This window comes from Pleurodeles waltl, chromosome 5 (assembly GCF_031143425.1).
Source record: "Pleurodeles waltl isolate 20211129_DDA chromosome 5, aPleWal1.hap1.20221129, whole genome shotgun sequence".
Taxonomy (NCBI): Eukaryota; Metazoa; Chordata; class Amphibia; order Caudata; family Salamandridae; genus Pleurodeles; species Pleurodeles waltl.
Window position 1 is genome coordinate 192,366,129 of NC_090444.1, and position 1,153,433 is coordinate 193,519,561.

At 45.1% G+C, this 1,153,433-nt stretch overlaps 1 protein-coding gene and 2 long non-coding RNA genes across 7 annotated transcripts; 1 reads left to right on the plus strand and 2 right to left on the minus strand.

The window, feature by feature from the left end:
* Positions 1-160,926: 160,926 nt before the first annotated feature.
* ESRRG (estrogen related receptor gamma) lies at positions 160,927-822,558 on the plus strand. Of its 5 annotated transcripts, none has more exons than XM_069233890.1 (8): positions 160,927-161,069; positions 322,274-322,365; positions 664,745-665,160; positions 685,377-685,493; positions 745,828-745,938; positions 752,957-753,139; positions 814,573-814,842; positions 818,681-822,558. In XM_069233890.1, exons 3-8 carry the CDS (start codon positions 664,758-664,760, stop codon positions 818,923-818,925), a joined length of 1,329 nt encoding a protein of 442 aa, XP_069089991.1. In that variant the 5' UTR covers positions 160,927-161,069; positions 322,274-322,365; positions 664,745-664,757; the 3' UTR covers positions 818,926-822,558. The 5 variants fall into 5 exon arrangements, with proteins under 5 accessions (XP_069089991.1, XP_069089988.1, XP_069089987.1 ...); XM_069233887.1 differs by lacking the exons at positions 160,927-161,069; positions 322,274-322,365 and adding exons at positions 613,062-613,373; positions 631,211-631,337; XM_069233886.1 differs by lacking the exons at positions 160,927-161,069; positions 322,274-322,365 and adding an exon at positions 613,064-613,373.
* Positions 594,425-613,045, minus strand: LOC138295529 (uncharacterized). The gene is made up of 3 exons (XR_011203617.1): positions 612,789-613,045; positions 597,514-597,694; positions 594,425-597,098 (listed from the first exon to the last, which is right to left on the minus strand). It is a non-coding gene; the product is annotated as an uncharacterized lncRNA (long non-coding RNA).
* An 82,981-nt stretch (positions 822,559-905,539) lies between the features above and the next one.
* On the minus strand, positions 905,540-1,022,065 carry LOC138297232 (uncharacterized). The gene is made up of 3 exons (XR_011203953.1): positions 1,021,933-1,022,065; positions 974,343-974,415; positions 905,540-905,653 (listed from the first exon to the last, which is right to left on the minus strand). It is a non-coding gene; the product is annotated as an uncharacterized lncRNA (long non-coding RNA).
* Positions 1,022,066-1,153,433: the final 131,368 nt, after the last annotated feature.

Sequence of the window (1,153,433 nt, forward strand, 5' to 3'; positions counted from 1 at the left end):
CTGGTGCAGTTATGTCAGATGGGACATACATTTCTTCCATTCTCGTTTGATCCACCTTTTCAATTTGGCCTCTTGATGATATTGTATTATCATCCTTATGTGAAATATCTTGAACACCATCTACATGTCTATAGTAAATGTTATTCAAAATCTCTTTCCACACCTACAGTTTCAATATTCTGCTTAAAATCTAATGGTAAATATGCAACTCTACCATTTAGTCCCTTCTGGAGCTCAGTTGGAGGTAGCTGTCCTATGTTTGGCTTCATATGGACTATTGCTTGAAAGGGATGTATATATTGTGTGAGTATAGACTCATAAACATTCACGTCTTCCAGTTCTTGTGGGATAGAAACTACTTCTAACTTGTTATACTCTGCTCTAGCTGGCATTTTATTCTCCTCTAATTTATTATAACAGTACTTACATATAATTTGTCATTTGCAACAATCAAAGTTTTCTTCTACGAATTAATTAGCTGCAAAATCTCACCACTTATCACTGTTGTCTTCTTCAGTTTTTGAAGACATAATAACATAACAAGTTTTGTAGTGAATGCGTCTACAGTATATGCAAATATACTCTGGTTTTTCTGAACAGACTGTTTTAAACTTTCTAATTTCTTCATGAACATTATAAACACTAATTGCCTTTGATATTGGTGCATATGTAACTGCTTTCTGACTATGTCAGTGAATGTAGAAGTGTCTCTGTTTCTCCTTCACTGTCTGAGATACACCATGCATGTTTTGGAAACAAGAATGTCAGTTCCTTGGTGAGTGGCATAGTCTATCTAGTGATTGGCTTATGGGTCTGAATGTGCTCAAGTAAGCACCTAAAACTGAAAAGGACATTTCTTAATAACTTAAACACATTGCAGCATGCTTGATGGTATACCTATAGCATATCAGAGAGGTAACATATTTGCACTAAATATGAGTTTGAGACTTGACAAAGGTGTTTTACAGGCCAATACCACTGACAAGTGACAGAGCATACACAAGCTCTGCACTAGTAGGCCTCACCCATGTTTAAAGTAGTACCTCTCTGGACACATGAAAACATGGTGTCACTACTTTCCTATATATCTGAGTGAATGTAGTTGTCCACCTCTGCTAGTACTAGAACATGTTTTACCACATATGCAAGGATATGACTGCCTGTTTTAGTACCTGTATTGCTCTGTAAATGTGTACATTAGTAGCTGAGGAAATACTTCTGTACCTGTGTCAGTGCCCATAGGGGTAGTTGAATGTATATGCACTTGCCTTCAAAAACACTGCATACATAAGTGCTTTCTGAGTATGTGAATGTATTTATCACTTTCTGTGTTGCTCTTTGACTGGGTGAGATACAGCATGCATACTTTGGAAACATGAATGACAGTTCCTTGGTGAGTGGTATACTGTATGGATGATATTATATTAAATATTTATATACATACAGGGTTTTTCAGGTCAATTTCAGTGGCCACTGATAGTACCATGAAAGTGAGCTCCTTAGTGAGTAGTATACTGTATGTAGAGTCACAAACCACGCACAGCCTCTGCACTACTAGGCATCACCCATCATTAAACCATTGTTTGTCTGGATACATGAAAATATTGTGCACTACTTGCCTAGACATATAAGTGTATATAGGTGTGCACTAGTGACAGATTATCTAAGAAAAGAGTAGTATTCACAAAAACATCTATTTCATACTTCACAAAGAAGTTGTACATTGCATGAACCTGTCAGTGAAAGACCAGAAACACCATCTTTACTACCAGACCTCACCCATGTTTTAACGTGAGATGTTTAACTACACCTACTACTCTACTACTGCACATCTGACTTACTAGTATTTCAATGAATATATATTACCATTAAACAACATAGAAACGTACTCTATGATTTACCGACACCTACTCTGCCAGACGTCTAATACATTCATGTGAACTTTGACACAATAATGCTTCATATGGACCTGTGGTAATTTTTTTCACTTTCAATTCTCAGTTTTGTAGTCCTCTTTTAAAACTGAATAAGTAGGACTATAAATCCCAGAATTCTTACCAAATTATTCTTTGTAAGCAGCACATCATATGTAGACTTATACAACTTTCATATATTGTAATATATTGTAAAGTCTGATTTTAACATTTAGGGCCTGATTCTAACTTTGGAGGACGGTGTTAAACCGTCCCAAAAGTGGCGGATATACCACCTACCGTATTACGAGTTCCATAGGATATAATGGACTCGTAATACGGTAGGTGGTATATCCGCCACTTTTGGGACGGTTTAACACCGTCCTCCAAAGTTAGAATCAGGCCCTAAGTGTACACTTTCTTTCTAGCAATTAGAGCTTGCAATAAAATACAATATTTAGTATGCACAGTTCCTAGGTTATATATGGTAAATGAACTTGTCACACAGCTACTCTGTACCTCACACAAAGTGCATGTTATCTACTAAAAATATATAAAACTATTCACATTACTAGTGTTAGAAAATCTCACCTTCTTTCAGTCTAATATTGAATATATTTCATACTCTGTTTTAATTAACTGACATACAAATATGTATTTTCTCCCAGCTATTAAATTAAATTCACATACCTGAAAACTGAGTATGTTGGTGAAATGTTGTTTTTGCTCTTATCCCATAGGGTCAATACTCTCAGGAATTGTTAAAACTAAGCATAAGAATGGGTCAGCACTCTTACACATAGCAGCCACGAATGGCAGTCTTTTAAACTTTGCCCTGTGTGATACTGGAGATGTAAACAAATAAAAATAATACTTTTCATTTTTCACTTGTGTAAGCCCAATTCTGAATGGTTAGTATCTATTAATCCTTCCATGCACTTCTCTGAAGCAGCCAGTTTGGTAGGCTTTTTATTCATAATGGCGGGATCATCACAATTATTGCAACAAATTTGCGAAAAAACTGGTGTTTAAAAACTTATTTAGTATGATAGTTTTATTACTTCAACAGTATAGTACACATCATTAGTAATACCTCTATAGGAAAGTAAACCCTTATCACACAATGATGAGTACAACCCTTTTAATCTTTAAAAATACAGTAGTGTCCCTTTAAGAGCATTCCCCCAATACACTCTTAGCACACTCACCACAGCAACCCACTAGAACCAATAGGTCACAAGTTCACACAACATTCTAGAAAGGCCATACTGTTATAAAATGAGTTGCAGCAGGTGTGGCTTACTGTACAGATAAAACACCACATCTAAGTCAGCAGTACACATTGTTTTTTACTACAGCCAATCAAAGAACCACTTTCTTATCCTTTTCAAGATACCACCTAATTTTACTGACCTGCATATTCACAGTACACAATTAAAAGTATGTTTTTTAAAAACAAGCAGCACACCTCCATTTTAACTGCATCCCATTCCCAACACTGCCTCATTCAGAGCCAACCTTTTCCTGACTGCTATTACTGCCTTCCTTCAAAATAGTTAGAGTGTGGATTGTTGGACACAGCAATGTGTTTTGGGCTAGGGAGGCTGCTAGTAAGAGTGGCATTGACAAGGAATTGGGTTTGGCTAATCTAGACATTAATTGGATTGGTCAGAGTGGGTTAAAGTGGAGTTAATTGCTGCCTTTGGTAAAAAGCATTAGAGATTAGCAACCCCCTCACCTCATGATTGTGCGCTGCTGTGGTAATGTCCTAGGCACACTGTCTGGGGTAGGAGTGGAAATCTGAATTAAAGATACATTTGCACAGTTGATGACACTTCTCCCTCACACTGTCTTGGTGTACTCTACCATTCGCCAGAGTTAGAAATGGAACCGGTCTAATCAATTCTGTCCACAGATTGACAAAGCCAGGAAACATGTTAATAAAGCTGTTTCTGCAGGGACCATGACATGGGCTGTATATACAACAACAACCTGCGCTTTCACATAAATGGTATATTCAGAAGTGACGGTATGCAGTTCACAGACAAAAGGATAAGAGTGTTTTCATTTAAACATGAAACTTTGCATCCGGTCTTCCATGTAACTATCAGATATTACCAATGAACACAAAGGATCTTGTCAGGGCCATCCTATTGCCCAAAATATTTCTTTTGTATACATTTTCTCTTTTCATTTTTTATATCTTTGCGACAATGGCACAATATTCATGACTATGCTGTGAAAACACAGAACAAAACCAGGATTTCAATACACATCAACTCATTCAAAATTCATAATTATATAGTTAAGCAATTTTCAATATCAGACACCAAAGATTACTTTTGAAAGACGTCTACAAACATATGTATGAGTATGTCTGTCACTCTATGTATATGGTTTTGAATCCGTTTTTTAGTGGTCTCTGAATGGGTACATGAGGGTCTGACTGGGTCTGCTAAGGGGTAAGTCAGGATGGGAGTGTATTTGTGAATGGGTGTATGAGAGTGTGACTGAGTCTGTGAATGAGTGCATGAGGGTGTCATTGGGTCTGCAAATGGGTGCATCAGGGTGTGAGTGGATGTGTGAATGGGTGTATGAGGGTCTGACTGGATCTGCAAATAGGTGCATGAGGATGTGATTTGGTCTGGGAATGGATTCACCATGGTGTGAATGGATCTGCCAATGGGTGCATCAGGGTGTGAGTGGGTCTGCGAATAGGTGCATCAGGCTATGACTCAATCTGGGAATGGGTGTGTGAGGTTGTAACTGGGTCTGTGAATGAGTACATGAGGGTTTGACTGGGTCTGTGAACGGGTATGTCAGGGAGTGAGTGGGTCTGAAAATGGGTTTTGTTAGGGTGTGACTGGATCTATGAATGGGTACATGAGGATGTCATTGGGTCTGCTCATGGGTGCATCAGGGTGTGAGTGGGTGTGTGAATGGGTGCATGAGGGTATTAATGGATCAGCAATTGGGTGTGTCAGGGTGTGAGCGGATCTGCAAGTGAAAGCATCAGGGAATGAATGGGTCTGCAAATGCGTGTGTCAGGATATGACTGCATCTGTGAATTGCTGGGTCAGGTTGTGACTGGGTCTGTGAATGGGTGCATGAGGGTCTGATTGGGTCTGCAAATGGGTGCGTCAAGGTGTGAGTGGTTCTGGGAATGGGTGCATGAGGGTGTGACTGGGTCTGTCAATGGGAGCATCAAGGTCTCACTGGATCTGTGACTGAGTTCATCAGTGTTTGAGAAGGTCTGCCAATGGGTGCACCAGTGTGGATGGATTTCCAAATGGGTGATACAGGTTGTGACTAGGTCTGTGAATGGGGGCATGAGGGTCTGACTGGGTCTGTGAATGGGCATGTCAGGGTGTGAGTGGGTCTGTAAATGGGTGCATCAGGGTATGACTGGGTCTGTGAATGGGTGCATGAGGGTAACATTGGGTCTGCAAATGGGTGTGTCAGGGTGTGTCAGGGTGTGAGTGGATGTGTGAATGGGTGTATGAAGGTCTGAAAGGATCTGTAAATGGGTGCATGAGGATGTGATTGGGTCTGGGAATGGGCGCGCCACAGTGTGAATGGATCTGCGAATGGGTGCATCAGGGTGTGAGTGGGCCTGCGAATAGGTGCATCAGGGTATGACTCAATCTGTGAATGGGTGTGTGAGGTTTTAACTGAGAGGGAGAGAGATAGAGGGTTTTGCAGACTTTCATGTATGATATACTTACAATGAGATATTTCTCTACAATTTAAAATAAAAAATATATATCTCATTTTTTTAAATAAAACTAATTTGTACTTTAAAAAATAGAGGGAAGCGAGTCCAGCCTAAGGCCACAATGAATATGTCCTTCTGTAATGTAACTGATGCTCATATAAAGTACTTCAATACATTAGGGTCAAGCCTGCGCTATATAAAACTGCAAAACAACTAAAGAATTAAGGCCCTCATTATGACATTGGTGGTAAGTTCCGCTTACCGCCATGCCCACTGCCGCCAACATACCGCCGGAGCGGCGGATTACCGCTACCTATATTATGACACACACATATAGCAATCAGTCACTATACGGCCACACACACAAGTCCGCCAGCCCAAAGGTCAGTAATAAACTGGCGGTATCCAAACCCACATCGTTACGCCAACAGAACTACGCCCACAATATTATGACCCACGAATCACTGCGACGGACATTCAATGGCGCTAAACCACTGGCGGTACATACCGCTGAGCTCAAAATACACACACACATACAAAACACCACTACATTGGACAATTTAAATAACACACACCTGACACACATACACACACCACACCCACACACCCACACCACTATAAAACAGACACCCACATTACCCACAACCCCTTACAACTAAAAACAATTGCCATCAGAGATAGAAAGACCACAGACAAGACCACAGCCACACACCACCATCACCTATACAACATCCACGCACCTTACATCACACACCCCAACACATCACCCCACACACCCTCACCCAGACCACTCACACTACACCTATGGTACCACAACAACACCCCAGGTTCTCAGAGGAGGAGGAGCTAAGGGTCATGGTGGAGGAAATCATCCGGGTAGAGCCACAGCTATTCGGATCACAGATGCAGCAGACATCCATCACTAGGAAGAGTGAGCTATGGCGGAGAATCGTGGACAGGGTCAACGCCGTGGGACAGCACCCCAGAACAAGGGATGACATCAGGAAGAGGTAGAACGACCTACGGCGGAAGGTGCATTCCGTGGCAGCCAGACACCAAGTAGCTGTACAGAGGACTGGCGGTTGACCCCCACTTCCTCCCCCACAACTAACAACATGGGGGGAGCAAGTCTTGGCAATCAAGCATCCTGAGGACCTGGCAGGAGTAGGAGAAGGACTGGACTCTGGTAAGTCAAATCTTTACTACTTTCACCGCCCTACCTGCATGCCATCACATACCCCCTCACTCCAATTACTCCACCACCTCCCACACACCCCACCATCACATCTCACTCATCCCAATGCCATGCCCTGCATACAACACCAATGCATGGACACCCCCACAGACCTGCATGGACAACTATCACCCTGCATGCACACCAGAGAGAGTCACCTAGCCCACCAAATAACAACTCACACAAAGGCTAATCTGCCAGTGCAATAACAACCATAGAAGACAACTCACCCATGCACAAGATGTCACACGCAGAAACAATGATATTACATTTACATCCCCACAGGTCCCCCAGTTCACGTCACCGGAGAAGAGGTGCCAGCAACATCCAGTCCGCCCCAGAAGAGGCCCACAGTGATGACAGCAGCTCTGGATGCCTGGATCTAGATGACCAACCTGGCCCATCAGGGATCTCCGGACAGTCGGTTACCCAGTCACAGTCCCATACCACCACAGAGCCTCCCACCTCAGGAAACACCAGCACAGCACCCACCCCGCGGGCCCATACCTCTGTCCCCAGGACATGTCAATCAGCAGTGTGTCTACCACTACAGGGACCCCAGGCCACCCCACAAACACAGGATGATCAGGGACCTGGGGCCAGAGGCAGTGGGCAAACGGTTCAGAGGACAGAGGCACAGGACAACAGGGAAGCTGGGAGGACTGCTGTGTGACAGGGGGAGGACAGGCCCCGGGAACCGACCCTCCAAGAGGCACTCACCAAGGTCCTTGGAGCATACCACCATTTCCAGGAGACAATGGGCCAGTTACTGGACAAGATGCAGAAGAACCAGCGGCTGCAGGAGGGACAGTACCTGGGGATCAGGAAGGACCTGAAAGACATCAACACCACCCTGGTCTCCAATGCAGGGGTGCTGGCAGACATGGCCAACACCATGAGGGAGGCAGTGGCACACCAGCGGGCCCCTACCACTAGCCAAACCAATGAACAGCCCTCCACCTCCCCTGCCACTAGTGGACAGGAGGCCCCGCCACAGGACCAACAGGCCACCAGCACCCCTCCCACTGCAGAAGGAGAATCACCCCGCAAACGTTCCCTGTGATACAGGCACAAGCCAGAGACTATTGCCAAGACCCCTGGAAAATAAGACTCTCCTGATTGTTACCCTTGTGTCCCACTCTGTCACCCTGTCCACCTTGAACTGCCATTGCTCCACTTCCTATGCCCCCTTGTAAAATGCACCTGTGATACAAATAGACTGGACTCTATCCTGGACTTTCCTCCACCATCACCCAAGCCCATTGCACATCCCCCTATACTTCTTAGCACTTAAATAAACACCCTTTGAAGAAATAGAAGTATGAGTATGTCAAATTATGTATTTGTTTAACAAGGTTCAAACATTGCAATTAAACTGTACAGTAATGTATACATAGGAATGACCTGTAGTTGGCTGCAGTCAACACACCAGGAGCGAGAGTGGGGCACAAATACCTGCAAATAGAGATGCCAAAGGGCGCAGTGAGTGGCCATAGAAGTGGGAAAATCAGCCTGCCAGTAACAATTTCAATCACAAAATTGGCAACTAAATCTTAAGTTACACGGTCTTACCTGTGTGTGATTGCAAGTATTGATGTATGATTGCACTTCTGTTGTCCTCATCCTCATCCTCTTCCTCCTCTTCTTCACTGTCCACAGGGTCCACTGCTGCCACACGGCCATCTCCAGCTTCATCCTCCTGCAGAAAAGGCACCTGATGATGTAAGGCAAGGTTGTACAACATACTGCATGCCACGATGATCTGGCAGACCTTCTTGGGTGAGTAGCACAGGGAACCACCTGTTAGATGGAGGCAACAAAACCTGGCCTTCAGGAGGCCAAATGTCCTATCTATAATTCTTCTTGTTCGCCCATGTGCCTCATTGTAACGTTCCTCTGCCCTTGACCTGGGATTCCACACAGGGGTCAGTAGCCATGAGAGGTTGGGGTAACCTGATTCACCTGCAAATATCGAGAGACAACTGTTAGCCACACACTAACCCTTAGGTCCCACACCATACTCATACACCAACAGCCACTGGGTGGGAACCAGGACTCACCTATTAGCCACACCCTGTGCCTCTGGAGTTGAGCCATCACATATGGGATGCTGCTATTCCTCAGGATAAAGGCATCATGCACCGAGCCTGGATACTTAGCATTGACATGGGAGATGTACTGGTCCGCCAGGTACACTATCTGCACATTCATGGAGTGAAAGCTCTTTCGATTTCTGAACACCTGTTCATTTCTCCGGGGGTGGGGGGGAAATGAATGCAATATGTGTACCATTAATTGCCCCAATGATGTTGGGGATATGTCCCATTGCATGGAAATCAGCTTTCACTGTGGCCAAATCCTCCACATGGGGGAAAACAATGTAGCTGTGCATATGTTTAATCAGACAACACTCTGGTCAGCACTATTGAGAACATTGGCTGAGACACTCCTGCTGCCAAGCCCACTGTCACTTGGAAGGAGCCAGTTGCCAGGAAATGGAGCACAGATAGGACTTGCACAAGAGGGGGGGGATCCCAGTGGGGTGACGGATAGCAGATATCAGGTCAGGCTCCAATTGGGCACACAGCTCTGTGATTGTGGCCCTGTCAAGTCTATAGGTGAGGATGATGTGCCTGTCCACCATTGTTGCCAACTCCACCAGGGGTCTGTACAAGGGGGGACATCACCATCTCCTATTCATCCACAACGGTTGCAATTTATGGGGCACAACGGTGAGTAGCTGGTCAGTATCTCATTATTCCAACCACTACACTTCATTACATGTTGTGATTGTAACTGTATATTGTTGGAGGGGTCCAAATGGTGCTTATGTGTACTGTGATGCAGTTAGGAGCCATGGCCTGCCCCCCCCTGAAATGGCGTCCACCTGTCCTGTATGGAGGGACATGTGGGAATGATGTAATTCCGCCGACGTTGTGCGCCGTTGCGATAGGCGGTCGAGAACTGCCGTGCAACTCCTCATTGGTTATTATAGGCCCCTATGGGGTACAGTAGCCAATGGTAATGTACGCCGGCGGTAATGGTATGCACCGCCGCGGACGTGACCACCATTTTATATCTGTTCACTCACTTGCTCCCTGACCTTCAACAGGAGAGGACCTGCACTGCATGTGCTGCTGTGACCTGTGTCTGGATCCGACCATTGCTCGTGTCACTGGGGAAAGGGCCCCTGCCTTCACCTCAGCGGAGTTGGAGAGACTGGTGGATGGGGTCCTACCCCAGTACGAATGCTGTGTGGGCGTCCAGACCAACAGGTGAGTAGGCTGTGAGCACGATGCATGGGGCATGAATGCATGGAGTGGTGTGTGTGAAAGCCTCGTGTAGGGGGGGTTGGTGGATTGGCCCTGGGCAGCGTGCAGCATGTATGCTGGGCCATGTCTGTGCGTAAGGGGATAGGAAGGGCTATGGTGGGCCATGAGTGTAACATGCAGGATGGTCTGACTTATACATTTGCCTATGTGTATTTCTCTGCAGGTCAGCGCCCATCAAAAAAAAGGTATATGGCGTGCCATCACCAAGGACGGGTGGACCCTGGGGGTCTACGGCTTGCGGAGCACCCACTGTCGCAAACGGTGGGAGGACCCGAGATGCTGGGCATGGAAGATGGCAGAGGCCCAGCTGGGGATGGCCTCCCAACGAGGAAGGGGTGCCCGTTGAACCCTGACCCCCCATGATGGCACGCATACTGGCGGTGGCCTATCCGGAGCTGGATGGCCCCTTGGGGGCATCACAGCAGCCACAAGGGGGTGAGTACAGTGTCCCAACACACTACATGCGCTTTGTGGTGTGGGTTCCGGGTGGGGGATGTGCGACTGTGGGTGCCCCTAGGCCAGGAATGACACTGCAGGGTAGGTCCCATGTTGGGCAGGTTCTGATGTAAACTTCCTCCAAACAGGCTAGTAGGCATCCATTCCTGGGCAGGGGTCTGTGGGTCTCAGGTATGCTGCAATTTGGTGTTAGGTGTCCCTGTCCATGGTCTGGTGACTAGCACTGTGACTGGTAGTGCATTGCCTACTGCGTAGGACTGTTCCCTGTGTGTGTGTGTCGTGTACGCCAACCGTGATGTTGCCGCCATTGACCAAGGGTATCCTTTGTCCCTTCCCCCCTTTTTGTTTTGTCATCCTGTCCTTTTGTGCATTAGCATCATCTGGCGGAGGAGAAGAGGCACCGGCGACGGAGGGAGCTGCATCCCACAGGACCCAGGATGCCGAATCCTCCGACAGTGAGGGCACCAGTGGGACATAGGGCAAATGGAGCACCACAGCAGAGACTGGAGGGGACAGTTCTGACAGTGATACCTCCTTTGCTGGAAGCTCCCTTGTGGTGGCAGACACCTCTGTGCCCACTCCAACTACAGGTACAGCCGCCACCCCCATAACAGCATTGCCCTCCCAGCAGCCCCTCAGCGAGTTTCCCGTGCCCACTCACCCAGGAGGGTGGGCATCTCGTTTGCCCCAAGCACCTCAGGCCCTGTCCCAGTTATCCCTACTGTCCTGAGTGAGGAGGCTATTGTGAATGCCATCCAGGGGCTGGCAGCCCAAATGCAACAGACAAATGCATTCCTGGAGGGCATTCACACTGGCATGGCGGCCCAACAGAGATCAATCCAGGCTCTGGCCTCCTCTCTGATGGCAGCCTTTGTCCCTGTTTCTAGCCTCCCCCTCCAACGTCCTCTACCCAACCCCAACCCCTTCCCCTCAACCCCAACCTATCCCAAGCACACAGGAAGACCAGCATGCACACAAGACAACACACAAGAGTGGCTCAGGCAAACACAAGCACCACACATCATCCCACAAGCACTCACACAAACACCATCCAGAATCAGACATACCAACATCCACTGCCTCCACTGTGGCCCCATCCTCCTCCTTGTCCACCTCCTTCCCAGTTGCGTCTCCACTCACACCTGCATGCACTACATCCACATCCACTACCACCATCACCAGCACGCCTATCACTACACACCCCTCACTGGCAGTCACCAACCCCATTTCCATGCACACGTCTCCTGTGTCCTCTCCCACTGTGTCTGTGCCCCCTCCTCCCAAAGTACACAAACTCAAGCACTCAGACACCCAACAGCCATCCACCTCACAAAAGCATCCAGCACATGCACCTGCACCCAAACACAGCAGACTGACACCTCCTACAACCACTTCCTCTTCCTCCACTCCCAACCTTTCACCCTCTTCCCTCCCCAGTGTCCCTAAGAAGCTTTTCCTCTCCACCTTTGACCTATTCCCTACCACTCCCCCCATCCTACACGTTGGGCCAGGGTGGTCAGAACCCAGTCGAGCACCTCAGCCACCCAGTCCACGGCCACTGTAATGTCAACATCTACTCCAGGTGGGAGAGGATACGGGCACCAGGCAGCCACACTGAAAGGGTGCCTGCACCAGCTGCCTCGAGGAAGGGCAAGGAGGCACAACCAGCTGCCCAGAGGAAGGGCAAGGAGGAACCACCAGCTGCCTCGAGGAAGGGCAAGGAGGCACCACCAGCTGCCCAGAGGAAGGGCAAGGGGCCTGCGCCTTGTGCTTGGACTCATTCGGAGCCCTCACCACCAACCATGTTGGTTCAGCTGTCCAAGGCAGCAAGGGAAGGGCTGGAGCCTCCCACCGCCACTGCTAGAACCGCCACCAGCACCACTGACAGCAGCAGCAGCCCCATTGGGCAGCCAACCAAGGCTGCAGGGGAAGGGCTGGAGCCTCCCCCCACCACTGCCAGTACCGCCACCAGCACCACCACCAGCACAACTGCCAGCAGCAGCAGCCCCATTGGCAGCCGTCCGAGGCTGCAGGGGAAGGACTGCAGCACCGCCACCAGCACCACTGCCAGCAGCAGTACCCCCATTGGCAGCCATCCAAGGCTGCATGGGAAGGACTGGAGCCTGCCCCCACCGCTGTTAGCACTGCCCCCAGCACATCCATCAGCACCACTGCCAGCAACAGCAGCCCCATTGGGCAGCCGTCTGAGGCTGCAGGGGAAGGGCTGTAGCCTCCCTCCACCACTGCCAGCACCGCCACCAGCGCCACTGCCAGCAGCATTAGCCCCATTGGGCAGCCGTCCGAGGCTGCAGGGGAAGGGCTGGAGCCTCCCCCCACCACTGCCAGCTCAGTCAGCAACACCCCCGCTGCCACCACTGAGCAGCCATCATTGCTGGCGGACAATGTGTAGTCCTGCCTCCATGGGCTGTTGTGCGGCCTGGCCCCAACAAATCCTGTGGGTGTGACACCCAGGTGAGATACTGTGACCTTGCACTCCCAAAGATCTGCATCACTGGCCACAATGTCCCCTCCAGACCAGTGGAAGAAGCCATCCACTCACCCCATCCTTCCCAGGAGGAAGAACACTGGACACAATGCCCCCTCCAGAACCAGTGGAGATCCATCCACTCACCCCATCCTTACCAGGATGAAGCTCACAGGGCACAATGCCCCCTCCAGAACCAGTGGAGAAGCCATCCACTCACCCCATCCTTCCCAGGATGAAGCTCACAGGGCACAATGCCCCTCCAGAACCAGTGGAGAAGCTATCCACTCACCCCATCCTTCCCAGGATGAAGCTTACAGGGCACAATGTCCCCTCCAGAACAAGAACCAGTGGAAGAAGACATCCACTCACCCCATCCTTCCCAGGATGAAGAACACTGGGCACAATGCCCCATCCAGAACCAGTGGAAGTAGTCACCCACTTGAGAGACTGTGGCCTTGCACTCCCCAGGACCAAGCAGTGGGCAAACCACCCACTTGATAGACTGTGGCCTTGCACTCCCCAGGACCAACCACTGGGCAAACCATCCACTTGAGAGACTATGGCCTTGCACTCCCCAGGACCAGGCAGTGGGCAGACCACCCACTTGAGAGACGGTGGCCTTGCACTCCCCAGGACAGAGTAATGGGCATGTTGCCCCCTCCAGGACAAGTGGCATTGTACGCATCTTCCGGCTGAGGTGCCCCCCGTTCCCTGTCACCCTGAGGTGCCTGTCTGTTTTCGACCTGATACCCCTGCAGTGTTCTCTCTGTGTTGTTGCAGGAGTGAGGTGGGGCCTTTGCCTATGTTTTGTGTGCCCTGTGGCCCATAGACATTGAGGACTGGGCAGTGTCCCTACATTTGTACATATGTATATACGTTTGGTTTTTGATGCACTTATTCATAGTATTTTTACGTATTACACTCACTTTCTTCATATAATTTTGTCCTTGCATTATTCCTGAGGTATACGGATTAAGTATGTAATGTTACTGCATCTGCTTGTGTGTATAGGGGTGGGGGTGTGCATGTTCCGTGTGTTTTTCACTCTCTTTTTCCTCCCTCCCTCCCTCCCCTGTGTGCGGGGCGGAAGTACTCACCGTGGTCGTCTTCGCCGGCATTGGTGTTCATAGTGAAGTAGAAGATAGATGAGCATGGGGAAGACATGCAACTCGGGCTCCATTGCGGGGTGGTTCTTCCTTGACTCTCCTGATGTGAGTCGTTTCCCTCCTGTGCAGTGTTTCTGCCAGGCTTTTGATGTCGTTGGTACCGCCCCGGAAAAGTTGGCGGATAGGCCGGTCAGAATTCAGTGGGCGGAACATTGTCTTCCGCCTGGCTGTTGGCTGTTTCCTGCCGTGTTGCTTGTTGGTTTTGCCCTGGCGGTTGGTGTGTTAAAGTGGTTGTCTGTCTGAGTGGTTTCCGCCGTGGTCATGATTCCATTTTTTTTACCGCCGGCCTGTTGGCGGTATTACCGCCGCTTTATCACCGACCAGGGTTGTAATGAGGGCCTAAGGCCCATATTTATACTTTTTGACGCACAACTGCGCCAACGCAGTTGTGCGGCAAAAATTTTAACGCCATTCCAAAGCGCCATGCAGGCACCTTATTTATTGGATGACGTTAGCCGGCGCTGCGGACTGGTGTGCGTCCCAAAAAATTACTCACACCAGGCAGCGCCGGCGTAGGGGAAAATGGAGCTTGTGCGTCAAAAAATGGGGCAAGTCAGGTCTGAGGCAAAATTTTGGCCTCAACCCGATTTGCGCCATTTTATTTGACGCCCAACCCCCATTGAAATGACTCCTGTCTTAGCAAAGACAGGAGTCATGCCCCCTTGCCCAATGGCCATGCCCAGGGGACTTATGTCCCCTGGGCATGGTCATTGGGCATAGTGGCATGTAGGGAGGCACAAATCAGGCCCCCCATGCCACAAAAAAAAATCGAAAAACTATACTTACCTGAACTTACCTTAACTTCCCTGGGATGGGTCCCTCCATCCTTTGGTGTCCTCCTGGGGTGGGCAAGGGTGGCAGGGGGTGTTCCTAGGGGCATGGGAGGGCACCTCTGGGCTCCTTCAGAGCCCACAGGTCCCTTACCGCCTGCCCTGACCCAGGCGTTAAAAAACGGTGCCCATCAGGCTGGGCACCGTTTTTTAAGGCCTGCCCCCTCCTGTGCGTCAAAATGACGTCACAGTATAAATATGGGGCACAGGCCTTAAAGTCATTTTTTAGAAGAGAACGCCTACCTTGCATATAATTAACGCAAGGCTGGTTCACCCTTCTAAAAAATGACGCACGTGGTGGAACTTTGACGCCCGCGGGGTCGGACGTCAAAGTATAAATATGGGGCAGTGTTTGCGCCGAATGTGCGGCAAAAATTTTAACGCTCATTCGGCGCAAACAGAGTATAAATATGCCCCTAAGTGTTTTGCACACTACTGTCATTTAGCTATACTTGGGCTACATTTGGGTGAAATGTGTGCTACATTAGGGCTCTTTTTTCTCTCTTTTGGTTGCCATCTTGGGCTCTTTTTTCTCTCTTTTGGTTGCCATCTTGGGAGACCTATTTGTAATTTCCTTCTTTACTGCAGTATCCCCAGAAGAAAATGCTTTCAGTTTTCCACTTCAACCCCATTAAGATGACGTTCAGATATGCCACACTTTTGCCATGAATTCAGAATGTTAGCTGGTTGCTCATTAGAACACTGCAAGTTGCTGGTCACCAGGGAGTTAACTGACAGTCTGCTGCTGGTGTTGAAAGTGCATGTTTCAGTCTGCATTTCAGAATGTTTTAATGGAAGAGAAAGATATTTGTGAGCTCACTTAAAACGTCCTGATTTTTCTTTCTACAGCACTAATCATAATCTCTATAACAAAATGAACCTCCTCATTGTGTTCCTCTCTAAATTAAATGTTTTAAGTGTTGCCAGTTTGATTCAATCACGATGGCTTCAGGTGTGTTACACTTTTGTCATAAGTAAGACTGTTAGCGCTGTAGTTGTTCTTCAGAACACTCTTGGAGGCTGCAGTAGAACGCAAGGGCCTCAACTGACAGGCTGCCCCTGTTGGAAGTACATGTTTTACTGAGTCTGATTTCATTCTCATATGGCTGTGAAAGATAATGTGAATTTACATAAAATGTGCTCTCATTTTAGCTTCTGGAGCACCTTCCATACCCTCTATGGGAAAATCATGAGAAAACAGTTTTCTCTCAGACATGATTCAAGAAATCCCAGCAGGGTAAAATCACCTTAGAACACACCACAGTTCCTAAAATAAGTATAGTACCATCAACAAATGATTTATATTGTAACTAAAATGTATCATCCTTTATATGTTATCCTTTTTATGACCCTCAAAACCTGCTATTCACTACCATGCATTTCATTGAGGTACTATCATGTGTTTGGTCTCAAGATAGCTGCCTGCATTTCCTGGTTGAAGTGCTAGCATCCAATCAGATCTCACCATTAGGACTGTGTTTATGCTCCACCCAGATAGGTAAATGTGGCTTTCTTAAAATATATAAAAAACTACTGAACAGATTTACACCAACTAACAAAAAAGCATGCTTTCCGGACCAAGAGCTACCTTACTGCCAAATTTGGTGAAATTCTGTTCAGCGGTTTGGGCTGCAGTCGTGTCTATAATCTGTACTTTCCATGCTCAACAAGACCCAACTTGACACTTTTTTAAAAATTTCATAAAGATTCATCAAAGATATGGCTAAGTCAAAAAACGCTTTTCCTATGGAAACTAGGCCCTACCGCCTGTTGGTTATATATATATATATATATATATATATATATATATATATATATATGTATATATATATATATATATATATACATACATACACACAAAAACATTTTTTCACTTATTTCCCTTCCCACTTCACAGCAGGTGGGAACATTTTAGATGCTGGGAGCGGACTTAGGTGGTCATTACAACCCTGGCGGACGGTGTTAAAGCTGCGGAAATACCGCAAACAGGCCGGCGGACAAAAAAAGGGAATCATGACCCTGTCGGAAACCGCCAACAAAGACAGCCACTTTAACACTCAGACCGCCACGGCGGTACAGACAAGCAGCGCAGCGGTTACCACCAACAGACAGGCGGGACACAATGTACCGCCCACACTATTACAACCCGACAATCCGCCACCTTTTCCGGGGCGGATGCACAGCGGATAAAAACACGGCGGAAACAGCTTTTGCTATGGGAAAACGCTCACCTCAACACATCCCACGAGGAAGGAGGACACCATGGAGCCCGAATTACAAATCCTACCTGCCCTTGTCTTTCTGCTCCTTTACGATCAACAGCTACGTAGGCGCAGGAGATACCGGTGAGTACTGCACCTACGACACGGGGGAGGGGGGAGGTGTAGGAGGCTGGACTGGCTTGTAGTGAGTACCTAGGGGTACTTGCACCTTGCACCAGGCCCAGTTATCCCTTATCAGTGTATAGGGTGTCTAGCAGCATAGGCTGATAGATAATGGTAGCTTAGCAGAGCAGCTTAGGCTGAACTAGGAGACGAGTGAAGCTCCTACAGTACCACTAGTGTCATATGCACAATATCATAAGAAAACACAATACACAGATATACTAAAAATAAAGGTACTTTATTTTTATGACAATATGCCAAAAGTATCTCAGTGAGTACCCTCAGTATGAGGATAGCAAATATACACAAGATATATGTACACAATACCAAAATATGCAGTAATAGTATTAGAAAACAGTGCAAACAATGTATAGTTACAATAGGATGCAATGGGGACACATAGGGATAGGGGCAACACAAACCATATACCCCAAAAGTGGAATGCGAACCACGAATGGACCCCAAACCTATGTGACCTTGTACAGGGTCGCTGGGACTATTAGAAAATAGTAAGGGTTAGAAAAATAGCCCACCCCAAGACCCTGAAAAGTGAGTGCAAAGTGCACTAAAGTTCCCCAAAGGACATAGAAGTCGTGATAGGGGAATTCTGCAGGAAAGACACCAACCAACAATGCAACAACGATGGATTTCCAGTCGAGGGTACCTGTGGAACAAGGGGACCAAGTCCAAAAGTCACAAGCAAGTCGGAGATGGGCAGATGCCCAGGAAATGCCAGCTGTGGGTGCAAAGAAGCTGCTACTGGACAGTAGAAGCTGAGGTTTCTGCAGGAACGACAAGGGCTAGAGACTTCCCCTTTGGAGGATGGATCCCCCACGCCTTGGAGAGTCGTGCAGAAGTGTTTTCCCGCTGAAAGACCACCAACAAGCCTTGCTAGCTGCAAATCGTGCGGTTAGTGTTTTTGGATGCTGCTGTGGCCCAGGAGGGACCAGGATGTCGCCAATTGCGTCTGGGGACAGAGGGGGCGTCGAGCAAGACAAGGAGCCCTCTCAGCAGCAGCCAGCACCTGCAGAAGTGCCAGAAACAGGCCCTACGAGGATGCGTGAAATGGTGCTAACCCAAAGTCGCACAAAGGAGTCCCACGTCGCCGGAGAACAACTTAGGAGGTCGTGCAATGCAGGTTAGAGTGCCGTGGACCCAGGCTGGACTGTGCACAAAGGATTTCTGCCGGAAGTGCACGGAGGCCAGAGTAGCTGCAAAAGCCACGGTTCCCAGCAATGCAGTCTGGCGTGGGGAGGCAAGGACTTACCTCCACCAAACTTGGACTGAAGAGTCACTGGACTGTGGGAGTCACTTGGACAGAGTTGCTGGATTCAAGGGACCTCGCTCGTCGTGCTGAGAGGAGACCCAGGGTACCGGTGATGCAGTTCTTTGGTGCCTGCGGTTGCAGGGGGACGATTCCGACGGCCCACGGGAGATTTCTTCGGAACTTCTAGTGCAGAGAGGAGGCAGACTACCCCCACAGCATGCACCACCAGGAAAACAGTTGAGAAGGCGGCAGGATCAGCGTTACAGAGTTGCAGTAGTCGTCTTCGCTACTATGTTGCAGTTTTGCAGGCTTCCAGCGCGGTCAGCAGTCGATTCCTTGGCAGAAGGTGAAGAGAGAGATGCAGAGGAACTCGGATGAGCTCTTGCATTCGTTATCTAAGGAATCCCAAGAGACAGAGACCCTAAATAGCCAGAAAAGAGGGTTTGGCTACCTAGGAGAGAGGATAGGCTAGCAACACCTGAAGGAGCCTATCAGAAGGAGTCTCTGACGTCACCTGATGGCACTGGCCACTCAGAGCAGTCCAGTGTGCCAGCAGCACCTCTGTTTCCAAGATGGCAGAGGTCTGGAGCACACTGGAGGAGCTCTGGGCACCTCCCAGGGGAGGTACAGGTCAGGGAAGTGGTCACTCCCCTTTCCTTTGTCCAGTTTCGTGCCAGAGCAGGGCTAAGGGGTCCCTGAACCCTTTGTAGACTGGCTTATGCAGAAATGGGCACCATGTGTGCCCATGAAAGCATTTCCAGAGGCTGGGGGAGGCTACTCCTCCCCTGCCTTCACACCATTTTCCAAAGGGAGAGGGTGTAACACCCTCTCTCAGAGGAAGTCCTTTGTTCTGCCATCCTGGGCCAGGCCTGGCTGGACCCCAGGAGGGCAGAAGCCTGTCTGAGGGGTTGGCAGCAGCAGCAGCTGCAGTGAAACCCCGGGAAAGGCAGTTTGGCAGTACCAGGGTCTGTGCTACAGACCACTGGGATCATGGGATTGTGCCAACTATGCCAGGATGGCATAGAGGGGGCAATTCCATGATCATAGACATGTTACATGGCCATATTCGGAGTTACCATTGTGAAGCTACATATAGGTAGTGACCTATATGTAGTGCACGCGTGTAATGGTGTCCCGGCACTCACAAAGTCCAGGGAATTGGCCCTGAACAATGTGGGGGCACCTTGGCTAGTGCCAGGGTGCCCTCACACTAAGTAACTTTGCACCTAACCTTTACCAGGTAAAGGTTAGACATATCGGTGACTTATAAGTTACTTAAGTGCAGTGTAAAATGGCTGTGAAATAACGTGGACGTTATTTCACTCAGGCTGCAGTGGCAGGCCTGTGTAAGAATTGTCAGAGCTCCCTATGGGTGGCAAAAGAAATGCTGCAGCCCATAGGGATCTCCTGGAACCCCAATACCCTGGGTACCTCAGTACCATATACTAGGGAATTATAAGGGTGTTCCAGTAAGCCAATATAAATTGGTAAAATTGGTCACTAGCCTGTTAGTGACAATTTGAAAGAAATGAGAGAGCATAACCACTGAGGTTCTGATTAGCAGAGCCTCAGTGAGATAGTTAGGCACCACACAGGGAACACATACATATAGGCCACAAACTTATGAGCACTGGGGTCCTGACTAGCAGGGTCCCAGTGACACATAACAAACATACTGAAAACATAGGGTTTTCACTATGAGCACTGGGCCCTGGCTAGCAGGATACCAGTGAGACAGTGAAAACACCCTGACATACACTCACAAACAGGTTAAAAGTGGGGGTAACAAGGCTAGAAAGAGGCTACTTTCTCACAGGAGGCAAAAGTTAGGGGGACACCCACCAAACACCCCCACCCCCACCCTCGCATATCACAACATGCACACCAATGCAGTCACAAAAATCACAAGAACAACCCACAATCCCCCCGGAAGAATGAAAACACAATGCAAAATTCGGGCAAACCTTGTAATGTGTCAATATACATGTCATAAAAAAATATACAGATATACCTATCTCAAAATCACTCTTATTTACACATACAATCCGAGAAGTAGTGCAGATATGTACACAACAATGTCCGTGCACCAACAGTCCAAAAAAGCATGGGCGAGGCCCACAATAGATACCTGACCAAAATCGGAGAGAACACTGCCGGGGCATCAGATAGAAACACTACAGGCACCTCAGGGGGAAGGGAAGGGGGGGGCACCTCAGCCAGATGAATGCGAAGCCAGATCCACGACGGGGCTCCATGCCCATTGATGTATCCTGGGAGTGCAAAGCCACAGTCTCTCAAGTCACTACAGTGGGTGGTTTGCCCACTGTGCCATCCTGGGGAGTGCAAAGCCACAGTCTCTCAAGTCACTACTGTACAGTGGGTGGTTTGCCGACTGTGCCATCCTGGGGAGTGCAAAGCCACAGTCTCTCAAGTCTTTCCAGTGGGTGGTTTGCCCACTGTGCCATCCTGGGGAGTGCAAAGCCACAGTCTCTCAAGTAGATGCAGGTCTCCACTGGTTCTGGAGGGGGACTGGTGCCCAGACTGGATGAGTCTCCACATGAAAGTACCTGTCCTGTCACTGTCCCAGCTGCACATGGGATAAGGATGCCTGATGTGGCGGTCCATTCATTCCTAGACGGTGCATGCCCTGTTCAGCGGTGCTTTGCCATGGCGTTTCAGGACTGTTCAGCGGTGCTTTGCCATGGCGGTCTTTGCCCTGTTCAGCGGTGCTTTGCCATGGTGGTCTTTGCCCTGTTCAGCGGTGCTTTGCCATGGCGTTTCAGGACTGTTCAGCGGTGCTTTGCCATGGCGTTTCAGGACTGTTCAGCGGTGCTTTGCCATGGCGTTTCAGGACTGTTCAGTGGTGCTTTGCCATGGCGGTCTTTGCCCTGTTCAGCGGTGCTTTGCCATGGCGGTCTTTGCCCTGTTCAGCGGTGCTTTGCCATGGCGGTCTTTGCCCTGTTCAGCGGTGCTTTGCCATGGCGTTTCAGGACTGTTCAGCGGTGCTTTGCCATGGCGGTCTTTGCCCTGTTCAGCGGTGCTTTGCCATGGCGGTCTTTGCCCTGTTCAGTGGTGCTTTGCCATGGGGGTTCTGATACGGACATTGGTGTGTGGCATGACGTTCCATCATTGACCAGCAGGGCTGTGGCATCCTGGCCCCTCATGGGCTGTGACTCTGGCAGTGGTCTCTGGACCAGTGACGATACTTGGGCCCTCCTGGCCTGTGACTCTGGTGGTGGTCTCCTGACCAGTGATGATACTTGTGCCCTCCTGGCCTGTGACTCTGGCGGTGGTCTCTGGACCAGTGACGATACTTGGGCTCTCCTGGCCTGTGACTCTGGCGGTGGTCTCCTGACCAGTGACGATACTTGGGCTCTCCTGGCCTGTGACTCTGGCGGTGGTCTCCTGACCAGTGACGATACTTGGGCTCTCCTGGCCTGTGACTCTGGCGGTGGTCTCCTGACCAGTGACGACGGTGCTGGCGGTTGTGTCTGGACCGCCGGATATGATGGTGCACTTCTCCGCCGTGATACTCACAACAGGCTGGGCAGACTTCCTCTGGACCTTCCCCACCTTTGTTGGAGTTACAGCTGACTCACCAATCACCTTCGATCCCATGTCACTTGTTGTCCCACCAGGAGTCTTAAGACGGTCCCGTCGTCCACTCTCCATTTTCAGAGCCTTTACAGGGTGTGGGCTGCCACTGCCTTGGCTCCGGGTCCTACTGCCTGCCCTGGTGGACGGTGCACTCCAAAAACCTGGAACACGCACCACTGGTACTGGAGGCTTTTTGGCTGAGGCGCTACGACGGGACTGATGAATTGAAGGGGGGGTGGAAAAAGGTCAATTTGACAGAGGGACAGTTTCTGACGAACACTGGGATGGGTAGCTGGAGGGGGTCTGGAAGTGGAGGAAGAGGAGGTGGTTGTAGGAGGTGTCACTTTAGCTGTTTTGGGTGCAGGTGCAGGTACTGGAGGCTGTCGTGAGGTGGATGGATGTTGGGTGAGTGATTGGCGGCGTTTGGGTACTTTGGGAGGGGGCATCACAGACACATTGGGAGAGGACACAGGGGACGTGTAAATGGCAGTGGAGGTGGTGAGTGCAGGTGAGCGGCTTGTGGTGCTGGGTGTCCTGGTGCGAGTCCTAGTGCCTGTAGATGTGGTGCATGCAGGTGTGTGTGCAGACGAGACTGGGAGGGAGGAGGGAGAACACAGTGGAGACAGTGGATGTTGCTGTGTCTGTAAGTGGGTGAGGCTTGCGTGAGTGCCTGTGGTGTGTGTGGTGCCTATGTTTGCTTGAGCTACTTGTGTGAGTTGACTTGTCTGCATGCTGGTCTGTAGGTGTTCTTGGGAAGGGCTGGGGTACAGGAGATTGGGTCTGGGTGGAGGAAGTTTGAGGGGGGAGGCTAGACACAGGGACATTGGCTGCCATCAGCGGTGAGGCCAGAGATTGCAGGGTTCGCTGAAGGACAGCCTGACCAGAATGAATGCCCTCCAGGAATGCATTACCGTGTTGCAACTCCCTCTCTACACCCTGGATGGCATTCACAATGGTAGACTGTCCAACAGTGAGTGACCTGAGCAGGTCAATGGCCTCGTCACTGAGGGCAGCAGGGGTGACAGGGCAGGGCCTGAGGTGCCTGGGGCGAAGGTGATGCCCACACTCCTGGGTGAGCGGGAACGGGCAAAGGCTGAGGGGCTGCTGGGAGGGCAGTGCTGGTAGGGGGGGTGGTGGCTGTACCTGTAGAAGTGGGGCGCACAGGTGGTGGCGCCACCACTGGGGAGCTCCCATCGGCGGACGAGTCTGTGTCGCTGGTTGGTGATACGGTGGCCGACGTGAAGCTCCCCTCGCCCTCGTCCCACTGGTTCATTCAGAGTCTGTGGTGTGGCCCTCCATGGCCATGTGGGATGCAGCTCCCTCGTGCTCCGGTGCCACTGTACCTCCGCCTGATGATGCTGATGTACAAAAGGACAGGGAGAGCAGGAAAAGGGGAGGGGGGAGACAGAAGAAAGAGAATTTTAGTGCATGGCATGCCGCTACCGTTGGCGGACAAGACAGACGCAGCAGCCCCCTGCATTACGCCGTTCTCCTGACCTCTGCACATGCAATTTCTGGGACATGGCCTACATGGCAATGGTGGGAATCTGCGCACATGGATGCCACAGGGGCAACTATACCTCAACTTGGCACTCTGCTGAGGTGGGGTTGAGTGCCACATGGCCTACATAACGGAGGGGCCTTGCCTACCTAACTTGCCCTGGCCTAGGGACACCCACAGCCCACCTCCCCCACCCAGACCCCTCCACTGCACGCTAACTCCGCTGAATGAGGTTGTACTCACCCCCTTGTGTCTGCTGTGATGTCCTCAAGCGCCAATCCAACTCCGGGTAGGCCACCGCCAGGATCCGGAACATCAGGGGGGGCATGGTGCGACGGGCACCCCTCCCACATTGGGAGGCCATCCCCAGCTGAACCTCCGCCGTCTTCTTGCTGCAGCGGCAGATGTCCTCCCATCTCTTACGGCAGTGGGTGCCCCGTCTCTGGTGGGCCCCCAGGGTCCGGACCTCCTTGGCGATGGCAAGCCAAATGTCCCTCTTCTGGTGGGCGCTGACCTACATGACATGCACAAGGAAAGAGGAACAGTCATTACCAACTGCACCGTCAAGGTGAGTGGCCCCCTCCCTACTCTGGCCTTGTGGCCCATTCATTCCCATGCATAAGTGTTCTATGTACTCTGCCCCCTTCCCTCTTCCACCCAGCCCTCTCCACCCAGGCCTAGCCCATACAACGAGCTCCCTGTGTACTAACCTGTTGGTCTGGAGGACCGTAGAGTAGTGTGTACTGGGGGAGGACCCCATCCACAAGTTTATCCAACTCATGTGCAGTGAAGGCAGGGGCCCTTTCCCCAGACGCAGCAGCCATCGCCGCTTCCAGACCGAGGTCACAGCAGCACTAGCAGTGTAGGTCCTCTCCTGTCGAAGGTCAGGTATCTAGTGAGTGAACAGATAGTAAATGGCGGTGACGTCCGCGGCGGTGCGCATCATCATCGCCGGCGCACCTGTTCATTGGCTCCTGGGACCAATAGGGTCCAATGTTAACCAATGCAGCATTGCGCCGTGGTCTACGACCGCCTACCGCGACGGTGTGCAACGCCAGCGCAGTTACCCCACAATCCCATTGTCCCAGTTGTGAGGTCAGGCAGCCGCCATTTCAGGGCCCCACATGCCTTCATTTACTACTGCATCATGCATAGCTAGGTCTATACTCAACACACATACAGGAAGGCTTTTTTGTCTGGTGTAGTCTTGTGTGTAATTGTGGGTACATACCTGGAGGAATATTGACAGGTTCTTCGCTGTTGTCCTTCTTAGGCACCGTCAGCTGGGACATATGAGAAGATGGCGGAATCCTCCGGTGTACCGACCGCTGGTGGACCTGTTGACAATGGATGAAAGACATATCATCGTCACCTACCGGTTTGAAAGTGCCACAATCCAGGAACTATGTACCCAGTTGGAGCCAGACCTGATGTCACCAATCCGCCATCCGATTGGAATCCCCCCTGACGTGCAGGTGCTGTCAGTGCTCCATTTCCTTGCAAGTGGGTCATTTCAGACAACAGTGGCCATGGCATCAGGGATGTCCCAGCCTACGTTTTCCAACGTGCTGTCCAGAGTGTTGGTTGCCCTGCTGAAACACGTAAGGAGATACATCATTTTCCCTGAGGTTGAGGATTTGCCTACAGTGAAAGGTGACTTCTATGCCCTTGGACATATCCCCAACGTCATAGGTGCCATTGATGGGACCCATATAGCTCTGGTCCCCCCCGCAGGAGTGAACAGGTGTACAGAAACCGGAAGAGTTATCATTCAATGAATGTCCAGATGGTCTGTTTGGCAGACCAGTACATCTCGCAGGTAAATGCAATGTTCCCTGGCTCTGTGCATGACGCCTACATCCTGCGGAATAGCAGCATCCCTGATATGATGGGTCAACTCCAGAGGCACCGGGTATGGCTATTGGGGGACTCTGGTTACCCCAACCTTTCTTGGCTATTGACCCCAGTAAGGAATCCCAGGACCAGGGCAGAGGAACGGTACAATGATGCCCATGGGCGGACTAGGAGGGTAATCGAACGCACCTTCGGCCTTCTTAAGGCCAGGTTCAGGTGCCTCCATATGACAGGTGGATCCCTATACTACTCACCGAAGAAGGTGTGAGACATCATCATCGCCTGCTCCATGCTCCATAATTTGGCATTGCGATGCCAGGTGCCTTTTCTGCAGGAGAATGATCCAGATGACAGTGTTGTGGCAGCTGTGGAGCCTGTGGATCCAGTGGACAGTGATGAGGATGAAGCTGAGGATGAAGGAAACGACAACAGGGAGTCAGTCATACAGCAATATTTTCAGTGACACACAGGTGAGAACATTTTCAGGTTTAACATTACATTAACTTTCACACGTCTACCTCTATCCTGTACCTACATTTCACTCACTATTTGTTAATTGAGTTGTACCCTTCCATTTCAGTTTCACAAGTGTGGTAACCTACGTGTCAACTGCTTGCATCCATCAAGGGCTTGTGATGTGTGACATTGGTATGTTAGCCTTACAATGGGTAACCCATTATGACACTGTAATTGATAATACAAAGTTCCAAATCATAGACTGACTCAAGTTTTTTTGGCTTTCAAGGGTGTTTATTTAAGAGCTAAAAAAATAAAGGAAGGTTGTAAAATGGTGATGGGTGATGGTGGAGGAATGTCCATGGCAGAGTCCAGTCTATTCGTCTCACAGGTGCACTGCCCATCTGGGCATTGGAAGTGGAGCTGGGGCAGTTCCTATCTGGACAGGGTGACAAAGTGGGACAGTGGGGGGACAATCAGGGTGGTCTTATTTCCTGGCGGGGGTCTTGCCATTTTGCTCTGTCCTGTTCCTGGATCTCAGAGACCGCTTGCGTGGTGGTTGTCCGTCTGCAGGGGATGGGGTGCTGGTGTGTTGGTCCTGTGGCGGGGCATCCTGTCCACTAGCGCCGGCGGAGGTGGTGGGCAGTTCGTCATCCTGGCTAGTGTCAGGGGCCCCTTGGAGTGCCACGGTGTCCCTCAAGGTCTTTTGAATGTCCGTCAGCACCCCTACGATGGTGCCCAGGGCGGAGCTGATGGTCCTGAGCTCCTCCCTGAACCCCAAATACAGTTCGTCCTGCAGACGCAGGGTCTCCTGCAACTTGTCCAGGACCGTGGCCATCGTCTCCTGGGAGTGGTGGTATGCTCCCATGATGGATGATAGGGCCTCGTGGAGAGTGGGCTCCCTTGGCCTGTCCTCCCTCTGTCGCACAGCAGCCCTCCCAGTTCCCCGGTGTTCCTGTGCCTCCGTCCCCTGGTCCGTGTGCCCACTACCACTGCCCCCAGGTCCCTGTTGTTGTTGGGGTGGTGGGTTAGCCTGGGTGTCCTGTATTGGTGGACACACCGCTGATTGACCTGTCCTGGGTAGGGAGGTTTGGGCCCGCTGGGTGGGGGCTGTGCTGGTGTTACCAGAGGGTGGCAGCTCGGTGTTGGGCTGTGGCTGGGCAAGGGGAACCGACTGTCCTGAGGCCCACGATGGTCCGGGCTGGTCATCAGGATCCAGTGGGGCAGAGCTGCTGTCGTCACTGTGGGCCTCTTCTGGGGGTGGAGTGGTGTTGTCTGGACCCTCTGGTGTGGTGACGTTCCTTCGTGTTCCTGCAGGGGTATGTGCACATGATTATTGCATGTGTGTGTGTAATGGTGTGCAATGGTTGGGTGTGCGTGATCCCCAGTGCAGGCATTCCTGTGTGGGGGCTTTTGTGGTGATGGTTGGGGGGGTGTTCTGGGTATGAGCAGTGGGCATGCTTTAGTGAGGGGTGCCCATGCTTAGTTGTGTCATGCAGGGCTTGGTGTTGGGATGGGTGCTTGGTGTCATGGGTAGGTTGGTGAGGATTTGAGGTGATAGGGGAGGGTGTGAGGGTGGGGGTGTGTGATAGCATGCAGGTAGGGTGGGGGATGTGATGGTTAAGATTTGACTTACCAGTGTCCCATCCTCCACTGACTCCTCCGAGGCCCTCAGGATGCAAGATGGTCAGGACTTGCTCCTCCCATGTTGTTAGTTGTGGGGGAGGAGGTGGGGGTCCGCCGCCAGTCCGCTGCACCGCAATGTTGTGCCTGGAGATCGTTGAACGCACCTTCCCCCGTAGGTCGTTCCACCTCTTCCTGATGTCCTCCCTATTTCTTGGGTGCTGTCCCACTGCGTTGACCCTGTCGACTATTCTGCACCATAGCTCCATCTTCCTGGCTATTGATGTGTGCTGTAACTGTGAGCCAAATAGCTGTGGCTCTACCCGTAGGATTTCCTCCACCATGACCCTGAGCTCCTCCTCGGAGAAGCGGGGGTGTCTTTGGCGTGACATGGGGTGTTATGTGTGATGTGTGGGGTGGTGTATGTGTTGATGAGTGTGGATGAGTGTAGTGGTATGTAGTGTTTTGTGCGTGGATGTTGTGTGGGTGATGGTGTTGTGTGCCTCTGTGTGTTGGGGTTGTCAATAGCTGTGCTGTCTCTGTGGCCTTCTCTCAGAATTTCTGGTTGTAGGGGTTTGTGGGTGATGTGGGTGTGTGTTTTATATAGTATTGGGTGTGTGGGAGTGTTGTGTGTATGTGTATCAGGTGTGTGTATTTCGAATTGTCCAATGTGGCGGTGTTTTGGAGATGTGTGTGTATTTTGAGCGCGGCGGTGTGTACCGCCAATGGAATACCGCTGTTGAAAGACCGCCGCGTGGATTCGTGTGTCGTAATTGCATGGGCGTATTTCTGTTGCCGTGGAGGTGGAGGATTTCTTACCGCAAGTTTATCGCTGACCTTTGGTGTGGCGGTGTTGTGTGGGTGTCTGAATTTCGGCGGATTCCTTGATGTGTGTCATAATAGCTGTGGCGGTCTACCGCGGTCGCGGCGGTGTATTGGCAGTCTTCTGCACAGCGGTAAGCGCCTTATACCGCCAATGTTGTAATGACCCCCTTAGTGTTTGCTCTCATTTGGTAGGAGCTTCAAAATTTCTCCTGCCAAGCAAGAGCAAACATGCTAGGTCTCGGGGGTAGGCACCCCAGGACATACCAGGACCTTGGGATGGGGTCACCAGGGCCATTAATGCCTTCAGGAGGAGGTACACTCAGCTCCCTTCCCTTTCCTGTGTATGGCTGGGCACTAGGGGTGGGGATCCCAGGGGCCGAATGCAGCCTGGGGAGGGGGACTGTGTGACACCCTTCCCCATTTGTTCAAAGGTTGGACCCCAGAGGATGGGATCCCCGTGGCTGAATGTGGCGTGGGGGGGGGGGGCCGTGTGCCCCTCCTCTTATTCTAGTTTCGCCCGCCCCCAGGGGATGGGGTACCTGGGGCTGAAATCGGCCTGGGAGGGGGGCCGTGCAGCCACCCTTCCTGTTTTTAATAATTGGACATGGCCCCGGGGAATGGGGTTCCAAGGGCTGAAATCAGCCTGGGGAGGAGATTGAGGCACTCATTTGGACCTCAGCGGTCTTTTTCCAAGACCGCCAAGGTTCAGCCGGGCCGAAGACCACCAGTCCAGGCGGTCTCCTGCCCAGAGTATTATGACTGCTGGCAGCCCTCTTCCCTTTTTCGTCCGGAGAGCCGCCAGCAGCCATACTGGCGGTCGGCGGTGAAGTGGAGGCTGCTCCACCTCCACCGCCACGTCATCAGAACACCGCCCACCGAATCATGTCCCAGGATTCGGCGTGGTGGTGTTCTGGTGACGGGGAGCTGGAGGCGGAGCAGCCCCCATGGATCCCATTCCCTCCCGGAGGATCACCGTACAAGGTAAGGTGATCGTCCGTTAGGGGAGGGGGGTGGTGCGATGTTGTGTGTTGTGTACGTACATGGGGGTGTGAGTGTGTAGAGGGGTGTGTGAGTGCATGTATGCATGCGGGGGGTGTTGTGTGTATGGGAAATGTGTGCGTATATGTCTGTGTGCGTGTATGTCTGTGTGTATGTGTGCGTGTATGTCTGTGTGTATGTGTATGAGTTGTGTGAGCGTGCGTGTAGCGGGGTGTGTGGATGTTTTTGTGGGGGGGTGGGGTGGGGCTCCTACCACCTTTGGGGGGTAGTAGGGGAGTCGCAGGTTTTGGGGAGGAATCTGGGGAGGGGAAGGAGGGAGGGGGAGACCCCTATCAGTGCCAGGGAACTAATTCCCTGGCACTGATAGTGCCTAACGCCATGGACTTCGTGGTGGTACAAAACCCCACGAAGTCCATGGCGGTGTGCGGGGTCCTGATACCACTGGCGGTCTAGTATCGGCCGCCGGGTTGGAGACTGAAGTCTCCAGCCCAGTGATCATTACCACCCTGGCGGTCACAGTGTAGAAGTGGCGGTTTTGCATGGCGGTAACCGCCATGCTTGCAATTCCAGTTTTTTTTCCGCCGGCCTGTTGGCGGTATTACCGCCACTTCTACACCGACCGCCAGGGTTGTAATGAGGGCCTGAGTATGCCTCCTCCCCGTATTATATAAGGTATTTCCCCCCTGGGACGTGGTCCACCAGGGGCAAAGAAAAGCAAGCGTGTGCAGCCGCGCTTGCTTTTTAATCAATTTTAGTAGGGTCCGCAAATCCTCTGCTGTTTCACAATCAAATAGAAAATTGAAAAAAAAAAACAGCTTTGGCCCCCGCCTGTGGGAACCCATTACCAAGCCTAGGGAGTATACCTACCCTTCCCCCTTCTTTCTTTTTGTGCCTTTTTTTTGGGACTTGGACGAGTCCGAGTCCCAAGATCCACTTCCTGGTTGAAGTGGTGGCAGCCAATGAGATCTCATTTTGAGATTTCTGGGACCTGCGGCCCCTCCACGTCCCTAGATATACATACATCTTTTTTCTGTTTTCTTTAACCCCTCGGGTGCCCGGGACGTAACGGTTACGTCCTTGTTTGCACCGCTCGGGTGCCGAGGCTGTAACCATTACGTCCTGGTATGGACGTCAGTGTGCGATCGCGCGCTGACCTCATCAGAGGCTGCGGATCAGAGGAGAAATGCAGAGCATTTCCCCTCCGATCATATGGAGGGGGCGAGGGAGGCATGAAAGGAAAGGAAAAGCATTTCCTTTCATGTCTCTCTCTGCATTTCTGCTGCCTGATCCCAATGCAATCAGGCAGCAGAAATGTCCACTAGACACCAGGAAGTTTTTTATTTTATTTATTTGCTCAATAGGGGAGCGGCCCATTGGGCAAGGGTCACTTCGCGGGGGTAAATTAATTTAAGGGAATGTCTGTCCCACCCTGGGGGCAGATCAGCCTATTTTTATTAGGCCAGTCCACTAGACACCATGGATTTTTTTTTTTTAGGTCAGTTTCACGTGAGGGGAACAACCCCTTAGGCAAGGGTCGCTCCCCTGATTTGTTTTAGGCCAATTCTGACTCCCTTGGGGCAGATTGGCCTATTTTTATTAGGCCGATCTTCCCCCAAGGGGGGGAGAAATCACTTAGGCACCACGGATTGGTGTGTTTGATTGTGTTTGTTTTGTTTGGGAACGGAGCCCCTTGGGCAAGGTTCGATCCCCATGGGGGTACATTCCCTTGGGGACAGATCGGCCTATTTTTGGAATGCCCATCTGCCCCCAAGGGGGGCTGAAAGCCCACCAGAGACCAGGGAAGATTTTTTTTTTCAAAAAAAGAGGGTGGGGGTATGGCCATACCACCACCCCAAATAAATGGGGCCAAAGTAGTTCTGCCCACAGTTGGGCAGTTGGGGCAATTACCCCCGATCCACTTCCTGGGGGGGCAGAAAGCCTACTAGATGCCAGGCAATTCGAAAAAAGTAATAAATAGTGGGGTGGCGGCTACCAACAAGTATCAGCATGGTTATGCCCCCACCCCAACTGAAGCGGGTAACATCTCTACGCCGCACACTAAAACATCTTATCCAACAGCAAGCAAGCGGGCATTTGATTATTTTGGGTTTTACATTTGGGCCATTAGAGCTTGTCTAACTCTCAAAATCATCCCAATTGGAATGGTGAGGGCTGCACTGTTTGGACTTTGGGACGCTACCACGTAGGAAAATCCACAAGACCTAGACACATCTGAAAACTAAATGGGTGAGTCCAGGCTGGTGTGCTTCACATGCACCCGCACCATTTTCTTACCCACAATGCCCTGCAAACCTCCAACTTTGCTTGAAATCACACATTTTCCCACATTTTTGTGATGGAACCTTCTGGAATCTGCAGGAATCCACAAAATTCCTACCACAGAGCATTGTTGCATCTATACCGATAAAAATTCTGCCCCACTTGTCAGCCTAAAAATGTTTTGTTTCAAACTGCTCTTTTGGACCCGCTTTGGTCCTCCCTCAATTTCGAAATGTTTTTGGCTCTTCCCTGTCACAGGCACTTGGCCCACCTACACAAGTGAGGTATTATTTTTACCGGTAGACTAAGCAGAACGTTGGGCGGTAGGAAATTTGCCCCGGTACGATGATCCCACACAGAAATGTGGGATAAATGTGATTTTTAAGCTAACTTTGAGTTTTGTTGAGGATTCTGGGTAAGAAAACACTGGGGGATCCACGAAAGTCAAATCTCCCTGGACTCCCTCGGGTGTCTAGTTTTCAGAAATGTTTGGGTTTGGTAGGTTTCCCTATATGGTTGCTGAGCACTGGACCAAAAACGCAGGTCCTCCCCCGCAAAAACAGGTAGTTTTGTATTTGATAATTTTGATGTGTCCACATATTGTTTTGGGGCATTTCCTTTCCTGGGCACTAGGCCTACCCACACAAGTGAGGTACCATTTTTATTGGGAGACTTGGGGGAATGCTGGGTGGAAGGAAATGTGTGGCTCCTCTTAGATTCCAGAACTTTCTATCACCGAAATGTGAGTAAAAAGTGTTATTTTTTTTGCCAAATGTTGAGGTTTGCAAAGGATTCTGGGTAACAAAACCTGGTGAGAGCCCCACAAGTCACCCTATCCTGGATTCCCCTAGGTGTCTAGTTTAAAAAAATTCACATGTTTGGTAGGTTTCCCTAGGTGCCGGCTGAGCTAGAGGCCAAAATCTACAGCTAGGCACTTTGCAAAAAACAAGTCAGATTTCAATGTAAAAATGTGATGTATCCATGTTGCATTTCCTGTTGCGGGCATTAGGCCTACCCACGCAAGTGAGGTACAGTTTTTATTGAGAGACTTGGGGGAACACAGAATAGCAGAACAAGTGTTATTTCCCCTTGTCTTTTTCTACATTTTTCCCTTCCAAATGTAAGACAGTGTGTAAAAAGACATCTATTTGAAAAATGCTCTGTAATTCACATGCCAGTATGGGCACCCCGGAATCCAGAAATGTGCAAATAACCACTCTTTCACAACACCTTATCTTGTGCCCATTTTGGAAATACAAAGATTTTGTTGATACCTATTTTTCAGTCTTTATATTTCACCAAATGAATTGCTGTTTACCTGGTATACAAGGTGCAGCTCATTTACTTGCTCTGGGTACCTAGTTTTCTTGATGAACCTACAAGCCCTATATATCCCCGCAACCAGAAGAGTCCAGCAGATGTAACAATATATTGCTTTCAAAAATCTGACATCGCAGGAAAAAGTTACAGAGTAAAACATGGAGAAAAGTGGCTGGTTTTTTTCACCTCAATTTCAATATGTTTTATTTCAGCTGTTATTTGCTGTAGGAAAACCTTGTAGGATCTACACAAATAACCCCATGATGGATCCAGATTTCTGTCTACTTTTCAGAAATGTTTAGGTTTCCGGGATCCAGCATTGGTTTCACACTCATTTCTGTCACTAACTGGAAGGAGGCTAAAAGCACAAACAATAGTAAAAATGGGGTATGTCCCAGTAAAATGCCAAAATTGTGTTGAAAAATGTGGTTTTCTGATTAAAGTCTGCCTGTTCCAGAATGCTGGGAATATGGTAATTGTAGCACTGCAAACCCTTTGTTAATGCCATTTTCAGGGAAAAAAACAAAAGTCTTCTGCTGCCCCTTTTCCCCATTTTTTTTTAAAAAAGGACATTGTCGCTGTATTTTGGCAAATTTATTGGTCTCCTCCAGGGGAAAACACAAACTCTGGGTACCTCTAGAATCCCTAGAATGTTGGAAAAAAGAACGCAAATTTGGCGTGGGTAGCTTATGAGGACAAAAAGTTATGAGGGTCTAAGCGCAAACTGCCCCAAATAGCTAAAAAAAAAGGCCTGGCACCTAGGAGGGAAAAGGCCTGGCAATGAAGGGGTTAATAACTCAAAACCTACTAATTTAATTTACACAAAATTACAAAATCACTCTTTCTGGACCAACATCTAGCTTTCATCCAAATTTGTTGTAGTTCCATTCAGCAATTCGGGCTGTAGTTGTGTCAAAATCCCTTTGGGAAACTGTACGGAGAAAATGCGTTTTGGGACCTCCACCTTTTTCTTGGCCCCTGCTTGAAGAATCACCCCAAAACTTTCAACAGAGCAACTCAAGAGAATAGTAAACTTGTTTTGAACATTTTGTGAAGATTCGTCAAATGGCACCAACATTATCAGCAAAACAAAAAAAAACTTGGGATTGGGTGTATGCAGATGGGGGTGTTTGGTTGCGGGCCTGGCCACAGGCCAGGCCCTACAGGCAATCCCTGCTGTGCATGGGCAAAAGCCATGCACGGCAGTGTTTGTATTAACGTACGGTAATTATATATTACCTTACGTTAAAAAAACAAATTTTACTGAAAAAAAACAAAGGTTACAGGGACATTATGGTTCGGTTCAGTTTTGACACACAATTCCTACTTCTAGTGTAGTACTATACAACTGTTGGAAATTACCCTTTCTGCAGGGTCATCCCCAAACCTTTTTCCTTCCTCCTCCTACTTTTCACTGAATTCATTTTGTTGGCCTTATGACTCTGTGGACTTTACCACTGCTAACAAGCACTCAGGTTCTTGTACTCGCTACTCTAAATATGGTAATATTGGCTTATACCCAATTGGCATATTTAATTTACTTATAAGTCTCTAGTAAAGTGGTAATATATGTACTGTAATTAAGTGCTACTACTTGGCCTACAGCCAAGATTATGCTACCCACTTAAGTAGCCCTTTAAACCTGTCTCAGGCCCGCCATTGCACAGTCTGTACTTGCAGTTTTAAACTGCCATGTTGACCTGACAAAAGAAACCTTTTGCCAGGCCCAAACCTTCGTTTTTATTGCATATGAGTCACCCCCAGGGTAGGCCTTGGAAAGCCCAGAGGGCAGTGTGTAATGTATTTAAAATGCTGGACATGTACTTTTAAGTTTTATGTGGCCTGGTGGTGAAAAACTCTTATATTTGTTTTTCACTACTGCAAGACCTATCTCTCCCATTGGATAACATTGGAGTTGCCATATTACATTTTAAAAGTGTAATTTTCAATTAGGAAGAGATCATTGGAATGCTTGGTGTCTCTAGAATCCTAATTTAAAACCCTAACTTATGCTGAAGTTTAGTTTTAAATTAAAATTCTAAAAATGCTACTCTTAGAAAGTTGGGATTTTCTTGCCTTGGCCATTTGATGCCTGCAGCCTGTCTCTGTTCGCATGTCTGCGTGTAGTTTGCAGATGGGCTTTGTGTATTCCACCTAAACAACCACACTCAATGGGAGCTTAGATGCAACTGGATGGGCCATCACTGGCAGGGTGTGAGGGAGGATCTGGGTCCAGCCTCACTTACACCTGAACAGCATGTGTCCAGTCTCCACAGAAAGGGCTTAACAAACCTGCATTGTCACAGACAGATTGGAACCAGGGAAGGGAAGGTTGGGAATTCCAGGCTCTTTGAAGACAGTTTAGAAGCTTCTCCCACCGTCCAGAGCCAAGGCACCAGTGTATAAAAGAAGGACATCAGACACCACCACTTCAAACACTTCTGGACCTGTGGCTTCTCTGCCTTAAGGAAGGACCACTGAGCTGCTGAAAGGACTGTCACTTTGCTGGACTGCTACTCTGAAGGAGTCCTACCTTGCTGTGCTAACCTTCTGCCTGCTGTACTCTTGTCTGAGGAATTAAAACTGGACCTGCAACTTTATCTTGAACCTAGAATAACTCAAAAGGCTAGTCTGCTGGCTTCCTGATCTGAGCCTCAGGGACATAGCTTATGTTGAAGTCAGATTTTAAATTAAAATTCTGAAACTGCCGTTTTTAGAAAGTTGGCATTTTCTTGAGTTAGCCATTTGATGCCTTCAGCCTGTGTCTGGTCACATGATTGAGTGTAGTTGGCAGTTGAGCTTTGTGTATTCCTCCTAAACAGCCACACACAATGGAAGCTTAGGTGCGACTGAATGGGCCATAACTGGCAGGATGGGATGGAAGAATTGGGCCCAGCATCACTTGCACCTGAATTGCATGTGTCCAGTCTCCACACAAAGGTCTTAACAACCCTGTATTTTTACTTCAACAAGATTGTATCCAGGGCAGAGAAGGTTGGGAATTCCAGGCTCCTCAAAGACACTGTTAAGAAGCATCTCCCCCCTTCCAGAACCAGAGCACCAATGTATAAAAGAAGAATGTCAGACACCACCACTTCAGTACCCTTCTGGACCTATTGCTCCTGTACCAGTAAGAAGGACCGCTGTGCTGCTGAAAGGACTGTCACTCTGCTGGACTGCTACTCTGAAGGAGTGCTGCCTGGCTGACCTTCTGCCTGCTGCAGTCTTGCCTGGGGAAGAAAAACTGGATCTGCAATTTCATCGTGAACCCAGGACACCAGAGTGACTGATAGGGCTAGTCTGCTGGCTTCTTGATCTGAGCCTCAGGGGCATAACGGGCTGCCCAACAGCTCCTAGGCCTTTCTTCAGCAAGTTCCTGACCTCCAAGAGGTGCCTCTCAGTTTCTGGACCCTTGGTGTGGCCCTTAAATTCATGCTTTTGGGGTCTTTGTGAACGGGCCAATTCATACCGGAACTATACTGATTGCACTGAAATTCACCATCAGCCACCACCAGCCCATCTCATAGCTCATCCAACATCGATCCATGGAAGACTGCTAACAGGAAGCTCTAGCCTGTTCGTCCGTGGTGCCTGTCCCGCTCTTCATGCCATGTAAAACACCGCCAACGATATTCTCCTTGCCCCCCCAATGTTCTCCGATGTGAACGGGACTCTTGGCACAGAACTTGAGAAGGTAAACCTTCAGCTGGACTAATCTGGGACTAATCTGGGACTATATCTGACCCATGCTCCATCGCAGTCAGCTTGAATTTATGACTTTGACCCAGTATAGCACGACGAGATAGCCATGGTTGGCGCTTTATGCTTTCAGGTGCTATATTGCAGTATATTCTTTAAAAAATCATAACTCCAGTTCCACTGATTGGATGTTTCTTGCTTTGGTCCTGTTTCTTTTATTAAATTCTACTCTATTTTCTAACACAGGGGGCTTTTTTGTGTGGTGTTTTTACTGTGTTGCTGTTTGAAGTGTTGCACAAATCCTTTACACAGTGCCTGTAAGTTGAGCCTGACTGCTCTGTGACAAGCTACCAGAAGGCTGAACACAGTTTAATTTAGGGTTTGCTTGTACCTTACCCTCACTAGGATTATGGCTCCTGCTTGACCAAGGGCTCACACTCCAATCAGACAGTAACCCAATTTCTTACAAAAACATACCAGAAAATGCAGTTTGTGAATCAGGCCCTATAAAGTTATAATGTAGAATGTGTGTATTTGGAGTTGTGCACAGTTTTGTCAGGTCTGTATGACAGTGTGTCTCAGGTGTGTCTTTCAGGCACCAAGAAGTGTGTGTATTAATCATGTGAGTTGGGCATGTATATCAGAATGTACATAGAGTCAGTAGCGCATGTGTATTATGACTGTGTATGCGTGTGAAGACAGGTGTGTGTTTTGGGAATCTTGCAGTGTGTGCATCCTTCATGTGTGTTGAGCGTGTACATATTTGAAGTGTATATGAAGTTAGAAGAGTGTGTGTGTTAGGTGTGCATCTGTTATCCTGTTTTAAGTTTAAACCTATAGTAAATGATAAAACCTCACCAAAAGGAAAACAACCCCCATCAATGTAAACAGATTAAAACTGAGAAACACCTGCACAACCCCAAACTAAAATGCCATTGAAAGAAAGGAAAGGGAGAGAGGATGTGTCATTTTTATTTATTTGTGATGGAGCCAACAGAGTGTAACCTTATTATACAGTGTAGCAGCAAGAAAAACTGGTCTAAGATTATTCTGCTTAATTTTTTTGATTAGGGAAGTCACTAAAATTTTCTCCTATATTTATGAAAAGTTAGCACCGCCGTTGTCCCATTTGTTTGAAGCACAAGAGGTGTTAACCGAGCGCTATATTTAGAAAGTGGTGCTAGAGCAGTCTAACGCCACTCTCCTGTAGTTTGCGTCATTTTTAATGAGCGCCGATTTACCTTGCATTGTTTATTGACAATGATATGCAAGGTAGGCATTCCTTCTTAAAAATGACGCAAGCCAGCTAGCGCCATATTTAAAAGCCATCAGAAAAATGACCCACACCTAGGATCACCTCGAAAAAATTATGCTAACGCTGATTAGTGTCAGAATTTAGGGCCTGATTCTAACTTTGGAGGACAGTGTTAAACCGTCCCAAAAGTGGCGGATATACCACCTACCGTATTACGAGTCCATTATATCCTATGGAACTCGTAATACGGTAGGTGGTATATCCGCCACTTTTGGGACGGTTTAACACCGTCCTCCAAAGTTAGAATCAGGCCCTTAATTTTTTTGCCTTCCTCCTTCTCTTTTTCTGACCTCAATTTTGCTGGCTTTAGGACTGCGCACTTTACCACTGCTAATCAGTGCTAAAGTGCATATGCTCTCGCCTTAAAACATAGTGACATTGGCTCATACCCAATTGGCTTATTTAATTTACTTGTAAGTCCCTAGTCAAGTACACTACATGTGCCCAGGGCCAGTAAATTAAATGCTACTAGTGGGCTGCAGCACTGGTTGTGCCACCCAGATGAGTAGTCCCCTAAATATGTCTCAGCCCTGCCTCTGCAGTGCCTGTGTGTGCAGTTTCACTGCCACTTCGACTTGCCATCTAAAAGTACTTGCCAAGCCTTAAACTCCCCTTTTTCTACATATAAGTCACCCCTAAGGTAGTCCCTAGGTAGCCCATAGGGCAGGGTGTTATGTAGGTAAAAGGCAGGACACAAACATGTGTGTTCTATATGTCTTGGTAGTGTAATACACCTAAATTCGTTTTTAAACTGCTGTAAGGTCATAGGATAGCATTAGGGCTACCTTCATATACTGTTTGAGTGGTAGATCCTGAACTGAAAGGAGTAGCCAGGTCACATTTAGTATGGCCAGAATGGAGATACAAAATCCTGCTTAATGGTGAATTTGGATTTTATATTACTATTTTAGAAATGCTACTTTTAGAAAGTGAGCATTTCTCTACACTTAAATCCTTCTGTGCCTTCCAATCCACATCTGGATAGGGTTAGTTGACAGCTCCCTTGTGCATTCACTCAGACAACCCCAAACACAGGATGCTCAGTCACACTTGCACACATATGCATATTGAATGGGTCTTCCTGGGCTGGGAGGGTGGAGGGCCTGACACTTACGTGTCAAAGGACAGTAGCCTGCCCTCACACAAAGGACTGCCACACCCCCTACTGGGACCCTGACAGACAGGATGGAACTGAAAGGGGAACTTGTGCACTTCTAAGCCACTCTTTGAAGTCTCTCCCACTTCAAAGGCACGTTTAGGTATTTAATCAGGGTCTCTGACCCTACCAATTGAGACACTTCTTGACGAGACACTTCTTGACAAGACACTCTTGTCACAAACACTTCCTGGAGAAGAGAACCTGAACCAGAACCAGAACCTGCATCCTGCAAAGAAGAACTGGCTTGCTGCCCAAAGGACTAAGCTAACTGCTTTCCGTGAAGGACTGCTGCCTTGCTGTTGCCCTGCTGCCTTGCTGCTCTCTGGCTGTGCTGAGAGGGCTCAGATAGAGCTTTCCTCCTGTTCCCTGAAGTCTCAGGACCAAAAAGACTTCATCTGTGCAAGAAGGACTCCTTGTGCAGCGCAAATCAAAGCACAGCCTGACAGAAATTACGCACAGCCTTCATTGCGGGGAAAAATTCACCGCACCTCGAACCGGAATGACACAGCCCGACTTAGCAATGAGAGGTTCGACGCAGTGCCAGCCTAGTGACCGAGAATTCGACACACGGCCCACTGGATCGATGCACAGCTGAGCCGGAATGACACAGCCCGACTTCCAGAGAGGAATTGACGCAGCATCTGCCGTGCGGAAGAAATTTCCACGCAATGCCCACTGGATCGACGCATCCCCTGTGACTTCGTCCTGTCAGCGCCAGAAATCCATGCATCGTCCCTGAGGCGTCCAAAAACCCTGCAACCCAAAGAGGATCCAAGACCAAGCGCCGGAAATCGACGCAACGCCTTCCCTGCGTGAAAAACAAACAACACACTGCTGCGTGCGGCCCGAGAAATCCACGCACACCTCCCTGTTTTCCATGCATTTCCTCCTCTGCGGTTCTTTGCGGAGATTGTGAACGCAAACCAGGTACTTTGTGCTTGCAAGAGACATTTATTGCTTTTAGACACTTTATATCATTTTTACAGTGATATCTCAACATATACTTGTTGCATTTTAATTGTTTTCACCTGCATCTTATCAGATAAATTTTATATATTTTTCTAAACACTGTGTGGTGTATTTTTGTGGTGTTCTACTGTGTTATTGAATGATTTATTGCACAAATACTTTACATGTTTCCTTCTAAGTTAAGCCTGACTGCTCAGTGCCAAGCTACCAGAGGGTGGGCACAGGATAATTTTGATTGTGTGTGACTTACCCTGACTAGAGTGATGGTCCTTGCTTGGACAGGGGTAACCTGACTGCCAACCAAAGACCCCAGTTCTAACACACAGCCAGAAGTATATAAGTAAAACTCATAGAAGGAACTCTGGCAAACATCTGGACAACATGGACCTGTTACTGCACCACTTGGAACCCAGAGACGACAACAGCAATGACGCCAAGCACCACCAGCACCATCATAGCACCCTCAAATACCACAACAGCAGCCACAAAGGCAGCGCAGTAGGAGGGAGAGACTATTTCACCAATGGACATCCATCCTTGGCCATAGGGAACAAATGTCATCAGACTCTACCGTCTCAAGCGGAAGTCCATTGTGCGGCTGCTCCACTACGTTGCTCCCGACATCACGGTAAGAGTGGAAAGTCCTACAATCATACCACCTATGACCATGCTCCTTGCTGTGCTCCACATGCTGGCAGACCACTGCAGCACAAGTGGGTGTTGTCTCCCAACCATCTTTTTCTGCCTTTCGCCCTATGGTAGTGGACGCCATCATCTGCCTCACTCCACACCACATCCTGTTCCCCAACACCCAGCAACTGCAGCAGGAGACCAAACAAGGATTCTACCAAATCGCCAGGTTCCCGCATGTGCTGGGTGCAATGGACTGCACACATGTCCAACTTGTCCCTCCTGCTGCAACGGAACACCTTTTTTCCGGAACAGGAAACACACACACTCAAGTAGCCAGGTCATATTTAGTATTGCCAGAATGGAGATACACAATCCTGCTTAATGGTGAATTTGGATTTTATATTACTATTTTAGAAATGCTACTTTTAGAAAGTGAGCATTTCTCTACACTTAAATCCTTCTGTGCCTTCCAATCCACATCTGGGTAGGGTTAGTTGACAGCTCCCTTGTGCATTCACTCAGACAACCCCAAACACAGGATGCTCAGTCACACTTGCACACATATGCATATTGAATGGGTCTTCCTGGGCTGGGAGGGTGGAGGGCCTGACACTTACATGTCAAAGGACAGTAGCCTGCCCTCACACAAAGGACTGCCACACCCCCTACTGGGACCCTGACAGACAGGATGGAACTGAAAGGGGACCTTGTGCACTTCTAAGCCACTCTTTGAAGTCTCTCCCACTTCAAAGGCACGTTTGGGTATTTAATCAGGGTCTCTGACCCTACCAATTGAGACACTTCTTGACGAGACACTTCTTGACAAGACACTCTTGTCACAAACACTTCCTGGAGAAGAGAACCTGAACCAGAACCAGAACCTGCATCCTGCAAAGAAGAACTGCCTTGCTGCCCAAAGGACTCAGCTAACTGCTTTCCGTGAAGGACTGCTGCCTTGCTGTTGCCCTGCTGCCTTGCTGCTCTCTGGCTGTGCTGAGAGGGCTCTGATAGAGCTTTCCTCCTGTTCCCTGAAGTCTCAGGACCAAAAAGACTTCATCTGTGCAGGAAGGACTCCTTGTGCGGCGAAAATCGAAGCACAGCCTGCCAAAAATGACGCACAGCCTTCATTGCAGTGAAAAATTCACTGCACGCCGAACCAGAATGACACAGCCCGACTTAGCAATGAGAAGTTCGACGCAGTGCCAGCCTAGTGACCGAGAATTCGACACATGGCCCACTGGATCGATGCACAGCTGAGCCGGAATGACACAGCCCGACTTCCAGAGAGGAATTGACGCAGCATCTGCCGTGCGGTAGAAATTTCCACGCAATTCCCACCGGATCGACGCATCCCCTGTGACTTCGTCCTGTCAGCGCCGGAAATCCATGCATCGTCCCTGAGGCGTCCGAAAACCTTGCAACCCAAAGAGGATCCAAGACGAAGCGCCGGAAATCGACGCAACGCCTTCCCTGCGTGAAAAACAAACAACATACTGCCGCGTGCGGCCCGAGATATCCACGCACACCTCCCTGTTTTCCATGCAACTCCTCCTTTGCGGTTCTTTGCGGAGATTTTGAACGCAAACCAGGTACTTTGTGCTTGCAAGAGACATTTATTGCTTTTAGACACTTTATATCATTTTTACAGTGATATCTCAACATATACTTGTTGCATTTTAATTGTTTTCACCTGCATCTTATCAGATAAATATTATATATTTTTCTAAACACTGTGTGGTGCATTTTTGTGGTGCTATATTGTCTTATTGTATGATTTATTGCACAAATGCTTTACATATTGCCTTCTAAGTTAAGCCTGACTGCTCAGTGCCAAGCTACCAGAGGGTGGGCACAGGATAATTTTGATTGTGTATGACTTACCCTGACTAGAGTGAGGGTCCTTGCTTGGACAGGGGTAACCTGACTGCCAACCAAAGACCCCAGTTCTAACACACAGCCAGAAGTATATAAGTAAAACTCATAGAAGGAACTCTGGCAAACATCTGGACAACATGGACCTGTTACTGCACCACTTGGGACCCAGAGACGACAACAGCAATGACACCAAGCACCACCAGCACCATCGTAGCACCCTCAAATACCACAACAGCAGCCACAAAGGCAGCGCAGTAGGAGGGAGAGACTATTTCACCAATGGACATCCATCCTTGGCCATAGGGAAAAAATTTCATCAGACTCTACCGTCTCAAGCGGAAGTCCATTGTGCGGCTGCTCCACTACGTTGCTCCCGACATCACGGTAAGAGTGGAAAGTCCTACAATCATACCACCTATGACCATGCTCCTTGCTGTGCTCCACATGCTGGCAGACCACTGCAGCACAAGTGGGTGGTGTCTCCCAACCATCATTTTCTGCCTTTCTCCCTATTATAGTGGACGCCATCATCTGCCTCACTCCACACCACATCCTGTTCCCCAACACCCAGCAACTGCAGCAGGAGACCAAACAAGGATTCTACCAAATCGCTAGGTTCCCGCATGTGCTGGGTGCAATGGACTGCACACATGTCCAACTTGTCCCTCCTGCTGCAACGGAACACCTTTTTTCCGGAACAGGAAACACACACACTCAATAAATGTGCAGGCCATTGTGGACCATTGCAGGATATTTACCAACATCCTCGCTAAATATCCGGGCAGCATGCATGATGCCTACATTTTCCGACACTCAATAGTAAACCAACGTTTCCAGGATCGACAATGTGACAATGGCCTATTTGTAGGTAAGCAAGTAAACACAATATAACACATACAACATACTAAACATGTGGGACAAACAATACATACACCACACTCCACACACATGAACAGAGAAGCACAGAAGACCGTTGAACAATACATATGTAACATGCATTACTCCATACATTCAATGCGCATCACCCTCACATATGGCCACATGTAGAAGCCCCTTGCACCACCGGTCTGTCACTTTTAATGATGTTCTGGTGGAGAAATGCCCTTTCTGCATTTAAAAGGTGGTGTCAAGCCACTACTTGTGTTCTGATGCTGCATCAAAAATACATTTGCACTCAATATCACTCCTTCCATGCACCCCACAGACCAACATAGATAAAGAAACACATTTCACCACTTACGCAAAACAAACAACGGATTCAGTTATTTTCATCCATTGCATATTACAAAATTGACGCATCACACCTGTTCATCAAAATTTAAACGCTATGCCCTCTCAGCCATCCTTAAAAAAAAACGTGCATGGCCGTCATGCATAAAAAACAATTACTCATAACATGACACGTGCACCTAGGAAGTGATGCAATTGAACTTCCTTGCTGCAGACATGGAAAAGTGAAGTTACTTTCGATTTCCCTTTACAGTCTTTTTGCCTGTGCTTGGGAGAGGTGGTAGGGTGCTGGTGTGAGGAGTGGTCTTTTGTGAGTCTTTTGTGCTGTCTGTGTTGTGTCCCTAAGGTCTTTTTTGTAGTGTTTTTGTCATGTTCTGTAATTTACTGTGTATTGTGGGGTGTTTGTTTCTGGGGTAGATAAGTTGGTTGGGGTAGTTTGGGTTATTTTGTTTGGGTTTCTTGTTTGCACTGGAGTTTGGGTGCAACATGTCCGGGAAGGGAAGGGCAAGGAGAATGACTGCAGATGGCTGGGAGGGTACATTTTGCTGGTCTGCCACTTGCTCCAAAATATGGTGGCCATTGGTGGGCTTGTCATTCTGGGGTATAAGACAAAGGCACAGAAGCTGCAGTGGGGCAAGGTACTGTCACAGTTAACACGCATCTTTGGTGTGGACTGTGCAGACCACCAGCTTAAACACTGGTGGGCAGACCTAATTTCCGGGGAACAGGACCTCCTGGATCACCTGGAACTAGAGGTCAACTGTACTGTTGGTAAGTACACCTTATATGTTGCTCAGTCCTAGTTTGCAATTGCATGACTGGAGACCACAGGGGTTACTTTACCATGTCATGACAAAGGTCGGGACTACGAGTAGTTTGTCTGCACCAACCAGCATCCATGAGAAGGGCAGCAATGCTCTGCCAGTCAGACAAATGGCATATTCCTGTCTTTGTTCCCTGTGTTTAGCCAGAAGATTTTAAAGTGCAACAAAGCCAACACACATGTGTCATGGTGCAAGGGTACATGGTTACCAGGCACAACTGTCCATGTCCATCAACGACCTGGCCACTGTGGTATGTTACATGGTCATGTACATGTGATGACAAACATGACGCAGGCATATAGATAGTCTTGGATGAGTGTGTTCAAAGAGTCATGTATGTTCAGAGTGACACAACAATGTGCTCTGCTTGTGAAAATTGTCAGCGGACTGTCCTTTGCAAAACGTTACCAATGTAGCTGAGACATGTACGTATGAGTCAAGAACATATCTGTACCTTAGTCTGGCCTACCAATGGCTGTCAAATAGACATCTTGTAGGGCTCACTTGAATATTCCCTGAACTAACTCTTCTATGTCCATCCGCAAAACATGTGTAATGTATAACATTTGTCCATGGTGTTCATTGCTCAACATTCACAGTGCTATGTATCGGGTCATGTCTTACAGGTGGACCCGCCCCCTGCAGCATTGGTGAGTTTGCAAGGTTTGTGAACCCGATGCTACCAGCAAGTGTCACCCTGTATGTCTAATGTGTAGTGCAAGGGTTGTGTGTGATGTTGTATGATGTGTTCAAAGCCATGTAAAAATTGCATATGTGGAAATGTGGACACCATTATCCATCCTTGGACATTGACAGTATGTCATATATTATGTTGAGGATGTGAAGTACAACAAAGTGATGCACTGGTGGCAACATGCGCTGCAAGGTCCTTGTGATTGTTGGAAAAGGTATATACGCGGACAAACCCAGTAAAGACAGTCAAGGCATGCCAGAAGTCCTGGGTTGAAAACGTGAGGAGGGTGGAAATATGTTGGTCACAGAAGGTGTTACTGCTCTGTGTGCCACAGATAGCACACATTAACTCAGAGCATGTTATGGCTAAGGACCATGTGAATAGGTCACTAGGGGGCTTATCATTGAGCCTCTTGCATCACCAATGCTTCACTTTTTCCCTATGAAAAGTGACACACAACGTTGGTGCCAGTGGGTTGTAAATGAGCACCTCACATAGGGCCAGTTGTAGCAACTTCCGATTCATAAAATCGGATGCAGTACAGTGTTTCAGACACCGACTGCGAGTCGGTATGGGGTCGCAAAGACCCACCTCATTAAAATTAATGAGGTGGGTCGCATTTTGCGACCCCATAGCGAGTCCCTGCACTCACAGGGATGGTGGCCTGCTGAAGTCAGCAGACCTCCATGTCTGTGACTGCTTTTTAAATAAAGCAGTTTTTATTTTATTTTGCAGCCCGTTTTCCTTAAAGGAAAACAAGTTGCTTGGTTTCGGTTTTTCAGAGTAGGCAGTGGTCCAGTGGACCACTGTCTGCTCTGAAAAACCCTTTTTGGCAACATTCACAAAGGGGAAGGGGTCCCATGGGGACCCCTTCCCTTTTGAGAATGGGTTACCACCAGTGTGACACTGGTGGTAACTGCGAATTGCTTTGCGACCGCATAAGCGGTCACAAAGCAATTTAGCATTGCGATGCGAGTTGCAAATAGGAAGGGAACACCCCTTCAAACACCCTCGCAAATTCTGAATGTGCATCGCAAAAGGCTTTTTGCATGGCGCAAACTGTGATTTTCGCAGTTTGCACCATGCAAAAAGCTTTCTACATCTGGCCCATAGTCCATACAAAGATCATCATACTACAAATGAACACTGAATTTGATTTGCACATACATGTTGTTTATACCGCATACTCTATGTTGGATGTGGCAACATTGACAACCCATGTCATCCTCATAGATCTTGACATGTGCGTATGACATGAGGGATATCCAGACAATATTGTCATATGACATGCCATTACTCAGTACATTTTTAGAAAGTTCAGGTTCTGAGAATGTCCACGATGTCATACAAACAGCTTTACACAATGAACAGTATTAGCCAGTGCTGTTGCTAGATCACTGTACAAATAAGATGTGGGGCATGCATGTACCTACACATGAAAGGGCAGTCCTGAGTGTTGTTGTGCCATATGCTGACCTAAACCAAATGACATATGTACAGGCAATGGGCAGCACAGTGTGACACATCAATGAGCTCTAGGACTATGCATGTTGTCAGGGCACAGCCCAACATGTGGTGAGTGGAGTGTATATTGAAGTGGATACATACATCTCTGTATTTCAGGAGTGAGTAATCTACCCAACATTCCCACATACAATACATGTCACATGTAGATTCAATGTAGCGGAGTGTCCTGACATCTGTCCTTGCCATATCAGGCACATAGGGGCTTCTTTACAAACCCCTTTCATGGCTGATGCATCACTTTTTATATGTAAAAAAGTGACGCTCCGGTGGTGCAAGCGGCTTGTAGAGAAGCCCCATAGTTTGTTGAGTCCATATTTAAGTTTCAGGTCTTGTACTGATGAGTGTGGTACATGTTAATGGATCTCAGGTAAATGACGTATGCAGAGAGAAATTCATGAGCTTTCCAGCATGATGAATGTGAGAAACCATGGTCACATAACTGGTGTATAGGATGAGCATGGTAAATGTTTACCTGGTAACTAGCAGATGTTACAAGCTTTAGGGGATGGAGACGTGGTTTCAAAGGTCCCGGCAGCTGTCATCTGTGGAAAGATGAAAAGCATCACTGCAGCAAGGAGGAACTACTGGTTTCGCAAAACAGCAGCAACATCATGGTGGTAGGCAGCCAGGTTGTCAGTGAGGGAATCCAGTATCAACTGCATGGACTCCAGAATAGTTTGGATAGCCCCCAGCCTGTTGTCAATCACACTGGTGCAACTTTGGGAGGGGATTTGTTCGACCCTCTACCTCAGGACACCAGCTATGTTGGCCAGGGACTGCTGGAGTCCACGTAGCAGAGAGTGGGTGCCTCTGATGGCAGTGGAGTTGTCCTTATTCAGACTGAGGCCCCTATGGACTCCATTTAGGCTGCCCACTATGGTCTCCATCCCCACCCGCACCTGTTGTGTCAGCTCCAGCTGTACTCCTACCGCTGTTTTTTGGAAGATAATATCTGGGTCCTTGGAATCCAGGGCTGTGGGTGAGCTGGCAGGTGGGGTGTGTTGGGTGTTTGGTGGGTCTTGTGGAAATCCTGCAATGCTGTGTGTCCTCCCTGCCACTGGAGATGGTGTCCGGATAGCACCCAGGATGTCCTAGAGAGTGTCGGCATTGATGGTCTGCAGCTGGTCATCCAAATCATCAGAGAAATCCAGGACAGGCAGCTCGGCAGGAGGTAAGGCATCATCCTCTGCCATGAGATAGTGAATTGTCAATCTTGAACTGTAGTAGCTGTTGACATAATTCAACAGGTTCTAGATCCTGGTGCCTTAGTGACATGGCGCAGAGCCACACATCAAGGCCCTCCTTTATGGGCCCCTAGTGGCACACTGTGCACCCAGAGCGTAATTTTTTGTAATGCACCATTGGCACTATCTGCCAGTCCCCATTTCTGAGACTGTTACACCTACCTTGCATGCCTTCTCATTGCCTGGTAATTGTATGCCCCTTTCACACTTGACACTGCATGTAGTTGGCATTCCATGTGTATTGCTGGGGTATTCCCATGCAACAGATGTCTAACCCACCTAGCTTCTGATGCCTTCCAACTTTGTCACATCTGTGTTAGCTTCAGTTTTTTCCATCAATTCAAGGGTGGTGTAGGAGTGATAAGAGTGTGTCTGAGATCTTTGTATGTCCTGTGAATTTAGTTGTTCAATATGTGTTGCATTGTGCATCACGCATAGGGCACAAGGTACACGACAATGGTGCATCGATCCTGATGCAACACTTTTCTTGGGCCCCACTTGCCCCACCTAACGACACCATGGTAGCACCATATTTACAATACGGTGCACCATGGCGGACATTTCCACAGTAGCCTCATGAGTTATGGCACTATTGTGATGCTTCATTAGCACCATAGATTATGGCACTAGTGCAGCAAAGCACAGGGAGATCCTTTGATTACAATGGGTGCGTCACTTGATGGTGGGAGTCGAAGCGGCTCCGAGAGTGGCAGGCCACCAGGAGTCATCCCATGTTGGGTGCGTGAAGCCGAAGATGAGGACTTCCGTCTTGCCAGAATTGAGTTTGAGGCAGCGGCTCTTCATCCATTCGGCGATAGCCCTCATTCCTTCATGGAGGTTGGTCTTGGCAGAGTCCTTGGTGAGAGAGGATCAGCTGGGTGTCGGTGGCTTATGAGATGATGTTGAGGTTGTGGGATCGGGCGATGTTAGCGAGCCGGGCTATGTAGACGTTTAAGAGGGTCAGGCTGAGGGACGAAACCTGGTGTACGCTGCAGATGATTTCAGTGGCCACCGAGCGGAATGGGGGGAGGCGGACTCTCTGGGTTCTGCTGTTGAGATAGGAGGTGACCCAGTCCAGGGCTCTGTTGTGGATTCCTGCATTGCTGAGGCATGAGCGTAGGGTAGATGGTGTCGAAAGCAGGCGAAAGTACCAGGAGTATGAGGGCCACCGTTTCGCTGCTGTCCAGTATGATTCTGATGTCGTTGGTGGCGGCGATGAGGGCAGTTTCGGTACTGTGTTTGCTGCGGAATTTAGATTGGGAAAGGTCCAGGGTGCAGTTCTCCTTGAGGAAGCGGGATAGTTGTCTGTTGACAACCTTCTCAATGACTTTTGCCGGGAAGGGGAGCAGGGAGATAGGCCGGAATTTCTTGAGCTCCCTTGGGTCTGCCTTGGGGTTTTTGAGGAGGGCGTTGATCTCGGCGAGTTTCCAGCTCTCTGGGAAGGTAGCGGACTTGAAGGAGCTGTTGATGATCTTCCATAGTTGGGGTGCGATGACGGAGCTTGCTTTGTTGAGGACGTGGTGAGGGCAAGGGTCAGATGGAGAGCCGGAGTGGATGGTGTTCATGAGTTCGATGGTGTCGTTGTCGTTGACGGGGGACCAGGAGAGCAGGAGGTTGGTCAGAGTTGAATCTATGGTGTTGGTGGTTGCCAGGGGGGTCTGGGTGCTGAAGCTGTTGTGGATGTCTGCAATCTTGCGGTGGAAGTAAGAGGCTAGGGAATCGCGGAGGTCTTGGGATGGCGGAATGTCATTAGCGTTGTAGCTGGGGTTGGAGAGTTCCTTCACGATATTGAAGAGTGGCTGTGTGCATTGTTGTTGATTCGGTCTTTGAAGGCGGTTCTCTTGACCAACCATCCCCACTACACAGGCACTCTTGCAGCATGGTGATATGGCAGCGTGTACAGCAGCCCAGATGATGATCACAGACATGCCCTATAAATGGTTTATTATCAAATTTGTGCCCATTCCCAATGTGCTGGGAGGCATATATCAGTTCTTGATGGCCCACCCTGCACAACAAGCCTTGTACATGATGCCCAATGAGAGTTACACATGACCAGATGGTACAGTTGCCACAGTGAAGGGAATGATGTGAGGGTTGAGAAATGGTCTGTGCATATAGGGGGGGAGGTGAGTGCCCAATACATGTGTTTAGCCATTATTGTGCCCCCATGCAAACCTTTTGCATGCATACAGTGAATCCTGTGTGCCTCCCCCTTCTGCCAATTGTTAGTTACCAGATTGCCCCCACTGCAACTTACCCTGCATTTGTGGTAGTTCTTGAAACGCTGCACTGTCCTGTCCTGGGACTCCAATGACCACTCTTCCGGGATGACCACTGCCACCACCTCCTCCAGACACAGAATGGGTAAAAAAAAAACTTTGAAACATCAGCCGCCTCTTATGAGACATCAGTATTGATAGTAGATCAACTGCCAAACACCCCGGGCTTAAAAGATTCAGTGGCAGGTGTAGTGACAGGAACCTATGGAAAGAATGATGCCACCATACACATGGATAGTGATGAAAACATGACACAAGACTTTCCATATATCAACAAAATCTATAGCTGCAAACTGTGTGTTTGTTATGTGTGATACCCTCAGCTACTCCTGGCTTTTTACTCAACTACGTTTTACTGCTGTGGGTTTAAGCTCATGATTATAATGTTAACACAAAAAATGTAATGTCCCCGAATAAAATGTTATGTCTGTTAAATGGTCAGGACTGGCTTAAAGTGAGCTATTTACCATGTTGATACTTGCCAGCTATGAATATCCACACAACAGCTACACCACCTGAATGTAGTCAGGCAAAGAGTGCAGAAAACAGCAGCAGTCATGCTTAAAGCATCAAGTTTCAGGTGCCCTAGAATGCAGGGTTGCACAGACTTCTGGTTTAATTCAAAACTTTAAAGGTTTCATAAGGTACTATGTTGTTGGCAGGGAACCCCTACAATGTCATAATATTCAGTAATAAGTAGATTAATGACCCACAACAGTGTCCAGGATTTTTTAAATTATAATATTTGTCTATAGCACTCTTACATTTTAAATCCGTAAATAGTCCCGTAAACCAGTCAGAGTCCTGACAAAGTGAGTGTGAGAGGTAATGGCATGAGAGAATGTAATAAGATTTGAGTGTGACTGAAAGTGCAAAACACATACTTTCTATACTTAAAACAACCTAACATAAATCCAATGGACACACCGTCAATGGGAAGACACTCTGTACCCTGGATTACTTCTCCTTTAAATTAAATATATTTTTTGTAAGATTCACTGTAAAAGCAATATGATTTGTAAACACTAGAAAATCAGAATTTTTGTCTATTTTGGGGGTTAGACAGCTCAATAAACACTGAATAGCATTAATTTCAAAAGGTTTGGAAAACACTGAGAAAACACAGCTGAAATCCACAGAAGTGTGTGTGTGTTGTGTGTGTATCACACTGACAGTGTAATCAGGCATTCTGAAGTGTTTTTATTCTTCTGTAGTGGGGTATCTATATCAGTCTGCGTGTTTACAGTCAGGTTTGTGTGTGTGTATTATGACAGTGTGTGTCAGAACAGCAAACAGCAGTGCGTATTACATTTTATGGAGTGTTTGTTTCCATCATATGTGGCAGGTGTGTATATCAGTCTGACTGTATAGAGAGTTAAAAGTCTGTGAGTGGGTAGTATGGGGTTAGGAGTGTGATATCTGGAATCTGAGCAGTTATGGTGTGTCTCATATGTTGAACATGTGTCCCAGGCATGTGCATGAAGTTTGCTCCTTGGACTTCTAAAAAATTTATTTTAGCAAATAAAATTGCTAAGATTATTGGACAAGAAGTGCAGACAATTGCCCTCCTGCCTCATTCTAGATCGTCTTAGGGCAGCCAGAAGATTATACAAAAGAAACTGCTAATGCCTCCCACATCAAATCCTTTCTAAGCACAAATAAAATCATCCAAAACAACTATTCAAAAGACAGCTAAACTATTCAATAAAAATGTTAAATACATTTAGCTATCATTACATCACTGTCAGGATGCACAGCTGAACATGAATGATCCATGCAAATCCAAAGTGATACAGCACCACTTTGACTCTCTGAAGATAAATCATTAAAATACATCATCAAAATTAAACCTTTTAATCACTTCAGTGATCCTCACGTTGAGAATATAAGGATTTGCACTCCTGATGCTGCCACACTGGACCAAAAATGTGAATCTCTCTGTAGAAGAAAGAGTGTTACCTGACCGTCTTAAAACTGGACAAGGGTGTGTCACTACTGACGAATCTATAAGCAGGTGCAGGTTATTGTAATCATCTTCTGTCTCAGGTATTCAACTTCTCTCAAATTACGAGCTCATTTGCTTTCACAACATACATCTGATAGTTTCAGTCGGAGTTCAGACATGGGTGAAGTACAGGAGTCCGCCATACTCCAAGTACTAAATGACGCACACCACACTCTTGGTTCCAGAAGTACCAGCCTTCTAGTCCTCCTTGATTTATCCAACCCACTTGCCGCAGTAAATCACTGTATGCTCATTAAGTCCCCCAGAATGTATGAGCTTTCATGATGCTGTTCTTAATTGGTTTATCTCTTACTTGGCAATCCGGTCATGGCAGATCAAAACTGATTCCTGCCTCTGAAGCTGATTGCCTCCACGTAAGAGCTACCACATCCTTGCTCGATTCCTTTTTGTAGATCAAACCACTTGGACTCATAATTAATAACTCTGGCATTTTATATCATCAGCGTGCAACAAGAGGCAGAATATCTATAAAAAATCCTCTCCCCCTGATGTCTCACATTTTGTGCAAGCTCTAAAGTCTGTTGTATTTTTGCCTGACATTTAAAAGTCAAGCCTACAAAAAACTGAGTTTCCCGAGCTCTTGCCATCTTATTCTCTATTGCTAGTCCAATCCTATTGACTACTTTTGCATCACTAATGGTAAGCCTGCATCATTGATCGAAGCATTCTCTGGGGGAATTCCCCACCCAGAGTCACACAGATCAGATTTTCTAACACTGTGGGTCAAGGACTTAGCCAAAGTCCAGTTATGAACTACAAATCCAGTTGGACTGTAACCGAGCCACAACCCACTGAGCAGTCCTGCATTGAAAGTGTTTCTGGGTAATGATCAGTTCAAAAAGATAAGTTTAGGGACAGCAATTAAACTCTAAATCCTCTTTAATTAATGAATTACACACTCAAGGATCACAATAAATTGAATATGGATTTTAAAATGTTTATGATATTTTTTTTAATCAAGTGCACAATATAAATTGTAATATCACAAAACATAAAATTTAAAGCAGCAAAGCCGTACATGCACAGTGAAAACAGCAGGGAAAATCTGTAATATAGTTATTGAATATTGTAGCTATAGCACCCTCACTGTGCTATCTCTAGGCACTTTGTTAAATCTAGCAGAATCAGTAAATAATTAGCCACTCTTTGACTTTCTAAGGTGGTGTGTGTACGGGCTTTGGGACAACAAGGCCTGTTGTGCCATCTAGAACAGCATGCCTTCTTTTCTGTGCACAAGTGCAAGGACGATTGTAGCTGTTCAAGAGCAGATACAGCCCCTGTACCAGTCAGTGAAGGGTAAGAGTTTAGCTGTAGCCTCTCAGGAGTCTTACCAGAGCTGTCTTGCAGTAAGGTGGAAGCTGAACCTGTGCCCATCCTGAACTTGATCGCCCATGTGAAGTCCTCTTTTAAGTACAGTCCGGTACCTGGGGTTTTTATAGAATCTGAGTGTCAATGTCATCTTATATTTCGAGAATAATGCAAGTACCAGGAGCATGGTGATGTGCATAGGGTGCAGATACTAAAACAAGCATTTGCAATGCAATGGGTCTCGTGTTTACTCAAGTTAAAGCTATTAGCTTTGTAAACTGCTAACCAGACTTTTCTTGCCACATAAACTGAAAAGTAAAAAAGATTCACATAAGCGAGCCAATGGCTGCCATAAGAGCAAAGCAAACACACAAAAGGAAACAGAAGTTCCCTCGCAGTGAAACATATCGGCAAAAGTGCAATTATCCATGTAACCGGCAAAAGTGCAAATATCCATGTAACAGGGTCGATGTCATGCAAAGCGCTCTACTACTGCCCAGGGAGATCGTGCTGCCTATGAAATAAAAAGAAAAAATAGTGCAGAAACCATATGAAAAACATGGAGCCTCGTATGTTTTCAGTAGTTGGCTGGTGCGCTCGAGGCGGGCTAAACAACAGAAAAGGCATGACGTGTGCATGCCTTTCACTAATTAAATCAAGCAAATTTTAAAAGGCAAGCCCACAAACCAACCAAGCAGATGGGCTTGACATTGGCGTGGTTACAAGCCCACGGAGAGATTACATCAGAGAAAAAGCGCTTTGCGATCGACCCTAAAAAAACAGTCATGGCTGCAAATGAGTCAGCTCGACCATCATATTGATTATATTATCTACAGGGCTATAAACAATAAAAACTTGTCAGCTTAGATAGTAAGTGGACATGATATCCCAAACTATACAATAAAAACATGTCAGTCTGGACAGTAAATGGACATGAAATCCAGAACTATAAACAATAACCCACATCATCCGAGACAGTAAGTGGACATAATGCAAAAATCCATGCATGTCGTATCTGTTCTCACCTTCTATGAAAGAAATACAAAAGCCTGAAAAAGTGATAAAATTAGAAGAGTCAGAAGAGCCAAATGATAGAAATAGTATAATCTGAAAGGGAACGGTCATAATGTTTATGATATCCCCAGAATACCTCCTAGGCTAAACAATAGACATAAGGCATCCAGATGTTCTTGCAGCTACATGTTGAACATTTATAAACTAAACTATCACACAAATATTTCACTATCATGAATGTGTTTTGCTTAAGCATCATTATCACTTAATGACACATATGTAGAACAGAAGAATATATTAGAAACATGCATTTGATGGAATTACAGGTATTCACTAGTTGCATGTTCAGTAACTCCCATTTTCATACTGAAATGAAAAGGTCTCTGCATCGAAAAATGCAGTGATCACAACATGACTTCTCTAAATCCCTAGGGCCATGAGCAACAAGGTGATGGCAGGAAAGCTTGAATTATTCTCAGCTCAGACTGCCTTCCAAACCATTGTTTTTCACCCACTGTGCCATTCTAGACAGAGTCATCTCATGCAAATCAGTCATGGTCTTTCTTCAATAGGAACAATCCAGTCCGAACTGTCAGAGCAGGTACCCTACCCATTGGAGCACAAGCAACCCCAGACCAGTTTCATCCAACCTAAGTCTAGTGAGTTATGTATAGTTTGAGTCTTAGGGCAAACTAACCATGGCAACCATGTCTGAGTATACCCATCACACTTATGGCATCTACTGCAAAAACAATAAGGTGTGGAAAGAATGCTTGAATTGATCTCCGTTACTGGTGATCACTTGGGCCGCATTCCAAACCATCACTTTTCACCTACTGTGCCATTCTAGATAGAAACCTGACTTCTGAACATCAGTCTAAGTCCTCCTCCAATTGGAACTGTCTAGCCAGAACTACCAGATCAGGTCCTGTCTCCTCCAGATGTGAACATTAGCAACACCAAACCAGTTTTGACCTATTTAGGTCTCATCAGTGAGGTATAGCTTGAGTCCCATAGCACAGTGATCATGGGACCCACGTCTGATCATACCTGTTGCACATAGGTCATCCACTGCAAACACAAGAAAATGATGAAAAGAAATGCTTACATTAATCTCGGCCACTTGCAAGTGCTTGGGTCTCCATTCCAGACCATTGTCTTTTGCCCATCCTGTAATTCTAGACATAGAACTGCTTTATGCAAATCGGTTTTGGTCCTGTTTCAATGGGAACTGGTCAGCCTGGACTGACAGGTGAGAGGTACCCTTCAAAAGGGGACAGAAGCAACCCAGACTGGTTTCTATCAACCTAGGTCTCGTCAGTGAGGTATAGCTTCAGCCATATGGTACAGTGAGCATTGGGCCCTCATCTTGGCATATCCATCCCACTCAGGGTGTTTCCTGCAAAAACAAGAGGGTAATAGAGGGAATGCTTCAATTAATCAGTCACTGGCTATCTCCTGAGGTCGCATGCCACTCCACTGTTTATCTTCCACTGTTCCAGTCTAGGCAAAAACCCACCTGATGCAGATCAGTCTTGGTCCTGCTGTCATAGAAACAGTCCAGCCATTACTTCCAGGCCAGGTCCCTTCTATATGGGAACAAAAGAAATCCCAAACGGCTTTTAAACTGCTTAGGTCTTATAAGTGAGATATAGATTGAGTCTTATGGCACAGTGAGCACAATACTAATGTCAGAACATAACCATCACACTTAGGACATCTATTGCTAAAACTACAAGAAAGCAATGCTTGAATTAATCTCAGCCACTGGCACTTTCTCATGTCACATTCCAGGCCATCATTGTTCTCCATGGTGCCATTCTAAACAGAGACCTGCTTTAAGCAAATCAAGCTTGGTAATGCTGCAATCCGAAGAGGCCAGCCTGAATTGATTGGGTTGCTTGTGTTATGCATCAGAGAGGGCCTGGCTTGGCAGTCTGGGCTGGACTGTACCTATTGGAGCAGAACCAAGGATGGTTTGCTTCTGGCTGGGACTAATCTTTGGTGATGTGGTGGGCAAAAGGAAGACAGACTGGAAAGCAGCACAAGTGAAATTAATTGAAGCATTCCATCCATCACCTTATTGTTCATTACAATTGACATTCTAAGTACAACATGTATACTCAGACGTGGGTCATGTGCTCACTGTGCCACTGTATCCAAGATCCACCTGATTGAAGAGGCCCAAATAGGCCAAAACCAGTTTTGGGTTGCTTATGATCTGGTTCAGAGAGGATCTCGCTTGGCAGTTCAGGATGATCTGTTTTTATTAGAGCAGGGCCAAGCCTGATTTTCAAATGACTGGGTCTAATCTGAGGTTGCATGGTTAGCAAATAACAGGAATTCTTTCTTGGTTGGGTTGAGCTTCAGGTAAATGCTAGACAGCCCGGTCTGGATGATGTTCAGGCAGTGTGTCATTCGTTGGATGTGTGAAGCAGAGAAGACTTTCAAGTAGAAAATCTATTCTAATCCTTTCATGAATTTATGTGTTTGCTAACAATTACATTGCTGAGGTCTGCTCCATTTTCATTCCTAATGTATTATTTCTAATCTACAGCACTCTAACACCCCTTTCCTGTCCACACTACATACAAATGCATAGATACATAACCCATAATATATATTTTGACCATTAAACAATATGCCTCACACCAGGTGCAATACTCTTGATCTCTCCCTCGATAGATGCAATTACACATGTGAGTTATGCTACAGAAAAGGTTAGTTTTCATATTACCCTTAACACTATGAAAGAGGCAACTATGAATATAGTTATTATTTCTTGGACTGAGTATGTATTGTTATTTATGTACATTTTGCTTTTAGGTATTGTTGCTAATTCGATAAATAGTGTGTGGTCATAAGCATTGTATTTGAAATGTGATTTATAGTTTACATATTTATTGTGCAAGTTATGGATTTCAGTCCTAATCAGAACTTGCACATTTCAGTTGTTTTTTGTTGTAATTCTAAAATAAAATTAAACTTTAACTGTGAATGCCCACGTTTTTTTAAACATATGCTAATGTGTTATGACCAAAGCTAACTGTAAATTCACTTTTCCTTTAGGTTTTTGTAGTTGATTTATTGATTGTTTATCACACACCACATGCTTCAGATGTCTGTGCCTAACTAACCATAGGCAGCCATCCCCACTGTGCACAGCAATTGGCTGAGCATATTGTGAGTGGGTCTCAACAACAAGCTTCTAGCCATATCCAGTGCACAAATCTCTGTGGTTTGTCAATCGCCTCTGCACATGGACTTTAGCCTTGCACAGTGGCTGCCAACCTCTCTACACAACCCCTACGGCTGTGAGCAACTAGGTATGGCCATGGGACCCCATCCCGCCACAGGCATCCAACCTGCTCTCTGCATGGCCTTTAGATGTGCACTGCTGCAGTTGGTAGCAGGGGACTAGACAGGACCACAGCACAGCCTTAGTGTATTGAATATGATTTTGTTCCATGTTTTTAAGAATTTACAAATCATGTGCCAGATTCACAAATCTTCATGCCCCCAGAGAGCCCCAGGACTAATGGAGGGTCCATGTTTCAGGAATCCTGTTAGCGCAAATAATTGTATTTATATTTATTACTAGGGGGTCCCTTTTATTTTTTATTTTTCCTGCATGTTGTTTGGTACATTGTCTTAAGTAATAGCTACCAAAACAGAAATTTTCTTTGGTAGCTAGCTAATCACAACATGATGTTATCTCTTGGAATTTAACCTCTACTTGACCAGACCTCAACACTCAGTAAATACTGATTGCTCAAAACCTACTGAATGGGTTTATTTCAAACCAAACAAAGGCATTTCCTTGAGTAAAGTTCTATATATGGTAAGTTTGGTGTTGTTTGGTTCAGCTGTTTTTTCTGTATCAAAGTACTATAGCTAACTCATTCCCAATGCACTGTTCAAACTAATTCATGTTACTTCACTTGTAGCATATTTAATGATAACATTCATAAAAAGGCTCATGACATCTCAAATGACTTCAATTATAAGAACATTGTTCATTAGCTGTGGCTAGTGAGTTGACAACACTGTGTGCGGAGGTGCACAGGTTATAGTAAGTTTTGGGTGGGGTGCAAATTATAATGTAAAGTTATAATTAAAACTATGCCCAGACCTGAACACTTATTGAATACTGATTTCTCAAAACCTACTGAATGGGTTTATTTCAAACCAAACAAAGGCATTTCCTTGAGTAAAGTTCTATATGTGGTACGTTTGGTGTTGTTTCGTTCAGCTGTTTTTTCTGTATCAAAAAGTAAAGAATCCTTTGCAAAGTGTAATTTTACTGACCACCTATTTTTAGGCCCCCGCTTGATGGATCTGCACAAATCTTGCCAAGAAGAACCTAAAGTGATTGTACTTTTGGGAATGTTTTGTACTGATTCTTTAACTGTAGCAGTACTGTAACTAACTCATTCCCAGTGCAGTGTTCAAACTAATTCATGTTACTTCACTTGTAGCATATTTAATGATAACATTCATAAAAAGGCTCATGACATCTCAAATGACTTCAATTATAAGAACATTGTTCATTAGCTGTGGCTAGTGAGCTGACAACACTGTGTGCGGAGGTGCACACGTTATAGTAAGTTTTGGGTGGGGTGCAAATTATAATGTAAAGTTATAATTAAAACTATGCCCAGACCTGAACACTTATTGAATATTGATTTCTCCAAACCTACTGAATGGGTTTATTTCAAACCAAACAAATGCATTTCCTTGAGTAACATTCCATATGTGGTACGTTTGGTGTCGTTTCGTTCAGCTGTTTTTTCTGTATCAAAAAGTAAAGAATCCTTTGCAAAGTGTAATTTTACTGACCACCTATTTTTAGGCCCCCGCTTGACGGATCTGCACAAATCTTGCAAAGAAGAACCTAAAGTGATTGTACTTTTGGGAATGTTTTGTACTGATTCTTTAACTATAGCAGTACTGTAACTAACTCATTCCCAGTGCACTGTTCAAACTAATTCATGTTACTTCACTTGTAGCATATTTAATGATAACATTCATAAAAAGGCTCATGACATCTCAAATGACTTCAATTATAAGAACATTGTTCATTAGCTGTGGCTAGTGAGTTGACAACACTGTGTGCGGAGGTGCACAGGTTATAGTAAGCTTTTGGTGGGGTGCAAATTATAATGTAAAGTTATCATTAAAACTATGAATTATACTTAACTATAAAACTAAGTAAAACTATAAAACTATATTAAGCTATAAAATGTAGGAATTTTAAGGTTTGTGTAAATTAGGTCGGTTTTGTATAGAAATAATAAACTAATCTTTCTGACAATAACTCACCTTAAACCTTATTTTTTCATTAAATTTGCATGGTTTTTGTTTTTTTAAATAAACTTTGTTTGAATTTAGAGTGGAGTAAAGTGTAGTCGAGTGGTGGGACATAGAGTGGAGTGGTATGTATAGAGTTGAGTGTTGTGAGTGGAGTGTCATCAAGTAGAGTGTTGTATAAGGCGTAGAGTAGAGTGTTATAGAATGGAGAGGCATACAGTCAAGTAGAGGGTTGTAGAGTGGAGTGGCTAGGAATGGAGTAGTAGAGTAGGATGGTGTAGAATGGAGTGGAATAAGGTGGCATGGAGTGGTGTAGAGGGAGTAGAGTGTCACAGATTGGAGTGTCATTGAGTGTGGTGTCACAGTGTAGAGTGGAGAAGAGTGTCATAGAGTGGCGTTTCATAGAGTGGAGTGTTGTAGAGTGGTATAGAGTGTCATACAGTGGAGTGGCATAGAATGTGGTGGCATAGAGTGAAGTAGTGAAATGGAATGGAGTAGTGTGTGATATAATATAGTAGAGTAAATTGTCATGAAGTTGCATAGAAGGAGTTGTGTAGCTTATTGCATAGTGTCATAAAGAAGAGTGGAGCAGTATGGAGTGGCATAGAGTGGAGTGCCGTAGAATGTTGAGTCAAAGAATGACATATCATAGAATAGAGTGATGTGTCGTACAGTGGAGTGGCATGTCATTGAGTGGAGTGGCGTGAAGTGTCGTAAAATGGAATGGTGTGTCATAGAGTCGAATGGCGTGTGTAGAATGCAGTGGTGTGGAGTGAAGTGGCATATAGTAGAGTACCACACATAAGAGGATCATAGATTGGAGTAGAATGTTGTAGAGTGGAGTGTCATAGAGTGAAGTGGTGTGTCATAGAGTAGAGTGGAGTGGCATGTCATAGACTGTAGAAGTTTAGAGTGGAGTGGCATACAGTGGAGTGGCATCATGTAGAGTGGAGTGACTTGTTACACAGTGAGGTGGCATGCCATGTCATAGAATGGAGTGTCAAAGAGTGCAGTGGTGTATCATAGAATGGAGTGGTGTTCCATAGAGTGGAGTAGAGTGGTGGGAAGGGGAATACAGGGGAGTAGATTGTTGTAGAGGCGAGTGGTGTAATGTTGACTGGTGTGTCATAGAGTGGAGTGGCATGTCATAGAGTTGAGCGGCATGTCATATAGTGGGGTGGAGTGTGACATAGTGGAACGTATTATACTAGAGTGAGTTGAATAGTGTGTCATAGTGTGGAGTGGTGTGTCGTAGAGTAAAATGGCATGTCGTAGAGTGGAGTCACATGCTGTAGAGTGGGCTGGAGTGGTTTGTTGTAGAATGTCTTTTGTCACATATATTTTTATTTTTGCTTTCAATATGTTTTGCACTTATTCCAAGACAGTTTCTAGGAAATAACAGAGTACTCTGTAAACCTTTTAAAAAATAAATAAAGCAATACAAATACTTTTCCTACCTATACAAACTTGGCTGAAGGGCCTCATTTCTTCCTCTGGATTACAAAAACAGCAATAAACTATATTTCAATTTCAAACCCAGAACAAAGGGCTTTCATTAACCAATCATACCATGTTTCATCATTGCTATGTACTGTGGTACCACAAAATTACTGTGGCATACTGTGCCCAAATATCTCACTCAGTTTTTGTCTCTTATTACTTACAAACTCTTTAACCAATTTAGTTCTAATAACAAAAAGGCCTGTTTCCAAGCCACAATCTATATTCCTGCTAATTTTCATGTAAATCAGTTACGCCATTTTGCTGCTACTTCTGAGTAAAAAGTCTATGGAAAATGCATTGGTGTTTTTGGAAAATCCTAACTGTAACAATAGATTAGCTACCCTGGTACGCGCTCTGAAGTTATACTTAGGTTTACCAAAGATAGAAATTCCTCAATTTTTCACCATTAAAAACTTTGCACCAATTTGATGAATCATCACAAAACTTTACAGACCTGTTCTTTTTTCCAGTTTGGCAGAGTATGGAAAGATTTGCAGTTATTGGTCATGGGGGAGCAATGATAAAATGGGAGGTCCCAAAACAAGTTTGGGCACCAATGCATTTTTCCATTGACTTTGGATTCATGTGCAGAGCCAAAACATTCAGACAGTTTTTAATGCAATTTGCCAGGATTACACATCATGGTGTGCAATGATCCTTTTGGGTACTACAGATAAGAAGGGTAAGTGTTTTTAAGTTATCATGCATTTTAACAAAGTGATATCTGTTGTCGCTGTAGTTTTGCACTTTCCCAAAATTTTGTGCTATTTCACAAAGTACCATGGTACATAGCGATAACAAGTAATTTTGCCTTCACAAAAGATAAGGGCAGCCATTTTGCTTTTAAGTACCCTCTGCTGTGTTCTGCGTTTTGCCCTTAGAAATCGGTAGGTATTAGGTTTGATGTTTATTCTCTTCCTAAAACCACTTTACTGAAGTGGTTATAAGTAAGGAAATATTTAAACAAAATTACGGAGTACCTAGTACTACCTCATTGACTAGTGCTGTATTTAAATAAATAAATGTTAAAAATTTGAAATACACTATATAACACTATATTTAAAAATATAGTATAATACAGTGTATTTTGAATTTTTAACATATTTAAGCCTTCATAAAAAATCACCAGAGTACCACTGTAAAACCTAAAGTTTACTGCTTACAATGTCGTTCTTCCTAAAATAATGGAAACATATAGAGAACATTATAAATACATTTCTTGAACTATTATCACTTTTATTAAGTGGTAAGAGGTAGGGAGCAAATCTAAAACCTAATACCTGCATATAAGGCCCTAACCGAAAACACAGCGAAAGTGTGCTGAGAACTTCTTTGCTGACTCTTACATTTTGTAAATACAGCCATTAGCCAATCAGATACAGCCTTCTTATCAGCATGTACCACAGTAAACCGCTAAGTTGCCACAGTATACTTCAGCACAATATATTACTTAGTATTTATTACGTAACTTTAACACTGCTTACACTATTTACACCTGCTGCCAAAATATATCAATTACATCTCATAATTTGTATTCCTGGCACATTAGATCTACATCCTTTTAACCACTTTCATGCCACTCCACTCTATGACACTCCACTCTATGCTTTTACACTGTACGCCTCTCCAATCTATGGCCCTCATTATGAACTCTGCAGGAAAACCCGCCGAGTTCGGCCCTGGCGGTGAACAAAAGACCACCAGCATTTTGAAGACCCCGCCGGCCACATTATGAACATTCAGCTGGGCCGGCAGGCGGAAACAGTGTTCCGTAAATCGGACAGTGTTCAGTAAATCGGGCAGTGACATGCGCAACGGGGATGTGCACAGGGGCCCCTGCACTGCCCATGCCAAGTGCACTGCCCCGAGGCACCCATTCCCCCAGCCTTTCCCTGGCGGCGTAAACTACCAGGGAACGGCTGGTGGAATCAGGTACATTATCCAGCGGGCAGTGCTTCTTGCAGTGCTGCCCTTTTGGATATGTAACTCCACGATTGCCAGGCTGCCTGGAGGCCGAAGTCTGGCGGTGGCGGAGTTACGCCAGTGGCGGTTCTGCCACGTATATTATATGGCAGTCTGGGCCGCCATGCCGGTGGCGGTAATTACCGCCACCGCCGGCATGGTGGCCCAGACTGCCATGTTCATAATGAGGGCCTATGTCACTAGACTATAGCCCACTGCACTCTATGGTAATCCATTGTATGCCACCCCACTCTACACTAATCCACTGTATACCACTCCACTCTACCACACTCCCCTCTATACCTTACACTCAAAATCACTTCACTGTACATTATTACACTCTACACCACTCAATTCTATGACATTGCAGTGTACACCACTACACTATACACCCCTCCACTATACGCTACTCTACTCTATGCTATTCCACTGTGCACAACCACATTCTACAACACTACATCCTATGCTATTCCAGTCTGTGCCACACCACTCTATGCAACTCCAGTGTACACCACTGCATTGTATGCTATTCCATTCTATGGCACTCAACTCTGTTCTGCTTCAGTATATGCCACTCCACTCTATGATACTCCACTGCACGGTATTTCAGTTTACACCACTCCATTCTGCAGCACTCCACTCAACACCATCCCAATGTACACCACTCCACTGTGCGCTACTACAATCTACACTATTCCACTGTAAAACACTTCAATCTAAGCCACTCTATGCTATTCCACTATATGACACTCAACTCTATGTCACTCTACTGTACATCACTACAATAAGCATTTTTTCTACTCTACACCACTCCACTGTACACTACTCCACTGTACGCCACTCAACACTATGGCACTCCACTCTATGCAACTATGGTCAATGCTATTCTGCTATACAAAACTGCACTCCACACCACTATGTTCTATAACACTCCACTGCATGCTACTCCAGTGTACAACCCTCCACTGTACGCTACTCCACTCTATGCTATTCCACGGTACACAACTCCACTGTACAACACTGCACTCTATGCTACTGCACTCTAAGACACTCCATTCATGACACTCCACTCTACACCACTTCACTGTATGCAATTCCAGTCTGCACCACTACACTATACCTCACTCCACCCTGTGCCACTCCACTGTACGCTATTCAATTATGCACAGCTCTACTGTATGCTGTTCCACACTATGGAGCTCCACTCTACACCACTCCACTCTACCTCACTCCACTTTACACTATTTCACTATATGCCACTACTCTCTACCACACTCCACTCTACACCACTGCACTGTATGCTATACCACTCTATGCCACTCTTTGTACCCCACTCCACTCTACCCCACTCCACTTTATGTCACTCTTCTGTTCACTATTCCACTGTACGCAGCTACACTCTAAACCACTCCACTCTACATCACTCCACTGTACCCCACTCTACTCTCTGGCAATCCACTATATGCTTTTCCACTGTACACATCTACACTCCATGTCACAACAATTTACGCTATTGCACTGTATGCCACTCCTCTCTACCAAATTCCACGCTACTCCACTCAAATGTATGGAATTCCACTCTACGCTACTGTACTCTGTGCCACTTCACTGAACACTACTCCACTCAATGCTATTCCACTCTACTACACACAACTCTACACCACTCCATTCTACGTTGTTCCACTCTTTCCACTCCACTCTTTCCACTAAACTGTATGCCACTTCACTGTACACTTCTCTGCTGTATGCTACTCCACTATACACCAATCTACTGTACGTTACTTGACTGTATGGCAAACCACTGCACACTACTACACTCTATGCCAGTCCAGTTTACGCCACTCCATGCTATTTCCCTCTACTACACTACACTCTGTGCCACTGCACTTTACACTATTCTACTATATGCCACTCCAGCCTATACCACTTCTCTGCTGTATGCTACTCCACTGTACACCAATCCACTGTATGTTATTTGACTGTACGACAAACCACTGTACACTACTACACTCTACACCACTTCAGTTTATGCTAATCCACTCCATGCTATTCCACTCTACTACACTACACTTTGCACTACTGCACTTTACACTATTCCACTGTATGCCACTCCAGTCTATGTCACTACACTATACAGCACTCCACTCTGCATTATTCCATTGCATGCCACTCCACAGTATGCCAATCCACTGTATGCTATTTCACTGTAGAGCACTCTGCTGTATGCTACTACACTGTGTGCCATTCCAGTTTACAACACTCCACTCCATCCCACTCCACTCTACACTACAGCATTGTATACCACTAGACTCTATGCTATGCCACTGTACACCACTCCACTTTACACCACTCCACTGTATGGCACTCCACTATTTGCTATTCCAGTGTATGCTACTACACTCTCAGGCACTATACTCTATGCCACTTCACTACATGGCATTCCCCTGTATGAAACTCCAGTCTATATCTTTCCACTCTACCCTATTTCACTGTATGCCACTTCACTCTATGGTACTCCACTTTCTGCCACTTCAGTCAACACTAGTCCACTCTACATCATTCTACTCTATGCTACTCCACTGTATGCCACTGCACTCTATGCCAGTAAACTCTATGCTAGTCCACTCTATAACTCATCACTACACCACTCCACTATATGCCACTCTATCCTACATTATTACACTCTGTGTCACTATATTCTACCCCACTGAAGTGTACCCCACTCCACTCTATACTATTCCACTCTACTTTACTGCACTGTATGCCACTCCACTGTTCGACACTGCATTCTACACCAATCCACTCTGCAGCACTTCACTCTGTGCTACTTCGCTGTATGCTACTCCACTCTACACTATTCTACTGTATACCACTACACTCTAAGCCACTCCGTGCACACCACAACACTGAATGCTATTCCACTCTACACCTCGCCACTCTGCGGTACTCCACTGTTTACAGCTGCACTGTATAACACTCCACTCTATGCCGCTAAACTCTATGCTATTCCAATCTACACCATGCCATTCTACTCCACTCCACTTACTTTACACTACTCCACTCTACAACACACCACTTTATGCTATTCCTCTACATGCCAGTGCACTCTACGCTACTCCACTCTTTGCTACTCTACTCTATGCCACTCCACTGTGTGTCAGTCCACTTTACCCTATTCACTGTAGGCTATTCCAGTGTATGCAACTCCACTGTATGCAACTCCATTTTACGCTATTCCACTTTATGACACTCCCCTATATACAACTCCAGTACACACCATTCCACTGTCCATCAGTCAACCCAATACCATTAGACTCTATGATATTCCACTCTATGCCACTCTATTCTACACCACTCCAGTCTACACCACTATAATCTATGTTATTCCACTGTGTGAAATTCCACTGTATGGAACTCCAGTGTACTCCACTTCAGTCACAGCTATTACACTGTACGTCACTCCAGTCTTTACCACTCCACTGTACACTAGTCTAGCGTATTCTATTCCGCTATCCACCACTCTACTGTATGCCACTTCAGTGTACTGCACAATACTGTACGCTATTTCACTGTACCCCACTCCACTTTACCTCATTCTGCTCCATGTCACTTTACTCTACACAAATCCACTCCATGCCACTCTACTCTATGCTGTTCCACTTTACACCACTCCACTCTATGCCACTCCACGGTATCCCACTCCACTTTACAGCATTCCAATGTATGCTTCTGCACTATACCCTCCTCCACTATATACTACTCCACTGTACTCCACTACACCCTAATCCACTGTACAACACTAGACCTTACTACACTACACTCTGTGACACTGTCCTCGACTATACTCTACCACACTCCCCTACCAGTCAACAGTGCTGAAATGAATAACACTCAACACTACGATTCGAAACACAGCAAATTTTTTATTTAAAAAAATAAAATAAAAATGTATTGAAAAAACCTAAGGTTAAAGCTAAGTTATAGTTAGGAAAACATTATTTATTCCTTCTATACAAACCCAATTTAAACTACACAAACATTGGAAATCGTAAAATAATAGTTATAACTTTAATTTATAGTTTAATCTTTCTCCCTACTTAAATTACACACACATTAGAAAATCTACAGTTTTAAGTTATAATTGAAATTTATCATTTATACACCACTTTCAAGTTATCACCTCTATAAACAATGTTGTCAGCTCATTCATAACACTAAATTAAAAATAACTCAACACTCTATGATGCATAGTGTTGTCACAAATTATGTCATTTGAGATGTCATAAGTGCTGTAAATACTATGGCCCTCATTATGATCTCAGAGGTCCAAACAGTGGACTGCCGAGATCACTGCTGCAGCAGGACTCCCAGTGCTGGCAGTCTTATGACTGCCATATAATGATGCCTGGTGGCACACCGCCATTGATGGCGGTGTGAACCGCCAGATGCCATACTGGTGGTCGGTGGTGGAGGTGGATGCTGCTCCACCCTCACCGCCACATCAGCCAGACACCGCCACACCTATTATGATGCAATAATAGGCATGGCGGTGTGAGACGGAGCGATGCCAGCGGAGCGGCATCCAGGGAGCCCGTTCCCTCCCGGAGCAGCGCCATGGAAAAGGTAAGTGTTGTCCGAGAGAGAAGGGGGGCTGGGGAGGCCCTGAAAGGAGGTGGGGGTGGGGGATGGTGAGGGGGGATTGGTGAGGGCCTACAGGGAGATCGGGGGAGGAGAGGCGGGGGTTTGATTTTCAGGGTTCAGGGGGTGGGGGGGTCTATGGGCTTGGGGGGTTGGTGGGGGTTGTGGATTGGGGGGGCTGGCGTGTCACATACTCGTGACAGGAATGAGAATTCCTGTCACCAGTATGCTTTCCGCCAGGGATTACCTGGTGGGGTATCCCACCAGACAATCCCTGGTGGAAATGGGATCATTATCCCACCGGCGGTCTATTGTCGACTGCCGGGTCGAAGGTGGCTACCTTTGGCCCGGCAGTTGACTCAGCCCTGGTGGTCAGTGGTAGGGAACTAGCTGCTTTGCAGCCCAGGTCTCTACTTGCATCATTATATGGCGGTCAAGCACTGCCATGCCGTCGGCGGTCATACCGCCACCGCCGGCGTGGTGGTGCTCGACCGCCAAGATCATAATGAGGGCCTATGTTTTCACATGGTATAATTGTTGTAAAATGAAAGGTATAAGCAGTGTATGGAGAAGGTGCAAGTTACGCAAATATATAGCCAGTTCTAATTAGAGGTATTTCAAGTAACTATAATTCACGCCAGCGCAATGCACAGTTATCTGAAGAATAATTTTACTGCAGATGTTACAGTGACATTATCAATGATGTTATCAAAGATGCCATGAGTGCTGTAGTTTGTGGGGTAATTAGCAGTGCATGCCAAGGGAGCGAGTTATAGTTACCTTATGACATGAGCTATAGCTACTTGAAATAATTCTAACTATAACTGCTGAATTTCTCTGGTTTTGTATGAGTAAATTCAGAACCTAACTATAATGTCCTTGTAAACTTTGTTTTTTAAGTGAATTTCTAGGGTTTATTTAATTCTATATCCTAACTATAACGTCCCTGCAACCTTTGTTTTTTTCAGTGAATTTCTATGTTTTTTTAACATAAAGTAATTTCAATTGCTATACCATAATCCAACCACCGCCCTGCATAGCCTTAGGCTGTGCGCAGAGGAGGTTGATTGCAGGCTCTGGCCTGCAGCCAACCCCTATAACTACCCAACACTGCACTGTGCGCAACCTTCTGCCATGCCCAGCAGGGGTTGGCTGCAGGGCCTGGCCTGTGGCCAAGCCCCTGTACCCACCCAACCCTATGCTGCGCACGGCCCTTGGCCGTGCACAGAAGGGGTTGGCCACAGGGTTCATGCGGCCAACCCCTATAACCACCCAACCCCACACCGTTCACGGCCTGGGGCTGTGCACAGCAGGAAAACCGTCCAACCTCACTCCACCGATGGTCTTTGGCTACGCACAGCAGGGGATGCAACTCCCTGTAACCACCAAGAGACTTTTTCTACTATTTAATTAGCAGTATAGTTAGAAATATATATTTTAGGACAAATTGATAAGAAAAATGTAATTGTCAAGTGAAAAGAGTGACATCAACTTTCAGAATAAACCTTAAAGGTTTGAAGTTGAAAACAATTAAATTAATTAAACAATCAGAGACACATTAAGACTGGAACCCTCAACCTTCAGTGTGATGATCAGAGACCACAGGTGACTCCTTCATGTATCACGTCCAGACATAACTTTGCGTTTCAATGCAGATATTTTGCTGGTGAAAAAGACAATATTTCATCACAAAGAACATTTAACATTCAAAAGTAAATAGACAGACACACTGCATAAGATACCAGGACTTGAACCTTCAACCTACTGAATGACAGTCCAATAACTTTATCAGTAGGCCAGAAGTAATTGACTTATTTATTGATTTTTTTATAGCCACAGGACCTCAGGGGAGCCTCAAGCCCCCCACCATTCCTAGCCCGCATTGCTTCCACAAGTAGCAAGCTGCTTGAAATAGCAGCTCCTTGCCTTTGGGAGCAATGTTTTTGTATGCAGGGAAACAGATGACAACTCCCCTTTTTGAAAACAGGAGTTCTTTGACAGCTCCCGTTTGCAGAAAGTGGACTTTGTTTGCTTTTGCTTGGTGGGAGCTGTCAGCACATGGCACCTCTTAATTAACATGTTAAGCCCTGGGGAATTGGCAGTCACCGGGGCCTCAGAGGGGGCTGCACAACCCCTCACATTAATTAAGATTAAGGCCCCAGGGAGGTGGTGGTCCCTTGAGCTGTGAGGGGGCTGTGCGGCCTACCACACTCATTGTGATTAAAGCCCCAGGGAGGTAGTAGCCTCCAGGGTGCGGGGCCGCACGGCTCCCAGCACTCATTATCACTAAAGCCCCAGGGAGGTGGTGGTCCCTGGGTCTGCCATGGGCTGTGCAGCCCCCCTCACTCAATGTGATTAAAGCTCCAGGGAGGTGGTGGTCCCCGGGGCATAAAAGTGTCCTAGTAGGGAGGCCCCGTGCTCCCCCTCTTTCATTTTCATATGCCTCCGGGACTTAGCCTACCCAGGGGCTTCATAATAGGAAAGTGCGGGAGCCCGTACTTGTTTATTTTGAAAAATGTTGCTGCAATTTCAGAACGTCACTGCGAATTCTCAGATTTTGTTTTTTTTAAAGTGCTTTTAAGCCCTGGTGGGGTCCCTCTGGGACACCAGCACCAGAGCTAAGGGGTAAGGAAGTCCCTAGCCTGGCTCCTTTTCTTATTTTTTAACTTTTTTTGTGGGACTCGGCAGAAGCTGAGTCCCAAGATGGCTGCCAACATTTCCTGGTTGAAGGATCGGCTACCAATCAGAGCTCTGCATTTCCCTGCACAAGCTAGTTAGTATGCGCGAAATTGTTGGGAAGGATCCTTGACCCTAGATATACAAATTTGAATTTTTTGATTTCCTTTATTTCTCAACAACTACTTAATGGATTTACACTATGTTAGAAATTGGGTTTTTGGTTGGCAGTCAGGTTACCCACTGTCCAAGCAAGAACCCTCACTCTAGTCAGGGTAAGTCACACACAATCCAAATTATCCTGTGCCCACCCTCTGGTAGCTTGGCACTGAGCAGTCAGGCTTAACTTAGAAGGCAATATGTAAAGCATTTGTGCAATAAATCATACAATAAGACAATATAGCACCACAAAAATGCACCACACAGTGTTTAGAAAAATATATAATATTTATCTGGGTATTTGCAGGTCAAAACGATCAAAGATGCAATATGAATTTGTAAAGTTATCGCTGAAAAGTGATATGAAGTGTCTTAAGTCTTTGAAAAGTAAACAAAGTCTCTTTCAAGCACAAAGTACCTGGTTTGGAGTGGAAAATCTCCGCAGAGGGCCGCAGAAGAGGAGAGGCGTCGAAAAATGGTGTGTGCGTCAGTCACGCCCCTTCACACACGGACTTGCGTCGTTATTTTTCACGCGGGGAGACATGCGTTGTTCTACGGGAAGAAAAATGGTGTGAGCGTCAGTTTCACCCCTTCACATATGGACCTTGCGTCATTATTTTTCACTCATGGAAGACGTGCGTCGTTTTCTGGCACGAGGATCGTCTCCTTCTGTGGATCGCGGGATTACCAGATGCCTCAGGGTCTGTGCGTGGATTCCTTGGCTTGTTATCTGGCTGCACGTCGTTCCGGGGGGCTGTGCGTGGAATTTTCTTTCTCACGGCAGGCGTCGCGTCGATTTCCTCTCTGGAGGTCGGGCGGGGTTGTCCATGCGAGGCCGTGCGCCAAAGTTCCGGTCGCACCGCAGGCGTTGCGTTGAGGGGCATCTTTCCAGACCGGCGTGCAGTGAATTTTTCACAGCGGAGCAAGCTGTGCGTCAAGTTTTTTGGCGCACACGGCGTCCAGTCGAAAAAGAGAAGTCTTTTTGGTCCTGAGACTTCAGGGAACAGGAGGCAAGCTCTATCCAAGCCCTTGGAGAGCACTTTCACAGCCAGACAAGAGTTCAGCAAGGCAGCAGGCCAACAGCAAGGCAGCAGTCCTTTGTGGAAAGCAGTCAGGTGAGTCCTTTGAGCAGCCAGGCAGTTCTTCTTGGCAGGATGCAGGTTCTGGTTCAGGTTTCTTCTCCAGGAAGTGTCTGAGGCGGTAGGGCAGAGGCCCTGTTTTATACTAAATTGTGCCTTTGAAGTGGGGGTGACTTCAAAGAATGGCTAAGAAGTGCACCAGGTCCCCTTTCAGTTCAATCCTGTCTGCCAGGGTCCCAGTAGGGGTGTGGCAGTCCTTTGGGTGAGGGCAGGCCCTCCACCCTCCCAGCTCAGGAAGACCTATTCAAAATGCAGATGTATGCAAGTGAGGCTGAGTACCCTGTGTTTGGGGTGTGTCTGAGTGAATGCACAAGGAGCTGTCAACTAAACCTAGCCAGACGTGGATTGTAAGGCACAGAAAGACTTAAGTGCAAAGAAATGCTCACTTTCTAAAAGTGGCATTTCTAGAATAGTAATATTAAATCCGACTTCACCAGTCAGCAGGCTTTTGTATTACCATTCTGGCCATACTAAATATGACCTTCCTGCTCCTTTCAGATCAGCAGCTGCCACTTCAACAATGTATGAGGGCAGCCCAAATGTTAGCCTATGAAGGGAGCAGACCTCACAGTAGTGTAAAAACGAATTTAGGAGTTTTACACTACCAGGACATATAAACTACACAGGTACATGTCCTGCCTTTTACCCACACAGCACCCTGCTCTAGGGGTTACCTAGGGTACACATTAGGGGTGACATATGTAGAAAAAGGGGAAGTTTAGGCTTGGCAGGTACTTTTAAATGCCAAGTCGAAGTGGCAGTGAAACTGCACACCCAGTCCTTGCATTGGCAGGCCTGAGACAAGGTTAAGGGGCTACTTAAGTGGGTGGCACAATCAGTGCTGCAGGCCCACTAGTAGCATTTAATCTACAGGCCCTAGGCACATATAGTGCACTCTACTAGGGTCTTACAAGTAAATCAAATAGCCAATCATGGATAAACCAATCAACAGTACAATTTACACAGAGAACATATGCACTTTAGCACTGGTTAGCAGTGGTAAAGTGCCCAGAGTTCAAAAGCCAACAACAACAGGTCAGAAAAAATAGGAGGAAGAAGGCAAAAGGTTTGGGGATTACCCTGTCAAACAGCCAGGTCCAACACACTAAATAACAAAAAACATAGGGCCTGATTACAACTTTGGAGGAGGTGTTAATCTGTCCCAAATGTGACGGATTTACTACCAGCCGTATTAAGAGGTCCATAGGATATAATGGACTCGTAATACGGCTGGTGGTATATCCGTCACATTTGGGACGGATTAACACCTTCCTCCAAAGTTGTAATCAGGCCCATAATCTGTGTACTGAAAGCTTTCTTTCTTTCAAATTTGGTGTAATTCTGTCCAGCGGTTTGAGCTGTAGTCAAGAATCACCAGAACACTTCAAACGGTGCCAAGGATATAGGCAGGTGAAAAAACGTTTTTCCAATGGAAACATGGTCCTAACTATTACTACTATAAGTATTGTATATAGCCGCCGCTAGGTATTTATAATTAGGACCTAGTTTCTATAGAAAAAATGTTTTTTGTTTCGCTAATAACTTTGGTGCTGCTTGATGAATCTTCACAGCATTTTCCCAAAAACGTTCACGCTTTCCTCAGCTTCTGTCTGGAAAGTTTTGGGGTGATCCATCTAGGGGGGTCAGAGAAAAAAGGGGGATCCCAAAATGCATTTTCCCTATTAATTTTTCATTAGGGATTTTGAACAGCGATAGCGCCAAAACTACTAGACGGAATTACCCCAAATTTGGCAGAAAGGTAGCTCTTGGTCCAGAAAGAGCCCTTTTTGTTATTTGATGTAAATCCGGTCAGTAGCTTTTGAGAAATTAAAGGAAATCCAAATGTAAGAAACTTGGCTGATTGCAGAAGCCCCCTAACTTTTTGTCCTCCTGTTTCACTTTTTGCTGGTGTTGTCTTGATTCTGATGGTGCCCGGAGTACTGCTAACCAGTACCAGGACCTGTGCTCTGTGTAAAATGAGTATGGAAATTAGGCTAATTATAATTGGCTATGTCAGCCTACCTATAAGTCCCTAGTATATGGTAGGGCATGTAGGGTTAGTGACCCCAGCATAGGTAGTGCACCTATTGGTGCCCAGGGTCATTTCAAGGGCCTTGCTGGCTGCTTTTAAATTAAAGTTACATGCAAATTCGACTTTAGAATTAAAAGTACTTCGAAAAGTCTTAACCCCTTCGCTGCCAGGCCTTTTCCCCACCTGTGCCGAGCCTTTTTTTGGCATCAACAAAGGGTTTGCGGTGGTAAAATCACCATCTTCCCAGCTTTCAGGAACAGGCAGACTTGAATTAGAAAACCCCATATTTCAACACAATTTTGACATTTTACTGGGACATACCCCATTTTTACAATTTTTTGTGCTTTCAGCCTCCTTCCTGTTAGTGACCGAAATGGGTGAGAAACCAATGATGGATCCCAGAAAGCATTTCTGAAAAGTAGACAAAATTCTGAATTCAGCAAGGGGTCATTTGTGTAGATCCTACAAGTGTTTCCTCCAGAAAATAACAGCTGAAATAAAAGAATATTGACATTGAGGTGAAAAAAACAGCCATTTTTCTCCCCGTTATACTCTGTAACTTTTTCCTGCGATGTCAGATTTTTTAAAGCAATATATCGTTAAGTCAGCTGGACTCTTCTGGTTGCGGGGATATATAGGGCTTGTAGGTTCATCAAGAACCCTAGGTACCCAGAGCCAATAAATGAGCTGCACCTTGCAATGGGTTTTCATTCTATACCGGGTATATAGCAATTCATTTGCTGAAATATAAAAAAGTGAAAAATAGGTATCAAGAAAACCTTTGTATTTCCAAAATGGCCACAAGATAAGGTGTTGAGAAGCAGTGGTTATTTGCACATGTCTGAATTCCAGGGTGCCCATACTAGCATGTGATATACAGGGCATTTCTCAAATAGACGTCTTTTTTAAACACTGTCTTACATTTGGAAGGAAAAAATGTAGAGACAGACAAGGGGCAATAACACTGCTATTCTCAAAATTTGGCCAAAAAAACACTTTTTCCTCTCATTTCGGTGACAGAAAGTTCTGGAATTAGAGAGGAGCCACATATTTCCTTCAACCCAGCGTTTCCCCAAGTCTCCCGTTAAACATGGTAACTCACTTGTGTGGGTAGGCCTAGCGCCCACAACAGGAAAAGCCTCAAAACACGACATGGACACATCACATTTTCACAAAGAAAACAGAGCTGTTTTTTGCAAAGTGCCTAGCTGTGGATTTTGGGCTCTAGCTCAGCGGCACCTAGGGAAACCTAGCAAACCTGTGAAGTTTTGAAAAATAGACACCTATGGGAATCCAAAATGGGGTGACTTGTGGGGCTCTGACCAGGTTCTGTTACCCAGAATCCTTTGAAAACCTCAAAATTTGGCCAAAAAAACACTTGTTCCTCTATTTCGGTGACAGAAAGCTCTGCAATCAGAGAAGAGCCACAAATTTCCTTTCACCCAGCCTTCCCCCAAGTCTCCCGATAAAAATGGTACCTCACTTGTGTGGGTAGGCTTAGCGCCTGCGACAGCATAAGCCCCAAAACACAACATGGACACATCACATTTTCACAAAGAAAACGAAGCTGTTTATTGCAAAGTGCTTAGCTGTGGATTTTGGCCTCTAGCTCAGCCGGCACCTAGGGAAACCTAGCAAACCTGCACAGTTTTTAAAACTAGACACCTAGGGGAATCCAAGATAGGGTGACTTGTGGGGCTCTGACCAGGTTCTGTTACCCAGAATCCTTTGCAAACCTCAAAATTTGGCCAAAAAAACACTTTTTTCCTCTCATTTCGGTGACAGAAAGTTCTGGAATCAGAGAAGAGCCACAAATTTCCTTCCACCCAACGTTCCCCCAAGTCTCTCAATAAAAATGGTACCTCACTTTTGTGGGTGAGCCTACTGCCCTAGAAAGGAAATGCCCCAAAACACTATCTGGACACATAACAATTATCAAATACAAAACTACCTGTTTTTGCGGGGGCACCTGCGTTTTTGGTCCTGGGTTCAGCAGTCTTCTAGGGAAACCTACCAAACCCAGACATTTCTGAAAATTAGACACCAGAGGGAGTCCAGTGAGGTGAGACTTGTGTGGATCCCCCAATGTTTTCTTACCCAGAATCCTCAGCAAACCTCAAATTTAGCTAAAAAATCAAATTTTTCCCACATTTAGGTGTGGGAACACCACACGGGGACAAATTTCATACCACCCAATGTTCCCCCAGTCTCCCAGTAAAAATGATACCTCAATTGTGTAGGTGGGCCAAGTGCTTGTTAAAGGGAAGAGCCAAAAACATGTCGATATTGAGGGGGAATCAAAGGGGAACCAAAAGGGCAGTTCGCAAAAAAACATTTTTAGGCTGACAAGTGCAGCAGAATTTTTATCGGTATAGATGAGACAATGGCAGGTGGTAGGAATGTTGTGGATTCCTGCAGATTCCGGAAGGTTCGTGTGGAGATCTCACTATTCATTGTAACATCTCCTTTAAGGAACCTAGAATGTGATGAGGTAGTAAGATGAGGTGAGGAACAGAATGATGGGGAGAGAAGAGGATCTGGAGGAGGAGAAAGAGGAGCTGTGTCTGTATCTGCTGAAGGTGTTGTGACTTCCTAATTATAATAAAGAAAACTTGGAAAAGGAGAAGTCTGTGTTCCATCACAAAAACGTGGGAAAAATGTGTGATTTCCAAAAAAGTTGGAGGTTTGCAGGGTAATGTGGGTACAAATATGGTGCGGGGTGCATGTGAAGCACACCACCCTGGAATCACCCAGATGTTTAGTTTTCAGATGTGTCTAGGTCTTGTGGATTTTTCTACATGGCAGCGTCCCAAAGTCCATAAAGTGCAGCCCTCACCATTCCAAGTGGGACGATTTTGAGAGTTAGCCAAACTCTCATGGCCCAAATGTAAAACCAAAACTCAAAATAATCAAAATGTCTTCTTGCTTGTTGTGGGATAAGATGTTTTAGAGTGCCCATACTGGTTGGTAACCACCACCCCAATATTTTTTGTTTTTCAAAAAATTCCCTGGCATCTAGTACTCTTTCTGCCCCCCGGGGTGTGGATCAGGGGTAATTGCCCCATCTGCCCACTGGTGGGCAGAACAACTTTGGCCCCATTTATTTGAGGTGGGGGTATGGCCATACCCGCACCCTCTTATTTTTGAAAAAAAAAAAGTCCCTGCTCTCTGGTATGGCAGATGGGCCTTCGAAAAAAAGGCCCATCTGCTCCGAAGGGGGGCAGATATGGCCAACAGTAATGTGCCCCCATGGGGAGCGACCCTTACCCAAGGGGCTGCCCCCTAAAGAAAACACACGCATACACACACCAATCCCTGGTGCCTAAGTGGTTTCTGCCCCCCTTGGGGGCAGATTGGCCTAACAAAAATCGGCCGATCTGCCACCAAGGGGGGCAGAAATGGTCTAAATACAATTTGCCCCCCATGGGAGCAACCCTTGCCTAAGGGGTCGCTCCCCACCTCTATAAAACAAAACTAAAAAAAAACTTAAAAAATGTATCCCTGGGGTCTAGAGGTTTCTGCCCCCCCCGGGGGCAAATCGGCCGAATAACAATAGGCCGATCTGCGAAATGGCCTAAAATAAATTTGCCTTTCCCCCGGGGAGCGACCCTTGCATAAGGGGTCGCTCCACTTGCGTGAAATTGGCGCAAAAAAAAAGATCCCGGGTGCCTAGTGGTTTCGGCCCCCCTTGTGGGCAGATTGGCCTAACAAAAATCGGCCGATCTGCCCACAAGGGGGGCAGAAATGGTCTAAATACAATTTGCCCCCCCAGGGGAGCGACCCTTGCCTAAGGGGTCGCTCCCCACCTCTAAAAAACAAAACAAAAACAAAAAACCTACAAAAAAAAATTCCCTGGCGCCTAGAGGTTTCTGCCCCCCTTGGGGCAGATCGGCCTAATAACAATAGGCTGATCTGCCCCCAGGGTGGGCAGAAATGGCCTAAAATAAATTGGCCCCCTGGGGTGCGACCCTTGCCTAAGGGGTCGCTCCCCTTCCGTGAATTTGCTGTAAAAAAAAAACTCAGACTAGCCTCATAAAAATAGGCCGATCTGCCCCCAAGGGGGGCAGAAATGGCCTAAATATAATTTGCACCCTAAGGGGTCGCTCCCCAACAAAAAAAAAAATCAAAATGATCCCTGGCGCCTAGTGGATTCTGCCCCCCCGGGGGCAGATCGGCCTAGCAACAATAGGCCGATCTGCCCCCGGGGGAGCAGAAAAGGCCTTGCAAAATATTGCCCCCCTGGGGAGCGAACCTTGCCAAGGGGTCGCTCCCCGTGTGCCAGTTTAATTTTTTTTTAAATATCGCTGGTGTCTAGTGGGCATTTCAAAAGCCGGATCGCTTTACGATCTGGCTTTTGAAATGCTCTGGGAGACTTCAAAGGGAAGGAAATTCCTTTCCTTCCCTTTGAAGCCTCTCAGGGCCCTCATCACATGATCGGAAGAGAAATGCTTTGCATTTCTCTTCCGATCGTGCTGGAAGCTGAGCTTCCAGCGCTATGGGGAAGTGGCCTCTGATGAGGTCAGCGCGCAAATGCGCGATGACGTCATCAGACGTCACTGGTGGGGACCGGGGGGGGTACGGGTGGAAGGGGAAGGGCTAGCTCTCCCTCTGAGCTCAGTGCCGAGGACGTAATGGTTACGTCCTCGGCACATGAGCACTGTGCCGGTAGACGTAACCATTACGTCCCCAGCACAGAAGGGGTTAAACTACCTTATTTTTACATATAAGTCACCCCTAAGGTGTGCCCTAGGTGCCACCAGGGCTGGGTGCAGTGTAAATATAAGCAGGGACCTTAAACATGTTTTATACACCCTGGTGAGGAAAAATAGCCAAATTTGTTTGTCCCTCATTGTAGTGAATAGGCTCCATAGGCTAACATGGGAGACTTTATTTTAGTTCAGAAAGTCTCCTAAGGAGATAAATATAGCAAGTTTGGTCTCAAATTGATTGTTATAATAAATGCAATAACTTGGCATTGTTGGATTTAATATAACTAGGTCAGGGAAAGTGTTTTAGAACTCTTCCTAAAAGTTGCCAACTTCAGCTCTGTAATGCCCTTCTCTGATTGGCCATCCTCTGGCAGCCTGGCCAGGCTGCCTTGATGAGGTGTGAAGTGGCCTGGGCTGAACACAAAGGAAGTGTCTGGGGGAGGAGATCTGCCTCAGCAGATGGTGAAACAGGATGGGGGAAGATCAGCCAAACTGGTCTTCACAGAAGTGAAGGACATTTGGAGCAGCTCAGGACCCCCCCCCATTTCCTGCAAACCCAGACAACCAGGTGCCCTCTTGATTAGATTAGGAGAGGGGAGTAGAGGTGTGTGTTAAGAATTTTTAGCTACACCAGTGAGTGGGCTTAGCCAGACCTAACCTCCAAAATTCAGTTTCTGCCATTTTGGGTTTTTAAGGAATTTTGTTTCCTTGGATTGCTTTTTGCCACACTTCCCACGAAGTGGTCATCCAAGAGGGTAGTGGCCTGCCTGTGATTGGACTGTTGCCCCCCCCCTGCTTTTTATCTCAGGAGCAAGGATAAATCTGGCAGAGCTACACACACACCTCAGATCCTGTCACGGTTCCAAGCGGGTCTGTCAGGACTCCGGGCGGAGCACCCCTTGAGGTCACAGAATATCCCCCTATGGAGGTAGTGTACTGAAGCAGAAGAACAGCTAAAGGCATACACTGAGAAGGGACAGCTATGGTAAGACACAGAAACAGGATAGTGAAGGCAAAGCAACCTTAGTGTGAACAAACAGGGAACAAATCGGTAATGGACAACCACACTGGAGTTACCAAAACGGTTGTACACAGGTAAGGATCAGAACTTCCCACAGCAACTGGGAATATCAATGCCTCAGTGCAGATTACTCTTACAGATAGTCACCCCACAAGCCCAATGAAAAGGAAGCAGCAGAAATGATTCTGTCTCTGGACCCTTAGGTCACAAACAAGGATTATACTTACATACACGAAACAAGCCCTTGTAGGTCCAGCTTGAAATACAGTGGCAATTCCTGGAATACAGCAATATCATACTGTTAGGCACTTAAGACTACAAACAAAACTAGACAAAGGATAGGGCAGGAATTGCCTCCTAGAAACCAGAAGCCAACCCCAGTACAAGGGAAAACACTTATACACAGGTGAGGACTGATAGTACACTTACCAGACACAATAACCCAAGAGGAAACAGAAACAGAAGGAACAAACAGGGAGGCAAAAGCAGGAACAGGGAGGAGGCTCAGGCTGAAGCAAAGCAGGAACAGGACTGGAAAAACAGGGAGTAGGCTCTGACTGAAGCAAGTAGGAACAGGACTGGGAAACAGAGAGCAGGATCTGACTGAAGCAAGCAAGAACAAGACCGAAACACAGGGAGCTGGATAAGCAAGAACAGGAATGGGAAACAGAGAGCAGATTCAGGTTGAAACAAGGCAGGAACAGAGCTGAGAAATAGGAAGCAGGCTGTGGCTGAGGAAAGCAGGAACAGGGCTGACAAACATGAAGCAGACTCTGGCTGAAGCAAGCAGGAACGGGCTGAGAAACAGAGAGCAGGTTTAGGCTGAAGCAAAACAGGAACAGGACTGGAACACAATCCAACAAGAGGTCTGGTACACAAAGGAAACAAACTCCAATGCGCGATGAGGAGCTTCTGGAAATGGCAGCTTATAAGTAGTTCCAGGCAGCAGCAAGCCCAGGGCGGTGTCACATGGCTGAGCTGCACAAGATTGATCACCGGTGTGTGCAGTTCCAGTCTCACACAAGTCCTGGAGGAGAGAAACCAGTACAAAGGAACAACAGGACTATTCCCATAGGAAACAATGGATAGCAGAATTCAGGTCTTACTGACTACCAGGCAGTGAATTAGGTGACATGAAGTCATTAGAAGCAAATATAGTTCTACAATAGCATACTCTATCAACATAGGAAGCAAACAGGGGTCAGAAAGGGACTCTGGATGAGTATTAATGGTGAATCTCAGGCTGTAAATAGTCCATTTACAGAGCCCCCTAGAGATGGGACGACAGAGTCATAACAGATCCCTGATGGAAGAAGATACTAGAGAAGAAAGATTGCCCTGCTGGCCCCCTAGTCTGCACCTGAACACTGCACTCACAAGGACTACACCAGCTGCACACCTTGGACTTCCACAAGAAAATGACTTTGCCTTTCTTCTGCAGCTCCAGGAGTGGACTCCCTGTAAGATACGGGTACAGTGGAGCTGCCCAGAGTCCCCTGCATCAAGTCCTGCAAGAAGAGCTCAGCTGACCTGCATCCTGTGGCCATGTGAGGAGTCTGACCAGGTGCATTCTGGGAATTGCAGTCCCAAGGAGCAACTCAAAGCTTCTGGAACCTTGGATCAAGTTGTGGACACTTCAAGGACCCAAAAAGGACCTCTGGAAGAAGATGCGGACGTTTGGAGACATTTGAAGCAACTGTTGTAAACAGCTCAAGTTGAAGAGGTGCATTGTGAGAGTTGTAGTCCCAGATCCCAAGAGTCAAACCAGAGCATCTGAACCCTTGGCTGGTGTTGTGGACCACTTTCCTGTATCAAGAAATAGAATGTAAAGTAAATGTAAGTAAATGTAACAGTGTTACATCATGGGTGGCCTGAACTCTGGACTTTCTCCCTGTCCAGAGTCACCTTTTTTAACACTTTGAGCGCTACTTGCTTCAAAGCGGTAGAATTACTTTTAATCTTTAGTTCCCTACATTGGATTTTTGTCATTTTAGAGTCATTTCAAAGATAAAAATATAATATATTTCTATAAATTGGTGTTCGATTTTTATTGTGTTTTGTGTTTTACTTATTTACTGTTTCGTGATTTTTAAATGCTTTACACACTTGTCTCCTAAGTTAAGCATTGTTGCTCGTTGCCAAGCTACCAAGGGTTGAGCTGGGTTTAATTTATTAAGACCTAACTGGACCTAGGTCGGGGTTAGTGGCCTATTGCTAAGTGTAGGTACTTACCTTCCCTTACCAATAATCCACTTTCTAACACCAAATTTGTATTTACAGGGAGGTGGATCCATTTAAAATCCAATGCAAAGTGCCATAGCTCGGCGCAACAGAAGGAAGTTAAGTGAATGGCTAGTCGCGACCCATGGAGAAAGTTGCGGCCGCCATTTTATCAACCGGTACACAGCCCTGGGGGATTAAAATAGGGGCTGTAAATAATAAAAGGGGTCAGGGTAGAGTTACTCTGACCCCGCGAGGTTCACCAATTAGTGTCTGAGGGACCACTTATGAGTTTGAAATTGTTAAGAACTCTTTTTTTCCACAATGGTGGAGTCACGACTCTGCCATGTCCCACTGCGCAACCCCCGTATAACATTGAAACAGAGTTGCAAACCCTGGTCAAAATACACATTCATACACATGCACTCGCTAACAGATCCACCAAAAAATAGAAATTTACTGAAAAAAACAAAGGTTACAGGGACATTATAGTTAGGAAATAGAATTTTAAAAAACACTAGAAATTCATTGAAAAAAAACAAAGGTTACAGGGACGTTATAGTTAGGTTCACATTTTAAACTTACAAAACCAAAGAAATTCACTTGTTATACTTAGAGTAACCTAACATAACTATAACTCGTGCCCTAAGGTAACTATAATGCGTGCCCTCACCATGGACTGCTAATTACCCCACAAATTACAGCACTCATGACATCTTTGATAACATCATTGATATTATCAATGTGATATTTGCAGTAAAATGTTTGACGAAAAAACTGTGCATGGCGGGGGCTCGAGTTATAGTTACCTTAGGGCACGAGTTATAGTTACTTGAGATAACTCTAACTATACCAGGTGAATTTTTATGGTTATATATATATACCACTTTAGTGAACACAAAATACAAAACCTAATACTTACCAATATCTAAGGCCAGAACTCAGAACACAGCCAATGTGTACTTTAGCACTGTTTGAGGAATCTTCACAATGCGTTCCAAAAAAATTGTTCATCCACCACAGCTCCTTCCTTGAAAGTTTCAGGATGTTCCCTCAAGCGGGGGCTGAGAAAAAAGTGTGTCCCTAAATGCAATTCCTCATTTAATCGCCTTAGGGAATTTTAGACACTGGGACAGCCAACACGGCTAAACATGATAACACCAAATTTGGCAAAAGGCTAGACCTTTACCCAGAAAACATATGTGAGAAATTGGGTTAATGGTTGAGGGGATGGAACCCCTACTCAAGCAGCAACCACAATCCGTGTTAGAGTGAGGCCCAAGCAAAGCCCAATTTAACCTGTGCTCAACTCTCTGGTTGCTTGGCAAAGAGTAGTCAGGCTTAACTCAGAGGCAATGTGTAAAGTATTTATACAGCACTTCAAACAGTAATAAAGTGAAAACACAACAAAAGAAAACTCTCACACCAATTTTAAAAGATAGAGTACATTTTATTAAAAAAACAAGACTAAAATGACAAAAGTCCCATCAGCACAACTAGAACTATACAAGTGTAAATAATACCTTAAATCCTGGTTGCGGAGCTGTTCAAGGTTCTGAATCAATGGTGCATCTTGCAGCTGAGGCGATGTACTGATTCTAAGGGGCTGCAAAGCTGTGATGCAAGGTCCTGAGTCATCGTTGAGGATCCCTTCGCCGAGGACTTGTGATGCAAAGTCCAGCGTTCAGGATGTGTCGTGCAGTTGAGGTGATGCATCAGAAGAGCTGTGGGGCTGCAATGATAGAACTGTCATCATTGAGGCTGCCATCAATGAGAGATTTGCGATGTGTAGATTTGCATCGGAGAAGCTTTGCACAGCAGTGGTTCTGAAGCGGGCTGCGAGGTCTCTGCTGAGTCCTTGTGCTGGGAGGGTCCTCGCAGCAGAGGCAGTGCATTGGATCTCCTTAAGGTTGCATCGTCCAGAAGAAGAAATACATTGTTTCCACTGGATCCACAGATGGGCTTGCAAAGAAGCTCAGGCCCACTTCCAAGGATCCAGGACTAGGGTGTCACCATTTGGTAGGGCAGGAATCACAGATGGCAGAGTCCAGGTGCTGGGTTCAAAGTGGTTGGAGCCTTCTGTCCCTGAGACTCTAGTCAGGAGCCAAACCTACTAGCCCTTGGAGTCACTCAGGGGTTCTGGGTTCAACAGAAGCAGGTTGAATCCTTCTCACCCAGGCAAGAGGGAAGCAGGCAGCATGTTAGCACAGCAGGCAGCAGTTCCTCAGGGCAGCAGTCCAGCTGAGTGGCAGTCCTTTCAGCAGCACAGCAGTCCTTCTTACTGCAGAGCATCAACAGGTCCAGAAGTGTACCAAAGAGTTGGTGTCTGGGGTCCAATATTTAATCCTGGGTCTTCCATTGAAGTGGGAGAAGCTTTTAAGGGGTTCCCTTGGAAGCCCACAGGCATCCTGTTTTCCCTGTCCTGGCTCCAGACACTAACTACTGGAGGTATGCAGCTCTTTATGTCGAGGCAGGACACCACCTATTCAAGTGTAATAAGGGCTGTGCTCAGCTCTGCCTCCCATCCTGCCAGTGGTGGCCTATCTAGGCACTCCTAAGCTCTCTAATGTGTGCGGTTGTCTAGGAGGAATACACTAAGCCCAATTGTCAGCTACATCCAGTCGTGTGACCCAGAGACAGGCTGCAGGCACTAAATGGCTAAGGGAGGTTGCTAAATGTGACAATTTCAAATCTACAATTTAATTTAAACCTGACTTCATCATGAGAGAGGACTTTTCGTTACAGTTCCAAAGACACCAAACATAAACAGGTTACCTTCTCACATTTGGAAATCATCCATTATTAAATATAATAAGGTAAATCCAATGTTATCGGATGGTAGAGCCAAGCTTAGCAGTAGTGGAAAATTAATTTAAGAGGTTTTTACTACCAGGACATGTAAAACTTAAAAATACATGTCCACCTTTTCAAATACACTGCACCCTGCGCTCAGGGCTGTCCAGGGCCTACCCTAGGGGGGGCATATATGTATGAAAAAGGAAGGTTTAGCCTGGACAAAAGGTTTGTTTTGTCAGATTGAAATGGCAGTTTAAAACTGCACCCACAGCCTGCAATGGCAGGGCTAAGACATGTTTAAAAAGACTTATGTAGGTGGCACAATGAGCACTGCATTTAATTTACACTCCCTGAGTACCTGTAGTACTGCTTTCCAAGGGTCCTACAAGAAAACTGAATATGCCAATTTGGTATGAGACAATTCTACCATGTTTTAGGGAGAGAGCACTTCAGCACTGGTTAAAGTGGTAAAGTGGTCAGAGCCCTAAAGCCAGCAAAAATGAAATCAGTAAAAAGGAGGGTTAAAAGCACAAAATTAAGAGGAAAACCATGCCAAGGATGTAGGGTCTAACTGCATGCTTTTTGTGATTTGGTGTAAATTAATGAATTAATTAATGTTCAAAATTTATAGATATCTAGTTGTGTTTACGGGACTCATGCCAGGATCCCCTGGGGCACTCAAATGAAATAATAAGGCAATCTGATTGGCCGAGGGAACTTTTTTTCCTGTCTGACATTTTGCTCCTGTGGGATTGGCTGGCCACTACATGATGAGAAATGTTGCACTTGTCATTACAGGACATGGTTACTCAGTCTCTGTGTTCTAAAAATGAAGAATAATAAGGCTTGAGGGGCAAACAAAGGGTACTCTGACCCCCTGGACCTGGTGGTGGGTCCCAGAGGGATCTCCCAGGGCAAAATCTAAAAACAAAATGTTTATTTTTGGATTGCCGTAATCCCACAGGACTCCTGCAGGAGCCCGTGCCCCACTTACTTCCAGGAGAGTCATGCTAGAGGACATGGCCCCGCGATGGCTCCCACCAGAGTCCAGCGGGATTGGAAAACATTTACAAAAAAAAGGGCATAAGTGTCTGTTTTGAGTTAGCAATGTATGGGTGAATGGCCCTGTGGCTTACTGACACCATGTATGGCCAGTGCTTGAAGGGGAGGTGGCTGCCTGTGTGGAAGTTGGACCCTGAGGCCACCCTGACACCGTTCATTGCTAAAGGCTGGTCATGATGGGGTTCGCCACAGAGCCAACTGCCCATACGCAGTTCCTCACACACCCTTTTTGTTTTTTAAATGGTTTTCCCTCTGAATTGACTGGAAAAATCAAAGGCTAAAATGACATTATAGTTAGATATAATAATATTATCTTCCTTTATGTTAAGAAAACTGTAGAAATTCACTGAAAAACTCAAAGGTTAAAGTGACAATATAGTTAGGTGGAAATGTCAGTATAAACGTAACATTTCCAATTAAAAATCCACTAAAATTCACCAGTTATAATTAACTGAAGTAACTATAACTCTAACCCTGGCCATGCACTGCTTAGGACCTCACATATTACATCACCCATGAGCCATGACATGTTCTATATCATTGATAACTCACTAATCACATCTGAAATGACATAATAGATGGTCGCACTATACATGTAGAGGGCGTGGGATAGGCACTACTACGCCTATCTGATAAAGGCACACATGCAAAAAACACAGCAAGCAACAAGAAATATAGCTAAACACTCTTCTTGATCTTTATCTTGATCTCTTGCACCTCAAGAACTAGTCACTCTAAGGTCTAATTAGGAGATATGTACTTCAACAGATGGTTTACTGTCAGTTAAAAAAAAGAAAACTTGCTACTATACATGCAGACAATATGTGGTGCCATGCCTACACAGAGGAAGCACTTTTTCACTGTTATTTCCATTTTATGCTATATAAGCTATGCTGTCACATGCCCAATATGTCTTACCTCACCTCCCAACTTTCTTCTGAATGTAATGTGTTACAATAAGGTTTACATTGCTGACATATTCTTCGTTTGAGCTGATAGTCATTAGTGAAAATTTGGCTGCATTTCTTTATAAAAAGGTCACCATTACCAATGAACATATCAAAAAAAGCTGATTGCTGTCGACAAGAAACTAGCTAGCCGAAACTAAGTAAGAGCCCTTAATGGTTATAAATGCCCTACTGGTTAACGTTTTGATTCCCCAGACGACCTATGTCAAATTTCCATCCTTCAAGCTATGGCTCCTGCTATCAATGTTTCTGTATGCAGCTTGATTAATCTGTCCTTATCCTCAGGCAATCCCACGGAAACCTTTTAAAAGGATGTAATAAATCCCTTCTTATTAAAACTCCAAGCCTACCTGGTACAATTTGGCCCCGCCCAAAAATGGCCATTCTTTAGTGGTGCTTCAGGAGCCCAGGCATATTCCAAATCCAAATTTGTCATTCTCCTTGGGCTATGGTATTGCTGGAGCACGAATACTGCAGGACCAAATTGTGCTTGCAGTGGTGTGACCCTAGGCTGTTGAGGGCTGTGAACGAAAATGGTGAAACCTTCTGAATAGGGTGTTCCTCCCTCCTTCCACTCTTCTCTTGGCCTGCACCAGAGTTTTCCAAACATACTATGAGATTTAGAGCACCCACAGAACCTTGAAAAGTCAATCACGGTGTTGTCACTACTGAGATTGTAGGCTGGACCCATCTATAGCAGCTTCATGACACACAGCAAAAGCGGTAAGTGAAACATTCTGGTGTGTCCTACATGTTGCAGAAGCAGACACCAAGGTTTTACTCTACTCACAGTTGACACAATGCACATCCCTCAGGACACAGATCTGCAGGGGATAGTGTAGATACAAGATATATGCTGAAGTAGTACATGACAGCATGATTGATGGCCTGAGGCCGTGAAGGATCAAGTCTACCTGTGTGTGGTGTGTGCAGCTCCAATTCAGGCCAACATCACAATAAAACATACTGACTCCTTTTCTTTTGATCCTAGCTTTGACGTTACCTAAGAGCTGCACCAATGGAGATATACACTTCTCTACTTCTCGTCTTCAGTCAATCTCGGATGAAGGCCTGTTTATGGTGGCGGGGGAGATTGGGGTTGGAATCTATGGCACTCTGTCCATTACATGATATCCTGGATATCCTGACTCTTGCACCCAAATGTACTCCCTTCTACCGAACCACTGCAAATGTGAGCCGCTCTATACCACCCGCTCACTAGCTCCCTTTCAGTTGTCAATACTGTGGATTGCAAGATATTTATGGGGACAAAGTGCAATGCAATACTTCAACCATTTGCAGCTGCTCACAACCAGAAGGCCTCTGACGTGCTGAATGTTCTTACTGCCCAGATCCCTAGCCACAAAGACAGCCTTTAAATCAGCGAGACAGCTGTTTTTCTCTGCAGTGGTAATCTGGTGAAGCCACGCCAAAACCTATGGACATTACACTTGATATCCTGAAGAAGGAGCTCTCCAACATCAGCTCAGTGGTACGGAAGAGGGAACAGAGATCTCGGAGGAAGTCAAATCTATGCAGATTGACTTATCTACATTATATTCATGATGTGACTCGTCCGCGACAGGCATCACAGATGTTGAGAAGAGGCTGGACAACTTACTGGACTAGGGTTGGCAAGTCTGGAAGCTGAGTCTCAAGGTAACAGCAATGGAAGATTGTTCACGTTGAAAAAACATCTGGTTTTCCTGCATACCTTAGGAAACTGAGAAGGAATATGTGCTGGGATTTCTGGTGGATTTAATTCCCAATGTGCTTGACATTACATTTACTGAACACCTGGTTGCAAAGGCACATTGGATACATTTTAAGAACACACAGAGATCCAATGCACCTCACCCCATGAACGTGGGCTTCTTGTGTCATCAGCACTCCTCACCTGGCTCATCTTTCAAGTAGCTGGGGAGCAGAATGAATCCTTCCTTATAGAGGGATGCACCGTACATCTCTCCACAAACTATTCCTTTCTCACAAGCACTAAACATAGATTCTTCTAAGTGTTACCTAACTGCATCACACGCTGGAACATTAAAAAAAATACTTCAATCTGGCCACAATGATTTCATCAATTGATGCCGAGATATCGGAGTATGATGACCCAGATAAACTCAAGCCATTTGTGGATTCCTTTGAATCTACAATAGAGGTATCACTGGAAATGGCGCCAGGTAGTCAAACCGTTCTCTCCTGCGCCAGGACTGCTTTGAAACTAGTGTACCAGGATTCGCTCAACAGACCAGGCTGATGAAGTTCAGACAGGAGAGCCGATACAAGATCGTGGATGTGCTTTTCAGGGATAGAGACAAGTCCAGATCATATCTCAAGAGAATTCCCCTTGAATGACAACCGAACCCTCCTCACTGTGGCAAATGTTGACAGGTTTATGCTTCATCTGCCTATGACTATCTGTGACTACCTGGTAGACAGAGGGTGAAGCATCTGATGGCTTGGATGCAGTGCACACTGAGTACGGGCTTGTTGACATGGTAGCTGATGCACTGGAACATTAGTGTACTGGGTTTGTGTATCTGCTCATACATAGGTCATCTCTCGCCTTTCCTGCAGATCCGCCGGGAAGGATCCATGTTTCATTTTTGCTCCAGCCTCCGCGTTTTGATGATATACAATGGCTCTGACACAAAAGTGGTGTGGCGAGGCAAACTGGGGCCCACCTTTCCTTCATAGCGCTGTCCCAACTTCATTGTCCTTTTTCTCTGTCTTCTACTCAGGTCACATCTCGCCAGTCCCCTTTCTATCGCAAACCACTGCGTGTGCCTTAGCAACGGATGTTGTTCAGGCTCACGATGCTGTTCACACAGTGACTGTTTATTGTTGCATTACACCTATAGCATCCCAATTACACATACTGTTGGTCAACTAAGAAGGGGAATCGGCTTGTAGGGATGAGATTTAGCCTGCAGATCACAATTTCATGCTAGTCCCTACCCATATTTGTCACTTTATCTAAGGGCAGCCTCCTTCTTTTACACGCATCTCACGTTCTCAAGGCAGCATAGCCTCAGACCCAAAACTGTTTGATACTCTCATGAAACTCCATCTTGGATAAAATGGGCGTTATTTTGATGCTGGTTCACTCCTGTATTCACCCCCACCCATCTAGCCCCCCGCACATCCTCTCTCCACAAAGCGCTGCAAAAGGAAGACAGGCTGATGACGTTTTTTCGTTGTGTCCTGAATTAACTTACTAGTGTTTTTAACTGTAACCTTTTTCCAAGGCCATTCTGCTGTAGTGCCGTTGCTCAGCCTAGTTTTAGTTTTATTCACCAGTGTAAATATGCTGGATGCTTTCTTAACAGAGAACAGTGCTTTTATGAACTTAGGTAGTGACGTAGACTATTCTGATTTGCCAAGAGCACTGTTACTTGTAATCATACCATGATGAGTTTCCGGTATTACTAATTTGATATGCAGGTATTGTGTATAGGAACCCTTCGATTTGGGGCTGAGAAAGAAGGCGTTCTCTTACGACTAGGAATGCCACCCATTTCCATTCTGATTTTTAGTGCTTACTTGGGAATTATTTCAGAATTCCACTAAGCTAACAGATGTTGGTCAGAACACTGAGTGCTTCCCATCCCAGTAGCTAAAGGCAAAAAGCTAGTCATACCGTTTGAAAATGAACTATCAAGCTACAAAAGTAGTTGTATGCCTGTTTTTTTTTCAGCTGCACTTGCTGCATAGAAATCTGCCATGCCTTCCAGCATCAAGGAATGCCACGACTGTAACCACATGCACATGGTATTTTTGTTCCAAAGAGAATACATTACATTTCGGTTTGCAAAGTCCTAAGAATGCACTGTTCTCTACACGGGCTGATGGTAAAGCAGGTATTCAGATCAATACCTTGTTTTGTAAAAATTTAAAAATTTGTACTTGGCACTTGTATAGCGCACTACTCACCCGTTAGGGTCTCAAGGTGCTGTACTCATGCCACTATGGAACCCCTCCTGGCTTTTCCCTGTGAGGCACCCACTCCTGAGCACCCCCAGGGTGAAGCCAGGCATCCAAGCCTGTTGGGGCCGTTGTGGAGATTAAGCAAGCTATTGTCCAGAGTTGCAGAGTGGGACCCATGAATTAGATTAGGCACCGAGGCGAGAATTATCTGGTCAAGGGGAATTGAGCCCAAGACCTGCCGAAGCGGGACTTGAACCCTGGTCTTGAGCCAGATTTCTGCTTCAGGGTCTGCCGCTCTAACCATTGAGCCACACTTCTCCACTCACTACCCACTGATAATTTCTCAGGACATGCCTACTGTTTCTCTCCATTGTCCCACACACACAGGTAAGTCCCTCGAGCTCTGGTGTCATGAATTTGTTTTTACTATTTCTTTCTTTTAACTCTCATGTTGTGGGGATAGATCATCCCATGTCCTAGGTCCTCAGAACTGGAATTGACTCCCACTGGTCTTTCATACCAACTTGTGTTCTTCGAGGCCCAGAAGACCTATTCATTTTCCAATTGCTGTGCCCGCTAATCTCTTAGCTTATGTTCCTTAGGGTCGCTGAGTTCCAAGATACATTCACATGGTCGCTGTGCTCTAGTAATAATGAAAAAGTAATGAACATTCTGTGAAACTAAACTGCAGTGCTTTTGTTCCCTGGAGGTCCTCTTCATAATGTCCTGGGATTTTCATTTAGTCTCATTTGTTCTGTTTGTTAAATAGAGTGCTTTGTTTAATGTATAGTTTAGTTTAATATTGATTTATAATGGGTATTGTGAAAGCTAGGATATGCTTTTGCAATAGTCTGTGTGCTGCAGGGGCGGCTGCTGCCAGGAAGGGCTGGTGAGGTAGCGCGAGAAGCTAGGGGGCAAAAATATTATTAAAAAAAAGAAAATACACTTACCTGCACCCTCGGTGTTCCGCCACCTTGGTGCTCCTGTGCTTGCCTTGCTCCCATTCCCATCCAAACCAGAAGCTTCTCTCATGCTGTTAACCAGCATGAGAGAAGCGTTGAGATTGGCCTGAGTGGACTGAAATGCCACTCAGTGCGGGAGTGGGAGCCTGCGCTTGGTCATCACCGGGCTGTGAAACACATCCCGGGTGGAGAGTTCTAAATACGCATGTCAGTTTGGTCAGCCTAAGACAGCCAGCCAATCCGACATGCACACTTAGAAGTGCATCTACCACTCCTCCCTTCTGAAGTGGAGGATGCTGGCCCGCCCTAGTTAAGCAGAAAAATAAAGCAATAAAATAATTTTATTATCATTTTATTTTTCTGTTTTCTGCTTCCTTTCAGCAGTGAGGCGACACTCCTCTGCCATAGCAGAGGGGCTGCCTCTGGACTGTGCTGAAAGAGTTTGTCATTTATTTTCATTCGCCCGATGAACAGTTATCCACTGCCTCTCTTTTATAGACAATTTTCTAGACAGACATTTTGATGTAATCATACAGCGTTGGAGCCTTGATGTGCCCATGATGGTGTAGAATGTTTAAGCTGCTTTTGGCATAAATGGTTCGAGGATGTATGTTGGTGTGGTGAGAGGGAAAAGCTCTGAAGTTACCAAAACTTAGCCAGCGATTTGTAGTGTTGCTTCCATTTCACTAACGGGTCCAACACCCACCAAATCAATGATTTGTAAGAGGAAAGTTCAGGACCAGTGATAGTGCCAGGAATGCCCTGGAGAGAGGTGGTCATTCGCCCAGTACAGGAATTTGATGAGAGACAAGCTTTGCAGCTTTGCACACCCTTGATTTAGACCCCAGATCGATGCCATTTCCTGGCTGGTGCACGACTGAAGTCTTTTGGCATTAAAGTTGTTGTAAACCCAGCCTCCTAGACCGCCCGAAGAATGGTAGTCACTAGTCAGTACCACTGCTGCTCCTTTCGCCATTGATAAACCCTGCTGACTGCCACTCGAGGCCCAGCCCGCATAACTGGCCACACTCTGCAGCTCCATTCAGGAAATTACTGCTGGTCACAAGACCTACTTTGGGACATTCTTGCCTTTTGTGACATCTGATGCATGAAGCACATGCTCGCATATGCTCATGTTTTTTTAATTATTCATGGTTAATCATTACAGGAAATGGACTTACCACATCATAAACCCGGCGTCGGACTGTTTTCTTTTCCAAATGTTTAAATTACTCATCCATTTTATGTGTCGAACCCAATTACAACTTTGCATAGAACATGTGTTACAGCGAATTTCAAGAGGTTTTTTTTTCCTTCAGCGTTTTTAGAAAGGCCAACAGGCTGTTATTATTCTTTCGTGCAAACGCACTGGTTGCACTCTCGAATTCAGTTTTTTCAAGGTTCCTGGTTTTCGAAAAATAAGTAGAATAAGCGTGGTTTTAGCCATTTCAGGTGGCGGCTTTTGAAACTAATGTAACCTTCAAAAAAGTGCCTTTGGTTGCATTTGTAAAATTATAAATATCCAAAATATAGGCTTCCTTCTATGAACTATTTTATCTTTTCTATATAGTATTTGAACTAGCCGATGTGTTTCTGTGGCACTTTCAATAACATGTGTTACTATAAACTATTTCATTGTTTTTTTTTCGAAATCACATGGTTGAAAAGTTGAGTCGACGTACATGTGTTTAATCGTGAGACTGGGAGAACAAAGAGACATTTCATCAGGTACCACTGAACTCACTGAGCAACTTGCAAACACCCCATTTGCCCAATTCATTATTACAGCAGAAACATTCCCATCTCCTATTATAATTTTCGTCTTAAACAGTGTAGTTGCGGATGCTGCCTGCCATAAGTCTTGGGAGTTGATTGGGTAAAAAAATACTTGTTGGCAAGAGTCATTACTGGATGAGCTGCTTAGAGATTTCAATTACATTTCTAATGGGAATACGTTAAACGTAAATAAGAGCTACTTGTACTGCATCCTACAGCAACCTATAGTCATCCTATAACATATACAGCAACATTTGATATAGTGTAATAAAGCTGAAAGGGATGTCAAATGTTAATCTCACTATCTGCTTTTACATATGCAGACACTAAATAATGGCATAGTGTTGCAGTCGTTTTTATGTGAGGTATAAATCATGTTTTTTAAATTGTGTTTTTTGTTTGTTTGGCCCTAAAATAAAGGTCCATAGCTAATATTTCAGGACTTTTCAACCTAATTAAGTTCAGGAATGCATTACTGGAAACTGGGTAAGCATTTTGATGCAGTAATTTATGGTTTAAAATAGTGGTAGTGCTTTGTGATAAAAAGTATTAGACAACAATAAAGCCTACATTTATTTTCACACTTTACTGGGCCATTATGGAAGTCAGTCTCAGGACTCTACATAACCCAGCCTTTAAACCCCCTGTAGCTCTGAAAGTGTTTCTACGCCAAGTTCGACCAGCCTGCCCTCCCCAGTACCATGCATGTTGAAAGGATGATAGTGCCTTGTAATTAAACATATCTCTTGTGGCTTAGAGTGCCATACTGCAACCTGTGAGAATTGTTGCAGCATGTCTCCCATAAAGAAAACTCTAAATGAGCTCTACATTTGCAAATACAGCAGGATGTCATTGATTTATATAAAATAATGCTTATTTACGGTAGCATCTACTAAGGTAGAGGATCTGAGTGTAGTTGATCAAGACATTGTGGGGAAGGTAAAAGAACAATATCGGGAATTTAACAAGAGAGGATGTGTCAGGAACTCAGGCCCGATTCGATTACAAGCTATTACTTTATTAATGTCTATGAGCTAGCCCCCCCAGATTACTTAGATCTGCTGTATCCTGAATTGAAGCGGTCTCCTTATATTAAATATAGGTTAGGTGTGTTGCCCCTAAGAGGTTACTTGGTCTGCACGCATAGGCTGGCTTGAGTACTGTGACTGCACTCCTGGGGAGGTAGACAATGTGGTCCACTTCACCCTGTTTTGTAAGAAATTTGATGTGGCAAGGCATAGGTGGCTCCACCCTCTTTTTAAGTCTAACTGAGCAAATTACACTGAAACTGCACTAGCACTTTCTACAAGACCGGGTAATATCAGTGAACACAACTTGAGGCCACATATCTATGGGACTCTTGTCCTCGGTTGAGGGAACTACCAACTAAACTAGGGCCAACCGAACTAACAGACCCATAACATCCACAAGGCCCTAGTTGCCATCTGTGAGATACACAGTTCTCCTCTACATAAATGAGGCACACCCATCACCTCTTTTAATACCATAAGGTAACAAAATCACTGCTGCTAATACTAACCACTATGAGCACGAGCACTTTTCTCCTGGGGTTCCTTTGTCTAGGTTGGTTTTGATGGGAAATGTTTTATCTCCCAGATATATAAGGGGGTTGCACCTGTACATTATTTAACTGTATATGTGTATGTGGTTCCTTTATGAGTAATGGACATGTCTGGATGAAGCTGATCTTTGTTTTTAAGTTCTTAACTTTTTAAGAAATTAATAACAATTTTATGGAACTAGGTTTTATTGCGTGTGTGCATTGTTTTTTTTCTATATTATAAGGCTTGTAATTGAAAAAATTAAATCAAATAAATAAAAAGCATCTACTAAGGTGATCTGTTTCTAGCGTTGCTACCTCCATCTGTCTGTTGTTTGTAGCTTGGAACAAGGGTGTTTAAATGAAAATGATTTGGTAACAAGTGGAAGCTGCTCAGGTTAGAATTCCCAGTTGATTGAAGACTGATAGAATGTGTCCTAGATGTATCGTCTACTGAGGACTGTGAAAATTGTGAAGCTTGTTTCCTGCGCCCTAGGATGCCCGAAAAGTGAGACGGTCCCATAACAGAACACTTGTAGTCCAATTGCAAGCATTCAGTTAAATGGAGCATAGGTAAGGCTTTTGGGGACTTAGATATGTTATGAGGAGCCTATCAAGAAGATTAGTCAAGAGGATAATATTCCTTGAATACAGCCTGAAAATTAGGTAGCTGGACACCTGCAGATGCCAGCACACACACAACAATCAACAACATCCCAATAGAGAGGTAGACTGCAGATTCCCGGTCACTGACTTGTCATTGTTAGTGAACTCTATCAAGTCACCTAGGCTGAGGCCCACTAGTTGATATTGTTGCTGAGCTGCTGCCCTTCAGTGGATGCATTTGATGACAAGGCATTCAGATTGTAATTTTTAAAAGATAGTTCCCACTTCCTATGGGTATTTTAGCTAATATTTTATAACTTCAACATATCTTACACTTTTTTCTACTTTTTTTGAAACCTTGGTGTCGACATATAAAACCCTAGATATTTTCTCTCATGACTCCCTTGGCTGCCTTGCTGCTCAGGTTAAGCTGAGTAAGATGACTCGAAGCCTGTTTACCTTTGTAACTCATTCTATTAGGTCAGTGTGGGGGCTCTGCTGCAGCTAGTAGCACTCCTTGTACCATCAGACAAGTAGTCCAGCACTCCAGATCATGTTTGGCTGTCTGCAGGAGAAAAATGCAAACAAAACCACTCTGTGAGCAACGTGTGCAAGCGTTGGCAAAACCAACAGGTCTTGCCTTTGGAAACTGTTGGCATTGCCGATGGTTTTTCGCCATGCTGCACAACATTTTTGATGCTCTGCACTATGGCTAAAGAAAAAAAAGCCCTTGACGTGCTGCAAGTGTAATTTTGTAGGTGCGCGCACCATGCATGTGCACACCCACAAAATGATGCAGGTGCTTTATTTCTGTTCTGTTACAGTTGGATGGAGGCAACATAGGGGGCTCAAGCAATACAGAGAGCATGGATGGGAGAAGCAAGATGGAAGACAGCAACGTGGAGCAGGTGGGGGAGAAGAACATAGGTAAGCCGGCAACTGGGCATTTCGGAATGTGGAGGAGAAGCAGCAGGGAAGAGATGAGGGTGAAGGTGGAGGAAGCAAATCAGAAGGCATGGGTGTTGAGAAGAAGCAACGGGTTGAGAGAGCAACAAAGGGCAGTACACAAGGGCCAGCTTTGCATGGAGGGGATGGTAGAAGGATGTGGATGACAAGGAGCAACACGGTCTACTACTTACTTATGCCTACTACCCCTCCTGCGGTACAGACCATCATGCAGAACTCTCCAGCCATCCATGTTCAGGGCATTTGTTTCATTCTGACTCCAGGTGTAACCCATCTTCTTGCAATCAGCTTCAAGGCCTTGATGCCAGATGTTTCTTGGTTTCCTCTTTTCCTTTTCACTTGAAGGTTCCAGGTAAGCTCTTGCCTGGTGGTGTTTGATGCAGTTTTTTGGAGGGTGTGACCTGTCTTTTCATGTTTTCTTGATAAGCAGGGAGTTGGAAAGTCTGTTGCCTTAGGTTTTTGTTGCTGATAGTATTTGAAGGATTTTCCTCAGAAAGGGGTTGATGAAGATCTGGACTTTGCTAGTGGTGGTTCTCCAATTTGCTGCTCTATACAGAAAGAAAGATCTTAAGTTGGTGTTAAAAAGCTTGATCTTGGTTTGCAGCATTTGCTTTGCTGATTCTTGCCTTTACGTCAGCGTTTGTGCTGCCTTGCTTGTCTATGACACTGCCCAGTAGGTGAAGATCTCAACATCTTCCAGTGCATCACCTAAAAGAGTGACTGCAGTTGTGCTGGCCATATTAGCCTTTGGGATCTTGGTTTTTCTCCTGTGGATGTTGAGGCCAAGTTGTGCTGATGTGGTTGCCCCTTTGTCGGTCTTCTCTTGCATCTTCAGATGTGTATGGGAGAGTAGGGCCAGGTCCTCTGCATAGTCCAGGTCATCGAGCTGCATCCCATTTCATGTCCTTGCTATGAATGTCCTAATGATCTATTCTATGGCCAGCAGGAAGAGAAAAAGCAAGAGCAAACAACCCTGAAGAACTCTGGTCCTCACTTCAAAGGCTTCGTGAGTTATCCTTCATGGACTATAGTGCAGGCCATTCCCTTGTAAGAGTTCCTGGTGATTCTTATGAGTTTATTTGTCACAAAGTAGTGGCAGAGGAGTTTCCAAAGGGTTTCTCTGTCCACACTGTTGAATGCAGTCTCATAGTTGATGAAGTTCTCATTGAAGGGGCAGTTCCATTCCATCAACTGCTCAATTATGATGTGCAGTATTGCAATCTGGTCTGTGCAGGATTAATCTTTACATAAGCCATCTTTCTGGTCTCGCAACTGAGCGTGAACTTGTTTTTTCATTCTGTTCAAGATGACTCTGTTAAACACTTTGCCTGGGGTGATAGAAGAGTTGTCCCTCTGTAGTTTGTGCAGTTACTCAGGTCATCTTTCTTGGGGATCTTGATCAGCTATCCCTCCTTCCTTTCTTATGGCGCCTTTCCTTTTTTCAGATCCCTTCAAACATGGATTTGATCATGTCAACGGATGTTTCAATGTCTGCCTTCAGTGCCTTTGCAGGAATATTGTCAGGTCCTGCTGCCTTGATGGCTCACCATATTTTTCCTTGCTTGGTCTGCTGCAGTCAATTGTTTAGTCATTGTCAGGTGGCTGTGTGGCTGGTTCAGCAGTTCTTCAAAGAGCTCCACCCATGTTCATTGTTGGTCTTCGCTACATATGATTGTCTTCCCAGTTTTGTCTTTAACAGGTCTTTTTGCCTTGCTGTATCTGCTGGAGAGTTTCCTTGTTATGTCGTAGAGTTCTTTCAGGTTTCCGTGGCTTGCTGCTGCAAGGGCTTCTGTGGCAAGACCATAGATGAATCGAAAAATACAGAGTGCATGGGGAAAAAAGTACACAAAGGAGACAGCTGGAAAAACATGCACTCTCATGGAGTGCATAATGGAAAAGAAAAGCATATTCCTTGAAAAGCAAACTGTGGAAGCATGGAAGTCAACTAATCAAAGGGATGGTAAAGAGGCAATGCTCGATGGGAGGGACAAATACAAGATTGACAAACTGGAAGATGAATAAAAAACAGGCAAATGATAGAGACCAGAAAGCCAGTATGTTCTTGGTAAGCCCACAGTATGTCTTGCAACAGACAGTGCATGTGCTGTCTATTAGGAGGGTTCTAAAAATGAAACCAAGTTAGGATGACAATAAGCAATATCTACACCAGTGAGATCATGAGCCTGTGTCCTATTAACTGGAGTCTGCAGGTTACTCACAGATCGATGCAGTAGCCTCTCAACCACTCCTACCACCATGAATCCCCTGGGTCTCTAGTTTTCAGAAAAAGGTTTGGGAATGTCCTTTGGGTGCAAACCCCGGGCCTGAATACTGAAGCCATCGACCAATAACAGTGAGAGGAATCTGGATGCTAGTAGGCACTTTCATGATGTTTGTAAGGCATTCTGGGTTAGAAAACCTAGTGGTATTTACACAATCTACACCACCCTGGACTGTACTCTGAGAAACATCAGTTTTTAAGCATTAATTTTAGGAAACATCAGAGTTGACTTGAGGCCAAAATACTGCAGCTACCCGCATCTCCAGTAGGAAATTCAGAGGAAAATCTTGACGTTTCATATTGAATTATGGGAACTCTTGTCGCAGACGATAAGTCCTGAGACAATCTATGTTTTTCGCCAAAGTTTGATATTTGAAAAGCATTCTGAGTAGGCCTTGGTGAAATAAAAATTATGTTGATGTAATTTGCATAATTTGGGGCATTTTACATTACACTTGTCATGTGGAATTGCTGAAATGGCACCATTATGACGCTGCACATAATTATGCACCATTGATTGTAAAAAATTACTGTGAATGCACCATTCGCAGTAACAATTTACCAACAATTTACCACACTCTCATGGGAATACCAGAATGCAAGTGGCTGTTGTTCACAGTGCGTTTGTTTTTTTTGCACTATGTTTTCAGCACAAGATATGCTCTTCTGTCAAAAAGTGACACAAGGATGCATTTGGTGCTAAAAAATTGCATGAAATTATGGATTTTTATTTTGCATAATAAATTGTAATTTTGCTTAATTTTGCAGATATTTTGCATGAACACATATTACATTAATTTTGCACACTCCTAATTTTGAGTAACACCTACTGGGATCTATGCAAACCACACCACCTTGAGCTCATCCTGGCGCCTAGTGTTTAGAAATGTCTGGGGTTGGTAGGTTTCCCCGGGTGTTGGCTCTTAAGACATTTAGGGCCTCATTACGAATCAGGAGGTCGGAAAAGCTGACTGCAGGACTTGCGGTGAGGAGACCGCTGCAGAACTGGCGGTCTTCCCACGAGACCCATTACAAGGTTTCCACAGGGCTGATCAGTGGAAACTAATGTTTACAGCAGTCAGCCCAGTGGAAACAGAGCAGCACCATTGGTCCCGTTTCCAAATGGAGCAGAGGCCAATGTCATCGCACAGGGGGGCCCCCAGCACATCGGAGTGCGCACTGTCTGCATGGGAAGTGCAAGCCCCCCCTGTGGCACAGGCACTGGCTTTCCACACTTTTCATCCTCACATGAAAAGGCTGGTGGAAAGAGGGGTTGTAAACAGACAGGCAGCGCTGAGTTCACCACCGCCTTTACTCGTTAAAACTCCAACTGCCATCATTCCATCAGCAACAATGTTCCTGGTGGGAATGGTGGTCTCCTGGTAGGTCCGCCTGCCAGGTTTGTAAAGTGGCAGTCAGACCCAGTTGCAGCGGTCTAACCACCACAACGAGGCTTGCGGTTCTAGGACGGCCAGTCTCGTGATAAGGCCCTAAGAGTTTCTTGATGCCTGGTGTTTCGAGAATTATAGAGCCTGCAATTTGGAAAACTCAACATCCCTCTGAGTTGGTTAATTTGTTCACTAGATATTTAGGCAAGTCTTGATGAACCAACGTATTGACAATGCAAGACAGTTTGATTTCTCATCTCTATGGGGTGCCAGTTAAGTAAAAACAGAATAGTGTTAATATGATTACATTTTCTGGCACCATTTCACATAGGCAGTGCCACTAAGGAAGCTAGATGAGATTCACATAGGCAGTGCCACTAAGGAAGCTAGATGAGTTTTCGGATGCATACCAGAAAGGAGATGCTGGTTCCAACTCTGGAAAGGACTTGCCATTGCACACAGCTTTAAAGTGGTCAGCAGGGAAAATGAACTTAGGACCTGAATTATAGCTTGGTAGATGGGTACTCCATCACAAACATGACAGATAGCCTGTAGTTCGGTAGGCTTGCTCTATCTAGCTAGGTTTGGAGCATTTTGGATGGGGAATTCATGTAATTTGCTCTTGCAAAATTAAGTGAAATTTCAGTAAAACTACTCGAAATTTTTTGAAGTCCAAAGCCATTTTTAGCACTATATTTTAGCATGAAATGCGTCTTTACGTCAGTTTTTGAAAAAAGGGTGCATTTCATGGTAAAAATATAGCATGAAAAAACAAATGGCAAGGGCAATAGGTGCTCACATTCTGACCCTTCGCATTATACGCATATTGTAAAATTTTACTGTGAATGGATTATAATTATCTGATAGTGGGTAATGGTGTCATTTCAGGGATTTCACGTAAAAGCGTAATGCAACATTTCTAAAAATACATTAATTATGCATGTGTGATTTAAATTTTAGCCAATGCTACAATGTAATTTATCTGTATTGATGTGGTAGGAAAAGATTGACTGCATAAGTAGGGAGCTGAGGCATTGCATGTACACATTTAAGAGTGCCAGAGAGAGTAAGGGGCAGGTTTCAAAAGGAAGTTGGTAAATTTTATTTGAGTGGGTGGTTTTTGTGGTAAGCTTTAAACCACCTCAGGACTATGGGGCTCATTATGAACACGGCGTGAAACCCCGCCGTGTTCATGCTGGCGGTCTTTTCATAGACTGCCAGCCTCCTTGAGACCCCGCCGGCCGAATTACAAACATCCTGCTGGGCCGGCGGGTGGAAACAGTGTTTCCGGCCGCCGTCCCAGCACAATGCAGGGCAGGGACATTGCCAACGGCTCCACATGGAGCCGTCGTCAATGCCTCAGTGCGGCGGGTGCAGCAGCACCTGTCACGCAGATCACTGCCCGTAAATCGGGCACTGACCTGCGCGATGGGGCACTGCACAGTGGCCCCTGAGCACCCCTTCCACCAGCCTTTCGCTGGCAGGAGAACCCGCCAGGGAAAGGCTGGAGGAAACTGGGTTCATTATCCAGAGGGAGGCGCTGCTTGCAGTGCTGCCCTGTTGGATAATGATATCGGCCATCGTCAGGCTGCCTGTCGGCGGTAGCCTGGAAGTGGCGGAGGACCGCTACAGGCAGCCCTCCCTGTGTTCATAATATGGCGGTTCAGACCGCCATGCCGGTGGTGATATTTACCACTGCCATGGCGGTTTGAACCGCTGGGTTCATAATGAACCCCTATGTTCCTGATTCCAGCTACTGTTCCAAGGTTTTCTGAAGTGTGTTTATGTTGACTGAATCACGGACGTCACATCGTTCAAGAAGGATAAGTGGACAATCATGTACAATCCTGTGCTACCAATAAAGTGCCTCACATGAGATCATATGTATTTGTTAGCATATGAGTGAACAAGCATGTTGGTGGGCATGCACTGCTCAAACGTACAGAAAACATCAGTATCCCTACTAGCTTTATGTGCCGAGAGAGAAAAGAAGTACTCTCTAGAATCGGCATACTACTGTGGTAGCATAAAAGAACATACTCATGCATACCTCACACTGACAGAGGAAGTTGCAGAAAGCAGAGGAATTATAGAACCACCACAATTGAAGTGAGGGTGTCTCATGCACTGTTCATAATATGGACATTATGAAAAATTGATAAAATAAAAGATACACCAAAACACAAGAGTCCTGAAATAGCAGGTAACCAACCCACTAAGCCTATCTGAAAGCAGACATACTCTGTGCTCCACAACAGCCGTTTAATGAATTTTGAGGATCAAGTTAATATATAATCCACTTGGGAGCTAAGACAAACGTTCGTAATTACTTTCTAAATCTGTTAATGTTGTGAAGAGTTTTTGTAAACGCAGTATTTGCCAAGGATCTGCACATTCAAAAACTCGAGCAATGGTAATAATTTATTGAGAAGCTTTAAAAAGGGTATCCATTACAACATTTTGAGAAGATAACACCAGCACATCTCTCTTTATGGGGACCAACTTGAATTAGGGAATCTAATAAAAAGTAGTACCGGGTTAGATAAAAAAATACATATTCGAACAGCATATCCACGTTTACATTCAATGACTAATTAAAAAAGTAAACAAAAATATTAAAAAATGAACGACACCTGTCATCAGCATGTGCTTTGAGAATATATATATTAAAGAGGCATCGATAGTGCCTCTGTAGTAATGGTTGAGTGGCTGAGTCAGAGTTTCTACAGGAAGCCATTTTTAGGGCTCGGCTCTAGACGGTGCGCATGCGCTGTCTCGAACCGAGGCATACTGTATCTACATCTGGGGTTACGTACTGCCCATTGGATTCCCATTTGCTGGAACAACCTTTGCTCGATTTTTCATTCTACCCATTCGTTAAGGGCATGCATAGGGCATGCCTTTTCCGGCGGATAGCCCTCCCCGAGCGCACAGCCCAACTACGATAAACCTCCACTGCGACCACTGTTATTCATTGTTTCTGGACTATTTAATTGTTTTTTTAAATGTGTGACTTGTCCCGTGGCACATAAGGAGGGCAGAGCGCCAATTTCATTATTTTTTTAAACTTGTGGGCTGGCTGCATCCACCGCCTCCTCTTCCTCTGCCATCCGTGACATGAAGCCTCCAGCGCTGCCCCCTCCCATGAGGGCAGCATTACCAGAGTGAAGAGGCTAGGCCACACACTAAAAGCTTACAGTAATCGCTGTTATCTGGGATGAGAACGGGCACCATTTTTTAGTGACGCAAAATGCGCATACTTGACATACCGCTAACAGAGATTTTCAACGAAAAAGTGCTCTTACTACTGAAGGAAAGAAAAATGTAAATCATGTTGGAATGCTATTTCGCGTTGGTGGGCACATCATGTTTTGTCCTTCCTTTGTTTACGGTGTGTGTCACGCTTGTTGCTAAAGAGACCAGGAGCAGTGTGAGCGAACTTCTGGAAGGGTCAAGTGTGCACGTTAATGAGCAGTTTTGTATGCACTTATCTTTCTTACTGTATAATGCTTCTAATTTACACTACAGCCCCTTCTACGGGTACTGCTGTTACTATCTCCCGCTATTCTTCATCCCACCCCGCTGCTTCCCTCCCACCGCACCCTCCCATCCACTGCTCCGTTCCTCCCCTGCTTCCCCTCTCTACTCCCACTGCACTGTCTCTCTTCTCACCGCCCCGCTGCTTTACACCCACTGCACCCTCCCATCCACTGCTCCGTTCCTCCCCTGCTTCCCCTCTCTACTCCCACTGCACTGTGTCTCTTCTCACCGCACTCTGCTTTACACCCACCGCACCCTCCAATCCACTGCTCCGTTCCTCCCCAATCTTGTGCAGCGTCTCTGTGCAAACCTGTTCGCCTTTTTGCACTATTACTGAATTGAAGAACTGGTTGCATGTCTTCGTGTGGTCCTATCATCACATCCCAGCTTGTTATTTGTTTGGGCTGACATTCATTTCTGTTGGCCCTAAATGGTGCCTGGTGGGAGAACTGGTGCAGCCAAACACGAACACTGCTCTATTGTGAGCATAACGAGAGGCTATCCTTTTTTTTCCCTAATTTACAAGACAGTTTGCCTTAAACAGAGCGACTAATTACAACAAAGTGTGCTCATTGTCTGTAACTGTTCTGGCTGCAGTATCCTTGTGTTCCCTTAACTGGTCCATGAGAGGACATTCGCAATCAGACAGATGATGCACACTGTGTAGGGATTTCTGGGATAGACTGCCAATATCATCGAGTTGTAGAAAAATGTGACACCCTCAGATTGTTGCACCACCCTCAGATTGTTGCACTATCTGTCCAAAACTCGGTTATTTATCAGAGCCATTTCTTAAGTTACTGGACTGCTTAATTTCAAAACTGATTTAAGGTAACAGTTGGAAAAAAGTACATCTCTCTCCACTGAAAAACTTCCAAAAAGCAAGAGTGTGCTTTGTCTTTCTAATTACAAATTATCTTGAAAAGAGAACATGTCAGGTCTCTTTTCTTTTGAAGCTCTTCAGTGTTGATCAGTAGTTTTCACAGAATCTCTGGGAAGAGAAATCGCCGAGTGGACCTAATGTTACGTGTGACAACTTTATTAAGTGCAGGTTTTAAGCTACAACATTATATGCCCTGGGACTCCTATTTTGGATTTTTTCCTAAATGTAGATTTGTTTTTCCCATCCTGTTAACCAGATCTTGTTCTGTAGCTGATATCAGATTTTGGAAATTAAAAGATTGCCTTCCTATAATTGTTTCTGCTCAGCCATTTCTCTGCTCAGTTCCATCCACACCTCCAGCTCTGACACATAAACCCTCGCTCTCATGTCTGGCATTGTAAGAGAAATTTCTTCAAAGCTTGTCCAGCTCAGAACATTAAGTTATCTCTTTGAATGCAATTTGTACTCCATGACTTCAGATCCTGCACCTATAAAACCTCTTTATTTTCATTTCATGACCTCAATTGGAAACTAATGTATGAAAACATAAATTTGTGTATTGAATAGCTTTATGTCCGGTGAGTGCCAGGGTATTTCTTGTTTGTATTATATTATAATTTCATTTATGTAATAATTGCTACAGCGAATATTTCACAGAAATGTACACAATATATATTAGGTGAAAACTATAAATGTCACTTTATATCCCAGGTTTCTACATAACATGGCTAAAAGACATTGCCATTGACAAATCCAATAGCTCTTGCATTGCCGAGACCGATTGGCATTGCCAATGCTTGTTTGTTTTCTTTATAACTTTAGTGCCACGCAAAGAAACTGCAGGAAACTTCCCAAAAAATAAGTCCACCAACTTTTACTTTTTCACGACAAGTTTTGTGCAGATCTGTCAAGACGGGACCAAGCAAAAGGGGTTCAGAAAAGTGCAATTTTCCATTTTAATTCCCTTAGAAAGATTTGCTCTTTGGTGGGATGGGTACAGCTGTTCCTGTGCCCATCGCCACTGCTCACATTCTAAGGCTTCTGTAGTGTAAGATGGCTGCCTGTGGACATTTGGACGTAGTGGCAGACTGGATACAGGAACATTTGTTCTGTTGTGGGAAGGGCACGGGGGCAAGGCCCTATGTCCATCTTCTGTGCTCACAGCTGAAGGTCTGCGCAGTGGGGTTGACCACCTGCTGAGGGTCGGGCACAGGATTTGAGGCTATGTGGACAATGCCTGTTGCACATAGCCAAAGGGCTGGCGCAGCAGGCATTGGCCATCTGAGGGGGATGGGTCTGGGAAGCTCTTGGATACGTAAAATATAAAAAACAGATATTCACTAAAAAAAAGCAAAAGTTAAGGAGAAGTTATGGTTATCGTTGCTATATCTTTGTTTAAACACCTAAATGTATTTTATTTTTTTAAATCTCAGTAAAACAAAGTCAGAGTACAGGTATGGGTACAAATAAACTGAAACACCAATGAAATTAACAAATGATGGTTCAGAGCAGAGTCCATAACTCACACAACGGCCAAGCAACTCATAACTCACAATCTAAATACAATGCTTACTGATATTGTCATATTGTTTTGTGTAACCCCAATGACAGTTTCACATGTATTTCAATAATGTTCTCATGCACCAATTGTCAGTCATGCAAGTAAACTACCGAAAAAAGGTTGATTCCCCCAGATCACAGAAATCAAGGAATTCAGAATGTTTGGATTATTGACTGGAGTAATTCACCCATGCCTACTTCTGATTCCATTGGAAGTTTTACTTTTACCCTTGCTCGACAAATGTAGACAACAGCAAAAAGTATCACATCAGAAAGATAAAGGATAACAATTATTTTATTAGTATCCCTGGCGAGTCCTAATTCAAATTTGCATCATGGTGATGTAATTAGGTTAATTAGCGCGGTTTCTTGCTACTCTTGTTATGTGAAGTTCCTGAAATTACGCTATTATACCACATAACATAATTACAAGCCATTCTTGGTAAATATTTACCATGACTGCACCATCCATGGCCACGCGCATAAGAGCTCTAAGAGGCGGGGGGCCCTCGACGGAGGAGGGGGTGCCCGGAGTGCTGCGTGGCTTCTCAGCTGAGCCCCAGGAGATTCTCTGAGAGTCGTGCCCGACCGGGGATGCAAGCGGAGCACTCTTGACATCGTATGTGGCTCCCTGCCAGGTGGGGTGGGTGGAGCCTAGACGGCAGCAGCGGCCTCACATGCCCGGGAAGTGGAGCTCTCGAGGTACAGCAGGTGGGCTGCAGTACCAGGGACCTGCCGCCACCGCCACTGCCAGCAAAGCGGCTCTACCGAGGGTCCCTCCTCCCATCTCTCACCCGGAGACGCTTATTACTACACCTCTCCCACCAACGGAGCTCCATCTGCAGCAGTCTGTTTTGGCCTGCAGTCACATGAGGAGGGTTAGGCCGCAACGGGGGCGTGACGTTACCATGGCCCCCCTACATCTGTGAAGGTGAATTGTCAGTACTGTTCTAGAGATACACAGGGGATTGCCGTCTCCCTCCTTCTCCCCTGGCTGCCCCCACTTAGTGATGTGGAACATCACAGGATTGCCCTCAACTAAAGGGGCAAGGAGTGATTGTCAGGCATCACCCCGGCACCCCCTCAATTCCATTGCACCCCAGGACCAATAGGGGGACTCCCACAACAGGATTAACCCCCTCTCCACCAAGCTTGGAGCTGTGGACAGTGAACTGCCCTACTGGGACATGCCTAGCACTGCCTCATTCGGAGTAGCCTTCAGTGTTCTTCTTCTGCCCATCCTTGTACGGTCATACACTCATTACCTACACTACGTAGATCATTGCACCAAAGGTCTATTACGAGCACCCTGGGCCCCACCATCGCTCAGGGATACCACTATTCACCGGCTCCAGCTATCTTCCTCCCCACACAATACCATCAGTGAGGCTCGGAGATAGGGTGAGGACACCTTGACAGACGGGATCTGAGAAGAGTGGAGCTCGTAGGTGGGGCTCTCTGTGACTCGGGGTCTACGGATACCCCACGACGCCTGCACACCCTCCCTTATCTATACCCTGCTTCCCCTCTGCACCCTCCATTCATCTTGACCAATCTTCCTTGGATGCCAGACTAAGCACACAAGCCAGGGACAAGGCCTTAGGGACCCGACCCTACGGTACCAATACAGGGAATCTATTAAAGAGATGCCCAGTGGCACAGCGGCAGGTAAATCCTCTGGCAAACGAGCGAGACAACTCCTCTTCTCCAAAGCCCTCCACCATACACGCCCCATGTCCTCTGCCAAGGGACTTCAACCAATGGACCTGCCCCACCCCACAGTAAATCCGGTGCAGGTAGCAACAATGGACCGCATACTTCAAGAAATTACAGCAGTGGGGTGCAGACTTGAGGGCATGGACTTCGCTATATCCTCGCTGGCCACGGATAAAAAATCCATACGATTGGACATTGCAGGTTTCCAGCCTAGAGTGTCAGGACTGGAACAGCGGGTAGCGACAGTGGAGGACCATCTCAACACCACCCCGGACTGCGACCAAGAACTTTGGTATCTCCACATTAAGCTCATTGATTTGGAGGACAGGAGCCGCAGAGACAATGTCCGTTTTTTCACATTCCCGGAACAAATAGAAGGGACAGGTATCCAGACCTTCTTGTGGACAACCCTTCCCACACTGACGGGTTTAACTTTTGACCCTCCATTGGAGTTCCAGAGGGCACACCGACTGGGCCCAAAACGACCCTGTCCAATCATTGCCTGTCTCATGCGCCACTGGCAGGTCTGTCAAATGCTATTGTAGCTCAATCTCACAGACCATTCCGAACAGGGAACGATGAGGTCTGCATCACAGCGGACTTCTCGATGGAGACCAATGACCGTCGGAATGCATTCCTGTCACTCAGACCCGACTACGCCAACTGGATGTGAAATATGGTCTGTTCGACCAGGAGCAGATGTGGATCACCAAAGACGGAATATCCAGGGACTTCTATGAACCAGAGGACTTACCGCTCTTTCTGGACACCTTGTCTCCGCAAGTAATGGATATGACTCCTATGACCCGACTTTCAGGACAGATTACTGGTGCTCCGGACATACCACCTCCTTCAGTCACCTTGGAAGTAGGACCCCATCACGATGATGATCTTCACCTCAGAGGCAGGGACCCAGAGAGACTAGCGAGGGTCCATGGTGAGAGAGATCAAATACAGCAGGTGGTGGCGCACTATAGTAAGCTGTCGGACAGTGACAAATCTCGCTCCCCTCTGAAACTGATGAGTACCTTGCTACATTGTGTTAATTGTTAATTACAGCATCTAAGTCCTGATGTACTTAAATTCTAGTTCAGATTTACTAGTCAAAATACATCTAGCTTTAAGTCTAGGTCTCTAGCGTTGTTCTTTCTCAAGATTCTGACCTTTACGTCTTTTCTTCTTTCTACCCCCCTGTCTTCCCCTACTTGCGTTGTTATCGCCCCGTTGGCATGCCAGGGTCCAGCTAGAACACTTGCAGGAACGTGTGATATGTTGAATGTGACACGTAGTATGTAAGACATAGGGTGCAGTGTGTACAATCTTCCAGTTAGGCCGAATAAGGTTATTAATGGGGCCTAAGCCCACAACGTCTTATTTAGAAAATTCCACAATGCATCTTTTATATTGTTTGCTCATGTTTAAACTGATGTTGGAACTGGACTAATTAGGCACTCCGGACTCTGCGATTGCAATCTTATATTATTTATGACTATGCTCACCTCAGTATCGGCAGACAGGTGAGTATCTTGCTGCATTGTGTTAATTGTTAGTTACCATATCTTAGCTGCGAAGTACTTACAATATAGTTCAGATTTACTAGTTAGTTGAGATACATCTAGCTCTGCATTTATGTCTATAGGGTTGTTTCCTTTTCTCCGGATTCTGACCTATATGTCCCTCTTTCTTCCCACTCCTTTTCTTCCTCTTCCTCTACTTACTTTCTTATCATCCCGTTGGTGTATCAGGGTCCAACTAGAACACCTGCAGGAACGTGTGATTTGTTGAATGTACCACAGAGCATGTAAGATGCAGGATGCAGTGGACACTTCTCTAGCCTAGCCGAATACGGTTAACAGGGCCGAAGCCCATAATGTATTATTTCGTAAATTCCACACTGTGTCTTTTATATTGTTTTTTCATGCTTAAACTGATGTTGGAACCGGGCTGGTTAGGCACCCAGGATTCTGCGAATGTAAGCTGAAATTGTTTATGACCAAGGTTGTATTGTGGGTTCTATTACCCCATACCCACTCCATACCACCTGCTGTTCTGCATACAGGGCTATATCGCGCCCAGCCCCTACCTCCCCCCACCTTGGGACCCTCACCCATGACCCTGGGGCTTCTACGCTAACACACTTCAACACCTACTTGCACGTGCTCAATCCCAGATCATGGTTACGAATCTTCTACACCAGCGGCTCCCTGTGTCCACTCCGCCCCAGGAAGGGGGCTCTCCCGGCCGATCGTGCAGGCTCCACAGGTCTAGACCCACAGTCCACAGATTCGGACCTTTTGGGCTCTACCCCTGCCCATAACGGTAGGCCCTCTTCTCTACCCCTCTTGTCTTCTCTCTTAGTCTCTTTTTCTCCTTTCCCTTCCCTCTACCACTTTTTCTTCCCTCTTGACTGGTTTCTATCTTTAGAGTACGACCGCAGATCCTTTCCCTGCCTTTCCCTTCCCACCCACAGTTTGTGTTTGTTTTTGTTTTTCTCTTTCCCACTTCCCCTGACATAGAAAGTCTGAGACACCCACCCGTGTTCTCTAGATCCAGAAGGACCCCTTTTTACTCCCGTAGACCCACATGACAACCTCTAGCATGAGGAAAACTCTGCCATTGATGACAGTATCATGGAATGTTCATGGTCTCACGCATTATATCAAAAGAAAGAAGGTCCTCTCTTATTTGCTATCCAAACACACAGATATTGCCCTCTTGCAGGAAACACATCTGTTATCCTTTGAATCCTCAAAATTGCGCTTTGACTAGATAGGTAATGTGCTCTATAGCGGCAGCCCGCCGTCGAGAAGCTCTGATTCGTTACGCAAATGTGGGGTCGCGATTCTTCTTCGCCGTTCCTTGCAGTTTAAGTTGCTCCACTCTTGGTCAGACTCAGATGATCGATGAATCCTTACTAAACTCAATATTGGAGGTCCCAGAATATGCATTGGGTCCGTTTACGCTCCTACGGGCTCCAAACATCCTTTTTTTCTATGCCTAAACTGCCTTTTGACAGAGATCAGTGCCTCCCAATGCCTCTTTGAAGAAGATTGGAACCTGGTCCGAGATTCGATTCTCGACAGAACAGGCAGCTTGGACATAACGCAGATAGAGCACTGTGGCGAGACGTAATCTCGGACCACGGATTAGTAGATCATTGGTGTTTAACACATCCAGCTGACTGAGAGTACACTTACTATCCGACGGTCATCCACCATAGCTGGCGTCCCTATCCCTGGAGGCTGCTCCACGATTTATCTTTATACAGACGACATATTGCTCACACTTACGGACCTTTCACGTTCCCTTCCAATGCTGCGAGATATCCTGGCAGAATTCAAAGCACTATCAGGAAATAAAATAAACTGGGATAAGAGTGAAGCTCTACCCCTGTCCCCAGTAACCACAAGTGCAGCTCTTATGGTACTTACGGTTTCCTGGAAACAATCACACCTTAAATATCTGGGGATCCTCATGAATGGGGGCTTAGCCCACATGGTATAAGATAATCTGGAACCCCTGCTAGACCGTACCAATTGTGATTTTGAAAAATGGTCCCAATTGGTACTCTCCCTATGGGGAGAGCACAAGCTGTACGAATTGGTCACTCTGCCACGGTACACTTATGTGCTAGGGATGTTACCATTATTAGTTCCTTTGTCAATGCTCAGAACGGTTGATGCCTGCATACATAAATTTATGTGGGGATCTCTTAGACCATGGCTCTCCAAATCAAAACTCATCGCGCGGCAGGAATGCAGGGGACCGGGATTACCTTCCATGGAACATTATGCACTGGCGGTACATCTTTCGCAGTTGGCCTTCATGCTTCCGGACGTATCAGACCCACCCCTGTGGGTAAAGGCCGAACAAGTATTTTGAATTTGGACTACCTGATCAATGTTTTTGGCAATATTGACAACTCTCACACTGTCTCTGGAGTCGTTTGGGAACCCACCTGTGGACCTTACAACATTCACCAGTGCTATTTGCAATCCTGGTGCTCCTTTTGGGGAGTGAAGTCGGGCTACATAACCTCTTGAATCAATATATATTTTCTCTACCCCCTTATCACCTCCCTTACGTTCCGATGGCAAACCCATTTGCAGGCAGACTACAATATGGAAGACAGGACTGACTTATTGGAGGCGCAGCAGCAGGGGGCTCGAGAAGCAAGAATTCAATTTTGTCTTTTTAAGACTCTATACGACTGGTACTGGACTCCCCAGAAGCTTAGAGCGGCTGGAGTATTGCCCCATGCAACTTGCTGGCGATGTCCCCACCCGTGTTGTGACTGTCAAAATATACAACCATATGGGGAGGAATTTGGGGTCACATTGATAGAGATTCTATCCTTGCCGCCCTCTCTCCCAAACACCCTGCTCCTCTTGCATGACACTGGAGATATCCAAGACGTCCCATATACAACTTCGCCTCTTGCATACAGCACTAAGAGTTGCTAAACTTTGTAGCCTTTGACACTGGTATGCGGTTGTGCCCCCCTCCCACAACGAATGGCAGCCAGCAATGTTCCAAACTGCTACCCACAAACATATCATATATACCCTACAGGACAAAACAGAGATATTCCTGCAAACATGGGCCCCTTTTCCTCGATTAGCAAATAATTAAACACCACCCCCTCCGTCCTCTATGTCCTCCTCCCCTACCCGCCCTTTTTTTGTTGCTCTCCTTCCCCCCTCCCTCCCACTCCCCCACTCTTTCTGCCTGTTGTACTCGCTTGCTTCCCCTTTCTTTCCCTCTCGCCTCCCTTCTATCTCTCTCGCCTCCTCATCCACATACTATTTCTCTCTATTCCTCCTTCTCTCTGGATCTTCTTTCCTACTTCCACCCCTCTTCTTCTCCTTCCCCTCTCTCTCACTCCACCCCTTCTTCCTATACCTCTCTTTGCCTTCCCTACTTACGTCCCCTCCTCTTTCTCTCTATCTCTTCCCTCTGTCTCTACAATACAATGTCAGTCCCCAATGTCTAAGGCTTAATATTTCTTCTCTGACACCTCCACCCTCTCTTTGTTGTACTGTTGCACCTAGCTGCATTATTTATGTGCACGGAGCCCTGGGACTGTTATGGGTGACCGCCATCTTTCCCACCAAGAGAGCAAACACATGATCCCTTGGGTATACTGTCATCATGGGTATTAGTACTGGGCCCAGCCTTGTGCCACTGACTATGGTCAGCCTTGCCACCTACTACTATCTGGTTCTCCCTGCAGTTGGCAAAAGCTGGAGACCCTACACATGCTACTACAAGTGCTCGCTCATATCACTCAGGTCTTCCGACATTATTACACTGCAGAATTTTGCTGAGGTTATGATAACTGTTTACGGTCTGGGCATATTGCTTTTGAGGGAGGATTATTATTATTATTATTGTTATTGATGTTCTGCTCCCTGGTTCTGCTCCTTTATTATGTACTTGTACAATGTCAAGTGTCATTCAGAACTATGTTTTCTTGTTATAATTTTCAATAAAAAATTGCAAAACAAAACAAAAACATACTGCGAGTGCACAGGAGTAACAAGAATGACAGAATGCTAATAGCTGTAGATTGTGGTGCTTTTATGTTTTTTGTGCTCTTTTGCATGCTAAATTACAGTGCCAAATGACAGTTTTGCAGTTGCTTGATTTTACATAACTTTTCAAAAATTTTGCATAATTGCGCAAAAACTAATTTAATGAATGAATCACTTCCTTCTTCCTGGCAGACTATCCACAGGTCCAAAATTATACTGAAGTGGTGGTGTCATAGGTCCAATACGTATACACAGTTGGACCTTTGAAGTGGGGGAAACTTCGAGGTGTACAGAGTCTCGGCCCCTCCTTCCCTGGATCAAGATTCACTTAAAGGGGTTATGCACCCCTTTGTGTGTGGACAGGACACAGCATATTCTGGTGTAAGTGAGGCTGTGCCCAGCTCCTCCCTCCCTCCCATCCTGCCTAGGATGGCCCATCAAGGCCCATCAGGTCCACCTAAGCTCCCTTTATGTGTAGCTAAGAGGAATTCACAAAGCCCAGCTGTCACCCCACACCATACATGTGATCAGAGGCAGGCAGTAGGCCCCAAATGGCTAAAGTAAAAAAAGGCCACATTTCTAAAAGTGGCATTTTCAGAATTGCAATTTAAAATCCAACTTCACCATAAGTTGTGATTTTAAATTTTGATTCTAAGGATACCAAACTCAAAAAGTTTACGTTTCCCAGATTATAAATTAAATTTATAAATTGTAATAAGGTAATCCCAATGTTAACCTTTGGGAGAGATGGGTTGCGCATTAGTGAAAAATTAATGTAAGAGTTTTTCACTATTAGGATATCTAAAACTTAAACGTACACGTCCGACCTCTTAAATACACTGCACTGTGCCCTTCGGCTGTCTAGGGCCTACCTTAGGGGTGACTTATGGTTTTTAAAAAGGAATCTTTGGGCCTGGCAAAAGGTTTACTTTGCCATGTCAAAATGGCAGTTTTAAACCACACACACAGACTCTGCAGTAGCAGGCCTGAGACAAGTTTAAAGGGCTACTTTAGTGGGTGGCACAATCAGTGCTGCGGGCCCACCAGTAGCATAAAATTTATAGGCCCTGGGAACAAGTGGTGCATTCTACTATGGACTTATAAGTAAACTAAATATGCCAGTTGTGGATAAACCGATGTTGTCACATTTTAGTGATAGAGCACAAGCACTGTAGCACTGGTTGGCAATGGTAAAAAGTGCACAGAATCCTAAGACCAGCAAAAACGAAGTCAGCAAAAACAGGAGGTCTGAAGGAAAAATGTTAGTGGAAACCCGTGCTAAGGATGCCTGGTCTAACAGAGACTAAATACAAATAGAGTTAGAAAGTGGAGAGCAGTATGTTAACCAAGTACCCTAAGGTACTCACTAATAAAAACACCTGGGCGGCAGCCATTTCTACATGTTAGTATAGTGTGCAATAAGGAGAGTGGTGTGGAACTATTAAATATGTAGATGTCATGATGGTGGTCAGTATTAGCTTCAGGGTCCTGACCTGGCTCAGGGATGATTAGTAGTTCAGGTCCAAGAGGGGCGTGATGTTGACAATAGCTTGGGTGAATTAAACAAAGAGTTATGGCTGCAACACATGACGTCCTCTAAACCACTGCAGAACGCATACACAGCAAGTGGCCTGACATTGCCACACTGGCCCCTTTCGTGTGCAGCACACCTGGGGGGAGCAATTACACAAGACAAGGTACTGGTGGGATTTCAATAAAGGAACCTGCCAGAGGTACCCTTGTAAATGTAGGACCGACTCTCCAGGTGTGCAGGCAAGTTTCCCATTTTGCAGTGTGTGGAGGGCCAAGTTTCAAGAACTAGAGGTAAGGGTGGAAACAGAGAAATAGAAATCACACTGTTTAAGCTGGAAGCCATGTACTCTTGGCTGCTACAGTCCACAGATGGTGCTGCGGCCTTGCAGCTATGGAAGAGGTAAATCACGAGAAGTGAGAGAACCTTCTCTAATGCAAGAACAATCCCTGCATGGTGAAAGAAAAGTTGATGTAGGAGGTCGAAGGTGGCAAAATAATGGGCCTTTTCATCAAATGCTCTTTAAAATGGATTTGATATGTTTGCTACTGAAGACACCGCCGAAGAAAGTTGTTGGTGAATTCTGGCTAATCGAACACCTCGCATAACTGGAGAGCAATTTTTATAAATGACTTCATAGACCACAAGGACTGTTTGGTGATTTGCGCCAGTGTTACTCTAGCTATAGAACTAGTAAGGAAGTGTGGAAGAGGGGCAGAGGTGGACAAGGTAGACTTAAAGTTGGCATTCTTATCTATGTCATTTCGCTCGGGTGACTTTATATTACCTGGTATACAATTGCTTTGTTGTAAAAGCAGTGTCCATGTGCTGCTACATGACACGCTCTGTCATCGAGAAATTCAGTTCATGCATGGAATGGGTAGTAAAAAAAGGCAGCAAAGTTAGAGCACGCACTGCGCTATTTGACAACTTCTTGATGATAGGTAGGGCAGGAGTAGAAGGTGAGTGTGAAAGATTTATGCACACTGGAATTGGTGGCAGAGAAGTCTGGCATCCATTTCCCTACAGAAAAATCTGAAGGGCCAACTATTACATTGACATAGAACTTAATTCCATAGCTGTAGTGTCACATGTGCCAGCAGATAACGTGATGCTGAGACGCAGAGAGGGGTACAGGGTTATGTCCTTGAGTGACGATGTAGTCTGGAACCGGGCTAAAGAGAACATAAATGCTTGAGTCCCAGGTCGAATTCACCAGATCCACTAATTTAAATTGGATTGACCAGTCTTTGCCGCTCATGGCCTGATATGAGGAAGTTTGTTTCATTGTTCACTTTTTGTATTCATCGGGTCCTTGAGGCTGACATGATTAAAACAGGAGGAGTGTTGAGGAGGGGTAGAGTGTCCCTTCCACATTGACCACTGGAAACAAACCTAATATATACCATTGTAAACTTTCAGAGTTTATAAGACATTCTTCCCCCTTGTTTCACCGTATTGAAGTAATCACATTGTAGTGTGGCCCTGAAGAAAGTGACAGGACTATTAATTCATTTCAACCCGAAACATGCATTGACCGATGTTTGAAGGTATTCCATCTCACAACAATGCAGCAGCTAAAAATCAAAATTGTTTTGCTGTTGTATTGTGTTTTGTATGTACAGTATGGATGTGAATGGTGAGTATGAGAGGTAATGTTAGAAATGGGGTTTCTGGTTGGCTAGGGTATACACCTAAGCCAGGCAGAACCCACCCACAGTAGTCAGGGCGAGGGAGTTACACACCCAAGATAACCCCTGCTCACCCCCTTGGTAGCTTGGCACAAGCAGTCAGGCCTATCCCAGCGGCAATATGTAAAGCGATTGCACAACACACAAAACACGTGAAGTACTACATACACCACAAAGGAAACACAACACCAAGTTATATAAAAGTAAACTGCATTGTACAAAACATAATTAGACCAAAAACAACATGTCAGGAATACCCTGCTACACAAGTAGTTGTCATGATATTACCTAGTTACTATTACTCTGCAAAACCCAGCAGTAGTCACATAAGACACATAGGTTACTGATTATCCTGCAACATAAGCATTAGTCAGATCATCACTGTTACTGAAAATGCACTTATCATGGTAAATCACACAACATAAGTGTCACAACAATATCAGGAATGCTGATAAAAAGGAAACAACAGAGGAACACATTGCACTACCGTGAATGCACAGAACATTCAACATTCCTATGGGGCATAGATCAGCCCAATCAGATTGTCAGGACTACCATGCCCTATGGCATACGGTGACGTCTGTGTCCCAATCCTGGAGCTCCTATGCGTCGTGTTCTGTGGTGCGCCAAATGACCCCCAGCAGGACGGGGCCTCTGTTGATGCCTCTTTCTGTCCTGTGAATCACTGCCCCCAAGAAACAAGCCCCCCGCGATCCCCTGTAAATGCCCGGGGAGGTGAGGAGAAGCAATAGAAGAAGCCCGCACATAGGCGGGAGGCGACCCCTCTCCTCACATAAGAGCCGCCTTCAGGTAGGAAAATGTCCTGATGAGCCCGCCTCACCTACCCAGCCGGCAGAGATCCTTAACTCCTGGAGGCCGGATGAGAAGCGGCAGTCCTGGGTTATGAGATGCTCCTCCAGGGTGCATCGTGACCCCAGCTAAAAAGTATGCACAAAGCCCAACTGTCACTCTTCCCCAGTCAAGCTGCAAAACACCAGAGTCATAAGCACAGATAAATGCCCACTTTTTAGAAATGGCATTTCTATAATGATAATACCAAATCCAAAAATGCCTATGCTATCCCTCATAGATCAGACAATACCCCCTAGACATGAGGCAGGGCATTTTCAATGCAATCCTATGAGCATGGCAGCATTTACAGCAGTGAGAAACCAAATAGGCTGTTTCTCACTACCAGGACAGGCCACACAACTAGGCACATGTCTTGCCTTCCACATACACAGCACCCTGTACATAGGGCTAGCTAGGGCCTACCTTAGGGGTGAGCTACATGTAGTAAAAGGGGAGCTCCTTGCCTGGCAAGTTAATTTGGATGCCCGGTCCCTGTGGCAGTAAACTGCACATGCAAGCACTGCTCTAGCAGGCCTGAGACAGATTTGAAAGATTACTTCTGTGGGTGGTGCAAACTGTGCTGCAGGCCCACTAGAAGCATTTAATTTACAGGCCCTAGGTATAGAGATACCACGCTACAAGGGACTTACAGGTAAATTAAATGTTCCAATTAGGTGTAAGCCAATCATACCAGCTTTAGAAGGGAGAGCACCTGCACTTTAGCACTGATCAGCAGTGATAATGTGCTCAGGGTCCCAGAGCCAACAACAAGAGGTCAGAAAAATAGGAGGAATAAGGCAAAACATTTGGGGATGGCCCTGCAAAAAGGCCCAGGCCCAAAAAATGATGAGTATGAGAATGTTCTTGTATGTGAGTCGGAGGGAGTGAACAGTGGGGGTCTTTGAGTTTGTATTTATGTTGTTTTCTTTTTTTGTTGTCTATTATATGTGGGTTGCTGTATAGTCTGTTTGTAAACAGTTTTACAGAGGAAAAATATTCAGTGAAATTATGTGATATATTTTCGGTATACATTTTATTGATATTGATGGATACAATTATGCTAAAATTAAGTAAATAAATTGATTTACATAATTGAACTTGTTCAAGATATTATTGCCCATTGGGGGTTCAAAATTGATAGCATTTGTTCAGGCACATTAGAAGCAATACAGGTCACGTGGAACTTTGTTCTTTGTTAGCAGATGAAGTGATTACATTGGCAAAGGTGTTAGAAGAGGTGACCAACAAGCAGAAATATGAGTTGAGGTTGTTACAGCAAGTGTTTTGTCACCTAAACTTTGCTTGCAGCGTAGTAGCACCATGTAGGGCTTTTTGTAGGCAGTTTTCATTTAGCATGAGGGGGGGTAAAAAAATCACACCATACGGTATGACTGAGACGAGGAGAGAAATGGGATTTGCGGATGTGCATGAGTTTCCCAAAAGACGTCAACGGAGTGGCGGTATGGCTTCAAAGTTACCCTGCGTCTTGTACAGTTGACAGTTGAAATTATTTGAGACGTGTCAGACTCTGCAGACTTTCTGAAGTGTACTGGGAAGGGCAGTGGTATGCATAGAAATAGCCACAGTCTTGTGAGAAACACAATTCATAGCTTTGCCTTCTTACAATTTCTTGTCATGGCACTATGTTGAAAGGAACTGAATAACAAAGTTTCATTTGTAATTGACAAAGAGGTGGTAGTACATGTGATCAATAAAATGGTGATGAAGGATTAATATGTACTGCTTCTGCTGAGATAGTTGGTGCTGATGAGTATGGAACCAAATGTTTTGTTCAGAGTGAGACACATTGCAAGAGTAGATAATGGGGCAGCTGACATGTTATTTCGTTCACAGTGGTTGGCATTCTATGGTTTTGTCCACAGAATTTATGGAAGATCGAACTGTGAGAACTAAGGAGCTGTCAGAAAATTCCTTACCACATTGAAGGGCATACAGGATGGCTTGGGAAGTATATCTGTAGTCAGGAGCACACTATGGGGCCTCGTGGGGAGGGGTTTAGAAGAATGAAGGGATGACAAGGTCTGCTTCTCACAATGGAAGATTGAGAAGGAGCTAGCACCGGTAACCATGGGGAATAAGTGGCAGGGTTCACTTTCTATGGACTTTTTGCTCTGGATCTATGACACCTGTGGGTCGAAATTGAGACAATGATTTTAGAATGTTGGGTTGTGGAAAGTGGGAGCTGGGGAAATTGAGTAAAGAAATCAAAACAGAAGTGCTGAGGGCATTTGATGTCTAGGTGAGATTGAGGTGCATCTGCATTTAGGGGGAAGTCTTGTTTGGGGTTGTATTTCTTACCCTGCGTTTTGGAACATTGAGGATTTGAAAACTGCTGGGCACAAAAGGGCACATTTGAGTACTGATGGGAGATCTGTCATGGAGTAGTGACAAAGTAGGCATTCACGTATGAAGGAGCAAAACAGGTCAGAGTAGAAGAGAAATGGAGATCATGGTGTGGCTGAGAAGGTCCGGGGATAGAGGTGTTTGCCTAGTGAGTAAAATAGTACAGTACTTGGAGATGAGAGCCATATGGAAAGTATGATGTACATACACAACAGTGCAACACCAGTTGCGGGGAGACACGTAATGAGAAAATGCTTAAAGCTAGCAGATTGGAAGAGAAAGGTAATATAAGGACACACTTACTCAGGATAAGGGCAGCAACAGAGGGTTTCCATTTGGACATGAGGGGACAGTTAAGTTAGGCTGCAGAGTGAATGCATGTGGGGGCATGTCAGATGGGGGTATGAGGAAGAGAGATTGAAAGAGGTATCAATGAGTAGGTCAAGGGGGCAGCAGGCCAAGCAACCAGTAAATGGTGGATGGACAGAAATTGAGAAAGCACGAAGATTATAAGTACGTTTGAAGTGATATAATTGCTCAGGGGAAAGGCAGTGTATGTGGCAGGGTGGAAACTGTTAAAGGGTGGCGGAAAGAGTTAGTTTTAAATGTCAGAGTATTGTTTAGAGTATGTTAGCATGTGCAGTATTATTGCTCCCAAAATATTCAGTTGTTTGCACACACAACACAATCTAGTGGTTTAATGGTTTCCATTCCAAAATACTTAAGATAGAACTTACTAAAATCCATAGAAAATGATTTTGTAATTTAATGCATGGCTTGTGTGGCAATGATTGCTAAAATCAATATGGCATCGACTAAGTGCATCTGTCCTTTTGGGTAATGCATCCTCTGACATCTTTGTGAAGCAATACCATCTGGAGTGGATGGCCAAACATGCAACTCGGGTAAGCTGGTACAGCAGAGACCAGAACTACTTTATGTTTGCCATCCCATTTATTGCAGTCTGACCAGAGTTCATCTCCATTGAATATTTCAAACAAGACTTCATTGATTCAAAGAGCAGGATCATATGAAGGCTTTGTATTATATACCTTTGTGACGCTGCCTCTATGTCTGTCAGTCTTCACTATGTCAGTGGGCTTTGGGTCTGAAAACTCTGCAGCTGAGCCGCATGCTGCAAATGAACGAGGAAGCAGTTGTCCCCTCATGCAAGTGTTAAGGAGATAACATATGTCTATATTATTTATCTTGTGCCATACTTTTTAGGTTTTTCTTTTAATTGAGCTATTCATTTCTTTGTAGTGATTGGTTGTTTTCAAACTGCTAGAAGAGGATTACATGCCTTTTTAGGTAGAGACTCTTCAATTTGGAATTTCTTTGCCCTGATCTTATATCTGACCCAGGCACATTCGCAGTGGAGAGAATCAAGACATAATTTAATGTCCTTCCACTAAAAGTTGCACTTTGATGTGTTTGTACACTCTCTGTTTCGGGCACATCAGGCCTCTTTGATGGTATGTTTTGTACTCAATGCATAACATTGTTAACTCTGCCATAGGATGGCATAACCCACAAACATTCCTCGAAATTGAGCGCAAAATCAGGCCAATTTGTTCTTTCGTGACCTGCAGTTGATGAATGGAGGAATACAGTTGTTGCTTTCATGGGCCATTTTTGTCTGGTAGCGAATTGCCGACGTCACAACTGGTTCCTGTTGCATGAAAGGTAGAAAGGGAATTGGCAGGACAGATAATTATTATTTATTATTGTTTTGATAGTGCATGTGTCCTACTCATATAAAGTTCTTAATTCAGATTCCTCCATTTCTTCATTGGACACTCTTGAGGTGACTTGTTCCTACCGTTTGTGAATTTCATCATACATAAAGAGACTATAGGTGAAGATGCAATACCCACCTCACGATGCAGGCAAAGTCATTACATGCCCTAAAATTCCAGCAACAAACACCATTTTGTTGCATGTTATGTTTTTTAGTATTACCTCAAATTCACATCTGTCACCGTGTCTTCTTGAGAGACTGGAAAAAATGAAAGCTAGCTATTTCCGAAATTTAAGCTCAAGTTCCTTATAGATAACTTTAAAACCACTAACAAAAGCGATACGAACTTTCCGGCTTTTGCTTATGTCAGCAAGGGCTCACAAATGTTGATTGTACGGATAAGGTACATGCTGTTTTAATATTTTCAAATGCACCGTCAAAATAAAAAAATCCTTTAACTTTGCTTCTAGCACAGATTGAAAAACAAATTCAGGACTAGCATTATCTTACATCAGCAATACTGTACAAATGTTAGCAACATCACTGGAAAGTCCGATATATAGATAGCCTTAAACATACCATTCTCCCTCAATCTCCTCCATGGCACCCTTGATAAAGAAACACAGTGTTCAGATCCTGTTACAAATGTAAAAGTCTGGTGCGCGGCACAATCCTTTTAGAAGATTATAGCTCAAGTATTTCAGCCGGCCTCTTACAGGGGATCAGCATCTTGACTCCCAAGTTCCTCGCGCCCTGGCTTTTTAATTTGGGCACAGCCAGAAACCATTTGAAGGCGTTATGAGAAGACGCGTCAGAGCGCCTCATGAAGATGATGGATGGAAGCTGCCTATGTAAAATAGGATGAAGGAAATTATCTCCAGCAATGAGAAACGAGCCTGAGCATAAGTTAGGGCATCCCTTAGTTAGAGAGCAACATAAATGAAACATGCAATGCATTGGGATAGAGATGAATTAGGAAACGTGGAAAAAGCATGTCTGAAATGTCTGCTTATTTTTTTCAAGAGTGGTCTTATCTGGTGCGAGCATGTACGCCATCTGCATGTAAGCATGAGCGCGGTATGATTAAAACATGCAACGTGGGAAGTATGAAATAACTTCCTGACTTAGGGACAATGTCGTACTTATACCTAAACAAGTGTAACTTTATAGTTGCAGAAATGATCAAAAGTCGGGGGTTCAAGGGGCCGTATTTATACTCTGGTTGCGCCGAATTTGCGTCGTTTTTTTCGACGCAAATTCGACGCTAAACTAACGCCAACTAACGCCATATTTATACTATGGCGTTAGACGCTTCGGGCGCCAAAGTGCCCGGAGTGTGCGTCATTTTTTAGCGTGAACCCCTTCCTTGCGTTAATGATATGCAAGGGAGGCGTTCCCGTCTTAAAAAATGACTCCCAGGCCTTTACGTGGTATTTATACTCCCGGGCAAAAATGACGCCCGGGAGTGGGCGTGGCCAAAAACGGCGCATTTGCGCCGCTTTTTAACGCCTGGGTCAGGCATGGCGTTAAGGGACAAGTGGGCTCAAAATGAGCCCAGAGTGCCCTCCCCTGCCCCCAGGGACCCCCCCTGCCACCCTTGCCCACCCCAGGAGGACACCCAAGGACGGAGGGACCCACCCCAGGGACATTCAGGTAAGTTCAGGTAAGTATTTTTTTTTTTTTTTTATAATTTTTTTTGGCATAGGGGGGCCTGATTTGTGCCCCCCTACATGCCACTATGCCCAATGACCATGCCCAGGGGACATAAGTCCCCTGGGCATGGCCATTGGGCAAGGGGGCATGACTCCTATCTTTACAATGATAGGAGTCATGTTGATGGGGGATGGGCGTCGTTAAAAAATGGCGCAAGTCGGGTTAAGACGATTTTTTTGCCTCAACCTGACTTGCCCCATTTTAAGACGCCCTAACGTCATTTTTGCCCAACGCCGGCGCTGCCTGGTCTACGTGGTTTTTTTCCACGCACACCAGGCAGCGCCGGTCTGCTTGCGCCGGCTAACGCCATTCCATAAATACGGCGCCCGCATGGCGCTTCAGAATGGCGTTAGACGGCGCTAAATTTTTTGACGCTAAACTGCGTTAGCGCAGTTTAGCGTCAAAAAGTATAAATATGGGCCAAAGTTTTCCTAATAATTGTCATTCACCAGTCTTTTTCCTTTGTCTGGGCTCAATTGTAATTTTTCTCTTGCAATGTTAGTTGGTGCTGGATTTTTCTCACTAGTACTGTAAAAGTGTGCTGCGCAGGTAACCCCTGAGCATTCTGTAAGCAAGAACATCCCTTGCATAGGTTTTTCTCCCAAGGTGCTCAACATTCATTTGGAGAAGGTACATACAACTGGATTCATGTATCCAGAAGCACAAAAGTTCGATTATGAAAGTCCAACCTGTGCAGGACGTTCCAGACTTTATCTGTTTATATTGCTTTTTCAGCTTTAGGCAGAGAAAGCAACAAGAGCTTTGCAGCTATGAACAGCCCTAAAGAAAATATATATTTCATCTATGGCTATCATAACGAGTGACAGTATTCCACCCCGAGTTGTAAATCTAGAGCGAAATCCGCCACTCTCAATTCTGAGTCGGTTGTCTCTACAGGTATGGAAGTACTGGGACCACAAAGTCCTGAACCAAAATCATAGCACTATGAACACCATTATGGGCCCAGAAACTCTCTTCTGCAGGCAGCAGTACATACCGGCCCCGTAAGGCACTTGCAGCACTATAGGGGAAACATTAAATGTCTCTCCTAGTCAGGGCCCAAACCTGGTCTAGTTATTTCAGTAGATAGTGTTGTGTGTCAAAACATATTCTTCTTTGGGCTTATCCACAATGGCTTTGTTTGCACATTTTTATACGTTAGTTTATTTTTCATCAATACGTTTTCAAATAGTTGTTACATTTCAATGTTAATACTTTGTGCAGAAGCTTGGCCTCTGCCAGGAAGCTGAGAAAATTGATCACTTAAAGGAATCTGCTTTTGCCTTGTGCCTGGTACACTGTAGCCTTGGTTGTGTGAAAGTCTGATGTGGAACTAACCAAAGACTATACGTACTCCTTTGATTTGTAAGGTTTCAGGACCACTACCACAGGTTGCAATGGATCAATTAATGAGAACCTCCAAAAATCTGTGGTTCATGTATTGTGGAGAAGTACAGCGAGCCATGAGGGTCTTATTCATGGAGGCACAAGAAGGTTCCTCCCAACAAAATCAAAGTCCAACAATAGCTAAACTTCAAACTTCAAATAATAAGTAGATTATTACTAGTAGGAGCACTGTATTAACTAGTACTAGTCAACCAGTCCATTACGGCCATGTTGAAACATTAGGACTACACAGTGTAGTCTACACTTGATAGTATATGTGTATATGGTATATCTATAGCACAACCCTAGCCAAAAGGAAGTGGCGCACTGTACACTTTCAATGACAAGCGTACATTCAGTAAGGGTTAGCAGAGGTAGTTGTGGAAGGGTTGTGGGTGTTGACTGCATTGTGATGTAGTGTTCTTTAAAGAGATAGGTCTTTCAACTATTTCCTAAATTGGAGCAGCACTGGTAGGGGGTGGGGGTCCTAATGGACAAGGGGATGTTGTTCCAGATCCTGGGTGCATAGATGGAAAAGGCCTGCTGCCTTCTCTTTTCAATTGAGATTTCGTAGTCTGTAATCTAATGATGTCCTGGCTGTGCGTGTGCCAAGAACCACCAGAGATGGTAAGTTTGTCTGCAAGACATGCATGGGTGCTGGCCGTAATAGATTTGGAAATGATGCAGCAAGTTTTGAAGATGGTACAGACTGGCAAATGAAGCCAAACCAATGACAGAAAGATTAGACTATCATCTCAAAATATTGAGTGGGTAAAAATGCTGTAAATTAACTATATTTTCTGCCACTATAATATGCTGCATCAAGAGAAGCACTAGAGACTAAGGAGCTCTCAGATCTAAATATTATAGCATCAGGCAATGAAAAAGGGGACATCATACAGCAAACGTATTTTCATCTTGACTACCCTATAAACCAACAATTACATGTTGTATTAAAAATAAGTTAAATGTCCACAAAATGCCTATTGTGCGAACAATTTTCATAAATCATTAGCTGTTGTAGTACTTCAAAACATCACATGTCATATACCTTCAAGGTAAAAAAAATGAGTCAATCAAATAAATTGAGCAAAGAGCAAACGTACCCTTCCAATTAACCCTGTCATCTTCCTCTTTTCTCAGTAATACAAGCTTGTTTTGTCAATGACTGTTCAGCTAACCAGGCTGCTATTTAGAAAGCATAATCAGTTAGGGGTCTAATTATAATATGCAGTTGATAAGGTTCTGAGATATGTTGAGGAAGGCTGATGGAAGTTTTTGCTTAGTTGTTATTCCTGAAGTACATAAGAAAGTCATTCATAGTTTGACCTATATATTTTGTTACAATCTTACTGTTGACGCTGGGCCATCAGCACCTAAGATCTCCTATTTCAGAGGCTCTTTCTGTAATAGAATTATATTTGATGATTTTTTAAAGGTATTCACATGCTTTGTGCCTTTTAAAATAAAAGGAGCGAATCCCTCCTTCATTTCATTTAATCTTTCACAGTAAGTGCTAACAAATCAGAGCTATGTGATGAACAATGACTGGAGGGTTTGGAAAAACCTTTTGTTTTTTTTGTTTCTACATTGACCAGTATATCGTTAGAAGTAATTGCCGAAGTGTGTGCATCATCTACCAATGGGATCTGTGACTTTTGTTTCTGCTGTTGGTGTTTCAAGCAAATGCTTTCCTTGATAACTGTGAAGATTTGTGATTAAGTTGCTGTAATATATGGAGATGGTAACCTCCTATCTGCATAGTTGAAAGAGTTGTAGTAGTTACTCTGTATAGGCGTCCTCTTTGGTGAAAGAGTGCCTTCTTATACATTATTAGTTGTAACTGATGCTGGGGTTAAGTGGAGTTGTATGGTATGAAGTCCAATCAAAAGAGATGATCATCTTTTGGAGTATTGTAATGATATGTTGCAAATGTCTGTCTGTGACAGTAGAGTAGCACATTCAGAAAAAGGAGGTGCACATTGTTTTTAGTATTGCCTCTGGTGAAATTGATGTTATGAAGGATACTGCTAATATATGCCTCTGTTAAAATTTTCAGATTGCCTAATTAAAATGTTCCTGACTGTCATAATTTTTTATTTTGTATTCCACATTAGTATGTTTGGCATTTCAGAATCATGTTTTGTAACAATACCATTAATGCAATGCCATGGAATAAAACATACAGTGATGCACACTATTAGTCTCTAATCTCTTTGAAAGATGTTAAGTTTTTTTATTAACTTGCAAAACTGTAATTGTTAATTGGCATTTACTGGTTCACTCTGTAGATGTGTTCTACACATGGTAATTTGTTTTCATTTGAGTGTTCATTCCCAAAATGATAGAGGTTTATAGCCCCAGTCTAGAGTATTTTAGATGATGATGGATAACCAGTAAACATAATTTCACAAGGGCAAAAATATAGTGATTCCACAAGGAAATAATCATTCATAAACAAATTAATAGGCTTATCCATATAGTAATTTCCACATGTATTATTTACACATTTGGAGTGCTTAATTTATGACAGAAGCAGTTCACATAATGAAAAGTTATACTCAAGTTATGCATGTGCAGGGGGGAGATTGGCTTAGATGGCTGACAAAATGGCCGCACCCTGGTCACGCTCCTGTGGCCTTGGTGGAAAATGGCTGTGGAAACTATGCTGATGCCTATGCCTGCTGCACAGATGGTGCACCTGTGGGTGTAATGTTACAATTGCCCCACTGCTGCCCCCAATGCAAGCATTGGTGGCACTGGAGTGAGTGTCGCTGAAGGAAGACACCCCCACTGCCTAGGCTGGGATTCTTCAGCCTTTGGCACTACAGCCAGGCCACCTAAAAAGACATGAGCTGTGGTGGTTGTCATGACACCTCTCCACTCCCTCCTGCAGACTCAGGAAGGACTGGCAACTGTGCACCCCTCTTGAATGGCAATGGGATGGGGGAAAATTAGATATCAGCTGGCTGCATGAGACAGATGGGACCTTGGCATCTCCCCTGAGTACTGTCACTGAGAGACCACATGGCACACTTAGCTGAGATTTGGGTATGAGAACTATGGACTGTGGAGCCTCCCTTGCCACTTGCACCACGATGCATTGACCCCATGTTATTGTATTTCCATGATCACTGGGTTCTCTCACCTGGTCTGGCCGATTTCTGATGACACATGCTGCTGTACTATCCAGTTACCACCTCAGGGCACAGACAAATGCTTTCTGGATTGATCGTTGGGGCACATAGGATGTGAATCTCCCTGGGACCGATGAGTAGTGCTGATCCTGGGCTCTCAGAGATGACCTCATTGTAACTCCTGTGGGACCTACTGTCTCCTCAAGGAGCCTGTGCTCTGCTACTGCAAATTCTGTCTGCAGATTGCCGCACCACATCTGGTTTATCTCGCTGGTCCAGGCCCTGAACATTACCAGCATATGACCACTCACAAAGTGGACCTTAGAAAGGGCTAGCTACCATTTGAGTCCAAGAAGGCGACCCACTCTCACCAGAATCTTGCAGTTTCAGACCCTATTTTGGTAATGGGTTCACCTATGGAACATAACTTTGATTAGGGGGTAAAGACAGTATTGATAGTGAAGCAAGAGAGTTTGGTCAAGATTGATGGGAAGATTGATGCACTTATGCTGAGCTTAGACTCCATGAAGGAAAGCCTAGAGAACCATGATCAGTGACTAACAGCAGCTGAGCACTGGATTTCAGATACCAAAGACACTCTACACACAGTAACAGAGCACTATAATTGGATGGCACTTGAACTGAAGGCTGTGAAGAGGAAAAATGAGGATTTGGAGACCAGGTCTCGGAGGGGTAACATATGTTTTTTGGGGCTACCAGAGACTACAGCAATGAGGAAACTGGAAGAGTATATAGTACATTTACTCCTGACTATCTTTGGCCAGGACAAACTATCTACTCAATTTGTGGTGGAAAGAGCCCACTGCACCCTGGGGTAGCAACCCATCGGGAGGCCCCACCACACCCAATTTTGGCTTAATTACTTAACTAGAGAGACTGTGACACTATACTTCCTTTAGCTATAGAACAAACCAAAACATGCAGGAAAGTAACAAACTGTCTTACTACACGGATCACACTCAAGCAGTGCAGGACGCTTGTTGGACATTCATGTCTATGAAGGTGACACTGCATGAAACTGAACATTAAATATGCAATGTTGTACTCTCCCCACTTGCGGTTTCCCTACGATGGCAAACTTTGAGTCTTTATAGACCACCAAGCTGTGACCCACTTCTTAAAAACACAAGGGAAACAGAGACATAAGAATTGACACTCCAGTGGATCGACCTTGAATCACAGCTTCAGAGACACTGAATAACATACTTTTTGTTGTCTATAAAATACTTGCATTCTTTTGCACAGTGACTGGGGCTCTGCCAACTTGGCTTGGAACACACTTTGAGACATACAATCGTGCTCACAATGACCTTAGCTCCTTTTGTTTTTGGTTGCCTATGGAATTTTTTGTAACCCACAGTAAGCTGTGTGGTACTATATTTCTGCTATGGCTTCATCACTACAACCAAGGGCAAGCTATGTCTTGATTATTTTTCCCTCCATATAACACTTGTTATTGTTCATACATTTCCTATTAGCCACCCTCAGGTGCACATCACCCGACACAGGGGAATGTTTCTGAGAGAAATTGGAATGTTTGTGTCTGGGGAGGGGGCACGGTGTGAGGGTACTCAGGTAGAGCTCAGCGTGGGAGGTAGGTTGGAAGGGGGAAATAATTGGGAAAAACACTTACACAGTTACTCAAGTGGCCGCTATGTCTATGCCATAGCCTTGCTTGAAACTTAGGGGCATATTTATACTCTGTTTACGCTGGATTTATGTCATTTTTTGTTACGCAAATCCTGTGCAAAAGATTGTCCAGCACCAAAATATTGGAGTTAAAGTCATTTTTTGCCTGCGGAAAACTACCTTGCGTCAATGAGATCCAAGGTATGCGTTCCCAGGCAAAAAATGGATCAAAGGACCTAGTGCCTTATTTATCCTCCCGTGCAAAAATCACACACGGGATGAGGAGGGCCTTAAATAATGCCACTAAGCCTGCTTAGCACCATTATTTAACGCCTGGGTCATGGCAGGCGTTAGGGGACCTGTGGCCCTTTTTCCATGGTCAGAGACCATGGAACAGCCCACAGGTGCCCTTCCCTGCCGCCAGGGACACCCCCACCAACCCACCCACACCCACACCTGGAGGACACCTAAGGATGGGGGGACCCAGCCCAGGTAAGTCCAGGTTAGTGTTTTTATTTTTTTTACAAAGTGCCATAGGGGTGCCTAACTTGGGCCCCCCTACATGGTACTGTGCCCAGTGGCCATGCCCAGGGGACTTAAGTGCTCTGGGCACTGGGATGGGGGCATGACCTCTGTCTTTTCTTATACAGGAGGCATGCCCATGGGGATTGTGCATGGAAATAATGACGCAAATCATGTTAAAGTCATTTTTTTTGTTACTCTAACCTGACTAGCGCCATTCTTTCACGCACAACCTCCAGTTTCCCTTATGTCTCATCCACCCGGTTAGCATCAATAATTTTGATGCTAACTGGGCCTTACTGCTGGCTAGCATCATAGCTTAAATATGATGCCCTGCTGGCGTCCAAGAATGGGGCTAGCCAGCAGTATACTTTTTGACGCAAACCTGCGCTAACGCAGGTTTGCGTCAAAATGTATAAATTAGGGCCTCAGTCGAATACATACTAGTACTACTATAGAGCCTGACCTCAGCCCCCCTCTGGTGAAAGTCATGACATGGAAGGTATAAGGTCTAAATAACCCTAGAAAAATATGCAAGGTATTAGCCTATGCTTCAAGACATTTAAATAACACTCTCCTATTTCAGGAAACACAATTCTACCCCCATGGACGTCAGTATATGGCTAAACAATGGAGCTGCCATCTATTTTTTGCTACACACTACACCTACACCAGGGGGGGATGCCATCCTTATTAGGCATGGTCACTGCTTTTGACCCACTCTTGTGTTGCCTGACCCTGACGGGACATACCTGACAGTTCAGGGGAAACTGCAGCAAACACACATCACCATCATCAACACTTATGGGCCCAATCACAATTACCTTGGCTTTTACCGTGCAATGGTGGCATGTTGCCTCCACTTCCAACCTAGCATGATCCTGTGGAGGGGGATTTCAATCTGACATTACATGACACCCTAGATAGTTCAAACATCAGACTTCAACAACATGGTGGTGCTCGAGCTGCACCACTGGATATAATGCAGACTCACAACTTAGTTGATATATGGAGACTATATTCCGGTACTGAACAGGAATACATATTAGAGGGCCACAGGTCAGTCTCTAGGCTTGACTTCTGGCGGGGATCAATGATGTTCTGGGGTGGACACATGCCATTACACATATGCCCCATACCCCGTAAAACCATTCCCTGGTGATAATTATGTTACACCTGCCAAAGGCAGACGAGACAGCCAGATCATGACACCTACAACCAACCATGCTCCTTGACATGGTGCTGCGGAAAGAAACTACCCAGGCTAGAGTGCAATACTTGGACATGAATAAAAGCTCATTGCAGGGACGTGGAGCAGTGTGGGAGGCTTTTAAAGCTGTAATACAAGAAGAGTGCATTTCAGAGGGAAATGGCATTCTTAAATCAATTAGAGGCACCCTTTACAATATGTAAGGTAAATTTAAGCAGTATGAATCCCAATCCTGAGACACTTAGGCCCTCATTCTGACCTTGGCGGGCGGCGGAGGCCGCCCGCCAAAGTCCCGCCGTCAGGTTACCGTTCCGCGGTCGAAAGACCGCGGCGGTAATTCTGACTTTCCCGCTGGGCTGGCGGGCGGTCGCCTTCAGACCGCCCGCCAGCCCAGCGGGAAAGAGGCTTCCACGATGAAGCCGGCTCGGAATCGAGCCGGCGGAGTGGAAGCTGTGCGACGGGTGCAGTTGCACCCGTCGCGTATTTCACTGTCTGCACAGCAGACAGTGAAATACATGTAGGTGCCCTCTTACGGGGGCCCCTGCAATGCCCATGCCAGTGGCATGGGCATTGCAGGGGCCCCCAGGGGCCCCGCGACCCCCCCTACCGCCATCCGGATCCCGGCGGTCTGGATGGCGGTAGGGGGGGTCGGAATCCCCTCGGCGGCGCAGCAAGCTGCGCCGCCTTGGAGGATTCAATGGGGCGGCGGTACACTGGCGGGAGCCCGCCAGTGGTGCCGGTCCGACCGCGGCTTTACCGCCGCGGTCGGAATCCCCATTGGAGCACCGCCGGCCTGTCGGCGGTGCTCCCGCGGTCCTCCGCCCTGGCGGTCTTTGACCGCCAGGGTCAGAATGACCGCCTTAGTCTGAGGCAGATCCAGCTAAAACTATGCACATTTTATGACGAGGTGGATCGAGAGAGAAAATACCTAGGAAAGTATGCTTTGGCATGGCAACACAGGGAGGGCAAGAGAATAGGGCATACACTGGCTAGACTACTTAAAACCAAATGGGCGGCAGATCAAATAGTCCTAATAACAACAGTTGGAGGCAAGGAGAAAACCTGGTTGTTACGTATTGGTCCTACTATCACACTTTGTATACCACTACACACCTGGCAGATGTGGAGGAACTTACAGAATACTTAAAACAGATCATACTACTATGGGTGGAAGCGGCAGAGAGGGAATTGGTATGCTCCCCAAAAACCAAAAAGGATAGTCCCTGCATTGTTAAGGACCTTACAGCTGCAAAGCACCAGGCAATGATGGCTTGTCGGTGGAGTTCTATAAGGAGTATGATGAACACCTAGCTTCATACATCCTTGACATGTGTAGAAAAGCTTTTCAGAAGGGCGAACTCCCAACTACAGTGTGGGAGATGGCGGGTATCACGTTTCTTAAGTCTAGGAAGCCTGAATAGTCATGTCAGTCCTATATACTGGTATCCTTAATAAATACTGACACTGAAATTCTGGTGGAAATCCTGGCAGCCCGACCGGTAGCATTGCTGTACTGCCTTGTCCTACCGGAACAATCAGGGTTCATACCGTAGCACTCTACCACAAATAATCTCTGCATTCTTTTCACTATTCACCATCAAATTGACCCCAGGTTGCTGGCCACAATTGTATTTCTCGATGCGGTTATTGGTTGGACCTCGTCATAAATAGGTCCAAGCCCCTTTGATGGCTTTCACAGATATAACAACACCCCTATTCCTGATGTACCCATTGCAGTGGCAACTGGACCTTGTTCGATACCTTTGGATCCGAATTCAAAAAGATCTGGCAGTGATTCTAAGGGAGAACTATGGCACTGTACTGGATAAAAGCGAAACCAATGTTGGTAAATGGATCAAACTACCCCTAACAATGCAAGGCAGTATTATTGCAAGTATCAAAATGGTAGTGCTACACCTGCTCCTCTACTTGTTCCATGATATACCAAAACCGCTGAAGCAGAGTTTTTTTCAATCACTTACCATCCTCATTAATTAAACTAACATGGAAGGGTATATAACCATGTGCCAGCTGAAAATTACATACAATCATTGTGGATTCACTGTAACATTTTTTGAACTATACTACTACATAGCCAGTGCCTTGACTACAAAAACAATCACTATAATTTACACAAAAAGCATGAGAGACATGCCCAAGGTGGGCCATCAAACCAGAGCCAACTGGTCTAAAGCTTTAGGCACACATCTGACAGACATGCAATGGGAATACTGTTGTTGAAACATGAAAGAGGTCTCCATGAACTGTAGATATAGATTATTACATTACAAATTTCTCAACCAGGTCCACTACACACCGGCACGGCTGTATGAGTATGGAGAGTGAGAGCAATGTCTGTGAAAGATGTAATACTCCTGCAGCTGAGATTTTACTCTTGGGGTGGGACTGTAGGGTGCCCGCTGAATAATGGAGTAGATTGTTTCAAACCCTCTTTGACATTATGGGCCTAACACTGCAGCCGGAGGCCCTAACAGTATTTCAAGGCTTTGTCAAATTAGTACCTAACAAAGTAGGAGATTCTTTGTTTTGGCCCTACTCCTGGGCAAGCAGTAAGCAGCTATGGCATGGTGAAGAGGAGCATCCCCTTATGTAGACAAATGACTAACAGACTTAGGCCCATATTTATAGGCTTTTGGCTCAGGACAACGCAGCAAGTCACCTTGCCGTTATGGCAGCTTCGCACCAACGCAGGTACCCTTACACCATGGTGCAAGAGTATCTGCGTTGCAGGCAGGATTGTTTTTGTGCAGGAAAGGGCACCTTCCTGCCAAAAACAATCCTGGGAGGCTTTATCCTGTTTCTATATGTGCTGTAGAAATTGAAAGTGGGAAAAATGAGGAGAAATAAAGATAGTTATTATTGTTGTGCCTCCCCGGGGGAGACGTAAGGTTTTGGCACATCCCCAGGTTTACAAGGGAATGCATGAAAATCCATGGGTGTTGCAAGGGAACACTCACCACAACATCCTTAGAATGCCTCCCTTGTGCAGAGTAAGGCAGCAGATTGATTTGCACTGCCTTACCTTACTCCATATCTATGAGGCCAGTCAGAGCCACACAAAGTGGCTGTGTGCAGCCTTATAGATATGATTTAAAGTTTTTCTCTGCTGTTGCGTCACAAAAGGGGACGCAACAGCAGCACAAGGGGCTTGTAAATATGCCCCTTAACGTCTTGCAGCACAAACTCAAACATGTACAGTTTACTATTGCCTATGGGTTCACGCTATTGGGACATATGGGGCCCGTAGACAACTTATCTTACTGTGAGGGAAGTCTGAGGGGGCCTGTGATCTCATGAGACAGGAGGAGTCAACATGAAGGAGGGGCAGCCTCATCATAGTAGTGGCTAGTCTGTAAATCAGATCAGATTTGATGGGATACACATTGATAAAATGAAGCTATATCCGCACTGCCTGCCAAGGCATTACCTTTCTTTTTATTTCATTATCCAAAAGTGTACATTGTACACAGTGCTATCTTGTTCTGACACATTGTCTGTTATGATTGCTACTGTGATCGGTCTTTGGTACTGCATTACTGCAATAATAAAGCATTAAAAAAGAGTTATGGATGTGGAATTTCATACCAGCATTGTAGTGTAATGCATGAGGAAATTAACTTCAGAAGACAGAGACTGGGTGTCAAATGGCTAAAATGCCCTGGAAATTTGTAAATGTCTATTGTTAGAGTGTGTGGCTATTTTCCATACCCCAGTACTACCTTACGGATTGTTACAGATGTGTCACTGTGAAGTCTGGGCGTGAGCACGTTTCCCTGGCTGGAATGGGGAGAGGGCACCCTCTGAATTGGTGGTGATGTAGTGGAATAGTTCTATCAAGTTGTGTACATTTCCAGTCATAGGAAGCCACTTTTGGACGTGAAGTTATGCACTACAGACACTTGTACAAATGCACATATGACTTCTCATGGTTTAAAATAGGAAGTCCCTCCTGGAAACCTGTTGCTCATTTCCAGGAGTACTTATGGAAAGGTTTTTGAATTCCTGACATTTGTAAAGCTACGCCCATTCGAGGGTGCAAACCTGCAGATGCATAGTATTAAATGCTTAAAAAATCGTGCCCTAAATATTCAAAACATAAATGATTCAAACACATGGATGCAAAAATATTTCCACTGAAATGTTTTAGCTTTGAAATTCCTCTAGTACAAGATTTCTTTCTCACTGACTGTTCAGTGCATAGCTCTAAATTTAAAAAATACATATTCAGTGACTATTGAAATTAGAAGACATAATCAATGCAGCCTTTAGATTAGGTATTTTGCGATATGCAGTGATCAGGTAATATCGTCAATGAAAGTTCCTTCTATATGAATGCAGGGATTTCCAATCACAAATCTATGTTTTCTGGGGAGTAAAGTAGAAGTTTTCTGTCCTAAATATCTTCATGTCCGAGAGCAAATTGTCCACATTCTCCAAATGATTAGCTGCATATACAGACCCACACAGGCATTTTTCCTTTATTTTCTACAAAATCACCTCAGACAGTTGCTTTTTGTAGCAGTAATAAAATATTATTTTGTATTCATTCGCAGTCGTCCGGTAGGTGGTTGGTATGTTTCCAGAATTCTTCAGGAGTTTGAAATGTAAGAAGTTAACAGGACCATGTTTACATTCTTCCTTACTTCTCTTGTTCTTTTCTATTGTGAAATTCTCACTGGACACCATTTCTCAAGATGTAAGTTTCCCTCAAACTCTCCATCTTTTCTAAATGTGCTTCTTCGTGGACTACATCCAAGTCCTGGCATGAAGACATAGCAATGAGAGAAGTGCTCTGTGCTAACGGATTTCAGCCATTTGCAGCTCCCTCTCTCTGCAGGTGGCAATGTCCACACCTCTTTACATTGGGTTTTTAGAAGATCATTGTCCGAACCCAGGATTTCATTGCCCCTGAAACTTGCCTGTTCCCTAGTATGTCTCACTGTCAACAACTTAAACATCCTGACAAGAAGTTGCTTCCCGTGGGTCTTTCTCTCACGGAGGATTAGGCCTTCGCCTTGCCTCGCTCTTGTGCAGATATGTGGCAACAAATAGTACAATGCACACCACCACCTCTAACGAAAACCACATGCTCCTTGCTACCACCCTCAAATCAAAAAGTTAACAAAAACATGAATTAATGAGAACAAATACAGAAAAATAAGAAGTGCAGGACTGTAGAATACAAAAAGAAGTTCAACGAAAAAGGAGTGTGAATGAGTGTCTTTATGTGCTAGGTATTCCGAAGAACATAAGCCACTGCACTCTCATCACCTTACCAACCCAAAAGTATCACACGGTGTCAGATGTGCGCTACTTGCATCTTGTGGGCATATCATACCAGAACATGGCTGCAAAAGTACTTTTCCACAAACCATTTTTCTGAGATTTCTGCACCCATTGTGTTGAAGAAGCAAAGAACAGTAATGAGTCATTTAGCCAATGTAGTAAATTACGTGCACAGGAAAGCACTACTATATATCACCCAATGAGCAATGGGAATGTTCTGCCATCTGATTTAAGAATCAACTAGTCAGACATCTAAGTCCGGCATTATCTCACTATCACCTCAGATGGAGTACTCACACTCTGTGGTGAATCCACACCAGGGACCTGTAATGGTTGATGTACATTGTGGAGCTGAAATCCCATCCTGAGGCTGGAGTCCTGACTGTTTCCTGTGATCATTTGTTTGTTTGCGTATCTCCCTCTGTTTAATTATCTAACTCAATGGCTATAACTCTGTCCTACGGTGGTATGAAGGGTGGTATGAAGCACTTAGCAGAAACCTAAAATAAAATTATATAATGGTGATTAATTCTTTTAAATAATGGTGCACAAGCCTTTTTCCTAGATTTTGTATGTGTGATTACAAACGTTTACATGGCAAACCCTTGCAGTTACTGAACAGTATACTGATAATGTTAACAACAGGTGCAAAAAAATAAGCTAAGTTCACAATAATACAGTGCTGGTAATATGTAAATGACCCCATGACATTTAAGCAAACTGTATAACTGACAGCTTCATTTAGCAGTAATTAATGATTTATGTGTAATAAAGTTCTTATAAGCTCCCTAGTTTGCTAGTTGAAAATCTATACACATTTTGTGAAGTTTCCCATAAGTAGGGTTACCAGATTTTAAAACCGGGACAGTTACAGATATAGAAAAGGGACTTACTGTTGGTCCTGATAATGGTCGCCAAGGTATTGATCTTCTGTTGGATGAAAATTAAATAATAAAATGCACCCTTTCCCAGATGCTGATTCACTCCTCATCAAATTTTGCTGTGCTTTTTGAAGGAATTGAAGCATCCCACAGGCGACTCTAAGCAAGTGAATGTCTGTCTCTGGTTTGATGATACGGCCGGAGTAAACCTGAGAGTGCACAACATTGTGATTAATATGCTCGCTCACCGACTCTTTTTCACAAAACGGGACATGTATTTATTTTAACATGTTTCGGGACACAGGCACAGGTCTTTGAACATCGGAACTGTCTGGACAAATCCAGGATGTCTAGTCATCCTACCCATAGACAAAGCTGAGGATAGGAAACTAAGGGCCTCATTTACGAGGCCCTTGCGCCACTGGAGCGTCACTTTGAGCAACGCTCCGGTGACGCAATGCCTTGCACCAGTTTTACAAGTCGACGTTAAGTCACTTTTTGTGGCTTAACATCGTCTTGTAAAGACGGCCCCTTCACACGCATCACTTAGCGTGGAAGAGGCATGCAATGGGTGTGTCTGTCGGCGTACTACTGCAACACCCATTGTATTTTGATGCCGCCCGAGATTTGTCAGGAATCGTAAACCTAAGGCAGCACCAAAAACTAACACCACCAACGAGGAAAAATACTTTTATTTCCCCTTGTTTTTGCTTTTTCTATGTGTGCTGCATGCTGCAGCACACATAGAAAGAGCAAAATACCATGAATGATTGTTTATGTGCTGGAAAGTGTCCCTTCCTGCACATAAGCAATCATTAAATAATGACAATTTGCCACTTCTATGTGTGCTGCAGAATGCACATAATCATTCCCTGCAACTATGGTGCAAGGGTGCCTTCATTGACTCTAGGCAGCTAAATTTAGTGGCAGGTCTATGGGAAACACAGGGGTTTGTTTTTGTAAATACGGTGCATCCCTGCGTTTCTGAAGGACGCAGCACGGCGCTGCCAATTTTGGTGCATCGCGGCGCTGTGCCACTTCCTCGTAAATGAGGCCTTTAGGGGCTTATTTACAAGACCCCCGCACCACCAGTGCCTCACTCTTTATATGGGAGAAAGTGACGCACCTGCGGCTCAATGGGCTCTTAAATAAGCCCTTAAATGTGGCAACTTCGTACACCAATACTCATAAGGAAATAAAGAATACAATGTAGAGGTGAGCATATGGAACACTATATCCATTTATCTTGCATACTTTATTAATGAAAACCTCGCAAATTAAAGTATGTGTATTGTCCTGTTTTCGAAATTACAAAGTAAAAATCTAACTAGGACAAAAGAAAGAAGAAAAAGACTGAAGTGTCATGAACACGAATGTGAGTTACACCAGGGTTCACAAAAAAGTTCCAGGGTCCTGCGAGCTCATACATAACGCTAGCCCTTATAGCAGAGGAGCAGAAATGCCAATTGTACATTATTTTATAAGCATAATAAATATGAAAATATCTACGGATAGAGGATGTTCTTTGTTTTCTACTCAGAAATGGAGAGTAAATCAGAGGCTTGTACAACTTATTTAAAAGCTGAATATAGTCCGACCTCATACTGTATGCATTGTTGAAAAAAAGCCCTAAAGAATTGCACATGGATTAGGGGGATGAATATTCTATTATTTCAGTCTGTTCTGCTGATCTTCTTACTGTGACTTTGCGCTTCAGAAATCTGCCAGGAATTTGGCTTTGCCATATGAGGCAGTAATTTTAAATGTGTATCAAGCACTTGATAGTGTATGATTTGCGTGCTGTTGCATTCCCGTTCTCTAAATTTTCTACCAATTTATGACTTTTTTCATACTGTTTTAATATTTCAGGATGATGAATATATACAGCATCATTAAAAGTAAATAAGAAATGCATGAAATTAAAACGCAGGATATTGAATGCTTCTCTCCTATAATCCCCAGGTCCAAAAGGGAAGAAATGCCTCTGTTCTGTCGAGTAATCCCTGAACATGATTAGAACCTTGTAGTTTTCACATATCCCACATAATGTTTGTACCATATAAGCCTATTTAGGTAAGGTTTTAGTAAAGGTTGTTATCAGAGGACCTCTAAATCTCTTTTACAATCCAGAAAGGTAGGCTTGCCTCTTAATCGCTCTGCTTTTGTTATTTTGTCCTCGTTGGGAGCTGTGCACTGTAAATTCATCTCTCCCTTCGCCATCTCAGTTTAGCTTTGGTTGGGAGTGGATTTCTATTGTGGGTTAGACATCCGATTGAAATGTACTTTTTATACTCAGATCTGGGTTTAACAGTTCATTGCCCTGATTTCCGTAACCTGCTTAAAAGGGCGGGCTGAGTTCATTTTCTTCCTTAGGATGTATTTGTGCTGGCTGTCCATGATTAGTTTGTCACCCTCAACTTGTTTCTTTTGTTGAGTTAATCAAGTTGGAGTCCCAGGCCTTATCATGAGTGGGTGAGACATTCACTTCACCTTGTAAACACCTGTACTCCTGCGTGATGTATTTACAGGGTGTGGTAAATACTAGTAGTATGTGCAAATGGGGAACTGCTGCAGAATGCACTGAATTCCACATGTAGCAGAGTTTTCCCACGTATTTGTCTTTGCACACTTTTCTGGCAGTTTTCATTTGTTGAGGGAACATTTTGGCAGTGCAGTGCTTACCACAAATTCTAGTCCCTGACCAAACTGTCGTTTGCTTAGGGGACTGGAATTTACAGCAATAGTCCACGATAAGCCCTTATCCCAATTAGTGAGATAAATTTGGATTTGTCCACAAGTTGGTGTTTCCACACAAATAGGGATTCTGAGTTTTGGGGTAATTACCACACATGATAAGGCCTTCATAGGCTAAATATTGCAGGGGGTAGGTACAGTTAATGTGTATTTTCCGCAACAGATTTCCATACCGAAATCTGCAAAAACTGACCTAGTAAAAAAAATACTCGAAAACTTGCAAAACATGCGGTAATTGGTGCACAAAACAACCAACTTGAATGTTATGCCTCATTTTGATCTAAAGAACTTGTAATGGGTGGCATGTGCCACATTTAGTAATAGCACAGCCTTAGGGTAGCAATATTTACCTGGTGCAATAATTACCACTTATTTACCCCACAATTCAGAATCATGCCCGCGCAAGAACATCAATCCATATGTTTGGGTGAATAGTGGACATTGGATAGCTCACAAGTTTGGCACATGACTTGGGGCCATATTTATACTTTTTGACATAAAACTGCGCCGGTGCAGTTTTGCGTCAAAAATATTACCGCCGGCTAACGCCATTTTGGTGTGCCGTGCGGGCGTCAAATATATACTTTGATTCACGGCTGCGCAAACCACAGGTGGGAGTCATTATTTTTTACGCACACCACAGCATCAAGTCATAAAGCAAAACGACGTTAACGTGGGGGAAATGACTGTGGGTCGATTTACGACCCCGCAAACCGGATATGCGCCATTTTTTGACGCAATAGTGTAAAAAAAAAACACGATCACTGCCATTTCACCAGAGGAGAGCCAAAATGGATCCCAGATTCCACTACAGATCCCAGGAAGATGACAACAGACCAGGAACCAGCCAGGAGCACCCACACAAGAACCAGGACACTTATAAGAAGAACAGAAAGTGTCGCTTCAGTGCAGAGGAGCAGGAAATTCTGGTTAAAGAGGTGATGGAACACCAGCACCAACTGTTTGTCACCTCAAAGTTGCCAATCAGTAGGAGAGAGGCTATATGGCAACAAATTGTTGACAAGATTAACAGTGTGGCAGAAGTACGCAGAACAGTCATCGAGTGCAAGAAACGCTGGCATGACTGCAAGCGCAGGACCAAGGAAAAGATGGCCAAGAACAGGAAGGCAGCACTGCAGACTGGAGGTGGGAGTCCAGCACACCTGGAGGCCCTGGACCACATGGAGGAGATGGTCGCAGCCGTCATCCCTGAGGAGATCGTCACAGGGATTCAAGGACAGGACAGCGCAGACTACCAGGAGACAATGCACATGCAGGGTAAGTCGCATGGGGAATTAAAATGCACTAATGTTAACCGTAAGCAAGGGGTGGGGATACCGACCACAAAATGCATGGAAGTCATCATATACATGGAGTGGCATGGGTAAAGGGGGATGGCATGGGGGCATGGCCTGCACAAACAGAAGCTGGGGCACACCATTACACTACACCAACAACAGTCCCATGGGGGCATGCTGTCATGCCAACGATGGAGCAAAGGGAAATCCACGCCAGGAGGGAAGGCCACAACATCAAACTGACATCGTGTGCCACCATACCCCCTACATTAACTAGGGCCCTCTTAACAACCTCTAGCCATACCGACAACTGGAATGTAACTGCAACAACAGTTGCCACTACCACTTCCGCTCTGTGTGCAGCTCAAGTAGCCAATGGCAGTAACCTCCCCATGGATCATACACACCTAAATTTGAGGGTTGAGGATGACAACATTAACAATCCCCTGAAACAAGACAAAGGCCCCAGTACTGTCAAATGTCAATGCCCATAGTTGTTGCAAACATCAGCCAATTACAACAACAATAGGAGCTACACAGCACTAAGGACATACCCATGCTGCATATGTCAGGGTCCATCCTGTGCCTGGGTCACAATGTAACATCCCAAATGTCATACTGCTCAGACAACAGCATTGAGGGGGGCCACATGCAACTGGTCACTGAAATACACCTGCACAGTCAGAGGAGGAAATAGGACACTGCTACGACAATCAGGGCAATCCAATGTACCACACATTCCCCAACATCAGCAGTACACATTACCAATGCCAACATCCATATCGTGTCATAACATATCTATGCATAGGATATGCCACATGTCAAATACATTTAAGTGGATGTGAAAGATCAGAGATTGGGGCAGGTCCAGATTGTTAAGTGTGCTGCCAGTGCCATCACAGCACCCACAGCCAGTGAAAGGTCTCACCATGAGAATGGATGTAGACAGAGGCTTGAGTAGGACAAGAAGGTGGCAATTCTCTATTTGGCCAAAACAACACCTAGAAGAGATGATGCCGACAAGTCTAATAACTCAATAACATACATGTGACATGCAGGTGGGCTATAGGCCTGGGAGAGGGCCCATCTGAAGGACTGGAGCAATGAACACGAAACAAGATCACAATGTGAATTCATCAAAAGGCAGGCATGTCACATCACTCATGCCACAACACAGACACACTAATTGTACCCTGTTTCATTGCAGAGGAAGATGGATCTCCTGCGGCTATGCCTGTCCCAGATTACCCTGATGACATGGATGACGAGCTGATAAACATTCCCCAGGAGACTATCCAAAAGGTCCTTGAAACCCTCCAGACCCCACCTTCAGTCACAAGGAGGAGCACAGAACAAGCAGCCATCGCAGAGGATCCACCCACCACCCCAATTGTAAGACCTGCCAGCTCCAATACAGCTGAGGACTCAACAACACTTGCACCAGCTTTGAGAGAACTGTATTTGGAGTACAGCGGGAGCTGGCCAAGGAGGTGCGGGTGGAGATGCAAACCATGGCAGCCAGCCTTGAGGGGGTGCGTTTGTGCATGATGTCATCTGCAGATCAGGCAGCAGCTATGCAAGCCCTAATATCTATCTTGCAGGAACAGCAAAAAAAACAGAAGGAAATCAGCACAGCTGTAATACAGTTGACCCAACACCTACAACAGCAATCCTGTCAACGCGTGCACGAATGCAACATTGAACCCCTCAGGGCCGACCTGGCTGCCTACCATCGTGATGTGGCTGCTATTCTCAAAAACCAGCAGATCCTCCTTGCTGCAGTACTGCCCTTAAGACCTTCACAGGGAGCAGCGACCGGGATGTCTGACTCCCCGTCTTCTAACACTGAGGTGTGTGTTGCCCCTTCACAACCACCAACAACAAGGACAGAGGAGGCAACACACACATCAGAAGAAGAAGACATGGAACAGATCACATTCACAAGGAAAAGTACCCGGAAGAACTAATCCCTGCCACATGGCCAACTATTACCAAGGTCCTGCGCTTTGTAACATGCCAGTCTTGCAACAACTCTACTTAATGACTGTTCTGCTTACCACTGTATATCTTGTCAGCCTGCCCAGTGATTGTCTCTCTCCTGCTCATTGGCAAACCCTGTCCCTCTGCACTGTCTGAAACATCAACCCCAGCATGTCAAAAGCATTTCCGTAACCCCTTGTGTAGGATCACAATGTAAGATGTCACTATAATGGACTCACAATCATGGACAATGTACAGATAGCACTACAGCACTTTTCAATAAATAGCACTTACACAACAAATCTGTCTCTGGGTAATGTGACATATCAACTGTGCAGTAGATAACTGAAATGTGCCTACTGTCTGCTATTGCCCTTCAAGGGAGAAATGTACATGATATATGTCATTTACAGTGTGTGTGTATGTGACCATTGTATGTTATGCATCACATTAGCTCTGGGATTTTCAGTGTCCTAATCAGTATATCAGCAATGCTCCATGAGGCAACACTCTTATTCTGATAAGTAGAGATGAAGGTGTGCAAAAATGATTAGCCAGACCATGATATGGTGATTATTTTAGGTGTTTATTTAAATTAGTTTATTAAAGTGGTGATGGTGATTATATTTCAAAAAAATTGTTGACAATATGTTGCCGCCTGCGTATACCAGCGGCCGTATTCTGTAGTTCCCCCTCATGTTGCAGGCCACCATCCTCCTCTTCCTCCTCTTCAGGCATGTGTGGCTCTAGTTCCAGGAAGAGAATGTTCCTTTTGATGAAAATGTTGTGCAATATTGCATATGTTAGGATGATCTTACAGACCATCTCCGGGGAATATAGGAGGCTACCACCAGTGATGTCGAGGCACCAGAACCTTGACTTGAGGATGCTGAAGGTCATCTCGACTATGGTGCTTGTCCTCCTATGTGCGTCGTTGTAGGCACGCTCTGCTGCAGTACTCGGGTTGCCAATAGGTGTCATTATCCATGGCTGGATCCATACCCCTGATCAGCTGCAAGAGAAAATGAATGTGATCATGTTGATGTAGCTGGCCCTATTGAAATGACCTTTCATGGCAGTAGTTGTCTTGTGTTGTCTGTGACTCTTTTGTGTTATAATGTCGCATCCTAGGCTTCTAGGATGTACCATCTGCATTGTGTTGTTTCCTTGGCTGAACAAGTGTTTGTCTGCTGACCGTTTGTCAGCAGTATGTTTTGGGATTTGCAGTACAGTGTGCCCTCCCTAGCATTGTGAGTTGTGATACAGGTGTCCCTGTGTCTTCACTTGGGGTGAGATGATAGTTCCATACACAGGTTAAAATTGACAGTGTTGTTAACACGTTCATATCAATGTACCCTGGACATCCCATAACTTTAAGACTTATGCAGTGGATTAATGTAAACGTCATTGGGACACTTACAATTTGCAAGGTGACATTTAGGCAACCCACTCCACACGTTGTGATCATTGACGTCTTAACATTAGACTGTACACTAATTTCAGATTTGTGACAGGTTCAATCAGTGGCGTAGCGTGGGTTGTCAGCACCCGGGGCAAGGCAAGTAATTTGCGCCCCCTCACCCGTGGATTTTAGCACTCGCGAGTGCGAGCGCGCCCCCCCCCCAGATGTTGCGCCCGGTGCGGCCGGCCCCCCCTGCAACACCCACGCTACACCACTGGGTTCCATGCAGACCTATGAAACATGGCTAGCGATGTCACGACCTCAGTGTGTTCCTGTTCACATGTTGCTGTTGTGGTGTATGTGTTGTGTGTCCTAGAGGGTTGCTGCGCAGTGTATATATAAGTAGGTTTTTGTACTTACCAACAAGTAGTCCATTGCCATACCGTCCATCCTGGAAGTGTTCATTGATGGTGCAGTGACGAAAGATGAAGGAGTCATGGACACTCCCGGGATATTTAGCCACGATGTTGGTGATCAATCCCTGGTGATCGACAAGGGCCTGCACATTGATGGAATGTGTGTGCTTCCTGTTGCGGTAGAGGTGTTCAGTTGCAGCAGGTGGCACAAGGCGTACATGTGTGCAGTCGATTGCACCACGGACGTGTGGGAAGCCACTAATGAGGTAGAACCCCTGTTTTGTTTCCTGCTGCTTCTGCAGTGTGTTAGGGAAGCAGATGTGGCGGGGTGTAAGTCCAATGATGGCATCCAGTACTTTGGGCAAAAAGGCAGAGAATGATGGTTGTGATATTCCAGCAACCAGGGCACCAGTTGTTTGAAAAGAGCCACTTGCCAGCATGTGGAGTTCGGCAAGCAGCTTGGTTTCTGTCGGGATGGTGCGGGGTGTCAGCAAAGTGGGTGCCAACTGCGGTTCAATGTTTCGCAGCAGCTGCTGAATGGCCTGCCAGTTCAACCTGTACCTCTGGATGATGTTGTGTTCCCTGAGGCCATGAAGGGTTGTTCTTGGGCGGAATATCCTCTCCTGCCTTCTGCGCTGCCTTTGGGGTCCCTGCTAGTGTTGTTGTAGCTGCTGTTGTTGTTGCTGGGCTCTGCGTCTGCGTGCACGCTGGATAAGAATCACCTCCATGTCTCCCTTTTGCTTCTCTGCTGCTCTGCTGTTGCTTCTGTGTGTTCTGATTAAATACAGGTGTGTTTTCCCTATTTTAACGCCTGCCCCGACCCAGGCATTAAATTTTGACGCAAATCGGGCTGTGCGTCGTTTTCTGGCTCCGCCTCCCGGCCGTGTGTCATTTTTGCCCGAAAGCATAAATACAACGCACGGCCGTTTAAGTAATTTTTTGGATGGGAACGCCTACCTTGCATATCATTGACGCAAGGCGGGTTGCCACATCCAAAAAATGACGCACACGGCGGAATTTTGTCGTCCACAGGCTCTGGCGTCAAAGTTTAAATACGGGGCAATGTTTGCGCTGAATATGCGTCAAAATTTTTGACGCACATTCGGCGCAGACGGAGTATAAATATGCCCCTTTGTTTCATTTTATCACACATTTAGATTCTTCACGTAGATGCTAGAAATGTTGGTAATGACCATAAAATAATATTTTATTGTGCAAAATACAATTGTAACATTACCAGAATTGTTCAGAAATAGCCTATTGATTACTGGATACATCTGTGGAGGGTTCATGGCAAACGCAGGTGTTATTGTATATTATATAGAACTTACAGTTCAAAAACATAATACAGTGGCTCCTTCAGACATGGGAAATGAGGACAAAAAGGCAAATGAGCTGATTATTATTGAGACACTATTCATGGACCCAATAACAGTTTTGACGATTAGGTTTTTTTTTCTTCTTATTTTCTATGATTTAGAGGTTTTATGGAGGTTGGAACTTCCAGGATACGGTACTTTGAGTTGCCATCTCATGTCATATTTACACATTTATAATTGGGGTTGCTAGGTGGAAACTTGGAAGCAATCTTGAGGTTAGTTATAAAATCTTTTTATAGAAATGTTTTTCGAGGTAGGTGAAGCAAGCTTTTTACATATATTTGAAAGTGATAAAAATCCTCAATAGGAGGAATGTACCAAGGTGACCTTGAAGAAGAATGAAGGGTCAGATACAGATTAGTGCTGAACTTCCCTTAATGAACCTCATTGATGAGATAGAAACCCCGTTCACTGCCACATCTTGCACGTGAACTTGGGCTGTGGCATTTTAGTTTAGAGAGATGCTAAGACATCTTTGATGTGACCAGCCTATGAAGTCACCCCTTCTACATGAGACATACATCTTTACAGCCACAAATCTCAACAGCTGTGCTTCCATTCTATTGTGGTCAGTGTAACAAGGTGGCCTTAGTGCAGAATAAAGGATCATATACAGGTTAGGGCAGAGCTTCCTTTATGCACCTCATTCAAGACTCCTTCCCATGCGACTGCCCACCTCACTTCAATCATAGTATTCTCCTCAAGCTCAAGAATAGAGAACTTAGAACCCCCTGACCCAATAGGGATTCGTTGAGCCTTAGCATGGAATACATCAAAAATTTATTTTTTCTGGAGCCATTATGCCTTGGCTGATGTGATAAGACAGGCTGCCATCACAAAGCATGTGCGGAAAGGCATTTCACAATAGACTACGAGACCAGAGCAGAGGTTGTTGCATGTATTTCAGGGTTGATATCTGTTAGAAATGGGGTCTTTGGTTGACAGTCAGGTTACCCCCTGTTCAAGCAAGGACCCTCACTCTAGTTAGGATAAAAGAGAATCACCCTCAGCTAACCCCTGCTTACCCCCTTGGTAGCTTGGCAGAGCAGTAGGCTTAACCTCAGAGTGCTGGGCGTAAAGTATTTGTACCAACACACACAGTAACTTAATGAAAACACTACAAAATGACACAACACCAGTTTAGAAAAATAGGAAATATTTATCTAGACAAAACAAGACCAAAACGACAAAAATCCAGCATACACAAGTCAAGTTATGATTTTTTTAAAGGTTTAAAATAAAAAGAGTCTTTAGGTAGTTGTAACACCACACTAGCGCTGCTAGCGTGTAAATGTACCTGGTTTGCGTCAAAAATAACCCCGCACGGGCTGTGCGCGTCGAAAATAACCCTGCACGGTTATATGCGTCGAAAACAACTCGGCACGGCGATGCGCGTCGAAACAGCCAGCCACGCGACGGTCCGAAAGTCCCGCGGCGCAGGTTGCGATCTCTCAGCCTTCGTCAGCGATGCTGCGCGTCGTTTCTCCTGCTCCGGGCGTCGATTCTCCGGTCGCGTTTCCTGCGGCGTCGTTTCTCAGCTGCGGAGCCGGCGTCGCGTCGTTTTCTCAGCCGCGATCGGATTCGCGTCGATCTTTTCTCCGCACGGCGCTCGGTGCGTGTATTTCTGTCCTTAGGCTGCCAGCCTCTCTTTGCAGGGTCCCAGGAACTGGAAGGGCACCACAGAGGAGAGCAGGGGTCTCTCCAGAGACTCCAGGTGCTGGCAGGAAGAAGTCTTTGCTATCCCTGAGACTTCAATAACAGGAGGCAAGCTCTACATCAAGCCCTTGGAGATTTCTTCTTCAAGATGGAAGGCACACAAAGTCCAGTCTTTGCCCTCTTACTCTGGCAGAAGCAGCACTGCAGGAAAGCTCCACAAAGCACAGTCACAGGCAGGGCAGCACTTGTTCCTCAGCGATCAGCTCTTCTCCAGGCAGAGGTTCCCCTTGATTCCAGAAGTGTTTCCAAAGTTTGTAAGTTTGGATGCCCTTCTTATACCCATTTTAGTCTTTGAAGTCACCTTCCTTCAAAGGGGACTCACACCTTCTTGTGAAATCCTGCCTTGCCCAGGCAAGGCCTCAGACACACACCAGGGGGCTGGAGACAGCATTGTCAGAGGCAGGCACAGTCCTTTCAGATGAGAGTGACCACTCCACCCCTCCCTCCTAGCAGAGATGGCTAATCAGGAAATGCAGATCACACCCCAGCTCCCTTTGTGTCACTGTCTGGTGTGAGGTGAAAAACAACCCAACTGTCAACTGACCCAGACAGGGAATCCACAAACAAGGCAGAGTCACAGAATGGTTTAAGCAAGAAAATGCTCACTTTCTAAAAGTGGCATTTCCAAACTCACAATCTCAAAATCAACTTTACTAAAAGATGTATTTTTAAATTGTGAGTTCAGGGATCCCAAACTCCACCTGTCCATCTCTTCTCTAGGGGAATCTACACTTTAATCATATTTAAAGGTAGCCCCCATATTATCCTATGAGAGAGAGACAGACCTTGCAACAGTGAAAACGAAATTGGCAGTATTTCACTGTCAGGACATATAAACCACATTACTATATGTCCTACCTTATCCATACACTGCACCCTGCCCGTGGGGCTACCTAGGGCCTACCTTAGGGGTGCCTTACATGTAAGGAAAGGGAAGGTTTAGGCCTGGCAAGTGGGTACACTTGCCAAGTCGAATTTACAGTGTAAGAATACACATACAGACACTGCAGTGGCAGGTCTGAGACATGATTACAGAGCTACTTATGTGGGTGGCACAACCAGTGCTGCAGGCCCACTAGTAGCATTTGATTTACAGGCCCTGGCACCTCTAGTGCACCTTACTAGGGACTTACTAGTAAATCAAATATGCCAATCATGGATAAACCACTTACATACAATTTAAACAGGAGAGCATATGCACTTTAGCACTGGTTAGCAGTGGTAAAGTGCTCAGAGTTGAAAAGCCAACAGCAACATGTCAGAAAAATATAGGAGGCAGGAGGCAAAAAAGTCTGGGGATGACCCTGCAAAAGCAAAAGTCCAACACGACCCCCTACCAGCCTAAAGCCAGGGGAGAACAATCAATACCTTGATGTACTTCCCTGATTGGGGCGATAGAACAGGGACCCAGGCCCACAACAGCAGGGGCATGCTCCAGTTCTACGCCTTCCTGACTCCAGTTGGATCCCTCTGTCCATACTCTCAGGGCCCACTAAGCTAACCCATGGGGAACCCTTCTCCACATCTACAGACACCATCTGTGCAACACCTAACTTTACTTTGCTCACAGATGTATTGCAATGGGCAGATAGTACCACCAGGGCCAACACAATGGTGTTGCCCACTCCACCCCGGGGGTGTGACTCTCGTCCTTCCCCCCCCAGGGGCAACTCTGTCCACCAGGACAGCAAGCCACAGTGGCCCCAGACAACTGTCAGGGATGAGAGCCCGACCTCAGGCCTCTCTAACCACTGTGACTGCGGAGAGTGGGGGGTGGTAGCCCCAGGTGCCTGGCACCCTTTGACCACTCTCTCTTCCACCAGGTCAGGGATGACAACCTGACCCTGGTCCTCCCCTCTGGGGCTCTGTACCCTCCCTGCAGAAGCGGCACCCCCAGAGTCAAAAACTGTCAGGGTGCTTGTAGAAGCAGTCCTGCACAATTCTTCCATCAGTGCAGGGATGTTAACCTGCAACTGATCCTCCAACCTGGGGTCTGTACCTTCAGGTTGGACTAGGGCCAGGGGTGAGGCTTCCCTCCCCCTGCCCTCTCTTCTGGGGTCCTGAACCACCCAACTAGGAGCGGCCCCCCCAGAAGACAACATGGTAGGGGCACTGTTAGCAGTAGCCCCTTCCTCCAGGTCAGGGGGGACACCCTTAACCTGGCCTCCCAATCCAGGGCCTGTACCCACAGACTGGATCACTGCCTGGCAACCCAGGACTTCCTGGGGGGCATACCTACCCCCTACCAGGTCAGAGTTTACCCTCTGAACCTGGTCATCCAACCCAGGGTCACCACCCTGCGGTTGAACCACTGCCTGGCACACCAGGACTTCCTGGGGAGCACACTTACCCCCCATCAGGTCAGAGTTTACCCCCTGAACCTGATTATTCAACCCAGAGTCACCACCCTGCGGTTGAACCATTGCCTGGCACACCAGGACTTCCAGGGGGGCACACTTACCCCCCTCAAGGGACACACTGTCCCGAAGGGCCACACAAGAGTCTGGCTGGCGCAGGTCTCCTGACCTCTGCCCATCTGACAGAGTCTGGATTCCCCCCAACCCAGAAATGGTCTCACCAAGGTCATTCATGGGGGGCTCTGCTCTCAGAGCTGACCCCTGACCCTCCAGGTTCTCCACTGGGGTCCGCAACCCCCTCTCAACCCTCTGTCTGGACTTCTGCAACCCCTCACTAGGAGTGGTACTGCCAGACACCAGAACTGGTGGGACGCTGGCTACAGCCGCCCCCCCAAGTTCTCCTGACACTGTGGGGTCTCCCTCATCAGATGGCCCTATGGTACAGGCTAGGCTCCCCTCCTGGGGTTCCCGCAGGGAACCCTCCAGGACCTGGGACCGGATCTCGGGCACCTTGGGCCTCAACCCATCCCCATTCCCTCTCCTCTGAGACTGGACATGGGGTCCCTCACCCATCCCACTACACTGGGACCTACCTGGGACACTACAATCCTTCCCTACCTCACCTGGTTGGGAACTACCTAGACCACTCCTCTCAGGAGCACCCCCAAATGCCTCTTCAGACTCTCTGGTACTCACCCAGAAGTCTGCCTCCATTGTAAGCTCCCTGGGGTCAGAGAACTCACACTCCACCTGGTGTTGGCATAGCTCTGGAAAATAAGGACTAGACATATGCTCTCCAGCAATTACATCACTCAGCCCCTCACATGAATTAACCAAAGTACCCTTCACCCAACCATCCAGTGACTCTGCTTTGAAAAAGCACCCCACATCACCCTCCGGAGACTGGTGAGACAGTACCTGACTGTCCCTGACACTCAACCCACACTCTTCTGGGATGTTTTCACACTCCATAACCAGGACTTCTACCTGGGGGGAACCCCTCTCCCTGTCACTCTCAACTAGAGTCAGTAGAGTGTCCCTCCCACCAGTAGGAATATGACTCCCCATGCCAGTTCCCCAATCCACCTCAGAGACCCTGTGCATCACTGGAGCTACCTCATACCCCTGAACCTCCTGGCGTGTGTTAACTCCCTCCTTCAAGTAGGGCACCACCTCTCTGGGCATGTGTACTTCTGCAGCATCACTGGATATACAATTGTTGCTGCCACCATTCCAGCTGGACTCAGCCCTCATGACTTCCAGCTCTTTCAATTTAAGCTCGTAAGCATAAATCATTTTTTTAATCTCTAAGTCCCTCCTCCTTTCTGCCAGCTCCTTGAATCGGCGAGCCCTGTCTGCCCGTCTGTCCTGTAACTCTTCAGGAGTCAGACCCTTGGGTGACACCCTGCTATCCCTCCTGGGGACCCTCCCCCCAGGCGTAACAGGTACCTCCACTACACCACTGTGTATCCTCTGCACTTCCCCACCCACATTCTCCTCCTCTGTGTGCCCTCCAGCCTTCTTGATTGTCACCCCGGCCCTCTGTGCCTGTTGCAGCTCCCCCTCCCTGGTGGAGCTCTCAGTGGGACAGTCAAGATCTTTAAGGAACTGTTTCAATTGAGCAACTGAGTACTCCTTCAGTTTCTCCATTTCAAACACAGCTCCAGCTGTTGCATCTCCAGATTGAGACATGATGGTCACAAGTGCAAAGTTCCAAAGGCAGAAAAAAAATAATTTCCCAATGAAGTAAAAGGGATCAGCAAAATCATGGAAGTAGAATAAAAAGAGTCCTTAAGAGAAAAATCAAAAGATCACCAAACAAGTAGTATGTGGTCGCGTAGTGGTCTGATATCAAAACAGTAGTGTACACTTAATTACTGTATGTCAAGTACAAATACAAGTCCAAATCCCGACCGCTGGTCACCAATGTTAGAAATGGGGTCTTTGGTTGACAGTCAGGTTACCCCCTGTTCAAGCAAGGACCCTCACTCTAGTTAGGATAAAAGAGAATCACCCTCAGCTAACCCCTGCTTACCCCCTTGGTAGCTTGGCAGAGCAGTAGGCTTAACCTCAGAGTGCTGGGCGTAAAGTATTTGTACCAACACACACAGTAACTTAATGAAAACACTACAAAATGACACAACACCAGTTTAGAAAAATAGGAAATATTTATCTAGACAAAACAAGACCAAAACGACAAAAATCCAGCATACACAAGTCAAGTTATGATTTTTTTAAAGGTTTAAAATAAAAAGAGTCTTTAGGTAGTTGTAACACCACACTAGCGCTGCTAGCGTGTAAATGTACCTGGTTTGCGTCAAAAATAACCCCGCACGGGCTGTGCGCGTCGAAAATAACCCTGCACGGTTATATGCGTCGAAAACAACTCGGCACGGCGATGCGCGTCGAAACAGCCAGCCACGCGACGGTCCGAAAGTCCCGCGGCGCAGGTTGCGATCTCTCAGCCTTCGTCAGCGATGCTGCGCGTCGTTTCTCCTGCTCCGGGCGTCGATTCTCCGGTCGCGTTTCCTGCGGCGTCGTTTCTCAGCTGCGGAGCCGGCGTCGCGTCGTTTTCTCAGCCGCGATCGGATTCGCGTCGATCTTTTCTCCGCACGGCGCTCGGTGCGTGTATTTCTGTCCTTAGGCTGCCAGCCTCTCTTTGCAGGGTCCCAGGAACTGGAAGGGCACCACAGAGGAGAGCAGGGGTCTCTCCAGAGACTCCAGGTGCTGGCAGGAAGAAGTCTTTGCTATCCCTGAGACTTCAATAACAGGAGGCAAGCTCTACATCAAGCCCTTGGAGATTTCTTCTTCAAGATGGAAGGCACACAAAGTCCAGTCTTTGCCCTCTTACTCTGGCAGAAGCAGCACTGCAGGAAAGCTCCACAAAGCACAGTCACAGGCAGGGCAGCACTTGTTCCTCAGCGATCAGCTCTTCTCCAGGCAGAGGTTCCCCTTGATTCCAGAAGTGTTTCCAAAGTTTGTAAGTTTGGATGCCCTTCTTATACCCATTTTAGTCTTTGAAGTCACCTTCCTTCAAAGGGGACTCACACCTTCTTGTGAAATCCTGCCTTGCCCAGGCAAGGCCTCAGACACACACCAGGGGGCTGGAGACAGCATTGTCAGAGGCAGGCACAGTCCTTTCAGATGAGAGTGACCACTCCACCCCTCCCTCCTAGCAGAGATGGCTAATCAGGAAATGCAGATCACACCCCAGCTCCCTTTGTGTCACTGTCTGGTGTGAGGTGAAAAACAACCCAACTGTCAACTGACCCAGACAGGGAATCCACAAACAAGGCAGAGTCACAGAATGGTTTAAGCAAGAAAATGCTCACTTTCTAAAAGTGGCATTTCCAAACTCACAATCTCAAAATCAACTTTACTAAAAGATGTATTTTTAAATTGTGAGTTCAGGGATCCCAAACTCCACCTGTCCATCTCTTCTCTAGGGGAATCTACACTTTAATCATATTTAAAGGTAGCCCCCATATTATCCTATGAGAGAGAGACAGACCTTGCAACAGTGAAAACGAAATTGGCAGTATTTCACTGTCAGGACATATAAACCACATTACTATATGTCCTACCTTATCCATACACTGCACCCTGCCCGTGGGGCTACCTAGGGCCTACCTTAGGGGTGCCTTACATGTAAGGAAAGGGAAGGTTTAGGCCTGGCAAGTGGGTACACTTGCCAAGTCGAATTTACAGTGTAAGAATACACATACAGACACTGCAGTGGCAGGTCTGAGACATGATTACAGAGCTACTTATGTGGGTGGCACAACCAGTGCTGCAGGCCCACTAGTAGCATTTGATTTACAGGCCCTGGCACCTCTAGTGCACCTTACTAGGGACTTACTAGTAAATCAAATATGCCAATCATGGATAAACCACTTACATACAATTTAAACAGGAGAGCATATGCACTTTAGCACTGGTTAGCAGTGGTAAAGTGCTCAGAGTTGAAAAGCCAACAGCAACATGTCAGAAAAATATAGGAGGCAGGAGGCAAAAAAGTCTGGGGATGACCCTGCAAAAGCAAAAGTCCAACAATATCGCACAAGTAGAATTGGAAAATGGTGATGGTTTCAGCATGATAGGTCTATGCTATCACCTCCAGTCAGTTCCACAGTCCATGAATACATGGAACTATTTCAGTGCAGGCCTATTCAGCCTGACTCCTATTTTGTTATTATAGGTACATATTTACTACATCGCAGATAAATAATAATCTAAAGAGATGTTTATACATATTTGCATTCCAAAATACTAATCATGGTAAGCCATTGATTCCACAACAAAGTGGTATTTTCTGAAAAGAGTGAATAAATAGCACAGATAGTAGGTTAAAATTATTACTGCCCTTACCATCAGTATAGTTTTAATTAAGAACATTGTGTAATCTCACAAGATCACAGTCTCTACACCCAAGACTGTGATGAATGAACTCCTGGGCAAGCTTACTACTTCTACCCACAGTTATATTACATCATTCCAGTGTCTGCTGGAGACGATGGCCCTACATGTGACTGCTATGCCAGAGGATGCAAGGTACACCCTAGTGACGAGCCCCTAGTAAGAAAAAACAGGTTTGGGATCGCTCAATGTCGCTCTGGAGGGGTCCTAACATGGTAGTCCAGGACGGACTGTTCCCAGGAGGAGCACAGTTGGCTCTGATTCAGGTGGAAATCAAGAATTCCATCATCATAATAATGTTGTTACAGTTGATGCCCTTAGTGTTTCAGGTACACCCATATGTGGGTCCCATGCTCGCTGTGCCAAAGACCCAAACTACACAATATTGATGAGCCTCAAGTATGGTGAAACCAGTCTGGGGTTGCTTGTGGTTCCTTCTGGTGGGGCCTTGCCTGGCAGCTTGGGACAAACTGTTCCTATGAGGAGCATGGTCAGTACTGATTTGCATAACGCAAGCCTTTGTTTAGAGTGTTACACTGAAGTATACAAAAAAAGTGATGGATTGAATGCTTGAATTAATCTCAGCCAATTGTACTTACTTAGCCTGTATTCCAGCCAATCATTATTTTGCACAACATGCAACCTCAGTTTCGGCCGAGCCATATGCAAATCAGTCTTGATCCTGCTCCATTCAGTACAGTACAGCCCAAACTGCTTGCCATGTCCTCCTTGAACTGGGACACAAGCAACCAAAGACTAGCTCATCCTGATTGGGGCTCTTCAGTTGTGTGAGCTTAGTTCCAGTGACACAGTGAGCGTGGGCCCACGTCTGGGCATATCTGTTGCACTTAAAGCACCACACTGAAGAATACAAAAAGGTGATCAATGGAATGTTTGAATTAATTTTTGGATGCAGCCATATGAGAATCAGTCTTGAACTTTCTCCAATCGCAGCAGTTCAGGCTGAACTGCCAGGTCACCTGGCTCTTACTGCATTGTGAGAGTTGTAATTTGTGCTTTCTATGTGTCATAAAAGTTGTATTAAATTATCAAATGCAAAGTCAAAACAAAGTAAGTTTCACATTAAATGTAAGCAATGACATTTTCTGGAAATGTTCAATTGGAGCAGGAAGATGAGGATGAGGAAAGAGGCTTGAGTAATGATTCTGAGAAATTAGACATGAATTTGTCCACAACATCTACACCCATAACACCAACAATGAACAAATTGTCATTGGCAGGTGGCAGAATTAATTATAATAGGACCAAACACTGCGAACACCTATGCTGTCGACCCCACAACAAGCTCAATTTATAGTTAGTGTAGACTTGGCAGTCTCAGGGTGATCTTCCCCCAACTTTTTGCCTTCCTCCTCCACTTTTTCCGACCTTGTTTCTGCTGGCATTAGGACTCTGAGCACTTTACCACTGCTAACTAGTGCTAAAGTGCTTGTGCTCTCTCCCCTAAACATGGTAACATTGTCTTTTCCCCAATTGGCATAGTTAATTTAATTGTAAGTCGCTAGTAGGGTCTTACTACATGTGCCCAGGGCCAGTAAATTCAATGCTAGTAGTGGGCCTCCAGTACTAATTGTGCTACTCACTTAAGTAACCCTTTAACCATGTTTCAAGCCAGCCATTGCAGGGCATTGCCATGTTGACATGAAAACATAAACCTTTTGCCAGGCCAAACCATCCCTTTTTATATATATAAGTCATCCATAGAATAGGCCCTGAACAGCCCAAAGGGCAAGGTGTAAGGTATTTAAAAGGCAGAACATGTACTTTTAAGTTTTACATGTCCTGGTAGTGAGAAACCATCAAATTTGTTTTTCACTACAGCAAGGCCTATCTCTCCCATAGGATAACATTGGAATTAACTTACTATGTTTTATAAGTGTAATTTCCAATTCAGAAGAGATAAAGCCTTCAAGTCTGGTGTCTCTGGATTCACATTTTAAATACAAACTCATGGTGAAGCTGGATTTCAAATTGCAATTCTGAAAAAGCCACTTTTAGAAAGTTGGCATTTTCTTGCCTTAGCCATTTGGTGCCTGCAGCCTTTCTTTTGTCACATCACTTGGTGTAGTTGGCAATGGGCTTAGTGTATTCCACCTAGACAGCTACGCAAAATGGGAGCTAGGGTGTGACTCGATGGGCCATCACTGGCAGGATGGGAGGAGGAGTTGGGCACAGCCTCCCTTAAATCTGAATAGGCTGTTTTCTCCACCACAAAAAGGGCTGCATATCCACAGTAGTTAGTCTGGAGTCAGGGCAGGGAGGGCACTTCAAAGGCATGTCTTTAGAAATCTCCCCCACTTAATAGGCACCACTTGGTATAAATACTGACCCTCAGATGTCACCACTTCAGTAAATTTTTGGACCTGTGGATAGTCTGCCAGAAAGAAGGATTAGTGTGCTACTGAAGGAGTTACCACTCTGCTGGACCGCACTCTACTGGACTCCTGCTCTGATGACCTGTTGACCTGTTGCCTACTGCTCTCTTGCTTCAGTGAGAAGGACTCAACCTGCACCTCTCCTCAACCCAGAACGCAGAGTGACTCCAAGGACTAGTTTGCTGGCCTCCTGTTCTTAAGTCTCATGGACATAAAAGACTTGCAACAGCCCTATTTTTGCTCCTAGACTCTATCATCTGTGAGTCTGCCCTGCCAAGTGGTGCCACCCCAGTTCTGGACCCTTGGAATTTGGCCTAAGGTGCTCTGCCTTCTGCAGACTCAATGGAACCAGTACATCCTCTGCTGCGCGGTGCAGCCCCAAGCAGAACTGATGCATCAACACCACAGTGTTTTATCAAATCCATCTCAAAAGACTTCCACCAATGCAGCAACCTGCATCTTGGGATCATGGCATTGCCTTCAGAACCCCTGATGGGCAATGCTTCCCTGGAGCAGATGCTCGCATTCCTCATCAACAGCAGCCTCAATGGTGATGCCGAAAACATCACATCGCAGCTTCACCGCTCAGCAGATTCAAACCCGGCCTTCACATCACATGCCTCGTCAACGGGATCCTTAATGTGAACACCACTAGAACTCGCACTGCAGCCTTGCTGTATCTCAGAATCAACACATCGCCTGAGCTGCACGATGCATCTTCAACACGGATCCACGCAATGCTTTTTAAACCAGTATTATAGGTTGTTAGAAATGGGGTCTTTGGTTGGCAGTCAGGTTACCCCCTGTCCAACCCAGGACCCTCACCCTAGTCAGGGTAAAGGAGAATCACTCTCAGTTAGCCCCGCTTACCCCCTTGGTAGCTTGGCATGAGCAGGCAGGCTTAACTTCAGAAGCAATGTGTAAAGTATTTGTACCAACAAACATGGTAATACAGTGAAAACACCACAAAATGGACACAACGCCAGTGTAGAAAAATAGGCAATATTTATTTATATCAAACAAGACCAAAACAACAAAAATCCAACATACACAAGTCAAGATATGAATTTTCAAAAGAATAAGAGCCTTAATCCTTAGAAAACAGTGACAATACTGTTGTTATACAAAGTACCTGGTTAACGTCTAAAATATAGCTGCACTGGCAAGCGTGTTTCGGAAAAGGCAGCGGTGCGTCGATTCCTTCCTCGCAAGAGAGTGATATGGCACCTGGATGGGATGGGGAACCAGGATGGGGCACCTGGAATCCGCAAATTGGATAAGCCAATTTACGCATACATTTTATTTAGAAGCACTTGCACTTTAGCACTGATTAGCAGTGGTAAGGTGCCCAGAGTATCAAAAACAGCAAAAACAGAGTCAAGCTCACATCAACAACCTGGGAAGCAGAGGCAAAAAGTTAGGGGAGATTACGCCAAGGATGCCAAGTCTAACATGGGTACTTTTGTTCAGTGGGCCTAACTGGGTCCCTGAGTCCAGCCCATGCTTCATCACAGTTGGCCTGAACTTGTGACTTTTTCCCGGTCTGGCACAACCAAATTTCCACAGTTGGCACTGTACACTTTTTGGCACTATTTTACTTAAAAACTTTGAAATTCAGTATCTCTGGTTCTACTACTTAGAGTTTTGTCATTTTGGTCTTGGTTTATTTCTTAAAGTTTGATCCATTTTTCTAACCTGGTCTGGCATCTTTTTGTGGGGTATTTTCACCGCTTTACTGTTTGATGTGTTGACCACAATTAGTTTACAGATTGCTTCTAAGATAAGCCTGACTGCTCTGCGCCCAGCTACCAGAGGGTGAGCAAGTGGTAAATTTGAGGTTTGCTTGTACCTTACCCTGATTAGAATTGTGGCTGCTGCCTGACCAGGTGTTAGACCTGGCATCCTTGTCATGGTCTCCCCTAACATTTTGCCTCTACTGTCCCTTTCACACAGAACAGCAACATTAGTTACTCTGTTGTGTTGCTTGAAAAGGTGTGTTAGGAAACGATATGTGGGCATGTAGCCTAAATAATAATGCTTCTAAGAAATTATGAAAGACCTATAGAGTGCACTTTTTGATATTCCAGCTACTGCAGCTACTCTGCACTTGCAACTACCTGACTTCAGCATGTTTAAGGAACTCGTCCTTAACACGTGATTTCATTAATTCACGTAGTCGAAAACGACCCTGCTGCTAATTCTGTATTTGCTGTAGACCTCCCTCTGTTTGGTCAAATAGTGTAACACTGTTCAGACCTATCATCTCTCCTGTCTCTTCCTCCTCTGTTCTCCTGCCAAAAGCCGCATTCTTCTCACCGTGTTATGGCTTTTCACTAATTTCAAATGTATAGTACATATCAGTTATGAATTACATTTTTATATTCACAAATTGGAAACGTCACAAAACTCAGAATCTCTAATTTGCCTGTGTTCTATACTAATGTTTGCAAACAACCATCTTACTACTTTGGTACATGCTAACAGTTTCTTTTTGCGGTCACATGCCATTTTGCGACTGATTTGCAATTTGCAAAACTTTCATCCATTAGGCCCTTATTCCAGCCCTTGATTGTTGTGTTATTTCTAACCATTTCTAATGTGGGAAAGGGTCAAATGAATTTGTAAATGCTCACAAACGGACTCACCATCCATGCGTGGGATTTACTCACTGCAAAGTATCTCACTAATGGATTTAACCAATTGTTGTAAATCCGTCTACTTACAGTCAGAAAAGCAGGTTTATGAACAACAAATCGCTATGTGAATTTGGCATAAGAAATTTAGTAAAGTGGAAGTGTATGGCAATATGTTTAGTTCTTTGCATCCCGTAGAACTCATTCTTTGCTTGCTGATGTTCTTCCAAACTTTCTCTTCCAGATCTCTTCCTTCTTCCTGGAGTTCTGCGCCTGGATCAGCAGGTGAAAGATGTTGCAGAAGACATGCATAGAAATGATTGCAATGGTGGAGACAGTGCCCCAAAGGGGAAGCAGACAGTAGCAAAATTGTGCAAGGTGTTTTGAAGCTTCAACAGTAAGAGCAATACCATACCCTTAAGTGTTTTGCAATGATGTCCCATGTGTGTTCTCTGAGGTTTTTTGCATCAGTCTCAGAATAAAATGGGTAACATGTCTATTCTAGTTTCAGGCTCAGTCCAAAAATATATGTCCCCATAATACTCCAAATGTAATGCTATGTTCTGATAATATTACACCTGTGAAGCTGTGGCACTGGAAATCATACTCTTCCCATCTCATCACACATTGCTTCTCAGTGATCATCCGGGCTGTTCTTATGGAAATCAGATCTACAATGTGAAATCTGAGACCTGGGCTTTTTTGGCCACATATGTAAGACCAACTTGGAGATAGTTTTAAATGAGCAATTCTCATCATCACTTTCCAATGGTAATTTTTGTGTACTACCATCAATTCGAAGACTTCCCCTTTATACAACAAGAGCCTGGTACAAGGGGAAACACCAACAAGACATTTACCACAGGACCTTTCAAATAAATGGCCTTTTGCAGGGGTAGTTGGCATATCAAAAGCGATAATTCAGCTTTCAATAATATCACCATGCGTAATGTAACTGGGTCTCTTGTCTTTCCATGCTTAACATGCTTACTTAAGAAACAAGGTTGCAATATGTTGATATTGCAATTGCCACCACTGCCAATATCCTCCACTGTCTAAATATGTGGTAAATCAGTGGAAGAGTAAACATGACAGGGCAAATATGTGGTAATAAATGTACCTTTCGGTAACAAGCAGATATCATATCAATGGCAGTAATTCAGGTACGAGTGGTGATATTTTCTCCACATCATATACCCAAGAAGCCCAAGGACATCCCAAACACAATAATAGAGAACATTTTGCAATGTAGTGCGAGGTTGTCACATGGTACAGTTTCCATTAGTTCTAAGATTTACAACTGTTGTTATGGAATTATAATCCACTAAAAAGCTAAACTCCGACACAGCATTTACCACAGGATCTTGCTCATGAATTGTCTATCCAGTTTGGGTGTGAATAACATGCCAATACTGAAATTGCATTTAAAATGGGTAATAATTAGTCACTCAGAAGATTATGAGGACCCCTGTCTTCTCAAGTTTAACTTAGGGCCGACTTAGACTTTGGTGGCTGGGTATCCTGTTCAACTTATTGAAAATACCATAGTGTACAATGCACCAGTAATAAGGCGGATGGGATATTCAGTACTTTTGTGATCGAGTAACCTGTCCGCCAAGCGCTAAATAGGCCCTTAGTTCCTTGAGATTCAAAGAGACACATGCAGTACAAATAGTGAACTCTTTGTAGGAAAGTGTGTTCACCCCATTTTTTCGACTGTGTGTGCTATCATTTTTGACTGACCATTGCCAGGCTGATAAACACCTTTCAGAGCATGGGACCTGTCACCTAAAACATGGTAAAAGTGTTTAGTTTTAATTGGCTTTCCTGCCTGTTTAATAAAGTAGCTCAGATGGCACCAGAAGCACAAAGGCCTCTTTTCACATGGGACGAAGTGTGCTCTAAAGTAAAAATAAACCATTTTTGACATGGTAAAAGCCTACCTACTAACTATTACTTTCACTATATGATAATTATGATGAAGATCTCCAGCTGTGGAGCATAGACACCTTACTTCTTGGAACCTAAAAAAACGCATTTTCAATCTGTCTTTCTTAGGTTGTGATCCTAGAGTTTGGAAGGCTAGCCTGACCTTGATATATACAAGAGCTAGCTCAGAGAACATGGGTAAAGGGGGTTGAATTGCTGAGCAACACAGTTATCACAGCTGAAAAAATATAGAATGATCTATCAGGCTTGTGTTTATACACATGAAAGAAGAACACTTCTATAATACCTCGAAATATATATATATATATATATATATGTATATATATATATATATATATATATATATATATATATACACATATATAGTAAAGTAGTCCTCCATGATCAGCAATATATAGCAACTAAATACCACAAGGAAATAAAGTTGCAGTACTATACAGTCAAGTCACAGAAATACAGATTATTTCTGATGTACTGTTTGGTAGATAACATTGCTCTGCTCATGAAAAAACACAGAAAACAGCAAGTGTCTTAAATTATGGATGGCAGGTTGTTAGTCAGTTGATAGTTGGTAACTGGCTAGAAACACTAGGTAACTGGCTACAAACACTAGGGATGAGATTACCATTTTGGGTTGGCATGTCCTTGGTACTCAGCTAAGGCAATGCCTAGTGCAAGCATCTTTTACCATTGTATTCAGGCCATAAAAGCATTTTTCTGGTGGTGGTAATGTGTGACTACAATGTTTGTGCATATCTGCTGTGTGGCATTTTGTTGTGGTGATGATGTGTTCTGTTGTTTTGTTTCTGCAACTATGTGTTTGTGCTGCACAATTGCAATGTTATGCTGTTGAGTAGTCTGGTGGTTGTTGTGTTGTATTCTGTGTTGTCTGTTTTGTTGTGTTCACCCCTTTTGTATAGTAATTGTATTGGTGTCAGAAATTGGGTTATTAACTTCAGAGGAGTTGAAATCTACCAACTTAATACATAAAATCAGGTTAGTCCAAAAGGCAGTTCTTGGAGAATCTCTGCTCAACCCTTGATAGTTATGGCACAAGCAGCAAGCAAACCCCAGTGCAGTGTGCGTTAAGTTCAAGCAGTGCCAATTTTTAAGCCAATAACACAACACAATAAGGCTCCCAAAACCATTTTAGAAAATGTAATTAGCAACCAGCTACCAAACTCATTTAAAGTTTATAAGTGGACTAGAGATATGAATTTAACATTTTTTGAGGAACTACTGCACCCAGAGATTTTATAGGCTTATACTTTAAAATAAACCAAGGATATTGCTCAGTACTTATCTTAGGATGAGTGGTAAGGACAGCATTGGATATGTTGTTTATATTCTTTGAATTGGGCTTTGGCGCAGTTTTCCATTGATTTAGCCATGTGTAATAAAGACAGGAAGTCAATACTTGGTCACTATATTCCGCTGTGTGTCAATAGAGGAAATTTCCAATGTAAATAGTGGTGCCTCTTTCCTCCTTTATCCTTAGTCTTGCTGCTTTCATGGGCTCTTTCTTACCAGTGCCTGTGGTTGAAATATTAACTTGCTTTGTCACTTTATGAGTCTCTGATAGTGTCATTTAGTGGGACTAAGATGATGCCTTACATCTGCTGCTGTCTTCTTATTCGTCCTGGGTTGTTACTGATGCATTGAAAGAAGAGGAAATGTTCATCATGTTCCATGATTAATGGATGACACTGGAAGGAAGGCGTCACTTGCTACAGTGCCAATTGATAAATAAGGATGATGTATGGTGTCCATATGTTTGATTGGACATTTTCCTGCAATATTCTCCTATACTTGACTACAATTCAGAAAGTCCATAGACACATTATGCTGCACATGTTGAACCACCACCTGGTTCTTCTTTATACTGAATTTGGTATGCTGGAACCACATTGAACATCTTTTCATACATCTTCATTTACATACATTTCTTGTGATGATGGCTTGGTTAACAATTTGTGGGCTGATAATGATATGAATACGTTGCCTCCTGCACACACAAAGAAAGATGACAACAGGCCTTGCTTGTCTTTTGTCACACGCAGACAGTTTATTGCCTTGACAGGAGAAGGGGCAAAACTTTCCAGAACCAGATGTGAGGGTAGGGTAGGGAGTCCCCCCACACAAAGGCTCCAGAGCCGCTCTTGAAAACTCTCCTGGGCCTGTGGAAGTTACTGACCTGGTGCTAGAGGACTACCCTGCTTCTTGAAGAACTGCCTTGAGAAGGAAGACTGGACCTACATGCCTTCACCCCTGGCTACAGAGTGATGCCAAAGGTCAACTAGCTGACCTCCTGTGTGAACTTTAGGGACAATAAAAGCTTCAGAGACATCCCTGCAACTGCCCAGCTCACCTGCTGCAACTCGACTTGCAACTGGACCTGGCTGAGCCCAGTGGGTCCCTGGTCCCCAAGAGGTGCCTCCCAAGGTTGTATGCCCATGGCTGGCATCACAGTGTACTCTTCCCAAAACAAAAATGTAGAAAATCCTGACGTTTGGGCTCCTTATGACTGTGAACTTTCCCATCTGCACCAAGACTCTGACGCCTGCGAGGATGGAGAACATGAAGCTATGGTGGGACCTCCTCTTTGCACCAACAATGACAGTCCATGGCAACTGACAACGGAAGACCTACACTTTGCACTACAGTAATGACAGCTCGCAATGACTGCCAAAGTGAAGCTACAGTAATGATTGTCCGCAACTCCCGACCTGCTGTTCACGCTACACTGATGGCCATCCACTATGCTCATACTGCTCAGAAAAGAACTCTTCAGTGATGCTATCATTGTCCCTGTAGCCGACCCATGCTCCATTGCAGTCAATCTAAATTTGTGAGTTGCCCATTACTTGCGTGACCAAAGCTTTGTGCTTTTAGCCACTGTTTTCACTAAAAACTTTACGATTGTTTATATTCGGTTCTACTTACTGGATTTTTGTCTTTCAGGTATCAATTTATATATTAAAATGCACTCTATTTTTTCTAAATTGCTTTGGTAATTTTCTTGTGTTGTGGTTTTACTTTATTACTGTTTGTGTGCTGCATAAATATTTGACACTTTGGGCCTGATTCTAACTTTGGAGGACGGTGTTAAACCGTCCCAAAAGTGGCGGATATACCACCTACCGTATTACGAGTTCCATAGGATATAATGGACTCGTAATACGGTAGGTGGTATATCCGCCACTTTTGGGACGGTTTAACACCGTCCTCCAAAGTTAGAATCAGGCCCTTTGTCCCTAAGTTAAGCCTGACAGCTTTGTGCCAAGCTACAACAGAGTTAAGAACAGGTTAATTTAGTGACTTTCTATGGTTCACTCTGACAAGGAGTGTGGTTGTTGCCTGAGTGGGGCTTCCACCCATCTCAACCAATAATCCAATTTCTTACAAATACTTTTTAGAGGATAAATAAAGTCATCAACATGAAAGAGAGAGTGACATCAGATGATTGGAATAGCACATATAGGCCCTCATTCTGACCTTGGCGGGCGGCGGAGGCCGCCCGCCAAAGTCCCGCCGTCAGGTTACCGTTCCGCGGTCGAAAGACCGCGGCGGTAATTCTGACTTTCCCGCTGGGCTGGCGGGCGGTCTCCTTCAGACCGCCAGCCAGCCCAGCGGGAAAGAGGCTTCCACGATGAAGCCGGCTCGGAATCGAGCCGGCGGAGTGGAAGCTGTGCGACGGGTGCAGTTGCACCCGTCGCGTATTTCACTGTCTGCGCAGCAGACAGTGAAATACATGTAGGGGCCCTCTTACGGGGGCCCCTGCAATGCCCATGCCAGTGGCATGGGCACTGCAGGGGCCCCCAGGGGCCCGCGACCCCCCCTACCGCCATCCGGATCTCGGCGGTCCGACCGCCGGGATCTGGATGGCGGTAGGGGGGGTCAGAATCCCCGCGGCGGTGCAGCAAGCTGCGCCGCCGCGGAGGATTCAATGGGGCCGCGGTACACTGGCGGGACCCCGCCAGTGGTGCCGGTCCGACCGCGGCTTTACCGCCGCGGTCGGAATCCCCATTGGAGCACCGCCGGCTTGTCGGCGGTGCTCCCGCGGTCCTCCGCCCTGGCGGTCAAAGACCGCCAGGGTCAGAATGAGGGACATAGTGCAGAGCTATTACTTTACCTTTGCTGATCACATATAATGCTGCTTACCAAACTGTATTCTTACTTAATTTTATTCTTTGGATGGTTTTGTTGTGTTGTTGTAGTATTTACCAGTTCGGGGAAATTCCGTGTCTGTTTATTTTTTGGATGTTGCAGAATGTCTACAGAACGCATTAACTACAGATAAAGTGTACCAAAGAAATCTAGTTTGGCCATTTAATGCCTTTTTTAGTTCTGTTATTATTCCTACAATAGATTGGGCTGCTTTTGCTAATGTAATATGTTCAGTTTTGAACTAACTGAGATGTGCTAGATTCATCAACTCTTCTTATACTTGCTGTTCATGTTTCCAGAATAAATATAATCATTTTCTCCTGAATACCGTCATGCTATAATTTTCTACCATGAATGAGGCGGCTACTGAGAAATATCACACCATTGGCAACATTCTCAATTTGCCTTTCAGTACAATGCTCTTGTACATTATTTCATAATACGCAATGCACCTTGTAGATACAGTATTGACACAAAAAAACTTCTCGCTCAGTAGTGTTAAAGTTATTCTAAATATATTTAATGAGATTATAGAGATTTAGTTTCATAGATCTATTGGGTTTTATCTTCGGCTTCAAATGTAATTGATGACCTGAAATTTCCTAAATAGTCTCAGAACTGGGAAGAAAAATTGCGGCCAACATCAAAGGATGGTTGACTGGTGAGGTATGTAGATTCTATTTCAAATTCTTCTAGATTAAAACCAATATATCATTCTGGTCTCCTGAATCCAGAATATGTTCAGTAGAGCCTTTCATTTAAATAGGAAAGAGACAAGGATTGCCTAGAAACAAGTCTTTTAGCACATATAAACATTAAATAGTCTGGAAGTACGTTTCCAGAGTCTGCCTTCCTAGCAAAATCCAAAGAGTTGGCTTCATATACGGCTCTTTTACTCACACAGTGATGTTGCTGCAATTTTTAAATCCAGAATAACTCACTTCCTCTTCACTGAATGCTGTCTTTCTGTTTTCTTCCACATGTGTGTACTAGGAATTAATGTTTTAACGACATATTGTTTACCAAAGTTGCAGTAATTGCACTTTATGCTCAAATAATCCTAGTATTTGTGTAGTGCCTGTTGTTAATAGGTTAGTATATGTCTTAAGCATTGTATGAAAATTATTTTGATTTTTGTTGTTTTGTGGTCTAGATGGTAACTATAGAGTGCATTATCAAAAATAAGCTCACAGTTCTGAAGAGTGACAAATGTGTCAAATAAATTATGGTACAGAAAAGAAAGCAATACTTTTTTTCTGTAACATTTATTCTTCTGATGGTTTCCCCAGTATGCAAAGAGGCACTAGCAAAGGCAGTAGATTTCACATTTGGGTCACATGTGCATACCCAATACAAATGGTTAAACCTATTAGCGGTTCAATGACACAATATCATGGTAAACAATATTGTTCTCCATACTGGAGCTGCTCTCCACCTAAACTTGGGAACTACCAAGAGTTCTCTCTTCTCTTTAGCATACTTTATGTGTCATTGTAACCCTGAAGGGGTTTTGTTTTGATTTATACTGGGTGCTCCGTTGTGTCTGGAAAAAGCTTAACCTCTCTGTAGAGCTGTAATGATAGAGAAACACGTGTCAGGGGTTGCTTTTGCTCATCCCAGGTTGGCTTGGATGGTGTTTTACCAATTCAAAGCTGTAGGACTTAGAACAAACCTTGTCATTTTTGGCATAGATGGCACTGTACTAATCCTATGCTTAAAACCTTTGCTAGAATACAGACATTTGAGGTGAGCAAATCTATAGTGTCACTGGTTTTGTAGGGTGCTCTGTACTGGAGCTGCTCTCCACTTAAACTTGGGAATTACCCAGAGTTCTCTCTTCTATTTTGCATCATTTATCCATCACTCTATCCCTGAAAGGGTTTTGTTTTGAGATATATGCATATTTTAGGGTGATCTGTCAAGCTGGGACCGAGAAAAAAAGGGGAATCCCAAAACCCCAAATCCCCATGCTTTTTCCATAGACTTTTTTAAGCCAGGCTACCATAAAAACTGCTGAACGGAATTACACCAAATTTGTCAGGAATCTATACTTGGTCTGCAGATTGTGCTTTTTATGATCAGGTGTAAATCCTTTCAGCAGTTTTTTAGAAATGAAGGGTCAAATATAATTGTATATCTGGATGTTGGGTATTGAAGAGTCTCAAGAGACTCTTGCAGGAGCGCCAATTAAAAATTGTAGCATTCTGATTGGCCCAGGGAGCTTTATTTTCCTTGCTCTATCTCATTCCCATGGGCACAGACTCCTGTGGGAGCAGCGCTTTCATTGGCTGCCAGTAATATAAGAAAAATGTTGCTGACAGCCATTACAGGAAGTAGGGATCTAGTCCACTCTCCTGAAGTTAAAAAAGACAAATAATAAGGGGGCAGGAAAGGGATATCCTGACTACCTAGGTGGCTGTAATGGGGACCCAAAGAGATCCTTTCTGTCACCAAAAAAAATTTAAAAAACCTGTGCTACTCCTATTTAAAACTTTGGGGCTCATTATGTACATGTTGGTCTGGGCTACCATGCCTGCGGTGGCAGTAAATACCGCCATCTGGCATGGCGGCCCAGACTGCCATATAATGATCCGCCCAAAACCCCACGGCGGAAGACACCACCAGCGGTAATGCTGGCAGGGGCGGTGTATTCCTATCCGACAGGGCAGCGCTGCTTGCGATGATACCCATTCTGCCAGCCTTTTCCCGGTGATTCACACCACCAGGGAAAAGCTGGCGGAATGGGTATCTTGGGGCGATTTGGGGTCCCCCTGGGGGCTCCTTCACTGCCCATGCACTTGGCATGGGCAGTGCAGGGGCCCCTGTGCAGTGCCCCATTGCGCAGGTCACTGTCCGATTTACGGGCAGTGATCTGTGCGAGGGGTGCAGCTGCACCCCTCGCACAGAGGCATTGACGGCGGCAATGTCCCAGCCATGCATTCTGCTGGGCCGGCAGGCGGAAACAATGTTTCCAGCCGCCGGCCCAGCAGAATGTTCTTTATGCGGCCGGCAGGGCCCCAGGGGGGTTGGCGGTCAGTCATGGGCAGTGCAGGAGCCCCCATGGCCAGCCCCAGTGCCCTTTTCACTGTCTCCTTTGCAGACAGAGAAAAGCGCGATGGGTGCTGGTGTGTAGGGCTCAATTACGAGCCGGCATCAATGTTGAGGGCTGTTTCCCGGTGGGACAGCGGGTGGAAAGTCTTAATAGGGGCTGCAGGAAGGGGACTGGCAGAGTTTGGCGGCGGCCTTTTCCACCTTCCAAACTCATAATGAGGGGCTGTAAAGAAATGGCTCCCTGTTGCAGTTACCCCCCACTTTTTGCCTGATACTGATGCTGACTTGACTGAGAAGAGTGCTGGGACCCTGCTAACCAGGCCCCAGCACCAGTGTTCCTTCACCTAAAATGTACCATTGTATCCACAATTGGCACACCCTGGCATTCAGATAAGTCCCTTGTAAACTGGTACTTCTAGTACCAAGGGCCCTGATGCCAAGGAAAGGTCTCTAAGGGCTGCAGCACGTCTTATGCCACCCTAGAGACCCCTCACTCAGCACAGACACACTGCTTACAAGCCTGTGTGTGCTAGTGAGAACAAAACGAGTAAGTCGACATGGCACTCCCCTCAGGGTGCCATGCCAGCCTCTCACTGCCTATGCAGTATAGGTAAGACACCCCTCTAGCAGGCCTTACAGCCCTAAGGCAGGGTGCACTATACCATAGGTGAGGGTACCAGTGCATGAGCATGGTACCCCTACAGTGTCTAAACAAAACCTTAGACATTGTAAGTGCAGGGTAGCCATAAGAGTATATGGTCTGGGAGTCTGTCAAACACGAACTCCACAGCACCATAATGGCTACACTGAAAACTGGGAAGTTTGGTATCAAACTTCTCAGCACAATAAATGCACACTGATGCCAGTGTACATTTTATTGCAAAACACACCCCAGAGGGTACCTTAGAGGTGCCCCCTGAAACTTAACCGACTGTCTGTGTAGGCTGACTAGTTCCAGCAGCCTGCCACACCAGAGACATGTTGCTGGCCCCATGGGGAGAGTGCCTTTGTCACTCTGAGGCCAGTAACAAAGCCTGCACTGGGTGGAGATGCTAACACCTCCCCCAGGCAGGAACTGTGACACCTGGCGGTGAGCCTCAAAGGCTCACCCCTTTGTCACAGCCCAGCAGGGCACTCCAGCTTAGTGGAGTTGCCCGCCCCCTCCGGCCACGGCCCCCACTTTTGGCGGCAAGGCTGGAGGGAACAAAGAAAGCAACAAGGAGGAGTCACTGGCCAGTCAGGACAGCCCCTAAGGTGTCCTGAGCTGAAGTGACTCTAACTTTTAGAAATCCTCCATCTTGCAGATGGAGGATTCCCCCAATAGGGTTAGGATTGTGACCCCCTCCCCTTGGGAGGAGGCACAAAGAGGGTGTACCCACCCTCAGGGCTAGTAGCCATTGGCTACTAACCCCCCAGACCTAAACACGCCCTTAAATTTAGTATTTAAGGGCTACCCTGAACCCTAGAAAATTAGATTCCTGCAACTACAAGAAGAAGGACTGCCCAGCTGAAAACCCCTGCAGCGGAAGACCAGAAGACGACAACTGCCTTGGCTCCAGAAACTCACCGGCCTGTCTCCTGCCTTCCAAAGATCCTGCTCCAGCGACGCCTTCCGAAGGGACCAGCGACCTCGACATCCTCTGAGGACTGCCCCTGCTTCGAAAAGACAAGAAACTCCCGAGGACAGCGGACCTGCTCCAAGAAAAGCTGCAACTTTGTTTCCAGCAGCTTTAAAGAACCCTGCAAGCTCCCCGCAAGAAGCGTGAGACTTGCGACACTGCACCCGGCGACCCCGACTCGGCTGGTGGCGATCCAACACCTCAGGAGGGACCCCAGGACTACTCTGATACTGTGAGTACCAAAAGCTGTCCCCCCTGAGCCCCCACAGCGCCGCCTGCAGAGGGAATCCCGAGGCTTCCCCTGACCGCGACTCTTTGAACCTAAAGTCCCGACGCCTGGGAGAGACCCTGCACCCGCAGCCCCCAGGACCTGAAGGACCGGACTTTCACTGGAGAAGTGACCCCCAGGAGTCCCTCTCCCTTGCCCAAGTGGAGGTTTCCCCGAGGAATCCCCCCCTTGCCTGCCTGCAGCGCTGAAGAGATCCCGAGATCTCTCATAGACTAACATTACAAACCCGACGCTTGTTTCTACACTGCACCCGGCCGCCCCCGCGCTGCTGAGGGTGAAATTTCTGTGTGGACTTGTGTCCCCCCCGGTGCCCTACAAAACCCCCCTGGTCTGCCCTCCGAAGACGCGGGTACTTACCTGCAAGCAGACCGGAACCGGGGCACCCCCTTCTCTCCATTCTAGCCTATGTGTTTTGGGCACCACTTTGAACTCTGCACCTGACCGGCCCTGAGCTGCTGGTGTGGTGACTTTGGGGTTGCTCTGAACCCCCAACGGTGGGCTACCTTGGACCAAGAACTAAGCCCTGTAAGTGTCTTACTTACCTGGTTAACCTAACAAATACTTACCTCCCCTAGGAACTGTGAAAATTGCACTGTGTCCACTTTTAAAACAGCTATTTGTGAATAACTTGAAAAGTATACATGCAATTTTGATGATTTGAAGTTCCTAAAGTACTTACCTGCAATACCTTTCGAATGAGATATTACATGTAGAATTTGAACCTGTGGTTCTTAAAATAAACTAAGAAAAGATATTTTTCTATATAAAAACCTATTGGCTGGATTTGTCTCTGAGTGTGTGTACCTCATTTATTGTCTATGTGTATGTACAACAAATGCTTAACACTACTCCTTGGATAAGCCTACTGCTCGACCACACTACCACAAAATAGAGCATTAGTATTATCTATTTTTACCACTATTTTACCTCTAAGGGGAACCCTTGGACTCTGTGCATGCTATTCCTTACTTTGAAATAGCACATACAGAGCCAACTTCCTACATTGGTGGATCAGCGGTGAGGTACAAGACTTTGCATTTGCTGGACTACTCAGCCAATACCTGATCACACGACAAATTCCAAAATTGTCATTAGAAATTCATTTTTGCAATTTGAAATTTTTCTAAATTCTTAAAAGTCCTGCTAGGGCCTTGTGTGTTAAGTCCCTGTTTAGCATTGTCTTTTAGAGTTTAAAAGTTTGTTAAAAGTTTGAATTAGATTCTAGAAACAGTTTTAGATTCTTAAAAAAGTATTCCAACTCTTAGCAGAATAATGTCTGATACAGAGATGAATGTGGTGGAACTCGACACCACACCTTACCTCCATCTTAAGATGAGGGAGCTAAGGTCTCTCTGTAATATCAAAAAAATAACCATTGGCTCCAGACCTACCAAAATTCAGCTCCAGGAGCTGTTGGCAGAGTTTGAAAAAGCCAACCCCTCTGAGGATGACTTCACAGAGGAAGAAATTAGTGACTTGGAGGGCAATTCCCCCCTTCCAGTCCTAAATAGGGAGACCAGGGCCCCTCAAGCCCTGTCTCCAAAAATGATAGTCAGAAATGTTGCTTCCCTCACAGGAAGGTCCAGCATTTCTGAAATCACTGAGGATGCTCTCAGTGAAGATGACCCCCTGTTAGCCAGGATGGTCAAAAGATTGGCTTTGGAAAAGCAGCTCCTAGCCATAGAAAGGGAAAGAAAAGAGATGGGCCTAGGTCCCATCAATGGTGGCAGCAACTTAAATAGGGTCAGAGATTCTCCTGACATCCTAAAAATCCCCAAAGGGATTGTAACAAAATATGAAGATGGTGATGACATCACCAAATGGTTCACAGCTTTTGAGAGGGCTTGTGTAACCAGAAAAGTGAACAGATCTCACTGGGGTGCTCTCCTTTGGGAAATGTTCACTGGAAAGTGTAGGGATAGACTCCTCACACTCTCTGGAAAAGATGCAGAATCTTATGACCTCATGAAGGGTACCCTGATTGAGGGCTTTGGATTCTCCACTGAGGAGTATAGAATTAGATTCAGGGGGGCTCAAAAATCCTCGAGCCAGACCTGGGTTGATTTTGTAGACTACTCAGTAAAAACACTAGATGGTTGGTTAACTGGAAATGAAGTGTGTGACTATGTTGGGCTTTATAATTTGTTTATGAAAGAACACATTTTAAGTAACTGCTTCAATGAAAAGTTGCATCAGTATCTGGTAGACCTAGGTCCAATTTCTCCCCAAGAATTGGGAAAGAAGGCAGACCACTGGGTCAAGACTAGGGTAACCAAAACTTCCACTGGGGGTGACCAAAAGAAAGGGGTTACAAAAACTCCCCAGGAGAAGGTGGGTGACACTAGAAACAAAGAAAAAGAGTCCTCTGTAGGCCCCCAAAAACCAGAACAGGTGGGTGGGCCCCAAGACACAACCCAAAACAAAGGTGGGTACCAGGGTAAGAACTGGGATGCCACTAAGGCATGGTGCCACAACTGTAAACAGTCTGGGCACCACACCAAGGACACTTCTTGTCCCAAAAACAAACCCCAGAACACAATTCCAGGGGTAACCAGTGTAGCCATGGGAGATGACTCCTCAGATGAGGAGGTCTTCATAGCCTTCAACTGGAAACAGGGCCCAACAGGTGAGTTGGAGATTCCAGAGGGAAGTAGACACTTCCACCACCTACTGGTGAATGGAATCCCAACCACTGCCCTGAGAGACACTTGTGCCAGTCACACTATTGTGCATGACAGGCTGGTGCTCTCAAACCAGTACATCCCAGGTGAGACTGCCAGGGTAAGAGTTAGCCTAACAGGGTCACTAAGAGGCCTGTGGCTTTAGTACCCATAGAAGTGGGTGGCACTCTTAGCTGGAGAAGGGTAGTAGTCAGTACAGACCTCCCCCTTGATTGTCTCCTTGGAAATGACTACCCAGAGGTTAGTCAGAGCCCAAGAGAGGAACTGGTCCAGTGCCAGTCCTCTCCCAAGGATTCTGGAAGTCCTGCCTCTGCAGTAAATGCAAGCAGGCCCCAGAAGAAGAAGAAAAGAAAACAGAGTAGGAAGGGTGAACAACCTTTAGCCAAGGTTACAGCAAGCCAAGGAGATTCTGCTCCAGTAGGGGAGAACTCCAAAAATGGCCCTGATAAAGTCCAACCTGACCCACAAGAAGTCCTGGCTAGTCAGGCAACTGTTAAGTCTGAGTGGGTGGCTCCTCAGCTAACAGAAGAAAGAGTGGAAGAAGGGTGTTTACTACAAAATGTGGTAACCCCCCACTCTAATACAGCAGACAGGCACCCTGAACCCAAAGAAGCCTGTAACTTAGCCCCTTCCCTTGTAGGTGAAGAGCTAAAGGTGTGGTTCTGGGCACTGACAGCTGTCAGTGGCCTCTGCTGGGTGTTAGCCTTTATGGCTGCACTATCCTTGGCATGGTGGTCAGACCCCATGCCAAATAGCAAGTTAGGCCCCCTGACCCTGTTGGTCATGGTGGGGTTACTCCAGCTCTGGGTAACCTCTTTGGGTAAGCTAGGGGTGACCCTGGCTAAGATAAGATTAGCAGAGGTGGATACCTCTAAACCCAAAATAGAGAGAATGGGTGAAGACATAAAAAGCACAGACAAGAGGCAGTTCAGACTAGGTCCTATCACTGTGGAAGTAGGTCAGTTCCCCAAAGGGAATGACCTGAACAGAAGGATGTAAGGCAGAGTAGGCCCTGCAACTAACCAGCCTATTTCTCCTACTCTTCCTCGCCTGACAGACTAGGAAGACTCTCCCAGCTTGGGCTGAGTCTCCTGGCCTGTGGGCTGGGGGGGGCTTGTGTAAAGAAATGGCTCCCTGTTGCAGTTACCCCCCACTTTTTGCCTGATACTGATGCTGACTTGACTGAGAAGAGTGCTGGGACCCTGCTAACCAGGCCCCAGCACCAGTGTTCCTTCACCTAAAATGTACCATTGTATCCACAATTGGCACACCCTGGCATTCAGATAAGTCCCTTGTAAACTGGTACTTCTAGTACCAAGGGCCCTGATGCCAAGGAAAGGTCTCTAAGGGCTGCAGCACGTCTTATGCCACCCTAGAGACCCCTCACTCAGCACAGACACACTGCTTACAAGCCTGTGTGTGCTAGTGAGAACAAAACGAGTAAGTCGACATGGCACTCCCCTCAGGGTGCCATGCCAGCCTCTCACTGCCTATGCAGTATAGGTAAGACACCCCTCTAGCAGGCCTTACAGCCCTAAGGCAGGGTGCACTATACCATAGGTGAGGGTACCAGTGCATGAGCATGGTACCCCTACAGTGTCTAAACAAAACCTTAGACATTGTAAGTGCAGGGTAGCCATAAGAGTATATGGTCTGGGAGTCTGTCAAACACGAACTCCACAGCACCATAATGGCTACACTGAAAACTGGGAAGTTTGGTATCAAACTTCTCAGCACAATAAATGCACACTGATGCCAGTGTACATTTTATTGCAAAACACACCCCAGAGGGTACCTTAGAGGTGCCCCCTGAAACTTAACCGACTGTCTGTGTAGGCTGACTAGTTCCAGCAGCCTGCCACACCAGAGACATGTTGCTGGCCCCATGGGGAGAGTGCCTTTGTCACTCTGAGGCCAGTAACAAAGCCTGCACTGGGTGGAGATGCTAACACCTCCCCCAGGCAGGAACTGTGACACCTGGCGGTGAGCCTCAAAGGCTCACCCCTTTGTCACAGCCCAGCAGGGCACTCCAGCTTAGTGGAGTTGCCCGCCCCCTCCGGCCACGGCCCCCACTTTTGGCGGCAAGGCTGGAGGGAACAAAGAAAGCAACAAGGAGGAGTCACTGGCCAGTCAGGACAGCCCCTAAGGTGTCCTGAGCTGAAGTGACTCTAACTTTTAGAAATCCTCCATCTTGCAGATGGAGGATTCCCCCAATAGGGTTAGGATTGTGACCCCCTCCCCTTGGGAGGAGGCACAAAGAGGGTGTACCCACCCTCAGGGCTAGTAGCCATTGGCTACTAACCCCCCAGACCTAAACACGCCCTTAAATTTAGTATTTAAGGGCTACCCTGAACCCTAGAAAATTAGATTCCTGCAACTACAAGAAGAAGGACTGCCCAGCTGAAAACCCCTGCAGCGGAAGACCAGAAGACGACAACTGCCTTGGCTCCAGAAACTCACCGGCCTGTCTCCTGCCTTCCAAAGATCCTGCTCCAGCGACGCCTTCCGAAGGGACCAGCGACCTCGACATCCTCTGAGGACTGCCCCTGCTTCGAAAAGACAAGAAACTCCCGAGGACAGCGGACCTGCTCCAAGAAAAGCTGCAACTTTGTTTCCAGCAGCTTTAAAGAACCCTGCAAGCTCCCCGCAAGAAGCGTGAGACTTGCGACACTGCACCCGGCGACCCCGACTCGGCTGGTGGCGATCCAACACCTCAGGAGGGACCCCAGGACTACTCTGATACTGTGAGTACCAAAACCTGTCCCCCCTGAGCCCCCACAGCGCCGCCTGCAGAGGGAATCCCGAGGCTTCCCCTGACCGCGACTCTTTGAACCTAAAGTCCCGACGCCTGGGAGAGACCCTGCACCCGCAGCCCCCAGGACCTGAAGGACCGGACTTTCACTGGAGAAGTGACCCCCAGGAGTCCCTCTCCCTTGCCCAAGTGGAGGTTTCCCCGAGGAATCCCCCCCTTGCCTGCCTGCAGCGCTGAAGAGATCCCGAGATCTCTCATAGACTAACATTACAAACCCGACGCTTGTTTCTACACTGCACCCGGCCGCCCCCGCGCTGCTGAGGGTGAAATTTCTGTGTGGACTTGTGTCCCCCCCGGTGCCCTACAAAACCCCCCTGGTCTGCCCTCCGAAGACGCGGGTACTTACCTGCAAGCAGACCGGAACCGGGGCACCCCCTTCTCTCCATTCTAGCCTATGTGTTTTGGGCACCACTTTGAACTCTGCACCTGACCGGCCCTGAGCTGCTGGTGTGGTGACTTTGGGGTTGCTCTGAACCCCCAACGGTGGGCTACCTTGGACCAAGAACTAAGCCCTGTAAGTGTCTTACTTACCTGGTTAACCTAACAAATACTTACCTCCCCTAGGAACTGTGAAAATTGCACTGTGTCCACTTTTAAAACAGCTATTTGTGAATAACTTGAAAAGTATACATGCAATTTTGATGATTTGAAGTTCCTAAAGTACTTACCTGCAATACCTTTCGAATGAGATATTACATGTAGAATTTGAACCTGTGGTTCTTAAAATAAACTAAGAAAAGATATTTTTCTATATAAAAACCTATTGGCTGGATTTGTCTCTGAGTGTGTGTACCTCATTTATTGTCTATGTGTATGTACAACAAATGCTTAACACTACTCCTTGGATAAGCCTACTGCTCGACCACACTACCACAAAATAGAGCATTAGTATTATCTATTTTTACCACTATTTTACCTCTAAGGGGAACCCTTGGACTCTGTGCATGCTATTCCTTACTTTGAAATAGCATATACAGAGCCAACTTCCTACAGGGGCAATGTTTCTAACACCACCTCTGCCAGCTGCTCGTGCGTTGGCCTGACAGTGAGCCCAGGTGGTGTGCAGCATGCACACTGACTGGGGAGAGGATAATAGACCTACTTTTATTTTGATTGTAGTTCATGGAAATAGAAACAAGCACTGGCAGTACCAACAGGTCTGACTTTAAAGGAATGATGCATGGTAAAGTGAAACATTACAGGTAGATAGCATGGAAATTGATAGGTATTTGTGTTGAAACAAAGAACTGTAGAGTAATATTAATGTATTGAATGATCACCGCATTGGTTCTGCAGACCTACCCCAAGGTCTGTCCCACAGCACCCACCGACCTGTACCGCACCCTGTCTTGAATCACTGATTGTCATGCATCCTTAACTGTTGTGCAACTTTTCAACACTGCATATGCCCTGTCATGCCTCACTTCAGTCCCAAACCCGTCACTATGCTGCACCACACCCTTCCCCGCATCCACCAATGTCACAAACCTGGCCACCTCTTTGTCTGTTTCAACCCCCCAGCTATCCCACCTGTTTCACAACGAGTATCACACACAGTTACACAACATTTATTTTCCCTAACACATTCCAAAAATGTATGTGCTTTTGTATCGACGTGTGTTTTTCAAATAACTCCATTATCAATGTAATTGGCGCCTATTGCATGACGAGAACCACACCAAAAAATTGTAATTCTCCTATTCTATTTTGTAAACGTTATGGATCACTATAAAAGAGATTACCTACCACATTTCTTAAAATAAAACACTCAATGCCAGATTTAAACAAGAGATGGAAAGCTGTAACATCACGGATGGGGAAGACAGGGCAGGAGTGGGGCAGCAAACCACACAGGTGTGTCCTTAAACCTGGCTCTAAACTCACTGTTCGTTAAAATGAATATAGGCATTTGCAGAGTGTGAAATAATTAGCATGTTGAAGGTCCATAATATATAGCAACTTACCGCGCTATTGGAAGTGTGCGCAATGTTTTTCTATCTCGGAATTTGTTTTTGTAGTTTCATATTGTCATACTTTGCAAAGATTGCAAAGTTTGCGCTTTAATTTCCACTTCCTGAAAGCAATGTTATTTGCATTGCGGGTCATTTTCAAGGCAGGCCACTCACTTTCAACTCACATGTAAAGTCTTTGGTGTATATTGCCCAAAATACATGATTTTCAGCACCCAATAGGTAGAAAAGGTGCTAAACTGGAGGGGCTTTTATGAAGAAAATCTCCTGTGGGTGCTACTGGCAATGCCAACTAGTGTACTGTACTTGTTTCGTTTGTTTTTTTATATCCTTTGTATGCTTTACTTGATTACTTATTTAAATGTAGATCATTTAAAAAAATGCTGTAGCTCTGAATGTGAAGAAACCTAGAGAAATAACTTTCCACATTATACACTGCTCGTCTGCAAATATGAACCATTGGTATTTTTTCATTTGTACTTGATTTAACAAAATGTACTTCATCAAAACAAGGCTGGAAGGGGTTACATTTGTGCTGGATGGCAAAATCACACGGAAGAAACCTGTGACTATTAGAAGAGTGGATTCACAGCTTGAGGTAATTGATAAATGGAGTCTTGAGGCAGTAAAACGTGTTTTTCCAGTGTCATTTGTGCTGGTGTTGTGGTAACAAACTAGAACGGAACTTTGAACTGTAGTAATGCATGTGAGAATGTGTGTTTATTAGTATAATTGCTCAAAATAACACTTGTCATTGGGCGACATTTATTTTCACCACTGTGGCATAGACATATATATGTATCGATCAAAACGTTTAAACAATGAAAGGCATATATCTATAGGTAACTGTCAGAGTGATATTCATCAAGAAGCACTTTATTAGTATTTGTTTTGAAATTGTGCAATATTTCAACTTAACATGTTCTTTCTACGCTAAATAGTATAAAATATGTTTCCTGTGCCTTTTTATGCCTGGGATGAGCTAGAGAGAAGGGCAAAGGAGCAAGTTAAGCTATAAGCCTGCTTCTAAACAAATGGCAAAACGCCAAACCGAATTGAATTTTTGGAATGAATGTTGGCTCCCAGGAGCACAAGTACTGAGCTGGCTATTCACTCACAGATGTGATCCTGGGTACTGATAGACCCGGCTGCATTAATAACATAGACAAATTCAGCAATTAGATCCAGTCTGAGCAGCCGTGGCATGGCTCTTGTATTTATGTTCGGTGAAAGCATGTTTCCTCATTGCCGAGCCCCAGAGCCAGTCTTCCAGGAACACAGCGATCAATACCTGTTATTGAGACTACATTTATGGGGTGTGTTAAATTACCACAATTCTCAGCGTTTGCCCGTGAATATGGCATGTTTTCAACCACAGTGCATTATTCCAGCTTGAGAGTGATGCAGGGAAGCTGTATGTCTCTTGCTGCCATAACATCCTTTCAATGCCACTGGCCTTACTCTAGACGGCCAGCGCGCAATTATGGGGTGCAAGGAGTATTACTGCAGTTCAGGGAATTAAGCCACAAGGAAACATACCTCACAGCTGTGATGTTCCTAATACTGTAGGCATTTCAAAGAAGATTTGCCTGCCTATCTCCCTTGAGAATGTTCATTAGCAATAACTACCTATAAAACTGAAGGGACAATTACAAATGTAAGGCTCCATAGTCCCACAGTTTCCTAATTAACAATACAATTTAGTGCTCTATTTATACACAACAACGAAATAAACAGATGCAATTGGCACATAATATATGCGAGTGTTAAGAGGAAATAATACTTGTTCATAACCAAAAATGCAAATGAAATGTAGAACTATAGATGGATAACAGTTATCAACGAAGATGTTTTCCACTGAGAGGTATTGAGTGACATAAAATAGAAATGGAGAAAATTAGTGTGAATCTGGAGTTGATTATGATGTCGCTCAGAGCCCCATCATGAATGAAATCCCCGTTATTGACCTTTTACCCATCTATATTTGTATATTATGTAGGCCACCAAAATAATCCCCCCCTGTCTTCAACTGATACGCAGGGCCAGAGGAGTTATGGGTTAGCCCTACATACCATGGCCTCTTGTCCCTGTCCCAATATAAAAACAATGCCTGGCCTCCTGCCACCCATCTATAAATTGATATTATGTATGCCCCCCAAAATCACCTGCCCCTTTTACCTGTTACTTAAGACGGAGGAATGCAGAACGATGCATATATCACATGGCCTCTCCTCACTGTCTGAAATATTTTTTTTTTAAACCTGACTTCCTCCACACACCCCACCACCTTCTGTGCCATCCCATCCACCTCTTACCTAAGCTGGGGTCTCTGCTTTCCTTTGGAACAGAGAGCTAGCACTGCACTGACAGGCTCACTGAGATCCCTGTCAAAGTAGCCTGGGATTCCTTTATTATGTAGCAACAGATAGAAACACCCTTTGGTTCCAACTGCTGCTAAAGCACACCATTAAATAATCAGATTTAGAATCTGAGATTTATGTTAGTGCTCTCTTAGTAAGAACTATATATACTAAGGTTATTGTTGATTCTTGTGCTCTATAGACATCCACCCCATACGCCAATTTGTTAAATACCCTCAAATCAGAGACTGTGCTAGTTGTGGGATACATTTCTCAACAGTATGGATGTATGTTTTGGGGGCACCTCTAAAGAAATCAGTGGTAAGAGATTTGAATGGGTCCACAAGTGTCCTCATTAATTAGAAACACATGCAAAACCAAACACTAGGATAAACAGAGGGGGTCCAGTTAACCACTTTCTAAGTACAAAAGTAACAAGGAGGATATATTCCTATCAATATTGAAAGGGGTCATTGCAATCCAAAACACTAAGGACCAAGAACACCCATCTACTGGGTTTGCTGTGCTCACTCAGAAGATCTTGAAGGACTTGTGACAGTTGTCACATCTAAGGATGATTACGTGGACAACAAAAGCATAGATGGTTGGAATGTTATGTCTGAATAAGGATTGATTGAGCAAGGTTACTTTAGATGTTCCTGTGATAAAATAAATTTGGTCAGATAACAAGGCAGGACAGTGATAATGGATGGCACATCATTTCACATGCATACTATAGTGGAGCTGAGTAATGCTGTTGGTGAGGAAATGGGTATCACTTTCATAGTTGTGGTTACACACAGTTTATGGTGAAAACACCTACAGGAGCACATCTGACTAGTTTATAGAGTATAGAGAAGTATATTTGTGGCAAGTGGTATGGAATGCTTGCCTGCACTGTGTTATGTGTATGAGGTTCAATGGAATCAGAAGGATGCCCTTTGCATGTGCATGGCACAAATTTATAACAGGCAATATGCTGAATGTGTTATACAGCCTCTCTTAAAAGACTCTCTTCATAATGGTTGTGATGGTGGGTCAGAAAAACGTGGGTGCATGCCCAAAAGCACTGTTATTGTACCCTAGTTTGCTGATGAGGTGTGCTGCTGGACAGAACCTTAGTGCAAAGCAAAACCTTATGTATGACCCTCTCTTTTCTGCTAGCACTTTCAACCGATTAATCTAGCACACTCATACTGCCCTAAAAGGTGGGCAATTTGTAAATGCTACCCGAAAGCATTTATATGTCTATTTTTGTCTTTTAGCCTGTGGACTAACCATTTTCAATCGTAGCCACTACCCGAGGCTCATCTCAAAGGCAGGGATGAGCAGAGGTTGCCTTTTCATATGTAGGATCCTGCTTTATGCAACAAAAGATGATTTGAATGACTGTTTGTACTATGTAATATTTGTGTTGTGCGAACCAAGTTGTTAGACTTTTTCATCCTTGGCGTGGTCTCCCTTAACTTTTTGCCTCTGTTCCCCAGGTTGTTGATGTGTGCTGGACTCTGATTTTACTGTTTTTGGTTCTCTGGGCACTTTACCACTGCTAACCAGTGCTAAAGTGCAAGTGCTCCTGTTTAAAATGTGTACGTAATTGGTTCTCCATGATTGGCATATTTGTTTTACTGTTAAGTCCCTAGTAAAGTGCACTAGAGGTGCCCAGGGCCTGTAAATCAAATGTTACTAGTGGGCCTGCAGCACTGGTTGTGCCACCCACACAAGTAACCCTGTAATCATGTCTCAGACCTGCCACTGCAGTGTCTGTGTGTGTATTTTTACACTGTAAATTCGACTTGGCAAATGTACCCACTTGCCAGGCCTAAACCTTCCCTTTTCGTACATGTAAGGCACCCCTAAGGTAGGCCCTAGGTAGCCCCAGGGGCAGGGTGCAGTGTATGGATAAGGTATAGTAATGTGGTTTATATGTCCTGACAGTGAAATACTGCCAACTTCGTTTTTCACTGTTGCAAGGCCTGTCTCTCTCATAGGATAATATGGGGGCTACCTTTAAATATGATTAAAGTGTAGATTTCCCTAGAGAGTAGATGGACATGTGGAGTTTGGGGTCCCTGAACTCACAATTTAAAAATACATCTTTTAGTAAAGTTGATTTTAAGATTGTGCGTTTGAAAATGCCACTTTTAGAAAGTGAGCATTTTCTTGCTTAAACCATTCTGTGACTCTGCCTTGGTTGTGGATTCCCTGTCTGGGTCAGTTTGATAGTTGGGTTGTTTTTCACCTCGCACTAGACAGTGACACAAAGGGAGCTGGGGTGTAACCTGCATTTCCTGATTAGCCATCTCTGCTATGAGGGAGGGGTAGAGTGGTCACTCTCATCTGAAAGGACTGCCTGCCTCTGACAATGCAGACTCCAACCCCCTGGTGTGTGTCTGAGGCCTTGCCTTGGCAAGGTAGGATTTCACAAGTAGGTGTGAATCCCCTTTGAAGAAAGGTGACTTCAAAGACTAAAATGGGTATAAGAAGGGCACCCAAATCTATAGACTTGAGAAACACTTCTGGAACCAAGAGGAACCTCTGCCTGGAAAAGAGCTGATAGCTGAGGAAGAAGTGCTGCCCTGCCTGTGACCGTGCTTTGTGGAGCTTTCCTGCAGTGCTGCTTCTGCCAGAGTAAGAGGGCAAAGACTGGACTTTGTGTGCCTTCCATCTTGTGAAGAAATATCCAAGGGCTTGAGTTAGAGCTTGCCTCCTGTTGTTTGAAGTCTCAGGGACAGCAAAGACTTCTCTCTGCCAGCACCTGGAGTCTCTGGAGAGACTCCTGTTCTGACAAGTGGTGCCCTATCCAGTCCCTGGGCCCTTGTAAGGAAAGCTGGTAGAAATCCAAGGAAATCGACTTCAGACGACTCCGGACCGACGCTGCTGCTGAATCCGGTGACCCCGCCTGCACCCGACGCCGTAACCTTCGCTGGAACGCGACGCTCTTGGCAGACCCGCCGCCGCCGCAACCCCGCTGAAGTCCGCGACTCTGTGGAAGTCACCGCACCACGTCGTGACCGACGCCGCTCGAAGTGCACGGATTCAGCGTTTCGCACAGGCGCCGCGATCCCCGACTTCGTGCATCGGCTTGTTTTCACTCTTCACCAAAGGTACTGTACTTTGGGGTCTACACGACTCCGTGTCCGGCGCCGCTGGTGTCTGCTTGTTGGGAACGACTCTGTCACGATGCCGTGTTAACATCTCATCGAAGCATTTTTGTTTCTAAACGCTATTTTTGAGTTTAATCTTTAAAAATTCATAACTTGACTTGTGTATGTTGGATTTTTGTCGTTTTGGTCTTGTTTTGTTTAGATAAATATTTCCTATTTTTCTAAACTGGTGTTGTGTCATTTTGTAGTGTTTTCATTAAGTTGCTGTGTGTGTTGGTACAAATACTTTACACCTAGCACTCTGAAGTTAAGCCTACTGCTCTGCCAAGCTACCAAGGGGCAAGCAGGGGTTAGCTGAGGGTGATTCTCTTTTACCCTGACTAGAGTGAGGGTCCTTGCTTGAACAGGGGGTAACCTGATTGTCAACCAAAGACCCCATTTCTAACACAAGTCAAAAGGTATTGTATTGTAATTGTATTGTAAGGTATTTGTAAAGTGTATTCCGGCCGTAGCATTGAAGCGCTGAGGAGAACCGGAGAGTAACAGGAAACAAAACAGGAAGGAAATCATCGACCTGACCGTTCCATAGTCACCTCCTCCCTAATGGGAGAACAGCCAAGTTTTCAATTGCTTTCTGAAAGGAAAGTATGACTCCACCTGCATGATAGCAGGGGGGGAGGGAGTTCCAGAGTCTAGCTGCCCCCACCGAGAAAGCTTTGTCCCCCTATCTTACACTATGGCAAAGAGTCACAGAAATGAGCTGCAGTGAAGAAGATCTAAGCCGTCAGGCGGGCTGATAGGGCTACAGAACCGAACTAAGATACTCGCAGCCATCTTGATGGTGGGCTTTATAAGTTAAGCAGAGTGTCTTATACTAAATCCATTTTACCACCAGAAGCCAGTGGAGTTGTCTGAGACTTCTGCTGGCAGATGCGGAGTGTGGTAGATCTAACATCAAACGGGCAATGCATTCTGAATAAGCTGTAGCTTGTGTAGTGTGGATTTACTAATATTTAACATTAACGCATTACAGTAATCCAGTTTCGACATTACAAGTGCCAGGACCACCACTATTTTCAGGTCTCCCTGAATAAAGGGAAACATTTTCTTGAGTATTCTCAATGCCCAGGAACAACATTTAACCGTCAGGTTGACTTGTTGCTCAAATGAAAGTGATTTGTGAAACATGATGCCCAGGTTTCTGTCTGAGGAGCACGGAGCTGGGCACTCTAGCCACCAGCGTGGGCTCCATAATTTAATATCTACGCCGAAAAAAATAATTTCTGTGTTTTCCCCATTAAGTTTGAGCCAATTGCTGTTCATCCAGCTGCTGATCTCTCTCATGCATTGATAGAATCTGTCTGCCACCTCCTCCCAATTATGAGAGACAGGAATAATCAGCTGGGTATCGTCCGCGTAAGACACTACTTGAAAGCCAAATGAATGCACCAGTCTAGCCAGTGGCGCCACGTAAAGATTAAACAAAGTAGGGCTGAGCGAGGACCCCTGTGGAACCCCACACGATAGTTGAAATGAAGTAGCCCTGTAATCTCCACAGGATATGGTGATAGATCTATTTGTAAGAAAAGACTTGAGAATGTCAAGTGCCCTATCTCTAACTCCCGCCTGATGCAAGCGCTGGATCAGCAATTGCAGGGATATGGTGTCGAATGCCGCAGAAAGATCCAGTAGAACAAGAATGGTGCCCTCCCCCTGATCCACTCTTCTACGAATGATATCAGCCCAGAATATCAGAGCGGATTCCATACTATGAGCTTGTCGGAATCCGTGTTGAGAGGGATCAAATCCTCCACTGGCCTGTAGAAAATCAGCCAATTCAGTATTAAGATGTTTTTCCAGAATCTTGGCCGTGGTTGGGTAGTAGGGAGATAGGTCGTAAATATTTTAAATTGTTAGATTCGCTACCTGGTTTCTTTATAAGAGTGATCACAATGGATTCCTTCTAGGCGGGGGGAATACACCCTTCCTCAAGGATGTCCGCATACACTGGTTCCAAGGCAGCCGAAACCAGGACCAGTATTAACTTTAGTATCCGCGGGGGACAGGGGTCTTTTGGTGAGCCGGACATGACTCTTGCCAACAGTTCGGTTATCCTTTTGGCCGATAAGGGTGAACAACTGGTCAACTTTGGATTGGAGTCTGAGAGCAAAATTCCCTCCAGATCACTTCCATCCCTTTCCGAGGGGAGTTGCACAAAATTCACATGCAGCTGGAAAATTCGGTTCTTGAAAAAGTCAGTGACTCTTTGGCAAAAGGTGGGGGAATTCTCCAGACTGAAAGAGGCAGGTGAGAGGGTTAGGGTTCGGACCACTTTGAAGAGTTCCCCTGATACACTCTGTGCTTCTCTGATTTTATGAGAGAAGTATTCTATTTTCACTTTTTTAATAGCCGATTTATATCTCTCAAGGCAGGCCCTGAGTTTGTCTCTCTCCATCACTGTCTTATGTGCCTGCCATGTACGTTCCTGACTGCGATATAGTCTGCAAATTTGTAAGTTCCTCTGAGAACCATGGAGCTAAAGGGGGGAGCCCCACCTTGGGACCTAGTTTGGCCAGGGGGGGGCAGAGTGTCTATAGCCACTCTAAGCCCCGTTTCAAAAGCCTCCAATTTAGGAAAACCTTGTGCTCTTGCCTAATCCCAGCCTAACGTGAGAGCCTTGCGCCCATCTGTGAATTACTAATGAACTGATGTATTCTGATGTGTGATTTTAATTTCCTGATCTCTATAATTAACAAGAATGTAAATTAAAGGGAAATAAGGATTCTATGCGATGAATTTCACTTTTTTTGCTTTTGTGAGATTCAAACATTGAACCAGAAAGATGTGAGAAGTTCTGAAACCTAAATGTTGGCAACTCTGTGTAGTTTAAAAAAAAAAAAATCTGGAATGGGGTTCTCTGATGCCCTGCCAACTTTTCCACTGTCACGCAGAGCCAGCAGCAATAGTCGCTTACCAACTTTAGATACATTTTTCGTAAAATGTGCATATTTGCACTAAATTCCACGTAATGCCCGTCTAGCACTTATGCTAAAAGAATAGTGCAAAAAACAAAAGTGCAGCTGCTTGTTTTCTGTTTGTTCACATTCTTTCGGTGTTCCCAGGATGGGATTTTAACTCCGTCTGGGTTGCAATTACACAACGTGCAATAATAGAGTGATTTTGTGAAATTTGTGTAACAAGCATAATGTGAAATGACTGAAATCACACGGGGCTATGCCAGCAAAAAGAAAAATCTGTCTGGGCCTAGTTTAGGCATGGTGCCCTCCTTAGGTGATCCTCGATTTTAGATATTTCCAGGGATGGAATTCCGGTATCGCAGTACAGTAAGAAAGCAGCCTTGCAAATCCCACTGTGCTTCTTGACTGCTTGTGTCACAGGAGAAACAAGAAAAGCTGGAAGGCCACATCTATTTTTTCTGATCCCGGAAGAACACCCTAGGACTTTCAAAATCAGGGAACATACGAGGACGGAACTAGAGATGAAAACCCCTGCAGCTTGATTTCCTGTCCCTCTTGAACGGAGCTTAAGGCTGAAGGGATTGGATGAATTTTTAACTACCCAACCTCAGGCAATTCTGGAAACATCAAACCTACACACACAAGTGCGAAATTCCCTGAATTCACCCAACCATGCAGGCGTAAATAAAACTTTGCATACTGCTAGAATTCATAATCTTTTACTTTTTCAGTCAACTTTGCATGAAAGTATGAACTGCATGCCTTTTATCTTCCAGTGTCTCTTTTATTGTGATCTGCTTTATTGTATATTTATTTATTATGTGGTTTTATGTACCATATATCTTTATTTCTTTGTTTCTGGTGATTTGGGAATACTTCTTTTTTATAACATGTATTAAAAAGTCCCAGTTTCGTAAGAGCATTGTGAGTGCAGTGTTGTTCTTCATAATATGCCCATCCTTGCTTGTTCCATATGTCAGTGTAAGAGTGCAACTCATGAGCAGGAGAGGTTTCCCTGTGTTGTTATTTGATTTTCTAAGTGTCAAGTTGTGTTTAGGTGTTTGTGCTCAAGTGAAATCTATTTCCCTCTGTAGAATGCATAATGATCATGCTCTCTGATGAATGATCACATGCGAATGAATGCTCACTTTTTTCTGTTTCTGTTTAATAATTGATTTGACATTCTTTCTTCTCGTTTTACAGTTTCAGGGGCGCAATGCCTGAATCCTCTTTCATATTTTCTTAGTTTTTTTCCTTTCTATGTGCTGTATGTCAACTCGTTGTTAAAGTAAAAGCAATGTTCCGTTGTTTTTAATATTGCAATACATTCAGTTTTTTAGTATTTCTATGCTTGTGAGAATAATTTAGACCAGGAATAATGCAAACATCTATGACGCTCTAGGTGAAGCAATACCTTGTGGTTGGTGTGCTCCCAGTCCACCGAGAAAAATGTTATTTTTGGGTCTTTCTTTGCTATTTGGTGCTACCTACTGGGCTCATAGGCGGTTGCCTTAACTCACTTTAAGGAAGTACTATCTCTGCCTAAGCAAGATATTCACTCACTTGTTGAATGATTTACCTGAATGTCACAGAAGACCTGCCTATACTAAAGCTACCTTTGTGTTGGCATTGCATTTTTTTGTGTTAATAATACTGACAAATTAAAATGAGGACCTGGCAAACAAAGGGACAACATAATGGAATGTTGTTTGTGTTATATGTGTTCTCCTATGTTTTGTAAGTAACTACCCTTCTCAGGAAGTTATTGCATAGCAAGAAACTAAGACATCAAGAAACTGGAGGCAAGGTAATGCAGGAAAGCACCAGAATGAAGGCTTTTAGCATCTATGCACCCAGTATCTGGAAAAGCATCCCTGTTGGTGTCAGTACTTCTTTTACCCTCCAGTAATTCGGAATTAAACTGAAGACATCTATTTACAGAACTCTACCACCTCATTGTAAAGAAATTAGTCTTCTCACTAAGGGGCAGATTTATGAAAAGTGGTGCTGCACCTAGTGCAGCACCACTTTTCTTGCGCCCTTTAGCGCCCCCCTTAACGCCACCATGTGTGCGCCATATTTAATATACGGCACACCATGGTGGTAGTTAGGGAGCTAGCATCATAATTGTTTAAGCTAGGTCGGCGATTTGCAGGATTAGGTAGTCCTGCAAAGCACCCAGAGGCCCGTGGAAACCAATGGGAGAATACCTTTAATGCCTGCTCTGATTAGCCATTGAAAGTGCAGAAACAGTTATGCAAAGAAATCTCTTCGATTTCCTTGTGCCATTTGTTTGGTCCCACTAACGGGGGAACACATCCTTTGCATACATTATGCCTGGTGCAGGCATAATGTAGCACAAAGGGTTACAAAGTGGCGCAACGCATGCATTGCACTACTTTGTAAATATGGTGTGGCGATTTTGGCCTCGTTGGGCCACATTAGAGTAAAAAAAATCAAGCTAATGTGGCACAAGGAGGCGCTAGGGGCTCTTAAATCAGCCACTAAGAATCTTTATCGTTCCTATATCATACCTATGGCTTGTCACCTTTTGTTGTGCACTGCCTTGTACCCCAGTGAGGTATGCACTATCTAAATCATTCTAAAAGTATATAGACATGTGAAAACACACCCTCACTTAGGCTCTTTTGAGATCGTCTTCATTAATTATATGAGAATAGTTTTGCTCATGAAGATAATAGGCATGTCTGTCCTTACCAACACATGATAATGATACGTATGTAGTCTGTACAAACATCTGGCACAGAATAGCTTATAAAACAATTTCCATTGATCATTGCTGATCAGTGCCTAATTTGCAAATAATTGAGTGGAGTTGCACCACGGTTTTTCTTAGAAGTCTGCAGGTGCTGCTGAGTGCTAGGGTGTTTGAATACCAAGGCTGCTTAGTCTTGATTCCACCTCATGCCTCGTTCTTCCACCACCCTATACATCCTGCCTCTTTACACCTCACTTGTAGGTTATTTTCACCAGTGCTTTTCATTCTTTACCACTCGTTTCTGATCTTTTTTTCTTCCTCCACCTTTGTCAATTTTCTGCCTTTCTCTCAATTCAATTCAATTTTATTTATGATTTGAAACTCAACTGAGGTCCACATAAAAAATACACACTACAACTATACATTTAGGCTCTTTTGCGCTTTACACCTAAAATCAAAATTGGGTACAAAAGGAAATTTATACAATAAAATTTGTATCAAAACACTCCACTATGTTTTCCAACCTTGAAATTACATACTCAATTCTCATGTAAAGAGTAGAAAGGTAAAAAGAGAAAGAGAAAAGAAAAAATGAGGATGCTCACCTCAGTACAATTAACATAACAGAAAATACGAACATATTAAGACTTTAAAAACAATCCCCGCTATATGTAGCTTCAAGATGTAGTGTGGCAAAGTATAAGTAGAGCACAATATGAAAAGGGGATGAATACCAAAAATTCCAACACCGACTGTCTTAAGACAGAACCTCTCTAATCTTAATATTGCTGATGCAAAACGTGTGCAAAAAGCAACACTTTCATGTGCCCAACTCAAACTTCTTTTCGCATTATATCGTGATGGGTCTTGCATTCTCAGCCCCACAGTAGTAATATTATTACAAGCGAGGTGAAGCAATAGTTATATTAATAGACCTTACCACCCGACTTGCCTTTCGGCGAGTGCTCTTAAAATAAGTTTAAAAAACATTTGAAAAAATGTAATATTTTAAAACAAAATCTTTCGTTGGGAGGATCATACAGGGCTCGGAGGAACTCAGGCACCAACAACAGAGAGAGCTGAAGACAGATTGGTTTTAGCCATTTGCGCCGAAATGAAGCAAGAGATGGACAGACAAATAATACGTGGACTAGGTCTTGAGATTCCTCCAGACAGAAGTTACACTCTTTTGCGGTTCCGTGCCATTTCACCAGTAGTGTGTTCAGAGGGAGCAATCCCTGGCGAAGCAGCGTCCAAAAGCGTCTAAGACTATGGGGGATATTCCAAGTGAAGTAAAATTGTGATTTAGTTATTACTAGAGTATTGACTATGTTCACAAAATATTTTTTTTTTTACAGCTCTCCAGGTCTAGGCGGCAGCTCAAAGCCCACGTTGCTTTCTTCAAAATCACTCCCAGATGCAATGGAGAAAGCTCCAGGACCGGGCTGCGATCCAGCTCCAACCTTTCCAGGTCATTGGAGAAGTTCTTACAAAAGGCATATTTGACCTTGCTATTGTCTAAGAGTTCTTTCTTTAATAATGATCTTATGGTGTATTCCTCGCTCTTTAGAATTGAAGCGGCCAGCCGAATAACCCCCGTTAATCCTTGAACATACGCACTTCTAAGCCCCATTTCCAACCTTAAAGCCGCCACAGAGGCTGTTGTATTAACAGACATTAGTTTTCTTAGAATTTTTCCTTCTGACTGGTTCAGAAACCCCCATTTAGCAATATCTATGAGTTCCACCCCATATAGCAGGGATGCAGGAATTTTGACTCGACATGCAGATAAAAGATATGAGAAATGCCTTCTCCCTGTGGCTGTATATAGGGCCCCTAACCCTCTTGCCTGACATTCGGCCTTTGATTTATTTGAGGCAATATGGGCAACATCACTAAGGTTTCCGCTCACTATTTTACCTAAGAAGGGATACGATTTCACAATTTTTAGATTTTGCTTATACAATGTCCAATGGTAGTTGGGAAAGGTCATCTTTTTTTCACCAGAAGACAGAGAACCTTACTTTTTGAAACATTGATCTTCAAATAGTGTGAGTCAGAATATTTTGATAGGCACTGCAAATGACTCTGTAAACCTTTAGGGGTTAAATCGAAGATTATAATGTTGTCAGCATATAGCAGGCAGCAAATTGGGAGTCCACCCACTAGCAGGGGAAAACCCTTGCCCTGGGTCAAAGAGGAAAGGAGATCTGAGATGTAGAGGGAAAAAAGCAAGGGAGCCAATAGGCAACCCTGTTTTAAGCCGTTAGACGTAGATATCTTATGTGATGAACCTCTATCGCCCCCCCAAAAGGATTCTACACCAGGTATTAGAGGGGAGAGCTATTACTAACTCAAAGAGGGATGAAGGTATCCCCAGGCTGCATAGCTTAGCCCATAGTAGGTCTCTATCTACTTTATCAAAAGCAGTGGAAAAGTCTATGAAGGCGGCATAAACCACCCCCCCTCTCAGTTTCACATATTTTTCAGAGATAATTTGTAGCACAGTGACATTATCCAAGGTACTATGTTTGCGCATAAATCCGGATTGTTCCAAGGGGATGATGTTATTCTCCTCTGCCCAGGACGCTAGTTTGGAAAGTAGACATTTGGTAAAAATTTTGCCCACCGCATCGAGAAGGGCAATCTGACGATAATTGCCAGGACAGGATCGGTCGACCTTTTTGAATAAGGGTACAATGAGACTACCGATCCACGAGGGAGTGATGCATCTAGAAAGGTAACATCTACTAAAAACTACATGTAAGATCTTACACCAAGAGGTCCTGTCCTGTTTTATAACTGATAAGGGAAGTTCATCAGGTCCCATTGAAGCTGAAGAGCGCATATCGCAAATAGCACAATCAATCTCTTTTATTGACGGGGGAAGAATAGTATATAATCCTGAATTTTCTGGGGGCCAAAATGGAGCGACCCCTTTTGAGGCATACAGGGAGGCAATAAATTCAGACCAGCGGGCTTCGGTGATCGCGACGGGGGGGGGGAAATTCTCGACCCACAACCTTCACCCACTTATGCCCAAAAGCACCTTGCCTGGCCCTTAATAACGGCTTCCTGGAGCTGAATCCAAAGCCTATCCCCAGATTCTTTGCGAGGCGGGCCTTCAACCATTTCTTTCTCATTTTTAATAGGAAGACCCTGACTTTCCTTTCCTCAGAGAAAACTAAATGCTGGGCCCTAACCAAGTTATTTATTTCTCTATTTAAATCAAGCAGTGCACGGGGGAATATTTTCTGGGCTACTTTTTGCCCTCCGGTCAAGGTGTTAGTCACCAAGTGCTTCATGAGATTAGAGAAATATTGCAGTTCCACCCCCTCCTAGCTAATCAGGTCCGCAACCACAGGTGTTAATTTCGCTGAAACACCTGCAACCTTCTTAAAGTTCCACTGGGTCCTCCCTGTCTTATTAACAAAACTCTGGGTAAACCCACCAGACTTCCAAGACTCTAGTGACAGTATGGACGTTTCTAGAGTAGGAAGAAGCAAGTTATGGTCACAATAGAGGGTACTTATAATCCTGAGATCTTCCAATAGACAATGAGAGGAATATCCAAGTACTAAGTAATCAAGAATGGCCATTCTCCCCGGGATATATGTGTAAAGGAGGCGGGAGAATCCGAGGTGGACCTGACATTCGCGATAATGCAGTTTTTTTTTTTTAAGAAGGCTGAGGAGAAGTTTACCTCTTTTGTTGGTTATAATTGAAGGGGGGGAAACACAGGCTGGAATACTAAGCGCTGTCCCTCTCTCTGCTTCACGCATTTGGCATAAGGCAAAGTTGGACATTTTACAGTTTAGATCTCCCATTGGTGCTCTCAGTGGTGGGAACTCAGTGTCTAGGGCGTCCTCAAGAAAGGCAAAAACCCTTTGTACAAAGATCGTACACTGCCTCTTGGGGCACATAAGCATTAATTAGTAACAGTGTTGTGGGGTCTCGAACAGTATTAAGCAATTGAATAGTTAGGGCCATGAAAAGGTTACTGGGATCTTTATAGCAAGAATAATCCCATTTAAGTGTGTTAGACAGTAAACAGGCCACCCCCCCTTTAGCGTGTTCCCTTCATGACGAAGAGGCCTTAGAATCAATGACAAAATAGTTGTCCCAAAATAGGTCCGTGTCTGCCAAAGTCTCCTGTAAGCAAATTAGATCCGGTTTAAGTGTACTAAGAACCAATCATTTTTCCTTGCTAGATTTTACCCCGGCTGCATTCCAGGAGATGATTTTTAATCCTCTATTAGGAAGAGGGATGGAGTGTGTCCCTGGGCCCCTGCTCTTGAGCAAGGGCACCCAGAAGCCAACCGCAATCTTCCTGAGCATAGGTGGCTAGGTGATTAGGTACGGGTCGAATCTCCCGTAGTAACACCTGTCTATCCTTCCCTGTTAGTGAGACTTTAAGAGCCTGAAGATCTAATCTAGATCTGTACACAGTATAATCAGTACTTTTAGAGTGGTCAGGGGATTGGGGCCTGTTAGGACCCTTAATCAAGGCCTTTTCCCTGCCGAAAGCGGTGTTGGACAAGAGCGGGATCACATCAATCCCCCGACACTACAAAAAATCATGGGAAAGGACCAGGTTCGCCGAGAGCAAAGAGCAGAAGGCGATTCTAGCCCTAAAGCCACCATTAATCATCAGTAGGGAGACAAGGTCAATGTCATAGCTAGTGATGTGTTTCAAAGAACTGGATTCCGAGAAACATCTTAACAAATTGGACCTATTTAAGATTAAAAGAGCGTCAAAGATAGGAAAAAAAATCTACAATCTGAGAGTCCATGTTATAACCTGTTGATGGTGATCCTTCCCTACGCAAAGAGATCGAAGAGTCATTAGGAACGGCCTCCCGTCCGGAAGGCAAGAATGGCGAGGCGGTTGGATTCAAGGCTGGAGAGGTAGAGAGGACAGTTCTGTGCTCACTTTCAGGCCCCCTTTTAGAAATATTGGGACATCGCGGAGAGAGCAAACAGGGCTGCTTTATGTGTGGTTCTGTGCGGACTCGGGGAGAAGTTGTCCCATCCATTATCACCTCGGGGAACAGTACTTTCCTTCTTTTTTTCCTGCTGATTCGTCGATTTAATGTCTTTGATCTCTTAGATTTTGTTCCCCCTTTAGCAATAATTCCCCTCTTGGGTTCTTCGCCCGAGGGTCGCACCGTGGGGGGGGGGAAATTATGGGCCCACTCTTTTGGTTAACAACTCTTTCAAAGATGGGAAATACCTTCAAAGGGGGCCGGTTACACTGTGCAGAGTGGTTGTCCTTCAACGTAGGAGGCTCAAAGATAAATCGAATAAAGTCCACTGGGCTAACTGGCAGTGGTTTTGCCTCACTAGGACGGATGCATTGGGTGCTTCCCGCTTGAGTACCCACGTCCTCGCATGAGCGCTCACTTCGGGGTGCCCTAGGTGACACCCATGAAGACCTCTGATCTTTAAGGAATTGCAAAGAAGCAGCATTAAGCTGAATAGAATTGAAAGGTTCGGCCGCCTTTTTATCTTTAGTCATCTCCACTAAAATTGCTGTTACAGAGTCAAGAATGCAGTCTGAACCCCCTTACAAATTTCTTCAAGAGCTTTAAGATTGAGGCAAGAAGGTTTTCCAAGTTAAACAGAGAGGCTGAGAGCCTAGCCTCAGATTCCGGAGGTTGAATAGGCTGGATTCCACTTACTTCTAAGGCCTGCGTCGCAGACAAATGAAAATGGATATATAACGAATCTTGTAACAAGGGTGTACTATTAAACAGTTCAAGACTGGTTGATGTCAGTAAGCCCTTGGACCTGGGATCCACAGACGGCAGCGCAAGGTCAATTGCCTTGGGGGCATATCTCTGAAATAAATCTGGATGGCGGCATGAAATCACAGGGCCCGATGACGACAGATGCTGTTGATGAGTTGGTACCACTTTCCTGAGAGTTTTTTGGAGCCAGGTCAGCTTGAGTAAAGGAACTGACTGGCCAGGCAAATGAAGAGGAGGGACAATGCTGTGGCCCAGGCAAACTCCAGGCAAGCCGAACAGTCTCTGCAGTCTCCGCAAGGGACGTTGAAAGGCCCTGTTCCAAGACCTTAACTCCTCTTTTCTGGCTTACTTCTGCCTGATGTGACTCCCTTGAGAGCTCCCTTGGAGGCCTTGCAGAGGGCTCTGTGTCCGGAGTTGCAATGGAGAGGGCTTCACCTTTTGTTTCCTGTAATAAAGTGTTCTCTTTACCCCAGAAGGAGAAAGTTGCTTCTGCAACTGTCCCTTCAGCAGGAGTGCTGGAATATCCTCGTTCTGTATGGGGTTGGATTTGGTTTTTAAGCAAGATCTTCCTGGAAGCAGACGACCTGAGCGGAGCTTCTTCATGGTCATAGTAGAGACTACCCCCGCTAGGGGCGCAAGAAGGCTAATGCTACTGATTTGCGGCTTGGGCGAAACAAACAAAGTTAAACTTGCATGCCCGTCACCCTCTTTACCAGTTTCAACTGCTTCTTCACCAGCTGACTCCACCTAGTCTGCCTTAATAGGCATCCAGCGACGACCAGCGACAGCCACCAGCCGCCCACTGCTCCTTTGCGCCCTTCGCTCTGTGCGCTCAGATCTCTGCTGTGTCGTCTACATCTGCCAATGTGCTGTGCCGCTTGAGCTCCCATCCGACCCACCTCGCAGTGTCGTAGGTGTGGGCAGAGGCACTGTGAGGGGGGGCTGGATCTTGGAGGCAAAGGCCTCCTTACACGACCATCAGAGGGGCTGAGTTCCCCCTCACCCCCACGCAAGCCGCACTCAGTCAGGCCGCTTCTGCAGGGGTCCACGAGAGAAGAAGTTGCTCACCTAGGGGCCCCCCGCCGGGTGGAGTGCGCAGCTTGCTGCAACTGCAGAGAGGCTCCCCGGAGGTACAGACCCCAGGCCCCAGACGTGCAGACGAGTTCCGGTGTACTGTGCCGGTTGAGCTCCAATCCTCCTCACAGTGACGTGGGCGTGGGTAGCAGTGGCTCCAGCAGCCGCCAAGCCAGGCCAAGCAACAATCACGATAACTATAATATCTTTTGTGTCTCCTGCGAGTCGATATAAGTCAATGGAAATCGAAAAAGGGTGAAACAGGTAAAGAGTACCTTTGAGTCTCCTGGGAGTCTCCTGCGTGACGAAGAAATCAATGGAGGTTGGTGAGAGTTGAAAAAGAGGAAGAGTGAGGCAGGCAGACAGCAGGTGGGGCAGGCTGGTGGGGCGAGCAGCCAAGTAACTAGGCAGCCAAGTAACCAGGGGAGCGAGGGTGAGACAGCCCCTTCTCCGCCTCTCCCCTTTACCTTAGTCCAAAGGCCGGCTGCCACTGCCCTCCTGCACTCGAGTCCTGGTCTCTGGTACCTCCAGTCACCACCACCTCCCACTCTGAGCTTGAAATCCTCCTCGATCTTTCTTTCACCCCTCAGTCCTCCACCTCCTGCACCGCTCCTCCTCCGTTCCTCCTCCACACTCCAGCTTGCACTGCGGCTAGCCGGCGCACGCCTCACGGCCCGCCTTGGCCCATCGTGGATTCCTGCCACAACGCCAGTCGACCAGCTCGCCCGGCTTCACCCGGTCTCCCCGGGCCCCCCTTGAAGCCCGCTGACCTTCAGGCTCGGTTGGAGGGCTCAGGGACGGGGGGACGGAAGGACACCGGGTACCCGGCAGCAACACCCAGCAATTACTCGCGGCTGCTCGGCCGCAACCCGGAAGCGGAAGCGGCAGCGGCAGAAACAGCGTCGGAAAGAGGTCCTCAACAACACGCAGCTGTCAGCACCACGTATGAGTCCTGGCAGCCTATCGACAGTTGCAGCCTGGAAGGACTCACGTTGATATCTCTGGTACTTCTCTCTATTGTTCTGGGCCAAAGGATGATGAAAAGAAACAAGTCTTGTCCCCTAAAAGGGTTGCCATTGCCCAGTACCTGAAACCACCTGTATAATTTAAGCACAGGTGCTCAAAAAGAGGTTCTTTCCAGAAACAATCTCATGTTCTTTGTTGCTTGGGCTCCCCTAATGCAATGGTGAAGTCCTAAGAAACAATGTAATTTCATGTTTCACTGCAGAAGCTTTTTAGAGAAATTCTCATTTTAAAAAATACAGCCGAATATGTTTCTACCGCATTTTAATTGTTTTTTGGGAATATTGTCATGATATGGAACCATGTTGTGCAGGTAGTTTCCAGGGTGCACCAGCACAAACATTATCACTGTTAATTACACTGCAGAGTGCTTGGAAGCATATTTATTTATTTATTTATTTATTCATTCATTCATTTATGTATTAATTCATTTATTTGTGTGTGTTTGTATGTGTTAGAAATGGGGTCTCTGGATGGCAGTCACTTTGCACTCTGTCCAAGCAGAGACCCTCATTCTAGTTAGGTTAAGGAGTTACACTCGTAAGACAACCCCCTCAAAGGCAATGTGTAAAGTATTTGAACCAACTCACACATTAATAAAGTGAAAACACTACAAATGAACACTACACCAGTTTAGAAAAATAGGTAATATTTATCTAAATCAAACAAGACCAAAACAACAAAAATCCAAAATACACAAGTCAATACATACATTTTCAAAGTAAAAAGAGTCTTACTCCATAGAAAACAATGGAAACATTGATTTTACACAAAGTACTTGGTTTGCATCAAAAATAAAGCTGCACAGGCGAGCGTGCATCGAAAAAGTAAATGATGCATCGATTCCTTACTCGCAAGTGAAGCCGGGCATTGTTCCTTCTTTAGCCAGGTAGGCGATGCATCATTTTTCTTCTCCCTCAAAAGAGCGATGTGTTGATTTCCAGACCGGGCACCTTAGATCCGCGCAGGGTCTCGATGACGTTGACACCCAGCGATGATGCATGAGATATCCGGTCACACGGTGTTGGAAAACCATGCTGCGTAAGGTTTGCATCATTATCAGCAGCCGCTAGCGGGTGTTGCATCGTTTCCCCAACCGCAATACATCAATCTCCCAGCTGCAATGCAGGTGGGGCATCGTTTTCAGCCAAGAAGCGGGAGGCGCGTCGTTTTTCTACCACATTGCAGGTGGTGTGTCAAAATTGTCCCAGCACGGCTTCCTGTACATGGATTTCCGTCCTTTTTCTACTAGCTTCACCTTTGAAGGGCCCAGGGACTGCATAGTGCACCACTTGGCAGGGCAGGAGTATCAGCAGAGAATCCAGGTGCTGGCAGAGGAAGCCCTTGATGGCCCTGAGACTTCATAATAGGAGGCAAGCTTCGTCCAAGCCCTTGGAGATTCTTTACAAGCAGGTATATACCACGAAGTCCATCCTTTGTTCCCTTTCACAGGCAGAAGCAGCAACTGCAGGACAGCCTAACAAAGCACAGTCACAGGCAGGGACAGCACTTCTCCTCAGCTATGCAGCTCTTCTCCTTGGCAGAGGTTTCTCTTGGTTCCAGAAGTGATCTAAAAATCTGGAGTTTTGGGTCCACTACTGATACCCCTTTCTGCCTTTGACGCTGGCAAACTTCAAAGGAAAGTCTCTGTTGTTCACAAGGCCCCAGACACAAACCAGGGGGTTGGAGACTTGGTTGGGACCGCATTGTGTGAGGACAGACACAGCCCTTTCAGGTGTAAGTGACCACTCCTCTCTCCACTCTCGCTCAGATGGCTCTGACTCAGACACGGAATACACAAGCAGGCAGAGTCACAGAAAGGTGTAAGCAAGAAAATGCCCACTTTCTAAAAGTGGCATTTTCAAACAGATAATTTTAAAACCAACTTTACCAAAAGATGTATTTTTAAATTGTGAGGTCAGAGACCCCAAACTCCTGATCTCTTTCTGCTCTCAACGGGAAACTGCACTTAAGAGATATTTAAAGGCAGCCCCCATGTTAACCTATGAGAGAAATGGGCTTCTAAAAACCGAATTTGGCAATATTTCTTTGTTAGGTTATATGAAACACATCAGTACATGCCCCACCTTTAACATATACTGCACCCTGCCCCTAGTGCTACCTAGGGCCTATCTTAGGGGTGCCTTACATGTATAAAATGCGACGGTTTAGGCCTGGCAACTGGGTACGCTTGCCAAGTCGAATTGGCAGTTTAAATATGCGCAAAAAACACTGCAGTGGCAGGTCTGAGCCATGTTTACAGGGCTACTTGGCACAACCAGTGCTGCAGGTCCACTAGTAGCATTTCATTTACAGGCCAACGCACCTCTAGTGAACTTTACTAGGGACTTACTAGTACATCATATACGCCAATCATGGATAAACCAATCACCAATACAATTTACACAGAGAGCATATGCACTTTAGCGCTGGTCAGAAATGGTAAGTGCCCAGAGACCTAAAGCCAACAAAAACTGGTCAGAAAAATTAGGAGGAAGGAGGCAAAAATGTTGAGGATGACCCTGCAAAAAGGGCCAGGTCCAACAGTATGTATGTATTTTTCTCTTTATTTACTTACATTACAATTTTCTGTAACTGATGACTTGTGGTCACTTACAAGCACACTTTACTTTCACATCAGGTATGTACAACATTTTTTAGGTTCTTTTTCATGTAAAATTAAAATGAAACAACCGGGGCCGTACTATAATCAGCTGAGCTCCTGTTGTATGCACTTGCACTTTCTAAAGTACATTCATTTAACCTGATATCTCACCGGATTAGTGCATTCGTTTCAGATTGCATAGCTTTGAACAGAAAGAACAAAACTCTTCTGGCAGTTTCGAAGCTGTGCTGTCCGAAAATCATGCTGGAACGGGGAAAAATAATGAGTTGAATGATGCACTTTAGGCAGTGCAAGCTTATGCGTTGGCATAAGAACTCTGCCAGCGCAGCTGATCATGATATGGCTCCCTGGGCCTATCATGATGGGCTCTGCTGGCTCAGCGCAGCGCAGAGCCATTGTTTTTATGCACCTGCACTGCGTAAAGTCAATTCATTTAAGCAGATATTTAGACCTAGAGTCTGTGCATTATCTTAGGCCGCACAGCTCAGAAAGGGAAAGAGGCAAGCGTGCCTCACTGTTTGCCACTTAGAAGCTCCCACACTCTCCTATTGGAGATGTTTCATCCCTGCTGAGACGTGCAGATAGTCTCCCTTTCAAATGAAATAAGTGCAGGTACTCCGGGTCTTACTGTACCTCCCCATAAAGTTACTGCACCCCTGCAGTGACGTCATGCTGCTTACCCTTTCAAATGAAGTAGGCATAGGCACTCGTACCAGACCATCTAAAGCACTGTTGGTACATCACACTATTGACGCAAGGAGGAGATCTTTTTTTCCAAAAGACAGGAAGAGATGCTTTGGTCCCGTGATTGAAGTAAAAATTTTAAGGGTTCAGGTTTGGACCGTGGTCATTAAGTAAGGGGGCGTGGTGGGATTAGTTGGTGCCACTCAGAGCTGTGTGGTCAGTGTGTGCAATAATATCAGGCATCTGACATTGATTTTCCTATATGTTTCCTTTCGGGAGTATTCAAAGGTCTAAGTTTATTCAAACTATTTTTAGTGAATTTTCTGCATTTTCTCAAATCAGAGATTTTTCAGAACATATAGGTAAGGGCGCGTCTGCTCATAATCTGGGCTGCTGCTCTAGTTATCCCTGTGCATGGTGAAGATGATTGTTAAATTTAGTACTAATTTCCATCGGGAGCCATGCACCAGATTTAAACTTGTCAGAGGGATAGGATCTTCCAGATGTTGGATTAGTTGTGGTTAATAGTTTTAATCACTGCACTGAGTTGGTAGGAGAACGTTAGGGCTGAGATTTAATGCTGAACCTGTACTTTCAGCATTGTACATGTGGCTGTCCAGAGGGCAGTGGGTCATTAAAACAGAATTAACTTGTCTTTGGCAGCAACCAGGTCCAGCATCTCAATTAAGGTGTAATAAACAGCTGTCAGTTGAGTGTGTTGTTGCCGTAACCCTCTGCTTCCTTCTCCAAGTGGACATGTGTGTTATCAGTACACACCTAGAACTGTAGTTTCTGCACTTTTTTTATATGTCACTGCAGATACATGTAGTGTTTGTATTGCAAAAGTAGAAGGCATGACCCCTATGACGGTCTAGAACAACCTCGTGGCCTGGACAGTTTACCAGGGCTAATGCCTATGTCATCATCTTAGCAGTCTTCACACACGCCACTGTCAAATGTGTCAGAAGTGAAATGGGGGCGTTGGGCATAGATTCTACCTTATGATATTCATCTAGGGTGATTTAGAGCTTCTTTTTTACAGTTTGATAGTGATGCTAATGTCTCAGTGATGTGTCTGACTGTCAGGAAATATACTGCAAGCAGTTGGCACCAGATCCTTGAGAAGTGACACTTTCCTATATCTTGGCTGCTGGGGCTAATATTTGGAAATAATTTGTTCATGAATGATGCAATGCATGCCTCTATTAGACCATTTTAAGCTTAGCTTATCTTGCAAATTCCTTAGCATCGGTCTCATTCATGTGCTTCAGGATAGAAAACAATGATTATACCAAGGGTAGAGTAATTGTTTTGAGATGCACACACTGCCTTACTAAATATTTTGTATTCGAAGAGTGTCGAAAGACCATTGTAATTTTCTTGAGCTGTATTATATTGTTTTTCTGGGGTTCTTGATTAGTTAATTTGTGAAAAATAATGTTTCTATGAACTGTTTAGATGCTTCCTTGATACAAACATTGAAAGAAACAGTCATATGCATCTGTCCAACAAATCATTTGTCAGTCCTTATGTCTGCCATTCTGAGAGGACTGCTCTAGGTGTCTTCACTGGTTCCTTTAGAGGGTCCTTCAGGAAAGATCTAAGCAATGTCAGTGCTACAGTGTGTAGATTTTCAGAGATGGGTCAGTGGCATCAAGTGATTTTGGTGCACTTTTGACACAGAAAACCTCTGGTACTACAAAGTTGAGAACACCGACTCAGGTGTCCAGAATTTCTGGGATTGAGGTGTATGTCCTATGTAAGCAGTTTCACGAGTAGAGTAGCTTTACTTTCAATGTGAAATGAATAACAGCGAAGTTAAATTTGGCTTGTGCATAATGTAAAGTGTCATTTGTGCCTATATAATAAGTATTACATAGAAACACAATATATGTATGTGCTATATACGTTGCAGTGCTCGGCTATTTTGAAGTGCCTTTAGTAGTGAGTGTGCAATTTCTGTGTACCTTGTCTGCAGATTAAAATATTAAGTATAGTTCAATCAATCAGGTGTAAAATGCACCCCCAGATTGAGAACAAGGAGCACTTTGCAATTACTCATGCACGAATAAAGGCATATGTGTGCACGTTTTATTGCATGGACTGGCCAAGTATAAAGAATCGAAGAGAGGCCATATAATGGTACAGATGTAAGCACTTTTCATGTTCATAGTGTGATGCTTCTGGTACTGTGCTCAGTGCTTAACTTGTAAAAGAATGAGTGTTGGTGCCCAGGGTCCTGCTCAGAAGTGCTGCATAGTCCTAAATCCACCTCATGCCTCTTTAATCCACTTCCAGACACTCCCTGCACGTTTATTTCACGTTTTCAGGTTCCTGCTTTCTCCTCTGGTGACAGATTTCTGCCTTTCTCTTTCTAAGTCTTTCCGCTTTGTATGTTTTTCCCCTTACTTGCACTTGTCAATGACTTATGAGAAAACATAAGTTCAATCCCCCAAAAGTGAGCGCTTGTGAACCCCACTGACAACCACCAACTCAAATTAAGCACTGTCTGCACCTACCCTGACCTTCTCATTTCAAATGCAAACTGTTTATTGCAGTTGTGTGATTACACTTACAGTTTAGTGTTTGAGTCAATGCATGTGATTGGTTGCAGTTTATTATTAAAAAGGTAGACAAAGGAACATAGTTTAACACTGGCACATCCAAATTAAGAAATCCAAAAATGGAAAAAATAGATTTTTATTCTCAGCTAGTACAATATTCATACAGACTGGGAAACAAAACCACCAACAAACTAGCTGGACATCTTGAATGAAAAAACAGAGCTGGTTACTGCTGATCCTTGCAACTTCCACAACTTTGTGAGTCTTGCATGATTTTGCCATGTTACTAGTGGGGCAAGCAAAAGTGCCAGTTGGTACTTATCAGATATGACACTGACAAGTACCCTCAGGGGCTGGCACATAACATGGAGACATGACTGCTGCTCACAGTTCCTTATGAGTACACGGGGAAAGGGTTCATATACATCCAGGAACAGTGGTTCAAGCAGCATTGACCACTTGTTCCAGTAATACATTTTTCAGAAATAGACTTTTGTGTTAGCCTTGGCTCCTCCTCCTGTTGGCAGAGTTATGTTTTCCACAAATGTTCAGTAACTTGAAACTTTCAAGATCACATGAAAGAGGAAAGGGCTCACTTGGGAGTGGACAGTACTTCTTCAGTCACCTTCACTAGGAATAAAACAACTCCTGGGGCCATTTTATAGAAAAAAAGCTGGGGGCGTAAACTGGTGTGTAAAGCCACTTTTTGTGATCTCGGTGTACTGTGGCATTAGAGAAGGAGCATCAGATGTTTGTGCTTCACCTTGCACAATAGAGTCTGCTCCGCTGCTAAATGTCCACTGATGCAATGTCAAAACACCACCCTTCCTTTGGTTGATAACCTGGCCCCATAAAATGAGGTCATCCTTTCCCTTTGAGCCTGATAAATATTACAGACACAGGCACAGAGGCAAAGAGGCTGTCAGGACTCACACAGACTGTTTGCTACACAGAGATTGTGAACAGTCAGTGCGCTCTGCAACAAGCCTTTCGGAATGGATGGAATGGGGTAAATGGAGGACCCACTTCCTTAGAATTTTTTTTACAGGAGTGTGCAATCATGCTCTCTTCACTCAGCTGCAGGTGGATCTTGAACCCCTGCGTCCTTTACAATGAAAGCCGGACTGGGTGCTTCAACCAGCAGGTCTGCCTTTAATTACTTTGCTGCTTCCACTATATGCAGAGGTTTGCGTCTCTGCTGGGAACTGCACTTTCGTGATATGGCATACAGTCCTGCTCTGCGCTGGGACACTTACTTATAAGTGCACTGACACAGAGCATTTAGAACATTACAACATTGAAACTCCATTGAACACAATGAATGCTTAATCTGTCATAGAATGAGTACCAGTGGCCAAAGCCCTGAATATCAAGGCTGCATAGATGTCAATCAACCTCATGACTCTTCCATCCACTATCAAGCAATCTCTGCCCCTTTATCTCACTCGTGCAGGTTCCTGGTTTCCCCCTCTGAGACTGTTTCCCCCTCTTTCTATTTATAATTATTTCCCCTCTGTGTGTTTTTCCTTCTCTTGCTTGTGGACAATGTCTGGGAAGGAGAACTAAGTGCCAACTTCGAAAAATGAGTACCGCTGGGCCCCACTGGCAACCACCGGCTCAAATTAAGCCCTGAACACTTTGAAGGACAGTAGGCTAACAAACAATGGGTGGTATAGTCCTTCTTTGTCAACATTTTGATATTTATTTTTCTGTTTCTTCCTGTTACATTTAAACATTCCAACCTCAATGGAATATCTTAGAAGCATTATAGTGTAAGTTATGAGAACAGAGTCACTAAAACATAACATTCTATGTCTTTGTGGCCTATCTCATCTCAAAAGATGGCATTTTTGTTACAAATATGCTTCCTCTAAACACGTGATAAAATTGGCTAATGCATTAAAAACGAATAACCTCTGTTAAACGCAAGAGCAAGGGAAGTGAGTGGCATGTGTTGGAAACTTGCAAGCTCCCCTCTGAAATGGAATGCCAATTCTGAAGCACTCCTAGGCCCGAGCCAGAAAACCCTTTATAAACGAATATGACCGTCATTAAATATGCGCGCCTTTGTTAGACTCTACACCCTGGGTGGAAGCCGCTGTGCACAGTGCTGGGTGTTGAAGATATCCGGACAAGAAAGGAGCGGTGCACAATCCATTAGAGCCGAAAGTGACTCGCGCGCTCCCGCCTCACTGATAGCACTGTCAGGGACGCCAGGATCAGTATTCCGCCTTGTAGCACGTCAGCGTGCTTTCATGTGAACTGAACTGAACTGTCTGTTTCCGCTCCCTCCCTACGTCCCCATTTGCTACACTCAACGATTTGAAGTCTGGGAAACGGAAAAAAAATAGAGAAAAAAAAGATTTGAGGATAGCCCAATTTGTTCTGACACACAGAGATGTTTAGCTCTGTAGAAGGTGGTGGAGGCGCAGAGCGTGACTGACATCTCAGCGGTGAGCCTGCTAGGACGACTCACTCCCTGTCCCTTCATATTCCCGCCGAGTCTGATCTCCACAGCGAGGCGTCCCTTGGGCTTCGGGTGCTCCGCACCTTGTTAGACAAAGCTTGTGGTGCCATCGCTCCTGGTTTGCCTCGTTTTAAATGGGGTGACCAGATTTTGAGCAGCAAAAACCGGGACAGCGCGCGCGCGTGTATGTGTTATAGCTACACTCACACACACCATTTACAAGGCTATGCTTACAAAACATTATATATGGCAAGACCTCCACCCTCCTGCCCTCCTCCCTACTCTGCCTCTCTGCTGCTGGGAGCAGTTGGACCTCCTCCTGTGCTGCCAGGCAGAAACCAATAAATTACTACAATTATTTAAGACTTTAAAGGTGCACATGAAAGGAGAGCATACCCTTCACTACTAATTCGCAGGTAGATCCGACCTTTGTCCCAAAACCCGGGACATTTTTTTAAAAATTAACAAAAGTATCGGGACACCGGGACAGTCCTCTGAAAACCGGGACGTCCAGGGAAATCTGGGACGTCTGGTTACACTAATTTTAAAGGATTTGTAAACCCAAATTAAGGATATTCTCCATGCTTCCAAGTGAAAGGGTTTAACATTTCTGATCGCTTGGTGCTACCTTTAACAATAGTTCGGTTTGGAGAGATGTACATATATATTCCAACCAACCTCTAGGATTCCCTTTCTGACTCTAGGACACTCCCAAGGAGGTTTGCGATGGTGCTCACAAAATGAAACTAAGAACAGGTATTGCAGACCATGTCTATATAAAGAAGAGGTGAAAGATCCTCAGAATGAACTACATAGACATAAGTATGGCATAGGTTTACTTTGTGTTGGGTTTGACCAGAGCTCATATTATAATAATAACAGAGTTGAGATAATTAGGACAATAACTTTATCTTTGATCTAGATTAAAGAGGACAAATCCATAAGTCAATTGTATTCTTTTTAACATGTTGAAAGTGCATGCCACACAATCAGCTGATTAGAGTTTGCATCCAAACAAACAGGTTTAATATCACCAAAGAGTTGGATTAGAAAAAATGGTATGAGTTCGAGAGCACTACATAACCGGTTTCAATCTATCCCACTGCTTTAGGAGGAAAGGTTTACAGTCTGAAAGCATAAGCCTTGTTACAAGAATTTTGACAAATGCAAGGAATGTTTCCTCCTCCATTTGTGCCTTCCAGCTAATGCACAGAAGAGCATTTTAGTCTTTTTTAGGGTGGAGGGCACATGCACTCCGTCCCTATTGTAATCTCTCTTAGGGCTTGTAACCACACCCATGTCACTCCTGTCACTTTCATTGGTTCATGGGATTGCCTTTTAAAATCTGCTTGCTTTCATTAGTGAAAGGCATGCATATGTCATGCCTTTTCCGGTGTTTAGCCCTACTTGAGCACACTGGCCAACTACATAAAACTTACGAGGCGCAATGTTTTCAGCCTGGTTTCTTTACTACTGTATCTTTTTATTTTCCATGCAGTACGATCGTCGTGCTGGGCTTTACATATTGCGATCACCCTAGTTTTTTTGGTTTTCAATTTCAGCGTGATCACTCTGCGTTTTACAAAGTGCAATTGCGCTAGTTTGTTTTCTTTCTATTTGTGTGGCAAGTAAAGTCGTGTTAGGAGTTTACAACGCTAATAGCTCTAACTCGAGCAAATGCGAGACCCATTGCATTGCAAATGCTTGTTTCATTTGCCAACTTGTGCAAAATGAGGACGTGGGTGAAAATCTTTAGCTTGTGACTCATTTATATTATGGTGGTGAATGTTACCCTGGTGAAGAAATCTTCTGATTGGGCTCTCTTTCTGACATCCTTTCTTCTGGGATCGTTTTAGATCTTTTTATATAACGGCTGTGGTTCTTTTTAATTATTTCATTGGAAGCAGCAAGTATGTATCACTTTTTAGGCAGATGCTGTTGGCAATGACAGTTTAGGAGAGACTCTAAGGTGAAATATTAATTCACTGCAATGTGTGATTCTACTTCCTTCTCAACATGCCAGGTGGGTGTGAAAGAATATTGTTGGGAAAACCTGTTCTCGGTATTTCTATTCTTCACACAACTGGATTATTTGAGCTTTATCATTGATCTGCATTTCTCAAAAGTATTGAGATAACTTATTTGGGACATTTCCAGGAGGCCATTTTATTTGTGTGTGACATTCCAATGCCTTATTGCAATGCTTTATTGCAAGTAGAGGACAAGAGAAGTACACTTCTAGTGATATAAATGTCGTAAAGGAACCGATGGGATGTTAGATAATAGAATAAAAAAGTATTGGAAATAGTGCAGCTCTCCTAGAGTACTTATGCAAGGACACTTTAGCACCAGAATAACCAATGTATAAGATTGTTAAGGCCATACTATAGTTTCTTGCGCTTTGTACCTGATATATACTTCGGCCACATAAGACGAACTGATAAACCATAGCATTATCCTCAATTAGCAACAGCAAACTCACCACCAGAGACAAGTGAGAACACCTCTGCCACTTGTGAAGAAACCAACATCAGCGACTGGCAGCACAAGGAAACTCTGACTCCTAACCCTCTAATCATGCAAAGTTAATGTATGCGAAAAGAAGTGTCACAGAACCACGATTATGACCTGTATGTCAAAATGCAAGCTGGACATTGCCATTTATGACTCCCCTAGCCAGGGTGCATTCCTGCATTCTGGAATTGTCAGACCTCTTGTTTATTTCCCTTCCTTCTCTGTCGTGCTCCAGCACTGTGACAAGAACAGGTGAAATCTGTTGTGAATTGGAAAAAGTTTCTACATCTTAACTTTTCTGACCTGCAGTGCACCTCCCAGTCTGATTAGAAGTGAGGGGGTTGTCCCATGACCCAGCTATGATCTTCCTGATAGAACCGGGTGAGAGGGGTTTCCAGGGCAACCACTCCTCTACTCACCTCTCCTGGATACCAGTCTTTCAGTTGAGAACCAAGCTGACACTTTAGTGCTAGTGTTCTTTTACATCACCTTGGTGAGAGAGCCTTCAACAATCTAGGAGAGATGAAACAAGCTCTAATTGTTGTGACATCGCATTTCAGCGCTGTATCTGTTCTCTTTGGTAGCTTATATAAGGATTGAGCTGGGGCCAAAAATAGGTTTGGACAACTAAAAAAAGAGTGGTTTACGTTCACAGATCACGGTCTTTCATTAAATGTTGTTGGGCATTGTCAGGGAGCTATTATTGGGAGATGTTTGTGGTAAATTCAGAGGTTGCAGCTTACAAGGGCAGTAACCCTGACAAAACATGGACACAACATTAATCTACCGTTAACTCATCTATAGGATGCCTGACAATCATAATCAGGTCTATAAATCTCCACACCATTGGGTCCCTTAAACTTATGATCATTCATGTGTCCCTAAACTAACACTTACCTTCAAATCCCTGGCTCACCTGCACACCCTCAGAACTTAAATTTCCTGTTCATACTTACTGATCCCGATTTCTCAATGACCCAATGACCAGCTGATCTCCAGAGGATCATGCTTGCGCAAAGGTTTTTGAGGCTTCTGCTGACACTCAATTCTCCGAGAATTATTCACTGTGAAGACCCAAAGGTTCCCGTTCAGGACTTATAAGTACAGGGTTTTCATTGAATCACTCAATCACATATATAACATTCCTTCTTGCTTATAGATCCCTAAAGACTGTTTACCTGTAGCCCAAATACCCACTGCTCATCCTCAGGTTACTAAAACCTCTCCTCAATTTACCTAACTGAAGCTCCTACCCGTCTCCCGATTGCTGATGTTGCTGGGTCACCCGTAGGCCCCCTGAGACCTTTGCCATTTGGGAATGTGTGGGTTTGACCTTTTGTATTTCACAGCTCTGACTTATGGCTGTTAGACTAAAACCTCTCTGCTCGTGATGTCTTGGGGGGTTTGCACATGGAGGTACTTGATGGCTTTTATATTGCAAGAAGATAAATTATCTGATTGTACCACAAAATGCATGGAACCTCTCTAACTGATGGCTTTCACTTCATCTCTTACATATTGTCTGCCCTCTTGCCCCCACACATACACCCGAAGAGCCCTTCTCATCTCCTATCTCTGTTTTATATCTATTTTAACACATTTGTCTGTTTTTCCTTCTGCCTGTATTTTGACCCATCCTTCATTTCATTTTTTCTCTATCTCCCTCTCTGCACTTTTCTCTCATTCTGCATACCTCACTCTTTCTACTAGTCCCTCTCGTTTCCCTCCTTCTCTCTCTAACCTCTTGCACCCTCCCTTTATTTCTCCTTCAACTTTACCTTTTCTCTCCTTCCACGTTATCATCTTTTCCTCTTCTGTGTGCTCCGTTTCTTTTGTTTTCCTTTTGTTTTCCTCTTATCTCTCCTTCTCGCTTTGTTTCACCTCCCGCTAGCTACACATTTACTCCCCCCCCCACTCATTCCTTTTAATCCCTCTTGGACTCGTCTTATTGCTATATATTTTGATCTCTCCTCTACTTATTCTTTTCTCCTGCATTTTTTACTTTTTGTTGGTGTTTTAGTTCAGTTCTTTGTTTGCTATCTTGAAAATTCTTTCAGATTTTCAAATCATGTTTTATTCTCTCTGTGTCAGTGCCTTTCCTCTACCATTTAAACTCCTGTGTGTCCTGTACTACACCAAGGCCTCGATTACCAGTTGCCTGGAAGGGTTCTTGGTGTGGACCCACATTTCGAAAAACTGCAGCTGGACTTGCAGGGCAGAGAATCAGTCCTGCCCCCACCCACTGCCCTAGGCATCACAGAGGGAGCAGACATTGATCAGCCCAGAAAATTCGAAACAGCATCACCTACCAGGCACACTCCCTGCCACCCTCTCCACACCTACTGACTACCACTAGACCCCCCCCACCCCCACAAATATTTACCACCTGCTCAGAGCATGTGCTAAATATATTTGTTTAACTCTCTGGGATCTGGGGAAAATCTGTGCAAAAAGACCCAGTCATTTTGGATTCCGCTGGTTATTCCCCATTCTTGGGACTTTAACTTGTAATCCTCATTTTCACACGGAGTGATAGTAGCCGGAGTCATTAATTCCTGCCCTGGTGTCTCACCACCGAGATACTGTGAAACTTGTGATGGAGTCCTTTGTGTTGTGTTCTGATGTGCCCAATTTAGTTCCGTGCACCAACAAAGGTGTTGAAGTGAAGGGGCCTTATTTTGCCTCCGAGCAGGAAGTCAGTCGGCGTTGAGCCCCAGTTTGGTGAAAAATCTACCTGTTTCTAAAGAAAGTACTAAAACCAGAAAATATTTAGAGCTTCCTTAGGAAACTGGAGAATGCTCTATTGTCACCTACCTTCAAACCAGGCTAGCAGACTTCTGGAGTGCATGAGAACAAAACGGTGCATGTGGGACACTATCCATCCTTCCCTTGTTCTTACAACCAAGAAACTTTTGACACTGTTTCCTTTCTTCTCCACCTTTTTCTTCTCTCTCCTTTTGTTGTATCTTCTTCTCTATTGTCCCACCAATCACTGACCTTCTAGCGATTGTACCAAACTCACATTCTCTCTCTCTCTCTCTCTCTCTGTCTCTCTCTCTCTCTCTCTCTCCAGTCACTCTATCTCCCCTCACTTCATATTCTCCATCACCTCTGGATCCCTTTCTTTACAGCCTTCCTCCCTTTCTTTTCCCACTTCTCTCCTACCTTCGCACCTCTCTCTATTCTTTTGCTATAGGAAGTGCTAAAGTCTATCTTAACATTAGTAGTGCTGTCAAAATATGTTTTTCTGCTTATTATTTTCATTCTTGTATTGCGCAAACTTAAAGTCAATTCATACCTTTTTGCTTCTTAGTATTGTTTTTTCCCATTCAGTGGACAGTAAGGGACTCTTCACATGCACCTCTGGCAGTGGTCTTGCTAACGCGTCCCTTTATGATAATTTATTACACATCAGGACTCGTTTTAGGCCAATGAATCTTTTGACCCAGTTGAGAGACACCTTAGGACGAGATAGCTAATCAATATGTCAATCAATACGTCAATAATGTCATCAATATTTATCACGACAATACACTTCACTTTAGTCAAAGTCATTAATCAATACAAGATTCTACCATGACCTTGCAGCCATGAATAACCACACCAGTTTAGTAGAATTTTATAAGTTTTATTCCCTATTAATTACAATCTAAAAGCAGGTGTGTTAATCTCAACATCAGGAAACATAATAACATAGTCACGATATGGCAACTCTGGTAAGATTTCATTAATGCGAGAATCACAAACATGAAAACATAACACGGCGTGAACATAGATCAAATTTAGCAGAGTGTCAATAACGCGTCAGCTCAACAAAGCATAGTCTTGGTCGTTTGTCTATTTGCATCAGGTTTGGTGAACCCTTGTCCTAACCACTGATTAGCATTCACATGTTGGGCTTCATGCAAAACAATTTAGAACACTAATTTGGAAAACATCTAAGTTCTCTGTAAAAAGTAAGCAGTTGGTACCTAGAAAGGAAAAGCAAACAGACAATCGCATTGTCATAATTTCCCTCCAAAGTTTAGGTCAGCGCACAGGTTCAGTCTTCGTCTTCAGGACATCAGTCAAATCGGCATCAGTAAGAACTCAGCTCTGGGGCAAAAGGCTCTTCCCTCATAAGGAGGTAAAGTGTAAATGGACAATCCAAGGGCGAGGATGGTTTTAAGTAAACCAACAAGTCACCAAACAGAGTGACAAAGTTTCTGGATAAAATCAATAGCATTCCCTACCTAATTTTAAATGACTCCTTGTGACATGGGTTTTTATCCTTTTTCCATTGTACATTCCCCCAAAATTCTATTGGACATTTGCTATACCCCACTATCTTTAACCTATCAGAAAATACATTAGGTCACCAAACTCTTCACCCCTTATTATTTTACAAGTCTTTGATTGGTCTCCATAATTGACGTCTTCAGAGGTGGCACGTCCGGGATGATTTCATCTTTCGTTAATTCTTTGCACATCTTTTGGTCAGTAGCTCCATTGTCTTCACCGGTTTGAATGACCTTGTACATTACATTAATCTACACTGTTTCTTTTTATTTTAACATTATTCTGCAAGCAAGGAAAAGCTATGAGAACGGATCTAACATGGTTACATTCGTCTTTTATTTTGAAGAAAAAAATAATAAGGTGGTGTCCTTTTGTGAGTCAGCATACTGCAAGATAGAAAAATACATTTAATATGAGAGCCAAGCAGCTAAACTTTGGCTCATGCTAACTTAAGGCCTATAAGGATTTTAGCACAGATTTAATAACGCAATCATTAGTACAAACTTATTTGAACATAATATAAACTTTTTAGTCATCATTATTAGTCTACGTATACATTGGCGGCCACTCCCCGTGGTCATAATTCAGGTGCACGTTTTAAGCAAAATTATCATTATAGTTTCTATGCAGCACTATCACACATTAATTCATAAACATTTCATGTTAATATAGATTATATAAACTACGCTCTCTCAGTCCCTCCTCTGATGACGTTCGTCATCACACAAACCTTTCCCTTTTGACCTTTCGCTTTTAATTTTTCACCTTGAGCATAATGCGCATTCCGACATCTTGTCCCTTGTGTGAACTTTCCCAAATTTCATTAAACATTTTCTCCCTTTCACTTTCTTTGTTTTTCTTATTTCTCTTTGTCCAATTTCTTTTAATTTTGTCATTAATTTTGCATGCTCCCCATAAACCTAATAGACAAGCCAGGACAATTAATAGACCTCCTAATATTTTTGCAAGTACCCCATTCCAAATATTGCTAAACCAGCTCCCCACTCTGGCAATTCCTTTTCCTAATTTCTCCCATACTCAAGGTTCCTTCAAATCCTTCAAATCTGTACTATCTTTAGTTAGGTCAGTAAGCATACCTCAAATCTTTTTACTATTATCAGGTATATATGAGCAACAATGACGCTCATTGAGCATCTTGCAGACTTTGCCACTCTTTGCTAAAAGAATGTCTAAAGCAAGCCGATTTTGAAGAGTCATAGCTCTTTCCGCAGCAAGTTCGGTATCCATCAGGAGTATAGCCCCTGTAAAATTTGTCAGCATGTTATCCACAATAGTAGACAACTTTTGGATCTTAATGGAGTTTAAAATAACCCCTACTGAAGGAATTATTGCTCCAAATATGTCCTCAACGACAGCAGCCGCTGTCTCTCGTTTTTGTCTAGCAGTTTTAGGTATTTGTTTTAAGTCATCAATCTGGTAAATCTTTGGGAAAACTATTCCCAAATAACATGTCCCATACCATCCCTTAGGGAGACGGTAATAAGCATTAAGTCCACAGATATAATAGATCCCAGGGTTCGCTGGGTCCTGTCCTTTTAACATGAATGTCCATTTGCTCTGAAACAAAAACACATGCCTACATTCACTTGTTCCTACAAATAAAGTGTCATGTTCAGATTTCGGCCTATATATACAAAGCCTTCCTACATGTAATGCATCTATAGCTAATTTGCCTTGCATCTTTATTGCGGTGTAAGCATAATCATTTGCATATGTGCGTTTTTCTAGCACCTTTTCTAATCTTTCCTTCAATGCTTTGCCTCTATCATCAGTGTGATCTAAAAAACCTTTCTCTACAGGTGTTAATAAGCAAGTCAAATTATTGCGGTGTGCATCAGCTGTCCCAAATGTTATCGTCGGTTCGAAGAAACCTCTAACTAATTTTATACTATGCTCCTTAGCTAATTTATTCAGGAACTCAATCACAGGCACAAAAGAAAACACTACATCCAAATTTGAATAAAAATATTGCACATGCTCTTGATTATAGAATCTTGTTAATAGCAAGCTACAACTTATTCCGTAAGTTAAAGGAAGACTATGATAGGTGACCCCTTCTTGTACTGATGAAGGACTCTTTGTGCACACATAACAGTTTTTCGCATCCATGGTCTCAACATATTAATTCAGCAAGCTATAGAAGACATTAGTATAAAGTTCCCCTTTTGAGTTAGTTCCCTCATGCAAGTGTCTTGTATCCTGCTCAAACTTTTCCCACGGTGTTAGTGTTGTAATCTCAGGTTTTGAAGCATTGTTAGTCACTTTCTTATCCAACCACGGCATTCCCACAATCACACCTACAATTATTATTGCACACACAATACCTATTACAAGACTCAACCAACCACACACTTTACCTCTTTTGTTACTACCTCTATTATAGGCCATGTCTATAAAGAATCAGATAGCAGAACAATAATCAACTTGAGGACGATATAAAGAACTCTCTTTTTCTTTTTTTTTTTCCTTGATGCAAAAGTCTCTTTCTCTCCGCGTATATTTACACCGTTTCACTCACTCCAGGACCCTTTTAAAAAAAATGTTTTTTCAAATCAAGTTAGCAGCTTGTCATAATCGGGTTTTCAAAGTCAAATCAGGTTATCAGTGTCATATACGGTAGTTCATAAGTCTCTTTCTCAGTTATCAATTTCGAAATTTTGGTTTTAACAAAGTCTCTTTCTTTAATTGATTTTCAGGTACCGTAATATTGGCCTGGTACTTCTCGATCAAAACAGAATGCTAAGAATTCTTATTGCCATTCAGATGTTGTTGCATATGCCCACTCAGGACCTGCGTACCTTCTATTTGCGGTTCTCTTTCTTTTCAACCTACGCTCGCCTTGCAATTCTCCTTCACTCAGATCTTCTGTTCTTGTGGTATCGGTTTCTTCTGTTATTGTTTCACCTGGTACGACCTTTTCTTTCTCAGCCTGCTTCTCTGGCCAGTTGTCTCCCTTATGCGTCTTTTTCCTGCTTGTCCTTTCAGGACGCTGAACAGCACCCTCCTCTTGTGCTATTTTCTCTTGATGGACCTGCAACTGGCTCAGGGGATGTCGGTGTACTTTGATCTCATTCTGCTATTTCCCCTTCTTCTTCTTCTTCTTCTGGATCTGTAACAGGTTCAAGCTCTAACCCGTATCTGTCTGCTTCTGGGAGAACCTCTCCTTGATTTAGTTCTCCTGCTGCCTCTGCTGAGATAGGCACATTGTCACCTCTCTCGAACTCGTTTATTGTTTGAGGGACTAGGCTGTTCTCAGTGGGCTCTCCTGCAGTCTCAGTTCCCTCTTGGCTATTTTCAGGCCCTGAGACTTCCCTCTCTGGAACTGTTGAGTCGGAAACTTCAAGTTCCTCATCAGTTGGACACGTTACCTTCTTTGTGTGACTGGCATGTATCCAGTTTGGAACACCTGCACATTTCACAGCAGTGGTTGTTGTCAATATTACTTGATATGGCCCCTTCCAGCGTGGCTCCAAACACGACTTTCTCACGTGCTTCTTGACAACTACCCAGTCACCGGCTTGCAGGTTGTGACCTGGATCACTGATCGGTGGCAATGTGTTGGCCTCCACCTGGTGGGAAAAAGAGCGAACCACATCAGCCAAACCTTTGCAGTAGTCTAACACCATATCATCCGTGATATTCACAAGAGCATTTGCAGGTACTGCGGGCAGCCTCATAGCTCTACCCATAAGGATCTCGTGGGGTGATAGTCCTGTCTTCTTATCAGGGGTGTTCCTCATCGACATCAGCACTAAGGGCAATGCATCTGGCCATTTCATATTGGTAGCTGCGCACATCTTCGCCATTCTCGACTTCAAGGTACCATTCATTTGTTCTACTAGTCCTGATGCTTCAGGGCGGTAGCTACAATATAGCTTCTGTTCAATGTCTAATGCGGCACACAAGAGCTTATTCCCCTCAATTGCCAAAGTGTCTGCCCCTATCTGATTCTATAGAGACCGGAAACCCGAACCTGGGTCTTAGTTCCCTAAGCAGCAGCTTTGCAACCGTGAGACTGTCATTTCTACGTGTGGGGTAAGCTTCAATCCAGTGGCTGAAAACACACACAATCACCAACACGTACTTCAATCCTCCACAAACAGGCATTTCAATTAAATCCATTTGCATCTTGCTAAATGGACCGCCAGCTCTCCCTATGTGGCTCAGAGTTACCACAGTCCCTTTTCCAGCATTCATCTGTTGACAGATGATGCACCTGTGACAAGTAACCTCTGCGGCATGTCTGAATTTTGGGTTAAACCAGTCAATCTTGAATGACCTGATCATTGCATCTCTCCCAAGATGTGCCTGTCCATGGTAAAGCCTCGCAAATTGTGACAGAAGACTGTTTGGCAAAACCAGTTTCCCCTCCTCTGAGACCCATAAGTCATCAGCTCTTTGTACACATTGCATCCAGGAGCGTTTTTCCTCTTTGCTAGCACGACCCTGTAGTGTTTTCAGCTCATCTAGTGTATCAACCAACCTTAGTGCAAGGTTCAAACATGTGTCATTTTCGGTTTGCGGTAACAATTCCCACTGATCCTTGAACGATATAAAGTTCAATGCGCAAAATCTTGCGACTTGATCTGCATAGCCGTTTCCCATGGACACAAAGGGGGTTATTCTAACTTTGGAGGAGTGTTAATCCGTCCCAAAAGTGACGGTAAAGTGACGGATATACCACCAGCCGTATTACGAGTTCCATAGGATATAATGGACTCGTAATACGGCTGGTGGTAAATCTGTCACTTTTCCGTCACTTTTGGGACGGATTAACACCTCCTCCAAAGTTAGAATAACCCCCAAAGTCTTGTGACTTAACATGAGCATTGCATTTCACCACGGCAATTTCAAGAGGTAACTGAATCGCATGTAACAAATCCTTAATTTGTTCACCATTTTTCACAGGAGAACCAGAAGAGGTCATGAAACCTCTCTGTGACCACAATTGGCCCAAATCATGTACAATTCCAAATCCGTATCTACTGTCAGTATAGATAGTGACTCTCAGATTTTCAGCTGCGTGGCAAACCTTAGTAAGGGCAATTAGCTCTGCCACTTGTGCGGAATACACTCTCTCGAGCCAGGAAGCTTCAATGATACCAGCTATGGTACATACAGCGTAACCGGCTCTCAGCATTCCGACTGAGTCTCTCAAACAGGATCCATCAACATAATGCAGTCATTTTCTTTTAACTGTGTATCTTGAATATCAGGTCGGGGCTTGGTACATAGTTCTGTTACCTCAAGACAGTCATGTTCCACTTCCTCTTCATTATTAATCTTGGTACTCTCAACAGGAAGTAGAGTTGCCGGGTTTAATACAGTACATCGCTTCTGTGAAACATTAGGCGACCCCAATATAATTGTCTCATATCTGGTAAGTCGGGCATTTGTCATGTGCTGCGTTTTGGTTCGAGTCAACAAAATTTCAACTGAATGTGGAACCATTGCTGTCAAGGGATGTCCCATCACTATGCCTTCACACTGCGTGAGGCTTTGACTAACTGCTGCAACTGCGCGCAAACAACCTGGTAAGGCTGCTGCGACGGGGTCCAAGGTAGCTGAAAAATATGCTACAGGGCGATTTGAACCTCCATGGACCTGTGTTAAGACAGACAAAGAACAAGCATCACGTTCATGACAAAACAGTAGAAAAGGTTTTGTGTAATCAGGCATACCCAAAGCTGGTGCCCTGCACATGCACTCTCTCAATTCCATGAATGACTCAAGCTCTTCCTTTGATAAAGCTATGGTATACAGCTCATCCTTAATCTCTTTACCTGTCAGTTTTATCAATGGTTTTGAGATAATTGAAAAGTTGGGTATCCACTGGCGACAGTAATCCACCATTCCCAAAAACATCCTGACATCTCTCTTTGTTGTCGGGGGGTTCATTTGCAAAATAGCTGTTACCCTTTCCTTTGATATTCTCCTGGACCCTCTCTCAATCAAATGTCCTAAGTACTTCACCTCTTTCTGACAGTACTGCAGCTTCCTTGGCGACACTTTATGTCCATTCTTTCCCAAATGATTTAGTAAGGCAATTGTGTCGTACCTACAGTCATCTTTTGTCCTGGACGCTATCAGCAAGTCGTCAATGTACTGTACTAGTGTCAAATTGAAAGGCAGTACTAAGGATTCTAGGTCCTTTTTCAATAATTGGTTGAAGATGGACGGTGACTCAGAAAACCCTTGAGGAATTCTGCACCAACTGTATACCTTGTCCAGGAATTTGAAACTGAATAAAAACTGGCTGTCCTCATGAAGAGGCACCGAAAAGAAGGCTTGTGACGAGTCTTGAACGGTGAACCATTCAGCATCACATGGAACCTGAAACATGATCACTGCTGGATTTGGCACTATGGGGCAACACTTCACCACAATCTCGTTTATTTTCCTTAAGTCCTGCACAATTCGAACCTTCCCACAGGGCTTTTTCAGACCCATTATCGGTGAATTACATGGGCTGCTCAATACTTCCTTCAGGACTCCTTGTTTTACAAAGTCCGCTATTATTTGTGACACCTGGATAAGAACATCTTGTGCCATGTGATATTGTGGCACCTGGGGAAACACCTCATTTGGCTTCACTTGAACTTTAACTGGTTCCACTCCTTTTATCAGTTCCACTTCCTTTCCTGTCAAATCCCACACCTTCTCCGTCACCGTTCCCTGTAACTCGGCTGGTAAGTCAGTCACTGTAAGCATCGGGAATAATGTTATCAAAGAATAATCTTCATTCGCGGTTTCTGTCTCTAACTCTGAGAACTGACCATCATCCCCTTCATCATCACTGTCTGTCTGCACCTCAATTCCATCATTGGAACAGGTAATCAAGCATTTCGTTTTGCACAGTAAGTCTCTTCCCCAGTAGGGATACCGGACTTGAATCACAGACTACAAACTTATGCAGTCCCTGGAAGTTGCCAATCTCAACTTGCACTGGATCTGTAATTGGATTTGTCAAGTACTGGTTTGCTACTCCAACCACACCTAAAGTGGCAATTTTGGAACCTCTGCACTCCTGACTGTGGAGCATGTAGCTCCAGTGTCAACCAAGAATGAAACCTTGTGATCCATTACCTTTCCCTCTACATAGGGTCCCCTCTGATCTACTTCTAAGGGTGCTGCAAGCCTGCACTCTTCACTGTCTGAACTGTTATCCGACCATTCTTCATTCATTCCATCTTCACCACGCAATGGGAATTGCTGTACTGTATTATTTTGGCTCATCACTTGACCTGTGTCCTGCTGAGGAAGCATCACCTGTTGCTGTCCCATTGGAGCCATTGGTAGTTGCATTTGCTGTCTAGGTACCATGGGAACCTGCTGTTGTACTTGCTGCATTTGTGCTGGTTGAACACGCGGCATTTGCATTTGCTGCATGGGCTGTAACCCTTGCATCTGAACCATGTTATTTTGGAAGTTCGGGTTTTGATCTTTCAACTTTGGACCTCTCATATTTTGCAATGTACCGACATTAGTGCTTTGTTGAACAACACCATCCTGCACCACATTTGGGCATTCCCGCTTCCAATGCCCCACGCTCCCGCACGCGTGACATGGTGACATCTTTTTCATCCCTTGTACATCATTTTGAACCACAACAGTATTCAAGTCTGTACCACGATTCACAAAACCTCGACCTCGACCTCTCGGTTGTGCCTGAAACACACCATTCCCTTGCGGTTGCTGCTGTATCATCTGTTGATTTCCATTTCCCTGCATTCCTGCCTGCGCAGCCCTTATCTGCATCACCATCACTTTCTCCTTCAACTTTTTCTGCTTCAGCTCAATCTCATCACTACAGTATTTCGCATACTGCAACACCTCATCAATCGGCTTCGCTTGCCAACAGATCAGATGATTCTTAATCATCTGGCTAACCTCTGGTCTCAGCCCTTCAACAAATCTGAACACGAGATGGTTCATGTGTTTCGGCTCAATGGTCTCAGTACCACTGTAATTTTTGAATGCCTTCAACAACCTCTCATAGCAAGCATGTATTGATTCCTTAACCTCCTGTGAGGTCCGGTCGATTTTCTGCCAATCAGTCACTTTCGGCGACACTTTCTGCTTCAAAAACTCAGTCACCTTGTGATAATACTTCATCACCTCCTCAGAGGGTGCTCCAGTCACCTTATGCCTTGCCGGCTCCTGTGTCGGCCAGTCTACCCCTCTTTTGCACTCAAGCCATAAGTCGGGCGGAACAATGATCTCAAACAAGGTATTCAAGTCTTCCCAGAGACACTTCACAAGCTTCACAAACCTATCTGTTTGCTGATACCATTCTATCGGCTTCTCCCTTAACCTGGGATAATCATTTGTGAAGGATAAGATGTCTCCCCTGGACCATGGTACATGAATTAGAACCCCACCAGCTGTTTCTCTCATGTGTAACATCTTTACTGACTCCGTGTCCGGTGAAGTTTTAGCTTCACTCCATCCCGGACTGTCACTTTTCTCCTTATCTCTTTTCTTTGCCCATCTGCCTTCCCACTTTTCTAAAGCTCCCCAGATTTGCGCGCTTTGCAGTATTTCCTTTAAATGCACTTTCATTCCGGCAGACCTCATATGCTCGAAGTCTTTTGAATCAAAGTCTAACCTGTAACTTCTTTTCAAATGTTTAGTATTCTCAATATCAATATTATATTTGTCTGCCAGGTTCGCTAATTTCTGATGTACCTTGCCTACGTCTTTAGTAATCTTAAGGCACAGATATCTCAATTCTGCTTCTGTGTATGACTCTAATCTGTTCACCCCCATTGTTCCGTCCACTAGTTTGGCAGCTTCCACACCCAGTCTCACAAAGTTCAGGTACTCATCTCTCCCCAACCTTTCCGGTTCTACTACAGTTACTGTAGTCTTTTGTGAAGCATAGGTCTTCTCCAACCACTGATTCAACTGTTGTACCGTAAAACCTTGCAGTGAAATGTTCCCTGCATGCATCATTGGCGACTGTGAAGCATTTGTACTTATCGTTTGTGGGGTTAGCACTCCTAGCCCTGCCTGTCTCATTGCCTCCAGCGGTGCTTCAGCTGGGCTAAGGTTTAGCAAAGACCTCGGTTTTTCAACCGCTTGCTCTCCTGGGGCCATTAACTGGGGAGTTCCTATGGACCCTCCTCTTATTGCATCTTCGGTCATTACTCCCTGATCACATACACCAGGCTTACCTTGTGCATACAATGGCACCGGTGGACCAACAATAATTGGCAATGATATTGCAGCTGGTGTCTGACCTGGTCCCAAACCTCGTGGAGCAGCGACTTCAAAGGTCTGATCCAGTGAAGCCGGGGCAGGTATTAATGGAGGTCCTGCTGTTGGGTTATATCCCGGTATCAATTGTGGCTGCGGCTGGGGCAGCAATTGCAGAGTTGACTCAATCTGCACTAACCTCGATTTTGTATATATCGGGTCTGGCGGCACTATCAGGTTTGTAGTAGTCTCTAGTACTGGGACGTCTGGATAGATTCTCTGTATCTGTGGTGGAGGTTGCAACTGTATCTGCATGTCTGGCGCAGTGGGTACACTGACACCATTCTGTATCGAACCCGTATCACTAGTCTGTACTGTATCAGTAACTCCCTTTTCCTGCGTCTGGTTCCCAGGACCCGCACTAGTGCTCGGGACATTGTCGCTTACCACATAAGGTGGCGGGCGATCATGTAATATCTGATTTAGAAATTCTTCATTATCTGAATCATCTTCTTCTTCCCAAGATCTCTTAGTTTCTTTAGACTTACTAGACTCTTTGTCTGTTTTACATGTGGCTTTCTATCCCTGTGCCTCATCTCCCTGTGTTATTGCTGGGAACAATTTTAATCCATCAACTATTCCCCATCTCCACATTTTGCTCTCATTATCCCATCTAGCTTCCGCTAAAGTCTTTTCTGCCCTTTTTATTCTTCTTTGGAATTTTTCTTGTCTCTGTTTAATAGCCATTAAATCCCAAATTGCTAAAGCCTCATATTGAGCTGGCCTCGGAGGTGGCTTCTGTACGCTTAACATCCACCTTAAATTCTCTAGAACTCTCGTATTGAATGTCCTGTGTTCCGGGAACACCAAACATCCCTTTTTTTCTGTCAATTTGCACCACTGTTTTATCCATAAACAAAGCGCTACACCTTTTTCCTCCATGACTATGTAAGCTGGAGTTCCCTCAGGCGGTGTAGGCTCCCCTTCACTCGCCATAATGTATGTGTCTCCTTTCAGAGCACTCTTAAAAGCTTTGACAAAGTTCTTTTTTTTTTTTCAACGTCTTTTTCTTTTTTTGCATATAATCAAGAAGTGACTTTAATTCCCAGGATACTCTTCACCCACCTTTCTCAATCTATTGCCTCTCACGGACGGCAGCCAATCCGTGCGTGACCCCTCTCGACAACTGACCTATCTCAGCGCGGCACAACTGACGTCAACTCACACACTGCAGCTGACAAAGTCTTGCGGCTTGTCCGCCCCTCACTGGATTCACACCAAACTAATGCAAAAATTACTGCGAGCACCTTAACATCAACAACAACACAAATTTGCCGGTTTACTACAGGAAGAGTAACACATTTGCTTCAGAACTTTACAGAGATTTCACTTGAAGCCTCGGCCGCTACTCTCTCCTTCTCAGTTCCCGCACCCGCAAGCAGAATTCAACCCGCAAATCCTACTCTCGACGTGTCAATGGTTTGCTCTAGTGCACTTTAGAACTTGCCAAATCTTCATCGAAGGTTTCACACATACAATTCAACTCAATCTCGACTTGTCAACCACGCCCGATTGACCTATTAAACCGCACAAATTATTATTATTATTTTTTTTTTGTTTATTTTATTTTCAGGAAAAAAAACATCAGTACACAACAAGATACATTGTCACTTTCAGAAAATGAAACAAAAAGAAAGATCAGCCAAACTTGTCTAAGAAATAATTTTACCAGATCAGAGAGAACTTTTTAACATTACCTATTCTACTAGCATATCTCATCTCCTGAAGTCTAACTTGCACCATCCTATTATACCATTCTTGACTAGTAGGAGATAATTCAGACCGCCAGTTTCTCAGCAACAGTGACCTAGCCACCGCAGTGGCTATAAATACGAGCTTCTCCCATCTTGAGGAAAGTCTTGCCTCGGGGTCATAGCCCAAGCTCAACAAACGAATGCTGGGAGATATGGGTACAAACGCATGGATGTTAAAATTACAAAAACCCCTTCCCAGTATCCCTGTATACATCGGCATGTCGCAATCGTACGGATCCAACCTGCCGCTCCTACTTCCTTGCAACGAAAACACATATTAGGGTGGCCAGTCCCCATACGAGATAGGGCTTGCGGGGTTCGGTACAACAACCATTTGCTAAAAAATATCATTCGATGCCAATTAGCCCCTCGTAGCACGGAGAAATTCAGGCAGTTAATAGTCTCCCAGTAGTCACCTGAGACCTCTATGCCCTCCTGACTAACCCATTTAATCTGAGCTCTTATCCCAAGATCCACTTTGACCCTTTCTGCCAAGAGCCTTCTCCATGACCCTGCATTCCCTATCCGTGAAGGTGCAACTAATTCTGTTACCAATGATTGGGCATTAATGATAGAATTAACATCCAAGTCTCTTAAAACATGCAGCAAAATATTATAGGATCCGACCAGCAAAAAATCATTGTTGACTGTAATCATGATTTTCCATGGGGCTTCCCAGTTATCCTCAGCCCGAAAATCTCCAATCTTACTAAATCCGGCGCGCTCCCACCTCTTCACCTAGACTTCGTTAACCCCTTAGCTGCTGGGCCTTTTCCCCCCCAGTGCTGAGCCCTTTTTTGGCTATTTGGGGTAGTTCGCGCTTAGGGCTTCATAACTTTTTGTCCACATAAGCTAACCACGCCAAATTTGCGTCCTTTTTTTCCAACATCCTAGGGATTCTAATGGTACCCAGAGTTGGTGGTTTCCCCTGGAGGAGACCAAGAAAATAGCCAAAATACAGTGAAAATTTATTTTTTTCCCAAAAAATGGGAAAAAAGGGCTGCCGAAGAAGGCTTGTGGTTTTTTCCCTGAAAACGCCATCAACAAAGGGTTTCTGGTGCTGAAAGCACTATCTTCCCACCTTTCAGGAACGGGCAGACTTGAATCAGAAAACCAAATTTTTCAACACAAATTTGGCATTTTACTGGGACATACCCCATATTTTCTATATTTGGTGCTTTCAGCCTCCTTCCAGTTAGTGACAGGAATGGGTGTGAAACCAATGCTGGATCCCGGAATGCTAAACATTAATGAAAGCTAGACAAAATTCTGAATTCAGCAAGGGGTCATTTGTGTAGATCCTACAAGGTTTTCCTACAGAAAATAACAGCTGAAATAAAAAAATATTGAAATTGAGCTGAAAACAACAGCCATTTTTCTTTATGTTTTACTCTGTAACTTTTTCCTGCGATGTCAGATTTCTGAAAGCAATATACCGTTTTGTCTGCTGGACTCTTCTGGTTGCGGGGATATAAAGGGCTTGTAGGTTCCTCAAGAACCCTAGGTACCCAGAGCCAATAAATGAGCTGCACCCTGCAGTTGGTTTTCATTCTATACTGGGTATACAGCAATTCATTTGCTGAAATATGAAGAGTGAAAAAGAGGTATCAAGAAAACCTTTGCATTTCCAAAATGGGATCAAGATAAGGTTTTGAGGAGCAGTGGTTATTTGCACATCGCTGAATTCCGAGGTGCCCATACTAGCATGTGAATTGCAGGGCATTTCTCAAATAGACGTCTTTTTTACACACTCTCTTATATTTGGAAGGAAAAAATGTAGAGAAAGATAAGGGGCAATAACACTTGTTTTGCTATTCTGTGTTCCCCCAAGTCTCCCGATAAAAATGATACCTCACTTGTGTGGGTAGGCCTAGTGCCCGCGACAGGAAATGCCCCAAAACACAACATGGACACATCCTATTTTTTTTATAGAAAACACAGCTGTTTTTTCCAAAGTGCCTACCTGTAGATTTTGGCCTCTAGCTCAGCCGGCACATAGGGAAACATACCAAACCTGTGCATTTTTGAAAACTAGAGACCTAGGGGAATCCAAGGAGGGGTGACTTGCGGGGCTCGGACCAGGTTCTGTTACCCAGAATCCTTTGCAAACCTCAAAAAGTGGCTAAAAAAACAAGTTTTCCTCACATTTCGGTGACAGAAAGTTCTGGAATCTGAGAGGAGCCACAAATTTCCTTCCACCCGGCGTTCCCCCAAGTCTCCTGATAAAAATGATACCTCACTTGTGTGGGTAGGCCTAGCGCCCGCGACAGGAAACGCCCCAAAGCGCAACGTGGACACATCCAAATTTTTGGAAGAAAACAGAGGTGTTTTTTGAGAAGTGCCTACCTGTAGATTTTGGCCTCTAGCTCAGCCGGCACCTAGGGAAACCTACCAAACCTGTGCATTTCTGAAAACTAGAGACCTAGGGGAATCCAAGGAGGGGTGACTTGCGGGGCTCGGACCAGGTTCTGTTACCCAGAATCCTTTGCAAACCTCAAAAAGTGGCTAAAAAAACAAGTTTTCCTCACATTTCGGTGACAGAAAGTTCTGGAATCTGAGAGGAGCCACAAATTTCCTTCCACCCGGCGTTCCCCCAAGTCTCCCGATAAAAATGATACCTCACTTGTGTGGGTAGGCCTAGCGCCCGCGACAGGAAACGCCCCAAAGCGCAACGTGGACACATCCAAATTTTTGGAAGAAAACAGAGGTGTTTTTTGAGAAGTGCCTACCTGTAGATTTTGGCCTCTAGCTCAGCCGGCACCTAGGGAAACCTACCAAACCTGTGCATTTCTGAAAACTAGAGACCTAGGGGAATCTAAGTTGGGGTGACTTGCGGGGCTCGGACCAGGTTCTGTTACCCAGAATCCTTTGCAAACCTCAAAAAGTGGCTAAAAAAACAAGTTTTCCTCACATTTCGGTGACAGAAAGTTATGGAATCTGAGAGGAGCCACAAATTTCCTTCCACCAGGCGTTCCCCCAAGTCTCCCGATAAAAATGATACCTCACTTGTGTGGGTAGGCCTAGCGCCCGCGACAGGAAACGCCCCAAAGCGCAACGTGGACACATCCAAATTTTTGGAAGAAAACAGAGGTGTTTTTTGAGAAGTGCCTACCTGTAGATTTTGGCCTCTAGCTCAGCCGGCACCTAGGGAAACCTACCAAACCTGTGCATTTCTGAAAACTAGAGACCTAGGGGAATCCAAGGAGGGTTGACTTGCGGGGCTCGGACCAGGTTCTGTTACCCAGAATCCTTTGCAAACTTCAAAAAGTGGCTAAAAAAACAAGTTTTCCTCACATTTCGGTGACAGAAAGTTCTGGAATCTGAGAGGAGCCACAAATTTCCTTCCACCCAGCGTTCCCCCAAGTCTCCCGATAAAAATGATACCTCACTTGTGTGGGTAGGCCTAGCGCCCGCGACAGGAAACGCCCCAAAGCGCAACGTGGACACATCCAAATTTTTGGAAGAAAACAGAGGTGTTTTTTGAGAAGTGCCTACCTGTAGAATTTGGCCTCTAGCTCAGCCGGCACCTAGGGAAACCTACCAAACCTGTGCATTTCTGAAAACTAGAGACCTAGGGGAATCGAAGGAGGGGTGACTCGCGGGGCTCGGACCAGGTTCTGTTACCCAGAATCCTTTGCAAACCTCAAAAAGTGGCTAAAAAAACAAGTTTTCCTCACATTTCGGTGACAGAAAGTTCTGGAATCTGAGAGGAGCCACAAATTTCCTTCCACCCGGCGTTCCCCTAAGTCTCCCGATAAAAATGATACCTCACTTGTGTGGGTAGGCCTAGCGCCCGCGACAGGAAATGCCCCAAAACAGAACGTGGACACATCACATTTTTTCATAGAAAACAGTGCCTACCTGTGGAATTTGGCCTCTAGCTCAGCCGGCACCTGGGGAAACCTAGCAAACCAGCACATTTTTGAAAACTAGAAACCCAGGGGAATCCAAGATGAGGTGACTTGTGGGGCTCGGACCAGGTTCTGTTACCCAGAATCCTTTGCAAACCTCAAAATATGGCTAAAATACCACGTTTTCCTCACATTTCGGTGACAGAAAGTTCTGGAATCTGAGAGGAGCCACAAATTTCCTTCCACTCAGCATTCCCCCAAGTCTCCCGATAAATATGATACCTCACTTGTGTGGTTAGGCCTGGTGCCTGCGACAGGAATAGATCACACAACGGTCAATGTTGGTCCTTACGTGAGGCAGCTGTTGACCCTGGGGTGATCCATTCCTGACACAGGCACTAGGTGTAGGCACTCAAGTGGGGTAGTGTTTTTATCAGGACAGGTGAGGAGTCACTGGGTGGTAGGAATGTTGTGGATCCCAGCATATTCCTGTAGTTTGTGTGACAGAAATGCAAGAAAAATAGAGTTTTTTTTCAACATTTCAGCTTTGCAGGGTATTCTGGGTAAGAAAACTTTGGGGAATCCACACAAGTCACACCTCTGTGGACTCCCCCGAATGTCTAGTTTCCAGAAATGTTTGGGTTTAGTGTGTTTCTCTATATGGCCGCCGAATCCAGGACCAAAAACACAGGTGCCTGCCTTACAAAACCAGTTTGTTTTGCCATAGACAATTTTGATGTCTCCACAATATGATTTGGGTGGTGGAATTTGGGGCTGAACTAAATTGGTGAGCTCCCAAGAGAGCACTCTCTCTCTGCTTGCCACCGCATTCACCTGCTCTCTGGGTTGGCCTAACCCACTATTACCCAGTTGCACGAACAGCTTGCGAAGGGACAGCAGGACTGTCCTCATCACCTCCCTCATAATGTACTGGAAGAGGAGTTTTCGAATGGGACTCCTCTGACTGAAAAATCACTCCCAGAGTCTGTGCCATTGTCCTATCCCTCAGATGCTGTCTCAGTATCTGATGTCTCAGTCTCTGATCCTATGTCAGAGCGGTCCTCTATAACCCAAGTGCAGGCAGCAGTCATCCATCAAGATGCCATCTCTGCTATTGGCTAAACTGTTGCTCTAAAACACTAGCCTACGTAGACAGTCACAAAATCGATGGTGTGTGTGAGATACGTGCAACAGTAGATGCCACCTTACCTGCGCTTCTTCCCTCAATCAGCACGTACTTTCAAGACACTCAAAAAACACCTTGTCACATACCATTCGTCACAGTCTTTAGCACCTCCTGCGCCCAGTCCAACAATCATTATTGGTGCTCCCACTCCCTCCTCCTCGGATTCCCTCATTACCACCCAGCAAAAGTGCCCTTCATCTCTCCATAGACTTTACTAATGTACTCAGCTATTTACATAAAATACAGATGTGCTCTTTGCAGTAGGCATATAAACCTTCTGCGCTTCTTTATGGCACTAAAACTGCCACTAGACAAGTCGGACCCTTTTCCCCCCAGGGAAACCACACACATATTGACAAAAGTGATGTATATATGACAGCCAACCACCTGAAACTCAACTCAAGCAAAACCAAAATAATCCTCTTTGGCCCACACAAAAACACCTGGGACCCCCCATGGTGGCCCACCACGCTAGGCCCTGCACCCACCCCGCCAACTACGCACGCAACCTCAGCATCATCCTAGACTCCTCCCTCTCTATGACCCAACAAATCAACGCTCTTACCTCCTCATGCTTCAACAAACTCCGTATACTGAAAAACATTCAAATGGATCCCCACAGAGACCAGAAAAACTGTCACTCACGCACTCATCAGCAGCAGGCTTGATTACGGAAACGCCCTCTACGCCGGCACCACTCTAAAACTCAAGTGCAAACTACACGCATCCAGAACTCCGCAGCACGACTCATCCTCGACCTCCGCCGACACGAACACATCTCTCCACACCTCAAATCCCTCCACTGGCTCCCCATTGACAAAAGGATCACCTTCAAGATCCTCATCCTCGCACACAAATCACTCCACAACACAGGCCCTGCCTACCTCAACGAGAGTCACCTTCCACACCCCCACACGAAACGTCCGCTCAGCTGACCTCTCTCTCGCCTCTGTCCCCCGCATCAAACACACCACCACCGGGGCAGATCCTTCTCCTACATTGCACCCAAAACCTGGAACGCACTCACAACCCACATTCGCAAGACCCAAAACCTACTTCTTTTCAGGAAGGGCCTCAAAACCTGGCTTTTTGAACAGTGAACCTCCTAGCCCCTTTCCCTCCCCCTGTCCCCCCCCCACAGCGCCTTGAGACCCTCACAGGTGAGTAGCGCGCTTTATAAATCTCTTTGATACAGATCTACCTCTATATATATATATATATATATATAATTCACATAAACACTCGGACTGCAGGAACACCACACAGCGGTCCCGGGTGGGCTCCGAGAGGCCCTAATAAATCCTCCAACTCTCCTCCAAATAACAGGAGACCCAGGACACCTCCAAGGTGCAAATCAATTGATTTGCACCTTGGAGGTGTCCTGGGTCTCCTGTTATTTGGAGGAGAGTTGGAGGATATATATATATATATATATATATATATATCTCTACATAGATATATCTATAGATATATCCATGTACCTAGATATATCTATATATATAGATATATACATATATATTTTTTTTAGTTGCTGTATGGTTTCCTTGGGGGCCAAAATGGCCCCCAGGGAAACCCTACAACATCTAAAAAAAAATTGCCCCCACAGGGGGTCACCCTGCCCACGGGCGACCCCCTGTCATTTCATGTTTTTTTTTTTTTTTTTTTTTTTTTTTAAAAAAATCCCCTGGGGGGGTGCGATCGCGCCCCCCCCCCCCCCAGGGGGCACCTACCTTTTTTTTAATAAAAAAAATTATGCCGGGGGGGGGCGGCCCGTTTTCCGGGGGGGCCGCCCCCCAAAAGTGAAATCCCTGGTGTCTAGTGGGGTTTCCTGGCCCCCGATCGCAGCTGTGCTGCGATCGGGGGCCAGGAAACCATTTCAGAAGGCCTCGTAAGAAAGGGGAGACTCTCCCCTTTCTTACGAGGCCTTCTGAAACTGTTTCTGGCCCCCGATCGCAGCTGTGCTCGGGGGCCAGAAACAGTTTCAGAAGGCCTCGTAAGAAAGGGGAGAGTCTCCCCTTTCTTACGAGGCCTTTTCAAAATGTTTCCTGGCCCCCCCGATCGCAGCTGTGCTGCGATCGGGGGAGCCAGGAAACCTGAAAGTGTTTCCTGGCCCCCGATCGCAGCACAGCTGCGACCGGGGGCCAGGAAACACTTTCAGGAAGGCCTCGTAAGAAAGGGGAGTGTCTCCCCTTTCTTACGAGGCCTTCCTGAAAGTGTTTCCTGGCCCCCGATCGCAGCTGTGCTGCGATCGGGGGCCAGGAAACACTTTCAGGAAGGCTTCGTAAGAAAGGGGAGACTCTCCCCTTTCTTACAAGGCCTTCCCGAACGTGTAAAAGGCCGTTTTCCCCATGAAAGCAGGAAGCGGCCGCAAGGCTGCTTCCTGCTTTCATGGGCAAAACACCTTTGCAACGTCAGCGCGCCTCGCGGCGCGCTGATGTCACAAAGGGGCGGGTGGGGGGCGGGGGGAGACACAGTAGCTTCCGTGTCTCCCGGGGGTAGTAAAAAAAAAAAAAAAAAAATCCTCGGGCGCGACGCACCCGAGGATTTATTAATGCCCTTCCTGGTGTCGGCCACTGGTCGTGACCCGCACCATGGAGGGTGTGTGGGCGTCGGCCAGTGGCCGACGCCCGCACTCAAGCGGTTAAGCTGGGTAGCCGAATGTAGAAAAATCTGTGAGAGTGGAGTGTCAAAATGTACAGAAGGGATTGAATATTTTCTAAAAAAATCCAATCTTTTCTTGAGAAACCATTTAAGAATTTTATAACTAACTTTTTTAGGCGATTTCGTCAAGAGGGCTGGGTTCCGGATATTATGCTCTCTACATATTAATATCCTAAAATCAGTAAAAAACTTGGAGCCCACGGAGTATTCTAATTTAAAACTAGCATAATAGTGTGCAAAAAATGCATAATAGTAATCTTTGAAATTTGGCAAGGCCAGTCCCCCCTTCTCCTTATCGGCGTACAGTATACTCAAAGCGGCTCGGGCCTTTTGGTTCTGCCAAATAAATGAGCGAAATAGGGATTCCAGTTTTTAAAAAAAAAGTTGCGTTAGAACACACGGAATAGCCGCAAACAAGAAATTGAAAAGTGGTAAAATTGACATTTTAATTAATGCGATGCGGCCTAATATAGAGAGAGGGAGAGGCCTCCAACGAGTCAGTAGAGCCTGAGTTTTCTGAAGTAAAGGAGCTAAATTCAGCTCATAGAGATCACTTATATTGGAAGAAAAATAAACCCAAAGTATCTTTTTGGATTGGAATTTACACATTCTCTTAATTCAGGAAGAAGACAACTAGGAGTAGTACCACAAAGAATAATGTCAGTCTTGGTCCTATTAATCTTATAGCCACCAATTTGCTGAAATTCTTTAAATAGATTAAAGGCCACTTCCTGAGAAGAGTGTTTTATGTCTAAAAACAGAATAATATCATATGCATAAAGTTTGATCTTTCCCATTGATTTTAACGGTGGCTGAATCTGACTATGCTGTCTAATTTTAATGGCGAGTGGTTCAATAAAAAGGGCAAATAAAATAGGGGATAACGGGCACCCTTGTCTAGTCCCACGTTGTATTTGAAGCTGTCCGACACACTTTGAGTTTATAATAATATTAGCCTCAGAGTTTGAGTACAGCCTTTGAATTAAAGAAATAACTTGAGTGGGTACCTTATAACTAGATAAAATTAAAAAAAGCGTGTCCCAAACAACCAAATCAAAGGCTTTTTCCGCGTCCAGCAAAAGAATAATGGCAGGGACTCTATTAGACGTGAAATAATCAAGGGCCTCTGGTAAATAGTGTGTGTTTGTAGCCAGTTGTCGACCAGCCACAAAACCGTTTTGATCGGGATGCACCAATTTATTAATTACCCCATTAAGCCTATTAGCCAGTAGTTTTGTCATTATTTTATAGTTTGTGTTTAACAATGAAATTGGACGGTAAGCATTTGGATCCTCCCTATCTTTATTTTTCTTAGGGAAGCTAACCACATTCCCTGCATGCCAAGTTCTGGGGATTTCTTCGTCCCGTAGTAAACCATTTAAAAGGGCCAAGAACTCCTCAGCAAATGCATTTATAAAAGTCTTATAGAACTCAGCCGGAAAGCCATCCGGACCACAGGTTTTCCCTGTGGGGAGATTCTTAACAACATCTAGAAGTTCCGGCTTTGTAAGTGGTTGAGACAATGCCACACAGTCCTCATCTGAAAGGGAAGGAATATTAAGGCCCATCAGGAACTTCTCAATGGTCCTGGAATCTATAATTGAAACATCACTATAGATTTGTCTATAATGTTCCAACATAATTTGGTCAAGGTCTCTGGGGTCAGTACGCCTAACCCCGGTGACCGGGCATCTTAAAGAGTGTATAACATTGCCGGCAATACGATCTCGAGCTTGCCATGCCAAGAATTTTCCCGTAAAATCACTTTCTTCATAACTCTTCTGTTTATAAGACCCATATTCTATATCAATCTTTTTCAAAAAGAATCCCGCCAGCGCTTTCTTGGCAGCTTCGAAGGCCTTCCTATTAGTATCCGAAGGGGCATACAAATGGGTGACTAAACACTTATGAACTACATCTTCCAATACCGCAGTTTGCTGTTTCAGAGCCCGTTTATCAGCTACCTCTTTGACAATTACCCAGCCCCTAAAATAGGCCTTAAATGCATCCCAGACTATTGCTGGGGTTGAAGACCCCTGATTGCGTTGAAAGAAATCCCTTATTTCAACCTGTGAAGTCTGTATCCACCCTTCTTCCGACAAAAGGCAGAGATTAAAAATCCACCTTTTGATCTGGGGTAGGTGAACTGTAGAGTGGAGCGAGATTTCCAGCAGCAAAAGGGCATGGTCTGAGAGACCAGAATGCTGGACCGATTGAGATCGATAGCACAATGTTTCAGAGATCAAAATAAAATCTATGCGCGAGGAACTTTTATACAACGAGGAGATACAGGTATATTCCCTCACATTGGGGGTGTTTGTCCTCCAGGGATCACATAGCGCCAAAACCTTAACATAATCTCGAAAGGTCTTTGCTACTTTAGGTTTGTACAGTTTTTTGCCTTTTACGGTAGTGTCTAGAACTGGGTCCTGAAGAAAGTTGAAGTCCCCCCCAATAATAATTTTCCCTGTCAGCTGCAAAAGGGAATGAAACAAGCCTATATAAGGGGCTGGATCGTCCGTCAGAGGAGCATAGAAACTAACAAAAATGAATCTCTCCATTGCGACTACACACTGAACCCAGCACCAACGCCCCTCAGGGTCAGAGAGAAAGTCCAGTGGTTGTGCATTCAGGGTTTTAGCTAGAAAAACTGCCACCCCTCTATGAGCCGCTGAAGCTGCCGCAAGCACTTTAAAATCAGCTATTTTTTTAAACATTTGAAAGCCAGAAACTTTATTAAATGGAATATGGGTTTCTTGAAGAAATATAACTGAGGGATTAAAAGCAGATACCCTCTTTTCAATAGCGGACCTTTTCTTATGATTATTTAATCCATTGACATTCCAGGATAAAAATCTTAATGGCAAAAGAGATTTTGTCATTTAATTAAATCTTGAGTTAGTGTGCCTATGGCCACCCCTGATCTGGAGTAAGATACCCTAACCAATCGTAACAATCCTTTGCAGTGACAGAAACAGATCCTGATATCCATGCCTCTCCCCCCACACCCCTCTTCAGTGGCCCACACCTGGAGCCCTCCCGCCCGGACAACCCGGGGCCACATCCCTCCCCCACCCTCTGTCACACTTCTTCCCTAACGAGGTGCCTTGTCATAGCACCCTAAGCCAAAGGCTAGAGAGAGAAAATTAAAATAGTCTGTCCATGCGCTGTGGCAAAAAAAGAAAAAAGGGGGGGGGGGGAGAGTCCCCTACTGTGATACTGTCATTTTTAATATTCAATATATCACCTTGTGGTCTTTATTAAGTTCTCCCCCCTTCTCCTCCCCCTGCCCCGCCCCCCCCTTACTCGTGCCGACTGCTCAGAGTTTTGAATTGCATGCAGCAAGGATTTAGCAGCGTCAACTGTATGAATAAAATTTGAATGACCCTGAAAAAACACTTTAAGTTTAGATTGTTGCACAAGGTCAGCCTGTGCCCCTGCTTTTTGAAAAGCTGGAATCATCTCTTTCAATTCTCTTCTGCGATGCGCTGCCACCACTGACATATCTGAAAAAATCTTGAATGCATAGTCCCCGGGAATCTGAAAGGTTTTGGTTCTAATTGCCTTCTGGAAGATCTGTTCCTTGATACGAAAGTCACCAAAGTTCACTAGTATAGTTCGAGGATATTTAGAGTTTAACGGTTGGATTGCAGGGACCCGATGGGCCCTCATAATTGTTAGATCCGGATACTTATCCTCGAGCCCTGTTAGCACATGACTTTTAATAAGATCTGTTACCAATTCCGTAACTGTCTGACCGTTTTCGCGCCCTTCAAGGACTCCCGTAAATCGCAAATTTGATCTACGTGATCGATTTTCAGCGTCGTCTAGACGGATCTGTAGATCTAGCAAATCAGCTTGCCACTTTGCCAGAGATGGTTCTACCGTTGCCCGAGTATCCTCGAGATCAGAGACTCGTTGTTCGATAACTGTAATTCGTGAGTTAAGTTGCTGGATGTTACTACAAATCAGGTTCAATTGTGATTCTGTTCTCTGATTTGCATCATCCTGGGAAACTTTCAACGTTTTTAACTCACTTAGTATCTGCAGAAGTAAGTTGTCCGAAGGAACACTGGTATTTGTCATAACTGTCAAACCCTGTGAAGAAGCTCCACTTTGCTCATTAGGCCCGCCCGAAACAGTAGGAGAAGCAGTAGAGGTAAAAATGTGGGTAGAAGATTCAGTTACTGCGCTTGCCCCGTCCCTACTGATCAACTCCTGTGCTAACAGAGAAGCTGAGTTATCCACCTGCGGAGGGGGAGTGCAGCTAATAATTGGTACCGGATGATCTTCCTTATGATTCTTCCCACCTCCAAACAAGTGGTAGAGGGGTCTAGATGAGGATCCAATGTTCGCTGTTGGATCGCAGACAGTCTCGGAGCTCCAGCCGGGGACCGACTGAGTAAGCAATGGAGAGCCTTTAAATGACCCCGGGCTAGGATCCAAATCAGATGGTGGAGCCCTTAAATCATCAGATGGACAATCCAAGCTAAGGGGTGAGCTGGACAAGTTGGCTTCTATGGGTGGTAAATTGAGAGGAAGAGGTGAAACAAGACTGGAGGCTGAATCCATAACTGAAATTAAAGTGGGGGTACAGAAGCCAGAGCCCTGTACAAGTGATTATCCGAAGGTGCTGGTCGCTTCTGTTTGGTAGTACGTGTTGCTGTGGGAACTCTGGCAGCAGAGCGGCCTGCATAGTGTGGAGAACGCCGAATTTTCCCTAAAAAAAAAAAAATATTTTTAAAAAAGAATTGAATTAAAAATACAGTAAAATTTTTAACTAAGTGTCCAGAGGGGGAGTCTGCCAAGAACTCCACCTCTAAATTCATATTTTAGCAATGCTTACGAGGGTCCCAAAAAAAAAAAAAAAAAAAGGGGGGGGGAGGCTTGGTCCCCTTCCTCTCCTTGCTCCTAAAGAAAAAACAGAAAGATGGGGGGGGAGACCTCTCGTGAAATTGTAAAGCAGTCCTTCACCAGCCTTAACACAGTCTTTTTCCAAGTCCTTTCACCATAAATACTCCTTTAATACCGCTGAATACCGCTGGGAACCCCCCCCCCCTGTGTGCCAGGTGAAACGAGCCCTGAAGGCTGGGCAAATCAGCAGAGTTTTTAATCAAACCACAAATGTCTTACCGCCAGGCCCTCGCCTACTGCTCAAGTCCCGATGTGCAGAGCGAAATCCTCTTGAAAGAAAATCTGGATGCAGAGTTATGACTTTTACGCCCACAGAGCCTTAAGAAATCCTTGGATCGTCGCCTCTGCCCTACAAAAGCGTTCCTGGAAACCACCTCAGCTCGGGGGTTGGTTTACGTGCCTCTGATGAAAGTTCTGCCAAGACTAGCCTGGGCTTCCTAGGCCCGCTAGGGAGCTTCACGTCCGCGTCCCCAGCAATCAAAATCCATTAAGCCGCTCGAGGGGCTTCCGCATTCCGACAGAATTGTCGGCAACAACCAGCGAGAGACGCCTTACTAGGTGTCCCTAGCACCTCGGCTCGAAGGCGGCTTCCGCATTCCTTGGTCGAACCGCAGCGCATCCCGTCTTAGCGCGCTCTCTCTCTCTCAGAGCCTCGCTCAGCCACAGAGCGTGACGGGAGCTCTCGCGGCCATTCCCTTCTCCGCACAAATTACAACATAACCCCAAGTGTCTCCCACACTTGTCAATATACTCCGGAGTCTTAGACCACGACGGGTCCGTACATGAACAACCAACCACGTGGATAATTTTTAGCACAAAGCGCCACACTCATATGAAATACGCCGACTTCCCTACTCTCATACTCCGGAGTACGCCCACTCCTACTAAAACAACATTTACCTGGCCTAGATACACACAAACTTTACAAATCACCTGCAAAATGCATAAGCTGAGCAAGCGCAAATCCTACATTACACATACTATAATGCCGAGAACATCCCAAACTCACTTAGGCAGGCTCTGAGATCCCGGGAAAGTCATGGGGATTTAGAAACACATCATACCTCCAGTTTGCATTATCTCAGAAAAACAATTTAAACAATAATTCTCCGTCCTAGGGCCCCAAAGGGCCAAACTGTCGCTCTGCTACCAGAACTGCTAACGCGTCCCTTTATGATAATTTATTACTCATCAGGACTCGTTTTAGGCCAATGAATCTTTTGACCCAGTTGAGAGACACCTTAGGACGAGATAGCTAATCAATATGTCAATCAATACGTCAAAAATGTCATCAATATTTATCATGGCAATACACTTCACTTTAGTCAAAGTCATTAATCAATACAAGATTCTACCATGACCTTGCAGCCATGAATAACCACACCAATTTAGTAGAATTATATAAGTGTTATTCCCTATTAATTACAATCTAAAAGCAGGTGTGTTAATCTCAACATCAAGAAGCGTAATAACATAGTCACGATATGGCAACTCTGGTAAGATTTCATTAATGTGAGAATCACAAACATTAAAACATAACACGGCGTGAACATAGATCAAATTTAGCAGAGTGTCAATAACGTGTCAGTTCAATAAAGCATAGTCTTGGTCGTTTGTCTATTTGCATCAGGTTTGGTGAACCCTTGTCCTAACCACTGATTAGCATTCGCATGTTGGGCTTCATGCAAAACAATTTAGAACACTAATTTGGAAAACATCTATCTAAGGTCTCTGTAAAAAGTAAGCAGTTGGTACCTAGAAAGGAAAAGCAAACAGACAAATCACAATCGCATTGTCATAATTACCCTCCAAAGTTTAGGTCAGCGCACAGGTTCAGTCTTCGTCTTCAGGACATTAGTCAAATCGGCATCAGTCAGAACTCAGCTCCGGGGCAAAGGGCACTTCCCTCATAAGGAGGTAAAGTGTAAATGGACAATCCAAGGGCGAGGATGGTTTTAAATAAACCAACAAGTCACCAAACAGAGTGACAAAGTTTCTGGATAAAATCAATAGCATTTCCTACCTAATTCTAAATGACTCCTTGTGACATTGGTTTTTATCCTTTTTTCATTGTACATTCCCCCAAAATTATATTGGACATTTGCTATACCCACTATCTTTAACCTATCAGAAAATACATTAGGTCACCTAGCTCTTCCCCCCATATTATTTTACAAGTTTTTGATTGGTCTCCATAATTGACGTCTTCAGAGGTGGCACGTTCGGTATGATTTCATCTTTCTGTAATTCTTTGCACATCTTTTGGTCAGTAGCTCCATTGTCTTCACCGGTTTGAATGACCTTGTACATTACATTAATCTACACTGTTTCTTTTTATTTTAACATTATTCTGCAAGCAAGGAAAAGCTATGAGAATGGATCTAACATGGTTCCATTCGTCTTTTATTTTGAAGAAAAAATAATAAGGTTGTGACCTTTTGTGAGTCAGAATACAGCAAGATAGAAAAATACATTTAATATGAGAGCCAAGCAGCTAAACTTCGGCACATGCTAACTTAAGGCCTATAAGGATGTTAGCACAGATTTAATAAAGCAATCATTAGTACAAACTTATTTAAACATAATATAAACTTTTTAGTCATCATTATTAGTCTACGTATATATTGGCGGCCACTCCCAGTGGTCATAATTCAGGTGCACGTTTTAAGCAAAATTATCATTATAGTTTCTATGCAGCATTATTACACATTAATTCATAAACATTTCATGTTAATATAGATTATATAAGCTACGCTCTCTCAGTCTCATTTTGTTGTCCTGCCACCAATAGCAGCACCCCCAATAAAAAGAGCAGGGCGAATTTCATTGACCTGCAGTGAATGAAACTCTTGTTGCAGTCCAATATGAATATTAGGCTGACAGTTTGCATCAGTGACTTGACAGTCAGATCCATGCTGCCTGCTGCTGGTGAGAGGACAGGTCCGACCTAGCAGAACTCCCAGAACACCCCCTCTCCTTGGAAATCCCCCACAACAGAACACCACCCTTCGCCCACCTGAGACAAGTCATAACTGTGCTGCAGAAGGCAGCTCATCTCTACCCCCATCCATACTCAATGCATTTCACTTTACATCATGGTATACCTACCATTTCAGCATGTTGTCATTCTGAACAAGATGATTGGCCGGCCTGATTTGAATGTTTGGTCTGTTTCTTCACACTCACCAAGTGGGGCCGCGGAATACAGTTAAAAAGCAGACCTCAAACTAGATTAGTCCATGGGCCATCCGGGGAATGGTTAACTCCCCGTTTTCTCTATCCCATCCTGCCTTATACATTCCCTCATTTTTAGGTCGAACGTAGCAGCAAACAAGTGCTGCTTTTCTGACGTGTTGGTATGTACGTGGGCTTTTAACCACGCCCACCCAACGCCCATCACTATCACTCATTCATGGGCTTTCCTTTAAAAAAATAATTTGTTGTGATTGGTAAATGCTTCATGTTTGTCCCTCCATGAGGCGGTTTTGTTACCACCTTGGCCAGCAATCCTGTTACATGGATAATTGCACTTTTGCCGATAACTTTGACTGCAAGCGAACGTATTTTTCCTTTTGTGTGTCTCCTTGGTGCTCATACTCATGGCGGCTGAAGTGCATAGAATCGGCTTGGTTATGTCAACTGTTTAACTTTTTATTTTCAGTTTGTGTGGCAGTTAAGAATTTACAATGCTAACAGCTCTGACTCAAGCAAACGCGAGACCCATTGCATTGCAAATGCTTGTTACACTCTTCTTGCCAGTGATGGTGGCGACAACATAACTTGCAGTCTCCCTGTGGGTGCTGTACTAAAGTCAGTGTTATTAATCGATAGGCACATTGTATCAGCTCAGTGCTTACACACGGTGCAATTTGCATTTCTGCCTCAGAATTTCGAGTTAGCATCCCTTTTGTATCCACCTGCCACTGTTATCAGGGTTTGTGTGGACTGCGCGCCTGTGACATAGTTTATAACCTCCATGCAGAGGGTTATTTAGATAAAAGTGTGGCCACCTCCTGGATTTTTGTTTATCTTTTTGTGCATTCCTACCTTTTCGAAATAGTCACAAAATTGGTCATTTGTGGCATTTTGGGCAAAGATTGCGAACGCAGAGTTACAATAAAAAAAAAACAGGTTACCACACCCTTGTGTAGGTGTAGTTGATGATAAGCAGGTACATGGCAGCCTCATCAATTCCCTCTTACTCCTTCCTTGGTGTTCAGCATGGTAAAGCACATTTGCATCTGTTTTAGCACTGGCGGCCATTAGTAGGTCAGCCTAAATTGCACTTTCTTGTAATTAGATCATACACTACCAACCTTTAATTGACTAATAGCGTGTAAAACAGATACACATGTTATTCCAAATTAGAGCATTTCATCACACACCTAATTTGAACTGGGTGTTTCAGACCTATCATTTACCCATCAAAATGACACAGATGCTGTACCAAAGAATATATGCCAATGGTTGAAACAAACACACAGGCCCAGATTTACAAAACTGTCAGGCAATGCAGCACAGCAGCCAAAAATTATGTGCTAAGTTGCATGAAAGGGAAAGAGCAAAGAGCAGGAGTGTGCCATAGCTACAGAGATATGACACTCTCCTCCCCTCTTCCTAGTGTTGGCACAGAATTTAGCAGCAAGCGCCGTGCACACATCTTTGCCCAATAGTGCAAGAGTGTGTGTGCGAGTGTAGCATAGGACTTGTACTGGAAGGTTAGCCTTCCAGTGCAAAATACTATGCTTAGACTTAATTTAAAACTTTTCCTCCTTTGTATGTGTGTTGTACAGTGCAGCACACATGCAAATTCGGAAAAATAGGGAGAAATAAAAACATTTCTCCTTTTAACGCCTCCTTTCAAATGTCATTAATTTTTGGCACAAATCCCTATCTACTATTGTTAGTAAATAGGGTTTTGCATCAAAAAGCATGGGTGGTTGCATGAGAATGCCCATGTACCACCGATGTAACTCCCCCTTGGCACTAAGTAACGCAAAGCAGTTCTTTGCGTTATTTTTAGGGTACTTTACAGCAAACAAAACAAATTTTGCACTGGGAAGTAAATTAGAAAAAAACACATTTTGTGCTGGTTTGCCTTGCTTTTATGATGCAAATTCAGCGCAAAATGTTTATAAATCTACCCCATAGTCTTTTTCTATTTAGTCAACAAAGAATGCCAAGCTGCCCCTCCTGATACTGAGAATGACTGCTGTTTGAGGATTCTTTTGTTTCTGTGTTTATGGTCGAGCTTGCAAGCGCCCAGGCCTGTTGCAATCTCTCTTTGGGCTTTTAACCATGCCCACTACTGCTATTCATTCTTTGTTGTGCTTGTCTTAAATGCTTCATTTTTATTGGTGTATTTTGTGAAATGTCCCTCCTTTGTGCGCTGAGTTCCCTCCCAGGTGATTTCACTTAGTGAACATTTTTGTTGGCCATCACACCATGGCACGCTTCCTCCTTTTACAGTGTCTGATGGCCTCTCCTCCGGTTTCGGTTTGCCTTTCATCCCAACCATGATCCTTTGTAGACATTCACACAGGGAGCCATTAACTCGTAGCATCCGTGGCCCTTTGAATTGACTTGCTGTCAACTGTTTTACTTTTCATTTTCAACTTACACGGAAAGAGAAGTCCATTTAGGAACTTACAACGCTAATAGCTGTAACTCGAGCAAACACGAGACCCATTGCACTGCAAATGCTTGTTTTTTCTGTTCTTGCTTCAGCTTTTCTACCGGAATGCCAGGAAGGAGGGCATATACAACCTGCTGTATTGCTCTGGTTTCTGATGAGGTTTCTGTCCTCTGTTAACTGAACCAAGACCGGCAGCTCCCTCTCTGAGGCACTAATGACTTCAAATCACTAATAACCTGGGAAGGAATTACACCGTGACTTGGAGGTGACATTCTGTCTTAGCCTGCACAGAAGGTGCTAGCCGACCTGCCTTCACCAGCTACTGAACACAGTTAGCTGGTGATGACTGGTAACCCTTCTATTGAGCCATGAGTCAGGCACATCAGAAACAATTACGCAACTGATTTCCAACACTTGAAAGCAAAGCACTCCGAGTATGGTGCCTTTTCCTAATGTGAGGTAATTAGGATGAGAATTTCTGATGCTGCTTTCACTGTATTTCTGTTTATTTTATGTGAAGGTGTCCTACATAGAACCAGGAGGGTCAGTTCGGTGGCAGATTTACAAAATAACCACTAAGTAAAGAAGTTCAGTTCAGATTAACTGAATATACAATTATCAAATGCAAATGTACATGAACTCTAGAATAGATCCGCCCTCTTCTTCTGAAACTACGCTGTACCCCTCTGTTTATTTCATAATCAGAGGCAGTATTAGTAAACCACATTTTGAAAATTATGGAAACCATCAGTAGCATTCTAAATTCAAACTAAGTTGTTTTTAACTTTGTTTTCATCACCCAGTATATCCTGACAGTTCTCATGGGTGTCCTGGCTTCACATCAGGCAGTAGGAAACTTAAAAACAATCAGACAACCTTCAGTACCAACAAACCAAACCAATAGCTGCAATAGAATGATAATTTATACTTAACAAACACAGCGGAAGGGGTCAGAGTATGGAAAATGCCTAAATGCTTAATAACTCAAGAAAAGTCCACCAAAAAGTGTGGATGATTACTCAGTATACAAAGTGAAGATTCTTGTACAGATCAGGAAAGCCAGCTTTTACTCCCCCAATCTAGACTAACAATAAACTGATTAAACCATCAAACTGTATTTAAGCGCCAGATGTTTGAAGCCACCAAATCAATTTTATAGGCTATTTATTGTGATCCACCACAGCCCAGATCGCTAAGACATAGTATCCCGTTTGCTCCCAAATTTCTTGTGTGTTTCAGAAGTGAGCAGCAGGTACAGCAAGCTGTAAGAGGAAGCTGGGTTAGAAAGGCTGAGTGGGGCAGAGATGAACGATAAGGAAGCAGGGAATAAACTTGCATAGCAATTAAAAAATAACCAGAATGAATAGGTGGGGAGAGATACTTGCGAAATTACTATCTTGGAAAGAGTGAAGAGGACAATAAAAAGCAAAATATCAAACTACAAATATTATCAGTTGAGTAATTGGTTTCGTACAATAGAAGGTACAGGGACGGTCCTGAGTAGAATGGAACAGTGACTACAGGATCCCAACTCAAGGAACAAAGAAATAGCACTCTGGTGTTGGATGCCAATTGATGCAGGTGATGGAGACTTTAAGCTGGCGGCAGAACCATGGTGGAAAGGACTTGCCAAAGCTGAAGCCAGGCAGTAGATGGCAGGTATCTATGCGCAATGATTGCACCTGATTCTCTCTCCGTATACTTGGGAGGCCCGCCTAAACAAAATATTCATAATAAAAAATCACAACTCGGAGGAAGGAAGGGCACCGATCTCCCAGAACGCCTCAAAAGCCCTAGAAATAAGGCAGAGTAGTCTGAGGTGATAGGGGAACAAAAAACATTGATTCATATAGTCGCGTAAAATGAGTGTCTGTGACTGCAATTAATTGAATGGCATGGATGTTTGTATCTAATATTTATAAGACACCTGATTTTAAATTATATGTTCTAAATGTATTTAATATGTGCAACAGAAAAGTGTGCAACACTTACATTTAAATATGGATTTCAGATAAAATTATATGCAAAAGAGATTGGCTTGTTGGAAACCAAGCACTCCACAGTCTGGAGTCATGTGCAGCTTTTTTTTCCTTTTCGTGTTGCATCTTAAAAGAATGAGCTGTGTTTATTATTATCTGGAAGGACCATCTTTTTGCGTCGGAAAAGTTAGAGGAAGATCCCCGAAGGAAAAAAAAAAAGCTGGCCTGAGCTTCCCCTGAACAGCAGAAGAATTTTTACAACAAATAGCAAGAAGCGCAGGGTCGGTCTCTGTTGGCTCAGGCAGTAACATTTTATCATTAGAGGTTCTTGCACTTGCAGCCCTTGGGCTCCTCCAGGGGACAGGCTACCAAATCCAACCGGGCCTTAAGTGACTGATGCAAAAAGAGAACGAGAAGAAAGTGCAATACACCTGAGAATCCGGTGGAGAAAACTGCAGTTGAAAGGGGAGTGAGGAGACAGCTCTGCAAATAGGCTACATTTATAGATTGACTTATGGGCTTTGAGAGAAAAAAAAGTTAAGTGAATGGGCAAGAGATATTTAACTGAGATAGAGTGGTGTTTCATTCACCTGTTTCAACATACGTCAGATAGAAAATATGTACCACAAGCCGTCATTAAAAAAAGGTCGTAAATATAGAAATGTTATGATCCACTCCCAATAACAAATGCATAACCATACCATGAGCTGCCCTTTGTGTGCCTTGAATGGTGCACGGTCAGTCCCCCAATGTTGATTCGGTGCTCCATTTCCGTGTGCTGAGTGCGCATGTGCAGTCATAGGCTCGGCAAAGTGTAAACACACAGGGCTAGGTTCATGAAGGTGAAATTTGTGATGTACACGTTTTCCATTGTAGGTATGTGAGGGAACACTGCTGTAGCCGCAAATGAGCTCCACGTGTCGTGCAGTGTACATGCTTGCAGTGCAATTACTATGCCTTGTGCCTCCACCTCCATCCTACTCAAAACAACCTGTCGGTCATGCACGGAGAGCTTACTTTTTTATTGGTTTACTTTATAAACCTGGTAGAGGAACATATGCTTATTAGAAAAACAAAAAAAGTGGTTGCTGTGTTTCTTGAACTAGTCTCAGCCGCTGCTATTTACTTCCAGCCTTGACCCTGATCCCCATGGGCAGAGGAGGGGTGATACCCCGGAACCTGTCCCAGGATGCTTGATTCTGGTGCAGGGAGAACCTGGCCTGGCAGTTCGGGATGCACTTTTCCCATGTGGAACAGGGTAAAGACTGATTTGCATATGGCTGGGTCCAATCTGGGGTGGCATGTTGAGCAAAAGAACAATGGATTAAACCCAGATCTGTAACTGCGGGCGAGTGTTTGAAAAGATTCAGCACTCCGTTCTCTATCCTTTTTGTTAGTTCTGGCATCCTTGGCGTAGTCTCTCCTCACTATTTGCCTCTGCTTCCTAGGTTGTTGCTGTGTGCTGAACTCTGTTTTTGCTGTTTTTGTTGCTCTGGGCACTTTACCACTGCTGACCACAGCTAAAGTGCTTCCTATGTGTAAATTGTATGTGCAATTGGCTTTTCCATGATTGGCATATTTGATTTACTAGTAAGTCCCTAGTAAAGTGCACTAGAGGTGCCTAGGGCCTGTAAATCAAATGGTACTAGAGGGCCTGCAGCACTGGATGTGCCACCCACATGTGTAGCCCTGTAAACGTGTCTCAGACCAGCCACTGCAGTGTCTTTCTGTGCAGTTTTAAACTGCCAATTCGACCTGGCAAGTGTACCCACTTGCAAGGTCTAAACCTTCCCTTTTTATACATGTAAGGCACCCCTAAGGTAGGCCCTAGGTAGCCCTATGGGCAGGGTGCAGTGTATGTTTAAGGTGAGACATGTACTGATAAATTTTACATGTCGTAACAGTGAAATACTGCCAAATTCGGTTTTCACTGTTGCAAGGCCTATCTTTCTTATAGATTAACATGGGGGCTGCCTTTAAATATCCTTAAAGTGCAGTTTCCCTTTGAGAGCAGCTAGAGATTAAGGGTTTGGGGTCTCTGAACTCACAATTTAAAAATACATCTTTTGGTAAAGTTGTTTATTAAATTGTCTGTTTGAAAATGCCACTTATAGAAAGTAGGCATTTTCTTGATAAAACCATTCTGTGACTTTGCATGCTTGTGCATTCCCTGTCTGCTTCAGACTGACAGTTGGGCTGTTTGTGAATCCCCTCTAGACAGTGACACAAAGAGAGCTGAGGTGTAGTCTGCATATCCTAATGAGCCATCTGGGCTAGAGTGGAGGGAGGAGTGGTCACTTACACCTAAATGGGCTTTGCCTGCCCTCACACAATGCAGTCTCCAGCCCCCAGATGTGAGTCTGGAGCCAGGCCTGGGGAAGTCAGGATCTTGTGAACAACAGAGATTTTCCTTTGAAGTCTGCCTACTTCAAAGATAGAAAGGAGTATAAGTAGTGGACCCAAAACCCCAGATATTTAGATCACTTCTGGAACCAAGAGGAACTCTGCCAAGAAGAAGAGCTGAAGTGCTGGAGGAGGAGTACTGCCCCTTTGCCTCTGACTGTGCTTTGCTGGGTTGGCCTGCAGTTGCTGCTTCTGCCTGAAAGAGGACAAATTCCTGCTTTTGAAGTATCTCCACAGGCTTGAACTGAGCTTGCCACCTGTTTTGAAGTCTCGGAGCCATCAAAGACTTCCTCTGCCAGTACCTGGACTCTCTGATGAGTCTCCTGCCCTGCCAAGTGGTGCCCTATCCAGTCCCTGGGCCCTTGAAAGTTGAAGCTGGTAGAAAAAGGGCAGAAATCCACAGACAGGAAGCTGTGCGGGGAAAGGTTTGACGCACCACCTGCAATACGGCTAAAAAACAATGCGCCACTCTCTTCGTGGTTGAAATCGACGCTCCACCTGCATCACAGCTGGGAGATTGACACATCGCAGCTGGAGAAACACCGCAACACCCTCATGCGGCTGCTGATAACGATGCAACCTCAAGCGGTTGCGGCGCGGTTTTCCAACATTGTGCGACCAGATTTCTCACACATCATCTCTGGGCGTCAAAGTCGTCGTGAGCCTGCGTGGATCCAAGGTGCTCTGTCTGGAAATTGACACATCTGTCTCTTGCGGTGGAGAAAAATGATGCATCGTACCTGACTGGAGAAGAAACAACGCACTGCCTCACTTGGGAGTAAGGAATCGACGCATTGCTGACTTTTCCGAAGCAACAGTTGCCCGTACGGCTTTATTTTTTACGCAGACCAAGTACTTTGTGCAGAATCAACGTTTCTATTGTTTTCTATGGAGTAAGACTCTTAGGGGGTTATTCCAACTTTGGAGGAAGTGGTAATCCGTCCCAAAAGTGACGGTAAAGTGACGGATATACCACCAGCCGTATTACGAGTCCATTATATCCTATGGAACTCGTAATACGGCTGGTGGTAAATCCGTCACATTTGGGCCGGATTACCACCTCCTCCTGGAATAACCCCCTTATTCTTTTACAAATTCATATCTTGACTTGTGTATTTTGGATTTTTGTTGTTTTGGTCTTTTTTGATTTAGATAAATATTACCTGTTTTTCTAAACTGGTGTGGTGTCCATTTTGTAGTGTTTTCACTATATAACTGTGTGTGCTGGTGTTGGTACAAATACTTTACACATTGCCTTTGAGATAAGCATGACTGCTTGTGCCAAGCTACCAATGGGGTGAGCAGGGGTTATTCAAGTGTGTATCTCTTTTGCCCTGACTAGAGCAAGGGTTCCTGCTTGGACAGAGGGCAAACTAACTGCCAACCAGAGGCCCCATTTCTAACACATTTGTGTTGCTAAAGTTTCCTTAAGTGGCCAGGGTATGCCCAGCTCGGTCCCTTGCTCGCTGTGCCACTAAATTCAAGCTAGCCTGGCTGAGGAGAGGTGATACCCTAAAACCAGCCCCAGGATGCTTGTTTCTGGTCCAGGGAGAACCTGGCCTGTCAATTCGGGGTGGGCTATTCCCATGTGGAACATGGTCAAGACTGATTTTTAAAATAGCTGGGTCCAAACTGGGGTGACATTGTGAGCAAAAAGAACGATGGATTAAACCCAGATCTATGACTAGGAGCCAGTGTTAGAAACATTTCAGCACTCTGTCCATCATCCATTTCTGTTACTAAAGGTGCACTGTGTGGCCAGGGTATGTCCAGATGTGGGTCCCTTGCTCACTGTACCACTGAATTCATGCTGAGAAGGAATGATACACTGAAACTGTTGCAGAATACTTGTTTCTGGTCCAGGGAGAACCTGAACTGGCAGTTAAGGCTAGACTGTTCCCATGGGGAACAGGGTCAAGATGGATTTTCATATGGCTGCGTCCAAACCGGGGTGGCATGGTGAGCAAAAGAATGATGTATTAAACCTAGACCTGTGACTGGGGACGAGTATTTGAAAAGTTTCAGCACTCTGTCCATCATCTTTTTGTGTCACTGAAGTCCCCCTAAGTGGCCAGGGTATGCCCAGACGTTGGTCCCTTGCTCACTGTGCCACTGAATTCAAGCTAGCCTGCCTGAGTTGATACCTTGAAACCACTCCCAGGAAGCTTGTTTCTGGTGCAGGGAGAACCTCGCCTGACAGTTTGGCTGGACTGTTCCCAAGGGGAACAGGGTCAAGACTGATTGGCATATGGCCAAACTGGGATGGCATAGTGAGCAAAATAAGGATGGATTAAACCCAGACCTGTGACTGGGGGCGAGTGTTTGAAAAGTTTCAGCACTACACCCATCATTGTTTTGTGTTGTTAAAAAAACATAACACATTGCATTGTGTTCCATGTAGGTAATATTTAAATTGTTAAATATTGGCTTGTTGGCCCCTCAGTGCATGGTGCCTTTGGACTAAAAGCTAAAAATGACTGAGCTCCACATATATTTGTACTAGCCTACATTAGACCTTGTGTCCTGATTTCATGAGCGTGCTGATAACCCTGAAATAGTGCAGCACTCTCATGTTTGCCAGGTCCATGCATTGGAGCTTGTCCAGTTCATGTGTTTTTTGTGTTTTTTGTGTTTACATTCTGAAACTTGTAATCCTGTTATTATAAGGGAAATGCAGAGGTTGCAAGTCCTAGAATCCAAAGTAGGGAAGGCCTGGACTTGCTGACCTATGCACACAAAAAAATTGGAAATTCCGAATTACATCTTGTTGAAATCCTATTTTGTGGCTGTCACACATGGGGTCTTTGGTTGGCAGACAGGTTACCCCCTGTCCAAGCAAGGACCCTCACTCTAGCCAGGATAAAGGGAGAAACACCCTCAGTTAATCCCAGCTCACCCCCTTGGTAGCTTGGCACAAGCAGGCAGCCATAACTTTAGAGTCTAGGTGTAAAGTATTTGCACCAACACACACAGTAACGCAGGGAAAACACTACAAAATTACACAACTGAGGTTTAGAAAAATACGAAATATTTATCTAATCAAAACAAGACCAAAACGACAAAAATCCAACATACACAAGTCAAGTTATTAATATTAAAAGCAAAAGAGTCTTAAATCCTTGAGAAAACAGAAAAACACTGCTATTGTTGAAAAGTACCTGGGTAGAGTAAAAATAACACGCACGGGCGAGTGTGCATCGTAAAAGTTTAGCTATGCGTCAATTTCTCACCCACAAGCAAGACCGTGCGTCGTTTCTCCTCCTATGGTCGGGTCGGTGTGCATCGTGTTTCCTCTCCACAGGAGAGCAATGCGTCGATCCGGGCAGGCACTTATGTCTGGGCAGGCTTTGCGACATTTTCCGCGCCCAGAAATGTTTGCATTGGAAATCCTGTTTATTGCAACGTTATCAGCCTCTGTCAGCGGGTGTTGCGCATCGTTTCTCCAGCTGCGTGCATCGATCTTCCAGCCGCAATGCTGGTGGAGCATCGATTTTTGCCGCAAAGCCAGTGGCAGGGAGTTTTTCAGCCACGTCTCAGAAGGTGCGTCGATATTTTCCCTGCACGGCAGTCTGTGCGTGGATTTTCAAACTTGGTCTGCCAGCTTCACCTGTCGAGGCCCCAGGAACTGGATAGGGCACCACTTGGCAGGGCAGGAGTCTCAGCAGAAAGTCCAGGTGCTGGCAGGAGAAGTCTTTGATGACCCTGAGACTTCAACAACAGGAGGCAAGCTCAGGACAAGCCCTTGGAGATTTCTTCACAAGCAGGAATGCACAACAAAGTCCAGTCTTTGTCTTCTTGCACAGGCAGAAGCAGCAACTGAAGGATAGCTCCACAAAGCACAGGCAGGGCAACACTTCTCCTCAGCTCTTCAGCTCTTTTCCAGGCAGAGGGTCCTCTTGATGTTCAGAAGTGATCTAAAGTCTGTGGTTTTGGGGTCCTCTTCTTATACCCATTTTGGCCTTTGAAGTAGGCCTACTTCAAAATAAAGTTTCTCTTGTTTGTGAAATCCTGCCTTGCCCAGGCCAGGCCCCAGACACACACCAGGGGGATGGAGACAGCATTGTGTGAGAACAGGCACAGCCCTTTCAGGTGTAAGTGACCACTCCTCCCCTCCATCCTAGCACAGATGGCTCATCAGGATATGCAGGCTACACCCCTGCTCCCTTTGTGTCACTGTCTAGAGAGAGGTGCAAACATCCCAACTGTCAAGCTAACCCATACAGGGAATCCACAAACAGGCAGAGTCACAGAATAGTTTAAGCAAGAAAATGCCCACTTTCTAAAAGTGGCATTTTCAAACACACAATCTCAAAACCAACTTTACTAAAATATGTATTTTTAAATTGTGAGCTCAGAGACCCAAACTCCATGTGTCTATCTGCTCCCAAAGGGAATCCTCGCTTTAATCATTTTTAAAGGAAGCCCCCATGTTAACCTATGAGAGAGATAGGCCTTGCAACAGTGAAAACTGAATTTGGCAGTATTTCACTGCCAGGACATATCAAACACATTAGTATATGTCCTACCTTAAACATACACTGCACCCTGACCATGGGGCTACCTGGATCCTACCTTAGGGGTGTCTGACATGTAAAAATAGATTTTGGTTTAAGCCTGGAAAGTGGGTACACTTGCCAAGTCGAATTGGCAGGTAAAATCTGCACACACAGACACTGCAGTGGTAGGTCTGAGCCATGTTTACAGGGCTAGTAATGTGGGTGGCACAACCAGTGCTGCAGGCCAACTAGTAGCATTTGAGTCACAGGCCCTGGGCACCTCTAGTGCAATGTACTAGGGACTTACCAGTAAATCAAATATGCCAATCAGGGAAAGCCAATTACACATATATTTTACGTAGGAGTACTTGCACTGGATAGCAGTGTTATAGTGTCCAGAGTAACAAAAACAGCAAAAACAGAGTCCACCACACATCAGTAGCCAGGGAAGCAGAGGCAAAATGTTGAGGGGAGACCACGCCAAGGAGACCAAGTCTAACAGTGGCACATCCGATCAGAGTTTTCAGTGGTTCTGTCACATGCTTGTTTGTTTTGTAGCCTGCTGTGCAGGGTCGTGCTGAGTGTCTGAAATGATGGCTTGGGGTTTACATGGTTTAAATTCATGTACTAACTTATGCCCACCATGTTTTGCAATCTCTTGCTGCCACTGGCGATATGGAAGAACAGACATGCCACTCTGTGTCCTTAGTACCATGCACTAGGCAAATTAGAAGATAAAAAAGACTGAGAGACAAATCCACGAACTTTTGCTGTTACTTAGTGCCCGATTGTGAGGTTGGTGGTCGGACTACCATACCGCCAAGGCAGCTGTCCCAAAAAGACTGCTGAGTCAACAGTCTCCCGGCCACCGTATTACAATGTGTGTTCCTGACGGCGGTGGACCGGCAGGGGACATGGTCAGCAATACAAGGTATATTTTTCCATTTGTGTGGATGCAGGTGTGTACATTTTGAGCAAAATGTACACATATGCATGACTTGTAAAAATACTTTGTACATGTACCATTCTGTTGCTGGAGACTGAGCCATTTATGTTCCCAGTCCCTTCAATGGCAGAAAAATGTGAAAGGTACTTACCTGTATTTCTTTTTGTGTGAAATTGCTGCTTTGAAAGGGGGGGCTGGATAAAGGGGTCCAAGTCAGAGACTGAAGGAAAAGAAGAAAGTGGGGGAGCAAGCACCTCATTCCTTCAATTCTGCAATCTCAAAGCAGGTGATCTCCCCATCTCACTTGGCTGATTGAAAAGCACATCGTAATGGGGATGTTGGCACCCCAACGCTCTCTGACAGCTGCTTTTCCACAGCCGTGGTCAAGGTGGTTGACGAATGGCTGGCGGTGTCGGTGGGACTCTGACGGTCTCTAGTTCAGCAAACCACCAACATCGTAATTCAGCTGGCAGACGGCCCAATCGGCGGCCGGGTTTTCTTATGCTGCCATGACAGCGATGACAAGACTGCCAAACTCGTAAACAGGCCCTTAGTCTTGTAGTACTAATTAGTTGGAGAAGTAGAGCAAGAATTGTTCTGGCTTACTCCTGAAATTCAAGAGTCAGGAGTGTACCATCTCTGGTGGTTCTCAACATGTCTGCTCCCAGGGTACCATCAGACTGCAGACTAAGAGTAAAAAGAAAAATTCCAACTAATCATGCAGGTTCTGGAATAACATCCCCGTATCTAAGAAGACCGCCCCAATGCTGATCCATTTTATGAAATAGCTAAGAACTCACCTTTTTAAAACATTCTGTGATAATGTATCAACAGTCCAAAAGCCAGCTACCTCTCTCATCACTCAGTGGCTTCATGCTGTCTTTGACCCTGTACAGCATTCCAACACAACCACTGACAGTAAATTAGCTCAATTTAGATGTATTATACTTAAATATATCTTTGGTGGCTATCCTGAAAAGGCATGTATCTGTTACTCACAGTCCTAGGTTGAGCAGCAATGATAATGCTATTTTAAACTTGGGGGCATATTTATCCAGGTTTTACATCACTCATGCGGCATGCGAGGGGATGCAATGCAAAACAAATGAAATTTATTAAGCCACCCAAGGGGTGGGCCTGAGTGGCTTGATAAATCTCGATTAACGCAAGGCAGCGCAGATTGCTATCTTGTGTTACTCTACAGCAGGGAGGTGTGCCATAGGTGGAGTGTGGGTCATCCAACTATGGATTCTGACACGTTTCCAGATTTGCCATCATAGGTAGACCTGGGAATGCATCAGAATTATAAACCTCCACACCAGAGGCACAACAAAGATAAATATATTTATTTCTAGTTGCTGTTTCCTCTTTCTGTGTGTGCTGCATTCTGCAGCACAGGTAAGAGAGGAAAATGCTCCTGAGGGTTGTTTTTGGGCAGAAAGGTATTCTCCTTGCAGAAAAGCAATGCTGCCTGCAATGCAGGCAACCTTGCAACATTACGCAAGGGTGCCTGTATTGGCACTAGGCAGCCAAGAGTGCTTTAGTGCTAGGAAAGGACAGGAATGCACTGCATAGTGGTAAGTACGGTGCATTCCTGGCTTGCTGCGTTGCATGAATTTTTGATAAATACAGCCCTCAGTTTCAAAGAGTCAATGGATAGTAAACTGTTCTTCTGGTATATTGCATGTGTGATTCCAGGTTTCTGCCGTGTGAATGGTCGATCTTTTCTATACATTTTTGCAAGCTCTGCAAAGAGCTGCCATCGAAATTGCCAGGAATATAGAAGGGAGGGCCCCATATTGTAGTGACACATTGCAGCCGACCTTGGAGCTCAGTCTTAATTTGTAGCAGTGGAATTAATATGGTCCATTATTCGGCACTGCCATGCGTCAAGTTGATAAGCGGAGGGAAATGTAAATAAAAAAGACCTATTTCACAACACTCTCTACAACCTTTTTGTTTTATGACAAAAGACAGTTAATTAGCATATTAGCAGTAAGCAGCCTTCCCAAACTGATGCTAATTAAGTATTCTGTTGACCATGACTCCAGTCATAAGGTAATTGGCTTGCAGCAACATGACATTTCGAATCATCTCTTGAAATTACATCAAAAGGCCGGCCTGTTTTGTTTTGATAGGGGAACAATCAATTTGATAAGTGGCAACACAGCTCATTGTTTCACATTAATTAGACTAATTGCTGCATGTTAGCCTCTGAAATAGACAGAACGCGGGGAAGACAAAGGCACTGGCCTTTAGCATGCAGTGCATGCGAGGGTTCCACTTGCTTACACATCCTGGAGACGAATAACAGCCTCCTTAGAATATACCCTTGTAGGAAGCTGGCTGATGAAATGGCTTGGTGTGCTAAGCTTAGTCCATTCCAAATCAAATGTAAATATGAGGAAAAATGCATTAGTCACAGTTAGATGATAGGAAAGCAAAACATAATTCAGGAATAGTTGAAAGTGGTTATTGTAAAAACAGTGCTTAATTTGTGCCGGTGCATGCTGTTGGTGGGCATCGGCACTCATTCTTGAGGACGGGGACTTATTTTTCATTCTCAGACCTTGAGCTACAGAATGCAAGAGCTGTGCTGTGATCGGGGGCCAGAAACAGTTTCATAAGGCCTCGTAAGAAAGGGGAGAGTCTCCCCTTTCTTACGAGGCCTTTTCAAACGGTTTCCTGGCCCCCGATCGCAGCACAGCTGCGATCGGGGGCCAGGAAACCCCACTAGACACCAGGGATTTCACTTTTGGGGGGCGGCCCCCCCGGAAAACGGGCCTCCCCCCCCCCCCCCCCCCGGCATAATTTTTTTTTTTTTTAAAGGTAGGTGCCCCCTGGGGGGGGGGGGGGGAATCGCGCCCCCCCCCCAGGGGTTTTTTTATTTTAAAAAATAAAAATAAAAAAAATGAAATGACAGGGGGTCGCCCGTGGGCACCATACAACAAAAAAAAAATATATATGTATATATATATATATATATATCTATGTAGATAGATATATCTAGGTACATGGATATATCTATAGATATATCTATGTAGATAGATAGATATATATATATATATATATATATATATATATAGAGGTAGATCTGTATCAAAGAGATTTATAAAGCGCGCTACTCACCTGTGAGGGTCTCAAGGCGCTGGGGGGGGGGGGGAGGGAAAGGGGCTGGGAGGTTCACTGTTCAAAAAGCCAGGTTTTGAGGCCCTTCCTGAAAAGAAGTAGGTTTTGGGTCTTGCGAAGGTGGGTTGTGAGTGCGTTCCAGGTTTTGGGTGCAAGGTAGGAGAAGGATCTGCCTCCGGTGGTGGTGTGTTTGATGCGGGGGACAGAGGCGAGAGAGAGGTCAGCTGAGCGGACGTTTCGTGTGGGGGTGTGGAAGGTGACTCTCGTTGAGGTAGGCAGGGCCTGTGTTGTGGAGTGATTTGTGTGCGAGGATGAGGATCTTGAAGGTGATCCTTTTGTCAATGGGGAGCCAGTGGAGGGATTTGAGGTGTGGAGAGATGTGTTCGTGTCGGCGGAGGTCGAGGATGAGTCGTGCTGCTGAGTTCTGGATGCGTGTAGTTTGCGCTTGAGTTTTAGAGTGGTGCCGGCGTAGAGGGCGTTTCCGTAATCAAGCCTGCTGCTGATGAGTGCGTGAGTGACACTTTTTCTGGTCTCTGTGGGGATCCATTTGAATGTTTTTCAGTATAGGGAGTTTGTTGAAGCATGAGGAGGTAAGAGCGTTGATTTGTTGGGTCATCGAGAGGGAGGAGTCTAGGATGATGCTGAGGTTGCGTGCGTGGTTGGCGGGGGTGGGTGCAGGGCCTAGCGTGGTGGGCCACCATGGGGGGTCCCAGGTGTTTTTGTGTGGGCCAAAGAGGATTATTTCGGTTTTGCTTGAGTTGAGTTTCAGGTGGTTGGCTGTCATATATATATAACTTTTGTCAATATGTGTGTGGTTTCCCTGGGGGGAAAAGGGTCCGACTTGTCTAGTGGCAGTTTTAGTGCCATAAAGAAGCGCAGAAGGTTTATATGCCTACTGCAAAGAGCACATCTGTATTTTATGTAAATAGCTGAGTACATTAGTAAAGTCTATGGAGAGATGAAGGGCGCTTTTGCTGGGTGGTAATGAGGGAATCCGAGGAGGAGGGAGTGGGAGCACCAATAATGATTGTTGGACTGGGCGCAGGAGGTGCTAAAGACTGTGACGAATGGTATGTGACAAGGTGTTTTTTGAGTGTCTTGAAAGTTCGTGCTGATTGAGGGAAGAAGCGCAGGTAAGGTGGCCTCTACTGTTGCACGTATCTCACACACACCATCGATTTTGTGACTGTCTACGTAGTCTAGTGTTTTAGAGCAACAGTTTAGCCAATAGCAGAGATGGCATCTTGATGGATGACTGCTGCCTGCACTCGGGTTATAGAGGACCGCTCTGACAGGATCAGAGACTGAGACATCAGATACTGAGACAGCATCTGAGGGATAGGACAATGGCGCAGACTCTGGGAGAGATTTTTCAGTCAGAGGAGTCCCATTCGAAAACTCCTCTTCCAGTACATTATGAGGGAGGTGATGAGGACAGTCCTGCTGTCCCTTCGCAAGCTGTTCGTGCAACTGGGTAATAGTGGGTTAGGCCAACCCAGAGAGCAGGTGAATGCGGCGGCAAGCAGAGAGAGAGTGCTCTCTTGGGAGCTCCCCAATTTAGTTCAGCCCCAAATTCCACCACCCAAATCATATTGTGGAGACATCAAAATTGTCTATGGCAAAACAAACTGGTTTTGTAAGGCAGGCACCTGTGTTTTTGGTCCTGGATTCGGCGGCCATATAGAGAAACACACTAAACCCAAACATTTCTGGAAACTAGACATTCGGGGGAGTCCACAGAGGTGTGACTTGTGTGGATTCCCCAAAGTTTTCTTACCCAGAATACCCTGCAAAGCTGAAATGTTGAAAAAAAAACTCTATTTTTCTTGCATTTCTGTCACACAAACTACAGGAATATGCTGGGATCCACAACATTCCTACCACCCAGTGACTCCTCACATGTCCTGATAAAAACACTACCCCACTTGAGTGCCTACACCTAGTGCCTGTGTCAGGAATGGATCACCCCACGGTCAACTGCTGCCTCACGTAAGGACCAACATTGACCGTTGTGTGATCTATTCCTGTCGCAGGCACCAGGCCTAACCACACAAGTGAGGTATCATATTTATCGGGAGACTTGGGGCAACGCTGGGTGGAAGGAAATTTGTGGCTCCTCTCAGATTCCAGAACTTTCTGTCACCGAAATGTGAGGAAAACGTGTTATTTTAGCCACATTTTGAGGTTTGCTAAGGATTCTGGGTAACAGAACCTGGTCCGAGCCCTACAAGTCACCTCATCTTGGATTCCCCTGGGTTTCTAGTTTTCAAAAATTTGCTGGTTTGCTAGGTTTCCCCAGGTGCCGGCTGAGCTAGAGGCCAAAATCCACAGCTAGGCACTGTTTTCTATGAAAAATGTGATGTGTCCACGTTCTGTTTTGGGGCATTTCCTGTCGCGGGCGCTAGGCCTACCCACACAAGTGAGGTATCTTTTTTATCGGGAGACTTGGGGGAACGCCGGGTGGAAGGAAATTTGTGGCTCCTCTCAGATTCCAGAACTTTCTGTCACCGAAATGTGAGGAAAACTTGTTTTTTTAGCCACTTTTTGAGGTTTGCAAAGGATTCTGGGTAACAGAACCTGGTCCGAGCCCCGCGAGTCACCCCTCCTTGGATTCCCCTAGGTCTCTAGTTTTCAGAAATGCACAGGTTTGGTAGGTTTCCCTAGGTACCGGCTGAGCTAGAGGCCAAAATCTACAGGTAGGCACTTCTCAAAAAACACCTCTGTTTTCTTCCAAAAATTTGGATGTGTCCACGTTGCGCTTTGGGGCGTTTCCTGTCGCAGGCGCTAGGCCTACCCACACAAGTGAGGTATCATTTTTAGCGGGAGACTTTGGGGAACGCCGGGTGGAAGGAAATTTGTGGCTCCTCTCAGATTCCAGAACTTTCTGTCACCGAAATGTGAGGAAAACTTGTTTTTTTAGCCACTTTTTGAGGTTTGCAAAGGATTCTGGGTAACAGAACCTGGTCCGAGCCCCGCAAGTCACCCCTCCTTGGATTCCCCTAGGTCTTTAGTTTTCAGAAATGCACAGGTTTGGTAGGTTTCCCTAGGTGCCGGCTGAGCTAGAGGCCAAAATCTACATGTAGGCACTTCTCAAAAAACACCTCTGTTTTCTTCAAAAAATTTGGATGTGTCCACGTTGCGCTTTGGGGCGTTTCCTGTCGCGGGCGCTAGGCCTACCCACACAAGTGAGGTATCATTTTTATCGGGAGACTTGGGGGATTGCCGGGTGGATGGAAATTTGTGGCTCCTCTCAGATTCCAGAACTTTCTGTCACCGAAATGTGAGGGAAAACTTGTTTTTTTAGCCACTTTTTGAGGTTTGCAAAGGATTCTGAGTAACAGAACCTGGTCCGAGCCCCGCAAGTCACCCCTCCTTGGATTCCCCTAGGTCTCTAGTTTTCAGAAATGCACAGGTTTGGTAGGTTTCCCTAGGTGCCGGCTGAGCTAGAGGCCAAAATCTACAGGTAGGCACTTCTCAAAAAACACCTCTGTTTTCTTCCAAAAATTTGGATGTGTCCACGTTGCGCTTTGGGGCGTTTCCTGTCGCGGGCGCTAGGCCTACCCACACAAGTGAGGTATCATTTTTATCGGGAGACTTGGGGGAACGCCGGGTGGAAGGAAATTTGTGGCTCCTCTCAGATTCCAGAACTTTCTGTCACCGAAATGTGAGGAAAACTTGTTTTTTTAGCCACTTTTTGAGGTTTGCAAAGGATTCTGGGTAACAGAACCTGGTCCGAGCCCCGCAAGTCACCCCTCCTTGGATTCTCCTAGGTCTCTAGTTTTCAGAAATGCACAGGTTTGGTAGGTTTCCCTAGGTGCCGGCTGAGCTAGAGGCCAAAATCTACGGGTAGGCACTTCGCAAAAAACACCTCTGTTTTCTTCAAAAAATTTGGATGTGTCAACGTTGCGCTTTGGGGCGTTTTCTGTCGCGGGCGCTAGGCCTACCCACACAAGTGAGGTATCATTTTTATCGGGAGACTTGGGGGAACGCCGGGTGGAAGGAAATTTGAGGATCCTCTCAGATTCCAGAACTTTCTGTCACCGAAATGTTAGGAAAACTTGTTTTTTTAGCCACTTTTTGAGGTTTGCAAAGGATTCTGGGTAACAGAACCTGGTCCAAGCCCCGCAAGTCACCCCTCCTTGGATTCCCCTAGGTCTCTAGTTTTGAGAAATGTACAGGTTTGGTAGGTTTCCTTATGTGCCGGCTGAGCTAGAGGCCAAAATCTACAGGTAGGCACTTTGGAAAAAACTGCTGTGTTTTCTATAAAAAAAATAGGATGTGTCCATGTTGTGTTTTGGGGCATTTCCTGTCGCGGGCACTAGGCCTACCCACACAAGTGAGGTATCATTTTTATCGGGAGACTTGGGGGAACATAGAATAGGAAAACAAGTGTTATTGCCCCTTATCTTTCTCTACATTTTTTCCTTCCAAATATAGGAGAGTGTGTAAAAAAGACGTCTATTTGAGAAATGCCCTGCAATTCACATGCTAGTATGGGCACCTCGGAATTCAGCGATGTGCAAATAACCACTGCTCCTCAAAACCTTATCTTGATCCCATTTTGGAAATGCTAAGGTTTTCTTGATACCTCTTTTTCACTCTTCATATTTCAGCAAATGAATTGCTGTATACCCAGTATAGAATGAAAACCAACTGCAGGGTGCATCTCATTTATTGGCTCTGAGTACCTAGGGTTCTTGATGAACCTACAAGCCCTTTATATCCCCGCAACCAGAAGAGTCCAGCAGACAAAACGGTATATTGCTTTCAGAAATCTGACATCGCAGGAAAAAGTTACAGAGTAAAACATAAAGAAAAATGGCTGTTGTTTTCAGCTCAATTTCAATATTCTTTTATTTCAGCTGTTATTTTCTGTAGGAAAACCTTGTAGGATCTACACAAATGACCCCTTGCTGAATTTAGAATTTTGTCTAATTTTCAGAAATGTTTAGCATTCCTGGATCCAGCATTGGTTTCACACCCATTCCTGTCACTAACTGGAAGGAGGCTGAAAGCACCAAATATAGTAGAAATGGGGTATGTCCCAGTAAAATGCCAAATTTGTGTTGAAAAATTTGGTTTTCTGATTCAAGTCTGCCCGTTCCTGAGAGGTGGGAAGATAGTGATTTCAGCACCAGAAACCCTTTGTTGATGGCATTTTCAGGGAAAAAAACACAAGCCTTCTTCGGCAGCCCTTTTTTCCCATTTTTTTGGAAAAAACTAAATTTTCACTGTATTTTGGCTATTTTCTTGGTCTCCTCCAGGGGAAACCACCAACTCTGGGTACCATTAGAATCCCTAGGATGTTGGAAAAAAAGGACGCAAATTTGGCGTGGTTAGCTTATGTGGACAAAAAGTTATGAAGCCCTAAGTGCGAACTACCCCAAATAGCCAAAAAAGGGCTCAGCACTGGGGGGGAAAAGGCCCAGCAGCTAAGGGGTTAAAAAACCCTTTATTTTTGTTGTTAAATGCTTTACGCTTGTCCCTCCTTTGGGTGGTTAAGTGACTGCCTTGGACTTCGCCTCTGTTACATGGCATGCACTTTTGCCGATTTGACTGCAAGCAAACTTCTTTTTTCCTTTTGTGTGCTGCTTCACACTGATGCCGTGGCACTTTGAATCAGCTCGCTTATGTGAAACTGTATTATTTTTCATTTTCAATTTATGTGGCAAGAAAAGTCCAGTTAGGAGTCTACAACGCTAATAGCTCTAACCCAAGCAAATTCGAGACCCATTGCATTGCAAATGCTAGTTCTATACGCTTCGGTGGCTCGGTGTGCTGTGCCATATTTATGCATTTTAGTATTTGTATTTATTAACAGTAATGGAGGAATGAGGGCAGTATACTTTGGAACACTTGAGATGTGGCAGGTAACGAGGGTGGCAAAGATTGTAACTGTTGTGGGCAGTTTTCCTTTCCCTGTTTTTAAAGCTTTTTTGTGTCATTACATACATATATATATATATATATACATGATTTGCAAATCGTTGTTGGCCCCACTCCAAAAGGTAAAGTCCAGACTGAACTGCTAGGCCACATCCGCACTTAAATGGGGATAAAAGCATACCTACGTGCACATTTAATGCAGTTTTCATTGAGTACACTCTGGATCTGATTGTTATCACAGTGATCACCCCCAGATATCAGATATCTGTAACAAAAGCAGCTATGCATGCTCAATGAAACAAACTGTAGTTAAGTACAAGGACATCAAAATAACATATCACATTACATAAGATCACGATAATAGAAACACAAAACACCACACCGACACTTTAACATGACAACAAAACAGCTGTATAACATAATAACGATGCACAACAACAGAGCAACATACTATACAAAACAACAACACAACACAGAAACCCAGCTGCCCAGCAGTACACTTATGTTTATGTTTATATCTTAGGTCGCAGCGTTGTTTTGTTGTATGCAGTAGTATTGTGGTTGTGATGTTATATGATATGGTGTTTTGGTGTTGCATTTTTATGCAATTTATGTTGTTTTGTATGTTGTGCTTTCTACCTTTCTGTTGTGTCCTTTTTGAGTCCTTCTGTTGTTTTAGAATTGCAATTATATTGTTGTGTGTTATACTGCTCTGGATTGTTGTTTATTTTTTATGTTTTTTTTGTATTGAGTTGTACAGCTAAGTTGAGTTGTACATTATGCTCTTGTGGTGTGTGTTTTGTGATATGTGGTCTGTTAAGGCTGTTGTGGTAGAGATGTGTGTTGCTTTATGATATTATTGTATTTTATTGAGATTGTGTTGTCATTCTGTTGATTCTATATTGCCTTGTGCTGGTCCGTTGTGTTCTGTTGTATGTTTTTAAGATTCTGTTATGTTGCTGTATTTTTAGGACTAATTGATTATTATACAGCTTTCTGGTGTTGGGAGTCGTATTATCATTTTATTAGGTTGCTCCATTGCTGACTTTAAACAATGATGCTATGTGTTTGACTAAAAGGAGATAATTCCAATATATTTATAGAAACTCGAATGTTTATGACCGTCAAAGATGGTAGCATACAATTGCTCCAATCCCAACTAGACAGCTTAAAACTTTGGCATAGGCCATGCCCTAAAACAGTATTTTGTAATATCACTTTATGCGGCTCGGTCCCTGTTAGGTTCACATAGACGCAGAAGGAGAAAGAGCCTGTCATATTAGAAATTCTGCATTAGTCACACATTGTATAGTTTCCATAGTTTTTACTGTGTGCCCAAAGTGGTTCTTGTGAGCCATACAATCTCAATTCCCATTTGCAGGCCCTTTATTGCTCTTTCTGTGCATGAACATTAAATAGTCATTCATACATTTAAAAGGTGACTGATCCGCACGGCTATATGTCACCTATGGTTTCAGCCTACGCAAAGTACTTTGAAACATATGATAGATCACTCTTGCAGGTACCTGCACATTATGTATTGTCATTCATTCAAAAGTTCTGAAAGGCCTTTGACACTCTGGACACAGCTTTGCTCTTTTGCAAATGGTCAGCTATTTCTGCCTTTAGATGATAGTTGTCTGGCTTCATAGGGGGAGCAGACATTGCTAAAGGAAGTTGGGTCCTTCATCGGGCATGGCACAATGCATTAGTCCACGTGGAGCCAGTATAGTGACTGAAGAATATGAGAATTGCATGACTTTATATTGTGTTAAAGAATTTGTCTAACAGCTGCATTCTGGATTCTCTGTACCTTCTAAATAACTTGGTCCAGTGTATGGAGTTATAAGCTGTTGGTGGTAGTATTGTTGTGACATAAGATAAGTATATCTATAACTGCTGAATTTCTATAGTTTTGTGTGAGTGAAACGTGAATCTAACTATAGCATCCCTGCAACCTATGTTTTTATAAATAGATGTTTTAATCTATTTGTTAAAACAAAGGTTACAGGGACGTTATAGTTAGATATTTTATATATATATATATATGGCAGTCGTGCCACTAGGTAATTATAGTTAGGTCTGCTGTTCCATGGGAGAAGTATTTTTTGTGTTGCTAATAACTTTGTAACTTTGCCACCATTTGACGAATCCACGCAAAACTTTCTAAAAAGGAGCATTTTTTTACTATATTGTGCATGAAAAGTTTCATGGTGATAAGTCAAGCATGGGCCGAGAAAAAAGGGGGAGTCCTAAAACAGAAAATGCCCTTGCATTTTCCATAGATTTCTTTAAGACAGGCTACAGCAAAAAACTGCTGAAGTGATTAAGCCAAGTTGTCAGGAAGCTAGATTAAAGTATTCTGTTTGGAGCTTTATTTCCCTCAGGCCACCTCACTCCCATGGGAGTCTAGCGAGCACTCTGATTTGCTGCCAGCAACATGAGAAAAATGCTACTGGCAGCCACTACAGGACTCAGGGACTAAGTCCCCTGTCCTGAAGTTAGAAAGAAATAATAATATAAGGGACAGGGTAGGGAAACCCTAACCCCTAGGCCCCATGGAGTACCCAGAGGGACCACCCCTAGGGCCAAAAAGAAAAATGAATCAACAAAAAATGCTGTTACCCCACGGGACTCCCATGGAATCAGAAAAAAATGGCAGCTTGGCCACATTCACTGTGTTTATGTACCGGGGAGCCCACCCCAAGCATTTTATTTAAAAAAAGGGATGGGGCCTGTGTGGCTTCTTCTCCCTATGCCTCCAAAGGCCTCAGGGAGCCCATTCCCGGGCCTGAAATGTGTTTATATGGGGAGGGGGATCTGTGGTCCTCCTCCACGTCCCTCCAGAGGTCCTGAGTGCTACCCCAGGTCCGAAATTCAACAAAATGTGGAGGAGGGTCATGCGGCCCCATTCCCTGAGCCATTAAAGGCCCTGGGCCAATTACTTTAAGGGAGCCAAGTAGCCCCATTCACTGAGCCATTAATGGCCCCAGGGGCTGCATTTCCTGGGGCTGGCTCACAACCTATGTCCCCCAGGAGCCCACCCATGGGATATAGTGGTTTTGCTGCCTGCACCAATATGGACCTGGAAACCTGTGTTTGCTCTCGCTCTGCATCAATAGCTGCTTCCTGTAGGTGGGAGAAACATCAGCTTCCACTTCATGCAGGAAGTCGGCTCGGGCCACGGGTGTCTTAGGGCCCCCGTGGCACCCAACAAGGTTATGGTGGGTACCCTGGGTGGGAACAAGGACATCCTCATTTTAAATATTCAGGCCTCGGAAGATGGATTTCTGAGGAGGAGATCAGCACAGGGAGGAAGCCACATGTCCTCCCTCCCCTTAAAAAAATACACGGCCAGGGGAATGGGGTCACCAGGGCCTTTTTAAGGATTGTAGAGGAGGCCTGTGTGGCACACTTCCCCTTAATTTTTAGAAAATGGCCCTGACGGGTGAGGTCTCCAAGGGCTTACAATGCTTGGGAAGGCTGGACAATTGGCCCCCTCCCTTTTATTTAAATGAGTAGCCCTGGGTGTTGGGATCCCCAGACCCTGACAAGGCTTGGGGGGGGTGGGCTGCGTGCCCCCCACCCATTGCTGAAATGAGTGGTACTGAAAAGAAAACAAAGGTTACAGGGACATTATAGTTAGGATCACATTTTAATCATAAAAAAACCATAGAAATTCACCTGATATAGTTAGAGTCATCTCTAGTAACTATAACATGTGCCCTAAGATAACTATAACTTGCACCCTCCCCATGCACTGCTAATTATCCCACAAATTACGGCACTCATGACATCTTGGATAATTTCAATGTAATATTTGCAGTAAAACGTTTGACTAAAAAAACCTGTGTATGGTCGGGGGCGTACCTTAGGGCATGAGTTATAGTTTCTTGAGATAACTATAACAGGTGAATTTCTGTGGTTTTGTATGTTTAAAATATGAACCTAAAAAGTCTAAACAATGGTGCACCCTAATGTTGTGTCTGGCTTAAAGAAGGGGGACAAAAATTCCAACAGAGTGGGTGGGAGAAGTGGTGCCTTACCATCCACTGCAGTCCTTCTACGGCCCCAGCACATATGTGCCTTTCGTTTTTGCTGTTGTCATTCATTTAAGGCACAGACAGCTGGCTGTAAATACATTAGGTATTCAGAAATCCTCCACCTAGAACTCAGTGAATTTAGCCTTGTTGATGCAGTTGGTCAGCTCCTCTCCCAGACAGACCGACATCTCATCTTGCATGTATGCCACCTCACAAGGGCTTCTTTAATGCCCCAGGTTTAGTCACAGTTTTGAAGGGGGTGACAATAAAAAGGCAGTAATCCAGATCATATTCCTATCTAGAACTGCTGAGCTTATCTGAGACAACAAGACCTAAGCAGTATAGCTACAAGCCAGGATATGAATGTGTATTCCCTCCAACACTCCATTTTGGATAACACAGCATTAGAATGGGATCTATCATCCCCCATTTGTGGATGGAATATCATGCCATAGGGTAGAATGGGCAAGATGGCACATGGGTAATAGCACAGATGATGGCTTGTAAGTTAATGAATGTAATTTATTTCTCAAATACCGCAACAGTTTTAGATTGAGTACTGGGCTTTGTTTGTGGATGGAATATCATGGGTAAGGATGGAATGATCAAGATAATATGAGGATGGTTTTGAGGGTTATGGGTTATAAATGAATGAAAGAATGAACCTTGTTTCTCTGGGCATAAGACATGAGTGGAATGAAGTAACGCTAAGAGGTGACTTTATAAGATTGTGCCAGTTATGACAAAGCACATTCAACCAATCTTGATGCAGCCACACTATGGAACAAAGGGCTACATTTATTAAAAAAGTAATTCAATTAGTTCGGCAACCAAAGTCACTATGCTGGGTTGTGTGAAAGGGAGAAAGTGTTGTTCTCTCGTCTTGTGCAGGAGCACATTAAGCTGACTTGCACCACACACACACCCTTACACCATAGTGCATGGGTGTGTGTGTGATATCTATCATAAGTTGTGTACTGTGTAGGTTCCCTTCCAGTGCAAAATGCTATACTCAGACATAGTTTAAAACATTTTCTAACTCCTCTGTACATTACAGCACACATCAAAAGTTAGAAATGTTGTGAAAAGAAACATTTCGCCTCAATCGAGGTGGCATTCATTTTTAGTGCTAAACCCTGTCTACTTTTTAGTACAGCTTTGCACCAAAATCCAGGGGTCATTGCGTGGGGAAGCTCATTTGCCATCAATAGAAAAACACCCACTTGATACCAGTTTGTGCAATGAATCACAAAGCTCTAATCTGCATTGCTTCATAGCTACTTACCAGTGCAAGCAAACATTTGATGTGAAACGTAAATCCTAATTCAAGGCTTTCCACTGGTTGCATCACTTTTTGTGACACTGAAGTCGCAAACCGTTAATAAATATTGCCAATAAAGATAATACCTACTGCAGAAAGCAGCTGCCTTTGTGATTCAACAAATGCAAAACACCTGGTCAAGTACATTAGAGTAAAACTATGTAGCGCACCACACAGAGCACTCCTATTTTAACCTAGGTAGTTACCATTAAACAGTCATGGTCTCTCCCAAACCTAGAAATGTGAGCATATTTTATCCAGCCAAGCAGTATCCTAATGGCCCACCTCACTTATATTAAGACACAGTTAATTTTTTGACATCTAGTTTCTTAAAGAACCAGACAGGCTGAACATATGTCTGTCTTTAGCAACCTTATGTAGATCTAACAGGATCTGAATATCATTAGTGTATATCTGACAATGAAAGCCTTGGACTGCTATGGTCCCCACCCAAGGAACCATATAAACATTAAATAGGAGGTGAGATAGGGCTGGACCTGGCTAAACCTTGGGGAATGCCTCATCCCAGGGTATCATCTTTTGAATCAAATTATCATATATAAATCTGTTGTTGACTATTAGAAAAGAAATTTAACAAATGTAATATCTTACCACTTACTGACCAAATACTTTCCAAATAGGTAAGAAAATGCACAAAGTCTACAGTACTAAAGTGTTACAAGCCATCAACTGCTCCAAGAGGACCAAGACATCTGCATTTCTCCCTTATCATCGCTCCATTAATTGTTAATGGATATCCAATACAGCTGTCTCTGTGCATAAGAGGCCTAAAGCCTGATTGGTAATAAGAGAACAATGAATTTGTTTCAAGTACTCTTATAACCTTGTAATAAAAGCCAACTCAGTTATTTTTGTATAAAATGGCATGTAGGAAATCAATCTATGGTGGCCAGTAATGGTTGTATCAGTATCTACCTGTTTTATGAAAGAAAGGTAGTGGTATCTGGGAACATTTCATGAAATGAGATTTAGGATGCCGTGCAAAAAGATCAGTGAATGATCTGGTTACAGTGAGACGGTGACGTATGGTATTGTAAATAGTGGATGGGAAGGAAATCAAAACAGGTCTCTCTTGTGGAGTTTTACCTACTCCAGTACTGATCCATTGTGACATGGTTCTGAACGTTTCACTCACTTACCGTTAATTACATTACTCTTAGTCATTATTCCTCAAGCCAGTCATTACTACTGTGAAGCAGTAACCAGGGGCGTAGCTCTCCGAGGGGTATTTGTAGTGTTACACCCCCCTAATAAATGTACTTTCAGGTAAATAGTTGGGTACAAATACTTTCAGTTGGGTATGGTGTAGTGTCAGTTGGATTTCACCTGGAACTTTCACATAAACACTGACAAAAATACACACAGACACTCTCCTTCTCTGCTTTGGAAGACTGCAAAGATTTTAATTATTTTGCTTTTTTTTTTATTTTCTCTCCCTTATTACCAAGAACAATCCACCTTTGTCTCCCATTCCACTGCCCTTTATCCTCTCTCGTGTCTCTCCTTGTCCTATAATGTATTTTAACTTTATGTGCTGGCGTGATTGTTGAAAAATCTTAGACTCACACCCCCCAGTCTTACTGACCAAGCTACGCCCCCTGCAGTAACGGCCTGCTGAGACTGGAACCCTGCTAGCCCTATTTCTATCTCTAAAAACAAACCCTTCATCTGCCCACTTATAAGTGAAAGACATATTGACTGTCCCCTAGCCACCTAAATCTGCTTCCTTAGATAACCAACCACCTACCGACTGCAGTGAGGAAGAAAATAATCATAATAATAGAATTAACAGGAAGTAATTGGAACCTTACACCTTTGTCTTAATTACTTACTACCTTGAGGACTACCAAACAAATGCTGAGACAAGGCCGGTAAGTAGCAAAACCTTTAGCACAACGAAAACTACTTTACGCAGCTGTGTAGACAATTAGCACAACGAAAACTACTTTACGCAGCTGTGTAGAAAATTATGGGCCAGATTTACTAAAATATAGTGCGCTACAATGGAGCAACCAAAGTTGTTGTGCCCCGTTGTGCAATCCGTAAGAGCAGCACATAGCCATGCTTACTCACTGTGGACTGCTTCTGCTCTATTTCCCTGTGTTGATGCTGAAACGGGCTGCCTAATGCCATCCACAGTTTGTCTCTAGATACTATTGTACTGGAATATTCCCTTCCAGGACAAGACTCTAAGGGGCATATTTATACTTTTTGACGCAAAACTGTGCAAACGCAGTTTTGCATCAAGAAGTTTAGCGCTAGCTTGCACCAATTTTTTAGCGCCACTTGGGCATCAAATTTATACTAAGATGCACGATGGAGCTAAAAGCACGTTAGAGTAAAAAATATTGATGTTAATCCTTGCACCTTGTCGTAAGGCAAACTGACATTAACGCTGAAAAATGTACTAACCTGTTTTACGGCACATAAACATGTCACAAATGGATATGCACCATTTTAACCTCGCATTTGCGTCAACTTTAGACGCTAATGCAGGAAACTTTCAAAGAAGAGGCAAAATGGAATCAGCAGGCCAGGAGAGACCCCAGGGTGACCCCATACAACTAGGAACCAGCCAGGAGGACACACACAAGTCCCAGGGGAAGGAAAAGAAAAAGAGGAAGTATCGGTTTAGTGCGGAGGACCATGAAATCCTTCTGAGATAGGTGACGGAGCACCAACAACAGCTATTCGTCACCTCCAAATTGCCAATTGGCAGGGGAAGAGGCAATATGGCAGCAAATAGTTGACAAAATTAATAGTGTGGCAGAGGTGAGGAGACCTGTAACCGAGTGCTAGAAACGCTGGCATGATTGTAAGCGAAGAACAAAGGAGAAAATGGCAAGGAACAGAAAGGCAGCACTGAAAACTGGAGGTGGAAGTCCAGCACCACAAGAGGGCCTGGATGAGATGGAGTAGATGGTTGCAGCCGTCTTCCCGGAGGAACTGGTCACTGGAATCCAGGACAGGACAGCGCGGACTACCAGGAACCACCACAAACGCAGGGCAAGTTGCAGGGGGAAATAAATGCAAACTTGTCAAATGCAAGAAGGAGGAGGCACATAGAACGCATTCACTGAATGTGAAAGGAGGGCAGAGGGACACACTGCACATGAATCAAGTTGCACCATTCAAACATAAGCAACACATGTACACACGCCTTTGTTGTGCCATGCACCACAACACATACACAACCTGGACACATGTTAATCACCAGGGCTACATACCAACATGTACATATGCAGCACATAGGATGGAAGGCATGTCTAATTACTGTGCCTGTGGTTGTGTCATCACAACATCACTTGAATATAGTCAAACAAACCATACCAACACAACCAAGACATCAGAGACTAGGAAGTCAGTCAATACCATTCCTGGGGTTACGTCATGGTGGTGTCCCTTGCAGAAAAACCTCGCAACTGCCTTGTCCAATTGCCAGAACACATGTGTGCTGCATCTTACAGCACACTTTAAAATGCAACCTTACCTAACATTACTCAGACATGTGCCGGGAACACCATCACCCGCACATAAACAACACATCCTCATAAGGCAGCCACTTCTCCATCATGCAGTAAGGATGCCTCTCTGGGTGCAGGGAAAAGTAATCTGGTCAGCCGCTGGGGGAATTTCAGGGTGGTTCTGTATCACAGCAAACATGGCAACTACCCAGTGTAACTAAACTGGTGTAGTGTGGAGCCGCACATATTGACGCTGATCACCACTAAAGAAAATAAGTATTACAGATTGCAGTCTGTAGGTTACAACACATAAAGGCTGAGCCCACAACTACTCTGACACAACCATGTGAGCCACATAGTAATGGGTAAATAACCACACAAACACGGCATATGGTGTATGTCTGTGAACATCATGGTGTACAATTTCACATTGACGGGTGAGGGATGTTGCATGGGCAAGTCTGGCGTTGGTAAGACCGCTAGTGCAGTGTACCCTCCGCAAATGGCAGTATGAGTTACACGCTGGTATGGCTCTGTGGGGCAGTTACCACTACATTGTTTATCGATCAAATAGAGTCAGCGCCAATCTTGGCCTGTATTGGGTGTGACAGGACACGCTTCTCTTAGCACTGCAAGTCAGGCAGTGGAAAGTACAAAGAACCTGGCCATGGGTCTCCCTGCACTGCCCATGCCAGGTACATGGGCTGTGCAGGGGCACCCAGGTGTACACCACACCACATTACCACCAACCTTTGCATGGGGCTTTTACCACTGTGCAAAGGCTGGCAGGAAAGCAGGAACATATCTGGAGGATAGCACTGATCGTAATACTGGTCTGGTGTCACAAGACAGGTGGCATTGCCAGTCTGTAAGCTGCCGTAAAACTGCCAGTGCCAGGCCATTGGCCCATGGGGCATTCCTCATGGACAACATGTGCCACTTCCACCTGCATTATTGGCGGTGGTCATATTGACAATGGCAGTCTGGTGGTCATAGGACTGCAAGACTTGTAATGAGGGTCAATGTATGCACCAGTACAACTACCTGCAAAATCTCCATCTAACTAGCTCATGGCCCTGATCTAAGTTCAACATTAGTGAACTGGCTATGTCCATTATTTTGTGGCATCAGGCACTGTCATGTAGAAAATGATGCACACATCAACAAAAGATACCCATGCTGGCCATCCGTGGGTCCACCCCTGTGCCTGTGTCAAATTAACTGTACTGCCAATCAATCAATCAATCAATCAGGGAATTTGTAAAGCACACTACTCAACCGTGAGGGTCTGAAGGCACTGAGGGGGCTGCTACTGCTCAAACAGGCCAGCCATATCTTGAGACAGCGCCTGAAGGTAAGGAGGGCCTTGGTCTGATCCAGGTGGGTGGGAAGAGTATTCAATGTCGTGGCGACGAGGTGCGAGAACGATCTACTACCGGTGATTGTTCTGCAGATGCCTGGGATGGTGGTGAGTGCAAGGTCGGCGGAGCAAAGCTGTCGGGTCGGGGTGTAGAAGGAGAGCTGTCTGTTGAGGTATTCCACAATGCTGCATCTCGTGCACCATAGTGCAAGGGTGCCTGCATTGAGGGGGAGATCATAGTTGTGTAGGCAGGCCTTCCAACACAACCCTAAACTCAAATGGCAATCTGCTAGGGCCATGTGTGCTGTGCAATGTACATCAACATGATGAGCAATCAAAGGAAACAATAACATAGCACCTTGGTAATGCCATCCCTGGGGTGGTGTAAGTTTTCTTTGCCGCTCTGGTGTATGTAAAACACGTAAAACTGGTACAGTGGCAAATTTCAATGTGTGTTGCTGTGGCTTGACTACTGCAACACCCATTGCAAGGCTCTACCATGCCAATGGATGCATAGGGAGGGTCACAATAACAACTTGTAAAGATGACACAGCCTATTTTGCCTCCTGAGCCTCCCTTTATGTGACACTCAGGTGGGGCAAAGAGCTGATAAATTGCATCCATAATGTACTGGAACAATGTTTGGGCTGTACGTTGTCACTGAGCGCCCAATAGCAAGTCAGTGACCTGACATGTCAGCTGCCACAACATAGAAAGATTGATTTTACACCATCTCATTGCAGAGGTTGATGGCTCTCCTGCTGATCTGCCTGTCCTGGAGTTCCCCTATGACCAGCTGACAACCATCAGCCAAGAGACTCTCCAGGATGTCCTGGTATCCCTCTAAACACCACCTCCAGTTACAAGGACAACCAATGTTACCTGCCATCCCAGATGACCCACCCAACCCCCAAATAATACAACCTGCCAGCACCGACACAGATGAGGACTCTGAGGTCCCAGAGACAAGCTTCTAGAGAACAGTTGTAGGAGTACAGCAGGAGCTGGCCAACCAGGTGCGGGTGGGGATGGAGACTGTGGCAGACAGCCTAGAAGGAATGCGCACGTGCCTTGTGAAGGTTAATTAACATGCAGTTGCCAAACAAGGTACACACTCCCCACTGCATGGAGTCCAGCAGTGTCTGATGGACATAGCTCCTGCCATGAGGGAGAGGCCACAACAACGGACCTCCCAAACTGACAACAGCATGATTGAGAACAAGCTGGACTCCATGCAGCATGAAGTGGCCTCCTTCAGGGCAGACATGGCTGCCTATCACCGGAATGTTGCTGCTATCCTGAAAAATCAGCAGCTCCTCCTTGCTGCAGTGATACTATACGTTGTTCCATAAATGGCAGCTGCCGGGAATTGGGACTCCACATCTTCAAACATTGAAGTGTGTGTGGCCCCTTCAACCGCCCCACCACCACCACCAATGGTACAGGTGACCCCACACATATCAGAGGATGAAGATGTGGAACAGATCACCTATACTCGGAAGAGTATCCAGTAGCATCAGTCTATGCCACATGGGCAGTGTTCTCCTTTGTTCTGTGCAAAAGATCATGCCAGGGTTAGCAAAGCTGGATATGTGCACCCGTCACCCACACACTGTTGACCTGTCTGTTATGGACTGTCATTGTATCTCACTTACCAATTGGCAATTATTGGTCCTCCACACTTATCAACACTACTCTGAAGCTTGTCCCATGACATGTCCCTCATCCCTGGCCTTGTGTTGTGTCACAAATGTATGGATTTCACAATTGGGTCACTGACCTGGATATTGTAAATATCTCACTACAACACTTCCACTTGTAATTAAACACCTTGTACACAATCAGCATGTCTACGTCTATTGTGATCTATCGACTCAGCTAAAGGATTGTGTTAGAAATGGGGTCTTTGGTTGGCAGTCAGGTTACCCCCTGTCCAAGTAAGGACCCTCACTCTAGTCAGGGTAAGTCACACACAATCTAAATTATCCTGTGCCCACCCTCTGGTAGCTTGGCACTGAGCAGTCAGGCTTAACTTAGAAGGCAATGTGTAAAGTATTAGTGCAATAAATCATACAATAACACAATATAGCACCACAAAAATACACCACACAGTGTTTAGAAAAATATATATTATTTATCTGGATATTTGCAGGTCAAAACGATCAAAGATGCAATAAGTAAATGCAGAGATATCACTGAAAAGTGATATAAAGTGTCTTTTAAAAGCAAACAAAGTCTCTTTTTAGCACAAAGTACCTAGTTTGCGTGAAAAAATCTCCGCAATGGGCCGCAGAGGAGGAGAAGCGTGGAAACAAAGGGGGTGTGCGTTGATTTCTCAGGCCGCACACAGTGATGCATCGTTTAGTTTCCACGCAGGGACGGCTGTGCGTCCATTTCTGGCGCTCGGTTGTGGATCCTCTTCGGGTTGCGGGGTTTTCAGACACCCCGGGTTCTGTGCGTGGAATCCTGGGCTTGTGGACCGGAGTCACAAGCGATGCGTTGTTCCGGTGGTTGTTGCGTGGAAATTTTTTCTGCACGGCAGGTGCTGCGTCGATTTCCCCTCTGGAAGTCGGGCCGCATCGTCCCAGGTTTGCTGTGCGTCGATCCGGTGGGCCGTGCGTCGAAGTTCCGGTCGCAATGCAGGCCCCGCGTCGATCCTCTCCTTGTGAAGTCGAGCTGCGTGGTTGCGGTTCGGCGTGCAGTGAATTTCTCACTGCGGGGCAGGCTGTGCGTCGTTTTTAGCAAGCTGTGCGTTGAATTTTCACTGCACAAGGAGTCCAGTTGCAAGAGAGAAGTCTTTTTGGTCCTGAGACTTCAGGGAACAGGAGGCAAGCTCTATCCAAGCCCTTGGAGAGCACTTCTTCACCACAGCCAGAGAGCAGCAAGGGAGCAGGGCAACAGCAAGGCAGCAGTCCTTCGCAGAAAGCAGTCAGGTGAGTCCTTTGGGCAGCCAGGCAGTTCTTCTTGGCAGGATGCAGGTTCTGGTTACAAGTCTCTTCTCCAGGAAATGTCTTAGGTGGTAGGGCAGAGGCCCTGTTTTTATACCCAAATGCGCCATTGAAGTGGGGGAGACTTCAAAGAGTGGCTTAGAAGTGCACCAGGTCCCCTTTCAGTTCAATCCTGTCTGCCAGGGTCCCAGTAGGGGGTGTGGCAGTCCTTTGTGTGAGAGCAGGCCCTCCACCCTCCCAGCCCAGGAAGACCCATTCAAAATGCAGATGTATGCAAGTGAGGGTGAGTATCCTGTTTTTGGGGTGTGTCTGAGTGAATGCACAAGGAGCTGTCAACTAAACCCAGCCAGACGTGGATTGTAAGGCACAGAAAGATTTAAGTGCAGAGAAATGCTCACTATCTAAAAGTGGCATTTCTAAAATAGTAATATTAAATCCAACTTCACCAGTCAGCTGGATTTTGTATTACCATTCTGGCCATACTAAATATGACCTTCTTACTCCTTTCAGATCAGCAGTTACCAATCCAACAATGTATGAGTGCAGCCCTAATGTTAGCCTATAAAGGGAGCAGGCTCAGAATGACCGCCATAGTCCCTTCTACTAGGGACTTATAAGTAAATTAAATAGTCCAATTGGGTATGACCCAATGTTACCATGTTTAAAGGGAGAGAGCATATGCACTTTAGCACTGGTTAGCAGTGGTAAAGTGTGCAGAGTCTGAAAACCAGCAAAAACAGTGTCCAAAAAGTGGAGGGAGGCAGGCAAAAAGTTAGGGGTGACCACCCTAAGGCTGTCAGGTCTAACAGATTGTAATGTGTGAATCCATGTCATTGGTCACAGAATATCAGTACAAGAGTGCAGGACTGTCGGGGCACAAAGCTCCACACAAGGTTACTAACATGACAAATGTGTATGCTGGTCTCATCACCTGCGAGCAATTCACTGAATATGTCACAAATGATGAGCACATATATGATTCCCTCACCATATACAGCAGGTATGGCTGAAAACAAATCTAGGGCAATATCATCAGCTGGGAGTACCAGAACTCATTGGTGTGATACAGAGGTAGCTAACCTCATTAGTGATGGCCACTGGTCAGTTTTGCAAGATAGAGTTCCAATTGAGGCTGTTGTCAGATGTGCCACAGTTCCTAACATTCCTACCATTCCTACACAGGACCCCATCACTGACAGCTGAAGTACCAGACCTACCTGTCCAATATAAAGTAAACATAGTCATCATGAGTGGTGGATACACTGGGTGGCAGATGCATGGACTAGTGGATGTGATATTGCAATCAATGTGACAGCTCTGTTGTCAATAGGGACTACACATGGTAAATGAGTTTTTGTAGGCAGGATGGATTCCATATGCCATTTCCCCAATTTGGCCCGTACACACATGGGGAGAACACTAATTAAACAAACTGTTTGCAATTATAATGGGATGTTTATTATAAAAAGGATCTACTAAAAAAAACCACTAAAACCTACTCTAAACTAAACTAACCTATACTAACTATACTTATCATACAACTAAACTATCTAACCTATGCTAAACTTAACTTAAACTTAACTTACACATAAAACACCAAACATTGGCCTCCCACCCCTTTAAGAAACAAGAAACAAGTAGGACAACTATGACTATAACTACACATGTACTAACTAACCCTTTGACCTAAACAAATATATATATATATATATATATATATATATATATATATATAATATATATATATATATGATATTTTCATAAAAACACATATAAATCCCAACATTACCCCCCACCCAACAAACCACCAATAAAAACCTAAGAATATAAACTCACCCCCAACTACACTTATCCTAACTAATGGCTACACTACTCTAACCTACCACCTACTACATTAAACCCAAACTAAAATATGGTACAGCTTTAAAAGGGAGGGGAAGGAACTGGGAGGTGGTCCATCATAGTCTTAGTTCACTTGAGTGAAGTTTTTAGCTTCTTCCTAATGTCTTTGAGGACTTTGAGGTCCTCTGCCAGTGCCTCCTTCAACGTGTACAGATGCTGGAGTATCAGGGTCACATCCTGACATAAGTCCAGTTCCAATTTTGAGGTGGCAAAACTGGTATGGGGGTGGTGACTGGTGCTGCTCATCTCTGGAGAGTACTGTGGCACCTGTAGTGTGTGTGTGTCTCCCACAGAACCCCCCTAGAGAGTAATGCAGTTGAAAACCAAAATCTGTCCCATTTTGTCATCAAGTGTGAGCTATTTGTGGCACACATTGCATATTATGGTTCTGTGACAAGGTTGTTAACAACCGGCATGCTATGAACATATACAGCTGGCCTGTGACGTATGATGGCAGACATCCATAGATATGTGGTCAGCCATAACTAATCCTTTTACACACAATTCCATGCCAGCACATGTTGCCCTTAGAACTACATGCATTCCAATTTCATTGTACAACCACACAACATACATGTTGGGAATGTGACAGAGCACCATGCTAAGGGACAATTGGCAGTGCAGCACTCTGACAAATTCACACTGCAGGAATGCGTAGTATTGAATAGGAGAGAGCACATCACTGTGTTGTCACCTACGCCAGCGATAATCTTGCTTCCAGTACATGAACCAGCCCCCCTTACCCAATGATGCTTAGCTGGCTGCATTGAGGGGAAGATAGGCACAGCCACTGCAACACCCATTGCACACTCTTTCCACGCAAAGTACTGCATGTCAAGGGGCCATATTGAAAAGTTGTTGTGAAGCCACAAAATGTGTACTAAACCCACCATGTATACATGGTGCAGGGCCTAGCGTCCCTGTAGGCTCTTAAATATAGAGGGTGCGGTGGTGCTTGGGCCTCTTACACATGCCCCATGATGTTGCCATCCATCCTCCCATGATTTCTTATCATTGGTCCAGAAAACAACATCACTCATTGCATTCCACTCTTCTGACTGACTCACACCAAACACTGGAGTAGCTAACAAGAGCCACAAAATGGCACTTACTGGATGCATCGGGTCTTCAAATCTCATCACCTCTCTGATGGTATAAAGGACAGGTCCATCTGTAAGACATAAACGTAGAACATTGCTTAGTGTAAATCCTACTTAATGCAAATGGACAACATAGTCCAGTGTATTATGCGGATTCTGATACACAATGCACAGGTAAAATGGAACTGCCTGTAGTCTGGACCCCTTGCATACTTGGGTTCCATAACATGTCCTTCCAAAATTACACCAAGAGGCCAATAGAACTACAGTATTGCAGCACCTATTGCATCCTTACTCTCCTTGTGGGCCTTAGTGCACCCCTTGCTCACATCCATGTGTGTGCATAGTCAATATTAAGTCACAGCATGCTGGCAGTGTGGGCCAACATCATGTTTACATGTGAAGGTCAATGATGCACTCAGCAGGAGATGCTACAGATCATGGAACCTCCTGCTGAGAACATAGGGGCCCTTCTCAAGCATTTCTATGCACAGATTTCACACCTTCACTCAGCAGCCCAACATAGTGTTTGGAATTCATACTTTGGAACGTTTGTTGTGACACTGAGGTCTGGATTTTGCCTCCCATCTTAATTTTACACACCCTTTCATACCTTCTTAATGGCACATGCGTCATTCCTAGGTGTATAATTGGAAAGTTGTACTGTGCATGCATCACAACACTTGGGGCCATAGATACCGAAGTGGCGCAGCATTTAATGCTGGGCCTGTTGAAGTGTGGGCCCTAGCACACACCTTATACCACCATGTGTGCTCCGTCTCCAATAGACTGCGCACCATGGTGGCAGTTAGGAGGAGTAGGGTCAAAATTGTTTGAGAGTAGTGCAGGACTAGCATCATTATTTGTATACCCAAGTCCTGCTAAGCACCCAGGTGCCCACTGATCATGATGGGAGTTTATGTTTAACAACAGCAAAGAGTAGGCATTAGGAAATCTGCCACAAATGAGATGCAGCAGTCTCATTGACTTTTCTTTGCTAATATGGAGGCCCACTTTGCGCCAAAACAGCCCCCTTGCATACATTGTAGCTGGCACAGCCATGATGTGTGTCAAGCCTTGCAAAACTGGTGCAATGCATGCATTGCGCCACTTTATACAGACTATCCAGGGTAAATGGCAGGTTAGCGCTGCATTACTGTCAATCACATGACACTATGGCAGCGCGAAGGTTGCACTAGGGCACTTACACATGCCCCTTTTTGATGGTTATGCAGGGTTCACCATACATGTGTCCTGCATTGTCAAAATTGTATGACATTTGATCTGCAGGTGACATGTTCACAAATATTACAAGCAGCACTCAGACTTATCTGCAACTGTCAGTCAAATGGGAAATGCAGATGATTGGATGGCAATGGGAGACTTACCAACAGTTCAGCAGATTTTGATTCCAAAATAGTCCTGCAGATCCTGCTCCTTTGCCACCAGATCTGCCCACTGATGCTTGAGCTGGTGCTCAGTGCGGCCAGTCTTGAAGATTCTCCCCAGATGGTACTCAATCTTGCCCCACCGCAGATGCCTTACCTCAGTGGGGTAGCCCAGGATCACCCGGCCACCCAGTTGAAGCATGAGAGGCAGGTAATGGGCCACCAACCAGATGTACCCCCCCAGTTCATCCAGAGACATTCTCCCCATCGTACCCTTCCCAGACATAACAAAAGGGTACAGAACATTAAACAACAAATATATGAGAACGGAAACTTAAGCCCAAAACCTACCCCCAAACTCCCAGAATTTACCCCAATCACTAAACTACCCCAGACAGACACCCCACAATACAATTACAAAAAAAAGTACATCAATAATACAAATGACAAGTAATTTTACAATTTATACTACAAAAAAACAGGACACAGCACAAGGGACACAACAAGACCTCCAAACACACCACAAATCCACCAGCACCTCCAAAACACAACCACACACAGTCACACGGAAACAGATTGTGAAGTGAAAGTGAAACTACACTTACTGTACTATGCTTGCAGGGAGTCATGCGTTGATATTTCTTCACTGTGCACTGAGATTAGTAGTAACGTTGAATTGCCGCTCAGGGCCGAGGCATCATTTTCTCAACGTCGCGGTGTTGATGTATTAGCATAATTTATTGTTACGCATATCCGAATAGCGTCAGTTTTTCAATGGTAGCCCTTGAATGCAGCCCGAGTAATTTCACGTTACATGGGCTGTAATACTATGTGATGTGTGTTTTTTGACTACATGTGCAAGTCTATGCATGAATGTAATTGCGTTTTCATTGGTATGTGCAACCAATACCTGTTATCATGATGCAGCTGTAGGCACTCACTCAGAATGTGTGCATATGCTCATGTGTCCAACACTGCCCACCAGTATGTTGGCACATGTGTGCTATGTGTTCACATATGTGTATGACTAGTGAGTAGCATGTGGATTACATAGTTAGTCTGTGGACAGTATATGCCTACATGCCTACATACATATTTTTATATTGGCCCTGTGTCATACACATGCTAAGGCATGTGACAACCATTACACCATGTACTCAGAGTATGCAGTGGACTAGGATTGCATGCATTCACATTATGTATCCCTTGTCAACTTGAGTGTGCATGCGTGTCTTCTCACTGGTTACTTATCATAATGACCTAGTTATAGGACAGCTACACATGTGCCATGTATTTTCCTATGCATCTTAGTTGCTGTAGATGTTATGGACACGTGTGTTGGTGGAGAATACTATGTGCTATGTTTCCGTATGGATATGTGTTGTGTCATTTGTGTCATACATCACAACATTGCTGTGTCAAGGGGATGTGCAAGCTCACATTGACATCTCCCGGCATGGACAGAAGTAGTCCTTATAACTATTGCCTGTGTAGTCACATCACTGGCACATATGTAGTGTATGTCAGTGCACAATTGATGGGTACATTTATACTCTCACAGGTTTTGTGACACCTATGCCATGATGTTGCTGCTAGGTTAGCTTTTGTAGTGAATCCATTCACATTACCATGGCTGGCCCATTATGGTGGTATATGTGTGCTGAGATCTTTGGGATATTTGTGTTTTCTGAACTGTGAACATCATGTCAGTCATGACTGTCACATACAATGCCGTACCACTGTGTTGCAGTGTTGCAGTGTAGCATAGCAGACCGACCCATCTACATCACTATGTGAGTGTGTGTGGAAACACAAACCCATGGTTGCATGTGGAGGGGCCGGCTGTAGGAGATCAACTTCACTCTGCCTCCTGTGCACGTGCATCAAGCATCTGACATTCTCATACAGTGATGTTGTCAGAGCAGTGGTGCACGGCTTTATTGAGCTGTATCTCTACCATTTATGATATTTAATCTCCAGTATGTTCACACTCCCTAGTGGATGGAGACATACACAAATGTGGGCATACAGACCTGGTTGTAATTAATTCCAGTGCTGTACGAGATGTCAGGCTTCGCCTCTCAGGAACAGAGGTGTGTGCTTACACATGTAGGACATGTATGGATGTTTAGGAGTCCAAAGTTGTGCCCATGTTCACCCTGCTTGGGGTTGCATGACTCTGTGACGTAAAGGTTGGACAAATGATATGGTTAAGATTGAATTGTATGTGACTGTCTCCTCTTCTGGGACCATTCGAAGGGCAATTACCATGGAATGGTGGTGGCAAACATGTATTAGTAATGTACTAACGTGCCCACCCTTTCTGTGCAGCAGTTTGAGTTTGCCATGTAGACACTAGTGTCTTACAGTGTCTGTTTTTGTGTTTGTCTGGTCATTATCCCTTTTGTCTGCCATGACTGATGAGGTATGTTTGTGTCCATATTGCTCCCTATCTTCTACAGCAACATTGTCAGGTGATATTGGGACAGGATACTACATGTGACTTGGGTAATATGGAAATATTCTCTTCTCCTACAACACAGTTGTCAATGTCCCATTTCAATATTAGTGAGATGGAATGAGTCTCAGACACACATGACTTTGCACATGCCACAGCACTTGAATCATCTCCATGTGACATGGCATGTAGTATCAGCACATATTAGTGGGTATCTCAGAGATGTACATCCACCTCCACCGTTGAACATGCCAATGCAATTCTCCCAGCATGCCACAACCTAGCTGACTCTTACCATGACTGACTGATGTTGAGGTGTATAATCTCCTTAATACTGTATTCATCCTTTGCCAGATGCTGACGATATGGCTGTGTCTACTCCCACTCAGTGTGATGTGGGTCCCTGACTGTACAGAGAATGCTGCACATGTTGACACATGGCACACATGACTGTGAAATTGGATGCCATTACATGTATGAACAAGTTAGTTATATTTGGTACCATGCAATGGATCTGTCATGTAAGTAACAATGAGTGGTTTGCATTGCTTTGTGTTGTGGTATGTTGTTATACAGGGCATACTGGTGAGACATTCAGAAACAGGTTAATCATTGTGGACAATGGCAGACCCATTGCTACCTAGGATGGACACTCATGCATTAGTCGCTTAAATATTTCTCATCATTAGCAGTGGGTATGTGTGAATCAAGCCTATTTGTGTGACCGGTGTGCATCCTATGGAGATGGGTATGTCACACACTCAGGCTACATTCCAGCCAGTCTATCATTTGGCAGATGCATTCTCCCATTGTAAATCATAGACCATACAATGTGTTTGTATATTGATTGGACACCCCTAGCTGCTTTATGTCACTGCCAAGCCACTGACCATTCCCCAGCCAATGTGTATGTGCCATAGATGATTTACAGTCCTTCATGTGTCAGGGATGTGGCCTATTGTAATGCAAGTACATATTCCCATGGATACACTGTGCAGGCTCAGCTTCCAACATTGACTAATTACCATGGACAATTACTGTACAAGCAACATTACCTATGATGTCCCCCCTTGACACATATGTACAGTGCAGGCCAATCAATCAATCAAAAAAATTTATAGAGCGCGCTACTCACCCGTGAGAGTCTCAAGGTGATGTGGGAGGAGGGGTGAGGGGGGGTTACTGTTCGAACAACCATGTCTTGAGGTTTTTTCTGAAGAGTAGGAGGTCTTTGGTTTTGCGGAGGTTGGTGGGGAGGGAGTTCCAGGTTGTGGAGGCGAGGTAAGAGAAAGCCCTGCCTCCTGTGGTGTTTCGTTGGATGTGGGGGACTGTAGCTAGTGTGAAGTCGGCTGATTAGAGGTTGCTGGTGGGAGTGTGGAAGTTCACTCTTTCGTTGAGGTAGGTCGGGCCGGTGTTGTGGAGGGATTTGTGTGCGTGGATGAGGATCTTGAAAGTGATTCTCTTGTCTATGGGGAGCCAGTGAAGGGATTTGAGGTGTGGTGAGATTCGTTTGTGGCGGGGGAGGCCAAGGACGAGGTGTGCGGCTATGTTCTGGATTCTCTGGAGTTTGTGTTTGAGTGTGGTGCCGGCGTAGAGGGCGTTACCGTAGTCTAGTCTGCTGCTGATGAGTGCATGGGTGACTGTCTTCCTGGTCTCTGGGGAAATCCATTTGAAGGATTTTTTTAGAGTGCGGAGTGTGTGGAAGCGGGAGGCGGTTAGTGCATTGATTTGCTGTGTCATAGAGAGGGAGGGGTCCAGGATGATGCTGAGGTTGCGTGCGTGGTTAGTGGGGGTGGGTGCGGGGACTAGTGCGTTGAGCCACCAGGAGTCATCCCATATGGTTTTGTTGGGGCCGAAGATGATGATCTCGGTTTTGTTGGAGTTAAGCTTGAGGTGGTTAGTTGTCATCCAGTTGGTGGTGTCGCGGAGAGCAGCGTGTAGGTTGGTTTTGGCGGTGGTGGGGTTGTGGGTGAGGGAGAGGATGAGTTGTGAGTCTTCTGCGTTGGAGAGGATAGTGATTCCATGTGGTCGGAGGAGGTTGGCTAGGGGGATCATGTAAATGTTGAAGAGTGTGGGGCTGAGGGAAGACCCTTGGGGGACTCCGCAGATGATCTTGGTAGCGGTGGAGTGGAAAGGTGGAAGGCGGACTCTTTGGGTCCGGTCGGTGAGGAAGGAGGTGAGCCAGTCTAAGGCTTTGTGGCAAATTCCTGTGTTGTGGAGGCATGTGCGGAGTGTGTGGCGGCAGAGAGTGTCAAAGGCTGCGGAGAGGACTAGGAGGATGAGTGTGACGGTCTCGCCTTTGTCGACTTTGGTCCTGATGTCGTCAGTGCATGCGATGAGGGCGGTTTTTATGCTGTGGTTCTTGCGGAACTCGGATTGTGAGGGGTCAAGAGTGTTGTTTTCTTCGAGAAAGTGGGATAGGCGGGCGTTCACTAGTTTCTCTGCAACTTTGGTGGGGAAAGGGCGGAGGGAGATGGGGCGATAGTTGGAGAGGACCTCCGGGTTGGCTTTGTTTTTTTTTAGGAGAGCAGTGATTTCTGTGTGCTTCCAGGGGTCTGGGTAGGTGGCGGAGTCGAAAGAGGAGTTGATTATGTCGCGGAGTATGGGTGCGATGGTTGGGCTGGCTTTGTTGTAGATGCGATGAGGACAGGGGTCGGAGGGGGATCCGGAGTGGATGGAGTTCATGGTTTTTTTGGTTTCTTCGTGTGTGGTGGGGCCCAGATGGTGAGCATGGTGGGGGGGTCATGAGTGGGGGTTGAGTTGGGTGAGTGAGGGGTGTGTGTGGTGGGTGTGTGTGGTATGAAGCTGTTGTGAATGTCCAGGATTTTGTGGTGGAAGTGGTTGGAGGGGGCGTCACATAGGGGCTGTGTGTGGTCTATGTTGCTGGCTTTGGGTTTGGCTAGCTCTTTAATGATGGTGAAGAGTTCTTTGCTGTTTTGGGAGTTGTTGTCAAGGCGTGTCTTGTAGTGATCTCTTTTGGTGGTGCGTATGAGTTGGTGATGGGTGCGAATGGTAGTTTTGAGGGTGGAGAAGTTGGTTGTAGAGGGTTCTTGTCGCCATATTTTCTCCGCTTGGCGGCATTTGCGCTTGGAGTCTTGCAGTTCGGGGGTGAACCATGGGGCGTTCTTGATGTTGTGAGTGGTGATGTGTTTTCTGAAGGGGGCTAGTGTGTCTGCGCAGGTAGTGATCCATTTAGAGAGGTTGTGTGTTCCTGCGTTGGGGTCGTTGGTGTGGGGGGGGAGGTTGTGAGCCAGTTGGGAGTTCAGGCGTTCTGTGGGGATCTTGTCCCACATGCAGTAGGGTGTGGTGTGTTGATGGTGGTGTGTGGGGGGTTTGGTGAAGGAGAAGTGGACGCAGTGGTGGTCAGTCCAGTGGAGTTTGGTGGTGTGGGTGTAGGCTATGTGTTGGCTTGAGGTGAAAATTGCGTCGAGCGTGTGTCCTGCTGAGTGGGTGGGTGCGTGACCAGTTGTTTGAGTCCGAGGTTGGTGAGGTTGTCTATGAGGGAGGTTGAGTGGTGGTCTTGAAGGTTCTCCAAGTGAAAGTTGAAATCACCGAGGAGGATGTAGTCTGTGGAGGTGAGGGCGTGCGAGCTGATGGTGTCGGCGATGGTGTCGCAGAAGGCGGGGCGTGGTCCTGGTGGTCTGAGGATTAGTGTACCTCTGAGGGTGGAGTTGTTGTTAATGTGGATTAGGAAGTGCATGTGTTCTGTGTTTTCGATAGTGTCTTGGAAGCTGGTGGTGACTTTGATGGTGTCCCTGTGTAGGATGGCAATGACACTACCTGGCCTGTTGAGGCGGTCTTTGCGTTGGAGTTTGTATCCCTTGGGGGTGGTGATGGCTATGTCGGGTTCCAAGGAGGGGTTGGTCCAGGTTTCTGTGAGGAAGGCGATGTTAGGTGAGTGTGATGTGATGAGGTCCAAGAGTTCTATGGCATGTTTGTGAAGGGAGCGGGAGTTGAGGAGCAGGCAGTTGAGGTGGTTGTGGTGGGTGGTGTTCGTGTGGTGTATGAGGGTGTTGTTGTGACGTCTGTTCTGGTTGTGGGGTGGTGTGCGGCAGGGCTGGTTGGTGGGGGTGGGGGCAGAGCAGGTGAGTATTGCGTTGGATGTGTTGTGTTTGTTGTTGGGGGGGTCGCTATGGTTGGTGTGTGGTGTGAGGGATGAGGAGCAGGAGAAATGACAGGTGTAGCAGGTGAAGGGGCCATGAGTGTGTGTGGGGCTGGAAAGGGTGCAGGTGGGGCGAGGGCCTGGGTTGAGTGAGTGGAGGGTGAGGGGGGAGTATATTTGTCTGAGGGAGGCAGGGGGACTGGCGCTGGGCGTGGTCTTGGTGCGGACGGGTGCAGACAGGCTTGCCTTTGGCGTGCTGCAGCTGCCATAAATGAGGAGGAGGGAGGGAGTGGCAGCTGGGAGGAGGGAGGGCCGGGCGAATGGGAAGGCTGGGGGGGTGGGGCCACAGGGATTAGCAGCAGTGGGAAAACTGGACGGAGAGGAGGTGGGGAGGGGGAGGGGCAGCGGGGACGCAGCGGCAGGGGTTTTAAAAAAGAAAACAGATGGAGAGGAGGTGGGGGAGGGGACACAGCGGCAGGGGTTTTAAAAAAGAAAACGGACGGAGAAGAGGTGGGGGAGGGGCCGCGGGGACGCAGCGGCAGGGGTTTTAAAAAAGAAAACGGACGGAGAGGAGGTGGGGGGAGGGAGGATGGCCCACGGGGACGCAGCGCCAGGGGATTTTAGAAAAGATGCAACTTTCAAAGTGGAGGCGGCGCGGGGCGGCGGCACGAGGAGCGACCTGCCTGCTGGAAGCAGGGTCAAGGGTTGCTCCTGTTACCGCGCCACGGCTGCCATAAATGGGGAGGAGGGAGGGAGTGGCAGCTGGGAGGAGGGAGGGCTGGGTGAATGGGAGTGCTGGGGGTGTGGGGCCGCAGGGATTAGCAGCGGCGGGAAAACCGGACGGAGCCTTGAGAAAGTCTAGGAGACGAAACACTTGTAGGTTGTTTGCTGCATATAGGATGATTTGGATTATGCCTGTACTCATGATGTTTATGTAGGACGATTTGGATTATTGCTGTACTCATGATGACTCATTGTACATTGGATTGGTACTTGGAGATTGACATCACTCTTGCGTAAATCAATGAACTCCATTGTACCCATGCAGTTGTTATAGACTTTTGATGACTTTGACCACTTGGATCTCTGACACAGGACTTCCTGCGGTGTGCCCTGGTATTCTATCTTTATTCGTCATTACCTGACTGCCCTCGCAGTAGGTAACTTTGAACATTTGTGGTGGACAAGTGTTCCTACCGGGTTGGCACCCACCCCATACTGGACACACAGCTGTCACAAAAGACTTCACTAGAAGATTGCTTTATATTTTCACATACTGTTGGATGTGTGGGTAATCAGGGCATTATCCACCTTTGTTGCTTTTTTGTGTTCTATGAAACATTTGGTACCGGTGTATCTCCTATCTTCATAGTAATTGGATTTTCTGCAAGACTTCCTACACATGCAAAGTGCAGACTTTAGGAGGGGGCCCTGCCATATTTCTGTAAGGTCACTTAGTTCAGTGCATGTATGGCCAGTCCTGTCCTCCATGCTCTTACAGGGATCTACTATGGCATTCATGTACATTCCAGTTTAGCAGTGAATCTGCGCCATGGTGTACTATTGTTAATCTACAGCACAGGCATGATAGTGTTACAGGCTGCCAAGTGGGGCATGTGGAGTGTCACATGAGTAGTTGTGTCACCATTTCTCATGATTCTGCCTCATTGTCTATAATGGCAGATACATTAGTCTTCCAATGTGTGCAATTCAGTGCATTTGACAGAGGTATGTGCAGCCTACAGGTATGTGAGGCATGTGTAAAAGGGATGTAGCTGTGGTTAGCACCGCTTGGGTGTTATTTGATGTGGATTGTGTCTGAGTCTTGCACACCATGAATGAGGTGGGGATGTGCCTACGTGTGACTTTTTTTACATGCTCATGCAATAGGCCATTGATGTGGCGGAGCCACTGATGGGCTAGTCTAATGTGTGTGAAGTATACTTAGTAGTCATCCAGTGGACACTTGTAGTGGTTTGTGGTCTTATTCTGTATGCACAGGGTACACAGCTCTTCCTGTCCTTCTCGTGGCATGGCTGTTAGTTTTTGGCTTTGTTAGGTACATGTGGGTGTCTGCATTTGTGATGTCCAATCATTGTTGTGTACTGCGGCATGTTGCATATGTGTTGTTGTCAGTTAGTCTTTGGTCCCTGCCAGTATGTCTTTGTTGTGGTGAATATGTTGTTTGTCCTACAGGATTGCTGTGTTGTGTGTGTATTGCTTGGTTGGTTAACTTACCAACAAGTAGGCCATTGCCATATTGTCCATTATGGAACCGCTTATTGATGGTGGAGTGCCAGGATATGCAAGCATCATGGACGGTGCCGGGGTACTTGGCTGAGATGTTGGTGAAGAGCCCATGGTGGTCCACAATGGCAAGCACATTTATCCAAAGTGTGTGCTTGCAGTTCCAGTACATGTGTTCCCTAGCTGCAGGTGGCACCAGTCACACATGGGTGCAGTCCATTGCACCTAGCACATGCGGAAACTCAGCAATCAGATAGAATCCTTGCTTGGTTTCCTGCTGCAGTTGCTGGGTGTTTGGGAAGAAAATGTGGTGGGGTGTGAGGCGGATGATGGTATCTAGGACCTTAGGCAGGTAAGCATATATTAATGGCTGAGAGACACCAGCCACTAGTGCCCCTGTTGTCTGAAGTGATCCAGAAGCCAGTATATGCAATACAGTGGGGAGCTTTGTGATGGGTGGTATGTTGTAGGGAGTGTGCAGCCTTGCTGTGATGTCTGGTGCAATCTGATTCAGCAGGCGTTGAATGGACTTCTGGTTAAGACAATAAGTCCTGATGATGTCGTGCTCCCTGAGGCCAAGGAGGGTTGTCCTGTGCTGAAATATCCTCTCCTGCCTCCTGCGTTGCCTTTGTGGGTGCCGTTGTGGTGTTTGGGGTTGCTGTGTGGAGGTAGAGGGAGTAGCTCTTGTTGCAGATGTTTGTGACATGTGCCTAGCTGGAGCAGTACAACTTCCATTTTGTCCTGGAGGTAGCAAATGTTCCTTTTGTGAGCTTTCCTTATATAGTGGTGTATGTGCCTCATTTTAACACCTGGTCAAACGAAGGCGTTAAAATTTGATGCAAAACAGGGTGAACGTCATTTTTGGGGTCGATCTCCCACCCGTGCACTATTTTTGCACAGATGGATAAATATGGCGCTAGGTGCTTAGAGTCATTTTTTGGACGGGAATGCCTACCTTGCATCTCATTAACGCAAGGTGGTTCACACATTCAAAAAATGATGTTAACTCTTATATTTTGATGCTACAAGAGTCTACCTTCAAAATATAAATATGGAGTTAAGTTTGCACTGAATTAGCATCAAAATAAATTATGCTAATTCAGCGCAAACAGAGTATAAATATGGGCCTAAAAATTTGTTAAACATTTCAAACATGGGCTATGTGCTGTACAGTGCAGCACACACAGATGGTGTGAACGGTTTGAAAAAATAAATATATTTCTCCAAATGTGCATCTGCCTTAACAAGGTGTTATTATTAATTTACACAACCCCACAACTTCCAATTGTAGTATATAGGCCTTTGCATCAAAATCATGGTGCTTTGCACTGGAACTTCCATGTACCACCCTAATAATGAACCCTTGATGCAAAGTGGTGCATAGGGAAAGGTGTTGTTTGAGCTGAAAATAGCGCACTTTTCTAGTGCAAATAAGTTTTGCATTGGAAACTCTAAATACTCTTTCAAGACTTTGTGCCACTTTGCGTGGGAACAGGGTCCTGATAAATCTGGCACTATGTATTGAACCATAGTATATTTCAAATCTGTCTTATAATGCACATCATAGCCAACAATACCTTAATGAAAGAAAAAAAATCACAGATCCTGTCATTTCATCGAAGAAGTGAAAATGCCTCAAAGTAAAGCTGCAGTACACAAAATGAACATATACGTCCTAAGAAAAAAGGTGCCCAACAATGACATACCTCTGATAGAAAAGCTCCTTCTGAATAAGAGACTTGGTAACCAGATTGTTGAAAATGGCAGAATGAACTGCTCTCCCTTAAATTGTGTATGGAAGGATTGAGCCTTCCTTATCACAGCCCTAAATCCTAACAATGAATCTTTGAGCCTGCTGTACCATTGTGGCTGAGAATAATTTCATCATTTCTCCCATTGCCTTAACCACATGATTGAAGCTACACATCACTGACAAGACCTTTTTCTTCACCAATGTGGGGTTACTTGTGTTAGATCTGCAGGGGACTAGACCTAGAAGTTCAGGTTGGACTGCTACTGTTAGAGTAGGCATAAGCCTCAAAGGTGGTAAGAATCCACTCACTCAACGCAAAATGTACCTACAGTACCTACACAGAAAATGGAGCAGCCAAACAAAAATAATTAGAATACCTAGGATTGTGTTGCTCAGAATATCTCAAATACAATCAAAATTGTCAAATCAGATTGGTAATAGTCAGTCCAGAAACAAAAAAGGCTGCATCAGTTAAGAATATATTTCACTCTACCAGCAGTGTTTATATGAGACACAGTTTACAGTAATATGACAGGGTGGGTTATTGATGGAGTGACCTTGATAGATAGACGGTTCCATGCTGTTAGTTGGTAGTCTTTGGTTGATATGCAGACTGGGAAGGTCAATTTTGGGTGGCTTGGGTTCGAAGTTACTGTAGATCTTAGCGATTTTTTTGTGGAAGATGTAAGAGAGGTTGTTGCAGAGTCCTTGTGTGGGGTTTGGGTTGGGGCTCTTGGTTTGGTGTATTTCTTAACAATGGTGAAAGGTTCCTTGCAGTTGCTGGAGTTAGATTTGATTCTCAGGGTCAGGGCCTTTTTCTTGGTCTCATTTACCTGATGGTGATGGTTTCTAAGTGCGGCGTTGAAGGAGTTTCTTGCGGTGTTCATTAGGTGGTTCTCCATTTCCTTTCAAGTTGTCTGCAAACTCTCTTGGACTCTCTGAGGACAGAGAGCTTGTTTGTTGGATCTTTTGGGGTTTGGGGTTTTTCAGGGGTGCCAGTGTATTAGTGCAGGTGATAATACAATTGTTGAAATTGTTTGTATCATTGATGAGGTTATTGGTGGGATCTGGGTAGTTTAGTTGGAGGATGGTGAGCTATTCCGTTTCTGTAACTTTCAGCAGCAGCTTGGGGTGTTCGTAGACTCTGTAGGGGTGGTTAGTGGTCCTGTTATCTGGAAGAGGATTATGGAGTGGTCCGTCCATGTGAGTGGAGTGATGTGGCTGACTTTAATCTTGTCACTGTCGGACAAGATGGGGTCCAGGGTAGGGTGACCAGGCATCCCAGATTTTCCGGGACAGTCCTGGTTTTTCACCAGCTGTCCTGAAAGATTTTGGGAAATTTAGCTCATATTTAGAGAGGGTCAATTGAAAGCAGCGGGAGGCTCCTTTTTATGTTTTCCAAAGCAGGGGTAGTTAGCAGCTGTTATAAGCAAGCAATGTAATTAACAGGCTTAATAATGGCATTAGAAATTGTGTTTCATGTCTGTTCTTAGTGCCTCTTCTGTAAGTCTACGCTGATAAGTGCTGTCATTCTGTGCACTCAGTTGAAGTAAAATTGTAGTCCTTCTTCTATTTTTTTTAAATGTCCCATTTTTGGCTTTAAAGTCTGGTCACCCTAGTCCAGGGTGCCTTCAGTGATGTTAGTAGGGCCTTGTATGAACTGGGTGAGGGCGATGTTCTGTGAATTTTCTAGCAAATCTATGGAGTTGGAATAGGTGCAATCGTCAAGATGAAAGTTGAGGTCACCTAGGAGTATGAAGTCTTTGGTACCCATTGCGAGGGGCAAATAAGGTCAGTGATGAGGTTGCTGTAGTGGGTGCAGGGTCCTGGGGCTAGTAGGTAAGGGTGCCTTTGATAGTGGTTTACTGTCTGTCTGAAGCTTGAAGCGCATGTGTTCCATAAAAGTGGCTTCTGGAACAGTTTAAGAGGTACACTTGATGGTTTCTCTGTGGATGAGTGCTTCTCGTGGTTTATGGGGTCAGTCCTGGTACAGAATTTTGTATCCAGTAGGGATGGCTGCGACGATGTCCAGCACCGATGTGCGACTGAGCCAGGTTTTTCTAGGAAGAGGAGGTCTGATGCATTGGAGTTGATGAGGTCCCAAATCTCATGTGAGTGCTTGCCTGGTGAACATATGTTGAAGAGCATGTGTGGGTGGTGGGACCGGATGTGTGGAGGCAGGTGAAGTGGCAAAACGAGCAGGCAAAGGGGTCCTCTGTGGACAGAGGTGCTGCTCACCAACAATATTTGTGGCAGTGTTCACGGTTGAGAAGGTGGAGTTTGTCAGCTGTTTAGCTGTGAGAGGATTTGGATCTGGCCTTCTGGAACGGGGTGCAGTCCAGAGGCACACAGGCACATATGGCCTTGCCTTTGGTGCGCCAGTGGCACAAACACTACATGTGGCTGATGTGCAGCTGCACTGCAGCCTCCATTAACAAGGGCCTTAGAGAGTGGGAAGAGTGTAGGGGATAGTGGGCAGGCTCAGCAAGAGCAGGAAAGCCCATCAGGAGAGTAGGGGAGTCTGGAAGGAGTAGCAAGGTGGGAAAATTTGATCGGAAAACAAGTTGGTGTAAAATCTGACAGAAGAGACCAAGATGCAAAACAGAGCAGTAAGATGAGCAAAAGATGCAAACATGGGTAGTTAAGAGGAATAAGGGATGCAAAAAAGGAGCAGTTAAACAAAGTCTGGGGGCAGATAGAAAAAACAACACAAACAAAAAGAGCAGTTGCCAACTCGGGCAGAATGAGCAGCTAAGAAGACAAATAGCAGGAGACAGACACCAACATGAGTCAGAAGGGCAAGGTGAGGTCTAGGTCACACTGAAACCGAAGATGCCAAGACACCTCCCTAATGGGGTTACACTGTGGCCCCATTTAATTAGGGCCTTGTAGAGTGGGAGGACCGCAGGGGCAGGGGGCAGTGGGCGGACTCAGCAAGAGCAGGAAAATCCAGTGGGGACAGAGGAAAAGTCTGGCAGGAGAGGCAAGGTGGGAAAACGAGCTTGGTGGAATCAGTCGAGGGTAAAAATTGACAGGAGAGGATTAGATTCAAAATAGAGCAATAAGAGGAGAAAAATATGCAGAAAGGGGCAGTTAAGAGGAACAAAAGGTGCAAAAAGGAGCAGTTAAACAGAGACGGGGCAGATAGAACAAATGGCACACAAGAAGAGCAGTTACCAAGTCTGGGCAGAAAGAGCAGCTAGCAAGAAAAACGGTAGGAGAAAGACATCAACACTAGTCAAAAGGGCAAGATCAGGTCAAGCTTGCACTGAAGCAGAAGAAATACAACTGGTCACCTACTCCCAGGTTGGCAAACATCCATGTCGACAAAAGATTCAACTCATTATGAGTCTAATATGAGTGCCTAATTCCTGCATCCCGCAAACCCACACTAACAGACAACTGGCATTTGCTGTAATATGCAAAAAGGAAGGATGCCTGAGGAATAACCAGCAAACAAACACAAATGATGGACAGAATGCAGAATCAATCAAACATTCACCCCCAGTCACAGATCTGGGTTTAATCCACCAATTCTTTTGCTCACCATGCCACCCCAGTTTGGACCCAGCCATATGCAAATCAGTCTTGACCCTGTTCCCCATGGGAACAGTCCAGTCCGAGCTGTCAGGCCAGGTCCTCCCTGGACTGGAAACAAGCATCCTAGGACTGGTTTCAGGGTATCACCCTTCATCAGCCAGGCTAGTTTGAATTCAGTGGCATAGTGAGCCCGGAACCCATGTCTGAGCATACCCGGCACACATATGGTAACAAAAACAAACAAACACAAATGATGGATGGAATGTGGAACCAACCAACTATTCAAACTCAGTCACAGATCTGGGCGTAATCCATTAATTTGTTTGCTTACCATGCCATTCCAATTTGGACCCAGCCATATGCAAATCAGTCTTGACCATGTTTCTCATGGAAAAAATCCAGCCAGAACTGCCAGGCCATGTCCTCCCTGGACAGGAAACAAGCATCCTGGAACCGGTTTCAGGGTATCACCCTTCATCAGCCAGGGTAGCTTGAATCCAAAGGCACAGTGAGCCTGGGACCCTCGTCTGGGCATACCCGTCGCACTTATGGCAACAAAAGCAAACAAACACAAATGATGGACAGAATGCGGAACCAATCAAATATTCACCCCCAGTCACAGATCTGGGTTTAATCCATCAATTCTTTTGCTCACCATGCCACCCCAGTTTGGACCCAGCCATATGCAAATCAGTCTTGACCCTGGGAACAGTCCAGCCCGAATGGCGAACAAGGTATGACTGATTTGCATATGGCTGGGTCCAAAGTGGAATGGCACAGCAAGCAAAAAAAATGATGGATTAAACCCAGATCTGTGACTGGGGGTGAATGTTTGATTTGTTCTGCATACCATCCATCATCTGTTGTTTTTTGCATTTGTCACCCAAAGTAGGAAGGGTATGCCCGGACGTGGGTCCCATAATTGCTATGCCACCAGATTCAAGCTAGACTGGCTGATGAAGGGTGATACCCTGAAAATGGTCCCAGGATGCTTGTTTCTGGTTGAGGGAGGGCCTGGCAGTCTGGGTAAGACTGTTTCCATGGGGAACAAGGTCAAGACTGATTTGCATATGGTTGGGTCCAAACTGGAACAGCACGGCAAGCAAAAACACTGATGGATTAAACCCAGATCTGTGACTGGGGGGAATGTTTGATTTGCTCTGCATTCCATCCATCATCTGTTGTTTTTTGTATTTGTCGCCCCCAAGTGGGAAGCGTATGCTCAGATGTGGGTTCCGTGCTTGTTATGCCATCAGATTCAAGCTAGCTTGGCTGATGAAGGGTGATACCCAGAAACCGGTCCCAGGATGCTTGTTTCTGGTTCAGGGAGGACCTGGTCTGGCAGTTCAGGCTGGACTGTTCCCATGGGGAACAAGGTCAATAGTGATTTGCATATGGCTGGGTCCAAACTGGAATGGCATGGAAAGCAAAAATACTGATGGATTAAGCCCAGATCTGTGACTGGGTGTGAATGTATGATTTGTTCTGCATTCCGTTCATCATCTGTTGTTTTTTGCTTTTGAGGAGCAACCAGAGCAGCTGTAAAAATCTTGTTGGATTTCACATGCGCACTTAGTCAAAGTCATTAAAAAATAGCTTTGAATATTTGAACATCTTCTTCTGGAACAATGTTATCTCATACAAATGACCAAAAGGTCGTCACTCCTGCGTTAGAGAGCAGGTTTTCATTCAGTATATAGATTAAAAGAAAAGAATCCTCTCCTAATCCTCAAACTGGTAGCAACATCTAATTCTGAACAAATTTAGCTGTGACGTCCACCAGGTCGTTGGGAAATTATGTTTCTGTAACAAACTTATAAACTGATGAACACTATGACGTCTTAAGCTCCCACAACACAAACCAAAAGCATTCTTATCTAAAAATGGATGGACAAATGTCCCTAGATCATAAAACAACCCTATAAAGACTTTGTAAAAACTCAAGGGACTGATAGGTACCCTTAAGAGAAGAAACTGAAATGCCCTCCAAGGATTGCTGGTGCTCCAAAATACTTATAAATAAATGAAGTAAAAGGATGTTCTTCCTTAGTAAATCCCACAAAAGGGAACTATCCTTACTCTCAGGACTCTTCTCTTCAAGGCTGTACTACAGGAAAACTCTGGGGTCCCTCTCCACTAGGAAAAAAATATGGGCTGTATTCCTTGACCTTGATTTTAGGAAGTTAATATAAGGAGCGAAGTAGGAGATCATAATCTAGTTCCTCTGGTTAAGAATCAGTATTAAAAGAAGAGTGATCTTATGACCCTCACAAAATGCTGGGCCTCATTACAATTGTGATTGTCTGACGACCCCCACACTCAAGTTGACAGTCGGACCGCTGCACTCCAGGCGGTCTGACTGCCCAATTAAAACTTTGGCGGCTGACCTGCCTAAAGACCGCCATCCCCACCAGGATCATAGATCCCGACAGGGTGATGTCGGTCGGGCTTGTACCCATCCATGGGGGTGCTGAACTCAGTGCCACCTGGCTGACTGTAGCCCAACTTTGCACCAGCCTTTTCATGGCGGGGACCCCGCCATGAAAAAACTGACAGAAAGCCAGTGCGGTGGGCCACAGGGGGCCCATGCACTGCCCATGCGCATTGCATGGGCAGTGCGGGACCCCCTATCCAGCACCATCAAATGTGCACTGTCTGCAAAAGCAGACAGTGCACATTTTGAGGGTGCTGGTTGGCCCCCTTGGGTCCCTTAAGGGAGCTGAGTCCTATACCATAGCACCATTACTGCCAGACTGACCGGTGGGAACGCTCTATTACAATGTTCCCAGCAGTCAGCTCGGTGGGAACATTGCAATAGAGTGTCGGGGGGATGCTACTGGTATGACTGTGGCGTCCTCCCCACGGCATTGGCATGTGACTGGTCCAACCGCCATTGTTGTAATCAGGACCTAAGTATATGACCGCCAAAACAACTGAAGAACTATCCCAATTGAAAAAAACAGAACCATGGAGTTATACAATGGAAAGAAACAACCTGAACTGGTGACATTTCTGAACTAGAAGTCTCTATTCAATTTAATTTGTTTACATGGTCATTTGAACAACCCGAAGATAGATGAGAACCTGAAGCAGACACATGATCAGGGTGGGACAGTGGCACCTGACCCTTTACTTCAGGCTGAAAGTCTTAGACCATAACTACTGGGTCAAAAGTTTCTCTCGTTAGATTCATTTCTCCATCTAATAACTACCTGCCTTCCACCATTAAACAGTAAAACACTTTTGTGTTATCATCTCCAGAGGCTAACTCTACTAAAATGCATCTTTCTTCTGCCTTCTAGCCCTCCAGGCAGAAAATAACAATTAATTATAGATGAAGGCATGGTTGTCAAACTCTCACCAATACATGCTGCACTAGATAAAATACATGTCATTATGCTAATTCTGAAGTAAAATACACCGGAGCTGTCTTACTTCATGCAAAGCATCGGCCAAGAACAAAATCGCCAACCAGGAGCAGGTTCATATATGGTGCAGAATGACCTGCTTGTATGTGAGTTTAGAACTTGCATATACCCTCTTAATGATCCAGTCCAACAAAGTAGCCACAAGGAAGCAACCTTCTATGTTAGTGGGGAATTATCTGAATACAATCTTTTCACAAAACGTGATGTGTATATGGGTATCAAAACCTTCCATTCTGGTAGAATTAGCTCTCTACATTCTCATGAAGCAGAATAACTAGTTCCCATAGGGGTGTCCCTTCTGAGGAAATAATGGTCAGGAAAAAATGTGTGCTTCTAAAGGAAACTGGCCCAGAATTAGCCACAGATAAACCACAACTTGTGATAGCTTTTATTCACAAAAATAATTTCACCCACCTAAAAGGGCAAACTCAGGAACTACCAAAAAAAGATAAATAACAAAAATTAGTTATTATCCATGTCCTTAACTCTCTTTTTCCTACTGGCTCTGTTAGCAGCCTATAGCTACAGCACAGCAATCTCCACTCGCTGCTGTGGACCAAAGCTCTCAGTGCATTCACATTCTATTGCAGCTGTACACAAACAAGAGGAAAAGTGACAATGCCATTTTACCATCCAAACTATCTGACAAACAATAAGTGCCCTTTGTGTTTAGGTTTCACAACCCTTACCACTCCGTCATTCCCCCACCTTAATAGCACATAAAGAGGGCCAAAAATACCATTAATTCTGATCTTGAAAATGGTACAAAACCACACTCCTTATTTGATGCATTACTTATTTTGACTCAATGTGAGCCTCTTCAATTCCTTCTGCCAGCAGTCTTTCCTACTTGACATTTAGCACAGTGTGAAAGCCAGAGCCACTCTTCTCCTTCCCACCAACACAGCCACAGGCACCCCCGGTCCAACAGCGAGTGTCTTTCCCAGCACTCAGTTCACCCACAGAGCTGACAGTGCAGAGAAGCGGATGACAACCTGTCATTATGAAAATATTGATGCAGAATTCAATGTTTTCCGTGAGCCTCCTCATACCAGGGTCCACAGGAGCTGAGGAGCAACATGCTTAGAACTTCCAAGATAAATGCTTGATGCAGCTCGTGCCCTGCACTTAAATTGTGCCTGCAAAAAAAATAAAAAACAAGAAATAAATATAAAGCTAGTAAATACTAGCAATTGTCCCGGCCACCACTGCTAGGGGTCGCTACCCCATACCATAGGCAAGAAAGCGCTAGAGGAATAATCTTTGTATCCATCTATGAGTGGGCGTGGAGAGGTTTGTTTTTAGAAGCAGGAATAAAATTATACTGTCTCATGTAGTAATGACTGGGGCAGGGAAGTAGACAAAGAGGTAATGGCATTCTCTGACAATTGCACAGAAATTGTTTTATGTACATTTAGCTTTCACAGTTCCTCTTCTGTGTCTCATTAACTTTTTTTGGACCACAGGGGCATTAACGTGTTTTGGATTACAGGGGTGAGGTTTGTAAAACCAGCAGTCTTTTGCCGTGACTGCTTCTTCTCTTTAGTATGTCTTTCTAAGCATTTCGATCCGTTTTGTCATTATTTCATAGGCATTTGCAGCTCCTTGGTGGATTCAATCACAAATTGTTACTTCTAATGGAATTTTTGGTCCTCATAAACAAAGGCAAAATTACAGTTTTAGAGCAGATATAAACTTCCATGCCCACTATGACTTTTGCTCATTTATCTGAATTTCTGTGGCATGCAAAACAATTCTGAACCCTCACTTTGTAAAAACGCCTGCTTAAAGAAACACACGTGCTCCTGTCCGCTTTGTAAGTTTTCTCCGAGGTCACAATTGTCGGCTGATTGGCGATGGAACGCTCCAAAGGGGCTGGCGTCGAGAAAACTCTCCAGGTCTGTTTGGTAGGCAAATTATGAAGCGGGATAGGATTGAAGCCTTTAGCATTCCGCCTAAGTGCCGGTTCCACCTGCCTGAGCAGGGGCTGCAAAGAGCATTGTTAGAATTCAAGCATGCACCCGCGCTGTCACTACTGGTTCGCATGTAGTCAAGTTCATGCTCGGCGCAGAGCAAATCTTTGCTCAGTTAAGCGAGCGTCAGTCACGGGCAAGCTTGGCTGCCAGCCCAGGGTTGTTAGACCTTCCCCCGCTACACCTGAATGAGATATTGACGAGACACTGCTACCTAAACAGTCAAGAAAGACTAGATGAAAAAAAATATAATTAAATTGTCATAAGACTGACAGGCTCATTTTGAGGATAAAGCTTGCGTTTTGAATCCATTTTCAAAGTTCTCTCCAGAAGCCCGCGGTGCCGGCGCTCGAGTGCATCATGGAAAAAATGTTGTTGTAAATATTGTTCTGTATTTTTTCCGCTCTGAGGATTTTGTGACGTTCTGAATTGTAAGCAGAGAAAAAAGGCAGAAAAACCGGATCGTGCTGCTTTCAGAAGGTTTATTTTCCACTAGCGAATAACAGGGACTTCAGTAAAACAAATAAAAAAAAAAATAGAAGGGTGGTAATTCGGTGTGATTTGTTGAATAAGCAATTTATTTAGCAGTACTTAGTGTAATCCTGCATTTTTTAGGCATCATTGAGGGGAAGGTTGGTAGACATCATTGAGAGGAGGGTTTGAAAATTATAGCTTTAGCAATGTTATCCCGTAGAGCTGGGTGGTTGAAATTAATGGAATATGTCATTTACTAATGCTGTGAGAGTGTGTGTGTGTTTGTGTGTGTATATATATATATATAAATACATACACACACACAGACACACACACACACACACAAGGGGTCCCTCCCAAAAAAATGTTATCTAAAAAAATATACATACATATATAAAGGTGGCGGGGTGTGGCTTGAGAAGCCTTTCTACAAGGTTTGGCCTACGTCATTAATACATGTGACAAATTGTTTGGTAAACTGATAAATCATCAGAATGGTATTTTATATACCAGTTTATGTAACACCTTTATCCAGGAAAAAATAATTTAAAAAAAGCTTGACAAGCTAAGTTTAAAAGTCAGTAATAAAACGTTAGTGTAGGAAATTGGGTTACTGGTTGGTGGGTGAAACCCTATGTAAGCAGCAACCACAATCTTTGTCAGGGTAAAACACAATCAAACCATAAATCAACCCATGCTTAACCCTCTGGTAGCTTTGCACAAAGCAGTCACTCAACTTAGAGGCAATGTGTAAAGCATTTTTTCAGCAAGGCAAACAGCAATAAAGTGAAAACACAACACAAGAAAAACCCCTCCCTAATTTAGAAAAATAAAGTACAATTTAATATTATTATTTTTTAAGAGCAAAATGACAAAAATCTAATCTTTACAACTGGAGATATACAAATTCAAGTTTTTTTGTAAAAAGAGTGCCTAGAATTATAAATCACCAACTGTGGTAATCTGGTTGCGCCGGAACAGGACAAACTCACAAGTTCAGGCCGAGTGCAATGGAGCACATGCCTTATACAGGGACCAAGGTAGGCCAGGTGAAGAGTGTCTTAAATCCTGGTTGCTGAGCGTTGTGAGATCCCGTGTCAAGGATTAATCACCCCAGCAGTTTCAAGGAAGCTGCGTGGCTTCAATGCAAAGTCTGCCATCGTTGAAGAGGTGCTTGCGAGGCAAAGTCCGATTGTGAAGAATGCGTCATGCAGCCATGGTTCTAAGGTAGCTGGGAGGTAAAGTCCTGCGACATCGTCAACACTTCCATCGATGGGGGGCTTGTGATGCGCAGGCCCACGACACGAATGCATTGTGCAGTGGCGGTTCTTAGGAAGCTGTGGGCTGTGATGCAAGATCCTGCATCTGGGATGCATCATGGAGTGGTAGTTCTGAAGTGGAGCTTCGAGCAAATGCACCACACTTTGTCAGTTCTGCCCACAGAACCACAGCTGGGCTAGCAGAGCACCTTCAGACCCACTTCCAAGGGTCCAGGAGTGGGGCGGTACCACTTGGGGGCAAGAATCACGGCAGACAGAGTCCAGGTGCTGGGTTCAAGGTAGTTGGAGCCTTGTCTGTCCCTAAGGCTGTGACCAGGAGGCCATCTAACTAGTCCTTCAAGTCACTCTGGTGTCCTGGGATCAATATGCAGGTCCAGTCCTTTTCACTCAGACAGCATGGCAGCAGGGCCACAGTGTAGCATTCCTTCTTGCAGAACACCATAGCAGTCCTACTGAGTCTTCCACAGGTCCAGAGGTGTACTGAAGCATTTGTTCTGAGGGCCAATATTTATACCTGGTGTCATCTTTGAATTAGAAGGAGGTTCTGGAGGTTTCCACCTCTAGAGGTGCTTGCAATATCCTGTCTCCCTGCCGTGGCTCCAGCTTGTTTGAGGACACAAAAGACTAGTGTCAAATCCTTTGTGAGTGTGCTCAAGGAGAGGCTTTGTGATGTGCAAGTGTGGTAGGTGACAGCCCCTCTCTTTATCCAATCAGAGATGGCCAATCCTGCCAACACCTACTTCCCCTTCATCTGGGAGCAATGCACAAAGAAACTCTGTCAGCTACACTTAGTCATGTGACCCAGGATACAGGCTGCATGCACCAAATGGTTAGGACAAGAAAATGGCAACGTTCTAAAACGTACGTTTTCAGAATTGTGGTTTAAAATCCAACTTTACCATTAAAGAGGTTTCTAAATTACAATTCGGTAGACACCAAACTATGAATTCACACTTGCTCCCAATCAAAAGTTAGCACTTATTACATGTAATAAGGAAACCCAATGTTATCCTATGGGAGAGATAGTCCTTACAATAGTGAAAAACAAATTTAAGAGTTTTTCCATACCAGGACATGTAAAACTGAAAAGTACATGTCTAATTCTTTTTAACACACTTCACCCTGCCCCATAAGCTGTTTAAGTCTTACCCTAAAGGTGACTTATTTGTATTAAAAAAGGAAGGTTTAGGCCTAGTAAAAGATTTATTTTGCCAGGTCAAAATGGTAGTTTAAAATTGGCTGCAATGGCAGGCCTGATATATGTTGCCAAAGGCCACGTAAGTGAGGTGCACAATTAGTGCTGCAAGCCCAGTCTTTGCATCTAATTTACAGGCCCTGCGTACTATTAGGGACCTACAAGTAAATTAAATGTGCCATTTGAGTGTCCCCAGTATTGCTATGTTTAAAGGAGAGAACACACACACTTTGGCACTGGTTAGCAGTGGTATAGTGGTAAAGTGTGCAGAGTCTTAAAGCCTCTAAAAATGAAATCATCAAAAACACGAAGATGAAAGGCAAAAAGATAAGGGCGGCACATGCCAACAATGTTAGGTCCAATAGTTAGCTATTCAGTTGTTACGAAATAATGCTTTAGTTCCTGGAATACCAATGACAAACAACAGTAGCTACCTGTCACGTAGTCTCTTATCTCAATAGGGACTTTTAGAGACATTGTGTTGCAGTACTAAGAGGTGACAATCAAGAAAACAGCATGGAAATCATTCAGGCATCACTAGGAGTTGCAGCTGTGAACCCCTGTCTTGTCTTTTGCCTCAGCTGGCACCAACGTTGCTACCTCAGAGGGGGCAAAACCAGTGCCAATAATACTGGTGTGGCTCAGAACTCTACCAACATTGATTTTGGCCCATTCTCTAATATGGGAATAATGACTAGTACTCACTATTAGTGTAAATAAACATGCAGCACTAGGAGCTGGAATGGCCCTCTGCTGGCAGCTGAGGTAAGTAAAATGAAATGCATGTTTTTGCATGCATGTGGGTTTGAGTGTGTATGTGTGACAGCATGCATATGTTTATGTGTGTGTCTGATTTATTTCTGTGCACATATGTGCTTGTGCATTAGTGAAAGTGAGTAAAAATGAGTGGTTATGAGTGTGACTGAGTGTCAGTAACTGAGCATGAGTGAGTGAGAGTGTTACTGTGAGTGAGAATGAGTGAGTCAGAGTGAGTGAGAATAAGTGAGAATGGTTATATGTGATTAGGAGTGAGTGCAGAAAGTGAGACAGAATGAATGAGTGCAAGTGAGTAGGAATGCAAGAGAGTGAGAGTGTGAAAAAGTATGAATGAGTGAATGTAAGTGATCATGAGTGTGAATGTGGTGTTAAACTTGTGTGTCTGCTATTGGCCTGGCACACTGAAGGTAATTCATGGCTTATAGAAGTATACTGGAGGCAAATCTTAACATTATAAACACGTGACAAAATAATGACAGTAAATCACTAGAGGTAATGTTTGTATATGGGACACCCATGGCAAAATCCTGACGTATTGGAGGAAATTCTTGGAAAAGGTGGAAGCCATGGCAAAATACTTGCACTGACACATTAGTGTCAATACTTGGCATAAGTGAGGACAACTGTGGCATATGGGAGGGAGAAAGCCATGACAAAATGTTGGCTTTGACACACTGTAGGTAAATATTGATGTAAGGGTCACACACAGAATGTGAATGGCACAAATGGCAAAGTTTTGGCATGGGCACAATGTGTGTAATTTCTGCCCTAAATGATCCGTGGCCCACTGATATACCTCCCTAAAACATTGTTGTCCAGAGATTTTCATTTTTAATTTGTGTTTTTGGATCATTAGAGAAGTAACTTAGCTTGGGTAGACATTGCTTATCCAGGCCAATTATTTCTGAAATGACATTTTAAAAAATGGTGGATGTGTTGTAGTGATGATGTAATATTTCAGGAACCATGAGACCAATATACTTATTTGTGGTGTCAAAAGATAGGCTTTGGGGGTCAAGCAGTGTTATAGAGACATAAAATAACTCCTCAGAGCAACCCTTCTGCCATTTTCCAAAAATGGCAGCTATAATAGAGAAAGAAGAGACATATATTGAAATGTAAAAAATAGTAATGGTTTCTAATCCTTCTAAGTATACACCAAGCAATGTTTATGATCTGAATATGAAAAAAATCATCTTTATCACCTCTATTTTAGACACATATTCATAGTACACTTTATTTATTTGTTTTGGCAATCGCTTATTGTACATGTGCAGAATGTTGAACATTTGAGAAGAGCATATCGACAGATACATCTTTTTCTAGCACTGGATTTGCAAGTATATGTACATGTAAGTTATGTGGGTAGAGGCTTTAGAAATTTCATAGATTTTAGCACCCCATCAATATCTTCCCAATGAAATTCACATTGATCTTCCTCTACATATGCATGATTTAAAACATTTACACATCTTCTGATCAAGTAGATTGCTCTTTTAATGTGTCCACGCACAGAATATGATGTCAGGGGAAGGTCACTTAGCTGGACTGATCTATTGTACTCACTGTACCGAAGATCGGCAAATGTGACCGTCAGAACTTGTTTTCCACGCACGCACAATATATTTTTCTACGCCTTTAAAGTCACATTCTTCTTCTGTCTAGGCAAATCCTTTTAGAAACTTCACAGGTTCAGCAGTTAAAGCTCCAAGCTTTGTTCCAGTTTTGTTCATAGTGTCATCACCAGTAAGAATATGTGCCTTGGTAAGAACACTAGGCATCTCTGGGTCAAGTTTCTTGTACAGAATGTAAAGCGGGATTAAGTGTCTTTTCTTGCCTGTTCAATAACGCACCTATAACTCTGACGAGCCTTAACTTAAGAACAATGCAACAAATCTTGTAGTAGCACAACAATAACATCTGGGTCATTTGATAGTACAATAACTAGATTGGAACCATTTTGAACAGCCCCCACAACATGTGGCACAACACGAAAGTCAGCTTCCTCCACAATTTGCTGTTCAGTTCTTGAGCAAAATGGCCCTAACCTTTTCAATATCTGCAGGCATCAGCTCCTCATTGCAATCATTCCACTAGCAATAATTGGAAATTCAGTGTTCACTGAAGCATCAGCAATGTTTTGGGGAGTTAACATCTCCAAGTTCATCTTGTTTAATGTTGATAACCAGAATTTATCAAGATGTACAGGTGCAGGTGTCAAATATTTGATGCAAGCAAGGTCAATTGTTCCACGTGTAGACATTCATCTGATTCACTCACATTCTTTGAAAGATAGTGCAAGTTAATTGTCAAAGACAATGTGCAATTCTTGCAAGGTGTGCACTGACTTTGATAGCTGTAGAACAGTCTGAATGACCTCTTTGAATTTTTGCATGGATGAAATCTTGACCATTCACAATTGTGACATATAGTCCACAACAACAGCAGTTTTCAATGAGAACACCTTTTAGAATTGAAATTCTTCAGATGAAAGTTTTTTTTTTTAGAGTTCTTGTACAAGTTTGTGTTTCACTGATTTGGTTGCTGCATTTCCATCAAGTAATGCTGGAAAGAGATCATGTGACAGAATGTCATTGATAAATTCACCCTTTGCTTTTGCTACATCCATCTCTCTATGTGCTTGCAAAAGTTGTTTTTTGTAACCTGTTTTGTAGTGACTGGTTCGACAAATCTCTTACTATGGTAACTTAAGTGTGGACGTTTAGCTTTAGTAATTATGCCAAACAGCATTTTTTCTTTCTCTTGTCTTTCACCACAAAATGTATACATTTTCTGTAGAGGTATGTTTTTCCACCTCTAGTTTCATGTTTTTCCACCTCTTGCTTCTTCACTCTTTCTAAATACCACAACCCATATCTCAGGTCGTTTCTGCACTCAAATGCACAAAACACTGTAATCAGTGACTCCACAGTCTTTACGTGCAGCTCCCAATCACCTTCCCGATCAGCATGTGCCAGTTTTTCAATAGAGCTATCATGCGCAAAACATTTCCCAAGTACTTGTAAAGTTCAGATTTTTCCTCACATTCTTTAACAAACTCTACAAACTTGATTTTCAGGTTTTCTGATTTTAAATTGAGTGTATTGAGCATTGCATGGCTTTGCATTATGTCTTTTGAATGAAGTGCACCCTGTGTCTTGTTCTCTTCTGAGATACAATATGCAAACCCTAATTTGGCATTCTTGTTCCAGAAAGCATTCCAACGCAATGTTTCTATAGCTTCAGTTAAGATGACCATACCTTGGAATGAATGAACATAACGAGTTCCGCTCAATATTGCCTGGATAATTTTGCTTCCAAAGATTTCTGACTCAATAAGTGCATCATCTATGGCAGATCCACTTGAATAACTTCCTGCACACCACAGCACAACTTTTGGCAGGTGGAAAATGCCCATCATTTGATAAAGATCATCAAATTCTACTGGCTTGCTCATAAAAATGTCAGCTACAATGCAGAAAACACCTTCATTGCAGAGTATTGGCAGGATAGGACGGTCTTCAAGTTGAGCACACACATTTTGGAAATTTTGTAGATCTATGTATACTGTTGTGTAGTTTGTGAATGGAGATGGTATTACTGGTAAAACCCAACCTTCTTCAGTGGGCAGTATTCTGGTTGATCAGAGCATGAATTCCAGCCAGTGAGGAACTGGCTTTTCTTCAAACCTCAGTCTGCACAGAATAAGCAATATGATAAATTTGTCATTAAGTCCAAAATATAAATCTTTCAGAATGTTTCTTAACATTTTTCCTGCTGATTTTACTGCATCCTATGATCTTAGTTTGGCAGAAAGAACTTCAGGAGTCAAATCTGCTGAGAACACCATAAGTGGCTCATTCTGTTTTTAGACTGACAAAAACAAATTCAGTCATTGTACTTTCTCGCAAGAAAAATCTTAATTTCATTGTTAAGAATCAAAACAGTTTCATCAACGTTGACCATTATTTCTCTGATCTCACTGAGTGTGAACCTGTAGCCAGCACTTAAGAGTGGCTTTAAAACTTAATTTGCTTATTCAAAGGGTGCAAACTTAACTGAAGGATGGTGATTACGTTGCTGCTGGGATCTCATTGTACATTCATATTTTCAAATGTCTGCACACATGTAGTTCAGGTGAGCATGCAAATCCACTGCAAATACATTCACCTTGCTGCATAGATCAGCTATTCAGCTGAAAACTCCATCTTGGAAAAAACTAGCTGCAGATAAAAGCATGTTTGCTCTTTGAGACTCACATACTCCATACTTTGGTCTTTTGTCAATCCCCTTGGTCTTTGTTCTGGCTAAACCACACATGATGAGGGATAGCCATCAATCTTCTAAGTGGATTGGCATTGGGTTTAATTGAAGACTCGGACTCTTGTTGTAATTTCACTGGTTTCTGCTATTTTTTTACACATGTTTCCCAGGCTTTTTCTAGACAACTTGTAGTACTTGTTGTTACAATGATAAAATATTTGATCCTCTTCACCCAACAGTTTCAATCTTTTGTGAACTTTGTCTTGCTGTATTTCTGCAGCATCTCCAACTCTCTTCTGTCCAGCCTAGTTGATGTTAGCTTTTCCTTTGTATTAGTTTGGCATATGACACAAATTTCTTTTGTTGAAGGAGTCCTCAGATTTTGTAGTTAGCAGCACTCTGTCAGGAAGGAAAGATCCTATGCTATCACCTGCTTCGCTCAATTTTACCAATGTGAATTAATGAAAAACCTGAAACAAAAACAATATTAAAATAAATTACCAATATGATGGCTAAAACACATCATTATAGAGTTGCTATTTTAGAAAATGCCAGAAGGGTTGCTCTGCGGAGTTATTTTCTGTCTCTATAAGACTACTTGACCCCAAAAACCTACGTTTTTACACCAAAATGTAGTATATAGGTCTCATGGTTCCTGAAATATTACATCATCACTGAAACACATCAGCCATTTTTTTAAATGTTTTCTAGAAACATTCAGCCCGGATTAACAATGTCTACCCAAGCTAAATTACTTCTACAGTGATACAAAAACACAATTCTAAAATGAAAATCTCTGGACAACAATTTTTTTACAGAGGTATATCAAGGGGCCAGGACTAAAAGGGGTGCCTTTGCATATGGAGAGCACCCATGAAGAAAATGCTGGCCCTGTCACAATACAGGTGGTGTTTGACATGGGGCATCCACTGCATATTTTGAAATAAATTGAGTGCGCTCCTGGGAGCATTACATTTGATTGGCTTGAAACACTCTATAATGAATTGTATATTTGATGAATGCCCTTGCAGAGCCTATTTCATTTTACCAAACATAAGTACACATTGTGGTATAAAGTACACCATTTGACCCCATTGTTTTACATTTTGTCTTGGGTGGAAAACACCTCCCCCAATCCTCCCTAGAAGAGGTCAAGCTTACCGGTTTCACTTGGTGACCAGTTAAGCTTCAGGGCAAGTTCTACACCACAACACTTTTAAAGATCATAGGCCTCCACTGCTAGAACAGAAGGTTAATAGTGTCTCTATGAGCACCATTTACCTTTTGCAGCTTTCTCTGTGTTGGAACATTACGCTTTAGGTGTTATAAACTACAGGTGAGAATTAACAATCCTGTGTGTTGCCCTTGCATCACGCAAAGTGATGCAAACACAACACAATACTTAAGTCAGATTTACCAATCCACTCAATGCCACCTTGCATTGCCATGTGTGGCCTAGTAAAGCTGTAGTAACACAAGGCAGCACAAGTTCCTGCCTTGAGTTGCTCTGCCATGGGAAGGTGTTCGATGGATGGAGAGTGGGAGTTCCCATGCATCCATTTGTGGTTCTTGCCACATTCCCATATTTACTAAGACTACTCAACCTGGGAATGTGTCAAAATGCTACACCTTCCAATGGGAGCAGTAATGAGGAGAAATATGTTTATTTCTCCTCGTTTTCTCCCCTTTCTATGTTTGCTGAATTCTGCATCACAAATAATAAGAGTAAAAAGCCTCAGTGGATTGTTTTTTGTAGGATGGTGTCACTTCCTGTACAAAAACAATCTGACCTGAAACAGAGGCCCCCTTGCACCATGGCCCAAGGGTGCCTATGTTGGCACTTGGGAGCCACTGGTGCACCGATGCAAAGAGAAAGCAGGGATGCACCATATCTTTGTAAATATGGCACATTCCTGCCCTCTCCTTTTGACACAGACCCAATTTGCCAAGATACCATGTTTCATTATGTTTGAATAAAACCTTTACCTTTGTGCTTTTCAGGAGAGTCACTGCCTTGCAAATTAACATAAATTAAAATTCATTAAGAATCCGGAATGCCTAAAGCCAGTAGCATGGTTTTTATTCAATATATGGTCTACATCATTTAATACATGTGAACCTGGCTGCTATTGTTTTTAAATCCCTTTTCTCCCTCTCCCTATGACTTACCAATGTATTTCTCATTGAGGTGTATACTAGGAGAACTGTTAAATCATGAATGTTTTTGGCATAAGTATAAATAGTTAGTCTTCCAATGCTTTTCTGTGTTTTGTGCCACTATATTCATTTCAGACAACACATTTTCATATAATTTTGAGAGAAAAAATATATGTTCCCATGGCATAATATGTCAGTACCGTATAGGTGGAATCTAAAATAAAAAAATAGTCTATGTTGTGTTTTTATATTAAGTTATGATGGAACTTCAGCATTATCGATTATTATTATTATTATTACCACTACTATTATGTCAAATGAGTAAAGTCATGTGACCTCACTTCCTTGGTAGATTCAGGGTCAAAGGTCATATGATGTCACTTTCTGTGATGTTATTAAGGTCAAAGGGAATATGATGTCATTTACATTACCCTTTGCATTTTGATGAATCAACATCCATGTAAGTAGAGTTTTTTTCTTCAGCTTTCGATTGACAGCAATAGATGGGCCTTGACAGAAATAGAGGGTCCCATTGGGCCTGTTTCAGTGTACATTACTTTTTGCTTTGCCGGGGCCTGGCTTTCACCCTTTTAGAGCACTGATATCAACTTAAAGCTCTTTTGTTGGAAACGTTTATGTATCTTCACTGCAACTTCATTAAAAATGAAAATGTGATTTGCCTGTGGTCTACCAGGCTTAACCGTAATAATAGAAGATTTTGGATAAGATGGCTAGTCCATCAGAATATTCTTTTGATCGCTAATCACCTTGGCCTTGTTTTATTAACCTGCACATAATGTTTAAATGAAAAGTGTATATTAAAAGGTGGTGTATGTTATGGGGACAATTCCAAAAGTTCCCAGACAGATATCTGTTGAACATGTTTTTCAAAAGATAGACTAAATACTCTTGATTGAGGATACCACATTTTTCATGAACTGTGGCCACAGTGGTGTGCATGTTTTTTGTTATTTTATGCAAATCTATAAAGCAATTTCGGAAGCTCCCCAAAACAGAAATACAATTTTTTTTATCAATTTGGTACACAACTCAAATTTCAAACCCACATTGACCTTTGTCACTGGCCAAAAAGGTAAAAAAGAAGCAGGATGTTAAGTGTCATAAACACACACAAAGCATTAAGAAAGTTGTAAAACCACCCTGAGGCAGGAGGATTTAAATTCCCTAACACTGCGTCCCACAACACACCAGAGTTCTAGAGTATGCCTCTAATGTTTGTGGACATGTTTAAAAAGGTTCACAAAAAAAGAACATTAATGGGTATATTGCCTGAATTTCCCCCATGCCCCTGGTAATTACTCTTAGCTGCAAAAGTTAAGTTGAAGGGGAAGGATTTGGAATGACTAGAATTTCACATTTTAGGGAGAAAATGTTTCCTCTCATTCAGTGTTTTTTAAGTTGCCTATGCAGTTGTTGATATAGGAGATAGCTCTGAGTATGGTCTGCATACATTTGTAAGAGGATTTTGTTCTGGATTGGCAAATCTGACACAGAACACATATGAGAGTTAAACATTAGTAAGGAGAGTGCAGAGTCTTGGGAGACATGGCACTATATAGCTCAAGAAATGGTGATCCTGAAGTGCCAAGGCATAGTTGTTGAACTGATCCTGTTTAGTTCACCTTATATATCTCAATCTATTCTTTCACTCTGGTTTGTAAAATATTGTGGTTGACAGCAGGGTACGTGCAGATAGGTGAAGTAGAATAAATGTAGTTTACTGGCTCTCACTTAGAGAGATGAGGCGTTCCACTTTGATATCTGCCGGAGCTCAGTTACTCCATTGGGTTAGAACCCAGAATGGAGATCATATAGCTGCCTATGTTGTTTAACATGTTCTTGTAATTTGTGTTTAACAATTGCTAAATTGAAGGAATTTGGGGGCAGAGTTAAGAAAAGTGGTGCTGCACCTAGTGCAGCTCCACTTTCCTTGAGCCCCTAAGCCCCCCTTACTGCCACCATGTGTGCACCATATTTAAAATATGGTGCACCATAGCACAGGGTAGGGTGAGAATTTTTGACGCTATTGATGTACTCTTCAGGGTTAGCGCCACAATGTTGGCGTTAACCCTGAACAATACATAGTGGCCCATTGTCACCAGTGGAGTGCCCTTTTAGTGCCTGCTCTGAACAGGCATTAAAAATGCTGAAATAAATGGTGCAAAGAAATCTTTTAGATTTCTGTGAGCCATTTTTTCGGCCCCCCTGACGGGGGAAAGTCCCTTTGCATACATTATGTCTGGTGCACACATTTGTTGTTGCTTCCAGGTTCTGTTTATGTTTCCTCCTAAATGTCGGCACCCCTTTTTTAAAAGCGGAGGTGATGTTCTGGCATATGGTTTCTAATTACAGATCTTAGGTCATAGTTGATTTTTATTATGGGCCTTTTTCCGAAGTTCGTCACTTTCCACCTCACTGAGCTATTAGATTTGTTGGCTGCATGCTGAAATGTGGTCAGTTTTGGGTTTGGTTGGTACCAGACATTTAAGAGCTATAGAGGGATGATTATATTTGGGGTTGAATCTTGATATTGACATGGTCATTGCTATGTGTAAATATCTGATAAAGTGAATGCCCCACTCTTTGTGTGGGGCTGTTGAAACTTGAGTGAGTCTAAATACATTCTTATTTACCATTATATCTAACACTAGGTTTCCTATTGCGACCATCCATTTTTGAAAAGCACCCATCAGTAGGTTTTTGTATTGTTTGCTTTGCAAGCAGAAGATCACTCAAGGGTCATGGTAGTATCACATAATTTCACTACATAGGAAGATGCTCTGAAAATCTAGTGGAAATTAGCATAAGACCAAAGACTGAGTGAAGGTGCGTCCTCATTAGGAGGTACAACATTTTTGCATTATGTGAGCCATATCCTGTGCTGCAATCATAGCAGCATTCATCTTTTTGCATGGCAAAAAAACATGAGAGAATACATGCCTTCCAAACGTTTTCCACTTTGGACATCATTCATATTTCACATGCTCACCCAAACATTATGACATTATAGCATGAGAAATCCTCAGACACATCTCACACTGCTGGGGTCTCCAAATTAGTGTTAAGAAACACTTTCCGGCACATCAAAGCAACTGTTTTACTTCTACATTCCATACTTAGAGGAGATAACATGTAAATGACAAATAACAGGATTTATGTCTCACGTAGCATGTCTTACAATTTTCAGACTATCCACATAACTAAAATCACTCTTAAAGCATATTCAAGTTACTGCTGTGTTTTCTTGATGTAGAAGGCTGGCCTTGTGTGTGTATGGTGTTGGCATCTCATACCAGGTCCATGCAACCCTTATTAGTAAGTGTTACAGTGTCTAGGAAGCCAAGGCTCTCTAGTGGTAGCTGTGGTGAGCAGCCAAGACTTATCTAGGAGGAGTGTCAAGCACTTGCAATACCACAGTAGTCACACAGTAACTTATCACACATGAAAAGAACCACACAGTGTTGCAAAAATAAAGGTACTTTATTTTAGTAACACTAAACTAGAAAATTATAGACAATACCCCCTCTCTGGAGGTAAGTACACACAAAATATGCACAGGTAAGTACTAGGAATTAGCATAAAACCATTAGAAATAGCAAGCAATAAATGTGCCCTTCAAACTAAACCGGTGGCGTGGGGAGGCTACCCATCCCCAGCCTTGTAACACCTATTTTCAAGGGAGAGGAGGTTGCACCCCTCTCCCACAGGAAATCCTTTGTTCTGGCTTTCCCCTGCTTGAGCTGGTCAAGCAGCAGGAGGGCAGAATCCTGTCTGAGGGGCTGCAGCAGCGTGGGCTGCTCACAGACCATCGAAGACTGGTAGGAGCAATATGGGGGGTCCTCTAAGAAGCCCCCAGAGTGCATGGAATCATGCCACCAATACTAGCCTCAGTATTGGTGTATGATTCTGACTCTCAGAAACTAAATATGCCTAGGTTTGGAGTCACCATTATGTAGCTGGGCCATAGATAGTAACCTATGGCCAGTACATAGCTGAAATGGCTTCTCCGCAATTATGAAGTCCAGGGAATTGGATCTGGTGTTCGTAGGGGCACCTCTGCTCTTGCAGGGGCGCCCACACACACACAGGGACCTGCACCCTGCCCTTAAGGCTGGAAGGGCCTACCATAGGGGTGACTTAAGGTGACCTGGAGTAGTGACATTGGCTTCAGTCCTTTTTCACCTACCGGTTTAACTGACTCACATCACTTTTTTGTTCAGGAAGGTGACAGTGAGAGCAAATACACTATCTAAGACGGATGGCATTCCGTTTTTTCCTTCTGGAGCACAGGATACAGGCTATCTCTCTTCACCATCCTACATGTCAATCACAATCTTTTTGGGAGCCTTATATGTTGTGTTTCTTTTCTTTTCTCCTTTCTACTTTTTTCTTTATTCTTTCATCTCCCATTTTTTGGTGCCTGTTTGTACTTTCTTAATTCATTTTGCATATTATGTGTGACTTGTCTCTGTATGGTTTCTATCCTAATTCGGTCATCATAAATATTGTTTTTGTCTTTGTTGCAGAATTATTAAATATAGGACTAGTAAATGTGTCCCTAGGAAAGCATTATTTTTTAACTACTACTTGATGTGCCCTGAGGAAGGTTAGCGACCCTGAGAGGTCGTGAATTCACCGAAACGTACGTCCGCACTGGTCTATACATCAAGGACATTGCTTTGGATTTACCAGACATGCCACACAGCCCAGTGGGTACTAATTGAAGGTCTGATATGGACATTCCAGGAATATAAATGAAATCATTATCAAGTTGTAAGACTTTAAAAACATCTTACATGAAAAATGAGACCAGGAGGATCATGAAAATTGGACATTGAAATACTATTGAATAATGTTAATCCTGTGTTTTTTAGAAAGATTGTTTATTTTGATAGCATCTATTTGGCTGTGTGTATATGGGGGGGTTTCCCGTGCGGTTATAGATTAATTTGTCCTTTTTGTATCTATTGTAATATATTTTTTTAGGATTGGTGTGAATGTATTGGAGTGATTGCGTATATTGTTTTTTATTTATTCATTTTTCCTAGGAAGGGCTATCCACTTGAGTATTTTTTGAACTGATTAGTAATAAAGGTATTTTGGTGATTATCTAAATAAATATTATATATTTGAATTACTAAAAAGTACGAAATGTGTAAACTATATTATTAGTGAGGACGACTCTTTATATTTGTGCTGTTTGTTTTGTGTGTGTTTTAGGGATTCCTTTCTCAGAAACCCTTTCTCAATTTAGCTATTTTGGCTTTTTCTTGCTTAGAGGGATTATTTGTATTTATGTAGTGACCAGCAATGAAAGGGTCCATGCACCTTTTTACGAAGGCTGCAAATGGCAGGCCTGCAGACACAGTTTGCATGGGCTTCCATGAGTGCCTAATATATGCTACAGCCCATGGGGGACCCCTGGTGTACCAATGCCCAGGGTACCTAAGTACCATATACTGGGAACTTACAGGGGTACACCAGTATGCCAATTGTGGGGTGTAAATGGTACTAAGGCAACCAAATTTAGAGGGGAGAGCACAATCAAGAGGGTCCTGGTTAGTAGGATCCCAGTGAAAACAATCTAAGCACACTGACAATAGACAAAAAGTGGTGGTAACAATGCCAAAAAGCGCAACTTTCCTACACTTGACTTTTAAGGGGCAGCCTTATAACTAAAGAAAAATGACACATGTACATATAAGGAGCAGGTCTCTGTCACTGTCATCTGTATATCTGTTTGTCTGTTCCTACTCTTGCTTCTGCACATTCTTCAAGGGCCAGAAATATCTTGCAGTTTCTATGTGGACTGCCTTTATGGGCATGCATAAATATTTTCAAACAAGTTACCCATATTGCAGGTATGCCAGGTTAAACATGTCTGCACCTGTCAGACAATAGCCACCACAAGCCCATTTCCAAAAGAAAAATGCCTTGGATTACACCACTCAAGTAATGAAAATAACAACTTGTTTTTTAAAGAGTTATTAGTCACAAATTTACCTTTTACAAGTAATGTAAATATTAGGTGTTACTATTACAAAACTTACCTGAAATGTCCCTTGGTAAGATAAAAGGGTGACTTGGTCATGCAAATTATCAAACTTGTAGATCATACACAAATGTCAGTCTGATTTGTGTTCAACCTAAATATTAAATCAAAAATATTATCTGACCATAATATTGTGATTAAAATATTGTAACTACAAACTGTGGACCAAAATATTGAAGGTAGGTATATCTTTTTTAAGTGTTTACTGTATTATCAAAAGTTCAAGCTATAGTTCTCTTTAATAATGTTTTTTTGCTATGGTGTATATTGTATTCATTATCTTTTTTGATATATGTTTTGGTAAGTGTATACTTTTTTTAAATAAAGAATATAATTGTAATATATATTTTACTTCAGGTTGTTGGGGCTGTTAGGGGATTGGGTGGGTAGTGACTTTTAATTATATTTTAATAAATATTAAATGGTTAATTTCTTATTTCATTTATATTTTGATTATTATTCATGTAAATGTTTGAAAATTATAATTATGTATTAAATTTTAATTCAGGTTTGTTGGGTTCGTTATGGAATGGGTGGGCGTTTTGTAATTGTATTTTAATTAATGTTTATTGATTAATCTGTTAATTATGTTATATAATTTAATTTGTATGTTTGTGTTTAATTGTTTAATACATTTCTATACTATGTTTTAAATTTTACTTTAGGCTTGTAATTTATATATTTGTTTGTTTTTGTAATTTACAATTGATCATTTTTGTTTAAATATTTCATAATTAGCAAATTATGTGTCAAATTTGTGAGTGGTGTTATGAGGTTTATTAGTGGATGTTGAAATGTTTCTTCATTATTTTCCAAGTGAAATAGACAATCATTCTGTGATGTGTGAGACTAGCAAGTCATTCCTTTTTCCTATTCATTCAAAAAGGACTAGTGACATGTACTGAGTGACTGAAGGTTAGAGTGTCACATAGGGACTTGCCCTGAAGAATGCCCCTGATTGACACTGGGCTTTATTGAGGGGAGAAATATGTTCATTACTGTCAGGAGGTTTGCATTGTAACATACCACTCTTGATTTCTTTTTTTTTCATCATTCAACAGGAAGGTTCCAAATAAACAAAAAATCTAGCCAGTAACCAGCACCATTCCATTTTATATTGCTCAGTCCCCATCTTTTTCCAATGTGGGAATTAACTCTCACACTCTTCATAGAGAGGTTCAAGGAGTTCTCCCTTAATAGCTGTTGAAACGCTTGCAAGGAGCTCCTCTGGAGCCTACAAAGCACCAATAAATTGTTCAGGGTTAAGTGGATCCCAATCTTGAATCATGCCTCTGGAAATGGGTGAGGGATTTTTTTTTTAAACACCATAAAATGCCTTTCTCATTCTAACTAAATGTAGGGTTTTTGGAGACAGTGTTCCTCTTTTATGTCTTCTGATTCAATATTTGTGTGATTTGGCAATCCTTTGCTTTGTCATTATAAATGATAGGGTAAGGTTAGGTAAGGTAAACAGCAGGTCCTGGGCTAGGTTTATGTGTGGCTTTTGACTGGTTGGGAGTTATGTAGTAGGTGTAGTCACATGGTTAATGGGAGGTAGAAGATGGAATAGAAATGAAGCCATGAAAGTAGTTAATTTGTCAGAAACTGTAAGAGAAATGCGGTACATGTTGAGATGTGATTGTAGTTGATGTAAAAATCAATTATCTAGTAAGTAACTAGACATTGAGATAAAGTTGTAATAGTTTTATTGTTAAGATACCTCCAAGCACTGCTCAGCCTTTCTGTCCTGACAGGAATTGTGTCTTGCATTAACATTGTAAATGAGCTTGATAGCTGTTGGCACAAATCATAAGGACAATAAAGAAAGGGGTGAATGACGAAGGAAGACACCAACAGTGTGCAACTATATATAAAATATTTGTATTTAAAGAATAATCAAATAAACATTACAACAGGCATTTATGGGCTGGGTGGGACAGGAGGAATGGGGTAAGTTATAGGTAAGTGGGCACTGCTTACTGTACCTTTTCTACTAACAATTAAATGTTCAGGAGGGTGAGACAGAAATGTAGGAGGCTGGATAATTTATAAAAGGGTTTGCTAAGTGGGCATAGAAGAAAGGGAGGAATTTCCTAACAAATACAGTAGACGTCATTAAGAAAGGAAGGTGTCTTACCACTTGTTTCAGCAGCCACTCCTTCCCCCTCAACTGGATGATGGTCTCTGCCCTCCTCGTTAGGAGCCTGAAATACTTCCAGTCCTAGATAAAAATATAACATGTATATTTAGTTGCTGAGTGTAAGTAACCTTCACATTATTTTGCACAACGTACAAAAACAGTACATCACTAATGTTGGGTTATCCATTCTTATCTACTTTCCAAAATATCACTTCAAAAGATTTAATGGACCAAGTAAGAAGTCAAATATATCTATTTCCCAGTAGCAGTCGCCACTGGGTAGTTATAGTTGAGTCACAGTTTCCACAGAATATGCATTTTTGTGTTGCTAATAACTTTAGCACATTTGACAAATCTCTATGAAAAGTGCTCTTTTTTGCCTAATTTGTGTATGAGAAGCTTCAGGGTCATCCGTCAAGTACGGGCAGAGGAAAAGGGAGGGTCCTAAAGCACAAAATGCCCATACATTTTCAATACACTTTTTTTAGACAGTGCTACCTCAAAACTGCTGAACGGAATTACACCACATTTGTCAATAAGTTAGATCTTGGGGCCTGATTACGATCTTGGCGGATGGGGTTACTCCATCACGTCCGTGACGGATATCCCATCTGCCGTATTATTATCTCATTTGATCCTATGGAGATTGTAATACGGTGGACGGAATACCTGTCACGTTTGTGAAGGAGTATTCCATCCGCCAAGATCATAATCAGGCCCTTGGTCTAGAAAGTGAGCTTTTTGTGATTGGTGTAAATCTGTTCAGTAGTTTTTGAAAAATAAATGTACAAAAATATTTGTATATCTGGACTGTTGGGTTCAAGGGACTCCAGCGAGAGTTCCGTTTTAACAACAGAGAATTCTGATTGGCCCAGGGAGGTTTTTTTCCCTCAGCTATCTCACTTCCACAGGAGTCAGATTCCTGCGGGAGTGAGCACTCTGACCGGCTGCTAGAAATATGAGAAAACTTTTACTGGCAGACATTACAGGACTGTGGGACTTAGTGCTTCATTTCGAGGTTGGCGGGGCGACCATCTGCCCATCAGCCCCATGGAGAGAAGACCCCTGGGACCTCCCGACCAGTGCTACGGGGTCAGGGTGTCTCTACGCTGGCTCCTTTTATTTTAATTTAACTTTTTTTCTGAGACTCGTCTCAAGCCGAGTCCCAAGATGGCTGCCAACACTTCCTGATCTGTTGGAAGCCAATCGGAGCTGTGGCTTTCCCTGCACAAGCTTGTCTTTGTTCACGAATACTTCACTCCCAGAGATATACAAATTTGAATTTCCCTAAATTTCTCAAAAAATAAGCAAAAGCATAATCTGCGTACCGACAGCTAGCTTTCTGCCAAATTTGGTGTAATTCCATCCAGTGGTTCAGCCTGTAGTCGTGTCTAAAGAACCCTATGGAAATTAACATGGGAAACACAACCTTTTTTGAGCCCCCTTTTTCTTGGTCCCCACTTGATGGATCACCCCAAAACTTTCAATGTGCAACAAGATTCACCGCAACAGTTTTTTGGGGGAAATTTTGTGAATATTCCTCAAACGGTGCCAAAGATATAGGCAAGTCAAAAAACGCTTTTCCTATGTAAACATGGTTCTAACTATAACTACCTACTGGCAGCCACCAGTAGGTAATATATATATCTGGGAAGGGGGGGCATTTCCTAGATGCTGCATTCTATATTTAAGGGGAGGGAAGCACTCACCCCTTCAAGACATTTTTGACCCCAGAAACTGCATCCTCCCCGGATCCAAATCCGTTTACTAAGGGGAGCGGGACGCATGTCCCCCTCGCTGAACTGTTTCGGTCCCAAAGACACATCCCCCAGGAACCAATTTAATTAAGGGAATGGGTACAAGGTCCCCCTCCCTGAGCCTTTAATGGCGCTGGGGTCGACTCACTTACTGTGTACCCGGAAACCCGTCCTTGGGACACCCTGGTTTCCCTTCCTGCACCAGGGCAGACAGAGAAACGTGTGTTTGCTCTTGTCCGACTGGAGCATTTTTAAATCTCCTGACAAACAGGAGCAAAAGCAAAGTCTGTTCCCAGCCAGTGGAAGCTTTAGAAATGTTCTCGCCGGCTGAGAGCAGAATTGAGATCTTTTTCCCTGCCCGTACTGATGCAGGCAGCGTAACAAAACAACATGTTGCTCCTGCTTGGAGGGAACAGCATAAGTAGCTGCTCCCTCTGGTTGGGAACAATGCTGGCTCCTGCACTATGCGGGAAGTTGGCTGAGACCACAGTGGCCCTGAGGCTCCTCCCACAGCTCCCAAGACCAATGTGTGCACCCATCTAATTAAAATGCAGGCCCTGGGGGTGAAGTCCCTGGGGTTGAAAACAGCTTGGGAACTTGGGGGCACGCACCCCTCTCCCCTTAAAATATTTTGGACCCTATGGGTGGTGTCCTCTGAGCAAAATAGGCTCAAGGATGGGGGCACCCTCCCCTTTTCAAAACAGGCCAGCCCTGTGGTGGGATCCCCAGGGCCACAGTAGGTTTGAGGAGGGGGACCTTGTGGCCACCTCCCCTTTTAATATACATTCAGATGCGGAGATGGTGTCCCCAGGTCCTTGTGAGGCTCAAGAGGTGGAGGTAAGTGACCCCCTTCCCTATTAAAAAAAAATAGACATCCCCGTCGATGGGGTACTCGGGTCTGAAAAGGCTTGAGTGGGGGACCATGCAGCTCCCACCTCTTTAAATAAAAGCATGGCCCCAGAGGATTTAGTCCCCATGCCCTAATAAGACTCAGGGAGGGGGGCTACTCCACTGCCTCCCCATTTTATTATAAATGGCCCCGTGATGGGGTTCTGAGGGCTTAATAGGGCTCGGGAGGGGCCACACAGCCCCCTCCCCGTTTAAATAAGGCACAGCCTTCGGGAATGACATGCCGCCTATTATTTACATTTTGGCTCAGGAGATGGATTCCCGGGGACCTAATGAGGGTCAGGGAGGGTATTAATCACTTAGCCCTGGAGAATGGGGTCCTGGGGGCCTAATAGGGCTTAGAGAGGAGGGCCACATGCACTTTCCCTTTTTTAAATTAAATTTGGCTCTAGAGATGGGGTCCCAAGGGCCAAAAAAGACTTGGGGAGGGGGGACCACACACCCACTTCCCTTTTTAATTGGCTTTGATCTCTGGGATGGGGTCCACAGGCCAGATAAGGCTAGGAGAGAGAGGCCATGAAGCCTCCCACCCATTTTAAACAAAGCGACCCCAGGGAATGCTGTTTCTGGGGCCAATGAAGATTCCCTGAGTGGACCCCCTCCCTTTTTTAATTGTCTGAAGATCACGGGTCAAAAGCAACCAATCAAAGATGTACAACCCTATGAGCCGAATATGGGTAACACAAATCATTGTCCTTTATATATGTCAATTTGGGGAGGTGTATTTATGTACAATCAGCAGACTGACTCTTGACCTGTGATCAAGGCTATGGCCGAAATGCATTGAAGCAGCAGCCACTTGTTTCTATAAAACAACATTTCCGCAAACCAGAGGAGTACGAGACTCTTTCCAAAGATAACAGTATGGATTGAGGAGTGTGGACTATTGTCTTGGTCAGATTTGATGAACAAACACTGAGGACCCACTGCACTGATCTAGAATTCCGCAATCCTTATTGATTTTCCAATATAAATAGAACCCTGTATCAAGGCCATTTCCCAGGTTCCAGTTGTGCTTGCTTTCCAGTTGTGCTTGCTTTACTATCTCGAATTTCCAATGTATTATTCCTTAATTGGACAGCTTAATGCATTTGTCCTTTTTCCAACAGATTATGTCATCAGCGCATTTTATACTCCCAAATCAATCTTCTTGATTGTCTCCAGAGAGTGCGTCAATCCTGTTCCCAACAGGATTAAGGTAAACAGAACAGACCATATGTCTCTAATTTGTGGGTCAGTCTACCAAACCGGATTATATTCCCCATTGCTCTATTTTGCTCAGTTTGACTTCTAACAGTCCAAGCCAGGAATCCTAGTGAACCAGTTCCTATTCTAATAGCATCATGGCTTAAGCGATTGTCGGTCTCTAGTACAGTGCATTAGTATCGTGTGGTATTTCCTGGCTTTCTCTTGCCTATTGACTCAGCTGCAGAACTCCCTACCACTCGTCAAAGCCACTACGTGTAGGGTTTAAATGGTTATTAAAATTAGGCTGTTCTGTCAGTAATCTATCCCAGCCAAGATACGTGTTCATATGTACTTTACACTTTATAACTAAATAAAACGCTGAATTAAGTATCATTTAATTTCATGATTACTCCATTAGATCTTTGAACAGACCCTGAATGAAAATTAGAACGGACCTTTGAACAGACCCTGAATGAAAATCTGCGTAGACCTGAATATAGCTCTTAAAAGCATGAGCAAAAACTGGACATTGGACAAATATCTTTTTCGATTTAGTTGCAAAATGGACTTCGGTTTATAACATACTTTGGCACATTTTCTGCATCATATTAAATGGAAAGATAGGACATTTTTTAATGTAGTGGATTATGCCACTAAGAACCTTGAATGATTTCATATTGGCTCCAACACGCATCTTTGGGCATTTAAGGTCAAATTACAACATTTGTGCACATTCCAACCATGTCAATATAAATACAGTGCATAGACATTGTCAACAATGCAATGGTTAGCAGACAACTAATTTCTGCACCCCACGTTACAAAATACAGTAATTTGCTTATTATATAAATGTATTAATTTCTGAAGATAGGCTGAACCCTTACAAGTGATGTCACTAAGAAGTAGGGAAGGTTGCACATATGTTGTCTCTCGTGGCGTTTTGCGGGATAAAGGGAAGGAGAGGACACTGTGGCTGGTGAAAGGTTGTTTACTTTTCTTTTTATTTTCTACTGATAAAAATATACACGTTTTTGTCCATATTATATCGGCTGATGCAAACCTGGCTGTTCATCGCTGATCTGATGCTCTATAATGCACTCGAATAAATGTGTACAGAGTGTCTGATTATAGTGAACATGCTCTGCAGCAATGACTTAATTAACGTGCTTTACTCTGGCCAAAGCATTCTGACGCAATGCGCTACAATCAGTCTAAGCGCTAGCATGCGTGCTCTTTTCATTATAAATGTGCCACATATTTTTAAAGTATGCAATGTATGTCATGCATTTTCTTTTTTCCATTCTCAATGGTGATCACTATTAGTACATGTATACTTGTCATTTATCAGTGATAAACTTTCTCTGGCACGTACGACGTGAATCACTCACATTAAATGAGGGATAGATTAAAAAAAATATAAATAGTAAAACTGTTTACAATTGCTCGTCAACAATTTTGATTGTTTTAGAGGCCCGACGCTGTTACTATTTGACCCACAACTTTACTTAGGTATTTCAATGAAACTTTTTTTTTCCTAGAGTTTATACATGTCAAGCTGGATACATCAAAATTTGCAAGTGTGGAGTTCAGTGGAGATATTTAGAAAAATGACGCTTTAAAGGTATTTCAGGTAAGAAATAATGTGTGTGTATCTTTTCTCATGTCCACATCGAATAATATTCAAAAACTTCAATAGAACAAATTATGAATGGATACAAATTGAAATTGTATTAGCTCATATTTCAACTCAGCTATTCCATCTCCTTATTGCTTTAGGGGTTTCCAGTAGTAGAAGCTCTTTAGCAGTGTGGTCTCAATTAACAGGGTGTTTTGTGCTTATAATTTTGTGATTCTGCTCTTCTATGCGTTTTTGTATGTTTCACTTGTCCCAATTTAGTCACAACGGAGCCTGGTTGTTTTTATTCAGCTAAGTTAAAAATAAATTTCCTTAAAACAATGCATCATCTCTTCATTTTTATGTATTTTTCAATGGCTACCACAGGGAAAATGTGCAATAGATGGTTTTAAAGATCAGTAAAAATTCGAAGTAAGGTTATTTCCCTTCATGGAAGTTGAGTCCCCACAGGATCTGCATTCATGCCACTGGCCCAGTTCTCGCCGCAATCAACTCCTACTGGATTCAGACAGAGAATCAAAGATGTATTTCCGAAAAGGAGCGAGGCTTCACCTAAAGGTCCTGCAGGTCTGATGTTTTCGGAAGTGCCATTGTGACTTGAGCATAAGGCTTAGCTGGGGGAGGAGGGTTGCTGTTAGCTCATTAAACAGCATTGCTTAGATTTTCTTTTCACACACTACTAAACACGCCAGAGGTTCGGGGCTCTGACGTTTTTTTTTCGTTCAACTATTTTTGACGAATTTTTCTCCCCAAATTACTTCCACGAGCATGACTTACCCCTCCACGCTACTCCTAACCTCTATTCCCACCCTTTTATTTTCTTTTCCAAGTGGCGTTATCCTTCTTTTTTTTTTTTTTTTTTTTTTTTTTATAAACAACCCTGGTTTATCTTCCAAATAGCAAAAATATACTGTTTTCATAAGGAACGTTGTCTGTCATTGTGCTATTTCTCCAAAATGAAGTTTTATCAGCCCTATTATGTCAGGCTGGCTTTCTTCAATTTGGAAGATCGTTGTAATGATGGAATGCCTATTTAAAGAAATACAAGACATTACACAAAGCCATTTGCCTTTGTAAATCTGACTTACTCATGCAAACAGCTGGATTTTGAAGTTAAGGATATTCCTAAAAGCTGACCTTTCACATGTAAAACCTTTTGAACAGGTACAATATTAACCTACTGTTGGAAATTTGCAGTTTCTGAAGGATCTCCTGACTTTTTTTTCCTTTTTTACGTAACCCTATTTTTGCTGGCTGTAGATCTCTGCAATTAACCCCTGCTAACCAGTGATCAAGTGCTTGTTGTTCACCTTTCAGCATGACGGTATTTTATACATTGCCTCTAAGTCAGACTTGCCTGCTCCATGCAATAGCTACCAGGGTGTTGAGTTCAGGTTATATAGTGACTTTAGTGGTTCACCCTGACAAGGACTGTGAATATTACTTGCATGTCTTACATAATATCCCAGTTTCTTACACATACAATGGTATGGAATTGCACATAAATATTTCTCACTCAAGAGGTAGGAAGTGAGGAGTCGCTGTTTCAGGTTGTGGGTTCTCTCCTAAGTTTGATAGCACCCACAAGAGCTTGCCAGGTATTCTCAAATCGTCTCTCACCACTCCTACCATATAAATGGTAGGAAATGTATTTCAGTCAGTGGCAGGAGCAAATTCCTTTCCTTGGTAGGAAGGGAAAAGCATTCCCCTAAGTCAGTACGAGTAAAAGGCAAGGCAGTTATCCAACGAAAAATACTAGTTTCCACGAAAAGAAGGAAAAATGTACCATTGTACAAAGGCCTTGAGCTTTCAACATTACTAATTGCACAACATGTAGTAATGCTTATGGAAATGCCTTTGCGCAGGTGAGAAGAGAAATTCATAAATAGTTTCCTGAATTGCTCCTGAAAACGTGCAACCTGACAAATCTTACTAGGCATACATGTAGACAAATTTCTCACTTTCAGAATGTTTTAAATATCCACTCATCCTTGATGGTAAACCTGCAGGTGCCTTTTTTGGCTTTCCTTATAAATTGGAACTCTGTGGCCTGAAAATGAGGAGGCTGCCAACTTACAGAAATAATTGGAACAAGGCAAGTTCTGAAAGTTTATACTGTTGCATGCAAGTCGACTTTCAAAGGTAAAGGTAATTTGTTAGTATTCTATGTCACACATAATCATGTAAAGTGTAGTTCACTTGAAAATAAAAAAAACTCTTTAGCATGTATACAGTTGATTAGAAAATACTTCTTTAGATGAAAATGTTAAATATTCCTTTTGTGGTGTTTCAAGTGAATGTGGACCTTGTATTCATCATCACACATGACTCCCAGAGAAAATGCCTTCTTAACCATCGATTAAAATGTTATTTTTCCTGTACTGGCCTAGGCAAGGGAACAATCTATTTTGTATGCTCTTTAATGCCCCTTCAAATTGTGGGCTATCCATGCTCATGCCTGTGGCACTTGTGACTCAGTGTCAAAGTGTAAGCCCATTGTGGTAGCCAAGTGGTCAAGTGGACTCACCTTTACTCTAAGAAATGAACAACTTTGGTTAATATGTCACATACGGATTCTATGTGAAACTCTAACTATGCCATGCACAATCCAAAGAAGCCACGTATTGACCACTTCCATATTCGACGTACCTCCTTACATATGTGTCAGACCATCTCATATGTATCTCACAGTGGTGTAGTAAAGGATATAACTCATGCGTTCAAATAAAACCTCCCACCTCTCCACCTCCAGCGCTCTCTTCCACAAAGAGAAGGATCTGCAATATCTTCAGCCTTCTTCAAACCCTCTCTCACACCCTTACTCCACCTCATCCTTTCTGCAAATTCACATGATTTAACAAGCTCAAACAAAGTGCAGACATAACAGAGAAGCATCTGTACTGCAAAACACAATTCACCACATTTTACCTAGCTTGTCAAAAAACATAGATCATTATGATACCTCTCTATAACAGAAGAACCTACGTGTCCTGTACTACCATCAAGAAGTCAGTGTTGTTAAATTATATTTTTCTTTCTCAGGAGCCTGAGCTAATTCTTCCCTTTCCTGATCCTTCCCCAAAACATCGACCAGATAATTGTAGTTATGCTGTCAAATTTATACTATGCCAGTAAACTCTATGTAAGACTACCAGCACTTCTCTGAAGACTCCAAAAAATTCATAAGAGAGACCATTCTTTACTTAAACTATAACCTACAAGAACACATTGCCCCTACTTAATATATCCTGCACTGGTTGCACTGCTACCTATATAACCAATAGTACCGATTTCTAAACACTCGTATATCACACAGACCATCAATGTGTCTGCAACTGAATTATGCAAAGCAAAACTAGCCTGATATTCAGTCAAGCATTCTCTGATGATCTTCCTAGCGCTCATGCAAACCAACTCACGATTTCACAAGTATTGACAAGATGCTAACTGCTGAAGACACGCGCACCTCTTCACCAAACGTTTCACCTTCAGAAAGAATTTAGTCCATTTGTTTTTATTCCATCAGTTCTCAACAATAACTCATAGTAAAAAAGGTCATACCTCAGCAGCCAATAAGATCCGATGATGCACCATTGCAACCAACCATCAAATACTAATACAGCAACCTTAACAGCACTGTATTTGAACTTTCGAAATAACACTGATGAATCTTTCTTCTAAGCTCACTTCTCAAAACAAGGCAGCACATTTTGCAACAATTTAATGATTAATCTCCAACATTTGTAACAGCTCTAAATCCTCTGGCCTTTCCCCTACTACATTACGAATAACCAGCAAAGCAGGTTTCACATGTACTGTTACTTCTAAGATTCAAAGCTGTTGTCAGGACACCCAACCATCTGACTCCAAAAGAACACCTCAACAACAACACAATTGTCTAGTCAGAACAAAGAAAATAATCCAACACATGAATTCCTGGCATACATGAGCCCCTAAGACACCCTAAATCTGGTATCAACAAACTATTGCCCCACATCCCACACCACCACCCCAAATCTCAAAACAGCAAGCACCCCTGTGGCAAAACATCCTTCAACACACAAAAACCTGCACCCCACCCACAATACAGCCCATTCACACACAGTCAAGCATAAGCAAACCTGTATAAGCAAAAATCAAAGAGTAACCTCATTCCTATGTTCTCCATAATCCACACTTGAACCATCAGGCACTCTTTGCAAACACCATCTGGCAATCAGAAGAAAAGAGACTAACATAATAGATTGAGTCAGTGCTAAACAGCATTGATGGATCTAAAAGAGTGACAATTACTGTTTCCCTAATGTACTGCTTCTAAATGAAAAAGTCACATCAAATAAACACTTTCCACTGTATGTAATGAACAGAACTCAAACTAGATGTGCCAATATCAGAAAGTCTGATTAGTCTCGAAAGTGTAGGGATAGTGTCTTCAACATGAGATACACACATTTCTCTTTTTGAAAATGTGAACATGATTTTCTTTGAGTACAGATTACACATGTCAGATAATGGTTGAGTAATAATTGTCTCTCAGTAGAACCCTCATCATTTCATAGGTAGAGCTAGATACTAAGGCTATCTAGGCAATGGTACAACCTGTGCAGGTAATACTATTGTCTTGGGTAAAGTTTTAAGAGGAGCAGATGCACTGTCTTTTAGATCTTGACAACAGTGACCCTGTGCATATTATTGCATTTCTCTGTGCACCTAAGAGCTTAGATAAAATTGTAAACATTTCCTATGACTCTAAAGTCTACATGTGTGATGAATCGTAACTTCACAACCTTTCCCAGATATGTAAGTATAACTAATTATCAAATGTTATAGATGTTTGATGAAATGTGTATATCATACATCTTCCATGGAATGTGTGGGCTGTGTTAGTGTTTTAAGTATTGTAGGTTACTAGACTTCCATGAAAATCAGGTTCTCTTTATTTGTTTATCCGAGGTGAGTAGGGTTGGAAACTTCAAAAGGTTCAAATTTACTTCAGGGAAAGTGGTCGGATTGAGCTATACCATTGAGAAAGGCCTTTTTTTGAAGATGGTGTGTGTTTGGGGGAAGGGTGAAGATTGAGTAGTAGGTGTTAGAAGTAGGCCCGGGTAGAATTTCATGTACGTCGGAGTAATTGGAGGGATTTCGGTAACTCTGCATTACTCTTTGATGTGGAATTACAATAATTGCGCAATTACTTCTCCTCGCACACTCTGGCTGCTAGCGAGCATGCACAAGACATCGTGCCCACTTGCTCGGCTTCCGGCCGTGATGGTGACCAAAACCGTGCTGCTCGCGAGCATACCTGCACCTCGAGTAGGTTTCCTACTCAAAATGCAACTGAATCTAGTCAAAAAGAGTTTTTTTGAGTGCATTTTCTTTTACAATGGACCAATCATTTTTTCGTGTGAAAAGCCTTTTGTTTTCAAACAGGAAGGAAGTGACCCAGAGACTCCAACTTCCTGTTCCTGTCCAGCAGGCTCCTCTCACTGCTGTGTCCATCTCCAGGTCATTCTTCACTTGGATTTCGAGGTGAAGTGATCACTCTGTTTGTATCCTGGATATACCTTTGGATTTAAGGACCTTATTTTTGTGATATCAAACAAATAAGTTCAAGACCTATTGTATAAGGGTGTTGTTTGTTTGCTTGGGTATGCACCAGTGTTTCTTTGTACTTTAATTTGATTTTTAAATTTTATAGTTGTGAGTGGCCTAGAGTTTAAGTATGGGCTTAGTTATTATTTATTTTGCATTTCATTGATGTTTTATCTTTTGTAAAGGAAAGTTGTTACAAATGTTTGCAACATTTGAGAAGTTATTTTACTATGTGGCCTAGATTTCCAAAGGGTAATCTAGCCAGTAGGCCCAGTACTAGTAGTCATCAGTGCATGAAATAAATGTTTCAGTGGTATATGTTTTCAAAACTTCAATATGTTTTTAAAACTTGATTTAGGGCAGGGATGCAACTGAATTAAATAAAAAATTATGGCTATTGTTTGCAATCAATTGGTTTTGCTGGCATAAGAGGATAAGTGCTGTTGTGAAATGTTTATAGCTCAGTTAGTTTTCATGTTTTGCATTTCTGAATTAATGTTAGTGTTTTATTCAGTGTTACCACCATGCCTCCTCATGGCCACTATGTGTGTGTGTTTGTCATCATCCACCATTTGTCTTTGTTCTCCATGCCGTGTGCCCAGGGGCCATTTGGTGTAGTCTATGGGCCTCATTAAGAGTTCGGAAGATAGGAAGATCTGTCCGCCGGACTTCAGACAGGGATGTTACCATCTTACTGGCTACCTCCCTGCCCGTCTCATTATGACTTTCCTGCTGGGCTGTGGGGTGGAAACCAAGATTTCAGCCGATCAGCCCAGTGGGAAAGTTGCAGCAGCATTGTCAGCTGGCTTGCACTTGAGCCAGAGGCAAAGCTTCTGTCCGCAGGGGGCACCAGCACCCTCATAATGTGCACTGTCTGCACAGGGTGCTGTTCAGGGGAACCCTGCACTATCCATGCTATGGGCAGTGCAGGGGTTCCCCTGCACCTGTTCTCTGCCAGCCTTTTATGGCAATAAAACTGCCATGGCTCTGCCTGCCATGATTAGGCTGGCAGAGAACCAGGTCGTAATCAGGAGGGCGGTGCTGCTTGCAGCCCTGCCCCCATTGATTGCGACCTGCACCCACCATCAGCCAGTCGGGATCACCGATCCCAGTGGAGATGACGGTAGCCTTGCGCTATGACCACCCGGGTCATAATGTTGTGGTTGGACCACCACAGCAGCCGCAGTCCTGACCGCCACCATGAGTCTGGTGTCTAGTGACCACCAGGCTCGTAATCAGGCCCAATGTCCATTGATTTTCATGCATTGTTTGTTCTCCATGCCTCCTTGGTCACAGTTGTTTCTTGACCATGTGGCTGGCGGCCATTTAGTGCATCCAACTAGTGTGTCTTTGCCATAGGCTTGCATGTGTTCTTCGCTCTCCTTGCTGTCGTTGTTTGACCATGTGGCTGGCAGCCATTTTGTGCGTGCAGACAGTGTGGCTTTGCCACAGGCTTGCATGTGTTCTTTGCTCCCCATGCCTCCTTGTTGTTGTCGTTTGACCATGTGGATGGCAGCCATTTTAGGCATCCAACCAGTGTTCATTTGTCATGGGCTTGCTTGTGCTCTTTATTCTCCATGCTTACTTGCTCCTTGTTGTTGTTACAGTCGCTGTGTGCATCAAGCCAGTGTGTTTTTACCATAGGCTTTCATGTGTCCTTTGTTTCCCAAGCCTCCTTGCTCCTTGTTGTTGTTGTATGATCATGTGGCTGTCGGCCATTTTGTGCATCCAACCAGTGTGCCTTTGCCATAGGCTTGCATGTGTTCTTTGCCATGCCTCTGTGCTCCTTGTTGTTGTTTGACATTGTGGCTGGCAGCCATTTGGAGCATCCAATCAGTGTGCCTTTGGAATAGGCTTGATTGTGTTCTTTGATCCTCATGCCTACTCGCTCCTTGTTGTTGTTGTTTGACCATGCGGCTGGCGGCAATTCTGTGCATCATGCCAGTGTGTCTTTGCTATAGGCTTTGCTTGTGTTCCCTGATTCCCATGCCTCCTTGCTGTTGATGTTTGACCTTGTGGCAGGCAGCCATTTTGTGCATCCATCAAGTGTGCCTTTGCCATAGGCTTGCATGTATTCTTTATTTCCCATGCCACCTTGCTTGTTGTTGTTGTTGTTTGACCATGTGCATGCCGGCCACTTTGTGCATCCAGCGTGTTTTTCCCATAGGCTTGCATGTGTTCTTTGTTAACTATGCCTCCTTGCTCCTTGTTGTTGTTGTTTGACCATGTGGCTTGCAGCCATTTTGCACATCCAGCCAGTGTGCCTTTACCACAGGCTTGAATGGATTGATGTGATATCAGTTCAATATTGATATGCTTGGTGATTGTTGTAGTATATGTATACTAAAAGAATATGATTCTGATGAACATTGCTTTCTTTCTTCTTGTCCTCCCATACAAACATTGGCAATTATTGATCATTTGTTTAATTGAAGTTTATATTTTAAGTTTTTATTTTAATTCCAATTTTATTTTTTTTGTTTTTATTTTTAATTTAATTTTATTTTTTTACATTTTTAATTTAATTTCTTGTTTTTTATTTGAATTTGAATTTCATTTAAAAAAAAATTTGATTTACTTTTTTTTCTACATTTTGAATTTTTGTATTGTTTCAAATTATTTCATTCTGTATTTTGCCTTGATCCATCCATCCTTCCTTTCATCCATCCAGCCATCCATCCACCATAGGCACACAGCCACTCTACAGCATTCTGTTTCTTTAGGTGTGTAATAATTCTATTTCCTCTGGACACCCTATCTGTGGTGCACTGCAGACAACATCAGTAGCATAATTCATTTTTACCCATGCACCTCTCTCTGACTACCACAGGTGCAGATTGAGATAAAGCAAAGAGCTGTATATCTGCATGTTGTGTTGCCTGATTTGAAATGAAGTTCTATGGTGTGGTTTGACTTTACAACGTTTGATTAAATTGGTATTTATTTATTGGTTGCTTTTAGGTGCCCAAGAGAAAAAACCTCACATCACCCGCAGTACTGCCAAAGAGAAGGCCTGTACAGTTATTTCAGTACTCCAATCTCTTCCGCTTGTGCAGCTTAGTGCCACTGCCAACTGAGAGATTTAAGATGGTCCCAAAAGACAGTTGCTGCCAAGGAAAGTGGTCAGTAAAAAGAAGCAGGTTTCCACCAGTGGCGTGCTGACCACAACCTTTTTGGGGAGACATGTGCCTACCACACCGGCCTCCGGGGAGCAACCGGGGAGCAGCACACCTGCATCAACAGCACCACCCCAATCTAAGCCCAAAACCATATCTGTCAATGAGACAGCCACTGCAATCATGGCAAGCCCGAAGAGCAGTGACGTTGAATTGGACTTATCCCTTTCGCAAAGTAGTACCCAATCATTTCAGGAAACAGAGCGAAATCGACAGCAGCCACAGCCAACAATAGTAGATCTTCCCAAAGTTGGAGCAGAACAGGAGGTCAAGCTTCCTGCCGAGCAAGAACCTCCTCTTTCAGAATCAATTTCTCCCATATTTACAGCACGAAAAAGGAATGGTACTATTCCACCATCTTCTCCAAGCACCAATTTTGATGATGATGATGATAGGGACATGTTGCGGACCTCGCCAAAGTTCGGTAGACGCCAGGAGAGGCAAGGGAAATTAAAATTCCAAAAGGCTGTAGAATCATGAAAGGGGAGGATGAGGAGGATGACGAGCCAGTCATTGTGGAAGCTGACACAGAGGTGTCCAACATTACTGTTCAACCTGCTCCAAAGTATGTGGCACGGGTAGCACTGCCAAATCCCATATTTGTAAAGGCCCAGTTGAGACCTGCACCAAACCCCACCTTAGTAGAAGTATGTACTGCAGAGAGGCAATTGATGACACACCCACCTACCTCCAGTTCTTCTTCAGGCATTGGCAGTGACCCACTAAAAACATATTTCTCCCCAGTTTGTGACTTTTTTAAGCTTAGCAAACAGTAGGAGAACATTGCAATATGCTAAATTTGCCACTGAGTGTTTGGCAGGGTAAGCCTGGTACACTCTATGTGCTGGCGGCCAAACAAATCATATGAAAAAACATCATGCAATCTCATGAGAGTAGCATCTTAAAAAAATACTGAACGTGGTGAAGCTGAGGAGAGCTCAGAAACATCAGCTACAACCGGTCAAACCATGGTGGAAGTTGAGGGAGAAGAGGGTGACATCCTCACACAAAGCCGCCCTGTCACAGAATATGGTGACTGCTCCATGATGCACATTGAGTCTACCACCACCTACTTCTTGAAAGTCGCCTGCATCAGTGTCCCCAGAAAAGAAGACATTCCAGGCTACTTTTATGGGCATATTTTGGCAGGCGGGGCCTTAAGACCGCAACCATCCAACGGCACGTTTGTACAATGGGAAGCAGGCAAAAATGTTTTTTTTTCTTTTGTAGAAGGACTGGGATTCTTAGAATTTGTGGCAGCCATCATCCCGAAGTGGAAGGTTCTAAGTTGGACCTATTTTGCTAGAGTTTCTGTTTCAGTGCTGCATCATGATGTGCTGCAAATGGTTGAACAAGCTTTGCAGCAAAGTGTTGTCCATACTATCCACCTGATGACCGACATGTGGACCAGTGGTCAAGCGACTTATTACATATGCATTGCTGCACACTGAACTTTTGTGGTGTAAAGCAAAAGCTATCTACAGGTCTTGGCCCTGAAGAAATTTTTATGAACGTTCAGCGGCATGCAACCGTAGCCATGTTCACCATGGAGAAATCACATACAACTGAAAACATCTTGGATGAATTTAATAGCAAGGTGTCTGAATGGCTGTGACCCCCAGAGGTCTCCGAATTAGATTTGTTGCACTGGATAATGGCAGTAACATAGTCAAGGCCATGTCAGACGGTGGCTAATTCAGACTTCTGTATTTGGCGCACTGCATCAACCTGGTTGTTCAAGAGTTTCTCAATAAAGAAGACATAGTCAGCAACATGCTGACTACCTGCAGGTGAATATGCACTCATTTCAACCATTCTTTTAAAGCCTGTTGGAAAATGGGTTATTGGTAGGGCAGGTAGGTACCTACACCTAGCAACAAGCCACAAACCTCCACATAAGTACAGTTAGGTCTCAGTAAATTAATCCCAGCTCTACCCTTGGTAGCTTGGCATCGAGCGTCAAGGCTTAACTTAGGAGACAAAGTGTAAAGCATTCAAATATCACAAAACAGTAATTAAATAAAACACAGGAAACTGTTTAAAAATCCAAAACCAATTTATGAAAATAGCTTATATTTTTATCTTTAAAATGACACAAAAGCGATTAAAATCAGTTCAGGGGAACCGGAGATATGAATTTTTAAAGTATTATTATTTTCTAGCGCTTAGAAACAAAAAGTGCCAATCGGGTCATCTGGTTGCACCAGGATAGGGGCAAAGTCAAACTTTCAGGCCGACCGCGATGGAGCCCTGCTCGGCTACAAGTCGCGGGAGGCCTCGGTTAAAAAGTTACCTTCTGACTTAGTCTCTTTTTTGATGTTTTTCTTCCCCGGGACGAACCTGCCAGTTGGATCCGACCTCCTGGAGCCCTTGTCCGGATACGCGAAGTCGGTTTCCTCGGTGGTGATTTTTACCTTCGGACTTAGTCGTTTTTTCGAGATGAAAATCCTTCGACCGGGGTAAACCTGGATCTTGATCCGACGTCCGTGGAGCCCTTCTCGGATACGATGGCTGGAAGGTCCCGGTCAACTTTTTACGTTCGGACTTAGTCTCTTTTTTGGATGTTTTTCTTTACCGGGACGAACCACGAAGTCAGGCCGGGTCGCGGTTGAGGCAAGCCGGCTAGAATTTCCGCGTCGGGTCGGTCACTTTATGGAGCTTTTTTTCAAAAATTCTCCAATCTTTTCCAAACTTCTGGGGCTTCACCCAGATTTTCTTTTAAGGTTCTTTTGGGGTCCACAGCTCACCCCAAGGGACCCGAAGTTCTGTGATGGTCCTTGGGAAGTGCGGACTTCAACTCCCAGAATGCACCTGGCGCAAACTCCTTTTTGGCCACTGGACAGTGGTCAGCTGGTCACTTTTTCAGGAGTTGATGCAGGGGACTCTGGATAGCAATTTTTCACCTGTAGCAAACAGGGAGTCCCTCCTTGAACCAGTTGAAGCCAGGCAAAGTCCTTCTTGTGGTGAAGCCCAAGTGTGCAGCTGGTGCAGTCTTTCTGAGTGCAGGCCAGGGGTCCAGCAGGGCAGTCCTTCTTCTCCTTGTAGTTCCTTCTTCTTGAAATTTGGTGGGGATCTGAGGCGTGGGTGCAGGTCTGCCAGTTTTATCCTTGCTCCTGGGTGAAAAGCAGGGGGGCCCTGGTTCTCCAATCAGGGACAGGGTCGTCCCCCTGTGATGGCCACTTCCTGGAAAGTGTGGCAAAAATCCATCCCAGAAGGCAACAGTCTCTAAAAATCCAAAATGGATGAATCTGATTTTTGGAGGAGAGATCTGGCTGAGCCCACCCACTGGTGTGGCTAAAAATCATAAACACACCCCTCTCCTGCCCTCTCCTAATCTAATCAAGGGGGCACCTAGCTGTCTGGGGTTGCAGGATGTGGGGGGTGTTGCTGGGTGCTCCAGATGTCCTTCTCTGCCTTTGAAGACCAGTTTGGCAGCCCTCCCCCTTCCTGCCTCACCATCTGCTGAGGGGAGATTCTCTCCCCCAAGCACATTCCTTTGTGTGAAGCCAGGCCACTTCACACCTCATTAAAGTAGCCTGGCAGAAGCTGCTGCAGGCTGGCCAATCAGAGCACAGCAGCAAAAACAATGTAGAGCTGAAATTGGCAACTTTTTAGGTAAAGTCTAAACTTTTTACCTGGACAAGTTATATTAAATCCAACAACTGGAAGTTGTGGGATTTATTATAACAATCAATTTGATACCAAATTCTTGGTATGTAACATTTAAGGAGACTTTAAAATTTAAAATAAAGTCTGCCCATTCTAGCCTATGAAGGCCATTTACTTCAATGAGGGAAAAACGAATTTGGCTGTTTTTACCTCACCAGGGCTTATAAATCTATTTTTATAAAGTCCCTGCTTATAGTTACATGGCACCCAGCCCTAGGGGCACATAGGGCACACCTTAGGGGTGACTTATATGTAAAAATAAGGTAGTTTAAGACTTTGGAAGTACCTTTAATTCCAAAGTCGAATTTGCATATAACTTTAATTTAAAAGCAGCCAGCAAGGCAGGCTTGCTTTTAAAATGACACTGGGCACCTCAGCAGTGCACCTAGGTGTGCACCACCTATGCTGTGGTCCCTAAACCTACATGCCCTACCATATACTAGGGACTTATAGGTAGGTTAACTTAGCCAATTATAATTAGCCTAATTTGCATATCCATTTTACACAGAGCACACGCCCTGGGACTGGTTAGCAGTACCCAGGGCACAGCCAAGAGTCAGTAACCACCAGTACCTATCCAAAAAGAGTGGGGGTGATCAGGCAAAAAAGGAGGACTTTCCTACAAAGCCCAAAAGCAGTTGTGGATTATTCAGCATGCTAATAGAGTAGCAGTTAAAGCCCTGATACAGTAGGTGCCAACACACTGGAATTTAACCTATTATATATTGCTGTCTGTTTGAACAGTACAGACAGATCAATGACTATGTCATTCAAAGAGGAGGGGATGCACTGGGAAAGCTTTGACCATGGATGCAGACAAATGAGGCCTAGTCAAATGCCTGACACAGATGCCGCTCCCTTTTGAGGTTTTCACACTGGAAATTTGCAAGGAGGACAGTACAATGGGCCAAGCTATCCCATTGTTGCATCTGCTACAGAACCAGCTAAAGAAGTACTGTCTGAAAGGTTCACACTTGGAGGTGTGAACAGAAACCCAGAAGCGCATGCCTTGGTTGAGAGCCTAAACTATCACTTGACTTGTAATGCAAGGCTGCAAAATGACATTATCAAGTCTAAAGAGTACATCTGTGTCACCATACTTGATCCATGCTACAAAAATTCTTCCCACTTTCATTCCTTTTTTTGAAGGGGATGTTTCAAAATACAAAAGGTGGATTATTAAGCAAGCCGGAGAACTGGAAGAAGAACATCTGGAACTTAGAGTCCCACTCTGCAGTTTTGGGGTACCACTTTCAACTTCCAAAGAGGGCAGTCTTGTCTCACAGCAGTCAACACTAGCAACAAGAAAACAGGCAACAACGCCAACAGAAGAATCAGACCCAACCTCTGCATTGGCTTAGTTTCAAGTAGCAGGACTTAAATCCAGTGCAGAGGCAAAGGCAAAAGAGGTTGAGCAAGTGGCGGCACCAATGACACTTCAGAGAATGTCCCAGGAGTATCTGGATAACCCAAAAGAGGTGTATGTGGGTCAAAACTCAGTGGTGTATTGGTATGGGAAGATTTGACAATGGCCACAGCTCAGCAGGCTGACAATAATGTATCTGGCTTGTCCTGTAGCCAGTGTATCTACTGAACGTGTGTTCAGTGCAGGTGGCACAGTGTTACAGTGAGAAGGACCAGTCTCTCACCACAAAACGTGGAGAGATTAACCATGATTAAAAGAAACCAGAATTTTATACCACCTGATTACACTATTCCAAGAACACCACAGGAGGAGGAAGAGGATGATTGGTCAAAATAAAGTGTGTTAGTTGACCAAAGTACGGGTTAACCACCTGAGTTTAGGGATGAACTCTACTTCCCAGACTGAATATGCCAGTGTCACCATAGAACTTTTAAAATAGTTTTGTTTAACTTTGTTCTTTCTTTGCAAACAAATATCTAGTGGAACATTATGATTGTGTTGTATGTATGCTGCCCCATCATTTTTTTGTCACACTCACATATATGGCTGGATTGGATTCAAAGAGAAACCATGATGACGTTGAAGACTTTGAGATCTGACTCAGCTTTGTGGACTGGAGAGAGACTGGAGAGAGGTGCGTTGTTTTTAGAAATGCTACTGAGCGTGCGTTTGCTGCCTTGCTTTTCAAACATGAAACTCTTCTTTATGTTCTTGCTGTGGCCCTAAGTCTTCTTGGTACATTCCGGACTCCACATGAAGCTTACCTTTCTGCCTTAGTCCTTCTCCTTTAGTCTGTAATACTGCTTTTCAATATGCAGGCCTTCTCCTAGTCCACTCCTGCACGAACATAATTTGGTAAAAGCTCAACACTCCAGGTTACCTACCGGACAGGTTCCAACACCCAAAAGTGACAGACATTCCAAGAAGAATGGAGATGCACCCCCCAATTTGGCAATACAGTGTAATTTTCCTTTTAACAATCATAATTTTTAGAACTGGGTGGGTTAACTTCAGTCCTATATGGTTTGTATTTTTCCAACCTAAAAGACAGAACCTTTAGAGATATACTATCTTGAGTCTCTATGGGGCTGAAGGACTGTTTGCAATGCATTTAACTGAACTGTGCCATATTTATCCCTTCATCATTTCCATCCACAACAAATTGATGATGGTATGCTGCTAAGTGCCCTGATGAATATTGTTGTTGTTGTTTTTGTGTAGTGCTTGTTTCTGTCACACTTTTTCCCAAATCCTCTTTCCCATCCGTTCATCGAGTCCCTAACCTTCTTCCCCCCGCTGTGTGATTTGTATTGAGATGTGACTTAATTTTACACCATAAATGGATCACACACTTGCTGGGGCTGATGTCGTGAAAGCGACACCAACTCACTGCGTGGCCTGCTATTACCTGAGCAATATTCCACACTAGCCCCATTTACCTATCCATGCATCATTCGTCAACCTCATTATTTAGGCCTTATGTTGTGTGTTGCGTCAATTCTTAACCTTGTCCAACCACTCCTGACTCTGACTCCACTCCCATGGATTGAGGTTTTCATTTCCTAGTTTAGTTTTCATTAAATGCTAGCTCCCCATTGTTTGGTAGAAGTTGATATTGCTAGTTTTTATTGCCATATCAGGTTGTGTGTCAAATACTGCCATTGTGGCAGTCTGGATTCAGTCTTTCTACAGTTATGATATAATATAACTCACTAAATTTCTGTTTTCTTTCAATCTATTTTACAGTGATGGAAAACCCTTTGATTAATCCTGCAGTTGGAATTTGCATAGGTGAGAGTGGCACCTGTATCTTCCCTTTTAGCTCGCTAGCCTGCTACTACTACTACCACTACCATAAGATAAGATGCCACTTTGGGAAAACCCTGCAGTAAGAAGACTGAGGTATCAGCCCTCACTTCAACTATTCAGGTAAGAGAAGAACTATGGACTGAAATGAACTTGTTAACTGAGTAATTAACTTCTACTGAAGATGTTGTTTGTGTGTATATAGGTTTTTGTAGGAACAATAGGCAGTGGCAATGACCCCCTACTGCTCAATATAGTTACAGAGGGCAGTAGAGCAAGGGTTTAACTAACTGACATATACCTTTTTCTGAAGATTTAAAAAACAGGCTATGCTAAAAGGCAGCAGTGCAAACACCAAAATAAAGATTTGAGACATAAATAAAGTAAAATAAAATATTATCTTTTATCATTTACAATTGTAAAACTCACCCTTTCTATCCACAACAGGCCCACTCTTTCCCCCAAACAAATTGCCCCGTCCCCAAACAAGTCCAATGAAACCAAGTGTCACGAACTGCACTCGACTTCTCACCTCTGGATGCAGGATTGGAGAAAACACCCGGTCTTCTGCAGGTTCTGGATAATCCCAGATAGGGGCGACCCTTTCTAGCAGCCACGGTGCCGCTTGACAGAGAACAACAAAGCAGACCGTACCCTCCAGGAGGAGTCCCAGAGTAAAAAACCCCAAGAACTGGGGAAAAACCTCAAACAGGAATTCCTCAAAAGAAGAAAAAACAGGACTTGAAAACAGGAAAAAACAAGGCAAAAATACTCCAAGGCGAAAACAGGAACGTCGAACAGGAGCGAAGAGCACTACCAAGGGGAAGTGTTTGCAACGAAGATAGAGCAAGACTGAGGGGAGACGACAATGCCCTACAGTTGGTAAGGGCAACGCGACCGGGAGCGCAAAACACGCTTCCCGGTACGCGTTGCCAAAACGGTAAGAAAACGCGGGGAACGGTGCTCCGAGAATCGGCAGGGCGTTCCAACCATGGTTGGAACAAAGAGACGCCGCAGTGAGGCGCGGTGTTACAACAAGTCCAAATTCCAATGAAAGTCCAAATAAAAACCCCAGCTCCAACTCCCTTTTTCACCCTCTCCACGCACAACAAGAGTCCCTCCCACCAAAACACAAAAAAAAGGATCGGAAGAAGGCATTCCCATATGGGTCTGGAGACCATCAAGTGTTAACTCAATGTGTGCCACCTGAAGGTCAAGACACACGAAGTGTTGCAGGATGCGGCGTAGGAAATTGCAGTCTGAGTGTGAAGGGGGACAGCACTGGTGTGATGAGGACGAGCTGATTCCAGCTAGTGGCAGTGCTGATAGTGCCACAGGGAGGCTGGAGGTGCTGGCGGCTGGCTGGAAGTGCTAGATCCGGCCGGTATGTTGCCTGCTGCCTGGGCCTCATCCTCCTCCTCCTCCTGAAGAGTCACTGTCCGCCGATATACGTTGCGGATGCTTTCCAGCCTCAGAACAGGTGGCCAGTTAGCTGACCCATGGAGTCACTTCAGCCTGGGATGAAGGGTGTAGGTCCAGTTTCAAACTGAAGGACAGCACTCAATCAGCACGGTAGTCCTCTGGCAGCAGAGCAGTCATTCATCTCTAGTATTCTCTAGTGTTCAAAGGTCCAGGGCAGTACTGAAGAGCGGGTCTGAGGGTCCTATTTTTGCCTGGTGCCCGCTTTGAAGTGGGAAAAGCTTCTGGAGTGTTTCCTTTTCAGAAGTGTATGGAATTGTATGCTTCACTACCCTGGTCCAGCTATTGTGAAGTACTTTGTGAATGAGCTAAGCTAGCGCCTTTGAAGAGTGAAGTGTGATCGGTGACAGCTCTGCCCCCAACATGTTAGGATGGCCCATCTTTCCAACTCCCAGACCTTCCATTGTGATACGGTCTGAGAGGAATACACAAAGGCCAGATGCCAATTACACTCAGTTATGTGACCTAGGAACAGGCTGCAGCCACCATGGAGTGTGAGACGTGTTAATGTGTTGAACAATTTGTTCCAGGAGTTGGGGTGAAGCCATTGATTTCCAGCCAGTGTAATGGCAGGGAATTAGAGAAGCTCACCCCCAGTAGGCGACAAAGCTTCTGCTATGCCCAGCTTGTGGTGGATAGGGTTTGGATGTCTTTGCAATCAAGGGGTAGGCATGTAGGAAGTATTGTGTTTAGGGGAAGCAGAGTGGCATGATCCAATTCAGGTTTGGAGTAGGGGAGGCAGGGGTCAGCATGATACCCGTGGTATAACAACAGGAACTTGGTGGCCAAATAATACAAATGGAAGTGTGGGACCCCAAAACCTCCACGTTCATAGGAGAGCACCAAGGTGTCCCTGCTAACTCGAGGCTGTCTGCCCACCCATAGAAGTTCCCACAGAATACGAAAAAAGGGGTTGGTGTGGGGATCGGTGTTTTCAGGAAAAGGTATAGGAACCTAGGGAGGGCAATCATTTGTATAATAGCAATAGGGCCTGGCATTGAGCGAGGTAGACAGATTCAACTCTCCACTTGTGTGGACAGTTTGTCCATGTCCAGGCTATAATTCAGCCATATGACCTGGTCTTTATCGCGGTGTGGATAGATACCAAGGAACCGCACAGAGACTTGGCACCACGCAAGAAGGAATCCATATTGTACTGGTTCAGTCTTGTCGGTGAGAAGGAATAGTTAGGACTTGGATCAGTTTATACTAAGGCCAGAGTAACCCCCAGACACGACAATATAAGCTGCGATGTAGATGTATTTCCTGTAAATGATGAACCATGGGGACCATTGCTATTAAAAAATGCAATGGTGACAATGGGCACCTGGCCGGATGCCTTGCATGACAACAAAAGGGGGTGACAGCGCCCCATTTGCGTGTATTCGGGCTGTAGGTTGAGAGTACAGAAACATGAATAGAGATATGAAGCCACGTGGCAGGTCCAACTTACGAAGCGTGGCTTGTAAAACAAGCCTTTCTAGGGAATCAAAACTTTCTCAGGGTCCAATAAAGCCACTGCAGCCAGGGTATAAGGGCAAATTGTGTTAAGTACTGAGAACACTGTGTGTACGTTTAGGGAGGTGGATTAGTGGGGACAAGTCCTGCCTGGACTGGGAATATTATTTTGTCCATAAGGAGCAAGAGGTGGATAGTGAACATTTTAGCTAATATTTTATTTTGTAAATTGAGTCATGACAGGGGTCTGTACGAACCGCTTAACAGCGGATATTTTCCTGGCTTAAGGCGATCACAATCTCTAGCAATGTTGATAGTAGAATCTCATTATCAAGGGTTTCCACTTAAATGGCGAGTAGGTGTGGTGCTAAGATATGTTTGAAAGCTTTATGAAAATTGCCTATGAAACCATCTAGTCCATGGGCTTTGGAACAATCTAAAGAATCTACGACTAGGACTATTTCCTCGCAAGTGAAAAGCTCACTGAGTAATTGCTGTTGCACATTTGTAAGCCAGACCATAACTATCTCAGCAAGATTAGGGGCCAGTCTGGTGGTCTCTCCACCTAGACGAGAAGAGTAGAAGCGTGTGTAATAAATGAACAGTTGAGCTTGGATGCTCACATCATCAGTCTCCCTGGTACCAACAGCAAGCTGTAATTCTGGTGTGAATGCAGCGCCTCGAGTGGGCCTGAGAAGTCTGTCCGGTGTGCGTCCTGGTCTTTTGCTTTCACCATATTGATGTACTTTGATCAGGTGTTATGTGGTGCTAAATAAAACATGTATGCCGAGGTGAAAGGTGTGCCGCAGGCACCAGTAATCTTGGAGCATGTAGGCATTAAAAATGTCAGGGAGGGCACTGAAGGAGTGTGGCTTGCCCATGCGGATAGGTGCTGTGGTGTCCAGAACTGGGTCTAGTACCAAATTTAGATCACCCCCAAGAATTACATGGTCAGCTTCATGCCGGGCCATCTGAGTCTGTAGCATTTGAGAAAATTCTCGGGAATCAGTGTTGGGGTCTTAAACGTTGACAAGTAAAAAGCGCTGTCTCGCTAGAATCCCGGCCACCAATATATATCTGCCATCGTCATCAATAGTAACGGTGCTGGGGTGAAAGGGTAGACTTTTATGGATAAGGGTGCAGGCTATAACGCGAAAAGTATTGGTATGGATGCCAGGTGTAAGAAAAGGTATGGGTGGTGCCTGGGGGTAAATGTGTCTCCTACAAAAAGGCTATCTGTGTGCCCTGCCTGGTGAGGTTTTGTAATACTTGCTTACCCTTACGTGGGTTATTGAGGCCTCTAATGTCCCAGGAAAGTAATATCAGCAGTAGACTTTTCCCTGTCTATCCTATCTGTCATTCAATAACCTGTATTCGTTTTATGGGTGTAGCAAGTGTAGCATTTACTGCCACACTTGCGGTGGCAGTAAACCAACAACATAAAACAAAACAGTCAAAGCCCCTCCATCTTTCTTCCACACCTGGCGGAAACATGCCCAGTGAATCCCAAATTTAACAGTTAAGTAACAAAGGAAAAAACATCAAATATTCTTATGTGGCTTACACCTCAGGGGCTAGCAATGCCTCAGCGGAAGGGCCCTTTTTATCATAGTGTTCAATGGCAGAAAAATGACAATGGGTCAAATCCAGTGAGTTCTAAAACAGGAAGGAGGATGTGCAGCAAGTGAGCAAAGTACATATGGCTTTGGGAATTTGTCATAAAGTAGAAGAGAGTAGAGGGGCTTGTGATAATGACCCACCTCTGGGGGATCCTTCAGCCCGATGGGAAAAAGCCATCACTGGCCTGAGAGCCCGGGAGAGCGATCCAGTGTGTTGTGGCAAGATGAGGAATGTCCTCTGTCCATTTACCTGCAAAATGCCAGGGCCTTGGTCAGGTTGTTGAAGAAGTGAGGCTTGCCGCTAACATAAACCTGGAGTCGAGCTGGGTAAAACATGCTGTAGCACAAGCCCAATTTATGCAGCACTGCCTTTGCATCACTGAATGTACAGCGTGGCTCCTGGACCACCATAGTATTGTCCGGAAAAGTGGAGACCGTCATGCCTTGATACTGAAGTGGGCCCAGCTCTCTAGTCAGCCGCAGTGCAGCATCCCGATCCCTGAATTTGAGGAGGCGGGTGAACATTGGTTATGGTGGAGCCCTGGGAACTGAGCAGGGACAGAGAGATCTATGTGCACGTTCCACAACAAGGGTAGATGTGAGGTTGTGGCAGCCTAAAAGCTCAGAGAGGAGGTGTTCAACAAACAGGCTGAGGTGACCAGTATTCATGGATTCCGCTATTCCCAAAACACAGATGTTGTTGCGCCTACCACTGGCTTCTAGATCTCCGTTCTTGATAGCGACTCTGCGAAGGCGGGATTCCAATCTCTCCAAGTTCTTTGAGATTGTGGTAGTGCTGTTTTCTAGTCCTGAAATACGGTATTCTGCGTTGTTAAGGCATGTGTTCTGTTTGTCCATTTGCTCCCCCATAATATCAAAGCATGCGTCAATGCCCAAAATCAGCCTGAATCTCTACCATGACGGCACCCACCTCAGAAGGTTGTTCAGCGGCAGGTCCTGCAAAGAAGGCAAGACATCTGTGGCATTGGTTGCCTTAGATTTTCCAAAAGACAACTTGTTGTTTAGGGTCACTGCACACCATGGCTGGCGGGGGTGCAATGGATGAGGCTGTTGCCGATGGGGCTACAGTAGGGGACATGTAAGCTATATCCACAGTATGCTTTCAGAAACTTAAAGTGGTGTGCGCCCAGGGGGAGTGCAGGTGATAGTCAAATTGCCCCAATATGTATCACCTCTCTGACTGATATGGGTGAGAGGACCAGGAGAGAGGGGTGCCACCACATTCCAGAGGAGAAAGGGAGAATGTCTGTATCTCATGTGGTCAGATATATAGGAGCCAAAGGGAAAGGTAGGCAGCATCTATGGCAGCATTGACAGGAGTAGATGGCCTGTCTCCTCAATATAATTAGCAGGCTTGTAAGGTCCCATAAAAAAGCAGGGCGCTGCACTCTTGGTCTTAGGGGAGAGTGTTGTGGCCCAATATAGAAGTATCAGTGGAGCAGAAGCTGAAGGAGGCAGAGCAAAAATGATGGATCTTGAAATACGTCTTTCAGAGGACCACGTGTGGCGCAGTAGGAACAAAGTCCTACCAGCACACTAAGGGGCAAGCATTCCCAGCTTTACCATTGTGGCTTCGGGCCGGGGGATGAAGTCACAGCCTCAGGCCCAGAAAAGCGGTGCTTATTACAGGAGCATGCTCAACCGGGTGGGTGTTTACTCCCCTCATGTAGTTGTAGGCAGCAGGTAGGAAGAGGCCATCTGGTGCACTGCAGCATTGTTGAGACCGGTGGAAGCAGCATCAGCAAGGCAGTTTGGTCAACGCGTACCTCACAGGCCAGAGGATGGAAAATGGCCACTGGTTTGGTCGTGCTGTCAGGGGCAGTGATGGAGCTTAGCGCTCCATGTTTTGCAGAGGCTGCAGCATACTCACGTATTCAGGAAGTGATAAGGCGCATTATGAAGGCAGGACAAAGGTTTTCTGACTCGTTGGAAAGTTTAAAATTACTCTGTTCGCTGGACCTTCAGTGCCGTGCGACCATCATGGTCACTGGCGGGGCTCAGTCCCCCCTGAGCCGATGAGACTTAAAACAAAAATAGTCTGTAGTTCTTATGTTTTATAAAGAGATATGTGATGTGATGTGTTGTCAGAGAATAAACAGATTCAGTTGGCAAACGAAAGAAAAAAACAATCTTATGAAGAAAGCAATGCTAGTGCCTCCTGTTGCAAGGGTATAACTTTGGCAAATGCTATTGACCAGCAATGCTATCTAATATTTATTCAAGAGTTAATAATGCAGCCTATCAGCTACGACCCACAATGGTCCCTCAGCCCTGCCAAAAATACTTCCATCCCTTGCCTTGGGCAATGTGAGCTTCCAGAATATATTTTTTTTAATTTCTAACACTGGGAGATGGCCACATACTTTTTGCTGTCATAGTTCAGAAATGGGAGGGGCTCAATCAAATGAGGCTGTAGCTGAGAAAAGGAGCTCTTCTTTCCGTCATTGGATGGGCCTGCTTGCCAGCAGCCGTGTCACTATTAAAGCACTGTACATGCAGCCACAGAAAGAGAGATACAGACCAATACTCGCTGTCAGTGACTTTGGATTCCAACAGTATTCAATTAAAAAAAGCAAGTGCATTGGCACACATTAGTTAGAAGGCTACTTGCTGCTGTGTATCGATCAATGGGGTTGTTGAATAATACGGCTGCCTATTTTTGACTCCACATCACTACTCCTTCTTACTCCACCCTACACTTCCTGTCTCATTCTCCTGCCTTGCATGTTCCTTTTCATCCTTGCTTTCCTTGCTTTCCCCCTTTGTCAGTCTTTTCCTATCTTTGTGTATTCGTTATCTGTTGTAATCCTTCCTCTCTTTGGTCGGGTCAAACTCTGATGTTGAAAAACCCCAAAATGAGTGCTGGTGCCTACCACCTCCAACCACTAGTCCACATTGAAATCTGCAGGCTCTGACATCATGGCTAATGTTTGATGTTGATATCTGTGTAAGGGTGCTTATAGCCACACTCACTGCCTGAGCTGCGCTCACTCTACCTAAACACCCAATGTCAATATTATTTACCTGTCCTACTGAGTTTTCCATCGAGTTCTCTCTTGCAGGAGCCGGTAAAGTCTGTGGAGTGCTGACTGACTGTGGCATCATGTCTTTATAAGCACCATGTGTGTATACTCATAGCTATATGTGAATATATTCAGAACTGCCTCTAAAATACATTCATTTATTATCAATGGTTGTTTACAAAATATGCCTAGGAACGTAGGTTATGAAATCTATTTCAGGAAAGGTGCATTGAGGGAAAACACTCAACCCCATTAATAATTAAATTTGTTCTGTTTAGTTTCTATCACATATCTTGAAAATTCCAATGTTCCTGGCCCAATGTGATCCTGGCAGTTATCACACATAATTGTGAAGCTAGAATAACACTAAAACTTTAAAAAATACTAAACATGTGTTTTGTATTGTGTGCTTTAAAATCTCACCATAGTTTTCAATATTTTAAAAAATAGATTTTTCGGAAATGGGGGGCTGACGGGCACCCCTCGGTACAACCCTGGGCCCCTTTATGCTCCAGCTGGTCCTTAGTGTCATGCCCCCAAAACATCTACCTTTGAGTAAAGGCCTGGCAATGTGAAATAGTTGCCTTTCATGCATGTTTTGGAACCTTGTATGCTTAGTTTAAACTGTGTGGCTGTCTGCGAAATATTTATTTACAGCCGTCCCTCAACTTTTCTCACTTGCTTCAGCATCACTTGATGAGGTCAGGTTCTACTGTATATGAAACGTCACTTTCCTGCTGCCACCCAGCCTGACAGGTACTTTGCAAACACATTTGGCGAACTGATGCCACTGAAAAAATTACCACATGTCACTAGCATTGTCTAGAACCCCCGTCACGCGCTGGTCTAATGTAAGGCTTGGCCAGTGCGACGACACCAGGAGAAAAGAAATGAGAGATTTAGCAACTCATGCGTGATGGCTCCTCAAAGATCACAAATTGTGCTGTCAAAATGTTAATTGTTGTCTCCAGCAAAACAAAGCTCCTTCTGCAGATTTTTAGTACCAGTCGATGGTTGCACCCATCTCTCAGAATGCCCTGGCGACTCCCCTCACGTTCTGGCGTCAAAAAACTCAAGAGGACCTCCCGGAATCCACACCTATACAGATGTCATGGGTGCCACAGTGTTGAAAGTGTTCCTATCTGTATGGGCTTACGTGGCTCTTTGGGGGAAGCGTAAGTTCTCTAATAGCTCGCCCCGAGGCCCATATTTACCAAGCTCGAGCCATTCCGTCTCCATGATTAGAGCTATTTGATGGACTTCCTGCTTTAGCTGGGACTTTATTAAAACAGCAGCTGAACCCACTTTCAATTACAGTTCATCTCTGACAAAACAGCATTTTTATGTATTTATGCATATACTTGCAAGCACTTTAGTTCAGAAAATGAGTAGATTATTGGGTTTTAGACAAGCAGTCTGCCAGGCTGAAGTAAGCCTAGATTGAACTAAATTATTTTCGATTGTTTTAGACAGTAGAAAAAAGCGAAGAACCTACCATTTATGAATCTAAATGTCTAACATGGAAAGTGGGCATCTGGGTGGGGCCGCAGCAGCAAGCAAAGTTCTCTTTTTACAAAATGTGTCCTCAATTCCTTGTTACAAAGATATAACAAAGTAACTTAAGCAGGTAAAGTGATACATTTAGTATTAACACATCTTTCAGAGGGATCCAATCATCGCGAAACTATTCCTGAATCCATTTTAGCAATGATGAGACAGAGCCAAGATGGCTTCCCCATCGTCGCTGAGGCTGGTAGCCAGTAGCAGCTCCTGACTTTCTTTTACGAGTAGTTGGACGTGCTGCCATGGCTACACTAAGGCAAGAGCTGTTGTTTGCTAATAAGTGGTATGATACATGTAGGCCCAATGTTTACTCGTGCCTCACTGAGCTGTGGGTGGAAGTTCCTAACTCCGTGGTCTTGATTCCGAATTGCCAGAAAAATACCAGTTCAGTGCAAGCCCCTATTTCTGCAGGGAACTGAATTATGGTTTGTGCAGGTTCTATTACACCCTTACCAGATTCCACATCCAAGGACTCAGGCAAGGGGTAGCCGTCACCAGACCAGCATCTGGGCACTGCTACCAAGCAGAAGAAGGCCGCACAAGACCAGCGGAAGTATCACTGAAAGGCTCTCAGGTAAAGACTACTCAGTCCCTTAAAATGAAGGACGACAGTGTCAGTCTAGAAGAAAATAATGGAGGATCCCTTGCTGTCCTGAATACTGCCATCAAATGCAATTCCATGCTGTTATGATGAAAGTTCCACAAATCGAAGGTTTCACCAGTACTTTACTTCTGGTAAAAATACTGCCTGAAGTAAACAACAATACAGCACATCCCTTTGGAAACTGCTTTCCACCCCTGTTCCTCCCTCAACTGTCCAGCACCCTCCCACCATCTTCGTACCTGGATTCTCAATCGAGAACCCAGGAACGCAGCGGGCACCTTGTGCCCGGCATCTCGTGTCTAGCTACAACACCTCTCCCCCTTCATCAAAAGGAAACAAAGTATGACACATTATGAAAAATTTAACTTAAAATACTTGGAATACATCTCCTTATAACTTGAACAAAACTAAACCATGTTACCTAATTATACTATAACATATGATAACATTAAAAAAAAACATAAAAGAGGAAATAATATCTGAAATTTACAAATTACCATGCACAAATACCACCTAGGAACTTTCCTTACTCAATTACTCTTTTGCCCAGATACTGTTTCTTCCCCAATGCCTTTATCAACTTCAGGAAGGATGCATGGTAGATTAATTGTCATTAATCACTTCCTTCCTTAGATTTTCTCCATTTTCCAAACACTCTCCTCTTTCACCACATTCATTTGTATCACTGATTATATATTTTTCCATTCCAGAGATTGTCCTCCCCATCCGCTTAAGTTTACTATGATCACAGTGACTCAATGATTCCTCCCTAATGGGTGTCTTATTATTCTGTTGCCTTTCATTTACACATTCACTCTCCATAAAATCATTCCCAACTCCAAAATCCATCTTTATACCATCATAATGTTCCTGTTTCCAACCATCATTATTGTAATGAGCTACTCCACTCAAATTCAGAACATTCCCATTGCTTAATCTTACTGCATTACACAATACTTCAACAACTTCTTCAGGTTCATAAAATTGACATTCCCCCTTTGGTACTAGACCTGGTTTCTTTATCCTGACCCAATCACCCACTTTAATGTTTACTCCATTGGTTCCCTTCTTCTCATCATAATACAATTTAGATTTGTCACGAGTTTCCTTCATCTTTTTCCTATCATCTTCAACAGACCACTGTTTAACACAAGAAAGGAACAACCATCCTGGAGTAATCTTGGTTCTAGCATTCCTACCATGCATCATAACAAAAGGTGATATACCAACAGAATCACAATCTGTGACCCTATATGCCCAGATAATTTTACCCAACTAAATAACCCAATCTTAATTGCTAACCGCTACTAGTTGAATGTTTCCTTTAATAACCCGGTTGAACCTTCCTACCATGCCATTCCCACTAGGATTGTAAAGTGAAGTGGTCTTGTGCTTAATTCCTAACCGCTCAAAATAATTTTTAGCTTTTATTGACATGAATTGCACACCATTGTCACTTAGAATATTAGCTGGAATACCTTCAGAAATGAAAGTTTCATACGGAAATTCCAACACAGCATCAGTGTCAGCCTTGTCTACAATTTTTATCAGTGGTCAACGACTATACAAATCAATTAAAACTAAAATGTACTTCTGTGGGTTAGCAAAGGGGCCAACAATGTCAATTGCTATAGTTTCCCATGCATTAATAGGTAATAAACAATCACTCATTAGTGGTCGCAAAGTCTTTAAAGACTTATCAGCCAATCTACAACTAGGATGTTCCCTTACAAATCTCTCCACTGTCATATCCATACCTGGCCACCAAAACAAGGTTTTCATAATAGACTTGGTTCTTGTTATGCCTGAATGTCCTTCATGACTTCAAGCAATAACCGCTTCTCATAAAGTTTCAAGTGGAATTATATGTTCCCCCTCATTGCCAAATTGTCTTCCACAGTGAGATCCGACTTCACTTCCCAAAATGATTTTAGGACTTGTGTCAAACTTTGTTTACTAGGCAAACCACTACACACAAACCTCTTGACATCTAATAAGATCTTATCAGTATCATACTCTTTATACCATTCATCTCCTGTAATAGCTGCTTCACCACTATCATGAATCAAGGCTATTTGGAACTCATTCCATTTATCATCTTAATATTCCTCCAAATCATTTGGCATTCTAGATGAAAGAAATCTGCCACCACATTATTCTTCCCAGGAACATGGGCAGTGCAGGGGCCCCCAGGGGCCCCACGACAGCCGTTCCCGCCATCCTGGTTCTGGCGGTGAGAACCGCCAGAAACAGGCTGGCTGGAAGGGGATCGGAATCCCCATGGCGGCGCTTCAAGCAGCGCCGCCATGGAGGATTCCCTGGGCCAGGGGAAAACCGGCAGGAAACCGCCAGTTCCCCTTTTCTGACCGCGGCTTTACCGCCGCGGTCAGAATAGCCCTGGAAGCACCGCCAGCCTGTTGGCGGTGCTTCCGCTGCCCTCCGCCCTGGCGGTCAGAGACCGCCAGGGTTGGAATGAGGGCCTATATCCTTCAGGATTAATATCTGGAGGTAGTAACTTGTTTCCCATTTTCTTGAAACATTTTTCTTTTCAAATTGACTCATTAAAGATGATATAAGGTGACCCTGAATCGGCATACAGTTTTAAAACAACGCCACCGATACTCATCCAGCATTCTGGTTTAGACTTTACAGTGTCTCCCTTTATATTTAGAACAAAGTTCTTACTTAAACTAGTAACTTTCTCCCTATCGCACCCGTCATCACCCAAACTGCTTCCCTCTTCTTCAAAACTTGGAGTACGTATGCATTTTACTAAGTTCTTTTTCCTTCTACACACCTTTGAAAAGTGTCCAATAATACCACATTGCACATTTCTTTTTGATTGCAGGACAACTTTTACTGAATATCCTTGCTATCACAACGATAGCATCTTGGTGAGTCTTTAGATTTCGTGTTCTTTGTAATTTGTTTCGAATTTTTATATTTGTTTTGGATTTTGCAAACAGTTTCACCTTCTTTTGCACCTAAATTTAATGCACCAGCACATGTACTCGACATTTCTGCCTTACAAACCATAGCTAAAATATCATTCAAAGGTGAATCTCCATTAATCTATAAATGTTCTTGTATCACAGGATTACTTGCTTAACAACATGATTTTGTAAAATATAGCAACTCGGTACTCAAAAAAGAAAAAAAAATACACTGCCGTAAAAATTCAATATAGGCACAAGCTGGTTGCTGTAATTGATTTAAAGGCGTGCCTACTGCCGTAAATCTGTGTGCTGACTGCACACCGTGTAGAGCATTGGTCCCCTTGACAACGCATATACTCGAGAAAGCAGTACAAAAATAATTGTTTTAGTGGCGTGCCGTGTAGCGCTTTGGTCTCCTAGGCAACATGGATACTCCATAAGGCAGAACAACAATAACTGATTTAATTGCATGCCTATCGCTGTAAACCTGTGTGCTGAGTACGCACTGTGTAGCGCTTTGGTCTCCTTGACAACGTGTACACTAGCGAAGGCAGAAACAACAAGGCGTGCCTATTGCCGTAAGGTCATGAACACATACGTGCGTTCTGATGCAACAACGTGTCATGACGCGAGTCTCCAAATGTTGATGGAGACTCGAATGCGCATGAAGATCACCACTTCTCCAACTGCCAATTACTTAAAGTAATGACCCTAGCGGTAAGAATATGTTGAAATAAAATTAAGTTTTGCCCAGAAAAGTCTTACCGCTGTCTAGGAAGTGGCTAATAATGTAGTGCGATTTAAAAAGTTACTTTTTGCCCACACTTTGGTCTGTCTTCAGGCAACTCGTTGCCATTGTTATGATGGAATTTCCACACATCATGGGTGTTGGACCTGGCTTTTTGACAGGGTCATCCCCAAACCTTTTGCCTCCTTCCTCCTATTTTATCTGACCTGTTGTTGGCTTTTGAACTCTGGGCACTTTACCACTGCTAACCAGTGCTAAAGTGCATATGCTCTCTGTGTAAATTGCACTGTTGATTGGTTTATCCATGATTGGCTATTTAATTTACTTGTAAGACCCTAGTAGAGTGCACTATATGTGCCTAGGGCCTATAGATTAAATGCTACTAGTGGGCCTGCAGCACTGGTTGTGCCACCCACTTCAGTAGCCCCTTAACCTTGTCTCAGGCCTGCCACTGCAAGGCCTGTGTGTGCAGTTTCACTGCCACTTCGACTTGGAATTTAAAAGTACTTGCCAAGCCTAAAACTCCCCTTTTTCTACATATAAGTCACCCATAATGTGTGCCCTAGGTAACCCCTAGAGCAGGGTGCTGTGTCGGTAAAAGGCAGGACATGTACCTGTGTAGTTTATATGTCCTGGTAGTGTAAAACTCCTAAATACGTTTTTAGACTACTGTGAGGCCTGCTCCCTTCATAGGCTAACGTTGGGGCTGCCCTCATACTTGTTGAAGTGGCAGCTGCTGATCTGAAAGGAGCAGAAAGGTCATATTTAATATGGCAGAATGGTAATACAAAATCCTGCTGACTGGTGAAGTCGGATTTAATATTATTATTCTAGAAATGCCACTTTTAGAAAGTGAGCATTTCTTTGCACTTAAATCTTTCTGTGCCTTACAATCCACGTCTGGCTAGGTTTAGTTGACAGCTCCTTGTGCATTCACTCAGACACACCCCAAACACAGGGTACTCAGCCTCACTTGCATACATCTGCATTTTGAATGGGTCTTCCTGGGCTGGGAGGGTGGAGGGCCTGCCCTCACACAAAGGACTGCCACACCCCCTACTGGGACCCTGGCAGACAGAATTGAACTGAAAGGGGACCTGGTGCATTTCTTAGCCACTCTTTGAAGTCACCCCCACTTCAAAGGCACAATTTAGTATAAACAGGGCCTCTGCCCTACCTCATCAGACACTTGCTGGAGAAGAAACCTGAACCAGAACCTGCCTCCTGCCAAGAAGAACTGCCTGGCTGCTCAAAGGACTCACCTGTCTGCTTTCTCCAAAGGACTGGCTGCAAAAGTGCTCTCCAAGGGCTTGGATAGAGCTTGCCTCCTGTTCCCTGAAGTCTCAGGACCAAAAAGACTTCTCTTTTTCATTTGGACTCCTCATGTGCCGAAAAGGTTGACGCACAGCTTGCTCCGCGGTGAGAAAATTGCTGCACGCCGATCCAGAAAGACGCCGCTCAGCGTGACGCCTGCGGTGCGACCGGAACTTCGACGCACGGCCTCGCATGGACAACACCGCCCGCCTTCCAGAGAGGAAATCGATGCGACGCCTGCCGTGAGGAAGAAAATTCCACGCACAGCCCCCCCGGAATGACACGCAGCCGGAAAACAAGCCAAGGAATCCACGCACAAACCCTGGGACATCTGCTAATCCCGCGATCCATAGAAGGAGACGGTCCGCGTGCTGGAAAACGACGCACGTCTTCCCCGAGTGAAAAATAACGACGCAAGTCCGTGTGTGAAGGGGTGCAACTGATGCACACACAATTTTTCCTCCCGTAGAACGACGGACGTCTCCCCGGGTGAAAAATAACGACGCAAGTCAATGTGTGAAGGGGCGTAACCGACGCTCACATAATTTTTCCACGCATCTCCTCTTCTGCGGCCCTCTGCGGAGATTTTCCACTCCAAACCAAGTACTTTGTGCGTGAAAGAGACTTTGTTTACTTTTTAAAGACTTAAGACACTTCATATCACTTTTCAGTGATATCTTTACAAATTCATATTGCATCTTTGATCGTTTTGACCTGCAAATACCGAGATAAATATTATATATTTTTCTAAACAGTGTGTGGTGTATTTTTGTGGTGCTATATTATGTTATTGTATGATTTATTGCAGAAATGCTTTACACATTGCCTTCTAAGTTAAGCCTGACTGCTCGTGCCAAGCTACCAGAGGGTGGGCACAGGATAATTTTGATTGTGTTTGATTTACCCTGACTAGAGTGAGGGTTCTTGCTTGGACAGGGGGTAACCTGACTGCCAACCAAAAAACCCATTTCTAACAATGGGTATCACCAATACTTTAATTCTGGTAAAAATTCTGCCTGAAGTAAACAACAATACAGCACGTCCCTGTGGAAACCGCTTTCCACCTCTGTTCCTCCCTCAACTGTCCAGCACGCTTCCACACATCTCCGTACCTGATTGAGAACCTGCACCTCGTGCCCGGCATCTCGTACCTAGCTACAACACATGCACAGGCCTATGATCACATCTCTTGAATCCTCACTGTCAGTGCATCAAGTAAATGAATAGGAAAGAGGACAAGCATAGGCCCAATTGTGACAGTAAAAATGCAAACAGGGGAAGAAAGAAGTTTGTAAAGAGCCTTAGCAGCTATGACATCCCTAAACACTGAGAATAAAAAATAAACCAACCAGTAGGCTTTTGTACAAGGGAAGCAATTGAAATGCTCCCTATGGCTGAGCAGCCGTCCATAAAAATGATACCACACAGTTATGTAAAACAGTTTTGTAAATTATTTTGGGTGACAGACGGTCATTGTCTTCACTATTGAAATGACCTGGTGCTGTGCTGCCAAATAGTACTACTCATCTGACCTCCTGGGAACATGACATAGTGCATTCAAAAATACATATAACTCTAGGTGCATAAAGCATGGAGATTGTCAATGCTGTCACTTTCATTTGATCATGCTGCATTCATAGTTTGTCATTTCTTTCCCCTGCCACAATTGCACTAGATGGTGTAAGGTGAGACACTTTGCTGTTTTGTTAACAGGTTACTCTGTCACACATGTGGTGCAGTACCCTGTCCACCCAACAGTTGGTCTGCCTGCTGTAGGTAGAGTCTAGTGCATGTGTACTCGCAAATATTTTCTCAGGGGACAAAAACTTTGGTCTGTGATGTGACTGAGGGCCGGATTAATGTCAGCGGGGTGCGGTCAGGCTGGGGAGGGGTAGGCAGTAAGGTGGTACTGATGAAGCAAAAATATATACATCGAGTTGCTGAATTACACAATATGAAACCAGGAAACCTGGGATTAACCTCGGCTTCCCCACTTTACCAAATTGAGTGAACCTAGGCAATTGTTTCCTTTCACTTTCCCTCTTTTTTTCTTCATCATAACATATAAGGACCTCAAAATACATGACTTCAGGATTTCCGCTGTACAAAAACCTCCCCTGTGTTTGATTTAATAAACTATATGTTTTTTATGTGTAATGAAAACCCAGAATCACCCAACAAGTGTACATAACAAATAGTTCACTATTGGCATTTTGTCAGAGTGGAGGGAAGAATGAATGTCTCTAAATTCATGTTTGTAAACTATCACTTTTAATACAATACTTCTCATGCACTGATATAGGCTGATGTACTAAAGTGAAAAGGTAGGGCATGGTAATTAAATGCACGTTTTGAATTTTGTAGAAATGTTGTCATGTTTTTGCACTTTGCCTGCAAGGTGTCTTTAAAAATAAAGGTGCTCCTAAAATTAAGTGGTGCAAAACTCAATGGTTACTTCCTTTATTTAACACCATTTAACCTTTAAATAAATACTTGGCTGTTTTATTTAACATGTTTTTGACGTTAGTGCTGAGGGGGCCACATGTAAAGGTCAGGAGGGCCGCATGCGGTCCCTAGGTCATTCTATAAGTATCAATGGTCTAGTCATCATCTTTCTGATGGAGGTGCCCCCGCTGGCTCCGCAGATGCAAAGTATACACTGAAGGGCTGATTGAGCAGGACCCATTAGAGTAAGGACATCAGACCAGAAACCCCATTTAGACTGGACTGTCTGATTTGTTTTCTGGCTATCACAGCCAGGCAGTTTTGGACAGAAACAAAAGAAAAATGACCCCCAAACCATGGAAAAAGTGTCCAGGGTGTGGGGATCATTAGTTTTTTGTTTTGCAAAATAAACTCCAGCTTTGGGAGTTTGATGTTGAAAATATAAAAAATGGCGCATGGCTGCCCGAAAGATGTCATTGTTGCGGTGCCTTCAGAGGAAACGCTGTGAGATCATTGATGAGCCAGCAATGATCTCTAAACAGAGATGGCTGGTTGAGTGCCAAACTTTAAACAAGCATTGACAAAGCCAATACGTTTCGCCTTTGTCTTTTTTCTCTTACAAATATTAGAGGAATGTTATAATAATGTTTGTTTTATTCAATTAAAAACAAACATTATTATAACATTTCTCTAATATTTGTAGGCTAGTTACATAGAAAAAAGACAAAGGTGAAACGTATTGGCATGTGTATTAGAAGAAAGAAGAATACAGAAAATGGCAGAAGACAAAAGGCTGAAGAAGACAGATGAAGGAAGAAGACAGAAGGCGTGAGAAGATGGAAGAAGACAGAAGAAGATGGAATGCGTGAGAAGACAGAAGACAGAAGATGACAGAAGAAGACAGAAGGCAACAGATAACAGAAGACGGTACAAGACAGAAGGCCTAAGAAAACAGAAGATGGAAGAAGACAGAAGGCATAAGAAAACAGAAGATAGAATAAGAAGACAGGTGACGGAAGAAGACAGAAGGAGACAGAATGCGTGGGAAGATGGAAGGCTTGGCAAGACAGAAGACGTGAGAAGAAAGAAGAAGGAATAGGACAGAAGACAGAAGAAGATGGAAGGCATGAGAAGATGGATGGCGTGAGAAGGTAGAAAAAGTGAGAGGACAGAAGGCAGAAGAAGAGAGTAGACTATAGAAGACAGAAAACGGAAGAAGACAGAAGGCGAGAGAAGACAGAAGAGAAGAGTACAGACGAGAAGAGCACAGACGTGAGAAGACCGAAGATGGCATGCAGTAGAGAAGACAGTGAAGACAGAAGACGGTATGTAGAAAGAAAAAAAGACAGACAGCATTGAAGAAAGAAGACAGAGAAAAAGGCATTAAAGAAAGAAGACATCAGTGAAGTAAGAAGACGGCATGCTGTAAGAAAAAAGGAGACAGCAACGAAGAAAGAAGACAGAGAAGACGTCAGTGAAGAAAGACATTGTCAGTGAAAAAAAAAGCGGAATGCAAGAAGAAAAAAGATGTACCTACAGCATCGCAGCCAGAGGAAGGACACTTGTCAGTGTCCAGTAGGAAGTGACAGGAAGGAGTACTTTGTCCACACGCAACTTGACGGCAAGATCGGCGAAGAAGACAACGACAGGAAGTTACTTGAAGACGATGTGCTGGCCAATCTGATGCATGTAAAGCAGAACAATATTGGAGTAAGCCAGTGATAAATTCAGGTAAGGAAGGGGCTGCTTCCAAGCCCTTTAAAAAAAAAAGTTTCACTAACAAAAGATTTTGTAAGCATGCGCGCAAGCGCTGGTGCAGGTGAAACCTAAAATTGAGTGCAATTTTCTCTTCATGTGAGTGAATTTCTGCTGAAGGTACGACCGATACCAGTTCACAGCGGAGATTATTGCCTCCACTCCAAACATTTTTGATGTTCTACTTTTACCGCCCAAGTTTCTACAAAACACTTGTGAACTGTGCTTACTTTGATAGCTGTGTTACCTTAGTTCTGAGTGTGGAAGTTACCCCTTCTCATTCCATCAATTTGCTGGGCATTTTGGAGATTTCCAAACAGCCTAACCACATGTATCTCACTTAGTAGGACTGGATTAAATTGTATAATTTTTTTCATGTGTAATACCTCTACGTTTCGTGAATATATTAATATATTATGCCTCAGAGTTATCTGTGTGAAAATTATATACAAGCTATGTCTTTATTTATAAATAAAAGTCACATGAGATGTATGCTTGTTGCATTTTCTATGGAAGTGAATGTTGCTAGTGCAGTTCACGATGTACACACAGTTCCCATGAGACATTTCTGACACAAGTGAAAGTTGTGCAAAAAACTTTAGTTGTCAGAAAATCTAAAATTATGTCAAATACTTGAGCCCCAAAATGTGGCTTTATGTGAGATTATGCTCACATTAAAATAATGCCCAGGACCTTCATGGTAAACTAAACTAAGAATCAACTGTAGTTGGGATGGATACCTTCACATTCTTATCAAAAGTGACACATAAATGAATCACCTGAGTGTCCTATATTTCTTTACACTCTATTTATTATAGTCTCCTTTTCTATTTATACAAATATCTATTGCCCCTATATTCACATACAGATTTAATATGTACACCTCAACGAATCATCACTTATGCAATATCAGTACATGACATAATACAACATATGTATGAGACAAAAATAAATGCTTTTAAAAAAACAGGTACCACAGAAAAAAGAGAAGGTTTCCCATTGATTTCCAAACGGCTGCTATATGTGCAATTCACAAAGCAGTCAAATCCTATGAGGGAGAAAATAGAAGTGTCCAGTGCAGATGGCTCTCATGTCATCCTGATTCATTCACGTGGACTCATCTTTTTACTTTTTTATCCAATTTATAAGTGTTCATTTCTCCCCAAGGATCTCTATCTGTCGATGCGTTTCAGCTGTACTTCATTTAAAGCTTCTTCAGGACATAGGAAAACATGGATACCTTGTCAGGTTATTTTAAGGAACCAAGTTAACGATTCAAGAAACGGTACATACGTTTCTTAATTGCTGCCCAAAAGTAGTGGCATATTTGAAACAAACAACTTCCAATTCAACCTTATTTAAACTTGAACACAAACTGGAAAATCCTTCTTTCCGACAAGTGATTCTCGGGGCCTTCATGGTAGCAGATGTTTCATTTGTCAGAGTTCAGGCACTGATTTATAAACACTTTGCACTGGATTTGTATCATGTTTGTGACGCAAACCTGGCGCAAAGTGTTAGGATAGGATTTACTTTCCGATAAAAATGAGGATTTACATTAGGTAGTATGCAAAAGTAATGCAAAAATGCACTATGCTCTACTTTGCCTCCATGGGGTGTTCCATGGGCGGTGCATGGGCATTCCCAAGCAACCATCCATGTGCTTTGATACAAATTTCTATCTAAGAACATTGGAACACAAGGATTAACACCAAAATCTAACACCTCCTTGAGGCAGGCATAACAAAGAGAAATGTTTCCATTCGCTCGCATTTTTCTCACTTTGCACCACACACATACAAAGTGGGAAAAGCCTTGAAGCATAGTTTTTGTTCTTGAAGAGGAACCCTTTCAGTACAAAAATGATGCTTCAGAGGACGCACACACCCTTGCACTATGGGGCAAGAGTGTGTGCATTGACAAATGGGTGCCTAAAGTGCCCGGCGCTGGGGGCGAGAAAAAATGCGTCATATCTTCCTCGATATGGCACGTTTTTTCTCTCTCCCTATAACTCTTGTGCAGTGTTGCCTGACTTCAAAGAATAGTAAATCTGGGTCTCAATGTTTAGCTGTGCCCTGTGAGGCTATTTGGTGCTTATCACAGATTCCCCTGCAGATGGAATCCCAAATGTCATTTTTGATGTGCTTAGCAAACGGGCATTTCATGTGAGATAAAGTTCGACATCTTGCCGGTTGTCACCTACCTCACTTTTCTGGTTCCTTTTGGTAATCACTTGGTGATCTTTGCATGATGTTGTATACATGATATGTAAATTGGATTTGTGGGGAATTTTGACTAAGTAAAAGTGAGCAACAACTGCACCTTATGTAATTTAGAGGGTGTTCAGCGGAGCTGTCCTTGTGGGATTAGAGTTCAGTGATGTCTGGGAAAGCTGTTTGCTTCTGCCCCCTCTGTGTTGGATTTTGGGCGTATTTCATTTTTGTGCGCTTCCATCACCACTCCATGGCATTAGTGGATGTGGGTGGTTGGGCGGGGCAGTATGTGTGTGCCATTTACGTGATGCTGAAGAGTTGCAGGCGTAAGAGTCGCTGGCTGACTTGGTCACTGCTCACTGTATAGCGAGTCCCTGCACTCACAGGGATGGTGGCCTGCTGTAGTCAGCAGACCTCCATGTCTGTGACTGCTTTTTAAATAAAGCAGTTTTTTTTTTCATTTTGCAGCCCGTTTTCCTTAAAGGAAAACGAGTTGCAAAATGAAAAAAATACCGAAAGCATTTGGTTTCGTTTTTTTCAGAGCAGGCAGTGTTCCTTAGGACCACTGCCTGCTCTGAAAAAATTTTTTTGTCGACATTCACAAAGGGGAAGGGGTCCCATGGGGACCCCTTCCCTTTTTGCGAATGAGTTACCACCAGTGTGACACTGGTGGTAACTGCGAGTTGCTTTGCGACCGCATTCGCGGTCACAAAGCAACTCTGAATTGCGATGCGAGTCGCAAATAGGAAGGGAACACCCCATCCTATTTGTGAGTCGCATTACCGACTCACAATTTGGGAATGAGCATCGCGTGAGGCCGTTTGCATGGCGCAAACTGCGATTTTCGCAGTTTGTGAAATGCAAACGGCTTGCTACACCTGGCCCTAAGTCCCTCAGTGTGTTTCAGTGATGCAATGAGGTTTCACCACATTTCTCAAAATCTGCGGGTATGGTTGAAATGTGAAGCTGTCTTATTAGCACACATTTCTAACATTTCTGCAGCATTCTAGCAAAGCGAGTATGAGTTGCGTAGCATAGGGGACATAAGAATACACAGGCCAGAATCTGAATTACTAACAACGGCCTTTATTCCCTCGCTGTATCATGCAGTTCCAAGCTTTAGCCCCACAAAAGGGCATAATACGTGGGTCCCTCAAATATTAGGCCAATTGTTGACTGCTTTTCACAAATTCCAATACTGTTTCAGTTCACAAATTCCACTTAAATGGAGTAGGTGGAATATGTGAGGAGGCACACAGGAGGAGTTACCGAGTGCAAGTCCACACCTGGTAACCTCATAATATAATAATCGTAATTAATGAGGTAGTGCTTGTTTTATGATATATATCTCTATATATATATAAATATATATCTATAGCTTTCTTTCTGTGTATACATATATATATATATATATTTATACATAAATATATGTATATATATATATATATATATATATATGGACAGAGAAGGATAGAGCGGATAGATATATACAGGGAGTGCAGAATTATTAGGCAAGTTGTATTTTTGAGGATTAATTGTATTATTGAACAACAACCATGTTCTCAATGAACCCAAAAAACTCATTAATATCAAAGCTGAATATTTTTGGAAGTAGTTTTTAGTTTGTTTTTAGTTTTAGCTATGTTAGGGGGATATCTGTGTGTGCAGGTGACTATCACTGTGCATAATTATTAGGCAACTTAACAAAAAAAAATATATACCCATTTCAATTATTTATTATTACCAGTGAAACCAATATAACATCTCAACATTCACAAATATACATTTCTGACATTCAAAAACAAAACAAAAACAAATCAGTGACCAATATAGCCACCTTTCTTTGCAAGGACACTCAAAAGCCTGAAATCCATGGATTCTGTCAGTGTTTTGATCTGTTCACCATCAACATTGCGTGCAGCAGCAACCACAGCCTCCCAGACACTGTTCAGAGAGGTGTACTGTTTTCCCTCCTTGTAAATCTCACATTTGATGATGGACCACAGGTTCTCAATGGGGTTCAGATCAGGTGAACAAGGAGGCCATGTCATTAGATTTCCTTCTTTTATACCCTTTCTGGCCAGCCACGCTGTGGAGTACTTGGACGCGTGTGATGGAGCATTGTCCTGCATGAAAATCATGTTTTTCTTGAAGGATGCAGACTTCTTCCTGTACCACTGCTTGAAGAAGGTGTCTTCCAGGAACTGGCAGTAGGACTGGGAGTTGAGCTTGACTCCATCCTCAACCCGAAAAGGCCCCACAAGCTCATCTTTGATGATACCAGCCCAAACCAGTACTCCACCTCCAACTTGCTGGCGTCTGAGTCGGACTGGAGCTCTCTGCCCTTTACCAATCCAGCCACGGGCCCATCCATCTGGCCCATCAAGACTCACTCTCATTTCATCAGTCCATAAAATCTTAGAAAAATCAGTCTTGAGATATTTCTTGGCCCAGTCTTGACGTTTCAGCTTGTGTGTCTTGTTCAGTGGTGGTCGTCTTTCAGCCTTTCTTACCTTGGCCATGTCTCTGAGTATTGCACACCTTGTGCTTTTGGGCACTCTAGTGATGTTGCAGCTCTGAAATATGGCCAAACTGGTGGCAAGTGGCATCGTGGCAGCTGCACGCTTGACTTTTCTCAGTTCATGGGCAGTTATTTTGCGCCTTGGTTTTTCCACACGCTTCTTGCGACCCTGTTCACTATTTTGAATGAAACGCTTGATTGTTCGATGATCACGCTTCAGAAGCTTTGCAATTTTAAGAGTGCTGCATCCCTCTGCAAGATATCTCACTATTTTTGACTTTTCTGAGCCTGTCAAGTCCTTCTTTTGACCCATTTTGCCAAAGGAAAGGAAGTTGCCTAATAATTATGCACACCTGATATAGGGTGTTGATGTCATTAGACCACACCCCTTCTCATTACAGAGATGCACATCACCTAATATGCTTAATTGGTAGTAGGCTTTCGAGCCTATACAGCTTGGAGTAAGACAACATGCATAAAGAGGATGATGTGGTCAAAATACTAATTTGCCTAATAATTCTGCACTCCCTGTAGATATACATTTGGCTGGACCCTTTTTCTTAGGGGCCATCTTGTACATATCCATTTGACTTATAAAGAAAAGAAATATTGTTGAGTCAAAAGAAGAGTTTCTTTACATGCACTAAATATAACGCATGCAAATTCAGTAAGAATAAATTATTGTTTAATCCACATAAAAGAAGGGAGGTTGGCCATCGTCTGTGGCATTGGTTGCAGGGCCTGACCACAAGCCACGCCCTGCGACCAACGCCATGCAACACACAGCGAAGGCTGTGCGCTGTGGAGGGTTCACATAGTTAAGAATGCTAATAAAATCTTAATTTACCTTAGAAATTGATTGAAAAAACACAAAGGTTAAAGTGAAGTTATAGTTAAGTGAAAATGTCAGTTAAAATATAACATTTTGAAAAACACTTGAATTTACCAGTTGTAATTTACTGGCCTAATTAGAACTTGCGCCTTCACCGTGCACTGCTAATGACCTCATTTATTCCATCACTCACAACAAGTTAAGTGACATCATTGGTGACATCAATCATGACATCTCAATTGACGCTGTTCGTGGTGGGGGCACAAGTTCTAGTTATGTCAGTAAACTCTAACTGGTGAAATTCAGTGGTTCTTATGTTTTAAATGACATTTTCACTGAACTCTAACGTCACTGTAACCTTTGTTTAAACTTTGTTATTTCAATGAAAAAATAGATAAATAGATAGACTGACAGATAGATAGATAGATAGATAGATAGATAGATAGATAGATAGATAGATAGATAGATAGATAGATAGATAGATAGATAGATAGATAAATAGATAGATACTTGGTGGACGGCTATAAGAGTCCTTTCATCATACAAGTTATTCTGAGGGCTACCGCGCACGAGGAGTGGGTCATGAATAGAGAAAACGGTTAATAAGACAGTTCACCATCAAACTTGGGTCAAAAGGATAAGGATTATAAGTATCTGATAGTCCTGAGATAGGATGGGGGAGTTAGTAAGCGAGGGATCATAGTTTCAGGAGATATTTGACTAGGTGAGTCTAGGTGGCAGGAGGGAAGGGTGGCTTCCTGGCAACAGCAGTCTTGAATTGCAACCTTCCAAGAGGAAGGAGTCCTTTCTTCTCCGGCCTCTGGATCCTCTGGGGAAACCATACTTTTCTGATACAACCATAATGAAAACTAAGGATATACACAATATTTTGTATAATTATAAAACCACATTTTCATTAATGCTTCATATACCCCACTCTCTTGCACATTTCATCTTTTTTCCATGTAAAGAGAAGTAGAACAATAATTAGAAAAAGTGAAGAGGAGTTCGCTCACAGTAGTAGATCGTGAAGCATGATTACTTTTGCTCTTTGTCGGGTGTGCTCACTATAGGTGTATTGCTCTGAACAACAGAGTGAATGCAGTAGCGTAGTAAGGATGCAATGGGCCCTGGTGCAAGCAAGGAGAAAGCCCCCTTGACTGCTATTGGGGTAGTAAAATACAGCAATTATCAAGGTCCAATGGGCCCTTGAGGGCTCTGGGTAATGGTGCCACTGCACCTGCTGCACTAATGGTAGCTGCATCCCTAGGTGCATTCCTATATTTCCAATCTCATTCCATGTGTATTGTTAGACGGGGGTGCAAATGAAGGCCACAACACAGCAAAAGTTTAGATGTTCACTGTAGAACTTGATCGAGGAAATGTATATTTACCTCAGGCAGGGAAGAGATGAGTGTTGCAGATTTGTAATATTCAGATCTGAAATTCATCCAGCAGATGCTATATTTGGCATACCATTTCTGCACTATGTAATTCACAATGATGTTATGCAATGCGGTATGGGTGCCAAATGGCTTTATCCTGGAGCGGAAAATTCAGTGGCAGTAATAAAATAAAACAGCTGCTTCTCAGGTGATGCCAGCGATAGCCAAGTTTTTAAATGCAGAGCCTGCTGAAAGATGACGCTGACAGTCACACACAGATCTCTGGCCTCGTGTTCCTCGTGCCAATGCTGCTTTAGTGCCAGCATCAATATCAGCGATCCCCTCCCCCAAACTAGGAGTCTAAATGGAGCTCTCACTGCGGGTGGTCAGATGATGTCCTGGGCTATGAAAGTTCACACTACTATTTTAGAACAGGATGTCTCTTTTAAGCTGTCCTTTCTTTTTATAAAAGATGCTTTCTTCAGTTGTTTTTAAGTGACTGCCTCCGAAACAGATAACTTATTGTCTGGTATTCCAGCCACCATGTTGTGTTCGAAATTGACGCCCTATGCTTACTTCATAATGGTGGCCAGAAAGTACATCACATAAGCACTTTTTCACCATCTCTCCCCTTTAACTGTTTAGTCCAGTAGAGTGCAGCTAGAAAGTATCCAAACCGAATGTTTCACAAATCCTGCAAAGCTGTTGTACTATGTGTGTATACACTGGCCGTGTTCGCCTGTTCGAAAACAAATGCCATTTTAGTTAGAATGCATGAATTCTGTGCAATCCAGTCTTTTTATGGGTTTCATGTTAGAGACTGTATTGAAAAGAACCTTGCACAATGAAAGGTGCTCTTCTAGTAATAAATACTATTTGAGCTTTGGGTTTCTCCACCCACCCACTGCACGAGGTTGACTTTCAATAAAGTGTTATTAAAATTAAATTATCTCTACCATACTTTTTGGTTGATGCTTCCCTCATTCCTTTAAAATTGCAGCTTTTCTGCTGGCTGTCAGTGGAGCCAAAATGGTATTCTTTGTTTAGCGAAGAAGTATATAGTGTGTGAATTCTACGGGAAGCCTCATAACAGAATACCACATTTCAAACCCATAATTCTTTACTCAAGTTTTGTTTTTCACTACTCTTACACCAAATAATAGAAACACAGGGCTATAAAAGTGTTGCTGTGACTGACACTGAGTTGTTGCTTCCCAGGATCCAGGCTAATGAAAGAACAGGGGCCTAGATAAGTCAATAATGTTAAGGGGGTGCAAGTCTGAGTTTTCCTAAAAAACAACAATGTGTATATCCAACTTAAAGGTGTGGGACTGAGGCCACTGAACAGTGTTAATGGACAGGGTGAGAGGCATTCGTTTTCAGTTATTTGGCTTTTGCCTTCTTTTGCTGAACCCGATTTTGTTGGTCATAGGATAACCAGTGGTAAAGTGCTTGAGGTCTCTGTTTCAAACATGTTAATATTAGTGTACACCTAACTTGCACCTCTAGTTTACTTCTAAGTCCGTAGTATTTGGTACTACATGTACCAAAGTCCTGTAAATTAAATACTAAAAGTGTGCTGCAGCACTCCTTGTTCTACCCACTGAAGTAGCACTTTAAAAACCTGTCTCCAGGCCTGTCGCTAAAGTATGCAGTTTTAAAATGCTGTTTCAACCTGTCAAAATCACTTATGTGACAGGCATAAACATTCCTTTTTAATATATATGCCACCTCTAAAATAGGCCTTATTGCCCAATAAAGCAGGGTGCATGGGTTTTAAAAGTAGTACTTGTAGAGATTAAAGTTTTACCTGTTTTGTAAAAAAAACAAAGTTGTTTTTCACTGTGGCAATGCTGGCTTTCAAATAGGCTAACACTAGTTTCCACTGTTATACTTAGTAAGTGCTAAATTCAGTTTGGGGACAGCCAGAGAACTAATTCAAGGACTTATTTTAATAGTAATGTGAAATTCAATTTAATTGTAAGGTTGAATATTACATTACTGTTTTGGAAAAGCCACTTTTAGAAAGTTGTCATTTTCTATCCTCAAACCAAAACGCCTTTCTGGGAGGGTCTAACTGTCACATGACAACTGAAGGCTCTCCTGTGGTGAGGTGTACTGCTCGCAGACAATGGGCTCTGGGTGTGGCAGGGGTATTTTCCCCCATGACAGGATGGCCTGGGAGGTCTGTGTCCAGCTTCTTCCTGTGCTTGAAAGGATGCCTTCTCTGTCACTGATAGAGAGAGCTCACACTTAGGCCTGCCTCCCTTTTGCCTTTCTAGTCAGGCTGGATCCAAACCCAGTAAGGGGAGCCCCCTACAACTGGTTTAGAGGGTAGACAAAGGATTGTCTCCCTGAAGCACAGGATAATTTGGCATAAAAGTGACATACCCAGAAATCTCCTGAGAGCACTCCTAGATTAGTTTCAGAATCCTGAGGAAGACTGGACCTGCTTGACTTGAACCCAAGACCCCAGAAGTGACTTCAAGGGTCAGTAAGCTAACCTCCTTTTTGAGTTACAGGGCCATAATAAGCTTCCAAAGGCCATTTCCCTGAAACTACCCAGCTGACCAGCCCATACTGGGCCTGCACTGAACCCTGCTTGTGGCCTCTGCTGTAATAAATCCCAACCAACGAGTGGTGGGCGTCAGGTCCTGGACCCTTGGCTGGAGTTATAGTGTACTTGTGTAAGAAGCTGGCTCTGTACATACTATATCAAAATGAGATATAGTGTGTACAGAGTCCAGGGGTTCCTCAGACGCTTAACAGAGTCTAAAATAGAAAATACTAATGCTCTCTTTTGTGGTAGTGTGGTTGAGCAGTTAGGCCTTTCAGAGGACAGTGCAAAGCATTTGTTGTACCCACACAGACAAAAGAAGAAGCACATACTCAAAGACTTAATTCTAGACCAATTGTTTTCATGTAGCAAAAATATATTTTGTTAATTTATTTCTAGAACCTCAAGCTTCACCGGGATGGCCGGGTTCAGAGGTCAAAGTTGAGGCAAATTTAACATGGGCTCCTATGGAGACTGTGGGCACTTGGGTTCAGAACTGTTGGCAGGTAAGTACCCGTGTCTTCTGAGGGCAGACCTGGAGGGTTTAGAGGAGCACCGGGGGGGGGCACAGGTAAGCACCAAACACACACCCTCATCGGCACAGGGGCATTCAGGTGCAGGGTGCAAACATAGCGTAGAGATCCCAATGCTTTCCTATGAGGGGACCCCATGGGTCACTTAGATGCTGCAGGCTGGGTCCAGGGGGTCGGTTCCGAAAAACCACAGGCTGGACAAGTAGGAGGGTCGCCTGCTTAATGTTGCTGCACCAGAGGTTGAGTTCCCCAAGGCCAGGGGGCTGCGGATGGCAACGGGTATCTTTGTCCAGAGCTTTCGCGGTCAGGGGGGTCCTCGGGATTCACAGTGCAGGCATTGTCGTGGAGGACAGGAGAGGTCAACCCAGGGTGGGCACATGCTCGGAATCGCCTGGGGATCCTCTATAGTCAGTTAGGCCACCTGGACACGGGCTGTGGGCGTCGGGTTCAGAGTGGTCAGGACTCATGGATCCAGAAGGCTCTGGAGTTCTTGGATGTTGTTCCATCTTGGACAGGGCTGCTGTCCAGAGAAGTTCTTGGTCCTCGGTGATGCAGGTAGTGATGCAGGCAGTCCTTTGGAGGCTTGGCAGAGCTTCTCTTGTGCAGGTTCTCTGAAGGAGGAGACAGGCCGGTAGGGCTGGGGCAAAATCAGTTTTCATCTTCCTTCTTCTCTGTTCGGGTTTCCGCCAAGATGTCCTTCTTCTTTCTTGTGAGGTTGTCAGGAATCTGATGAACTGGGTTAAATCCTGGATTTAGGGGCGTTATAGGAGTCTTAGAGCAGTAGCCAGTGGCTACTGCCCTGAGGGTGACTACACCCTTCTTGTGTCCATTTCCTTTGAGGAGGGGACAATAAACCTAACCCTATTAGTCCCTGTCCCCCAAACTAAGATGGAGGATTCTGCAGGGAGGGGGCGTCACCTCAACTCTGTACACCTTAGAGGTGGTCCCAGCTGGTGTGGTCAGTCCTCCCTGCTTTCCCTAATTTTCCCACCGGACTTGCCGCCAAAAGTGGGGCTTTGTCCAAGAGGCGGACAGCTCCACTAGCTGGAGTGCCCTGGGGCACTGTAATAAAAAGCTTGAGACTTTAAGGCTCACCACCAGGAGTTACAGTTCCTGGGGGGGAGGTGTGAAGCATCTTCACCCAGGACAGGCTTTGTTTCTGACCACAGAGAGCATAAAGGCTTAGCAACCCATGCGGTCAGAAACTCGTCTGAAAGTGGCAGGTTGACACAGACTGGTCAGTCCTGCACTAGCAGTTTGGCTAACATACAGGGGGCATCTCTAAGATGCCCTCTGGATGTATTTTTCAATAAATCCCACACTGGCATGTGTGTGGGATTATTGTGCTGAGAGGTTTGATACCAAACTTCCCAGTGAAGCCATTATGGAGCTATTGAGTTTGTAATGACATACTCCCAGACCATACACTCAATATGGCTACACTGTACTTCTAATATCTAAGAATGAACTTAGACCCAGTAGGGGTACATTTCTTGTGCAGTTATGCTCTCACCTGTGGTATAGTGCACCCTGCCTTAGGGCTGTAAGGCCTGATAGAGGGGTGATTTACCTATGCCACAGGTAGTGGTTGGTGGGCATGGAATGCTGAGACGGGTGCAGTGTCGACTTTGCCATTTTCTCCCTACCAGTTCATACAAGCCTCAAAAGTAGTGTGCATGTACTGGGTGATGGGTCTCCCAGGGTGGCATAATACATGCTGCAGTCCTTGGGGAACTTCCCTGGTCACAGGGCCCTTGGTACCATGTGTACCTTTTACAAGGGACTTAACCTTGTGCCATGGGTGTCCAATTGTGGAAACAAAGGTACAGATTTTGGGAAAGAGCACTGATGCTGGGGCCTGGTTAACAGGATCCCAGCACACTCTCAACCAAAGCTGGCATCAGTATCAGGCAAAAAGTGTGGGGGGTAACCATGCCAACAAAGGCACTTTCCTACAACTCCTCCTTCACAGACTGCAAAAGTTGGGGCTTAGAAACTTTTTGTCAATGTTTCCTCTAAAGAACTGGTAGAGTACAGGATCACTGTTAAGCCAAAGCCGTGGAGTTTGATTCCTTGGTGAGATCCAACTTGCCAATTTGCCCTGCAGAATTAGATATAACCTCCAGAAAAATGTCTAAATTTGAACATAGAGGGCTTCACCAAAACGAATGTGAGCCGTATCTGACTGACAATGAGGCCTTTCTGAGCATGGAGTCCAGTCTTCAGCCGCCCAGAGCTTTCCCTGCTTTTGTTTACTCCAGTACCTCCCCATTATCATGCTCAACTTTGGATCCAGCTTGCATCTTGCTATGCCAAGGCCTTTTTAACTATGAACTTTTTCTCCAGAAATCTTCCCAAGTTTTAAGGTAAATTTCCGCCAGGACAAACCAGGTCTTTATGTCCAGCCGGCAGTCAATTGCGGTCGGCCTTAATTTTTGACTTTGCCTAGTGCAACTAGATACCTGCTTACTTACGCTTAGCACTTTTTGGTGCTATTTTTACCACAAAATTTAAAAGCTCATATCTCAGGTTCTTCATATTGGATTTTTATCATTTTGGTGTTATGTTATTAATTAAAATATTCTCTATTTTTCCAAATTGGTCTGTGACTTTTCTTGTATGGTGTTTTCACCTTATTACTGTTTGAGTATTGAATAAAGTGTTTCAACATTGCCTTCAAGTTGGGCCTGACTGCTCTGTGCCAGGCTATCAGATTGTTGAGCACAGGTTTACTTTAGGACACTAATGGTTCACCTGACAAGGATTGCGAGTATTGTTTGAGGTGGGTTCTAACCCCCCTCAAATAATTCTCCAATTCCTTACAATCCCTCTTTCTTTCTTTTAATCGAAAATATAAAAATGGAATCACAAATTGAAACATATGAACTTGATATGTGCGGATTAATGTGATGAAGGACATTGCAATTTGTTTCATTATAATGGGGTGAACAATTGTCTATTGCTCATTTTCAAGTGGTTGTTAAATTTTGAGCTACCTTTCCACTTATGTGGCTTTAATGCCAATTTAAGTGTTTGAGGATGTAGCAGGTTTAATGAAACCTTTTCACAAGAACAACATTGATAGGTTATCATTTGTCAATATTACTTGAAAAGGTGTACATTGAGGGAGCAAACACTTAAACAACTGGATGACTTTGAGCAGAATCGTACATATGATGGTGAATTGTGTTTAAGTGTATAGTTGTTGTGTGGTGATGTGTTACAGTGTCTTAAGCTGGATTCACTATTGATGTAGCATACACTGAACCATCTGAATAATTGATTGCCTCCTGAGCTGTCTCCTCACCCACTGGCATGTGATAGAACACCCGATATGTTCACTTGACGGGAGTCAAGAGGAAAGAAAAGGGCAGATGAAACCTGGCTGAGGCAAGAAATAAATGGTAGATATCATATCCAAGTCAACACCCTCAACCATCATCCCCTCTGCAACGGCTGATGAGGGGCCTTTAGGTAGACGCAAAAGGAAATGACCAAGTGGGGGCAAAGGTTACACAAGGATATCTGTAACAAAAGCATTTACCCACTAGACTACCTTAATTAGACTACACATATTAGATCTAACATCACATGCAATGCTCTGGTGCAGGCACATTAAACATCCAAGGTATTTTTAGAGGCCTAAATTGTGACCATTGGTTTGACCAGTATTTTCATGCCTAGGATATAGAGGGTTTTAAAAAACTGCTAATTACCAACTCCATGCCCTTCCATAACCTCAGAATACACCAAAATGTCTAGTATATTTCTCTGAGAAAGGCGGCAACTCTTCCTGCAGATCAGGGACACCTGCTGGATGCTCACAATGATGGTTAGATTCCACAGCTAGATGCATGATGAATGCTCTTGAAACATGAGTACAAGCTCCCTTCATCACAGAATAGGTACAGCAAACCAACAGCTATGCCAGCGTCACTTACAGAACAGTCACAGATGTGCATTAGCAGCACACGTTTCCCTCTCTCAGTTTCACAGAACAGATACATTGTTTCCTTGATTGACAAGTTACCCTTGTTCACAGAAGTACACCACAGCATCAATCCCACAACCGGTACAGCTAGACATCAGCAGTGCAGGATTTCATTCTTCGTGGAACAGGTACAGAATGGGCAGAAGTGCAAGCTTCCCTCCTTCACAGACCAGTTACAGCATACTAACAACAATAAAAGATTTTGATTTCCTCTACGACACTACAGCAGCAAGACAGATTTTGCAACATCACATAGCAGACAAAACTCTGGAAGCATCATAGAAGCCTCCTCTCTCAATAACAGGTACAGCATAGCCTTCACTAGCAGTACAATAACCCTTGCCTATTTTATGTGTATGTTTCAGTATGGTTGTGCGGATTGGCAAGTGCATGGATAGTTGCACCAGGATGCCCAGCCAGGCAAACATGAGCTTAGAAATATACATCATTTCATTTCATGTTATTGGCATGTAATGTTATGTTATGTTGTACTCTGTTGTGTTTTGTTTTATTATATGTGAGTATGTTACTTGTGTGGAATGTGAATGGCTGTATTCATACATGAGCAAAAGGATGAAGAAGTGGATAGTGGTGTCAGTTGCTAGAGAGTCAACTGGGCAAGTGAGAGACATCGAGCAAGTGGGAGACAAGGTGGTTTGCAACTCATATTTGGATGTATGTTGAATATGTGTGGATAGATGGAAGAGTAGGTGAATGGATAATATATTTGAAAGGAAAATGTCTGCAGATCGATATTTTGAGTCTGTTTTCACACAGGTTACTGGCTAATCTCCTTTGTACCTAAAGGTCCCTAGAGATTTACAAAATTGTGTTTTAACAACCAAGAACCCACAGACAATAGGTTAGTAGACACTCACTGACTCATTCAAATTAAGAGGAAGTTTTATCCCTTCAAAAAAATCCTAAACATAGATTGAGCGATTTAGGAGCAGCATCTTCTATTTGATAAATCCTCATAGCTTGCACGTGTATAGGATGTCCATGGAGAAGGTGCTTTGAGATGGGGAGTCAATTTCAAATATGTAGAGTTTTATTCTCTTTTCTTTTTCAGGTCACAGAGCCCAAATGTATACTCACAGCACCGAATTACAGACATCGTTCAGGCTATAGATAAAACCTATAATCTGATTTCAGAAGCAAGCAGACTGCTTCAAATCTACACTTTCTCTCTTGACAACTACCCATTTAACTGCCCAGGAGCCTTTCAATGACACAATCAACACTCTTAGCAAATGATTATGGGACCACCTCTAACCAAAAATTGTGAACAACTGGGTGGACTTTTCTACCCTCCATACAGTCTCTGTGACTCTCATTAGGAATTGTAAGAGCTAGCTCTTAGCAAATTAAACTGCAACTCCCATCACTCTTAATGTCACGGGTTCCCCTCTGCTAAAAGGAAAACGGGCTGCATTTTTTAAAATGTTTGCTTTAATTAAGAGTAATCACAGACATAGCGGTGTGCTGACCAGCAGGCCACGAGTCCTGTAGCTCTAAACAATTGCAGTGGGTCTCAGTCTGCGACCCAAATAGAAACAGTATTTCGTGATCCTACCTATGAATTCATAGGTTGGTTCACAAATTATCAATAGATTCTGTAGACCTCAGGGTGCAAATTGCACTCACTTCTACTGAGTCAATTTTCGTAGGTTCCCAATAAGAACTCACAGATTGCAAATCGTTATTGGATGCAATTTACGATTTCTTATTAGGAATCTTTGTACATCAGGCTCCAAGTACCTGTTTCTTCCATGAATTCTATCATTCTTACGAGTTAGTTATGATTAGTTGTTTATCTGGATTTTGTTCAAATGTCAAGAAAAAGGAGTGATAACGTTATATCTGCAAAAACTGTATCTTTGGTAAGCTTAACACTTAAACCATAATCTTTTTTTTAGAAGTTCCGCAAGTGCCAGCTCAGGCTCCATTCATATTGTTCCAAGAACTCCCCAGCCTCCGATGAATGATCCTGTAATGAGCAGAAGCCTTGTCTGCGTCGACAGGAGCCACCCAGTCTAGATCAAAATGTGCCTTTTCTCTTTTCTTTTAGTTTATCTTAAAGCAATGAATGGCTTTTGGCAGATAATGCGCTACAGGGAAACACGATTTAACTCCCTAAACTCTATGCTGTGTTGGTCTCAGCACAAATATTTACTGTGTTATCGGACAGCCGCTCTTGTGGCGTTGCGGTTTGTTTGTGAAGTTTTGATAACTAATGTATTTCCCCAGGAGACGATGAATTAACAAGGTTTAGCTTCTCTCCAGTGTATGAGCGCCTGTTAAGAACAGATTCAAAGATAAGCCACTGTGAAATCTACAGTAGTTTCTTATCTGTTTGAAACTTTTTAACTCCTTGTGTTACTTTGAGGTGAAGGATAATAAAGCCTGTGCTTACCGGGCTTTCCGAGGGCCCAATTTATCAGAGGAAGTAGTCTCTGAGCTAAGCAATACCATTCACGTGCCGATTATTTAGGTGAATACAAATAAAGGTTCTCGGTTTGCAAAAGAGAGTAAAGGAAACCGTGTTATTGTTCTTCGTTTTCACATGCAAATGAAATAACACATTAGCGTTATTAATGCCATAAACAGAAACTCATGTATTTATACTTTCAACCATCTTGATAAAATTATGTTACATTTCAAATAATGTAATATTTTTTGCCAATATAGAATATAAGCAACCTATAGGAAATTACAGCCCAACTAGCACTAATAACAAAAGGCATCTGCAGCCTGTTGATAAACTCCTTGTTCAACTCATGACTTAATAGTGAACAATTTCAAACCAATTAACTTTGTGACTCATGCAAAACCTCCAAACAGACATGCAAGGTTAAATTCAACAAAAGTAATTAACATAGTGCTCATCAAAGAGCGCTAGACAAGAGCCTTAGCGAGACAGTCCACATCTACTGCAGCACTAGAAATGTCATGCACAGCCTAAGACTGCACAAAAACGGTCAAAACTCTCATACCTCAGAGTGACCTCAAAATTGTTCTGCAGGCACTTGCCATTTCTTGATTTGACTATGGAAATGCAACTCTCATTGGCACCCCTAAACCTCATGTGGCATTTGTTAGACTAGATATCCTTAGGATGGTCTTCCCCTCAACATTTTGCCTACCTCCTCCACTTTTCTGACCTTGTTTTTTGCTGGCTTTAGAACTCTATGCACTTTACCACTGCTAACCAGTGCTGAAGTTCTTGTGCTCTCTCCCCTACATCATGGTAACATTGACTTAACCCCAGATGGCATATTCAGTTTATCTATAAGTCCCTAGTGAAGTGCATTACATGTGCCCAGGGCATGTGAATTAAATGCTACTTGTGGGTTTGCAGCACTGATTGTGCCACCCACTTAAGATGCCCTCTAACCATGTGTCAGGCCTGCCATTGCAGAGCCTGTGTATACAGTTTTATACTGCCAGGTCTACCTAGCAAAACAACCTTGTTTCCGGCCCAAACCTTCCCTATTTATACATATAAGTCAGGCCAGAGGGCAGGGTGCAATGTATTTAGAAGGCAGGGCATGTACATTTAACTTTTACATGTCTTGGTAGTGAAAAACTCCCAAAGTCATTTTTCACTATAGCAAGGCCTATCACTACCACGTAGATAATATTGAGATTACCTTATTACATCTCATAAGTGTGATTCACAATCTGTAAGAGATAAGTTTATTTAGTTTGGTGTCTCTGGACTCACACTTTAAAATCACAACTTACGGTGATCTCCGATTTTAAATTGCAGTTCTAGAAATGCCACTTTTAGAAAGTTGGCATTTTCTTACTTAAGCCATTTGGTGCCTACTGCCTGTCTCCAATACACCTCTAGGGTGGGGTGACAGCTGGGCTTGTGCATTCCCTCTAGACAGGCACAAAGGGAACTTAGATGTGACTGATGGGCAGTCCACATCCTGATGGGCCATCCTGGGCAGGATGAGAGGGAGGGGCTAATACACCTGAATAGGCAGTGTCCTGTCCTCATACAAGGGCTACATATCCCCCTATAGTGAATCTGGAGCTAGGGCAGGAAGGGAGGACTTTTGTGCATTTCAAAGACCTTTCTTTGAAGTCTTCCCCACTTTAAAGGCACAACTAGGTATCAGTACTGGACCTCTGACACCACCAACTCTGTACACTTCTGGACCTGTGGATACTCTGCATACTGCGTACTGCCCTCTTGCCTGGGGTAGGAGAACTGGACCTGCAACCTCCATCTTGAACCCAGAATGCCAGAATGACTCCAAGGCCTAGTCTGCCAGACACAAGTACATAAAAGGTTCCCCACAGTGCCATGACCCCTATTCTACAAGCTTCTGTCCCCCAGGAGGTGCCTCCCAGGTCCTGTGCCCTTTGAAGTGTATTTTGTGGCTTGTGAAATCAAGCTTTTAGGGTCTTCACAACCTTGAAGGGGCCCATTTGCACCAGAACTGCACAGCTCGCCGGGAGAATCAGCGCAAGCAACCACAAGTTCATCTTTTTGTGCAGCAAGCATTGCCGCTAGTAACCGTGAGGCTCCAGTCTGTCCATCTGCGATGTCTAGTTGACTCTTCATTCCTGTGAACCAGCAACACTTTTCTTGCCCCGACGAACTTCCTCCCTGCAAACTGAACTCTTGGCCCAATTCTTGAGAAGGTAAAACTTTAGCTGGGCCTATCTGGGGCTGTATCTGACCCATACTCCATCGCAGTCAGCCTGAACGTTTGGATTTACCCCAGTATTAGTGCAACCAAATGTCCCCAATTGGCGCTTTGTTCTTTTAAGCACTATATTACATTTTAATCTTTACAAATTCATGACTGAAGTTCTGCTTATTGGATTTTTGTTTATCTGCACTTTAAATTTTAGCTCTATTTTTCTACTCTGGTATGGGATATTTTTGTATGTTTTTTTTATTTGTTTTACTATTTGAAGTGTTGCACATATACCTTACACATCGCCTCTTAATTTATGCCTGGCTTCTCTGTGCCAAGCTCCAGTGGGTAAGCATAGGCTAACCTAGGATGTGTTTGTGACCTAACCTGACTAGGATTTCCAAGCAGACACCCAATTTCTAACAGCTTTCATGAATGCCACGCTCAAAGCAGCAGCCAGGCTCATCTCATGAGGATGATGCTTTGATCACAGTACTCCCACATTCACCATGCTCTAGTGGCACAGAATCAAAGTGCAATGTATCTTCAAGACTGTTTGTATTACTCATAAATCTCTTCACTTTGGGACTCCAAAATACCTGGCTCAAAACTTGACCAGATCTGGAGGTCAGTGCTGTCTATGCAGCACAGGCTCTCTACTATTGGAGCTGCCCAGATTCAAGAAGGGAAGATCACACTCATTCTACTGCAACGGGAATTGCCCCAGAATTTGAAAGTCCTTCCACCAAAGGTATGCACAAACGCTTCCATGGCTGCCTTCAAATCACTACTGCTCGAAAAATACTTATTGCTGCAATGAGCACCATGGCTATCTGGGAGATGAATCTGAAACCATGGCCTGTACTTACTGAAGTACACATAATGTGCGAATCTAATTTAGGATACTATATAAAAGTTAGAGTTTTATTCATAAGAGCACATCAAGGCAAAAGATCTGCAGTCTTCCCTAAGGGTCCTTCTTTTATCCCTTGAATCTGACCCCAAGTAATATGCTGGCCTGGCTAACGATCAATCTGAAATGGTTAACATACTTTGCACATTGTGTAATTAGCATGCAACTTGATGCAACTCTATGCTCTATATAATCACCATTCTAAGGATGATCAATCTGTGTGCACTGTACCCTCGAGTCATGTATATGCTTAAAAACTCTTACATAAATAAATAAATAAATATATACAAACAGTAATTTCTGGGTTAAGGTTATGGTGTAATGCAAATGGTAAGAGCCTTACCGAAGATTAGAGCATTGGAATGTCGGGAGCTCACTTGAAAACAATGACGAGGCTCAGGGCTTCTAATGACTGGTATAACTCATGTGCTTCAACATTCCAATGTGTTTGTGTTTCTCCCTTTTTCATTTAGAACATTCTACCCTCAGTGAGTTTAATGCTCTAATATCTTTAAAGCTCTTCTGTCTAGAGGCCAGAATTTTGGTACGTATTAAGAGTATTCATACTGCAAGAGATTAGGAAGGACAGCAGAGCAATCTGTCCTGCATTACAGTGACACAAGCAAAGGCTTGCAATGATCAATATGGCTTTGCCCATACTACAGGAGCAGTGGAAATTCAAGTTGGTTTTGGTTGATATTCTGAGATGTAACTTTCGAGATATGTTTTGAGGAATCCTTCCCATGAAGAGAAGGTTTGATAAGAGTGGACTTTCTGAAGGGTTTTCTATTTAATATTGGATTTCTTAGTTACTGTAATTGTTTATTAAGCTCCTTAGGCGTTCCTCAGCAGAGTTTTTGGACATTAAGGCCCATATTTATACTTTTTGACGCAAAACTGTGCCGGTGCAGTTTTGCGTCAAAAATATTACCGCCAGCTAACGCCATTTTGGTGCGCCGTGCGGGCCTCATATTTATACTTTGACGCACGGCGGCGCAAACAACAGGTGGGACTCATTATTTTTGACGCACACCGCGGCATCAAGTCGTAAAGGAAAACGACGTTAATGCGGCGGAAATGACTGTGGGTCGATTTACGACACTGCAAACCGGATATGCACCGTTATGTTTGACGCAGTAGCGTAAAAAAAAACAGCGAACACAGCCATTTCACCAGAGCAGAGCCAAAATGGATCCCAGATGCCACTACAGACCCCAGGAAGATGACAGCAGACCAGGAACCAGCCAGAAGGACCCACACAAGAACCAGGACACTTTTAAGAAGAAAAGAAAGTGCCGCTTTAGTGAAGAGGAGCAGGAAATTCTGGTTAAAGAGGTGACGGAACACCAGCACCAACTGTTTGTCACATCAAAGTTGCCAATCAGTAGGAAAGAGGCCATATGGCAACAAATTTTCGACAAGATAAACAGTGTGGCAGAAGTACGCAGAACAGTCATCGAGTGCAAGAAACGCTGGCATGACTGCAAGCAGGACCAAGGAAAAGATGGCCAGGAACAGGAAGGCAGCACTGCAGACTGGAGGTGGGAGTCCAGCACACCAGGAGGCCCTGGACCACATGGAGGAGATGGTTGCAGCCGTCATCCCTGAGGAGATCGTCACAGGGATTCAAGGACAGGACACCGCAGACTACCAGGAGACAACGCACATGCAGGGTAAGTCGCATGGGGAATTAAAATGCAATAATGTAATCTACAACCGGGGGGGATACTGACCACTAAATGCATTGAAGTCATCTAATACATGGAGTGGCATGAGTAAAGGGGCACTGCAGGGGGCATGGCCGTTCTGAGAAGACCTGGGGCACACCATTGCACAACACCAACAACAGTCCTATGGGGGCTTGCTGTCATGCCAACGATGGAGCAAAGGGAAAGCCACGCAAGGAGGGAAGGCCACTACGTCAAACTGACATCCTGGCACACGTCAGCCAACATACCCCCTACATTAACTAGGGCCCTATTAGCAATCCTCTAGCCATACCGACAACTGGAATGTAACTGCGACAACAGTTGCCACTACCACCTCTGCTCTGTGTGCAGCTCAAGTAGCCAATGGCAGTAACCTCCCCATGGATCATACACACCTAAATTAGGGGGTGAGGATGACAACTGCAACAATTCCCAGAAACAAGACAAAGGCCCCAGTACTCTCAAATGTAAATGCCCATAGTTGTCGCAAACATCAGCCAATGTAAACAACAATAGGAGCTACACAGCACTAAGGACACACCCATGCTGCATATGTCAGGGTCCATCCTGTGCCTGGGTAACAAGGCAACATACTGCTCAGACTACAGCATTGAGGAGGGGACACATGTAACTGGTCACTGAAATACACCTGCACAGTCAGAGGATGAAATAGGACACTGATACGACTATCAGGGCAATCCAATGTAACACACATTCCCCAACATCAGCAGGACACATTAACAATGTCAACATCCATATCTGATCATAACATTGCCATGCATAGGATATGCCACATGTCAATGACATTTAAGTGGATGTGAACGATCACAGATTGGGGCAGGTCCAGATTGTTAAGTGTGCTGCCAGGGCCATCAGTACACCCACAGCCAGTGAAAGGTCTCACCATGAGAATGGATGTACACGGAGGGTCGAGTAGGAAAAGAAAGTGGCAATTCTCTATTTGGCATAAATCAACACCTAGAAGCGATGAGGCTGACAAGTCTGATAACTCAATAACATACATGTGACACACAGGTGGGCCATAGGCCTGGAAGAATGCCCATCTGAAGGACTGGAGAAATTAACACAAAACAAGATCACAAAGTGAATTCCTCAAAAGGCAGGCACGTCACATCAAAATTGCCACAACACAGACACACTAATTGTACCCTGTTTCATTGAAGAGGAAGATGGATCTCCTGCCGATATGCCTGTCCCAGATTTCCCTGATGACATGGATGACGAGCCGATAAACATTCCCCAGGAGACTATCCAAAAGGTCCTTGAAACCCTCCAGACCCCACCTTCAGTCACAAGGAGGAGCACAGAACAAGCAGCCATTGCAGAGGATCCACCCACCACCCCAATTGTAAGACCTGCCAGCTCCAATACAGCTGAGGACTCAGACGACACTGGCACCAGCTTTGAGAGAACTGTAGTTGGAGTACAGCGGGAGCTGGCCAAGGAGGTGCAGGTGGGGATGCAAATTATGACAGCCAGCCTTGAGGGGGTGCGTTTGTGCATGATGTCATCTGCAGATCAGGCAGCAGCTATGCAAGCCCTAACATCCATACTGCAAGGACTACAAGAAAGTGTCAAGGAATTCACCACTGCAGTAAGGGAGTTGCCACAACACCTCGCACCCCAAACCTTCCACTGCATGCACAAATGCAATCATGACTCCCTCAGGGCCGACCTGGCTGCCTACCATCGTGATGTGGCTGCTATTCTCAAGAACCAGCACACCCTCCTTGCTGCAGTACTGCCCTTAAGACCTTCACAGGGAGCAGCGACCGGGATGTCTGACTCCACGTCTTCTAACACTGAGGTGTGTGTTGCCCCTTCACAACCACCACCACCAAGAACAGAGAAGGCAACACACATATCAGAAGAAGAAGACATGGAACAGATCACATTCACAAGGAAAATGACCCGGAAGCACTAGTCCCTGCCACATGGCCCACATTTACCAAGGTCCTGTGCATTGTAACTTGCCAGTCTTGCAACAACTTTACTCAAGCACTGTTCTGCAAACCACTGTATATCTTGTCACCCAGCCCAGTGATTGTCTCTCTCCTACTCATTGCCAAATCCTGTCCCTCTGCACTGTCTGAAACATCAACCCCAGCATGTCAAAAGCATTTCCGTAACCCCTTGTGTTGGATCCCAATTTAAAATGTCACTATAATGGACTCACAATCATGGACAATGTACAGATAGCACTACAGCACTTTTCAATAAATAGCACTTACACAACAAATCTGTCTCTGGGTAATGTGACATATCAACTGTGAAGTAGATAACTGAAATGTGCCTACTGTCAAATTACGTAGCTTGTCAATACAACTGTCCTGATAATATGTAGTCAGAGAATTCTGCACAGTGACCATGATTGCATCATACTCTGCCCTTCCTGAGGGACAAATCGGATGAAGTGAGAAACCTAATACCACCATGCTGTGTTGGACAGAAGAATGCTTCCTCAGGGGATAACTAAGTCATCAAATAGTGGTCGCAAAATGTTGAAAACATGCAAAAATAAGACAATAAACATGTCACACTAATCTAAGTCAACACAAAAAAAACTGCACAAATGAAGGTGTCTGAGTTAACATACAAATAGGTAATCATGCCGAACTGTGTCACAAATGATGTATGAGGGTAATGAAGACAAGCATACAAGATTGCCAATGAGAACTCATCTTATAAGGGTGTGCATGATCATCACACTGCAGTCAGACCTAAAACTGTTTCCCCAATATCAAGTCTGGAAGCACTGTTAGTGACTTTGAAAACACACTTATCAACAGAAACACATTGGGATCCATATTAACTGTGATTGGTGGTTGCAACAAAGGGTCGACACTTTGCAAGGTAGCTCTGGGCTCGCTGCCAATCGTACAGCTCAGTTGGGATTTGTTTGTAGCATAGGACACAGATGTGATAGTACCAAATTGATGTACACTGAATCCAAACCCACGATCAAGTACCATTCAAAACATACTATTGAGGGGTAACCAAATATTTATTAAATGCTAACCACAGATGAGGAAACTGAGGGAAACATCTTATCTACCCTAATCTACCCTGACTACTCATTACCCACAACTGTCCCTAACTAACCTAAGCTACACATACTTATCACATGTAACGAAACGTTCTAAACATCTATCCCCATCCCCCTTATGAGACGGGACACATGGAGGACAACACATATTAACCTAAACACATACTATACTATCCTAAACAAATATATATTATTTGGGTATTTTTTTTTTTTATTTTTTTTTATTTTAACACACAAGAACCCCAACATAGCCCCACACCCACCCACCCACACACTTAATAAGTAAAAATATAAAGAATGAGGACCCCCCACACACCAACACTAACTAAACTAACAGCCTATACTAACCTAACACTAAGCCCCCTAAGCCCACTAACTATAAGAACAAGGAAAGAGGAGTGAGGGGAGGGAATCATGTCCATCAAAAAATGTGTATAGAGGTTGGCCCTCCGGAGGGTCCTCTTAATGTCCTTGACCCGCCGGTTAATGTGCTGCACGTCCCGGCTCAGGAGGCTCAACTTGCGCAGCACTTTGTCCATCTTATGTTCCATTCTGTTGAAGGCTGCAGGGTCAACAGATGGAGCAGTGGCAGTCTGGGTACCGGTGGAGGAGGTCTGTGTGGGTGTGGTGCCAGGCCTAATGGGCTGTCCTGCACCGGTGGCAATGCTGGGGCCAGGAAGTCCAGCAGATGTTGGCCCAACAGTGGCAGTTGTGGGTGGGGCCACCTGGCTCTGATTGGTGGTTGTGCTGGTGGTGGCTGTGGTGGGCAAAGTAGGCCCACCCTGTGGGAAGGCTCGCCATGCCCCGGAGGCCCGTTCATGGCGATATCGCCAGGCCATCCTCCGGAACCCCTACTCCACCAGCAGGATGTGCTGATACCGCATGGCCCGGCGCTGAAATTCACGGACCTGGTCTGGAGTCATGTTAGCAGCTGTGAAGACAAATGCAGATATTCTACATTAGTAACTGCATTGTGTGAAATGGCACAGCAAGTTAATCAGACATTACATCTACTGTACTTGTAACAGCTCATATCACAATATGCATTGAATGTCCCTGAGGAAGTATATGGCAGGCCAGACTACAAAGGTCACATCACACAAAGCACATCCATAACCTACAAGATGGGTAATAACTGGCTTTGACTTGCAATCTGAGTTCTGACAGTTATCATCTAAGAATAATGCTACATACCCTCCGCCAAGTGCTGGGCTACAAATGTCAGTGTACGGAAAGCAAAACTAAAGCCACATGGTCTGCAAGTTGTAACTGGACTTGCCAGTATAGTACCAAGTGCCAAACCTGAGTGTGTATAATAGTATGCAACCAAACCATCACTTATTCACATGTATGTGTAACATACTCGTAGCATCAGTATTAGGTACCCCATTCACAAACCCATGGCCGTGTTTGAGGGGGGGCGGTGGATACACAACTATAATTTGCCAACAACATGTACACCAAGGAGTGTATAGGAAACTCCACACATGTTTGTCTCTACAGACACACCACAGGTAAGGTCTATCTACAATTAGGAGTCAGCAAACCCTAGAGCGCTCATAGGGTCAGACATGTCAGGAAATGCAGAACTTAGTACACAACATATACTTCCAGTGAGGCCTCACTTACATCAGACACAAAGTTGCTAGAACACCCATGATCATGAATTACATGCACACCTAGGCCATTGCACTCAGGTTCCACAGACTTGTTGCACTACATGTGGAAGTACATGCTGCTAGGAGGTTCTACCTACTGTTTCAAAATAACGTAGGTAAATAGGGAAGCAGATGTCTATTGGAAAGCTATTAGCTCTACCAATCTTAGAGAATGTGGGTCTGACAGGCTGACTAAATTGGGGCTGACTTCCATTGCGACTCTTGGTGATACAAGTGTCATACACATGACTATCCCCTGTACTCACAGTGGGGCCTACAGGGATGTCCTACAATCCCTACATGATACCATTGGATACGCATTGGCAAACTCAAAACATGTGAGAACTGCATTTCCACTCATGGAACAAGAGAAAAGATTGCCCAACGCATCACACCTTGCTATGCGTCCAACTCACACGAGTCCATAACCAGCAAACACAACACATAACAGACATATCAACACTTACTGGAGTGGTCGGGGTCCTCAAATGTCGCCACCTCTCCCACAGTGTAGGGTGCCGGTCCACCTGTAAGGTATGGAAGGAAGAAATGTGCTCAATATCTGTGCACAGTGCAACAATTTCATAAACATTTACAATGTGTAGGCTTAATAATGAAATGGCAGCCAATCAGACATGATGGTACTGGATCTGATATATCACGGCCAACTTGTACATAGCATGGGTCTCCTGTGACAGTTACACACATATCTGCACACATACATTGGCCCTAACTATCATGTGGTTGCAAACTTGCCCCATAATTGGTGAGCACTAAAAAATATGGAGTGTAATCGTCTCATCATGTGCATCCAAGAGAGACATCCAAAGCCTGGTTACTTGAGGACTGCATTACCAGTCAAACATGCCTTGTGGCCATGACACATTTATTGCACATAGGCCCAATGTACAGAGGGAGGGGCAGGGACTTTTGTAAGCCATCCTGTCGTTACAGTATAGTCAATTGATGTGGCCCAGCTATGGTGATTTGCACCAACCATGGAGATGTGAGGCCATGTGCATACACTTGGACTGCCATCCATATTTGGATTGTGGCTCAACTAATTCCAACAAACATCTTAAGATGTTAGCTGAGGGCACCTTACACCTTTTCACGATGTTTTCAAAACAAGAACTGACATGTATCCAAAAAGATCAAGGAACACAATAATCCCACACATTCATAGTACTTCTGTGAACGCTTTCCTTCCACACTCACCAGACTCACATGAGACATATGTCTGAGCCACTTTGCTATTATCAATTTACGTGAAGGCAGCACTCATTTTCAGCATCATGTAGTGACTCTAAAGTCAGTCTAGCAATTGCGTCAACATAGTTAGCCTAAATGTTGGTACATCTGTACTTCTCTGTCAATAGTACCCTATATAGACATGATTGGCTCATATTTTGTTAGCTGTTCTTACAAAAAGGCCGCACCAATTTCCTTCATGGAAAAGTAACCTGTAAGTTTGCTGAGCACGTGCTACCTAACAGCTAGCAATTGTGATCCTTGCCATAGTGCATCAATGATCCCCTTATATTACCCCAGCATTACACACAGTCAGAAAGTTAGCTGGCAGACATTGCACTAATCCCCTGATGTCACAACAGAGCATTTAATCGTGCACATTAACATAATTCGTACTCACCAACAGTGCCACCAATCATGATTCCCAGGTGGTCCAAGAGATCCTGCTCCCTGGTGATGAGGTCAGCCCACCGGTGCTTCAGCTGATGGTCACTCCTCTGGCTGGCATACACACGCTGTAGGTGATGCAGCACCTTTCCCCACCGGATTCTGAGCGCCTCTGTCGGATACCCCTGTATCACCCTGCCTGGATCATGAGCGCCAAGAAATGCGTCACCAGCCAGATGAAGCCCCCCAACTCCTCTTCCCCCATCCTGCCAAGACGTGGCCTACCAGACATACTTATAAGTGATGATATGGAATAGGGGTAAAAGAAATAGAAAGGGGAAAAGGGGGAAAGTAGGGGTACAAAGACAGAAAAAAAGTAAACCTAAACACTAAAAGAGCCCAACTATCCCCAAACTAACACTACCCACAACAGACTCCCACAAACAAGAAAAACACAAGATAAATGGACAAATGTAGACAAAACACAGTACTACAGTATACACAAACAATATTTATTTCACAAATGGACTTTACAGATAGCACACAGGACAAAAACAGCACAAAATCTCAGGACAACACTCTCTACACAGCCACACAGTCTAGAAGGATCATAGACTGCAAAGTGAAAGTGATAGTACACCCACTGTACATGATCTGTAGACAGGATATCCTATTACATCACTTCCTGTATGAAAAGTCCCGGCTTTTTCGCGTTATTCGTCATTTTTTGTTCACCGAAACTGTATTTGCGTCATTTTTTTTGACGCACAGACGTGAATATTAACCCGCATCCACATAATGATACATGGACTGTACAAATATCTGGATGCGGGCTAAATTTCACTCCTGTGCATAAAAAAAAATGACGCAAATACAGTTTTGTTTGTCAAAAAATGACGCACATCGCTAGGGAAGTCAAAATTACAGTGCATTAACTGGTTTGGGGCATTTTTACTTGTTTTTTGGTTATTTTACATTTGGAACACATCAGAGACTGGCTAATTGAAACAGTATGGTGTTGATGGTGTATGTTCACATGTGTGACATCATACTGCGGCGGAACATGATCCACTACACCCTTCACAGTATTTTTACAGTTGGCTGACGCAATAGATGGTCATAAGTGTGGCCTACATATAGGTGTTGCACAAATTGTGCATGTTTGGCACAAGGAGAGGATAGCAATGTGACGCACATATGTACAATACCTAAATGCCTTTGGCTCCAAGTGTGTGCTTTGACAACTAATGTGTTGGTTGACCAAGTGTGTGTGTATCACATGAAGCATAATTGTACTTATGGTTGTATGAATGTGACGTCTATGTGTCCAATCCTTAGATGCAAGTCAAATTGAAAATGAGCTAGGGCATGTGTTAGTCATACATGTAACAACACCCGTAAAGTGTACTTCCAAGTTTTAGGGTCACGTAGACACCACATGTGACATAGCATGCACCAGATGGATGGCAGACGCTTGTTCATGTCAATGGTCCACATGTTCTACATCCTATGTCCTAGAGTATTGGTAAGAGCTTCCTAGGCACTACTTGGAGAATCCCACAGTGAGTCATACACATGCATTGAGGAAGTGGGTACCATGTTGTTTACACAGACAGACAAGGGTGAATCTCATATGTATGATGACACCACAGTTGAGGCCATAGAAGTGAGCCCCAACTATCAAGTGGCTGTGGTGGACCAGCATACAAGACAGCACGTGTCCACTTATTTCCAGTAATCAATTGCACATAGGTGTCTTGTTCATGTGTGTGGTCCAATGATGATCCTGTAGATTTGTCACAGTTCGGTCCAGGACTCATCATGAGTCAGTGGCCGCTATTCCTGTAAGTACTGAGTATCCTTGGTGGTCAATGTGAGTAAAGTAGATGTGGACATGTGAACCAACATGTGGATGGTCCCACCCTGTCACTAAAGACGTGTAATAAGACAGTCAACAGGGCAACCTTGGTGTGCTGAGTGAGATAATGTCTCAGGTGTCATGTTCCGGCAGGTGTCAATACAACATTTGTACACAGGTTGGCCTCTGCACTATCTGGGAACATCATAGCCTCTCTGCTGATTATTCTCGCAGCTATTCACCACATACTGCCCATCACTATGTTGTGCGCACTGTGATGCTGTGTGTGAACTGTCAGGGTCCTGACATTTGTGTATTATTCATGGACATTATCAGAGGTTGCTGGTTGTGCTGAAAGCCCCGTACCCAATCCCTGCCTACGGCCCTGGGACACTGTCACACTTTGTCATTCATGCATAAATGCAACCCAGACAAGGGATGGGCCATGAATTTTGCTTTTCCAAGAGGATGTAACTCAAATGGTACAGTTAAAAGGCAGATGATGCTATTCAATGTATTTGGGTATGCACAGAAGAAGCCCATGCCCAATGCCCCCTGATGAATGAGAGGTTTGCTTACGCAAGTGTGGTACATATGTAGACACAGGGATACTTTAGTGAGACGCACAGACAGTTGCCAGTCAGGCTGACAGAATGCAAGGTGATTCAGGATCCAGTTACTTGACAAGTTACGTAATCAGTGGTCTGACTGAGACTGTTTTGAGGACAAACTAGACAGTTGACATGTCAAACTGTGTACGTCCTGTGTTTTTGAAGGTGACAAATGAACCCAAGGGCAGTGTTACATGGCTTAATTAGTATCAATGCTTGACGGTGTATTTGACATAATGGCAACTCCTATGCTGTTCCAGGCATCATCAGGGGCAGTGCTTTTTGAAATGGGTGGTGTCCATGGAGGTGATCACAGGTGTGGGCTGCATCTGTTTCTCACTAGTCCTGTAGGTGAGACTTGCATTCTAAGGGCCAACAGACATTTTCACAAGGGGAAGCAATCTACATGTGCTAACAGTGCTTTGAAACTAGAAGACAGTGTATAAATTGACCTGACGTCCTTGCTGTCAGATATTCTATGACAATGGCATACCATAGGAAAGGGTGTAGCACACTGGTTTGCTAATGTTGGTCTGTGTGTGTAGAGGAGGTAATATCAGGGTACACATCTTAGTATTCCAGGGACCTCTTCCGACAGGTGGGTTGTGACCAGGTGCATGGGTGTATCATGAGTTAGGAAATGGGCTGACATGTACATGGAATGTCATGTGCGCAATGCATGTCATATGTGTGGCACTTGTGCTGTCTATGCTCTGCTTCTAGGGAACTCTAGTCACAGATAGTCCTTGCAAATATTGGATGCAGTTGGACTTACTGCTGTCAAGGGTCTAGTCAGGCATTCCTGTTACTGATGCCAAAGCACATTGACTGCCTCATGTATGAGGCTTGTTTTCCCCTTTTTGAGTGATGGCGTCTTAGTTGTGTGCCATATGCTGCGTTGGACCTTGCTTTCAACATGTATGTGTGAAATAGTTGTGGTCCTCTGCTATTGGCCTTCAAAGGAGATATGTACATGATATATGTCATTAAAAGTGTGTGTGTATGTGACCATTGTATGTTAGGCATCACATTAGCTCTGGGATGTTCCGTGTCCTACTCAGTATCTCAGCAATGATCCATGAGGCAACACTCTTATTCTGATAAGTAGAGCTGAAGGTGTGCCAGACCATGATATGGTGATTAGAATAGGTGTTTATTTCAATTCGTTAACTAAAGTGGTGAAGGTGATCATATTCAGAAGAAATTATTTACAATCTGTTGCCGCCTTTATATACCAGCGGCTGTGTTCTGTAGTTCCCCCTCCTGTTGCAGGCCAGCATCCTCCTCTTCCTCCTCTTCAGGCATGTGTGGCTCTGGTTCCAGGAGGGGAATGTTTCTTTTGATACAAATGTTGTGCAATATTGCACATGTGAGGATGATCCTACAGACCACCTCAGGGGAATATAGGAGGCTACCACCAGTGATGTTGAGGCAGCGGAACCTTGACTTGAGGATGCCAAAGGTCCGCTCCACAATGCTGCGTGTCCTCCTATAGGCGTCGTTGTATGCACGCTCTGCAGCAGTACTTGGGTTGCCAAATGGTGTCATAATCCATGGCTGAATGCCATACCCCTGATCAGCTGCAAGAGAAAATGAATGGGATCATGTTGATGTAGCTGGCACTATTTAAAAGACCTTTCATGGCAGTAGTTGTCTTGTGTTGTCTGTGACTCTTTTGTGTACTAATGTGGCATCCTATGCTTGTAGGCTGTACCATCTGCATTGTGTTGTTTCCTTGGCTGAACGAGTGTTTGTCTGCTAACCGTTTGTCAGCAGTATGTTTTGGGATTTGCAGTACAGTGTGCCCTCCCTAGCATTGTGACTTGTGATACAGGTGTCCGTGTGTCTTCACTGGGGGTGAGATGATAGTTCCATGCACAGTTAAAATTGAAAGTGTTGTTAACACGTTCATATCAAAGTACCCTGGACATCCCATACCTTGAAACTTATGCAATCAATTAATGTAAAGGTCATTGGGACACTTACAATTTGCAAGGTGACATTTAGGCAACCACACTCATTGACGTTTTAACATTAGGCTGTACAGTAATTTCCGATGTGTGACAGGTTCAGTGGTGACTTAAGAAACATGGCTAGCGATGTCACGACCTCAGTGTGTTCCTGTTCACATGTTGCTGTTGTGGTGTATGTGTTGTGTGTCCTAGAGGGACAGTGTGTATATAAGTAGGTTTTTGTACTTACCAACAAGTAGTCCATTGACATACCGTCCATCCTGGAAGTGTTCATTGATGGTGCAGTGATGGAAGATGTATGAGTCATGGACACTCCCAGGATATTTAGCCACGATGTTGGTGATCAATCCATGGTGATCGACTATGGCCTGCACGTTGATGGAATGTGTGTGCTTCCTGTTGCGGTAGAGGTGTTCAGTTGCAGCAGGTGGCACAAGGCGTACATGTGTGCAGTTGATTGCACCAAGGACGTGTGGGAAGCCACTGATGAGGTAGAACCCCTGTTTTGTTTCCTGCTGCTTCTGCAGTGTGTTAGGGAAGCAGATGTGGCGGGGTGTCAGTCGAGTGATGGCATCCAGTACTTTGGGCAAAAAGGCGGAGAATGATGGTTGTGATATTCCGCCAACCAGGGCACCAGTTGTTTGGAAAGAGCCACTTGCCAGCATATGAAGTACGGCAAGCAGCTTGGTTTCTGTTGGGATGGTGCGGGGTGTCGGAGTATAAATATGCCCCTAAGGCCCATATTTATCATTTTTTACCCAAACCAGGACAGGTGCTGGTTTGCGTCAAAAAATGTACCGCCGGCTAATGCCATTTCTACATGCCAGGCTGGCACCTTATTTAAGGATTGACGTTAGCCGGCGCTGCGGGCTGGTCAGCATAAAAAAAATGACACAAACCAGGCAGCGTCGGCGTAGGGGAAAATGTGGGTTGCGCGTCAAAAAATGGTGCAAGTCAGGTTTGAGTAAAAAATCATGGCTCAAACAAGACTTGCGCCATTTTTTGAAGCACAACCCCCATGGAAATGACTCTTGTCTTAGCAAAGACAGGAGTCATGCCCCCTTGCCCAATGGCCATGCCCAGGGGACTTCTGTCCCCTGGGCATTGTCATTGGACACAGTGGCATGTAGGGGGGCCCAAGTTAGACCCCCATGGCACTTAAAAAAAAAAAAAAAAATACTTACCCCAACTTACCTGTACCTACCTGGGATGGGTCCCCCCATCCATGGGTGTCCTCCAGGGGTGGGCGAGGCTGGCAAGGGGTGTCACTGGGGGCAGGGAAGGGCACCTCTGGACTGCTTCCATGGTCAGAGACCATGGAAGTGAGCCTACAAGTCCCTTAACGCCTGTCCTCACCCAGGTGTTAAAAAACGGCGCACATCAGGCTGTGAGCCATTTTTTAAGGCCCGCCCCCTCCTATGTGTCAAAATGACGCAGGAGTATAAATAAGGCTCACAGGCCTTAAAGTCATTTTTTGGACGGGATTGCATACATTGCATGTCATTAAAGCAAGGCGGTTTCCCGCTTCCAAAAAATGACGCACTCTGAGGTTTTTTGACGTCCGCGGGGTCGGCGTCAAAATATAAATATGGGGCAAGGTTTGCGCTGAATGTGCGTCAACATTTTTGACACACATTCGGCGCAAACAGAGTATAAATATGCCCCTTGATGTTTCAGCTACTATCTTTGATTAGGCGCAGTCTCTAATGATACCAGTTGGCCACATATTTCTGTGACTTTGTGGAGAATATATGTCCTCAAAGATAGCTGATCTCTTCCTCTGGGGTGACCACATTTAGAGTACGTTTTGGCTGATGTTTTCTGTTTGGTTGTGAGCCCCCTTAATGATTGGGTATTGATTCTACCTTTTCCTCTTAATTATTGGTGTCAGGACCACTTTCAGAGCACCACATGGCATGTAGGGGATTCTGAACCCAACTGTGGTGGTTGAAGCCTTTTACTCCTGATGTTCTAAGGACCAGCCTATGCCTGATCCAGAGCAACTGGGCCAAGAACCCCTTCTGCGATTGACTCTCACTGGCAGCTGTCAAAGGCTCCCTCAGTTGTGGTAGTGTAGATGCAGATTAGTAAACATTGCTCATAAACCAAAGTGCACGCAGTAATGCTAATAAATCAATGTCCAGTCAAATACTTGTTTTCATATGAAAAAATACGTTTTTTTATATTTAACTCTACACATACAAAGGAATAACAACATTTGTGGTTAACAACACAATCCCTTTGAGGTTGGGGCTATAATGTGTGTGTCAGGTAAATCCCTGTCCCACCTTCTTCCTTGTAAAATTGTCAAGGTTATTCACCATTCACTGGTGGCTGCATTCAGGGAATGCTCACTACTAGGCCATACTCAAGAGTTCACCTTTGAGTCTTAGGAATTAGTCAAACGTGTTTATAGTGCCACAGGACCTTCAGCGGCGAGTCCCCCAGGGCCTAACAGACCAGATTCAAGTCTTACCCTCTCCTGCAGCATGGAGAGATTCAGCATCTCAGCATATGCCCTGAGCACGGGCACCTGCAAATTTTGGCTTTGTTTGGAGAAGTCGGGCTCCTCTCTGTAAATGTGGCAGCACCCGAAAGGAGCAGGCTCTCTTCCGAGCAGGAGTGCAGGCTTACCCCAGTGACAGATGATGCCCCCAGCCTTTGTGGACAAGGTAAGTCTATCTTCCCAAAAACTGTAAGTGATAGAATGCACTCCTGTATAAAACAAATTTCACTATTTTTCAACAACAATCATCGATTTTCTGGTGTGCAGGCTTGGTGCATGCTTTGTCCAAAACATGCATAAAAATCTAAAGTCAATTGCCGATGACCAACTGGTTAACCAGATCCCGGATGCTCTCCCTCAAGCTCTCATGATTCAGGTGTATATGAAGATAGTTGCTTCTAATTAAAATTAAACAAGTATGCCCAAAGTCTTCAATTCTATTCCTTTATTAATATGTTGAATTTTAATAATCAAATGTGATGTTGCTCAAGTGTATCCGTAATGCATTTCAATTCAGGATCACTATAAGTTTGTCTTCCCCACACGAGGCGGGTTGATCTTTGGCTTCCCATCGGAGCCCGGAGTTAGTGCAACATCCTCCTCTGTGTCCTCCCAAAGTCCTCAGGGTCAGTTAGGGGCACACTTGGATAAACGTGCTCGAACCGTTGATTGCAGCCTCTATTTTGTCCCAGGCAACAGTCCACACTCTTGGCAAAGTTAGTACCGGCAGTCCCCCCTGGCATATGGTATTGCAACAGCACCTAAGGACACAGCACAGGCACCTTTGGTGCAATTACCCACATCATGGTGGCCCCTCCTGACATACTGGGTTTGCATGTCTTTGGCATGCTTGTCGCACAACCACTTCAAAGGTGGTCCCATCTGTCACACCACAGTCAACTCAACAAGGCAGTACGGAGTTAGCACTCCAAGGTATGGTTCGGGAGGGTGATGGCCCTCTCCTGGCATACAAGGGTCGCTAAAACAATCCTGCACACAGCAACAACCTGGTTGGTGCATAGTCTTATCCTCACACCTCGCACAGGGAGTCTTTTCGGAAGGGGTCGCACTGGACTTTGCTTTCCCCAATGCTCTCCTCTTCCTCACAGGGCATACTGGTCTAGGCAAGCAGGCAGGTGCTGGTGCTCAGGGCTCCAGGGCAGGTGCTCATGGTTTACCAGGGCGATGTCCCCTTACCCAGCAGGGAGGCTAGCAGGTCTTGGTCCCCAGTCCTGGTCATAGTCAGAAGTCTTGCAGAGCTTCTATTCATCACACAGCCCATCTGGCTGCTTGGTAGATGACAAAGTTTGGAGTCTCAACCTCTCCTTCTTATAGTAAAGTCCTAGTCCAGACACCTGGGGGGTTATTACAACTTTGGAGGAGGTGTTAATCCATCCCAAAAGTGACGGTAAAGTGATGGATATACCACCAGGCGTATTACGAGTCCATTATATCCTATGGAACTCGTAATACGGCTAGTGGTGTATCTGTCACATTTGGGACGGATTAACACCTCCTCCAAAGTTGTAATAACACCCCAAATATTATTTAGGGTCTGAGTGTTTTAAGTTTTATATTGGGGTTCTGCTTACTTTGAAGTGTACGCCTTTCTCTCTTTTCTTTCCTCTTGAAAGGCTGCTAATAAGTGCTGAAGTGCATGTGCTCTCCCTTGTAAACTTGGTATGATTGGCTTATATCTAATTGGCATATTTAATTTACCTGTAAGTTCCTTGTGTGTGGTATCTCTATACCCAGGGCCTGTAAATTAAATGCTACTAGTGGGCCTGCAGCGCTGCTTGCACCACCCACTGAAGTAGCCTTTCAAACCTGTCTCAGGCCCACTAGAGCAGGGCCTGCGTACGCAGTTTTCTGCCAGAATGATCTGGTATCTAAATTTACTTGCCAGGCCCATAACTCCCCTTTTACTACATGTAAGTTACCCCTAAGGTAGGCCCTAGCTAGCCCTATGGGCAGGGTGCTATGTATATAGAAGGCAGGACATGTGCCTGGTTGTTGGCCTGTCCTGGTAGTGACAAACCCCCTTTTTGGTTTCTCACTGCTGTGAGTGCCATTTCGACATCCCCGCTGGGCCGGCGGGCGAAAACCGAGTTTCTGCTCGCTGGCCCAGCGGGGATGACGGCCGCATCATGGGAGCCGGCTCCAAATGGAGCTGGCTGTGTTGCAGCGGTGCGACGGGTGCAGTTGCACCCGTCGCGCTTTTCACTGTCAGCTATGCAGACAGTGAAAAGCTTCATGGGGCTGTGCCAAGGGGCCCCTGCACTGCCCATTCCTAAGGGCCATGCAGGGGCCCCACGACTCCCCTTTCTGCCAGCCTTTTCATGGCGGTTCCTGCCGCCATGAAAAGGCTGGCAGAAGGGGGACTCGTAATCCCCTCGGCAGTGCTGCAAGCAGCGCTGGCCTGGAGGATTGAATCCGCCGGGACCAACGTGGCGGAAAACCGCCGGTCCCGGCGGTGCAACCGTAATGTGTGAGTTTGCACCGCCAGCCTGTTGGCGGTGCAACCTCCAGAACAGCCCTGGCGGTCTTTGACCGCCAGGGTTGTAATGAGGCCCTTTGTCTGATTTATGAGGGGTAGCGTAGGAATGTTTGATATGGTTGTAATGGTACTGACAAATGCTGCTTACTGGTGTAAGTAGATTTTTTACTACTACTACAGAAATGGCACTTCTAGAAAGTGAGCATTTCTCTGTGCTTATGAGTTTGGTGCTTTGCAGCTTGACTCCAATCCACGACTAGGCAGAGTGACAGTTGGGCTTTGTGCATACTTTTTAGACAGCCTGTACACAGGGAGGGTGGAAGTGTCACAGAGGTTCATATAGTCTTCCTGGGCTGAGAGAAGTGGGAGGCAGGGCACACATACATTTGTGAAGGCTGTGCCCTCACCTCACACAAAAGGGTTGGTTACCACCAACTGATGTTTGGAGCCTGTGCTGGAGGAGAGAGGGGACACTCCCAGAACCAGTTGTAACTGTTTGGAACCTCCTCGCCCCTTCTTTGTGAAACCCTTGCAAAACTGAGTATAAGTACGGGGGATTTTTCCCCACAATTTGGTGACATTTTAGAACTGGACACAGAATGCTTCTGGAGGGACTCACCAGGAACCGCCATGGACTGCTGCTGCTGTGCTGACATGTGACCTGCCTGGTCACTGTGAGGAATTGCCACTTGCCTACATCCACCTTGTGCTGGCCTGCTGCTGGGCCCTGCTGCCCTGTGCTTCATTAAACTTTGTCCCCCAGGGGCAGGGTGCTGTGGCCCCTGACCCCTGCAACTGCCTAAAGCACAAGGAGCACTTTGTTTTCATCTTATAGCGCCGGGAAGAGCACTGTCTACCTAGTCCAGAGCGCTTTGGGAGCACTTGTCTCTGGTGAAAATTAGCACCCTGGGAGTGTTTTTATTTTTACTTATATCACGCTCCCTGGCACTGTAGATGCGCCTTGCTGCTTCCAGAGCTCACCGGTGCAACCCGGGCTTGACAGTATCCAAGTGCGTCGGAAACGCGCTACAACCGGTGCCACCGGGACATGAAGGAGTGACAATGGGAGCTGCTGGGCTCCTTTAAGTGCCCCCGGGGTGGAGCGTGCTGAGAGAGGCACCCCCGGGGCACAAGCAGGCACCTACTTTGGTGCTGCTTCACTGCTGCGACCCGGAGAGACGATTGGGCCCGCAGGAGGTCATCGCAACTGCCCCAGGAGTAGTGCGGCTGGCAGGGAGAGGTGGTTGCCTCTCCCCTGTCTTTTCTGGCAGCCGCCTCGAGGACGTGGGTGGCTGCCTGCATCATTGCAGGGCACAGGGGCGGAGCGGGAGTTCCTTTTCCCCCGGCCACTGTCCTAAGGGCACGGATGCCCCCAGCATCATTAGCCCCACTCCCCCCCGAAGGTCAGTCTCGACCTGTGGGAGGGGCTCCCAGAGTTGTCGGCACCTGTTTAGGCAAGGGCCCCAGGAGGGGCCCCAACCCCGTCAGAGATCACAGGTCTCCAGGAAGGGCCCTGAGATAACAGGATGGGGTGCGTGCCCCCCACCCCCTAACGTCAGTGTGAGGCTCCGGTTCAGCACCAGGAGTGCTCGGGGACCCCGGGTGACTCATGGCACTAGAAGTGCTGTTACATCATTAAATAAGTACTCTTTTTGAGGACAGATGATTTCAAATGTTCCTAATATGGACATTATGGATTAATATATTTTCCTGTCTCTTCTGATGATGTGCCATATACGTTTGCTGATGTTTCCTTTAGGTACATTCTACGCTGATATGTTTCCATGACTTGCCATATGTTTTATAATGTTCCTGATATGGGCATTTATGATATTTCTATGACAAGTGCATTTATTTAGTAATGTGATTCCTCACTACTGCTTATGTTGCAGAATAATAAGTAACCTGTGTGTTATGTGTGACTACTGCTGGTTTTGCAGAGTAACTATTGTGTAATGTTCTGACAACTGCTAAGGTAGCAGGGTATTACTGACATATTATGTTTGGTCTAATTATGTTTTGTATGATATAGTTTTTTTTACATAACTTGGAGTTGTGTTCCTTTGTGGTGTATTTATTGCGTCATGTGTGTTGTCTGTGTTGTGTAAATGTTTTTCACATTGCCTCTGGGTAAGGCCTGACTGCTCGTGCCAAACTACCAAGTGGGTGAGCAGGGGTTATCTTAGGCGTGTAACTCCCTTGTCTTGACTAGAGTGGGTGGGTTCAGTCTGGCTTAGGTACATACCCTAGCCAACCAGAAACCCCATTTCTAACATGGCTTTTCCATGCAAGTATGCCATTTATCCAGAAGAATGTCCCATTGTTATTACATGTTATGCTATAGCTTCTCCTTTGTGACACAGTTTACTTATTATACAGTAAAAGTGGACTGATGCCTGCTTCACTACCATACAGATATAGATAATGGAAACTTCCCTTTTCTTTATAATAATCAAATGATTTTTCTAAGATGTGAATGTACCTTTTCTAAAATGTAACCAATACTTCTAGCAGAAGAGGAAAGATATCTTGAAATGTATGTCAATATCGGGCTGGGCAGTGGGGAGTGTTGCACAGGATTTGCCAGGTAGGGGAAGGGAGCAGGCTGGTGTGGGTTGACCATGTGAATAAGGAACTCCATATTGCATCCTGCTTTTCTATGTGCCATTGCATCCACAGAGGCAATTCTTAAGAATACTGGTACTCGTCCTCTAAACTGTGCTGACTTCCATTTCATCCAATATGTCTGTGCCTACTGCTAATAGATAAAAAGCAGCCTCGAAAAAGGAGCCTTCGATTGTTCACTCATTATGATGCTGTGTTTCTGATTTGGAGGTCGTGAAGCAGTGCTTATTGTTTTGCAAAAGCAAATGTTTGCCTGTGGCTCCTGTGTACATGTACAGCTAAAGCTGCTCACTACTTGACTACCCTCTGCCCCCTCTGCCCAACAGACAGCTTGAATTCCTTTTAGAACCCACTTATGTTGTGAATCCCCCACTATAGCAGCTAGAGTGGCAGTTGCCCCACCACACCTCTAAAAGTTTGACTAATCCTGTCTGTCTACAGTCATAGGCCATAAATAACACTATGACACAGCTGAGGGGTGCTGTCAAAGGGCTAACAAATGAGCCAAGTACAGCAAAAGTGACAGGGAAAGAGAAATAACGAAAATGGGTGTTAGCCTTAGGGTGGTCGTCCTACAAACTTTGTCCCATATTTAAGGAAAGTTAGAGTTGCCTTGGCGTAATTTATTTTGATGCTAAAGCAGCGCTAACTTAATTCCATATTTATATTTTGATACTAGGCCCATCTAGCATCAAAATATTGAAGTTAGCGCCATTTGTAGGAAGCGCCAACCCACCTTGCGTCAATGAGATACAAGGTAGGCGCTCCCTTCCTAAAAAGGACGCTAGACCCCCTGTGCTATATTTAACTCCTGGTGCAGGAACAACGTGCTACTTGAAGGCAGACTTAAATAATAGCACTAAGCTCGATTAGCGTCATTATTTACCGCCTGGTCAGACCAGGCATTGATGTGCTGGTAGGCCCATTTCCATGAGGAAACACCATGGAATGGGCACAAAGATGCCACCCCAAACCCCAGCATCATCACCACCCACACCACAGGGACACCACTGGAGGGGAGAGCCCATCCCAGGTAAGTTGCAGGTAAGTGTATGTGCGTAAGTGTGGTGTGCCACTGGGGCCCCCTGACTGGCACTGGGTATGATGGGCTTGCCCTGGGGACACTGGTTCCCAGTGGTGGGCACTGGGGCAGTGGTAATGACTCCTGCCTATACTTGGACAGGAGTAATTTTTTGGCTTCTTGTGCGTAAAAAAATGATGATAGGCTGACTAGCAGCAGATATTTTGCGCTAATCAGCCTACCGTCATTTTTGACCCACTAGCACCATTTCCCCTAATGCCATCTGTCACTGGTTGGCTTCGTTTTCTGAGATGCTAGCCATTCTTTAGCGCCATTGTGCGTCATTTCTTAAATATGGCGCACGGATGGAGTTAGGGAATGTTGTTAGCTTGCGTTAACAAAAATGATGCACACTTCTAAAAGTGTTAGCGCTCTCTCCTTCAAGCATGGTACACTTGGCTTACACCCAAGTAGCACCTTTAATTTACTTGTAAGTCCCTGGCAAAGTGGTACAACATTTATCCCGGACATGTAAATTAAAGACTACTAGTGGTCCTGCAGCACTAATTGTGCCAGCCACTTAAGTAGCTTTTTAAACATGTATCAGGTCTGACATTGCAGCCTGTGTGTCAAATTCTACACTGAGATTTCAACCTGATAAAATAAAATCTTTGCCAAACCTAAACTTTCCTTTTTAATACAAAAACATCACACATATGATGGGCCCTGGCAGCCCATAGACCAGGACACATTCAATTTAGAACAGTGAACATGTACTTAAGTCCTGGCATTGAAAAACTCTCAAATGTGCTTTTCACTATTTCAAGGCTTCCCTCTCTCATAGAATAACATTGGGTTATCTCATTACATTTAATACTTGATAGAGTTTGATTCGGAGTAAGTAGGAAAGTCATGTTTGGTGTCTGGGGGATTGTAATTTAAAACTCTCTTTAATGCTAAGTCGGGTTTTAATTCACAATTCTGAATATACCACTTTAGAAAGTAGCCATTTTCTTGTCCTAACCATTTGATGATTGCAGCTGGTTCCTGGGTCACATGACTAGATGTAGTTGGCAGTAGGCCTTTGTGTATTCTTCCTGACTGTATCACAATTGAGGGTCTGGGTGTTGGTAGGATGGGCCATATCTGACTTGATAGGGGTGCTGAGATGTCACCTACCGGCCCTTGCACTTCCAAGGCAGTGGCTGAGCTCACACACAAAGGATTTCACACTAGTCTATTGTGCCCTCAGACAGACTGGGACCAGTGCAGGGAGGTAGCAAATTCTGGACCACTCTGAAGGGATAAACTCCAGATTCTTCTCCCACTTCAAAGTTGGCGCAAGGTATAGACCCATTTTTCAGGTCACTCCTGGACCTGGGGAAGCCTCAGAAGAAGGATTGCTCTGCTGCCTCAGTGCTCTGCTGCAAGAAGGACTCCACAGCTGCTCTGCTGCATGAGAGGCTGCTCTGCTGCTCTGCATCCTGGGGAAGAAGGGCTGGACCTACACCTTGAACCCAGGACCACCAGAGTATCTCCAAGGGATGATGGTCTGGCCTCCTGACCAGAACCTCAGGAATAGAAAAGGCTCCAACCATCTTGACCCTGCACCTGGACTCTGCCTGCTGTGAGTCCTAACCCCCCAAGAGGTGCCTCCCCAGTCAGGAACCCTTTAAAGTGGGGATAAAGGAGCTCTGCCAGCCCAGGTGTGGTCCCCATTGAAACCAACTCAATGTGCTGCAACCCGGCGCAACCCTGCAAATCCTCATCAGAACTGATGCAGTGCGACACAACTCAACACTTTGCATCCTTCACAGCTCCTTACAAGAACTGATGCAGCATGATGCAACTGGACTCGGACCTCACCTGACAGCAGCTCCCTATCACAATGGATGCAGTGCTACTCAGGTCAGCGAAGATCTCGCATTGCATTGGTACAGTGTGACGCATCTTGACGCAGAACCCCATATCGCTCCTCAGAACCGTCACTGTGTGGCGCAATGCCCCACATCAAGGACATAAGGTGTAGTTCTCAGCGGGCCTAACCTGGTTCTTCTATTCGTCCCTCTCTGCATCGTGGTCACCCTGAACTTGTGATTATGTTGGCTCTGTGCTTTTAAGCACTATTTTAACTAAACTTTTCAAATTGCATACCTCCATTTCTACAAACTGATTTATTTTCATTTTGGTGTCAAATATTTATTAAATATACTCTGTTTTTCTAAAGTGGTGTGGGATTTTTCTTATGCTGTGTTTTCACTTTATTGCCACTTGCATGCTGCATAAATACTTTACACATTGCCTCTAAGTTAAGCTGACTGCTTTTGCGCCAAGCTACCAAAGCACAGATTAATTTAGTGACTTTTTGTGTTTCACCCTGAGAAGGACTGTGGCTATTGCTTGAGTAGGGTTTCACCATCCTCATTAAACAATCCAATTTCCCACATGAAGGTAAAGAAGAAGCTCCAATCCATGTCTGGCTGGGCTGGTTGACAGCTCCCTTGAGCATTTCATCCAGACAACCACAAACACAGGATGCTCAGTCACACCTGCACTCATCTGCATAATGAATGGGTCTTCCTGGGATGGAAGGGTGGAGGGCCTGGCACTTACATTTCAAAGGACAGTGGCCTGCCCTCACACAATGGACTGCTAAACCCACTACTGGGACCCTGGCAGACAGGGTTGTACTGAAAGGGGATCTTGTGCACTTCAAAACCACTCTTTGAAGTCTCCCCCACTTCAAAGGCACTTGTGGGTATATAACCTGGGTCCCTGACCACACCAACTCAGACACTTCCTGGGACAGACACTCTGAACCAGATCCTGCAACCTGCCAAGAGGAGCTGCATGGCTGCCCAAAGGACTCACCTCGACTGCTCAGTGCCAAGTTACCAGAGGGTGGGCACAGGATAATTTGGATTGTGTGCGACTTACCCTGACTAGGATTGTAGTCCCTACTTGGACAAGGGTATACCTCTGCCAACTAGAGACCCCATTTCTAACATTGGTGATCAATGGTGAGAATAGGTCTTGTGTTTGTGCAGTAACATACAATAGCTACGCATACCCTACCTACCCACAGTTAAAGGTCAACTTGATTTTCTTTTTCTGCAATTTCGTTTTCCCTGCTTGACATTTTAACCTAATCCTCATGTCTCTGGCTGGATCTAAATTCTCTACAGAGAGGAGAATCTTTTTAACTAGATGAGGTGAGCATATGAAATCTACACATACTGAGTTATGAGTAGTAGCCATATTCATTAACCTTTTGGCAACTGAAACATGCCTGGCAATATAACTTGAGAAATTGGAACATAGTTGTCTTATGCCAAATAGTTAAATCGTTTCTAGTGGCGAATACAAAAACAGAGGGTCTGATTTAGATATTGGCAGACGAGTTATTCTGTCACAATGGTGATGGATATCCTGTCCAATTATATTCTATGGAATTTAGAATTCAGCAGCCGGGATATCCGTCACTGTTGCAAAGGAGTAACTCGTCAGTCAGTATACCTAAATCAGCCCCTGATTCTTGAGTCCAGAGAGTGTCATATCAGAGGGAGTTTGGCAAAAACATCTTTATACAATCCAGTAGGTCCCCACCAAATCTAAACTTTATGACTGCTTCCCCCATTTTTTCAGCTAGATTGGTGCTTGTGTTACGACTCTGTGCCTAATGGCATTGTTAATATAATGACAACGTGTATGCACTTTACCTAAAATATAAGGTCAACTTGTTTGCCCTATTTGGCTATTAAGCCTCCCTGCGAAGCCATAGTAAGTTGGCTCAGAACAATTCCCCACTGACATGGAGGTTAAAGGTCACATATGGGCTGGAGTGAACATTGCTATCACATACATACGACTACAATCTATGCTAACTATTGTGTCCTTTCCGGCTGCAGTTTAAAACCCTTCAGTAACACGTCAGAGAAAATTGCGTTGCCATGTAGTGTAGAATCTATTTGTCACCGGGTATATAAAATTGCATATCCTATGTTAGGGCCTAATTGTGAGTGAAGTCTGTTTTTAGAGTTTGGCCTAGCAAATAACAGAAACCTGTGATAAAGTTCCCTTTGCTAATTTATCAAAATGCAAGTGGTGAAAATAGATTTTAAAACTCTGTAGTGGTACAATTGCTCAGAAAAATCATACTTTGTGCTACCTAAAAACAAGCAGACATAAATAGTTTTGATTGTCTTCCTTTGCTCCATTTGCAATAATTACAATTCCAATTAGGTGTGAAGGGTTGTGCTGCCAGGGGACAAATAACATCAATTTCTACAGATAGAAGCCCGTGCTGCAAACCTTCGAAATGTAGCTTGGTTGAGGCATCTGGGATGGGAAAGGAGTGCATAGAGTTACAGAGGATGACAGCAACAGTCCTCCTTTTAATCAAGATGCAATAAGGAGAATCAATTAATGCAGGCTGCCAGAGAAGGAGGCAAATCAGTTTCCCTATCACAAAGAGGGAAGTTTTCTCATATCTATAAATTGGATGTGAGATGGGACTCAGCGCTCTTAAACCATGGAGCTTAACTGTTGCCATTTTCGATCTAGAGCCCTGGGAAGGATTAGAAGAGAAAGAATATGCTGAAAAAGAGGATTGCATTTGGTGGAAATTCTTCAATATTTGGGAACAGGGAAGTCTCTAATCCCTGGCTAGGGCACTGGATAAAATTACCATACTTTGCCAGCTCTGCAGAATGTTTGCTGACCTGGGAGCAAGCATATCATAGATGAAGAAGAATCCTATCTGATGTGCTTGAGAGGACACCTGAAGGACTTTTGCTGTCCATTTGTAACCAGGGACTGGAACTGCTCCGCAGGGGCTCCTGTCAACTGCCTGAGTGATAGAAAATGCTACAATAGAGAGCCACACTGTCTGGAAAAACATAATACCTCACCGAGAGTGGACAACACTGGATCCCTTGTGTGCCCTGGCTGAAGTGCGATCTAGATCCTAGAAGTCTGCTCTGAAATCTATGAGCTGTAAAAAAGGTAACGTATTGTACTTACCAGCATCACATAATAAATACTGGGACCTAGTTTCTGACTTCGAGATGGCTGGAAGGTGGCACCAATGCTGCTTCAAGAAAGACATGACCTAGATGACTGAATTGCTGGTTTGTACCATGCAGCCCTCATCAGCTACAGACTCTTACTTTGCTGAGCTGATGGAAACTGAGAACCAGAAAAGAGATGCAGTGCAAACGTAGGACATCTAACCAAGATAAGTTGTCAAACTCATCCCTTTAGGAAAACGCCTTGCTGGTTATGAAATCCAGCTATGCCCTGGTCAGAAATGTTTCTGTCAGAACTGAAACCTTCAGAAGGAGTTTGATGAAAGTTTATCCAATTTGAGGGCTGCTTGCCAGCTTCTACATCTTGCCTCGCCCAGCTGTTGAAAACTAAATATCAAAAAGTAACAGCTTTCCAAGGCAAATTCTTTCGCCTGTGTTTCCCACAGGCATTGGTGATCCTCTTCTCATTCATCGTTGGCCTGAAACTTCATCTATTCATTTTTTATTGACACTTTGGTGTTTCTTGGTTCTTTTTGGTTGTGTTTTAGTAAGTTGGTGGTCGAACCCTCCCCAAATAATAACCCACTTTCAGCAACTGTCTTCAAGGAGACACTCATAGACTAAAATTATCTTTTGAAGACATTATCACTTACATTTTTGACTCATTAATCACCAGTGAAGTTAAAATAGAAATCAACTCCAAAAAATGCAAGGCCCTGTGGCCTAATAATGTACCAGTCTGCATGCTGAAAGTAAACCTCCTGCTCTGTACATTTGTCATCTATGGAGAAGTCAACACAATTCGCACTCACTGTGTTACCTATGACCCAGTCCTAGAAAAACACAGAAACCAAGATTTACTAAGATTCACTCAACTCAACTCTGCACATAAGTCTCAAGCACTGCATTGTAAGTGTAACAAAACTAGTTCCCCACCTTATTTACAATACGTGTCATGTTGATGATGTCATTAACCAAGGTTATGTAAAAATATAATCAGTGTGACACTAAACACAATTTAACATTGTGCTACAGTACAAAAGCAAGCAAGTGGTGCCTTAGGTGACATATGCACTCGAGCCAGACTCTCTGTTACATATATTTACGTGAAGATGATTGACCACATAATATTCGTGTAATATGTCCAATTTCACAAAATTGCAATTATTACATTTGGGAAAATCACACTGTCAGATACCAGGGCCAGAGGGTCTCATGGCAGGCAGATGATACTGACCCCCATTTGTAACAACTGGAGACTTTCTTAATTGGTATCCCCATTTTGCGGAGGCCTTAACCCTTTCTGTGCGACAGACAGTAGTACCCACTAGACACGAGGGTGTGGGCAGTGCCCCTGGGACAAGGGCTTTTGTACCCCACTTAATTTTATGCATATATTCAGTTTGTCTGTCCCCACAGGTGGTGGGGGGTGCAGAAAGCCCACTAGGAGCCAGGGATTCATTTTTTTATATACATCTAGGGGTGGGGGCTGACCTGAATGGACATTGTACTAAAAATAAGCAGGGAGAAAATCATCATTCTAGAGCACTCCTCCCAGAAATTGGCACAGTCTTTCTGCCTCCTCAGGGGCACATGGGGCAATAGCCCCCAATCTGCCCTCCGGGGGGGGTGGAAAGCCCACTAGGCACCAGGGATTTTATTTATTCATATAGGGGTGGGGGCAGCCTAGAATGGACATTGCAATATCCCCACCCCTCCCCCGACAAAAATCAGCACAGTCTTTCGGCCCTCCTACTAGGCACCAGGGATTGTTTTTTGATAGTGTAAGGGTAGGGCTGTCTACAACCGGCCTGGCAATGCCCCACCCAACAGAAATGGGCACAGTCTTCCTGTCCCTCCTGGGGAGCAGATTGGGATTATTACTCCTGATCTGCCTCCCAGAGTAGACAGAAAGCCAACTAGACATCAAGGAAGCATTTTCTTTTTAAATAGAGGGGTGGGGTCTGCCCACCACCCCCAACTGAAGGGTTCAACAGTCTTTCTGGCTGCCCTGCGGACTAAATCATCTCATCCCAATGGAAAGCAAGAGGACATTTGCCTCTTTTGGGTTTTAATTTTATATATGGGACAAGAGAGCTTGGGTAACTCCCAATATTGTCCCACTTTCAATGGTGATTTGATGTATCCATGTTGCGTTTTGGGCTATTTCTTGTCGCGGGCACTAGGCTTATCCACACAAGTGAGGTAACATTTCTATCAGGAGACTTAGGGAAACACAGAATAGTAGAACCAGTGCTATTACCAATATGTTTCTCCTCATTTGCACCTTCCAAATGTAAGACAGTGTGTAACAAAGATGTCATGTTGATAAAAGCCCTCTAATTCATATGTTAGCATGGGTAACCCCAAAGTCAGAGATGTGCAAATAACCACTGCTCCTAAACTCCTTATCTTGTGCACACTTTGGAAATACATAAGTTTCCTTGATACCTCTTTTTCACTCTTTATATTTTACTAAATAAATTACTCCATACCTTGTGCACAATAAAAAAACATTTCAAGGTTCAGCTCAGGTATTGGCTCTGGGTATCTAGGGTTCTTGGTGAACCTCCAAGCCCTATATATCCACGCAACCAGAAGGGTCCAGCAGATGTAACAGTATGTTATTTTTGAAAATCTGGCATAGTTAGAAGAAGTTACTGATGAATTTGTGGATACAAATGGCTTTATTTTTGACTCAATTTCAATATTTTTTTATTTCAACATTTTGTTTATATGAGAAAACCTTGAAGGATCTACACAAAAGGCTCCTTGCTGAATTCATAATTTTGTCTACTTTTCAGAAATGTTTTGCTTTGTGGGATACACCTTTGGATTCACACCCATTTCTACCACTAACTGGAAGTAGGTTGAAAGCACAAAAATAGGACAAAATGGGCTATATCCCAGTAAAATGCCAAAGCTATGTTGAAAATGTGGTTTTCTGATTCAAGTCTGCATGTTCCTGAAAGCTGGGAAGATGGTGATTTTAGCACTACAAGCCCTTCATTGATGCTGTTTGCAGGGAAAAAGCAGACACTTACTTCTGCAGCACTTTTATCCCATTTTTCCCCAAAACCCACAATTTAGCAGTATTTTAACTCTTTGTGTGGTCCTCTCCAGGAGAATCCACAAATCCTGGGTACCTTTAGAATCCCCAGGATGTTGGAAAAAAAGGACACAAATTTGGTCTGGATACCTTATGTGGACAAAACGTTATGGGGGCCTGAGTGCGAACTACCCCAAATAGCAAAAACAAGGCTTAGCACTGGAGGGAAAAGGCCTAGCAGTGAAAGGGTTAACTGGGTTCCGAATACCCCTCTTTAGCATAATATTCATCAAAAGAAGAGCAGCAGGCTACAAATCAACGCACCTGACCAAACGTCTTGGAGTATAAAACAAAATTATTAATCTATCCTTCTTGTGTGCACTCAAACCAACACCTGCTGCCAAGGTGTACTCCTTTAAAACTAAAGGAAAAATACAATTTAGAACAAAGGTAGTGCACCACCACCAATAATATAGAATGTCCAATTATTTGATTTATAGTTGTGCAAATCTTCTTTTTATTCTTTTTTTCTTTCCGCTCTCTTATCCAATAATACATGAATTCACAACAGCCAACGCGTTTTGTCCTTTCACATAGGAATTCTTCAGGGCTGTAATACAACACATGTGACACACATTCAATAAAACACATAACAATACAAAATACACACAAATACACTATTATATAAACAAAAAATAAACCACAATATTATAACAATTACATACATTTGCAAAGTTCTTTGAAAGAGAAGATACGGGCAAGGGACTGTCATGATTTATATCAAAGACACTGATATCCAAATATTAAAACTACATGTAAAAAACACAAAGATAATAAATATACTGTATACAAATAAAAACACCCACAAGCATGGACAAATATGCACATTACTATAGCATCTTCAAAAAATACCCCAGAAAAACCATCAATACAAAAAAGTGTATGCCTACAAAATGTTTAAAAGTTGTATAGGAAACACCCCCACAGTCACCCTTCTAAATTTTATCAGTTACACCCAACCTTAAAATGGCACAATTAATTTGCCAATGATAATTTAAAACCAATTGTCCAAACCTTATAATTATATAATAAAAGGCCCCACTTCCTACATTTACGCCTGCCAATTTATAGTTCATAGTTAGAAACAATTTCATTGAACCTACCTAAACAATTGGCCTCAAGTTTGATATATTTAATCGTTGCTCTTAAGTCATTTGTACCTCCAACATAAGAATCTAATATGAAGGGGAAAGAATCTTATATCACCTGTTTGGATCAAAATAATCTTCATTTCCAAGTAATATGCAAAAATTGCCATTGTAAGTAAAATGTGCAAATCTTATATCATTTAATCCCAAAAATATTTTTTATATATATAAAAATAAAACTTAGATCGTTAATTCACCTTCCCTCATATATAATCAAAAAGAGTATACAATTTTCACAATATCCATTAACTATTAATTAGCACCATTTTATCAACAATATTTTAAAGGAATGTGTTTTCCAACATGCACCTCTTCTAAGTACACGTAATATAGTGCCTTTTATTACTCCATAAACCACACAGTACATAAATACCATTATACATAAAATCCAACAGGGCAGAAAACACGCAAGATGCCCGGTTCGCATGTACAAACTCCTTATCGTTTCCTGAAGAAAACGTGCCACAGCCAGGCTTCCTTATAATGTGTAACAAAGTTATCATATAAAGGTCTCATATATCTCCATAAGTTGAACAATACAACAGTATTGGCATGCATGAAATCAAGCAAAACAAACAACGCATAAAACACCGGTATATATAACAAACTTCTCATGGTATGAATAAGATGCCACAGCCAAGCTCCCTAATGGTGTTTAGCAAAATCCTCATTTTAATACCTCTTGTTCCTCCACAGTTTATGCAATACAGCGATATCGATATGCGTGAAATCCGGCAAAACAAACAACGCATGCGACACCCAGTTTAAATACCCCACCTTCTTGTGCCTCAGTGTAGCAAATCAAAATAGAAGAGGAGCCGTCATGAAAGATCCCCGATCGCGTGTACCGGAAGTTATAACTAACTCGATGCTATATTATTCACGACCACCATATTGGATAGGAGTAAACCTATTCACTTAGCCTCGACTTGGGCCCCTGGTCCTCCCCAATCCACTCCTGTCTCCTGTGAATTTACAGTGTCGAGCCAGCTCCATATCTCCTCCGAACTTGTGAAGAAATGGGGCTGGCCTATATGCACCTTGCGACCCTTGTCAAGGAAGAGCAACATATACCTGATGCCCAGAGAACAGAGCTGTTACTTAGCAGCGTACACTTCAGGGCCTGCACCCTGCATGCATAGCCAGGAAATATTCAGATAGTATGTGCATCATAGTTAGCATCACTGTGTGTTCGTGCCCATTGCAAGATAGTGCCTCGGTCACTGTAGTTAAGCTCCTTCGCTATCATGGCACTTGGCGGGGCTCCTACTGGAGGCCGGGGCTATAACATCCAGTGTGCCCATTCTGTTACAAAAAAGACAGACATTTGAGAGGGGTCAACAATCCTCCAGAGCCAAAGATCCAGAAATGCTTCAGGAGAGTTCCCCTCCAGTCCCTCGGGAAATCCTTTGAGCCTCAAGCTGCTCCTCCAAGCCCTACCCTCTGAGTCCTCCAAGTGATCATCAAGCTGTTTTGTTTTGTCAGTCGGTACTCAGACCATGGCCTGAAATTCTTTCATCTCTGTAGAAAGGCTCTTGACCTTCATTTCTATCTTCTGGGACCTTTACATGACTTTGAGCACATCCACCCGAAGGAGGTTGACCTCTACGAAGGTCGAATCAATCTTACCTTTCAGCGCCTGTTTAGTGGACGTGATGGCTGCTAGTATCTGTGCGCCCATGGGTTCCTGTACAGTCTCGGAAGGTTACCCTTCAGCGTTCCTATAGCAGCGGAGCTCAGATCTGGGGGACTCCATGTATTGGGCACTTCTAGTTTGCTGCATCCTTGGGCCCTACCCTAGCCATGGTGACAATCTTGGCCCTCAAACACCAGCATCCCAGTGTAGTATAAAATCCAGCACAAAAAGGTGCTCCCTCTTTTCAGACAGTCCCCCTCCTACAATCAGCCCAGCGGTCTCAGCCCAGCTACTGTCATGGAGGAGAAAGAAACTGGCCTCTCTCACTCCCTGAAGGACAGTTCCAGCATCCCAGAGCCACATGGAAGCGCAATAGCCTGAAGCTACAGATTGAAAGCCAATCCATCCACGTCCCCACCACACCTGGGCCCTGAGGTCTCAGGATGCACACTGTTGGATTAGATTGCAGGCCTAAGTGAAAGATCAGCCATCATTGGGCCCTGCTGCAGCCAGGACCAGCCCAGAACATCTGTTTTACCAGAGCACCCCCAGGTGCCATCATCTAGTGTTCACAGGGGGGCCCCCACCAACACAGCTGACCGATAGCCTCTGCCAGAATGAAGGGGGGCAGCCAGATCCCAACTGGTCCACGTCAGCTTCCAAAGCAGCACCCACACCTTAGCATAGGCTCCTCAGGGATCGGTTGGTCTGTCCTCATTCACTTACAGGCTTGTAGACAAGAAGCAAGGCATCCACCTAGGCCCAGGGCCCCTGCAGCATGCAGGTAGGCCCAGGTCTCAACCCGTCACACACCGGAGGACCGCCCTCACTACTGCTTATCTCTCCAGTAGTGTGGCTCTCACTTGCTGAATTGAAGTGCCAGCCCCCACTGTTCCCCAAAGCTGCAGCAGTCATCTGCAGGTGCCCTGTTCAGATACGCTGCCCAGCCACCAGAGTACCAGTGTACTCTAATAACAAAATAGGAGTCATAAGTAAGGCTGTGACGGGTTAAGAAGAAGCAGCCAACTCTGCTTGTAGAAGTCTTTATCAGTAGGCAAATGTCCATTTGAATTAAATCTATTTTTGGAGGAATTAATGAGGTGCATACCTTTTGTATATAAACCATTGGCAAAGCCAATAGGCCCCTGCACATGGCACCTATTTGCTTTGCCAATGCTAGTATTTTTCCATTATGGCCTCCCTGCATGAGCATGAAGACAAAACAGACATTTTCAAATGTATTTGTTTTAATGAAATTCATTCCAAAATCACCACCTGTGTGGACACACACATAAACGCACGCACACACACAGGCAAACATCTTGAAATAATTTGTAATTCAATTAAAGATTATGGGGGTCATTCTGACCTCGGCGGTATAAGGCGCTTACCGCCGGTCAGAAGACCGCCATAACACCGCCGCGGCCGCGGTAAACCGCCACGGTCATTCTGACCCGCAACTGGCAAACCGCCAAAAACCCGACATCCACAAAAGTCCGCCACACCAAAGGTCAGCGCAAAAATGGCGATGACCAAACCTCCACCGTCACGCCAACAGAAATACGCCCATACCATTCCGACCCACAAATCCACGCGGCGGTCTTTCAAACGCGGTATTCCATTGGCGGTACACCCCGCCGCGGTCAAAATACACACACACATAGAAAACTCAGCCACATTGGTCAGTTTGAAATACACACACCTGATACACATACTAACACCACTCCCACACACCCAACACAATATAAAACACACACCCACATCACCCACAAGCCCCTACGACCCGAAATTATTGACGAAGGCTAGAGAGAGAGCACAGAATAAACAATCCCACAACACAGAGGCACACAACACCATCACCCACACAGAATCCACGCACCAAACACCACACACCACCACACGCACCACACTCATCACCACAAACGCCACCCCACACCTCAACCACACCACCCCATGGCACCCCAAAGACACCCCAGGTTCAGTGACGCTGAACTCAGGGTCATGGTGGAGGAAATAGTCCGTGTAGAGCCCCAGCTCTTCGGGGCACAGGTGCAGCACACCACAATTGCCAGGAAGATGGAGCTATGGCAAAGGATAGTGGACAGGGTTAACGCGGTGGGACAGCATCCACGCAAACGGGAGGACATCAGGAAGAGATGGAACGACCTACGGGGGAAGGTGCGTTCCATGGTATCAAGGCACAACATTGCGGTGCAGAAGACTGGCGGCGGACCCCCACCTAATCCCCCCGAATTTACCGCATGGGAGGAGGAAGTCTTGCACATCCTGCATCCTGAGGGCCTCGCAGGAGTAGGCGGAGGAATGGACTCTGGTAAGTCAAATCTTCACTACTGCTTCCCACCCCCACCCCACCTGCATGCCAAATCATACCCCCACCCTCACCCCCACCCCCATCACACCAACACCTAGCAAAAGGCTCACCATCACAACCCACCCATCCCAACACCAAGCCCTGCATGCGACCACAAAGCATGGACACCCATCACCAAAGCATGCCCACTGCACACACACATCACCCCCACAAGCCACCCTCACAAAAGCCCCCACAAGGAAATGCCTGCACTTGGGTACACGGACACCCACCCATCACACGAAATGCCACACACAGAAGCAATAACCATACCTTTATACCCCTGCAGGACCCGAACGCCACCACACCGCCACGGAGGGTCCAGAGATGTCCATCCCACCCCCAGAAGAGGCCCCCAGCGATGACAGCAGCTCTGTCTCCCTGGAGCCAGATGACCAGCCCGGCCCATCGGGGACCTCTGGACAGTCGGTTCCCCACAGACAGCCACAGGCTACACCAGACCCAACCCCCTCTGGGAACACCAGCACAGCTCCCACCCAACGGGCCCATGCCTCTGTCTCCAGGACACGTAAATCAGTGGTGTGTCCACCACTACAGGGCACCCAGGTTGACCCACCACCCCAACAACAACAGGGACCTGGGGGCAGTGGTAGTGGGCACACCGTCCAGGGAACAGAGGCCCAGGAACACAGGGGAACTGGAAGGGCTGCTGTGCGACAGGGGGGGGACAGGCCCGGGGAACCGACTCTCCAAGAGGCCCTCTCCTCCATCATGGGAGCATACCACCGCTCACAGGAGACGATGGCGACGGTACTGGCCCGGTTCCAGGAGATCCAGGAACTGCAGGAGGAACGGTACATGGGGTTCAGGGAGGAACTGAGGAACATTGGTTCCGCAATGGGGACCATCGTCGTGGCCCTTACCCAGATAGTCACCACATTGCGGGACCATGTGGCACCCCAAAGGGCCCCTGTCACTAGCCCAGGCCAGGAACAGCCTACCACCTCCGCCGGCGCTAGTGGACAGGAGGCCCCCACACAACGACAGGCCACCAGAACCCCACCTCCTGCAGAAGAAGAACCACCCGCAAGCGGAACCTGAGATCTCACAAGAAGACAGAGTAGGATTGCAAGACCCCCGCCAGCCTAAGATACCCCCTGATGTCATCCCACTGTCCCACATTGTCACCCTGTCCAACCTTGAACTGCCCCTGCTCCATCCTTCCCCAGGCATATGGACAATGCACCTGTGCGACTGAGAACTGGACTCTGCCATTGACATTACTCCACCCCCACCCATCACCATTTCCCAATCATGTACCTATATGTAGCACTTAAAATAAATCACTTATTGCACTTAAAATAACAGGAGTCTGCTTGTATTCTCAACAAATGTATTACACATAACGGTGCAATAATGTCCAGTTACTTTGTGATGACAACATACCAATTTCAATAAGCTTTAGTCCATGGGCAAACAAAGCTGAAGTCAGGCAGGGGGTCATACAGCTCTGAAAAGGGAAGGGAAAGTCACAAATCAGTTAACAGGAACTGGTGGGAAACACAGACAGTGGAGACGCATGAGGCCTTAAGTAAATGTAAAATGGCGTGGCTGGTTCTTACCTGTGTGCTACTGAAAATATTGTTGTATGACTGTATCCCTGTTGTCCGTGTCGTCCCCGTCGTCTTCCTCCTCTTCACTCTCCACAGGCTCCACAGCTGCTACAACACCACCATCTGGACCATCCCCCTGCAGAAAAGGCACCTGGCATCGCAAAGCAAGATTGTGAAGCATACAGCAGGCCACGATGATCTGGCACACCTTCTTTGGTGAATACATTGGGGATCTCCCTGTCATATGCAGGTACCTAAACCTGGCCTTCAGGACCCCGAAGGTCCTTTCTATGATCCTCCTAGTTCGCCCATGGGCCTCATTGTACCGTTCCTCTGCCCTGGTCCGGGGATTCCTCACTGGGGTCAGTAGCCACGACAGGTTGGGGTAACCAGAGTCACCAATTAGCCACACACGGTGTCTCTGTAGCTGTTCCATCACATAAGGGATGCTGCTATTTCGCATGACATACGCGTCATGCACTGACCCAGGGAACTTGGCATTTACATGGGAGATGTACTGGTCAGCCAAACAGACCACCTGGATATTCATAGAATGATAACTTTTTCTGTTTCTGTACACCTGCTCACTTTCTTTGGGGGGAACCAAAGCCACATGGGTCCCATCAATGGCACCAATGATGTTGGGGATATGTCCAAGGGCATAGAAATCACCCTTCACTGTAGCCAATTCGCCCACCTCAGGGAAAATAATGTAGCTCCGCATGTATTTCATCAGGGCAGACAACACTCTGGACAAAACCTTAGAAAACATAGGCTGAGACATCCCAGATGATATGGCCACTGTTGTCTGAAAAGACCCACTTGCCAAAAAATGGAGTACTGACAGAACCTGCACCAGAGGGGGAATCCCTGTGGGTTGGCGGATGGGGGACATCAGGTCTGGCTCCAGCTGGGCACATAGTTCATGTATAGTTGCTCTGTCAAGCCTGTATGTAAGTATGATATGTCGTTCTTCCATTGTCGACAGGTCCACCAGCGGTCGGTACACAGGAGGATTCATCCTTCTCCTCGCAAGTCCCAGCGGACGGTGCCTAGGAAGGACAACCTGGAGCACAGAGTCAAGCAACCCACAGGTTCGTTCACACAGCTTGCACAGTACACGAATCACTATGCATTGAATGGCTTGTATGAGTTGCAATGCAAGGCCTAGGCCTGTGTGACGCAATAGAAATTATGCCATGTGAGCCCTTGAAATGGCGGCTGCCTGACCTGTGAAGTGTGACAGTGGGATGTGAGGTCACTGCGCTGGCGTGGCACACCGTGGCGGTAGGCGGTCGAAGACCGCGGCGCAAAGCAGCATTGGTTAACATTGAACCCTATGGGTCTCAGGAGCCAATGACGATGTGCGCCGGCAGTCGCGGTACGCACCTCCGCGGTACGCACCGCCGCGGGCGTGACCGCCATTTTCTATCTGATTAATCACTCGAGACCTGATCATCCACAGGAGAGGACCTATACTGCAAGTGCTGCTGTGACCTCGGTCTGGGAGATACAATGGCTGCTGCGACTGGGGAAAGGGCCCCTGCCTTCACTTCCAAAGAATTGGAGAGACTTGTTGATGGGGTCCTCCCCCAGTATGCGCTACTCTACGGTCCTCCAGACCAACAGGTTAGTACACAGGGTGCACGTTGAATGGGCTATGCCTGTGTTGAGTGGGGTGTATGTAAGATGGTGGGGAGGGGAGCGAATGAGGAGTGCAACGCACGAAAGATGAGAGCATGTGCCACATGGCAAGGTTGGGGAGGGGGGGCCACTCACATTGTCCAGGCAGAAAACTAATGCGATTTCCTTTACCACCCTGTACATGTCACATAGGTCAGCGCCCATCAGAAGATCGTCATTTGGCGTGCCATCGCCAAGGACGTCCGGGCCCTGGGGGTCCACAACAGACGGGGCACCTACTGCCGAAAGAGGTGGGAGGACATCCGCCGCGGGACCAGAAAGACCGCCGAGTCTCTGCTGGGGATGGCCTCCCAACATAGGAGGGGTGCCAGCCGCCAATTGACCCCCCTGATGTCCCACATCCTGGCGGTGGCCTACCCCGATTTGGATGGGCGCGTGAGGACATCACAGCAGACACAAGGGGGTGAGTATCAGCACATTCTGCTATCTTTGCGCGCAGTGAAGGTGTCTGGGTGGGGGAGGAGGGCTGTGGCTATCTCCAGGCCAGGGCGCATTCTGTAGGCTAGGCCCCTCCGTTATACACGGCCCTGTGCCCCCACCCCCCACCTCTGCAGGGTGCCAAGTACAGCTATCCATGGTCCGGCCTCACCCATGTGTGCATTTGTCATCCATAGACCTGTAGGCCTAGTCACAATAACTGAGTAGTGTACCCCGATTGCGCGGCCTAGTTCAGGGGGCTTCTGTGTCTGTCCTCTCCGACAACGGTGTTGCCAATGCATGCACTCAACCTGTCTTCATTTCTCCCCCCCCCCCCCATTTTCTTTGTCTTCCTGTTCATGTGTGCATTAGCATCATCAGGCGGAGGAGAAGTGGCATCGGCGCACGAGGGAGCTGCATCTCACATTGCCCCGGAGGGCCATACAACAGACTCCGAGTACACCAGTGAGACGGAGGGCGAGTGGAGCTCCACAACGGGGACCCGTGGAGACGTCAGCGACACCGACACGTCCTCGGAAGGGAGCTCCCTAGCGGTGGCGGCAACATCCGTGCCCACCGCCACAACAGGTACAGCCGCCACCCAGCGCACCAGCCCCGCCCTCCCACCAGCCCCTCAGCCTTCGCTCCGTCCCCGCTCGCCCAGGAAGTCGGGCATCTCCTTCGCCCCAGGCACCTCAGGCCCTGCCCCAGTTACCCCTGCTGCCCTCAGTGAGGAGGTCATTGACCTCCTCAGGACACTCATTGTTGGGCAGTCTACCCTTTTGAATGCCATCCAGGGTGTAGAAAGGGAGGTGCATTGGAGCAATGCATACCTGGAGGGCATTCATTCGGGTCAGGCTGCCCATCAGCGATCGTTCAACGCTCTGGCCTCAGCACTGACGGCAGCCATTGTCCCTGTCTCCAGCCTCCCTCTTCTGACTCCCTCCACCCAGTCCCAGTCTCCTGTTCCTCTGCCTATCCCATCCACACCATCAGACCAGCCTGCACACACCTCTACACCCAAGGGCAGCTCATCCAGACATAAGCACCACAGATCCCACAAGCATTCATCCAAGCAACATCCAGATGCAGACATGCCAACAGTCACTACCACCTCTGTGTCCCCCACCTCCTCATCTCCCTCCTCCCTCCCTGTGACGTCTCCATTCACACCTGCATGCACATCACCATCAGCCAGTACTTCCATCACCAGCACACCCTCCATTACAGTCCGCACACGTGCAGTCACCACTCCCACTGCCATTTACACGTCCCCTGTGTCCTCTCCCAGTGTGTCTGTCACCCCCTCTTCCAAAGCACATAAACGCAGGCAGCCACCCACCCAACAGCCATCCACCTCACGACAGCCTCCGTCACAAGCACCTCCACCCAAAGACAGCACACTTGGCTCTCCTACAACCACATCCTCTTCCTCCACTCCCATGCCCACTACACCTACCCGTCCCTGTCCTTCCCAAGTCGTTTTCCTTTCCAACCTTGAGCTCGTTCCAATCACTGACCCACCCCCTCCATCTGGTAAGAGTAAAAAAAGGACCTCAGCCACCACCAGCCCTGCATCTACTGTGACCATAGTGCAGGGCTATTGGAGTCCACCAGCTCCTAGGGCAGGAACATCGGCCAGCAGCAAGGGGACAGCCAGCCCACCCCCTGGGAAGAGGACAGAAAAAAAAAAGGCCCGGCGCGACAAGACTGAGACGGCTGCCACCAAGGACAGTAGCCTTGCCCCGTCACCTGCCACATCATCCAAGGGAGGCAAGGGCCACAGAGCTTCAGCGAAGGAGGGCAAGGGCAGCAGGGCGGAGAAGTCAGGCAGCAGGCGAGCTGCCCAGAAGGGCCCCACCAGCCCCATTCCGGTTGTGACGGACGACACCCACGGGCCCAGGACTCCATCACAGGAGGGCCCCGCGACCGCAAGTTTGGATGGCGAATGAGCGGGAAGTCTTGCCCAGGTCTGCCTCCCTAGACACACAGGACAAGCACCGCTGAACAGGGCCCCGCCGGGAGGAGCACCGCTGAACAGGGCCCCGCCGGGAGGAGCACCACTGAACAGAGGCCTGCCGGGACAAGCACCGCTGAACAGGGTCCCGCCGGGAGGAGCACCGCTGAACAGGGGCCCGCCGGGACAAGAATCGCTGAACAGGGGCCCGCCGGGACAAGCACCGCTGAACAGGGCCCCGCCGGGAGGAGCACCGCTGAACAGGGCCCCGCCGGGAGGAGCACTGCTGAACAGGGGCCCACTGGGACAAGAACCGCTGAACAGGGGCCCGCCGGGACAAGAACCGCTGAACAGGGGCCCGCCGGGACAAGAATCGCTGAACAGGGGCCCGCCGGGACAAGAACCGCTCCGCTGGGCCCTTCATCTCAAGCACCGCTCTGCTGGGCCCTTCCTGTCAAGCACCGCTCCGCTGGGCCCCGCCGTCTCTGCACCACTCCGCTGGGCCCTTCCTATCAAGCACCGCCCCGCTGGGCCACGCCGTCTCTGCACCGCTCCGCTGGGCCCTTCCTGTCAAGCACCGCTCCGCAGGGCCCCGCCGTCTCTGCACCGCTCCGCTGGGCCCTTCCTGTCAAGCACCGCTCCGCTGGGCCCTTCCTGTCAAGCACCGCTCTGCTGGGCCCCGCCGTCTCTGCAGCGCTCCGCTGGGCCCTTCCTGTCAAGCACCGCTCCGCTGGGCCCCGCCGTCTCTGCACCGCTCCGCTGGGCCCCGCCGTCTCTGCACCGCTCCGCTGGGCCCTTCCTGTCAAGCACCGCTCCGCTGGGCCACGCCGTCTGTGCACCGCTCCGCTGGGCCCTTCCTGTCAAGCACCGCTCCGCTGGGCCCTTCCTGTCAAGCACCGCTCCGCTGGGCCCCGCCGTCTCAAGCACCGCTCCGCTGGGCCCCGCCGTCTCTGCACCGCTCCGCTGGGCCCTTCCTGTCAAGCACCGCTCCGCTGGGCCCTTCCTGTCAAGCACCGCTCCGCTGGGCCCCGCCGTCTCTGCACCGCTCCGCTGGGCCCTTCATCTCAAGCACCGCTCCGCTGGGGCCTTCATCTCAAGCACCGCTGGCCCATTGACAGTGCCGGTTCTGTGTCGAGCAGGGCTTCAGGAAGCACTCTGGGCACCATGCCTCCTCCATTAACAGTGGAGTCGGTAATCCATCTGATGGACTGTGGCTTGGCACTTCCCAGGATGGAACAGTGGGCAACCCACCCACTGTAGAGACTTGTGAGACTGTGGCTTTGCACTCCCCAGGATGGGACAGTGGGCATGGAGGCCCCTCGTGGATCTGGCGTCGTGGACTCATGTGGCTGAGGTGCCTCCCCTTCCTTTCCCCTGAGGTGCCTGTAGTTTTATCATCTGATGCCCCAGCAGTGTTCTCTCCAATGGTATCTGGTCTCCTGTGTGGGCTTTGCCCATGTGTTTGTGCACATTGGCCCACGGACTATGGAACTTTGACGGAATGTGCAGGACTTATTGCCTATGTATATATTGTTGACTATGTTCATTCCTTATTTTTGTATCTTTTATATAGCATATTTTCCATACCTTTAATGGAGCTATTTATACATATATTTTATAGATCATTTTAATTGTGTCTTTGCATTATTCCGGTGGGTTTGGGTGGTGTCACTCTGACTTGTTGCTCGGCATTGGGGTGTAGGTATTTGTGGTGGGGGGGTGGGTGTATGGCGCATGTGTGTGGCCGTAAGCTTTCCTCCTCCCCCCTCCCCTGTGTCATAGGTGCAGTACTCACCGTTGTCGTCTGCGCCGCGTTCGTACTCCTGGTAGATGAGCAGGTAGACAATAGCTGGTAGGATGTTTAATTTGGGTTCCATGCTGTCCTTCTTCCTCGTGGAGTGTGTATAGGTGAGCGTTTTCCAGTTCGTAGTCTGTTTCCGCCGTGTTTTTATCGGCGGGGCTCCCGCCCCGGAAAAGGTGGCGGATTGGTGAGTTGTGATAGGGTGGGCGGTACATTGTCTGCCGCCTGCCTGTTGGCGGTGACCGCCGCGCTGTTTGTCTGTCCCGCCGTGGCGGTCGGAGTGTTAAAGTAGCGGCCTGTGTTGGCGGTTCCCGCCAGGGTCAGAATTCCTTTTTTTTGACCGCCTGCCTGTTGGCGGGTTGGCCGCCGCTTTATCACCGCCGGCCAGGGTCAGAATGACCCCCTATGTCTTCTCTATATTAACCATCAGTGAGAGTGAAATGAGGCTGAGGGGAAAGCGGGCACTGGGGATAATTCTTTATAAAGAGAGTGATGGCATAGGGTAGGGGGAGGAGCAGGTTGGGGCAAATAGAAAGAGGGAAAAGAGACTCTCATGCACTGGAATGCAAGGATCTGACATAAGCTTTGGAAGGATGCAACTCATCCATTCGAAACATGGAAAGACCAAAATGCTTCTTGGTCGGGACAAACCCAAGACTAGCAAGTAAAGCCATTAAATCAGGAACAGGTAACTGAGATCATAAAGTAAGCAATCCAGTCATGACCAAGGGAGGGGTTCAATCAATCAATCAGTAATTTGTTAAGCATGCTACTCACCCGGAGGGTCTCAAGGCACGGGGGGGCTACTGCTCGAAGAGCCAGGTCTTGAGGCACTTCCTGAAGGTCGGGAGGTCCTGGGTCAGACGTAGGTTGACGGGGAGGGAGTTCCAGGTTTTGGCGGCAAGGTGGGAGAAGGATCTCGCTTGATTTCATTAGTGAAAGGCATGCACACGTCATGCTTTTTCTGGTGTTTAGCCCTCCTCAAGCGCACTGGCTGCTGAAAACATACAAGTCTTGATGTTTGGGTGCGTTGGGGTTGACCTTGGTAGTGGGGGTGGTGGGGGAAAGCGGTGCAAAGCTCCCATGGATGTCTGTGATCTTTCGGTGAAAAAAGGTGACGAGGGTTGAGAGAAAGCTCACTCTTAGTCTGTATTGAATAGATCTGTTTCATGAACAGGCTATTACAGCTGTATCTAGGTGAGACCTAAAGATTAGTGTACACTGTTACTCCCCCTACAAAGCAACTTGTGTGTAGCATGAGGAGCATAATATTCAAATGCAACCTGCTTCTGTAAATGTGTTCTTTCCTCCCATTACCTTGTTTTTTTAGGGTTAAGCGCGCAAAGCACTCTGTCCCTGGTGTAATTTCCCTATAGGCTTTTAACCACACCCATGTCACACCCATCAGTTTGGTTGGTTCGTGGGCTTGCTTTTAAAATTCGCTTGATTTCATTAGTGAAAGGCATGCACACGTCATGCTTTTTCTGGTGTTTAGCCCTCCTCGAGCGCACTGGCTGCTGAAAACATACAAGTCTTGATGTTTTTCCATATAGTTTCTGGACTACTTTTTCTTTTTATTTCATAGGCAGCATGATCTCGCTGGGCAGTAATCGAGCGCTTTGCATGACATCGACTCTGTTACATGGATAATTGCACTTTTGCTGGTTACATGGATAATTGCACTTTGCTTATAGGTTTGACTGTGAGCAAACTTCTGTTTCCTTTTGTGTGTCTGCTTTGCACTCATGGCAGCCGTCGGCTCGCTTATGTGGAACTGTTTTACGCTTCAGTTATGTGGCAAGAAAAGTCAGGCTAGGAGTTTAAAACACTAATAGCTCTAACTCGAGCAAACGCGAGACCCGTTGCATTGCAAATGCTTATTTATTTGTGCAACTGGGAACCGTAGGCAGTTGGCTAATTCACTCCATAACTTTTTTGAACGTGGATATAATGCTACATATTTACCATAGCACTCCTTGCAAACAAGGAGACAGTCTACTGCTTAGACGTCATTGTCATCTGCCTGGCGAAATAAGACAATATTAGGTACTTACAGATATGTAACGGTCTTTCCTAACTGGTAAACACTAAGGGGGTCATTCTGACCTTGGCGGTCCATGACCGCCATGGCGGAGTGCGGCGGAAGCACCGCCAACAGGCTGGCCGTGCTTCCTGGGCCATTCTGACCGCGGCGGTAATGCTGCGGTCGGAAAAGGGGAGCCGGCGGTTTCCCGCCGGTATCCCGCTGGCCCAGGGAACCCGCAATGGCGGCGCTGCTTGCAGCACCGCCATGGGGATTCCGACCCCCTTCCCGCCAGCCTGTTTCTGGCGGTGTCCACCGCCAGACCCAGGATGGCGGGAACGGGTGCCGTGGGGCCCCTGGGGGCCCCTGCACTGCCCATGCCACTGGCATGGGCAGTGCAGGGGCCCCCTAACAGGGCCCCACAAAGATTAAGCAGACAGTGAAAATCGTGACGGGTGCCACTGCACCCGTCGCACCCCTTCAACTCCGCCGGCTCCATTCCGAGCCGGCTTCATTGTTGAAGGGGCTGTCCCACTGGGCCGGCCGGCGGTCTTCTGGCGGTCGCCCGCCGGCCCAGCGGGAAAGCCGGAATGACCGCCGCGGTCTTTTGACCGTGGTGCGGTCTTTCGGCGGGAACCGCTTGCCGGGCCGCGACCGCCGACCGCCGCGGTCAGAATGACCGCCTAAGTGGTTAGATTACTATAAACATACCGATTCATAGTTTTTTTTCCTCTCACTGACGCTCTAGTTTGTTTAAATCGAGTATTTTTTGATTGGGACTCAAGTCTGGGCACAACTTCATTATGCAATACATTTATTTCTTTTATCTGTATTCGTCTCGCGTTTCAGCAGCAAGGTAGAAGAGGCAAGCCTGACTTTCATAAATTCCAGAGGCAGCAAAGGCTGCAAAAAAAAACTCTGAAATATATGAGTAGTCTTGTGGTCAAGAGGGTGAAATGTCAAAGAGTTCTGCCCTAAGCCGCAGGTATCATCACTTCATTTAAATTTGTCAACAATTATCAAAGGATTTATCGGTATGTTTTGACACATACTTAACATTTTTCAGGAAACCGCAGAAAGAGGTTTAATAGTCGGTAAATGCAAAGTTCGGTCGATATATTTTCTAGAAAATCTATTCTTCCAAAATTCCCTCTTCGTATTTTTTATTTTCAGTGACGAAAATGTGTACGCTGAGTATGAGAATTCAGAGTTCTGAATATGTCACAGCTCCCAGCCCTGCATCGATCCCTTATCAGTGGCGGCTGCCACTCAACGTGGGTGGCAGGAAGGCGGACGGTGGGGGAAGGTCGGAGGGACCTTTTTTTATGCTTACGGGGTGAAAATAAAAAAAAAGAAGAAAAAAAATTATCTGTGGGGGAGATGCGTTCATCTCCCCTCCGTCCTCATCCTCTTCCTGTTCCCAAGCTCCCAGCCAATCACGATGCTGCTGTTACCAGCAACATCAGTGTCGTGATTGGTCTGAGCGGCCTGCTTCACCGCTCAGACTGGGAGTGGGAACCTGAGCATGTTCTCCACTTGGCTGTGCAAAACAGCTGGGTAGAGAACATGTAAAGTGCGCATGTCTGTTTGGCCGTCCGTTGACATGCACACTTTATAGCGCACATACCCCTCCTCTGGCTCCCACCCTCCAGCCCAGCCACGCCCCTTCTCCCAGGAAAAGTAAAATGATAATAACATAAAGTTATTTTTCATTTTATGTTTTCTTTCCCCACAATCCAGTGGTGCGACGCTCCTCTGCCATAGCGGAGGAGCCGCCCCTGTTCCTTATGCTATGTCTCACACTCTCGGACGGTCTTACTTTTATGAACAGCAGCACTTTGTATTACGGAGTTTGCGGTTTCCCTCTTTCATTAACAGCAGTGTGGGAAATGGAAACAAAGTACTCTGAGAACCCATAAATTAGGGACTCAAGCAGCGTCAGCTGAAAGGAGGTGGAATTAGGCAAGGACATGAAAAGCAGAGTCTGAAAGGTATACATCTATTTTTTGTGGTCCAAAGAGGCTGAATTTTAAAATGTAAGGCACCTACTGCAGCGAATTTGCAGATCAGACTTTTGTATTTTATGTAGAGAGCTCAGTGGGTTTATCACAGATTGCATTTCATTACTTATATTGCATTCCTGCTAATATAGCACAGTGAGCTAAAAAACATGGTCATGTACCAGCGTGCAAACTGCAAGCATGGATCTAGAACCTTATCCTTTTTCTCAATCTTTTGTTATTGTAAGGTTGCTAAAACAAGGATTCGTTTGGGTAATAATTAGGTCTTATTAGTCCAGGCAACCCCAACTACAGTGTTATGTTTTAAATACTGACTTGGTGTTTCTGCAGACCATGCACTCTAAACATAGAAGACCTATGAGTCTAGACAATATGTGACTTCTACAACTTGTAACCTCGTTGACTTATCTAACAATTCATTTGCATTGATTTACAATCCTCTATGATTTATTGTGTGTGTCTGTGTGTGTGTGTGTGTGACGTAAAGTGCCCTTACACCATGCTTTTGGAACTTTTTGCAGGGTCTCCCCCAGATTTTTGCCTTCTGTTGCTGGACCTGTTTTGATTGGTTTTAGGTCTCTGTGCACATAATCATTGCTAAACAGTGCTTACACCTGACGAGGACCTTTAGTTTACTAATAAGTCAATATTATATGGGGCTCCATGGTTCCCTGGGCCTGTAAATTAAATCCCACAAGTCGCCTGCATCACTCATTGTGCCAATCCACTGAAGTAGCACTTTAAAATTTGTCTCAGACCTTCCACTGCAGCCGTTAGTGCAGTTTTAAAAAGCTGTCATTTTAACCTAGCCAAATAACTTTTGGCTAGGCCCAAGCCTTCCTTTTTAGTACCTAGACCTCACCCCAAGGTAAGCCCTAAAAGCTCTGAGAACAGGGTACATGGTATTTAAAATGTAGGACACGTGGATTTAAGTTGTACATGTTCTGGTAGTGAAAACTCCTAAATTTGTTTTTCACTTTTCACTACTGTAAGACCTTACTTTCCCATTGTCTAGCACTGGGTTACCTTATTACATGTGAAAAGTGACAACTTTTGCTTTGAAGCATATATAGATAAAGGAGCTCATTATAAGTGTGGCAGTCTATAGACCGCCACACTCATGGTGGTAGTCTGGACTACCGTCAATGGGACGATCTGACCGCCACATTAAAACCCCGGTGGTCAGACCGCCAGTGCAGCCGGGATCATGGATCCTGGTGGTCAGGAGGTGGTGGAGATCCTAATCTGCAAGGGCAGCGCTGCAAGCAGTGCTGTCCTGGGGATTAGGACCTCGTTCTCTGCCAGCCTTTTCATGGTGGTAACACTGCTATAAAAAGGCTGGCAGAAAACAGGCGCAGGGGGCCACCGGAGGGAGGGGGGTCTGCACAGCCCATGCACAGGCATGGGCAATGCATGCCCCCCCCTGCCCAGCACCATCGCAATATGCACTGTCTGCTCTGCAGACAATTAACATTACAAGGGTGCTGCGGATTACAGAATTGCCGCTAGCTCGATTATGAGCCGATGACAATACGGTAGCCTGTTCCCGCTAGGCTGGCGGGTGGAAACCGAGGTTTCAGCCCGCCAGCCTAGCGGGAAACTCTTAATGGGGCTGGTGGAGGGTAGCCTGTGTGGCAACCTCCCCGTCAGATGTTCGGCAGATGGTGAAAATCGTCTGCCAAACTTGTAATGGGCTCTATAGTGTTTACACTCAACTGATTTATAATTTAAAATCCTCTTTAACAGTAAAGTTGGATTTTAAGTTACAATTCTGAAAGTTCCACTTTTCAAAAATTTGGCATTTATGTATCCTAACCATGTGTGCCTTCTGTCTACATCCTGGGTCACATGACAGTGAATGGATGTGCAGTTGGGGTTTGTGTTTTCTTCCAGACAGTGACAAAAAAGGGGGTTAGGTGTGGATAGGATGGGCCATCCTACCAGGATAGTTGAGGTGGAGCTGTACCCAGCCTCACTTACATTTCAAAGAGCTTTGCATCTAGCACACACCAAGAAATGTGACAGTAGTCTTTTGTCACCCCAGGCTTTTTGGAGCCCTGACAGGGGAAGGGAAGGGACAACCTTTCCAGAACCAGATGTGTGGACAGTATAGGAACCCCTCTAGTATAGGTTTAAATATTGACCACCAGAGTGACTCTGTCATACACTCCTGGGCCTGTGGTCATTACAGAAGGAGGTCTGGCTTGCCCCAGAGGACTGCCCTGCTTCTACCAGAGGCCTTCACTACTGCTTGAGAACTGTCTTGATCTCTGAGAAGGAAACTGGACCTGATATCTTCATCCCAGGCTAACTTAAGTGACTCCAAGGTTCAGATGACCGACCTCCTTTTCTGAGCTACAGGGACACAATAACCTCCAGAAGCCTCTCTGCAACTGCCCAGTTGACCTGCTGCACTAGACTTGCCTGAACCTTCAACTGGCCCTTCTTGAGCCTTCCTGGCCTCTGCTGGAGTGAGTTCATGATCCACAAGAGGTGTCTCCCCATGCCCTGGACCCTTAGTTTGCACCAGTTGAGTGCCTCCTGTGAAGAAAGGGAAAACCTGAAGTTTTGGACTTTTCACAACCAAGGCTGGGCCAGTTCGCACAGTGACTATATCACCCACGACGACTGCCAACACAAAGCTCCAGCAACAACCATCTGCAACACCCAACCGGAACTTTGTGCTACAGCAAACACCAGCAATGACCTGTAATGAGAGACCTGCTCTTCACACTGCAGGAGCAACCTGTGGTGACCACCAACATGAAGCTCCAGCAATGACTATGTGCAGTTACCGACTGGATCTTTCTGCTGCAGAGATAACTGTTTGCGATGCTCTCCCTGCTTCTTGCAGCCTCCTCCACTGTGAACATAACCTTTCATGCTAGACTTTGTGAAGGTAACTATTTTCAGTGGAAGTGGTCTCAGTAGGTCTGAACTTGTTATTTTCCCCCAGTCTAGCAGAACCAGAGGACAGCAAGTGGCACTTTCAGCCTTTAAGCACTACATCTATTTAAAACTTTAAAACTGAATTTGAATTTGCACCCCTGGGGTTGGCATCGCGTTGTGATTGGGGGGTTTGAATAATGGCAAACCCCCCCCATTGGTTGCTTTCGCTGTGCCTTCCCTCCCCCCCAGCTGGTACCTGGGGTGGGGGCGCGCTGTGACGCGCTTTAAGCCCAACCGGTTATACCGGTCCCTTCCGGGCCAAGGCGGCCAACCTGCATTGGCTCCCAGTCAGCAAAAGGATCACCTTCCGACTTCTGACCCATGCACACAAAGCCCTCCACAACAAGGGACCGGAATACCTCAACCGTCGCCTCAGCTTCTACGCCCCCACCCGTCTCCTCCGTTCCTCTGGCCTCGCGCTCGCTGCCGTCCCTCGCATCCGCCGCTCCACGGCGGGTGGGAGGTCCTTCTCCTTCCTGGCAGCCAAGACCTGGAACACCCTCCCCGCCAGCCTCAGGACCACCCAGGACCACTCCGCATTCCAGAGACTCCTGAAAACCTGGCTTTTCGAGCAGCAGTAACCCCCCCCCCCTTCCCCCTAGCGCCTTGAGACCCGCACGGGTGAGTAGCGTGCTTTATAAATGTTAATGATTTGAATTTCTCCAGTTCTCCGGAATGGAATTTTGTTGTTCTGGAATATTTTTTTTATTTAAAATGTATTCTGTTTTTCTAAATTGATTAGGAATTTTCTTGTTTTGCGATTTTCACTTTTTTACTGTTTGCGTGCTGCTTAAATACTTTATACAATGCCTCTAAGTTAATCTTGACTGCTTTGTGCTAAGCTACCAGAGAGTTAAGCACAGGTTTGGTTATTGACTATTATGGTTCAGCCTGACAAGGATTGTGGTTGTTGCTTAAGTGGTGCTTCCACTCGCCTGACCCGATAACCCAATAACCAATTTCTTGAATTAGTATTCAGTTGTGGGATCCAGTACTTGCTGTAAACTAGTAGGACTCTTCTGCTTATGGTCCCAGAAATACAGGGGTGAGGTCTACTGCTAGGTCCAATGCAGTGTGTCCTTCCACCCCTGATGACCTGGAGGACAGGAAAACTGAAATGCAGTTCAAACTGCACCTGACCAAGATGAAACTTGCTGTACAAGTGACAAGGTTTGAGGAAGAGGGATCTCATGGAAACAGCCCTGGTGGAAAAAAGCTAGATCTGAAGGATAAATAAACATTTGTGGGCTCATGAAGTGAGCCTAAGGGAGCTGGACCTAAACATCAAGCAAGTGTCAGAGTCCAGAAGACATGGTGGCAGCGAAAACACAGTATCCAGTGGAAATAAAATGGTTAACATACCCAACTGGTGCTGAGCTTTGTGCTGGGGATAGATATTGATTGGTGGTTTGCAGCCTTTGAGGTAACAATACATAGGTGGTCATTACAACCCCGGCGGTCGGTGTTAAAGCAGCGGTAAGACCGCCAACAAGCCGGCGGTAAAAAAAAATGAATTATGACCGTGGCGGAAACCGCCAACATAGACAGCCACTTTAACATTCCGACCGCCACGGCGGTACAAACAAACAGCGCAGCGGTCACTGCAAACAGACAGGCGGAAGACAGTGTACCACCCACAGTATCACAACCTACCAATCCGCCACCTTTTCCGGGGCGGATTCCCTGAGAACAAAAACAAGGCGGAAACAGGACTTCGAAGGGAAAACGCTCACCTCTACACACCCCACGAGGAACCAGGACGCCATGGAACCCGAGCTTCACATTTTCCCAGATTTAATCTTCTTGCTCCTCTACCAGGAGCACGAACGCCGGCGGCGAAGACCACGGTGAGTACTGCACCTACGACACAGGGGAGGGAAAAAACAGGGACACACACATGCAACACGCAACACCCCCACCCCTACCCTCACCCACAACAACACTCACACTAATACATATTGATACATCACAGTGACACCCCCAATCCCCCCGGAAGAATGCAAAGACAAAAGGAAATGAGTGTAACCATTGTAATTTATTAAAATCCAGTACGCAAAAATATATATACACTATTAACAAATATATACACCAAGAATAGTAGTCCAGGTATTGCTCCATTTAAGTCCGTGGAACACTGGGCCCACACTGCATGGGCGAGATCAACACAAGGTACCCGAACATGACGGAGAGAACACTGCAGGGGCATCAGATAGAAATAAAACAGGCACCTCAGGGGGAAGGGAAAGGGGGGGGGCACCTCAGCCGGATGAGTGCACAACGCCAAATCCACGAGGGGGCCACATGCCCACTGTTCAATCCTGGGGAGTGCAAAGCCACAGTCTCTCAAGTCTCTACAGTGGGTGGTTTGCCCACTGCTATATCCTGGGGAGTGCAAAGCCACAGTCTCTCAAGTCTCTACAGTGGGTGGTTTGCCCACTGTTCAATCCTGGGGAGTGCAAAGCCACAGTCTCTCAAGTCTCTACAGTGGGTAGTTTGCCCACTGTTCAATCCTGGGAAGTGCAAAGCCACAGTCTCTTCAAGTCTCTACAGTGGGTGGGTTGCCCACTGTTCAATCCTGGGGAGTGCAAAGCCACAGTCTCTCAAGACTCTACAGTGGGTGGGTTGCCCACTGTTCAGTCCTGGGGAGTGCAAAGCCACACTCTCTCAAGTGGATGTCATTCTCCACTGGTTCTGGAGGGGGCTTTGTGCCCAGAGTGCTTTATCCTGCCAAGGACTGAGGTAGTGGATGTAAATCTCCACTGGTTCTGGAGGGGGCTTTGTGCCCAGAGTGCTTCATCCTGCCAAGGACAGAGGTAGTGGATGTCATTCTCCACTGGTTCTGGAGGGGGCTTTGTGCCCAGAGTGCTTCATCCTGTCAAGGACTAAGGTAGTGGATGTAAATCTCCACTGGTTCTGGAGGGGACTTTGTGCCCAGAGTGCTTCATCCTGCCAAGGACAGAGGTAGTGGGTGTCCTTCTCCACTGGTTCTGGAGGGGGCTTTGTGCCCAGAGTGCTTCATCCTGCCAAGGACTGAGGTAGTGGATGTAAATCTCCACTGGTTCTGGAGGGGGCTTTGAGCCCAGAGTGCTTCATCCTGCTCGTGGCGGACTCAGTAGCGTCAGTGCTCTTGGCGCGCTCATGGGCCAGCGGTGCTTGTGGTGGGGGTGTCCATTGCAGCAGTGCTTGTGGCGGCGGTGTCCTTGGCATCGGTGCTTGTGGTGGCGGTGTCCTTGGCAGCGGTGCTTGTGGCGACGGTGTCCATTGCAGCGGTGCTTGTGGCGGCAGTGTCCTTGGCAGCAGTGCTTGTGGCGGCGGTGTCCTTGGCAGCGGTGCTTGTGGCGGCGGTGTCCTTAGCAGCGACTCAGCTGCTGGCGGTGCTGTCTGGGCCTGCAGGGCTGGTGCTGGCAATCCTGTCTGGGCGTGCGGGGCTGGTGCTGGCGGTCCTGTCTGGGCCTGCGGGGCTGGTGCTGGCAGTCCTGTCTGGGCCAGCGGGGCTGGTGCTGGCGGTCTTGTCTGGGCCTGCAGGGCTGGTGTTGGCGGTCCTGTCTGGGCCAGCGGGCTGGTGCTGGCGGTTCTGCCTGGGCCTGTGGGGCTGGTGCTGGCGGTTGCCTCCTGGGCAGCGGGGCTGGTGCTGGTGGTCGCCTCCTGGGCAGCGGGACTGGTGCTGGCGGTCGCCTCCTGGACAGCGGGGCTGATGGCGGTCCCCTCCTGGGCAGCGGGGCTGATGGCCGTCGCCTCCTGGGCAGCGGGGCTGATGGCAGTCTTCTCCGCCGTGCCGATCTTCTCAGACTTGCCGGGTTTCTTGTGCCCCTTCCCCACCTTGGAAGGTGTCGCAGCTGACTCCACACTCCCACCTGTACCCCTGGGAGCGGCTTTGGTGGCTGGTGTCTTCTCCCTCTCCTGCCGGGCACTGCCCAACTTTTGATGCTTGACAAGTGGGGGACTGTCCGTGCTGTGGCTCCTTGCCACACTGCTGCCCTGCTGCCTGGTGCACTCCAGAATCCTCTGACTACTGGCACCACTGATCCCGCTGATGTCGTGGCTGAGGTGCTAGGTTGGGACCTGGAGAGTCAGGCCCTAGGGGACTGACGGGGTGGGGGAGGTGAGGGAAAGAGGTCAAGGGTGGACAGGAAAAGTTTCTTAGGAACACTGGGACGGGTAGCTGGAGGGGGTTTGGGAGTGGAGGAAGAGGTTGTGGTTGTAGGAGGTGTATGTTTGGTGACTTTGGGTGAAGGTGCATGTGCAGGAGGCTGTCGTGAGGTGGATGGCTGTTGGGTGGGTGTGTGCCTGCGTTTGTGTACCTTGGGAGGTGGCGTCACAGACATACTGGGAGAGGACACAGGGGATGTGTGAATGGTACTGGGGGTGGTGACTGCACGTGAGCAGGGTGTGGTGGTGGGTGTGCTGGTGATAGAAGTAGTGGGTGTAGATGTAGTGCATGCAGGTATGAGTTGAGGCGAGACAGGGAGGGAGGAGGGAGACGAGGAGGAGCGGGACACAGTGGAGGCAGTGGATATTGCTATGTCTGCATGTGTGTGATGTTTGCGTGAGTGCCTGTGGGATGTGTGGTGCTTATGTTTGCCTGAGCTTCTTTATTTGTTGGGGTGTGTGCATGCTGGTCTGATGGTGTGCTTGGGGTAGGCTGAGGTACAGGGGTGTGGGTCTGGGTGGAGGAAGTTGGAGGGGGGAGGCTAGAGACAGGGACAATGGCTGCAATCAGTGCTGAGGCCAGAGTCTGAAAAGCTTGCTGAAGGGCTGCCTGACCAGAATGAATGCCCTCCAAGAATGCATTCGTCTGTTGCAACTGCCTCTCTACACCCTGGATGGCATTCAAAATGGTAGACTGCCCCACAGTGAGGGACCGGAGGAGGTCAATGGCCTCCTCACTGAGGGCAGCAGGGGTGACTGGGGCAGGGGCTGAGGTGCCTGGGGCGAAGGTGATGCCCACCCTCCTGGGTGAGCGGGCACGGGGCAAAGGCTGAGAGGCTGCTGGGAGGGCGGTGCTGGAAGGGGGGGTGGCGACTGTACCTGTAGATGCAGGGGGCACAGATGGGCCCCCCTCCACAGGGGAGCTCCTATCAGAGGACGAGTCTTTATCACTGGTCTCAGCTCCTGTCCCCGCCGTGGAGCTCCCCTCGCCCTCCGTCCCACTGGTGAAATCCGACTCTGTAGTGTCGCCCTCCAAGGCCATGTGGGATGCAGCTCCCTCCTGCTCTGGTGCCACTGCTCCTCCGCCTGATGATGCTAATGCAGACAAGAACAGGGAGAACACAAAAAGGGGGGTCAACGACAGAAGAAAGACATGTTGAGTGCATGCATTGCCCCTTCTGTTGGAGGACACGACAGACACAGAGGCCCCCTGCACTACGCCGCGCACTTGGGGTCCACTATTCAATCCCTGGGACATGGCCTACAAGGAAATGGACAACATCTGCACAATGTTAACCAATGCAGAATTGTGCCGCGGTCTTCGACCACCTACCGCAACTGTATACAATGCCAGCGCAGTTACCTCATATCCCATTGTCCCACTTTACAGGTCAGGCAGCCGCCATTTCAGGGGCCTACATGGCTCTATTTTTAACTGCGTCACACATAACTAGGCCTTGCCTCAACACTCATACATGCTTATTTCGGATTATGAATCGTGTTCTGTGTTAGCTGTGTGTACGTACCTCTGAGTTGGTTGACTCTGTGCTCGTCCTTCATAGGCACCGTCCGCTGGGACATGTGAGGAGATGGCGGCATCCTCCGGTGTACAGACCGCTGGTGGACCTGTTGACAATGGAGGAAAGACATGTAATCATTACATACAGGCTAGATCGTGCCACAATCCTGGAACTGTGTGCCCAGTTGGAGCCAGACCTGATGTCATCTATCCACCATCCCACAGGAATCCCCCCCCCAAGTGCAGGTGCTGTCAGTACTCCATTTCCTTGTAAGTGGGTCATTTCAAACAACAGTGGCCATAGCATCAGGGATGTCCCAGCCTATGTTTTCCAACGTGTTGTCCAGAGTGTTGTCTGCTCTGCTGAAACACATGCGGAGCTACATCGTTTTCCTTCAGGTGGAGGATTTGCCTACAGTGAAAGGTGACTTCTATGCCATGGGACATATCCCCAACATCATAGGTGCCATTGATGGGACACATGTGGCCTTGCCCCCCCCCCCCCCCCCTGCAGGAGTGAACAGGTGTACAGAAACCGGAAGAGTTATAATTAGATGAATGTGCAGATGGTGTGTTTGGCCGACCAGTACATCTCCCATGTGAATGCCAAATTCCCTGGCTCAGTGCATGACGCTTACATCCTGCAGAATAGCAGCATCCCTTATGTGATGGGCCAACTCCAGAGGCACCGGGTGTGGCTATTAGGTGAGCACATGGAACCTAATCAGTGGGAATAGTTTTCTGGGTCTGGGGATATCCCTACAGGTTAGTGGGTGTCTAACAGTTGTCCCTCGCCTTTTTCAGGTGACTCTGGTTACCCCAACCTGTCATGGCTACTGACCCCAGTGAGGAATCCCAGGACAAGGGCAGAGGAATGCTTCAATGAGGCCCATGGGCGAACTAGGAGGATGATAGAGCGGACCTTCGGCCTCCTGAAGGCCAGGTTGAGGTGCCTCCATATGACAGGTGGTTCCCTATTCTACTCACCAAAGAAGGTGTGCCAGGTCATCGTGGCCTGCTGTATGCTTCACAACTTGGCTTTGCGACAACAGGTGCCTTTTCTGCAAGAGGATGGTCCAGATGGAGGTGTTTTGGCACCTGTGGAGCCTGTGGACAGTGAAGACGAGGAAGCAGAAGAAGGGGACATCGACAGCAGGAACTCAGTTATCCTGCAATACTTCCAGTGAGACACAGGTAAGAAGACAAACCTGCCTACTACATGTAATGTAACACTACTACCTCTCTACTGTCTGTTCTTTTCACCCACTGAGTTTTCACTTTCCCTTACGATTTCACAGATGTGGGTCCCACTGTGTGACATCTGCTTTGTTTCCTCATGGACTAGAGCTGTGCGACATAGGTATGTTGACATTACAATTGTAAGAGCATTTTGTCACTGTAATTGCTAATGCACTATTTCGAAATCACAGAGAGACTCCAGATTGTTTTGTGCCTTAAGGGTGTTTATTTAAGTGCTCAATATTGGAGGGTGCTGTAAAATGGTGAGGGGTGATGGTGGAGGAATGTCAATGGCAGAGTCCAGTCTATCAGTCTCACAGGTGCATTGTCCAAAGGGGCATAGGAAATGGAGCTGGGGCAGTTTGAGGATGGACAGGGTGAAAAGGTGGGACAAAAGGATGACATTCAGGGCAGTCTCATTTCTTGGCGGGGGTCTTGGCATCGTTCTCTGTCTTTGTCCTGGATCTCACGGACCGTTTGCAGGGTGGTTCTCCATCTGCAGGGGGTGGGGTGCTGGTGTGGTGGTCCTGTGGCGGTGCCACCTGTCCACTAGCGCCGGCGGGGTGGTGGGCAGTTCATCATCCAGACTAGTGTCAGGGGCCCCTTGTTATGCCACAGTGTCCCTCCTGGTGTTCAGGACTTCCTTCAGCACACCTACGATGGTGCCCAGGGTGGAGTTGATGGATCTGAGTTTCTTCCTGAAGCCCAAATACTGTTCCTCCTGCAGCCACTTGGTCTCCCGAAACTTGGCCAGTACCGTTGCCATTGTCTCCTGAGAATGATGGTATGCTCCCATGATGTTGGAGAGGGCCTCGTGGAGGGGTGGGTTCCCTGGGCCTCTGTCCCCTGAATGGTGTGCCCACTGCCACTGCCCCCAGGTCCCTGTTGTTGTTGGGGTGGTGGGTTAGCCTGGATTCCCTGTAGTAGTGGACACACTGCTGATTGACGTGTCCTGGGGACAGAGGTATGGCCCTGCTGGGTGGGTGCTGTGCTGGTGTTTCCAGAGGGGGGAAGCTCTGTGGTGGCCTGTGACTGTGTGAGGAGAACCGACTGTCCCGAGGTCCCAGATGGGCCGGGCTGGTCGTCTAGATCCAGTTGGACAGAGCTGCTGTCATCACTGTGGCCCTCTTCTGTTGGTGGTGTGGACATGTCTGGACCCTCCTGTGCGGTGACGTTGGGTAGGGGTCCTGCAGGGGTGTAAAAGCATGATTATTGCATCTGTGTGTACCATGGTGTGCAAGTGCTTGCATTCCTGTGTGGGACCTTGTGTGATGATGGTTTAGGGGGGTGTATGGGTAAGTGCAGTGGCCATGCATTGGTGATGGGTGTCCATGCTTTGGTGTTGCTTGCAGGGCTTGGGTTTGGGATGTTTGGTTTGTGATAGTGGGACATGTGTGAGGAGCTGGAGTGATGGGGTGAGGACGAGGGTGGGGGTATGTGATGGCATGGAGGTAGGGTGGGGGTTGTATTAGTTAAGGTTTGACTTACCCGAGTCCATTCCTCCAGCTACTTCTTCGAGGCCCTCAGGATGCAGAATCACCAAGACTTGCTCCTCCCATGTTGTTAGTTGTAGGGGAGGAGGTGGGGGTACGCCGCCAGTCCTCTGTACCGCAAGGTGGTGTTTTGAGACCACGGATCGCACCTTTCCCCGTAGGTAGTTCTACCTCTTCCTGATGTCATCCCTATTTCTTGGGTGCTGTCCCACTGCGTTGTCCCTGTCCACTATTCTGCGCCATAGCTCCATCTTCCTAGCTATGGAGGTGTGCTGCACCTGTGATCCGAATAGCTGTGGCTCTACCCGGATGATTTCCTCCACCATGACCCTGAGCTCCTCCTCAGAGAACCTGGGGTGTCTTTGCCGTGCCATGGGGTGGTGTGGGTGATGTGTGGGGTGGTGTGTGTTATGATATGTGGGGTGATATTTAGTGGTGTGTTGTGTGGGGTGCATGGATGTTATGTGGGTGATGGTGTTGTGTGCCTGTGGATGCCTGGTTATAGATTGTGGTGTCTCTCTCTGGCCTTCTTTCGCAACTGTAGTCGTAAGGGTTTGTGGGTGATGTGGGTGTGTGTTTTATATTGTATTGGGTGTGTGGGAGTGGTGTGTATATGTGTATCAGGTGTGTGTATTTCGAATTGTCCAATGTGGCTGTGTTTTGTATATGTGTGTGTGTTTTGAGCGCAGCGGTGTGTACCGCCAATGGAATACCGCGGTTGAAAGACCGCCGCGTGGATTCGTGGGTCATGATAGTGTGGGCGTATTTCTGTTGGAGTGACGGTGGAGGTTTTATTTTCGCCAGTTTATCACTGACTTTTGGTTTGGGGGACTTGTGTGGGTGTCTGAATTTTGGCGGATTCCGAGCTGTGGGTCATAATAGCTGTGGCGGATTTTCGCGGCCGCAGCGGTGTGTTGGCGGTCTTCTGCACGGCGGCAAGCGGCTTTTACCGCCAATGTTGTAATGACCCCCATAGTGTCCCAGAGGAGTTTTCGAGGGGGTAGCCTGTGGCGGCATATGCCATGTATCAGCGGATACCCTGTTGGCTTTAGAGGCGGCTGCCCAGATGTCCTATACCCCCATGAAAGTAGCCGTTATCACAGAGTTTGGCCTTACCTCGAGGGATACCTTTAAGGACAGTAATAAGCTGTAAGGCCAGTAATGAATAAATTGTATGGACGTCTCCTGTAAAGCACCGAAAGGTTGGGTGAAAGGCATTAATGAATGTAGCTATCAAGAGATGTGTAATATGATTTTGAGAGAGCACATGCTCAGTAACCGTTTTCCAGAGCTGCACCAACACCTCATAAATAGCAAGCTCTCTGACTTCAGGGAGACTGCTAAAGAAGCAGACCTCTGTCTGAACACCAGAGGCTATGAGAAGATATCTGGTAGTGACCCTGAGAAAGGAGGTTCAGGTTCCCCTATCAGAGTGAGGGGAAGGTCTACAGTGGCCCAGACAGGTCCCAAAATAGTATGGGAGCAAAGAGTTCTCATGCTCCTCTAATAATAGGGAAGGAGTTTCTGGTGGGCACTGGCCCAGAGCAACCAATTTCCAACACCAGTGCTTTAATTGCTCTCAACTGGGGCACAAGCAAAGGGACCCAGTCTGTGCCAGAAGAGCATTCACTGGTGGGAGCTCCACTGGGGGGGCCAGTGTGGGCTTAGGGGGAGGTAGTCTGCAGGAGAAGAGGGTTGAACATGCTCTTGTGTCCCTTTCCAAGGGTAAGCTTGTGATCCCTGGTGGTGGGAGTCATCACTTCCATCAGGTCACAGTTAATGGGATACCTCTCACTGTCCTAAGGGATACCAGTGCCAGTCCAACCATGCTGGTATAAAGACTGGATTCCCCAGAGCACTACACCAGCTAAGTGTGTAGGGTTAAATAGGCCCTTTGGCAGGGCTTCTTCCACCCTAAAGCTCTGTTGTCCATGAAACAGGGTGTCAAGAGACCCAAGGGAGGGTCATAGTTAGTCCGCCAGATGCCTACTGACTGCATTCTGGGAAATTAAATACCACCAGTGTTAGAACAGCTGAGAGGGGCAACCACACAGGGTACCAAGAAAGCTCTGGTTTCTGGGGGTACTACTCCCAACAGCAAAGCAAAGAGGCCCATATGGAGTGGCAGGAGGTGGAGACAGTCCATAGTGGTAGTACCAGTGGATCAGTAGTTGCAAGCTCTGAGAACAGAGCACCCAAAACAGACCATGTGGGGCCAATTCCGAACTGGAGGTGCTCCCTGCACTGTCACAAAGAGTGAGGGCTGGAGATCTGTACCAGGCTGACACTTGCATGACATAGACAGTGTATTATCCTTAAGTGGGGTGGTGGTTCCCCTGAAAGTGCTGGCTCACCAGGCACCTGCTCAGGCTAAGAGTACAGATCCTGGGTTGAGAGGCCAGTCTCAGGATACCATCCCTGGACTGATGGAAAGGACAGTGGATGTAGGGTGCCTAACACAGGGCCTGGTGCCCCCAGGCCTGAGAAGCCACAGAGGTGTGATAACCCTTAGGAGCAAGTGGGATATTCCTGGCCAACCCCTAGGCTGGAAGTGAGGCCTGCCCAAGGCCTCCCCTTGGAGCCTCCACCTGGCAGTGGATGGCCCGGAGTCTGGCTCTTGACACTGACAGCAGTTAAGCAGTTATTAGCCTCTGCTATTTGTTATCCTTATGGGCAGAATTTTCCCTGGAATCAGGACAGACGTCTGACCCATGTGGTGGAATGGGCCACATCAACTTTTTGGCCATGGTGGTACTCTCTGCTTGCTGGGATGCATGTGTGAGCAAGTTAAAGTCGGGGGCTTCACAGTGGGAGGTCCACAGATGAATAGAAGAGTTTCCCCATGGGCTAGTGTACTGACCCCAGAGGATAATGTCAGGGAGATACAGTTAGGCTTGGATAGACGTAGAACTGAGCAGTACCTCCGGAAAAGCAGACCATTTTCCACTTTCTGCCACCTAAGCAGGGATGTCCATCAAGGTATTGATTATTTTACCCTAACTTTTTGCTGGAGAGGGGTCATGTTGGATCTAGGCAGATTCTCCTCCGGATATTTGCCATCTGTTGCTAAACCGGTTTTGTTGTCTTTCAGACACTGTGCACTTTACCACTGTTAACGGGTGCTAAAGTGCTTGTGTTCTCTCCCTAAATCATGGTACAATTGTTTTACATCTGATAGGCACATTTAATTTACTTATAAGTCCCAAGTATATGAGAATACATGGTTCACAGGGCTTGTAAATTAAATACTGCTAGTGGGCCTGCATCACTCATAGTGTCACCCACCGAAGTAGCACTTTAAACCTTGTCTCTGGCCTCTGGCCTCTCACAGCAGCCTGTAGTGCAGTTATCAACTGCCATTTTGACCTTTGTACTTCTAAGTCCCCCCTAAGGTAGGCCCTAAAAGCTCTGATGGCAGGGTGCATGATATTTAAAAAAAAATGAACACACTAGTTTAAGTTTTCCATGTTCTGTTGGTGAAAAACTCCTACATTTGTTTTTCACTACTGAAAAGCCCATCTCTCCCATTGACTAACACTGGGCAACCTTATTACATCTAATAATTGACATATTTTGATTCAGAGCAGATAGAGTTGTAGTGTTTACACTCAAATGAATTGTAATTTAAAATCCTCTTTAATGGTAAAGCTGGATTTTAAGTCATATTTCTGAAAATGACCCATTTAAAAAGTTCAGACAGCGTTCCCCCTGGCTGGGGGAATGTTCTCCTAATGCACTCTCCAAAAAGGTCGTCTGACTTTTGTCAGTGTAGCAATCAGTCTTTCATATTAATTCCTGCCAGGGGAATGATGTCCGTACTTTTGGCTTCCACACCCACAGATCAGACAGCGATACCCCTTTTGCGCCCAGTTTACCAACCAAACTGCTTATATCCGGATCAATTTTTTAACAAATCAGAGTGCAGATTTCTTTCCACTTATGTTACATTTAAAAAGTTATCATTTCTAGTTCTTCTTTTAGTAGGGAGTGAATCTATATTTATCCTAATTCATTATTTGTAGACCATTTTTTATATTTTAATTTCTGTTAACGTTTATTGAAAAAAAATCTAAAAAGTCTTTGCGCTTTACATTTCAAAGAAATGTACGGTCCTCATTCATGAAATCTTTTACACATATGAAGAACTCAGTCTATCATTTAGAGAGGGTTTCCATGTACAGTCTATTGTATTGATGTTCACATTAAAAATGACCCAAATCGCAAGTTATTAAAAAAAATTCATCATACGCAATACATCCACAGCTGTAAACCGACCACTTCTTCAGGGTGAAATAAAGCATATATACCAAATAAATAACATGTAACACCTATTTTAATTAAAATTACATTGCATGTTTTTGAAAAATCATTATTATGTACATTCCAAATCCTACATCTTGATTTCATACCAGATGTGGGATAGTATTTGAGCATGATAATTCTTTTTGGCCACCAGCATGAATTTGTGACTTTCACCTGGTCTCACACAACCAGGTAACCTCTGGTGGTTCTTTTTGCTTTTAGTTTCTACACTTACCTTAAATCTTTGAAATTCAATATCTCCATTTCTACTGTGATTAGATTTTTGTCATTTTGGTGTCAAATAATGTATTAAATTCTATTTTATTTTTCTAAATTGGTGTGGGATTTTTCTTGTGTCGTATTTTCACTTTATTACTTTTTGTGTGCTACATAAATACTTTACAGATTGTCTCTTAGTAAGGCCTGACGGCTTTTGTGCCAAGCTACCAGAGGGTTAAACACAAGTTAATGTAGTGACTTTTTGAAGTTCACCCTGACAAGGATTGTGGCTGTTGCTGGAGTAAAGTTTCACCCCCTCAACCAGCAACAGAATTTCTCACATTGGTGCTCAGTGGTTGAATTCAGTACTTGTGTTTGTGCAGTTGCATTCAGTGATTTTGTGTAATGATATAATCCTGTATAAATAATGTGTTACCAGATTCAACCTCTTTTTCATATCTACTTGATTGCCCATATTTTTGCTTCTTCCAAATTTAGGGCTGGATTACGAGTAGGTTGATCCATAGGTCTTAGGACCGCCGTACCCATGGTGGTGGTCCGACCGCTGCATACTTGGCATCCAACTGCCACATTTTGATGCTAGAATTCGAACCACCACAAGACCGCCATAACCACCAGGATCCGGAATCCTGCAGTTGCAGCAGTGCAGAAAGCCATGGTCAAGCCTTGCCAGCCTTTTTATGGCAGGAACACTGCCATGAAAAGGCTGGCAGAAAGGCAGAGATGGGGCCACAGGGGGACCCCTGCCCTGCCCATGTTGTGGGAAGTGCAGAGCTCCCCCTCTCAGCACAGTCAGAATGTGCACTGTTTGCAATTGCACTAGTGCTCATTCCGACTGTGCTGGTGGCACCAACTCCTTTAGAGCCAATTCCATTGCACTGTCTCTGCCATCTGGCCCTGTGGAAACATCTCAACAGCTGGCTTGTGGCATCCTTCTGACTGCCATATTGGTGGTCCGAGGGTCAGACCACCATCTTCGTAATGACACACTTAAATCTTGACTCACTTTTTGTGTGTCTGTGACTCTTGCCTGCAAAGATGGAGTTGGATCCTGACAACATTGAAAGCTACAGTATTCAGAGCTGCAAAGGTTGTGCAGGGAGAGGGGGCTGAAACCAGCAAAAGGATCTTTAAAGTGTAAGTATGAAATAGCTCTCTGAGCTTGAGAAGAGGTCTGCAGCATGGAAGCTGTAGCAAGGGAGCATGAGCATGATGAGGAGAAGGATGATGAGATGGAAATGGAGAAGGAGGAAACAGAGGTTGGGGAGTATAGCTTTGCGACAGCTCTAGAGCTGAAGAGGAAAGAGAATCTCCTGCCCCTACCCCCAGAACCATAGGGGGTGGGAGACCAACGAGAACAAAGTTCTCTACTGAGTTCCACACAGGAAGCAGTTTGTCCTCCAAAACACATGCCTGCAGAGGAACTGGAGGGCACGAAAGCTGAAAGTGGCTCAAGCAGGAGCTTTCCCAGCTGGAAAGGGCTACAAAAGCAAAAGGGGCTGAGGGATAGGGAGCCTAGGAATGGGCCCCGAAAGAGGAAAAAGCTGACTCTGGAGGAAAATAAACTGTTATGGTCTCATGAAGTGGGTCTAAAAGAGCTGAACCTAAAGCTCAAACAAGCCTCGGAACCCAGCAGAAATGGTGACAACAATCACACATTGTTCAATAGAGACAGGAGGGTCCACCTAACTAATGACCCGATGCCAAACTTTGATGTGGGAGACAACAAAGATAAGTAGTTTGAGGCCTATGAGGTTGCCCTAGTGATATACAAGGTCCCTGGGGAGGATTGGGGACCTATTCTCTGGAGGTGCATTCCCAGTGAAGGGAGGAATGCACTCAGCCCTATGGAGAGGGGACAGGATGAAGTATCCACTCATGAGGGACATATCTATTAGAATGTATGGGCTCACCCCAGAAAAGTACAGACAGAGGTTCAGGGACAGTCAGAAACTGCATCACCAGTCTTGGATAGATTTTGTGGACCACTTTTGTAAGACACTGGATGGTTGGGTGAAGAGTAGTGAGGTAGAAACGTATGAGGGGGATGTGCAATTCAGTTGTGAGAAAGCACGTTTAGTCATTGTTTTCCAGATCTATGCCAACACCTGATTGACTGAAAGCTTACTGACTTCAGGGAGCTTCCAACTGAGGCAGACCTCTGGATTAGTACCAGAGTGTGTTAGAAGGTACCTGGAAGTGATCCTAAGGACGGTGGTTCACATTCCCCACCAGTAGACTAAGAGGGAGGTCTACTGTGACCCAGACAGGACCAAGAATAGTGTAGAGGAAAGTGCACCCATACCCTTCCTAAACATAGGAGGAGAGGGTATTGTGGGCAATGGCCCAAGGTGCCCCATTTCCATCCTTGGTGCTTTGATTGCTCCCAGTTGGGAAACAGGCATGGGGACCTGGTCTGTACCAACAAAGCACCCACTGATGGGAATGTATGCAGGGGTTGCAAATGTGGCCTTAGAGGTAACTAGTCTCCAAGGTCAGGTGATAGAACATGCCTTAGACTCCCTTAATTAGGCGGTAGACTCAGACGGTGAGCTGGTGATCCCTGAGGGTGGGCGTTGTTATTTCCACCAAGTCAGAGTGAATGGGATCCCTGTCACTGCTCTAAGGGACACTGGGGCCAGCCAGACTTTGGGAGTAGAAAGGCTGGCTTCCCCACAGCAATATAGCAGACAGGTGTGTAGGGTAACTCAGGTGCAGGGCAGGACTTTTTCTGCCCTGTGGATTTGGTACCCCTGGAGTGGGATGGGAAGGTTATCAAGAGGCGGGTCATAGCTAGTCACAGATGCCAATTGACTGCAATCTGGAAAATGAGTTAGAAGATTAGAAGAACTGGGAGAGAGGCTGCCCAGGGCACTCTGAAAGCTCAGGCTTCTGGGGGTACTACTTCCAGAGGGAGCGTACAGAAGCATGATGGAGGGGTATGAGAGGAAAGGCTCACCACTAACTTCTGGTTAGCCTCACGGTACATACCCTGGGCTGGAGTACCAGTCTCAGAATACTGTCCCTGAACTGAGGAAAGGAGAGTAGAAGCTGGGAGCCTAACACCAGGGGGTATTGCCCCCCCACTCTGAGAAACCTCAGAGGTCAGAGAACCCTGGATGGTGCAGGGCCTGGCTCTTGATACTGATAGCTGTCAGTGACATCAGTTGGTGGCTGTCCATATGCACAGAATTTTCCTTGGGTTGCACACAGATATCTGATCCAGGTGACTGAGTGGACCACATTACTTTGTTGGCCATTATGATACTGTCTGCCTTCTGGGATGCATCTGTGAACAAGTTAAGGATAGGAGCCTCACAGATGGGGTCCACAAAGAAGGAGAAGGGTTCCCCATGGATCATTCTAGTGACTCAGGAGAGTGTTGACAAAGAGATCTAACTGAGTTCAGAAGGGCATAGAACTGGCATCTGCCTCTGCAGTATAGGGCCATTGTCTAAGTTCAATCACCTGAGCAGGGAAGTCCATAAAGTTATTTATTAGTCTACTCTAGCTTTAGGCTAAAAGGGAGTCATGTTGGACCTTGCCTTTAATGCAGGGTCACCACTAAAGGTTTTGCCATGACCTGTCTCCTTTAAATATGGTACAATTGGCCCGCACTCAACTGGCCTATTTAGTTTACCTGGAAGTCCCTCGTAATGTGGTCCCCTACTACACTTGCACTTCAAAGACACTGTCCCAACTCACACACAAAGGACTTCACACTAGACTATTGTGCCTTAAGGCAGACTGAGACCACGGCAGGCATCAGGAACATCCATAGACTTTTGTGATGGGAAAACTCCAAAAGTTTCACCCACTTCAAAGGGGGCAGCAGGTATAAAAATGGGACCCTCAGACTCACTTTCAGTACACTTCTGAACCTGTGGATACTACAGGAGGAGAACTGCCTTGCTATCAGAGAACTACCATGCTGCATTAGGCCTGACCTGCTGCTTGAGGAGTGAGATTGGAGCTGCCCCTTTATCCCAGGCTACTTGAGTGACTCTCAAGGCTAGTTAACTGCCCCCCTGTTCTAAGCTACAGGGACACAAAAAGCTCCAGCAGTCTTACTGCACCTGTCCAGCTGACCTGCTCCACTGGACCTGCCTGGACCTGCAACTTGACCTGCCTGAGCCCACCTGACCTCTGCAGGAGTGGGTTCCTGGTCCCCAAGAGATGGCTGCAGGCCCTGGACCTTTTTGTGGCATCAGTTGAACTTTTCCTTGGGGAAAAAAAGAAGTCCTGAAGTTTTGGGCTCTTTTCAAATGCGAATAGGCCCGTTCATGCCAAGATCTTGCCGCCAACGCGAAGCTCCGTTGAACCTTCATTCTCCATGCTACAGCAGCTACCAACAACAACCAGCAACATGAGATCTGCACTTGGTGCTACAGCATTGACAGCCCATGGTGACCGACAATGAGAATTTCCATCAACGACCATCTGCAATGCCCAGCAGGATCTTCAAGCTACAGCAATGACCATTCGTGACACACTCCCAGCTCCTCACAGCCTCTTCCATGGTAAACGGTACTCTTTGCACAGCACTTCAAAAGGTAATGTTTTCAGGTGGACTATCCTGGTCCCAGTATCTGGCCCATGCTCCACCACAGATAACCAGAAGTAGCGCTGTTGGACCTGCCCCTTCTGAAGGGTCAGGCTCTGTAGGATGCCTTTAACCTCCACTTTTTTTGCTGAATTAGTTTTTTGTTGACCTTACCATTGTTAACCAGTGTTAAAGTGGTTATGCTCTCTCGTCTAAACATGGTAGAATTGGCTTGCACCCAATTGGCATAATTAATTTACTTGTAAGTCCCTAGTAAAGTGGCACTACATGTGCCCAGGGCCTGTAAATTTAATTCTACTGGTGGACCTGCAGCACTGATTGTGCCACCCACTTAAGTAGCCCTTCAAACATGTCTCATGCCATGGCAGTCTGTGCATGTACAATTTTAAACTGCCATTTCGACCTGGCAAAATAAACCTTTAGCCAGGCCAAAACCTTCCGTTTTAATGCACAAATGTCATCCCTAGGGTAGGCTCCAAACATTCCACATGGCAAGGTGCAATGTATTTTAAAAGTAGAAAGTGTTCTTTTAAGTTTTACATGTCCTTTGTAGTGAAAAAATCCTAAATTCAGTTTTCATTACTGCAATGCCTACTTCCGCCACAGGATAACACTGGAGGTACCTTATCACATTTAATAGGCTGTAAATTTTAATATAGAACAGGTAGAGAGGTCGAGTTTGTGTCCAAAGAACTGTATTTGAAAACCCTCTTTAATCATAAAATCTGATTTTTAGTCACAATTCTGAAAATGACACTTTTAGAAAGTTGAAATTTTCTTGCAGCCATTTAGTTACTGCAGCCTGTTCCTGGGTTGCATGATTAGGTGTAGCTGACAGTTAGTCTTTGTGTATTGCTTCCAGACAGTGAGACAAAAGAAAGCTAGGTGTTGGTTGGATGGGCTACTCTGTGTTAACAAGGGGGAGGAGGTGTCATCTACAACACTTGCACATCACAAAGGCTCTGGCTGAGCACTCCCACAAAGGGTTTGTCGCTAGTCAGTTGTGATGCTAGACAAGTTGAGGCCAGGACAGGGAGGAAGGGGATGCCTGACACCTTAGTGGGGTAGAGCTTCTAGAAGCTGTCTTCACTTCAGGGCTCAGACAAAATATTGGTTAAAAATTTTTTAATTACAGAAATATCAAGTTTTTAATATCATGACACAAAATATTGTGTGGGAAAATATTGTTGACAGAAATATTGATGTTTTAAGGTAGGAAATATTGTTTTTTAATTTTCTTTATGTGTGTAAATTGTATTTTAATTGTCTATGTTTTATATTGTTTGTGTAATTATTGTTAATGCTTTTAAATATAGTTTGTAATTTTAAGCTATGCATATTTTTAATGTAACTGTAAAATAGTCATTGATAGTTTTGTAGTGGGTTGTGAGGTTTGTAGGGGTACAGGGTGGGAAGTTTATTAAGAAGAATTAATTTATATATTTTTAAAATTAATATTAATCCTTTATTTGATTATTAAGTGTATAAATAGTGTAAATAATATTTTTAAGTTATATTTTTAGATGCAGATTGTTGGGTTTGTAGAGGTATAGGATGGGGAGTTAAATAATAATTGATGAATTATTAATTGATTATTTTTTAATTAAGGGTGCTGGGCAGGGGGTCCCCTGCATTGCCCACAACTGGTTCCCAGCACTTCCTTTCCGCCAGCTAAACCGCCATGAAAAGGCTGGCGGAAAGGGAACTTGTGATCAGCACCCTGGTGCTGAACTCAGCGCTGTCATGTCTGACCACAACTCTAACCACCATCATCCCATTGGGAACCATGTTCCTGGTGAGGACGGCGGTCCCGTGGCAGTTTGACCGCTGAGATCGTAATGTGGCGGTCGGACCACCTGGCGTGTGCCTGTAATGAGGCCTTTGTCAGGAAGAAGGACTGCTGTTCTGCTGAAAAGACTGCTACTATGCCGTACTGTTGCTGTGAAGGACTGCTGCCGTGCTGTGCTGATCTGCTGACTTGTTGCTCTTCTGCCAGGGTGAGAAGGACCCTGCAATCTGTACCCAGGACAACCAGAGTGAATCCTAGTACTAGCCAGCACCTGGACTCTGCAACTTTGAGTCCTACACTGCCAAGCAGTACCACCCCAGTCCTGGACCTTTGGAGGTGAACTTGAAGGGGCTCTGCCAACCCATCATCTGTAGCTCCAACAGAACAGAAACCTCCACTGCTTGTATGACACAATACCAAGCAGAACCAATGCATCACCCCTGGTGCAAGGACTCTCCCAGCGCAAGGACTTCACATTGCCCTCAAAGCCCTTAGTCTCATCGGAACTGCTGCTGCACGACACATCCCCGACACTGGCCCTCGCATTGCAAGCCTCTTGTTGATGGCATTCTTGACGACGATGCAGGACTTTGCATTGCAAGCTCTGTAGCTTCTTCAGAACCAGATGGTGCATGACACATCCTTGATGAAGGACTTCATATTGCAAGTATCCCTCATAGACGGCCTCCACGATGATGACACAGGATCTCTCATTGCAGCCTCGCAGTTCTTTGGAACTGACATTGCGTGACACATCTCTGACCAGGAACTTCATTGCCTTGGCTGCATCATGCATTCTCAATGCAGGATCTAGCAACGCTCCACAACCACAATTTAAGGTACTATGGGGCATATTTACAAGCCCTGTGTGCCACCTTGCGTTGCCCTTACATAATTTTTTCCACGCTAAGGTGGCTTTTTCTCCCTACCAAATTTACAATGTGGCACAATGCTTGCATTGCGCCACATTGCAATCGCTTGCGACGCATTATGCCTGCATCAGGCATAATGTACGCAAGGGGAGCGTTCAGGCGCAGAGAGGCCCGAAAAAATGGCGCAGTTACAACATTTCACTGTGTGATTTTTTTCCATCATTTATAACGCCTGCCCAAGTCAGGCGTTAAAATGACACACCAATAATAAACTATGGACCTTTGCTGAACTAGCGTCAACATTTTTGATGCTAGTGCAGCAAAGTGCCACAGTAGCTTCAAAAGTTTTTACGCTATTTTCCTAACGACCGCCATGGAGTGCCATATTATAAATACGGCCCAACCATGGTGTTGTTAGGTGGCAGTAGGGGGGCGCAAGAAAAGTGGAGCTTCGGGACTGATGAGCCACTTTCTTGTAAATCTGCCCCTATTTACCATGGGCCTAACTGGGTCTCTGTAGCCGGCCGCACTCCATCACGGTCTGCCTGAATTTAGCACTAGGACTATGGGCTAGATGAACAAAACATTGATGTGTTCCCAAATGGCCGATTCACAGAATTGGGCCATCTGCAAATGCAAAAATGCCTTTTCTTATGCACAAAGCCCAAATTACGATTTGGTAACCTGTTTTTGGAAGGGATGTGTTTGGGATCTGCCTTCCAAATACCGATTCACATTGCAATATATTACTGTTTTGCGACCCAAATGTGGTCGCAAAACATTTGCACTTTACCGTCAGCTCAAAGTTGGTGGTAATAAATACGCAAATGGGCTGGTTGAGTTATTTTTTTTAAGAGCAGGCAGTAGTCCAATAGACTTTTCATTTTTTATTTTCAAACACATTCCATTTTCCTTTAAGGCAAATGGGCTACGTTTTTTTTTTTAAATGACGGCATTATTTAAAAGCAATCACAGCCATGGTGGTCTGCTGTCTCTTGCAGGCCACCATCCCTGCGATGGCAGGGAATCCTAGTGTGTCACAAATAGCAGGCTAACTCATTAATATTCATGAGGTAGGTTTATTTGTGACCCACCACAAATGGGCCAGATAACACTTTTGTACATTGGTAATAGCAATTACCAAATAGCGATTCACAAAAATCTTGCTATTCGATAATACCTATTACCAATCTTCGTACATCTAGCCCTTTGTCCATGTCCAGCATGACTAAATAGCCACAATTGGCACTTTGTGCTTTTTGATGCTGTAGTCACTGAAATCTTTAAAATTAAATATCTCCGGTTCTACTGGTTGAGTTTTTGTCATTCTGGTCTTGTTTTATTTATTAAAATCTACTTTATTGTTCTACATCAGTGTGGGATTTTTATTGTGTCGTGTTTTTACTTTATTACTGTTTGACGTGCTGCATTCATGCTTTACATATTGCCTCCAAGTTAAGCCTGACTGCTCTGTGCCAAGCTACCGGATGGTTGAGCACATGTTAATTTGGAGTTTCCTTGTGACTTCATTCTGACAGTTATTGTTGTGGTTGCTGCTTGAGTAGGGTTTTACCCCGCTTAACCACTAATCCAGTTTCTGACACTAGTTTTCAGGAGTGAGGATTTGGATTTATATTTGTGTGGTGCCATACAGTGATTTTGTGTTACTTTGACAATCACAGATAAATAATCTAAGACTAATTTGAGTTTAAATTCTCCTTGATTGGCTTTTTTGCTTTTTCCAAATCTTGTCTCATTGCTGTCTGGCTGTCTAGGGCCATACCTGCAGTAATGGAATTCAGTCTGACAAACTTGGAAAATTACATGTGGTTGAGCTCAAACAGTCCTGCAATGAAAGGTAACTCCCCACCAGGAAGGATTCCAAGAAGTTAAAGTTAGAGCCGAAAGCTCTGAGGGCCTGGTGGGATGTTTACCAATCACTAACAGCAACATAGCAGCAAGATGAGGAGCATGATATGGATGAGCAGGATAAGGGCCTGGATATCAGACCTGAAATACAGCCTTCAAGGGAGGGGAATGGCTCATCTCCTGAGTTCAACCTCCCTGTAAGACCAGGAAGCAGGGTCCCATCACATGGCCTGTTCTCTGAGGAGCTGGTGAACAGGGAGGGAGGGAGTTCAGGCTACATATAGCCCAACTCAGGATGGAGGAAAAGAAAATGGCTCTGGTGGAGAAAGGATTGGTTAATTAGAGGAATCTCAAAGAGCTGGACCTTAAAGCCAAGCAAGCAGAGTCCAGCAGGAATGGTAGCAGCATACATACAGTGTTCAAAGAACAGAAGAATGTCTGGTCCCTAAAGATCTAGTGCCCAACTATGGGGTAGGGGATGACATAGATAAGTGCTTGCTGCATATGAGGTGGCATACAAGATTCCAAAGGAGTACTGGGGGACAGCTTGTGGAAAAATCTGCCCGAGTGTGGAGGACACCCTACTCACACTGGACATAGAAGACTAGACAAGATATTTCTCCATGAAAGCCATTCTTGTCACCAAGTTTGGGCTCACCCCAGAGAAGTAGCGCATCAGGTTCAGGGATAGTCAAAAGATGCAGAAACAGTCTTGGATGTATTTTATTGATTATGCCAGCAATGCTCTGAATGGTTGGGTGTGGGGCAGCAAAGTTGATGATTTTACTAGGTTGCTTAATCTGATTTTAAGAGAGCACATGCTTAGTATGTGTTTTGCAGAGTGGCACCAGCACCCAGTGAAAGAAAGATGACTGACTCCTGGAAGCTTGCTGAGGAGACAGACCTCTGGGTCAGTACCCTTGGGTCCAAGAAGATACCTGGGAGTCATCCCAAGCAGGGAGGCAAATTGAGAGGGAGTTTAAAGATGACCCAGACAAGCCCAAAAGCAAGGAGTGGGGAAAGGGTTCCCAAGCCCCTACTGAGAAATAGTGGAGAGGTTCTGGTTGACGGTGACCCCAGGTGACCCATTTCTACCCCCACTGGTTTGAGTGCTCCCAGTTAGGACACAAGTAGAGGAGCTTTCTGTCCCAATAAACATCCCACTAGTAGAACCTCCACAGGTCAACTGTGGCCCTAGGATGTCATAGATCATGCTATGTTCTCCCTTAGTTGGGAGATAGACTCTGAGGGTGAGCTTGTGATCCCTGAGAGTGAGATTTGTCAATTCCATCAGGTGAAATTGACTAGAATCCCTGTCACTGCTCTGAAGGACAGCGGAGCTAATCAGACCATGATAGCAGAAAGGCTAGTTTCTCCAGAGCGGTACACCGGCCAGGTGTGTAGTGTAACTCAGGCCCAGGGGCAGGAATTTTTCTCCATGGGGTGGAGTGGGGGAGTGACCCAGAAGAGCATGATAGTCACTCCCTAGATGCCCATAGACTGCATTCTGGGGAGTGAGTTGCCCTGGCATCAGGAGAGCGGAAATGGTCAGCCACACAAGGCACCCTAAAAGTTCAGCTTTCTTGGGCTACCACTACCAAGCAGAGGCTATGGGAGCCTGGATTGAGGGCTGGGTGAGGGAGGGCTTAGCCCTGTCCCCTGTTAAGCGTCAGGGTACAGACCCTGGGCTGTGACACCTGTCTCAGAATGCCACCCCTTGACTGGTTGGAGGTATGGTGGAAGTATAGTGCCTAACACCCATGACTGTTGCCCCCACCATGAGAAACCAGAGGGGTCAGAGAACCCTCAGGAGCCCATAGGGACCCCCATGCCAGCCCCAAGGCTGGAAGAGAGGTGTAACAAATATATCTGCATGCACATCACAAAGACTTTGGCTGAGCACTCCCACAAAGTGTTTTCTCACTAGTGTTTTGTGACCCCAGGCAAACTGGGGCCAGGACAGGGGAGAAGAGGGTGTCTGACACCTGAAGGGAATGGAAACCTCTAGAGTCTTCCCCCACTTCATAGTGGTTACCAGGTATAAATGTTGGAGCCTCGGACCCAACTCTTCAGTACACTTCTTAACCTGTGAAGACTCTGCCAGGAAGAAGGACTGCTGTGCTGTTGAAAGGACTTCCACCGTGCTTGACTGCTGCCCTGAAGGACTGCTACCCTGCTCTGTTGACCAGCTGCCCTGCAGCCCTCTTTCCTGAGTGAGAATGACTGGACCTGCAACCTGTACTCAGGATCACCAGAATGACTCCAAGAGCTAGTCTCTTGTAAGCAGGACTTGTACTCTGCAACTTTAAGCCCTACACTGCCAAGCAGTGCCACCCCAGTCCTGGGCCCTTGGAAGTGGGACTGAAGGTGATCTGCCAACCCATCTGTGGATCCAGCAGAAGTGCTGCTAACCCAAACAGAGCTGATACATTGCCTGTGGTGCGAGGACTCTCCCAACTGCAAGGACTCTGCATTGCCCTGACAGCCCACAGTGTCATCGGAACTACCTCTGCATGATGTATACCCGACACAGGCTCTCGCATTGAAAGCCTATTGTTGACGGCATCCTTTGTGATGACACATGACTTCACATTGCCAGCACTGTAACATTTTTTGAATCAGACAATGCAAACAGGATTTAAGTTACTTTTCTTGGTGGGGCTAACTTGGTCCCTGTATCTGACCCACACTCCATTGTGGTCAGCCTTAACTTATGACTTTATCCTGGTCAGCCATGACCAGATAACCACAGCTGATGCTTTGTGCTTTTAGGCACTTTTTTACCTAAACGTTTAAAATAGCACATATCTGGTTCTACTGATTGGATTTTTGTAATTTTGGTATCAAATAATTTATTACATTTTAACCTATGTTTCTGAATTGGTGTTGGAGTTTTCTTGTGTTGTGTTTACACTTTATTACTGGTTACATGGTGCATAAATAATTTACACTTTGCCTCTACCTTAAGCCTGACTTCTTATAGTTGAGCTACCAGAGAGCTAAGCACAGGTTAGTTTGGGGTTTGTGTGTGTTTCACCTTAACAAGAACTGTGGCAGATGCTTGATTAGGACTGCACCCTCCTCAACCAGTAACCCAATTTTGTACATCTCTGAAATACATTTTGGCAGAATATGTGCGTTAATGTCAGATCCGAATGAAGTTACCTCTAGTTTAGGCTAGACTTGAAGGTGCACCTGTTAAGACAAGTACTAAGTTGCTAGGATGGACTCCTTCCTGAATTGTTATCATACTTTATCATGGCCATACTGACCTATACCTGCCACATTCAACTAGGCACTTTCCATCAGGAAATAAGGTTCAATCTGAAGCAAATATTGACAGATGGTTCTTTAGATATTACGGAACATGTTAGTCTTGAAGTAAACCAACTCATCAGTAGCACAGAATTTGAAGTCTGGCAAAAGACCACATGCAAGTAACCATTATGCTGCAAGATGTGCTTTGTAAACATTTTACCTATGTGTATAAATTCCTCTTAAAATTCAGGTGTATCTTGCGTTGTTATGGTATGTGTGTTATGTTGTATGTCGTATCATATGCTGTGCTCACATCTTCTATATAGTTTATTTTCACCATATAGTTTTCTCTATGGTAATGACCGATAGGGGCGATCCTTGCAACCTAATAGCCAAACCTATGTGTGTAATGAGCCAGTCAAGGTTTGCCACAGTGGGGCTTTGGGTCATCTAAATCTGTTCAGCTGAGGCCATGTTACTTATCATTTTGTAGCCTCAGAGAAGCTCATAGTGGATGGAATGGTATGACTATCACCATATGCTATTATCTTAGTGGGTTTGTGTCAGTCAGTGGTGATGCATATTTATGGATGGGCTACTCTACTGTATGTGCGTTCTAATTGAGCCATCAGTGAGTACCCAATGCTGGTGGTGCGTTTGTTCATTGAGATCTGAACTGTCTAGTTTATTTGGTGTTTCTAGTTGGTGCTAATTGAAAAAAACGTGTATTGGCATGTAAAAGTCCTACTTCATTGTGGCTTCCTATACATGGAATAAGTATACTCGATTATCAGAACATCAACAAGTTCTAAACATTATTTTACCACTCATTCTTGCCAAGATTGAAGACAGGATTAGAACAATAATGTGGACGATGTAGTGTGATATCACTGATGTAAATTTGAGTGTGTAGCTTCCGGCTTACATATCTAATTTATTTCACATTACATGTCACTGCAAGTGGTTCAGATTTTCCATTCTAACTAGGATGCTGGCCTGTTCTCTCCAAGTGAATCCAATCTTACAACATAACCCAGAAAAAAGCACCCTTTCATTTCAGATAAAGGGGCTGCTCCCAAAAAAAGGCGCCTGAGACTGAAATCATAGCAATCATTATCTATTGAATATAATATTGATTGAATTGTTCATAAAGTAAAGATTCGATTCCTATACATTTCATCCAGTATATACAATTTAGTATCCACGCTGAGGAGTATAACTACATTTCGCTATCCACGTTACTATGCCTATGTAATCAAACCTTTTTAAATAATTGATACTGCAATAAAACATTATGCAATATTTATGGGCACCAAATATTTCCACCTACATCAGTATCGAAGTTGGATACAAAACTGTTTCTATACAGTGATACGTTATTCTACATTGCTTCTTCAATGTTAAAGATTATGTAGGCTTGGGGCTATTTCTTTGTCTTTGAGTCAACTCCTGTGGTGTTGCAATCTTTATAATTACATGCTGGAAAAACCCTCACTGGAATCATTTTCATGGTTGCATATTACATGCTACAACCATCCAAATATGAAAATAAATGAAAAAAGGAGAAAGGAGGTATACTTCTGGGAAGAAAAATGACAAGACATTTTTCATTATCTTAAACATTGATGGAATGGCAATACGCCATTTCACTGTCTTTGCATAAGAAGTAGAGCGGGAGATGGCGAATTCCAATTTTTTCCCTTTATTTTAAGAAATCCTGGCATGAGATTTGCAACAGAGTACTTTTTTCTCTTACAGGAGGTAGATGAAAAGAATCCATCATCGGAATGCAGATTATAAATTGCACACTGCAATAAGACACACAAAATATAAACTATGCATGCCGCCGCCTTGCTCTGTATCCCCTGCTGAATCAATGATCACCCAAAGGAAAGTAAGGGAGGGAGAGAAAAAGTGACCTGCATAATAATGAGCTTTTTGAAAAAATAAGTCATCATTGCTAACTTCACAAGCAGTAACTAAACACGACAACACAGGGTGCAGGTAGGGCAGTTCAGCCAGGCAAATAAAATATTGATCCTCCGTAAATATTGCCAGATCACGCGTGTTTTCAATTTAGGTGAACAGGTGGCTTGATTTGTGAGTGCAAATTTACTTTTGCAGTTGACAAAATGTGCAACACTCCTGTATGGTGAAACATAATGTGTGAGCAGATCTGGTCTTTAGAGCAGAAATTGGGTGAGTCACAGTAGGAATGGCACAGAAAGATTTGATGAAGACCCACAAAATGTGACTTGAAGTACTCATACACTTTTCCAAGCCCTGGTTTAATCGTGGGCATTGTCATGGTTAGGAGTAAATCATTATCCAAGATGTAAACAGAGAAAGAGCACCTGTAAATTTGGAGGGCGGGTTGCAGAATGGGTTTGTCCACGAGGATAACTATGAACCCTGTAGAAAGTGCACCTGTACAGTTTTTGCACTACATAAATGTACATCATGAGCAATTATGCATGCATAACTACATCCGCTTACAAGTACACTAAGAGAGCTATGACAGGCTCTTGCGTTTCCTTAAAAATTTATAAAAAATCCATAAATGTATAAGCAAATCTGGGCATGTAACTACAGATGGAGATTTACAAATGTTTTGTGAATTGGGACCTTAGCTCACATAAAAAGCTCAAGGAGAGATGGTTCTATATTTATTTATGGGACCCCGTTAGTTCTATAAACCCCATAAACATACCTCAGAGATTGGATTTCATTGGACAGTGTTTCCAGCTTTTTTCCACGATGCATCATACAAGTGCCAACCAAGATTCATTGGGGTGTCTGTTTCTGTAGACTGTGCGGTCCTATGATGACTAAATGCCACATACAGTTACATGCTTCTACTGGAAGGATCCTTTGGACTCTACTCAGATAATTGAAATTCATCTCCAGCCAGTAGAGATGAGAATTGCTGTGAAGAAGGTGAAAAGGCTGAACAGATAAGATGGTTGCACTTTTTTCTAAAACACAATTTCTCTTTTGTTTCCGATGTGACTTGACGGAAGAGCTCAAGCACAGTCAGTACGATTGCGGATAGCATCTGAAACCCTGGCTACGATAAAAAAAAGCACAGTGAGAAAGTGTTTACTCTAAAGACAGAGAATGAAGAAAGCTGTGCGGCTTGTACGAGGAGGGACAGGTGTGGGCCGGGTAGAGTTAAAGCAATGCAAGAAAAATATTTTGCGCATTTTCCTGTTTTTAATATCAGTCAATCAAAGTTTGATTTATAAAGCACCAGTCTGGGAAGCCACTCAAGCTGCATAATAAAATGAGAAACATCCCTGTGTATAAAACCAAGAGAGGCAGCGACCCTAAACAGTAACAATAAAATACGCCCTTAGAATCAGACGCATAACTCAAGGTGCCAGCGACAGCATATAAATTACAAAGAATTAGACCAATCCAGAAGGAGGAAAAAAACGTAGAGTTTTCTGAGAAGCTTGGGTTGGGAGGAGTAGGTCCCAGAGTTGGTGCTTCACGGCCGAATGATCATCGGCACCAGAAAAACACATGTAATCTGAGCCCAATTCACAAAAACGTAGTCCCATAGATTTCCTCCTACGTTTGGAGGCAATGTTGTCTTTTTTTTGGAAACAGCAAAGGCTTCCAGAAGTACCTGTGTTAAGCTGCAACAGTCACAGGTTTTCAGTGGTACTGCTGGAAAAGTTAAATGGGTTCCTATTTATAATAGTAAACAAAGTTTGCTTCAGCGTGCATAAAGGTATCGAGCATACAATTATGCACTTGAAGATGTTTCACATTAGTGCAAGTGTGCATTTTTTTTCTCTGACACAAGGTACAGAGAAAATGTTGTAACCCTTGGTGATGTCCCTTCTACATCTCACCAACCATGGTAGTGTTCCCTCCCATTTACAACCTAGAAACATATTTATGCCTTGTTAGGTGTAGCTCGCTATCCTTTTACAGGGTAGGAGTTGGAAGTGGAAAGATTTGTGAATATGTATAAAAAAGCGTGTTAGTTTTGTTTGTTGGTTAGTATTTCTGAATACCAACTCCATGACTGTGGGAGTAGATTCATTCACACAAAAAAATCGATTGTTAATCCTTTTTACTAAGTGTAAGTTCATGTTTTGTGACTCTTAGAGATTGCTTTACACATTCACGCCCAGATTCACAAAGATTTTGCATCAGGGTTATATCACTTATTTGACGCAGCCCACCTCAAAACCCTTTTTGGTGTTTACAAAGCCACAAGCATGGTGATTTGAGTGACTTTAAAAGAAATCGTAACAGAACACTGTGCACTGCCCTGGCTTGTGTTACTTTGCATCAAGTAGGCGTTCCATGGGATGTGCATAAGCATTACTGTGCATCCACCCATGGTTTTTGATGCAACCTTAATTTACAAACAGCTATAGGCACAGGCTAGTGCCAAAATGGTGTGCCTGCCAGAAGATGGCATAACAAGGAGAAATAGTTCAATTTCTCCTCATTATTTTCTTTTTGCATTATTATGCACACATTCAAAGATTAAATAGTCACATAGGATAGTTTTTGTGCTGAAAGGTTGTCCTTCCTGTGCAAAAACGACCCTGATCATAACATTGACACTGTTGCACTATGGCTCAAAGGTACATACATTGGCGCTAGGCAGCCCAAAGTGTGCCAAGGCTTAAAGAGAGCAGAGATACACCATTTCTTTGAAGATATGGCACAATTGCTTGCTGTGCTGAGTTGTACCACTTCTTTGTAAATATGCCCCCCCAGTGTAAAGATCAGTTTACATGTACAAGTAATTTTAAGGGTCAAGCCATCATTTGCACATCCTTTGAACTTGGATAACCAGAAGAGAGACTGGAAAAAAAGACAAAGCATAGAGAACTGAAAGGTTTGGAAAACAGAAGACCACATTTGTCATTATGCCACTCAGAGTTGCTAATTAGAAATGATGAGAAGGGGCTGCTTTCAGAGTAGAATGGGCTGTTGTGGCCAAAGCATGCCCTCATAGCTCTATTATAGGCAAGACCTCCTGCAGTGTTATACTGGTTTCAGTCCAGCCCTGGTTAGACAGTTTTTACAGCTGTCATGTCTTTATATAGCTATAAAACTCATGTTTCACTTCATTGGAGACGAAACTGTTTGCAATGAACAGGATTATAAAACACCTCTCATAATGTTTTCAAAGGACATTGGGTTGCAGGAAAAACATTTTTACTAGAGGTTGCCACATTGGGCTTCTAAATATAAAAGCTGATGTTCAAATCTATATGGTGGAAATACGTCCATTTCATTCCTTGTGGCAGAGTTGCAGACAGAGGGGGTCATTCTGACCCTGGCGGCCGGTGACCGCCAGGGTCACCGACCACGGGAGCACCGCCAACAGGCTGGTGGTGCTCCCGAGGGCATTCTGACCGCGGCGGTTCAGCCGCGGCCAGAAAGGGTAAACCGGCGGTCTCCCGCCGGTTTACCACTGCCCTTGTGAATCCTCCATGGCTGCGGAGCGCGCTCCGCAGCCATGGGGACTCTGACACCCCCTACCGCCATCCTGTTCCTGGCGGGTCTCCCGCCAGGAACAGGATGGCGGTAGGGGGTGCCGCGGGGCCCCTGGGGGCCCCTGCAGTGCCCATGCCCATGGCATGGGCACTGCAGGGGCCCCCGTAAGAGGGCCCCGCAAAGTATTTCAGTGTCTGCTAAGCAGACACTGAAATACGCGACGGGTGCAACTGCACCCGTCGCACCCCTGCAACTACGCCGGCTCAATTCTGAGCCGGCGTCCTCGTTGCAGGGGCATTTCCTCTGGGCCGGCGGGCGCTCTTTTGGAGAGCGCCCGCCGGCCCAGAGGAAATGTCTGAATGGCCGCCGCGGTCTTTTGACCGCGGTGCGGTCATTCAGCGGCGGTACCTTGGCGGACGGCCTCCGCCGTCCGCCAAGGTCAAAATGACCCCCAGAGTCTTTAAGATGTGAGGAAACATGGTGTTTTATATGGTGTGGTTGTGAGACCATACCATGTAGTGCACACACAGGATCATCTTGGGTCCAGTCAGGTTAATTTGTAAAACCTAAGTCCCAACCCTGGGAAGCATTCACTTTGAGCAGTGAGGCTTAAACAAAGGAACAAGTGTAAAGCATTTCTAAGTACTAAAACAACAAAATAAGAAAGACACACAAGAAGGAAATCTGACACTAATTTATGAATTTTTAGTTACCAGGATTAACAAAATCCACTGGAGGGTTCCAGAGAGATGCATTTTTAAGTAAAATGTAGGTCACTGCCTTTCATTCAAAATGTAAACAAGCATTGGTAATTAACGTGTTTAGCAAGAATTTTAGAAACTTTGTGAAACTTTTATTAAAGTTGTTTTCAGGTACTCCAGCCCACTGTGAGTGACCAGATTTGGCAGTCAGTAGGTCAAGAGGGCTAGTACATATTTGTATGATAGTTATCTTGTCACTAAAGTAGTCTCAAGTCCTATTCTAGGCTCTATGGGCAACCACCATTGATATCCATGGCCAGGTCCTCATGCAGGGATACAGGATGCTGAAAATGCTGTAAGATGCTGAGAATGCTGCGTGGTTGATGGGGGATTTCCTGGCGCTATCCCTTGGTCCACCAACTTTCTGGGGTGATTTTGACCACTGTGGTTAATGTCCCTCGAAGTCCTGGTGGGGCCAGCAAAAGTCCATTTACCACTGGATTACTGATCCCCAGTCACAATTAAACCAGCTGTTCCTTTTGGTGAAGGCTAATGTCCTCTTTGGGCAACTATGCTGCACTCCAACAACTCTCCTGGGCCTGAAAGCTTCGGGTGCAAACTTTGAGCATTGGAATCAGCCTAACTGGCTGCACGTTGGCAGTCAGTGGCAATCAAGTGACTGTGGCTATTGACTAGCCGAAGAAGGCTTCTTCAGCTTTTGTAACCCAGGAACTGTAAAAGGAACTCAGCTAATTGACTCTTGAAGTTCATCATTTCTGTCTAGGACTCTGCAGTGACTCCAGTCACTACAGGCGCAGTCCTCTCTTTACCAGCCCAGGTGCAGTTCAGCTGATGATGCAGCCTGTCTTGCCAGGTCCAGGGAATAGCAGGGCAGTCCTTCATTGGTCCCCTCTCCATTCCAGATGTGATCTGAAGTCTGGATCCCAGGGGTGTCATATTTCTACCCAGAAAGTGCCCTTAGGGAATGTGGCGGTTACTAGCCAATGGGCTACCAGGATCCTTGCTGCCTGATGACGACTTCCTGCAGTATGTGTCATCTAGCTATCCCAGAGTGCACTGCTCTGCCCACTCCGAAGATGGCTGAACCCCTCTCTTGGTGTGTGAAGCTTGGTAGCCCACTCTAGAGGTCTGGCCACCTAAGGACTATACTCCCGGGGGAAAACCAGTTTAACAGATGTTTCCATTATTTGGCCCAATGCAAATCTGTCTACCAGAACAAAAGAGCAGCCCCTCTTGTGTATGTCTACCAATTGCCCTTCAAAAGCAGCTTCCCCCTTGAAGCTTACCTGTTGGCTCACACCATACATTGCTTCCTGCCAGGCAGTGGCATTATGAAAGTTGAGGCCCCCACCCTGCAAAGAACATGGAGTGCCCCCCATAGACTCATTCAGGAGCTCCCAGGCCTGGGTGCTGTGCTGGGGGCCCCCTGGAGCTTGTAACTATAACTCATGCACCCACCATGCACAGTTCTTTTGTCAACATTTTACTATAAATATTGCATTGATATTACTAATAATGTTATCAAAGATGTCATGAGTGCCGTAATTTTTGGGGTAATTAGCAGTACATGGTGAGGGCTAGAGTTATAGTTACTTGAGATAATTCTAACTACAACAGGTGAATTTCTATGGCTTTGTATGTTTAAAATGTGAGCCTAACTATGACGTCCCTGTAAACTTTGTTTTTTTTAGTGAATTTCTATGGGTTTTTTTAATTCTATTTCCTAACTATAATGTCCGTGTAACCTTTGGTTTGTTACAGTAAATTTCTATGTTTTTTTTAAAGTAAAGTAATTTTCAATACTATACCTTAATAGAACCACCACCGCGCAGAGCCTTCGGCTTTGTGCGACAGCAGTTGGCCTCAGAGCCTGCCATGTGGCCGGGCCCTGTGGCCAACCCCTTAACAACTTAACCCCGTGCTGTGTCCGGCATTTACCTGTGTGCAGCAGGGTTTAGCCACAGGACCTTGCCTGTGGCCAGGCCATGTGGGCAACCCCTATAACCACCCAACCCTACGCTTTGCACAGCCTTTGACCATGTACAGGGGGGTTGGCCGCAGGGCCTGGCCTGTGGCTAGTCCAGGCACCCAAACCTTGTAACATCCCAACCCAACATGGCCCCCGTCCCCAGGCCGATACCGGCCCTGGGGACCCCATTCCTCAGGCCCAGCCTAAATATTACATTTCTGGGAGAGGAGGGCCGTGCTGATCTCAGCCCGGGGCTCCCATCCCCCAGGGCACAATGTTGGGGACTGTGGGGGAAGCCTGAAGGCCCCAGCGGTCGCAGCAGGCTCCCCATATCCTGTGGGAGCCAGCACTGCTGTCACAGAGAACAGTTTCCTCTGTCTCCCTGCCTGCATCTTTATGGGTAGGAAGACAGAGGAAACCTCTGCTCCAGTGAAGGAGAGCTGTTTGACAGCTCTCCCTCACTGTGAGCAGAGTGTTTTCTGTGACTTGGCGGCAGCTGTCAAAGCTGCCACCAAGCCACAGCAAAAAGCTATGTCCTGGGGGTGGGCATCCTGGGACACAGCAGGAGCTGGCCATGGTGGGTGGTGGTCCCCAGGTCCATCAGTGGCTCCTTAAGGTGGGCCATGAGGACCCCCTCTAACTACAGTAGCACCAGGGAGGTGGAGGTCCCCGGGGCTGTGTGCCCTCACGCACATAAGTACAGAGATGCCCCAGAGACTTGGTGGTCCCTGGGGCTGCAAGGGGGCTACACATCCCCCAAGCACACGTTTTGAGTAATGCCCTGGAGAGGTGGTGGTCCCTAGGGCTGTGGGAGGGCCGCATAGCCCCCCTGCATGCAATCTGAGCAGTGCCCTGCTGAAATGGCAGACCCCGGGGCAGCGAGGGAGACTGCGTGTCCCCGCGCACAGACTTAGCAATGCCCCAGGGAGGTGGTGGTTGCAGGGGGGACAGAGACCCCCCATTACAACTCTTTGAAGCCCGGAGAGGTGGTGGTCCCCAGGGCTGTGGGGGGAACAGGCGGCTCCCTGCATTTCATTGTTTTAAAGCCTCAGGGAGGTGGTGGTACCTTGGCTGCATGGGGACTGCAGGCCCCCTGCATTAAAAATGGAAATGTCCTGTGTCCAACCCAAATAACAACCCAAACCCGCGCTGCACACATCCTTCGGCTGTGCACAGTGGGGTTTGACCGCAGGGCCAGGCCTGTGGCTAGTCCCTGCACCCAACCCCTATATCAACCAAACCCTACATGGCCCCCCCTCTCTCCAGGCTGATCTCGGCCCCAGGGGCCCCATCTCCCCGGGCTCAGCCTAAATATTTAATTTTTGGGGGGGAGCTGTGCAGCCTCCCAGGCCGATCTCCCAGTGACAATGTTGGGGACCAAGGGGGAACCTGAAGGCCCCTGCAGTCCCAGCCAGCTCCCCACCTCCTGTGGGAACCTGCACGGATGTCATAGAGAGGGAGCTGCTAAAGCAGCTTCCTCTCTGTGAGAGCAGCTTCCTCTGTCTCCGAGCCTGCATCTTGCCGACAGGGAGACAGAGGAAACCTCTGCTCACAGCGAGGGAGAGCTGTTTGACAGCTTTACTTCACTGCGTGCAGAGTGACTTGCAGCAGCTGTCATAGCTGCCAACAGGCCACAGCAAACAGCTATGTCAAGGTGGGTAGGCACCCCGAGACATAGCAGGAGGTGGCCCTGGGGTGTTGCGGTCCCCAGGGCAATTGGTGGCTCCTCAAGAGGGGCCGTGTGCCCCCTCAACTAAAAAAGCCCCAGGGAAGTGGTGGTCCTGGGGGCTGAGGGGGCCTGGAATGGACCCCTCTTCTTTTTTAAAAATTTGCCCTGGGGATGTGGTGGTCCACAGCAGGTGCAGGGGCAGGGTGGGGGTGCGTAGTCCTCCACACAGATAATTTGAGAAAATGCCCTGGGGAGATGGAAGTCCCTGGGGCTGTGGGGGGGGTGGGGCAGGTGTCCCCCATGTTATACTCATGCAAAGCCCCAGAGAAGTGGTGGTCCAAAAGCCTGTGGGGGGCAGGGGCCCCCTTTACAAGTGTTTGAAGCCCCAGGAAGGTGGTGGTTCCCCAAAGCTGTAGGGGGCGCAGGCTGCCCCCTGTGTTTCATTTTGTTAAAGCCCAGGGGAGGTGGCAGTCCCTGAGTCTGCAGAGGTCAGGAGGGCCGCCCGCATTAAAAATGTAAATGCCCCTGGTACCTGGCCCACCCGGGAATTACAGAAACAAGCTCAGGAGCCCGCACTTATTTTTTTCTGAAAATTTGCGAATTTTGCAAATTAGCAGCAATTATTTTTTAAAAAACGCTTTTTAGCCTGGGGGAGAGTAAGGGGTCAAGGTTTCCCTACCCTGGCTCCTTTACCTTTTTCACATTTTTAGTGGGACTCGGCTGAAGTTGAGTCCCAAGATGGCTGCCAAAACTTCCTGGTTTAATGTGTTGACAGTCAATCAAAGCTGTGCATTTCCCAGCATGAGCTGGTCTTTTTTCGTGACTCATCATGAAGGATCCACAGTCCTAGATATAATTTTTTTCCCTTTAATATCCCCAACAGATTTACACCAAATAAGTAAAAGCGCAATCTGTGTACTGAAAGCTAGCTTTCTGCCAAATTTGGTGAAATTCCTTCCAGTGGTTTGGGCTGTAGTCGTGTGTAATGTTCCTATGGGAATTAACATGGGAAACACAACATGTTTGATCCCCCTTTATCTCAGCCCCCACTTGATGGAGCACCCTGAAACTTTCCATGCACAACAAGGATCACTGGGGCACTTTGTTTAGACAATTTCATGATGATTCGTCAAATGGTGCCAAAGATATAGGCAAGTCAAAAACACTTTTTCTATGAAAACATGGTCCTAAATATAACTACCCAGTGGTATACAGGGAGTGCAGAATTATTAGGCAAATGAGTATTTTGACCACATCATCCTCTTTATGCATGTTGTCTTACTCCAAGCTGTATAGGCTCGAAAGCCTACTACCAATTAAGCATATTAGGTGATGTGCATCTCTGTAATGAGAAGGGGTGTGGTCTAATGACATCAACACCCTATATCAGGTGTGCATAATTATTAGGCAACTTCCTTTCCTTTGGCAAAATGGGTCAAAAGAAGGACTTGACAGGCTCAGAAAAGTCAAAAATAGTGAGATATCTTGCAGAGGGATGCAGCACTCTTAAAATTGCAAAGCTTCTGAAGCGTGATCATCGAACAATCAAGCGTTTCATTCAAAATAGTCAACAGGGTCGCAAGAAGCGTGTGGAAAAACCAAGGCGCAAAATAACTGCCCATGAACTGAGAAAAGTCAAGCGTGCAGCTGCCACGATGCCACTTGCCACCAGTTTGGCCATATTTCAGAGCTGCAACATCACTGGAGTGCCCAAAAGCACAAGGTGTGCAATACTCAGAGACATGGCCAAGGTAAGAAAGGCTGAAAGACGACCACCACTGAACAAGACACACAAGCTGAAACGTCAAGACTGGGCCAAGAAATATCTCAAGACTGATTTTTCTAAGGTTTTATGGACTGATGAAATGAGAGTGAGTCTTGATGGGTCAGATGGATGGGCCCGTGGCTGGATTGGTAAAGGGCAGAGAGCTCCAGTCCGACTCAGACGCCAGCAAGGTGGAGGTGGAGTACTGGTTTGGGCTGGTATCATCAAAGATGAGCTTGTGGGGCCTTTTCGGGTTGAGGATGGAGTCAAGCTCAACTCCCAGTCCTACTGCCAGTTCCTGGAAGACACCTTCTTCAAGCAGTGGTACAGGAAGAAGTCTGCATCCTTCAAGAAAAACATGATTTTCATGCAGGACAATGCTCCATCACACGCGTCCAAGTACTCCACAGCGCGGCTGGCAAGAAAGGGTATAAAATAAGGAAATCTAATGACATGGCCTCCTTGTTCACCTGATCTGAACCCCATTGAGAACCTGTGGTCCATCATCAAATGTGAGATTTACAAGGAGGGAAAACAGTACACCTCTCTGAACAGTGTCTGGGAGGCTGTGGTTGCTGCTGCACGCAATGTTGATGGTGAACAGATCAAAACACTGACAGAATCCATGGATGGCAGGCTTTTGAGTGTCCTTGCAAAGAAAGGTGGCTATATTGGTCACTGATTTGTTTTTGTTTTGTTTTTGAATGTCAGAAATGTATATTTGTGAATGTTGAGATGTTATATTGGTTTCACTGGTAATAATAAATAATTGAAATGGGTATATATTTTTTTTTGTTAAGTTGCCTAATAATTATGCACAGTGATAGTCACCTGCACACACAGATATCCTCCTAACATAGCTAAAACTAAAAACAAACTAAAAACTACTTCCAAAAATATTCAGCTTTGATATTAATGAGTTTTTTGGGTTCATTGAGAACATGGTTGTTGTTCAATAATAAAATTAATCCTCAAAAATACAACTTGCCTAATAATTCTGCACTCCCTGTATATATATAAACACCAAAGGTTACAGGGATGTTATAGTAAGGCTCACATTTCACTCATACAAAACCATTGAAACTCAGCAGTTATAGTTACCTGAGCTAACAATAACTTATGCGCCCGCAATGCTCTGCTTTTGACCTCAGATATTACGCCACTCATGACATGGTCAGTGACATCTCAAATGACATCAGTGATGACATCAGTTATGACATCATCCAGTGAGTGTGAGGGTTTTCTAAAAGTTTTTAAATGTTAAGCATATATACCAGGGTACTTCAAAAGTTAAAACAGTATACTTTTTTTACTACTAATGAGTGATACTATTTCTAACAAATACTATGTGAGTGGCTGTGTGACTCTGTGTATCCGTGTGTGAGTGGGTGTCTGAGTGCCTGTATGGGTGTGTGAGCTGGTGTGTGAGTGTATGTATTGGTGCATAAGTTTGCATGTTCACTAGTTAAACACGGCACCAAGGTCTCCAACATGATCTCACCCTGGACACCATCTTTCTCACGGAGACCTAGCTCAACCCCGCCTCCACACCAGAGATCACCACTACCATCCTCAAAGGTTACAAGATAACACACGGGACCAAACCAACAAGCACAGAGGTTGAATCGTCATCATTTACAGGGACACCATCTGCTGCATGACATCCCCTGACAAACCCAACACTAATAGTGGAATACCTCAACTTCCTACTCTACACAGAAGGAGTTGTACCCTGGCCTACAAACAACCAGGACCATGCCCCAGCTTCTGCATCGTCATCCTGGAACGCATGGTCCTGGAAGCAATCAACTCTGACCACTACATATTCCTTCGGGACCTCAACTTCCACCTCATTGACCACAGCGACACCAAATCCACCAACCTCCTGGAAAGATTGAGCAACATCGGTCTCAAGCAGCTCATCACCAACCCTAGTCACACTGCAGGTCACATGTTCAACCCCATCTACATCTCCAGCAACAGAGTCAGGTCCATCCAAACCACACCTCTCCTCTGGTCTGACCAGCAAGCGTACTCTTTACCATCTCTGGACCCACATACCCCAGCACTGTGCCCCTCAGATCCACACGAAGAAAATGGAAAAAGGTATCAGAAGACCAGTAGAACGACAGTCTCCGTTCCCACCTCCCAGACTCTACATGACCCTGAACAAGCAGCAAAGAGCTTCTTCCAGTAGATAACAGAATGTGCCCATACCATTGCCACCTCCAAGACAGCCATGGTCAAAGAACAAAGCAAAAGAGCAAGCTAATTCACTGAGGAACTGCACACCTCCAAATGCAACTGCTCACAACTTGAAAAGAAGTGGCGCATCAGCAAAAAAACAGAAGAAAGCACCACCTTCAGGACCCCCCTCAATTAGTACCACCGCCTCCAGGGAGAAAGCAAGAAGAACATGCTAGCAGACTGCATCAAAGCCAGCACAAACCACAGCAAATAACTCTTCACTATCATGAAGGAGTTCACCAATCCCTCAGCCAATAAGAACGACATCACTCTCTCCCAGGAATTGTGAAATAACCTCGCAGACTTCTTCCACAACAAGATCTTGGCTATCTTCAAAAACTTTGAATGCCAGCCCTCCACCACAGAAAGCATCAACCAGCTCACATGCACAAACACAAACCCTGAACACCTTCTCACCCACTGGCAACTCCTCACCACGCAAGACATTATACTCGGGAGCACCCATGGACCCCACCACGTCTTTAACCGCAGAAGCAAGACAATTAAACACGAGCTCAGGAAGGTTCTGAATACCCCCATCACCACTGCCTCCTTCGGGTCTGGTCTGGAAACACGCTGAAGTGAGGCCTCTTCTGAAAAAAATCCACCTACCTAGCCGAACTGAAGAACTACAGGCCCATCACTCTGCTCCCCTATCCAGCAAAAGTCCTCAAGAAAGCAATCAACCAGCAACTCACCCAACATCTAGAAGATCACAACCTCTCGGACCCCTCCCCATCTGTATTTTTAACTAACCACAGCAGTGATACAGCCCTGATTGCAGCCACAGATGACATTAGAGCCCTCCGGGACCATGGAGAAACTCCAGCAGTCATCCTCCTGGACCTGTCCATTGTGTTTGACACGTCTCCAACCACATCCTGAGCAAAAGACTCCACCAGAACGGTATTCAAGGAAACACCCTCAAATGGATCACATCGTACCTCACCAGCAGAACCCACAGAATCACTCTCCCGCTGTTTACCTCAGAGCCCAAAAGGATCATCTGTAGAGTCCCCCAAGGATTGTCTCTCAGCCTGATCCGCTTCAACATCTACATGACTCCCCTGGCCCTCACCATCCGATCACACAGGCTAAACATCATCTCCTATGCCAAAGGCACACAGCTTATCCTCTCACTGTCCAAAGATCCCTCCACCTCAAAAGCTAACTTCTACAGATGCATGATGAATGCAGCAGACTGGGTGAAGGACAACTGTCTCAAACTCAACACCGAAAAGACTTAGGTCCTCATCTTTCAGAACAACACCTTACCAGGGATTGGGACATGGTGGCCCGCAGAGCTCCACTCACCCCCTGCCCCAACAGACCATGCCCACAACCTCAACGTAATTCTGGATAGCAAGCTATCCATGAAGAAACAAGTTGGAGCAGTCTTGTCCGCCGGCTTCCTCACCCTGATCCCCAAGATCTTCAGTTGGCTCCCAGCAGACACCAGAAGGACCGTCATGCAGGCCCTCATCATCAGCAGAATGGACTAGGGAGACACACTCTGCATAGGAATCACAGCATGGCTCCCCGAGAGACTCAAGATAATACAGAACTCAGCGGCAAGACTCGTACCCGACCTCCCCAGAAGGACCCACATCACACCTCCATCTCAAAAAACTACATTGGCTCCCGATTCAGAAGAGATGCCAGTTCAAGGTGCTGACCCACAGCTAGAAGGCCCTGTACAATGAAGGACCAGCATACATCAACAAATGCCTGACCTACCACCAACCGACCAGACACCTCTGATCAGCTTCCCTCTCCCTCGCAGATACCCAGCAGATCCATCGAGCTAGTAGCAGAGGATACCCCTTCCTGTAACTAGCAGCCAAGGTTTAAAATAATATGCCCCTGCAACTCAGGACTGCACTGTCACTCCAGATATTCAGAAGAGAACTGAGGACCTGGATGTTCAAATGATCATTCCTCCCCACAGTGCACACAGCTCCAGTGCCCCAAGACTCTGTAGGGTGATTTGCTGCACTCAATAACTGTTTGATTGATTGACAAGTAAGTATGTGAGTAGCTGTGTGGGTGAGTGAGTGGCTGTGTTATTGACTATATTGGTAAGTGAGTGGGTGTGTCAGTGGTTGTATGGGAAAGTGAGTGGCTGTACGGGTGGGTCAGTGGGTGCGTGAGTGACTTTATGGGTGAGTGAGTAGATGTCTGAACTGCTGTATGGTTTAATGACTGACTGTCTAAGTGGCTCTATGGGTGAGTGAGTGGCTGTTGGAGTGGCTGTTTGATTAAGTGAGTTGCTGTGTGAGTGACTGTATTGTAGAGTAAGTCTTTGTGTTAATGGATGTACGGGTGAGTGAGCAGATGTGTGAGTGCTTATATGGATGTGTGAATGGGTATGTAAGTGGTTGTGTGGGTGTATGAGTGAGTGTGTGTGTTCCTGTATGGGTGAGTGAGTGGCTGTGTTCAGAGGCTGTATGAGTGAGCCCGTGGGAGTGAGTGGCTTTATAGGTGAGTAGGTGTGTGTGTAAGTAGCTATACAGATGAGTGTGTGGCTCTGTGAGTGGATCTATGGGTAAGTAACAGATTGTATGAGTACCTGTATGGCTGAGTGAGTGGTTGTGTGAGTGCCTGCATGAGTGGGTATGTGAGTGGCTCTTTGTCTAGTGGTTGTGGAAGTACTTGTATGGGTCTCTGAATGGATACGTAAGTGGATGTGTGGGTGTGTGGGAATGTATGAGAGGTTTTATAGAGGTGTGTGAGTGCCTCTGTGGATGATGTCATCAGTGATGTCATTTGAGATGTCATCCGTGATGTCACTGACCATGTCATGAGTGATGTAATATGTGAGGTCATAAGCAGTGCATTGTAGGGGGATAAGTTATAGTTAGCTCAGGTAACTATAATTGCTGAATTTAACTGGTTTTCTACGAGTAAAATGTCAGCCTAACTATAACATCCCTGTAACCTTTGTTTTTTTGTCAGTGAATTTCTAAGATTGTTTTTATTGTATTTCCTAACTATGATGTCCCTGTAACCTTTGTTTTTTTTTAAGTGAATTTCTAAGGAACTTTGAATTTTATTTCCTAACTGTAACTGCTAAACCTTGACTGTGAGTGAGTGCAGAAGTGTCTCAGTAGGTCTGTGAGTGGGTGAGGGAGTGTCTGAGTAGGTCTGTCAGTTGGTGTGTGAGTGTCTGAGTAGGTCTGTGAGTGGGTGCATCAGTCTAGGAGTGGATCTGTGAGTGAGTAAGTCAGTATCTGAGTAGGTCTCTGAGTGGGTACATGAGTCTCTGAGTGTGTCTGTGAGTGCATGAGTTTCTGGGTAGGTCTGTGAGAAAGTGAATGAGTCCCTGAGTTGGTCTGTTAGTGGGTGTGTGAGCCTGAGCGGATGCATGAACATCTCAGAGGGTCTGTGTGAGTGTGAATGTCTGAGTGGGCCTGTGAGGGCGGGCATGAGTGTCTACGTGGGTCTATTAGTGAGTCAGAGTGGGTCTGTGTTTGAGTACATGAGTCTCTGAGCGGGTCTGTGAGGGGTGTATGAGTGTTTGAGTAAGTGTCTGAGTGCGTCTGTAAGTGGGTGTGTGAGTGTCTGTATAGGTGTGTCAGTAACTGCATAAGTGACTCGGCCACAAATTAATCGCACTGGACCATTCATCCAACATAAGTCCACAGTTTTGCACAAAATGTCTACCCAACTTTCTACTGGTTAGTTAGTAGGTGCTACCTCATTGGGTAAAGTCCAGTATGAATTCTGCACTATAGCTGTGTAATGGACCACGAGAAAATGTCTCAATTAACCTTGTGTGAATTTGGCAATGTGATTTTTACTCGTGCATATTTCTGCATAATTCTGTGATAACATGAATCCTCAGATAGAGAAGCCAATGAAATTGCAAACATGTAAATCTCCACCAAACCAGGGTCCTTCCTCTTAGCTAAATGACGTAAGTGCTTCTTTGTTTTGTGGCGATGTCCTCATATTCCACAGCATCCAGAATGTGCTACCAAAACTAGCAGGAAATGCACTGGGGGGCCTTAGGTAAGCTGTCCATCATCATGGAAAAAGGTTGGAAGCCCTTTGTATACTGCTATATTTGTAAGTGCTTCCTGTTGAGGGTTAATTTCTGTGAAATGAGCATCCTGGCCAGAAAGAAAACTCACCTGCTCATTTATCCAAAAAGAGTACACAGTTTTTCACAATATATCTATATAACTGGGGTACTTTCTACTGGTTACCTACTAAGTTCTACAGCCTTGGGTAAATGGCCAGTGTCCATGAGGGAGGCTCTGAGCCACCCCCTCACCTGGCCCATTTTGACCCCAGGGACCCCATTTCTCGGGGCACACCACTATTAAATGGGGGGGGGCACATGGCCTCCTCCCTTAGGCTGATTTTGGCCCTGGAGACCTCATCCCCAGGGTCCACTACAATTCATTGGAGAAGAGCTGGCCATGTGCCCCCGTCCCTGGGCCAATCTCAGCCCTGGGGACCCCACCCCCCAGGTCCCAGCCATCTGTCCTGGGTGCCCCCCAGGGCACTCAATGGGCAATGGGACCGCATGGGGAGCCTCATTGCCCCCACGGTCCCAGTAAGCTCCCCACCACCTGCGTGATATGGGATTGTTTTGCACATAGGGGGCTGCTAATTATGAATATCCCTTCCTGTAAAAGCAATTGTTTCATCTCTTTCCCTGCCACACATTTCTGCGGGCAGGTAAAGAGATGAAACCTCTGTTTCCACCGGGAGGATGCAGAGTGGAACAGGGTCACTTCTGGCCTAATGGTCAAGGTCTTGTGCTGTCACTAAGTAAGTTGAAGTTTCAAATCCTAGTATCACTTGGCAGTGTGCTTGTTTATTTACTAGTGTTTTGACTGGTGAACCTTCCTAGTGATGGAACATTCACATTTCTTTCCAGTCACATGCATGGGTTGGCTGTCATAGGTATATCTGTAAACATCACAGTAAGGAGTCACCTATAGCCTAAAGGTTAAGTTCATAAATCCTCACCTTGAAAGTTCAGGGTTCTACTCCAGAAGTGCCTGTGGTCATTTTCCTTTTTTAAGTTATTTTAAACTTCAAACGTTTAAAGTTCATACTGAAAGGTGATCTCACTCGTTTTGAATCACAAATACATTGTTATTATTAATTTGTCCTAAAATATCTCATTCTACGTATATCACTCATCAAAGCTTTAAAAAATGCTCTCCCTCTCTCTCCCTTTCTCTCTTCCTCTCATGTTCTCTCTGTCAATCTCTTTCTCTTGATTGCTCTCCCTCTCTCTCAATCTCTCACTTTTTGTGTGTGTCGCTCTCTCTCTTCCATCCTGTAATGGAATGGGCCTCACCTTGGATAGCAGATCAGATCCTAAAATGTTCTAACATGATGAAGACCTGGGGAATATCTATTGCTATTCCACAAAAAGAACCATACCCAACAATATTTCTTGAAAAAGCCTTAAATCAAAACATGTTGGGTAGGCAAGAGGTAAAAGGCAATTCTGGTTCGATACTCCAGGGAGCAATTAGCTCCAAACAACAACTCCCTGAACGAACAAATCTGAGTAACATGAGGTTCTGCCTGTCGGCTAATTCCCCTAGAAACAGCAGGGGTAATCTCTCACAGCCACAGATTTACGAAGATCAATCACCTAGAAGCTTGTAGCTAAAAATGGATGACTTGAACACAAAAGATAAAACTAGTCCCATATTAAAAATTCTAAGCTGGAACATTGCAGGCCTAAAAAGTAAAATGGAAGATAAGGACTGGGTTGAATTCATTAAAAAACAAGACATCAGCTGTTTCCAAGAAACTTGGGCCATTAATGCTATCGACCTAGATGGGTTCTCTACTTTCCATTCACCCGCTATTAAGCAAAAAAAAGGAAGACCAACGGGAGGCCTGATCATTTGGTTCAGAACCTCACTACTGGGAAACTCCGTAGTAACCTAGGCTGTATTAAGCAAGGAAATTCAGACGCTTGCGGTAAAATATGAGGAGTGGTCACTCGAAATAGTAAATGTGTATTTCCCTCCTATTAGCTGGGTCCAAGTCATGCCAGGTGTGCAACTCCTCAAGGAACATATCCTAAATAAAAGAACTACGGGTTGGAGGAACCCAGTACTAGGTCATACGAACAACCGCTTTCCCCAGCCTTGTAAAACCTTTTTTCTGATATGTGGTGATTTCAACACTAAACCTCACTCTATCCTCTGGGATGAACAAGTAGTAGAGGAAGACCATGCTTGGAATATTCCAACGCCTCACATCCAATGTAGTAAAGACTCCAAGAAAGGAGAACTAATCTTTGGAGCATTAATAGAAGGAGGAATCCGCACCTTAAACGGAAGAACAAATTCAGATAGAAACTTCAAATCTACCTTTCGTTCGGGAAAAAGGCAAAGTATAATCGACTACATGGCAATAAACATCGAAGCCTGGCATTATGTCATCGATATGGAAATACGGGACAGGATTGAGAGTGATCACGACCCACTGCTAATGGAGATAGTCGCCCGGGACATGAGCCCAGGGAAGGCCGAGTCTCCATTTAACGGAAATAGTTTAACAATAACTACGAGACCAAATAGGAAAAACATATTAAGATCAAATGAGGATGAACCTTATACGAGCACACCTAGTCAAACCTGGTTGCTATTACATAGCACGTTTTTAAATCTACCAGCTAACGAAGCCTTACCAATCCTGCATAATTTTAATAATCTGCTACTACAAACAATAAAGGAAAAGACCAAGCATCTTCAAATTAAGCCTAAAACGATGGAGGGCTGGTTCGATGAAGAGTGTTTGAAATTAAAAAAGACCTTATCACAAGCTCTAAAGAATCGGCATTTGAATGACTTTAACGAGCAATATTTTCATGAATGTAGGCAACAGTACAAAACATTATTGAGATATAAAAGGAAGACATTCCCACATAAACTCTGGAAAGTCCTACTGCAGGCAATATCGGCAGGGAACTGTAAAAAGTTTTGGGAGATAGTCAGGTGGGGTTGCGAAGGTCCTTCGAAAAACCTTGAATTGAACATCAACCCTCAACTTTGGGTAAAGCATTTCACCGGCTTGTACCAGGAAGTTGCCAAGACGGTATCCGGGAGCACCAACAATCCAAACAGTCTTATACAAGGGCTGGCAGGCAGAAATCAAAGTTCAAGCAAGGGACTTCCACTTCAAAAGACCTATGCAGTATTTTCAAACCGGCTTGTTAGATCAGCAAATGAATCTCAGAAGGAATTAGTTCCTAATGAACTCCCCAGCACAAATTCCATGCAAGCCACCCATGCCACTCCACGCGCAATGGAGTTAATATCGGAATTCAGAGAGAAAGAAATTAAACAAGTTATTCTCCTCCAAAAGACGCACAAGGCTTCAGGCCCAGACGGTATTCCTTTAGACGCTTACCGTAACCAGTTAACGTTATGGCTACCTGTTCTAGCCCGTCTATTCAACAGTGTTTGGCACCACGAGGTAATCCCTACCTCCTGGAAGAAATCAATAATTGTTCCAATTCATAAAAAAGGTCCTCGGGACATGGTGTGCAATTACAGGCCTATCTCACTGCTTGATAGTGTTGGAAAGATTTTTGCCAAATTGATTCAGTTGCGCCTAGACCACTGGCTAGAGGATGGAGACTTAATATCAATACACCAAGCTGGTTTTAGGAGAGGCCAAAGTACAACAGATCAACTTTTTAAGTTAAACATGATCTGTGCGAAATACGCCACCCTAAAAGACTGTCCACTATATCTGGTCTTTGTGGATCTTCAAACAGCCTTCGACAGCGTAAACCGCCAAACATTATGGCAGCTATTGTCGGAAATGGGCATAGAGGGAAAAATTTTAAGGCTGTTAATTCTACTGCATACAGGAAATACCGCCAGGGTCAGATATACTATGAGAAATGATTATACGGCAGAAATTCCAATCGAGCGAGGTGTCAAACAAGGCTGTGTTCTGGCCCCAACCTTATTCAATTGTTAAATAAATGAAGTAAGCCAAGACCTGAGGGAATTAAATCTGGACGTTCCAAAAGTAGCCAATGAAAGTACACCTATCCTGCTCTTTGCAGATGACGCTGTACTACTGGCAAGAACGGAGATAGCAATGCATCGACTACTCAGGGGTTTCGAATCATTCTGCACCTCAAGGAGTATGGTAATCAACGAGGGGAAAACAAAGTTTATGATTCTTAACCAAAAACAGACGATGCAATCAACCTTTAGGGTAAATAACAAGCCTTTGACCCGAGTGGCTACTTATGATTACCTGGGTTGCAGATTAGACGAAAAACAGACATGGAAACCACAAATTTATAAAAGTAGTATCTCCCTGGCCCAACAAGCTGGAGCAGTACTCAGATTTGCAAAAGCTACAGGCAACCATTCTGTGAGTTCTGCACTGCTCGCATACAAAACAAAAGCAAGAGCTGCAGCACTTTTCAGTGCAGAGATTTGGGGATTCAGAAAGACTCCATCAATACAAGTAACCGAGAATAAATTTCTACGCCGATTACTTTGTCTAGGCAACGCCACACCAATGAACGCAGTAAGAACCGATCTACAAATGAGAAAGGTTGAGGACTACATTGCTCTGGCTCCAATAAGATACTGGATCCGTATTTGGTCAAAAGAGGAACTTAAACCATATAGAGATGTACTTAAGGACATCATGAAGCTACAAAGCCATCTGAAATTGCCCTGGTTCAAACACATCTCAACTACCCTGGCTGCTATCGGCCAGGAAGACCTCTGGTTCCATCCAGAGAAAATCAGAAGGCCTAGTTTAGCTGTCATAAAAAAGGCATACTGGGAGAAAAAGACTGAGAGTATGTGTGAGACACTTAGCCCCTTATTCAAGCGCTATATCCTGTTTAACCAAGAGCTTAAACCAGCAATATTTATAGACAGTATTTATCCGGAGGAAAAAAGGCTTCTCTATTTTAAATTCCGCATGGGCACACTACCTGTGATGGCGGTGACCAACAGATGGCAATCCGTCCCTCTGGATAGATTAGAATGTTGCCCATGTCTTCACGGTGGCTTAGAAACACTTTCCCACTTCCTTTTATTATGTCACTTCACGCTTAAACTCCGCAAATTGTATTTACGTCTACTTTTTAGATCTTACGGTGTCAGGAAGTGCAACGAGGCGGAAGTGTTATGTATGCGATCAGACGAGAAACACATTGTGACAAAAGTTTCAACTTATATACTGGAAGCATGGAAGCTACGCTCAATAATGCACCCACAATTGACTCAAACATAACCATATGTGTTAGCCCATAGCCCATGGCCATCTAGTCTGGGAAATTGGTGCAGGGTGCTACAAAACTGGGTTAGGCATCGGGCTTTTATTAGACGGTTGGCAGCCACCGTAAGGTTAAGCTTTATACAAATTACGGTTACGTATTTAGTTTTTCGATGATGTAGGGCAAATCGGATACACTTCGGCACATGTTAAATCAAAAATTCAAGCATAATTTTCTTTTATTGAGATGTTTTTATTTAATGTGATTTATTTATTTAATTTATATTTTTTCTCGAGTGTGATGGACTGATACTTATTGTGTGATATTGTTATGGCCGGATAGGCTAACAACAATTAAATAAAAGCGGTAAAAAAATAAAAGCGGAATGGACGAAAGAAAGAGAGAGAGATTGTTATTGCAATGATCTATCCATGAAATGATTTCAAAGGGTAAGACTAGCAAGATGTTTGATAAGAATGTTATAGTTACGTTCAGATGCAGAGCAGAAGAGAGTCACTTCTTGCCTAATGGTCAAGGTCTTGTGCTGTCACTCAGTAGGCTGAAGAAATCCTAGTATCGCTTGGCAGTGTGTCTGTTTATTTTCCAGTGTTTCCACTGTTAAACATTCCTAGTGATGGAACAACAAAGTCTTTTTCCCCTCAAAATCTGTGAATGTCACATCTAAGTCTAGACACTGCACAGCAATGAGTCTGGCCTACTGGCTAAGGTCTCAGCCATGCACACTAAAGGTTAAGGGTTCTAGTCTAGGTGAGTCTGTGGTCATTTCCTTCTTTAGTTTCTTTTCATCTATAAATATTTAAATTACATACTAAAAGGTGATCTCACTCTTTTTAATTGGTGAAAAAAAATTATTTTTAATGTGTCCGGAAATATCTCATTTTAAGTATATCATTCATCAAAAGCGTAAATCACTCTCTCAGTCACTCACTTTCCCTCTCAGGGTGGGTTGTTAGCCGTGCGTGGATGAAGGTTGAGTGGTTATAGGGGCTGGCCACAGGGCCAGGCCACTGGCCAGTCCCTGCTGCCAACTGTAGCCTCGCATAGGCAAAGGCCATAGACGGCAGTGGTTGGAATTACATATAGCAATGAAAATTACTATACGTTAGAAAAAATAGAAATTCACTGAAAAAAACAAAGGTTACAGAGACATTGCAGTTAAGCTCACAAAACCATTGAAATTCACCTATTATATTTAGAGTTATCTCAAGTAACTATAACTTGTGCCCCAAGGTAACTATATCTCACGCCCCTGCCATGCACAGTTTTTTCATCAAATATTTTACTGCAAATATTACGTTGATCTTATCAGTGATGTTATCAAAGAAGTCATGAGTGCCATAATTTGTGGGGTAACTAGCAGTGCATGGCGAGGGTGTGAGTTATACTAACCTTAGCATACAAGCTATTGTTACTTGAGATAACTCTGACTATAATAGTTGACTTTCTATGTTTTTTTACATTTAAGATGAGAGACTAGCTATAATGTCCATGTAACCTTTGTTTTTTATTTTAATAAATTTCAATGGTTTTTGTAATTCTATTTCCTAACTATAATGTCCCTGTAACCTTAGGTTTTTTAAGTGAAGTATTCATATATATATATATATATATATATATATATATATATATATATATATATATATATTGTAAAGCAAAGAATTGCACGCACTCCATGGAATCCAAAATTAACGTGAATTTATTGAAAGCAACAACCATTGCTTGTAATAAATACACTTTAATTTTGGATTCCATGCAGTGCGGTGAAATTCTTTGCTTTACAATATTTTCGAGATTGGTCCTCTTTGTCACCTGGCACCGGCAGTGGAGTGTGGCGCCCAAACATTTCTGACTATATATATATATATATATATATATATATATATATATATATATATCAATCGACAAAGTTTGTCCCAGTAATGCGCCACACTGCAGCACAGCAGTCCTGGTCGGGCCCAGGGAATGCCCAGATATAAACTATCCAACGCTCTTTCCACGTTCAGAAGAATAAACTCCTGATACGTATATACGGAGGTGTCCTGGTTCTCTTCTGAACGTGGAAAGAGCGTTGGATAGTTTATATATATATATATATATATATATATATATATATATATATATATGCACATCATAATGTAATAGCATTAGAGCTTCTGGGACCCCATCACAGTATAATATTCCTGGTAGTTTCTGTGCATCCACACATGAATACTTAATCTACCTGAAAAACTTCTGAGAGGCAACAGTGAAAACGTAGGTCCTCGTTTAGAGATTCGTAGGCAAGGTACACTAAACTGATGGTGAGTCCGCTCTATTTTGAGTCATGTTTCCAACAGCAGTGCCCCCGCCAGTTCCACCTGTAGAAGCTCTACACCTACTGCCTGACGGAGTTAGGCACGTTGATGTAGGGCTATCAGACCATCTGGCCTAGGTAAACTGGATGGTCTAATGTACTTTTTTCAGCATGGAACTGCCAAGAAAACGCTCAGGGAACTCCCAGAGTGGCAGAGTCATTAGTTTTTTTTGTCTTTCCTGCTTTTGAAGATCGTTTTTGAAAAACAAAACATTTCCTGGGTGGCCACCTTAGAAAACTTTTCAGTGCCCTCAGCAGCTCCTCTGAAGGCAAGGAGACTTCCAATGGACCAGTGGAGATTTCCGAATATGGTGAGCAACTGTCCGGTGAGGGAGACTAAAGTAACGACCTCCACCACCCTGATCGATGATGAGCCGTCGACCATACCTTAAATGAGGCCCATTTTTTCTTTTGTTTTTTTAATGATTTCAATTAGTTCCCTGTCATTAATCCTGTAGATGATTTTTATTATTCAAGCTAAATCTCAGATAATCTTGTGCAATCTTGTATTTTGTGTTGTTCCTATTATCCGAAACCAACACTGACTGCGTAGCTTTCTCTCGTTGGAGAATTGTTTCAAGGAGAAATGTCTCACAAACACTGTGGGCCTGATTTATGAAAAGTTAGCGCCGCCTTTGCATCATTTTTTAACACAAAAGCGGCACAAATTTACAAAATCTAATTATATTTTGTATGTTTGCCCTGCTTTTGCATCAAAAGATATTGGAAAGGCAGTGCTAACTTTTCATAAATCAGGCCCTGTGTGCTATACCTGCTGTGCTGGCAGTGTTCATCATGCAACATACAGAAAGTAGACAATGGATAGTCATGAGACAAAGGTAGGCAAGATCATTTATACTTGTACTCACGAATAAATGGTGAGAATGGGGATCTTGAAATTAAAATCTTTGCAAGAGGCCCACTTTTCAGACCGACAATACCCTTGCTTAAAACGGTAAAACCTGCCCCTGTGTTGGGAATTATGCGGGCTACAATTTGAGAAAATGCAATTTCCCCAACCTCTACTTCTCATCTCAACGCCTCAGCTTCCTTTCAAAGGCAGCCCTGATATTGCTCCAACTATATCCAGGGTGGCAATGTGCCTTTCGAAACTTTGAGCATACCTGCAAACTCACGTCTGTAGGTGTTCACCTGTATTCCAATGTATCCTCCACTCTGTAAAGTCATCCTGCACCCCTGTGATGATACTGACGTAATATTACATGTGAATAAACCACTTTTAGGTGCAAATTCACATCTTGTGCATGCAAAACCTGAATACATAATCATAAAAGAAGGCATTTGCACAGCTAGTTTTAAACTTATGTGCACGCATGCCTCTGGAGATCTGGCCTACGTTTTTTTTAATGTTACCCATCCAAATGGTACACCCATTATCAACCTTAGAAGCAGAAAGACTGCGGAAAGCTACTGGGTGTCAGGCCAGTTACCTGGAGGTTATGTAGAGATCTCTACAATGATGCATTAGAATGCTGAGCTATCCGACAAGCATGGTGGATTGCCTCTAATTTCATGCATAATTCATGGGATTCCTGAGGCCTCCGTGGCCTTTTCTTTTTCAACACCTACTACCTTTTGTTATTTAGTATATTTTGTTTTTCTCGCCATACTCCCCGTAGAAAGTGAGTTTTTGTTTAAAGCAGAGGGGAGATGAGAGATATTTTTAAAATACTGGAAATGGCGCCTGTAAATTGCCGCTGGATTCATTTGTCACTGGTCAGCTCGAATTTTCATGGTGATACTTTTGTGAACCCAGTAGCATGGCTGCGCAGAGTGATTCCAATTTGAGCAGAAACGGGAATTTCCTCCAGAGCCAGTATTTCGAGTAATGTGGCAGTACAGTACACAGTCAGCGGTTCCCTCTCACACATTTTGTCAATGAAAACTTAGCGGAGTATGTTTGAAAAAAACGCACAAACTGTGGGGAAACGTGCAAAGTGGTGCCCAAATATCTATCCCGGCAGGAAGTCGGTATTTCCTGGGTAAAAATCCAATACGACGCACCTTGGGATTCCCGCACCCTAGAAGTACCGAAGCCTGTGGTTTTGGTGATTCGGTGTGCGGTATTACTGCGCGAGGAGATGAAGACGTGGGTCGGATGGAAGATGCTGAGCTGCAGAGAAACGAGCCTTGTCGGCCCTTGTTTGCCTGTCCTTTCTGTGTATCTACGTGACAGCACGTTTTCTGTGCGGGTTGGATGCACGCCTCCCCGGCCCCTTCCTGTCCGCCTGGAGCCTGCAGCACGCACTAACAGCATTGAAAAGAGCCTTATCTGTTAGTTCAATTAGACATCAGACATTTGCTTTCCAAAGTATTTCAAGCCCGGTTTGATACGGGTCCAATCGTTTAGAAATAAGAGAGCAGAGTTCTGGCTTAATGCAGATATCTGTAGCTCTGATGTCCTAATTGCAAATTCAGATAAGGATTATAAGGGCCTGTCTCCCCGCACACCAAAGCTATTTGCTAATACCTGAGATATAACCGCGGCTTGATTCAATATTTACCAGTTTAGGATTTCCACTCTGGATTCTGATTAATTTAAGGTTTCCAGTTGAAACCCTCAGATTATTATGCAATCTGCCTCACACGTTTGCTCCGGCGAGCCACAGGGGGGAAACAGGAACAATGATTATTTTAAACAAAAAAAACGTCAGAGTTTCTACTGTGACATTAGGCCATTATTTTTACATAAGGTCCAGATTGTAATGGAAGTTCGCTGGTTTGTTTTGGAACACTCGCCTTTCAGCACAGTTTTACACTTCACTGTGTACCGTGTGCTCTGAGAGACACACTAAGTGGGGGTTGTCAGACCCCCCCATCTGAAGCCGACTTCTGCAGGGGGACGCAGCCATTTATGATGTCACTCATGCAGGACTAATCTGGGGGATATGGCTTATAAATAACCAGTGGCAGAAAAACAAATCATTCTTTCCTCTGCCAAGCAGGCGCCATTGCTGTTTGGGAAGGCGGCGATGCCCAGTCTGAATTACCGGCTCACGCTGGCGCTGCATTTTAACATACAGTTTAAATAGCCCTCTTTCGGGGAGTTCCGAGCCCTCTCGCTAATGAACAATGTTTTGGCAGCCTCTCCTTTCTATTTTTGCCATTAGCAGTTGCTCTTCCATCTCTGACATGTGAGTGTTCATCTTTGAAATGTTACAAGCACACTGCTCCTGCAGGGGCATTGATTCGGGGAAGCCGGCCAGGAAACGCATTTCTGCACACTTTGATCCTGTCCCGAGATCAAAATAGGCCCACGACGCTGAAATATCGGAGTTGTTTTCCTTTGATTCGCGTTAACGGATTTATGACCTGTTCCCATAGCCTCCAGAGCAAAGGCTAATTTACTTAGTGCGAAAAACATCGCCTGTCCTTGATTTTGTGCTGGTGTGGGTTTGTGGGGTGGAGAGTGACGTTTCGGATTTTAGGTAATGTATTAGAATATAATGGTGGAAATAAGTTATCAATGACTGCAGCACCACTGTGCAGTTACAATTATATACTGTGAAACTATTTTCAGGATAAAGGTGAAATTACACATATCTCGTAACTCATGGTTTCATACTGCAAGTGATGCTGTGTTCTGGAATCTTGCACTTGTCTCGTGCGAAAGTGGCACTAGCGTGAAGTCAAAGTCCCCTAACTTCATTAACTGATTACAGTAGAGCTGCACATTTGGTTGGATCAATGTTTGGTTGTAATATGTCTTATGTTGGAGAAGTTGGATGGATGCACGTGGCCTGGTTGTCTGGGCCAACATTTATTTTTTTTGTTTAGTAGTTTTTGCTAAAATGCTCCTAAACCCTTCGAGGATGACACACTGATGTATTATAGAGGGTCATTAGACGTAGTATGATTGTGCAGTTACATGATGGAAAGGGGTGTAGAGAAAAGTAAACACCTGTCTTGTACAAATCAGCAGTTACTTCAATGAGTGATTTGTTTAAGGTAATGTGTTGCAAACAGTGTTGGGAGACATACAGCTTAGAAACCAATATTTAAGAGCCAGATCAAGGCTCAGTGGTATTCGGATATACAACTAAAATGGTAGATGTAATAGTACGAAAACTGTGGTTATACAGGTGTGTAAGAGGTATGGGCTGTGATTTTGTTATATGAGCCTGATCGATGAACCATCGCATGGCGGTTGTGCAACCCAATGTTTTCAATAAGATGTCTTGGTGTGACACATCCCAATGACTGGCTGAATACACTGGTTGTCCATGTTTTTATAAGGCTTTGGCTGCTTGATGTGACTTACTGAGAAGAAAATTGCTGTGTTTGAGGGTTTCTTTGATGTTGTCAGTAGCGAGGTAGGGTTCCTGGCCTGGGGTAGTTCCGCATTTCTCAAGAACTCACAGTGCTCGAGATTTCGAATGGTAATGGCTCTGTTACAATGTGATTTTCATACACATGTAAATACACTCAGAATTACAAAATGTATGTTTCCACCTGTTGCAAAAGTATGGGCCAGATTTACAAGGAACTGGCGCAGCGCAGCACTGCGCCAAAATTGGCAGCGCCGTGCTGCGTCAGTTCTGAAACTCAGGGATATGCTGTATTTACAAAAAATACGAAGCACCCCTGTGTTTTCACTAGCTCTGGCACTAAATTTAGCTGCCAGCACCAACGCAGGCATCCTTACACCAAAGTGCAAGGGTGTCTGCATTGAAGGGGATGATTGTTTATGTGCAGGAAGTTGTCCCTTCCTGCACATAACATTCTACAATGGCGATTTGGCACTTCTATGTGTGCTGCCAAATGCAGCGCACATAGAAGTAGCAAATCGTCATTATTGAATGATTGTATATTTTCAGGAAGAGACACATTCCTGCACATAAACAATCATTCATGGCGTTTTGCTCTTTCTATGTCTGCTGGAGAATGCAACACACACGGAAAAAGCAAAAATGAGGAGAAGTATTTCTCATTGTTGCGCCATACTAATGCCACCCGTGCCGTTGGGTGGCATTCGTTTTTGGCACTGTCTCAGATTTATGATCCCTTGTAAATCTGGGGCAGCATCAAAAGCAATGTGTGTTATGGTGGCACGTCCACAGCAACACCCATTGCACAGCTCACTGCCGCAGAAAACTGCATTGGAGGGGCCCATATTTGCAAGACAGAGTTGCCACATTGTAAATATGGCGCAGAACACAGCGCCACGGGGGCGTCACAAAAAGTGACACTCCGGTGGCGCTAGGGGATTGCAAATATGTCCCTATGTCTCACCCATGTCTCCAGGCATTACACTACGCCTTCTTTACTTTCATGCTTTGTGAACGCTGCCTTCTTTAGTATCTGCAGCAAAAAATATATCTGGGTTTTAACATAATACAGCTCATTGGTTCTGCATCTTCTGCTAAGAACGGAGGTCAATAAAACGAACACCACTGAAATGTGAAAAAATACCAGCTGTTATTCAGTTCACACAAAACTGAAACGGGAGAGTTTTATTTAAAAGAAAACTGATAATTGCTGCACCAGGCAATGAGTACAATCTCCTTATGTATATACCAGATAGAATAATGCATTTCTTGTTCCTGATTTCTTGGTTAATGAAGCCCGTTCTCAGTGTGCTCCATTACATTTAGATGATGAGCATCCGCTCTGGTCATCTTCTTAACTTCAGATTATCATTACATTTACATGTGCACATATAAGCGTACATTTTTTTTAAAAACAACAACAAAGTAGTCATTCTTTCAAGTTATTGGCGTCTATGCACAAACTGCATTTTGTAACATGTTTATTAACACTACAAAATACTATTCACATGCCTGGTGTAAATCTCCACCTCTCCATTTTTTTCTAAGGGGAGGGCCCTCACATATGTAAGTGTACGACTTAGTAGTAAATGTGGGATGAACCAGGGAGAGAGGCTAGAAACGGGCATACTTTTTACTAAATAAGAAGGGTCTCGAAAAAAGTGAAAAGGGGTTTGTAGAAGTTTAGGGAGGGTTTTAGGGAAGGGCATTGTTATTCACAAACATCACTTGTAAAATTAGTACAACCAAAAACGAATACCAAACAGTAGTAAATTACTCCAGCTCAGAGTTGGAGTACTTCATCACCACGCTTTACCAACCACCAGTACCATAACACCCTTCCATCAAAAATAATGATTGCAGGGAATTAAAATAAAACCTTTTATGAAAAAAATGTTAAATTAAAATAAACGATTTAAAGTTGTTAATATAAATATGATTTGATGTTAAAAAATCTAAAAAATAAAATGTGTTTATTATTCAATTATAAAATATTTTAACAACTTTTGTGAATATGTAAAATAATGTAATATTTTCAATTAATTAAATTACTTTGAAAATAGTTGTCTACATCACTTTTAATAGTTATTAATCCACGATAACATTTTATTTTTTACTTTAGATGGGGATTTATTATTTTAATTTTAACGTTCCATTTTTTAAAATTCAAAATAGCTAACCCAATTAAAGATTTCATTAAAAATTAAGTTACTAGTGCTGTAGCATTTTGTATTTTGCTTTACATTTTAAATAAATATATAACATTACTTTGCATTGAACTTCACCATCAAAACAGTTGTACCCATTCATTTGAGTTAAATTAACTTTTTCACATTTCCATACTCTTTACCATAGTGGGATTCCACAGTCGGGGTGGCTACCTCCCTATGGCATATATCTATCTATATGTATAGCTATATATCTGTCTCTCTCTCTCTCTTTATATATACTAAAAGTAAAGCAAAAAAAAAAGTAATACTGTGAAACTGATTGTTTACTCAAACAGATATGCTAATGTAACCGATAACTACTTCTGGAGACATCATGTCATGTAAATGTGTAAAATAATCCTCCTCTAACCTACTGTAAACTTGTTTTTTTTGGGTGGTGCCTGAGTGTATGACATGGTGTTCCTATGTGTATGGCATGGTGGTAGACCAGACCTTACTATCAGACCCCGCAGTGCACCTCCAAAGGCTGGGCACAGCTGTGGTGGTGGACTTGAAGCTGGGACATGGCCTTATCAACAGGGGTGGCTCCACCATAAGGGCAGAGGAGCGTCGACCCCCCCGCGGCAGCTGCAAACCTTTTCCACAAAAACAATAATAAACTTTATTTATTATTGTTTTGGGGGGAAAGGGGTGAGGCCACAGGGATGATGAACAATGAGGGGGAGTGCTGTGCACTCCCTCTCAGTGCGCATGTATGTTTGGCCGGCCGTCTTGGGCTGGCCAAACACACATGTGCACAGGGCTCTCTCCAGCCCAGCAACACAGTTGCGTCTGCCTTTGAGCAGCATCAGGATTGGCGCAGGGCAGTCTGGGAGCCTGTGCCTGCAGGCTGTGGGGAGAGGAAAGGAGCAGCACGATCGTGAAGGTGGCGGCACAGATACTTAATTTTTTTTTTTTTTAAATGTAATTCTCTCTCTCCCATTAATCCCTCCTCCTTCCCCCCACACACCTTCAGCGTCATGCGAGCTGTGACTGTTTATCAAATCAATGTCCTGCACCTAGACCCTGCTTTCAATGTCCTGCATCCAGTTGTGCACCTTGAAAGGCAATGTGCAACCGGTTTGGTGTCCGAGGACTAGGTGAGAGGCCTGGTGTGTAGAATTATGCCGGGGCACAAAAAAGAGGAAAGACTCTGGTGGTACCAAAAATTGTTTCCTGCAAGGTTTTTATGATGCGAAGAATGTTCTTTTGGTGAAAAAAGGAATTGCAGAAATCCAGTATTTCACATGAATTTGCAGTTTGTGCTGCTTTAGCAGTTATCAGTGGAACTTATCGAATGTCAAGGTAAAAAAAACTTAACCCTTCTAGATTGAGGCTTATTAGTGGAGAAAATGGTTAGGAACCATATTGTGCATTGCAGTTTATAAACTGTATTACTGAACACCGAAATTACTTTATAAAACTGACTGCACATAAGAACAGTTCCAGGTTCCCACTATGGCCCTCATTACAAGTGTGGCGGTCTTATGACCGCCACACTGGGAGTCTGGACTGCCGCCTATGTGGTGGTCCAACCACGACATAACAACCCTGGCAGTCCGACCACCAGAGAACCGTTAGCTCCGCAAGCTTTGCCTGCTTTGCAGACAGTGAAAATTGCAAGGGTGCTGGTGCACCCTGTTGGCTACAGCATTGCCGCTGGCTCGATTACAAGCCAGAGACAATGCTGTAGACCGTTTCCCGCCAGCCTAGTGGGAAACTCTTACTGGGTCCGGCAGGGAGGTAGCCAGAATGGAGGCAACCTCCCAGTTGGAAGTTCGGTGGACGGTGAAAACCATCCACCAAACTTCAAATGAGGCCCTATGTATTTAAAAACATTATGGCCCTCATTACAACCCTGGCGGTAAATCCCGCTTACCGCCGTGCAGAAGACCGCCAACACACCGCTGCGGCGGCAGAATTCTGCTACAGCTATTACGACCCATAGCTCGGAATCTGCCATAATCCAGACACCCACACAAGTCCGCCACACCAAAGGTCAGTGATAAACTGGCGATAACAAATCCTCCACCGTCACGCCAACAGGAATACGCCCACACTATCATGACCCACGAATCCACGCGGCGGTCTTTCAACCGCGGTATTCCATTTACGGTACACACCGCTGCGCTCAAAATACACACACATTTACAAAACACAACCACATTGGACAATTCGAAATACACACACCTAATACACATCCACACACCACACCCAAACACCCAATCCAATATAAAGCACACACCCACATCACCCACAAACCCTTACTACCAGATATTGAAAGCAGACCAGAGAGATACACTACCTTAAACAACAGCAGCATCCACAGACACACAGCATCATCACTCACACAACATCCACGCACCTCAAACAACACACAACAACACATCCCCTCACACATCACAAAACACACCACCTCACACATCACCCACACCACATCATGGCACCTCAATGACACCCCAGGTTCTCTAAGAAGGAGCTCAGGGTCATGGTGAAGGAAATCATCCGGGTAGAGCCACAGCTATTCTGATCACAGGTGCAGCACACCTCCATTGCTAGGAAGATGGAGCTATGGCACACAATCGTCGATAGGGTCAACGCTGTGGGACAGCATCCAAGAACTAGGGATGACATCCGGAAGAGGTGGAATGACCTACGGGGGAAGGTGCATTCCCTGGTCTCCAGACACCAGAGTGCTGTACAGAGGACTGGCGGTGGACCCCCACCTCCTCCCCCACAACTAACAACATGGGAGGAGCAAGTCTTGGCAATACTGCATCCTGAGGGCCTCGCAGGAGTAGGAGGAGGACTGGACTCTGGTAAGTCAAAGCTTTACTACCTTATCCCCCACCCCATCTGCATGCCGAACACATACTCCCACCCTTACCCTCACACTCATCACCCCAACAACCCACAGACACCCCACCAACACAACCCACACATCCCAAAACCAAGCCCTGCATGTAACACCAATGCATGGACACCCATCACCCAAGCATGACCACTACAGATACCCACACAGACCTCAAACCAATTATCACACAAGGACCTAGACAAGAATGCAAGCACTGGAGAACAGGGTCACTCACCCATTGCACATGATGGCACACACAGATGCAATAATCATGCCTTTACACCCCTGCAGGACCCCTACCCAACGTCACCGGACAAGAGGTACCAGACATATCCAGTCCCCCCACAGAAGAGACCCACAGTGATGACAGCAGCTCTGCATAACTGGATCAAGATGACCAGCCCGGCCCATCAGGGACCTCGGGATAGTCGGATCCCCTGACACCCCCTGGCACAAGCCACCACAGAGCCTCTCCCCCCAGGAAACACCAGCACAGCACCCACCCAGCGGGCCCATCCCTCTGTCCCCAGGACATGTCAATCAGCAGTGTGTACACCACTACAGGTAACCCAGGCAAACCCACCAACCCAAGACAATCAGGGAACTGGGGGCAGTGGCAGTGGGCACACGGTTCAGGGGACAGAGGCACAGGATAACAGGGGAACTGGGAGGACTGCTGTGCGACAGGGGGAGGACAGGCCCAGGGAACCCACTCTCCACGAGGCCCTCTCCAACATCAAGGGAGCATACCATCATTCCCAGGAGATGATGGCAACGGTACTGGCCAAGTTTCAGGAGACCCAGAGGCTGCAGGAGGAACACTATCTGGGGATCAGGGAGGAACTGAAGTCCATTAACACCACCCTGGTTACCATTGCAGGGGTGCTGCAAGACCTTGTCAACACCAGGAGGGACACTGTGCCACAACAAGGGGCCCCTGAGACTAGCCTGGATGATGAACAGCCCTCCACCTCCGCCGGCGCTAGTGGACCGAAGGCACCGCCACAGGAACAGGACACCAGCACCCCACCCCCTGCAGATGGAGAGCTGCCCCGCAAACGGTCCCTGAGGTCCAGGAACAAGATAGAGAACATTGCCAAGACCCCCGTCAGGAAATGAGACCCCCATGAATGTCACCCTTCTGTCCCACTTTGTCACCCTGTCCATCCATCAACTGCCCTTGCTCCACTTCCTATGCCCCTTTGGACAGTGCACCCGTGAAACAAATAGACTGGACACTGCCATGGACATTCCTCCACCATCACCCCTGCCCATTTTACAACCCCCTCCACTTATTTGCACAGAAATAAACACACTTCAATCACAAAACAATCTGGAGTCAGTCTGTGCTTTCACAAATGTGTAATTGCAATAACTATGGAATATAGCAATGTCAATTTAATTGTTCACATACCAATGAAACACAGCTGTAGGGCTGGAGGAAATATAGCAGAGGGCACAAAGTGGGACCCACATCTGTTAAATGGAAAGGCAAAGTGACAAGTCAGGGTCCATACACTGAGCGAAAATGACAGACTTATGCTAGCTCCAACAATAGTATGAGATGTGTGAAGCAGTGACATCTTCTTACCTGTGTCTCACTGGAAGTATTGCTGGATAATGTTGTTTCTGTTGTCGATATCCTCTTTTTCTGCCTCCTCTTCTTCACTGTCCACAGGCTCCACAGCTGCCACAAGACCACCAGCTGGACCATCCTCCTACAGAAAAGGCACCTGCCGTTGCAAAGCCAGGTTGTGCAGCATACAGCAGGCCACAATGATCTGGCACACCTTCTTTGGTGAGTAGTAGAGAGAACCACCTGTCATATGGAGGCACCGGAACCTGGCCTTCAGGAGGCCGAAGGTCCATTCAATCACCCTCCTAGTTCGCCCAGGCGCCTCATTGTAGCGTTCCTCTGCCCTTGTCCTGGGATTTCTCACTGGGGTCAGTAGCCACGACAGGTTGGGGTAACCAGAGTCACCTGCAAATGTCGAGGGACAACTGTTAGACAGACACTATCCCATAGGGACAACCCCACACCCAGACAATTACTCATACTGTATAGGGTCCTTGTCCTCACCTATTAGCCACACACTGTGCCTCTGGAGTTGCCCCATCCCATAAGGGATGCTGCTATTCCTCAGAATGTAAGTGTCATGCACTGAGCCAGGAAATATGGCATTCACATGGGAGATGTTCTGGTCGGCCAAACAAACCATCTGCACATTCATCGAATGGTAGCTCTTCCGGTTTCTGTACACCTGTTCACTCCTCCAGGGGGTTACCAAGGCCACATGTGTCCCATCAATGGCACCTATGATGTTGGGGATATGTCCCAGGGCATAAAAGTCACCTTTCACTGTGGGCAAATCCTCCACCTGAGGGAACACGATGTAGCTGCGCATGTGTTTCAGCAGGGCAGACAACACTCTGGACAACACGTTAGAGAACATTGGCTGGGACATCCCTGATGCAATGGCCACTGTTGTTTGAAAGGAACCGCTTGCCAGGAAATGGAGTACTGACAGGACCTGCACCAGAGGGGGTATCCCTGTGGGATGGCAGATAGCTGACTTCAGGTCTGGCTCCAACTTGGCACACAGTTCATGGACTGTTGCATGATCAAGTCTGTAGGTGACTATTATGTGTCTCTCTTCCATTGTCGACAGGTCCACCAGTGGTCTGTACACCGGAGGATGCCGCCATCTCATCACCTGCCCCAGCGGACATGCCCTATGGATGAGAACAGTCAGCAGAGAGTCAGCTAACACTGAGGTATCACGAAATGTAATTTGCACACATTTATTAATCCTCAATGTGCCTGTTACTGTGTGTATGCAAGGCCTACATTGGTGTGACGCAGTTAAAATTAATGCCATGTGGCCCCCTGAAATGGCGGCTGCCTGACCTGTAAGGTGGGACAAGAGGATATGAGGTAACTGTGCTGGCGTTGTACACCGTTGCGGTAGGCGGTCGAAGACAGCTGCGCAATCCTGCATTGGTTAACATTGGACCCTATGGGTGCCAGGAGCCAATGACGATGTACGCCGGCGGTGACGGTACGCACCACCGCAGACGTGACCGCCATTTTCTCTCTGTTCACTCACTTGATACCTGACCTTCAACAGGAGAGGAACTACACTGCAAGTGCTGGTGTGACCTCAGTCTGGAAGCAACGATGGCTCCTGTGTCTGGGGAAAGGGCCCCTGCCTTCACTTCGGAGGAGTTGGAGAAACTAGTGGATGGGGTACTCCCCCGGTACACACAACTGTACGGTCCTCCAGACAAACAGGTGAGTACACTGTGAGAATGCTGCATGGGCAATGCCTGTTTAGAGTGGTGTGGATGGAAGAAAAATGGAGGGGGGGACTGAGGCCTGCATGTGCAGACGGTGAGTGTATGTGCGTCAGGGCAAGGGTGGGAACGTGGGCCAAAGAGGATGACGGTCCGGACGGGTAAGGATTTTCCTTTTTCCCTGTACTATTCCTCTAGGTCAGCGCCCACCAGAAGAAGGATATTTGGCGTGCCATCACCAAGGACGTCCGGACCCTGGGGGTCTATCACACACAGAGCACCCACTGCCGGAAAATATGGGAGGACCTTCGTCGCTGGAGCAAGAAGACGGCGGAGGCCCAGCTGGGGATGGCCTCCCAAAGTGACCATGACCCCCGTGATGTTACAAATCCTGGTGGTGGCGTATCCGGAGTTGGATGGGCGCTTAAGGGCATCACAGCAGCCACAAGGGGGTGAGTACACTATCATTCTGCTTACTTTGCGTGCATTACAAGGTGTCTGGGCGGGGAAGGTGGGCAGTGGGTTCCCCTAGGCCAGGGCGAGCTTTGTAGGCAAGGTCCCTTATGAGGCAGGCTCTGTGGCACCCCAACCCCACTAGTGGTTAGTGCCATCTACACATAGTCAGGCTCCTGTGACTTCCAGGTGTGCAGCAATTGGGCTTAGGCCTTGTACCCCATGGGCATGTGATAAATCTAGGAACTAAAAGTGCATGGCGTAGTGCAGAGGGCTGCTGTGTCTGTTGTGTCCGTCAACGGTAGTGGTGTTGCATGCACTGAACATTCTTTCTTCTGTCTCCCCCCCTCCTTTTTGTGGTCTCCCTGTTCTTGTGTGCAATAGCATCATCAGGTGGAGGAGCAGTGGCACCGGAGCAGGAGGGAGCTGCGTCCCACTTGGCCCTTGAGGGCGAAACAATGGAGTCTGAAGCCACCAGTGGGACGGAGGGCGAGGGGAGCTCCACGGCGGGGACAGGAGCAGACAGCAGTGACAGCATCTCCTCCTCTGATGGGAGCCTCCTTGCGGTGGTGGGCCTCTCTGTGGCCCTGCATCAACAGGTACAGCCGCCACCCCCCTACCAGCACCGCCCTCCCAGCAGCCCCTCAGCGTGTGTCCCGTGCCCGCTCACCCAGGAGGGTGGGCATCTCCTTCGCCCCAGGCACCTCAGGTCCTGCCCCAGTTAGCCCTGCTGCCCTCAGTGAGGAGGCTATTGACCTCCTGAGATCCCTCACTGTTAGGCAGTCTATAATTCTGAATGCCATCCAGGGTGTTCAGAGGCATTTGCAACAAACAAATGCATACCTGGAGGGCATTCATTCTGGGCAGGCAGCCCAACAGAGAGCATTTCAGGCTCTTGCCTCAGCACTGATGGCAGCCATTGTCCTTGTGTCCAGCCTGCCTCCTCCAACTTCCTCCACCCAGACCCAATCCCCTGTACCTCAGCCTATCCCAAGCACACCATCAAACCAGCATGCACACACCTCAACACACAAGGGTGGCTCAGGCAAACATAAACACGGCAAATCCCACAGGCACTCACACAAGCATCATATCCATGCACACATACCAACATCCACTGCCTCCACTGTGTCCCCCTCCGCCACGTCTCCCTCCTCCCTCCCTGTCTCGTCTCCACTCACACCTGCATGCACTACATCCTCAGCCACTACATCCATCACCAGCACGCCCATCACCACACACCGCTCACATGCACTCACCACCCCCACTACCATTCACACATCCCCAGTGTCCTCTCCCAGTGTGTCTGTGAGCTCTCCTCCCAAAGTACACAAACGCAGGCACACACCCAACCAACAGCCATCCACCTCACAACAGCCTCCAGCCCATGCACCTTCACCCAAATTCAGCAGACGTACACCTCCTACAACCACTACCTCTACCTCCACTCCCAAACCCCCTCCATCTACTCATCCCAGTGTGTCTAAAAAACATTTCCTGGCTAATATTGATCTCTTCCCTACACCTCCCCCCGTCCTCCACCTAGGGCCAGGCTTTCCAGGTCCCAGCACTGCACCTCAGCCACCACATCCCCAGGCACAGTGGTGCCAGCAACTGCGGGGTCATGGAGTGCGCCAACCATCAGGGCTTCCAGTGTGCTACGGAGCGAGGGCAAGGACATTCCACCACCTGCCAAGGTGAAAAAGGTGCCCACATCCCAGAGGGAGAAGCTGAAAACACCTGCCACCAAGGAGTCAGGGAAAATGAAAGGGGATAGTGGCAAGAGAGCTGCGCCACCACCAAAGGTGGGGAAGGGCCAGAAACTGAAGGGCAGGTCAGGAGAGGTCATGGTGGCACCGACTGAGGGACCAGTGTTACACCTTCTGTCCACGTTGACGCCAACCTGTACGGCGGAGAAGACCACACCTGCACCGCCACCTGCACTGCCACCTGTACCGCCAGAGAGGCCGCCGCCAGCACCGCTGCCACAGAGCCCGCAGCCAGCACCGCTGCCACAGAGCTCGCCACTAGCACCGCTGCCACAGGCCCCACAGCTAGCACCACGGCCACAGAGCCTGCCGCCAGAACCGCGCAGCCAGCACCGCCGCCACAGAGCCCGCCGCCAGCACCGCTGCCACAGAGCCCACAGCCAGCACCGCTGCCACTGAGCCCGCAGCCAGTACCGCTGCCACAGAGCCCACAGCCATCAGTGCCGCCACAGAGCCCGCCGCAAGCACCGCCGCGACTGACACTGCTGCAAGCACCGCCAGTGGCCCAGCGATAACCTGAGCCAGTGGCACCACCGCAGACATGGCTGCCATCCCCAGTGGTCAGTCGTCTGAGGCTGGTGGTGAGTTCCAGGACCCTGGGCAACTTCCATGAAGCATCACTGTCATCACAGTTGTCACCTGCATATGGAATACGAAGCCGCAGCAGTGTGGGGTTTGTCTCTGCCTCCATGGCGTATCAACCTACCTGTACCTCGGCAATCTCGTGGCACACACACCCAGGTGAGTGTATTGTTGCGGCCACAATGCACGTGGAGCACTCTGGGCACAAAGCCCCCTCCAGAACCAGTGGAGTATCACATTCATTGCCTCAGTCCTTGGCAGGATGAAGCACTCTGGGCACCAAGCCCCCTCCAGAACCAGTGGAAAAAGGCATCCACTACCTCAGTCCTTGACAGAATGAAGCACTCTGGGCACAAAGCCCCCTCCAGAACCAGTGGAGTATCACATCCACTACCTCAGTCCTTGGCAGGATGAAGCACCCTGGGCACAAAGCCCCCTCCAGAACCAGTGGAGAAAGGCATCCACTACCTTAGTACTTGGCAGGATGTAGCACTCTGGGCACAAAGTCCCCTCCAGAACCAGTGGAGAAAGGCATCCACTACCTCAGTCCTTGGCAGGATGAAGCACTCTGGGCACCAAGCCCCCTCCAGAACCAGTGGAGAAAGGCATCCACTACCTCAGTCCTTGGCAGGATAAAGCACTCTGGGCACAAAGCCCCCTCCAGAACCAGTGGAGTATCACATCCACTACCTCAGCCCTTTGCAGGATGAAGCACTCTGGGCACAAAGCCCCCTCCAGAACCAGTGGAGTATCACATCCACTACCTCAGTCCTTGGCAGGATGAAGCACCCTGGGCACAAATCCCCCTCCAGAACCAGTGGAGAAAGGCATCCACTACCTCAGTCCTTGGCAGGATGTAGCACTCTGGGCACAAAGTCCCCTCCAGAACCAGTGGAGAAAGGCATCCACTACCTCAGTCCTTGGCAGGATGAAGCACTCTGGGCACCAAGCCCCCTCCAGAACCAGTGGAGAAAGGCATCCACTACCTCAGTCCTTGGCAGGATGAAGCACTCTGGGCACCAAGCCCCCTCCAGAACCAGTGGAGAAAGGCATCCACTACCTCAGTCCTTGGCAGGATGAAGCAGTCTGGCCACAAAGCCCCCTCCAGAACCAGTGGAGTATCACATCCACTACCTCAGTCCTTGGCAGGATGAAGCACCCTGGGCACAAAGCCCTCTCCAGAACCAGTGGAGAAAGGCATCCACTACCTCAGTCCTTGGCAGGATGTAGCACTCTGGGCACAAAGCCCACTCCAGAACCAGTGGAGAAAGGCATCCACTACCTCAGTCCTTGGCAGGATGAAGCACTCTGGGCACCAAGCCCCCTCCAGAACCAGTGGAGAAAGGCATCCACTACCTGAGTCCTTGGCAGGATGAAGCACTCTGGGCACCAAGCCCCCTCCAGAACCAGTGTAGAAAGGCATCCACTTCCTCACTCCTTGGCAGGATGAAGCACTCTGGGCACAAAGCCACCTCCAGAACCAGTGGAGTATCACATCCACTACCTCAGCCCTTTGCAGGATGAAGCACTCTGGGCACAAAGCCCCCTCCAGAACCAGTGGAGTATCACATTCACTACCTCAGTCCTTGGCAGGATGAAGCACCCTGGGCACAAAGCCCCCTCCGGAACCAGTGGAGAAAGGCATCCACTACCTCAGTCCTTGGCAGGATGTAGCACGCTGGGCACAAAGCCCCTTCCAGAACCAATGGAGAAAGGCATCCACTAGCTCAATCCTTGGCAGGATGAAGCACTGTGGGCACCAAGACCCCTCCAGAACCAGTGGAGAAAGGCATCCACTACCTCAGTCCTTGGCAGGATGAAGCACTCTGGGCACCAAGCCCCCTCCAGAACCAGTGGAGTATCACATCCACTACCTCAGTCCTTGGCAGGAAGAAGCACTCTGGGCACAAAGCCCCCTCCAGAACCAGTGGAGAAAGGCATCCACTACCTCGGTCCTTGGCAGGATGAAGCACTCTGGGCACAAAGCCCCCTCCAGAACCAGTGGAGAAAGGCACCCACTACCTTAGTCCTTGGCAGGATGTAGCACTCTGGGCACAAAGCCCCCTCCAGAACCAGTGGAAAAAGGCACTCATTACCTCAGTCCTTACCAGGATGAGGCCCTCTGGGCACAAAGCCCCCTCCAGAACCAGTGGAGACTGTTATCCACTTGAGAGACTGTGGCTTTGCACTCCCCAGGATAAAGCAGTGGGCAAACCACCCACTGGAGAGACTTGAGAGACTGTGGCTTTGCCCTCCCCAGGATAAAGCAGTGGGCAACCCACCCACTGGAGATACTTGAGAGACAGTGGCTTTGCACTCCCCAGGATAAAGCAGTGGGCAAACCACCCACTGAAGAGACTTGAGAGACTGTGGCTTTGCACTCCCCAGGATACATCAATGGGCATGGAGCCCCCTCGTGGTTATGGTTTAGCAAAAAAAAAAAACTTTGGTCATTCTGTGTTAGAAATTAGGTTTCTGATTGGCAGAGGTATGCACCCTGTCCAAGCATGAACAACAATCCTAGTCAAGGTAAATTAGATAAACCATAAATTAACATGTGCTCACCCTCTGGTAGATTGACACAAAGCATTCAAGCTTAACTCAAGAAGCAATGTGCAAGGTATGTGTGCAAAACTTCAAACAGTAAAGCAGTGAAAAAACACCATACAAAAAGACACCTTACCTGGTTAGAAAAATAGAGCTTAATTTTATGAACAGAACTGGGCTAAAACAACAAAAATCCAATATGTAAAACTTGAGTTATGATTTTTTAAAGATTGAAATGCGATACAGTGCTTAGAAGCATAGCGCCAACTGGGGATATCTGGTCACTCTAAACCGGGTTTAATCCAAAAGTTCAGGCTGACTGTGAAGGAGCATGGGTCAGATACAGTCCTAGGTAAGTCCCGCTGAAGTTTTACCTTCTCAAGATTTGGGTCAAGAGTGGGAAAACGTTTGCAGGGGGAAAGGAGAGCATCGCTGATGGTGGTCCGCAGGCACAAAGTTTCAGCAGGCATTGTGGACTGGCGAGCTGGAGCCTCGCAGTCATGAGTGCCGATGCTTGCTGTGCAAAGAGATTATCTTGTGGCCACTCGCATTGGATTTACAGGCAAGCGTTGAAGTTCCGGAGCGAATAGGCACATTCGTAGCCACAAAGAGACCAAAAGCTTGACTTGAGGAGCAGAAAAAACACTTCCAATGGCCCAGGACTGAAGAGGCATCCTTTGGGGGTCAGGAGCTTGTTGAAGATTTAGGAGCTGTAGCAGGTGAGTTGGAAGTATTTTGTGTCCCTGAGACATCAGAAAACATGAGGCAAGGCAGCAAGCCCTTGGATTCACTTGGGTTCTGGAATGAAGGTCCAGTTCCTCTCACTCCCAGGCAAGAGGGCAGCAGGTCAGCAAAATAGGAGTCCCGCAGAGTGGAAGCTCAGTAGAGTGGCAGTACTTGTAGCAGCACACAGTCCTTCTTCCTAGCAGAGTATCCACAGGTCCAGAAGTGTACTGAGTTGGTGGTGTCTGAGGTCCAGTACGTATACGTAGTTGTGCCTTTGAACTGGGGGAGACTTCAAAGAAAGGTCTTTGAAGTGCACAGGGGTCCGCCATTCCTGCCCTGTGACCAGACTCACTGCAGGGGTGTAGGCAGCCCTTTGTGTGAGACAGGACACTGCCCATTCAGATGTGTCAGCCCCTCCCTCCCATCCTGCTCATCAGGCTGTAGATGGCTCATCAGTCACACCTTAGCTCCCTTTGTGTGTGGCTGTCTAGAGGGAATGCCAAGCCCAGCTGTCACCACATCTCGTTTGAGTACTGGAGACAGGCAGAAGGCACCATCTGGCTAAATTAAGAAAATGCCAACTTTCTAAAAGTGCCATTTTCAGAACTGCAATTTAAAATCCACCATAAGTTGTGATTTTAAATTGTGAGTCTAGAGACACCAAGCGTGACTAACTTATCTCTTTCAGATTGTGAAATCCACTTATAAGATGTAATAAGGTAATCCTAATGTTATCCTATGAGAGAGATAGGCCTTGCATAGTGAAAAACGAATCTGGGAGTTTTTCATTACCAGGACATGGAAAACTTACAAGTACATGGCCTGCCTTTTAAATACCTTGCACCCTACCATGTTGGTCATATAGGGCCTGTCTTAGGGGTCACAAATGTATATAAAAGGAAGGTTTAGGCTCTTGCCAGGTGTAAGTGGCAGTGTAAGCAGCACAGAAAGTTTCTTCAGTGGCAGGCTTGAACCATGGTTAGGGGGTGGGCACAATAAGTATGGCTGCTGGACCACTATTAGAATTTAATTTCCTGGCTCAGCACATGTAGTGCACTTTACTAGGGACTTATGAGTAAATTAAGTATGCCAATTGGGGTTAAGCCAATGTTACTGTGATTTAGCGGAGAGAGTACAAGCACTTTAGCACTGGTTAGCAGTGGTAAAGTGCACAGAGTCCTAAAGCCAGCAGAAACAAGGTCAGAAAATGGAGGGAGGCAGGCAAAAAGTTGGGGGAACACCATCCTAAGTCTGTCTAGTCTAACACCCTGAAGAAAGGGCAAATTTGCATCAATGGTTCTTTAAAAAATGATTGAATAGATTAACAGTGTTGCATAGGTGTGAGCATATAATTGTAAATAGCATAAATTGACACTGTGCAGTAGTTAATTTCATCTTGGGGGCTGATTAGAGCTTGTGGACAGGGTACACTGTTGTATTTCTCTGTAAAACTCTTGGTCCATTCGCCTCATTTAAAAATGGGAGGACCATAAGCTTTCCATCGATAGAGTCCCCTTTGCCTCAGTTGAGAGAAAGTTTCCTCTGACCACCTATCAGACTAAGGGTAATTGCAGGAAGGTCATTACACCAGCTGCCCTATTTAGGGTGGACAGTAAGATGTCTTTTAATTCTTTCTGTCACCACCAAGAAAAAGCTGGTAGTGAGGGAGACAAAAAAATGATCCCCACACCCTGGTAGAAAGGTTGCAGGGTGTGAATGCTGTTAGCTTTTGTTACGATAAACAAAAACTTTAAAAGTTTGGTGGATGGCTGTCAAAACTGATGTCCAACATCCATCAAATGTTTTGTACTTTGGAGAGAACTGCTGTGGTGGCTGAACCTTTCAGCGTACAGAGATGAGCGCTGGGCTAGTGGTCTTCTTTAATTTTGGAGGACAGTCACTGTCAGGATGGCAGAAGTGATATCCTCCACAAACCTGATGGACTGTACTTCATCTGCCAAACACTAAATCAGGCCCTTGATACAGAAATGGTGTTTGCATGCAGTTGTGACATTTGTATGTAGAAGTGATGCAAATGTGTTACAGAAAAAAAAACGGTATTCTTACATATGGCATACTGCACTACCTCTTTTCCCTAGTATGTTTGCACTTACAGTTAATGATAATTTTGCAGTTAGATTATCAGAAAACCTCTTGAATTATTTTTTTCTATCACATATCTTAAATTAAGCGGCAAATTTTGTTGTCTTTTGGATCCATTTGTCATAGCTATTATTATAAATAATTAAAGTTGGGTACTCAAAGCTGAATATGTTTAGTTGCTGCAAATTTCAGTTGTGGTGAGTTATTTCAGCTACTTGAGCAAATGTTTGCTGCTAATTTGCAATATCTAATGTAATCCAAATTGAAACATAACTTGCATGATTTCCTTTACTTTAAAGCCCTAGTTATGAGTCAGGCAGAGTGGAATTACTGAATGGAATTTCACTCTTCCTGATCATAATTGGAATGTTGAGCCCTCTTCTAATTGCCTCAGACATTGGAACTCACAGACCTTATTTGTCAGGCAGTAATTCTGCCAGGTACAAGGTTTTGCCTGGAGCAGCAGCCCAGCCCTGTCCTATGATTTTTTCCGGTAGGGGAAAGCATTCAAAGATCCTTCCTACAAAGAACTTTTCTGCACATATTCCCCTACCCTTTACAATCCATCCCCAACCCCCACCCATCTCAGAGATGACTGCATACATTTACCACCTGCTCAGAGCAGCTGATAAATGTATGTAATAACCCAATGGAACTGTGAATTCTGTGTGGTTTTATGGTCTGTAAATCTTGACCCACACAGTAACTCCACAATCCATTTGGTTCAACTCATAATTGCACATTACCGGCATGGCGTTCTGCACAGTAATATACATCTTGCATGCATACTTACTATCCAGCCAAAACTGTACAACTCACCCCGGCTCTAAGTGGCAGTATCAAGTATTTTATTTTAAAGTGAGACAAAAGGAAGATAAGGTTAACAAGAAAAATTACAATCACAAGTGATATCTAACTTGAAGCACTCAGCAACGTTTTCGCTATGTAAATGGAAAAAACGTATTTCATGTGAACCTTACTTCACCCTTCACCTACAACTTCAGCTTGCAACTGGACCCAACAGACCTTGCCAAATGCTTCCCACTATTATCCAGAGAACCAATGTTTACTACATGGCCTGTCATCACCCCAGAAGAAACTGTAGCCACCACAAAGTAAATTCACTCAGCAGCCCCAATAGCCCTCCGCCCCCATCACCCCGACTGCAGAGGACTGCAACCCATCAGCACAATGCTCACACCCAGTGTGAATGCCTCCACGTCTTTCCCAACCTTCATAGATGCTTGGAAACATGCAAATGCCCTCCCTTTGCTGGCAAAACCCTTTGCAGATCCTTCAATGCTTGCCATCTACAGAGCGATCTCCCTGATATCATGTCCGGCCAAGGTCTTGAAGAAAATCATTAACAGACACCTCACCGAATAGCTCAATGACCCCCAATTCCTCAATACCACTCAGTATGGTTTCAGGCCGAACCACAGCACAGAAACTGTCCCCATCACTGCCACAGATGACATCTGCTTTACTGTGGACAGAAGAGACACAGTAGCCCTATCATTCAATCAATCAGCAATTTGTATAGCGCTGCTTATCACCTATGGGGTCTTAAGGTGCTGTAATGGGGGTGCTGATCAGTCGAAGTGCCAAGTCTTGAGGTCCTTCTTGAACTGATTCAATGAGGGGGCCTGCCTGAGGTGGATTAGTAGCGTGTTCCAGGTCTGCGCTGCGAGGCAAGAAAAGGATCTGCCTCCCACTGTTCTCTTCCTGATTCTAGGGGTGATGGCGAAGGCAAGTTGAAAAGATCAGAGTTGTCTGGTGGGGGTGTAGAAAGATAGGCGGTCGTTGAGGTAGGTCAGTACAATATTGTGCAGGTCCCTGTGGGCGTGTGTCAGGAGCTTGAAGGTGATGCGTTTGTTGATGGGGAGCCAGTACAGGTCTCTAAGGTAGGCAGAGATGTGGCTGTGGCAGGGGATGTCTAGTATGAGTCTGGCTTCTGCGTTCTGAATTCTCTGGAGTCTTGCTTGGAGCATCTTCGTGATGCTGGCATAGAGAGTGTTGCCGTAGTCGAGATTTCTGCTGACAAGTGCGTAGGTGACCCTCCTTCTTGCCTTGGTGGGGATCCACTTGAAGATCTTCTGGAGGAGGCAGAGAGTGTGGAAGCATGATGATGAGATGGCGTCAACTTGGCACAGCATGGAGTCCAGGATGAAGCCCTGGTTGCCTGCATGGCAGTGGGTAGGGGAGTGCTTCCAAGGGCAACTGGCCACCAGGAGTCATCCCAGGTGGAGGGAGTGGGGCCCAGCCTTGTCCGAGTTAAGCTTGAGAGAGCTGTTTTTCATCCAGTCGGCGATTGCTCTCATTTCATTCTAGAAGTTGCTCTTGGCTGTTGATGGTTCTTCAGTAAGGGAGAGAATGAGCTGTGTGTTGTCTGCGTAGGAAACTATGTTGAAGATGTGCTGTCTAGCTCTTATCCTCCTGGACCTCTCTGCAGCATTTGATATAAACTCTCTCCAACCTCAATCAATGCCTATTCAACATTAGAATCCAAGAGCACGTACTCTGTTGGATTTGCTTCTTCCTGACTGGAGCGACCTAGTTAGTCAGTCTGGCACCATACACCTCAGAAGCCCGCAACTTCATCTGCAGAGTTCCGCAAAGATCCTCCCAGAGCCCGACCCTCTTCAACGTATACATGATCCCTATATCCAGGATCATACGGTGGGATATCAATGTCCTCTCCTACACCGACAACATGTCATTTATTCTCTCCCTCATGGACAAGATGCCCAGTACCAAGATCAAGTTCAATGCCTGCATTACTCAAATTGCCCATTGGATGAATACTAGCTGTCTAAAGCTGACCACCTACAAAACTGAAATCATGATCTTTGGGAAGAGCACATCACCATGGGACTCCACCTGGTGACCAAGAGACTTGGGACCAACACCCACCATCCATGCCAAGCACATCGGGATCATCATCAACAGCAAACTTGACATGATCTCCCAATTCAATGCTGTCACTGCCTCATGCTTTCATACCCCCAAGATGCTGAAGAAGATTTTCAAAATGCTTCCAAACAGCACCTGGAAAACCGTCATGCTCGCACTGGTCACAAGCAAGCTGGACAATGGCAACGTCCTTTTAGCCGAGATCAACAGAAAACTCACCAGAAGGCTGCAGATCATTCAGAACCCGGCAGTCAGAATCACTGTCAACCTCCCATGTGCACTCACACCACACCTGAAGGAGCTCCATTGGCTCCCCATTCACAAATTTGCACAATTCAAACTCCTCCCCCACACTTTCGAGGCACTATATAGCAATGGCTCAGCATACTCAACAATCGCATCAGCTTTCACAAAACTTCCAGACACCTTCACTCGTCTGGACTCCCACTTGCACTGATCCCACACATACAGAAAACCAGATTTATTGATTGAGCCTTCTACTACATCACTCCTAAAGTGTGGAATGACCTGCTGCTACAGAAAAGAAGCTCCTCTTCCCTTCTTGGATTCCGTAAGAAGCTGAAGACCTGGCTTTTCGAGTGATGCCACTACACCCTTGGTATGCCTAAACTCACACCTGCTCAGTGCCAGGATACCCTCTTAGGTGATTGTGCATTCCACAAATCTGCATAACATGACAACATATAATAGTTCATGTGTGGTTTATGAATTATCATGAGCTGGGCACTTGTGTTTTACTAAGGAGAATTATATTGAGCAGAATTATGTTCTGGTGTCCTGGAATTGCTAGTATCAGTAGAATTGTTGTTTTTGTTAACAAAAAACGGATAGTGAAGTTCATTTGTGTCATTAGTTGAGTTAACATTGATTTCTTATTACTTTTCTTTTTGCAGCCCTGAAGAAGCAAATACTTTAGTAAAACATTTATTGGTTGGTAAGAAAATGGTAACTATGTATCCTTGTCTGTTTAAAGGCAATTGGACGTGTAATGTAAAGTGCGAGTGATTGTCATAAATGTGGGATATTTTAGGGGTATATTGACTATTTAAAGCTGAAGGAACTATTTTCTTTTGGATTTGAGAGTGCCTCCACTGACTTATAACAACAGAGTACCATGGTTTAAGTATCCTCGGAGACAAAATATTGTGTTGTAAAGATAGTTTACAGAAATATCATTGCGGTTGAGTTAATAATTGGACATCTACACCCAAAGGAGCGATATTTGGTAAATGATGTTTAAGCCACAATATGTGTCTCAGACACAATTCTTTGTGACACTTTGTGAATGTGTGAACTGCACCTATCTGCACCTGCAACTTGTAATAGACCTCTACAGCGCGATGAAGGGTCATATTCACAGAACCTTTGCGTACTTTGCTAACAGCACTATGTAATCCTTCCCTTGGTGTTGGTGTAGTCTGTCTCTGAGTCCATGAAAAAGCCCCACAGTCCTGCTTCCAAAAGGGCCAAATGCAAACCGATCTGTTGCGGCAAATGATCGCCCTCATCTCTCTTCTGCCTCTGGTTGTCAAAAAACCTGAAATCTTTCCAAATTGAACCCCTGTCATCTGTGTTCCTTCAATCCCATGTCCTGGCTTTGGCATTCATTTACATCGCATGATTCTCAATTCTGGGGAAGCAGCTTCCTTAAGGACTTCCTCCAGGCAGCTACCATGGGTCCTTTCTTCTCCGCATTCAGAAAAACACACCTGGGGGGTACTACATGGCTCCTTCCGCAGCCCAACACTAACATCTGTGTAGCAAACTTGCCGATCCGATAGTGTCCAAGTTTTACTGTTATGCAGATGATACCCAGAACATTCTTAGATTTAACAGTGACTTGGTTAGACTTCAAAGACATTTTAAAAACTGTCTTTGCTTGGTGGCCCATTGGAGGGACTCCAATGTTGTTAGCCTTCACACAGAATGACGGGTGTTATTGCTTTTAGTAACCCCTCAGTCTAGCCCAACAACTTGGTGGCCAGACTTGTTGTGATCTACTTCTATCCCTAATCTTTCCACTCGCAACACAGGAATCCTTTGAGTACACATCAGCAAATTAATCTTCCCTTGTTTCCTAATGGTGAAAGCGGTGTGGACATTTCTGACTTTGCTAATAAATGTGACAAGAAAGATCTTTCTTCAAGCACTTATCATGTCCAGACCAGAGTACTGCCACTCTCTTAGTGAAAGTCTGCCTTGGTACTTGATAAAGGGCTCCAGTTGATCAAAAACTGAGCAGCACGGCTTATCCTAGGCCTCAGTAAACCTACCCATATTTCTCCAAACTCTGTCACCCGCCACTGACTACTTATTCAAAGATGCTACCAAGACCTTTTGCTTCTGTTCCAAAGCCCTTTACAGCCTTCTTGTTATGTATTACTTGTTCACCTTTTTGTAGCTCCTGTTCCAGCTAGAACTCTTTGTTTTCGCTCTTCTCATCTGGCATCCATTCCCAAACATAACAAGCATTTACAATGCAATGGGTCTCGCGTTTGCTCTGAAAATGAAAAGTAAAACAGTTGACATAAGTGAGCCGATTCAAAGCGCCATGGCCCCCGTGAGTGCGAAGGAGAGACGTAGAAGGAAAAAGAAGTTCGCTCACAGACAAATGTATCAGCAAACGTGCAATTATCCATTAACAGGGTCGATGGTGGTGGCAATATTTAAAAAATGTCTGCAATGGCATAGTTTCATGGCCTCTACTCACTACTTAACTTCACTCTTTACCTCCTCACTTTGGCCCATTCTCCCACATACAACGCAGTAAAGCAAGAGGACGTCCTTCTCCCGCCTCACAGCCAATGCCTGGCACGGCCCTCCCCCTGCACGTTAGGACCTTCCCTACTCTACAGGAGTTCCGTAGGATGCTGAAAACCTGGCTCATGAACTGAGACGCTGGACCATGACAGCGCCTGGATACCCTCACAGATGACAAGTTGCGCTTTACAAGCTGACTGGTTGATTAGATTGATTGATTACTTCTGCTTTTACTGCTTGCTACTACTTGTAGCAAACTGCACATGGCTTGTGTGACTTACAAACATTTCTGGGCATATTCTACTCGGTGCAATGTACTTGAGGCACAAATTACCAATTTTAAATCATCAAAGCATGACCTGTTTATTTGTGATTCTGGGTCAAGTATGTAAAAAACTTTGGCCAATTATATAGGCATTATATATCTGCTTCAAAAATCTGCATGCAACATCTAAATTTGGGAAACGTGCTTTCCCAAGACTGGAGCAGTGCCCTGTCAATGTCTCTGCATTAGGGCTCACTGTGGCTAGTACTGATGTGACGCCCCGATCATTTAAGGCCGATTTGTACAAATATTTGCACATGTAGATTCAGCTAATATTTTTAAATTGAGTGTGAAGACAATTTTGCCAGTTATAAAACAAGTTTTGGATGCCTAAAACGACCTACTCTCTCATACTTTTTTGCATTGGTAGGATTTCTACCAGAATTCGGGAGTTGGCATTCCAGAGCAAGTTCCCTAAATGTGTGAAAACTTCCATTGATTTACACATTTGTGATTTTCCACAAACCTTCTAGTTGTACAGTCCCTCCCTGAAAACGGACACAAATATAATCCTGTCAGGTTAAGGGTAAAGCTGCCATTGCACTCATATTTTTGTGTGCATAATTGTGCACTGAGCTCAAATTTGCACGTGGAAATTTTTTCACATTAAAGTAAGAGGGAATTATCTAATGCTTTCCATGACTACACCTAAGAACATGTGACCATCTCAGCTTCTAGGCATACTCTTAGAAAGTTGGTGAAGTCCCAAAAATCAGAAATGTATTGTAAATGGAGAAGGAAACCTACAGGAGTGCGTTTCCGGATATGCTTGATAGTGTGACCCTCAGTGGGGGCTGTTTAAGGTTGCCCAGCCTCGCGCAGCCTACCCTTGGTAACTGAAGGCACGCTTGCAGCTCCACATGCCTTTTTTTCAAAATTTCCTCTAGGTTAAGATGTGACCTCATTGGGAACACGCTTCAAAAGTCAGTGACAACACAGCTTATCACTGCCCTGCGGCGTAGCTTCCACTGGTGAAGCAGGCGCAGTGGCACCGGGGCCCAAAGATCTGAGGTTCCCACTAAACCCTGATTATTGATATATTTTGCAATTCAAACAGTAGTCAAGGGCCAGGTTCCTTCCTTGCATGAGGCCTCCTGACACACTGGCTACTCCAAGGACTGCCTGTAGGCTCAACCCTCATTAGCAGATATAGGGACAGTGCCTACTTGTCATTTAATTAGCTATCCAACAGAGCAACCGAATTAATAAACTGTTTCACTTTCTGAAGCTGTTTCACTTTCTGAAGCTCTGTTTGTAAGAAAAGAATGTAGTTCTGTTGCAGAATTACAATAATGATTACAATTTAGATACCACACAATGCAAGATTAATTGATTTGAAACTTAAATATAACTGATAATTACTACAAAGTAAAAAGGCTAATTTTTATTAAACTGGAATCACTAATGTTTGAATGAAAATCAGCAACGATTCAAACTCAAACTTATACCTTGCCTAAGATGTGCACAATTTTGCAGGGGGCGCCTGAATCACTGAATAGTTTACCAGGGTTGAAACTAGTGACACACGAATCTCTGCAACAAATGCATTAACCGACTGAGCTGCACTAGTAGCACATACGCCTTTGATATGAAGGTGCCGCACGAATATTGTCTTTCTACATTATTTTATGGAAATGAGAGCTGGTTACGTGCAGGCTATGGGCAGATCTCAGCAGCAAGTGCCTTAACTGACTGAGCTCTTTTCTCAGATTCGTTACCCGTTGACTGCTGGACACAGCTAGATCTCTTAGCAAGCGCTTTCCCACGTTAATATATCTTCAAATGATTCATATTTCTGACAAATGAAGCAAGCCATAACTATTTTAACATTTATAACTTCTCATTTTATTTGGGGCTTACTCAATGCACCATATTACTATAATCGTCTCTGCTCCTTATGATTGGACCGTCATTTACTTCTCGCTCCTGCCCAAAATTCTTGGTACACGGAGTGCATTTTCAGTACTTAGGTAGGGAAATGGAATACTGCCTGGAAGGTTATAAAGCGTTTAATTCACGCATGACGGAGTTGGCATGTGAACAATATTTAGCAATTATTTGGCACGCTGCCTCGCTCTTGTCTGTTTCTTTCTTCGAGTGCCATGGCATAGATACCTTTATTATTTTCAAGCCTTTAAATTAAAATGTCAGGTGTCAGAATTGCAGCGTAAAGGAGCAATCATGTCTTTTTCGTTAACTCCAAAGCGCCTTAACTAACATCAAGGCTCTCCCAATGCCAGGCGCTGTCTACGCATGTGCCAGCAAGTACTTTATGGGCATGAAATCGAGTGGGTAATAGAGGTGCAGTCTGAGATACGACAGAGAGAAATAACATAAAGCCGGAAGAAAAGCAATGGAGGTTTGTTATAATTATTGGTGAAACCCTAATTTGCCAGTTTTTATATTTTCAGCACACAGCCAAATGAAGTTGTTGATGCGCCTGCCAGATCAGAAGCATCAGCGCCCTCTATTGTTCAGAGGGGAACTGCAGTTGTTTCTAAAACCCTTTGCTCGCTCGCAGAAAGATACGGAGCAGCATGAAAATACAATATCCAGCAGCAAAAAGAGCATGCACCTTTCCTTGTCTTGCTACCGTGATATTTTGGCAAAAAATAATGGCAATTTCAAGGAACACGATTCCTTTATTCTCGTATTATTGCCCTCTTCCGATTGTTAAAACAACGTATGCGTGTATTAAAAAAAAACCTGGTAAGAGCATAGTACTTACAACCGTGTTTCCATTTATGTTTCGGCAGTATATATGTGTTTCCAAAACAGATAATATATATTAGTTCGTCGGGCGTTTGAAATTAACAGGTAAGAGTGCTTATTGTTAAGCTATATTTGTGTTCTACATGAAATCAAACTGCAAGAATTACAACTTCATTCAAGCAGATGATGTGGGATTACAATAACCAGCTGCTAATAACAGCTGACAACCAGAGAGCACAGCCCGAGCTCCCCAGCACCGACGGGCTATCAGCAGCCCCCTGTGATGTTATGGAGAACACAGTGTGCTCGTGTATACCAACACACAGTCAACTCCCTCCTCTGCTTGTTGCCAAACACCGTCTCTTTGTAATCACTCGGTGTTCAGTCAGGACGCCGGGAAGCCCACACGTAACCAGCCTGAGGCAGAGCGGGTTAACTGAGCCGGGTTCTGCAGGCGCTGCGGCTCCTCGGACATGCAGGGTGCCACAAACAATGGTGTACAGCAGGGCATGACGGGCAGCTCCTCGGCCCCGCCCCCTGCACGGGACCAGAGGTAATTCATCCCACCAGGGATGGGGTCTGTGACGTCAGCTGCCTGTCTGAGGTCACAGCGGACCGTAGCTCAGCATGAACATCGCTCCACCTTTGAAGTTTACCAAAGTACACGAATAATGGATTAGTTCGCACAGGAACCCATTCACAAAATAATGTCTGAGTAGTGGAAGTGGTACTACAGCAATACTCTTACTTGGTTGTTTGAATGGGCCCTAAAACATCCAACCCCATGTAAAAGAGCAAGGAGAGCACAGTCCTTTGTTTTCATACTGATTGCAAATTAATATCCTTTAAAAATCACGTTTTGTTTCCATATCGGGTGTTTGGGAGCTCATTCACAAAGGCTTGTGAGTGTACCGTAAAAGAGTACCGCGGGAGTACTACTTTACATTCTCCAAAATGCCTTTGTGAACAAGTTTATGTGATTTTGCATCTTGCTGTAAAACGTAATGCAAATTTGTCTTATTTTTACTTTGTCAATTGCATTATGGCATGTGCGCAGATGGATGTTGTGTACATTTTTCTGGAGCGCCTGTGGTGGGATCATTACATGTTGGGCCCCTTTGCACAGACTTTCCAGCCGGGAAGCCTGTTTGTGCAACTTGTAATAGTTGTAATGTTTTTAATGAAACCTGACAGTGTGACTGAGTAACACAAACCTGGAGGTGAAGGCTTGTGTTTTGCAGGGAGTGGGAGAGAAAGAGGGGGGATCCCCACCTGCTTTAGTGAACACTGTGAGGGGGGTCCATCTGTGACCTGAAGTACGCACGGGCAACTGTCATGGCGGTGGGGGGACACAGACACACAAGCCAGAAGCGTGTTGGCACAATCCAAGGACACATTTGAGGAACATGTGGTGTGAATGGACAACAGTTCGGAGCACAGACCCACACCTGCATTTAATTGCATTGATCCCACATTGATTTGATTAAGATCTACATAATCATTGGACACGGGCCATCGACGGCTGAGTGATAACTCGATCTTTGGCTGGGTTTCAGAGACAGCAAATCCATATCCAAGAGAGCAACTCCTCATTTCAGCCAGGTTTTGCTGTTTCCATTTTGGCCTGTTGGTAAGACACACAGAGCCAAGACTCCTGGCCCTATGTTACTCGGCAGAGCCACATGGGAACACAATAGTTTAATCCTGGTCTGTGTGTGTCAGTCGTTTTAGCCTTGAGTAGAGCAGAGGCCAGTTCTCAAAGCAGGGTTTGCATTAAGGGTGACGGTAGACGGATGAGAGCACCGGGACCCAATTCATGAGCTGCTACTGGTCTGGCTCTGGGGGGAGAAGGGGTGACCACGACGGGACTAATCAACCATCACGGTCCAGGACTGTGAACAGATATGCTGTTGGACATGTGAAGCATCTAGTCTGCACTAGTGACTTAATGTGATGAATCTCTATGCGTTCTAAGCAACTGTGAAGTGAAAACGAGCCCATGAAATTGGATGGTATATGTATTTAAAGTGGATTGTGGCTGTAGCAAAAATGCCAACCCAGTGGACATGGCTGATATACAAGCTGAAAATGTCCACATGTACTGACATAGTGTGAGGACTTGTTCAGAAAGGTTACGTGTTGCCATAAACATACAACCTACAGGTACACAAAATGGTTGACTTCTCCCTTGACTTGCTGGAATGCAAGGATGCTATCCTTCAAATTCCAGCTGCAGTTGCGAAATTCCATGAGACCACTCAGCATAGAAGAGGAGCCACATAAGTCAACACCATTTAGCCCACTCACTCACCAGTAGTAAATCCTGCTTAGGAAGTCCAGTTACAATACCTAGGCAGCCCCATATCTAGATAACCCACTGCCCAAAAACAAAGCAAGTGCCTCTACGCAAAGGTAGCTGTATGCTCCTGCCTATTGAGAATGTGAGGTTTGTGCCCGGCCAATGGTCTCCAGCATGGGAGGGTAGTCTTCACAGTTAGTCTCCAGCTCTCCACCTGGGTTTCAAGCAGAGGGCAGCAGCTGACTTCTATGACTTACACAACAGCAGTCTCTTACATGAAAATGATTTGCCAATGCTTGCAATGAAGGCAACTGTCAATGGCAACCAAACTTAGCATCCGAACAACCCCTTTACACGGCAGTATAACAGACATCAGCGGTATCTAATCACAGAGCATACGAAGGAGGAAGGTATGCTCCATCAGTGATGAATCGGACTCCTCCTTTCGCTTTGTGAAGGGTATGGATTTAATATTTGTTTATCTAGTGATTTTATGTCATGTTCCTGCACTGAAGGCAGTAATGTGTTTGAGGAAACAGGAGTAGTGGTGCATTTAAGAAACATTAAATGCTGGAACAGTAGAAAATGACAGTTATGTTATGCTACACCTATTTGTTTAGCTCACTTACCACCTGTGAGAGTATCCAGGCGCTTCACAGGTGGGAAGGCTGTGCGGCCAGTGAGGCTTGAGATAAACAATCACAAGACGTAGAGTAGCATTGGTACAGTTAAGAGGTCTGTGGCCTCTGCCTTGAGGCTGGCAAAGATAACCATGTGATCTTAAACAGTCAACTGAGTACACCATCTCTTAACAGGCAGATTGCTGTCATTGTCCAAGTATAGCAGCTCTGTACGTTTCAATCTTTTCTTTATTCCTATAAGGGTATATGTAGACTTTTCATCCTTGGCGTGGTCTCCCTTAACTTTTTGCCTCTGTTTCCCAGGTTGTTGATGTGTGCTGGACTCTGATTTTGCTGTTTTTGTCACTCTGGGCACTTTACCACTGCTAAGCAGTGCTAAAGTGCAAGTGCTCCTTTACAAAATGTGTATGTAATTGGCTTATCCATGATTGTCATATTTGATATATTAGTAAGTCCCTAGTACAGTGCACTAGAGGTGCCCAGGGCCTTTAAAGCAAATGCTACTAGTGGGCCTGCAGCACTGGTTGTGCCACCCACATAAGTAGCTCTGTAATCATGTCTCAGACCTGCCACTGCAGTGTCTGTGTGTGCATTTTTAACTGTAAATTCGACTAGGCAAGTGTACCCACTTGCCAGGCCTAAACCTTCCCTTTTCTTACATGTCAGACACCCCTAGGGTAGGCCCTAGGTAGCCTCAAGGGCAGGGTGAAGTATATGGTTAAGATAGTACATATTGTAATGTGTTTTATATGTCCTGACAGTGAAATATTGCTAAATTCGTTTTTCACTGTTACAAGGCCTGTCCTTTTCATAGGTTAACATGGGGGCTACCTTTAAATATGATTAAAGTGTAGATTCCCTTTGGGAGCGGATGGACATGTGCAGTTTGGGGTCTCTGAGATCACAATTTAAAAATACATCTTTTAGTAAAGTTGATATTAAGATTGTGTGTTTGAAAATGCCACTTTTAGAAGGTGAGCATTTTCTTTCTTATACCATTGCTGTGACTCTGCCCGTTTGTGGATTCCCTGTCTGGGTCAGATTGACAGTTGGGCTGGTTGCACCTCACACTAGACAGTGACACAAAGGGAGCTGGGGTGTAGCCTGCATATCCTGATCAGCCATCTGTGCTAGGAGAGGAGGAATCGTCACTCACACATGAAAGGGCTGTGCCTGCCCTCACACAATGCAGTCTCCAACCCCCTGGTGAGTGTCTGGGGCCTGGCCTGGGCAAGGCAGGATTTCACATTCAAGAGAGACTTTACTTTGAAGTAGGCCTACTTCAAAGGATAAATTGGGTATAAGAAGGGCACCCAAAACCACAGACTTTAGAAACACTTCTGGAAACAAGAGGAACCTCTGCCTAGAGAAGAGCTGAAGAGCTGAGTAAGAAGAAGATCTGCCCTACCTGTGAATGTGCTTTGTGGAGCTATCCTGCAGTTGCTGCTTCTGCCAGAGTAAGAGGGCAAATTCTGGACTTTGTGTGCCTTCTATCTTGTAAAGATCTCCAAGGCTTGATTTAGAGCTTGCCTCCTGTTGTCTGAAGTCTTAGGGACAGCAAAGTCCTCTCCCTGCCAGCACCTGGAGTCTCTGGAGAGACTCCTACACTGCCCTATGGTGCCCATCCAGTTCCTGGGACCCTGAAAGGAGAAGCTGGCAGCCTAAGAGGAAGAAACCCACGCACCGAACGCCATGCGGGGAAAAGATCGACGCAACTCCGATCTGCGGCTGGGAAATCGACCTGCCGACATCTTCGCAGCTGAAAATCGATGTTCACCTGTAACGCGACTGAAGAATCGACGCACGGAGCTGGAGAAACGATGCACAGCATCGCTGATGGAGGCTGGGGAGATCTCAACCCCGTGCTGCGTGGTTATCGGACCATCGGGTGGGTGGATTTCTGACGCAAGTACCGCTGGGCGTGTAAAAACAATGCAAGGCCTGCCTGGAACCGAGAGGGCTGACCGGATCGACGCATCGCTCTCCTGCGGAGAGAGGAAATGACGTGCCCGACCCGATGAAAGGAGAAAAGACGCAAGGTCTCGCTCGTGAGTGAAATCGACGCATCGCAAGCCCTTTTTGATGCACACTCACCCGTGCGGGGTTAGTTTTGACACACCCAAGGTACATTTTCATGCTAACAGTGTTAGTGTGTGTTTTAAACTACATAAAGACTCTTTTTGCTTTTTAATTGATAACTTGACTTGTGTATTGTGGATTTTTGTCGTTTTGGTCTTGTTTTGTTTAGATAAATATTTCCTATTTTTCTAAACCTGTGTTTTGTCATTTTGTAGTGTTTTTATTCATTTACTGTGTATGTTGGTACAAATACTTTACACCTAGCACTTTGAAGTTAAGTCTACTGCTCTGCAAAGCTACCAAGGGAGTAAGCAGGGGTTAGCTGAGGGTGATTCTCTTTTACCCTGACTAGAGTGAGGGTCCTTGCTTGAACAAGGGGTAACCTGGCAGGATATGTGGTGCCATGTGACCTAATACGGATCTTGAGAGCACTCCACACAAACACCTATGCCAAAGTGAGATGGAACACAGAGGGGGGAGGGATTTAACAGACCTGATTCCAACCCACCAGGGAGTAAAGCAAGGTTGCGTATTGGCCCCGACACTCTTCAGTCTCTACATTAATGGGGCAGTTAAATGGCTCTCACAATGTACGCATGATGCCCCTGAGCTAGCTGGATCCCGCTTCCAATATTAATGTTCGCCGATGATACCCTGCTCAACTCTAGAACTCCAATGGGCCTTCAGGCAGAACTGGACTCCTTCATGGCCTTTTGTAAGGCAAGGGGTCAGGAAATTAAACCAACAAAAACTAAATTTATGGGGATAGACACCCCCAAGGCATTTAGAGGGAGAATGTTAATCAATGGCTCCACAATTGAACAAGTCAAGCACTTCGACTACTTAGGGGTCCGACTGTCTGATTCAATGTCTTAGGGCCATCAGTTGGTGAAGAGTAAAAATCTACTTATCCAGAATGCCCACCCAATCAGCAAGAAACAGAAGGAAATGGGGGGTGGCGCAGTGTCCCCAGTTCTTTTAGATCTACAAAGCTAATGCCCTCACGGCATCCACTTATGGGGCAGAGATTTGGGGTTTCACAGATGCTACCGTCCTTCTAATGACTGAGAACAATTTCATTAGGAACATGCTCTGGTTACCCAAGGGCACGCCACTGGTGCCACTGGTGCCACTGAGGATGGAATTAGCACTTAACCCTATACATTTGGGGATGGCTTTAAAACCCTTGCTGTATTGGGTGAGGCTGTTGAAATGCACCGAACTTACACTGTATAGGGGCTCCTTGATTGACCTTATCTCTAGTGACTCACAGGTAACTACACCTTGGCTGAATTACATTAAGTCCCAGTGTGAGAAACTGAAAATTATTGACCTCTGTTAGTCGTCCACAGTGGTTGCCAAGGATGTATCCTTGACTTTGAAAAGACCTTACTGGAACTATGCCTTGGAACAGACATGGTTGAACAATGGTCTTATGGGTCTATAGTTAGAGGGAACGTCCCTACTTTCTTTTTTTGAATATAGGTATGGTAACAGCTCCTAGTCAGGTCGGTGGAATGGTCTTGCCTTTCATTAAAGCGTTGCTCAGTGCATTCAGGTAGGGGATCCAGACATCTGGGTGTGAGAGGAAAAGATCGCCAGGAATTCCACCTGGACCAGGGGTCTTCTCTTTCTTCATTCGCATCAGAGCTGCCCTGGTTGCAGCCTGGGAGAAATATGGGCCCTCAGTCTCTACGTTAGCCTCCTTCTCAGGAGGGTTGGAAAAAGCCTCCAGGCCTACCTAGCAGTCGCTCTCAATAAGTTCCTCCTTAATGCTTCCATCTTGTTCCAACCCCCTCTCACTATAAAGAGATCTGAAATGTTTAACCCAAAGTCCCAGTTGCACTACCACTTCAAGGTGATTATCTATTAGTTTCGAGTTGGATGCCACCAGTGACCAAAACATCTTTTGATTCTTACTCTTAAGTGCGATGGAAAGCTCTTCCCAATGGTCCATCTCCCAGTTCTGTTTGGCCTTTTCTAAGATAGCCTTGTAGTTATTCCAGGCAGAGGTTATTTTTTACTTGATTCCCTGCTTTAGGGCATCTAGGAGACCGAGCTTGGCCAAGCGAGAGTCCTTAGTGAGCCATCCTGGGGCAACTTTATTGGGAGCCCCTCTTTTTCTAATTTTAGTAAACAGAGACCTAAGCTGTTCCATTAGCTGACAATGCACAAGGACCATATTGGGCTCATGCCTCCTTAGGGATGTTACTTCAGCTAGGTTAATCACAAATAGTTTGTATATTTTGGTTTGAATTTCTGCATTATCCACAACTTCTGCTCATTTCACATTCCTCCTGTTATTAACTGTCTGTAGGGGATTTGCATAAACTACTGCTGGGAGATTACAGCTAGTGAATATAGCAGGAGAAAATACAGCACTTGTGGCCTCATAATCGCTATCTGTTTGAGGGATAACTGCCATATCTGTCAAGAGCGGCCACATTTCCAGGTCGACCAAGATATAGTCAATATAAGTTCTCACAGTGCCTCTCTTAAAGGTCGGGCACAGGCGATTATCAGAACAAGTATTGCCACTATCAATTATTAAGCCATTCTCCAATATCAGGTCTTCCAGTTGGCCATCTACAGCACTTAATTTCCCTGACATTTGTGTGGGCGCCCCAGAACCAATCAGAGAACCTTGGAGATCCTGCGAGTAGTCTATCTCCCTCCCCCTTTTTCAAGTGTCGTGTTACAATCACCTGCGATCAGTTTTAAGGTGCCTACTTTTAAGCGCAGTACAGTATTAGTGAGATGAACCACTGTGGAGGAGGGGACGTTTACAGGGACTGATCTGATGTAAGCATTAATTAACGCAATATGTCTGGCCCTAGTAGGTGTTTTAACTTTTACTACTACCCCTAGCAAGTCCTTACTTCCCATTAAAAGCTTCGCTAATGGGAAAAGATCTAGTTTCAGCCAGATAAGAAGAACCCCAGAAGCTCTACCCTTGGGGAAAGGGACAGCATTAGCAGCAAAGGTAATATACCCACTTCTATGTACCGGTGCAACTGCCCACATCTCCTGCAAAAGTATAATCTGGTGGTGATCAATGAACTCACCCCACTATGGGTCTTTAAGCTTAGCATGCACACCTGCTACATTCCATGTTAGAACTCTAATGGAGTATTCAGCAGTCAGCCTGCTATCCCACCTCGGTCCCACACTAGTGCCTGCCTGTCCATCTACAGTAGAATTAAACTTACTCTGTGTAGCTATATCCCTCATGTCATCACCCACGGTATTCAGCTCTAAGTCCTCCGTGTTGCGTGCTGCTGTTTGTCCACACATGCCTCCCCTAGATGTACAGTTAGGGACAGTATGTGTCCTTACCCCCTGTATGTCAATCAATGTCTGCTATGTTAGAGCATTCCCCCACTAATGTGGTGCGTTGGAGGTGACTTAAAGAGTTACACCCTTCTGAGATCTGGGATTCTCTTAGTCAGCTGGGGGCATCGAGTTAAGACGTATGTGAGTTCTTGGTTTTGGTCTAAGTCTTAGTTCCATGGATATCAGCTTTTCCACCAATTTAGGACTCTTAAATTTCACTCCTAGATAATCCTATTGGAGTCCAAGGGGGCTACAACGTGAGGCAGATAATATGTCATCCCTAATGATAGACGTATCTCCCCTGGTGTGGCGGAGACAGTGGATTACTTTGTTAACACAAGATTCTTGAGTTTCTCTGGCTTAATGTGTGAGTTTGGGGGCATTTGTCAGGTAGATAATGCTAGACAGACGTGTACTCTGGTAGTTATTGGAGGTGTTTTGGCTCCCACAATGATTCTGGCCTATTTGGCTGGTGGAGGCCGAAGCCAGCTCAGCCCTTGTACAATGCACTACATTCGCAATATTCGAGGGGGTATTTCCCATATACCCAGGCCACTGGCACCCAGCGCTAAGACTATGATCAGCATAAGGAAAGCCTTTGTAGTCACTTCCCTTCTTCCCTACCTGCCCCACACAAGAGCCTCCATGCAAAAGCCAAATGGGATGGCCCTGCCCTGCCTCTTCCTGTCGCTGATGGGCACAGGATGGGCCTGCCCTTGGCCCGGGCGCAGCCCACTCATGTCCTGTGCTGCAGTGTGCCCCCTTGCACTTTATAGCGCTCGTTGGATCTGGCAAGTGGGAGCAGGTGATGCAGAAAATGGCCGCCTCCTGGGGCCTTATATCAAGTTTAATTTCCGTCTATACTTGTGACCTGTGACCCTGAAGCTAATTAGCCTTTTTGATGTCCCATTGCGGACACTAATTTCGCTGAACATTACCTCTTAGTCATTTGCTTATCTGGCATAATTACTAATTTTCCTGATGATAATTTTGATACATGTTGATCAGACTATTTATATGGTTATGAATATACTCCCATGTTATTGTTTTTGAATGTGTTGACGAGGGACTATTGTTCCTATATAATAATGCATAACTCTGGTCCTTTATTTTACATGTTGTTCCCTTGTTTTGATTAATATACTAGGTCATTCCCAAGCAGACAATCCACAGGAATGGATTGACTCATGGACACCCTTAAGAAACCCCAACAACCTCCCCTCGCTCAAAGGGAACCAGAGCCACTGGATAGTGACTATCATGAATGTCAGCAACAATAACCTAGTGGCATGCATTAGGGGATCTATTCTTTGCTACCAAGTGTTGTGACCTGACACCCCACCCCATTGCCTGCAGCCAAAGTCCATGCTTCTTTTTCAAGTAGGCTACATAGTACAAGTCCCGTCACTGTATACATTTTTATGGGTCGTCATAGTGATATGGAAGTTATATTGTTGTTAAGCAGTAAATATGTAAACTGCTTGTTTGTTCATATATATGCCATAATTTATGATATAATTTGAGAAGCAGCTGTTTTTCAGGACATTTCCACATCACAGTGATCACCTGCTTAGCGTACATGGCTCAGAGCACATCAGGTATCATATTTTTCAGGAATGTATATTTTACCACTGGAATCACCATACCCAGATTCTCTGGCATCCGCTAGCATAGTAATGAGTCAAAATTTAAAGTAGATATAAAACATAAATCACAGTCCTAACATCTCTACTGAAAGGATTATGATGCTACAATAATTGTTTTGTTTATATATGCATTAGCATTTTTTTTCCGAAACAGGTTTCCAGGTTTATTCATTTCTTCACCCAAAATTAATTGCTGGAAGTCAGTCAAAGATGGCCAACACATTCACTTCTAACATAACTATCACTGGCTAAAACATTGAAATGCAAAAGGAATAGATGATTCTATAATAAACTGTGTCTGCATCACGGTCACAGTCGTTGCTGCACTGACACATTTCAAACATTTTTAGAGCACTGTGGGATTATCTTGGAGTGCGTGAACTTTTCAGAGTCCGCTGCATTGCATATGTTGAAAAATGGCCCTCTCTGAAGGGCCACCCCAAACTTTTTGCATTCCTCCTCCTCTGTTTCTGACTTAGTTTTTGCTGGATATAGGACTCTGCACACTTTTTCATGCTAACCAGTGCTAAAGTGCTTGTGCTCAGTACTTAAAGCATGGCAACAGTGGCTTACTCACAGCTGGCATATTTAATTTACTTATACGTCCCTAGTAAAGTGGCTGTAAATTAATTGCTACTAGTGGGCCTGCAGCACTGAGTGTGCACCCACTTAAATAGCACTTTAAACTTGTCTCAGGCCTGCCACTGCAGAGCATATATATGCAGTTTTGAACTGCCAATGTCAACCTGGCAAGTTAACCCTCTTTCCAGGCCCAAACATTAATTTTTAATACATATAAGTCAACCCTAAGGTAGGCCCTGGACAGCCCTGAGGGCAGGGTGCATAGGATTTAAGAAGTTTCAAGTGTACATTTTAGTTTTACATGTCCAGATAGTGAGAAACTGCTGAATTAGTTTTTCACTACTGCACAACCTATCTCTCCCAGAGTTTAACATTGAGATTACCTTGATACATGTTATAAGTGTAATTCAATTTGGGAAAAGATAAATATTTCCAGTGGTGTCTCTGGACTCACAATATAAAATCACAACTTATGGTAAAGGTGGATTTGAAAGTCTGAAAAAGCTACTTCTTGAAAGTTGGCATTTTCTTAGTTTATCCATTCTGTGCCTCTGCTTGTCTCTGAATACATGTCTGGTTTGGGTGATAGCTGGGCTTGGTGCATTCCTTTTAGACAGCCACATACAAAGGGAGCTTAGGTGTGCTGGATAGGCAATCCACATTCTGATGGGCCATTAACATCCTGGGCAGGATGGGAGGGAAGAGTTAATACTTTCCTCTGAATGGACGATTCCTGTCCCCACATAAAGGGGAGGACTGCCGGGAAGAATGACTGCTGTGCTGCTACAAGGACTATCACTCTGTTGTACTGCTACTCTGCTGGACTCCTGCTTTGCTGAGCTGATCTGCTGCCTGCTGCCCTCCTGCCTTGGAGTGAGAAGGATTGGATCCAAAGTGACTCCAAGAGCTTGCTGGTTTTCCTCCTGTTTTTTTGAAGTTTAGAGACACAAAAGACTTCCACCTCACCTGCTACTGTGCCTGAGCCCATCTTCAACTGGCTCCTGACCCTCAGGACGTGCCCCTCCAATCCTGGTACCTTGAAAGTGACTTTGTAACTCCCGAAATTAAGCTTAAGGGCTCTTCATGCCGCAAATTGGTGTGCTCGCACTGAACCGCACCACTCGCAGAAAGAACCAGTGCAAGCCACTGAAATTTCGTGTCTTCGCACAGAAAGCATAGCAGCTCATGGCCACGGGGCTCCAGTCTGCCCATCCGCAATGGCTGGCTGACTCTTCGAGGACCACCTTCAGCAACGCTCTCCTTGCTCCCCACAAACTTCTCCCCCATATGCGGGACTATTGGCTAAGTTCTGAAAAATTAAAATCTTCAGCACCACTTACCTGGGACAGTATCCGACATGTGTTCCATCGTGGTCGGCCTGAACCTTTGGATTTACCCCAGTCTAGCAAGACCAAAAATCCCCGGTTGGCTCTTTATGCTTTTAAGCACCATAATGCATTTTATTCTTTGAAATTCTTATCTTAACTTCTACTTACTGGATTTTTGTTGGTTTGGTCTTGTTTCACTCATAAAATTGAGCTCTATTTTTCTAACCATGTTTGCCGTTTTCACTGTTTTACCATTTGAAGTGTTGCACAAATACTATATACATCGACTCTTAAATTAAGCTTGACTGCTCTGTGCCAAGTTTCTAGAGGGTAAGCACAGGTTAACTTTTAGTGTGTATCTCACTTACCATGATTAGTGTTGTGGTTAATGCTTGGATAGAATGAATACCTCTGCCTTCCAGAAACCCATTTCTAACAGCACACATGGCAAATGCATCTAAATAATGGACAAATTACCAAAATGTGTGCATTTATACAAACAGCATGTTGGAGTTCCTTTAGAATGTCAACAAGGCCCACTTACCACATCGCCGATTGATGTTATTCTTTCCAGAGTGCAAGTAGTTTATGAGTCTATCAGATTCCCTTTTTGAGGGGTACTGTTGTTTTTGTTTGTATTTCTGTTTACATTTGGAGTTCAATTGTACTGATGAAGTATTTAAGTATACCACTAAAGAAGGACCCCCAGGTTCCAATGCATTGGCCCACATCAAAAGGAATATACTAACTTAAACAACTGAAGAGCTATGTGCAACATAAAATATGAATTATCAAGAAAAAAGGAAAAACCAAAATAAAAATGGTTCTTTTACTATTGTTTTTAAAATTAAAAAGATGAATTTCACATAAGAATTTGAGTAAGGATTATGGTGAGGTAGCATGGATAATTGAGTGAGGGGCTACGTAAACGTCTTTAGGTGGTGCAACATGGGACACGATCCACTGGAGATAAACTGCCTCATTATGACCCAGGCAGCCTTGAGACCGCAGGGTCGCAGTAGCGGTCTGACTGCCACATTACGACTGTGGCGCTTGCGCCCAGTCGGACTGCCAGCACCGCCAGTTTTCCTCCACAGGAGGGACTGGCGGTACTGGTGGTCCTAATTCGCCAGGGCAGCACTGCGCGCAGTAGCACTGCCATGTAATGGCTGGCGGAGACAGGGTGCAGAGGGCCCCGGGGGGGTGGGGGTGGGGGGATTGCACTTCCCATGCACTTGGCACGGGCAGAACAGGGGGTTCCATGGCCAGCCCTGTTGCACTGTGAACAGGAAAGAGTTTTTCCTTTCCCCCATGCCTGTTTTGAATGGATTCCAGCTCCACGATCATGGGTGAGGCCCACAATCGTGGAGCAGGAATCCACCCACTACGCACCAGGATTTTAGGCAATGGTCACTCCCTGGGAGCAATATTGGATCCATGTTTCGGCCCCCCCGAAAGCTGATCTGCCTCCCTGGGAGGAAGTGGGGGCTCGAAACCCACTAGGCACCAGGGATTTAGTAAATTGTATTTTTGGGCAAGGGTCACAGCCCTGGGGGCAATATAGTTTTCTATGTTTTGGCCCCTCCCTGGGGCTAGATCGGCCATTTTTTCAGCTGGACTGGTCCCCGGGGGGTTCGAAACCCACTAGGCGCCAGGGATCTGTGTGTGTTTTGTTTGTTGGGGGTGGCCCCTTGGGCAAGGGTCACTCCTCAAAGGGGGCATATAACTCTTGGCCATTAATGCCCCCTTGGAAGCAGCTAGGCCTATTACTTTTAGGCCACTCTGCCCAAAGGGAGACAGAAGCCACAAAGACACCGGAGATTTTTAAAGTTTTTTTTGTGGAGGGGGCGACCCCTTGGACAAGGGTTACCCCCAAAGGGGGCACAAAACTGTTGGTCATATCTGCCCCCCTTGGGGACAGATCTGCCTATTTGTTTTGGGCCATCTGCCCCCAAGATGGGCAGGATCCACTAAGGCACCAGGGATTGTTTTGTTTTCAGTATTTTTTTTTAGGAGGGGCGGCCCGTTGGGCAAGGGTCGACCCCCCTAAGGGGGCATAAAACTGATGGACATTTCTGCCCCACTTGGGGGCAGATCAGCCTTGTTTTTAGGCCCAACTGCCCCCAAGGGGGGCATAAACCAAAAAGACACCAGGGATTTTTGCCATCTGTTTTTTGTGTGGGGGGATGACTCCTTGGGCAAGGGTCGCTCCTCAAAGGTGGCACACAACTGCTGGCCATTTCTGCCCCCCTAGGGGACTGATTTGCCTCTTTTTCTAAGCCCAATCTGCCCCCAAGGAGGGCAGAAAGCCGACTTGACATCAGGGAATATATATATTTTTTTAAAACAGGGTGGGGGTATGGTCATAACCCCACCCCAAGTAAATGGGGTTAAGTTATTCTGAACACCGGTGGGCAGATGGGGCAATTACCCATGATCCACTCCCTGGGGGGTCAAAAAGCCTACTAGATGCCTGGGAGTTAAGGAAAAATAGAGGGGATGGGGCTGCCAACCATTATGGGCATGGTTTTGTCCCCCACCCCAACTGAAGGGGGTAACAGTCTTTCAACCCCCCCCCCCCCTTGCAAATTAAAGGATCTTATCCCAATGGCAAGCAAGAGGACATTTTATTATTTGGGGTTTTGATTTTAGATTTGGGCTAAGAGAGCTTGGCTAACTCTCAATATCGTCCCACTTTGAATGGTGAGGGCTGCTCTTTTTGGACTGTGGGACACAGCCATGTAGAAAAATCTACAAGACATAGGCACATCTGAAAACCAAACATCTGGGTGAGTCCAGGGTGGTGTGCTTTACATGCCCCTGCACTATTTTCTTACCCACAATGCCCTGCAAACCTCCAACTTTGCTTGAAATCACACATTTTCCCACATTTTTGTGATAGAACCTTCTGCAATCTCCAGGAATCCACAAAATTCCTAACATCCATCATTGTCGCATCTATACTGATAAAAATTCTGCCCCACTTGTCAGCCTAATTTTTTTTTTTCAAATTGCCCTTTTGGACCCGCTTTGGTTTCCCCTAATTTTCTACCTGTTTTTGACTCCTCCCTATCACAGGCACTTGGCCAACCTACCCAAGTGAGGTATCATTTTTATCGGGAGACTGAGGGGAACGTTGGGTGGTAGGAAATTTGTGCTGATGCAGTGATCCCACACAGAAATGTGGGAACATTTAGATTTTTGGGCTAAATTTGAGGTTTGCTGAGGATTCTGAGTAAGAAAACATTAGGGGATCCAGGCAAGTCACACCTCCCTGGACTCCAGATTGGCCTGTAGTAAGTAGGCCGATCTGCCTGATCTGTCCTTAGGGGGGGGCAGAAACCACTAGACACCAGGGATTTTTTGTATTTGTTTAAATTGATAAGGTTTACGACCCCTTATGCAAGGGTCGCTCCCCTGGGAGGCAATTTTATTTTAGGCCATTTCTGTCCCCCTTGGGGACACATCGGCCTATTTTTCTTAGGCCTATCTACCCCCAAGGGGGGCAGAAACCACTAGACACCATAGATTTTATTTTTGCACCAATTTCACGCAAGTGAAGCAACCCCTTAGGCAAGGGTCGCTCCCCTGTGGGACAAATTTATTTTAGGCCATTTATGCCCCCATTGGGGGCAGATCGGCCTCTTTTTGTAAGGCCCATCTGCCCCCGAGGGGGGGGCAGAAAGCCCACCACAGACCATACCCCCACCCCAAATAAATGGGATAAAGTTGTTTTGCCCATCAGTGGACAGATGGGGCAATTACCCTTAATCCACTCCGGGGGGAGGGTAGAAAGTCTACTAGATGTCACGGAATTAAAAAAGAAATAGTGGGGTAGTGGCTACCAACCAGTATGGGCATGGTTATGCCACCACCCCAACTGAAAGGGGTAATAGTCTTTCAGCTCTCTCTCCGCACACTAAAACAACTTATTCCACGGCAAGCATAGGGACATTTGATTATTTTGGGTTTTGGTTTTACATATGGGCCATGAGAGCATGCTTAACTCTCAAAATCGCCCCACTTTGAATGGTGAGGGCTGCTCTTTTGTGCATAATAAACAAATTGCCCCCTTGGGAACGACCCTTGCCTAAGTGGTCGCTCCCCTTATCAATATAAACAAAAATAAAAAAAATCCCTAGTGTCTATTGGCTTCTGCCCCCCGGGAGCATATCGGCCTAATTAATATAGGCCGATCTGTGCCCAGAGGGGGCAGAAACGGCCTTAGAAAAAGTCGCCCCCTTTGGGAGCGACCCTTGCCAATGGGGTCACTCTCTTTATGCCAATTAAAAACAAATGGGGGGGCACTAGCACTTCCCCCGAGGACCTCTAGCAGGACATAATGGTTACGTCCGTGGCGCCTCAGCGCTGCGCCACCAGACATAACCATTATGCAAAATACTGCACTGAAAGAGGTGCAGCCAAAGGACATGATGCTGTGGTGTCCTTAATACAGTATTATGGCTTTATCCAGCCATATAGACAAAGCCAATGTAGTGTGTCCAGTACAGGCTCGATATGTTCCATCATCCAATATTAGGTGCCACGTCTGCTGTATGGTTCTAGATGTGCTCCATTCCCCTTTATTATGTTTTTGACCGCTACCAAGAACACATCACCTCAGTAGTCTATCCATGAGCTGATAATGTTTATCATTGCTTTTGCCCTCTCTTTTATTCTCAAAAGTGGAATATATACCCAATTTAGCAAGGAATTCTGCTACCAGTGACAAAGGTGCTGTGAGTCGTCAAACCACACTGATTGCACGAGTAAGTTCCTTTATACCAGTGGCACCACCGCACCGCACAATCCTCAAAGGTTTTAGACTTTTCAGACTTTCTGGCAAACATATCTTCCCAGGAGACGAGTGGCAAAGTGTATGTGTTTTTTAAGGTTTTTATAGTATATCTAACTCACATATGAATTTCGTTTGTATTTCAGTTTATACAGGAATATTTTACATGCATTGTGACTGTGCAAGTATCAGCTTTACGGTTTGACCGAGCTTTTTCCCACGGCTGTATTGATCCTGTACCAGAGGGGCAATTTCCTCCATAAAATGCTGAAATATCTTAAAATAAAAAATGTTTCATTTTTAGACAATGTTTTAACATTAAATTAAATTATTTATATTTCTATGTTTTAAATTTGTAATTTAATTTTCCTTTCTTTCTTTTGATGGTTTATTATTATTATTTTCTATGTATGGCATTTGCAGTGCTAGTGAATGCCGATGTGTGGTTCTCAACTCCAACTATAGATAGAGATTCTCTCACAGGTTTATCTGACTCCCGATAGCCCCCGTCTAACAGTGCATAACTCGTTTTAGAGGAAATGAGAGACACCAGGCAGTGCTAATTTTCTTTAAAAAGGCTAAATTACTATTTGGAGCTAAGCCGACGTACTAGGTGTAAACACTATATTATTCAAATGAATACAAAATACTTAAAGACAAATGTTGTTATGCTATTGGCTTTGGAATCTTACTTGTAATCTTGGATAAGTTATACCTGCTGACAGGCTCTTTATTTCCAGCTCTCTATGGTAGAATGAAACTCAATAGTTTAATAGAGCTGAAATGTAATTTGAGTTGATATAATGAGCAAAACTGTGCAGCAGAGGTGTTAAGCATATAAAGTCTGTGTGACTCCTCTTGTAGAAACAATGCAAGTTCAATATGTAGTTTGTAATGCTAATGGATGGCTCACGTGTAAAGAAACAAATGCAAAATAGATTTTGTAATCCTGTAATCCTAGTAGATGCTCTTGTGAAAAAGAAGAGCAAAAGAGTTCACAATTGCTAATTAAGTCCTGAAATAATAATCAAGCAGTGGCGGCCCGCCCTTTAGGGCGGAGGGGCCACGCCCCCCACCTTTTGCCCCCCATGAAGAGTGTCTGTCAGGCTGAACAAAGGTCAGCCTGACAGACACTCTTCATGTTCAGGTCAGGCAGCCAGGAGCAGACATGCGCGATTTGCGCAGACTCCTGGCTGCCTGAGCTGAACTTTGCTGGGCTGAGGAGATCACAGCTCCTATGGGCGTGACCTCCTCAGCCCAGCAAAGGTGCCTCGAGGCCCTCCCCTGGGTGACGAGGAAAGCGTCACCAATTGACACTCTCCCTGGGTGCTTCAGTTTAAGTCCTAAAGTGCCCAGGGCGAGTGTCAATCAGTGACACTTCGTCACAGAGTGGGGTGGGGTCAGCAGTCTCACTGACCCCATCCCACTCTGTGACGAGGCTGGGACTGCTGCTTTCCCTCATTGACTAACGTAAAATCAGCCAATGAGGGAAGGCAGCAGTCCCAAACCTCCTGGGACCTGGAGGCCGAAGGTAAGTGTGTGTGTGTATGTATGTGTGTGATGTTTCAAATTGAATGTTTGGTGCGTGCGTGCCTGTTTGAATGGTATGAATGTTGTTACTGGATGTGCGTGCGTGCGTGTGTGAAAGAATGAGTGTGTGTGATGTTTTAAAATGAATGTTTGGTGCGTGCGTGCATGTTTGAATGGTATGAGTGTTGGATGTGCGTGTCTGTGTGTGAAAGAATGATTGTGTGTGTGTGCCCCGCCCGCCCCCCTCCCTCCTAAAGCTGCCGGCCGCCACTGTAATCAAGTGTACGTCTATTCACTTTTATGCCAAAATACAAAGGTGAAAAATATTGGACCCCTTGTAAGATAGATAAGATAAATAATCTTTATTCGATATACAAGAATATAACCATGAAAGATAAAAGACATTTATGAATACAATCAAATTATAAAGAAGAAAATAACAAAAAAGAGCAAAACATTCCCTAAACCATTATCACAATCCAAAGGAAAGAAAAAACTAATTGACAAATTGCAGGAGATAGCTCTTCCTTGTTCAGATTCCAAATTCACTAAGCGTGCAAAAGAGAAAGCACACACAAATGTGGTAAAAACAAGGCGAAAAGTCCTATCATTTTACAAACATAGATAAATAGGGCAAACTCATTCCCCCCCCCCTCCCAGAAAGTGTCTTGTGCAAGTAAGAACTTAGGATAAAACCAGTACCTTTTGGATAATGCAACAAAAGTCAAGCCAAAATAAGCAAAATTTGTTGCAGGAAATAAGGAAGTACATCCTTACTTTCCTACTAGCTTTCCTAAATGGACAGCAGTATCTATAAATTTATAAATCATCAAACATATGTGAAGAGTTTGAAGAAGCTGCAAGTAGATTATGGCTGTTCTGCATCTTCTGATGTTTAGGTGCTTCAATAATGGAATAGAAAAACTGCTTCCACGGAGCAGTGTATATCTTGCAAAAAAATAAGAAGTACAAGAGGGACTGACTTGTTGTAGAATCACAAGGCAGGGATCCAAAAGAGAATCATGATAAACATTACTGGGATACAAAACCAAAAACTGAACTATGGCAAATCTGAATCGGATTTAATAAAATCTTTGGGACAAGGAAAACATAATGGTGGTCATTACAACCCTGGCGGTCGGTATTAAAGCGGTGGTAAGACCGCCAACAGGCCGGCGGCAATTACGACCTTGGCAGAAACCGTCAACAAAGACAGCCACTTTAACACTCCGACCACCACGGAGGTACAAACAAACAGCGCGGCGGACACCGCCAACAGACAGGCGGAGGACAAAGTACCGCCCACAGTATCACAACAGGCCAATCCGCCACCTTTTCTGGGGCGGATTCACCGCGGATAAAAACACGGCGGAAACAGGATTCCGAAGGGAAAACGCTCACCTCTACACACCCCACGAGGAACTAGGACACCATGGAGCCGGAACTCCAAATTCTCCCTGCGATAGCCTTCCTGCTCCTCTACCAGGAGCACGAACGCCGGCGGCGAAGACCACGGTGAGTACTGCACCTACGACACAGGGGAGGGGGAGGGAAAAAACAGGGACACACACATGCAACACCCCCACCCTCACCCAGTACAACACACACACTAATACATATTTATACATGATAGTTACACCCCCCAACTCCCCGGAAGAATGCAAAGACAAAAGGAAATGAGTGTAACCATAGAAATATATTAAAATCAAGTATGCAAAAATATATATAAACACCATTAACAAAATATACACCAAGCATAGTAGTCCAGGTAGTGCTCCAATCAAGTCCGTGGAACACTGGGCCCACATGGTATGGGCGAGGCCCACACAAGATCCCCGACTATGACAGAGAGAACACTGCAGGGGCATCAGAGAGCAAGAAAACAGGCACCTCAGGGGGAGGGAAAGAGGGGGCACCTCAGCCGGTTGAGTGCACGACGCCAAATCCACGAGAGGGCCACATGCCCACTGTTCAATCCTGAGGGGTGCAAAGCCACAGTCTCTCAAGTCTATACAGTGGGTGGGTTGCCCACTGCCATATCCTGGGGAGTGCAAAGCGACAGTTTCACAAGTCTCTACAGTGGGTGGGTTGCCCACTGCCATATCCTGGGGAGTGCAAAGCCACAGTCTCACAAGTCTCTACAGTGGGTGGGTTGCCCACTGCCATATTCTGGGGAGTGCAAAGCCACAGTCTCTCAAGTCTATACAGTGGGTGGGTTGCCCACTGCCATATCCTGGGGAGTGCAAAGGCACAGTCTCACAAGTCTCTACAGTGGGTGGGTTGCCCACTGCCATATCCCGGGGAGTGCAAAGCCACAGTCTCACAAGTCTCTACGGTGGGTGGGTTGCCCACTGCCATATCCTGGGGAGTGCAAAGCCACAGTCTCTCAAGTGGATAACAGTCTCCACTGGTTCTGGAGGAGGCATTGTGCCCAGAGTGCTTCATCCTGCTAAGGACAGAGGTAGTGGATGGATCTCTCCACTGGTTCTGGAGGGGGCATTGGTAGGCGATGTATCTCTCCACTGGTTCTGGAAGGGGCTTTGTGCCCAGAGTGCTTCATCCTGCTAAGGACAGAGGTAGTGGATGTATCTCTCCACTGGTTCTGGAGGGGGCTTTGTGCCCAGAGTGCTTCATCCTGCTAAGGACATAGGCAGTGGCTGTATCTCTCCACTGGTTCTGGAGGGGGCTTTGTGCCCAGAGTGCTTCATTCTGCCCGTGACGGACTCAGTAGCGTCAGTGCCCTTGGCGCTTATGGGCCAGCGGTGCTTGAGACGGTGGTGCCCTGTTCAGCGGTGCTTGAGATGGCGGTGGCCTATACAGCGGTGCTTGAGACGGCGGTGCCCTGTTCAGCGGTGCTTGGAGCGACGGGCTCCTTTGCAGTGACTCAGCTGCTGGCGGTCCTCTCTGGCCCAGCGGGGCTTGTGCTGGTGGTCCTCTCTGGCCCAGCGGGGCTTGTGCTGGCAGTCCTCTCTAGCCCAGTGGGGCTTGTGCTGGTGGTCCTCTTTGGCCCAGCGGGGCTTGTACTGGCAGTCCTCTCTGGCCCAGCGGGGCTTGTGCTGGCGGTCCTCTCTAGCCCAGCGGGGCTTGTGCTGGCGGTCCTCTCTTGCCCAGCGGGGCTTGTGCTGGCGGTACTCTCTGGCCCAGCGGGGATGATGGCTGTGGCCTCCTGGGCAGCGGGGATGATGGATGTGGCCTCCTGGGCAGCGGGGATGATGGCAGTCTCCTCCGCCGTGCTGCTCTTCCCAGACTTTCCTGCTTTCTTGTGGCCCTTCCCCACCTTGGAAGGTGTCGCAGCTGACTCCACACTCCCACCGGGACCCCTGGGAGCGGCTTTGGTGGCTGGAGTCTTCCCCCTCTCCCGCCCGGCACTGGCCAACTTCTGATGCTTCACAGGTGGGGGACTGTCTGTGCTGTGGCTCCGTGCCACACTGGCTGCCCTGGTGGCCGGTGCACTCCAGATTCTGGTGACTACAGGCACCACTGGTCCCGGAGATGTTGTGGCTGAGGTGCTAGTTCGGGACCTAGGAGACGGACGGGGTGGAGAGGTGTGGGAAAGAGGTCAAGGTTGGACAGGAAAAGTTTTTGGGAGACACTGGGACGGGTAGCTGGAGGGGGTTTGGGAGTGGAGGAAGAGGTTGTGGTTGTAGGAGGTGTTCGTTTGCTGACTTTGGGTGAAGGTGCATGCGCTGGAGGCTGTCGTGAGGTGGATGGCTGTTGGGTGGGTGTGTGCCTGCGTTTGTGTATCTTGGGAGGTGGCGTCACAGACACACTGGGAGAGGACACAGGGGACGTGTGAATGGTAGTGGGGGTGGTGACTGCACGTGAGCGGGGTGTGGTGGTGGGTGTGCTGGTGATGGCAGTAGTGGCTGTAGATGTAGTGCATGCAGGTGTGAGTGGAGACGAGACTGGGAGGAAGGAGGGAGACGAGGAGGAGGGGACACAGTGGAGGCAGTGGATGTTGGTGTGTCTGCATGTGTGTGATGCTTGCGTGAGTGCCTGTGGGATGTGTGGTGCTTATGTTTGCCAGAGCTTCCCTTGTGTGTTGACGTGTGTGCATGCTGGTCTGAAGGTGTGCTTGGGATGGGCTGGGGTACAGGGGATTGGGTCTGGGTGGAGGAAGTTGGAGGGGGGAGGCTAGAGACAGGGACAATGGCTGCCATCAGTGCTGAGGCCAGAGTCTGAAAAGCTCGCTGAAGGGCCGCCTGACCAGAATGAATGCCCTCCAGGAATGCATTAGTTTGTTGCAACTGCCTTTCTACACCCTGGATGACATTCAAAAAGGTAGACTGCCCAACAGTGAAGGACATGAGGAGGTCAATGGCCTCCTCACTGAGGGCAGGAGGGGTGACTGGGGAAGGGCCTGAGGTTCCTGGGGCGAAGGTGATGCCCACCCTCCTGGGTGAGCGGGCACGGGGCAAAGGCTGAGGGGCTGCTGGGAGGGCGGTGCTGGTAGGGGGGTGGCGGCTGTACCTGTGGATGTGGGGGGCACAGATGTTGCCGCCACCACAAGGGAGCTCCCATCAGAGGACGAGTCTGTGTCGCTGGTGTCAGCTCCTGTCCCTGCCGTGGAGCTCCCCTCGCCCTCCGTCCCACTGGTGAACTCCGAGTCCGTAGTTTCACCCTCCAGGGCCATGTGGGATGCAGCTCCTTCCTGCTCCGGTGCCACTGCTCCTCCGCCTGATGATGCTAATGCACACAAGAACAGGGATACCACAAAAAGGGGGGGGCGACAGAAGAAAGACATGTTGAGTGCATGCATCACCGCTACAGTTGGCGGACATGACAGACACAGAAGCCCCCTGCACTACGCCGCGCTCTTGGGCTCCACTGTTCAATTCCTGGGAAATGGCCTACTAGGCTATGGATGACATTTGCACACATGGATGGCACAGGGGTATGACTAGGTGTACTGGGCACTCTACAGAGGTGGGGTGGGGTGTCACATGGCCTGCCTTACGTAGGGACCTTGCCTACTAAAATCGCCCTGGCCTAGGGAAACCCACAGCCCACCTCCCCCACCCAGACCCCTCCACTTTGCGCAAAATCAGCAGGATGAGAGTGTACTCACCCCCTTATGGCTGCTGTGATGCCCTCAAGCGCCCATCCAACTCCGGGTACGCCACCGCCAGGATCCTGAACATCAGGGGGGTCATGGTGTGACGGGCACCCCTCCCACGTTGGGAGGCCATCCCCAGATAAGCCTCCGTCGTCTTCTTGCTCCAGCGGCGAATGTCCTCCCATCTTTTCCGGCAGTGGGTGTTCCGTCTGTTGTAGACGCCCAGGGTCCGGACGTCCTTGGCGATGGCACGCCAAATATCTTTTTTCTGGTGGGCGCTGACCTACATGATTTGTACAGGGGGAAGAGGAACTTATTACCAACTGCACCGTCACAGTCATTGGCCCCCATCCCTACCCTTGGCATGTGGCACATGCACTCACTGTCGTTTCATGCACGCCGCACTCTCCCCCCTTCCTTCTTACATCCACCCCTCTCCACAAAGGCAAAGCCCATCCAGCATGCTCCCAGTGTACTTACCTGTTTGTCTGGAGGACTGTAGAATAGCCTGTACTGGGGGACGACCCCATCCACGAGTTTCTCCAACACCTCCGATGTGAAGGCAGGGGCCCTTTCCCCAGACACTCGAGCCATTGTCTCTTCCAGACCGAGGTCACAGCAGCACTTGCGGTGTAGGTCCTCTCCTGTCGAAGATCAGGTATTGAGTGATTGAACAGATAGAAAATGGCGGTCACGTCTGCGGCGGTGCGTACCGTCACCGCCGGCGTACATCGTCATTGGCTCCTGGGACTCATAAGGTCCAATGTTAACCAATGCAGCATTGCGCCGCGGTCTTGGACCGCCTACCGCGACGGTGTACAACGCCAGCGCAGTTACCTCACATCCAATTGTTCCACTTTACAGGTCAGGCAGCCGCCATTTCAGGGGCCCACATGGCTTCATTTTTAACTGCGTCACACATACGTAGGCCTAGACTCAACACATATACAGGCCACTTTTTGGATTAGGAATCGTGTTCTGTGTAAGCTGTGGGTACGTACCTCTGAGTTGTTTGACTATGTGCTCGCTGTTGTCCTTCATAGGCACCGTCCGCTGGGACATGTGAGGAGATGGCGCATCCTCCGCTGTACCGACCGTTGGTGGACCTGTCAACAATGGAGGAAAGACATGTGATCATCACCTACAGGCTTGACCGTGCCACAATCCAGGAACTGTGTACCCAGCTGAAGCCAGACCTGATGTCAGCTATCCGCCATCCCACAGGAATCCCCCCTCAAGTGCAGGTGCTGTCAGTGCTCCATTTCCTTGCAAGTGGGTCATTTCAAACAACAGTGGCCATAGCATCAGGGATGTCCCAGCCTATGTTTTCCAACGTGTTGTCCAGAGTGTTGTCTGCCCTACTGAAACACATGCGGAGCTACATCGTTTTCCCTCAGGTGGAGGATTTGCCTACAGTGAAAGGTGATTTCTATGCCCTGGGACATATACCCAACATCATAGGTGCCATTGATGGGACACATGTGGCTTTGGTCCCCCCCCACAGGAGTGAACAGGTGTACAGAAACTGGAAGAGTTATCATTCGATAAATGTACAGATGGTATGTTTGGCCAACCAGTACATATCCCATGTGAATGCCAAGTTCCCTGGCTCAGTGCATGACGCTTACATCCTGCGTAATAGCAGCATCCCTTATGTGATGGGTCAACTCCAGAGGCACCGTGTGTGGCTATTAGGTGAGCACCTGGAAGCAAGACAGTGGGAATGGTTGTCTGGGTCTGGGGATATCCCTACAGGTTAGTGTGTGTCTAACAGTTGTCCCTCGCCATTTGCAGGTGACTCTGGTTACCCCAACCTGTCATGGCTACGGACCCCAGTGAGGAATCCCAAGACAAGGGCAGAGGAATGCTACAATGAGGCCCATGGGCGAACTAGGAGGGTGATCGAACGGACCTTCGGCCTCCTGAAGGCCAGGTTCAGGTGCCTCCATATAACAGGTGGCTCCCTATTCTACTCACCAAAGAAGGTGTACCAGATCATCGTGACCTGCTGTATGCTTCACAACCTGGCTTTGCGACGACAGGTGCCTTTTCTGCAGGAGGATGGTCCAAATGGCGGTGTTGTTGCAGCTGTGGAGCCTGTGGACAGTGAAGACGAGGAAGCAGAAGAAGAAGACATCGACAACAGGGACTCAGTGATCCAGCAATATTTTCAGTGAAACACAGGTAAGAATACAACCCTGCCTACTACATGTACTTAAACACTACTACCTCTCTACTGTCTGTCGTTTTCACCCAGTGTATGGTCACTGAGTTGTCACTTTCCCTTACGATTTCACAGATGTGGGTCCCAATGTGTGACATCTGCTTTGATTCCTCATGGACTAGAGCTGTGTGACATAGGTATGTTGACATTACAAATGAAAGAGATTTTTGCCACAGTAATTGCTAATACACTATTCCGAAATCACAGACTGACTCCAGATTGTTTTGTGCTTTAAGGGTGTTTATTTTAGTGCTCAATATTGGAGGGGGTAGCAAAATGGTGAGGGGTGATGGCGGAGGAATGTCCATGGCAGAGTCCAGTCTATTAGTCTCACAGGTGCATTGCCCAAATGGGCATCGGAAGTGGAGCTGGGGCAGTTTAAGGATGGACAGGGTGACAAAGTGGGACAGTAGGATGACATTCAGGGTGGTCTCATTTCTTGGCGGGGTCTTGGCATCGTTCTCTGTCTTTGCCCTGGATCTCAGGGACCGTTTGCGAGGTGGTTCTCCCTCTGCAGGGGGTGGGGTGCTGGTGTGGTGGTCCTGTGGCGGTGCCTCCTGTCCACTAGCGCCGGCGGAGGTGGTGGTCAGTTCATCGTCCAGGCTAGTGTCAGGGGCCCCTTGTAGTGCCACAGTGTCCCTCCTGGTGTTGAGTACTTCCTTCAGCACCCCTACAATGGTGCCCAGGGTGGAATTGATGGTTCTGAGTTCCTCCCTGAAGCCCAAATACTGTTCCTCCTGCAGGCGCTGGGTCTCCTGAAACTTGGCCAGTACCGTTGCCATCGTCTCCTGGGAGTGGTGGTAGGCTCCCATGATGTTGGAGAGGGCCTCGTGGAGAGTGGGTTCCCTGGGCCTGTCCGCCCCCTGTCGCACAGCAGCCCTCCCAGTTCCCCTGTGTTCCGGGGCCTATGTCCCCTAGACCGTGTGCCCACTACCACTGCCCCCAGGTCCCTGTTGTTGTTGGGGTGGTGGGTTAGCCTGGGTTCCCTGTAGTGGTGTACACACTACTGATTGACGTGTCCTGGCGACGGAGGTATGGGCCAACTGGGTGGGTGCTGTGCTGGTGTTTCCAGAGGGGGGAAGCTCTGTGGTGGCCTGTGACTGGGTGAGGGGAACCGACTGTCCCGAGGTCCCCTATGGGCCGGGCTGGTCATCTCGATCCAGTTGGACAGAGGTGGTGTCATCACTGTGGGCCTCTTCTGTTGGTGGTGTGGACATGTGTGGGCCATCCTGTCCGGTGACGTTGGGTAGGGGTCCTGCAGGGGTATAAAAGGATGTTTATTACATCTGTGTGTGGCATGGTGTGCAATGGGTGGGTGACCGTGTACCCCAGTGCTTGCATTCCTGTGTGGGACCTTGTGTGATGATGGTTTAGGGGGGTGTATGGGTATGTGCAGTGGCCATGCTTTAGTGATGGGTGTCCATGGTTTGTTGTTGCATGCAGGGCTTGGTGTTAGGATGTGTGGTTTGTGATGTTGGGACATTTGTGAGGAGTTAGAGTGATGGGGTGAGGGTGAGGGTGGGGGTATGTGCTGGCATGCAGGTAGGGTGGGGGATGTAATAGTTAAGATGTAACTTACCAGAGTCCATTCCTCCACCTACTCCTGCGAGGCCCTCAGGATGCAGAATCGCCAAGACCTGCTCCTCCCATGTTGTTATTTGTGGGGGAGGAGGTGGGGGTCCGCCGCCAGTCCGCTGAACCGCAAGGTGGTGTCTGGAGACCACGGAACGCACCTTCCCCGTAGGTCGTTCCACCTCTTCCTGATGTCCTCCCGATTTCTTGGGTGCTGTCCCACTGCGTTGACCCTGTCCACTATTCTTCGCCATAGCTCCATCTTCCTTGCAATGGAGGTGTGCTGCACCTGTGCTCCGAATAGCTGTGGCTCTACCCGGACGATCTCCTCCACCATGACCCTGAGCTCCTCCTCCGAAAACCTGGGGTGTCTTTGCCATGCCATGGAGTGGTGTAGGTGATGTGTGGGGTGGTGTGTGGGGTGATAAGTGTGCTGATATGTAGTGGTGTGTAGTGTGAGGTGCGTAGAATTTATGTGGGTGATGGTGTTGTGTGCCTGTGGATGCTAGTATTGTTGATGGTGGCGTCTCTCTCTGGCCTTCTCTCAGTAATTGTGGTCGTAGGGGTTTGTGGGTGTGTGTTTTATATTGTTTTGGGTGTGTGGGAGTGGTGTGTGTATGTGTATCAGGTGTGTGTATTTTGATTTGTCCAATGTGGCTGTGTTTTGTATTTGTGTGTGTATTTTGAGCGCGGCGGTGTGTACCGCCAATGGAATACCGCGGTTTAAAGACCGCTGCGTGGATTCGTGTGTCGTGATAGTGTGGGCGTATTTCTGTTGGCGTGACGGTGGAGGTTTTGTTCTCGCCAGTTTATCACTGACCTTTGGTGTGGCGGTCTTGTGTCGGTGTCTGAATTTTGGCGGATTCCGTGCTGTGGGTCATAATAGCTGTGGCGGATTTCCGCGGCCGCGGCGGTGTGTTGGCGGTCTTCTGCACGGCGGTAAGCGGCTTTTACCGCCAATGTTGTAATGACCGCCAATATATGGTTCCATGGTACTGGTGGTGACGAGAGGATGGTAATCATTTACCTTCTTCTTTCTTGACTCCCTCCGTTGCCGTAGTTGAGAACAAATAGCTAACATCTCTTGTATAAAGTGTTTTTCAGGGATAGAGGCCATTAATAGTGGGTTGTGGTAACAATGCTCTCTTCCCATCAAGGCAAGATGCTCCTTCACATACCGTTACCAGGTATGGTTTTGTGCTTTGTCTAGGGATTTGCAGCCATTGATTTAAGTCTGGTTAAGCAGAGTTTCCTCTTTTACCCAGACTGTTCTCCAAAGTATTAGAGGTGCCAGTTTAACATGGTCCTTTAATAGAATTAGTATCAGTTCTTCATGGCAAGAGATATACAGGGGGACTATTTGGGACAGACAAGAGTCTTCTTAAAAAATTATTTTCCGTCACCTGTAATGCAACATCATCACAGTAACCTCAATCCCCTGCTCCATGTGTCACCTTAGAAAGACAGCGCAAAGAATAGATGTTGATCATAGCAACTGTTTTTTTTTTTCCCAATTTCCCAGCAAATCTAAATAAGGCCTCGGTTTGTTCAAGCCTCAACTTCCTTATTTTAAGCAAGTGAGAAAATGTGCATTTTTGATCAAAAGGTATTCCTATAAAGGAGAAGGTGGGCACTTTTGAGAGTGTCTCAATGGTTAATGTATTGTAGCTTTAGGGGTAGACAAGTCTTCCTGATGGCCATAAGTTGGGATTTAGTGGTATTTATTTTTAATCCCAAACCATTCATAAAAAGATAAAATCTATTTAAAGCTTTCTGTAAACCTACACCCATTTTTGAGATTGGAACATAATGGTCCGCATACAAGAGGGCAGATAATTTCCTCAGACCAACCTTTGGGAAATCAGCTACTCCTAAATTCAGATATTCCTCTAGGTAGTTGATGTATTGGCAAAATAAATAGTAGCTATTACACAGAGGGGAGCAATATAGGGAAAAAATAATTTTCAAGGGCGCCCTCCACTCTCCATCAACAACCATCAGAAGCTCTTGTTACGCGTCACACGTCCAGTAAATGCTTACGGGGTTCCCTCTTTTTCTAAAATTTCAAGCAGGGAAATGGGTTCTAGTACAAATCTTTGAACCACCACATTTTGTTTAATTGAAAACGGGTCTCATGCCCCTCGGTATATACTAAATATAAGAGAAAGGTGTTAATATAGGCAGTGCCTCACAAAAGCAACCACCAATGAGCGATTGACAGATTCTTGCCAACTTGCTCACTCTCTCATCATCGGCAACTTTCCTATATAGTGAATGGAACCAACAGCCAAGCAAGTGCAAAAAGAAGGTTGTTAATGTATGCAACCTAAAAACCTCTACCATGTGTGGTACACATCCAAGCCACTGCCTCTGGGTCCCCAGGAAGGAAGGAGATACTTCTTCCTCACTTCCAGAAAAAAAGATTAAAAATGAGTTGCAGTACCACACTGCATACGTCTTTAATTTGTTGTGCCCACACTCATGGTTAAAAAACTCATACCATGTTTAGACCATTTTAAGCAGAAAGGCCGACATGTTTCATTGCCATTTCACTTTCTGGCAATTTCTTCAGGTCACAGGGAACCATTCCACCATTAAGTGCACTGGACCTGTAGATTAAAAGAAATAATAGGGAACAATGCACAGCATAGAGAATGCACATACTTTAAAACATATAGCCAGGATTATTCCTGCCCACAAAATGCAAGGTATAGTTACCGTGTGGCTTCCAGGTGGAAGCCTACAAGTAGACCACAGGCAGGAAACATAAACAATTTTGGGAAAGAATGATCAGTCGCCTGCAATAAAATGATACATATCCCATCACATTTCATCTGTGATTATGCATCATCCTACTGTCACCATGTGCTCTATCTAGTTTCAATAACCTCTATATACACCCGGTCCTTTTCTATCATGTGCACACCACACCACAATGGACGTTTAACAATTACACGGTCCATGATGGACGTATGGTATTTTCAAAATTCATAAACAATGGACGGTTGTACAAACGCACACACCCAGATATGTGACCATATTTGATCACAGCCATGTGGGGAAACACAGCACACATACCATCCTACCACAGTGTTAAAAACAAGACTGGGGCATTTCTACAAGTTACAAAAAAAATCCCAGGCTCATGGCCCACCTTCAGTGCCCCCCAATGAAGTGGCTCCTAGCATAAAGGATGACCTTTCGTGCTTTGAATAACATAATTCCTGCACTACAATTTGTGGCTCCTAACTCTTGTGAGCCTGTTGTATTTACCGCTGGGCTCGGCATTTCAGCGTCTGAGCAACCTGCCATCAGACGCTATACCCATCTGTTTAAAAAGAATGCAGCCTGCGGTAGAACGTAGCACGACTACCTGATCGGGCCACAGAAGGTGTGCGCCATGTTAGACTAGTATTCGGGCCATGGCTCTATCCACAAGTTTGTCCCTACACTTCTTGCCAAAGGGTAGTCAATTCACGCGACCTACCCACCAATACCAAGCACCATAGTGGGGGCACATACCCTAGGATAAATATATAGAGTGCTCCTACGTGATCTTTAGAAAAAATAATAATAATAATAATCAAGTCACGTGATCTAGCCACCCATGGTGAGCACCATGCTACAGTGGTATCCCCAACCCTGAAACAAACTTAAAAACACCCAAAGTGGATCTACAGTCTAATCCTACATGATCTTCCCAAAAGGTAAACAAAGACAAGGGCCCAATTGCCTACTTAATTTGACACTTTGAAGACTTCTCTCCTGGACTCTCTCAACATTTGTGTGTTTATAATGCAGTGTTGTGACTGAGAGGAGGCAGACCCACTATATCTACTCCAACCTAGGGTTACCCTTGCAACTTGTGCCATTCAATCACATCGTTCAAACCTCAGTGATCTGTTTTCCCTGTATAAATCCAACGGGCTTCTTTCCTGAAAAGTATCTTCTCAGCCCTCGAACCAGCTACATCCATCTTTTCCAATACTGTCCATCCAAAATCCATGGGCCCATGGCCACTCTCCTGAAAATGCTTAACCATTGTGTTGTAAGTTTGCCTGCCTTGCGGATTCTGATATGTTCCTGGACTCCCAGTTTTACTTTCTGTACTTTAATTTCTGTACTGTAATTTTTACTTTCAATGTAATGTAGGCCACAAACACAAGTCAACCTATATATGACATGGCTCGAATTGCAATTGCTGAACTTGTTTTGAAACCAAGTGCGGCCATCATTAAGAATCACATTCTTGGAAGCATGTGTTAATCTTCAAGCTGTGCACCCTCCAGAAGTGAAATAGGCAGATGGTACATTAGTAACGCGCTTCTGGTGTCCTATCTGGCAAGTATGAACCAGCTGGTCCCTCGAACTTGTCGCACTCTTAAAAGCAAATCTTGGCTGTGGCATTTTGGTTTGGTCCCACATCAAGAAGATGCCAGTTCTTATGTGTAAGCTGTCCGATCTTAGTAGGCAGAGGGTCAAAAGTAGATACCACTGTGATGCAAGGATTGTTGATTTTCACAGTGTTCTCCAAAAGAGCTGCGCATGGAGTATTCAATGCCCTTTTTTGTGCTCAATTCACTACTCTCCCAGTATATGCCCTTCCTTCAGGGACTCAACCAGTGCTAATGACTGTGAGGCAAACGTCCATACCTCTGTGCAATATCTCCTATATCTGAAAAATTGCCCCACAGTGAGATTGTCTATCAAAGTCCTGTGGTGGGAAGATGAATAATGTAGTAGAGAGTTTCTGTCCAAAGGCTTTAGAATGACAGCATTGTGTAGCCTGGGGTCTTTGGCTGTAATATCCAGATCAAGGTACACTGCCTTGTTTCCGCTTATGGACCACATGAAGTGAAGACAAGGGTCCACTCCATCAATCCACTGGAGAAACTGAATTATGTTCTTCTCCATACCAGACCAGATACATAACACGTCATCTATGTAATGTTTCCATAGATGAACGTTCTGGAGAAAAGGGTTGGTGGCATGAAACATGTAATTCTCTTAAAGCAACCCCAAATAACTACAGGCCAGGCATGGGGCAAAGGTAGCCCTCATCAAAGTACCAGAGTGGTAAGGATCCTTCCAAAGGTTTGTACAGTGTATTACTGCACCAAACCGCACGTGTAAACTAACTGTATGCCACTTCCTATGTAGTGCACAATCAGCGCATTTTCCATGACCTTTCTAACCCTTTACTGGTGTAACATAGTGTGGGCAAAGGGGCAAGTTGAGTGTGCAGCCCTTCTGGAATGCACAGCTAAAAATGTGCATATGTGCAATCCAGATTGTTTGAAGTCAACACACTTCTTTGGCCCATTCTGTAAACGCACAGTGCCCCAGGGATGCAAAAGCTGGTACAAACATCAGCTGCCCCTGAGGCAGCTATGTAACATAGTTAAGGGCAGGCATTCAAAATCCATGAGCCTAGCCTTGCAATAATATTCTGACAATAAACAGCTGTAGCGCAAGGAAACTGCATAAGAAAATATCTATCACAATGACTGCAAATGAATAATCCAAAGCTAGAAGCCTCCTCCCTTTCTGAAACTTAAACTACAGAGTTTATTTGGCTCTGATTCTCACTTTTTACCCTAAAAAAGAACCCTGATGTTGTAGATTAAAAGGAGGGGAATTAGCAACTGACCCATTTGGGTTTAGGGCAGGGAACCATATGCATATAACTGTTCAATAGCACCTACAGCCTGATTTAAGGTATGTCTGCCTTTACTTTATTGGTCAATGTAGCAGACAACATGACATCTGCCACCCTGAAAGACAGAAGGCCACCCTATTTAGAGATCACCACCAGGATAGCAGTGATTTCTGAACCTACAGAGGAACCACAGTGACATAGTGGTTTCACTGAAAGTACGTAATGTTTGGTAGATGACCACAATGGGTGTTGATGGCTGTCCGTCAAACATTTATTTTTTCTAAATCAAACCGCAAAAGTGGAAAAACAAATAACTAATGACCCCTACTTCGAGGGAGTTTTTGTTGTTTTTAATTTTCTGTTTGTCACCACCAGGTTTTCCCTGACACTGGACAGAAAAAAATGACACCAGACTGTTTAAATAGGAAGAGCACTCTGATGCACTTACTCTCCTGGCCAGCACTCACTCGGGCCATTGGAGTAAGCTTTCAGTCGATGGAGCCAATGGGGGCCACCGCAGATGGAAAGCGGATGGTCCACCTGACTATAAGTAGGGCAGGCAGACCAAGGGGTTGCCTGATAGGGTGCTTTGTTACATTTGTGACGGAGAACCTTGTAACCATACTCTAGATCATGCCCCGAATCTTACTTAAATAAGAGCATCCGTCATATAAAAGGCATCACAACAGTTTAATTTCCTCATGCAAAGAGGCAATAGTAGGTATTTCCTTCATGGTTAATAATATATTCCAGTTAGGTAAGTTTGAAATAAAAATGAAACTGTGCTATTCCCACACATCCACAGCTATGTCTGTACATATATCCCATTCAAGTTAAGATTCCAGGATTTGTCATACAATTAAAATAAAAGCTCTAGGGTTTGGAAGTATTGCTCCTTCGGTCAAGTGATGGCAGGGCTATGCTGGTAATTTGTGTTGCTGTGTAGCAACAGGAAATGATTAAAGTGCTGTCAGAACTCATTTCTGATCTGAAGATCAACTGACACAAGTTCTGAAGATTTCTTAAACTCTCAAATGAAAATATACTCATTTTGAGGGGATTAGCTTACATTTTTCTTTTTACAAAATCCGACAAGAAAAGGTTAGCTGAGCTGAAGCCAAAAGATATCAAATACAATTTTGCTACATGCTGGGGTTGAACAACTTTAGGGTAATTGTACCTCTCTGTACTGTGTTTAGTGTACAGTCCAGGTTGTGTTCCACGCAAAATATGTTTATGTCAATTTTTGGTGAACAGCAATTTGAGATTAGCTGAAACCGGCAGAATATTTAGCAAAGTCTACCTCTCATGTTAAAAATATGACATTTAGGCATGAGGGTAAAGAAATTGCATATTCTATCTACAGTGGCGGCTTGTGGGAGGGAAAAGGGTTGGTGTGGGCGTGGTGGGGAGAGAAATAAAAGAAAATATATTTTTTGAGAAAAACGTACCTTAAATCCGTGCCGCACTGCTCCGCTGCTCCGTCCTCGAGTTGACCACAGGCACAGGCTCCCAGCCCTAAAGGAGCATTAGGATTGGCTGGGAACACCCAGCCAGGGCTCACCCAGGCAGTCTGGGAGCCTGTGCATGGCCTGGCAGCACAGTGTCAAGCTGGAGATGACACACTGTGAATGTGTGTTTGGCCGGCCCAAGACGCACTGTCCTGGTGATTATGAGTCCCCTCTCCTTCGGCTTTTGCATAGTAGTCCTACCAATTTCTGCTACCAAAAGCTTGTTTGGTATAGAAAGGCTGGCTAACAACTCAGTTTTATATACTAGGAGACATATAACAGGCAAATCATCTTTACAGTGGGAGAAGAGTTTTACTTGGTGTTTAATTTCTATATAACAAAAGTTAAAATAAGGGCCAGATGTTTTACTTAAGAGTACATACTCGGTGTTTCTAAATACCAGGAGTTCCAAATACCAATGCTGCCTTGTCTTGATTCCTCCTTAAGCCGCTCTCTTCCACCACCCTACACTTCTTTGTCTTTATTTCACTCTTGCAGTTTCTTTTCCATTCCCGCTTTCTCTTACTGTAAAGGTTTGCATAATGTTTTCTGCATCCCTTTTTCTCTCCTTTCAGCCATTGTCTCTCTTGCTCTGGGTTTAAGCCTGATGAAGAAAATAAGTCTTGGCCGCAAATAGAGTGCTGGTTCCCATCACCTGTAACCTCCAACAAAATTTGATCTCTTGTTAATCATGGAAATCCTGGCACAGTAGATAATTTTTTTGAGGGTTTGAACTGAGCAGTTCCAGCTGAATCCTACTGCATTTGATTAGTTGGTTGACTTAGGACTAGTGTGTTAATAGCGTTACCGATAGAGTGCAAAGGCGCATCAGTGCAAGAAGATTTTTCCAGATTTGCTATGGCTGTGCGTTATAGTGAAGGCATTTGATTTGAGATAAAGAATGCAGGATGAATCCTTTCCATGTACTGTTGAGTGAACTCTGAGGTTACGAAGCAGTGAGCAAATGATATGCAAATAGATGGGAGAAAGAACAGTGTTGGCAGCAATGGAAAAGCTGAAGTAGTTTGTGTGGGTCTTGGCAGGGTTGAGTCTGTGGCAGCACAAGTCCATCTAGTTACTCTTGAATATAGCTTTTTTCATTATAAAATTCATATAAACCTGTCATGTTAGATAAAGATTTATTTAGTTTTAGAAATATGTATCTTAGGGCCTGATTTAGGTATCGGTGGACAGGTTTCACTGTCACAAAGGTGACAGATATCCCGGCTGCCGAAATATAAATGCCTTAAGGAATAATGGGATTTATATTTCAGCGTATGGGATATCTGTCACAGTTGTGATGGAGTAACCCGCCCGCCAATATATAAATCAGGCCCTTAATGTTTAGCATAAGGACATACCTTCTTACATTATATTTATTGAATGTACAATGTAAGTTTTCTGGTTTCCTCTTGGTAACTCACGTATCACTAGTGTCTTTTTTCTTTTTGCCACCCTTTGCTTCACTTGACTGCTGCCCTAAAAAAGGAGAGAGGTGGACAGAGCACGGGGAGTTTTTTTTCTCTGCAAATGTGTCTACAGAGAGAAGTAGAGAAGTGAGTAGACATCAGCAGGTGAAATGCACACCATTGATAACATTTCTGATTGTGCCACTGTCTGACCACTAAGTTGATTATAGCTCTTCTGTTTAAAATGTGCACCTGAGCTTTCTTGTAGATGAGTGATTAAGCAGTTCCAGCTCTCTTTCTGCTAAATATTTTTCATAGGTAAAGCATGTGGTGCTAACATAGACTCCTAATTCTGATTGTCTGTCCAAACATTGTGCCTTTGTATTGTTATGTTATGCTTTGTTGATTTGTATAACTCACTTATCACCCAAGAGGGTATCCTGGCACTTGAGCAAGGCATGTAGGTGTGTGGTCCCAAGGTGCTTATATGAAGAGCCAAATCTTCAGCTTCTTTTGGAATTCAATAAGTGAGGAGGAGGCTCTGATGTGTTGGAGGAGGTTGATCCAGGTCTTGGGTGAGATATAGGAGAATGAGCGACCTTCAGTTTTGCTTTTGCAGATGTGGGACATGTGTGAGAGCAAGAGTGAGACATAGCATTGGTGTCTGGGGTCTTGGTGGAAGTGTAGGAGGCTGTTCAGGTATTCTGGTCCTGTCATGTAGGGCTATGTATGTGTGCATCAGAAGACTGAATTGGCTGCTTTTGTGAATGAGGAGCCAGTGAAGCTTCTTGAGCTGCAGTGTGGTATGTGTGTGGCGTGGGAGGTCGAGTATGAGTCTTGGGGCTGCATTCTCGATGGTCTGCAGTTTATGTAGGGGTTGTTTGGAGATTCCGGCATAGAGAGGGTTGCGGCAGTCCATCCTGCTAGTGATGAGTGCTTGTGTGAGAGTCCATCTGGTGTTCTGAGGCAACCCTTTGAAGATCTTTCACAGCATGGGTAGAATGAGAAAGCAGGAGGTGCTATCTAAGATGATCACCAAGATTTCTTGCATGGTCTGTGGGTGTTGGTGTTTGTCCAAGCACCAAAGAGCAGTACTTCCACCTTATCAGACTTGTGCTTCAAGCACTTGGTTCACATCCAGTTTAATACCATGGTCATGCAGTTGGTGAAGTTAGTCCTGGAGGTGTTCGACTTGTCTGTCAAGAAGAGGATAGGCTGGGTGTCATCAGTGTAGGAGATGACAGTGTTGGCTTGTAATCAGATGATGTTGGTGAGCAGTATCATGTATATATTGAAAAGAGTGTGGTTGAGGGACAATCTCTGTGGGACACCGCATATTAGTTTCATAGTCTCTTATGTGAAGGGTGGCAGACTGACCCTTTGGGTTCTCCCTGTGAGGAAGAAACAGATCTATTTGACAGCAGATCCTTGTATGTCAGTCTTGTGGAGTCTTGTGATGAGGGTGTTGTGGCAGACACTGTCAAAGGCCACTGAGAGGTTGAGCAAGATAAGGGCTGCTGTTTCTCCTCAGTCCAGGATGTTTTGAATGTTGTCTATGGCCACAGTGAGTGACATTTATGTGCCTTGGTTCTTTCTGAATCCTTATTGTGTATTGTCTAGAAGATGGTGAAGTTTGAGGTGAGTTGTGAGTTACCTGCTAATGGCCTTCCCAATTACTTTAGTTGGAAAAGGGAGCAGGGAGATGGGTTGGGAGTTGCTCAGTTCACTCAGGTTGGCTGTAGACTTCCTGAGGAGGACATAACGGAGGTGTTGATGATGTGGGTCAAGGTAGTGCTAATTGGTGATGTTCCCAAGTTGTAGATGTGGTGGGTGCATGGGTCTGTTGGAGCCCCTGAATGGATGGCCTGCATGATTGCCGCTGTGTTGTTTCTGGTGAGGGTTGCCAATTCGGTCAGGTGGCTGTCTTGGTTGGTTGCTGGTAGGTGAGCAATGAGTTCTGTGGGGTGAGTTTGAGTGCGAAGTTGCTGTGGATGTTTGGGATTTTGCTATGGAAGAAATTTCGTAGATTGTTTCAAAATTGTTGGGAGGCAGCAATATTGTTGACAGTAGCTGAGGGCCAGGTGAAATTCTTGAAGATCGAAGCGATCTCCCTCCGGCCTTTGGAGCTACCTTCGATGTGGTCCACTAGTGCTTTTATTTGGTGTCTCTCATTTGCTGGGGATAGCATCGTGCAGACTTGTAGGTAGTTCTGTTGGTGGTGTAGTGACTAGCTCTCCATTTTTATCCCTATTAAGCCCTTTCTTTGTTACTTCACCCTTTCTGCTGTTTTGCCCTCTTCCTTTATCACTGGGACACTTGTCAGATTCCCAAACAAGTTAATATGACAGCATTATTTCATGATAACCTAAAAGGCGTATTGGTAGAGCAAATATTTAACCACAAGCTCTTAGTTCTCCTGAAATTGTATTTACTACTGTCATTACAACATGCAGCATAAAGTTAATTCGAGTTATGTATAAGAGGGAACAGGATAACCCTTTGTTCAGCTTAGGCTTTAATGCAATTGATAGAGATGATTCTTCAATTTCAGTTTAGCTATTGACACTCAATTAAATATCAATTTATTTGAAAAGAAACAAAGCAGTAGTGCATCCACTGTGTAGGTTATTTGACCTGCAAAAATAAGCACATCGTTATAGTTGGGCATCAGATGTAGTGCGTATCAGGAATGATACAAACAGGATTACAATTTAGGGGGTCATTCCGACCCCGGCGGGCGCTGCCCGCCGGGCGGAAACCTCCAAAAGACCGCACCACGGTCAAATGACCGCGGGGGTCATTACAACTTTCCCGCTGGGCCGGCGGGCGATCTCCAAAAGATCGCCCGCCGGCCCAGCGGGAAAGCCCCTGCAAAGAGGAAGCCGGCTCCGAATGGAGCCGTCGGATTTGCAGGGGTGCGACGGGTCCAGTGGCACCCGTCGCGATTTTCAGTGTCTGCAAATGCCCATGCCCCTGCACTGCCCATGCCAGTGGCATGGGCAGTGCAGGGGCCCCTAGGGGCCCCACGACACCCGTTCCCGCCAGTTACACCGCCAGGAACAGGCTGGCAGGAAGGGGGTCGGAATCTCCATGGCGGCGCTGGCGGGAAACCGCGGTCAGAATGGCCCGGGAAGCACCGCCAGCCTGTTGGCGGTGCTTCCTCTGCCCTCCACCCGCCAGGGTCGGAATGAGGGCCTTAATCTTGCAAGTAAATTGAAAGTCTATTTGGTGTTTTCTAATGTGCAAAACTTATCTCTTTCACATTTGTGTGTTTTCCTAAACTCTTTGGCAGCTTTGAGAAGGTTGAAGTTAGCAAAGTGTTTCTTATCAAGAAAAAGGCAAAATAAGGCCCTACCATGCAGCAGAAACATTTCTGCTCCTGCACTGTGCCGTGAGTGAGTTGATAACCAGCTGCAGCTTACCTGTACCCAATAATCTATCTACTCACTTTTTCTCATGCTAGAAGTGCCAAGGCAGGACAGCCGCAGTGGAAGAGGAAAGTGCTTGGTTTGAGCGATGGAGGCTGAAGGGCTTGATTCACAAACTGTTCTTTGTAGTACTATAACACGTACTACAAAGTGTATGTTTTGCCCATACTGATATGTGCAGTGTTCTCCCCAACTGCAGAATCTCTGCACATATAAATATACATTTTAGTAGTAATTGTGGGAGGGACACAGGTGAGTGGGTGGGGAAAGGGGCAGAATTAGGACTAAAATGGATAAGGTCAAAGAGTAGTAAGAAGAGTTTAGCGAGGGGCAGGGAGGTGTGTAGAAAAAGTTGTCCCCCTCCCACACAATTCCGTTACTCTGGGAGTGGAGACATGTAACTTACACTTCTGCCATAAGTTTACACTTGGAATTTATGAATAAGGAAAGTGCAACCTTACTTAAAACTATAACTTTGTGAATCAGGCCCATTGTGTTTCCCTGCTGTTATTGCATCCAAGTGTACTTCGGAGCTTCAGGCTAAATGAAATAATATGGAAAGATGCCCACCTTTACCAAAGGCAAAGTTAGTGTTCTGTGTCTGCTTTCAGAGAGAGACATTTTTTCCACTAGCACCAGTTTCTGTAGGAGATATAAGTATTACAATCGAATTCAGTATTGTTCTTTTTCATGTCTTTTCCCCAAAGGATACTTTCTCAAAGATTGAACGCGAACTTAAATCCTAACCAAAATCCTCAGTCAACTGACTGCAGTCAGTAGCTGTGAAACCAGTTTATATGGTAAGAATGTGGGTGACTAGCCACTGACCTTTGGGGTGGGGCCAACAAATCTCGAACTAAAGACCAATGTGCAATATTGGAAAGACTGTGTTTACCGGGTTGCCACATGATGCTTAAGGGGTAAGGAATATTGTGATGGAGGGAAGCTGTATGGTGGGTTTTTTGTCAATTTTACTCTGAAACTGAACAAAAATTGTTAAACAGTATGTGGTATGTATGTATTTCTGTGTGTGATAAAGACACACTGGAGATATCATTAGAGAGGTAGCTGGTGCAAGTGGACTGTTACTGCATCATGTTGTGGTGTTCTTTAAAGGAGTTTGTCTTCAACTCATTCCTTCTTAGAATCTTCTCGGATGGATTGATCATCAGGAGGGCCTCAATGTATGAATCATAGCAAATGATAGTTGTTGTGGTCTCACAGGACACAGCAAAAGACCACTGTCACCCATCACAGTGTACATTTCCTCCATTACCTCTGAATGTTAGCTGTCTTTGATCTAGCCCGGTACATGCTGGATTTCACAGGACATGAGTGAGCAAAGCTTAGCAGCCACAAATCAAATCCATCAAGATTATGAAAATGTCATTGCTGATAAAAGAGTATAGGCTGCCTTAGGAAAAGGTTACAATTGGAATGACAATTGCTTCTAAAATACATCCAATGTGTTGAGTCTTTCCCTTGTGAGGAAAGGGCAGACTGAAAAAACTTTGGCCCTCATTACAACCCTGGCAGTCGGTGTTAAAGCGGCGGTAATACCGCAAACAGTCTGGCGGAGAAAAAAATGGGATTACGACCGTGGCGGAAACCGCCAACATAGCCAGCCACTTTAACACTCCGACCGCCACGGCGGTACAAACAAACAGCGCGGCGGACACCGCCAACAGACAGGCGGAAGACAATGTACCGCCCACCCTATCACAACAGGCCTATCCGCCACCTTTTCCGGGACGGAACCAACGCGGACAAAAGCACGGCGGAAACAGTACACAGAAGGGAAAACACTCACCTTTCCACACCCCACGAGGAACCAGGACACCATGGAGCCCGAATTGCAGATACTGCCGATGATGGTCTTCCTGCTCCTCCATCAGGTGCTTCAACGACGGCGGCGACGACCACGGTGAGTACTGCACCTACAACACAGGGGAGGGAAAAGAGAGTGACACACACACACAAAACACAACAACCCGACCCACAACACCATACACACAAATACATGCTGCAACATCACATATACACCCCCCCACCCCATGGAAGAACGCAAGGACAAAAGGAATTGATTTGAACGAATGTAATCATGTGAAATATCTTTATCAAAATTCTAAATCCAGTATATACAATTATGTACACCAAATACACAAGTCAGGATAGTGCACCAATCATTGTGCGTGGACCACTGGGCCCAAAATGCATGGGCGAGGCCCACACATGATACCTGACTCCGAACAGAGAGAACACTGGAGGGGTATTAGATAGAAAATATACAGGCACCTCAGGGGGAGAGGGGCACCTCAGCCTGATGAATGCACAATGCCACTGCTCCACGAGGGGGCTCCATGCCCACAGTTTGGTTTTGGGGAGTGCAAAGCCACAGTCTCTCAAGTCTTTCCAGTGGGTGGTTTTCCCACTGCTTTATCCTGGGGAGTGCAAAGCCACAGTCTCTCAAGTCTCTCCAGTGGGTGGTTTGCCCACTGCTGTATCCTGGGGAGTGCAAAGCCACAGTCTCTCAAGTCTCTCCAGTGGGTGGTTTGCCCACTGCTTTATCCTGGGGAGTGGAAAGCCACAGTCTCTCAAGTCTTTCCAGTGGGTGGTTTTCCCACTGCTGTATCCTGGAGAGTGAAAAACCACAGTCTCTCAAGTCTTTCCAGTGGGTGGTTTGCCCGCTGCTTTATCCTGGGGAGTGCAAAGCCACAGTCTCTCAAGTCTCTCCAGTGGGTGGTTTGCCCACTGCTTTATCCTGGGGAGTGCAAAGCCACAGTCTCTCAAGTCTCTCCAGTGGGTGGTTTGCCCACTGCTGTATCCTGGGGAGTGCAAAGCCACAGTCTCTCAAGTCTTTCCAATGGGTGGTTTGCCCACTGCTGTATCCTGGGGAGTGCAAAGCCACAGTCTCTCAAGTGGATAACAGTCTCCACTGGTTATGGAGGGGGCTTTGTGCCCAGAGTGCTTCATCCTGCCAAGGACTGAGGTAGTGGATGTATCTTTCCACTGGTTCTGGAGGGGGCATGGTGCCCAGAGTGCTTCATCCTGCCAAGGACTGAGATAGTGGATGTATCTCTCCACTGGTTCTGGAGGGGGCATGGTGCCCAGGGTGCTCCACGTGCAGTGTGGTCAGCACAGTACACTCTCCTGGGTGTGTGTGCCACAAGATTGCCGAGGTACAGGTTGCATGATACGCCATGGAGGCAGAGACATACCCCACACTGCTGCGGCTTTGCATTCCATATGCAGGTGACAACTGTGATGACAGTGATGCTTCATGGAAGCTGCCCAGGGTCCTTGAACTCACCACCAGCCCCGGACGACAGACCACTGGGGATGGTAGACATGTCTGCGGTGGTGCCACTGTCTGAGGACGTCGAGGGGCCGCTGGTGGTGCTTGCGGCAGTGTCAGTCAGGGCGGTGCTTGCAGCGGTGTCAATCGTGACGGTGCTTGCGGCGGGGTCTGTGGTGGCGGTGCTGGCTGCGGGGTCTGTGGCGGCGGTGCTGGCTGCGGGGTCTGTGGCGGCAGTGCTGGCGGCGGGGTCTGTGGTGGCGGTGCTGGCGGCGGGGTCTGTGGGGGCGCAGCATGTGTCTGCACCAGCTGAGTGAGAGAGCAGGATGTCTCCTGCAGCCTCAGACGGCTACCCACCGGTATAGAGGCTGGGGACTGTCGCAGCGGCTGTAGACGTGCCGGAGGCGGTGCAGGTAGCGGTATTGGTGGCGGTGCAGGTGGCGGTGTTCTCCGCCGTACAGGTTGGCGTGGACGTGGCGGCGGTGCTGGCTGCGGGGTCTGTGGCGGCGGTGCTGGCTGCGGGCTCTGTGGCGGCGGAGCATGTGTCTGCACCAGCTGAGTGAGAGAGCAGGATGTCTCCTGCAACCTCGGACGGCTACCCACCGATGTAGAGGCTGGAGACTGTTGCAGCGGCTGTAGACGTGCCGGAGGCGGTGCAGGTAGCGGTGTTGGTGGCGGTGCAGGTGGCGGTGTTCTCCACCGTACAGGTTGGCGTGGACGTGGACAGAAGGTGTGACACTGGTCCCTCAGTCTGTGCCACCATGCCCTCTCCTGACCTGCCCTTCTGTTTTTGGCCCTTCCCCACCTTTGATGGTGGCGCAGTTGTCTTGCCACTATCCCCTTTTGTTTTCGCTGACCCCTTGGTGGCAGGTGTTTACAGCTTCTCTTTTTAACCTTGGCAGGTGGCAGAATGTCCTTGCCCTCGTTACGTGGCACACTGGCAGCCCTGATGGTTGGCACACTCCATGACCGCGCAGTTGCTGGCACCACTGTGCCTGGGGATGTGGTGGCTGAGGTGCTGGGCTGGGACCTGGAAAGCCTGGCCCTAGGGGGAGGACGGGGGGAGGTGTAGGGAAGAGGTCAATGTTAGCCAGGAAAAGGTTTTTAGACACACTGGGACGAGTAGATGGAGGGGGTTTGGGAGTGGAGGAAGAGGTAGTGGTTGGTGTAGGTGTACGTCTGCTGAATTTGGGTGAAGGTGCATGGGCAGGAGGCTGTTGTGAGGTGGATGGCTGTTGGGTGGGTGTGTGCCTGGGTTAGTGTACTTTGGGAGGAGGGCTCACTGACACACTGGGTGAGGACACTGGGGATGTGTGAATGGTAGTGGGGGTGGTGAGTGCACATGAGCGGTGTGTGGTGATGGGCGTGCTGGTGATGGAGGTAGTGGCTGAGGATGTAGTGCATGCAGGTGTGAGTGGAGACGAGACTGGGAGGGAGGAGGGAGACGTGGAGGAGGGGGACACAGTGGGGGGAGTGGATGTTGGTATGTGTGCATGGGTATGATGCTTGTGTGAGTGCCTGTGGGAGGTATGGTGCTTATGTTTGTCTGAGCCAGTCTTGCATGTTGATGTGTGTTCATGCTGGTCTGATGGTGTGCATGGGATAGGCTGGGGCTGGGGATTGGGACTGGGTGGAGGAGGTTGGAGGGGGGAGGCTGGACACAGGGACAGTGGCTGTCCATCAGTGCTGAGGCCAGAGCCTCAAATGCTCTCTGTTGGGCTGCCTGGCCAGAATGAATACCCTCCAGGAATGCATTTGTTTGGTGCAAATGCCTCTCAACACCCTGGATGGCATTCAGAATGGTAGACTGCCCAACAGTGAGGGATCTCAGGAGGTCAATAGCCTCCTCACTGAGGGCAGCAGGGCTGACTGGGGCAGGGCCTGAGGTGCATGGGGCAAAGGAGATGCCCACCCTCCTGGGTGAGCGGGCACGGGACACACGCTTAGGGGCTGCTGGGAGGGCGGTGCTGGTAGGGGGGGGTGGCGGCTGTACCTGTTGATGCGGTGGGCACAGAGGGGCCCGCCACCGCAAGGGAGCTCCCATCAGATGAGGAGTCACTGTCGCTGGTCTCTACTCCTGTCCCCGCCGTGGAGCTCCCCTCGCCCTCCGTCCCACTGGTGTCTTCAGACTCCGTTGTTTCGCCCCCCCAGGGTCAAGTGGGATGCAGCTCCCTCCTGCTCCGGTGCCAATGCTCCTCCACCAGATTGCACACAAGAACAGGGAGACCACAAAAAGGGGGGGGAGACAGGAGAAAGACATGTTCAGTGCATGCAACACCGCTACCGTTGGCGGACACAACAGACACAGCAGCCCTCTGTACTACGCCATGCACTTATAGTTCCTAGGTCAATCACATGCCCATGGGGTACAAGGCCTAAGCCCGATTGCTGCAAACCTGGAAGTTTGCTGCACACCTGGAAGTCACAGGAGACAGACTAGGTGTAGATGGTACTAATCACTAGTGGGGTTGGGGTGCCACATAGCCTGCCTCACAAGGGACCTTGCCTACTAAGCTCGCCCTGGCCTAGGGGAACCCACTGCCCACCACCCCACCCAGACACCTCGTAATGCGCGCAGAGTCACCTGAATGAGAGTGTACTCACCCCCTTGTGGCTGCTGTGATGCCCTCATGTGCCCATCTAACTCCGAATATGCCACCGCCAGGATCCGGAACATCAGGGGGGTCATGGTGCGATGGGCACCCCTCCCACATTGGGAAGCCATCCCCAGCTGGGCCTCCGCCGTCTTCTTGCTCCAGCGGCGCAGGTCCTCCCATCTTTTACGGCAGTGGGTGCTCCGTCTGTGGTGGACCCCCAAGGTCCGGACGTCCTTGGCGATGGCATGCCAAATAGCCTTCTTCTGATGGGCGCTGACCTAGACGAATGGTACAGGGGGAAAGGAAATTCTTTACCCGTCTGGACCATCATACTCATTGGCCCCCGTTCCAACCATTGCCCTGACGCACATGCTGTCACCGTCCGCACATGCAGGCCTCAGCCCCCCCCATGTATCTTCCATCCACACCACTCCAAACAGGCATTGCCCATGCAGCATGCTCACAGTGTACTCACCTGCCGTCTGGAGGACTGTACAGTTGTGTGTACTGGGGGAGGACCCCATCCCCTAATTTCTCCAACTCCGACGAAGTGAAGGCAGGGTCCCTTTCCCCAGACACATGAGCCATCGTCGCTTCCAGACACAGGTCACAGCAGCACTTGCAGTGTAGGTCCTCTCCTGTTGAAGGTCAGGTAGCAAGTGAGTGAACAGACAGAAAATGGCGGTCACGTCCACGGTGGTGCATACCGTCACTGCCGGCGTACATCGTCATTGGCTCCTCGGACCCATGGGGTCCAATGTTAACCAATGCAGAATTGCGCCGCAGTCTTCGACCGCCCACCGCTACGGTGTACAACGCCAGTGCAGTTACCTGATATCTCCTTGTCCCACCTTACAGGTCAGGCAGCCGCCATTTCAGGGGGCCACATGGCATTTATAATAACTGCGTCACACCAATGTAGGCCTTAAATACACACAGTTACAAGCACATTGCGGATTAATAAATGTGTGAAAATTACATTTTGTGATTCCTTAGTGTTGGTTGACTCTCTGCTCGCTGTTCTCCTCCATAGGGCATGTCTGCTGGGGCAGGTGATGAGATGGCGGCATCCTCCGGTGTACAGACAGTCACCTACAGACTTGATTGTGCAACAATCCTGGAACTATGTGCCCAGTTGGAGTCAGACCTGATGTCAGCTATCCGCCATCCCACAGGGATAACCCCTCTAGTGCAGGTCCTGTCTGTACTCCATTTCCTGGCAAGTGGTTCCTTTCAAACATCAGTGGCCATTGCATCAGGTATGTCCCAGCCAATGTTCTCTAATGTGTTGTCCAGAGTGTTGTCTGCCCTGCTGAAACACATGCGCAGCTACATCATGTTCACTCATGTGGAGGATTTGCCCACAGTGAAAGGTGACTTCTATGCCCTGGGACATATCCCCAACATCATTGGTGCCATTGATGGGACACATGTGGCATTGGTACCCCCACGCAGGAGTGAACAGGTGTACAGAAACCGGAAGAGCTACCATTCTATGAATGTGCAGATGGTGTGTTTGGCAGACCAGTATATCTCCCATGTGAATGCCAAGTTTCCTGGCTCAGTGCATGATGCTTACATTTTGAGAAATAGCAGCATCCCTTATGTGATGGGGCAACTCCATATGCACCGTGTGTGGCTTATAGGTGAGGACAAGGACCCTATACAGTGTGAATAGGTGTCTGGATATGGGGTTGTCCCTAAGGGTTAGTGTGTGTCTAACAGTTGTACCTCGATATTTGCAGGTGACTCTGGTTACCCCAACCTGTCATGGCTACTGACCCCACTGAGGAATCCCAGGACAAGGGCAGAGGAACGCTACAATGAGGCACATGGGTGAACTAGGAGGGTGATTGAACAAACCTTCGGCCTCCTGAAGGCCAGATTCCGGTGCCTCCATATGACAGGTGGTTCTCTCTACTACTCACCAAAGAAGGTGTGCCAGATGATCGTGGCCTGCTGTATGCCGCACAACCTGGCTTTGCAACGCCAGGTGCCTTTTCTGCAGGAGGATGGGCCAGATGGTGGTCTTGTGGCAGCTGTGGAGCCTGTGGAAAGTGAAGAAGAGGAGGCAGAAGAAAAGGATATCGACAACAGAAACAACATAATCATGCAATACTTCCAGTGAGACACAGGTAAGAAGATGTCACTGCCTCCCATATCTCATACTATTATTGGAGCTAGCATAAGTCTGTCTTTTACACTCGGTCTATGGACCCTGATGTGTCACTTTTTGTTTTCCATTTCACAGATGTGGGTCCCACTTTGTGCCCTCTGCTATATTTCCTCCAGGCCTACAGCTGTGTTACATCGGTATGTGCACAAGTAAATTGACATTGCTATATTCCATGGTTATTGCAATTACACATTTGTGAAAGCACAGACTGACTCCAGATTGTTTTGTGTTTGAAGGGTGTTTATTTCTGTGCAAACAAGTGGAGGGATTGTAAAATGGGCAGGGGGGATGGTGGAGGAATGTCCATGGAAGAGACCAGTCTATTTGTGTCACAGGTGCATTGTCCAAAGGGTCATAGGAAGTGGAGCAATGGCAGTTGAAGGATGGACAGGGTGACAAAGTGGGACAGAAGGGTGACATTCAGGGGGGTCTCATTTTCTGGCGGGGGTCTTGGCAATGTTCTCTGTCTTGTTCCTGGATCTCAGGGACCGTTGGAACGGTGGTTATCCATCTGCGGGGGGTGGGGTGCTGGTGTCGTGTTCCTGTGGCGGTGCCTCCTGTCCACTAGCGCCGGCGGAGGTGGAGGGCTGTTCATCGTCCAGGCTAGTGTCAGGGGCCCCTTGTTATGCCACAGTGTCCCTCCAGGTGTTGAAAAGGTCTTGCAGCACCCCTGCAATGGTGACCAGTGTGTTGTTAATGGACTTCAGGTCCTCCCTGATCCCCAGATAGTGTTCCTCCTGCAGCCGCTGGGTCTCCTGAAACTTGGCCAGTACCGTTGCCATTGTCTCCTGGGAATGATGGTAAGCTCCCATGATGTTGGAGATTGCCTCGTGGAGAGTGGGTTCCCTGGGCCTGTCCTCCCCCTGTCGCACAGCAGTTCTCCCAGCTTCCTTATTAGCCTGTGCCTCTGTACCCTGAACCGTGTGCTTACTGCCACTGCCCCCAGGTCCCTGATTTTCTTGGGTTGGTGGCTTTGCCTGGGTTTCCTGTAGTGGTGGACACACTGCTGATTGACATGTCCTGGGGACAGAGGGATGGACCCGCTGGGTGGGTGCTGTGGTGGTGTTTCCTGAGGGGAGGAGGCTCTGTGGTGGCTTGTGCCACTGTCAGGGGAACCGATTGTACCAAGGTCCCTGATGGCCCGGGCTAGTCATCTTGATCCAGTTGTGCAGAGCTGCTGTCATCACTGTGGGTCTCTTCTGTGGGGGGACTGGAAATGTCTGGTACCTCCTGTCCGGTGACGTTGGGTAGGGGGCCTGCAGGGGTGTAAAGGCATGATTATTGCATCTGTGTGTGCCATCGTGTGCGATGGGTGAGTGACCCTGTTCTCCAGTGCTTGCATTCTTGGCTTGGTTCTTGTGTGATATTTGGTTTGGGCTCTGTGTGGGTATCTGTAGTGGACATGCTTTGGTGATGGGTGTCCATGCTTTGGTGTTGCATGCAGGGCTTGGTATTGGGATGGGTGGGTTGTGATAGTGGGGCATATGTGAGGTGTTGGAGTGATGGGGTGAGGGTGAGACTATGTGATGGCATGCAGGTAGGGTGGGGGGATAAGGTAGTAAAGAGTTGACTTACCAGAGTCCAGTCCTCCTGCTACTCCTGCGAGGCCCTCAGGAAGCAGTATTGCCAAGACCTGCTCCTCTCATGTTGTTAGTTGTGGGGGAGGAGGTGGGGATCCACCACCAGTCCTCTGTACAGCAATCTGGTGTCTGGAGACCACGGAACGCACCTTCTCCCGTAGGTCGTTCCACCTCTTCCTGATGTCATCCCTAGTTCTTGGATGCTGTCCCACTGCATTGACCCTGTCGACAATTCTTCGCTATGGCTCCATCTTCCTTGCAATGGAGGTCTGCTGCACCTGTGATCCGAATAGCTGTGGCTCTACCCGGATGATTTCCTCCACCATGACCCTAGGCTCCTCCTCAGAGAACCTGGGGTGTCGGTGAGGTGCCATGAAGTGGTGTGGGTGATGTGTAAGGTGGTGTGTGTTGTGATGTGTGAGGGGATGTGTTGTTGTGTGTTGTTTGGGGTGCTGGATGTTGTGTATGTGATGGTGTTGTGTGTATGTGGATGCTGGTGTTGTTTATGGTGGTGTTTCTCTCTGGCATAGTTTCAGAATTCTGGTAGTAAGGGTTTGTGGGTGTGTGTTTTATATTGGATTCGGTGTGTGGGTGTGGTGTGTGTATGTGTATCAGGTGTGTGTATTTCGATTTGTCCAATGTGGTTGTGTTTTGTAAATGTGTGTGTATTTTGAGCGCGGCAGTGTGTACCGCCAATGGAATATCGCGGCTGAAAGACCGCCACGGTGATTCGTGGGTCGTGATAGTGTGGGCGTATTCCTGTTGGCGTGATGGTGTTGGTTTTCTTATCGCCAGTTTATCACTGATATCACTAGCGGACTTGTGTGGTTGTCTGTATTATGGCGGATTCCGAGCTGTGGGTCGTAATAGCTGTAGCGGATTTCCGTGGCCGCAGCGGTATGTTGGCGGTCTTCTGCACGGCGGTAAGCGTGATTTAACGCGAAGGTTGTAATGAGGGCCTTTGTCTATACCTGAAGAAGCAAAAGTCTGATTTACTCCAGAAAAAATAGAGAACTATTTCCTTTTATTTGGGCCTTGCCTGCCTTTCGGTGGGAACAATTAAGCCCTGATTAAAAGTTTAAATGTTATTTTTTGCCCTTGGTAAATAACAATACCAAGGGGTACTTTAGTTGTCAAGTGTGAGAAATAACATCTATTATGAGTTTATGGGGAATAACATGCAGATTTTGGTGTTTAATAAACCAAAATCCATAAATACCATATGCTTTCCCCTGTTAACTTTCAGCAGGTTTGACCTGCCAAAGTTTATTGAAGGTTTAGTTATTTCATGCATCCCGTAAATATCAAATGTGTTAAATATCTTCAAACTCGTAATTCTGAACCATGCGTAAATAGGGGTGAACGAATGGGTCGGAATATTATGAGCAACTTGTAATCAGGTCCTAAGTGTGTAGAAGCCTGAAGCGATGATAGCATTGAAGAAAGATAATGGGAGCTGAGAAAGCCTTTATCTGTCTGGCGTACAGATGAAATGTGAGACAATAGCACACACAAGCCTAGGATACTTGGATGAATGTGTGCATGAGGACATTTTTTAAATCTCTCCCTCTTATCTGAAACATACAGATTCCACAAATTCTAAGTTCAGGATACTTGATCCTTTCACTTTGTTTAGACTGAAGCTCAAGCCTGATCTAAAAGACATTCCAACATGTTTGAAATGGGGTATTTTGTTGGCAGTCAGGTTACCCCCTGTTCAAGTAAGGACCCTCACTCTAGTCAGGGTAAAAGAGAATCACCCTCAGCTAACCCCTGCTTACCCCCTTGATAGTTTGGCATGAGCAGTAGGCTTAACTTCAGAGTGCTAGGTGTAACGTTTTTGTACCAGCACACACAGGGGGTTATTCTAACTTTGGAGGAGTGTTAATCCGTCCCAAAAGTGACAGTAAAGTGACGGATATACCACCAGCCGTATTACGAGTTCCATAGGATATAATGGACTCGTAATACGGCTGGTGGTAAATCCGTCACTTTTCCGTCACTTTTGGGACGGATTAACACCTCCTCCAAAGTTAGAATAACCCCCACAGTAACTTAATGAAAACACTACAAAATGACACAACACAGGTTTAGAAAAATAGAGAATATTTATCTAAACAAAACAAGACCAAAATGACAAAAATCCACAAGTCAAGTTATCAATTAAAAAGCAAAAAGAGTCTTCTTGTAGTTTTAAACACACACTAACACTGTTAGCGTTAAAATGTACTTTGGGTGCGTCAAAAATAACCCGCACGGGTGAGTGTGCATCAAAAAGGGCTTGCGTTGCTTCGAATTCACTCATGAGAGAGACCTTGCATTGTTTCTCCTTTCGTTTGGTCGGGGTGCGTCGTTTCTTCTCTCCGCAGGAGAGCAATGCGTCAATCTGGTCAGTACTCTCGGGTCTGGTCAGGCCTTGCATTGTTTTTACACCCCAGAGGTACTTGCATCAGAAATCCAGCTGCACGATGATCTGAAAACCACGCAGCGTGGGTTGCGATCTCACCAGCCTCCGTCAGCGATGCCGTGCGTCGTTTCTCCTGCTCAGTGTGTCGATCTTCGGGTCGCGTTGCAGGTGAGCGTCGATTTTCAGCTATGAAGCCGGCAGCGTGTCGATTTTCCAGCCGCAGCTCGGTGTCGTGTTGATCTTTTCCCCACACGGCATTCTGTGCGTGGATTTCCTCCTCTTAGGCTGCCAGCTTCTCCTTTCAGGGTCCAAGGAACTGGATGGGCACCACTTGGCAGAGTCGGAGTCTCTCCAGAGCCTCCAGGTGCTGGCAGAGAGAAGTCTTTGCTGTCCCTGAGACTTCAAACAACAGGAGGCAAGCTCTAAATCAAGCCCTTGGAGATTTTCACAAGATGGAAGGCACACAATGTCCAGTCTTTGCCCTCTTACTCTGGCAGAAGCAGCAACTGCAGGATAGCTCCACAAAGCACAGTCACAGGCAGGGCAGCTCTTCTTCCTCAGCTCTTCTCCAGGCAGAGGTTCCTCTTGGTTTCCAGAAGTGGTCTAATGTCTGTGATTTTGGGTGCCCTTCTTATATCCAATTTCTCCTTTGAAGTAGGCCTACTTCAAAGAAAAGTCTCTCTTGAATGTGAAACCCTGCCTTGCCCATGCCAGGCCCCAGATACTCACCAGGGGGTTGGAGACTGCATTGTGTGAGGGCAGGCACAGCCCTTTCAGGTGTGAGTGACCACTACTCCCCTCCCTCCTAGCACAGATGACTCATCAGGAAATATAGACTGCACCCCAGCTCCATTTGTGTCACTGTCTAGTGTGAGGTGCAACCAGCCCAACTGTCAAACTGACCCAGACAGGGAATCCACAAACAGGAAGAGTCACAGAAATGGTGTAAGCAAGAAAATGCTCACTTTCTAAAAGTGGCATTTCAAACACACAATCTTAAAATCAACTTTTCTAAAAGATGTATTTTTAAATTGTGAGCTCAGAGACCCCAAACTACACATGTCCATCCACTGCCAAAGGGAATCTACATTTTAATCAGATTTAAAGGTAGCCCCCATGTTAACCTATGAGAGGGACAGGCCTGCAACAGTGAAAAACAAATGTAGCAATATTTCACTGTTAGGACATATAAAACACATTACTATATGTCCTACCTTAACCATACACTACATCCTGCCCTTGGGTTTACCTAGGGCCTACCTTAGGGTTGCCTTACATGTAAGAAAAGGAAAGGTTTAGGCTTGGCAAGTGGGTACACTTGTCAAGTCGAATTTACAGTTAAAACTGCACACATAGACACTGCAGTGGCAGGTCTGAGACATGATTACTGAGCTACTTATGTGGGTGGCACAATCAGTACTGCAGGCCCACTAGTAGCATTTGATTTACCGGCCCTGGCACCTCTAGTGCACTGTACTAGGGACTTACTAATAAATCAAATATGCCAATCATGGATAAGCCAATTACATACACATTTTGTAAAGGAGCACTTGCACTTTAGCACTGGTTAGCAGTGGTAAAGTGCCCAGAGTAACAAAAACAGCAGAATCAGAGTCCAGCACACATCAACAACCTGGGAAACAGAGGCAAAAAGTTAAGGGAGACCACGCCAAGGATGAAAAGTCTAACCCAACGTCATCAACCAATGCCAGCCCCTTGTTTCATTCATAGTGTCTACACTGTCTTAGAACCTGGTTTATTGAGGGCTCAAGTGTACAAATATGAGAACATAGAACTGTACTTGGCCTCAGACAGGGAACTACCATTTTCTGAAGGGATTCAAGATCCTTCAGCGTGGCAGTAGTAGCATTGAGTGAGAGATGCTGTAAATCTCCCCCACCTTTTTTGCCTGTCTATCATAAGAATTTACATCTAAATATCTATTTGTGCATAGATGTTTTGGATATACCCTTGAGAAAATCAACACAGGGGAATTATTTTCAAAAACTCTTGCAAGTCAAAAGGAAACTTTCCTCTTCATCTAATCAAACTAGTTACCCCAGGCCTATTGAACAGGCTCACTGTGAAGCTGATAATAAATTAATGTCGGTCTTTTCCCCAATTTCCAAAAAGAATGGTAGAAATCAGTTGTTTCTCTGGAGTTTTCTACTCCTTGGTGTTGTCTGGTGATATATTTTTACAAATTTATATAGTTACAGAGGGCTTTACATGTTTCAGTCTTTCAACTGCATCGTTTTTAGAATTGTTGATTCTTGCACTCTGTACACCTCCCATATAGTGAATCCGGTTGTACGCCCATAATATCCAGGGAAGAGACCCTGATGTTTCAAAAACCCCTTTTTTATATCACAGCCCTTCTGATACAGTATGAGTGTAAAGTAATAGCAAGTCCTGAATGAATGGACTGCCTCCCATGTGGCCTCAACATGTAAGGAGCCTTTGCTCTAGCTCTATCGGCATGACTCCACCTGAGATTCAGGAAGCCCTTTAACCTTTTTCGAACGGACCCTGCATGCCTCATAAAGGATTCCAAGCACCCTCTTTTTCAAGTAAATGTCTCTTCCCCAAGATTATTCTGCTTGGTGTATCTTGCTTCGTCTGACAGGATTCTCCTCTATCTACCCTTCCATGATCTGCTCTTCAATCCAGGACGGAGCTTCCCCTTCCTGAATTTTTATGTGGGCCTATTTGCCTGTTGGTCATGCAGGAAGGGGGTGGTATGGTGCTCATGAAATATAGTCTAGATAGTATGCAAATACTTTTTTCCATAAAAATTACATCTGTCCTTCATTCTCAATGATGTACTATGCTAGGCCTTTTGTTGTTTTGTTATTTTCCCTGTGCACCAGGAATGGTGGGTCGTCCTGAACGAGCCCTGAACCATTTCATACAAATTTATTGTTACACAATATTCATTCTCAAGATAGGTGTTGGTCAACTGCAAGATTATAATGAATTGTTTTAATAGGGGGTTCACACGCAACATTTGTTTCACAGGCACTCCAAATTTAAATGACCACAGAATGTCATCTGTGCTTCAGAACTGCAGATCCTGATTCACAAATTTAAGAGTGTAATCTACGATTTTAAAAAGAGGTGCAGATGCCTTTTGCACCCGATTTTGTAGTTACCACCATACTCAGATCGCTAGTAGGAAAAAAACTCCCCTTGCTAGTAATCCTTATATGAGGACTCAGTCAAGGAAAGTTTAAAGAGATAATGAATTAGGAACTCATTTGACAATGATGGAATTTCAGGCCTGCCACTAACACAGCTATCATCTGCATTTGTGACAGTGTATCACCAACGAATAGCCTATAGTCTCCTGGACTTTGGGGTTCAAGGGACTGTTCTCAATTGGATAACATGTTTTCCTTATCAGTGAGGGCTGGAATCTCAAAGACAGAATATGGAAGTGTCACAATATTGGACCAGAATATTTTGGAACAAAATATTGCTATTTTGTTCCCAGATATTCTTTACACGATATTGTGACCCTTCAATAATCTGCCATTGATATTTCCTAGAATAACCTTCCTTACCGAATTGTGTCTATCCTTTAAACGCGCTTTTCATCAACTCAGTAAGTGTTGCTCAGGGCTCAACCACACAACCTCTACTGTCCGATACTTACATTGCTCTGCTTCCTCACTTGGTGATTTCCTTCAAGCTTACTTGCTAGAACCATGCTGACAACACTCAAGGTCATGTTAAAACTTAAAAACCCTTCCCAGATTGAAACTGCTAGATTCAGCCAATGCTTTTGGCTTTAGCAATAGATGCTCAAGAATTACCTTAAACTCAAATCCTCAAACAGAGAAATACTCACATGCGCATCAAGGTAAAGCTACAACCTGATATCCACTTGGGCCCTTGAAATGGGTCCACGACCTACAACTTTGCCTGAAGTGAAAATCTTGGTGTGATTACAGAATTCAACCTATCTCTCCAAGCCCAAGGTAAGGAAGTGATGAAAGAATAATTCTGCATGAGAAGAATTTTACAATGTCTTTTCGATTACCTACGGCTCTCAAATAGAATGCAATTGCCCCTAGTAATACCAAAATAGGTCTACACAAATAGACTGTACTTTGAACTCCACAGGAAATCTATTGCCAAACGACAAATAATCCAAAACAATGGAGAAAGACAAGCCCTTAGCCTGACCTGACCGTGGGACACCATATCCTCCCACTCTGAGCACTACACTGGGCCCCTGTGCGAATAAGGATATCCTTTCCCAACATGCTGCATTGCATATAAAGCAATACATGGGGTGGGATCAGGGTTCTAACAATCGAAACCCAGAATTCAAAACAAACTCACAAATTATGGGAATAAACTTCTGAAAGTAATCAGAATAATAATCAGATTAATTACTAGCCACCTGGAATTCATAAGAACCATGCAAGTGTGGCTGTCCCCTTGACCAAAACACAGGACATCTAATTCATACCTCTTACAGGTCTCTGTGTTCTGCTCTTAGCTATCCTCACACTCTCTTCCGTTCTGCCACACACAAACATTGCTTCACATGTTGCTGTGTTACGTCTGGTACACACTCTGAGCATCACCCATGACATGAATGCCCAACACTGATAGACAACACCTCTACCAACACCTTTCCTACAACCGCACATCACTGAATTCTACCAGAGCTCAGTTCACTTTGAGACCTTACCATGAATAAGATCTATAGCAATGTTGCAATACTGTGCAATAAAATGTGTGTTTGCAAAGAACATCAGACAGCGGTCCCAAACCGCAGCCAAGCACATTTTACACAATATTGACATCCCTTTTATCCAAGAATATCGATAGAGATCAACAAATTGAATTGTTTTGAGGGTTAATCAATAGCAATGAGACCAATAGCTGGGCTGGATCTTCGATAGTTATGGGAAGCTCTCACCACAACAAGATGACATGAGGGGAAATATTGTCTCATTTAATCATATTCGCTAACGCGATAGAAGCAAGTGCAGTCCAGCATGTGGACTCAGGCTGATTTCATTATCTGCAACAGATACACACAAGGAAGAGAGTATAGCGGCGTATGCTCCTACAATAGGCAAGTAGCGTAAACCTGATAAGGTATCAGCATGTGGCAATGTTCCTCATAATTGATATAAACTGTTTTGCAATTGGAACCTTTGCACAGACCTGCTACGCGTGATCTCTGAATTAATGGATGGAAAAACGATTAAGAATAACTATCTGGCCGTGTTTCTTGTTACCTAGCTCCCTTTCAGGGAAATTGAAGTTTTTCCCTTTTCTCAAGATCCTCACCGCGCGAGTTGTATCTTTTTTAATGTATTTTGATGCACAGAAAACAATAGAAAGACTTTTACTTAACAGTAACATGTAATATTAGTGACCATCTATCATCTCGTAGTACTTGCGATCCACGTGGGTGGAGAGAAAGTCAATAGAAGGCGAAAGGGCGCAAATCCAAAGGGTGTGCATGGAGTGCCGCACAGGTGACCACAGACACTTTAAAGAAACTCACACAGCAGCACTCATTTTGGAAGCTGCAGTAACCGGTTAAATGTGCAGTAGCTGCATTAGTGAGCATGTTACCACTGCTGCAGATGATGGTTGGCAAGGTGGTTCTACATTCATTCCACATGACATATACAGAACTGTAGTGTCAGAGCATGGAAAAACCCTGACCACTTACCACAAACACAAAGCCGGTGGCCATTTTATCCACATAAATGTAGGAAAACACGTCCTTTTAAGAACAGTCTCTGGAGAACACATAAGATGAAATGTGTCAGCTGGGCCTGTGAGTGGTAGGAATGTCCATGGAGACCTTGGATGTGATAACATTGGTGGAGATCTAGGCACATAATAGGTGTGTTTTCGGGACACATAAAGACTTCGGACGTGATTTATATCTTTTTTGGAGAAGGATCTCCTTTGCAACTGCAAAGCAGCCCCCTCCCAGCTAAGACTACACCTCTGCCGTCGTTAAACGTCTTCAGAGGTTTTGTCTACATTTCGGCCCACCTAATCTAGATGGGCAGACATATATTTCTTTTTAAATGGGGAGCGGCGGGATTATTTTTTTTTTTTCCCCAAAAGAAAATCCTGCTTTAGTTCATACAGCTCCGCCATGTTTATGGATTTGCACGCCAAACTTATGGTTGTTCCTGCCAGTGCTTGAAATGTCCACTGGGCAAGCGGCATTTCAAAATTTGGCAGAGGGCACTTTGATCAGTGCGAGAGAATAATTTACTACCCCATCCTTGCAGAGCACGGGAGTCTGCCAAAAATTAAATCAGGCACTAAGTATGCGTCAGCAGTACTACAGAATATCTGAAAATAACTTTTGCGATACATGAACTGGAAAAAGTTTAACCAACTTAAAGCAGTGTGCATAGTGTATGTACTGAGAAACTCAGGAGGGCTGGTTATGATGCATGTGAAGTAGAAATGTGTATAAAAGAGATTGACACTAATAGTCTGAGCAGGAAACATTGTAAAAAGAAGAGTAATTACAAAACATGATCCATCATGACATTTATATAAACGTCACCAGTGTAATATGGCATGTATTGACAAAAAGATGCCAACCAGGCGTGTATGTTTGCTTAAATTAGAATAGTCACAGTGTGTGCGTGACGTAAGTTATAAGAGTCCTTGAATATGCCATTGGTGGTTTAGGTTTCTAAAATTACTCTCACCTCAACTGAAGTTTTTTTTTATGAATTTGAAACTTGATTGTACTAATAGTGCAGACATCGAGTTGTGTAGATTCCCATGCATTTTTGTGACTCTGATTAAAGTTGTAAATTTATGCGAGTCATCGGAGGAAACAGAAGATTAATAAATGACTGATTTTATGAAATTGTTTGTAAATCGGCAGCAGTGTTTGTGACCACACACAATGCTACTTGGGGTCAAAAAGACTTGAATTTTGCAAATTTAGCCAGTGATAGCCTGAAACAATTTTCCAAAATTCAGAGGGTTACTATTTATATTTCTTTCATTTGTTCTAAAAAATCTAAATGTTTTTGCACAAAGAAAAGAGTGAAAAACAGGTGGCGTGACAATGCTATAATCTACACAGAGGCAGCATACTTACAGCTCAAGGCCTGGGACGACCTCCACTAGCCCATTTGAGTCGCCTCCTTAGTCCTTGATTTCTACAAGAAACTGAAGACTTGGCTCTTTACCTAGACCCCAGACTCGATCAGCACAGCCCTCCCCTTATCAAGCATCTGGATACCTTCCCAGGTAAATAGCCATCAGATAATAAACATACAGCCAACAGCTTCTATACTCTCATTGTATATCAATATATACTGCCATAATAAGCCCTTGATTTGTAATCCTTTGCAGAGGATCTTGTAACTATATGCGAGATACAGAGAACATGTGCCCTGGTGTTTGCCATCAGATCTGCATATACTACCATGAAAATACCAGGAATAGCCAACATTTGCTCATGTACAAACAATCTGGGTCCTATTCACAAAAGTAGGCTTGGTCATAAATGTACATTTGTGATCAAATTTACATTTCTCAAACATGCCAGGAGTTAACAAAATTAACCCTGCCAGGGTTATATCACTTTTACTGCTTTGGAATTTTGGGAACGCCCATAAACGTATTTTTGTGGGCATTCTCAAACTCCTTTCTAACCATTTCCACCCTAGACCCGATAGAAAATTTACTCCAGCTAAGGAATGAGGCAACTTCCCTTCAAAGTTGAAACATTGAAAGAGGAACAAATCCCCCCCACATTTGCTGAGCGGTGAAGGGTAAAGACCTGCTCCACAAAGGAAGCTTTTTACTTCACAGAAGGAAAAATGTACATGTACTAACGGGTGGGGTACATTTTCCATGTACAGAGCTCTCTTTTTTGGAGAAATCTGCGCACGGAATGGAGGAGTGTTACACCTGTCAGCCTTAGGATGGCCTTCTCCCAAACATTTTGCCTGCCTCCAATTTTGTTGAATTTGTTTTTGTTGGCCTTAGGACTCTGTGCACTTTACCACTGCTAACCAGTGCTAAAGTGCCTGTACTCACTCCCCTAAACATGGTTTGATTGGTATATACCTAATTGGTATATTTAATTTACTTATCACTGCTTAGTAAAGTGCACTACATGTGCCCAGGGTCTTTAAATAAATGCTACTAGTGGGCCTGCAGCACTGATAGTGCCACCCATTTAAGTAACCCTTTAAGCATGCCACTGCAGCCTGAATGCAGTGTCACACTGCCATTTCGACTAGGCACTTAAAAACTCTTGCCAAGCCTTAAACCTCCCTTTTATTACATAGAAGTCATCTCAAAGGTAGGCCATAGGTAGGTCATAGGGCAGAATGCTGTGTAGGACATGTGCCTTTCAGTTTTACATGTCCTGGTAGTGAAAAACACCCAAATTCATTTTTCACTACTGCGAGCCTACCCCTCTCATTGAATAACATAGCGGATTCCTTATTACATTTAATAACAAGCTGTAATTGCTGTTTGGGAGGAGACAGGTCTGTCATGTTTAGTACCTATGGAATTGTAAGGATAAGCTCTCTTTAATGGTAAAGTCGGATTTTTGTTACAGTTTAGAAAATGCCACTTTTAGAAAGTTGGCATTTTCCTGCTTTTAGTTCTGTGCCTGCAGCCTGTCAATGATGACTTGTCTAGGGTGGGTACCAGCTTGGCTTTGTGTATTGCCTCTAAACAGACACACACAATGGGGGCATAGGTTCCCTTGATGGGCCCTGATGGGCTATCCTGACAGGATGGGAGGGAGAAGCTGGCCACAGCCTCACACCTTCACCTCAATTGTCTGTGTCCTGTTTCCACATGAAGGGCTGCAATCTCCCCTGGGGTGAGTCTAGAGCCAGGGCAGGAAGGGAGGACCTCTGTGCACTTTAAAGACTTATTTGAAGTACCCCCCACTTCAAAGACACCACTGGGTATACAAACAAAATTTCAGACCCTACCACTTCAGTATACTTATGGACCTGTGTATACTTGGCCAGGAAAAAGGACTGCTGTGCTGCTACAAGTACTGACACTCTGCTGGACTGCTGCTCTGGAAAAATTGCTGCCTGGCTGTGCTGCCCTGCTGTCCGCTGCCCACCTTGCCTGGGTGAGAAGGACTGGACCTGCAACTCTCCATCCCAGAACTCAGAGTGACTCCAAGGGCCAGCAGACTGATCTCCTGATTGGAAGTTTCAGGGACAGAAAAGGCTTCCAACCAACCCAAGTGGACTCTGCCAGCTGTGAGCCTGACCTGCCAAGTGGTGCCACCCAGTTATGGGTCCTTGGAGGTATATCTTCAAGTGCTGCCCTAACAAAGCCACTGCATTCTGCTGTTGCGTGGACACAATCAGCACACCTCTACCGTTGCGTGGATAAAACCAGTTCATCGCTTTTGGGACCAGCACTGCTGTGTTTCCTTCGGTGTAGGGTTCCTGCTTCACCGTTGACAGCCTTGATGATGACACCAAATTCTGCATCGCAGCCACTGTGCTCATCGGAACCAGAGCATCGCCTTGACATTGAGGCAGCCTGCTCCTGCACCTAAACTTTGGCGCATCTCCTCAACTGCGTGGGGAAAATCATTGCATCTCCTCAATGGCGTGGTTCGGAACCAGCACAACGCTCCTGCACTAGGATTTAAGGTACTTTTATTTAGGGGTGTGCCTGGAGATCCACTCCGCTGGCAGAGCCAACAGATTTGTGGAACTCTGAGCTCTGCTTCAAGCACAGAGTAAGTCCAAAAACTCTGCTAACCCCGCCAGTGGAGTGGAGCTCACCCGGTGCGCGCTGCAGCCCAGTAAGGGCTGCAAGCCCATAGCTGGGCTGCAGTGCACACCGGAGCACAGAGGGAGGCAGCTGCTGCAGGGAGAGACTCATCGCCATCAGACGACGAGGTGAGGAGGACCCCCAGGAAGACACTGGTGCACAAACAAGGACTGAAACTGCTGCTTTTGCTGTCTAGGGCCCTGGTCTGAATTTAGGCCAGGGCCTTGGCAGTGAAAGCTGCAGTTTCAAGCATTTTGTGCACAAGCCTCCCCGGAGGTGGAGTTCCGTGACCCGCGGAATCCTGAATGTGCCTGATCTCGGAAGTGCTAAGCAGGGTCTGGTCTGGCTGCTTCACGCTTCAAAGATCGGGCCCATTCAGGAGAGGACCTTGGCAGTGAAAGCTGTCGTTTCAGGCCTCTTGTATACCAACCTGTCTCGTGTGCAGTGCACATGAGGCAAGTCGGTGCACAAAAGGCCTGGCAGCTTTTGCTGCCTATGGCCCTGGCCTGAATTCAGGCCAGAGACATAGGCATCGAAAGAAAGCTGCAGTTTTGTGTCTCTTGTGCACCGGCCTGCCACGCGTGCACTGCACATGAGACAGGCTGGTATACAAGAGGACTGAAATGGCAGCTTTCACTGCCAAGGCCCTCTCCTGAATGCGCCAGAACAGGCCTGACCCTGCTTAGCGGTTCTGAGATCGGGCACATTGAGGATTCCGCGGGTCACAGAACTCCACCTCCATGGAATTTCACAGAGTTTTTTTCAACTCTGCAGAATGCCGCAGAGTCGTACTCTGTAAACTCTGCCCAGGACTACTTTTATTCAGCAGACTCAACTGGGTCCCTGTAGCAAGTCTGCGCTCCATCGCGGTCAGCCTGAACTTATGACTTTGTCCCAGTCTGGCACAAACAGATAGCTCTGGGATGGTGCTTTTTGCTTCTAAGCACTCTTCTGCCATTTATTCTTTAAAAATTCATAACTCAATTTCTACTTATTGGCTTTTTATTGTTTTGCTCCTGTTTTATTTATTAAATTAAGTTATATTTGTCTAGCAAGGTGTGGTACCTTTTTGTGTGGTGTTTTTTCTTTTTTACTGTTTGAAGCATTGCACAAAAACTTTACACATTGCCTCTTAAGTTAAGCCTGCCGGCTCTGCACCAAGCTACAGCAGGGTGAGCACAGGTTAATTTAGGGTGTGTTTGTGACTTTCCCTGACTAGTACTGTGTTCCTGCTTTCACAAGGTGCATATCTCTGGCAACTAGAAACCCAATTTCTTTTAAGGAGCCATCACAAAAAGACATATGGCATTCCCAAAAGTAAGCTTGGAAACCTGCACCTGGTACATTTTTTCAAGCATACTTTGGTAAATGTTTGTAAATGGACAAAAAACTGAAAAGCGGAGATCCTTTTTTGTGACTTCGGCCCTACATGTTTGGTATTGCTAAAGTCTGCCCAGGTAAAGCCATTACATAACCAGGTATCAATATCATAATTCCATGTAACATGTAGGCATGTGATTTCTGTACCAATGTATACGATATAAGTAGCTGTGCATGTGGAAATGAGATGTAAATAACTGTGCTCATTAGCAGAGTCTCTACATAAGATTCTGTTATTGGGCACATGATAACTGCACCTGGACAAGCAATGTCAGAACACAGACATATAATGTGAGTACCTTGGAGTAAGACGTCAGCAGCTGTGCATCTGATGACAGTACCTGACCAAAACAAAAATTGACTGACTCACAGATGTCATGTACCGTCCAATCAACGCACCATACTAGCCAAGAACTTCAAGGAGTGGTTACTTCTTATATCAGGCACACTCCACCATGGTCACAAATTATACTGATGCCATAGGCTGAAGGAAGACTGATGCCAAAGGAACCATCATAAATATATTGCAACAGACAAAATTAAGACCCCAATGCAGGACATCAGAGCTCCACAGAATGAGGCTACTCCATGCCACAGTCAATAAAGAAGAGGCTTCTTGTGATTCCAATACATATATCAATCAGAACTAAATGTCATGCAATGCTGTTTCCAAACAACCCCATTCTCCACCAGAGAGCTCTGGATGGAACACTTCATGTTAGTCGGAGACGCATGCAGCTTATTAGATCACTCCAACTACTAAAAAGTAGACGTTAATGCCATGTCTCACTTCCAACCTGATGCACCTCATGGCACATTCACTTATGCTAAACACATTCTTTTTGACCCATAAAAGGCGCATTCACTAGTTTCTGTGACCCATGATCAATAGTCTCTGAGAAGGAGCACAAATAACTACGTGGAAGGGAAGAAGATACCTGATTTTAACAAATTTGATGCAATAGACCATGCACAGAAGGAACCTTAAATTACTCTACTGTCCCAACAAAACCCAGAGAGCCTGCTAAAGTCCCATGGGACGCCACTTGCAAGTGATTCCATGCACAAGCAAAGCTCATTTATGAAGTGCAGCCGCTAAAACTCATACACCACCAGGCGAGGCAGCTGGTCCAGTTGTATTTAGAGATATACGTTTTTGGTAAATGAAACTGCATCTTAAGTTTTTAGTGACAGAAAGGGAAGAACTCTGTCGCCGGTCTCACACTGGTGAAATAGTGATGACAGAAAATGCATATAAACACGGGGGTACATATGAGTTGATTTCAATAACAAGTAGAAGAGACCACACAGGCATGTGGGTGGATGGTGGGAGACACACTATCATTGCCTGATATAGGGCACAGTTACCAAATAAAAAGACATGCATGCAAGGTCAACCACTGTAGGGAAATCAGGTCCTGTGGGAGTATGTCCCTTTACAAACTGATGCCACTTTCGCGTTACCCGGTGGGTTGGGTCAGGGCATGTGCCAGCTCATAAGGCTATATGCAAAAGGGGACTAACCTAGGCATGAGGTCGCATTGCTGACAAAACAACTGGTAATGAGTGTGACTACAGCGGACTTATTGGTCCGAAGCACCTCCAGCATGTACACTCAGGGCTTGCCTGCTGCCATTAAAAGGTGCTTGTGATGGATGACATCAGCTCGAGCCAGAAAATGTTTTATGCACTGACACAATGTTACTCTTACTTGCAGACATATCCTCTGCCAACATGAACAGACCTGTGACCCCAACTTCAAAACACAATGAAGCTGCGGGAAGACAAGACAGGTTAATGTGAGTAACTGTCTACATCACGGATGTAAATGTGCATGCCAGGCACATACAGTGGGCTCTCCCTGTTGGTCTAAGAATGTGCTGATGAACTTCAAAAGTGTGCCCTGCATCTCTAATGGAGATTTGTATGCATGTCTACAGCACACAGTGCACTACCTCCAACACCTATCAGTAAGCAGTTACCTTGACTATTGAGGAACCAGGGCCCAGATTTACAAAACTGTCACACAAGGAATTGAAGTTTGCTGTGCTACATTGCATGACAAGAAAAGAGCAGGAAGGCACCACCACTATTAAGATATGGCACTATCCTGCTCTATTCCTAGTGCTGGTGCACACTGTAGTGCAAAGATGTCTGGCTAAGTTTAGCATAAGTTTTGTACTGGTAGCGTATCTTTCCAGTACAAAAGACTATCTATAGACAAACTTTAAAACTTTTCCTACTTTAAATGTGTGCTGTACAGGGCAGCACATATGGAAAGTGGAAGCATTTCTACATTTTAATGCCTGCTTTCAATTGGCGTTATTCAACCCTGTCTGCTATTCTTTGTAGACAACGATTTGTGTCAAAAACCATGTGTAGTGGAAGAGCATGGCTGACCGTCAACGAAAATGGCCACTCACTAATGCAGAACTGGCCCTCTGAAACCCCAATCCCCCTAACAACCGCACATTGCTCTGTACATCCATGCAGCAAACTACTGCCATGAAGGTTGCTACATAAAAAGGTGTTGGTGTATGCTTCTTGGTGATCTGAAGCTCTGTCTGCACCAAAGAAAAGACGAGGCCTCCCTGCAGCTGTGAAGTCGGGACCTAGTGTAGGAAGTGGGCAAAGTACGTCGGATGGTGATAGTGGAAGGCAGTACTCCACGAGAGAGCCCTCCCCTTATGCCCAGAGAAGCAGCATGGGGACCCTCGATGCGGGTCTTGTGACCGGGGACTATTGTGGGGAAACTGAGACAAAGTGGTGCCCAGTGGAGGACTATTTCTTGACGGGCTCTTCTCTGATTGGTCCTCGACACAACCCTAGCTGGAGTTTTTTTCCTATTGAACTGGAGTGCAGGGGCCCCATTTGACGTGCCTGCTAGAACACTGCCCACGAAGACCACCTGGGGGTCCTGTGATGAATATCCTGAGAAACAGTTAATCCTGTGTGCCTGTAAAGCAAGACCTCACCCCCTACATTTGCTAAATATCACATAGTGCTGTCCTGTTTCTACCTCTATCGTACATCTTTCATGGGGTGTAGACTATCCACACTGTCCAAGCCAACACATGTCTAGTGCCGTACTGCCGTAAGGCTGGTTCTGAACCCAGCCCTTTGACTCTCAGTTTGATGGGGGATTGGTATAGACTGCAGGAAAACCAACAGGCCGCTGTGGACGGAAGCTGCTGTGACGGACCCCCCTTCCCCCAAGGACAGGCAGTGACGACTACCATGTGCAGTCTCCCCCTCTCCCACTTCCTGTATGAGGGCTCAGCATTGTGCCTACCATCTAGCCAAGGCGATTGGAGGAAAGGGGACCAAAGGCTCACAGCAGACCAAACTGGAGAAGTATACCTTTACTAAAGAGCTACAAGTAAAGATCCTGGTTCTTCTAATTATAGCTTGCTTACTCTCCAAGATATAATGACTGCTATTCAGGGAGTTCAATTTCTTTGGAATCTGAAATAGACTCAGTTTCAACAGACATCACGTTACGAGAGTGGACCTCCACAAGATGGAAACTAGGATGACTGAAGCGGAGGCATTTATCACTACCCTAACGACAGATACAGTGGCCCTGCACACTCAAGTAAAAGAATTGCGAGCAACCACCAAGTTAATGGCGGAACGTTTGGATGACTTTGAAGGTTGTTCGAGATGTAATCATGTCTGCATAATTGGGACTCAGGAGCATAAGAGACCAGTGGTTGACCTTTTTGTGGAGGATCTTATAGCCAAGCTGCTCCAGTCCCGGTACCTCTCTAAGTACTTTTATGTGAAATGTGCCCACTGCATCCCGGGAGCTCCGCCGAAACCGGGAGCACCCCTCGTCCAATAATTGAGTCATCAGGGCACAGAATTTAGCAGGAATGTGTGGCACTACTTGAGTGTCAACATTCCAGCTATGCATGCAAGTCATTTACGGTTCACAAATTCATTGTATATAGGGCTTTAGAATTGCAACATCAGAACCTGGTGATGTTAGCAAAGATACATTATGCTGCACATCCGCAGAGCGACATACAAGTGGCACAATGGACTGGGGCTTGAAGTTGACAGCTTTTTGTGTTTTGAAAGAGCCTCACATCCAGTCATTGAAGTTCATCAGTCATGACCGATGTACATTTGGGTGTCAGTAAGAAAATTAGTTGTTAGTGGATATTTTCATCTCTGTGAGTCTGTGGGATATACGCCCTGAACAATTATAGTGATGACATGGCATATATAATTCTGATAGTGATTCATCTTGTCCTCACTAAGTCTCATGTTAGGGATATTCAGCTGGTCAACCATAGTGATGAGGATATATATCCATTGAAGGCTGATACTCAAGCTTCCCCTCACACTCCCAGGCTCTAAGAGTTACTGTCCCAGGGGTGTGGGCATTTCTGTTTCTAGTGCATCTGATCCCTTTGGTACATATATTCAGGTTGCCGTTGATACTAGTTGATTTAGTGCCACAACTGTGTAAAATGAGGCAGTAAACAGAATACTTCAGAGGCTTCTCATTACCCATTGTACTCCTCTATAGAATAATGAGTGCATCAGCGCTACTTATCTGTTGGTGTACCAGTGATCCATCGCAAAGACATTTGCCACTCTTCCACCGTGGCTGGCACTTTCAGGATCCAGGTTTTGTAGCAGTTTCTAGAGTACCTGTGGTAACGTATGTGACATGGGTTGACACAGATGTGTAAATTGCTTGCAGGTGACAATGTAGACAGGCAAGGGGTGAATCCCTTGCCTTTTGCAGATGCATTCGGCTCCTGCAGATCTCCTAATGGAGGAACCAGGTGCTTCCTGTTGCTTGGGTACTCCACTCGCTCTCTTGCTTGTATTTTATTTCATGTGCTTCATAAACAGATGACTGCAGAGATGTACAGTCTTATTGATGTTGGCTGGATTGTGGTAGGTCATGATTAGTCCTACATTTGATGGATAGATACTACCAGCCTTAACCTACAAGCTCTACTGATTCCCACCATGGGAGATTCATTCTGTGACATGGGGATGCTTGTGGAGAAATCCTGTGTAGTGAACCAGATTATGATCTCTGCTGTGAGTGACTCACAGTAATGGAGTCTCACTCACTGCAAGCTTCTTTTTAAAAATGGATATGCCATAGTGTGCAAGCTAAGCAAGGAAAAAATATTGCCTGACTTAGCCTGGCATCTGCGCATAAGAAACATTGTGGCACATTGTACCCAGATTTGCATATGACTTGCAAAAGCATTGTAATTCATTTGGAATCCAAACTAAATGTTCCCTTTGTTTTAAGCTGAAGTGTTTTACGCTTTCGGTAAACTATGCTTAAATCATAAGTTTTGATTGGTATAAGGTAGGAAGACAAATGACATGTCCTTTCCTACCAGGTCCTGGCTCACAAACACATATCCATATTCAAATTTACTCTATGTTTGTCTAGGATGTTTTTTTAAAGTCAGACATAGGGCCTGATTCTTACCTTGGCGGTCGGCGGAGAGGCGGCGGTCGGACCGCGAACAGACCGGTGGTCCAAAAAATGGCATTCTGACCGTGGCGGTCACCGCCGCGATCGACCGCCACTTCCCCACTCCGACCGCCACGGCGGTCATGACCGACGGGCTGGAGTTCGCACACTCCGGCCCGGCGGTCGACCCAAGACCGCCAACCGTATCATGACCCTGCTTATCGCCGCGGTTTTTGGCGGTCGGGAACCGCCATGCGAACCATGGCGGTAGGCACTATCGGGGCCAGGGAATTCCTTCCCTGGCACTGATAGGGGTCTCCCCCACCCCCCACTGCCCCCCACGAGTCCTCCCCCCACACCCTCCACCCCCCTGCCACCTCCCAGAGGTGGTACGAACCCCCTGCCCCCCCCCACCCCGACATGCACATACACGCACCCCGACATGCACGCACCCCCAACATGCACATATGCACACCCCCTACACACACACATACACAACGGGGGCACATACCCGCACACATACATGCCGACATGCGCACCCGCCGAACTACACACATTGCCCAAAGGCACAGCAGCACCCCCCGCCCGCATGCACGCACTCACACACCCCCTCTACACACCCCCATGCACGCACACATCACACAACACCCCCCCACCCCCTCCCCTCACGGACGATCAACTTACCTTGTGCGTTGGTCCTCCGGGAGGCGACGGGAGCCATAGGGACGTGACCGCCAACAGGAGACCGCCAACAGAAGACCGCCACACAGAAATGTGGGTTGTAATTCTGGGGGCGGTGTTCTGCTGGCGTGGCGGTGGAGGTTGACCAGTCTTCACTTTCCCGCCGACCGCCAGTGTGGCTGCTGGCGGTATTCCGGCGGAACGCTCCCAGCGGTCGGAATACGCGCAGCGGCATACCGCCGCGGTCGGCGGTCTTTACCGCGGCGGTAACTCGGCGGTCTTGCGAAAAGACCGCCAAGGTCAGAATCAGGCCCATAGTTCCCAATATAATTAATATAATACCAAATCTCAGCTACCCTGCTGGTCGATGTTCAGTGACCAGCCGGCAATTCAAAGCTTCCCTTGAACAATAAAACCTACCTGGGAGGTTAGCTTTCTCCTGGGAAAGGAAATAGGAGAGGATAACACCTCCCTAACATAATGCATGGCCCTTTTCTGAAAAGCAATGTCAGGAAGCTCCCACAGGGGATCACATGGAAGTATACCCACCTTTTACTCCAAGAACCACAGAGGAGTTAATTGGAGGAAAGACCTAAGACCACCCCTGAAAAGGATTAGCTAACACAATGTTCCTTGAAGCTGTTGTCTTTATTCTTTTCATAGTGCTGCACAAAGGTGTTTGCTCTTGGCCCACTCTCTTCAACTGCCAGCTGGGAGTAGAGAGGTAATGTGGCGTCCTTGGATTAGATAGAAACACCCACCTTCTATAGCTTACCACCTTCGCTTTTAAACCCTCACATAATGAATAATGGTCTAGAAGAAGAGGAGCAACAGAAGAAGAATGATGGAAACATTGTGGCGAGTGGGAAAAACTCTGGACTTGTATTACCTGGACATTTACTGGACTTTGTCTTCAGAGCTAGCAACGTTAGTTCCCTGCCTCTCTTTCTAGCCCATTGTAAGGTTGAATTGCTATGAACACTGAACAAAGGGGGTTCTGTGGACTTCTGTGAACTGGCCCTGCTTTACGTGTCATAGGAGACTGTACTCCAGGCGCTGGCTAGACCACAGGCACCTTGCAAGTGCTGAATGCCTTGGATGCTTGGAGAACAAAGGCAGAGTGACTGTTTGCTTTAAGGAACATAGGGTGCTTCTACAATTGGACCTCATGCCAGGTAACTATCAATGTCTGGGACGGAGAACAGGTCAAGATGTTTGCAGACTGCTGCAGGCTGCTACTGCTGAATAGGAAAAAGCAATGCCATGAGAAGCCATCATTAAAAAAACATTAAATTTGCTGAGGTCAGAAGGTCCCACATGAACATTTCTGTTAGATGGAATGTGCTTCCAAGAGCCAAATGCCACAGACTCAATCTAATGCAGCCTGCCAGTGCCAGAAATTCCAGGGAAAGGGCCTATTGCTCTTTTGCAGCTTGATCAAGCACAGCAGTGAGTGCCCATCTGATGTCAGGAGGGATCAAGAACTCACCCCAGAGAAGCTTGTGTGCGTTAGGTCTCCGGGGAGGATCAGGTGTGCCACTGTGGAATTTCAGTCTAATACAACATTAGAGGTGGGCAAGTCCGGATACCAGTCTACACAGATACTGGGGACAGAAGGTTCAGGTCACCAGAACCAAGTGAGACTCAGGCCTAAGAAGTGTAGTCCATCTGGGTGAAGTTCTCCAGAAGGTCACTGTCACTGAGGGTGCACATCGTCATACTTTCCTGCTCCCCCTACCTTTGTCTGTGGGGCGAGGGGAGTAAAGAGCAGCTGTCTTCACCATCTGGCACAAAGGAGCTTTTGTGGGGATAGGGAGGCAACAAGACAGCACAGGTCTTGCCACCAACTGTGCAGTTTGGAGAAGCGCTAGCTGGTTACCATGTGATTGTTGATGGACCCACTGAAATCACAACTGTGCTAGTGGATGCATCAAACATTCTGAAAAGAAGAAAGCCGCCAGCTGATTCATTTTGAAACCCAAAAGGACAATGCTATGTTCTTGCACTGCATAAAAAACAGACAACACCTTTGGGAAAAGGAGCACTCCATAAGGCCTTGAGGGGCTTTGTAGGAGGCTGGACTGGCTTGTAGTGAGTACCAAGGGGTACTTGCACCTTGCACCAGGCCCAGTTATCCCTTATTAGTGTATAGGGTGTCTAGCAGCTTAGGCTGATAGATAATGGTAGCTTAGCAGAGCAGCTTAGGCTGAACTAGGAGACGTGTGAAGCTACTACAGTACCACAAGTGTCACTTGCACAATATCATAAGAAAACACAATACACAGTTATACTAAAAATAAAGGTACTTTATTTTTATGACAATATGCCAAAGTATCTTAGAGTGTGCCCTCAGTGAGAGGATAGGAAATATACACAAGATATATATACACAATAGCAAAAATATGCAGTATAGTCTTAGAAAACAGTGCAAACAATGTATAGTTACAATAGGATGCAATGGGGAAACATAGGGATAGGGGCAACACAAACCATATACTCCAAAAGTGGAATGCGAACCACGAATGGACCCCAAACCTATGTGACCTTGTAGAGGGTCGCTGGGACTATTAGAAAATAGTGAGAGTTAGAAAAATAACCCTCCCCAAGACCCTGAAAAGTGAGTGCAAAGTGCACTAAAGTTCCCCTAAGGACAAAGAAGTCGTGTTAGAGGAATAATGCAGGAAAGACACAAACCAACAATGCAACAACTGTGGATTTCAAATCTAGGGTACCTGTGGAACAAGGGGACCAAGTCCAAAAGTCACAAGCAAGTCGGAGATGGGCAGATGCCCAGGAAATGCCATCTGCGGGTGCAAAGAAGCTTCTACTGGACAGAAGAAGCTGCGGTTTCTGCAGGAACGCAAAGGGCTAGAGACTTCCCCTTTGGAGGACCGATCTCTCTCGCCTTGTAAAGTCGTGCAGAAGTGTTTTCCCGCCGAAAGAACGCCAACAAGCCTTGCTAGCTGCAAATCGTGCGGTTTTTGGATGCTGCTGTGGCCCAGGAGGGACCAGGAGGTCGCAAATTGGACCAGGAGGTAGAGTGGACGTCGAGCAAGACAAGGAGCCCTCTTACCAGCAGGTAGCACCCGGAGAAGTGCCAGAAACAGGCACTACGAGGATGCGTGAAACAGTGCTCACCCGAAGTCGCACAAAGAAGTCCCACGTCGCCGGAGAACAACTTAGGAGGTCGTGCAATGCAGGTTAGAGTGCCGTGGACCCAGGCTGGACTGTGCACAAAGGATTTCCGCCGGAAGTGCACGGAGGCCGGAGTAGCTGCAAAAGTCGCGGTTCCCAGCAATGCAGTCTAGCGAGGTGAGGCAAGGACTTACCTCCACCAAACTTGGACTGAAGAGTCACTGGACTGTGGGAGTCACTTGGACAGAGATGCTGGATTCGAGGGACCTCGCTCGTCGTGCTGAGAGGAGACCCAAGGGACCGGTAATGCAGCTTTTTGGTGCCTACGGTTGCAGGGGGAAGATTCCGTCGACCCACGGGAGATTTCTTCGGAGCTTCTAGTGCAGAGAGGAGGCAGACTACCCCCACAGCATGCACCACCAGGAAAACAGTCGAGAAGGCGGCAGGATCAGCGTTACAGAGTTGCAGTAGTCGTCTTTGCTACTATGTTGCAGTTTTGCAGGCTTCCAGCGCGGTCAGCAGTCGATTCCTTGGCAGAAGGTGAAGAGAGAGATGCAGAGGAACTCGGATGAGCTCTTGCATTCGTTATCTAAAGTTTCCCCAGAGACAGAGACCCTAAATAGCCAGAAAAGAGGGTTTGGCTACTTAGGAGAGAGGATAGGCTAGCAACACCTGAAGGAGCCTATCACAAGGAGTCTCTGACGTCACCTGGTGGCACTGGCCACTCAGAGCAGTCCAGTGTGCCAGCAGCACCTCTGTTTCCAAGATGGCAGAGGTCTGGAGCACACTGGAGGAGCTCTGGACACCTCCCAGGGGAGGTGCAGGTCAGGGGAGTGGTCACTCCCCTTTCCTTTGTCCAGTTTCACGCCAGAGCAGGGCTAAGGGGTCCCCTGAACCGGTGTAGACTGGCTTATGCAGAATTGGGCACATCTGTGCCCAAGAAAGCATTTCCAGAGGCTGGGGGAGGCTACTCCTCCCCTGCCTTCACACCATTTTCCAAAGGGAGAGGGTGTCACACCCTCTCTCAGAGGAAGTTCTTTGTTCTGCCATCCTGGGCCAGGCCTGGCTGGACCCCAGGAGGGCAGATGCCTGTCTGAGGGGTTGGCAGCAGCAGCAGCTGCAGTGAAACCCCAGGAAGGGCAGTTTGGCAGTACCAGGGTCTGTGCTACAGACCACTGGGATCATGGGATTGTGCCAACTATGCCAGGATGGCATAGAGGGGGCAATTCCATGATCATAGACATGTTACATGGCCATATTCGGAGTTACCATTGTGAAGCTACATATAGGTAGTGACCTATATGTAGTGCACGCGTGTAATGGTGTCCCCGCACTCACAAAGTCCGGGGAATTGGCCCTGAACAATGTGGGGGCACCTTGGCTAGTGCCAGGGTGCCCTCACACTAAGTAACTTTGCACCTAACCTTTACCAGGTAAAGGTTAGACATTTGGTGACTTATAAGTTACTTAAGTGCAGTGTAAAATGGCTGTGAAATAACGTGGACGTTATTTCACTCAGGCTGCAGTGGCAGGCCTGTGTAAGAATTGTCAGAGCTCCCTATGGGTGGCAAAAGAAATGCTGCAGCCCATAGGGATCTCCTGGAACCCCAATACCCTGGGTACCTCAGTACCATATACTAGGGAATTATAAGGGTGTTCCAGTAAGCCAATGTAAATTGGTAAAATTGGTCACTAGCCTGTTAGTGACAATTTGAATGAAATGAGAGAGCATAACCACTGAGGTTCTGGTTAGCAGAGCCTCAGTGAGACAGTTAGGCACTACACAGGGAACACATACATATAGGCCACAAACTTATGAGCACTGGGGTCCTGACTAGCAGGGTCCCAGTGACACATAACAAACATACTGAAAACATAGGGTTTTCACTATGAGCACTGGGCCCTGGCTAGCAGGATCCCAGTGAGACAGTGAAAACACCCTGACATACACTCACAAACAGGCCAAAAGTGGGGGTAACAAGGCTAGAAAGAGGCTACTTTCTCACAGGCTTATCAAAATATTCATATTGGTGTTTGTGAAATCCTGAAGAGAATATACCTCAGTTCTGGGGGCTGCCTGCCTACAGTTTCAACAGCACTGTAGGTGTCCTGAGTCAGGGAAAATATGACCCCAGGAGGAGCCTTTTATTTTTGATTAAGGGCTGCATAGGGCTTACCTTCACTGTGCCCCAGGAGTGCATGCACATGTTGAGTTTCCGGACCCTTGATGGGTGCTAGTTAGTCTGCTTCAATAACAGAAATAAGACCGTTTTTGAAATATCTATTGTCTTGTACTCTCTATTACTGAAAATGTAGTAAAGCTTACATGTATTGAGAGCCTCATTTACAAGAACTTTGCGCCACCTTTGTATCATTTTTTTGACGCAGTGGTGGCCCTAGCAGTGCTCTACACTACTCCAGATTTACAAACTGACTCACTGGGCTCAAGGCGTCAGTTTATAAACCCTTGGCTCACATTATGCCTGCGCCAGGTATAATGTATGCAGGGTTAGGCGTTTCCACAGGAAAAGCCACGCAGAACTGACACAGTAAAATTTACAACATCTCACTGCATCATTCTGCAACTTCACTGCGTCAGAATTTTACCACCTGCTCAGAGCAGGAGTAAAATTGACGCAGGGCTTTTTTCTTTGGGGGCCTCCTCGCATTGCTGGAGTAGCATCATTTTATTTACGTTAGTCCAGCAATGCGTGAGTTTAGCACTAACAGATGCATTAGAATTTCTGACGCATCTGTGAAAACATGCGCCATGGTGCTCTGTATTGTAAATACATCACATCCATGGTGTTGTTAGTGGGTCATAGGGCAGCACAAGGAATCTGATGCATTGGGCTGATATGTCAGATTCTTGTAAATGAGGCCCTACAATTTAATAGACAGAATCAAAATATGTGCATATTTGTTGTAATAGCCTGAAATGCGTATTAATGATGAAATGCTTTTATTCTATTGTTGAATAGTTGGATGCACCTTCTGACAAAATCAGTACACCTAGTTTTTTAAACTTGCATACCATGATTGCTAAAGGCAGCTACAGGAATATTGTGGTTTTAGGGGTTATAGTCTTCTGGTGGACGAACTATTAAAGGTGCCTCAGAGGTACAGGGTCTAGTCCATATTTATAGTATTATTTGGGTAGTGTGACCTTTCTTTACAGTACACTCGTAGTATTTTATAAGGCCCTTTAGTGACATTTTGAATATAATTGTAATATTGTGAAAACTCATACCTTTCATTTCTTAAAGAAAAAGCACTGGCAGGACACTGAAGCAAAGCACACTGATTGCAACACCTGTGGCCAGTATATTGTCACCATGATTTTTCACATGCCTCAAACATTTCTTGGCATTGAATTCCAGCTGGATTTTCAGAATGATAATACCCTGAGGTAGTAAAATACAAAGGTATGTATGCCAGACTCTTTGATGGTGAGGTTTGTGCAACCACTGGGTCCACGGCACGAGTAATGTCACCTATGTTGTAAAACTCTCCCTGGACATTTGTGTTATTCTGTGGTGTGTCTGAAAAAGCGATGTGATGTTCCCATTGAGTTTAACTTGATCTGTGAATTGCCACACTGCCGAGCATGCACATTGTTGTGTAATAAATGGTGGGTCTCTGAAGGAGGTATATATCATAGCATGACAGTCACTCAACAGTTTTATCTCTGCTGAGTTGCAAGGTTTAATCTTTTTCCCTTTGTTTTGTTGGGTTTCACCATGTGTCATAAGTAATTGATGAAATTTTAGGTAAGGTAATATGTTTATGGAATTTGCCGTCAATGTAGTCACAGACATGTCACTTTTATTGAAGTCTTTGGCAGCTCTCCTCCCCTCATTTTGACTACGAAGTTCTCCTGTTTTTAGGGTGGTTTTGAACAAAGTTGTAATCGACAGAGTAACTTTGATTGAAGTTTGGGAAGGTATCATGGTTGTATGTGGTCATGGGTGTGGAAGCCTGTGCATTGTCATGTTGTGTTTCTAACTAGTGCTGTGCTATTTTTTTAGAATGTTTTGTAGAATGTAGATTTTCCTAGTCTTTTGACGGAAAGTCTTAATTTTATTAAAGACACGGAGGCGAGTATTATGCGTTTCTTTTCTTACTTTAATCAACAGCAGCAGTCAAGAAACGTACTACAGTTCCCATGAAGGTAGGGTAAAAGAACCAATGGGAACAAGAACGTAGTCACAACATGTAAACCAATAAGCATGCACATAGGGCATTATGACATCACTTGACTGCGGACAGTCCTCTTTTCTTGCGAGAGAAGTCAGTCAGTATTAAATAAAAGAAAATGGCAAATATAATAAGGATAGCCATGATAAAAGATAATAAGTAAGAACAAAAGTTCAAAATTCCAGGAAACCAAGCATGATCCTGGCATACATCGTCAGCAGGTAGTCCAATTCTGGAAGGTGACAAAGAAGATTAGAGGCTGGAAATCCAGGAAGGAGATGATGCTTTAAGAGGAAGGTTGAACGGTGGACGTTGAAGCTGAAAAAAGGGGGGGGGACAAACAAGAGTTAAACAATGTGGAGGGATAATACTCGCCTCCGTGTCTTTAATAAAATTAAGACTTTCCATCAAAAGACTAGGAAAATCAACATTTTATGTCAAGACCGGAGGCTCCTATTATGCGAGTTCAAAGCATATTAATTATATTCAATGAAATATTATCAACAGGTTTACAATAAAAAACTTTAAATACATTATCATTCGACCAGTCTGCAGATTTAAGAATATCCTCTAAATGGGAACCTGCCCAGAAGGCTTTGGAAGCCGTAGCTCCCCTGGAAGAATGAGCCCCAAAAATGGAAGTGTCAATGACCCAACGAGCTAAAGTAGAGGCCGAAACAGGAATAAAGGGTTTCTCAATTGAAATTAGAAGTTGGAAACAGAGGGCGTTCTTAAATCTGAAGTCTTTTGTTCGTAGACCTTTAAACATTGACCAACACATAACTTAGGATGATCTGGAAAATAAGGATAAAAAACTGAAGATAAATTGGTTTTGGTTCGACGAACCACCGTAAACAAAACCCCAAAAGGAGTAAATTGATGATTAGAAATATCTAAAGCCTTGACATCAGAAAGGCGTTTGATAGAAACAAGACATAATAGCATTGTTAACTTAGCAGATAACATTTTTAAGGTAAGCATGACATTATCGAGCCATGACAGAAGGAATTTTAGAACAATGTTAACATCCCATAATTGTCTATATTTGGGCATAGGAGGATTAGAAACTTTTACTCCCTTTTAAAGACGGCAAACAAGAGGGCGTTCTCCAACTGGTTTTCCATTCACGTAGGTATGATTGGAGGAAATAGATGATCTATATAAGTCGATGGTACGAAAAGATTTACCTTTGCTGGCTTTGGCAGCTAAAAAATTAGCAATAAAAATCACATCTGTTGAAAAGGAATCAATGTGTTTTCCCAAACACCAGCTGTGCCATAAAGCCCATGCTGATTTGTAAGCTTTCTTGGTGCCTGGAGCCCAAGATTGTGATATGTACTGCGAAGCTTCAGACGAAATAAAAAGATAGAGATTGGGAATTCCCGAGATTTTTCATGCTGAAAGGGTGAGAAGATTGTCCAAGATGAGAGGATTAGGACGATACAGTGGGTCTAACAAAAGATTCGGGAACGAAGGAAGAAGGAAAGAAAAGTCTATTGAGAGTTCCAAGAGAGTTGGGAACCAAATTTGGGTTTGCCAAAATGGAGCTATGAGCACTAAAGAAGCTTGTTGCCATCTGAGCTGAGCGAGCACCCTGCTGATCATGAGAAAAGGAGGGAAGGTGTAATTTAGGGAGATTGACCAATCCTGTAAGAAGGCATCCGATGCTAAGGCCAACGGATCCGGACGCCAACTGAAGAATTGAGGAAGCTGAGTGTTGAGACGGGATGCAAACAGGTCGATAACTAAAGGACCCCATTTGTTCTGAATTTTTTGAAAAATTGAGGCATGGAGTTTCCAATCGCTCGAGTCCCGAAGGTGTCGCGAATGCCAGTCCGCTACTGAATTGAGAGTTCCTGGCAGGTACTCTGCATGAACCGAAATATGGTTCGAAAGGCAAAATTCCCAAAAGCCCTTGGCTAGTTCCACCAAAGGTTTGGATTTCGTGCCGCTGAGGTGATTTATATATCGGACTGCCAAAATGTTGTCCTTTCTGAGAACAACAAACTTTGTTTTTGTGAGGTTTCTGATTGCAAAGGAGCCAGCAAGCATCTCTAAACAGTTGATATGCAATTTGGACTCCTCTAAAGACCATGTACCTCCAGTCGAGATTGGCCCACATCGGGCCCCCTAGCCTGAACGACTTGCATCTGATTCTAATACTAGATCTGGGGCTGATGCAACGATAGTTCTTCCGTTCCAGGCGTCTAAATGGTCTATCCACCATTGAGGTTCTGTGTGTGAATCGAGATCTAGAGGAATAATGTCTGACTATGATAGGCCTTTTCTTAAGTGACTAGTTTTCAGTCTCTGGAGAACCCGATAATGAAGGGGACCTGGAAATATTGCATGAATAGAGGAGGAAAGAAGACCTAGTGTTCGAGCCAGTGATCTTAGTGAAATTAGAGAGCAGCGTAAAATCTGCAGAATCTCTGATTTTATGGATTTGATTTTTGCAGAAGAAAGGAGGAGAATGGCTGAAACAGAGTTTATTTGGAAGCCTAAGAATTCTATAACTTGGGTCGGGGTGAGAAAGGACTTTTCTCTGTTGATGATAAATCTTAGGTCTCACAGAAGGGAACATGTGAGAGATAAGTGGGACAAGAGAGACTGAGGAGATTGGCTCATTACGAGAATGTCATCCAGATAAATGATGAGTCTCACACCTTTAGCTCTGAGAAAAGCTACCACTGGTCTCATGAGCTGGGTGAAGCACCATGGAGCAGATGATAGACCAAAGGGTAGAGAGGTCAAATGAAAGTGTTGGTCTAGCCACTGAAATTGAAGAAACTCCCTGAAATCTGGGTGAATTGGAACTACTAAATATGCATCTTGAAGATCCAATCGAACCATGCAATTGTTTTGGGGGAGCGTATCTCTGAGGTGAAGGATGCAGCCTATATTCTTGGTAGGACACATTGTGGTAGCCTCTGGAACTTTGATTGGAATATGTACAGCCGGCAAAGCAGTTCCTTCCTCTGCCAGCCCTGCCAAAAACATGTTGTGTAAACATCTTCTTTAAGGATTGTTGGGCCTTATCCAAAGATGTGAACGTTGCCACACATTTACTTAGTTCATTGATGAATGATTCTCCAAAGAGTAAACTTTCAGTTTTTATATGAGACTGAACAGTTGCTAAATTGACCAATTTAGGATCAAGTTTTAATAAAAGACCCTTCCTCCTTTCATGTGTAAGCGCAGACATGGCATTTCCGAGAAGACAAAAAGTGTGCTGAACCCATAAGGTGAGCTCCTATGGATCAATAAAAGTACCGTCAATTCTGGCCCCCTCAGCAATATCGAAGATGCGGATGAGAGGACTGAGGATATCTAACAGCTTGTCTTGGCAAGATGACCATGCCTTGTCCACTCCTTTATGCGGATCTTTACCAAGTTTGGAAAAAATGTCAGAAGAGGTTGGTCAATAGCCGGAGTGATAGAGGATTTGTGAGAAAGGGAAGGAAGAGGGCATTCGGACTTCAGGTTGGCCCTAGTTTGTTTATCTGAAGGGCAATTAAGTTTGGCAGAGACATATTCAGCTACGTGGTCCGCAGGGACACACTCAGTAGAGTTGGGATGGAGAATGTGGCAAGGATCAAACATTGGAAAACCTTCAGGGTCCAAGAGAGAAATGGGTTTGGAATTATCAAGGGAGGATAACCTGGTTTTTTTTTAAGGAGGGGGTGATAACTAGTGTCGTCCTTGTCAGATATATTGATATCTGAATCCAAATCAGGCATATCATCATCCGCATCAGGGATGGAAGAAATTATTATACGGGGTATAGTATTTTTAGATTTAGATTTGTGATTTAAAGATGATTGCACATTGTCTGAATTTTTATACTCCTTGGAGGGAGCCTTGCGAGGAACCGCGTCCTCTGCCATGTGTGAGGAAACCTCACTCGCCTTTAGCGCCATTTTCTGAGATTTTTTGGAATGTGTAATAGGAGAAAGGTGCTGACTGCATTCCCCTGCAGACTAGGCCGAAATAGTTTTTGAAATCATGTTAGCGAAGGATGACTCCAGATTTTTTGACAGTTTTTGAACAGAGCAAGAAACAGCTTGCTGCACAGAGGATTTAATGAAAGCATTAAGTTCCTGCCTAATAGTATTAATGTAATCCGGGGCACCATGCCCTGAAGGAGAGCTATCCTTCTTCATAATAAAAAATATACAAAACTGTAACTAGGGAAATAGAAAAATCAGCAAAAAAGGGGTTAAATATAGTCAAGGAGGAGAAAGGAATGAAACTCCGCCTATGGGTGTTGCCAAATGGAAATCCAGGAAGCTGTGGCAGTCAGACGAGGCTGAAAGACGGAGGCGTGAACAGGTAAGGGCTGAAACTGCAACACGGAGTGAAGTAAGCACTCCGACGCTTGCTCAGACGTGGTTGAAATGAAAACCACCGAGTGAAGCAAGCAGCAGACTCTTCATATGGAAATAAACGTTAAATATAGCATTTGTGAATCGGAGCGCGCAACAGAACAGAAGCGTTTCCTCAGACGCGGCAAAAATGGCGGTTGTCGTCCGAGGAGACATTAGAACATTTGGAACCTAACGAGCGCTAGGCACAGTGCTCAGAAAAGGACATGCGGCAACTTGCCGACTATGAGAAAGGATTAGGGAAATACGCGAGAGCGTGAATGCGCAAAATACAGTATAACAACATTCAATAAATATATAATGCAAGAAGAAATATAAAACACCACAGTATAATGAATAGAGAAAATATTGAAGGTACTTAACGTGACTGCGAGCAGCAAGAAAAGAGGGCTGTTCGCAGTCAAGTGATGTCATAATGCCCTATATGCATGTTTATTGGTTTACATGTTGTGACTACGTTCTTGTTCCCATTGGCCCTTTTACCCTAGCTTAATGGGAACTGTAGTACGTTTCTTGGCTGCTGCTGTTGATTAAAGTAAGAAAAGAAACGCATAATAGGAGCCTCCGGTCTTGACATAACATTCCATGAAAATAGTGTAATATGTTGTGAAATTCACTTTGTAGTGCCTGAAAATTGAAAGTGAGGGCTTTCCGCACATCCAAAACCATGCAAGATACTGACAAGAGGACTTGCTTGAAGAGAAATTGTTTGCCAGTTTTTTTCCGCTTGAACCACTGTCTCATAAGTCATTTTATTGTTTAACCAGTTGACCACACAAACAAAACTCTGTGAATTTCATACTCTCACAATTCCTGAAATTTTATGTAAGATTAAATCTGCAGATTTTGTGACATAGCAAACATTTTACAGTGTTGGTTACAACCAAGACTGGACTGGAAGCCAAAATTAATCCTGGCAAATCATCCCTCCACCGTGGGAGCCGACAACTAGAATTTTGACTATGAGGGCATGCCTTGCTAATAGTCGAGCATCCTTTTCTGAATGTCCCACCCACATCTAGCCTGCAGCCTCTTAGGAAAACTTCAGAGAGGCAGGATGCCCAGTCTGCCCCTGGTTACATTTTATTAAGTCATCTAACCTTAGTACGCCTAATTTGTCATAAATGGAATTTGTAAGCTCAAATTCATCACTTGGCTGCAAGTGATATTTGCCCCGACTCACACGTATGTCTAGTGTTGTTTGTGCCCTTCTTGAATGCATACAGTTTTTTCACATATCTTAGAAGGGCATATGCAGCCACATTCTGCCTGTTTGTATGCCAATGCTACGGCAGGAATAAGTACAGTTTCTGCTCAACTCCTAACATGAGGTAGAAGTAAAACGTGTGCAACTGCAAACTTGCTCCCATTTCCATTCAAGCATTAACTCAGGGGTGTTAATAACTCTTGCAATTGGGTTCCACCCAATAAGTACGGCCAGATTGTTTGCATTTTTTATCACCCAGTTGGCACAAAGGTGGAGAGGTGATTGGGCACCCTCGGATTGGCCTGGGGGCCTGACTTCTAGAACGTTTTACCCTCATTTAAAAACTACTGCACAAAAGAGAGTTGTTGTTTGATTTTGACACTAGGACTGTGATGTCACAAGCAGTCATGGACAACTGAAAGGAAAAGCTAACCTGATGCCCTTATGAACTAAGGACTTTACCTCCAGCTGACCCCAGAACCTACCTTATGACTACATGTGGGTCCCACCAGGGCCAGGAAAGCTGGTTCCCTTAGACCATTTGAGGAAAGACTTGCCCTCCACTGCCCCCACTCCCCACCCCCAATGCCCTGAAAGATGGCCAGGAGGCCACAGGATCTGTAGGAGGTACAGCAGAGGAGAATAAGAAGGCTGACAGGGTGAAACCAGCTCCCACAGAGTGATACTTGCTGGCTAGGGCTCGCCACCAGGAGGAAAATTATCCCATGATTATCGCAAATTATTATTTTTATTGTTGAGTTATGGCCTTTTAAACTTTGGTGACCTTTGACATTACTGAAAACAGAGAGTGTGTGCCTTGTCCACATCTTTCTTAAAATATGCCCAAAATATCCCCAGAGTGGGCCAGTGCCCAGGGGTCAGCAGATACATATGTGGGCCCCCCTCCAAAGGAAGTCTTGGGCCCGGAGCCCCATTCCCAGGCCACTGATGTAAGAAGAAGACCGCCAGCTCCAGCACCTGCGAGGACAGTGCCAGCGGGGCCATGTGGGTGTGGGCTTCACGAATAGCCCGAATGAATTAGAGGAGGGGGCTGTCAAGGTGGGACCAGGCACTCCCCTTAAATAAAGAAATGAAAGAGAAAAAGCCCACCATCTCTCAAACACAAGGTCCTTAAGTTGTGAAAGTTGTATGTATGTATATAACATTTATAGAGCACACTAAGCCCTAAGTTGTCAACATGCAAGCGGAGGGTACCAGGTTTGAGGTTAGAGCACTGCTTAAGAGAGATGGAGACTGAAAGGCCAGGTCTTCAACTGTTTTTTGAAAAACACAAAAGAGTCAGTTTCTGCAATATAGGGTGACAGAGTGTTCAAAAGCTTTGCCGCCACCACTGAAAAGACCCAACCACCCCACCTGGCCTTGCAAAATCTGGGAACATGCACCAGTTTATGAAAGGCAGACCTGCGTAACCTACTCTGGCTGTAAAAGTTAAATAAGAAATTCAATTGGTTGGAGCTTTTTTATGTAGGGCCAAGAAGACCAAACACAGAGCCTTAAAGGCAATCCTCTTTTTAACTTGAAGCCAGTAAAGTGAACGTATGCCTTCGCTGACTGATTCATGCTTTGGAATGTTCAGAATGAGATGAGCAGCCGCAGTCTGAATAATCAGAAGTTTGTTAATGCAGGACTTATTGAAGTTAAGATAAAGGGAATTGCAGTAGTCCAAACATGAAGTCATGAGTGCTATGGTAACCACGTGGTGCAGATTCTCCGGGATGAATGGAATAATCTTCCTCAATATTTTAATAATGAGGCAGAACGTGCTGGTCGTACGACTGACCCAGTTCTCAAAACTGTTGTCAAATACAACACCCAGGTTTTTGGCTGAATTGACCAGGCTGGGAAGAGACCCACACTCTTTTGGCCCCACATGTTAGACCAAACTGATACCTGGGTGCCTGAAACCAAACCTTCGGTTTTGCCAACGTTAAGTTTGAGGCTGTTGTCATTCATCCAATTATTAATGCTGGACATACATGATTGAATTTTTTGGCAACCAAGGTCAGATCATTGGAATTTGATGTGATGATTTGAGTTTCATCGGCGTACAACAGCACTTTGAATCCAAACGAAAGCTCCAGAGCTGCCAGGGGAGCAACATACACATTAAAAAGGGTTGGACTAACAGTTGATCCCTGAGGAACTCCACATTAACGTCTAAAGGACTTTACATTGAAACCACAACTGCTGACCATCTGAACTCTGTTCGTAAGGAAGGAAGATAAGAGGCGGAGAGCCAAACCCCCAATCCCAACCTCCTGCAGAAGTTGGATCATCCATGCAGGCCAGACAGTGTTGAATGCTGCAGACAGGTCTAGCATCAGCAGAATGGAAGCACACCGCTGATTGACCTGGCAGCGAATATTATCTGCTACCACAGCAAGAGTATATTCTGTCCTATAGCCAGCCCTGTAACCATTTTGCGATGGATATAAAATATTATGTGCTTCAATTAATTTCACAAGTCAAGGATCTTAGTTGGCCAAGGCAGTAAGGAAATTGGGCAAAAGTTCAAATCTTCAAGATCTGCGTTAGTGTTTTTTCAGTAATGGAGGTCACAATTGCTGCCTTCCATGGAACAGGGAAAACTCAAGATTGCAGTATGTGAACAAACATGTTCTGCAGAAAATTGGCAATTAGCTCTTGGGCTAGCTGGAAAAATTTTAAGGAGCACTGATCCATTGGAAAGCCAGATTTCATGCGTAACATAGGTTTCTTATTGCCCCTAGGTTTTGTATTATCAAAGACTTTATGACATCCCAGGATTTTCATCATTATTTTAAAGTTCTCCCAAAGCTGGAGCTTTTGCTCTTCAGATGGGAGTGTAGCAACCTCCAGGGTTTAGCTCTGTGGCTGCATTTTATATGAGATGAAAGTGTTTAAAAAAGTCACGGATACAGGTCATCTTCATTTTAAAAGTTTTATTGATAATGTAATGTTAACAGTGACGTATGATCAATGTTGAAATGCTTTAGTATTATTAACACATGGGCTTATATATTGATGTGGTGATGTGGTTTATGCGAGGGAGTACTGTGATTTTGGGGGCCATGACCATTTTGTGTTCAAATGTGATTTCACATTGTCACCAAGGTATTTCTATCTGCCTTATATAAGTGTAAATTAATGTGTAGTGTTTAGTAGTGTATCTGTAATAATGTACTTTTATGTTTCTAAAGAAAAAGCACTGATTGGACAATCATTTATTGAGTGTTATTACTGCATGCCAGCAAATGCTGATTACTAGCCCGCCCTACCTCACCTGTGAAGGCTTTAGACCACTCTGAGGGAGGCAAGTGCTTCAACGGGGTGCTTGGTTCCCTGTAAAAGGAAATTGTGTACCTATTACTTGCACAGGCGTCACAACCTGCACAACTAATACGCCAATTTCTTAAAATAACCCATTTCGTTTTTATAATAATTCTACCTTTCTGTCAAAAACTGATGTGACATAAGTAGTTTTTCAAAAGGAAACTGGCACATGTTTTAAAAAGAATAACTTATTCTTAAGGTCATAGTTGTTGGAGAAGGGTCAGTCACATGCAAAGGACAACTTAATGTGACACTGACTCTGCCAGTAACCCCCTAACCCTGGGATAGAGATGGCCTTATGTTATGTGAGGCCTTGTCAACTCCTAACACCGAACATGAATATTATTACTTGTCAGCTTGCTGCTGATCTAATGTCTTTCTCAAAATATAAAATATTTACAGTTGGCGCTTTACTATCACTGTTTGTATAATTACCCACCCGTTTGTGTTTCCAGCTATAGAGTTGTGAAATTAATATTGAATGGAACATTAATAAATGAACTTTGCAAATTTGGTCTTTATCAAAAAAATATATATATATTTTGGAATAATTTACATACTTCGGGCGAGTTTATTTGTAGTATTCAAATAACAGATGGTTTGTTGATATATTGCGAGGTTTGTAATATAGAATAGCTTCATTGAAAGTTGTTTTGGTTGTGCCACAGTCATTCACTCTAATCCAGACTGCAGTACAATGTAACCCAAAGCAAATAAGGCTGTCGCCTAGTCAGTAGCATGTCTGGTGTGTCATAACATATCATTAAATCTTGGCCATTCCCTCTGTACTTTAGCTTCGACTTATTTAAGGCTCATTAGATTGGTGAATAGCCTCTGTAAATTTAGAAGTAGAAATTTGTAATATTTTCTTTAGAAGTAGAAATTTGTAGTATTTTCTATCTCTTCTTTACTGCCATTAACAAATATATAGAACTAATGTAGTAGTTCATCCTTTTTAATGATGTTGGAAGTAGAGTTGCGAAACTGGATAAGGAGTTAACATTGATATTAAAGTAAACCTTTTTGAAAATATCCTGGTCTTGTCACAGGCAGTAATAGGGGGCAATTGCCTTGCCACCGATGCATTGATGTGCCTGAGGCCTATGTGCTTTGAGTGTTCCACCAGCCAAGACTGCATACAGCCAGAGCCACTTTCAGTAAGCTGAGATGGTATTTAATGCTCTTGGGGCTGGACCACTGGCAGCTAGATCATCCCCCCTAGCTTTGCTATGTCCTAGTGTCTTTACTCCATATTTAAACAATAGCCAATAGCCCCTTTACCTTTCTGGCTCTACTAAACCGCTAGCCTAACGCAACTACCCCTGCCAATACCCAAGTACCTATATCCATACCTATCTGGGGTGCGGACAACATCGTCAACTACTTTCAAGGTTACAATCTCAGTGATGTATCTTGACCTAAAACCTGATTGGAGCTCATCTAATAGGTTGTTCTCATGACTGAAGCTGGAACTCAGCCCAAATATCCAGGGCTTTAGTCAGCAAGCAAAAGTGCGAGACTTTCTGAAAGTTATTGTGATCTGTGGGATGCGCTGTGTGTTTCTTAAATAAAGACATGACCTGGACTTATTTTAAGCATTCTGAGACTGGTACTCATGGAGATATTAATCAGGTTGATCCAATAGGAGGACCTAGAGGAGCTGGTTTCCTGGAAGACTTTGATGGCTATGGGGTAATTTAGCAGTCAAGGTCTGTCTGGGTGAAATCATTAACGGAGAAGCAAGTCTCCTTTATGGTTAGTGAGCAATGGCGTATATAGAAGAGAAATCTTGCAGTGATCGTTTTGTTGCGAGACACATTCTAAAAACACAACATGAGGGTGCCGAATACTTAAAATAATAAAATGAAATTATAATATTTCTTGATAAAATGATATGCTTAAAATATAAATAAGGTAGGGGGTGAATTGATTTTCAGTTGAACTGAAATAGCATTATTGTGGCAAAAGTCATCAATTTCAAATTTGATAGGCAGATTTCAGGCTTGAAATGATCGAGCATTTTACTTTAAGAAAATTAATCTTTCTTTTTCTAGGTTCTCTTTTTGAGGTGATTTGGCATTTCTGAATGTGGTCGTTTTACATTAAACCTTTCAGAATGTCATCATTATTTTAGAAAAGTGCTGCATTCTTAATTCTGTCGCAGAAGAATCTGCCAAAAATAAGCCATTTCCCTTGGAATGAATAGGATAATTTTCAGTTAACAAACTATGGGGGTCATTCCGACCCCGGCGGTCAAGGACCGCCGGGGCCGGGGTTGGCGGGAGCACCGCCAACAGGCTGGCGGTGCCCCGCAGGGCAGTCTGACCGCGGCGGTTTGGCCGCGGTCAGAACAGGAAAACCGGCGGTGTCCCGCCGGTTTTCCGATGCCCTGAGGAATCCCCCATGGCGGCGCAGCTTGCTGCGCCGCCATGGGGGATTCCGACCCCCTCACTGCCATCCTGTTCCTGGCGGTTCCGACCGCCAGGAACAGGATGGCGGTGAGGGGTGTCGTGGGGCCCCTGGGGGCCCCTGCAGTGCCCATGCCAATGGCATGGGCACTGCAGGGGCACCCGTAAGCGGGCCCCACATAGAATTTCAGTGTCTGCATTGCAGACACTGAAATTCGCGACGGGTGCAACTGCACCCGTCGCACCCTTCCCACTACGCCGGCTCCATTCGGAGCCGGCGTCCTCGTGGGAAGGGGTTTCACGCTGGGCTGGCGGGCGGCCTTCTGGCGGTCGCCCGCCAGCCCAGCGGGAAACACAGAATGGCCGCCGCGGTCTTTTGACTGCGGTGCGGTCATTCGGCAGTTACCGCCAGGCGGGCGGCTCCCGCAGCCCGCCGGGGTCTGAATGACCCCCTATGAGCTGTAGTTACAATCAAGGAACACATAAGCCTTTTAAGAAAGTCATAGTGATAATTGATAATTGTGAAAAAGGGAATGTTGATGCTTTTCAGGAATGTCTTTCAGGGGGCTTTTAGAAACTATTTAGCCTTTTCAAACAGTACCAAAATCCTTTTCTAACTAATATTTAAGTGGCTCTGTCGTTTTGAGCACATTGGTACCTTGTGTAGTTGAATAAAGCTGAAATTCGTAGCAGACTCTAGTTCGTGCACCAGTCTCTTACCTAGGAACCTATGAACACTATATACGTATTGTCTTTGGTATACTCTGTTGCATCTGTGTAAGTGCATCCTCACTCTAGCATCACAAAACATATGCTTTGCAGAGATGTACAGCTGGTGAACAGATTCACTAAAGTTTGACATGTAGGAGAATGTGGGAGGGGCAGAATCAGTTACTTTATTTGACTGAAAATCTACAGGTAATGAATGGGAAAATGAAAGTCAGAGGTAGGAGTAAAATTCAATGATTTTTGCATTTTGGAATGTGCTTGGAGGCCACATCAAATTGTATAACCAGATTATTTCAGCTATACATAAAACCTATGGCATTTGCCACGTTGCTAAGAAAATAGTGGGGAAATATTGCATGTATAACAGGATATTCTTATAGTCTTGATGGGGAGTGGAGAGATCCCCCAAGTATTCAGTGATGCATCATTAATGCATCCTCAGGACTACAAGCAAATCCTTTCCTTTAGTCCATTTTGGTACATTGTGTCAGAAAAACGTGTACAATAATAAATGCACAGTCTGCCTTTTCAAAGGTGTAGGAAGCTGGCTCTCTATATGGTGCAGTAAAAAAAAGTACACTGTGCAGAGTCTCCAGTGGATCCGCAATTGGTTTGCAGAGGCAAACGTAGATAGTGTTAAAGCTCTATTTTGTGGTAGTGTGGGTGAGCAGTTAGGCTCATCAGAGGGTAGTACTAAACACTCATTGTACTCACAGAGGCAATAAATGAGACACACACTCAAAGAATAAACCAGAGACCAAATTAGAAAAATAACACTTATTTTCATATATATATTAAAAACCAAGAAAGTCTTTACAAGGCAAGCACATTTTTAAGCATAAATACTTTTCACTTGCAAAAATGGACAGTGCATTTTTTGAGTTCTTCAATGTTAACTTACGGGTGGAAAACAAAGTCAGCCAACAGGTACTTTATGAAGACTTACAATACCAATCTCAGAAACATAAGGTAAGTATTGGGCAAGAGTTAGGACTACACGAACAGGTCACTCCCGGCAGGACTGGGGCGGCTGGGTGCAGAGGTGTAGAACGGTGTTGTGTGCCCAAAGTATTTAGATGGGGATTAGCCTTAGTGGAAACAGGCTGCCGGCTCTGGCTAGGAAGCCAGTCAGGAAAAACCAACAGGTAGGTAACAAACATAGGGTGCTCAGGGATGTAGGTGCACCATTGGTACTCTTTTCCAAGGCCCAGGGGTGATAAAGGCAGGGGTGTCCCTTGGCATCAGGTTTCTGTGCCCTGGAGCACTCACGGTGGAAAGGTCCTGTGGTCTGAGGCTGCAGGCATCGTTGTGGAGTCCAGGAGGGGGTGATACCATAGTGGACATGAACTCAGGAGAGCTGGGGGATGTTGTTGATACCAAGGACACACTTCAGATTGGGCCACAGGTGACAGGTGCAGTGGATGCTTTAGGGTTCGGGTTTCTCTCACCAGAGAGGCTGAGGAAGAAGGGGTCTAAGTGCGGAGGCTGAAAGCAACTTTTGGGAGTCCAGGAGGGTGAAACCATGGTGGACTCAGACTCTGGGGAGCTGGGGAACCTTGTTGGCATCAGAGCCCCACTCCCACTCGGGTCAGTGATGACAGGTGTAGGGGTGACTTCTGGTGCTGGGTCCTTGGAGTTCTGGAGGCTGCAGAATCCTTTCTTTATAGGTCCACTGCTCATGGGAGTCTTGAGTCTTTTTCGAAGACAGGCAGTCCTCCTGAGTATCTGGAGGCTCAGCTGCAGGACAAGCCATCTTTTGGTGCAGAGTCCATCAAAGTTTGCAGACAGGCCAGAGGGGTTGGTACCAGGTCAGCTGTTTCTTTCCTCCTCTTTTGCAATTGCGACTCTTCAGTGCCCTTTGGCTTCTTAAGTCATCAGGATCTGAGTTCTTGGGTTCAAGGGTGCCACCTAAGTACTCATTTTAGGGGTGTTACAGGGAGTGCCAGGTGGCAGCCAATGGGATGCCCACCTTCAGGGTGGCTGCACCTTCTTTATGAGCACTTACATTGGGAAGTGGGCATAACCCTGACCCTAGAGGTCTAATACCACCTAAAACAAGATGAAGGAATTTAAAAAGTGGTTTCCACTTCAGCTCGTCCACCTTAGGGGTGGGACTGGCATGAAATTGGCACACCTCCTAATTTGACTAATAATCCCACATATCCTGTCCCCAAGAAGTGGGGTCAGGACAGGGGAGTTGGTCATCTCTGGCATTTGGAGAGACCTGGGTTGCATTACAAAGGCAGCTAGGCCTTTGAAGCTTCCCGTCCTGGAATGTCCATCCTGTCTGGAGGAGGTGTCAACACCCCCGCCCAGTGCAGACTTTTGTCTCAGGCCTCTAAGAGTGCGGGCTCTCACCCTAGGGGGTCGGAAACGTGGCTAAGGTGGCTGAACTGGTCCAGACTAGTCAGTTAACAATCTAGTAGTTGGTAGGTTTTCAGGGGGCACCTCTAAGGTGACCTCTGGGTGCATGTATTGGTAAACCCAACACTGGCATCAGTGTGGGTTCACTAATACGAGATGTTTCATACCAAACAACCCTATCTTCAGTGAAGCCATCATGTAACTGGGGAACTCACATGTATTTAAAATGGCTTTCCTGGTCACGTACTATGTCTGAGAATCGACAAAGACATAGCAGGGGCATATATGTTTGTACAGATATGCCCTCACATGTAATATAATGCACCCTGCCTTGGGGCTGTAAGGACTGCTAGAGGGTGACTTACATATACTGCATGCTGTGTTAGTGGACAGGGCACACAGACTGTGTGCCATGTCGTTTTTTCATTTTGGTCTGCACCAAGACATGCAGCCTGCAATGGCAGCCTGTCAGGTGTTTAGTGAGAGATACCTTAGGGTGGCACAATTAGTGCTGCAGCCCTTAGTGACTCTCTTCAGAATCCCCAGGCCCTAGGTGCTAGGGGTATCATTTACTAGGGACTTACAGAGGGTGCTAAACGTTTTGCCAATTGGGGAAACAACTGTGCAGTTTAGGGGAAGAGACCCTTCCCTTGGAACCTAGCTAGCAGGAACCCAGTGCACTTTCAGTCAAAATTACATCAGATACCAAGCAAAAAGTGGGGGCTAACCATGCCAAAAGGTGCTTTCCCACACAATGTTTCTTGGGACCAGGAGCAGGCATTCCAAACCCTCTGTGGGGCAGAACTTGTTCACTTGCTTAATGCAATACAAGGCATGGGTATACATCCCACCTATTTGAAACTCCATCAACTAACAGGGGATGTCAATTAGAGTGATAAACCTATTTTGATACTTATCAGTTATCATACTATAGTTAGAATGCAGTGGCCACATCACTTTGTAAAGTTAGTGGTACAGGTGAGGCATTCTGCAGGTAGACAGTTCTCGAATCTTTCCAAGGAGCCGTTTACAACAGGAATCGTTTTCGGGCTGGGTAGAACTGACATCTGGAAGAATTGCCCTGAATGGAAAGAGAAAACAGAATTAGAAACCAGTCTGTGCGTTAAAGCCTGATTGGATTTCAACATGATACAACAATCTTCAGCTGTATTTTTTGCATTTTGGCATTGACCTTTCCAAATTGCATAACAAAAATATCATAATATAAAAAAATACATTTATTATTGGGAAAGGTAATATGAGGAAACACATGCTAGAAAACCAAACTTGAAAAGTAAGGGTGTTATGTGTTAGTAGGTTTGAACTCCTATTTATCTATCCTTGTATCACTAACCCTTATTCCTGCTAATCATGCCTTGAGCCATGTGGCCGTCACTACCATTTTCTTACTGCTCTACAGATAAAATCGTTTATCAACAGATGCAAGCATACACCTGGCACAACTTGAAAGACATCTCACTGGTGTGGCCTCTCACCTTAATTCTTCCACATTTTACGGATTTAATGACAGTCTTCAATGTGTATCAACCAACACTATCCCTTCTGAACTTCAGCCACTTTCACCAATTATTCTGTATAAGTAGCTGTGTCTGCTTTCTAAAGATGCATCTGTGAACTCAATGCCATCGGTAGTGGAAACTCAGACTTTCTTAGTACCTGGAAGAGTAGAAGACCACTGTCAATACTCATAGGTTACATCTTGATACTGGTTAATATATATTTAGAGAACACTACTCAGAATGATTAGCCTGCAACATTACCTGTCTTCTTTTCCCCAGAAAACAGATACCAATTCCTGCGATAAAAGTACTGACTTTGCCTCCTATTTTATTTTTTAAATCTCCACAAACACATCATCTCTTGTAACTCTCTTGAATGCACATCAGCCCTCATCACTAACCAACAATAAGTGCCGCTCTTTCCTTCCCACTCACTCTCATCTCCTCTCTTCTCCTGGTAAACCTTTAGAAATGATTCCATCTGCACAACATTCATGCACTCTGTGTGTCTGTCTCTCAAGCCCTCAGATCATCAAACTTCTTGGACTCAATTCTAGAGTTCTGTTCTGTTTTGTGTCTGCTTCAACCACTCACTGGTGTGTAAACTGCACTCTCTATTTAAGGTACAAAATAGCTGTACCATTCTAACTAATAGCACTGACCCCTCAATCTCATAAAGCCGCTGTCCTACCCTCCACTTCCTTTTTTTCCTCAAAAACCTTCAATGGCTCCCTCAGGGCTGGCCTTAGGGCTGTTCGAGCGGTGCAGACGCACCAGGTGCAGACCTGGATGGAGGGGCACTGACCTTAGGTGGGCGCAGCGTCCAGCCTTCAGGAAACAATTAAAATGTCAAGATACCTCCTGTGATTAATGTTCCTGCTAGGTAGAGAGATGGGAGTTTTGTCTAGCGGCAGCTTTGATTCACCATAAAGTAGCACAAATGGTTAATGTACCTGCTGCAAAGAAAGAAACTATGGCCCTGATTTATACTTTTTCACGCAAACCAGCGTTAGTGCAGGTTTGCGTCAAAACGTTTACCACCAGCTAGCACCATTCCTGGACGCCAGCAAGGCGTCATATTTAAGGAATGACGCTAGCCAGAGGTAAGGCCTGATTAGTGCTCAAATAAATGACGCTAACCTGGTGGGGGAGGCATAGGGGAAACAGGAGATTGTGTGTCAATGAATGACACTAGTCAGGTTAGAGTCAGAAAAATGACGCTAACCTCACTAGCATCATTTTTTTACGTACAACCCCCATGGACATGACTCCTGTCTTAGTAAAGACAGGAGTCATGCCCCCCTGCCCCAATGGCCTGGGCTGCCTTCTACAAATCTATCCTCTACTTCTCCATTCACAGTGTTCTCAATACCGTCCAATCTGCCTTCCAAGCACATATGCCCACTGAAACTTAACTCATCCATATTTCCAGCTTCATCATCCCCGACCATCGCATATCCCATATACTCATCATCGTATGTATATCTGGTGTGTCTAACGGTGTCTACACAACATTATTTATTTGTGACCCCAATAGATTCCTCCTTTCTCTACATACACCAAATCTTGCTGTGACATTCTCTTCTTTGATACCCATATTTCTTATGTGACAATGACATATTTCCCTCCGGACTCATGTCTTAGGTCTCCAAATGATTAGTGTCTTTAAGACAAAGGATGTTGATTTAGTCACTCACTCAGATCTTTTTCCAGCATCTACTGTCCCGTATCTTTATCCAACTCCATTGACTTTCCTCCCTACACCCTATCTCCAGCCCCTTCAGAAGAACCCTGGATGTGTTCTTTAGTCCTCATGTGAGTGTTCTGCAGGGCTAAGAGTTGTAGGTTTTTGAACATACACATCATATATATTGTCACAACAGAACCCGGGCTGAGTAGTAAAGTCAGAGAAATCATGTATTACCAAAAATGTGTGGAAACTCTGGCAAAGAGAGTGGGTGCATGGGTGTAGCAGGAGAATGAATTGTTATGCATACTTAAGAGACAGTGGGGCATATTTAAGAGCCTCTAGAGCCTCCTTGTGCCACATTAGCGCCATTTGTTTTTACACTAATGTGGCCCAACTAGGCCAAAATCGCTGCACCAGATTTACAAAGTGGCTCAATTCATGCCTTGTGCCACTTTGTAACCCCTTGCGCCACATTATGCCTGCGCCAGGCATAATGTATGCAAGGGGGCGGGCGTTCCCTATTTAGGGGGCTGAAAAAAATGGCACAAAGAAATCTAAAATATATCTTTGCGTCTTTTTTTTTCTGGATTTTTTACGCCTGCTCAAAGCAGGAGTTAAAAGAGGACACGCCATTCAGTGAACCAGTATGTACTGTTCAGGGTTAGCGCTAACATTTTGGCGCTAACCCTGTACAGTGCACCAGTAGTGTTGGAAATTCTGATGCTATTGCCCCCTACCCTGCGCCATGGTGTGCTGTATTTTAAATACAGCGCACACATGGTAGTGGTAGGGAGATGCAAGGGGCTGCAAGAAAAGTGGCGCTACATGTAATGCAGTGCCAAATTTCTTAAATCTGGCCCAGGGTGTAGTGTTAAAAACTAGAAAAACTGCATTTTCAATATAGGTTTTATGCCAGTGGCAATTAGTAAGTTAAATTAATTAATAAAAGTAATGTAGATAATTCAGGACATTGATGCCAAAGTGGTGAGAATTCAAAGCACCTTTAGGTCAAAAGAGCTTGCACTCCAAGGCTGACGTCTTCACTGAGCCTGACTCTCCTAATAGCACCAGGACTAAAACAGGGTGGGAGGCTTTTATGGCTTAGCAATGTTCCAGAAAGGCATAGACCTTTTTTTCTGTTTCATATTATGTTTACTATTTCAACACTCTTATACAATTTTTAACCTGATTACAGGCAGTTTTAGCTATCTGGCGAATCTCATGCCATGAGTTCTTCAAAAAAGTATAGAAGTAACAAGAGGGAGTGGGTTTTCAGTAAGCCCCCTTCATTTATTGATGCTCACATGATTTTGAAGGTTTACCACTTCTTGGAATGGCTAAGCATCACGGGCATGGCTTGGCACTTTGTTCATGGTTATCTTGTTCTTTTTGTGTTTCCATTAGTTATTCCTGATGGAGCTCAAAATAGGGCTCAAGTAGGCCTTTGTTAGATTATAATGCCAGTGTGTACTTTTAGATGTATTTTAATTGCTGGTTTGTGACTTTTCTGTTTAGAAAGTGCTTAGTGTTTAGATTATTTTGCTTGTTATGAAGAAAAAGTGCTACTCTCGAATCACCCTTGCAAATTCAATTGTTTTACCTTACTGTCATGATACCGTGGTTCAATTTACTGATTTTTTGTTTACAAATTAAAGGAGTGAAATAGGCATGAAGACGAACAGTAAATACGGACCCAATGTCAGAAGTATCTACTGTGCAATATTTTCCTGTGAATCATTTTTATTTTCTCAACCTACAACACAAAGGTTATCTTCTGTTTCCAGTTCATGACATTCATTTTTTGCAGTCTGAGCAGGAAAAGGACCCTACTGCCAGTATTTATATGGCTATTTTATGACAGTTGGGTGCAACATACCCCAAATAACCCAACTATTACACATGTTCCCTGGCTAAATCTAGACCTATTTGCTTTGCCAATTCTTGTGGTAGATTGCTTTCACTTTAATTTCTTTGATGTCATCATGTGATGTCTATTGCTATGATGTAGTATGAGTGAAGACTGCCACGGCATCACTTTCTGGTGGAATCCTTTGAGGCCTTGTGGATGAGGCCTACATGAATATAATAGTTATTGAATGATGCAAATGGTATTGCTAAAATGGCATTCCAAAATCTGTCCAGAGTCACCGGGATGCTACCAGCATAGATGTTATCAGAGTCACAGGGAAGGGCAGAGTTCCAGGAGGAGGTGTCTAGTTTGTGAGTTTAAATGGGCCTATATTGGAATCTGTAAGGAGTTATGAGGATCAGTGAAAGGTTATCCGATTTTGGAGTCTGGGTGTGTTCTATTGTTGTACCTGCCCTTTTTTGCAGGGTTATCCCTAAAGATTTTGCCTTCTTCCTCCTGTTTTTTCTGACCAGTTTTTGTTGACTTTAGGAGGCTGGGCACTTTTCCACTGCTAACCAGTGCTAAAGTGCATATTCTATCTAAAATGTATTGGTGATTGGCTTCTCCATGATTGGCATATTTTATTTACTAGTAAGTCCCTAGTACAGTGCACCAGGTGTGCCCAGGGCCTGTAAATCAAATCCTACTAGTAGGCCTGCAGCACTGATTATGCCACCCACATGAGTAGCCCTGTAAATATGTCTCAGGCCTGCCATTGCAGTACCTGTGTGTGCAGTTTTAAACTTCCATGTTGGCCTGTCATGTGCACCTACTTGCTGGGCCCAATTCGTCCCTTTTACTACATATACATCACCCCTAAAATAGGCCCAAAGCAGCCCCATGGGCAGGGTGCAGTGTAGCTAAAGGGTAGGACATGTGCTAATGTGTTTTGCATGTCCTGAGAGTGAAATACTGCTAAATTCGTTTTTCACTATTGCAAGTCCTGTCTCTCCCATAGGGTAACATAGGGATTGCATTGAAATACCTTCCTAGTGTAAGTTCCCATTGGGAGCAAATAGAGATGTGGAGTTTGGAGTCTCTGAACAATTTAAAAATACAACTTTGGTGAAGTTGGTTTTCAAATTGTGAGCTTGAAAATGCCACATTTAGAAAGTGGGCATTTTCTTCCTTACCCATTCTGTGCCTCTGCTGGTCTGCTGAATACAAGTCTGGGTCAGCATAGCAGTTGGACTATTTGTGTACTCTCCCTAGACAATCACACAAAGGGAGATGAGGTATGCCCTACATACCTGATGTCCCATCACCAGGCTGATGGGTCTTCCTGAGCTACAGTGGTGGAAGGAGTTGACACGTGCACCTGAATGGGGCTGTGCCTGTTTTCACACAAAGAAGTCTCCAACCCCCTGGAGTGTGTCTGGGGCCAGGGAAAGGAAGGCAGGATCTTGTGCACTACAAAGACTTCTCTTTGAAATTCACCTACTTCAACGACAGAAATGGGTTTAAGTACTGGGCCTCGGACACCACAAAGTTGAAAGACTTCTGAACTGAGGACATTCTGCCAGGAAGAACAGCTGGATGCTGTAGGAGGGACTGCTTCTCCGCCTGTTTCTTTGTTGTGCGGGCCTGCTGTTTGCTGCTTCTGTCCTGGGAGTGAAAGGACTGGACTTTGCTTTCTACACCCTGCCTTTCAAGGTTCTCCAAGGGCATGAACTGAACTTGCCTCCTGTTTAGAAGCCTCATGAACATCAAAGACGGCATCTACCAGTGCCTGGGGTCTTCTTTTGAGAGTCCTGACTTGCCAAGTTGTGCCAAATCCAGCCCCTGGGCCCTTTTAAGTGTAAACTGGTGTCCTGAGGAACAAAATCCACGCATCCACATGCTTCAGCTGAAAATCAATGCAACGCCTACAGAAGCAATGCAACACCTGTCTTGCGATTAAGAAATTGGCACAGCACCTGTCTTGCAGTGTAAAAAAGTGATGCAGCGCCTGTAGGACTGATGCAGCACCTATTCCACCGTGGCTCCATCATCTCAGCGTGTCTTGATTTTCCATGCATCATTCCTAAGCGTCACTTTCTCATCAACCCTCAACCGACGCATCACCTCCTCTGCTAGTAAGGAACTGACGCATCACCTCCCCTACGCATTAAGGAACCAAAGCATTGCTTTGCTTTTCCAGTGTCTCACCTCCTCTGCGGCCGCATCGTCTTTGTTTTTTACTCATCCCAGGTGCTGTGTGTTAAAAAGATACAGCCACTGATTCCTGTGGATTAAGACTCATTAAACCTTTAAAAAGTGATATATTTACTTGTGTATGCTGTTTTTTTGTCATTTTGATCTTGTTTTACTCAGATAAATATTGGTTATTTTTCTAAACTGGTGTGAAGTACTTTTGTGGTGTTTTCACTGTTACTCTGTATGTGTAAATTTACACATTGTCTCTGAGGTAAGCCTGGCTACTTGAGCCAGACTACCAAGGGGTAAGCAGGGGTTATCTTAGCTGTGTGGCTCCTTATCCTGATTAGAGTGAGTGTCCCTAGTTGAACAGGGTGCAAACCACTGCTAACTAGATACCCCATTTCTGTCATCCAGGATACATACTCTGAAACTTTCATAATCCAGAAATAAAATGAAATAAAATGAAGACCATGGGGTAATCGCACAAACATTTAATTGGGTCTGTAATGTATTTTGCTGTTGGAAGAAAGCAATATTGCTTCCTTTTATCTGGCAAATGACTTTGAAAGCACTTCCTTAATATAAGTATGAATTGTAAAACTATTAGGTTCCCTAATTAAGTGCCATTGAACATTTTTAGAGCTGAATTATGCTTTATATTTAGGGAATATTGTGTAAAGTTAACAAACTAGTATACAAATCCAGATATGTGGTTATAAAGCCATCTGTTTTGAATGACTGAAAATCAAGGGAGACCAAATGTTTTCCTTACATTGCACCTCTGATCACAGGAATGGGTGAGACATTTCCCTTTGCTGGAAGTGATGGCGGCACTTTGGGACAAGATGGATGGTTGAGCACAAAGGCAACAGAGCACGTGTTCTGTCCATAACGCCACTTGTTCTTCGTTCAATGTCGCAACAGATTAAGTCCCTTTGCGATGATATGCTGCCGCCATCATTCGTCTTTCTGGGATATTGCTGGGGGCAAGCGTCGGCTTGTCTCACATGCAAAGGAATTTGGCTTCTGAGGGGTTAAATTACATGGACTGCCTTTGTTGATCCATCCCAGTCTGGGCAGCGATAATAGTAATTGCATTAATAATACAAAACAGAGTTGTGGGGGGGGGGGGTCATCAGAATTCAGTGTCACTCTATTCAGCATCAGTGTTGGGGATCAGACTTAGTAGTAGGGTGACATTCTGGAGGCCCTCCATTGTCCCACACGCGGAAACACACATTTGAGAGCAACAATAGACCTGAGAAGGGTTAACCCCCCCACCACCACCACCCTCCACTTGCCAGTCGCTTGAAGCCACAACATCCAAGGGCGGTGTAACAAGCAATTCATGTCAGCTCTCGGTAAAGATTATTGGTGTTTCCACAAGGGAAATATTTGCAGCCTGTCGTCTCCTTTCGTCTATTTATAGAGGCCGCGGTGCGCAGTCAGGTAGCCTGCCACGAAATAATACCGCTACCTCACAGACCCTGCCACTTGGTTGCTACACTTTCAGTTCTTGCTGCACGGTTTTCGACGGGGTGGGCACAGTGGAACTTACCTCGTCACCCCTAAGGAAGCCCTGGATGAGGATTCAAGGTTTTGGAGCTCGATTCCTGAAACATGTAAGTACCTAGGAGTGTATCCACTCCAGGAGCCCTCGGAAAAGTCGGAAAGAAAATAGAAGCCCGTGTGAACGTCCTGACATCCCTCCTCGTTTTTATGGTGGTTAATCAGCAACTTCTGCATTACAAATGCAACGCTTAGGCCTGCGCGGAGGCATTTCACACCCACCCTCTCCCCAATTTATTGTTTATTATAATCATCGTACTGGAGAAAATGGCTAATTTGCTCTTTTCGGCAGGAATATTTCAAGCGCGATTATCATAATATCGCAGCTGAAGAAATGGCCGAAAATGGCACATTGACCTTGAATGTGTTCTCCGTTTAGTGAGCAGCGCTTAACATTCAGGAAACAATAGAACTGCAACCGCTGTATTAATGTGTAATCTCGAAATGTTAACTCTTGCTGTGTAAATACTGGCCGGGAGGGCCGTGGAAAGTCTGCTTTATTTTTGGAGAGGTGTGCGTAGTCTTTTATCAGTGCAAACATGTCTAAGATTGCTTTGATTTCTGTGGGGAATAGCCCGTGACGGGAGTGGCTTTTCCCTCTGGTGGTGGGCCCGTTTATGATTTAATTTCTACTGACACTCCACCGGTCATATTGTTAGTTTCACAAAATGGAAGTGAAATAATCCTGTATTAATTAAAGAGGGGGGCAGAATGCCGCCTATTCTGCTGGCACCTGGCTGGGGGGACAGCGCCTGTTCTATACTTTCTCCTAAGAAAAGGGGGAGCATAACAAGCGCTCGCGGAGGCTCTGTGTTTACCACATGCAAGAGGCACTTTGTTTTATGTGTTGGTACACACCGAGGTGTTTGTCATTTCACGAGAACCCCGTAATGGCAATCTATATATATGGTGTAGGTGTGTCTCATGAGTGCAAATAACCCTTTATGTAATTTTACCAAACGTGAACAAATGCATGCAGTCCTTTGTGAAGGCAGTGTTTATTTCAAATAATCTTAAAGGTGCTGACAAGTTTTAGCTCGACACCAGGACTTGCTTATAGGTACATACATGTAGTTGCTTCATTAAAGGACACATTCTGTTTGCACTATCTAAAACAAAGAGTATCTTACACTTATGTGTACATAATTATTCACCACCCTTTAATATATATATTTTTTTATCACGATTTGTGAAGTTAACGACAATATGCAAAAGTTAATACTGCTACCCAATCTAGGGTTCATGGTTAATCAACCTCGATGGGATGAAAACCTGCGTTGGCTGCAGAGACATTTGAACACTTGACCTGTAGGTCACACACATATTTCAGCCCCAAGCACTTAACCCATTGAATGATCTTGCTTGCACAATGTACATTTTGCATCAATTATGTCATACAGCGTTGAGCATCTTGAAACCTGCTTAGCGTCCTCCTTCCATCATTCTAGACCATACAAGGGTACTTAAGGAATAACATGTTATACTTTGCAATACATTTACCTTTCAATATAACGAGCAATATATAGAAAGCGATGTGATCCTGTATGGAACACTTTCATACTTGTCAATCATATTAGTCAGTTCCAGGATTTCAGTTTCAATGTTATTAGAGAAAGCCCTGTTTTGTGATATAAATGTCAAACAATTAATTAAAGATAAAGCAGAAAGTACAGCTCAGACCCACTTGAACTACCCTATGTGCTTTATTACAAAACACTGATTGTTTAGAGTTAGACTATCCCAATGTTTGCACAGGTAGAAAAATAAAAAATTGTCGAGGATCACACAGTCTACTCAAGTGGAGAAAGTGGAATAAGAAGTCCTCTCTTCAGATATTTCAGTCAGAATCTTTACAGACATGAGACATGCCTTTTCCAGTACCGTGTGTGTCATATTACTTTTAACACAGTTGAAAATACATAGCAATATGTCATAGTTCACTTGAGTCGATACAAGGCATCTAGTTTGGCTTACGCCAGACAATACATAAATTGCAAAGAATGTCATTTTCGATTATACTAGGCATACAGCTGACACCATACCCAAGAAGATTGGATATACAGCTTAAATTCAGAGTTCTATTTATGAAATGCAGAATACAACTTACTTTGCCAGGCATACGACATTGAGCCATACATGGAATCCAGCTGCGAGCTTAGGGTTATTTATGACATAGGTTTAGATATTTTTTCTACATGATGCAGAATAGATCAGACAGGTGTGCACTGTAACAGACTAAATGAGACAGTGAACAGGTGATTTATAATGGACAGACCCTGGCATATTGCTGAGTGGTGTGTAAATAGTGGGAGGCTTACAGCACAGATCGGACCGTTTTCTGCCAGGGCAACAGTAAATGATTCCGTTTTTTTGTGTAGGCTGATAACTGCATTCTTTGCAATAACCCCTATGTTTATATTGAGAATAGTTCACGCCGTGCTTAAGTAGGAAAATCAAGCGTGCGGTAATTCTGCCGCGAGTAGAAGGTGAGGGTGAAACTAGGAGGTTGTGCCAGCCTGTAAAAGGTCTCCCTTGTCAGAAGGGCGCCCTTAACTTCTGGTAGAATACATTGTGATATTTTAACCTACTGTGTACCAGGCACTTTAGGTGGCACTTGCAACTAGAAGTGTTAAGGAGGGGCTAGTGGGAAGATGCCTGCACAGCTGACTCTCTGAAATACCTGTGCATTGAACGTGCCTGCCTCTTTGCACCTGATAACGATGCTCCTGTTCAGCAATGGCATAAAATTGGAATTATTCTAGTGAGTTCAAATTCCACAACAAAAATGTTTTTCATTGTGATGATAGCTTATTTGATCAATATGCCTTGTGGAAATCTGGGACAAACTGACATGTTATCAGTCCTGCAGGGGAGACCTCGACAGTCATTCTTGCCACGTCAATAAAATAAATACCATGAAGCGGGGTAAAAGTATATGCTCTTCTAAATGGTACAGCGAATATGCAATATGGTGGTAGGGAGCGCAGTGCTGAAAACGTCATTATTGTCAATGCGTCACTTGTGCAACAATATTACAACGTGGAGCAACGTCTTACTAAAATGTATTGCGAGCACTAGTACTAGTGGCGTGCAAGTGAATTCTTAAGGTTACGAACAAGGAAATACACAGTTCATGCATTTAAGGACTAGTGTTTTTAATGCTAGTTTACTTTTGCACGCGACAATTGAGTTGTTCTTGATTAATGCAGCTTTCCTTTGAATCACTCAGTATCCTGTCTTCAAGGTGCCTACCGTACATACCTCATTGTTAGCAAACACAAGCATTTGTGACACGCTATACTTTCCAACATTGCTTCAGACATTGCTCATGCTCTTGTGCTGCTTTCTTTGAATCTATTTCCAATTACATCTTGATCAACACTATGTAGTATAAAATTCACTACTTAGGAATATCTGCCTGCCTCAGCGCTTTGATGACTTTTTACTCACTTGCACTGCTTTAATGTTTTGTCCATTCTGCTCTGAAGCGCTAGACACGCCTGTGTAGCCAATCATGGGGCACTGATACACATTAGAGGCTCCGAATTCTTGGGCCTCAACTGATGGTGATGGCCATTTTGGTCCCCAAGGGATAAAGTTCCCTTTGTCTTCTCTGTGTGTACTGCTGCCCAGCCACATGACACATAGTCAGAGATGACAAGCTCCAGGTTGAATGAAAGATGGGAGGTGGTCGGGTTATCCGTGTGAGGGGCGGGTAGAGTGGTGCATACTGGACACCAGTAACATCTGGGGAGTAGGTTGTTTATCACTGGTGATCTGAGAAAGGGCCAACAGTTCATCTTCATGGGCCTGACCATCCTTTGGCCTCCCGGGACTTATGTTCCAAAGGCTCTGGAGTTAAAAGAGTTTTCCTATGCAAAAGTGCCATTTTGTGTGTGTCAGGAAAGGAACAGTAAAATAATAATCGTACTATAGATTGTGTTGTTGAGTGCACTGAGAAAATATAATTTTAGGAACATTTGATACCTACTTTGTGATGATGAGTGCATGTCAGAATATTGTTAGAAAAAGTATTATCCAACATAAATATTGTGTCCTAAATATGAAGATATGGTGGACACTGTATTTTTGTCACATTAAAGGCCTCGTTAATCTGAGTCATACGATGATGATATACGTATTCATATATGTTTGTATATATGAACAATGTATGTACATTTAGGAGCACTTCAAAGAGACAATCAGATAGGATCACAGACAGAACAGGGCTATCAAAACCTAGGATTGAGCCATGGAGCCAGAATAGCATATCAAACAAGATAACAGACAGGGAAGATGTGTTACGCAAACATGCAGAATGGAGAGAACATTATTTTTGGAAGACAGAATTGAACAAGATCGCAGATAGACCAAAGACCATTCTCAACATGTTGAAGGAAAGGGACATCATCCCTGGAAGACAACATTTGAGATCACACACAGAGCAGAGATGATATCCATACATGTAGAACTTAAGAGACATCAACTTTGGAGCATATTATTTTTAGGATCATGGAGAGAGCAGAAGTGAAACAAAGAAGCGGATAGATCTGTGTGTATTTATTCCCCAGAAAGAGACTAAGTCGGAGATTACGTGATACCCACATCTGTGTAGAACAGAAAGAACATCATTCTCGAAAGATAACAAATACTGAGATCACAGACAGAGTAGGGGTAACAACAAATACAGGGTGGATTAGAAGATGCTTTGTCCATAGGTCCATAGATTGAAATAACAATGGTAATACATAACATTAAGTGGAATTGTGGATACAATTATCCCAAAAAAAAACCAAGATGACCAGGAGACAACGAACATTCTGTTGAATGGATACTCCAGTGTCGCAGAATACAGTATGATATACGCCCAGAAATAGATCATGGGTAATAACGAAAGGTAACCTGGATCTAAAGGTGCGGTTTACCAAGAGTGCAATATTAAATAAGGTTGCAGATGGACCAGGAAATGCAAAATATAGGGAGTAACAGTATATACTTTACTTCCGGAATGCAACACTCAAATTGATTATGGATAGAGTAGGAATGATAAAGAATTTTCAGTGTTATAAAACCTTGTGTCTAGAATGCAGGTAGTGGACAACCACGTGGTACTAAGGTGAAGGGTTGGCCACGGCTAGAAGACAATAGTAAAGACAATCTTGCGTAGAGCAGGGGTGTTATAAAAACACAGTGCTGCACAGCAGGTACATCGTCCCATCTGGTGGTGGAACGGATACAGCCGTAGCATTTTATTTCACCTGAGTGGCATTTGCAACAAGATAGCCTGACTTAGCTGCGAGTGTGTATGGGAATTGCAGAAATGCATTGTCTTGGTTACTCAAGTACACAGGTAAAAGACTGATATTCCCACCAACACCAATTTTATGGTTCATTTACTGTGATTTTTTTTTATAACCACAACTCATGTGCTGATTGTGCTTGTAAAAAATCTGGTTGAAATGTAGCCCAGTGTGGCCTTTTCATTGTCTCTCAAGACAGGGACTGAAAGGCATGTTAAGGATGGTAGAATATCTGAAAGGAGACCCGTTAAGAAGGACTCATCTCCCCCTTATGGCATGTTGTCTATAGAATACATGGCTGTGTCTTTCCGTCCCCACGCTCTTTTTATTCACTGCTCACAGCCACATTTGCATCTTAATTGCATGCTTCACATTTAACAGTATAGGTTGCCGCACCGCGTCTGGCAATTTTACAATCTCTTTTTAGACAGTAGCCTCTGACAGACTTGCCAGCTGATTGCAGAGCAGCTCCCGGTCAGAGGCTCACTGCAGGCCTGGGGCATTTCTGTGTGGCACTGGGGGCCACAACTTCACACACGCACCCAGAGGCAGACCTTTGAACACTTGACTCTGGAGAAAGCCTCACTTAAGGTCTAGTTAGAAGAAGCATCTGGTTTGAGGAGGGCTGGTTCACAGCACTTGTATTCGTATAGATTTTAAAGTAGCGCCCACCATGACAGTTTGCTGACATGTCTGGGCAACATACGACAAATACACACTATACAGAATTTTTCCAGTTGGACAGGACAACATAAGAAAGAGGCTTCATGAGTTAGTCTAGTGCACCTCATGTAGGAAGGTGCCATCCGGCTGGGTCTTTGTGTTCTCAGGTCGTTCAAAGGATTGGATCAACGTTGAAGTTGTCAGTAGTTTCCTCAACTTGGCGATTGGTAGTGTTTCGTTTTCAGGGCATGTGCATTGCTGTTTCATATTCAATACACTCATGCTGCAAGTACCTGGAGCATCACTTCATGTATTGAAACAAAATTCAGCCTAAAATTCAGGTTAGATGACACAGGCTATGCATTTTCTACTGTTCTAAAATGTAGTTTATGTCCTTAAAATATTATTTTTATCTCACCATTTAGATATCCGTTACTATTGTATGCTCTTTCGACTTTTGTTCTAAAACACCACTTACTGGTCACTGCATGATTGCAGTTTTCAGACTACTCTCTGCTGGAAAAAGTGTTTGGAGGTAGCAGGGCTTACGCTGATTAGTGATGGAGGCAGGTAATGATAATTTATACAAGCAGTGAGGTCGTAAATGCTGGACCTGATTTTAGCACCATAGATGAGGGTTTATTTTAATCTGTACCTGCAGGGTACACAAAGCGTGCACGACTTGACAGAATTTGTAGACTTATACTTTCTGGCATGCATCTCTTTACTTTAATAATGTAGCTTGTACAGCGCTTTAAAAAATATTCAGACCCTTTGTCAAGAAGATATTGCATATGCTTACGTGTGTGCCTGTCAGAATGGATGTTTCAGATTTTGTTTGAGAAAGAAAATAATATGGACAGGATTGTTCGTGGATGTAATATGTCGCACTGGTGTAATGAAACTTGAGGTGGCCTACCTAAATAGTACATGGAGGGGGCCCCCTCCGGACTCACAGAGGAGCTGTCAGGCCAGAGTACTGTGCTGAGGGGGGCCCCTGGAGCTCAGGGCCCCCGCACTGCGGGAGCCTTTGTTATGCTACTGATATGACACATTCCAAAGATCTACTAATACATCGTTTCCTTGATCCAGCCTTCTGTAATATGTATGCAGAACAGTTCACAATATCTCTTCTTAAGTTTCTTTGAAATGCAGGGTCTGCCCTTACTAGTGTGGACCGACCACACTGAGCTTCTTTTTGTTGTTGAATAGAGACAGGCTGAGGTTAGTCTACTGTCTTCTGCTCCTTCTCAACCTGAGGAGTAAGACATTGACCAACGCCCCCTGAGTGGCATGAATGGGTGTTTTAATTGCTTGGTCAATTTCTTGAGGAACAATTGCCCGTTGTTGTGGGTGTATATGGACCCAAACCATGCATCGGCGCAGTGTGCACACATCTCCAGGCCATGACTTGTGAATCTGCCAATCTTCAGATAATGAAAGTTAGCTGCAAAGAGCCTCAAATATTTAAATACATTTTATCTGTTTCCTTGAATAGTAGTTACCCCGTTCCTAAGAAGTCTCCATTTTCCGGAGGGAAGGAACAAAGTCTCAGAGATATAAAGTCAGACACTCACAGTCACCAGAATTGGTCAAGAGAAGCTGAAGTCAGAGCCCAAGATTCCTAGTTCTACAACCAGCGGCGTCCCCATTACATCTCACGGGACTGCCTCCCCGTACACAGCAAAGTTTCACCCTGGATCTGTCACACGATTTGTACAATAAATGTTAATGCGATGGATAACAATATTGTCTATTACTACAATGCTTGAAAGCAAGATATTGTGCCTAAAATACGGTCCAAAAAGAAGAACATTATTGTTGGTGTCATTATTATTAGTAGTATTATGCCTTGGATAGACATCAGCCACCAACTAGAAATACGTGATAAAATACGACAATTATGAAAACAACCGTACTGACAGAAAGCTAAGGTGGCACAGCACACACAAACAGTGACAGCACACAAAGAATTCTCTACCTTAGGCTGAGTTCTTCTGAACAGAGGCCTCGGGGGCCGCGTGGGTCCTTCCTTTCTGGGGCTCGGGCTGGGTGTGTTTACAGTGACGGACCTAGCGAGCGCGCGAGGGGGCAGCTGCCCGCGCTCCCTTTGTCCTGCAAGGCTACAGAACATGTTTGTAGCGTTTACATCTCTCTTCCCCTCGCCCCCCCCCGGGCGCCGCGCGCTCGTGCGCCTGTCCTCACTCCATACCTGCCCGCCTCAGCTCCAGCCATGCAGCCTCTCTCCTGCTCGGCCCTGATTGGCCAGCCCCTGGTCCAATCGGGAGGCCGGCCGGGCCGGGGGGACTGCATATGTAAAGCCCTACTTCATATTCATAAGCTCCAATCGGGGCTTTAAGTCCTTGATTAGGAGAGTGTGAGAGCTTTTGGTCCCAACTGGCCGTGCCCATAGGCTTGTCACCGGGAGGACCTGCCCGTTAATTGCAGCGCTGCCCTGCGAGGAAGCTCTGATTTATAGCCGGCGCGCAAATTATGGTGGCCGAGAACACATGGATTCGGTAGAACTTTGCCTCCCCGAGTCGTTTTCCCTGCACTACGAAGAAGAGTAGGTACCTCCGTCTCTTTTTTTCACTGTTTTCTCGCGCCGAGCTGCAGGTAACGCTTTGTTCGCGTGCGTGCGCCGGGGGGGTGCGTGTGTCCTGCGCGTGAGTTGGGGACAGTGGAAACGTTGGGTCCGGGGGGTGAATGTACCTCTCAACCCCGAGTGCCGGGGAAACAGCTGTGTGGCACCCGCTTCTTATCCAGGTGCTAAGAATAGACGCCTGGCACAAATGTTCACTGTAATGCTAAAATGTGCCTCGCGCTGGGGAAAATATGTGATAACACGCGAGGGGGGGAATGCCCGGCCGGCCTGTCACGCGTCCCGCGGCGCCCGCCGAGCCTGTGCTGTTCGCAAGCACACTTTAATCCGCGGCACTAATTCGCCCGCACCAGAATAATGTGAAAAGCAGCGCTCCCTCCGAGAAAGGCCGGGCGGGCATGGGAAACATTAACTGGCAGTCAGCTGGCCGAACTGTCAATGAGTGACCAGGGGGAGGGAAGCGGCGCCCCGCTCTTCCTCCGCACGAAACTGCCGAAAGAAAAGCAGAGGAAGAGCCGCTTTGTTAGGGACTCACTCTGCTGGGACAGTGCGGGCTCGTGGTGGGTGGGGGCATGTTTGTGGCACTTCACGGGCACGCTGCAGAAAGTCTAGTTTGGATAAAAAAAGGGAACACGTTGGCTGCAGACTAGGGCTTCTTGCGTCCACGTGCTGTCCAAATACAACCAGGCAACATGCTCTAGGAACCTAAATTACATACGTGTGCATGTTTGCTTTACCACATAGCTCTCAATGATACATGTGTCTCACCTCTGTGAGTCAGGCTGCTACATGAGTGGCACAAATGACATAACAGTCTACATTTGCGTTTAGTCAGGTCAGCCTGCTGGTAGAGAAGAAGAGAACCTAGACATACAGGGGATACCTTTTGCACAGGATCACACGATTTGTTCAACCTGGGAAGCTGGAATTAGAACTGTTGCCTTTCTTTCTAGAGTTGGCAATTGTATCCACCAGATAATAGCTCCCTCACTTTGAGCAAGTTATGGGAGTCTAAATCGTTTTTTATCTCTAGAGGGAGGTGCTGAGGACACTCTGCATGCAAAAATAAGAGGTGCATGGATGAGATAAGAGTGCCCATAAAATGACCATCAACACATAGATCCCGCTATTTCAAAATGGCTACACCCGTTACCCGGTTTGTTTGCAATAAAGCCAAGATGAAAAGTGACCTGCTTTGACAGCGTGCATGATGGGGGGGTGGACGATTTAGAGTGACCAGCAGGTACTTCCCTGTAACACATATTTGCTACAGAAGCCTCTCCTGAGTAGCCCAACGGGCCTGGTTTGGGTTTACCGGTTTTAAGAATAGACAGCAAACAAGACTGAAGGATGCTTTGCACTAGGATAGATTTGGTGTTCAGGCCAGAAAGAAGGGGGTAGGAGGTGAAGTGTACATATAAATCTGCATGATTCACAATATTTTTGCAAGTGCAGCATAATTAAGGAGTTCACTTTGTACATAAATTATGGCAAGATTTGGAAAGGCTCTTAGATGTTTTTTTCCAACCACAGAAGCTCCTTCCCAGGGCATTGACCCCACACCCGCCCTCCGCCACAGCTAATTTGAATGATTAGTTCAGATAAGCCTCTTAAAGTAGATGCATTTAAATGAAATAAGGGCACATGCCATTTTGCTTGCAGCCCAGGATTCCAGCTAATTCTTTCTGTGGCTCAGTCCGAATGACTCTTCCAAGCAGATCTTAATGTGTTGTAGTTTTTATGGATCTGTGGTTCCTGGACTGGTGCGATGACCAAATAATAACAGTCAAGAAATCCGCGGATCCATTTAAATGAAATGGAATGAGCCCGCAGAGTTATATCATCCACGTTGAGGCCAGTCAAATTATTAATCAGTGGCTTTCTGCCACAATATGAATATGCAAGATGTATAGATTGACCAGCATAAAAACACAGTCCTGGCGTTCAGACAAAGTGAGCATATTGAGCTGTTCCATCATTGCTCCTGTATAGGGCATCGCTGAGAAGGCGACGTGCTAAAAATTGACGGGAGCAAGCTGGAGGCCCGAAGCATCTGTCCCGCCATCCCTAGGTATGCTTTGAATGTACGGCAGAGCGTGTTGAAGAATGCAATAGCTTGAAGCCAGCTCGGCCCATGCGTCCCTTGACTTCAAGTGACAGTTAACAACGCAACAGATGCAGCGGTGTAAAAAAAAATGGATCCGTCCACTTTGACAAATGCGTCAATCCAATCATTCAAAATGAAACACTGCGCTCATCACGTGAAAGCTCCTTCGCCCTCTGATTAAAACGTTGCGTAGGCTAAAGGATTAGTGTTCAGCCCTCATTTTCCTGACTGTTTTAACAGTTGTCCCAGCTGTCATGTCAAGGAAAGGCATAGGAAAGACGCCAAAAAAGGGAAATAGGAGCAGGCTGGGGTGTGGAAAATTTGTTTGTTAAAATTTTAATGTCTTAGAACTTCCGTGGAAAGAATGTTCAGCAATGGAAAGCTTCTGAAGTTTCTGTGACATGTTTTTCCTGTTTGGGTATCCTTAAACCCCACGCAAAATGGCCAACCATTTGCGAAACACAAACTATTCTAGCCTAGCTGTGATTTGAGTTCCTTTGCTTTATGACAAATCATTAATATTGAGAGAATGCAGATTTGGAAGATTTGGAAAATAATTCGGTGGAATTTGGATAAAATGAAATGCTGGTGTAGGTTAAACGTCTGCTCAGATAGAATTACTTTACACAACACATCGTCCACGTCTGAGATACTTTAAATTACATTGCTGAACATTACACCACCAACTTGCCCCTGATTTCTTCTTCTATAAATTTACTGATTGTGCTAAACTTTTATTATTTGTCGGATTCCCAGAGTATTTTAACTGCAAACACTGAAAAGGTCCCAGCCTAATGGAGGCAAGGAGGTTTGGAATCTACTTGGGGGATAAAAGCATACCATTGTCCCTTTCTGCAAGAAGGCAATTAAGAAAGGGGTAACTGCCTCACACGTTTAAAATTTGATCTTGGTGTGCCATGTTTGGGAAGGTTGTACATGAAAGACGTCATTTCACAATACCAAAACACAGATGGCACTGTGATGAGCAATCATTTACTCCCCAGTAGTGATATGAGCAAACTCACAAACCAGTTGAAAGCCTTCAAACTGTGTGTTGTTTGGGGTACACCCTACAAAGCGATTGGGCATCCCTTCATGTTCCCTGCATGACTCTTCACTTCACTACAATTTGTATGTTTTGTGAAAGTGGATGGGATTGGCACTGAAAACGCTGTCTCTCAGATGTACATCCACCGGGGATGGCCCATCTTTCAGTACCGCGTGCTGCCTTCCATGTGTAGGTAGCGGGCCTCTTTTATTTACTAAGCCTGGTCTTCTGCATGAGTAAAGAATCCATGTTATCAGCATAGCCCTGATGAATATCCATTAATTTGCCTGAATAGATGACCATTCTCTCTTTCACTGCATATTCGAGATGTATGATTCATAATGTAAATTTGAGAAGCTTCGTGAATGTATGCAACGAAGCACCACAATGGTGTTTTGTGACATTATTTAAAACCACACATATGAAAAAGTGAACAAACTAAATATTAAAACAAACATACATTGTTACAATGCACAAGATACCTAGAATTGCATAAACCCAGATGAACATTAAGCAAGAACATAACAATGATTTTAATTTTAGAAAAATCAAATATATCATTGTTAAAAAATGCTTAATGTACACGACATAGGATACATCTTTAAAAAAAAGGTCTGTTTCTCAATACTCCATTCAAATTTGAGATCATGTTTTCCTGAATTTGAAACCAGTATAGATTTTCTTGCGGTCAAAACCTCCTTTCGAAATTTGCCTTGTGTCCATTTCTTTAGAGACTGAGACAATAGTGGACCAGGTAATGTGCTGAAAAGAATGGTAGTTTCACAATAATTCATTTAGGAAGAGTGCAAAACAACGACTTATTAGAATTGTTGCAATTCTTAAGTAAACAATATGTGAAGGTGGATTACGACCAATACAATTTTAAATTTTTCGACAGTCGTTTGATATTTGATTTTTGAAGTGGGCATGTCTGCATGTGATTTTGTGAATGATGCATGCCTGTGAATGTGCGTGATAGTGGAAGTGATCACAGCATACAATTAAGTGTACACAAATATGAAACAGAATGGGGAGAGAGTTCATTCGGGTAGGACACATTAGCTGGGACTTTTGTGAACCCGGGTCATAGGTCAAGTTAGTCCTCTGACCATACTACTCAGTTTAAAGGTGTACCAGTTGCAAAATTCTAGATGATCCAAAAGACGATATGGCTGCCATGATTAACCCATGACGATTATAATCGCAGAATAATTTAACATCACAGAAAAGCACTGATGCCAAAATTCACTAAATATATGTAGAAATATCTCCCTCTCTCAGCATCTCTTCCACTAGATGTGCCCTCCAATCAAACACACTTGTACTGTGAAGGGGAAATTCAGCATAACTGTATTGCAAGTGGACATATGGGAATATGAGCCCTCTTTCTGGGGCAGGGTGTGTGTGTTTTATACTGGGCCAGTGAGTATAGCTTTATCTTTTTTGTGCATACTCCGGCCTTGTATTAAATTGTCATCGTCCTAAACCACAAGAGAGAGAAATGAATTGCACCACTCGACATGCTCTGACAGTGAAATATCTGGCCTCTCTGCCTCCAATCATATTTTATGTGTATGTTTGATAGTGCAGCGATGACACCAGCAGTCTCTGTAGCTTGACATTCCACTTATTGCATCTCCTGCAGCTCTCCGGCTTGGTTCACGCACAACCTCATAGATAGGTTCATGGATCTGTTCCTCAGTGCAGCTATTGATCACTGTGCGTTTCTGTATGCATTCCTAGCCACCCCCCCCCCCCCCCCCCCGATATAGACAGTTAAATACACTTGGTGCTTTTAGTAAAAAGTGTTCATTATGTTTTGTGTATTTATGTCAACGCAATGTTATACGGTAGTTCAAACTCCTTTTTTTCTTGACATACATTCGACTTGCTACAAAAACATATATAAACCACACATTTATATGTGTATGATATATGTATATATATATATATATATATATATATATATATATATATATATATATCTTTATTTAATTTGTGTATCTCAGAAAGTGGAAACTCCTCAGTAAATGGAAATGTATACAATAATGCACTCCTGGGATTCTTTTACAGGTATGTTTTCAATGTGTTATTTCCCCCAAAACTTTTAAAGAACCACCTTGTGTAGTCATAGTTAGTTCAGTTCACCATCAGCACCATCAGGTCAACGTGGAGCTTAACGTGTGTGGGATTGTACCTGATATTTTGTATTTGCTTCAAAATAGCAACATTTTATATTCATTTATCTGCTGCCTTTCTTCTATATGTCTTTAAGTCAAGTGTGTGTTTTTTGGTCAACTGTCTTTCATTCTGACATTTCATATACTATTTTACAAAAAGTGTCACTGAAAAAAGGTGCACATTGCCCATACACACTGATGTATACACATATTTATATCATACATACCTAGATTTGTGTGTGTGTGTATCAATGCACACACCCATAAAGATAGATTCACAAATTCATTTTTTTTATTGATAAGACAACAATATGTAATATGGAGTACTCAAAAGAAATGTGTATTCCATTGTGTGCGTACATTTATATTCGATAGGTGCACAATTTTTACCACAATATTGGAGTACGTGAATTTCCCTCTTGACGGCTAAGTACTTGCTGACAATGATTTTTGTGCCGCCAACTGCCACTTTTCACTTATGCCAAATTTTTGCATTGTCAGTTTGTTGCAGACTGTGTAGAAAATTAAATCTAATTTATATTCAAGAGCAGTTTTTTGTCTCGTTTCGATCAATTGATTGATATTCACTATGGCTGTTCTTATCTTGTATATCACAGACCTGAACTGGATCTCCACAAGTTCTTTTTTTAAATTAGAAAATACCTGCCTTTTGATCCAGGTTAGGGTTATCTGTTAAATCTCATGTGATCTCACTGGCAGGATTGTTCTTCTCCAATAAGCAGTGCGACCCGTTTAGTGAATGAAACATACATATGCATCTGACTTAGAGACTCAAATAAAGATACTGATGGGTGAGATATGCGATGTACACCGGGCGCAATATCAGCTCCTCTGGTAGAGAATAAAACAAAATCACTTGCACACAAACACATGGCTGTAGGAGAGCACCTGTGGCGCAATAATGCTGACACAAGCAATCTTGCAACCAGCCTCCAAATGTTTAATTTCTTGAAATTCTTTTAGAATTATTTTTTGTTGACACGCTATTTAAGATTGCCGCTTAAACTTTTTTCCACCACACAAATGCAGAGGATTGTGGGCATATCTTCATTTTGGTATGCCATTCAGCACATGTCAAGACTTTCTCATTCTGGCGATTACATTCTCAATTCAATTGAATCAATTTCTTTAATTTTTATATTGACATCTTCCCAAATATGTCTATGTGTGATGCTGAAGATCAAAGGGTATTGCACATTAAATCAGAGCTTTATATTAGGGAACAAATATGTTACTTTTGTTTGTTCCCTGTATGAAATGTAGCTAGACAAAAATACTCAAACAAGAAGGAGCAAAAACATTTCCAACAATAGTCATGGTGTAAAAGGACAGAATTCCGTATTTTGACATGAAAAGGAAGCCGGTGTTAGATCCGTGCAGTGTTATTACTAGGGCGGTCATTTCTTCCACTGCTATCCCTGTGTGCCCTTTGATGTTGCTTCCTATGGGGTAAAACTCTACATTGCCTTTTCATCATTTTGATTGGACCCACACACCATGGGTAATGTGTTTTGGCAGCACTTACCTAGCGAAAGAAAGCAAATTAATATTAACCGTGCCACAGGGCGTAAGGAGTATCCCAGATGTGTCGATTTGACTCTGCTTGATCACACACCATGTCCTTAAACAACTGGTCAAGCTGTCACAGCGTATACTGAGGGCCACTTGACACGATACCTTGTGTGTTCCGAGGGTGATGGCTTCTTATAAGCCATTTCTGCAGTCTCTTGCTGGCACTAGTTTCTAAGATGCTACGAAAACAGAATCTCATAAAGAGGCATGCTTAGATTCTGTCTGCCATAAGCGCATAAAGCAGTCTAATGGAAATGCCTTGAGAATAATAATCACTGAGTCTTGGAAGCACGTATGGTATGGGGTGGTGTAAGTTGGGCATGGGAGATAGACCTCTCACGCAATATTTAAACTTTGTCTTGTCTTATGAATATCTTTACAATGAAATACCTTAGTACATTTCAATTCCTTTTCAAGAAACCTGACTCTATTGCAGCGCAACGTTATACGCAGCGCCTCAATTTCATATTGATCTCATGGCACAGCATCATATTACTTTTTTAAATAGGGTGAGACAACAGGATCCAGTGTTGGAAAGTACAGCGTGGTAAATTAGTTGTTGTCACTTATTGTTCTGATGGTGGCCACTTACACTTGAGCATCACATCTTTCCTTTAATGATCTAACCCAGTTCCTCCATCTGTGGACAGGTATGTAAGAGGCATAATTATATTGATTCTATTTCAGGCTGGTACTTGGCATTGTGGTACACATTCCTGTGTGTGATTCCTTGCATTTCTTATGAATGTTTGGCTTTTCGCATCTCGATCCTTCCTCTGCACTATGCAGTCCTTATGAGGTCTGCAGAAGGAGTTTACTTGAGTCAGAAAGTTAAAAACGAAGTTTGTTTGGTCTTTTACGGCTTCCCATTTAAAGAGTCCAGAGCTTAAGAATTATGCCTATGTTTATACATAACATTTCTCATAACTGTTTATTATTGACTTCACTGCTGCTTACAACTGCACCAACACCTCAATTAACTATAGCGCAGTGATACGTAACAGACACACACAACGGCGCACGCCTACCACCCGTTCTTGTCAGATGTCATGCAAGGTGGATGAGTGTGAGTTTTTTTCTATACTTGAGTGGCATTCTGAGCTTGTGTGTTCAATGAGCATTTTTGTGACCACCCAGCTCCTGTTTTACATCCACTTGGATGCCCTGTAACATTCAAGGTATGAGCATACATCCAAGTGTGCGTTAGAGATCGGCCATTCATCTTTCTCACCACTACTGGGCCTCTGGTTTAATCTTTATTCATTTGATAGTAAAAGTTAACACAAAAGAATCGTTTGGTGGAGACCCCTTCTAGACCCATTGTTCTTGTTGCTAAAGACTAGCCTTGGCTGTCTTTATGAACCTTAGCTCCTCACCCTTTTGCAAATGTCTGAATCGAAACATAGCAATTAGTTGACAACATCCCTAGGTCGAGATATCGACACAGAACAACACATGGAGGGGATCTAGTCCGTTAGTGATTTGCAGAGTGAACCCACCAGAAAAGGTTCTTTAAAAAACGTAGAGATTTACACAATGTTCAATACATTGCAACACATTATGGATGTCTTCAGGTGTGGTATAATGGGTAAATTAGCCTATTGACACACCTATTGAGACTCCGATTGTGGGCAGTGTTTGATAGAGGGCCAGAGTCTGTAGTTCCAGCAATGTTAACACATTATTTTATTTTAGTAAATTAGACCAGAAAGAATATGTTCTTATTGTAGTTGGGTAATAATAATTTTGTATGAAACGTTTATTTAAGTCTTTTGGAACAACATACCAGTGATTAGCAACTTGATAGTCATATTTTCAAACCGTGTCTTCCAAGATTCCTATTCCTTTCCTTCTCTAGTTTGCAAGAGTGGAGTAGGGGAATAACAAAAGCCCCTTCAGCCTGTGCAGTGCAAGGGTCGCTCCACCCATTTAGGGGGACCCCTTTCATGCCACGGTCAAAGAACATCTGTGAGATATGAGAGAATTTGGTGCCCCTCATTAAGTTCTGCAGGGGGGGGGGATATTTTGCATTACACCACTGTGGTGGGGCTATCGAAAGTCACTGATTAGTTGGTGTCGTCATTAGTTTTTGATGAAATTACATTGTAGGCGATACAAAGAAACAATCTAAAACAGCACTCACCTACTATCGTGGAAATTAAACAAACTGGTGACATGTAGTGTAGAAAAGCCCTATAAAACACGTATAGTTTTCCCAGAGTAGTAGAACATTCGCTACACAAGGTTTTGCCATAGGTGACTTTCTAGAATTTAAAAGGCTTTCCTAAAACTGACTCGCTACATCAACAGAGATTTTTCCATTGTATTTTAATGGTGCATGAATGCTGGATTTCTAGCAGCGCGAGGCATTCATTTTTCTAACAGTGAAAGCATTCCTGGGCAATGTTCTCAGAACAACAGTTAACCTAGTGGGACAGATCAGATGCTCCAAAATGGCATAAAATGCCATGAATCTAACCAACTGTTCCCATGAGCAATAAACGGGGTTAAGCAAGGATCCCAGATAGCTGAAAAAGCCTGGTACGAGCCGCATTATTCAACTGCGCTGCACTGGTTGCTCGCAGCCATTTTTGATTGGAACAGAGCGGCACAGCTATTTCTCTACATTAGGATGAATTGCACCTGTCCCATCCATCCTCGCTGCACAATGTCACAGATGGAGAAGCAACAATTGGCTGATTGGCACTGCACCTCACACTCGGCTGAATTCATCACATTGTTCACCAGCAAATCTCTAACATGGCTTTTTCTTAGTTCCAAGCAGGAGGTGGGTTCATGTGGGTGATACGGATCTGCACCGTGCTATAAGAGGCGTCCAGTAAGGAAGACCTGAATAGGGAGTCCCCCTTTTACGCATGCCACGTTGGGTCTCCTGTCATGTCCAGTGGACCATGAGTCTCGAACAATCCACACTTGTCACTTTCACACCAGTTTCTGTCACCTTCTTCCCCAGTGCCCATACTAAGAATTGTGTGATGGCCCAGTGTCAATATCCTGAAACACTGGTATGTAGCGTGTGCAAATCACTTTTAGCTGACAGCTGTCATCATCATAAATGTAACTCTTCTGAATTTCAGGTGGGCACAAAAGATCTTTTTAATACACTGTGTGATGCAAAAACCTCCAACTGAATCAGCTTTCATTCTTTTCCTTGCACACTCGCCCTTCCATTTTTTCACACCATAGATATTTTGATTACAGGAAATATAATTTGGGTATTCCAGCAGAATATTACCTAAAGAAGGATGCGGGGCAAAAATATTGTGGCAAAAATATTGAGGACCATATAAGGTCAAATGCAAAGGTAAATTAATATGGGTTAGCATAGGATTACTATACTTAACACCATATGTATTTAAGTTGGTTGTATATATATATATATATATATATATATATATATATATATACATACACACACACACACATATATATATATACTTATATATTTGTGTGTGTGTATAGCTACATATATCTATAGCTATGTATATCGATAGATAGATAGATAGATAGATAGATAGATAGATAGATAGATAGATAGATAGATAGATAGATAGATGGATGGATGGATGGATGGATGGATGGATGGATAGATAGATAGATAGATAGATAGATAGATAGATAGATAGATAGATAGATAGATAGATAGATAGATAGATAGATCTGTGTGCTCCTCTATATTTAGACCTTGACATTTTGGCCCTACAATATTTTTGGCTACAATATTTGGTGATATGTCATCATTTGCGTTCAATAACATGGGAATTTTGAGTTGTCTTCCATAATTGTATTTTGTTGATCTAAGAGTAACATATTCACAAAAAGCTCCTTGTCAACACCTCACCCCAGTCCACAAAAGTTGGAATTAACCAGCCTATCACAACAGATGAACAGCAAACAATGTAATTCTTTTATGCATTTTGTACACTGTGAAATAATTTCTACATATTTTACCCAATTTAAAGGTGCTGAACGTGCTTATTTCAGGTTGTTCATGGCAAACTTTTACTGTAAGCAGTTGGGAACAGCGCAAATGGCCAGAATGCGAGCAGCTGTTGATTGCAGCACTAATGCTTTTTGCACTATTTTTTAGTGCAAAATGCGTTCTCACTTCAAACATTAACAATCAATTGCATTTTGTGCTAAAATACGGTACGTATTTGAAGCTAACATACTAAAGAAGAAATTAACTTCACTGTTTCGTAAATTCATTTCCAGAGTGCCAAAATAAATACACAGAAAATTATGACAAAAATAAAAAAACAACGCATATTGATGGGAATTGTAGGTCACACAATGATTTGTTATTTATTTATTTATTGCATTATTTTTGTATAACACTGTCTTGACCGTCATCAAGAGCATCAGAGGGCTTTGCAAGTTGGCAAAAGCTACCTACAACTCCACAGAATTTCCCTGGAATTTTGCGTAATATCACGAAAGCAAAATATGTAAATGTCGCACTCCACTAATCAGACCAACAAGTCACAAAAGAGCCAGCAGGGGGCCCAGTGTAGTGTGCTATGTTAGAAGCCCTTCTAATGACATAGGAAAAGCTGCTAAGAAAGAAAAGACCTGGATGCAGACCCTGTATTGCCTGGTTTTAGGCCCATCGTCTTCATCTGATGTCTGTTCACCCTTTCTCTGCAACTACTGGGCAGTGACATTTCAAACCCCGTTACTTTGTTTACCTCACCGGTCAATATCAGGAGTGGGTATGTTCTTTCATAGCCCGTTAGTATTTCAAGGGTGCCACCCAGTGAAGCACCATTCTGTAAAGAGCGACCAAGATAAGTAGGTGTTGACAACTTTCTAGTCTTTCACTTTCCTTGCATAGCAAAATGTTGCAGCCACTGCTCAGTCTTCAGCTGTATCTCTGCTCCTAAACTCCAAGGGCTTCGAACGTGCTAGCGTGATCAATGTCTGAGTGTGTTTATCTGGAATATGATGCGTTTTGATATGAAAAAATGTGGTTTGCCAAATGATAGAGGGTTTGCCTTTTGGGTGAAAACTGGGCTCGTATATTGCTTTTATTATTGCACAATCCCCATTTTCGACATTTTGTATACAAGTGTCACTTTTCTTCGCGAGCATTAAGTCACCTGCGAGGAAAACCGACACAAGGCGTGCTGTGGCGGACCTAAGGTTGAGCTTAAAGCTTTTATCTATATATTTTCATAATAGGTATTAAGTTATTTTGGGAATGTTTAATTGCCGAAGTGTAAGCGTTAAGAGCGGACAAATAACTAGATCTCGGTGTAGGGCAATGGAGAAGCGAATGTCGAAAAAGACTGCCAGATACTCGAAAGCCAATAAGCAGAAACTGAGCAACTCTGTTTTCTATAATGTAAAATACGGTCGCCTCTCCCTTTCATTGACAAATGGCCTCCCTATTTGGGATGGACGTACGGTGTTCTTTTTTTGATAACAATATATTTAACCTTAGGTTTCATTTATGTATCTCAGAAGCTCACGCAAAAAAAAAATCAAAAAAAATACCTGCCACAATTCAATTTCCTTACTATCATTTTAGTTGACTTACAGAACAAGGAGTTTGAAGACTGGCGTCAGCACCAAAAATTAAAGTAAACAAGCCTTAGTCGGGCCGAGAACCTGCGGCCTACGGCAAGCCGTGGAGGCCACACGAGCCGGAGCGCGCGTCTGATTGTGTGCGCACGCGATTGGTTTGTCGCGTTTATCTGATATCTGCGGTGGAACGCAGGACAGCTCGCGCAAACTGCTTTCAGCAGCGGGGCTGCGCACACACCTGATAAGATTAAACGAGCTTTTCAAAACGCTGATATGCTTAAAATCAGAAAAGAATAATCACTTCCACTGGCACCAGCTTATCAGGAATATCATTAAAGGCTAACGCCTGTGCATTAGCAGACGGAAAGGCCACAGACGCTTGGGGGCCGTGGGGCCGTTTGTTTTTGGGGTGGGGGGTGGTTTCCACGAGTCTTTTCTGGAACAGAAACAACATCAGGCAACAATGCAATACAATACCGTAGTGTGCTTCCTCGTAGCCCCTCCCCCCCACCTCCCAACCAGCCTCTTGCTCATATACCCCTATTTCCTAGAGGAAACACACTTGCCATTATTCTTGCATAACGTATTATGCGTGCCTTAAATCTAATAGTCCACGTTGGTTTAATTCGCCCCACACATTGGACACAGTTCACACTTCTTTTTTCGATCTTTTCAATTCATCTCCTCTTTTTCTAATTTTTACACCTAGAAACAATTTGGACTTTTCCAGTTTGATAAATGACACCATGGGCGCGGATGGATTGATTTTGGATTGGTATTGATTGCTTCTGTGAGATCATGGCGACACGCAAGAATCAATGGCATTCTTTGATCTGGAGTCCCACTGGGCCGCCTTGCGCACCATGAAGCAGGCAGAAATTCGCAAGCTACATTATCACCAGCTGCATTGTTGATGGTGCATTGTTTTAAATAAAGCAGTTCTGCCTCTTGGGTTCATTGATGTAGGTTTTGTTATAGAGATGGTAAGCTGGATGTCAGTAAAAGGTTTTGTGAGAGAAATGCTGATCGTTTCAGAGAATTAGCAAGAATACGTCCCCTTTGCTGAGACGGCGTGTAACATCAGCATGTCTTACCACCAGTCCCACGAGTGGACCCTCAAGCCAACAGCGATTGCTGTCACCGTCCACAATCTCAGGAGATCCACTCAGGCACAACCATGAATAAGGGACCCTATTCATGCCCTTCTCTCAGTAATATAAGCCATTTAGTGTCTTGCATTCAACTTGCCCCACCCCCTGAGTGAACTGGGACAGAGGCTACACAGCACGCCACTTTCTTTCCCCATGACCACTGAGCACTCAGTGAGAAGCCGCCTGCCAGTTTCTAAAGGCAACCCTTGTTTTTAAAGACCTTTTCCAGTTGAGTCACACACACACATTTAGATTACTGCTGAAGTGAATGGGCAGTCCAGGCAAGGATGGACTGCACACCTCTTGATGTTATGTTTCTCAGAATCCTTCCAACGACAGAAGTAACCTACAAGTAACTTCCAATATCCTATCCCTTTAATCTATCCAAATGGCCATTCTTCACCCTATGTCTTTCTTCCCACTCGTCATTGCTGCCTTCAAAAATTTCCTTTGGCCAACCAAGATATTTTAAACTTACAATTTCAATTGCTTCATTTTTCAAAGCTCCACTTGCGAGATTTGTCAAAATTCATATCAAAAGCACATTCCTTCTATTTCAAGAAAATATTGTTTTACAACTCACTAGTGCCATTTTATTTTATTTTTAAAAGTAAACAAAATGGCTTCCATGAAACAGCATACATTTTGCACTGTGAACTGTCTTTCTATCTTGATGAAATGCAATGTGATATCTAATAAAACATAATTTCAGGGAAATAAATATATGCCCCTTACCAAAGAACACAACATCTCTAATTGCAATTCACTGTACTTCTTAGTAAAGAAGAATGAATATACAGCTCTTTGTGTGACTTACTATCACTATCAGCCAAGGCCAAACACAAGTTCCAAACTGCATTTTATTTGTAGTGGATCCTCCTCGGATGACAAATGTAGCAATGTCCTAAATAAAAAGTGCTCCAGGTTAGCATAATGCACTCATCACAATTATTTGGTACTGGTACATTTTTATCAGGTATTAACATGCAAACAAGGCTGCTATAGAATTTTAAATTAAGCATGACTTTGTTACTGAAGCTGACATACTAAAGAAGAAATTAACTCTCACTGTTTCGTAAATTCATTTTCCAGAGTTTCAAAATATATACGTACAAAATCATGACAAAAATAAACAACAACGCAGTTTGATGGGAATTGTAGGTCACATAATGATTTGTTGTTTATTTATTGCATTATTTTTGTATAACACCGTCTTGACCCTCATCAAGGGCATCAGAGGGCTCTGCAAGTTGGCAAAAGCAAGTTGTTCTTACATATATGGTTAGATATACATTAGAGTGCAGGTAATGCATGCCCTTCTAACAATTCCTTCAGGAGCGTAATTGGACTTTTCTTTGTCGAATGGAGAGTTCACGTCAGAGTTAATTCATTCACTAGCTGGCCGGTTGGTGATGCTTGAGTCTGGACATGAACATTGTGATAGAGGCTGTTTATACTTTTTGGAAGGGAGTTCCAATTTTTGAGGTGTTTTCCTGAGAAGGCACACATCATGGTGGAGCTTTTCCTGAACTTGTGGGAGTCAAGGCATAGAGCGGCTTTCCCTCATAGTGCTCTGCTTTCAGCAGAGTTTGTTCTGCATGGATTTTGGGGTACCCAAATGTAGAGCATTATATGTGATTCTGCTGGCCTTAAATGTGCTGCACAGACTTACAGGTTGTCTTGAATGTGTTCCGCAGACTAGTTCCTGGAAGATTAGGCCTCATATTTCCTAACATAGTCTTCAATTTTGTTTTAAAAAAATAGAAATGGAAACACTGTGGCGCCTAATAAAATAAACTTTTTTGCATTTTATAAGGTGTTTTTTTCTGCTCAAAAACTCCAGCCTGCATAACAACCCATTTAAGCTTGAGGGGAAACTGCAGAGAAATTCCTCTGAGCCACGAAGGCAGCATTGAGCACGGTATTGTTGTTCGGAAACCAGACCGCAACCCTAACTTTTTTCCGATGATAGTGCAGTTCAACACATTTTAGAAACTTTGTACACAGAGGGTTGTTGTAGGACAAACTTAAGGGGAAACTGCAGACAAATTCCTCTCAGCCATGAAGGCAGCATTGGGCACGGTATTGTGGTTCTGAAACCCGGCCCCAAACCTATCTTTTTCAGACGATTGTGTAGTTCCACAGATTTTTTAAACTTTCTACACACAAGGGTGTTGTATGACTTGCCAATAAGTCCAAGAGCAGATGGTTGGAGCTGATGGAGGTATTAATGGCAGAGCCACAAGGCAGAGAGTTCATACCGTTAGCTGTCAGGGTTTGACGACCCCTAAACATTTTTATATTTAGGAGGGATTAGGAGGGCTTCCTTAGTTGACCTCAAACTGCAGGGGGCCCTTTGTTCCATGAAACAGTTTTGCAGATAAAGTTGGCAAAGGAACACATCTGTTCTGTGGTATGAAAGAAGGAGCTGTTGTTCCTCCTTCAATCTAATTTGGTAGGATGCTAAACTTATATTAGTAGATTTAAAATTACTCAGGAGATACCACCTCAGCCCTTTTAAGGAAAATATCAGGTGTCTGCGCAGGTGTATCAGACAAGGATCTGAGATCTGGTGCTGAAATAGACCACTGATGGATCACAACCGCACACTGTTTGAAACGGATACATTGAAAGTCATTTGTTCGTGTGTGCAGAGGCATGATGAGATATTTCAGAGTTGCCAACAGTTAAAAGAAAAGCCCAGGGTAAATCTATGTTATGTTTATTTGAGGCTGTCCAAAACATTCCATTGTTTCTGTTGCCTTTTTTTACCACACTAACTCCTAAAGGTATATAGTTACCTCAATACTTGAAGAAGTCCCCAGTTTCGTGATCCCTGGTTTCTGTGTTTACTACTCTCTATGATTCAATTATCTCCACATCGGTAGGAACTGTTTTGCTCATTGTACAGTTTATGGGCTTTAAAATACGTGCATTGCCTCAGATTGTTTTTCTTATAACTAGTTTGGAGAGGGAGAGTTGGATCTAGAACATTTCTGTTCTTGCTCCAGCAGTGTTCTCGCTTTTCCCGCCACAATAGAGTGCATCCGAAGGTACTTTTGAGCACTTCACTGACAAATTAATGTCTTAGTCTTCTTTGGGACAAGACATCCCATGAAAATAATGGAAACAAAGGTAAATTTACAGACGTAAATTTAATCAAATAAGAGTCAGGCCCAAAGTTGGCATATTTCATCTAAATAATTAAGATTATTTAGGATAGCGCAGAAACGTTGAAAAGACTGTACACTGTGAAGCATTACAAGAAAGTGAACATATTTATGAATAATTGAAAAAAAAAAAATTGGATAGCTGGATAAAATGGCTACATTAATGTTTTGCTCCGGTGCCTCTGGAAGAATTATTTCCTTTTTTTCAAGTTCTCCCTCCGTACATTTCTGTTTTTTTTCCCAGTCTCGTGCTCTCTCTCTTTCTCTCTCTCACCGTCTCCTCTGTCACTATCCCTCCCGCCTCAGCAGTTGCTTAGGGCAGCAGAAACCACCACCCTTCAGCAGGCAGCCAGTCAGCAGCAGGTGTCAACTACATAAAACAGGATTAACACTGAACCAGGGTGTACACCAAAAACAGAAGCGCCCCCCTCTCTTCAAAGGACACGGGGGCCCGACTCATTCCAGTGCTGCGCACTCCTTGTTTACCAAACAGACTTCAATTCTCTATGTAAACAGATCCGTTCCGCCTCAAAGATGTCGGCTTAAGGGCGTACAGTGTGCTTCTGCATTTGTTCGCAAGCACATGCCTGTCTTAGAATAAACCCGCCAGGCCTCAGAACACAAGTGAGATCTGCAGACGCGCTGAACACATGCTCGAGGTTGTTCGGACTCTTAGAACCTTAACTCAGCAGTCATCGATGATATATTTTGGCTCTGAATGTTATTGACTGTTAACACCCGATTTTTGTCACTTTTTAAATAAACATGTATAACCTTTGACCCGTATTCTGCGTAATGCATTTACTTGAGGGATAATTGAATCCCCTTTCTTTAATGTCTCGCTCTTTTTTAAACTGCTTAAGAGTTTTGTTTCTTAGCAATCACTCATGGAGTAACCATATAATTCCTGAAATGTTATACTTGTATACCTTAGAAATGCTCTCACCATCCACTTATGTGGCAAAACATGCCGTGGTAGCCCAGAATGAATCTTTTTTTTCTTAGTTTTCAGAGTGTCAGGATCAATTAATCCGGTCGGCTATAGAAAATTTTAGAGCAATTCGTCGGATCCCCTATTTAAATACGAGATGACTGCCAGAGAGTTGTCCTACTTATCTCATCAGTGGATAAAGTAAGACTTTATTTATTTATATTTTTATGCAACAGTGATAATAAATACATCCCACTATAAAACTTGTTAATTTCACAGATCATCACCAAAGTACTTTGGAAAAAAAATAAACACATTTTTTTTTCAAAATACTTACCATTTAGGTCTGAATACTCCGCTGCTTGCAGCTCAGTCAAATCTGTTTGTCGTTCCACCAATGGTGAGCCAGTAGAAGTAACTCAGCATCCTGGGATGTGTTCCATCCATCAGATGTGTTCTACCAAGCCAATCTTGGTTTGGGTTCTATCCAACCAATACACCTGCTCTCATTAGCCTTCCACAACAATAATGAGGGTTGAAAATATACACCCCAAATCCTGGTTATTACTGTGTCTAGGAATAAGGCAATTTGTGATATGAATTATCTTAGAATATATTTTCATTAAAACCAAGAGTGAATGAGAAAAACAGACTGTTGCATAAACACAATGCACCAAGGACTAGACTTTGACATATTTGTTTTTTTCCATTTGTTATTTGTTATCAATAACCTTTCATGACCTCATCCTAGCTTAGCCTGGTTTGGTTTCTTTTAAGTCAACCAGTAATGACTACCTGGAAAGGAATAGACGGTGTATGTTGAAACTGCCGCCTAACAGTTTGAAACACATCCCTAACACCCCTCTATAGGTGCAACATTGGAACATATCGTACCTTGGAGCACATTTGTAGAAGCAGCTAAGATTCTTCTCAGCCTAGAGGATTCATGAATGGTAGATATCATGTGAAGACAGACTGCACAAACAATGACCCAATACACTACCATAATCTCGACCTCATATTAATATTTCATCAGTTTTATGCTGCATGTGATCCCACTCTCAAACACTTGCACTAAATATATATAAAGTGTAAATGGTCGGGTTTAAGAATTTAATGCAGGTTGAAATATTTGTAGAATGATGTTTGAGGTTGAGAATTTGGCATCTTATGTTTCCCAGACTGTGTTTTTGAAAAAAACTATTTCGTGACAGTGTTGTAAAGTAAAATCGTTGTGAGCATCCTATGCTCATGTGAATGTTAATATGCAGCTAGATACATTCTCCATTCTGTCAGTTATACCAGTTGGTGATCCTCATACAGCGAGAGGGTATATCAGTCACTAGAGATACTGTGTTTTGAGTGTTTCACCTCCATATTTAATCCGATTACATATGCAGGGCCAAATTCGGAGCCCTATGCAAACGTGTTTGTAGAGGGTTTGGAATTACGAGATGTAGTATAATTATAACACCCTTGCAGTTTTCCTTTTATAAGTTCTGCAGGTAAAACCTAACAACATTTATTAGGGGGAAAGTCTCGTAAGTTAAGCAAAACATGAGGAATTTGGTGTGTTAACTACCGATTCCCCATGCTATGACTCATTTTCAAGTACAAATTCAGGTTAGGGGGTATTTACCAGACGTGACAAATGCGCCACTCCAGAGTAATAGTATTTACCATGTGTGGTAAATACCTCACCTATTTAGCCTAAATTGGAATGAGGGACACTGTGTCATAAGGCGCATATCATCTCATGCACCAAGTGGTGGTCAGCATTTGAAGTGTAGCAAATTGTTTTTATAGCTATGACATCATCACCATCTTTATGAATGCGGATGTCTTGTGGAAATCATAGTTTTCAGAATTCTTATTTAATGGACACCATACCTTTAAAAATCAGGGCTGTATCAACTGAGCATAGTTAATGTTTGACCAAACTTTATGCTTTACCACTCCTTAGCAAATACTCTATAGCCTGGTGCATTAAGGTGTGAAAAGCTTTCCATGTAGTAAACAATGTATAGTGACCAGATATTCCTCAGTACATTTGGTGATTCAAATAAAACTCACAAGTTAAACTCTGATTCTATACTTTAAATAGTTCCTTCTGGTTAGAAGCATTAATGAGGACCACCTGTTAACACAAAGCAACCCCTGCCAAAATGCCACAATAGTCCTTTCTTTCTTAAACGCAATTGCACATTTTTAACAAACGAGTGTGTCTGCTTTAGAAAATGAATGCCAATGAAATAATACATTTGCAATCATAAAAAAATGTTTAGGAGTGGCAAGGGCCCGCCCAAGACACCAGACAGCATCGCACGGTTAACCATTCAGCACTGAAGCTTTAGAAACAACAGCTGTGTGAGAGAAACTCATCACACCTCGATTGTGTAAACACCCAGGTGCCCCCTGCACTATATTTACAGTGAGAGTGTTTGTGGATAAAAGACGACTGTGTTTTTTTTCAGGAGTCTGTAAAAAAGGCCTTCTGCGGCCTTGGGTAAATTGCATGTTGTTTTTTTTTTTTTTTGTATGAGCCAAGCAAGCAGCTGGCCGCTTATTTAACTAATTCTGCGGCATGTAAAGGCTTTTCTGCCCGCCCGCAGCTTTCTGCTAGGTTGGTGAGATATACCTGGAAGGGAGAGGCGCGCGAGGCTGCGGCAGCCAGCCTCAGACAGGGCGGGCTGCCATCTGTGCCACCTGCTGCACGCCTGCGTCCATCTGGCAGCGGCGCGAGCTCGCTGCAGTCTCCATCACACAACATTCCGCTTCACAAGCGGGCTCTGGCAATTATTAGGTCGCGAAACAACAAAAAAGGGGACGGAGAAGAAGAATGGGTAAAAATGCGACGATTGCACGTGTATGCACGTGTTCCCGCGTGACGTGTTTGTGTGTAATGTTTTGTGGTTCACCTGCGTTTCTGGGAGTGCATGGTCCTGTGTGCCTGGCTGCGCGGACATCATGCGCATGCGCACGTGTGTGTGTGTATATTCATTTAATCTCTCTCAGGGGTGCAGTGGAATGTTTTAATGGTGCCTCGATGCTACTTTGCATGAGAGGTTCGATATATAAATTACTAGGTAGATTATCGATTAGAGATTTATAGAGTTTATCTCGATGTATGCTTTCTTTGACTGTATTGCTCATCACAGATGGTTGAAGTTATCAAACGTAGAATATGTTCGCCTGTTAATAGATATAATTTGGAAAGTACTAGTAGGTAAATTTAGCTTTATAATCAATGCAAATTCAACTCCACATAAATTAAATCTCAGACAGATTAATCATCAGGTTTACTGTTTTGCATACTTGAATGTTATTTTTCTTTTCTGTCTATATATGCCGAATAGCGAGAAGCGTATCTGTAACAAGTCACCATTAAAGCGTGTTTAGTTTCTTCTGCTCAGTTTAGTTGTCTCTCTTGTCCAGTTCAAGGCTATTGAGAAAAGACTCAAGGCATCATTTAAAGTTTGGCAGAGTTGAAGAACCATGATAAACCAGCACAGCTCCCATCCACTGATCTCTCGGTTCCTCCACCTCATTGAGAGGTGTGGGAAGCACCTGGGTCACTGTTGTGTTGGCTCAGCTGGTGCCACCAGAGCCCACCTCCACCCTGACGGCCTGACCACCGCTAGATTACCAGGTCAGAGTGACAGTTACTCCACACTATTTTGCCTGGAGAAATGAGAGTCAATATGTGCTGTTTAGGGCACGGTGAGCATCATTAGATTTCCCTGTCTGGGACTGTCATGTGAGGCGTGGTGGTCCTGGGTTGGAAAATCAACAATGACCCCAGAACACAGAGAGAAACCTCCTGGAGTATCAATGCAGTTGGGTCTTTATGCTTTAAAAAACACACAAACACCTGCTTTGGGAGTTTTTTTTTTTTCAAAACGTAAACCTTAGTTGATCTGATGTATGAGATATTGCACCGCTTGGCCAAAGCCACTGCCTTCAATTGAGCTGCCACCCTGGTAACTCCACTGAATGCACAGAGATCCCCTCCTAGGCTTTAAGGTCTGAATTTACCGGTTGGTCCTCCCCAAACGAGCAGAGTCTATGGATTCCACCGGCCTGATGGGCCAGTGGGACACGTGCCGTGTTCCAAATCAACCTGATATTATTTACATGGTGCATAGTTTGGAGGAAAGCCCAAGTGCTTCAAAGTTTGTGAGAGGCAGGCAACGTGCAATGTTTACGGTAAAACACACATGCTACCCTTAGGTATATCAGGTGATCTACCACTTGACCCTTACTTCTGCCTGATTTTATTTGGCATTAGGAGTTGGAGGAAAAAGCAGATCACTCTATTGTAGTAAATTTGTCTTTGTACCAAAATTTAAGGTCTTTTGCACTGTCGCGACCCAGACTTGCTCCCTTGCTTACGTTGAGAAGGTGATGGTTCAAAGGGGGTTGGGCTCAGTGCAAAGAGCACCTTTCAGTGTAAAATAGCATTTAATCGGGAAAGTTCATCCATCACTGCTCTTTGAAGCAGGTGGCAATGTTTAACAACACTTTGCATCTCTTAGTGTCATGTGAACACTAGTGCAAACCCTTAGTTCTTGATTTAAGGAAAGTGGTGCTGCACTGTGAGCAGCTCCACGTTCCTTGCGCCCCTTAGGGTCCCCCTAATGTAACCATGTGTGTGCCGTATATAGGATACAGCGCATCATGGCAGTAGTTAGGGAAACTAACATCAAGATTGTTGACGCTAGTTTGGAGCTTTGCAGGACTACTGTTAAAAATGTTGACACTAGTCCTGCAAAGCCCATTGAGGCCCATTGTAAATAATGGGAGCAGGCATTAAAAGTGCTGAAAAAAAAAATGACACAAAGAAATCTCTGAGATTTCTTTGCGCCATTTTTTCAGGACCCCTAGTGGGGGAATGCCCCCTTTGCATAAATTATGCCTGGCAGAGGCATAATGTAGCGCAAAGTATTACAAAGTGGTGCATTGCATCCATTGCACCACTTTGTAAATCTGGCACAGCGATTTTTGCGTTGTTGGGCCACATTAGCGTAAAAAAATATATTGCTAATGTGGTGCAAGGAGGTGCTAGGGGCTCTTAAATCAGCCTCTTAGTGTATCTGGTCCCCAGTGTGATCTGTGTTGTATTAGGTTAAATATGCTTGACAAGTGCACTGAAAGTCTACCTATTCAAGCTCTCTGCCCCCCTTGGTACAAAACAATTAGGCTAAAATGTTGCACACCTCTCATGCCGGTGGGTAGCGCATACTCAGGCAGTACCACACCTCTCAGAAAGCACCTACATTCCTCTCAGTTCATGGCTGTATGCCTGTATTTGAGTGGGGGGTGCAAAAGGATATCAGCATTTGCTGTCTTCACTCAGAAAAAGATATGTTCCATCTCTTTCACGCAAGCTCCCTGGATGATGGGTTAAATCCACTGACTGAGCAGACTTCCCCTCTAGAGATGATTTTTTTATTTATATGATAAAATGCTTGGAAAGTGGTTAATTTGTCAAGGGAGCATCTTGTTGCTATAAATTTGCTGAATATGTAATAAAATAGATTGCCATCGTTCAGATGGGAAAATCAAGATCTTTTAAATGAAATAACTGATGAGTCTTCCTAGATATCTTTCGCGGGTTAATTTTAACTATGTTACATTTCTTTGCATTTTCTTTTCCTCAGGACAGTTTGGGGAGAAACCTGTGGGTGTCTCTGTGGAATGGATTTGACTGATGCATTCATTAGGTTGCCACACAGGCTGATTGACTGACTAGATATAACATAAATTTAAAAAAATGTGGGTCACATGCCCTTTCCTGCCAGCAGTCAGGATGCTTTTTTTTTAATCCTCCAAGGGGTAGAGAGGCAGACAAGTTGTTTCAGTCAATAAAATGCATTTGAACTACTACCCCCTTCCATTTACAGGAGGTTCCTTTCAAGGCACCATAACAATGTTAACTTGATTCTTATCTTTTAATTATTCCTTGGATAGGGCTATTCCTTGCAATAGACAATAGGTGTGGAGAATGCTTTATTTCTACTCTATACATCACAGCAGGAAGGTTACGCCTCTTACTCTCCCTCAATGCACCGTCACTGTTTTAGCATAATACCGCATCTGCTCATTAACATCCACGTAGCAGAGCAACTGGCTTTGTCGATGAGTCGCAATTTGGACATATTGAACGTACGACTGATCAGGAGTCAACGTAGCTAAAGCAATGATGTACCACAACATTGTACTGTTTTGGGAAGATTTCATCACCAAAGGATGGGTGCTTCCTATTGAGAGCTGTTACTTCACGTATATACTTATTTATTAATTATTTATTTGATTTACACAGACCAGCCTTTCTCCTTTTGGCCACATTTGTGCAGTTTTGCACCGAGGCGCTGTTGCACAAAGTGAATCTAATGTTCAGATAGTTTGAGTATCACTAATGCCAGTGCAGTCTCTTTAGCTGGGGTCAAGACTCTGTCTGGTGTTGGGATCTTACTCTTAGGCCAAGGCTTTCATTGGTAGGAAGGGGCCATTATTTAGTTCAGGCAGGATTTTCTTTGTTGCTCTGACAAAGCAAGGCTCTAAAATTTGGAAGGGGACCTGGTCTATTTTGGGGTGGTTTGAGGTATCTCTGACACTTAGTAGAAACATGTCGGAAGAGCAACATCTCACGTTTCTTCTAACGAGCAAGAAGAATAGAAGAGTGTGCAGTCACGGTAAAGATAATCCACTGTAGATGTGGGTGGCCGGATACATGCCATGTTTTCGTGATAACTATCAACATATTGATTGAATGTTATGGCTATATCCTATAAGGGTATTCCCCTGTGTGTTATGATGATACCATGAACATCTGGCGTGCATTCAGCCACTAGGACTGATGTTGGACACCCCTGGCCATGAGATTGTGAGAAAGAGCTTGCCATAGGCATATGTAGGACTAAAGTATGGACGTTCCTCATTGGATGGGTGGGAGTTCAAGGAACTACCACAGTGAAGGAGAAGTGGGTGTCTAAATCTTAGAAGCATGGAATAGATGGAGTCAGCAGAGATAAATTGTACATTAAGTGGGATCTGCGGGGCAATGGCAAGAAGGAATATTGGCACAATACAGTGGTCTGCTATTCCTTATCCAGTGTCAATTTCTAATTTCTGTGTATCAGTTTATTACTTTGACATACTCTGTAATCACACATAATAGGGCTCGAAAACACGTGTGCTATGATACACCAAGTCACTACACAATTACACATGCCTGTGATATTTTTAAAAATGTCAATGAACAGAATCACAGTTCACTCTGAGTGTGTCTGAACATGTCCACGCTGCTGCAGCATAAGTGTAGCTTTTCTGTCAGCAGGTCCTTGCATGCTGCTAGGTAAATCACATTACTGTATAAACAATGCTGTTCATTTCTGCCCATTTTACTAGCGCCTGTCCATTCGTCCACTCAATGGACCACTTATCATGCTTCCAGGTTTTTCTCGTTCAACTCTATGAAATATGAAAGGAAAATTCCAATTTGTCCTGTCCTCCCATGACAGGCAGATGGAAGATGGTGGCTATTTGGATTAAAAACAAGTCCATCAACCCCAGTGGGCAGGTTATTATATGTCTATGTCTCCTTTCAATACATGAATTTCGTCCACTGAGCGTTAGGAGGCTAGAAATGCCAGCATTTTATATAACTAATTATCCTATTGGTGATGTACTGCATACTGTTGCAATATGTTTTCATTTTCACAGCAATCTTGGCCTTAACACCCATAACATAAATCCTACATCCTCATATTTAGTCAAATATGTAGGATAACAATTCCAGCATAGTGCACACTCCACCAGCCACGCATCATTATCGCCCTATCATTATTTTTTTCAGTTGACAGATATTAGTGTATATAGCGTACTTTCAAGTGACAGCATCTCTGATACAGTTATGCAGGAAAATTAGAAAATGACCTTCTCTGTAAATGAACTGTGAACTCAACTCGACTGAGCCCTTAGCTTAATGTGTGTGAGCGTGTGTGTGTGTGTGTGTGCCGCGCATGCGCTGTCACATCAGGAGGGGTGAAAAGGTGAAGACTGCAGGAAAGTAGGCCCAGCTGTATTTTTTTTCTTTTTATCTCAACTAGATCTTCTTTCTGAAAAAAAATCCAGCTCTCTGAATTTGGGTCTGATGGGATTTTCACAATGCATTTTTTTGTCTTGCTTTCTGATATGTTTGTGGAGCTTATTGGGTGCCTGAGGAAAATGGCCACGTGGGTGTCTCCCTTGAGTAACACTGCGTACACTGGTTTACAGATATATTCAAAATAATCTTCTTGTGGCATTTGAGTTATCTTGAAATTAGCCTGGGGAAATTTTTAATTACACTGGAGTAGTCGGAGTACTTTAGGTAATTTCACTTTACTCTTGTAACATGGAATTATCAAAAATTATGTGATTAAGGGCCAGATGTAGCAAAGGTTTTTCCCCATACTATGTCTATGGGAAAAAGTGTTCGTACATATGGCCCTAAGTCCGCTCACGTAATTTAGAGTAATTTAGGGCAAAAATGCCTATTATAAGTGCACAGGAACAGGATGCAAGTGGCAGATGACTGCTGCTGTTTGTGCTTTGTTGCATTTAGAGCTTTTTTATTTTCTCAAAATGCATTCCCTGGTTCATTTTGGACACAAGTGTGCCATTTTGCTCTAAGAAATTAGTACTAAATGCAGGCTTATGCACTTTGCATACGTCTGCATAATCGTGCATAATTTTGCTGCAAATTTGCGTAACTAGGCTACAGCAGAGTCCATGAGGTACGCCCACCCCTACCTGAAATGAGATTCACTTGAAGAAAATATTGCATGTAGATCGATTCAATCAATAGATGTTGTCAAACATGGGCATCCTGAAGGTTAACATATGCAGCTGGGTCCTGAGTGATGGTGGAAGGGAGTTTCAGAAACATTTAACTGGTGTTTGTAGTGGGCGCAGGTCCTTGCTGTCGAGCCCTCTCCTTCCTTTGAAGCTGATGACCTATCAGACGGTGATCCACCGCCTCCATTAGGAATTTGCTGACACGAGGACGGTGCAAGAATGTGGACGGCATACTTGTATCTTCTGCCAATGCCCTATCAGTCTCAGGTCTGCAGGCCCACACATGACTGAGAATTGTCCTCCCGGCCTAGCAGCTCTCACAGAGCAGCGGTCATTGTGGCACCAACTCTCCACTGTCACAGTGAGACTGTAGAACGTGCCTTTGTGTAAGGCGGGAGAAGGAGGGCGCATACATGTCAGGTATTTCTTCGTCCAGGTGAGGGTAGGATACTGTTGAGGGTGGACAGGGAGTAGTGAAAGATGGCAGTTTTATCTTGTATTTAGAGGATGATGGGAGTATATTGGAGATGACGAATGGTAGGGCGCCAAGAGTTTGTTTCTTTTCTTTTTTAATATGGGGAGTGGTGGTAAGGCATAAAAGTGCCTAAAAATAAATTAAAATGTTAACTTCTGCACAAAGTGTAAACCATCAGGTTTGTAATATGGTATGTCTGGGAGAAATTTCTTTTATGCTGTGTAATGTTGTTTAATTTTGGTAATTTAGCGTTTTATGCTAAAGAATTGCCCAAAATGTTGATTTTGCATTATGTGTTATTTTTCAGAAATTTCACGTCATTATGCAAAAGCAAATTGCACGAATTTTGCACACCCCTCTTCATTATCATTATAGTAGGAAAGTAGCGGCATCAGGTCATGTGTCTCTTCCTCACACTCACAAAGGAACAAGGGGAGGCTGTTTACTCCACATGCCATCGTCTCACCTTGTTTCAGATTCAGGCTCATAGTACAAGGTGCACAGTTACCCATTATGTGGTGACAATGTTTATCAACTTATTAACCAGGAGAAGAATCCACAATAAATAAATACAATACACATTGGTATTTTTGAACCAGATGAAAAGAATGTGTGTGACGTTTCACCAACATTTAGTTTCATATCTATTTTTATGCTTATGTTTGAGAGCAATTTGTACGGGGGTAATGATGATCTTTCATTTAGCACTGATGCTTGTCAACCTTCTGCACAACATCACAACGCACCCGTATGCTCTGTAAAAAGAAATATTAATGATGCCTTTCATATACACCAATGGCCATACTGCCTTCATTTAAACAGTGAAACGACACTCCCAGACAACAATCAACGGAAGTGCCACCGGTATCCCCTGAGAATATTTGTTAAAAAATACACTTTGCTTGTGTTTTTAATTTGTAATGCCCGCTCCTCTGTGATGCCATAGAGTAGCTGACTCCCACGGTCCCTGCACAGTCACCAACACAGCTCAGACATGAAGGCTTTTCCCTGAACGGCCGCTGATATGATCTGGAAGCCGGACACCCATCGTGCAGAGCTTCGGTGTACAAAGCTTTATGTTACACACCATCATGCAGTTTATAGCGTGGATTGCCAGAAGCAGAGTGTTTTTTTTATCGGAAGAGTTTCAGTCACTGAAGTTATCAAACTGAAACATATAGAGAGAGTGGCTTTATTTGTGTGCAGTTGATCGCTCTTCCGTGTGTTTCTTGGACTTATTCTGATAGTTGCGATATATGTGGGTCGTTAGGACTACTGGCAGGGTCACTGTTTGTCAACTAAGACTATCACTGACAGTGCGAGACATGGGCCCCGAGCCAAGGTGATATCGACACTGGCACAAGGGACAAAGGCCAGGAGGCAGACAGGAAGTGACGTGCACTGAGACAGGAGATGGTAGGACAGAGACACTGGCACCGGAAGAAAAACACGTACATGGTGATATAAACACACATCGATACTGGAACAAGGAGACATGTGCAATAGGAAAGGGAGACATGAGTCCTGGGACAAGACAGCATAGGCACTAGCTCAAGGAAACAAGGGCTATAGGGCCGGCAGACACTGGGACAGGAAGTGACGTGCACTGAGACAGGAGATGGTTGGACAGAGACATTGGCACTGGAAGAAAAACACTTACATGGTGATATAAACACACATCGACACTGGAACAAGGAGACATATGCAATAGGAAAGGGATACATGAGTCCTGAGACAAAGCAACATACACACTGGTACAAGGAAACAAGGACCCTGGGGACAGTAGACACGGGGACAGGAAGTGACGTGCACTGCGACAGGAGATGGTGGTACCTAGAGTGATGGACAGAGACAGACACTGACTCTGGACCAGGGAGAGACAGGCACTGGGAATGGGAGGCATGAGTCCTGAGACAAGGTGACATGTAAAGTGGCACAATGGCCATGGGGCCGGCAGACACTGGGACAGGAAGTGACGTGCACTGAGACTGGAGATGGTGGTACCTAGAGTGACGGGGACTGGAAGAAAGGCACTTACGTGCTGATGTACAGAGACAAACACTGACGCTGGACCAGGGAGACAGACACTGGAACAGGCAGACGCTAAGAGTCAGTATGTGCCGGACCACTGACAGGTTTTACTGAGTACCTTTTCACTGCTAGCACTGGGTGGCGATAATGGAAGTAATAATAACAAAAGTAAATAACTATAATAGCAATAACTGTGCTAATAATGACTATAATAATCTTAATCAATAATCATAGTGATGGCTGTGGTTTGCCATGCTGAACATTTTACCTCTAATACGTTCAGATTATTCGGCACAGACATATATGCACCCTCGCCTCTTCCGCACTCCATGATGAAAGGACCTTATAGCATCTCCGAGTGTGAACAAGTTAGGGATCGGCTTACTTTCTGGCAGCTTCTTCTCTCGTGTTCACAGCTTGCTTCCGGTTTATTCTGCTTCCTCCCGCCCCCCACCGGAAACAGTCTATTCTATAACTCGACGGATTTTGCAAGCAAGTTACCCTTTCCTCCCCCAAAAAATGTTTTAATGGAAGAAGGAGCCCTCGGAAGCCAGGAGGCGCCCAGCGGCGCGGCACTCGGCGCTGCTTCCTACGGACAGCCCTGGTGGCGAAGGCGCTGGAAGAATTAGGACTACAGAACTAAACCAGATTAGGCGGAATGTATATTAGATTTTGTAACAGATGGTGCGGTGGAAATTAAAGGTGCTTTTCGAATGGAAGCGACAGCCTCCTGCCTTCCTCCCGCTCTCCGCGGCTTTCATGCGCTTGATAGAAGGGTATAAATCAAACCATCCCATCCTGACAGCCAATTTCGAGAATTTGATCTGGTTAAAGGCACAGCTTTCCAGCACCAGTCTCCGAAGCTCGCCTATTTTATACATGTATGCACCATCTCGTCACAGCCAGGAGAGCCCAAGCACCTGCCACTCCACAATTTCTTTAATTACAGTTTTACCTCTTTAGTGTGATTGCTCTGCTGTCTTACTTCTGAGGCTTCCTCAGAGGCTGCCTATTTATTTTTTAACGATTGCATGTGCTTAAAGCTCTGGGAAGATGCTTTTATTTGTTTAAGTTGTTGTCGAGCCCATTATAATGAGGACTTAATTGTAATTATCATTACCTGCTACTGGAAATGATTGAAAACAGACAGTACAAATTCTTGTGTATGCGCAAACAAATATGTCCATGCTTGCACATATTTGTTGTGAGTGTCTGAGCTTGTTGGTGTGTCTGTTTCTGCATGCTCGCTTACACGGGTTGTGTGTGTGTGTGTGTGTGCATTTATGCATGTTTTGTGTTTACCTCATTACCGTCTCCCTACATGCACAATCGTTCATGTATGAGCATGTACACTTGAATAATGTTGTGAATGATTGTGTGTGCATGCACGCATGGATGCGTTAATGCTCGGATGTGTGAGAGTGTGTATGTGTGTGTAACTGGGAGCGAGCAAAATACAAAGAGATAGAGAGGGGGGAGACATTTGCTAAAAAACATTGCAGATCATTACAGGGAAGTAAAATGTGAAATATCCTACTATAACTAAAAGGGCCAGTGGCAAAAAAGAGGGACTTTATCTCTCATGCAATAACAAGATATAACTGCAGGAGCCAGAGACTAATATTACGGATATAAACTGAAAAAATGTAACGGTAAAAACTATAGCTTGTTTTGAAATGTTTTTCAACATCATCAATGTCAGTTGCCTGGGTGGCATGGGTTGGCTAGCTTGCACGTGGCTCAATCCAGTTCATGTGAAATTATACTTCAGTTTCTCAGTGTGACAGTCCTTAGCTTTACAAAAGATGCCATTCTTGTCACACTGTCCTCAGTTCTCCATACATTCTCAAAAGAGTGCCCCAGTGCTGTGGGCACTTTACGTATACAATACCTACAACTGTCCTTCACCTGTCCTTCACATTTTACTCCTGCCTGCAGAGCGCACAGGGGCATGATCGACTGCTGGCCAGGGCATCTTGAAACCCTACTGTTAGCAAGCACTGTAACTTATTTCCCTAGTGTGCCAAAATGCAATAAGCATTGTCAGAGCCAATAGGTCTCTTCCATGAGAACCATGTGCTTTGCAAATGATGTTCAGCTGAGCTGTACAGTTTCAAGGCTGCTGTACACCATGGCTAAAATAATACAATTAAAAAGAAGCCCTATGACGCGGCCACTGCATCATTTTGCAGGCGTATGGTAGCACACATGCATGTGCCTACATAATGAGAAGAACATTTTGTTTTTTATTTACCAATCTGAGATTGATTGGTAAATAAAAAGTAGTACTAAAAGTGCTTTTAAAGTTTTATGCAAAAGTGTTTTTTTTGTAAATGACATCAGACGGATGGTTTGGGGTGAGGAGGGGCTTTACACAAAGCAATACAGAGAGAGGGCAAGCACAGGGATTTTGCAACAGGTACAGTGGGTGGAAAGGCTGGGCAAAATCCCAACAGGTACTGAGGGAGAGGCAACACTGCAATGGGTATCTAGGGCGAGAGAGCAGGGGGAAAGCACAGTAGCAATGGAGGGCTGAGGAAAGCAAACAGCAATTGAGGATGGGAGGGGGGAGAGAAGGCAATGGAGGGCAAGAGGAGTTGGGAAGCAAAAGTCAATGGTGGATGGATGAGGGATGGGCAGAACATGGCAGAGAAAACAATGTGGAACACTAGGGGAGGCAGAGAAGCACATAAGGAAGTCAGCTGGAAGACATATCCACTCTCACATGAAAAAGAAAAAAGAGTTCTCAAAAATCAAGCAGTCATAGAAGTCTCCCGTCAGAGACATGTTAAAAAAACTATACTCCTGGAAAGGGACAAAGACAAGATAGACAGGATAACACAAATAAGACCAGCAAATAGAAAGCAAGCAAATGTGAGTGACAAAACGCAAAGCCAATGGAAAGCAATGGGCAGAATTGCTTTCCAGGTCAGCTACTGACCTGTCCCCAATAAGTCTGTCACAACCAGACAGCTGCTCTGTCTGACAGCCTTCAACCTAAAAAACTAGAACACTCTGGCTGCGGTACATTCCATCCAAATGACTAATTTACTGATACTACACCAGATATCAAAATATAATTCTAGGAAGACTACTTCTTCTGGATACTTACTTTCCTTGTTCTTTAGAATTTATACAAATGGGAGGAAAATGGGAATCAAAGCAAGGTATATTTAAAGGAAAAACAACAAGCATGTGATAAAAAATAAGGAAACGAAAACCTCTCCTAGCGTAAGTTTCAGCTGAACACCACACTTGAGGCATTTGGTTTCAATGTAGTAACGAGTGAGTGTGTAAATGAAAGCTGGGGAAGGCTGCCCTGCCGTCCTGGAGATTTCTTGGCCATGTGTTCGCTGCTCAAAGCAAGGAAGTGCAAAAAAAGGGAAAGGAACATGACAAATAAGTCACTGACGAAATGGAAAGCAGTTCTTTAGTGCTGACATCTAACAGTTGGTAGAAATTATGTTTCCCACTGGCAGTCAAATCAAATGTAGTAACAACTCAACTGCTCCCTGCTGCTAGCTAACAGCATGGTTTTGCACACAGGGACAAACATTCACTTAAGCAATGATTGCAAGGGAACGTCATTTCCAGAGTCGACGAGTAGTTAAGCAATTGGAAAAGGACAGAGACAGAGAGTGCACGCGTCAAAGTGCGGTTGAACAATAGAGTACTGTGCAGGTATACAGGTGTGTGAGCGGGAGGCAGTCAAGGGACAATTGGTTTCCAGCTGAAACTTGCCTCATTACTTGTTGGATCCCGCTCCACCGATCTCTCACCCCCTACGCCCTGCTGGGAACAGCTGTGCTGAGGTTTTTATAGAGCGTGGTATTGAGCTGATAAATAGAAAGCAATGTTGACTGTGTTCCTAGTTTGTTTCATGAGTTCCTTGTAGCCATGGTGAGGCATTCCCATACGTGCTAATTGACAGTTGTGTCAACTCATCACACTTCAGTGGAATCTACTGTACTACAGTCTGAAGGTACTGCAATGCCTTCACTGAAAGATCACATTTGAATTCACATCGAATAGCTCTTCATTGGAGTTTTGTACTCAGTGTTGTGGATATGTGAACACCCTGACAGAGGCCCTCTTGCTTTAAGGTTTTAATATTTGTGGTCCAAGTGTAATATTCAGTTCACAACTACAATCCATGCAGCAGCTTCCCATCGTCTTTGTGTTGCGGTGTTTGTAATGTTGACTATGACTTGCACAGATTATGTACACAGATCTTCAGTGGTTTCTGTGGCCTGTTAAGGCACAAGTCATAAACAAATAAATGGGATCTACAGTATACTGAAAATCACCTTGGGTATCATTTTCCTTGAATGTGTGCAATTTATATGCAAAGAAAGTGTTCACTTTATGGCAAGTGAAGAATCCATTTTGCAGCCTAACCAGTACCCTATGCTAGAGATCTGCACAACTTCTCTGCATCCCTTAGCCCTGGGGCCTCCCACCCACCTCCACCCTTCCCCTTACCCCTACTTTTGTAATCTGTACTCCTCACCTCCTATTGCCCCCCTGCTGGAAGAGTAAAGCTCCTCATCTGCATCGCCCCAGGGGTAGACTGCTGGCCATTCTCATGTCCACTGTTCTCCCACATTCTTCCTTCTTCAATCCTCCATCCCGTGAGCACTGCCCGTACCACCTTCACCCCTCCTCATGCTCTCTCGCGCGCTCTCTCACTTTTGTGCAATTCTCCACGACTTTGAAGCTAGGTTCACATATTACACGTTACACGCTTGCATGCACGTCACTCAGGGGCATGCTTCCATCACTCGTGTTCCATGAAGTGGGTTGTGAATCAGCAGTATTTACAGTTCCACTGTCTCCCCCTAAACCACCGATGCAAAAACGGCCTGCACCCCGGAGGATGCTAATGGATCCACGTCACCCCTTCAAACTTTCTTTTAAGACCTTTGAAAAGTGGAGATAATTCGCGGTGCATCAAAATAGTAATGTGTGAGACGTCTGGCAGCAGGGCCGTAAATCTCACCGTTTTAATAAAGCATTACTTGCAGTCTCTTCCGTAATTCACCTTTATTTATTTTCTTGCAATCCGTCACTTCATTTGTGGCTCCCCTTCCTGTAACAGTATTATTGATAATGCGCGAGTGCTCATATTCATCTGACGGTGGAGGTGGTGAGCAGACAGAGCAAGGGGTCTGGCATTGATCCAGACACCTTAAGTGCTGGCTGAAGCAGACAAGGTCAATTCATTTTCTTCCTCCTCAACATCTGCCCCAGCAACCTCGCCCCTGATGTGAGATGTGTGGTTTTCATTGGTCGCATTGATTAGGCTTGAGGATATGTTTAGCATTTATTATCAGGCGCACCGGTAACGTCATGCATTATATGCCCCTGAGCTGTTTAAAGGTGCCATCGACTGGGTAAAAATGGAGTAACATGTTTCCCAACACAAAGAGTGAACTGTGAAAGGTATGCCTCAATTTAGGACCATCCAGTTTCCTGTGTCCACCGTGTGCTCCTGGCATAGTTGTGGTGTAAAAGTTTCCAGAACACTGGTCAGTTATCACGTAGACTGTGCGATGGGCAACCGACTTCCTAGCTGTACAAAAACGTCAACGCCCTTCTGCATACCCCATCACGCACATAATAGACTGCAAATATGTATGCAAACTCTTTTTGCATTCACATTTACCAACTCCAGACTCTACTGATTTAGATATATTACATATATTTTCTTGATTTACACAACTAAGTACATTCTCCCCTACACAACTGTTCAGTGAAGAGCACAAACATTAATGATTTTGGTACCACAATTAAGATTCGGTGCTACATTAGATTGAATATATGTATAGAAGACAAGAAAATGTTGCGCAGAAAAAGTTGTATTTAAAAAGTTGAGGTAAAAATCCATATACATTGATGTTTTCGACGTAACTAGCAAAAATGTCAAATAGTGCCTTCTTTCTTAAGCCTTTCATTTTTGGTCCATACACGTGAAGGCACCACCTCATACCTTTTCTTTCTTTTAATTCTTCCCCACCCATCTCATTTGTTCACCTTTCTTGCCCCAAAGCCCCTTTCAAGCCATCTGTGTACTGCTATACTTGCATTGTGCCTAGCAGAAAGAAAACCACCAGAACCCCCTGCCTCGTTTTTTTTAAATGCCCCCCACCCTTTGTAGCCCTCTTTCTACTTGACTCTTTTTTGTTTAACTATACACTTATGCCAGCAGTGGAGTTATCCTCTCAAGTTTTCTAAAAATGCTCTTTTTTTTACCCATGACTCTCTTTGGCTACAAGCCCGTCACACCTTTCACATACATGGTGGTTCCTTATAAGCCTTTACTTTTATGTTTGATGTCTTTTTTATTTTTTTGTGTCCTCGAGTGATTCCACGTTTTTATTTCACAACTTTCTTCTCTGCTTTTTTATGCTCATTTTTTTACTGAAAGCTCTGTACTGCTTGTAGAAGGTACTATACAAATGCTGATAAAATATTTAGGATGAATTAACTGAATATAAGTGACAATGTTTTCTGTTTGGCACTTTCATATACCAGTGCGCTCCAAGGACCCCTCTTTCAATGGAAACTAGAAACTGTGCATGGCTATGTGGAGCTTAAAATAGTCTTGGGTTCTGCTCCTGTCAAGGCAGTGAAATATCCCAAATTCAAAGTTCAATAACCTTTTATTGCCAATAGACAAACGCTGCCCCATCCCAGAGAAATAAATATGAGATAGAGAAGGAATGGTCTAGTTGGATTTTAAAAACAATGGGGCATATTTACAAGCCTCCTGCACTGCCGTTGCATCACTTTATTGTGAAGCCACAGCACTGCAAACCTTGAAATCATACCTATGAGGAAACATAAAGCTATTTTGCCTGACTTTGAATGACCTCATAGATATGGTATAAGGCAAGGCTGCGCAAATCGTTGACTTATTCTGCACAAAGCAGGGGTCCAATTGGGCATTGTGGTGGGTGTTCCCACACAGCATCCATGGATTTTGACACATCCCCAGATTTAAAAGACCTTGCAAACCTGAGAATGCACCAAAACCTTGCGCCTCCCTAGGGTAGAATGTGTGCTGCATTCTGTAGCACACATAAAAAGAGAAAAAAACTTCTCAGGATTGTTTTTGTGCAGAATAGTGCCTCTTCCTGCACAAAAGCAATCCTGCCTACAATGCAGACACCACCATTTCACCACTGGTTGCCTACATTGGTGCTAGGCTGCCAAAACGGCCCCAGCACAGTGGAAAAGGATAAGAAAGCACTATATGCCATACATATGGCGCATTCCTGCCCTTCCCTTTTGACACAGGGGAACTCAGCAAGGTGACTTGCTGCGCTGCCCTGGCCAGGAGCCCATAAATATTAGCCAGTGTTTGTATATTTTGGGAATGCAGTGGTGCACATCACCACAGGATGACTATCTTGTGAATAAGAACTTTTAGGTCAAGCATTAGCCTAGACTTTCTGATTTTACTAACATTTTAATTATGACATGGTTATTTATAGTGGTTCCAGCCTGTTCAGACTGTTGTTGTATCATTACCACTTTACTTCTGCCCAATACAGCATGGGACAATGGGTCGGCTTATGTGGGTCATTGGTTAACTTTACTGTGAGTGACGACATTCAGCTCTTTTTTAAGTACCACATCGTCACACCAAGTAGTCCCTGGCACTTCAATGGACTTTTATGTCTATGTGTGCCTTTGGAGACCAAAAAACAATGTTTTGGTTTTAGCAATATTCTTTTCTCTATATTACTGAGTGCAAGTCAGTCTCCCCAACTAATTTTTATTTAAAAACCATGACAAAAGAAAAGAAAGCCAAAAGGTTGGTGACTGGTTCATAGCCTTAAAACAATTAGAAATTTGCCTACATCTTTGAAATGAGATTTTCACATAGCATCCTTTATAGAAAGCATGTTGAGACACAAAATGTTTGAATAAAAATAAAACATAATATTTCATATCCTTGTTGATGTTTCAGTGCAGGCTTTTAGATCCTTCTCCAGATGATTACAAATAAGGAATGGGCATTCCTAAAGGCCAGTACTGCTCCAGGAAACTGAGCTTCAACCCTTTGTGTGAAGAACATATGTTAACCACAACCAGCAGCATTGCTGTGCTGCTGGTCTCCCCACCACAGAAGCATCCCTGCAAGTCATGCAGTGTAATGTTTTCAGTGCAGCTCTAGGTCTATCAATTTCACGTCTAAGTCTGAGCTAATTTCGCAGGGTGGCATTGTTTATTTGAACAGTACATCAATAGAAATGCCCTGTATATCAGGGCTCAGAAGGTAAACTGTTGAAACATTCCTTTGAAACACAGTTTTCAGTCTACTGTTTTGAAAGGCATTGACTGATACCTATTGCTTTTTTCATGAATCTCTTATAGTAAGAATTACTGGTATTCACTAGATTCAAGGCTGGAAAAGATGTGTTTTTGTTGTAATCCGGACACCCTTTGTATAGACAATGTTTGCTTTAGTTAGCCAGTCTTCAGGTTCTGGTAAAGAAGCAGAGGACTGGAAGATGTGGACCTCTTGGCTGTGATCACAGCTGCATGTTGTGGTGCATCTCCTCCACGTGCAGCTCATGTTGGGGGTTAACTTCAGATTTGGAATACTTTACCAGCGGCCAACAGGGGCGTAGCTTGGTCAGTAAGATTGGGGGGGGGTGAGTTTCAGATTTTCCGATGATCAGGCTGGCATATAATGTTAAAACACATTATACGACAAACAGGGTGCTCGAGAGGCGCCGAAGGAGCAGTGGAAAGAGAGAGGAATATGGATTGGTAGGAGTACTAGGAGAGAAATAACAATATTTTGTAAAATAACCGATAATTTGGAGTACTTTCAAAACAAAGATGGAGTGTGTGTGTGCGTGTTTTTGTCTGTGTGTGTGGAAAACTTCCTAGTAAATTCGAAAGACATCTCACCATAACCAACTCAAAACAAGTGTACCCAACTATTTATTTGAAAATACATTTATTAAGGGGGTGCAACACCCAAAACACCCCCCTATACTATGTCCCTGGGGACCAATGGGAAATCAAATGATGTAAACTGATGCGGTTTGCACCAGTGCAAGGATCACCATAATCTATATGTGATACTAAACAGGTCGTGCAATAGGTTCCTCAATCACAGGAAATGACACACTCTAAGATGGCCCAACCATGCTAATGTGTACTGGTGATAGACTTGCTATTCAGATCTTACCCGGCTGATCTTTGCAATGGAATGGATGAAATTTTAGCCATTAAGACCAATCATTGGAAAGTTTTACGGCATTACTTCACCCACACATGTTAATTTGCCAATCTGATTGGCTGAATTACTTGAATCACACAATGAGATTGTCTCATTTAGGCAGCAGGCTTCCTCACTACTGATTACGCCCACTATTGGGCGTTCTTGTAGTCTTTGCTTCAGGTGCAAAAGTTTGCATGCTTTTTTACCATATTTGAAAAACCCCAAAGAACGTAGTCCCACTTTTTTTCAATATGGAGGCACGTCAGGAAATGACAGCAGCTGTGTGGCTTGGGTATTTGTAATACTGCTGCTCATTCAAGAAGCAAACAATTAAAGAACATCAGCAAGAAGCTCAGCACTTGTCTTGACTGCCCTTGTGTCTGCCCAGTTACATGGACGTCATTTAGGTGTCACCAGGAGTTGCAGCTGTGACCCCTTGCTTACCATTTGCGACCCCTGGCACTGCCTTTGCGACCCCTGGCTTCGGAGGTGGCAAATTCAGTGCCAGGAACACAGGGACAGCTTTTCCTTATGGACGTCAGTTGGAGCTCCACTCTCTTTGTTTCATGTTAATTTTTTATTACACTAATAGTGAAAAATAAAATATGATTCACTGTTAGTGTAATTAAATATGCCCTTCCGTGGCAGCTGAGGTAAGGAAAATGCTTTTAAATGTATGTTGTGCGCATTCTTGCAGGTGAGAGTGTGTTTTTGTGAGAGAGAGTATGGCCCATATTTAAAAAAAAATGACGGAGAGTGACTCTGCGCCAAAAGTGGCAGCACGCTCCATCATTTTCACAATGCAGGGATGTGCCATATTTAATTGAATACGGCACACCCCTGTGTTGTACCCTGCGCTGGGGCTAAATTAAGCTGCCTGCACCAATGCAGGCACCCTTGCACCATCGTGCAAGGATGTCTGCGTTGAGGGGGTTGATTGTTTATGTGTAGGAAGGTGTCCCTTCCTGCACATTAACAATCACTAATGGCGATTTGGCACTTCTGTGTGAATGCAGCACACACAGAAGTGCCAAAGCGTCAATTTGAAATTATTGTTTATGTGCGGGAAGGGACACCTTCCCGCACATAAACAATCATGTCTGGGAAAAGGCAAAAAGCAAAAAAACGAGGAGGAATAAAATGATTCCTCCTCTTGGCACCTTGCTAACGCCACCTTTGGGGTGGCGTTAGATTTTAGCGCTGCCTCAGGTTTACAAAATCTCGTAAATCTGAGGCAATGTCAAAATGCAATGGGTATTGCTGTGGCACGCTCACAGCAACACCCATTGCTCGCCCTTTCCATGCAAAGGGCTGCGTGTGAAAGGGCCGTATTTACAAGGTAGAGTTAAACCACAAAAAGTGCCTTAACGCCACCTTGTAAATATGGTGCAGGCTATAGCGCCACAGTGATGCTCCTGTGGCGCTAGGGGCTCTTAAATATGCCACATTGTGTGTAAGTGTGAATTAGTGTGTAAGTTTAAATATGTGTCTGTGGGCCAAAGTAGAGGTCAAAAGGTATGTGATGTCACTTCCGCTACCCCTGGCATTTTGGTGAATTGACGCCCATGCCCCCAGCTAACCGCTGGAGGTTTTACTTGGTCTCCACTTTGTACTTCCTGTCCTGCGACCAGTGCCGCCATCTTTCCTAGGACTGCGCTGGCCGAGTTAACCAGGCAGCCCTTAAAATGCGGCTGATTAAAGTGAAAAATCCCTTCCGCACCTTGGCTGCGCTAAAGCGGTGCACCTTAATGCAATGATGATACGTTGGCGCGCGCTTGTCAAAGCATCGTATTACAGTGATGCCATAATGACAGCCTGGATCTGCCGAGTAGACATGTTTTCTGAAATCACACGTTGCACTGCTGATTCCTGACATGACACTTCGTTCAGACGCCTTCGCTTTCTTCCGCTTTTGCCATTCCCTGGCTATAGCAGCTGCTGCCCACTTTCCTCCTAAGTGATTCGCATTTTTGCCACTTTGCTGGAGTGCAGTTAGCTGAAGCAAAAAAGAGGATGGGGGCTGGGAGCCGCGCCCCCCCCCGGAGGTGGAAGCTCGGCTCTGTTACCGGAGCCGCTGGGGCGACCCAGAGGTTTGTGTTTCACGCCGTGATGCGGTACTCTCTGTTCCATTTCCTGGCGCAGAGCGGTCCCTCCTCTCCTGATTAGCAAAATAAAAGTAAATGGCGCGGGTGCCTTTATCCGGTGACACGGATCCGAAATATGAGTCCGTTACTGGGCACGGGTTGGGTAGAGACGTAGAAAGTGCGCAAAGCAGCATCGCAGGCTTCTGTGTAAGCATCTTCACCACGCTGACATAATATCTCGATTTGTTTCAGGTTACAGATACAGGTTAATTTTTTGTCTCTGTTTACATAAGGAGTGGGACAGTCAGCAGAAATGCTGCTTTATTCGAGTTACACACTTGCTGCAAAGTTCTATGAAAATCCATGATGTTTTTCCCACTTGCTTATACCTCAATATTTTATTTCAGAGTTTTTTGTAAAGCGCTGCGAAGGACTCAGCTGCTGCCTCAGAGCACTGGAGGGTGGGGTGGTGGGGGGGGGGGGGGGAGCAAGACACAAGTCATGTGATCAGTTCGAAGCGTTCTACTCGCCGCAGGTACCCGATGAATATACTCCTTAGGCCAGAGGCATGAGGGGGACTCCATTGATGGGTCTGCTTGGTGGAAGGCAATCCTTTAGTTAGGGGTTGGCTGGGAAGCCAAAAATGTAGGGTGACCAGATTTTGAAGAGCAAAAAACCGGGACAGGTCTGACATAAAAGAAGGACTAAAGACATTACTCACTTTTATATCTAGCCTGTCCCGTTTTTTTGCATAGCTTTGTGAATGTGTGGGTGCGCACGCACACACACACACGTGTACAAGACTACATATATAAAATTAGCTATGGCTTAACCTTCCACCCTGCACACCTAACCTGCCCCCACCCACCTCCCTCGGCTCCCCACTTCGTCTCTCTGCTCGAAGCAGACAGGGGACTGTGTTGCCTGACAGTAACAGATAAAATACTTTAATTATTTCATACTTTGTAGGCCTCCTTAAATTATGTTTCCCTAGATGATATGACTTTTGTCCCAAAAAGCGGGACTTTTTTTAATAAAATGAACTTTGTCCCAAAAACCGGGACATTTATTTAAAATTAGGAGAATTGCCGGGACACCGGGACAGTCCTCTAAAAACCGGGACTGTCCGGGGAAATCTGGAACATCCGGTCACCCTACAAAAATTTCTTCAATTATACACTGGTTCGGATCAAAAGCAGCCTTATAGTTTGTATTATGAACAAGAAACATTATTTCCAAGCCCAGACCGTCGAGAAGACCCAGAGAAGAGAAGATGAGTTCAGAGGCCCCATGTGACTAACCTTCAGGTGTCTGGGCTACGCTGTTGATGGCCAAGTGCGCATTGCCTTTCTGGTGAACAAGAAGTCCAAACCCGCATGTAATTTACGCTCTGTATTGGCTCATCTTTTAAACTTTGTGGACATAACGACATTGCCAGATATTTGCATAGGACCCTATACACAGATGCATGAGGTGTTCGGTATGTAGATGTGACTTACAGAGGGAAACATGCCTTAGGTGCGATTTACCAAACCCAGAATATCCTTGTTACGTATGAAGAGGGAGCATGTTAGTGCAGACATTCTTTAAGGTATGGACACATGGCTGCTTAACTCACACCAAAGATTAGTGAATGTGGATTCAGTGTCAGAGAGATGATCATAAGGCTCAATGACTTATAGATGCATACGCATATTTCGAACATTTTAGCATATTCACAAACATTTGCAGTGCATTTTACACAGCTAACTGCACTTCATGACTGACACTCAAATTATGTATGTGTAATTAGTTGAAAATTAGTTGAAAAAAATGTAGGAAAGTACATCAGAATTCCCTGCTTTCACTTTGTTGTTCAGGAAATGAAGATATTTCATGGTAAAATATATACTATCACAGCTTCAAAAATAAAAATGCGCTGTTTTGAATCCCTTCAGGAAGTACTGTACAGACGTAGAGTTAGGGAACAGAAGCTTGCACCAGAGATAGATGTGTATTGGTATTTGTTGAGTTTAGCCCATCTAACAGATGTGCTGTAAATTGCTTCAAGACATCACTTAATAACAATGTTATAGCAGGGTGATAACATAGGAGGAGGAGGAGGTGAATCAATTCAAATTAGTGCAATACAAGCTCGCATAACATATTGGCTGTGTTAATAGCATATCTTCGAGGAATATAGGCCTGATTTAAGAGCCCCTTGCGCCACCGTAGCACCAACATAGCATATTTGTTTTTATGCTAAGGCGGCGCTAAAGTGGCTTTTTATACATGGCCATATTTACAAACTAGAGCAATGCATGCATTGTGCCACTTTGTAAACCCTTGCGCCACATTCTGCCTGCGCCAGGCATAATATATGCAAGGGGGGCATTCCCCCATTGGGGGGGGGCGAAAAAATGGCGCAAGGAATTCTAAAAGATTTCCTTGCACCATTTACTTTGACACTTTTAACACCTGCTCAGAACAGGCGTTAAAAGGTGGCATGCCTTTGAATACAATAGGACCCTATGTACTTGGCAGGAGTGTTGGCACTTCTCCTGCAGAGAATATCAATAGCGGAATTTTTTTTTACGCTATTGCCCCCTGCACTGTGGCAATGTGCGCCGTATCTTTGATACAGCGCACACATGGTGGCAGTGGAGAGGCACTAAGGGGCACAAGGAAAGTGCCACTGCACTGGGTTCAGCACCACTTTCCTTAAATCAGGGCCATAGTATTTAAAGGGTGGCAATAGTTTAGATGGGCCAAATGTCATTAGGGAGGGGACATGGAAGGCATAATGCCAAGGTAGCAATTTTGTAGTATGTCAGGGTTTAACAAGTGTGAGAGATCCAAAATCCGTAGGTGTATTTTTCAAACTTCAAGAATCTTGTAAATGGCATATGGGACCAGTCCTGAATCAATACACATTTCAGAATAAGCAGCTTCTTCCTGAATTGGGCCCTCAAGTATTGCACTAAATGCGGTTATGCCACAGAGAAATGGAAGCCCTTAGAATAGAAGTCTTCAAACTTTATAATGCTGTGCTCCCCCAGTGATTTTTTTACAATGATTCTAATACATTGGTAATGTTTAAATATGTCTCGACTTATTTCAACATTGCTGTTAAGTTCTTTTTCTGTTTTTAAAATGCAATCAAATAGATGATGCCAAACGTACTACTCTGGTCAGGCAGGCCTTACTAACATGTAAACCTATCCAGTGTGATTATTAGAAGTGAGGGTTTTGAAGAATATTTGGAGTCCCTTTCCTTTAGACAGATACTCCCAACCGGATTTAAATGACAAAAGACGTTAGTGATGGCCCATTTCAGAGCGGCTTAGTGCAGCTCTTGTTTTTTTCTGCTTAAAATAAAAGATCGCCTGAGGTCCCCCAGGGGGGCTCGCCTCGAAGTTTGAAGAATTCTGCCTTAGAAGGTGCATGGTGAGAATTAATTGGTGAGCATGGCCTTGTAACAAGAGGATCCCATAACTAGTATATGCTTTCCTATATTGTGCATGTTACGTCTATCCGGGACCGTTAAATATTCTTGGACCTTTATGAATCCAATGTCACCTGAAAATTCAGCGTTTATGTCATGACGAGGAATTGGCCATCCCCGCCGACGAGGATAAAGCCATCACCTGGCGAGCAGCTCTTCTTCGTCAGCGAGGTGTTCTTTCGGGATGAAGTCTTATTCGCTTCATCCCTGCTAGCGTTAATGTGAATTTTAGTGCTTCTAATATTAGATTGAAGTGATGTCTAGAATAAAATCCACCATCTGACAATTGAATTTATAGACAGTTGTGAATATTTCAGGCCGAATAATAGAGCTGTAGAATTTCAGATTGAGAAGCAAAGAGAAGGGATGAAGCACCCACCCTACTTTTAAACCATAATGGATTTGTGTCTAGGAAAATCTTCAGTGTAGCTCAGAATTAATCAGGATTGGGAGCCCGTCTCCCACCCTCGAGTGAGCTCCTATTTTACAGTCTACCAACTCCGCTCCTAAGTACATTCGAGTGGCAATGCAGCGATCTGTCTACACACCAGGGCGCAGACAGACCTTCGACTTGTTCCCTTGAAATGTAATATGGATTGTCTTTTTGTTCTCTCGCTGTATGTGATGTGGCTTAGTCCCATCCGAATGCAGACATTCACAGTAGAGACTCTTGGAGATACTTAGTAAAGAGCCATGTAGCTGCCAGCTAATGGTGAAAACATTTTTTTTTAAGTTGACTGAATGAGCATCTTGTAACCCGTGCTAGACAAGGAGAATGTTTCTTCTCATTTGCTTTTGTGATATAGTTAGCAGACCATGTGTGATTTCATCAGCCAAGTGCAAACAATTGTAAAGGATTGCTGTTCCAAAAAGTGAAAAATAAAATGTTCCCAACCCAGAGACTGAACACGACTACATATTTACTGCAGTTCATTGTTAAATACCCTGCTGCTGGGGCCTGTATCTGTATATTGCACGATGATAGTCATCAGCTCTGGCACAAACCTTTGGGCAGCCTTTGCAAAATAATATTTTGCTGTTTTGGCTCTCACTTATCCCTAGCTCCAAGCCCTTTTTAAGATATTTGTTGAAATCTGCTGTCCTCTTAAATCCATTTGCGTAAGTAAAAAATAGCCACTAACAACCTAAATGAAATCATAAGAGGAATTAACCAAGATTTCCATATAGGCCCTGTTGGGTAGCTGAGAATACATCCAGAGTGAGGCAATCTCACAGTTTTTTTTATGTGAATGTGTTAACACATTGAAGACTTCCAGTCCAAGTAGCCACGCACAACCTTCAGACTGTGGAATGCTTCATCTTGGGGCCCGTCCACCTTGCACTGGGAAGTATCACGTCATGAGGTATTTTAATATCTATGGTTGTGGGTAGTCATCCTCTCTAACCCTGTATTCTCCTCCATCAGAGTACACGTCACGCCTTTGTTACCTTTTGTTCACAAGTACACTGTACAAAATCTCCCTTTGCTCATGCATCTCATGTTCTCTTCTTGACTTGCCTTCCAAAAAGTGCATCAGTTACTGCTACATTGCTCCGCAGCTCCCTGATTGCACTGCTGCTCTGATCACTCTTCTTGCAAATGCCACTGGTCAAGAATTGCATGATTAGCGCCTGATAGCTCAGAATGATGTGCTGCCATGGAGTCAAAGTTTACTTTGTCATATCTCCTTTGGGGGTGTGGGTTGGTTTAATTCATGAACTATTGTCTGGACGGCAGTATCCCTTGATCACCGTAACTGGTGATGTAGAAGACCACTGACTTCCAGCTTTCCTTTCTGAACTCTGACTGGCGGTTGAGGGAGGCGAGATCCACCAGATGATCTGAATATTGGTTTATGCTTAATATAAACAGATCGTGAAAAGGGGTGTTAATTTCTAAAAAATAGAATGAGATCTCAACATTTAGAAAATTGTGGAGCCTAATTAGTGATTGGAAAATACACTGGTTAAAAGTGATGCACGTCTGCTTCCTCTTATGTTAATTCCAACTGCTGCTTTCACGTTGCTCATGACTTTGCTCTAAAATACTGCACAGAAAGCTGATATGTGAAATTATGTCATTCCAGACAGATGCCTTTCTGCCCTTTTGATGGAGAAAGATTTCATCCAAAAATTTAGAACTATTGTCAAAAGTCCAGAGTCTCTTTCTTTTGAGTACGTAGCATATAGCTCACCACTGTGCTGATACCAGCAAATTTATGAAATGTATCCTTCCTTACCAGACCAAGTACCACAGTTCCACTGCAACTTTATTAGGATGGACATTTGAAGCTGATATCAACTGGGACTGTTGCACTAAGAGATATCCGACATCTGAGAATACTGCATCAAGATATGTCCAGCAACGTGGAGTATTTTACCAAGATATGTGCATAGCTGAGAGTATTGGTCTGATATGTCCATCATCTGGGAGTATTGCACCAAGCGATTCCATCTGCTGTGAGCAATGCAATCAGATATGTCCATCACCTAGGAATATTGCACCAAGAGATGGCCATCAGCTGAGAGTAATGCACGAAGACAGGGCCATCAACTGGGAATACTGCACTAAGACGTCCATCTGCTGTGAGTGACATGATATGACCATCAACTGGTAGTGCTGCAGAAAGAAATGTCCTGTTCAACCCTCCACTTGATGTCCCCCTGAGGTCTGACCTACAACCTAGAAAAGCAGCCAAGGGAGACCACAATAGAATAAGAAAGCAGCTAAATGGGCACATACAACAAGAGCAAAGAGAGGCTGCACAACAACGGTGCCTTTGAAAGGTTTCATACCATCAATCACAGAACCTGACATATAATGTTCTTTTAAAACCTTTGATCCTTCCTGCATGCACTCTCCAAAGCATGGACCGCCTCCACATGCCTCGTTTGTGCTATACCAGGAGTGCATATGGTTCATGTCTTTGCATCAGCCCCATTGGACATGAAGCTGAGTTGGAGCCTTTTTCAGCCCTTCCTTCCCTGTCGCTCTGTGATTGTACTGTAAGACCATGTTACATCTGTGGTCATAAAGTGCAAGTGATCTGGCCTCAACTTATCCCTAACCAAAGCCGTCATCAGCACCAAGCTGCTTTCTTAAAATGTGCAGGACGATAGTAACAGCAGCGGCCCAGCGTTTGAACCCTTTCCTGCTCTTGATGCAACCAAGGTGCCCACTGCTTGTTTGCAGATTTGAGTCTAAATAGGCCGGATGCTTGAATGAGGTCTTATTATACGCATATTTGATTTTATGATCCACCAAGGCTTGGATTATTGTAACCGTGTTATAGTTATTTAGGTGCAATAAAAGCAGTTGTGTTTGGCATGCATTTCCCACTCAAGCAATAGCGAGTGCAGAACTCCACAAAAATTCACATTTAACAAGGAGATGAAGAATGTCCTGTTTTAAAAAAAAATGAAATCAAGGAATTCCCCTCATTTGTTTACATTGTGTCAAAACTTCACCAGTTTTTCTTAGCGTGCAAACAGTGTGCACCTTGTTTATTCTCTTAACCAGCCCCACCTGAAGATTTGGTGTTTCAGCTCTTTACCCTCATTAATATTATGATAGGTGAGCTGAAATTTACAAGATAATAATTTTGGTACCAGCAGCTGGAAGAAAAGAAATCCGCTTGTGATCTGGATAAGACAGCAGCTTTGTGGCGCACTAATTAGATGTTGACTTAGTAATGACACAGGCAGATTGTTCTGGGACTGGCAGGAGACACCATCACTTTGGCTCGTAAATCATTCCTTTAGCTGGAGGAACTTAACTGCAGAGACCTCAAGAAGAGAGCGGCGTATGCGCGTCTGTCTCAGGTCAGGCCTTACAGCGCTCCTCAGGGTGCGCTTGGGGTGCGCTTATGGTGACTTAGAGATATCCAGCAGGAGCAGAGCACTCTACAACTCCTACCAGGACTGAATCAAGAGAACACAGCCATAGCCACCTAGACAACCCCTTAGCGGGGAAGAAAGCAAGCCAGTAGTTTAGTACCCTAATGATTTCTAATTCTACCCTGTGACTATTACGGACGTGAGAGCCGTCCCATAATTATTAGGCAATAAGTGAAGTGCTAGGGTAAGCGCTCTGTGGTATACGTTAAGAGCAGGACTGCTGTAGGCGAGCTGCGTCCTGCCTTCTTCCACAGCGCGACTTGAGAAGATCGCGCGACGTGTGAGCCACAGTGGTAGGGACTAGGCAGCAGACGCAGATGGGAAATCAGGCGCTGATCCAGGGTGGCAGGAGATAGTCGAGTCTCCATTGGAACTTATGGAAAGGACAACACAAGTGGGTGCACTCTGGCTTCATGGTGGGTTCTAGAATGCACACTTCCTGTTTATTCAGATCCTTTGATGGTCCATTGCATGTTTAATTTAAATCCATCAGCAATGCTCATCATTATTTGAAACCCACGGTTATGTCTTTTCAGTAATTTGTTGGACACCAAAAGTAACTAAGGTTGCATTAGTTGTAAAGTCCTTTCTGTATTTGATGAACACCATTAATAGTGTAAAGTTTGAGCAAATTATATTTTGTATAAATGCTCTTGTATTATTTCCCAGGCATTATAGCGGCAACTGATCTTCTGTCTGATACAGTCTGTTTTCAGGTGGAGTGTACACGGCACTAGGGATGGAAGTCAACATGAATTCCCAATCGGCCAATAGCTGAGACACTTTCAGAGAGAGATTCAGAGAAGGGAGGGAGATGTACAGGTAGTGAGCAGGGATCCAGTGTCCCTGAACTGCAATGAAGAACAGCAGTGAGGGGTTACAAGGGATCCCGCCTAGTTTGATCAGTTTTTCCTACTATTTTAGTACTGAAATGCAAATTGCTACTTACCAGTCTCAGAATGTTATAGAAAGTAGTTCTACGTGGGTATTTCAACCACAAAGGAAGGCTCTTTAACTCATTATTGGCTGGTGCTAATAGCTAGTTGGTGGCCAAGCAAGAACGAGCCTGGAAAGCATGGCAGGATCTTCACTTTTCTTTATGTTTTTGCTACAGAGTATACGCAGTAACACTAATGAAATGAGGCTTGCTTGAGGTCAGGCACACTTTCTATGTGATGGGTGGGCTGAAATTTCTGTACAATCCGGCCAACGATAAGTGTCATACTTCAAAGGAAGAAGTAAGGCTTGACCCCTTTAGTTTTGGGAAACATAAACGGATGCATTTCTATTAAGGCAAAAGTTGCTGCCTCTGAAAATCCTCTTAGCACAAATCTGCCTGATAGGTTGTGAAAAGTGATTCAAAGACTTTGTGCCCTCCCTAAGTGGGTCCCAGTGAGGGTCAAACACCGTTCCTATTGAGAACAGAAGTAGAAGCTGTTGTGTATCACGTAATAAGCCTTGAATCAGTCAATTGAGGGCACATTGAAGAACAGTAGAGATTTTCTGACAGACGACTAATCTGTCAGAGTCCATAGCCTATTCCTGTGTCTCAGAAGATCAATAGTTATATAACGCGAGAACCTGGAAATGCACCAGAATTGGTCCTTGGGTGATCACTGTAGAAAGTGCATGCATTTGCTTAGTTCAGCCATCTAAGACTTCAGGCTTAATGCAACCACCTCAGCAGCCGCTCCCTGTCCTTTGGGGCTGAGGTGCCATGCCACCCCACCATTCGCCATTCAATGAGAGAGTCTGTCAGGCTGAGCAAAGGTCAGCCTGACAGACACTCTTCATTTTTAGGTCAGGCAGCCAGGGGCTAGACATGCGCTATTTGCGCAGGCTCCTGGCTGCCTTAGCTGAACTTTGTTGGGCTGAAGAAGTCACATCCCTGTGTGCATGACCTCTTTAGCCTAGCAAAAGTGCCTAGAGGCCCTTCCCTTCATGACGAGGAGGGACGTCCCAGATTGCTTCGGAGCTGGGCGCTTCAGTTTTAAGACCTGAAGTGTCCAGTCCTGAATGCCAATTAGTGACACCTTGTCACAGAGTGGGGGGGGTCAGCAGTCTCACTGACCCCATTCGACTCTGTGACGATTGAGGACTGCTGCCTTCCCTCATTGGCTGAGCTTAGGTTAGCTAGTGAGGGAAGGCAGCAGTCCCAACCCTCCTGGGGCCTCCAAGGCACAGCTGAATTTGAGTGTGTGTGTGTTTGTTTTTTTCAATGAATGTATGGTGCGTGCATGCATGTTCATTTGAATATTTGATAATGAGTGTTGTGCTTGGATGTGTGAGTGAGCGTGTGTGAATGAATGAGTATGCATGTGTGCCTGTGTGTCCCGTCCACCCCTTCCCTCCTAAAATTACCAGCCGCCACTGTGCCTTGGACCCCATCCTTAATGCAGCCATCACAGACCCCAGGCTCTTTGCAGCCTTCACAGACCCCAGGCTTTATGCAGCTATCACAGACACCAGGCTTTAAGTGGCTGGCCCATGATTTCGCAGCTTTAACTGTATAGTATCATGTTGTGACTGGGACACATGATAAATATATCTTAAACATGTTGAGAGATCTCTTTCCTATGTGCCAGCTTTGGGATTCTCTTCCTGTAACATCCTATAATAACCCCAAGGTGATATGTTAAGTCACCTAGGGCAAACGAGGCACCCACCCTAAGGTGCCACCACAGGGGAGCGCCAGATTGCAATTAAAGGCTCAAATGTGGCACTGTCATTTGGGAGGGGAGGTGACAATACGAGAAAAAGTGTCATTTCGACTGAGGCTCCAAAAACCCTTACAATAGAGCTGAATAGTAACACTCCTGTCAACGAATCTGGTTCACTTCCCACTGGTGGTTAAACTAAGTAACAAAGGAATCCAACAGAGACAGAAGGGTGTTGTTGTTTTCAATGGATGAAACCTGCCCCAAGAAGACAGACTTGGGTGTCCGAAAAAATGTGACAAGTGTACGGAATAGTATTTGCTGCTTTCATTTGTACCACTATGGAATGAATGAATTCATTCTGGATGAGGTGTGCTGCCACCCTTGTGTGCCCTGCTGCTTGAAGGTGAAATATGATTCTACACTCGTGTTGAGGGGATGAATAAATGAAGATACCCTTCTTTTTCTTCTTGTTTTCCCTTCCCGTTTGATTGACTTATTTTCCCTCATCCTCGCCACTCTTGTTCTCTCTTCATTTTCCTAAATGAAGTGACATATGTTGAAGCAAGTGCAATGCATTTTTTCGTCGGAGTGGGCGCATGTGTGGGTATTTACTGTCTCTGATGTTGACACCTTTCCAATTCAGCGGCGTGGGTTTAACATGACACGTAGCGTGCTAGAGGAAAACAATTATTTGGGTCTCTTAAAAGGCTTTGTTTACTGCCTGTCTGAAGCTTTGATAAAACTCTGTCATGCCCTTATGCTGATTACCTTCATGTAGAACAAGAGGTATTGACTAATGCATGAATGATGTCCAGTCACAAGCTTTTACGGAGCAGCTCTGGAGAAGAGTCCCTCTAATAAAAGAAATCTTCTCGCTTTCTCCCTCCCAATGCAGGCTTCTCTGCAGAATGTCAAGTAAAGATCGACACATTGATTCGAGCTGTTCGTCATACATCAAGACGGAACCTTCAAGCCCTGCCTCCTTGACGGACAGCATCAACCACCACAGCCCTGGTGGCTCGTCTGACGCTAGCGGGAGCTACAGCTCAACCATGAATGGACATCAGAATGGGCTCGACTCGCCACCGCTCTACCCCTCAGCAGCAGGCCTTGGTGTCAACGGGCCTGTTATAAAGCGATACGATGACTGCTCCAGCACCATTGCTGAAGACTCACAGACCAAGTGCGAGTACATGCTGAACTCTATGCCCAAACGGCTGTGCTTAGTGTGTGGCGACATTGCGTCCGGGTACCATTACGGTGTAGCATCATGCGAGGCCTGCAAGGCTTTCTTCAAAAGGACAATACAAGGTTTGTGCATGATTGCTTTTGGATACTCAAAATGTCTTCCTTTTTCAAGGAATGTTGTTATAATTTAAAAACATTGCTCTTTTGACCATTCCAGGTAGGCAAAACTTTAATTTATCTCTTGCAGTTTCATGAAGCGCACAAGTTTTTTGATTGACTCTTTATTTTATGGTACAGAACAACTATTCTTGAGAGTTTGAAGAAGTCCACGTTTTCATCTCTTTTACTGCTCGAATTACTGCAAATAAATGGGAATTCAATGCAAACTAATACTAATATTGTATATTTAAAATATTAATCGGAGAACATTTAAATCAAAACATTAAAAAGGTGGGTCACTTAACTTGAGATGTGGGAGATTTTGACTGCTTCATATTTTGAAGAGATCAGGTGCAGTTCTTCACTTTTCAGTGAGGTTAGTGTTAAAAAAAAGAGAATCTGGGAGATCAACATCCAAACGAGGCGATTTCCAATAGTTGTAGGAACCTTGGGTTTTTATTTTTCATTTGGTGAGGTATTGGATGTTGTTCTTTGCATGTCAAGGACATTAGTGTTCAGAATCTGAAAAGAGGTAAAAGTAAACCAAAAGTAATGTAATTAAGAAAGATGTTTGTGTTTTCTTGTGGATATTCGGTGTAATTGTATCAGTTTATTGGAAATGTGTTGTTAAAGCTGTGTATCTTGAATGACAACTTTGGCACTTCCCTAAAATCAGTGCTCAGGGTTAAGTGTCCAAACGTGTCAGTATGTCTAATGTTGTTACTCTCTGTGAGGTATACAGTGTCTATTAACAAACATACCGGAAGCTGGCTCACATTTGGAATAAAGGGTGGGGGGAGGGGTTAAAGTTTGAAAGGACAGTGTAGCCGACTATACATTTTTCTCCAGGGTGGTTTGTAGCTAAATATGACTCTTGAGAGAAGTGCGGCCAGCTTTTAGGCACTGGACACTTTTAGGTAACATGAAATTAATGCGAAATATATAGAGAAAAATAGATAGGGAGGAGCTTTGAATTTGTAAGGTTCTGCCTTAAAAAATCTTCCTGGGCCTGAAGAGGTGCCTTATTTGGGGAGTTGTCTTTAAATCAGCTGTGGCAGTGGAGATAAACAGAAGTTCTGGTTTCTGAATATTGACATGTGCACTTAAACAACTTTAGTCAGACTGAACAAGCAACGACGCATGCTTATATTTTGCTAAACAACACAAGCACCAGACAATAGTTTTGCAAACTGCCTCATGACAGAATTACAAATAACTGGGTGCACAGCACAGGGGGACAACATCTGGGAGGTTTTCATCGAGACTGAGGCCTGAATGGGTAGGAGACCTCCATCCAAGGCGAACTTGTTCATCACAGTAGCAGCCATTTCCAAGCAAACAAATGGCGTGCTGCTCAGGCATCGGGTAGTCAGTCACTGTAGGGCTGCTCAGGCATCGGGTAGTCAGTCACTGTAGGGCTGCTCAGGCATCGGGTAGTCAGTCACTGTAGGGCTGCTCAGGCATCGGGTAGTCAGTCACTGTAGGGCAGTGGTGTAACGAAACTTGAGGGGGGGCACTGCAAAGTACATGGAGGGCCCTCTTCTCCCACCCACACAGGAGCTCTCTAGCCAGGAGCCCACAGGCTGGGCACAGTGTACTGTGCTGAGGGGGTCCCCTGGGCCTCGGGCCCCCCACACCGCAGGGGCTGGGGAGCTATTGCTATGTCAGTGCTCTGTAACTAAACTGAAGCTGTCAGATTTGGAACTGTTTCTACCTTGAACATTTCTTGATTATGGCTGCTTACTTTCTGCTGAACGTAGACATTAATCAGTGACTGTATTTTCACTTTTCTTGTAGTTTTGTAGTTTTACTTAGCGCAAAGGTGGTCACGCATATTGGATTGCTTTACATGCAAAACAGACATTACACTTTTAATTTTTTAAGGCACGGAAAGGTTAATTGATTTGCCCACAATCACAGAATCTTGAGCTAAGGCAAGGATTCACGCCTGACCGGGATTCGAACCTGGTTCCTCAGTTCTAAAGTCGGCAGTGCTAGTCACTAGGGCACATCTTGTCTGTAGTTACAAATGATTAGCTTATTGAGTTTTACTCCATTAGCCTGGTGACACGGATCCAAATTGGGAAACAAAGCACAGAGTTTAGTTATCAGTGAACCACAATATTGGTGCAGTTAACAAAGCCTGTTTATCACAATGAGGAAATGTACCTGCACGAAACCTCTGCCTTCCTGTTCAACCAACCTGGACTGAATGGCCTTGGTCTTAATGTCAGTGGAATTCAGCCTATGTGGCCTTTCATCCTTTAATATAACCACTTCCCTTTAGGATACTTTCACCAAGAAGAAATACACAAAACAGGTTTATACTTTCTAGTTTTCTGTATTTCTCAAAAAGCGTGTAGCTGTTTAATCTAAGCTAATTCCCGTTCACTGGCCAATTCTTGAAGAGTTCTAATCATTGACTACTCACACAGTGATCATGGCCGCTACTCCAAGTCTTCTACCCTCTGCAGACCCTACCTCTCTTCATGTAACATTGAGTTCGAGCATTAGAGGGAGAGAGATGCAATTGTTTGAGCATCATGGCGCAGTCATTGGACCTCAGAGGACACAACAGGACCAGGTGGTCAATGAACTTTCTGGGAGTTAAATTCCATGTGAAGGGAGGAGGCTAGCTTAACAAGCATTAGCAAAGACATAGGTCTCGGCAATGGGTGACCTATTGTCTTTGGCAATCGGGTGGGGGTGGTGAATGGGAGGGCAGGTGGACGTGTGAAAAACCAGTGGCTGACGTCCTTCGCTTCTGCAGTGCTGAGGGTGGAGCGTGGATGGGGCAGTGCAGCTCGGCAATGAGACCGCACCTGTATTTGGGCCCCACCAAATGCTCAAAGGACACTGGTCTCTGCAATGGTACTCCAGACTACCTCAACAAGCATGGAAGCTGGACCTTGGCATCCCAGGACCTGGGACCGTCCTGATCCCACCGGAAACAATACATATTATTCAGAAAAAAGCACACAAAAAAATTATTGCAGCTCATCTACAAGTCAAATATGCACAACTGTGGACAGCAGCTGAACAACACTTCACACACTGGAATTTAGCTCCCCTCTACCCCCACCTCACCTCCAAACTTACATAATCTCAAACCTCCCCAATGATGTGAAGTAACAGCTATACAAAGCACAGTGAGCTAGAAAAGTCTTTAATAAATACATATTGTATAAATAATGTACCAACTTATGTACAGTTAAACATGCACTTCCTGTTACACACTATGTTGGCCACTAGATGGCGATAAAGCCTCTGCACTTTGCAGAAAGGCCAGCCATACTAAGAAAGTAAATAAGGCATTCCTACAGCCTTTAAGTCAAGGCTGATGTAAGAGTCGAGGAGCTAAATGAATAAATTACATTCATAACAAGCACAGGCGAGCCTGACAGAGGGAATACCCTGTGCTGTGGGAATGGGCCCACAGCACAGGGTAGTAGGATGGTCCAGCAGAATTCCAGGTTCCAATTAAGACCTGATACAAAAAGGGCAGGTCAGCTGGTGTATTCCAAGTCAGACTTAATCTGCATTTTCAATATGAAGTTTGTTGTGGCTTGTAAACAAACTGAGAACAGTTTTATTAATATTTTTTAAGTGGTGTTTGAGTGCCTTGTGCTATAGTGACCTCCACAACTCAAAGTGAAATATCCTCAAAACCTATGACACCGAAATGATGCCCATTCTGAGTATTTCTAATCCAAGTGGCCAGCCACTGTAGTAGCCTTGAGAACTGGGAATTTAAGATTTTCTCAGAGTATAAACAGGAGTACTCGGAAAAATGCTCTTCAAGAAACGAAAAAGTAGTCCCAAAACAATGGCAGTTGCGTAGGTTTAGAAGTAGTTGGTCGCTGCTCTCGGGGAGGGCTGAACCCTGGAAGACCCATGACGTATGCATGTCTTGGACAAATGGGAAGAATGCCTAATGGAGCAACAAGGGAGCCTCCACATAGTTGCAGCAGATCTCTGTTCGAGATAGCACATGTACACTGTCTAGAGCCGAGACCTATAAACATGCTTCTGGCAGAGATATGGTACCTTCAGAGCTTCTCACCCCACTTCTCAGGGATCTACGAACAGCTCTATAGACCTCATTAACAAAGTGCTTCTCAGGGTAAATTATTTACAGGAAATTGGTGTTCACATAATTCAATGGATTTTATCTGTTAATCGCACCCATTCTTTTATTAATAATGGTCCGGGGCATTACGCATCTTATCAAAATTTTATAATACTTCCCTTCCCAACAAGTTGTCACTCTTAAAGTTAAGAAAGAGTCTGCGAAATGTTTCATGACTTAATCCCTCCTCCATCGAAAAACAGTTTTGGATGGAGATTGAGAAATTTTCATTAACCACTATGGACAGTGGAATATTCTCAATACATTTTTCCCATAACTAAAAAATATCATAACTCTTTATTTATTTTAATATGTTTATTTGATATGTATTTTATGATTGCATAATGTGAAAATATGCTGCCTTGTGTCCACTTCAAACTTCATGCAATATAGAGAACTGGTCATATATAATAGATTTAAAATTACTAATTACAAAGTGTGTGGACTATTTACAAAGGTTTTTGCCTTGGACACTAGCATGATGCTAAACCTCGTAAAGCATTGTGTATACTTACTAACCATTGTATAAGCCTGCAGGTGTAGCACACCAATTGTGAAGCAGAGCACAAGTTCCCGACAACTTTTAGTAAAGCTAGGCCCTTGTATAAAATTTCGTAAATATTAGGTACTTACAAAGCCATCAACTGCATGTGCATTAAATACAAAATTTTCTCATTTGTCATATAAACTGGATAGCCTCCAAGTAATAATTGAGTTCTGATTTAGCGCATTTCCCCAAAGCGTTACGTCACAAGTGCAAACCAATCATGTTTTCCATATTTGAAATTAATATACTTTTTTTAACCTGGGAAGGATGACATTCCTAGCTATCCCTGCCATCTTTACAACACACACTAGGAGATTTGAGAAGACTATCCAGCTGGTGCGTAAACCATATCAGCTCTATCAATCAGATTTTCACTAGTGGTGTACAGAGTTTTTATTAAATGGGCAGGGTCTTGGTTTACCCTGATTGTTGGTCTACGCGTAGTTCCTGGATTTTCCTGCTTTTACTATATTCATGCCATGGCATATTTTTTCACCAAAATCTTGAAATATTACATCCAAGGTGCTAGCTGTTCCCAAGACTAACTTTGAAACAGTTTTTGTTTCAGAGATTTAAAATTGTGGCTTTTTAACTGAAATCTCAATGTAACAGATGCACAAAAGCAGGCTTTTCAATGTGAACCCCACTTGCAGAAAACTTTGTGAACTATTGGTAGTAAACAATTGGTTGGCAATAATTTAGGGACTTTTTCAATTATCGCACAATCCTAGCTAGGAGATTTCTGGATGAACTCAGCACTTTTTATAAATATTGTTTTTTATATTTCGGCCTTAGTGAGCCAGGCTGGGAGAAGAGTGTACCGGTTCAAACCTTCATTTCCCTGTGACCTCTAAAAACAATTTACAGGTTTATCTCCAGAAAAGGTGGATTGAACACTTTCTTTTGTAGTTGTTACATATTGGCAGGCCCAGTAGAATCTGCAGATTTGTAATCCACAAACAGGCAAATATGTGTTTTTGTAATCAGCATGTTAATCAGCAAAAACTGAAGCTAGTTATGTAAATTAAGATAAGCAGGTTCATAAAACGAAAGATTAAACCCTTTTTCGTCTTTGTTTCACGTGACTGGGTGTTGCAGGTTAGATTACCGCTTCACCGTCTGGCTCCACCGTTGACGCACACACCAGGTTTTCCTGCAGCAAAAGAAAACACATTATGGAAGAAACTCTTTGGCTTCAAACGCTTCCTGGTCCACAGGGTATGGCCAATTGGGAGGTGCGATAGCAGGTGAAAAGCAGGCGCAATGCTGGAGTCTGCTTTCTGCCGCAGCAGCCCTGCCAAGATGGCAGCCTTCCAGTAACGCTCACATCGCGTGTCACCTGGACCTATCAGCGCCTGAGAAAAAACCCTCACCTGCCTTTCTCAATGCATAAGACACTGCATACTGTTGTCGCTCAAATGAGTTTCAGTGGCGGAAAGTGATCTAATTAAAGTTGAAGGACAACCTTTAAAAAACTTCTAAAGACTTGCCCGCTTGAGCTGAGCTCGTGATGTCATTTAAATAGCTTGAATCTTAGTGCAATTCCTAAATGTAGGTTTCTACTTTTTGTGTCATTTATAAGCACACATATCTAGCTTTTAAAACTATATAACTGTGGCGAATAGTCACGCTTGGGGCCAGATTTAACATTCTTTCATGCAACACAGCAAGTCAACATGCTGTGCTGCGCTCCGTTAAAAAAGAGAGGGCAAGAATAAGCAATGTTAACCAATATCTGCCTCATTCCTGCTCTTTATCTGCACTGGTGCATAATCTGCTGTCTAGCCTTGCGCTATGGTGCAAGAGTGCCTGCATTGCAGGCAGAATTGTTTTTGTGCAGGACGGGACACCTTCCTGCCTAAAAACAATCCTCTGAGGCTTGGTAAATCTGGGAACGTGCCATAATCCATGGGTGGATGTGTTGGGACATCCATGCTCCACGCATGTAAGTCCATGTATCGACACAGACCTCTACAGTCGCTCATGATGCGGTGCTCCCAACCCAAGCTAGGTTGCTGAGCTTGAATCTTAGACTGATGCCCAGCACCAACTGCAAAGAAAATGAATGACCAGGCTGGGAGAATGAAATAATTAGAATCTCTGCATTGTGGGTCCTACACAAAGCTGCAGAGGTATTCACAAAGAGCGACATCATTCTCATCTTCTCACAAGCGTCCCCGTGTGTAGAAATATGCAAGATCCTTTTTCATCTAGGTGTTCAGTTTATATCATTTAGGAGACAAGTGAGCAGAGTTCTGATTCATGTCAGACAAACCCTGAGAATGTTACATCACAGATACCTCTCAAAAGGCAGAAGATATTACAACTGTTGCCGATTCTCCTTATGTTGATGATTTCATCAGGTGCTCTTGTGTCAGGTTTTAAAAGATGAGGTTGTTCATTGCGTTTTGTGTGTGTGTATGCACGCACACAGCCAACGGTTTAAGAGTTTAAGATTAGTTATAGTTCGTAAAATGCTATTATTTCCTATACAAAAGAACTTAAAGTACACAAACATTATTTGTGTATATATATTCTATGTAGATTATGCCTGGTCGAGTTGAAGCCTGCTTTGCCCTCTTGCATCTGATGCCCACAGGGCCCAGCATTCCAACTCGACTGCTTCCCAACAGGTTTCGCTCTAATGGAACTATTATGCATATATTTTAATGAAACAAGGGAAGGTCTTCCCTCATTTTTGGATAATAAATCCACACAGGATGCGCTCAGTCCCTTTTGGACACACGTATTTCTCTGACTCATCTCTTTGCATGTGGTCCATATCAGTTCCATGTATTGGCATCTGGGAGGAATTGGGAATATCATTTATTTCAGATAATATACCTTTATCCTAAAGGACAGCAAGTTTGAAAGTTGTGCTTTAGCCATTGATTTTGAGACTGAGGGGACAAAACAATCTAATGGTTCGCAGCTTCCGCAAAAGCTGCCTATCTTGTGCCATCTCCCCCAACCCTGTCCTTTTCTGGAAAGCATAATTAGCATCAACAGGCTGGGACTGACCAATCTGACAATGCCAGAAGGACTGCTCCAAAAGACTAAAGTGGGCTGTGCTTCTGCATCACTGAAGGCTGGTTTTGTAGCCTTAAAATACCCCATTTACCCCTGACTTAACCCAACATTCCTGTTGGTGATTAGCAACCACATTATCTGGAAAGATGTCATAAAACCATATACAGTTGCTCACCACCATTACTATCCCAAACTACTTTAAGATATGCCAGTTGCCACAAATCTTTCCAAGAGTGTACCTGGATTCTACAAAAACAATGTCGCAAAAAGTTGTGAATCTGTTTGTTGCCTGTCTGGCTTTTGTTTCTTTCCAACCATGTTAAATTCATCACTACTAACATGTAGGCATCAAGAGTTATTGACATTTCATGTTTTGTCTGCCCCCCACTCCTCTTCCAAATTAACATATTGTTTATTTTGGGGACAGGAAGATTTTATTTGCTCATACCTTTGCAGATTTTTTCTACAATTGACCTGTACTGTGTTGCATCGATTAAGGCCTTTATGTATATAACTAATTGTTTGATGTACAGTGGTTTTTGCATTCCAAAACCAAAAATGTACATCTAAAAATATGCTCACTTTAGCTGATTAAGTGAACTAACCTTGGGTTCCTGAGTATTGTGCTACTCGTCATAAAGCGCTTCAATCCCTCGCCAGGGGTAATAAGTGCTAAAGTGCTATATAAATCTACAATTATAAATACAATTACAATACGTCCTTCTGGTCATTTTATGGCCCCCTAGAGAGATGTTCTGTGTCAAACTGTACACCAGTAAACCTGCGTGCATAGTCTATGGCATAAAAATGTATATAGGTCACTGATGGAAAGACACAAAAAATGAGTGTGAGGGCTGGGAGTCACATGAAGTTTGCTGAGACATAACATATGGAACATTTAGGTATGTGGGCTTCCTCCTCATGGAAACCTGGTTCAGCTGTCACCACCCTATGTCACAGAAATGGTTGCATATCTGAATTCAGTGTCATTATTACTTTGTTGTCATAGCTTTGTGCCTGAGTGAGGGTGGCAAAATAAAGGTTGGTGAACAAGGCCACTGTAGAAATTTAGTAGCTACTCACCGTATTTTGCTGGTGCTCTTATCTTTTATGCCACTAGTACTTGGGTCAGGAAGACCTTGTTTCTCCATTGATGATCGCCACTTATTCATTTTTATTCAAGATTTCACAGTTAATTTTAGCTGTTTGCAAGAATAGATATGTCCGGAATGATGGTATCTAAAAATGTCTGTGATTTTTCACAGTAGAGGACTCCTACTTTGTGTTTACTAATTCTTATTTACTGGATTTTTGTATTTGACATCTTATTTGATACCTGTTTCTAGAGTTGTTAGCTTTATACACAAAGCTGTACATATTTGCTCAATTTGAAATTGATTCGACTGTCTGACAATTACTGAACTCACTCAGTTTTCCAATTTTCAAACTAACTCTTTTCATCAAAACAATGCAAGTGGATTTACTTACTTTGAGTCATAAACATCTTATGCAATTCCTTACAGAAAGTGGGGGGCAACTATGTAGGTATGGGCCTCATTAGTTTTTTTGTCACGGGATCTAGGGATACTTGATATGACCTCATAGTAGTGATATTTTATTACAGTCTAAAATGATTAGTTTAAAAATCTAACTGTATTTCTTTAACAGTCTACCTACATGTTTTCTGTAAGCTATAATTATCATTTATATTAATATGTGAAATGGCCTGCAAGAGACCATCACATTAGTGTATTGGTGAGTGCTTTCTAAGTCCTATTTTATTTCCCCTGTGTAATGCTTGACTCTTGACAATGAACCAAGCTGGCAAAATTTGAAGATTTTAATTTTTCAGAAGCAAGGTCAGGTATCCAATGGCATGATAACTGATAGATGTACTGAACCTGCACTTTAACCAAGGACAGAAGCTCCTCCATCAATGCATGTACATTCACTAAATGACCAGGGCTAGTAGAAGTGACATCATACACAATCTGATCCTCCATTCTCCCCAGTATTACGCAATTAGCCCACAAAACGTCTCTTGCTTTCTGTTGAGGGACTAAAGGAGTTATGTAGCATCAAAAAACAAATATCGCTGTTTGAGCCCAGTTTACCTTCTGTTACTGCCCTGGCTTCAAGACCTATGAGGCCAGGGTTAGCAAGGGCAGCGGTACTGAAGAACAATCCAGAGGTAGCAAGTGCTACCCCTTAATACGCCTAATTTGTGTCCATGACCAGATCGGTGACAAGGCAGTGTTGCAGCATGAGGAAAATGGACCCCTCCCATCCTGAAGGGAATCCAACCTGTGCCTACGAACTTCCAAACTGCTGGAGTCTCTCGTGCCCAAATTTAAGTGATGAAATACATGGAAGTTCCAATGTAGGAAGGGACACAGAGACTAGGTTCCTCCTGATGCCAGGGATGCATCTTCTCACACAGCCATGTCTGTGGGGAGCTTCAGCAGACATCACATTTGTTAAAAGGAGAAGGACTGTTCCTTCCTTTAGGGTCAGGTACTCTAACCATTCAATAACAAATAATTGTGTCACGCAGATAAAGCATGGACTTTCATTAAATATCCGGTAAAAACGCTCAGCATGGAGGTTAAAATAAACACTCCTTGACTAAAGTATATTACACTACATGACAGGGAATTAATAGAAAAGCATAAAGGACTCAAAAAGGCAGCGTAGGGGAATAGGCGCGTCCTTGCCGCCGCCGACAGATATATTACTTCTGTTTGAGGATGTGTGTGGGGAGAAAGGAGCTGGCATATATTTTTATTTTGAAACGTCATACTAATGTACATTATTCAGCCCTTTAACTGCCAGCTGTAAAAATCCATTAAGCTTCTGAAAGGAACATACAAATTATCCGCCGGCAGTCCAGGCAGGGGTTTTGCATATCCTCTGTTATTCTATTCAGTTCGCTTGCTGCAAGATTCTATTAAGGAATAAGTGAGGAAATTATATTGCCTACCAACTAATTGTACAAAAGACTTTGAAATAAGTAATCAGGGCCCAGGTTTTTTCCCTGAAACCCAGCCAGCAGAAATTATAAATTGCTCTATCCTTCTTGTCAGGCTGGTGTCGTGAGGCTGAGCGGCCATGTTGACTTGGCCCCCGCTGCACAGCAATCTGTGTTCCGCCGCTTGACAGTGCGGGGAAAACTTGGTAATTGGGTTAATTTTAACTGCCCCGAAAACCATCTGCACTCAGCAACACTTGTCTCTATCAGATTACGGCCTACGGTGCTTGTGAATACTTTCCATCTAAAAGACTTATGGTGAGATAATGAAGTAAGGCCATTTGTATGTTCTTTAGGAAAGTTTAGTGCTGCTCATGGAGGGACTGCATGCTAAATATGGGCGGCATCTTGTAATGTCAAGGTTGGGAACATTGAGTGCTGGTCAGGGGTGTCAGCTAATGCATTAACAGTCCTTTCTGCTTTGAGAGTTGCTGATAGATCTAACAATCAGGGAGCGTTACTACACAAAAAGTGCAGTCTATGCAAATACCATACGAGGGCTGCAATTTGGTATCCTTTCTGTTACTCTACATGCATAGTTTCTGCTTCAGTGACCCTCATATTCATTAGTATTACCTCATTTGCAGAGGGTGCTCCTGGTGCATTTGAGTTAATCCACTTTGTCTCTGCCCGTTAATGTTAAGGAACATATGCAGGATCACATGGGCCCCTGGTGGAATTGCAGTATATTGGCTGTCTATGGAGTGGCAGATGCTGCCACTGCCAGGGGACACAATGGGATTAGGAGGAGGCCTGATATACTCTAAGGTCATGTGGTGGAGTCACAGCTGGGTGTGCTTACCACAAGATTAAAGAAAGGGTGAGCATACCTTTTCAGATGATTTTGAATGCATTTGTGGTTGCCTATTTGAGATCCCAGGGTAGAGCTCAGTTATTTTCATAGATGGAAAGCAAGAACTATGAACTTTCATGTTTCACTTCAGAAGACAATACAACACTTCTGTCAGGGAGCTTCAATCCACAGGCTGCAAACGCTGGTGTCATGGAGAAACCACCTACTAGAATCTGAAGTATTTTGTGCCTTAATTTAATTCCCAAAGACTTCAGAACGAGGACTGTTCTGAAGTCCCAACGAGTGTTGGGTAACACAAAGTGTTGCTCTTAGGAAACTAAGAGAACTATTAAAGGGGATTAATGAATGAAGAGAGGACATGCCCTTGTTTGTGACATGGACCCTTAACCTAGGCCAGGTCCAATACCTAACCTTATTAAACAGCTTCACAGATAAGCAGTGGAGTCCTGGAGCCCTCACCTGATATATACTGCTGGTAACAATAATGATGTAGACAATAACCCTCATTTTTGACCATTTTATGGTCTTGGATGCTATTAGCACAAGAATGCGAATAAGCATATGAGTCTTCCAGTTAGGCCGCCCCTCACTGTATGCATCCCAGCTCCATTAGCTGTCTGTTGTGGAACTATTTTAGCGAACCACCTATGTTGTTATTTATGAACACTATTCTGATCAAAATTTTAGGATGTCTCGTTCTGAAGATTTGAGGGTATGCTCTTTTGATTTATGATAGTTTCGAAAGTTCTCCTGGAAGCCCAATCACACTACTGTTGTCACTAGATGAGCATCTTTCTGTGACATTCTCGTGAGTTTGGAAATGCATAAGCCGGCTGCATCTCGCACCCTTTTTCTTATTTTTAGTGGTAAAGACCACCTGAACTCCACAGTAAAAGAGTAACTTAATGGAGTCTGTATCACTGCATTGATACATTTTGCCCACTATTGCACATGGAGTTTGGAACTATGACTGGACCCACCCGCTCCAACAGCTTTACTTTGCGTGGATTGCCCAGTTCCTCTATTAGTGAGAAAAAAAACATAAGCTCATTGCCCCTTTTTCTTGTCACTCAAAAATGTTTGCTATTTTTGTATGTACTAGCCTGTGACAAATGATAACAGTCTGGAACCAATGACAAGAAAACGTCATCGCTTTCAGCAGACTTCATTTTCACAGGCCATGCTGGGCTGAGGCAAACCGTTCACGTAGTCGGGAAATGGTTTAATTTCATTTCACATAGGACTCATAGAGGTTGTTTGTCATCCAATAGCATTTGTTCCTTAGGATTAGCCAATCGGATAGCTGGGTGGCGATGTTCGGATAGTTGTACATCTACACAACCCCTGTACTAAGTATTTGATTTGAGCATTAAAGCCCATTTGTACTGAATATTAACAGGTTTATCCACAGAGTATGTATGTATAAGCATAAAATAAAATGTTAGTTATGCTAGGTAAATCCTTACATGACAAACCATTGTGATTTGCACTCAAGACAGATGCACTAAGGGCCATCTATTTTTTGTGCAAATAATAGGAAATTTAATTGCGAAAGTGGCTTCACTGAGAGCCCTGGCATATGTTTTTTGGACTCGCACTTGTGTTGGGTGAATGGGAACGCAATACTTGAATTATTGAACATTTTCCAAGCGCTGGGCTGCTCTACAGCCTACTCTGTCAGGGCAATGAGCATTGATTAGCAGAATAAATGCGTTTTCATGAGTTACCTCTTCAATAGAACTTTAGGCTTTCCCCATATGTACAGTTCTTCGATCCAAAAGATAGTGAGTTTCCGTCAGTAGTTCAATTGATGCACAATTTGACAAATTTTTGTATACAAGCGAAACGTGCAGTTGTTCACGTTTTTATGTATATTGCCCTTGCACAAATCGTGGTACAAAAGTCCAACATTTGTGCAGATCATAGATGGTACTATGCAAGTCACGGTTGTGTATGCAGAAATATTCTGTAAATCGCTGGCACATTGTCACTATCTGGAAGAATTCAATCCAAAAATTATTTTTAGGTATTTTCATTCACCTTGCTTTTCTGTTCAGGAGAATTAACGCCCATAATTTTTGGCTCAGTTGCTTATGTTACTTTTTCTCGGACTAAACCACGAATTAAAAAAAATGCCACAGGCGTACAAAGTAGCTCAACCATCTGCACAGTCGGATACATACAAATTCACCAGCCTTACCTAAGCTAGTAAGCGCTGTATAAATACAGTTTATAGGATCAGGAGTAGAGCTGTTTCCTGTGCAAACACCCCCGGACGTAAACCATGGCCGCCCATGGGAAAAGGAAGGCCCGGATCCTGGGGTTCTGGTGCAGGGGCACAAAGGGATTACTCCTTGTATAATTTAGGAGCCATATTCATGTCAGGCCTTTCCGATCACATGAATTGATTAAAGCTTTCCTTATCCCTTCTCTCTAGTGTTATTCCACACCTACGGATCCCTGCTCGGAAAGGCTTTTTCTCCACTTTTTGTCATGCTCGCGCTTCAGGGACCTCCTTAGCTTTGCTAATGGAGGTGTAAAGTGCTCGAAGCAACAGTTCATCTTCACCAAAATGTCACTGAGGATGAATACAAGCCCAAAATGAGCGTAGGGCCGAGGGAGGGTTTAGTCTCTGCCTGCATCGTCCTTGGTTAAATACTCGACTGCCTTCCTCCCGTGGTGCCGCTTAAGGGACGCTATTGCTGCACAATAACGGTATACGGTGAAGCCATTCTCAGTACTGATGTCACCAGAAAGGTGCATGTCTCAGATTCATGAGCTAAAATGTCCTCATGCTGTGCAGCGGTCTAGGCGAATAGTCAAACCTTAAAAACAATACCAGAGGGGCTGGCATGGTCTACTGTTCCACGCCTTGTGAATTGACAGACCATCATTCAAGAATTTTGGTAAAGGAGATGTGGCCTAGTGGCTAGCACTGCTGATCTTGGAATATGGGGAGCCGTTTTTGTTTCTTTGAGGCCAGTGTATTTTTGATGGCTACTTATTAAAGATGAATAATTTATTGACACTGGGATCTCACATAATGTATAAGAATCGCTGTCACTCAATAGGACACGATTCTGAAGTCTATCTGCCCTTTGACCGCTGTGTGGTAGATGGACTAAAGGAAATTGGACTAAAAAATAGAAAGGAAACATAACAAATCAATGATGAAAACTTTACATACTTTTAAACCCAGCATACAAGTGAAAAATGAAAACATGGACAGAAAAGTGACAACAAAATAATCAAAAACATGCAAACAAAAAAAATGGCTGCTTGCCCTTAACTGACATTTACTGCATTTCACTGGAAAATAATCTACTGTTTAAACATGGGTTGGAGGTGTTAATTGAGAAAGTCCTTAGCAACCATACATCCAATGTTATTAATCCACAGGGAAGAACTTTGGGAAAAGTGCACCTACATATCCAACAACTCCAATCTCCAGGATGGGAGTTGATTGTTTGCTGTTAGGGAAGACACCTGAATAGTGGCATTACACTATGAGAACATTCTCAATTAGCTTGAGATGGTGAATGGGGAAGAAAACAAAAAATAGGCAAGAGAGCCTAATTGCACACAGATGTGCTCAGACAGTCAAAGAGTCCAGGGGTAGACAGGTGGGCAGGAAGAGGGACAACGAAACTGAAAGTCTTAGATTTAACACTTCTTTGGTAAAAGATGACAAGAGGCTGATGATCCAGACTAGTTAAAAATTGAGTGAACAGTGACCAGTAACACAGTTAACCTGAGCTGTTTATTGTACCAGAGCGCACAAGCAGGAGGGTATTATCAAGATATATTTTTGCTTTTCATCTTCAATCTTGTAGCCCTGCCCTATAAATATCATTTGTGTAACTTTTTTTTAAGGCATAAATCAATTGGATGCAAGGGAGGGGGGTGAGTGTCAGATTTTCTATCAATTATGTTGGCACATATTATTAAAATACATTACACAACAGGCATGGTGCAAGAGGAGGGCTTAAAGGGCAGTGGAAAGGTAGAGGAACACGAATTGGTAGGAGTACTAAGGTGGAGAAAAAAACAATATGTATTAAAATAACCAACATTTGTAATAACCAACATTTGTGAGGAGTTTCAAAGCAGCGAGAGGGAGGGAATGTGTCTGTATTTTTGTGTGTGTGTATGGAAAAATACCTTTAGAAATTCAACATACACCTCACCATACCCAACTGAAAGCTCCTTTATCCAACTATTTATCACAAGATATATTTATTAGGGGGCTGTAACACCCCAGACACTCCACCTGAAGCCATGCCCCTGCTTCTCTTTTTCTGTTCTCCCTGCTCACCTTCCCGGCAAAAGTCATAGAGAAAATTGTCAACAAACAACTGACCCGTTTCCTCAAGGAAAACAACACGCAGGACTCGTCCCAATCTGGATTCTGCAGCAAGCACAGCACCGAAACCGCCCTCACTGCTGCCACCGACGATATCAGGACCATACTTGACAACAGCAAAACCGTGGCCCTCATCATCCTGGACCTCTCAGCCGCGTTTGACACCGTCTGCCACCACACCCTATGCACACGCCTCAACGACGCAGGGATCCGCAACAGAGCCCTGGACTGGATCACCTCCTTCCTCACCGGCAGAACTCAGAGAGTCCGCCTCACTCCATTCTGCTCTGAAGCCACCAAAATCATCTGCGGCGTACCTCAGGGATCGTCCCTCAGCCCGACCCTCTTTAACGTTTACATGGTTCCGCTCGCAAACATCCCCGATCTCACAACCTCAACATCGTCTCATATGCTGATGACACCCAGCTGATCCTCTCCCTCACCAAGGACCCTGCCACAGCCAAAACCAACCTCCACGAAGGAATGAAGGCCGTCACCGAGTGGATGAAGAACAGCTGCCTGAAACTGAATTCCAAATAACAGAGGTCTTCATCCTGGGCTCCACCCCCTTTGCATGGGGGCGAGTCCTGGTGGCCTGCCACACTGGAAACCACACCGTGACCCACCGACCACGCACGCAACCTGGGATTCATCCTGGTCTCATCACCATCAATGACCCAGCAAGTCAACACCATCTCTTCCTCCTCCTTCAACACCCTCTGCATGCTTCGGAAGATCTACAAATGGATCCCCACTGAAACCAGAAGTACGGTCACCCAAGCCCTCGTAAGCAGCAAACTGGACTATGGCAATGCCCTCTACGCAGCAACCAAGGCCAAGTTTCAGAAAAGACTGCATCGCATACAGAACGCCCCCGCACACCTCATCCTGGACATCCCCCACCACTGCCACATCACAGCCCACCTGAGAGACCTACACTGGCTCCCCATCAACAAGAGAATCACGTTCAAACTCCTCACCCACGCTCACAAGGCACTGCACAACACGGGCCCAGAATACCTCAACAGTGGGCTCTCTTTCCACACCCCGACCTGACAGCTTTGCTCTGCCGACCTTGCCCTCACCACTGTCCCACACATCCACAGAACGACTGCCGGTGGCAGATCATTCTCCCACTTCGCCGCCAATACATGGAACACTCTCCCCACCCACCTGCGACAGACACAGGACCTAAATACAGGAGACACCTCAAGACATGGCTGCTCAAGCAGTAGCAGCCCCCCCCCAATGCCTTGAGATCCTGAGAGGTGAGTAGTGCGCTTTACAAATGCTCTGACTGATTGTTCTCTTTGTTTTAAAGCAATGCTGTGTTCATTGAGACTCACTTCCTACTTTGATATTTGCCTTTTCCATTGACCTTCCCTAGGAAAGTTTTGAAAATGTCCTCCCAATATAAAATCACCAAATGCATTGCCCGACCAAATGGAAGAGGCTGTCGGCCTAGGCAGTTTGGTCTCCCCATACATAAATAGTTTTGTTTGTGAAATTCTGGAGATTCTACCACATTTGATATTAATTATGTTTAAATGTGTATGTTGACAATCTTTAGCTATTTGAGTGGTATGCATTCGATTTTAAAACATCTAAAATACCACCTTCAACATCACAGCAGGATTGTTCTGGTCCTCATATAACCTCGCATAGCTTGTGGACTAAGATTAATACAAATCGAGGAAACAGCCTATTGGCTTGAACGTATACAGAGAGATTTAATGATCAAATTAGGGTATGAGGTCTCCTGTTCATGAAGGCTGAGTGTGCAAACTAATGACTGATGATGTCCTAATACACAAAAAACACAAATTGTAGACAGACAAAGAGAATACTTTGTCATAGGCTATGAGGTGATTACGGCACGCTCGAAAACCATGACTACAAAACTGTGGAAGGTGACCTAGCAGGTCATCTGAAAGATTGAAAGAAGTAAAAGGATGAAGTGAGGAATGCAGGTACATGCAGGATAGAGATTAAGAAACATTTAAAGGAAAGTTGTGGTGTTCCTGTATGCTCCTTGGAGTAAGAAAAAACATTCTGTACAGTGGAATCACCCATCATGCAGTCAGTGGCACCCCGTATTGGCGCAGTTACTTTAATATGCCTCTCCTGAACCAGTGCTTTAAAATGGGCAGCAGTGGCCGGCTTTATGCTGGTGGCACCCGGTGCGACAGTCTTTTTTGGCACCCCCCCACCCCATGACCACCTCCTCGTATGCACTCACTGCCGCCCGGCAAATGTGCCCCTCTTTTCTCCATAGCACCCCTTTCACATACATTAATTTGTTTTAAAGCACTTGTAAAGGCTGACTTTTCTAATCCACTCAGCTATGCACATAAAATATAGTTCTGTTCTTTGCAGCAGGCATATTAACCCTCTAAGCTACTTTATGGTGAGTCAAAATTGCCGCTAGACAAAACTCCCATCTCTCTCCCTAGCAGGAACATTGATCACAAGAGTTATCTTGACATTTTAAACACTTCCTGAAAGCTGGACGCACACAGCAGGTGCTTTTAAATCACAAGTTTTGTAAGTCATTGCTAAACACAGCCCCCCTGAGGTCAGCGCCCCCCAATCCAGGGCAGTACCCGGTAGTACCCGGTGCGGCCGCACCGCTCACACCGCCCTAAAGCCGGCCCTGATTGGCAGGTACTGTCTGGTACTGATTACCTGCACTTTTTCAATTTGAAAGGGAGAGTACCTGCACTTTTCAACTCTGCTACAATACATTTAATGAGAAGGCTAGCACTTCCTGGGAACAAATAGGTACTCTGATCACAGTACAAGCACTTCTGTATTTCCATTAAACCACTGTCCATAACGCAAAGGAGCCTATATTAGGTTGTTGAGATCACAAAGTATGAGGTATGTACAGCCCTGCTACCTCACAGAGCCTTTGTTGTGTACAGAGCACATCCAGGCTGATATACGATTCACACAAACCCTCCCCTAGCCTCTTGTGTGGCTGTAAAATACATCTATTTTATTACTTTAAACGTGGTAGGATGCAACGCTAATTTAGTGAGAGATCTTCTGATGGGTTTATCTAGCCTAAGTTACACCAGCCAGACCTCTTTATCATAAACACTTAACCCATTTTCAATAGATATAAGTGCCTTAAGTATTACTTCCTGGTGAATTAGCCGCTGCTGAGCGTTTTAGTCTTTGTGCTAGGCTGCAATCCGCTAATGTGATATTTAATGAGGAGGCATCAGTCTGGAGAAAGCTAGTCAATATAAATCAGTGTTTACAAAGTGTGATTAACTCTGAAATATTTCATCAATGCCCGGGTCCCAGGCAGACTCTATGCTAATTACCAGGCTGCGCACATGTTCCTTGGGGGGTGGGGGGCGCGGCCGGACCCCGAGAGCACCGAGCACGGAAGAGCGAGATTGCAATTATGCGTGGACTGTCTCTGATGACAATTTATGCATTTGCTGCGATGACCTCCCATTTCCCAAGGGGCCAATAAACAGAATGCATTTTCATTAAGATACTAATGCACTTAATCACAGGGGGAAAGGGTTAGGAAGTAAAGCGCGGCCTTTGAGGGAGGATATGACAGTGCTGGTGGCGGAAAATGCTTTATGCAAAAGTTCAGCCTATATGTAGACCTGTGCTGCCTTGTGACCACCCTTTCTTGGACAGACTGGGGTGTTGAAAAAGAGGAAAGGTCGGGAAACAGAGAGCAGTTCACTTGCAGGGAGATATTCGGGACTAATCTCTACATAGATGATGATACTTCCGTCAAAGCAATTTTTTCAATTTCAAATGGTATATGCAAATATGAGGTTCTCGCAACCCTTTTCAACCCAACTAAGTACGGCAAAATAACTTGTTGTTTTAAGTAGTCTTAAGTTATTAAGCTACCTTGAAATTAAAAACAGGGCTTAAAAGATTTTGCTCATTAAGATAAAGACATTTAGAATCACAACTGGGCTCGTGGTATTGTCTTCCCATTTTCCACTAGTGGCAGCGGGAAGACTGCAATCTTCTGCATTAATTTGCCTTGTAGAAAACAGTCAGACTTGCTTTAGAGGCCTAGCTTTCTCCAAACAATGCCTGCGCAGCAGTTTCCCCAGCTTGGCGCTCAGATGTCTCTATGGATTAACAATGTGGCGCACCATTGCAGTGCCTGAGCGGACTGATCCGCTGAATCTCAGTGATTGTGTTAAAGCTGTTCTTGTGACAATACCTATTAATTGTGGGTTCTTTGATTTCTCTTCCCCTTCCCCTCCTCATATTCTGCTGCAGGTAACATAGAATACAGTTGCCCAGCCACGAATGAGTGTGAAATCACCAAGCGCCGACGCAAGTCCTGCCAGGCCTGCCGCTTCATGAAGTGCTTAAAAGTTGGCATGCTCAAAGAAGGTAAGCCACCTATCTAAATATGTCAGCAAATACTGAAACACTCACAGATACCACCACAATTATAAACTCACCCAAAGACACTCACAGAGAGATGCATATACATATCCAGACACACACAGACGCATACATATAAACACACATAATTACCAACACAAACACAGACACACATACACACATACACACACACACACATAAAAATGTAACAATACTCAGACAGGGACACAAACAAGCTCAGAGAGACACACAAACACATGCACATACAAGCACACAAATACATATACAAAGCTAAGCACAAAACACTCTCACACAGATACACAACACACATTTATTTACAGACCATCACTTGGACACGCACACAGATACGCACACACACAATGGAACTGCGAGGGTCTTGAAAAAACCCATAGCTCGAAGCATGGACATGTGTGCACCCACAGGTGAACAATTTGGTAAGTGTTTTGCCCACAGTGCAAACAATTAGCTTTAGATCTTTTATAGAAGACAAATAAAAGGTTTTGTTTTGTGTTCTGACACTTTTCTGAAAATTCCCCTTTAATACTTGCATTATCCAGGTCCTTCCCTCTTTGACAGCTATGCCTTTCCTGGATTCTGAAACTACCCTATTGATTCCAGATAACTCTTGTTTGGGGAAAGCTGAATATTAAGCAACAAAAAAAATCCATAACATTTAAATTTCTAATGAACCTAGCAATGTATTTCCCGCACCTTCTTTTCACAAGATATCAGGGATAAATCAATTGCACCCCATAAAAGGAACTATCAGGCACATCCCAACAGTGTTTTTCAATGGGACATGATCAAGGAGCTATCCAATATATATCACTCAAGTTTGGCGCGTCACCGCTACGTAGTGATGCGCTGTAGTAAGGGAGACCATTCGCCTTGCACCCCCCTTGCACCACCAAATAATTCTTAAGCATGAAATGACTCTACAGAGTGAAGGCTGGATGGTGCATGCTGTGCAAAGGTACAGTTCTGCAGCCCTGAATATCTGCTGTGTATACTAAATCCAGGAGTTGTAATGTGGCGTCTGAGTAATACCTATAAAAGTACTTTATTTCCCAGCGCTTTGGAACCCGTAAACATTAGAATGCATTCATTACATGAACCACACAGGAGTTCTGTAAACCATGATTTAGAAAGAAACCAGAGGAAACCAGTATAAGCAGAATATGCAAATGCCTTATGGCTTCCTTTAATATTGTTCACATCATGAGTGTTTTACACATTGTTACTGGGCTCCAAGTGCAGAGAAATACCATATTTTGCTATTTTTAAGTTCCCATGACAGTGCAGTTTTACAGACGTGCCATCGATCCCATTCTTTCATGGCAGGTGGATGAGAACGCATTATGGACCAGCACCCTTGGAATAGTAGTCTAAGAGCCGGATGTATGCACGGGCAAGTCGCACATAGTGGGTGCACATGCACACTGTGACTTTTGTGGCCTTCCGTTCATTTTACAGTGCATCCCACGTACTAATAAGTCACTTTGCAAAGTGCCTATTTGCAAAGGGTCGCAAAATCACCTGTCTAATGAATAATAATTAGGAAGTTCGCTATTTGTGACCTACTAACATTGTCTGAGAATGCAGTGATGGCTTGCAGTATACCCAAGAAGCAGCCCGTGTCCATTAACGGAACTGATTCTGCTTTATAAAAGTGTGTTTCCCACTTGGGAAGACATCGATGGGAGCCAACAGTGGTCCTCTTAACCACTGCGCGCTTCTCAAGAGGACGCCTGACACAAGTCCCAACGGGGAGGAAATCCTTTGGCATGGCTTCCCATTTGGGAAACTATCCCCATCCCTTCTTGTAGGTCATTAACTTTGCAAGAGTTTGAAACTATAATTGGCATCACAAACCATGCATGCAAAGCATTACATATCACATTTAGAAGGGGCCATCCCTTACACATCCCATCTGAATTGCAATTTGGAATGCCACACCACTACTTTTTGGAGTATAAAGCACTCTTCTGACTCGCTAAGGGGGTGTTTCACAATGCAAAACTCTCCTTTGCTGTCTCAAACCCTGTGAAGTTGTGAATCTCAGTGTATAAATCTTCAAAAAGTGTTTTGCACATCAAGTTCACAATTGTTTGGATGGCAGAAAGTTCAGTGGAATTCAAATGCACACCCGAAGTGTATTTTCTATTATGAGAAAGTGCAATTGCTGTCTCCGATTCGGGGTAGGTGACCTCAGGGTGCAGATGTGATGTTTCTTTGGAGTACTTTGAAGTATTTTGCATGCCATATCAGCTGCACAAGTTTTTGTCTATAATATATGAATTTGTCGGCGGGAAAATCATTAAGCAATATTTTAATTAGTGGCAGAATTTTTTTGTATTGAAATACGACTGGAAACAATAAAAATTCATAATGGTGCCATTATCAAGCTCTCACAGTTTTAAGTCTAGAAATTCAAATACAGCTTTTTACTGACGATGAAATCCCATAGAGTAAACACAAATAGTTTATTAGATCTACGAAATACCACTGGCAGGACAACTACCACCCACACGCTCTGTTTGTTTGCTCTTGACCCACATGAATGTGGCTGTGTTGTACATGCACATATAAAAATAACCACATTGAAAGGACACTCACTACATGGGCTTCCAAGGATGAAAAACTGCGGTTGCTTTGCTGCCCTTAACACAAACCCTGTTCCTCTGGACCATGAAGTACTTTATCAGCTTATCTTGGGTGCAAGGGTGGTTACCGAATTTGGGAAGAATGAGCAACCAACTTGCAGGAAATCAAAATAGCGTCCAAGAAGAACGTAAAGAAACAGCATTTCAGAAATGTACTACAAATGACACATTCCCCACCACATGTCAACTGGGAAATCTAAAAAATCTTTCCATTAAATATTCATTCAAAATGGAAACATCAGGCACTGAGATGAACACGCCTCTGGCCCGCAGGAGGGGAAGAGGCATCCATACTAATTGTGTTACTGAGATGGATGTGTTGCTTCATGTTGTAGGAACACAGAATTCAATTTTGTGATCAAGTTAAAATTATACAACAAAAGCTTTGTTTTCAGATAGTCACACAGTGGTGATTCTTTTAATTGTAATCTGAGTTTGAAGAGGAATTTAAAGAGTTTAGGATAGTCAGATTTCATAGAATGTAATTCAGGCGCTAGGAGCAATAGAAATAAACCGAACATTTTCTGCACATTGGGATTTGTTAGACAATATTTCACTATCACTGGTTACATCGAGATATGTCCACAAACATAAATCACTCTGCCTACAATGCCATATTCATTCAGATGTTAAAATGAATTTATTTCATACACCATTGGACCACCTTGGGCTGCATGTCTTCATTGATTTCCATGTTTCGAATGGAAAGAGGTTAGAAATGGGGATTCTAGTTGGCAGTGGTTTGCATCCTGTCCAAGCAGGGACTCTCCCTCTAGTCAGAGTAAGAGGACCACACAGCTAAGATAACCCCTGCTCGCCCCCTTGGTAGCTTGGCATGAGCAGTCAGGCTTATCTCAGAGGCAATGTGTAAAGTATTTGTACACACACGCACACAGTAACACTGTGAAAACCCTACAAAAGGACTCCACACCAGTTTAGAAAAATAGCCAATATTTATCTGAATAAAACAAGACCAAAACAACAACAATCCAACATCCACTAGTAAAGATATCAGTTCTTAAAGGTTTCAATGAGTCTTAATCCATAAGAATTAGGAGTTGTATCTTTTTAGCACAAAGTACCTGGAATGTGTTACAAACAAAGATGATGCGGGCCGCAGGGAAGGTGAGGCACAGTAAAGCAAAGTGATGTGTTGGTTCCTTACTGCGCAGGGAAAGTGATGCGTCACTTCTTTCCTCACAGGAGAGGCAATATGTCAGCTCCTTACAGGCAGGGGAGATGATGCGTTGTTTCTTTGCTCGCAGAAAAAGCGATGAGTTGCTATCCAGACACGCAGCCTCAATTCCTTACTGTGGTGCGGGGGATGAGAAATTGATGCCCCAGGGACAATGCATAGAAAATCCAGGCGCACTGTGTTGATGGAGCTATGGGGAAACAGGCGCTGCACCAATTCTGAAGATGCAAGACAAGCCCTGCATTGATTCTCCAACCACGGGTCTAGTAATGCGTCAATTCTTCTGCTGCGGCGCGTCGGTGCATGGATTATCTTCTTCAGGTCACCAGCTTACACATTCAAGGTCTCAAGGACTGGAGGTGGCAAAACTTGGCATGTCAGGACTCTCAGCAGAAGAGCCAAGGTACTGGCAGGTGAAGTCTTTGATGTCCCTGAGACTCCTCAACAGGAGGCAAGCTCAGTTCAAGCTCTTGAAGATTGTTTGAAAGCAGGATGTAGAAAGCAAAGTTCAGTCCTTTCACTCCCAGGACAGAAGCAGCAAGCAGCAGGCCAGAACAACAAAGCAACAGGCAGATTGACAGTCCCTTCCACAGCATCCAGCTCTTCTTCCTGGCAGAATGTCCTTGGTCCAGAAGTGCTCTAACTTTGTGGGGTTTGAGGTCCAGTACTTATACCCATTTCTTCCTTTGAAGTAGGCAATCTTCAAAGAAAGGTCTTTGTAGTGCACAAGACTCTGCTTTTCCTGGCCTGGCCCCACAAACATTCCAGGGGTTGGGGACTGCTTTGCTTAAGGACAGGCACAGCTCTGTTCAGGTGCAAGCTCCTTGCACCGCTCTAGCCAAGCAAGATCCCTCAGGATATGTAGGGTACACCTCCGCCCCCTTTACGTGACTGTCTAGCATGAATTCACAAACAACCCAACTGTCATCCTGACCTAGATATGTATTCCACAACCAGGCAGAGGCACAGAATGGTGTGTATTCCACAACCAGGCAGAGGCAGAGAATGGCTAAGCAAGAAAATGTCCACTTTCTAAAAGTGGCATTTTCAAACTTACAATTTAAAAACCAACTTCACCAAAAGATGTATTTTTAAATTGTGAGTCAAGAGACCCCAGATTCCATGTCTCTATCTGCTCCCAATGGGGAATTACACTTAAGAGATATTTCAAGGCAATCCCCATGTTACCCTATGGGAGAGATAGACCCTGCAATAAGGAAAAACAAATTTAGCAGTATTTCACTGTCAGGCCATGTACAACACACCAGTACATGCACTAACTTTTAAATAGACTGTACCCTGTCTATGGGGCTGCCTTGGGACTACCTTAGGGGTGACTTACATGTTGTAAAAGGGAAGGTTTGGGCCTGGCAAGTGGGTGCACTTGCCAGCTCGAAATGGCAGTTTAAAACTACCCACACAGACACTCCAGTGGCGGGTCTGAAACATGTTTGCAGGGCTACTCAAGTGGGTGGCACAATCAGTGCTGCAGAGCCACTAGTTGCATTTGATTTACATACCTTGGGCACACATAATGCACTATACTACGGACTTACTGGTAAATCAAATATGCCAATCACTAATACCATTTAGACAAGGAGCAATTGTACTTTAGCACTGGTCAGCAATGGTAAAGTGCCCAGCGTCCTAAAGACAGCAAAAAGAAATGCAGCACAAAGTCAAAAATAGGAGGTCAGAACCCAAAGGTTTAGGGATAACCATGTCAAATGGGCCATTTTCAAAAGTGATAATTTCAGAGACGTTCCATATTTCACATATCCTTAGCTTGATCTGCGAATGCTTGGAGATGCTGAGAGTTCCCAAATCACAGCCAGCATTCTTATTCAACTTTTTGTTTAAAACCACAAAGGCTGAGCACGGTTTTGTCAGAATTACAATGCTGAGGTTGCAATGTTGTCCATAACTTTCTTCATTAGAGCGGGTCAGCAAGTTTTATAAGCATTGATATTCACTACCCTATTCTTTGCTGTCATTCACACCATAACCATGTTCACTAAGTGGCACTAGGGAAGGACAGTGCTCTTTGGGCCTGAAGCATCAAAGGATTTTACCCATTTTATCCACAGGGTTGATAAAAAGGGCCTTGGCTCCTACTACGCTGTCATGCACCAAAGGCAAAGGTTACCACTTTTTCCAAGTTCCTTGGCCCTTTGTTGCCCATGTGGCCAGCCCGCCATTTCTGATTGCCTGTATAATCTCTTGGCGAGTTTCCGCTTTATACAGTGCTCATTCCCTGGCTTATGAATATGAATTATTTTTTTCTTTGAACTGGTCCGGTACATGTTGAAGTGTTCCACATTACCAAGTTAAGCCTTTTGTAGTTTTTTCAATCCTGGACATAGATCGGGAATGGCGTTCTTTAAAACTGTGATTCTTGTTGAAGCTTTCTCTTTTCACTGTGGCTGGCAGCAGTGGACACATCTACCAGTTACACATTTTCAATTGTCTCCAAAACGTTTGGCTCCTGCAAATTCTCTTGTAAATGCATCTCAGTATATCCAATCAGAGCTTAGATACACAAAGGCTCACAGACATTCGCCAGCCTGCCAACCAGCACTGAACAAGGAGCCCACATCTTAAAAGTGCTGTGAATGTCACCCGTGTCCCACATACGAGGGATCATGATGCTGAAAATCTATTCAAATGTAAACCTGCTCAATTCAATTTCCAGGCTATAATAGCATTTGCTTCTACAGCCTCCTCCATTGTCACAGCAGTAGCTACATGCGGATGGCACAGCATGGCCCCAAATTGACAGGCTAAATCAAGATACAAAAAAATAGTTGCAGATCCAGAAAATAAAATCAGGTTTCAACAGCTCTGGCGAAAGGAACCTCTCATCACTTTGGAACCAAGTGCCAATGAATATCTTTGTAAATTTAGAAATGCATTTGGCACGCAGGATTGTTTGCTTACGCTGAACAATCTTTGACATGACCTGCTCCCTATGCACAAAGGGTATATTTGAAAGACTTTGCTCACTTACATTCATGCTGTAAGCAGGTGTGGTTCAACAGTGAGTATAGCAGTTTCGATTATTTGACACATTAAAAGATGGGTTATGCTGTGTGATTTGTTAGTGGGACATGCAAGAGCTCATTTCTCATCTGTAAACTATTGAGAGCAGTGGGCATTAGTGAATGATAATGACTTGCAATTGCCAATGAATGTTCTTCCCCATGTCTTCACTAGAGGCCGCTGTGACTGAATGATACTTTACACAGGTTGTCAGACTCGCTGGCAAGGGTATGTTCTGCTGCAGTTGTTATTCATTTTCAGTGTCTTTGAGAGCGAGAGAGAGAGGGTAAAATTACTGGGAGTTGACACCTCTTGATACTCACGGAAAATAAAAACTTATTTTCTAGGGCATTTTGAGGAATTATAATTCACAGATGTTACGTCACATGTATTGTATTATGTCTATGTGACATATAATTTAAAAAGACCCTGACTCAAACACAGAGATGTTCCTAACCCCATAAAACTTTGTTTTAGAGAAATCAATGCCTATGAATTCTTAATATTAGTAAAATCTGGTATTTAGAGATTGGCTGCTAATGTCTGTAAACATAGTGTGCATTGCTCTTGCCATTATAACACAATATAGAGCCGAATTAGAAATGTGTTACCGATTTATGTTTAAGGAAATACGTCATGGTCTTAAATTTACATAATCATGATTTTTCTCAAAGAGTAGCATTAAAAACATCCTTAGATGCTCATAATGTAGTTGCACCTGCCTGAGAATGAAAATGAAAAAATGCATATACAGTGCAAGACCTAGTGACATGGCATGAGCTGTAGAGGCCTCTTTGCCTCGTCCTTATTTTTAAGCAACCCAAATAAGATGCTGAAATCAAAAAACTGAACTCCTTGCATGTTTACATTCATATTTCCCAGCAGCACATTTCACATGATAGCAAGTCATCGTTGTTTTGCCCCACAAACATTTTAGTAGCATTCTTGTTGAAACCCTCTCAGGGTAACGTTGTTTCCAGGACTTTAATCTTAGTCTTCTAGCTTCATATGCCTTCAAACATCAGAACAAAGGAAAAGATAAAAGCTTTATTGTTAGCTAATAAAAATATTACTGCACTGTAATGGTGCTGATCTTACATCTTGATAATATTTCTTATGCACTAAATTTAAGTAATATTTTGAAAGGAAAATTTTTGTAAATGGACCGTTTAATCCAAAAGATGAAAAGGCCCCAGATTGGCATTTCACATGAAGAACTCTGAGGGAATTGTACATGAAAAACAAAGTTTAATATCCTATTTTGTGCGGAATTTTGCAAACTTCCGTTTTGGGTGCAAGGTGCTTTTATGATGACGTTGGAGTCCTGTTTTGATTAGAAAATGGCAGAAACAGACTAAAAAGTCGTGCAAGCAATCTCACACAAATCTTCTCTAATTAGGTTTGATGTAAAGTACCTCCAAAATATTGGTTTATGTGATATTACTCTCCATGTTATGTCATAACATAGCACAAGTGATCATCTCTGTAAGCCTACACTTCATTTTAATGATTTCATGTATTAGGAGCAACAAATTTACAACCTGGTACTACAAATGTAATCTGTGCCAAAATCTACAAACCTGATAATACATTAAAAAATTCCTACACTTGGGTCTAACTCACCTTTACACAAGAGACACATTTCTTCATCCCATCGGGTCAAACATGCCATTTAATAATCCTCTCCTCTCTGCTCCAAGCATAAATAGTGATGCAGCATTATAATCCAAAGCAGGAAGCTACACCGGTCATTGTAAACCCGCTTTCCAAGTGACAGACATTATGTGCGGGTTTTAACAATCAGGGCCGGTGCATGCAAATTGATGTTGTCCTTTACAGATATCCCCTAATCCTATTTTAGAAGGAGAACACATACTACTCAGAGTGTATGCACAGCCCTTCCTCTCCCTGCTAGACTAACTTTCCTTCACCTCTGTCACTGTATATTACCAGGACTCAATCAGCATTTTCTCGCTCCCTTCCTGGTTCATGGTAATCTGAATTCGCTCAGTTTGGCAGGCTATGGAGTCAGAGGGCATATATTTTGTCATTAATTGAAGAAAAGTGAATGCACATTGACATTTCAGAGTGGTTTGTGCCAAGGTTGTACTGCTTGTAAACACTTGTGAGTTTAAAAAAAAAAAAATGCTTTCTGTGAATGGTGACCTAAGATCCAATTATGAGTTGCATGGTGCATAGAGGCTGGCATTACTGGGGTTCAAATGACCTATTCCGGATGATAATTCCTCCTCTTCGCCATGAAATTTCGAGTTGAAGTCCGCATAATGGGTACTATGTGGACCCAGGGGTAAATCACTAGCCCCAACTCCAGGGAATTGTCCGCCGTAATTCTCCATTTGCTCTCAGCACATGCAAATAGGAGCATGGTAAATTGTGGGTTGTGGAATTGGTGATTTGGGGGCGTCGTGGGTGTCCAGAATCTGCCAGACTCTCCTGTGGCTAGGTGGAGCAATACTTTTGGTGAAGAAACTTAGGAGTCATGCGGAGACCTGGCTCTGCCTGATCCCACCCTCCCTGCTCTGGTCAAGTGTAGTTTTACTGGGTGTGGAAACATGCCTCTTAAAATCTGGAATGGTGCTCTTGCACCCAGTGATGTCATGGGTGGGAGGACCAGGCGGCCACGTGGAAAACCCCTTTAGAGCACCCTAAGAGAATGTGAACATTTGGTAACTTCAGAATGTGCATCCTTGCTCCAGAACAGTCAATACTCTAATCAGTAAAAGACACGCACAGAGCTCTTGTGTTGCCCAGAATTTTGCAACAGAGCTTTAAGTCTCAGAATACAAAGCAAAGGATCTGTCGAGTGGATAAAGTACTAACAGATGGACCAGAAAATCTCGAGCGTTCTACAATGTTCATGTCGAATTCCACGAGCAGTAAATTTACTTCTGTCTGCTGGTGATTACGCTTGTCAAATATCTACCCTAATTACTTTTAAGGGGTCTGGAAAAAAGTTAGCAGCTCCCTCTGCTACTGTCTGTCTTTCCTGAAACTATGTGGAAGCAGTGAGTGATAGTAAAACGATGATCATGTTTTTTTTTAAGCAGGTCATTAAAGTTGGCTTAAGCGAAATATTCAATATTAGAATATTTGGAACAACTGCTACTTAAATTGTTACCTTCACAATTCGAACAAGACATCTAAGGCAATCGAGTAGTTTTAGACGGGGGTTACAGTGGATATTGAATGAGAAATGCTGCAGCTGACTAATAAATGGCACGTTGATAAGTTATTGCTGTTGCAATAAATATTAGTCATTTTAGGGTAGAGAGTCTTCCTGTTTCAGATTTATAACTGTACATTCATGAAAGTACCATTATTTTTATAGTAAAAATCAAATAATATTAGCAAACTGTTTGAGATTCGTTTTATTATTTTAATGCCACTAGACACAGCTTGGACATGTTTAGTGCACTGAAGATTTTTTTCTATACATTTTATGTTGTACAGTAGCTGAACCTAGCAAAATATTGCTTTGTGCGGAAATGCAGCAGCGTTTGCTTCTGCACTGGAGGTGTGGTGACAGCAGTGTAATTGATAAGGGGAGGCGGAGACAGGCTTGAGGGATGTCGGGGCACGTTTGATGTGGCATCTTTTCCCATGAGCCCTCAGACAAATAGCAGCCTTTCCGTCCTGCTCCCTGCCACCCATGCACACATATATCAATATGGCACCGCCATTTGTCGCAAAGTGCTTGAATTTAATATAAAGGGGGTCCCGCTCTACATCTGGAGAAGGAGCGCGTCGTGTTGTGCATCATCGTTTTTCCTTTTCCTGTTAGGTAGACACCTGCTTTTTGTGGCTGGGGAGGCTGCCTCCCTTCTACTCCAAGTACTGGTGGTCTCTGGATCGAAAAAGGAGGGGGCCGGAGAATGCTCTTATGAGGGACAGAAATATTCAGAAAGATTTGTTATGTTACATTAAAATACAATTCCACATAGCCGAAGGGGCAATTAGAATATTGTGATTCCAGCCCTGTCCAGTTTTCCTGACTTATTTATATTTGTTTTGTTGGCCAATCAGAAGGCTTCGTCCTTCAATCCTTCAGTGCTGTATTTCCTGGAAGTGTCTAACAAAATTGTTGTCTGCATTGGTCCAAGAAAACCGTATCTGTACCAGGTTTTCAGGATATCAGAATGGCTTTGGCCCTTTTGGAATAACATGGGACCCTGAAGGTCTGGGGTGAAAGACGCAATTCAACTTTATGTATTAGGCAAAGTGGGCAGCAGAATAAACCTTACAACGTTGCTTTGAATGGAATAGCACAATAAGATGAGATGTGAACACACACAACACCAGAGTGCCATCACCCTAGAAAACATACAAGTTCTTAAACCCTATTCTCTACGATGGAACTGGGCAAAGTGGTATCCCCTGGGCCTTCCTCTGTCTGTCTGCCCAAGAAAGACCCGAGCCCAGACTCCTGCTCACTCTTCATAAAGAATATAACCAGACTCACCGTCCATAGGAACGATTTGCAGGTGATGGGGTCAGAAGGCTGTAAATGTTTTAATGTCATTAGCGAAACTGAGGGGTAGTGACATTTAAATATGCCAATTTCGTAGGGCAAATTGGTCAATGTTGTACTCGAATGAAGAAAAAAGAAGTGTTCTGAATCTGCCCAAAGGTTTCAAACTAAACTTCACCCATCTCTCATGCCAGATGATCAGCCCAACGTGAGCAGGACATGGGGTTTCGAGGATTTGCAGATCTATGTGTCTCCCACTGTCCCCAGCGTTACTGTGGGGAAATACGACAGCTTCCCTTCCCTGAACCGGGAACTTCCGGCATTTGGTACAGGAGAGCAGCATTACCCTACAAAGCAGACAAATGAAAGGTTGCTAGCCCTACACAGAAGCAGTAAATTCCCTGCTACAGCACAAGGGCCTTTTGTCTCAGCTTTTTTAGTCCTAAGAAAACACCTCTTTCTCAACTTCGCACTTAGTGAAGCTGGCAAACCGTCATAATACTACGTCTGTGCATATTTGGGAGCCATTCTTCCCAAAGCTTTAAAAACTAGAAATTAGTCAACATGCATTTGCTGTATGAAAGAAAACAAGTGCTATTACAATTTCGGCCCAGAAATGATGTGTCGGTGGCCTTTTTCTCACATGTAAACAATGTACCGTCATTGCTTCGCTCGTCGTAAATTGGCTTCCCTAGTAAAATCGATTCTCTCGGCTGGCCCTCCATCTCAGAATGCAAATGCCTCAGCACTGCACCTTAAACATCATCGCTACGTTGCGCGCTAGTTTATTTACGCCCACGTGTCAAAAAGCGCGCGCAGCATCCCTGCGCTTTCCAGCGCGCGAGGTTAGGTGTCGAGGGGCTGGGGGGTTTCACAGCTTATTCATCAACATAGCAGGCAGAGGACTTGTTATGAATGCTTCTTAAACACTGCAGCCTAATGAAGTTAGAAAAAAAAGCATTTGGATGCAGAGTGTGAAGACTTCAAACACCCTGGCCCTCCCCGGGGAGAGCCGTGCAGTCAGAAGGTGCTGCGAATTGCAAGCTAGCAGCCGCTCTCGTTTTCTTCTCGTTTGTTTTGTGATAAGTTGTTAACGTCCCTCCCCGTATGCGGGTCATCTGGAATGCGTCTCCCTTCCCAGACACCGCACGTTTCATTGATGTTCCTCCTCTCCTGTCCCCCTCTGCTCGTCCCTCCGTTCTGCTTCCCTTTCTGTGGATGGAGTTTGCGTAGGTAGCCTGTTTGAGGCGATTAATTGCAGCGGTTCCTCCACATCGCCCCCTGCCGGATGAGAGTGGCGTCGTAAGAATATTCGGCAGTGAATAAGACTAGGGTGTGGGCAGTGCTTTAAATGGAAAAATAGAAGTGCAGGTACTCTGTAATAGGGTACCTGCTTGTTTCTCAGAAGTGCCGGTACTCTCCAATTAAAAGTATTACATTTTTCTTGAGATAAGCCGGTACTCTCACTTTCACAATAAAAAAGTGCCGGTACTCAGTACCGGAGAGTACCGGCCCATTTAAAGCACTGGGTGTGGGCCTCTGCTTTTTAATCGCATCTTCACCCCCGGTTATTGTTGGGGTCCTGTAGCCCTGACTGCACACGGGATACCGAACGGGAGCAGGTATGTTGCTCCCTCCCTACACTAGCGTCTACCACAAGCCGAGGGCGCATTTAATTCGCTCGCATTTCCACGTCTTTTAACTCTGGTAGTTCACAAAACGTGATGCATTGGCAATAACAGGCAAAATGAAAACAACAAAAAATGGCATCTGTCATTTCCTAGTGCTTTACACCAATGCGTAAACTGGGTGCGTTTGCCACAAGGTAACATATAACTTTCCATCATCTGCTATATTTTCGCGTCTTCATAAAAATCTGCGATTCTGCATATTTATGACGGTAGTTTTTTTTGCATGTCACCACCTGCTACAGCAGCGTTCTTCCGGTGCTATGGACAAACAGGAGGTGCTATTAGCACTGAGCTCAATTGTACTCCATTAAGCAACCGTGCAAGGATGACAGGCTGGGAACCCACTAAATTACCTTTTCATCAATTTACTGGTCCAATCATGCATCCTAAGTTGTTCTTGTGTGTAGTGGGGATCTCTGTAGAGTGTGAAGAGACAGATCCAGCTCTCAAGTCTTACACTCATTTTCCAACACATGGCTCAAATATGCAACATACCAGTTTATATACTGGGGATCAGAACATGTTTTGGATGTAGAGCCAATGGATCTGTACACACCTACGGGGTCCACCTCCCAGATGAACAGATCTCTATTCTTCATCCGGAGGTGGAGCCCGGCACAGCCTCATTTGAGTTGAGGATTGCCACCTCCGCTCCTTCTTAGCGCTACACCCTGCAACCTCCCGCCTCAACCGCGTGACACCGGTGAAAGAACCGCCTGGTGCTCTGGATCCCAATCACTCTCCCCACCACCATTGTTACCGTGGCCTTGTTGGCTCAGGGGAGGGTTTGTTGTTAATGAGAGCGGGTGATAGATTTACTCCTTGAGACCAGAGAATTGTTTCATCTTATTCTAAACCATCGAGGACGTGAACAGGCTTCACTGTTAATCTAGCTCAGAACATTTGGGTAAAGACTAATTTAGTGTCAATAACCTTAATTAGTCTTATCTTTCCTCTTAGCCAATACTGCAGTCTTGTTCAAATAGGGCTGCTGCTGTTTCTTTCGGGCTCTTGTGCAAATAACCTGGCAGAGTAGTGATACAGCCAGGTACCTGGTCTCAGTAGAGCTTCAGCGTGGTTGCCTGAAGTACTTCTTTTACTCCCAGGATTTGCCTGTGCTGGGTGAATGGTGTGCTGCTGGCCTGGCAGGGACTTTTGTTAGATGTGACTTCAGAGTTATCATGCCGAGCATCCTTCCTGTGGAATGGCACATAAAAAGAAGGGTATAATAGGAGCTGGGTGGATTCACGCTACTTGCCACAAGGTGGTGGAGGTACGATCTACCATATTTCAAGAGCATCATTATCAATGGCATTAATTATTGTGGCAGATAGAACATATTACTCTTCCTGATATATTTTAGTGATGAATTATATTTTCTTAAGGCCACTGTTTCCCGTCCTATGAGGTTTAGGTGTGATTTCAACTAAGTCATTGTAAAGGTAAAATCGCCACAAAATGAGTACAGATACAACACATATAAATGTGACCATTTGATTTAATGGTGGCCATTTTACAATTCTGTCAAATATCTGAAATGTCCGCAATATCACTGACCAGCCATGGATATCCCAATGAAGTTCATACACATGCATGTAAATATTTATATGCATGGAGTATACATATAAAGAGTTACACACACACTTGCACGTGCCCCCCGCACACACTCATGTGTATTAACTCATACGTGCACACACACACATACACATGAGCAAGCGGTAGGAGTTGAGTACTGAAGTACTCAGGTTGCACCTGAGCTAGCTGGAGCCTGCCAGCCTCCACAGGCCCACTGAGAGCATCTGTCTCCCCGCCACCTTGCTCACGCTGTCTCCTCTGCAGGCTCTCCATTTCTGCAGACCAGAGCATAAATCATCCACCTGTCAGGAGCTCTGGCCGCCTGGATTATGCAATGCCTGCCTTCATTTGAAGATGGCGAGAGCAGACAATTGCTGCAAATGGTTTGCATTCATTTGAATGCCGTCCCAGCATTCCCTTATCTTTAATGAGGGATCAGGGCTGTGTCTCTTTCTCAGATCCTTCTAACAGGCAGTACCTGTCTCCTAAAGCGCAGGCTTGCTCTGCATGATTCTATGGCCTAGTTACCATTTCATCTTAGTTAGAAGGTGAAGTGAAATTGGAAAATCAAGGCAAGGACTGGTTTCCCGCTACCAAGTGAATTGACTTTGTTTTGCTTTCAGACACTTTCCCTAAGCAGATCTTTTGAAGCACTACATTTAACTCTGGACCGGAGGTTTTGTATAATCTGTTCATTTACTAGGAATTTCAGAACTATGGTTTTCGGGTTTTACCAAATGTCAACGCTCATGTTAAAGGGATGTCCAGGGTTGGGCATTAAAGGTCATATCCATTCCAATTTTTCAGGCTATCCAACTAAGATATATTTCATGCAAAGATTTTTAAGGCTTAGCTGTCTACACAATTGACGGGTAGTTGGAAAACATGGAACAACTGAGGTCCTCAGCTGAACATCCCTGATCCAGAACCCAACGCACCTTCCTCGTTTTCATAAGCAGATCTCACAGGTGTTACTAATAATGCAAACATATTTCTATATATTTAATTGATATTTGTTTTAAAATTGAAAACAAATATTTTGCATATCAAGTTTAACAACAAAGACAAGCACTATATCTTTCCAATCAAAATGTTTTGTGTCCATTCAACGCTCCAGTGATGCAGCACCGGTGCCCTGTTGTCACCCATTCTTCACACTCTTTGTATTTCACAGCATGGCAACAGCCATACAGCAGCCTTGAGGGTGTAGTTTCCTCCTTACAGCAAATCCCATCTAATCTTCAGCACAGGAAGTACATCCTAGAGCTTGCACAGATGACTGAGTGTACATTTGCAGTACTTTGAAGAAGGCAAACTGGGACACCTCGAGTGTCGTGGCCGGATGCCTAGAGTGGGACAGTGTATGTTCCTCAAGCCACCATGCGCACTGTGAACATGAGCTGTTCATAGGGGCCCCTGAGAGGCCAGTGTTTGTTTATCAGTAAGGGAGTACCTGCAGCACAGAAAGAGACCTGCAGGACTCGTTTTACCTCTAGCGATTTTAATAAGAATGAATGTAAATGCCTGCAGTGAAGTGGCCGTGAGTCTGAAGAAGAGCTGACCTGAAGCAGCAGGCTACGCACCCTCAACCCTTCAATGCAGACAGCCCATCCCACATTTGAAAGGTTGAGTTGCTTGTTTGTGGACCTTCATGTAGCTAAGACTTTCCTGAAGAGCCATGTAGCCCTCTGCATTGAAGAGATAAGGAGAACATTTTCATTAGTCTGTTCCAAGATATGAAGATGATAGGTTAACACTCATCCATATGGATCCTTTTGACCTGTTAAGGCTGCTCGCCCACTTTACCTAAAGTTCTTGTGGTAGATCAATGGTGAATATAATCTCTGAGAGAATGATTGGTTAACTGAATGTAGGTGTTGTGCATGGACATTGAGTTATCAGACAAAATTGAATTTTGCCAAATAGTGCTCTCAATCTGCACTAAAATGGCCATTTTGAGGCCTTTCGCATTATTTTGGCTCTATCGTTAGGTGACTCCTTAAGGCTGCTGCCTTACATGCTCTTACATATGCTTTGGCCCGAAATGAGTGTGGCATTGGTGAGTACTGCACAAAGAAAATCTTGTAGACGGAAATCAGTGGTGCAGCAGGTGCAGTGGCACCGTCCTAGGGATCTGAGGCACCAAGGCACTGCAATTCTAGCTGCCTTTTACTACTCAACCAGGTCTAAGGAGGTCCCGTTTTCGTTACTTGCATTAAGGCTCATGCCACCTTATTACGCATCAGAATTTCCAGTGAATCCACATCTCGGAGCGGAAAACAAACTGAGCATTTCAAACCAGTAACATCTGAAAAGATTAATGCAGCGCGATGACTAAATCAAATGGGGCATCTCTGCCTTTTATCCCTGGTAAAATGTGCTTTCTCACCAGAAATCCATTCTCTTTCCATTTTCTGGAAGATGTTCCCTGTGACAGCTTCTTTGCTGCGGACGTCGTGCTCACAAAACCCGCTGTCACGCGGCCATTTGAATACGGTGACAGGCTTATTATCATGTTGGAGTCAACTGACAACGCCGTTGACTAGAAATGGACAAGCACGCCAATCAGCACAGAAGAAAGACTGCAGCTGAAATGGGCTTATTTTTGTTCCTGTGGATAGTAGTGCAAATTTACTATGAATTATTTTCGCGTAATCCACCCATGATGTTAGCCAGTGTTTTCTTTCCTGCTATTGCACTGAGCCATTTTACGCACGTGTGAGGGGTGTCTCGTTATGCACAGACTGCACACAAAAGCAGTAAAGATATGACAGTAAGTGTACTAAGTGTCTTCTGTGTGACCCCAGTGAAGAACCGCCGCTGAATGAATCACAACAGCACACCTATCTACGCACAAAGCGCCAAGAGGGCAAGTAACTGCCGAAGGCGTTACTATACAAATACCCAGTCAGTTACCTTTAATTTGGCTCTCTCTTGCTTTCTGTACCCACAACGTTGGTTGTTAGGCTGAGGCTGTCAATATATTGCTTGACAAGCGAGGTGTTTTGCATACAGTGATCTCAAAATAGTGTTTGGAAGTTTACATTAATTATACATGTCTGGGGGAGATGTTAGCAGAAGCATCCTGGCTGGGAAGTTGAGCCGCCGCTATTTCTCTGCATCTGTCACTTAGCGGTGTCCCAGGGCTCCACTTCAGCTGCAGAAAGGTCAGCCGGGTCAAGGCTTTCTTCGGGGTAATTTTCAGCCACTTGTGTGGGTGTCTGGGATCTTAACAGGATGTGTGTTCGTCACTAATAGAAAGAACCTCGGTTGGTATTAACACATCACAATATGCTAATGGCCATTTAATATAGCCCCTATAACGCTGTCGCAATCATGCATTCATTTCTGTTTGTTCTGCAGCAATGATAGGGCGGGGTTGGTGGTGGGGCTAGGGGGGGGGGGGGGGGTGGGGTGAGTGGCCTCAGAGGGAGAGAAGTTTGACTGTCCGTAGGAGTGGCGTGGCTGAAAGGTGGGGGTCATATGGGATCAGGGGCGTAACACAAGCCCCCACCGCTCCTGCGGAGCATGTGGTGACCCATCATGGGGCCTACAGCTCTCCGGGGGGGGGGGGGGGGGGCACTGATCTCAAAGGCTATGAATATTTCTAAGATATTGGAGGCTGACCTGCACACTGGCAGTGGTATTGAAAATACAAACATTGTGTTTTCAGAAACACTATGAAGCTAAGCACTGTGAAAATGTGGCCGGGGATATTATGTGGTTGCCATAAGTTGGCAGGGCATCCCCCTGAGGTCCCTGCAGACGAGCCGCCATTGAATCGTTCTCTGTTTCCATGGTAGTTCCTTCTAGTTCTGTGTCTCTCTCAGTATTATCCTTTCCCTTGCTGGCAGTCTTTCGTTTACCCTTCCACTCTGTGGGTTGTCTCATTCTATTCTCTTCTCTTTTGTTTTCTGACTTCAGTCCATCTCATACACTGATCCATCTCTCCTGCTCTTCACCTCCCTTTTTCACTGGCTAGCATCTTTATCTCCTGCCTAGTTTCCCTCTTTCCTTCATGTCTTTCTTCTTTTCTTCCTTCCCTAACTCTGTTAATCTCAAGCTCCATCTATGTCTCTGGAACTCTATCTATGTCACACTCGTCCTATTTCCCTCTCTCATTCACTCTTTCTACGTAACATTTCTCTCCATCCAGGTGTTGTTTGGCTACACTTGGATTTCTCTGTTTTCCCTCTCTGCAGGTCTCATGTTGTAACCCTGTGCACAGACGTAGTTACATGATAACATAAATAGAGAGAATGGTCCTCCATCTCAAACCATACATGAGATGACAGCATCAGAAACCACTTTGGCAGCCTGAGGTGAAGGCCAGTTGGGGGTGACCTCTGTCCCTTTGAGGAGGCATGGGAAGCAGATGGGCTGGGACACCTCTGCCAGGTCCTGGCATGCGCATAGGAGTGCATGAAGGCAAAAACACCTTCTGACTGCAAAGGCTGTAAACACAGGTGCAGTCTATCATGTCTCACATACCCACTTGAACACCAGTACTCTACTCAAATATGTACAGCATTGCAAAAGGGTGAGGTGCTGGTTATGAAAGCTGGACATTACCAGCCCATTCAATGCTCTGTTGTATTCAACGTAGTCGAGGTGCTGGTTCCTAAAATGAAAACAACACCAGCTGGCAAAGAACAAGGGCCATAAAAGGGAGCAGTAGGTAGATGCCATCAAGCAAGACTCAGATTACCAATGCTTTTTGCGATGTATTGCCTACACAGGCCATTACATGAATTCATGTGCAGGCCCCATCAAATGACAAAGACAGATCCTCAAGGACCAATAGGTGCCTGCTTTCTGTGGCCAATCAGCGTTGAGAAACAAGCGCTTGAAAAGAGGATGGTGAAAATCAAGTTATTGTGTGATCAAATGTCTGCATCCCTTTCACTTTGTCTAGACGGTATTGCCAGCGCATGTTGCTTGAACATGAAATATTTGACATTGCACTAGCATCTAAATTGAAGTAAATTAATATTCTTGTCTGTCACAGCGTTAGCAGTGGAACATAAGCTGTACAAGGGTTTGCATTAAAGCAGGAGTGCTTACTTGTAAATCAATACTTTGCAGCACGTGACTTTCCAAGAAAATGTCTGCAGTTCATTCATAGGTCCATACATCTTCAAAATGTAGGTTTGTAACCCTGGATCTAAAAGACCACAAGCAGCTCAGGTTTTAAGGATGCTCACGATTAATAGTGACGTACAATAAACTTCATATTCTCCGATTTACGAAGTCATGGGTTATTCTGACAAGCTAAACTGATTAGCTGCGTTAGCATCGCCATGTGCTAGAGCACAGCGCTCGGTAGGGGGCGCTCGTTTGCATGTCTCCCCTGATTCAGTGCTGCTTTGTTCCACCTTCCAGCGCCTGTCTTGTTTAGCCTGGTCTTTGCTGTGAATAATCATGTACTCGAACCTTTATTACACAGATATCATCCATTCCCACTGACTCCTCCAAATAGGTTTCACTTATCACGTCAGGCAAACACATCCTGATGACTTTTATCGCCAAAAAACACGAATTGTTTCACGTGGTGCACGAGGCAATTTGCCTGAAGCAAAATCTTGAAAATCGAGTGCTGCCTCACTGCATGTATGAAAAACTATTAATGACCTCTCGACACAGAGTGTCTGTTTTTGATTCAGTCCACGTGTTTAAAGGATCCATTAACTACACCCCTCCCCCCCCCACCACAGACACTAGAATCAAGTGTCAGGTTCAGATGCCTTAACAAGTCCAGTGACATCCTTCCATGTGTAACTGGGGTGGGAGGCAGGCAGCTGATGTCATCTCCACGCTCTCCGTACCCATGAGAGTGGATATAGTTTCCTGAGATGCGCTGTTTAATTCCGTCTTTAGATTGGGTTACATTAGAAACCACAGGCAGTAATGCTTTTTTTAGGAGCTCTTCGGTGGATCAATAGGAAAGAACAATAGAACTTTGTGTGATACGATAATCCATAGTAGGGCCACTGAGAATCTCCCAGAGAGGTCATGTTGCCCATTGGCAGAGGGTTGTGCTAAGTAGGCCTCAGGCCCTTTGATGCATCAAACATTTGCACATCTACTTTTTGTACCTTTTCCACTGATTCTCAGATACAGTTCTGTCGCTGCTTGGGTTAGGATTCGCCTGTATGTCAAACACTGTGATATTTATTGATCCAGAATGTGCTATATGAGACTGCATATGGCTGGGACCACCTAAAACATCTTTCTAAGGAAGATATTTTGTTCTTGCCTAGATCAGCTATCACAGCTCTTCCTTCAGTTCATCATGAACCTCAGTTATGCTTTTTTGCAGCTCTAAACAGGAAATGTTAAATTGAATAATTAAAATATGACTGTTGGAAGATATGGTTGATGGAGGATTTATGTGTGGCAAACTATTTTACTGTATAGCATTGAGCATTGTGTAGTAGAATGTATAAAGAGTACCACTCTCCCGAGAATGCTGCAAAACGCTCTGTAATTCAGATGTATACAGAAACTCTCCCCAACATCCCGCGTTATGGAACACTTTCTCAACATTTCATTCAACACACACATAAATACCTGCTCTCTGAAATCTGCACTGGATCTCAATCATGAAAGCATATCATCTAAGGCCAAAGTTGAAGTGCATGACAGTATATGATATGATTTTAGTAATATTACCTTTTGATATTTGCACCTTCGCAAACTGAATGGTCACATGATGCTTTCATAAAAGGTGTAATGATTACTTTACTTAATGCTACACCTTTTCCAACATCACAAGCATCCCTGCTAGAGACGAAGCCTCTGGTCTGCAGTCAAAGACACAAATAGACACACATGCATGAACACAAGTGCACATGCAAACAAACAAACAATTCACATGCGCACATCATTGGCTTTAGTACACTGTCAGGCGTTCAGAGAGTGACTCAAACACACCACCTACATATATGTATACATAAACACCCCATACCTCACACAAATAAAAACACATATACTCACACTCACATGTGACACATATGTGTACACACGATACGCATAAAAAATAGACACTACACACAAATATACACCCACATGCACATATCAGACACACACACACACACACTGAATTTCTGGAGAGCCAACAGATTTATCACACAAACTGTTATTCAAGAAATGTTGAAACTCTGGTTGTTTTCTTCTATATATTTCAATAGAACAGATTGTAAATTGCCCCAAACCCTGTCTGCAGTTGAGAGGAATTCTTCACTATCAAAACCAAGCCAGCAGAGCTTTACAACATTTACACGACTATCTGAATTGTGTTGTAACAAGCGGAGCTGTGGGTTGCGTGTGGAATGCTTGACACAGAGTGTGCGATGGAAGGGCTGCATTGACAGCTACGGCCAGTATTGTGGGGTGGTATGCAGGGAAAGACCAGTCTCTTACTACTTGCTCTCTGAGACCTTGAAGTGTGTGATGTGGATGGGTGCTTAAATGGTGACAGTAATATCTTGATTTTATTTAGCCTGCCATTTCTGAGCTGTGTATGTGAAAGGTAAACTTTTAGCCAATTTAACGGCAGTCAGATTACCGACCTTGCAAGGATGGGAGTCTGTGTCGGCTAGACCATGATTGTAGCTTATGATCTACTGATCATTGCATATCTCAGCGATGAGAAATTGGCATTTATCTCACTTGCCCATCCAGGCAGCTTTAATTATCATTGTTACTGGGCTGATGCTATGTATTTTTTACCTGAGAAGGATGAAGTTTGAGTTGGTTGACCAACTTCCAGACCTGTGGCCTGCAGAATAGTTAGAGATCACTTTATTAGGTATTAAAACCTGAAGAACTATTTTTTTCTGAAACTAATGCTCAGGAACGTCCCCCTGTTTGTGTATGGGTAAGGGCACAGCAACAGGCATGCAGCAGTGTTGTCGCGCATGTGGTCAGGGGTCTAATGTAAAATGATGGGGCCCTGCTGATCAATCTGGTGAGCACCCCAAAGTGCAGTCAAGTCAAGCTATCCCTGAGACTAAAGAGGGAGGGCCTGCGTTTGGAGTCCATGTCACGCCCTTGCACGTACTGCGTGCGCACCAGCTGCACCAGTGTGACTCTGACCTACCTATCAATCAATGGCCAACTCTTCAAGACAGTCCAAGTTGGCACCTGCCATTTCTTTCACTTGCAACCCTGCGCTATTACCAGTCATTGGCTAATCCACTCATCTGCCGTGTCTTGTTGTTAGGTGGTGCTGCGGTGTCATGTGACAGCCATATTTATGCACTTGGAAGACACTTGTCAGAAAATAAGCCTCTCCCTGGGTATTAGCTGCTCGCTTGAGGCCTGGCCGACTTTTGGCAAGCAACGCCCTCCTAAAACTATTTCAGCCCTGGGCCGCTGGGCTCTTTAAAGTCTAATTTTGGCCATGTCGAGGGTTACTTAAACGCCGAGATAGCATTAATCTTTCACTGGAAGCAAGAGCTGGCGGTGGCTGAGACCAGGAGCCCGGCATTCCAGCAATCAAAATGTTGTTGCATGACATGAGTAATATGTCCTCATCGCCGGACATTAAATCTGCCAGGATGCTGCTCCGCTCAGTGGTGCTGATGCCATCTCACGCCGCCGCCTTCACACCACAATTGCCGTTGGGTTTATACAATTTACAGGATGTATGGAGCCCGCTGGCTGACGCCAGGCGCTGCGAGATACCTGGGCGAGCGCCGCCTTTATGAATTTGTTCGGTATTAAGTGAGTTTGCGGCAATATGTGATTACTGCCACGGCGGGTGATACAAGGCACGATACGATGTGTTTATCTTGGTGGGGGGGAGGGGGCCTATTTATAGGCCAAGTCCCTTTGTTGCGCACGCTGTTTTCATCTGCCCTTCCGTGGGACGGGAATTATCTGTACACGAATAGGGCAGCCTTGGAGATGCGGCGCATAATAGGGAGCGTCTCAGTGTAAAGAAAACTATTACTCTATGATTTGGGAATAGAACATCACGGATCACCCTCAATAGGGTTCTGAATAACAATACAAAGCGCCAAGAGCTTCTGGGCTTTGATGATTTACAAGTGGACGAAAAGTAGCAACATTTTTTAGTGAAGATTACTTAGGAGCAGTGACCACATGAACGCTAAACCTGAGTTAAATTTTCTTTATGCCAGGGTATTGTTGCATCATTTCTGGCATTTCGTGTTGCAATTGTTACACCATTATGCCACCTTGCGTGACCGAAATTTAAATTGGGTTAAAACCTTAGGCGCCTTTTTATGAGCCGGTATGCCTCCCTTTTGGACCACGCAATGTGGTGCAAAAGCGACGCAAACCTCGCGTGATTTATGAAGCCACGCAATGCCACTTTGTGCAGCCCTTAGTGGCTCCATAAATCTGGAGTAAGACAATATAACACAAATCACTACTTTGCCTTATTCTGCCCTGGGAATGTGTTCCATGGGCGTTGCATGGGCGTTTCCATGCAAATCCCATGTTTTTTTATTCATTCCCAGATTGACCTGACTTGTAGACCTGGGGATGTGCCAAAAAGATATGTCTTCTCAGGTAAGTCTTTATTTCTCCTTGTTACATCCTCTTTCTATGTGCTCTGCATTTTGCAGCACGCATAGAAAGAGAAATACGCCTCTCAGGATTGTTTTTGTGCGGGTAGGTGACCCTTCCTGCACAAAACAATCCAGCATGCAACACCGGCACCCTTGCACCATGGCGTTGGCGCTAGGCTGCCAAAAGGGTACCAGAGCACGGGAAAAGGCAGGAATGTGCCACATTGCCTTAAATAGAGCATATTTTTGCCCTTTCACACAGTCACCTTGCAGCGCTACACTGCATGATACCCCTATAAATATGCCCCTTTGTCTGGGAGTACGAAACAACGCAACTGAACCAAACAATTGTTGCTATTTTTTGGTGCAAAACGCCTCCTTGTGTCCACTTTGGACTTGAGGTGCCAGAATGACATTTTACATATTAACACGTCAATTAATATAATTTTTACAAGTTTTTCATAATTTCCACCCAGGCCTATATATATATATATGTTTGTAAATTACCTAGTGGCGGTCACCACTGGGTATTTATAGTTAGGACCATGTTTCCATAGAAAAAGTTTTTTTTGCCTTGTCTATGTCTTTTGCGCCATTTGACTAATCTTCATGGAATGTTGCAAAAAAAGTGACCCAATGATTCTTGTTGCTCAGAGAAAGTTTGGGGTGGTCCGTCAAGCGGGGGCCAAGAAAAATGGGGAAGTCAAAAAAGTTGTATTTCCCATGTTAATTCCCATAGGACCTTTAGACATGACTACAGCCCAAACCGCTAGACGGAATCACACCAAATTTGGCAAAAAGCTAGCTTTTGGTACGCAGATTGTGATTTTGCTTATTTGGTGTGAATCAATTCAGTAGTTTTGGAGATATTAAAGGGAAAATAAATTTAGATATCTCTGGCTGTGGCACATTAGAATATTTCACAGAAATTTGTGAATGTTCGCTAATGTGCGTGCGAAAAGAAGTGCTGTAATTGGTTGACTGCAACCTGACTAGAAAGTTGTGGCCGCCATTTTATTTCACAGGACACAGTCCCCGGGAGTGAAAATCCTAATTGAAAGTGGCATAAGGGGGTCAGGGTGAAGGTAACCTGACCCCAGGAGTGTGATATGGGTGTGTTTTAGGGACAAATTATGGGTTTTAAATAACTTTGCATCACCATGCGCAATATTCACAAAAGTTCATGAATTTCCGCAAATTGCCCAAATTATTCCCAAAATATCTGTGATTGTGGAAACACTTGAAAGGAAAACCACAGACTCATTCATACACTAATTCATTCACTCCTACATGCACTCAGAGACTTATGCTCCCACTCACACACCCACTTAGACACTCATGCGTCCACTCAGACCCACTCATAGACTCACACACCCACTCACAGATCCACTGACAGAGACAGGCCCTGTGCAAACATGCAATGCGCACGGCCAAAGGTCATGCATTGTGCGGGGTTTGGTGATTATAAATGTTTGGCTGCAAGGTCGGGCTGCAGGCCAGGCCTTGCGACCAACCCCTGCTGCGCATGGCCGAAGGCCGTGTGCAGCGGTGGCTGGAGTACATATAGTAATTTAAATTACTTTGTGTTAAAAAAACATAGAAATTCACTGAAAAAAACAAAGGTTACAGGGACATTATAGTTAGGTTCTGAATTTACTAATTCAAAACCACAGAAATTCAGCAGTTTTTGTTTAAAGTGTTTTCAAGTAACTACAACTTGCGCCTTCATCATGCACAGCTAATTACTTCACATATTATATCATTGATAAGATCTTGTATGGCATCTTTGATATTATCACTGCAACATTTGCAATACAAGTGTTGATAAGAAAACTGTGCATGGCAATGGCATGAGTTTTCTTATATTTGGTCAACAAATTTTATAAGAAGTACTTCTTTTCTGCTGTATGTGAATTGTACTTCAAACAGCCAAGTTAACTGTACAATTTTCTTTTCATTGGGCACATAACGACAAATTCCAGTTGTATTCTCTCACTACCCATGTTAAAATAACGCCACTTTGGCACCCCAGGCTCCGAAAGGATACAAACATAGACCGTATAACAATATGCCCCTCCATAGGGCCCTTAGGCTGATAGGGTTAATGCAAAAGAGGCTGAGATTGGCCTCAGAAGCCTTATTCTCAGGGGTGATACAAAAGTTACATAGAATGCCCGAGTTGCTTGCATGGCCCCTTAGTGATGCAACAATATACCTCGTTGGGTAGTGTGTTGATTTGTCTGAGGGATACCACAGAGTTGGGGCTCTATGTACTCAGGATAGTAAAACCGCTGCCACCCATCAGGACTTTTCACAAAATATTCTGAATATTCACACATGGTGAGGGGTGGTTTGTGGCATGTCAACTACATGAGCCCCCTGTGGTCAGAAATGGACACCAGCTGATTTAGCTATCGATATTTATGAGACGCTCAGTGTCAACAGTAGCATCAGCTTGGGTGCTGCCCTCTCGTCAAGGGGAAAGGTACAGACAGTGCTGTGTAAGCACAGTGTCCTTATTTATATAGGCAGGGCTTATTGGGTATCTCTTGCGCAGCATGAGGGGGAGGAGCGCAAGAATGTAGAAATGCTCTCTGGGAGCATGGGTTACTTTCATTCGTACATGGCCCTGAAGTGCCCGTGACAGAACGGGCCCATTGGCCGGCCCTGCAAAAATCTTATTAGAGTGAAGTGCTGCTAAACTGTATTTATGACCTCTTGACAGGGAGGACAGCTGAAGAGGGCCTGCCTTTTATAGGCCAGCTCGGGGATAGTGTGACTGTGCCTCTGCCTTAGATAAGTGGTGAACAAAAGGGTGATGACAGGCCCTTAGACCTGGGCCGACTAACTGGTTCATCGTGATAGGGCTAGACTAACGCAGCACACTATATCACAATACACATAGCTAATTTTGGAACCAGTATCTTCATAGCTTCTTCACACACTTGGGATTATCTGCAGAGACAGTACATTTTAATTTGTTATAGTAATAGCATACAATTATTTAATAGTGTCGTTTCACAGCCTTCCATTTTGTTTGCTATCCAGTGACAGACTCTGTCCGTGTGTCCGACACAATCCTGCTAACACATGGAACACAGGATGGCGGAGTATGAGACATTGCTCAGTGGTAGTGCTGTAATTTGCATATCTTTTTCAGCTTTTTATGTTGTTTTGTAAGTATCATTCTTAAGTGAGAGACTGGCCAGTTTAATGTGCCAAAGTGTTGTCTACAGTTAACATGAAATCACTTCAGTTTTGCTTTTTGAACAGCTCAGAGGTATTTAGCAAATTTAGCGTCCATAGGCCTTGTTCAAGAAGAATTTTGTAGCAGAGGTGTGAACACTTATTGTGTTAGCTGTTCACAGCAGGGTTTGCACAATAGGAATGATTGTATTAAGTGTTGAAATGTGGTAGGCATAGTAGGCATGGTCATTCAATTTAGAGAGTTGTCGGCTACCTGAGGCAAACCATTTAGTCAATTGTTTATTGTGGAATAAAAAACAAGTTATCACACTTTTCATCCTTCAAGTTACCTTGCTCTATAAAAGCACATTTCTAACAGTTTTAAGCTTAAATTATATGTATAATTTCTTCCCATGTGTGAGTGACTTGATTGGTGCTTCTGTTGTTTCCAAGTTGTTCAGTGCTTCATAGTCTAGTGGTGGGAGATATAAGCAATGTAGAGTGCACTAATCCAACTGAAGATATCAGGTTGACTTAACCACTAAAAATACAATTAGGCAAGCTGCCTATCAATGTTCCTTGAGACAGAGAAAGTCGCTCTTCAGATATTAGCAGACTGTATGTCAGATAAGAGAATTGATCTATTGATGAGGGAGTCAAAGTCTTCAATATTGGGCTCCTATGAGCCGTCGGATCTGCCAATTGGAAAATCCATTTCTTAGAGAGGCATTGTACTGTGTAGGCTGAAGATAACTGCAATTTGATATACATTTAGATCAGGACCCGATAATCATGCTTGAATCCAGAAGTATTTATGCCCTAATTCGATAAAAGCATAACAGATAATGCTGATATAACTATTAAACCATATTCTATAGCAAGTGGTATATAAAGTGTTCTGCAAAATGCCAGTAACTGTACTATGTCAATGCCTGGTGATGTGTGGTGCTGTGTTCAGTACATATAGATCCCTATAAAAATAACATGATGATGAGATTGTATTCATTTATCTCACACTATTTCTGTATTTTCTGTGCCAGATCATCTCCATCACTGCGAATTATTAGGCTAAATGGTTATATCCAGTTCAGTGGGAATTAACTGTAGACCATATAGAATGTGATTTGAACTAAAGAACAAAAATAGGCAGCAAACCTTTAGCATCAGCAGATGCTCTAAACATTCCACAGTGAGTTTTATTTGCAACCAATCAGCATATTTTGCATGAGAACGAGTTTGAGAAAAGATTCTTTGTGCAGTCAAGTCCAGAAACCCCATAGTCCACCCACATGTAGTTAAGATGGAATGTTGGCAGGGATCAAAGAATGCATCATTAGGCTGCTGGGCTGGAGGTCCGCAGACCTGAGTTTACCTACAGCGGTGTTTCTCACCATGTGTCTTAGGTTAGCCCCATACCAAGATGGACGCATATGACCAGGGCTGCCACATACCAAGATGGATGCATACAACCAGAGCTGCCGCATACTAAGATGGACGCATATGACCAGGGATGCCGCATGCCAAGATGAATGCATGCAACCAGAGGTGCCACATACTAAGATGGGCACATATGACCAGGGCTACTGTGTACCAAGATGGACACATATGACCAGGGCTACCGCATACCAAGATGGACGCATATAACCAGAGCCTCTGCATACTAAGATGGACACATGTGTCAGGGATGCTGCATACCAAGATGGATGCATACAAGGAGAGCTGCTGCATACTAAGATGGGCACACATGACTAGGGCTACCGCATAGAAAGATATATGCATATGACCACGGCTGCCACATACCAAGATGGACGAATATAACCAGGGCTGCCGCACGCAGCCCTATGAGTGCAGTCACGTGCAAAGGATGTTATGAAGCAGGAAAAAGAGAGTCATCGCTGAGGCAATGCGTGATGGGCTTTATGAATCCGTGAAGGACTCCATGCAACGCCGTTACTGTTATTAACCATAATCATGGTAACAAAAGCATTCCATTAACGGCGCAGGCTGTTTGCAGGCCCTTTTCACAACAGGAACTCTTTCCAGTCACAGCACTGACAAAGCTGTGTGCATTGTTTTATGCTGATCCTGACATTTGAACAATAAAACAAAGCCATTAAAATAAATCGCAGTTTTGTAAGTGCCCTGGCTGTCAAGATATCAACTTGGAAAAACAAAACTCGGAATCCGCGCTTAATGGCGAGCACTTAACACACGGGCCTTCATGTGCAGGTCCGTTTTATTCGCTATCACTATTTTCATACATCTATGCATATCTCCATCTGTTAATATATCACTCTCTCGGTACACCCGTATCCTTCTGCCTGTCTGATGTCTCCTTTCTATCTTTCTGCCTATTCGTCACTCTCTCAAATTCTCTGTGTATATGTATGAATGTATGTGTATGTGTGACAAATGTATAAATAAGTATGTATATATATATATATATATATATATATATATATATATATATATATGTATATATACACATACAGACACTCACATTTCTATGAGTGCATATATAGATATGTGTGTTTATGCACATATATTTGTGCATGCATTTGTTCTCTTTTTATGTGTGTGACAACCTAGCTAGTTATATATAACTTTTATGTAAATCTATTTGCATATCTTTTATTTTCTTGTTCTATCATAAGCTCACACTGTTCTACATTAGATACATAAGGATACACATACGCACTTAGGCATGTACTGATATATACACACATATATATATATATAGATACATAGTCTGGTGTATTTCTTCCAGTCATGTATGTGTTTATGTGTGTGCACAAGTACACACAAACATAGCTTGTGCATATGCATAAATACATATGCGTATTTATGTTAAGTGTCCATAGCTTGCTGAACATAAAATTGACTCGATTCCCTTAAATAGACTTGTCTCTGGAACAATCACTGTATTCAAATGTGAGAGGAGCCGAGAGTGAGGATGTCACGTCGGGTCACAAATGATGTCGGGTTTTGACAGATTGTAGCCTTGCCTCACACGGGCGGTAACGTCTCATTTGTCACTGTTTGATCTGTGAGTGCGGCAAGGGGAGCGGAAGGCTCTCCGTCTCCGAGGCCGGCAGCAGCGACGGGAGCCACCTGCCCACGGCCTGGGCTGCTGGTCTCTTTTCATGCAACCGCCCGTCAGCAGGGATGAAAGAATAAATTGTCTCCTTTTGATCCCCTCACTATATGCTTTTTTGGAGGCATGACACAACTCGGGGAGACGGGGTGCGCGTGAACCACGCTGGCGTCAGATGTGCAAGTTATCGCGCGGCGGCGGAGTTGCCACTCCTCCAGCATCAATGCCTGCCCGGGCGCACGCTGAGCCCTGCTTCCAGCCTTCCTTTGTAATGGTCCGGGCAGCTCTACGGGCTGAGGATTGCTTTGGGACAAGAGGGTAGAGGCAGCTTCGAGGGCTCTCTCGCTGTCGCAGGAAGGCAACGGGCAGCCCGCGATTTTCCCACCAAGGCAATTTATTCCACCGGTCTGTGATTGAATTGTGATCTCCGGCTGCAGACAAGACAGAAAGTCCAAGGATGCTGACAAATTGCCTAAAGCAGCAGCATTAACCAGGACACGAAAGACAAAGAAATGGCCTGTTTCTTGCTTCTGCTGCTTGAACTCAGTTGGGGTTCCCCTTGTGTTTGTTCTGGATGTGATTGTGGTTGGTAGCTTCTTTCCTCCAGCTCGTCCCATTACGTACATATTTATTCTCTAGTGCCATTCTTCTATCTCCAAGAGATTCTTGGAACATGCATTTCATTCCTACTTGCAACGTCACTAAAGCTATAAAATGAATGACCACACATTTGCACATGTTTTTAGCTTATGCTTAAGGGCATGTAACATTTATGCTGCCTTAAACTAGTTAAGTCTCCAGCTATGTTTGGGCAGAACCGGGTATCACACAGTGTTGCTTTCGTAGCAGCTATCCAGCTTCATTGCCACCAAACTGGCTAAATCGCTTCATAGGAAGAACAGAGAGCCCTATTGAATATTTAGAGCTCATCAAGGTTTTCGGAGTGATGATCCTACGCTGTTATTCTAACAGATACATGATGATGTGATGATTAAAATAAAGTTGCTCTGTGCCCCATCATCATCAATCCTTCTTTGCACAGAAATACATTAAGCATGATGGATTCTTTCAGCATTCATTTGCATACAGTCATAATAAATTCCTTATGAACTCAGATGTACATTTATTGTAATTCATTGCACTAAATAAACTGTAACCGATTCGTGCAACACCAGAGAGCCACAGAGACAGAGTCCTTTCAGAGCCTTCACAGGTGGAGCAATTCCTTCCTGGATGCTTAGCGGGTGGTGCTAGACCTCTCAATGACAACAGGGCAGCAATGAGCACGAAGGTTGGTGCTTGTTTACAAAGTCATATGAACCTGCTCACTGCTCCCTAGGGGATGAACGCCACTCCAGTATAACCCAGAAATTGCCACTACTCATGGCTAACAGTAAACTCATTAGGGCCCAGTTCATAAAGATTTTCTCGGGGCATAAGAGCACCTCACTCTGCAAATTCAGGAGTAAGTCACACTTAAATCAGGAGTAGAACACAACTACTCACAGACAAATCAACGTGGACAGGGCCCTTGGTTACTAATGGTAATTTTTTAGTTCTGTGAGAAAATAAAGTTTCTACAATTCATGACTGTCCTCGTTAGCTATTTTGACCATATAGATCTTCCCATTGCCTACTTATCTGCAGAAAATTCCTCCATGCAAACACTCTTTCATCCCATAAGATGAATCCATTTTCTATGTTGGAGGACAATGACAACAGCAGAAAGAGAGTAGGGCCAGGTAGAATTTCAACTACTCTAGAGTAATTGGAGTAATTTCAGTAATCCCACTGTAGTTTTTGACAGGGTATTACCGATAGTAACACTAATACTCCTGTTCTCATCATTGGAGGGAAAAATCCTACCTCAAGAACACGTTTAGCGAGCTGCTGCTTGTTCTCACTATTCATGTTCTGCTGCATTCAGCGCTATTCCTCAGCACACCCTGGTGCTGAAACACACTCATTTGCAGGTGGGTGTGCACATGTGATCAGGAAATGTCATCATTCACAGGCCAAGAAAGCCAGTGACTGATGTGGCCCATGCATTACGCTGTCAGGAATGTAAGTAGAGTATAATGTCACTCAAACAGACCGACAGTAGAAGAGGGCTAAGCCAAAGGCCCTCTGGGTATCTTTATGGCTATATATTTATGTATTTATTCTTGGCAAACAGCTAAGCTTCTCAGACCTTCCAAAGATATTCTAACAAAAAGTATTAAAGTGCAAGTCTTCTACCCCTATGGTTTCTGAAACGGGGTAATCAATACCAAAATTCTTCCCTGCAAATGTACTGAGATTTCATTAAACAAAATACCTGACTGCATACTTTAACAGGAGGGGACAAGAATCAACCCCTAAAGGCCTATTGGCTTTAACATATATGTTACATAGTGAATAAATTAGGCATACTGCCTTTGTTCTAACTTTCCATAACAAACAGATTGGACCTGTGAAATTTGAAAAAACTCTTTCCTAGTTAACCGGTTAGATATTGACCTCTCACCATAATCAACTCAGAATTACAGTAGTGAGTGCAAGCTTTCACACAAGTCAACCACCAGACATGCAATCATAATATTACAAAGGTATAAAAATACAGTTGTCTAAGCAAAATACTATGGGCGTGATTTAGAACTCAGCGGGTGGGTTATTCCATCGCAGCAGTGACAGACAACCCATCTGCTGAAATCTAAATCCCATAGAACATAATGGCATTTAGATTTCAGTTGACGGGATATCCGTCACCGTTATAAAGGAGTAACGCATCCGCTGAGTTCTGAATCTGGCCCTGTATCTCCTAAGAGGGTCTAACAAGGATTTCACAAAGTGCTAATTTTCTATATCCATCGTTTGTGACAAGGGTTAATCAATACCCCAAATCTTTGCCCAGCTATGTAACAAAATCCTTTTACACAGGCTTTCATACAGAGTAATAACAATCCACCCTTAAATGGATTGATCTTAGCATATGCTTTTCACTCTAAATACAGCATGGCTATTGCCCTTATTGGAACATTTCATACTAAACAGATCAGGCCTATAGCCATGGTCATTGGTTTGCCACCATACCCAGCTTAGCCCTGCTCTATTTAATGTAAGCGTTACCACAAGCCAACATGTGGAATACAAGCACTCTTTAGTGAAAGGAAACAATTTAGGACCAAACAAATCCTGTACTCTGGGGAACAAACGTGGGTAGACCCTAAGCCTCTCTTTCAGTAGTGGTCTGAAACCTCTTTTTTGTGTATCATATAAGATTGACAACAGCTTTGCTGTCAAGCCAAAACTAACAAATGGTACAGCAATGAAGACTTACATACTTAAATAACCGAAGTATATTGTAAAACAATATTGCCAATCATGTTTGAGCTGTTCTGAGCATGTAGGAAGTCACTGACATATGTCCCTCTACTTTTTTTTAATCGAGCTAAAAGACAACCCGACGCATGTCAGCCGAAGTCTATCTCATGGGTCAGAAGTTGCGTGTTTTAAAAAGAATACATATACAAAATAATGTGCAGTGGACATAAAAGAAGGGCACAGAAATTATCACAGGGCTGCGATTTTGGGACATGCCGCTTCTGACCCACGAGAAATGCTTTGGCAAAAACTTGCTGGGTGGGGAGCCTTTGTTTGCGTTGAGTCCTTGATCTGCAGCTTTCAATGTGTGTCTGCGACTGTTCTTTATGGGTTCAGGGACGTTGTATGGAATTTGTGGTGCAGTCCTAAGGCCGTTACAGACCACCACGAGTGGCCAGAGGGTTTCTGGGACTTTGTTTTTTGTGCAGTAATACATTTGGGAGGTTGGGTAATTTTAGTTTAAAAGTATTGTTCAAACAGATGATATTTACAAATTAACATATTAATGAGGATAGCATTATTTGTTCACAATTATTTTCCATTTTTATTTACATTACATTAATGTTATTTATTTACTAATAAACTTTACTAAATTTGCCTGCATTTTCCTATAGGGAGGCCTCTGCCTCGATGGCGGAGATCGCAATCAACAGATGGAAAGTTATTAGCGATAACTGTACATTTGCAAATTCAGTCTTTGAAGAATCCAACTCCTCCAGTAGGGGGTGGAGGCTCTTAAGAGCAGCAAAAATGTGAAATGTTACACCTATGTGTAGGAGTAGAGCTGCCCATGAGTACACATGCAAACCTACCTTTCTTAATCATGCCTACTGTTAGAAATTGTATTTACAGTAAGCTGTCACATTTACTTATGTGCAAATGGACACACAGTGTTATGTTACTTATGTGCAAATGTATACCTGCGACATGTACACATGTAAAAATGCGTTTGCATGTGAGTAACTTGGAATGCACACAGAATTTCAAACCTGCTCCTGGGGATCTGTGGTTGTAACAGCTTTCAAGGAGTGCTTCTAGAAGTTTATGCAAAATAAAGAAAAAATTGAAATGTACTCCAAATGTAGGTGTATAAACCTACATGACTAGGGGCCTGATTACAACTTTGGAGGAGGTGTTAATCCGTCCCAAAAGTGACGGTAAAGTGACGGATATACCACCAGTTGTATTACGAGTCCATTATATCCTATGGAACTCGTAATACCGCTGGTGGTATATCCGTCACATTTGGGACGGATTAACACCTCCTCCAAAGTTGTAATCAGGCCCTAAATGTCTTACTATTTTGGAGTGTAGTTTTCAAGCTGTGCTTCTAGATTTCTATGCAAAATTTAAAAAAATGGAAACGTACTCCAAATGTAGGTGTATGAACCTACATGACTAAGTCTCTGACCGTTTTGGAGTGAGGCCCATAATTTATATCATTACACTCTGCATAATTACGCCCTGCGCGTATTATGACTGGCTCATGGAATTGCATGGTATTGCATGGGAGAGGACTGCTGGGCGATCTTCTGAATCTTATCTCAATAGGAAGGAAAGGGAGACTAGCCATAAAAGAAAGAAGCAATAAAGCAGCTAGTCCAAGGAACAGAGCGGAAGATTCAATCTGCCCAATTTGAAACATATCAGAGGCAATCCATAGAGAAAAAGATAAAGTGTGACTCCGCGTGAGTTGACTAAACGCGTTACAGTGTGTGAGAGCAAATGGAGTTAGTCTATTGTACATGTTTAATTTCCTATTAGCCTCTGGCGTTTACTACTACCATCTGAGTTGGGGCATCTGTAAATTCAGTTAAATACAGTGCATTGTCTAAACATATCAGAGCTCCAATCAGTCACCCGGCTGCTGATAAGAAGCCTGGTGTATTATTGAATCTTCAATAGGCAGGCTCTGCAGGCAGGCAGATAACAGCTAGTTATTTCACTCAAAGTATGAGGGAAAACAGTGCTCCCGCTCTGACATTTATTACAATCCCCCTATTGGTTTTATGCGACTGAGGTGAATTTGCTTTCGGATATCGCTTTGAAACGCTTAATTTAGTCCTGCTAGCTAAAGAGAATCCCCCTTGTTCCAGAAGGCAGTAGGGGCACAAATCCCTTCCACTCTATACTCCTCTATTATTTTTCTTTTTTTTCCTTTTAATGTCTTGGTTGTTTATCTCTGCTAGATTATTTCTGAAAAAAAGCCAATATTCTATAGACTATAGCTAATTCAGACATTTGCTACGTTAGTCAATTGCATTCATTGACTTGGATTGAGTTGTTCATTGTGCATTTCTATTACTTTAAAGGGATGAAGGAATTTGTCTCTTCAGTGGGTTTAAATGCAAAGGACCATAGCTTGGAACAGAGAGCATATTCCTATAGCACCACTGGAAGAACAAATTATGGATAATGCTTGGACATATAGACTTAATCTTAGTGACTTTTTCTATGCACACACTACAAAGCACATTGTACTTCGTTGCTCATATAATCGGGCTATGGGAACAGTTACTCTGACCTTCAAAACATGCAGCAGTCATCTTCATTGTGGTACTGACCCCCAAGAAACCATGACTGTGGATAAGACATCTCAGACAAACAAATCATAACAAAGGGTTGTGCAGTGCTGCGATCAGTTATGTTATTTTCTGATGCGTAACTGAGTAGATGAGTGAGTGAGCAAGGAAATAACTGGGGAAGGAAGTGATTGAATGTGGGAATCAGTGATTAAAAGACTGAACCAGTGAGTTCTCAAGTGCAAGTGAGTGAGTGCACAGGCAAAGGATTTAGTGAGTGAGTGTATGCGAGTGAGTGAATGAGGAAGGGAGGAATGCATGAGAAAAAACATCTAGTGAACTGGTCTGTTACCTTGGGCCAGAGGCTGTGGCCTTCTTTCCCAGTGATGTAAATACATGCCATATTATGTCCCTAAAGGACCAGAGGCTCACAATGATTAGCTTCAGGGGTATTGATCACTTTGAAATGTGCCCACGCACACAATGTCTGCTTGAAGTGGGTAGCCCTCGAAAACTGTATTGCTGGTCTAAAGTAAAATACCTTTGTTTGACAAATAAAGTTATCTGAGGAACTTAACAATTTCATAGCTATATACACAGAGTAATTGGCGTATATCCAATACATGCTGCCGGCTAGGAGCTATGATATGGCAATGCTGTATGAAAAGTGGAATCTGCTGAGAAATAAGGATGTTAAAGGCCTTTAGACATGCTTCCCATTAGAATGGGAACCCCTGGCTACGAAAATACATGTTTTTTGGATTGATTCTGGTGCTAAGAGCAGCAACCACCATTAGTTTGTGTAAATAGTAATGCAGACCAACTTTCTCATGCATTCTGATCTAAGAATGAGTTTCCTTCCGGTTATAGTAATCATTTGCCACAATATAACCCTACATTACACTACCCCCTCGGGCCTAGTAACAGTCAACCATAATTATCTTAGCACATTACATTGAGTCTAGACCTGCAAGACCTGCTCCCTTTTCGGTGCGTACTTTTCACTGATGCTCCAGCAGATGACATAGGTAGGCAGCAGCCACTTCCTGACAACATGACGAGAAGCCTCGCAGGAGCCAATGGAGAACAAAACATAAGGCACGTGCCTGATCGTTTGCTGTGATTGGAGGGCTCAGGTAGGAACTAGGAGTGCAGCATCTGCGCTCGTTGCTAAACCCTTCCACTGGCTGCAGGTCTCATTTGTGGAGCAGGAAGTGCGGCCATTATCAATATAACTACACATTTGCCACAGACATTTTGCTCATCGCAAATGTGCGGCCTTGGATGTAACAATTGAGCCTCATGTTGTTTTATTCCATTGTGCTTCTAATGAAGAGTTTAGCCGGATTTCCAAGCCTAACTTTCTGAATGGCACTCTCCGCCTCGCTAGCCAGTCCCAGCACTTCCTGTGCCTGGTTAAATTCTTTCATGTTTCAGGTTTTGTTAACAGAAGCGATTAATGTATGCTTCCCTAATCCCTCTTCAGCACTGCTGCACCTCCAACCTTACCAGTTTAATTAACACTGCAATTCTCATATTATTTTGGTGCGCTGATTACAGGCAGAGACTAAGTGGAAGCCAGTTTGCCGTCCCAAGAGATTTCAGTGTTAACAATGCGTCGGCTCTTTTCGTTTCCTTCATGAACTCCAGATAAGCAGCCAGCCCTGGCTAGATTTCATTACTGTCACGCGCTCTTCATGGTCATCTTTTAATATTTGAAAGGATCATTTGTTAACTGGAAATGGTCATTTTTTTCCCTTTGGCCTTTGAAATATAATTTTCAATTTTTAATTTGATTCATTTAGATGAAATCATTAATCAGAGTTGAAACTGAGTTAATTTTCTGGAAAATAAATGAGGTTGTTGGAGTGAACATTATTAAGTGGGCTCTTTGTGGGGACAGGATAATAGCTGAAAATGTGGAATACTTTGCAAAGTATGTATTTCTTTGGGTGCTTGGCAGTGGATTGCAGTCCTGGTGTGTTTTCTTTCTTAAAACAAAACAGTTGTGGTGAAATATTTAACGTAGATTTCAATACAGAACACAAATGCAATCAGGTAGCTGCATTTCATGCAATCAGTATGCAGAATTCAAAATTGCCCAATATGCTTTCAAACAAAATTTCCAATTAGAGTGTTATGACCTAAAGTTTGCAATTGTGAAAATGGTCTTATGCAGTCCAAGAGTCTATTTATAATTTTCTGTAAGTCTAGTCTGCATATAAGTGCTCCCACCACATATTGTAAATCACTTTCATACCCTCATTCCTAAACTTTAGAGCAGTTCAAGATTGAAAACACAACGAGTTTGTAAGTGTGTAGGAGTTTCTGGATCCATTATTTCATTAAGAGGAAGAGTCCTTCCAAACAGGTAATCTAGGGGCAGATTTACTGAGGCTTCACACTTCGCAATGCAGCAAGGCAACTTGCTGTGCTGTGTTGCATAAAACGAGAAATGCGCAATCGCTGCAAAGATATGGTGCACTTCTGCTTCCTCCTTACGCTGGTGCACAGTGTGTTGCATAGCGCTCACGCAGGTATCCTTGCATCATGCTGCAAGGGTGCGTGCATTAAGGGCAGGATTGTGCCTTTCTGCACAAAAGCAATCCTGCAAGGCATTTTCCTCTTTGTATGTGAGATACAAGTATGACGAGTTCTTGGTGGTCTTCTAGATATATAACTATAAGGGTAAATGGACTTCAACATGCTCTTCTTACAAACACCCCAATGATCAGCCACCGCTGTGTTAAACCACTAAGGGAGAGAACTATGACATTCGGGGAACAAAGGTTTCTTACAGTGGCCACAGACCTCTTGTTAATGTACAGTTGAATATCCCAGCAGCACAGCTATGTGATGCTCAAATTTCATATTTCCATGCTTAAAAGCTATATTGATTGAAATAGAGTGCACTGCTCTATAAATCCAGCCTTATTGTATTGTAACTATTTGTATTTTATCGCAAATTTGATGCCCCTTGTTCCCAAAAGCGACTAACTTGTTTGAATTGAATGGAAATACATATAACTTCATCAAAGGGTCCCAAATCAAAATGGTGGCTGCAAAATATGTTTATTTGTAGACCGTGCAGGAAGTACTTTCATAGAACACCTGTGGATAAAATTATCCTCCTTCTCTGTTAAATACATCTTGCCATTCCACATCTCAAGTCTGGATTTGTCTTGAGAATTCATGTTTGTGTTCCGAATTGGTATATATCTTGCACACATTTCCGAGATGTCTAGTGTTTATCTACCTCTTTAATTTTATTAATGAAGGTATTTACTGGCAAGCAAGACACCTAACCTTTCCAGGATTCAAATACTTTGGCCCATATTTATACTTTTTAGCACCGCATTTGCGCCGCTTTTTAACGCAAAAGCGGCACAAACTTACAAAATACAGTTGTATTTTGTAAGTATGCGCCGCTTTTGCGTCAAAAAATGACGCAAATGCGGCGCTAAAAAAGTATAAATATGGGCCTTTGTGTCTATCTCTAGTCAGTGTCCTTTCGCTTTAATTGTAGCGGTGTTTCATATGTGCCTGGTGCGATTCCATGCCTTAGAAACCGAGCATCACAAGGGGTACATCTCTGAAGATTTGATAATTTCCCTGCACATCAGCACTAAATTCTGAGAGGTGGCTCAGAACTTTGTGCACAAAATGTGATCAGTACTGCACAACAGGGTGTGTTGTACCCAGCTTCAACATTCTCATTTAGGTGTTTTCTTCATCAGCCAGATATCAGTGTGATACCGTCTACTGCATGAACTAGTCCATGTCACGGCGCATTTTCCTGTCTGATGAACACAACTGAAGTCACAAAGCCTAACACAATGGTACAATTGGAGGCAATACGAGAAACACTAGGATAATATTCTTAAAGATAGGCAGTGAAAATAACAATATGAGTTCAGTCATTCTTATTAACAAAAGAAAGAAAAAAAACATTTACCACCATAGAAATCCATGAAACCTTCCCAAGCCTGCCAAATTTAATTTTTAACACACATTTCAGAAAGAACATGCTAGGGTTCCTGCATCCACGTTCAATCATTCATTTTTATTCAATTTTTCAGTTCCTAAATATGAGCAACTTAACAATGATTAACCTTGTTTTTGCACTTCTTATACTAAAACATTAACAGAAAAAATACAGTGCAAATGTTAAGTCATTTTTCTTATGTTATTCATTTAACTGTGCAGCCACATCTCTTTTTGTCAATCCTCGATCCTTGGACCTCAGGCATAGCCTAAAACTGTTATTACCAGTTCTTTAGACTTGTGCCTTTCACTTTCTTAGTAGATAAGCTTTTCAGATGTGACTTCGGGTTTAATTCCTTTTACAGCCCCTGTAAATTGCATGGTTACAAAGGACCATTGTTTTGCTTAGAAATCTGCTAATAATGCCTTCAGGTGAGGTTTATCGCTGAGATACCTTACTCTTTCATTAGACCTTTCATTCCGTCACACAGCAAAGGACCAAGATGAAGAAGGTATTACATCTTTATTACTGAGAGGTCCAATTGGTGGAGGAAGATGTCAGAGGGCCGAGGCACTAAAACAGTGCTTGCTCTAGACTACTGCCTATGAACAAGTAGTGTCCAAAATATGGTCATAATTGCTAGGGCAGTGGTTGATGTCGAATATAAACAGCACTTTAGACTTAGGATGAGGCACAAAATGCATCATTACCAAGTGACCAGATGCCCTCAAGGCAAGTTGCAGAATTGAAATGCTCATTGGAGATCAAGGAGCAACAAATCACTGCAGGGGTGTGTGCTGACCAACGGATGAGGGCAGTCCTATCCGTTGAGGAGATAATTCAGGGGAAGGAGCATAGTAATCTGCCTCCACCAAGGATGGAAATGAGGGTACACCAAACAGTTGTGGTACGTAAAGTTGAATATTCTTTCAATATCACACATGGTGCAGGGATAGTAGATGCCCACTCAGAGGAGTGTGGCAAAGGCCTGCCGAGCAGCATGAGTATTGCTCACAAGAGTGGAAGGTTCCTGCTGTCATTAAAAAAAACATGTGATGGAGGGTGCCAACTTGCTGCAACTGTCCTTTTAAGGAGAGAGAAAATACATCAAATTTCCCTCCAAGCACACCTCTTCTCTCATGGTTAGCAAACAACCCAGTAGAAATAAGGGCACAGTTAAAGACCAAATTGTTATACAATTCTCTATGTCTTGACCCTAAGTCACTGCCAATGGGTCCTTCGAACTACCCCAAATAATTCCTTGGAAATTGTAACAATGAAAACTAGGACAGTACGGGTTCCTTATCCCTGGAGAGCCTGGACTAGCCTAAATGGAGAAGAGTGCAAGATGAATGGTCTGATTTTTTCCAGCTCACAGGTATCTGACGATGCATAACAGAGAGGATAACACGCCACTGATGAAAAAACACACGCCTGAGATATGCTTATTTTTCGGTTGCATGTGTGGATGCTGAGCACTAGAACACATAACAATGTTGACTGGCTAGCCTCAGTAAGTAGAATGTAAAAGTCTATAAGCAGACCAATGATTATTGACTTACATAAGTAATAAAGGTAAAAAGACCCCTAAACATCACTCAGGGTAGTGAGGCCTGATGCAGCTGCCCCTGGTTTGCTAGTGGTCATCCATTGCTGTCAGCATGTTCATCGTTGCTTTTCGAATGCATGGTTCCATGCCACCGACAGTGCAGCGCCTGCTCACACGCAGGAACCACCGGCAGCAGCACTTTTCTTTCTGTTTTCAGCGACCAAAAATAAGTGCTGGCATGAGCTCATTTGCAGAGAGTGGAGCTGGCAGCCTTATCAGGAGGGGGGAAAGCCGAGCTGATGATGAAAAGCTATTGCAGTGACAGAAGTCTTTATTAGGATGGGCAGTAATGGAATATGGTGTAAACAGGATAAAGTGACGGCACAGCGAGCATTTAGGGAAACTAGGGCAGTGATCATGTTTTATGTCTTAGCCTCTGTGCCTTGGTGATCCAGTTGGCCCACAATAAGCACAGCCTGGAGACGGTTTTATATAAAGGGAAGTTTGTTGGGGGCTCTCGCATCCATCAGGGGTAGGAGCTCATGCACAAATAAGTCTGGATGTCATTTCGGGTGCAGGGCCAGCTTTATGGTCGTGTGAGCGGTGCGGCCGCACCAGGTGCTGGCCTGGATTAGGGGGCGCTGACCTAAGGGAGGTGCTGTGTTTAGCAATAACTTAGAAACTTGCGATTTAAAAGCACCTGCTCAAAAGTTCATTGTGCATCCAGCCTTCAGGAAGCAATTACAATGTCAAGATACCTCTTGTGATTAATGTTCCTGCTAGGGAGAGAGATGGGAGTTTTCTCTAGCAGCAGCTTTTAGTCACCTTAAAGTAGTGTAGAGGGTTCTGCAAAGAACAGAACTATATTTTGTGTGGATAGCTGAGTGGATTAGTAAATCCAGCCTTTACAAGTGATTTAAAACAAATGAATGTATGTGAAAGGGGGGTTACAGGGAGATGAGGGGCCCAGTTGCTGGGTGGAAGTAAGGTAATCAGAGGAGGTGGTCATAGGGTGTGAGGTACCCAAAACAAATATTGCACTGGGCGCCACCAGCGCTAAAGCCGGCGCTGTTCAGGTGGGTGGCAGAACTCCTGCAATTACAAAATATAAAGAAACAAATACACTAGTAGAGGCCTTTGCATTCCTGACACAAACAGTCTAGTTCTGGAAATAACAGGATTGTGCTCAGTTCCATATGTTCTCATTTTGCAGTTCAACAACTCGGTGCTTGTTTGCTTCTCATTTTAACGCATCAGAGAGCATTGGCTCATCAGAGTGAAGCAAGTCTATCCATTGCTGCATGGATCCAGTTTAAGGCCAGTGTTTCATTCACCAATCCTGTTCCAAACCTACCATCTCTACAATGTAATTCAAAGCATGGGGTGTACGTCCTGGATCCAACAGGGTAAGAGCAAAGTCACATTTTGAGGATAACCAGTGACTGTAAGTTCCATTTTAGCGAAACGCATGCCGGTTTTTCTGTTTTGGATCTCATGAAAATCTGACCTAGAACCAGCCCCTTGGACCAAATTGGGACAACTTTGATATAAAGAAGGGCCTTGGTGAGAAACTAACTGTTCTTCTAATACTACTTCTTCGGACTGCAAGAGGCTACGCACTCTGAATGTATGCGAAATTGAGATTATCCTTTTACAGGAAACCTTGCAAAAAACTGTTTGTTATTAATATTTATTTGTCGATTTAGGAATAAGCCTTGTTCGATCATTAATTTCCATACAGCACTCTCCTACGAGAGTGCGATGAGACTAGGCTCCTGTTATGTGCTATTTTTAATTTACATTCATTCATTTATTCATCTAAGCACCTCATAAATCAGTACGGAATGTTGGGCCCGCATCAGCTTTAGGTTGCTGTATCCCTCGACTTTGCCTAATAGTATCACTGCATGTTCAATTTTGGGCTAACATGCACCATTGCTGTGGGAAACAAACATGCATTTTAGCTCTTGGCTACAGACAGAGTTAGCTGTCTGGTCAGAGCTCATGGCATCACGTACACACACACACACGTGCACGCGCACACAAACACACATGCACATGACATAAGATGCATGGACATACATTCTAATACATACAGAAAGGACAGCTGCTTTCAGCCATTGGCTGCTGTGGATCACCTGGTGTTAGACATTGACTAATAGGGTTGCTCGTCAAAGTTGGCAGTAGCCTATGGCGTTTTGCAGATCTGAATTCTTAAAATTAGCCCACACACATGTTGATAGTACCTTATTCTTCATTAGTCATTATCTTTTTGATTTTTTTTTATCAGAAGGGCCTCTGTGATGTTTGTAGGTACTCCGCCTGCTGTACCTCTTCCACTCTTCTGCTACCCTGCCCATCCCTTTCTGCATGTTTCACATTAGTAGTTGTTTTAGGACCATGCAGCAGCAATGTGGTACCGGGCCACTTATATATATTGTTTTTTTTTAGTTAACTGTTCCAACATTGCTGTCTGCCATGTTGGAATAGAAAAGTTAAAACAGCTAAAATGCCCCCACATGTCACAATGCATACGTTGCTGGAATACATTTCCATACACAACAACCATCTTGGAAAGATTATCACTCCAAGATGGCCAGTGGGCATGTACAAGAGTATCTCTCTCTCTCTCTCGATTTCTCTCTCTTTTGTGTCTCTCGCCCCTTTTTTTGTACAAAACAAGGCCCATTGTACACACATGGCTCTGTAGTTCAGGTCTCCTTTACGTAAGCCATTGACTTGAAGTGCTTCTGTCTCCTACGGGCCGAACTCAGTCTTTTCTTTCTGGGTGGGCGATCAATTCAGCTGTCACTGTAAGGGCAGAGTAACCATCTCATACCAAGCACAGGCATATGACAACATTTCTCATATCATCAGCACCTACAAGTGGAGGCTTCTGTCCTCTTGGCACAGCCACTGCCCTTCCTCTAGGGTTCCCGGTAGATCTGAGGGGACGCTTTGACTGATTGTGCATGTGTGCTATCTGCTATCTGGAAAATATGTTCACCTATGGTGTTCTGTGGCTTTAGGTTGTCAGATCAGAGACTTGAACTGAACAAATCAAGTGCCCACAATCTGATGGCAGCTCGCCTCACGTGAACTCTGGCCACTGTCTACTAAACCCTGTTCTGTAAAATGGGGTTAAGGAGGCAGGCACACGAGGCCAACTACAAGTGCACCTCAAGCACAGCATAACTGCTGGAGAACCTTCACTGAGAATGAAACTGTGCATTAAACTCCTCCCAGAACTCATTCACCCTGAACATTTTGTAGCTATCAGAGATGCATTTTACAAGGTCAAGAGATTTATTTCTGGGGTATGTGGTGAATGTTTCCCCGTAGGGGCTCTAAAGCACTTTGCACAAGAACATATTAAGAAATCCCACACATAGGGTGCAGATGCAATGTAACATAGGGCAAGTATGTCTTTTGGGAAAGGCATTCATTGTTGCTTCTTTCGGATTTGAAGGCATTTAAGACAATATTTTAACTGTTCCTCTTTGCATTCTGAAAGGCCACATGAGGCTGCATATGCATATGTTCTGCTAACATTTGTTTGTACAAATCATCTAGGCGAACCAGTGCCTGTTTAAGAGTTAGGGTACGCGTTCACTGATTTGTAGCGCCGTGTGACCAGCCGTTGTAACTACTAGATGGTTACTCGTTGCAAGAAGGGACGACTGCTTAGATGAACTCAAAATAGTTTGGCAAACTAAGACTATGATACTGTGCAGTGTCTGACCTCACCCCCCAGTCATCGAGTGACCACCGAATGATTCTCGTTGTTGAGTAGTGTTGTCTAGTATTGTGTTGTGACGTGTGATATGGGTCACCCAAGAGCTAAATCGAAGGCAGTGCATCTAAGAACCTTATCATCTATGTAATAAAACACTAACAGATACAATCACCATGAAGTGGTATTCTGACAAGCAACATCGGAAACTAGCCTGGGCCTTCATTATAGAATGGGTCCTGAAGCCACACTGCTGTTCACAAAATAACTGTGCAGCCATTTATTATGTCTAATTTAGAACAAACAAAATGATGGACAACGTGTTAATACTTGCCAGGCAATGGCACTTAATTTACAATCAAGGTAGTCCAGGGTCCTGTTTGTTGTGCAGTGTGTACAGAGTTAACATATGGGGCTCATTACTCTAAAGTGCTATTCAGGGACTCTCTCCCTCTCCGGGACTCCATTATTGTTAATGGGGTTTCTGCATGGAGCTCTGTCAACATTAATGATATCTGGATGCAGAACTCCCACCACTGTGTCACCAAAGTATGGTTTAATGGAGGACTATGGCATATGGTTTTATTGGACACATTTCAAGCCTTTAGAGGACAGCAGGGCCCTCCTCCGTTCAGATGTAAAGGTCCCATTTGTATCAGTGCCAGCCTGCAAAGTTCTACAAAGGCAGCCATGTCGCTTTGCAGATGGCATTCCTCAGTTTTCGAGTTATATATAATACATGACGAACATTTCAGCCAGGTGGTGCCTGAGGTATCAGTAACAGGAGTAGTAGCACAGAGACATATATCAGCTCATCGCTTTGAAAGATGATTTAAATCGTTAGATTTGCCTGTGAGTCCCCATCTAGTCTGCCATAATTCTACATTTTCTATGCTGTGTTGCTCTTTGTTTGTGGCACAACAATAGCACTCTATATTTGCTTTTCTTATTTTGTTGCAAGCTATGAAACAACTTTTCCACTATCTGAAAAATATGACGTGCTATCTCGATTCCAGGAAGAAATGAAAAACTTGGGTGCACAGTAAAGAGGTCTACTTTGGAATAACTTGGAAGATATGGAGGGCCTACAATCATTTTACTTGGATGTGTGCAAGGAAACCCCATGGGGTACCTGTGTACTTTATGACAATGAATTAAAATGAAATTTAAATATATTGATTGTTGGGAGATTTAGCCTTTTAAATCCTGTACTAATGAACGCTTTGTTAATGTGTCATATTTGGTTATGAATTCTTCTTAAGGTGTCTATCGGAAGAAACCACAGGTTGACCTAAAGTTAGCCTAGACTTTCTTGATTCTGCAAGAACCATACTAGTAAATAATATTTTTTGAATTGTTTACTGATACTTCATTAATATGATCTCCTTTGGAAAAATGATCAAAATCCTTTAGATAAGAGACAGTTCTTTGTACACAAGCATCAGAGTTGAGAATTCTGTCTCCAAGTGTGCAGTTTCCATGGAAGTACCATACACCACTCAACATCCCATGTCTTTCAAATGAGGATTAATGGACTACCTTTCCAAGAAGAGAACTGCTGGAGTAGAGGACAATAATAGATATGGTCCTAACTCGGTCACAGCACGTGTGCTCCATATAGACGCATACACAGATCGAGTCATTAGTGCTCCAGACCCATACTTGGAGTATGTTTCTGAATTTATTGTTTAATCATTACTTAGGAAATGACAATGTGTTTCCCGAACACATCCTATGCATAGCATTGTCAAGCTATAAATTGTTTCATAGTCATTCTAGTATTCCAGTGATTACATCACTTACACTGAAAGGCATTCTGTTCCTCAGACAGAGTCCAAATATAAAGCAAAGAGGCAAAAAGGTACAAAGACTGCACCTTCCTTCGATGTATGCACAAAGTTAGGGGCGGGGACAGGCCCATAGGGGTGGGCCCAGACAGTAATGGAATATATGGAAGGATATCTCTCATCCGGTTAAAATAAAGCCAATGATGCCCCCATAGCTCACCTGGCACACCATTAAGAGGGACTTCTCTCACAAAACCCAGTCCCGCTGCATGCTTCCCATTGTTAACCACGCAAGAGTCACTAGGCTCAATTATTGTTTGGGCACAATTAGCAATAAAACAGGTCTTGGTTAAAGCAGCTAAGACGTAAAACTTGCAATAAAAAGACTATTACAACAAATGCACATTTCAGTGTGCGTGTAATTTGGATTGCATCATTGAAGCCTGGTCACTTTTATATGTTAATGGCTCTTTGTCATATTGCTGTCTTGCTTTTTTGTAGGATTGCTGCAAACATTTTACACCATACAGAAAACTAAAAGGGGGACTTTAATTGGCCTGTAATTTATCCTGGCATTTTCAAATAAGTTCTGCTATTGGTTTTGTGTTTTGGGAAACTGTGTGTGTGAATGAAAATAAATATAAACACATACATTGCACACCTGGCCATATGTCAGAAAACTGCAGTTTAAAACCAGTGTCACCAATATTACAATTTTCAGTTTGTTTAACGATGATTTTTCATCCTGCACAAGGGAATATCTCCACATTTCTGGTGTCCTAGTTATACAAATTAATTTCCTGGTAAATATTATTTGAAAACATTTGTATACTTCCCCAATCTAAAAATATGTTGAGATCCATTTTCCCCTTCACTTGTGTGATTAGTAAATGTTCTGTTAGTGTAAGTTTTCTATTACAGGAAGATGAATGAAATGGCTTTACACACATATGAAGAGTAATTTCAAAATATGAGAAGCAGAAAGACAGTTCGAAATTTACTATCGAAGTATCTAATACAAGCATATAGATCAAATTATCTAAGGAATACTTAAACATTTTCTATACTAATAGTCTTCTTGAAATTCTCTTTACTTTCACCATCCTTCAGACATATACTTATATATATTCGGCCATGCTTAAAATGTCTGTTAATACCTCTGATTACAGGTCCATTGCATCACTAATGCATGGGCATTCATCTGATCGTGGACAGTGTTTATGTCGAAATGCAGTAAAATTGGTTCACAAAAATTATAGGATTTCACCTAATGAATGTTTTGCCAGTCAGTACACATAACAATAACGTGTAAAGTACGCAGTTGGTGTGAGCGACCTGGCTTAAAAATATCAAACTCCACAATATCTTTGCAAGTTGTCATGATCATTTTTAGCCTACACACAGAGGTCGGATTTCTTAGCTAAAGGGCTCAGCTTCCGGGTTGTATTTGTGGAGGGGGTTGTCACCCCTTTTCCCATCCGCGGTCTACGCCTCTCACGGTAGATGGGTTGTCTATGGAAGGCTGACCTGAAATGAATGCCTCGGCTCGACCACATAGCAGTGCCGTGATGCACGGCCGCCGGGCCCATGCCTCTCCGCCACAGGTTAGCGAGGCTTCAAATGGAGGAGAGCGGGAGCCGGCAGCCCAGCCAGTCAAATTACAGAATGCTGGAAAGGTCAAAGGAGCAGGGAGCGTGCCACCATTATTTACAGAATATATGAGGCATCGCGTTTCTGATGCCTTTCATTTTGTGACTAAGATTGTTACAAGAGCAAAACTGATGGATCAATTCCAGGGGCTGCGACTGTGCGGAACGCTGGGAATGGGGGGCTTTGTGAAAATTGACATGCTGGTTTTAAGGGAGATCTTATACCGTGCATTGTCATATCTGTACCAATGGACTGTGTGTTGGTGCAGAGCACAAACCCTATGAAAAGAAAAATCGGGGAGGGTAATTAGCATATGCAAAGTGGCATCATATGAAACAGCCTTAAAACTCTGCCTAAGAGTGAATATTTATGCATCTGATATATTCCTACATTCCTCGGTCTTCTTTTTTGTTAGATTTACCAATGAGAACCTGCATGTATCTCCATATTGGGATAAGCCGCCTCAAGAGTGACACAGCGTTGACTTGAGACCACACGTTTAAATCCTAGCACTGTTAACTCAGCCTCTCATCCTTCCAAGGTCAATTAACACAATTAAAACAAGTACTGAAAATCCATGCAAAGTCTTCTTAGGGAAGTGCCTTTATGGTTCTGAAAGTAACGCATTCGTTTTCTAACGTTATTCTGTTCACTTCTGACAATGCAATACAGAACATTTCTCAACCAAAAAGAGACGTATTCACCCCTTTGAGGGACTTACACAGTGATCGTATGGAAAATCGAGGATGGGTGGATGAAGCCAAAGTGTGAAAATAAAACAAAATGCGTTTCAATGCATTCAGTGATTTGTGATTTAGCATTGTTAGCAGTTGTTGTGATGAAGTGCATGGTGATTCCCCAGCTTAACTAACAATAAAAGGGATGATGGTCCCTCCACACACAGAGGCCCCACGCACTAACACTTTGTGCCAGGTTTGTGTAATAAAAGTAATGCACACTGGCACACAGTGTTGAATCAGGATTTACTTTCCAGCGGGAATCTTGTTTTGTGCTAGAAGGAAACCAAGGGAGTGTTTCATGGGTGACCCCTGGGTTTTCCGATGAAACCACCCGTCATTTATGATGCAAAGCCCAATTCACTACAAAAAGTAGACAGCAATTTGTACCCAAACAATGATGCCACCTTGAGACAGGCATAATACTGCAAAAGTTTATTTTGTTCAATCTTTTCCAATTCTTCATGTGTGCTGTACTATACAGCATTATGGTGCAAGGGAGTGTGACTGGCGCAAAGCAGCCTGATGTGCGGCATGCAGAGAAATAGAGAAATCGTGCCATGTCTTAATAGATATGGTGATGTTCTGCTAACTCCCTTTCAGGCAGCACAACACAGGAACTGTGTTTGGTCTTCACATCAAAGATGTGTGACCACACAGCATAGCTCAAATTCCAGTGCCCCATCAATGAGTCCTGGATTCATGGATTCACGATAGGATCCCAAAATCTAGGGCATCTAACAGGTTCGCAATGCTTTTTGCGTTCTCAGAACAATCCTGGTCCTATTTGTTTCACATCTTGGAGATATTTTTTTCCTTCTTCATTCCTGCATCACTTCAGACTGTGATAGCCGCATTTCAAAAAGTCAATTCTAAAAAGCAAAAACAAAAAGATGCACCAAAATCCCACTCATATTACCCCTAGACCACTTACTTCTCAAAATCCACTAACCTCAAAGCCCTTGAGACACAAAATTGCCTATGAAGGCCATAGGTGTATGAAATGACCATGAGATCTACAAAGTACTGAAAATACTCAATTGCAAGTTTCCTCTGAGTCCTTGGGTGGGTGAAACTCCTGTCTGCAACAATGCCATAATCTACACTACTTTTTATTTAAAAACCTCCGGTCCTGAAAAAATGACAGGCAGCCAGCACTTGTGTTTGGCACTCGTTGGCCTTTTCTTTTTACGCTCATGGGGCACCCATTTCACTCTGCCTCCTTCTCTTTCACCTTTCTGCTCCTTCTTTACTTGCTTCTCCTATTCTTCGTTCTCCTTAGTTTATTTTCAACTTTGTTCTTGCCTGTCTTGTCCCTCACTCCAAAATGTCCAGTTTCTATTATCCCCGCCCATAAATACGTGACACCGGCACCGCTCGTGTCCACGTGTCAGGTGCACTGAGCGTCACCGTGTCGAAGCTTTGCACCAGCGAGTCAGTGTGAGGAGCCTGTCTTGGCCAGCTTGTATGACACTGACAGCCCTTCCTCGGTGACACCCTCTCACCCCGCCGGGTGACTCTGGATTAAAGCCTGCAGCTTGGGTGAAGTAAATGAAACGGTGCACTGCCACATGTAAAGACATCCATCATGTTTACTAAAAAGTCTTATTCCATGAAGAGCTAATATATAGTAAAATAATACAGGTTCCTATGGATTGTAACATGACTTATAATATACACATTCGTCCATTATCACCATTTCGTTTTCTAGCACTATATGGCATGTTAACTGTGCAGGATTTCTTGAAAGCGTCTTGTCCTGGATTTTCTCTGTTGACTATGCGGTTAACCAATGTAATAGCGCACACAGGTCTTGGGTGACGTAATTCAAGCTGCAGTACTAGTAATAGGAGATCGCTAATCAAGCGCCCATTAATCATACAAGTATTAGCCTGCTAACAGATGCAGGGAGCTGCGGGCAGGATAACGCACCGCCCCATTGCACAGTGATAGTGTTACACAAGAAACAGATGAGGTCACTTCTGTACACGCTGCATTGGATGTCATGCGGATGTTGTGTAGAGGCATGCATAACTAAAACCAGGATGCACCATTACAAACCAGGGCTCAGTCAGTTGCTCTTTAATGTGTTTTTAAATCACGTGTATTTGGGGCAGTTAGTTTGAAAAAATGTGTTTTTATAATGATTTAAATGAAAAGATTGACTGTTGTTAAGTAATTAAGCAGTTAAGAATGTAGAATTTTAGAAAAAATCTTTGCTTTTGACGATCACTTTCAGTCTGTAGAAGAAAGAGATCATTGTAGTTGTTCTGTGGAAGGCGCAGCTAACAATGGGCACTGATTGGAATTAGAAAGCTCAGTTTTTTACCTTTCATGTAGACATTGTTAATTACACAATAGACAATAGTTAAGCCCTGCAGATTCTTAAAGCAGCATTACATCTCCTCACTTGCAAGACATACTTAATGAAAAGTATCATAGTGAACCAATTTAATCTCTTAGATTTTAATTCAAGTCTAATACCCTGTATCACTTATGTTTAAAATACTAAAAAACCACATGGCATGAATGTACAACATCGTGACCAAATGAAAGGTTTGAAGGTTTTTACGAGCAGTGAAATGATGCCTTCCCGCTATCTACAATGATAATAAATAGTTCTGCACTTGGCATATCTGCTCATGTTTACAGAGTGGGAGAGTCAGTGTGCGTGTGTGTGTGTATGTATATATATACACACATGCCTGATTATTTATATTTACGAAACAGGGGACCTTTTTATAGGCTAACAGGAAATACTGTTAGAAACTAATTGATAACACGAAGGAGCAATTGGCATGTGAAAGGAGTATCTGAAATCAACTGGAATTGTGCCCATTTCAATAGACTGAATGAACAATCACTCCACATTGCTGGTAGTTCTTGACATATATTTAATCAGTGACAGTGCAGAGCAAAACTATAGATGTGTGGGCAAAATATCTGCACTAAATATAGTGTACATCAACAAAAAGGAGTCAGTCTCAATGCAAGGAAGAGAGCATACCACACACCTGCCTGCCTTTCAGAACAACCAGATACACAACATGGAGGCTTCTTAGGCGTACCCAGTCTTCATACAGTTGAGACTGCTACATGCATGATAATATCAGCACAAGGTAAGAGGTTAAGTGCATGACAATCCCACCACAAGGTAAGAGGTTAAGTGCATGATAATCCCACCACAAGGTAAGAGGTTAAGTGTATGATAATCCCACCACGAGGTATGAGGTTAAGTGCATGACAATCCCACCACAGGGTAAGAGGTTGAGAGGAGGTAGGATTCTACCATTACAATCTACACCATGCACCATTCCACAGCAGCAGTATAGATGGTTATCTCAGCACCAGGCCTTTGCGGCACTTACAACTGGCTGCCTACTCCGCAGCACTCCTCGGCCCTCCAGCGTGTGGCCTTAGAGAGGAGAGCATCAAAATCAAGGACATCGCACCGCAGTGGTCACCACTTTGTTTTCTTTATTAAGCAAGTATCAATATGAGCAGGAAGAGTCTGGGACGATGTAACCACAGTGCGATAAAATATTTCTACCCACAAAATGGACATTACTTCTTTGGTATCCAAGCCAGGAGGAAATTAATATTTTACATGAGGCAATTTATTTAGCTATAATCATATATTGTAATGGGATGACAGCCTCACCACAGAAACGTATTAAAGCTTTTTGACGTCCCTATTATTTATGCCTGCTGTGCAGTGAAGACGCCGCTGGAAACAGGATACGCGCTACATTCCGATAGCTCCCTCTTCTGTCTGAGCTCTGGGCTTCTTGTGCATGTGTCACCAGCTGCTCCACGTCAGGCAACTCCTTATGGAGCATGGCAGTACCCTCCAGGCCAAACACGTAGCCTGGGCTCCTTCTTTCAAATCTAAATGCCAGGTAAATATTCCTCTTATAGGTTAGGTAACTGCCCCAAAGAGGAGAGGTGCGAAGAAGCTAGGGCCACAAACTATTAGCTCGCAGGACATGTGACTGTGAACCTCAAGTAACAGGAAGAGGACGAATGCTCGCAAGCCATGGATTGCGAAGTAGTACGGGTAACATTTAACGATGAAAGTACTAGACTAACAGGAGACACATTTCTGGTGTGCAACACAAATGCCACTACTGTAGGTAAATAGCAGTATTTATTTATGAAATGTGTAACAGGCAACTTTTATTTGTGTATTTATTTATTTGCATGTTTTTAAAAGTGGTAGATGAAAGGAGCACCTTGTATCCCTGTTGATGCTGCAAGCAAGAAGGGCCCCTGGTGACTAAGCCCAGTCCCACTGGATGAGGAGCCTTATCAGCAAGGGATCAGGGATACCATGTGGATCCTTAGATCTTTTGAGAGCAGCGCTGCCCCTGTGGAAGAAGTGAGCAGGAATGTGCCCCCCATGTGCTGCCTGGCAGTGCATAGCAAGTGCAAAAATGCAGGAGATGGCTAAGTAGACTAAATCTTCAAATGAGAAATAGGTGCTCACATACTTAACTTCACAGTAATACACTTTAATTGTGCTAAATCTTTTCAGCTTATTACCACAACATGGTAAAATATCTCTTTGCACTGTTCACAACAATTCATATATTTTTAATACACTGCCATGTGGTATATGCAGTGTCCATCATGGGCCTTAGTATACTTCTAGAAGAGTCACAACATTGTTTTATCCTGCCTGAGTAACTACATCATGAGGACTTCTAGCCTTGTTCCACCCGGTGCCTGGGTTCGATTTGTAATAAAATCTCTATGGCACTTTACGATAGCTAATAAATATTACACCCATTTCACAGTCTACTAAGCAATGAAGACACCCACGGAAGAGAAGTAAATATAATTTGCAATGACAAGCAGCAATTGCTGACTCCTGGCTGATGGTCTGCTGAGTCTGTTCATTGCTGATCTCCCGCTATTGTCTATCCGCGCCTGCTCATTCTTGGGTCCTGGCTAATGTCCTGCCACAGTCTGCTGATTACTAATTCTTGGCTACTGCCTTGCCCAAGTCAACCCAATGCTAATTCTTGGCTAACATCTGGTCCCGATTTTGACCACTGCTGATCCCTGGTTAAAGTCTTGTTCAAATCACCCGTTCACCAGGCTGAATCTGTTCATTATTTGACCCTAAGTAACCTAGTCTGAAGTAAGAGGCATAAATATCTTTCCTGTTACAGTTCATAATATGATTATTTATTCTGTAACCAATGAGTTTTGCTTCCTACGTAACTTGACATAAATATGCTACATTTAAAATCTTTTTAAAATAAATATAAAAGTACTTAGTTAAAATCAAGCAAGACATCTGGCTTCACAGACTTCACAACCCAAACTTCAGCAAGGTCGTGCATCTTCAACAAGAACATTTGTAGAAGGTGAAGCTCCTGACTTTGAAAATGAAGAAAATATTTCCCACATCCATCTTTCCTTGTGAATAGCTCAGTGTATGTGTGTCCAAAAGAGTATTTAAGGATCAAAGAACATTTTTTAAAGTGCACTATATGTTAAAACGAAACTAACTTTTTGCAGTTAATTGATGGTACAATTATGGACAGATATCAAAGGAGTATGCGAGAAAAATAGGCATAGGTAACTATTTAAGTACAGATAAAGAAAGATCTCAATAATATTGTTTATACAGGTGGAATTTGAATCATTTGATCTATTCCTGAGCAGGAAGCCCACTCCTCTGTCCTATGCCTGATAACCAAAAAGGGCAGGTCTTGCTGGTCGACATGGACCACACGGTGACTTCTGATCTTGGAAAACTGCGCTCTTTTCAAATACCACATGCGCACAGTCATCGAGCATCAAGGTGTCACCGGAGAAATATTTAATGCCATTCTTTTCCACCAGGATGCCGAGATCCTGATTCATGCTCCTGATGCTTCACAGTCGGATTACTGCGATGCACTTTATTTCGATCTCGCCATATCTCTTGCAAATCATTTGCAAATGGCCCAGAAGTTAGCAGCCAGGCTGCTTAACTATTACTGTTGTCACCGCATATCTCTCCAATCCTTTACAAGCTTCATTGGTTGCTGGTGTGATCCAACATCTCAGAGCATATGAGATTCGGCTGTGACCTTCAAGGCTTACCACATCCTTGTGTCTCTCTCTATATAGATTGCTTTTTCTCAACACTGCTGCCTCCCTGTTATCCTGGGACACTGCATTGGCTTATCGGAACCAATCCATAGGTTGGATAAATTATTCCAATGATAGCGGTCTTCTCTATCCTGCGCTTCGTTAGTTGATGAACATATACCATAAGGAAGCATTAGGACCCTCATAATATATGAACAATGGAAAAACCGCGCTCTGGGATAACCCTTGTTTATGCAGTGACAATTCCATGTGAACCAGCGTAACCAATAGCAACGTTTTGTTTTGCTCATTCGAAGTCTGTGTTATGCCAAACATTATCGGATATACAGCAACAAAATAACCTAAGCAATTACAGTTTTCCACAAAACACTGCAGTTTTTTATCATGACAATCAATGTCCACCAGGAATAAAATAAATGGCTCACAGGTGTTTCATTCTCTGCTACACAAATATAAAACAGAATAAGGGAGCAGATAAATAAATGGATTAGGTCAAAGTGGAGGAGTATAGTTTACTTTAGACAGGAGAAAAACGTCTAGCGCAAGGAAAACAAAAGAGCAGAAGATGCTGGACACACTAAGATAAAGTACAACATGGCTTTTGGGATGTTGGTTATTAAGGTGTAGAGCACACACAGTGAAAGACACCCATCCACCAGTAACTCTGTTTTACTCACACAAAGTCTGTTTTCTGATAAAGTATTAATGCACGGAATTAGTGAAACATTGTACGCGATGAACCTCAATATTGTTCAAGCTCTTTTCATTGTGACCTGCAAACACCATATTCGGGACAAAGAGACCATCATGTATAAAGACCAAGCACTAGACTCAGCAATAACAACTGATCAATTTACAAATGTGATCAGAGAAGCGACTATTACACCCATGTAAAGGCCACTTGTTTACACTTATCTAAAAGCCTGAATAACTGTGTTCTTACTACCTGAGAAACTGATCAACCATAGGTACTACATGTAGTATATACCACAACTCACAACACTAAAGCCAGGTTCTTTCCGCAGAACAAAAAGAAAGTATGTTATTCAACACCAAAATGCCTGCTATGTCATCCAAGATGTTACCATCTTATAGCTGGTGATAACCACTGATAAGTTTGCATTGTTGTGGTGCCACTAAGTACCTCAAGGAGTGAATTATCTTCTGCAGAACTAGCATTAAGCAATACACCCACACCCAGACCTTTCTCCAAATACCTAGAATCTCCAAATACATTACAACAGAAGTATGATACTTGAAACCAGACCCAACCTGCTAAGCCTCAGAAACATATGTGGTAGTCACCTCTTCTCTCATCACCACAGTCTCCAGACAGAGTACAACACTTGTGTGGTGCTTTGCATACATAGGGTCATATTTAAGAGCCCTAATGCCACCTGAGCGCACCCCATTGCATCATTTTTTTACACTAAGGTAGAGCTAAAGTGGCTTTTCAACTGCGTCATATTTGCAAAGTGGCACAATGCATGCATTATGCCACTTTGTAACCCCTTGCGCCACATTATGCCTGCACCAGGCACAATGTGTGTGGGGGGGGGTCCAGTGCTAGGAGGACCACACCAATGGCGCAGTGAAATTTACAAGATTTCACTGCACCACTTTTGGCATCATTTTTAATGCCTGCTCGGAGCAAGCGTTACATTGACTCTCCCATAGTAACCTATGGGCCTCCTTGCACTTTGCTGCACTAGCTTCAAAACGTTTGTCGCTAGTGTAGCAAAGCCCCACAATAGTGTCAAAAATGTTGACGCTATTGTGCTAATGACCACCATGGTGCACCGTATTATAAATACTGTGCAACCATGGTGTTGGTACGTGCCGGTTGGGGGGCACAAGAAAAGTGGCGCATCATAGCTGATGCCTCACTTTTTCTTAAATCTGGGCCATTGTTTGGATTTAGCATCATTGAACTGCAATTTTAAGGTTGCAGTGATCCTGTGCTGGATCTTGCTCACTGGAATTGGCTTGTAATAGGCTGACTGAAGTGGGAGATACTGGGCGGAAACATACATTCTTGGCTCTCCATATATCTGCCCCTAAAACTACCCTACTTATAATCGGGGCCTACGCTGGGAAATGTTTCCTTCTTCATAGGATTCCCATGCTTCGCAATCCTCCTCTATACTTACTCATCTGACTCGTGAAAGTGTGCAGTATACCACGCTAAGTAAGATGGGACCATAGGAATACCTATTTTAATGTATACGTATTCTTCTTCGCAGAGAAACATTTTTTCTTTGTGCCTAAACCACTTCAAAGCCCCCTTGTCATTTGGGAAGTTCCCTTCTCATTCTGCCCTGCTCACACAGATTATTAAAAATTGTTGCAAGTACAAGTATGAATGAGTGTTTCCACGATGGGAATGGCCGTGCAACATGTTTGTGAATACCCACAAAGGCACAACTCTACATGTGTTTTGTGCATGAGACAAGGCTATCTTTCTTTTCTGCCATTCCCCCATACTTCCCACCCCTAAATTTGCAAACACTGAAAATATGTCATAGTGTCAGTTTCTCAGGAGTCCTAAGTGCCAAATACAGCCCTAACTTCTAGTTGTAATGTTTCTGTGAACAGGAAGCGAAATGCAACATCAAGTTCTACTTTGTTGTGCCAAAGAGATTGAGATTAGCACTTTATCACTGTAGCAGCGTTAGAAAATAGACGAATATGTATTTACCTGGAAATAGCTTACACAAAATATATCTTTATATGTTATGTGTGCATTAGGCTGTACTTTGCCTTATTGTAAATAGAATTAAATAGCGTTGAGATGCCCCAGAAAGTGATAAAAGGCAACGATTTTCAAAAGTAGGCTTCTGCCCAGCACGTAATGTCTTTAATAGCGCTGATCAGCAGCAGGAGATGAACACTCTACAGACCTCCCCGCGCTAATTGTAAATTCAGCTGCCGAGCGCGAGAGCTTTAATGTTAGTCGTGCCTTTTATCTCTCTGGATAACTTAGGACTTAGGGTAGTTGTTTGAAAAAACAAACGCCTGTCTAATGGATGTGCTGTTCATCCCACCTCATGCGTGAAGCTTTAGTTTCACCTGAGTAGAACGTTGGTTCCTCCTGATGCACAGCCAAGTGATCGCAAGAGCTGTCAGGCCAGCACCAGGGGAGTAACAAAGGCCCCTGCAGGCCAGGAGGTGCAGATGGGGGCCTACCCTTCAGGGACCCCTTCCAGCCGAACAGTTGAGAAAGTGTGTGAGATGTGGGAATCTCAGGGGGCCCTCACCACATTCTACGGGGGAGCCACATCATTTTGCTTTATTGAACCAAATTACACCATCTTCCTATAACTCATTATATCCTCAACATTAGTGCGTGAGCAATACAGGATGCTGCCCTGGCACTATTTTGGTGAATTATTTCTGCTTGCCTGCATTGCAGATTTACCAGCCATCCCACGTTAAATTAAACCTTAAGGATTAGCAGGAGTCAAATGCTAATACATTTTAAGACATACGGTCCAAGTACAAGACCCAAGGAATAGCCGATGTGGACTCCATCCAGAAACCTCAATGACACAGTGTGAGGAAATTTACAGGTGCAGTATTTCTGCACTATTGCAAATGTGAACCTGGAAAATGGAGTGTGGAAATATGTGTGTCCATGCATGTTTTTTTGCCTCAGTACTGGCCATCTTCTCCACAAAGATTTCAGCAGGTGTTTGCTAGTGAAATCTGCATAGATGCACAAATTAAGAGTGAGATTTAAATGCACTACTTGTAATCCTGATTCTGAGTGTAACCCCCATCCCTGGATGAATCATAACTACCACCTGACTCAGAATGATGGTCCCAGAGAGAAAGAAAACTCATAAAAAATTGTGCAGATTTTTGACCTATGACAACTCTGGTCATCCATGCCAAGAATTTAGCACTGAAGCCTTTTTATTTTATTTTGACTCTCGTTCTTACCTATTACATATTTGAAACAATAAATCAAACCCAAAATCTTAATATGCCAAAGGGGCTGGGTGTGGCATATATTGGCAGAGCATTTATCGACTCACAAGATACAGTGTGTGTATGAGCAGTGCGCGCAACCCACAACAGCCCAGAAGAAGGGGTTTATACACAAAGAAAATATTGGGGTGGTACCTTTATGAATCTATCAAGTATTCAAAACAAAGCCTTTGCAAAAGTGATTTTAACTGTTATTTTAAAATGAATGTAGCATAAAAGTTAATCTAATTTTCACAGTGTTTGAAAGTTCGCAAACCCCTTAACTATCAACTTACTGAACGTATGTGCAATAGTTATATACCTTTATTGGGCATGCAAGCTTTTCTTGTAATGCATACTTAAAAACATATGATTGTCATTGACACAAAAACAGAGAAAGTTATCAGTTTAGTGTATTGCTTTAAACATATTTTTCTTTCCGTTTCAGGGGTTCGTCTTGATCGAGTACGCGGAGGCCGTCAAAAGTACAAGCGCAGAATAGATGCAGAAAACAGCCCCTACCTGAATCCGCAGCTAGTTCAGCCAGCCAAAAAACCATGTAAGTATATACGATACTGCAGGTAGTGTCTGGAATAGCGATATTTAACGCAGAGCATCATTTGGCGTAAGGTTGCGTGGCAGTACTTTGTTTTACACTTGTCGTTTTTTGTGATAAGGCCTGTGGAAACTTAAGTTACAGGAGTATGTGAGATTCTCAGGTACATTAACGCAACAGGTGAGCATAAACGCATTCATGCATTTGAGTCCCTAGCTTTAGATTTTACATCTAAAGTATTTTGCAGATTTTCCAATTGAATGACTTAGTTGTTGCTTATTATTAAGGATGTGCCTTATTGCCTTGAGTATTGTAAAACCATACCAAGCCAGTAACTCTGTACGTGAGTGCAAACCTTGCTTAGCTTTTCTTACAGAATCACTCAACTATAGCAAAAGAAGGGGCTGTCAAGTTACAGGGACGAACAATATATTTAAAATGGATGTATGCAATTTTAAAGAAAGGCAAAAGTCGTGGTTCTCATGTTACCATCACATATGTTTCTTAGTTTTTATGAAAAATACACAAAAGCACGTAAAAAAAAATCATCTTGGCACACCTCGAATGTCAAGCTCAAGATGTGAGTTGATTGCAGGAAACTATGGGTCTTTTTTTTTACTTTGGGATCATGTCACGCTCGCTCCTGAACCATCAGTGTTCGGCAGCCTGCAAATCCATAGTCTTGTGAAATTCAGAAGTACTTGAGAGGATCTTGATAGTCTGTTACATGTTTGCTAGGTTGGACAACAGCCACAGTCAATCACCGTCTGCAGTTTCATTCACCACATTTCAAAGAGCTCCACTCAGCTCTGCTATGAAAGGCAGAGCGCTGCTACGGTATCTGTAGTTCTGCCATTTGCAACATCCTGTTAATAACTGCCACGTAGAAGCAAAGGAGAAAAGCACAGAAAGTAGCAGACATCTCCAGGTTCTCTAAGAGAGGCTCTTCCTTCTGCCTGGCCTTTTCACTTTTACTGCTACACTGTTGTCGCTACCCAGTGTTTCTCACACACTTCTGTGGCTTCCTTATGTGTTTCCACCCAACCACTGCTAGTGGGTGAAGAAGGGCTTCTGCTTGCATCACAATTTCTATGAAACCAAAATGTGTGTTCACTTGGGCCACATCCTTTACTTTGGCCTCATATCATGTTTCTTCTACAGTCATTCTTGAGCCAGCAATAATTCACATTGATCACTAAATGCACATGTAAATTGATTCAGTATCATGCTATCTGCCTAAGTGTCTTTGATGGACTGTCCATGTTCAGTTTTAGTCATCTCTCTTCATAAGCCCCTGTTGTGTAGGTACTAAACCTCAGGCAAGGCTTCATAATGCATGCGGTATCCCTCTTTGGCATTTGATTGCTGGCTGGCAAGCAGGCTCCCCTCAAAGTCATTCCACCCAGCAGGGGTCACTGGCGAATACCGCAGCTATGAACATATGGGGAGCTGTTGAGCACATAACAGACTTTAAACTGTAAGCGAAAGGGCATTTTCGCTACTTCAGTGGAAAAACAGGCCATTTTACATAAAATTAAGGCTTAAGTGAACATATGGCATGGTTTCCCTGTGCCTTTCCAACAAACATTATGCTGATTATACCTTCAATTGTCCAATCTGGCTTCCGCTTCTCAGACTGCCTAAGCTGTTCCGCCAGTCAGTAAATGCATTTTGGGCCTGCATTAAGCAGATTTTCTGCATTATAATAAAAACTTTCTGATAATTCTATAAAATGTAATAAACTCTAATGCTTAATTTCATTAGGGGTTTTAATTTTACTGGATTTTAGCTAGGCGGAGATTGTCCTCTCATTTTTTTGTTCAGTGTAGTCATTGCGCTCACATGTTGACGGTGTAATTTACAGAAGGCTGTTAAAGTGGAGTTTAGTTGCCGGCGCCTCAGCCATACTGCAACCACAAATGGTACTAGTAAATTGCATAATTTTGTCCTCTCAGTGCAGACCTACCCTCTGACGATAACTAAGAGGGTAAAATAGGTGGCTTCCCTCATAGACAAGAGTAAACACACATACTGCTCACACAATCCACACACAAAAAAACACATACAAAGTTCACCAACAGGAGTAGTGGCCTGCCCCGCCCGGGTCCCGCCCTCTGAGGAGGAATCTGACAAGATAATGGCGCCAAACGCGCATATTTTATACTGTTTCACATCGTTGAGGCCCTGTCAGAAAGCTGGAAGTGCCATTCCTGGAGGTCGATGAAGTTGGGGAAAAAACCGTGTGTTCGTGCGTCAAGAGCCCAGTTATCCAGGGCCATCTGCCCAAAATGGGCACTTGAGTGTGGCCTGTGCACTTAAGAGCAATATGCTTTTCTCTGATACAGGTAAAACCTCAGCTGTGTTTTTTGAGTGCGTTTACAGTTACTCCAGTTCAAGGGAAATATTGAAGCCTGAGGTTCATATTTCACTTTGGTGATATAATTCTGCATGGCGGTCGATCGTTTTCTACCTAAGGGGTGGTGGTCCGGTTCTATTCAGATGGGTAGAATGTCCGAATTTCACCAGGTCCACAGCCTTTCCCTATGCCCCTGTGCACCAGTTCACCCTTGATCGGTGCCTCTCTGCACCAGGGACCCAGAATATTGTGAAGCAGTACATTAAAAGTCAACCCAATGACCTGTCTCTTCTACGACAGCTGCACACGCCTCTTTCTCAATTACTATCTGTAGCCATGGGACTTATATTTCCATTATCCATCCGATCAGATTGTTCTTAAACACACACCCTCATAAGTGCTGGTTTTCAAAGCCTGCCAGATAAACGTCAAGAAAAGTCGAAATCGGCTTAAGTGGAGAATTAGCCCCAGAGATTTTATGGAACCCGCATGCTTGTTTGCCCACCAGAAAAGCACAGCAATGAAAATTGGGTTGTATTGATTCTAATTAGGAAATCATTAAATAAGATGTAGTTTGAGAGAGCGCCGGTGGCTATTCCGTTTCCTTGGTGATGTGGCTCTCGGAGGCCAGAGAGAACCGTGGGGCCCTTTCCCATCCCCGCCTCCCAGTTGCAGGCTGTCCTCCCGGGAAAGACTGACTGGCACCTTCCCGCACTTTTGCACAATTCTTCCCCACAGTCGTCTACGCCTCTCAGCGCCAGGCTCTGCCCCGGGGAAGGAACGCGGAACCGAGGCTGCTTGTTAGGCCATCCCGCGCTCTCCAATGCGGCCGGTCCGGTGATGTTCCTCAGGGTTGTGGCGTTGTCACAATATTTAACGACCGAGATTTTGGGAAGCAGACACGCGAGTAAATCTGCTAGTAGCCATCCTTTTTGTAAAACGCGGCCCTGTGGTAACCGGGATTGCCAGGCTTCTGGGCCCTCTCGCTTCGCGGGCTGAGGCGATCTGACTTTGCCTTCTCTGTCTCGTTTTTTCAGGCACTTCATTGTTACTTTCGATTCAACGACGCATCGAAGACGCCGGGGTCCCTGTTAGGGCTGTTTAGAGGCAGAAACGATATGAAGGGTCAAGCGCCATTCATCGTGCAATGTCCCATTCATTCTTGCCAGCGCGCGCCGCGCAGGTGCGTCCCTGATCACATGGCCATGCTTGCTGTACGCAGGCCTTGCGCAGGCTCGTCACAGAAGCGAGTGAATGAGATTAAGCGACCCGTGTATATTCTGCACTATTAATAATCCATCGCGCTCACAGATTTTCGAAAGAATACAAATACAATGTATACACCCTGCTCGTTTGGAAAGAGTCACTGGGAGCACGGAAACAAATGTCAATGTTTGAAAGAACCGGTCAAAATGCCCAGTTCTATCTAATGATGGGTGTTTCGATTGTTACATGTCCATCTCAACGTTGTATGAAGCATGCATATTCCCATGTATGTAAAACCAGGAAGCATATGATAAACTGTCCTTAAGCTAATTTATAAAACAAATCCTCACTGGTCTATCGGATGTACGTTCTTCAGGAATATTTTGTTATAAGTATGTCTGTATAGAGCTACTTCACTGTGTGTGCTGGAGAGTCTTTTAGCGCTATAGACATCTACATAACGTAAACGGGAATACACACTAAAACGGAAGAGGCACAGCTAGAGACCACGTGGAGTCTGAGTTTACCTGACAGGCAGTCTTAACATAACATGTACATTTGTAAAGCTCCTGGTCGCCAGAGTGTACCTTGGCACTGTCAACACCTGATCTCACACGCCATCTACCTATGGAAATAGAATTCAAGGGGTATTATTAATATCTATTGTCCACCAAGTTTTCAATATTAGACCTAACACGCAAACACAAAAACCAAGTTGACGTAATTATGACAACTATAGGCTACATTGCGTGAAATACACTTTAGCACAAGAGTACACACAGGATTTGCATTGGTTCTCTCCAGTTTTGTGCTAGCCTTAATTGTTGAATTGCAGAGGGAATACAAGGCTGGTATGTGATTTGTTTCTACACCCAGGCTTTAGCCCCATTCCACACCAGGAGGAAGATTGCCAATGCACCCCAGACAGTGGGAGGATTGCAAGTGCGCCCATTGAGAGTAAGCATTCGCGGCTGGTTGACTGGCACTGAGAAGAGGACAGTGCAGTTGCTGATTGTCAAGAGCCATCAGAATCGTAGACTACACACAGGGCCACCAGAATTACGAGATATTGTGGGAACAGCGTTTTCTGCATAATTATTAATTTGCAATATTTACCACAAAATCCATCAACTGCAGCATAATCTGCAGATTTTATAAAAAAAAAAGTTTCTAGCTCAAACGTAACTAAAAACGCAGCAACCCGTTTTGCTACATAGTGGAAGGCCTATTGAAAAGGGTGGCCAGTCACCTTTCTGTTGTTTCGTGCTGTATTTGGGTGTTAAACTGGTATTGATGAGATGAAAAAATTACCTAGACATTTTAAGCATCTAACATGGCAAAATAATGAAGCAATACTGTCTCAAAATGTGCTGCATTATGTCACATAATTTGTCTTTTGTTGCTGCATAATTAGTTAATCCTGCCACATAATTTAGTACTCCCCGGCCACATAATTCCAGTGGCCCTGAGTATACATCACCTCTTCCCCTTGAGGGCTCTCTCTCTTTCACCCACAGAAGTGCAGAAAAGACTGCAGTTCTCCGGGCATGAATTACTGCCTGCTGCGTGTTTTGGACCGCAGCTGAGTATCACACTTTGGTATTTAGAGAGGCATTGCTTATTTGCTCAAACACTGCACATTTTGCACATTTCCATGCACAACATTAAATCACATGGGTGTAAAGTATGACAGCATTGTGTCGTTTGGCTCTGCTTTAGAGGAATTATCACGAACACCTTTTGCAGTCCCAGTTATTTGCTGCCCTCATTTCAAAGCAGTGACAAAAATTGCATGTTTTTTCACTCCTCTGAAATCAGACCAGCAAAACACCAGGCTTACTTTACAAGATCGTTATATAACACCTCTTCTAGGTCTCTGTAGACCAGAGAGAGGCGGGGATCATGAGTGGTGCTCCTGCACCTTCAACTCCCATAACCACTATGGACCACTCCTCTGTGCAGACCCTCACAAGTAGTGAAAAAAAAGCATCCTTCATTGACAGGTAGCTCTTAGAAAGCCACTGTCAACGTAGCACTGACGTAAATGTGTAAGTGTCCCCGTCTGTGCTTGCCCCCTGATGGTGGCATTTCCCTGCCCACCCACTCAAAAGCTGATGGGAGTCTAGAACTCCTCTAATATTTGGGAATGAATTACTATTGCAACTCCAGTTGTTGAACATTTAAGGAAAGTATTTTTGGGAGCCTTGCCATGCTGTCACAAAGTTGGCAGAGTGCAGGCTTGCTACGCTTCCAAATGTACAAACACAACTAGGTCATTGACTGGTGGAAAACTTCAATAGATGGAACAACAGCTATCCCTCTCATATTGGAAGTGGAGTGCACAGCTTAGAGCAGGGTGAGGGAGGAAAGGTGAAGGGAATGGGAAGAGGGGCGCAAGGCCTTTTTTAGTATTGTAGTGAAGGCTGAGTGGGGTATATTGACCACAGTGTACTGGGGGTGGCTGGGCATGCAGTATTTTCATTTTGGCACAGGGCAGAGGATTGGAGAGGTCTCCTGAAGATAGTGGGAGAGGGTGGCAGGAAGCCATTTTTTTTTCATATCTGTGGCCAGTTCATTGGGGGGACAAGTTTAGAAGGGCATAGCGAGGTGGGTGATAGGACCCCAGGAATGTTTGAAGAGAACTGTGGAATGCCAGATTGCGCATGACTGTCCTTTGAATCCTTTACCATTGTTCAGCTAGGAAAAAGTTTCTGGTGGGCCTGCACAGCATAAAAGTGTAGATGGCTTGTTGTAAATATTGTGTAGTTTATCCACCTTGGTTCTATATGTGGCACCACAGACAAATAGAGCTTCTCTCTCGCTGCTTTGTTTGATGACACTTCAAACCCCTAATGGAAAATGATCTTTTTTATTAAGAGCTACCCACCTTTAATTCCATAACAGTTTTCACCAAATATATGGAAAACCGTGTACCATAGGGTGGGTAGTAAGTAATGCAGATACATGAATAATGACACCTCTGTCAGCCTTGCATGGCAATCAACCACCTAAGGGAGACTTCTTGTTACAGCATGCAGAGGTGTTGTGACTCCTGACCAGGAACTTTCAATACCAAGGCTGAGATGCTGCATATGGAAGGTCATATCGGAGGCAGACATGAAGCTCAGACGTATAGACAGACCTGACAAGTGAGAAATGAGAAGGAAAGACGAAATGGGATTGCTAGTCACAGTTAATTAGCCAGATTTCTGTTGGAATTTCTGAGAAATCTATGCAATAATACTGTGTTAAGACAAACATATGAAGCAGCTATATGCACCATGGTATACTGATGCTTGGTCCCCTGAATTCTTAATTTGAAAGTGAGGAAGCAACTTTAATTCATGTCTGCACAAAATATTAGTCACACTGACATGGCTTTGACACCTCATTCCCTCAAGTCCCAATTATCATCCATGAACTTTGGCAAATAGGAAGATACTACTATTGATCCCGCAGTGCTGTGGTGTATTCTTTCAGATAACAAGATTGTCTCGCACTTGCTGGTGGCCGAACCAGAGAAGATCTATGCCATGCCTGACCCGACGGTCCCTGACAGTGACATCAAAGCCCTCACCACGCTTTGTGACCTGGCCGACAGGGAGCTGGTGGTGATCATCGGATGGGCCAAGCATATACCAGGTATGAAAAACAATTCTGTCTTGTTGAAAAAGCATTTTGTTGTTGTTTTAACATAGTTAGCAGGATAACCAGAGATGTACGCCTTTGCAGAACATTTGATTTAAAAGGATTTTATATCCAAGTTTTTTTGTCCACACTTACTACTGACAATCTGCTTGACATGAAAATATTGTGTTTAGTTTCTTTGGCAGCATGGGTTCAATAGTGTAGTAACATTGATGACGGAATAAGTGATTGACTGCAGGAGATATTGTTCTCTTCGCTTCCGGAGAGAATATCAGAGGTTTGTGAACATGGTCATGCCTATCTACAATGCTTACTCAAATGAGGATATAATTAATACACATTGGAGTTAATCGACTTATTCAATCCATCTGTTTTTCTTTAGCTTGCTGCTTCTTCCCAGGTTTCTGAAATGGCCTTTGCAGCTTTTGTGTTACCCTCCCACACTCTCCCACATGTTTACAGTGAGACGCCCACAACACCAATGGGGGTCATTCACTGCCACTTTTGATATTAGAGAATGAGCAATTTAGTGAAAGATTCTCACCCGTGCCATTCACAATCTATATGTGCCTCCTGTTTGAGGAGAGAAACACAACTCCCCTTTTCGGCTGTAATTCTTAGTACAGATTCCAAAGTAGTTTTGGTGTATTACACCCCTTCTGTCACTGCTACTACTACTGCTTTCATATGTGCTAGTGCTTCTGCCACTGCTCCTAACAATAACAACAAAAAGAACAGCAAAACCAAAAAAGAAAAAAAAGAACAGACCATGGGCCTGATTATGTGTGGGCTACTGGTTTCAGAGCCCTGCGTAAACCCCTTTAGCGCAGGGGCCTGAATTCCAGGTTTGGTTGCCTTTAATGCATCTGATAGTTATTGCATGCATTAAGTGCCTCGACCTTTATCAAATTCAGCAGGTCCTACTGCCCGAAATTTAACAGGGGAAATGTGTACAGTATTTAACATAACATGCTGATTTTCATGCATTAAATACCAGGATCCGCATATTATTCCCCAAAACCTCATAATAGACACTTTTTATCCCTCCTGATACATAAGAGACCTGGGGTATCGTTATTTATGAGATGCAATAAAAAGTACTTTTTTAACGAGCCACTCGTAGTCAGGGTCTTAGAGGTTTGAATTATTCTTTTTTCACCAGTGCTAAGTCATAACTGATAGATGTAGCAAAAATGTTTTCCACGGGATTTAACACCCTTTAATTATGTTTGCCTTTGTGTAGACTGTGCATTTAGAATGAGAAAGAAGCCAAGCACATCTTCTTCCCTCTTTGGTACTCAAGCAGTGTGCCGTGAAGCTGATTCTAGATAAGAGCCCTTGTGTTGCGGGTGTTTGATTGGATAATAACTACCACTCCTATTACTTGTATTCTGTGGGAACAGGTTTGGTCTCAGGGCTACTTTTCTTACTGTAACCATTCTCAACAGGCACTATTTCAGTTGAGTTATTTTCTTTTTGGACAATCATCAAATGCATAATGTTATCAGCATGTATTTGTTCTCAAATCAGGGCTCAGCAGGAAGTATTTGTTAATTTGCAGCAGCCAATGTTGCACAGATCCACACCTTAGGTTCAAACTTATTTCTGTAGGCCTAAGTTTGATCTTGCAGAAAACCACTAGTTTTTGTGGATGAGATAAAGGTTTTTTTTTTTTTTTACAGAAATGAACATTAATTGAGCATTGAACATTAGTGTGCAATCTTTTACTATGCTTGTGCCACAATGGCCACCCCAGGACGAACTCGAGGCCTCTACATGTCCGAATAGCAAAACATGCAACACTAGACCATTTCAAGCTTCTTGGGCTTCCTCCGTGAGCTGCACAGGGAGTTAGCTAAGGGAGCCAGACCTGGCTGCAGTGTTGCTGCTTAAGGTGACTCACTGAGTGATAGCAAATCGATAGAAAGTTGATACAGGGAACACCTGAAATGTTTTGGAAAGCTTAGTTCTGTTGTTGGTTTCTCCATGGTTGTGACTCTGTCAAATCCTTTTGGGAGTTAAAATGAAGGTCACAATTTCAAACATTGTATTTGTTTTATCTAGTTATTCTTCGATAGGAGTCTGAGATTGTGGTGGTTTTGTTGATTAGAACTCTTGCTTGGTAGTTCTCTTAGATGGTTTGGCAGAGAACTGACAGAAGTTATCTAGAGAGTATCTTCTCCCTCCCTGACAGGTGCAATCATTGTACCTTTTTCCTTGAGAGGGGACAGAATCATACTACAGAGCAGCGGAAGTACTTAAATTAGTGGGGAAAGAGTGGGAAATAGTCATGCACGTCTGATCACACAGTATAAAATCGGTAGAAGTGGTGGGGCAGATGTAAATTGCTGACATTACGTAACACAATACATCTAGAAGGTTTCTGATTGGCTCAGCATTGTTTTTCTCTTCTTTGTCAGTGGATATTGATACTGTTTTCTGAAAGTATTCTCTGTTTTTCATTTCCCTTCACACATACCATATCACATCAGTGCTGTCTTATGTTTAAATAACATAGAAAACGAATTGGGGACAATTTTATTATGGGGATCAAACTACTAGCAACCGAATGCATTGTTCGTTAGGTATCAATTTCCTCAAAAATGAGATCCTACACAACATAGCACACTTTGGTTATCTGTTTTTTATGGCGTTCATCAGGAGGTGTATGGAGAATAATTCTCAGGTTAGTCAATATAGTAACAATTCTTGATCTACCATGGATATCTCTTTCCTACAGCTTTTTAATCAGTTGATATAATGATAAAGCTTTGTAAACGTCATCACGTACATTCCTATCTTTTTCTTTTGCACAGAATCTCCATCTTACTTTTAGGGTAAACAATCAGTGCCACGGGAATTATATGCTCGCGTAGCCACAGCGCTCTCTGTATTGTTCGAATTTGTCACCTTTTCCACATCCGCCCCATAATTTGCAGGTTTCACCCCAAAAAATGCTCTACCTCAAATGGATCAAAAACTGCTAAACAAAAAGCTTCATATGTGGTTTCATGCAGCACCAAACCATTTGGAAAGGTTAACTGGCCACCTTTCAGTTGCTGAGTGCCCTGCTTAAGCATTTCACTTGGTCCAATGAGGTGCGAAATTGACCAGGCAATTTAATTGGCAAAATAACAAAAGTAATGCAGCTACAGATTGTACTGCATTGTGCAGCCTAGTTAGCTTTTTTTGCAGCATATGTTGTCAACTCTGCCTTATAATGTGGTGTTCCAGTGCTGCATAATTTCAGTGGAACTGCATGTAATGTGACCTTATTCTCAAAACTGGCAATGTGCTAACATAGTCAGTTGATAAGATTGCTCAATAGTTGATAACATGTCTCAATAATTCTGTTAAACACTCAATAAAGATGCCTCGAGAACCACTTGAGTCCTGCTGGTCTCAGAAGTCTGCATACCAAAGTGAAATGTGAACATTCGGTCTTTACACAACCAAGGGTCTTTCAATGCGCCTTTTGAATCGTGAACAATGTGTTTCTGGTCCAGTTCACTTCTTTTCTGTCTCCTTAAACTAGTTTGTCTTTATGCTTTGAATGCTACAGTAGTTTCTTTAATCAAATTGATGGAAATCCCTTTCCCTGCCCCAACTGAAATCAATTTATTGGTCATGATACGCCAGCCATGTTGCTAACAGTCGTAACGAACTGTCAGGCGGGATGGGAGTGGGGCTAATTTGAAGTCATTAGGTGTGCAGAGTTCAGGCAACAATTTGTTACAGTGGTTAGCGGCACAGCTGACATTTCTGAATGGCTTTGTTCAGAGCAGTTCTGGATGAGACCGGGCAAATTGTAAACTAATTTAAACATCACTCTGTGTTATACTTGCTGCTTTGCCTTACACCGCTTGCTAACAGAGCGCCCCAGATTAATTCGATGCTAGTTATAGCTGAGTGGGAGACTCATCTTCTGTGGATATATCAAGCGTAGAGCAGCACAAGCAGCTCACACACTTTGTGTAGCAGACAATGCAATCAGTTGTTAAGTGAATTCATGTGTGTTAGTGTGATCCTCAAGCAAGCACATCCATTTGTTGAGATGTTTGCATTCATGTCTTGCAACTTGCTCTTTGATGTTAGAGGCTGGAGAGTTTAGGCCCTGGACAACTTGTCTGGCCAGCACCTACTCTGACCCTACATACCAAAACATCCATAGAATTTGATAACATCCATACCAGCAATTTTTTTATACCAGACCTCAACAATATATGTTTGTGGATTATAGAGGATGAAATCATACATCATATTATGTGCTGTGGTTAATACACATACATAGTGGGTTCAAGGATTTGTATTCATACTAATTGTGTAGTTGTTGTTTTGTGCCATTATCCAATAATTTCTGGGTATTGTTTCTTCATGAAATCTTTACTGTATATATGATGGGCTGATACATGCCCTTGTGGTTTATTATCATGCCAGAACCCCTCATTGGCAATAGACAATCATATTAAAATAATGTGGCCCTGGCCCTCACTCCAACATACACATTCATGGACGCATACACACACACACACACACACATACACACACAAACACACACACACACACCTACACACACAACACACGCACAAACACACACACACACACACACACACATACACACACAACACACACACACACACACACAAACACACACACACACATACACACACAACACACACACAAACACACACACACACAGAGCCCTATATCAAAATATACTTATATTCAATTAGCATAATTTTTAACCCCTGATTGATGAACTGTGGAGTACTCTCTCACAGTCGGCAGTGTTACCCAACCAACTGCTTCACGCATTTCCGGTGTTTTTAAGTGATACTTTGATATTGCTTATATGCATATTCAGTAGAACTACAGTTGTGATCCATGTTGCCTCATCAGAAATATTAACCCTCGCCAGTCTACTTGGTCAAGCTAAGAGCTGACCCAAGACCTAATACCTGTCCACTACAACGTCAACTGAAACATTCCTATCCCTAACCAAGTAGTGTTGGTGACACCGGGGCCTACTGCACATTAACAGCAAAAACCCAGACTCTGCCTTGAGTATGAGTAACCTCAAATAGCTATTAGCAGAATCTTTTGTTTTCTTTAGAACTTTCCCTCACAAAAGCAGAGCTCCCCAAGGCAATATAAAAAGGAATCAACTAGATGCCCTTGAAGTATTGATGGGGTAAATATGTTGGTAGTTGCAGGAGATGGAGCTGCAGGAGGCATGTATTGCCATCTCCATAGCACCTCACCCCACAAAATACACACTGAGTAATCAGCTGAGGTGGGATTCCTCTAACAGTAAGGCCATGTTCAACACCCCAGCAGCCCGCTGTTAAGATATGGTGATGTTCTTACTTCCTGGCTCACTTGAAACCCAAGATCAGCTGGGGCTACATCAACAGGACTACATCTTTTTTTAAAGGTGCACATGGACCCTGCAGGAGGTCACAGTTTCATGTAGGAGATGCAGGGACCATAGTTTCTGGTAGTTCCTCCAGGGCTCATCTGGTGTAAGGAACGAACACTTGCTTTTTCAGCAGGATCATCTACAAAAGAGGACAATTCCTCTTGTTTAGCCATGCGAATGATGGAAACCTCAATGCCAGTACTTGTGTTAATATTTTTGAAATATGCACACAGGTAAGCAAGCTGAATGTGCATCACCCTATCACACTCATTTAATGCTTCCCCAAGAGCTCTCTTTGGGAGGTGGCATAGATTGTCCCAGGGTTCCTTCATGGACCAGCTGAGAGTAGCTACAGTCAGGGACTACTTTGCAGATGGGAGGATTATTTGAACATTATGTGAAGACTGGTTTCTAAGCCATGGCTTTTCTTTATCTCTGGGAGTAAAATTCACTCCTCTCAAGTTGTCAGGCTTGAGAAGTACATGTAGGGCCTGATTATTATCTCAGCGGTCCGACCACCGGACAGTCAATACAATGATGGGGAGGTGGCCACCAAGCCAGCAGCCTCTCCACCTCTGTATTACAATGTTTCTGCGCTGCTGGCCAGCGGAAACTGTGTGACATCATTGGCTTCGGCTCACACAGAGAGCGGAGGCCAATGCCGCTGCACACAGTATATTCTGGCAGAAAGGAAAGTCGTGATCAGCATGGCAGTACTGCCATGGGCACCGCCATGCTTGACCAAAGCTTTCTGCACCGCCCGCACCGCGGGATCCATTATCCTGGTGGTGTCGGCAGTGTTTTGGCAGTCCAGCCAGCATTGTAATCTAGCAGGCGAACTGCCAAGGACGTGGCGGTTGGACTGCTACCGTGAGTGTGGCAGTCCAAGGGACGGCCGTACTCATAATCAGGCCCTTTGTCCTGTCTGTTTTGCAGTCTGGTACCGGACTGCGAATTCAAATCCAGGTCGGTATAGACCACTTTTACCTGACATGGGAGAAACAGTTTGAGAGCCTCCAGTAAAAATCTGAGGCTTGGCCCTGGTGGCTCGCCTTTGCACAAGAAGGCAAGGGTAAGCATCATGCTGACCATCCTGATTTAGTGTAAGTGCCGATGAAGATGTCATCAGCAGGCACCTCTTACTAAATTTGGTGCTGCATCACTTTGTGTCCTTCGTGCAATACAACATTGCAATTTTTCACCCATTGCTCCATTGCATGGGGTTCAGTAAATCTAGGTTGCTAATCAGTCGCTATTTATCGTTGGATCAGTCTTCACCATTAAATGCACTGAACACATTGGTAATTTTTAATTCGAAACAAGCACGTTTCGATACATTAAGAAAACAATACATTTGCAAACGTTCCCAGGTGGAGAAATGAAGGCGTATATCCCCTCTGCTCAGTGATGTTCCTTCATCACGACTGATACCACATTTTGCGTTATTCACTGACAGTCCAACTCTTTATCCCACTGTAGGGTACACCAACGACGGGCAGGAGATTTTGAGACTGAAATACGAAAGCATACGTTTTAGGTAACTTTTGAAAACCAGTGCTTACATCCAGGAACGAGTTGTTTGGAGCCACATGACGGCACACTCACACTGTAGTGGGCGCGCCTTGCTAAGCACCAGCAGTGATTGGCATCAACTGGTGCTGCCCGGCTGTGACCAGCAGGTGCAATCCTATATCCTGGGAGAACAGGGTTAGGGGGCAGCAACGAAAGACGTGAATGCTAAGCAGTAATCTATAAAAAAAAAAAACAGTGTGCAGCTGTATGGAACCAGTGCATGTAACAAGAAGCATTATTGTCATGGACAGCGTGATATGCACAGATTGAGACATTGGCGCACACGGTCCTAAGTCACTATGCCAAATGTTCCACGCACAGGGCTTCAGAAATAGAACAACCTGATTCCACAGTTGTAAAAGAGAGTTATTTCCCTTAAGTTATAGTAGGCAACATAGTCAAGACTGAGCAGAGTCTATTTTAATCAAAAGAAGCATTGTGGCAGGCAATGCCTTCCACAAATGGAAAGGAAAAGAAAAAGTAACAGCTAGGAAGGTGGCCGTTGTCTGAGACAGAATTAGCCTCTCCACAAAAATAAATCAAACAAAGAGAAATGGTGTTATTATGAAACATGACCAGGTCTTATCAGAAGAGGGAGCGATGGCGGATCAGTGGCAAACGCTTGACTTTTGAGCGAGGAAGGTAAGGGCACGTGAACAGAAGATTGTGGCCTAATAGCCCTTTTTGAGAATGACAGCACCCCGCCATTACCATCCTTTTATAGCCTCAGAAATTGCTCATGCCTCACTTTTCTGGCTCCTATCTGCCAGAGCCTTTTTTTTTTATTTCTCTTTCAATTCCGTCCGCGCTCGGATAAGCGCATTGCTAACACAGTATGATTGAGCCGTAAAAGGGGACGCTGTCGCCTCTAATCTCTTTTATGTAGATATGGAGGCACTTCCACACTCCACTTCACTGCTTCCCCCCAGCGCGGCCCTTCCACCGCGGCCCGGTCCCCGGATGGGCGCGATGGAGGCCGCCTAGCCGGGTTTCGCAGGCCGCGATAAAACGACCATCAACCCCGCCGCCAGACCTTTGGTTGTTGTTTGTGTCAGATTAAAATATTCCTCTGGAACTTCGTTAGTGAAAAAAAAAATGTGGAAAGTGCTTGACCAGGCGTCTTGGAATCTGGAACGTGCGGAGGTGTAACCTATATCAGATGATCTACATGAATATGTCCACAGAGGGAGTCCAAGTTGCCCAAATTGTATACCCCGTGCCTCTTACCACAGAGAATGATGACTAAGACTATTGAAATGCAAATATGATTTTTTTTTGCTTCAGTTTTTTGTTGTTGTTATTATTATTATTATATTTTCATCAGGCAGGAACTTCAAATATGGCCATGTTTGTCTCAGTACAATAGATTTTAATGTTCTCCTTTCCATCAGTAAGGCTTGTCAGTTACCTGATAACAGTGTCTGAATCAGTTCAGCAACATCTCTGTGATGTAAGTGCCTCATTGACATTCAGCAAAAATGGGCACTCTCCTCCTGTTCTAAATGGAGACAGGAAACATTAGGCTCTTAAAATATCTACCCAACAATACGATGGAGGAACAAAATGTTCTCTAAAAAATATAGATGCAGACGAAAAGGCCCTCTAGACCACTGAAATGAACGTGTAACGGAAAGACATTGGTAGAACACATTAAATCAAGCTCATGGATCATGAAGAGACCATTTCCATGCGTTCCTAAGCATTGTGTGCCTAGAGATATATAAAACCATAGCCGAGCATTACGCAACCACAAAGGCTCAACAGGGGCCACAGGGGGAACTTTTGTCTTCTTTTAACAAGAATCACCACCAACTATCCTTGATGTTCTTATTAAAAAGACGTTTAACTTTTTAGGTCCTCAGCTAGATATTAAAGATTCATATGGAATGATATCACAGCCACGAATTACTAGTCAGCTATCACATATTTGAGGTCATTCCCAAGAAATACTGATAATGAATTATAAGCCTAAAAAAGACACGACAAATACAATGGATGTTGCCGTGTACAAAGCCATTATCAAGTCTTGTGATATCTACTGCGTTGTGGTTCACCAGAACACATAAGTAGCATCATACAACCACCTCACCTGGTTAACAGGTGTGTAACTTCTATTCACTACATGCTTTGGAGATTTTATTTCAGTTTTAGCAATGATTTGACACTCGGTAACTCGAAGAGGTAACAAACATCATTGGGGTGAGCGACATTGCTCTGAGATTTGTCCTGTTGAAGAAAGTATCCGTTGCTCTGCTTTGGGGGCTTATCTAAGAATACCACAACTTTCACAAGCATTTTCTGTGAAAATGTAATTTGAGTTGACTCGGTCACAAGGAAAGACTAATGGAAGTGAGTACTCGAGTACTGCTGTTGAGTTACTAGCAGAAAACCATTTCAGAATACTCTTCTGAAAAGCCTGCTCCACCTATGCACCCCTATAAAATGCACATTATTTTCAACAGCCACCTTGCACCACCAATAAGTTGTGGGTATTATTCACTACAGTAGTGTTATTTCAATATTTCATCCAAGAACCGTCAATTACCTAAAGGGTGTTTAGAACTCACTAGAAATTTTAAGAGCTTATTCAGCAATCACAAATAAATCAAATACCCCCAAAATATCTTGAAGTATGTGAATCCTCGAATAGCGTGATGACAAATAAACGTTATGAGTTTACGCTAATTATCACTACATCTACTCCGCTTGTGAGGCTCTTTATCACATTTCCATCATCTTCTATCGGCTATATTGGTCAGTTCAAATAAATCAATCATTTAGGTAAATTAAACTTCTTCTTGTTAGTATGTCCTTTTCTTTAAAGGAAGCAATGTCTATAGGAAACAATATAACATGACACACGTTTCGTAAAAAAAGATTCTACATGATTTTGCAGAATAACCTAATCATAACCGCTAACTCACCTGACAACTTTAAACAAATGATCTACAAAATGATAATGATATATCACAGATAATGAAGAGATACCAGTGTGCCATTCAGTCCCTCCCACAGGGAAACCATGAGGTTCTAGGAAAAAGTACTTCTTGTACACCCTCCTGAGATATGGAGAAGTATTATGTCCTTTCCCATTCAGGAGTAGGGATTACTACTGTTGCAGAGGTGACTTTCCAGTAGATGGAAACACCCTGCAAAATGTGTGGGAATGTCCACTAACATATGAGTTTATTGGTGGTCACTAACTTTTTACAGGCTATCCCACCAGAAATACTCCATGTCCCACCCATACTCACAAAATTACTACAGTGGATACTGGTGGATTGTCTGCTCCAGTTAGTCCCATTTTACAAGAGGAAATGTCTTCTGATCCCTATTTCTTCAATCAGGTCAGTTGCATCCCGTCTAGAGATCACATGAAAGGCATGTAAGTCTTTCTTGTGTTAGCAATAAACTTTGTGAGCTAGGACTACCACTTGAAATGTCACAACCACTGATATTCAAACATGAACACAAAGGTGTGAAAAAGCCAGTGATTTTTCATATAATTTGAAAGTCCAACTCAGATGAGCCCATTCTGATACTATTTTAGAGCACCAGAGAATCTAGGAGCCCCCTGTAGTATTTCATAAAGCAACACACTTAGTGAAATACGGCAACAAATTTCGTAGTAAAATCAGTTTTCATACATCCATGTCATATGTTGACTGCACTTGTAATCTATATTGATAATTGTACATGAGGGGGACTCACCCTTTCTGTTGCCATGTGAACCCCCAAGGTCTGGCAGTTGCCCTTTTCTTTTCCTCACCCCTCCCCCCTCCCCGCCCCATATCTGAGTCAATCTCCAAATGAATGCCTGTCTGTCATGGCCTCAGCTCTGACACTCTGGATATATTGATTAATAGTTGCCCTAAGCTCCTTTTAGCAAATCAAATTTAACTTTTAGCAAGGATTTCACCTCTGATTTATTCAGCAAAGTGAACTGCACTAAATTGACTTTGACATTCAGGGAAAATGGCTGCAAAATAAAGAGAGGGGTGATTGAGGCGTACCTTGTGTGGCAGCTAGTGATTGTAAGCTGCGGCGGGCCAGGTTTCTGCAGAATACCCAGGGACGTTGCCAAACGTGTATATTTAATGTCTGTGAACAAGGTAATGATTTTCTTCTGATAACTACCCTTACCCTGAAAGCTGCTGCTGCTGCAAGTTGTTGTGGGAGGCTCAGTACACCATTTGAAATCCCACATTCATTTCAAATGAAACATTTAGACATAAAAAGCTTTAAAATCAGCGTTGAGTTGAATTGGTTGAAATGCTGTGACTAGAGAAAAGCATAGTAGTGACGTCACGTGTCTGCTTGAGTTCACCTAAATACAAATTGAAGGACATGTTCTTGAGTTTTGATGTAATCATTTCTATTGAGGGTCTGATTGTGAGCTTTATGACCTTATAGGGATACTGTCTGTGCCCCTTTTCCATGGACATGAAATCTGAGTCCGAGAACTAAGGAACACTGTGAGTCTGGTGTCACGTAAGCAAAATGCATGAACAGAAAGAAAACAAATACAGCGCCCATTGCTGTACATATATATATATATTTTTAAAAGGCAGATGCATGGGAAAGGTAATTTTATGCAGCAGGTGGTGCTCAGTATTTTCCGGTGTGCATGCAAAACGCGTGTTTGAAGGGAGTAGCTTTTGTGTATTTTCTACCACCCTCCCCCCTTAGCACAACAATACTATGAGATGGCCATTTGTGATTTCGGAACTTTAAAAAAAAACTGCAAATAGATAAATAAAAAAGTGAGGGTGCCAGGAGCACCAAAGCAAATACTGAAAATGCGCCCCCTGGTGACTGGGTCATAAAAGACAGCTAGGCCTCAATGCCACTGCACCTTCTGCACTAATGAAAGCTGTGCCCACAGCCTTTCATGTTTGGGTCTCACGTACTCCGGGGGGTACTGGTGGAGGGGGGGGGGGTGGGAGTCTTTCACTACAGTTAACCTGTCTCCGTGTCTACTACATTAGTCATGTGCTATATTGACTGAGATAAAGCTGGGTGTAGTGAGTGTCAGATACGCAAGGCAGTCAAGTATTATTTCTGAGCCCATCCTAACCAAATTCAATGTGTATGCGGTATTGCACCTTCACAATCATTCATATTTTGGAACACAATCTCAGAATCTTACCAGGCTATCAATTGGAGATTCTTATCTTCTTTGTAGGGATCTGAGCTCCAAAACCATGGCCGAGGAGAAGAGTGGATGTCATGCATTTGTTTTCATTTTTGAGGGCAATGGTAAATGTGGGAGGGAGGGATAAAAGGGCCAGCAGCGGAGGAAAGTATATTTAACAATTTGTTTGTGGAAATCAGTCGACCCTGATTACCTCTGGGGGGTGGCTTATTGCTCTTACATGCAACTTCTGGGCGAAGGAGGGCCCGCGTACATGTTGTCATATAGTGCTATGAGATGCGAGTTACACTTCCGGTTGGAATGTTTTGCTGACGTCACCAGAGATTGTTGCACTGCCTGAATCGGTGCTCTTACAGGGGTTTTCTCCTCCTGCTGTGTGGGGGAGTACAGCCACTGTGAATAACTCTTTGCACATGGCATTTTTGATAGCACACGGCAGCAGTCCTGTGCATAAAAAGCTTCAATAATGCATGCTTAGTTTCACTTTTGCTTTAGACCAATGAACTACTCTTTTAGGTTTGACTAAGGTTGAAAATCCTTGAGCGAGTGATAAAGAAATTAACTCATGCGAATACTGCAATGGATGCTTTCATAACCACCATACATCGTACTGCCTCCTATATCTCAAAGACTGATTCGCCAGATTTCATTGGAGGTTATGTCCATTCCTGATTTTTTTTCAGGGCAGTTGCAGACATGAAACCTCCTGGGCATTCCGGAGGCTTCTAAGGGTTGAATCACATGTTACATTATCTGTATTTGTATAGCGCACAACCCATCCAGAAGGGTATCTTGGCACTGAAGCAGCAGCTGTATGGACGGGACTAGGTCCCGGGCTAGGTGAAGAGCCAGGTCTTCAGTTTCTTGCAGAACTCTAGAACTGAGGAGGCCGCGCTGATGTGCACCGGCAGGTTGTTCTGGGTTTTAGGTGTGAGGTAGGGCCTGGCACGACAGCCAGAATTTGTTCTGCGTATGCGGGTTGTGCGTGCGAATAAGAGTCCTACTGAGCAGACCTGTCTCCTAGGTTTGTGGAATGTATGCGGTTGTTGAGGTGCGTTGGTCCTACTGGGAGGTTGAACCTGACCACTGAGTTTTGTATTGTCTGGAGTCGTCTGCTCAGTTGAGTGCTGAATTTAGCAGTGTGCTTTGCCATGTCCAGCTTGTGCTATTGTTACAATGTTGCTATCAGTAATAGTAGTAGTAACATTAATAGTGCTCGTAGTAGTATGCCTGGTGAGATTATGAATGAACTGCTTAGTGAGAATGGGATATAAAAATGTAAATATATAAGTGAGGGTGTCACTAAGGTAACAATATTTGGAATCCCATTCTCCTCCGCCTTTAGTGTTGTTGCAGGTATAGGATTTAGTGACAAACCAGAACGTTTAAAACAGTTTTGATGTTCATTTATCTGCGGGTTTGTATAGCGTGAAAAATACCTCTAAGGCATTCGAGCACTCTCCATGAGGACGGTTACTAACTGCATACAGATAAGTTACATAAGAGCCATATCACAACATTACACAAAGAAGCAGATCTCTAGGGCAGTGTGTATGATTTACATGTGCAAATTCAAAACAACATATTTTGGGAAAGAAAAGGTTTAGCTTCAAATCTTTCAGTAAAAGGTTCAGTGAATCTTCCATCTCAAAGCCCCTCATATTCATTAGCCATAGGCAACAGGGACATGAGTACACACCTAACATGGCCACGTGATGTTCCTTAGTGATATGTTCTAGTTATTTTCTTTGGTTACCAGTCAGAGATGGGTCATTTATAGCCTCTTCCATGGGCAATGATGCTTCCTCTTTCCTTTTGCAGTGTGCAGCTTCCTGGTATGATGCAGGCGTCTGGGATGTCCAGACATTTTGCCTGCCCCAAATTCAGAGAGTCACTTCCACAATTAAGCTGCTCTCTCAGTGTCAACACCATTTGTCATTGTGTGGGTAGAAATGCACAAAACAGGGTGATAATATTTTTGAAGGCTGGAAAGGTCACTTTTAAACTGCATATTTCTAAATCAGAAAACAAAGTCAAGCAAAACATAATTTGAAATCCCGAGATTTCCTTTTCGATTTAATTTTGCACCTAAAATACCTCGGAAATGTACCTTTAGGAGAGAGATGCAATGTCGAGACTTTTTAAGGTTTATAAACACCCACTAAAGTGTGTTTATAGAAGTACAAAAGGATGTGATTTTCATTGAGAAAGTTTTGCATTGCATTGTCTTTCAGTACTCTGTCATTCACCTTCACAATCTTATCTCAGCCTTAAATATTGCTGTCATTAAAGGACACATATTGTCTGCGCACTCCAATATTCGAGTTATACTCAGATGTATCATCCAATACATTATTTAAATTCATTGCACACATTAAAATCACAAGCTTAATGTTCTATTAATTTCCTATGGTACCATATGGAGCATAATATCATTGTGCAATAAAGATAAATTATAATGCTTTCCAAGTAGACTTGGCAAGTGTGGTATTATTATAATAAAGTGTGCTCTATTGTCCAATTAAATAAATCATTCCACATGTTTAATTTATTTAAATCTCTTCATAGTCTGCATAACATTTGCTTTAAGTACATATATTATTTAGGCGAAAAGTGTTTTTTTTCAAGTTAGCAGAGGGGATGGATGTGTTCATTGCGGGTCAACATTCAGAGGAAAGGGCTCCAAATTTCCTTGGTGGGAGGGATCGGGGTTGGCAGCTGCTGGTAACTTTAAGGTTCCCTTTATAATTTAAACACTTGATGGGAACCTATAAAAAACGCCCGCAGATGCTCATAAAGTCAGGAAGCCGCTATGATCTAGTTAGGACAGAAATCGAACGCCGCATTCTTATGCGCGCCGCTTTAGCTCTAATAAAACTTTATTCCAATGGGTGGAGGAGGGCACGTTTATTTTGCATCCACTCATTGTTTATACTATAAATCCAGCAGGAGGGAGTTTCAGAACGAGATGTACTAGATGAATATAGCACACATTGATCTGCTGGACAGACCTTCATGGCCACCGTCCATCATAGGTACTCTGTGTTCCTGGGGACCACATAGCACACTGGCTGTGGCAGAGGGTGGGGAGCTAGGCGAATAACTCATTGCTCCCCTGTGAATGTTCACTGACTCGCGAGAAGTGACGTGAACACTGTGTGAACATTCATAGGGTACACATGCTCGTTCCATGAAAACAGCATAATTGCGTTGCTGAGTGCACATCATACTTTTGTGCAACTCTGAATTTTTTTGGTTCATTGAGTTGATTCTTGTTGCTCTGTAATGCACTTTTAGTCACTTCACTGTGTTTGAAGTGAAACCATGCTTGATGACTCCTTTCATGTATGGTGGAAAACGCGGGTTGTCTGCTGGGTGAGGCACTGATGTCTACATTGATGGGCGGGTCGCTGCGGGTGGAGTATTGATTGAAAGACTGAATCCATGCTTCCAGTTCCAAACACATAGGCAGCCACAACAGCTGAGTGATGATCTATGGGCCTGCATTACGTCTTACTTGCTTCATCAGATCATGTTGGATTCATGCTTTGGAAGACATGCATGGCTGCACCCGGGTGTCATGTCCACTGACCATTCTCTTGAGCACACTTGGAGACTTAGGCGTGATGCAGGGCAGGACAGTGATGAAAAAGGGAGAGTGGATGCATGGTAATGACATGATGTGTAGAGGGAGGGTGGATGCATGGTAACAGCACAGCACACAGAGGGTGAGCAGATGCATGGGAACAGCATAGCGTGCGGAGAAGAGTCAGCACTTTTGGAGAATCCGGTTGCTATAATCTTGTTCTGCATCAGCTGGATCAGACAGGAGCTTTGCAAGCCCTTGTTTACAATGATAATAGTAAGCTCCTTTTAGAACAGTGCATCATGCACAGCGAATGGCTGCCGTCTATTTTGAGAATGGTTTCACCAAGCAAACTTGTAGTTCAGCGTGAACTCTGTGTAGCGAGCAGGGCATAACTTCCTTTCACGTCAACCTTTGTGTGTTCTTTATTTTTCCAATTATTCAGCATAATAATAATTGAATTTGCAAATTTGGCCAGATAATTCACTTTGTCTTCATGTACACGCACCCATAAACACAACCTCAACCCTCACACATATCTCCTGAAATGCCCTACTGTTTCTCTAATAAATGTTTGTGGCCTACTTTGAATGAACTTTCACTTTGATATGTACTTTTACCAGCATGTTTAGTAGCACCTGACAAAACAACTTTTCTTAGTAACCTACCACCCTGGATAGGAGTAGCATCCATGAGCAGGACTCCAGCCCCTGAGCAATTTCTTATATTAAGCCTATCGTTAGTGATTGTAGTTGTCCAAGTTTAATGATTGGTGTTTCTCTGTCTTTTATGCTGCAAACGGTAATTTGTATGCGTTGTTGCTTCTAATCCAAAAGTAGATTGCATAAATACGACAAAATGACTGCAGGGTTGTCAGAGAGGTGAGGGTTAGTACAAAACCTACCGAATTGTAAACCACTTAAATGTATTTGGCATTCAACATCTGTGGTCCATTTTTTTTGGTTTCTGGTGAACCTCCCCGTTGACAAAGTGACGACAAATGACATTTGAGATGTCCTTTCTGCAAGTGTTTCTTGGGTCTGTTTTTAAGATCATCTGCAGCAGCTGGAGAACCCTTCTAACTTCATTTTTCTGAGTTTGCCTTTGATAAAGCGCTGATGCATCATGTGTGATTTATTCTTGGTCTAAGAGTGGGAGTCAACCTTACGTCACAAGAGTCACAGTGTGGAGGGTCCTGCCACCTTCAACAACGCCCGCACCCGATGGTCAAAGACTCAGAAGAGCCCTAAAATGGTGCTCTTAAGGCAGGCACTTTGAAAAGCATAATTGGCCCTCAGACATTCTTGATTGGAGTTTCCAACCTACATATATCACGTTACTTTTGCAAACCAATATCAACGTCCCATGAGAGGAAACTAGGACCCATCATTGCTCGTTGTAAATGCTTTCTGCATCCAAATATTTCACTGACAACTGAGATGGCTGCTTTCATTTGCAAAGGAGTTTCATTTCACTGGTTTGACTGCAGGCAGATTTGATGAAGAAGCTTTGATTTCAGAAGGATTTTGGGGGAATTCATGACTCTTTCAGGGGGATTATGATGCATGTTTGCAAATTTTCCCCACTGGTCTCTCCATTTTTACTGCCCATTTGAAAAGTTTAGGATGCAATATTAAAGTGACAATATGCCACGTACAGCATCAGTTTAGCATTAGAATTAAGCCAGTATCATGCAGATGTGGGGTAATGTCTGAAAAATGTATAATCAGCAATCTTTTTTTTTTACCCCTTTGGAATCATTTGTAGCGAAGTAAGATGAACAGTGGGTCTGGTGCCCCCTGCACCACAAAAGCTCAAGTTTGAAAAGGATATTGGTCTAGAGACTTTTTTGGAGAAAGTGGGTTAAAGGCCAAGCGACCCCAGAGTATTCATGCAAACCGAAAATTACTTTTCAACATTCAGTCCTATAGAAGAAACACAACACGCCCAGCACATTGTGCTCTGTACAATTGTTAATATAAAATGGCTAATTAAAACACAATTAATAAATTAAATTCAGGGGTGTGCCTGTCATTAGTTCAGAAAAACAAAACAGAGCTGTGAGGTCCCCCCAGTTCCCCAGTTATGCCTGTCATTTTCCACCCAGTAGTGATTAGGGGCATATTTTTGTTTGTAGTGGTTGATAAGGTCCCCCCTTTCTACAGCACTGTGCAAATTCCCTTTTTTGGGTGATCTGTGTCACAACAATTGATCCAAGTACAGATTCTCTGAGGCATGTTTGGCTGTTAAGGTGTCTTGCTGGCTAGTACTGCTCCAAGAAGAGCTCTTAGGAAAGGACACCATGCTTGGCTCGTTATCCACTCATCAGAGCTCATTGCATCCCCTTGTTTATAGGAAGAGACAAGAAGGCTGTGTGCGCGTTGCTTAGTCAGGGATCCCAGCTTGTTGGCGGGGGAGTGATTGCTAGTTGAAAAAACAAGGCATTATTGCTCATTTTTTCGCTCTTATTAGTTTGATTACATTTGCAAATCAAATCAATCCATCAGACATGATCAGGCCCCGTCCGCGTTTCAAGGCATAGTAATCTCCGCCTAATAAGATGCAAATGTGTCACATCGGTAAGTAACCAATAAATCATCGCCTTGTCTTCGGCAATCATTAAATATCAGAACCAACAGTCAATTTTTAGTATTTTCAATTTGCGATATGCTGCTGGAATATAAAGATAGATGGAAGTAATTACATAAACCAAACACTATTTCAGTTCATTCCAGACAGCAAATTTAGTGGAAGGTATAACTGGCTTGTCATCACACTGCATTATTCCTGGTGGTTCATGCAAAGTTCACAGGGAAGCTACACATGGACATTGCATATTTTTTTACTCCTAACAACACCTCCCTGTCACAGCCAAACTTCAATAAATGACCTAATTGGGACATCTTTTCCATCAGCGTTGGCGGAGAGGAAGAAAAAAAATCTAATTCCGCTCCACATGTCAGCTGCGCCCCATTACGAATAAGTAAAATTGATATTTAAGGCGTTTTGGTAACATTGATCATGGCAGCCTGAGGACTTGTTATTTAGCCATTCTTTCTGATGTAATCATGCCAGACCCTCCGCCTCACCCAGACCTCCTATCTCAAGAGTTTTAATATGTTTTGTGGTCGCGTCAACTGGCAAATAGTACAATAGACCCTTTATAAAGCAGAAAAAACATCTGATTTCTAGGACAGTGCTGTCTCAGCAAAGTCAGTGCAGTTGTAGTAACAGTTGTTTTTGTTTAACGGACCCAGCATCCTTACCTTCGTGGGTGGCAGGCTTCATCCTTGGGTCAGCTCTTCACGTGGATGTCAGGTTTGCAGCCAGGGTGCTCCAGCCAAGGTGGGCTCCCGAATAGTACGGATCTATTGAGAGGAGATTTGCTGAATGTTTACACTCTGACAGTGGAGTCACCCTTTTTTTTTATTTGTCACTGATATGCTATTCTTAATCTCCCTCAGGGTTGAGAGAACTGGAGGGGTCATCTATATTGAAATTACCTTGTGGTATACAATGGTGCTTCATTCTAGTCTCCCTTAGCTAATGTTAAAACCAGCAAGCGACATCCAGGGTTGACATGATCCTTTGTTTATTTGTACAAGAGTTGCAAGTGTCGTTTGCATACATATGATAGCTGATAGGATAAGCATTGATATTGGTTGCAAGGCTGAAGACATGTAGGTATTGAACAGCAAAGGTAAAATACTGATTCCTGTGGCATGCCTGCAGACATGCTAATTATCTAACAAAAGAAAAAAAATCACATGATGTGAATTACACCTGTCAAAATGAAGACTTTTTACATGGGTAAAGTAGTGGGATTCATCAAAGTTCATTACATTTTCATAAGTGTGAATATTGTATGCATAGTTTATGTCAGCAGGACCATTCCTACACACACACACACACACACTTTGAGTAGATTAGCTGATGTTCCTAGGAGGGCAGCAGTGGAGGGGCTAGTGAAATGTAATGAACAGGAGGAGTACACACACTGGCATAACTTATTAACAGCTTGTCATATCTTCAAATATATCACAATGTGTAAGAAGTTGGCTCTGTATGTGCTATTTCAAAGTAAGGAATAGCATGCACAGAGTCCAAGGGTTCCCCTTAAAGGTAAAATAGTGGTAAAAATAGATAATACTAATGCTCTATTTTGTGGTAGTGTGGTCGAGCAGTAGGCTTATCCAAGGAGTAGTGTTAAGCATTTGTTGTACATACACATAGACAATAAATGAGGTACACACACTCAGAGACAAATCCAGCCAATAGGTTTTTATATAGAAAAATATCTTTTCTTAGTTTATTTTAAGAACCACAGGTTCAAATTCTACATGTAATATCTCATTCGAAAGGTATTGCAGGTAAGTACTTTAGGAACTTCAAATCATCAAAATTGCATGTATACTTTTCAAGTTATTCACAAATAGCTGTTTTAAAAGTGGACACTGTGCAATTTTCACAGTTCCTAGGGGAGGTAAGTATTTGTTAGGTTAACCAGGTAAGTAAGACACTTACAGGGCTTAGTTCTTGGTCCAAGGTAGCCCACCGTTGGGGGTTCAGAGCAACCCCAAAGTCACCACACCAGCAGCTCAGGGCCGGTCAGGTGCAGAGTTCAAAGTGGTGCCCAAAACACATAGGCTAGAATGGAGAGAAGGGGGTGCCCCGGTTCCGGTCTGTTTGCAGGTAAGTACCCGCGTCTTCGGAGGGCAGACCAGGGGGGTTTTGTAGGGCACCGGGGGGGACACAAGCCCACACAGAAATTTCACCCTCAGCAGCGCGGGGGCGGCCGGGTGCAGTGTAGAAACAAGCGTCGGGTTTGTAATGGAAGTCAATGGGAGATCTAGGGATCTCTTCAGCGCTGCAGGCAGGCAAGGGGGGGGTTCCTCGGGGAAACCTCCACTTGGTCAAGGGAGAGGGACTCCTGGGGGTCACTCCTCCAGTGAAAGTCCGGTCCTTCAGGTCCTGGGGGCTGCGGGTGCAGGGTCTCTCCCAGGTGTCGGGACTTAGGATTCAAAGAGTCGCGGTCAGGGGAAGCCTCGGGATTCCCTCTGCAGGCGGCGCTGTGGGGGCTCAGGGGGGACAGGTTTTTGTACTCACAGTCTTAGAGTAGTCCTGGGGTCCCTCCTGAGGTGTTGGATCGCCACCAGCCGAGTCGGGGTCGCCGGGTGCAGTGTTGCAAGTCTCACGCTTCTTGCGGGGAGCTTGCAGGGTTCTTTAAAGCTGCTGGAAACAAAGTTGCAGCTTTTCTTGGAGCAGGTCCGCTGTCCTCGGGAGTTTCTTGTCTTTTCGAAGCAGGGGCAGTCCTCAGAGGATGTCGAGGTCGCTGGTCCCTTTGGAAGGCGTCGCTGGAGCAGGATCTTTGGAAGGCAGGAGACAGGCCGGTGAGTTTCTGGAGCCAAGGCAGTTGTCGTCTTCTGGTCTTCCTCTGCAGGGGTTTTCAGCTAGGCAGTCCTTCTTCTTGTAGTTGCAGGAATCTGATTTTCTAGGGTTCAGGGTAGCCCTTAAATACTAAATTTAAGGGCGTGTTTAGGTCTGGGGGGTTAGTAGCCAATGGCTACTAGCCCTGAGGGTGGGTACACCCTCTTTGTGCCTCCTCCCAAGGGGAGGGGGTCACAATCCTAACCCTATTGGGGGAATCCTCCATCTGTAAGATGGAGGATTTCTAAAAGTCAGAGTCACCTCAGCTCAGGACACCTTAGGGGCTGTCCTGACTGGCCAGTGACTCCTCCTTGTTGCTTTCTTTGTTCCCTCCAGCCTTGCCGCCAAAAGTGGGGGCCGTGGCCGGAGGGGGCGGGCAACTCCACTAAGCTGGAGTGCCCTGCTGGGCTGTGACAAAGGGGTGAGCCTTTGAGGCTCACCGCCAGGTGTCACAGCTCCTGCCTGGGGGAGGTGTTAGCATCTCCACCCAGTGCAGGCTTTGTTACTGGCCTCAGAGTGACAAAGGCACTCTCCCCATGGGGCCAGCAACATGTCTCTGGTGTGGCAGGCTGCTGGAACTAGTCAGCCTACACAGACAGTCGGTTAAGTTTCAGGGGGCACCTCTAAGGTGCCTTCTGTGGTGTATTTTACAATAAAATGTACACTGGCATCAGTGTGCATTTATTGTGCTAAGAAGTTTGATACCAAACTTCCCAGTTTTCAGTGTAGCCATTATGGTGCTGTGGAGTTCGTGTTTTGACAGACTCCCAGACCATATACTCTTATGGCTACCCTGCACTTACAATGTCTAAGGTTTTGTTTAGACACTGTAGGGGTACCATGCTCATGCACTGGTACCCTCACCTATGGTATAGTGCACCCTGCCTTAGGGCTGTAAGGCCTGCTAGAGGGGTGGCTTACCTATACTGCATAGGCAGTGAGAGGCTGGCATGGCACCCTGAGGGGAGTGCCATGTCGACTTACTCGTTTTGTCCTCACTAGCACACACAAGCTGGCAAGCAGTGTGTCTGTGCTGAGTGAGAGGTCTCCAGGGTGGCATAAGACATGCTGCAGCCCTTAGAGACCTTCCTTGGCATCAGGGCCCTTGGTACTAGAAGTACCAGTTACAAGGGACTTATCTGGATGCCAGGGTCTGCCAATTGTGGATACAAAAGTACAGGTTAGGGAAAGAACACTGGTGCTGGGGCCTGGTTAGCAGGCCTCAGCACACTTTCAATTGTAAACATAGCATCAGCAAAGGCAAAAAGTCAGGGGGCAACCATGCCAAGGAGGCATTTCCTTACACAACCCCCCCCCAAACGAAAGAGGATGAGACTAACCTTTCCCAAGAGAGTCTTCATTTTCTAAGTGGAAGAACCTGGAAAGGCCATCTGCATTGGCATGGGCAGTCCCAGGTCTGTGTTCCACTATAAAGTCCATTCCCTGTAGGGAGATGGACCACCTCAACAGTTTAGGATTTTCACCTTTCATTTGCATCAGCCATTTGAGAGGTCTGTGGTCAGTTTGAACTAGGAAGTGAGTCCCAAAGAGGTATGGTCTCAGCTTCTTCAGGGACCAAACCACAGCAAAGGCCTCCCTCTCAATGGCACTCCAACGCTGCTCCCTGGGGAGTAACCTCCTGCTAATGAAAGCAACAGGCTGGTCAAGGCCATCATCATTTGTTTGGGACAAAACTGCCCCTATCCCATGTTCAGAGGCATCAGTCTGCACAATGAACTGCTTAGAATAATCTGGAGCTTTTAGAACTGGTGCTGAGCACATTGCTTGTTTCAGGGTGTCAAAGGCCTGTTGGCATTCCACAGTCCAGTTCACTTTCTTGGGCATTTTCTTGGAGGTGAGTTCAGTGAGGGCTGTCACAATGGATCCATATCCCTTCACAAACCTCCTGTAATACCCAGTCAAGCCAAGGAATGCCCTGACTTGAGTCTGGGTTTTCGGAGCTACCCAGTCCAGAATAGTCTGGATCTTGGGTTGGAGTGGCTGAACTTGGCCTCCACCTACAAGGTGTCCCAAGTAAACCACAGTTCCCTGCCCTATCTGGCATTTGGATGCCTTGATAGAGAGGCCTGCAGATTGCAGAGCCTTCAAAACCTTCTTCAGGTGGACCAGGTGATCCTGCCAGGTGGAGCTAAAGACAGCAATATCATCAAGATAAGCTGTGCTAAAGGACTCCAAGCCAGCAAGGACTTGATTCACCAACCTTTGGAAGGTGGCAGGGGCATTCTTTAAACCAAAGGGCATAACAGTAAACTGATAATGCCCATCAGGTGTGGAGAATGCTGTTTTCTCTTTTGCTCCAGGTGCCATTTTTATTTGCCAGTACCCTGCTGTCAAGTCAAAGGTACTTAAGAATTTGGCAGCACCTAATTTATCTATGAGCTCATCAGCTCTTGGAATTGGATGAGCATCTGTCTTGGTGACCGAATTGAGCCCTCTGTAGTCCACACAAAACCTCATCTCTTTCTTTCCATCTTTGGTGTGAGGTTTGGGGACTAAGACCACTGGGCTAGCCCAGGGGCTGTCAGAGCGCTCAATTACTCCCAATTCCAGCATCTTGTGGACTTCCACCTTGATGCTTTCCTTAACATGGTCAGACTGTCTAAAGATTTTGTTTTTGACAGGCATGCTGTCTCCTGTGTCCACATCATGGGTACACAGGTGTGTCTGACCAGGGGTTAAGGAGAAGAGTTCAGGAAACTGTTGTAGGACTCTCCTACAATCAGCTTGCTGTTGGCCAGAGAGGGTGTCTGAGTAGATCACTCCATCTACTGTGCCATCTTTTGGGTCTGATGACAGAAGATCAGGGAGAGGTTCACTCTCTGCCTCCTGATCCTCATCTGTTACCATCAACAGATTCACATCAGCCCTGTCATGGAAGAGTTTAAGGCGGTTCACATGGATCACCCTCTTGGGGCTCCTGCTTGTGCCCAGGTCCACCAGGTAGGTGACCTGACTCTTCCTTTCTAGCACTGGGTAAGGGCCACTCCATTTGTCCTGGAGTGCCCTGGGAGCCACAGGCTCCAGAACCCAGACTTTCTGCCCTGGTTGGAACTCAACCAGTGCAGCCTTTTGGTCATACCAAAACTTCTGGAGCTGTTGGCTGGCCTCAAGGTTTTTGGTTGCCTTTTCCATGTACTCTGCCATTCTAGAGCGAAGGCCAAGTACATAGTCCACTATGTCTTGTTTAGGCTCATGGAGAGGTCTCTCCCAGCCTTCTTTAACAAGAGCAAGTGGTCCCCTTACAGGATGACCAAACAGAAGTTCAAAGGGTGAGAATCCTACTCCCTTCTGTGGCACCTCTCTGTAAGCGAAAAGCAGACATGGCAAGAGGACATCCCATCTCCTTTTGAGTTTTTCTGGGAGCCCCATGATCATGCCTTTTAATGTCTTGTTGAATCTCTCAACCAAGCCATTAGTTTGTGGATGGTATGGTGTAGTGAATTTATAAGTCACTCCACACTCATTCCACATGTGTTTTAGGTATGCTGACATGAAGTTGGTACCTCTGTCAGACACCACCTCCTTAGGGAAACCCACTCTGGTAAAGATACCAATGAGGGCCTTGGCTACTGCAGGGGCAGTAGTCGACCTAAGGGGAATAGCTTCAGGATACCTGGTAGCATGATCCACTACTACCAGGATATACATATTTCCTGAGGCTGTGGGAGGTTCTAGTGGACCAACTATGTCCACACCCACTCTTTCAAAGGGAACCCCCACCACTGGAAGTGGAATGAGGGGGGCCTTTGGATGCCCACCTGTCTTACCACTGGCTTGACAGGTGGGGCAGGAGAGGCAAAACTCCTTAACCATGTTGGACATATTGGGCCAGTAGAAGTGGTTGACTAACCTCTCCCACGTCTTGGTTTGTCCCAAATGTCCAGCAAGGGGAATGTCATGGGCCAATGTTAGGATGAACTTCCTGAACAGCTGAGGCACTACCACTCTCCTAGTGGCACCAGGTTTGGGGTCTCTGGCCTCAGTGTACAGGAGTCCATCTTCCCAATAGACCCTATGTGTTCCATTTTTCTTGCCTTTGGACTCTTCAGCAGCTTGCTGCCTAAGGCCTTCAAGAGAGGGACAGGTTTCTTGTCCCTTACACAGCTCCTCCCTTGAGGGTCCCCCTGGGCCCAAGAGCTCAACCTGGTAAGGTTCAAGCTCCAAAGGCTCAGTTCCCTCAGAGGGCAGAACTTCTTCCTGAGAAGAGAGGTTCCCTTTCTTTTGCTGTGTTGCAGTTGGTTTCCCAACTGACTTTCCTGTTCTCTTGGTAGGCTGGGCCATTCTTCCAGACTCCAGCTCTACTTGTTCACCCTGTGCCTTGCACTGTGCTCTTGTTTTCACACACACCAGTTCAGGGATACCCAGCATTGCTGCATGGGTTTTTAGTTCTACCTCAGCCCATGCTGAGGACTCCAGGTCATTTCCAAGCAGACAGTCCACTGGGATATTTGAGGAGACCACCACCTGTTTCAGGCCATTGACCCCTCCCCATTCTAAAGTAACCATTGCCATGGGATGTACTTTTCTCTGATTGTCAGCGTTGGTGACTGTGTAAGTTTTTCCAGTCAGGTATTGGCCAGGGGAAACCAGTTTCTCTGTCACCATGGTGACACTGGCACCTGTATCCCTCAGGCCCTCTATTCTAGTCCCATTAATCAAGAGTTGCTGTCTGTATTTTTGCATGTTAGGCGGCCAGACAGCTAGTGTGGCTAAATCCACCCCACCCTCAGAAACTAGAGTAGCTTCAGTGTGGACCCTGATTTGCTCTGGGCACACTGTTGATCCCACTTGGAGACTAGCCATACCAGTGTTACCTGGATGGGAGTTTGGAGTGGAACCTTTCTTGGGACAGGCCTTGTCTCCAGTTTGGTGTCCATGCTGTTTACAGCTATGACACCAGGCCTTTTTGGGATCAAAGTTTTTACCCTTGTACCCATTGTTTTGTGAAGAGGCTCTGGGCCCACCCTCCTGTGCAGGTTTTTGGGGGCCTGTAGAAGACTCTTTACTATTTTTAGTTTTGGTTGTCTCATCACCCTTCCCCTGGGGAGTCTTTGTGACCCCTTTCTTTTGGTCACCCCCTGTTGAAGTCTTGGACACCCTTGTCTTGACCCAATGGTCCGCCTTCTTTCCCAATTCTTGGGGAGAAATTGGTCCTAGGTCTACCAGATGCTGATGCAGTTTATCATTGAAACAATTACTTAATAGGTGTTCTTTCACAAATAAATTGTACAGCCCATCATAATTACTTACACCACTGCCTTGAATCCAACCATCTAGTGTTTTCACTGAGTAGTCAACAAAGTCAACCCAGGTCTGGCTCGAGGATTTTTGAGCCCCCCTGAACCTAATCCTGTACTCCTCAGTGGAGAATCCAAAGCCCTCAATCAGGGTACCCTTCATGAGGTCATAAGATTCTGCATCTTTTCCAGAGAGGGTGAGGAGTCTATCCCTACACTTTCCAGTGAACATTTCCCAAAGGAGAGCACCCCAGTGAGACCTGTTCACTTTTCTGGTTACACAAGCCCTCTCAAAAGCTGTGAACCATTTGGTGATGTCATCACCATCTTCATATTTTGTCACAATCCCTTTGGGGATTTTTAACATGTCAGGAGAATCTCTGACCCTATTTATATTGCTGCCACCATTGATGGGTCCTAGGCCCATCTCTTGTCTTTCCCTTTCTATGGCTAGGAGCTGTCTCTCTAAAGCCAATCTTCTGGCCATCCTGGCTAACAGGAGGTCATCTTCACTGAGAGCATCCTCAGTGATTTCAGAAATGTGGGACCCTCCTGTGAGGGACTCACTATTTCTGACTAACACAGTTGGAGACAGGACTTGAGGGGTCCTGTTCTCCCTATTTAGGACTGGAGGAGGGACATTGGCCTCCAAGTCACTAATTTCTTCCTCTGTGAGGTCATCATCAGAGGGGTTGGCTTTTTCAAACTCTGCCAACAGCTCCTGGAGCTGAATTTTGGTAGGTCTGGAGCCAATGGTTATTTTTTTGATATTACAGAGAGACCTTAGCTCCCTCATCTTAAGATGGAGGTAAGGTGTGGTGTCGAGTTCCACCACCTGCATCTCTGTATCAGACATTATTCTGCTAAGAGTTGGAATACTTTTTTAAGAATCTAAAGCTGTTTCTAGAATCTAATTCAAACTTTTAACAAACTTTTAAACTCTAAAAAGACAATGCCAAACAGGGACTTAACACACAAGGCCCTAGCAGGACTTTTAGGAATTTAGAAAAATTTCAAATTGCAAAAATGAATTTCTAATGACAATTTTGGAATTTGTCGTGTGATCAGGTATTGGCTGAGTAGTCCAGCAAATGCAAAGTCTTGTATCCCACCGCTGATCCACCAATGTAAGAAGTTGGCTCTGTATGTGCTATTTCAAAGTAAGGAATAGCATGCACAGAGTCCAAGGGTTCCCCTTAGAGGTAAAATAGTGGTAAAAATAGATAATACTAATGCTCTATTTTGTGGTAGTGTGGTCGAGCAGTAGGCTTATCCAAGGAGTAGTGTTAAGCATTTGTTGCACATACACATAGACAATAAATGAGGTACACACACTCAGAGACAAATCCAGCCAATAGGTTTTTATATAGAAAAATATCTTTTCTTAGTTTATTTTAAGAACCACAGGTTCAAATTCTACATGTAATATCTCATTCGAAAGGTATTGCAGGTAAGTACTTTAGGAACTTCAAATCATCAAAATTGCATGTATACTTTTCAAGTTATTCACAAATAGCTGTTTTAAAAGTGGACACAGTGCAATTTTCACAGTTCCTAGGGGAGGTAAGTATTTGTTAGGTTAACCAGGTAAGTAAGACACTTACAGGGCTTAGTTCTTGGTCCAAGGTAGCCCACCGTTGGGGGTTCAGAGCAACCCCAAAGTCACCACACCAGCAGCTCAGGGCCGGTCAGGTGCAGAGTTCAAAGTGGTGCCCAAAACACATAGGCTAGAATGGAGAGAAGGGGGTGCCCCGGTTCCGGTCTGTTTGCAGGTAAGTACCCGCGTCTTCGGAGGGCAGACCAGGGGGGTTTTGTAGGGCACCGGGGGGGACACAAGCCCACACAGAAATTTCACCCTCAGCAGCGCGGGGGCGGCCGGGTGCAGTGTAGAAACAAGCGTCGGGTTTGTAATGGAAGTCAATGGGAGATCTAGGGATCTCTTCAGCGCTGCAGGCAGGCAAGGGGGGGGTTCCTCGGGGAAACCTCCACTTGGTCAAGGGAGAGGGACTCCTGGGGGTCACTCCTCCAGTGAAAGTCCGGTCCTTCAGGTCCTGGGGGCTGCGGGTGCAGGGTCTCTCCCAGGTGTCGGGACTTAGGATTCAAAGAGTCGCGGTCAGGGGAAGCATCGGGATTCCCTCTGCAGGCGGCGCTGTGGGGGCTCAGGGGGGACAGGTTTTTGTACTCACAGTCTTAGAGTAGTCCTGGGGTCCCTCCTGAGGTGTTGGATCGCCACCAGCCGAGTCGGGGTCGCCGGGTGCAGTGTTGCAAGTCTCACGCTTCTTGCGGGGAGCTTGCAGGGTTCTTTAAAGCTGCTGGAAACAAAGTTGCAGCTTTTCTTGGAGCAGGTCCGCTGTCCTCGGGAGTTTCTTGTCTTTTCGAAGCAGGGGCAGTCCTCAGAGGATGTCGAGGTCGCTGGTCCCTTTGGAAGGCGTCCCTGGAGCAGGATCTTTGGAAGGCAGGAGACAGGCCGGTGAGTTTCTGGAGCCAAGGCAGTTGTCGTCTTCTGGTCTTCCTCTGCAGGGGTTTTCAGCTAGGCAGTCCTTCTTCTTGTAGTTGCAGGAATCTGATTTTCTAGGGTTCAGGGTAGCCTTTAAATACTAAATTTAAGGGCGTGTTTAGGTCTGGGGGGTTAGTAGCCAATGGCTACTAGCCCTGAGGGTGGGTACACCCTCTTTGTGCCTCCTCCCAAGGGGAGGGGGTCACAATCCTAACCCTATTGGGGGAATCCTCCATCTGCAAGATGGAGGATTTCTAAAAGTCAGAGTCACCTCAGCTCAGGACACCTTAGGGGCTGTCCTGACTGGCCAGTGACTCCTCCTTGTTGCTTTCTTTGTTCCCTCCAGCCTTGCCGCCAAAAGTGGGGGCCGTGGCCGGAGGGGGCGGGCAACTCCACTAAGCTGGAGTGCCCTGCTGGGCTGTGACAAAGGGGTGAGCCTTTGAGGCTCACCGCCAGGTGTCACAGCTCCTGCCTGGGGGAGGTGTTAGCATCTCCACCCAGTGCAGGCTTTGTTACTGGCCTCAGAGTGACAAAGGCACTCTCCCCATGGGGCCAGCAACATGTCTCTGGTGTGGCAGGCTGCTGGAACTAGTCAGCCTACAGAGACAGTTGGTTAAGTTTCAGGGGGCACCTCTAAGGTGCCCTCTGTGGTGTATTTTACAATAAAATGTACACTGGCATCAGTGTGCATTTATTGTGCTGAGAAGTTTGATACCAAACTTCCCAGTTTTCAGTGTAGCCATTATGGTGCTGTGGAGTTCGTGTTTTGACAGACTCCCAGACCATATACTCTTATGGCTACCCTGCACTTACAATGTCTAAGGTTTTGTTTAGACACTGTAGGGGTACCATGCTCATGCACTGGTACCCTCACCTATGGTATAGTGCACCCTGCCTTAGGGCTGTAAGGCCTGCTAGAGGGGTGGCTTACCTATACTGCATAGGCAGTGAGAGGCTGGCATGGCACCCTGAGGGGAGTGCCATGTCGACTTACTCGTTTTGTCCTCACTAGCACACACAAGCTGGCAAGCAGTGTGTCTGTGCTGAGTGAGAGGTCTCCAGGGTGGCATAAGACATGCTGCAGCCCTTAGAGACCTTCCTTGGCATCAGGGCCCTTGGTACTAGAAGTACCAGTTACAAGGGACTTATCTGGATGCCAGGGTCTGCCAATTGTGGATACAAAAGTACAGGTTAGGGAAAGAACACTGGTGCTGGGGCCTGGTTAGCAGGCCTCAGCACACTTTCAATTGTAAACATAGCATCAGCAAAGGCAAAAAGTCAGGGGGCAACCATGCCAAGGAGGCATTTCCTTACACAATGTTTTAGGCACTTATATGTAAACTTAACCTACACCTTCTTTGGCAGCTATTAGTGGATACAGAAATGGTCAAACTGTGACCAAACTTCCCAATGTGTACAAAATGTGTATCTAATAAAAAAAGAAACAGTCCGAAGGGAAGAGAATCCAACATTTTTCCAAATTGCAGGGATGCGAACTGTATAAAAATACAGGCCCTGATTTATACTTTTTTTGGGCCGCATTAACGTCATTTTTTTGCACAAACTGGCGTATACTTACAAAATACAATTGTATTTTGCAAGTTTGAGCTGCTTTTGCATAAAAAAATGATGGTAATGCGGCGCAAAAAAATATAAATCAGGGCCACAGTATGCACACATTTGTTAGTAAAGAATATGAGTCATCACTATACATTAGTAGCTAATATGTATTTGCCTAAACTACAATTAGCATAGCTTCCACCCACATATAGTGCCAGAATTGTTTATTGTAATTGTATTTATATAGCACGCACTACAACTGATGATATATGAATGAGCCACATGCTGCAATGGTCAAATGCGGTTGCAATTCACCAGGTCGTTTTTAAGATGTGTTCGTGTGAGCTTTCCCCATGAATTCATTTGTGACAGTGAAATCAGATGTATTTTATCAACGATGACATAAAGTGCCCCTCTAAGCACATAAGAGCACTTATTGCCACGTGGCTCCTGACATGATGAGAGCCCATCCACCATTCTTGCCTGGCCTTGCAGCCAGTATTTTGACATTTGGAGGCTGACAGAGATGCATATGTTATATTTTCAGTGGAATATGAGGTGACACAAAAATGGTGGTAAAGCAACTCAGCATTGTCCTCTTACTGCACTTAACAGAGGCGCTCTATTTTACAGTAAATGTTTAAAAAATAATAATAATAATAATTGTATCGCCTTTCTTGTGAGGTTTATTTTCATTGATGAGTAAAAACACTCAGATTTTTGTACTGACAAGGTCCCCGGGAGCCATAGACTGGTCAGCGGTTCATGATGTTTATTTGCATAAAAGAACCACTTTACATGCATAGTATGTCAGAGCATCTGATGAATATTCATTCTGGTAAGCCTGAGACGCTTGTGGAATTCTGACCCTTGGTGTCCAAATTTGTGCTCCTTGAGCTGTCGATGGATATCAAGCAAGAAATAACATCCTAGAATATCTGGATAAAAGCATGCACACTCGCCCTAGAGCCAGGACCAGTTCCCATGATAGCAGCGGGCTGCCCTGCCCCGCCAGCATGTCGACGCCCACCCCCACCCCACTACCAACTAGAAAAATGACCATGCCCTCAACCTGGACAGAACACATTTCTTCCTGAGTATACTGTGACAGGCTTTTCATTTTCGAGATCCTGTTCTCAGGCCGTGCTGAGGTGTAAAATTCAGGATGGCACTGGGAAAAGACCTTTCACATCCAAACAGCCATTACAGTCATTTAGGATTTTAATGCTGATGGTCAGTGGAACTCGACTAAACCCATTTCCTGGAAAGGGCAATTACCTCCCTTGTCGTGGAAAGAAAAACGGCTGGTTCCACTGGTCTGGCAGGAATAGGACGTAATTCACACACGTACACATTTTATATTAAAATATGGATACATTTGTTATTGCTGGTTTCATCAGTAGAGGAAAGAGTATGTAGATACATATGTAAATTCATCAGGCAGAGTGGAATTATGCAGTGGAATGCATTGACTGGGGCAAAATGAAGCCCCCCCCCTCCCCCCCACAGAATGTGATGTGGCCCCCCCGTATCTCCCATACCTCGTAAATAATCATTGGCCTTGGGGTGAATGAGGGCCCCTTGAAGGGTCGGGGTCCCCCTGGAGGGTTGGGGCCCCCCTTTGTCGCAGGGGCTTGTGTTGTGTGGCTGACTGAAGCAGGATGTCTGTTTCAGGGCCCAAATAAATACTGAGCCACAGACCATGGTACCAGTTAGACAATAAAGTGATAATGTAATAGCAATAACGAAGACTAATATATTTTTCTTTTGCTGCTCAATACAAAGCGTTTGAAAGGATCAAGGGGAAGATGTACTATTAATCAAGGCACAAAAAGCAGTTGCAAATTGTGCATCAACTTATTGAAGCCAATAATTTATTTTACAATCCGGCCTATGCCGGTTCACAAGATAAGGAATTGGAAGGGGGAGGGAAAGGTCCACAGAACGACCCGTCTAATGAATATTCATTAGGCAGGTTCCAGATTGTGACTCACTCTGATTGGCTGACTTCACAGCAGATCCCCATCACAGTGAAAGTATTCCAAAATGGATGTTTTTTAAAGCAGCCCGAGTTTCTCAAAGTAACTGAGGCTGCTTTAAAAAAAAAAAGTTTTCCATTTAAAATTTGAAATGACTTCAATGAAAGCCGGCAGTGGTTGCTGAGATCACTGCTAGCTCCCATTGAAATTGCAACCGTAATTCCTAATGGGTAATGTGTACATTGGTGACCTCTTCCACTTTGCATATCAGCTACCAACCCAAGTGGAGAGAAGGTAACTGTTTAATGATTTGCAACAAGAATCCTGGCCCCCAACCACTGTGAGATTGCTTCCTGATCACAATGTGGAAGGGGAGCCCCAAACACAACCCTTCTAAATTGCCAAGTGGTAATCATTTCTAAACCTGCCTATTTATTCCAAAAAAGCTTTTCCCGATCACTAAATGGGCTTAGAACATTAGAAAAAGCCTTTTACTGTTCACAAAACCTCTCATTTAGAAACCCGGAAATGTATGACCGGTAAAAAGCTTTATACATCGGCCTTTTTTTCTTTTTACAGTGTAAAGAGTGAATGCTTCCATCCTTGAATTCTGCTCTCAACCTACACTGTCAAGCAATGAACATAACATAACAGAGCAGAGGAACTATATCACTATATAATCATGAAGATTAAATAAGCGTTCTACACAGGGGTGGTCCCTTTTCATAATATATGTGTGGGGATTTGAAGTGTTTGAAATGCGCATCATTTGTTTTTGTGCAATTACTCAAAATCCCGAATTTGCTTTTTGTGCTGTAGTTTAGTACAACATGCATTCTTGTTTCTACTTTATTTGCAAGGATGCATTTTCTGCTTGCCACAGGGCAGAAAAAAATACAAAACAATCTCTGAAAATAACGTGTTCTGTCTTTCACGTTGTTGCTGTGTATTTTCGTTAGATTTTTACAGTGAACAGGGCATTTGTGGCAAGCTTTCACCGCAAATCGTGTGCAATAACGCGATGATGTGTAATAGTGTGATTTGGAGAATTTCTTATAACAAGAATAAAAATAAATTACTGAAGTTACACCAATGTAATGCAGATTTCACCCAGGCTTAGTAGGGATCAGCATTTGTCATGGAGCCATTGGTTGTACCTTATATTTTAATACAGAAGTGAGTTGATCAAGTGCTAGCCAAAGCATATCGCAGTTCTATGTCAGTAAGTATATACTGCACTGGTAGGTTCTACACCAGATTATGGAGATATTTTACTTGAGGAATTGTCTATTGCAAAATAGTGATGTGTTCCTCCTCCGTTAGCACTGTGCATAGGCAAGTGACCTTGGCACTTGAGAACTGTCACACAAAGATATTGCAACATGGCATGATGAGGTTTTGCAAGTGGACACTAGATCAGCTATATCATATTGATGGGGTGTGGAGTAACCACGGGGACCATCACCTGCTTCCCAACCCTGGTACTTTGTATCTATGCTTATATGTGTGCTTGAAGTGTATTTTTTGTGTACTGAAACAAAAATAATTTATTCGAAGTATGCCGAAACAAGATTATAGCCACGAATTTTTGGGGACCATGAAAAAAAAATCAAAGAAGGATCAGTTGTCGCAAGCACCAGGTAAGGGATGGTAGGAGGAGAGGAGCTACAACATTACACATGTATGGCTAGGCCAGATTAACCCCAGAAACAGCAGAACGAGGTAAGTTTATGTTGTCACTCTCCAGCAGCTTTACCACCCAGTCAGTAGAAGATCCTCATGTGGCCTGGGGCAGCAGCATTAGCTTTATTGTGTTTTTTACATATGTGTTACATATGTGTTACATGATCTTAAGAGAAATGAGAATAGTTATTAGGCAGACACTTTAGAAGGGTATACTCCATAAAACTTTTTGTGCAATAGTCTTCATAAACAACTTAAATATGTACTTATGCGGCTTGCTCATTTGAACACGAAAGCAGCTAACTGATATTCCAATGAATAAGATGGCACTCCCCAGAGAGGTATCCTTGCTAAAAGCCTAGTTAAGTTCTGGGGAATTCTAGCAATTCTAATCTCAGTACTCACCAATGTTCAGTTTTTATGTTAAGGTTACATACATATGCTGATCTAGCTCCTAGTCATTCCAGGAGATCTGCAAACATATAGAGTGATGATTGCACCCTTGGAGAGTCTTCACACAAGAACAATGGCCATGCCTAATTGTGGACTAAATGCAGTAATTTTTTTTTTCTCACAAAAGGCTTGATAGGATTGTTTCTCTTCAACTTGGGCACTATCTGCATGATGAATGTGGTTTGCAGTGTGTCAGCCAGATGGATCATGGAATCATAGGACTTTTAGGGCAGTCCTTCTTCTTGTCAGAGTATCCACTGGTCCAGTAGTGTACTGAGTTAGTAGGGTCAGAGGTCCAGTTCTTATACCCAGTGGTGCCTCTAAAGAGGGGGAGGCTTCAAGGAGGGGTTTTGAAGTGCACAGAGGTCCTATGCTTCCTGTCCTGGCTCCAGACTGACTACAAGAGGTTAAGCAGTCTTTGTGTGGGGAAAGAACACAGACTGTTCAGGTGTAAGTGTGAGGCTGTGTCCAGCTCCTCTCTGTCATCCTACCCAGGATGGCCCATCAGGATGTGGATGGCCCATCAGTCACACCTAAGCTCCTCTTGTGTGTGGCTGTCTGGGGGGAATACACAAAGACCTGCAGTCACCCAACTCAGATATACAATCAGAGACGGGCTGAAGGCCCACAGAGCTAAAAGCAGGAAACAACTATCTTTCTAAAAGTGGTATTTTCATAATTGTAATGATAAATTTGACTTTGCCATTAAAGAGGATTTATCATTACAGTTCCATAGGTGCCAAACATGACACATCCCCCTTCTCTCAATTAGGATTTACAGATTATTAAACATAATAAGGAATCTCCAATGTTATCCTATGAGAAACGTAGGCCTCACAGTAGTAAAATGAATTTGGGGGTTTTCATTACCAAGACATGTAAAACTTGAAAGTAGATCACCCTGCACCCTGCCCTAAGGGCTATTTAGGGCCTACCTTAGGGGTGACTTATATGTAATAAAAGGGGAGTTTAAGGCTCGGAAGGGGGTTTTAAATGCCAAGTCAGCATGATAGTGTAACACTGCATTCAGGCTGCAATGGTAGGCCTGGGACAAGTTTTAAAGTGCTAGGAGGTAGGCATTTGTCTTAGAACATGGGTATCCCACATAGGTCCAGGAGGGCTAGCACCATACCATTCTTTTAGGAAAACCACTAACTGAGTAAATAAGTTCCATTTAGAATCACTGCAAGGATCCAACTCTTGTGGACCTATGTTGGACACCACTGTCTTAAAATAAAGGTTTTCTTCATGTCCTACTAATTTCTGGAAGGCAATGCAAATTATTTGAGTTCATTGGTCCCCTAACTTTGTGGTGGTTATTTGTGTGGTATTCCTGGGATCAGCATTCTAGCCACCAAGATAGGTGTGTGGGGGGGGTGGGAACGCCTAAAACCTGTAATACTGCATTATGCTTGAATTGATGCAGAATCGTAGATGGTATGCACATCTGCCTGATATGCCATTGTTGTTGGTTTCCATGGAAGACATTTTGACAGTCCTTCTAAAGTTAACAATAAGGCAGTGCCCATGCCTTGGATGTTTTTCATATTCTGAACGGATTCCTTTAATTTGATAATTTATAAATCCTTAAGGAATGGCATCCCACGGAGAGAAGACAGAGATAAAGATTCAAAAAGCATGTTCTTATCTTCCTTCACTGCAGCCTTCCTAAACAATTCTCCATCTATCATCACCCTTTAATGCACACTTACCATTTTCATAGTACCATGTGAAGTATGTTTTATTTGTGTTTTTTTTACTATTGAAAACATCGGATTTCAGCTTGTGAGCTGACCTCAGTGCAGTGCCCATCATATAGGAAACATTGCAGTGCTCTGCAGCTGGCACCCGTTTTACGATTGCCCCATCAAACTTGTTTACAAAACAAACACTGATGCAGCTGTACCAGAAGCCTAATGTGAGATGCAACGGCTTACCAACTAGTTTAGTCGTACTCTGATGACACACATCAGGTGGGAGCGACTACTCTCTGGGTAAACTACAGCACACCCGTATTTTCTCAACATTGTAAAGACACACTACGCTGGCCTGAGATGTGTTGTGGAACATGGCACTCAAAATGTTGACATGCGGCATGCGAAGCTGTATCATGGTTGTGAAAAAGTGCACCCAGATGCTGAAGTGTGTTGTGCTACCTGGAGTACCAAGCTACCTCTGTGGGGTAGTGTGTGTGCTGCACACAGTTTGGAAACATGGAGTGGCCAATGCCTTGTTGTGGTACAGTGATGTCTGTAGCAATTACGAACACTATGGCGCATGTGCTGCCGACAGCTGACCCCTCCCTCCGGAGCTTGCACACACTTGTGTGCCCATTCATGATGATAGAAACCCATGTCTTCTACCTAACATGCTTTTCTGTTTGCTCATCAGGTTGGATTATTGGCCACCACTAAAACACAAATGTAACTGCTGCAATTCCCTTTCTATAGAGAAGTTAGAACAATAGAATGGTGTTATCTCCATACTTGCACTGAGGTGCCAATTAAACTATGTAGAATAGTTTTATATTCTGAGCTCTGTTAGAGAGAGGATTGTACTATGGGTTACTGAGACTAGATATATTATGATACACTAATATCCGGGACAGAATATTGAAGAACACAATATTGAAAGGTAAATAAATATAAAAGAAGTATAGATTTACTATTCTTAACTCCATATCTACGTACCTTGAACATACCTATATGGTCAGTGTGGATATATATAGACGTGAGCATGGAAATCTATACTTTCTGTTTTAATATTTTGCCCTTCAATACTGTGCCAACAACAATGGGGGCCAGCGAGATTCCTTCCTCGAAGTTCTGGAGGCGCACCCTGAGGGGGGAGACCGTAGAATGCATACAGTACGAAAGCAGCCTCTGGGCCTGGTGTTCAATGAAAGAACAGGCATGGTACAATGATGGTGAATGCAAGTGTCAATAGCAGCTCATGAAACATTTATGTTACAACAGGTTCCCAGTATCTGTATAGTGCGCAGTCTGCTTTCTCCGTAGCCTTGGAGTGCTTTCGCCAGTGCGCCTGTCTCACCACTCTGGGGACACCATTCCGGGCGACCTGTAATGAGGTCCTTGGTGCCAAGAGGGAGAATCCACTGAAGGACTTTTAGCTCTGATTAAAAAGGACAGACGATTCAAGAAACTATAATTTGATAAGCAGTGGTGATAATGAGAGGTGTAAGAACGGAGTATTCTGCTTTTAAACATGGCGTTTCTCAAAGAAACACTCACCATGCCCAGCAGAGAGGACGTCAGAGCAGCTGAGATGCATCTCCGTTAGATCGCTTCTAATCCTTGAGGAGAGCCTGGGAACTGGCGTGTCAAGTACCATCTGCAACCTGCTTGCCAGCTTGGAAATCCACATGGCGTCTCCCGCCAGTGAAATTCTGTCAGGCCTTTTGCTCGTTTGAAAGCAGATGAGGTGCGGACTGTGTCAGTGAATATTGCGGTGATGGCTAACTGATGCACACATGTAGCAGACCCTAGAGACGTCCATTGCTCCTTGGCAAAGCATGGGCAGCCTTCGTATTATGTGTGCAAAGCCTGACGTAAATCACGGCTATTCAGCTACCTGGAGCTCACATTAGAACATTGGAATTTTGGGAGCTCAGCTGGAGACAGTGAAGTCACTCATAGCCAATAATGGCTGGTTCAGACCTTCTGCTCCTGCATTTCAATGCTTCTCTTTTTGATTCTCGTTTTTCTTAATTGTAGAACGCTGTACCCTTTCGGAGCTGAATGCTCTAATAGCATTATACGTGTTGTTAATGTCTCTCTCTCTTGTTGTAGGCCCTCACCTGTGCCTCGGGCTAATAACTCGGGGTCGGGGCCATTAACAATCGTTATAGACCTCGGCCGTGGGTTATAACACTTAAGTATTTCTCACTTTTCTAAAATGTGGGCCATGGTGTATGTTGTGCCAGCAACTGGCAATAATTCAACACGTTTTGCTCAGTACTGAAAATGAATGTACCTTTTCCTTATAACTTAACATTAAAATTGTTTTCCTCGCGGGTTGAACCCGGGTGGATGTTGCAATCTTTTTCCCTCGAAAAAAACATAACAAAAGTGCAAATGATTCGATGTTCAAGCGAAAATGCGTATGCAGGACACTCTGTGACTTATGGCTAGACACCATAGTATTTGCGAAAATTACAAGAGGTTTGTGAGAGAAAAACTTTTCACACGGATACCCGTGGCTTGGGGTCCAAAGGAATTTAGAATGAGGAAGTAGGTGAAGGACCCTTGTACTCCTTTTAAGTATGGAACAATTTATTGACTCAGCACTTTACTAACTTTTCTTTGAATTTGGATCTACTCGTTAATGCATGATTATTTCTATATAGTGTTTAACACATTTCTAATTGCATTTAATATTGACAACTAGGAGCATTAATGTGAACTGTCCGGGATCCCACTGGTTATTGAAGAGGACAAGCTGTGATTAGAGCTCAGCTCTCCTGGATCTAGTTATAACTTAGCTACTGGGCACCACCTAACCGGAGCCGAGGGCATCTTTCATACCAAAGAGCCACCCATTGTGCCCCAGTACAGTTACTCACAATACACTGTGATGCATATCCGGTGAAGTTGGCGGCTGATCTCTCAACAGCTGAATATCATGAACTGAAGATTGTAATCTATGATCACTTTTAAGAATATCCTCATTAAATTAATGATGAACAAGTTTTCAACTCTCCAAGCAAGTGAGTAATAGGGGATTGTGTCAGCAGCAGTGGCGTTCCCTTCCACAAATGCTGTTGAAATGCATTGGCTAGAGTGCCGAAAGCTCCTCGCAGTATTCTCAGAAGGAAAAGTCTTCTTTGAAATTAAAATAATTTGGAAGATGCCCATGTTCCTGGACAGTGAACCATATCGTTCTCAAGACCGGTGGTTTGAATGTAGAACAGTCCAGTGAGAGGTGGTGATAAATATCCTGTGACTGGATGCTGAGGTAAACTACAGCCCAGGTAGCGCTATATGGAACAAATGCTGCTTTTACCCACCTCAGGGGAGCCGGTCATCGACCTATTTTGATTCTGTAAGTGTGACCTGCAGGTTAAACATCTATGTGAGAACTTAATTCACTGAGGTTTTTTAAAAGCTCCTAGACCAAGTCCATGTGCCAAAAAAGTATGCATCCTACCAACCCCGAAGAGTAGAGAATCGACAATTGACTAAAATAAGTGACTGTGGCAGATAAAGGGTTTTCTTTTAGCCTGCAGCTTATAGCACTGCTGTCGTCTACACAAATGGGACAAGCACAGCCCTTTGAGGAAACCTGTTCCTTAAAAGGCCAAGGAGGAACATAATGTAGGCCACAGCAACCAACCCTCAGAGGGGTTCCAGCTCAGACCATGGCATCTGAACATCTGTGCGGTGGCCCGCCTAGGTGAACTGTGAGTGGCAGGATGCGGGCGACGATTGACCAAAAACGCAATCCTGCTCATGCCCGAGGGATCAAGCTGTATTAAGCACTTTGGAACAGGTCCCTTGATGAGGACCTCTAAATGTAGAAAGATATTTTTAAAGCTACGTTTTGCAGGGTACTCCTCACATTTAACAAGTAAACAAACTGTGGTTCTTTCCAGGCACCTCTTCACAGCTCATGCTCACAGTGTGCAGGGCTGCATGTAGGACATCCCACCATGCAGCTCAAGGGTCCCCGTCGGGCCTCTCCAACCTTCACAGTTTACCCCTGAGCATATATCAACAGTGGGAAAAAGCACAATGAGGTTTGAACAACTGTCGATTAGGGTTTCAGGACTGAAGCAGTCACGTAATTAGGAAAGAATACTGTGTTGCGGGTGCAGCTGAGGCAATCCTTGCATTGTTAGCGGTAGAAACGAGCAGCAGCCTCTCTGGGATACCATCCTTTTGAAGATGCTCCACTGCAGCATGTTCTTGCTGAGCATATTTTATTTGCTTTCATCCTCGCAGTGTGTGTGATTGTGTGGGAGGATGGAAATAAGAACAGCCAAGTAGCTTGCACATGACCCTGATGCTAATTTGACTGCGCGCAACTCTACTGGGGAAGAGAGGACAGCGCGTGCCAATATCTGTCTGCCGCTGCGCCGCGTACCACCAGAAGGCCTGCGCTTCCTTCAGCTGTGGCCTACAAAGGGAATGGAGAGCTGCAATACATTTGCTAATTTACGATTTACAGGGAAAAGAAGACTCAAACTTAGTAGAAAATAGAGGTTTATATAGCAAAATTGTCACTGTTATCTAATCAATAACATTAAATTGAATTAACCATGCTACGCATTAGGTTTTAATTGTTTAGGTTCAGCATACCTCCTAACCGTGGGTAAAATAGCCACAGTTTCTTTTTTCTATTTCAAAATGAACAAATATTTTATGCAGGGCCACTGGAAATATGCGATTGTGTGGCATAAATATGAATTTGCTGCATTTGTCACCTTAGCTATTATCTGCTGCATAATTTGCGGATTTTAATAAAAAAAGATTTGGGGCAGATTTAAGAAAAGTAGCAGCACCACTTTTCTTGCATTCCTTAGAGCCCCCCCTAACACCACCATGTGTGCGCTGCATTTAACATACGGCACACCATGGTGGTAGTTAGAGAACTATCGGCAATATTTTTTACATTAGTTTGGTACTTTGCATGATTAGCACCAAAAATGTTGACGCTAATCCTGCAAAGCACATTGAGGCCCATTGAAAACAATGGTGTGCCTCCTTTTAACACCTGCTGTGTGCAGGTGTTAAAAATGCCGCCAGAAATGGCACAAAGAAATCTTTTAGATTTCATTGCACTATTTTTGCGATCCCCCTCATGGAGGAACGCCCCCTTGCATATATTATGCCTGGTGCAGGCATAATGTGGCACAAGGTGTTACAAAGTGGCGCATTGCATGCATTGTGCCACTTTGTAAATATGACGTGGCTTTTTTTGCCATAATGTTGCCACATTGGCATAAAAAATGTGCTAATTTGGTGATATATGGCACCAGCCCCTCTTAAATCAGGGCCTTTGTTTCTTGCTCAAGTGGTTCCAGAGTTATTAAAAATACAGCAACATGTGTTGCCGCGCAGTTGAACGCTCTTTGCAAAAGATGACTGGTCAGTTTTCTCTTGCTAACTACTATATTTGGTCATTAAACCACTACTAATGAGATGCAATCTATGCCCAGACAGTTTTAACAAGGGTAAAAGTCAGAAAATATGAAGTAATGCTATCACAAAATATGCCTCATTATACCACATAATTTGCCTTTTCATGCTGCATAATTTAGCCAAACCTGACGCATAATTTGGCCCTCCCCTGCCGCATAATTTCAGCAGCCCTGATTTTATGTCACAATAAATAATTAGAAAATATATTCAAATTTCTCTAAATATTATATTGAATTTGGCAAGATTGCAGTGTCAAATGCCATTCCTCTCACTGTTTCTAATCTAATTTTAACAGTATTGTTACCATCATGATTTTACCAGTCGCACACTGCTCTCATATCTGTCCTATATGTTTGCAAACCCTTTTAATTACGGCTCACTCTAGTGAGTTCACTCTCTTAGCTGAGTATTCAATAAACTATAACGTGCCTTTCATAGATGTCATCAAACAAGCATTCAAGATATAGAAATATAGAAAGGTAATCAAACATAAATGATTATATCTCCAATATAATGTAGTACACTAAGGTATTTTATTCTAAATGTATTATTGAAATATCAATCACATAAAAATGCATAAACATAACATATGTACCATTTAGGAGGCATAGAGACAGAATTGGTGTAAGAATTAATAGCGCTCAAGGGAAAATGGTATTTTACCAGGTGGAGCACTCCTCATAATTTGACTTTTTAAAGGTAATTTGAGCCCACCACTAGGTGGTGCCCTACGACAACTATTTGCCTTAGACAACCTTATGAAATAATATGGCCCAGCACAACCCTCTGTGTTTGCAAGCCAATCTAAAGACGGCGCCCCTCTAGAGAGTGCAAGTCGAACTGAAGAAGTTTCACACAATTTGAAACGACGCAGTTCTAAGTATTTTGAAACTTACCCAAATATCGTGAGTACTCAGGTGGAGTTTCGTCTCCTGCCTGCAAAACGGTAGTTGAAAAACAATTTGACATCTTTGTAATTTTGTTCATAGAACTATTTATTGATTATTTGTGAACGTAGAAGAACTTTTTGGGGTGGTGAAAGGCGGAGAAGGGGGCCTAACTCATCCTTTAGGGAGGAATGTATCTGCTAACCAGTAAAATATAATGGAAAGTGAGGTAGCATTTGTAGGACATCACTCATTTGCTGGAGACAGGAGGTGTGGCTGCATGCGATTCGTGCAAGTTAGTGAAGTACCAAAGACTGGAGTGGTGCTGTGTGACACCACTTTTAGAATCTCAGTAGAAACATCCTGGCTCCTTCTGTAATGCCTGTGGGCGCTAGATGCATGCAAAATCAGAACTTCCAATTCTGTGCACTGAATACAAATAACTGAACATTGTTCAAGCATCTGAATAAAAGTTGCTGTTAATACACAACTCTTTGGTACTCATTTTTGTGTTACTGAAGTGACGAAAAGCTGTGTCAGCCATGTTGAGATTCAAACTTGTGACCTGATTGGATGTTCATGACACTCAATTTTGACATGAATGAGGTCAAGCTGACAGCTACAATCAGTAATTCATCTGTCTCCTTTGCCAGATTTCTCTGGAATAGACATCCAGTACCCTCAAAATTTCAGAATTCAGAAACGGTAGTGCCATGATTAACCTGGTCATGGCAACCCTTTTTTTGTTTATCTCGATATTATGTGCATTCATCCTTCAGAGAAGTGCTTAGATCCTGAGCACACTACCACAGGGAAACATACAGTGGCCTAAAATTACCATTCTATCTACAAGAGATTTTTGAGAGCTAGATTTGCTCACCAGTTAGTGGCTGGTACAGTCCCAGTTGGATCTCATTTACCTTTGTAGTTTTGAAGTGATTTTAGCAAGGGGCCAGATTTATGAAATGGTTGTGTTGCCCTTGCATCGAACAAGGTGACGCAGGGGCAACGCAAGCCTTAAGTAAGATTTAATATGCCACTTAGAGCCACCTTGTGTGGCTCTGCATGGCATAGTCAATCTGATGCAAAGCAATGCAAGTCACTCCCTTCCGTTACTCTTTCCTGGGAAGGCGTTCCATGGGTGGGGCGAGGGTGTTCCCACTCATCTACCCATAGATTTGGCATACCTCCAGATTTACTACCAGTAGTCAACCTAAGAATATGTCAAAAAGGTACACCTTCCCCGGGGGGGGGGGCACAGCTTTGGGAAATAACTTTATTTCTCTTGATTTTTCCTCTTTCTATATGTTTTGCATCTAGAACAGGGCTAGAGACGGAATGATTCTGAGCCAGGATTCTCCTTTGGTACGCCACTGCACAGATTTCCTGCTACTTCTGTGGGGGTGTTTGTATGGAAAAGGAGTGCTAGGCACACATATAGAATGTCTCCAGGTTAAAGACAAACTGATTGCAAAGCAGCAAACGTGACCCCACCGCCCTGGGCCGGGAATTGTTATGGGGGATTGGTAAGGCAAAATGACACATTGCTTAAGAGGCGCAGATTTTTGCAGCAACTCTCTCCCCAGAAGATAGTGGAATAGAACAGACCTTCAGGTAAACCTCTCATCATACAGTGCTTTAAATGGAAATTTAGAAGTGCAGGTACTCACTAGTTAGAGTACCTGTTTGCTCCTGAGAAGTGCCCGTAATCTCCTATTAAATGTATTGCAGCAGAGCTGAGAAGTGCAGGTACTCTCCCCATGAAATGAAAGAAGTGCTGGTACTCGGTACCGGACAGTACCTGCCCATTTAAAGCACTGAAAGGAAACGTGTTCATGATAGGCATACAAAAGGCCCTGATAGTTGCCTCCCAGGCGGCATTGCTGCCTCCCAAGCCTCCCATCCCTTCCCCGCCGGCCCCTGGCGGCGCGAGCCTGCACGGGCGCGTGGATTTATAGTTTATCTTTATCAATGGCTTCCTCTGCAGGTAGCTATTACAGCAGCCGGGCCTGGATATTGTGTGGTCCTGATGTGTCTGCCGCGAGTTCATCAAAGGGAAGCCGAGTGGCGAAAAGCCATTGGGTCCGGCTGATGATGAAATACGAGCCATCAGCCCTGGTAATGGCTGTAAAATTTCATAATTACACGGACTTTATTACACTGCATAATGAGCCTGAAGCAGTATGGAACAATTAATTAAGATTTTCCACCATGGCTGTTTCAGAAATTAAAAGGTGCGCGTGTCGGAAAAATTGGGATGTGCCTGGTCCTGGAAGCATTAGCAATGCCAAGGAGTCTGCCTTTCTTTGCAGCTCAGTCAGCTGTTAGAAGCAAAGGTTAACTTCCGGGTCAGGTTGTTATTTAAAGCTGCTAAGGCGTGGATTATCTGTGTACTCCTGAGATCACAGCAACTTTGGTTGGCGGCTAGCGAAGCACGGTTCGTTTTTATGTGGCTGCCTGGTACATATGCTCACCACAGCTCTACGCACTGGGGTTTCCCCAGAACACATCCTTGCAGACCCTGGCTTTGGGGTGGTCTGCAGTCACATGCCTAAGAATGTTAGCTCAGAGGTGGAGGACCGCCTACACCGGATTCAAACGGAGTATGTGTATCATGAACATCACATCTTTGCGTAGTTTGCTTTATAGATATTTTATAGAAGGGGACTCCAGTCATGAACGTCAATTCACCACAATGCAGGGATAGCGGAAGTGACGTCACGTGCCATTTAACCTTTACTTTCACTCACACACGCATGCTTACACATAAACAAACATTCACACATACGCTCCCACATAGACACACTCTCACACACAATCGTGCACACAACATACAATTAAAGGCATTTTTATGTACTTCGGCAGCAAGATTGCGTCACATTTTAGGAATTTGTAATCCGATCTTTAATTCATTCTTGATTACTCTAACAATGAATAATAGAATATTATTCACTATTAGTGTAATAAACAATTGACAGAAAACAAGGAAAGTGGAGTCTCAAACGGCCCCCATAACAAGAAGCTGCCCTTGTCTTTCTGGCACTGGGTTTGCAACTTCTGAGTCCAGGGGTCGCAAGGGGCAAGAAGGGATCACAGCTGCCACCCCTGGCGACCCCTAGTCCAGTGTAGGTCTAGGAATGTCGGATCTGTGCCAGATTTTAGGGTATCCATAGGGGATGAATGATCATAAAGTAAACTTTGTCAGTGGTTGTTCTGACTTTCAGGCTGTGGACTTCTCAATTCTTCACTGCCACGTGCACTGTACCACTCCGGTTTAAATTGGATCCCTCCCATGAAAGGTGTGTATACATCACTCATAAAGTGTTCCTGATTGATGGGCCTAGGTTAGCAGGGAGTGACCCTGTAATTAGGATGTTTAATACAACTTTTCAGCACATGCAAGTTGCTGCAGACACAGTAATGGTTTCTGCTGATTGCTGGTCCAGAGTGTTCTTAAAATGACTCAGTGAGCTAGTTAAGTGTTTGATGCTGAGATATGTATTGAATCTGAAAGTCACAGCTGTGAATTCTGGAAGATTCACATCCCTTTTTAAACATTTCCTAGGTCAATAAGTTGAGTACCATTTATCCCAGTTACTTATAGCTTGTTAATCCAACCCCATTGCATTTTCTATGCATTCAGTTTATTTTGAGTGAAAACAAAAGTTACAATTAATATATTTCCACGTTTATTTAATTGGTAAAAGTAGCTTAAATTTTTAAGCCTGATAGATTTTAGTGTACTAGGCTAGGCCATATACAATCATATTTTTTTTAAGTCATAGCTGTTTTATAAAAGGGGCCATCTATGCCAGTTTTACATAAAGTTAATTTAAATTGAGCTTGCTTTGCCAGTGGTTGTTCTGAAATTCCAGCATGGCTCAAGCCTTCCTAGACCTGCATTGGACATGCACGTTACCTAGGAAACATAAACAAAGCTTTTCTGTCTCAGGGAGTCATGTGAAACTTCAGGAGGATCACAAATGAGGATTGTCTACAGCAGGATTTTAATTTTATCATGGGAACCACGGAAGCAGGCATCGGAGGGACTGCATTCCTCCACATCTATGGCCCAAGCGAGCACCATCCAAATTCTTTCTGAAAAATGTGGGATCACCGTGCATTGGCTTTATTTTGCAAAGTCTTAACTGCATAAATAATGTAGCTGAATAGTAAAGTGGCATCTATTGGCAAGGCCTACCCCTCTAAGAACTTAACTTGCATAGTCCTTGTCATGGCAAGCCAATAAAGGGTAGTAATTGTAGTCTTGTTGCTACTTTCATGAGATCAGGCTAGAGAAGTATGTTTGCAGTGACGAATTGCACGCATATTAAATTACTTTGGTATAAAATAATGAAATTGGGAAGGGCATGAGTGGATTGATGTGTATCATTGGTAGATGTGCTGGTCTGCCACGTACTTTGACCCCTGGTGAAAGTAACCTGTCATTTGACTATTTTGTATTCTAATATTTTAGCTATCCATAAAATTACCGTGTAGTACAACCACTGCTTTTTGTATGGCACTTGTGGAGCCTTTTCAGATCTCACAGAAGGGAAGGGTGCAATCATTGGCTTTACACTCCCTCTTTAGAGACCACCATTCACTCCATTTCCCTCCTCCCATTCACTCCTCGTGAAGAGGACTTGAGCTGTGAGGGAGGGGTCTTTGTGTCATTGTATATGAGGCACATCACAGACCTGGAACAGACTGATCAACCCTAGACAGAGCCTCTGCAGCTAGGCACAAATTACACAACAGTTTGTCTGGCCCTTGGCTCTGCCACTCGTGGTACAATTCTACAGTCACACAATATTGGACCATGCAATGTGTGTAATGCAAAATATATGTTCTGCTTGCTTAATTTTAAATGTGGCCAAACGCCCTGTATATTATAAGACACCACTCCTCACTCCTGTGTGCCTGAATGAGTCCATGAATGACTGGCGGATTTCATCTCGCTGGAGAGGCGAACTCGATGCACAGTTAAGTACGTGGTCGGTTCACATCTTTGAATTTATGAAAATGTGTACTAATGTGCGTTTGCAGGCTTTCCTCTTTGTCTCAATTCCACTGCTTTTCTTTGTTTTGTGCATACATGTGGTGATTGCCTGCTGGCTTCCGCCTGTGCACATACTATGTTGTGGAACATGGTAGTCTGCATGACAGGGCACATCAGTGACTCTGGTATAACATTCGTTCCTGTTTCTGTTGGGAAGCAGGTTAGGTATTTGTATATAATTATTTCATAATACGCTGAAGAAATGTACATTGCATCGACCCAGCCACACAGGCAATGGAGCCGCTTCCAATATATCTGGAAAAATAAAACCACAGAAGCAAAACAAACGTAAATAACAGTGTCACAAATAAGGATTTCAAGTTTAAGATGCACTCTTACAGGTGCTTTTTCAAGTATTTTTGGGAAGAGACGAGGTTTACATTGAGTCTGGATTCCTCATGTTAGTGGCTCAAAAGTCTTGATGCTTGACAAGACTAGGCCCGGGTCAGTGTTTCGTACAGTTTTGTTTTCAGAATTCTTCATTGGTGTGATTTACTTACCCTGTCTCTTTCTACTCCTGAAAGAAAAAAATGTCAACCTAAATAACTGCAGAACTAATCCTACTTATAGTTGAGCTCGTACTTTGTAGGTGTCATATTGGCCGAGATCTTTTGATTTTACTAAAATTATATATATAATAAACTTAATGATATGGCTATTAGCCAGTACTCACCTGTCCACTATAAAATACAGCTTGGGGCAATGAGTCACCTCACTTCATCCATTGCTAACGTTACTAAGAGTTACACTATTTTGCTCTTTCAGAAGGAGCACACCCACATCGAAAGTAGTTCCTTTCAGTGCCAGGGATTACTATTGGAATATGTACGTTTTAGACCAAAAACATATTTTTGCTTTTATCCATTTTTTATTGGTTCAGGGCCAGCGGATCCCATAAAAATAAAGTTTTACAAAAGCATAGAAAAACAAGCATTGACACAGCCAAAAGGCCGACAGCCAATGCCAGATACATCGTCTTTGCCCTAGCTTGTTTTTTGGTATTTACAGATTCACAGTAAGATGTACCTCCCTCTCTTCCTACAAGCCAACAGAAGGGCTTTCAGTGTTCTGCTTCTATTGGGCACACAAGTTGCATTGAGCATTAAAATACCAGGCATTTGCTGTTCTTATCATTTTTGCTACCTACCCCTACAGCTTTATAGTCCGAGTTTAAAAGATGTTAAAAACGTGTGTGTGTGTGCACGTGCACACACATGTGTATGTGCTTTGGATTGATAGAAAAGCCTGTGGTGTTTGTTTGTGCCAAGTGTTATGGTTTTCGAGTTGACACTCATTTAATAATATATTGTGAATTCTAAATATTTCATAGGATACTAAAACTTCTTCTGGGCATATATAATAAACATTCAGTCAGAGGGAGGTCTGAATGGTGGGGTGTAGAGAAGAGGTAAATGATTACGCTGGCGAAGGATTATGCACCCGGCGAAGGAGGGTGGCCAGCTTCCCATCCAATTCTCCTGCCGAGGAATTTATTCCCTTAATAGGAATTTTCTGATCGCCTGTCACTCTAGTTTGCAACGGGGTGTCACTGCCTCCGAAACACTTGTCATTCTCTAATGGAAACACAATAGTCATTGCAGGCCGCTCCGCAATGTCATCTGACTACCCCTTGCTGCGTCGGCAGTAGTGAAAACGACAGCGTCGCTCTCAGTAGGGGTAATTAAAATGTAAATATTGATATTTTATTATTTGAAATTACTTTCCAGTGCGGCATTTAATATCGTTCCATCTGTGCAGCTCTCTTTAGCGGTCACTTTAGTGCAGCTCAGGGATGCTAAGCGGCAGCGTGCTCCCCGTTATGTCAAAATGCTTGTTGCTGCTTAATTTTGATATCTAATTAAGTGGGAACGTACAGTCCGCACTGTAGTCCATGGCATCTTAACCAGCTGCTAGGGTATATTTAGAATTAATCTCCACCATGGAATCACCCTAATGTATGCAATTAAGAGTCTGCCAATGTCTAATTAGGTGTATTAGAAGCAGGTATCCCTTTTCAGTTTGGGTGGCTGCAGAGTTGAGGCCTTCTACCTTAAAGCCCCTCCCCCCCACCCCCCCAGACTCTCACCCCAAAGGTGCACACGAGGTGAAGAGTTGAGCGGCAGACCCGCTAGGGAGGCGTCTGACACAATACTCCGCTGTCACTGCCCGCGTGCTCTGATGCGCTCGGATGATGTGGTGTGGGTGCCACTGGGGGAGCTGGACAAAGAAAGCGCCCACCTTTGTGGATATCGTATGCAGCGTCTGGCTAATGAAACACTGGTTTGCCAGTGGGAGGGGTGACATTGCTTGGTTGCTCTTTTGTCAAGATCAAACAGACCGTTAACCAGGCTGATAATATTATATAAATCAAGGATATAAAAATGGGGGATTGGCTAGTTAAACTCGCAGATTCTTCTCATCCTAACTTGATGATGCTTTCAGCCCATTTTAATTTGCCTTGCTGATGACTATTTGGGTCACACATCATTTGTTTTCATACTGAAAGGTCCTTATTTAAACTGCTCCCAAAGATCCTTTTAGTTAACTTGTTGATGTATTGCCTCTCCTGCCTCTAAAAAGATGCATTCTGTAAAACCTTCTTGTCTATTTGTTTCACCGTCCACAATGCACTCTAGGCTCCATGCTTAGACCTTGAGTGGATGCATATTTATGACTTTCAGGAATTCACAGAAGTTCCCACAAGTGTGACGGGAAACCTGCTAGGGTCGTAAGCGTACTCCGTCTTCAAATGGGAAAATATATTACCATCAAATACCATCAGATGTACAAGGGTGTGGGTGTGCACAAACTCACGGAGTACTCCAACTCTGGAGCAGTGACTTCTGCACACTCTCGCCCACTCTCCATCCGCAGACCTAGTTTTACTGGTGCGAAGATCTTTGCATGAGGACATCCTTTGATGAGTGCAAAACCAAGTTTTGTGATTTAAACAATTTGATTTGCACCAGAAAACTCTATTTGCATGTGTGAGCCAAAATTATGCACGCAAATTGGTTTGTTAATGGGGCCTTTTTCATGCACGTGCCGTTTATGTTCCGACAGCCCTGATAATGTATTTTTTTCCTTTTGAAGCCAATACAATTAGTACCCTAGAGTTTATTATGGTGGGGCCGCTTGCTTACAGTTGCTACTGTATGACACAGCTCTGGCTGGAGGCACTGTACCATAAAAATACAAGTTCTTTTTCCTATTTGTATGTTCAATAGCTATACAAAAGTGGCCATTTTATATCTGTGATGCGATGTGCATTGGCTGTCCAGGACTGATGCCTCACTAGGGTGTGGTCGGGCGCAGGAGAGGAATAAGACAATCTGAGACAGAATAAAGAGAAGGTTATTTGGGGCTTTCATACCAGATTCGTGCCAGAAGCAGTCAGCATATGTAACTCCTTATTTTTTCTGGGGCTGTCCTATTTTTCGGGGTAACTTCTCCAACTGTCAGTTCAGAATGTTGCCACTTTTATTTAGTGCGCCCACACGCATTTCCAATATGTTCTTTGTCCATTCAGGGCAGCGCTGTGGAACATTATTGCATTGCATGTCTGGAGTTCATCAGCACTAGATAGCTTATAGGACAAAAGAATATCAAATAATTTGAAAGGCCACAGTGGCTACCAGAGAGTAGACTGATGTATCCACTAAGAACAAGCCATTGGCTAGGATCACTCACACTCCATCTTTGTGCCCCAGAGTCAATGTCCACTCTGCACGTATATGCTTTTACATTTCAGCTTGGGATCAAACTTTTTTTTTACCTGATTCATCTAGCAGCAGAATACATGGCAGGATAGGAACAACACCCCCAAAATATCGGGATGGAATTCAGTGCAACATTCTACATATTCTCTGTTGCATGTTGAAAGTGGAATTAAGCACTCTTTCTGGTCAAAGCCTAAAGAAATAACAAAATATATACGTTTTGTTAAAATGATGATTTATGAGACACCCCTAGTTGGCACCATCTGCTGAAAAATGCTCTTTATGCGAGGAGCTGCAAGCACATGCTTTGATTCTGAAGGAAAAGAGCCCTGCATAAGTGCAAATTTAATATAGAGAAGTTTTTCCTCAAGCAGACGCCTGAGCATCAACGCTTGCGCCAGGCACTCAGGCGGAAGGCAGCGAGTCTGGAGAGACGAGGGCGTTTTTACCAGTTGTCAGTGTCCAATATGCTGTGGAGCACACTTACCATACTTAGCACCGCTGAATGCATCATGTCCCTCAAATACTTCTGACAAGTGAATATTTGCTTAGCGGGAACCCATTGCTCCTAATGGACTGTGATGAACATTCAGTGTGAATGCATCTGATTGTAACGCCATCTACGGTATCTGTCGCACAGTCAAAGCGAGAAGGCAGAGGTGTGATGATAAAAGCACAGGATTTCTCGAGCTGTTACATAGCACTTACCACCGTGTCTAAGGATTTGGGTTCAAGTAAAGCCTACGGGTGGCAGTTAAGAATATATATTGTTTTTCAGTACAAAGTCTAGGTTGTGGAGCACACAAAGGGAAGTCCATGGAATATTTTCACCTGCACAGCTGTGATAAGCAATAGCACAAACCGTAAGGCTTTTTAGGGTGTGCCACATATAAGAGATGCATGCAGTAGTGAGCGTTTGCATTGGCTTTGCTATGGCAGGCAGGAGGCAGGAGGATTTGGCCGGTAGGTTAGTAACATATTTCTAAGATGGGTTTGAGGCCAACTTGGATTGCGGTGGGTATTTTTGGTATTCTCGTGCAGCAATCCACATCACTTCTAAACAGTGGGGTTCTTCGGAATGTGTGAAGCCCTAGTGTTGCTGAGATTAGAACAGCCATTAAGATGGAACGAATGTAATAAATAGTAGGGTTTCTAGTGCTGACACCACAAACATTTGTGGTACAGTAGCTCAGGATGGCCACTCTCTATCATAGGCCACATTCAGAGCAGTCTCAGAGGCGAAACTTTGTAGCCCTCTCTGAAATCACTGGTTCAGCCAGACCTGGTCACATGACCCTTTGTAGTTTGATGTATTTGTCAATGTTTTAAATCCTAGCACGTGATTTCACTCAATCATTTGTGCACAATTACAAAAAATGATTTACAATAAGAAGTGTGATGAGGAAGAGTAGGAGCTATTGCTGTTGTGCGACAATCTCTAAATTGTATCTAAAAAACAGTGCAGGTGATACTCTGGCCAAAGAAGCAATCTTTTGATTTTGTGGCAGGCCCGTACTTCTGAAAGGGCAGTAAGGCTGGGACAGACAGTATGAGTGGAGTAAAATGATGGTCCCCCCCCCGCGGAATGTGATGAAGGACCCCTTAGTCTCTTATATTTTTCAGAAAAGCATTGGCCTTGATTGAATAGGAGCCCCCTGAAAGATTAGAGACCCTTTGAACACCCAACCCGGTCCTACAGGGGCTGCAGGTCTTTCATTAACCACCGCCTGATGTATGCCTGGTTCTCCCAGCCTTATGTCTTCCAGAGGCACCGACAATCATTAGGTGACTCAATCTGCAGGAGGAAAGACTGGAGTTCTAATTTATAGGTGTTATATCACATACCACTTCACACTACAAACGGCCATATGTTGCTAAATCAGATTGGTTAGCCCTGTCATTTTTTTAGATCAGAAAATGCTGTTTGATGCAAAAGTAAACACACCTTACATTTTCTGTGAAAATGCATTAGAACTATTCTTGAAAGGTCTCTCAAAGGGCTCACGGTTTCATATCATTTCCCAAAAGTGAGACTGCAAGTTTGTGAAATGGCTCACTGCTGGGTGGCACACCGTGCACGAGTTACACGCAGCAGCCGATTTCTGTCAAAACTAGGCTCAGCAAAGAAACATTTATGCTTTCGGAAACGAAAGTGTATTTCTGGGGACCTGCCTTCTGATATTCTTTGTCCTTCTCACTCTGAAAATGCTTAGCCTTTTATGTAAGGTAACTGCAAAGTGCATCACTTTGCCCAGTAAGGAGTGAAGCAGGAGAGCTCTTGACAGGTGCCTGTAGCTTCATTGTCAACTGCGTCAGCCTCTCCAAGAAAAAGGCGGCTGCCCTCGACTGGCATAACATCTCCTGCAAATCCTCAGGGACATCTTACTCAAGAAGAGCTTTTAAATCCTTCCAAGTGAGGTGATTCGGAACCGCCAGCCAGTTTGTTTGGAGCGCTGTTTTGCAGATAAACATAGTGCTTAACAGAAGGTCGAGGTGCAGAACCATCCTGCTCACAAATGTTTCCAATACAGTTGTTCCCTAGGAGAGGGGATGAAGGGACATCCAAGTTGTCATTGGTATGCATGGAACCGTCCCCTGCTGTAAGACAAATGTGCAATCAGTGCATGCTAAACAAGCATTTGTAATGCCAATAGGTCTGGCTTATGAGTGAAAGTGATGGGTTTAACCACTCAATATGTCATCATGCACGTACTCTGTAGCTCGTTTCATGTATTCATTCATCCATCCACTGACTCATTCTTGCAAAAACCCTCTGACACAAATGTGATAAAACATACACAAACTCAACAACATATGCAAGCCTACCCATTTTCAGGTCGATGTGCACAAGTCATTAGGAAATACCATCATTCACATAGTAGGCGCGCCTGATGTGGACTGAACCATTTCTCCATACATTATGCTGTCTGAACCAAAGGCTCTCTATGTAGTTATATATATATATATATATATATATATATATATATATATATATATATATATATATATATATGTATATATATATATATATATATATATATAAAGATGTATGTAGTTAATGACTTTTTAATAAAAGATCCTGGCAAACAGCTCAAGAAGAGATTCAGGCAAGAGTGAATACAGTGAAAATCTTCTCCCAGAGGCCTTGACTAATGCCAAATCCTTCCCTACAAAGGTCATCTGTGACATTTCAGATAACAAAATATTTATCTGTATCCTTTGATGTTATGAAATAACAATCCACCCTTAAACGTCTACTGATTTTAACGTATGCTTTTCACTATGAATATGTCAGCACTTCTGCACTTATACTAACTTTTCATAATAAACAGATCAGACCTGTTGCATACAAAACATTTTTTTTCTCGTAACAGGATCAGGCCTCTAGTTGTTATCATTGGTGTGACTCAGGCCTGCTGTACTGAGCGTAGGTTCATGATCATCTTACTGGTGCCCCAGTGCTATACAATACATAGACCTGCCAACCTTAGCATCATTTTCACTCTGTAATTGTTCAGTGAAGTGGATGGGGCCTTGTAGAGGGGGCATGACCATGGACAGTGGGGTTTTGGACCACCCATACTGTCAAGTGATACCTTCCTCGTCAGCCAGAACACAATCATCTGAAGCCATCGCCTGTGTCCTGGGGAGGTTTCAGTTGGAGCACAGCTGTGGAGAGGATTCACACCTGAGCTGGAACCCTATTCTGTGTAAGAGTTTTGTGCTCACTGTGTGACAGTGTCTCGACACTGGTTCGTGGTGTGGTGAGTGAAGAAGCATGTCACACTGCAGTACCATGTAAGTTGGCAGGCCTGAATACAATGCAAGGGTACAAAAGCGAGCAGTGGTGTTGTAATTCAGATGCCCACTGCTTGACCTATTGCACCCACATTATACACACCTCATCTATGTGCCCTACTGCCTGTGGATGAGATCTAGCTTCTTGTGATTATAAATGGGGTAGGTTGAAGACCATGGCACACCCTAAAGTGCTCAATTTATTCCTCGCAAGTTACGCAGAACACATATTTCCAGCTGCAGGGGTTCAAAGTGTGTGCAGACGTCTGAAGACTCCACAGCCTGCGCATGCTGCAAGCCCTCCTCCCATAATGCAGCAAAGAGACAGCTCCTCAGCAAAAAAAGTGAAATATCTCACATCTCTTGTCCTCCCTCCCCCAGACCTCTGGCCAAACCAAGCGTGCGTTAATGCAGACTGACGGTAACACATTATCTGGAATCTGTGGAAATGTTGCCCCAAGAAAAAGCTGTCCAAAAGTTGAGCGCGCCTGGAGGGAAACAAAACCCCACAATGCATCTAGACTGCAAGCGGAATTTTTTATTCCAATGAAAATAGCATTTTTATTGCCCTGCCCTTAATTAAACAGTGAGGAGGTGCAGGCGCTCTGTGCAGACTGAACAAATGTTAATTTGTAAATCACAGGGACAAAAGGCGCTGTAGTGCCACTTTAAAGTTTCCATGCACGTAAATGTCAATAGAGCGGCTTCTCCATCATCAGCACTAAATTCACATTGATGCCTCTTTTCTTCTCCGTATTGATCCCTGCATGAGAACGTAGATGTGTATCTGTTAATTAATGCGTCCTGAAACAGCATTTGTATTAATCAGGCAGATAAGAAAAATTGGATGCCTGCACCCTCGTGACAACCATGAAAAAGTGCTGCCCCGATAAAATCACAGCTCGGCCTAAATAAAAAAAAAAAATCCCCCTTCCACTCAATAAACTAATCATCCTGCTTTTAATTATTCGGCAGAAAGATGTGCGGAGATTGGAGAACGTGTAAATGTAATTATTTACTAACAGCAGTGTCTGGAAGGGAGAATGGGGCTGTCACAGGACAGTGCTGCGGGCTGCCTTCTGCGCCCATCTGCTGCGGCAGAAAACTGCTTCTTGGGCGGGGAGGGAGCGGGGACGGGGCGCGCAGGAGCTAATTGGAAGCAGACCAGTTGTGCATCCTCTCACATAAAACCAGGGCCTTGCTGAGCTACCTGGCAGTGTAACTGATGGGTAATATCATGTCACATCTGTCTCAAGTGCAGCCGATTGAGCTAGTTTTACACATGTGTCCAAGTTCAGTTTACACAAGTCCAAGGCCCGTATTTATACTTTTTTTAGCGCCGCATTTGCGTCGTTTCTTTACGCAAAATCGGCGCAAACTTACAAAATACAGTTGTATTTTGTAAGTTTGGGCTGCTTTTGCATAAAAAAATGACGTAAATGCGGTGCTAAAAAAGTATAAATATGGGCCTAAGTTTTTTGGTGGGAAAAAATAAATCTAAGTTTTTTTGGTGGAAAAAAATAGTCTTTTTGTCTACCCGGAAAAAAGTTTTTAATCTCTCTATCCTAAAATAATTTGCAGTTTTATTTTCCTTGTTTACTAAGACATATTTCCCAGTTGATGAGTATAAAGTGCACATAAGTGTGGAAAATGCGTGTATGCTTGTTACTAGAAATCATTGAACATTTTCTGCCCTGTAACTCCAGGCGCACGTTTTATATCATTAGGTAATATCATTACCACATAAAATACCCTGAACCAAGGGCATATTTACAAGAAAGTGGCGGACCACAGATGATGCACCACTTTTCATCGCCTCCCTACCAGCACCTAACAACACCATGCTTGCGCCGTATTTGTGATACAGCGAACCATGGTGGCCATTAACACAATAGCGGCAACTTTTTTGATGCTATTGTGGTGCTTTTCTAGACTAGCATCCAAAATATAGATGCTAGTGCAGCAAAGCACAGGGAGGCCCTGAATATAATGAGTGCATCATTTTAACACCTGCTCTGAGCAGGAGTTAACAATGACACAAAAAATGGCATAATTAAATCTTGTAGATTTCACTGCACCATTTTTTAGGGCTTCCCAGTGCCGGAACTCTCCTCTTAAATACATTATGCCTTGCTCTGGCATAATGTGGCACAAGGGGTTGCTAAGTGGCGCAAGCATAACGCCACTTTGTAAATATGGCGCGTTCGGAAATGCCTACCTAACACCACATTAGCATGAAAAAAAATTACGCTAATATGGCGCAAGGGGCTTATAAGTATGCCCCCAGCTGTGGTGTAATGCAGCATGTTAACAATCTATTCTCCTCCCTCACTTCAACCACGTTTCAGGAAACAGGACACATATAGAAGTATACTGAATACTTTGCTTTATATAGGTACATGGGTTCAACTATAAGGTTTTAAAATCAAAATACGAAAGTATTTGTTATTAGTTTCAGTGAATCAAAAAAAAAACATTTTAAGCAGACATTTCCAGCAGAAAATAAGGCAGCAAATATGGTAAAACTAAAACGTCACAAAAAAAATAAAAACGGGTTGTAAATAGATATGATTTAATCAGTTAAAACGGCAAGGGTGTTTGATAAATTAATGGGGAGCTCTATTGCTTTAAAGTGGGGGTGCTGGATATAATAATCAGAAGAACTGTTGCTTTTAAGCAACTAGGCAGCAATAACAGGCCAGCGACCCCGAAGATAAATGGTTAATCACATTTGATGTCTGTGTTGACCAAGGAAACCGTTCACTGTGATTGATTCAGTGGGGGTAGAATTCACATGCTAATGCTTAATGGCCACATGTGCCCCATCTAATTTAGGAAAGTTAGGCCCAGATTTAAGAAGGCCTAGCGTCTCCTTGCGCCACATTAGCGTTATTTTTTATGGCGCCAATGTGGCTCAACGCGGCCAAATTCGTAGCGGCAGGTTTACAAAATGGCGCAATGAGTGCATTGCATCACTTTATAATCGCCCTTTGTAACCGCCCTTTGTAACCTCTTGCACCAGGCATAATGTATGCACGTGGGTGTTCCCCCATTAGGGGGACCGCAAAAATGGTGCAGTGGAATCAATGATATTCTATCCGACATTTTTAGTGGCTATTTTTAACGCCTGCACTCAGCAGGCGTTAAAAGTGGGCACACCATTATTCTTAATGAGCCTCTATGTACTACAATAGCGTAAAAAAAAAATGACGCTATTGTCCATAACCTGCGCAATGGTGTGCCGTATGTTTAATACAGCGCACACATGGTGCCGTTCAGGGAGCGCTGATGGACACAAGAAAAATGGTGCTGCATGTAATGCAGCAACACTTTCCTTAAATGTGTGCCTTAGTTTTTATCGCACAAGTAGGAAATCTTTCTACATAAGCGGTCTATTTGTGTTTTTCGTCCTTTATAATTCTAAAAAGTGAAATGACATAGCATTTAGGGTTGATTTTTGTTTTAGAAAGAAGCAATAGTTTATGTAAAACAGAAGCATCTTTACAAAGAGTTCAATGAAAGCTGTAACCCCCCCTTAAGAAAGGCTTAACTAACCCCCCTCTTTTTGATGGTTTTATGAAGCACCAGTGCCAACTGGTAAATACATTCACTTCAAGAGACCATCAAATTACTGCCGATTCTCTATAGTGTGATGGGGAATACTAGTTGTTCAGTGCAATACATTACAGTTAATGTACAGCTAATGTAAAAACAAGCATGAGATGCAGACTTGGAGAATGGCTACCATCCCACCATCCTGCTGTAGAAGGGCCCTGCAAAGAAAAAAGGGAAATAAAATAGAAGAAAGGGAAACATTGCTATAGCCAAAGTATTATCCCATCCCCATAACGACCACACACGTTATGAAGAAAGTATCTGTGGTTATGCTTATATACATATATAAATTCTCCAAGACAATAGATATATCTAGTTAAGATTGTTAAGGACTCCTAGGATTCTATATTGTGCAATGGCTTAGTTACCCCTTAATCATTAATTCACTTCTCTCTTGCAGCATGCACATTTTTTCCAACTGATGTGCATCAGAAACTGTTATTGATGAGAAGTAGGGAAGTTAGATAGTTGGAAATGCATAAGGTGAAATGTGTGTATTTTCTCCATCTTTTCACCAAAACAGTGCCAGCCGAATTTCCCCTTGTACCTGCACTAATCCATTACTGTTTAACTCATCTGTACTAGCTCTTATCCATCAGGATACAACTCCTGTTTTCCCTCTCAGTTGTGATGTCCAAGGTAAGATCACCATCACCGTCTTGTAGTAGTATACCCTCCATTGGTCTTGGGTGTCCCACTCTCAAAATGTAAAGGTGGGAACATTTGCAGCACCACCTTTCTGGTATGGGCGGAAGTGGAGCTACCAACCGTCACCAATAGTCAGCATGCCTAACTGCAGTGTCATGTCCACTCTTCCTTTTTGTGGCATCTCTATGATTATTTGTATTTGCTCACCAAGACATAGTGATATGTGGGGTCATTAAGACCTTGCAGGCGACGGCCAGCCAACCAGATCACCTGAGAAGGCATGGCCTCCCTTCCCCTAGTGGACAACCACTAGCTGAGTTTAGAGATTGCCACCAGGTAGGATCTCTTGAGAACCACCTGTCTGGCAGCTCCATTCAAAGCTCTGAAGTTTTGCAGAAATACCAGAATAAACACATCTTGCCATAGACACCACCTAAGCCATAGGAAAGAGTGTTTTCATATTGGATGAGAAGTGGCCTGGCTGCTAGATTTGCCAACTTTTTAACTGGGGAATCAGGTTTGAATCATCCTGTGATTCTGTGGAATTACTTAACCTCCCTGTGCCAAAAAAGTGAACATATTATTTATGGAAAAAAACATTTGGTTCTCATTCCTCTTGGGCCATGTTTGCACTATAAAAAGCTTTACAAAATATAAAATACTTCACCAAACATGTAAAGAAGTGCTGATATTCTAGTGTTAGGCGTGGTAAGCAGAGTGTGTTATTTTAATTGTACATAGTCAATAGAATAGTCAACTTATTTCTGTGAGGCTTAGAGCTGTGGTTTGTCGAACGCATGTACACCTCAGAAGAGATTGCTATATTGTGCTCTTTCTAGTACTCTAAATGACGTTGCTCACACAACTTTAGAAAGTGCAAGAATCAACCTTACAAACCTCTGGGACCAGCACCAGATCTTTTCTTCCAATACCATCTTTTAGTTAGTCTGAAGACAGAATTGAAATCTACACAAAATCCTCCAATGGTAATCACTTTTGAATCTATGTGGCTATGACACCCTACACATGATAAATTGCAAACCACGCACAGCTAATCACGGCCATCCGTTAAAAGTTGACATAGACCAAAAAATCTTTTATGTCCTAACCCTTTGAGATCTGAAATGGACTTCAAACCAAACTCATAGAAGAAACCCATAAAAATGCTTCTGGAAGTATACATGTGAGGTAGCCTTTGGTGGTGATCAGTGCTTAGGGAGATTATTGCATATAACAGTGAAAAATAAGTGTTTATATTAAATAATTAATCCAATTATTTGAGGTCATCTAATGTATTCCAAAGAAGTGAATGTGTAAATGAAGTGTGCATAGCACCAAATATTTTCAACATTTTCAATTTGATCCTAGGCATGCAGATCCTGGTTTATATGGTTTATTTGCACGATATGTCAGTACCACTCAATGCAATGTATCACCAAATAATATGTTAGTCTATTAAAACCTCACCTGCCACCATCCTACATGACTGTACTCCAAGCAATATGAAACACTACCAACAAATATGCTACAAGACCCCTTTTGCTCCAGTCAACAAGTATCGCAGAACCATAACACACCCAGATAACATACTTCTGAACCTTACAAATCATAATATGGCACTATACACATGGACATAGCACACCAGTAAATGTATTTATAAAAATAAATCCAAATATATTATCTCATTCAAAATGATCTTTGAAGTAAATTTTGCCTATCTGTGCTATTGATCACACCAGCAGTCTTATCAGCAGGCTGCTTTAATGTATTTCAGTGAAGCAGGTGATATTACCATCACCTGAACTGCAACAGGTTATTTAAGGCAATGGAAAAGTGCAACGTAATTAATTTATAGAATGACATGAGTCACCAGGATAATTCCAAAGACAAATGTAGAAACATTTTTAGGATGCAACAAATAATAATTTCACTTTTCTCATCCTCTGTAGGTTTCTCCACGTTGTCCCTGGCTGATCAGATGAGCCTTCTTCAGAGTGCCTGGATGGAGATTCTGATCCTGGGTGTAGTATATCGGTCATTGTCGTTTGAAGATGAACTCGTCTACGCCGAAGACTACATCATGGATGAGGATCAGTCCAAACTGGCTGGCTTGCATGAGCTCAACAATGCCATCCTGCAGCTGGTGAAGAAGTACAAGAGCATGAAGCTGGAGAAGGAGGAGTTTGTCACTCTGAAAGCCATTGCACTTGCTAACTCAGGTGGGCACCTCTGCTTGACAGTTACTATGGCTGTGTTTCATGCCACAATTTGTGCATGCGTAGGCCCTCTCTATGCAGTTTTGGGAAGTTTGTGATTCTGAGTCAGTCCTTATGTAATTGTTACTGCTGGAAGAAGTTGTCCGAAATCTGTGATTGAAATTGACGAATTTGTGCGATGTAAGTTCTGTTAAAGTAAGATTAAGCAGCCTGCAATATCTCAATGCCCTTCTGTCTGATGAGTTTCAATTACGCAAAGTAATATGCCTGTCAATAATAAAGGTACTACCTCATGTTAAAAATGCTCTACATCTCAGAATATGTGAAATATGCAAAAGACAAACTATGGGGCAAGATTTGTGTTATATTCTGTTTGGTTGCCCTACCACACGATTCCAACATAGGTCAAGACCATCAGTATATTTATAAGGGGTACAATTTATATAGTATACCGTCGTAAGGCTAGGCCACCATTTAGCACAAGACTGCTTTTAATGTGTGCAAAACAGAAAATCCATAGGAAAACAGGAGCCCCCCTGTGTGCAATGTCACTGTTACCCGTGCCATTGGGGTTAAGTATTGCAGAAGCTATTTTCTCAGAGTGAGAAATTGAAATAGTACAGATAGTCATCAGAGCCTGATAAGTAAAAACAAAAAATCATTTATGTCCTTTGTTGTGTTTTTTTTCTTCCTTTTGTACCCTCATCACGCTTTGTTGTGTGGCTGAGTAACTTTTTGGCATTTGCATACTCTTCAGGACATATCCCTCTTAAGTGACAGGCGGATCATTAGATACCTGTGTGTCGATAACACAGGACGATGTGCCGCACCATTGACAGTCACACCGTGCCCCTCCATCTGCTTTTGTTCTGACCCTATCTTTGAACTTTATCTTGGTTGCCGGCCAGTAGTTTTCCCTTTAATTACAAGGAGGAAACTGTCAATAAAATCTGTTAAATGGGATGCAATGAGTGGCTTGAATGGGCGGGCGGCTATTTGTTCAAATTCTGCAGCGCTCAAGGTATTGACAGTTTGTTTTCTGAGGCCATATGTGGCGATCAATCTCAGGCTGGGCTCAGCCACGCTGAAAAATGAAAAAGCAGATTGCTTCTGCTTACTTGTGGGTGACGCCTCGTGATTTGGCTCTGCACCGGTGAGGGGGGGAGCCTTCTGCCCAAATTGCCCCCCAGAGAGCCCAAAGCACGTGACTGTTTTGAGGAATAATTTTTTAATTGATTTGGCAATTAACAGTTCATCTACAGTATTGATGCCTGGATCTTCAGATTGATGGAAAGCAAATTGTTTTTATCAATGAAGTTGTACTTTTTTATTTGCCTGCGTAACGCAATCGAGCACTTGGAATTCTTAATTAGAAACATGATGTTGGACAGGGCGGTGGAAGCTATCAGTTTATACATCAACACAGCAACAAGCCTCCCTCTGGCCATCCAAGCATGTGAAGCTCAGTCAATCACGTAGCATTCTAGCATAGGTAGGAGTTACACATTATTGTATTACATTAATAACATTTGGGCTACATTCTTCAGTTATCCTTTACTCTCTAGCCGGTCAAGTAGTTGGCAAAATCTTTATAATGTTTAACGGTATTTGGCCTTACTCAAGTGTTCTTGCTTGTTACTTAAGGACTTACTCAGTAACCGGTACACACTTGAAAAGCATATCTGCTGTTGGGTACTGCCTGGTTCATACACGTGGCGCACTAAGTAAAATTGCCAAACATTTGTAAAAATCTAGTGTTTGGCAAGTAAGTATGCACAGGAGTTTTAAAGAACAAACCAGCTTACACAGCAACAGGGTGTAGTCAGATATTGTGTTCGTAGATGTTTGGCCAGCTACCCACACCATAGGAGGCTCTTAGTGTCTGAGATTGGTAAAAAACACCTAAGCTTTTGCTAAATTGATCACAAATGCTAATCCAGAAATTGATTTTAAGGCTCCCAATTTGACCATTTTAGATATTCTTCTTTAAGTTAGCCAATTTTAAAAGTCTACAGCCCCGGCTGTTTTTTCTATAAGGTGAAGAGAAATGTGCATGTGCTGGTAGGAAGATGTGCTTCTAAGAGATGTAAGATAACAACACTATGAGTGACTTTGCTGTTTTGTCTTCTTTCTGTATCCATACAAAATTGAGCAAAAACACATGGCTCAAAACCCTATACCACCTTGCAAGGCGAATTGCACCTGCCTGACTCACTAACTTCTGAAGACGAGTGAGAGGTCCAACGAGCCAGTGGATGTTTGTCCAAGGGGCCTTAGGAATGCTTGGGTTTAGCATACCAGCTTGCAGTTTTGTGGCTTCCTGCAAGAATGTATTGCCTCCCGAGATGCTCCATCACCTGGGGCTTTTCAGGAAATCAGTAGGCATGTAGTTGTTTAGATCAAGAAGGCAAATTGTTGTGGCCTCTCTATAGCTATGAGGAGCTATGCTTAGTTAGCACCGCTGGGCTTATGGTTTTCAACTGGAAAATTATGTTTTGTGTTGTTAATATTTGTGGTGCTGGTGAACGAATCTGTCTGAAAATTCACAAGCAATGTACAATTTGTATCATAACTTAAAGTTTCATGCAAATTGTTCTGGTACAGAGATTTTAAGGAGGCTCCAAAAACACGTTTTCTCTCTGTAAACTCCCAAGAAGAGTTTTTGAGATGAGGTACAGGAAAAAAAAAACTGGTGGGCAGAATGACGTCAGATTTGTCAGGCACAAGTATCTCAGTTGCTGTGCATTTTTTTTTGTTCTTATTTATAAGTACGTGCAGCATTTCTTTTAGAAATGTATAAATCTACACTCAAGCAGTAATAGATAGATAGATAGATAGATGCTCTGCATCTCAGAAGTATGTGCAGTAGGCAGATGACCTGCACAATCCCTTTGCTTTGAAGATGATAGTTACATCTGCAAACAGAGTGTTTCAATACAAATTGCAACAGTTTGGAACTAGAAGGACATTTTCACTAATAGCATCATCAAAAACTGTATCCTACATCCAAATGTTTCTAAGACACTGTAAAGTGCAGTGTTTTTTTCTTCTTCTTTTAAATAAAGTTTATGCGTACTTCCTCCATGACGTCACTGGCTTTCCACTCAAGCCTCAGCGATAATACCACAGGTCTGAACTCTAATGATCATATTTCTGAAGGTGTGCAAACTGGTTTAGGTAGTGTTTGCACAGCTGAGGATGTAAAGTGTTGTGGCGAAGGGCCCTCTTAGGCACCTACTTTATTACCAAATGCATAGGCGCTGTCAGCATCCCTCATTGTGAAGGTTGACTTTCATCATTTGCACTCTCCAGATCCCTAAGGAAATGGAAGAATCTTGCTTGTGGCCAAGGAAATTCCTATCATGGAACCAGGTTCAATGTCCAAGAGGCAATGCATGCTGTCTCAGTTGGGGAAGCAGTGACACACATGCATATGATCTGTCCATGTCTTTGGGTACCTTGAGCAAGAAAAAATCATTTTAGGTGTGCCACAGGCCGTCCCCTCGCAGGAGGTATCAAATATTAGAAAAATCATGTGGAACATCAGGCGACAGTGCCAATATTTGATGGTACATTGGGCCCTCCGTCTGTGTTGCTGTATACTTTGACAGTGTGTTTCTCTGTAGAAGATGCTTGCACATGTTTTGTAACGTGGTGTGTGGTTTCAGTTTGCAAAAGGCACTAACGTCGTGTTTGCACGTGTGCAAACCTGCATCATTTGCCAGATTATCTGATATTGCCGCACATAACATGCGAGCAACGCAGTGACTGTGCCTGATGTAATGAAATCATGCTTTTCATGTACTGAGTATTGATGCCACATGTCTTTGCTTTTCCATAGACTCAATGCATATAGAAGATGTTGAAGCAGTTCAAAAGCTCCAGGATGTCTTACATGAGGCCCTGCAGGACTATGAGGCTGGGCAGCATATTGAGGACCCCCGCCGTGCAGGCAAGATGTTGATGACCCTTCCACTCCTACGGCAAACATCAACAAAGGCCGTGCAGCACTTCTACAACATAAAACTGGAAGGGAAAGTCCCAATGCACAAACTGTTTTTGGAAATGTTGGAGGCCAAAGTTTGACTAGCGCATTGTGGGCCTTTCCATTATGCAAAGCGAATAAAAAATATATAAATATATGTATATATAAAACAAAGGGAAAACAAATACAAACGTAGTGGCAAAAACTCACTGTCTTGACAAGAACAAAGATACTGCACTGAGAGCTCAGCAGCAAGACTGGGAAGCAGCTTAAAAACTCTGTTGCGTCTGCCAGATGCAGATACACATAACTTTCTTATCTCATTTCTCTATTTCATTGCTGCTGAACTTTGGGAAGATCTCTCTAAAGAAAAAGAGATGGAAGCCAGCCCTGCCAAAGGAATGAAATCCATAATATGGATACCAGTTAACTTGTCATAAAACAATGACACCCCTAATGACAAATGAAACAAAGAGCGCACCACAGTACCTAGCCGATAGTTAGGACACAATGAAGCAAACACAGTGCTGGGTTTCGCCGGAGCCGTCTGTAATAATAGAAACAGATCTAATGGTGTTGAGTTGGCTGCTTCTTATCATTGCATTTTCCTTCTAGATCTTTTATAGCCATCTGATTCCTTAATTCTTTTTTCAAGTCTTCCAGATGTTTCTTAGGTTAGCTACTGTGTAACTTTTTTCAGGGACTATTTTAAGCTTTATTCATTCACGCAATATGAAAGATGGATACTACATTTCCATGCTGGCTCAAGCAATTGCCACCAATGATGAAGGACACAAAAAAGGGATGAAGAAGGAATTGTTATATTTTTTAGGTGTTTGGTTCTTTGCAGCCATGGAGATTTGTTTCTGTACCAGCTTTACCACTTTAATGCCATGCGCCATGTGGCAATTTATCTTACACAAGCAATAGTTGGAAGGAAGGTGCATTTTATCACGGATGCAATTTATGTTGTCTGGTCCTGTACTTCCAGTTTCTGAACAAATAAGCTCCAGTAAACTGAATTGTTATTAGATTATTAGAAGCTGCAGTATGTTTGTTGTGAAATCCACAAATGCGCCCTATAAGATGTAAATTTAAAGCATTTGTAACTGTGTAATATGCTCTGACAGTTCCCACATTAACCCTAGTGGGTTTAGTTGGTAATTGAACTACTGTACATTGTTTTAAAAGATGACTACTTTCAGACTTGGAACTGTGACACAGTACTTGTTAAGAGGCAATAAGGCAAAAGCCATCCTTTCAAAAGGGTAATGAATTTAAATAGGCATCAGTTCTAATCAAATTCTCAACCTTCAATCATGGACTGATTTTGAATAATTTTTTACTATGGTTTTTTGTACAACTAGTTGAAGCAATCTGTGTACATTTCAGCTGTTGTGTCGCAGCGTGGGAGGACCGGTCACATTTAGGACTGTTACAACTTGTAAACTAGCATAAACACTGATTAGAAAGTTCTCAACAACACACACTCCCTAATGCCCAGCAAGTACAGTAAGTTTATTAAAATAAACTAAGAAACTATAGCCTCCATCCAATGCTATACCAATATACAAGTGTTAGAAGCTTCTACTTGTACTACGTGATCCTCCCTATTCTATGTACACAATGTAATTACAATTGTAATCCTAACAACAAAATGTAGATCGACTTTTCAATGTTTCATGTTTGCTGTGCTTTTCCTGAAAATTTCTGTTGCATTTGAGGACTGTTGTCTTGTTCTTCTTGTGGTGTTTTGATTATCATAGTGTGTGCTTTTAGAGGAAGGGTAGAATTAGAGACAATATTGGATGTACAACTCCTCAGGAGATCACAGTAATTATTTCACTTCCATTCTGATAATAGCGTTTCTTGCTACCTAAAAACTTAAAGCGAACAAAAGAAAACTCTAAACAAGTACTCAACACCAACTAACACGTGTTTCAAATGAAAAGTCATGCTGTTTTCAAAACAAGGGGCAATTTGTCTACCTGTATTATAGATTACCAATGTATAGGTTAGAAGGGGAAAACCTTGAGATATTTCAAATCTATATATAAGTCTAATTTTTAAACGCTGTACATATTTTGCTTCACCTCATCCATCTCTGACTTCTATCAACTCGCACTGTGTTGTTGCAAAGTTTTTGGTGCGGAAAAGTTTCCAAAACTACTGCTGCTTTGGGTGCTTTGAACAAAATAGAGCGGGTTGGTAGCACATAAGCAGTGTGCTCTAAATACTTTGTATCTATCATTACCTATATGGAACTATATCGTAGATTGTGTTTTTTCAGTAGAGAAGTGACTGTAGTGTGATTGTAGATAAATCATCATTAGCAATTCATTCACAGTCAATAACTTGAAATTGTACAGCTGTAATGGAAGTTCAGAGATTGGCAAATCCCTCTAAAAATGATAAACTATACAACTCCTGGGAAAAAGGTGCTGGTGGTATAAGATTATTTATTTATGTAATTGTGTACAAAAATCTATTTATTTTCCAGATGGTGTGTGCGAGGTGCAATTGCTACTGCCCAATAGAAAATATTTATATGAGTATGTATATGCATTATGTGCACACACAAGTATATATATATATATATATATATATATATACACACATATATATACAAATATATATATTTATATATATACACATATATATATATATATATAAAATGTATACATATATATGTATAAATATATATACACACACACAGATATATATATATATATATATCACTGTGTGTGTTTTGTGTATGTTTGTGATCGTGTGGATGAATGAATATATTTGGAGACATACAAGTTACACACATTTTTCGTGAAAGTTTGGCTGATAACATGTGGCCGAAATAAGAGAAAAAGAAATGTATGTTTGTAAAAGTATGGAGGTCATCTTTTTATTATGAAGAAGTAATTCTAGATGTAAAGAGCCAGTCATCTAAAAATGTGACAGCTAGCGGACTGCTTATGAAACTACACAGACTTAAAAATGAAGCTCTGCCTAAATCTTGATGAAAACTCCTTCAGGTTTCAACCAAAATAATGTATTTATTGATAGCTTTGGTGAAACTGGAAAGTGTTTGTTTTAGCCATAATATTTTTATTTCAGTGTTTTACTTTTTTAAATAGTTTTTTTTTTAACATAATTTAAAGCAATATGATTGTGTAACTCGAGGCAGTTGCACTTGTGTTTCTATCAGATCAAAACGTTGTATTTATTCTGCTATTTTGCATTGAAATGATAACAAGAAAAAACGAGATAAAAAAGAAAATCTGCTATTTTTCTTAAAGAATAAAAAATGGGTGTCGGTGATTGTAATTTAATAATTTAAGTGTACCTTTGTTTACCTGCCTGCAAAAGCATTAAATGGCAGTCTTAGGCTGAATGATTACTGAAGGACAACAAATACATGGAAAAAATAATGAAAATTGCTTCTAATAAGCCAGGAGTTTCATCATAGCCAGTAGTAAAAGGAACAGCATCAAAACCATGCCTATCGATGTAGATGTGCTTGACATCTGTAAAGCAATCAACTGTATATTTTTGTGATGTGTATCATACTGTGTGCTCCAACAAATGTCCATTTGTGTAAATGTATTTATTTTATATTGTATATATTGTTAAATGCAAAAAGGAGACTTGATCCTGTAACTCCAATCGGTTCCGATATGTAACTCAAATTATTATGCCTTTCAGGATGATGGTAGAGCAATATTAAAAAAGCTTCCACTTTTTGATTGCTTTTTTGTCTTATGTTGTTTTTGTTCTGCATTGTCATGGCACAGATCGATAAACCTTCCTCAGTCTGGTGTTTTCTCAGGAACAGCTCACATTACCCTCATTTGTGCAAAAACACACGAAACAGTGCTTAATTTCTGCTTATTGTTTCCTGTGCTGAGCACCAGCACTTATTTTTAAGGGCCGGCGTTTCTTCTTCTGCCTCAAGCTTTGCTGCGAGCAAAAGACACATATGGAAAAGACGGAGGAAGGGAAAAACAAAAAAGCGTCAGAAAGGAGAAAGCAGAAAGCTTCAAGAGTGAATTAAAGGGGCAGGGAGTGGCTGTAAATGGATTAAAGATGCTCGAGATGGCTTCAGGATTACTCGGCGTCAGTATTCCCTGCTCGCACATTTAATTGCAGCAGCCGCGTGTTTAAGAGGAGGGTTTTGGGCACTGGCACGTTTTTATTTACAAATTAAGCACTGATAGGAAAGGGGTGACATGCTATACAAAGCTTTGTCAGATCACATTCCAGCTTGCTGCTAGACACTTTGCATACTCGTAGATATGCAAAATGTCTAGTAGCACATTAGGATTCATCTTGACATGCCTTAATATAGCCCTTGTTTAATCTTAGAGCATCTTCCTAGCAGCCTTACTCGGAATCGTTGTCTCGGTGTCAGTGTCACTGTGCACGGAATTTGTACTCTCTTAAGAGCATCTTCTGGGCACCCAGAGACGCCAATTAGTATAGCCTACCGACCATGAAATACCCCATTCATTACCAAGCAGTAGAAAGTCAGACCTGGTTAGCCTACACGGTAATCACTAATATTCCATAGCAACCGCAAAACAAGTTAAAAGTAAGCGAGCAAGCACCATTTTCATGTTGCACTGACGTCAAGTATCAAAATGGAGGCGGAACACTGACACAGCAGGAAATGTTAGTTCACCCTCGTGCCTCGAATTCCATTTTCGCACAGGGAACCGGCCATTGTCACGTTGCCCAAAAATGGCCTCAGCTGGTACCTCGTGTCACTTTCCGTTTAGAGGCCACAGCATGACAAGTCATGGGGTTTTCTAGCCAGGGAACCATTCCACTACGATGCTGCTGATGACGCAGCAGTACATTGTGGGATCTTATTTACATGTACATTCCAATTCTGAAGATGAGGAGCATTGTGTTGAATATATGGCAAATGTGTTTGTAAACGTCTGTGGCGTTCGTAAATGACATTGGTTTTAATGAATACATAGGTGATGCATACATTTTAACGTAGCCTCCATTGAAAAGTATTCCTCATTCTTTTACCATTGATGGTGCAATATTGGCAGATTGTGCACTGTGCTCCCTCCAAATAATAATAACAAAAAAGAGGGATAACATAAACGACAGGTGAAAGAGTCCCAGTGGTACATGAGTGATAGGTTTTGAGCTATGTCTCAGTCTGCTTCGCAAGTTGGATATGTATGGTCCAAGAACCTTATTTTTTCTGTAACTATAGGGCAATGATACGAAAAGTGCTCTACACACTTTTACTGAGGATTCAAGGTGCTAGATATCGTCTTATGTAAGTTGCGTTTGTATTCGTCTGAGTTGGTGCTCATTTCAATGCGCCTGCTGGCTGCCATTTTTTGTGCCGATGTGCAAATGCCACCTCTTCTCTCAACTGGCCAAATGATGCCCTCAGAGTTTATGAGATCTTATTTACCAGCGCTACAAACAAAAAAATATCATAGTGGCATATTTACCAACATTCTGCGCAACACAGATAAGGGCACATTTACTTACATTTTACACAACACAGCCCAGAAAGGGAAGTTGCTGCACTGTGTGATGTGGAATGGAGCGCGCTGAACTGTGGCATAACTGCAGAGATATGGCACAATTCAGTGTTCTCTTAGCGCTAGCACACTTGTGACTGTCTAGCACCAATGCAGGTACCCTTGACCTACGGCACAAGGGTGCCCCCATTACAGGCAGGATTGTGTTTGTGCTGGAAGGAGTTCCTTCCTACACAAAAACAATCCTTGGATGCATGTACCCCTTTCTATGTGTTCTGCAGAATGCAGCACCCATGTAAAGAGGAAATAACAAGGAGAAATAAAGATTTTTATCTTGTTACATCTCTGTGGGAGACACACAGGGGGTTATTCTAACTTTGGAGGAGGTGTTAATCCGTCCCAAAAGTGACGGAAAAGTTACGGATTTACCACCAGCCGTATTACGAGTCCATTATATCCTATGGAACTCGTAATACGGCTGGTGGTATATCCGTCACTTTACCGTCACTTTTGGGACGGATTAACACTCCTCCAAAGTTAGAATAACCCCCACAATCTTGGTGCAATCGTAGGTTTACTGCCTTCATTAAATCTGGGGTTGCAACAAATTCCATGGCTGGCTGCACAGGAATGCTCATCTCCACTCATGGAACGCCTACCACAAGGAAATGCAACACAACTTAGCACAAGTCTCTGTGTTGCATTACATTTCTTTACAAAGTCACACAAGACAGTGCAAGTTGCCCCTTGCATGACTTGATGAATCCCGTTTAATGACTTGAATTGCTTTGCAATGACTTGCATCATGCAAGGACAATTCATGTCCTTAATAAATCTGGCCCATAATTTTTAGATTAGGTCTGCCGTGATCAAAACAGTGCACTCCATTTACCCTGGACAGAGAGCTTTAACGCACTTTGGGCTTGATTTAGATTTCAGCGGACCGCTTACTTCGTCACAATGGTAATGGATATACTGTCCGCCAAAATATAATCTCATTATTTCCTTTGGGATTTATATTTCAGCGGATGGAACATCCGATCCTTCACCGTTGTGATGGAGTAACCCATCTGCTGAAATCTAAATCAGGCCCTAAATGTGATAAAATGAGACAAAAATGATTGCATCATCGGAGCACTGTAATATGAGCGAAAGTAAGAAGGGCAAAATTCCAGTCATCTTATTTTAACTGTGATTGTATTTTTTCAGAACTCAACAAATAGAACAAATTATCCATACAACCAACATGTGTGTCATACCATCATCAAACTTTGTTGGACATGGCCCTTCTTACAGGATTTTCCTAAAACTTTTATTGCCTTTTCCTCCTGTTTTTTTTAGGACTTTCATAGTGTGGTCTTAGGACTCTGGACACTTTCCTCCTTTACCACAGTGGGAAAGTGATCACGCCCTTCCTACACATGCCAGGAAGGGGCACTTACGCAATTGGTTTAGGGGCTGTACCCAGAAGTGCCCTGTAAAAAGATACATCACATACCCAGCCTGGGTATAGTCCTGACTAGTGGTGGGACGCGGCACTGAGTGTGCCCATTACCAGAATATCATGTCACTCATGTATTAAGCCTGCCATTGCAGGCCTGTGGAGGCAAAGTTGCACTTGTACTTAGGCTGGCATGACTCACTCCTTAGCCAACCCTGAGTGGGCCTTCCGCTACCCCTAGAGTACCCACTGAAGGGCAAGCAGGTGATAGATGAAGTAGTGTGCCCGCTTGCACCATGGTGCTTTAACCATGTGTCCAGCCTGCCATTGCAGGCCTGTGTGAGCGCCATTGCATATATGCTTGGGTTGGCCTTCCTAAATCCTCAGCCAACCCTGCGGAGACCTTCCACTACCAATAGGACACCCCTAGGGTAAATCCTGAAGGGGTGAAGCAAGTGATAGGTGAAACACAGGGCAGGCACACAGAGGTGGTCTCTGCGCAGGCAGTGAAGAATACCCATGTGTGTTTTCCCTACTTCTGAAGGATGCTCATCACATAAGGCTAACATGGGGGACTGATTGAAATCACACCAAAAAGTGTTTTGCAATGGAGCAACCTCATAATGTTTCCTATCAATGACAAACCTCTTCCTATGGTAAAGTGGTTTTGTGTAGATTAGAAATGCTACTTCTGGAAAGTGGACATTTCTCTGCTCTAAACTTCGCTGTGTGTCTTTCTACTTGGCCCTATTCCACACAAGAGGCTATAAACATTGAACATGCAACTGGAAAGACAGACCACTGGGAGTTGAGGGGCCAGCTGGATAAACTGGAGGGAGAGGTTTTGACACTTGGCCTCAGGGAGCCAGATCATGGCCCAACTAAAGATTAAGATCTGCATTCCATGGCCCCATGGCAGACAGGACTGACATTTAGGGTAGACATCTGTGGCTCAAAGGGAGAACTTCTGAACCACCCCCAACTTCAAAGGCACACTACAGTGTAACTACCGGTGCCATACTTCAGCAGTGCAGAGATACACTTGGAGGGACCTGGGACCCGAGAACCTGCTCCACACAGTGCCCACTGCCAGAGTAATCTGTTGTGCACAAGGAGGTTTCCTGTCATTGGAAGGGACCATACACCCTTCCTGAATAGTCGCTGGCCTGGGCTGACTACCTGCTGCTGTGCAGCACCCTAAAGTCTGCTCTCCAAGCGCTTATTGGCTTGCCACATGTTCTCTTGTAGAGGTCTCAGGGACATCAGTGACATCAAAGACCTCCTGCGAGGGACCCATACTGACTACTTGTGACACCTATGGAGCGATGCCCTCATAAGTGCCCACATCTTCTGCTGAATCCCAATTGGTAGGGCAGCATAAGCACGGAACTAAGAAATGTGTCAGGCCACCAGATTGCCTTGTACAGAGCACCAAAAGCATTGCCAGAATCTAAGGAGTGTGGCGCCTGCATTGTGGGGCTTCAACACGTATAAGCGTCTTGGTGGTGATGAGCAGATTCACCGGTTGCGGGACCCCCACATGGCCCACTTCGTTGAACGTGCTGCATCTCTTCCGGATGACACGCCGATTGTGCGTGTCTGATTCACAAGGGGTGACCCTCGGAGGTGAGGGTGCACCCATAGGAGTGCCTCATTCTAGCTCATGCAGCACTGCTGACTTGTCTGGTGAAACCCATATCAACCCGCACTGGGCATTGTGCCTCATTTCCAGGGAGGCACGGAATTTACATCTCTTCATTGTGTAGGTGACTAGAACTGTCTGGTGTGATGTGTATCAACGTGCACAAGGCATCGAGCCTCATTTCCAGGGAGGAACCAAATTTATATATCATTGTTGCGTGTGACTGGAACTGTCTGGTGCAACCCATATCAATGCGCACCAGGTGTTGTGCCTCATTTCTAGGGAGGCACGGAATTTATAACTCTTTTCTGCGTGTGACTGGAACTGTCTGGTGCAAACTGGATCAATGCGCAGCAGGGGTTGTGCCCAGATTGCCTGGGTGCGACTCTGATCAATGTGTACCTGACGGGGTGCATCTCACTTCCAAGAGGTCCCCCTGCTACATTCCCCTTCATTGTTAGTTCCTTTTGGGCCCTACTTGCTGCAAACTACCTGCCATCTCCTCACCCGACCCCCTATGACATTGTGTTGTCTGGAAATATTGCCTGGACTGGGCCTGGGTGGGGAAAGTAATTGACTGTGTTGGAGGAACACTTCCGAGAGAGAACGGAAGCAGGTCAAGAGACTAAGTGACCTCCTCTCGTGGTGCTTCACAGAACTGGGCTGGTGTCGGAAGGCACATTACAGGATCCTTGGGTTGAACAAACTATTGCCTTCAGCCACTTCTGCTCCGCATCCTGGAGGTGAAATTCCTGAGTGGTGGCCATCCCCCGCATTTGCCAACTGCCTCCTTTTCAGTCCTGCTGCCTACCCTACCTTCTTCTTTGGGATCCTGAGTGACTCTGGCTGGGATCGGCCTAGTATCAAGGGAGAGGGGGATTTCTCTCCAACCCGTGCGTGTGGGGTGGTTGGGGTGAACTGGAGGGTGGCTTGGGCCTGGGCCATTGTCTGCATTGTGCTATCAATTGATCTGCCTGATATCAGTTACACTGCATTACAGTGCTGCGTGCGTTTGTGTGCTGATGTGTTCCATACGAACCTGCCTGATATCCGGAACACCGCGTATCGGTGCTGAGTGAGTGCGTGCATGCGGGAGTAAGTCCCTGAAGACCGCCTGCTAGCGATTAAATCAGCTGCTGATGTTGACTTGTAGGTTGATTTCTTGTCAACAGAACACTACGTTTGACATTGGTTTTACCTGTGCAGTCTTGGTCCACAGTGCTGCTTAAAAGTGTTGTCATTATCTATGTGTATACATTTCTGATATTGTTGTGATCTGGGGTTCACCATAAACTGCGTGATATTGCATTATAATAATTGACACTGTGGGCCTCGGGTTGACAACATACCGCACAGCATAAGGGTGCTAGGGGGACAACGCAGGATCTGTCCTCAGCGTGCATACTACTGATGTCATTGTAACCTGAGTTTGGGCTTAGAACTGCTAGTAATATTTCTGAGTGTGATATATGCCCAAAAAGTTCACAATGTTCATATTGTGTTAATTAATGTGTGTGTTGAATACAATCTTTATATCCATACCACACGTATGAAGTCTGTTTTGTGACGATCAGTGTATTTATTGCAGGAGCGATGTGCCAATGCTTTACACATTGCCTCAGTGATAATCCTGTCCACTCAGTGCCAAGCTACCCAAGGGTGAGGGCAAGTTATTCAGTGAATGTAATCACCCACCCCTGACAGGAGTGTTAAGTTATGCCTGGCTGGGGCACCGCCCAGCCACCCAGAATGGGCCACTTCCAACAGACTTCCTTAAGGCTAGTGTAGACGGTTTTGAAGATAAAGGCAAAAAATCACATTGATAATGAGATCAGCTCTGTCAGATTAAAATTCTGTGTGTAGTTCAAATAAGCTGACATAAGACTTGAAACTCCATATATGGCACATCGGAGGAGACTGGCAACATATACTGCATCCCAATCCCTATGTCGGCTCATACGGAGGGATAGCCAGAGCTATGTGAAAGGAAGATGCAGTCTGCCACTGTTCTCAGGTGCCTGAAACAACCAGCACTCTTCTGCCATCATCCAATTTGATGAGCTATTTGGCTATCAGCTAAACTGATGGGAGGATAGAATATTAGTTTTATTGGTGGTCTATTCGTCCTTCAATCACCTTGAGTTTGTGGCCAGGAGGCAGGAAGGTGAACCTTGACAGAGGGAAGCTACCACCACCCTCACTCAGGTTTAAATGAGGTCCTTTGACTAATCCAGGATCAAAGCCTCTCAGAAATGTGTTAATATCGCAATATCGAAATTCCTGGATTTACAGGAAAAGCGAAAGGAAGATCACAACTTTTCCATATGTAAATGCTGAAATATTTCATATACATAAATACCATACATTACACCCCATCCAATAATGGAACCAGGTGTATCAGTGTAATGCACGTGATTCCATAGCTGCCACATCACAATAATAATCATGATGCAGTATTTTGTTTTTAAATAATTATTCCTGAGATTATGTGTGTACAGTTGAGTCCACCCAGACTGTCTGTGTGAACTGAGTTGCCCACCTGGTGTTTCTTCAGCACTACTTCTCTGGTGACCAAAGTTAGGCTGCACTAGCATTTCTAGGATTTGTTTCTTAATTTTATCTGGTGGAAATGTATTTGGTTTTTTTTTATAACATCCTTCTAGAACTAGTATGACAATAATGAAATACTAGTTTCAAGATTCTGCCCTTGATTCTCCTTATGTTTGTACAATATATTTTAAAAAGCCTTAGACTGTGAGCGGTGTTGAGTAGACCTTAAGAAACTCCTCTCAGATCCTTGCAACATGGCTCACACGATGACAAGGTGCAAGTCGTGTCCTGTTCAGTAAAAAACGTGGTCATTTGCTGCTAGTTCTTTGCTCTCCAGAATGAAGCTCAATGCCACCTGGAAATCAGGCAGGGAACCATGTGGGTCTTTCTGCACAAAACTGGCAGAGTTTGGAACTGTTATTACAATTCTAAATACATTAATTACAATAACACAAAGATCATTTTAAGAAGAAGATAAAAAGAGAAAACAGATACTGCAACTCATCCACGTAAAATGATACTCAAATCGTACAGAAAGATCAAAATAATTAATTCATGATCAGCCTATAGCCCAAATCTAGTTACTTCAACCAATTGCAGTTGTTGTCACCGCAGGTGTTTGGCTCTAGAGCAGGCAAAAATATGTTCTGAGGTAGCATCAACCCAGCAAATGGATTCAGATTCAATTTCTACCAATACATCCATATATCTATAGGTCACTCATATCCGCCAAGGGGTTTCGGAAAATACCTTCTTTTAAATTGAGAAACTTTCTCAGGAATCTAGTCTACACTTTCACAAGCAGATCAAAGTTTGAACCCCCCTTTTTTCTGCCCCAGAAGTTTCAGCTACCATTGACTTAGGTTAGTGTAGCATCAATGCAGCAGAAACCGATTCTGCAAAGCTGAGAGTTGAATATTAAGCACAACCTAACAGTCACATTAATAATTCCCCAATAGTCTGGATGATGTAAATCTAGTCATTATAGCAGTCCTTAATGCTAATCTTTGTAGTAAGGAAATTGGTAACAGGAGCTAAATTCAAGGGATCTCAAATCATAAATCATTGATGGGACAACGTCTGGCTCACATCAACGTAATTCTGGTTTTAGCAGTATTTATAGCTTGTAAAAGCAATATACATCCAGGTATACATGAAAAGAAAGTTCAGTTTTGGCTAGGATAATTAAGTCATTTGCAAATAACAAAATAGGTATGCCCTAGTGGTTTACTGCTGGGATATTCTTTATTACATTTACACAGCCTCTTGGATAAGTTTTAAAACGAAAGTGTTGTCGCCAGGATTCTGTTCTTGATAGGAAAAGGAAGTGATCATCCATGTGAGAAACCACTATTCTTTTCAACAAAGATCACCTGCAGAAGGTAAGCCACTCTTTGCATGTTACATTTTCCCCTACTACTTAATGTTCAGTAGTTCCAGTGGTAGCAGCGGGATGCAGAAAGGTTGGGACTCCTAGAACTTTGAGGTTAATTTTTGCATAAGCTTGTGCACTTGACATATTTCAATCATGTGTTTGTCATTGGCCTCATCACTGGGTTGTGCGCTTCAGAAGTGATGGCCTTTGACCATCAATGCTCTCTTGCTCATAAGTCTTAGGACTGAACAGATCATGTTGTTTAGATATTCTGCAGACTTTTGTTATCTTAGCATAGATTGTCATATGTGCCATTTGTTCTTGCTTTCTATCCAGGTATGTAGGGTGTCAAGAAGTGTTCTTCCACCTAACAATGATTTGCTTTTGACTTTGTTGCTTGTGTTGAGTAATCCAAGAAACATTCATTATATGTATTTTCTATACAATTGGCTTAAGGTTGCTAAATTGATCAAATGAAATTTGTTGGATTATAATTGTATCACCATGACTACTTTCCGCTGCATGTCACTGCTTTCCAAAAGGCTGTCTCTGTTTCCTTGCTTCGATCTTTAGCGATAACTGGGGAGTAACAGGTGAAAATCCTGTTATCTTTTCATGGGCTGATGGGTCCATATAATTTTAACTGAGCTAAGGTGTTTACAACAAAAATGTCTTCAGGGTCTCTATATGTAGGATTTCACCATCTTAAAATGTTTTCTCTCAGTATGTAGGGGTCATGCCTATGATTTTCCTTTGGGGATACTAATCGACCCTGAGCAGGAAAGAAGCATCTGGAATGTCTATCCTAAATAGGATACCGACCTTTCAAATGAAAATACACAGGAGATATGTTAAATAACCAAGATGAGAAATGAAGGATTGGAAATCTGCAAAAGAGCAGACAGCACATCGTGAATAAACAAGACATGTCGTAGCAACAAACCCTTTCTGTCAATAAAAACAATTCTACATACCAACAAACAATAGAAAGGCAACATGAATCAGAAGTAGACAATCAAGTAGCCAAGTCAAAGCGATGGTATATTCCTGTTTTTATCTCTTTATTCTTATTTTCGTTCAATGTGTAAAAAAGCTCAGCCACCATGTTTTGCCCTATCATGGGCTACCTCAGAGCTGCAATATGCAAAAGGTGCAAGTATAAAATATCTTGCAATATATTATAGAACAGAACATGAAAAAGTAGAAAATCCAGCATTCATCATTTTCAACAGTTAAAACCAATGTGTGCTAACACACAATTCCAATATTTTTACAAATATGTAATAACCAACAAATTAACAAAACAAGCCAAAGAATATTCCAGACAAACAATGGACTAAAACTAACTATTAATTACACGTGACGTACATTTGTACATGAACAATATTAATACATAGTAAAATTTACTAAGTATATACTACAGCCATTATGAATATGTAAATAACAAAATGTGTTCTAAAGTACACACAAACCAAAAAAGAAAACAAAACATATATATTAAAAAAGAATGTAAAGACACCCACAATTAACCCACTACATAATTAAAAACCTAATCACAAGAAAAAGTGCAACCATAAGCTAAAGAAAAAAGAAATGTGCAAGGGAGGAAAGACAAAATTACAGCTCACGTCCCAGATCTTACCATATTCCAATATGTTTGGCGTCAGAGACCAATTACAGTCATGAGTTTCCAAAAACAATAACCAAACAGGGTACACTAAAATATTAAATTGTTAACCACGGCCAATAATTACAAAAATTTGAAATAATTTGAAGAAAATATATTTTCAAAAACAGACGAAAACCGATAGGGTGAATTTCAGCAGATAATGCTTAGTGATGAGCTCAGTGTGCTGAAATCAGATGTTGTTGGTGATCAGCCATTCTGCAAAGGGGGGGAAGAATCAAGAGACTAGTGACATCTCTTAAAGGGGCAGCTTCTGAGTTAAAGAAACAGATCTCGCAATTAGTTTTCGTCTACTACTGTGAAGGACAACATGCTCTCAGGTCCCAGGATACAGAACTCCACTTTTTTGCTTTGAGGAAGCATATGGCTCCTAGTGAATAATCCACACATATCCATTCTAGGGCCTTTTCATCTCAGAAAACGAACTCATAGCAGTGCTTCAGAGTATGGAGAAAAACACATGCAAATCAGATGTGAAACCAGATAGGATTAATGAAGCACCACTGCATAAGAATGGTAGATGTGTAGGGCAGATGGAAGGAGTAGTCTGTCAACTGCAGAATGCAGCTCACTTCGAAAGAGCAAAGAGGAGAAGTACATTTATTTCTCCTTTTTTGCCTCTGGTGGGAAGGAGTAAAATTTTGATGCATTCCCAGGTCTACTAGTGTTGGTAAATATGGGAATGCTTAAGAATACATGGGTGGAAGTATGGGAACACTCACGCTCCACCAATACAACATCCCCAGCACGCAAAGTAACTTAAAGCAATGACTTGGTCTGCCTTGCTTTACTCCATATTTGCCAAGCAGGGCCACAGAAGGTGGCCTTGCGTGGCTTCGTAAATTTTATTGCAGGTTTTAGGTTGCCATGTGTCCTCTTGCGTGGCACCTGAGTAACGCAAAACCTTAATAAATCTGGGCCTATATTCTTTTGGACTAGGAGCATTCTTTGGTGTTCTGGAGTACTAGGAGAAATCTGAGGAGGAACCAAGGGGTTGGTGGGGATGGGTACAAGATTATGGAAAGGGTTTGGGGTTTTCTTGTGTGATCCTATCAATGTTATTCGGCCGTCAAGAATTGAATTTTGTTTGGGCGGGTAAGACAATCAGTTATAACAAGTTCAAGGGATACTTTGTAAAGATGGAAACGTTTTTTCCAGTTTCTAGTGCCTGGTAAAAGCCCTGTAAAGTTCTGTAGGGCACTCTGGAATTTGTTGCCACTGTCTTGACTGGGAACTTTGGCACCATTATAGATATGATGCTACCCATTAAAAGATTATAGGCCTGATTTAGAGTTTGGCGGAGGGGGTTACTCTGTCACAAATATGATGGATATCCCGTTTGCCATATTACAATCCCATTATAGCCTATAGTGATTGTAATTTGGTGGCCCGGATAGCCGTCACATTGTGACGGAGTAACCCATCCAACAAACTCTAAATCAGGCTCTATTTTCTCAGTTTGCATAGGAGATGCTATTTTTCCGCAGAGTGTGCAATGCCAATAAAGAATATGTTTGCACTGCAAAGGTTGTACTATACTGTTAGTGCAAAAATTGATATTTATGTTTAATTTACAGAAACACTTCCCCCTTAATATTAATGAGGAGGTGATTCTATTTGTTCCTGTGAATGAAGGAATGGAGGTCTGAGAGGAAGAATAGAACTTTGTTCATAAATTTACATGTCCAAAATGATGAAGTTGCAGATCCTGTCCCTTAACGAGATAGTTGATCTAATTTTAAAAACAAATGGCAAGGCTACATCAGGCAACATCAGGCAACATCAGGGAAGGTTCAGCAGCCTGCTGTACTGCTACCTGTCCCTCCGATGCCATTAGCTGTCATTCTTAAAGAAAGTGCTTGCCTTTTGGACAGCTTCTGTTTTGTTGGTAGATTTCCCCCGTGTTGGAATCCAGTCAATGGTTTACGACTGCAATAACGGCTACAAGGTAATGGTACAATGAATGAAAGAGTAACAATGGGCAAACTGCAAGTCTCAGATCATTTGCCAATCTCAGTTTGTATTTTGTACATTGCTATTGGCTTTTATGCACGTGGCAGGGTTGCTGTCTTGCACACCACCAGCTTTGCAATAAGTTTGAAAAGTTTATTTAAGTGTTTTAGCGCAAGTGTGTTTCGCACAAAGAATCTGCCAACAAATCCCAGCTTTGTGAGTGCAGAAAGACTTCATGCATGAGGCCCATGGAGAACTATAAAGATAGAGTGGGGGGCATCCATTTGTCACCATATTCCATCCAACTCCTTTATGACTTTTGTATTTGTTTCTAAATGCAATAAAAGTTGCATTATAAACAAAATGTTCACCATACCGAGATGGAGTGATCTTCAAATGTATACCAGTGCTTGAAGATGATGTCTCATTTAGAGTTTGTAGGACTCCGTCATAGACGTGGTGGATATCCTGTCCACCAAAGCCATGATTCTCTTGCTATGATTAGTGTCAGGGCAGACACCATGTTTCCAGTAGTGGAGCTTGTATTGGATCTACCAGCAGAAACCTTTGAACAACACCCAGTAGATATTGAACTATTGGTAAAAGTACCTCAGACCATCTGCGCTACTTAGGATAGACATTCCAAATACTTATTTCTTGCTCAGGACTGACTAGTATTCCCAAAAGGAAATCAAAGGCATGACCCCTACACACTGGGAGAAAGCTTCCAGCATACCAGGGGCATTTCTTTTTTTTGTTTTTCAATGGCGATGTCTTGCTTTGTGAGTTTGCTTTTGAAGGACTAAAAATGCTGCTGAGCCGGAAACATCTTCCTAAGGCGCAGAAGTCTCCCCCTGCCTTTCTGTAAGTTTGGCTCTTGGTTTTCTATCAGCCAACAAAATACATCCCTCCAGTTCATGGCTAACGGACAGCCCAGCCACCATGCCCAAAGGAGGAAGTATTGCCTCTATGGTCAACTGTAGTGAAGTGTGCTAATGTTAGAAATATATCAAAATTGTTAGACAAAGTATGTCTATTCCACATCACACAGCCCGGCCAGTGTGTTGCTGGACTGTGGAGGTACCTGCTAACAGTTCTGAGCAGACCCATGAACTATAATCAAAAGTGGTTGGGTCAAATACCGATTCGAAGCTGCAGTGTTTTGGAGTAGTATTGTTGGAGGCTAACTGAACTGAAAGGTTATGTGGATTCCTTGTCCAATGGTGAGATGTCTTTACAGCATAAAATATTAGGGCTGTCTGTTCTGTGCCTTTGTTTAAGCTCAATTGATTTAGCTGAAAAAAACAAATATCCTTACAGTGATGGTCTTATGGCAGTTGACTTCTCCTTATGTTGATGTATCCTGATCAAGTGCATTCCCTAAACCCAATAGTGCACTCACAAAAGTACTAACTGAAAACATACACTTACAGAGCTCAGTGTGCAACTGTTGAGAACAGACTGGGTAATGCAGCAACAGCATGCACTGGTGCAGGCTAGCTGTGCAGACAGTGCCTGGCTCCCTGGCTGAAGACATTTGCAGTGGCAGACGCCCCGTCAAAGGCTAAGAAGTCAATTCTCCTGCTTGGCAAGCCCTCCAGGCTGATAAACGGTGGTTGAGAGGAACCAATACCGGAATCGAGAAACGTTTCAGCAGTCCTTTACCCTCTAAAGATAAATGAACCTTTTTACAGAGCTCCGCTGTGCCTCCCTTTTTTAATTGTAATTCCCAGTCAATTGCTGAAGAGAAGTCAAAGAGCTAATAATCGATGTGGAGCTTCCACCTTGCACCTTTCACCTTGACCACCTGAATTAGAATTTGTGAACAGTTCCAGCACCAACGTTTTGAGACTATACATAGTATAAAAGTACTCTAATCTAGACTAATCACAGATCATGATTTCTATATCTGCCCATCCAGGAGCCCAAGCTGCATGCTCTACTTGACTTTAAGAGAAATGATGTTCCAGCCAAGGCATTCCACTATCCATCCCTAATTATGCCAAGGGCTTGGAAGAACTAATTTCCAGTGTACTAACCTCGAGTTTCCCGCCAGTCTGCTGAGTGTGACCTAAACTCCCATCCAAGCCAACGAGGATGAAAACTAATTGGTCCACTTCCCTCTTCTCCTATACCCTGCCAGGCAACTAAAGAAGTTATATTCCTGCCCTCCTTGACCTGAGGTAGTGGCAGGTGAGTGCTAAAAGACCCTGTAGGCCATATGCACCCCAGTTCCCTCGATTTTATACAAAAGTCTACATGTACTAGGCACGTTGCAGAGATTGGTTTGATTGAGATTGGCTCCAGAGGTCTTGCGGCATTTCTATCAATAGTAAATTTTGGTGTGGAGCTGAAGAACCATGCACAGGATTGCCCCACCACCAGTGAATGAGGGCAGTGGTGCAGCAGAGCAGCCTAGGTTTGTGTGTCCCAACAGCTTTGCTAATACCACAGATCTGGGCAACTGGCATCAGAGATGGGTTAATGTTACTGTACCACAATATCAATCAATCAATCAATCAAGTAATTTATAGAATGCGCTACTCACCCGTCAGGGTCTCAAGGCGCGGGGGGAAGCTACTGAATAGCCATGTTTTGAGGCGTTTCCTGAATGTCAGGAGGTCCTGGGTCTGGCGTAGGTGGAGCGATAGGGAGTTCCAGGTCTTGGCGGCGATGTGAGAGAAGGATCTTCCTCCGGCAGTGGTGCGGCGGATGCGGGGGACAGAGGCGAGGGCGAGGCTGGCAGAGCAGAGATGGCGGTGGGAGTGTGGAAGGTGAGTCTGTCATTGAGGTAGGCCGGACCAGTGTTGTGGAGGGCTTTGTGTGCAAGGGGGAGGAGTTTGAAGGTGATCCTCTTCGTTACGGGTAGCCAGTGTAGGTCTCTGAGGCGGGATGAGATGTGGTCACGGCGTGGGACGTCAAAGATGAGGCGGGCGGATGAGTTTTGGATTCGTTGCATTTTCGTTTGGAGTTTGGCCGTGGTTCCCGCATAGAGTGCGTTCCCGTAGTCTAATCGGCTGCTGATAAGAGCGTGGATGACTGTTTTCCTGGTTTCGACGGGAATCCGTTTGAAGATCTTGTGGAGCATGCGGAGGGTGTTGTGGCAGGAAGAGGAGATTGCATTAACCTGCTGAGTCATGCTGAGTGCTGAGTCCAGGATGAATCCTAGGTTGCGTGCTTGAGTGGTGGGTGTGGGTGCGGTTCCTAGGGAGGTAGGCCACCAGGAGTCGTTCCAAGCTGAGAGGTCGGTGCCGAAGATGAGGTTCTCTGTTTTTTGTCAGTGTTTAACTTGAGGCGGCCTGATTCCATTGAGTTGGCGATGGCGTGAAGTCCATTGTGGACGTTGTTTTTTTGCGGTTGCAGGGTCTTTGGTGAGGAAGAGGATCAGCTGGGTGTATTCTGAGTAGGATACTATGTTGATGTGGTGGGTTTGTGCGATGTTGGCGAGTGAGGCCATATAGACATTGAAGAGCGCTGGGCTGAGGGAGAATCCTTGGGGGATGCCACAGATGGTCTTGGAGGCTTCAGACAAAAACAGCAGAAGGCAGACTCTCTGGGTTCTGCCGGAGAGGAATGAAGAGATCCATTTGTGAGCCTTGCCGCAGATCCCGGCATTGTGGAGGCGTGTGTGAAGGGTATGGTGACAAACGGTGTTGAAGGCTGTGGAGAGGTCGGGAGGATGAGCGGTGCGGTTTCGCCTTCGTCGAGCATGGTCCTGATGTCATCTGTTGCAGCAATGAGTGCAGTTTCAGTGTTGTGGTTCTTGCGGAATCCGGATTGGGAGGTGTCGAGCATCTTGTTGCCTTCCAGGAAGCGAGATAGTTGGCCGTTCACGATTTTCTCAATGACTTTTGCTGGGAAGGGGAGGAGGGAGATAGGCCGGTAGTTCTTGGGGTCGTCTGGGTCCGCCTTGGGTTTCTTCAGCAGGGCATTGACATTGACGTGTTTCCAGCTCTCCGGGAAGGTGGCTGCCTCGAAGGAGCTGTTGATGATGGCGCGGAGGTGGGGGTGATGATATTGCTAGTTTTATTGAAGATATGGTGTGGGCAGGGGTCCGAGGGGGGGGCCGGATCATTCCCATTGGTGTTCTCTCTTTCCACAGATGCAGATGTTGTGAGGTTTGACAGTGAAGCTGCACCTAGGACCCGGGTTAAAAACAGTTCCAAATAAAAAAAGTAGGCAGAAGCGGTGCTCTCACTGCTAAGAAGGAAATCCAAGTAGTCAAGGAGTAGTCTATGGTAGAAGCTGCTACTCCTATTTTACTTGTAGTACCATTACCACTGCTCCTGCTACCCCTAGTCCCAAAGGCAATGAAGACAGTGGGAGAAGAACAAAGTAAAATGTTCGGGGTTTTTTGTAGCCTCCACTCTGTGCAATTCCCTTATTTTCTGAGCAGCACAAATAGTTTATCGAGACGCTGAGAGTCAGGTCAGAGGTCAATCATGTGATGTCCTCAGAGCATCGAGAAACTTCCACACTCATTTTAGTGAATGAACGCCCCTTCCCCTTACCCACCGCGATTCTGTACATGATACGAAATTATTATGACAGACTTATGCTGACAGCACAGCTTAACACTAGTGGTCCCTAATCTTTGCTATCTTAAGTGATCATCAGTGTTGTTCCTGATCCTCAGTGTGTGTTCTCAGGAACATTCCATCAGTGAATCGGCTGCAGTTGTAAAGCGCTTGACTGCTTCGGCAAAATCATCCCGGCACTCAAAGCAGTGACTGAGAATGAACCAACAGATCTAGTCTTGGTCAAAGAGACAGGTTTTTTAAATCTTTTAAAAAAATTTCACTTACTGGACCATGGGAAGTTCAAGCAATAAAGCGTTCCATAGCTTCACCTTCAGTACCATAATTACCTGCCCCCGTGTTGAGCCGTGTTGAACTGTAGCAAATCTGTGATGGCCAACCTGACATGCACACTATAAACCTCTGCAAAGGCCTCCAACGTCCTCGAGAGCACCAAGAGTGGCCACTCCCTCCAAACCTGGCACTGCTTTCATGCTGGTTAACAACATGAGAGCAGCACCAGGACTGATTAAGTGAGTTAGCTTGGGCCCTGGGTGTGACATCAGGAGAAGAAGAGGATTGGAGCGAAGAGGACATGTTGGCAGAAAGCATGGTGCGTACCTTTTTATTTAATTTATATTATTTATGTTTTTAATTTCATGTATGCATTTTTTTATGTTTTCGCCCTTTTGCCCATCCCTCCAATTGCCGTACTTACCAGCCGCTACTGGTGGAAAGGGACCCGCTTTATGAGCCTGGCTGTGGCATTCTGAATGATTTGGAGTCTGTGGGTCGTAAAAGCAGGAAGGCCCAAATAGAAGCTACTGGCATAGTCAAGGCATGATGTCACAAGTGCATTGACCACAATTTTTCATGTTTCCGCCAAGGTTCGGTTGCTTCCTGACAGATCTAAGCTTCAGGAAGCAGATTGAAGAGATCTGTTTGAGCTGTGTCATGAAAGCGAGGTCAGAATCAAACAGGATGCCCAGGTTCCTCACTGTTAGGGAAGCCAACTGGGGTGGCTTAAGTTCTTCAGGCCACCAGAAGTTTGAGAGGGGGGGCTTCTGGCTGAAAAAGAGGACCTCTGTTTCTCCTTATTTAGTTTTAGAAAGTTGGACTCCATCCAATTGGCTACGCCTTTCAAGTACTCTTTGACTTTAAGGAATGCCGCTTCTGAGTGCTCCCTGAAAGTGCAGAACACTTCCATGTCATCCACGTAGGAGACCACCTTCACCCCCCAGGTTTCAATCAAGATGGCAAGTGCGGCCATACAGAGATTAAAAAACAGCGGGCTCAAGAAAGAGCCCTGTGGTACCCCAAGGACAAAGGGATTGGGGACTGAAGCGAAAGGGTGGAGAAAAACCCTCTGTGAATGTTCTTCCAGGAAGGATTTTATCAGGACAAGACTGTGCCCTGAAAGCCAAATTGACTTAGTCTATACAAAAAGGTGGGATGCAAAACTGTGTCAAATGCTGCTAACAGATCAAACAATACAACCATATCAGGAGAACCTTCACCCAGTGCTTCTCTAACAGACTTTGACACTTCCAATAGTGCAGTTTCAGTGCTGTTACCTACACAGAAACCTGACTGGGTGTCATGAAGCAGACAACTTGCCTCTTTGAAGGCATAACGTTGGTGGTTCGCCAGTTTCTCCAAGACCTAAGCCGGGGCTGGCAGAAGTAAGATGGGCCTGAAATTACTAAGCACACTAGGTCCACATTGCTTTTTTTTAGGAGTGGAAGAAGAAATGCATGCTTCCAAGTGGCAGGAAAAATGCCTGAGTTCAAAGATGCGTTCCATATCTTATTGAGTCAAGCTTTCACATAGTGCCCTACCATCCTGAAAATGTGGGGGGAAAAGGGGTCCCTGGGTGAACCTGATTTGCATTTCAACAATTCCTTTAGTGACTCATCTTCGTAAATTAGACAAAACTCAAAGCGGACAGGTTTGTGCCTAGGCATGGAAGTCACCAACTCTGCAGTGCAGAAACCAGCAGGAAAAGTAGCATAACGTTTTTGGATTTTCTCATCAAAGAAGTTCAAAAGCTTAGTATAGACATCAGGCGAGGGATGGAAGGTGCTTTATGCTGCATCAGGGTAGATAAAGGACTTGAAAATATTAAATACTTCACTGGAGGAATTGGTTGTGACCTTAATGCACATCAAAGAGTGCTCTCTCATGGACTTTCAAGAAAGTTTGCAAAACTTCACCTAGGGTCATAGGAACTCCTCCAGTTGCACTGAAGCTTTTTACATATGCCTTTCTCTGCTCTTAAGGTGGGAGAAAACCAGGGAGCAAAAGGCTTGGATATTTTAGCTGCATGAGTTTTCAGGGGTGCTAGAAGGGCCAAGGCCTTGGTGATCCATTGAATGAATGGGACCGCGTCAGAGTCAGGGCTGCCTGAGAAAAAAGGAGAGGAAAATTGAAGAGAGAGCACAAGAGGCACCTCCGTGACTTTCCGCCATCTTCTCTTCAGTTCGGTAATTACTTTAGTCTTCAGTATTGAACATTGTACCATTGGACGAGATTGACTCCCTGCAAAACTCTTAAGATATCAACATAAGAGAGAGATAAGAAGGCACTATTCCTTTAGTTTCCAAATGGGGTTTCGGGAAATTATATAAAATAGCCGGTGCACAGATTCAAGAAAATCGTAAAGAAACCCTCGAGATCTAGTTAGAAATTTTATCAAAGCTGTTCACACAGATGAATAATGCCTCAAGAGCATCTTCAGCTTCAAGACAACGGTCTTGCACCAGAGGGCTCTCGCGCCACCAGCTGCATCCTTCTGGGGCCCCAGAGAAGTGCTAATGTGTGCTCTTTAAGCATTTTAGTCTCGATTCACAGCGCATTTGGTCCCCTTGCTTGCCTGACATATTTAGCACTCTTTGTGGCGGCCAGACTCGAGAGAGTCGGGGTGATGACACAAGCGCGGCTGTGAAATGGTGCTCGGGGACCAGCAGCCCAGGCATCTCACTCTATCAGCAGTGCATGCTTCACTTTAATAAGCCCCGAAGCTAAAAGCAATGCCTTTCCTTTCTTAAGAAACGTTTCTTAAAAATGTATTCTACCCGCGGCCTTTGACAGAAATGGAAGAAAATTGTGGAAAGGGCCGACTTTTACAATTACACGAGATGCCATCAAAGCTGTTCTCATCTTATTCCCTCAATGTAAACTGGAAGCTCTCACTTCTGCAGATGGAGGAGAAACATCCATAGGACCAGGAAAACGCGAGAAACGATGTGAATTGTAAAGCGAGGTCCTTACTATCAAGTTCGTGCAGTCTACAACTCACCGCGGTTTGTGCAGTCTGCGGAACAGTTTTGTCACATTGCCTGGGGCTCTACACAGCCCGGCAAGGAGGCCGTGCATGTCTTTGCCCGTTGTTAAACAAAGAGGAAGAACTCTTGAAGTCACCTGAAGCCTAAAACCATTTGTCAGTTGTAAGATGCACACAACCACACAGAATTCTCAAAATCTTCCTAAACACTAGCGTCTCATCGGCACCAACACCTCCAATAAATTTTCAGAATATGAATATAAAATTGAGTTATGTTCATAAGAATCTTCAAGGTAGGGTGACCAACTTTCCATTATCACTTTGCACACAATGTTGCACGTGTGGTGACACATGAGGCCTCATTTACAAGGTTTTGGTGCAGGGCAGCGCCTCGAGGATTCTTGCTGCGCAGCCCTGAGTCAAAATAAAAAGACAGGAATGCACCTTGTCTATGACATACAGCTCATTCCTGTCCTTTCCCCCTGCGCTTGTGTACAATTGGGTACTATGCACCAATGCGTGCACCCTTGCACAATCGTGCAAGAATTTCTGCATTGCAGGAAAGATTGTTTTGTGATGGAAGGAACACCTTCCTGCAGAAAAGCAATCACTGAAGGTGATGTCCTCTTACTATGTGTGCTGAAAAATGCAGCACATATAGAAAGAGGAAAAAAGAGACAAAATAAGGGTATTTCTCCTCATTGCGTCTCCATTGCGCCTCCCTGTAGAGGCATTAACTTTTGACACTTTCGCAGGTTTACAAAATCTTGTAAGTATGGGAATGCGTCAAAATCCATGGGCGTTGCATGGGAACACTCACCGCAACACCCAGGGAACGCCTCTTTGATGCAAATTAATGAAACACAGTGACTTGCGCTGCGCTGCCTTACTCCATATCTACAAGGCCATGAAAATCCACACACAGTGGCTTTGCATGGGCTTATAGATATGGGCCTGCAGCATGCGCACAAAAAGTGATGCATCGATGGCACAGCCAATTGTAAATAAGCCCCATGCTGTGCACATAGACACATTGTGCGTCCACTGAATCAGACGATGTCTGTTGGTGAGCTGGTGGCACTGTAAGAAATTGGGCTTTTGACTGAGAAGGGTGAAGACCCTTATCAAGCAACAAGCACAGTCCTTGTCAGAGTCAACCACAAAAGTCACTAAATTAACCTGGTAGCTTGGCAGAAAAACTGTCAGGCTTAATGTGGAGGCACTGTGTTGCATATTTATGCAGCACCCAAGTAGTAATAAAGTGAAACACAACAATAGAAAAATCCCACACTAATGTATACAAGCAGAGAATTTTTTATAAGTAAAACGGACCAAAATGAGACAAATCCAATCAGTAGAACCAGAATTCATGTAAAAATTGCGCTTAGAAGTGCAAAGCGCCAACTGCTGTTATCTGCTCATGCTGAACCAGGGCAAAGTCACAAGTGCAGTCCGATTGCAATGGGGCACAAGTCAGATACAGGACCGAGTTCAGTCTTCTGAAGATTTTACCTTGTATCTTTGGGGGTCACGATGTGAGGTCCACACCAGCCTGCACTGCGCTGTATCAGTGATATTGGAGCTGTTGAAGAGGAGGTGCAGGGGGAGGTCAAGATACATCACAATACCACATTGCCAATGGAACCGCCGTTCTGGTGCTGCAAGACGAGGTCCAGGTGCAAGATCAGCTGCCCAGTGTCAGTGCTGATGAAGCTGCTCATCAGAAGCTGAGATGCAGAGTCCTTCATTTGGATGCATTGTGCAGCATCAGATCCGATGCAGTCCTGCATCAGGATGCGTCATGCTGCATTCCTTACGATGAACTGCCAGTTGTGCCAGGAGTGCAGGCTGATGCCACCCAAAGGTTCAGGACCCAGTAAGGCACCACTTGGGAAGCAGAGACTCACTCCAGCAGAAGCCAGCCGGGTTCCCGACAGGTCCAGTTGCAGGTCCGAACAGGTCCAGGACAGCAGGTCAGCTCGGCAGAGGGAGGCATCTTGAGCTTGTTGTGTCCCAGTAGCTCAGAACAACAAGTCAGCCAACTGACCTTTGGAGTCTCTAAGGTTAGCCTGAAATGAAGGGAGCAGGCCTTAGTATTCCTTCTCAGAGAGCAGGCCAGGTCTCAAGTAGCAGGGCAGTCCTCTGGTATCAGCAGGACAGTTCTCTGGAAAACAAGGCAGTCCTCAAGCAGCAGGGCAGTCGTTTAGGGAACAAGGGAGCCAGCCTGCTGCAAGGTCCACAGGTCCACGACTGTTCAGAAGAGTTGGTCTGAAGGTCCAATAATTATACTTACTGCCAGCTAGCCTTTAAAGTGGGGGCTGACATTCTGGCTACCCCCACATCTTGTCCTTGGGGGCCAAGGCACCAAGTAGTCTAGGGTGAGAAAAGACTGGTGTCAAGTCTGTTTAAGTGTGTGCTGGAGGCAGCCGTTTGAAATGTAACTGGGGCAGGGAACAGCTCTGCCTTAGCCATACTGGCAGGATGGCCCATTCGGCCAACATCTAGTCCCCCTTTGGTTCACTGTCAGGGAGGAATACACAAAGGCCTGCTGCCACTATACCTAGTCATGTGACTCCGGACACAGGCTGTAAGCATCAAATGGTTATGACATGAAAAATCCAACTTTCTAAAAGTGGAATTTCAGAATTGTGACTTAAAATCCAACTTTACTATTAAAGAGGGTTTTAAATTACAATGTGTTTGAGACCAAACATTATATTTCTACTTGTCCCCAATCAGAAGTTAGCACTTACTAAATATAATAAGGTAACTGTCAAGGAGACCAGATCCTCTGGGACTGTGCACGTTTCCAACATGTCCACCACAAGACAGCTCCAAAACTCTGATAGAAATATCACAGAGCCTAAGAGAGTCCAAGTGGGGAAAAGGGGATTAGGTTGGGAACAGCTGGGAAGGAGACCTGTAGGAAGCAAAAGGTTAAACAACACAATATCAAAATATAATCACATTGACTTTCACTAGACTATGGGTCTAAGCGTTGTCTTACTGTAACCATGGATAACCTAAGAAGTGACTTGAACTAGACCTCAAGAACACTAGGGACCTGAAAAAAATAAAGAATGATTATTACAATGTTTTATAGGAGTCTTTCATGAAATGTCACATAATGTCTTGGAATACAAGAACCTTCTAGAATAATGTTTCAGAACAAAACATTGCATCTTTCACATAAGGACAGAATACAATCTGAAACATTCTCTGGAAAACAATAGGAATTGTACTAGGGACTTAATATGCACAAAGAAAGTCACATTTTGAATTTAGCATTATCACAGAAAATCCAAAGGCCCAGGATAAATGTGTGCACTTCAACACACATTACATATCAAAGATTTAACTGCTATGAAATGATCGCGCACACTGTTGCCGATCTGAACATCAAGTTTTACATGCTGGAAATGAATCACGCACACTGTCGATTCTAACAAGAATATGCAAATGCCATGAAATGATCGCGCAAGCTGTTGCCGATCTGAACACCAAGTTTTACACGCGGTAAATGAATCACGCACACTGCCGATTCTAACAAGAATATGCAAATGCCATGAAATGATTGCGCAAGCCGTTGCCGATCTGAACACCAAGTTTTACATGCAGTAAATGAATCACGCACACAGCCGGTTCTTACAAGAATATGCAAATGCCATTAAATGATCGCGCAAGCCGTTGCCGATCTGAACACTAAGTTTTACATGCGGAAAATGAATCGCGCACACTGCCGATTCTAACAAGAATATGCAAATGCCATGAAATGATCGCGCAAGCCATTGCCGATCTGAACACCAAGTTTTACATGCGGTAAATGAATCGCGCACACTGCCGATTCTAACAAGAATATGCAAATGCCATGAAATGATCGCGCACGCCATTGCCGATCTGAACACCAAGTTTTAGATGCGGTAAATGAATCGCGCACACTGCCGATTCCAAGAAGAATATGTAAATGCCATGAAATGATCGCGCAAGCCGTTGCCGTTCTGAACACAAAGATTTACATTAGAGCAATGATTTGCGTACTCTGAAAGTTTCACGCGTAGGCCCAAAACTCAAGAGTCTTTTAGAACGGGGACGGCAGCCAAGCCCGACCTCCGCCTTACCACCCCGCTCAATGATCACCAAAATAATGTGGGGCAGGCCTGGAACGTCAAGGTAGGCCTCCGGAACAGGAGCTCAGGAAATTGCTGCTGCTTTGCACCAGGACCTCTGAATAGTGAGCACGTGGAGCTAGGCTGGCTCCCTTATATAGAGTCTGGCCCAGCCCACAAACCACACCCAGTCATGCTGCAGAGAAGCTTCTAAAAGGTCCTGGAAAGGGACCACACCCTAACACACTCAGTAAGTCTGCAGCACTACCTTGCAAATGAACAGTTATTGCAAACATCACTACTAGTGTTTTTCAAGGTTAAAGTCTGCAATGCAAAAGGTTAACATATTGCTTATAAACGCAATGCATGAATTATGTTCTTGCATAAAGGCTGGGTTTTTGCATTTTTGTCGCCCGTAGAGCGCGCACTGTCCTGATGTTGACAGTAACCCAATGTTACCAGTGGAAAGGATAGACCTTGCATTAGTGAAAAATGAATTTAGGATATTTTAAACTTTGTTCACTACCAGGATATGTAAAACTCAATAACCATTGTTGTACTTTTTAAATACAATGCACCCTGTGCAGTGGGCTGCTTAGGGCCTGCTTTATCGGTGACTTATATGTTCTTAAAAGCAAGGCTTAGGCCTGGCAAAAGATTTATTTTGCCAGGTCAAACTGACAATATAAAAACTGCACTACAGGCTGCAATGGTAGGCCTGAGCCATGTTTTAAAAGGGCTACTTAAGTGGGTGGCAAACTCAGTGCTGCAGTGCCACTTGTAGCATTTAATTTACAGGCCCTAGGTAAATGCATTACCATATACCAGAGATTTCTAAGTAAATTAAACAAGCCAATGAGGTGTAAGCCAATTGTACCATGTCTTAGGGAGAGCACAGGCACTTTCACACTGTGTGTTAGTGGTAAAGTGCACAGAATCCCAATCCAAACAAAAGTGGAATTCAGAACACAGGAGGGAATAATGCAAATCATTGGGGTGACCCTGCAGAGACGACCAAGTCCAACAGTGACTATGAGTCACGCAGTGTATTTAGTTTTTTTTTCCTAAATGCCACTCTTCTACTTTTTAAATATACTTATACATGTGTATATTATCACTTAAACTTATCTGCACTAGAATAAGTGCCTTCTGAAAAGTAATAAATATGCAATTAGAAAGATGTAAAACATCATGAATCTAACCCCCCTCCTCAATAGCAAGCATGTCAAGCAAGTCCTTCTCAAGGTCGACTATATCAGCCCAAGACTGTACCACCTGCCGCTGGGTGTAGGAGACCCCAATGTGGTGGCGCATGCTGTGCCACACACTATCCCATTGTTGCTTTGCACAGTTAGGCTATAAGCCATCCTGTGCCTACCCCTTGATGCCGCAGAAGAAGAAGTAGTTTGGATTATAAAAAATTAGCAGTGCTTTTTCCACCTCACTAAAAATGTTGTTGTTCATTCTTCTCTTATGTCACTGTAGACCACAGGGTGTCCAGTAGAGGAAGACACCACTGCCGGCCTCTGACATAGCTGGGGATAACTAAAGGAAAAGGAAAGAGAAGCGAAAACAGACAAACATCAACCAAAAAAAGAAAAATAAGCAAACAGAGGAGTCAAAGGGGATCAAAAAGTGAATAAAAAATTAAAAAAAGGGACTAAGTGGATTGACAATGCCAAATGCCCAGCGAAGGAACTACATAAAATTCTAGGAGAATTTCACAGCCCAGAGACCTCTAAAACCTCCACCCCACTTTCACAAGACCTCTACAATAAACAAATAAGCCTTTTTCTAAGCAAAGAAGACACATTTCATTTTTATTTAACATTTGAGCCAAACAAATGCTTCCCTAATATACATTGAAAACAGTCACTGTAGATAGCTAAACTCCATCTTCATCAGACTTGCAAGAACTTACAACCTAAAAATCTACCAAAAACTAGTAGTGTAGACGGCTGCCCGACTGACCCCTGTCCTTGACACATTTTCAAAAAGATCCTTCAGGATCTATCCCAGTCAGAAATGCTATCAATAAGTCCTTAAAACCAGGAACTTTCCTAGAGATGTTGAAGAAGGAATAAAGAATGCCTGCCACTTAAGAAGAACAACCTGGACCCTGAAAACCCCAACAGCTTCAGACCAATCTCCAATGTACCCTTCCTTAACACACCTATGGGAAGAACAGACTTGTACTACATCTCAGAATTCATAGAATGCAAAGAACTACTCTTAGACTGGCAAACAGGATTAAACAAAGAAGACAGACCAAATTCGACCCTAATTCCAATTTGGGATGACTCTCAAAAACATGGTTGACAAGATATTATAGCTGCATGACATCTCCAGGATGTTCGGCAGCTTTTGACACAGGTACACCATGACACAGTACTCATTAGACCAGTGCTTACAAAACCATTTTTTCGACTCACCACCCAATTTTTACTATGACAATTGTTTTTGACCAACCTAGTTTTAATGGACACGAGGCAGGCATTTTTTTGTTTAAACTAAAGCATTTTGTGGTAGGGCACTGTCATTTGCAGACAGACATTTTCCATGTGAAGTGGCCACTAAATTATCACAGACAACCAGTTCTACTGGTCAAAGTATATTTCAAATAAATTATAATGTGTCAAATTTGTGTTTCAGTCAATATTTGTCATTGGTGAATCACCAAGTAAAGAGTCCTAATTTGTTTTGATTCTATTAAAAACTTTGTTTCCATAACACTTAAAAAATATGCTTTATTTTGGCTTTCCTAACTGCTGAAGGTGTACAGTTCATTTGCAGGTATTTACATTTTGTTGCGTGTTACAAAAATGACATCCTACAGTACTTCCTTTCCAAGTACCCCAGCAAGATGGCCACATAAATCCCTTTACCTATTACCATGTTGTTAGACTTGACAGCCTTAGGGTGGTCACCCCTTACTTTTTGCCTGCCTCCCTCCCTCCACTTTTTAGATACTGTTTTTGCTGGTTTTAAGACTTTACGCACTTTACCACTGCTAACCAGTGCTAAAGTGCATATGCTCTCTTCCTTTAAACATGGTAACATTGGATCATACCCAATTGGACTATTTAATTTACTTATTAGTCCCTAGTACAGTGCACTATATGTGCCTAGGGCCATTAGATTAAATGCTACTAGTGGGCCTGTGCCATTGATTGTGTCACCCACTTAAGTAGCCCCTTAACCTTGTCTCAGGCCTGCCATTGCAAGGCCCGTGTGTGCAGTTTCACTGCCAATTCAATGTAGCATTTAAAAGTACTTGCCAAGCCTAAAACTCCCCTTTTTCTACATATAAGAAACCCCTAATGTATGCCCTAGGTAACCCATAGGGCAGGGTGCTGTGTAGGCAAAAGGCAGGACATGTACCTGTGTAGTCTACATGTCCTGGTAGTGTAAAACTCCTAACTTCGTTTTTACACTGCTGTGAGACCTGCTCCCTCCATAGGCTAACATTGGGGCTCTTCTCATACATTGTTTGAGTGGTAGCTGCTGATCTGAAAGGAGTATGAAGGTCATATTAGTGTGGCCAGAATGGTGATACAAAATCCTGTTGACTGGTGAAGCTGGATTTAATATTACTATTTTATAAATGACACTTTTACGAAGTGAGCATTTGTCTGCACTTAAATCTTTCTGTGCCTTACAATCCACGTCTGGCTGGGTTTAGTTGACATCTCCTTGTGCATTCACTCGGACACACTCCAAACACAGGATACTCAGCCTCACTTGCATACATCTGCATTTTTAATGGGTCTTCCTGGCCTGGAAGGGTGTGGGGCCTGACACTTTCATGTCAAAGGACAGTAGCCTGCCCTCACACAAAGGACTGCCACACCCCCTACTGGGGCCCTGGCAGACAGGATTGAACTGAAAAGGGACTTTGTGCACTTCTAAGCCACTCTTGGAAGTCTCCCCCACTTCAAAGGCACATTTGGGTATTTAAACAGGGCCTCTGCCCCTACCACCTCAGACACTTACTGGAGAAGAAACTTGATCCAGAACCTGCATCCTGCCAAGAAGAACTGCCTGGCTGCCCAAAAGACTCACCTGTCTGCTTTCTGTGAAGGACTGCTGCCTTGCTGTTGCCCTGCTGCCTTGCTGCTCTCTGGCTGTGGTAAAGAAGTGCTATCCAAGGGCTTGGATAGAGCTTGCCTCCTGTTCCCTGAAGTCTCAGGACCAAAATGACTTTGGGGGTCATTCCAACCCTGGTGGTCGGTGTTAAAGCGGCGGCCAACCCACCAACAGGCAGGCGGTCAAAAAAATGGAATTCTGACCCTGGCGGGAACCGCCAACACGCCCCGCCACTTTAACACTCCGACCGCTACGGCGGGGCAAACAAACAGCGCGGCGGTCACCGCCAACAGACAGGCGGGAGACAATGTACCGCCCACCCTATCACGACCCACCAATCCGCCACCTTTTCCGGGGCGGGAGCCCCCGCCGATAAAAACACGGCGGAAACAGACCACGAACGGGAAAACGCTCACCTCTATACACTCCACGAGGAATCTGGACAGCATGGAACCCGAATTAAACATCCTACCAGCTATTGTCTACCTGCTCCTCTACCAGGAGCACGAACGCCGCCGCAGGAGACAACAGTGAGTACTGCACCTACGACACAGGGGAGGGGGGAGGAGAAAAGATTACGGGCACACACATACGCGACACCCCCCCCTTCCCCCCCCCCCCCCAAATCCCCACACACCAATGCAGAGCAACAAGTCGGAGTGACACCCCGCAAACCCCCCGGAATAATTCAAAGACAAAATAAAATGATCATTAAAATAGAATTATATTAAAGCATATTTGAACTTAAGTGAAATCTGAAATTTATAAAATAAATAAATTACAACATGAACAATGTATACATAGTCCAAAAGTCCAGCACATATTGGCTACATGCCATTGTTCGTGGGCCAATGTGCATAAACACATGGGCAAAGCCCACACACGAGACCCGATTCCATTGGAGAGAACACTGCTGGGGCATCAGATAATAAAACCACAGGCACCTCAGGGGGAAGGGAAGGGGGGGCACCTCAGCCACATGAGTCCACGACGCCAGATCCACGAGGGGCCTCCATGCCCACTGTACCATCCTGGGGAGTGCAAAGCCACAGTCTCTCAAGTCTCTACAGTGGGTGGATTGCCCACTGTACCATCCTGAGGAGTGCAAAGCCACAGTCCATCAGGTGGATTACAGACTCCACTGGTTATGGAGGAGGCATGGTGCCCAGAGTGCTTCGTGAAGCCCTGCCCGACACAGATCCGGCCCTGCCAATGGGCCAGCGGTACTTGAGATGAAGGGCCCAGCGGAGCGGTGCTTGACAGGAAGGGCCCAGCGGAGCGGTGCTTGACAGGAAGGGCCCAGCGGAGCGGTGCTTGACAGGAGGGGCCCAGCGGAGCGGTGCTTGAGATGAAGGGCCCAGCGGAGCGGTGCTTGAGATGAAGGGCCCAGCGGAGCGGTTCTTGACAGGAAGGGCCCAGCGGAGCGGTGCTTGAGATGAAGGGCCCAGCGGAGCGGTGCTTGAGATGAAGGGCCCAGCGGAGCGGTGCTTGAGAGGAAGGGCCCAGCGGAGCGGTGCTTGAGATGAAGGGCCCAGCGGAGCGGTGCTTGAGATGAAGGGCCCAGCGGAGCGGTGCTTGACAGGAAGGGCCCAGCGGAGCGGTGCTTCTCATGGCGGGGCCCTGTTCAGCGGTGCTTCTCACGGTGGGGCCCTGTTCAGCGGTGCTTCTCACGGCGGGGCCCTGTTCAGCGGTGCTTCTCACGGCGGGGCCCTGTTCAGCGGAGCTTGTCTTGGCGGGGCCCTGTTCAGCGGTACTTCTCACGGCGGGGCTCTGTTCAGCGGTGCTTCTCACGGCGGGGCCCTGTTCAGTGGTGCTTCTCACGGCGGGGCCCTGTTCAGCGGTGCTTCTCACGGCGGGTCCCTGTTCAGCGGGACCCTCCTGTGCTGGACTCCTCGGCCCGTGGGTGTCCTCCGTCACACCCCAAATGGGGCTGGTGGGGCCCTCCTGGGCAGCTCGCCTGCTGCCGGACTTGTCCGCCTTGCTGCCCTTGCCCCCCTTGGCCGAATCTCTGGGGCCCTTGCCTCCCTTTGTGGATGGGCCAGGTGACGGTGCAAGGGTGGTGTCCTTGGGGGCAGCCGTCTCAGGCCTGTCACGCCGGCCCTTCCCTTTTTTGGTTCTTTTCCCAGGGGGTGGGCTGGCTGTCCCCTTGCTGCTGGCCGATGTTCCTGCCCTAGGAGCTGGTGGACTCCAATAGCCCTGTACGATGGTCCTAGTAGGTGCAGGGCTTGTGGTGGCTGAGGTGCTGTTTGGACTCTTACGAGATGGAGGGGGTGGGTTCAGGTGATGCAAAAAGGTTAATTTTGGAGAGGAAAAACTTTTTAGGAGCAATGGGAAGGGTAGGTGCAGTGGGTATGGGAGTGGAGGAAGAGGATGTGGTTGTATGAGAGTCAAGTGTGCTGTCTTTGGGTGCAGGTGCTTGTGCTGGAGGCTGTGGTGAGGTGGATGGCTGTTGGGTGGGTGGCTGGCAGCGTTTGTGTGGCTTGGAAGAGGGAGTGACAGACACACTGGGAGAGGACACAGGGGACGTGTAAATGGCAGTGGGGGTGGTGACTGCACTTGTGCGGACTGTTCTGGTGGGTGTGGTGGTGATGGACGTACTGGCTGATGGTGGTGTGCATGCAGGTGTGAGTGGAGACGTCACAGGGAGGGAGGGGGAGACGAGGAGGAGGGGGACACAGAGGAGGCAGTGGCTGTTGGCATGTCTGCATGTGGATGTTGCTTGGGTGAATGCTTGTGTGATCTGTGGTGCTTATGTCTGGATGAGCTGCCCTTGGGTGTTGAGGTGTGTGCAGGCTGGTCTGTAGGTGTGTCTGGGATAGGCCGAGGAACAGGGGAGTGGGACTGGGTTGAGGAAGTTGGAGGGGGGAGGCTAGAGACAGGGACAATGGCTGCCGTCAGTGCTGAGGCCAGAGCGTTGAACGATCGCTGATGGGCAGCCTGACCCGAATGAATGCCCTCCAGGTATGCATTGCTCTGATGCACCTCCCTTTCTACCCCCTGGATGGCATTCAAAAGGGTAGACTGCCCAACAATGAGCGTCTGGAGGAGGTCAATGATCTCCGCACTGAGGGCAGCAGGGGTAACTGGGGCAGGACCTGAGGTGCCAGGGGCGAAGGAGATGGCCGGCTTTCTGCCCGAGCGGGCACGAGGCGGAAGCTGAGGGGCTGCTGGGAGGGCGGAGCTGGTGCGCTGGGTGGCGGCTGTACCTGTTGTTGCGGTGGGCACGGATGTTGCCGCCACCACAAGGGAGCTCCCTTCCGAGGACATGTCGGTGTCGCTGACGTCTCCACGGGTCCCCGTTGTGGAGCCCCCCTCGCCCTCCGTCTCACTGGTTAACTCCGAGTCGGTTGCAGGGCCCTCCGTGCCATGTGAGATGCAGCTCCCTCGTGCGCCGATGCCACTTCTCCTCCGCCTGATGATGCTAATGCACACATGAACAGGAAAACCGAAAAAAAGGGGGGGGGAGAAGAAAGAAAGACATGTTGAGTGCATGCATTGGCGGCACTGTTGGCGGAGAGGACAGACACAGAAGCCCCCTGCACTACGCCGCGCACTCGGGGTACACTACTCAATTATAGTGACTTGGCCTACAAGTCTATGGACGACAAATGCACACATAGGTGAGCCCGGGACATGGATAGCTGTACTTAGCACCCTACAGAGGTGGGGGGCGGGGCACAGGGCCATGTCTAACGGAGGGGCCTAGCCTACAGAAACCGCCCTGGCCTAGAGATAGCCACAGCCCTCCTCCCCCACCCAGACGCCTCCACTGTGCGCTAATTTAGCGGAATGTGCTGATACTCACCCCCTTGTGTCTGCTGTGATGTCCTCACGCGCCCATCCAAATCAGGGTAGGCCACCGCCAGGATACGGGACATCAGGGGGGTCAATTGACGACTGGCACACCTCCTACGTTGGGAGGCCATCCCCAGCAGAGCCTCGGCGGTCTTTCTGGTCCCGCGGCGGATGTCCTCCCACCTCTTGCGGCAGTGGGTGCCCCGTCTGGTGTGGACCCCCAGGGCCCGGACGTCCTTGGCGATGGCACGCCAAATGTCGATCTTCTGATGGGCGCTGACCTATGTGACATGTACAGGGTTGAAAAATAAATATCATCACTTTTCTGCATGGTTGATGTGAGTGGCCCCCCCTCCCCAACCTTGCCATGTGGCACATGCTCTCATCTGTCGTGCGTTGCACTCCTCATTCGCTCCCCTCCCCACCATCTTACATCCACCCCACTCAACACAGGCATAGCCCATAATACGTGCTCCCAGTGTACTTACCTGTTGGTCTGGAGGACCGTAGAGTAGCGCATACTGGGGAGGACCCCATCAACAAGTTTATCCAATTCCTCAGATGTGAAGGCAGGGGCCCTTTCCCCAGTCGCAGCAGCCATTGTCTCTTCCAGACCGAGTTCACAGCAGCACTTGCAGTATAGGTCCTCTCCTGTGGATGATCAGGTCTCGTGTGATTAAGCAGTTAGAAAATGGCGGTCACGCCCGCGGCGGTGCGTACCGCGGCAGTGCGTACCGCGACCGCCGGCGCACATCGTCATTGGCTCCTGAGACCCATAGGGTTCAATGTTAACCAATGCTGCTTTGCACCGCGGTCTTCGAACGCCTACCGCCACGGTGTGCCACGCCAGCGCATTGACCTCACATCCCATTGTCACACTTCACAGGTCAGGCAGCCGCCATTTCAAGGGCCCACATGGCTGAATTTCTACTGCGTCACACAGGCCTAGGCCTTGCATTGCCACTCATACAAGCCATTCAATGCATAGCGAATCGTGGACTGTGCAAGCTGTGGTTACGTACCTGTGGGTTGCTTGACTCTGTGCTCCATGTTGTCCTTCCTAGGCACCGTCCGCTGGGACTTGCGAGGAGATGGAGGAATCCTCCCGTGTACAGACCGCTGGTGGATCTGTCGACAATGGAAGAAAGACATGTCATACTTACATACAGACTTGACCGAGCCACTATACAGGAACTGTGTGCCCAGCTGGAGCCAGACCTGATGTCCCCCATTCGCCAACCCACAGGGATTCCCCCTCTGGTGCAGGTTCTGTCAGTCCTCCATTTTTTGGCAAGTGGATCATTCCAAACAACAGTGGCCATATCATCAGGGATGTTTCAGCCTATGTTTTCTAAGGTTTTGTCCAGAGTGTTGTCTGCCCTGATGAAATACATGCGGAGCTACATTGTTTTCCCTGAGGTGGACGATTTGACTACAGTGAAGGGTGATTTCTATGCCCTTGGACATATCCCCAACATCATTGGTGCCATTGATGGGACCCATGTGGCCTTGGTTCCCCCCAGTGGAAGTGAGCAGGTGTACAGGAACAGAAAAAGTTATCATTCTATGAATGTCCAGGTGGTCTGTTTGGCTGACCAGTACATCTCCCATGTAAATGCCAAGTTCCCTGGGTCAGTGCATGACGCGTACATCATGCGAAATAGCAGCATCCCTTATGTGATGGAACAGCTACAGAGACACCGTGTGTGGCTAATAGGTGACTCTGGTTACCCCAACCTGTCGTGGCTACTTACCCCAGTGAGGAATCCCAGGACAAGGGCAGAGGAACGCTACAATGAGGCCCATGGGCGAACTAGGAGGATTATGGAAAGAACCTTCGGCCTCCTGAAGGCCAGGTTTAGGTGCCTGCATATGACAGGGGGATCCCTAATGTACTCACCAAAGAAGGTGTGCCATATCATCGTGGCCTGCTGTATGCTTCACAACCTGGCTTTGCGACGCCAGGTGCCTTTCCTGCAGGAGGATGGTCCAGATGGTGGTGTTGTAGCAGCTGTGGAGCCTGTGGAGAGTGAAGAGGAGGAGGACGACGGGGACGACACAGACAACAGGGACACAGTGATACAACTGTATTTTCAGTAGTACACAGGTACGAATCAACCACGCCATTTTACATTTACCTAAAGTCTCCTGCCTCTCTACTGTCTGAGTTCCCCCCAGTTCCTGTTAACTGAGTTGTGACTTTCCCTTCCGTTTTCAGAGATGTGGGCCCCACTGCGTGACCTCTGCTTTGTTTGCCCAAGGACTACAGCTGTGTGACAGTGGTATGTTGTCATCACAATGTAACTGAACATTTTGGCACCGTGATGTCTAATAAATTTTTTCAAAATACAAGCAGACTCCAGATTTTTTTAGTGCAAGAAGTGATTTAATTAAAGTGCTAAATTTAAGGAACATGATTGTAAAACGGGGATGGGTAATGTCCATGGCAGAGTCCAGTTCTCAGTAGCACAGGTGCATTGTCCATATGCCTGTGGAAGGATGGAGCAGGGGCAGTTCAAGGTTGGACAGGGTGACAATGTGGGACAGTGGGATGACATCAGGGGGTATCGTTTGCTGGCGGGGGTCTTGGCATCCTACTCTGTCTTCTTGTGAGATCTCAGGTTCCGCTTGCGGGGTGGTTCTTCTTCTGCAGGAGGTGGGGTTCTGGTGGCCTGTCGTTGTGTGGGGGCCTCCTGTCCACTAGCGCCGGTGGAGGTGGTAGGCTGTTCCTGGTCCAGGCTAGTGACAGGGGCCCTTTGTGGTGCCACATGGTCCCGCAATGTGGTGACTATCTGGTTGAGGGCCACTACGATGGTCCCCATTGCGGAACTAATGCTCCTCAGTTCCTCTCTGAACCCCATGTACTGTTCCTCCTGCAGTACCTGGATCTCCTGGAACCTGGCCAGTACCGTAGCCATCATCTCCTGGGAGCGGTGTTATGCTCCCATGATGGAGGTGAGGGCCTCTTGGAGAGTCGGTTCCCTGGGCCTGTCCCCCCCCTGTCGCACAGCAGCCCTCCCAGCTCCCCTGTGTTCCTGGGCCTCTGTCCCCTGGACGGTGTGCCCACTACCACTGCCCCCAGGTCCCTGTTGTTGTTGGGGTGGTGGGTCAACCTGGGTGCCATGTAGTGGTGGACACACCGCTGATTGACGTGTCCTGGAGACAGAGGCATGGGCCCGCTGGGTGGGAGCTGTGCTGGTGTTCCCAGAGGGGGTTAGGTCTGGTGTAGCCTGTGGCTGTCTGTGGGGAACCGACTGTCCCGAGGTCCCCGATGGGCCGGGCTGGTCATCAGGGTCCAGGGAGACAGAGCTGCTGTCATCACTGGGGGCCTCTTCTGGGGGTGGGATGGACATCTCTGGACCCTCCGTGGCGGTGTGGTGGCGTTCGGGTCCTGCATGGGTATAAGAGTATGGTTATTGCTTCTGTGTGTGGCATTTTGTGTAATGGGTGGGTGGTCGTGTCCCCCAGTGCTGGGATTCCCTTGTGGGGGCTTTTGTGACGGTGGCTTGTGGGGGTGATGGGTGTGTGCAGTGGGCATGCTTTGGGGATGGGTGTCCATGCTTTGGGGACGCACGCAGGGCTAGGTTTTGGGATGGGTGGGATGTGATGGTGAGCCATTTGCAAGGAGTTGGTGTGATGGGGGTGGGGGTATGATTTGGCATGCAGGTGGGGTGGGAGGAATGAAGTAGTGAAGATTTGACTTACCAGAGTCCATTCCTCCGCCTACTCCTGCGAGGCCCTCAGGATGCAGGATGTGCAAGACTTCCTCCTCCCATGCTGTGAATTCTGGGGGAGTAGGTGGGGGTCTGCCGCCAGTCTTCTGCACCACAATGTTGTGCCTTGATACCATGGAACGCACCTTCCCCCGTAGGTCGTTCCACCGCTTCCTGATGTCGTCCCGATTGCGTGGATGCTGTCCCACTGCGTTGACCCTGTCCACTATTCTTTGCCATAGCTCCACCTTCCTGGCAATGGTGGTGTGCTGCACCTGTGCCCCGAAGAGCTGGCGCTCTACACAAACTATTTCCTCCACCATGACCCTGAGTTCTGCGTCAGAGAACCTGGGGTGTCTTTGGGGTGCCATGGGGTGGTGTGGATGAGGTGAGGGGTGGTGTATGTGTTGTAGAGTGTGGTGAGTGTGGTGGTGTATGGTGTTTTGTGCGTGGAAATTGTGTGGGTGATGTTGTGATTTGCCTCTGTGTGATGGTCTACTCTATGCTGTGCTCTCTTTCTCTGTCCTTCACTCGCAATTGTGGTCGTAAGGGTTTGTGGGTGATGTGGGTGTGTGTTTTATATTTAATTGGGTGTGTGGGAGTGGTGTGTGTATGTGTCTCAGGTGTGTGTATTTTGAATTATCCAATGTGGTAGTGTTTTGTAAAGGTCTGTGTATTTTGACCGCAGCTGTGTGTACCGCCAATGGAATACCGCTACAGGGATTTGTGGGTCGGAATGGTATGGGCGTATTTCTGTTGGCGTGACGGTGGAGGTTTGGTCATCGCCAGTTTCCCGCTGACCTTTGGTGTGGCGGACTTTTGTGGATGTCGGGTTTTTGGCAGTTTGCCAGTTGCGGGTCAGAATGACCGTGGCGGTTTACCGCGACCGCGGCGGTGTTATGGCGGCCTTCTGACCGGCGGTAAGCGACTTTTACCGCCGAGGTCAGAATGACCCCCTTTATCTCTTCAAGAGAAATTCGACGCACAACCTGCCAGAAACGATACACAGCCTGCACCGCAGTGAAAATTTCACTGCACGCCAAACCGGAACGACGCAACCTGACTTCGCAACAAGACGATCAACGGAGTGCCAGTGGAGCGACTGGAAATTCGACACACGGCCCACTGGATCGACGCGCAACTGAGCCGGAACGATGCAGCCCGACTTCCAGAAAGGAATCGACACAGCGTCTGCCGTGCAGTAGAAAATTTGACGCAAAGCCCACCGAATCGACGCAGCTCGTGTGACTTCGTCCTGCCAGCATAGGAAATCCATGCATTGTCCCCGAGGCATCCAAAAACCCCGCAACCCAAAGAACATCCACGTCCGTGCGCCGGAAATCTATGCACAGCCTTCCCTGCGTGAAAACTAAATGACACCATGTGCGGCCCGAGAAATCAACGCACACCCCTTTGTTTCCACTCATCTCCTCCTCTGGGGTTCTTTGTTGAGATTTTGCATGCAAACCAGGTACTTTGTGCTTGAAAGAGACTTTGGCCCTCACTACAACCGTGGTTGATAAAGCGGTGGTAATACCGCCAACAGGCCGGCGGTAAAAAAATTGGAATCATGACCACAGCAGAAACCGGCAGCACATACAGCCACTTTAACACTCCGACCGCCACAGCGGTAGCAACAAACACCGCGGCGGTAACCGTCAACAGCCAGACGGAAGACAATGTACCGCCCACACTATTACAACACGCCCATCGGCCAGCTTTTTGGGGGCGGTACCAGCAGCATCAAAAGCACGGCAGAAACAGAACACAGAAGGGAAACAACTCACCTCTCGACACACAAGGAAGAACCAGGACGCCATGGAGCCCGAGCTGCAGGTGTTCCCCATGGTGTTGTATCTTCTCATACACCAGGAGCATGAACGCCGGCGAAGACGACCATGGTGAGTACTGCAACTAGCACACAGGGGAAGGGGGAGGAAAAAGAGTGTGACACACACACGCAACACGCAACACCCCCACCCTCACCCCCAACACCATACACACAAACACATGCAACAACATTACATATACATCTTATAACCATCAGGAGTAACACAAGGACAAAAGGAATGGAGTCAAATTAGCGTAATATTAGAACATTTGAGAAATATGTTCATACTTAAATAAACAGTATGTACAATATATACAATAGATGCAAAAGGAGAGACAATGCCCACTCAAAAACGTCCATGGCCCACTGGCCCAAAAAACATAGCCCAAGGCCACACTTGACTCCTGCCTCAATACGGAGAGAACACTGCAGGGGCATCAGGTTGAAAACACACAGGCACCTCAGGAGGACAGGGGAATGAGGGGGGGCACCTCAGCCAGAAGATGGAATAACACCACTGGCCTGGAGGGGGCTCCATGCCCACTGCTTGGTCCTGGGGAGTGCAAGGCCACAGTCTCTCAAGTGGGTGGTTTGCCCACTGCTTGGTCCTGGGGAGTGCAAAGCCACAGTCTCTCAAGTGGGTGGATTGCCCACTGCTAGGTCCTGAGGAGTGCAAAGCCACAGTCTCTCAAGTGGGTGGTTTGCCCACTGCTTGGTCCTGGGGACTGCAAGGCCACAGTCTCTCAAGTGGGTGGTTTGCCCACTGCTTGCTCCTGGGGAGTGCAAAGCCACAGTCTCTCATGTGGGTGGTTTGCCCACCTGGGGAGTGCAAGGCCACAGTCTCTCAAGTGGGTGGTTTGCCCACTGCTTGCTCCTGGGGAGTGCAAAGACACAGTCTCTCATATGGGTGGTTTGCCCACGGCTTGCTCCTGGGGAGTGCAAGGCCACAGTCTCTCAAGTGGGTGGTTTACCCACTGCTTGCTCCTGGGGAGTGCAAGGCCACAGTCTCTCAAGTGGGTGGTTTGCCCACGGCTTCCTCCTGGGGAGTGCAAAGCCACAGTCTCTCAAGTGGGTGGTTTGCCCACTGCTTGCTCCTGGGGAGTGCAAGGCCACAGTCTCTCAAGTGGGTGCTAGTTTTCCACTGGTTCTGGAGGGTGATTTGTGCCCAGTGTGCTTCATCCTGGCAAGGAGGGATTGAGTGGATGGCTTCTTCCACTAGTTCTGGAGGGGGCCTTGTGCCCAGTGTGCTTCATCCTGGCAAGGAGGGGCTGAGTGGATGGCTTATTCCACTGGTTCTGGAGGGGGCCTTGTGCCCAGTGTGCTTCATCCTGGCAAGGAGGGGCTGAGTGGATGGCTTCTTCCACTGGTTCTGGAGGGGGCCTTGTGCCTAGTGTGCTTCACCCTGGCAAGGAGGGGCTGAGTGGATGGATTCTTCCCTGATTCTGGAGGGGGCCTTGAGCCCAGTGTGCTTCATCCTGGCAAGGAGGGGCTGATTGGATGGCTTCTTCCACTGGTTCTGGAGGAGGCTTTGTGCCCAGTGTGCTTTAAACCGTGATGGTGCAAGGTCACAGTCTCTCACCTGTGTGTCACACCGACAGGTGTTGCAGGGTCCAGGATGCACTGCAGCCCATGCAGTGACCAGTACACACTGCTCTCCGGTGGTAACGGCTGCTCAGTGGATGCCTGTTGCGCTGCAGGTGGTGGTGCAGGCAGTGGTGGTGGTAGCCTCCAGGTCATCACCTGCAGCCTCGGAAGGCTGCCCACTGGGGCTGCTGCTGCTGGCAGTGGTGCTGCTGCAGCGGGGCAGGTGGCAGTGCTGGCAGCGGTACAGGTGGCGGTGCTGGCCACGGTGCAGGTGGCGGTGCAGGCAGTGGTGGTGGTAGCCTCCAGGCCTTCACCTGCAGCCTTGAACGGCTGCTCACTGGGGCTGCTGCTGCCAGCAGTGGTGCTGCTGGTGGCGGGGCAGGTGGCGGCGCTGGCCGAGGTGCAGGTGGCGGTGCTGCCCGCGGTGCAGATGGCGGTGCAGGCAGTGGTGGTGGTAGCCTTAGGCCTTCACCTGCAGCCTCGGACGGCTGCCCACTGGGGCTGCTGCTGCTGGCAGTGGTGCTGCCGGCGGCGGGGCAGCGGGTGCTGCTCGCGGCGGGTCAGGTGGTGGTGCTAGCTGCGGTGCAGGTGGCAGTTCTGCCAGCGATGCAAGTGGCGGTGCTGGCCGCAGTGGTGGTAGCCTCCAGGCCTTCACCTCCAGCCTCGGATGGCTGAAGTGCCATGGCTGGTGTTCTGTGCCCCTTCCTGCCCTTGGCAGATGGTGGTGCCTCCTTGCTTCTGCCAACTGGAGTCTTTGTCTTGCCCTTCCTGGCTGGTTGTGCCTCCTTCCCCTTGCTGGCTGGTGTCTCCTTCTTGCCCTTGCCCAGTGGCGACCCTTCTTGGCCTTGGCAGGTGGTGCTGGCACACAGGCTGGGTTTACGGGTGCCTCCTTGGAGCCCCTCACAGCTTCAGACAACACAGTGGACGTGGACTGGGTGGCGAAGGTGCTGGGCTGGGTTCTGGCCACCCTGGCTCGAGGTGAAGGATGGGGAAAGGGGTAGGGAAGAGGTCAATGTTGGCGAGGAAAAGTTTCTTAGGGACACTGGGGCGGGAAGAGAGTGAAGGTTTGGGAGTAGAGGAAGAGGGAGTGGTTGTAGGAGGTGTCAGTCTGCTGTGTTTGGGTGCAGGTGCATGGGCTGGATGGTGTTGTGAGGTGGATGGCTGTTGGGTGTTTGTGTGCTTGCGTTTGTGTACTTTGGGAGGAGGAGGTCACAGACACAGTGGAAGAGGACTCAGGGGAAGTGTGCATGGATGTGGGGGTGGTGACTGCCAGTGAGGGGCATGTAGTGATAGGCGTGCTGGTGAAGGAGGTTATGGATGAGGATGTAGTGCATGCATGAGTGGGTGGAGACGCTACTGGGAGGGAGGTGGACGAGGAGGAGGAGGGGGACACAGTGGAGGCAGTGGATGTTGGTGTGTCTGTATGGGGATGGTGATTGTGTGAGTGCCTGTGAGATGAAGTGTGGTGCTTGTGTTTGCCAGAGCCACTTCTGTGTGGTGATTTGGGTGATTGCTGGTCTGAAGGTGTGCTTGGGATAGGCTGGGGTTGAGGGGATTGGTACTGGGTAGAGGAAGTTGGAGGGGGGAGGTTGGAGACAGGGACAATGGCTGCCATCTCTCTGTTGGGCCGCCACGCCAGAGTGAATGCCCTCCAGGTATGCATTTGTTTGTTGCAAATGCCCTGCTACACCTTGGATGGCATTCAGTATGGTTGACTGCCCAACAGAGTGGGATCTTAGGAAGTCATGAGCCTCCTCACTGAGGGCAGCAGGGCTGACTGGGGCCGGGCCTGAGGTGCGTGGGGCGAAGGAGATGCCCACCCTACTGGGTGAGCAGGCACGGGAAACACGCTGAGGGGCTGCTGGGAGGGCGGTGCTGGTAAGGGGGTGGTGGCTGTACCTGTTGTTGGGGTGGGCACAGAGGTGTCCGTCAAGGAGCTTCCATCAGAGGAGTCACTGTCTGTAGTGTCCCCTCCTGTCTCTGTCGTGGAGCTCCTCTCGCCCTCCGTCCCACTGGTGTCCTCACTGTCAGTGGATTCGGCCTCCAGCGCCCTGTGGGATGCAGCTCCCTCCATCGCCGGTGCCTCTGCTCCTCCGCAAGATGATGCTAATCCACACAAGGGTGACAAAACAAAAAGGGGGGGAGAGACAGAGGATACACTTGGTCAATGCCAGCAACAACACTACCGTTGGTGTACACAACACACAGGGAACAGACCTATGCACTAGGCCATGCACTACAAGTTACAATGCTAGTCACCAGCCTATGGGGTACAATGCCTAACGCTATTAGCTGCACACCTGAAACCCACAGGACTCTGCCCAGTAGTAGATGCCCACTAACACTATTGGGGTTGGAGTGCATCTCAGCTTGCCCATCATTGAACCTACCCTGCCATGTTTGCCCTGGCCTAGGGGCACCCACAGCCCACAACCCCGACCCATGTAAAACCTTAACGCATGCAAAGCAATGAATCTGATTCTGTAATCACCCCCTTGTGGCTGCTGTGATGCCTTCAAGCGCCCATCCAACTCCGGATAGGCCACCGCCAGGATGCAGAACATCAGGGGGGTCAGGGTACATCGGGCACCCCTTCCTTTTTGGGAGGCCAGCCCAAGCTGGGCCTCAGCCGTCTTCCTTGCCCAACGGCGCAGATCCTCCCACCATTTGCAGCAGTGGGTGCTCCGCCTGTCAAAGACCCCCAGGGTCCGCACCTTCTTGGCAAAGGCACGCCAAATACCCTTTTTCTGATGGGCGCTGACCTGCAGGAAAAACACAACAGAAAAGGGATTAGTCATACTGTCCAGACTATCATACTCATGGCCCACCATATCTCTCCCTTCCCCTTACACACATACTTTGACCACCATACATGCAGCACTCTGACCAGGACCCCTCAGACTCCACCCTACACGGGGCTTACACACAAAGCACTCCATACATTAATGGCCCATGCATCTTGCACACACTGTACTCTCCTGTTTGTCTGGAGGACCATAGAACCCCATCCACTAGTCTCTCCAAATCCTCCGAAGTGAAGGCAGGGGCCCTTTCCCCGGACACTCAAGCCATTGTTTCCAGACACAGGTCACAGCAGCACTTGCAGTGTAGGTCCTCTCCTGTTGAAGGTCAGGTAGCAAGTGAGCACACAGACAGAAAATGGCAGTCACGTCCGCGGTGGTGCGTACCGTCACCACCGGCGTACATCACCATTGGCTCCTGGAACCCATAGGGCCCAATGAAAACCTATGCGGTATTGCGCGGCGGTCTACGACCGCCGACTGCAACGGCGTACAATGCCAGCGGAATTACCTCATTTCCACTTGTCTCTCCTCACAGGTCAGGCAGCCGCCATTTCAGGGGGGCAAAGGCCATGGCACCTAACTGCGTCACAGCAGACATTGGCACATCAACTGTGTCATGTGTTCACATACTGTTTCTGTAAAGGAAGAAATGCATATTAATATTAACATATGTGTGATTATGACCTTCTGCTCACCGTTTTTCACCCTAGAGTTCAACCGCTGAGGATGAATAGGAGTTGGAGACATCCCCCGTGTACAGACCCCTGGTGGACCTGGCGACAATGGAGGACAGGCACAGTATCCTGACCGTCTTTCCTGAATAACGTTCTAAACAAACCAGGATAGGGCCGATCATTTAACTGTTAAGATTGTTTAATATATAGGCATTTATTATTTACAACTCTGTCTCCATTTGTCTCTCACACACGACATCTCGTCTCTCTTCTTTTCTTTTTTGTGTTTCGGCCCACCTATATAGGTAGGGTCTACTTGGACATTCAACCATGGTTTTTCCTACACTGCGGACAAACCACTGATTACAGTACTGTTGCATTTGAGGAATACTGGTCCCTTTCATTGATGGGACGCAATTTTACTGTCTTGGACTCTGTTTTTGTCCTGGTAGGTTTATCATTACCTTACCTTCCTACCTCACTTTGTTTTGTAACATTCCCACATTTCCTACTCGCGCTCCGGAGAATTACTCTTTAGTAACTGTGCGGTTTCTCCCATTGTGATTCTCCTCCCTAGAGTTAATCTCACCTTCTGGATTCCCTACAGATACACATCAGCTACCTTGCTTTAAATTTTTCGTTGAGGTAATTTAACAATTTTACAGGCACTGTCTATCTCACTTCTATACGCACTCGGTGCTCAATGATTTCGTTTCTACCTTGTGTTTGGACAGGCACATCTTCCATTGCAACCATCTCTTTCTTATTGATCATGTGGTCTCCCACTCCTCAGTTTCTCTTCTAACATTATTTCAGTATCATTAGAACGGCTTTAAATCTTTTCTCTTGCACATGGGGTGTTTTTCTATCATTCTTCTTTCTTTTCAAATATATGTAATTTCTTAAGTTAAAGGGTTATCTCTACCTTGAACATTGCTTCGTGCCATTTAGGCTATCTCACTTTTTGCGTTATCGCTCTTGATGTTTGTATAACATGTTACACTCTTTTTCAAATGTACCTACCATATGGTAGTGCTATTAATTGTTCAACAGTTCCTATTTGTTTTTGTTTGCAGCCTTGAAAAAGTCCGTGAGGACGAAACACGTGTTGGCTGTTTCTGTTAACTTGTATATACCTGTTTATTCAGAGGACTCGGAATATTATCATAACTCGTATATTCCTGCTTCATATGTGGAATTGAATATTCTGGAACTGTCTATTAACTAAGGATTAAATTGTTCTTTTACTTATCCACCTATTTTGGACTTATAACTTTCATTGGAGTGCCCTGGCTCCCCTTTTCTTGTATACAGTATCCTGACCTACAGACTTGATAGGGCCACAATCCAAGAAGTGTGTCCCCAATTGGAGCCAGACCTGATTTCAGCTATCCGCCACCCCACAGGTATCCCCCCTCAGTGCAGGTCCTGTCAGTGCTCCATTTCCTGGTAAGTGGTTCCTTCCAAGCGACAGTTGCCATGGCATCAGGGATGTTTCAGCCAATGTTCTCAAGTGTGCTGACCAGAGTGTTGTCTGCCCTGATGAAACACATGCGCAGCTAAATCGTATTCCCCCAGGTGGAGGATTTTGCCACAGTGAAGGCTGACTTTTATGCATTTGGATATATACCCAACATCACTGGTGCCATTGATGGGACATCAATGGCACCATATTGCATTTGCATTTGTTCCCCCCGAGAAATGAACAAGTGTTCAGAAATAGGAAAAGCGTTCACTCTCTGAAGGTACAGATGGTGTGTTTGGCGGACCAGTACATCTCCCATGTGAATGCCAAGTATCCTGGCTCTGTGAATGATGCCTCTATCTTGAGGAATAGCAGCATTCCATGTGTGATGTCTGAACTCCAGAGGCACAGGGTGTGGCTAATAGGAGATCCCATGGTCCCCACCCAGTTGATGTAGGTATATGGGTGTGGGGTTGTCCCTAAGGGTGAGTGTCTGGCTAACAGGTATCCCTCAAATATTTGGAGGTGACTCTGGTTACCCCAACCTCTCATGGCTACTGACCCCAGTGAGGAATGCCAGGACAAGGGCAGAGGAATGTTACAATGAGGCACATGGGCGAACAAGGAGGATCATTGAGAGAACCTTTGACCTCCTGAAGGCCAGATTCCAGTGCCTCCATCTGACAGGTGGATCCCTGTACTACTCTCCCAAGAAGGTGTGTCAGATCATCGTTGCATGTTGCATGTTGCACAACCTGGCCTTGAGACGCCAGGTGCCTTTTCTGCAGGAGGATGAGCCTGGGGATGGTCATGTGGTAGCGGTGGAGCCTGTGGACAGTGACGAAGAGGAGGCAGAGGACGAAGATGTGGACAACAGAAGTACACTTATTCAACAGTACTTCCAGTGACTCACAGGTAAGACACTGTAACTTCACCTTCCATTGCAGTTTTGTGTTTGACATTGAACATGGCAGCCTGATTTCCCTATTTCTTTGGCCACTTACTGTACCCTTTGGCATCTCTATTTTCAGATCTCTGTGCCCCACTCTGGCTCCTGGTGTGTTTACTGCTGCTCACTGCAGGTCATACCTATGTCAATATCACAGTACATTTGAATTTCAATGTTTACAGTTTGTGAAACTAATACATTTGTCATAGAATTCACAGACTCCATACTTCATTTTGTTCCAAGGGTGTTTATTTATGTGCTAATGAGTGGAGGGGGTATTGCAATGAGCTGGGTTGCTGATGGAGGAAAGTCCAGGGTAGAGTCCAGTCAATTTGTATCACAGGTGCATTGTCCAAGGAGGCATAGGAAGGGGAGCAATGGCAGTTGAAGGTGACAGGGTGACAGAGTGGGACAGAAGGGTCACAATCAGTAGAGTCTTATTTCCTCGCAGGGGTCTTGGCAATGTTCTCTGGCTTCTGCCTGAATCGCAGGGACCATTTGCGAGGTGGTTCTCCTTCTGCGGGGGTGGGGTGCTGGTGGCCTGCGGGTCCTGTGGCGGGGCCTCCTGTCTACTAGCGCCGGCGGAGGTGGAAGGCTGTTTTTCGGTTTGGCTAGTGTCAGGGGCCCGTTGGTGTGCCACTGCCTCCCTCATGGTGTTGACCATGTCTGCCAGCACCCCTGCAATGGTGACCAGGGTGGTGTGGATGTCCCTCGGGTCCTCCCTGATACCCAGGTACTGTCCCTCCTGCAGCTGCTGGACCTCCTGCAGCTTGGCCAGTATCTGGCCCATGGTCTCCTGGGAATGGTGGTATGCTCCCAGGATGTTGGTGAGTGCCTTGTGGAGAGTCAGTTCCCTGGGCCAGTCCTCCCCCTGTCGCACAGCAGTCCTCCCAACTTCCCTGTTGTCCTGTGCCTCTGTCCCCTGAACCCTGTGGCCATTGCCACTGACCTCAGGTCCCTGATCGTCCTGTGTTTGTGGGGTTGCCTGGGGTCCCTGTAGTGGTGGACACACTGCTGATTGACGTGTCCTGGGGACAGATGTATGGGCCCGCTGGGTGGATGCTGTGCTGGTGTTTCCTGAGGGGAAGGCTCTGTGGTGGGTCGGGACCGTGGCTGGGTCACCGACTGTCCAGAGGTCCCTGTTGGGCCAGGTTGGTCATCGTGATTCAGGCGTCAGAGCTGCTGTCATCACTGTGGGCCTCTTCTGTGGGGGGACTGGATGTTGCTGGCACCTCCTCTCTGGTGACGTTGAGTGGGGGTCCGGTGGGGATGCAAATGCAGTATTATTATTTCTGCGTGTGACATCTTGTGCATGGACATGTTTCCCTCTGTTGTTGTAATTAGCAAGGCACCTTTGGGTTGTGTGAGATGTTATTGGTTTGGCTAAGTGATTGTCACTAATGTGCATGCTGTGGTGATGGGTGTCCATGCAGGTCTGTGATGGGTGTCCATGCATTGTTGTTGCATGAAGGCTTGGTTTTGGGATGGGTGGGTTGTGATGGTGGGGTATATGTGAGGTGGTGGGGTGATGGGGTGAGGGTAGGGGTTGTTGTTTGTGATGGCATGCAGGTAGGGTGGGGGATAAAGTAGTAAAGATTTGACTTACCAGAGTCCAGTCCTCCTGCTACTCCTGCCAGGCCTTTAGGATGCATGATAGCCAAGACTTGCTCCTCCCATGTTGTTAGTTGTGGGGGAGGAGATGGGGGTCCACCGCCAGTCCTCTGTACAGCTACCTGGTGTCCTGCAACCATGGAACGTACCTTCCCCCGTAGATCGTTCCACCTCTTCCTGATGTCATCCCTTGTTCTTGGGTGCTCCTTCATCACCTCTTGACTGGCCTCAAGGTTACTCTTGGCCTGCTTCCAAAAGCATTGGGTTTGGTTGTGGAGGACCAACATGTAGCTGACCACATCCTGAGGAGGTGTCTTGGGATCTTTCTCCCAGCCCTCCTTGACTATGCTTAGGGGTCCACTGACAGGGTGACCATAGAGAAGCTCAAAGGGGCTAAACCCCACCCCTTTCTTGGGCACCTCCCTGTAAGCAAACAGCAGGCATGGTGAAAGGACTTCCCACTTACACCTCATGGCTTCAGTCAGGCCATTAATCATGCCTTTAAGGGTCTTGTTGAAACTCTCAACAAGCCCATTGGATTGAGGATGATAAGGGGTGGTAAACCAGTAGGTCACCCACACTCATCCCACATGGACTTCATGAACACAGACATGAAGTTTGTGCCTTTGCCAGACACAACTTCCTTAGGGAATCCCACACAGGTAAATATTCTCATCAGGGCTCTGGTCACCACCGGTGCAGTGTCACTGTTCTCAGAGGGATTGCCTCTGGATGGCGGGTGGCATGGTCCACCAAAACCAGGATAAACCTGTTGCCCAAGGCAGTTTTGGGATCCAAGAGACCAATGACGTTGATGCCCACCCTTTCAAAGGGGGTACCAACGACGAAGAGTGGGATCGGGGGGCCTTAAGCCTTTTCCCTGTCTTCCCACTAGCCTGGCAGGTGGGGTAGGCCCTGCAGAAATTATCTGAGGCCACCCGCATTCTAGGCCAATGAAAGTGGGTGACAAGCCTGGCAAAGGTTTTGTCTTGGCCCAAATGTCCTGCCAGGGGGATGTTGTGATCCAGACCCAGTAGGAAGGCCCGGTAACACAGGGGGACCACCAGCACACGTGCTGCCCCAGTGGCCGGAACCTTAGGCTCACTGTAAAGGAGATCATTCTCCCAGTAAATATGGTGATCGCCAGAGGCTTCACCATCTGCTTGGGCTGTGGCCTGTCACCTCAGACCCTCAAGAATGGGGCATTCCTTCTGCGCTTTGCAGAATTCTGCCCTGGTTGGCCCACCCTCTACTTGCCAGCCAGCATGTTCAGGGAGGTTGCCCAGGTCAGCTGTGTCCTCTCCAGTTGGCTCTGGGGCCTCCTCCTCCTCCGGGGCCCCATACACCACAGTGGGAACATCTGAGGTGGGTTTCCCGTGCCTCTTGCCCTTCCTCTTTGCAGCTGTCTGGGCCATTGTTCCAGGCTCCAGACGCCCTTGACTCCCTTGACTCCCTTGCCAGGCAGCATGGACCTTGTGGTCATGCAGACCCCCTCAGCCAAACCTAACTTCTACAGGTGGGATCTGAGCTCTACCTCCTTCCAGGCAGTATGCTCAAGATCATTGCCTAACAGACAATCTACAGGCATGGCAGGACTCACAGCTACTTTCAGAGTACCAGAGACCCCCCCACTCAAAGGGAACCGGAGCCACCGGTAAGTGACTCTCACGATTGTCAGTGACTATGACCTGGTGGACCGCATTAGGGACTATCTTCTCTGCTGACACCAGCTGACTCTTGACAGTAGTCTTACTGGCTCCTCTGTCACGCATAGCCTCCACCCTTTGCCTATCAATGGTGACCCACTGCCTATACTTTGACGTATTTGCAGGCATGTGGGCTTTAGGCACCATCTCTCTGTCTCCGAGGGACACTAGGGACACCTCTGTCTGACCCCAAAGCTAACTGGGACTATCCCCCCCCCCAGCGCTACACTAGCAAACCCAGGTGTCTGTCCAGTGGTAGACTGTGCTCTCTTGGAACACTGGGAGTCACCCTTGAAGTGTCCATGCTGGGAGCACTCTTAGCATTTGGGGATGATCTTCCCTAACTTCTTGTCAAAGAACCCTGGTTTCTTCCCAAATCTAGAATAGGAATGATTACCACCACCCCTTGGGAATTGTTTTGGGGGCCTTTTGAGAGTTCCTTATCTTTATGTTTTTCTCCCCCCTCTTTCTTCTGTTTGTAACACTGACGACCTTTGTGGGTGTCCCCCCTAGATGCCTTCTTGGACACTCTGGTGCTAACCGAGAGGTCCGCCCTCCTCAGCAAGCTTCCTGGGGTCAGTCTGCTTACTATCTACCAAGTGCTGGTGCAACTCTGTAAAAGAAATACTGAGCATATGCTCTCTCAGAATCAAATCATATAACCCTTTGTAATCATTTACTTTGCTGCCCCGCACCCATCCATTCAGTGCCTTATTGGAGAAATCAAAACAATCTACCCAAGTTTGTGTAGAAAGTTTGGTGCTGTCCCTAAACCTCTGACGGTATTTCTCAGGGGTCAGCCCGAACTTGGCCAGTAAAGCGGCTTTCATGGGTGCATAGACATTCTGATCATGTGGAGCTAGTGTAAGAAGTGTGTCCCTCCCCACTGCTGGTACATAAAACCACAAGGCCACCCCCATTGCTCCTCAGAGGTCACATGGGCTCTTAGTGCAACTTCATAGTCAGACAACCACTTGTCAATGTCATCTCCCACCACAAACCTTGGCACCACATTTTTGGATACACAAACCTTTTTCTCTCCAACAGGTCCTGCATGTATGCTGCCATCATCACTGCTAGACTCAGACTGTCTTGCCTTGATCTCCAGCTCCTTGAGACTCAGTTCATGAGACAACAAAAGTTTCTTCTCAACCAAGGCTCTCTCAGCTGCATCTTCAGCTCTCTCAGCTTCAATCTGCTTGGCTGCTCTTCAAGCTTCAGCTTGTTTGGCTTCTCTCTCTGCCCTCCTTTCCTCCTGTTGAGCCTCAATTTTCAACCTTGCCATTTGCAATTGAAACTCTCTCTTCTCTCTCCTTTCCTCTGCTGTCAGGCCTTGATCAGAGACACTGCTCCCTGGTTTGGCAAGGGGCACAACTGCAGTGGTAGCATCAACCACTGATGGCAAAAAATCCGCTGTGGGGCCGTCCTCTGGACCTTCCCCTTCAGCATCCTCCTCTGAATGGGCTTCTACCCAGGCTCTCAGCGCCATTTGAAATTCCTCCTTTCTGGAGGCACCTTGGGTGGGTACTCCCATATCCCTGCAGAACCCTTTCAGCTGTTTGACAGTATATGGCTCCAACAGGGCTAGGTCAAAATCTTCATTTCCAGCTTGAGACCCAACCTGAGACATGTTGAGTGAGGATTTTAGGGCCAGATGTATGAAACTTTTTTGCACTCGCAAACGGTGCAAATCTCAAAATTCATCCGTTTGCGAGTGCAAAAAAGTGGTCTGCGATGCATGAAAGGCATTCGCAGACCAAAAATAAGAAATCGCAAAAATTTTGATTTTTTGCGTTGCGACCTGGTTTTGCGAGTCGCATTTTGAAATTCGGTATTTCCAGTAGGAAATTGCGAGGTGCAAATTGCGAGTCGCAAAATCCAAGTCACAAATCGATGCATCAAAAAATCGCAAACTGCAGTTTTTCGCAGAATGGCATTTTGCACATGCAAAATACCACTAAGTGAAACCAGGTGGTAACCAGGTGCAACCTATATAAAGAGGCCCAGAATGCCTCAGACTCTTTTCCACAATGTCTGCACTCTACGTAATGGCAAGGAGGAAGAGGATCTTGGCAGGTTTGAGGAAAGGGAGGAGGAGACAGAAGCGCATTTTCAGAGTGCGCATTACACATTTTAACCTGACAGAGGAGGAAATATATGAGAGGTATAGGTTGAACTCAGCCATGATACTTGATCTGATAGCTGAGCTACAACTCATACTGCAGCGCAGAACACTAAGGACTCACAGCATACCCACCCATGTGCAGGTATTATGCTCCCTCCACCTACTAGCCTCAGGGAGCTATCAAGGGGTCATAGCAGCAGCTGGAGGGGTCTCACAGAGTACCCTCTCCAGATTTTTCAATGCATTTATCAACGCCATGCTGAGCAAACTAAACCAGTACATCAGATTCCCCCACACCCAACAGGAAATACAGCAGACAAAATTTGAATTTTACCAGATAGCACAGTTCCCCCACGTCCTAGGTGCCATAGATGGGATACATGTGGCGATCTGTCCACCATCCATCACAGAGTAGGTGTACCGCAACTGGAAATACCAACATTCAATGAATATACAGGTGATATGCAATGCCTCCTACATCATAACTGATCTCGTGGCCAGGTACCCAGGGAGCACATATGATTCATACATCTTTCGTGATAGCGGCATACACACAAGACTGCTAGCTGGGGAATTTGGTGAAGGATATCTACTAGGTATTGTCCCTCTCTACAATGGCGCATTGATGGCATGCTGATGTCAGATGGCCCACTTCTTATCATACCCTCTGTCCCTTCCAGGAGACAGTGCCTATGCAGTGCGCACCTACATGATGACGCCCTATCTCAATCCTGCAACACCTGCTGAACGGAGATACAATGCAGCACACAAGGCAACCTGCAATGTGGTGGAGCGCACATTTGGACTGCTGAAGAGTCGCTTCCGGTGCCTCCACAAAAGTGGAGGGGCACTACAGTACAGTCCAGAGACGACTTGCAGAATAGTGGCTACTTGTGCTATCTTGCACAATATAGCCACCACCAGGAGCATACCTGTAGAAATATGTGATACTGAGGGCCATATTTATACTTTTTGACGCACAACTGTGCCAACGCAGTTGTGCGTCAAAAATGTTAACGCCGGCTAACGCCATTCCAAAGCGCCATGCGGGCGCCTTATTTATTGAATGACGTTAGCCAGCGCAGCTGACTGGTGTGCGTCAAAAAAAATTACCCACACCAGGCAGCGCCGGCGTAGGGGAAAATGGAGCTTGGGCGTAAAAAAATGGGGCAAGTTAGGTCTGAGGCAAAATATTGGCCTCAACCCGATTTGCGCCATTTGTTTTGACTCCCAACCCCCATTGAAATGACTCCTGTCTTAGCACAGACAGGAGTCATGCCCCCTTGCCCAATGGCCATGCCCAGGGGACTTATGTCCCCTGGGCATGGTCATTGGGCATAGTGGCATGTAGGGGGGCACAAATCAGGCCCCCCTATGCCACAAAAAAATAAAAATAAAAATACTTACCTGAACTTACCTTAAGTTCCCTGGGATGGGTCCCTCCATCCTTGGGCATCCTCCTGGGGTGGGCAAGGGTGGCAGGGGGTGTCCCTGGGGGCATGGGAGGGCACCTCTGGGCTCCTTCCGAGCCCACAGGTCCCTTAACGCCTGCCCTGACCAGGCGTTACAAAATGACGCAAAAGCGGCTGGACGTAATTTTTTTTGACCCGCCCACTCCCGTGCGTCATTTTTGCACGGGAGTTTAAATAAGGCGCACATGCCTTGGAGTCATTTTTTAGACGGGAACGCCTACCTTGCATATCATTAACGCAAGGTAGGTGTCCACGCTAAAAAATGACGCAAACTCCAAGATCTTTGGCGCTAGACGGGTCTAACGCCAAAGTATAAATATGGAGTTAGCTTTGTGTCGGATTTGCGTAAAAAAAACCGACGCAATTCCGGTGCAAACAGAGTATAAATATGCCCCTGAATCTGATGATCCCATACCACCCCTACAGCCAGCAGACAGGACCAGTGCAGCAGAGGAAAGGCAAAGGCGTGCTGACATCACACACAACCATTTCAGACATAAGTATAAATGACACAAATCCTCTGGCAACTGTACCTGTAGTGAAATGAATTTATTAACTTAAGTCAGGTAATGTGCGTTTGAGGAATTGCAAAAAAAGGTTAAGTGATAAACTAGAAACAATGAAGGACCTGAGTAATGCACTATTACGTCATAGTGAAAACATAAGTCCACTGGCAGCTACAGTCATTTTTTGCGGCCACGCACAACACTCGGTGCCCAGTTCCCTCACTGGCACCTCTATTGTCCGCCTCAGTGGCAGTGCTGTGCCTGGCACTGCGCCGTCTGGTGTCCAATGCTGGTACAGCTACACTGTTGAGGCTGGAACTATCCTCAGTGTCCCCCAGTGCAAGCTCACTCCGTGTGGCTGACCTCTGTCCCATTATGTTGTTGATCACATTGGTGATTTGTACCAGTCCATTTGCAACATCCCTGCTGCTGTGTGCCGCCTCCACTTGTGCAGCCGCTGCACGACGGGCAATCAGTGACGTTGCATTTGCCACCCTGTTCATAGAACGACAGAAGCCCCCAAACATGTTCATAAATCTGCTCTCCTGTCTGCGCTGACTCACCCTCTCATGGCGCAGCTCCTGGCATAGTTCACGGACAGCACTTGTGAGGTCTCTGGTGTCCTGTGATGCCTGCACCTGTCCCTCATGCAGCAGTTCTATGTTTGAATTAAGGGACTCAAGCTGGTGATGCAGGCCCACCATGTTGCTGTTGTGTTGGCGCAAATTATTTTATAATCCCAGGATCCTCTTGTTTTGTAGGCGCTGATGCTGCAACATAGCAGCTTCCAGCCCACCAAATAAGGAGGGACCCTCACCTGCCTCATGCTGCTGTGCCCCGGAATTGATCGCCATCCTGCGGGGTGCTGTGGTCTGCTGACACCTGACCTCCTGCACCTGGCTGCGCCTGCCTGTTGGTGATTGTGAAATTGGCCCTTCCTGCTGCTCATCTGAGTCTTGGCTGAGCTCTGGCAGTGGCAGTGCCCTGGGCCTGCGTCGGACAGGCGCAATGGTGAGAGACCCACTGGTGTTGGAATCAGAGGCCGGATGGGTGTCTGTCTCGCCTACGCGTGCTGATGCTGTGGCTGCTGGGCCTGGCCCACCTGCAACGACAATATGCAGCATGTCAGTTATGTTTGTTACAATTACGGTCACACAATGGTAATCAATAATCAAGGTACAGGTACTTCTCTACACTGTGTTGTGTGTGTTGTGTTCCTCTGGGTGTCGCTCTACTTAAATACATTGTATGTGCAACTTTTAGCTCTGGGTTGTGGACTGCCACTCCCATAATGCATTGTTGTGCTGCTTCTAAGATGTGGACTGGACTACTTCTCACAATGTTTAACATTACTTGCTAATTCCTAAGGGGATTTTGTGCATACACATATGGGGTTACAATTCAATATTGCACTTACCTTGGCTGGTACTTGGTGTTCCGGAGGTGTCTATCTCTGTGACCCTTTCACAGCTTCAGGGAGGAGTGTTGACTCGACTAGGTCCTCTAATGGGGTGGATGGTGCCTCTGTTGGTGGACCGCCTCCTGTGCCCCTGGCCTCCTGCATTCTCCTTGCCACCCTCTCCTTCGCACGGGACCGCAGGTCATACCACCTCTTCTTAATTTTTTCTACGGAGAGCTGTGCCACTCCAATTGCGCTGATTTTTGATTGGATATCTGCCCATAGTCTCCTTTTCTCACTCTCAGGCACATGGAGTGAGCTTTTGCCAAAAAGGCGGTCATGGCTCCTGACCACCTCCTCTGTCAGCACCTCAAGCTCTTGCTCGGTGAATTTGAGCTTGCGCTTTCTCTCTCCTTTCTCCTGTCCTTGAGCTGAGGTGTCCATCCTTGCTCAGGTGTGCTGCCTCCTTCAGAGTGCTGCTCTGTGTGGCTGGGCTGCTCTCTCTCAGGATGCTGGTTTGGGTGTGGCACCTGAAACTGCCTGGGATGAGACACTTCCTGCTTGTGATGTCATCAGGCTCCTCCAGGTGTGCTTTCTCGAAACTTCTAGCAATTTGCGATTTTTTACTGAATTGCTAAAAGAATCGCAATTTGCGAAAATGCAAATCGCGATTCGGTAATTGGGCCTCGCAAACCACAAATTGCGATTTTTAAGAAATCGCTAATTCCGAATCGCAATTTTGATACATGGCCAATTGCGACTCGGAAATAGCGATTTCTTAAAAATCGCTATTTGCGATTCGCAAGGCCATTTTTTCATACATATGGCCCTTACTTAGAAAATTGTCATGAAAAACTGAAATTGCAGAACAAAAGTTAAAAAAATCAAGTTGACCTTCAACTGTGGGTAGGTAATGAATACTTAGCTACTGTATGTCACTGCACAAATACAAGTCCTATCCTCACCGCTGATCCCCTATGTTAGAAATGGGGTCTTTGGTTAGCAGTCAGGTTACCCCCTGTCCAAGCAAGGACCCTCACTCTAGTCAGGGTAAGTCCTGCACAATCCAAATTATCCTGTGCCCACCCTCTGGTATCTTGGCACTGAGCAGTCAGGCTTAACTTAGAAGGCAATGTGTAAAGTATGTATGCAATAAATCATACAGTAACACCATATAGCACCACAAAAATACACCACACAGTGTTTAGAAAAATATATAATATTTATCTGATAGGATGCAGGTCAAAACGATTAAAATGCAATAAGTGTATGTACAGATATCACTGTAAAAGTGAAATAAAGTGTCTTAAGTCTTTTAAAAGCAAACAAAGGCCCTCATTACAACATTGGCGGTAAGTGCCGCTTACCGCCATGCTGACTGCCGCCAACATACCGTGACTGCGGCGGTATACTGCTATGGGTATTATGACACACACATAGAAATCCGCCACTATACAGACACCCACACAACTCCGCCAGCCCAAAGGTCAGTGATAAAGTGGAGGTACCAAAACCCACACCGTTATACCAACAGAACTACGCCCACAGCATTATGACCCACGAATCACTGCGGCGGACATTCAACCGCGGTAAACCATTGGTGGTACATACCGCCACGCTCAAAATACACACAAACTAACAAAACAACACCACATTAGACAATTCAAACTACACACACCTGACACATATAGACACACCACACCCACAGACCCACACACCCACAATACTATAAAACACCCACCCACAATACCCACAACCCTTTACGACCCAAACATATTGCCAAGTGAGAGACAAGCCAGAAGCACCCACTGAATCTGTGCCACAAAATACCATCACCCATATACCATCCACGCACCTCACAGCACACACCCCAACGCATCACCCCATACACCCTCACACATACCACTCACACTACACACTACACCCATGGCACCACAAAGACACCCCAGGTTCTCTGAGGAGGAGCTAAGGGTCACGGTAGAGGAAATCATCCGAGTAGAGCCACAGCTATTCGGATCACAGGTGCAGCAGACATCTATTGCAAGGAAGATGGAGTTATGGCAGAGAGTCATGCTTTTGGAAGTAGGCCAAGAGTAACCTTGAGGCCAGTAAAGAGGTGATGAAGGAGTGGTCTGACCGGAAGGTTACTCTGGTTGAGTTCTCACCTGGAGGCAAGGTTTGGGTAATGTAGCCAGTAGAGCCTATGGCTCTCCAGGACCGCTGGTCTGGCCCATTTGAGATCAGGGAGCGGAAGTGGGAGGCCACTTACCTAGTGGATCTCAAGACCCCTAGGCCTCTACCTGACCGCCTCTCTGCCAAAGAAGGTGATAGGTCAGAGGAGGGTGTCAATCTCTCTGACTTCCTGACTATAGATCAGAGAGAAGACTGCTATGAGTTGTTGGAACAGTTCTCTTCCCTGTTTTCCCTTACTCCTGGACTCACCCATCTGTGTGTCCATGACATTGACACTGGAGACAGTCCCCCTGTAAAGAACAACATTTTCAGGTTGTCAGATAAGGTGAAGGCCAGCATCAAGGAGGAGGTCTCCAAGATGTTGGCCCTAGGGGTTATGGAAAAGTTCAGCAGTCTCTGAGCCAGCCCTGTGGTGCTGGTACCTAGGGCTGCTGCCCCCAGTGCAAAGCCAGAACTCCGATTCTGTGTGGACTACCAGGGTCTCAACTCAGTCACACAGACTGACGCTCACCCCATTTCACAAGCTGATGAAGTCGTTGACAGGCTAGGCACTGCCAAGTTCTTGAGTACTTTTGATCTCACATCAGGCTACAGGCAGATCGTCTTGACTGAGGGGACTAAAGAGAGATCTGCATTTTCCACACCTGATGGCCATTACCAGTTCCAGGTGATGCCCTTTGGATTTAAAAATGCCCCCGCTACCTTCCAACGGTTGGTTAATGGGGTCCTAGCTGGAAGGATGCCTACTGCGCAGCCTATCTAGATGACATAGCTGTCTATAGTTCCAGCTGGGAGGAACACCTGCTCCACCTCAAGGAAGTGCTTCAGGCTCTGCAACAGGCAGGCCTGACCATCAAGGCTAGTAAGTGCCAGATTGGGCAGGGTTCTGTGGTATACTTGGGACACCTAGTAGGTGGTGGCAAGGTGCAGCCACTCCAGGCCAAGATTGAAACTATCAAGGCCTGGCAACCACCTAGAACACAGACCGAAGTGAGAGCCTTCTTAGGCCTCACTGGATACTACTGTAGGTTTGTCAAGGGCTATGGTACCATTGGGTCACCCTTGACAGAACTTACTTCCAAAAAGCATCCTAGGTTGGTGAATTGGACAGAGGCTTGTCAGAAAGCCTTTGACTCCCTGAAGGAAGCCATGTGCATGGCCCCGTGCTCAAGGCCCCTGACTACTCCCAGCAATTTATTGTGCAGACAGACACTTCAGAGCATGGCATAGGGGCTGTTCTAGCACAGCTAAATCAGGAGGGTTCTGACCCACCAGTACTATTTATTAGCAGAAGACTATTACCACGGGAAGAGAGGTGGAGTGCTATTGAAAGAGAAGCATTTGCTGTGGCCTGGGCACTGAAGAAGCCGAGACCATACCTGTTTGGGACTCACTTCCGGGTTCCGACAGACCACAGGCCCCTCAGATGGCTCATGCAGATGAGGGGTGAGAATCCTAACTCTTGATGTGGTCCATTTCCCTACAGGGGATGGACTTTACGGTGGAGCATCGCCCAGGGATTGACCACCCCAACGCTGAGGGTCTCTCCATATACTTCCTCTTTAGCGATGAGAACTCCCAGGAGGTTTGGTAACTCCCCCCACTTTCAGCTGGGGGGGACATATGTTAGACCTGACAGCCTTAGGGTGGTCACCCCTAACTTTTTGCCTGCCTCCCTCCACTTTTTAGATACTGTTTTTGCTGGTTTTAAGACTCTGCACACTTTACCACTGCTAACCAGTGCTAAAGTGCATATGCCCTCTCCCTTTAAACATGGTAACATTGGATCATACCCAATTGGGCTATTTAATTTACTTATAAGTCCCTATTAGAGTACACTATATGTGCCTAGGGCCTCTAGATTAAAAGCTACTAGTGGGCCTGCACCACTGATTGTGCCACCCACTTAAGTAGCCCCTTAACCTTGTCTCAGGCCTGCCGTTGCAAGGCCTGTGAGTGCAGATTCGCTGCCAATTCGACTTGGCATTTAAAAGTACCTACCAAGCCTAAACCTCCCATTTTTCTACATATAAGGCACCCCTAAGGTATGCCCTAGGTAACCCATAGGGTTGGTTGCTGTGTAGGCAAAAGGCAGGACATGTACCTATGAAGTTTACATGTCCTGGTAGTGTAAAATACTTAAATTTGTTTTTACACTGCTGTGAAGCCTGCTCTCTTCATAGGCTAACATTCGGTCTGCCCTCATACATTGTTTGAGTGGTAACTGCTGATCTGAAAGGAGTAGGAAGGTCATATTTAGTATGGCCAGAATGGTGATACGAAATCCTGCTGACTGGTGAAGTTGGATTTAATATTACTATTTTATAAATGCCACTTTTAGAAAGTGAGCATTTCTCTGCACTTAAATCTTTCTGTGCCTTACAACCCACATCTGGCTGGATTCAGTTGACAGCTCCATGTGCATTCACTCAGACACACCCAAAATACAAGATACTCAGCCTCACTTGCATACATCTGCATTTTGGATGGGTTTTCCTGGGCTGCAAGGGTGGAGGGCCAGACACTTGCATGTCAAAGGACAGTAGCCTGCCCTCACACAAAGGACTGCCACACCCCCTACTGGGACCCTGGCAGACAGGACTGAACTGAAAGGGGACCTTGTGCACTTCTAAGCCACTCTTTGAAGTCTCCCCCACTTCAAAGGCACATTTGAGCATTTAAACAGGGCCTCTGCCCCTACCAACTCATACACTTCCTAGAGAAGAAACTTGAACCAGAACCTGCATCCTGCCAAGAAGAACTGCCTGGCTGCCCAAAGGACTCACCTGTCTGCGTTCTGTGAAGGACTGCTGTGTTGCTGTTGCCCTGCTGCCTTACTGCTCTCTGGCTGTGGTGAAGAAGTGCTCTCCAAGGGCTTGGATAGAGCTTGCCTCCTGTTCCCTGAAGTCTCAGGACCAAAAAGACTTCATCTCTTCAAAAAGGACTCCTTGTGCGGTGAAATTTGACGCAGAGCCTGGCAGAAATGATGCACAGCCTGCACGACCGTGAAAATTTCACCACACGCCGAACCGGAATGACGCAGCCCAACTTCGCAATGAGAAGATCAATGCAGCGCCAGCATAGCGACTGGAAATTTGACGCACGGCCCACTGGATTGACGCACAGCCGAGCCGGAATGACACAGCCCGATTTCCAGAAAGGAACTGACGCAGCACCTTCTGTGCAGTAGAAAATTTGACGTAACGCCCACCAAATCGACACAGCTCCTGTGACTTCGTCCTGCCAGCGCAGGAAATCCACGCATCGTCCCTGGGGCATCCGAAAACCCCGCAACCTGAAGAGGATCCAGGTCCGAGCGCCAGAAATCAAAGCACAGCCGTCCCTGCGTGAAAACTAAATGATGCATCACCGTGTGCGGGCCGAGAAATCAACGCACACCCCTTTGTTTCCACGCATCTCCTCCTCTGCGGTTCTTTGCAGAGATTTTGCATGCAAATCAGGTACTTTTTGCTTGAAAGAGACTTTGCTTGCTTTTAAAAGACGTAAGACACTTAGGGGGTCATTCTGACTCCCGCCGGGCGCGGTCACAGTGCGCCCGGCGGGAGCCGCCAAAATACCGTACCGCGGTCGGAAGACCGCGGTGGGTATTTTGAGGTTTCCCCTGGGCTGGCGGGCGGCCTCCAAAAGGCCGCCCGCCAGCCCAGGGGAAACCGTCCTTCCCACGATGAAGCCGGCTCGTAATCGAGCCGGCGGAGTGGGAAGGTGCGACGGGTGCTGTTGCACCCGTCGCGTATTTCACTGTCTGCCAAGCAGACAGTGAAATACTCGTAGGGGCCCTCCTACCAGTGGCATGGGCACTGCAGGGGCCCCCAGGGGCCCCACGACCCCCCCTACCGCCATCCGGTTCCCGGCGGGCGGACCGCCGGGAACTGGATGGCGGTAGGGGGGGTCGGAATCCCCTCGGCGGCGCAGCTAGCTGCGCCGCCTTGGAGGATTCAAAAGGGCGGCGGTACACTGGCGGGAGACCGCCAGTGTTGCCGGTCTGACCGCGGCTTTACCGCCGCGGTCAGAATGCCCTGCGGGGCACCGGCGGCCTGTCGGCGGTGCTCCCGCCGACCCTGGCCCCGGCGGTCTAAGACCGCCGGGGTCAGAATGACCCCCTTTATATCAATTTTACAGTGATACAGTGAATTTTACAGTGATATTTTACAGTGATACAGTCTTATCAGATAAATATTATATAGTTTTCTTAACACTGTGTGGTGTATTTTTGTGGTGCTATATGGTGTTATTGTATGATTTATTGCACAAATACTTTACACATTGCCTTCTAAGTTAAGCCTGACTGCTCAGTGCCAAGCTACCAGAGGGTGGGCACAGGATAATTTGGATTGTGTGTGACTAGAGTGAGGGTCCTTGCTTGGACAGGGAGTAACCTGACTGCCAACCAAAGACCCCATTTCTAACACATGTTAATAAAAAAACAAGGATGTATCAGAAGACAAGGCCTGATATTTCACCTCTTTCTTTGAAGTGCATCAAATGTGACAAGATGAGTACTGAATTTAAAGGAATCTTTATTTATTGCTTGAAATTGTGCGACCACCAGTGAGTCCTGATCCACAGTTTGGGAAACACTGCCTTAAACTGAAAGATATTGTGATAGATGGCATCACTCACAAATTGATTCCCTCTTTTCTAACCAATACATCAGATCAGATTTGCACACCACCTTTCTCTTCAAATCTACACAATAGAACAGGAATTCCACACTGATCTATCATCTCACACCTTTTCTTTTTAATACATGCATAAAACCACTATTACAGCTTATCAACAGTTTCCAACTTACCTTCTACAACTATGCAGACAACACACAGATAATTCTTGAACTGGAATACCATAAGGACATTGAAATGTCAAAACATAACACCTACCTCATAAATGTATATAATTGGATGGTGTGGAATCACCTCAAGCAGAAAGCTTCAAAAGCTTAGTGGCATCCTAGGGCCTGAAGAAATATGATCATATTATTCCAATCTTGATGGAGCTCTGTTGGCTTCCCAGGCCTGCCCCTACCCTCTTCAAAATAAGCTGAGTAATTTACAAAGCCATCATAACCAGCATCCCCACTTGTCTTGCAGACAAGCTCACCATCTCTGGTTTTCACTTCATGCACACACCACTGCAGACTAAAAAAATATAAAAAAAGAAGCAAGGCAGCTCACCTTTTCCATCTAAGCACATAGGATCTAGAACAACATTCTTTATCCATCAAGACCTCCCCAACACATCTCCAATTTATGAAAGAGTTGGAGATTCACCTTTTTAAAGACTTTAAAGAACACTACCTGACACTACATTAGCATTAACCATCCACAAGCCAGTTTCCTTCTCTAATTTTTAATTGCCTTTGCTTGTAGTTGACCATGTACAACAATTAGCTGCTTTTTGGCTATTTTTGTGATGAAATACTGACTTGCGGGAATGGGACCATTATGACCCAAACATTTTCTGGCCATATGATTTTGGATCCCCATCCCCAAACTTAGCTCCAATTATGAAAAACTTTGGAATCTTCTTTGCCTCTGCACTTCACATACATTCTCAAGTGGACAGGCTGTCCCAATCAACTTTCTTCACAATGGGAACATGTAGATACGTCTTTCCACATCTTGGATTTCCTCAAGAGGTAAAAACAACAACATCAGTCATCCTTTCCAAACTTGACTATGCTAATGTACCATACTACAGTATTTCACTCTTAAGGTTACAAGGAATCGTAAATTAAGCAGCAAGACTACTTCTACATGTCAGTATAAGAACTCTCATCTCTGCTGTCTCCCAATAGCAAGACGATAATTTTTCAAACTACTGTGAATCACACATAGAGCTATCAATGGCAAAGACCTAAGCTTTATTCAAGCAAAAATTACATAATATTTCTAGTCCATGAACTTACGTAACAGACTGGCACCATATTTCATAATTCCTGCTAGCAGGAAGAAAACCATTGGTGGCATTATTTTCTCTATTCAAGATGCAAACCTACAGAATTCCCTACCTGCGAAGATCAGAGCTACTGAAAATCACTTAGAGTTCATAAGTATGATTAAGACCTAGTGATTCCCAATATGATCCAACAAAGTATCCACATGTTCATATTTTCTGCCTACAGATAGACACCCTCTAGGACACACTAAGATCTAGGATGTGCTAAATCAGCCCATTTTTTTTTACATAGAACCTCTACTATCAAGGAGAATCACATCCCCCTGGAAACATACCACTCATGCATCTGTCACAAGCACATAACAGAATGATCAATGCAAAACACAAGTATTATCTGCTACAATTTGTTTCATTTCAGGACAGGGGACTCTGGGCCAGATTTACAAGGCCCTAGCGCCTCCTTGCACTACATTAGCATAATTTTTTATGCTAATGTGGCTCAACGAGGCAAAAATTTATGTATAATATTTGCAAAGTGGCGCAATGCAGGCACTGCGCCACTTTGCGACCCCTTGCACCACATTATGCCTGCATTGGGCATAATGTATGCAAGGGGGACATTCCGGCGTTAGGAGGCCCACAAAAATGGCAAAATGAAATCTACAAGATTTTATTGCATCATTTTTGGATCAAAAGCAGGCGTTAAAAGAACACACCAATTGAAGTCAATGAGCCTCCTTGCACTTTGCTTCACTAGCATCGACATTTTCAATGCTAGTGCAACACAGCGCCACAATAGCGTCCTTGGACTCTATTGGCTAACCATGTGCCATGGTGCGCTGTATGGTAAATACCCATGTTGGTCCCCGAGTCCTGTAATGGTTACCAGCAACATTTTTCTCATGTTACTGGCAGTTAATCAGAGCGCTCACTCTTGCGAGAGCCTGACTCCCACAGGAGTGATATGACCCAAGGGAAAAAAGCTTCCTGGGCCAATCAGAACACTCCATTTTTAAATTAGTTCTCCTACGAGAGTCTCTCTAGACTCTTGCAGACTCAACTGTCCAGATATCTTTATTATTTTACCCTTAATTTCTCAAAAACTACTGAATGCATTTACAACAAATCAGAAACAGCACAATCTGTGTACTAAGATCAAATTTGGTCTGATTTCATTCAGCAGCATTTGCTGTAAAGAAGCCTATGGAAATTGCAAGGGGATTTTGTGTTTTTGGACCCCTTTTTTCTCAGCCCCTGCTTGACGGATCATCCCAAACGTTTCAATGCACCTTTTTATACATTTTCATGGAGATTCATCAAACGGTGCCAAAGTTATTAGCAACACAATAAACTCTTTTCTTATGGAACAGCAGTACTTACTATAACTTCCTAGTGAATACTGCCACTTCTAGCAATGCCAAATAGCAGACATTCAGGTGTTATTCACAAAGAGCCAGATGTAACAAAAAAGGCATTTGCGATTCGGAAATAGCGATTTTTAAGAAATCATTATTTCTGATTCGCAAAATGCAATGTATCATATTTGCGATTCGGTAATAGCGATTTCTTAAAAATCGCAAATGCTATTACCGAATTGCAAATTGCAAATAGCGATACAGACCCCATTCGCACCTATAGGCCTGTAGGTCCATATTTGCGAATTTTTTGCATTTCCCAAATTGCGAATTCCTAGCTGGAATTCGCAATTTAGGAAATGCAAAACCCCAGGGTACTGGGGGCCTAAGGCCCTCTCTGCCCCCAAAAAATATTTCAGGACATGTAACGCGCACACATGCCAAAGGGGCATGTGTGCGTTACATGTCAATTTTAAAAATTCATTTTTAATGCATTTTTAAAATCTGCACATTAGCATTAATGAACTGCTTGTTACATGTGGTTTAAAAATCGCAAATAAGGATTCCTTATTTGCAATTTCTTATTTGGAGAATCGCAATTTGTGATTCTCTAAACAGGCTCGCAAATTTAAGGAATCGCTATTTTAGCGATTCCTTAAATTTGCATTGCAAATGCCTTTCATAAATACTGAAAGGCATTTTTGCATTCGCAAATGGGCATTCGCAGCGTTTGCAAATGCAAAAAGGCTTGACACATCTGGCCCAAAGTTCCCTCTGAGGAACCTCCAATTGCCTGAAGTGAAACACTCCCTGAAATTTGAGTAAAGATGAGGTGGAAACAGAGAGACCTTAGAAGTCTATAATGGAGGGAGCAGTGGATAAATATAATAGACAGGGTTGCTGAGGAGAGATGCAAGGGTAGTAAAAGGAGAGAGCAAGCAGAATGTAAGCAGCTCAACCATTCTGGGTGTCTGATTTCTATGTAGCATTCTTCTGGAGAAGCAAATGACTACTTAATTCTCTGCTGGATAAAAGGTGGATGTAAAACATAGAGAGAAAAGCCTCATGAGAGTAGATGCTAGACATTCCTAGATCACCCATTCCTGACCTCTGCAAAAATACATGATTATCATAGGACAGAAATGACCGTGCCCTACCAAGGGTCAAAGACATAAACAGACTCTTCTAGAACACAAGAGCAATCTGTGGAATGATGAGACATATCACACTATGGCACTGATTTATGACAAAGTGGCCCATTGCAGTGCAGCGCCAAAAATAGCAGCACTGCACTGCCCACTTTTGATACGCAGGGGGGCATCGTATGTAGCAGAATATGGCCCACCCCTGGGTTTCCGCCTGCACCGGTGCTGAATTAAGCTGCCTGTGCCGACGCAGGCATGCTTGCATCATAGTGCAATGGTGTCTGCATTGCGGGGATAGATTGTTCATGTGCAGGAAGGTGCAGAATGCAGCACACATAGAAGTACCAAAGTGTCATTTTGGAATGATTGTTTATGTGCAGGAAGGTACACCTTCCTGCACATAAACAATCATCCATGGCATTTTGCTCTTTCTATGTGTGCTGCAGAAAGCAGCACACATAGAAAAAGCAAAAAACAAGGAGGAATAAAAGCATTCCTCCTCATTTTGTCATGCTAACGCCACCCCATGGTGGCGTTAGTTTTTGCCGCTGCCACAGATTTACGATTTCTCATTAATTTGAGGCAGCGTCAAAAACAATGAGTGTTGCAGTGGCACACCCACAGCAACTCCCATTGCACGCCCCTCTGCCGCAAAAAACTGCATTGGCGGGGCTCATATTTACAAGGAGGCATAATGCCACAAAAAGTGGCGTTACACCTCCTTTTAAATATGGAGCAGTGGTTAGCGCCACCGTAGTGTTATGAAAATTGTCGGTGTGGTGGCTCTAGGGGCTCCTACGTCAGCCTCTATGTATTCAATTTAGACCATGCAGCCGTGGTCCTAAAGAAAGCCAAGTCATGATCATGATACTACTGCCATACCGCTGCCATTGCAGTAAATGCACATACTGCCAGAATTGGAGTTTCAAGTGCAGCTAGTGGACTGATTATGGTAAGAAGGCAGTAATACCATTACCAAAAGTAGCAGTGAGTCCGTCTTGTTACTGGTAACCCAGCATCACTCAGCATAATGACCACCATATATTGGCACGGGGAGAGGATGTGACTATGTGGTTGATGGTTTGTATAGGACTGAGTGAAAGAGTGCATGGGACTCGTCAGTGACAAGCTCAGAATTGTTGGCAGAAGCATGCATCAAATTCTGATGTGGGCAGTGGTTGGCTCACATGAACCTGTTCTGATGGGAGCTGACCATCCCACCCACATGCCCAACTGATATCTGCCCCATTGACCCCCACTATCCTTTCCTTAACCTTGTTACCCCAATGTTAAACCTGTGGCTTTTCTCCTGACCCCGATAGTCCAAATCATGGCCATCTCCCAATATTTCCATTGTCACAGCATGGCTGAAGGCCATCTCCTAAGTCCCATGTATACACTCATGGCCCCAACCATGACATCAATATCCATATCTGGAGGACTGTCATTTCTTATTTGGTCTTCTAGGTTCGTTCTATGTCATGCTGTCTGAAAATAGGAAATACACTACTTGATTACCTATTGGTTTTTGGAACCCTTTAGCCCTAGCGAATCCCTTGGTTCCCCTGTTTGTCATGCATCACAACCATGCTGGAACATTCCCAGGGATTTCCTAGAGGGTGTGTGTCTCCCCCAAGTGATAATCTGAGAAGCAGCCCTGCAGGGCACCATGTGCAATCTGACAATAGCAGGAAGATGCTTGCACTGCCACACAGATATGTGTCACCATCCTGCCATTCTCATGCTACAGTCTAGCCGCCTTATGGATTAAGGGCAATAACGGCCAGCATACACAGTGAGAGTGCAGCATGTTTTAGTTAAAATGGCCAAAGGAAAGGTGCATACTGTGGTGCTACTAAAGAGCTCAACCTTTATGTCTCCTGGTTCCCACGATGCACAAGCCCAAGGCAGACACCTGACAGACTGTTTCACCTAGATGCGTCTCTCAACCAGTACACGAGGCGTATCTCCATGTTGTATGTCATCTCCCTTCATCCTCATTAATGTAGCAATTTATGTTTTTCAGCATTTCCTTTTCTAAAGGTTTTGCTGGCAGTGTGACTGGGTGTACTATGACACTAACATTCTCTGCACCTAAAAATGCACTGTAGAATTTGCTTATTCATATTTTCATTAAGGTCATGAAAAGTTGGAATGGAAAATGTACTAGTTTTGTGAATGTTAATTAATTAATGTATTTATTTATTGCGATATATAAAGCACACTTGCTCTCATATCTAGAATCTCTTGGGTATAAGCAAATGCACAATTAACTGAGGAAGCAGAAAGGGCCGAATGTAGCAAACATTTGTGAGTCGCAAATGGCCCAAATCGCTATTTGCGACCTCGCAAAATCGGAAATGGGATGCTAAAATCCCATTTCCAAAATGCAAATAGTGATGCGAGCCATTACCGACTTGCAAAATTTGCGACCTTATTTTGCGACCCGCAAATAGGAAGTCACAAATTGGGAGTCGCAAACCATATGCAAAAGCCAGTCGCAAATTGCGACTAGTCGCAAAAAGCCCATTTTGCACATCCAGATTAACACTAATTCAGAGCAGGTGGTAACCAGAAACAAAGTATAAAAGGAGACCCAGAAGGCATCTGGGTGACTCAAAATGGCTGAACTGCACGTGATAGCATGGAGGAGGAGAGTCCAGGCCGCCCAGCAGAGGAGAAGGAGGAGGCAGAGACAGGAGAGGATATACCGAACCAGGCAGACACTATTACAACAAACTGAGGAGGAGATTAATGACAAATATAGACTGAGCAGTGCAGCAATTTTAGGATTAATTGAACTACTTAATCCTCAGCTTGAACGACAGACAATGTGCGGCAGCGCCATCCCTACGCATGTGCAAGTGCTATACTCACTGCACCTCTTGGCCTCGGGTATATATCAGGGGGTGATTGCTGTGGCAGGTGGGGTATCCCAAAGTTCACTCTCACGATTCTTCAGATCATTCCTAGATGCCATACTCACACACACATGTCCAGATATATATATATATATACCTACCCAGGAATGAGGCAGAAATTAACAGCACCAAGTTGGACTTCTACAAAATTGCCAACTTCCCCCATGTTATACGGTGTGTGGACGGGACAAATATACAAATCTGCCCTCCTGCAAATCTGGAATATGTGTTCCGTAATAGGAAATGTACTCACTCTCTCAACATCCAGGTGGTATGTGATGCACATGTCATTACTGATATTGTAGCTAAATTTCCAGGGAGTACACATGACTCATACATATTCAGGCACAGTGGAATACACCTAGAATGTGGGGAGTTTGGAGACGGATATCTATTAGGTATTTCTGACTACACCCTGAAGCCTTACATACAGGTCACTGTGGAAACCATTCATGCCCTGCTAAAATTGCTTATTTTTGTCAAACAGGTGACAGTGCATATGCCCTGAGACCATGGATACTTACCCCGTACCTAACACCTGGCAATGAGAACAAGAGGCGATATAACAGTGCACATCGGCGGACCAGAACTGTCATTCAGAGGACCTTTGGCTTGTTAAAGGCAAGATTCAGGTGCCTCCACAAAAGTGGTGGTGCACTCCAGAATGCCCCCGAAACAGCATACATACTGGCAAGATAGTTGACGCCTGTGCCATCCTACACAACTTTGCCATCCTACACAACTTTGCCACCAGACGTGGGCTACATCTCATCCCTGAAGACACAGACACGGAGGATGAGGAGCAAGAGCTACCACACCGACAGCCTGGGGATAGAAGCATCGCAAATGAAGGCAGACAGAGAAGGAACCACATTGCAACCCGATACTTTGGCAGGTACGTGGCAACTGTCACCACACTCACTAATGTCAGACACACATAGCCCAGTTGTGTACTGAAACAAACTAAATCTTTTTATTACTAAACTATATGGAAAAAGAATAGTGCTGTATGTCACAGTCTGTAATTGTCCAATTGCAATGAAGACACATTATAATTCATGTGCCTCATGTACAGTGCTGTCTGGTGGCTCACACCCTCCTCCTAGAGTGGCCACTGTGGCTCATCCCTGGTGGGTTCCCTGACCCCTGCCATGCACTACCACTCCGTAGCACACTGGACTCCCTGGCAAACACACTGCTGATGGTTGACCCCTCCTCGCTGTCCTTAGGGGTCTCCCCTGTGCCCCTTGCAGCCTGCCTACTTTCCATAAGGTCCACCTCATGGCTGATGCGGCCAAGTCCTCGCGCCACATCACCAGCAAAGTGCCTAAGTTCCACCTGTAGGCTGACTGTCCGTCCTGAGAGGCCTGTAGTACTGGTGGCAAGATGCCCAATTGATGCAGCCAGGCGGTCAAAACCTGCCGCTGTGTGGCGCTCCCTGCGCCTTGCATGTCCTCGGTCTGCCAATAGTTCTGTCACCAGATGTCGGATGGCCTGTGTCAAATCCCCCAAATGTTCATTCATTCTGTTGAACTGACTGTTCACATTTGCCAGCCAATGTGGCATGCTGCTCTGCATTCTATTGAGGGTTCTGGTGATGGTCCTTAATTGTCTGTTTTGCAGGCACTGACCATGGATGAGGGATGCCTCCAAGCCCACGAAGACTGCTTCCCCTTCCTCCTCCTGGGGCACCGACTGAACTTTGCGCAGGCGTCTGCGCATTCGTCCAACTGCTGGCTCTGCCTCTCTGGGGGGTTGGGCCCTGGGGTTGTTTCAGCTGCCCCCATGTCATGTGGTTGTTCCTCTATGGATCCTGGTGGTGTCCTCCTGGGCCCAGCAATTTCACCAGCAGCCTCCTGCAGTGTCTCTGGCCCATGTTCTCCTCCTTGCCTGATGTCGCTGCTGGGGGTGTCTTGTGGGAGACCTGTGGGACATAGGGGATACACTGTCAGTTTCTCACATCTGTTTTATGCCTCATAATAAACATTTGCCTATATTCTGACTACTGTACTACATTGCCCATAATGCACTATTCTAGAAGTTGTCAGACTGGAATGGAGCTAGTCTGGTGGTGCCTGCTGTTGTGTACTGGGATAGTGTGTACACTGCATTTGTGGGTGTCAAAGCATATCTCATGGTACTCACTTTTGGATGTTCCTGGCGCTGAACTGTCCACTTCTCCAATGCCAATGACAGCCTCTGGCTCCAGGGTCTGCTCAACTATGCTTTCCAGGGCTGTGGAGGGTGGGACGGTGGATGGGCCTCCTCCGGTGCCCCTCATCTCCCTCATGCGCTGCACTCCGCAACCCTCTCCTTCATCCTGGAGCGCAGGTCGTACCACCGTTTCCGAATTTCCTCAAGGGTGCAGTGGCTCACCCCTATGGCATTTATTTTGTCTTGGATCTGCTGCCATATCCTTTTCTTTTGAGTGTCTGGGACACTCATTGCTGCCTTCCCAAAAAGTTCATCTTGGTGCAGGCAGCATTCTTCAGTCAGCACCTCCAGCTCTTTGTCGGAAAACTTCACTTTCCTCCTCCTGCCAGCACTGCCTGTCTCCTCCATTGTTGCTGCAGCTCCTCTGTCCTGGGTGTGGCACAGCAGTTTGGAATGGGTGTGGTCCTCCCTCCTCCCAGGTATATTTGATGACTTCCTGGTTCTGATGTCATCACCAAGAGCCAGGAACTGGGTTTCCAAACTGTTGTGCTGCACCTGCAGGCAATTTGAGAGCTAAAAGCGAAGGTCGCATATTGAGGTGCGACACCCATGCGACTTGCAAATTGGTATCCCAAATATTTCTTGAATTTGATTTTGCGAGTCGGAAATAGCGATTCTGATGGAGTCGCTATTTCCGATTCGCAAAACTTTACCTACCTACATCTGGCCCAAAGTCTTAATCAAACCTCTAAAGAGCAGGAGGTGAACATCCAGGTTTTAAGAGGTTTCCAAGATTTGAGGTGATCATGTTCAGCTCTCATGGAGACAGGTATGATGTTCCAAAGGACAGGACATTTGAAATTACTGCCCTCTCCAGACTTGAAGTTTGGGTTTCTTCAGCACTAGATTGATATTACCAGGCGATCTCAAATGGCGAGTTGCAAATGTATTTACAAAGCTTTTCAGAAAAGAATGGAGGGCTTGTGCCATACTATAGTTTGAGCTTTTGGCACTGAGATTTAAATTTAATTTATGTGTTAACAGGAAGCCAATGAAGCTGGTTATGACAAGTAGTCACAAGATCAGTTTCTTCAGACTGAATACTAGTCTCGCGTTCCAGGCAGTCACGACTTTTCTTGAGCAGGCCTAGAAAGGCCGAGTTGCCAAAATATCGACGAGACTGAATAAAAAGCATTGGCCGCTAAAACTCTGGAATGGAATGAAAGAAAAGGGAAAGATTTTCCAATCAATGTCAGATGAAAGAGGCAGGACTTCGTGATCGCAGAAAGGAGAGTGGCCAAGGAGAGCTTGGTGTCAAAAATTACGTCTAGATTATGTGCTGAGGAGATGAGTTCTGTGCATTTGCGAGCCAAGATGTCCCATGTATTGATCTTGTTACCAAGGAGTAGTTTTTCTTATCTAGCTGAATTTAATTTTAGAAAATGATTAATCATCGATTGTTGAGTGGCTTCTAAAGCCAGCGAAAGATTAGGTGAAACATTCGAAAATCGTTAGGGAGCCGGCAAATAAATTAAGTGGCAAGTGCACAAAAATACAGTTTAACATTGAAGTTTTCCAAAAGAAATTTCAGAAGGGATGGATACAGAAACGCAAAAGAGATTAGGGCTGCGGGAGGCCCCATAGAAGATGTTTGTGCATAGTACCAAAAAAACCTATGTTGACTATTTCAAAACACTGTAGCAGGTTTTCATGGTTGAGGTTGTGCAAGGGGGTAGAAAGTTTGAGAACTATCAGAACCCCTATGTCACGTTCATCTACCATCGTCCTTAGATCATTTATTGTTGAAATTACGGTGTTCCGACGAGGTCTATAGCCAGCTTGCTAGTCATGCAGGCATTGTTTGGCTTTCCTAAAATTTTGTAGCTTATGAGATACTATTTTCCAAGCAATTAAAGGTAGTCGAGAAAAAGGCCTAAAGTGTTTCAAGTCAGAAGGATCCAGAGTTAGCTGCACAAGGACATGTTTAAAGTGTTCAGGAAAATACTAGATTGTTCTTGCTATTGGGTAGTTTAGTAAACCTGAGGGTTTACTGTTGGTGATAAAATTAAAATTGCTCTCTGTACTTATGAGAAAGAGTAACTGCTGAAGGGACAACTGGGTCACTGATGTCAAGACATGCTGTATGACTACAGGCTAATGACGCCTCTTGTGTGCCTTCCATCCTATCCTGTTCCCTTGTCTATTTTTTTCACTTTTAGCAACAAACACAATTTTAGTCCTGTTCAGCACTGTCGATGGGGGAAGAAGACAGATGGGTTCCACGTCTTTCCCTAAGGAACATTCAGATCTATAGGTTAGTGGTGACTTGATTCTGACAGTGCACGACCTGGTTACAAATAAAAGCTGTTGTTTTTTTTTTAATTCATCCTGAGAAAGTAACATAAATTTGCTTAAAATATATTTTTCAGCATTTCCCACAGATCTGTCTCAATGGCGAATGTAGTTTTTTTGAGAATTATACCTTTTAAAAATGTTACTTTGTGCTGCATGAAAGAAAACTGGTACTGCCTTTCCTCCGGTGATTATAATTAGCTTTCCAATTCGGCAAGAACTGCTAACCTACTGAAGGACAAGGAAGTCCCATCTTAAAGCAGGAATGCTGATGTGGTATAAACACTGTCCACTTCTGAGGAATAATTCAACAGGAAAGATACAGGAACAAATAGCAACAGCCAGTGGGAGTCCCAAAAGGGGACCTAGGTGTCAGAAATCTGTTCAGTGTCATTGTTCTTTCAGACACTCATCTCTGCTCTCAGCATGATAGTTAGGTATTAGTAGGACAGTGAAAAGCAGTCTCCCTCATTTTATAGGAATGGACACAGAATAGACTGTCAGGCTCCTGCACGGGGAAGAAAGCTAGGGCTATTTTAATTGAGGTTTCTTGAAACGTTTATGTATAAGTCAGAGAGGAAGTGTCGAAAAGAGAGATTAGTGTTTTGTGTGAATGTTGCTAGGATTGGGCATACGAAATACTTCAACCATTGGGCAATGCTCAGTTTAAGTCTAGTATCTCATCACCACCTCCTAAGATTCTGGGACCTATAAGAAGTTCTGAAAGAAGATTCTTCCTGACAGCTATAAAAGAAGACTCAAAAACACCTGCACTCCATAGGCACCCATTGATTCAAAGATTTATCTATCCGGCCTCCATTTCCCTCCTACTCACAAATACAGGAAGGTACTGTTCCTTAGAGGAAAGGAAGAAAAGGAAAGAGGTCAGCTAATCCTAGGGGATCCTAGTGAGTATCCCTTGTTGCCCTCACACATCCAAAAGGAAGTCATGTTTCATCATAGGGCATGCTCCACATAGGGCCGGTGCTGCAATGCCCTATGGGCTCCTCAAAGCGTCTCTTTGTTGGAGATCTTTTTGTTTACAGCTGTAACAATGCATGTATGTGTGAATGTGTGGGACGTGTAGGGTGCAGTGGGTGTTTAAAGTGAAATGAAAGGAGTAAGGTTAAAACTGCCTAAGGGATACCCAATAGTATTTAATATGGAGGGCCCATTGACAGGATTAAAACCAATAGAAAAGGCTATCATGAGGGCTCAATGGACCACACTAACCTGGAGAAAGGGGTGTGGCCAGGTCAACATGTTTCGAGCTTAATGGTACAGCTGGATCCCTGGCGCTTCCTCAGGACCTAAAAAGATCCCTACCCTACACCTTAGATATCTGATGCCAGGTACTCTCCTCTAGGAAAATACCTTATAAATCAGATGTCCTACCTAGATAAAATGTAGAATACAAAAATACATTCAGAAGGCCTGTTTATGTAATAAATGACAAGGTGCTTATCAAATTGCATATTATTTGCTCAACTCTCTTCATGGTAGACATTCTCATGCTTTAATTGTTGCTTAAAAGACACCTTAACGTAAAAGTGTACGTACATACAGCAGGCAGGTAGACACACGTGTAAAATCAATAAATAACATTAGTTTTCAAGACACACAAGACATACTGACAACATGAATAGGGTGATGAATTCTCTAAAGGTGAGAGCAGGGATGTTACCCTTTGGATCAAACAGTAACTCCCCTTAGGTCAAGTGCAGTGAGTAGTGTACTGCTGCTAAAAACTGTTTCAGAATAACACAGAGGCATTAGCAAGTCATGGTAGTGATAACAAAACCTCTGAAAAGTGCAGAGAAGAGCTGCCTGTTGCCAAATCAAAGGTAGTACTCATGAGGTCCTGCATGGAGAGTGCCAGAGACCCACCCCTCCTCTGTTTGCCTGAACTGGGAATGAGAGGAAAGAAAAGAGTGATATTTCATGGGGCCTTAATTAATGTGGTTACAATCATGTGTCTGCTATGGCTGTAGCCACTCAGCATTTTATGTGGCGGGGCAAGTGCCAAAATTACTGGTAGCCAATAGTAAAAGGTACCAGGTAAACATGGTCATTGTCAAAGCCAATAGTGACGAGGATCAAATGCGCATGCTTGTAATAAGTATGGGCGGGCAGCGGAGCGATCATAGCCGCCATCTTAAAGTATTACTATGGATGCCTCTTTGCACTCTGTAGAGCATCTGAACAAGGAATGTGGCCCCATGAGTAGTAAGTCAAGTGACATAGGAGAGCTAATATGCTAAGACAGATCTCTGAATGCAAATGGATATCTACTCCAGCCACCGCCTCTTGATGACTGGTGGACGGTGCCATTGATGCTGTCACTTTCAGTCAATCCCAGGTAGATATGGCCACAGTTAACAAAGATCAAACACGCAACAAGCAGCTCGCAGGGTATTCATGGCCGCCATCTTTGATTATTTCACTGCACTCTGTGGAATAGTGGTCCCATGACTGATAGTCATATGTTGTTCATAGTATGACGATGATAAAATGAAAATCAAAAGTGTCATTCTGTTGTAGGAGTGTAAAAAATGGACATATCTCAACTAGAGTATTAGTGGAACAATGAATCCATGTATGATGGTCATTTGTCACTCAGAGAATGTGACAGGTCTCATTCTGTATTTCCAAATAAATTAGGAGAGTAAAAGACATACATATCTCGATTAGAATATAGGCCTGACTGAGCAATGAATCTCACAAACTGCATGGAGTGTCAAGAAGAACCACTTAATGTTCAGCCATGGTGTGGCCTCAAAGAATAGATTCAGGGGAAATAACTTGCTCTGTAGGCCATTGCAGTGCAGACCCTATGAGGAGCATGCCCTATGATGGAGCATGACTTCCCTTTAGATGTGTGAGGGCAACACAAAATGATCATTAGGATCCCCTAGGATTCTCTGACCTCTTTCTTTTTCTTCCTTTTCCTCTACAGGAGCAGTACCTTCCTGTATTTGTGATTAATCATTTTGGAGCATGGGTACTAGACATTCATCACCTCCTAACCCCCCCCCCCGTTTTCTGTACATACCTCTTGTTGACTGCTACATGGACTCAAAAGATTTGTGTACTCTGAAAAAGATCCAGCTAGGAGAAACTAGGAGTAATGTTCCTCTTATCATGAAAAACTCTGGACTTAGTATTTTTGTTTTTTGATCTACGAACTTCCAGCACAGGAGAACAAAGGTTGCTTGGTGGGCAAGGTATCAAGGTACATCATTTTCATCATGTTCATCATGTTAAGTGCTTTTTTTTTGCTATCGAGAAAAAGGCTTCAGTGGACATGGTGGTGAAGGTACACAGCCTTATGGAGCCCTGCCAGCAATAGAATTGAGCCCTTTCCACGGTGGATGGTTCTGTAACCAAAGCAAGGATTTGCGAATGGGGGAAGGTGAAGAATCCCTCCACATGGAGAAACATCTTTTGTGGCCAAGAAATACGACATTGACCCATTCTGGGCTTTTGGCTCCCAAAGAAAAGACTTCAAAGGGAGATCAACAATAATGTGTCTGATTTTTGAGGGACCCTCACAAACTTCACTAGGCTGCCTTGCTCGATGAGGAATTTTGATCTCCACACATATTACAGAGTTCCAAGGGAAAGAAGTTTGCTCATGTAAACCAAAAGGCTTACCTAACCCAATCTTCATGCCAGAAGGCCAAATATCACAACTAGGTCCCAGCCCACCACACACAATGACTTTGATAGTCTTTTGTGCTTCTTAAAACTTAAAAAAAAACATTCCTCCAGTTTCCCTTCTCCAGCTTTAACACTTTTATACCTTTTTGCGCATTCTCTTGATTACTCGAAATTGTATGCGTAATAAAGACAATACGAAAGAGAATAGTCAGACTTGTGGGAATGCTCATTGTGATAAAGTGCCTCTTTTTGTGTGGTTGCCTGTATTTTTCTCCACTTATTCTGCAGTTTTTTTTTTTTTTTAACTCTGTACTCTGGGACACTGTTAGTGGGGCTCCAGTCAATGTGCCGTGACCCTTAACACATGTTGGAATTAGCTTACTCTTAATTGACCTTACTAACTTTCCTCTACTGCCATAGTATATTCTGTGCCTCAAAATACACCCACAGCATGGAAAGTTAAATGTCACGTATGGACTACAGCACTATTGTGCCGTCTCACTAAACTGTCAAGAAAACCATGACTCTGGCCCTATCACTAGAGCTTAGCTGCCGTAGTTATAAAAACAAGATTATCCTTTTTGGCATGAGAAAACCTCCCATTTAGATGGTAAGCTAGCCCAGTATAGGCCTGGTAGCCCACAAGGCAGGGTGCATGTTTTTAAAAGTAGGTCATGCAGAACATTTATGTTAACATGTCCTTACAGTGACTAGGACCCAAAAGCTATTTTCACCGTAGGAAGGCTATCTGGTCCAAAGAGAAACATTGGGAAACAGTAGTAGATATTAATTTTGCTTTTTCAGGATAGGGCTAAGCTAGAAAATGGTTAAACAACTATTTGAAATGTATTTGTAGATATTTTAAAAAGCCTAACTTAATGATGAAGTTGGATGCTTGATAAATATTAAGGAGAAGAGACTTTTATAAAGTTACAGTGTCCCTGCCTAAAGCTGCTGGAGGCTTATTTACATTAATCTAAACTGTTACCCAACTGTTGAAAAGCCCTGATGAGGTGTGTAAAGTGCTCCCAGATCAGAGACAAGGGCCTGGATGTGGGGAGGTGTTTTTGTTCCTCTGGCAGGAAGACTAGTTAGGCAGTGCTCAGGAATTTACTTCAAAGGAGCCTTGCCTGTCCCAGGCTGACATCAGATGATACCTGGACAGTCTCTTGCGTTGTCCTCCAAGTCAGGAAGGCATCAAACCGAGTGGGGGGAAAGCTAGACCCTGAGCTGGTTTGGAGGGACCACAAAGGAGGGGCTGCTCATTACCCTGGTCAAAACTCTGGGTGGACACAAGGGATCTGCTTAAAGGGTAAAGGATTTTCCATCTTGAATTTAGTGAGTGAAGGGCACCTGGAGATTGTTTGTAGTAGGAGCACACAGGAGCTGCTGAAAAAGTGAGTAAGGCTTCCACTTTGAATGTTTACCCTATTGATTATGTAGGGATCAGGAGTTACCAGCTCCCAACAGCTGACATCATACTTAAATGTAGCACCCTGTGAACGGGCGAACCCGAACACAGTCTCCGTGCCAGCCGGTATAGACGTGTCGGACCTATCCGACACGTCATTTCCGCGTTCCCACGTTGCCGTGGGAACGCCCTCGGAGGACGGCTGGCGTCCTAGTGTTGCCGCGGCAACCCAGGAGGGATTCCGGGCCGCAGCAACAACGCGGCGGGAAGTTACCTGTTTAAAGGGACGTACGGACGGACAGGGAAAGGAGGAGGAGAAGGAACACAACGGGATTAGGACGGAGGACGAGGAAGAGACCGAGCCAGAGCGGAGTGAGGAGAAGAAGGAGAGGATTGTCCAGGACTCTACACCGAAGGAACACCCCAGCGCCAGCCACGACCCAGGAGGGTCGTGGCTTGCTAAGGTACGGTCCTTGTGGGACACAAAAGGGAATATAACGGTTAAGAGGGGACTGGGGAAGGGGGCTAAGACGGAGTGAGGGAAGGATTGGGAGGGAGTTTAGAGAGCACTAGTAAAAACACAGGAGTCACACAAAGTGCACTATAAAGAGTTTATTCACTTTGCCCTAACTCACAACCATCACCACCCCACCTTTGTTACCTCTTCCCCTTTAACGAAATAAACCATAAAAACATAGTTAATGCCCCACTTACCATAGCGTTTTCCTTTTTTCCACGGTATCACGCCATTGGAGGCCACCGACAGACAGAGAGAACACCCACCTGAAAGGGAACGAAGAAAAAAGGAGAAAACTCAAGAAGAAGAATAGAGGACAACGCCATAAGACCTGAAAACCATAGAGAAAAAAGGACAATTAGAGACAAACCCATAAAACTTAAATAAATCACTTACCTGATCATCACAATTACTCTCCGTGGGTTTTTATACCGTTCGACCTGCCACAGTGGTGTCAGAAGTGGGATTTAATAGGAAAAGAACCATCCCACGGCAACCGAACGGTATACATAATGAGTGACAATCCGTCCCTAGAAGATATGATTAAACAACTGGCGGAAGGCCAACGCCATCTGCAGTTAGTATGGGAAGCTCACCAACGAGAGGCGAAAGAGGACAGGGAGGCCTTACAGTCAGCCCTGAAGAGCCAGGCGACGATACTAGCAAACAACCAATTGGTTCACGAAACGGCAATGAAGAAATTAACGGAAACAATCGCCGCCAGCAAAGTACACCCCAACGTACCCAGTTCGGTGTTGCAAAAATATCAGGAGGGAGAAGACCCGGAGTCTTTTTTCACTAACTTTGAAAGGGTTGCTTCTTCGGCTCAATGGCCGGAAGACAGGTGGGGGCAATACGTTGCGCCGTTGCTTACAGGTCTCTTGCAAGCGGCATATCAAGCAGCGCATCCCGGGGGAATAACCCCATATAAAGATATAAAGACCAGCATCTTAGAACGGGTAGGCCACGACACAGAGTATTATCGGGTTAAATTCCGGAAAGTAAAATAGGGACCAAATGAGGACCCCCGAACCTTCTACTTCCGCGTGAAAGATTTGGCCTTGAAATGGTTGGGTCCAATCGGGAATAGCAGAGAGGAGGTTATACAGACTATTATCCTCGAACAGTATCTAGACTCTTTACCTCCTTCGACAAAAAACTGGATACGACAACATCCAAAGGTGGATACCGACATGGCCATTGACCTAGCCTGCGCATACCATTGATCCACAGATGTGAGAGGTATACCACCCAGATCCAACGTAAAACCTGTTGTACCCAATCCAAAACCTTCGCCGAGATTTCCCGTAGAAGACCCGGGTCCCCGCAGATTTACAGAAGGTCCTCCTTTACAGGGACCACAGTGCTACAACTGTGGAGAGTGGGGACACATAGCTCGTATGTGCCCGCGGAAACTAGAGGGAAGTGAACCTATGGAGATAGGAGTGACCCGAAGACGCGTACTCTGTACAGGAAAGGGAGACCTTAAATTTAAACAAACCCTGAAACTTAATGGCCGGTCGGTATGTGCTCTCATTGATGCGGGTTGCAGCCAATCCGTGATTCGCGAAGACTTAATAAGCCCAATCGATAGGGAATCAAGTCGGTGGGTCACGATTTGTTGTATTCACGGCGATAAGGAACAATACCCCGTGACAGGAGTTGACATAGAGTGGGAAGACTACAGGGACTTACTTCCGATGGGAGTAATGTCTCAACTTATTGAGGAATGTATCATTGGTACTGACTATGAACACTTCCCAGAGCTTCTGGATCATGTTCGAAACCCAAAAATTCACCAGGATTGGTGGGTTGAGGCTCCTTTTTCCGAAAGTAATATTGAATGTCCTTTACCTCGTAGGAAACTTACACGTAGAGAGAAGCGAGATAGAAAAGTACAGTTCCGGTCTCATAACGAGCAGGAGCAAAACCAAGGACTTATAGCAGAAACACATGATGCACCCCTAAGTTTCCACCATCAACAGAGAGAAGATCCCTCCCTCGCTCAGGCTTGGAATTCGGTAAAAACAGAAGAAACAGAGGAGGTGGGTCCTTACTTCCTGGTTAAAAGAAATCTCCTATATAGGGTGACCACTAACCGGGATGGGGATCACAAACATCAGCTAATAGTACCGGAAAATGTTAGGAATCAAGTCCTGACTCTAGCTCACAATCAACCAGGAGGAGGCCATTTTGGGAGGGAAAAAACGGAAGAGTATCTCCTCAGACGATTCTATTGGCCCGGCGTTTTTGCCCACATCAGGAGGTATTGTTCCCAGTGTCCCCGGTGTCAGCTGACAGAACCTGGTAGGCCCAGGAAAGCACCACTTTTACCCCTTCCCATTATAGATATACCATTTAGCAGGGTGGAGATGGATTTAATTGGACCTTTAGTGCCCTCTTCTAAAGGACACACATATATATTGGTGATCGTGGACTATGCCACCCGATACCCGGAGGCCATCCCCCTGACCAGTATGACCACAAAATCTGTCGCACAAGCAATGATAACAGTCTTCGCTCGAATAGGGTTTCCCCGCGAAATACTCACAGACCAAGGGACCCCATTCATGTCTAATCTCATGAAACAAGTTTGTAAGACATTAGGGATTTCCCAAATAAGAACATCCGTTTATCATCCGCAGACAGATGGATTGGTGGAACGCTACAATCGGACCATCAAAACCCTACTAAAAAAAATAGTCACTGATTCAGGGAGAGATTGGGATAAAAAATTACCGTTAGTTTTATACGCTATCAGAACTCATGAACAGGCCTCCACAGGACATAGCCCATTTGAATTAGTGTTCGGACGGCAACCACGCTCCCTTTTAGACATGGCCATAGAAACATGGGAGGAAGAAGCTGAGGAAGGGGGAAGACCATTGCTGGAATACACCCACAACTTGAAGTCTCATTTACAAGGGCTATGGGAGGAGGTACAAGAAAATATGGAACAGGCACAAATAACACAAAAACACTATTATGATAAAGGGAGTAATTTGAGAGTTTTCCAGCCAGGAGATCAAGTTCTCATAATGCGCCCCACGTCTGAACAAAAGCTTCTCGCCAAATGGCAAGGTCCTTATCGAGTGATCCGAGCAGTTTCTCCTGTTACTTACCTTATTGAACTAACGGCCACCCCTAAAAAGACCCAAATTTATCATGTGAACCTATTAAAGAAATGGGAAGAGTCAGAGAACACAGACAATGTAGTAGAAATGGGCCGGTTTTTATATCCAAGTAAGGAATTAAACATTGAGTTTTACCCTAAATATCAGCACGAGAATGATAACTTACCCTCTATCAATGAGTCATTGACAAGGTCTGAGAAAGGGCAGTTATCTCTCCTATTGAGTCACTTTCAAAAGTTTTTTTAAGAAAACCCCAGAAAAACCCCTTTGATTTACCATCAAATACGAACTACTCCGGGAAAAATAGTCCGGTTACGACCTTATCGTATTCCGGAGGCAAGAAAACAAATCATAGAGGATGAGATACAGAAAATGTTAGCTCTTGGAGTGGTGGAACCCTCTAATAGTCCCTGGTGCTCCCCGGTAGTCCTAGTACCAAAACCTGATGGGACCGTAAGATTCTGCATAGATTTTCGGAAACTTAATGAAATTTCTATGTTTGACACCTATCCAATTCCTAAAGTAGACGACGTCCTTGAAAAACTAGGCAAAGCCAAGTATAAGTCCACAATAGACCTAACCAAAGGGTACTGGCAGATTCCCTTGGCCCCAGAGGATAAAGAAAAAACAGCCTTCTCTACCCAATCTGGGCTTTATCATTTCACAGTGTTACCTTTTGGACTACATGGAGCTCCGGCTACTTTCCAAAGGTTAATGGATAGGTTACTAAAACCATTCCAGACATTCTCGGCGGCTTATTTGGACGATGTAGTCATTTTTAGCAAGACATGGGGGGATCATCTAGACCATCTGCAGAAAATTTTCCATACCCTGACAACAGCAGGATTAACAGCCAACCCCAAGAAATGTGTACTAGGGAGAACCAACATCTCATACCTCGGATACAAAATTAGCCAAGGCACTCTCCAGCCCCAAATAAAAAAGGTAGAAGCCATAAAACATGCCCTTACCCCTAAAACAAAGAAGGACCTACGCTCTTTTTTGGGTCTAGTAGGCTATTATCGTAGGTTCATACCTGGATATTCCACCCTTGCTGCGCCTCTCACAGATCTCTTGTCCAAATCCCATCCTACCCAGTTGTTACCCTTTTCTGACCTTCAGACGAATAGCTTTGAGAGATTAAAATCCTATCTGACCAGGGAACCAATATTACAATGCCCAGACTTCTCCAAATCATTTCATCTGTATACAGATGCCTCCGATGTGGGACTAGGGGCAGTTTTGAGTCAGCCTGACGGAGAGGGCCGAGATCTCCTTATCCTATTTCTTAGCAGAAAACTATTTCCTCGGGAACGACATTATCCTATCATCGAAAGAGAGTGCTTAGCCATTAAATGGGCGGTGGACAGTTTACAGTATTATCTGTTGGGTCGACCTTTTATTCTATACACGGATCACGCTCCCCTCACCTGGATGGCCGCTCACAAAGATTCCAATTCACGGATTTTACGATGGTTCCTTGAACTACAGCCTTTTTCCTTTCAGGTTCGACACGTCCCAGGGTCGCAACAAGGTCCTGCTGACTATTTGTCTCATTACCCTTGCTCCTCTTCGGTCCTCGAACAGGACCGTTCTTGGGAAGGGGTGTGTGAACGGGCGAACCCGAACACAGTCTCCGTGCCAGCCGGTATAGACGTGTCGGCGTCATTTCCGCGTTCCCACGTTGCCGTGGGAACGCCCTCGGAGGACGGCTGGCATCCTAGTGTTGCTGCGGCAACCCAGGAGGGATTCCGGGCCGCAGCAACAACGCGGCGGGAAGTTCCCTGTTTAAAGGGACGTACGGACGGACAGGGAAAGGAGGAGGAGAAGGAACACAACGGGATAAGGACGGAGGACGAGGAAGAGACCGAGCCAGCGCGGAGTGAGGAGAAGAAGGAGAGGATTGTCCAGGACTCTACACCGAAGGAACACCCCAGTGCCAGCCACGACCCAGGAGGGTCGTGGCTTGCTAAGGTACGGTCCTTGTGGGACACAAAAGGGAATATAACGGTTAAGAGGGGACTGGGGAAGGGGGCTAAGACGGAGTGAGGGAAGGATTGGGAGGGAGTTTAGAGAGCACTAGTAAAAACACAGGAGTCACACAAAGTGCACTATAAAGAGTTTATTCACTTTGCCCTAACTCACAACCATCACCACTCCACCTTTGTTACCTCTTCCCCTTTAACGAAATAAACCATAAAAACATAGTTAATGCCCCACTTATCATAGCGTTCTCCTTTTTTCCACGGTATCACACCATTGGAGGCCACCGACAGACAGAGAGAACACCCACCTGAAAGGGAACGAAGAAAAAAGGAGAAAACTCAAGAAGAAGAATAGAGGACAACGCCATAAGACCTGAAAACCATAGAGAAAAAAGGACAATTAGAGACAAACCCATAAAACTTAAATAAATCACTTACCTGATCATCACAATTACTCTCCGTGGGTTTTTATACCGTTCGACCTGCCACACACCCCAAGACAGCTTCTTCAGAACACGCCAAATTTATGGAAGAAAAAAAAGGATTACACCTGCTGTGTGAGGCATATGAGAAGACCTGAAGGGCTGGCCCTGCTCCCACCTGTACCCAAGATAAAGACGTGAACTCCAAGGGTCAGGTAGCTGACCTGTGTAAGCAACAGGGCCACAACAAGCTGCAAAAGGCCTTTTTCCTGAAGTGCCCATTTGACCAGTACCAATGGGACCTGACCTGAAGCCTGCTGGTAGCCTGTCAGGAAGTGAGTCATAACCCCCAAGCGTGGTTCTGAAGTCCTGGGAAGCCAAGATTGTGTCTAACTGGACCTCTCCTATCAATGCTAAAAACCTGGGGTTTAAACATTTCTGGACTTCACGACCCCCAGTGGACTGAGACAAACCTGCCAAGCCAATCCACCAAAGTTGCGAAGAAACAGGTTCTCCTCACTGTGAGCCTCCCTGTAGCAGCAAATGCATTTCAGCAGAACTGTGGCAAAAAGGTATCCAGCCTCATGGGGCCCTTATCAGACACAGCCCAAAGCCTTCCCCCGCTGAAGAGTTTTGACTTTCATTTTTGAACTAAGGGCTTAATTTAGAGTTCAGAGGATGGGTTACTCCATCACAGGATAGTGGGACTGCAGCTGGGGGTGAGGGAGAGGCTTTTGAAGACCATCGGTGTGCCCTCAGCGAGAATGGCGAAGCAGCCAACGGGACCACAAGGGCAGAGATCGAACCGATGAGGCCTACAGTGGGCCGGGAGGCCCTATGGTGGAAAGAAGCTTAAGCTTTAGTAGGCAGCAAAGTCAATACTGCACAGCAACGCTCCGACCCCCCCCCATAATGTCACAAGCTGTGCGAGAGGTGGGGGTTGCCCAAAGAGCGTAGCAGTAGAGCAAACAAATCTAACCATGTGGAGGAAGGCAGCATCATCACAGGGAATGCAGAGAGGCCTGTTGAACACAAATCAAACAAACGAGTCCCCCACCCTGGGGTCCGGTGAGTAATTGCTGTGGTGCCAAGGATCAGGCAGCATTCGCTGGCAGTGGCCTAGGGTCATTGACCACGCCAGGGCCCACAAACCCTACCCTTTACCCACCCAGGCAGGAGACTGTGAGAGAGGCCAGTGGAGTCTTCATGAAGACTGGAGGTTCATAGGGCCAGAGGTGCCCCTCGTCAAGACCCACAGGCCGGGGGCCCCAGATATTGCAGAAGAAGGCTGTGAACGAAGAGGGGAGCCTCCCTGCGATGGAGGAGAAGCCAGGGGAAGGTTAGGAAAAATCACAATGTGGCCACCTGCACACCAGTATTCTTGACGGACACAAGATCATGTCAAAGACAGGAGAAGGGGAGCAATCAGTAGCGATAGAGGCAGCCACAGAAGAAGACTGACCCTGGACCACAGGTCAGTGGGCCTTGCTCATGCCAACGGGGGAGGTGTGAGCCACCGTAATGCTGGAGCTCCTCCTGCGATTTGGTGGCATGCTGATGGCCCCCAGCTGGGGGCCACACAGGGGGAGCCCTAGAGTGGCTGGAGGGCTTGCATTTTCCCTGAGATAGGCAGGCCTACAGCAGGATCCAGTCTTGACAGGGCCCCATGCACTGTAAACCACCTCACATGGTGGTCTGCCTGGGACACAGGCGGGGCAAGGATGGTGCACCTCAAATAGCCAAAGATGGGGCTGAAAACAGAGCCTTCCGAAAGAGAGCGGTGGACAGACTCTTCCGGAGGACATATGTGACCTGGAAACACACAGCCACCATCCTAGTAGCAATAAAATATATAAAGTTTGTCTTAAAGAATAAAATTGATGCAGTAGCCCTACTTCTTGGGTTCCTGCAAACACACCATAAGAAGCTTGTGAAGAGGGTGGACGAGATGGAGTGAGCCCATATTGGCCTGGGTCCTCCAACATGCGGTAGTCCAACTCCAGTTAAAAGTTGAGGACACAGAGGGGTGCTCTCCAAAGAACATGAAGATCGTGTGGGTCCCAGAAAAGACAAAGGGTCCCAGCATGGAACTATTTCTGGCAGACTGAGTCCTCAAAAGAGAAGCTCAAGGGCAAGTCCTCAAAAATGTTCATGGTCAAACGTGCAAAAAAAGTACCAGACAGGCCACTCGCACGCGGGGCACCGCCCTAATAGATTGTGGCATGGCTGCTCAACTTCCACTACCAGGACCATATCTTACCGGGCGTGTGGGCTTATGGGCCTGGGTGATTGGAAGATGCCCTGGTGAACATTTACCCTGGCTTTACAACAGCAGGAAACCTTCCACCAGGTCAAGTGACAACTCCGCTCCCTAAACCTTAAGTATGCTCTATTCTTCCCAGAGAAATTGAAGGTGAGTGCCAACATGGATGTGCATTTCTTCCACTCAGCTGCAAATGTATGGAAATGGCTGCAGAAGAAAGGGTATCACCTCCTAGACCATGAGATACATTCCACAGAACAGAAGTGGTTGCAGCAGAGGACATGAACAAGGCGGCACGGAAGCCCAATTACATTTCCAGATGGAGACTGAATGAGCTCAAGTAGAAGCAGACATCCAGAAATGTAACTCATGGGGGTAAAATAACAAGTGGAAGGCTTTACTGAATGACTCGGAGGAGAACGTTAGTGACTCAGGTGGCTCTAGGGAAGACAAACAACAAACTTGAAGTCACCACACTGACGGCAGACATGATCATTTAACACCACAGTCAACTGAAAGATCACTGGGAAGCATTTGACAATCCCTTAGAAAGGGGACCTGCAAGATACAAAAGGAATGATCATGAAGGCCCGGGCTGGGCCGGCCCAACCCTAGTACCAATTCAGACTCAACTTCCAGAGCTCGGACTTGTAAGTATAGCACATAGTGCTAATGTTGATGTTACGGGGGGACTACAGATATTTCAAGCATAGAGGGGAGTAGTTCTACATTAACAGCAAGAGGAGGTTGGATGGGAGGAGGGGTGTTCAGAGGTTGGTTAAAAGCACAGTGGGGCATCAGCACTACAGGGAGATATAGGACCAAGCCTGACAGCTCAGACAATGGGCACAATAGACCTAGCAGACCCGGGAGACACTCTGAAGGTGTTATCCTGGAATATTAATGGTTTACGATGCAAGTTGAAATGGGAAAATGTGTGGAAATATCTGGCATGACAGAACCCTTATATTATCCTAAATAAAGAGACACACCTAGCAGGAAACACCTGTAGAATACTGAGCTACGGCAGATGAACCCTTTTGGTACACGTGGGCTATTCATCAGCGTCAACAGGTATCCTGGCTCGCTGAGCGCCCCCACTGATGGTGACCCATATCTGGGTGGACAAGGTGGGATGTCAGGCTGTAGTAAGTGCATTGTAGAATGGGATGCATCTGACCCTGGCCACCTGGTATTTCCCTGGGCCTGCTTTCGATGTGGTTAGATAAAATGGGGGCAAGGTTGGCAGAGGTGTGTGACTCACTTCTACTAATGGGGGGATTTCAGTTTTACACATGATAGTGACAGAATGGCAAAGTCAAGGGGAATAGGGAGACAGGGTACACGCTTAGACACCTTTCTGGAGACAATGGGACTAGTATACCTGTGGAGGAGGGAACACCCAGAGGTTCGACAATATATCTAAAACTCAAACCAGATGCGGTCCATGTCAAGGCTAGATTACTTCCACACCCCACAACACTAGCAGTGTGGCTTCTGCAAAACACAGATCCTTGCCAGGGGTATTCCGACCACTCACCAATGTCAGTCTGGCTACTGACGGATATTCTGGGATCACGGAGAGCGGCCACTAGAGCCATGGGACCTGACAGCCTGGGAGACCAGGAAACTGGTGATAGAACCCACATCCAAATTCTTCTGAGAGAACTTGGGGACTGTAGAGTTAGAAGTCACATTATGGGAGGCATACAAAACTGTCCTGCAGGGGTGCCTCATGGCACATATCACTGGGAAATGCAAGGAAAGGGAAAGGGAGGTTGCAGTTCTAGAATACCAGTTATCTCAATGGGAAACCTCACCCCAATACTGGCAAACCAGATAAAAATGGGGAGTGAAGAATTATGGAGCCAGCTACATCAGGAAGCTCGGCCGATGTATATGGCAAAACAGAGCAATTTACACAAAGCTGGAAAAAAGGCAGGCAAACCATTGTTGCGGCTCACGTGAAAGGAGGAGGACTAACAATGGGTGGCAGAAGCCCAGGGGGGTGTGGTGACAAGGGCTAGGACCCCTGGAGATATTAAGCAGGCCTTTGCAGCACATTTAGAAACCTTACACCTGGTTAGAGGAACACTGAGCGCTTTCAGATTTTGGCCGAGGTTTCGATGCTGAGATTAGAAGGAGACCCGAGTGACTCATTGGACAGAATTGTCCAAGAGGGAACTTGCTGACGCAATCAGCCAACTGAAAAGTAAAAAATCTCAAGGTCCCAGCGGGCCCGCACCCAGAAGTGTTTAAATGTGTGAAAACACAAGTCACGGACCCGCCTAAATCAATGTACGCTAGGGCTCTGCAAGATGGGAAGTTACCCTGAGATTTTTATGGAGCAATAATTGCAGTGATCCACAAACAGGGAAAACCAAGGGAGGAATTTAGGTGCTACTAGCCTATATCCCTCCTAAAAATGGAGTAGAAAATTCTGGCGAAAGTTCTAGCCAACCGCCTCAAACAGGTAATAGACACAATAGTGACCCCTGACCAATCGAGCTTAATACCTTACAGGGCAACCCAAAACAACCTCCGCAAGTTGGTAGACTATCTGGCACAATGTGACCGGATCAGCGAACCAACACTTCTTCTATCTCTAAACACAGAGAAGGCATGTATGTCGTGGAGTTGCGGTATCTTATGGCCATCCTTAAAAAAATGGGGATCGGGGGAAGTTTCTGCCATGGGTGGGATTCCTCTGCCAAGACCCACTGGCTAGAGTCAAGGTGAATGAGGCCTTTTCCAGATAATTCCCCCTGGGCAGAGGCACCAAGCATGGGTGCCTACACTCCCCATTATTGTTTGCACTGGTGATCGAGCCTTTTGTGTGCTGGCTATGGATGGATGCTCAGGTACACAACCTTGCAGACAGAGAGCATTCAGTCCAAAGAGCTCTGGAGGTTCTGGAGGTCTTTGACTCCTTTTCATGGCTAAGAATAAACTGGAACAAATCTATCATGTTTCCCCGACAAGGCCAATAACTGCCATGACTTAGAGCAAGGCAAAAAAGTGGCAACCGTGGGGTTTATCTACCTGGGCATCTTCATAACCAAAGATCGAGACACATTTATAGCTAAAAAACTGGGAAAGGTACTAGACTCATCTAAGAATGAAGTTGATCATTGGAAGAGCCTCCCTTTGTCCCTCATGGGACATGTATAAGAGGATCTAGCTTCGAAACCGCCTATAAATACTGCAGAACACTCCATTTCCAATCCCTGAGGAGTCCTTCAGCTGTGTGGCATCAGTCAAAAGGGGCCTATTGTAGGGGGTGGGACTCCAAGACTATCTTGCACATCTCTGATGAGGAAGCCACTGTACTGGGGCGCCACGCTCCCCGAGCTGCAACTGCATTACCGGGCATTCCAATCACTTACCGTCAATGACTAGGCCTTCACTTCTCAACGGGATCCTTTGGTGTTGGCTGATAGGAGAGCTATGGACCTAGAAGGCTATGTCTGGTGGCTATATGACAGGAGAGGACTCCCTCTGCGTGCTGACACCCACGGTGGTGATGATCGAGTCCTGACGAAGAGCCATGAACGTGCTGGGTTGGAAGGGTAAGCTAATGCTGGAAATCCCCCTGTGGGCCTCTGAGCAACTGAGGGGGCTACGGGTCATCAACGGCCATGCTGAATGGGGCATGATCAGAAATTCAAAGGTGGGGGACATATGGAGGGGGCAGGAGATTATCCGCTTCCAGGAGCTCCAAAACCAATATGAGCTATCCTGGGGACAATATCTGCATTACTATCAACTATGCCATTTATTTCAACCCTACATGGGAGCCCTCAATGAAGCACAAGATAAATCCTCGCTGGAGTATAGAGTTATCACAGCACCCCTCACTGGTCATGTGCTGCCTTGTTTGTACCTAACTCTACTCCATAACAGTGTCCCGCCACTAAACCACCTGCAGGAGAAATGGGAGGGTGACCTGGGCAGGCTAGAAGATGCGACTAAGGGGCAGCATGTAGATACCCCTGGAAGGGAGCTATCTGGGCTGCCTTCCAAGTAGTGCTACTGAAATTGTTCAACAGGGCCTACTATACCCAGAATACACTGTTTTCAATGAGCAGGAGAGACTCAGAGGCCTGAGGTGCTATTGACAAAGTGCCACCCTGCTTCATACACCCTGGGAATGCCCTCTCCTTAGGAAATACTGGGAGAGGATAGGGAGGCATCTCTCAGAGGTCTTGGAAGGTACGGTCAATTTAACCACACCACTGATGACCCTGGGGATATGGACTGAGCAGTCCCTTGATAAATCGCCCTGCTCTTCTGCAACACAGCTCTAATGATGGCCAAGAGAGATGTCATTAGAATGTGGGGGAGCAATGAGGTCCCGAAGTTGAGAAGTTGGGAGTCAAAAGTAGACTGGTGCATGCCCTGTGAAAAAATGGTGTACAAGAGTGGGTGCCCAAACAAATTTGATAAGGTGTGTGTGCTTCTTTCTTCCTTCCCTTGTTTTTGGTTTAAATTAAAATGTATATAAATCTAATTCTATCTACATTGTGCTATACTTTTAGTTACAAGTAGCAGATCGAGGTAGGATTCCCCTAGGTGCTTATATCTCTTTTGCTATTGGTAAATTTGCCAATCCATTAGAGATCTTTGGCACTGAAGAATGCTCAAGACCAGTTAGGCTAACCATAAAGGCAGAAACATATTGGCCTAGGGTGATAGTTTGAGTGATTAAACTCAGTGACCATCCCAGTAAGGTTTTGGGTATACCGTATACCCGGGGACCCAATATTAAATGTGACAAGCCTGGGTACCTCAAGGTATTTGCAGTTTTTTTTGGATCCTGTCATTTGTCCAGTCAAGCTTTATATAAAAACTCTCTCCTTCCTTTTCATCCACCACGAGGTCAAATCCACCCTGTTGGCATTGTCCTATCAGGCTGGAAAGAGGTTGCCGAGGATGAAGCATGACATGAGTAGAGACCTATGCCTCTAGATAGAGGATAAAGTTTATGTGTCTTGCATGCAATTGTACCCTTTTGTGTTCATGCAATTATTCGACGGAAGACATACAGTGGCTTTTTACACCCCTTCACAGTTTGTGAGATTCTGGTAACATAGAATGTGTAGTAGAAGTATACCCTTATACTCCAAATTCCTATGTCTAGACAAACATAGAACAGTGTTTGCACAATATATCGATTTAAAAATATCGGGAGGCAGAAATATCAGAAAATAAATATTGTGATTCACAAATCTAGTGATGCACAAACATCATTGACAAGAATATATTTTTTTAATGCACATAATACTGTTTTAAGTAATACTGAAGTACTTAATATCATAAAAAAAATAAAGTGGTTAAAATATTGTGTTTTAATTATTTGAATGTATTTTAGTTGATATATTAATTTTATGTGTTATTGTTTATATAAAGGTTTTTTAAATTATAGATTGTAATTTTAAGTGATTTAAAATGTTTTATTTAATTTTTTATAGTAACTTATAGTGTCGTACTGGGTTGTTGGCCTTAAAGGGGGATAGGCTAGGAAGTAAATTAGTTAATGATAATTGTGAATTCTTTAATACATTTGCTGTAATTGTATGATTGATATTTATTATTTAAATAAGTAACATTGAGTTATTTTTATTTGTAGGCTCTTAAGGTTGTAGGGGTTTAGAGTGTTAAGTTAAATAAAAAATTCTAAATAGAAAAATAATTATTAATGTTTAATTAATCATTTAATTCATTTTAACTATGTAATTTATGGAATACTTTATTTGTATACTTATATTTTAGTTTTTGTTACTTATATTTTAGTGTATTTTAACGTAGGACTGCTAGGCTTATAGGGATTTAGGGTGGGAAGTTAATTCAGTAATAATGTATTAATAATAAAAAGTATTGAATTGATTTCTAATTATGTAAAATATGGAATACTGGTTTATTTTACTGATATTTTAATCGCTGGATGCTGGGTTTGTATGGGTAAAGGCTGAGAAGTTAATACATGAATAATTCTTTAATTATTAATTGTTTAACTGAATTTCTAATATTTAATTTTTTGAATACTTATTTATTTTAATCATATTTTAGTTATGGGCTGCTAGGTTTGTAGGGGTCTTGCCCAGGAAGTTAATTAAATAATAATTACGTAAGAATCCATTAATATTTTCTTGTAAAATTATTTATATATGTAAATTATGAAATGCTAAGGGCCTGATTCAGTTCTTGGCGGAAGGTAATACTCCATCCTAAATGTGACAGCTATCCTGTCCGCTGTAATATGATCCCATTCTATCCTCTGGAGATCGTACTATGGCGGACGGGATATCCATCAAATTTGTGACGGGGCATTCTTTCTGCCAACATCTATATCAGGCCCTTAGATTGTAAGTTATATTTTAGGTGCGAGTTGCTAGGTTTGTGGGGTTATTGGGTGAGAAGTTAAATAATAATGTGATAATAATTATTTATTAATTAGTAAATATTTTATTGAATAGTAATTCTTTGATTTTTTTGTTACATATATATATATTTATGTTATTTATTTTAAAAGTTTATTGTTTCTTCTACATTCATGGTGTTAATTATATATGTATTGTGTTTGAAGTGAAGTATGTTCCCTACTCTTGTTTAGACTGCAGTAGGAATAGTAACATTAACCTCTTTGTAATTCAACACTTTCCCTACTGTTGCTCTGGTTGGAGTGGGAATAAAACAAAACATCCAATGCTTTCCCTACTGTTTCACAGATTGGAGTGGCAATAGTAAATTGTACCCCTCCAACGTCCAACACTGCCCTTACTGTAGTGCTGTTTGGAGGGGGAATAGTAAAGATGAAGTGCAACACTTTCCCTACCATTGCGTATTCTAAAGTAAGAACAGTATATTTAATATTTTTTGACTGCAATTGTTTTCATAATGTTGGTTAAATACAGTTTACAGCATTAATTATTTTATTATTTTATTTTACATTATTTGTTTTCATTTTAAAGTTTATTTTAATGTTTAGAGTATTTTTGTGGATGTATTTTTGGAGTATTCAATTTGTAATATTTTATTTCTTGTTGATATTAATATATATATATATATATATATATATATATATATATATATATATATAATTGTTCTTATTCACTTTTTTAAATTTTTTATGTTTTTATTGTGTATGTGTGTACATGTATGCATGTTGCAAAACAGGGCCCGGCACCCATGGGGGGTGGATCATGAAGCCAGTTGAGCCCGCTGGCAAAATAATGCACATATGTGAATAGTGCTGCGGTAATGGTCGAAATGTTGGAGTAAACTTGCACATCCCATGCATTCCTGACTAAGAATTCATTTCTTTGGATGTTATTTGTGTGTGTGTGTGTCTGTGTCCGTGTGTGTGTGTGTTTGTGTGTGTATATATATATGTGTGTGTGTGTATATATATATATATATTCACTAAAGAAACCTGAAATACCGAGGCTCAAAACGTGGCGGTCCAACCATGGTTTCGGGAAACACCATAAATAAAGCAAAACAAATTCTTGTAATGACAAAAAAGGTCAGGACACTTCCAGTGAAATCAAAACTTTTACTCTCATACAGATTATTCCTCCCAACGCGTTTTAGCCATAGCCTTGTTCACAGATGGGGGAACTTAGCACATTAGCATACAAATACCTGAAATCAACAAGACTAAAGACAGACAAATACACCATATAAATCGAGTTGCTTTGAAAAAGTAGTGGCCATGTTGAACTAGTCCCTTATACATAATATACCTTCCACACTTTAGTGTTGTTCTTTATCTTAATGTAGCTCAACCTAAATAGCAGGTATCTTCATTGAATTCATTATTTGTTCCTGTCCTGCATGCTTTTCATAATATTATTATGATCTCTTACAGTTAATATATGCCATCTACTGTTCTCTGTACTACATTAATTAAATATATACATGTGCTCATAACCCCATACTCCAAAATCAAAAGAAACCCTGTGCATGAAAAATCAACATTGATACTATCAATAAATGTCCATACATCTGTACCTAAAATTCAAAATAAATGTTACAGTCTTATTCTCCAACTTATGCCCAGAAGTAACTAACCAAGATGATGACTCATTTCCTCGCTGGAGTTCAACCCTCCAGGCAAAAGTGTCATAAACCTGATAATGTATTTGGACTCCAAAATACGCAAAGTTTTTTGTCTGTCACCACCCCGCCTATTACTCTTAACATGATCACATACCAAATATCTCAGTAATTTCTCATTTCCTTGGTGTACCTCTTGAAAATGTCTCGCTACCGGGTAATTACAATCATTATTCCGGATAGCTCTCATATGTTCAAGGACTCTCTTTTTGGCCTTATGGATTGTACTGCCCACATATATACTATCACAAGGGCATCTCAAACAGTACATACAGAATTCAGTATTACAATAAAAATGTCCTGTAACCCAATGTTTGTTTAGTCCGTTACCCCAAATGACGTCTGTACAGTTAACACTATATCTGCAAGCTTTACAGCATTGGCAGCAGTAAAATTCCTGAATAGGAACCCCAATCTGTATCGTGTTATCAGCACTCATTATCATGTTATGGCTCAAATCATCACGTATACATCTTCCTTTTCGAAATGTGATGGAGGGCAGATCCTGCAATACACTACTCAAATGGGAGTCCATTTGCAAGATGTGCCAACTTTTCCTCAAAACTTGTCTTAACTGGAAAGCTTGATTTGAGTAAGTGGTAATAAATCTTATTTTTTGCTCATCATCCTTCATGGTGTTTGAGGAGTACAGAAGATCCGGTCTAATTTTGAGGTCCACCTTATCAACTTCTGTCCTAATCATGCTGTCACTATAACCTCTTTCCGAAAGTCTTTGACACATTACACTGCATTCCTGTTGGTAACTTTCACTGGTGCTGCATATTCTTTTAGCACGTAACAACTCCCCATATGGGATACTCCTGATGAGATTAGAGGGGTGAGCACTATTTGCATTCAACAAGCTGTTCCCAGCTGCCGCTTTTCTGTATAGTTTAGTTGCCACCCGATCATTATCTACACTCACTTCCACATCTAAGAATTGAATTGCAGTCTTACTGTACTGTGCACTTAACTGTATGTTAAACTCATTCAGGTTCAATAGCGTTACAAATTCCCTAGCTGTTTTTACATCTCCTCTCCATATTACAAAGATGTCATCACTGTAACAACACCACAATATCACTTTGTCCTCAAAATCTTTTAAATCTTGGGATACTTGCTCCTCCCACCAGTGCATGAATAAGTTTGCATAGCTGGGAGCAAAGCAAGTACCCATAGCTGTCCCTTGCAATTGTTTGTATATTGTGTTGTTGAACAGGAAAAAGTTATTTGAGAGACAATACCAAACCATATCACAGATCATCTCTGTGTGCCCCAGGTGTGAAATAGAACGGGCCCTCATGAAGTGTCCCACGGCCCTGAGACCCAGATCATGTTGGATACAGGTGTACAAGCTGGTGACATCCATGGTTAATAGTAGGAAATCATTCTCCCAATGTAAACCATCCATCAATTAAAAAAAATGTGTAGTTTCCTTGACAGACGAGGGCAAACATTCAACAAAAGGTCATAAGAAATATTCAATATATCTTGATGTATTTTCCAATAATGAGGACATCGCAGACACAATGGGTCTGCCAGGAGGATTAACACTATCCTTATGGAGCTTGGGTAATAGGTACAAGACTGGTGTCTTGGGATGATCACATTTGAGAAAATGATATTCCTCCCATTCAAGTAGACCTGTCTCCCTCCATTCTGCCAGCATATTGTGATATCTAGCAGTGGACCTCTTTACATCAGATTGTTCGGCTCTAACATAACATTCTACTACACTCAATTGTCTCATTCCCTCCTTCAGGTAGTAAGTCCTGTCCAAGACTACTACATTACCACCCTTATCCGATTCACGTATCACAATATCGGGGTCCTTAGCTAGTATATCCAATGCTGTACGTTGACTGGTAGACAGATTATCTAGTTTTCTACCCGATGCACTGAACCTGATTTTCTTCAACTGTCTAGTTACATCCCTCTCAAACACATCAAGGCATCATTTTGTATGGCTGGTAGAAAGGTAGATTTAGGTTTAAATGGGCTAGGACATGTAACATCTACATTTAAACCTAAGACCCCCAAATTCATAATGGGATCATCATGTGCCTGTATGTTATCATCCAAAATGGATAATGTGTGTAACATATCAATATCAGAAATCAATAATCTATTTATTTGAGCACTCTTCCCTATCATTGGGTATGTTGTTACCTTAGTTTGAAACAATTTTTTCAGTTTGAGCTTTCTCACAAACTGAAAGAGATCAATTCTGGTCTGGACATAAGCTAGACATTTGGTCGGACAAAACGCTAAGCCCAAAGCCAATAAACTAGTTTCTTCAGCCGTCAGGGGTCTATTAGATAGATTGACTACAGTTCTTATGTGACTGTGCATGCCCTTGTGGTCATTCTTCCTGGTATGGACCCTTCTCTTTCTTCTTCGTGTTTTCGCTGCGCGGTTCCTCTTCCTCTGCCTCTCGATCCACGGCCTCTGCCACATGATTGAAACAAATCCTTCTTTTGGTCTGTCCTTCCCTGGTTGAGTCGAAAATATTGTTTTAAAAAATTGGCTCTATCGGTGCTTTTGTCAGACCCCACAACCTTTCTAGAATGAAAGGCAGCTGTTATATCTGATAGACTGCTGTCAGAGACGTCACTCTCCTCCGATTCATGAACATCAATTCCAGTGGCACCTTTTCCAATATCAAGTGCTGGTTCCCTGTACTCCTCAGAGTACATGTAGTCATACTTACGGTGAAAGGTCAGAATTCTACCCGATTGGTAGTCTTTGAAATCCCTCAAAAATTTTCTCTGTTTTTTAGCTGTAATATCCTCCTCATATTTAATAAGTTTTTTATCAAGATTGGCTTTCACTTCGTCAAAATTCGCTTGTGTTACCATTGTAAGGATTTCTTTAGTTATCTGGTCAATTTCCTCAAGAATTCTGACCCTTTCTTTGGACGCATACTTGATTAAAAGCCTCATCATATTCAAAGAACTCACTTTTGCATTTTCAGCCCATTCTTCTAGTAAGTCAGGGTCTGGATCTTCATAAGAAGGAATTGTGTAGATCCGTAGGCCCCTAGGAACTCGTTCAACATCAATATACTGTTGGAGTGATTCAATTTCCCACCAGTTGGACAACTCTCTTCTCATCAATTTCTCTAATTTGTCATAAAAAAGTTGTAACTTCAATGCAGAACTTGGTGTGGTAGTCCCATGTCGTTCTCCTGGGTCATTCTGTTTAAAAAATAGTTTACTTGATTTCTCCTTCCTACAGGCTTCTGACGAGGAAGCCATTTCCGTATGGTTGTCTTCGTTAAATTAATTAGTAAACACTGGAAATGGGCAAATCACAGCATATGTGCTTGATACTGATCAACGCCCAATCCACACTGCAAGGGGCTGGTGCACACGTTGTGTATGGATAACTATATTCATATATAAATTTGACTCTAGAAATGTATCCAATTAATCTTTTATGCTGATAATGTGCAAATCCTTGTATCCATGCAGAAATATATATGTAAAAATGTCTCACCCATCCATATGCAACTACAGGCACCGGTTTGGAAGTCCAATATATAAATTGCTTGTACTGTACAGACAAGAGGGGCTTGAAATATTATTCACTATGCAGGACACGGGATGCCAAGATCTTTATGTCTTGTGATGTAAAGTGCTTGCGATGATGCGCTATAAAATAACAGAATATCAGCACTGTGCGGTTGTCTCCCACATTTATTTCCGTCTTGTTGAAAAAGGAAAAACTGCCGATATTTATGACAAGTGTCCGTGTTGAAGTTAACAGATCAAACGCACACGTGATAACTGCATAATTCGTGGTACTTGTATAAGCGCTTTATTCGTGCCCCGTATATTATTTCCCTTTCAAGCCGAGACCGCTACCGTGTCCATACTTCAAAGAAAAGGAAACATTCCTATCTGCTCACAACGGTAGCGAATTAGCCCGTACTACAACAGTACCGCTTCCCGTTAAATCGTCTAAACTCGGAAAGCACCCGGCAATTTAGCAAACCACATTTATCCCACAAAATCTGGGTAATCCTCCAACTTGAAACAGGTTCGTCCGCGCACGACGTATAATATTTATTGTTCGGCATCCGCGGGCGCTGCAGTGTCCATAATTTAAAGTACAGAGGAAACACACATTACAGCACGTTACGGTAGCGGTTTAACAATTGACCCAAACACCGCTTACCGTGAAATCGATATGGATTCAGACAGCACCCCGCAGGTTTCCATTCTGCACTCAGACCTTTCTGTCCTGACCTTTCTTGTCATTACAATAATTTGCTTTGCTATATATATATATATATATATATATATATATATATATACATACATATACATATATATATGCATGTTAATACATTTGAAATATTAAAAATTAACATTGTGTAAAATAAAGATTTTTTATTAAATATATATATTTCGATAATAATGCATTTATATATAAAAATGTATATAATGTAATAATGTACAATAAAGATTTTCAGTAATTATGTTGCACTTTATGTATAAACATGGTGTATGTATATATATTTTTTTCAGATAAATCTAAACATATATATGCATATGTTTGTGTTTATATAACTATCTATTTAAATATATCTGTGAAATATATTTCATCTACATTAAATCAAAATTATATATTAAAATGTTTACTTATTTAAACTCTATTAAAAAAATCTATATTTTTGTATATTTTTGGATGATATTAGTGTCATTGAAAGTTTTTTTCTTATATTATCTTACCACTATAAGTGTAGGCTCACAATATTGTGAAAAGTGATATTTTTGACATGCTATTGACATGATATTATTTTTGTTAAAAATATTGTCTACCACAGTATCATGTCAGTGATCCACATAGAAGCATTTCTCCTTGTTAGAGCCAGCTTCAAGGAAGCATTAGACTTTGATGCAAAGATCCAATTGGCAATTTTAGTAGACCAGGCTTAGGGGCTCATTACGAGTTTGCGGGTCAGATGAGCCGACCGCCAAACTCGCAAGGATGAGGCAGCTATTAACCCGGCTGCCTCACCCCCACCGTATTACTATGTTCCCACTGGGCTGACCGGTGAGGAAATCGTATTACGATGTTCCCACTGGTCAGCCTGGTGAAAACAGTGCTACGGTATTGGTCTTGGCTCCCTTAAGGGTGCCAAGACCAATACTGTAGCACACCAGCACCCTTGGAATGCGCACTGTCTGCTAAACAGACAGTGCACATTCCAAGAGTGCTGGGCGGGATGGTCCCTGAACTGCCCATGCCCTGGGCATGGGCAGAGCAAGGGCCCCTCTGTGGCCCCCAGCACTGTGGTTTCGCCAGTCTTTCCATGGCAGGGTCCCCACCATGGAAAGCCTGGCGGACACAGGAGTTGTGCACAGCATGTTAAGTTCAGTGTCACCATAGCTGACCACAAGTCTGACCGCCATCAGCTCGTCAGGATGTTCCTTGCGGTGACGGGTGGTAACCTGGCAGTCCAACCACCAGGGTATAATGTGGCAGTCGGACCGTCTGGAGTGCGGCGGTCCGACCGCTACCACAAGTCTGGCGTTTCTTGGACTGCCAGACTCTTAATAAGGCCCTTACTGTCAAAACTTTTGGGTGTTTGCACTTATCCAAGAAGGTAACATCCCAGTACTGCCTCTTCAATGCAGAGCAAAGCAAGGAAGAGTAACGTTTGTTTTGCCCTGAAAAAAGGGTACCCTTCCAGCACAAAATGTCTTTTGTGCTGGAAAGTAAATGCCAAGCACTGCTTTGTGTTGCTTTGTGTTGATTAGTGGTGACACAGGGTCTTAGTAATCCTGGGCCTATATGTAGAAGGCCTTGAAATGATTAACATCGTTAGCTTTTTTCTGTGAACCGATATTTGAGAAACTTTGAGAGTGTAATGCATGAGAAGTACATTGGGTCATTATGACCTAAGACTGGTCTTTCATTTTCAATAATGACAGACTATAAAGGGGGATGTTGCCAAGTGAGATATGGTGGTGGAGATGTAGTGGCAGCTTTCAGTCCCTTTTGGGCCTCAACAGTGGCATGATCCTGATTGAATAGGTTGCCTCCACTAGAAAATGGTGTGAAATGGCCCGGGAAGCATGTTAGCTAAGTAGAGTGTAGTGGAGGATGTGAAATGGAGGGATTGCTCTGGATCCCGAGCCTTGAGTGGAACAGATGGCTGACTTCAAAATGGCACTGTCTAAATGAAAGCAATAACTGAATGATAGATACAGCTGAGAATAGTAAGCCAGGAGGAGTGGTGATTAGCCCGGGAGCCTCAGAAGGCACAACAATCTTTAGGAAAGGAGCGGGAGAGAGTGTCGAAAACCAGAATTCTGGTGGTGCGGGATGAAGGTCCTCACCAGGTTGCTCACGGTCTGTATTAGAGGGAGGAGGATCCCGGAAATAGATGATAGGGTTAGTAAAAAATAACGTTGAGGAGGATAATCCAAGAACAATGCTGTGAGGGCTGGTTGGTGAAGTATGTCGGGGTAGGAATGGGTGAGGCATGGCAGCGTAGGAGCCCAAAATGACTTGGAGTGTCACTGGTGGCCAAGGGAAGTGAATAACAAAAAGCTGAGGAAGAGTTGGAACATTGGCACAGAAAGGCCCCTGTAGGTTCACACAGAGGAGGCGGGGGCACATTAGATTCTGAACAACCTCCACAACTTAGGTAGAATTTAACACATTGAAGATGAAAGTGTCTAACCTGCAATCATAGGGGAGCTACAGTGAGAGTGCAAACAACGATGTGGGCCCCTACATAGTATTATTCCACATAATCTTCAAAAAAGCCGGGAACCTCATCTGAACTGTAGCGCCAAGAGACCTAAGATCTTGCATATACTTCCCCAATTCCCATTGCCTATCTAAATTTGTTTTAGATAAGTTCGAACAAATCCGAAATGACTAATCACCCATTGAGAAACTACCTGCCTTAAGAGCTTCAGACAAAATTCTTTCTTGTCGAGAGTGTGACTATTGGTAATGAAGTGTTCAGTTAGGCGAATGGCATCCCGTTTGCATCTAATGGTGCTACGATGTTCGCAAATACGAGTGTCTACTCTCCTCGTTGTCATACCTATATACATGAGGTTACATGGGCACCTAATCATATGGATGACATTTTTGCTGTTACAATTGGTTAGGTTCTTTAGTTCCCATGGTGTCTGTAAGCCCAATTCTAAGTTAAGGGTTTTTTGGGGTAAATTGGCAAACACTGCAATTTCCGCAGGGAAAGCTATCTTTTGGAGGTGGTAAGTCCCAAAGGGTCCCTTGTTTGTTGGTAAGCGGTTTGTCTCATGGACGGGTGTGGACCACCATATCTCGGATGCTTTTCACTTTCCTAAAGGCATAGAGAGGGGGTTGAAACGGGAGACGTCCGGAAGTTAGGATTGTCCAATCATCTCTAATTATTTTCTTCACTGTGTTGGACAAAGGACTAAAGGTAGTTACACAAATAACGTTGTCCTTTTTGTCAGTCCTTATGGAGGATTGTAGTAAAACTTCCCTGCACATTTGTCGGCCCTTCATGTGAGATAGGCTGGATATTCTTTCGTTTGCAGCTTGTTGGTCAATTTCCTAGCATGTTTATTGTAATCAGTTAGTTCTGTACAATTGAGTCGTAGGCGCAAACATTTGCCCACTGGTAAGTTTTCCTTAAGTGATCGTGGGTGGAAGCTTTGAAATTGTAATAGGTTATTCCTATGCGTTGATTTGTAGAAAACTTCAGTTTTTAGGTGACCATCTTTTTCAGAGATGAGTAGGACAAGAAAAGAAATCTCTGGGTCATCTATTGTATAGGTAAACCTCAAAAACGGGTTCAATGAGTTTAACCAGGATACAAATGTCATTGCTTCTTCTTTTGTACCCTTCCAGATCAGGAGGACGTCATCAATGTAGCATTTCCATATCCTGATCTGGTTATAGTATGGATTATCTTCAGTTAATACGAAGTCTCTCTCGAAATGGTCTACATACAGGCAGGCTAGGCTAGGGGCAAAGGTACTACCCATCGAAGTCCCATGTACCTGTAGGTAAAATTTCTTGTTAAACTCAAAGAAGTTTCTTGTTAGTGCTACATGTGCCAAAGCCAACACGAACTCTGGGGGTGTTAAATAATCCCATATGCCCTTGTTCAAGAGGTTACAAATAACTTAGAGGGTGGCTTTCTGTGGTATATTTGTATAAAGAGACTCGATGTCTAGAGTTATTATGTACTCGTTTTGTTTGTCAAACTCTAGGTTGTCGAGAAGATTGAGAATATCTCTGGTGTCCTTTAAATATGTAGATATTTGTTTCACATAAGGTTGTAAGAAATAGTCACAGAATTGTGAAAGGGGCTCTAGGATAGATCCTATCCCAGATACAATCGGCCTCCCTGGAGGTGGGAGTTTGTTTTTATGTATTTTGGAAAGTATATAGAAATATGTTGTTTTAGGGTTTTCTTGGGTTAGGAAAGCTGCCTCATGCTTGGTGATGCATCCATTATCTATGCCCTTTGTGGTCAGAAAGGCTATCTCTTCTTCAATTTCCTGGGTCGGATCTCTAGTCAGTTCTTTGTAGTTTAGAGTGTTCCCTAATAGGCGTTGGCATTCTTCATTATACATAGCCCTTGGCATAATCACTGTTGCACCTTCTTTGTCAGCTGGTTTGACTATTATCGAGGTGTCGTTAGCCAGGTCTCGTAGGGCTGCTAGTTCCTGTGCACTTATGTTTTGAAAGGTGTCAGTAGGCTGCTGTTGTAGATTGTCGATTTTCCTGCTTACTGACTTCTCAAATGCCAACACCTCCGGTGGCATTTGGTGACTCGGAGGGGTAAATCTAGACTATGGTCTTAGACCCGTGTTCCTTTCTTGTCCAGTGTTGGTGATAGGATGCTCCAAAAAGAAAGTCCTAAGTCTGATCTTATTGAAGAATTCTGTTATTTCAATCCTTAATTTGAAAATATCTGGTTTCGGTGTTGGGACGAAACCCAGGCCCTTCTCCAGGGCTTGCTGTTCAATGGCATTGAGTAATTTTTGACTTAAGTTATCCTCAGTGATAAACTTCCTCCTCATAGAGAGGCCTTGTCCTTCTACCTTTTTGATGCCGGAAGTTGGTTCAGATTGTGACCTCTGCATCTGGAATCTTTCTTTCACCCCTCATATAGGGTACCCCCCCTCTGTTTAGTTCCAGACCAGGGGCGAGTCGCCCAATCTTGTAGGGTAAGTCCTCATTGTTAGGCCCACCCTTTCTGATTTTTCCTGCATGCGTATGGGTGTAGACACTGTTTTTGTGTGCTGTGCTGTGTTTTGAAGTGGCACCTTCCCTTCACGTTTACCCCCATTTTAACTTAAGACTTTATCCTTTCCCTCATAGGCCTCGTTCAAAGTATCCAGGTAGGCCCCCCCTCTTTATAATAATTACTGAGCACTTATCTGCCTGCTCTTTTCTCTGTAGGGATCCTGACGAATGCCCCTGACCTCCCAGCTCTTAGGGAAGGTCAGAAACATGTTGGTCCCCTACCACTTTTAGACCCCTTGAGTCATAATTCTCGACAGAGTTCTACAGGTTGCTTTTATCCTTGCCTGCAAACACCATGAATAAAGTAATGGTTAACCAAATAGGTGTTTTGTAATGCAATTTTACTATTCATCTGGATCCCTTGTATTATCCAGTAAGATTTAATTTCAGAACTCCCTCTGTAATTCTTACAACTACGAGGTTGAGTCGCCCAGGTAGTATCATCTTACCTGGGTGGGGCTAGGTGGTCATATGATGAAGCATGACACTATAATGTGTGTGAGACCACCTAGTCCGTAAAAGGAACTCCCTCTAATGCACAGCCATTTCTTACACCCTCATCTAAGCTGGAGATTACGCACCAATATAGTGCAATCTGAACAGGGCCAAAGAGTCCCTTTCTCTCTACTAAATCCCCCACACAGTTTGTGGTTGTAGAGTTTCTGACTCAAACAGGAGTGTGTGTGGGGTTGAACTACTCCCGATACTCTCTTTCTGTGACATTGTGGCTTCTGAAGGAGCACTTAAAATACTGTTATGGAATGTCAGAGGGCTTAGCAGCTTAAGTAAAAGGTGTAAGTTTTAATGCTGCAGGAGAGGTACTTGTCCATCAAGTGATGGAGAGGCTGGGTATATTTTACAGATGGGTGATGATTAAGGGAGGGCATAACCCATATAATTCAGTGTAGGGTAATCATGGGATATGCCTAAGAACTCTGTAAGATAACTCATACTTATGCAAGAAGAGTAATTCTGTGTTGAGCTCTATTATTAATGGAAAGAATGCCCCCCTCATATCCAAAATGGGCACAAGAATGCATTTTACCCTAAGAAATGGCACTAATTGTAACAAAACACAAGTAGCAAGTGCACAAATCTGCACATACTCACTAAGGGCTATATTCATGGTCTGGTCTGAGTGTCTCTGCAAAAGCAACTCAAACCTTAAGTGAAGTTTATGAAGCTATACAAGGCCACCTTGTGTGGCTTTGCGTGGCTTCATAAATCTCAAGTAATGTAACACAGCACCAATCACTGCAATACATTACTCTGCACCAAGGAGGCATTTCCGTAGGTGTTGAGTGGATGTTCCCATGCAATAACCATGGATTGTGATACATTCCTAGATTTACAAGAACTTATAAACCTGGGAATGTGCTGAAAAGATATGCCTCCCAGAAGAGGCGTAACAAGGAGAAATATGCTTATTTCTCTTCATTTGTTTCTCTTTCTATGTGTGTTGCATTCTGCAGTATACACAGAAAGAGGAAAAAGCCTCTCACGATTTTTTTGTGTGCAGGAAGGTGTACCTTCCGGCACAAAAACAATCCTGCATGCAATGCAGGCACCCATTCACCATGGTGCAAGGGTGCCTCAGTTTGTTTTGTTTTAAAACAAAGGGGCATATTTATAAGCCCCTAGTGCCACCTTGTGCCACGTTAGTGTCATTTTTTTTACACTAATGTGACCCAACAAGGCCAAAATCCTTGCGCCGTATTTACAAAGTGAGTGGCGCAAAGCATCCATTGCGCCACTTTGTAACCCTTTGCGCTGCATTATACCTGTGCCAGGCATTATGTATTCAAAGAAGGAGCTCCACCGTTAGGGGGACTGAAAAGATGGTGCAAGGAAATTTAACAGGGTTCTTTGCGTCATTTTTTTACGGCATTTTTAATGCCTGCACAGAGCATGCGTTAAAAGGGGGCTTCCATTATTTATAATGGGCCCCTATGTACTCTGCAATATTTTGGCGCTACTCCTGCAGAGTACACTAATAGCATTAATCAAAATGATGCTATTGCCCCTACCCTGCGCCATAATGTGTCTTATCTTAGATACGGTGCACGTATGGTGGCGGTAGGGTGGCGTTAAGGGGCGCAAGGAAAGTGGCACTACACTAGGTGCAGCGCCACTGTACTTAGGTATGCCCCAATATATATTAGGTTTTCTGCATTTATCCACCCAGTTCGACAGGCCACCGTGTTGTACTCACACATGGGCCAAATATACAGTGCCACATTGTCCATTCAGTTATAAGTGCAATATACAAGGTTTTGCAAATGTGGCTCATTGACACAAGGTTACAACATTAATTAAGGCAGTGCATAATAGTCCAATACCATTCCCCTCCTTCCAACTTACTTCTACCCCCCCACCTTCTACCCAAGCTGCTCCATTCCCACTCAGTGACCTCCACCAATATTCCATTGATGTTCTACTGATAACCTGCCAATTTTATACAATCCCAAAACATGTGAAAGAACTTTAAAACCCCCTCCCAGCATCTCAGACATGTGGCACTCCCCACTCCAAAATACATGTTAATTCTTCCAGGGGTAAAGTATGCTCTGTGTAATACATACAAATGAATGAGTTTAAATTGGGCATTCCTAGCTACCTTGGGTGTATGCTCTTGGATGTGTTCCCAATCCCCTGTGGGATAGGGATTCCCAAGGAGTGCTAAGGGCATCCAAAGGCCACATCATGTCTCCCCAAATTCTTTAATATAGACAAGTAACTGCTTTAAAAGTTCCTGATGCTGAAACTAAGTATTGACAGCCTTTAGTTTGAGGCGACTCTGAAAAACCCTGTTCCCAATGTGTTCAGATGGCTACAGTTACTGCTCCATGAAGGATTAAGTGGCCCTTGGGTAGGTCATATTTTAGTCTCAATTCCTCAAAGGGGAGGAGCATGTCGACCACAAAAAGGGCTCCGTATGTCATCGCCCCCACAGTCACCAAGTCTGTCAGCCCCCTCCAACCTCCTTCATAGGGGAGTTTCACCAGGAATCTTATCAGAATATCAGGAGAGGATGGCCATTTCACCCAGGTCTTCTGTAGTCTCTTGGCCCAGCATCAGCACAACACTTCAAACTCCACAGTGTCTCCTACACCGGGACAGTGAAGACGAAGAAGTATTTTAGCAAGCCTGTGAATATCAGGGACAAAAAGGCCCATTTCCTTCCCATGTCTAAGTCAGCCCGTTCCTTCTCTGTGTTAGCCATTGGAGCTGACTCACTAAATAATAAGTCTCAAAGTCCGGGATAGCCAACTCACCATCAGTTGCCGGTCTCTGAAGTGTGGCCAGTGCCACTCTTCTGCAGCCTGCACCCTACAAGTAGTTCGTCATAAGCATGTCTAGGTCCTTGAAAATCACACAAGAAATCCAGATTGGCCACATTACAAAGAAATACAGCAGTCGGGGCAAAGCTACCATTTTCAACTGTTGTGTAGCCATTTTAGTTATAGCTTCATACACGTTATTTTAGCGAACTAAGCCTGCCACTGTGCACTTTAACCTAGATATATATTATTCAGTTTTGTCAATTATTTTAACAATAGCCACATTTGCGGTCTTGTTTTATTTCTCTCTACCTAGCTGTTCTTTGCCTAGGTCAGCACTGCGTTCTTAAACAAGACATTTCTTTCACTCTGCTTTTCTCAAGGCTGCAGTAAGAATGGTTGCCGGCAAACGTGGTAACGCTTAGGGGGTTATTCTAACTTTGGAGGAGTGTTAATCCGTCCCAAAAGTGACGGTAAAGTGACGGATATACCACCAGCCGTATTACGAGTTCCATAGGATATAATGGACTCGTAATACGGCTGGTGGTAAATCCGTCACTTTTCCGTCACTTTTGGGACGGATTAACACCTCCTCCAAAGTTAGAATAACCCCCTTAGTCTCTAGTGTTCATAGAAACATACACGCTCTTACATAGGGATCCTTCCTTGGAACATCAGCTGTGTTATTATAAAAACACTACTTTGACCCCTGTACGTTAGAGGGAGACTTCAGCCAGATGACCACGACTGTATGCTGATTGCTTCGCTACAGCTGCTTATGTAGACTACAGGCCTCTTGCTCAGGTACGAGGGATGATGTCTTACCAAGGGAACCTGAAGGGCAGAACTAGAGCTTAACATGCTGTGCTCTAATGTAGCCTAGGTAGGAATTATTTTAATGATTCCAGTGACAATATGGTAGCGTTATTTTTATGCTTTACTCTCCTCATCACAATTTTAATCCTGTCATGCTTCATCGTCGTAGTTACTGCAGTACATGCTTTACTATCTAAGATGCAGTTGCTTCAATAAAACTTTATTGAAATACAATCTGCCTCTGATTGTCCTTGTATATTTAAGACTAATGAAACTGAGAGAAACGGATGGGATCTGAGTGACCACGATTTCCCTAAGGAATCAATTGTGTCATGGGCTCGGCTGCCCAATTATCCCTGCTCTTGGGTGGAGATGAGGCACTGCTAGTTAGCCGGAATAAAACCCGGATTAGGCCGACAGGTGTCACCTGTAGTAGGTTCAGACTCAGTCCCCCACAGCGCAAGTGATTCCGCCGCCCAAATCCAGTAGTCTCATTAGAATAATGAGAGCCTCCGCGACACAAGGCACGTCGATCCGCTACCAAAAGCAGAAGCATCTTCCAAAACCTAATGCTGCAACAGAGCACCCTGATGGGCTTTCCTACATCCCGCTCTAGCAAGTCCACAGAGTCATGATAGATCAGCACTCCCAGATAGGGCAGAAAGCTGGCCTCCCATTGTAACCCCCCAAAATCTTCCATGGGGGCTCTAGAAGCCTGTGTGGGGAATAACCAACACTTCTGGCAATTAACTTGTAGACCAGAGAGGGAGTCAAAATGCTTCAAGAAAGCCCATGCACCTGCCAACTCTCCCTCCACGTTACAAAGGAAGAGCAGGAGGTCATCTGCATATAATGCAATATGTTGCACCAGGGTGCCCACCACTATCCTCCTATAGGCATCCCCTGCTCTAGCGTAGCAAATCAATGGTTCTATGGCCAGGTAAAACAGTATGGGTGGCAGAGGGCAACCCTATCTGGTGCCTCGTTCAACTCTATACCTTTCCGACATAATTCAACCTGTGCAAACTCTGGTCAAGGGGTCTGCATACAGAAACCTGGTCCAGTCCACAAAACCCTGTCCAAGGTCAAAATGTGTCATTACACCAGAGAGGTAGGTCCATTCTAGGCTCTCAATGTCCACCACAAATATCACTGCTCGGGTCCTGTCATATGTGTCAGCTTCCAGCAGCACGAGAAGTCTGCATATATTGTGAGCTGTATTGATCTCAGTGAATGAGGCTCTGCATATGGTGAAGAAGTCACGTGGCTAATAACTTACTGAGGATTTTCTAATCTCTGTCAAGCATTGATTATGGACGGTAGGCATTCATATCATAAGCCTGCTTTCCTGGCCTCAGCGAAGGTACAACCAGGGCTTCTTGTGTGGAGGATGGCAGAACTCCCACCTCCTGAGCCACCTTATAGAGGTTCATAAGCTTGGGGGCCAAGTTCTCTATATGGGTAGAATAAAACTCATCCGGGCAGCCTGTCCATGGCCCGGTGTTTTATTCCGGGCCATGGACTTTATGGCTGCCCGGATCTCCGGGAGCCTGATATCTTTCCCCAATTCCTCTAGCTCATCTGGAAAAACTGTAGGAAGTGACACCAGCTCCAGAAATGTCTCAATGACATCAGCAGTGCCCACAACCGTACTACAATAAAGGGCAAAGTAATATTTATAAAACTCCTGATTGATATCCTCCTGTCGATAGATTTTGGAGCCATGACCAGTGTCTAATTCCACAATAAATGAGCCCCATTTTGATGGGATTGCCAGCTACACCAATAGCATCCCAGTGCGGTGTCTCTCTGTATGTGCCCGGACCATGTAGCTCTTATACTCAAAACTGCTAAAATGCTCCACAACATTCTCTTTGGCCTCTAGTAGCTGGGGTTGCACCTCAGGATGTACAGGTCTGCACCTTTCAAGATCCCTCAGCTCTTTCTCATAGGGCAAGACCTCATCAGCAAAGTCCTTCACACTCCCACTGACTCAGAAATACATCTACCCCTGATAACAAGTTTAAATGCATCCCATTCCACCTGGAGCGATGACGCAGAACCAGTATTTTCATCAAAGTAATTGTTAATAGCAGATCCGATTGTGCAGCAGAAAACCGGGTCTTCCAGCACTTTAAGCATCAAATTGCAAGAGGGGATACAGGGCTCAGTCCCCTCCCAACTGAGCCCTGTTAACAGGGGATTATTGTCAAAATGCTTCTGGAAAGGTATTCAGTTGTTTCTACAAACCTATGGACATCAGACATACACAAAAGTGCATCCAGGTGCACATGAAGGGCATGCAATAAGGACAAGAATGAATAATCTTGATCCCCTCGGATGATGAGAGCGCCAGAAATCTATTAGACCCCTTTCTGATTGTCAGGCAGAAAACACTCTGGCTACTCAGATTATTGAGGACTCCTGTATTGGGGGTGGGAACGATCAAGGGCCAAGTCTTCACCTCCCAGGAAAACTGAGCCCACCAAATGGGGGGCTAACATCTGTAAGAGCTCAGCAAAAAAGGCTATCTGGTCTATGTTTGACGCATATACTACTGATAGTGATGTCTTGACCATCAAGCCAGCCTGTGGCCACCAAATACCGACCTCCGGGATCTATCAGGTGCCCAGTACGCTGGAAGGGAATCCCAGCCAGCAACATACCATAACCCTTCTCGCTTAAGCTGAGTATGTAGTGTAACTGACTTGGCAAGGGAGCTCAAGTTAGTGCCAGGCTGCCTAAAGGGTGTCAGCACAGGGGAAAGGACAGGAATGTGCTGTATTCTTTTAAATACTGCACATTCCTGCGCTTTCCCTGTGACACATGGCATCGCAGCAAGGTGACTTGCACAAAGCCCATAAATAAAGGACTAGGGCCCATATTTATACTTTTTTAGTGCTGCATTTGCGTCATTTTTCGATGCTAAAGTGGCGCAAACTTACAAAATACAATTGTATTTTGTAAGTTTGTGCCACTTTTGCATCAAAAAGCAGCGCAAATGCAGCGCTAAAAAAGTATAAATATGGGCCTAAATGTGCACTTGAGGTAGAAATTTCCCTTAACTGATCCCGGCATTTAGTGCCATTCTCTCAGTGCAAAATGCCCCCTTGTGTCCAAAGGGGGCACTAGAATGCATTTTGCACTAAGATATAGAACTAAGGCCAGATATATCAAAGGGTTTTTCCCATTCTGTGTCAATGGGAAAATGTGTTCGTACATATGGCCCTAAAAGTGCTCTCAGGGTAGGATTTTCCTAACTTACTCCCACCACTTAGCACCATTTACTTAGCACTAGACACACTTTTAGTTTAAAATGGACAAGAGGATGCATTTTGTGCTAAGAAATAGCGCTCAGTGTAGCAGAACAGAAATGTGAGAGAACAGGGCTGATTGCAGAGGCCCCCTAACTTTTTGCCCCCATTTTAAAGCCGCACGGGTGTGCATGCGTCGGAAAAGTCAGCGATGCGTCGATTCCTTACTCACAAGTGAGGCCGTGCATCGTTTCTTCTTCGGTTGGGTAGGAGATGAGTCATTTTTCTCTCCTGCAAGAGAGCAATGTGTCAATTTCCGGATGGGGCACCTCGGATCTGCACAGGTTCACAATGAGTTTGATGCTCAGCGATGATGCGTGAGAAATCCAGCCACACGGTGATGGAAAACCGCACTGCATGGGATTTGCATGGTTTTCAGCAGCCACAAGCAGGTGTCGCATCGTTTCTCCAGCTGCGATGCAAGTGATGCATCGTTTTTGCAGCTGCACTGCAGGTGGTGTGTCAAAACTTTCCCTGCACAGCTTCCTGTGTGTGGATTTCAGTCCTTGCTCTAAACACTTCACCTTTCAACGGCCCAGGGCCTGGATAGGGGACCACTTGGCTGGGAAGAAGTCTCAGCAGAGAATCCAGATGCTGGCAGAGGAAGTCTTTGATGGCCCTGAGACTTCAAAACAGGAGGCAAGCTCAGTCCAAGCCCTTGGAGAAACTTCTCAAGCAGGAATATACTACAAAGTCCAGTCTTTGTCCCCTTTCACAGGCAAAAGCAACAACTGCAGGATAGCCCAGCAAAGCACAGCACTTCTCCTCAGCTCTTCAGCTCTTCTCCTTGGCAGAGGTTCCTCTTGGTTCCAGACCTAATCTGAAAATCTGGGGTTTTCGATCCACTACTTATACACCCTTTTGCCTTTGAAGTAGGCAAACTTCAAAGGAAAGTCTCTGTTGTTCACAAGATCCTGCCTTGCCCAGGACCGGCCTCCCACTCAAACTTGGGGGTTGGAGACTGCATTGAGTAAGGGCAGGCACAGTCCATTCAGTTGTGTGTGACCACTCCTCCTTCCATTCTAGCCCAGATGGCTCATGATGATATGCAGGCTACACCCCAGCTCCCATTGTGTCACTGTCTAGTGGAGATTCACAAACAGCCCAAATTGTCAGTCTGACCCAGACAGGGAATACACAAGCAGACAGAGTCACAGAATGGGTTAAGCAAGAAAATGACCACTTTCTAAAAGTGGCATTTTCAAACAGATAATTTAAAAAAACAACTTTACCAAAAGATGTATTTTTAAATTGTGAGTTCAGAGACCCCAAACTCCTCATCTCTATCTGCTCCCAAAGTGAATCTGCACTGAAACGTTTTAAAAGAATTTGGCAGTATTTCACTGTTAGGACATGTAAAACACATCAGTACATGGCCCACCATTAACACACACTGCACCCTGCCCCTAGGCCTACCTAGGGCCTCCCTTAGGGTTGCCTTACATGTATAGAAATTGAAGGTTTGACCTGGCAAGTGCGTACACTTGCCAGATCGAATTGGCAGTGCAAGACTGCACACACAGACACTGCAGTGACAGGTCTGCGACATGTTTACAAGGCTTTACATGTGGGTGGCACAATCAGTGCCGCAGGCCAACTAGTAGCATTTGATTTACAGACCCTGGGTACCTCTAGTGCACTTTATTAGGGACTTACTAGTAAATCACATATACCAATGATGGAAAAGCCAATTACACATGCAATTTACACAGGGAGCACTTGCACTTTAGCACTGGTCGGCAGTGGTAAAGTGCCCAGAGTAACAAAACCAGTAAGAAGTCCAGCACACAGTCAAAACATAGGAAGCAGAGGCTAAAAAAAGACAGGGGACACTTTGCCAAGGATGCCACGTCCGACAACTAGGAAATGTATCCACCCTGAACACTGACCAACTGGTGTACCTGGGAGGATTATTGACTAAAAATTGAGAATTTGACTCCATACCCTGTAATAATTAGGTGTCAGGTATTGGATTGCACTAGGTCCTATCCCCAACTGGCTACGTTAGGTGTGGTGAGGACTGCCAAGACTTTTAGTAGCTGGATAGAACATTGCAACTTGATTGATACCTGTAGAGTGCATCTCCCTGGGATCCGAGTTTATTTGTTTTATTCAGGCATGCACGATTTACACGTGCACTTCGACAGATTTTTATGCTCCCTGATTGCATGGAATGTTACTTGTAGAGTCCTTAAATCAGGAACATTCGGACTACAACCCATTAGTCATAGCCCTCAAATGAAGTAAGTCTTGGGCACTTGTCTCAACTTGGAGGTTAAAGGTGGAGGCTCCAGAGGACTAGGCATGTAAGAGTACTACAGTGGAAGGTATACAAAACTGCTTTAGAGAAAATGTACGTTTGCCACATCCAAGCTGACTGAGTGGGAGGCTTTTAAAGTTGTTGTACAAGGACAATGCATCAGTACAGTGGTGGGAGTTAGGCCCACACTGCTCAGGGGAATTGTACAAAATGAGAAGGTAGTTTCACCCTGGAAATGGGAAGACCTGGGCACCCCAAACTCTAGAACAAACTCTAGCACAAATTACCAGCAGAACTTGAAACATTGACACAACTCATTGAGAAGCATAGGAGATTTGACAAGAGAGAGTATTTTAAAAGAGCTCCGGATGAACAGGGTAAACTGGTCATGCATTGGTATGGTTGGCTAATACAATCAAAAGGGGAGCACTAATATTACAGTATACTCAGAGAATGACATAAATTAGATTTTTCTGGCCTGTTATGAAAAATAATATGAGAACATGGACACAGAGAATAGAGGAGTGATTCAGGGATACCACAGGAGAGTGGTATTAGGGAAGTTATCATGGGAGGATGGAGAGGAACTGGAGCAACATACTGGAAAGGGAAGTGAGTCAGGCAGTGAGAAACGTGGCAAGGTGAAAGATGACAGGCATTGCAAGTTTGTCTATTGAATTTTATGCTGCACACATTGATGTATTGGCACCCATGTAGGTAGAATTATAGAACAGAGCCTGCCTTCATCCATGAGGGAAGCAAAATGGTTGCACTAACCAAATAAGGGAGGGATGTCCTGACGCCGGCTGCATTTTGGCCTTTGTCCACCCTCAGTACAGACTTTAAAATACTTAGTAAATTACTGGTGAATAGACTTATCTCTCATATGCCCAATCTAATACATGCAAATCAAACAGGATACATACCCGGAACAAACACAGCCATAAATATAAGAAGGCTTCCACAGATCCTAGGCTATCCTGAAGGGATTTTTCCAAAGTGGTCGTTCTTTCAATTGATATGGAAAAGTTCTTCAACTTGTAGCAGTGGGTCTATTTGTATGTGATGCTCGATACAATGGGAATGGACAAAGGCTTTAAAACCTAGACACAATTGTTGTACACAAATCCCACAGACAGGTTTAGAGGGCAGGTTATTTCCAAGGAATATGTAGTGAAAGGGACACCAGGCAGAGCTGTCATCATCACTCTGCCTTTTTATTATAGCTGTCGAGCCTCTGGCAAGTGTGGCTGGAGATGGTATATTGTTCAGATGGAGAGATCATGAAGGCATAACATACATTATTTTCCTATATAGCTGTACGGGATTTGGAGTAAGACAAAAGCATTTCTGGTTTCCCAAGGAGAAACACTGGAAGTTCCAACAAACATGGGGAGATGTTTGACTGGGGAATATGACACATTTGAATAGTGTGGGGCATAATTAAGAGCCCCTAGCACCACCTGAGTGCTGCCATAGCATAATTTTATTGATGCTAAGGCAGCACTAAAGTGGCCTTTTCCCCAGGCCGTATTTACAAAGTGACACAATGCATTGTGCCACTTTGTAAACCCTTGCACCACAATGTATGCAAGGGGGGTGTTCCCCCATTACGGGGGCCAAATGAATGGTGCAAGGAAATCTAGGAGATATCCTTGTGCCATTTTGTTTGTCACTTTTTAACGTCTGCTTAGAACAGACGTTAAAAAGGGGCATACTAATGGGCCCCTATGTACTCTGCAGGTATAGTGCCAAACTTTTAGCGCCACTCCTGCAGAGTACATCAATAGCGTTAAAAAAAAACACTTTTGCTCCCTACCCTGCGCCATGGTGAGCTGTATTTTAAATATGGCGCACACATGATGGTGGTAAGGGGGTGCTTAGGGGTGCAAGGAAAGTGGCGCTGCACTGGCTGCAGTGCCACTTTCCTTAAATCTGCCCCTTAGGGTTTCAGATATGTAGAACTGAACAACACCTAACTTAAGGAACCATAGGAACAGCCATGAGAGTGCTAGTGCGCCTGGTCCTTAGTAAGTAAACTTACAAGGGTACGCGTATAGGCCGATGAACCTTTTGGTTGGCATGGAGTATCCTAGCCATGTAGTGACCAATGTTATTAGTATGCACTACAATCAATAAATAACCACTGGGACAATCATTAAACATTAGACAATTATATCAACATTTCATGAATAACCAAAACTCAATAAACGTTTTACCAAATTTTTATTTCCCTATTAGTTTCAATTCTAAACCATCGGATTAATTCAAACTTTATTCAATCAACTCAGAGTTAATTAATTTATGACCACCAATAACATAATATAATCAGAACTTGTGAAAGCATATGCTCTAATGCTTCAGCATAAGCTAACAAAGATGAATATAGCAACATCAATAGCAGAGTTCAGCAATCAGTTTGTCAATCATTTTTCACTGTCAACGTCACCCATAGGAACCTTACCTAACCCAGATTAGCATTAGCATGTTGGACTTCATGTAAAAACAACATGAATTTAGAAAACATCTAGCTAAGAGAAAACGATTTAAACAGCACAGATGTTACCTAGAAAGAAAGGCACAAAAGTTAATCAGTCACATTGTCATAGCTACCTAGCTACGGAATGGATCAGCAACAAAGTCAATTAATCAATCAATCAATCAGTAAATTTCTAAAGCGTGCTACGTACCTGTTAGGGTTTCAAGGCGCTGAGGGGAGGGGGGGGTAGCTGCTATTGGGCGAAGAGCCAGGTCTTGAGGAGTCTCTTGAAGGTGAGGGGGTCCCGGGTCTGGCGCAGGGGGGTTGGGAGGGAGTTCCAGGTCTTGGCGGCGAGGTAGGAGAAGGATCTGCCGCCGGAGGTCTTGCTTTGGAATCGGGGAACGATGGCGAGGGAGAGGTTGGCAGAGCGGAGTTGGCGGGAGGGGATATAGAAGTTGAGTCTGTTGTTCAGGTAGGCGGGTCCGGCGTTGTGGAGTGCTTTGTGCGCGTGGGTGAGGAGTTTAAAGGTGATCCTCTTGTCCACGGGGAGCCAGTGGAGGTCCTTCAGGTGGTGGGAGATGTGGCATCGGCGGGGTACGTCGAGGATCAAGCGGGCGGAGGCGTTCTGGGTGCGTTGGAGTCGTTGGATGTCTTTTACTGGGATGCCTGTGTAGAGTGCGTTGCCGTAGTCAAGTCTGCTACTGACGAGGGCCTGGGTCACTGTTTTTCTGGTTTCCATCGGGATCCACTTGTAGATTCTACGAGCATGCGGAGGGTGTTGAAGCAGGAGGAGGAGACTGCGTTGACCTGTTTGGACATGGTGAGAGCGGAGCCGAGGATGAAGCCGAGGTTGCGTGCGTGGTTGGCTGGTGTAGGGGGGGGATCCCAGCGCAGTGGGTCACCAGGAGTCATCCCAGGCCGAGGGGGTGCGTCCGAGGATGAGGACCTCCGTCTTGTCGGAGTTTAATTTCAGGCGGCTGTTTCTCATCCAGTCAGTCTTTGTCTTCAGGTCATCAATTGATGAGCAACGCATCAGGCTCTCAAGTGCATGAGCCCAATGACACAATCTCTATTTGTGTCTTCCGGCATCATCAATTTACCCCTCACATCTGAACTTTTTGCCCCTTGTCATTACTTTTTATTAAGGTCTTTCAGTCCACCCCCCTAATTCCTAATTGGTCAATTAGTCTTCAGATATGACTCTACCCAATAATAGTCATTTTACAATTCTATAACTTCTAAGATTACGCTGTTGTCAGTTCAATGATTGGTTCACTATACGATGTCCTCATCATCCGGCTCATCAGGTATCGAAAATGTTGCATCTTCTTCTCCAGTCAGTGTCTCTATTGTTCGAGTCCTAGGAAACTACATTGAGCCTGTCTTACACCAAATTTGTTACATGTCTAGTTCCATCACTTCCTGTTCGTCGGTACATTGCAGAAAACTTTAGCTAAGCAGACTTTATTAACATACGCGGTTCATGGCCAGCTCCATGCATCAAAATCTCTACAGTGCGCTAGTAACTCAGTTTCTGCATGAGGCCTGGCAACTAGGCCACAACTTCGGCTAAGTTAACTCTACAATATAATGCAAAACATAGGTTATACATCTTATTATGACATACTACTACATTATTATTACACATTTTCATTATTTAACACATTTTTAGTCATTTTTAATATAATTCGTGAACATTGGAAGCCACTCTTCGTGGGCACATTTTCAAACATGCACATGAATTTCTCTGCTTCAACAAGAGCATTTAGATGGAGTGTCCTCTTTTGAGAGATGCTACCTCTATCAGTTGCTTGTTGCATGGCACTGATCTATATGGTGTCTTTCCCACACTTACTGTACTATTTCATAAAACTTCTACTCTGATACAGAGGAATGTGTTCTGGGAGTTTGATGTGCTGTTGATAGACCTCATATGGTGGTGGCTCAGCAAAACATTGCACTATCTAAGCTGTGATTTCCTACGCATGAGTGGAAAATGGCAGTGCCAGATTTTGAGATATATTATTTGGCAGCATAGCTGCAATGGATCACGAGGTGAGTAAATGAGAATATACTACAAAGGTGGAACGATGCTCCCAGAACTTCATCTCTGGCTGATATAAGGCTCCGCTGTTCTGGCCTCTAAAGAGCACAGGGGATGAAGACTGGCTTCAGCAGATTATCTGCTATTGCTGGAAAAAAGTACTGGTGAGAACACACACACAGATCCCCTATGAATCTGAGCTACCGCTAGAGGGCATTATAAAACAGAATGTTGCAAGAGAGCAAGAGAGACTGGGGATATGGGTTAAGAAGGGTATCAAGACAGTTGGTGACTTGTTTGTGGGGCAGCCATGAGAGGACTTAAGGAGCTGAGGGAGGAATATGATATCCCAAGGGGACACTTTCTATTGCATTGCGAAATTAGAGCAGCTGTGCATAAGACTTGCAAACTTGGGAGCAGTGAACCCATTGAACATTAATCATTGAATCTTGTTTTCACCACCAGTGGGAACCCCAAAGCGGTAACCCTTATGTGTCAAACATTATTGTGTCAGGCAAAGAGGTTGTTAAGATCCTAAAGGGAATCCAGGAGTGCAGATATTGGCAGTGATACCACTGACGAAGAATCCCCCTGGGTTGCCAGCAATGGCTGTTTCCAACTGATTCAAATCTATTCCACCGGGTAGATTTGACCCTGCATAAAATTAATTATATTTACCATGGAGCACTTACTGCTTGCCTCTGATGGTCAGACCTTGCTGTAGCACTCAACCATATGATTTGGTGTTGCCCTAAAATTGAGGTACTTTGGAGGAAAATAGAGGTGGTTCTGCAAGCTGAGAGCAATAGGGATATTCTTAAATCCCCAGAGGTGTTCCTGCTTGGCCTGTATGCAGAACAAGCAGGTAACCACTAGATTTCCTGAACTGGCGCAAGTATTAGCAAAGACGCAGGTCGCCAGGGTTTGGAAGAATTCTAGGAGACATAGCTACCCTTCTTGCCTGAGGCAACTGAGAGAATGGGCTGAAGCAAGGTTGACTTCGCCAGGTCACAGTACCCAATAATATCATTTGTTCCAGAAGAGAGCTAAGTGTTGCCTCCAAAACACCCAATGAAGAACTGAATTTATTCATGAAATTCCCAAAATATAACATTAGGAAAAGGAAAAACGAGATGCAATAATATGGGAACCCCTGGAACTGCTCCAAGCCTAAGACCTCCCTTTACCCATGAGGTAAAATTCCTAGGAAAGCATTCCATGAGAAGCAAATGCTGGGACCCTGAATGTATGGGTTGAGCCATTGGGGACAATAAGAGAGGTGAAGGTTCAACAGGGGTGGTCCTGATGGTTGATAACTGTGGCATTTTCTGATCAGGAATGTTACTATCAAATGCACGTTGCGTTATATGGTTTGCAGTTGTGAAAATCACTGACATATGTTTCTTTAAAAATAATTATATATTTTTTTTAAACAAAATCGTTTTAATTAATGACAGTTGTCATCAAGGCTACTTCTGAATGAATCTCAATCGCTGAATGCATCCAGTGATAGATATCTTGATACTGGGCCTTGCTAACTTCTAGTATGTCTTCAGCCTGAAGACTTGCTTGTTTCTGGCCGGGCTGTGACAGGAGAAAGAAATGGCAGATATTACGAGTGGGATGTGACTTTGTTTCTGCCTGCAGCCGTTCTCACAAATCTAAGGCATGCTGTTTTTGATCTGGCTTTGCTTTGAAACGTTGCAATTTCTTTTCTTACAAACCATCTATTAGTACATAGGTTGGTTTGCCAAATACTACAGATGTTGCAAAAATACTAGTCTTTAATTCTGACCAGTATTTTGCAACCGGTGTTAAGATCATCTGTCCCTTTGTTTTATTTCTGCAAGACAAAGTTCATGCTGGACTCCAGCATAACGTTTTGTCGGTTGTTGGTGCTAATACATACACTATTTTTGTTAGCACATTACAGCGCTTCTTAAACTGACGCCATTAATAAACCATACTAGTTTGAATTTACTCTACTTGTGCTGCTCTCATAAATCAAGGAAATTATACCAATTTGATTTTTAGCTTCCAATTTTAAATTCCTTCTACTTTATACAGCATTTTAAAATTATCTATTTATATTTGCTTTTTACATATGCGTATTTTATTGATCTGCTAATAATATTTAGGCCCTGATTTATACTTTTTGCTGCAAACCTCCGTTAGTGCAGGTTTGCGGCAAAAAGTATAGTGTCAGCTAGCACCATTCCTACACACTGGCCGGGCGTTATAATTAAGGAATGACACTAGCCGGTGCAAAGGGAGGGATGGCGGTAAAAAATGTGATGCTAGCCGGGTCGGGGTGGCAGTATGAGGGATGAAGGCTTAGCACCAGAAAATGACGCTAGGCTGGTTAGAGTAAAAAAAAATGACCCTAACCAGAGTAGCATCATTTTATGGTGCTAAACCTACCATGCCACATGACTCCTGCTTTAGAAAAGGCAGGAGTCATGCCCACCATCCCAACGGCCAGCATAGGGGACAAGGGTCCCCTGTGCATGGCCATTGCACCCTGTGCCATGTTTGGGGGCCCATTTCAGGCCCCCCTATCCCACTTTAAAAAATAAAATAAAATAAAATACTTACCTGGAATGGGGTCCCCCATTCTCTGCTGTCTCTCTGGTGTGGGTGAGGGTGTCCCTGGTGCCTGGGGAGGGCATCTGTGGGCTTATTCCATGGTGTTCCACCATGAAAATAGGCCCACAGGTCCTCTAACGCCTGCCCTGACCCAGGCGTTAAAAAATGGGGCAAAGCAAGCTTTGCACCATTTATTGACCCCCTCCTCCCTCCTCCCTCCTACTTCCTGTGCACCATTTTTGCATGGGAGTATACATATGGCGTTAAGGCCATAGAGTCATTTTTTGCACGGGAACGCCTACCTTGCATCTCATTAAGGCAAGGTAGTTTTCCACTTCCAAAAAATTACTTTATCTCCATAAATTTGGCGCAAGACGGGTCTAGCGCCAAAGTATAAATATGGATTTAGTTTTGCACCGAACTAAAGTAAAAATAAAATGACGCTAAGAGTGACGCAGAGTATAAATATGCCCCTTAATTTTCTAAATAGTAGTAGACCCCTGAGTAAGTGTTGCACACCCACAGAGATCCACAAGGATTTGTCTTGTGAAACCAGGATCTACATAGGAATTTATCATTGCACCTGCTTAGCTTGCATTTGGATGGTACAGCTAGGAACTATCAGCCAGAAACGAGAATTCCAGCCTCAATAATACGAGAACCCTTGCATTGCCCAACTTGTAATCAGCCCAAAAGTGCTGCGCTTGTGTCAATTTTCAATACTGAAATACTTCTGTGCAATGATTGCTGCTGTTGTTCACACCCAGTGGCATGATGCAAAGTGATTGGACCCCCTGTAGTCTCCAATATATCAGAGATATTCCTTGGTCTTGGGCTGAATGGGGGCCCTCTGAAGGTTCTTATGCCCCTAAAAGGTTGGGGATGGGGGCCCAGAGCTCCACGGGTTGCAGGGACTTGCATTATGACCCCATTTACACCATTTGCCTCATATAGCAAAACCCAGCATTGCACAAGTGCTTACAATAAAGCTTAGATAAGCAAGAGCAGTAAATGGTGACAGTTGGCCCTAGCAGTGACTCTCCATAGCAAGTTGCTTAGGGTACCGTCGTGCTTGCCTCAGTGGCAGCCATATTGATCCTTCTAGTGGTAGACTCACCAATGGTTGGGTCTCAGATATGCACACTATGCTCACTGGACTAGAACACTCATTAATCTCCCTTTCCAATTACAAATGTGCAGATACTCAGTAACTGGCAGTACCTGCCCATTTAAAGCTCTGAACAGGTATCTTTGGCTCCTCTCCTTAACCCACATGTACCCACAGATTTTACTTGTGTAATTGCTTTTCTTCCTCATTCATACCTTTTTCATGCTCTGGAGGTGAGTAGCATCCATTGGAGGCTGGAAGAGGTGAAACGTGAACCAGATATGAAGCTGCCTTCTACAGCCGCTAACTCTTCTAATGCACATATCATTTTCTACGGGGCACCCCACCGTCCCCCGATTTCTCCTCTCCTCTCTGTCATTTCATCACTTGCCTCCTCCACCACCTGTAGTGCATTACAGCTAGGGAAAAGTCTGCTGAAATGAAGGAAGCAGAAGGTATAATGAATTTGGGATGTGTGAAGTTTGCAATATCATTGAGTGAATCTTTGAGAAAATGTGTGCCCGCCTAAGTCAGTGTTGTTGGGTAAATTTCAGTATCTGCACTTATTATCGCCTCTGCAATACATTTAATGGAGTGTACCAGCACTTCTCAGGGGCAAACAGGTACTGCATACAGTGAGTACCTTCACTTCTATGTAAAGCACAATACCTGATGGAGATTTCACTACAGGGCAGTCACCGGTGCGCACAGGGCTGGACTGGGAAGCCAAAGCAGCCCTGGCATATTTTGTCAGACCAGCCGCTGTAGGGTGCATAGCGAGCGCAGCGAGCCAGTCTGCCCCAGTTACTTACAGGTAATCTTCATTACTCCGAGCCCAGGTCATTCTTGCCACAGTATTTACACTATGAGTTTTAGCTCCCATACAGAACTCTACAAAGTTATGATCAGCTTTCTAGCTTCCTATTCCTCCAAGATGAGCAACTTCCTCTTCCCTTTATAGTCTTGCAAAAGGGAGGTCAGTCCCACCCTCATCCTCTTTTCCAAAAGCCAACACTAAACAATGAAGCCAACTATCGAGGGCCGGGAGGGATGGGAAGCTATACTGTGTTAAGGAAGACCTGGACTCAGAGTAACAAAGATGGCTGGTAAGTAAACGGGCCATTAGCACTCAGTCTGTCTTCCTCACCCCAGTATTTACACTATGAGCTGATACCTAAGCCAACCGACTTCACTGATATATGTGCAAAGACATAGGCAAACACATATACAAGAGCTCAAATGCCACATATTTGTCTGACTGTGAAAATCCCACAACACAGTGCAACACACAGAAGGAATTAGAAACTTGAATTCAAAACTGAAGGTGCAAATGACATGGGGCACTGTCAACCATGTACAACCTATAAAGTTCCATGAAAGTATGTGGGGAGGACAAGTGGCTGCTCTGCAGATCTCCTCAACTTACACACCCTTGAAAGCAGCCCAAGAAATAGCCACAGCCCTAGTCAATCTCACCTGAACCCGACTAAAAATTCAGTCATAAGCCAAAGGAATAGCCTGCTTAATCCATCTACTTAGAGTAGAGCTTGAAGATTTTAAACCATTACGTGTAGGCCCAGAAGTCACAAACAGGCTGTCCACCTTCATGAAAACCTCTGTCTCAGCCAGATAAATTAACAATGCCCTTTTTACATCCAACAAATGTAACAAACTTTCTTCCACAGAACCAGGTCTTGGGCAAAACACAGGGAGGTCGACTTCCATGGACCTGTGAAAAAATGAATGAAATTTAGGGATGAAGGTAGGGCTAGACCTCAAAATCACTCTGTCACTCAACACCCTCAAAAATGGCTGTGTTCTAAAAAAGAAGCCCAACTCCCCAACCCTTCTGACAGACACACCAGTCACCAGAAACACAACCTTAAGGGTCAGGAATTTTAAATTCACCAACTCCAACCGTTCAAAGGTACACCCTGTAAAGCCTTTAAGACTAGAGGCAAATCCCAAGATGGGGCTGTCTCTAATTGCATCAGTCTTTTCAACGAAAAGGATTTCAACAGCCTCGTAACCAAAGGATCCAGATAATCCAACAAAGGAGATTTAAAAGTCTAAGCATTGCCAATTGAGCCCTGATAGTGAAGTTCGCTAATCCAAGAGAAAAACCATCAGAAAGAAAATCTAGAACGCAAGTTGAATCCAAATCATATGGATTCAGTCCCTTAGTTTCACTCCATTTGACAAATTTGACCAATGCCACTCATATGTCCTTATTAGAAATAGGGTCTTTATTTGACAGTCAGGTTACCCCCTGTTCAAGCAAAGACCCTCACTCTAGTCAGAGTAAAAGAAAATCACCCTCAGCTAACCCCCTTGGTAGCTTGGCAGAGCAGTAGGCTTAACTTCAAAGTGCTAGGTGTAAAGTATTTGTACCAACACACACAGTAATTTAATGAAAACACTACAAAATGACACAACACCAGTTTAGAAAAATAGAAAATATTTATCTAAACAAAACAAGACCAAAACGACAAAAATCCACAATACAAAACTCAAGTTATCAATTAAAAAGCAAAAAGAGTCTTTATGTAGTTTAAAACACACACTAACACTGTTAGCGTGAAAATGTACCTTAGGTACGTAAAAAATAACCCTGCACGGGTGAGTGTGCGTCAAAAAGGGCTTACGATGCATCAATTCCACTCACGGGCGGGACCTTGCGTCGTTTCTCCTTTTGTCAGGTCGGGTGCGTCATTCCTTCTCTCCGAACGAGAGTAATGCGTCGATCCGGTCAGCACTCTCGGGTCCGGACAGGCCTTGCGTTGATTTTACATGCCCAGCGGTACTTGCGTCGGAAATCCAGCCGCACGATGATCAGAAAACCATTCAGCGCGGGTTGCGATCTCCCAACCTCTGTCAGCGATGCTGCGTGTCATTTTTTCCAGCTCCGTGCGTCGTTTCTTCTGTCGCGTTTCCGGCGAGTGTCGATTTTCAGCCATGGAGCCGGCGGCACGTCGTTTCTTCAGCCGCAGATCGGAGTTGCGTCGATCTTTTCCCCGCACGGTGCTCTGTGCGTGGATTTCCTCCTCTTAGGCTGTCAGCTTCTCATTTCAGGGTCCCAGGAACTGGATGGGCACCACAGGGCAGAGTAGGAGTCTCTCCTGAGACTCCAGGTGCTGGCAGAGAGAAGTCTTTGCTGTCCCTGAGACTTCAAACAACAGAAGGCAAGCTCTAAATCATGGCCTTGGAGAGTTCTTCTCAAGATGGAAGGCACACAAAGTCCAGTCTTTGCCCTCTTACTCTGGCAGAAGCAGCAACTGCAGGATAGCTCCACAAAGCACAGTCACAGGCAGGGCAGCTCTTCTTCCTCAACTCTTCAGCTCTTCTCCAGGCAGACGTTCCTCTTGTTTCCAGAAGTGTTCTAAAGTCTGATGTTTTGGGTGCCCTTCTTATACCCAATTTATCCTTTGAAGTAGGCCTACTTCAAAGTAAAATCTCTTTTGAATGTGAAATCCTGCCTTGCCCAGGCCAGGCCCCAGACACTCACCAGGGGGTTGGAGACTGCATTGTGTGAGGGCGGGCACAGCCCTTTCAGATGTGAGTGACCACTTCTACCCTCCCTCCTAGCACAGATGCCTCATCAGGAAATGCAGGCAACGCCCCAGCTCCCTTTGTGTCACTCTCTAGTATGAGGTGCAACCAGCCCAACTGTCAAACTGACCCAGACAGGGAATCCACAAACAGGCAGAGTCACAGAAATGGTATAAGCAAGAAAATGCCCACGTTCTAAAAGTGGCATTTTCAAACACACAATCTTAAAATCAACTTTACTAAAAGATGTATTTTTAAATTGTGAGCTCAGAGATCCCAAACTTCACATGTCCATCCGCCCCCAGAGGGAATTTACACTTTAATCAGATTTAAAGGTAGCCCCCATGTTAACCTTTGAGAGGGACAGGCCTTGCAACAGTGAAAAACGAATTTAGCAATATTTCACTGCCAGGACATAGAAAACACATTACTATGGCGTTCATTACAACATTGGCGGTAAAAGCCACTTACCGCCGTGCAGAAGACCGCCAACACACCGATGCGGCCACGGAAAACCGCAACAGCTATTATGACCCACAGCTCGGAATCCGCCAAAATTCAGACACCCACACAAGTCCGCCACACCAAAGGTCAGTGATAAACTGGCGAAAACAAAACCTCCACCGTCACGCCAACAGAAATACACCCACACTATCACGACACATGAATCCATGCGGCGGTCTTTCAACCGCGGTATTCCATTGGTGGTACAGATCCGCTGCGCTCAAAATACACACACCTTTACAAAACACAGCCACATTGGACAATTCTAAATACACACACCTGATACACATACACACACCACTCCCACACACCCATTACAATATAAAACACACACCCACATCACCCACAAACCACTACGATCAAAAAATTCTGAAAGAATGCCAGAGAGAGACACCACCAGCAAGAACAACAGCATCCACATGCACACAATACCATCACCCACACAACTTCTACGCACCTCACACAACACACCACTACCTATCAGCACACTGATCACCACACAATCCACCCCACACATCACCTACACCACCCCATGGCACGGCAAAGACAGCACAGGTTCTCGGAGGAGGAGCTCAGGGTCATGGTGGAGGAAATCGTACAGGTAGAGCCACAGCTATTCGGAGCACAGGTGCAGCACACCTCAATTGCAAGGAAGATGTCGCTATGGCGAAGAATAGTGGACAGGGTCAACGCAGTGGGACAGCACCCAAGAAATCGGGAGGACATCAGGAAGAGGTGGAACGACCTACGGGGGAAGGTGCGTTCCGTGGTCTCAAGACACCACCTGGCGGCGGACCCCCACCTCCTCACCCACAACTAACAACATGGGAGGAGCAGGTCTTGGCGATTCTGCATCCTGAGGGCCTCGCAGGAGTAGGCGGAGGAATGGACTCTGGTAAGTCAAATCTTAACTATTACATCCCCCACCCTACCTGCATGCTATCACACACCCCCACCCTCACCCCCAGCACCCCAACTCCTCATATATGTCCCAACATCACAAACCACCCATCCCAACACCAAGCCCTGCATGCAACAACAGAGCATGGACACCCATCACTAAAGCATGCCCACTGCACATACCCATGCAACCCCCTAAACCGCCATCACACAAGCTCCCACACAGGAATGCAAGCACTGGGGTACACGCTCACCCACCCATTGCAAACCATGACACATACAGATGTAATAACCATCCTTTTATACCCTTGCAGGACCCCTACCCAACGTCACCGGACAGGAGGGTCCACACATGTCCACACCACCAACAGAAGAGGCCCACAGTGATGACAGCACCTCTGTCCAACTGGATCTAGATGACCAGCCTGGCCCATCGAGGACCTTGGGACAGTCGGTTCCCCTCACACTGGCACAGGCCATCACAGACCTTTCCCCCTCTGGAAACACCAGCACAGCACCCACCCAGCGGGCCCATACCTCCGTCCCCAGGACACGTCAATCAGCTGTGTGTCCACCACTACAGAGAACCCAGGATAACTCACCACCCCAACAACAGGGACCTGGGGGCAGTGGCAGTGGGCACACAGTCCAGGGGACGGAGGCCCAGGAACTCAGGGGACCTGGGAGGGCTGCTGTGCGACAGGGGGCGGACAGGCCAAGGGAACCCACTCTCCACGAGGCCCTCTCCTCCATCATGGGAGCCTACCACCACTCCCAGGAGACGGTGGCAACGGTACTGGCCAAGTTTCAGGAGACCCAGCGCCTGCAGGAGAGACAGTATATGGGCTTCAGGGAGGAACTCAGAACCATCAGCTCCACCCTGGGCACCATTGTAGGGGTGCTGAAGGAAATACTTAACACCTGGAGGGACACTGTGGCACTACAAGGGCCCCCCCGACACTAGCATGGATGATGAACTGCCCACCACCTCCGCCGGCGATAGTGGACAGGATGCCCCGCCACAGGACCACCACACCAGAACCCCACCCCCTGCAGAGGGAGAACCACCCCGCAAACAGTCCCGGAGATCCAGGACAAAGACAGAGCACGATGCCAAGACCCCCGCCAACAAATGAGACCACCCTGATTGTCATCCTACTGTCCCACTTTGTCACCCTGTCCATACTTAAACTGCCCCTGCTCCACTTCCTATGCCCCTTTGGGCAATGCACCTGTGAGACTAATAGACTGGACTCTGCCATGGACATTCCTCCGCCATCACCCCTCACCATTTCACCACCCCCTCCAATATTGAGCACTTAAATAAATACACTTAAAACACAAAAAATCTGCAGTCTGTCTGTGATTTCGAAATAGTGTATTAGCAATTACAGTGACAAAATGCTCTTTCAATTGTAATGTCAACATACCTATGTCACACAGCTCAAGTCCATGAGGAATCAAAGCAGATGTCACACAGTGGGACCCACATCTGTGAAATCGTAAGGGAAAGTGACAACTTAGTGACCATACACTGGGTGAAAAGGACAGACTGTAAAGAGGTAGCAGTGTTTAAGTACATGTAGTAGGCAGGTCTGTACTCTTACCTGTGTCTCACTGGAAATATTGCTGGATCACTGAGTCCCTGTTGTTCATGTCTTCTTCCTCTGCTTCCTCGTCTTCACTATCCACAGGCTCCACAGCTTCAACAACACTGCCATCTGGACCATCCTCCTGCAGAAAAGGCACCTGTTGTCGCAATGCCAAGTTATGAAGCATACAGCAGGCCACGATGACCTGGCACACCTTCTTTGGTGAGTGGAATAGGGATCCACCTGTCATATGGAGGCACCGGAACCTGGCCTTCAGGAGGCCAAAGGTCCGCTCGATCACCCTCCTAGTTCGCCCATGTGCCTCATTGTAGCGTTCCTCTGCCCTTGTCCTGGGATTCCTCACTGGGGTCAGTAGCCATGACAGGTTGGGGTAACCAGAGTCACCTGCAAATGACGAGGGACAAGTATTAGACACACACTAACCTGTAGGGTAACCCCAGACCCAGACAACCATTCCCACTGTCTTGCTTCCAGGTGCTCACCTAATAGCCACACACGATGCCTCTGGAGTTGACCCATCACATAAGGGATGCTGCTATTCCGCAGGATGTAGGCGTCATGCACTGAGCCAGGGAACTTAGCATTCACATGGGAAATGTACTGGTCTGCCAAACATACCATCTGTACATTCATCGAATGATAACTCTTCCGGTTTCTGTACACCTGTTCACTCCTGCGGGGAGGGGGGACCAAAGCCACATGTGTCCCATCAATGGCACCTATTATGTTGGGGATATGTCCCAGGGCATAGAAATCACCTTTCACTGTAGGCAAATCCTCCACCTGAGGGAAAACAATGTAGCTCCGCATGTGTTTAAGAAGGGCAGACAACACTCTGGACAATACGTTGGAAAACAGAGGCTGGGACATCCCTGATGCTATGGCCACTGTTGTTTGAAATGACCCACTTGCAAGGAAATGGAGCACTGACAGCACCTGCGCTTGAAGGGGGATTCCTGTGGGACGGCGGATTGCTGACATCAGGTCTGGCTCCAACTGGGTACACAGTTCCTGGATTGTGGCACAGTCAAGCCTGTATGTGATTATGGCATGTCGCTCCTCCATTGTCGACAGGTCCACCAACGGTCGGTACACCGGAGGATGCCGCCATCTCCTCACATGTCCCAGCGGACACCGCCTATGAAGGACAACAGCGAGCACAGAGTCAAACAACTCAGAGGTACGTACCCACAGTTTACACAGAACACTAATCATACACAAAAGGTGGCCTGTATGTGTGTAGAGTCTGGGCCTAGGTATGTGTGACGCAGTTGGAAATGAAGCCATGTGGGCCCCTGAAATGGCAGCTGCCTGACCTCTAAAGTGGGACAATGGGATGTGAGGTAACTGCGCTGGCGTTGTACACTGTCGTGGTAGACGGTCGAAGACCGCGGCGCAATGCTGCATTTCTTAACATTGGACCCTATGGGTCCCAGGAGCCAATGACGATGTGCGCCGGCGGTGACGGTATGCACCGCCGCGGACGTGACCGCCATTTTCTATCTGTTCAATCACTCGATACCTGATCTTCGACAGGAGAGGACCTACATGCAAGTGCTGCTGTGACCTCAGTCTGGAAGAGACAATGGCTCGAGTGTCTGGGGAAAGGGCCCCTGCCTTCACATCGGAGGAGTTGGAGAAGCTCGTGGATGGGGTCCTCCCCCAGTACACGCTACTCTACGGTCCTCCAGACAAACAGGTATGTACACAGGAGCATGTTGTATGGGCTTTGCCTGTGTGGAGAGGGCTGGATGTGAGAAGGAAGGGGGGAGAGTGCTGCGTGCATGAAAGACGGTGAATGCATGTGCCACATGGCAAGGGTAGGGTTGGGGGCCAATCAATTTGACGGTGCAGTTGGTAATAACTTCTCTTTTTCCCCTGTACATTTCATGTAGGTCAGCGCCCACCAGAAAAAAGATATTTGGCGCGCCATCGCCAAGGACGTCCGGACCCTGGGGGTCTACCACAGAGGGAGCACCCACTGCCGGAAAGATGGGAGGACATTCGCCGCTGAAGCAAGAAGACGGCGGAGGCTCAGCTGGGGATGGCCTCCCAACGTGGGAGGGGTGCCTGTCGCACCATGACCCCCCTGATGTTCCGGATCCTGGCGGTGGCCTACCTGGAGTTGGATGGGCGCTTGAGGGCATCACAGCAGCAACAAGGGGGTGAGTACACTCTCATTCTGCTGACTTTGTGCGCAGTGGAGGTGCCTGGGTGGGGGAGGTGGGCTGTGGATTTCCCTAGGCCTGGGCGAGTTCCGTAGGCAAGGCCCCTCCGTAAGGCAGGCCATGTGGCATCCCAGCCCACCTCTGTAGAGTGACAACTACAGCTAGTCATGCCCCTGTGTCATCTATGTGTGCAGATGTCGTCCATAGCCTTGTAGGCCATTTCCCAGGAATTGAACAGTGGAGCCCAAGAGCGCAGCGTAGTGCAGGGGGCTTCTGTGTCTGTCGTGTCCGCCAACGGTAGCGGTAATGCATGCACTCAACATGTCTCTCTCCTGTCTTCCCCTCCCTTTTTGTGGTCTCCCTGTTCTTGTGTGCATTAGCATCATCAGGTGGAGGAGCAGTGGCACCGGAGCACGAGGGAGCCGCATCCCACATGGCCCTGGAGGGCAACACTACGGAGTCTGAATTCACCAGTGGGACGGAGGGCAAGGGGAGCTCCACAGCAGGGACAGGAGCTGACACCAGTGACACGGACTCATCCTCTGATGGGAGCTCCCTTGTGGTGGCGGCAACATCTATGCCTCCCGCATCTACAGGTACAGCCACCACCCTCCCACCAGCACCTCCCTCCCAGCAGCCCATCAGGCTTTGCCCCGTGCCGGCTCACCCAGGAGGGTGGGCATCACCTTCGCCCCAGGCACGTCAGGCCCTGCCCCAGTCACCCCTGCTGCCCTCAGTGAGGAGGCCATTGACCTCCTCAGTCCCTCACTGTTGGGCAGTCTACCATTTTGAATGCCATCCAGGGTGTAGAGACGCAGTTGCAACAAACAAATGCATTCCTGGAGGGCATTCATTCTGGTCAGGCGGCCCTTCATAGAGCTTTTCAGACTCTAGCCTCAGAACTGATGGCAGCCATTGTCCCCGTCTCTAGCCTCCCCCCTCCAACTTCCTCCACCCCGACCCAATCCCCTGTACCTCAGCCTTTCCCAAGCACACCTACAGACCAACATGCACACACCTCAACACCCAACTGTAGCTCAGGCAAACATAAGCACCACACATCCCACATGCATTCACGCAAGCATCACACACATGCAGACACACCAACATCCACTGCCTCCACTGTGTCCCCCTCCTCCTCGTCTCCCTCCTCCCTCCCAGTGACGTCTACACTCACACCTGCATGCACTACATCTACAGCCACTACGTCCCTCTCCAGCACACCCACCACCACACCCCGCTCACGTGCAGTCACCACCCACACTACCATTCACAAGTCCCCTGTGTCCTCTCCCAGTGTGTCTGTGACGCCCCCTCCCAAGATACACAAACGCAGGCACACAACCACCCAACAGCCATCCACCTCACGACAGCCTTCAGCGCATGCACCTTCACCCAAAGTCACCAAACGTACACCTCCTACAACCACCACCTCTTCCTCCACTCCCAAACCCCCTCCAGCTACCCGTCCCAGTGTGTCCCCAAAAAAATTCCTGTCCAACCTTGACCTCTTTCCCACACCTCCCCCACCCCGTCCGTCTCATAGGTCCCGAACTAGCACCTCAGCCACAACCTCTCCGGGACCAGTGGTGCCTGTAGTCACCGGAATCTGGAGTGCACCGGCCACCAGGGCAGCCAGTGTGGCACGGAGCCACAGCACAGACAGTCCCCCACCTGTGAAGAATCAGAAGTTGGCCAGTGCCCGGCGGGAGAGGGGGAAGACTCCAGCCACCAAAGCCGCTCCCAGGAGTCCCGGTGGGAGTGTGGAGTCAGCTGTGACACCTTCCAAGGTGGGGAAGGGCCACAAGAAACCCGGAAAGTCTGGGAAGAGCAGCACGACGGAGAAGACCGCCATCATCCCCGCTGCCCAGGAGCCCACCGCCAGCACCAGCCCAGCTGCCCAAGAGGCCACCGACAGCACCAGCCCAGCTGCCCAGGAGGCCACCGCCAGCACCAGCCCAGCTGCCCAGGACAAGACTGCCAGCACAAGCCCCGTTGGGCCATGACGGACCGCCAGCAAAAGCCCCGTTGGGCCATGAAGGACCGCCAGCAAAAGCCCTGTTGGGCCATGAAGGACCGCCAGCAAAGGCCCCGTTGGGCCATGAAGGACCACCAGCAAAGGCCCCGTTGGGCCATGAAGGACCACCAATAAAGGCCCCGTTGGGCCATGAAGGACCACCAGCAAAGGCCCCGTTGGGCCATGAAGGACCGCCAGCAAAGGCCCCGTTGGGCCATGAAGGACCGCCAGCAAAGGCCCCGTTGGGCCATGAAGGACCGCCAGCAAAAGCCCCGTTGGGCCATGAAGGAACGCCAGCAAAAGCCCCGTTGGGCCATAAAGGAACGCCAGCAAAGGCCCCGTTGGGCCATGAAGGACCGCCAGCAAAGGCCCCGTTGGGCCATGAAGGACCGCCAGCAGCTGAGACCCTGCAATGGAGACCGCCATCTCAAGCACCGCTGCACAGGGCACGCCATCTCAAGCACCACTGGCCCATGAGCGGCAAGGGCACTGACGCAACTGAGTCCGTCACGGGATGAATGAAGCACTCTGGGCGCAAAGCCCCCTCCAGAACCAGTGGGGAAAGGCATCCACTCCCTCTGTCCTTAGCAGGATGAAGCACTCTGGGCACAAAGCCCCCTCCAGAACCAGTGGAGAGATACACCCACTCCCTCTGTCCTTAGCAGGATGAAGCACTCTGGGCACAAAGTCCCCTCCAGAACCAGTGGAGAGATACATCCACTCCCTCTGTCCTTAGCAGGATGAAGCACTCTGGGCACAAAGCCCCCTCCAGAACCAGTGGAGAAAGGCATCCACTCCCTCTGTCCTTAGCAGGATGAAGCACTCTGGGCACAAAGCCCCCTCCAGAACCAGTGGAGAGATACACCCACTCCCTCTGTCCTTAGCAGGATGAAGCACTCTGGGCACAAAGTCCCCTCCAGAACCAGTGGAGAGATACATCCACTCCCTCTGTCCTAAGCAGGATAAAGCACTCTGGGCACAAGGCCCCCTCCAGAGCCAGTGGAGAAAGGCATCCACTCCCTCTGTCCTTAGCAGGATGAAGCACTCTGGGCACAAAGCCCCCTCCAGAACCAGTGGAGAGATACACCCACTCCCTCTGTCCTTAGCAGGATGAAGCACTCTGGGCACAAAGTCCCCTCCAGAACCAGTGGAGAGATACATCCACTCCCTCTGTCCTTAGCAGGATGAAGCACTCTGGGCACAAAGCCCCCTCCAGAACCAGTGGAGAAAGGCATCCACTCCCTCTGTCCTTAGCAGGATGAAGCACTCTGGGCACAAAGCCCCCTCCAGAACCAGTGGAGAGATACATCCACTCCCTCTGTCCTTAGCAGGATGAAGCACTCTGGGCACAAAGACCCCTCCAGAACCAGTGGAGAGATACATCCACTCCCTCTGTCTTTAGCAGGATGAAGCACTCTGGGCACAAAGCCCCCTGCAGAACCAGTGGAGAAAGGCATCCACTCCCTCTGTCCTTAGCAGGATGAAGCACTCTGGGCACAAAGCCCCCTCCAGGACCAGTGGAGAAAGGCATTCACTCCCTCTGTCCTTAGCAGGATGAAGCACTCTGGGCACAAAGCCCCCTCCAGAACAAGTGGAGAGATACATCCACTCCCTCTATCCTTAGCAGGATGAAGCACTCTGGGCACAAAGCCCCCCGCCAGAACCAGTGGAGAAGGCATCCACTTGAGAGACTGTGGCTTTGCAATCCCCGGGATGTAACCGTGGGCAAGCCACCCACTGTAGAGACTTGAGAGACTGTGGCTTTGCACTCCCCAGAATGTAACGGTGGGCAACCCACCCACTGTAGAGACTTGAGAGACTGTGGCTTTGCACTCCCCAGGATGTAACAGTGGGCACCCACCCACTGTAGAGACTTGAGAGACTGTGGCTTTGCACTCCCCAGGATGCAACAGTGGGCAAGCCACCCACTGTAGAGACTTGAGAGACTGTGGCTTTGCACTCCCCAGGATGTAACAGTGGGCAAGCCACCCACTGTAGAGACTTGAGAGACTGTGACTTTGCACTCCCCAGGATGTAAAAGTGGGCATGTGGCCCCCTCGTGGATTTGGCATCGTGCACTCATCCGGCTGAGGTGCCACCCCTTTCCCTCCCCCTGAGGTGCCTGTTTAGTTGCTGTCTGATGCCCCTGCAGTGTTCTCTCCGTCATGGTCGGGGATCTTGTGTGGGCCTCGCCCATACCGTGTGGTCCCAGTGTTCCACGGACTTTCTTAGAACACTACCTGGACTACTATGCTTGGTATATATAATGTACATGGTGTATATATATATTTCTGCCTACTTGCTTTTAATATAGTACAATGATTACACTCATTTTCTATTGTCTTTGCATTCTTCTGGGGGGTTTGGGGGGTGTAACTGTGATGTATTGATATGCATTGTTTGTGTGTTGTAGTGGGTGAGGGTGGGGGTGTTGCGTGTGTGTTTCCCTGTTTTTTGCCTCCCCCTCCCCTGTGTCGTAGGTGCAGTACTCACCGTGGTCTTCGCCGCCGGTGTTCGTGCTCCTGGTAGAGGAGCAAGAAGATAAAGGCTGGGAAAATGTGGAACTCTGGTTCCATGGCGTCCGCGTTCCTCGTGGAGTGTGTAGAGGTGAGCATTTTCCCTTCGGGATTCCTGTTTCCGTCGTGTTTTTATCCGCGGTGAATCCACCCCGGAAAAGGTGGCGGATTGTCCTGTCATAATAGTGTGGGCGGTACATTGTCTCCTGCCTGTCTGTTGGCAGTGACCGCCGCGCTGTTTGTTTGTACCGCCGTGGCGGTCGGAGTGTTAAAGTGGCTGTCTTTGTTGGCGGTTTCCGCCACTGTCGTAATTCCAATTTGTTTACCGCCGGCCTGTTGGCGGTCTTACCGCCGCTTTAACACCGACCGCCAGGGTTGTAATGACCACCTATATGTCCTACCTTAACCATACACTGCACCCTGCCCTTGGGGCTACCTAGGGTCTACCTTAGGGGTGTCTGGCCTGTAAGAAAAGGGAAAGTTTAGACCTGGCAAGTGGGTATATTTGCCAAGTCAAATTTACAGTTAAAACTGCACACACAGACACTGCAATGGCAGGTCTGAGACATGATTACAGAGCTACTGATGTGGGTGGCACAACCAGTGCTGCAGGCCCACTAGTAGCATTTGATTTACAGGCCCTGGCACCTCAAGTGCACTTTACTAGGGACTTACTAATAAATCAAATATACCAGTTATGGATACACCAATTACATACAATTTAAACAGAAAGCATATGCACTTTAGCACTGGTTAGCATTGGTAAAGTGCTCAGAGTTCAAAAGTCAACAGCAACAGGTCAGGTAAAATAGGCATAACCAAAAAAGTCCAATAGCCCTCAATGTAGAAGGTCACCTAGACGGCTGCAATAAGTCAGCTACTACAGGAGAACAACCTTTAGCCAACAGATTCACCCTCTCAATAATCAAGCCTGAAGGTACAACCTCTAAAGCACTGAGATTGGAAGATGAGACGCCACAAATGGGTATGGATGATTCAGAATCTCCCAACACGGTTGGACTGACAATGGCAGCACACGAGGAAACCATGGCCGCCTCTGCCACCCTGGAATCAGGAGAAGCACAAAAACCCCTTCCCTCCTGATCTTCTGCAATACCTTTGGGATTAAGGGAATCAAATAAAAAGCATATAAAAGGCCCTTCCGCCATCTGATTGACATGGCTTCTAGCTGCCAAGCCTCCTGGCAGGGAATAATTGTGCAGAAGCATGGCAGCTTGGCATTCTCTTTCAAGGCAAAAAAATCTATCCTCAGTTGCCCAAACCTCTTTCCCAACTGCAGGAATACTTCTGCAGTCAATGACAAGTAACTCATGGATGGAAACACCCAACTCAACCTGTCTGCCATCCAGTTCTCCTTCCCTGGCATATAGACTGTCGTCAAGGAACTGAGCTCTGTTTCTGCTTAACTGTAAATTTCCTGACTCAGACAACTGAAAGACTGAACCCTGTAACACCCTAGTGATTCAGATAACCCATGACCAGTCTGTTGTCTGTCCTGATTTGTACATGGTGACCAGGCAATTGAGGAGTGAATGCAAGGAGACCCAGCTGGACCTCCTTTAGCTCTCTGCAATTAAACGAGCAGACATACTGGATCTGTGACCATCTCCTCTGAGCTATCAGATCATCCAGGGTCACACCCAACCTAGCTTGCTGGCATCTGTGGTCATAATCATTTAAGGTATCACCTGAAAATTCTTCCTTCTGGCAAATTCTGCTCCATTACCCACCAGGTCAATGTCCTCCTTACTTGGGGAGTCACTGGAATGTTATGTGCATAGAGCTGAGAGCTTGGCTCCCAGTGAGACAACAAATGATTTATCAGGGGTTTAAAAAAACAGTTGTGTCCAGGGCAGAACCACAAGGGAAGCTGACATCAGACCCTTCAGGCACAAACACTGTTTGACTGGCACCACTGAAGCCACAACAATGCCTGAGCCTCTGTCACTAAAGTTTGGTATCTCTCCATTGTAAGAAACAACTTCCCCTCCAATGTCCTGAAATGTGCTTGGATGAAAGTCAACTCTTGAGTCGGCGAGAGACAGGACTTCTTTAGATTCAACGAGGACCCATAATCCTGTAGTACCTTGCAGACCTCCTTGACATACATCTACACCTTAGAAAAAGATGAAGCAGGAATCAGTAAATCGTCAAGGTAGGGAAACACCTGAACACATTTGGCATACAAGAGTCCCATCAGTGTAACCAACACCTTAGTAAAGACCCTTGGTGAAGGTCTGAAACCAAAAGGCAATACCTTGAACTGATAATTCTGACCCTGGACACATAAACAGAGAAACCTCTGCAAGCTTTGATTTACTGGTGCATGCAGATCCACATCCTCCAAGTCCAATGAGGCCAGAAAGTCCTCCTAATTTATCAAAGGAAGAATGTTCTGAAGTGCTACCATTTTAAATTTCAAATGCGGAATGAAAGTGTTCTATTGTTTCAGATCCACCATAGGTCTGAACCGTCCTGACTGTTTCTAGGAAAAGAATTGAAAACATGCCTTTGTCCAGCTGGGAGTGAGAAACAGGAGGTACTGCCACTCTTGGCAATGGGGTTAACCGAGAAAAATCTGGAGGAGGAGAAAGAAAACAAATTTGAAAATCTTCCTTTACCACTTGAAGGACCCACTGGTCTATTACCGTCTGACAACTCACCTGATAGAACAGACCAATCCGTCCCCTACTGGACCTGGGGTAGTTGTAATATAGTATGGGCTATGTGTCAGTTTGAGCGGAAGAACAGACAGGCTGCTGAAACTGGGATTTTTCTGAGGTAGGGGCCCGTCTGCCGTGTCTTGAAGAATTCCTGTTCGGAGAACCAAAACAACAGAATGAGGGCGGGACCAACCTCCCTTGCATAAGGTTTATAAGGGAAGAGAAAGTCAGCCATCTTGAAAGGATGGGAAGCCAGTAGGCTGACTTTAACCCTTTCGCTGGCAGGCCTTTTCGCCCTCAGGTGCCAAGCCTTTTTTTGGCTGTTTGGGGCAGTTCATGCTTAGGCCCTCATAACTTTTTGTCCATATAAGCTACCCATGTCAAATTTACGTCCTTTTTTCCCAACATTCTAGGGATTCTAGAGGTACCCAGACTTTGTGGGTTCCCCTGAAGGAGACCAAGAAATTAGCAAAAATACAGCTGTTTTTTTTTTTTAAATGGGGAAAAGGGCTGCAGAAGAAGGCTTTTGTTTTTTTCCCTGAAAATGGCATCAACAAGGGGTTTGTGGTGCAAAAATCACCATTTGCCCAGCTTTCAGGAACAAGCAGACTTGAATGAGAAACCTCAATTTTTCAACAAACGTTTGGCATTTTCCTGGGACATACCCCATTTTTACTATTTTTTGTGCTTTCAGCCTCCTTCCAGTTAGTGACAGAAATGGGTGCAAAACCAATGCTGGATCCCAGAAAGCTAACATTTCTGGAAAGTAGACAAAATTCTGCATTCAGCAAGAGGTAAATTGTGTAGATCATACAAGGGCCTCCTACAGAAAATAACAGCTGAAATAAAACAAAATTTGAAATTGAGATAAAAAACTGCCATTTTTCTCCATCTTTTACTCTGTAACTTTTTCCTGCGATGTCAGAGTTTTGAAAGCGATATACTGTTATGTCTGCTGGACTCTTCTGGTTGTGGGGATATATAGGGCTTGTAGGTTCATCAAGAACCCTAGGTACCCAGAGCCAAAAAATGAGCTGCACCTTCCAATGGGTTTTCCTTCTATACCGGGTATATAAAGCAATGCATTTGCTGAAATATAAAAAGTTAAAAATAGGTATCAAGAAAACCTTTGTATTTCCAAAATGGGCACAAGATAAGGTGTTGAGAAGCAGTGGTTATTTGCTCATCCCTGAATTCCGGGGTGCCCATACTAGCATGTGAATTACAGGGCATTTCTCAAATAGACGTCTTTCTTACACACTGTCTTACATTTGAAAGGACAAAATGTAGAGAAAGACAAGGGGCAATAACACTTGTTTTGCTATTCTGTGTTCCCCCGAGTCTCCCGATAAAAATGGTCCCTCACTTGCGTGGGTAGGCTTAATGATCGCAAACAGGAAACACAACATGGACACATCACATTTTACAGTTAAATCTGACGTGTTTTTTTGCAAAGCGCTTAGCTGTAGATTTTGGCCTCTAGCTCAGCCAGCACCTAGAGAAACCTACCTACCTTGCACATTTTTTAAAACAAGACACCGAGGGGAATCCAAGATGTGGTGACTTGTGGGGCTCTCACCAGGCTCTGTTACCCAGAATCCTTTGCAAACCTCACAATTTGGCCAAAACAATAATTTTTCCACTCATTTCGGTGACAGAAAGTTCTGGAATCTGAGAAGAGCCACAAATTTCCTTCCACCCAGCTTTCCCCCAAGTCTCCTGATAAAAATGGTACCTCCCTTGTGTGGGTAGGCCTAGCGCCCGCGAAAGGAATTGCCCCAAAACACAACGTGGACACATCACATTTTCCAAAGAAAACAGAGCTGTTTTTTGCAAAGTGCCTAGCTGTGGATTTTGGTCTCTAGCTCAGCCGGCACCAAGGGAAACCTACCAAACCTGTGCATTTTTTAAAACTGGACACCTAGGGGAATCCAAATTGGGGAGACCTGTGGGGCTCTCACCAGGTTCTGTTACCCAGAATCCTTTGCAAACCTAACAATTTGTCCAAAAAAACACTTTTTCCTCACATTTCGATGACATAACGTTCTGGAATCTGAGAGGAGCCACAAATTTCCTGCTACCCAGCGTTCCGCCAAGTCTCACGATAAAAATGGTACCTCACTTGTTTGGGTAGGCCTAGTGCCCGCAACAGGAAATGCCCCAAAACACAACCTGGACACATCACATTTTTCCAAAGAAAACAGAGCTGTTTTTTGCAAAGTGCCTAGCTGTGGATTTTGGCCTCTAGCTCAGCCGAAACCTAGAGAAACCTACCAAACCTGTGCATTTTTGAAAACTAGACACCTAGGGGATATTCAAGATGGGGTGATTTGTGGGGCTCTCACCAGGTTCTGTTACCCAGAATCCTTTGCAAACCTCAATATTTGGCTAAAAAAAAAAAAAAAAAAATTCCTCACATTTCTGTGAGAGAAAGTTCTGGAATCTGAGAAGAGCCACAAATTTCCTTCCACCCAGCATTCCCCTGAGTCTCCTGATAAAAACTGTACCTCACTTGTGTGGGTAGGCCTAGTGCCCGCGACAGGAAACGCCCCAAAGCACAATGTGGACACATCAAAATTATCAAATACAAAACTAACAGTTTTTTAGGGGGGGAACCTGCGTTTTTGGTTCTGGCCTCAGCAGTAATATAGGGAAACCTACCATAACCAAACATTTCTGAAAACTAGACACCTGAGGGAGTCCAGGGAGGTGTGACTTGCATGGAATTCTCCAGTGTTTTCTTACCTAAAATCCTTTGCAAACCTCAAAATGTGGCTAAAAAAACACTTTTTCCTCACATTTCGGTGACAGAAAGTTCTGGAATCTGAGAGGAGTCACAAATTTCCTTCCACCCAGCATTCCCCTAAGTCTCCTGATAAAAATGATACCTCTCTTGTGTGGGTGGCCCAGGTGCCTGAACAGAAAAATGCCAATAACCTGTAGAGATTGAGGGCTTAGCACAGCAAGTTGATAAGCACATATTTTTCTTTTATACATCTTTTAGGCTGACTCTGCTTTGGGGACCCACACAAGTGAGGTATCATTTTACTTGGGAGACTGAGGAGAATGCTGGGTGGTAGGAAATTTGTGCCGGAGTGGTGATCCTACAAAGAAAAGTGAGGCAAATATGCTTTTTTAAGCACATTTTGAGGTTTCCAGAGGAGTCTGGGTAAGAAAAGTTTGGGGGATCCAGGCAAGCCACACCTCCCTGGACTCCTTGGGGTGTCTAGTTTTAAAACTTGTCCGAGTTTGGTAGGTTTCCCTCGATGAAGGCCGGACCCGGGACCAAAAACATAGGTGCCCCCCCAAACACAGGTAGTTTTGCAATAGATCATTTTAATGTGTCCACATACTTATGTGATGTCCCAAACACTAAAATTGTGAAAAGAAACACACTTAGGTTATGTTAAAAAGACCCCTCACCCACCAACCAAGTTGGTGGCATGCTTCTTCATTGGGGTCCCACCCGAGACACATAGCGTGTCACAGGTGTGCTGCGACACCTGATTACAGCGGAGCAGGTTTTGTTATTTTTACCACACATACTGGTTGGATTTGGCACAAGAGTGAGTGATGGTTCAGTAGATCAAATGTTATTACAAAAATTAAATGCACTGATAATAACTCAAGGGCCAAAAAACTGAACCAATGGCTCACAGCTCATGAGCTGTAAAGCCACCACAAGGCACCAACCGCTTTACAGTCCATTCACACACCTTTCATACATGACATGCACAAGACCATTCACGCCACCAGCCATGGGCCCAGGACATTACAACACTTGCATCGACAGACAGCGCTACTCAAGGGCCCATCACTTACATACGCCCTCATGCCTGATACAGCAGTCACACCAGCTGATTGGAGTGTGTGGACTGGCGCTTGGCTGGCAGTGTATTGCAGTAGCCAACAGCAAGTCAATATTTACACCGCCAGTCAAGTGCCACCCCACGCACGCCGCCAGCCAAGCGTCACCCCACACGCACCGCCAGCCAAGCGCCAGTCCATGCACATCGCCATCACTTTTTTTTTGTTTTTAAACAACAAAGAAACCACTAATTATAAATAAGTACAAAATTACAAACACAAAAGCTCTATCTGAATACATGACAGTAATGTCAACCGTGAAACTGAACATATGGAAATAAAAAACAGCAGCTTATGCTCATGGTATTTCTGAATAATTCTTCTGTGTGTGGTAGCTCCTGAAACAGCCACCCACACACAGCCCAGGCTTTGAAGGACAATCAGGGCAGTACATCCTAGTCTTCTTCCTGATACCCCTTTGAGCACAGACTCTACATCTCTTAGCAGGAAAGTTTTTTTGGCCGTGGGAGGAATGTGCTCAGCAAAGTGACGATCCTTCAATCTAGCCACATCCTCCACCACTGCTTCTCTAGGAACTATTGCCTGTTCCAGCACAATAAGGCTCGCTATAATCGACACCGGAAATTTTACAAATGTTATCCTTGACTCTGGAGAACTATTATTGAACACAACAAAAGCATTAAAAGTTGCCAAGTGGAACAGGTGAACCACTAATTTCTTATACCAAACATAAGACTTACGAGCAGTAGTGTAAGGTTCCAACCTCTGATCTACTCTATTGACACCACCCATGTGCTTATTGTTGTCTAAAATGCACACAGGTTTGTGAACTTCAGCAACTTGACCCCAGACAGCCACAAGTGAATTACTAGCATCATGGATGGTAATTAGCATGTACACATCCCTCCGGGTCTACAAATTTCAGAGCTAGCAGCTCATCATTCCGCAAGGCACTGCTCTCAAGTTTTTTTACAGACAAGCTCTCTTGGATAGCCTTTCCAATTAGAGCGGATTGTGCCACAAGCAACAGTGTCCACTCTGAAGAACTCCTTGAACAACTGAACTCCGGTGTAGAAGTTATCTACATATAAATGGTGACCTTTGTAAAACAGTTGTCTACCAAGTTCCCACACAATTTTCTCACTAACTCCAAAAGTGGGTGACAACCAGGGGGGTCAATACTGAAATCCCTACCAGCGCAGACCTGGAAATTATAAACATATCCTGTACTACCTTCAGACAGCATATACAATTTAATTCCATACCCTTCCCTTTTGCTAGGAATGTACTGCCTAAAAACCGAACTACCCTTAAACAGGACCAAAGACTCATACACAGATATTTCTTTGCCTGGAACATTTATCTCTGAAAACCGATCCAACAAATGATCAAGGACAGGTCTAAACTTAAAAAGATAGTCAGAATCAGGGTGATCTCATGGCAAGGCTAAAGCATTATCTACAAAATGCAACATCCGAAGAAGACGCACATACCGGTTATGACTCATGATTGCAGGAAATACAGCAGTTGCCATCAAGGGACTAGTAGACCAATATGAAGACATTGACACCTTCCTTATCAGCCCCATCAAAAAAGTTAAACCCAAGAACTTTTTCATCTCTTCCAGATTTGTGGGAATCCATGGGCTAGCTCTAGAGTGTGGCCTAAGTCTGGCAGTGTTGCCCCTCAAATACTGCTCTGAATACTAAGTAGTCTTCTCAACAATCTCTTCCAAAAATATATCGTCAATAAACAACTCAAAGAAGCTGACAGGCAAAAAGTTTTCCGTATTAACTAGACACTCTAGGAAACCAGTAAACGCAGGAAACTGTTGCTGCTCCATGTGTGGTGCAACCCACGTGTCAGGTCTTCCAATGGGAAGCCTTTCAGCCTCTGGCTGTCGCACCATTGGCACATCAGTGTCTTCCTCTAAAACAGGCCCTTCATCAGCACAGAGAGTGGCTTCATCATCAGATGATTCCTCTCTGACAGAAAATTCACTTCCAGAATCTTGCACTTCCTCAGATGCAGAGTCAGTCCCATAATCATGGTCAGAAGACGACTCAAAAGGCACACCAACAACCTGCTGAGCGGTCATCCTACGGCTAGCCATGATCCTTCCTACAAAAAGTAACTGGAGAAATGCACCACCAACAACCAGCACTGTGTAAGATAAGTAGTAAACAAAGTGTAGCTTTATCACTAAGCGTTCTAAACTCAAAAACTATACCGTTCACTTGCCTGAAAAAGCTTGACTCACCAGCAACTACTCTGCACAGCCACAGCAATCACCAATGATATCCCACTAAAAAGCAAAAAGAAAAGCAAATTAGACATAAGACAACATAAATATCATTGTGCATAAATCTAAGGACAATTTCACACACAATCCTGCATTCAGTACACCCCCTACAAACATGTCATTCATGCATGGCAGCAATACTCCTTTGGAGTAAATGTATGTACTTACCTAAAACATGCAACTACGCAAACCGCAGGACAACCAATCCCAAAACCGCAACAAGCCACAGCAAAGGAAGCAAAAGCTTTGAACTAGAGCAAAAAGGAGAAATAAACTGATATAATCACAAATGCAAAAACTTTGCCTGTTGACAAACACCCCGCCACCAACCATTTATACATTTTCCCTGGTGTCTAGTGTTCTCTGCTTGGGGGCAGATGGGCCCAAAAAGAATAGTCCAAATGGCATAGAATATATTGCCCCCTTTTGGGGGTGGCCCTTGCCCAAGGGGCCACCCCCCCAACACAAAGCACACACATACATGATCCCTGGCGCTAAGTGGATTCTGCCCAAGGGGGGCAGATGTGCCTAAAAAAATCGGCTGATTTCCCAATAGTGCTTTTTGCCACTTGGGTGCGACCCTTACCCAAGGAGGCACCCCACAGACACAGAAAAAAAAATCCCTGGTGTCTTTATGGTTTCTGCCCCCCAGGGGGCAGAAGGGCCTAAAAAAATAGGCCAATCTGCCCTCAAGGGGGGCAGAAATGGCATTGATTATATTGCCCCTTTTGGGGGGGTGACCATTGCCCAAGGGGCCACCCCCCCCACACAAAGCACACACACATGATCCCTGGCTCTAAGTGGATTCTGCCCCCCCCTTGGGGGCAGATGGGCCAAATAAAAAATGCCAATCTGCCCCCAAGGAGGGCACAACTGCCCAATAGTGCTTTTTACCCCTTGAGGTGACCCTTGCCCAAGGAGGTGCCTCCCCAACCCCAAAAAAACAAAAAAAAAAGAAAAAAGAAAAAAATCTCTGGCGTCTTTATGGTTTCTGCCCCCTGGGGGCAGACGGACCTAAATAAAATAGGCCAATCTGCCCCCAAGGGGGGCAGAAATGACATAGATTATATTGTCCCCTTTGGGGGGCAACCCTTGCCCAAGGAGCCACCCCCCACACAAAGCACACACACACACATGATCCCTGGTGCTAAGCGGATTCTGCCCCCATGGAGGCCGAGGGGCTTAAAAAATAGGCCGATCTGCCCCCAAGGGGGCTGAACTGCCCAATAGTGCTTTTTGCCCATTGGGGGTGACCCTTGCTCAAGAGGCCGCTCCCCAACACAAAAAAAGCAGCCACAAAAACAATCTGTGGTTTCTAGTGGCTTCTGCCCCCAAAATAAAAGGCAGATCTGCCGCCAAGGGGGGCAGAAATGGTGAAAAATATAATGCCCCCCAAGGGGAGCGACCCTTGCCCAAGGGGTTGCTTCCCCACACTGTATACAAACACATACACACACACACTAATTCCCTGGTGTCTAGTGGGCATTCCTGCTGCCCGATCGCATTGTGATTGGGCAGCAGGAATGCTGAAAGAGACATTGAGGGGAAGGAAAACCCTTTCCTTTACCCCAATGCCTCTTTTTGTATAATCCCCCCCCCCCAGCGCGTCTGGCACCCTTTGATGATGTCAGTTAGCGCTTCCCCCGAGGGCCGGTACCTGGACGTAATAGTTACGTCCGTGGCGCCTGAGCTTCGCAGCCACGGACGTAACCATTACGTCCATGGCGGGGAAGAGATTAACTTTGTAGAGTTCTGTATGAGGGCTAAAGCTCATAGTATAAATACTGGGGCAGATGAGGAGGTAATGACCACTACAAAGGGGTTTGGGAGAGGAACTCTGTCCAAGAAGATTTGGGAAAAAATTACAATAATGGTTCATTCTACAACACATTTTTCATTATATATTCAATTGTATTAGTTTTTTAAACATACTAAATGATGACCTTAGAATGTACGAAGATACAGCAGTCTTTCTTGGGGTTCTTCAATACGTCCCTCACTATCACCCTGCAACAGTGCCTCTCATCTCTCCTTAGTCTCTCTCTCACATGTATTTCATTTGTTTTATTGCATCTCTCTTTCCAGTGTAGGGTGTCAAAACACTTTACACCACACACACACATACAGAGACAATGAATTATATGTGTGTGAATCAGTGTGTAGAAAATGTTACACAACATAAAGGGGACTGTTGGGTGTAGGATACATGTCATCAATACTGGTAGGCATTTTTTTAAGGGTGCCTAGTCCGGTGAAGCATAAACTCAGGATTCAGAACATAAAAGAGTGGTTAGGGTTGACTTTTTCTTATACTAATGTATTTCTACCCAAACAACCACTTTTTAGCGAAATTAGGATAATGAAAGCCTGGGGAAAAAATAACTATTTAACCTGTGCCATGTAGTTTGCATGCAGCTCTTTGTTGGCAGTTCTTAGCTCACTGTGCTAGATTATTATTGTAATTTATGGACTGCACAGTAACAAAGGGATCTGTTGACAAAAGCAGTAACCCAATGAGCTATGCACGTAAATACTCTTCTGTGATCTGCTTAGTATATGTTCTTTGCAGCAGGCATTTTAACCCTCTGCACTACCTTCAATAAGTCAGAACTGCCACTAGACAAAACTACTGATCTCTCCCCAGCAGATGCATCAATCACCAGAGCTATCATGGCACTTTCATTGTTTCCTGAAAACTGTTGAATATACAAGGAACTCTGCCTGCTTTTAAAACTGCTACATTTCTACAAAACCAGCCACCTAGTGTAAACGCGACCCCTCACCCTTCCAACCTCCCAGGGAAACGTCTGATGCCCGGTAGAGCCAGTCCGGCATTGGATGCACGGCGTCCTCTGCGGAAAGTTCTAGCACAAAAAACTGCTGGTGGCAAAGACTCACGCGGTACTCCTGGATGTAAAACTAAGATTCACACACAGAAATAAACATATTTTTGCGTTATAATTACGATGGTGGGCTTGTTGATCTAAGATTTGCACGTCACTACACTCATGTGCTTATTTATAGGAGGCGCGTGCACGTAACGTGCACCCGTGCCTTTTCAACACAATCTGACACGAGATAAAGACTTTTACTCACAAATCACCGCGAGATCGCGATAAGGACGCACAGCGTTGGATATTTACCATTCTTATGTTATCCATATCTCTCTGACAAAAGGACGTCTTAATTCAGTTTAATTTCAAGCTCCAGATTTTTTTTATGATTCTTGGCTCGACATCAAAACCGAAACCAGCAGCAGACTGATTACACACTGGGCTTGTTATTAAGCAGGACGGAGAGGAATGTGGAAAAACGACGGCCCATTCTTCCCCCGAGTGCTTATGTTTTTTTCTATATGAAGATAAAGGAATTATGCGCCCATCAGCCGGTCAATGTTGCATGTCCACGCCAGTTGGTCCAGGGGCTTGTTATGATGGTAATGGCTGCCTGAAACGTGAGCCTGGATAGCGGAAATACAATTTCATGGAGCTCTCCCGCAGGGAGAAATATTTTATTATTTCCAGCCGCCCTCTGCACAGATTAGTTGTGCGAGTTTCTTTTTCAATTAAGTTCCGAAGTGCATTGCAATTTCTGGAGCATAGTTGACATAAACAACTCACGAAACTTTTGAACGCCCCGCCCCCTGGCCATTACAATCGGACCCATTTAACAATGAAAATGGCGACGGTTGACACGCACTAGCAAGAGCGTCAGTGCGGCAGGTGTACGGAAGATTTACGCACTGGGCGATTGGCGTGAAAGCACGAGAGCCTTGCCCTCCTTTAGAGATTAATAATTAAACAAGTCATAATTTTTTCCTAAGTTGAGGCTGAAGCTCTACCTTGGTATTTCTTCCATCTGCCACAGCGCACTGGCAGTGTAATGTGTTCTTTGAAGATGCCCTATGGTTTGTTGGGACAAGTGCTTCAAATGGAGATCTAGACATGCAGGTACTCACTTTACAGCACTTGTTTGATCTGGAAAGATGTTGGTACTCTCTCACCAAATGTACTCTCCCTTTCAGAATAAAAAAGTGTAGTAGTACTGAATACCAGAGAGTTCCCGCCCTTTTAAAGCACTGGTTGGTACAGTTTCAAAATCACGGATGCAACTAACATATGAAATGTCAGCGGGAGTGCATGACACCCTAGTTGTGCTGCTTTTCCATGACTAGTTAAATTCTTTGTAAATGAACTGTATGTAAAACAGCTCCCTGTTGGCAGGCTGTAAGCTCTCCAAGATGTTCTTCTATCACACAAGTTACCTACCTAGAGGTATTTGCAAAATTCAAACTCATGGGGTGAGCATCGGCCGGATGTCAGGGGGGAGCGTTTAACGCATGGACTCATCTTGACGGGGTATTTGTTATTGGAGAGAGAACAGTTTGACCCAGGCGTTGCATGCCACAGTTTTCGTGCTCAAACAACACAGTTGCATAGACAGAAATAACTAAACAATCACGATTCCACTATTGGTGATTCTGGATGGAATTGAGCATTTGTGCGCCAAGTGACGCATTTGAAAGGCAAGAGTGCCACTTTTTAGCTAAAAATATCCTGGCCTTAAAATTAATTTCTGTGGTATTGGTCAAAAATTGGAAGGTAATCCCGTCTAAAAGAGGATTAAAAACAAAGTGCAAATTGCTCTGAAGGCTGAAGGTTATCCTCACAGTTTGAGGATGGTTAACTTGCCACAAATCACAAGTGTAAAATGCGATAATTGCGGGTTGTGGATCCCATGTGTAAACTGAACATAATTATTCTTTCTGGAAGGTGCAACTCAGGTGCATATTGCAAACTTACTAAATAACCACATCTTTTGCTATTTGTGACTAGCAGGAACATCATTTACACCTGCAAATTTCCTCATTCTTGGAAATATGTGTCCCCTTAAGAAAACATCTCAATAAGCATCAACGAGACATTTCATAGTATTCCTCTTCATGCTGTTCATACTGAGCAACAGAACATGCAGTACAACACTTTGTGCACACACAGATATGCATGAAGCTGATTTACAAAAGCATAAGATTTTGGGGCAGATTTATTAAAATGTAGCACAACTCAGCAAAGCAACCAACGTTGTGGTGCTGCTCTGCACTATGGGAAGAGAGCATTGCAGAAGCATATCTACTAGGACATTGTGTTGATAGAATTTTCACCAGCACACAAATTGCAAAGCACCCAGTACAAAATACTATGCTTAAACTCACTTTAAACATGTTCACACATTGGATATGTGCTATAAAGTGCAGAACCCATGCAATTTGCCAAAGTTAGTAAAAATTAAGACATTTCTCCTATTTAACATCTGCCTCAAGGAGGCAATGTTTTTTGGCCTCAAGCCCTGTGTATCAATTTTAGTAGGTAGGGCAATGTCAAGAACCATCGGAGGTTGTGTGGAAGCACCCTTGTACCACCCATCGGATGTCCCCCAACATAAAGAAAGACAAAGTTACACCAAGTACTATATGAGTTATACAACAACTTTCCAGCCCGAAAACATGTCAACACTTCATCAATACTTTACACTAATTTGCAGCACTTGACATTGCATCAGTGCAAAGTGTTGAGGAATTGTCCCCTACATGTATGTGTAAAATATGCAATGCAAAAGTGCCTTAAGGTTCAATCAAGATGCATGTAGGTTAATACAATTTAAAGGTAAAATGCAAGGTTTTCACTTATCATGCAGATGTGTGCAGATATGTTCAACCTTACATGTATGTTACATATATGTTGGGTGCACAGTTCATGCAAGGGGTAGCATCACAAAAGACTCCAACACAGCCTGCCACTAATTATGGCAGATCCACTGAGGGAGAAGTTAGCTACTCTAATTTATATGAAGTGGATTGTTAGCTTTTTTCAATTATCCCCATAGTTAGGCCTTCCTTGACACTCTTCCAGAGAGGGCCTACCTACCAAATGTCATCTGAATGTAAGTATGCATAATACATGTTGAAAAATCTTCTTTTTATGTCATCACCCCCCTTTTTTGGTGCGTGATAGAGCTAGTTTTTGACCTCTGCACATTGGGGCTCTGCTGGCCAGTGCCTATTGTATGGGTAGTGACTTCTGTAACTGTTTAACATTGGCTAATCCCTAATAGGAATATATAACTTTCCAGTAAGACCATAGTTCATTAAAATGCACCAATTACATGGAAAAATTAGATGTCGCTTGTGGACAGCATCACATGTTTTGCCATCCACTAGGTTGACAAAGAAAACATGGCTTCAGGCCTACCTGTGTGGCATGACTGTTGGAGATCTTAAACGTGTAGGCACACTTGTCAAAATAGCCATTCTGATAAGAAAAACCCTACTTTCAAATATTAAATAATACACTCATAAATTGGCCTAATAGCTCACAACATATTGTGCTAAGCATTTAAAATGGTATGTGCAAGAGCTTAATAACTAAGCAAGCCATCAATTGGCATGTACCTTCAGTGTCTAGTACCAAAAGCTATTTTTGCTGGGAGGGGCTCTAGCTGTTTCTAATTCAAAAATAGTTAAGAAAAAGTAATTATTCTGTTTTCTTTGGTTTAGCCAAGCAACCATAATGATTCAACCACTATTTTTAATGTTTATTAAAATTCCAATTAACTGATGAAGTCAGATGGCAGTCCGACTTCCACATTACGATGTTGGCAGTCGGACCACCAGCACACCACCACCGCTGCCAGAATCAGAGATCCAGACAGGTTGGCAGCAGTGCAAGTCCTGATCAGCAATGGCGGTGCTGAGTTCGGCACCGCCATGCTGATTACAATCTGCCTTTCCACTGGCCTTTCCATGGCAGGGACCGCACCATGGAAAGGCCAGTGGAAAGGCAGGGATGGGGCCACGGTGTCCCTGCACTTCCCTAGGCATGAGCATTCCAGGGGCCCCCCTTTCAGCACCCTTGGAATGGGCAGACAGTGCCCATTCCGAGGGTGCTGGGGGCACAGTCTGTGCAATGGCATTGGCATCGGCTTCCTGAGAGCCGAGGCCAATGCTGCCTCGGTTCTTTTCTGCAAGCCAATCGGTGGGGAGTTCATACTACGGCGGTGGTGAGGCTGCCGGCTTTGCCGACACCTCCCCACCATCATATTGGAAGTCTGGCGGTCAGACCATCCAAATAATAATAGGGCCCTCAGTCAGGTATTAGACATTGAGATAGGGACAGCCCACTTGGTGCATCCGACTTCTACTCAATCACAATCATCCTGAAACCCTGTCTAAGTCCTGACAAACCATGAACTGTGACATCCAGTTTGTGCCTTTAAACTCAAAAAAATATCCTGTTTCCCTAATTGGATTTTAATCATTTTGGAATAATTTCTCATTGTTAAACTTTTCTCTATCTTTAGAAATTGGTTGTAGGATTTTTATACTGAACTTAAAAAAATCTGTCTTCCCTTAAATCCTTTGAAAAAATAATACTTGCAAAAATGTACATGTATTGCTAAGAATAGGTGATGCCATGGAAGCTGGCTTGTGGCAAAATATAGATGTTTCATAATAGAGGATGGGTAACACAAGCTTTTCCAAATTTCCCAAAAGAGACAAAAAGGTTTATCTTCAGTTATTGATTGCCTTTATGTAAAAACACTAGAATATGAATGAAAATCAGGAAATTCAAGTCCTCATTTTGGCATTTTCAACTTAAACCAGAAATCAAGAATTTTTTGATTCCACAGGAAATGGGATACTATTTCACCTATTTTCTGAAAAAGGAGGATGGAAGGTTAATAGTTAACATGGTCAATATCTATAAAACAACAGCAATTAACATACTTTTGATACAATCTAAAGTGCCTAACAAGGAAAAGAACTGAGGATTACTTAAATCTGTACTTTTCTTTTATCAATTCAGTTGTATTTGTTCTAACAGTATTTTGAACAGATGTGAACTATAACCCTAAATATTTTATTTTATTAGGATTTCAAACAAAATTAGAACCACAAAACATACATCCTAAACAGAACGTGTAAAATGGTAAAATAATCATTATTACATTTATATCTTGAAACTATGGATAAAGAATGCACTTCCTCAAGAAAACATGGTATTGTGGTTTTGACACATATATAAATAAATCATCATCATATACTGACAGAGCAGGATATAAATTCTTGTGCGCAAAGCCTAGAATCTCCTTGTTGTGCAGAAATCTGGATCTAAAGGTTATAATGCTAAAATAAGCGATAAAGGTGAAAGGGGACAACCATGTCTCACTACTCTCTCTAAGGGAAACAGACTAGATGCAGATCCATTAGCAAAATCCCATGCTTTCAGTCAAACCTAGAGTATAAAAATAGAACTGATAATTCCTGGACCAAAACCAAACCAATCTAAAGTAAGAAAAATAAAATACAATCTATCCTGTCAAAAGCTTTTCCAGCATCTTATGTGATTATTGCTAAGGAATTGTTAGGAATTCCCAGTGTGAGGGTTGATTATCATTTGGTTCCCCATGTAACACTCAGGTTGATCATCCTTTAGCACTCACAGCATTCTATATGTGCACCTCTATACACCCCTTACACCTCTCAGCTCTGAATTATTATAGTGATATCTCAGCCCGCCGGCACACTATATGTGCTCTGTGCTCTTTCATACACCCCTCTCTTTCTAATAGTGATATCTTACCCCCCCCGGCACTGTTACCTCAGACCCCCAGCATTTGTTCACTACATGTTTTTGTATGTATGTTATACATGACAGTGACTCTGTGCAATAGCAGTATTTGTTCCCACAAGAGTTCCAATAATAAAAACTTACATGGTATCAATACTGCAGGATTTACCAAACTCTTGTGAGAGTTTGTTAAATTTCAGTGGCCATCTTGGGCGTGGCCACTGTATTTAAGCTATGCTCAAGCTTGACTCGAGTCATCTGGTGAGTCAGGTGCTCTCTCTCTTGCAACAGCAGAAGCACAACCATGCCTCGAAGATAGAACTACCTGCAGTTCTCACATTTCCTCCTCAAACTTCAGAGAGTCTTCAGCTTCAGCACGCCGCATCCACTGGCAGCACCTGGAAAAGAAAGGAAACATTTTTAAGTAAGTGCTTACCAACGCCCAGGATCAAAAAGATATAAGGAGGAATCTTGTTATTTAACACAGACTATAGAACAGTTAGAACTTGTATGAGTGGTTTTGGACATCAAAGGAATTTGAGTTTGGCACGTCACAACTTCATAGATAGCTGCATATTAACAAACGAGGGATGATGGTGTGAAGAAATACTGTTAAAATCATTGAAGTGCATTGCAGACAACAAATGATTGTAAGTAAAAGATAGTGTAATGTAGCAAAGTCATATTGATGTGCTATGGTCATGGTATGATCAAAACTGAATAACAATGCTGATACCTTGTTCTTATGTTTCATAGTGGCCTCAAGGGTTTCAACACAACATTGCGGCACTACTGAAGTGTGGGTCAGAAAAGTTATCATATTCCATAATAGCAGCATTGCGGCTCCTGTTACATCACAGGTATTGAGCCCTTTAATACCTTACACAAAACATAAGGTGGAAGAATTGGAGTAAGGGGGTGGACATAGAACATTGGGGCTGGACCTTCATAACTAGTGTCCCTTCTCCACACAAGGTTTGACAACAGAGCAGCAAATTAGGATGACCACGCAGACCAGATCTTCAACCAACCAGGACCTCCTCCATTAGCTCAATCGATTTCTGATAATGTGATCCTATCTCTACTAGAGGAAAGGCAGGGCACAGAGGAGGTGGGTCCACATTGCCTCTGCTCTGATATGTCAATATTCACTCGGAATTCTATATTAATTTCTGCTAATTATTCCATTATACACTTTAATGAGGAAACGTTTCAGAAGTATATCATTCTTTATATTACTGATTAAATGCATTTAAAGTATCTGAGTCTTGATAAGTAAGAAAATCATAATTATTAAATATAATTGATACATATAGATTTATTTAATGTGTGTCCTTTCTGTTTTTAAATAGTTTGCTAATATTTTTCCAGATCTTTTCAGTGTTCTGTAATTTTTAGCATCATCTTTTCACAAACAGGAGGAGGTAAGGTCTGTCGAATTTTATTTGAATTCAAATTTTTACCTCAAATAGCTTTTTGAAAATGCCAGTGATTTGGTGTGATCAGAATGTTCTAATGTCCTAATTTTCTTTGTAATTTGGTTCTTTGCACTTTTTTTCTTTTTCAATACATATTTAATAATGAAGTCTCTGGCTGAAGCCTTAACCACATCCCATATGATTGGAAATGATACATATTGAGTGGTATATAAAAGAAAAAAAGTTCTGTAAAACCTACAAATGTGTTGACAAAGGTAGCATTTTTTAGCATCTTTCGAAAGAGCTGTATTAAATCTCCATCTGCCACCCCTCTTTGATGCAACATTAAATTCCGAAGTAGTAATAACAGGCATGGTCTAATATCATAAGAGCTCCAATTTCAGCATAAATGAAAGACTGTTAATTTTCTACTTCGGAAAATATAATGAATCCTAGGTTGAGAATTCTGAACTGGAGAAAATAATATATTTGCTAATATCTAGATTACATATTCCCAATGTATCTACAAGACCTCTTTGAGCCTCAGACATCTTGAATTGCTATGTTTTGTGGGATATTTCTATTCTTATAGTTCCCAAAAAAGGAATATAGTAATTGATAGCACTCTTCCTCAAAGATCAAATATTCACCTGAATATTTAATTAACATTTTTGTAAAAGTATGCCAGACTTCATTACCAGATCTAGTGAGGCCATAGCCATTTAGCACTGTCATAAGTATTTTAATAATAATTAAATGAACTAAACTCCACTTCCTCCATTATCACATTCTTCCTAAATTACTGAAATATTACCTAGTTGTTACATTACATGTGGAAATTTCTTCTCAAGCAACAGCCACAATCCTTGTCAGGGTGAACAACAAAAATCACTAAATTAACCTGTGCCTAGTCTAGCTTGGCACACAAGCAGTCAGTCTAAACTTAGAGGCAATGGCTGAGCATTGTGGATGGTCATCACTGTAGCATGAAGACCCTGTTGTGCTTCATGGACAGTCGCTGCTGGAGCTTCATGTTGGAAGTCACCACAGGCTGTCAATGCTATAGCATGAAGTACAGATCTTGCATTGCCGGTTGTCACTGGCAATCACTGTAAAGTTGGGTTCACAGGGAGTTTGCATTGGCAGTAATCAGAAGCAGGAAGAACTTGGCATGAGCAGACCCGTTCACATACGCGAAAAGCCCCAAACTTCAGGATTTCTATTTTTCATTTAGGGAGCAGCTCAACTGATGCCACACCAAGGATCCAGGACCTGGAAGGCACCTCTTGGGGACAAGCCGCTCCCTCCAGCAGGGGCAGGCAGGGCTCAGGCAGGTTCAGCTGTTCGCCCAGGGAGGTCCAGGGCAGCAGGTCAGCTAGGCAGTTGTAGAAAGGCCTCTGGAGCTTGTCTGCGTCTCTGTAGCTCAGAACAGGAGGTCAATCATCTGACCCTTGGAGTCACTTCAGCCTGGATGAAGGGCGCAGTGACTCCAAGGATCAACCTGGGATGAAGGGTGCAGGTTCAGTCTTTCTTCTCAGATAGCAGGGTATACCTCAGACAGGGCCAGTTGCAGGACCAGGCAAGTCAGTGCAGCAGGCCAGCTGGGCAGTCCTTCTTCTTTGGTATCCACAGGTCCAAGAGTGTACTGGAGAGTAGGTCTGAGGGCCCTGTTTTATATATCTGGTGCACACTTTAAAATGGAGGAAACGTCTGGAGTCTTCCCCATACAGAAATGTCTGCAATTTCCTGCCTTTGTGTCCTGGCCACAGTCTGTCTGCAGGTGAAATAGGCAAGTGTGAACTTTTTTGTGCATGAGCTGAGACAGTGCCTGAATTGCAAGTGTGACAGGAGACAGCTTTGCCTCCTCATCAAGCTAGGATTGGCCATTCTGCCAGTACCCAGACCCTCTATTATGTGGCTTTCTGGGAGGAATGCACAAAGACCAACTGCCTACTGTTAGAAATGGGGTTTCTGGTTGGCTAGGGTATGCACCTCAGCCAGGCAGAACTTACCCACTCTAGTCAGGGCAAGGGAGTTACACGTCCAAGATAACCCCTGCTCACCCCCTTGGTAGCTTGGCACGAGCAGTCAGGCTTAACCCGGAGGCGATGTGTAAAGCGCTTGCACAACACACACACACATGTGACGCAATATCCCCACCACAAAGGAAACACAACACCAGATTATATGAAAATATACTGTATTGTACACAACGTAATTATCAGACCAACATCACATAATAGTACTATCCTGCTACCTTAGCAGTTGTCAGAACGTTACACATTAGTTACTCTGCAAACTAGCAGTAGTCACACATAACACACAGGTTACTCAGTATTCTGCAACATAAGCAGTAGTCAGGAAACACGTTATCACATTAAAACACTTGTCATAAGAATATCATAAAACGCCCATAGTAGGAACATTAGAAAATCTATGGCAAGTTAAGCAAACATATTAGCAAGTCATGCCCATAAAAGGAACATGTGCACACATATGTAAAAGCATCATAGAACAGGTAGGCAATATATTATAATTAGTAAAGTCTGTAGAAAGAACTCCAATTATAACTCTATGGGTCCATTTACGAGTACCTGGCTTGATGACGAGGCACCTCCAGTGCCTAAAACGAATAATGGGGCCCCCGGCGCTCCTCTGCGCAAAACGGGGGCCTCCTGACAATTTGGGGAGCGAGGAGGGTAGCACACACCTCCTCTAAAGAAAAACGGGCCCCTCGGGGGACCGTAAACGCTGGGGGCCCCCCTAGGCCTCCACCGGCCTTCTCGAGGGGGGGGGCCCAGGTCAGGGAAACCTTTGAGGTGGGGAGGGGGGCGCCACGCACCCCCTCCGGTTGAGAAACGGGCCCCTCCGGGGACCCGCAAACTCCTGGGGTCTCCCAGGGCCTCCGTCGGCCCTTTCACCAAGGGAGACCCCTTTACTGAAAGGTTGGCCCACGCAGGGGCCCTGAGGAGTCCGGGGGCGCGGCGAGCCTTCGAGGAGGCTGCTGCCCGCTCCCAAGACAACTGAAGCCGCCCGAGGCTTCTCCAGGGGAGGGAGAGGGGTCCTCCTCTCCTCTCGCCCTCCGACGGCAACCGGCGACCGAAGCCTTTCGAGGCTTCTCCAGGGGAGGGAGAGGCGTCCTCCTCTCCTCTCGCCCTCCGACGGCAACCGGCGACCGAAGCCTTCCGAGGCTTCTCCAGGGGAGGGAGAGGCGTCCTCCTCTCCTCTCGCCCTCCGACTGCAACCGGCCCCAGGCAGGGCCTTCTGGTGCCCCGGGGGCGCTCCTCGGAGCGATCCCTACCCCGGGGGCACCGCTAGGAGCAGGTTTGCTCCTGATTCTTTGTTTGTGGATTTTCTCGTGCCCCGGGGGCACAGAGCTGAGCGCGATCCTCGCGCTCTGAAATAATAAAATAACCCGGCTGCGGCGGTGATCCGGGGGCTCCAAATAGAGTGCTTTTCACAGCGCTAGGAAAATTCTGCAGCCAGGGCTGCGGCGGTGATTCTTCCTTGGGCCAAAGAAAAGCGCTTTTCAAAGCGCTAGAAACCATTTAAAGCCTGGTGATTTCTCTGGGCAAAAGAAAAGATTGTTGCAGGGGTCAGGGGCCACAGCACCCTGCCCCTGGGAACAATAATCAAGGAAAAGGTACAGGGCTGGTGGGTCCAGCTACAGGCCAGCACAAGGGGTGCAGTTGGTGGCAGTTCCTCCTAGTGACCAGGCAGGTCACAGGTCAGCACAGCAGCAGCAGTCCATGGCGGTTTCCTGGTGAGTCCATTCATCAGCGTCCTGTGTCCAGTTTCAAGTTCCAAGAATGTTCAAATTGTGGGGAAAATTCCCCTGTACTTATAGTCCTTTTTTACAGTGTTTTACAATGATAGGGAGAGGAGGTTCCAGACAGTTACAACTGGTTCTGGGAGTGCCCCCTCTCTCCTTTCAGCACAGGCTCCAAACATCAGTGGGGGGTTAACGACCCTATTGTGTGAGGCCAGGGCACAGCCTTTACAAATGTAGGTGTGCCCCGCCTCTCCCTTCTCTCAGCCCAGGAAGACTATTCAGCATGCAGATGCACCTTGGTGACACCTCCACCCTCCCTGTGTACAGGCTGTCTGAAAAGTATGCACAAAGCCCCAACTGTCACTCTGCCCAGACGTGGATTGGAGTCAAGCTGCAAAACACCAGAATTATAAGCACAGATAAATGCGCACTTTCTAGAAGTGGCATTTCTGTGATAGTAATAAAAAATACACCCACACCAGTAAGCAGTATTTATTATCACCATCATAACCATACCAAACACGCCTACGCTACCCCTCACAAATCAGACAATACCCTTTACACATAAAGCAGGGCATTTCTAATGCAATCCTATGAGAAGGCAGCACTCACAGCAGTGAGACACCAAGTTAGGCTGTTTGTCACTACCAGGACAGGCCATGCAATATGGCACATGTCCTGCCTTTCTACATACATGGCACCCTACCCATAGGGCTAGGTAGGGCGTACTTTAGGGGTGACTTACATGTAGTAAAAGGGGAGTTCTGGGCCTGGCAAGTAAATTTAGATGCCAGGTCCCTGTGGCAGAAAACTGCGCACACAGGGCCTGCGCTAGCAGGCCTGAGACAGGTTTGAAAGTCTACTTCAGTGGGTGGCGCAAGCAGCGCTGCAGGCCCTCTAGTAGTATTTAATTTACAGGCCCTGGGTATAGAGATACCACTGTACAAGGGACTTATAGGTAAATTAAATATGCCAATTAGGTATAAGCCAATCATACCAACTTTAGATGGGAGAGCACCTGCACTTTAGCACTGGTCAGCAGTGATAAAGTGCTCAGAGTCCTAGAGCCAACAGCGAGAGGTCAGAAAAACCAGGAGGAAGGAGGCAAAAAGACTAGGGATGACCATGCGTATGGCCAAAAGTCCAACACAACCCCCTACCAGCCAAAATCCAGGGGAGAACAATCAATACCTTGATGTACTTTCCTGATTGGGGCGATAGAACAAGGACCCAGGCCCACAACAGCAGGGGCATGTTCCAGTTCTACGCCTTCCTGACTCCACTGGGATCTCTCTGTCAATGCGTCCCAGGCAGCCTAGACCAACCCACTGGGATTCTCTAGCTGCCAATGGCCAGAACCAGGCCCCAGGCCATCTAGGAGCCTCTGGTCTCTGAAACCATAATGAGTGTGGGGCGGTAGCCCCAGGTGCAAAGCAACCTGTCTCCACTCCATTTCCGATCAGTTCAGGGGCTCTACCCTGCCACTGATCCACCAACCTAGGGTCCGCACCCATAGGTTCTACAGGGGCTAGAGGCGAGGCTCTCTTCCCTCTACCCCCTCCTTCTAGGATCCCGCCCTCCTCTCCTAGGAGGGGTATCACCAGAATCCACACTTGCCAGGGTGCTGGGTACAGCAGCCCTGCACAACTTTCTCGCCAGCCCAGGATCACTACCTGACGACTGACCAGCCAACCTAGGGACGACACCCTTGGGTTGCACCGGGGTCCGGGGCGGGCTTCCCCCTCCCTGAACCCCACTTCCAGAGTCCTGCGTCTCCCCACCTCGGGAGAAGCCACCAGAAGTTTCACACAGGGGGGTGAGCACACTAACCGCCCCTCTAACCAGATCAGAGTTTACCCCCTGAACCTGATCATCCAACCCAGAGTCACCACCATGCGGTTGAATCATTGCCTGGCGCACCAGGACTTCCTGGGGGGCACACCTACCCCCCACCAGGGAAACACCTTCCCCAAGGGCCACACAAGAGTCTGGCTGGCGCAGGTCTCCTGACCTCTGCCCATCTGACAGAATCTGGATTCCCCCCAGCCCAGAAATGGTTTCACCAAGGTCATTCCTGGGGGGCTCTGCTCTCAGAGCTGACCCCTGACCCTCCAGGTTCTCCACTGGGGCCCGCAGCCCCCTCTCAACCCTATGTCTGGATTTCCGCCTCCTCCGCTGTAGAGTGAGACTACCAGACACCAGGACCGGCGGAACGCTATCACCAGCCACCCGCCTAAGTCCTAATGACAAATTGGGATCCTTCTGAACAGCTGGCCCTACGGCACAGGTTAGGCTCACCTCCTGGCGTTCACTCATGGAACCTTCAGGGGCCTGGGACGGGATCTTGGGCACCTTGGGCCTCAGCCCAGCCCCATTCCCTCTCCTCAGAGACGGGACACGGGGTCCCTCACCCATCCCAGTCCACTGGGACCTACCTGGGACACTCCATTCCTTTCCCACCACACCTTGTTGGGAAACACCTAGACCACTCTCATTAGGAACACCCCCTAATGCCACACCAGACCCTCTGGTACGCAACCAGAAGTCTGCCTCCTTTGCGAGCTCCCTGGGGTCAGAGAGCTCACACACTGACAAGTGTTGGCGTAACTCTGAAAAATAACAACGAAACAGGTGCTCTCTGAGAATCAGATTAAACAGCCCTTCAAAATTGTTTACTGTGCTACCCTTCACCCATCCATCTAGTGCAATGCAGCAATCCTCCACAAACTCCTCCCAAGACTGGTGGGACAGTTTCTTACCACCCCTAAACCTTTTTCTGTATTCCGCAGGGGAAAAACCATACTTCACAATCAGTGCGTTCTTCACAGCGGAGTACCCCTCCCTGTCACTCTCTTCTAGAGTCAGTAGGGCATCCCTCCCCTCCTCAGGAATAAAACTCCCTAGGCCAGTTCCCCAATCCTTCTCAGGGATCCTGCGCTCTACCAGAGCCCTCTCATATTCCTTTAACCACTGACGTATGTCACCCCCCTCTTGGAACCTAGGTACCAGATCTATGGGTATGTGAGGAACATCTTTGCTACAGCACTGTACATTGCTGCCACCACTGGACTCCACCTGCAGCGCTGGTGAGTCCAGAACCTTCAGACTGCGCTCTAGAGCGAGTCTTTCTCTGGCAAAGGCCCTCTCTGCCTCTGCCATTCTCTCCTGTACTAAGGCCTTCTCTACCTCAGCCCTTCTCTCCTCAACAGCTAGGCGCGCTAACTGCAACTTCAGGTCCCTCTCTTCCCGCCTATCTCTTAGCTCATCAGGCGTCAAGGAATGAGAGGTAGCCCTGCTTCTTACACTGGACCCAGCAAGGGACTCCCTATCACTGGGGCCTTCCCTGTCAACTGGCGTCCCCAACCGGTCATTCTCACCCTCCTGATCAGTCTCTCTACCACTCTCTAGGGATGAGGTCTGGGAGCCCTCCCATTGGGAACCCTCGCTACACTCAGGATCCTCTGGGTACCCCCTACGCACACTCCCTCCCTGGGTAAATGTCACAAACCTTTCAAAAAAATTCAGAGATCTCCTGAGGTCCCCTTCTACAGGCAGCCCTCTCTCTCTACAGAACCCCTCTAATTCCCCCTGCGTGTAAAACGGCAGGTCCTCTAAATCAAAGGTAAGCCCCATCTTGAAAAAGTACAAATAACTCAACTGTGACAATCACAATACCCAAGCGTGAGAACTGAAAACAGGAAGAATGACCAAAGAGAGAAAGTAAAGAGAAGCCAAACATGTGATGGTCTAAACGCAATCCTTGTAGTGAAATGATGAGTCACAATGGTTTTGTGCAAGCGCAAGTCCTATCCCACCGCTGCCACCAATGTTAGAAATGGGGTTTCTGGTTGGCTAGGGTATGCACCTCAGCCAGGCAGAACTTACCCACTCTAGTCAGGGCAAGGGAGTTACACGTCCAAGATAACCCCTGCTCACCCCCTTGGTAGCTTGGCATGAGCAGTCAGGCTTAACCCGAAGGCGATGTGTAAAGCACTTGCACAACACACACACACATGTGACGCAATATCCCCACCACAAAGGAAACACAACACCAGATTATATGAAAATATACTGTATTGTACACAACGTAATTATCAGACCAACATCACATAATAGTACTATCCTGCTACCTTAGCAGTTGTCAGAACGTTACACATTAGTTACTCTGCAAACTAGCAGTAGTCACACATAACACACAGGTTACTCAGTATTCTGCAACATAAGCAGTAGTCAGGAAACACGTTATCACATTAAAACACTTGTCATAAGAATATCATAAAACGCCCATAGTAGGAACATTAGAAAATCTATGGCAAGTTAAGCAAACATATTAGCAAGTCATGCCCATAAAAGGAACATGTGCACACATATGTAAAAGCATCATAGAACAGGTAGGCAATATATTATAATTAGTAAAGTCTGTAGAAAGAACTCCAATTATAACTCTATTGGTCCATTTACGAGTACCTGGCTTGATGACGAGGCACCTCCAGTGCCTAAAACGAATAATGGGGCCCCCAGCGCTCCTCTGCGCAAAACGGGGGCCTCCTGACAATTTGGGGAGCGAGGAGGGTAGCACACACCTCCTCTAAAGAAAAATGGGCCCCTCGGGGGACCGTAAACGCTGGGGGCCCCCTAGGCCTCCACCGGCCCTCTCGAGGGGGGGGCCCAGGTCAGGGAAACCTTTGAGATGGGGAGGGGGGCGCCACGCACCCCCTCCGGTTGAGAAACGGGCCCCTCCGGGGACCTGCAAACTCCTGGGGTCTCCCGGGGCCTCCGTCGGCCCTTTCACCAAGGGAGACCCCTTTACTGAAAGGTTGGCCCTCGCAGGGGCCCTGAGGAGTCCGGGGGCGCGGCGAGCCTTCGAGGAGGCTGCTGCCCGCTCCCAAGACAACTGAAGCCGCCCGAGGCTTCTCCAGGGGAGGGAGAGGCGTCCTCCTCTCCTCTCGCCCTCCGACGGCAACCGGCGACCGAAGCCTTCCGAGGCTTCTCCAGGGGAGGGAGAGGCGTCCTCCTCTCCTCTCGCCCTCCGATGGCAACCGGCGACCGAAGCCTTCCGAGGCTTCTCCAGGGGAGGGAGAGGCGTCCTCCTCTCCTCTCGTCCTCCGACTGCAACCGGCCCCAGGCAGGGCCTTCTGATTCTTTGTTTGTGGATTTTCTCGTGCCCCGGGCCCACAGAGCTGAGCGCGATCCTCGCGCTCTGAAATAATAAAATAACCCGGCTGCGGCGGTGATCCGGGGGCTCCAAATAGAGCGCTTTTCACAGCGCTAGGAAAATTCTGCAGCCAGGGCTGCGGCGGTGATTCTTCCTTGGGCCAAAGAAAAGCGCTTTTCAAAGCGCTAGGAACCATTTAAAGCCTGGTGATTTCTCTGGGCAAAAGAAAAGATCGTTGCAGGGGTCAGGGGCCACAGCACCCTGCCCCTGGGAACAATAATCAAGGAAAAGGTACAGGGCTGGTGGGTCCAGCTACAGGCCAGCACAAGGGGTGCAGTTGGTGGCAGTTCCTCCTAGTGACCAGGCAGGTCACAGGTCAGCACAGCAGCAGCAGTCCATGGCGGTTTCCTGGTGAGTCCATTCATCAGCATCCTGTGTCCAGTTTCAAGTTCCAAGAATGTTCAAATTGTGGGGAAAATTCCCCTGTACTTATAGTCCTTTTTTACAGTGTTTTACAATGATAGGGAGAGGATGTTCCAGCCAGTTACAACTGGTTCTGGGAGTGCCCCCTCTCTCCTTTCAGCACAGGCTCCAAACATCAGTGGGGGGTTAACGACCCTATTGTGTGAGGCCAGGGCACAGCCTTTACAAATGTAGGTGTGCCCCGCCTCTCCCTTCTCTCAGCCCAGGAAGACTATTCAGCATGCAGATGCACCTTGGTGACACCTCCACCCTCCCTGTGTACAGGCTGTCTGAAAAGTATGCACAAAGCCCCAACTGTCACTCTGCCCAGACGTGGATTGGAGTCAAGCTGCAAAACACCAGAATTATAAGCACAGATAAATGCGCACTTTCTAGAAGTGGCATTTCTGTGATAGTAATAAAAAATACACCCACACCAGTAAGCAGTATTTATTATCACCATCATAACCATACCAAACACGCCTACGCCACCCCTCACAAATCAGACAATACCCTTTACACATAAAGCAGGGCATTTCTAATGCAATCCTATGAGAAGGCAGCACTCACAGCAGTGAGACACCAAGTTAGGCTGTTTGTCACTACCAGGACAGGCCATGCAATATGGCACATGTCCTGCCTTTCTACATACATGGCACCCTACCCATAGGGCTAGCTAGGGAGTACTTTAGGGGTGACTTACATGTAGTAAAAGGGGAGTTCTGGGCCTGGCAAGTAAATTTAGATGCCAGGTCCCTGTGGCAGAAAACTGCGCACACAGGGCCTGCGCTAGCAGGCCTGAGACAGGTTTGAAAGTCTACTTCAGTGGGTGGCGCAAGCAGCGCTGCAGGCCCACTAGTAGTATTTAATTTACAGGCCCTGGGTATAGAGATACCACTGTACAGGGGACTTATAGGTAAATTAAATATGCCAATTAGGTATAAGCCAATCATACCAACTTTAGATGGGAGAGCACCTGCACTTTAGCACTGGTCAGCAGTGATAAAGTGCTCAGAGTCCTAGAGCCAACAGCGAGAGGTCAGAAAAACCAGGAGGAAGGAGGCAAAAAGACTAGGGATGACCATGCGTATGGCCAAAAGTCCAACACCTACTATACCTGGTCATGTGATCCAAGAACAAACTGCAGATACCAAGTGGCTACAGCAAGAAAGTGCCAACTTTCTAAAATTGGCATTTTCAGATTTGTGACTTAAAGTCTGACTTTAGCATTAAAGAGTGTGTTACACTACAATTCCACAGTCACCAAAATCTTGTTCCTACCTGTTTCCAATCACTTCTTAAATGTAATAAGGTAACTCAATGTTGTCCCTATGGGAGAGGAATGCCTTGCAATAGTGAAAAATGAATTTGAGAGATATTTACAACCAGGACATGTGAAACTTAAAAGTACATATCCAATTTCTTTTAACATAGGGCACCCTGTCCTATGGGCTGTTTGGGGCCGACCACAAAGGTGATTTATTTGTATTGAAAGGGACGTTTAGGTGTGACAAAAAGTTTATTTTGCCAGGCTGAAATAGCAGTTTTAATTGCATGCACAAACTGCAATGGCAAGCCCAAAGCATGTTTAAAAAGGCCACTTAAGTGGGTGGCACAATACGTGCTGTAGGGCCACTAATAGTATTTATTTACAGGCCCTGGGTACCTGTAGTGCCACTCAACTAGAGATCTGTAATTAAATATCCCTATTGGGTATAAGACATATTTAGCATGTTTAAAGGTGATAGCAAAAGTAATTTAGCCGTGGTTAGCAGTGGTAAAGTGTGCAGAGTCCTAAACACCATTCAAATTATGTTTAGAAAACAGGAGGGGTGAAGGCAAAAAGACCGGAGGTGACCTGCAGAGAGGGCTGGGTCCAACATTACTCAAACATCCATTTATAAGTTTCATAGTTTCTTATAAGGGTTAATGGATCTCTTCTAAAAGAACTACACGAGGCCTGGATTTTGCTAAGTGTGTAAGAACTCTTTTTCTGTTAATGGGTGTCCCAAGCCCCTTGGCATTCCACCACAATGCTTCAAGGTGCATAGCCATTAAAATTATCATACCAAATTATCTTGACCAAAGAAAGATTTATAGCAATAACATAGATTGTAGTACTCAATAAGTATATTTGAAATAACAAGAAGCAAATGTGAATGATAAATGAACAAAAAATAAGGACTTTTGCGAGAGGGCAACATGGTGTCGGCGTAGCGAGGCCCATTAGCCACACCCACCGGAACCAAGCGCCACGGCGACGGCAGTCAGCGCGAGGAGGAAATCGACCGCGGAGACGCCGCACGGTCACAGTACCGGCCGCTGCACCGGCCGCTCTTGGCCGCGCTCGTATTGAGCCGCTGCCGCCCTTTCTCGCACGGCCTCAGTAGGCTTTGTGCTTCAGAAGCGGATTTTGTGTTCCTCGCGGGATCGCGAGGCGCGGCAGCCACCGCGGCTGGAGGACAGCGGCCCAACCACAACAAGGACCCCCTCGCAGCAAAGAGCGGTAACTTTGGGGTAAGGGGGAGGAGGAGGCTTTACAATCAACTATTAATAACTGCAAGGGAAAAAAAAAGAAAAACTTTGTTTGCTTGGCACAAGGACGCTATCCTGATTTAGCGAACTGTAGCCCTTGTGGCTGTACAGGAAGCTAGGAAATAAGATTTACTCGGACTTCTTATCCGGGAATTAAGGAGTTGAGGGACCTGGGGCTAAAAATGCAGGCATCATATCCAGATTAAAACCCCCCGAAATGAAAAGAGGGTCTTATTGGCTTTAAAAAGGCGAGATTGGCAGTAGCAGCAGAGGCATCTAGCAGATGGTGGCCGCATTATTTTGAAGTGGTTTAATCCGGATGAAGGGCGAGTATCATTGAACTCTATAGCCGGCCAGGACCAATAATGATTAAAATGAAGTAGCAACGTGATATGACTTGCTTACTGCTAATGGGGGAAAGCACAGACCGATAGTTCTTTGCAGTGTGTCTATACATGACTTTTGTACTACGTCTGGATACCTTAGAAGTCTGCGCTAAGCCGCAGTAACTATAAAGTTAGCTAGCTACAGCCGCATGGATTGACGCTCTATACACTATGTTCCGCAGTAATAACTGCGCAATACGGATGTAATCATAAAGAGGATTCCCCTTAGGATATCAATATTTCCTGATAGCTCTCCGCGCATCCTACATGAGTTTGGGCTGTCACTTTTGTTACAACAAAAAAATAGAAGGTGCGGTAGGAAGAGAGAGGAGAAACAATTCGGAACAGGGGGTAGAAAAAGACTCTATCTTCCTAGGAAGGAAGGTGTAGTATCTTAGGAAGCGTCAAATGCTCATAGCCACATACAGAAATGCACTATGGCATATGCCTACTCCTGCACGGTCATTAAGGAGCGTGATTAAGCAAACAATAATAGAGGTACTTGTGGCAGCAGTGGGCATAACGAGAGCCATTAGATCACTATCTCAGGCCATTATAATAAACATGGCACCTAAAGCTAATCGGCATCTGGGAGATAAAAACGAAGGTGCCAAGACTGTGCGCTCTGGCAGAGGAAAAGGAGAACCACTGGGCTCTAATAAACGTCTAGCGTCTACAACCGGAAAAGCGGGTGGGGAGAATGCCTCTATCTTAGGACAGATGACAGACGCAAAGATGAGTACTAAGGCAAGTGATAGTACTACCCCCCTGCTGGAGGACAAAGTGAAAGGTAAAAACCAATCTACTATAACTGACTTTCTGGCTGGAGGGATGCAAAGAACCTCTGTTGTCATGGCAACCTCTTCCTCTGAAACTGACTGTCTAGTAAAAGGATCCTCTTCACTAGACTCAAGTACTAGAAACCCAGACCACGGTGATAATCCTACAGCAAACATGTCAGAAAATCAAGATATCAGTCGGGAAGCAACTAGAAAAGTGCTCAGTCTTTGCGAAAATGGGCAGTTACAAACCCAACAGGTGGAGCAATGCGAACAGGCGGACCTCCAAAATAAGGGGAAACCTGGCGGCCTATCAGGATACACAGCAGAGGAGAATGAACCTGCCAATCCTCCCGGCAGTCCTAAGATACGGGACCAAATTATGGGGGAGGGGAAAAATCTCCAACTAATCGACTGGGGCAGAGAAAGTAGTGATAAGTTTTATTCCTTGACAGAGGAGTCCGACCCTGGTAGCGCTGATTGTAGTTTTAGTGAAACTGATGAGAGCGAGATATCTGAAACAGGCAACAAATCTGCAAGTGGGGAGTGCACAGTACGTAAGGCTCGCCAAAGGAAATCTGTTAAATCACGCTCTGGTTTACAAGAGGGCTCTGAAAGTATGGCATCTAGGAATGGTAGGTCTTTAAGGTGGGACTATACAGGGATTAACTTGGCTGACACTTCTACAGGTGGCAACCAAAGCTCCGCTAAAGATAAAAATGGAAGTGATCCAGGACCTGCAGCCGGAGAGATAGGTACCACTGGTAGAAACTATGAGATAGGCACCGATGTGGGGATCCTGCAGTCAATTTATAGCTCAATCAAAGAGCTTCAAACGGAGACGCGGATCGATAGCTATCGGGCAAGGGTTGCCACAAAGAGACTGCAAGGATCAGTCCGCAAGGTAGCTAAATCTTGCAAGGAAATCGAAGCGAAGCTATGCTCCATGGAAGATCGGATAGTGGCAGTCGAGGATGACATGGACACTCTCAAAGAACAGAATGCCACCCGAGATGGACAGCTAACGGATGTGATGTGGAAGCTAGAAGATTTGGAAAACAGACAAAGAAGGAACAATCTTCGTTTTCTGGGTATACCAGAAGGACTAGAAGGGGACAATATGCAGGCATACATGGTTACTCTTCTGCGCGGGGCTTTTCCAGAATTAGGGAATCGGGACTGGGACAATGAGGTACAGAGGGCTCACAGGTTCCCGCTAAATACACGGGAGGGTAGCCAACGGGCAGACGCTAAATACCCAAGAGCGGTCCTGGTATATCTAGGGAGCTATCTGGTACGTCAAGAAATTGCTGATAAAACCCCTCCCAGAAATCCGCGTACTTATAATGGGGTTACATTTTTTACCCGCCCAGATTTCTGCCATGCTACAGTTGAGCGGAGATGGCGGCTGCGGCAGCTTATCAAGCCATTTTTTGAGAAAGGAGGTGAGGCCTATCTGCTGGCTCCCGCTAGGCTAAAAACTATAATGAGTGGGAAAATAAGAGTTTTCACGTCAGAAATCAAAGCAAAAGAATATCTGACGGGGGTAAGTGTATAGAGTATAAAGGGGGGGGGAAATAGGGAAGACATAGGCGCTTGGGGTACCGGTGGGCTGGGACAGGCTGACATACGCACGACATCAACATTCAGGCCATTAGGGGTCTGATTGCTCTACAGAATGGGGGGCCAGTGTCAGTGGGGGGGGGGGGAGCAGGGGTAGGGGTAGGGGGCGACTGGCCTGGGGGGAGGGAAAAGGAGAGGGGAAAGGGAAGGGGATGGGGAAAGGGAAAGTAAGAAGGGTGGAGGGAGGATCCATATTGGTAAAACTGGGGAAAAATGTGGAAAGGGAACAGTTAATGGAGACGAGAGATATCGGGGAAAGAAATGGAAAAGGAAGGAAAGGAAACCTAAGGGATGGTGTAGCTAGATATGGAAATTTGAGTGACCCCAAAAAAAAGAGATCCGAAATTATAAAAAAAAAAAAAGGTGGTATGGTTAGATTCAGAATTGCATCAATTAATACATGTGGTCTGAACGATCCTCATAAAAGAAGGAGAGTTGCTGAAGAATTGAAAACCTTTAAGGCAGATATTTTCTGCCTGCAAGAAACGCACATAGAATATAAAAACTCCGGGATTTTTGGCTCACTGGGCGTAAAGGCAATTGTTTGGTCCAAACAAGAAGCTAGAACTAAAGGAGTGGCGATTTTAGACCGGACCAGCAAATTACAATTTACTCGGCAAAAGGCTGATGCTGGTGGAAGATGGGCAATCTTAGAATGTAGATATGGCCATAGCAGCTTCACTTTATGTTCCATATATGGGGCGGTCACGGACGATCCGATAGTAATTGATACCCTAGCCATTGAGCTCACAGGATGGGTACCTCCCTATATCATATGTGGTGATTTTAACTTTAATGGCTCGTGGGAGGGATTACAGGATGTGTTAGCACTCGCAACTAAAAAGTATCAAGGGCGCAAACCTCGGGTGTATAAGGCCATGGGTGCTTTGCAACAAGAATTAGGGCTAGTGGATGCTTGGGTGAAGCTGCGCAAACCTGATCCCGGTTATACCTATTACTCGGCTCCGCATAAGAAATTAGCACGTCTTGACTATTTTTTAATCTCCCCGGTTTTCTTAAAGCAGGCTAGGATCGAATTATATCCCCGGATGGTTTCAGATCATAACCCTATAGAGCTAGATTTGGAGTTGGAGGGGCTAGAACTAAAGAGTAGTAGATGGACCTTTGAAAGAGGTCTATTAAAAAATCCAGAATACCGTGAACATATGACCAAATGGATAACCGAATTTTTGGGGTTCAATAGGGGATCTGCTTCAGTAGAAATGGTTTGGGATACTCTGAAAGCTGGTATTCGTGGAGAAACATTAAGTTTTAGTATTAATAGGCAAAAGGAGGTTCAAGGGAGAATAATAGAGTTTCAATTAAAGTTGCAGTGTGCAGAGAGAGACAGCTAGCCATGGCTATAGAAGCTGGAGCAGATATAACGAAAGTACAGGAAGAGGTTGCCATAATCAAAGCAGCAGCAAATGAGACTACAGCTCAAAAAATAGCGGAGAAATATTTAGCGCAGCGGGCACAAAGGCTTGAGTTTGGGGAAAAAGCCGGGCGGCTATTAGCGGCTCGGGCAGTACAGAAAACAGCAGCTGGGGCAATCAGGGAGATCATAGATCGACAAGGACAGCTAATATCAGAGGTGGATAAAATAAGAAAGGTGTTTCATGGGTATTATCAGGAACTATATGATGATACAGCGGCTTATTCGGATGAAGAAGCCTTAGAGTTTTTGTATCCTATCACGACAGGAAAACTAGATAAGAGCGACCAGCTACTCCTTGGAGAACAGATAGACATTACAGCAATAGAAATGGCAATGAACAATCTGCTCACAGGGAAGGCTACTGGCCCTGATGCTATCCCCTTAGAATTTTATAAAGTTTTTAAGTCACCTTTGCTTCCGGTAATGTTGGAGTTGTATGTTCAGGTACAAAAAGGAGGGAAAATCCCCCCGTCTTGGGAGCTAGCTAACATAGTCATATTCCAGAAGAAGGGCAAATCCCCGTTAAATCCTGCCTCATATCGCCCGATCACATTAATAAATAGTGATGCCAAGATATATTCAAAGATCTTGGCCGCCCGATTGTCATTGGTGATCAAAAAGCTGGTTTTTCCGTGGCAGCACGGGTTTATTCCAGGGAGAGACACGACTAATCATATTCAGAGAGTCCTAGCACTCTTCGACTCCACGGAAGCTGTTAAAGAGCCTATGGCGGCTATCTTTCTGGATGCAGAGAAAGCTTTTGATCGGGTAAAGTGGAAGTACTTGTGGTCTGTAATGGAACAGCTTGGGCTAGGGAGGCAATTCATTATAGCAATTAGGGCCTTATACAGATCCCCAGCGGCGAAAATACAACTAATGGGAGGACAATCTGAGACTATATTGATTAGGAGAGGAACCAGGCAGGGGTGCCCCTGCTCTCCTCTTCTCTTTGCTCTGTATATAGACCCTTTGCTGAGACAATTGGAAGCGAATAATAAGATACCACCAATTCACAGGCAGGGATGGGATACCAAAGTTCTAGCATACGCAGATGATATAGCCATACTAACCCCATCCCCTGATTCAGCACTAAAAGAAATAGAAGTGGTGGCGAAAAAATTTGGTCGGTTTTCTGGATATTTGTTAAATGGAGCCAAGACACAACTGTTGGCTAATCAATATACAAATATTAAAGATACACGGAGGGTGGATCATGCAGTATACCTAGGTATTAATATCACACCGAATGTAGATAAAGTAGTAAATTTAAATATAGATCCTATACTTGCTAAATTTAGAGAAGATGCACGTAGATGGGATAATCTACATTTAACTATTGTAGGACGATGCAATATGATAAAGATGATTTTCCTTCCGAAGCTGTTGTATTTATTTCGCACTATCCCATTGTATTTCTCCAATCTAAAATTTAAAGAGATCGACAGAATGATCATGAGGTTTATATGAGCATATGGAAAGTGCAGGAGAGCGAGTAAATATATGTCTCTTCCACGGGAAAGGGGTGGATGGTCCTTACCGAATATAAAATTATATCAATTGGCAGCAGCCTTTCAATACATGCGTCCACTATTCGGATTTGATATGGAAGGTACTACAATTGTTGACAGCCCCAACATATATGAGCTGCAGATAGGAGAAGCTGCCAATGGGTGTCTAGTAACATACCATGAGCCTGGATATTACAAAAAAACTAGGTATAAAGTGTTAGAAGCCGCTCACAAGTGGTGGCGATTTTGGTGTAAAAAAAAAGGACTAGGTAGATATAATTATTATACTATGATCAAGAAGAATCCATTACTCCCAGAAATATTTCACGATAAATATATGGCGAAGTGGTGTACATTAGGTGTAACTCGGTTAGGACATTTTTTTGATAACTCAGGGGTCAAGACATTTCGAGACCTACAGGAACAGTATGGGCTACAGAAAAGGGATTTTTTCAAATACTTACAGATAAGGGATTTTTTAGGGAAAAAAACAGGGGGGGCTCAGGGATTTAAAAGTATCCAATTGTTGGACGACATGTTGGCAAAACCCAGCTTAGCCATTAGGTCAACCTACCCTATCTTTTTAGTAGAACAAGCTGACGATTTAGAAAAACACAAGGAGAGGTGGAGTAAGAAAATGGCAGAGGGTAGTAGCAATTTCCTGAGTTCATTGGAGTTGGGATGCACTACTTTATTATCATCTTCCCTACAAGCGCAGCATTATAAGACTATATTTGATTTGTATTATTCACCAGCCCATCTTGTCAAATGGGGATGTACGACAGGAACAAGCTGTCCGAGATGTGGGATGTACGGAACAGATATTATCCATATGATGGCTACCTGTGGGGAATTAAAAGCTTTAAGGGAAGGGATCCAATCTGTTTTGAAGGAAGTAGTGGGCTATGATATAGACCTTACACCTGAAATTATGGTCTTTGGGACAGATGGCGAAATCGCTGGACCTTGTAGGGCATTTATATTCATAGCCATGGCGGTGGCTCGAATTTGTATAGCAACGGCATGGCTGGATCCACGACCCCCGTCCTGGCAACAATGGTTGGCTAGGTTGCTTTCCTCTTACTACTTGGAAAAATCATTGTATGAACGGAAGGGGAGACAGGCCAGGAGGAAGGGGAAGACAATATGGGGTCTGTTTCAGGCCTGGGTACAGGCCCATACCGGCTGGGGTCACCCATCTTCGAATTAAGGGGTACCATTCCCAAGTTAGTATTTGTGGGGTGGTTAGGCTTTGTATTTGATATGAATGATTTAATTTGGTGATGTTTTTGTTTTTTTTTTTATTTTTTTTATTCTGTACTTTATCTTTTATCCCTTTTTCGTTTATCTTTTCTCTTTACCCCCATAGATTATCTTACTGTAAGTTTTCAGTCTATAATGATTTAAAGATGTATATGTAATATGTTTTCTTCCACCAATAAAAAATTAAAAAAAAAAAAAAAAAAGAACAAAAAATAAGGAAAAAGAGGAAACGAGGGATTAGTTAAGAAGATTAATCATATGCATGACAACACAAATACACAAAAGATATCACAAAATATACCTATATTTAACACAGAAGAAAGTGGGTGGTGAAGCCACAAGGGGCAAATATGTCATAGTTTTACTTCCGGTGCATTAAGGACTCTTTTAATGTAGACACACACAATTGAGTTAACCTAAATAGTGATGAAAATAATGAATAATTCTTAGGTATGCAATACAATAAGACAATAACAAATTGTAAAAAAATAATAACTTTTAAACACTGTAAGATGTTAAAAATGAAACATTAAGGGCCGGATTACGAGTACGGTGGTCCTTGGACCACCGTACCCGTGGCGGCAGTCTGACCACCGCATCCTCGTGGTCTGACCTCCAGATTACAGGGATGGTGGTCGGAGAGCTACAAGACCACCGTAACCTCCAGGATCTTGGAAGCCGCCGCCGCAGCAGTAGGGAAAGCCATGGTCAATTGTGATGGTACCAGTATCAGTACTGATCACAACCTGTTTTCTGTCTAGTTTTTCATGGCGAGGACCCCGCCATGAAAAGCTCAGTGGAAAGACAAGGAAGGGACTCCAAACAGTACAGAGGTCGATTTTAAACCCATTGGGCAGTGTAGCTGGGGGCACATGTTGTGCCCCTGTGCCTGCATAGTCAGTGCACACTGTTGCAGAGAACAAAGTTTGCATGGCAACAGTGCGCCCAAGGTGCACCCGGCACTGCTTTGCGGAGGCACATGCTTCAGGCTCACTTTCCAAGCTGAAGCATGTCGCCGCAGTGACACCACCAAAGACACTACTGCCAGCTCAGCGGTTGTGTCATAACACAGTGGTGGGGAGGCCACTGGCTTGGTGGCATCCTCCCAACTGCCATATTGATGGTCCAGCAGTAAGACCGTTGGAGACATATTCATGGCCTAAGCATGGTGACATCTAAATGCATCTATATCTTCTCCTCAGCAATCTTCTAAAAAGTTCTCCAACTTGGCAACATCTTCAAACTTTGGGCTAATTAAGAACGTGGCGGTGCGACCATAGAACCACCAAGATGACAGCGGAGAGTTGCTAGCCAAGCTTACGGCCTCCCACTGCCATATTATGATGTTTCCGTCAGGCTGGCCAGCAAAAACAGTGTGGTGGCATTGGCCTCAGCTCGAGGCCAATGTCATTGTACAGATAGTGCCCCCAGCACCCTTGGAATGCACAGTGTCTGCTATATCAGAAAGTGTGTTTTCCGCGGGTGCTCACAGGGGGACTCCTGCACTTCCCATGCCATAGGAAGGCACAGTGCAGGGGCCCCCTGCCCCGCACCCACAGAATGCGCACCATCTGCTCTACAGACATTGGCAATTCTGAGGGTGCTGTAGTGCTACAATATTGGCCTCAGAGCCGAAACCAACATCCTAGCACTGTCATAATATGATGTTCCTGCCTTTCAGCCCAGCGGTAACATAAGAATATCTGCCTCCTCACCGCAAGTTTGGCGGTCAGAATTTTCAGCCTGCCAAACTCATTATGAGGCCCTTAGATTTTTAAAAGACTCTGATTCATGTTCAAATAATAGCAGTGTACCCCTGATAGCAAAGGTAAAGGGCTTTTTTCAGTGGTGGGATGAACTGCCATTGTTAATTATTAGCAGCATCTCCTAAATTAAAATGTCGATATTCCCTTCACTCTTTTTCATAGCATTCCTTTGTGATGAGTTCAATGTATTTTTGTCTAAAATATGTATGCTGTTTTCAAGGTTCATATGGGCTAGAAAGAAGCCGAGAATTTCAATTAAGGCTCTGAAGTCTCCTAAAGAATGGTGGGTAATCACACTTCTGAATCTTCGTTCATATGCTTTAGCAAAAACCTATACACAAATGCACTGATATGCCACGAATACTGAAATTTATGACAATTCTGTCATGTTAATTGATAAAGGTCACAGACATTGCTGATTTACAAGATATCATTCAGCTAGTGCAACTTCCAAAAATGTGCCACAGAAAACCTTGATATTTAAATTAGGCTAGGCACGGTGTTTCAAATTCCACATACACATTCACTGCCTAAGTTAACTTATTTGAATTACATTCTTTATTATTACTCTTGAAGATCTTTAGAATTGACACAAGTAGGAGTGATGAAAATTGAATATCTTTTACTGGTTGGTAGTTTCAATTATATTTTGTTTTTTAAGAATGTGGCAGAAAAGTTGTGTCTTTTTCTCATATATTCAGTTGCAACAGCAAGATGATTAAACAGCTTGTAATAGCTCAGATTATACAAACCCATGAGATAGTAAATCAGTTCTTCACCTCAAAAACAATTAATTTAAAAGTGGGTTTTGGTATCAGAATCTTCTTCAGGAGCCATCTATGGACGTTTTTCAAAATAAAGGGAAATGAGCAGAGCTTACCCCTCAATGCTGAATCACGCTGTACAGTAACAATGATTAGTGTTTCATATACAGCTACACTTAGCTCCAATTGGCACTGAATGTTATTCTGGAACAAGTGGATGTTATATTATAACCACACAAAGCTGAATATGTTTTGTACTAGTGATTCACCAGTATTCCAATGCTGCTTGGATAATTCTCTAGCTGACTGTAAGCACATGTTTATGGAATGTCCTAAACTGCAGATGCACTGGGCTGATATTTTCAGATACCTGAGTTTAAATTTGAGGGTTCAATAAATTTCCTTAAAAGAAGCCATTTGCTTTGATGTTTATAGAGAATGAAACTTTGCTGAATACTCATAATCAAATCATGTTGTTTGCTGCACTCACTTAAAATTGCACAACTGGTGATACAAAAATATAATTGCAGGAATTTTGTGATGTCAAAAATATCATGGGCCTAAATGTCAAAGGTAAGTATATTGTTTGAAGTCTTGTTTTGTAAAATGTATTAGATACTAAATCATAGTTATATATAATGTTGCCTTCTACATTGTTTTTAACTAACTGGTAGATTTAACATTTATTTGATGTATTTAAATTTAAAATAGTGTGATCTTTTATATACTTATTTTAAAGAAGGTATTGTGATCTTTATTACATTCATGTTTACATTTTTTTTATTGTATAATTTTTGATTAAAATGTATGTTTAATAAAATTTTCAGTAGTGGGATATTGGCTTTATAGGAGAAAAGTATAAGGAGATTTTCAAAGAAAGTTTGTGTAAATATTTTTTTCTATATTTAAATTGTATTTGTTAGCAATTTAAATGTGTTTAATTTTAAATATCTATATGTAACACTATAAATTGTTTTTTATGTTTTAATGTTAAACATTATTTTAATTTAAAATATATTTATACACATGTTATTATTTTCAACATTTTAAAATATAGTTACTCTTTTTTAATTGTACGTGTATTTTACTTTATTATATCTATGTTTTGTGTTTATGATGTGTACATAGGAAACCTGTAAGCAATCTATTAATGTATTACTTTAATATTTATATACATTTTGATTTATCTTAATAAATTCATGTTAATATTTTTGTTTTTAAGGAACATTTCAAAATGTGTTTAGATTTCTTTTGTTAATAATCATGCTTATTTGATAAATATGTATGCTGTCAGTTTATTTCATGCATTTTGCTTTTTTTGTGATTTTCATGATAATGATGAATTCAAATTTTTATGAGTGGGATGTTGGGTTTCTAGCAGAAAAAGGTGGGGGACGGTTTTGTAATTAGTTTTATATATTGTGTAATGTTTTGCATTTTCAAACTAAAAATGTTACATTTTGAAATGTAAGGTTAAATATTGTAAATTTTTTATCATTGTTAATTTTAAAATTATAATTTCAAAAACGATATAATTTTCAGCATTTAAGTTCAGTTTACATTTTGTAAGTATGTATTTTAAATAGATTTAGGGCCTCATTATGACTTTGGCGGTCTGACAGCAAGACCGCCACAGTGGTGGTCGATAAAAGACTGTCATGTTGGTGGAAAACCGATCACGTATTAAGAGACACACCGAGAAGTCCGCCCAAAAACAGCCAAAGACCTGAAACCGCCAGGACATTGGAGGACGGAGAGGAGGTAGTTCGTCCACCAGCCCCGCCAGGCCGACAGAAATCCACCCATCAGATTACGATCCACAAATCACAACAGCGGTACTTCCATGGTGGAAAACCATTGGTGTTGTGAACAGCGGCGGTCTCAACTCATAGCACAATGAACACAGCACCACATTGGATAGTTTGAATACCCCACACCTGACACACATCCACACATAAGATCTCATCTACACACTGCACTATATAACCCACCCCTACACAACCCACAATCCTTTGCAATCTGAACATCACGCACAGCCAAAGACAAACAAAACCTTACCCAGAAATAGGAAAACCAATAGTAGGCATCCACATACATTTCACTACACACACATCACAGACCTGCACAACACACCTAACACACATTTTAGTATCACACACAATCCACAACTGCCACCCACTCACATCAAAGTACCTAAACCTCACCATTTACATTTTACTCCACCCTTTCACCTTTGAACACACCCACACCATCTTCACCACCACTACCATGTCCCCACAAAAACACCCACGTTTCACGAATGAGGAGTTGAGGATCATGGTGGACGAAATTGTCAGAGTAGAGCAGCACCTTTTTGGAGCACAGGTCCAACAAATATCAATTGCCAGGAAAACAGAGTTGTGGCAAAGAATAGTCAACAGGGTCAATTCTGTAGGCAGCTACCCACACACAAGGGAGGACATCAGGAAGAGGTGGAATGACCTTAGGGGGAAGGTATGCTCCATGGCCTCCAGGCACCAGCTTGCGGTACTCAAGACTGACAGTAGACCCCAACTTCCTCCCCCTACTTTCCCATCTTGGGAGGAGAAGGTCTTGAACATACTGCATCCTGAGGGCCTGACAGGAATACCTGGGGGAGTGCAGTCTGATAAGTCCCCACAAAATACATGTCACCCATTTGTCATGTCCTGCATGCTCCTTCGCCACCTTAATCCACCACAATTCACATACCAAACACCACACCTCTGCCCAAATGTTCCAATACGACTCTCTGGCATGTCACATGCCCACTAAACTCACCTGGCTTCACAACCTTTGGAAATGTCATGTGAAGTACTGGCAAATCATAGCACTACAATTTCAAGAATGCAATAACCCCCCATTGGGAAAATCAGAACAGTGCACAAAATTTGAGATGTCATGCATGTGAAACTAACTACCAATATAAGCCATATGTATTGTGCAAGTGTGTAACAGTGAATGGCAATGACTGCAATGCAATGCCCAGTCCTACTATCATCACCAAGAAAACACAACTATAGCTGAATGCCCAGTCACAATGCCTGTAGAATAAAGATACCTAAGATTAAAATATACTCACCTGGGATGGAAATATTGCTGTAAAAGTACATGCACATGCAGTACAACCAGTTACTGTTCAATGTCTATTGCATACTCCCATACTGTATTACTACATTGACAATATTTTGCATGGTACACCTCTTTGTCGCAGAATGAGAAAAAACTGGCACCTTGACCCTACCAACTCCAACCACATCGCTTTCAAGGATGCCCTACGCAAACATCACCAACTGATCCGCACCACCAAAAGGACCCACTTCAAAAAACGCATCAACGCCAACGCTCACAACAGTAAAGAGCTCTTCGGCATTGTCAATGAGCTCTCCACCCCAGGACCTGCTCCAACGAACCCCTGCCATCACAGTAGTTCTGCAACTCACTGGCAACCCACTTCTGTCGAAAGATAGAAGAAATCCACAATAGCTTCAAACCCCAGACCCACCAGCTGACTACAAACACCCAAGAACCCAACGCTCCAAGCAACACCCACCTCATCCACACCTGGACCCCCGTCAACATAGAGGACACTGCCACCACCATGGCCTCCATCCACTCCGGATCACCATCGGACCCCTGCCCACACCATATCTTCAATAAAGCAAACATCATCATCGCCCCTCACCTCTGCAAAACCATCAACAGCTCCTTCGAGTCAGCCACCTTCCCAGAAAGATGGAAGCACGCAGAAATCAACGCCCTGCTAAAGAAACCAAAGGCAGACCCAGACGACCCCAAGAACTACCGGCCGATCTCCCTCCTCCACTTCCCAGCCAAGGTCATCGAAAAAATTGTAAACAGCCAACTATCCTGGTTCCTGGAAGACAGCAAGGTACTCGACACCTCCCAATCCGGATTCCGCAGAAACCACAGCACTGAGACTGCACTCATTGCTGCCACAGACGACATTAGGACCATGCTCGATGAAGGAGAAACAGCAGCACTCATCCTCCTGGACCTCTCCGCAGCTTTTGGCACGGTATGTTATCACACTCTCCGCACACGCCTACACAACGCTGGAATCCGCGACAAGGCACTCGACTGGATCTCGTCATTTCTCTCAGGCAGAACCCAGAGAGTCCGCCTCCCACCGTTCCTGTCAGAAGCTTCCAGAATCATCTGTGGCGTTCCCCAAGGATCTTCGCTCAGCCCCACGCTCTTCAAAGTTTACATGGCCCCCCTCACCAACATCGCACAAACCCACCACATCAACATAGTTTCCTACGCAGACGACACTCAGCTCATCCTCTCCCTCACGAAAGACCCTACAACTACAAAGAACAACCTCCACAAGAGACTTCACGCCATCACCAGCTGGATGGAATCAAGCCACCTCAAGTTAAACACAGACAAGACAGAAATCCTCATCTTTGGCACCAACCCCTCAACTTGGAATGACTCCTGGTGGCCCACCTCCCTAGGAACCGCGCCCTCACCCACCACCCACGCACGCAACCTAGGCTTCATCTTGGACTCCACACTCAGCATGACTCAGCAGGTCGATGCCATCTCCTCTTCCTGCTACAACACTCTCCGCATGCTCTGCAAAATCTTCAAGTGGATTCCCGTTGAAACCAGGAAAACTGTCACCCACGCCCTGGTCAGCAGCCGGTTGGACTACGGAAACGCCCTATATGCAGGAATAACAACCAAACTCCTAACAAAACTGCAAAGAATCCAGAACGCATCCGCCCGCCTCATTCTGGACATCCCACGCTGTGACCACATTTCCCCCCACCTCAGAGACCTTCACTGGCTACCAGTATCAAAGAGGATCACCTTCAAACTCCTCATCCACGCACACAAGGCCCTCCACAACACATGCCCAGCCTACCTCAACGACAGACTCACCTTCCACACCCCCACCCGCAATCTTCGTTCCGCCAGCCTCGCCTCCATCCCCCGCATCCGCCGCATCACCGCCGGAGGAAGATCCTTCTCTCACCTAGCCACCAAGACCTGGAACTCCCTATCGCTCCACCTTCGCCAGACCCAAGACCTCTTGACATTCAAGAAACGCCTCAAGACATGGCTCTACGACCAGTAGCTCCCCCCCCAGCGCCTTGAAACCCTAACGGGTAATTAGTGCGCTCTATAAATCCTTGATTGATTGATTGATTGATTGATTTGTTGTGCCATGTAGCATGTCAGCCACTTCAGAAGGCAACAAAGATGAATACCCATGGCAATAATCTGACAACATAAGATGGTATCAGCAATCCAATCATTACCAACATTTAACAGCCACAAGCATGGAGTATTGTGTGGAAATTACAGTCTCATGTTGTAGTAAGACTGTGCAGAAGCTGTCATTGTCATTTCTGAGTTTCATGTACACTGACTGCATCTCACACAACATCAACCATACCCTAAATGTAACAGCAACTCTTTGTTCCACTTCTCCCACAGGTAACCTTGCCAATGTCACCATGAACAGGATACCAGAGACTGCTACAACCCCTCTGGATGAAGGCCCCAGTGAGGACAACACCCCTGGATGTGTGGACACTGAAGAGGAAGCCGGCATATCAGGGATACCTGGTCAGTCAACAACTGTCAGCATCACCCTGCCCACATCGACTCCTCCCAGCCCTGTTGCATCTACATCACAGGCAACCATTCACCCACAAACCTGTGTCCCAAGGACTGTATCATCCATTGTGTGCCCCCACAGTACAGGTATCTGAGTCTCCTCTTGTCACCCTTGACAATGGTGGTCCTGCCACCACTGGGAGTGGGCACACTGTACCAGGGGCACAGGCACACGGTGGTAGGGTGTGTGGGAGGGATGCTATGGGCCAGCGAATGGGGTCTCCAAGGGACAATATTGACACAAAACCATCTCCCAAGTCTTCGAAGCATGCCAAAATTCCCAAGACATGATGGGCCAGGTAATCGCCATGATGTGAGACATCCAACAGCTGCAGAGAGACCATCACCAGGAAGTCATGCAGCAGTGGCAGGCACAAAATGCCTGCCTGGGGTCCATTGCTGGGGTGCTGAGGGACATCAACACTACCCTGAGTAGGACTGTAGCACAACAACCGGCATCGTCCACTAGCAATGAGACTACAAGCCCTCCTACAACTGTGGCTGCTAGTGGAATGGAGGCCCTGCCAAGGGAAGGACATGCCTCTGACACCCCACCCTCTGTAGCAGAGGACCCCCCACCAAACGTAGACATCCACCCAAACATCCAGGAGGTGCAGATGCCAAGACAAAATCCACTGTCAGGAAGTGAACCTCTCCTGATTTGTTCCCCTTGTGTGCCACAGATACACCCTGTTAACTGTTCTTAAAGCAAAATAAATTTTTCCTTGGTACAAGGACACCGGATTTGTGTATCCAAATGGTGTAGCAGCCACCCTCATGATTCCAGCCACCATGACTGAACCCATCACTGTTTAGATTGTGTCATTGTAGATTCCTTGTCAAACATATTGTTTATCTCTTCACTATAAATCACACTTTAACACTGGTCCTGTGTATGTGTCATGAATCTACCATGTACAACTGTGATGCATGGCAACTCTGACAATCAATATGCCCCGCTATATTGTATAACCTATGTCATGGGCATCATGTATGAACACTATCAGAATAACACTCATAACATTAGGATTCAAACATGGATAGATTAAAAAATGTTAGAATGCTACAGCTGCACACATTTATTGATAGAAATGCAAACAGCACATTGAGTATAACTGACAGTAACATCAAGATGTCTGCTAAGGTGGGAGATGCTGCTAATCGACAGGAATCAGAAGTTAGGGACATATCAGTCTTCCCACAAGCCAGAAGGCATACAGAATGTTCCTTTGCATTACCTTGTAAAGCCTGATCACACGGCCATACCTTTGCGCCGTAATGTACATATCCAATGGCACAGACAGATATCAGTGCTGATGTCTCCAGTCCAGGGATCTTTCTCTAACATTGGCCACATACCTGTAGGGGTACCACTCACATATGTCAGTCCACAGACACATGCACATTGTTCTACAAAGTAGGAACACACTGACAGCTGGGTCCAGGTTAGGTTAGACACAATAATAAACATTGTGATGGTAGAGGCTATGGCTCCACATTTTCATGTGTGCCAGACACACATGGACACACCAATTGCACCATTTGACCACCTCCAGAACCCTACAGGTAAATTTGAGGAGTAGGCACAATTCCAGCCTGGTGTCCTGACAGTCTGCTCATGTAACTTAGACTCCACAGACTCATTGCACTCAATACCTGGTTTCAGCCATGTCTGCTTCTAATGTGTGCCTGCAATTCGCATCTGCCTTTGACACTGACTGTGACTTGCCACTGATGATGAGCCAAACTGGAACTCACCAAATCTGTGATTGACATAGAGGACGGATAGGACATACCACAAAACATTCCTCAACGTAGACAAGTCATGTTCACAAAATTGTCCTTGCAAGTGCATTAACGATACATGATACTGTATACCAGTCTGTTCTTTGCACAATGCTACATTACAGTCTGTATGCACAACTCACTCATAGGCAGTTCAGCTACCTTATCCCCTATAGCTTATGGTAAAGAGGAGGTGACATGCTTCACATCAACACTAGCTTAATTTCTTAAATCACTGCATCATAAATACATCACAGACCTTGAGTCAGTTGAAGTACTGATTGATGAGATCTGCCCTGGTGTCTCCTGCTTCATTCTCATCTGGCTCATCATCACTTGACAAATCAGCATTTCCACCTACAGGTACTGCAGGCTCCCCCTCATCTGGTAGAAATGATATCTGATATCCCCGGGCAAGATTGTGGAGCATACAAAAGGCAACAATTATTTAGAGAAATTAGAAGGACAGAGAGAGTTATTAATCTGGTCCAGTGCACTTCCTCCCAAAATTAAGTATAAATAAGTAAGTTACATTGGTCCACATGGAAACTGCAGGTCAAAAGGTCACTATTAAAGGTAGAAGTCGGAGCCCTCACCCACCCAATGGGTGTCATGCTTCATCATAGGGCCTGCTCCTCGTTGGGCTGGTGATTCAATATCTGACGGGCCCCTCAAGGGGGCTCTTTGCCAGAGATCTTTTTTGAACATGTGCCGTGGCTATACGTAGGGGTAGATTTAGACCTACGAGGAGAAGTGAAAAGCTGGAGATGGGGGGTTAAAATTGGCTTTAAGCCCCAACATCAATTTTTTCATTCCTCATAATGGGTCTAGGTAAAGGTTAAAAACACAGGGAGTGATAAGGGGGATAATGTTCCTCCACTCTACCAGGAAAAAAGAATTATAGGGAAAAGAAAAATTGAACCTACAACCCTAAATGATGATCAACATGTTTCATGCCTATGTTGTCTATAACAGATCAGTTGGCGTTTCTTGAGGACCAAAAACGAAAAAGAACTCTGAAGCTTCACTAAAGAACTCAAAATAAGTAAGGGGTATGTGAAAAGAATATAATCTTACATAAAGAGCTACATAGAAAAACCTAATAGGTTCTGACCTGCGGAAAAAAGGGGAAAGAAATATATACACAGTTACTAATGTCACTGCATCAACATAAAAATAGTGCACTGACACTTGTGGTTGCATGCACACATGCTGAGGGTCAGAACAAAATGTGTCCTGACTCAGCATGAACCCGTCAACTCCATACGTGAATCACCATGAGTAACTAAAGATAATAAAATAAAACCACAAAGCCGCCCCAGTGCTCCTCAGAGGTCCCATGGGTCCTTAGTGCTACTTCATAGGCAGCCAGCCACTTGTCAATGTCATCTCCCACCACAAAACTTGACACCACATTCTTGGTTATACGAACCTTTTTCTCCCTAACAGGTCCTGCATGTATGCTGCCACCATCACTGCTGGACTCAGACTGTCTCGCCTTGATCTCCAACTCCTTGAGACTCAGTTCATAAGCCAACAAAAGGTTTTTCTCAGCTAAGGCTCTCTCAGCTGCTTTTCCTTCTCTCTCTGACCTCCTTTCCTCCTGTTGAGCCTCAATTTTCAGCCTTGCCATTTGCAATTGAAATTCCCCCTCCTTTCTCTTTTCCTCTACGGTCAGGCCCTGCTCAGAGACACTGCTCCCTGGTTTGGCAGGGGGGCACAATTGCAGCGGTAATGGCAAAAAATACTCTGAGGGGCCATCCTCTGGACCCTCTTCCTCAACATCCTCCTCTGTTTGGGCTTCTGCCCAGGCCCTCAGTGCTATTTGGAATTCCTCCTTCCCGGAGGCTTTCTGGGTAGGTACACCCATATCCCTGCAGAATGCTCCCAGCTGTTTAACAGTGTAGTTCTCCAGCATAGCCATATCAAAATCTTTATCTCCTGCTTGAGACCCAGCCAGAGACATGTTGAATGAGGATTTGGTCAAACAAATTAACAGGAAAAACAAAATTGCAGAAAAAGATAAAAATCAAGTTGACCTTCAACTGTGGGTAGGTGGTGAAATTCTTAGCTAATGTATGTCGCTGCACAAATACAAGTCCTATCCCACCGCTGCCACCAATGTTAGAATTGGGGTCTTTGGTTGGCAGTCAGGTTACCTCTTGTCCAAGCAATGACCCTCACTCTAGCCAGGGTAAGTAAAACAATCCAAATTATCCTGTGCCCACCCTCGGGTAGCTTGGCACTGAGCAGTCCGGCTTAACTTAGAAGGCAATGTGTAAAGTGCAATAAATCATACAATACCACCATATAGCACCACAAGAATACACCACACAGTGTTTAGAAAAATATATAATATTTATCTGGATAAATGCAGGTCAAAAAGATCAAAGATGCAATAAGTAAATGTAGAGATATCACTGAAAAGTGATATAAAGTGTCTGAAGTCTTTTTAATGCAAACAAAGTCTCTTTCAAGCGCAAAGTACCTGGTTCACGTGAAAAATCTCCGCAAAGGGCCAAGAGGAGGAGAAGCATGGAAACAAAGGGGTGTGCGTTGATTTCTCAAGCCGCACACGGCGATACGTCAGTTAGTTTTCACGCAGGGAGGGCTGTGCATCGATTGCCGGCGCACGGTTGTGGATCCTCTTCGGGCTGCAGGGTTTTCAGACACCCCGGGGACGGTGCGTGGATCTCCTGCGCTGGCAGGATGAAGTCACAGGAGCTGTTTCGATCCGGTGGGCATTGGGTCGTATTTTCTACCGCATGGCAGGCGCTGCGTCAATTCCTCTCTGGAAGTCAGGCTGCGTTATTCTGGCTCGGCTATGCATCGATCCAGTGGGCCGTGCGTCGAATTTCCAGTCGCTACGCTGGCGCTGCATCATTCCGGTTTGGCGTGCGGTGAAATTTTGACCACGGTGCAGGCTGTGTGTCTTTTCTGGCAGGCTGTGCATCGAATTTCGCCGCACAAGAAGTCCTTCTTGAAGAGATGAAGTCTTTTTGGGCCTTAGACTTCAGGGAACAGGAGGCAAGCTCTATCCAAGCCCTTGGCAAGCACTTCTTCACCTCAGCCAGGGAGCAGCAAGGCAGCAGGGCAACAGCAAGGCAGCAGTCCTTCACATAAAGCAGTCAGGTGAGTCCTTTGGGCAGCCAGGCAGTTCTTCTTGGCAGGATGCAGGGTCTGGTTACAGGTTTCTTCTCCAGGACGTGTCTGAGGAGGTAGGGGCAGAGGCCCTGTTTGTATACCCAAATGTGCCTTTGAAGTGGGGGAGACTTCAAAGAGTGGTTCCCTTTCAGTTTAATCCTGTCTGCCAGGGTCCCAGTAGGGGGTGTGAAAGTCCTTTGAGTGAGAGCAGGCCCTCCACCATCCCAGCCCAGGAAGACCCATTCAAAATGCAGATGTATGCAAATGAGGCTGAGTACCCTGTGTTTGGGGTGTGTCTGAGTGAATGCACAAGGAGCTGTCAACTAAGCCTAGCCAGACGTGCATTGTAAGGTACAGAAAGATTTAAGTGCAGAGAAATGCTCACTTTCTAAAAGTGTCATTTCTAAAATAGTAATATTAAGTGCAACTTCACCAGTCAGCAGGATTTAATATCACAATTCTGGCCATACTAAATATGACCTTCCTACTGCTTTCAGATCAGCAGCTACCACTCAAACAATATATTAGGGCAGCCCCAATGTTAGCCTATGAAAGGAGCAGGCCTCACAGCAGTGTAAAAATGAATTTAGGAGTTTTACACTACCAGGACATGTAAACTACATTGGTACATGTCCTGCCGTTTGCCTACACAGCACCCTACCCTATGGGTTACCTAGAGCATACCCTAGGGGTGTCTTATATGTAGAAAAAGGGGAGTTTTAGGTTTGGCAAGTACTTTTGAATGCCCAGTCGAATTGGCAGTGAAACTGCACACACAGGCCTTGCAATGGCAGGCCTGAGACAAGGTTCAGGGGCTACTTAAGTGGGTTGCACAATCAGTGCTGCAAGCCCACTAGTAGCAATTAATCTACAGGCCCTGGTCACACATAGTGCACTCTACTAGGGACTTATAAGTAAATTAAATAGTCCAATTGTGTATGATTCAATGTTACCATGTTTAAAGGGAGAGAGCATATGCACTTTAGCACTAGTTAACAGTGGTAAAGTGCACAGAGTCTTAAAACCAGCAAAAACAGTGTCTACAAAGTGGAGGGAGGCAGGCAAAAAGTTAGGGGTGACCACCCTAAGGCTGCCAGGTTTAACACCGGCAAAACAGGTCCTGCGGGGTAATCATAAATAAATAAAGACAGCAAACAGTGTACTCAAGTCTGCCCAATGAGTCCAAACACCCAGACCTACCGGGCGGCTGCAAACCCAGAAGTAACGTCGGGTTCGTCAGAGCTGCTGGGTATAAGGGTGAGTCATGGACTAGGCAGCCAGTCAGGAATAGGCAATTGCTTATGAGGCCACAGGACTAAAAAATATAAAAACTACCGGTAGTCTTATGGTAAGTGCTGGCCACCCTGGTTGATGGAAATCATCAGATCCAAGAGTGAAATATGGCTATCTGAAGTTGTCGAAGTGAACCTAAGGAAGGGGTCCAAACTCTTGATCCATGTAGTAAAGGTACTAACCATCTGTAAATTTCCATGCCATGTGATCAGGATGTCATCAATGTAGTGCTGCAATAGTTTGATTTTATCGTAAAATGGATTGGAGCTACTCAAGATAATTTGTTGCTCAAAATAGAACATGTACAGACAAGCTGAACTAGGAGCAAAGGTACTGCCCATAGATGTCCTGTATATTTGATGGTAGAGTTGATCCTCAAACTGATTTTTTTTTTCAGTGAGGTCTAAGGAGGCACACTGAATAACAAAATGAATGGGGGCGAGGGACGACCAATTGCTAGCTATTAACAAATCTTCAACTACCCTAAGTGTGGCTTCTTGAGGTATATTAGTATAGAGGGCTTCAACATCAAGGCTGATCAGAGCATTAACTTGCTCACTTGCATTAATTGGATTGATGAGGTTGAGAACAGCTTTTGTATCTTTCAAGAATGTGGAAAGGGGTGAAACCATACACCCAAGATGGCCGCCCAATCTCTACATATTCTCCCTAGATGATTGGGTTAGGTCTCAGGGCATGGAAGACGTGGGGTTGAATCATGTGATCCTGAATAGGAGCAATATAAGACGGAGTTCTGTGTTCTCCACGGAGCCACAGGTGGAACGATAAGAGGAAGCTGTCCCTTGATGAGGTGAGAAGTAAATGAGATAATCGACTTAGTCTAGGAGAGGGGGACATTTTTACTCGTGCTTCTTGGGATAGAAGAGATAAGAAAACACTTTGGATATCGTTACCTTGAGGGGAAGAGAGGATATATCAACATGATTCTCCTTTTGAAGGGGATGAGACGGATTTTAGAAATATGAGATGCATTAACAAAGATTGGATTTTTACATATATAAATGGGGACATAAGAGGGATTAAAAATATGATACCATAAGGATGCTCCTGAGAAACATAATAGAAAAATCCATGATTAGAGTTGAACTTGACTGTAAGCATATGACAGGGTTTTGTGATGGTTATGGACCCCCGAAAGGGGACGGGTGAGGACACATAAACATATTATTTGAGATATGGAGGATGTTTGTCCTACGCTATTTGAATACACTTTTACTTGCTTAGTGTATGACTACAGGGAGGTGCTCACACTAGGCCACAGTTTAAAAGGGAAACAATGAAAACTCGGTAAGTGAAAGTATAGATCAGATATAATGGACTTACTGCTTGGGTTGACCGCTTTGTGTGATAGGATGTCTCATGATGATTTTTAAAGACTTGGGCAGCAAAAATATCCCACATGGTGCAAAGTGTGAATGAGATATTATTGGGCCACGGGTGAACTGATGTATGGATTTGTATGTGTAAGGACGATGGGGTAGAGAGGCAGTGGAGCTGATGATTATCTATCTATGAACAATTATTTTATATTCGTGTGTTTGTCTCTTTACCTTTTTCGTTATTGATAATCCAGAGTGTGTATACGAATAAGGGCCAATTGAGCCCGAATATTCATGTTGGTTGAAGTCCTGATTTAGGACAGGCAGCGGATGAAAATAACAGGGAATCAAGGGTCATGATGAAGGCCGACTGACCTTAATGGGCAATGGAAACAGCCGAAACATGTTGGCTTGAGAGCAGAGGTTGGGGTGAACGGATAATTGTTCCCTAAACATCACCACCAGGAATCTATTTTTAACCCTGTCCAGGGGGTCCCTGAATAAAGATGAGGAGTGGACACCCATGAGACAGTTTTAATGATAATCTGCATGTTATATCCCAGTTTGTTTTATTTTATATTGTTTTGTGTTCCCCGCCCATACTGCTCCATCCCTATGCGGGTCTGTGTAGGAATGTGTTAGCAGAAGCCCAGTGATGAAGCAAGCCACGACTTGTGGGTGAGGGCAATTTATATACAGCTGTGCTGTTTCCATTATGTGGCAGCAGTCTACTCAGCTGGGGTAGGCTGTCTCTACCATTATTTCTTGTCCTTTTTTGTGAGAGTGATTACAGCTCCCCTCACTGCCTGCCTTTCCTTGGTGGTTTCACTGACATGGAAAGGCTGGCTGTGAAGGTGGACTAGGGGCCATAGGGGCACCATTGGAATGCCTACTGTCTGCTTTGCAGACAGAACGCATTCTGAGTGTGTTGGTCAGTCCCCTCTGTGCTACGAGAAAGCACTCTGTTCATTTAAGATAGCCAAGTGCTATCTCGTAGCAATGGTCCTGGTGGTCTGACCGGCGGGAGCGCTCCATTGCAATGTTTTCGCAGGTCAGCAAGGGGGAGATGCCTCTGCCATAGCAGTGGAATCCTCCCTGCGTCTTTAGTGGTCCTGTGGTGGACCACTAAAGTTGAAAGAGGCCCATAGACATTTATTACACCATGCACAGCCTTAGTTATAATAGGCTATGCTGAGATGCCTATATATTGAGTGGGAGACTTTAGCTGTGTCTTAGATCAGAAACTGGACAGAGCACCACTGAGGCAACACACTAAACCAGAAATCATGGTGGCGTTGGCTGCCGTGATGTCCAATGCGGGCCTCCTGGATTTCTGGAGGGCCCCTCAGCCAACCTCAAATGAATTTTAATGCTGCTCCTTAATGCTCAATACTTATAGTAGGTTGGATTGTATCTTGGTTACTGAGATGGGCCAATCTCAGTTCAATATTTAGGTAGATTTCTCTCTGACCACTCTCAACTGCTGCTAGAGCTTGGAGGGGGCAATGTCAGGAACCATTCATTGCCTTTTGGCAGATGACCTTATTACTGCACTTGAGATGTGCGTGGAGTACAATTGAGATAAAAAAGATTGGGGATAAACCTGCATAAGCAAAAAAGTCCAACACGACCCCTACCAGCCTAAAGCCAGGGGAGAACAATCAATACCTTGATGTGCTCCCCTGATTGGGGTGATAGAACAAGGAACCAGGCCCATAACAGCAGGGGCATGTTCCAGTTCTATGCCTTCCTGATTCCAGTTGGATCCCTCTGTCCATACTCTCAGGGCCCACTAAGCTAACCCATGGGGAACCCTTCTCCACATCTGCAGATACCATCTGTGCAGTACCTAACTTTACTTTGCTCACAGATGTATCCCAATGGGCTGATAGCACCATGAGGGCCAACACAGTTGTGTTGCCCACTCCACCCCTGGGATGTGACTCTCGTCCCTCCACAGGGGCAGCTCTGTCCACCAGGACAGCAAGCCACAGCGACCTCTGACAACTGTCAGGGATGAGAGCCCAACCTCAGGCCTCTCCAACCACTGTGACTGTGGAAAGTGGGGGGCGGTAGCCCCAGGTGCCTGGCACCTTTTGACCACTCTCTCTTCCACCAGGTCAGGGATGACAACCTGACCCTGGCCCTCCCCTCTACGGCTCTGTACCCTCCCTCCAGGAGCAGCACCCCCAGAGTAAAAAATTGTCAGGGTGCTTGTAGAAGCAGCCCTGTACACTTCTCCCACCAGTGCAGGGATGTTAACCTGCAACTGGTCCTCCAACCTGGGGTCTGTACCTTCAGGTTGGACCAGGGCCAGGGGTGAGGCTTCCCTCTCCTTGCCCTCCCTTCTGGGGTCCTGCACCCCCCAACTAGGAGTGGCCCCCCAAGAGACAACATGCTAGGGGTACTGTTAGCAGTAGCCCCTTCCTCCAGGTCAGAGGGGATACCCTGAACCTGGCCTTCCAATCCATGGTCTGTATCCTTAGATTGCACTGGAGTCAGGGGTGAATCTCTCTCTCCCCTGCCCCTACTCTCAGGGTTCTGCACCCCCACCTCAGGGAGAGTACCCCTTGAAATCACACTGGGGGGAAATTTGACAAACCGCCTCCCCTTTCAGGTCAGGGTTTACCCCCTGCACCTGATCCTCCAGTCCATGGATACTAACAAATATTTTCCCTGGGGCTGCACTGTTTGGTCTTTGATGTGACCAAGGGCCACATTGCTGCCAGCATGGTGGCGGTCGGAGGGCTAGGCGTAGGGTGGGGAACTGTACTAGGAACTTAATATGCACAAAGAATGTTACATTTTGAATTAGGCGTTTTCAAAGAAATCCAAAAGTTCGGGATAAATGTGTGCACCTCAACAAACAAGGCACACCAAAGTATTCAATGTCATGAAATGATCGCACACACCGCCGATCTAAGAGGCAAGCTTTTTATGCCAGGGTTGAATCGCGCACACTGTTGCCGATTAAAACAAGAATATGCAACTGCCATGAAATGATCGCGCACACTGTTGCCGATCTGAATGTCAGGGTTTACATGTTAGGAGTGAATCGCGCACTCTGCCGATTCGAACAATGTTAGAAATGGGGTCCTTGGTTGACAGTCAGGTTACCCCCTGTTCAAGCAAAGACCCTCACTCTAGTCAGGGTAAAAGAGAATCACCCTCAGCTAACCCCTGCTTACCCCCTTGGTAGCTTGGCAGAGCAGTAGGCTTAACCTCAGAGTGCTAGGCGTAAAGTATTTGTACCAACACACACAGTAACTCAATGAAAACACTACAAAATGACACAACACAGGTTTAGAAAAATAGGAAATATTTATCTAAACAAAACAAGACCAAAACGACAAAAATCCACCATACACAAGTCAAGTTATTAATTAAAAATCAAAAAGAGTCTTTAAGTAGTTTTTTTAAAAACACACTAGCGCTGCTAGAGTGAAAATGTACCTGGTGTGCGTCAAAAATAACCCCGCACGGGCGGGCGTGCGTCGAAAATAACTCCGCACAGCGGTACTCGAGTCAAAAATCCAGCCGCACGATGAGTTGACGATACAGCCGCGCAGGTTGTGATCTCCCAGCCTCCGTCAGCGATGCTGCGCGTCGTTTCTTCTGCTCCGTGCGTCGATTCTTTGGTCGCGTTTCCTGCGAGCGTCGTTTCTCAGCCGCGGAGCTGGCGGCGCGTCGTTTTTCAGCCGCCGATCGGATTTGCGTCGATCTTTTCCCCGCACGGCACTCTGTGCGTAGATTTTCTTGTCTTTAGGCTGCCAGCTTCTCCTTTCTGGGTCCCAGGAACTGGATGGGCACCACAGGGCAGAGTAGGAGTTTCTCCAGAGACTCCAGGTGCTGGCAGAGAGAAGTCTTTGCTGTCCCTGAGACTTCAAACAACAGGAGGCAAGCTCTAGATCAAGCCCTTGGAGATTTCTTCTCAAGATAGAAGGCACACAAAGTCCAGCCTTTGCCCTCTTACTCTGGCAGAAGCAGCACTGCAGGAAAGCTCCACAAAGCACAGTCACAGGCAGGGCAGCACTTCCTCCTCAGCTAACAGCTCTTCTCCAGGCAGAGGTTCCTCTTGATTCCAGAAGTGTTTCTAAAGTCTGTAGATTTGGGTGCCCTTCTTATACCCATTTTAGTCTTTGAAGTCACCTTTCTTCAAAGGGGACTCACACCTACTTGTGAAATCCTGCCTTGCCCAGGCAAGGCCTCAGACACACACCAGGGGGTTGGAGCCGGCATTGTTAGAGGCAGGCACAGTCCTTTCAGATGAGAGTGACCACTCCACCCCTCCTTCCTAGCAGAGATGGCTAATCAGGAAATGCAGGTTACACCCAAGCTCCCTTTGTGTCACTGTCTGGTGTGAGGTGAAAAACAACCCAACTGTCAAACTGACCCAGACAGGGAATCCACAAACAAGGCAGAGTCACAGAATGGTTTAAGCAAGAAAATGCTCACTTTCTAAAAGTGGCATTTTCAAACGCACAATCTTAAAATCAACTTTACTAAAAGATGTATTTTTAAATTGTGAGCTCAGGGACCCCAAACTCCACATGTCCATCTACTCTCTAGGGGAATCTACGCTTTAATCATATTTAAAGGTAGTCCCCATATTATCCTATGAGAGAGACAGTCCTTGCAACAGTGAAAAACGAATTTAGCAGTATTTCACTGTCAGGACATATAAACCACATTACTATATGTCCTACCTTATCCATACACTGCACCCTGCCCTTGGGGCTTCCTAGGGCCTACCTTAGGGGTGCCTTACATGTAAGAAAAGGGAAGGTTTAGGCCTGGCAAGTGGGTACACTTGCCAAGTCGAATTTACAGTGTAAAAATACACACACAGACACTGCAGTGGCAGGTCTGAGACATGATTACAGAGCTACTTATGTGGGTGGCACAACCAGTGCTGCAGGCCCACTAGTAGCATTTGATTTACAGGCCCTGGGCACCTCTAGTGCACCTTACTAGGGACTTACTAGTAAATCAAATATGCCAATCATGGATAAACCAATCACATACAATTTCACACAGAGAGCATATGCACTTTAGCACTGGTTAGCAGTGGGAAAGTGCTCAGAGTTCAAAAGCCAACAGCGACAGGTCAGAAAAAACTAGGAGGCAGGAGGCAAAAAGACTGGGGATGACCCTGCACAAGCAAAAGTCCAACACGACCCCCTACCAGCCTAAAGCCAGGGGAGAACAATCAATACCTTGATATACTTCCCTGATTGGGGCGATAGAACAAGGACCCAGGCCCACAACAGCAGGGGCATGTTCCAGTTCTACACCTTCCTGACTCCAGTTGGATCCCTCTGTCCATACTCTCAGGGCCCACTAAGCTAACCCATGGGGAACCCTTCTCCACATCTACAGACACCATCTGTGCAGCACCTAACTTTACTTTGCTCACAGATGAATTGCAATGGGCAGATAGTACCACCAGGGCCAACACAGTGGTGTTGCCCACTCCACCCCCGGGGTGTGACTCTCGTCCCCCCCCCAGGGGCAACTCTGTCCACCAGGACAGCAAGCCACGGTGGCCCCGGACAACTGTCAGGGATGAGAGCCCGACCTCAGGCCTCTCCAACCACTGTGACTGCGGAGAGTGGGGGGCGGTAGCCCCAGGTGCCTTGCACCCTTTGACCACTCTCTCTTCCACCAGGTCAGGGATGACAACCTGACCCTGGTCCTCCCCTCTGGGGCTCAGTACCCTTCCTGCAGAAGCGGCACCCCCAGAGTCAAAAACTGTCAGGGTGCTTGTAGAAGCAGTCCTGCACAATTCTTCCACCAGTGCAGGGCTGTTAACCTACAACTGGTCCGCCAACCTGGGGTCTGTACCTTCAGGTTGGACCAGGGCCAGGGGTGAGGTTTCCCTCCCCCTGCCCTCCCTTCTGGGGTCCTGCACCCCCCAACTAGGAGTGGCCCCCTCAGAAGACAACATGGGATGGGCACTGTTAGCAGTAGCCCCTTCCTCCAGATCAGGGGGGACACCCTGAACCTGGCCTTCCAATCCAGGGTCTGTACCCTTAGATTGCACTGGGGCCAGGGGTGAGGCTCTTTCTCCCCTGCCCCTACTCTCAGGGTTCTGCAACCCCCCCCTCAGGGAGAGTACCCCTTGAAATCACACCAGGGGGGGTGATTGGGCAAACCGCCCACCCCTTCAGGTCAGGGTTTACCCCCTGCACCTGATCCTCCAGTCCAGGGTCTGTACCCACAGACTGGACCACTGCCTGGCAAGCCAGGGCTTCCTGGGGGGCATACCTACCCCCCACCAGGTCAGAGTTTACCCTCTGAACCTGGTCATCCAACCCAGGGTCACCACCCTGCGGTTGAACCACTGCCTGGCACACCAGGACTTCCAGGGGGGCACACTTACCCCCCTCAAGGGACACACTGTCCCCAAGGGCCACACAAGAGTCTGGCTGGCGCAGGTCTCCTGACCTCTGCCCATCTGACAGAGTCTGGATTCCCCCCAACCCAGAAATGGTCTTACCAAGGTCATTCCTGGGGGGCTCTGCTCTCAGAGCTGACCCTGCAGGTTCTCCACTGGGGTCCGCAACCCCCTCTCAACCCTCTGTCTGGACTTCTGCACCCCCTCACTAGGAGTGGTACTGCCAGACACCAGAACTGGTGGGACGCTGGCTACAGCCGCCCCCCCAAGTTCTCCTGACACTGTGGGGTCTCCCTCAACAGATGGCCCTATGGTACAGGCTAGGCTCCCCTCCTGGTGTTCCCTCATGGAACCCTCCAGGACCTGGGACCGGATCTCGGGCACCTTGGACCTCAGCCGATCCCCATTCCCTCTCCTCAGAGACTGGACATGGGGTCCCTCACCCATCCCACTACACTGGGACCTACCTGGGACACTACAATCCTTCCCTACCTCACCTGGTTGGGAAATACCTAGACCACTCCTCTCAGGAGCACCCCCAAATGCCTCTTCAGACTCTCTGGTACTCACCAAGAGGTCTGCCTCCATTGTAAGCTCCCTGGGGTCAGAGAACTCACACTCCACCTGGTGTTGGCATAGCTCTGGAAAATAAGGACTAGACATATGCTCTCCAGCAATTACATCACTCAGCCCCTCACATGAATTAACCAAAGTACCCTTCACCCAACCATCCAGTAACTCTGCTTTGAAAAAGCACCCCACATCACCCTCCTGAGACTGGTGAGACAGTACCTGACTGTCCCTGACACTCAACCCACACTCTTCTGGGATGTTTTCACACTCCATAACCAGGACTTCTACCTGGGGGGAACCCCTCTCCCTGTCACTCTCACCTAGAGTCAGTAGAGTGTCCCTCCCACCAGTAGGAATATGACTCCCCATGCCAGTTCCCCAATCCACCTCAGGGACCCTGTGCATCACTGGAGCTACCTCATACCCCTGAACCTCCTGGTGTGTGTTAACTGCCTCCTTCAAGTAGGGCACCACATCTCTGGGCATGTGCACTTCTTCAGCAGCACTGGATATACAATTGTTGCTGCCACCATTCCAGCTGGACTCAGCCCTCATGACTTCCAGCGGTTTCAAGTTAAGCTTGTAAGCATAAATCATCCTTTGTATCTCGAAGTCCCTTTCCCACTTGTCACACTCCCTTTGCATCCTCAACTTTTCTGCCTCCAACCGGCGAACCCTTTCTGCCTGTCTGTCCTGTAACTCTTTAGGAGTCAGACCCTTGGATGACACCCTGCTACCCCTCCTGGGGACCCTCCCCTCAGGCGTTACAGGTACCTCCACTACACCACTGTGTATCCTCTGCACTTCCCCACCCACCTTCTCCTCCTCTGTGTGCCCTCCAGCCTTCTTGATTGTCACCCCGGCCCTCTGTGCCTTTTGCAGCTCCCCCTCCCTGGTGGAGCTCTTAGTGGGACAGTCAAGATCTTTAAGGAACTGTTTCAATTGAGCAACTGAGTACTCCTTCAGTTTCTCCATTTCAAACACAGCTCCAGCTGTTGCATCTCCAGATTGAGACATGATGGTCACAAGTGCAAAGTTCCAAAGGCAGAAAATAAGTTCCCAATGAAGTAAAAAGAATCAGTCAAGGGATCAGCAAAATCATGGAAGTAGAACAAAAAGGAGTCCTTAAGAAAAAAAGCAAAAGATCACCAAACAAGTAGTATGTGGTCACGTAGTGGTCTGAGGTCAAAACAGTAGTGTACACTTAATCACTGTATGTCAAGCACAAATACAAGTCCAAATCCCGACCGCTGATCACCAATGTTAGAAATGGGGTCCTTGGTTGACAGTCAGGTTACCCCCTGTTCAAGCAAAGACCCTCACTCTAGTCAGGGTAAAAGAGAATCACCCTCAGCTAACCCCTGCTTACCCCCTAGGTAGCTTGGCAGAGCAGTAGGCTTAACCTCAGAGTGCTAGGCGTAAAGTATTTGTACCAACACACACAGTAACTCAATGAAAACACTACAAAATGACACAACACAGGTTTAGAAAAATAGGAAATATTTATCTAAACAAAACAAGACCAAAACGACAAAAATCCACCATACACAAGTCAAGTTATTAATTAAAAATCAAAAAGAGTCTTTAAGTAGTTTTTTTAAAAACACACTAGCGCTGCTAGAGTGAAAATGTACCTGGTGTGCGTCAAAAATAACCCCGCACGGGCGGGCGTGCGTCGAAAATAACTCCGCACGGCGGTACTCGAGTCAAAAATCCAGCCGCACGATGAGTTGACGATACAGCCGCGCAGGTTGCGATCTCCCAGCCTCCGTCAGCGATGCTGCGCGTCGTTTCTTCTGCTCCGTGCGTCGATTCTTCGGTCGCGTTTCCTGCGAGCGTCGTTTCTCAGCCGCGGAGCTGGCGGCGCGTCGTTTTTCAGCCACCGATCGGGTTCGCGTCGATCTTTTCCCCGCACGGCGCTCTGTGCGTGGATTTTCTTGTCTTTAGGCTGCCAGCTTCTCCTTTCAGGGTCCCAGGAACTGGATGGGCACCACAGGGCAGAGTAGGAGTCTCTCCAGAGACTCCAGGTGCTGGCAGAGAGAAGTCTTTGCTGTCCCTGAGACTTCAAACAACAGGAGGCAAGCTCTAGATCAAGCCCTTGGAGATTTCTTCTCAAGATGGAAGGCACACAAAGTCCAGCCTTTGCCCTCTTACTCTGACAGAAGCAGCACTGCAGGAAAGCTCCATAAAGCACAGTCACAGGCAGGGCAGCACTTCCTCCTCAGCTAACAGCTCTTCTCCAGGCAGAGGTTCCTCTTGATTCCAGAAGTGTTTCTAAAGTCTGTAGATTTGGGTGCCCTTCTTATACCCATTTTAGTCTTTGAAGTCACCTTTCTTCAAAGGGGACTCACACCTACTTGTGAAATCCTGCCTTGCCCAGGCAAGGCCTCAGACACACACCAGGGGGTTGGAGCCGGCATTGTTAGAGGCAGGCACAGTCCTTTCAGATGAGAGTGACCACTCCACCCCTCCCTCCTAGCAGAGATGGCTAATCAGGAAATGCAGGTTACACCCCAGCTCCCTTTGTGTCACTGTCTGGTGTGAGGTGAAAAACAACCCAACTGTCAAACTGACCCAGACAGGGAATCCACAAACAAGGCAGAGTCACAGAATGGTTTAAGCAAGAAAATGCTCACTTTCTAAAAGTGGCATTTTCAAACGCACAATCTTAAAATCAACTTTACTAAAAGATGTATTTTTAAATTGTGAGCTCAGGGACCCCAAACTCCACATGTCCATCTACTCTCTAGGGGAATCTACGCTTTAATCATATTTAAAGGTAGCCCTCATATTATCCTATGAGAGAGACAGTCCTTGCAACAGTGAAAAACGAATTTAGCAGTATTTCACTGTCAGGACATATAAACCACATTACTATATGTCCTACCTTATCCATACACTTCACCCTGCCCTTGGGGCTTCCTAGGGCCTACCTTAGGGGTGCCTTACATGTAAGAAAAGGGAAGGTTTAGGCCTGGCAAGTGGGTACACTTGCCAAGTCGAATTTACAGTGTAAAAATACACACACAGACACTGCAGTGGCAGGTCTGAGACATGATTACAGAGCTACTTATGTGGGTGGCACAACCAGTGCTGCAGGCCCACTAGTAGCATTTGATTTACAGGCCCTGGGCACCTCTAGTGCACCTTACTAGGGACTTACTAGTAAATCAAATATGCCAATCATGGATAAACCAATCACATACAATTTCACACAGAGAGCATATGCACTTTAGCACTGGTTAGCAGTGGGAAAGTGCTCAGAGTTCAAAAGCCAACAGCGACAGGTCAGAAAAAACTAGGAGGCAGGTGGCAAAAAGACTGGGGATGACCCTGCATAAGCAAAAGTCCAACAAACAAGAATAGGTAAATTCCATTAAATGATCACGCACACTGTTGCCAATCTGAATGCCAAGGTTTACATGATAGAAATGAATCGCGCACTCTGCCACATCGAAAAAGAATATGCAAATGCCATGAAATGATCGCGCACACTGTTGCCGATCTGAATGCCAAGGTTTGCATGATAGAAATGAATTGCACACTCTGCCGATTCGAACAAGAATATGCAAATGCCATGAAATGATCGCGCACACCGTGGCCGATCTGAATGCCAAGGTTTACATGATAGAAATGAATCGCGCCTCTGCCGATTCGAACAAGAATATGCAAATGCCATGAATTCGCACTCACACACACAGAAAGTTTCACAACTAGGCCCAAAAACTTGAATGTCTTTGAGAACGGGGGTCGGGGGCCTAGCCCGACCTCCGCCTTACCGCCCTGTTCATATATCACCAATATTATGAGGGCAGGCCTGAAAAATCATGGTAGGCCTCTTGGACAGGAGCTCGGGAAGTTGCTACTGCTCTGCACCGGGACTTCTGAATAGTGAGCACGTGGAGCTGGGCTGGCTCCCTTATATAGAGTCAAGCCCAGCCCACAAACCACACCCCAGCCATGCTGCAGGAAAAGCTTCTAGAAGGTCCTAGAAAGGGACCACACCCTAACACACTCAGTAAGCCTGCAACAATACCTTGCAAATGAACAGTTATTGCAAACATCATTAAGAGTGTTTTTTCAAGGTCAAACTCTGCAATGCAAAAGGTTAACATACTGCATATAAACACAATGCATGAATTATGTTCTTGCATAAAGTCTGAGTTTTTGCATTTTGGTTGCCCGTAGAGCGCGCACTGTCCTGATGTTGACAGAATGTAACTGGATACTTTTTCATCTTTACCCTGTACTCTACAAAAAAACTTATGCCTTTCCATGACCACATTAACTGTGTGCCCAAAATGACTTTCCAATCTCCTAATTGTTTTTACGTAGTCATCTAAACCTTCACCTTCATTATTCTCTTCATCATCAGAGTCCACCAAAGTTTCATAAACTTTATGTCCATGAATACCTAAATTATGTAATAAGATGTGCTGTTTCCTTAAAGCCGTGAATTTTTCCCCCCCAATGGCTATCAAATACGAGTCAAACAGTTTTATCCATTCCTTCCACAGGAGAGTTGGTTCACCAATCTCATTCAAGAATGGAGGAAGCTGTGACATACTAGCCGCTGCCATAGTCTAATACATGCAAAGCTAATTTCTCTAGAAATCAGGAAGAAAATGGCTAGGAACTGAGAGTATCTTCTTAAAGGTTAACAACAAGGATAATATATATATATATATGTATATATATATATATTATTTTTTTCTGTCTAACCAAAATAGGTTTACTGTTCACTCCCTTAAATTATCCAGGTAAAATACTTTTTTGTAATTTCCAATCATCAGCCTTGTACTCCATAGAGCATTCCTTAAATTAGGAACGAGACTCCAACTCACCTGAAGACAAGTGTTCCCAGCTTAGAGAACGAAAAGAAAATAACCGTTAGTCCTCCATTTCCGTTCAGCTTTACCAACACAAGTTGGGGAATTTGAAACTTTAGCATTCCGGTATAGCGTCCCCACAACCCAGAATCGAGGATAAGAGAAACTTGAACCTATCCCCAGGATGTCGGAAATACAGAACAAAACTCCGCCTAGTCGGACGTCTGAGAGTCAGGTGTATCTTCGTCAGGAAGCATAGCCTCTAGCTTCCTTGACGACACTCCGACTTCGCTCCCCTGACAACGCTCCACCTTCTCTTGGGCGTCTTCACTGCTAATGTGTCCCGAGCAGACCCAACAGCCCGATCAGGCAATCTGGCACCGCTGCTCTCAAGTAAAAGCAGCCCGCACGACCTAAAACTGACTGCGCACTATGCGGGGTGCTCTCTCTTCAGTCAACCGGACTCAACTAACGCCACTCGCATTAAACAAGCGGGCACAGCTGAAATGTACCAGAGCTGCAAAACACCAGCCTCAAAGATGCCGCCACGAAACCAGGAACTTGGACCCACAAAACAGTTCACGGCAAGTTACTGTCTTGAGATGAAAGACGAAGAAGGTGAAAGTAATCAGGGGCAAGGAGTCTGCACTGTCCTCTGCACAGGTAATCCCACCTTCGTCACCATTATGAATGTAGTAATCAAGTACAATACAAAGATTCAACCAATTTATTCGGCAAACTCCTTGTACACCGTCTTCACCGTTCCAGATCCTCTCACAGCTGTCAAACCTACATTCCAACATTCCAAGGCAGCCCCGGGTTTACCATTACCCTTACATCAAAGGGAGCCACTGGAATGTACCATTTATAAATATCTAATGTTAAATAAATAAATATAGAAATAACTCCTAAACAAAGAATACATGTGCTAACAACTTAAAAATAATTAAATATAACACATGCTATTTACAAGATGTACGTAGAAAGAAAAGAAGCATGCCAACTTTTTCAAAACTTTTTGCTCCTGAGCTTCAAGGGGACTGACTGCAAAAAGTATCCAACTGGCTATTTTTGGCACCAGATTGAATTTCAGGTTTGTCCCACATGAGGATGAGTTTTTGCTCAAATATGTTTTCAGTTTGGGAATTAAAACCTTTTTTTAACTTTCCTACTTCTAGGCCCAAGTGGGGCCAACCTCACTGTTGCAAGCAGCCAGGGCCTCATTGCAGTTGGCCTACAACCACGCCAATGTCCTGGTCTACTGCGAACATTGACAACAATTGGCACTTTGTGCTTGCTTTTTGGTGCTATTTTCTCCTAAAGTTTCTTTAAAAAATCATCTGTCTGGTTCCCCTTCCATTGTTCGTTTTGATTAATTCGAGTGTGTTTTGCATTTCCATCTTTTTAACTGTTTTGATACCTCTAAACGCTTTTCAGATTTTCGTTAATTTCAGACTGTCTGCTCTGTGCAATGGCTAAAAGGGGTTGAGCTCAGGTTTATTCATCAGGTTTATTAATTTCTCAGTATGGTGGAACAGCTTGATGTCTGACAGCCCATATCCCAAAAAGGATGTAAAAGCTTTTAACCTTCTTCAAATAGCCTTAAAATAGTAGAAATCCTACAACCACTGTGCTACACTTGTATTTTTTAAACAACTTTACCAGAATGTCTGTTCCCTCTAGATTGTACTTTGACTTGTCATTTTGATTCCTTTACCTGACTCTGGAGATCCATTAAAGACATGGCTCATGGTAGTTCTTTAATCATCTTCTACCTGTGCACAACATGTGCACAACATTGCACAATAGGACAGGTAAAACTACCCGTAAAATTGCCCTTTTGTTGCCTACACACATTTACACCTCAAATATCTGCTACATTACATTTGAAAAGTTTTTTGCAATTCTCCGTCAGGTAGCAAAACTGAAGAAACCTCTCTGCTAAATATTTGCCTATACCAAGCTTAAATACACTTTTCTGATTTTTTTTAAACGGGCAGTCCTCATGATGAATGTTGCTAAATACAAAAATTAGCATATTGATTCTATTGTCCATTCACAAACATTCAACTCAAAGCCACTCACTGGTTTTTGGAGAGACGTCTTCTCCCATCTCTCTTGCATGATGGGGACTGCTCTGGAACCTGACCTTCTCATCGCCCTTCTGGGGTATGTGCAGGATGTGCTATGGTGTGTCCATAAGTTAACAGTAATGGTGTTAATGTTAGCGGAATCACCATGTGCTGGGGTAGTCTGCGATCCCCAATTGCCCTGGCCTGACTTAAAAGGCTGACTTTCTGCTGTACCAATAACAAGATATATGCCACAATGTTACCTCCCACTGCTAGGCCAAGAGACATCTGGAAACCATTCTAGGACTACCTGTTGCAGCATGAATCTCAAGAATCAGACTAAATTGCAATGTTTATACAGGGCTATTGCTTCCTGCGCACTGCTCTTTTTTTTCAGATGTGGGGCGTATGGGTATCTACTGTAATGCTTGCTATTGAGCTATCTATTTTTGTATCATTGCTGACATGTTTTTTGCTCTGCATCAAGAATGTGGACTAAGTAAGGTATATTCTCTCACTGAGAAGGTCCTCCCTCCAACCTACACTGTTATTTGATGTTGTTCATACTTTTACAGCCCATGTAGTGGGCTTTCATTTGTGTAGGACGCATGTGCTATAAAAATAATACATAAAATAAAAAAAAAACACCGCTAGATGCACGAACACTGAATACCAATTCTAAATAGTATTTATTTAAGTCAAACAGCAATAAAAATAGAGAAGGAAACCTAAAAAACAGGCCTTGTTTATGAGTAGTGAGGTATTGATGTTACCACCCGGAAACGAAGGAAAGCATGCACTAATGACCGTTGATATAGAAATGCTGACAATCCTTATTAAGAAACTAAAAATGGAAGGGGCAGCTAGTCAGAACGGTATTCCGAACACCTTGTTTAGAGGAGACCCTTCATTCTGGGTGTGTTATTTGGCGCTGCTTTTCAACGATCTCCGAGGCACCACGGGTCTCCCAGATGCATGTAAAGGCAGCATAATTCACCCCATATATAAAGCAGGGAACCCCCCCAAATCCTTCAAACTACAGGCTAATTGCATTGATAAATGTGGAAGCAAAACTCTACGCATCCTGTCTACTGCAACAACTAGTAGAATGGATTCATGACAGACAATTAATTCCACAATGCCAGACAGGCTTTAGAGCTGGTATGGGTGCTTCCACCAACCTGGCAACCCTGGCCATGCTGGGAAACAAAGCCAGGCTTAAGAAAAAAAGGCTACTTGCCTGCTTCATTGATCTAAAGGCAGCTTTTGATTGCGTACCAAGAAACCGCCTATGGGAGAAACTGAAAGGTTGGGGCTTACCATGCAACCTTCTAGGCGCAGTGATGGACTTGGGCACAGGTACTTGGGCGAAAGTAAAAATCGGAGAGGACAGCCACCTCACCAACAAAACATTAAAATCAAAAGGACTTAACCAAGGGTGTGTATTGGCCCCCATGCTGTTTACCTTATATCTTGCAGATCTAGCCGAGGCTCTAGCTCCTGTAAATAGCCACCCGCCAGTCTTGGCCAAGAAAGGAATTGCATGGCTACAGTACGCAGACGACATAGTTTTACTCAGCCAAACACCTGTTGGGCTACAGCATAGCATCGATGCATTTTATACATACATAACAATGCAAGGCCTAGAACTGAATTTGAGTAAAACTAAGGTTGTCTGCCTAGTTGACAGGAAGTTTAAATCTGCTTCATGGTTCCTAAACTGATCCCGGGTGGAGGTTGCACCCACACATAAGTACTTGGGATTCACCATGGACCGTCTCTTGACGTTTAAGCCGCACCTTGCTGTCGCTCAAACAAAAGCCCTCTCACTGACCTACGGTTTTAAAGTTCTAAAACAAAACTGAGCTGCCCTTCATACACTCACCTGCTTGCTGTTATGGCAGCGCGACTAATGCCCACCATCACCTATGGCGCCGAAATCATGCTGGGGAAGGAGGCAGTTTTTCTCAATCAAGTCCAGACGAAGGCCTACAAAACAGTTTTTCGGATACCACTACCAGCATCTCCAGCTCAGGTCCGTTTGGAATTGGGTCTGAAAAACTATGAATATCAGAGTAGATGTGCCTTCATTAAACTATGCTGGAGGATGCGTGCAGCTGAGACTGGTACTTTAAACAACCTACGTTGGATGGAAATTGAGGAGCAACAGCGTCATAATGACAAAAGCACCTGGGGTCATCACTTAAATAACTGCATGAAAGTACTAGGGGCCATATTTATACTTTTTGACGCAAAACTGCGCTAACGCAGTTTTGCGTCAAAAAAATTAGCGCCGGCTAACGCCATTCTGAAACACCATGCAGGCGCCGTATTTAATCAATGACGTTAGCCGGCGTTAGCCGCCGGCGCTGCCTGGTGTGCGTGGAAAAAAACGACGTACACCAGGCAGCGCCGGCGTAGGGGGATATGGAGCTTGGGTGCCAAAAAATGGGGCAAGTCAGGCTGAGGTAAATTTTTCGCCTCAACCCGATTTGCGCCATTTTTTTCGACTCCCAACCCCCATAGAAATGACTCCTGTCTTAGCAAAGACAGGAGTCATGCCCCCTTGCCCAATGGCCATGCCCAGGGGACTTCTGTCCCCTGGGCATGGTCATTGGGCATAGTGGCATGTAGGGGGGCACAAATCAGGCCCCCCTATGCCACAAAAAAATAATAATAAATACTTACCGGAACTTACCTTCATGTCCCTGGGATGGGTCCCTCCAGCTTTGGGTGTCCTCCTGGGGTGGGCAAGGGTGACAGGGGGTGTCCCTGGGGGCATGGGAGGGCACCTCTGGGCTCCTTCCGAGCCCACAGGTCCCTTAACGCCTGCCTTGTCCAGGCGCTAAAAAACGGCGCAAAAGCGGCCGTACGTCATTTTTTTTGACCCGCCCACTCCCGGGCGTGAATTTTGCCCGGGAGTGTAAATACGGCGCACATGCCTCGGAGTCTATTTTTTAGACGGGAACGCCTACCTTGCATATCATTAATGCAAAGCAGGTGTCCACGCTAAAAAATGACGCAAACTCCATGGACTTTGGCGCTAGACGCGTCTAACGCCAAAGTATAAATATGGAGTTAGTTTTGCGTCGGAATTGCGTCAAAAAAACGACGCAATTCCGGCGCAAACAGAGTATAAATATGCCCCTAGGTCTGCTAGAAGCCTGGGACCGGAACCCAGACAAAAAGGAGTTCTTTCGGAAGGCAAAACAGTCACTAAGAAGAAATCTTTAAATTCTGACAAACAGAAATTTGCAAGCAGACAGCATGCCTGGACTATAATAACATCATACAAACTTTACGGGCACAGGAATATCTAGCAGCAACCTTCAACCAGTCGCTGAAACATCGGTTCATGCTTTTCCGCTTTGGGTTGATGGAAACAAAGGATATGGTCCCTTCATGGAAACAGCAGGACCCGACAAATTCCTGTCGACTGTGTGGGTACAGAAAAGAGTCATTAGAGCACATTTTTTGTGTGTGCCCGCCTTTGCTAAGCCACAGGTCATTATATTTGAAAAACATTTTTAAGACACTGAACTTACGCTCATGCAGACCGGCCATCATTAGCTGGCTTAGCGGACTTTCGATCCCGTTTTCATGTCGAGGGACTAAATTCATGGTACAGGCCCAGAAAGAATTAGTGAACAAAGTCGAAGCCGAGTATGCAAGGGCCATTACTTAGGATTCTCACTCGGCCTCACTCATTTACTATTATAGTGTTCGCAAGGGAGCAAGAAACTCCTAAAGTTAAGTTCAAGATCAAGGTTGGAATCAGTGGAGTACATTTTAGATTGCACAACTCTTTAATCATGATATGTTTTAGTTTTAAATGAGCTTTTATGTTTTTTATTACGGCTCTCCACCAACATATTGAAAAGGCAAAGTATTTATATTATTATGCATTTTGGAACTGTGATGGTTTTAATTAACCGTGTCAATACACTTACTTACTTGATGTTACCACCCGTATTGTTAAAGAATGCATGTGTGAAACTTTTCAAAGAAATACAAGTTGTTTATCACGTATGTATAACAACATGTGGAAAATATTGTTTAAAAATTATGACATATTTTATTTTCCATTTGCAGTGTTCATCACATGTACTAAATTTCACATCATATTTTTTTCACATGCGGTAAATAAAAATGAACTCAAAGTGAGGTAGAATTGTGAAAGCCATTGTACTTTGGCACCAAAACATACTGCTAGCAAATACCTGGTTGTATTTTGTTTAATCCCTCATTATAAATTTGGTGGTCCGACTCCCGACTGCCAATAGGACGGTGGGGAGGATGCCACCAAGCTGGCGGCCTTCCCACTGCTGTTTTATGATCTCTCGGCCATGCTGGTGGTGATCCTGCAGTGGTGACACTGTGGTGACATGCTTAAGCCCATTAAGTGGGCCGGGAAACATGCTGCCGAAGTGCAGTGCCAGAAGCACCTTGGGCTCACAATGTTGTGCATGGCACACAGTGGGCACCAGCAGTGCAGGCATATTGGGTACAATATGTGCCCCCAGCCACACTGCCCAATGGGTAAACCCATCCAGGAGCCTTGCTTCGAGCCCCTTCCCTACCATTCCACCTAGCTTTTCATGGCAGGTCGTAATCAGCACAGCGATGCAAGCTTCTGCACTGTCACGGCTGACCATGGCATTCGCCACTGCTGCAACAGCAAGATCCATGATCCTGGCAGTGACAATGGGCTTGTGGCAGTCTGTCCGCCAGCTTCCTAATCTGGCAATCAGACCACCAAGGATGCAGCAGTTGGACCACCACCACGAGCACGGCGGTCCTAGGATTGCTGTACTCATAATCAGGCCCTTAATTTTTAAATGAGTTATGAAATATTAATAGAAAATATGTGTGATTATTGTTTTGTCTAAGTTAAAATAACGTTTTTGCACTTATGGTTGATTGGATCTTTCAGAAATGTGTAACTGGACTCGCCATAATATAGAAATTAGATTTTGGCTAACCACACCTCTTGAAGTATTATATCTTATATATGTTTTATGGCAAAAATGAAACAAGAATCAAAGCTATGTTGTTTCAACAATGTTAAGCAAGTAAAGATTGGTATTGTTTCCATACTGTTAGAAATGGGGTCTACCCCCGGTGTTGTACAATTTGTCTTGTTCTTTTCAGGAGTGGATTCATCTTTCTTCTAAACTCAGTGTAAATTAACGTTGTTTTATCAATTCTGAAAGTGTGTCCAGAAGTGGCAGTTGGCTTCTCTGTTGATATGATGTTACCTCTATTAACAGATGTGCTTGGAGCTGGTGATGGGCCTGTTGTCGATCTAAGTGCACGTTAGTCTGGTTCATCATCCATTTTAGAGGAACATTCTTCTGTAACACAAAACAAATATGTTTTAATAACAATAAGCCCATCTTATGAGTGAGGAAATTAGCAAAAGTAATGCTCATAATATTTCAACACAGGTGTTTGACAATTACAGCTTTGCTAAGTAATTTCTGCTCTAGATAAATGTGTGGTGCCATATATATTGCTCCGTGTGGTACTGTAAGTTTTCTCAGGTTAAACCTGCAGGAATTAATCAAACAGAATAGGCCTAGGATGAATTTACAAAGTTGTCATGCACTTCAGCGCAGCACCTAAAGTTTCTGCTCGGCACTGTGCGAGAGGGATAGTGCAAGAAAGCTCCATATCTACTAAGATATTACACTGTCCTGCTCTCTTTGTAGCAGTGTGCACATTCAGGCTGCCTATCACCACGTGCACACCTTTGCATCAAATTCCAAAAGTGTTGGCATCATGTGTAGCATAGGGTTTGAACTGGATGGGTACTCTTCCAGTACAAAATACTATGCCTAGAAACATTTTAAAACGTTTTCACTTTTAATGTGGTCTGAACAGTGCAGCTGACATACAAAGTAGGACAAGTTAAGAGAAATAAAACATTTCTATTTTTTACACCAGCCTCAGACATGTGTTTTTCTTGTGCAAAATCTTCTATTGTTATTAGGTAATGTTTTGTGTTGTGTTAAACACCATGAGTTGGTGCATGCGAACACCCACGTGCCCCCTATGGAAAGCCCCCTTGAGCCAAAAGAAAATTGAAAAAAATACTTTGTGCATGTTTGCAGCAGTTTTATAATGCAAACATGTTGGTAAATTGTACCCCCCCAGTTTTACATAAACTTGTGCATTTTGTTGTGGTAAATAGTAAACTCCTGTAAATCATTTAGAATTGGGTTGTAGTTAATGCACCAGATGAATTATAAGCACAATGGAGTACAAAATGTTACAGGTAACACAACAATTACCAGCCCACTCATGTGGAGGGTCAGGGAATTAACAAACATATTACAATTAATCAGGAAGCTGATAATGATGGGCAGATTTTAATTTATAAATGCTATTTTGTTTATTTTTAATGAAATAAAAAAATCTGACCTCTAGTTGTGTGAAAGTTTTAAATGAAAAATACATTATCCGGATAGTGTGTATACACATACTTAAGTTTGGTAGTATCAATACATTATCATTACTTGTAGTTTCTTCATAGGCTGTAACCTCTAATCCACCACTGACACCTTCAAGCCCAGATTTCTCCATTGTAGAAAGTACTTTTTCCTACCAAGACTTTAAAGGGTATTGGATTGGCAGATGCTCACTCATTGCTGTGGCGTCCAACTCCTTCTATGCCACAATTTCACAAACCGATCACTTCATGTCCTAATAATGTTTCTTCTCATCCACCTCACATGGAAATCATGACACTGCTTTGACTTGGGATGTGCTTTCTTTACAAATATGGGTACCAATCTTGGGAGGTGTTTTCAGCATCAGGAAGCCCACAAGTCTATTGTGGTGCTTTAGAACACCATCAGCAGGTGCTTCAAGCTCTAAGTCTGAAAATGTACATTTATTTGTTTGCTGACGTCCATCCTGTTGATGTGTTCTCTTTATGTAAAAATAGGATGAATCCTGTGGTAGGACGGTTATACATTCAGAATCTATCATTTTAGTCATCAAAGGGATGGACACATACACCCTACCCTTTAATGTCAATAATTCTTATGAGATGGTAAGATAAATCTATTGCCTTCTTAGCAAAGGGCTCTGTAGGCCCACTGAGCAGAGATTTAGGCCCATATTTACACTTTTTTAGTGCCGCATTTGCATAATTTTTTGACGCAAAAGCGGCGCAAACTCACAAAATACAATTTTATTTTGTAACTTTGCGCCGCTTTTGCGTCAAAAAGCATCACAAATGTGGCATTAAAAAAGTATAAATATGGGCCTTAGTGATACAAATCTAGAGTTAATATGTACTCATCTTACTAGACTAATGTGTGGTTTAATTTTTATTAATGATCATGTTAACAAGTCACTCGATTTGTAATGGTGTTTTTGTAATGGCTGCCATGTTTTGGTAAACTTCAGCTAATGCATTTATTTTGTCTTCGTAAGAGAACAGTGTGCTTCTTAACCAATAAATGTGTTAACAGTGACATCTGCAGGACTAAAGCAGAAGCAGATGCAAGGTCATTGTATGATGTCATTAATTAAATTTTTCAATTGTCCCTCTAAGTGAATATTCTCAGTGTTAGAGCAATGTTACTAACGTGTGAATTTTCCTCAAGGGTGGAAATGAAAGAAACAGTGTTAATCCTTCTTCCTGTGTTCATATTCTCAGTGAAGGGGAAACAAAGGATCCACAGATGAGATGGAAGAGAAGAAAGTCTAGGATATGAAATGTATTTGTTTAGGGATTAGACAACCAATGGAAAACGACATGCTGACTAAATGTGTAATTTCTAGATATCTGTTAATATTCTAATTGGTCATATTTTTCTCACCTTATGTCTCATCCAATAATTTTCACTGTCAAGTTTAATTTAATGTTCTGTCACCACTTCTTTGAGAGTTGTCTATGAGAGTTCTGTTGGGAGTTCTTCTGGGGTTTTCTTAGTGGGTCAGTCTTTCTGGGGGAGCCTTTGGGGAGTTTTCGGCAGTCTTTAGGCAGTGACCTCTTGGTTCATTGCATGGGTGTATTCTTAGTGCTTTATGTGTTCTTAATGCTTTTATGGTTTAGTGTAGCTTATAGTCCAAAGTCTAAACCATTACCCATCCCATTCTGTATCCTGATGCTGACTGCTGATGGTGTCCCTCTGATGAAGTAGACAAACTTGCTGATACTGTAGTGCATTGGGGTAATGTATGAGATGTACTTGTTATGTGCTTTTGTTTTCCAGGTACCAGCTGCAACTCACTAATTAACTGCTGCTAATGATTTTTTATATAACCCGAGATAGATGTTTTCTAAATTTATGTTTCTAAAACATTTACATGAAGCCCAACATGTTAATGCTAATTAGTGGTTAGTGAGGGAAATTATTATCTTCACATGCTCATGAAATGTTACTGATGCTTCTATCGTTTCTCTGATGTATACCATCTCGCTTGCCCAGAGTTCGGTTATATGGTTTGTGTTATAACCCTTGAGTTGTTTTGTTTACTCGCTTTGATTAAACTCAGATATACAAGGCATTCAAATCAGCCTTTGTTGTCTCTCTATATGTATCATTTGTGTTTGAGAATTATTTTCGTGACTTTAGCGTTGTTAATATAGGGAAATAAAATTGTTAACCTTTTTACTAAATTGGTGTGGTTATTGAAGTGTTATGAGATCGTATTGATTCTAATATGTCACAAATTATGATGCCATACAATTGACATCCCCTCTATACGATGTCGGTTCGGTCCATCGGCCTGATGCGTGGAACCCACTATTCGGTCTAAGGTGATAGCTGGGGTTTCCCTGATCTCACAGGTCCATCCTGTTGATGTGTTCTCTTTATGTAAAAAAAGGATGAATCCTGTGCTAGGGCAGTTGTAAATACACAATCTATCATTTTAGTCATCAAAGGGATGGACACATACACCCTACCCTTTAATGTCAATAATCCTTAAGAGATGGTTAGATAAATCTTTGGCCTTTTTAGCAAAGGGCTCTATAGGTCCACTGAGCTGAGCCCTGTCTGTAAAAATCTTTGAGACGTGAGCTGTTAAACAGGCTGTGAAGCATGTGAAAGCAAGGAAGGTGTATAGGTGGAGAAGATATGTTGCTGCTCTGTTCTGTGTCTGGGCAGGGATTTGTGAACCAGGCAACACATAGCTCTCCACTCACTGGTGTGTGACTGCATTGTTGTAGTGAGAGTAATCTGGCCTAGGGACAACTGCTGTAACATGAGGAATGCTACATGTAACTCATGCTCTGTAGAGATCTGTCAGAATAAATCCTCACTCCCCGGGCTCTCCTTCCTTCCTTGTGTGGCTGCCTAGGCTCATCCTCTGATGTGGTAGATGTTCTTGTGATCATGGAAGTGGAATGTGATACAGATTTGGAGGGAGCTGTGGTAGAAGCGATGAGCATGGCAACAGCAGCAATTGGTACAGATATGTGGAATGTTACAGCTATACATCTACATTCAGAGATGGTTGCAGCAGATGACTCAACAGTCACTGCAGAGGTGAGTGGCAGCTCCACCAACAGTGGCTACACTTGTAAAGAATGTAACTGTGCCTCCAGTAGCCACAGTAGTTTGGTCGCAGCTGTGCAAGCACACACCAGCAGAGGCAGCAGTAGTCGTTTTGAGTACTCTGGCTGTCACTCCTTGTGAAGAAGAGTTGGTTTCAATGGACAGTGTTTATAGTTATGGATAATGTTGTTCATGATGGGTGGTCTTTCTTACTGGATGGTCTATTGAATGATGGTGCATGGCTTACTGGAGGCGTCTTCTTTCTCCTCCTCACCTTCTTGTGTAATGCCACCTGCAAAAGGAAATGGCATATATTTGAGATGGAAACAGCTTCAAAAAGCATTTCATATATTTATGTTAGTCATGGCCATGTACAGGATGTAAAGCATGGGCATTGGAGTCAAGTTCATAGTGATTCATGATGGACAGTGCACCCATGAGATGTCAGTGGAATCCTAGTTTAGAAGCATCACAGCTGTGTGTACAAGTACTTCACATGGGGTAAGGTTTCAGACATAAACTGTGCAGTGTGTGTATTGAGTACATGCACATATTTTATTTGATTAATGAAGACACGTGTGAGATTTGTTTAGGGAAGGTACTATGTATATTCCAGGTACCATAAATTAGATTCCTTTTTTAAGATGAGCTAAATATATGTTTCTACTGTGGCACACTGCATTTTTATTTCTGAATGGGCATTTCTTTATGACTTCAGACTGAACTGTATGCAGGTACAGAATGGGGCACATGGAAGCATGTGCATGTCAATACCAACTGGTATATTAACATTTTTCCCTGTCTTATGTATATGTGATTGATGGAATAAGGTGTTTGCTTGCCTTGGTTACTGTTTCCTCCAGCCTCTACACCATCAGCAATTCCCACCAGGCATGTGGCATTGTGCTCATCTTTTACCGCAGGTCGTCAGTTCCTCTTGCGGTGCTGAACCTCCCACATCAACCAGGGTATCTCAACAGTGCTTTGAAAGTACGTCCATACCCCTCCTCTTAAGGTAACTAAATTATTTTTGACAGTCTTCCACAACCTGTGGGAATGTAGACATTGCATTTACCCAGTCTGTGCCATTCTTCCACGAATGTGCCCTCATCTTTCCACTTATCTTTGTTGTGAGGTGACCCACTAGGCATGCCTACTTCCTCACAACCTCACCCACTAGGATCTGAAGCTCTCATATCAAACATGCAATTTTACACTGTGCACCAGATGTCATCTTTCTGGGATGGCCGCCTACCTGTTCTTGTATAGAGCAATCTGTAGGAGCCTGTTTATGGATTCTCTTTCAGGTGCAAAGTGTTTTTTTCTGTGGCAAACATGGCTGTCAGTGTTATCTGAATGACTTTGTAGCTCCTGCTCTGCACTTAGGCTTGACCTAAAATGTTTGTCCAAAAAGAAGTATTTGTTCTTATTAGCACAAAATGACAAGTTTTCATTCCATGACTTTTAACATGAATGCATGCCAGGGTCCGCTCCTTTGCTATGGCAGAGGAGTGTCGCCAACTCACCAGAAGCTGCAAACCTTTTACAATAAAAATATAATAAACTATGGGCTAGATTTAAGAAAAGGGGTGCTGCACCCAGCCAGAGCCACTTTTATTGCGCCCCCTAGCGACCCCCTAACGCCACCATGTATCTAAGATACGGCACACCATGGCAGTAATTAGGGAACTTATGCTAGTCCTACAAAGCCCTTTGAGGCCCATTGTAAACAATGATGTGCTCTGAGCAGGCATTAAAAGTGCTGAAAAAAATGATGCAAAGGGGTCTCTTAGATTTCTTTGTGACTTTTTTTGGCCCCTCTAAAGGGGGAACGCCCCCTAAGCATACATTATGCCTGGAGCAGGCATTATGTAGGCAAAGGGTTACAAAGTGCTGCTGTGCATGCATTGCACCACTTTGTAAATTTGGTGCGGCGATTTTGGCTTCGTTGGGCCACATTAGCTTAAAAGAAATGACACTAATGTGGCGCAGGTAGGCGCTAGGGTCTCTTAAATCTGCCCCTATGTTTATTATGGTTTTATTGTAAAAAGGGCAGGGACACGGGCGATGACATGGGTGGAAAGGGTGTGCAAGGCACTCCCCCTCAGCGCCTCTGTATGTTTAGTCAACCGTCTATGGCCGGACAAACACACACGCGCATGTGGCTCTCTACAACTTGGCACTGTGTTGCCGGGTTGGAGAGCGCAGGGAGAGGCTCCCACACTGCCTCTGAGCACCCAGCCAGGGCACTGTGTCCAATCCTAATGCTGCTTTCATGCTGCCAGAGGCATGAAAGCAGCATTAGATTGATTGCACAGCAGCCTGGGAGCCTGTGCCTGCAAGTACTGGAGCAAGAAGAACGGAGCGGCGCAGCGAGGAAGGTAAGTTCTTTATTTATTTATTTTTTTGTCGTTCCCGCCGCCACACGCTGCCCCGCCACTCTTCGCCTCTGCGAGCCGTGATTGATGCATTCACATTTATTCCAGGTCCGTAAACACCTCACCTGCAAAGTCCTGTGTTCTAAACATTGCAACTAGACTTTCCCTGAGTCCGCCCGTAAACGAGGGAGTGATTATTTGCAACAGTGTTCGTGGCATCCGGATTTAGAGGGTGTTGTCTGGGTTTAGTATATCACATATTGTGACTCCAGGAAAAAAACACTTTTTTCAGGTCGGTGTTGGATATTCTCGACCCAAGTTTAACATTTCCCACCTAGTTCGTAATGAGTGCCCTGTGCACTGCTATTCATCTTGGAAAAATGCTATATTCCCCGAGAAGATGTGACCATAAACCTGCGATCACAGGTGTGGAAAAGCAGTAGAACCAACTCGATGTATTTGGTTTAATATAAAGACCACTTAATTACAACATGTAAACTTTCAGGAACATGCCAACCAATACAAAGTTTATGATGAGAACTTTGAAACCTTGATAATGTTTTAAGAGAAGAGATTAAGAAAGCTATGATAAGGCATGAAAGTGGACAGGGTAGATGTTCGACCTTGCATGGGTGAAAACTTCTGCATGTCTGAACATCTGTGCAAGCCACACCTTTTCAGGCTTAACATATATTTTGATAAACCAGTACATTCAAACACGCTTTCCTCTTTCTTTTGTCCCCAGTAGGACAATATTTTTTCTAGTGAAGGCACCTCTTCCCAACTAAATGAAGTAATTTGCTCACACAAAAATCTGTGTCAGTCAATCCTTCTACAAGTAAAACCCTGACTTCTGTGAATTACAAAAGTTGATTGGCGCTCATAAAAAAGGCATCAGCAAATGAAAGTCAGTATTTTATGTACAAATAGCATTTGCACGTTAATGAAGGTCTGGATGGGGAGAACAACAAGAAAGAGGAAAGACAGAATGTGTACTTGAGGGACTGGGACTTGCCTATCAGACTAGACTAAGGTGGGGTTATTGTTATTTCATTGTTAGTATTTTGTTTTTGCGCATTTTGAGGCGGCTTATGAATTTCATACAATTGTACGCGATCATGGATGTCATTTAGGCAGTTGTGGCTGCTGCCAGGAAGGGGTGAGGGGAGCACACGGAGCAGGGGGGAAAGTGGGCAGTAAAAAAATCATAATAATAAGCTTACCTGCCCCTCCATGATCGGCTCCTCCCGCTTCAGGCGCCTCTTGTCATCTTCCCTCCCCAACCAATCCCAATGCTTCTCTCATGCTGTGACACAGCATGAAAGAAGTGCTGCTATTGGCCTGAGCGGGCAGAAATACCACTCAGGGATTGAGCGGGGCACTGCGCTTGGTCTCCACCAAGCTGTAAAATACAGCCAGGTGGGGTTTTTCTGAGTGCGCATGTCAGTTTGGCCGGCCTCAGACAGACAGCAAAACTGACATGCGCACTTAGAAGCGTGCCACTACTCCTCCTCCACTTGTTGACGTGGAGGAGGCTGGCCCCACCCCACCCTACGAAAGCAGAAAAATAAAGGGATAATAAAATACTCTTATTATCTCTTTTATTTTTCTGCTTTCAGCAGCGGTGCGATGCTCCTCTGCCATAGTGGAGGGGCCACCCCTGCATTTAGGGGTCACCAGGGATCGCAGATGCAACCCCATGCTTGCCCCCTGCGACACCTGGCACTGCTTTTGCGACCCCTGACCGCAGAGGTGGCAAAATGAGTGCCGGAAGCACAAGGGTAGCTCGTCCTTCTGGAGGCCGTTTGAGACTCCACTTTCCTTGTTTTCTGTCATTTTTTTATCACACTAATAGTGAATATTGTTTTATTATTCACTATTAGTGTAACAAAGAATAGATCACAATTAGCTGGAATATGGCGCTCCCTGGCAGCTAAGGTAAGTAAAAATTGCTTTTAAATGTATGTTGTGTGCGTGCTTGTAGGTGAGAGAGTGTTAATGGGAGAGCGACTATATGTGTGAATATGTGTGATGTCACTTCTGCTACCCCTAGCATTTTGGTGAAATGACGCTCATGTGTACGATGTTCATGCTTTTGGAAACAATCTAATGAAAACGTTTAAAAAAATAGCATTCACACATAACATTGTGAATGAGGCCTGAGGTTATGAACTTTGGCAATAAGAAAGATTTCTACTACTCGCAGCCACCACAATTCCCACAGAGGGACCAGCTATTGGAAACATTTGGAATCTGCACCTGCAAGGTTTTAACCTTATTTAGATGCAGATTTCTGACTGTATCGAAATCAGACAACGTTTTCAGGTTACCCCTGAAAAGCTCTAGAGGTTTCTAGGAGGCATCCCCAAAAAATTGCTGAATTATGTTTTCACATGTAAAATATACGCAAGCACACTCTCTTTTTATTGAGAGAGTAGAAATGCACAAATATACATGTATCAGTTTTTAAATTATAATATATGATGTTGTATAGGCATGTCTAAGACTGCAGTAAATAAGAGTGAATCCTCAAAAAGGCACATAAACATTAATTAAAGTCCATCTCAACTCAACCATTCTGCCAATGACCCCAAGTTTGTTAAAAACGTAGATTTGCCACTAAGGCCCCATGCGCTATAAATTACATGTTCTATTTCATATATATGTTATACATAGATACCCCTCAATATTCTATACTTCGTAGTTCTGTAGCACTCAAATGTTTGGGAACGCTGAGACGTGCTATACGTTAATAATAATTAAACACAGCCCAGCATAAGGATGATTTATGTTTTGCTCTAAAATCAAATAATTATTGTAGTATGAAAATAACTATTGTGGTATCGAAAGTAATTTCATTTGGGGTGATGCTTCTAAGTTTTTGAACAAATATGTCCTAAAATTTGGGAATCTTCACACTGGTGACAAACATACAAATCATCTGAAACACATAAATAGTACACAACTTGTGTGGCATGACTATTTGTTTAAGATCCCACCATCCCACCAATGAAATAAGTAGCCTATTTCAATTTCACATCGTACGAAGGCTATTTTTTAACTTTAGTTCATAACTATGCTTCTCCCTATTACTTACCTATCTCGTTACCCTAATACATTAGTATCAACATCTGTTTTCTGATTTATGAGAAGCATATGAAATAAAGAGGTTATTTAGAGTTTCGAGGACAGGGTACATGTTGGCCCTGATCCTCTGTCCAGGGTCATCCCCAAACTTTCTGCCTCACTCTCCTGTTTGCTGAACTTGTTTTTGTTGGTTTTCAGGACTCTGTGCACTTTACCAGTGTTAACCAGTCCTAAAGTACTTATGCACTTTCCTTTAAACATAGTGAAATTGTCTTACACCCAAATGACACAGGTTTGTACTTGTAAGTCCCTAGAAAAGTGGTACGACATGTACCCAGGGCCTGTAAATTTAACGCTACTAGTGGGCCTGCAGCATTGATTGTGCCACCAGTTTAAGTATCCCTTCAAACCTGTCTCAAGTCTGCCACTGCAGCATGTGTGCACGGTTTAAAACTACCAGTTTGACCTACCCAAATAAATATTTTGCTAGGTCTAAACCTTCCTTTTTAATGTATATAAGTCAGCTTAGGGTAAGCCCTAAACAGCCCACAAGACAGGGTGCTTTGTATTTAAGAAGTTGGACATGTACTTATACGTTTTTCATGTCCTTGTAGTGAAAAATCCTCAACATTGTATTTCACTATAGCAAGGCCTACTCTACCCTTAACATAGGGTTACTTTATTACATTTAATTTGTGATAACTGTTGATTGGGAGTAGATAGGAAAGTAATGGTTGATGCCTGAGGAATTGTAATTATAAACCCTCTTTAATGATAAAGTCATGTTTTAAGTCACAATTCTGAAATTGCCAATTTTGGAAATTTGACATTTTTAATGTCCTAAACATTGGGTGCCTGCAGTGTGTTCCTGGGTCACATTTTGGTGTTGTCGGCAGTTGGCCTTTGTGTATTTCTCACAGGCAGTATCACAGTAAAGGGTCTGGGTGTTACAGGATAGGCCAGACACTATGTTCTTTTGTGGTGTTTTCACTGTTTACCTGGTGTGTTTAACACATTACCTCTGAGATAAGCCTGACTGCTCGTGCCAAGCTACCAAGGGGGTGAGCAGGGGTTATCTTAAGTGTGTGACTCCCTTACCCTGACTAGAGTGAGGGTCCCTACTAGGACAGGGTGCAAACTACTACCAACTAAAGACCCCTTTTCTAACATCTCTTATAGTATAACATTGGGTTTAAACAGCCCAACTGTCAGTCTGACAGACATGTATTCAGCAGCCAGACAGAGGCGCAGAATGGTTAAGCAAGAAAATGTCCACTTCCTAAAAGTGGCATTTTCAAACTTACAATTTACAAACCAAACTTCAGTAAAATATGTATTTTTAAATTGTGAGTTCCGAGACCCCAAACTCCATATCTCAATCTGCTTGCAGCGGGAAATTACACTTAAAGGATATCATCATGGTGATGCTTGCACTGCTTGCAGGTATCCACTACAACCCTGGATCCTCTAGCCATGCCTGGCCTGCCCTTTAAGAACAGACAATATTCCTCAGTCGTGGAATGGCAGGTTTGTGGTGGTGGTGTTTAGACCTACACAAAGGTGCTGCTTCTGCAACATGCCACTAAAGAGCTATGGTTAAGGGTTATGCTTTTGTGGCGCAGGGCAATGCTGCAAGTTATTCTATCAGTGGTTCAAATGTTAGCTCTGTCCCATTCTACAATAATTATATATATATATAAGTATATTTTGGAAAACATATTTTCAAAGAGAGCTACATGATATTTTTCTTTCAAAACAGGATTTCGAAGAGAGCCACATGGTAACTATACGGTCACTTCAGAGAGCTGGACAACATAGTTATGAAATTTAAAATATTACAGCATAACTGAGCAACGCAAGTATGTGCGCATGCATGGTAGTTTGAGTCTAACATGTAGAGAGGGGCCCTGATCTAGCACACTTCCTCAAATACACAAACATGCACGTTTAATTGAAGGCCAATTTGAACAGTTCCGTGTTCATGCATTTTCCGTTAGTTGGAAATTAGTTTCAACCCTGAAGTAAGGTGTCAGGTTAAGCTAGTTTTGGGACCTTGCACGTGGTCCTAAACATAACTTGTGAACATTTCTGTTTTTTGTTTTAATGGGTATCCATACCTATCACCAATAAACAAGTATTAACTCCTGGTGTGTTTTTACTCTTCCTTCTTTCTTCATCCACTTCAAGGCTTTCCATTTTCTGTCCTATATATCAGAAACTATTTTCAATTTATGTCCTAACACACACAAGGCATGGCATGCCTACATCATTGAATGATTTATAAAGTATCTCTCCTAATTTCAAATGAATGCACAGGAAGCAGATCATTAGACTGGATTTGATGAGACAATGTAGCATAGGAAAGATAGCCAGAAGTGGAAGCACTTAGCGGGCCAGAGAAGTGGCTGAATCACAGCTCGAAGGTGATGAATAAGCCTGGAAGGCCGCATGATGTGATACATCTTCAATGACCTGGATCAAGATGGCTTGTGCATCAGCCTTCAGTTTAAAAAAAATCAAAGAAAGAATCATTGGTATATTAGAACACATATAAACATGCATGCACTTATTTACAACTATGAAGAATTATATCTCTCGTTGGCTTTGTGTTGCAGATCACCAACCCTGCCTCATTAAGCACAGGGGGTTTAATAGGGCAGACACCTTAGAAACTCCTATAGGCTTTCACGGAAAACCAAACCAACTAATATAGTGCGACCTGGCTTTGCAGGAAACCCTAATTCAAATGAAACTAGGTGTTAATTAGGAACAAGAAAAATAATGCATGATATTCCTACACCTATGACGTTTAATTACAGAAAAATGTACACATTTTGCACAGTTTACAATTTGACACTTCTGTTCACCTTATAATCAGAGGTGGCTCGCTTTGCTGATAAGGAGGAGGACGGCTGCGGCGCACAGGGTGGGTGAGAGGGGCCCAAAATTGAATTTAAAAAATAAAATCTTACCTCACTCCTTGTCGCACCACTCGTCTCCTCCATCCCAGGCTGCAGGCTCAGGCTCCGAGCCTGCCCTTAGGCCAATCCTGACACTGCTCAGAGCAGCGTCAGGATTGGCTGGGAGCGCCAAGCCAGGGTGCTCCCAGGCAGACTGGGAGCCTGTGCAGGCTCTCTCCAGGCCAGCAACACAGTGCCGGGCTGGAGAGAGCCTACTGCGCATGTGTGTTTTGCCGACCTGAGACGGCCGGCCAAACATACATGCACACTGAGGGGAGTGCACAGTGCACTCCCCTCACTGCTCGACACCCCCGTGATCCCACTGCTTTAACAAACAAAACAAAAATAAACAGGTTTTTTTATAATTTTGTTTGTTAAAGGTTTTGCAGCTTCTGCTGCTGGCGGTGGGGGGGGGGGTGCGGCGCTCCTCCGCCCTTATGGAGGAGCCGTCCCTGCTTATAATTTGTATTGTAAGGTGTACCTGAGGTGCAAATCTCACACAAGGCAATGCTCTGTGTTACGCTAATATTGTCTTTTAATGGAACACGGCGGATAATACCATCGGAGGATGAATATGGCACCGCACAATATTTACCATTCACACCTTATGCTATTGCTTTTCATACTGCGCAGCACTCCATGCAATTAGTAGATCAGGCCCTATACATTATAAATAATCAGCTCAAAATGCATGCAAAGGAAGCAATTTCAATGCACAGAATTGAATAGACTTTTTTAAATCTTTTTTTATGTTTGTATAGAGAGTAATGCAGAGTCCTACACAGGGCTCCAATTACTTTTATGGGTTTAAGTTGTCAATCGGTAGAGGTGAAGGTCTTCAGTGACACCAGCCCCCTTTGTGTACAAAGTACCATGGCCCTTTCTTCCAGACTATTGAGAAATCAATTTTCTTCATTCTATGTACCAAAGCTCTTGTAAAAGGCTCATCTGAGTAGCATAACGGGCTGTTGTTGGATGACGTGAAATTGGAAAATGATGCAAACAATATCCGTACCTGGATGGTTTGTACAGGTGTGCACTCTCCTGTGGTGTACCCTATGCAGACCGGCCCCGCAAGCAACTTATACAAAAGAAATGAAATGCTGTTCTGTATTTCTCTGCAAGATGCCTGCAAATATTGCAGGACGCTCTGAAGTCACCCCTACTAGGGGATGTGGTCTGTGACTCAACCCACTATTGTGTGGGCCACGTCCAGAAGCTCATAAAGCTACATTGCTCCTGCTTCACTGTTAGTCTATTGGCAGGCACCTACCTGGCTTGCCTTTGTAGAGAAGACAGTAATCTAACCATACAGCGGGGATGAAATGTTTGACCACAAGCCAGGGCCGGAATAGGAACCCAAAGCAGCCCTGGCAATGTTGTCATGCCAGTCCCTGGGCCAGTGAGGGGGGCGGGTGGGAGGGGAGGGGTTTTGGGGCAGTTTGTAGGGGGGCATGTGGGTGGGGGGGGGCAGTGCGGGGCAAAGAGTGCGAAGCACTGCTGCTTTTGTTACTTGGGGCTGAGTTTGTAGCACTACTGCAAAACCCGCCCCCAGTAACAAAATCGGCCCCCACCACTTCAAAATCTAGCACACTGGGAAAACGCCTGATGCCCGCTACCCCCAGTCCGGCCCTGCCACAAGCCCACGTGGGGTGGGACGGGCTGTACTCAGGTCCTTCTGTACACCCTCTCAAGAGAACTGTATGTACACTTGCAAAGGCTTTCTCCCCTTTGTCTGGGACCACGCAAAGGAGCTAAAACCCACTGCATATGTGTGTCCGGTCAGTGTGTATTACTGAAGGGTCTGCACAAGTATTTGTGCCTGGCTCTGTAATGGGGAGGTGCCCTAAGAACACAAAAATCAAATGCCAACAGTGTTGCTCGCCAAGTACACTACCATCATAGGGCCTTTGTCATGTGTTACGTTACGTTACGCAACGTTATGGTAGGGTACGGAAAGCTACGTTATGTTATGTTAATGAGAATAATAAGCCATAGAACATTCTAACAACTGCTATCAGGCGCAGTGAGTCATGGCACAATTTCATGATACAAAATAAAACAAGCCCTAGTATGCTTCCTTTATAGAACATGGGCTCAGATTTACTCAAATGTGTGTAGCACTGCATACAAATAAACAGTGCTATGTTGCGTGAAGGGTAAATGATTGTGTAGCACAATATTCACAGAAACTTGCATTCTGAGATGCTTCTAAGACATAAAAGCCTCTAAGTGCAACACTAAGCATGCACTACAGTGAAAGGTGAACGAGTGGCGCCTTGAGTGAAGTATTTACTGCAGGAACACCAATAAAAATGTATAAAAGCAAACGACTGCCCATGGTTCAATCAGACAGAATGAGTAATTTGGCGAAATGTTAGATGCATAGTGTGATCTTCCTGTTGCCCATTGTTTGCACCTGTTTTCACCTGGTGATGTTCATGTGCAGCCGGGCCCTGCTACATTAGAGGATCTGACTTTTTGTGAAATCTCAGTGGTGTCTGTGCTGTCCCACTGTTTGTGTGCCCTCTGCATACTTTGAGGCCCATTTGAAGTGCGTTTGTGTCAACGTTTAACACAAACAATGTTTGCATTTCAAAAATGGCAGATGCTGCATTTTGTATTACTTTATATAGTACACCTTTGTGTTGTTTAAGAATAGCACTGATGCAATAGAAAATTAATCTGGGTCATAGTATTTCAACTACTTTTAATGTTTAGATAATATGGGGTAATGAACTGCGCCTATTGCTGTTCTCTACCCCAGAATTCTTTGCACTATGCAATAGCACATTTAATTGTCCTACAATGGGAGTCAGCAGGATGCTTTCAAAGTTAAACCATACATGTGAATGATTTATGACATGCAGGCTTGCCATTGCCCGCTTGTTCTGCAGTGTTCGCTGGTTCAAGGTTGAGTTTTTGAGACACCTTTGTAGGCAATGCTGCAATAGTCCTTTCTCGCTCAGCGTCATTCCTGCAAGCTCATGAGTGTACCTCTGGGAGCACCTGCCTTTAGGATGATCAACGGGGGTGGCCATGTTCAGCTACTCCAGTGGCAAAGGGATTTCACCCAAATTTTTCGACTCAGTGAAGAAAAGGGCACAACCCATTAGAAGCAGCTCCTTTGAGCGCCATTTTGGTACAGTCAGTTCTCCCACATCTAGCGCTGGACATGTCTGAAGCGTGCCACAAAGATGGTCGTGCTCCATGACCCATCTCCACCTCTGTGGTGGATGTTCATGCCACCTGCAGGGGCGTAGCCTCAGGTGGGGTGTGGGATGCTACGCCTACCTAAAAAAATAATTTTCTGCTAAACAGTTGGGTACAGATGCTTTCAGTCGGTGTGGTGAGATGACTGCCGGATTTCACCAAGAATGTTTACATACATTCAGACAAAAACGCAGACACACTCTCTCCCTCTTAGTGTTTAAAGTCGTCAAAAATATTGGTCATTTTACAAAATATTGTGTTTTCCCTTACTTAGTACCCCTACCAATCCGCATTTCTCTCTCTTTCTCCTGCCCCTTAGGCCCCTTCCATGCACCCTGCTTGTCATGTAATGCAGCTGAACATTATGTGACAGTCTGATGGCCGGAATATGTGAAGCTCTCATTCTCTAATCTTATTGACCAAAGATACGCCCCTGACCATCCATGTACTCTGGGGTCCTGATCCCGGAACAAATACAAATATGGAAGGTTGGGGCTATATTTTTAAAGTTGTGATCAATCAAAATATCTATTGACAGGGAAGATATAGCAGAACCACAAAGGCATCATCAACAAGACTGAAGTTGAGCGCAAATGCAGGGATTCGGGAAACTGGACAGAAAGCACAATTCTTTCAATAACAAGGTACTTTAGTCTGCCTGCAGAGGCTTCTAAATCTGATTTAACGCAGTAAACCATCTCTTTAATCTCTCAAAGCTGTTTACTCCAGGATTGTTACAAAGAGATGTGTGGGTGACATTATATAGAGACCCACGAGTGCCTGTGCTGTTATCTAGGCCACACTGCTGAACATAAGAAAATAAAGTCGAATGTGTGATTGATATCCGTTAAAAAACTGGAGTAGGGACTTTTTTCGGTCTTGTATTGTTCAGGACCTTTTGATTTTACTAAAATTATATGTCAATATGCTTACTTGCAGGGGCTTTTAGCCACTTCACCTCATGCATTGTTCTGTTGATGTCATTGGCATTTTGCTTCTGCCCACTACAGCATGGGGAAATGGGTCAGCCTACTTAAGCCACTGAATAACTTCCATTTGAGTGACTGCATGTTGCTCTTTCACAGTGAGCACATCTGTGCACAAGACAGTTTGTCAGTTCTAGTTTCTTTCCTGAAGTTCCCTTCATTTTTCTTTCTTTCGTTCCTGCTGACCTTCTTTCCTGCCTTCTTCCTCTTATGTTCTCACTTTCATTCTTTTCTTTATTTCTTTCTTTCCTGACTTCTTTCTTTTTCTTTCACATATCTTCTTTTCACTCTTTCCCTTGTTTAACTTTTATTCCTGCCTTCTTTTTTCCTTCTTTGCTTCAGTCCACCATTAATTTTGCCTTCATTCTTCTTTCTTTCTTTCGATTTCCCTTTTCCTTCTTGCTTTTCTCTGTTTTTTGTTTTTGCTTTTATAAACTCTGAATATAAGTTAATCAGTGTGCTCTGTCAAAATTGTCCCTGTCTTTCATTCTGTCTTTCTTTCATGATTTGTTTCTTTCTTTCTTGCCTTCTTTCTTGCTTTCTTTTGCGAAAAGCTTAAGGATAGTAGCCAATACCAGACCAACAGGCTTTTTTAGGTCTGTGTTAGCCGAGACTTTCTGATTCCAGTAAAATTAAGTGTATCACATACTTGCTTATGGCTCTTTCCTCTCAAACGTCATGCAGATCATCCGCCTTCCTCCCTTCACTTCTATTACTAAGAACATCACCTGCAGCGTACCCCAAGGACCCTCCCTCAGCCTAACCCTGTTGAACATCCACATGACCCCCTTCAAAGACATCATTAAATCCTATGGCCGCAATATAGTCTCCTATGCTGAGAACTCTAAACTAATCCTCTCACTCACTGAAGACCCCCAAAACGCCAAAGCCAACTTCCATAATGCCAGGACCAATGTAGCAACATGGATGAAAAGCAGCTGCCTCAAACAAAACACTGACAAAACAGAAGTCCTGATTTTCAGGAAGAACACCTCTGCATGGGACCACAGCTGGTTGCCAGCAGAACTCAGACTAACGCCCTCTCCATCAGGCCGTGCACGAAACCTCAGTATCATCCCTCACTGTCAACTATCCATGAATCAACAAGTAAACTTAGTCGTCTCCTCCTGCTTCTTCATCCTCCATAAACTCCGCCGAATCTTCAAATGGATCCCTACAGACACCAGAAAGACAGTCATGCACAAACTGGTCACCAGCCGCCTTGACTATGGCAACGCTCTTTATGCTGGAGTGTCCTGCCAGCTACTTAAAATACTCCAGACTTTACAGAACACCACAGCCAGACCCATCCTCAACCTCTTCAAGTGCTCAAGCATCACCCCACACCTCAGGAACCTCCTCCGGCTACCCGTCCAGAAGAGATGCCAATTCAAAATTCTCTCACTCACATACAAGGATCTCCACAACCTAGGGCCTTCCTACATCAACTGAGCAAAACAACTACACTCTGCCTTGCTAAACCACGCACACATACCCACATCCATCACTGCCGCAGCGGAGGCCGCTTCTTCTCCTACACAGCAGCCAAGACCTGGAACAGCCTACCCCTCCACCTTCAAACAGCTCCCTCTGCGGTGTCCTTCTGAGCGAGATTCAAGATGTGGCTTTTCGATAGAGACACTGCACCTTAGGCACCCAGATACTCTTAGGGATGATGAGGGTATCTTGCTTTTCTGCGAATGAGCTAACTGTTTTGGTGGATGAAATTGTCAGAGTACAGTCACAGTCATTTGATGCTTAGGTGCCGACACAACTATGTGTAGGGAAATGTAGGCCAGAATAGTGGAAAGGGTAAATGGTGTGTCCAAAGTGTAATGTTCACAAGAGATAGAACATCTTGAGGGCAAGAGTCCAGCCCCATGCCCTGTCCCACAAACATGTCAGGTGGTCCTCCAAAGCACTGGGGGGGTTATTCTAACTTTGGAGGAGGTGTTAATCCGTCCCAAAAGTGACGGAAAAGTGACGGATTTACCACCAGCCGTATTACGAGTCCATTATATCCTATGGAACTCGTAATACGGCTGGTGGTATATCCGTCACTTTACCGTCACTTTTGGGACGGATTAACACTCCTCCAAAGTTAGAATAACCCCCTGGGTCCCTAAATGGTGTGCCCTGGGGGGGCAAAGTGTTGGCAATACTCCACAATGATGGCACCATGGGCATTAAAGGTGGAGTGGACAGTGTTAAGTACTCATTAAGCATGCCTTTGGATAGGCTGGACTATGATGTCATTTGAAGACCTATTTTTTAATAATTAAAACAATGACATTTAAGCTAAAGACTGTCCCACTTTGATACTTTCATTTAGGTCACACTACACATTATTTCTAGGGTTAAATTCTCTCAGTCCCTACTTCCACCATCCTCACAATATAGAAATGCATAAGGATGACTCCAGATCATCATGGATACAGGTCCATATTTTGGGCATATTACTCAGTCCAATAAAATTATAAAATACCAACGCAATTTTGAGTCTGATAAAAACACCACATCATTAATATAAATTAAATCGATAGACAGCCGATAATACCCTTATTGTAAAAAGAGACAACCTGATGGTGAATTATTACATGTATACAGATTTAAATAGAAAAAAAATACTTCTCTGTTTCATAAAGTCTTCAGAAAACTTTAGGCCCTCCATATTTCTCAGGTTTAACTCCCAGTGTCTATCCAATAATCCCTTATCTAATGCAGATTAAACAAACTCTCTTATTAAAAACTTTACAGCTAAAATGCAGTGCATGATTAGCATTGCACAATTCATCAGTTTCTACAATTATTATTTAATAATTTATAATAAAATGCTAGTGAAAAATTGACAGTGCATTAAAATATCAGTTTTACTCAGCAACGAATGTGGTTTACTTTCACTATATATGTTCAGTATACTTGGACATGTATTAAATGTAGATAACACAGTCCTAAATATTCTGTCTATATGTTTCAAATTAAGTTTGATCATGTTTCTCAATGTTTGGGAAAGACCCAACCAACATTATTTAAAAATGGCACCGACATGAAGGATCAACACTCTGAGTCTGGGGCGTCTAATTGTACTATTTGGCAAATTATGAGATAGTTTTTTTTGCTTTGATCAATAAAAAAGTTCACGAGCGCCCACCATGAAGGTGGCTGCTCATGGAAACTGCTTTGTCTTCTGGGGTCCTGCTGTGGCTGTGCCTCCTATGAAACCACCATGATCTCTGACAGGCAGGTGTAGTTATATAATTATGGATCTTTATCTTCTAAAATGGTAGCTGAGTAAACACATTCTAATAATCTGCTGTCATACTTGAAGTAACATCAATAGACTCTACTCATGAAATTATAACCAACACACCTCTTTTTTGATGTGTGATGATGTAATAATTTTATTTAAAATCTTACAACAAACAAAATGGAAAAGATTGTGTCAGTTAAAACCAGAAATGAAATTAGTAGGAAGGTAACTGGAGGGAAGAGATTTTCTTAATTCATACCTAAAAAATAAGTAAACAGCTTAAAAATACTTATGCGTTTTTAGCAATAGCAAATATCATAAAATGAACAAATAATTTCTAAATAATCCTATATTTACATTTCCTACAAATTTACCACAATTACTATGTCACATGTATCAACAACATGTTTTCCATAATCTTTTAAAGATCATTCAGTCTTTTATCACACATATTAATATTGCTTCATTGAGATAAAGAACTTCATAAAGTATTCCATAAATTGCTATATTGCCAGGCAATGTACATTGCTTGTCAACTCTAGCCTTGGTGAAATTTAATTATGCTACAATAATCAGAGTAAGTTCTGTAATTTCGTGCTACTCTTTTGACTCAAAGGTACAGAAAATTACACAATTACTCCTGTTTGTGTAGTTATGAGTTATTTGGTACAGCAATCCTACTGCAGGAGCACAGTAACAATCAGCTTAGTAAGTACCAGTGGCTGCTGGCTGATGCTGTTTATGTTCTGTTGCATTTAGTCCTACTTTCTTAGAGGAAAATGCATCCTCGGGTCCATTTTGGACCTGAGTTTCCTAAGAAAATAGTATAAATGCTGGGTTATGCTACTCACATACTCATGTGTAATTTAGAATAATTACACTATAGCAAATTAAGTTAGTTACAGCCACCTCTAGTCTATGCCAATGAATAATTTCACAATTAAAGTCTGCCTAAAAATCAGCCATATTAATATTTATAATTTTCAAAACCAGATTGAAGATTCACCCAACCAAGATATCAACAATATCTCAATGCATTACATTGTATGATATCTGTAATGATCTCACTAGCCTACATATTCATTTTTAGTTTACTCCATTACAAATGTTGGAAATGTACTACCTCCAGCAAAATGAAGTGCATCATAATAGCACCCCAATAATGTGGTATATGAGTCACCATTCACATCCACAATGGTCCAAGAGACCACTTTCTTCCCTTAAACAAACACGATTTTGACATTCACAAAAGGGATAAGTCCCTTATGGGTTACTGTCTCTTTTACAGAATCAGTAAAAAAAAAATTTTTGCAACCGGATTTTGGTTTCAAAGCATTGATACGTTAGCTGACTAGGTATTTGCCCCTTCCAAGAATACATCAGTATCCACTCTTAATACTAGAAATGGGATTAGTCAAAAAAAGAAAAACATATTTTAACCGTCACAAACACCAAACTGTTAAATTGCTTAGTACAACCAGCCCTATGTGTTGAATTCACACACATATGCATTTTTTTCATTATCTAATTCCCAGAAAACGTTATCATAAAAAATTATAATCATATTTATGCATTTAACAAGTGAGCAAAAAATAGTCTTTTATTTTCTATGCTTTTGCATGCTTTGTGTTAAAATGTCTGTACCTGCCTTGATATAAGATATTTGTCAGCATCTGAATGCTTTGCTACTGTTTTCTTAAGATAATATGCAAGCATTTTTCATTTTAAAACACACAATGTATTGTACTAGGAAACTATACTTAGAAGTATTACCATACTGTAAAACGTAATTAACATAGTTTGTTTGTAGTGCCGGTTCATTTGGTACCACTGATCACACAATTAAGACAGAGGGGCTCATTACGACCCTGGCGGACGGCGGAGAAGCGGCGGTAAGACCGCCAACAGGCTGGCGGTCTAATTTATGCAATTATGACCATGCCGGTTACCGCCATGGTCATTCGCTGCTTCTCTATTCCGCCTCCCAGGGCGGAGACGACCGCTGGGCTGGAGACCTGGGTCTCCAGCCCGGCGGTCGTCACTATACCGCCGGCGGTATTTGGACCCAGCTGACCGCCATGGATTTCATGCGGTTTGGAACCGCCATGAAATCCATGGCGGTAAGCACTATCAGTGCCAGGGAATTCCTTCCATGGCACTGATAGGGGTCTCCCCCACCCCCCACCCCCACCCCGACTCCCTCCCCACCACCCCCCACCACCCCTGCCACCCTCCAAAGGTGGCAGGGCCCCCCTCCCCACCCTGACCCCCAACATCACATCACTCATTTACACACAACACGCACGCAGGCACCACCAACACACATACACACACACACACCGACATACATGCCAACATCCACACACACAGTCAGACACGCACACCCACATTCAAACGTACACGCACACATCCATACAGACATACCTACAGACATACACGCACTCATTCCCAAACACACAACACCCCCGCAAGCATACACGCACTCACACACCCCCTCTACATACACACACGCACACCCCCATGCACGCACACAACACACAACACCCCCACCCCCCTCCCCTAACGGACGATCGACTTACCTTGTCCGTCGATCCTCCGGGAGGGGACGGGATCCATGGGGGCTGCTCCGCCAACACCACACCGTCAACAGAACACCGCCACGCCGAATCACAGGACGTGATTCGGTGGGCGGTGTTCTGTTGACGTGGCGGTGGAGGTGGAGCAACCTCCACTTCCCCGCCGACCGCCAGTATGGCTGTTGGCAGCTCTCCGTCCGAAAAAGGACAGAGAGCTGCCAACAGTCATAATACGCTGAGCGGAAAACCGCCACCACTGGCGGTCTTGAGCACGGTGCTCGCTCAGTGGTCTTGACAAAAGACCGCTGAGGTCAAAATGACCCCCAGAGTCTTGTTACTGATCGTTGTGAGTGCACTAATAGTGACTTTGTTGGTGTATCCTGTTGCCGGAGGAGAAACTGCATTAGTCAGGGTGATTTCCCACTGGTTATGATTTCACTTATGTAAGTGCTAATGATAGACAATATTATCCCCTTAAATGAGTGGTTACCTTAGCTTCTTTAGTGGAGCAGACAAGTTGTTTGTTTATTGTGCTTGCTCTGTTATTTTTGCAAAGGTACTCTTGTACCGGGAAATTGTAAAGGAGGGAGCACTGCTGTGAGATGCTGTAGCCCATATCATCGGATGCTGTGCTGGTATTGGTCAGTTGGTGTAGGTGCCATGCTGGCATTGGTTGTTACTTCATCATTTGCCACACTGTGATGGGTCCATGTGGAGGGTGGCATGCTGAGATTGGATACTTGTACTGCTACATATTGCATTGTGATTTGGAAGAATTTGCAGCCTGTTTGAATTCAGACTGTATTATTCCAAAATTGGCAAAGATCATTTCAAAACTGAAATGTTTTAGGGCATTGATAGACATGCTGTGAAGTCACTTGCGAGCTCCTGTCTGAGAGGGTAAGGAAGCTCCACTAGAAGATACGCAAGGTCATTACATGGCCATAAATGTCAGGCTCCACATGTGTATTTGGCTTAACCAATGGAACACAATCACTGATAAACAATGGTCCTTGCGATTTGCTAGATATGGTACCTTTAACTTAATCCTAATTGAAAATTAAGTAAACTCCAACCCAGACCAGCACAGTATGAGGCCTTGAAAGCGTGGCAATGCACTGCACATGTGAAGGAGAAAGAGATGTACCAGAATAGAATGAATAGGGTTTTCTGTGGTTGGGCGGGTGCTAAATGGGATGCTGAGGGACAGATTTGGAGAAGACACATGATTAAGGGCATCAAGATTTCTTGACAAAACAAGAAAGAAAAAGGCCAGGGAGAAAAAGCTGCAGATGCCCAAGATACGTCCAGCACTAACAGTGAGTCTAGTGATAACTTTTTGGAGGACTTGCTTTCTTCCCAACCATCACCATAATTTAGTTTTGTTTGATGGTGATGGTGGTAATGCGCCAGATAGTGGTAAGTGTGCTACTGCTCCCACTGACCTGCTACAACTCAGACAGGAGGACCTCTCTTCTGATGACCCTAGTTGTGACTGCTCCAACTCCAACCATTGCACCTGTTGTGCCCGCTCTTGGATCGATGTCCCTTGTTGTAACAGTCCATGCAATTCCTGTCCCTGCTGTAACTGACCTGATAGCCATGACTCTGATACCTGTAGTTTCCAGACTGGCTGCTGGAATGCCTGCTGCCGTTATTGCACCCACAACACAGAATTCACAAGTGGCAATTTGAAGTCACAACCAATTTACAAGGATCTTAGGATCAGGTGGAGCCTAAGTGTTTAAGACCCCAGTTGCTCAAAGTGCCACAGAATGTGTGCACTTTGGAGGTATACCCTAATTGTGTTGGGGAGTCCTTAGAAAGTAACGAGACAGAAGAGGACAAATATTAACCAGCTTTCTGTAATGGTTGAAACAACTAACCATTTCCAGATTGAGGGTAGCCATAGAGGATCTCATTATGGGAAACCTTGACCTCAAGCATGTAGATCAGTAACAGGATAATGTGCTTCTATATTGGAGCAAAGAAGTTACTCACTGTGTGGTGCAAGCACATGACAAATTGACAGAATTGGCAAATGAGTATAACTTAGACCTTTCTAGAAATAAGACTTTACAGAGGACTTTTTGAGCTCCTCTAGAAAATGAAGCAATTGTGAACATGAGAACGTCTGGCATGAAGTTACATGTTAAAGAACTAGAGAGCTTCATAACGAATTAGAGTAATCTAGATAGGCTGAGGGACAGATGAGATAGTAAAGAGGAAAAGAAGAATACAAAAGGAGACACTGGCAAGATGAAAGGGAAACCACCTTCAATGCCTCTACATAGTGGAACTACCCAAACCTTCCCCTTGGGAGAGGTACATGGGGGAGGGGTATGTGCATGTACCCTAATGTCAAGGTGATCTTGCTACATTTATCAACCATTTCCGAAAATTGAGGGAGAATCCTAATCAGTGGTACACTCATATTAATTTATAAAGATTTCAAATGTTTGTGGCAGGATTTGAATATAGTGGTCCCCAGTGATTTGTGGGTTGAATGCAGAGAGTCAATACAGTGGTTCCATGCTCAGAGGTGCCAAGATGCATGCCCTATTCCTGCAGCACTGGAGAAGTATGATCACATGATTAATTTCTTGAAGGGGAAGGCCCACAGAAAGAGATTGATTGATTAAAGATAACACAGATTACTCAGGGTGGCAAAGAAACATTGCATGCTTATTATGAGCATTTATTGCAGGTGTTCAAACAACATATCAGCGTTGATAACCCAGAAAGGGGAGATATGAGTAATTGTGTGCCACAGTTCATTCTTGGGCTGCATTCGGAGCTTAACTTGCACATTCAGCAGAACATGATTTGTTGACAGAATAAGTAATTGAAAGAGGTACTGCAGTGATGAACAATAATCAAAACAGAAAAGGCTTTAGGAAAAGTTCATACTGGCCCAAACTAAGCTTGCACAGAAAGGATTTTAGAACAGACCATATGTGGGAACTGGTGGCGGAATGCAAGATGTTGGATATTAGGGTGGAGGACAGATGATGCAGAGTGGAAATGGTGTTCCGATTGACCAGAGTATTAGGATAGGTGTAATGATGTTGAAACAGTCAAATCCATGTCCATATTGCAATAAGCTGGGCCACTGGAAGTGAGAGTGTTGACTGAACAATAACCGAATGTCTGGCAATGGCCAGGTGCAGAACATTAATTCTATGCAGTTGCAAAATGTACCTATGGGGAGACAGCAGAATCCTAATATGCCACAAGCCACAGTGATGTTGTCTCCTCAAACCCTAATGCCAGACATAATGTGGCGAACACGAGGTTCATTGTGAACCTTGTTATGAGAACTCATGAGAAACCTTTTGAGAATCAAGTGCCATTTCAAGAGTTTTCTGTCTTTGATTTTTCTGTGGGTTATGGCTCTGATCAATCATAATTACGGTGCCTGAGGGGGAGGAAGATTGTTTCCTTGGCACTGTCTTGGAAGATACACCAGAGTGGTATATTCATAGAAGGTGAGGTGAATGGCCATCAAGTGTCCTTTTTAATAGACACGGTGCTACCCATTCCACAGAACAGTGGAGGGAGCAAGGAAGGTCTCACAAGAGAGAACCTCTGCCATTTTGAAAATGAATCCACCTACCATGTAGAGAGAAGTCAGGATGTTTCTGGGAATGGTGGGCTATCGTCGACAGTGGATACCTAACTTTTCCCTAGGGGCTAAACCTCTACAGAGGATGACACACACGGATATGTCTGATCCGATACCTTCCTAGAGTTTAGAGAAAATCTCTGTTGCACCCTGGCTCTTGGAATGCCAGATTACAGAAAAGAGCTTGTGTTTTTTTGCAGTGAAAAGGGAAGACTGTGCTCTCTCAGTGCTTACTCAAATGCATGGTGATTCGTGAATATCAGTTGCTTACTTCTCTATTACACTTGACCCCGTAGCCACGGGACTGGTCGCGGCTGTTAGTGTCAGCATCGAGCAGAGTAAGAACATAATTATATGCTGCACAGTTACATTAATGGTTGCTCATTCTTTGGAAATATTGCCTAACCAAACCAGACCCAACACTTGACAAATAGGTAGCTAGGAGCAGGTTATACTTGCTTCTGAAAATATGACATAGTTGAAAGGGAGTTGGGCATGACGGTCTTGATGTCACGGAATTGTGCACCAAGTGAAGACCCAATATCAAAGAAGAAGCCCTTGAAGAGCCCAATTATGTACTGTTTGTAGGCTGCTGGCCTGGTGTATGGTGAGCACCTATGGTGTCAGTGTCTAGGATGCCAGGATCTCTGGAGGTAGCTGTGGATGAGCAGCCAATACTTATCTAGGAGACATGAAATGCTTGTGCAATACCACTGTAGTCACACAGCACTTACACACATGAAAAAACCACACAGTGTTATAAAAATAAAGGTACTTTATTTTAGTGACAAAAATACTATATTGGCAATACCCCAACTGGAGCTAAGTAAACTCACTATTATTTATACAGTAGCAGCCAGGAATTAGCATAGAATGCAATAGAAAACAGTGAAAGCAATAGACAATATTGAAGGCCTGGCGGGGACCAAACCATATACTAAGAAACTGGAATTAAAAAGCCAGGCCACCACGCAAAGAAGTGGAATTAGTAGAGAGGAGCTGAAGGGACTAGGAAACCCACAAGGTAAGTACCAGAGTGCCCCCAGTGACCAAGAGAAGAGAGGTAAGTACCTGGTTGTCCCTAAACCCATCAAAAGGACTTCAGAACAGGATAATGCAAGACCCAGACAAGACTGCAAGAAACCAAAGGTGGATCCTGGAAGACGAAGACCTCCAGTCCACTTTGGAGTGTCTGATGATGGCAGGAGCCACTACCCACCCGTTCATGGATGCAGAACCAGTGGACAAAGACAGTCAGCAGTGCAGCACTGGAGCAGTCAGTCAGTGGTGTGGAAAAAACACCAACAAGCCTTGGCAAAGACAAATGTTGTGGATGAAGAAATGCGGAGCTGCCGGGGACCAGCAAGGTCCAGGAGTACTTAATCCATAGAGGGGAGTCCCATGTGACCCTCAGTAGTGAGGAGAGTCACAGTAAGAGGAGGCAGCCCGCACAAGCGACCCACAGGCAGCAACTACAGGAGTCGAGGCCCATGCAGCACACCTTGGAAGGAGTCACAAGTCGCAGCAGAAGCACGCAGAGGGCTGTGCGTCACAGGGATGAGTGCTGGGGCTAAACAGAGCCTGAGGATCCCTTGGGGGAGATGTCAACAAGCCTTGGTAGCTGCAAAACACACGGTGCAAGGAGGTACTGTCCTGTGTGTTAGAGGCCAGGGCTAACCATCTCACAAGTTGGACAGCTGGTAAAGAGGACCAAGGGGACCACTCCAGAACCCTACCCATGATGCAGGATCCATGCAGCCGTGGAGAAGATGAGATCCACGTAGCCGGTCATCGCTGCAATTGTTGCCTGCAGATGCAGAGGAGTGACTCCTTCACTCTATGGGAGATTCCTTCTTGGTACAGACTGAAGACTTTCTGCCCTGAGGGGATGCACAGCTGGGGAAATGTTGCACTTGCTGGAAGGAGCCAGAGAAACAACGTTGCATAGCAGAGTCGTCGGTGTAGCTGCAAATTGTAGGTTTCTGTGAAGTCCAGTTGCAGTTCCAGTGGCCAGACGTCAAAGTAAATGATGCAGGGGAGTCCTGCTGGAATATTGCACATCAAATCTGAGGACCCACTCAAGAAGGAGACCCTAAATAGCCCTGGAAGAGGGATTGGTCACAAAGCAAAGTGACCATCTATCAGGAGGGGGCTGTGACATCACCTTCCTGACCTGGCCACCCAGATGCTCCCAAAGGCCTCTGCCCACCTTGGATTCAAGATGGCAGAATCAAGTGGCCACCTGGAGGAGGTCGGAGCACCACCACTGGGGTGGTGATGCACAGGAGAGTGGTTACTCCCCTTTCCATTGTCCAGTTTCACGCCAGAGCAGGGACTGGAGGTCCCTGAACCGGTACAGACTGGTTTATGCAAGGGGGGCTCCAAATGTGCCCTTCAAAGCACACCAGTGGCTTGGGGAGGCTACCTCTCCCAAGTCATGTAACACCTGTTTCCAAAGGGAGAGGGTGTTGTCTCCCTCTCCCAAAGGAAATCCTTTGACATACCTTCTTGGGCTTGAGCTGGTCAAGCAGCAGGAGGGCAGAAACCTGTCTGTAGGATGGCAGCACCGTGGACTGCCCGGGAAAACCCTGCAAACTGGTAGGAGAAAGCTGGGGGTCCTCTAAGGAGCCCCCAGAGTGCATGGAATCATACAACCAATACTGGCAACAGTACTGGGGTATGATTACAACATGTTTGATACCAAACATGCCCAGGTTCAGAGTTACCATTATGTAGCTGGACATAGGTAGTTACCTATCTCCAGTACACAGGTAAAATTGCTTCCCTGCACTCAAGAAGTCCAGGAAAATGGAGCTGGAGTTTGTGGATGCACCTCTGCTCATGCAGGGGTGCCTTCACACACAGGTGGGCCTACCAAAGGGATGACTTACAGTGACCTGGTGCAGTGACCTGAAGTGAAAAGGTACCTGCACCTTTTCACACAGACTGCAATGGCAGGGCTGCAGACACATTTTACATGGGCTCCCATTGGTGGCGTAATACACGCTGTAGCCCATGGGGAACCCCTGGTGCCCCCATGCCCTGGGTACCTGGGTACCATTTACTAGGGACTTATATGAGGGCACCAGTATTCCAAACGTGGAGCATGTGAAATCCCAGCAACCAAATTTAGAGGGAGAGAGAACAGTCATTGGGGTCCTGGTTAGCAGGATCCCAGTGAACACAGTCAAAACATAGTGACATCAGGCAAAAGTGTGGGTAACCATGCCAAAAAGAGGGTTCTTTCCTACACTGTTTGTGGATGACTTTTGCTTGAGAGTTGATGAGGTAAATTTGAGAGCAGCTTTTGGAGTCTGCACTGTTGAAGGTGTAGTGGACACCTCCTGGGTCTGTGGTGTCACTTCTACTGAAATGTCCAGTACCTGGCCCTTTTACAGGGTCATTCCCCAGACTTTTTGCCTTTTGCTTCCTTATTTTTCTGACCTGTGTTGGCTGACGTTATGACTCTGAGCAGTTTTTCACTGATAACCAGTGCTAAACTGCATGTGCTCTCCCTTGTAAAATTGGTATGATTGGCTTATACCTAATTGGCATATTTATTTTACCTATACGTCCCTTGTAAAGTGGTATCCCTGTAAATTAAATGCTACTAGTGGGCCTGCAGCACTGCTTGCTCCACCCACTGAAGTAGCCTTTCAAACCTATCTCAGGCCTGCTAGCGCAGGGCCTGCGTGTGCAGTTTTCTGCCACAGGGACCTGGCATCTAAATTTAATTGCCAAGCCCAGAACTCCCCTTTTACTACATGTAAGTCACCCCTAAGGTACGCCCTAGCTAACCCTATGGGCAGGGTGCCATGTATGTAGAAGGCAGGACATGTGCCAGGTTGCGTGGCCTGTCCTGGTAGTGACAAACAGCCTCACTTGGTGTCTCACTGCTGTGAGTGCTGCCTTCTCATAGGATTGCATTAGAAATGCCCTGCCTTATGTGTAAGGGGTATTGTCTGATTTATGAGGGGTAGCGTAGGCACTGTTTGGCATGGTTGTGATGGTGATAAGGAATGCTGCTTACTGGTGTAGGTGTCTTTTTTATTACTATCACAGAAATGGCACTTCTAGAAAGTGCACATTTATCTGTGCTTATGACTTTGGTGTTTTGCAGCTTGACTCCAATCCACATCTGGGTGGAATGACAGTGGGGGCTTTGTGCATTCTTTCCAGACAGCCTGTACACAGGGAGGGTGGAGGTGTCACAGAGGTGCATCTACATATTGTATGGTCTTCCTGGGCTGAGAGAAGGGAGAGGAGGGGCAGACCTGCATTCATAAAGGCTGTGCCCTGGCCTCACACAATAGGGTTGTTTACTCCCCCACTAATGTTTGGAGCCTGTGCTGGAGGAGAGAGGTGGCACTCCCAGAACCAGTTGTAACTGGTTGGAACACCCTCTCCTCCTCATTGTAAGAGGCACTGCAGACTAAGTATAAGTAAAGGGGAATTATCCCCACAATTTAGACATTCTTTGAACATTCTTGGAACTGAACAGAAGGCTGCTGAGAGGACTTACCAGGAACTGCCATGGACTGCTGCTGTTGTGCTGACCTAGGACCCAAAGGAGGAACTGCCCCTGCTTGCATCCACTTTTTGTGGTGGCCTATAGTTGGGTTCACCAGCCCTGTGCTCCTTCATTTTTGTCTCCAGAGGCAGGGTGTTGTGGCCTTTGACCCCTGTTTCCTACCCCAGCATGAGGAGTGCTGCTTCAAAAGCTTAGCACTTGGAGAGCGCTCCTGTGTGCCCCTTTGTGCTTCTAAGCACCTTATCCTGCAGGAGATTCACTGCCATGGCCTGGGCTCCTTAAGAAAGCTCCCGCGCTCATAGGTGCGCTGTTTTTGCCTTCAGGACAATCGCCGCCATGACCGGGCTGTTACCAGGCAAAGCGCAAGAGTTGTGCTATCTTTAGTGCCCCCGGGGCACCACCAGGAGAACAGAAAGGAGCAAACATGCTCCTATCGTGCCCCCGGGGTGGAGCACGCTTTAAGGAGCACCCCCGGGGCAGCACCAAGCTTTCACATTAGCCGATCACTGCCGCGGCCCGGGAAGACGAGTATACACTCGCGCACCACATCGGGTGTGGGTGAGTGGACGGCAGCGGCCCCAGGAGGGAGAGAGACCCGATCGGAGGTCTCCTCTGGATCTCAGGGCCACCCTGAAGAGCAGGACTTGAGGGAGGCGAGGGGAATGTCCCCACTACCCCCGGTAACTGCCATAGGAGAGGGACGCTCCAGATCTTTGCATTGCATTCCTTGTGGCCCCTAGAGACAGCGGGTGGGGCGGAAGCCTCGATAGAGGCCCCCGTGCCGCAGGTCTCCTATTTTTGCCCCCCCTTGGTTGGAGAGCCACCCACAAGATTGCAGGTCCCAGGAGGGGCCTGACAAACGAGCCGGATGGTGTGTGTGCGTGGCCCCCCCCTCCTTATAACCATCACCACAAGGCCCCCGTTGTGTGCAAGCACCGCCGGGGGCCCCCCTTGTATGCTTCGTGGCACGGGAGGTGCCCTTCAAATTCAGAACAGGTACTCTTGCCACAAAACTCTCTCTGGATCGTTCTTTTAGGGGCTTGAGAGGGCTGGTGGGCTAACTTGTTTTGGGTATGATATAAAATACATTTGTTGATGTTTCTAGAATAGACATCCTATGCTGATCTGATGTCCTGACTTGACATATGGTTTAAAGTGTTCCTAATATAGGCCTTTATGATACTTTTGTGACAAGTGTATTTCTTTACTGTGATTCCTGACTACTGCTTATGTTGCAGATTCCTGAGTACTTACGTGTTCAAATGTGACACTGTTTATTCTTGCAGAGCATTAGTAACTTGTGTAACGTTCTGACAATTGCTAAGGTAGCAGGGTATTACTAAAGTGTAATGTTTGGTCTAATTATGTTTTGTGCAATACAGTTTATTTTTACATAGTTCAGTGTTGTGTTTACTTGTGGTGTGCATCTTGTGTCACGTGTGTTGTGTGGGTTGCGCAAACACTTTACACATTGCCTCCGGGTTAGGCCTGACTGCTCGTGCCAAGCTACCAGTGGGGTGAGCAGGTGTTATCTTGGACGTGTAACTCCCTTATCCTGACTAGAGTGGGTGGCTTCTGCCTGGCTTAGGTGCATACCCTAGCCAGCCAGAAACTCCATTTCTAACAGTCATGTTTACTATAGAGTGTGCAGTGTTTCTGACCAGTTGAGAGTTACCATTCTTACTGATAGTCAATATGGCTTTGGTGTTGTCCATGATTTTGGGCAGTTGTGCTCACAAAGGGCATTTGTGAAGTAAACAGGATATCTGACCACACATGCGGAATATGTGATGACATTGTTGGAGGCACTGCAAATGCTTTGGGGAATTGGTGTAGTTAAATGAGCAGCATACTGGAGCAGAAAAGATTATGTAACAGCAACCAGCATGCTGACAAAGTCAGCCAGTGCTGTTCTCATGAGTCCTGTGCATTTAACAGGGAATAATCAAATGAACCTAAAAATGATCCAAGGCTCAATATGCTGTTGTCTGTTTGCTGACACATGGGAGGAAGTCACTAGGCTGTAGGAAAGTGTGCCAGAAATTGAAAAGGGCTGAGTCAGAGCAGGTGGTCTAAAGGATGAGCATGAGATTTGGGTTTCAGCAGATGGAAGACCTGTATTGACAGACAGTTTTTTTATCCCTGATGGTCTGACACATTTGTGATCCCGCACACATAGGAAGAGACGCGATGATTAGGCTGTTCTGATAGAACTTGTTCAACCCTAGACTTAGGATAATGGTGCTACAGATGTGTTGTCTGCCAACAGATGATTGTAGGGAGGATGACCCCAGAAACCATGAGTGACATAGAGAGTTCAGGTGTTCCTTGAACTGATTTCAATTGGATTTTATCAAAATACCTGGGTGTAATAGGCTGAGATATGTCCTGGTTATAGTGTGTATTTTCTCCAATTTGGTTGAATCATACCTGACTCAGACGGATGACATTCTCACTATAGCTACACTACTGTTATGTGAACTGATAGCGAAGTTTGGATTCCCGGTTTCTATGGAGTCAGACTGAGGGGCTTAGTTCCATAAGTCCTAAGCATGATGTGTTTGGCTTTGCATGTGAAACAGTGACTGCATATAGTGACTTACAAGAAGCTTCTGCCATTGTAGAACAAATCAATGGGACACTGAAGTTCCAACTGTCAAAGGTGTGTGCCCACCTCTCTGAAATGACTGGAGCCTTTGCTGTTGGTGCTGATGAGTCTGCGAAGCACCCCTTGTCAGAAAATAGGATTGTAGCCCCATGAAATTCTCATGGGAAGAACTATGAGACGTCCTGCTCTGCCTGAAAATGCAGTTGGTAATATTGCATATGATTCTTGATTACTGCAGAGAACTTCCTAATGTGTGTGTGTTCTGTCTTTCACCAGGTTAGAGTTGCCACTGTTCCCCCACACCAGGAAACGTGCCATGACCTCAGTCCAGGGGATTGGGTCTTGGTGAAAAAAGCCTATTCAGAACTTGTGCTTGGAACCCCCAAGGAAGGCCCCTTTCAGGTTTTCCTGGTAACCAACACTGCTATACAGTGTAGTAGACTGCCTAATTAGGTGGCCATTCTCAATGAATAGGAGATCCAAAAGAAGAGGTGGTGACACCTGCCACTGATCCGCAACCACCAGTTTATACCCACTTCAAAGGAGCAGAAGGAGGTGAGCCAAAGCCACAAGAGTCTTAGAATCAACCTATGATTCAAGTTCCTGAAGTAACACAATGTAAAATTGAGGCAAGCCCCAAGCTGGTGGTTAATGAGCCAGGAGTAACCACTGTGTACAAGCCTCATGCACAGGTGGTTGATGACACTAATCCTGGAGAAGGACCAAGTAATGTGACGAGCAGTGTTTGTGGCAGAGAAGAGTGGCCAAGGAGGAGAGAGACTGAGACCGACCCTATCCGTGGAATGCATTCCTCAAACAAACATTGAAAAGAGTCGAGTGAGTTGAGTGAGAATGAAGATGAGCCAGTACTCAGGAGATTGAAAATAGTGAGGGTACCCTGCCAAAGGTACTCATCCACTGAGTGGACATACTAGGCCTACAGTGGACTTGGTCAAATCACCTACGATTTAGGTGATCAGAGAGCAGAATCAATAGAACCTCCATGTTTTTGTTACCTCAACAAGGAAAGTTTGATTTCCTGAACTGATTGTAAACATCATAATAACCCATGTCTATGAACTGAACTTTATTGAACTCTGCCTTGGTTGAACTTTAAAGCTAGTCTAACTGTGTAAACATGAAATCAGTTTTGGCACTTGCACAAGTAGAAACGTTGCAGAATTTATGTGTGCTTACTGCTTTTCTGCTCCAGAGGTCTGACTGCAGAGAAACTGTGGGCGCCCTTGCCAAAGATCACTGTTGTTAGTGACAGCTGAAGTACTTATTGTTGCCATCATAGTCATGGCTGCTTTGCTAATAAAGTTAAGTTCCCATGCTAACATTGGTTCTGATAGGTTCACACCTAAGCTTTCTACACATGCACATCCTGTAGAAGATAAACATAGCTTTGATATTCGTATTTTACACCAGTATGTTTCAGAGGAAGAGTTTTTCCACAAAACAATTTCTAGATTGCTACATGAGTAAACACATACAATGGAGACAAAAGACTGCTAAGTCTGTGCTCACTTGCCTGCATCAGAAGCTGAAGGAGTTACCTATTACCACATTCCCTTTTCTTCTGGCATCACTTGCATTATTCTGCTTAGTCTTTTATATATGCAGGTATAAATTGAATATGATTTCTGGACCTATGGCTTATACTTTATGAAGTTCCCCTTAGTCAGTGCATGAATCCCTATCCTCAGGCAGCTGAAATGGATACTGCTTGATTTTTCTTTCAACCTTCTTATCAAATCAACAGTGATCTCCCCCATAGATTGAATTTGACATGTTATATAAATCCTATAGAGAAGCAGTTTGTCCACAATGTAGAGGTGAGGAGGGCCAAAATGTACCATCAGTCAATGGGAGGAGAGGATGGTATGAAGAACGTGTGGAAACAGGAGTGGCACTATATATGGAAGTTGTGCATTTATTAGAGGGTAAGTGCATAAAGGAGTAAGTGTATAAGACTGAGTGTGTGTGAACATACATTTGAAATTTTAGGCGGCTGTGCTAAAATTCCCACAGGAGAAGTTAATGAGATTCCTGCAGTTTATTTTGCGTGTGGACAGATTGCATAATTTAGGTTGCTGGCAAATTGGGAAATGAATATAGATACACTTGAAAGGGGGTCATCTAGTAGGCCTAAATGTAGTATTAGTTCTTTGTAAATAGTAGGATACATTCTTCGAGTTAGGATTCCTTCAGTAGGGGTTGTCTTAAATGATTTAAAGATTAGAAAGCTTTCCATAGTAGTGGATAAACTGACACTACTTCAGCTGGTGCATTGCTAGCTGTAGAAATAGGTCTAGGTTTTGCAAAATCAACTTGCATTAGACATTTTGTTAGTGAAAGAATACCGACTCCATAAGATCCTGAAAGTTCAACAAAGTTGCACCTTTATCCCAGATGAGAACAAGGTGGTAAGAGGGTTTGTGAAGAATATCACTAGATTGAAATGTGAATTGGAGGATTTGAAAGTGACAGGAGCTTGCAAAGCAATTGGAAAGGAATTTGATATTATAGGTAGTTGGCTTGGCAATATAGGTAGGCACTATATTGAGTCCTGTTTTGATTATTTTCACTTCCTTGATTATCTTATTTTCTATGATAAAAGGATTTAAGTATGAGATCAAATAAAGTGGTGGTTGAAAGAAAGGGACTTAAATGGAAGAAGGGTGAAGTTGAATTACAGGATAAGCAATGTAAGGAATATGATGTAATGAAGGAAATTAAGAAGTCAAAGCAACGATGAATACAACAGGATTTTGGGGTTGGTCTCAGATAATTAATTTCTTTGTATGATGGCATAGCTATTTGATGATTTTAGTAAGCGACTGACATATAAAAATCTCCGTTCCACAAATTGAACTGTGGAGTTCTGATACAGTTCACTCTGTCCCTGTTTCTTTTTAATCTATATCTCCCTCTATTTGAGCTTGTTAGGCTGAATATTATAAAATTTCAGTCATAAAAGAATAACAATGAGATGATTGTACATAGAGATTACTATAGCAATAAAAGTAGGTCTCATGTGTGCAAATTGGGATTTTGTGCCAAAGGAAACGTTCCACAATGCACAAATTGAAATTTTATGCTACTTTTCAACAATATCCTTCCAGACTTTACTTGTCATAACACGTGTGCAGATGATATGGGGGTGGCCAGTTTGAACATGTCCAATTAGCCATGGGAAAGCAACACCTAAATGGAATCGCGTTTTGAGGGCATTTGTTAATTCTGAGACACAAGGGAATTAGCAATGTAGTTGTAATCCAAGTCAAAGTATACATTGCAGGATTATTCTTTTTTGGAGGGGAAATAGAATAATGGTCCTCATATTCTGTTCGGGGTGACCAATGGGAAAACTGTGCAGAACGTAATTCCTAGACCTGTGTCAGCAAAGGAAAGGAAATCAATGAGGATCTTTCTATGAAGAGAGAGCATTATGCCGTAGTCTGAAAGGTTGTTCCCCATCCCTAACTTGAAGTGCTAAAATAATGCATAGCTACATGGTACCTTAATTATGTCACAGAAGAAACATTATTAGCTTTTCAAACATACCTCTACCGTCTACGGGGTTTAGAGAAGATAAACAAAATGTGTGCAAAAGCAGCTCATATCCTTCCTGGAGCACCCAAAGGAGTGGTGCGTTCTATACGTCAATTATTTTGTAGTGAATTGTGCATAATTTTTTAAGAGATGAGATGGTGATAACACCGAATCAGAAGGAGATTCTACTTTTGGAAGTAGTAACTCCGTTAGAACATCATGTCATTAGTAACAAAGTGGTAGGCGCGTCTGTAACAGTTTCAAAATAGCACAATCAAATCATAATCCCATCACAGGTTGGCAAAACACACTCTTATGTAAAACCAGGACAATACTAAGAAACATAAATGCAAGAAGGAGATGTTGAGCAGTAAGGGGCAGGTTACAAGTAGCGTAGTTCAAGGGGATTGGAATTCCGAGAGCCAGAAACACCAATTCTGAAGGTTAATTCCTCCCCTGCTATTTTGAGTCCCTGGACCTCTATGTGCACTGCTGTGCATGGATCAGAATGACCAGTAAGCTTTTAGCACGTGGAACCCTCTTTCATAGTCTGTTCCTGCACAGTAATTCCTCCTGTTTGGAGCTGAAGGAATTTCAGTGCAGAAGCCGAGAAGGAGGCATTGTTTGGGCATCTGCATTCAGAGCCCTATCATGATGGGATCCGCAGACTTGGGGCCAGATTTATGCTGGCCTTGCGCTGTTCCAACGCCACATTAGCATCATTTGTTTTACGCTGATGTGGCGTTGGAAGGGGAAAAACGCTGCGCCATATTTACAAAGTGGCGCAATGCTTGCTTGCGCCAATTTGTAACCCCTTGCGCCATGTTATGCCTGCGCCAGGCATACTGTATGCAAGGGGGCATTCTGGTGCTAGGGGGGACGTAAAAATGGCACAAAGTAATTTACGAGATTCCTTTGGGCCATTTTTATCTGCATTTTATAATGCCTGCTAAAAGTAGGCGTTAAACAGATGCTCCCATTTATTACAACGGGCTTCTGGATGCTTTGGAGGGTTAGCGTCATAATTTGTTACGCTAATCCTGCAAAGCGCCAGACTAGCGTAAAAAAAGATGACGCTAGTCACCCTAACTACCGCCATGGTGTGCTGTATTATAAATACGGTGCTACCGTGGTGGCATTACGTGGGCGCTAAGGGGTGCATGAAAAGTGGTGCTGCACAAGGTGCAGCACCACTTTTTATAAATGTGCCCCTTGGTGCTTAGCTGAAGGCTTGTTTCTCTGTGCCTGCAGTGCATAACGTGAATTCATTTAACCGGATATTTCTTTGAGTTGGGCCTATATTTCCAGACAGTACAGCTCTGGAACAGTGAGCAGGGTTTTCTTCTTTTTTTCCTCGAGTTTGTTGTGTGTAAATAATGTACTAACTCACTGCAGGTGCATAAAAACAAGCTCTCGACTGCACTCTGGGAGCTACCACAGTCCATCATGACACGGCCCCGGTTTACTTTTAATCAGACAGGGCAGTAGCCCCTCCATTGTTACCTCTCCTCTCAACCTCCCCCAGGTAAAAATGTCGCCAAATAAATAATTGCGTTTAACATAAGCTTTGTAAATATTTTTTAAACCCTACATTTCATAGGTGAGAAAAAACATAAATATTGATTTGTATTGCAAATTTCAATCTTAAAAGTGAAAGGTAACCCAAGAAAGCGACGCTGTTAGGAAATATGAGAGTGGTTTGGACAAACATTTAGCAAGCATACTTTATGTTTATACACTTAATAAATAGTACATGTATAAAAAGAAATGGGTAAGAAGTAGTGTTCCCTTGACACCCAGAGCAGCGAGATTTACATTATGATCTTTTCATTAGGGCATCCTGGCTTCGGAATTTAAAATATCCAGATAATTAGTCTATTACTGAAGCAAAGGCCAGTCTCATGAAATATACTGCATAAAAGCAAATTAGAAGACTTTTGTGCAAGGAAGGCAAAAATAAATGTCATCACATAATCCAACATCATGACATTTTTTATTCATAAACCAATAGTAACTCTAATAATGTTTGATCCAGGGGCAGCATTACACGTTCAAAATCTATACCAGGAGTGGGAAATCATGTCCGTAATAGTATCTAACATTTTCAGCTGTAAAATCGTGTAATCTATACATCTTCCAAATGCAAATTTTCACCTTAGGAGCTTACATCTTTCTTGTAAAACAAATGAGGCAAAGTGTGCTAAGAATAGAGGGGTTTTACAGGTCATATGAAAATATGAAAAGGTAAATCATTACGAAATTTGATTTGGATTTAAACAAACATACCAGAGAGAGAAAGATATGCTAGTGCGATTTGACTGAGTGAACCTAAACCAGTCGCCGGCAGCAATCAGGGTTTTAGACAAATGAAAATTAAACCAGATTTATCAATAACAATCACCCCGGAAATAAACACAAATGCATGCCATCTTTTATTCAAGGAATTTATGTGAGTGATAAAAAATATCATCTGTCACCGTCTTGTCCCACACCCTGTTTTAAGGTGGAGCGCACAAGATCTCTGCCCTGTTGTAATCTATCTGTGGGCTTTCAACCACGCCCGCCGCACGCCAATCAATATCTCTTGGTCCTGGGCTTGTCTTTCAAAATTCCTTTGTTATCATTGGTAAATGCTTTACATTTGGCTCTCCATGGGGCAGTTTTTTTACCCCCCTTGGCCAGCGAACCGGTTAGGTGGATAATTGCACTTTTGCCCATACTTTTGACTGTGAGCAAACTTCTTTTTCCTTTTGCGTCTCTCCTTCTCACTCATGCTCATGGCGGCCGTGGCACTTTGAATGGGCTTGCGTTTGCCAACTGTTTTACTTTTAATTTTCAATTTATGTGGCAAGAACAGTCCAGTTTGGGATTTACACCACTAATAGTTCTAACTCATTGCAATTGCATTGCACATGCTTGTTTTATTTTATTCATGACTACCAGTTCTTGCAATGGAAAAACAGAAGTGCAGGTACTCAGGTACTCTGTGCCAGAGTACCTGCTTGTTTCTGAGAAGTGCTGGTACTCTCCAATTAAAAGCATAATGTTTTTCTTGAGAAGTGCAGGTATTCTCACTCTCAAAATAAAAAAGTGCCAGTACTCAGTACCGGACTGTATCGGCCCGTTTAAAGAAGTTCAATGCATACTAACTCGTGACAGAATCACATTTGTGCGTTTCAGACTACCAGTGAAAGAGTGGTTAATAAGTCTGAATAGACATTCGGGCTATGCCGTACCCTACCCAGATAGAGAAGATGTCACAGAATCACTTTTGCCTGACCTGCTGTGAAGATTTGAACATTAACTTGTAGAGATATTTATACTTAGTACTAAGAGAGATGTGCAGTATGTATGCAAATATGTATTCTCTAACCACGCTGGGCAATTACCATAATAAAAGATATGGAATTATCACCAATTTTCACTCAATTTAACAATGTACATTTTAAAGAGCTTAGTTATGTTTTTAATATAGCGGGACGTTCTATATTTCCATGGCCTCTTGGCACTGTTGGGTGTCTCGGAATGTTGACTGCTCTTTCATGGTTTCAGGATATTCCAAGAGTTGGGGTTCTAGCGGGATGTTTCATCTTAAGACCTTTAAATAGAACCGCGCGTGTGTGTTATATAGGTCGTGTACTTCGAGAACATGTTCTGAAGTTCTTGCGTTTTCAGTCCAGCATGTGATGCTCCCCAGACCCTGTGTAGAATTCATGTGTTGTCTCTGTGTGTGCACTTTCTCTGGCTAGTGTCTCTCCCTGTCCCAATGTCAGATCCTCTCTACTACTGGATGCAGTGTTTATGTATTCGTTGGTCCAGTGTCAGTGCTCAAAATGAACAACTTGTGTTCATTTTTGTTGAATGATGAGCGGTTCAACTCACTAAAATATACCCTGTTTTGTCAATTTACTGATTATTGTATTTTATTTTAAAAAGTACCGTCCTGGTTATTTTATGCAATCTTCCATTTGTTGAGACCCTCTCACGACTTCACAATATCTAACAAAAAATGATTTACTAAATACATACAGGTAAAAAAATTCTGATACATATTTTTGCATAGTTTTTGTGTTATTTATAGTTTGTCAACCATACTGGGGGCTTGTGCTTCCAGAATGTTGCCTAATGTAAAGATCACTTCCAGCAAGCTCCTTGAAGTATTTGTAAAACACACTATTCCTTTAGTGACAATAATAATAATAACATTAGTAACATCAACGATGTGCTACAAAATCAACTGAAAATGAATATCTTTAAGGAAAAGATCGTAATATGTGGAAAATAGAAATCTCATGACCAAGCTGCAGGTTTGAATCTCCTCTTGCACCTTCAAAGAAGAGCTTAGGTGTGATCATTGACTTTAGACTCCGACTAGAAAAGATACGGCAACATTGTGATGAAAAATGTCTTAAGCATCATGAGAACTGGGCAACAGGTTTTCCCACCAATGGATAATTCTAAAAGGAACAGAAACCATTCCTTAGATCTAGTTTGCGTGTTTTTCTCTGTTGCATGTACCTCCATGTAAATAATTTATAACTGTTTTAAAGTGTATTTTGTTTATATTTCCTTCAGTGCATTGTATTTCTTTCTAATATTTTTTTTTACAATACTTTTAGAAGCGGGACATTAGGGGTCATATTTATCATGGTTTTGCATTGCCCTTGCACCATGCAAGGGGTTGCAACGGTGATACAAAACCTAAGCCAGATTTATCAAGGCAAGCAAGCCACCTTGTTAAGCCCTGAGTGACTTCTAAGTCTGGAGTAATGCAAGGCAGCGCAAATCGCATTACTCTGCCCTAGGGCACCATTCCGTGGCTGAAGTGTAGGTTTTCCCATGCATCCACCAAAGGCCTTTGGTGGATTCCCAGATTTACTAACACTGGTAAACTTGGAAAGGCTTGAAATTGCTGCACCTTCCCAAGGGAGGTGCAATGAGGAGAAATATCTCTATTTCTCCTAGTTATTTTCTCTTTCTCAGTGTGCTACATTACACATGCACTCTGGGTGCTCCTTAGAGGACCCCCTGTATTGCCATTACATCCTTCTGCGGTTTTCCAGGCAGCCCTAGCTGCTGCCACCTCACAGACAGGTTTCTGCCCTCCTGTTGCTTGAGCAGCTCAGGTCCCGGAAGGCAGAACAAAGGATTTCCTTTGGGAGAGGGGTGTTACAGCCTCTTCCCTTGGAAATAGGTGTTACAGGCATGGGAAGGGTAGCCTCCCAGAGCCTCTGGAAATGCTTTGAAGGAAACAGATGGTGCCCTTCTTGCATAATCCAGTCTACATCAGTTCAGGGACCCCAAGTTCCTGCTCTGGCGTGAAACTGGACAAAGGAAAGGTGAGTGACCCTGTCCATCACCACCCCGGGGGTGGTGCTCAGAGCTCCTCTAGAGGGTTCCTGGGTTTTGTCATCTTGGATTCCAAAGTGGCAGGGAACTCTGGGAGCATCTGACTGGCCAGTGCCAGCTGGTGTCATCAGAGCCCTCCCCTGATAGGTCTTACCTGCGTAGCTGACCAATCCCCCTTTCAGGGCTCTTTAGGGTCTCTCTCTTGGGTGATTCTTCAGATATGGATTGCAAGACTCCAGCAGGGATTATCTGCATCCTTTACTTCACCTTCTTACCGAAGGAAACTGCATCTGGAACCTCCAGGAACTCTACAACTGCAACAAAGAAGCAAAGACAACTTCTGCAACATTGTATCTTCAGCTCCTGCCAGCAACTTCAACTGTTTTCCAGTCGTGTATCCTCAGAGGACAGCCAGTCTTCAGCCTGCACCAGAAGAAAGAAAGAATCTCCCTTGAAGTGAAGGAGCCACTACCCTGCTTCAGCAGGCACCCCTCTGCAGCGACGACCGGTGGCTTGGGTCCCCTCTCCTGATGATGTGCGTGGATCCAGCTTCACCGGTTGTGGACTGAAGTGGTCCTGACGGTCCTGACGTCCAACTGTCCAACTTTGGTGGAGGTAAGAGCTTGCCTCCTCACGCAAGACAGTCCCCGTGCACAGTGTGTTTTGCAGTTACCAAGGCCTGTTGACATCTTTCCACAAACGTCTTCATGCATCGTGCAGCTCTGGCCCTCAGCACTCCTTCCTGCGATGCACAGCCTCCTGCGTGGTTCTCCGGCAGCGTGGGATCTCTTTGCGTAGTGCTGCATGGGCCTCCTTTTGCACCTTCTTTGTCCCCGTGCTGTGGGACTCCTGTGCATGCTGCCTGGTCTTCTGAGGGATCTCTGAGTTGTTGAGAGCCCCCTATGTTTTCTCCTCCTGGGTAGAGTCCACCAGGTCCCTCCTGGTCCCAGGAAGCACCATTTTCCGCTGACCACGAGCTTTGCGTGTGCCAAGGCTTGTTGGCAGAATCTAGCAACGCAAACCAGACTGCAATCATCCATCCAGTGTGGGACATCTTCTGCACCAACCAGGAAACTGCCTCTGTCTTCTTGGATGCAGTACTGACTGTTGTTCTTCACCAGTGGTTTTTCTTTTGCACCTTCATCGAGGTTAGCAGGGGCTCTTGTTGTCCCTGGACTCTTCAGTGCTTCTTGGACTTGGTGCCCTTCTTCCACAGGTTTTCAGGTCCAGGAATCCATTGTTGGTGTCTTTCAGTCTCTTCTGGTTCTTGCATGCCATTTGTTCTCGTGTTCTTGTGTGTTCTAGGAAAGTTACTGTGATTTACTCCTGCTTTCCAGGGCTCTGGGGTGGGTTCCATTACTTACCTTTGGTGTTTTCTAATACTCCCAGCGCCTCTCTACACACCACACTTGCCTAGGTGAGAAACCGACTTTCACATTCCACTTTCTTAGTATATGGTTTGTGTTCCCCCAGACCCGTTTCTAACTATTATGATTTTCACTAATTGCACTGCTTTCTGTTTTACAGCTATTTCTGCATATTAGTGTATAGAATTTATGTATTACTTACCTTCCAAGGTAGTATAGCCTCTATGGTATTTTTGGCATTTCTGTCACCAAAATAAAATACCTTTATTTTTGTAACACTGAGGGCCTGATTTATACTTTTTTAGTACCTCAGTTGTGTCATTTTATGACAAAAAAGCGGCATAAACTTACAAAATTCAATTATATTTTGTACGTTTGCGCCGCTTTTTTGTTAAAAAATGATGCAAATGCGGCATTAAAAAAGTCTAAATCAGGGCCTGAGTATTTTCTTTGATGTGTGTGTGTACTGTGTGACTACAGTGGTATTGCATGAGCTTTGCATGTGTCCTAGTTAGGCCTTGGCTGCTCATCCACACTACCACTAGAGAGTCTGGCTTCTTGACACTGACTGTATTTCACTAATAAGAAATAACTGGACCTGGTATAAGGTCTAAGTAACTTAGGTACCCACTACAAACCAGGCCAGCCTCATACACCCTGGCACAAGGCAGCACATTGATAGGGCAGGAATGTGCCATATCATGTTAAATACAGCATATTTCTGCCCCTTCTCTTTCACGCAGTGAAGCGCAGCAAGGGGGCTTGCTGAGCTGCATGAATAATGATAAATCGGCCCCATGGTTTATAGAATAATAGGGCGGAGAGTAATTTAAATTTTAAAATGTTTATTATTGTAAGAAATTGGGTTATTGGTTGAGACAGGTGAGAACCCTTTGCAAGCAACAACCACAGTCCTTTTCAGGGTGATTCACAAGTCACTAATCTTACCTGTGCTTAACCCTCTGGTAGCATGACAAAAATGCAGTCAGGGCTGACATAGAAAGAATGTGTAAGGTATTTATGCAGTACACAAACCGTAATAAAGTAAAAACACAACACAAGAAAAACCTCATACTAATATAAAAAAATAGAGTACATTTGAATAAAAAAAAATGATGCAACTAAAATCCAATTAATAGAAATGGAGATACTGAATTTCCAAGTTTTAGGTAAGTATAGTGCCTAAGAGTGCAAAGTGCCACTCGCGGTCATTTGGTCATGCTAGACCGGGGTAAAGTCACAAGTTCAGGCCAACCATGAAGGAGCAAAGGTTGTCTACAGGGGTCAGGCCAGTCCAGCTGAAAAAGTAATCTTCTCAAAGTCTGAAGTGAGGAGTCCAATTCACGGTGGAGGAGGAGCAAGGAAACCGTTGCAGATGCAGATGGTCGTTGCTGTAGCGCAAAGAGCAGGCCTGGTGTCAAGGACGTTTGTCCATATAGTGGAAGATCAGGTTGAACATCGTGGATGGTGTTTGTGAATGCTTTTATGTTGGCGGTCACCGCGGTTGGTATTGCCGTAGTGTGAAGTGCAGATCTCACGTTGCCTGTCATTGTTGGCAGTCGCTGTAATATGAAGACTCCAGTTCATCAGAGCTTCACATTGGTGGTTGTCATGGGTGACAGAGTCTTGGCCCAAACAGGCCTGTTTGCAGTCATGAAAGGCCCAAAACGTCAGGATTTCATCCTTCTTTACAGAGGCGTGCACTCTGTTGCCACAACCAAGTACCCAGGATCTGGGGAGCAATTAATGGGGATCAGGTTCTCACTCTAGCAGAGGCCAGCAGGACTTAGGCAGGGCCAGTTGAAGGTCTAGTCATCTAGGCAGAGGCAGGACAAGTCTGTGGAGCTTGTTATGTCCCTGTAGCCCACACAGGTGGCTAGCCCTTGAAGTCACTCTGGTAGTCCTGGATTCAAGGAGCAGGTTCATGCTTCCTTCCTTAAAGCAGCAGGGCATTCCTTCCAGCAGGGGGACAGCAGTGTAGAGGGGCAGGAGGGTAGTCCTTCTTCGGAGTCTTCCACAAGTCCAGAAGTAATCTGATGAGTGGCTCTGGAGGTCCAATATTTTTACCTGGTGTCAGTCTTTGAGATGGGAGGACTCCCTACAACTACCCCACATCTGGTTATGGAAAGTTCTTTCCTTCCCCTGCCAAGCCTCCAAGTGGTCTGGGGTCACAAAAGACGAGTGTCAGGTGCCTTTGTGTGTGTGCTGGGTGCATTTCTTTCAAATGTAAGTGGGACAGGGACACCTCATACCCAATCATCATGGCAAGATGGCCCATCCTGCCAACAACTAGTCCCCCATTTTCTGATTTTCTTAGAGGAATACAAAGGCCTACTGCCAAGCTATTCATATGGCCCAGGACACCGGTAGCAGACACTAAATTGTTAGGACAAGAAAGTGGCAACTTTCTTAAAGTGAAATTTTCAGAATTGTGACTTAAAACTGACTTTACCATTAAAGAGTTTTGTAAATTTCAATTCATTTCAGTGCAAACATGATTTTCATATCTGCTCCCAAACTTAAATTATCACATAGTAAGTTTAGTAATAAACCCCAGTCTTATCCTGCGGGGGATAGGCCTTGCAATATTGAAAAATGACTTTAGAAGTTTTTTACTGCTAAAACATGCAAAACCTAAACCCACGTCCTACTTTTTAAATACAATGCACACTGCCCTATGAGCCTCATGGCCTTCTTTAGAGGTGACTTATATGTGTTAAAGAGGAAGGTTTAGGCTAGGGCCAGGAGAAGAAATCCACTCCACTGGCAGAGTTAGCAGAATTTGGGCACTTCGCACTACGTGGAGCTGCGCTTAGTTCCCGAATTCCACAATCCGGAACAGAGCGGAGTTCATTCATACGTGCCATATTGGGTTTTTGTGCTCTCTCATGAGCGTCTCCATACTCCCGGGCTGCTTGCGAGCACACGGGGGACTTTGCATTCGATTGCGTTGTTTGCAGCCAAACACACAAGACTTTGCATTTACTCGCACTGCTTGTGGCCGTGACGGCAACCAAAACAGTCCCACTCACGAGCGCCAATGTACCTTGAGTAGATTTTCCACTCCAGATACACCTACATGTAGTTAAAAAGTGGCTTTTGAGTGAATTTTCTTCTCCAATGGGACTTTCAAGTTGTTTTCTAGATTGAGAAGCCTTTTTTTCAAACAGGAAGTAAGTGCCCCAGAACCTCCAACTTCCTGTTCCTGCCCAGCAGGCTGCTCCCAGTGCTTTGTCCATCTCCTGTTCACTTTTCACTTAGATTTTGAGGTGGAAGGATCACTCTCTTTCTCTCCTGGATTTACCTTTGAATTTAAGGACTTTCTTTTGTGAAATCACACAAGTTCCAAAAACGATTGAATCAAATCAAATCAAATCATTAACATTTATAAAGCGCGCTACTCACCCGTGCGGGTCTCAAGGCGCTAGGGGAAAAGGGGGGGTTATCGCTGCTCGAACAGCCAGGTCTTTAGGAGTCTCCGGAAAGCGGAGTGGTCCTGGGTGGTCCTGAGGCTGGTGGGGAGGGAGTTCCAGGTCTTGGCCGCCAGGAAGGAGAAAGATCTCCCACCCGCCGTGGAGTGGCGGATGCGAGGGACAGCAGCGAGTGCGAGGCCAGAGGAGCGGAGGAGGCGGGTGGGGACGTAGAAGCTGAGGCGTCTGTTGAGGTATTCCGGTCCCTTGTCGTGGAGGGCTTTGTGTGCGTGGGTGAGAAGTCGGAAGGTGATCCTTTTGCTGACTGGGAGCCAATGCAGGTGTCTCAGGTGTGCGGAGATGTGGCTGCTGCGGGGTACGTCGAGGATGAGGCGGGCCGAGGCGTTTTGAATGCGTTGCAGGCGATTTTGGAGTTTGGCTGTGGTCCCGGCGTAGAGGGTGTTGCCGTAGTCCAGGCGGCTCGTGACGAGGGCGTGGGTCACGGTTTTTCTGGTGTCGGCGGGGATCCAGCGGAAGAACTTGCGGAGCATGCAGAGGGTGAGGAAGCAGGCGGAGGACACGGCGTTGACTTGCTTGGTCATGGTGAGAAGAGGGTCCAAGGTGAAGCCGAGGTTGCGGGCGTGGTCTGTGGGGGTCAGTGCGGTGCCGAGGGCCGTGGGCCACCAGGAGTCGTCCCAGGCGGACGGGGTGTTGCCGAGGATGAGGACTTCCGTTTTTTCAGAGTTCAGCTTTAGGCGGCTGAGCCTCTTCCAATCTGCGACGTCCTTCATACCCTCTTGTAGGTTGGTCTTGGCGCTGGCGGGGTCCTTGGTGAGGGAGAGTATAAGTTGGGTGTCGTCGGCGTAGGAGGTGATGATGATGTTGTGCTTGCGTACGATGTTGGCGAGGGGGCTCATGTAGACATTGAAGAGTGTCGGGCTGAGTGATGAGCCTTGAGGTACGCCGCAGATGATCTCGGTGGGTTCTGAGCGAAACGGAGGGAGGTAAACTCTTTGGGAACGGTTTGCGAGGAAGGAGGCAATCCAGTCCAGGGCCTGGCCTTGGATCCCGGTGGAGCGGAGGCGGGTGATTAGGGTGCGGTGACAGACGGTGTCAAAGGCAGCCGAGAGGTCGAGAAGAATGAGGGCGACTGTTTCACCGTTGTCCATCAATGTTCTGATGTCGTCTGTGACTGAGATGAGGGCGGTTTCAGTGCTGTGGTTGGTTCGGAATCCGGTTTGTGAGGGGTCGAGCAGGTTGTTGTCTTCCAGGAAGGTGGTCAGCTGTTTGTTGACGGTCTTCTCTATTACTTTGGCTGGGAAAGGCAGAAGAGAGATGGGGCGGAAGTTTTTCAGGACGCTCGGGTCGGCCGTAGGTTTCTTTAGTAGGGCGTTGACTTCGGCGTGTTTCCAGCATTCGGGGAAGGTAGCAGAAGAAAAAGAAGAGTTGATGACGGTCTGGAGGTGCGGGCGATGATGTCGTCGGCTTTGTTAAAGATGAAGTGCGGGCAGGGGTCCGAAGGGGCGCCGGAGTGGATAGAGTTCATGATGGATTTGGTTTCTTCCGTGTTGATGTGGGTCCAGTTGTTGAGGGTGATGGCCGGGGATGCGGGTTCGGTGGTGTTTGGTTGGGTCTGGTGTCCGAAGCTGTCGTGGAGGTCGCTGATCTTGCTATGGAAGAAAGTGGCGAGGGATTCGCACAAATCCTGTGAGGGCGTGACGGCGTTGGTGTTGGCGCTGGGGTTGGAGAACTCCTTGACGATGCTGAAGAGTTCTCTGCTGTTGTGGCTGTTTTTGTCCAGTCTGTCGGTGAAAAAGTTCCTTTTGGCAGCGCGGATCAGGTGGTGGTGTTCGCGGGTAGCGTTCTTGAGGGCGGTCATGTTGTCAGCGGTGTGGTCCTTGCGCCAGGCTTTCTCAAGGGCGTGACAAGTTTTCTTTGATTCTTTGAGGGTGTCAGAGAACCAGAGAGGTTTTTTGGTGTTGGTCTGTCGATGCGTGCGTTTGAGGGGAGCAAGGTTGTCTGCGCAGTTGGAGATCCAGTTTGTGAGGTTGAGGGCTGCGTCGTTGGGGTCGGTGGTGAGGGTGGGTTGGTTGGCGGCGAGTGCGGAGAAGAGTTGTTCTTCAGGGATCTTGTTCCACTGTCGACGAGGGATGGGTTGAGTGCGGAGGTGGCGGGTCTCGCGTCGGAATGTGAAGTGGACGCAGCTGTGGTCGGTCCAGTGTAGAGCAGAGGTGTGGCTGAAGAAGACGTGTTTGCTGGCGGAGAAGATAGGGTCGAGCGTGTGTCCGGCGATGTGGGTGGCGGTGTTCACCAGTTGTTTGAGGCCGAGGTTGGCGAGGTTGTCGAGCAGGGTGGTGGTGTTGGGGTCGTTGTTTTGTTCCAGATGGAAGTTGAGGTCGCCTAGGAGGATGTAGTGCGGTGAGGCGAGGGCGTGCGGGGAGATGAAGTCGGCGATGGCGTCGCTGAAAGGGGCGCGTGGTCCGGGAGGACGGTAGACGAGGGATCCTCTGAGGGTGGTCCTCGGGTCGGTGCGAATCTGAAAATGCAGGTGTTCAGCGGCGAGAGGGGTGTCTTCGGTGGAGGTGGTGACGCTGATGGAGTCTTTGAAGACGATGGCGATACCTCCTCCTGCTTGGTTGGTGCGGTCTTTCCTGGAGATCTTGTAGCCTTCGGGGATGGCGGTGGCGATGTCTGGAGCAGAGGAGGCGTTCATCCAGGTCTCCGTGATGAAGGCGACGTCCGGTGCTGTGGAGTCCAGGAGGTCCCAGAGTTCAACGGCGTGTTTGTGGACGGAGCGCGCATTGACTAGGATGCACTTGAGGTGGTTGATGGCGCGTGGGCTTGTGGTCGTGGTAGTTGCGTGGTGGAAGATGCGTTTGCAGGAGTTGCAGGCGAAGGGTCCATGGGTGCGTTTGGGGTGAGCTTGGAAGCAGGTGTTGGAGCGTCCTGGGTTGAGGGCGTGGAGGGTGGTGGGGTCGTAGCGGATCAGCAGGGCTTGGGAGAGCTGGGGACCAGGGGTCGTGGCGCTGGGCGCGGGCCAGGCGTGGACGGGCGCAGACGGGCTTGCCTCTGGCGCGCCCGCTGCTCAGTCACACAGCGGCCGCCATATGAGGTAGGAGGGGGGGAGGGGTCAGCTGGGGGCGAATGGGAGCTGGGGGGGCGGGGCGTGCAGGAGGTCGTGGCGGGAAAGCGCAAGGGAAGGGGGGGGACAGGTAGAGTGAGAAGAGCTGGGGGAGGGGGGTTTAAGGGTGGAGGGGGGTGAGTGTTAGGAGGTTTAGGAGATTAGGGAGAAAGATAGGAGTAGGGTTGTGAAGATAGGGGAGGGGGGGTTGTAGAGGCGGGTGAGGGTGAGAGGTAGAGTGAGAGGATAGGAAGATAGGTAATAGAGGGGGTGGCGGGAGGGGGGAGAGATAGAGAAATAGATAGAGAAAATAGATAGATAGAGAAATCGATAGATAGAGAAATAGATAGAGAGATAGGAGGATAGGAGGAGGTGGAGAGTGAGGGAGTTAGATAGTGGGATAGAGAGATAGAGAGATAGGTAGATAGGAGGAGTGAGGGAGGTAGATAGTGAACAGGTTAGATAGGGGAGATAGAGAGGGCGATGCGAGGGAGGGAGGGGGATGAGGCAGGAGCAGGAGGGCAGGCGCGGGGAGAAGAAGACGCAGGAGGCAGAAGAGCCGAAGGCAGAAGATAGAAGACAGAAGACCAGAAGACCGGAAGAACAGAAGAACAGAAGACCGGAAGACCGGAAGAACAGAAGAAAGGAAGACCTGAAGAACACAGAAGAACACAGAAGAAGATACAGAAAACGAAGAACAGAGGGCAGAAAACTACAGAAGAAGATGAGGAAGAAGAGAGGCGACAGGAGAGGCTGAGAAGCACACAGAAGAAGAGAGAAGACGGGGAAAAGAAGAGTACAGAAGAAGATTACAGACGAGGAGCGAGGAGGAAGAACAGAGAATAAGAAAAGAAGAAAAGAAGCAGGAGCAGGAGAGAGGGTGAGTAGCGCGGGGCAGAGCGAGGGGCTGGGAGGTGGGGGGTACTTACTGTGAGGTGGGTCTCAGGAACTCAGGAACCTGGAGGAGCTGGAGGAGCTGCAGCAGCAGGGGGAGCGATCTACCCTTGGGTCAAGGGTCGCTACCACTGTCGCGCAGCGGCCGCCATATGAGGTAGGAGGGGGGGGGAGGGGTCAGCTGGGGGCGAATGGGAGCTGGGGGACGGGGGCGTGCAGGAGGTCGCGGCGGGAAAGCGCGAGGGAGGGGGGGACAGGTAGAGTGAGAAGAGCTGTGGGAGGGGGGTTTAAGGGTGGAGGGGGGTGAGTGTTAGGAGGTTTAGGAGATTAGGGAGAAAGATAGGAGTAGGGTTGTGAAGATAGGGGAGGGGGGGTTGTAGATGCGGGTGAGGGTGAGAGGTAGAGTGAGAGGATAGGAAGATAGGTAATAGAGGGGGTGGCGGGAGGGGGGAGAGATAGAGAAATAGATAGAGAAAATAGATAGATAGAGAAATAGATAGATAGAGAAATAGATAGAGAGATAGGAGGATAGGAGGAGGTGGAGAGTGAGGGAGTTAGATAGTGGGATAGAGAGATAGAGAGATAGGTAGATAGGAGGAGTGAGGGAGGTAGATAGTGAACGGGTTAGATAGGGGAGATAGAGAGGGGGATGCGAGTGAGGGAGGGGGATGAGGCAGGAGCAGGAGGGCAGGCGCGGGGAGAAGAAGACAGAGGAGGCAGAAGAGCCGAAGGCAGAAGATAGAAGACAGAAGACCAGAAGACCGGAAGAACAGAAGAACAGAAGAACAGAAGACCGGAAGAACAGAAGACCGGAAGACCGGAAGAACAGAAGAAAGGAAGACCTGAAGAACACAGAAGAACACAGAAGAACACAGAAGAAGATACAGAAAACGAAGAACAGAGGGCAGAAGACCACAGAAGAAGATGAGGAAGAAGAGAGGCGACAGGAGAGGCTGAGAAGCACACAGAAGAAGAGAGAAGACGGGGAAAAGAAGAGTACAGAAGAAGATTACAGACGAGGAGCGAGGAGGAAGAACAGAGAATAAGAAAAGAAGAAAAGAAACAGGAGCAGGAGAGAGGGTGAGTAGCGCGGGGCAGAGCGAGGGGCTGGGAGGTGGGGGGTACTTACTGTGAGGTGGGTCTCAGGAACTCAGGAACCTGGAGGAGCTGGAGGAGCTGCAGCAGCAGGGGGAGCGATCTACCCTTGGGTCAAGGGTCGCTACCACTGTCGCGCAGCGGCCGCCATATGAGGTAGGAGGGGGGGGAGGGGTCAGCTGGGGGCGAATGGGAGCTGGGGGACGGGGGCGTGCAGGAGGTCGCGGCGGGAAAGCGCGAGGGAGGGGGGGACAGGTAGAGTGAGAAGAGCTGTGGGAGGGGGGTTTAAGGGTGGAGGGGGGTGAGTGTTAGGAGGTTTAGGAGATTAGGGAGAAAGATAGGAGTAGGGTTGTGAAGATAGGGGAGGGGGGGTTGTAGATGCGGGTGAGGGTGAGAGGTAGAGTGAGAGGATAGGAAGATAGGTAATAGAGGGGGTGGCGGGAGGGGGGAGAGATAGAGAAATAGATAGAGAAAATAGATAGATAGAGAAATAGATAGATAGAGAAATAGATAGAGAGATAGGAGGATAGGAGGAGGTGGAGAGTGAGGGAGTTAGATAGTGGGATAGAGAGATAGAGAGATAGGTAGATAGGAGGAGTGAGGGAGGTAGATAGTGAACGGGTTAGATAGGGGAGATAGAGAGGGGGATGCGAGTGAGGGAGGGGGATGAGGCAGGAGCAGGAGGGCAGGCGCGGGGAGAAGAAGACGGAGGAGGCAGAAGAGCCGAAGGCAGAAGATAGAAGACAGAAGACCAGAAGACCGGAGGAACAGAAGAACAGAAGACCGGAAGACCGGAAGACCGGAAGAACAGAAGAAAGGAAGACCGGAAGAACACAGAAGAAAGGAAGACCGGAAGAACACAGAAGAACACAGAAGAAGATACAGAAAACGAAGAACAGAGGGCAGAAGACCACAGAAGAAGATGAGGAAGAAGAGAGGCGACAGGAGAGGCTGAGAAGCACACAGAAGAAGAGAGAAGACGGGGAAAAGAAGAGTACAGAAGAAGATTACAGACGAGGAGTGAGGAGGAAGAACAGAGAAGAAGAAAAGAAGAAAAGAAGCAGGAGCAGGAGAGAGGGTGAGTAGCGCGGGGCAGAGCGAGGGGCTGGGAGGTGGGGGGTACTTACTGTGAGGTGGGTCTCAGGAACTCAGGAACCTGGAGGAGCTGGAGGAGCTGCAGCGGCAGGGGGAGCGACCTACCCTTGAATAAGGGTATTGTTTGTTTGCTTGGGCATGCAGCAATAGTTCTTTGTACTTTAATTTGATTTTCAAAATTTATAGTGGTGTGTGGCCTGGAGGTTAAGTATGTGCCTATTTATTTATTTTGCATTTCATTGTTTTTTCATCTTTTGTAAAGGATAATTGTTGCACAGCTCAGTACCTGTCCTTTTACACATGTTTGTAACATTTGTAATATTATTTTACTACGTGGCCTAGCTTTCCAAAGGGACATCTAGCCAGTAAGTCCAGTAGTAGTAGACATCAGTGCATGAAATAAATATTTCAGTGGTATATGTTTTCAAAATTTCATTTAGGGCATGGATGGTTGGCTATTTTTTGCATTTCATTTTGTTTTGCAAATAATGTGTAGAGTTGTGTGGCAATATATCATGGCATAGCATTATGTTTGTACTGTTGTTGTGAAATGTAAGCAAATATCTTGTAGGAATTTAATAACAAGGTGTCTGAATGGTTGTGACCCAGGTGTCTCCGAATTGAATTTGTTGCCACAGACAATGGCAGTAACATAGTCAAGGCCAATGCAGATGGTGGCTTTTTCAGGGTCCTGTGTTTGGCGCACTGCATCAACCTGTTTGTGCAAGACTTTCTCAAAAAAGAAGACATAGTCAGCAACATACTTACCACCTGCAGATAAATCTGCACTCTTTTCAGCCATTCTTTTAAAGCCCGTAAAAAGTTGCATATTATTCAGCGTGGTAACAGAGTCCCAGTTAAAGTCCTGATACAGGATTTGGCAACACGTTTGAACTCAACCTATTATATGTTGCATCGTCTGTTTAAGCAGTGCAGACAAATCAATGACTATGTCATTCTAAAAAGAGGGGATGCAATTGGGAAATCTATGACCATGGATGCAGACAAATGGGGCTTAGTCAAATGCCTGACACAGATGCTGCGCCCTTTTGAGGTTTTCACACAGGAAGTTAGCAAGGACCACACCAGAGTGGGCCAAGCTATCCCGTTGTTGCATCTGCTACATGACCAGCTAAAGAAGGTGTCTGAAAACTTTGCACTCGGAGGTGTGAATGAAAACCCAGAGGCGCATACATTGGTTGAGAGCCTAAGCTATCGCTTGACTTGTAACACAAGGCTGCAAAATGACATTATCAAGTCCAGAGAGTACATATGTTCTACCCTACTTCATCCACGCTACAAAATACAAGCATTGGGTTGCTGAGCAAGCCGGAGAACTAGAAGAAGAACTGTTGGAACTTGGAGTTCAACTCCGCAGTTCTGGGATGCCGCCTTTAACTTCCACAGAGGGCAGTCTTGTTTCACAGCAGCAAACACCAGCAACAAGAACACCAGCAACAACAGCATCAGAAGAATCAGACCCAACCTCTGTATTGGCCTGGTTCCAAGTGGTAGGTCTTAAGACCAGTGCAGAGGCGAAGGCAAAATAAGTTGAGCAAGTGACAGACTCAATGACACTTCAGAGGATGTTCCAGGAGTATCTGATTGACCCAAAAGAGGTGTTTTCTGACTAAAATCCATTGGTATATTGGTAGCAGAAGATGCAGTGATGGCCAGAGCTCAGCAGGCTGGCACTAAAGTGTCTGGCTTGTCCTGGAGGCAGTGTATCTGCTGAACATGTGTTCAGTGCAGTTGGTGCAGTTTGTTACACTGAGAAGGACCAGTCTCTTGCCTCACAACATGGAGACATTAAGCATGATCAAAATGAAGCAGCATTTTATACCACCTAATTACACTGTTCCAGAAACACCACAGGAGGAGCAAAAGGATGATTGGTCAGAGTCAAGTGTCTTTGCTAACCAACTTCTGGGTGAACCACTTGAGTTTGAGGGAAAACTCTTCTTTTCAGATTGCGTATGCCAGTGCCACCATAGAACCTTTTAATTATTTCTCAATGAACTTCTTTCTTTCTTTCTTATGCACTTTCGTTCTTTCTTTGCAAAGAAACAATGCTAATTGAGCATTATGTTTGTGTCAAATGTATGCTGCCCCACCATGTTTTAGTCACATATCATTATATGGCCAGATTGGAGTTGGACCCTTGTGCAGAGAAGAAGCCCCCACATTCCCTTCCAGATATTGAGGATGATGCCTGCCTCCCTCAGATATTATTGCCTATCCTTTTTTTACATCACTTAGCAGGACTGCCCCAGAAGATCATTGATTAAAATACTGTCAGTGCCAATGTCAAATTCCAATGTGTTGCTACTTGATACCAATGGAGGAGACAATATTTTGTTCAACCCCATGCTTCGAATGGAGAGGTAGCTACTAAATACTGCACCAATGAGTGGTGATATATTGAGTGATTGTGAGTGATGATTGATGATGTATATGGTAGCAGACAGTGAGGGGTGGAGTTCAACAAATTTGTAAACTTGATTCTGATGGTTTGCTATGTTTGGGGGCTTATGGGTGATTTTTTTTCCTGGAAGTGATTGGTCTTTCAAAATTAGTGAAATTTACTTGCAGGGTCCACTCCTTTTTTCTGTTTCCTCAGACCAGACCAGTCACTTTAGTTACTAAACACAAATCTATAAAAAATACTCCAGTTCTGTTTCTCTATTTGTTCTTCAATAGCAGTGCACTTGATTACACAGGTCTACTTCACTTTGTTTGGGACTGGGGCGGAGTTCCCCAGAATCAGGAGGAGGAGGATGAAAGGACTCAGGACGGGACAAACTCAACAGCTAGAAGGAGCAAGTTATCAACTTCAAAGCTGCATTGCTGGCTCAAACTCCTCTTATGTTCTTGCTCTGCCTCTGAGTCTTCTTGGTACACTCCTGACTTCTCATGAAGCTTATCTTGCTTCCTTTTATCCTTCTTCTTTATTCTATGATACAGTTACTGGGTTTTTTCAATATGCAGGCCTTCTCCTGGTCCTCTCCTGCATGAACGAAACTTGGTGAAAGCTCTAGACTCCAGCTTACCTACCTGACAGGTTCAGCCAGGCACTCAAGAGTAACAGACATTCCAAGAAGAATGGAGATGAATCACCTTATTTGGAAATACAGTATCATTTTTCTTTTAACAATCATGATTTTTAGTTTTAGAACTGGGTGAGCTAACTTCAGTCTTTCATAATTTATATTTTTCAAACTTAGAAGACATAGGGGCTCATTACGACATTGGTGGTCTCCCATGGGACTGCCAATGCCACAGGGAGGATGCCACTGTCATGTCGATGGCGTCCCCCCCAGTCGTATTACAATGTTACTGCCAGTCAGCCTGGTGGTAACAGTGGTCAAATGCTGTCATGCTAGTCTGGTCTCAGTCTTTTTAAAGTTATGATATAATATTCCTTGCTAACTCTCTAATTGTTTTCAATCTAGTTGACAGTGATGGATAACCCTTTGATTAATCCTGCAGTTGGAGCTCGCCTAGTTGGGAGTGGCACCTTCTTTCTTCCCTGTTAGTATACTAGCCTGCTACTTCTACTGCCTACCAGCCTCTTAAGATGCCACCTTGGGAAAAACCCTGCAGTAAGAAGACTCCCTTGCTTCATTTATTCAGGTAACAGAAGAATTCTGGTAGGAATTTAACTTGTTTAGTTAGAAATTAACTCCTACTGAAGAAGATGTCTGTGTGTGTATCTAGGTTGTTGTAGGCAAAATTGGCAATGGCAATCATCCCCTACTGTTCAATATAGTTGCTGAGAACAGTAGTGCAAGGGTATAAGTAAATGAAATATACTTTTTTAGTAGATTTAGAAAACAGGCTACACTGAAAGGCAGCAGTGCAAACCTACACATCAAAATAAACATTAGAGGCATAATCAAGTAAGGTAAATGATCCCCTTTTTATTTTTAATAAATACAGAAACCCACCCTTTCCACCCACAACATGCCCACCTCTCTCCCCAAAGAAATAGCACTGTCCCCAAAAAGTCCAATTAAAGCCCACAGTAAAGCTTGGTTCCAACACCCTCTCCACCCTCTCTCTCCAGAACAAGGCCCTCCCACCAAAATAAACATTTAAAAAAAGGGCATAGAATAGGGCATTGTACCTATGTGTCTGGAGCTGGTCCAGGCTCTGCTCTACGCTCTCTAGACAACTTTCAATGCGGTCAAGCCACTGCAGGACACAAACCCGGAATATCCTTTCGGAGCTGGAGGGGTGACAGCAGTGGCAGTCAGGAATCCTGACAGCTGACGGTAGCACCAACGATGTAGTGGCTGGCAGGCTGGAGGCTGACACTGGCATACTGCTGGGCTGGGTCCTGGGTCCGAGGCAGCTATCTCATCCACTTTCTCCTCCGGGACCACCAGCCACCGGTATTCGGCCTGGATGTTCTCCAGACTCTGCCGTCGCAGATGGGCTGCTATCTCCTACCTGGCTGGTGGCCATCCAGCAGGAGTAGCTATAGTGAGAAAACAAACAAAAAAAGACACACTGTAAACAATCCTTTGAACAAACAGTTCTTCAAAAGTAGGTAGTGTGTGGCACAGTGGCATTACATTGCTGGTGCCCTAGGGACATTGGAATTTGATGTGATTATGATTAGGAGAGTCACAGGGCCAGTTTTATCTGTTTACCCACACCTGCTTCACATAAAAAGTACTGACTGTCTGCTAGAAAATTTGACACAGCAGAATAACACCAGATTTAAAAACTGTGATTTTTCTTCTTTTAAAGGCTTTTCTAGTAAGTAAACAAACATGTTAAGTGGAAAAATATAAATGAATTACCTATCATTTATGAGTAAAGCATTATGTACTATGGAGTACAAGCTGTTGTGCAAAATTAATGGAGGCATGCTAGCCAGCGCTTCTAGTAGTTTGTTACTGTCTGCAGCTAGGACAGCTGTAGTTGGTGATTATCTATGTTTAATTCCAATGGCCCTGCAGTTCCTCAAATGCCTTTCACTTAGTTTTTACCCTGAATCCAAAGACCCAGGTGAATTAATAAGATATGTCACACATGGCATGTATAAAATGTGGATATATAATTTATCCAATCTGCCAAAAGTAGACAGTAGGGAAAATGGTGCACTGCACTACAGGGAAAGGAACGGGCTATATAGATTGTATTTGGTACCTTCGTCACAGAGGGAATAGTAAACCTGAACCCTTCCCGCACCCCCAAAGACCTTCACTATCCCTAATGTGGTGAAGTTTGAAGTTGCAATAGTAGATCTGAACAACTCCCCCAAAGTCAAACACTTTTCCCAATGTGGTGAATTTTGAAGTGGGAATAGTAAATTTTACTTCCCTCCAAAGTCTTATCCTTTCCCTAATGAGCTTAAGTTACTTTGTCACTTCATCAGAGAATAACTTAGTCACAGAGTATCTCTTATACTAACTTGAAATTAAATCTGGCACTTACTAGTCCCACTTTGCCCGCTGTCTTTGCTCACCACCACAAATTCGTTCCAACAAATTCATTCGAAATAGGGAAAGGAAACTTGTCTTACTCTACTGCAGAGTAAGGCAGAGGGATTAGGTGGGTAGGTAGAGCCTTTGCTATGGAATGGAGGGGTTTCAACGATCATCGATTCATCATGTGCCTAAGCTTTGCCTTATTCAGTCACTTTGTAGACAAAAGTGTAAAAGGAAAAATCTGAACATGCATAAAATAAATCTGTTATGGAAAACCATGAAATATATTTTGGAAACACTTCATATAGCCATAAAAATATAGCACATGTCAAGAATGGATTTTTCCATTTGTTTGGTAGGCTGGGTAGGAAGAACTTAGGAAAGAATAAAGGTTTGAAGTACTAAGAGGTGACTGAGCGGGCAAATGGGAAAACAACACTCCTTGTGTGTTTGGTTTCCTATGCACTGAAGACATTGTAAATGCTGCATTAACTGAAGCAGACGCACATTGCACAGCCAACACTGCACACACAAATTGAAACATACTGCAATTATTTGGTCAATGGTGGTGTTGGAAAGTGGATTATTGGTAAGGGCAATTGTTAGACCTGACAGCCTTGGGGTGGTCACCCCTAACTTTTTGCCTGCCTCCCTCCACTTTTTAGACACTGTTTTTGCTGGTTTTTAGACTCTGCATACTTTACCACTGTTAACCAGTGCTGAAGTGCATATGCTCTCTCCATTTGAACATGGAAACAGGGGATCATACCCAATTGGACTATTTAATCTACTTATAAGTCCCTAGTAAAGTGCACTATAAGTGCCCAGGGCCTGTAGATTAAATGCTACTAGTGGGCTGCAGCACTGATTGTGCCACCCACTTAAGTAGTCCCTTAACCTTGTCTCCGGCCTGCATTGTAAGGCCTGTGTGCGCAGTTCACTGCCAATTCGATTTGAGAGCACTTCTTCACCACAGCCAGAGAGCAGCAAGGTAGCAGGGCAACAGCAAAGTAGTAGTCCTTCACAGAAAGCAGTCAGGTGAGTCCTTTGGGGCGGTCTTCTTGGCAGGATGCAGGTTCTGGTTCCGGTTCTCTTCTCCAGAAAGTGTCTGAGTTGGTAGGGGCAGAGGCCCTTTTTAAATACCCAAATGTGCCTTTGAAGTGGGGGAGACTTCGAAGAGTGGCTTAGAAGTGCACAAGGTCCCCTTTCAGCTCAACCCTGTCTGCCAGGGTCCCAGTAGGGGATGTGGCAGTCCTTTGTGTGAGGGCAGACTACTTTCCTTTGACATGCAAGTGTCAGGCCCTCCACCCTCCCAGCCCACGAAGCCCATTCAAAATGCAAAAGTATGCAAGTGAGGCTGAGTATCCCGTGTTTGGGGTGTGTCTGAGTGAGTGCACAAGGGAGCTGTCAACTAAACCCAGCCAGATGTGGATTGTAAGGCACAGAAGGATTTAAGTGCAGAGAAATGCTCACTTTCTAAAAGTGGCATTTCTAAAATAATAATATTAAATCCAACTTCACCAGTCAGCAGGATTTTGTATCACCATTCTGGCCATACTAAATATGACCTTCCTACTAGTTTCAGATCAGCAGCTATAACTCAAACAATATATGAGGGCAGCCCCAATGTTAGCCTATGAAGGGAGCAGGCCTCACAGCAGTGTAATTTTTTTTTAGGAGTTTTACACTACCAGGACACGTAAACTACACAGGTATATATCCTGCCTTTTGCCTACACAGCACCCTGCCCTATGAGTTACCTAGTGCATGCTTTAGGGGTGACATATATGTAGAAAAAGGGGAGTTTTGGGCTTGGCAAGTACTTTTAAATGCCAAGTCGAATTTGCAGTGAACTGCACACTGAGGCCTTCCGATGGCAGGCCTGAGACAAGGTTAAGGAGCTACTTAAGTGGGTGGCAGACCCACTAGTAGCATTTAATCTACAGGCCCTGGGCACAAATAGTATACTCTACTAGGGGCTTACAAGTAAATTAAATAGTCCAATTGGGTATGATCCAATGTGACCATGTTTAAAAGGGAGAGAGCATATGCATGTTAGCATTGGTTAGCAGTGGTAAAGTGTGCAGAGTCTTAAAACCAGCAAAAACAGTATCTAAAAAGTGGAGGGAGGCAGGCAAAAAGATTGGGGTGACCACCCTAAGGCTGTCAGGTCTAACAAGTAAATAAGTAAAACACAATACAAAATAAAAATCCAACACCAATGTATAAAAATAGATTATAGTTTTATGTTTAAAAAAACATCAAAACAATTAAAATCGGGTATCCAGAGATATTAATTTTTAAAGAAGTTATGTTTTATAGTGCATAGAATCAGCTAGCGCTCCAAGGTTAAAAAAGGTCACACTGGACAGGGACAAAGTCCAGAGTTCATGCCAACCATGAGGTAACACTGTTACACTTAGTTTCAGAAGTGTTTCTTGATTCAGGAAAGTGGTCCACAGCACCAGCCAAGGGCTCAGAGGCTGTGGTTTGCCACTTGGGTTCTGGGACTACAACTCCCACAATGCACCTCTTCAACTTTTAGAGTTGCTCCAAACTTCTCAAAACATCTGGATCTTGTTCCAGAGGTCCTTTTTGGGTCCTTGAAGTGTCCACAACTTGATCCAAGGTTCCAGAAGCTCTGAGTTGCTCCTTAGGAGTTGGGACTACAATTCACAGAATGCATCTGGTCAGAATCCTCAAAAGGCCACTGGACACTGGTCAGCTTGGCTCTGCATGCAGGAATTGATTTAGGGAACTCTGGGCAGCTCCTTTATACCTGTAGCAAAAAGAGAGTCTCTTCTTGAAGCAGTAGAAGACAGACAAAGTCATTTTAGTGGTGAAGCCCAAGTGTGCAGCTGGTGCAGTCCTTCCGAGTGCAATGTCCAGATGCAGGTCAGGAGTCCAGCAGGGCAGTCCTTCTTCTTCTTTGTCTTGTTCCTTGTAGGGATCTGAGGTGTGGGTGCCGCTTTGCCATACTTATCATTGCTCCTGGGGTGGAACGTAGGGGAGCCTGATTGTCCAGTCACAGGCAGGCTCCTTCTCCCTTTGATGACCACTTCCTGGGAATTGTGGCAAAAATCAATCCCAGGGAGCAACATTCTTAAAAAATCCAAAATGGCTGAAACTGATTTTTGGATGTTAGATCTGGCTGAGCCCACCCACCGGTGTGGCTAAAATTCCTAAACACACCCCTCTCCTGCGCTCTCCCGATCTAATCAAGAGAGCACCTAATGATCTGGGGTTGCAGAAAATGGGGGAGGTCCTGAGCTGCTCCAAATGTCCTTCCCTGTCTTTGAAGACCAGTTTGGCTGCTCTCCCCCCTATCCTGTTTAACCATCTGCTGAAGCAGATCACCTCCCATAAGCACATTGTTTGTGTTCAGCCCAGGCCATGTCACACCTCATCAAGGCAGCCTGGCCAGGCTGCCAGAAGCTGGCCAATCAGAGAAGGGCACTACAGAGCTGAAGTTGTCAACTGCGAGGTAGAGTTTTAAAACTCTTTACCTGAAGTAGTTATATTAAATCCAACAGTGGCAAGTTGTGGGATTTGTTATAGCAATTCATTTGATACCAAACCAAGGTATGTGTCTGTTATGGGGAGCTTTGTTAATTAAAATGAAGTCTCCCCATTTTAGCCTATGGAGGCCATTCACCACAGTGAGGGAAAAGCAAATTTGGCTATTTTACCCCACCAGGGCTTATAAAACTATTTTTATAAGGTCCCTGCTTGTAGTTACATGGCATCCAAACCTAGGGGCACTTAGGGCACGCCTTAGGGGTGACATATGTAAAAATAAGGTAGCTTAATACTTTGGAAGTACTTTTAATTCCAAAGTCTAATTTGCATATAACTTTAATTTTAAAGCAGCCAGCAAGGCAGGCCTGCCTTTAAAGTGATCCTGGGCACCTCAGCAGTGCACCTGTGGGTGCACCACCTACGCTGGGTTCCCTAAATCTACATGCCCTACCATATACTAGGGACTTACAGGTAGGTTGACATAACCAATTATAATTAGCCTAATTTGCATACTCATTTTACACAGAGCACAGGCCCTGGCACTGGTTAGCAGTACCCAGGGCACCATCAGAGTCACGATTCTACCAGAAAATATTAAAATTGGATCAAAAAGTTAGGGGACCTCTGCAATCAGCCCTGTTTTCTCACTTAAGCCCCCCCCAGCCCACACACCCAGGAGACTCAGCCCAACCCTGGGAGAGTCTTCCTGGCTTTGTCAGGCGAGGAAGACAGTGAGGAAAACTGGCTGTCCCTTTGCAGGGCCTACTCTGCCTTACGTCCTCCTGTCATAGTCACTCCCTCTGGGTAGTAAACCCATCCTAACATTGAAAGGCCCCATCTTAAACTACAACTTCCCTCTAAGAGGTCTTCCTCCTCTCTCTCTGCCAATTTGGGTAGTGAAGTGTCCACCTCTCCTATCCCTAACTTTGTTAGGGCAACACCTAGCTTACCCAAAGAGGTCACCCAACACTTGAGCAACCCCACCATGATCAACAGGGCCAGGAGGCCTACTTTACTTTTGGCCCTGGGGTCAGCCTCCCAGGCCAAATGCAGGGCTGCCATAAAGACCAACACCCAGCAGAGGCTACTGACAGCAGTCATCACCCAGAACCACACCCTGAGCTCTCAACTGACAGGCGGGTGAGCTGCTTTAGAGGCAACTGTGGGGTCCTAGCCCCCTCTGGCTGCTTAGAGTGGGGGGGCTGCCATATCCTGTGGTAGACACCCTCCTTCCACTCTTCCTTTTGTCAGTGCAGCGGCAACATCCTGCAGCTGGACAGGTGCCTGACTACTCAAGACTTCCTTGGGGTCAGGTGAGGCCTCATCAGTGCCAATTCTGGGCTCCCCCCTATAGGGGCAGACTGCCTTGGGCTCACTGGAACTCTCTTTAAGAGTGGCCTACCATTCCTTTGCTTTTTCCCTTTTCTTGGGGACCCCTGTCTCCCAACTGTAGGAACTGGTTTCCCAGGAATTTAGGTTGGAGGGGCACCTGGGGCGACTGCCCCTTCTGGGACCAGACTCACCCCTGGGAGGTCATTGCCTAGGATATAATTTAGGGGGAGGTCAGCACTGACCACCACCCTAAAACAGTCAAGGGTACCCTCCCTTTCTAGGGATACTATGGCTACAGGTTTGGTGGTGACCTTACCTGTGGCTATCCTGCCTTTCCTGGTCTCTCCTGGGACATACATGCCTGGGGTCACCAACCGGTCACTCACTATAGTGTGAATGGCACAGGTGTCTCCCAGGTCAGTGGTAGGGATCCCATTCACCTGAATGGGGTGAAAGTGCCTACTCCCACCTATGGGATCACCAGCTTACCATCTGGTCCTGTCTCCCAGCCCAATGCTATGAGGACCTCATCATCTAAGGAGTCCTCCTCCATGGCTACCCTGGTCAACCCAGTGCTAACCACCTTCTTTGGAAAAGCTGCATCTCTTCTGAAGTGACCTGACTGCTGACAGTCAAAGCAGGCCTTAATGTCCAAGAGCTTCTTTAACCCTGGGTCTCCCTGCCTCTGCTTGTCAGAGTGGGAGTGAGATTTACTCCCTTCCTTCTTAGGGTTCTGGGGTACAGAGGAAGTCTTTGTGGTGGGCCTACCACCTCCATCTTTAGGTTTTCGGGGACCTGCCCCCCCTTTCTAAGAGTCTCTCCCCTGGGACTTGTCAACCACCCTGGTTCTCAACTACTCATCAGCTGCCTCCCCAGTTCTCTGGGGATGGTCAGCTTAGAGTCTACTAGATGCTGGTGTAACCTCTCTTGGATACAATTGGTCAAGATATGTTCCCTCATGATCAAATTGTATACCCCTCATAAGTAATTACTTTGTTACCATATGCCCAACACTCTAGTGCCTTATGTGAAGTGTCTACAAAGTCAACCAACGACTGGGTATTGGCCTTCTGGATGTCCTTGAACTTCATTCTATACTGCTCTGGGGTCAGACCAAACTTCTTGGTTAAGCACCTCTTCATGCTGGGATAGGAATCTGCTTCCTCCCCCCACCCTCGGGTGAGGAGCCTATCCCTCCCATATATTGGGATCAACTCCCATTGGAGTGAGACCCAATATTGGGGCTTAACCCTTCTCATTTGGAGAGCCCTCTCAAAGGCCTCCAACCACTTGTCTATGTCATCCCCTTCTACATAAGCAGGAACAACCGATTTAGGTAACCTGGGGCAGAACCCACCACCCAAGGACACATCAACTTCTCTGTCGCTGCCACCATCAATCTTTGCTCATTTCTCAGTTTATCAATCAGGAATTTGTAAAGTGCACTACTCACCAGTGAGGGTCTCAAGGCGCTGAGAAGAGAAGGGGGGGAGGCGCTGCTGATGCCACAGACCCTCACATCCTACTAGCTCTGGATGGGATGCTATCTGTTTGGCAATCATCATCATCCTCCTCCTGCAAGTTGGAGGGGGCATCTTCTCTCTCACTTCCTATCTCTGAAACTTTCTATGCCTCCATCTGCACTACCCAGGCTTAAAGGCACTTGACCATCACAGCCTTCCTAAGGTTGTTAGCAGCAGGTAATCCCCTCTTTCTGCACAACACTCTAAGCTCAGCTGCAGTGAGTGTAGGTAGGCTAGCCAGATCAAGCTCCATGGTCTCCATTAAGGTTTGTGTCACTTTAAAAAATGTTGGCATCAGTTGATCAGCACAATTTAGAAAAATAAAGTAATAAAAAAATTAGTCCAAATTTGAAAAATCTGAAATACTTTTGCTCTTGGTCAATTTCGAGGATTTTTTACTTATTTCACTCAAAACTGTAGTGTGATATTGAACACAAGTACTGGATCCCACCACTGTGCACCAGAAATGTAGGATAGGCCTTTAACCTCCACTTAGGTCCAGTTAGGTCTCAATAATTTAAACCCAGCTCAACCCTTGGTAGGTTGGCAACGAGCGACAAGGCTTAACTTAGGAGACAAGTGCGTAAAGCATTTAAAAATCACAAAACAGTAACATAAAAGACAAAAAAAATCAAATACCAATTTATAACAATAGATTATATTTTTATTTTTAAAATGACATCAAAACGATTAAAATCGGATAAGGGGATCCAGAACTATGATTTTTATAAGAATTAATGTTTTCTAACACATAGAAGCCACTAGCGCTCCAAGGGTTAAAATAGGTCACACTGGGCAGAGACAAAGTCCACAGTTCAGGCCACCCACGAGGTAACACTTTTACACTTACTTTCAGAAGTGTTTCTTGATTCAGGACAGTGGTCCACAGCACCAGCCAAGGGTTCAAAGGCTGTGGTTTGCCTCTTGGGGTCTGGGACTACAACTCCCACAATGCACCTCTTCAACTTATGGAGTTGCTCCAAACATCTCCAAAATTCTGGATCTGCTTTCAGATGTCCTTTTTGGGTCCTTGATGTGTTGACAACTTGATCCAAGGTTCCTGAAGCTCTGAGTTGCTTCTTGGGAGTTAGGATTACAATTCCCAGAATGCACATGGGCAGAATCCTCAAATGGCCACTAGACGCTGGTCAACTAGGCTCTGCTTGCAAGACTTGATGTAGGGGACTCTGGGCAGCTCCTTTGTACCTGTAGCAAACAGGGAGTCCCTTCTTGAAGCAGTAGAAGACAGTCAAAGTCCTTTTAGTGGTGAAGCCCAAGTGTGCAGCTGGTGCAGTCCTTCAGAGTGCAGTGTCCTGGTGCAGGTCAGGGGCCCAGCAGGGAAGTCCTGCTTCTTCTTTGTCTTCTTCCTTATTGGGATCTGAGGTATGGGTGCAGCTCTGCCATATTTATCATTGCTCGTAGGGAGGAACACAGGGGTGCCTGATTGTGTAGTCACAGTCAGCTCCTTCCCCCTTTGAAGACCACTTCCTGGGAAGTGTGGCAAAAATCAATCCCAGGGAGCAACATTCTTCAAAAATCCAACATGGCTGAAACAGATTTTTGGAGGTTAGAACTGGCTGAGCGCACCCACTGGTGTGGCTAAAAATCCTAAACACACCTCTCTCCTGCCCTGTCCTAATCTAATTAAGAGGGCACCTAATTGTCTGGGGTCGCAGGAAATGGGAGAGGTCCTGCGCTGCTCCAAATGTCCTTCCCTGCCTTTGAAGGCCAATTTGGCTGCTCCCCCCTCATTCTGTTTTACCATCTGCCGAGGCAGATCTCCTCCCCCACGCAAATCCTTTGTGTTCAGCCCAGGCCACTTTACACCTTATCAAGGCAGCCTGGCCAGGCTGCCAGAGGCTGGCCAATCAGAGAAGGGCAGTACAGAGCTGAAGTTGTCAACTTTCAGGTAGATTTTTAAAACTCTTTTCCTGAACTAGTTATATTAAATCCAACAGTGGCAAGTTGCGGGATTTATTATAACAATTAATTTGATACCAAACCCAAGGTATCTGTCTGTTATGGGGATTTTGTTAATTAAAATAAAGTCTCCCCATTTTAGCCTATGGAGGCTATTCACTACAGTGAGGGAAAAACAAATTTGGCTATTTTACCTCAGCAAGTCTTATAAAACTATTTTTATAAAATCCCTGCTTATAGTTACATGACACCTAACTCTAGGGGCACGTAGGGCACACCTCAGGGGTGGCTTATATGTAAAAATAACATGGTTTAATACTTTGGAAGTACTTTTAATTCCAAAGTTGAACTTGCATATAACTTTAATTTAAGCAACCAGCAAAGCAGGCCAGTATTTAAAGTGACCCTGGGCTAGTAAGTAGTACACCTATGGGTGCACCATCTATGCTGGGGTCCCTAAACCTACACACCCTAACATATACTAGGGACTTACAGGTAGGTTGGCATGGGCAATTATAATTAGCCAAATTTGCATACTCATTTTACACAGAGCACAGGCCCTGGGATGGGTAAGCAGCACCCAGGGCACCATCAGAGTCAGGAAAACACCAGCGCAACATTGGGGCAATAAGTTAGAGGGCCTCTGCAATCAACCCTGTTTTCTCACAGGTGGTAAAATGCCATTGGCAGGGAGAGGGTTAATGAATGATGATGATGGGTGGGATACATATCTGCCCTGTTTAACAAATACAGTGAGTCAAGGGATAGAACGCAAATTACAATACCCCGCACTTTGAACCATAGCTCTGATAACCATAAAGCATAAAGTAAGTGAAGAAGGTGAGCAGGATGTCGCTCTACTGAAGAGCTCCCTCGCTTATTCATCCAAGCAATTATTCGATCATCCTTCCATTCTTCCCACTATATTATTCACCCATAACCACCATGATTCAATCTTTACTTTCTCTCATCCAGTCTTTCACCACAATTCACAATCTATTATCCATCAATTCGGTATCCACTATTCACCCTTTCTTTCAAACAGCCTTTCACTCATCCATCCATTTACCAAATACTCACCCACACATCCTCTCACCCACCATGCATCTTTTCCTTTTACTCATTTCACTCATCCTTTCTTTTAACCTTCTGTTCTTTCCCATTACCGTCAAGCAATCATTTTTAGCATGCATTATGTGTCCTTGTGTTGAGTTGCAGATAGAAGAGGCCATCAGTAACCCAACTACTGCTGTAGCTGTAAGATGAGGGGTACAGGATCACGACAATGTCCTTGTAGCTAGTGAGTGATAGTCAATAAGCAAGCAATGTGACTTACCACCACACATCCCTGCTGCCTCTTCCCTCCTTGCTCCATCTGGTCCTGCAGTGGAATTTGAGCCAGCTCCACTAGTGGTCGGTGTGGCTAGAAAAAAACATTATATGGTTTTTTGGTGCGAGGTATACCTCCCTTAATTTTTTAAAGAAAAAAATGCAACCACAATACATCTTTACAGTTCAATTAGCACTGCAGTATCTTCTATCAACAATATCACTCTGGGCATTTTGTTGGTTCTCAATGTTAGAAAAACCAGATAGTCAAGCCAACCAAAAACTTTGCGTAATGGAGGGGCAGAGCTATAGCCTATGATGATGATGACTCGGAATCATTGAAGCACAATGAAGGGGTGGAATAAAAATTGTCAAAGAAAGACAGAAATAAAAAATAATGCTGATGTAACAGAAATTAAACAAAAAATGGATTGGGGAACTGGTAAAAATAGAGACAGTATAAAAAAAGTAAACAAGGCAAAATGAAAAGTAGTATAATATTGGGCAGAGGTAAAAGTACAGGAAATAATAATGAAATTAAATAATAAGACCTACTGGGATGAGCTAAGCCCGCAGCATTGGTGCTGGTGGTCGGTGCCTCCCCAGCTCCTGCCTGACCTGCCTCTGTGGTGCCCCTTTGGGTGCTGATGTAAGAAATAAAGAAGATAAAAAAATGGATCAGTGGTACAGTTAGGGCCTAATTACGAGTATGGCGGTCCTTGGACCGCCACACCAACGGTAGCTGTCGGACCACCCCGGTTAAGGGGTCTCTGCTGCGATCGGAGATCCCAACAGGCTGACAGTGGTGCAAGTTAGAATCAGGTAGGGCAGTGCTGAAAACAGTACTGCCCTGCAGATTACATCCTTGTTCTCCGCCAGCCTTTTCATAATGGTTTCACTGCCATGAAAAGGCTGGTGGAGAACAAGTGCAGGGGGCCACAGGGGGACCCTTGCACTGCACATGACCATGGCATGGGTAGTGCAGGAGTCCCATTGCCCAGCACCCTCATAATGTGCTCTGTCTGCTATGCAGACAGTTACCATTATGTGGGTAGTGGTGCCTCCTGCGAGCGTCAATATTGCCACCGGCTCGATTATAAGCCAGCGACAATGCTGCTGCCACTTTCCCATGGGAAAGTCTTAATGGGGCAGGCGGGGAGGTAGCCAGCATGGTGGACTATTTTTGAGTTGGCTATACTCCTAAAATCCCAATTCCAAATTTCCTTAACTAAAACTTAATTTGGCACGAATGCATTGCAATAAATGATCTTTGATTCTATTCTTTTTTCTCAACCGCCTTGATGGACAAACTCAGGCCCTCATTATGACTTCAGCAGTCAAAACAGTTGATCGCCGAAGTCACGCCAACCAGGAGACCGCCAGTGATGGCAGTCCTGACACCACCAGATTATGACTCCTGACAGCTCTCTGCCATAAATTGAGTGGAGAGCTGCCAGCAGCCATACTGGCAGTCAGAGGTCTAGTGGAGGTTGCTCTGCTGGCACCGCCATGTCATCACAACAACGCCGGCCATATTACAACTTTGTAATCGGCATGGTGGTGTTGTGGTGATGGGACGATGCTGGCAGAGCAGGCCCCATGGACCCTGTTCCCTCCCGGATGACCACCACGAGCAGGTAAGTTGATCGTCCGACAGGGGAGCGGGTGGAGGGTTGTTGAGTGTTGTGTGTGTGAATGGGGGTGTGAGTGTGTGTGAATGGAGGGGAGGGCGTTTGTGTGCGTGTGTGCATGTATCTATGTGAATGTGTGAATGCATGTCAGCGGGGGTGGGGGATGTTGTGGTTGTGTGCATGTGTGTGAATGTGTGTGCGTGGATGTGTGAGTGTGTGTGGTGTGTGTATGCGTGGATGGGGGCGATGGGTATATATGGGGTACAGGGTGGGGTGAGGGTGGGGGAGGGTGGTGTCTACAAGGTTCGGAGGGTGGGAGGGGGGCGGTGGCTGGGTAAGGGGGGAGTCGCATACTGGCGACAGGAATATTTATGCCTTTCGCCTGTATCCTTTCTGCCAGGGATTTCCTGGCGGGGGTGCCGCCAGGAAATCCCTTGCAGAAAGGAGATTCATAATACCGTCAGCGGTATAAGGTGGGCCGCTTTGCAGCCCATTCACGGCTGTGATCATAATTTGGCGGTCCTGCTCCCCCACGCTGTCGGTGGTGTTACAGCAACTACCGGCGTGGCGGAGCAGGACCACCTGACTCATAATGACCACATCAGTCTCCCTTTTTTGCAATGCATAGATGCATAGTAGTACTACACATCACTGTGAAATTGCTTGGCACTGTACGAGCTAGATAAACAAAGTCACAGAGAATGCTAAATCACTGGTATCACTAATTCACTATGGTGACTGGAGGACAGAGGAGTATGCATTGTAAAGGCTTCTTAAATAATCAGCAAAAGTGAGCGCAGACGAGTATGATAGGTAGCGCCCAAAACCTGCCTAGCTCAAACTAGATCACATAATAACATTCTTAACGTAAACTAAACATAATTTACTTTTGAGTGTGAGCAGCATACTGTTCAGAAAAAAAGTTAGCATTGAAGATCACAAACACAGCAACTAATATAATTAATACTCACCAAGACCGGGAATTTCAATGTCCAGCAGGCTGAGCAGCACCTGCTCCTGGTTGATGATATCTGCCCAGTGGTGCGTCAGCTGTTGACTGGTGCGCTGGACCTGGGTGGTGCATCGGAAACAACTGCGCACGCTAGCCCAATGCAGCCGATGCTCCCATGGGGATAATCGCTACTGGGCCTGCTATCAGCAAGGATTGGAGGTGGCCCTGCACATATAAAACCAGTGCTGCCACCTCCTCCTCACTAAAGATGGGCAGAGGCTGCAGCTCTAGGCAGCACCACCACACATGAGAAAGGCAGCTGCTGCTGGCTGTCTGGGGGGGCCTGGAACTGCTGCTTCCCTGTTAGCCAACACCACCCTGCTCTGTCATGGTGCGGGGTGGTGGGGTGAAGAAGAAAGGAAACAGAAGGAGAAGGAAGGAAGAAATAAGGGAAAACTAAATAAAAACACAAAAAGTCACAAAAAGCAGGAAAAAAATGAAAAAACATAAAAATAGGCTGTCACAACACACTAATACACTATATAAAAATCAGGGGTAGATTAATTAGAAAGGTGGAGGATTGAAAAGATCAATGAAGGATGAGAAAAACAGGCCCAGTAGCATAAACAGAGTAAAATATAAGATGGCCCAGTCCATGTGAACCGTGAGGTGTGGTTTGCATGCGATTGTGAACGCGATAACGTACTTTGCATTGCATTTGACGTAAAACGCAATGCAAACTGGTGCGACAAGGAACTCCGTCTGCCTGTGGATCTCTGGATAGCACGACAGAGTTTTTTTGGTACTTTGCCAAGATCTGCGTAGCGCTACTCTGCCCACTCTGCCCACCCCTTGTCAAGGCCTGCCAAAAGGTACAGTTTGCCAGGACAAAACAGCAGTTTAAAACTGCACTACACACCACAGTGGCAGGCCTGAGACATACTTGCAAAGATTACTTTAGTAGGTGGCACAATGATAGCTGCAGACCCACTAGTATCATTTAATTTACAGGCCCTCGCTGCAGGTGGAACTATTTACTAGAGATTTACAACTACATACATTTTGCCAATTGGGTGTAGGCCTATTGTACCATACTTTAGGGAGATAGAACAAGCACTTTAGCAGTGGCTAGCAAAAAAAATAATTCACCAAAATAGAAGGATCAAGGCAAAAAGCTAATTGGACTACCAGGCAAGGGTGTCAGGTCAAACAGTTATGTTTAAAATTGTTGTGGTTATTTATTACAAGTGTGGGGGTCTACAGACTGCCATATCCGCGGTGGAGGTCTGGACTGCTGCCAATGCAGCAGTCCAACCACCACATTACAATGCTGGTGGTCCGACAGCCAGGGAACTGCCAGCTCTGCCAGGATCTCAGAACCTGGCGGTCTGGAGGATGGCGGGGGTCCTATTCCACCAGGGCAGCGGTGCATGCAGCGCTGCCCTGGGTATTCTGATCCTCCCCCCCCCCCATGGTCTTGCAGCTCCCTCATAGTTTTACCATCCAAAGCCATCTCGGGGACTCGGCTCCTCTCTCCTAGGGGCCCCTCCAATAGATACCCAGGGACTCATTAGCTCACCCCGGTGCCCCACGCTCGGACTCCACCGGGTCACCTCTTCCGCGATGGCATCCTCCACTCCAACTCCTCCAGGAGCAACCGGTCACTCTGAGCCTCGGCATCCTCCAGGGCACGGCTGCATCTTGTCACTGCTGTGCGGGCCCCTGTCACCACAGAGTAGCATGCGCAAACACCTCCAAAGTGCCAGAGGGATGGCACCCCATCCCCAAAGGCTCTACCCGCGGTATCCACTCTGCCGACAGACACCCACCGCCAGCTCCAGAGGGGCCGCAGCACCAGGAAGCGCTGGGCCCGAACCGTCTGTGGTAAGCCGCACTGCTTCTTTGCCGCACAAGTTCCCTTTTCAACGTAGCCCACCATGGTGCCTCGTTCACCAGGCGGGGTGGCGCTCCCCTACCTCACGGCACCGCCAGCCCCGAGTTCCTTCACGGGGCTCCAGCCCCCTGCCTTACCTGCTCCGCTCCTCTTCCAGCGTCTCGGGGCCCACACCACGAGGCGGGCCGACCGCCCGACCGGGATCTCCCACTTCACTTCCTGTGCCGCTCAGGGGGCCCGCCTCCGGTGGGTCTTTCCCCGTCCCGGGACACATGGCAGCTCTTTTGGGCCGAGGGTGTCAAGATGTTCCCCCACAACGCTCCTTCACTTATGGCCTGAGGGGTTTTTTGACAGAGCCATTGAAGCTCATGTCCAATCGGCCATGTTAGTTGGCCCTGCCCTCCTTTACACTTTTTAAAATATCAGGCATCAGACTTTATTTTAACTGGATGCATTTTTTTATTTTAATTTTTTCGAGGGAAAGAGTTTGTTACTTTTAAACCAAAGTTATTTTTTACTTTCCCTTATCTTTTTGGTTTTCCTGAAGCATTTATTTATTTGTTTTCTATTTTTTTTTTTTTTAATGGATTCCTTGGATAATTGGACTAATATTCAATGTTCTATTCTTCAGTGGTTTATTTTAGCATTTTGTGGCCCTTTTGATCAATATCTTTTAGGGATTGTATTTTTTTGTATCATCATTTCACTTGCCACACCATCAGCTATAAAATCGTAAGTGTTATCTAAAATAATTTATTTTATTGGGTAAGCAATCTTCATGTGTTTGAGATTCTGTTTATTTATTGTTAATATACTTGAGTTTTAAGGGTGCTACAACACCTTTACAGGTGGTAGAAAAGATGTTTGTTTATTTAAAATAATGTCAACTCTTTTGCATTGTTTACTTATTTTTGTAAATAATTATTATAGTAAAGTTTAATACTCTATCTACATTTTTGCCTTTAAACTTTTCTTATTCATTTTGGTATTTTATTTTTAAAAATAATATGTATAAATAAATGTCAATAAAGCATGAGTAGTTGTGTTTTAGGGAGGTTAAATAGTGTTGTTGTTTAGTGTGTTGTTTTAAAGCAGCGCTCTTGCTAGAATAGTAGGTTTAGGTTGTTAGTAAAGAGCCTTACTTTGAATGCTAGGGTCCTAATTCACAAAACTTACACTTTGGAGTGATTTACACTTTTGCGTAAGAATACTACCTTTTGGCTATTGATTAAATCCCAGTGTAACGTTTCTCCAAAAGTGAAACTTATATCTCTACCAAATTGAAGGGCCTGGGGCTATTTAGAAACTTCAGGGGCTAATCACAAAAAGCTTATAATTTTGAGTACTTTACATGTAACTTGACTACTTTTTGCTATTAACAAAATCTGAGTGTAAAGTTACCCAAAATATAGTATGAATAAATTACATGTGATATGTGATGTTATATTTATCTTAACATTGCTACATTGTAGATGTACATTTTAACTTATATTTTGGATGATGTCTTTGTTGTGTTGATTTACTTTTTAATGTACAATTTAAGAAGGATGTTGTTTGATTTATTTTATTCTTTAAGAGTTATTATTTAAGAGTTATTTTCACTTTAATTTTAGCTTTGTACTTTGGTTGCAATACTTTGTTTACAGTAGACATTTATTGTTATATTGTGTGTTGTGATTTTTTAACCAATATGTAAATTATATTTTGTTTTTTGTGATTATTATGTCTCTATAGTTTTTATGACTAAATGATACTTGTTATGTATTTATTTTTGTTTATGATATTTTTCAGATATTTTTGTCATATAGATTTGTGTGATTATTGTTTAATTGCAGGATCACAATATTTTTGTTTTCAATTTATTTGGCACTATTTAGGTGTGTAAATATGTTAATATTGGTTTTGTCAATAAAATGTCCTACAACAATTGACAGCAGCTGGTAATTTTGCTTCACCTAATTAAATTCCTCTCATATTCAGCTAAATTCAAACATCTGGGCTGGCAACTAACTGCCACCAACAACCTTTGCAGAGGGTATTAGCCACTGGCAATGCCCTGAGCAATAATGCTTAGTCATTGAGATCTTACTTTCCCATTTATATTTTTTCAAAGTCTTTAGCCTAATGTATTCTTGATATTTTGGGATTTATACATTGGGCATTGTTTCACTGCATTTATTAACTGTTTGTATTATATTATATAAAAGTAGTCACAGCACTTTGTAATGGAAAACATTTATTTTACAACTGAATTATTAAGCTTTGATAACCCCCAGATATTACTATTTCTTCTGTTCGAGTACAGCTACCAAAGCCTTCTACGGCAGATATTCTGTCACTGGGACCATAGATGCCTTTTTTCATCCTTCATCTCTCTGACATACAAGAAATATAATCATACAGCAGCATGATTAATGTGCAAAACTGCAGCTTATGTATTTAAGCGTATTTAGAAAGCTTGGCCCCACTTTAACTCTCACACCTATTGAGCTAAACAGCTCTTAGCCTGGCAGTCATGATAATCATCATTCAGAATCACTCACAAAAAGACCAATGTTCTGTTTTAATTCTTAGTCTGTCCTCTTCAATAGAAATAGATGTTAGGCGGGAGATCCTCAAACACAAGGCCACCTCACCCGTGGACCTTTTTGAATAATCAGAGTGCCACCAGGAACTCATCTGAAAGAGATGCACTTCAAAGAAGGAATCAGAATAAGAGACAGCTCCTAACCTGAACATATTTTTAAACCCCACAGAAGGCCCAGAAATTAGTGTTTATAAGGGGTTTGTAGGGGAGATGTACAACAACAGGAATATCCATTGAAGGCTGCTTCTGGGAATGGGAAGGGGTATGAAACTTATGTGGTCAGACAGCGGGATGATGTTAACACCTAATATAAGTTGACTAGGTGTTGGGCACATGTGAGGTAGGGTACGTGCTCTAGGGTGCTACAAAATAGCTTAGTGCAATAACTGGATTAGTGCAATATTTACTGAAGATTCTCTTTTGGACATAGAAATTGTGAGGAAATGTTTGTGGGGAAATAATAGGCAGATAACAATGGGTACATGTGTGGTACAAAATGTGCCCTAGTGTACCAGAGAAAGCTTAGTGCAATAAGGGGATTATTGCATCATCTACTGAAGGCTCTATTTTTGGTATAGAAAGTTTTGAGGAAACTTGGCCTGAGATAAATCTGAGTGCAATAGCAGGATAACCCTTACTCTAGGCTGGCTAGGAGTATGGAGTATAGGAGACGAGCCTGAAGGCTATAACTTGACTTATGCAATATTCTCCGATGATCCAGTGCCATCCTATTTCAAAGGTTCATTGTGGGCATGGCACAGGCTAGGCTGTTTATGGTGCTACAGGAAGTTTAAAGGAGTAGAGAGACGTGTGCAGTATGTACTGAAAGCTGTCTCTAGGTATGGTAAGTGTAATACTCTCCAACGGCTCAGTGCAATATTTACTAAAGGCCCTCTATGACTTGCAACTGCAGGGGTAACATTGAGTGCAATAATGGGATTAGTGCAATTATCACTGATGGCCCAAGTATGATATTGCTGAGGTTAACCCCTTGGCCCATCGTTTAAAAGCCTCGCTCATGCATGGTAGTTTCTAAAGGCAGTCCCATCTGCTATTTAACCCTCAGAAGGGCAGCCAACAAGGGGGTTAAAGATTATAAGAGATAAGAGAGTGGTTACAAATGAAATGTGGAAATAAGGTTGAATTATTCATATCTTACTTTTGACCTTTGAGGGTTGTGGGTGGGGGACATGTGTATATTTGTTTACTGCAATGATTTTAATTAATCAAACAGTCAATAAAAGTCAATATGATACACTATAAAAAGTGAGAGTGAGGAGTGTGGGAACAGTTAAGGGACTTGCCTTATGTTAACTTACCAAATACATGCTAGTTTTCCTTCTAAAATCAAATTTATGACCGTTTAGTAGTCTGCATGAAACATAAGGGGGTGGCAGATTTTCTGTGCATGAAGCAACACAAATCCCTTTTTGCCTGTCATGGGAGCATTGGTTTAATACCTCAACTATAATCATCACTCTCCAGGATATGAATTAAAGAACTGTGAAAGACGGTTTCCTGATTTGGACCACAGGGATATTTGTACAACCCTGTTTGGGAGGGATTTCTGCTTGCTGGAGGAATATGCCTTTGCTCTGTACCATGATGTACAGTGTAGGATATTGTCTTGAAAAAAAATACTTTAGAATCCTGTCTACCAGGATAAGTATAAATAAGTAAGTATGGATTTACTGCTTTAACACCCCATCTCTGATCCTTAGCAAATATATTTTCAAGATACATAGATGTGCAGTTAAATTTCTGAACTATAATCTTTGACAGCAAACTATCTTGTGAAATCCTCAGACTGCAAGAACCTATAGGAATATTGTACATTCATTTGCCCACATGCAGATCAGAATGTGGGCAAAAATCCCCAAGTGTCTTCCCGAGGGTCAGACGTTAATCAGGGTTAGATTTCTACCTTCTCTGAAAAATCTATGCAGCAATTAAACTCATGCAGGTCCGACATGTAGGCTTTATACAGGCATGGGTTCAGTGAGGATAGATATGTAAAGTCCTTGGTGAACAGTGCCCATCAACTGGGAAAAGTTACAAACAGGACAAAAAAAAGATTGTATTTATGAATGGTGCCAATGTGACAAGCACATTGCATTTTCTGCTTAAGAATCACCTTCGCACGACACCTTAGTCATTATTTAGTATGTTTTGAATTAATTGCACGTATACAGTGTACTATCTGTTTTACTACAGTTTGATACAGCGTCAGTTATTCCTATATTTGTTTTCATATGATGGATAATCTTAGATGGTGTGTGATGGAATTTAGTGGAGGTGAATTAGAATTATTATTCTAATTCTTGCATTTACTTAAAAAATCAGCACTTTAAAAAAATCAGAAAAGTGTATTTAACCAAGTTTTATGCAGAGAGAAATCTTCACCTTTCTGGGACACTGAAATATTGTGCAAGCTGAGCCGCAAACATTCTAAGTGAAGACCTTCAGCACCTCAAAGCTACCTTGGCCTAACAGCTCAAGGAAAACCAAAAGTAAGACAGAGAGACAAAGACAGACCTTCTTGGAGAGCTGAACAACAGGTATGTTGGAACATGAGCTTAAGCCCACCTCTAGAATCTCAGATGAGCATGCATTGAAGTTCTGAAACACTATCAGAATGCAGCAGTTCTTTTTACTATTTCACTATTGTTTTATAGTTACATCCATATAGATTATCTGCAACAGGCTACGATACTGATTTTAATAAAATCTTAAAAATAAATACTGTGGATATCTTGTGTGTGTTCATCAATGGTGAAAGGCGCTTTGAAGCTCACTAAAACCAAATTATTCTGTAAGCCTCACAGGATTGTATCACGTAATAATGAGTACAGAGATATAGCTATATACAAATATTGCAAAAAAAATCAGGAAACAAAAGTTTGCGTTTTCAAACTTTGCAAGTAATTCCAAAAATATAGACACAACATATTGTGGACCAGAATATCATTAAAAAGAGATAAGTATATTGAAGTTACCATATTTAGCATTACATTAGCATTAAATAATTTAGAAAATTAAGTTTAAAAATAACATTATTAACATGTACGACATTTTCATAAAATAAAAAAATAAAAGTACACTTTTTTTACAATAACATTACAATTAATATAGCAATAAGAAAAAAGTGACATTAGGCAGTGACTTTATGGGGTAGATATCTCAGTTAGATTTGCAATCGGCACTCCTAAAAGGAACCTGCTGTTAACCTACGGATTAATTACGAATATTAAGATGCAGGCTGTTCACTATGGTCTTCCAACACAGTCATATCAGCTACCCACCATATATTAAATCAATGGTATAGCAATCCAACATTTTCTAGTTACTCACATTGCTTGCATGGATTATAACACTATAAGAAAGGTATAATTATTATCTTGTCAATCAATGTGGCGTCTAACCATAGCAATAGTATTCGATGTAGATATCTTTACAGTTGATTTATGGAGTGCTAAAATGCCAATGTATGATGTTAGTGCACACGTTGCATACAATGTTGCTTGAATAATAGAGACTCTGTGGGCTAATCAACGGTATATATTCATATTAATTATAACTGTTGATAAATATTTTCCCTTCTACCTCACTCGCCCAAAAAATAAGGCAATTCATAATCAGCATTCAGGCCCTCATCCACAGCCTTAAACCTCAATATCCATAATGCCTCACGGCGTTGTAATTGTAACCCCCGATTATCACCTCTTCTATGTAGCTGAACAGTTTCAATATCATGGTAGTGGAAGTTCTTGTGGGCGTCCTGTTTGGTGCATCTCTGTGTATGCTGAGCAAAGGGATATCTCTCATCTCCTTGTTTCACAGCTCTAAAGTGTTTCACAATTCTTTCCCTGACCGGACTGATAGTACTTCCTATATATATTTTATCACATCTGCATCTCAAAGCATAGATCACATATCATGAAGCAGAATTAATATCACGTTTTATCCAGTATGTTGGGCTATTGTTGTATGCAAATTGAGTCAGCTCTATGGCAATCCTGCACATAGAACAACCACCACATTTATAAAAGCCTTTGCTTGTAGGTAGTTATCAGTTTCCCTGTGATGTAATTCTGGATAACTCAGACTAATCAAATTCCTGGTAGTTATCCCTTTGCATAATGTTATAGTGGCATCAGGAGCACTCAGACAAAGATGCTTCACTGGGACACATATCTCTTTGCACATGCCCCTAAAACAACAATTGCACAGGAAATGGCCCTTCAGATATCTCAGGGACAAACAATAGTAGAGCAAAGTGACATGCATATCTGCATAATGTGGAAGCACATGTCCAGAAAGCACATACAACTGCAACAGCATGGGCCATACATCTAGATGAAGTAGCTACAAGGTAGTCAAAGCGAAATGGACACATGCTCAGTCAAATGCAAAGGAAGCTAGCGCAATTGAACAGCTTCCATGTCTGGAGAAACAAAACCTGAGCTCCCACATATGAGACAAATATACAGTCCATATCAGGGGGACAAGTCTAACACCATACATGCTGACTTTGGACCACTCTAGATTAAATAATTACCGTACCAAACATAACACAATTCAATGACACCACAATTGCATTTACACCCACATATCCATACAGTCAACATCTACCTTTGTCTTGAGTGACACCAGCACTGCCCACAAAGTCAGATATTGTAAACAATAGCACATGGAACAGCAATCAGGCAGAAACACACACAATTGTAGGCATACAACACAAGTTACTCAGAAACAACATAAAGGTAGAAAAGGAATTGCAGGACAAATGTGTACCCACAAAACAACTGTTTGGGTTTATTTTAAACCAAATGCAAAATATCAAAGGCCATTGGCCAGTCCAGAAGATTGTCACTGCACAGCACTGTGCCCACACTTGACTCCTATTACTGCCAGGTGACCTCTACACGAAGGAGCATCAAGTGGGCAGGTGCTTGCAGGAGGGGGCAGGTGTGACAGGGAAGACTTGGTTGTGGAAGGAATGGGTTGGGATGTGGGTCGTGGCTACTTGGGTTTGGGAAGAGCGCTAGAGGGAACATGGGTAGGGCACGGTCGAAAAGGAAACTTTCCTTTGCAACACAGGGACGGTCATTAGAAGGGCACGGGGATTTGGGGGTTGAGGGAGTGGTTGTCTGGGGTGTCGATGTTAATGTCTTGGGTATTTGCGTGTGTGAGATATGCTTATGTTCAGGTGGTGTTTATTGCATGTGTAAGTGTGGGCATTTGCATGTCTTGGGGCTGGGAAGTGGAGGTGCAGGGTGATGTGGGAGTGGTGGACGTGTGTGTGTGTGTTTGTTGGGGTGGTATCTGCAGTTATGCTTGCAGTTGTGGATGTTTGTGTGCCTGTTGGGGGGGTGTCTGTAGGTACGGTGGATGTAGTGGATGTTTGTGTGCCTGTTGGGTGGTGTCTGTGAGTATGGTGTATGTGGTGGATGCTTGTGTGTCTGTAGGGGTGGTGTCTCCAGGTATGGTGGATGTGGTGAATGTCTGTTTGTCTGCTGGGATGGTGTCTGCGGGTGTGGTGGGTGTGTCAATGGCTGTTGCAGAGGTGCCTGTGGGTATGCTTGATGTGGTGTGTAGGCCAGTGGGAGTGGTGGGGGTGTCTTGGGAAGTAGTGACTGATATGTGTGTAGGTATATGTTGAGTGCTTGCATGCCGTTGTGTCTTGTGGTATTTGTGTTTATGTGTGCTGCTTGTGTGTATTGAGGTGGGTGCGTGCAGTTGTGTCTGTGGGTTGCTGGGATTGTTAGGGAAATGGGGGATTTGAATTAGAAAGAGGGAGGTGGAGAGGGAGGTGGAGGGGGGACGGAATGTGGGAGATGACTTGCTGCCATCAGTGAGGACGCCAGAGCTGGAAAAGATCTCTGTAGGCCACACATGGCACTATGAATGTCTTCCTGGAAAGCATTGGTCTGCTCAAGTTGGCTTGACAGCCCCTGGATGGCATTCACAATAGCAGTCAAACCCACAGAGTTACTCCTCAGGAGGCCTATAATCTCCTCAGCCAGGACAGCAGGGATGACAGGAGCCGGCGGCAAAGGAGACTACCACCCTCTTTGGTGAACGGACATGGCCAACATGGGAGGGTGTCAATAGAACTGGGGTGGTGGATAAAGATGGTACAGGAGTACTAGGGAGTGGAAACTGAAGGTAAAATCCGGTGATGATGATGTAGATCTGATCTCCTCCATGGTACTTCCCTCACCTTCCGGGACCCTCTGTGTTGGTGGTGTCTTGACCTGCGGTACCGTGGCTGGATGCTTCCCCATCTGGCTGTGCCCTGTCTCCTTCACTTGCCTGGGCTGATGCTGCAAATACAAAGAGAAATAGGGTCACCATATGTTCCTGATCACAACTGAACAACAGATCAGCAACAAACTCCATCAATGTACCATACCATACCATATGCAGGCATGCCATTCGAACTGTCAACAGTTGCTCACAGGAAAATCAGGATCTCCGACAACTCCATTTGCAAGGCTGAAGTTGTGCAATAACAGTAACCACTGAACAAGTAGGAGACCATATCACCTTCAATGCTTTGCCTCATGGCACATACCTCAGTTACCTTTTGTCATACAGTAGTAGGCCAATGCCAACAGCATTCCCACAGAATCCGCAGAAGGTCAGGCAGTCATTTATTTGTCACATACACAATAACACAACAATAAGAAATTATGCTCCCGGAACATGCCATGTTACTGACAGTAGAACAGTAGTCCAGAGAGGGTGACATGGAAATACTAATGTCACACTGGAAACATACTCCCACACAATGCACACTTCACCAAGTGAAATTTGTCCCAGTGGTGTCATGGAGGTTGTACCAATGTTGCTGTGATAGGTCCCACATTTGGCATGGTAATGTACAATGTATACATCATGTGCAAATTGTCAGGATGATATGTCCATAAAAACCAAAACACAATGAATCAGCAAGCCCCAGGGAAATCACCACTAATGTCTAGCACCCTTTACAGTTACATACTATGATTGCATCAGTAGAAGCCATTAGTCCTTTATATGTTGGAGAGACACAAAGATTAGCAAGTACCTGTAGAAGGCCCTCAACATGTTGCCCAATGTGAAGCTATATCACTGTCTCCATGTTGGTCCTGCAAACCCAGATGTCTGTGAATTAATGGTTGTACCCAACCACATGTGATTTCAACAAAACTGCAAGTCATTCCATGAAGCATGCCAACAGTCAGGTAAAAAACCTTCCCCAAAACACAAAAGAGAGTGGCGGGAGTCCTGCCGCCCCACACGTACTCCCAAAGCAAAAAATACAAATCCATAAACCACTGGAAGTGTGAGGTCAGAGAGGAGGGTGCAGCTGGATTAGTGCATCCTCAAATACAGATACCGGTTAGGTGTAGATAAATACTAGATGGGGTGTGCGTAAAAGAGTAGCTATGGTTGTGTCGCAAAAGAGGGAGTTCCCTTTACGGACTAGGTGGTCTCACACACATTATAGTGTCATGCTTCATCATTTGACCACCTAGCCCCACACAGGTAAGATAGTACTACCTGGGCGGACTCAATCTCGTTGTTAAAGGAACAGTCGAGGGAGTGCTGAAATAAATCTTACTGGATAAATAACAGGGATCCAGATGAGGTTAGGAATAAAAATACCATACGTATCACCAATCCTGGTTGGGTATTTTTAATACAGGTATACGCAGGTAGGGTTAAAATGGAATGGGGACTCAGTTGAGTGTTAATGTCTCGTAGAGTCTAAAAAACAGGGACCAACATGTTTCTGCCCTCTCTATGTGCTGGAAGGTCAGGGGCATTCGTCATAGCAGTCAAACCCACAGAGTTACTCCCAGTCCTATCTTACCTGGGTGGGGCTAGGTGGTCAAATGATGAAGCATGACACTATAATGTGTGTGAGACCACCTAGTCCATAAAAGGAACTCCCTCTTTTGAGACACAACCACAGCTACTCTTTTACGCACACCTCCAGCTAGTATTTATCTACATCTAACCGGTATCAGTATTTGAGGACGCACTAATCCAGCTGCACCCTCCTCTCCGACCTCACACTTCCAGTGGTTTATAGGTGAAAAACATTCTCCATTACACATGTACAGTGCACTTTGCTACATGATGCCACATCAATGACCTGAAAATACACATTTTGGCAAAAAAATCTCTAGTCATACACGTCTTGTCCCCCATTGCTACTGCAGTTGTACATGCCAAATGACATGCAATGATGGCTGAAGCTATGTGTGAGCCAATAATCAATGGTGACACACTCTAGTCTGTGGCACCACATGAAATGTACTCTCATTGTAAATGCCCTATTCTACACACAGGTTGGCATGCACATTTATGTGAGGGAATCCAGGAATCATCACATGAACACAGGTAGACCATGCATGAAACAGCACCATACACATTTTGTCAAAAGAGAAAGAGAACATGTAGGCACAAGGAATGCTGGCAACAGTGAGGGCACACAAATCATGTCCATGGACATTTCCCACTTACCAAAGGAAAGTAGTGATCTGTAGCTGCACCCAAAGAACAATGTATGCTTTGCCACATGTATGATGCCCATCTTGACATTACAGACAGTAATGAGGCACCAGCACCCGTCACACACTGAAGACAAGTAGTCTCTGGGTGGCTGATGCCAATATACTCATTTAACCAGACACATTGCTGAGGACAGTGATCCATCACTTCCTGTGGCCTGTAACACTGAGGAGTAGTGGTCTGTTGCATAGAATGTACAACCACTACAACAACAAACAGTACTTGATTGATCAGTGCATACACCCATGTGTCGTCCCTGGGGGCAGATTTTTTGTGGATTGTACACAGTTTTGTCCTAGGTCCCTGGGCCAATAGACAAAGCACATAAGTATGCACCATATTACATATCTACACAAACAGTCACTCATATACTGTGTCACACATGGCACATCCCTAATCGTCAGGGGGCGATGTCAGAACCTAACACATTAACATTGCAGGAGTAGGACAGGCAAGATTATGACCTGTTGTCACCCCCTTGTGGCTGCTGTGCTCCCCTCAAATGCCCATCAAGGTCTGGGTATGACAACACCACGATGCATGACATTAGGGAGTCATGGTCAGGATGTATGCCACACTCTTGTTGAGAAGACAGCCCCAGCTAGACCTCCGTGATCTTCAAGGCCCAGTGTCTCAGGTCCTCCCACGTCTTGCGACAGTGGGCAGCCCACTAACTGTGGACCCCTAGGGTACGCACCTTCCAGGTGATTGCTCTCCATATCTCCTTTTTATGATGGGCGTTGACCTGAATGGATGCAAAAGACAAAAAAAGAGATTACAGTCACAAGTTTTGGCACAAACAGTAGCGTCATACACCTGTCAGAAACACCAAGCTAGACATTTTAATTTGGTTAACACACCACAAGTGTAAACCACACAAGTCCATAAGTAAAGGGACATGACTACAGACATATATAGCCATCTGCAGACTAAAACACCACCCTGTTCAGAACCTACAATGACTAAGCAGGCCTACTGACATCAGGTAGCCATACTCCAGCAACATGTACTGTGATATGAACCATAATGAAACACTACATACATATGTGGCTTCTGAAGGGTAAACTCCTGAGGCCTGACTGGACCAACACATTCACAATATGTGAGATTGAGCCACTGCATACAGTGCCTACAGACAACTGTCATAGTACAGACTTCACCCTTACACTTGAATGACAATGAAGGGGCTGGCATGGTGGATACAGAACGTGTATTCCTTATGCATGTGTGGACATTTGCCTACCAAACGAAGACTCATGCCACTTCAGGGGATGTGTTCTGTGGTATGTACCTGTGGACATATGTGTTTATCTTACAGAGATGGCACCCAACATGTAAAGGTGTGCATTGTACAATTTCTGCTATGTGATCAAGCTACTGAGTCACATGTCATTGGCCTCCCATGAATCAACACACTGTCTGCACTGTGGGACGATCATCAGTGCAGTCAACCTATACAGGACAAATAGGACTTCAGTGAAGGTGACAACAGAGTTGTGGGCATAAGGGACCTGTCATGAGTCAAAGACACACATTGAAAATGATGCTAAATGCACATATGGACTAGTTCATGGATTTACATTTGTGCCCAAACCTAATCTAGTCAATGGACTGAGGCATTCAGGGACAATTGTGCCACTAGAGCCTCATATTGGCCACATGACAGGATGTGCTGAGTCACAGTTGCATAGCCACAGTGACTCTCCCACAGCCTGGACTATGTCCCGTACTGGGAAATACATTTGACAGGCTCTGGTCACTGTAGGCTGAATGAACAGAACCTACATGACACTCACATTTCCATCACTTCCATGCATGACAGTACACCATGGGGCCATGAGCAAATTGGCATGTGGTGTGTGGGGCAACCTGAAGGGCACAGTAGGTCAGGATATGCCTTCCAGACAGATGTTTGGCAAGGCCAGATGTGGGGTGAAAGATATATGGTACTATACACATTTCTTACAAGATCCACAAATGATTCATACTAAATGCTTACATGGCTCATGCTGTCATGCACATACATGTTGTTTAACATTTACAAACCTCGTAAAGAAAAAGATGTCATTGGATGGAAGAGAATTGTCCTTACCTACCTATGTGCATCCAACACAAGAAGGATCTAGGACCCTGAAAACCTCACACAACACAATGTGACTGAACTTAACATATAGGGGGTCATTCCAACCCTGGCGGTCGGTGTTAAAGCGGCGGCAAAACCACCAACAGGCTGGCGTTAAAAAAAATGCAATTCCGACCCTGGCGGAAACCGCCAACAGAGACCGCCACTTTAACACACCGACCGCCACGGCGGGACAAACAAACAGTGCGGCGGTCACCGCCAACAGACAGGCGGGAGACAATGTCCCGCCCACCCTATCACAACCCACCAATCCGCCACCTTTTCCCGGGCGGTAGCCCGGCCGATAAAAACACGGCGGAAACAGCCATTTCAAACTGAAAACGCTCACCTCCATACACCCCACTAGGAATCTGGACAGCATGGAACCCGAACTCCACATCCTCCCAGCCATTGTCTTCCTGCTCCTCTACCAGGAGCACGAACGCCGGCTCAGAAGACAACGGTGAGTACTGCACCTACGACACAGGGGAGGGGGAGGCCAAAAATTACGGGGACACACATATGCGACACACCCACCCTCACCCACTACAACACACACATCAATGCATAGCAACACATCACAGTTACCCCCCCAAACCCCGTGGAATAATGCAAAGACAAAATGAAATGAATATAAAATTAGAATTATATTGTAAGACTGAGTATCAAATATATCACACATCTATAACTTTATATACATAAATTGTCCAGTCCGATATGTGTATCAGCCATTGTTCGTGGGCCACTGGGCCAAAACACATGGGCAAAGCCCACACAGGATACCTGCCTCCAACGGAGAGAACACTGCAGGGGCATCAGATAGGAAAACTACAGGCACCTCAGGGGGAAGGGAAGGGGGGGCACCTCAGCCAGATGAGTCCACAACGCCAGATCCACGAGGGGCCTCCATGGCCACTGTGCCATCCTGGGGAGTGCAAAGCCACAGTCTCTCAAGTCTCTACACTGGGTGGGTTGCCCACTGTGCCATCCTGGGGAGTGCAAAGCCACAGTCTCTCAAGTCTCTACAGTGGGTGGGTTGCCCACTGTGCCATCCTGGGGAGTGCAAAGCCACAGTCTCTCAAGTGGATGACAGTCTCCACTGGTACTGGAGGGGGACTAGTGCCCAGAGTGCTTCGTGCAGCCCTGCCCGACACAGATGCGGGCCTGCCCCTTCCGCCAATGGGCCAGCGGTGCTTGAGATGAAGGGCCCTGTTCAGCGGTTCTTGAGACGGCGGTGCCCAGCGGAGCGGTGCTTGAGATGAAGGGCCCAGTTCAGCGGTTCTTGAGAAGAAGGGCCCAGTTCAGCGGTGCATGAGACGGCGGTGCCCTGTTCAGCGGTGCATGAGACGGCGGTGCCCTGTTCAGCGGTGCATGAGACGGCGGTGCCCTGTTCAGCGGTGCTTGAGATGAAGGGCCCTGTTCAGCGGTGCTTGAGATGAAGGGCCCAGCTCAGCGGTGCTTGAGATGAAGGGCCCAGTTCAGCGGTTCTTGAGACGGCGGTGCCCAGCGGAGCGGTGCTTGAGATGAAGGGCCCTGTTCAGCGGTTCTTGAGATGAAGGGCCCAGTTCAGCGGTGCTTGAGATGAGTGTCCAGGTCAGCGGATCCGGCCATGGCATGGATGTCACTCGCCACCTGACATGTGGCTGGCGGGGCCTTCCTGCCCATCTGTCTGGTTGTTTGTGGGGCCCTCCTGGGCTGCAGTACCGGGCCTGTGGGTGTCCTCCTGCACACCTGGGACGTGGTTTGCGGGGCCCTCCTGGGCTGCAGTACCGGGCCTGTGGATGTCCTCCTGCACACCTGGGATGGGGCTGGTGGGGCCCTCCCGGGCTGCAGTACCGGGCCTGTGGGTGTCCTCCTGCACACCTGGGATGGGGCTGGTGGGGCCCTCCTGGCCAGCTGGCCTGCTGCCGGACTTGTCGGGCGTGCTGCCCTTCCCACCCTTCCCTGTTCGCCTGTGGCCCTTTCCCACCTTTGGCGGTGTGCCAGGTGGCACCCGACTTCCTGCCGGAGCCAATGTAGGGATTTTTGTCCCTGGTGTCTTTGGTCTTTCGCGCCGGGTACTGGCAATCTTCGGATGCTTTTCCGGGGGTGGGCTGGCCGTGCCTTGGCTCCTAGCTGAACTGGCTGCCCTTGAGGGTGGGGGACTCCACAGTCCATGGCAAACAGTCTTTACAGGTCCCGGTTTTGTGGTGGCTGAGGTGCTGATTGGAGTCTTATGAGATGAACGGGGTGGGGGAGTTGTTGGAAAGAGGTCAAGTTTGTAAAAGAAAAACAATTTGGCAAGAGAGGGACGGGTAGGTGTAGTGGGTATGGGAGTGGAGGAAGAGGATGTGGTTGTAGGAGTGTGAAGTCTGGTGTCTTTGGGTGCAGGTGCTTGGGCTGGAGGATGTCGTGAGGTGGATGGCTGTTGGGTGGGTGGCTGCCTGCGTTTGTGTTGTTTGGAAGAGGGGGTGACAGACACACTGGGAGAGGACACATGGGACGTCTAAATGGTAGTGGGGGTGGTGACTGCGCGTGTGCGGAGTGTTCTGGTGGGTGTGCTGGTGATGGACGTAGTGGCTGAAGATGTTGTGCATGCAAGTGTGAGTGGAGACGTCACAGGGAGGGAGGAGGGAGACGAGGAGGAGGGGGACACAGTGGAGGCAGTGGGTGTTGGTATGTCTGCATGTGGATGTTGCTTGTGTTAATGCTTGTGTGATGTGTGGTGCTTATGTCTGGATGAGCTTCCCTTGGGTGTTGAGGTGTGTGCAGGCTGGTCTGATGGTGTGTCTGGGATAGGCAGAGGTACAGGGGATTGGGTCTGGGTGGAGGAAGTTGGAGGGGGGAGGCTAGAGACAGGGACAATGGCTGCCGTCAGTGCTGAGGCCAGAGCGTTGAACGATCGCTGATGGGCAGCCTGACCAGAATGAATGCCCTCCAGGTATGCATTACTCTGGTGCACCTCCCTTTCTACACCCTGGATGGCATTCAAAAGGGTAGACTGCCCAACAATGATGGTCCTCAGGAGGTCAATGACCTCCTCACTGAGGGCAGCAGGGGTGACAGGGGCAGGGCCTGAGGTGCCTGGAGCGAAGGAGATGCCCACCTTCCTGGGTGAGCGGGCACGGGGCAAACGCTGAGGGGCTGGTGGGAGGGCGGTGCTGGTGCGCTGGGTGGCGGCTGTACCTGTAGTTGCGGGGGGCACGGATGGTGCCGCCACCACAAGGGAGCTCCCTTCAGAGGACGAGTCGCTGTCACTGACATCAGCACGAGTCCCCGCTGTGGAGCTCCCCTCGCCCTCCGTCCCACTGGTGTATTCGGACTCCGTTGCCTGGCCCTCCAGGGCCATGTGGGATGCAGCTCCCTCGTGCTCCGATGCCACTTCTCCTCCGCTGATGATGCTAATACACACATGAACAGGAAGACCACAAAAAAGGGGGGGGGGGAGAAATAAAGACATGTTGAGTACATGCATTGGCGACACCGTTGGCGGAGAGGACAGACACAGAAGCCCCCTGCACTACGCCGCGCACTTGGGGTCCACTACGCAAACCGTGGGACATGGCCTACAAGCTTATGGACGACAACTGCACACATAGATGAAACAGGGCCATGGATACCTGTACTTGGCACCCTACAGAGGTGGGGGGCGGGGGCACAGGGCCATGCCTTACGGAGGGGCCTAGCCTACAGAAATCGCCCGGCCTAGGGATACCCACAGCCCTCCTCCCCCACCCAGACACCTCCTCTGCGCACAAAGTCAGCAGAATGTATTTGTACTCACCCCCTTGTGTCTGCTGTGATGTCCTCACGCACCCATCCAAATCGGGGTAGGCCACCGCCAGGATCCAGGACATCAGGGGGGTCAAAGTACGACTGGCACCCCTCCTACATTGGGAGGCCATCCCCAGCTGAGCCTCTGCCGTCTTCCTGCTCCCGCGTCGGATGTCCTCCCACCTCTTCCAGCAGTGGGTGCCCCGTCTGTTGTGGACCCCCAGGGTCCTGACGTCCTTGGAGATGGCACGCCAAATGTCGATTTTCTGGTGGGCGCTGACCTATGTGACATGTACAGGGAGAGAAAAATTGTCATCACCTTCTGCATGCTCGATGTGAGTGGCCCCCCATCCCCACCCTTGCCATGTGGCACATGCTCTCTTCTGTCGTTTGATGCATGCCTCAATCGCTCCCCTCCCCACCATCTTTCATCCACCCCACTCAACCCAGGCATTGCCCACTAAGCATGGTCCCTGTGTACTTACCTGTTGGTCTGGAGGACCGTAGAGTAGCGCATACTGGGGGAGGACCCCATCCACAAGTTTCTCCAACTCCTCCGCAGTGAAGGCAGGGGCCCTTTCCCCAGTCGCATGAGCCATTGTCTCTTCCAGACCGAGGTCACAGCAGCACTTGAAGTGTAGGTCCTCTCCTGTGGAAGATCAGGTATCGAGTGATTAAGCAGATAGAAAATGACGGTCACGCCCGCGGCGGTGCGTACCGCGGCGGTGCGTACCGCGACCGCCGGCGCACATCGTCATTGGCTCCTGAAACCTATAGGGTTCAATGTTAACCAATGCGGCTTTGCGCCGCGGTCTTCGACCGCCTACCGCCACGGTGTGCCATGCCAGCGCATTGACCTCACATCCCACTGTCGCACTTCACAGGTCAGGCAGCCGCCATTTCAAGGGCCCACATGGCTTAATTTCTACTGGGTCACACATACCTAGGCCTCGCATCAACACTCATACAAACCTTTCAATGCATTGGGAATCGTGTTATGTGCAAGCTGTGGTTACGTACCTGTGGGTTGATTGACTCTGTGCTCGCTGTTGTCCTTCATAGGCACCGTCCGCTGTAACATGCGAGGAGATGGAGGAATCTTCCCGTGTACAGACCGCTGGTGGACCTGTCGACAATGAAGGAACGACATGTCATACTGACATACAGGCTTGACCGAGCCACTATACAGGAACTGTGTGCCCAGCTGGAGCCAGACCTGATGTCACCCATCCGCCAACCCACAGGGATCCCCCCTCTAGTGCAGGTGCTGTCAGTACTCCATTTCTTAGCAAGTGGGTCTTTTCAAACAACAGTGGCCATATCATCAGGGATGTCCCAGCCCATGTTTTCCAAGATGTTGTCCAGAGTGTTGTCTGCCCTGCTCAAACACATGAGGAGCTACATCATTTTCCCTGAGGTGGGGGATTTGGTTACAGTGAAAGGAGACTTCTATGCCCTTGGACATATTCCCAACATCATTGGTGCCATTGATGGGACCCATGTTGCTTTGGTCCCCCCCAACAGGAGTGAACAGGTGTTCAGGAACCGGAAGAGTTATCATTCCATGAATGTACAGATGCTGTGTTTGGCTGACCAGTACATCTCCCATGTTAATGCCAAGTTCCCTGGGTCAGTGCATGACGCCTACATCATGCGGAATAGCAGCATCCCGTATGTGATGGGTCAACTCCAGAGGCACCCGGTGTGGCTATTAGGGGACTCTGGTTACCCCAACCTGTCATGGCTATTGACCCCAGTGAGGAATCCCAGGACAAGGGCAGAGGAACGGTACAATGAGGCCCATGGGCGGACTAGGAGGGTGATCGAGTGAGCCTTCGGCCTCCTGAAGGCCAGGTTCAGGTGCCTCCATATGACTGGTGGATCCCTAATGTACTCACCAAAGAAGGTGTGCCAGATCATCGTGGCCTGCTGTATGCTTCACAACCTGGCTTTGCGACCCAGGTGCCTTTTCTGCAGGAGGATGGTCCAGATGGTGGTGTTGTAGCAGCTGTGGAGCCTGTGGAGAGTGAAGAGGAGGAAGGCGAAGAGGACGACATAAAGAACAGGAACACAGTAATACAGCAGTATTTTCAATGACACACAGGTAAGAGTACACACCGGCATATTACATTTACTTAAAGACTCCTACCTCTCTACTGTCTGACTTTTTCCCCCAGTTTATGGTAACTGTGTTGTGACTTTCCCTTCCGTTTTCAGAGATGTGTGCCCCACTGCGTGACATCTGCTTTGTTTCCCCATGGACTACAGCTGTGTGACAGCGGTTTGTTGGCATCACAATGTGAATGAACATTTTGGCACGGTCATGTCTAATGCATTTGTTCAAAATCACAGCCAGACTCCAGATTGTTTTGTGCAATAAGTGTGTTTATTCAAGTGCTCTAAATTGGATGGGTGGTTGCAAATCGGTGAGGGGTGATGGTGGAGGATTGTCCATGGCAGAGTCCAGACTATCAGTATCACAGGTGCATTGTCCAAATGCCTGTGGAAAGTGGAGCAGGGGCAGTTTAAGGTTGGACAGGGTGACAATGTGGGACAGTGGGATGACAATCAGGGCGGTATCCTTTGCTGGCGGGGGTCTTGACATCTTACTCTGTCTTCTTCCTGGATCTCAGGGCCCGCTTGCGGGGTGGTTCTCCTTCTGCAGGGGGTGGCGTTCTGGTGGCCTGTTGGTCTTGTGTCGGGGCCTCCTGTCCACTAGCGCCGGCGGAGGTGGTAGGCAGTTCTTGGTCCATGCTAGTGTCAGGGGCCCTTTGAGGTGCCACAGTGTCCCGCAATGTGGTGACTACCTGATTCAGGGCCACTACGATGGTACCCATGGGGGAACTGATGTTTCTTAGTTCCTCCCTGAACCCCATATACTGTTGCTCCTGCAGAAGCTGGATCTCCTGAAACCTGGCCAGGACCGTGCCATCGTCTCCTGGGAGTAGTGGTATGCTCCCATGATGGAGGAGAGGGCCTCGTGGAGAGTGGGTTCCCTGGGCCTGCCCCCCCCGTCGCACAGCAGCCCTCCCAGTTCCCCTGTTTCCATGGGCCTCTGTCCCCTGTAATGTGTGCCCACTTCCACTGCCCCCAGGTCCCTGTTGCTGTTGGGGTGTTGGGTTGGCCTGGGTTCCCTGTAGTGGTGGACACACCGCTGATTGACGTGTCATGGGGACAGAGGAATGGGCCCGCTGGGTGGGTGCTGTGCTGGTGTTTCCAGAGGGGTGAAGGTCTGCTGTGGCCTGTGGCTGTGTGAGGGGAACCAACTGTCCCGAGGTCCCCGATGGACCGGGCTGGTCATCTAGATCCAGGGAGACAGAGCTGCTGTCCTCACTGTGGGCCTCTTCTGGGGGTGGAGTGGACATTTGTGGACCCTCCTGCGCGGTGACCTGGCGTTCGGGTCCTGCAGGGGTATAAAAGTATGGTTATTGCTTCTGTGTGTGCCATAGCGTGCAATGGGTGGGTGCCCGTGTACCCCAGTGCTGGCATTCCTTTGTGGGGGCAGTTGTGACGGTGGTTTGGGGGGGGGTTGTATGTGTATGTGCAGTGGGCATGCTTTGGTGATGGGTGTCCATGCTTTGTGGACGCATGCAGGGCTAGGTGTTGGGATGGGTGGGTTGTAATGGTGACACATTTGCAAGGAGTAAGTGTGATGGGGGTGAGGGTGGGGGTATGAGTCGGCATGCAGGTGGGGTGGGAGGATGAAGTAGTGAAGATGAGACTTACCAGAGTCCATTCCTCCGCCTACTCCTGCGAGGCCGTCAGGATGCAGGATGTTCAAGACCTGCTCCTCCCATGCTGTAAATTCTGGGGGAGGAGGTGGGGGTCCGCCGCCAGTCCGCTGCACCGCGATGTTGTGCCTGGATACCATGGAACGCACCTTCCCCCGTAAGTCATTCCACCTCTTCCTGATGTCGTCCCCATTTCTTGGGTGCTGTCCCACAGCGTTGACCCTGTCCACTATTCTGCTCCATAGCTCCATCTTCCTGGCAATGGTGGTGTGCTGCACCTGTGCCCCGAACAGCTGTGGCTCTACTCGTAAAATTTCCTCCACCATGACCCTGAGTTCATCATCAGAGAACCTGGGGTGTCTTTGCGGTGCCATGGGGTGGTGTGGGTGATGTGTAGGGTGGATTGTGTGGTGCTAAGTGTGGTGATGTGTATTGTTGTGTTGTGTGAAGTGCGTGCAAATATTGCTGGGTGACAGTGAATTGGCCGTCTGGGTGCTCGGATGTCTTTTCTCGGTGCGTGTTCACGAATCTCTAGGAGTGGAGGTTTGTGGGTGATGTGGGTGTGTATTTTATATTGTAATGAGTGTGTGGGAGTGGTGTGTGTATGTGTATCAGGTGTGTGTATTTTGAATTGTCCAATGTGGTAGTGTTTTGTACAAGTGTGTGTATTTTGAGCGCGGCGGTGTGTACCGCCAATGGAATACCGCGGTTGAAAGACCGCCGCGTGGATTCGTGTGTCGTGATAGTGTGGGCGTATTTCTGTTGGCGTGGCGGTGGAGGTTTGGTCATCGCCAGTTTCTCGCTGCCCTTTGGTGTGGCGGACTTTTGTGGATGTCTGTATTTTGGCGGTTTGCCTGTTGTGGGTCAGAATGACTGTGGCGGTTTACCGCGGCCGTGGCGGTGTTATGGCGGTCTTCTGAACGGCGGTAAGCGCCTTTTACCGCCGAGGTTGGAATGACCACCATAGTACTGACCACCAATACATCACCATGTAAATCCCATTGATGCCACACAGACTGAAACAACAGGCACACAAGAAGTCTAACTGGCACACAGTGGCACATTGCAGCCCATGAGGAGGGAAAGGATGGTGTCGAACAGTATCAAATGTGATTATGAGATTCTTACCTGGTCCTCTGGTGAGCCTTAGAGCTGTTCATACAGGGGTAAGACCTCATCAACTGGCCTCTCCAGCTCCTCTGGAGAGAAGGAAAGGGCCCTATCACCTGCTCGACGTGGCATGATTGCTCCCAGAGATGATACACAGCAGCTCAGATCGTGGAGGTGTTTCAGGCAACAGTGTTAGAAGTCAAATGAGTGAATCTGCAGAACACAGAGGTCATGTCCGCCACATACACGGTCATCACCGCTGGCGGACACAGCCATTGGGCCGTGACAGCCACAGGCAACAATGTTGGCCTATGGCTGTGCCTGCCACGGTTGCAACCGCGTACCGCCATGACGACATCCATTGGCGGTCATGGGCAGTTCCTAATGTCCAGTGGTGTAGGTCAGGCATCAACCATTTTGGCAGCCTGAAATGCTGTTTTAGGCTTCATAAACTGCGTGACACCTACAATATATGTTTTATTGCATCACAAACATCCTTATTCTGTCTTGTCATGTGGGTCCTCCTACTCAACAACCATTGCATTTTGTTGCAGGTTCTTTTTGGCAGTTGGATTATGCAATCACATTTTGAGGGGTAATTGTGTAGCGCTTCTTTGAGTTTCATCCAAATACATGTGGACACATGTGTTGAAAACCATGGGGGTCACATGTGACCCTTCTGTAGTTGCCAGCTGTGATGGATACTGTCTGTCATGTCTATCCATTCAGTAATGCTTTGTCATATGATCTTGTTGGCATGCATCATGTATGTTGCTGTGGACACACTGACTAATGTTACAAATCATGTCTTGTCACACATAGGTACCCTGGGAGAAAGAGGATGCAACTACCCCCTGTCTACGTCCACTGCCAGACCTTCAGACCATGGAAGAATGCCACGTCATCCAGCTCTACTGTCTGAATAGGCAATCAACAGTGGACTTATGCCGTAAGTTGGAGCCAGATCTGATGCCAGCTATTAGTTATCCAACAAGCATACCCCAATAGTACAAGGCATGTCAGTATTGCACTTCCTTGCTACAAGGTCATTACAACATACAGTTGTCCTATTTACTGGGATGTCCCAACCTATGTTCCATCTGGTGTTGAAGAATTTTCTCTCAGTAATGTTGAAACACATTTTCAGCTATATCAGGTTCCCCTGACGTGAGGGTTTAGCCAATGTGAAGGCTGACTTTTATGATTTTGGTGCCTCCCACATGTAGTGGGGGCCATTGATGTCACACATGTTGGCTAGGTGCCACCACAGGCCACTGAACAAGTCTATTGGAACAGAAAGAACTTCCATTCCATCAACATTCAAGTTGTCTGTTTGGAGGCTCTATATCTCACACATGTGTGCCCATTATCCCGATTCAGCACATATTTCCTTCAAAATGCAGAACATCACCATACCCCAGCTGATGTCACAACTGCACCCAGAGAGTGCCTGGCTGGTGGGTAAGTCACACCTGTCCTGATAGGTCTGTGTCAGGTGATACAATCATGAAGTGAGGGAATCATTGCTGCACCTATGTCCCATTCCTTGACAGGCGACTCCGCATACCCAAACCATCCTCAGTTGTTGATGCCATTGTGAAATTAAACTACTCCAGGAGAATCCGCTTCCATGAGGCCGAAGGAAGAACATAGCAGCCAGTAGAGCGGGCTTTTGGGCTCCTAGAGGAGAGATTTTGCTGTCTTGACCGGACTGGTGGAGTCCTCCTCTATTCACCCAGAAAAGTATGTCAGATCACTGTGTCATGCTGCACATTCCACACCATTGCTCTGCAGAGGAATATCCCATACATCTCAGAGGAGGACAAGCCTGCAGTGCCATTTGGTGAGACTCCTGAAACGCCTAGTGACGATGACACGGATAAAGAGGAAGGAGCTGACTTGCAAGAAGATCTCATCAGCAGCTAACTTTCATGAGTGTAAGTATGTCATGTCATGTCATGACTGTGACTGTACAATGAACTGTAGTTGTGAGAATGTGTGGAGTTGAGTGCTTTCGAAACAGCTAGGGAGCTGATACTCTGCAACATATCCACCTTGAAGATGTTGCTTTGTTTGTATCAGTTTCCTTGCAATGTACCTTTTTCCAGTTGCTTGTGATGTGACTTGTGTCATAGGTATAGTTTCAAGTCTATAGTCCTTATTTTGTTCTTTGTACAGGTACCTTCACCATGTCATCTTCATGTGAGCATTTCAGAGTTGTGACATTGGCAGGTTTCTGATGCTGTTCTGACATACAACGTGAGCATGGACTGTTCCAGGTAATGTAGGTCACAGAGTTTGGATGTATGAGACGTGTACCAAGACTGTTTGCACAGTGTTTGGGTGGAAGTACAGAAGTGACAATTGTACTTGTTTAGTGTATTGTGATGGGCCTGATGCAATATGTGTGTCATCAAGTGGTCAGAAAATATGTAGTTCTAGCTATTGACAAAGTAATTTTTCCTTCACCTTAGCTAACCACGATTTTTGTATAACCTGTACATAGCGTAGATGTTTTTCATCATTGTAGGCCACAGTGCCTGTGTCATAACACTGATTTATGTTTGTGTCATATCACCAAGTGTTAGAAATGGGGTCTTTGGTTGACAGTCAGGTTACCCCCTGTTCAAGCAAGGACCGTCACTCTAGTCAGGGTAAAAAAAAATCACCCTAAGCTAACCCCTGCTTACCCCCTTGGTAGCTTGGCAGAGCAGTAGGCTTAGCTTCAGAGTGCTAGGTGTAAAGTATGTGTACCAACACACACAGTAACTTAAGGAAAACACTACAAAATGACACAACACCAGTTTAGAAAAATAGGAAATATTTATCTAAACAAAACAAGACCAAAACGACAAAAATCCACAATACACAAGTCAAGTTATCAATAAAAATGCAAAAAGAGTCTTTAAGTAGTTTTAAACAAACACTATCGCTGCTAGCGTGAAAATGTACCTGGTGCGCGTCAAAAATAACCCCACATGGGCGAGTGTGCGTCAAAAAGGGTTTGCGAGGTGTTGATTCCACTCACGAGTGGGACCGTGCGTCGTTTCTTCTTTCGCCGGGTCGGGCGCATCGTTTCTTCTCTCCGCAGGAGATTCGGTCAGCGGGTCCGGGCAGGCCTTGCGTTGTTTTTTCGAAGCACAGCTGTACTTGAGTCAGAAATCCAGCCGCATGATGATCTGAAAACCCTGCAGCGCGGGTTGTGATCTCCCAGCCACCGTCAGCGATGCTGCGCGTTGTTTCTCCTGATCCGTGCATCGATTCTTTGGTCGCATTTCCTGTGAGCGTCGTTTCCCAGCTGCGGAGCCGGCGGCAAGTCGTTTCTTCAGCCACAGATCAGAGTTGCGTCAATCTTTTCCCCGTAGGGCGCTCTGTGCATGGATTTCCTTGTCTTTATGCTGCCAGCTTCTCCTTTCACGGTCCCTAGAACTGGATGGGCACCACAGGGCAGAGTAGGTGTCTCTCCAGAGACTCCAGGTGCTGGCAGAGAGAAGTCTTTGCTGTCCCTGAGACTTCAAACAACAGGAGGCAAGCTCTAAATCAAGCCCTTGGAGATTTCTTCACAAGATGGAAGGCACACAAAGTCCAGTCTTTGCCCTCTTACTCCGGCAGAAGCAGCAACTGCAGGATAGCTCCACAAAGCACAGTCACAGGCAGGTCAGCACTATTCCTCAGCTCTTCAGCTCCTCTCCAGGCAGAGGTTCCTCTTGATGTCAAGAAGTGATCTAAAGTCTGTGGTTTTGGGTGCCCTTCTTATACCCAATTTCTCCGTTGAAGTAGGCCTACTTCAAAGCAAAGTCTCTCTTTATTGTGAAATCCTGCCTTGCCCAGGCCAGGCCCCAGACACTCACCAGGGGGTTGGAGACTGCATTGTGTGAGGGCAGGCACAGCACTTTCAGGTGTGAGTGACCACTCCTCCCCTCCCTCCTAGGACAGATGGCTCATCAGGATATGCAGGCTACACCCCAGCTCACTTTATGTCACTATCTAATTGAGGTGCAACCAGCCCAACTGTCAAACTGACCCAGACAGGGAATCCACAAACAGGCAGAGTCACAGAAATGGTATAAGCAAGAAAATGCCCACTTTCTAAAAGTGGCATTTTCAAACATACAATCTTAAAATCAACTTTACTAAAAGATGTATTTTTAAATTGTGAGCTCAGAGACCCCAAACCCCACATGTCCATCCACTCCGAAAGGGAATCTACACTTTAATCAGATTTAAATGTAGCCCCCATGTTAACCTATGAGAGGGACAGGCCTTGCAACAGTGAAAAACGAATTTAGCAATATTTCACTGTCAGGACATATAAACCACATTACTATGGGGGTCATTACAACCCTGGCGGACGGTGTTAAAGCGGCGGTAAGACCGCAAACAGGCCGGCGGTAAAAAAATGGGAATTATGACCGTGGCGGGAACTGCCAACAAAGACAACCACTTTAACACTCCGACCGCCACGGCGGTACAGACAAACAGCGCGGCGGCCACCGCCAACAGACAGGCGGAAGACACACAGTATCACAACCTACCAATCCGCCACCTTTTCCGGGGTGGATTCACCGTGGATAAAAACACGGCGGAAACAGCCATTTCAAAGGGAAAACACTCACCTCTACACACTCCACGAGGAAGGAGGACACCATGGAGCCGGAACTCCAAATACTTCCTGCACTAGTCTTCCTGCTCCTGTACGACCATCATCAACGCCGGCGCAGAAGACAACGGTGAGTACTGCACCTAAGACATAGGGGAGGGGGAGGCAAAAGTCAGGGACACACACACGCAACACCCCCACCCCCACCCCGACCCTCACCCACTACAACACACACACCAATGCATATCCAAACATTACAGTAACAACCCCCAACCCCCCCGGAAGAATGAAAAGACAAAAGGAAATAAGTTCAACCATTGTAATATATCAAAATACAGGAAGCAAATATCTACAGATATATATACACATTAAACAAAATATACATCACGATTAGTAGTGCAGGTAATGCACCATTCATTGTCCGTGGATACTGGGCCCAAAATGGTCCTGACCAGTGCTAAAGTGCAAGTGCTCCCTATGTAAAATGACATGTGTAATTGGCTTTTCCATGATTGGAATGTTTGATTTACTAGTAAGTCCCTAGTAAAGTGCACTAGAGGTGTCCAGGGCCTGGAAATCAAACGCAACTAGTGGGCCTGCAGCACTGATTGTGCCATCCACATGAGTAGTCCTGTAAACATGGCTCAGACCTGCCACTGCAGTGTCTGTGTGTGCAGTATTAAACTGCCAATTACCCACTTGCCAGGCCCAAACTTTCCCTTTTTATATATGTAAGGCACTCCTAAGGTAGGCCCCAGGTAGCCCCATGGGCATGGTGCAGTGTATGTTAAAGGTGGGACATGTACTAATGTATTTTACATGTCCTGACAGTGAAATACAGCCAAATTCGGTTTTCACTGTTGCAAGGCCAATCTCTCTCATAGGTTAACATGGGGACTGCCTTTAAATATTCTTAAAGTGCAGTTTCCCTTTGAGAGCAGATAGAGATCTGGAGTTTGGGGTCTCTGAACTCACAAATTAAAAATACATCTTTTAGTGAAGTTGGTTTTCAGATTGTTACTTTAAAAATGTCACTTCAAGAATGTAGGCTTTTTCTTGCTTAAACCTTTCTGTGACTCTACCTGTTTGTGGATCTCCATAGACAGACTGACAGTTGGGCTGTTTGTGAATCTCCACTGGACAGTGACACAAAGAGAGCTGGAGTGTAGGCTGCATATCCTGATGAGCCATCTGGGCTAGAGTGGAGAGAGGAGTGGTCACTTACACCTGAATGGACCGTGCCTGTCCTCACACAATGTAGTCTCCAACCCCCTGGTGTGTGTCTGGTGCCTGACCTGGGCAAGGCAGGATCCTGTAAGCAATAGAAACGTTTTTTTGAAGTTGGGCAACTTCAAAGACAGAAAGGGGTATACGTAGTAGACCGCCAAACTTGTTACAAGCCCCTCAGTATTCATAATGGCACCTCAAATATATAACTTTGTGTAACACTGAACAGAACGCATTTTATCTAATTACACATAGGTAAGAGGCAACATGTCATTTCTGAATGCTAATAGAGTTCAATTCTCTGTAGTCCTTGCAGGGCTGAAGTTCGCCATAGGGCATAGGCAGAAAATTATGGGTGCCTGTGCTGCTGTAGTAAAGTGTTGCAGAAATCCTTTACCTAGATTTTCTTGTATGCAGTTCTGTCATTCTTCCTCTTCTTTTTGAGTAAGAGCATATATGTGACCGTGTCAAACATAGGCATAGGAAACTAAACTGTTGGCGTCGAGGAAAGGAGAAACGTAGAGCTTCTCAAAGCCAATCAATAGTCGAGTTATTCCACCTGAGGATGCTGTGGCTAATATGATGCTAAGGAATGGCACATACATTACATCAAATAAAATAGTTTCTAGATGCCCAGCGAGATGGACGATAATGATCTAAGTAGTCTCTTGAGTCACGTCTCCTGACATCTAGTATAGGTTCAGCTTGTAGTTTCTGAAGTAACCTAATACCATGTTGTGCACACATTCGATAAAATTACAAGTGAACTTAGAATCGATAAGGGCAGACACAGAGAGTAGTCCTTGGGGCAAAGAGAAAATGACTTCTATATAAAAACAAGTTTAAATCCAGTTATAAGTTCCAATCCTCTTATGTAGTATGAATCACTTGGACCTAGCATCTTGTGCAAAGCCAACTGTGGAATTTTCCTCTCACTGCAGGCTGTGCCACACAAAATGGCCTGATTGTTTTTTTTTTTTTGCTTGTATTACTTTTCTTTGGAACTCAGTAACTTTCTGTTGGTATCGATCTGCATTGGCCCTTCTGCTGACCCACGGCACTTCTTTGATGTACAAATTCCATGAACTTAAGAAAACTGATTCTTGTGTCTGTCCAAACTTATACAAGATGGCCGGCTCCTTCTAAATAGTGCCTAAAACTGCCAAAAGCATTTTTAGCGGCTCATAATTCTCTGTCATATATAGTATAATGTTGTTTGGTTTCTGATACAGTTTGAGAATTTTAAGCAACTGGATGTAACGAATATGTCTTTCGGTCTGTATGTGAGATAATAGCTCTGATGGCCCTGGGAGAGGTATCAGTTTCCACTATGAAAAGCAGAACTGAACTAAATGCCTTTTTAAGGGTCGAAAATGCTTCCTCCCATTTCCCCCTCCAAACAAAAGTAACCCCATTCCGGGGAATGGCAGATGTTGAAGAATGAAGAACACATTGACATATTTAGGGCCTCATTTACAAGCCCTTTACACCACCGCTGTGTCATTTCTTTTGACGCAGCAGTGTCGCTTGCAGTGCACTAAACTGCTTTCTAGTTACAAACTGACGTATTGGGTTCAATGCGTCAGTTTGTTGAACCCTGCGTCACATTATACCTGCACCATGTATAATGTATGCAGGGTAGGTGTACCCATGGAAAAAGCCATGCAGAACTGACACAGTGAAATTTACAACATTTCACTGCGTCGTTCTGCGACTTCACTGCGTCAAAATTTTACTTCCTGCTCACACCAGGCGTAAAATTGATGCAGGGCTTTTTCCTATTAGAGACTCCGCACATTGCTGGAAGTGCATCAGTTCAACAACGCTACTTCAGTAATGCGTGAGTTTAGCACCAACAGATGTGTCAGAATTTCTGGCGCATCTGTGAAAACATGTGCCCTGGAGCTCTGTAATGTAAATTCAGTCCATCCATGGCATTATTAGGGGATGTGCGGGAAGTGCAAGAAATCTGAGGCATTGATGGTGATGCATCAGATTCTTGTAAATGAGGCCCTTATTTTCTTGTCTTTTTCTTTCTTATGACTAGCTAGTTGTTGGTCAGTCTGCAAAACCATATCAATGAGAGCAGATTAGTAGTAGGTCTGCTAACTACTGTAGGCACAGCATCTTTGTGAACCTTTCTCAACCTTTCTCAAGCTGTGGTAAAAGGATGGAGCAGATGCTTCATCCTCCCATGAAGCCTCAGATAAATACCTTTGAAATTGAGTAATTTAGCATATTAATTTCTGAAAACTTTGTGTTGGTGCTAGTAACCCCAAAGGTACCACTTGCTTGATTTGAATTGTCTAAAAAAAACAAAGATCAAGTTAGAAAATTCTTGTAACTAGATAGCAAGAATCATTCTTTAAGAATAATGGTGAAGCTCAGTTCAAGGCATCCTTGGAAAAATAAAAGAAGCTCTTAAACCTGCCTTCTTTGGTGTGGTCTTTCCCCAAACGTTTTGCTTTCACCCCTCTTGTTTTCTGAATTCGTTTTTGTTGGCTTTAAGACTCTGTGCACCTTATCATTGCTAACCAGTGGTATGGTGTTTGTGCTCTCTCCCTAACACAAGGTATAATTAGCTTACACATGATTGGAATATTTATTTTAGTTGTAAGTCCCTACTAAGTGGTACTACGTGTACTCATAGCCTGTAACTTAAGTATTACTAGTGGGCCTGCAGCACTCATTGTGCAAATCTCTAAAGTAGCCTTTTAAAACATTTCTCAGGGCTGCCACTTACACCCGTAGTGCAGTTTTAAGCTGTCTTTTCGACCTGGCAAAATAAAACTTTTACCAAGCCTAAACCTATTTTGTAAAACATTTAAGCCACCCCTAGGTAGGACCAAACAGCCCATGAGGCAGGGAACATTATATTATATATAAAAAGTAGGATATATGTTCTTAAGTTGTACATGACCTTGTACAGAAAAACTCCTAAACTTGTTTTTCACTACTGCAAGGCCTATCTCTCCCATTGGATAACATTAAGTTACCTTATAACATTTAGGGGGTCATTCCTACCCTGGCGGTCCGAGACCGCCAGGGTAGGGGACGGAGGAAGCACCGCCAACAGGCTGGCGGTGCTTCTGGGGCTATTCTGACAGCGGCGGTAAAGCCGCGGTCAGAAAAGGGAAGCCGGCGGTTTCCCGCCGGCTTCCCGCTGCCCCTGTGAATCCTCCACGGCGGCGCTGCAAGCAACGCCGCCATGGGGATTCCCACCCCCTTCCCGCCAGCCTGGTTCTGGCGGTTTTCACCGCCAGAACCTGGCTGGCGGGAACGGGTGTTGTGGGGCCCCTGGGGGCCCCTGCAGTGCCCCACACTGGCATGGGCACTGCAGGGGCCCCCTAACAGGGCCCCACATTGATTTTCAGTGTCTGCTTGGCAGACACTGAAAATCGCGACGGGTGCAACTGCACCCGTCGCACACCAGCAACTCCGCCAGCTCCATTCGGAGCCGGCTTCCTCGTTGCTGGTGCTTTCCCGCTGGGCGGGCGGGCGGCCTTTTGGCGGTCGCCCGCCAGCCCAGCGGGAAAGACAGAATGACCGCCGCGGTCTTTTGACCGCGGTACGGTCTTCTGGCGGTTCCCGCCAGGCGGGCGGCGACCGCCGCCCGCCAAGGTAGGAATGACCGCCTTAGTACGTCATAGCTTAAGACTTTGAGCAGATAGAAATATGCAGTCAACAAACACATTAATTAGAATTTAAAATCCCCTTAAAAGGTAAAGTCGGATTTTAAGTCCCAATTCTGAAAATGGCACTTTTATAAAGTTGGCATGTTCCTGCTGCCTGTGTCCTGGGTCACATGACTGTCAATAGCTTGAAAGCTGGCATTTATGTATTTCTCCCAGACAGTAAGACAAAGGGGGAGTAGGTGCTGGTAGGATGTGTCATCCTGCCAAGATGGGTTGGGAGGAGCTGTTCCCTTCCACACTTAGGGGCTGCCTCAAGCACACACATAAAAGGGATATGACACCAGTCTTTTGTCACCCTAGACTACTTGGAGCCTTGGCAGGGAAAGGAAAGAAGAAACCAGATGTGAGGGTAGCCAGGATGTCACCTCCCTTCAAAGGCTGGCAGTAAGTATACATTTTGGAGCTCCTGAACCATCTCTTTAGTACATTCCTGAACCTGTTGAAGAATTCAGAAGGATTGGCTCGTACTCCAGAGGACTGTCCTACTTATAGAGGCTTGCCTTGTTTCTCGGAGGACTGCCCTGTTGCTTGAGGCTGCTTTATTTCTCAGATACATAGGGTTGGCGCTTTCACCTTTTAGATACTAGGTTTCACAAAAACATTTAAAAATATTAACTCTGGTTCTACTGATTGGATTTTTGTCATTTTGGTATTACTTTATTCATTAAAGTGTTCTCTATTTCTATGAATTGGTTTTCAATTTGTCTTGCTACATTTTCATTTTATTACTCTGTGTGTGCTGCACAATATACTTAACACAGTGACTCCTGCTTAAGTCTGCCTCCTTTTGTATCAAATTTCCAGAAGGTTAAGCAAAGAATAATTTAGAAACTTTTGTGATTCACCCTGATAAGGATTGTGGCTTTTGCTTGAGAAGGGTTTACACTCCCTCAATCAATAACCCAATTTCTTTTGAAAACCTCAGCTACTCCTGCAGAAAACTGTAGGTGTTTCTGCATAAAATGCATTGGTATTTTGCAAGAAAGATAACAATTGTTTAGGATCGCCCCTATATTTTTTAGGAGGTGCCAAATACAACTGTGAGATATTGTGAGTTAAAGGGGGACTATTAGAAGGCCATGTCTCATTATGCGTGGCAGTCGGTGCAAATGACTGTAGCAAAGGGATCAATAACTGTTGCTGAAGGAACAGGAGTTGTAATACTTTGTCACCGGATCAACTGATTCAATAGTGTGGTTCTTTTCTGGCTTGGTGGTTCCAAGGCTATTTTATTTGCCTGCATTAAGTTAGCCTCAGAACCGCCTGTTGGATTCATTTTTGGGTGGGTAAACTGTCATAGCCTTAGGCAAAGTTGCAATCCAAGCAGATAGGACTAGGCTTTCTGAGGCTTAGGTTTGTGGTAATTGTATTTTTAACAAAGACACTTAGGCCCAGATTTATCATCTGTTTGCACCAAATTTGTGTCTTTTTTTTAACGCAAATTTGGTACAAACCTAACTCCATATTTATACGTTGGCATTAGACCCATCTAGCGCCAAAGTTTTGGGGTTAGCGTAATTTTTTGCTTGCGAGAAACTACCTTGTGTCAATGATATGCAAGAGAGGCGTTCCCGTGCAAAAAATGACAATATGGCCTTAGTGCCATATTTATCCCCCATGCTAAAATCACGCACAAGGATGGGGGCCATAAATAATGGTGCTAAGCTTGCTTATATAAGTCTATGCTGCGTTTTGGGGCATTTCTTGTCACAGCACTAGGCCTATCCACACAAGTGAGGTACCATTTATATCGGGAGACTTGAGGGAATGCTGAGTGGAAGGAAGTTTGTGACTCTCCTCAGATTCCCAAACTTTGCATCACAGAAATGTGAGGAAAATGTGTTTTTTAGACAACTTTTGAGCTTTGCAAAGGATTCTGGTGAAAGCCCTACAAGTCACACCATCCTGGATTCCCTAGGTATCTTGTTTTTTAAAATGTACAGGTTTGCTAGGTTTTCCTAGGTGCATGCTGAGCTAGAGCCCAAAATCTACAGCTATACACTTTGCAAAAACACATCCTTCCGTGAAAACGGGATATGTCCAGGCTGTGTTTGCGGGCATTTTCTGTTGCAGGCATTAGGCCTACCCACACAAGTGAGGCACCATTTTTATTGAAATACGTGAGAATTCTGAGTGGAAGGAAGTTTGTGGCTCCCCTCAGATTACAGAACTCTGTATCACAGAAATGGGAGGAAAATGTGTTTTTTTAGACAAATTTTGAGGTTTGCAAAGGATTCTGAGTGACAGAACCTGGTGACAGCCCTATAAGTCACTCTATCCTGGATTCTAGTTTTTGGAAATGTACAGGTTTCCTAGGTTTCCCAAGGTGCCGCCTGAGCTACAGCCCAAAATCTGCATCACAGAAATGTGAGGAAAATGTGTTTTTTTAAACAAATTTTGAGGTTTGTAAAGGATTGTGGGTGACAGAACCTGGTGGAAGTCCCACAAGTCACCCCATCCTGGATTTCCCTCAGTGTCTAGTTTTTAAAAATGTACAGGTTTCCTAGGCTTCCAAAAGTGCCTGTTGAGCTAGGGCCCAAAATTCACAACTAGGCACTTTGCAAGAAACAGGTCCTCTATCAGTGAAAAAATGTGAAGTGTCCACGCTGCATTTTGGGGCGTTAACTGATGCGGGCACTAGGCCTGCCCACATAAGTGAGGTACCATTTTTATTGGGAAACTTGGGGAAATGCTGGGTGGAAGGACATTTGTGGCTCTCCCCAGATTCCAGAACTTTGCATCACCAAAATATGAGGAAAATGCATTTTTAGACAGATTTTGAGGTTTGCAAAGGATTCTGCGTGACAGAACCTGGTGAGAGCCCCACAAGTCACCCCCTGCTGGATTTCCCTCAGTGTCTAGTTTTAAAAAATGTACAGGTTTGCTAGGTTTCCCTAAGTGTCGGAGCTAGGGCCCAAAATTCACAACTAGACACCTTGCAGGAAACGCATCCGTTTTTAGTGGAAAAATTTGATGTGCCCACATTGCATTTTGGGGTGTTTCCTGTTGCGGGCACTAGGTCTACCCACACAAATGAGGTACCATTTTATCGGGAGACTTGGGGGAACACAGAATAGCAAAACAAGTGTTAATAACAATTGTCTTTCTCTGCATTTCTCCCTTCCAAATATAAGGCAGTGTGTAAGAAAGACGTCATTTTGAGAAATGCCCTGTAATTCACATCCTAGTATGAGTACCCCCAAATTCAGGAATGTGCAATCATCCAGTGTTGCTAAACAGCATATCGTGTACCCATTTCAGAAATACATAGGTTCCCTTGATACCTATTTTTCACTCTTTATATTTTAGAAAATGAATTGCTGTATAGCCAGTATACAATGAAAACCCATTGCAAGGTGCAGCTCATTTATTGGCTCAGCATACCTTGCATTCTTGGTAACCTACAAGCCGCCCTATACATCCCCGCAACCAGAAGGGTCCAGCGGATGTAAAAGGATATTACTTTTGAAAATCTGCCATCGCTGGCAAATGTTAGAGATGAAAATGTAGACAGAAATGTCTGTTTTTTTCAAATTGATTTCAATATTTTTTATTTCAACTGTTACTTTCTATAAGAAAATCTTGAAGGATCTACACAAATGACCTCTTGCTAAATTCAGAATCGTGTCTACTTTTCAGAAATGTATAGCTATTTGGGATTCATCATTGATTTGATGCCCATTTCTGTCACTAACTAGAAGGAGGTTGAAAGCACAAAAAATAGGAAAAATGGGGTATGTCCCTGTAAAATGCCAAAACTGTGTTGAAAATGTGATTTTCTGATTCTAGCCTGCCTGTTCCTGAAAGCTGGGAACATGGTAATTGTAGCCCCACAAACCGTTTGTTGATGTCATTTGCGGGGAAAAAACATATATTTTCTTCTGCAACACCTTTTTCCAATTTTTCCCCAAAAACCCATATTTTAGCAGTATTTTGGCTAATTTCTCGGTCCCCATCATGGGACTCCACAACCCCTGGATACTTTTAGAATCTCAAGGATGTTGGAAAAAAAGAACACAAATTTGGTGAGGATTTCCTATGTGTACAAAAAGTTATGGGGGGCTAAGCATGAACTACCCCAAATAGCCAAAAAAAGGCTTACCATAGGAGGGGGAAAAGACTTAGCAGTTAAAGGGTTAAGTCTGTGCTATGCTTATGTTTATACACTGTGGGATGTCTGGAGGACTTCAAGATATCTTCTACTGCTCCTACTCTTATTACATAGCTGCCAAGTTTCCTAGATCCATGTGTGACGTGCTGCTAGAAACCAGGCATTTTCCTTGGAATTCTGGGACTTGTAGTCCTCTTTTATAATGGAATAAACAAGGCTACAAGTTCTAGAATTCAAATAAAAACTTGGAAAGGAGCAGCATATCACATATGGACTTGGGAAACTTAGCAGGGCTGCTGTTATATTGTCCCTCGGTTGCAAAGCTAGGCTCTTGCTCGTGTTCATTTTAGTTGTTGGAGCAGACCATTGTATGTTATTCTGGAGTTCATAAGCAGTGAACACACCCTACCTAAGGTTGGGCAGCACCCTGCCACAATTTATGTTTAACGTTGAGATGGTGTAATCTATCAGCTTTAATCAGTGAGTCAATACACTGTGGGAGACCTACAACATGGGTTTGCCATTGGATTTTAGCTGACAGTCAGCTTTCCTTTAAATTTCACTTTCCATGTTTACCAACCTCCCCTAAATAATCAGGAAATTTGAATTTTCTTATGATGGAAATAGACACATATATTTAGACCACATTACTAGGTATGTATGTAATGTTACAAATAATTTCAGGATATGCAGTCCATTTTTAACTGTTCTTTCCTCAGCATTTTCTTTTTGGTGAAGTGGTGAGAGGGATATTCATATTTTTAGTTCCTGCTGTTGACCCAGCAATTGGTTGTTTGACACAACTTACAAAGGTGGTCATTACAACCCTGGCAGTCGGTGTTAAAGCGGCGGTAGGACCGCCAACAGGCCGGCGGTAAAAAAAATGGAATTACGACCGTGGCGGAAACCGCCAACATAGACAGCCACTTTAACACTCCGACCGCCACGGCGGTACAAACAAACACAATGGTGGTCACCGCCAACAGACAGACGGAGGACAATGTACCACCCACAGACTTACAACCTACCAATCCGCCACCTTTTCCGGGGCGGATTCACCGCGAACAAAAACACGGCGGAAACAGGACTTCGAAGGGAAAATGCTCACCTCTACACACCCCACGAGGAACCAGGACGCCATGGAACCAGAGCTCCAGATTTTTCCAGCCTTTATCTTCTTGCTCCTCTACCAGGAGTACAATCGCCGGCGGCGAAGACCACTGAGAGTACTGCACCCATGACACAGGGGAGGGGGGAGGGAAAAAACAGTGACACACACATGCAACACGCAACACCCCCACCCCCACCCCCACCCTCACCCACTATAACACACACATTAATACAGCATGATACATTACAGTTACACCCCCAACCCCACCGGAAGAATGCAAAGACAAAAGGAAATGAGGTGAACGATTGTAATATATTAAAATTCAGTATTAAAAAAATATACATACACTATTAACAAATATATACACCAATAATATAAGTCCAAGGTATTCCACCATTTAAGTCCGTGGACCACTGGGCCCAAAATGCATGGGCGAGGCCCACACATGATACCCGAACAAGACGGAGAGAACACTGCAGGGGCATCAGATAGAAATAAAACAGGCACCTCAGGGGGAAGGGAAAGGGTGGGCACCTCAGCCGGTTGAGTGCACGACGCCAAATCCATGAGGGGGCCCCATGCCCACTGTTCAATCCTGGGGAGTGCAAAGCCACAGTCTCTCAAGTCTCTACAGTGGGTGGTTTGCCCAATGTTCAATCCTGGGGAGTGCAAAGCCACAGTCTCTCAAGTCTCAAATGTGGATGGTTTGCCCACTGTTCAATCCTGGGGAGTGCAAAGCCACAGTCTCTCAAGTCTCTACAGTGGGTGGTTTGCCCACTGTTCAATCCTGGGGAGTGCAAAGCCACAGTCTCTCAAGTCTCTACAGTGGGTGGTATGCCCACTGTTCAATCCTGGGGAGTACAAAGCCACAGTCTCTCAAGTGGATGTCAATCTCCACTGGTTCTGGAGGGGGCCTTTGTGCCCAGAGTGCTTCATCCTGCCAAGGACAGGGGTAGTGGATGTCCTTCTCCACTGGTTCTGGAGGGGGCTTTGTGCCCAGAGTGCTTCATCCTGCCAAGGACAGAGGTAGTGGATGTCTTTCTCCACTGGTTCTGGAGAGGGCCTTGTGCCCAGAGTGCTTCATTCTGCCAAGGACAGAGGTATTGGATGTCTTTCTCCACTTCATCCTGCCAAGGACAGAGGTAGTGGATGTCTTTCTCCACTGGTTCTGGAGGGGGCCTTGTGCCCAGAGTGCTTCATCCTGCCAAGGACAGAGGTAGTGGATGTGATTCTCCACTGGTTCTGGAGGGGGCTTTGTGCCCAGAGTGCTCCATCCTGCCAAGGACAGAGGTAGTGGATGTGATTCTCCACTGGTTCTTGAGGGGGCTTTGTGCCCAGAGTGCTTCATCCTGCTCGTGGCGGCCTCAGCAGCGTCAGAGCTTTTGGCGCTCATGGGCCTGCTGTGCTTGTGCGGCGGTGTCCTTGGCAGCGGTGCATGTGGCGGCAGTGTTTTTGGCAGAAGTGCTTGTGGCGGCGGTGTCTTTGCCAGTGGTGCTTGTGGCGGCGGTGTCTTTGCCAGCGGTTCAGCTGCTGGCGGTCCTGTCTGTGGCAGTGGGGCTGCTGGCGGTCGCCTCCTGGGCAGCGGGGCTGCTGGCGGTCGCCCCCTGGGCAGCATGGCTGCTGCTGGCGGTCCTGTCTTGGGCAGCGGGGCTGCTGGCGGTCCTGTCTGTGGCAGTGTGGCTGCTGGCGGTCGCCCCCTGGGCAGCGGGGCTGCTGCTGGCGGTCCTGTCTTGGGAAGCGGGGCTGCTGCTGGCGGTGCTGTCTGGGGCAGCGGAGCTGCTGGCGGTCCTGTCTTGGGCAGCGGGGCTGCTGCTGTCGGTCCTGTCTGGGGCAGCGGGGCTGCTGCTGGCGGTCCTGTCTGTGGCATTGTGGCTGCTGGTGGTCGCCCCCTGGGCAGCGGGGCTGCTGACGGTCGCCTCCTGGGCAGCGGGGCTGCTGCTGGCGGTCCTGTCTTGGGCAGCGGGGCTGCTGCTGGCGGTCCTGTCTTGGGCAGGGGGGCTGCTGGTGGTCCTGTCTTGGGCAGAGGGGCTGCTGCTGGCAGTCCTGTCTTGGGCAGCGGGGCTGCTGGCGGTCGCCTGAAAAAGGCGACTTAACTAGCAAACTCGCCCTGGCCTAGGGGAACCCACAGCCCACCTCCCCCACCCAGACACCTCCACTGCACGCTGAATCAGCAGAATGAGAATGTACTCACCCCCTTGTTGCTGCTGTGATGCCCTCAAGCGCCCATCCAACTCCGGATACGCCACCGCCAGGATCCTGAACATCAGGGGGGTCATGGCGCGACGGGCACCCCTCCCACGTTGGGAGGTCATCCCCAGCTGGGCCTCCCCCGTCTTCTTGCTCCAGCGGCAAATGTCCTCCCATCTTTTCCGGCAGTTGGTGCTCCGTCTGTGGTAGACCCCCAGGGTCCGGACGTCCTTGACGATGGCACGCCAAATATCCTTCTTCTGGTGGGCGCTGACCTACAGGAATTGTACAGGGGAAAAAGAGAAGTTATTACCAACTGCACCATCACAGTCATTGGCCCGCATCCCTACCCTTGCCATGTGGCACATGCACTCACCGTTGTTTCATGCACCCATCATTCTCCCCCCCCATCTTTCATCCACACCACTCCACACAGGCATTGCCCATACAGCATGCTCCCAGTGTACTTACCTGTTTGTCTGGAGGATCCGTAGAGTAGCGTGTACTGGGGGAGGACCCCATCCACGAGTTTCTCCAACTCCGCCGTGGTGAAGGCAGGGGCCCTTTCCCCAGATGCACGAGCCATTGTCTCTTCCAGACTGAGGTCACAACAGCACGTGCAGTGTAGGTCCTCTCCTGTCGAAGATCAGGTATCGAGTGATTGAACAGATAGAAAATGGCGGTCACGTTTGCGGCGGTGCGTACATCACCACCGGCGTACATCGTCATTGGCTCCTGGGACCCATAGGGTCCATTGTTAACCAATGCAGAATTGCGTCACGGTCTTCGACCGCCTACCGCGACGGAGTACAACGCCAGCGCAGTTACCTCATATCCCATTGTCCCACTTTACAGGTCAGGCAGCCGCCATTTCAGGGGCCCACATGGCTTTATTTTTAACTGTGTCACACATACCTAGGACTTGGCTCAACACTCATACAGGCAAATTTCAGTTTATGAATAGTTTTCTGAGTAAGCTGTGTTTACGTACCACTGAGTTGGTTGACTCTGTGCTCGCTGTTGTCCTCCATAAGCACCCTCCGCTTGGACATGTGAGGAGATGGCGGCATCCTCCGGTGTACAGACTGCTGGTGGACCTGTCAACAATGGAGGAAAGACATGTAATCATCACCTACAGGCTTGATCATGCCACAATACTGGAACTGTGTGCCCAGTTGGAGCCAGACCTGATGTCAGCTATCCGCCATCCCACAGGAATCCCCCCTCAAGTGCAGGTGCTGTCAGTACTCCATTTCCTTGGAAGTGGGTCATTTCAAACAACAGTGGCCATAGCATCAGGGCTGTCCCAGCCTATGTTTTCCAACGTCTTGTCCAGAGTGTTGTCTGCCCTGCTGAAACACATGTGGAGCTACATCGTTTTCCCTCAGGTGGAGGATTTGCCAACAGTGAAAGTTGACTTCTATGCCCTGGGACATATCCCCAACATCATAGGTGCCATTGATGGGACACATGTGGCCTTGGTCCCCCCCCGCAGAAGTGAACAGGTGTACAGAAACCGGAAGAGCTACCATTCGATGAATGTGCAGATGGTGTGTTTGGCAGACCAGTACATCTCCCATGTTAATGACAAATTCCCTGGCTCAGTGCATGACGCTTACATCCTGTGGTATAACAGCATCCCTTATGTGATGGGGCAACTCCAGAGGCACCGTGTGTGGCTACTAGGTGAGCACCTGGAACCAAATCAGTGGGAATAGTTATCTGGGTCTGGGGATATCCCTAAGAGTTAGTGTGTGTCAAACTGTTGTCCCTCACCTTTTGCAGGTGACTCTGGTTACCCAAACCTGTCATGGCTACTGTCCCAAGTGAGGAATCCCAGGACAAGGGCAGAGGAACGCTACAATGAGGCCCATGGGCGAACTAGGAGGATTATAGAGCGGACCTTCGGCCTCCTGAAGGCCAGGTTCCGGTGCCCACATATGACAGGGGGTTCCCTATTCTACTCACCAAAGAAGGTGTGCCAGATCATTGTGGCCTGCTGTATGCTTCACAACTTGGCTTTGCGACGACAGGTGCCTTTTATGCAGGAGATTGGTCCAGAAGGAGGTGTTATGGCAGCTGTGGAGCCTGTGGACAGTGAAGACGAGGAAGTAGAAGAAGAGGACATCGACAACAGTAACTCTGTGATCCTGCAATACTTACAGCGAGACACAGGTAAGAAGACAAACCTGCCTACTACATGTACTTTAACACTACTACCTCTCTACTGTTTGTCCTTTTCACCCAGTGTATGGTCACTGAGTTTTCACTTTCCCTTACGATTTCACAGATGTGGGTCCCACTGTGTGACATCTGCTTTGTTTCCTCATGGACTAGAGCTGTGTGACATAGGTATGTTGACATTACAATTGAAAGAGCATTTTGTCACTGTAATTGCTAATACACTAATTCGAAATCACAGACAGACTCCAGATTTCTTTGTGCTTTAAGGGTATTTATTTAAGTGCTCAGTATTGGAGGGGTTGTAAAATGGTGAGGGGTGATGGTGGAGGAATGTCCATGGCAGAGTCCAGTCGATTAGTCTCACAGGTGCATTGTCCAAAGGGGCATAGGAAGTGGAGCTGGGGCAGTTTGAGGATGGACAGGGTGACAAAGTGGGACAAAAGGATGACAATCAGGATGGTCTCATTTCTTGGCGGGGGTCTTGGCATCGTTCTCTGTCTTTGTCCTGGATCTCAGGGACATTTTGCGGGGTGGTTCTCCATCTGCAGGGGGTGGGGTGCTTGTGTGGTGGTCTTTTGGCAGTGCCTCCTGTCCACTAGCGCCGGCGGAGGTGGTGGGCAGTTCATAGTCCAGGCTAGTGTCAGGGGCCCCTTGTTGTGCCACAGTGCCCCTCCTGGTGTTGAGGACTTCCGTCAGCAGCCCTACGATGGTGCCCAGGGTGGAATTGATTGATCTGAGTTCCTCCCTGAAGCCCAAATACTGTTCCTCCTGCAGCCCCTGGGTCTCCTGAAACTTGGCCAGTACCTTTGCCATCGTCTCCTGGGAATGATGGTAGGCTCCCATGATGTTGGAGAGGGCCTCGTGGAGAGTGGGTTCCCTGTGTCTGTCCTCCCCCTGTCGCACAGCAGCCCTCCCAGTTCCCCTGTTTCCCTGGGCCTCTGTCCCCTGAACCGTGTGCCCACTGCCACTGCCCCAGGTCCCTGTTGTTGTTGTGGTGGTGGGTTAGCCTGGGTTCCCTGTAGTGGTGGACACACTGATGCTTGATGTGTCCTGGGGACAGAGGTATGGGCCCGCTGGGTGGGTGTTGTGTTTCCAGAGGGGGGAAGCTCTGTGGTGGCCTGTGACTGTGTGAGGGGAACCGACTGTCCCGAGGTCCCAAATGGGCCGGGCTGGTCGTCTAGATCCAGTTGGACAGAGCTGCTGTCATCACTGTGGGCCTCTTCTGTTGGTGGTGTGGACATATCTGGACCCTCCTGTCCGGTGACGTTGAGTAGGGGTCCTGCAGGGGTGTAAAAGCATGATTATTGCATCTGTGTGTGCCATGGTGTGCAATGGGTGGGTGACCGTGTACCCCAGTGCTTGCATTCCTGTGTGGGACCTTGTGTGATGATGGTTTAGGGGGGTGTATGGGTATGTGCAGTGGCCATGCTTTGGTGATGGGTGTCCATGCTTTGTTGTTGCATGCAGGGCTTGGTGTTAGGATGTGTGGTTTGGGATATTGGGACATTTGTGAGGAGTTGGAGTGATGGGGGTGAGGGCGAGGGTGGGGGTATGTATTGGCATGCAGGTACGGTGGGGGATAAAGTATTAAAGATTTGACTTACCAGAGTCCATTCCTCCAGCTACTCCTGCGAGGCCCTCTGGATGCAGAATAGCCAAGACTTGCTCCTCCCATGTTGTTAGTTGTGGGGGAGGAGTTGTGGGTCTGCCGCCAGTCCTCTGAACCGCAAGGTGGTGTCTTGAGACCACGGAACGCACCTTCCCCCGTAGGTCGTTCCACCTCTTCCTGATGTCATCCCTATTTCTTGGGTGCTTTCCCACTGCGTTGACCCTGTCCACTATTCTTCGCCATAGCTCCATCTTCTTAGCTATGGAGGTGTGCTGCACCTGTGCTCCGAATAGCTGTGGCTCCACCCGGATGATTTCCTCCACCATGCCCCTGAGCTCCTCCTCAGAGAACCTGGGGTGTCTTTGCCGTGCCATAGGGTGGTGTGGGTGATGTGTGGGGTGGTGTGTGTTGTGATGTGTGGGGTGATATTTAGTGGTGTGTTGTGTGAGGTGCGTGGATGTTATGAGGGTGATGGTGTTGAGTGCCTGTGGATGCTTGTTTGTAGATTGTGGTGTCTCTCTCTGGCCTTCTTTCAGAATTTTTGGTAGTAGGTGTTTGTGGGTGATGTGGGTGTGTGTTTTATATTGTATTGGGTGTGTGGGAGTGGTGTGTGTATGTGTATCAGGTGTGTGTATTTGGAATTGTCCAATGTGGTAGTGTTTTGTAAATGTGTGTGTATTTTGAGCGCGGTGGTGTGTACCGCCAATGGAATACCACAGTTGAAAGACCGCCGCGTGGATTCGTGGGTCATGATAGTGTGGGCGTAGTCCTGTTAGCGTGATGGTGGAGGTTTTGTTATCGCCAGTTTATCACTGACCTTTGGTGTGGCGGACTTGTGTGGGTGTCTAAATTTTGGCGGATTCAGAGCTGTGGGTCATAATGACCGTGGTGGAATTCCGCTGCCGCAGCGGTGTGTTGGCGGTCTTCTGCACGGCGGTAAGAGGCTTTTACCACCAATGTTGTAATGACCCCCATAATGTGTTGTGTTCATGATATTGCTTGGTTTACGTGTTTGACAGCAATCAATGTGGTGTGATGAACAGTGCCCAGTGCTTGCCTGTGCACTGAAGGAGAACTCTCCTCATGTACAATAGCAATTATTGACAATGATGCAGGCCCTTTGACGTCAGTGCCACATAAGTAGCAGGGATCTCCAATTATGGCAGGCAGGTAATTTTAAGCCTGGCAGAGGTGGGGTGACTTGGTTGTCCACCCACCAGGGTCTGAGTAACACTCTTAGGCCCATATTTATGAAGCTGTAGTGCCACATTAGCGTCATTTCTTTTTACGCTTATGTGGCATTAGGTTTAAAAAATTGCCATGCCATATTTACAAGTTGCACAATGCATGCATTGCGCAACTTTGTGATCTTTTGTGCCACATTATGCATGTGCCAGACATAATGTATGCAAAAGGGGCATTCCCCCATTAGGGGGACAGCAAAAACGGCGCAGGTGCAGCACCACTTTTCATCAATCTGCCCCTTACGCTTTAACTTAACCGCTTTGGTGCGGGCCACACACATCCTCCCTGGTGCGGGTCACGACCAGTGGCCGACACCAGGAAGGGCATTAATAAATCCTCGGGTGCGTCGCACCCGAGGATTTTTTATTTATTTTTTAACTCCCCCCGGGAGACATGGAAGCTACCGTGTCTCCCCCCGCCCCCCACCCGCCCCTTTGCGGCCGCTTCCTGCTTTGATGGGGAAAACGGCCTTTTCCACGTTCGGGAAGGCCTCGTAAGAAAGGGGAGAGTCTCCCCTTTCTTACGAGGCCTTCCTGAAAGTGTTTCCTGGCCCCCGATCGCAGCACAGCTGCGATCGGGGGCCAGGGAACACTCTCAGGTTTCCTGGCCAGGAAACACTTTGAAAAGGCCTCGTAAGAAAGGGGAGACTCTCCCCTTTCGTACGAGGCCTTCTGAAACTGTTTCTGGCCCCCGATCGCAGCTGTGCTTTGAAAAAGGCCTCGTAAGAAAGGGGAGAGTCTCCCCTTTCTTACGAGGCCTTTTCAAACGGTTTCCTGGCCGCCGATCGCAGCACAGCTGCGATCGGGGGCCAGGAAACCCCACTAGACACCAGGGATTTCACTTTTGGGGGGCGGCACCCCCGGAAAACGGCCCCCCCGGCATTAAAAAAAAAGGTAGGTGCCCCCTGGGGGGGGGGGGGGGGGGATTTCTTTTTTTTTCAAAAAAAAATTAATACAAAAAAAAATGAAATGACAGGGCGTCGCCCGTGGGCAGGGTGACCCCCTGTGGGGGCAATTTTTTTTTTAGATGTTGTAGGGTTTCCCTGGGGGCCATTTTGGCCCCCGAGGAAACCATACAACAACTAAAAAAAAATATATGTATATATATATCTATATATATCTATGTAGATAGATATATCTAGGTACATGGATATATCTATAGATATATCTATGTAGATAGATAGATATATATATATATATATATATATATATATATAGAGGTAGATCTGTATCAAAGAGATTTATAAAGCGCGCTACTCACCTGTGAGGGTCTCAAGGCGCTGGGGGGGGGGGGACGGGGGGAGGGAAAGGGGCTGGGAGGTTCACTGTTCAAAAAGCCAGGTTTTGAGGCCCTTCCTGAAAAGAAGTAGGTTTTGGGTCTTGCGAAGGTGGGTTGTGAGTGCGTTCCAGCTTTTGGGTGCAAGGTAGGAGAAGGATCTGCCTCCGGTGGTGGTGTGTTTGATGCGGGGGACAGAGGCGAGAGAGAGGTCAGCTGAGCGGACGTTTCGTGTGGGGGTGTGGAAGGTGACTCTCGTTGAGGTAGGCAGGGCCTGTGTTGTGGAGTGATTTGTGTGCGAGGATGAGGATCTTGAAAGTGATCCTTTTGTCAATGGGGAGCCAGTGGAGGGATTTGAGGTGTGGAGAGATGTGTTCGTGTCGGCGGAGGTCGAGGATGAGTCGTGCTGCTGAGTTCTGGATGCGTGTAGTTTGCGCTTGAGTTTTAGAGTGGTGCCGGCGTAGAGGGCGTTTCCGTAATCAAGCCTGCTGCTGATGAGTGCGTGAGTGACAGTTTTTCTGGTCTCTGTGGGGATCCATTTGAATGTTTTTCAGTATACGGAGTGTGTTGAAGCATGAGGAGGTAAGAGCGTTGATTTGTTGGGTCATCGAGATGGAGCAGTCTAGGATGATGCTGAGGTTGCATGCGTGGTTGGCGGGGGTGGGTGCAGGGCTTAGCGTGGTGGGCCACCATGGGGGGTCCCAGGTGTTTTTGTGTGGGCCAAAGAGGATTATTTCGGTTTTGCTTGAGTTGAGTTTCAGGTGGTTGGCTGTCATATATATATCACTTTTGTCAATATGTGTGTGGTTTCCCTGGGGGGAAAAGGGTCCGACTTGTCTAGTGGCAGTTTTAGTGCCATAAAGAAGCGCAGAAGGTTTATATGCCTACTGCAAAGAGCACATCTGTATTTTATGTAAATAGCTGAGTACATTAGTAAAGTCTATGGAGAGATGAAGGGCACTTTTGCTGGGTGGTAATGAGGGAATCCGAGGAGGAGGGAGTGGGAGCACCAATAATGATTGATGGACTGGGCGCAGGAGGTGCTAAAGACTGTGACGAATGGTATGTGACAAGGTGTTTTTTGAGTGTCTTGAAAGTACGTGCTGATTGAGGGAAGAAGCGCAGGTAAGGTGGCCTCTACTGTTGCACGTATCTCACACACACCATCGATTTTGTGACTGTCTACGTAGTCTAGTGTTTTAGAGCAACAGTTTAGCCAATAGCAGAGATGGCATCTTGATGGATGACTGCTGCCTGCACTCGGGTTATAGAGGACCGCTCTGACATAGGATCAGAGACTGAGACATCAGATACTGAGACAGCATCTGAGGGATAGGACAATGGCGCAGACTCTGGGAGTGATTTTTCAGTCAGAGGAGTCCCATTCGAAAACTCCTCTTCCAGTACATTATGAGGGAGGTGATGAGGACAGTCCTGCTGTCCCTTCGCAAGCTGTTCGTGCAACTGGGTAATAGTGGGTTAGGCCAACCCAGAGAGCAGGTGAATGCGGCGGCAAGCAGAGAGAGAGTGCTCTCTTGGGAGCTCCCCAATTTAGTTCAGCCCCAAATTCCACCACCCAAATCATATTGTGGAGACATCAAAATTGTCTATGGCAAAACAAACTGGTTTTGTAAGGCAGGCACCTGTGTTTTTGGTCCTGGATTCGGCGGCCATATAGAGAAACACACTAAACCCAAACATTTCTGGAAACTAGACATTCGGGGGAGTCCACAGAGGTGTGACTTGTGTGGATTCCCCAAAGTTTTCTTACCCAGAATACCCTGCAAAGCTGAAATGTTGAAAAAAAAAACTCTATTTTTCTCGCATTTCTGTCACACAAACTACAGGAATATGCTGGGATCCACAACATTCCTACCACCCAGTGACTCCTCACCTGTCCTGATAAAAACACTACCCCACTTGAGTGCCTACACCTAGTGCCTGTGTCAGGAATGGATCACCCCAGGGTCAACAGCTGCCTCACGTAAGGACCAACATTGACCGTTGTGTGATCTATTCCTGTCGCAGGCACCAGGCCTAACCACACAAGTGAGGTATCATATTTATCGGGAGACTTGGGGGAACGCTGGGTGGAAGGAAATTTGTGGCTCCTCTCAGATTCCAGAACTTTCTGTCACCGAAATGTGAGGAAAACGTGCTATTTTAGCCACATTTTGAGGTTTGCAAAGGATTCTGGGTAACAGAACCTGGTCCGAGCCCCACAAGTCACCTCATCTTGTATTCCCCTGGGTTTCTAGTTTTCAAAAATGTGCTGGTTTGCTAGGTTTCCCCAGGTACCGGCTGAGCTAGAGGCCAAAATCCACAGGTAGGCACTGTTTTCTATGAAAAAATGTGATGTGTCCACGTTCTGTTTTGGGGCATTTCCTGTCGCGGGCGCTAGGCCTACCCACACAAGTGAGGTATCATTTTTATCGGGAGACTTGGGGGAACGCCGGGTGGAAGGAAATTTGTGGCTCCTCTCAGATTCCAGAACTTTCTGTCACCGAAATGTGAGGAAAACTTGTTTTTTTAGCCACTTTTTGAGGTTTGCAAAGGATTCTGGGTAACAGAACCTGGTCCGAGCCCCGCAAGTCACCCCTCCTTGGATTCCCCTAGGTCTCTAGTTTTCAGAAATGCACAGGTTTGGTAGGTTTCCCTAGGTGCCGGCTGAGCTAGAGGCCAAAATCTACAGGCAGGCACTTCTCAAAAAACACCTCTGTTTACTTCCAAAAATTTGGATGTGTCCACGTTGCGCTTTGGGGCGTTTCCTGTCGCAGGCGCTAGGCCTACCCACACAAGTGAGGTATCATTTTTATCAGGAGACTTGGGGGAACGCCGGGTGGAAGGAAATTTGTGGCTCCTCTCAGATTCCAGAACTTTCTGTCACCGAAATGTGAGGAAAACTTGTTTTTTTAGCCACTTTTTGAGGTTTGCAAAGGATTCTGGGTAACAGAACCTGGTCCGAGCCCCGCAAGTCACCCCTCCTTGGATTCCCCTAGGTCTCTAGTTTTCAGAAATGCACAGGTTTGGTAGGTTTCCCTAGGTGCCGGCTGAGCTAGAGGCCAAAATCTACAGGTAGGCACTTCTCAAAAAACACCTCTGTTTACTTCCAAAAATGTGGATGTGTCCACGTTGCGCTTTGGGGCGTTTCCTGTCGCAGGCGCTAGGCCTACCCACACAAGTGAGGTATCATTTTTATCAGGAGACTTGGGGGAACGCCGGGTGGAAGGAAATTTGTGGCTCCTCTCAGATTCCAGAACTTTCTGTCACCGAAATGTGAGGAAAACTTGTTTTTTTAGCCACTTTTTGAGGTTTGCAAAGGATTCTGGGTAACAGAACCTGGTCCGAGCCCCGCAAGTCACCCCTCCTTGGATTCCCCTAGGTCTCTAGTTTTCAGAAATGCACAGGTTTGGTAGGTTTCCCTAGGTGCCGGCTGAGCTAGAGGCCAAAATCTACAGGTAGGCACTTCTCAAAAAACACCTCTGTTTACTTCCAAAAATTTGGATGTGTCCACGTTGCGCTTTGGGGCGTTTCCTGTCGCAGGCGCTAGGCCTACCCACACAAGTGAGGTATCATTTTTATCAGGAGACTTGGGGGAACGCCGGGTGGAAGCAAATTTGTGGCTCCTCTCAGATTCCAGAACTTTCTGTCACCGAAATGTGAGGAAAACTTGTTTTTTTAGCCACTTTTTGAGGTTTGCAAAGGATTCTGGGTAACAGAACCTGGTCCGAGCCCCGCAAGTCACCCCTCCTTGGATTCCCCTAGGTCTCTAGTTTTCAGAAATGCACAGGTTTGGTAGGTTTCCCTAGGTGCCGGCTGAGCTAGAGGCCAAAATCTACAGGTAGGCACTTCTCAAAAAACACCTCTGTTTTCTTCCAATAATTTGGATGTGTCCACGTTGCGCTTTGGGGCGTTTCCTGTCGCAGGCGCTAGGCCTACCCACACAAGTGAGGTATCATTTTTATCGGGAGACTTGGGGGAACGCCGGGTGGAAGGAAATTTGTGGCTCCTCTCAGATTCCAGAACTTTCTGTCACCGAAATGTTAGGAAAACTTGTTTTTTTAGCCACTTTTTGAGGTTTGCAAAGGATTCTGGGTAACAGAACCTGGTCCGAGCCCCGCAAGTCACCCCTCCTTGGATTCCCCTAGGTCTCTAGTTTTCAACAATGCACAGGTTTGGTAGGTTTCCTTATGTGCCGGCTGAGCTAGAGGCCAAAATCTACAGGTAGGCACTTTGGAAAAAACAGCTGTGTTTTCTATAAAAAAATAGGATGTGTCCATGTTGTGTTTTGGGGCATTTCCTGTCGCGGGCACTAGGCCTACCCACACAAGTGAGTTATCATTTTTATCGGGAGACTTGGGGGAACATAGAATAGCAAAACAAGTGTTATTGCCCCTTATCTTTCTCTACATTTTTTCCTTCCAAATATAAGAGAGTGTGTAAAAAAGAAGTCTATTTGAGAAATGCCCTGCAATTCACATGCTAGTATGGGCACCTCGGAATTCAGCGATGTGCAAATAACCACTGCTCCTCAAAACCTTATCTTGATCCCATTTTGGAAATGCTAAGGTTTTCTTGATACCTCTTTTTCACTCTTCATATTTCAGCAAATGAATTGCTGTATACCCAGTACAGAATGAAAACCAACTGCAGGGTGCATCTCATTTATTGGCTCTGGGTACCTAGGGTTCTTGATGAACCTACAAGCCCTTTATATCCCCGCAACCAGAAGAGTCCAGCAGACAAAACGGTATATTGCTTTCAGAAATCTGACATCGCAGGAAAAAGTTACAGAGTAAAACATAAAGAAAAATGGCTGTTGTTTTCATCTCAATTTCAATATTGTTTTATTTCAGCTGTTATTTTCTGTAGGAAAACCTTGTAGGATCTACACAAATGACCCCTTGCTGAATTCAGAATTTTGTCTAGTTTTCAGAAATGTTTAGCATTCCTGGATCCAGCATTGGTTTCACACCCATTCCTGTCACTAACTGGAAGGAGGCTGAAAGCACCAAATATAGTAGAAATGGGATATGTCCCAGTAAAATGCCAAATTTGTGTTGAAAAATTTGGTTTTCTGATTCAAGTCTGCCCGTTCCTGAAAGGTGGGAAGATAGTGATTTCAGCACCAGAAACCCTTTGTTGATGGCATTTTCAGGGAAAAAACCACAAGCCTTCTTCGGCAGCCCTTTTTTCCCATTTTTTTGGAAAAAACAAAATTTTCACTGTATTTTGGCTATTTTCTTGGTCTCCTTCAGGGGAAACCACCAACTCTGTGTACCATTAGAATCCCTAGGATGTTGGAAAAAAAGGACACAAATTTGGCGTGGTTAGCTTATGTGGACAAAAAGTTATGAAGCCCTAAGCGCGAACTACCCCAAATAGCCAAAAAAGGGCTCAGCACTGGGGGGGAAAAGGCCCAGCAGCTAAGGGGTTAATCTCTAATCTGAGTTACATGGTGTTGTATGGGTTGTATATAGTTGCGCATGAGCCGCGTGTGTGGGAATGGCATCAAAGGAAGAATGTGAGCGAGTGTTGGAATGTGGTGTGTGGTGACAGTTAGAGTTGGAGCCAAGCAGAGAAGGATTACAGATGTGCTGCTGGAGATGTTGGGGCTGTATTATTATATAATTGGACAATAAATCATAAAGAAAATACATACGGCTGGAGATTCTTTACTACACATGGCCCTGGCATGAGGCAAACTCAAGACCTGTAATTACCAGCACCGTGTGATAACACGCCACTAGTACCATGCAATTTTGTGTTAAACCCTGTGGATGGGGAATATCTGTGAAAACCCTGTTTTACTAGATGAAAAACTTTATGGAATTCTCTGTTCTTTGGCCTTTAACAGCCTCTTTTTTAACTTTCCCTGAGCTGGTTATAAATGGGAGCAGGAGTGTCTGAAGTGGGTGATGGGAGGTATGGGGTTGGGAAGATGTCTGGGAGCAGGCATTTTGTTATCTGGAAGGGGATGTAAAGCTTGCTCCGACCATGGTATCAGAGGGAGTCAGGCCTGGGACAGGTTTTACTTTAGCCTGCAGATTTTCTATCTGGTAACATCGGGCTAGTATTCCCCACCTGCTAAATCCAGCTGCATGATCACAGGAACCAAGCTATACCTGGCTGATGGGCCAATAACAAGGGCAAAACTGGTCCTGGGTTGCTTGTGT

Excerpts from the sequence above, each read along its gene's own strand:
- ESRRG (XM_069233886.1), top strand. The coding sequence starts at position 613,318 with ATGGATTCGGTAGAACTTTGCCTCCCCGAGTCGTTTTCCCTGCACTAC. Across the intron at positions 613,374-664,744 it reads TCCCTGCACTACGAAGAAGA|GCTTCTCTGCAGAATGTCAA; the intron begins GTAGGTACCTCC and ends CTCCCAATGCAG. Across the intron at positions 753,140-814,572 it reads ATGGGCCAAGCATATACCAG|GTTTCTCCACGTTGTCCCTG; the intron begins GTATGAAAAACA and ends CATCCTCTGTAG.